The following is a 1,010,560-nucleotide window of genomic DNA, read 5'->3' as shown; positions in this document are numbered from 1 at the left end:
CCCCAAGCAATAACAACAAATATGAAGCAGCTGGTCTATCTCCTAATGAACCCAGAAAATCAGGAATATGCACGAATCTGTTGTAATGCAGAGTTGCAGCTGAAGCACAGTGGGGAGGGGAATTGGCCTTGTTGCAGCACTTTTGATATATTATTATTGCAATTGCATGTTTGCAATAATATTGCTGCAGTTGGCCTTATTGCAGCGTGTGTTTTAGTTGAGTGAGGCTTTGCCCGGCAGGAGTGTGCAGGCTCGGTGCAGGCAGGGTTTCACACTTGGCCACACGATGGCATTTTCCTACAAGACATCCTGCACAGCTGCAGCCTGGAAAACCCCTCAGCACAACCTGCCTGGGAAAAAGCAGCTGGCTGAAAGCATCTGGTGGCAAACCTTCCCGGGAAGGCTGGTGCCTTGTAGTGACAGCAAGGTAGGAGGATTAGAGCCTTAACTTTCTCTCTGGAGCCAAGGAATCCGTGTCTCCCTGCAGCTGCTGCAGCCAGGAGTGGTGTGAGCTCACCTGTGGCTGCTGAGCAGGGCTGAGTCCCTCGGCACAGGGAGTCCTGGAGGGGCACTGAAGGGAATTGATGTCACATGCAGGATGTGACACCACCTCAGGGGATAACTGCAAGGAGATTTCTGCACTCTCATTGCAATTCAGTTCTGAATTACCTCAACCTTTCCTTGGCCCTGGTTGTAGGGGGTGCCCGGGAGATGGCACGAGCACACACTCATCCCATAGGCAGAGATAAAGGCAGGGAGAGCTCTGCTTGTCGTGGTCCTGAGAGAGATTGGTTTTCTAATGTGCTGAGCTCATCCCCCACAAGTGTGGGTAATGATAATCTTACCCTGCTGCGGTGATCCTGCACGGCACTGCCCTCAGTATGGCTCACCAGGCATTTCTGAGCAAATTGTGCTGTTACCTGAGGGTTAATTTGGGGAAGAGGAAAGTTTTACATTGTTTTGGGGAGCTGAGCCACAACCAGGCTGCTTTGGTGTAATCACAATGTTCAGCCCAAGCAGACACCCTGGAAGTGGTCCTGGGCTGGAGCTGGGCAGCAGCTGTGTGTGCCTCTTGTATTTTGCAGAGCTATGAGTATTTATAGAAGAACTCCTCTAATTATTGCTAATGCACTTTGATTTCATGAAGTCATGACCTGCCAACCTTCTGCTCCTCTTGCACCTCCATTAACTCATCTGACCTACAAAATATCTAATGTGGTTTATCTGCCCAATGTGCAAGCTGACAGCGAGCTCAAAAAGAGCAGATACACCTTTCCTCAGCTCTAAAACACCCTGAGGGAGGGGATGATTTTGTTCTGCTTGGGCAGTCACCTCTAACTCCTGTCCTTTCACTCTCTTACCCCTGCACGGCCTGCAGCACCCTGGCAGCTGCTAAAACCTGTCCAAGTCAGACAAACATGGATCTGTCTGCAAGGTAAAGGAGAGACAGTGCCTGATGCATCAGGGGCTGAGCCAGAGGGGCTGAGCACAGGTTATGGAGCAGGGGAATGGGAGGTGCATCCCACAGCACAGCCCCTGTGTTTTCCCAGGAGATCTTGGGGTTCCTGGGGTTGTTCTGGTGGTGGACTTGGTCAATTGATGCTTCAGCTCCTCACTGCATGGATGTGGCAAAAGCCTCTGAGCATATGTGCTGGGAATCTGTGTAGTGATGGCAGCTCTTTGCTGGCACAAATACTGCCTGCTGAATACCTCTGGTCCCTTGCTCCCTCTCCTCCTCCTGTTGTACCCTGGGAAAGGTTTCTCATTTGTAGTCTGTGCCCTACAGAGCTAAATAGATCAAAACTAATGATCAAAGAGAGGACAGGAGACAATGCTCTCTGACCTGTTGGGTCAATGTCTCATTTTGCAGCACTCTGTTATCTTTTTTTTTTTTTCCTTATTCCATTATGTCCATAATTCCCCTAATGAATGGGGTGTGTTTGTTGTGGCAATGGCAGCAGAGCTGAGCACCAGGCTGAGAAACCAGAGATGGCATGGGGACTGGGGGACTCTGGTAGTGGTTCCAGACCGTGGCAATGGTTCAGGCACAGCCTTCCCCTTCATGCCTGCTCCCACCTCCTCCCAGAAGGTGAAAAACCTGCTGCATAGCAGTGGTTAGCTGCTTTCTGCAGGTGATGGCTGTCAGGGCCCAGTGCTGTGACCCACTCTAACCCTGATGAGAATTGCAGCAGCAGCTTTTCCAGCCTCCGAGAGACAGGGAAACCAAATAGCACACTAATTTCCAATCCCCTGAGAGTTTAACCATGTTACAAATGGGTGTGCAGAGGGACAGATAAAACACCCTTGCAGCTTGAGTAGAGCAAGAGGTGGGGTTTGAACTGACAGACCTGGAGCTGGGGTCTCCATGGTTTTCCTTCTTGCAGCACCTCTGGAGCCCTGACTTTCACTTGGGATGTTAATTATCCTTTAAATGAGAAAGGTGTTTGGCTCCAGCATTTAGAGCAAGGTTAAGAACCTGGGCAGAGATATTGCACAGCTCTGAATCCTGCAGATCATTGCAGGTGGACATCCAGAGCTGGGCTGGGAAGAAGGGCAGCTTTCTTTGCCTGCTCCTTAGCCCACCAAGCATCTTCCCTGACAGCTGTTGTGACCACATGCATCATGCATGCCTTTTGCTGGGTACATAGGCTGTTGGTCATAGAAATGGAATTTTTGTTAAATACATTGCTGTGTAGCAATTTATTCATTTTCACAGAGTTCTTGCTCTGCAGAAACTCAAACAGGTCAGAGTAGCTTAAATAAAAAAAAATCTGAGGGGAAATTCACTGGCATAAAAAATTGCTTTTAAAAGTTTCATTCAAAACACACTGGAAATGTGAAATTTTCTTGGCAGAAAATATTTGCACCTGTCTGATCCTATCTGCAGGGTTTCCTCTCCCTGGTGGGCAGTGCTGGCAGCTCCTCAGCCCTGATCCTGGCAGAGGAGGAGGTGCTGCTGCTGCAGGACTGTGGGATGTAGGGCTGCTGTGAATCCCCTGCTGCATCCCCTGAGTCTCCTCAGATGTGTGACCCCTGCCACCTGCTGCTGCAGCCAAAGCCAGAAAAGTGATATAAGTCTCTTTTCTGCTTTGTTTGCTATCTTTACCAAAGGAGAAAAAAAAAAAAATTCCTCTTCGTGGGTATTAATGACAAGGCAGGATTTAAATTTTTCTGCATTTAAGCCCTGATTCACCTCAAATACCATTTGAGGTTTTTTTACCCCATTTTTCAGCATAAGGATAATTTCAAATACTTCATTTTGGGTGTGTTTGAGCAGCAGAGGAGAAGAGAGGGGGACTGGAAATTCTTAAGGCAGGACAAATGTCTGGACACAAAGAGGATGGTAACGATGGTACAGGGGCTCCTCTCACTGTCTGGGGTGATGGATCAGGAAAGGCACTCCTCCAATACATGATAAACAATCAATACCTGGTGAAGAAGCAGAAGGAAGGAGCTGCCAGGATGGGAGACTCCTTGCTTCAAACCTGGAGCTTTTGGGCAGCATCATGGCCCAGCCTGGTGACCTCCATCACCTTCCACCCCTCGCCCAGGATCCCAGGGTCCTCCACCCCTCCCTGGCAGCAGGATCCAGACTCATCTTCCCGAGGCTTTTCTGCTGCAATGGAGTTACAACTGGAGGTGTCACCATTTCAGCAGGGGGATGATTCTCAGCTTCACATAGGGAATAAAAAAAGGAGCAGGAGAATATAAGAGGCAACTGCAAAGGTACAGAAAAACTTAATTCAGTTTTTACAGCATTTGTATTTGCCTTAACAGCCTTGGCTTGCCACTGACACAGTGCACTGGCCTAAGTGAGCACGTAAAATGTGCACGTTAACTTGGTAAACACAACTGACTTTTCAATATTGTCTTTATACTGATGTGCACTGGCAATATTGAAAAGGCATTTTGCTCATTCACAGCTGGATCACACACTGTGAAGCTGTCATGGGTATTAGACTTTAGACAGAAGTGGCTCAGAAAACTCCAAATCTGCCCTTTAAAATTAAACAATTAAAATGTGATGGGAAAGGCCATTCAACAGCCAGGTCTTTATATGATGAGTGAAGTCTTGAGTGACTTATTGGATATTTTTATATGGTGTCCCTCTGCCATGATTTTTAGGTATTACATGGAAATAATGTGATAATTAAAATCTGGTGTGTTTTTTGAGTAAGTTTCATGACAGAGGGATGGGTCACTTATGTCACTGAGGTGCCTGAGCTCTCTGAACACCAGTGGGGATGGTACCCCTGCAGTGTGGGGCCCTTTGCCCCAGGGGTTACTGCCTGTGTGCTCCAATGGGGTTTTGGATAAGCAGCTCCACAGAAAAAAGGTGAAGGCAGTCAGGAAAAAAAGAGGGGAAGGACTCACAGGCTCTTGTTCTTAGCAGCTGTAATATAATAACAGCAAAAAGAAATTTAAATTAGATTGCTCTCCAAGATTATTACCCAACAATTGGTCAAGGAGTCACATAACTAATCAAATTGTTACACTTTATGCCTATTAAATATCTGTTGATGCATTTTCTCTCTCCTCTTTTCTTGAGGGGCATTGATCATTTTATTGTTAAGTCCGATGTTGGGTACAAGTGCTAATACTGCTGCTAGAGCCCTCGGTCTGCGTGCTGCTGTGTTTTGGGGAAAACCACAAAGCCTTCAGTGAATGATTTACTGGAGCAGCAAAACTTGCTCATCCCTTCCTTGGCTCAGCTGAGCTGAAAGCAGAATCTCCTCTTAAAACAGCCCTGCACGCAGCTGGGTGTAATTCAGCCACAGCTTCTGCTGCCTTAATTCACAAAGATCAATTTACTGAGGGAAGCCTCCAGCTAACTGACGCCAGGTGGTGGCTTTGGCTTCCTGAGGGGGAGGGTGACAAATACAAGTGGCCTGAAACAAATCAAGGGCTAATGCTGTGCCGCAGAACGGTGCCGGATGCCTTCTGTCTGCGGGTATCTAATAGAGCTAATAAGCAGCTAACATTACTGCCTGATTTGGCAGGAATTATTACCTGCTGAATGGCTTAATAGATTTCCAGCCCCTCTGTGTGTAATTTTCACTCATCCCCAAAGGAAAGCTATATAATGTTTGTCGTGGTTGTTTGTAGAATTGGGATGCACCACAGGTGTACTTTGAACTTCATAAACTGCTCTGTGTTACATCCCACTGTGCTTCTTGTGGGGCTGTAATTACTGGGAGCTCTTCTGGGGCAGCGACTGCTACTTGGGATGGATTTCTGAAAGCAGGACCTTACACTGTCTGGCCTCCCTTTGTCACTGCACTGTTTGCCTTCATTATCTGTAATGCACAGACATTGGTAAATCTGCCCAAGTAACTCTTGGACAGCTTAAAATATGTTTAAGTGGTTGCATTCAGAGGTGTTTTTTATGAGGGCTGTTCTTTTAAATAAAGCAAGATCCTGAAAAATGGTTTTGACTAGTGGACCTTTTTCAATAGCTTCTAAAAACAGTGTATTTAGATTAGCAACATGGTGACAGGTTTAATCGTTTAGGTGTCCTGTCTTATAGGAAACTAATTCCCTATCTCAGATTCTAGTTCAAGAGGAAGAAACAGATTCCAGTAATGCTTAGAAGTTATAAATTAGATTCTGACAAGATGCCCTATACCCATGCCCCTATATTAGGGGAGGAACGGCGTGATGTGGGTGTGAAATGAAGAGAAGGACCCAGGCACTGAACACAGAGGGATCCTGCTCACATTCATTAGCCAAGATGATTGCAGCAGCCAAATATTTGATTAAAGGGTATATAAAAATACCCATTAAATAAAATAAGCCTGCATGGGTCTTTGGCTGGTGTGTCTGAAAATGCCATAACCCTGGAATTGCAGCGTGCAAAGCGAGGGAAGACTCTCTGAAGTGCCCACCTAAGGGACCTGTGAAAATTAATGGCACAGCAGAAATGCTCTGTAAAGGTCAGCCAGGACTGTGTGTGGAGCCTGGGAGCCCAAAGCACTTGTTTGGCATGGGGCTGCCTGGTGCTATTGTTTTTCAGCACAGAGGGGTTTTAATGCTTTGTGCATCCCCTGGTTCTTCTGTCAGGTGGGAACTCCCCACCCAATAAAACAAAACAAACCTGCTGCCTGCTCCAGGTTGGTGCATTGCTACCATTTAGCAAAGAGACTTTAAGGGAGCACAAAGGATTTGGTTCATGAGGCTGCAGCCCATCGACGGCTGATAATGGCACAGGAGTTTGCTTGTCACATCCCTGTGATCCCAGGCTACCACCAGGTACAGCCAAAAATACACCTGTAAAAAAGGGGTACTGCTTGTAATCTGGGGATGTTGCTTGTGAAACATCTTTTAAAAAATATATCATATGTGTATTGTATCCTCAGTAATACTGAGCAAGCAAAAATGTTGTTGCTGTCCAGGCAGAAGTGAGGAAAATCAGAGCTATAAAGGATCTTTTAAAGCTCCATTTTTGTTATGACTTCAAGTATCATTGCTAGAGCTAGCTTAAAATAATGCCCATGTCCAAGGGTTTTTGCAAGTAGAAAATGTAACAAAAATCCAAACAGCCTTCTAATGGTGAGAACAGTCACTATTTCACGGGAAGAAAAGTGTGTTTTCTTGCTATGCACAAAAGCCAGAAGTGCCTAAAAAGATGTAATTCCTGTTTGTAATGCTGAAGCTTCACCAAAACTGCAGAAAAGGCCACTCAGGAATGTTTCTATTTTACCTTTAGTTAAGTGGGAAACTGCTGGAGCAGCACTGCCTTGCTGGGGTGGGAGATTTTCTCTGGGGCAGCCCAGAGGAGGTGGCTGGGCCAGGACTGTGGCTGTGGCTGGCTACCAGGGTCTGGGAAAGTTGTTTTGTGCTGGTCCAGGCTGGGTGCAGGATGCTCCCATCCTGCCTCTGGAAGCTGTGGCACTGCACAGGCAGCTGGATCTGGCTGTCAGGGAGGGTTTCTTGCTCTTCCAGCAGGCTGATTCACATTCCCTCCACACACAGCTCTATTGAAACCTGCTTGGATTTGTTTGGATGTTGCCATTTTGCAAAATCCTCAAGTGTGCAGCTGTCATGTCTCCTTCTTCCTGACCCTCAGCAGTCCTTGCTGTCCTCCTACCAATCCTGCCAGTGTATCCAGCGCACTGCCTGCCTCTGTTCCCTCTGGAGCAGCAGAACCTGTGGCTATTGCAGGGAACAGCCCTGAGCCATGGTCACATTTTGATTATAATTACCAGTTTCTGCTCACCTTACACTCACCTGATTTATTGTCTGTTTTTGGGCTACTTCTGTTTTGTTGCTTTCAAAACTTCATTCTCTTCCTGAATAAAAAGACCACATTTTGGATTGTATTTTCTATATATGCAAGGTGGCCTTTTTCTTCTCTCATTTAGATAATACCTGTCTAACTTCATTATCCTCTCTGGACTTCTCAGCCTCTGAATTAGTCTGTTCTACAAATGTCAGGGATCTGCCACTAACTCCCCATGATACACAGTGAGGGAAGTTATTAAAAAATGCTGTCCTAAGTGGTCCCCTTGGTGCCCCAGTGCCACTTTAGCCATGGAGCTGATGTGCAGTGTGCTGCCTCAGGGCTCTGTCCCCAATGCTGGGTGATGTTCCTGCTCTGAGTCAGAAGGGGATGCCAGGTTTCATTTGCATCTTGTTGTGGTTTAACCCCAGGTGACAACTCAGCCCCACTCAGCTGCTCACTCACTCCCACAAAATGAGATGAGGGAGGGAATTGGAAGAGTGGAAGTGAAAGAAGTGGTGGGCTGAGATAAGGACAGCTCAATAGGTGAAACAAAAGCTGTTCCCTCAAGAAAATCAAACCAGGGAATTCACTCCCCACTTCCCATGGGCAGGAGGGTGTTCAGCCATCTCCAGGAAAGCCAGGCTCCATCACACACAGGAGACTTGAAAAGGCAAACACCACTGCTTCAAATATCCTCCTCATCCTTCCCCCAGCTCTGTGTGCTGAGCTTGACGCCCTGTGGTCTGGGATATCCCCTGGCTCACCTGTCCTGTCCTTCCCAACTCCCTGTGTACCCCCAGTCTCCTTGCTGGTGGGGCAGGATGAGGAGCCCTGTGAATGCACTGCCCAGGGATCAGGAAAGCATCCCTGAGTTATCAGCACTGGTTGCACAAAAAGTACAAAACACATGCCTTACCACGAAAAAAAAAATTACCCTATCCCAGCCAAAACTGGGACATAGCTGTAAGGCCATTGTTTCTTTCTTTTATCTGACCCCTTCTAAAGATGTTCTTGTTTATCCCAGGTGAAAACAAGAGGAAATCATAAAGCTTCATTAGTTCCTTCAAAGAAAAATCTGTCCTGCCTGATAAAAAGGATGTGAAAGGAAGAAGATGAAGAAGATAGTGCTAAGAGATGGGATACCTGACACTCATGGGGAATGCACTGCTTGCCTCCCCACCTACTAATTGACTACATTTCTTGTGCAGTTGAGCTAGAGGAGAAATCTTGAGGCCAAATAATAATAATAAAAATAATAATTCAACCAGGAATACAAATCATGTGAATGTGAGTGAAATGTAAAGCCTTTTTGCTAGGTAGACTGCAGAGCCCCAGTATACCCTGGAGAATTTCATAAATCTAATGAAGCTTTCACACCTTCAGGGACAGGGTTTAAGCTGCTGGGCTTCCTATCCATCTTGGGATCAATAGTGCAGTTAAGTCAAAATCACCTGCAAATAGAGAACACGAGGTTGGGAGTACAGTTCATCTCTCACAGAGGAAGCAGAAAAATAATCAAAAAAAGTCCAAGCCAGCGAATTTCAAACTTTCAGCATCATCTGTGATGCTGCTTTTTTGGGGATGACCAAAGAGTAATTCGGGAAAATGTTAATGTGGGCACAGATAATTTTGCATATGGTAGGACCCACCAGGCACCTTGACTTTGGGGGCCATGGCTTTAAGGCACTGGGTAAAGAGCAAGATCTCAACCAAGCCACCAAACCTGGCAGAGCTGGTGGGGGAGGTGAGAGACATCAGCTTGTGTTTGTTGTCACCTGTGTAGGAACCAGATGTGGCACTTAGTGGGGAAATATCTGCAAGCATTGGCAGAACATCTGGGGCACAGAAACACTCAGCTCTCATTGAGGTGGAACTCACCCTTCCACCTCCTCCAGCCCAAACACAAAAATAATTCAGATTAATTACCAAATGGCTGAGGTACATTGCAGCACAAATTATTTTATTCCCTGTGGCTTTCTTTCACATCATGCAGCATATAAGGCTTTGGCAGTGGGTAAGTGCCAATATAATGGAGTAGGAAAAGTCCTGCTTGAGGAAAGCAAATTAAAACTTTGCCTTTGCAAGGGTGGAACAGCTATAAAGTTATTCATCTTCAAGAGGTGATTGCATGGCAATGCTTTGCCTTGTGCTGGAAAGAGAAAGAAAAGGTTATGTTCTAGAGGGTGAAATTAAGGGAGCTGACTGCAGTGGTTAAATACACCATATATCCTGGGGTTATGCTGTTGACATGAGCCTGTGTGATGCCCAGAAGTGAAAACAGAAGGTTCTGGAAAGGGAGAAATGACCAGAAAAAGGGGACAGCAAAATAGAAGACAGGTGCTGGGAGTGGACGGCTTCAGGGGACAGATGACCATGGGGAGGACATTGGTGAGGATGCAGGGACCTCTCTCAGGACACTGCTTTGTTTCTTCCAGGCTGGCAGCCAAGATGAAAGTTAAGCTTCAGTTTTGCTGGGGTCATGTAGGAGTGAGAGCTGGTGATCTGCTCACTCACACAGGGATTTGGGGAAGAAGGGATGTGCTGCAGGAATGACAGTCCTGTATCTCCCTCAGTAGAGGTGTCAGCTAAGTGGGCTGGGGAGGGAACAGACAGCTTGAAAATAAGTGGAGGTGTGAAAGAGGGCCCTGCTCAGAGATCTTGAAGGTCTCACTCTTCCCTCTGCATGCTTTGCACCTCAGAGGAAAGGAATATCCTCATGCTTTCATTCCAAGTAATAATCTTGTGTTGCTTTAATCACCTCTTAGATCCTGAATCCGCAGAAAAAGAGTGGATTGGTAAAAAATTGACCTTTGTGTTTACACTGCTTTTGTTTCTGGTTGCTAACTGCAAAACCTGTCCTTTATGAATGATGTCTGTCTCTGGAACTGGAGTGAAGGATGGGAAGTTAAACAGATCATTGACACAGACTCAAATTTCATGGCCCGTCAGTGTCCCTTGGTGTGTAGGGCTGCTGGCTGAAGTTGTCAGAGAAGTGGTTGCTCACAGAAGGACATGGGGCTTAGTCATCACTCCTTCTGCCAGCCTGGGCTGTCTGCAGACAGGATTTTATCTTGAGATACAGATTTAAAGATAACTTTCCCTCCTCCTCTTTTTTCCCCCTTTGCTTTGGTTCTCAGCCTGGCAGTAAAGCTTGAACATCTCCAGCTCAGCACAACATCCAGGGAGGGCTCGTGGGAGAGTAATGACCAAAAAGCACAAGATCTGCTGGCAAATGCTTAATAACAGAGTGTTTTAAAATGTGTCTCTGACACTTCCATTTTTTATTTATTGAATGTGGAGTACATGCAAATATAGTGTCTTTGGGATTGCATGCTGAGCTCTGGGACATTTACAGAACCTAGCTATAAATCTGGAATAAGGCAACACACCCCCACTGTGATATCATTACTGCTGTAATGAACATGAGATGTTTCCTCTTTTCTCTCTTTTCCTCATGTGAGATACTGCAGATTTCTGCTGTCTGGTCCAGTACAGCCATCCTTTGAAGACATCTGGGCTCCCAAACTGGTAGGTCAGCCCTGAGCTACTTGTCTTCCCTTAAAACTGCTGGAAATTAGGGCTCAGGTTCTCAAAAGTCCATAGTCACCTAATCCATATTGAAAGCACGTGATGACAGCAAGAATTAATTGGTTAATTGACACCAAAGCCTTGCCAGCAAAATAAAAGAAAACTGACCAGAACTGGGGAAAGCAGAAGGTGAAATGTGATCATATGAAAAATAGGAGGTCAGGAAAATAATGTGAAAAAACAGGACTAAGAGAAATGGCAAGTGCCTGGAAATACAAAATAAAGGATGTGAAATAAAATTAGAGGATAGTATGAGAACCATGTGTAGGATGGTGGAAGGCATGATGAAGTCCTGCCTAGCAAAATTAAAGAGACAATAACATGTAGGCTGGTGTAGATGTGACAGACAAGACTGGTGGGGGAAGATTTAATGTGAGGATTTCTTGGGCTGCAGTAAGAATGGAGAGAGATGCTGCAGCTGACAGAATGAGATAGAAAAACAACGTTATATAGAATTATCTGTAAAACAGTGTATTGTAATGGCCTATTCCAACTATGAAGCAGATTTAAACTTCATAGCTGATCACCTCCAGAATTTGGAAATGTCTCTGAACCCCCTCCTCTACAGACACATAAAATACCATCCAGAAAATCCCAAGAAGTGACTGTAGCCTTTGACTCCAGTGCCTGTGGTGTGGGCTGATCTAGGTGTAGGTACAAGCTGTGGGCAGGGCATGACATTTTAATTATTCTTGCTCTGCTGCCAGGGCTCTCCTCTAAGCAGTTTCATTGGTCTTTCCCAATTATTTGAGAAGGTGATACGAAAAACTATGCATTAAGAGAAATCTTTGCTCAAGGAAGACCTGAACTGTGACCACAGGTCTTGGGTAATTCTCCTTCTCTTTATCATCTGCCTCCTTCCCAGCTCTGCACTGAGTGCTGGTGATTTGGGACAGCTTGTGGAGGCTTCTGGCTTCCAGTCCCTCAGACATATCCTCTTGTAGATATCTCCCATCCTCACAGGAATGAGCTTGTGAGGAAGCTGCATGTATATTGTTGCAGCAGGAAAATGCTGACAGGACATTTGTTCCACTTATTTGTACTGAACAAATGGATATTGGGAAAATCAACAGTGACATTCATTTGGAGTTTAATTAAGAAAGAAAACCCCACAATTCTACAGGCAGATTCCCTTAAATAGGAAAATGATTCCAGCTAATAAAAAACTTAAAGAGATAGGATATGCTCAGAAATAACATGTCTGAAAATGAATAGCAATAAACTATATATCATGTTGTAGCACTTGCTTGTTTCCTTCAGAAAGGAACAAACTGCCAACAGCATTTCAGAGGAAAAGGAGAGTTTTGTCTTTGAAGAGATTACTGCTCATGTCTTCACAGGGTGGCTTGGATCATCAGAGGCTGCCTCAGCTTAGAACAAAGTGCTCAGAAATGTCACTTGGCAGCCAGGCCCATTGCTGAAATCCTAAAAGAAACAACTTACAGAAAGTTACCAGACTGAGTCTTAATTGGCCCAGCTGAAGCGCCTTGCTGGGAATTGTGACAGGCAAAGTTGGCACTTGGATCTGTAATTTGTAACCCAACATGAGTTTGGAATGATGTTAAGGTACAAAATGTGCATTTTTGGCAGCTGTGCTCCCATGTTGCAGTCCAGTGGGGCAGGGGCCTGCAAGGCAGCTGATAAACACAGGGATCTGGTGCCATTTGAGATCCCCATGGGCACCTTGCTACGCTTCACATCTGCCTCGAGGAGGTCTCAGATACCCTTTTGATGTGCTCAAGTCACCCCTCAGGTGGCACTTCAGGAAACTGGAGGGAGCCCTTGGCGTCCTTGCTGGGTGGAGCAGCCTCCTGAGATGACAGCTTGCCTGTGCACCATGTGGTGAATCTGTTTGTGCTGAAACAGGAGTGGTGAATTACTGACAGAACAGAAGGGGGCAGGTTCAAGCCTCTCTGTGCCATCTCCTTTCCCTGTCTGACGTCCCTCTGGCTGTCCCCAGAACCTTTGTGCTCCCTTCTCCATCCCCAAGCCCTCCTGTTTTTAGCCAGGGAAGTGTTAAACCTGCCTCTGGCCCTTGCCTTGATGGGGGAAGCATAGGAGAAATACCCTTTGAAAAGGAGAAGACACAGAGATTGCTGCCTTGTTCACTGCAAGCTGTACATTATTAAAGGCCCAAGTTGTGTTTATCCAGAGCTCTTTGCTGGAGCCACGAGATGGATAGAAACAGGAATGAGGGCACAAAAAACCTTTCCCTGAGGCAGCCCCAGGGCTGTGCATCACCTCCTCAGCCAGCTTGTGCCCCAGCTCCAACGGGATGTTGAATTTGTCTAGTGCTTTCCATGAAAGTCTTGCAAAACCTTTATTTGAGACTAAAAATCAGACCCACAGGGGTAAGAAAACCCCCTCTAATTTTCAACAGTGTGTGACAGATGTGTCCAAGCATCAGGGAAGACAGCTGGGGAAACAGAGGCAAAGCATCATTGCTGCTCCCTGATCACTGGACTTCAGCAGTTTTCAATGGCCAGAGCAATTCTTCACATGATTTCTGAATATTTAGAGAAGAAGCTGATGTCTTTGTAGCTGCTGTCCTGAGGACTCTCCTTTGCTGTGCTCTGGCCCTTGTAAATGGGTCTGGGGAGGGTAACTGAGGAATGAAGATGTTTTCCCTTTTCAAAAACAGATACCTACATACATCACTCTGTGTTAGACAAAGTGCCCTGGGGCTTTGGGGTTTGTGGTTGGAGGCATGTTTTGGAGCCAGCACCCTCCAGGTGGTCACTCAGAGTGCCTCATTTGGCTTCAGCCCACCCGCCTAGACACCTGCAGGAAGCTCAAGCACAAATGTGTATTTAATGATGAAACACAACTCAGACAATGTTCCCTACAGCCCATCCAAAATATTCTGAGTCAGTGACAATGTGGGGCTCAAAGGCAGCAAAATGGGACCACAAGTGAAGAAAGTTGCCATGACCAAGCTGAACTGTACCTCTTTGTGTGCATGGCTTGGACCACTGGAAATACCAGATAGACTTCTCTCATCCTTCCATGCTCCTGACAAAACTAAATCAACATCTTCCTGTTTGAATCATGCTAAAAGCATGGACATAGCCATTTCCTGAAGCCCAGCTGCTCCTTTTAAACATTCCAAGCCAGGTAACTTGTTTTTGTGTCTATGACCCCATTTAAAGTCCAGTGTTTTCTGTTTACTTCTATTTTTGTAAATCCTAGTGTGCTGTGTGAAGGGAATGAGTCTTCTAATCTGTAACTGAGGTCTGCAGAGTGAATTAAATGTGCTGAGTGCTACTTGGTGATCTTGCAGGAAGAAAAAGCTGAAAAACACAGAGAGGATAAAGAATGATCAGACTTGGTATTTTAAACAATTAACATTTTCAAGCCCTTTAAAATGGAAGAGAACGTCTGTTAATAAAAGAAGAAAATGGAAAACTCAAAATCCCTAAAACCAATTATGTGAATCAGCAGCAGAGGCTCAGATCTGTTGTATGTTACTTTGAATTTTCTAGTAACTTCTAAAATCTTGAGTGAGGAGTCACAAATGCATGTATTTGCATCTAAAGCAATTTCCAAAATGTGAAAGGTGAACAGCATGCACAAAGGCAGAAAATTAAATGGAAGCTAGACAGGACAAAGCCCACAGTATTTGGAGAGGCAGAGCTCTGGCCACATTGAAAAATAAAATAAATGGCAAACTCTAAGTGCATCAGTTCAGTAGAACTGATAGGAAATGCAAATTATCATCCCAAATGGAAATCAGATTTTCATGGAAAATGAATTGGATAAAAAAATCCAACAAAACAAACCTTAAAAACCCCAGAAGGGATATCTGCCAAAACACATTAAAATATGGATCTGATCATTGCATCCGAACGAAAATCACATCAAACTGGTGTCTCTGCTGTGTGGCTGCACCTTTACAGACTGTTTTCCCCTCAGTCCAGATATCTTCCCCAGTCCCAGGGAGCTCCCTGAGTTTTGGCCCAATTAGCTATGAACAAATGAGCTGCCCCAAAACACACCAGTGGGGCACCTGTGCACTCCCCAGGCTTTCTGCAGGACTTTGTTTATTGCCATTTTTTGTTTTTTGACTGCTCAAGTTGTGCCTTTCTTGTAACTGCTTCTCTTTTGGAAGAAAAGAGAGCTAATTTCTATAGCTGCAAAATGAAAAATATGTTCCAAACTTGAGAAGACAGAAATGTAATGGTTGCACCTTTCAGGCTGACCTAGAGGTGGAGTGATTTCAATTAAAAATCGATTCCAGTGAGTACCAGACAGAACAGAAAAGGAATAAAGTCAGCAAGACGTTTGCAAACTGTTAAAAAAATTTGTTTCATTCGTATTTGAAAGACTAAGAATGTTCAGACTTGCATTGCAAAGTGATAGGGAAAAGGAAATATATTATCTGTCTAGACAAGGATGTCAAGTTCGCTGCACAGGTACCTCACAGAAAGACCAACCCGACATGCAGCGCTCCCCCTGCTGTGTCACACACTCAGCACTCCAGGGAGGGACGTTTCATCCAGCATTAAAGCTGCTGCTCCCGGGTGCTTCGGCTTCATTAGCAAATAGAGAGGCAAAATCATTGCAGATGGGTAGTTGGAGGGGGAGAGAAGGGAAGGAAGAGAGTTTAAATGTGTTCGTGCTGCAGGGTGCTACAGAGATGAGCTTTAACATTGCTCGGTCTGGGCTGGCTGTTTGTGCAGCCCCTGGTGCTGTGCTCCGAGCGATGGAGCCGCGCACAGCGATCACTGCAATGACAGCAGTGACAGCAATGACAGCAGTGACAGCAGTGACAGCGGCCAGCCCAGGGCAGGGACAAACCCAGCACCTGCCAGGGCTTGCTCTAAGATACCCAAACCAGCAACCAGCCACCGCTGCCCGTTTTCACTCTTGCCGTGTCCGCTCCCGGTTCTGGGCACACACACACACAGCTTTATCTGCCAGATTATAGTCGGTGGCAGGTCCCTGAGTAATGGCTGACCTAACATGAGACAACATGAGAAACGAGCAGCTCTAGAGAACTTCCTACAGAGGCTGTTTCCCAGATGGGTTCAGTGATGGAAAGATGCTGTCCTGTTATTTCCCTAAGGAAGCCCAGCAGGTTCTACCTGACACTCCCATTTACAGGAGCTGCCTTCTGCTTAGAATGGCAATTGTGTCTCTCTGGCACTTGTTTTATTTTTATTATTTATTTTGTCTCTGTTTTCTAATTCTACAGCTGCAGATCCCATAAAATGTAGAAGCTAAATCACATTACTCACTCCTGACTCGGGAAATGCATTAAGGTGAATCTTGTGAGGGATTTCACAAGGCACATTTTGAAAATACAAACAGATCTTTCATTGTAACCCCATTTTCCTTAATTCCCCTAGAGACAATCAAAACTCCATTGAATTATAATGGCCAACAATAGTGGGATTGTGTCTGCAGACCCACAGACATCAGGGCAGGGAATCCACATCACTTTTATGTAGTTGAAGTCCAGAAGGTCGGGCTTGTGGCCATGGCCACCACTGGGTCTGCAAAGCCCATGGCTCTGGTGCAGTGGGATGGATTGCATGAAGTGGTAGGGATGAAAGACAGGTGGCAGAGAGCAGTGTTTTTGCTGCCACCCCTCCTGCAAAGAACATCTGGTTGTAAAGAACTATTTAAGCTACTACAAGTAATCAAAGAAATACTTTACAAGATTTTTGTCTTGAAAAGACTGGTCATACCAACACTACTGGAAAGAAAAAAAAAAAGATAAGGCATATGTAGAAGTTCTGTGATGAAAAAAATATGGCACATATGGTGGTTCAAAAAAGGAGATTTGTAAAATGTTGAGCAGCTGAAGTTGGTCTCAGCTTCACAATTGCTCATTTCACACCTCCCTGTGGGCAAATGGGTGTTGGAACACAGCAGTGGGAGCTCTGACTGCACCAGACATCAGCACAACCCTGGGTTGCCTGCCTTGCTTGTTTTTACTTATCATGCTGCCTGCAGAGAAAAAGCCTCAACAAATGTAGAGGAGAGTGAAGACATTGCACTACACTTGTGAGAGAGGAGGGATGGCTGGAGCTGGTCCCGAGGGGTGCAGGGGCCACAGCTCCCCTGGCCCAGCCAGCTGCACCCTGCGGGTCAGGGACAGCCCAGCTCACTGCCACGGGAGGGACAGGTCTGCACTTGGCAGAATCAGCCTGGGAAAATCGCTGAGATCTGATTAGAGTGCAACATTTACGTTTATATTTACAGGAGCTGCCACCTGCCCCAGGTGGCTCTGGGGTCAGAGAGGAGCTCCCCTGACACTGCTGCACTCCACCAAAGCAAATATAACAACATAGATTGCAAACCCATGGCTGGCTCCAAGTAAGAACTAACACGAGGAAGGGGAAATCTTATTAAAGTCATGCAGATCACTTGGGAGGTAGGGCTTATTTGGGCAAAATGCATTTTAATCTGGTTTTAATGAGACTGATATTTTAAAAAGGATGTTGAAGAACACTATTGGGGATATAGAAAAAAAGCTGTACACAGAATTTCAGTCTGCAGAGTCGGTTTAGGCTCCATCTGAAAGTGGCAGCATTAAGGAGTTTAAATTTTTTAAATTATCAAAAAGGAAATGGAGAGGTAACTTGATTACCCTGGAAATCCACAGGGAAAGAGTAGTGGTTTATACAATTAAGTGGCTCAGGTTAAAGAAAGGTATAATAAGAACGAATAACAGAAAGCTGAAGCCAAATACATTCAAATGAGAAATCCAGCACAATTTTTAGCAGTAAGGATGATTAATTACTGGAAAAAAATTACAAAATGGAGTAGCTGATTAACAGTCTCCCAGTGTTTCAAATTGTGACCAGTTGTCTTCAGCCCAGAGTGGACGTCTTCAGCTGAACAAAATGGTGCCAGAATCCTTTCAGTGGTGCCAGGGACAGGATGAGGAGCAATGGCCAAGAAGTTTCACCTCACCATGAGGAAGAACTTCTTTACCTTGAAGGTGGCAGACCATCCAGGGAGGGTGTGGAATCTCCCTCTCTGGGAATGTTCCAAACCCACCTGGACAAGTTCCTGCATCCAGGTGGCCCTGCTTGAGCAGGGGTGGGTTAGACTGAGTGATTTCCACAGGTCCCTTCCAACCCTGCAAGGCTCCTCACATCTCCTGCAGCTGCTCTGTGGCTCCCATCCTGCTGGACATATCCTTGGGCACAGTTCTTGAGAGCTGCCTGGCTCAGCAAGCCCAGGAATTGTTTGGAAACAAGTCTGGGCTTTTTCTCACTGTTGCATTGCTTGCCACTTTTTTCTGGGTTTGTTAAACACAATTATGTTTTAAATATTGCACAGAAATTTGGACTGAAATTCTCCCTGGCAGGAAATGCACACAAATGCACTGAAAAAGAGAGATTCCCACATACAAGGCTATAACTGACAATCATTTCTCATTCCATCATGCCTCAGCAGAATTGCTACATTTATATTGTTAGGTGAAGCTACACAGAGCCTGGCACAGAGTCCATTAAGAAATCCCATTGGTTCTCTGGAGAACACTCAAAACACAGGCACTAAGATGCTGCATTTAGAAAGATAATGGATAAAGATGAAATCAGTTTTTCAGATGAGTCTTCCATTTCCATAGGGGCTGTCTTTATGGTTTCAATGATGTAGAGTAAAAATAAAGAGTATTCACTTCCTAATGAAATGAAAAATTTTATTAATTTGGGGATATTCATTCCTTTAAGAGCTTCACTCCTGGAGTTCATTAACTCCTCGAATGTGGCTTGAGCTGATTCTGCCTTCCAGTCCTTGCCAGGATTTTGTTTTGTTCTCTGGTCCAGGCCAAGACACAAAGAGTTTGCCAAGCCTCAACATAACGCCTGTGGTTACCGAGAAGAGAGATTTCCTATCAAATGATGAGAGAAATTTCCTCATATTCAAATACCCTGACATTCTCAGCTGTTCAATCTGGCTGACTCCTGTAGCAATTACAGATCTCATCCTGGTCCTGCAAATCCTGTAGTGTTTGCAGATCTCACCTTGCAAAGTATCCAGACCCTGGTAATTCGTGTGACTTTCAAGGGAAGCCATGTGAGCTCATTTTTTGGAACCAAGTGAGATGTGGCAGCAGTTCCAGCTGAGTGGCCAGGGGTACCTGTGTGCAAGTGCTCTGCAGAGCTGGGGAGCAGCTCCTTGAGGCTTTTGGGCTCCTGCAGAGTCTCAGTCATGCAGAGCCCCATCAGAGCACTGAGCATTGGCTTTTGGGTTATTTGGTCTAAGTAGCCACCAGTGTGTATGAGGTTTCAGCTGCACATGAGACTTGGAGAGTCTTTCTATTTACAGATTGGAGTGGGCCATAGCATGAGACTAAATTCTTCAATTTCAAAATATGATTTCTGAAACTATTTTCTATGTAGTCAAAATGAAGAAGGTGTTACAACAGCTTAAAAGTGAATTTTTGTTTTTTGCCTTTCTTCTCTGTCCCACTTCCCTTAAAACATTCAGTGCTCTTGGCACTGCATGATGCTTTCTTAGTCTTAATTAAACATTTTCTGTGATTGAGATGTGTCCACCTGCAAGCTGATTAAAATGTTTGCATAGCTTTGCATTGTGGAAATCATCTTCACTGTAAAACTCTGCAGAAAACAATCTCTAAAAATCAGACCAAATACCATTGTGGACTGAAACTTGCTATTCTTCCCTGAGCAAAAATGTAACCTCATTAAGTGGGCGTTCTACTGCCACAAGGTCAGCAGCATCTGTTCTTATGTATTCAAAATAACTGCCATGGGATTAGCACATGACATTTTGCGGTATTTTTGGATTTTGTTTTCTGTAACTAATAAATTATGAAAACATGCTTCCAGGAAGCTAGACTTTGATCTAAAGAAAGTTCATCTGTAATAAAGCCAAAGGAAAAGAACAGTATAGAGACTGATCTTGAACAAGTTTTTGAATCTGTGAATTTATAGTTCTGTTTATCTCTACATACACACAAGTCACTTTCTATGCATATACATGTTTTCTATACTTACTCCATTAACATTCAAAAGCCAGGAAGTATTAAATTAAGTTCTTCTGGTTCCAAACTACTGTGATTATTTGCATTTTGCTAAACAACTTATTTATGAGAACCCCTTCCATCAATTATCTAGAGTAGAGTGGTTCAACCTGTGGAAAAAAGGTGATGTGAAAATGAAAAGATGGTCTGAATTACAAATGATAGGAAGAGTATCTTTGGTTGTAAAATTGGTAAATAGTAAATGAGATTTGTGAGTGAAAAGCTGATCCTTGAAAAAAGACATGACAGGAAGAGGGGTGGTGATGTGAACATGACAAGGTACAGCACGGGGAAGGAGGGAGCTGTATAACTACTTCGAGGTCCAGAAAGTGATGAGCAATAAAACCATTTAAAGTCCCTGGCTGGAGATGAAAGGAATGAAGGATGAGGATGCCAGTTTTAGGGGCCAAGGTAATAATCACAGGGCTGAGACCTCAACAACAGGAAATAACATCGTCTGAAGGGAAGACTGGGCTTGATGAAACACTTTATGGGAGGGAACAGACTGCCCAGGGACACTGGCAGAGGTGCCAGAAGAAACCTGGTTAGACTTTGGACAGAGAAGCAGAGAAAGCAGGGAAAAAGAATTGTGTGGCTTGACCTGATCAGCACAGCACTTACTGAGGAAAGGATGGTGAAAGGCACTTTTTAAAAATCATGATCATGAAAGTGTTCTTGGGGAGGTGAAGCAGGAAAAGGTAATAAGGACACCACATTCTGGTTCTCTCCAATAATTGGTAAGATTTCCACATGGAAAACAAATCTACAAAGGAAAGGTATTCCAAAGTCTTTGCTGTTTATTAAGGAATTTGAAAGCAAAGTATTGTGCTGTGGAGATTGGGTAGGAAGTTGAACTCTCAGCTTTTCAGTGGCCTGAAATTCTAAAATGAATTGTTATAAAAAGTGGAATGCTAGTGACAAATGATATTTATTAAAAGGACCTTTGAATCACACACAATTATCCTCCAACTATCAGGAAAATCATGAATATTACATTCTTGCACATCTCCTCCCTCCTGATACTTCAATATGTAAGGAGCAGTGTGGCATTTGAAATGTCTGAAGTGATGTGTGTACAGCACCCCAGGAAGGGTCACTGGTGTTCATCCCACTGTTCTCAGTGACATTAAGTGGATCTGTCCAGGGAGTACAGGGCTACAAAAAGTGAGATATATGAGCAAAGAGTGAGGTGCTATAGCTGTGTCCTGAAGAGAAGAGCATCATTGGAACACTTCAGGCCTAAAATATTGCTAAAAAAATGTATAGAGAAATAAACTGTTTCCATGACAATGACAAGTAAAGGAAGAAGTATCGGACTTAAATTACAGCAAGCAGGACTTAGGCATTATAAGATGTTTGTAGTTCTGGGCTAGCTAAGCACAAGGACACTCTGATTCTATGAGGATTCTCAAAACACATCATGGTGTGCTAAAATGCAGCCCAAATCAGCAGTTCTCAGAATGAGAACTAGCTAATCTGCCACTCTCCCTTGGTGAAGGAGCCATAGGCAAGGATTTTCTTCCTCCATGTCTTTCTCTTTTGAACCACAGTGAAAAAGGCTGTAGGATTTCCATTGCTGAGGTTTAAAGGGCAGATTAGGCAGACATTTGCCAGGTTTTTTTCTGCCTGTGTGGGTTTGATATGTGGTTTCAATTCCAAGTGCAAACTTTCAACCGGAAATTTGAGGAAAAGATCCAAACACCCAAATAAAGAACGCTTTTTTCTATCCTCAATTCCACTTCTGCAGCAAGAATTTGGAAGCTGTTGGAGCCCAAATCCATTCAGCACTTGTGGGACTTTCTAATTTGCAGTGCTGGAAGGCCATTTTCAAGAGTACAGGGCAGAAATTAAAAAGTCTTGGAAAAGGTGATGGGACTTGGAGAGAGCATTCCTTTAGAGAGGAAATCTGCCTTGTGGCAGATCTGGCTCAGATCTAAGGATTCTGGCAAGGTTTGCCTGGAAATCAGCCCTGCTCTGTGAGCCAGGCAAAGATTCGGCAAAAGTCCTGATCTGAGCTCAAGATGTTTAGAGAGGAATAATTCAGTCTCCATGGCCATAGCTGTCTCCGATGAATACTTCTGATTAAACTTGGCCAGTTTGTGGCAAGAGCTGTTTCTTGCCCCCGATCTCAGAAATGCATTATTTAACAGCACTGAATTCCCTAAAAATCTGCCAGGGCCGTTGATGTGAGAAAAGATCCCAAGTCCACTGAAACAGTACCAGGGATGTGCTCCTCAGTTTCACCACAAAATCGCTTTCTGAAATGTGATTTTCTGGGGGTGTCAGTGGCAGGGCTGAGGATGGCATTGCTGAGGGTGGCATTGCTGAGGGTGGCATTGCTGAGGATGGCATTACTGAAGGTGGCATTGCTGAGGATGGCATTACTGGAGATGGCATTGCTGAGGGTGGCATTGCTGAGGATGGCATTACTGGAGATGGCATTGCTGAGGGTGGCATTGCTGAGGGTGGCATTGCTGAGGATGGCATTACTGGAGATGGCATTGCTGAAGGTGGCATTGCTGAGGATGGCATTACTGGAGATGGCATTGCTGAGGGTGGCATTGCTGAGGGTGGCGTTGTCGAGGGAGGCGTTGCTGAGGGTGGCGTTGCTGTGCCAAGCCGTGGGGCTGTGTCAGAGGATTCCTGTGGGAATCTCCTCACAGAGGAGCTCTCGCAGCCAGAACCTGCACACAAACTCCCAGTCCAGGGCTTGACTAAAACATTTGACCCTTTATTCCTAAACATGACAGAAATTAAAGAGTGAGGGATGAGCGAGAAAGCCGACAGCCGGCGGCTGCCAGGAGCAAGGCCCCACAGGCCCACACCTCCCCGTCCTGTGCTGTAAGTCAATTTTTATTATGTTTTTAAATTTTTCCTCCAGTGTTTTTAATTATTTAATGATTCACAGCCTCCCTTTTCTCTAGGAACTGAGTTTAGGGAAGGAACACTTTTTTCACAGCCACACCAGGCCTGAGGGGAACTCAGGGTCCCCTTCCCCAGCTGCCCCTCAGGGTGAGGCCCTGCTCGTCCCCAGGGCCAAAAGTGACATTTTTCAGCTCTTCCCCTTCTTTCAGGTGGATCTCTATGTTATAGCAAAGCTTGATTGTCTTGGCAGAGGCAATTACTTCAAGCTTGCTCAACTTCTTCCCAACTTGTACACACTGGAGTGTTTCTTACTGATGATAGTCCATATTCCCAACAAAAAATGAAAGGCCACAAAAATTCGAGAATACCTTTGTCAGTCAAATATGTTTGTCCATAATTATAAAAGATGCACAGTTAAATTGTCTGCAGGAAAAATACGGGTGAAAGGTTGAAATTAACTCTTTTAAAAATCAAATTTGCCTTTGGGAAAATTTGAGTCCTAATTTATTTAATAATTGTATGGAATCAACCCTTTCAGATATTTGCTGTTTTTTCATGGGGAAGGTGGTACCATTATATAGAAGGAGATTGCTTGTTATCACAGCTAGTTTAATTAAACTCATAACTTTTCCTAATGTTAGATGTGGTCTAGCATCCAGACTGAGTAGTGTAACAATTTATCATTAGTCTGGACATTTCCAGTAAAATAGGAAATGGTTTATTAAAACCATAATTATTTCTTGGCATTGGAACTGCTATTGTGAAAATCATTATAACAGCCACTGATTTCTGTAGCAATATTTGTTTAAAAAAAAAATATTGTCAAAATTATGTCCCTTAAAATGTTAGGGTTTTTTCCTGTGGTATTGTGGCAATTATGGTAAAAGAAGTTTTGGTTCTGAGTGTCTGCAGTGTAGCTTCAGTTCAGCACAGACCAGGGCAGCAATTTGCTTCCTACAGCTGGAGAAAACAAATGCCATTCAAATAGAAAATAATATAGTTGGTAACAGCTTACTAGCTTATACTTTTTTTGTTTTCTTTAGCTGGACAACTTTTTCTTAAATGTTTTCTTTCTCTAAGTGTTCTTGACACTTTCTACAAAACATCTTCAGCTTTGATCCAGCTTTTGCTTTAGCTTCAGTTCTGGTCCTGTGCAGAGAGGTGCTAAACAAAGTTTTGAACAGAAACCAGTGTGAAGATGCATAAAAATAAAATCAAGTTTCAGAGTCCATGAATCTAGATGTGAAAGCTATAAATTACAATTTCATTTGCTTAAGGGAAGCACAGATTTCATGCTTAAGGTACCCGAAGTTTTTACGTATGCTATTTTAAAATGAATAGAAGTGTTTCAGGCCTGCTACCATCTGAATGCCATTACTCTGAGGATGTCAATTCTGCAAACACCTCTACCTGCCACTGAGTGCTGCAGGATTTAAGCACATACTGGGAGCTAGCAGGCACCTGCTGTGAGCTTTAACAGCCTTGAATTGCCTTGCTATCAGTAACGTGGTGATTATGTTACCCATACCAAAATTCCCTCTTGACCATATCTTAACAGATAAATGTGCATTTTGTGCTAACTGGGTGTGATAGCAAAAGTAGTTTTCTCTGTAAGACTGTTCTTCCTTTGGTGAAAATGATGTATTCATCTAAAAGCATTTCTAGAGAGAAAAACCTTCTGTCATTTCCTCTTTGTGCGTTCAGAGACTGTAGATAAATTTAGCTGTAAATGCTTTTATTTTGTGATTTTAATGAAAGTGATGGCCTAGGTATCAGCACTCCATGACAGTCTCTGTAGCTCCTTCTGGCTATCAAGCAGTTAGGGTTTTTCTGGTGCTGCAGCAGTCCTGGGAAGGTGGGATGCTAATGGGATTGCAACAGGAAGAGGAGTTTACCACATTGCTGCAGGAAAACACTTTTCCTTCTGAAGTTATTCACCAAGTGAATATTCTTCAGAAGAGATTGAGAGGACCCCACTTATCCAGCAGGGACACAGGCAGCAGCTGTTGGATTTTCCACTGCTGTGTGGGTGCACGTGCACATAGAGGTCAGTTCCCAGTCCTCAGGATGCAGGAATGAGAAGCACTGAGTCACCTGAAGAGACTGCCTCTGAGTTTCTTTAAAACCAGAAAGGGAGGGGAGAGAAAAAATATTGTTCCTAAGTGGTTGCTTGGAATTACTTCTGCTAGGGGCCAGATTGCAATTACAGATGTGCTGAATGCAGTGTCAGCTCTCTTGACAAATTCAGCATTTGTGCTGCTGTCCACAGTATCTATTTCAGACAGCTTGAGCCATAAAGTGTTCTGGCTGTAAGATTGAGAGCAGGAGTAGAGCCTGCAGATGCTGACAGAGCCTCGGGTTCGCGTTCCTCACGTACATTCACACTGATTGCTGTAATGAAGGGACCAAGTGGTTTTAAAATCAGGGCACCACCAATTTGCAGTTTTTCTGCAAGCCCTATGCCCTGCTGTAGAAGCAGTAAGAATTGAAGTTCATAACTTCACCTTTGCCACTCATCTGCTCAGTCTTTATTTACATTCTGAAAGAGTCATATTGATCTGAAGACATTATTATAATTTCACTATTTTCTATCATGTTTTCTAGGCATCCAATTGTTTGATTAGATTTTTTTGACCATTGCTGTGCCTGGAGCAGAGAGTTTTATTGAGCTACTCTGGATAATGCTTTGTGAGTTTAGAGTTTTGCAGCATGTAGAGATAGCAATCTTGCAGACTATATCTCTTGAATTAGATTGATAAGAATTTCATTGATTCTTATCACCTGGCCTATGTAAATAAAAAGGGTAGCTGAGAGCCTGAAACCTGGCTTCCAACAGCAACTGGTCTTAAGTGATACTCAGAACTATAGAGGAAAGGTAAGTTTATACTTAGTAAAAGCCAGTTAGAGAATTTTAACTAAACCTTGTCAGCATAGTTTATTTGATGTCTTCACAGCTTGTGGGTTTCTGAAAGCCTTGTCTTGCAATTAGGGTTGATCCATCCATAGGAAGAAAAAAAGTCTGACTTCATGAAACATTTCATGTGATGATTTTTTTTCCTGAAAGTAGATTTTAAGTCTTAATATGCTTAGAGGAGAAATTCTTTCTGAAAGGTCCCTCAACACTGAGAGGACTTTTCAGGCCTTCAGAAAACAATCCCCTAAAACCAATTCTCCTGGCTGTGAACTGGTTTCTTAGGAGGAGCTGTGCACTCAAGCACTCAGATTTGGTGTGCTCCTGTGCCATGCAGTAGCTCCTTCTCTGCTCTCCTGCCTTACTCCTGGAATGTCTTGTGCAGGCTGCACAACTGACAGAGGAGGATGAGGTTGTGTTTGGTATCAGCCAATAACTCACCTGTTATGAGTTGTTGAGCAATAAATGACAACTTAGAGCAAATGCAGCTTTGGTGGAATTGCAGTTGGAAAAAGGGAATGATTGGAAGGGAAATATCCATCAGAGGGAGACCAGGCCTTTCATCAAAGCATTAATGTTTGAATGCACTCAGAACCTCCAGATGGGCTGGTGCTACTTCAGTTGTCATGGGAAGGATGTGAAAAACAGAGTGTTTTACAGCCTAAGACATGGAAATGGATGAAAAACTAATCTTTACCTGATCTGGCTTTCATAGGTGTAAAATGGATGTTGGGTAGCTCAGTGCTGAGCTGAAACACACTGTGCCTCAGGTGGGGGAAGCCCAAGTGCATGAGCTCAGGAATGCAGATTTCAGACATGACCTCCATCACCAGGAATGGGGGATTGGGGTTCTTGTTGTGTGCTTTTGCCCTCTGTATTGGGTTCATGAATAGTTAAATATGCTCCACTGCCTCTGAAACATTCACCAAGCCTTCTGTATGTGAGATTCAGCAGGGCTGAACAAAATGGAGGAGAAAGGAAAATGTTCTTATTTCCTTATTAACTCCAACCAAACGTGGAAATTAAACTCATACTTGACAAAAAAGCAAAAAACAATTCTAATTTAAAAATAAGTACCCATGACACTTAAAACCACCATAACACTGAGGTTTTTATACCTTTTTTCTAAAGGGCCATTTGCAAGTTTCATTGCTCTGTAATCCTCAGGTTTGTCATGGTTTCTAGCCTGGACTGGGTTGAAATTTGTGATGAGCTGAAGCTGAATTTCCCAAATCCTTCCTTGAAGTGTCTTACCTAGTGAGACATATCTTCATATCATGTATACTAACATGTAGAGCCTGACTGAAACTCAGAACATTTTTATTTTAGACATTTAGATATTTAGGATGTAATTAGACATATGTGCTGAAGTTTAATGATGTCAATGGCTTGTTATAATGGTCTGTATGGGTAGGGATGTGAAATAAAACATGTACACTAAAAATTTTGGTTGAAAACTGCCTGAAAAACAGCAGTTAGTTATGAGCATCTTGTTAATGCCTCATTTACCCAAAAAGTCACTTTACTTCATGGGAGTCTGTACGGTGCTGAGCTTTGAATTGATGATTAAACAGTGTTGATAAGACACCAATGTTTTAACCACTGCTGGACTGTGCATGACTCAAGGTCTTTTATTTCTCACAGTGGTTTTTGGTGCCTGGCAACACAGGGGCTTGAGATAAAGATGAATTTTCATGAATGTGCTCAGTTGCATCTTTGATTTCTACACTTCATCAACAGAGGTCAGGGATAAGAAGGTGGGAAAGCCCAGCAGCAGATTTGTATCATTGGATTATATTAGGGTCATTTATTGGAGCTGGGAAGAGAAATGGCCCCACAGTTTTCTGGGTTGGGATACTAAAAGCCCCAAAAGCAGGTGTAACTTTTATTTGGCAAATGGGCATAAACAACCTGTCTTCAGGCACTGCCATTAGTACCTGGGAGACTCCTGGTGGGCATGGCTCTGTTGTCCTGCAGCACTGACAGTTCCTGGCCCTCCTTATGTGACTGAGAAACAGGAGATTTTCCCCAGAAGCTCTGTTAGATGTGCATTTACTCACTTGCCTCGAGGCATTCACCTGAATTGTGAATACCTGTTAAAGGTAAAATGCTTTTCTTCATATGACACCTTCTAAAGGATGGCACCTTTGTGAAAAAAAACATTGAAATAAGATCACAAGGCTGCAGAGATGCACAATGAACATACCAAAGCTTTGTGCAAGTGGATGGTTGTGAGGACAAAGACTCACTGCTGGAAGTAGAAAATTTTTAAAAATGCTTGTTATTTCCCTGAAGGAGTGTGATATGAATCATCTCGTTGATATTCTAATGGACTTATATGGTACAAATATTCTGATTAAATCAGAAAAAGCATAATGACATCGTTATCAGATACATTTTTGTTCTATTTAAATTCACCCATCTATCAAAAATGCTCAGTGAAATACTAGAAGGGCACTCACTGGTTGCAAAACAGATTCATTTCAAATTCTAATGGACAGAAATTGATCTATCATCACATCAAGATTCTTGGAGAATTAAAAAAAAATAACCAAAACCACTCAGAAGTCAAATGTTTTGTTTTTTGGACACTGATAGCTACAAAATGTGGAGAACAATCTTTTCCCTTGCTCTGATTTTAAGACAGTTGTCTACATGTCAATTGTCTGCATAAACCCCCCCCCCAGCTTCTTTCTTGTAACAAAGCTGTTCTCTCCTTGCTCCAGCCTTTAGAGCATTTTGTTCTAGTTAGAAAAACCAAGCTTCACAGAAACCATGCTATTCCATGTGAAGCCAGAACAGACCTGGGATTGTGGCCTATCTTGGATGAATGCAGAATTTCAGAGCATCAGTGCTGGTTTGTGACCTCAACCAGGGATTCACCAGGGAACCCTTGGGACCTGGGTTTTGGTCCCTGGAGCTCTGATTGCTGCTGAAGCACTCTGTGAGTGGGAAGTGCCTGTGAGGTGTCTGTGAAGGAAAGGCCAGGAGAAGTGTCTGGCTGTGGAGAAGCACCCCAAATGTGCAGGGAACCTCATGAAGGGTTGGGGTCCTGGGCACTGGTCCTCTGCTGGTGGCAATGTTCCTCTTGAGTTTCTTAGGTGTGATGTACCCAGGAAATCCTCTCCAGGAGATTTGCCTTTGATCATGTGAATTTAAACCATATTGCTAAATTGTAATGGTCTTCAATAGTTTTTACCCTGCTTTCCACAGAGTGCCCTGATATTATACAAAATATATGGGATTTTCGGAAACCTCCTCTTCTTCCTTCCCTGCTCTCCGGCCTGTCTCAGCCTCAAGCCACCTCAGTCTGTTTCCCCAATCTAAACTGCATTTTTTTGCATTCCTGTGAAGTTAGTCTTGGCTCCCTCAGACCCTTTCCTCCCGACAGCCACTTTCTGCCGGGGATATTCTCACACATTTTCACATGTTGCCTACAACTGCTCAGTGGGTCCATCTCTCTGGTCTCCTAAGCTGCCCAGAGTTATTGGTGGACCTGCCTTGTCCCGCAGACAGCTTGCAGAGTGGCCTCCGGGTGAGCCAGCTCCTCTCTTGGGACACATGCAACCTTGCCACCAACAAGGTGAGCTGGGGTAAAGGGGGAGATGTCCAGCATGTGCATGAAAAGCAGTGGAAAGGGAAGCAGGCAGGCAGCAGTTGAATCAAGCTCTTTATGGTTCCCTTCTCATATCTGTGAATGCCTCAAAATATCACTGAACTTCATTCCCTCATGGCAATACTGCAGAGATGCTGAAAAAATCTGTTTGCATTTTTCAAACTGCTCTTTTAAATGCTGTGGAGAGCAGAAAACTGGTGCATAGTTGGCATCATCCTTTCTGCTGCACTCTGGTAACTCTGCTTGGCCATGATATGGACACATGCCCACCAAAACTAATGAGAGTTCCCATTTCTATCTCATCCTTAAACGCATGGAGTTCAGCTGTGTAGTTGCAGGCTTTTACCCTTGTTACTCTTATCTTCCCCCTACTTCAATGCCTGTTGCACTCGCTTGTAATTACATTGCATACAACTAATGTAATTACTTTGCAAAACAGATTAGTATCTAACACCTGCTCTACTTCTAATTTAAATAACTGCCTTAAAATTATTCATGAGGACAGTAATTTGCTGATGCTTCTCTTAGGGCTAATCCTTGCTTTGGCAGTACAGGTAACAGTGCCTGGTTGTATGTTTGCCTTTTTTCTTAGGCCCGTCCTTTCAGTTACTTACACCTTTGTCCATCTTCTAATCCTTAGACACATTTTGCGTAGGAATGTTTCAGCTGAAATTGTTGAATTACAACAAAGTCTAAGAAAAGGCCATCAATTGTTGATGCTAAAAATGCTCTTACAACAATTTTTAGCAGTGTTAGCAGACTTGGTCATTTGCAGGCAACAGGGAACTGTAGAGGTCAACCTTTTATGTGAAGAGATCTAACCTCAGTCAGTAGCAGGGGTGGTACTGAAGCAAATCCCAGTTAAATCACAAACCTTCCCAGGATTTCAGTGACTTGATTTTTGCAGTGGGGTACCTGGCTCCCCTTCTGCTGTCCTGAGCATGTATAAACTCACATAACAAAAGATGCAACAGGTTTGCATTAATAGGGATACGTATTCATTAAATTAGCAAGAAACATATCTGCAACACTATTCTGCTTCCCTAACTGATATTCCTCTTCCTACCTGAAAGCACAAAAACAGAAGCTCTCAGCTAAGCCCAGAAAAATACTGAATGGTGCTAAGGAAGAAAGGATACATTTTTTCAGTCTTACTTTCATCATGTCCACTTGGCATCGGTTCTGAAATATTAAATGTTCATGCTGTACGGATGTTGTGTTACTGTAAAAATTAGAGTGAAGACAAGAACAAACCAGATTAGAGCTCCTTCTTAATTATAGACTATAATTCTAGCACTGATGTTCTTGAAGAATATACATTTCTGATAATTAAAGCTCAAAAAAATCTTCATAGTGAGAGTTTTCATCTTCACTCCAGACATGATTTTGCAAGTTGCACCAATCATTTCTGGATATGCTTTTGGAAATGGCCGTGTAAAATGCAATTTTTCTTCTACTTGTAGCAATTTGGAGTAAAACAAAGTGCTGCCACTTAATTTTTTTCTGTGCCCTTTTACTGAGCTTAGGCCATTTCAAATGACATTTCCCAGGTAGCATGGGAACAAATCATCAGCAGGGCAGTCATGTTTAGCTGCTCATTAATGAAATCAGTGTTCTGAAGCATGGATTGGCAGAATGAACAAAGCTAAAGCAATTACTAAACTCTCTGCAGAAATGTGTAGAAAATTGAGGGTCTCATTTAAATTGTTAACATCTTACCAGTACTAGATTTGAACCCAAGAAACAATTAATTTGATCATCTGCCATACATACTAATTATAATGAAGATGAAACAGTTGAGAATGGACTTCTCATTTGGTGGGAAAAGGAGCTAGGAAAGTAATGTAATGTGCAGTTGCTAATGTGTTGAATTGCTTTCCCTCTTGAGCATCACTTGCTCCTCTTGGTGGGAGGAAGAGGAGCAAGGGGAGGACACACAGGACACACAGGAGATGCCACAGGCCTGCACTGAGGCTGTGCCTCAGTCACTGTCACCGGTGGTGTCCTCAGAGCAGCAGGGCCAGGAGCCTTTCCCACATGCGGGAGTTTCCTGCTCACCAGCTACCAGCCCAAAGTCCCTTCCAGGAGAGCAGGGTTGGCATTACTAATGTCTCACACCACACCAGCCAAGTCATTAATTTTCTGATTAACAGCAGTTCTTACAAAAAGAGACTAAACTGTGCATTGCTCTAAACATAAATCTAATGCAGTGGCACTAAATTGGGTAGGAGCGAGTAAAACAGCCCAACTGAAGCTCATACCTTGCTAACAGGCCATTTAGATAGGCAGGCCATAACTTCTGAGCAGCCTGAAATAAATCTGTGGTGTGTAGAGTTTCCAAGATGCCCACATTATCTATTGCTTAATCAGTAGTTGTGTAAGAAATCACTGTGGTTATCGGAGCATAGGAAACAGCTTTACTGCTTCCATTAAGAAGTACCATGATGCTATAGCAACGCATTATCTTCATAAATCATTTGTACTGGGAATATATTTGTCAGGTTTCAAACAGATTGTGTAATTATCACATAATTTTATTTCGAGGGTTCATAACAGGGAATTAGATATGACATTTGGTAATACAAACAGTGCACTTGACTCGAATAGCAGTTAGCCATAAATGTTTAAAGAACTTGGCTCTAAAGGATTTTTATAATGCTTTGACAACAGGTTCTCAGAATTCATATTGTGCATATAATATGTATAAGGGCAGTTTGTGAGACATTGGACCAGTAAGGGCATGTGACAAAGTGAGCACAAATGCTTTGCACTGTGTCAGAGCTGCCAATGTGTTGTCCACAACACTTCTAGTGGAAAAAGTTAGGAAGAAAAAAGAAACCTAGGAAAGGTTAGAACACTAATACAATTTCCTATATTTGTTAGAGAGAATCTCTTAAATGTGGAAGATTCAGAAATGTGAGGGGTAATGGACTGGTAGCACAGCGTCAGTGTTAATGATGTCTGTCAATGTGTTAATTTTCCTTTGTGCCTGGAACATGTTTTGAGAAATACATCACTGATATTGCAAAAGAATGAGTGATTTGTCATGTCCAGCTGTATGACATGTGCTGTGAGACTGAGCACTGTCCAGAATATTTTCTGCCATGGTATTAAGAACTCCAGTATATTAAGGAGCTCTAATATGGCATATGGGGTCTTGTAATTTCACTTATTTCCTGAAGTTTAGAAGGCTGATTTCATAATGACTCAATTTGGTCTTCTGCAAAGTGGATGTGAAATCCTCTGCCTCCGGTGGTGCCCAGAGAAGCCAAACTAAGTGAAGTCTTCTGATAACTACAGTGTAAATGCAATCTTGTTTTCACAATGCAGCAATGCTGTGTGGCAGGCTGACAAAGGAAAAGTTATGTCTGGAAACAGTAAGCACCTTCCCCACCTCCAAGGCCAACTATAAGGCTGGGAATCCACACTTATTACCAAGCACATCCTGCTTTCTGATGACTGTATTTCATTGCTAGGTTGGAATGTACAATCTTTCCAAAGTAAATTTCCTCATCCTATTCTCCCAATAGTCCTTTAAATCTGTGATCCATAACCAGGGAGCTGCTATCTCTGAAACTGATATGTTTTTCTGAAATGTTATGATGAATTGGGTATTTTTTTAATAATCCTAAAATAGGGATGGATATCAAAACAGAGATCTGTTGTTGGACTGAACCCACTGGAGTGACAGCAGGGTGCAAATAAAAATGACCATTATTAAGCTTTTTTCTAGATAAATTTTGCTGGTAAATTCTGGCCTTCTCCCTTCTGAACACTCAGCATTTACAATTTAAATAGTGTTGACCTAAATTATTACTGCAGTTTTACGGAATACAACTCTAAGAGAAAATGCTTTTCCTCTTTCACCTTTAGAGAGACTTTAATACCTTGTTGTGATTAATGAGTAGCACATTGAGTAGATGAATATTCCAAATATAAGCATTTGAGGAGAGGGCACTTTAGCAGTGGTGTTCTGGACAACTTGCTTTTCACTCTGTCCCAACCTGATCTTACCTGGTCTTAACTTGCAGGACAGGATTCCTGCTGCTGTGTGTTGCATGTGGCATAGGATGCATATGGAAATACTGGAAAGTACACACATCTCCCACTGCCTCTGACTTTAGGCATTATTTGGGCAGCTTTTGTTTTCAGAAGTGCAGATCATAGCTGGCTGCTGCTGAGGCTTTTGGTAGTTCTTTGTTTACCCAAGTCAACTTGTTTTTAATTCTGCCACTGTCAATTACTGCAAAATCCATTATCTTTGTGATTAACAAGTGGGTTTTATTTCCATCTAAAGGCTGTGGCAAGGAACTTGAGAGCTTAGCAAATTGGGTTGATTACAGAGGTGACACATGGGTGATGTCCTTGACACCAACATACAGATTGCAATACTGCCAAGCCCTTTATGTCTGATTAACTGAGCAAAGGCCTTTTGAGAAGCGGTGTATCCTGAAGGCACTACGACTTGCATTTTTAATATATGGTTTCAATCACCTCTCTAGAAAGATGGTTAGTATTTTATTTTTAAAAAGCAAATAATAGACAACTTGATGGCACAAGTTTTAAGTGAAATTGCTGCAGGCTCACAAGAATCAAGCTATGGCTGCATAACTGGTCATTCTATATTTTCAAACTTCTATTGCATTTAATTTTACATAAAATTACATAGTAGTTAGTAATCTTCTGTCTTCCAGCAATAACCAGGGGGCAAGAGTAATTCATGAAACCAAGTGTTTAAAACCAGTAAATTCAGTAAATGCTTGACAGCCCTAATTAAGGGATACAACAAATAAAACAACTGTAATAAAAATGTGTAGTAACATGCAAATAAGATCACAAACAGTATCTGTCCTGGGAATACAGAATGTGAAGAAAAATTACTGGTTGGATCTCACTACAACTTCTACAATATTCTTAATTAATAGATAGAGATAAGCCTTTCCCAATTTCATGGAAAATCTTTATTCGGTGCACTCCATGTGTGTGTAAGATCAGACAGCTACAGAAGCTGAGCTGGGTAGTGCTGCCAGCCTCTTGGCCCTGGTACAGTGGAAGCTGTGGGAGAGATAAACTCAAGGCAAGAACAAAAGTGAAGACATCATGCCTGGCCACTCTGACTGCTCTGATGAGAGAAGATGTAACAAGGACTTGATAACTGAAGAGATTGTGTTGCTACAGGAACAGGGGCAAATGGGTCTGAGTGGAAAATTTTGCATGGAACTTGGACAGCTATAAATGCAAGTGACCAGTGTAATAAACTGGCTTTGCTTGCACAACATGGTCCATGTCTCTCAATCCCCACACACGTGAACTGCAGTGTGGGGGCAGGGAAAAATATTACAGTCCTGAACTCTTCTTTTGATACCTAACCAGGAGGAGGAAGCACTTGGGTTACCACTACACGAAACTGGTGTTTCCACCTGGTTTTGAATTGAAACCACCACATCATTCCATCATACCTAGGGTGGATCCACCCGAAGGCTGTCCCTGTTTCCAGATGTGCCAGCTGCTGTTTCAGACTGCCCTTGCTACCCACCAAATGGCAGAACCATGCTGATCCCATCCCCTGGGTGACACCAGCTCAGTCAGGTGTGAGATGGTCCCTGTGTCTGAAGCTGCTTCAGTGTGGAGGGGGCTTTTCCCCAGCCCATCCTGTCCTTCTGCTAAAGGCTTTAACCCATGCTGACTCACAAACACGGCTCTCTGTTTGGAAAACAACCAGCCCAAGGGACCAGAGCCAGGGTCAGCCACACTGGGAAGGGCTTGTGTGCAGTGTTATTGCTGGCAGCACTTAGCTGGTGAGGATGAGTGAGGGTAACCAGTTTTCATGTCAGCCTTGGTTATGCTGGGTCACTAAAAAGGATTGTATCTCTTCTGTCTGACACGTGTGGAGCTACAACACTCCACGTTCTGCAGTGCTTCTTGTCCTGCTTTACTTCCAGGTATTTAGCAAACCACAGGCAGGATTTTGTAGTGTATAGGAGAGAAAGGACAGAAAGTGCAGCCTAGGGAGAGGGATTAAAATGTCTTTGAGTGTTCAGCCACACTCTGATTATTCACTGTGGCAGGGCTGTGTGTCTTGGGCCAACACTGCCCGCTGAGAGCAGAGCTTGAGAAGCTGCTCACTCCTGCCATGGCCTTTCCAGCAGCTGCATTCCCAGCACATCCCTGGGTTACAGTTTGCTAGAGAGTGGCCTGTGAAGAGCCTCTGTAGAGCTTGTGTTAGGGCTGCTCTGAGCAACCCAGTACTTTTATGTGTTATTCAGAGACTACCTGAGAATGGCAAAGAGCTTGCCTTTTCTAAGTATGCACAGTGCATAAATAATGCATTTCCCTGTGCAGAAGAGCTGGGGAAAATGTTTGCAGGACTTCAGGACCTGAGGGATATTTGTATGAAAGACACAAACCTATACATTTAATTGTAGTGTTTTGCTTTAGTTTTTACTGATTTTGATGTACATGGAGAGCAAGGAACTTTAACATCTGCATTATTTTGGCCTTGCTGGGCAAGATCAATATTTTATGCATTGATTTGGATTACTTTATAAAAATCCAACACCATGCATGTCTTGGAAAAATCTCTGAAATCCAATAAAAATCAGACCTTTATTAATTCTTCTTTAATCCTATCCTAAATCAAATAGCTCTCTACAAACAAATGCATCAAAATAGTTCCCAAAATTGCTGTTCAGTTTCCCACCACTATAGTCTGTTTTAGGGCAGTGGTGTAAATCTACATTTGGCCTTAAAGTGCCAAGTGGCCAAGAGTGCCTTGAAGGTTTATTAGTCTCTGGTTCATAAGGGAGTGAGTAAATATAAATTTCAAATGTCAAGGACTCTAAAGGAGAACATTTGGCTTTTTTCATACTGAAAATGCTCAGTTGATGAGCTCGACTACAGCCCCAGCAGTTGTGCTGCCAGGAAAGAGAGAGGTGTGAGGATAAGCTAGGGTTTTGATAAAACCAAAATCTTGAGTCATTTGGGAACCAGAGGAAACAGACTCATACTGTTTATCATGTGGGTTACCAAGTTCTCCAAGGTCAGTCCTACAGGATTTAATATAGACTGGTTTTAAGATGCTAAAGGACCATGTGTTTATTTTTCTTGGTCTTCCTTTGTTAGAAGAGGTGTCAGGCCTTCAGATGACCTCATCTGGGAGCAAGTTGCCTTGGCTATGGTAGCTACTTGGTTTTTCAGCAGCAACTGTGACCATATCAGAAGCTCAGGAAGCATTTTTTTAACTTGTCCTTTAGAAATAGGCAGGGCCTGATCTCCCTTATTACCAGGATAAGGTCATCTTGCAGCCTGTCTGTGCCATGGAAAAACTATTAAGTGGATTAGCAAGGGTAGGGAAAGCACTGGATCTCACTAAAACTTCTACAATATTCTTAATTAAAATAGAGTATACTCAGCCTAATCTTAACTCATATTTACTTTGGTGCTTTCATTTAGAGGGATAATAAGAGAGATGTGCAGGAATATTTAGTTTGCGAAGAAGACTAAGTTGTGTTATCACAGCAATGTCAGCATGGGACAATGGCAAGGGAATAAGAATGACACTGCCTGAATGGCAGAGGATGCTCTGGAAAACAAGAGGTTTTGTCCCTGACAGGGGATGAATGCTTGAGCCTAGATTTGCTAAGCATCCAAAACATAATTTTGGCAAGTGCCAGAATAAAGAAATTCTGATGTTGCTTTTGCATTTTTGCAGCCTTGCAAGAAGGCTGTGTAACTGTGCCTGCTCAGCCCCAGACAGCTGCTGGGCACTCCCAGCCTCTGGTGGGTACAAAGGGCAGCTGACACCAGACTGGCAAGTTGGCCTGGGCTATTACTCCTCTCACATTATGTGCTACAAGCAGGAAATTACAGTGGGATGAGCAAGTTCCTGCACTACCCATGTAGGAGGCAATGGGGATGGGTAGGGAGCAAGTTTTGGTGTCCCTACTTCCTTGTGTCCACTCCACCAACAGCAGAGGTGTAAGACCCCATCTTTTCTCTTGACCTGCCTCTTACAGTAACTGGTTATTGCACGTAAATGTCCATGAAAGCTCTGTCAACAATCATACATGAATTTAAATGAGAAAATACTTAATAACTTTTTCCAGAAAAGAATTCTCCCTAGTAAATCACTGAGCTAATGTTAAAGAACAAGCTTTTGTCAGATTTCACAGGGTTATATACACTCAAAGAAGATATTTTGTACATAGTTATGAAGTATCATTACCCCATTTCTCTTACTTATGTTTAGAGAAACAGTTTGGACCCAGGGCTTAGTCAGCTATTTGGGACATGGACTTTCTGTTAAAAGGAATATTTTTGGCAAATTTTAGTCTCCTTTGATTGTGGTCCTGGTAATGGAGGAGGTTCCTCAGAGAAGGAAATTGGAAGAATATGTTCTCCCATTTCTTGCTGTGCATTCACTCATGCATGTGAAACTTTGTCACAGACCAAGGCAGGTTTTACAGAAGCACTTTGTAACACAGTAAAAACTACTGCAGTGCTTGGTCTGGATGCCTCCCACAGGACTTTAGGCATTGAAGTGGAATGTTGAAAATCTGAAAAGTCACCACAGACCAGAGGGAGGAGAGGTTGGAGTGACTACACTGACATTGTTGGGGTTTTAACTGGCTCTGGAACATTATATGAGCCTCTTCCACAATGACAAGAAGTCTTAATTACTGCAAAGGCAGTAATTGATATCAAGGTTATTTGCACCATTTTGTTAGTTTGGAAGGCAATACTGCCACGATTATCTCTTTGCCACTATCTCTTGGAAAAGTAAATCAGTTTATTGTAATTGCTAATTCTAAACACAGGTAAATTTTCTTCAAAAATTTAGAGAGAAAAGCATGTCACAAACTTCCAGGCCCTTTTCTTTGAACTACTAACTAATTTTTGTTCAAGACAATTAATGAGGTATGACTTGGTCATTCTAATTTTTGTTCTGTATTTCAAGTTAGTTGGAGACATTTCACCTTGAAATTAGACCACAGTATTTGCTGTCCCTGTAAAGGCAGTATTTAATTATTTTCCATGTGTAACATGGAGCTACATACGCTTCATGATATACTAAGTGTACTTTTGTAACTTGAAAAAGTAGGAAAAAAATGAAGTGTCCTTATTTGCAGTTGGAGCAGTCAGTTCTAGACTTGTTAGGAAGATTTTATCAATTTCAAAATTAGAGCTTAAGTTTGCCTGGTTTGCATTCCCAATATCGTGTGTCTCAGTCATGTTTAATATATGGACATCATGTATGTACAGCTGCTCCCACATAATGTCTCAGTGCCATTTTTTCCCTCCAGAGATGATGATGATGATTAGAGGCCCAGTGCAATTGGAAGGAACATCTTTACTGTGGAAGGAACATCTTTGCTTTGTGGGCCCTGACACTGCTTTTAAAGGATGATTTTTACAGGTACAATCTTGTGCCATATACCCAGAGAATGTAATATCAGCTGTCTGTAGGGTTTTCTTTCTGTTACATAGTAATATGTATTTAGAAGCAATTGCCTTAGTGAAGGTAGAAGAATATTGCGTAAATATGTTTATCAAAATGAATTATATAAAAATAGCCAGAATACTGCTTATAACTACATTGACTCAAAAAAAAGAGAAAGCTTTTAGATGTATCTGTTTTGAAGTAGATAGGAGTAAACAGACTAAAAGCTTTTATTAACTCAGTCTATACAAAAAGTTGGTAATGCAAAAATTGAACAGATTGCTCAGGGGTGTATAATACAATAGAATTGTGTTCAAAATACATCTTGAAGAGAAAAAGGAGTGAAAGATACAAAATTATGGATGAAGATGAAACTTTAAACAACGGCAGCTTTTTACAAGAAGCAACTTATGCTGAATTTCTACTCTTCTAATGATAGATATTCTCACATTGGAGTCTGCATTTTTGCACTGCCTGCACTGTGGAGCAGTATTTGCTGTTGCTGGAAAACAAGCCCTTCCACTAACACTGGGAGAGGAAAAAACATATTTATGAGATTCAGATGAATTACACCACAGAATTTATGGAACTACTTATTACATTTGGTAATGAATCAGGTTTGTCAATGGTTAAAATTTATTTTGTAAAATCATCTATAGTTTATTGGAAAGATGGAATTGGACAGCAGTTCCAGGTTTGGAAGTTGTGTTTGATGCTGGCACAACAGTGCATGTTTGCAACTGAAGAAAAACCATTACAATATTTATCCAGTCAAATGTTTCATCTGATTAGTGCTAATCAAGACAGCAAGGGGGAATAAATAAGGTGTGGTTAAAAGGTTATAAAGTTTCATTTAGAATTAAATGCATCCAGAAAATACATTAAATACATACTGAGATTTAATTTGGGAAAAAGTTTGCAGCAAATAATTAATTTCTTATACACTTAATTTTCTCTTCCTACAGTAATATCTCAAAACATTTTGAAGTCTTTGTCAGTGCACTAAATTAAGCTGTATTTTGCATCACTGAGGCATTTCTTCTGGAAAAGAAGTTCTTTTATCTTTGTTGCTTTCTCTATCCAGGGATTTTGCAGCTTTGCAAAAGTTGTTGGAGCTCCTCCTTCACTCCTGTGCAGATTGACTCCCCTGCAAGCAGCTGCATTACTGAATGACTCAATCTCTGAAAACAGTGGGGTTTTTTGTAAATGTTTCTTAAATTACCTGGCAAAACACGAAGACAAATAAGAGGTGAGTGAGGCATATACCCTTTATCCCTGCAGTAAAAGCAGCTGGTTATAGATTTAAGAAAATGAGGAGCTGTGTTTTGCTTCTCAGTCCCTGTTACTACCGAGTAAATGACTCCATCCAATTTAAGTGTAATGTGTTGACTTTATTATGTGATAGCAGATTGTGCTTATGCTCTAACAACCACTGTAGCTCACCAGAAAATAGGTGTGCTCAAAGCATGATAATGCTTTGTTCAAACCAATGGTGCAAGTAAAGTTGCTTTCTCACTGTGCATATTATGGGGAATGACTTAAAAGCCTCTTCCCCTCAGCTGGCATTGCCTCCAGTAGGAGCTTTGCCATTGACTTTACAGGCAGCAGGCAGAGGTCAACAGCAAGCACTTCTCCAAAGGGACATCCATGTGACACCAAGGGGCACTTGGAGCCAGGGCAGTGTTACTGCTGAGCCTGTGCTGGATGGGGCTTTACAAGGAGCTGACTCAGTTCCCTGCTCTGGAGGAGATTTGCCCCCTGCACCTTGCTCAGAATTAAGTTCTCTGTCAAGTGGGGTTAAGGCTTTTTCCTCTCATTTGTTTGTCTGTACTTTGATCATGCTCTGAAGTGGTGGTAGTGTGTCTATGTGAGCTGCTGGATCTTTTTTCCCAGGTGTGACAGAGGCTTGGTTGTAACATACAGTGCTCTTAAACCCAACTAATCAAAGCATCCATCTTCAAAAATCTCTAAAGTTCTCCAGCTATTAGCCTATGTCCCTATGGTACACATTAAAATTTAAGAAGTCATGAATGCTATTCACAAATATGTGCTCAGTTACTGTGTGAGCGTGCCACTTCCTGATTTCGACAACGTACACTGGACTTCATCAGATAATGAAGTTGCATCTGCAATTTATAAAAGCAAGTACTTGAAAGAAACTAATTTCTACAGTTGTTAAAATACAAATTAATTATGATCAGATAATTGGCTTTAAAAAGTACCTCTTGGAGATAGGCTGGGAGTCCAAGTGGGTACTCCCTCATCCAAGTGGATACTCTCTTACCCAAATCTCTGCAGCACTCAGTATAATCAGACCAGAAACTTCCACATATGTCAAGATTTTATCCTGCTACCTGAATGCCATTGCAAATATTTCCCAAATTCATTGGATATTTACATGAAGCTGGAAGAAAATACCTTCAAAAGAACAGTTTCAAAGCCAGGTTTTTCTCTTTTTCTTGCTAATCAATACACAATCTTGTTCTCAAATCAGAGCTAAAACCCCAGCAGAAGTTCAAAAGGAATAGTCATGGTGTGTAGAAGAAGGATTCAGCCCTGTGAGAGGCGCAGAGGCTTTGATGGGAACTGTGGGAGCACTCTGCTGCAAAATATTACCTTTTCTCATGTTTGTCTTAAACTGCTCATGCTTCCTCACAAAACAAGCCATCCCCCTGTCAGGGTGCAGGCATTTAAACTCTGTCAGCAAGTGCTACAGCAGGATCTGAGTGTCAGGAAAACTGGGGGATGTGAAACCATCCCATTAAGCTGCAGGTTGGGAGCATGGATTGTTACTCACACTTGCCTGAGCACCATCTGCAGAGCTGGTGTCTCTCTACTGAGGGAAATTATTTTATTGACTCTGTGGGCCAGTGAAGGCTGTGGAATACACCAGCAGCTGATGAGGTGCTGGAGGCCTGCACTCCTGTTGGCTCAGGGCTGTGCCAGGAATGAGCAGGGACTGGGAGCCGGGGGCTGCAGGTGCCACTCGGGTCTGTGCCATCACCCAGCACCTCACAGGACAGATCTCTGCACCTCTGCATGGCTGCTCTGACAAAGCCTTTAGAAATCCAGGCCACTTCCTCTAAAGGGGCTGACAGAAACAAATGTTCAAATTCTGTGCGATTCTTAGGCTACTGCAGACTGATTTATGTCTATTGTCTTATGTAGGGAAGCTTTTAAGAAACTTTCAGGAAATCTTAGTGGTATAACTGATATTCACTAAGCTAGACAAATTTAGGAATCTAGTTTTTAATGTAGATTCATGCCACTAAAGTTGTTTAAAAGTTTTTTAATTAAAGTGTTGTGTTTGAAAAAGATCTATGAGATATAAATTATCATAACTCTAATTCAAAAACAAAGTCCAAAATTAATTTATTATATGTTCTGTTCCTAGGTGGTTTAGTTAAGTAAACTTTCATTATTTAAACTACTGTAATATTTGAATGAAACTTGTAAGACATTATGTATTCATGACTTTGTTTTAAATATATGACCAGCAACTTATTAATATTTCTGAGTTGAAATGTACTTAATCACTTGTGTTGCATTATGAATCACCCTGTTCTTTCCTGTAAGTTTCCATGGCAGAGAAGGATGCTCAGGGACTACTAATGGTACTAGGGGATGCAAAAAATCAGAGTACAGAGCATTTCTTCAAATTTTGCACAGATTCAAATGAAATATTCTCTATTCCTTCCAGGTCATTAGTTTAAAAGGTCCTTAAGTTAGGATAACTGTGTTAGTCAAGAGAAGGCTGTATTAAGCAATTTGAAAATTGAATTTTTTATCAGTTTTATGAAGATTGCTTCAAGGGTGTGGAATTTTTAATAACTTTCTTTTATGTTGAACTGCCTGCTGCCTTCATGGGGAAATAGAAAGAGCTGGAGATGAAATGAATGCTAACATGTCTGCTTCCTGGCTTTACCTTAGCAATTTTATAACTGGCAAGAAACACAAAATCCCTTTTCTGCTGTAAATCAGCATCTTTGAAAAAAGCCCTGGGACAGTACGATGGGTTAGAGTTATTCTGTACTGTACTAATGGAAAACAGAACAGTAAGTTAATTGAAAGAGCAATCATGCTGTATTTCTGAAAAGTCAAGATAAGATAATTTTTCATAATGAAAGGGGAAATAAGGAATATTTCTGGCATTCGACACAGTCAAGCTTTTATCTGGGGTTCTGCTGACATTAATCTTTGTTCACAGGCTGCTGAGGTGGAAATGTCTTTCAGAGCTTACCCCGAGCCCTGTGCTTCCCATCAAGGGAGGTTTCTGAGTCCGAGGGGGCTTTGCTGGGAGGGAGGAAAGGAGAGCAGCAGTTCTGCTCTCAGCCCAGCTGCAGGAACCACTGGTCCAGGCTCAGTTACAGGGATCACTGAGGCCCTGCTGCAGTCTGCAGGGCACAGGGAAGGCTCTGCTGCCCCAGGGGTGCCCCTCAGCCAGGCTGGCCACGTGTTTGAAGGCTTCTGGAAGAAGAATTTCACCTGCTGTTGTTTCTCCTGTTACATAAAAGGTTTGTTTCCTGTTTCTCCCAGAACACATTGTTTGGTTTCAGTTATTGTGCATTTTCTGTTTAATTCTTCCACCTGCTTTTCCTTTCTGGGCCCGTTGGTTTCCTTCATGTGACTTTGGTTTATACAAAGTCTTAGAAACCAATGCCTCAAGGACCTACTGCTCCCCTCTGTGCTGGCTTCAGGGAGTTAGTTTGGGAACTAGCACTGCAGAATTTGCAGGGGTAATACAGCATAATATTTAATAAATTATTTAATCAGCAGATCTAGTCTGGTGCATTTTGAACTCCCCCTGGTTTAAACCCATGATATTAAAGGTTTTGAAAAACAAAGTAGGGCAGGATTCATATACAATCTAGGAAGTGGTGATGCTGGTTTTCTGGGACTCAGAACAAAGCAAGCTCTCTTCCTTTCATGGTGGGCTCTCGCTAATTCCTCACTCTCGACAGAGCATCAAATTCACTCTGAGAACATTAAATACAGCTCAGACCAATGCTGTTTCTCTGACAGCTTTCTAGAGGAGGCACTTCTGTGTTATATACAGGTGTATAAGGCCTGGCATATCCAAAGTGTGTTTAGAGTTTGCAGTCTGCTTAACTAAATGTGGAAGTATGAATGTTAAGGGAAAAACAGGCAGAAATAAAACTAACTCTGTCTTTAAAATAAAGGAAAAAAAAAGATGGAATATGAGAGTAACCAAGGAATTGAAAATATTTTCTTAGTAGCTATAACTGTAAACATTTTCAAGACCACTTGTGTGCTTTGAACATTTTAAACATCATGCAAGAAGGCATAACTGCATATCTAAACATTTTGTCTGGCTTTCAGGATGCTGAACCTTTGATTGTCACAGAGGTGCAGCTCATAGAAGAGCAGCGATTAAAAATGTTGGGTTTTTTCTCTTTTTTGATATTTAAATAAAGGAGTGGTTGGTTTTGCTACTGACACCTGAAAAATATCTCAGGTTTCTAAATTGAAAGTATGGTTTTGGGGCTGTAATATTATATTTATGGGAGAGCTGTTTTCAGTGCCAGGCAGTGATGCATTCAGGCTGATTTCTGTATGTGGAGAACAGGTTTCTTATCTCTGTTTTCCCACTTTGTGTTGGAAAGTTGTACCTTCCAGCTGCACCTGCTGCCATTTTGTTTTCCTCTTCCAAGAGAAGCTAATTCATGTTAACATTTGAGGAATGCCTTAATGAAGCCCTTATAGGCACATTCATTTTAAATTTTAAAGGTTTTCTCTACTGGAATATCTGTAAGAGATTGAACTGCAGTACAACAAATTCCAAACATCACTTTGAGAATGATTTTTAAATTAGTGTTAATGTTTCCTTGTGGCTTCTAGATAAGATTTCATTTGAGCTCATAAAAAGTACTGTTTTCTCAGTATTGCTACCTGTGGATTTGACTTCTGATTTCAAAGACTTTCCTGCTTAACCATGAGGAATTTTCTTTCCTTCCCAAACAGCAGTTGCAAGAGCGGGAACACTGAATGTTTTCTCCAGAGAAAACAGATTGAAGCAAAAAATAAAGCACAAAATGTGCTCATATTTAAAAGTGTTTTTCTGTAATGGTCTTACAGATGAGTGTACATGTCATATTTTTATGTACAGAATACATGTATTTATATACTTGTATAGCATTGTATACTGAATTGGGGCTTTGGAAGTAAAAACCTTTAAAAATAGAGCTATTAAAAAAAAAAGTCTTGATGCACAGCTGTTCCATCTGTTTCTGACAAGGGAAACTTTCTGAGGTGCCAGAATAACGTGCAGGTTTGTATGAGCCCAGTTTAACCCTAGATGTAATACTTATGCATGTGGATATATACATACACACAAATGTACACTGAGTGTACTCACTCCTGCAGGTTGGTAGATGACAGACCTTCCTTGGGATGGATTTCCACATCTGCCTCTGAGGTGCAGTTTCTGAAAGTCAGAATTTTCTTGGAAAAGTGCAATAAATAATGCTGGCTACTGAAGATGAAAACCTTTTCATAGCCTCAGACTTTACTGATTTTTTACCCTCTTTGTTAGTGTGTTCATCAATGACCTGTGACAGAAATTTCTGATGTCTGTTTACGTCACAATCCAAAGTGTTTAGTAAATGCTCTTATCTTTAAGATTCAGGCTGAAGAAAATACCCCAGTACAGAAATCTGATAAGAAACTGATCCTTGAAGTTCACAATGCCAAAGGCAGCATTTGATGACAGGCTTTTTCCTTTTGTTTGTTATTGGCTGACATTGAATAAATACTCTGCATGTGCCATTTGCAGCTCAACAGTAGATTAATGTGTAGAGCAATGAAAATTTGACTGGGAAAGAGAATTTGATTGCTCACCCTACAAGATACCCCACTGCTAGAGCTCAATGCACCTGAACCACCATGGGCTTAGATTTGAAAACCATCGCTCCTTTCCAGGAATCTCCTTTAGTTTTACCCCCTCTCCTTGGCAATTTAACCAGGCAAGCAGAAAAAGAGAAGGCAGAAGTCAGCTGTCTAGTTACTACCAGCAGAAAAAAGAAAGGATCAAGTATTGAAGTTCTTGTGAGAAACCTGGTCTTGGAAGGTTTTCCCTCACTGCTTAAGTGTCCAAGGTTTTGGATAACGAGAGAAACATCAGAATTAAAACTTTAATGTCTCCTTCATCCTGTTGACTGAGGAAACCAAAGACACTTGAGTGTTTCTTGCTCAATGCTCATGCTTAGGATACTAGCCAGGAGGAAAGAAGGTGGAAAAGTTTGGACTAGCTCAATAAAGAGGCAATATTAACAAATCATTGGAAGTTGTTATACAGGGTTTCTGTCTTCTCCTTGGAGAGGTCCTGCTACTTTTCTTGTTTAAGAAGCATTGAAGACACGGATTTATACTTCCTTCCTATTCCAAGCTAGCTTACATTTTTAAGCTATTTGACATAAAATCAAAGTTTTTTAGGACTATTGAAAATAACTTTGTGGCCTTCTTTGTAGGTTAGCCTTTGATACCTTTTGGTAAGGCTGCTGGATTTTGCTTTTTCTTCTTGGACTTCTCAGTCATAGAAACAGAAAGCACTGAGAATGTGAAATAGTCTGGAAATGTTTGCTCTTCCATCAAGAAACACAACATGTCCTTTCAAAGCTTAATTGAGCAGCACAAAGCTAATTAGCTGTCCAAAGACAGGGCATTTAATGCACAATCCAGCATTAATTTGTTCTACAGACTGAGCTTATCTCATATATAAATGCCTTTGCCCTGTGGCTTTCCAAACAGCTGCAATATGAAAAAAAGACTGATAACTCTGTCATGTAAATGTTGCTTGCTTCCTTCACTTGTGCATAAAATATTGAACCGCATGTGAATTGTAACTGGCAAGTTTTCATGGTCACAATGAAAAAATAATTTGTATTTTTATTCCCTTCTAGCTGGGAATAATGTTATCACTCTGGGAAGCAAAAGCCATCATTTGAGGTTTGTGCTAGATTATCATTTACAACCTGTTAACCTAATGTGTAATTTAGATGGTATATTGAATAAATAGTTTCACAGCATTTTGTGGGTAGTAAATAATTGCCTTATTGCTTTCTCTTTATTGTAATATTCCTAAGTATATTTGTTAGGCTATTAAAACACAGACGAATCACTGCAGTTCATATGAAGGAAGTTTTATGTTGTTAATCTTTGAAGCATACAGCATAATTTTCAGAGGCTATTTAACAAATTCTCTCCCTTCTCCATCTCCAGTAAAAAAGTCATGATTTTCTTAGGATTTGCAATGAATGAGTTCATGAAGGATGACTTTTCATGCCCAAATGCTAAAGCCTATAATGTTACCCTGGATGTCTTGCTGAATTCATTGTTCTACAAATGTTTGCAATCAATTTCCCTGCTTCTTAATACCAGTTGATTCTTTTGTGCATTACACTGCTTCTTGAAAGGCCCCTTAGGAAAGAAGTTTTGACCCTTTTTGCAGAGATTAAATGTACCTGGTCCTTAAAATATATTTGCAGTAAGGTTATTTTTCCCTAAAAATTTTTCTTTGGCCATCCATGTCAAAATATTTGGAGGTGCTCATATGGGACCCTGGGCTTTCCCTGGGCTCTGATGAAATCTCAGGAATGAGCCTCCAGCATAACTTCTCCCTAAGGATGAGTCCTAAAGGGCAAAGGGACGGAGCTGATGTGTACTTGGGCTGCCAGAGACTGGGAGTAGGGAAGGAGAATGTGAAAGAAGAAATGAGAGAAAAAAGTTATTTCAGAATGGCTGGAAGGGACAACTGTCAGCAAGAGAACTTTTGCCAGTGAAGTGAGATGTGACTTCCCAAAATTTAACACTAATTCATATTGAGTGTTTAGGGATAGGAAGTAAAGATTTTTCTCTCCTATTAAAATTTTGTCATGCAACCCTTTCTGACAGATGGCTTGTTCTAATGCTCCATCCTGGCTGGTGCCTGGAAATGAGTGGATATTAATCCACTCCCTGTGAGCCTGCTGCTCTGCTGTAGAATGCCCTGTGTATCCTTTCTGCCTTCCCCTCTGGTCCATGTGTCTTTATTCTCTACTCTGTGGAGTCCCATAACTGCATCCTCCTTAGCCTCGAGTTAGTGAGGTGTGTGTGGAAATAAAAAGGAAGGAAATCACATCATTATTTGCTCATATAAATTGGTTTCCCAGTGTAGACTAATAGAGTGCCAGTGATTTATAAAGGTTATATATCAAGGAAAGAGATAATGGAAAGAGATTTTCCATTTTCAAACTTTAAGGAAAAAAAAAAAAAAAGACAACCCTATGAATTTTATTGCTAGGTCATAATTTATCTTCCTGGTAGTTAACATATCTATATTTAAAGAAGCCAGTATTGAGTTTCAGGGTTTATAGGAAGCTGTGGGTACTGTCCTTCCAACATCAGCTTGCAGCTGCACACCTGGATAAGGTTTCTGGGGCAGGCAGCATTCATCTGGTGAGTGCTCCTCAGCATTGTCTCATTTTGCACTCTGCTTTCTCCATCTCAAAGGTGAAGGAGTTTCCCATGGGGTTGTGCTTCTCTCTCTGCCCTGCTTCAGCTGGACAAGTGTCTTGCCTTCTCCTGAAGGACAGCAGTGATGATCCAGTCACCAAATGGCCATTGTGCAAATGGGAAAGAGAATTTTTGCCCAGATGAAAGATGGAAGATGACTGATCACCTTCGCAGGATAACAGGTGGGAAAGCAATAAATTTACTGTCCACAAATCAGATTTTCCAGGAACATGATCTCCACTTCATACACTGATATTGCTGATTTATTGAGCTGCTGATCACTCTGTCCTGCTGCAGCCTCTGAGTGTGAGGCACAGAGTGAGCACCTGGGAAAGGGCTCTGCAGCTGAGGTGTAAGAATTGCTCTCCACAGGAATTCATACTGTGCACTGTGTTGTGTGAGCAGAGAATAAGAGTGATGAGAGAATGGGAGATATTTATAGACTCACCATGCATTGCAAACAAATATGGCAAAAAATATGGTGCTTTTAAATTGGAATTTGTTAAAGTTTGAAAGTGGTTAAATAATGCACAAAAATGCTTTAGCTGAGAGAAGCTGAGGGGTGTTCTGTGCCAGGATAGAGCATTGAAATGGGCAACCTGACTGGAGCAAGAGGAGAAACAGTGATTTTGGTTAACACCTTTCATTGCTGTTCTTCTGCCTATTCCTAGAGACTCCGTGCAGGTTTTCTTGATGAAGTGTGTGGTCACTCCATCTAAATGCAAGCTGTGTCCTGCAGAGAGGTTCACATCCAATAGTGCTTACTCACTGTGTTTGAAAACCTGGCTTTTCAGACTTGTTGATTTTTTTCAGCTACCCAAGACAGTAACTTTTCATCTGGAATGCAGTTTTAAAAATGTGGTGCGTATCTGGCTGCAGCTACAAGATGTCTAAAGTTTCTGAAGTAGCAATCTCCATGTTGATTATTTAAAGCTGAAATTTAGTTATAGAAAATCTAGAAAAAACCACCAACTTTGGACTAATGGTCTGAGCTAAGCAGGACAGGACTGAAAGAAGAACTTTTCATTGGAGATCCTCAGGTGAAATTATAGGTACTTTGCAGGTGAAATATTTAGAACATTCTGCCTTGATTATTGTTGTTGTTTTTATTAGTTTGTGTTTCTGACTGATTTTTTGTCTTTGAAATACTTGAACAACAAGTTAGGATTATTACAATTCATGATTATTTAGATTTCAGAAAAGTTTGGATTATCTGTTTTATTACAACTGAATTAGTTCCTTTTGGTTGCCAGACTGTGTTATCTGTATAAACTTCACTGCACATCCTCACTTGCAGCAATCCTTCATTTTGACACCAACTTTAATATAATTGTTTATTCTTATCTATTATGTTCCATGAGAGATTTAGGAAAGGTTTATTTTTTTATTAAATGGCAACAGTTATTGCTGATGGATGATAATTTATAACTCTCCTACCAGTAAGAAAGAAATAAGCCTTTTGTTTTTATTATGCTCTTGGTATAAAAGAAATGGCTGATTGCTGGTATAAAAGAAATAAAACAACTCATACATCCAGGAAAGCTTATTGCATTATCAGGCAATACACCTGCCTAACTGATGAATAGGACTCAGTCTTGCAGTTAATAAAAAACTGAAGTTATTTCTGGCTGAAATATTGTAGAATAAAACAACGCAAATATTGTTCATGACAATTTCACTATCATAAAGAAATTGGAGTTCTTAGCTGTGAATTGAAGAAAATCAGTGTTCTGCTCTAAGTCCAGGCTTTTGACTTTTCAGATTAATTTTTTGTATTGTTGTCTAAATGTCAAAATGGCCATTTTATCTTAAAATTATGTTCAATTTGAAGACAAAAATTACTCCATACTAGTGTAAGTATTGCAAATGTATAAAATACTATGAATTTTCATTCAGTTTTTTTTTAAATAATATAAAAAAAAATTATTTGGATAACAGACTCCAGTCTTTCCAGTGATAGCTGATTAACAATTAGAAAATTTTTGCTTGGCTGTATTTTACAGTCCACCACTGGACCAATGTCTTGTGAAATAATAAACATCCCAGCAGAAGCAAATTGAACCATTTCCATTCCAGATTTTTCCCTTTTTCCACCAGCAGCAGCACTGTGAAACAGGCTACATGAATCCCAGAGATAAGAAGAAAGAATGGGACAGCAGAATGAAGGGAATTCATAAAAAAGGCAACAAACCAAAACAAACACCTCCCCCAAACCCCCACTTCTCTAAGACAGAAATGCTCTTTGTGACACCCACTGACTTCACTGGCTTTTTGGCAGGACATCCTCACCTTGGCCAGAGCCTGAGTTTTGCAGCTGGTCAGGGCTCCAGGACAAGCTCTGCATGCCCTTCTTGCCTTCCTCCTTGCTGACTTCCTTGCCTTGCTCTTTGGGAACTGCAGCTAGGACAGGGCACATGGGAAGCCATTTGGAATGACCCAAGAATCTCATTTAAATTTTGGGGGAGGAGCAGGCATATGACAGTACTGGTCATACTGTGAGTGGGAAACACAACCCTTTGTTATTCTGCTCTGAATGTGTTCCATAAATGGCAATTCTCAGCTCATGAGTTCCATAATTATTGAAATGAAATTTGATGAAGAGGCTGACATTACAACTTTTAGATAGAAGATATTTGTAAAGTTTTGTTGTCCTTGTGTCCCCAGGACAAGATTTTTCAGGCAGTGTTTGAAGGGAGGGTTGGACTTGGTACTTTGCAGGTTCAATAAAAGTGTCTCTTACATTTTTGCCTCTGTTTCATACACATTAAAATAAATGTTAAATAATCTTTTGGACATTCCGTTACAATTATTCTTCTGCATACACAAAGCCTTGAAAGTACAAATTAACAGTTCTTTCTTTACCTCCACGTTGTTTCATTAGATTTTGTGCTAGCTTTCCATGGTTCCCATTGGACTGTGCATTCTGATTCTTGTCCACTTTGAGTAAGTGAAAATACATTTACTTTGTAAATAGATGCTTTTTGCAGTTTAATGTACTTCAGGTCTTTAAGGTCAGAGAAAGTCTGCTCAGTGAAAGAACTGTTAGGTGAATTCTGAAGCTTCTAAAAGCAAACTAAAGAAATTAGTGGGAAATAGCTGTCAGATTCAGAAGTATTTGGCTCCACATGATATGTTGCAGCCTTCCTAAATGCTGAAACAAATTGTTGGTTATCAGAAAAAGCAAACTAGGTCTCAACTCCCATTTTCTTTACATTTTCTTTACATCATTCTGAAATGCTGACACATAAACACTTCTGAAAAGCAACCATATTGACTATTCAATGAAACAGAAGAATTATCCTCCTCAGAGGGAAAGACCATAAAAATTACAAATCTTTTAATAATTTATTTCCAAGGCCTAGTCCCATTACTCTACCTGACACATTCTAACTCCTCTTTCAGTCTCCCTTTAAAAAAGAAAACATCCAGGAATGTACACAGGATGTTCTTGTTATGTTTAGGGAGTATGGTGCCCTCAAAAATCAAAGATCTGAATTAGCTGGGATACAGTTGTGATGGCTTGGTACCTTAGCTGTCAAACTCCTCCCAGCTGCTTTCCTTCTTTCCCTCCTCAGATGGCCAGGGAGAAGATAGCATAAAAATGCTCCTGGGCTTAAATAAAAATGGGGGTATCACTCACAAATTACTGACATGAGCCAACAGATTCAGTTTGTGAAAAATGAATTTAATCTGGAGCTGGGGTGCAGTACCTCTCAGGAACACCTGCTCTGGCCTGGGGTTCTCCATGGACTGAAGTGTAGATACCTGATCCAGGGTAGTCCTCCACAGGCTGCAGGGAAATTCCAGCTCCAGAGCCTGGAGCTCATTCTTTCTCCCTTTCCTTCTCTGGCCTTGGTGTTCACAGCATGGACCTTGGTGCATCTCACTCCTCTCTGCTTTGCAGGATGTCCAGCACAGGACCCCTCTGTGAGAAGAGGCTCCTTATAGCCAAAGCAGCTACAAAGGTAACCCTGCAGATAACTGCAGAGCAGTTCTCTGTTCAGGACTTTGCTGTAAACAGTTTCCAACAGCGTTTCAGAGCTTGTATGGCTCTGCAGAGTCTTTATGGGTCAGTTTGGTGCAACTTCCAAACTGGAAGTGTTCACAGCTGAAACCCATGGAAATTTGAATGTTTTAGATACCAAAACATGTTCACTGAAGGTAACACTGACTCTCTTAGAAGTCTCTGCAGAAAACTGCCAGTTGCAAAAGCTATTAGTTTGCATCCCTGATGTCTGGATTACATCTAAATTGTCCTTGTGTTGAACTCCTTTTGTCATGAATGAGGCACATCAAAGGTGAACACTAAGAGAAGTTAACTTTATTTTATAATTTGATGCTGTAGAGTTCAGACACAATGCTGAGTATCATTTCAGCATGTAGTTCCTCTCAATTTACAATGAATAGGATTCACTGGAGAGTATTCTGTCTCTCATCATTCTTATAATGGGCACTGAGTTTTCCCAAAGAAGTCTGACCTAATTCTCTTGGCAATTCTGATGCTATTTCTAAGACAGTCAAAGGAGTATAAATGAATATATCCCCTCTGATCATAAAAATCAAAGCAAGCATCACACATTAACAGCAGACTGTGACCCCAAAGTTTCAATAATCTAAGAACAGTGTGCCTCAGCCAGGTTTTTCATGTTCAAAGCCTTGAGCCAAGCCATAAGGTCTGGAGTAAGGTCTTATGCTCTTTGTTAAGAGCTAGCATTTAGATTTTAGGGGGAAGTCCAGCCTTTTCTGGTTCAATACCACAATGAACAACTTCAACACAATATTTTCAAACCTTCAGTTGCTTTTGTGTTTCCCTTTAACTCATTATAATATACTGCATGTTGACATATTTATTCTTAAAAGGCTGAACGAAGTGACAAAGTTTTCTCTATGGAGGGAGATTTTCAGCATATTGAAATGGATCCAAAGAAAATATAACAGCTTCTGCCAAGACTGGGGCTATCAAACAGAATAGAGGGGAACACACTTTCCCATAACACCTTCTTCCTGAAAAGATCAAAGCAGATGAAGTTTTATAACTACTAGACTCATGTGAAGTTTTCTCTTGTTTGAGAATTGCAAATTTTCCTTGATTAGAAAGGGATTTTCAGAGAGATACCTCTTTTGTACAGTGATTAAAATGTAATAACCTCATGACATTTCTTAATAGAAGCTTTAATAGTCACCAGTTTGACCTTTCCTTATTGCTTTGTAGAATATATATACATATATAAAAGAAAATGCTAGAATTGATTGCTTTTGTCAAACACCCCAGATAAGAGGATGTACAAGTTTTAAAATTGGCAGTATATTGAAAATTTTGGAGTTGAAATCAAGTTATTTCATAAAGTTGAGAAGAATCCTAAGTGCCAACCTGTACTTATGAGCAATCCTACAGTAATAAGTCATTCACATGCACATAATTAAACTCTAAAAATACTAATACTAAACTGGGGAAGCAGCTGACTTACAGTGAGTTTTAGAAGCAAAGCTGGGAGAAAATGTATTTAAAAATCTGGGAACATGTAGCACCTAGACAGTCTAATTTAAAACCTGGCAGATGTTTGCTGTATGTATTATCAATGAGTATTCCCCAAACAACGTAGTTATTTTACTGTTTTCTCATTCCAGAAAGCAGTCCCTAGCATGGTAAAGTGCTACAGCTTTTTTTAGATGTGCTACCATTCTGTCTTAATGCTCAGTCATAAGGTCATTTTACTGTGTGTAGGAGTGAACGTTCTGAGAGTCAGAAATTCAAGTAATTAAATCAGAAGTCAATTTCAATGGCTTAATTGGCTGAATATTCTTTGCCAAGTACAGAAAATGCCATGTGATAGCTTTTTGTGAGATCTTTTTATTTACACAATTCTTCCAAGCAGTTGCATTTGCTCATTCTTGTGGTCTTGTATGTACAACAAGCTCTTTTTGAATTGCTAACATGCTAACATGCTCCAGATAAAATGATGCAAGTTGCAGATTTTTTTTTCCTCATGACTTATTATTCCTCTTCATATAAAGTTTTAGATTTTCATAAAACTTTGCAGTTGCTAAATGAGAAAAAATTCCTTGGCACTCCCACTAGAGCCTCAAGGGCTTAAATATTTGGTTAAATAAAATGAAGTGTGGATTTGTGTCCTATATGCTCTTTTCCCTTCTACAAATTGCTTTAAGTATTAACACCTACTCATATTCAGGACTTACTGAACCAGGGCAAGCTTTACCCAGAGGCACTAAACCCACCAGCTGTGAGGGGGTTACTTTGCATTGCAGGGGCTTTTGCAAGGCAGCTCAGCTCAGCTCAGTGCTTAACACCCCTACTAAAAGGCAAAATAGTCTCCGTATGTGCTAGAAGTGTGTTTGATTTAGCATTGTTTGAGTGATTAGTTGAATTCTTCCTTTTACACAATAGTACTATTTTAAGCTGTTCAGTTTTTAATTGTACATTATAAAATATGTTTGAAATTAAGATTGTGCTGTTTTTGGTTTAATGTTTTTAAAATGGGCCTAGAAGTCAGATTTTATTGACTTTCCATGGGGTCATAGCTATGTAAACACTTCTAGCCCACTGCAAGCATGAGATAAAACATATCAATGTAAAATCATGCACGTGGATACCCTGTCTGAATGGCTGAACTCCGACACCAACTTGCACAGTGAGGTCAAAGACAGTGTTAGAGCAGAAATAGCAACATAACCATGGCAGCCCAGGCAGGGGTCACAAACCCATCCAGGATTTACTGCAAGTTCTCCCCTGAGGCCTCTGTGCTGTGTCAGGAGTATCAGGATCATACCTTGCACAGTTATTTGGTGCTGAGATGCCTATCTGAATTACAATCATATCTTTGACTGAAGTGAGGACAAGCTCTGAGCACTGAAGTCACTTTTGAAAATGAGATTTAGCTGAGTTCGAAAATTGGATTTCCCTGGTCTATTGACAGGCTTCTAAAGGACCAGCCAAGTGGGACGGAAAGCAGGTTTATAAATGAAATATGTTATTTACTGGCAGAACATTAGGGATGTTTCTGGTGAAGTGTTTTGAATAAGTTTTCCACTGAAACTATTAGTGAGCTGAATTCAGAAAAAAGTAATGGCTTCATTAGTTGCCATGATACAAAGTAAAGTAAAAATTCTCACACTGTTATAATTGCTGGTGTAGTAAAATAAAATGTTCTGCATCTTATGGATGCTGCATGTTTAACTCACATTTCCAAAACTTCCCAGAATATATAAACAAGTATTCTGTTTTTCCACATCAGGTGCTTGAAAAGCTTATTACAGCCTGTTTCTGCAGCTTAGCAGCTTCTCTATAGTGCAGTGACTGGTGTTTGATATGTGAATAAAGCAGACAAGACACATCACAGAATATAAAAGGATCAAAATCAGAATGCTCCTCATTACCCCTGGTTTGTGCTCTTGGAGATGTAACAAACACCTGACTAGCACTGGAAATGTGTGCTAAATGTTGTGCATCAATAGGTTTCTGTGACTTTCACCAGTGAAGTGCTTACATAAAAGCAATTCTTTTGTACAAATATTTATATCCATGAAAGTGTTTACATCTTAACCTGAAAAGAGAAATTATCACATCATTGGAGAAAGGCTCAGTGTCCTAAAAACGACATGTCTGCATGAGGATAATTAGCTTCTTAATTGCATGACAAAGCACTCAAGGCTTCATTGGAGATCAGAGGCCCCATTTAGCTAAGCTGTTTATAAGCAAAACTTTCTCCTTCTTCCTGTAGGTATTTTCCTCTAAACTATGCTTCCTAACTCAGCCAAAAATTCTAGCCCAAGTGCAAGAGCCAATTGATGAAGCTCTGCTTTGGATTTTGGTCCCACTTGACCTTGAACTAGATGAAGAGCACCTGAGAAAACAGTAAAAGTTAGTGGAGACATCACAGAAAAGTACTGTGTTCCTCCTTCAGAGGAGAAAAGATGATTTACTGCATTAATGTTTTAATTCCTCATTGTTTTCTTCCCTCTTGCAGTCATCTAAATTTAAGATATCCTTACAAAAAAGAAAATGGCACTATAAAACCCATGTTAGTCTGTGGAAGACCTTAGTTAAATTTCCTGTATTTTCATGGTGTTTTGGAAACCAAAGCTGAGGGAGACTTCAGAGAACTGCAAACAAGAAGGAAAAAAGAAGAGTTTTAGGGCTATATTACATTATGAATCATACTTTCCACTGAATTTCAGAGTGTTACATTTTATTGAACTTTTTCTAACTACACTGGAAACATGTATTTAGCTAACCTGAAAGGGAGAAGGAAAAGTAAAGCCTCTTTAACACAGAGTGGTCAGATTTTGACCTTTCCTACTGTGGTATGACTGCACAGCATCACCACTGGAGTGTGAAGTGAGTGAGTGATACTGTGATGCCACACACTGGAGTCATGATCAACATATTAAGTTTGGTGCCACAAAATCAGCCTGTACTTGGAAGGAAGAAAATCAGGAGCATTCAGGGCTTGAAAAACATCATACCCAAGGTGAGTTTACCTTGAACATTTGAAATTCTTGGAGATGTGGAAGGTGGTGATAAAATAATGGGTGAGGCCTAGATCATCCTGCTTTATAACATAGAAATCCAACTTTATACCTTAGAAAATGTAACAGCAGACAACAACTGTGGCACATGAAAAATTTCTCTGGTTCTCTCCCTAAGCCATATATTTCAGACCTATCAGAAAAGTGGTCAAAAAGTTATCAGGCTCCAGTTGAATTAAGGTTTTCCCATGGAGGTTTTGATGTGTACTGGAGATGCAGCTGTTTCAATCAGTTTCACAGACCCATGTGTTGTGCCTGGGTGCCTGCCACTGAAGACAGGTTAGTGCTGCCAGCTTGCTGGAATGTGTTTGTCTTTCTTTTTAATTGTTTACTTGAAAAATACTGATCCAGGGGCATATAGAGTGGCTAGAGGGATCATTCCCCTCATTTGGATGTCTTACACCGCTTCACTGAAGGCGAAGATTTCTGATCTGTTGGTCAGCAAGTGACTCAGTCTTCATTTTCCCAGGATTTTCTGTAGTCAGAGAATAATTTCTGAAAACTCCATCTTGTACCTGAGGCTGCCTCATCTCTCCCTTTCGAGGCTTGCCCCCAGAGTATTTGGAGGAGGGTGACCTGGGCAGGTTTCCTGGAGAACCTCTGTCTGGTAGCAGCAAATCCTCCTCTCCCCTTGAGGGTTCATCCAAGTGGTCTGGGAATGGGAAACAGTGGAAAAGTGGTACAAATCATTTGTATAGCAGCAAAGAAAATGTCCACTTGATTTTGCACGTACAGAGGATGATCTGCACAATATTTCACTGAAATGTCTCTACGTCTTGAAATGTAGCTTCATCTTTCTCTTATGAATTCTTTCAGAAATTACTCTTCAAAAATGTGTCAAGCCATGTAATAGATTTGTGTGACTCTGACAAATTGCAGGAAGGAACAAAAACATTTCTTTCTCCTTACTAAAAATAAAAGCCAATTTGAGACTTTTCAACGTGAATAGTTCTAATTTAATGGCATCTCAATAGTCAGATCTTCTCAGTACATCCAATGACAAAACACACAATCATTTGCAGTGGCCTATGTGGCATTAAAAGAAAATGAACACATTGATGAATGCTCCTGAAATAAATTTTACTCTTTCCAAGGCTGCAAGGATTTTCAAATCAGTTGCCTTGGATTTCATTTCAGACAGCACTGAAATGCTTAACTGTTACTTCACTGTCCCCAAAGATTTTAGCAGTTTATTCTTCACTAAATCTGTGCTGAGAGATATCCAGAAAACTGAAAATATTATGACCTGGGTGCAAAGAGATGTTCAAACACCTTGGATGGTACCATCCAGTAGAAAATTATATGATGCTCCCTTATTTTTGTAACCCTAAGTATGTCAGTGTCAAAGGACTCTGAAGAGGCTTTTTCCCTCTTTATTTTCAGTACATTCTTGAAAAAAACAAAGCTAGAAGTAAAACCACTGAGTCAAGATTTGACACATATATATTCTCACTAAAATTTCTCTTGAATACTGATTTGTTTGTACAGGTTTGGTTTGCATATAATCCTGTACTTGTCATTGAAATGCTTTCCTTATCAGAAACATGACAGAGAAAATGAGTCTTCTGTAAAAGAAAACACTCAAAAAAAATGGTAAATGTCTGTATCATGGATTCTGAGAGCTTTCTTGTTAAGCTGTATTATTTTCTTTTGCCACTAAGCTCAAGTGAGAGCTCTTACTTCATATCGTTAGCTTATGAAATCTCTTTGGTAAGCCTGGCTTATTATTGGTCCTGCCACTTATCCAGCCTGATTTACAATGGTGGTCAATGGTTTTAGCTCCCTGTGACTTAAAGGGGACTTGCAGATGCTCAGCAGTTTTAAATATCAATCCGGTAATTTTTTCAGCAATTTATTTTACCCTTTGATTTTTGTAGTATTTTATGAAATAGTATTTTGGCTGAAGTTCTCCACTGTTGGCTCGGATGTCCCTTTCTTCCCATGGGAAGGAACCTGCTTTGTAGCCAAAAGTTAACAGTTGTCTCATACAAAAGGTATATTTTAGTGCTAAAAATAAAGTAACTCAATCATAATAGTAAGAAATCTATCAGCAAGTTCTCTGTTTGTTATTCTATGAAATTTGCACTTATCTTCTTAAACTTTGTTCCTCTTTTTTAAAACCAGTTGTTTCAGTTATTTTTTCCTTTTGGACTGATTTTGCTATCACACAAAAGTGTGTTTGGAACATGTCTGAAAACCATACAATGTCATAATGTATATTTTGATACACCTAGAAGGGCAGATAAGTCTCTAGTAGTTAACTGTAGTTACCTTTGTCTCTATATCCCTAAACAGTTATAAAACTATGGCACTTGAGTTGTAGCTTTTTACAGAAAACTGAAGTCACTGGAGTTCTGTTCACCTTGTGCCAGGTCAGGAGCTGCTTTGAAGTGCAGAGCTGTGTACCTCTGTCAGATTTTTTTTCTTGATAGAAACTATTAGCAACTCACTCACAGCCACTTTGTTGTTCTTTGGGTTATATCTTGATTTAGGTTTGGTTTTTTAAAAATTTTGTATGCAGATTCTTGAATTCTCTGTTGGTACCCCAAATTTTTCAGCATCACAAGTGTATTAATGAGTTCTTACAAAATGCTTGGAGGTGCAGTTTCAAAGCAAGGGATATTAAAGGGTTTTGTGGGATTGTTCAAGTAATGATCTCCCTGAAGGGATATTCAATTCACTCTCTGTCTACTTTGCTAATGATGGCCTGAGATACTGGTAATTAGATCGGTATCTGTTTAGTTTGTCAGAGGAAGAGGAAACCAGGAGAAGCTGACAGGAGAAAAAAGAAAGGCTACATGATGGCCCTAGATATGAGGTTTTTCAGCGTGTTATAGACAAAGGCCCCTGTCTTGCTGGTTTGTAATATAGACACAGGAGTAACAGGAAGAAATCTTAAGAAAAAAACACTAAATGTGATGTAAAAAAAATCCTCAGTTGTCAGAAACTCTGAGCTATTGATAAACACCCAGTTTTCATTGCGTATGCATTCAATAGCAGAAAATCTGATGCATGTATGTAGCAGAAGGAGGTGTGCAGTGTGTACTGAAAGGCCTCAGTGCAGAGATAAAGGTGAAGGGAGAAGTTGGAGATGAGAGAAGTAGCGAGGGAAAGTGAGGAGAAGTCAGGAAAGAAAGATTGACTCAGATATGGGTGTAAAGAGATGGAACTGAGAATAGGATGGTTAAAGTACAAGACAGGTAGGCAGGGAAAATAACACTAGGGGAAATGAAAGAAAGAAAAATTGCAAAGAAAGTTGAAAGAAAGTAATGTGAATGAAGAAAGATATGAGAAAATAGAGCATATTTGTGGTGCTCTCAAAAAGCTGTGTACTGGCACACTACAAAGACTAGAAAGACATAAAGAATTCCTTTTTCCTTCTGCAGAGAACAGATTTGTGAGATTGAGATGGGAAAATATGGCTCTGAACAGTGCTTTTGGGAACAGTGAAAATAATTATTTGCCTCTAAAAATTTCAGTGTTTGCAAGAATGGCACTGGGGAAGAGGCTGGTGGGAGAGTGTGGTCCTGGCAATGCAGTGGTTGCTCTAAGCAGAAAAGCTACATGCCAAATTATTTAATTTATGAACAGATCTGACACCAAACCCTTACTTAAGAGTTGCATTGGGATTCCATCATCAAACCTGACAATGCTTTTATTTATCTGCTCAGACCTTGGCTTTGCTTCAGCTCCCAAACCCTCCCCATCACTTTTTTTCAATCCCAGCTGTGCTTTGTGGCAGCACAGGTTTTGGCAGGAGGCTTTTGGAAGCAGGTCCCAGCCCCAGAGCCAAAATTACAGGAGATGCTGCAGGACCCCATCTCTGTGTGAGAGGAGCTGCAACCAGACTGCAAGTGGGATTTTGGGTTTCCAGGAGTTGCCTTTTGGGACACATCAGGAAGCTGCATTGTTTATTTGTCAAGTGGGCATGGACCTGCACCTGTTTTTAGTGGTTTCTTTGATATCTGAGATCTTGTAGGGCATTGTGTTTTCAGCTGTAGGTTTAAATAGAAATTATTTTTCTAAGGTGCAGATAGCATCATGAGCTCAAATGGGAGGCCACATTCTGGAAGGTACCAAGGATTTTCTAATTTTTGTCAGAATTTTATTTGTCTTGGATTTGTTTTGAAACTCATTTATTCCTGGTAGAATTTATTTTTACTTACTCGCACATATTAGAAAGAACTTTTTCTTTTAACTTTATTAATATAAACATATAAAGAGTCTGCCTAGAAAGGCATGTAGAAATGAGCACATGAAGAGTTAACACACTTAAAAATCTCCTTGGTTGTCAGAATAATTAATGCTTCCAATAAACATGCTAATTAGTTGACATGGAGAATAATCTTCCTGTGTACATGTTGGACTTTTTCATATTATCCTGAATGCAAACACCACCTTATCATATCCTTACCTTTGAACACAACCTCTACATCATTTCCTGGGTTTAGACACTTGTTATTGACTATACAAAGAGCAGCAAAAAGACTTAATAAAATCTGACAGCAGGCAGCTTTTCCTGCCTGGAAAGATTAAGTGCTTAGCACTTTGCATTTCAATTACCTAAAACTAATGGAAAAAATATTTTACATTTTAGCCCCTTATTTGGCAAATTGCTTGTAGGAAAAAATATTTCTGATCTACAATTACGTTATTCTTTTAAAACTGGTTGAAAAGTGGGTTAATCTATTGGCTGCAATATATAACACTGCTTTTTTTAATTAAGCAGATATTATGCAAATTTTAATCAATACTATTGTGTGTCTTCTCTCTGCTAATTTGTTCACTGACAGAAGTTTAGCTCTTTCCTAATCTAAAAGTATATTTTAGCACTGCTTGTATAAATTGTTTCCTATAAGTCATGCCTATTCTAATCTTCATAAATTAGCTAAAATACTTTCTTATGCTTACCAATGCCCATAAATGAATGCAATCAGTAGAGATTTTTCTATTTGAATGGTCATTATATGGAATAAAACACCAACTTGAATTCCAGTTCTTCATTTGTTCTGTTTGAGCTCAGAGTTTTTCATGCAGAAGAATGGCTATTTAAAGCAGCATATACAAACAACTTGAATCACACTGTTTACTGAATACTCTCTCCATAAATTATAATCCTATCCTTCTTTTTCAGTATTACATATTTCAGTTTCAACAAGTGCAACAAATCTCTTGGCTTATGGATAAAGGACTTGCCAATTTCAATATCTGAAGTGCTCTCTCGCAGAGCAATCATGTATTTCCCTGCAGGTACATCTTGGTTTAAATATTGTTAGCAAGAGTAAAAAGATCATTTTCAATCATGAAGGGAATGATGCAGAACATGGCTGGAAATGATATATGAAGTATAGCATAATTTTAAGGGTAAAGGCCTTGATGTTTCTGAGTTACTCAGTCAAATATTCCTCCTGTAGCTGTTGATGACATCTCTTGAGTGATATTGCCCTTTTAGCCTGGGCAGTTGCCAGCATTACCCTCATTTATCCTCTTCCTTTGGGACTAGAAATGATAATAGGGGTGAAGTATTCCTTTGAAGCAGCCATATTTATTAACAGATTGCACAAAATTCTGTTTCCTCTGAGTGCAGTGGAGGTGAGCTACTCTTAGGGGTGCCTCAGCAACGAGTCCTTCACTAGAAGGGACAAAATACAGTCTGCTCCACACTTGCCTCCTGCCACTTTGCTTGGTTTGGGGTGTCTTTCCTGCAAAGCTCTGGTTATGTAACCAGTGCTGAGAAAAGTCTGCTTGTGGGAACACCAGAAAAAAAACAGCTCAACAAAGATGTTGGGGTTTAAACTAATTTTCTCTCTGTAGTAGAATAAAACTGCTTCTCAAGACACAGAAATCTGAGAGAATCTGGTACTTTTGGAAGCATTTCTGCATTAGGCTGCAACTGTCCTTTATGTGAAAATGGTTGAGCCAAACATCCAATCCAAAGTTTCTGTTATCTTTGTGATTATGGAGCTTCCCGAGGATGTGGGAAAAGGCTCAGGTAGCACAGGAACACAAAGCAGTTTCTTCTGCTCCTTGGTTTACAAATACAAGACACATCCAACTGCTAGCAGTTCATGCATTAAAAAAAGAGAAGAGTTTTCCTTTATATATTCCTGACCAGATCTGTTTTAATTTTTCTGAGAAAAATGCAGGTGTAATTTGTTGCAGATTTATTTTGGTTTCAAGCTAGTGATACGTGGTATAAATAATGTCTGATATCTCCACATTGCTTCATGAAGTAGAAAACTGACTCTATAAGATTTTATAAACTGCCTCACAGGGATGTGAGCAGCAGTCTGTCAGATGGCAAGGCGCAGTGGCTCAGGAATAGCACTGTGCCTGGGAAAAGGGTGATGGATCATCCACTCACCAACTCCCTGAACTATCAGGGGATATATTTGACTGATTTTCAGTTAGGGAGCATGTAATCTCAATCACTGTCCTGAAAAAAATTAACCAAGTTCCAAGTGCAAGGTGCATCCCACATTTCCTCATGATGAATATGGGTTTGTTAAAATTACTACGTGGACTTTTACTGTAACAAGAAGTCAGTTAATATGTTGTAGCATTGGATGAAAATTATTATGAGAAAATCAGAGATATTTTGTAAATGGGAAACTTCTCATTTCTGATTTTTTTTCTGTTTAAAGTGGAGATATATACTTAAAGCTATTTATGTCTTGATGGCGACGCAAGCATTTTACATGAGCTGAACCTTTCTCTACCTCCTCTACTCTACTGCAGTCTAACACAAAATACACGTTTTCAACCCTAAGATTTAAATCAGACAGGCAAAGATACTTAATTAGTATTCAGTAGCTAAGTTACTCTGCAATGGAAAGGGCTGATTGAAAATTTGTTTGGCAGTGTTTGCTATACATTTCTCACCAACACAAATGCATTTATTTCAGATTCTGTATAATAATCAACAGTTAGCAATCTGCAGCATGGAAAAGATAATAGAGTAGTTTGAGATTGCTGTTTCTGAGAATACTCTATTCTCTTACCATTTTCAAATGCCTCTACTGAGGTAAGGGATGGTAAAAGGGGAAAAAGGGGAGTTCCTCTGGCAGAAGAGCTGTGGGCAGAAGTCAACTCATAATCTCCAGTATTTCATAAAATGTGCTTATTACTTACACAAAAAATGGGCAAAGAGTATTGTGGAAGTGAATTATGGCTGCTGCCTCCCTCTTGTCTTGGCAACACAGAAGCATCACCTCTGAGACCACAGCCTTGAAGTAAATAGATAGTTTCAATTATCTAATTTTTGCAATGAATGAGACCTGTTTATTGGAAATCTATACATGGTTGGCAATGGCAAATGGTAACTGTGCATATATCCAGTGCAGTGCTGGTTAATTTACAGCCTCCTCTGAACTATAAAGCAGCAATGTTATTTCTAGAAATGAACACAGGCAGTATAAGTAGCCATAGCAAAATAAGCAAACTTTGTCTTTCTTCTTAATGGCTTTAAGTTCTTTGCATTTACATTTATTTACAAGTGAGCCATGGCTGGAGATCCTCATCAGAGGGTCAGGACCTTTTATGCCACAGTGAATAACTGAAGATAATTACTGTTTTGCTGAAGGATTGGACAAAGTTTATAACAAGATGCCACATGTGAAAAACAAGGAAATAAGGGTCACATTTGCAGCAGTAACAGATTAATAGATCACACAGACAAGCTGACAGCAGCTCGTGACAGCTTTACCAGGAATTGTTCTCAACAGTGCAGTGATATTTTACCATTAAGCAGCTCATTGTAAGTTTTGCATGTGGTTTTGCTCTGTAGTCCCTAAGTTATATACACAAAAATGATGGCAAAAACCTTATTCTTGGCCTCTATTTGACAGAGAGGATTTTGTGCAGTGAAATATCTTGCTCAGGTCAGCGTGGAAGTGTTGCCACTTGGTCAGGGAGCCTGTGTGACACGAGATGTCTTGTCATCAGCAAAGCACCTTTTGACTATAACCTTAATCCTGCTGCTATGGGAAATCTCTAGGATAAGCAAAACCACTGATAACTTGAAGGTTAGGATAAGGGCACTTTCTCAAAAGACACTGGAGAATGAGGAGCATCCAGAAAGGCTCATTCCTTTGTGTCCTACCTTGCTGTCCTGGATATCAATAGCTACATATCCAGTTAAAATGTTGCACTGTTGCACAGACAGGAATGTGTCTAACAAAGACACACAGATAGGTGTGAGACACTATCTGATAAATGGAATTCTAGTCTACAGGGGCTTATACAAACTACAAGCTACTGCTTCTGCTGTGTGACAGGAATGGGGACCATGCTGGGCATCAACCACAGGAGGGGTGAAGTCTGCAAGCATTTTGCAATTCTTTTTGCTTTCCAGTGCTGTAACTCCCTCCTCGTGTGAATTCAGCTTTAACTGTCTGATTCTTACTGAAGTGTTGAAATTCTTGCAGGAATAGAGAGTTTATCATCCATGTCTCATTGGCAAGAGAATTCAAGTGTTTTTACATTTTCTTTCTGTGAAGATATTGAATAGGAGACCATAAACCAAGCAGGTGTGGCGTAAGTACTGTTTCCCTTCATTGCTCCTAGGAAGGCATCTTTCAGATTAGGAATCAATTAAAGAAATTAGCCTATTCCATTGAATTGAGCTCAGGGAGACATGCAGTGTCTCCTGGCCAGCAGCACAGACAGGTGAAAGATAAGTCTTAATGTACTGTGGTCTGACAAATGCCCTGGGTCTGGCTTTCTGCCCGCAGAAACAAACCATTAACTAGAAAGAAGGAGCAAATTTTGGAACTGTGGCTGGATCTTGTGTATCCCTGTAAACCTAGGGACATAAAAAATCTTAGGCAAAAGGCATTTTCTTATTTTCAGAGTAGTTCTTCTCTTTTATGGGAGATCTTGCCAATGTAAGTGTGGAAATCTTCCAGCATGAGATTGAAATATTTCACCAGCATGGATGACAGTGCATCCCTGAATGCATCTTGTGGATTTATTTACTCTTTGGTTTATAAATGAACATCAAATGGGAGCAGTCCTCTTGTAGCAGACTCAACCACCACCTCTTGAGTAGCTGTCATTGCAGCCTGTCAAGGAGCCCATTTGACCTCTGGTAAAAAATGCAAAGGTAGTCAAAATCTTTGAGAAAACATTAGAAAGGCAGATCATTAAAACTCTGGGCAAGGTAGTAAAACTAGTCTAGGGGCTACAAGAATGAGGAAAAGCTTTGCAGAGCCTGCCCAGCTATCTGCATATTTGGGAGTGGCACGCTGACACAGGGAGCACAAAACAGCTACACATGAATTGTCACCAGCATTTCTGGTTCTCTTTACAGCAGAGCTCAAAGACTACTTCTGACCTTGGTGGGGCTTTTTCTTCCCACCATCTGCACAACTTAGAGATGGTGAATGCACAGCTAAAGCAAGCAATCCCAGGCAATGTGCTCTGGGTGATCCTGCTTGAGCATGGAGGTTGGACCAGATGATCCACTGTGGTCCCTTCCAACGTGACCATTCTGTGGTTCTGTCACTCTCTGAAATCAAATCACAGAGATTACATGTGGGCACTTCTGGTATACTAATGGCAGAAGGCAATTAGAAAAATTAGGATTGCATATTTTGTTGGACAATTAAAAATGGGACCATAGAATGTGCATTTGATCTCCAGTTTCAGTTATGGCACTGCATGTGTTTGACTTCAGAACTATTGATCTAAAACTGATCTCTATTTTTCAATGGCAGAAAATTACTATCAAAGAGCCATGAAGGAAGTCATGACTGCTGTTGGTCAACATGCTACCCTGGAAAGAGGACTTGCCTGCATCTATGCTAAGATAGGAAGTTTCTTATTGATATGTTCTGCCAATTTAGATACAAAGATAATCAGTCTTTCAGTAAAATGGCAGCCCAACATCCAGGTCAATAACAGGGTCCTCCTCTGGCAGACAGAACAGAGCCAACCTTTTGCCAATATTTTGTTTACAAATATAGAAAATGCCAGTCAAAAAGATCACATCTGCATGGCTTTATACTGTATACTGATCAAAGAATATCTAGTGTTTATTAACCAGGGAAATGGGCTTGAAAAGAAAGAGAAACGTAAATGTTGTGTTCAAGGCAACAGAAGGCTCAGAAGGGAACCAGTCAGCAGCAAGTGAATATCCCTCCTTTAACTGGGAGCACTGGTGCACAGGCCATTCCTGCTGCATTTCCCTGGCTCCTGCTGCCTGCCCAGAGTGAGGGTGTGATGGCACCTGGATCCTGTCTGCATGAACACACAACACCCCTTGTGTAGCACTCAGCACCTCCTGTGGGCATGCAGATCATAGAACACTGGCTTGTCCCCTTGTGCCTGCAGTGCAGAAGAGAAGAGCTGCTGGGAATTATTTTTGAATAGAAAATATGGGGAAATCCTTCTCTTCAACAACAGCATGTCCATAAAATGATCTCAGAAGGACATAATAACTAATGCATTTTCATTAAGGATAAGCCCAAGATTTAATGAATAGTTGAGCTGGAAACTGTAATATTTAAATTTGTTATTTCTAACTTTGTCTTCTTTTTGCCTTATACAGGCCATGAGATTTATTAAAATTTTATGTAATTACAGCTTTGACCTGTAAAATCTGCATGAATGATTTTAACATCAAGGATGGTACAGCCTTGAGATCCAAACTTTAAAGGAGGCTATGAATTATATCCTTAGTTATAAATCTTCATGGGATTGATACTTGATGGAAGACTGCAGTCTGCCACAGCACAGGGTGAGATTTGTCACTTTTACTCAAATTTAGAGAGTACATTGCATTCCATGTCTGCTCACTGAAATTAGAGAGAGATGATGAAACATGGTCCTTTCCAAAAACCATCCCAGAAAGGTGCATAAATAAGTACTAGAACCTACTAGAAAATAGATGGGTGTAGGTAATGCTTAAAGGTTTATTTTGTGTCCTGCCAAAAAAATGGATACTTTAAGATAATATGAGGGAAGATTTTCCCATGCTATTATGCGTTTAATTTCATTTTTATGGCACAGTTTTTCATACTGTACATGGTAACTGAATGCAGCACCTGGATTAAAAACATTTATGTCTTGTTTCCTATGGAGGGAAATCAATCCTCTCTATTCCTTGATGCATTTCCTATGGAAGAAAATCAATTTAATGTATTTTCTTTTATGCAAGTTGGTTAGTGACTGTAGGAGGGGGGAAATGATAAGCTTTACGTGAGTGTAATGAAAGAAAGTTCTTTTGGCTGGCAATTAAAATAATTAAATTTAGAATGAACACAATTATGCTTTCAAGAAGAATCCAGGAATGTAGTTTCTATGAGGTTTGAAATGGACTTTGTAGTGAGTGGGGACAGTCATGTGTCAGCCACCAGAATTAATTCAAGGAGACTGCAAGGAAATGAGCTTTAGTGAAACCCAAATTTGATAGGTGCCCAAATGCCACTTCAGCCTCCTGAGAATTTTCCTTTGCTTCTCACTAAGGGATGAGAATAAAACCAGCCTCACAGAAAAACATGCAGAAGATCTTTATTATATATAAAAAAAAGATGTTCTTGTCCCTGCTGTGTGATTGCCTTGTTTTCTTTTTCCCCAAAGAATTGATGATTGAAAACAGGGAGATAAGTCATTGTGGTTCAGTTCAAGGCAAGAAGAGGGGATCATGCGGCAATGAAAAAATGTATTACAAAATAAAAATAGCCTGATCAAGTTATCTTGATCTCTGATGGAAACACAAACTCTGCACCGTGTTGAAGGAAATGAAATATGGAAATTCAAGCACCCCAATTTCAGCCTCAGCCTCCCTCTGTCACCCTGTGCTGGCGAGTGTCCAGCTCTGAGCTTGCACATGAAAGACAAGGAGGCAGCAAGAGGCCTTCCTGGGGCACACGGGGCAGGGGAAATACTCAGGAGTAATACTTTAATGGATGGGGAACTGCAAAGAGGAATCCGTGCCCCTGGTGATCTAATAAACCCATGGCAAAGGCCAGATTTCCATGAACAGCTAATTATTTCATTAGAAACTGTTCTGAAACACAAACTTTCTGTTGAGAAACTGCATTTCTTCAGGAGAAGATTCCCTGGACAAATTTTAGTATTCTGAAACAACTGAACAACAAAAATGTTGTAAAAAAAGCCCAAAAATGGGCTTTACTAGTGTATTCCTCCAAGGCAAAAGCAGACACATTCTCTGTCACTGGTGTTGATGTCAGTGATTTTTCAGGCATTCTCAACTGCTGCTTTTGCCACTGGTAATTATTCAGTCTTAAACAGCAAACTCTTATTTGTGTAATGAGGTAATATTCTTTAAAGTAGTTCTCATAAAATTGCACTAAACTTTCCTAGGATTTAATATCTTTTAATTTCTTTGTTGCAAATCTGCTGAGTTTAGGAGTAAACATTTTAAACATTTTTCTCTGCAAATCCACAAATCAAGATGCATTCTGCTTGACAGCCCCTCATTTGTAAAGATGTTGTCAGTCAGATCTTGTCTTCAGCAACATCTTTCTTATAAAGCTGTCATTTTGGGGAGTTTTCAGTCAAGAGGAGAAGAGACATTAGAAATCAGAGCTTGGGATCTGCATGTAATATATGGACGGGGGTAAACTGACTGCCAAGAATGCTCTGCACCCACGACTGGGGCATGTTAGCACCTCCTGCTAAGATAGGGCAGAGTCAGAGTTTTCCCTTTGCTTTCTCAGAGCTGCTTTCCTTCCTGCTGCACCCACAAGGGCTGGGCTGATGGATCCAGCCCTGGGTGGGCAGGAGGGTGCCCAGAGAGGTCTCACTTCAGGACAGATCACCTTCCCCAGCGTGTTTCCTGGAGAAAGCCTCTCCCAGGACCATGCCCTGTAACTGCTGCTTGCTGCTTCTCAGGGTGAAGCTTCCATGTCCTGCTGTGCTTCCCCAGGACCTGGGAGCTGTGCTGGCTCTGGGTGCACTGATGACACACTGCCCTCCTCAGCTGAAACCTAAACACTGGCGTGACCGAGGGCAGGACAGCTCAGGAGGCTCAGAGTTCACAGGAGAAAATAGCACTTACAGCTCTTTTTATACCTCCAGGCAGTATTTAGCCAGGAAACCTCTGCCTTCTGGGTCCATCCATCCTCTCAGGTGGGAAGAAAAAAAAAAAAAAAAACAACCCAAAAAAACCCCACAAACAAACAAAAAAAAACAAACAAAAAGCCCCCTGATTCTGTTTAAAGAAGAAGCTCTGAACCAGGTTCAGAGTGGAGGTCAGGCAGCTCATGAGGGGCATTTAGCAGGTGTGATGTCCTGGGCTGCCTTTTGGTGCTGCTTTGGGCAGCATCTGTGGTATCTCACCTCTGTGAGAGCCAGGTACAGCCCTGGGAAGGAGGAGTCCCCTTCCCACTGTCAGTAGCTGGATTTAAACCCGGTGACTCAGTGATCTCTTTCCTCCCTGCCGAGTGAGAGTATGGAAAACAGGTAAAGCCCATCTGTGATTTGATTTATGAGAGAAAGGGTACTAGAAGAGACAGCAAAACAAAAGAGGATGTTGCATGATTTCCTTTATACTATTTCCCCTTGATGTTTGAACCTTCTGCAGAGAACAACAGGCAGGGTGCAAAGTCCCCCAGAGTTTCATGGAAAAGAGGAGGAAATGAGGGAAATACTGCAATATCCATGAAGTTAGTAGCAAAATTTTTCTAGTTTCATTCTATCTCAGACCACAGAAATTTTTTCAGTACTCAGACACTTTATTTAAGTAATTACACTAGAGCAGATTTTGCCCTCAGCATTTCCACTGTGAAATCTTAATTTATCTGGGACTAATGTTTTACACAGTGTATAGAAAATAATTTCAACTTTTCTCCAACTAAAGGGAAAAAGGAGCTGGCATTGAATAAATGTCTTGGGTCATACGGAAACTTTGGTTTATGTCAAGGTTACTGTTTCTCTAGAATGATAACAGAAATTAAATAACCTAAAGAATTTGTGTTTTGGGGAAAAACTCACACCTAACTTATTATTATTAATGACATAGTTCAGATCATTGATTTTACATCCTGTATGGTTTAGCTAATGATTACAGAAAGGCCTTCAAAGACTGTATATTAATGACATCAATTATCACAAATGATAGTCTTTATGAATTGTCATGAATATCAAGTGACACTTAGGATATGAACAACAATAGCATGTGATGTGGGAAGTTATGTGAAGTAATTAAGGTCATGAAAACTTTGCTCAGTACCTCTTTAAAAAAAAAAGATATTCAATTATAATAATGGTCAATTCTCAGCAGACAAAAAAAAAATACTTCATCTGATTTCCTTCTGGGCATTTAGTAATGGAGCTCCCACCTGCTGTGTAACATTTTATCACATCATTTCTAGTGAAAACAATTTATACTGGCAGCACTAATTGAGTGGAAATTTTCATACATTATTTTTGAAGGACTAAATACCCTGAGTTTTGCACGCAACCACATTCTTCGCTACCAAATTTCTCACTTGTAATATGAAGTTTTAAAAGCCTAATTGTACTCATTTTTAAAGGAAAAGACAAAAACCAAGGGAATAAGGAGGGAGGGAGTGTGAGGGAGTGTGTGATACTTCACTATGTGCCTGCTGTGCCATGTGATGGGTTTTGGTTGTGTTTGGCCCTGACCCCCTGGCTTTGCCAATCTTACACAGCTTGGTCATGCAGGAACAGCACACTGCACGTCACATCAGAGGAAGAGTGACAATTCATGCTTGTCATTAATTATCCCATAATAAGGATTTGTGGAGAGCCCACAGCCAGTCAAATCTCCCAGCTCCATGTCCCCTGCCCAGGGAGCTGTGTGTGGCAGTGGGGACAGCCCGAGGTGTGGCTGCCTGGAGGCTCAGGGCTGAGTGAGTCCCTGCCCTCCGTGCTGGGCAGGGCTGAGGGCTGGGCTGGGGAAGGGCACCTTTGGGGGGACACTGAGCTGGGCAAAAGGCTGGGGGGAGCCACCACCTGTGGGAGGATGCTGCTCCTTTGGGCTGCCCTCGGTGCCTGAGAGTGACCAAGATCCCTGAACTGTGAGCTTTGCTGTATTTCACTGTAAAAAAAAAAAAAAAAAAAAAAAAAAAAAAAAAAAAAAAAAAAAAAGTTAAACCAGTCTTTTTTTAACTGAGAAGATGAACTGTAAGGGTTTTGCTTTTAGGAGGCTTATAAATGCTTATGAGCCCCATGGATCTGTTTAATGCTCTGTTCCACTGCAGTTTCCCTTTGAAGTGAGAGACTTCTGATAAAAGTGATGTACTTTATGCTTAGAGCAGGATTTATATTGTGGTGAGATGTGAAAAGCCTTGGCCAAGGATATGGAGCTTGTTGCACAAGGTCCTGTGGACAGGAAGATAAAGGCTCTGTCCTGAGGAACACCCAGGCTGCACCAAATGTCATAAACCTTCTGCTTAATTGAAGAAAGGAAATTATGGTTAAGGGCTAGTTCTTCAAAAGTGCTCCTGAAAAAATGGAATTCATCTATTCTGATGCCTTTTCTCTATGGCCTACTAAGAATCCAAACAAATATATCAAACAGGAGGTAAAGGGAACTGCTGTGATGAGAACAGGGTTTGCTCCAGCTGGGAGAGAAGGAATGAAACCAAATGGGTGTGGGGAGCACAGGATTCCTGCTCCCTCACATATGTGATGTTAGATCATGTGCAGAGGTGAAGATCTGCTCTGCCTTTCTTGGAATCGTATTATTACTAACATTTTCCTGCAATTTCTGCCTTGGGCTGATCCATTGCCTCCATGTGTGCCTGTAGGGATGAGCCTGGAGAAGGTTTTGCTTCAGCTAAGTATCTGTGGAATTGCATGGGGCAAGCTCCTGCAGTGGCTCTGCCATGAGGATGTTTTTTCACTTCTGCAGACTTTCAAAAGCGTGATTTAAAGTGTTTGCTGACATAGTGTCCAGTGACACTCATCACGAAGTGTCCCTGCCACTGCTCAGTTTAGGAAAGCACAGAAGTTAAATCACATTTCAGGCTCTGGAATGGTTTCTCTCTGGTTTCAGGAAAGTTGCTTTGCTGCTTCTGTCTCCTTTGAGGAATGGAGGGCAGTGATGGTTATCAGCTTCACAAAGACTTTGTGATAATTAACATTTTAAGATGAAAAGTTACTTGATTTTGTAACAGGATTTTGGCTAATGTGTCTGCTGATTGGAGACACGAAGAGGAATAGATGAAATTGCTCAAAGACTAATACAAATAACTTCAAACTCCACTGAGGTTTAAATAAACCCACTGTAGCACATTCATTTTTCTTAGGGGTATGTAATAACTTAGAAAAAGTATTATAATGGACAAATATAAATTTTAAGTCTCACCAGCTCAGCTCTGCCTCTTTTCTTGTGCAGTGGTGCTATGAATTTTCTCTTCAGGCTGCCAGCTACTGATGCAGCTTCACATCATCTCTTGCCATTAAACTCTGGTTGAGTTCAGTTTTAAAGCAAAACTCTGAAGGGGGGGGGGGGGTGTAATGGAATGGACACTTTGAATTTTGTGTTTGAACTCTGGTTATCCCACTTATCTTTTCAATGTTTATTTCAAGCACAAACTCTTTTTTGTGCCCTGTGGTCCTGTATATCATCTTGGATCCAAATTAATGAAAGTACCAAAGCCATCTCCAGCTCCCTGGCTTTGACATTTTGGCAGTTCCTCGTTCCTCATTTGAACCGAGTTTGTGGCTAAAAATTGTAGTGTCATCCACAGTGCTAAAAAATAATTTGGTTCAAACAGATTTCAGTCTCTTCAAGGATCAAAAGCGTAATAGATGAAAACACAGTATGTCAGGGGGTTTGAGTGTTGATTTGAGACTTGTCAGACCCAAATTTCCTGCTTCTTCCTTGGAGTTAAAATGAAATGCTAAAGATACACTGGGCAGAATCCAAAATAAAATAGTCTTCCAGCCACACAGGGAGAAATCTTGTGCCCTCTGATCCCTTGCCCTGAGTTTCTGCTGATAGTTATTTAACACATCTCAGAATGTTTTCTTCTGTGTGCATGCAGCTGATGTGAACCTGCCTGCAAGAGAAACTTGAGCATTCAGTGCTCTGCCTTGGTACAGCATGAAAGACATAAAGCAATTTAATGTTATTAATTGCTAGCTGGCTGATTAGATTTACAAGAAATTGTCAAACCTTAAACACCCCAAATAATCATTTCTCACCCCAAAAAAAGAATTTATTATGCCATTAACTTTTTCTCCTAGCAGGTTTTCCAAAGTGAAATCACTAACTGCTATAAAATTTTTATTGCATATTTTAATTTATTTCTCACTCCAGTTAGAAATATCTCAAAGAATGTATTTTGGTATTCTCTACTGTCATTATTTGCCATTCATAAAGAAAACATTTGTAGCTACTTAGTCTATCCATTCTGAATTTGAAACTTGTGTTGCTTTTCTGTTTTTTACTTTCTGGAAGTCAGAGACAAATGATATCAATATAAAGTTTAGTTTTTAGAGGACTGAATGAGAAGGACCAGATGCCTTCTGCAGACATGTGGCAACACAGGGGAAGGGGATGAAGGTGAAGGCAAAACAGCAGCAATTCAAGGCATTTTAGTGCTAAAACACACAAAAGGAGTATGGATTTATCCTGCTTGAGGCATCCAGGTTAGGAAGGTAATTGCACTGGGATCTCTGCAGTCAGCAGAGTCAGAAATGCTTTCAGGGGGAATGATCTTTTTCTGTGTATTACATGGGGTCAGCTGCAACTACAATTCTCCCCAAGCACTCTAAAGTGCCCCAAGCAAGGCAAAGCTCTTGTGCTTGTTAGTGCTGCTTTACGTGGCTTATGCTCTGCTTTCTGAACCAGCTGAGGGTGCAGGTGCCTCTGCCTAAGCACCCACTTTCAGAAGCTCCAGAATATAAATTTTCTCAGGGGTAAAAATTTTCCTGCATGAGGGAAAACCATTCTGTGAGAAATATCTGGTGTGAAAATAAAGTACCAGGCTTGCATGTTTACTTTATGTGGATAACTATGTAAGGGATCTGGGGAAAGAGATTGAATATTTTACAATGACACCAACTGCTTTTTGATCTCAGCATAGATTTAATACTCGGTTCTGGTGCAGGGGGGCTCCAAGCTGCTGGAAGCCTGAATTTCAGTAAGGATTCAGTGAAACTTTAGCATCAAAAAGGCACTTGTAAGAGGAGTGTAAAAGTTTTTGACAAAGTACATAAACAGAGACCAAGACTGGGTGTTGATTGTATGAATAATGAATATTTCCCAAGTATTTAGTGCAAGATTCTCGTGTCCTCCAGTATAAGAGGGATCTCTGTGGACAAAATATCTCAGATATTTTCAAACCATCAATTGTTTGCAAAATTTGTGCAAGATTTCCATGCATTTGCAAGTAGCAATTGGGATAGGAGAATGCAAAAAGAATTATTAAAACTGTCTTCATAGTTCAAAATATCTCCCAAAAGTCTGGGAGTCAGATTAATCCAAGCCTCAGAAATATTGAAAGTGAAGTGCTAGTTGCCTCTCAGTGGATTTGACAAATGGACATCTCCACTCTCTGCTATCCAGTCTGCCAAGCCCTTGAAGTTTTTCCTGCTGTATCTGAATTTGCCCTCCCTGGGCCATTAATGACTGTGGCTGGGCAGCGTGGTGGCTGCTGTGCTCAGAGAAGGGCATCCCAGTTACATGCTGCTTTCTATTCCTGCCTGTAAGTTTCTGGTTTTCATTGCAGGCTCACCCCCAGCCCTACAGCACACGGGTGCTTGGCCAGTCACACAGTTGTCAGAGCTGTTAAAGCTCCTGTGTTTTTCTGATATGGTTTGGTGGGAGCTGCAGCTGGAGCTAGGGGCTTCTGCAAAGCGATGAGCATTTCTAGCAGCTGGTATTGTTAGGCTCCAGCACTGCTGAAGAGAGTTTATGGGATTGCCTTTGAAACTTACTGCACAGATGAAACTCAGCCTGTTTTCTCTCTTTCACTGCTGTCAAATACTGACTGCACTTTCCCTGCAGCTGATTGTCAGGACGAGATATCACAACAGGAAGAGCACACTTTCATTATTTGCGTGTCAGACACGGGGGTACCTAGCAAAAGGAGATGATGGGAAGTATTAAATCCTTCAAGCAAAATGCTTAGGAAAGCAATAAGACACTGATAAAGGAAACTGAGTGTTACATGTGGGTGCACCAGCTCCGCTGACACCCACTGCATCCACACTGCAGGCAGGAGGAGTTTGTGAGATGATAACACAAATGTGGACACGGTGTTGAGAGGACAGACATCTCTTAATTGTCACTTCCTTCATCCCATAATAGATTATCTGTAAGGTTAACAAAACATAGCATTTCTTTTCCTCACTGCCCCAGTCTGGGCCACCATGGGTGGTGGAGGAGGAAAGATGGAAATTAGGGCTTTTATAGATAATGATAATTTAATACATCTTCATATTCCTTTATGTATGTTAGCCTAAATGAGATTCTAGCAAAGTGATGATTTAGAAACTTTATAATAGTCCTCGTGGTGAAAAAATTGACCAAAGTCTTTTTCTGCACAGGTTCATCTGCAGCTGCTGCACCTCTGCCTGGCATTTCAATGTCCCTCTGAGGGACCAAACCCAAGTGTCACACAAACTGCACAGCAGGAGGCAACTGTAAATGTTAAAGCCCTCAAACTGCTCTGCTTGCAGGTTTGGTTTCTGTCTTGGTAAACTTCCATTCTCCTGACCAGCAGAAATGGGCTGTGTGGATGGGTGGGATGAGGGTGGCACACAGTCCCCACACTGTGTGTGAGCTCGTAGGTGTGACTGGGGTTTTCTGAAGGGCCCCTCCTGGAAATGGATCCCAGTCTGGCTGAACTACAGGTTGGAGTGAGAGCAGTTCTGGAGCCCAAACTTGGACCTTATTTTTGCACCCATGTCTGGTGGCAGAGTATGCTGGAACAGAACTGAAATACTGGCAGTGTTCAGCCCTTCCCTATAACTATTTTTAAAGTTATTTTGTAGCCACCTAAAGATGGGGAGTTTTTTTAACGGGACAGACTCAGACCATGCTGTGATGCCTGTGCACTGCAGTGTGGAAGGTACAGCTGTGTCCCCTCCTCTGATGTCTTCCTCAGGTGTATTTTATAAGTAGATGAATTATGAATGGGTTTCAGTTGTCAAGAAAATCCCAACAAAAACATGACACTGAGCATCATGTTACTTGTGGCATCCAGAAGTTATTTGAAAATTCATGGAAGATTATTCCCCACTCAGCTCACACAGACATCTGAATCTGGGTGCTGCCAGCTACTGCAATGTTTTACATGAGAGCATGTGCAGAATGCTTTTAAAAGAAGAAATATCCTTCTGGCTTTGTAAAAATAATCTTCATGCAGTTGCACAATTAGCAGTTTCAGCAGTGAATGTGCAGATCATCAGTACAAATGTTTAATGTGCAAACATGCAAAACTGTGAATTCATTGAAAGCTTATTTAATAACATGATAGGAGCAGTGCATATATTCTTCATTGAGAATAAACACACATTTATCTTGTCATGAGAGCTGGTTTTAATGTTGTTAATGCTTTTCTAAAGATGAAATGTTGACAACACATATTCCTTGATATAAGAATAAATTAATATTGATTAATGTGGCTTAATTTAAACTGTATTGTCATGTCATACCACTTAGATTTCTTCTGAATGATTTTAAAGCAAGAGAAGCTTCAGTTCACAAATAGATGAGTAATTATATTTATTTTAAATTTTTTTATAGCTATGTCTTTCAAGGTTTTCTTCATCTGTATTCATGAAACTTTGAGTCTTGGTAAAATTCTCATGCAGCAGATTTTATCCAACTAAACTTGTCCTTAGAGTAAAACAGTAGAACATGTCATTATGGGCATTATTCTTCTCTTTCTATTTGTGTCCATATTTTAATAATTGCAGTAATATTGGCCAGACACTGCAGAGGTAGAGTAGTAATGCTTAGTTAATTAAAATGTTTAATTAAATTCTAAAATCTTTATGGGTTTGATGTGTTCAAGGAGTTAAAATGTTTGCACTTTCAATACCTGTGCTAAAATTACTGTATCATGACTCTCTCAATTGCTTCTTATATGTGAATGAAGAAGTTCAAAGCATGAAGGAAAAAGTTCCTAATCTATGTAATTTCTTAACATTTTCCTGTCTCTTCACACATATATGAAAGAAAACAACATGCCAGGTAATCTTTAAAAAAAAAATCTTCTAAGTTATAGAGACTGTGAGGATGGTGAGAACCATTGGTATGTTTGGACTCTTTTGAATGGGTGCTTTGTGGCATCAGGTAATGCTTGAAGGAGAGCACAAAAATGGGACAGTATTTATTAGGATTTTTATAAAATTGTTATAAATATCACCATGGCAAAGAAGTTTCTGAATACCTCCAGGATACAGCAGAAAGATTAGAAGGGATTCTGCAGGAAATGTTGTATAATTAATCCATTTCCAGGGCAAAACTGGCAAGAATGGGAGTATTAGTTGGATAAGAAATCTTAGTGTTGCTGTGTGATTGGCACAGGCAGTGTTGTGGTGCTCTGTAAATTTACCATGAAAATGACTTTCTACTCTTTGGGTTGCATTTCCCAGACCCCATATCAGCTCCAGAGTGCTAAGTCTTTATTCAAGATGCTCTTGAGGATGTTTATCTTTCAGGGGCCTCAGCGGCACCGAGCTGATATTGAGACGAGCACGTATTGAAGAGATTTTCCCAAGTGTGCTGCTCTCCTGAGTTACAGCAGTGCTGTGGAAGTGTTTGAGAGAAGGAAACAACTCCCTGCTATCTGCTTCTGCTTGATCCCAGCCTTTTTGATCTGCAGGTGCCTGTACTTTTTAATAGACTGCTTTCTGAGTACGCCCATGAAATGTCACAGAACACTTTGGCATTGCGGGGAGAGCGGTGATTCGGGAAAGAGGAGGGGAGCTGGAGAGCTGTGCCCAGGAGGCATCGTGGGGCTCCCTGTAACCCAGATCCCTGCTCCTCTGAATCCTTTCCAAGCAGTGGAAATAACTGCAGTGCAAATAACTAATAATAACAGAGCTGTTGCTGGGGGAAAGAATCATCCTTGTAAGTAATCAGATGGAGTGGGATGCCTGCAAACTTGGATGTTAGGCTGGGGGAACAAAGCAGGAAATGTAAGCTTCTTAGGTTTGCAGAGGCAGTTTTGTATGAATTTTCCCAGCTTCCTGTGAAAAGTAATATTTTCAAAATGGGTCTGATTGTTAATCTGATTATGCCAGCTCGGAAGTTAAATTGAAACATGAAATAAATTAATGTTTTTGGAGTTATGAATTAATTAAAAATCTAATTAGGACAGATAAAAGAAATTCAAGTCAGGGAATTGTTTTTCTTATCTTAGAATAAGAGCATTTAAATTGAAAAGATGACATTATACAAAGCCTACAAACAACTGGAAACCGTGTAAGGAGAAAGATAAGTCCTAAAAGGGGATTTTTTGTTTTCCATCATGGTACGGCTTTCCAAATGTATTTCTGAAGAGGCAACAACATCTTAGAGGAGAGGATGTCTGTAGGCTCAGGGACAGCTGGAAAAGAAATGCTGAATAGCGCCTGAGTAGATGGGAGAGATACAGGGCTGGTGAGTCTCAGCTTCACTGATGTCTGCTAAAGGAGTGTCCATGGGTGCCTGTCCTGCTGTGCATTGGGATTTTAGGGCAGGATCATTTGTGTGTCACTGACTCCCAGCTGGGTAGTGGGGAAATCTGTGGTACTGGGCCACCCCTGCTGCACCGGGCACTGGTCCTGCACCATGGGTGGCAGGAGTGCCAAGAGGAAGAGGAGTATGGAATCACAAGTATGGCAAATTTGCATTCAGACATTTTCTTTTGGAGCAAATTGTATAGGAATGTATAAGGAGTGCCTCAACCCTCTGTCCATAACACCTTTGGTATGAAAATGTTGCTGTGCCGGTTAATAACTGCAATGAATGATGAAATATCTGTGCACTGATGGGAGGAGTCAGAGATTACTTTCAGAGATCAGGTGAGAAGAAACTCGTTGCTCTCAAGCCCTGGAAAACAGCCAGAGGGGAGCAGTCAGGACACACTGACCCTGCAGTGAGACCCAGAGTCACCAGATCTTCCCCGCTGAGGTTTGCACCAAGAACCCCCACAACAAATGCCCAGGAGGGGCTGCTCAGGAGGTGAGCACTGCAGGGCTGGGGGTCCTGAGGGCTCTGGAGAGCATCCCTGGCATGGTGCTGGGGCAGAGGAATAGCTGTGCTATGCCACCCCACCCCTTCGGGTGCCACTGTCTTGAAAAGTCCTCACACACCCCAGGCACACCAATTTTATGCTGCTTTAGACAGGTCACCAAATCCATTACTACAGCTGCCTTGAAATGCAGAGACTGTCACTGCTGTAATACATTTTAAAATCAGAAAGAGCTTTAAGCCCAGATGGTCTTACCAGTAAGAAAGAGTCCCTGCTCAGAAAAGATGGAAGCAGCATAAGTATTAAGGAAGTTAAAGCGATCATTAACATTAATATATTTCTCTCCTCACCTACATGAACATGAGAAAGAGAACCATAGAGGTGATGTATAATATTCATATTTCTTAATGCATTACAGGAAACTGTTCAGACACTGCAGAGGAAAGACAGATAAAAGGACTTGTACAGAGGAGTAAATGTATATGTCCCTGAAATGAGCTGCAGTATTGGGTGATCACTCAGTCTGGAAGACAGAGACTGCATGGCAGCTACCTGGCTCTGACTTATTGAATTCTCTGGCTGGTAGCTTAGATTGTCTCTTCTTCTTGAATTATCTATTAGCAAGAAGCTTAAACCAAACCAGAAAAATCCCAACCAACCAGCCAAACAAAAAACCAACCAACCAACCAACCAAACAAACAAACAAAACACACAAAAAACCAAACAAAAAAAAAAAAAACCAAGGAAAAAAAAGAAAAAAAAAGGAAGGAAAAAAAATTCCTGAAGTAGTTACTGTCCAAGATCACAGTGACCAACTTAAAAACCAAAGCTCAGAAGGGCTATGTAGCCTGGCTATGAAGTTCAAATGAATTTAACTCCCTCTCTTGCACAGGGGCTGATTTTAACCTTACCTTAAATCTCTCTCAGCTACACTTTAACTGTGTGGTGGCACAGGGACTCCTGTGATGAAAGCAGGGAATTAATAATGTTTTCCTGGATGGCTGTGAGAAAAAGCAAGAATGTACTTCTGTCGGGAAGGGAAAAGGGAAAAGGGAAAAGGGAAAAAGGAAAAGGGAAAAGGGAAAAGGGAAAAGGGAAAAGGGAAAAGGGAAAAGGGAAAAGGGAAAAGGTCTGTCTCAGGAAAACCTGATATATCCCTGAAGCAGAATATCATGGAGAAAACTCCACCTTGCAGAGTTTTTATAAATCAATCTTACTACCTTAAGAAGCAGTCTACCTCTGCTAAAAATAACAGACAAACTTGAATGAAAAAAGCAAAAAGAAGAATTACCATAATAAAATATACTGTATGAAGCCTGACAAACTGAAGCCTGGCTTAATTGACAAAAAGTGTCAATGAAAAATGAATGGGGTTCAATAATGGATCTTCTCACATTTTAACACTTTTGTTCTAGTCATATAGTTCAGAAACTGGAGGTAGTGAAATAGATTTTTTTTAAACTCTCAGTTTCTTTGAAGGTTATGATAAGTTGATAGCTCAAAACATATTTTTTCCATCATTGTAGCCTACAGAAAGTAGCACAGCTTCATTTGGTTCTAGGAGTTTAATGAGCACTGGAAGAATTTGGATAGCTCCCAGAGTGATGGGCTATGTGTCATGTCTAAGTGAAGTAAATCCTATGACTTCTCAAAGATATTGCAGGAAAATGTGATCAGAAACTCTCTGGCTCAGTAGGACCAGTAATGACAGTCAGTGTCAACTACTCAACAATAAAAGTTCTGTTCAAGTTAAGTTCACTTATGCTTTGTGGAAGGATTTAGACAGTATGAATACTGATTGGATCAAAGAAAATGGGAAAAAGCAAGATTTAACTTCTGAGTTTATGCTTTTAGCTCATGCAAATCAGCCTTGTCTTATCATAATCTGCACAATAAGTTTCCACTGCTGGAACTTCAAGTTTAAAAGCATGTAGAAGTGCAGCGTGTGGATTGGTCAGGTTTTCAAAAATCCCTACAGCTCCTGAAACTTTCACTAATGCTAATCTGCCAAAGAACTTGCTGACTTGCAGTCTTTTAATCTTGGTTTTTGGAAGATAAAATACTGAAATAGCCAAAGAAAGGACAATTTTCTTCAATTTAGAGCTTTTTATTCTGAAATAGGTTTTGGGGTTGCATTGACTATGGGATGGCCTATTTCATGTCCCCTTTAGAGTATTTACACCTTTGGGTGTCTGAGACATGTGACTGGAGCAGCTATATGTGCTATTTTTAACATGTAATATCAAAAATATTTAGAAGACCTTCTTCTTGTTGGTGAAAATTTTGTCCAGCAAGGCTGGGTTAATTGTCTGATAGGAGGGAGACTTTGTAAAAAATAATCAACAGGGACACTTGCCACTGGTTTAATGAGGAGATGGAAAGTGGTTTTTGAACCACTAGGCTGTCACCTGCCATGTGCACAGCTTTGCCACATGATAAGATGTAAACCTTGGGCACAATTTTGTGAGGGCTGTGCTGCATAGAGGCAGGCATACAATTTCAAATTGATTTTTTGAGATTTTAGAATTTCCATACAAGAGATGGCCTTATTCCACCCTCACTTCACAAATCATTATGCCTTATGTGTGTATATATATAAGTATATATAAACCGAAACTGTGTTTGAATAAAGGAACATATGCTAGAAATCAATGTTAAATCTGCTTAGCAGATTTAAATATGTCAAAATAGCCAGAGTGATACGAAACCATCAGCAATTTTCTTTCATTAAACTGATTTAGCACACTACCATGGACAGAAACAAGCACTAATTGGATAGCAAACAGATTTCAATTATCTTTGGTGAATTAGCAAGCAGAAAACAAGCACTGGGTGTTACCTCCATTTGTAAACGTTCCTGCTCCACTCCCTGGCCTTTTAACTCTGAATCACACCTGGCTCCTCAGAAGCTTTTCAGAAAGAGGTTTCTGATTCCTGTGCAGGATACACAGGATATTTAATACAACTGATATTTACTGATCTGGAATGATTTGTTTGATAAGCCAGATCATCTACCTCTCATAAAACTTGGAGAATTCAGTGGTGTTTTTCTGAAGTGTAATTTAGCTAATTAGCAAAAGCCAGCCTGGTAATCAATAGAATCACTTCTATTACAGATGCCACGAACAAAACCTGTACTAGTTAATAAAACAAAAGGGTTTGCTTACTCATCTTTAAAAGGCAGAATGACTGGTAGTTGCCAGCTGCTTTACTGAAAGTGCTGTACAATTCTTATGAATAAAATAGGACTCAGTGTAGGAGATTCTTTCCAGGTTCAGAAGTGTGATAGCAGAGAAACAAAGTAGCTTCCATGTGTTTTGTATCTCCAAAGAGCAGAGCATTTTGCTGGCTTACTTTTTCTTTTCCTCCTAACAGCAGCAGAGCTCGGTGATTGCCAATGACACAGAGTCTTTCTGTGTTTATGTTTTGTGTATTACATCCATTAACTAACCTGAGAAAAGATGCCATACAACTAATATTAAAAAGTCACCAGCTAGCAGGACTAAGCCTGGTGTCATCCCCTTTGCAGTTCACATTATGTGAGTGTAGAGAGGATCAGCACTGTTTTCTGCCATCAGCTCCAAAGCAATGGCAAATCAATCAGTCCAGGGGTGCTGTCCGTGGTACTTAGCCCACAATCCTGCCCATGAAAATCCTTCCTCCACTGTTGTCTTGCAGAGGCCCATGAAAATCCTTCCTCCACTGTTGTCTTGCAGAGGTGATATCTAAACTGCGTGCAGCCTTTCTCCTGGGTAGCTACCCCGGATTCATCAGGAAATGTCATAAACAGTAGATAATGTTTAAATATGTAGAAAGTGTGCTAAAGATGAAGGACCTCGTAAAGTCTGTGCTGATTTTCCGGGTATTTAAAAGATTCCCAGACATGTGAGGAGTACTGGGGTCTGCAATGGGCCAGAAGGGGGGTGCTGCATAAGCACACTCACAGGGGCTCTGGGCTAAAGTGTGCTGTGTGCTTTTTATCAAAAATCCCAACGGAAAGCAAAAGATTGCCCCTGGTAAATCAAAACTGACACGTTGTAAGACAAGAATTAATTTCTACAGACTGGCATTTTTTGATGGATAGTTGTTTTGTTGGAAACCTTATGTCCATCTGCACGGCAATCATTTAGCCAGTTTGGATGAGGTGCAAGGGCACAAATGCTGAATGGGCACTTGGGGGAAAATACATCAGCCAAGCACTTGCCATCCCTGTAGCTCAGTATTGTACAGATGGATCTGACAGCATCTTTCTGATAGGAGGCAATCCATGCTGCTGAGATGTTTGGAAATCTGAAAACAACAGCACTTGTAGCTGGATTCTTCAGAATAAAGAAGAAATAAAACTGCAGTATTAAGCAGTGGGTCACGTTGCAAATCACCATCTTTTTGTCATCTAGTTTGGGTATGATATTTGATAATGAGCCAAGTGACTCATGCTTACATTTCTTTTCAGAGCAGGTGCTGAAATTTGAGTCAGATCATCCACAACAGGACTGTGATAAAGAAACTTTTCTGAACATTCCACAGGCTCAGCCCAGTCCCAGTGCTTGTGAATCTGTCTCTAGGGATGCAGCCACCGAAGGGAAAATGCAATGATAAAGGACTTTTTCTGCTAGTTTATTTTATATCCATGCTTGTGCTGGCCTTTTGGAATGCAGTATTCTGCCAGAACTTAATTGCAGTGCTGTTAATTGCATGCAGAGCCATAAACACTGAGTTAATATATTGCCTATGACTGTGTGTGTGTGTAAATGTCAGTCAAGTCACAGATTACTTGGCTACCTTTTTTGACATTAAATTTGTGAATGTTTCTTAGGAAAGAAACCTTCACCAATATGAAGTCTTTTGAACCACAGTGAGATTTGAGCCATTCAGGGAGCTGACTGTCCCATCTGCAAACAAATGGCATGGAAAAATTTAACTTGCCAGCCACTGAAAGCTCATCTCTAGGTAAGACTCAAATATATACAACTGTCAAAATCAATGAGGAATATTTCTTATGGGTTAGCAGTAATATTTTAAGAACGCTGGCAAAATTTTTTTCACAGTAAAGGTGTGCTGAACTACTCTATGTCATGGCCAGATCTAAATATAGCATTTATAGGAATTGCTTCTCCTGCAATTTTTACTTCTGTCATCTTTGCAATGTGTTAGTGTCACTCATTCAATGTGCTCATCTGATCATCACAATTTCAGAAGTAATCACAGTGTTGTGCATCTCACTGCCCAAACCTGGGGGAGTTTCTGGTGAGCTGCTGTTCACATCCTGGGTACCAAATGAAGGTGCTGTGCTTGGGGCAAAGGGAAACTTACTTCACCCTCTAGATGCTGGAGAAGTTTTGAAATCCACTTTCACTGTGTGTAAGGCAGCATGAGGTGGACCAACTTTTGCTGTCAGAAATAATTTACTGGCAAATTACTAATTAAATTAAATGGGTATGTGAAAAAAGAAGTTTCTGTTTTCTGCCAAAACAAGAGTTTGTTCTCTTTTTTTCCCCCTCCTTTTAAATCTAGAGTTGAAATACAAAACATTGAAAATGAAACCTGGAAATTAAAATCTTGGAGTATTTTTCTTTAACAATGCTTCCTTTTGGAATAGCAGCACCACTAGTACCTGTCTGTTACTAAATCTTGTTGCTTTAGCAGAGATTTCTGCTCAGTGGCTGCTGCTGTTGTCAGCAGCTGCCCATCCCCATGCTGGCCTCTGGCCAGCTGCCTTTGTGCATTCCCCCAAATCCAGCTGCCTTGCTGTGACAGGGGCTTTCCAGGGGGTTCCCCTCCTTTTTGGACCAGAAAGGGACGAGGATTGTGCTGGGCTCAGCTCAATCTTCCAGCACTGCCATTTTAGGGAGGTGCTTTCTAATTGTACACTATACACAGCTTTAAGTACTTGTGTGCCTACAGCTCAGCAGCATTCATGCATCTGGCTCTCCTCAAAACAAAATGTTATCATCTCTTGGGATGGAATTGAATGCATTCCACTTCAAGTAATTTGTCAGAGAATTACAATTTTCCATGCAAAAGAGGGATGCATTCTAATGTCTTCCTAATGCATGCAGATCAATTCATGGAAAAATGGAGCCAAAGCCATAGAGCAAAACCTCACTTCCACATTTCTCAAACATTTTCAAATATTTGTTCACAATTTACTTTGATAATTTTCCTGACTTATTTTAGAGCATTCAAATTTTGTCTGGGAAGTGGATTCTAGAGTTAAAACTCAGAAACAGAATTTTATATTTATGTGTGCACATATTCTTATTATGAATCCTTATGTTTGCTCAACATGGGAACAGAAATACAGAAAGGAGGACCTCAAAATACACCTGGTTATAAATTTCTGGTTATTCAAGGGAGTTCATGCTGTGGAAGCTGGACTAGAACATGTAGTAGATTTGTAAAATACATAAGTAAAGAGAACACAATTGTGAGAGAGGCTATTTTCAGGTTCATCATAACAAACTTCATTTACCTACCTACATCATTTATTAGTAAAAATCAGATGTAATAAGGCATCTTTAAAGTAGCTACTTGATAAGTGTTGGCATCTTCTGTATGGTCAAGTTTGGCCTGGACAAAATGTCCCAAAGAAAAACCCACTATGTTGGGGCAGCAGCAGAGTGACAGCACAACAGTGGAGCCTGAAGTTTGGCAATAATTTAGCTTATGGATCAGATGATTTTGTTGAAATAGAAGGGCAGTGCAAAGGAAGCTGCTGCTGCCTTTTGGAAGGTGCTGAGGACTTCTGATGAGAGTCCCACAGTATTTAGGTGCAGGAAATTATTATGGTGCTTGGAGGAAGGGGATTTGACCATCACATCAATTATACTTCATTTTGTGAGCAATTCTGAAGCACAATAGGGGTCAGAGAAGAAAAGTGCTGTTTCATGGTATGTTTACTGTGGTGTTGCAGAAATACTTTCCTTTTTCCATGCCTTCATCTCAGTTAAAATGAAAAAGCCTCATTAAAACCCAGTAGAAGACACTGAATTTTTTATGCATCCATAGATTTGCCACTGCTTTTTCTCTTGCTTGTGAGAGTTCAGACACACTGTAACAATTCAAAACTGTCCTTTTTGTAACTCTATTTTCTTTAGTTAAATTAAACCAGGGGGAATTGGCTCCTTTGATATTTCTCTTCCAAAGCTGGTTGAAAGTGTTGTACATGTGAAAAATGAGATTTTAAATGGAAGGAGAATGACTGACATTAATTTAAAACCCAAACTAAAGAGATAATTGCGTACAGTAAAAGTCCTGTTACAATGAGGAGTTAGTCATAAGTGATTACATAAATTTTAGAGATTAAATGATTTTTTAAAAAAATGTTTGGGATTAAATCCTGTCCTGAGTGGAATAGAAAATGCAGAGGCATTTTGGCAGTGATACGGCTGCTGGCCAGACTAGAATTTATTGGGAAGGACTGAGAGATTTGCTGATGAAACATTTTGTTGCTTACCCCAGGCCACTCACTTATCCAGCTAGTCGTGCTGCTTTCTGGGCAGAATGGTATTTATTCTCCACTCCTTAGAGTTTCTTGGGCTTTGTACCCAGATTTACCCTCTGAAAGCCAAAAAACTTCTGTAATATTCCCCCCTCCTCTTCTTCTGCACCAAAGATTATCCCTTAATTTTTTAAAATGGCAGTTGCTGATGTGGAATAGGAATATTCACTGTAAATATTTTTCCTATATGAATTGTGGAAGAGACACCCAATTCTGAACAGATCCATTTCCTGATTTAATTAGACCAACTCAATTGATTTGAATTAGTGACAGGATTAGTTAGCAATAGCTGAGGGGAAAAAAGTTATGCTTTGTATCAACAAGGCTTTATTCCAAATCCTTTGGTAAAAACAGATAGGTGGCTAAAGCCTCATATAGGCATGAATCATGCAGATGTCTGGCAAAGCCACAGCAATGCTACATGCTGATATTTATTTTGAAGTGTTCTGTGCTTTGGAGTCTCATTTCATCTTAACACCAATCAGTCTTGCCAGTACTCATGAACAAAGCCTCTTTTCAAATTTAGTGCTTTTTTTGAATGCTTATACTTAGATCCTATCAAATTCCATATTCTTAAAATAAAACAACAAAGCAATGTCTCTCACCAGCCCAAAGCCTGATGTTTTCTATGTATCAGAGTAATTTTGTTTTAAAAGCAGAGATTAGATTTGAAATGTCTCAGTAGAGGGGCAGTTTCTTTTATTGTCTTTACAAAGCTTAGTGCAACAGCAGCTCAGATATTTTCTTGGCTCTTACTCATATTATTAGAAGTATTTCAGTGTTCTTTACTAAGTTATCCTGTCTTCAGTCTTGGATCTTCTTGTTTGTGGCAGATACCTCAGGGAAAGAAACAACTGAAAATGTTTCAGTAACTTAGAAGGGCATGTTCTCATCATTTGGCTTTCAGACCTTCCACTGGCATAAAAAGGAATTTTGCTTTTAGAGAGATGTCAGTGTGACAGCTCTTAAAAAGCAGAACTGATGGGCTACTGCGGCTGCATGGCTTTGTTTCCTCTAATAGAAAGATTTAGCTCAAATAAGTGTGTCCTGCATGAAATCACATTGCTCAGCTGGGTGTTAGGATGATGACTCACTAGTTTTTCAAGTCAGGGACATTATGGGGCCACGTGTGTCCTTCTCCTTCTGGAAAGGGTAATTTTCCTCCTGTGATACCGTGGCAGGAGTCTTCAGCCTCCCTGCCCAGCATGATGCTGGGCTGAATGCCAGCTGCTGGCACAGCTCTTGGGAGGGGCCCTCAGGAGGTCCTGTGTCTCTTTTCCTGCCTTTTCTTGGATTTGAGGCAAGGCTCCTCTGTTCCTGTGTTTCTGGATGTTTTCAGGAGGTGGGATGGAAACGGTGATGTCCTGGGTTGTGATGAAAATTCCAGTTAGTTTGAATGGGCAGTTTCTTGGAACTGATGAGTTGCCAAAAATTTGCAACTCCCTGAGCTCTGATAGGGATGCTCTCATCCAATCCAACAGTAAACAGATACATATGTTCATCTCTTTTCCGTTTTCTGTTGCAATTTGTTATACACAAAATTGATTTCTCTTCCTTCTTTTTCCTGCAAATTCTCTCATTAAATTAAATAGTCTGAAAGGAATAACCATTAAACCTTCATTTCTAATTAATTAAGTGGCTTAAAATCTAGGTCTTTGAACACTTCCCTAATTAATTGTGTAAAGCTAGATACAAAGTTAACAGGGAATGAAAGAGTATTACTTCAGGGAAGTGCTTTACAATAAACTATCAAGCTATCTACCAAGTAGTGCAGAAGCTGTAAGACATTGGAGTTCTTACAGGCTAGAGGGGAAGTATCTTTCCAACAGCAGCCATGATGGGAGTGAAAACTCTCACAGTTACAGCCTGTTTATAAATGCATGTTGGGATACCGGGTGAGATCTGAGTAATTCAGTGCTGAAAATCCTTCTGTTCTTGTCACACTGCTCAAGTCTCCTGTCCTGCCTTCAGCCTCTTCCTCTTCCCGTCTCCTTCTCCAGCATTTTCAACAGCTCCTTTTAAAAAATGTGAAAAAAAATCTCTCCTGAGCATTCTGGGTTCTGCTTTCCACGCAGCCAAATATTTGATCTGTCCCTTCTCACTTTTGATGTCAGTTTTCATTGGGGATTTTCTATGACAAGCCCCTTTCATTTGCCAGCATGTCCAGCTATTCTGTTTCCCACCTTTTAAGAAATTTTAATACTTGACATTTTGCAGTTTTAAAACGTCTGTTACTCTGCCAGTTGATTTACATAATCCAGCAGTTCCCAATATTATTGACTACCTCACTAGTTTTTAATGTTACTGTGAATTTTATTAATGATCACTTATATCTGCTTCTAAATGCAATGTACAGCAGCACAGAGCTAAGACAGACACTTAAATTAAAATTTATGCTGTAAGATCTATCAGTTCTATAATTTAAATCCATTTAGCATGAACTTTGTTGTGTAGTGTCATAATGCTTTTTTCACTTAGAGCATCTTTTGGAACTAAATCAAATGAGATACAGAACTTTGTTCCATCAGCACAGCCACTTTTACAGCCAAGTTTGTACTTTAATGGGAACACAACTTGAATTTCGTTTGAGATGGCCTATTTTCCATACACAGTAAATAAGTATATTCCTAAGTCCTAATGCTTTGTTGATTATGTGACATTGGCTATTTTTTGATCCTGAATTTCTGCCTTCCCTCCCTCCCTGCCTCTTCAATATCCCAAGACTGCAAAATACATTTCCATCAAGAGGGTGCCTGGCACTGACTGAAAGTTTCTGCAACTAGAAATAAAACTACACGACCTGAAATGTCTTCTGACAGAACAAAGCAATCCATCAGGTTACAAAATGGGTTTTATTATTTGGTCACCTGCAATGGCAAGGGACTGAACTGAATACCCCAGGATGGCTGGAAAGACATCTTGTGTACTGTGATTAGAAACACAGGAAGCAGCAGGTATGTACTCGCTGACATCAGGTCTCTGCCATGATTCTTTATTGAACTCCAAAGTCAGTGCAAGGCCTATTGTGTGGATAATCAAAATCCTTGCAATTTCCAGACCTGCTTCTCACAATAGTTGTGCTCCATGAGAGCAGTGAAACCACAGATGAAGATTCCTGGGACCACTGGGGTCATTGTAATATATTCCCCTACAGTTACAAGCTCCAAGTTATAAAGCCTGTTCATAAATATATGAACATGGAAGATAAAACTGAACTATGGAATTAACTCCTGTTTGCAGTAAAGGCAGTGACAGAGCCTGTTTTACCCAGAATTTACTACAGAATTCTACTTCTTTCAGCCTTTATTTCTTTGCCCTTGCCTCCATTCTCTTTTACAAATCCAGTTTTGATGTCAGTTCTGGCTTAGATGCCCTGGAGAGAATGGGAGAAAAAGAGACAGCATTACTGGTGACACTTGGGTAATACATTTCCACATCCAGGCTAGTCCCTTGGCAGTTTTATGTCAAGAAATGGGGATGAATGAAACAGATTAGCACAGAGTGAGATTCCCAGGTGGTATAAATTGACATAGCTTCTTTGGGCAGCTTTTTTACTAACTGAAATTGTTTTTCACCTCTTGAAGATGTGAACCACAAATTGAAGTGATATGAAGATTGAAAAAGAAATAAACCCCATATCTTTGCTGTTTCAGTTTCAGAGTTTAGCCCAATACAGTCTCATTAGGAGGTCTGTTATTTCATCACGTTTCCTTCTGTGGCATCTGTCTCTTAATAGAGAATACTGAATATCTGCAATTTCTAAGGACATTTTAATTAAAGAAAGATGTTCGCTTTGTGACAACTTTGCCCCCTAAAAAGTAATAAGAAAAAGAAATCCAGTGTGAGGCAATGCAATCAACCATCTCCAGCATAACACTATCGAAAGTGGCTGAATTATTCACTTGTTTTGAGTGTTATTTGTGGATCAGCTGTCAGCTCAGGGATCATGAAGAAGTGCAAGAAACTGCCCATCCAGAGGCTTCTGTCTGGATGGGCAGTCTGGCATTTTTATAGCAAAGTTTTTTCTCCCTGTTGAGAGATGTTGCAGCTGCCACTCAGGGTGAAACAGGAGCGTGATACCATGCAAGCAGCAAAAATAGTCATATTTCCCCTGACGTTACCTTATTTTAAAACAAAAGAAACATTCTGCTCCCCAAAACACACTTGGCTTTTTCTCCTTCCTAAGCCAGTAGCACTGCTGCTGGTGCAGTGAGGCCGATGCTTTCAGTGATCAGATTGACTGCGGATGCCTCAGCCATGCAGATGAGATGCTGCAGTCCTGTCGTGTGTGCCATTCTCACTCAAAACATTAAAAATCCTGTATTTCCCTGACAGACCATGTACATGTTTGGGTAGAGAAATATGTTGCAAAGGACAGAACAAGGGAAAAGAGTTTCCTACTCTTAAGACCAAGGCATCCTATGGCACAAAGGTGTTTTGATTCAATCTCTTAATTTTTAAATGTGGCACTAATATCTAGGTATCCCTTAAAATACGGGGGTTTTCAGTGATTTCTCTGGATGTGAAGACTACCAGGGGGCCAGCTGTTGCTGGTGTCTATAACTCACCTTGCAAAAGAGATTTTTATATTCCCCAAATTTGCCTTTTGGGGATCCTACAAAGTGTACAGTGAATGCTTTCAACATTTACGTGCCTGCACTTTGAAGACTAAAGAAAGCCATAACAAAGTCTGTGTTTAATAATATAGAAAAAGCCAGTAGCCTCTTTCTGTATGAAAACAGCTTTGAAAATGTAAATGGATTAGCAGTTAATTGTTAGAAATATGTATCCCTTCACTTTCTCAAGCTTCCTCTCACCTAGAGCCCCGGGGGTGTGGTTGGAGGATTAGGGAACCAGCAGTAATTTCACAGTCCTGCTTAAAGACCCATTTGTAGCCATGTGGCCTGGTGCTATTGAGAGTGCTGGGACTCCAGCAAGCACCTGTGGGCTGTCTGCTTTAATTTACTGAGCAGCTGGGAGGTAAATGATGATATTTCAGAGCTACCACAGAAGGAGCAAAGCTCTGCCTGTAAGCTACTATTTAGCCACAGCCTAGATAGATGAGAATTAAATTCTATAAAGGAAAAAGAAGTAAATACAGAAATTTAGATATCTTTTTCTTTTTAGAAGGATGTGTTAGCTCTGGGTGTACTTTAGATGAGCACTTTCTGATTGTACCCAGATGAGTTGGCTGTGTTGTTTCAAGTATTTTCATTTGTTGACTTCTCAATATCATTGACTAAAATTAAAGAAAGGTTCAGAACATGCCTGTCAGTGCCTAGAGTAGTCCTTAATTTGAGATTTTAATAGGTTTGGTTCAAACTGCCTTCAGGATAATGGGTAAGTTTTGGACTGCAAAGATCCGCCTGATTTAGACAATGCCTCAATTCCCAAGTAGCTCCTTGGCATTATTTTTTTCATATCAGTCACATTTATATTGTGTATAAATTGCTTTGGGGTTCTTGGGGTGAAAGGCTTTAGATAAGTGTAAATTACTGTGTGGCCTGTAATTATTTTGAAGTGGTGATTGCTGGGCTGTGCTTTTTATTTGTATTGCAGGGGATTATGATTCTGGTATAGAGATATGGCAGCTTCAGAATTGGGGAGAAATATGTTCTGAGACTTTGATTTATGTTTTTCTATTCTATTCTTTGAACATAGGTAGGAGGGCAAGAAGGAGAGCACAGACGTTTAGTGAACGTGCTCCTGCAGTGTAATTCATCTTTGAGGCTGGAACAGCAGGTTTATAAACTTGGTTAAGCAAGCTCCAATCTCTTTACTGTTTTTCTTACACCTCCTGGAAGTGCTTTTGACAAATCATGCACTTTAATAAAAACATATTTTCAAATCAATTTGGAAAACATACTGCAATCAAAATAATGGCTGGATTATGTGTTTGGAGCCTGTGTCCTTTTATTGTGTGTGCTGGATGGCTGTGTTATATTTGCTTCAGAGTTGTGAGTAAATGCAATGAACAGTGGTTTCCTACAGGTACTGTAGCTGTCAGCCTGCATTTGAGGCCTTCAGCATCCCAGTAAGCATAAATTGTGGTATTTTACTGAGAGCAGGATAATATAATTTCTGGATTTACTTGTTAGAAATTGCACAAGCGCTAGAGAACATGTAGCTGCATATGAGATTTGGTTGTTCCCGACAAATTGTGAGTCCCACAAGTCTTCAACAGCTCTTGGGGACTTACCAAAAAGCTTGCAGCCCAAAAGAAAGAAGAAAGCCTTCTGGTCTCACATCTTCCTTGGTTAGTTTAAGCCTTGTGATACTGACTAGAATTTATGCTGAAATAGTTCTTGGTTTGTTGCAAAGTACAGAAGTGGGATCCACACTGTTTTTCCCCACATAATGTTCTACTTTTTTTTATAAGCAGAATATAAAAAGATGTTAAGGCAGAAGGAAATTATTTCTATGCATGTTTACAGGATATTGGAATGAGCAGCTGGCAGTAATATTGTGTCTCATAAACAAGGTAGTATTTTCTAACTGGTTGGATGTGATCCTTGATGTCACTAAAAACCCCCGATGTATGTGTGCAAAGGAACATTGGTGTATGCCAGTAGGAGGCAAACATCATTCTAACAAAAGGAAGTAAATATGTTCCCAATGATTTTCGGGCAGCCAAAACTTTCACAGCTTGTCAGCTGAAGTGCAGCAGCAATCATGGTGGCTGAGCAGTGTGGGCTTGTGACTGACACTCTTCTGACTGAAGAGAAAAACAGAGATAAGGGGAATTTCAGCCGCTTTCTTATTGAAAAAGCATCACAAATCTGAAGAGATTGGGACATTTTACACATGGAGGAAGAGAATTGCGTTCCAGGAACATGTTAACAGCAGCACTTGCAGATGTGAGCAATAGCAGTCAAGGGCACAGTCAAGTCTAGTCCTGGACTGCAACCCCACTGTTGTCTCCATAGCCTTTTTGTAGGGATTATACCTAAAATGTGAGGTTTTCTCATTTGTTACTGGTGCTGTTGACAAGTTCTCTTTTCAAATTCCTGTGGTTTGTCTTTTCCTGTTTTAATTTATGTTGTTGAAGTTCTTTAAGTTTTCTTCCTTACCAGCATTTTCCTTGTACCATTTTGTATTTTAATTTCCTGGACGCACAATTTGAGGCAGCACCCTTATTTCACGAGGTGGGCTCATTCTCAGCAATCAGCACTGCTAGAACAGCCCTGGCAACTTGCCTGAGCCTCTGCTGTTCTCAGGATGCTCCTTGCTGCCCCAGAGGTGGGGAAACAAAGCAGTGACCTCCTAACAGCCACCTTGGAAATCCAAGCTGCAGTTCTTCTGACATGGTTGTTGGCTATCCCATCTTTCACCCTGATTGATTGAAATGATGGGTTTTGCCTCAACAAAGGAACATGTTACCACGGACCTTTGTCTGCACCTGCTATGGCTTCCCTGATGGCCCAGGCCTGATGCCTTAAAGTGTTTTCAGATAAGGGAAAACGCAGATCTGTTACCCTGCCTCAGAAGTGGTCATAACACATGGACACAGACTAAACCAAACTGATGAATTCTGAGAGAAAAGTAAACACCAGAATATTAATCACTCATCTGTGTTTTTTTACATGTGGCAATGAGTTAGGGCCTTCCTCAGTGCCCCGAGAGTGTTGTAAAAATATTTTTAAGTGGGGAGACAGGAATACATGTTTTGTAGGGAAAAGAGACTGAGGGTTGTCTTCAGAGGTTGAGAAATCGTCTTTTCATTTTGAATAGCAATTGCTCGTTGTTGTTCCTTGAGCAAACTGCTCTGCAGTGTTCCAGGGAAAGTTCTCATATGATGGTAAATTATCTTTCATTTGTGAAAAAAATAATCATGTTATGTGCTATGAGATTTACACAGAGTGAAGGAAGGGAGAGTTTTTGTCTGTTATTCAATGCTATTGAAGCATTATGGAAATAATTATGGTTTAAGTTTTATTCTTCTCTTTTTTTTTTTTTTTTCTTTTAACGATAGTATGCCTGTGAAATTTTGCTTAGGCTTGTATTAACCCAGATGGATGAAGGAAAATTATCTATGTAGCCAATATTTTTTTTTTCTGTTGCCATTGAATTTTTGTGAGTTGTTTAATCTGGAAAGTATCTTTCCTGCAGCCTATGAGACTTAACATAAAATCTTCTACTTCACCACTCCATAGCTACAAACTATTAATTTAAACTTCAAACCCTCTAAATAATGGAAAATTTCCTTCTTTTTATATTTCATTCTGGCTTTACTGGGAGTTGATTTCAGGATGATACTTCTACATACACACAGTTCAGGGCAAAATTTCTTATCCCAAAACAATGGCTCACCATTAAATTTGCTTTCATGGGATACATACATAGTGCAGATGTCCCAGAAGCAGAAGGAGCCATGTGGTAACCTCTTAATTTTGAGAGGACAAAGAATTTGATCACATAAAATTCTGCCATAGTAAATTTGGCAAAGCCTTGACAAGTTTTTGGATGACCTATTAGATACATAAATACCTGGAATGCTGGGCTGGCTATCGGTGTAGGAATTCTTGTACTGTTTCAGAAGTTTAATTACCTGCTGTCTAATCTTTAAAAAGGGGGTTTGCCTCTGGATGATGTATTATATATATACTGAAAATAAGGGAAATGATCCTGCTTAAACAAAATACTCTCTTGCTTGACATTTCATTCAAACTTGTGTGCTAATCTTGAACCTTCTGTAACTCCCCTCTGGACTGGCTTTTGGCTGTGATGTCAACCCAGAAATCCACTGCTCAGGCCTGTCTTCAGTGAGCAAGAGCATCCCTGGAGAGCCAGCACTGGACAGGGCTGTGATGTTCTTGCAGAGCAAGTGCTCTGCATGGTGTTCAGTGTTTCCCATGGCAAGCAAGATTTTAAGGTGTAAAGAACAAACCGGTACAGAAATTTGGCATTACTTTTGGTATGTCTCCACCAGTACTCCATGGCAGTTCCTGAGTGTGGTGCAATGCCCATGGGCAGGGAGATGGGTGGCTGTGCTCCTCTAAATCCTCACACGTGCTAAAGCATTACTCATCCTGTAGATCTTGCATGGTAGAAATATTGAATCCTGTTAGCAGTGTGAGTAATAGTTATGCATGAAATTAAATCTACTTCTCAGATAGGTCAGGTTCACCTTCTTCTTTTTATACTGCAATAGCTTGTGCAAATAGAAAGCTAAATGAATGCAGTGAGATGGAGCAGAGTGCTCCAGGGGTCTACTATGGAATTCATGTGGGACCAAAGAAAAAGGATTTTTTTTTTTTTCTGAAGTTCCTCAGTTCCTCACCTGTGAAGTATGTCTGTCTCTCAATATACAGTGTGATAAAGGAAATGAATATAGCTTGGTGGCAATGTATGTTGGTTTTTTTGCTTAATTTTGTTTTCTTAAATAGTATTGCCTATTCCTCTGAAGCCCCACTTGAAAATGAAAAAGACTTAAGGTTGCTCTTTTCTTCTTCTCTGTTTGAGTCTGGTAACAGGCACACACAGGACAGACTGGAGGGATCCTGAAGAAGATACTCTTAGGTTGTGGCACTGCCTGTGGTCCATCAGAATTAATTCTGCAGCCCACAGGGATCTGCTAAGAGATGCTCTGAGAAGTGCTGCACATAAAACCATCTCCTGTCTGTGCAGGTTTTGTGGGTGACACATTCTGTTCGTTCAGGCAAAGACTATTTTCTCTTGCCTCTGCTTGCAGTTTTAGATCTCAAAAACTACTTGCTTCTCTTCCCTGGTAACAAGGCAGTTGTGTGCAGGCTGTTTTTTCCATCTCTTCTCGCAACATACTCCCTGCACTGAATCAATGATATGTAGACATTACTGGATCTATTTTCATGATATTTCCCATTTGCGGGCAAAATCTAGTAGAAATAATTAATTATTATTGTAACAGGGAAGATTTTTTTTTCGTCTTCTGACTATAATTCAATACCATTCACCGTTACAGAAAATTAAGTGAAGGAATCATTGTGCACCAATGGTTCCTTTGTGCACCAGAGATTTTTAGTACACCTTTTGTTTCTAAAAAGAGTTGCAAATACTTAATCTAAATATTTTCTATTGAAATAAATGTAGAGAATAAGGACAGAAAGTAATCATAACTAATGTACCTTTATACTTCAGTGAATATTAGCTAGCATAAATGAGGAACATCTATATTTGCTTCTTGATCAATTCCATATATTGGACTGGACTATAAGCATGTCTTTCAGCAATGGAGTGGATTCTCCTTTTGTCCAAAATTTCAATTACTGAACCACATTGAGCTGGTTAGAAATCATCCTGCAAAACCTCAAGACAGTAAGCTGTGAGGGAACTCTGGAGTGCTGAAAGGAGTGGGCATACATACAGTTAAAATAACACCTGCCAGGGATAACACGAGGCTTTCCCAGTGGGAGAGGTGTCCCTTCCCTGCAGCAGCCAAACATTGTGGGTTAACACAGCAGCAACAGCTCCTGGCACTGCAGCCAGGCTCAAACCTGGCATCCCACTGATTTATTGAGTCTGCCTGAAGTTGTGCTTTACTTGAGGGAATTTTCCTTCACATTCCCTCCAACAGCTGCAGCCAGACTGAAGGCTGCAGAGCACCTGGGATTGTGCACATGTGAACACGTGTGTGTGTGCATGGCCACAGGGCCATCCTCCTGGGCCAGCTTTTCCTGGGATACCTTGAGCTGTGTGTGAGCTTGCTGGCCATGAGCAGCAGTGCATTATAGCTGCTGGCCTTTGCCTTGAGAGCTGCTTTGGGTAGAGGATTTTTGGGCAGCTGAGTGGAGGCAGGCTCTGCCCTGTTCTGTTTCACACAAGCCCAGCACTGGCACACAGCATAGCTCCTGGTGGGTAATTATTCTGAGGGAGCTGGCAGCCTCACAGCAATCCCAAGTCAGCCTCCCTTGTGGTATTAAAACTTCTTCATCCATAAACAGGGAAGTCTGTAATCTGATTATGAACTGGTGTGAATTAGAAATTGAGTTCACTTGTGTCAATAGCTGCCAACATGTGCGGGTAGAGAATTAGGCCCTTGGTATGTGGAGCAGCAGTAAGACTAAATTTTATGTACTTGTCTAAAAAAGAAAAGAGCAAATATTTTTCTGCAGCTATAGAAAAAAATGTTGCCATGACGTATCTATAATTACCAATATACACTTTAATTTTTTATTTCTCAGGATGGTGATTATACAATTCATATAATGTGACAAAAAATGGAGAAAGTGTGGTGGGGATTTTTTTTAGAACATAAGGCACAGAAAATAGGAGGCAGGAAAATGTGTGGCTGGGGAACTGTATTGGGAGTGTTTCTAAGAGCAGGTTACTGCAGGACTTGAATAGTGATCAGGAGCCTCTGGGAAATGTTGCCTCCAGCAGCAGTTCTGCTGCCCACAGCTACTTGCTGCACTTGGACAGTGGGATAGGCAGGCTCTTCTGTCATAAACAGGGATTTTCTTTTCTCTCAGACTTTCTGGATAGCTTAATCAATTTTCATGACTGATCATGTTGATTTCTTACTCATTTTAGATACTTCAGGAAGGAGGTTGTTCAGTGCACTGAGGGGCTGCTCCAGCATGGGTAAGTGCCACCTGCTCTATTGCATCTGCTCCCAGCTTTAATATTCTCCAGCGTATTTTGGTAAGCACTCAGTTTTTAATTGCACCCTAAAGACACAAAAACATTGGAGACCCTCCTTGCAGGGCTAACATGGATGCCTGCATTAGCAGTCAGCACCCAGAGTGAACTGTATTTTGCTAAGCAGCCAGTTCTCAAAGAAGATTACACCTATGGAGGATTAACAGCCACATCAGGAACAGGAGGGATGGCAGGGAATGACATTACTGGAAAAGCAAGCAGCAGAGTGGTGCTTGGGAGGATTTCAGCAGGCATTTTGTGGAATCCCCCTCTATTGATCTGCCTTGTTTCTGGGATATTTTATAATGACAAACCACACACTTATAGAGATTTTACAGCTCCAGTCCTTGTTAGGTTCATCCTCTAATTAGGTCCCACCTTGTGAGAGCAGGAGGTTAATCAGCAAACTGTACTGCCTAGGAATAGATATCTCAAAATTTGTAGAAGTTCATTTAAAACAATGCCAGCAAATTATTTATCTTATCTCTGTCCTTGGCAACTTTTTAACCCAAGTTGCCTTTCCTTTGTTATTATAAGGAAGAGATTTTTCTGTTAGCTTAAAGCTGGTTTTGGGGCTTGCATGGAAGGTCAGCCACTGTGAAGCATAAAATCAAGCATGAAAACTTTACATAAAGTTTTCATAGGAGCTTGAAAAAACCCACATATATTTAGTCCAACTACAATTGTCATGAGTTCATTTTTTTTTGTCTTAAAGTAGTTCCCAATGTGAGATTTGTTAAACACAAGTATATTTCAAGATGAAGAAGAATGTATTTGAATCTTCCAGGCTACTTCTGCTTGTTTGAGCTCCTGGTGTCGATAACTTGAAGTCATCATTTTCTTTTCAGGACAAATGTTTGGACAGAGTATGGTGAAAGTTAGCCTGTTAGCCTGTTACCCAAACCATTTACTTGTTCCTTCCTCCTCAACACTCACCTTTGAGTTGAATCATGTCTCATTTTTATGTGAGGGTGGTTTTTTCCCCATCTATATCCATTAAGTTTCATTCCTGTCTGCATATGATAGAGAGAGGTGAAAGAGCACTGCTGAGCCCCTGATATGCTTTCTAAATGTGGTTTTTATTGCTCAAAATCCAATAAATCTGCTAAGGTGAAGGAGGCTAATGTGAGCAGTCCTGCAGGCTAGAGGCCAGCCCGGATGCCTCACTTGTGGTGCCTGGAGAGCATCAAGTCTGGGCCAGGAGGGACCCTCTTGCTGTGCCTTTGCTTTGCATTTGGCTTCCTTTGGCAATGACATTTTTCTCAGTATCACTGGAGGAAACACTGATTGCTCTCCCTTCTCTGGAGGGGTTGTTTGTACCCAGAGCTGCCTCAGCAGATTCTGCAGACTGAGCTGATCAGTCTTTTCCTCACCAGCTCCATCTCCAGCAGCACCTGCCTTTGTGTCCAAGTTAAGGTGTGCAAAATGAAATTTGACTTTGGAATACTGTATGAGAGATGATTTAAAGCAGCTTTGCTTTCAGGAAATTAAAATCTTCTGAGAATGAGCCCCATTTAAAAGAGCTCTGGCAGATGTCTGAAGTCATGATGAGATTTACAAGCATGGATGAGGGTCCCCTTAGGCCTCTGTGAGGATGTGTTGGGCTGTGACCGCAGCAAGCTCTCAGGCTTCTCATTTGCAGAGTGGGATGGACCTTCAAGTAGAAAAGCACAGGAGCATAACTTTTGATACGGTAGCAAATACTGCTCAACAGCCTCCCTCTTGAAAGAACAGATGCTTCAGAGATGCCTGAAGCTGGAGTCTCATGCAGTGAGAGGTTCCAAATCAGCAGTTTCTTTAGGAGACGTGTGCCATGGCTTCTGGCTGTAGTCTGTCCTTGTTCTTTGTTTCCTCTTGAACCAACTTCACCTGCCCTGGCTGCAGTTTTGTGCACCCCTCAGAGACACCCCAGGAATGCCTTGGTGTGTGGCACACTGTGCCTCGTTTTACTGGGAGGTTTCTCTAAAGTAAGAGTTGTTAAAGGATGTTATGCATACACAAAATATTGCTTGTTCGCTATCAGCCTGCGGTGTCACAATCTGCTCACAGAGCTTACCAACTTCCATCCCCAAATCCTGGCTTTGGCACCAGCTCTGGGTTGGACCCGCAGAAAGAGAATCTGTGTGTTTCTGGCAAGGTCTGCTCAGGAGTCTGGAGGGTACAGATTCTTAGCTTGTACCACAACCAAAACCCCCTGAAAGTTATTTGGGTGAAAGTCTAATTAGAGAAGCATTTCCTCTGCTCCGCGGGGAAGCGTGGAGCTGTTGCGGTACCGAGCAAAGCGCGGTAGTTTCGGGATGCCGTGCGGGGCCGGCAGGCTGGTGCCTGTCGCCCGTACCTGTGTTACATAAGCACGCCCGTACCCCGGTACCGCAGCGGGCTGGAGGCGTTTGGAACCCAGGGAAGAGGCGGCAGGAGGGAACGGGGAAGGTACAAAGGAAAAAAAGAACAAAACAGCGGAGCACGAAGGAAAGAGCAGCCAGCATAAACTTTCTGCTGCAGTCTCTCTGATCTCGGCTGAGAGCACGGCGGGCACGCTTCCACAGAGCGGGGCTGACCTCGCTCATCTCCCCAGCCCCGGCGGCACGGCTCGGCCGGGTCCCGGTCCGGAGCCGGTCCGGCGGGCGGGGCGGTGCCGGGCGGGGCGGAGCGGGTCCGGCCCCGCCGGGCGGAGCTGCCGCGGCGCCCCGGGGCGCGGAGCAGCGCAGCCGGAGCCGCAGCCGGAGCCCCCCGGCCGCTCGGAGGCGCCGGGAGGGACCCGCGGGCGCCCCGTGCCCGCCCGGCGCCGCCGGCAACATGAACCAGACGGCCACCGTGTCCCACCACGTCCACTGCCACTCGTCCCGGGCCGTCAAGGTAGGGCGGGCGGCGGCGGGGCCGCCCCGCGTCCTCTCGCTGCGGGGAAGTTCGGCGGAGCTCGGGGAGAGCGAGGGACGGCTCCGGCCGCGGGTCCCGCCGGGCGCGGCGCGTCCCGGGCAGCGGCACCTTCCGAGCCAGCCCTGGCCAAAGTTCCCCCGAGCAGACGGAGCTGCCGGTGCCTCCCCGAGCGCTGCTCCGCAGTGCCCGCACGGCAAAGGCTGTGCTTCAGGCGGGCGGTGTGAAATTGACCTGCGAGACGGGATCCTGGTGGTGTGTGCTCGGAACGGGACGGTGTGCTTGCTGCTGGTGGCGGTGTCCTGGCGTGCGGGAGAGTTGGGTGGGGGCTTTGGCCGGGCAGTGGGGGTGATGCTGCTGGGGAAAGAGCCGAGGGAATAGCGGGCTCTGTCCTCGACTGCCTTCTTGCCCAACCTCTGACACCATCCCGCCTTTGCATTGATTGAGAACTACTTTCTAGCCGAGTTACTGCACTCTGGAGTGATAGAATGAAATCCCTAACCAGATTGGTATTCAGTAGGAAGTACCTCTGCAGAAATAAGTCGGGTTTTTTTTCCTGAAATAAAATAAAAATGCAGTGACAATATTTGATTAGTGACTCTTAGTCCTGAAAAAACAACATCTAGAAATTTTACACCAGCTATTTTGTTTCAGAAAATTATGTGAAAGCCAGAAGATTTAACTTCAGTGCCTTTCTGTGGGTACCAGGCTGTGCTCGGGTTTGTGTGTGGTGAGGAAACCTGCTGGGGCTTCAGTCCTTGTGCTGCGAAGTTGAGGGGTCTGGGGTTTGTTTTTCTTCTCAGAAGGAGCAGCTGAACTTCACATCATGTGAGGAAATTCTCAGTTGGGCTTATCCCGTTAGTGCTGGGAATAAAAATCATGACTTAGAGCTGTGGCAGGAGGGGATTAAAGGTATAAATCTTCGATTAGCACTGTCATTTTTATATAGGCTGCATTAGGCTGTGCAGTGTATGATCAGTAATGCAGAATGTCTGCAGGCTCAGGGATGGTGAGGGGGGTCACCTGCGGCTTTAATAACCAGTTGTGTAAGGTGTAACTGTGTCCATCACACCTCAGAACAGCCCCTTAGTTTATGCCCAAATGGGCAAGGTCATGGGAAATGATGAATTACAATTGCCCTGACCTACTTCAAAGAGTCAGCAAATATAATCTTAAATTGCTTAAAACCGTTTCATCCTCTCTAGGTCTATCTCTGAAAGTACTAGAGAACAGAGAGCAGTGTGGGACTTGCTCTGGGAAATATTCCCTTGTTATGTTTGGAACAGCCAATGCTAATTTTTCACTGCCAGAAACATTTATTAAATTCATTTGACTGGACTTCTAAGCCAAAACAACAACAACCACCAATATCAATATGCCATTAAAAAAAAAAAAAAAGAAAGAAAAAGAGCCAGAGGAGTCAATAGTCTTCAAAAAGAGAGAACATGAATCAGAGCCTTCTAGACATGAGTCCATTTTACAACCAACACAGTAATACTGATGCCATTAGAAAACTGTCTCATTTTTCTGCTCTTAATTCTATGTGTCAGGTGTGAAATGTGCTTTATAAGTAGTTCTAAGTGCTTCAATGCTGAGCCAATGGATACTCCATGAGAAAGTATTTACGATTATAGAGGAGCAGTAACTTCCCTATGGTAATGAGGACCTTGTATTGGAAATTACTTGAAAAACACTTCATTAGTGACCAGACAAATATAAATTGCATTTTAAGTATGACTTCCCAAGAAACTGTTAGTTCCAGCAGTTATGAAGATTCAAGAAAAAAGGTTACAGGAAAACTTCACACTTATTGGAATGAGTTCCCTAAAAGCCCTTATTTTATTCCTCTTATGCTTCTCCCCAACACACAAAGCTCTGGTATCTCAGCTCCTGTGTGTTAATATCAATGTAATGTTACTTCTCAGTGGTTTTTGGATCAGCCACTCTCTGCTTTGTAGCATAACTTCTGGATTCACAGAACAAGAAGCAGAATGATCCACTTGTCCAATAAATGGAATCCTGCAAACTTCATCCGTGCCAGCTCCCTCTCTCACCTGGGGCTGCAGGAGGGCTGGTGCCTGCATGGAGGGACACCCCTGGCCCTTTCTCACATCCTTCTTTGTTGAGGGATGGGTACAACCTTTTGCATCCATGAACTGACTGCACTGCATCCAAAGTAAGTTTGGTGACAGAGAAACAAACTGACAGAGGAAAATGAATACTGAGCAAAGAAAAAAGCCGAAAGATACCAAACCCCTTGGATAAAATGCCAAATCTCCTAGAAAAGCCTTTTACCTCTAAGACTTTTTATAGCTTGTTTTGAGGTGATTGCAAACCTCACCACCTTGCTGACGCTACTATGAACAATGATCTTTCACTCTGAGATGTGTAACAAAAACTTTTAGGGTCTCGCTGGGAATGCCAAATACCTGCCTCATTTCTGTATCATTACGTGCTTGACTCCAGGATCCCCCCCGGCTATGAAATTAGTTTTATTCTTCACAGTTTTGGCTCATCTTGTCAACACAGCAAGCAAATTAGCTCTTCCAGGAGAATCACTGAGTTTTGTGCACTTCCATGTTGGGCTGATGGCCAAATAATTTTTCAACATTCTTTTTCCTCTGACAGAGAAAAATTCTGTTAAAACATTGTTTGCCTTGCTCAGAGAAAAGAAAGAAAAAAACCTCTACAACCTGGAAAATAGAAAATAATAATTATCCTGGCTATCTAGGAGAACAAACCAAATATCTGTGTGAAATTTACCAGGAACTGTGGAATAGAAAAGTTTATGTCTTGCTCTTAACATAGTCGTGATTACAATTTGCTCTTATTAAAAAAGAAAAAAAAAGTGGAGCTAAGCTAATATTTCTGTGGCTTTTTACATTCTTTAATAATAAAATATTCTTTACCAGATCATGACTCTCTGCTGTTATCAACCTCATATTGATCTGGCTGCGAGCTGGATCATGGAAAGAGTTACTAATTGGCGTTTCAGAAGCACATAATTACTGTGTAATATAATATGTATGTTATAACCTTTTACTCTTCTTTCTTTCCTGCCTTCCTTTCACTTTTATTTATTCATTAGCTCTTAGATTGTAAACTATAAAAGGAAAGTGCAGATATGTCCTTAGCAAAAATTCTGCAGCAAGTTTCATTAGTGTCCAGGGACTGTATCAGCAATTTTTACATTTCAGGTTTATTGTAGTAGTGTTGTAGCACCTGCTAATTGATGGGTAGTGGTGTACTAATAGTTTTCTTATTTACAATTAGGTTGAGGAGCAAAGACTTTTGTGGGGTTTGTAGTGTTCCCTTTGGACTTCTATGTGTTTAGAGCAACTAATTTCTTTTTAAACCAAACCTGTGCCTTAGCAGGAAAACATCTGCCCACTCCTGCAAACTGCAAATGCATCTCCTCCTACAGAAAGAGAGAGAGAGAGAGAGAGAGAGATTCATCTGTAGCTGTTCCTGGTCATAAGGGCTGCTTGGTCACACTTTTTGGGTTGAAACTTCAGGTAGTTGGATCTTTGAATGCCCACAGGATGTGCACTCACCAGGCCTTGTGCAGGTAGAAGAACCACTACAATCTACCAGCTGCTTAGGAAATAAATCCCTTAAAATAAGAGCAGCATTTCTGAAATCCATTACATCAAAAGCAAGTCACTTAACAGATAATCTCAGTGAGTGTTCAGTTATGAACTAGCCAGGATACACAACGAAGGGCACAAGTGATACAGGGATATGTCATTGGTAGGAACAGTCTATAGTAGCATGATAATGCAAAAAAAAACCACCCTCAAACAAGTGGTACATTTAAATGGAATAGGTTTGCATGGTATTTTGTTTACGGCAATGTGGAATTTGAGCAGTGATGTGCCATGTGCCAACATCTTTGTGTTGCTGTGTGAGGAGCTGCAGCTCTGGGGAAGTGCAGTGTGGTGGCAGGAGGCAGCCTGGCCCTGGGGACATAGCTCACTGTCACCTTCAGCATATGTCCAGCTCAAAATGCACTCTTAGAACAAAGTAAATATTTCTATTTTCCAAAGCACTGAGCAAATGTACAACACTCCCGTGTTTATTCAGTTCTTGAGGCTCTGTCTGGAGGTGTATACTGACCTGTTACGGGACTCCAAAAATTATGGGTTATAGCACTCATCAAAGAGACTTTCTTGAAACATGATAGAAATACCTTAAGTGTTGTTGCCTGAATGCATTTTTGTTGAGTGGAGTTGCTGGTGTGATTTGTTTGTATTTTGTAGACCAAAACTAGTGCATGATACCTATGTGTGGAGACAAACTGAAGATCTCTAGGGGGAAATTTGAAAAACAAATCACAACTTTTAAATCTTCTCATTTCCATGTATTACCTTTCTGTATTTTTTCAGTCTCCTTGCCAATCTGTATTACCAGAGAATAAATGGGATCTTTTCCTATTAAAACCAGTCAGTCCTTTGTCATATGAAGGGGCAGGAAAGAGGAAAAAAAAACATTTGAAATGCTTATATTTTCCCCTTCCAGTCTATGAACAAAGAATTGCTCCATGCCAAAGGTAACATCAAGATTAGTTAACCAGTACTAGATAAAAACTAAAGGAGAGAGAGAAAGGGAAAGAGTTGCTATCAAATACCCAGCTGATGCTGTAAGGAGCAGCACAGTGTCTCCATAGGTCTGGTGCTCAGGCCCAGTGTGTCCCAGCACTCCACAGCTAAGATGGAAGTGGTGGGGGTCTCTCCTGGCAGGGGAGCTCAGTCCCATTGCCTGCTGTGACCTTGCTGCTGGGGCACGTTTGCTGCCACTTCCTTGCCTACAAATTTCCTACATGCTTTCAAAACTTTCCACTCTTAATTCCCTGCTCTTTTCATAAAACTTCAAAGCAATTAGCAAAAAGTGCAAGCACTTTTATATGCATGACTATATACTGATTCTGTGGTATAGCTTTGAGATATATAATGTATAGCCAAGCCCCCCCACCATGTAGACAGTTCATGGCTTTCAGTGTAATGCTGACCATAGGGATTTAGAAGGCAGTCACTTTAAAACTAATAAACACAAAGATACATGAACATGGTGGTAAATTATAAGGAATAATTGCTTAGTAGTTTCCTGGATTGTAATAATATAAAATTTTTCCTACTGCCCATCATTACTTTAAGGAATATGGCATTAAGTTTGGTTCTCTTTGAAGCCACTTAAGTTACGGGTCTGTGAGTGTTACATAACACTTTTCTTAACAGATGCCACATCATGAAGAATTTAATCTTTCTCATTCTTTAATCCAAAACTGTTTTACTAACCATGTGTTAAGAAAATTTTGTGCTTATTTGGTTCAGTATTTAATTCTTAAACTTAGCCTGGTAAGATGGGCATGCAGTCTAAGACCTGAGCATTTTGAATTTGCTTAGGACCTTTTCTGTTTAAAGATTTTTATCTAAGGTCCTCAAATTGAATTATAAATGTTAAGTTATGCAGCATCCAGGTTTGTGACTGTGCTGTGTTAATCATTTGACAGGTTTTTGGATCAGTGACTTTGACTTCTCACGTGCTGACAACACCCAGTGTTACTGGCAGCATGTGCCAGAAGTAAAGCAAAATCAGCTTCTGTGACTCTTAAAAATGAGGCACCTGATGTGGCAGAATGCATTGGGGGCTTTTTGTTTCAAAGGGAGAGAATGAGACAGGCAGGTTCTTTACAGTGTGAATGGAACCAAGAGTGATTCACAGGAATATATGCCAACCCAAGGGACCTGAGGGAAGGAACACCTAGAATGAGAGTCATCAACTTAATTAAAGGCTCTCCAGTCCTGAGCTGTGAAGCTAATGCAACTGCTGCAGATGAGGGTGTGATTTATTTCATTTTGAATTTAACCAGTGAATAGTTTGAGTGAATTATGCTTTAAAATGCTAATTTCTCAGTGCTGATGGCAAAGGCAGCTCCAGTGCCCAAGCTGGGTGGGTGGTGACTGTCTGCTGTGGGTCTCATCCCCACATCAGGAGTGCCAGAGGGAGGGAGGATGCTGGGGCCTCCAGGGAAGCAGGATAATGCCCAAAGATGTTTAAAGCTTAGTGATACTGATGCTGGCCTTGAGCTGCTGACCTCATCCCCGAGGATACATCAGAAAAATAATCCAAAGTTAGAGTTTAAAAAAGGAAGCAAGTGGAACTGGAGAGAAGGACATGGCTGTTTTTTGAGCTGGTGTGTGACCTTACCAAGGGAAAAGGATGGGGAAGGCAGGCCCTGGGGAAGTTCTGCAGAAAGTTGAGAAGGAAGTAGAGATGATATCTGAAGGACACCTTGAGGCATTGGCGGCAGCTTGGCAGGAGGAGGCAGAGACAAGGGAGTTTCAGGGAGACAGAATCTGAGTGTGACTGGCTGCTAACAGCAGCTGGAAAGTCAAGGAAGATCAGAATGGGGTGTTGTATTCTGGCTTCAGCTAAGGAGACTGCACTTGGGATATTGGCTGTTGGGTTAGATTACGTTGCTAGATCTGACCTGTCACACAGAAGTTGTTGCAGAAAGTCGCAGCCCTAAAGAGAAACTGAGAGACAGAGATAATGTACTTTTTTGGAGAAGTGACAGAGATGAGGTTTGCGAAGTTATCTCACTGTGGAACCCCAGAAGCAAGGGAGCACAGTGTCTGCAGGCTTCTGGGGAAAAACCCCATAGATATATGTGGATATTTGGAAGAGATATATATGCATATATTCAGAACAGTTAGGCAATAGGGGGAAAAAGAAAAATATATGCACAGGGTTTGTTATAATAAAGTCTGCTGTTTTGTGTAGTAACATAGAAAAGTAACCAAAAAAAGGCCAAAACCATGAGTTTGTTGGGAAAGTTATGATAATAATTATGATAATAATTATACAAATTTTTCCCCTTTAAGAAGAGGTTTGGGGAGCATACAGTGAGAGTATTTTGGTAATCTTTGTCCAAATTTGGCTACCTGTGCAGTAATGGTTTAGCACTGTGGAAGTCAATAACAGTACACATGTGTTAAATTATTTTTTAAAAGTTTTAAGTTGTTTTAAGCTTATTTAATAATGTTTGAATCGGTGTAGCTCATAAACAATGAATATTTCATTACCAATAATAAGCCTATTGCTTCTCGTACAACCTGAGCTACTTCTGCAAGTAATGGATGTCAGGTATAGTCATTCAGGGACATTTCTGCACAAGGATTTCTGAGAATTTTCATGTTAACACAATTGTGGTGAAATCAAAATTAAAGCTGTTTGTGTAAAAAGAGTGTGCAGTTGTGCAGCAAGTTGCTAAGCACAGAAAAATTGATGTTATTATGTTAAAGGGTAACACTTAGGTTTTATGTTCCTGCAGCTTGATAAACATGCTAGTGCTTAATATCAAACTTGCTTCTATGTTTATGTCATTAAAAAGATGAACTTTGTTTTCAAAGGTGGCTGTTCTTTAAGGTGCTAATCGTGTTCCCCCCGCTGCTGGGAGAGCACCATGCCTGATCCATCCCAACTGTCCTTTTCACCAGTGGGGCTTTGCCCAGGGACATCCCTGGCTGGCAGAGGTTCCTGTGGCTGTTCTCGGAGAGGAACCTCTGTAGGTGCAGTAGGGAGAGAGTTTCACACCCTGTGGATAGGTGAGATGCAAAATTTTCAGTTCTGACAAAACTGTGACCTGCTGAAGGTTTTTCCTGGGGAGATGGAGGGAGAAATCTGAGGCAGATGCCTGTGCCCGATGGTGACACTTGTGGCTGTAAGTGCTCTGTTTGTGCTCCTGCAGAAGGTGGAGGAGTTTCTCCAGGACAGGGGATGGTGCTGGAGCTTTTCCCCAAGCTCTGCAGCACCATGCAAGTCAATGCACCAAAGTGCATTAGCTTAAGGGGAGCTGATTTCTTGATGCCAGTGGTGAGGCTGAGTGTCCCTCTGGGGACCCCATTTCCTCAGCCCCTGCTGCCTGGGTAAACGATCTGTCAGAGATCTGGAACGGTGTCTCTGAATTTGCTCTTCACTAAAACAGTCAAGGAATGAAAAATATTTGTTTAAATTCTTGTTTGTTAGCCTTATTTATGTTTTTAAAATTGTGGTTTCAGGAGTGTAAAGGCAAGAGTCTATCCCTTGGCTTAGTTTTTCCCTGGGTATTATAGATGAATAGCAAGCTTACATTTTGAAATAAACTTTTTTTCTTTTGTAAAATCAATTGCTTAGGCAGGAGAGTTCCTGACTTCCCAATTAAGCAATTTATCTAAAAGAAATCTTTTTTTCCCTTCCCTTCAGAGCATTAAACCCTTACTCAGCTTGAAAGCTGCATCAGTCTGCCAGTGTGGGATTAATGCCACAAACGTTGCTGCTCATATTTGCTGCAGAGATGACCTGCAGACATGACCATCATGTTAAAAAATAGATTTTATAATTCCTTGTGCCTGATAACAGAGCCAAAAAACCTGCCTGTTTTCCTGCATTTCTTCTTACTGTCTAGACAAGGGGAGAAGGCACAAAATGTGGTGCCTGTCCCCAATGGCCCATCCATCCCTGCTGCCTCCTGGGGCTTGGCCAGTTTCTGGAATGGCTTTCTGGCTGCAGTGGCTCTGCCTTTGCCTTGTCCCTGTCCCGTGGGCACCACGGGAGCACTGGCACATACGGGTGTCCCCATGGGCTGTGTGTGAGCACTCAGCCTGGCATCCTAAAACCTGCACTGAGCCTGGTCCCACTGCACACCAGGAAGGCTTAGGGCTTACTTTGGCTTTTTGAATAAATCTAGGGGAGGGAGAAGACTTTTTGTTTTCCTCTTAACCTGTTTGCCTGTTGTCAGTATAAATAAGTTTGAACATGTTCTGAGATTATCAGCACAGCTCCTGAACACTGAAAGGAATCAACCCCTCAAAGCTTCTGAGCTTTCCCATCACTCACATTTTACCTGTACAAGCAAATCCTGTGTGTGTGTGTGGCACTGAGCAGCACAATGGTATGCATGTTTATTCACTCTCTGAACTAACTTTGCTTCTCCAAGAGGCTGGAAGGAAATTGCTGTGCTTCTGCATTTTCTTGTGGGATGTATTAGTTTCTGCTGCTCATAAGGATCCTTTCCCCAACTCTCCTGCTAATCCAAACCCCCAAAAAACATTCTAGCAGTGCTGGAATGACTGACTAAAGGTTTTCTTGCTGTAATTTATACATATATCAATAATTTCTCAGTGGATTTTTTTTTTTTTTTTTATGCAGGATGCAACATCTTATTGCTGGCACTGAAAACTGGAAAATTGGAGTTTGGGGTGGACTGTCATGAGTTCTGTTTCCTCTGGTGGTAACTGTTCATCCAGGCAGAGATTCTGCAACTGTTTCTGGTGGCCTTTCCCAGGGAATTAAAGCTGGCTTTTAAGGTTAACAGTTTCTCTTAGGAGGCGGAAGGAAGCTTTCCATGGCTTAGCAGGCTGCCCCAGCTGCCCCAAAGGTCAGGGTGACCTCAGCACTGTGGTGGGCAGAGCTGGGGCCTCTCACTTTTCCTTTGTGGTTTTCTGTTTTCTTCTGGGTGTGAGTCCTCCTGGGTTGTTTCCTTGCAGAATCACAAGCAAGTGAACCGCTGTGGCAGAACAAGACACAATGCCAGTCACTGGGCAGCCTGGAGGGAGCTGGCTCTGGCTCAGTCCCTGTGTCACTCTGTTCAGCCATGCCTGGGGCAGCAGTAATTCTAGGGGGAAAGGAGGCAAAAAGAATATGGCAGAAAAAGACTGAAGGAAAAGAAGGGGGAGAAAAGTTAATCCCTCAGAGCCACTCTGGTGGCCTCAGAAGACATATCTGTTGATGGCACATCATATACACATTGCTCATGTGAGCATCTCTATGGTTTGGGATGATTTTTGCTTTCTGAAGTGACTGGACTGTGTTCATACTAGAAAAATTTTCAACTAATTTTTTTCACACCATATTACCTGGCTGCTGGGAGTCAATACAACCACGGATTTGTCTGTTTAAAGACCCAGTATATACTACCCATGGCCCTCTTTCCTAGTGATGATTTTTGTGCTGTGAATTCCCTACATTTACCTACAGTAAAACCTCAGCTGACATCCAGAGTACATAATTTTTGTATAGATTTAGTCTGGAGTTTGAAAAATCTCAGTTTTGTAATTCAACAGCTGTAATGTGTTTTCTGGGAACATTAATGTTTCTGAAACTTGATTATGCAAATATTTGCAGAGGGCAAACAAATGCTCAGCAAATAAATCCATAAAATAATTAAGCACAGGTTGGTGGTTTTCTATTTTTATAGTATTTGTGCCTCTCTAAACATTTGCCGAATACTCTGGATGCCTCTTTCCCCTCAGTGATTTAGAAGTCCCTGGTGGCATCAATTACATCCCAAGAGATGTCACCTTAACTGGTGAAACCCATCAAAAAGCTGATGCATTGTGAAGAAATTTTTTGAGATATCTTTGAAGATATTTTATAGATTCAAAGAACATTTCTGACATTATCAGAATGATAATACTAAGCAGTGTTTGAATTTGAGGACTCTTAAAAGTATGAAGAAAAAGAATTTTAGATGATCATTGTCCCTGTGGTTATTGGTGGGGCAGCTGTGCTTTTCCATATCCAGTACTTAAATTCCAAGTCATTGAATTGGTGGTTATACTGTGAAAGAGATTTATTTCATGAGTTACAACTAAAATTATGTTGTGTCAGAATTTTGTAATTTTTAAGTTGTTTTTTGTCATATTGGCTTGAAATTCTGCAGGTCCTCTGTAGCAATCCTGATACAGGCAAGTTATATTTGGATTGAGCTCCAGACACGTGGAAGTGAGAGGCTCATTCCCTTACCAGGCTTTGTGTTCCCAGCTCAGCTCTGTCATTTTTGTACTGGATTGAGCAGCATAAAAGAAATTCATTTATAGTCCCAGGCAGTGTTCAGAATGAATGTTGTGCATAAAATTGCTTTCTGAAGTAACTTGCTTGATGCTGCAAAAGAGATGGGCCAACAGAGAATTTGGGTCACTATACCCAAGAAGATTTCTGTAATTAAACTGGTTTGCATTTTTACATGAAATAATAATAATTGAAAAAGCTTTAAAGTTTCAACCTGTCTATCCCCTTTCCTCCTGAAATATATTGTTATAGCTTCAGATCTAAACCATTTAGAACTAAATTTTGATAAAGAAAAAGAATCGTCATTGCAGGATTTTGAAGAACTTATTTCTCACGTTGAGAAAGATGTATAAACATGTATTTTCTGTGTGTGTCACCCTCTGAGTACTCTAGCTTTACAAAATAAAGCTGTCATGGGATAGATGCAATGGAACTAAAAAAGACTGAGATTGCATGAAAAGGAAATAATAACTGATATTCAAGATTTTTATGTTTCATTTTTAAACTATAATCAAAGAAATAGTGTGTACTCCTATTTGACGAATGCTGCACACAGTGCAGAAAAAGTGCACTGCAAGATTTTGGAAAAATGCCCACAACTGATACAGTGGGATTTGGGAAAAAAATATTTTTTATGGTTTGGTATTTTTTAAAGCACTAACAATTCTCAAGCTGCCTTCTTGCTTAGGTCAATTATTTTTGAGGAGGGAGGCAATGTGCTCATTACTTCCAGTATTTCTTCTGTGTTGTTACTGCAGAGAAAGCAGACAGTAAAGTATCTGAAAGCCCAAAGATCAGTCTTTAATGATTTCTGCATTTAGAGCGTAGAAATGAAACTACTAAAGTTACACTTTAACACAAATTTTTGTTTCTATTTAACAACTGCTTTGAATGATGACTTGTGTGGTTGATCATGTACACTTACACAAGCAACAATTATAGTTTAAATTCTTAAATTAAAATGTGGAATATCAACAGATATAGGTTATATAGAGTAGTATGTGATAATGTAAGAGTTCTCCAGATTAGTACTATGTTTGACAGTCTCATAATGTCAAGTTTAAATTATTGAATAGCTACAGTTCTGCTGTAGAAAGTGCTATGTAGATCATGAGACATAAAAGGAAGCATGTTCCAGATGAAGTAGCTGAGTAAACATATCATGTAAGTGGTTGATAAAGTAGCTAAATTACTGTAAACAAACAATAAAACATCTTAAAAGAAATATCTCAGAGAATTTGCTTATTGAAAGCTTAAAAAGATAAATGCAAATTGTAAATATGTAAAGTCTGGAGGGCAGTTTTTTGATATAAGCTGTAGGTTCTCTTGGCTGTCTGTCTAATACAGATGATATCCTTGAACAGTAGTGACTATCCCCTTTGACACAGAATAAAGCTTAGCAGATGGGAGTTGGTATAAGATGGACCAAATCTATTTCTGCCATTAAATACTTATAGAAATATTTCTGGGCATTGTAATATGAAAATGTTCAGTGAAAGGAAAATGTTGAGACTGTATACATCATTAATCAATTATAAGCTATCTTAATGGATAAGAAATTACTCCCAAGATATTTGCTTTATTAGTGAACTCAGTTCTGCAGAGCATCCACTCACTGCATACCACACAAACAGCTTTTTTTGTTTTTTTTTTTTCCTTCTCATTATCTTTGATAATTTTAGTTTCCAAGAAAATATCCATGGAATTGATCCTTCTCTACCCCTAAGGCTGAAGATGCCAAATATATGGTTTTATGCCAAAAGTATTTGTGGAAGCATCAAAGTTCCTGTCTGCCAGGCAGTGGCCAGATGCCATCAGCAGCAGAGGCAGCTGGGAGTTTTCAAGCTGGAGCCAAGGTGTTGTAAAAGTGTCCAAGGACCCTTAGAGCAGCCCTGCAACACTTAAAGGGCAACACTTTCTCATCTTAGGAGAAAGAGGGGATCAGACTTTTTAGCTGGGCCTGTTGGGGTAAGGAAAGGGGTAATAAAATTTAAAGAGGGTAGCCTTAAACTAGATGTAAGGATGTGTTTTACAATGACAGTGGTGAGGCACTGGGCCAGGTTGTTCCAAGTGGTGGTAGAAGATCCATCCCTGGAAACATTGGATGGGGCCCTGAACAGCCTGGTCTGGTTGAACATGTCCCTGCTCACTGCAGGGTGGTTGGAGTAGATAAACTTTAAAGGTCCCTAACAACTTAAATTATTCCATGATTCTATAAAAAAAGGAGAAACTTAAAAGTGGTATGAAGCACAACAGAGTTGTCAATAATATCCCCTCCCATCTAACAGGAGGCAGCCTGGAAGAGCTGGAAGAAATTGTGTTTTGTGCATACATTGCTCTGTGGTAATGTTTTCTCTTTATATTGTTTTTTTCATCCTACTGCCTCTGGACAACTCTCATGTAGATGAAAAGGTAGGGGTAATGAGTTGAGCTGATGAATCTTTCAAAAGAAAAGGGGAAAAAAAGTGATAAAATATTATAACTGTTTTTTTGTAAAGGGTCTTACTTGAAAATACTTAATATCTGATTCTTAGTGTTTTCTCAAAATGACACAAAAAAGATGATAAAAAATTTCTAAGATAATGAAGATAGTGAGAGGTAATACTAAAATGACACTGATAACCCTTCTGCATTCAGTATTATTTTATGTGACTACTTTATTCATTATGATTTATGGAGAGTACCCCTGGCTACAAAAGCTAGATAATAGATGGGTTTTATCTTTTTAATAACAGATCTAATCCCACAGTCATTATTTAATCAAAATTTCTTCTTTTCAGACATTTTCTCGCATGTGTTTTTCTCAGTCAGGTCTGTGATACTTAGGTGACAATTGACATTTTCAAAAAACACATCAAAAAATGGTCATGTTCTTACCTCATGCCAACATGATGAACAATTAAGCACTATTAATTCCCTTCTATGATGGACACCGAGACAAAGAAAACTTAAATATCATGCACACAGCTGCTGACGGCTTGGTGTTAGAAGTGCTGAGACCTTGAGGGTTCCCATCTCTTTTCAATACCCAGCTGAAATACAATATTCAAGAGGAAAAGTACCAGTCTTGTTCCTTTTTAAGACAAAGTGTAAGAAGTTCTGTTGATTTTTAAAAGGACAGAGTTATTGGGTAGGTGACTCTTGATTTCTCCATAGGTCATCTGCAGGCTGTTGGACAAGGTGCAGAATAAAGGTGCTGTTGTATTTAGGTTTTTTTTATTGTTTTTTTTTTTTTTTCAGCCTGGAGGTATTTGTATTCACCTTTCCTAAAGAAATAGAAGGATCTAAAATATAGAGGAAGCATATGCCATAAATAGAGAATGTTACTATAAAGAATATTTCATTACCTTTGCATTGTCAGAGTAATGAACTGATGTAATTGTGATCTTCATTGCTGTGTGAAGAACAGAGTAGGGACACAGAAAAGCTAATGAAGATCTTCCCTGTCCAGCCACATCTGATTGATTTTCTTGTCGTTTAGTGAGAAATGCCACAGAGCTGGGAAATCTGCCTGGCTCTGCTGAAGGAGTTTGACTTATGTTTCTTAATAATGTAGCTTTATATTTAGTGGTGAGTTACAAAGATTTTTGCCCTTCTTTCCTGAAGGCAAGATATGATCCAAGTTGGCTGATGAGATGAAAGCTGGTGGTGCTGAGTGTCATCAACATGCATCAAATGATCTTATGAGGAAACTTGATTGCACAACTTTTTTGAGGCAGACTCCAGGGCTTCTTGGATCCATCATTTCTACGTAGAGCACTGAACGTGCTGGAGGAATACACACCATGCATAATGCATGCTGTAGCAGTGTGCTGAGGAAATGTGGATGGAATCAAAGAGTAAAACCAGAGTAATTGCTGAAATCTGCTGCTGATCCGGAGCGTAATTGATAAATAACTACCAATAACCAGAGCAATAATAGTTTTGCTATGCACATGTTCAGAAGCAGTTTGTGCTTTCAAGGGAAGTTAAAGCATGGCTGGGTTTTTCTCAGGTTTCAGTAGCAGGGCTGCAGTGCAGATGCTCTTTTCATGGTGCAGCAGCCTCACAGGGCCATGCTGGGAATGGGAACACTCTGCACAGAGACATCTTTGTACCCTGGTGGACTCAGTTAATCAGATCTGAGTGGGAATGTACAGAGAGTTCCACTCTCCCACCTGACGTCTCTCTCAGCTGCTGGAATGGGATCACACCTGACCATGGGCTTGTACCCTCTGTTATTGGATTTCAAAACTATTTTGAAATCATATGATTGTGCTGATAGTGACTAAAAGGAGAGCAAGCTTACATGGCCTCACTGACATGGCTGGAAGATGCTTTGAATGTTCAAGCACATTAAATACTCACAAAGTACCAGCTCACTTTGTGATTTAGTGATGATAGGAACTCTCACTGATCTTCTTCTCCTTAATCTCATTTCAGTAGGTGGCTCTTGGACAGGTAAGATTAGTAGTCTGTCAATAATTATGTGAATTTAATGCCAGCTTCTAAATTTTATTTAATTGCTGTGAGATTCTCTTTAGGTTTCTGGTCCAATAACATTTTAGTAATTAGTGACCTAACAGACATGCAATACTGCAACAGTCATTTGGATTAAAGTTTTGTTGGTTCAAAGAGATCAGGCACTCTTTCTGTAAGAGTGTGGCTGTGAAAATGGAGGACCAGCACAAGGCAGCACAGGCAAGGGAAGAGAAGATTTTGGTTCTGGAGATGTTGGTGGGGCAGTGAGGTCTGTCAGTCACAGGGACAGGCTGGTGTCTGAGGAGAAGGGGTAATTGCCGTGAACCATCAGGACCTCCAGCCCCTTAAAGGGCAGCTGATGAGTTTACCTGCCCTCTGGCTGAGGTCTGCCTGGGAGATCTAGGGTGGAAGGGACCTGAGACAGGTCTTTTGAGAGCATTGCAGGGGTCAATTATCACTTGCACCTGCAGCTGAAACGATAGAAGCAGTGCTTGTGCGAGCAGGGAGTGACAGAGCTGGGTCCTTCCATGCACTCCTGCCTTCTGAGGACAGTTCTTACACAGCTGGAAAAGGACACCTTGAAGTCTGGCACAGCCATGGGGCAGAGCTGAAGGTGTAGCCCCAAGCTCTGGGTAGGAATGGACACCCTTGAGCAAGCTGGTGTCTCTGACCATTGCAGGGGACTTGGAGTGAAATGTCCATAGGGGCCCTTCCAACCTGAACCACTCTGGGATGCCATGACTCAGATGTCATGTCGTGTTGCTAAACTGGAAATTTGTAGAAGCTTTTTTAAAACAAATGCTTATATTAAATCTCCCCATATCTGTGAGAATTAGACGTTGCTAGTTTCAATGAGCTGTTTTGTTTCAAATAAATTCCTTAGGGAATAGAATGAAGATTTTCTCATTTTTGTATCAATGCTTCAGTTAAATATTTATGAATAGAAGCTTCTCTGTTTACTTTGAAGCCAGCCTCTTTCTCAGATATGTATTAGTATCCAAATCCATCACTATAACATCCTGGATCCTTTAATTAGGTTTGCCAGTTCATGAGTAAACTAAAGTTGCTTCATCAGATGTTTCTTTGAGACAGAAAAGATGTTTCCTTGAGGTTTTGAGTTATTTGCATTTTCTGCAATGCAAATTCTAGGCATAGCTTTTCAGAAGGCTAAATGATCTTGAAAAATAGAGGTCATATCAAAGTGATGTAGAGCTGTCTTGCTTCTGTTGGCTTTATGTTGTTTCTAAGTAAAAAATATTTAGAAATGAAAACTTCCTTTGGCTCACGTGTTCATATGGTAGCAATTGCTATGAGACTTCCCTCCTATGTGGCAACAGATCCTCCCTCCCTCCTCTTTCTTTCTCCTTCAACATTTTTTACCCAGATATTACAAGATAAGATTCCCAATATAAAATACAATATAAAAATACTTAATTGATATGCCTCTCTACATTTTCTAGCAGGAGCTGTAACATTTTATGGCAAGACCATCTTCTCTGTGGATGGAAAGCTTTTCAGAAGCAGGGTTGTTGCCTGTGGTATGAAACAGCATAGCTAATGCTTGAGCCAGCCAGAGAGTCAGCGTGTGGTCTGGCTGCCTGCTCCTGACAGGGCATGTGCCAAAAAACCATAAAAAATTAAAACAAGTATGCAGGTTTTTACACCGTATGTGAGTAAGTACTGTTCCTCTGGGTTCTACCATATGTGTTGTTCCAAGGAATATTTGAATGAAAAAAATGCTGTTTGGGCTCATCTGAAGGCCCTGAAGGTCCAAAAAATAAGCAGCATTTCTCAACTTGTCTAGATTAAAAATATTTACATCAAATATGTAAAACTTTTACATAGACTTCAATGAAAATTATTTTTAGAGCACTTGTATATTTTGCACTTTAGTTTTAGAAGTGGAAGTTTAACTTTTTCCCCCTAAATTGGAAATGGAACTTTGAGTAGAAGAACTCATGCTTTGCACAACCATATCCTTCTGCAAGCTTTTTGAGTTGAACTGAGGTCAAATTTCCCATGAGATAAATATTCAGATTGTGGAGTAAAGTTGATGATCAGTAATGGCTGATTGTGGTAACCAAGTGAAGACTTTAAAAATTGTACTATTTCAGAACAGTTCCAGATCACATTTAAGAATTATTTAAGCAATTCTTGGTAAAAAACTCCAACTAACAAATGTAGAATATTTTGGCAAAGAATATACAGCCTTGTAAATGGAAATTAAATGCAACAGAATTGGACTTGAATCTAAAAGACTTTATATGATTCAGCTGAAAGGTTTGATACTGTCTTCTAGCCTGTAAGGAGATACAAGCTCAGGATAGACTGACAATCATTTAATCAGTGATCCCATGTGTGCTTCTCACTGCTAAATTGCAAAAATATAAAGTTTACAGACCACTCATACCTTAAATTCTTATTAGAATAGATTAGAATCTATGCTCAAAAGAAACTGTTCTTTCCCATGTGATTTTCTCTTCATACTTATGTTTACATTATATTTTATCCTTTTTCCAGGTCAACAGATAAGCAAAATTTTTTGGGGTCACATTATTCAGCATTTTATTTTGTAAAAATTAAGCTTATTGTTCTAAAAGAAATATCAAAGCTGGTTCTGTAAGTAAGACTTCACAGCCTGCCCTCCCTGCTTCCAACTTAAATCAGTGGAGGATGTTAAGACATTTTAAGAGTGAACAAATAAATATTAATTCTCTTTCCATCCCATAGTTTGTTACAGTTTGTAGGATTAAACAGGTGAGCAGTAGAAGGCTTGTGGGCCTTCCAAAAGAGGAGCAGAGGGGTTCCAGGCAAAAACCCCTTTAGAGACTGGAAAATGTCAAGTACCTTTTAAAAAAACCTCAACCTAATTAAAGTTTATTTGACCGAAAATGGTGATAAAACACCTAGTGCACAGTGTGTGAGGCTGCTGGTTTTGACATTAAAGATATACCACAAATTTAAAATACCATAAAAATTGTAGTGCTTTGTAAACTGTGAACAGAATGACATTTTCCTTCCTCTTCCCGCGACTGTCAGAGTCTGACTTCTAAAACTCCTGTTACTGCCTTAGAGTCTATGCAAACACAGCCACCTCATGGGATCCATTCTGAGGATATCTCTTGGATATGAAAATGATGTTTTCTTTAGAATCAGTCCCATGGAAGCCCTGAAGGTATTTTTGGTTAGTTTTCATCAGAAACAGGAGACTTAAAAAGCAAGGAACAACACTTAGAATCCATCTTCTGAAAGTGACATAATTTCCAGCTTCCAATGAGGAATTAGCCTCAGGATTGGATGAAATTGGTTTAATTTTTCCCCCCTCAGATGGCTACTCAAGGTTTATGTCAGGAGGAGTTGCTGGTGCTCCAGCTGTATCAGCTTCAGCCAACTCACCACATCTCACTGCCACCCATCCAGTGCAGCCACGTCTTGCCTCTGTTGGGTGCCAGTTCAAGAGACTTGGTCTAATTCTTGGTGTGCAGCAAATTAATTAGTTAATTGAGACATACATAAAGTCCAAGAAAATTTTTAAAAATCATCAATCTGAACGTGGATCTGGAGTTTGCTCTTCTGTGATAAGACAATTGACATTTCCAGTTCTGAAAAAGAGGAAACTTTGGTAACCATCAATGCCACTCACTTGGAGTCACCAATTGTGGCTGTGTTTGAGGGTCCCAGGATGAGGGAAGAGGTGAATCTGACTCCATATTTCTTAGAAGGCTGATTTATTATAATATGATATTATATTATATTAAAAGGTGCTATACTAAAAGAAAAGAAGAAAGGATTTCATCACAAGGCTAGGAAATGAATGAATAATAAAAACTCGTGACAGAGTCCGACACAGCTGGCTGTGATTCGTCCTTAAGTAAAAACAACTCACCTGAAACCAATCAAAGATGCACCTGTAGGTAAACAACCTCCAGACCACATTCCACAGCCATCAGATAGTTATTGTTTACATTTCTTTTCTGAGGCTTCTCAGCTTCTCAGGAGAAAATCCTAGCAAAATGATTTTTCAGAAAGTATGACAGTGACAGGGAACCTCATCCACTGCCAAGTAATATATCAGGTGAAATGCACATGGTTGAAATATTCTAGAGTATTTCAGAAATAGCAAAAATTTCCAAAGGCAACAGAATTTGTGTAGAAGCCACTATGGCTGCAATGGACATGTTTTGGGCAGTCTTGTATCACTACTGAGGAGCTATCCAGGAAAGTAAAGTTGAAGCCAAATTTCTTAAGATGATTAAAAATAACATATGCATAATCTTTAATAAGCTTCTAATTAGAGAGGTGCCTGTGTTTAAAGCATCAACAGAAACTGCAAAACTGTGCTCTGGAATATCTGCTTATGCCTGAGGTGGCATAGAAGGGCTGAGCCACAGGCAGATGGAAATGGTGGGCACAAAAATCCCTCCAGCGTTTGCATATATGCAAATAATGCATTGGCTTTCCCTGAGGAATGTGTGGGGAAATTAGCATCCAGGTCACCAAACTCCATGTTTTTGTCCCAGGCTAATCTGCTGGGGGAAGAGAGGTGGCTGTCACCAGTGCCACCCCCCAGCTGCTCTGTGGATGCTTGTCATTAGTGATTACAACTTCCATGTCTTTAATTACTGAGCTGCTTTAATTCAATCTGATACAATATGAAGTTAAGGCTCTGTGGATTCTCATTTGTGCTTTTTTGGAAACAGGGTTTCATAACAGAGCCTGAAACTCAGCCCACTCTGAACTTTCTAGAAGTTGACTGTCAGTGAGTTTGGGACCAGTTTTGACCAAGACAGTTTATGGCTTTCTGGTAAACCACATGAAAATTTGAGGATTTGGAAGCATTCCCTCATACTCATTATTCCATGTCTGAAAGGAGCCTCAGGATATTAAATTTTCAGGTTACTGGGGTTTTTTTTTTGTTTGTTTTTTTTTTTTTTTTTTTTTTTTGAGTCCAAGTCATAAGTGCTTTTGTCTACAAGGGCCTTCCAAAATAGACATTATCTACATCCTAAACAGCAAAATAAAAAAAAGGGCATACGGAGAGGAAAGTGATTTATGAAGCTTGTAAGTAAGCACTAATTTATTTGCAGATTTGTAATACATCTAAACGAAAAGATTTTCCTAAATGCATTTGAATGGCATTACCGTGTAGGCCAAGTAATGCAAAACAACAATCTGATTATCTTCCTTTTGTCTTGTGGCATTCAGGGTTTGATCCAACGCAAAAATGGGAGCCAGCACTGAGCTAAGTGAGTAATGTAACTCATCCTCTTGTTTAAAAATGTTTATCTGCAGTCAAAGCTGCAACTGCCTGTAAATAGCTTAGAGAAATGCCCTTGGTGAAAGCCTTAAAGCATCTGCTTAATTTTGAATATGGATTTGCTTTGAAATGCAAAGAGCATATCATAGCATAAAAGTAATTTTACAACAATATAATTAAAAATGCCCATATAGTCTTTTTTTTGGCTGTGATCAACAATGATATTGTAGTCAGATCCCTATTGCTCTTGCCAGGCAAAATGGAGAAACGGTGATGGATGGAATTACTGAAAAATGTCAAGAAATGGATGCACAAATTACTGAGGGTATTTTTAGTGCTTTCCTTTGGGGGTATTGCTTCAGGAGGAAAATCTGGGCTTCACAGGTACTTGAAAGAGAAATCAAAACCATGCTTGGAGGGAAGGACTGCTTACAGCTACAGAGGGGGTTTATTAGGAAAAAAGGGTTTTCTCAGAACTTTTGCTACCCTTTGAGAGCTTGCAGGGAGGAACATTCTGTTCCACCCAGAGACTTGAGGGCCATTCCCTGCCATGTGGGTGATGTCCCTATGTTCTCCTCGAATGGGTCTGTCTCCCTGGGCTCTCAGTTTGCCCCAGTGAAGCCATTTCCTCACCTTCTGGGTGCTCCCAAAGCTGAAGCCCAAAGAGACGTAAAACAGACAATAAAGCATGTGAGCAATCCTTAAATAATTGTGTGCCACCAGAGACTTGTTTCAGGATAACTAACTAGGATTACCAACACATGAGATTTTTACTCTCTGCATTTGTAAGTACCTTATAGGAATTAGCACAGTGTCTTCTGAAACCTGAATGTATGAACACTGGCTGGCACTGCAGCTTTTGTTCCTGTCAGCAGCAGCAAAAGCAGGAGAGCATGAAAGATGTGGTCTCTGAGCATTTTGAGGTGAGACAGAGTGGGAGAAGAGGTGCCAAACCTCAGGTGTAGATAAACTATTTCTACAGTAGTCAGCTGACAGGCTGGCACTACAATGTCTTATAAATCATCCTGCCTATGAGTTAGCTACTGGTTTCAGCTGCTTCTGGTGAAAGCAAAAAGTGCAAAGCACATTCAAAGCAAATAAGCTTTCACCCTGCAATGGACAAACAATACAGTACAATTTAGTTTCCTATTTTTAACGTTACTTTGCTCTGATGTTAAGCCAGAATCTGCTGGAAAAGGAAACATAAATCTCTACACTCTAACATATAGTCAAATAGGATTTTTGAATATGTAAATTGTAAACCCAGGTGGAGCTGGAAGCTCATTAGCTCAGTAAAAGGTTGTTTTCAAGAAATGTTTAATAGACTCTAACCACTAATCTTATCACCAGGTTACACTTGGTACATCTATCAGTGAAATTTAGGGAGGCTGAATAGGAGAATGTGTCTTGGGTTGACAGGAGCAGAACTGCATTGAGAAAAGAGAAGGTGCAGTTTATAAACAACTGCTGCTTACAAGGCAGAGGGAAGAAAATTTCAGTATGGTCAATTAAAATCATTTGAAACCTTTTGAGGAAAGCTGTCAGGTCTTCCCAGCAGGCTTGCCAGTCTCCCTGTGTTGCAAGGTCTTTTCCATACAGCCATTTCTGTTCCTTGCTGGGACAAATCAGCACTGTTCGTGCTGGGAGGATGATTTGTTGCCTTTTTGATCTCTGCCAACTATTTTTATATCCTGAGCAGGGATGAGTAAAACCACCCAACTTAAATTTTCTTCATTCTTCATTATTTTATCTGTTTTCACTTTTTCAAAACCATCACATTATTCTGCAGTGTCATAAATGTGATGTGTGGAGGGTCATCCAGTCCCATCTCCTGTAGGCAGCAGGCTTTGAAATGTGTTTAATTACTGTTGTGTAACATCACCACATGAGTTGGGTCAGGCTGCAGCACAGGGGGTGTGTAAATGCTCAGTTTGGTGTGCACAGAGCCTGGCCCTGTTCCTCTGACCTTACACCAGTCAGCTGAAATTTTAATCTGCTTTAACCCACAGGCTTCACCCCCCAGCATCCACCCTCACCTCTTGTGTGGGGTAGGACAGGATGTGCTGGTGAGACACAGAAGCAAAGGAGTTTGCTACAAGAGCAGGCTGTTAACCCAGAGATAAAAATAGTGTCTGTACTGTATGTCACCTAAAGTGAAACTGTTGAACATCCCTGGACCAAGATGTTTAATTTTATCTCAGTTGTACAGCAGTCTGTGCCCTCCAAGAGACGTTAAGGCACCGTGAAAGCTTTAATTTTGATGCCACCAGCCAGACTTCTCTCCTAAAGGCTGGGTTCTTGAGCTGTGCTATTAAAAAAAAAAAAAAAGAGAGAGGAAGAAAGTAAAATAGGTTTAAAACACTTTTTTTAGGACTGCTGTCCTGTGAAACTTTAAGGGATTATAAACCATATCTGTAGCTACTGAAATCTTTAGTCATGAGTATTTTTTACAGAAAATGTCAGGAAAAAAATCACAGAATGTGGTAACTGTAACTTGCTTTTATCGCCTGATCCTGAGCATTCATGCAAGTGTTAAAAAATGAGTATTTTAAAAGAAAACTTGGCAGCAGAATATCCAGCATTTTCAGGAGAAAATGTGTATTTCTTTTGATGTGGATCATGTGTTAGCAGGGAGGGATAACCAGAAAGCACCACAGCCACTCAATATCATATCATACATAATTCTATTATAAATAATTCTCAGCAGATATGACTAATTTAACACACTTTGGCAGTACCCGTTGGTGCTGTGGGATATGCTTGCAGCTGAAATTCAGGTCTTTAATGTTTATTATGTTACTGTCACTTTTGGTATCATTGAATCTTGCCTGGTTGTTTCAAAAGTTCTCCATTCTTTTTTATTCCCAAATACTATTCCTGTTAGACACAGTTTATTGAAAACTCACACAATATTGCTTGCTAAATGGTAAAGCATGTGTACTTTTGCTAGAAACCATGGCAGTAATTGTGTCTAGTTGTTTAGATCCCTTGCCTAGCAGAGGTGTGATCACAGTAGGGATATAAAAGTCTACTATCTTTGTGTTAGAACAGCATTCAAAAGTCATTTGGGCAAAACACTTAGCAGAGAGCACAACCCATTGTACAGGTGAGCACTCCATAAAAGCACTCTCTATATGTAAGCTGAGACACTAAAGAAACACTCGAGAAAAGCTTGAATTATTTATTTCCGCATGTTACCCGTTAAAAGCACTTTAAGATCACTCCAAAACACTCCTGTCTGCACACAGCAATCTCAGCAACAGGAGGAGATGAAAGACACACTGCTTGGGAGAGGCTTTGCAGAGTGGAAGTGAAGATAACTGCAGCTTAAATGGCCCAGCACTGTCTATCTCCAGTTCTCTAGACACTGTGATAGGACTGAGACGTTTATTTCAATTTTGCAAACAATTTTGCCTTCAAATCTCCAGGCCATGATCAGCACATGACACTGTCCTGCTTTGATGCACACAGAAAATGTGTTTGTGCCTGGAATGGGGCTGAGCTGTGCAGTTACCCCAAAATTTGCCTCATGGCTGGATGAGCTCAAGTGGCTGTGAAAGGGTTTGGATCCTCTCCCATTTTATTCCAAGAGAGAGAGGACAGGCAGCATCAGAGGCCCTGAGAGAACAGGAGTTCTTTCACTGCCTGACAGAGCCATGGCAGCCCCTCGTTCCCTTGTTCAGCTCAGCCTCTGTACACAGTGACTGAAAAAATTTCTCTGAAAAATATGGAAAACTCCTGCAGTTTTACTCCCCTCTAGCTGTCTGCTGGGGCCGAGCAATGTTCCCTCTGGAAGTGGCAGTGAAGTTTGGAAGGTTATCGTAGAAGGCGACCCCAATGTTGTGAGTAGTGTGCTCTGATTCCACAATACAGAAGGCTGAGCAATTGCTTTATTAAAACTATGCTGTATTACACTAATACTATATTAAAACTATACTAAAGAAAGGCCAATGACTGTCCTCAGACAGTCAGACACAGCTTTGGGTGATTGGCTAATCACTCAAAACAACTTTCACCTGTGTCCAATTAACAGATCACTTCAGGTAAACAATTTCCATAACACATTCCACATATGCAAAACAACAGGAGCAGTAAATAGAGGTAAGAATTGTTTTCTCTTCTCTCTGTTTTTCTAACTGCCTTCCCAGGAAAGATCCTTGGGAAGCTGTGCCTGCTGCTCTCTGTGAAGGAGCTGTGACCACAGAAGGTGATGAGACACGACGGAAGGGCAGTCCCAAAGAGTCACTCCTGCAGTTCCTTGTGTTGGTGCCAAGATTTGTGGCAGAATTTACTGGCACCAGTGCAGAGTCCCTTACCTTGCTCTGGTGGCACCACTGTGGAAGGGTGTGCTCACACCTGTCACCAATCGCTCTTCACAGTTTCTTCATTTCCTTGCATCAGCTTTGTGCTAACATTTATTTTCTTCCTTAAAAGGATTAGATCAGATAATAGATTCCTACCATATTTTTAGATTTCTTCTGTAATTTTAAATCAAAAAGAAATTAACAGGATGAAATTTTCGGAGAATCAGTAGGGTGTAAATGTTTATTGCTAAAAAAAGTGTGAAATTGTACAATTCTAGTTTCTGACGATGCATTAACTCTCTGGGTTGGTTTTGTTTTTTTTTTTTTTTTTTTTTTAACTGGCCTTTTAATAGCACAGAGAGAGTGTTGTCAAAACAATTATTTGTCTGGAGCTCCAAAAATCACAGATGTGATTTACACTCTATTGAAAATCAGTGGGATACATTTAAAGTACTGTTGTGCTTTTTAAAATCCCACAAAGGATGAGGCTTCCAGGGGTGCCCAGATACAAATTGAGCTGCTTTGGACTATAACATCATTTTGAGGTGAGTATCTTGTTTGCTCTGTGGGGAAGGAAATGCACAGATCTGTCTTTGAGAATCTGCACTGCCTGAGCCTGCTGGTCACTCTTACATCTGTCTGCTGCTCAAAAGGAGTCTCTGGCTGTTCTGCCTGTTATGTCAGAGCATGGTTTTATGACAGGTGATATGGCAAAGTTTTCAGGACAGAACACTGCAAAACTTGGATGGTTTTGTATGGCAAGAGAAAAACCATTTCAGAAATATCACTGAAAGCTGGTAACCTAATTTGACATGCTTTTAACTGAATGTCCCATTAAAATCTATGGCATTTGGTGCTGCTGAAAATCAGATAAAATATTTTGTAACAAGACTTTGTAATTGGAAAATACTCATTTTTCCAAATGGGAAAGGTTTCTCTTCTGTGTGTTGCTTTGCTCATGAAATATGAGGAAAAGCTTTGAAACTGTGGGAATATTTTATTTAAACAATTTTGTAAAAAAACCCCACACTTAGTGTTCTCTTGTGATTTAGTTTGGTAAGATATTTCTAAAAATAAAATAAATTCAAATGAAACACTTACAAAATATTGAAAAGAAATGCTTGCCTATTAAACGAGTGTGATTCAGCACATGGATAATACCTGAAAGCATTGGAGTTTTTCAACATTCTTAAGCAGAAACATAAAGCCTCATCACAAAACAAGAACAGAATCTGGATTTCCTGGAAATCCTGTTGAGATAAAGAGAGCAACTCACCTCCTCCCACCCAAGAACTCAGTAAAAGTCTCTGCTATCGCTAAGTCAACAGTGCACTGTAAGTTTTTAGACATGACCTTGCAGAGATTTCTTTTCCCCAGGTTCTCCAGTGACCCCTGCTCATAGGTTAAATGAGCTGTTCTGTAATGGAAATATCCAGAAGACAAGCCTCACATATTTCTTGCACTTTACTGAAAAGAATCTGTCTTTATCTTCTGATAAAAAAAGCAGCTGAAATTATTGCATGCAGGATGGTTCATAGACCATAAAAGATAAATTGTGGAGAAAATACTGTCCTTTAGGTGAACAAATTTTCATCTAAATGGAAAGCTGCACAAGTAGGAAATGAAGTAAAATAAAATACGGTTTGATCTAATTAGAACTTTGTTTTCCAGATTTGTCAGACATCTTGTTTGCCAAGTTTAGCATTATACTGCAAAAAATGTAAATATTCATTATTATTTTAAAATTATGGTAATTAGTCCAATAACTTCACATTTTTCTAACAAGTTAATGCATTTTCCTTGTCTGCTCACGTAGAACTTCATAATATATTTTGATACCTAGATTGGTATCAAAAATCAGAAATGTTTTTGTGTATGACTATCATCTTCCCTGCCTATGGGTGATTAAATTTTAACTTCTCATGAAATGGGATTAACAGTCAGCAAGCAGTAGGAAAAAAGCTAACAAAATGACTAAAAAGTGCTAAAGTTCATCTTCTCTTCTTGCTCTAAATTGGGGTCTCTGAACTCAGTGAAGACTTTCTGGTTTAACCAGATGAAAATTAGACTCACTGAATTTCCTGAGTTTTGCCTTGGATTCCGTCTGTTTCACTAGTTTTTAAATATGGAAAATCTGTGTGGTTTATGGCTACCTGGCCCTTGGGCAGCAGATCAGAGCAGGTGAATGTTTCCTGGAGAAACACCTTCAAGTTTCAGGCTACATGGCTCCTGTTCTCTGTGCCACAGAGTGTGAACACTATGTTAATGTTTGGGGAAAAATAACAGAAATTACGTGGGAATTTTTTTTTCATTACAAATTCCAACATTTTCTAAAAAAAAAAAAAAAAAAAAAAAAAAAAAAAAAAAAAAAAAAAAAGCAGCTCCACTCTGGCTGACAGCTTCAGGAAGGCACAAACAATGGAATTAATATGGTCAATATTTTTTGAGAGGAGCAGCAGGCTCTGCTTGAGTCTCAGCAGGGCAGAAATTGCTTAAGTGGGCTTCTCTGCAGGCAGTGGTGGCCCTTTTGTGAAACTCTGTAAATCTTTAATGGCAGCTGTTGCTCTTTTGCTGGCCAGCTCTTTTCCATGTGTTTGGGTGTGCCTCTTGGTTCTGTGAGGGGATTTACATGTGTTGGTTTAGGAAATAATGCTTTGAAGGATAGAGGTTTCCTCTGCTGGCTGGAGCATCTTTCTACCCATGCAGGACAACATTTGGTGTTTTATAGATGTGTCTGTGGTTCAATGCTCTGGAAAAGGAAGGAGCATGGAAGAGCATTTAACAGTCTTACCACCTGCTCACCCACCTTTGAACACACATCAAAAAGCATTTCAAGGGGGAAAGAACAACTACTTTATTTTTGTGGAATAAGTTTCTAAGACAACTTAGTCATCTGGTAACTGTGGCAACAAGGGAATGTGTTTGCTTTCATGTAGGTTGGAAAAAAAGGAAATAGTTTCTTCTAATGAAAATGTGGGTGTTTTTTCTTCTTTTCTGTTGACAAAATTAAGGGAATTGTGCAAACAGAGCTGCTAAACATGTTTTCATTCATTATACTACATTGTAACTAGCACCTTCATGCAATGTTTTCTTAACAAGTAATAGTTCTGGAATAACTTAGTGTAAATATAAGTTGATTTAAAAAAACATGTATTGTGTTATTGAAATCTCAAGAGGGACTTTTTACAAGGGCATGAAGTGATAGGACAAGGAGGAATGACTTCAAACTGAAAGAGAATAGGTTTAAATTGGATACAAGGAACAGATTCTTCATTGTGATAGAGGTGAGGCCCTGGCACAGGCTCTGTGTGCCAGGGGGATTGGATGGGGTTTGGAGCAACCTGGGATAGTGGAAGATGTCTCCTCCCATGGCAGAGATTAGAACTGGATCATGTTTAGGATTCCCTCCAATCCAAAGCATTCTTAAATTCTATTATTTATTTTAAATTAATTAGGAACTCTTCCAATTTTTAAGCCATTTCCACCTGGTAATTTAGAGGGATGCCCTGGTTAATTTGCTTCAGATTATTCTAAAAGTTGAAAAAAGAACATTATCTTTTATGCAGTATTGTGAATAAGTATTGCAGATTAAGGTCAAAACAATGCCTGAGACTGCCACACCAAACAGAATAATTTTCATTGCAGGGCCCAGGCTATTATTTAAGCAGTTAAAAAGGATCTGATGCCCATAAATTATAGTTCAAAGTCATGCACAATCAAATAATAAAAAGTATATCCATGGCTGAAAATTCAGTGGTCTGGCTGTAAGAGTTGTCTCATTGTTAATTCTTTAGTTAAACCTTTGATCTGTGATTTTTGGCAGAAAAAAAAATTACTTTAGGTTTAGTCAATTTACTTTAGGTTTGGACTATGTCTTTATAAATTAATTTGTCAAATGACAGGGTAACAAGTGATTTAAAGTACTTTTGATCTGCAAAGAATACGTGTGTACTTTCCCCATGACAGCATGCTCTTTGGACATCAATAAAGATAAGTTATTTTCTAACTCCACACCGTTTGTACCCAGGTGTTAGCTTAATTAGCTGATGTTACCATGTGCATAATTAGGCATGTTCTCCTCCTGTACCTAATCAGGGAGTGCCCATTGCTCCCTGCCTGGTTCCCCATGATCAGTTTAATTTGCTGGTGAGGATCATGTGGCAGACCAGGTTTACAGCCTTGTTCTGAGGGTGCTTTGATATTGTCTGTTCACCCAGGGCAGTTTCTCCTGGTGGGCAGCTTTGCTAACCTGGTGCAAAATCCTCAGGTTCTGTCATCACTGCCCCTGAACCAGAAAATTCCTGGGAAGTCTCTGGATACGTCCTGCTGCCTGGGCTAGACCTGCTGGGGCGAGCACAAGTGATCTTCTAAGGTACAGAACAAAGGTTCCTGACTAGTTTTCATGTTTTGTTATTGTGCTTTATCAAAACAAATGTTCCAAATTAGTTCTCATGTTTTGTTATTCTGTTTTATCAAAACTGGTAGTTGTGAAGGTGCTTGATTCGTACCACTGCGTGTTAGACCAGATTCAGATTTTTTGACTTTCAGTAACTTTCCCAAAGTTATTCTACATTTCTTTTTCATTTCCTCAAGCAAAATAATCTACAAAATGCAGTGTAGGCAGTTCAGAGTTTCTTGTAAGATTTCTTCTCTTGCTGCTTAGAAAAAACTTTTTTTGTGTGGACCTTCTTGAGGTTAGAATTATTGTAGTGCAGAGTGAGCACGACAGAGATTGTTATTATGACATTCAGGGCTTGTTTGGGTGAAATTCCTTGTCTTTTGATACTGCACTAGAAGTGGGACAAAATAACCAATTTAAATGCAACTATGCAAATAATTTTTAGCTTAAATGTGCTTAGAATTCTGTGAACGCAGATTGTGGAGGCTGGGTGTCATTTTAAAAATGCAGTGACAGAGGAATATGATTTCTGGTAGCTAAGCCAAATTTCTGTCACTAATATTGATATGTTTAAGACGCAGTAGGAAAAATCCAGTTCTTTGTGGTATCTTATAGAGGCCTATGATAAGGAAGATAACAAGGATAGCTTATTATATATAAAGTTGATGCTTCCAGCTTGGAAAAAAAAATCTCATAAAACCAAGTAAGATTATCTGTCTGCTGAAGAGATAAGGTATCTGGTTTTTGGTTGTGGGTCATATAAAAAGATAACAGAACTGAACATTACATTTACTGAAAACTTTAACTTTTGCTTTAGTTCTGAAGGTGAAAGCTTCCATTTCAATATTCTTTTCAAGAGTTTGTGTGCTGTAACCTATAATAAAATGTTAATTTTACACTAAAATATAGAATAGTTCAGGGAAGGACAGGACCATTTGTCAGGCACAGGTGTTTGCTGTTTTAACTCCTGGTGTAGCTTCACACCTAACTCTGCAAATCCAGACAAATCCACATACTGCTAAATTTATCTGCTGCTCTCTATATCTGAAACTTAGAAATCAAATTTTTTTGTAACTGGTACTTGCTAGGAGCCAGCAAAGGACAAAGCTTTTCTGTAGTGCTCTAGTTTAGCTGCAGTTTGAAACTATTTCAGTGTAGTTTCATAGGAAGGTTCAGGCTCAATGACCATATGTGTGTTTATCTTACACAGAATTTAGTTGATTGTAAAGAATTAGCTCAGTGAGAGTATGTAAAAAATGGTTGAATATAAATACATAAAATATTGCTTACTTTCAGATAAATTAACAAATTCCAGAGAAAAGTTGGGCAGTTTAAATAAGAGAATTCAGTATTTTCAGGGAAGAAAATATTGTTTTGATTTGTTAATAAAAAGCATGTTAAATTCCTGTCTGGGCTTAGTGCACCATTGCTGGAAGACCTAACCAAAGTCAGTGTAAATAATACTGAAGCACCAATAACATTATAGGTGCATGGTGAACCACATCAGCAAGCTGAGAAGCCACTGGAAATGGCTGCAGCTGAAAAACCCTAAATCAGTGAGCCATGGAAACCTCACACAGTTCACATGGGTGAAAACCCCAAACCCCAAGTGTGGAAGCTCACATGGTTGAAAACCCCAAATGCTTGTGAAACAGGGGAGGTTCAGGAGCCATCAGTTGTGGTGGAGCCACGGCTGCTGTTATGGGGACACAGCAAGTGGGAACATCAGGGCTGTGCTGCAGCTTCCCTGGCTGGTTTTGGGATCAGTGGTGCTTAATGCTTTTTGGAAATACCTTGGCACAGATATGAGTGTGCTGGTGTGATTTGCAGAAGATGCAGAGGTAAAAGGGGCTGTCAGTAAGGTGTGGGATGTCCTACAGGAAGGATTGTGTCCCCTTGATTAGGGTAACAGGAAGGAAGTTCAGTGGTACAGAGGGAAGGGGGTTCTCCAGGGGGTTAATAGCAGGAATGCCAGGAACTGGCTGGAAGCTGGTTTCCCTATGGGATACAGGCTTTTAGTGTACAGCAGGTGCAGTCAAGCCTTTTTATTCTAACAGTTGTCATCCTTTAAGGTTGTGAAGCAGATTTTTGCTACAAGAGTTAATACATACTGTGTTTTAATAATTTCTCTCATGACCAGCATTAGTTGTGTCTTGCCTGATCCGTATGTGCAGGAACAAAAACTTAAGAGGGTGAAGAAGCAAGGAACCCTCCTTGTAGTTACCTGTGAGACAGGAAGGGTAGAGGAAGAGAGCAAAAGCAAGGAAAGAAAATTCAGTGTTCACGTGCCCAGTCTCAACTGGCAGCTTATCAGCTCATTTGAATATTAGCTGAATATATGTTTTTTTCCCTGTTGAGATCAGAGGGTTCCTGTAAGAGCTCGAGGAAAACTTTAATGCTCCCACCCCCAGACACTGGATGTTCACAAAGACCAGGGCAGCACTCTTGGGTTCTGCATGGACCCAGTGCTTCAGGAAGTGTCTGCTGGCTGCTCTGTGGGAATATACAGGGGAATACCCACGCAGGACCTAGAGCTGCTCCCTCTGCTGCAGGGCTGGTTTCCACACTTCCCCCTCACTGTTGGGCAGTGTTTTGCCATTTTGCAAATCCCTTTTCCCTGAGGGGTCTCAGCTGTGGGGCTGCTGCAGAACTGACCTTTCCCCACAGCCCCACACTGGGGAAGGTGGCACACATCTCAGGAATTTGGGGAACCCTTGGTACTCAGGTATGTGTCTCAGACTGATAGGAGACACTCAGGGAACACTGTTCCCTCCTCAGCTTTGGGGCACGAACTGCCTGGGGAGTAAGGCACCCCAGATTGCTCGGGACAGCTCATCCTCTGCCTGGGGGCTGTGGACTGGGGAAAACACAAATGCAAGTTCAGCTTGCACTGGGTGAAAAAGCTAACAGAATAGGTATGTAACTGAAGTGTTACTGATGGGGCAGGTATTTGGAAGCCACAGTAGTGCTACTCTGGCTGCCAGGTGGGCTGGTCTGGTGGCCATTCCAGCTGGTAACATCTGGACTTTTTATCAGGGCAGGATGAGGGGTTGTGGTTTTAAACTGAAAGAAAGCAGATTTAAATTTGGTACAAAGAAGAAATTCTTCCTTGTGAGGGTGGAGAGGTGCCCAGAGAAGCTGTGGCTGCCCCATCCCTGGAAGTGTCCAAGGCTAGGTTGGACAGGCCTTGGAGCAACCTATGGTAGTGGAAGGTGTCCCTGTCCACAGCAGCAGGGGTTGGAACAAGATGATCTCTAAGGTTCCTTACAATCTGAACCATTCTACTCTATAATAAATGGGTCAGGAAAAAAAATGGAGTGCTTCAGACTTGTTTAATATATTCATTAATGGCCTTGACATAAATATTACGAGTGTACTTAGAGAATTTGCTGAAAATGCAAAACCGAGAAGCTCTAGAGGAATAAACCTGCTGGCCCAGGAAGGCTTGTTCAGTTTGGGATGACCTGAAATTAATTTTTCATCTTTTTTGGTCATTGAACTGAAACAGTGTTTTTCACACTGTTCTAGCAATAATAGCATTTATTTACGATGTGCTTTCCTGCCTTTGATGTAGTGCTGCTGGCAGAAGCAGAGAGGAAAGATGAACATAAATGTTCCTCTATTTCTGGAAGAAAGCAAAAGACTGAAAGAAACCAAATGGGAAGAAAGTATGTTCAAGCTAGTAAACACTATGGGGAGAAAAATGTTATATATTTTGCTAGAGCATTTCCCTGTAGATTTATCACAGTGGAGAATTTTCTTCTGGAGCAATAGCCAGGCTTCACCCAGTGCAAGCTGAACTTTGTATCAAGGTCTTTAAGCACACGTATGGCTGCTAGTGTAATAATTTTAAATATCCAGTGGAAGTGTTGAAATTTCTCAACTCTAAAACTGTGTGGGTGCACTTTCTCCCCAGCAGTGACCTGTGCCTACCTGACCCCACCATCAAGCATACTTGATGGCCCTGGGTTTGGGGTTCAGCAGCCCCCTGAGCTACTCCAAGCAGGATGTATTCTTCTGGACAGTTCTGGGATCAGCAGAAGTGGCCAATGATGCCATGATAAGCACCACTTAGGGAGCACCCAAAAATACTATTATAGTCTTGAAGGAATTTCCACTTTCAAAAAAAAAAATGAAGCTTACCAAGAGAAGGATTAATTCAGTGTTGTGCAACACCTGAGCTTTAAGTGTGGGAGCAGTTCTGATGGGCTTTCAAGGTCATTTTTCTTTATTGAGCATTTATAGCAGCTGTGTAACAATTACTGTGTAATGGATACCTGCCTTCTATGGAGTATGCAGAATTGATTTTTTTGTGAATTACTGATTGGATTGATTTTATACTTAAGACAGTACTGGAAAATTTAAGTGCATAAGTTAGTTTGATCTCAGATACTTTGATTAACCATGGCAACCTAAAGCTTTAAGCATATTTGTCATGACAATTACAGTTATAAGTTTGTTACAGTTTTGTTTGTTGCCTTTTTGGACTCTGAGAGGTTGATGTGGGTGGGTGCTGGCTCTGATGGTTATTAGTATTAGTGGGATGGAGAGCTTGTTATTAGATTGGAAAAGAATTATAAAACTGTTAAAGCAAAAGCCAAAAAGTTGAATCTGTAGAAAATGTGAGGAGGTATTCACAACAGATTGGTCACAGTGTGAAGGGTCTTGAAGTACCTATATTTTCTTTGTTTCCATGAAAAGCGACAGGAGGGGACATTTCAGAGTGGATGTTTTCACTTGATAATTTCACAGGAAGGAGCTGACAGCCATATGTTCTGAAGAAGTTGCTAAATAATTCCTATTACCCTCTGGTTTCTCTCTGGCTGGGGCTGCACAATGTTCTTCTGTGTTGTGCTCCTGATAGCTCCCTCACATCCAGTCACCTTTCTGCCCTGTCTGTCCTTCCTCCATGGCATTTATACACCACTGCTGCAGGACCCACACACCTCACACTCTCCATTGCTTTTTCCTATTCCCCATGAATTAGGTAAACATAGGACTAAGGCACTTGAAAACTAAAGGCTCTAAATTGAAAGATATTTATGCACTTCACACATTTAGGTGTCTAATGTGGTTTTCTAAAGCATCCAACTACATTAAGCATCCAGCTCCTGCTGACTGTGATGGAAGTACTTAACTCCTCTGGATGTTGTGGTAAATTGCAGCTGGCTGCCAATCTGTCTCTCTTCATATTTATTTAGATAAATTTTGGAAAACACTTGTCTAGATCACTTGCTCCCTGCTACACAGGGAGACCCCCAACTGATAACCTATTACGTTTTTTTCTTCAGCTTTTCTGTTTCATAGCAGTTGGTTATTCTACTTAGAAGTTAATTTGAAATACTTTCTCCTAAAATATTATAAACATGGTGCTTGAGCTATCAGGTCTCTTAGCAATTCAGCAATAGTACCATACTTGGTTTGAATCATGTTTAGATTATCTCTCTCCTAAACCACCTATTTTCTTAAAGGGCATTTATCAAAGCAGTTTTGGAAGTTGTTTTAGCTAAATGCAGAGAGCACTGTTTCAGTTAGAAGAAAGCAGATTTTGTACCCACACTTACCCTTCTCCATAGAAGATGTGCATCATATTTCTGTTATTTAAATCATAATGGGATTTGATAAAGTGGTAAAATGTAATGACTGCATTTTACAGTCCTGAATTAGTTCACTTTAGTCTGGGATGCTGCATCATTGTATCTTTATTACAAAGTTCTGAAAGTGCAGAGAGCCACAGGTGTGGCATTTGAAAGCTCTGTCAGGCTCCTGGCCGGGTTCCCTGTGAGCTGTGTGCTCCAGCAGTTACTCCATGTGCACTTCAGGCTTCTCCTGCTGCCTCCAGGCAGAGTGAGAAGCACACCCTGTCCCTGGGCACATCTGTTCTGGGGTAGAATTTTGGAGGAAGAGCTCAGACCCCACTGGAGCAGCCCAGCCCAATGTGTGGGTTCAATCCCCAAAGCCCACGGCTGCACAAATCAGTGCCTGGCATTGTAATTGCATGTGTTTAGTATCACAGAACTAAACTTACAACATTTTGTTCCCTTTCACAAAGAACAGTTTTCACTGTTCTCTCAAAGTGAGAGATTCCTGACAGTGTGCAGATTCTTGTTCTTCTTTCATATTCAAACATTTTAAAGTATTTTTCCTTCTCTTTATCTTAGAATGGAGGGACTTGAGTTGAAAATTAATTTAAAGGGGCTGCAACTTTGTAAAAGCTGCACCAAGTCTCTTTATCAAGTAATAGTTTGTTTTCTAAGTGGTTTAAGCATAATTGAAGTCAAAATAATTTATAGCAGCAACACTTCTGCCATTGAATTCAGATCTATTTATAGCCTACAGCATTAAAATTGCAATTAAAAAAATCCACGCTTGCTTTTAATGAAATGATCATTCATCTTGTGCTCTCCAATTAACAGAATATAATTGTATTTTTTACTAAAAAATTTCCTTCTATATTTCTTTCATTCTAACTCCTTCTGGAAGAGTTTAATGCTGTATTTGGTTTTACCCACCTATAGGACATCATTAAAAAAAAAATCTTATCTTAAAAAGATTTTTGTGGGTGGCCCCTTCATGTCGAACTGCATTCACACTTCAACTTGAAATAGCTAAAATCTACTCTGGCAGTGGATTGCTTTCATATTTTTGTATGGACAGAATTTTGGAATTTTTTTAAATCACTGAATAAATTTTTCATATCTTCTGCTGGAACAAAGCTGAATATATCTTTTAGTCAGATTCTTCAGGCAGGCTGTTCTGACATAAATGGAGAAATTGCAAACTGTAAAATCTGACTGTGCCTCCCGGTGGCAGCACGGGGCAATTCCTGCCTGCTGGAAGGCAAACGGCTGTAACTCCAGTGAGGGATAAATGGATTATGGAGAGAACGTTGAGCTGTGTGAAACTAGCATTTTTCTCAGCTCTGAAAGCAATCAGCACTACTTCTAACAGATAAAGAAAATCAGCATCTTTTCCATTTTGCCTGTGGCTTTCATATTTAATGAGATTTTCATCAGTATAAACATCGTTCTTTTGGAATGCAAGCCTGTTTTTAGTATAAAATATGGCTTATGCATGTAATACAATAAATGTGTCTTGACTCTGAATGTTGCTGAAAATCAGTGCCTGTGAGGCTGAAAAATAATCTCACAAATATTTAGCAGCAAAACCAAAAACACTTAACGTAATTATTTTGAAGAGTCTGTGTATTTCCAAAAATTGAGAGGACCACAGGTTTGTCTCAGTATTTGAGTAAATAAAAACCACCCAGCTGTTCACATTTCCTTAGGAGATTAATCCTGCTGCCTCATAAAAATCTTTCAAGCTATGTTCATGTGTGGTGTGAAAATTACTGTCAACTCGTGTCCTTTTTGAAGGTTAGAGAGTGAAGATTAACCAGAGATCAGCAGAATAACTTGAAGTTCATAAAAAGATCAGAGTGGGAGTTATCCTTAGTGCTCCTGGAAGAGGTGAGGTAGGGTGGGACATGTCCCCAAATGTTCACCTTTCCCTTCTGGGTGTGGGGTTGGATTGAGAGGCGACTTGAGTGCTTGCAGCTCCATCTAATTGTGAGAGCCTCAGACCACTGGAGCAGAAAATTCCTACATGTGCCAGCAACAGGCTCTTCATTGCAAAAATGTGATTTTAGGTGCTGCCTTTGACACTTGATGTCTGTCATGAGGCTGTGGCTTTCAAGAGGAGTCTTTCCTTTCCTTGGGTGATTGGATTTCAGGTCAGAGAGCCAGTTAAAACTGTACCTGTATTTGTGAGTGATCAGAAATAATCCCAGTCTTCAATGGGTGTCTAATGCTATGGCAGTAGTCTTGTGTAGCATGCTGGATCTTTCTGTTTAACAAATCAAAGTTTTTCTGTTTTCCAAAGCCTTTTTGCTTTCTTAGTATCTCTTCTCACTATACATTTTCTTCTCCTGATGGTTATATCCTTCCAACTCTCAATCTCATCACTGCACACTTTGCTGTCTTGTCTGCACTTGAAATATTATCTCTGCTGCTAAAATTCTTCAGAGGTTTGAATGACCCTGCAGCCTTTCATTTAAAGAATGGTATCTTTTCTGGCCCACCTTTGTGTCTATTGTAGATGGGATGGAGGGTTATCCCTTCGCTACAATACGTGCTCTTTTGTTTTTTTTCCATCTCCAAAGTCACTCACTCATCTTTCTGTAGCTGTCACAGGTCACTTCCAGGTGAAATCTTGTGTGTAGAAATTATAGCTTTCACTGTAGCTAAAATCTGTTGCTGTTATCAGCAAGCTGTTCATGGGGAGAGGCAGTAGAGGAAAATGACATATTTTTGGTGATAGGAGTTATAAACTAGCATTCCTGATGACAAATATTTCTGTGTCACCTCTGGGCTATGGAATTTCATCTGCCTGTGAATGGACCAGAATTTGTGCAAAGTGACTGAAATTTATTTCTATGATAAACACTGATGAACAAAATTATCTGTGTGGGGGTTTTTTGGTTGCTTTTTAAAATGAGGTGTTGAGGAAACTTAGTTAAAATTAGTAAATATCAAGGTAACTGTACCACATTGTGAAGGTGATTCATGCAGAGCATCCCAAACCTGATGTTCCCTGGTTTTGCCCTTCTGTTTTATTATTGATACAGCCGTGTATGACTCTTTCAGGAGAGGTGATAGTGAAACCTCTGCTTTTGCCACTTTGGACATGTTTGTGCAATGAAAATCCCAGTTTGTTCCCCCTCATTTTCTTCCACTCTTGCCTATATTTCCTCATTTCACCTTTCTACTTTATTTTTTATCTTTCCCCCCTTATTTTTAGTCCCTTCCTACTGCTCCAAGTATCCCCCTGTCACTTCTGGCAGGTGGTGCCCTGTTGGGTGATGTCCTTGTACCTGTGTGCTCAGATTTGCCTTTTCCCCACCTGCCCCGTGCACTCTCAGGAAGATGCAGGTGGCTCTCTGGAAATCTTTCATCCATCCTAAAAATCTGTGAAAAAATTCATATCAACAAAGAAGCAGAAGGCAAAACAAGGGCATGGCCATATAAATGGAAATGCTGAACAAGTAACAAGTTGGAGAAACAAGCTTTTAAGTGGTGCAATTAATTTTAATTCTTCTTTACCTTGATGTACAAATATATATTTAGAAGCAAGTGTTGGAAGAGAATGTAATATTTAATGATATGCCTGTGGTCCTTGTGAAAGTTAATTACCAGAGCATCCATTAGAGCCAGGAACAACATATGTTTCCTCTGGAGTGCCTTCCTGAACCTGTCTAAACATTTTTATTCTAAGGAAGCCATGCTGGGAAGCCTGTCTAGCATGAGATGTCTCTAGAGAATTGTGGGCTAATCTTCCCTTGCTCAGAAGGCACCCAGTGCTTTTGGGTGAACATTATTAGGGTCTAGCATCTTTATCTGTATGGGGTATTTCTGCTATCTTTTTCAATTCTGTAATTGAGTAAGATGTTTTAGTAATTATCCTTGTTAGCATGTGGAGACAAATTAATTTTGCTGTAGGAGTGGTTCCTTTATGAGCTTATGTATTTTTGCTGACACTTTACTTTCTCCATGTGCAATGTGCTGTTTCAAATGAAACGAAGAGAAAAAGTTTGTTTTCAAAGAAAAGAATGCAATGGTTTTACTGGTCCAGCTGTGATTTAAGGATGCACCCCAGGCTTCCTGAGCACAAAAGTGTGATGTGGAGTTTGTAGGAGTAACTGGCTGTAGGGTTACCCAAAACACCCTAAACAGAGCAGTATCAGCTGTCAGTGAAGGCAGTGAATGTGTGCTGGGTATTTGTGTCTTTGTTATGACTGCTCTGGGGGAGGAAATGTGCTATTAAATCTATTGTGTTATCTGTTCTGCAGGGCTGTAGTCATCTATGGGGGTTTGTCAGAGCTTACAGGTTTCTGTTGAACTCCTTAGGTAGCAGTTTTTTCTAATAAACTCTTCCCATTTGTCTAGAGCCTCATTGTTTTCATCTTTACTACAACCTAAAGTGACCCTCTGGGATAATTTTGAAGTGAAAAGCAGCTCACGAGTTTGAGGTTATCAGATCATCAAAGTAGTTGTGAAGGAAAGAAATATTCAGAGTGACTGAACTGTAAATTTACTACTAAAGGATAGCTTTTCTTAGGAATTCACTTCTTTAGAAGCTGGCAGTGTCAGAGCCTGCTATACAGACTTTCAATGGTGGATGCTTTTTTACTTTCTGAATGAGCATCTGTGAGATTTGGTTACCAGCTGCTGGCAGCACTGCACTCCTCTTGAAGTGTTTGCAGGGAAGTTGTGCTCTTCCAGCAGCCTCTGCAGTTACTTCCATCAGTCCAGTGCGGTGAGATGTTCTGAATTCAATTTGCTCAAATATTTGGTTTGAATATAGCATTTAGGATCAGGAAGCAAATGAAGCTTTCCTAGACACACACACACAGTTGAAGGATGTTGCTATTTATTCAGATTATAAATCAGCCCTGTTTTGAGCTGCTGAATGTAATCCAAACATTGGCAAAGAAAAATAATGATAGCATACATCATTGCTGCATAATTTTAAGGCATTTTATAGCCTGGAAAATGCGGTGTATTCTATACAAGTGACAAATGACAGAACACTGTAATGAATAGCCATAGTTTATGCATTGTGAATTGGAGTTTAGAGTCAAATGCAAATTCCTTTTCAGCAGATTGGATGTGAATTCAATTTCACAGGCTCTCTACACAAATTATTTTGGTTTTCATATATTAGTCTGTATTCTAACCAGTGATGGTGTGCACATTCTATTATATATAAATACAGTAACAGTTATATTTAGAAGACACTTGACATCAGTTACTATGAATATGATACACACATGTAAGACATTTAAATGAATTTCCAACAATGAGACAAACTGCCTTGACTTAATTCAGAATGACTTTGATTAATTGCCTGTTTGGCATGTTTTGTTCTTACTGAGTTTGTAAGTGAATGGTTCAGGTATGTGCTGCATCTTTATCATGGTAATTAAGTCCATTGTACTGGAAAAAATCTATTTCCACTTCCACTTAGCATATTATATAAATATTTACAAGGATTGAGTTGTTTGAAACTCTTAATAAAAGGTAGGATGACTCTTTTGGAAAACAATATTCCAGTGGTAGTCTTATTAATATCAGACAGATGCATCACAGTTAAAGTGCTGCAGTGTTTTATTATTCAGTGGAAATGCATTTGTATTTTTCTGGCTGCAAGAAACTGTTAGGGGCCAATACTAGGCTTGATGTCTCATGGCTAATTAAATAGTGCAATAAGCAGACATAAGGCTCAAATACAAACTGTGGGCTTTGCTAAATTATTCCACGAGTAGCTTGACTTATACAATATCATCTAATTATAGTTTGTATGGAACATTTCTGTGACTGCACAGCTCTTCCTGAATAAAAAGTAAACGTTGGCTGCAATTGTATTACTGTTTACCAGACTAGAACAGATCCTGCTCAGCTTTGAACAAAATTAACTTCTAATTGTGCATCATGTTCAGGCTCAAAACTTCCCTGCTGGGGCTGAATCAGCTTGAGTTGGTGTTGGTGGCACAAAAGCCTTTCAGGTAAAAGAAAAAGGTTCTTAATAGTAAACCAGTGTGGTTGGGGCACAAGAGAACTTCTCAAGACTCTGCAGTATAACAAATCTGAGAGTGAAATTGCCTTTTTGGAGAATGTTTTGCATAGGAATTGTCACAGCAGGCTGGGCTGTATCAGACTCAGTGGGGTGTTCTGCTGGTGCCTGTTGTGAGCAATATTTTTGTCAAGAGAAGGGTACAAATAATGCTGTTATAGGAACTGTAAGCTTGCCTTTGGAAAACTGGTCCTATCTCCCATAGGTTGCTTAAAATGATGAATTATTATTGTTTGTGCTTTAAAAAAACTCCAGCCAACTAATGCCACATAAACTTCTCAAAATTACATCTGTACCTTGAGGAATGAAAACGAGGAGAAGATCCAGTATCAACAAAATAATTACTTGTGTGGTCTGGAGACCATATTTTGGATGAAGCTAAAATTAACACTGAAATGAGTGAGAAAATCCATCAGAATGTTTAAAGCCTGCTTTAAAAATATGTGTGAAGTAAGCAATTGTGTGACTGCAGTGATGTGTGAGGTTTTTTTAAGACCTTTGTTTCACCCTAAAACAGGAAAATACAGAGGAAATGACAAAGGGAACAATTCTCCAAAATGAAACACGATTTGCAAAGCAATGGTACAAAGCATTGCAAAATAGAGCACAAAGTTAACAAGAAATTTTCCTGTACTCTGTTTGTTATAAAGTTCGAGGTATCACAGCCTCTGCTAAGGAGGTTGTCACAGGTTTTCAGTGCAGAGGAGTTTGGAAGGCAGAAATTGTCCTATGAAGGTGTAAAGCTTCCCACGATTTGAATGCATAGATCCTGAAGGACATGCTATATTCTGAGTTTTGTGACCAGTTAAGCTCCAGGTCAGTACTCACTTGAACCTGAGCATTATTCACTTTAAGAGAGCTTATTTGAATGTAAGTGTAGAGCACTGTGACTCAAGGCAGGGTATGTGCCCACATGCTCCTGAAAGAGGGGTCATCTGTTTGATTCCAAATTACCACAATTTAACAACTTTCTCCCATTTAGAGGCAGTAAAACTCTGCACTTGGAGTGCTCAGAGCATGAATTCCTAATTAGAAGTATCCAACCCATGTAACAGTGTCCAATACTTCCTTGAGCTAGGAAAGGGAAAGCAGTATCTAAACCAGAATCCTTTGGACTTGAAACTTCAGGAGCTGTTTAAGTATTCTTTTTTTTTTTTTTTTTTTTTTATTCAAGAATATTTTTTGACCTATTGTACTTATCATAGAATCCCAGGGCACCAATAATTTTAATTGTTAACTGTATATGACAACCATGAACAGGAAGTAAATATATTGACTGTAAATGGCCAACTAAAAAGTGCTGTAGAACTGGTACTTCAGGTAAATGGCAAGTTTTTCAGATTATTGGCTCAATAATCTGTGATCTTCAGAGCTGGCTGATGTGTGTGTCCTCTCATGCTGTTTCCTGGCAATCCTAACATGTATTTCAGAGCAGATTGAGGGTGGTAACATCCTCTTGGATCTGCAGGAGGGCCTTGGCTCTGCTGCCCTCTGAGACAAAGCTTCAAAAACAATGTAAGACAGCAATTACTTTTTTTTTTTTTTAAAAAAAAAGCTTTTATGGTAACAGTAATATAGTAATAGTATATCTATATTATGTATTTAGTTGTTCTTTTTGCACAGCATTTTTCTTATTCAAAGAGTCTGAAGTTTCTAGAGGGATGCCAGTAATTTTGCTTCTTGTATGTGAACCTGTAAAGATGAACTTGGCTGGGAGATTTTTAGAGTGCTTCCTATTGCATTTCTTCAGCTAAGAGGCAAAAAGGTGCCATATATCTTGTGTTCTTCCTTGCGTTACTGTTAGACAATGTAAAACAATGCATTTAGAAAAAAGCTTTTTGTGCCATGTGCAGCTACAATACTGAGCTGCTTATCTTCTGTGTGTTTGAGGATTTACAGCAAAATAAATTCATGTGGGTTGGGAATTAAAGATATATTTTATTCCTGTAGCTTCAAGTAGTTGGTGAAGTGAAAGTTCTTTCACAGTGTACTTTGAAGACAGCTTTCTTCCTTCTGAGATGCTTGTTTAGTGTAAAGTGAGCTATTTAGGCTGTAAGTGTATAGCTGTTCATTAAGTATGAAAAAAGAACATCTTTTAAATATTGACATTGCAGAGTTCTTTTCAAGTAAAGGGAAATTCACCCTGCTACTCTCTTGCTTATGCTCTCATAATTTGTCTTGAATAAATGATCAAATGTATTTAAATATGTGATGAATTATTTTACTGTGGGGAAAAGCCTCAATGGGATTATTATCCTGCTTCTATTTTTGCTGTTAGTATAATTTTTCAAGTTTTTTCATCTGGCAAAGATGTCGCTCTGCCCAGATCTTGCAGCTGTGTCTCCCTTGATGGCAGTTCTCATTTTAGTTTTTCAAGCAATCCTGATAGATAAAAATGTATGTTAGCACTTTACTTTTTTGGTAACAAACTATTGCCTGAAATGTCCATTAGTGAAAAGCTTTTCAGTTGCTTCCAAACCCCTCAGCTGAGTGTGAGCAGAGGGAGGGTAAGGAGGAAGGTGGCATTTAGATTTCAGGGGTCTGATATCCACTGTCAGAGCAGACAATACACAAATGAATTTTTAACCCTGAGTTAAGATGTTAAAGAGTTGAAATGACTGTTTTCTTCTCAAACTTTGTACATGTTGATGCTGTGAAGGGCATCACCACCACACTTAGTAGCACATAGGACAACACATGCACAGCTGATACTCAAATCCAGGTAAGTGACAGTAAATGCCCTTCCTTGTGTCTGGGGGATTCGTGGGTGGAGGCCAATGGGAATTATTTAATGCACAGCAAACATGAAGGACAACCAGAGGCTGAAAAAAAGGACAGAGAGAAGGGCTTAGGCTAAAAAAGAAATGGCCTCTGGGAAATTGGAGGTGATAGTGTGTTGAGCTTTGATTTAGTTGCTGCATTTCTGGCAGTAATAGACTTATCTCCAATGTATTCTCCAGGGATATAGGTACAAAGCATGGATTTGTGCTGTTGCTAAAGTGGCTTTTTGTGGCTGGACAGTAAATTTAACAGCAGACTTTAGGAGAGGGTTAGAATGATGAAGTGGAGATGCAGCCAAGATGAGCCCTGTGGTGGAGGAGGAGTGGGGAGCTCCCAGTGCAGGTGACACTGGTGGCTCTGGCAGTGCCATCCCAGGACAGGATGCAGCAGCACGGGGAGGTCTTCACAGTGGGAAGAGGGAGGTGCACATGGAATGCCCTCTGTGAGCCATGGCTGTGCACCCACCCACAGCCTGGAGGGTGCCTTTGGGGACGTGCCAGCCTGGGATGTGCCAGCCCCTCTGCTTGGCACTGCAATCCCAGCTTGGGGAGCCAGGAGGGGCAATGGGATTCCCTCAGAAATGCATTCCCAGCCCAAGTTAAAACCTTAGGGCAGACCTACCCAATAGCTGCAACCTGTTGTACAGGAGGGTAAGTGTTCTGTGGACAGCGTTGCAACAGGCAGCACCAGAGAATCAGGAGAGTTGGAAAAAAGTTTTGATCATTATTTTTTTTAGCTGTTCTGAGATGTGTTATATGAGTAACATTAGGCCAACCAGAAATGACAAATCCATTTATGATGATTTTATGATTTATATGAGGACATACTTCAGGTTAGATACTATTAAAATATATATGCATAAATTTGTTTTCAGCTACTAGGGTCTATTTAGATAGGTTTGTTTGTGGAATGAAAGGTTTTCCCTTTTAAATCCTACTTTAAATTGCCTGATTTGTGTGGGAATGAAAGATTTTGTTACTTCCACTTGACTCAGATAACTTTTAATAACCTTTAATTGCCAGTCTATTTATACTGACTTGAATTATAAGGATGAGATTAAAATAACTTCCCATAATGACAGAAGGTAGTTTAACATTTATAAGGCCTCACTCACTCTGCCTTATGAAGAAAATACATTTTATCTCTTTTTTTTTTTTTTTTTTAAACCTTTGGTGTGATGGAGTTTGGTTTGGCTGATTCATTTTGGTTCTCATGTTTCTCATGGAGGAGAGAATCACCATGACAAATGGATATTTTATGGATTTGATGAATGGTTACTTCCTGTTCCATATAATTATCAGGCAGTAGATTCAATGAAAGATGCTGGGAAATGGAACTTTTCACTTCAGATAACCATCCACCCTGTCTGGCAAGAAAAATGGATCTCTATTTTCAACATATTACTGCGGATCAAGGCCCATGGAGGGAGGGCACCTTTTAGTGGGTTGTGAAGGATAGGATGGATTTGAAAAAGTGCCTGTCTAAATGAATGAAGTTGTGATGAAATTTTGAAGAAAAAAACATGTACAGGCAATGTTGAGAAACCAGATTATTTAAGAAAGCTGGTTTTAATACATATCCTTCAGGGAAAGGATTAGTGTTTATAAAAGGCACTCAAATGTAGTGGTTCATTTTTGATCCTGTATGTCAGGAACATGTCAGGAAATGTTAATAAGGATTAATTCAGGAAGAAAAAAATGAATATTTCTGTCTTAGGTTAGTTTAAAAACAGTCATGGTGATTTTATTATTTAAGTTCCATGTTTTTAATTTTCAGTTTCTTTCTAAAAGTTTTGTGTTTTGCCAGGTGGTTATTATTTTGCATTAAAAACAGGAGAAATCAGGTAACAGCTTTGCCAGTCTTTACCTCTTGTTATAAATCCTGTTAAAATCATAAGGAGATTGGCTTTTGCAAATTTTAGGGAATAGCTCTGTTCTAAAGAACTGTGACAAGGCTCACAAGAGTTGATGTTCACCTCTCCTGTGTTAAGGACCATTAGAAAAGATGGATAAAAGATACTCAGTTTGGACAAAAGTATTTATTTTTAAATGCTGTCTTGTGATTCAAGACAGCATTTTCCTGTAATATAAAAAAAGGGGAAAGTGTATTAATTTTTCAATTTTTGAAGACTGAGAGAAGTGCTGTGTTGGAGTTCCACCAATTTTTTGTATGGTTAATGAGAAGGGGCTGTCAGTGTCTGGACTTAGCTAGTCATTTCCACACAGATATTAATTTTAAACTACATTTAACTGCAGCTTAAAAGTAATATTTTTTTTTCTTTATCAGCTTTTTAAAAAAACCCATATTTAGAACAAATCCAAATGAATGAATCCCACTTTGTTTTTTATTTTCCAGGAAAGGGAGAGGAGGGAATATTTCCTCTTTTCAATTTCCTCTTTCATTTTTTTAAGGATTGGATGTAAATAAAATCCAGAAAATCACCTATCCTTGATATTATTCTACTTGCTTAAAGAACCACAAATTCTGTGGAATGTACCTAAATGTGTGCAGAGGGAGCCAAGGGGTGAAATGAAGATTTTAATGTGAAAATGATTTTTTAAATGCTTTTCTTAGTGACCGATATTTAAAAACATAAAAAATACCTTTACTGATAAATCCTGCTGCCTGATGTGAAAGTGTCAGGCTGGTGAAGAAGGAAGGTTTGACACGTGGTGCTTCAGTGAGATGCAGCTGCCGCAGGGGAGTGCCATGGAACTGGCTGGATCCACAGCTCTCCTGCACTAAATCTTCATCCAGCACTCGCAAGTAAATATTTGTGCCTTAAAGGTATCCAGCTGCAAGCAGGTAGTGATTTGTACCATGGAAGAGCTTAGTTTTAGCATTTGTACCATGGAAGAGTTTTCAGCAACAGGTGGTCAAGAAAACCCCACGAGGAGGATAACTATTTGTATGGTTTCTGTCTGGCAGTCCCCAGACGTGTGCTGAGCAATTATTTCCATGAGCAGTGGCACCACAGGAGCCCGTTCTCCTGGGGCTCCATCCCCTGAGGATGAATGTGTGTGTGGATTTCCTCATCAGGGGTAAGCAGAAAGGCTCCTGCTGAAAAGCTGCATCCTGGGTTTTCTGCTTATCCTTCCTTCAGAAGGACAAACTGACTGATGGACATCACAGATATGTCCACATGTAGAACCTAGGCCTGATTTTCAAGCTGCTTCTGTACTTTTATTTTAAGCATAGATGAAACAGATATGTCCACACTGAAGTGTTGAAAAGGAATTATCTTAAGGTGTGATGTTCCAGTATATTGAAAGTTATTTATATTACAGGAGAAAAAAAATCAATGATAAACAATGGTATCTGTAGTACAGATGAAGATTAAGGCTATAATACCAACATAAAATGATAAAAAAATCCCTCCTTGCTTATCATGTAGCAATAATTATCTTAGTAAAATATTTAATTAAATTTCAGTTTTAATAAAATAAATGAGGTAATTTTAACCTTATGATAATACAAAGTACATATTGAGCAAGTTTGTTTAAAAATTAAAACGATTAAAGGAAAAGGAGAAAAATCCCATAACTTTTATTATATTCTTTATAGAGCAGTGTGTGAACCAAGATAAATTGCAATTGCAGAATTTGTTGTTGTGATGTGTGTTTTGATAGAAAATTATGGAAAAGAGTTTTTCAGTTTGAAGCAACCTTTGTGTTTCTTTGCGATGAATGACAAATGTGCTGAAACTCAGTTTGAATAGAAACTGAGTGACTAATCATCTGACATTTCCATTACTATTAATTTATATCTTTTGCAGAAATTCCATTATGTAGGGCTTCTGTTTTCAGGGGAATGTAGTGGTGGATTATTTTACTCACATAAGTTACTCTCATCTTCTGTGGATTCTGAGGAAATGAAGACATGATGAAGAAAGAAATGCCTTTAGTGGTGATATGATCAGAAGGATAATGCTTGCTGCATGCTGAGGAGCATGTTTTCTGCAGCCTTTTTGGGAGATGTAAGAAAGAGGGATTTAAGGGAAGGCAATCTGCATGTTTTCAAATGTAAATTAACATTATTGTCCTCAGACCTCGGTGCTGCTATTTCAAGTCCACCCAGACCAGTTCACCACGATTTGGATATTAAAATCTGATGCTGCAGGTGTGCCTCATTGGTTATTTTGCATTATAGTCTCGGCATTCTGTTTATTGGTGGGAGAGCTGCTGGTCCTGTCGGGGTTCTGTGCGCTGGCATCCTTCCCCCACTAGGGTGTACAAACAGCCTGTGCAACTCCAGGCCATGGCAGAGACAGGATTTTCATTCTGCATACACTTCACTAGTAACAAGCCAGCCCAAATTAATCATCTTTCTCTAAAACAAGCAAGCAGGTGGAAAGATGTTGATTTCTGAGGCAGAAATTGCTCAACAAAACCAAAAAAATCTAGCAAGCATCACTTTTCAGAGTAAATTAAAAGCATATATTTCAGTCGCTGCAGCACCCGAAACTTGATGTATTGTAAATGTTACCATGCATTTCAAATCTCTTGAAAGCTGCCATCTATTATGATGAAATTAAAGGGCTGAGAGCTTCATTCAAGTAAATCTCATACAAATCTAGTTTGAGCGGATCCCTTAAATGTTTTGAGTAGGATACTTGAAAGGTACATATCTAGCTATATGTATAGGACTACCAATGATTAGTCCCCTACCAGAGTTCACCTGAATATTTTAATGATGAATAGGATAGGAACTAGAGCCAGAAAGTGTAACAGCAAAGTCTTCACAAATGACTGCTGATTTGGTGACCTGAATTTCTATCTCCCCAGCTTAAGTTCCATGTAAAGGCTGACTTCCCTGAGGATCCTTTCTGTACAGTTTGATGTGAACCCCTCTGTGCCTGAGCACACCTGGTGAGGGGTCAGTGGCTGTGTGCTGTGTTCCTGCATCCTTGATTCAGAGATACCCTGCCTCTGAGTGCCCCAAACTCTGCAGCTCTGCTGGGGAGCTTGTAAACTTTACTGGGAGCTTCTGCTGGGAAAACTGGTTTACTGTGCCCCAATTCTGGTCCTTGCTCTGTCCCTGTGGCAGGTACATTGAGGTGTGTACTGTGAGATACTCAGGAGGAGTGGTGGGGAATGCCTGGGCTGGTGGGAAAGTGCCGTGGGAGTAGGAGGAAAGGGAATGCAGCTTGGTGTTGGTCTGTTCAGCCTTCTCAGGCCACTTGCCTGCTTGAGTTGAGAAGATATCTTTATGCAAAAGACCTACATGTTCTGTGCCCTATGCCCAGACCTACTGTGTTGTTTTGGTTTGGTTTTTTTTCCTGTTGTTTTATGCATCTCAGCTGAGAACTTTAATGATTTGAGGTTATCTGTCTTTCCTGATATACGGCTTAATTTAGCACATTCAAATTCAACACCAGTGTGTGGCCTAAACACTTGAAAGCTATTTAGAAGCAAGAAAACGGAAATATAACACATCTGCTTTTCTGTCAGAAATTTTGTAATTAGTCACACGAAGACTCTTGATTATTTAGGTCAGTCTTCATGATTTGAGGAGGAGCAGGAGTTTAGAGTGTAATGGGTCTGGTTGCACAGTTTTTGGAGTTCATTATCAGCTCATTATTTTAAGCTGATAACTTCAGCTGCAAAATGAAGTTTGGGAGATACAAAAGGCATAAATAAAAACGTGCGGAATGCCAGTTTGCACTCTTATTTCCCAAACAAAAAGAAAAGCTTTCACTTTAGATCAGAGCTGTGAGCTTCCTTGAGGCAGCACTGGAAAAAATCAAATAATGTAATGGAGAAGTTGAGAGGGAGGTGAAGTACACATTCTCAAATAAAAGTTTTTCCTGTCTTGGGATTTTGTACACTTTCTCTTGTGTCCCAGTCCTGCCAATTTCTTCTGGGACAGAGCTTTTTGTTGCCGCTGTGAAATAAATTCTCCTGGAAACCAAGCACAGCTTAACTAACAGCAACACACACATGACTACATTCTGTATTGGAAAATTATCTGTTCAGTTTTCTCCCTGAGGACAGGCCCACAGGGTCATGAGTCTCTTCTGGCTGTCCCCATCATTGCTGGGGAGGGCTGGTGGCCTCTATCCAAGGCAGGAGCAAGAGATGTGAAGCTAGGAAGCATTGAAGTGTATTGTAGGGAATGAGGAAATAACAATCTTAAGGAGAGAGGCACACACCACAGGTTTGTTCAGCTAATTTGAACACTACCATTTTTCCAAGGGAATAGGAAAGATGCAATCAGTTGACTGTTAATTTAATTATACATGCTTGGAGTGTTAATATTCTTAGTTTACCTTCTCATCAACAAAACAAATACAGCTTATTATTAAATTACCACTGAAGATTAAGGCAGCTGTCTGTAGTGCTCTCTACTTGGGAATGCATGACTGCATGTATGATAATGTGGTTTTCCAGAAGAATGTAGTAAATATGCAAATTCTGTTTGGTTTTTTTTCCTCATTTTTTAACTTTTGAGATTTGACTGTGTGAAATATGTCAAAGTAATTTATTTTTGATCAATGCTCTTCATCTATTTCTGTCACAGTTGACATTTCTGGCTGATTGCAGATACAGTTCTGCACCACTGTCTTGTCCAGCCCTGCTTTGCTTCATGCAGAGCTCAAACTCTTGGGGGAGAAGACCCTCTGCCTCTTTTGTATTTGGAAATTATTCAACAGAGCGGGGTCTCTGGGTGAATCAGGGAACCTTCTCCCTTCCCAAGCTTTCTTCTCATCCTTGTCTGCATGCCAGGGGCTCCTGGATGTGTGGGAGGTAGGAGCTGCTCAGTTGGGTGAGAGGAGATTGAGCACTCACATTTGGAAGAAAGTGCAGCTTGGACATGCTGGCTGGGCTTGCTTGTGCACTCAGCCATGGCCACCAGAATTTAAGTGGCTTGTATCTCTGGGAAGTCTTTTTAGGTGCTTATGCAGTGATTTTTGCCCCCCTACTCCTTGCTGACTTTCATTAGGAGACCTTTTCCTTAATTGAGAAAGCTTCCTGATAAGGCTTTCCAGGTGTGTATTCCTAGTGCTTTTCTTTGATTGTGTTCAAGGTAGAGTCTTCTGATCCTGCACCTCAGGTGTGGTCTTCTAATTGCTTTTCCCTAATCACACAATTTGCATGCAGCTGTAAAGTTGCTTGAATAAGTCATGTACACATGTTTTGGTTTAATTTCTGTACAATTCATTTTACACTGCCATAATTCATAAAAATAAAAACATAGGGAAGTAGCATGTGAGTGTAATGCAAGACTGGGGAGAAAACAGAGCCCTTGAAAAACAGTGATTAAAATCCCTGCATTTGACCAGCCCATATCCATGGGCACAGCAGAGCCTGAATTAACCTGCTCAAATTTCAAGAAAACCCTTCCAGGAGAAATCTTTTCAGTCTCTGTTCCCTAATTGTGCCTGTGTTATATTGTTTTGTACTGAGAGCTGCCACAGACTGTATTGCTCTGTAATTGTAGTAGAATTTATTGAAAAATACTTTTTGGCTTCAGCGTTGCCCCTCAGTGCCAACTGGATGGTCTTGTGGATTTATTTATGTGTGGTTTTATGTGTGGTGAGCACTTTGTCCTGGTGTTATTTAACTTGTGCTCTGAACTGTTGCAGTATAGGTCTGCTTTCATATCAGTATCTCAAAGAAACGTATTCTTTAATTCAGCAGAGAAAAGCCTTAATAAACTCCCAGTGATCAGGATTTAATTGAATTTGCTCAATTAGAAAAAAGCATTAAATTAATTGGGAAAAGAAGGAAAAGGAAATATAATACTGAAAAATTAAGCTTTCAGAAATAAGTTTTAAATTAGACACCAAAGAACATTTTTATCATTTTCCCATTATTAATTAAAGAGGAAATCAGATTTAAATGGGTTACAGAATAATCTGACTGTGAAGCCTGCTGCTGTGGCCTCATACCTACAGGATGGGAGCAGCAGGGACACACAGTAGGTGGGCCCAGAACGTGTATAGCCTGTGTTGAACTGCACTGGTTGAACTCAAGTTATTCTTGATACTTTTACCTTTGCACAAAGTGCCCTTTTCTTGCACTCCCAACTTTACAGTAAATATTGGGAATACACTGGCAGGGTTATAGATGGATATAACTGGATAGAATATTATGAATTTACAAAGTTCTCTCTTAATATGTATGTACAAAAAGTCACAATATGCAGGGTTTGATTTTTATTGGTTTAAAATGCTTTTAATAGTGTTGCCTAATTGATGTATTAGTTGCATTTGCGGGGTGCTAATTTAATTGGAGAAAAAATAAATCCAATAGAGCACTTCTGTTTTTCTTGTCAACACACAAATGATGCCCAGAATAGATGATGTGCAAGAATATTACATGACTGAAAATTAGGTCTAATTCTATGAATGGAATTATTGATTTTGATATATGGTTAGACATGGTAGTACATATATGGAGAATTGTGTTCCTTAGGTAAAATTGGACAGGTAATGAAAGAATCTCTTACAATAACTCAAGTAACTTGACCAATCAGCATGCTGTAGTTAGAAATGTGTATCAATGCACACTGTGTCTCTGGAGTTTGTCCCTGACTGTGGCTTGGCTTGTGCTGTTCCTAAGCCTCTTGGCCAAGGTACATAAAGACATTAGGAAATGTGGAGGTAACTCTGCCTCTTAGTGTTTGCTTTGACCATCCCAACAAACTCCTCATGCATGTGCCTGGTTTAATAGGAGTGGTCACTGCTAGGGAGTGCTTTTAATAAGGGTATGGTGTGAAAGAATCTGAATAGAACAGACACTGATAAAGCACAATTTGCTTTGGTGGTGATCCTGCATGACTGTTCCTCTGGCAGTTCTATAATAATTTAGTTAGACTAGTCTCATGTGAATGCTGAGGTTTTCTGGGGTTTCACAGTAAAGGAGACACCACACATCCTCAAGATTTAACTTGATATCTGTATGAATGCAATAATTTTGAAGGTTGTATCAATACCAATAGTTTTCTGGTTACTAGAAAGTTGCTGGCTTCACATTGCTCTTGTCAGGTCTCTGGTGAGGTTTGCACATTTGTATGAATGTATGAGTTCTTCAAAGACTGGTGATGATAATTTTTTTTAAAAGAGAAATTGCATTTAAATCTATAGTTGTGGCACAGAACTGTTGAAAGTAAAATCTGTGTTTTAGTGTGGCTGGAAGCAAGCCTGATTACCGTGAAATGCTCATGTTGGGTGGCTCTCAGTTGAAACCTGTCTCTGGCCTCAAGTGTTGGGGTCAGGATGTGGCCCTGGCTGCATTGAACGTGCTCTCACTGAAGATGCTGGAGGCAGAAACAGCCCAGGGCTGCTGCTGTGCAAAACCTGCCAAAGTTTGGGCTTGCCCATGGTCCATGCTGTGCTTTGGATTTCTGAGCTGGTTAACAACCCAGCTTTGGAGCTGAGATCAGGCAGAGCAAAGCTGGGGCTGAGCTGCTGGATCCTGCAGGGAGGTGGGATAATTACCCTGAGTGTAATAGTGAGAAAATCCAGTTACAGCTCCAGGTCCTGAACTGAGAACAGCACTGAGCTGCCTGATGGTACTGCCATAAGTCTGAACTCCTGCTTTACCTTGGTCTATTATATCTCTTAAATTCCCCCTTCATTATTTTCTGTTTGAAGATGACCTGAGGTTTTAGTACTTTCTGTCTTCTAATGCCTGGGGAATTTGTCTGCCAAAAGGAAAAGCAGCATTAAAATAAAATACAATTGTAGCTGCTTCTCTGTTCTCTGGACTGTGAAATGCTAAATATGAAATTAAAACCCAACCAGTTCTCTTTAACAATAAAATATATTTTTTCCTGAGAAATATACTATTAATATTTTAACAATAACTTTTGGAATATTTAATTTTAATGCTAACTGTAACTGTGATTTGCAATGTCTCCTGGTACAATTTTTCTCTGTTAATAACTATTCATTACAGCCAGCTACTATGTGATGTATATTATGACATAAACTTCAAAATGTAATATACACACAGGCATTTCAAACTGCAGTAATTCTGGAGTCTCTGTATTTGCTTATCATAAGTTTCACATACTTGTAACGGCAAAATCTCATGGTTGTATAAAAACAATTCTGAATGTTGTAAAGCCTCAATGGAAAATACGTGAATTGCAGTTGATAAATTGAGGATAATCAGTGAAACTCAACTTATGGTGAATTTGGAGAGGGTTACTTTTAGAGGGTTAGTTAGTGAGAATCTAACTATTTAGAGGTGGCAAACAATTTATCTACAGGGAGGAATGAGACTCTGAGCACTGTTGGTCTATTACTTGGCAAGTTGCTATTTACCTAGTAGTGGTTTAGGGTTTATATAATTTATTCTTTTGTTTTATTTAGTTTAGGGTTACTGCAGTAGAAACAAAAGGTATCTGCGGCTGTGGAGTGAATTTGTAGCAGCAGTGCAGAGCAGGTGTGTGCAGGTTTGTACCTCTGCTCAGCTGCAGGTGTAACTCTGGAGCTGAGGTTTGTGTGCCCTTGGTGCACACCACTTGCACACTCTGCCCAGGACAAACATCCTCACTGAAACCCTTTAACTTCTGTTCTCTTGCCAAACATCTGTGTTCCTAAGGGTGGGAACAGGAAAGAAGTTTGCAGGTTCTACATCTCTTTAAGCATTCCTTAAGTTGCTTTAAGTGATCTTTTATTTTCTCCCATATGCTGTCCCTGGCAGACTCTTGTTCTTCTCCTCTCAACCCCCATTGTGGCTGTTCCATAGTTCTTTGAGATGTTTTTACATTCTCCTTAATTTTTTCTTGTTTTCTTTTCCCTTCAGATCCCCATTTCCCCCTGAAGCATAAACACTTGCCTCTGTCACCTGAAGCTCTGTTCCTTGCAAGGGAAGGTTGAATTGTCTTTCCCTTCCTAACACACTGTCGATCTTTATCTTCCAAGGTTTTTCACTTAACATTTTTTCCTTGCAGATCTTGATTTTTCCTTACACCTGCCCAAGGTTTCTCTCCTTATTTCCGTGGTTTAATATCTGCTTTTTTTAAGGAAGCTGTTTTTGCTTCCCACTGCTCCCCTGCTTTGCCTCTGTCCCCTGTGCAGTGCTGCTCAAGGATTGACCTGACCAGTGACATCCCCTCCCTCTGGCATCTTGGAAGTGCTCTAAAACCCGTTTTTCTGGGAGTTGAGTGAGAATATCATATAATAAAATACAATACAGTATAATATAATATATAATATGGCATAGTATAGTATAGCATAGTGTCAGATGTACTCAGGGCTGTAGGTAAGCTAGGCACAGCCTGACATAAAAATAAAGGAGACATGGAAATGTGGAAGTCATGGAGAACCTTTAAAAATGTGACCCTGTGCATCCAAAAATCTGAGGCTTTTTTTTCATTCTGTGTTGTAATGATGTATGTGATTGTAACAATATACAGTGATTTTTATTTAAAAAAAAAATCATTTACTACAAAAATGCAAGGTCTGCTGCCCAATCCATGCTAAATGTAGTAGAACACTTTTATAAGGTTTCCTGGCTAAAGCAAAAGTCTATTTTAAAGTTATTAAAGTTCTATAATGAGCTAGCTTTCTAAGCTCACTGATAAAAGTACAATATTCTGTGGCTCAATGTAATAATTCAGTGAAATTAACCAAGTAAGTGGTCAATGAAGCAAATGATTAAAAAGCAGAAGATTGAAAAATGAAGATTAAGAAGGGAAAAAAATGTGTTTTCTATTACTGTACATTTTGTAGGTCATAATTAAAGTCCACCACATAAAGAGTAAAAACACCCTTCTAAAAGGTATAAAATTATGTAGGGGTGCTTACATCTTTGCCTGCTGTATCAAACTAAGTATGTGTTGCTAACTTTAAAAGGCTTAAAACAATTATGAGAGAATTTGCAAACTAGGAAAAAAGGAGATAAATTTTTAAATGGTCTTAAGCAACTATTCCAGCTTTTCTACCTTTCTACTGGTTTGTTTTGGGGTTCTGTTTGTTTGTGATTTTTTTCTTTTTTTTCTATCTCTGGGAGTGCTAATTGATTATTTGTGCTTTAAACAGATATTTATAGTGAGGGTCATAGACCATATTTAAGCATTTTAAGGCTGTGTTCATCCCTGATGCTTTCAAACCCTGTTCTTGTGTGAATAGAGCAGCTGCTGCAGGGAAGGGAGAGCCAGAGATCCTGCCAGAGGGGATGTCAGTGGAGATCTCTGGAAGTCAGCACGGAGCTGCAACTTGACAGCCTGGGCTATTTCTTTTAAAACTGTGGTGGTGTTAGATATCATTGTTGCTCAGAAAATTAATTTTGTCTTCCCAGTGCTGGGAAGTGGTGATAAACAACAACTTAAAAACTCTCAGATGGGCCTCAGTGTCACTTGTTGGCTGTGCAGTGTTTGACCTCGTGCAAAGACTCTGCTGCATGCTTGAGGATTTTTACATCATCTTTTGGTATTGCCTCCTTCCAGTCACACTTGTGTCTGCATACTTGCTGGAATAGCCATAACTTCATGTACTTTGCACCAAGAGAAATTTTTAACTCTGTGCAGAAAATAATGGCCTGGATTTTTAGTGTCAGGCTTCCTCAGTTCCTACTGGTGGCAGTGAAACCATTTCAGTCTAACAGAGCTGAATTTCAAGCCATTAACTGTGAACATGTAAACAATTGTCCTCAGGCAGTTGGGTGTAAATTTAATGGCTTGAGTCGTGTAACACTGATTCTATAACCAATTAGGGACTATTACCCGACAATTTTGGCATTATTAATTTCTTTTAACTAATATTTACCAATATTTCAACACTATAGATGTTAGGGAGTCTTTGAAAGTCTGAGTATTCAGTTTTCATAATTAAGTGTGATTTTTGTGGTTCCCTTTAATATACCAACTTGGGGCCTTCAATTGAATCTAATTATGTTTCAATTGAAAATAAGATATTCCTCAGACCAAAGCTGTACATCAGGGCTCATTACTAAAGCGGCTTGTTATTTTTAATGAGCAACTTCATTACATCTGATTCTGCAGAGAACAAGCTATAATTCCCTGGCTGCTGAGATTCTCAAAGTTTGGTAGCCAGCAGAATGTGAGTAACAGCCTGAGTTGGGTAACAAAGATGGGCAAAAAACCCTCAGCCCTTTAGGATTCTAACCCCACGGGTGAATGAGTCTGCAAAAGAATTTTCTGGTTCTTTTTTGTTGGTATCAACTTTGTTGGGCTGGAATGGTTGTATGTATTCCTTGTGTGATTATATATTCCACCTTTTAAGTAGTCTGTTTTAGAAAAGGAACAGCAAGCAGAATTCACAGCAGAACATAATTTTTCAGGGAAGTTCTACTCCGAAGAAGGAGGTTACAGCATTTCCCTGCCAATCTCAGTCCCTGCTGGGGGTGTTACAATATGTATTCAGTTCCCTAACACAGCATTTTTTGTGTTGTGGCTCTGAATTAGCTCACAAATGTGTAAAGCTGTGTTACCTGAGGACTGCCTGGGGAGGGTACAAATTAGCAAGGCCTCAGGTAAACATGGTGTTAGTGCAGCACAGAGCAGGAATTGTGGCTCCTGGCAGGAGCTCGGTGCTGTTCTGCTGCTCTGAATCTGCTGGGGATCCCCTGCGAAGGCACAGGAGCTCTGTGCTGGGAGGAAGAGCCTGTGATTGCAGCTCTGCTCCTGCATTTCCATTAATGCATTGTTAAAAAGCAACAGGTATTATTAAACAGTGAGGAAATAGTCAGAAAATGAGCTTACCTATAAGTCTGATCATCCTTTTTTGTGCCTTCCTGGACACACAAGCTATTCCGTTCAAAATTTGTATTTTTCTCTAAATTTATTAGGTACTTCTAGCTTATTTCTTAGTGCTAGGGTTATAAAATTAATGATGTAGCATTTCTGGCTTTGATGCTCCAGCCTTATTCAGTATTTTAATAAAAAGTTGGCAGGTGGAATAGAAAATACACTTAATAAATTTGGAGGTAGAGTTTGAACTGGATTTTCTTATGTTGGAAGAATCTCATGAAAAATCAGAGAGAGTATAAAAAAATCTTGATAAAACAATGACATGGTCTAAAATCATCAAGATCAGGAAAGGTGGAGCTAAATGCCCTAAGATGGGAAGAACTTGCTAGAAAATATCAGAGTGGACATTCATGATGGTGTGAGCAGAAAATAAACTACATATACATTCATGGTTTAATGATGATAAAAAAAATGAGGCCTGATACTGGCCAAGCTCTTTCCAAAACTGACAAAGCTTCTCCATGTTTGGGTAGAAGTTTTGTGTACTTTTCAGTGATACAGGCCCAAAGATTTGTGCCTCTCACTTCTGCTGTCTCTTCTTTTGTATGCTATTTTAAATTACTGGAATCAGTAACTGAAACAAAAACAGAAAACATCTGTCTGAGGTCTCAAATGCTCCTGAGGCACTGAGCTTAAGACCCACCTAATCTAGCAAAATCTTGCTTTAGTGTTACTGAATTTGACATTATTATTATTATTTATTATTTCTTGTCATCTGCAACTTCAGGCATCAATTTAGACTGGGAAGTGTGCTGGGATCTCATTGAAAAGAGCCAGACCCTTATTACCCTGGCTGCAGAGTCTGTCAGTGCAGTTTTGTGATTTGCTTTCTGTGACTGGAATTAAACACTGGCCACTGGTAATGCAGTGTTTGTACATCACATACACGAAATTTTTATGCAACTCCCTCAGAGCAGGTAAAAACCAACAGGAGAACTACACAAGAGTGTTTTTACAAAGGAGTCAGGTTTATTTCCTTCCTCTCAGGAATGCTTTCACTTTCTTTGAACTTTAAGTGCCTTTGTTCATCTTTTAAGCTCATGATAAAACCTGGATATCTATTCTATTTATTAATTTCTTTATGAAATAGAGCATTTCTACAATGCTCTACATGTAATCTTCTCTTTAAGTGATTCCTTCTCAACCTAGAGCTGAATGAACACAATTTTCATTCTGTTGAAAAGTTTCTTTCAAGTTTATTTCCAAATCAGAACATGTCAGAGCTGGAATCGATCAGCAATGATGCTGTCTATTCCAGTCTATTCAAGAAGCAATTATCAGGAGATTCAAAAGATAACAGTATCCGTGGAACAAAGGCAGCTGATAATGAGCCTGAAATTACATTTAAAAGGTGTATTTCATGCAGTGTTTTATATCCCATAAGATGTAGTGAATACACATAATGCCTCTGTAACGACACCCAGTAATGTAGAATTTCTGTTCTCTAGAAGTCTTGGTGTCTTGGGGTCACTCCTTAAAAACCAACTTCTAACCCTGAAAAAGCTGGCTCTTGAGCAGAGAAAAAAAACCCCAAAAAACCAAAAACCCAACAAAAATCCCCCAAACAAAAACATTCCCCAAAACAAGCCAACCAACAAAAACAAACCAGCAACAGGACAATGTGAGCTGTGATTTATGTGAATTAATAACACTTTGCTAAAAGCACTTGTCTTTATCTGTCTTTTGCATTTCTGTGGTGAAATTATTTCTCCTGGGGTCAGAAAGGGCTGATGTACATTGTATATTGAAATCATGCAATACATGCATTTTATTTGGAGAGGTGGTGCTTCATATTTAGTATCCTCTCCAAATAGGCACTGAATAAATCAGTGTTTGTGTGGGAACCTTAACAACATCTGGACCTGTCTGATGGCAAACTGGTGCATGACAGATGAACAGCACTTGGAATACTTAACCTGAAGTATTTTGCTGTCATTTCTGTAAATTATTTTTGCTATTTCTTTTCAGATCTAAGTGGACACTTCATCCTGATATGAAAAGATACTGGGTTTTGAAATGTGGTGGGAAGGGGTTGATTCAGCACCATCACAAGTTGTGTATGCACTGAAGTTGCATGAAAGACTAATTATGTAGTCTGTGAATGACACTGCTTGAGTGGCCGTGTTCCAAATATTCCAAATATCTATGGGTGTTAAAATCAAAGGATTTTAATGAAATGAAGACTGATATGCTTAGTTGAATTTTCAGACTTAAAGTGGGGTGGAAATATGGATTTCTGTTTAATGAAATAAATTGGTTCCTGTTGAATGATAGCAGAAGGCTCCTTTTCTAATTCCTTGCAAATAACCTATAACATTTTTTAAACATGGACTTGATTATAAAAGAAATGGATTGGCATTTGACTTTCAAATGCATAATTCATCAAACCATCAAATGAATATTAGGTAAAACTCAGCTTTGTATTTTGAAATTGCTTCTGTATGCAAAAATCAGACCTATAGAGCCGTGACTTAAAATGAAACAAGTGTTTCCTGCTAATGCAGGTGAGTAAAAGATGTGGTGAACTAGCAAACTTCAGTGACAATGTTATACATAATGTGACTAATCTGCTTGAAAAATTTAAGTTTTAGCAAGACAGGAAAAATGTTCCTAGATTGGCTCATAAAGGTGATTTTCTGAATGTGCTTATGAATATGAAATATGAAATATGAAATATAAAGTGGTTATTAACATAAGTCATATTAATTCATATTAGAGATATTTTTATTCAATAATTAAATTAGAAATAATGAATTAAAATTTTAATGCCAAGTTCTGATTTTAGGTATGCAGAAATTCTGGAAACCTCATAATTTTCATATCAGTTTTTCTTGTTTTGTGCCAAGTTTCACCTTTCTTCAGAACTTCTTTCCAATATATTTTAACAGATCAGAAGTGGGTTCAGTCTAGGGGAGATAATTATACTTAATTAATCCTTTTCAGGCTGATTTTGCCTTTTCTTTGTGTGGGTGTGATCCATATTGCTCAATTATAGTGAGTCCACTGATCTCAGATGGAGTGAGCTGTGAGAGGAGAGCATTGACCCAACAATTCCTCCAGCACGTCCCAGTGGCTGCAGCTCCTTCAGGGGGCTGGAAACCCTGAAAAATCACTTGAATTGATCACTTTCGTGGATGGGTTGCTGACAAAAAGGAAGATCTGGGTGTTCTGTAGATATAGACTGAAAATTAGGAAAAAAAATCTACTTTCAATGATGAAGTCAACGAGCTAGAGAATTCCTAAGCACCTTGTGGAATGTTCTCGCTCAGTTTGTGTATTATTGTCCAAATAGAACTTATGGGTACTAAGCAAATGCTGTAGCTGAGGTGATAAGAGACAAGACTCAAAACAAATAATTGTGCAAATGTGCAATTCTGTGCATGTTTGAGGAAGACGGTTCCATCATTGTTGAGAATAAAATAGACTTTTTGAGCAGAGTTTTTTGAAAGAAGCATGCTGGTTTTTTAGGTGTGCTGTTTGGTGTTGCCTGGGGAAAAAAAAATTGTATTAGCTGAGTAGTGGGAAAGGGGGTTTTTTGCTAAATTTGCATGAAATGGTAGTTCATGTTAGCAATTGTTCTAGTAGGTGATTTTAACAGACCAAAGGAAAAGGAGTCTAAATCAAAAACTGAGTAAAAGCAAAGATTTTTCTTAAAGCACAACTTGGAAAGAGACGCTGCTGTGCAAATCATACTCTGAACTTCAGCAATGCAGGTTGTCATGCAAAACCCCTGATTTCAAGAGCCAGCTCATGGCTGGCAGAGGGACAAACTCCATGGAAAAAATGTCAGAATTTGTTGTTGAGTTAGCAGTGACCTTGTGCTGCTGTGCCAGGTGGGCTTGTGTCCTGCAACAGGCAATGCAGGCCCAAACAAAACAATGATTAAAGCCCAAGTGGCTCTGGGCCATGGAGCAGCAAAGGAAAAAGGGAGCTAATCATTATGGGATTAGAGTTTGTTAATATAGTCGGTGGATTACTGCAGCTGTAAATATTCCTTGAGAGAGCCCTGCTGCCAGGGCCTCGGTGATGGATGGCCACCCTTGGAGCTCTCCTCTGGGAGTGTTTAGAAACTGTGAGGGTAGAAATAGAATAAATAGAGCACACTCCCTTTCCCATAATTTATCCTACCTTTGCACACTGCCTTTTTTATTGGTTTGGGGGCTTTTTTTTTTAGTGGGAAAAATACAGAAGAGACCAAATAACCTTCAGCCTTGCAATATCCTGTTTTTGCAGCTTCTTTTTGACTTGTGTCTCATGGAGGGTTGGAAGAAAAGTGCTACTGGGTCAAGGAGTCATAATTTTGGAAGTTCCTTCACCAGATGTACTCTGAGAATATATTCTTTTTCCTCTTTCCTCTCCCAACACTATATCTTTTGAGAAATATTTACATTCTGAATTAAATAAGTGTAAAATTGACAATTTTCTGAATTGTTTTAATGAACTGTATTGGCTAATAGGAACTGCCTAGATTCCTATGGACTCATGGATTTAAATAATCTCCATTTGCTTGCAGGGGTAATGGTAGAAATATTTTAGGGACAGCAGACAGATACAGAAACTGTGGTACATAAAACCTAAATTTGTTTTAAATAGCATAAAAAGATAAATAAAAATGTATAGATGCGTGCTTGTATTTTTGTTTTCAACATAAATACATTTAGTTAAATATTGATGGAAAATAACTAGCAGACAAAGAGGAAATATTAAATGTTTTTGTACTTAGAGCATGATACAAGTTTTCTATGAAATAACAAGTTCTCAGAGATCATTGGTACCTTTAAAAGGCAAAACTAAACTCTAAAACTACTCTAAACTTCAGATTTTTAGGGATTGGGAAATTGCTCTGACTTGCTCTTGATAAAAGCCTTGCAGTGGTTCTCTCAGTTTTCTATTTTTGTCTCCTTTTGTATCTTGAGCTTCTTGTGCTCTCAGTGGTGCTGGCTTACCTTAAACCACAGCAGTGAAAGCAATGTGACTTTTTCTGCAAATGTGGAGCACACACTGACTGTAATTCCCACAGCAACAATTCACTAAGGGGTGATTTACAGAGGGGTGCTATCAGGAATTTTGACAGATTTTGATTTAAACCTCTGTCTATATAAAACTTCCTGCCTGCACTGCAGTTGCATGAAGGAACAAAGTACCAGCTGCTTGCAGCTTGTCGACAAAGTAATGGCATTTTTAAAAACAACGAGATATTTTAGAAATGTCAATTGCAATCCTCTTTCATTTTTTTTTCCTCCTAGTGAAATGTTCAATTAAAACTCAGGTTCCATGATAAATAGATGACTTAATTAAAGAGATCTATGTTACAAGGGACACCAACGTTCAATTCTTTGTTTGCAGCCAAGTAGGGACTGATTTTCTAAGTGTAGTCCAAGTCAGGAGTCTGGAAAGAGGATACTTCCTCAGGGCAGTCTCTAATTTCTTCCCCATTCCCTCCAGAATTTTATGTTAAAAATATTTCTCATTTCCAAATTCAGAATGAAAGCATGTCAAAAGCTCAACTTTTTTTTTTTTTTGTGAAATAGAATTCTTGGTTTCTGGCCAACCTTCTGCTTATATTTGTGGTGACCACTTAATCCATATTTCCTGCAGGAAGTCCTGATCCAGGGAAGCCACTAAGGGTGTGCATAACATGAACTGAGGAGTCTCCCTGATCTGAGTGGGGCAATCCTGTACACTTGGTATTTAGAGTGATTTGGGGACTCTAAACACATACAACAGGTGATCAGGAATCTGCTCTAGGATACCTCAACAATCAGGAACCTGCTCAATTGGTACCTCATGAAATGATGGAAATAACCCAAAACTGTTGTGTGTGTATTTCAGCATTTCTGAAACTTGATTAGCACCTTTATTAGTGACATCCCTTGCCTGTTCCATGGAATCTGTGCTGCACGGGGAGAGCTCACAGAGCCAAGAAGTTGCATTGTATTGCCTGTGTTGTGGCTCTGTAATTTAATGAATGTATTGCAGGCTGTCAGCTGACCTTGTAACTCTCTAATTCTCATTTTTCTTCCCTTGTACAACTGGTTCACACATGTATGTGATTTGAATGTCTACATCCTTTCTACAGCATTCTTTTTCCTAGCCATTAAGTTGGGTACCTGTGGTGGTTTTTCTCTTGTATGTGCTTTGCTGCCTTATCATACTCATATTTTTGTTCACTAGCAAAACACTGGCTGTGTTTTCCTTTTTAGATATCTTTTAAAACTGTATCTTTAATGCAAAAAATTTCTGCACACTGATATTTAAGGTCATAAGGATTGCTTATGAGGAAAAGAAGTCTAAAAATTCAAACAACCTAAAGCCTCAAACTACTAGGTTTGCTTTATTTTTTCAGTAGAAGAGCATCAGCTTCTGAAATTCTAAACTGAGGTTCCTTCCTTTTCTACAGACTAGGAATTTTTCAAAGTGGAGTGATCAACATGTTCTGAGAAACAGTACCTATTTCTGAGCATCTGAAAGCACTGAAACTACTACCAGAATAAATTATCACCCATAGAAATATGAGTATAAGAATATGATTAGTTGATCTGTCTTCAATTGATTGCTGACTCATTTTTCTTTCTATTCCTTGCAAATTTTCTTGAATAGATGCAAACTTTAAAAGGGAATGGGACATTACACTAAATATTGCAATTCAAGCTTAGAGAGAGATTATTTAACCAGTCCCTCTTACCCAGAAGAAAGTGACTTTTACATTTGGCTTCTGTAAGAAATTAGTTAACTAATAATGATCGGCCTGGCAAATAAATATTGGGACTTACACACACCTGCAAAAGATATCCTTACGTTTACATTTATGTACAGTATACACCAAGATATATTTTAAATGCAGGCAACTATCACTAAATACTAAACTGAATATGATTTAAAAAAAAAAATTATTGGGGAAAATAATTGTTATATAGTGGTAGAGTTAAAAAAATATTTCCCCTTACGGGTTTTATTTACTTCTGCAAAACTCACTAAAATGAGATTTCTAGCCTGACTAGGATAATTTGTTCTAATATAATATAGAAGAGAAAAAATGGCTAAACTACTCTAATGATATGCTGTGTCCTGTTATCCATCTTTCTGTTCGATTCCCTGAGCTGCAAACATTTTAGGCCAATGGTTATAATTATCTGTTTGACCATGCCTGAAACAATACAGCATAGGTCTCAAAAAAAACCTGACAAAATAATCACTTCATAAGTTAAAGCTGTGACTCTTCTTGTGGGTCTGTCATTTCAAACTTGTATTTAATTATTTTTCATCTGTATTTATGTTTTGGTGTTAGGATCAGCATCAGTATTTCTGCCTTGAGGGTCAGAATGAGTGCTACTGAAAGAATTGAAGAGCAGCAGATTAAAAATGAGGCTTTCCCTGTACACATTAAAGGTTTTGCTTTTGTCTTGGAGTAATTTATAAAACCTACAAATTTGGACCTGTTGTTAATTAGGGTCCTTGCTCCCTTCCAGCCCTGCTCTCCTTTTACTGTAAACCCTGGTCATTTTGGGGAGGGAAAAGTGGCTGTTCCCTTCCTCCCACCCTGTGTGCAGCAGGCAGCTCTTCTTGGCTGAGAACAGGGTCCTGCTTCAAAAAAACCCCAAACCAAAACCACAAAACAAACAAAACTCAGGTGAGACTTCTTCCTCTTGGGAATGACCAGGACTGACTTTGAGCCCTGGCTGATCCTTGAGGAGATGAAGGAGAACAAAGCCACCACCATCCTGAGACCCTGAGCTAATCTGGTGAGCAGCATGCTCTTCCCTGCCTCCCAAAGCAGGCTGTGAGTGTGTGGACAGTCCTGACTGAATGAAATGTCAGAAAAGAGAAAGCAAACAGGCATTTCTTTCCCTCCTGGAGCTGAGCCAGCTGTCACTGTGAAGATGTGTGAGCAATAGCACGGAAGGTTCACTGCAGCTCCTGTATTTGACTTTTTACTCTCCCTTTGAGAATCTGATGGAACTCTGTAATCCTCTGAAATTTAACATGCCATTCCCTGAAGTACTCTCTGTGTCCCCACTTGTAGCTTATCTGTTACAATGTGGAATTTTAGGTGCATCACAGCTGCCTTTAAGGCAGGTAGACCTGGTTGTGATTACAAGGAGATGAAGTTTATTAAAAGTTTCTATACTCTGTTTTCAGCCATCCAGGGTGTAAAATTGCCCTCTTAGCTGCTAAGTGTGCTGGAGGCACAGGAGGTGTTCTGGGGTGGAGAGGTGAGAGCCAGGCTGTTGCAGGATGAGGAAGAAAATGGCAGAGATGGAGGGAATTGGAAATTCAGACATAAATCTCTTGTACCCAATGCTCTGAGATACACCCTGAGCTCCTCTGTGGCAGTGTCCATGTGAGCAGAAGCACCCTTGAACCCAACTCTCAGGCTCATTTTGCTGCCCTCAGCTACCCACAGACCCACATTCTGGACAGAGACAAAAACTCCTATATAACAAAACCCAGTGGATTTCATTTTAGATGTTCTGAGCCAAGCAAAGATATTACCAAGACCTTCTTTAGTGGAGAAACCTTTATATTGTACTTGTGTGGAGCATTTTAAAAACATGAGCACCCAAAAAAAGCCCCAGACACCAAGCCCTTCCTCTGATGAGGGCAGCAGTAATTAGTGGTGTTGTTCTTGCAGAGTGACAGTAACATCCCGGCTGTTTTATTTGCCCTGTAATATGTAATGAGCATTCCATTTGGATTATAAAACAACACGATGGATGAATTGGGCTCTATCGATTGAACCTCTGTACCAGTCAGGAATCATTTGGTTCCTCAAGCTTTTATGCCTTCAGAGCAGGAATTAAAAAATGGTTTAATTAGAATGTGGGGAACTATCCCCTTCAGTCAGCAGCTGCTAACAATAAAGATAAAGGGATTAAAGCAGAAAGACTTGTTAAAAGATGTGGGAAGTCATGAAAGACCACATGAAATGGTGGTGTTCATTTCTTTATCAGACTCTATGATTATTTTCACTATTTTTTAAACTGGTTTACTTTTTTTTAGGTTTTCCTCATCTAATTATAGTATCTTCTACTTAATCTACTATTGTTCAGTGAATGGCTATTTTCTAAAAGAATTGGTCTTAAATTGTCAGTATTTCATTGAAAGAAATATTTGGAACATCTGGTAATAAATAATGAAATAAATTCGTTCAAAAATAAACATCATTTGTCAGTAATCTCCATGACCAGCCTCTATTTCTTCTACATTGCTTTAAAAAAAGCAAACCAAAGCAGAGCTGATTCCTTTAGCAGTTAATGGGATGTCCCCAGGGCTGTGTCCTTTCTACTTCTTGCTGTTGGCTTTTCCACAGAGCTGTTGACCAACCAAAATATCTTTATATCAAACTTAATTGTCTCTAGGGTACGAGCATGTTAAGGAAAATAGGTGGGAATTAAGACTCAATGGAGAGCAGAAGGGCAACAGGTTATTTTGTGTTGTGCCTTTTGGAGCCAGCTCCTGCTCCCAGGAGCTCAGCCCTGGCTGCTGCAGCCATGCCAGGGAGGGCTGCAGCTCCAGGTGCCAGGGAAGGGGAGAACCAGCAGGGCTTCAACAAAGATTAAATCAAGAAAATGAGTATCACTCCAGGATGATACTTGTCCATCTTCAATTCTGATGCTGGGGAAAGATTGGAAAGGAGAAGAGAGGGATGTGTGCTCAAGTAATGAAATTTGAGATGAAGCAGTAGTGATTTTTGGTAGACTTTGTTGAACACCCTGGGACAGGGATGGCAGAGGATGTTACCTAGCAACTGCTGGAAGGTGGTTAACTCTTTGGTACCTATCCTTTCTGCCTTCCCAATAAACTGAGAGTAGAAGCTGAATTTCTAGAGAGAAAAAACTGGGAAGTTTTCTGCTATTTGCAGTGTAATGTTTTATGGAGGCTAATTAAAATGTTAGTAAATAAAAATAAGATAGGCCTGAAGTGTTATAGTTCCTATTTAAACTACTGTAATTATTTTAGGGCTTGTGAGTAGATTGTTTACAACATTTTAGGGCTTGTGTGGAGGTTCTTTATAACCATGACAGACATGTCTATACAGCTATAACACTCCTGCACTTCTGCAGCATGAATTTCTATAACATGTAACATGCATGTGATGTGAGTAATTTACCCATTGTCTGTGAAAGTGAATCTCTTGAAGATCTGATTTTTTTTTTTTTTTTTTTTTTTTTTTTTTTTTTTGCTATAAACAAAAATATGGAATACATCAGTTCCATATTGTAGATCAGACTCCCAGGAGGAATCAAGATTCTCCAGTCAGGAACAATGGTTTCTCCAGTTAAACCAGTTAAATACAGTAAAATCATAGTACTTAAACCAATTGAAGATGTAACAGGAAATATGGCATTACTGGGTAACAGAGCTGCTGTTGAGATGGAAACTCATTTTAGATGCAATGGTTTTAGCAGGTTCCTGAGTAAGAGCTTGTGAAATGTATGGAAAGAGGGGGGGTTGTTTAGTAGGCATAGTTGAATATTCAATATGAGTATTCTAAACCAAAATAAAGACAAGGTGATCTTAATTGACCTGATATACTTTTCCCCATGATAGTCTGGTCAGTATCTTTGTGAGGGTATTTGGATATATAGTGTTTTTAGGTATTGCCATTGCCATGTGTGTTTTATAATTGACAGGACAATCCAGCAATCCCCTGTCAGCAACAGGGGCAGGAACCCAACTGTACAATGGGTAGTTAGGTGTATATAATCTGTGTTGTGTATAATAGTGAAATGAGAGAGTTACACACAAATAAACACAATTTTTTCCCCTGGTAACATTCCTGTATTACTGTATTAGCTGCAAATTCAGCACAGAGTTGCAGGCAGCATGTCTTAGTAGTCTGCTGTTATTAGAGCTGTTGGTTTGTGAGCCCTCATTCTCCTAAATGTTCTTATGAAAACTGAGGTGCAGAAAGTTAAATGACTTCTCTCATTTATTATTTTGGTTTTGCTTTCTTGCTTTTATTTATATTTTCTTAACGTCTTACAGTTTCCTGTAGGTGAGCAGGGATTTAATAATAGTAGGTTTTATTATGCAAAAGCAAAGATTGCCTGAAAACAGGGATGAAAACTCCGAAGAATAATAGAACAGGATGTGCTGGTAGCTGCATAGACAACTTTAAATTACATCAACAGACTGTAATGTTGTTACTGTCTCTATAGCTGAATGTGGACTTTGATTTTGATTGCTTGAGTTAATATTTTGTTGCAATTTCTCATATGAGAAATGTAATTGAAATTCTAACTTTTGGCATGTCAAGTATTGCTCATGTTGTAGATGACAGTTTAGCAGTCTCATGGAAGAATATTTTTCCTTTATTCTTTTTGTTATTATTCATGATTCTGTCTGACCTGGCTGGCTTTGCACTGAAGCAGAGTAAATGTGTTCAGCTGGAAATGCAGTTATGGTTTACTGTGTAATGGAGGTTGTCTAGTCCTTCATTTTGGCACCAGTTCTTTCAGGTGAGGTGGGAAGCTCTGAGAGAGATTGAGAGCAAAAAGAACTTTGTGTTCATCTTATGTTTGCAGTAGCTGATGATGACCAGGAAATGGTGGGGTGGTCATTGAGGTAATTGCTCCTGGTTTTAATTTTAATTTTGACTCCAAATATAAAGCTTTGCAATTTGTGATTTTCTTTGCACTGCAGTATTAACAGGGAGCTGTTTTCAGGAAATGTTTGCCTGTGGAGGGGTGGTCACAGTAGTTTCACAGGGGTTCCAGAAACTCAGAGCAGTGCAGGAGCTGCAGTTCACCTTCAGCTGCATCATGCAAGCCCTACAGGCAGAGGCATAACGGAGTTGACAATTTATTATCTGAAGCATGGCATAGCAAAACATTTTCTCCAGATCTGTAATTCCAGTACTGGGAATGGCATGCACCTGAAAGTTGGAGTACTGACCGTATCATGTCTACTTTGAAACCATGTTTCTCCAAATGGGTTAATTGCTCTGAGCAATTTGACTGGGAAAGGAACAGCTCCTTGAAAGGGGATCATGGATGCCATCATGGGGTCCAGCAGAATTCCTTCAGGCTGCACTGGGGGCTTGTTCTGTGGTTTTGGGTATTCCACATCCTGCCTCGCTTCAAACTCCAGCACTGCAGTCCCAGTTGGTTATATCCAACTTTTTCTAGGTGTTTTCCTCATAACTGAGACAGGTATTGCAGTTCCATTGTTACTTATTGTACAGGCTTTTGTTGCACTTTACTTATTATTGTCTTGACTTCATGGAATGCATTTAATAAGCTTAAAATTGGGAAGTTATTGTACAGAGTTTTATGAAATGACTGATTTGTGTTCAGACTATCTAAATGCCTGTGTATGTTCTCTGTTTTTTCAAGACTCTTTCTTGGAAAAAACTATTGAAATCGGAGATGATCTACATAAAAGAATCAGATGTTAGAGGAGAGTCTCAGAAATAGATTTTACTCAATACTTCCTCACTGTAAATTTAAAAGCATGACATTTTGAGATTAATTATTTACTAAAGATCTTGCATTTAAATTTATAGTATGGATTTTTAAAAAATAGGCAGGCAAGACTGAAGTCTTAAAACATTTCTCAAACATAGGTTTGAACGGCATCAGTGGTTATTAAAGACAGTCATGGAGACAAATTTCAGTTTTAAGGTGATAGAAACAAACTTGCTTGCCTCCATCTGCATTATGCTTTCTTGTTGAAATGCATTAAAAGTTTTTGAAGCTATACTGATTAAGTGGAATCAGGATGTTCTGGATGTTTATCTTTCCTTTCTGCTGATTCAGATAGTAATAAACAAGACACAGAAGGACAGAAGAAGGCTGATATTAATTGCTCCTGCTTAGGAGCAATTTAGGAGGGCTGCAAACAAATTCAGCCATCCAGAGCCATCCTTCATTCCCTAAGCTGGAAATGCTCAGTAAGGAATGATGTGTCTGCTGACTCCATCCTAACTGTGGGGTTTTTTCCCCTGTGACTTTTCAGGATGTGTTTCAGGCTTAGTATTTTTGATAATGTGAAATGTTGAAAATAAACCACAATTTTTCTAACAGTAATGTAAAGGAAAATTTCCATCACACACTGTGTGATGTCAGAATAAAGACCAGGTTCTCTCTTACAGAGTTTGGGTAAATGAGAATTACTGATGATTCTGTCAACACCCTGGAAGTCTCTGTTGCATTTCAAAGGCACATCCCAATGTAGAATGTTAAATTGCACTAGGACAGTAGCAAATGTTTTTCTGTGACTATTTGAAATGCTAGGCTACACAGATTTCTTTCCTTTCTGATATTTTCTTATTGTCCTTTCACAGACATTAACAGAGGTCAGGCTTAGAATACAACATGACATGAGGCAACAGCAATATAAAAGAGGTCTTTGAAGCTGTTGCTTTTTATCATGCTTTACCCTTAACAGGGTTTCTGTGGTCTAATTCCTTTGCAGTTCTAAAGAGAATTACATTTCAAGTTCCATAATTTAACCAGGGAATTGAAACCTTGTTTAAACAAATACATTAAAAAAAATGAAGTTTTGTGTCCAAGGCTGATTTTATTATCAGGTAGTACTGATGGTGATGTACCAAGATGTATCAAGAAAATGTTCTGAGTATTGCACAAAAATCCTGTTTATAATGACTATCCATGGAAAATACAACAGGCGTTAAACCACTTTGACACACACTTCCTGATCTCACTGAAATGTATTTGAGAACTTCTGTGCTAGCTCAAACACCTAAAACCTCATAAACCTATTGTTTTACAGAAGCTGAATTACCCCATTCATTGCTAATTGTCTAAAATGTGATGATTGTGGTGTTGCTTTGTCTATGTACATGGTACTAATTTAGGTTATGGTACTAATATTAATTTACATTTACATTTTATTAATTTACATTTACTCCTAGTTTGCCTGGGAACTACAGAGGGGTGGTGTACTGGGCAAGAACACTTAGCCAAAGTGTAATACATCCAGACCTCCTTAAGCCTCCCCAAAATTACACATGTGCTGGAATCCCTCAAACATGTTGAAAATTTGATGGTGCCAAAAGTGCTACATCTGGTTGCATTCTCTCTCTTATTGACCTACGTGATCTTTTCTTCTTCCATTATGAATATGTCATATTCCAATATTTAATTTTTGGTGGTTTCCATCTTTGATCAATGAAACTCGTAGAAGACCCATGTATCCCACAGAGTGTCAGTCAGATAAATGGAGAAATGACTGAAAACCAGCACAGCTTTGTCCTGCTGGGGCACCTGCAGGTGTTGTGCCCAGCTTCTCTGAAGGAAACATCAGTTCCAGAACTGCTGATGCTGACAACAATTCAGGGAAATTTGTGGTTCAGATGTGAAGTCAGACTACAGCCCTTTTAAAAATCAATCATATTTAGTGTATTTGATATAATGCTACAGTAGGAGAAAAAAACCCTGAATTGCTCATGAAGTTTTCTGTAGAATTAAGTCAGGAGTTTTTATTATCTTCCATGCAAATTTCTATTATACTTTGACTTTTTTTCTTTAGAAGCCTCAATCTCTTGCATGTGCCCTATACCTATTGCTTGTAGGCACTCAGAGTCTAAAATAGAGTGTCTTATTTTATTTAATGATGGGGAAAATCTATTGAACAATATTATTTCGAGAGACAGTGGATGGCAGTGTTGGTTTGCAGCTATGAGTCTTCAAAAATGAAGCAGGACAGGACAACCTTAAAAAAATAAAACCGAAACAAAAATCACTATACCACTTCTCCTGAAAATCAAATAAACTCCCCCTATCCATCCCCCCAAAAATCCCAAACTCAAAGTAAACCATAAAGTAGTGTCTTCTTAAACTGGAGGGAGTAATTTTCAAACTATGCAACAGTACTCATAAATTCTCAGACAGATGAAGATAACATGTAATTCATAAGCTAAAAAAAAAAAAAATATACAAAATTGGCTTGCTTCTGTCTATTTGTTTGACACTGGTATTGTCAAAGGAGGAAGAAAATCCCAGCTGGTTGAGGTGGGCCTTAGTGGTAAATTAATTTTGCTGAAGCACTGGAAGAGCAACACGCTCTCAGTCCAGGCAGGATTGTCAGTATTTGTGGGGTTTCAGGTTTGCTGCAGCAAGATCACACCTGTGCAGAGGAGGAAGAAAAATGAGTTCAGTCATTTGGAAACTACTTACAGATGTTGTGGAGAAAATAAGGTGTAGTTTTCATGTCTGGTTGTGGTGAGGGGGAGGGAAGGCTGATGTGGTCTTGAAGGGTACTAAGAAAAGAGCAGCATGGATTTTAAGACCCTGGAATTGTACTGAGCTTTGCATCAAGAGATTGGATTCATCGGAAGTTTTGGTTCTTTGTTTTTGATAAGACCAAATGCACCAATTGTTTTGTCCAATTTTATTCTAAAGTGTGAAGTACGCCTTTGACCAGTTTGCCGTGTAGATGTCAGAGCATGGCCAGTCTTCTGGTGAACTTCTGGTGGTAATCTGTCCAAATCACATCCACAGGAAATCCAATAATGAGTGAACACTTAGTATTTATTGTCTCAATGCCTTTATGCTTGCTTGTCAAACACCAAAATTCAATTCAGTTTCTGTCATGTAAATGTCATTTAAAGAGAGATTGAAACTATTAAGGGAAAATATCACCAAAAGATGAATAAGACTGTCATTATCACTAATCTTTGTTTCTAATAGTAGCAACATCTCTAAAGAGAGAGAAAATTTATTTGTGGACGTTTTACTCAATTTTAAATTTATGAATTTGATGTTACAACATTTCTACAATCCACCAAATATCCAAGCCTTTGAGAATCATGTAAATGCTTGGTAGCTCAAAACCATGCAGTGTACATATTTTATCCTTCTTTAGAAAGACAAAGGCTGTTTAGTTTGAAACAGTGAGGGGAAGAGCGCAGCTGCAATTATGAGAAATTATGGCTTGACTGATTTCCCACAAAAATAAACCCAATGGCTGGAAAGACAAGAAGTACCCTTGTGAATAATAGTAAATAATTGAATTCAGCCTCGTGTAAATAACGTGAGAAGATTTCTTATAGAGAATGAAAGACAGGATATGAATGATAAAGTTATCATTCGGAAATGTGGGGTTTTTTTTATAATTTGTGCTTTTAAGGGGAATAGCATCAAATCAGGTTCAATATTATTGAATTTGAAATTCAACCTCTTGCTCATTTCATCAAAGAAGAAGACCCAATGGAATTAATGAAGCTGTTTGCTTCTTGCCTTAATGTGCTGTTTCATTGGAATGTATGTTTGTGTAGGGCAGTTTTGCTCTTCAGTTCACTGTTCACCTCATTACAGACAACAGAGGCCCACTGAATGCAAAGGGAATTGCTCAGCTCTGTGCAAGTTCTTAATTCCTTTAAAATAAAAGCCCTGAGTGAGTCCCAGGGGTAGCAGATGGGTTACAGGTAAATGGTATTTTAATTGAGGGTATCAGTGTTGACTATCAATCCATTGATGAGAGACTCCTATAAAAACACACTTGTATGAAGGCTATGCCCCAAAAGAGATAAAAATTATTATATAGGTTGATAAATTTGTAAAAGGAATTAGGTCATCGTCATTGGACAAAAGTTTGGGTTTTTTTTAGGAACTGCTGGTGTATCATCTCTGTGATGCCTTTAAAAATTGCATGAAGGACTTCTCCCAAATTAACACCTTTTGACACCAAAGCAGTACAAAATATTGATTCCATAGCTATTTAATCTGTATCCTGTAATCATCATGAAAGCCAGTTTTTATTTCCAGAAACACATTTATAGTCTAATAATACATTGCCTTTAGGGGATGGTAATGAAATTATACCCCTCTCAGTGTGAATTTTCTGTATGTGAATGCCCTACAAAATCTCTCTTGCATTTGTGCCAGCTCTAGAAGCCTCACACACAACAGTCATTGTAGATGCTTCTGGAACAGATTTTTAATGTGCTGTGAGGTGACAAGGGATGCTTATGTTTCACCTGCCACGGGGGCAGTGGCATTTTTGCATGCTTGGACCAGGAAATTTTCAGTTCATCTTATGTTTGATGATTTTATGGATCCTTATTGTTTCTGTTAGATTATTGTTCTAACTAATGAAACTTTATCTTTTCCAGCCTGGATGCAGGGGAACAGGCTGCTTTGTCTACACCAACAGGATTCAGGTGCTAGGGAGCATTGCAACAGTCAAAAAACATCCTGTGCTGGTGTCTGCTTGTTAACTGCAAGGGAATACCAACCTCAGGAGAAGTATAGAATTGGACTTTCAGTGTTGTGTAGGAGCTTTGGCTAATACAGTACCTTTGTTTTTTCTACAGTACCTTTGTTTGCTCTTTTTATAAAACACAAAACCAAGGTGGTTGCTAAGGACTCTTATTATCAGTGTGACTGCCTGCGATGAGGATCCTTTGAGATGGTGAACGTGTTTGCCAATTAAAAGACAATGGGAGGAAATGAAACAGTTTAGTCATGGAGGAGGATAAGAAAAGTGCAGTGGTGAAATTCAAAGAAAGGAGAACAAAAAAAAGATAATGATGAAACAGCTAGCTGAAACTAGTTTCAAAATTTAAGAAGACTGCAGAGCCAATCCTTTTTTCTGCTTAAATTCCTGAAGAGGAAATTGAATCCGGCCTTCTGAAATGCTAGGGGAAATAGGCTGTGCTAATAGAAAAACCTCAACATGGATATCAGCCAGCAGTAAAGTAGAAAAATACAGGTTTGTGCCAGAAAATCAGGCTGGGGATACTGAGTAAAATTGCAGCTTCCGTGTTGCACCTGTCCAACTTGTAGATCCTGATACATCTTGTCTCTAAATGTGCTGGTTTTTTTCTTTCCCCTTTCCCCCCCCCCCCAATTTAAAAATATGTTGTGATTGATATTGGTTGTAATTCAATTTATTAAAAGCATAATTTTTACATGAATAACTATGCTGAAGGTAGAAATGTATGAGAAAGGTCTGTTTAGATTAAGAAGTGGCACTGGCAGCTTCTTGTTTCCAGACTATTAAATATATATTACTGTGTACTGCATGAATATGATTATGTATTATGGTCTGTGTGGGTAATTGAAGTGTTCCCACTCCATGAGTGAAATCTCACTCCACAGAGGGAATCTGTTTAGAAGCTTTGTTGTACCAACCCAAACCTTGGTTAATAGTGGCTAAGGAAGAAAGGCAAATGCAGTTGCCTTCTGCTGAGGGCAGTGCTTGCTGCTGATGATCTTTCCTTCATGAGGCACTTCTCTTTCCTCCCCACTTTTCCAAAGTGCTTCCAGATCCCTGGGACAGCTCATCCTTTGCTCTACTGGTTTCCAGACAGGGAGAGTTGTTCACTGGTGTGATTTTATCCAGCCTTTGTTTTTATTTTTACCTTGTTCAGACCTGTGTCTCTATTTTTAGAACTGGTTGGAAATTTTATAATTAGGTACTTCTTGGAATGTATCAGTTTGTTAAAACAAACGTTGTGTTGAACCTTGTTTACTTTTGTCGGGAAAGGTTTTTGGGCCTTGGTGGTCTCCTGGCTAAAATGTGAGATTCTCTTGCATTATCCAACCACCTGGCAGGCCACATGGGTAGAGATAGAAAACATAATAAATTTCTCCTACAGGAGTGTCACCTTTCCCTTAGTGAATCTCTGTTTTTATTGAAGCAGTGACCTGAATCCTGGTTATGCACATTTGCCATCTTCCCAACCACTGAAGTGTCTCTTTTCTTCCTCTCCCTGCAATCCTGTGTACATAATTTACTTGATATGCTGGAGGAGAAACTGGAAAATAGATTAATTGGGACTGCAAATCTGTGATGAGGATTAGAAGCTTGGTGACCTTTAAGATTTCATTTCTAAAGAGCAGCTTGCTGCTTCTGCTTCTGGATAATCCTTTTTTTTATTAATTTGGAAGTTTTATGCTTTATCAGCACAAAATGGAACATTTGGAACCCTTTTGGAAGCTTCTGAATGTTGCTCATGTCTAGATGAGAAACCGTAGTGGAGTTTTCAGGACCAGAGATGTTATGTTTCAAATCAACCCCACCAGAGGACTTTTTTTAGTAAAATGACTTCTTGTGAACATAAAACTTGTCAATATAACTCTTATGTTATGTCACTCAGTTGCTCTTAGTGTTATTGATGAGAAAAAATGGGGTATGGAAAAGAATCATATCATAAAGAAAGAAAGAAAACCTAGAATTACAGAAATAAAGTCAACATATTACAAAAACAGATGTCAAAGCTAAGGGCAAATGGCTGAGTCATTAAACATTATGTTCTACAGAGCTTTCATGGTCCTACAAAATGTAAAAATGTATTTTGTTATATACAGCTGAGGATCAGGAGATGGCAGTAGTGCTTGCTGAATTGCAAAACAAGAATACTGGGGAGAAATCCCTAGAAATTAAAATAAGCTGCTTTGTAAATTTGCCAAAGTGGGTAACACTATTCTAATTTATTAGAACTGTGTACAATCATCCTATTTTAACTGCAAGTTTTATTGACTATCTGGTATGCTCAGCCTAGAATTTATTGTTTTTTATTTAAAAGCATTGAAAACTGCCAGATATGTTTATCAATAACATATTAATACTTGGATTTGGAAAGACTTTCTAGAACAAATGTCTAATCTTGTCCTTGACCAAATTTATCATTTAGGTCTTGTGAAAGGTTAAAATCATCAATCTTATTCGGGGTAGCAGCTTTTAGCAGGTACTACATAAAAGAGTTATCTCTGCTTCCTAGGCACAAAACTATACTGCTTTATATACAGTCATTTAATTTTACTGAGTATGTCTGTGACTCAGAAATGTACTTGAACTCATTCTAGAAAATAATGAAAAGAGAAGTGCTTCTTTTCTGTGCAGAGTTTCCAGATGTGATCTTTGTGTTATAAAGCACCTTTGGTTTCCTTCAGCATGTATCTGATATTTAAAATTTATTTTGGAGGTTAATTAACGTTAAATGTTTTGAAATGTCCCAAAAGGGGAAAAAAAGTCGTTTTATGAAGTTAAAGGAAGCAAATTTCAGAGGAAGTGGAATTCTGTCTTGTTAGTAAAATGTAATTCAACAATAAGTGTTGAACAGTGATGAATATAATGTGTAGCTAATGAATAAAGGAGGCCATGTGGGGGCTTTTAAAAAATATTATTTATGGAAGAGAAAATACTGAAAAGCAAAAGTTTCAAGTGTTGTGACTATGTGGAGTGACTGTGCTTATAATTGCTCATTATTCTAAGAACATTATATTTTGACTTAAGACCACAAACAGCCTTGTTTCTTTAAAGAAAAAAAAAAGTTACCAATATTAAATATAAATACCTAAAAAGTTACAAATATTAAATAACAGTGTCCAGAAAATACAGCTGAGCAGCAGGGCTGGATTCTGAGGGAATTCTGTGGATGACTCATGTGCACAATTCCCGTGCAGAGTCACCTGCAGGACAGCTCCTGCAGGTGTCACAGCTGGGCCACACCAGTCTGTGCTTGATCCTGGGGATGCACAGCCCTGCAGAGCAGGGATTGGGATCCTTGGGAGCTGAACATCTCCTTATTCCCTGGGCAGCACATGGACACGTGGCTGGGACCTTCTGAAAGGTTGGGCTGGTTTGGGTCCATGCCCAAGGCTCACAGAACTGTGCCAGATGTTCCAGATGTGTGCTGAGCCCTTGCACTGCTGTTTCACCCAGCTCTGAAGCTGGCTGCTCCTCCAGTTCTGCTGATTTGGATATGGAGAGACCATACTTGAAATTGTATCATGGCAACCTCAAAGGTTAGGAAGGGTTTTCTGAAAAAATAGCAGTGAGAACACAAAATGTCACACAGAGTGCAGTCCCGGGGCTTGCTAAACTGGAGGAGGTTGCATTCAGCCTCTTATGTTAATCACCTTTGAACATGTGTAATCAGTTTTTAAATCCATCTTCATCCTTGACTCTGTCAATCAGTCCAACAGTTTATTTACCTGTGTGTGTAATAGATACTCCTTTTGTCCTAAATCTGCTGCCTGAAAAATTCACTTGGTGTCCATTAGTCCTTGTTTTATGAGAAGTAGTGACTAATCATTCCTATTCATCCTTTTTTCACTTGGCAGTTTTCCTCAGCTAAGGAGTCTGACTCCATTTGAACTCTCCTTGTATTAAAGCCTTTTTATGTTTCTGATGATCCTTGTTGCTTTTCCCTTTTATTTATTTATTATTATTCCCTTCTTGAGATGGAACACTCAAAACTACGTGTGCTGTTTGGGATGCAGGAATAACAAGAATTAATGTAGTAGAATAATTCTATTATTTTTTGTCCTTTTCTCCATTCTTTTGCTAGAAATTCCTGGCAGTCTGGTTGTCATCCTACTGCCTTCTGGATGACCTGCTGTTGTTCCAGGGAAAGATCCATGAGCTATTCTTGAGTAGCATGAGCTTGAGTACTCTGCTGGTGTACTATGGTTACCTTTTTATCCCTATTTACAATTTTTTGTATTTATCTACATTAAATTTCAATTGGCATTTTATCACCCAGTCTCTCAATGTTATGAAATTTTCATGCAATTCTTTTTAAGGTTTATTACCCTGGATAATTTTTTTATAAGCCCTGGATATTATCACTTCCCTTATTCTTTCTCTTTCCAAAGCACTTATGTGTGTCTCCAACACCCCGAGTTTCCTCTATGAAGCTGTGGATGTTACTTCCACGTTTGAAGACTTCTTCTACTCCTGCTGTTCCTTTAAAGCTCTGTTGTTTATCCCTTTCAGCTTTTGGGGAGATAATGAAGTAGGAGGAAGGCTTTTAAAGTCACAGCTGTTAAAGTAGTTTGTTTACTCTCTCAGCTGGCTTTCAGTTCACTATATTTTTAGTCTTTGGCTATTTGTAATTTTCTTTTTGGTGAGCTTTGACACTGTCATGCACTTTTTCTTCTTGAAATGGAAAAGTTTTAGTTTTGGTTTAGTTTTGTTTTTTCTTTTAATTTCAAGGATGTTGAATTTGAGAAGCATGTAAGAATACAGTATCAGAGTGGTTACCTTGTGAGACCTCTTGCATGATGTTTGTGTCTAACTCAGGAACTCTTGGGATTTTGTGACTAGTTTCTTTGAAAGAATAATTTGTGCTTAAAAATATTTTTTCAGTGATCTCAATATTTCATGCTCAGTGCATTGGTTAGTTGTATTTCACTTGTACAATCCTTTCTTTCTTTATGCAGGTAATAAAAAATCCAGGGGAATTCTGCAATGCAATTACCCTGAATTTATTCTGTTTGGCTGTTGGCTTTCCTTCACAATAAGGCATTTCTCTGACAGCCAATTCCATCATTCCCACCATGTCAATTTTGAAATATTGGTGTTTCAGTTGTTTTCAGAGGCCACAGTTTTGAAGTATTTTCATCATTAGATTATAACATAGTTGCTGAAAGAATTACTGATTTTGTGGTGTGAGGACCTGGCACCATGTCAGTGTTATGTTTCTTTACAACTGGACATTTGGGGAGATAAATGTGGTGACTAGAAGCTGTTTTATCTGTCCATTCTGGGCTTCTCTCAGCCAGAGATTTATTGAGTTATCAGCAGAACTGGCAAGAATTTTTGATCTTTCTTCATAACACTGGTAACTTTGGGGGGTTTTGACCTTTATTTTTGCTTAGGAGAAAATATTGGTGCAATGTCCAATACTGCTATTAACCATGAAACTGAAAGCTTATTTCTTTCTAATATTTCTCTTTGCAGCAGGCTTTGTAAGAGTTTGGAGAATGGCAGATGATGTGTGTTGGCAGTGTTTGACAACACAGAGGGACAGGATCCAGCTACAAAGTGGATTCCTCCACTAAGGAGTAGAATAAAATCCTTTCATGACCCAGATATAAAACCATAGCTTGCTGTGAGAATCAGGATCAGGGCTCTCAGAAAATACTGGCATGGCCTCCTCAGGTTTGGGGGGTTTTGGCTGCTTACTAGAAGCAAAGTTTGAAACAACAAGGAACATTTCTACCAAGTTCCACTACTAGTAAGTTAAGTGCTATAAGGGAGTCACTGGTAATGCAAAACTTTCTTCTTTGTAAATTGTTAAAGTACATGACAATGTTTTTAATCTGCCAGTGGGTAAGGAACATTTTAAAAGTCTTTTTATAGAAAAAGGATTCCTTGAATGAAGAGTTGTTAGATACTAACTAAAAAGAAAAAAAACACAATTGTTACTTGATGCTGTCAGGATTGTCAGATATTGTGTTTTCTGTGGTTTTCTTTTAGGGAACACGTGAAAAAATCATGGCAAAATGTTGTTCAGAAGTCTGGCTTCCTGCAATCTTTTCAACTTTATTCTAATTTTTGACTGTGACAAGATTTAGGTCTGTTTAAGCATTGCATTGCTCAGTAACCTTTTCAGGGCAATGACAGATAATGCTAGATACTCCTGGTAAGGAACATTATTGGACATGTTCTCCTACCACTGAACATATTGCTCAGCTAAACTAATTATACTGCTACCTTAATGTGGAGAGCTTCCAACACAGCAGTCATTAACTAATGGTTCTGTAACTAAGGTACAGTCCAGAAACTGGAAAACTGCTTTCTCTAAAATACTTGGGCTCCTAAAACTTGAATAAAAATCAAGAGTGAGTCTGAATTGAGGATGTATCTTCAGCAGTTTTCTATTTCTTCATTTCTGATCTCATGGCACAATTTCTTACTACCCTCAGGTTCACTCAGAAAGGTCCTCTTGCTCTCTCAGTTCACAGCATTGTTTATCTGAATTGAACTTTGGTGAGCAGTCTGGCTCAGTTGTCTCTTCAGTGTCAAGGCTTAAAGGCTCTTAACAGAGAAGGTTGATAAATGAAGGTTGCAATTTTCCTTTCTTTTTCATACTACCACAACAGATGACATGTTGAAACTGTGAACAAGGAATTGACAGAAGAAGAACCAAACCCTGTCCCCTAAACTAACAGAAAAAGAGAGCATGGCATTAAAAAAAAAAAAAAGGAAATACGTAGAATAATTTAAAGAAAATTGTACCTCTTCCATCAGAGGTCCTCAGCTGCCCTGTCCCACCATGGGGGTGCCTTGTTCCCACTGTTCAGTCTCCCCTTTGCTCTTTGAGGAGTAGCAGGGGATGGACTGATGTGTAGACCCAGGTGATGGATTTATCTGTAGACCCACATTATCACCATGTGGTTGCAGTCCTACACTGCTGCTCCAGACCCTGCCTACAGCAGCACCAAATCCCTTAAAACACGATGCAGATAGTCATGGCAACACAGGGCTTTAATAGATGCCATGGTAAGTAGCCAGGACTTCATTTAAAGGGTTAGGCAAATCAGCCTCTGCATAATCTCTGTTGGTGCCAAATGCCTTTGGAGTGCTCATTTTGCTGCCCTGCCCTGATTTGGAGACTTTCTCTTTCCCACAATTGAGATGAATCCATTTGTTGCACAGCCCATAAACAATTTTACATTGATACCTAAAGGAACACTCCCTGGGCAAGATCAGAAGTAATTAATTATGCAATATGCCACTATAAACTGGTAAGAAAAATTCTATCACTAGCAACAGCTTAATGGTGATTGCTCAGTGCTTTCTCATGCATCCCTTTCTGCACAGGGACTGAATTCATGCTCAGCCTCGACTGAATGAAATCCTTTAAAGATCAAACATCTTTCTCATAACATTTTCAAAATGTGGAATATATTTCAAATAATGAATAACAATGAAACTATTAGGAAAAATAGTGCTACTGCACTGTACGAGCTGGGATGTTGTCAAGGTGAGTAACATCTGTTTTAGTATATTGACTTGGCTGGCAAGTAACCATGGTTTCTGCCTTCTTCCTGCTCTCCATTTCCACACTTTCATTCACTGGATAAATATACTGGACTACAAGAAAGGAATTGTTTCTACACTTTGAGGGAAGAGAATCAAAGCAAAACATTCTCAGAGATTGAATGTCTGTGTGAATCATGGAAGAGCTGCAAAAAAATATTGTATAATTATTTAAAGGAGTTGTTGTAACAGCTGATTGAAGTGACATTACCAATGGCAAGGCTGGCAAACAGACAGTTATCTGTCATTAACTGGTGCCAGAAAGCTGAAGTTTTAAAGCTCAAACTTGAGGTTTAGGGCAACTGTCAAAAGCTACATGTAGTCTTCAGGGGCAGCTACGATTCAAAATTCCTTTCTATTCTCTTGTTGAATTGTTCTGGTGAAAAGAGAAGTTTTGCTTTATTGTTTTTAAACAAAACCACCATAAATACAGTGATCTGAGCAGTGGGTTTCTAAGTCATATCTTAAGGGTGCCCCTTATGTTGAATAGCATTTAATTGTCTAAAGCTTTGTACCACTGAGAGCTGTTTTCCTTTAGAATCATAAAATCATGGTTGCCATTGGCAGACTTGCTGAGGGTGTACTAAATCCCACTTCCATGTCCCCTACAAATGAGCTGAGCAGTGACATCCCAGTACCAATCCTGAGGAGCCCTGGCACTGGGGTCTCCCCATGGACACTGAGCCATTGACTGCAGCTCTTTGAGAGTGAACATCCAAACCATTCCTCACCCACTAAGTGCTGCATGCCCCACATCCATGTCTCTCCAGTTTAGAGACAAAGATGTTGTCTGGGGTGGTGTCCAATCCTTTGCACTGTTCAGGCAGGTGCTGTCAGTCATCTAAACATCTATTTGGCTTTTATAGGGTTTTATCAGGCACTGATAGTTACTTTAACTTCCCATAAATAAATTTAATGGCATCATACAACTTGGCTGGTTATTTATCTACTGGTTTTCTAATTTTTTTAAACTTTCCTGGACAGAATTATGCTTCATTTGATCTGATTCCTTTGTCATAACAATTATTATGATGGAAAAATGCAAAAATTGTATCAATAGCAAAGCCATTCTTTGCAATCAGTAATCAAAATTGATCTGATTAACATTCCTTTTCAGTTCAGGTCTTCACAATAGGAATAATGGGTTGCATTTAATATTGTTTTTTCAGATATTAGCCTTTGAGATGTTATCTGAAGTAATCTAAACATTTAAAGCTTTAAAGTTGATTATTTCAATGAGATAAAGCAAAAATCTGCTATCTAAAAAGAGTAATTTCTTTGGGGTATACTGAGCTTCATCTTTCTCAAACCTCTTGAAAATGTTAATTAGCACAAAATACAGAACAGTGAAAAATGTCTGCAGTCTTCCTTGGAGACTAGGATTTGGGACAAATAATTTTGCACATGAAGTGAATATGCAAGTGTAAAGAGATTTAAATATCTGATTTTAATAGGTTTCATCCCACTGGGAGAGACACTTTTGATTATCTATGACCTATACCAATTATTGTGATTCTCCCTGTAGACAAGTCATAATTTTAACAACTAATCAAACTAAGCCTGAAGGTTCTGTAAATGCCAAATATGTACTTGCACTCTTGCCAGTTACTGAGCTCATACTTGCTACTTGACCTTGTGTCAGTTTCTTAAACTACTTATTTTCAATCCATTGAAATGTTCATCTTTTGAAGTAGAAATCCTTGGAAATCAAAATAAACCTTGATAACAAATGGTTGCTTCTTTGGTTTTGGTTTCACAGCAAGCATAGTCATAAAATAGCAAACTCTCAGTTTAAATGAAAGTTGGCTTGACAGATACTGAGGCTGGAATTGTGTCAGTAGTGCAATGGTGCAAGCTAAGCCAAATTCTAAAGCAATAACCCCATTAAAATTGGTATCCAGTTCACAGCACCGACCTAATCTTGCTTTTTAGGTCAGTAGCACATCTTGTCTATTCACTCTGCAAAATAGACTTTAGGAAGCTCCTTAGAGTCAGAACTGAAAATAGTGCTCTGCTGAGGTGATTTGCTCTTCTAAAAATACATTGGCTGAGCTGAAACAGGAAATTCTGCATTTATTCATCACAGTGCTCCATTCAGGAAACATTGTTGGGAAGTTTTAGGCAAGTCTGCATCTCTGTTCAATCTCTGCAGCCCCACGTGTGGGAATTGGAGATTTTAAGGTCTCCCTGTAAGGGACGGGGTGTTGGGCTTATGGTGTTGTGGAGAAGGGTAAATTCAAGGGCAAACAATCTTAGCTGTGCACAGTGTTGCATTTTAATCTTAGAGTCAAACCCATTTCTTGAGGTGAAATGTTTTTAGGAAGTTGTTGCTGCAGTTGTACACAGAGTAAATGCTTGTCAAGCTTCTTCTCACAGAAGCTAATAGAGTTATATATAGGGAAAAGGTGCATTTAAATGAAAGGAAATATTGTACATGTGTAGGAATACCTCTCTGCAACTTGCAGGCCACAGGATGGCTGTTATATGTAAAATTAGCCCAGAATTTGAATTACTGTGGCCTAGTGATACTTCTGCACAAGCATGCTTTAAACAAAGAAAGTATACAGCTTATTAGCTGAGACTCAAACTCTGACTGTATTTCCTGTCTCACTCTTAATGGAAATAAGGATTTCCTGATTAGAGAGCTTTGGCTGTACCAAAAGATGCTTTTGGAATGCTGCTGTTCAATTCCATTTGTGGTGTGTCAACAAAGGCAGTACCTACGAAATTACTGTTCTTCTCCATTGATAATTTATAAACCTAAATGCACACCAAGGTTTTCCTGACAGGATTGTTGGGTTATAAAATCATTTGGCAAAGCTTAAAGTCTTCATTGCTTCCTGAAACATCTCAGAATTTGGCTTATTGATTGGTGTTTTTAGTCAAGCATCCAAAAAATTTGAGATTTGAAAGATGGTACACAGTAGAGGTTCTAATTGTCATAATGTTTGTTTACATTGATGTTAATTAGCTTTATTATTGAATAATTTTACAATTTACATTAACAATCTTAATTTTGTTAAATGCATACATTTTATGTAGCATTTAATATTAATTTCATGTTGTTTAAACTTGGAGCATTCCTAGTGCTCCATGCAGAATATGCATGGATATTTTTAAAGGACAAATAATATGCCATTGAAGTGCAATAAGGACATTATAAAAACGTACTAAAAACTAGAAAAATTTGTGTGAGATAAAATATAATAGATGCTAAATATTTGGTAAAATGGAAGGTGCTATACAGCTGTATGGAAGAATATATGTAAAAAGGGATGCAACAGTTTTTACTAGACCATCTAAAGTAATTGGAAATTGCTTGATGCTAATGAGAATCGAGCTGACGTTTTGAAAGCTTTTCACAATTTCTTTATTGCTTTAGTTAGTCACTATCATGATGCTTTTTTGTATTTCTTTCTTACAATCAGAAGCCAAGAGGCATGGGCTGATCAGTCCCACATTGTTTAGGGCCTTCCCCCTTTGGAGCAGATTTGTATTGCAAGGAGAGGGCTGGACTTGTCAAAACTGAATTAGAGAGTAAGCTAAGAATGCAGTAGGGTGGATGATCAGAGATCCTGTGTTTTAATTTTGTTGACAGAAACCTTTTTTCATTTATCAGTGTAGATGTGGCTGAAGGCATCACCTGAGCGATGAGAACACATTAGAGAATATATTAGAGAGCATATATAAGAATATAATTACTGAGAATACAGTAAATATATTTAACCAGCAATCAACAGCTATGCTTTTATACTCTTGATTTGGAGGCTACTGAGCTGATCATGCTCTGGAGTTGAAGTCTCCTTAATATTTATGGTGAGGGCTTGCTTTGGAGCTTAATTGTGTGTGATAATGAATCTTCTCTTTGGTTCAACGCATGTAAATATAACACAAGAGGCAGTAGGAGCAGCCCACCCTGCTCCTGCCCTTTTTGGAGCTCTTCTGTCAATAATGTGTCTTTTCAAGGACACCTGATCAGATGCCTCAAGTTGTTCAATACACTGAATCAGAGACCTGCCAGAAATCTATAAAATATGCTGTGCAGAGCTTATGAAATCCTGTTATTTTCTCCAAAAGCTGTCTCAAGGTGAAGTGTAGGTCAGTACTGGGATGACCATGTTTAAAAGTGCCCTGAGTATCCCAGCTGCTGCCACTGAGTTCATCATTCCTTTGGGATGGTATTTCAGGCAAAAAACTCATTTTCTTCTCAGGAACCAAGAGCAAAGTATCACCACTAAGGTTGCTGCACTTGCCATCATCAACCAAGTGGGTGATGAGAAATGACAAATTGGTTTCCTACTTAAAAATAAACTTGTGTACCAGCAGAGACAGTGCTGGTACACTAAACAAAGATTGTATTTCTCAAGGAAATAGTATCCTCATGTGAGAACAATTTGACATAACCCAAACACCTCATTTCAGTCAGGACTGTGTTATGTGTGATCTGGTGTTGGAATAATCCACACTGACTGCTGCACCTCACTAAATAAGTGCATCCCAGACCCTTTTTAAATAGTGACCATTACTGCCCTGGGTGAAAACAGAACTCTCCTTAAATGGAACCTTTTATAAAAGGAAAAAGTGAGGGAACAGAAATCATTCATATGTATTAGCAGTGAAATTCTCTCATCCTAAGTATTTTTTGACTAAAATATGATAATTACTGATTTCCAAAGGCTATATGTTATTATTCTTTGTGAGGATTTGGGTTTTTCTCCAGTGAAATAACAGTTGCTGCAATACTTTTATAGTGAATTGTAACATTAACTTAATGGGGAGAGGATGTGTGTGTATAAATAATGTATTTTTCAGAACAAAATTGTTTGCAATTATCATTGTAGCACCTGAAAATCTAGATTTTTGTTGTAAAATTGACTCTGCAAAGCTGGACTTGATGCACAAATTATGGAAAGAAGCCTTTTTCCATGTTTACTGAGGCTGTTCTTGGTTTGCAACTTCATATAGAGGCAAAGGCGTGCTGTTTAAGTAGGCTGTTTTCTTGAACACTATTTGAAATTATTTTCTCTGAGTTAAGCTGTCTCATTAAGCCTTTTTGTAGTGAAAACATAATTGTGAATAAGACTTTATTTAACTTAAGAATATTTGTATTCCCACATGGTTGACACTGTAGTGCCGAAAATATATAACTGTTACCTTTTGGTTTTATTTTCCTTCCAAGCTCTTAAATTTGTATGTCACTTAAACATGTTGTTTGCAAATTTTAAAATGCCTTGTGAGTGCTGCTTTGGCATTTTCAACCTTGTCACTGTAAATCTTGATAAAATGCTGATTTTTATTTTTTTGCTAGTTGACAGGAAAAAGTGTCCCAAATCCAAAGACTTCACTTGCATCTTTAATTTATGTGGGTTCAATGTCTCATGTAGGATGCTCCTGTGTGTGTGAATGCTGCACAAAAGGACAAAACCTGCACAAAATAATGCAAAACCCTCAGTCCAGTTTTGTGACTGAGACTTGTGTAACCAACCTCATTCACTTTTGGATGTGACATCTGCATAGGTGAGTCTGGCCTCAAGACTATGTCTTTATTTAGCTTTAAATGATTTGGGAATGAAATAAATGCCCAAACAGTACACTTTTGTTGCCCCTAAATCAGTAATAAACCATATTAAGCAAGAAATAATGAATTATACAGCAGTCAATGTTTCTACATGAGTAGATTTGTTCAGTAATTAAAATCAGAAATTAAAAATAGCAGATTTGTTCAGTATATAAACCCAAGGATTATTTACTCTGGTCCCAAATCAGCCCCTTCCAACCTTTCAGCAGCAGTGTGAATTTAGGAATCTTGTAACTCTCAGAACATTATAATTTTAGTGGGACAACTCATGTAATAGATGTCACCAGAGGCTGAGTGAGGACTTCTGAACTGTCTGACATCTGTGTCTCATATATATAAAAAAGACCACATATATAAAGAAGACTTGGGTGCCTTAACCAAAAGCCTGATGTTAGTGGACTTCTGTTTCTGGCTTAAATTATTATCCATATATTTTTTTAATGTGTCACTTCAAATCAATACCTGAGATGAATAGAAATACTCAGCTTATAAATATTCTGGAGCTGTTTATTTCAGGATAAAAAAGAGGCTTCAAGCAGTTTTCTGCTTTCCTGTCTTATTATACAGTCTTGACATTGATAAGTTGCATTTGTTCACAGTGACAAGCTGACTTGATGAAGGCTAGCAGTCTACTTCTGGAAGCAGAATGAATAGGAAGCATGCCTGAAATGTTTGGAAATTATAGATACCTGCCACTGAGTGGTAAATGCAGTTTGAAATGACATTGTGGATAGCACATGCACATTTTGATTTTGAAGTTAGTAGTGCTCAAAGTGCCTCCAAATACTTGTGTCACCTGTTACAATAGATGTAACTAGATTTTGCTCTAGTCAAACGCCACAAATCTGAAATAATTGTCCTCAGTTTGGTGGAGTTGCACCTCAATAACTGCACTGCAGTTTTGCTGTAAAGTTATTATTGCCCTCTGCTTCAAGGACCATTCTTTTGTGAATTATGCTTTTCATATAAGGTCATGTAGAAAAGTGGACTCCATTAACAGGACTTTACTAGTGCTTGAATATGTGGAAGATATTTGTGGTAGTGGGCAGTGGTATAGAATTACATGTTAAATTCAAAAAAAGTCCTCTAGTTAGGCTACTTAAGTCTAAGTAATTACTTTTTTTCTTCTCCCTACCATTTCATTCAACTCTTACTAAGAAACTATTTTTTTTTCTAAATTTCAGTTAGTAAAGGTGCACTATTATATTCAATGCAAGTTCCAGCTTTGATGTCTCAGTAATCCTGCTCTGTGAGTAAGGGTACAGCTACCCAATAACCAGCCTGGGAAATCAGATAATAAATCACTAATTTGTCATGTTTTTCCCCAAGACACATGATGAGAAAGAGGGTGAGCTACTTGGCATTCCAGTATGTGCAAGGCAATTTAGGGACAAAATCCATTTGTGCATTTGGGAATTTACTGGAGTAGAGAGTCCCACTGGAGTTGCTGCCTGAGGAGCATCTTTGTTTTTTTGGCAGTGAGAACTGTGCAGTGTCCTTCAGTTTGTGGGTGGGTTTATGTGTGTGCTTGGTAACTGCAAACCCCAGCCCTTGGCTGAGTATTTCACAGTGCTCAGTGGATTCTCTAACACCTGCTGATCCTTTGGTGATTAAACATTTTTTATGGCTGCAGTCGTCTCCCACACCTGAGGAAGGCTACAGGAATATTTAGGTGTGAGGTGTGTGTTTAGCTGATATTTCCATGAAAACTGTGAACAGAAACATGCAAAGACATAGGAACTTTCAAAGATTGCTGTGCTTTGAAGCAAAACACACATTTTGGATGCAGGCAGAAGACAGACCCACCCTACTTGCATGCTTTATAATAGTTGTTAAAAGTGCACTTTTTTCCACTAAGACTTTGCCTTTCTGCATTTACTCTGAAATGCAGAAAGTGAGGATGGTACCTCAGCAGTGCCACAAATAGTCCAGAACATACCCAAATACTCCACACTTTCAGTGGTACCTATGTGCCTTTTCATACTGTCAATTCTTTGACAAATTGGCATTTTCTGCATTCTGGAGATTTCACATATTTTTTACTGCAGAAGAGTGTATAAAGTATGCATTTTCAGGGATATTTCCTTAAAAAAAATCTGTTAGTCCTCTATAGGATTGTAAAGACACTCTGTGCAAATGTCCCCCAGTAAAATTTACCTTTCAGCCTCTCTGTTGTAGTTAGGAACAATGCACTCCAAATCTTAACCTCCATTTAATTGCACCCCTACATTTTACTGCTGCATAAGGAATCCAAATTTTTTCTTTCCTCAGTTTCACATCATGTCTGCTTTTAGCAGTAATCCATGATAAAAATATGAAATTAAATACATGTTTGCTGAATGAAGTTTTTGTAGCATTTCAGATATACCATATTGTCCAGGTAAGAGAGGCATAATGTACATTTTTTGCCCAAATTCTTGCCAAGCATGTTATAACTGTGGTTAGGACTTTCAGGCTCCTTTTGCTTAGAAAAATTCAGAAGAATTAGAAAGGCATTAAGGATTAGTTACCTGTTAAACTTCCATTAAAAATCATCTGCATATACAATGAATGTAAACAATGATTGCTGGAAATTTGGAGTACATTTGTTGAGTCAGTTAAGAGGATGCTGACTTATGGATTGATAAGTGTGAGCACTTATGATAGGCTGTCTGATTTCTGCTGTATTCAGGTATTGTCCATCAGTCATTTCTGGCATGGAGATGGACACTTCTCTCTGGGGTTTCTGTGGCACAGAAAGGTGTCTGACTGTAGCTCTTGTTTTGCTCATCAGGTCTGTCACTGCCTTCAAATCCACTTGCAAAAATTCTCTCAGGCGGGCCCATCCCTGTAATAGCAGTGGACTGGATAAAAATGACTATTTTTTACCTTCATTCTGTATCACAAGACAAGATTTAAAATCTACAGGCTGATTCAGGAAGTGAAATAGCATTAGATAGAGTGTGTTGTCACCTATACCTCAGTGTGCATATGAAATAAATGAAAAATTATAAAATCCCTTCGGTCTGATCCCACAAAGGTAACAAAATCTCACATGCTTTGGCAAAATGTTGCAGCAACGTTAATATAGAATATCTTCATTGTCATCTCTACCACGTTATATATGAGAGATAAGTATCATGAAGGAGTTAACCCTCTCTCTTTTATTGGTCTCATGAAATACTTAAAGCTCCTAAAATAAATTATTGAGCAGTTTCTAGTATTTTTGGATTTAAATATGGATTATTTATTTCCTACTTCAGTAGGTTCTGGGTATGAAGGCTGGTAGATCCCCAAGGAGGCTTGCTCAGAGTTGCAGCACTCAGCTCTCAGGTATCTTTGATCTGAGTTGCCAACATTTTCAGTAAAATAATCAAGAAGACTTACCCTAAAAATGAGACTTGTGAAGGTCTGGATGCCTGATAGGGAAGCAGCAAACAGATAATTATTAACTAATCAACACAACCAAATACATCTTCTGTAATATGGAAATTTATCTTCATTGGAGATAATGACTTTCTGCTCAGGTCCACCTTTCAATTCCTTTGCATGTACAAGAAGCTGGAGGAATGTTGCTCTAAGTTGAGCCAGGTGAAACTTCTGCAGTCATGACCAAATTTTGAATAAAATTATGCCAGTCTGAGCCATCTCAGACAGTACCGAGGTGGGATCTGTTTTTCTCAATACCACAGGACTTAGGTTATAATACCTATGTGCTATTCACCTTGAGGGAAACTGGTGAAGTTTTCACCCTGGTAACAGTACTGGAGATCTTTGGATATTCCTATTCTGCCAGAATAATTTAGCACAATTATAATTGTAATCAATGAAGTGATTCATTTATAATTGAAAAAAAAAATAAGGAAAATAAAAGTGATTTACAATTTAAAATGTATTTGATTTTTTGGGGGGTAATTTTATCATGGTGAATAAAATATAGTCATTTAAAACCTGATTTCATTGTGTTAGGCCTTAGTAATAAACAGGAAGCCAGGAACAGTAAATATTTAATTGGCTTATCTATATCAAATGAGATTGTGCTGTATAGTATAATATTTCAGTGCCCTTATTGAATTTTCTTTTTAGTAGGAAGAGTTTATGTTGAATTTCTGAGAAATTTCCTTACTGGATTTTTAATACCTACTTTTAGTAGGTAGAATGTTCCCTTCAGTGAAATACACAATAAATCAAGAAAGGTTGGTTCAACTGCTTGAGTGTGCTACAAGCACAGTAATCAAAGAAATAAGGAGGTAATATTTCTGGTAGTAACAGTAATATTTCTTTTGAACCAGGACTACAGTGCATTGTGGTATTACCGCTTTTCAATAGTTTAAATACACTGCTGCCTCACTAGTGGGCTTTCTTCCAAGAATGAATTTTCAGACTTTAATATGATGGGGGGAAAAAGGCATTTCTTGCAATGTCATGTTGGATTTTGGATACAGTCTTTTTTGTTCAAGTGTCTTCTTACCACCCTGCATTTGATAGACTGTGTAACATTTGATTCTGGACATTGCATTGGAGAGACATAACTCCTATTTCCTGAGACTTAAAAATCTTTATTTTGCATTGAGACCTTTTCTTTGGTCTGAAATATTTCATATATATGCAGAGTAATGATAAATGTTACTGTTATTAGGCATAGAGATAAGTCACTGCTACCAGTGTTAAACCTGCTTGGGTTATGTTTTATTTTTTAAAAAATGGAATGGAAAATCTCCAGCATTTAACATTGATAAAGATAGCTACTCAAAATTTGGTATATGTAGCTGCCTGGGAAAATGTGGTGGTAATGGAGAGGGATTCAATTCCAGTGGCTGACTAGTCCAGTGCCAATTTCCAGAGGAAGTGTGAGCTCTGAAATTTTAAAAAAGAGAAAGCAATATTTGAAGGTATTGATGAAAGAATGCTGTGGCCAGTTCAGGTGGTCAGAATCACTTACCACCCTTTTCATAAGCTCAGATGCTAAGACAAATAATTGGGCCTTATTCTGAAAAAAAAAATCAAGGATTTAGCCTGATTCTAATCTGTAAGTTTTAGAAAAAGATTGGCTTCTGTAATCAACCAAACTTTTCTGACAGAGAGATTGTATCCAGTTTTTTTGAGGAAAGATCATTATATAAAAGAACATTAGTTTGTTAAAGATATGGGGTGAAATCCTATGAACCTTCTCTGGGAGAGATGGTAATTTTTCCAACTTGCTCCTCTAAAAGGTGAAGAAGGTAATAACACTCCTTCTGAAACTGTGAGCTAAAATAAAACAGAGATTGACAACTACGGCAAAAAATGAGACTAACTCTCCAGCTGAAATGTTATGTTCTTATTCACATTCACCTCGTGAAAGTAAAGATCATTTTTGAGTTTATCTTTTGAATACTTCAGATTCACTTTTGGAGCAGCATACATGATAAATTACAAATTTTTAGCCTAGAAAATCTGTCTTGCTCTTCCACTTGAAAACTTGAAGGTTATTTTAATATCTTAAATTACACTAACTTAAATATTCTGAAAGTTAATATTAATTTTTCCTACATCTCCTGGAGGTCTGAAGACAATTCTTAGGTCAGGTTCACTAAAAGAAATTATATTTGGTGACCATTAAATGTCACACCAGCCACGGTGCACTAATATGGGAAATATTCTGCTACATACCACTCCTGAGGAGATAATGTGGGAGACTCATTAACCTGCTTCATTACTGCTCTATGCCTGATGAAGGGGCTCAACAGTGAAACAAAACAGGTTCATGCAAACTGTGAAATTTAGGTGCTGGAGTCCAATAGACAGAGGTTGTAGATGCAAAAATGCAGGTACTAAAAGCTTAAAGATACTCAATATTGACAGTAATTTGTGTAACTGTGCTGCACGTTAATAGCCAAACAGAGTTACAACTTAGTTTCTTAGTGGTTTTTTTTTCTTTTTTTTTTTTTTTTCCTTTTTGCATTGGTTGCCTAATTAGAAAGGACAGTGTTCTCTAAACCAGAAGGGACTGAAGACAGTCTGAGATTTAGGAAAATCACAGTTTGTACCTGAACAGCCATCTTGCTGAAGACTCATTCACTTTATTTAAAACTCACCACTGATCAGTTGTCTTTCCATGCTCTTAGAATTTGGTAGCCAAGCCCATGTTGTTACAAAAATGTCACTGAGATATTTTATTTCTTTAATATTGTTTGTATAAAACAATATAAAACATTCAGAAAACAAAAATTGCAAATAAATCTGTCTTACTACAGAACTTAGGAGTCACAAACAGGAAATTTGTGGGAATTGGCATAAAATAAGAGATGGGTAGATATTTTCATGAAGGACTTTAGACTTATGTGTAATGTAATAGAAACATATTTAGTTAAAAATTAATAATTCCTAAAGCTGAGTGAAAAATCATAAAAAAGATATGAGCACTAAATATTTGGGTTGCTTCAAAGCATGCAAAAAAGAATTTCCGAAACAGGTTTCTCATTCTGGATTCCTATTTAAAAACAGGCCATGGAAACTGTATTGATTGTCTGTGCAAAGTGTACAGTATCTAAAATTTGATAATAGAAAAGAAGTGCTTCAGCTTTATGGAAGTTCCTAAAAGGTTCTGATTTTTTTTTTTTAATAAAGGGAGTCTCTGGTTTTGGTACCCCAATTTACATTATTTTGCAATGGAGGAGATCAGCACAGATGATTGTCCTTGTGGTGGCCAGCTCTGTCAATTTTCAGTGTCAGAATCACAGGAAGAGCTGTGAACAGACATCACTTATATTTTATAAAGCTATTTTTCCATAGGGTCTTAGCAGGTGTTAGTATAGCTAATGCTGCTCTTAGGCTTGATTTCAGTAGATTTTCAAAAAGTTGGAACACTTTGTTATATAAAATCCCATTCCTTCCCTCAAATTACCTTAATTCATTGCCTTCTTGCTATGATAGTTTAATTGAGTGTAGGGTATAAAGCTAATTTACTTCTATTTTGCCATCCTAATAGTTCTCATTTTCTTTATTGAAATAGTAATTACTGCCTTTAGATACAATAACTGGGAAATTACTTTTTCTAATAACTTAGGTTATCATATCATCATTGTCATAGTAAAACTCATTGATGCACCAAAAAGAGTTTTGTGACTTCAAATTAGTTTAAAGTAGCTGAAATTGCTATAAAAAGTTATATTTGTATGGTCATCATTTAACCTTTCTTCAACAGACTTCATTGTTCTGTGCAGGAGGTAAAAGACTGGGAAAATACAAGTTTATTTTCCTGTATTTCACGCACTATTTTTAGCTGCCGAGGAATGCATCCAGTTCTTTTGGAATAAACTTGCTGTTTTCAGAGATTTTATCCCTCTACCAAATATCTCTGAATGGTACAAGTGAAAGAAACAAAGATTTAGTCTTCTAAACCAGATCTCTTCTGCAATTACATAAGCATGTGCTATAAAAGAGGGTTTAAGTGTTAGAAAAAGAACAATGCAGTGTTGATAATGGGTAAAGGTGATTATGTGAGGTCTATGTTAACTACTCTAAAAAATGAGAAAACTGACACTTAAAATGTGTATCAGAAGAATTACTACATAAGCACTTACACACTGGATATGTGAGCAATTAAAGCTGAGGCAAAGAGTTTTTGATTGCTCATCTTCTGCAAGCTGAGGGCACAATAAGTGGAATAGAAAATAAGATTGTGGCTTCTAGTGTATATAGAACATAAAACTGAATTTTGCTCTTACACTTGCTCAAGTAATTCAGTGTAATTCATTTTTATTAACATGTTCATCACACAAGATAAGCTATAAATGGGATTGTTTTCCTCCCTCCTGTTCTGTTGTCAATAATTATTTTGCATGTAGTAATAAAATGTTTTTCTTTAGGGGTCAGGGTAAGAAGGAATCTTTACACAGCCAAGTAGGACAGGGCTGAGTGGAACAGGTTCCACGTGCTGGATCTGAAAAACTTTCTAGCAATGTAAAAAACTAGGTGATGATAAAATTCTATAAATAATATAGAAAAAATACATAATGTATTTATAGGGCTCGTTACTTGATCTATTTTTGAGTCTTTCCATGCTTTCACTGGGCCAGAGTCCAAAAGCCTTCACTTCTGAGATATGTGTGCAATAATAGGCAAGTACATATTCCTTTACCTGGCATCCTGTGGATGCTCTTCTCTACAATGCCAGGCATGAATTTTCACAGGAAAGCTGTGCAATGTGGTACCACTTAATCTCATAATTATAGAGAGTTAGCAACCATTATTAATGGTTATTCCTCTTAATTGGCAAAGCAAGGTCACCTGACTGATATTTTAACAACAGCTGTATTAATAACAGGATTGCAGTGTCCCAATAGGGAGCTGGAATATGTTTAGAGTCTCATTATTGAAATTATCAATAATGTTAAATTACCAAAAAACACCTAAAACAAAAACAACAGCAGCAACATCAACCCCCCCCCCCCACTCTGAATTTTCTAGGTGGTGAAAGTGGTTTGGGGTTTTTTTTCCGTCCGAAGATCAGAATTTTTTTCACTCAGTCATGAGTTGTTGTTTCTTTTGGGCCCAGTTAGTGGTGTGACTTTGGATTAAGTCTCTGTGCATCTCCAGTTTAATGTTTGTGTCTCTGGTAGCTGCTGTCTCCTTTGCGCTGTGAACACAGAGCTTGAATCCCAGTCCCTGTCACGGGCACGTACAGGGGGGATCCTCTGTGCCGGGAGTGGAGCAGCAGCTCCAGCTGTGGCTGCTGGTGCTCAGTCAGTGCCTGGTGTCCTTCACTTGCCACAAGACCCAGTCTGAGCTAGGACAGCACTGTCCAAGGCTGTGTCCCAGTATTGGTGTGAAATGGTCGTGTTTTCTTCAGAAGTTGGTGGATTTTAGTGACAAGGAACTGGTTTATCTAAAGCATATTAGAATGGGAGGTAATATGCACTGTGAGCTTTTATAAAATATGAATTGGTTGTTGCTTTGTACCAGGCAACCAAAATTAGACTGCATTTGTATGTGGCAAGATCAATATAACTGCACAAAAGAGAACAGAGTGGTTTTATTGTCACATGGCCATCTAAGATCTAACTTTTTTCTGTCTTGTGGTCTCATAAAACAACAAAAGAAACTGAATACACACTATATATCTTTCTTCTTATACCCATTTCATCTCTTTGGAGACATAATTTCAGTGTTATGATCTGTAATGCAATGTAGCTTGTCAGGGCTTAAATTGATCATAATCAATGATTTGCATACAATGGGGTACTGCTATCCATTGCAATTTTGTGATACAATTTTAAATATTACAGTGTACATGGAATTGTCCTCATGTTGTTGTGATTTTGCTCTTAAATTCTGGCCTCTATTCTTTCTACCTTTTCCTGAAGCAGTGCACACATCAGTACTAGTGGTGGAAAAGAAATTGATGCCACCACATGCTTCCCAGGAGCTTTGGCTTAGTTAATGCTGGAAATGTATTTCTCTTCTACTGTGCAAGGTCAATCTCTCTTCTTTTAGTGGTAAAAGACACCAAATGCTCTGTGCTGCTTTTTGCCTAGCATATAGGGTAGAAAATATGCCACATCTCAGCTCACAGATTCCCCAGTAATAAGCTATATGTGTGCTGCACTTCCTGAGTGAAGAAGATGGCAATATCTTTGAATCAAAGGCACTGCAAATAGAGAGGTCTTTCCCTGAAGACATACATATCAAATATTTAAAATGGAATGGGAAAAGACAGTAAAGAGACTCCCATCTGAAACATTTTGCAAGAGGCACAGTTTACTTCTCTAAAGAACATTGCACTGTGTATCACAGAGACAAGCCAAAGCTTGTGTTGTAATGGCTTGAAATAGTAAAATATCACCAGGGTGATTTATCCATGGCATAACTCTCTTGACTTCAAATAGCCTTATGTATTTTGCACCAAAGCTCTAATTTGCCAGAAAGAAAAGAGTGCACCTGGTGACAGTTTTTTATTCCAGTATAGTGCTGACTTCAAGATGTAAATAATAATGGCCTGGATGAAAGAAAAGCTTTGATTCTGTTCATTTTAAATAACAGCAGAGCAGTTGACTGCATGCACAATGTAGTTCCTGCTATGAGATTTAGCCAGTAAGAACATTTGTGACTTTATTAGGCACCTTTAATAAAAAGCAAACAAAGCTGTCTGGTGTCTGCACATTGTTCCAGAGGTGCTTCAGCAGAGTTGGTGTGTCAGAACCCTGCAGAGCTCTGGGTGGACAGAGTTTTCAGATCTCTTGAGGCCTGGACAAGACTCCCTGGGGAGCTGCAGAAATAAAACACTTCCTCAATCATTCAAATGTGTGTTGGATTAAGTTTTAGTAGCTCAATAAGGATTTTTTTCCCCATGTTAATACACTGCAAAATCCATGTTCTGCAGGACATGGTTTTGTAATTGTCAGACTTCAACCAACATTATTACTATTATAGGAGGATGTGGGAAAAGAAATCAGTGGTCCATGCTTACCTCTGAGTGTACTGACTATCTGGTGATGTATTGCTGCTTTGAAGCAAAAACTCTGACTTCTTGTCAAGACTTTTACTGCTGTTTACCTGAGTGTACATGTATGATTTGACATATCTGTCTGCTTTTAAATTTGGTGGGCTGATCTGTTTTTAGACTGGGATTTTCATCATTCTGATGATGAGAGCTGTTAGTGTTGCTTTATTAGCATTCTCATAATTGCTCTAGACATGCCAGTCAAGCTCCATCCTCTGTTGTGCTAAGCAGGAAGCAGGCTCTGAGCAGCATTTCTAACCAGCTCAGAGAGCTTTTGAAAAAAAGCATGAATGATCCATAGGGCCAGAGAGAACATAACAAGGATCTTAACACCAGAGGCTAACATTCACCTGGAAATTTGATTTCCTGGGTAGTACCTGTGCATGTTTCACTCAGGTCCTCAGCAAGCACATCTGCCTTGGAAGTTAGTCTTGCAGGAGGTTGGACTAGATGGACCTCCACAGGTCCCATCCAGTCTAAATTATCCTGTGATTTTGTGATTTCTTATTTGAAGAGTTGTTACAGTAGATTATTCTCTAACTCATTCTGTTGGTGCTCTGGCCTGTGTTGCTGGAATATTTTATGCAACTAATACTGCTAGCAGCTAGGGATGCACACTGGAAGAGTAGAAAGAATTTATTTGATAACTTTAAATTGAAGGTTTCTGGTCTTTCCTGTATGTTCTACATAAGCAAGCAGGTTTTAAATGTCCAAAAATGGTAAAACCCTGACAATTTCTTTAAATATGTAGCTTTAAAATATGTTACTAGTAAATGATGCGTCCTCTTAAAGGCCAGGGTCCCATTCAGTGTTTAGCAGAGTGTATCTTTGAAGTTGCCAGCCTAAACATTTGAGCTGTGGTGCAGCTTCCTTTGCCTCTGAAGTACAAAAGAGGATTGCAAGAAATAAAGGCAAATCAATCTCAGTCATGGGCCAAATGGAAAGTCTGGAGCAAGAAATCCTGCCTCTGAGGTTTGCTGCAGAACACACCGATAACTGTTTCACCTGCTGTGGCTCTACAGTCAGGAAAGAAATGATAAAGCTAGCATGTTATATCATCAAACACAATATTCTTTATGGTTCTATTCCTGAATTTCCCCCCCCACCCAGGGAAGTTTTCATGAGGTAAGAGCATGAACCCAAACCACCTGGCAGGTGTACAAACTGACCTCTAATCACCAAAGATAATGGGATGTAAAATATTAGAATTGTGGCACTGGTAGGAAAAAGGAAGCTCTTTGTAACTTCTGTCCTTTCTGACTGAAAATTCTATAACCAGCTTTAATGCTACCAATGTGTCAAAGATGAAGGAACGTGGCGTAATGTTAATGAAAAATTGGACTTTAAGTATTCCCCAGATAACTATTCTGAGAATTTTAACTATATTAAAAATCAAAGTAGTTTTAGGTGAATTTACTATTGAATTTCACTGTTTCCTTCACTTCTAAATTTTAAAGAAAGAATCTTATTCAAAAGTTTCCCATGTTTGCCTAAACCAAAGTGGGCTTGCTCTATGTGCTGCTGCTGTGGATTTCTGTTCCACAGTGTACTACAGCCACTGCTTTATTTTTGTCTCTAATTGTTTTGCAAAGGATTTTTTGTTGTGACACACAGGAAGTGAGTTGAATGGAAATGGCTGGGGTGAGCCTCAGCTTGGTCTAGTTGTTATTATTCATTTATTAAATAAAACCTGTAAATTATAGGGAAATAATTGAGGTGATCAAAAGCTTGATACGATGCCCATTCAAGCAGTGGGAATCTTCCTGCTGATTTCCCTGCTTCTCATCAGGCTCCTCAATTGCAATTTTATTGTATTTATATTTGTTACACTCCCTTGTCCTGGCATGTTTAATATTAGATGTGTAAACTCTTATAGTGAAAGGTGACCATGTCTTTCTTTGCTTTGGCTAGGAAATAGGATTGTTCCTCAGTCTTCACTAACAAATTTAGGCCCTGCAGGGAGACTCTTATTATCATCATCATCATCATAATTTTATACATTCAAGTGTGCTTGTTCACATATCTACTGCAAATACTTTTAACTTTTATCTCTGTCTTGTTCAGGCTTGTATGAAGCAAGTGCAATTGTGTGCTGAAACAGGAGGCTGGTCCCATGAACTTGTGTATATCCTTAGAAATCTAAATTGTGCCATTCAACTTCATCCCCTTGTGCAGCTCCATTAAATATAATCAGCAGCTGTTGACAGGGATTCAATAAGTGGTATCTGAAATTAAGCCATGTAACCAGTCTTAGTAAATGCTTAACAAGGGTTGGAGTTGTACATTTTCCAATTTGGGTATGAATGTTGTCATGGGAAAGGATTAATGTCCTGCCATTTCTGTCCTTGTTACAATCTTTTTCTTTTTTTTTTTCCCCAAAGAATGTCATATCAGAATTTTAATGCCTTGTATAATCTGTGAATTATATCATTGTGCTCTACTGCTTTGACCTTTTCTACATACTCTAATTTGATAGAGTAGCCATTCCAGTGCTCTCTTTTTTAACTGCTTTATTATCCCATAGGGAATGTGTAGTCTGGGCAGACATTCAGGATGCACTCCACTCTCATTTTGACTGTCTGCCTTTTCATTGCTTCACAGGGCTGTTACTCAGGCCTCATATTCATTAATTGGTACCTAAATGGGAAGTAGGCTTATCAAGGAACAACGTGTACCAGAATACTGAGAAGTCAAAGTAGAGTTGCATAACATATTTCTTAAAGTAGTGTAACTATATGTGTTCCCAGATGACACAGAATTAATTTGCACTATGACAGAGGTGATATCAAAGTGGAAAAAGAAATAATTTTCACCACTTCTCATTATGATCTGGAGATGGTACACTTGTGGCCTTAGTGCCATAATGATGGCAAAATGTATGATGAATGGAGGTAACACCAGACACTGCATTTTGGAAGGGAACAGGAATAATGTTCCAATGTTATCAATGCCACATCTGTGGCTGAACGAGACCAGAGTATTACAACTGTAAGAAAAATTTAATTTCACAGTTTTCTTTTGAATGTTCATGAGGAGAGTGAGTGATTTCACTTTCTCTGATGCTCTAACAGTTCTGCCAGTCTGCAGGCAAATGGTTGTTCTTTGGCATGGCAGAAGTGCTTTAGGTGCAATTTGATGTCCTATTTTGTCAAACTTACTCTGGCTCATTTATTCAATGACGTTTTCATGAGCTTTTGTACTTAATGTACTCTTTGAGTAAAATAATAGGATTGGCTATGACTGGAAGGTGGTTTAAAAGGTGGAATCAGGGCTAAACAGAAACTACTTTTGTGTAGCAAAGAGAGATTCTGAGCACAAGTTACTTGAAATGTACTTTGAGGAGGTTCCTCTCACAGTGCTTTGATCACTTAAAACTTATGAAACTTGAGATAAATTGTAAGTTATAGGAAAAAGTGTGTATATGCTATTGACATAGATATTTCAAAATTTGGCAATGTATTTCTGACTCCTCACCCTGCTTTGAAACAGCAGATATTTTTAATAGGAGCAAAAGTATTCATAACACAGAGCAACATTTCCCTTTCACGTCCATTGCTGAGTGACTTTAGAAAAGTTTCAGCCTCTAGGCTTTGCCATTGACCAATTGTTGGTACTGTAAGGGCTTTTTTTTTTGTCTCTGGGGCAGCAGCCTTGGCTCTGAGCTGGGGCACCCACAGACCCTGTTCTGTGCTTGGCACCAAGGTGCTAAGGAAGCTGAAGGGCAGTGGAGGAACCAGGACCAGGCTGAGCTCCACACACTTTTTGCCCAAATTGCTGCACCCTGGGTCCTGTGAGCTGGCTTTGGGAGAATTGCTCAGCCTTCAGTCACCCTGACCACAGATAAGAATCCCTGTATTTCCATTTGTCCTTAGAGTTGATGGTTACAGACACAGAAGATTTGAGAAAGCAACAACCCAAGGGATGGATGCATAAAAACTCTCCTGGCAGTCACTGTGACTCTTCCCATTGATTTGACTGGGAATTTTGATCAGCAGTGTGGTTTGCAGAGACCAAGCCAGCAGGAGGGAAGGCTTGGTTTGTTACTTGCAACTAGAAAACAAAATATATATGCCGTGACTGAGAAGACATCTTACATCCTTCTTTCATCTTTTTGTCTTTCATTCACTTCCTAGTATTTATGCTAAAAAAAAAAAAAAAAGGATTTTTAGGGGCTTTTTTGTCTGATTTCAATTTATTTTTTTTACCTATTCCCTCCCTTTATTGCTATTCATTTTCCTCATCTTTTGTACATTTGCTAACCAATCAGTGGCTCTCTCAAAACTTCCCTAGAAGATTGTCTTTTATTGTAAACTGCTATAATCACCCATCTTAGTGATACACTGCAGAAAGCACAATAGCTCCAAAAACAGACAGACAATTGGTGCTTATTTTCGGCCAATTTTCATTTATGTGATTTTTTCTTTTTTTTTTTTTTTGCCCTCTTCTTTCAAATGCCTGAGAGTAACTACTTGACTCTTTGAAGGTCCCTCTGATGTGACTCTGCCTTAGGAAGATGACTCATTGTTCTGACCTTCAATTCTCTCTTCTCATTTTGATGAGGCAACTTTCCATTTTGTAAAACAGAAAGCTGTTTTCACTTGCAAAATCATTTTATTGTGCCAGTCAAATTGCACAAGTCATAGCAGGATGAATCTCTGATTTCCCATGAAGGCCATGGACACGTTTAAAGAATCTTGCTTTGTGTACTTGCGTATTGAGTTTTTCTCATTTGTTTTTGAGAACCGACTCAAAATATTTGCAACACAAATCCTCTCTTTGTTTGTTTTGGTTTTGTGTTTTTTCATTAACTGGTTGAGTAATTTTGGTGCAGATGGCTCTTAGAGAGTCCTCACTATGCATAAGCATTTCCCTTTGGTAAGAATCAGGTGCTCTGGCAAGTAGACATACAAGGTTTTCTTGACTTAATATAAGGGGAAAATTCATTTAATATTTTTAAAATGGTCCTTTTGTTTGATGGAGCCTACTAGAAAGCACACAGAGGATTCTCTAAAATTGCTAACGTTAAATCTGTGTGTTGTTGCACTGAAATTCTAGCAAAGGAAGAAAAGTATTTATTAGGATGAACTTATGAACTTGGAGTAAATACATCCTTCCTCAGTTTTATTTCAAGAAAAGTTTCTTAGAGACTTCTGTGCTTCCTAATGTTTTTATTTCCCAAAGGCCTTAGAAAAACATATTTATGTCTCCATTGCTATTTTAAACTTTACAGAAATAAAGAAGCAGGGTTACTTTACTCTGATCCTTTTAAGCTTTCCATAATTATGGCCTTACCACTCTCCCATTAAAAAATACCTGAATTACTAAATTTTTTATAGTGATTGCCAGTGCCAGTATAATGTGGGTTTTTTAAGTGCTAACAAATTTTGTGCTCGCTTATCAGAGTCATACCTTTGTCAGTGCACATAAATAAATGTACTTGACTTAATATTTCACCATCTTAAACTAGGAAACACCCGACTTATGCTGGATTGTTTGAACAGCCTTCAAGTATTTTTCCATATGGGGAAAGGAGGAAAAAGAGTAAAAGCATCTCATTTGCAGGAATGAATACTTGGGCTTGTGATGTGACTCCAAGCCAGAATAAATAACACCAAGAAGAAGTCAGCTTTATTTGAGCTGTAGAAGTTGAATTTTTTTTTTGTTGTTTGTTTTGTTTTTTTTTTTTGTTGGCAAGGAGGAAGCAAGGTGAGGTGTAATGAGGAATGAAGTTTTTCCTCAGAGAGGGTTCCAGGACTGTCAGTGCCACCTCTGTGTGCACACCCCATTTCCTGGGGGCTGGTTCAGGTTGGACATTGGGTTTGCATGGCCAGGGTTTCTCATGGAGATCTGTTTTCCATGGCAGGGACCTCTTCTCTTCTCTCATTTTCTCCCCACTCCTCTCCTCTCCACCTCTCTCCTCTTCTGAACTCAGGAGTGCTGAGTTCTTTAATTAGGGTGTAGTTCTGAAGAGACAAACATAATTATTAGTAATTTACATTATTAAGTCATCTTTACTGTTCTTTTTGGTTGTTTACAAAATCCCAATACTGACTTGTTTCCCATGTTATTTTCTTTCTTTGCCTTCCTCTTAGGGGGCCATTTATAGTGTATTTTATTGGCTGTATGATAGGTAATAAATACAAATGCAGATACCATTCTTTGTCATAGACACAGTATTCCAGTATTTCAAATTTATGAAGCTAGTTTTAAACTGGCTTTTTTGTTTTTATACTTATATTTCCCTAATTTATAGTTCTCCTGAGACCTATGAAATAAGCACCTAGAATGATGGAACTGTTAAAAATTTTCAGACAATTCTTCTCATAAGCTTAGTTTGAATTGTTGGGCCATGTTCCTGATAGAAACAACACTGCAGTTTACATTTCCTAAAGTTTGGGGAAAAACTTTTTGGGAAAAAATTCTGGACGATTATAAGAAACAGGGTCAATTACTCTGTGCATATACTTTCTCCAACAAATTGAAGGCCCAAGTTTTCATCCCAGAACAAAATCAGAATGCTACTTAATGAAGGAGGAATTAAGTTACAAAGAAATACAAACTCATTAACATAGTAAATAACAATTCATATAATTTGAGATACCTCTGAAATGGGGCTAAAGATGTATATTGATAAGGTTTTAGAATCTTTCCTGTATGCATAGAAAAATTCCATTAAAAAAAGATTTTTTGTTCTTTATGCTTCTTCAGTGTTGATTGTTTTAATTCTTTAACTTTTTAAAAAGCAGCTGTGTGAGAAGCTCATTTTAAATTACTTTCTAGTTTAAAAACATTGCTATCTTATGCTTTAATAACTGTTGGCAGTAATTTATTTGTTATTTGCACATAGACCCTCTGGATTTGGTAGTTTATGAATGTTTTAAAAGTTAAATGGATCGATTTTATCTTTTTTTTTTTTTTTTCAGAATTTTAATTAGGTTATATGAACTCCCTTCCATCTATGGACCATAATCTTCCCACATGCTGGGTTTTTCTCTGTTTTCTCAGTTCAGGAATATAAATCCAGATGCTACAATAGACCATATAATTAAAACCTGACTTAATGATCATTGTCTTTCAGACCCAGATGACAGGACATTAAGAGAAGATGAATAATCTTTCTACTTCTAGTTCTTCCTTCCCCTTCAAACCCTTCAGCTGGTGACACTGTTTGAACAACAGCTGCCACCTCCCAGAAGATTGTAGCTCCCCTGTTTTCTCTGCCATTACTACCCCTGTACCTGTATCCTCCACTGGTTTAGTAGCAGGGAAAGCATCAGCTGTGCAGCCTCTCTTCCCTTCTCTAGCATTCCCACTCTTGTGAATTAGACTGTTAAACAAAATACTTTTGTCTCGGTTTGAAAAGACAGGTCCTGCTGAGGACCCTGTGAGGGTTTGACAGAGGTCTTGATGGCATTTAATCCCTATTTTGTGTATCTCAGCCTCTGTGAACATGAGACTGCTCAGGCGGTACCACTGCAGGGCAGTCAGAAAGTCAACAGCATCTCCCCTTGGAGTCTGGGAGAGCCTTGCAGCAAAATTAGACTTCTCCTGTTGGAGTTCCTGAATGAACTAATAATTATCTATAGTTATCCTGAGCTGAGTTATTCTTACCTCTTCCTAGAGATACCTTCCCTTGAGAAACTGCAAGGACAAGATCTGTGGGACTGTCTTGTTTCTTGTGTCCAAATTATCTCAGGGAAGGGGACTTTGTTCTGATTTAGTTATAGTCAAACAACAGTCTTGGGTGGAACTCCTGGTGCCTGAGATCTCATCAAGTGATTCTCACCTGTCACAGTTTATTTGCTTCCAATGTTTCCTCATTTCTCGAGTGGAAGACCATCTTTGGTTGCCATTCATTTTGGTCGGAACAAGGTTTCAATCTTTCAGTCTTAAAGTCAGATAAGAAAGGTGTTTGCAAAGGTAAAAAGGGCTGATGGGAAATCTTGGTGTGTTTTTACATCTTATTTCACAACAACTTCATGAAAACTGCCTATCTGACAACCAGATTGTCTTTTCTAGGAGACAAAAATCTCCATAAGATTGCAAAAACCTGTGCAGTGTGGATGGACCCTTTCTCTCTCTGGTGTCCTGCCATATTGAGGTTTCTCTGCAAAAGCTTTTACCCAGAACCCCAAAAATTTGTACAAAATGTTGGGGTACAGAGCTCTCATATTTTTCTAGTAAATGGCTATCTGTCTACAATTTTATTTTTTTTTTAAATTAATATATATTTTTCATTCTTCCTGCTGTGAAACTAACCCTACTTAAAAAGTGTAGGAAAGGAGGGGAATTGTAGCAGATGGCAGATCATTTTAAAGATAATAAAGTCTCTTTGATTTCTCTTGGATTATTTAGCCATCTCTTATTAGATGTGTTCTATTTGGATTTAGGAAAGTATTTGTGCTTTGTTAAATAACTGCTTGATCACAGCCCAGAGGTGTAACTTTCAATGTTTCCTTTGGTGCAATGACACCAGATGTGGTGAAATGGAGGTCACTTGGTTTACATGAAAGCTGAGAGGTGAAAAAACTCTACAGTTAGAGAAATTCCTACAATGTTGGAAGTTAACCTGCGTATGCAAAAAAAAAAAATTCAAAATGTCTGCATCTAATGCATTGCCATGTTCCTGCTCTCAGTAGTGACCCATAACAGATGTCAGCTATAGTTGCACAGATAGTTTTAGGACTAATATTGCTGCTGGGCCTGTAATTAGTTTTGTGTCTTGCAACATTTACGAAAAAAAAAGTCAATATTTTTGTTTTGCACCTGAAAACTTCATAATTTTTGGGGTTCCAAGCACTAGTGCTGGTTGTTGATCTTTCAAAAGAAATGTAAAATAGCTAAAATACAATAATTCCTCTGATTTTGGTTCAAAACATGCACATTTGCCAAGGTCAGAAGGAGAGCCATAAAGATGACGTTCTGGGGAGTGTCTGTACCTTCTTAAGGTGCTGTCCTAGCACAAGGAGATCTGGGTGCAGTGTGTAACTCTGGAAGGGTTTGGGTATGGTGAAATGTGTTTTAGATCACAGTCTGGCCTTACTATCAGGCATTTTGCCTTCTTCAGGACTGAAGTCTCCTAAATAGCACCATTTGCAGAATGCCTAATGTGCTTGAGCAGTGCCTTACCCAATGGGCTAATATCCATATTAACATGTGCAACATAATAAAAGTAGTAACATAAGTCAAATAGCAAACCATTAGAAGATATGACTTATATGGATGAAACAATTTCCTCCCATGTAATTGAAATTCAGGCTCTATAAAATCAGAAGCAATACACCCTCTTTGCAAAGCTGTAGTATCACCATTATTGCCATTCTTATAATTTGAATTAATCATATGCTTCCTTACTTGCCGTTTAGTTCTTGCTCAGGCTCTTAAAGTGCCTTTTTCTTCTCTCAGCAAAGACAGTGGAGAAGAGTTTTGAAGGTAAAACAGAAATTCTTTTGGAGTGCGATGCAATTGGGTTTCTTGGACATTTGCTTCCAGCTCCTTTTGAAAATCCTTTTAGGTTTTTGCATGTCTGCCATGAGTCTGATGTAAGTGAAGTAATCCTTTCTATTCAGGATAATTCATTACTACCTTGGGGAGTTATATTGAAAAAATCCTGTCTTTAATTCCCATGGTGTACATCTTAAAAACAAGTGATTATAATTTTAGAGAGTAGAGATCATCATTTGTTCTGTTGCTGTTCTGATGGGGCCACAGAAATACCTATGGATATTTAGATAGCTATGAGTGCTGCAATTTATTAGAAAAATAAACCAGGAGGGATGTCAGGGGCTTACTCTTCATGTTGATTTTATTTCATGCAAAGTCTGCTGGAGGAGCTCAGTGTATATAATAAAATTCTAACAATTCCAAACTCCTCCCTCTGTAAAAGACACACAGCATTGAGATCACACCTGGTAGCAAAGGTACAAGAAATGTACTTTATAGGTTGACACTGTTGGCTGTGCGGGAAGAAATTAGTAATTTAAAATGCTTTAGCTTTGTGATTGTGATTAGCAGAGTGCTGGATGTGGAGAACCACATTTCCCCTCCTGTCAAATGGAGCTGAGCCCTGTCATGGCTCTGTAGAGATGGGGACTGTGTTCCCTAAGGATTTACCACATGAGAAGGGCTGTGCAGTTTGTGCACAGCACTCTGCTGCAGCCTTTATTCAAAGTTCTGCTCTGGTTATAGAAGGAGTCCTGTTCCTGTGTGGATTTATGAGTTCTACACTCACCTGCACCTCTTGTCAGATGTTAGTTTTTGAAGACTCCTTTTAGGAAAGTCTGATAAATAGAAAATACCTGGCCCCCATCCTGAGTTCTAAGCATTAAAATCCCATGAAGTGTTTGTGTAATGAATGTTTGGACTTAAACATGTTCCTTTTTTTCCCCATTTTGAAAGTATTTTGTTAGGAATCAGTCATGGGAAAGGTGTGCAATGCCATGCACATAATGGGAATGTGTATTTACCATGATGGTGTGCTGTCCTCCTTCTTGAAGTAATAGAATATTCATGAATTTGGTGCACAACTGAGCATGGATTTTTCATTTTTCTCTAAGTGGCAGTGTTAATTTGCACTGTTTTAAACCACTGCTTAAATGAACAACATTTGGTGGGAGTGGTGTAACAACAGTTTGAAGATGATGAAATTGACCCTCCTGGGTATTCTGGCTTATTGTGAGGACTTTAAAACTGCTTATATCTTCTATATTCTTTCTTTTTTATTTCTGTTCTGTTCTAAAGCCTCTGATAGAGGATCAGGAAGAAATCTGTTGCCTCATTTAAGCCTATTGATTTTCCCTGCTTTAAAAGTAGTTCTGGTTTGGGATTTTGGAGGTTGTTTTGGGCTTTTTGTTTGTTTGTTTGGGTTTTTTTTTTCAGTCCTTGTTATTTTTTTTTTTTTTTTTTTGATAGTACAATTCAGAGCAGAGGAAGTAAAAAAACCCCAGAGTCCTGTTTGTCACTTTTGGGACCAGATGTTCACATGAACTCCAAAGCACTTAATACATTGCTTGCAAATGTTAGTTAAGACAGAAGATTGCTGTGATTAAACAGGTTTTCAGACTGCTGCTGTTTGTAGCCCTGGTGGTGATTAATGATGGGAGCAGTGTTTGATAAAAATATCTGAGAAGTAATTTATGGATTTCTGCTAGATTCCACTGAGATAGAGAGTTATTTAGACTTAGTGGGAATAATGCAATCAGTTATTCATAAACAGTGCCTTGAAGGTCAGTTCTTGAGGATCTGGTGATACCATTTCTCAAACAATAGTCATAGTTAAAAATATTGTGTATATTTGTAGGAATACAGTAATTATAATTGCTTCAGAAATTATTAAGATCTATAAAAATCCAGAGTATTTTCAAAAAATGCAGAACTTGATTGAACATTACTGGAACTGTAGTCCGTTTTCCTATCGAGAGAAGAGGGAGAAATTAATTTTTCTTTTGTTGATCCAAATAAATTTTCCTGGCTGCTTATTATGGCCCCTTCAGACCCACTGCATGTCCCCCAAAGGGCTGTCCTGTAGTTCCATAACACTGCACAACCTTTAAGTCACTTTGACAGCATAGAGGAATGAAAAAGTGGCCAGGAAAAGCCACTTTTATGGTAGATAAAGCCCTTACCTGGCAGGGCTGCTCTGCTGCCTGTTGGCAGCTACTGCAGCAGGACTGAGCTCTCCATCATCCTGCTCCAATCCCCAGCAGCCTGGGGTGGTGTTTGGTGAAGAACTGGGGGAAAAATAGAAGTATTAGAAAAGTATGGAATGTATGGGCACTTTAATCCCAAATGGCCCATCTTTGTATCCTTGTTAAACACCTGTAATTGTCCAACCCAAGCTGATGAGCAGTCACATGGCTGGAGCAGGCAATCCAGATCAGGATTTTTAAGGCAGCTGCTCCATGAACATTGGTTTTGTTCATTTTCTAGCATGGAACTAAAGCAACTTGATTTGGTGACCACTGCCAGGTTTTCTCTAGGAAATTCTCTTTATTTCAAATGGTCCATACTGGCATTTATAGGTGAGGATTTACTTTCAGTCATTGATATCTTGGTGAAATTCCAAGCAGATGTGGTGTGATAAAAGTGGAATCTCAAGTCTCCATTGGTGTTGCCCTATAATAAACAAAATGCATCTCCCAAAATCTTGCAGTGTACTGAGCAGTTGTGCTGTGTGCAGAGATTTGCAAAGTGCAGCAACAGAGTGAATTAAAGATTATTAATTTTAAGTAAGTTTTACATGGTTGTATTGATTAGTTTCATTCACCTAAATCACAGAGGGAAAAAAAAACCCCAAAAACAAAGGAAAACACCAGCCCTTTTATGATTACCTGCAATAAATAAATATTTATTTAACTTTTATTTAGAATGTCTGGTATTTAGTCTAGAAAAATTGTCTACCAAGAGATCAGTCAAATGCAGACCGGACACCAAGAAAATAAATTGATATTGGAGAACAGGACAGCAGGAATTCTACTTTTTCTGGCTCTCTAGGTTTAATCTATAAAATTATAGCTTTCTGCATTAATTAGGCTGTTGTGTAGAGCTATGTCGTGAAATTTGCAGAGCAATTGAAGTTAATGAGTTTTCTCACAAATGCAGCTGTGTCCTCCTTCACTGCCACTGGTACAGTGCAGCCACTGGAGTCAGGGAATTACTGACTTTGTAATAAAGGAGTAATGGTAGGTGCTTACATTTAAAATATGTGATACATGTGTACAAATATATATGTGTATATATTTTTTTATATAAACCAATGGTATATATATATTTATATAAAAATAAATATAAAACGTTAAAAATATATTTAATAAATAAAAATATATCATATATATAATATTTTAAAAATATGTAAAACAATGTATCTATTTTGGTAAGCATTTTCCAGTACTAATTTATATGTAACTATGAACACCTACACAGTGAATCAGAGAAGGGGACATTTCACTCATTCAACAGCTGCACTCAACTAATAAAGCAATTTTGAAGGTCAATAATGGGATTATGTAGATCCTGGTTTTGCCTTCCAGCCTCATCACTACTGTTCCCTTGTTAAAACTACAGAGCTTGTGCTGAAATACAAAAAACTCTCTTAGCACAATGTTTCAGAAGATGCTACAATGTCATTGTGACTTTTCCAGCCACTTTTAATAATACTGTGTAAAATTAATTGTGAATATTTTTTTTCAACTACATTTTCAAGGAAAAGCATCTATAAATCATATGATTAGTATTAAAAATATAAGTTATTTCTATAATGAGTGATGTAAAGAACAAGGATCTTATTTAAATATCATAAACACCTTAAGAACCGTGTGAATTCATTACAATTCTGTTACCTCAGCCTATTTATTGGAAAGCAAATAATAGAAAAAAAGAGATGACAATTAATATCTCAGCAAAGGACAGGAAAATTCCTTTAAATGCTCAGAGAAGGAGATTTGCTCAAATCAAGTATTATTCTAGAACCTGGAAATGGAAGAACACAGGTTTAATTATGGGATTAGTTGTGTCTGGTAGTAGTGCACTTCAGAATATATCAGCATATTACAAAAACCTTGTACTACTTGAAAAAGGGAAAGAATAGTAATTCCACTGATTCTTTAAAGAGAAGAAAGGTGGGGCTTTTTTTTTTTGTGCTAGGGAGGCTACAAAACATAGTCAGTTTAGGAAAGCTCAGTTAAATTATATAACATTTTAAATGTTATAGGTAATGTCTTTTCAAGTTAGTGTTTCCAGCCTAATGCAGATAATGGGATAATGAGGCATTTATGGAGATTATATTTTACAAATTACAAATGTACTGCTTTCCAGCCAGCAAGATTGCACACAAAACCAGAGGGGTCATTCAGGAAGCCATTAGAGATGTTCATCGTGTAGAAGAGAATAAATTGAACTTTGCTGGGTTTAATGGCTTTTCCATGTGTCCTAAATGCTTCTTATGTCCTTTTCAAAGATTCTTTCTTCTGTCGTGCACTTGCACTCTGGGTTTAAAGTGCGTTCATCTCCTCCAACCTAAGGAATTAAATTCCACATTTTAAACTCCTCCTTAGGTGCTTGTTTGGTTCCTTGCCTTGCCCAGTCAGCTGCAAAGGGGCAGGCATTTTGGCAAGTGAGATTTTTGTCATCAGCTGCTACCTCAGATGGTGGACCCTGGCTCAAGGTCCTTCCTGTGAGGGAGCCCCAGCTCATGACACAGCCTCCTCTGTCCTTCTGGCTGGTGTACTTAGCTCTGCAAACTCGTTATACATTTTTAATTACCCAGCAGGAAGTTACTCACTGTCAGAAAACTGCATTTATTTCAGAAAAACCAAGATTTCAGAGTTAGAAAGGTTTGTCAGTACTCTTCCTCCATAGCCTGGTAAAATAAAGTGGATGTAGGGTGTAAAAAGAGGTGTAATATATCCTAATGTGTGAGTGTTGGACTCTCCATTGACTTTGAATCTGGTCATACATGAAGATTTTGGAGATAAAGGAATGTGGCACAGAAGGAAAAGTGGAGAAGAGATGAGGAAATGAAGAAAGGAAAGCATCAGAGAAGAATAGCAAAACCATGTTCTGCAGCAAACAGGGATCTGTTTGAAGAGGATGTGGGTAACCATGGGGATCTCTTGTGAGATTGTCAGTGAAGGACTCAGAGCAGACCCAATGCAATATTCTTCTGATCATGTATCAATGAATTAATCATTACTCGACGTTGTTTGATGTACCAATGAAATGCATCATTACATTGAACCATCTGAATTTTTTACAGTGCAATACATCACTGGTGAGGTAGAGCCCTAATGATAAACTAGCATGCAGCCAGGCTTCATTATGTTAAATTAACTAAAACAAGATTCTTTAGGTTGATAAATATATAATGAGAGCCGTCTCAGCTGGGAGCCTGAGAGATAGAGGACTGGTGGACTTGCACATGTCAGGGTGTAACAGGAGAGCAAACAGCACAATTTGGGGTGGTTTGGATATGAAATATCTGCCTAACGTGGCTGTGGAAGTAATTGGATGAACCAGCACTTCAATCATGAAACTTGTCACTCTGTAATTACCTCTTGAGTTCAGCATTATCACGCTGGTCTGTCACATAAAAAATGTGGAATGGTAACTGAGAAATGCATATCTGAAAATGTCAGTATTTCTCATTTTACAGACATGATCATTAAGAAGGGAGAAGGCTCTGAAGGTGCAGCCTCCTGTATTTGTAAGGAAACAGATGACAATTTAGTCACACAGGAAAGAGAAATTTAGTAAATTGCATTCAGCCAGAATATAATATATTTACTTCCCTCTCATATCACCTTTGCTGAAAGTGGCTCCACACACATTCAAACATGATCTGATTTATATGAAAAATAAATCATGTCTGTGTGCCTGTAAGTTTGCTACATTTTAAAATAATAACAGGAATTCTGACATTTCTAGCATTAAAGCCATAACTCCATCTGTCACTGAGTAAAGAAAAAATCTCAGGTGGTACTTTTAAAAAGCAACAAATTGAAATTGTTGCAGCTGGAAGAAAATTCAGAACATGACAAACAAGTACCTCTAGTCACCTATGTATAGAGAAGTGATTGCTTATCTAACTATATAAAACAAAAATTTTCCCATTAAAATACATTTTAGTAACACATGTAGTTACATGTAGTTATTCACAGGAAAAGTGGTTTTGACTTTTATGGGAAATAATGATTTTTTCGTGTCAGTTTTTCATGTAACAAAACAGGAGATGCTTGATTACAGTCAGACAAAATGCAAACAGTCACTTGTTTCCACTTCAAAAATATATTATAAAAATTTGAAATTTGGAATAGAAAAGAAAAACATTTTTGCTTTTAATAATTCTTTGGAGTAAGGAAGCATTTTGATGAGCCCTAAACAAAAGTAACAATAAGATTTTATTTATAGAACCTGTTGGAGAACCATTTGGAAAATCAGTAGTCAATGTATTACTCACTATGTGAAAAGTGGAAAGTGTGGCCTTTTAGCATTTCCTGAATTGTAAGTTACAAACTTTACAAAGGAATTGATGCAGTGGAACCACCATAGAAGGATTCACTTCTCAGTGCATTTTTGTTAGGTGGCTTGGAAAATCATCTCTATTCTGTTTATTTGGAAATATCTCAAATAGTCTTTTGTGACATTTAGAGATTTAAAACTTGGTCTATATTCTTCATAGAATATTGGACAGCAAGGCAGTAGCATCAAACAAAATGCATCACTTTGAGGCAGTATCTTCCTTCTTTCCTTCAAATTTAAATTTGAATATTAATATGGTTTGCAGAAAGTAGTTAACTAAAAAAAATCAAATCAAATTTAAAAATTCATGGGCTGCATAAGTAAAAGGATTTGTGGAATATAGTTAAACATTCAAGCCTAATTAAAAATACCTTACTACATAAAAAATGAGGGAACTGTGTTCCTGATAACTATACTCCTGCAAATAAATTAGTTTTTTCATTAAGACTATTTGTTTAATGTTCTCCATTAAGCTAATGAAATGCTGAGAGGTAATTTGGGATACATAGTTCTGTGAATTTTTCCTTTAGCGTAATCCTGTGTGTTTTAAGTCCTCCACTGATTATTTTTGAGTTGGCTGTGAGGCTTATATCCACTGAAAAGCTGCACAAGAGATGTCCTGAATCAACTGCATTAATATATGTTTGAAATTTAGTTCTTGAAAAAAAAATGGTACAGGTCTAACCAATGACTGTTGGTATTTATTTATTTATTTATTTATGTATACATATACAAGCAAATGAAGATGAGCAAAGTGTGTGTGCATGTGTTCTGTGTGTACATAATATGTGTAACTATTTAAAAAAATGAGTGTTTGCCATGTCCTGGTGTTCCTCTCACTCAATGAGAACAGAAAGGTTACAGTTGATGGAGAGGATCACCCTTGAAATCTGGTTCCATGGATACCTGGACAATTAAGCTCATTTAGCGTCTTTTTTGTATTCCTTCTACTCCCATTTGTTTTCAATAGGACCCAGAAAGTTCAAGCATGGATCAGTTATTTCTTTTTGATTGGCATAGGTAGGATTTATGGTAAAGAAGTCCTGATGGCACACCCATCTCTTATCATCTTCCCATGAAATAAACAACAACAAAAATTTTCCTGGTTCAGCTCTGAAGAGCTGAATCCAGGATAAATCTTTGACCAGTCATCATAATATTCTATTTTTCTCCTAAGGAACCAGATGCAAAAAGCCTAGTACAGGTAAAAGGTCCTTAATGTTTTTGCTGCCTACATTAAATTAGGGTTGTTGTGCAACAGTTTAATTAGAAATATGTTAGCTATTATTTGAACTACCAAGAAAACAAACATTACAAACATTAGACAAGTTCTGTCTGATGATAAGCTATGCAAGCTGTTGCTTAGGTGGTCAATATTAAGCTGGAAAAGGTAGCCAGGGAATAGTTTTCACTTTTATACCCTCTTCCCATCAATTATTGATGTTATAGTTTTTACAAAATAAAAATATTTGGCACACCCAAAGAAGAACCAGAGAGGACACTCTTTAAATAGCACAAACAACAACAAATCCTATTAAAAAAATCCACATTTCTGGTATCACAGAACATATCAAGCATGTTAAAACTACATTGTTCATATGCAATAGATTAGTAGCACTAAATAAATCTGTCTAAATATAACCAGTTTAAAAATGTACGTATCAAAATATCCCCAGAACAGAACTTGATAGCATTTGGTGTTCTGTAGCATCATCCTTCTTCATTTGCTTTGTATCTGAAGAATGGAATGTGAGCAGAGTGAAACGTGGAGGTTGTGTGAAGAGCCACGATGGTTTTGTCTCTAGGTGTGATGTGTACACACAGATACACATGGAGAAAGAGCCAGAGTGTGCTGTGGAGAAGAGCATTTGAGCTGAAATTGCATCACTGAATTTTTCTTTTCAATGCCATTTTGCCCCTTCACTTAATTTCTTTCTCTTCTCTCTGGAATCTCATCAAGAAACTAATTGAGAATGTAAAAGAGCATTGGTTTAGAGTACCTTTCATAGAGCTATTTTAATCAATCTTCAGTAGTGTATATGGATTCATATAAGACCTCCAATTAACTTGCACATTAACACTGGTTAAGCAATTTTAGATCCTTAACTTATCAGGAATGTTGTATGCAAGGGATTTGAATAGCTGAGCAGAGTTTGTCATCAAACACAGTTCATCACCGTGCTCTTATGCTGGTCACCACCCAGAAAGGGAAACAAATGAACTGAGAATGGCATTTTTCTGAGATTTTCCCATCTTTGAGCATTAATGTTATCTGCATATTGCTGTCACCCCATTTTAAGCAGGTTTTCTGAATGGGGAAGCACTTGCTGTCCCTGTTGACCTCATTCAGAACTGAGGGCATTTTCTGTGTAAAAAAGCCAGCCTCGTTTAGTTTTGCAGTGGTTTGTAAGTTTGAATGTCTCTTTATGTGGCACATTATCACGTCTCTTAGTAGTGGCAGTTATGAGGAAACCTCATTTCTGATCTGGTGCGTGGCTGGCCACTTCCAGAGTTGCCAAAGCCACTGGAACAGCTGGCACAGAACATTTCACTCCCTGTCCTGGGAGCAGGAGCTGCTCCCTACACGTGCACCTGGAGAGCCTGATGCAGCTCATCCTGGTTTTTTCCAGCAGTTAACTGGCAAGATTAAATGAATTGATTCAGCTTTTAAGCATTTATTTTTAAATTACAACCATCTCAAAAATTCTGCTAGAACAAAACTGAGTTATTTTTGTGCTTTCCTACTTTTTGAAATCACCTTATGGAAAATATTTTTGTGTCTTACGTTTGTTTCTAGGGCCTCATATGTAATAGGAGCTTACTGTGGTACAGATAGAAAAATTCATAGTACCCACTAGCCTTCACCATGAAGGACCTGGATTATTTTACAGTTTTAGCCTTTTGTTCCCATGTTCTGCTTCCAGAAACAGCAAGGTAAATTCAAATCCCCATGAATGAAAAGTATTTTGCTGCACTAAATAGGAGCTAGTGCTTCTTACTGAAAAGTGCCTACAGCATTTTAACCTGTAGTGCATTAATTTCTCAAAACTACTTTGTGTCCAGTCAGAAATTATTATACCATGCCCTTTTCCTAATCAGAGAGATAACAGTGAGTTTCAAATCCAATTATTCTGTTACCTGCTCAAAATTTCTGATGCCTGGCTGACATTATCATCATCATGCCAGGTTCCCAAGGATACTTGTTGGTGTTGCTGTCCTTGCAGCAGTGGAAGAGAACTCTCTGTTTCTTTGAGGGCCTGGCAAAAGCCCTCATTTAATGCTCACTGGTGACCCTGCTGTTTTTGAAAATAAGCCATCTCTGGTCAGGTCCTCTCAAGTGATGAGTCTTAGATGTGGATTTTGACCCTGAGATTGGGACAAATCTTTGCATTTAATTTACTGGAGCGGTTATGTGATACAAAAGCTGCCAAAATTAAGTCTTTATTGGAGCTTATAAATGTGTGAGAAAACGGCACAGCATCACAAATCTCAGGCTGTGGAACTGTGTGTATGAGAGTTATTTCTTGACTGTACTCTTTGCAGAACTCAGGAGTATGAGCTTGATAAAACCTTTGCACTGCTTTACTGATGGTTTTGAGTCAGGCTTTATCATCTGATGGACTCTGTGTAAAACTGAACCCTGCCACACATGTAACTCCAGGACGTTTGAAAACCAGTTGCAATTACCAGATACAAAATGGCAATTAAAGGGGTGCATTCTTACCAGAGACATGTGTAATGTGCTAGAGACTAATTAAAGACATGAGCACACAGATCACTAGGAATTGCCCAGGAATAGAGGTTCACTTGAAATAAGGTAATTAAGTTAATCTTCTGATAGTGGGGTTTTGCAGTAAGTGCATGTACTAAATATGAAAGTAAGGAACTTAAGAGGTAATTAAAAGTAATTCAGGCATTAAATTAACCTTCTAGCTATATGAAGTGGTAGTAATTACAGACATCAAAATTAGAATCATATTGTAATCAGATTAACTACAGTGTAATTTATGTACCTACATCACAACCTATCTATAAAAGTCAAATACAAGGTGTTGGTTTCCCAGCAAACATTAATGCTTCAGCTGGAGAGCAAGTCTCAAAACTGGGAGCAGATATCAGCAGCCCAAATCTGAGCAAATCTGCCTGTGCTGGGGATATGTACCATTTTCACCCTGGAGTTTCCAGGAAGGCTATGAAACTCTCCCCAGATTTTGTGGAATGCTGTGGGTGAGCTTTGCAGGCTCCCTGGCAGAGCAGGGGTTACAGCACTGTAGAGGCAGGCAGAGCCTCCCCTCCTGCTTTCTGCAATTAGGCTTCTCAACATCCCTCTCAGCAAAGTGCTACTGGCTCATTAAGGCTAATTGCTGGCAGCCACCTGATTCCCCGTGAGGCCAAGGAGAGGAGCCAGGCTGAGGGAGGGCTCTGGTGGCTGAGCAGGAGCGCCTACCAGGCAGGTGGATGCACTTTTAATCATTTCTACAATTGACTTACAGCTACAGGAAACTTGACCTTTTCTTTGATTAGAATCTGAGCTGATGAAATTCCCCTTTTTCCCTGCAATCAGTTGCCACATGAATTAGGCCATTAGATTTGTGTATCTACCTATCTGCCCCAGGCATGTTGTTAATGCAGCTGTGATTAAAGTAATTCATTACAAATTATTGGGTGTGAAAAGGGATCTGATACTATGAAGTAATATTTTAAAGGAGACATTCTAATAGGCATAGTCAGTGTCATGCTTTGTTTTCAATTATTTTATCTCTGGCAAGAACAATAGATTACCCACTACAGGCTTTGTGTTACAGGGTAACTTGTACATGATCTGTGAAGCAAATGGAACAAAAAAAAAAAAGAACTGATTGCATCTCAGTCTTAGCAGAGGCTGTACCATTTTCCAAGGCTGCAGAAGCAGATTAAACACTGTGCAGTTTGATTTCTATGTATTCCTTTACACTACAGTTAAGCATAAACCATTTTTTATGTAAGGAAAGGTTTCTTGCATGTTATTCCTCTCTTCTCCACTTTTTTCCTGTGTCTTGATTTATTTCTTGTATTTCCGTAGATAATACTCAACTTTTATTTTAATAAAATAAAATTTTAAATTTGAGCATGTAGCTACATCTATTTACATGTGAGCAAGAAGCCCAGCCCTTGTCCCACCATATTCATTCCAGGGAGTTTTACTGTGAACTTGGCAAGTTTTTGGCTTGAGCTGTTCCCATGCAGCCAGACATGCTGCAGGTGTACATCAGTCATGCCTCTGAAGGTTGACTTTTTGGGGCTTCAGACACTTTGGAGGGTTTGGAGGTCTCTATGGATGGGTGCAGGCACACCTTTGTTCTCCTCTGTGCAGGGGGTCGGGGTCGCTGTGCTCGATGCCTTTGTGTTTCCAGGACTTTCCTGCATGGTTTGTTATTGACTGGAGCTGGAAAGATGAGAATTGCTGTGTGTAATTACACCATTGAACTGCTGGAATTGCCTGAAGGATAGATTGTATATCACACTCATGGCATTTATTACTTTTTCATCTGAGTGGAAAAAAGCGGCAGAATGCTGTGCAAGTCTGATCAAATCACACAACTATTCATCAGCAGTCATGAGTTAACACAGAATGTATACAAGACTCACTGAAAAGTGTGAATTTTACCTTAAAACCTGTTTGATTGCTACATTGTGGTCCATCAATAAAAAAGATACTGTCTCTTTTTGTAATTGTGGATTAAAGTTAAAGGATAATGGATAAAAGAGCAAAGAATCAGAGAAGAAAGAAAATGTATTTTTGATTCAAAGCTCTGGTTAATTGAGTAAAATGTGCCCCTTCAATATTTTCCAAAAGAAAGAAGTCTTTGTACTTGGGATAAAGCTGCTTTTATGAATTGAAAATCTGTCTAACAAAGCTGGAAGGCAGTTATTAAGTCTTCTCCTAAAAGATTTTTTAAATAATTCCTGTATAATTCTTAGACGTCTTTAAAACAACCTGTCTTATTACTTGTTGACACTTCAGGACTATTTTTTGTGAATGAAAATCACATAAGTATATAATTATTATTTTGTATGTTATGATCATAAGGACTGATAATCTTATTTGTTTCTCATCTGAAATAAAATATTCTTCATATAGGGATTCCAACTTTCTTTTCAATCTTATTGGTCAGAAAAATGTAGTTGTTTAAGACCTTGAAGAAAGCATAATAACTTTTCATGGTCAAAGGTTCTATTTCTCACCATTTTAATCAAAAGTACAAGAAACTGACTCCTTTATTGGAGAGCTGTGAGGAAAAAAATTGGGTCACAGGATGGTTGCAAAACTGGACATTGCCAGAATAATAACACTGAAGTTCTTGCAGTGGTTTAGAGGCATTTGGCTCCTTATGGGGCCCTGGAGCTACAGGAAAAATGTGTCACTGAGTCCAAAATATCCTCACTCTTCATCGTGGTTGGAAAAAATGACTGTAGGGAGTCAAATGCAGTCTACAGAACACTTGAAGATGCTAAACAGAAGTGGGTAACATCATATTTTTCCAAATAAATATAAGCATTGTCTTGGTCTTTGTCCTTTAATTTCTAGATCATCTTGCAACAATAGAGAAAACCTTAGTGCAGCTGTGTGCTGTAATCTGGAGCGATGGATAGTAAATTTTTAAGAAACCTGACTTTACATGGCAAATAACACAAATGGACACTGCCAGCCATGCTTTTCTAGCAAACAGCTGCTCCCATTAGGAATGAGATTATACTTGTTTGTCCTTGGAAGCACTGGTGGGAACCTGAAAAGCTGTAGAGCCAAGAAGCAAATTGTTAGGGGCTTTCAGGAAGGACACCTGAACACCTCTGCTATTGTACCCTGTGTTGTTAAAGAATTTATAGCTGAATGATTTCAGTTGATTTCTGAATAGCAAGAAAACAACAATTGTGTTTTCTTAGTTTTAGGGACATCAAGGTCTGCGATTCAAACTTTTCCTCAGAATTGTGACAGTCTATCATGTATAATGGATTTTATTTTTTAAATTATGTAAATTTCAACCTGATACTGTAAATCAGGTTTAAATTTTCAAAATTCAAAACATTGCCTAAGAGTCTTTAATAACATCGTAGATATTGCTAATGCAGAAAGCCAAGTTGTGAGAGTGTGGGCTGCATGTAACTCATAGTGCAGAAATGGCTTTGAAGTCAGACTTCAAGCCAAAGTTGCAAATTTTCTACTCTGTGTCCTTATCAGTGTCTTCACTCCTCCAGAGCCAACAAGCCAGTGCTTCAGAGCTTGCCTCCCACCACAGTGGTCTGAAAGTGGGCAATCCCTCAGCAGCCCACCTCAGTGTTGTGCTCTGTGGTGACATGGGTAAGGGGCAGAGGATCCTACAAAGGGCCCTTGTGGATCCACACGAGCCCCAAAATCACCATTCAGGAGGAACAATGAAGTTTATGGATGGTCTGGTGCTCAGAGACGTCACTGCCATTGTGGACCCTGTGGAGAGGTGGAATCAAGCGTCAAGGCTGCTCTGGGCTGGTGGCTGCTGCAAGGCAGCTCAGTCTGGGTTATCCCTCTCTTGTGCCTGCCTCAGGCCCCTCAGACCAAGCTGGAACATGAGTTGAATAACTTGGTTTCATGCAGATGTGAAGAATAATCCTGTTCCAAAATATCATCACATTTATGTTTGTTAGATGATCCCATGGTACAAATAAGGCAGCAACCACTGATCACACCCAACTTCTTTCACTTTAACACTGTACCACAGGAATTACAGCATCTCCTGACTAAGAGTTTTGGATACCACGTTAGGCTGCTGTCAGGTTTCTTTTCTGCTTCCCATTCCAGTGTGAATGGCTGACTCTTGTACGGCATGACCTGATCACCAGGACAGGTCAGCCAGAACAGAACTTCAAATTGGGCTGGATGTATCTTGAATTTAATTAACTCCTGCTGCTTAGGCCGCTTAGGCCTCACCTTCTGAGCTGAATGGTTTACTCTTCTACTTTCATCTCTTCAGGATGGGAGGCTGGGTCCAAAGAACCAGGGAATTGAAAGGGCTTCAGGAAACTTTGTAGCGTGTTACAATAACAATGGAGGGAGGATCTCAGAAAGTTCCTTTTGAGCAGCTACGCGCCAGGTGAAAGCAAACTCGAAAGCGGAGGGCAGGACAACTGGGGTGCGCCATTCCTTAACTTCTGTTCTTGGAGCCGGAGATGAATAAGCCTGGCTTCTGCTCTCTGCTCCACATGCAGCCCAGACTTTCCGGCAGGGAGCGGAGGAATGAACTGAAATGGGTTAAAAGGAGGCCAGGTTAGTTAAGGTTCTCTTGATTCATCTTTGTTTTGTTCCTTACTAGAGTCACGACTCAACAAACCTGTGTAACCAGTGGTGCTTTTTGAGTCTCAGGTAGGAGAAGGTGGCCCTCCTGCCCCCAAATAAAGGGCTGTGTTGGCTCTTTAGGAAGGCCACTTGTGTGTGTTTGGAGGACAATGCTTGCAGTTCACGCTCTTTGACCTGTCATGTCTGATGCTATCAGTTGGGTTTGGAGGGTGACCATAATGGCCCTTGCAAGGTATAAGTGGCCCCACTGATGAAAAGAGATGTTAGGATAAAGGCAAGTATTTTGATCCCCACGCAGGGCTGTTGTCTTGACATGTTAGCTTCATTAATTAGCAGATTTAAACCCTCAGAAGTGTTTCCCCAGGTTCTAAGGAGATGCTCTGTGGCTGGGGTAGCAATTCAGTAGTTCTGCAGCATGTGAGGTTTCTGATTCCTGTAGAACCCCATCAGATGGGTCACAGCATGAACAACCTATTTCTCTCCTTAATCCAGCTCTGCTTTGGAGACATCCTTCCAACTTTCCCACTTTGAAACCAAATTTTCAGTATCCATATTCCCAATCAAGAATAGGTGTAGGTTCTTCTAGAGCCTGAATATTCTGCCTCTCCCAGAGGGATTAGTCCCATCATTGACTGAGCTCATATAAAGCTGATAATTCTTCATAAGAGATGGTGTTTCTTTACAGTGAATAAATAAATATCTCTACTTTATCTTCATAGTTATGCGAGGTAGCTTCCTTTTTCACAGATCTTTTTGCATATTTTGTGTGATTTTCTGGTGCCACACATTTTGTGCCACATGTCTGTTTCTTCCTCAGTATAAATGTTTCATAGCCACTTAAAAAGTACAAAAAGAATTATTGCTTGCAGCTGAGCTCTCAAGGGCAATAATCTAATAACAAATGTGTGGATGAGAGAGAAAAAGACTTGATTATGCATTTATAAACCATTATGACAGACAACAACAGATAGGAAATGTTTTTAACCTATGAAGCTTAATTAAATTTTATCTTGCACTGTAAAATGCTCTGGCTGTGGTCCAAGAAGGACTTGTGTACAGATGTCTTCTTGCCCAATCCCTGGTTTCTCTAGCATTCTAGAGAACCATCTTTAAATGGTTTCTCCACCATTTCTGGTTTCACAACCCTGTGCTGGGCAGTTTGCTGTGCTAAACACATCATGGGAAGGGCTGGGAAGAATCAAGCTGGAAGTTGGGCACTGCTTTTAAATGTTGTGAGGATTTAAAAAGTTCCATCAATACTGGTCACTCAGGCCTCTCCCTGTCACCTTCAGCCTGCATCAGCTCCTGCCCAGCTCCCTGATGTGTCTGTGTTGTGCACTTGCATCTCAGAGCAGACAGAGAACAAAGGGCCATGGAAACCAGCTCTGCCTCCTGAAGAAAAGCCTGTGAAGGGCTTTCTCCTTGCACAGAGGAAGAAGACAAAGTGCTTTTTCTCTTGAAAAAGGCCTCCTAGAATTTCTTAAAAAATACTTTACTTAAATTATATAGTTTACATTGAATCATCTTTAAATCAAACATGCAAATATTCTCAAAGCAGGAGCTGGATGCTCTTCCCAGCTGTCAGGGAGACCTTCCTCCCTCAGTGCTCCTGCTCAGGCACTGTGGCACATGGCATCCTTTCCATGTGGAACAGCTTAAGGGGGACACATAAGGATGTTGTGGGATGCTCAGAGATAAATGTTTGCCACTTGCTGTGTGTTGCATCCTAATAATGCAGTAGAAGAATCTGAACAGTGTCTACCACTGAAAAGAGAAATGCACAGGCAATCTACTCAGAGCAGTAACCCTGCCTTGTCTTGACTTTGGGGACTGTAAGATCTGTAGAAGTGTCTTCCTATACAAGATTCCATTTTTCACAAAATATTTCTACATTTTTTCCTTCTGTGTGAGATACCTGGACAAAACAGTGAAAATGTAACTGAAACAATATTGTAGCAATTGTATTGCATGACTTTTAGGGTTACTTCTGTAATCTGATTTTAAATCAGTCTTAGTACAAAATCCATGCCCAGTACTTTGCCTGGCAGAATTGTTAATGTGGCCTCTGGTTATGGGCAAATATTGTTGTCTGCAGTTTGTACCTGTGGCCTAAGATAAGGAGTTGAATTTAATCTGAGACAGTGAGTCAGTAGCAGAACCAGAGACAGAGCACAAGTTTTCTGTATTTATGTTCCTCATTTTATACAGCTGCTGAAGTTTCTCCAGAGCTCCAGGATGCTTCTACCATTAGTGCTGCTGCAATTGTACCACTGAGATGGTCTCTGCAATACAGAGTATTGTACTTTATAGGAAATTTAACTGCTGAGGGAGCAGCAGTGTTGCAGTAGAGAAGGAAAATTGAAAAGAAATTAATTGTAAATATGTCAGAAATCTGCTAAATGTGTCACTTTCTGTAAATCTTGAGCAGTATGGAATTACTCCCATATATGTGCAGGGCACATTACACTTCAAAGAAGTTAGATGTAAAATAGTGTGAAGTTTGACAAAAGTTGGTTCTGAAGTACATTCCAAGACCAGTTCAGAGAGAGGAAGAATAACATGAAAAGTGTGCTACAAAAAATCAAGACCAATTCTGCTCTGCATTAGAATGAGATATCCAATGGATGTTTGTAATGTAAGTGGAAATGTAAACTACACAAGAATTTTTGACAGAACAGGCATAGAGAGATGCCGCAACTTAGGCCATTCTGCAAATACAGGATTTAAAAAACAATTTACAAGAATTGTTGCTACAGCAATTGGAAATCACAGCATAGAAAGATTGGCAGAGCAAATGTTTTCACAAGCCTCACTTCTTTGATTTACAAGATTAAATATACTTGAGAAAAGCATAATTTTCCATACAGGAGAGGAGAAAGAGGAGGCTGTATCTGATGCTGAGCATCTTTATTTAATGGCAAATAAGTGTCTGTACCAGTGGTCTCAAAACAGCTCTTAGAAGAAAAGCCCCCGTGGTCTGTGAATTTCTGTTCCTTTGGGAAACTTCTGAAATGTGTAACTTTAGTTGCATGTAGCATGGGAGGTGTCACCAAAAGTAAAATGTGATTGTAATGATTCCAGGCTTACTAAGGTTTCTAGGTACTGTATTTTTATCTGAGGTACAGAATTGTAAGTATTTAATGAAATTCTCAATGCAGTGTTAGAAAGAACATGTAGTGGGTAAAGCAGAACAGAACTGCCCAGGTGCAGGGCTACACACGAGTGCTTATGTACCACAATCAGTTACAGCATCCTGATCTGTGAGTTCAGATGGAGGTGGAGACTTGGAGAAGTCAGCGCTGGCTCAGTGTGAAGTGGGAAATTTTTCCTATTTGTCATTTCTGTTTCCTGAGCTACGTGTTTATTGCTAATCCTGGCTGTATTGTTCTGGAAGAATACCAGGAACATTTTTCTTTTCAGGTTATGGGGGTGCAGATTGTAGCTATGGAACAAATTCAGAAGCAACTTGATGGCATACTTTTAACTTCCAAACCAAGTTTTGTCTAGTGTTACATAGTCAGCTAAAGAGAGAACAAGAGCATATTAGATTTAATTCAATATCTTTGTTGATGAATTGAAAGATGCAGAAAAGGTTTTTTGTGATTCGTAGTTGTCTATTTTGTTAGGTTTGCATTTGTTTCTTGTCAGAAAGTACCAAAGTTTATTGTTGTTTAGTTTAGAGGCAGAGTAGTTAGACATATTTTTTTGTTCAGGCAAAAGTTCGTGTTTTGCACAAACTGCATAAAAAATGCAAATAATCTGCTTTTATAGGTTTGCATTGAGATGCTAAAGTTCAGTCTCTGAGTTAAGTTGTACTGCACAAGGCATGGCAAGAGCACAGAAAATAAATGCAGCAGGCAGTGGAGGAACAGCTGTTGCAGAAGATGGATGTTTTGCTGTAATGATGTTGCTAAGATTATTAATTTATTTAATAGAATTCAGAAAGGATTCATCTGTTAGCTGTCATGATTTTATCACTGGGAGTCTGCAGGTTGCCATAGGCTATGGGCATGCTGTGTGCCTGTTAACAACATCCAAGGGGGGTCAGCTGACAAATAGCTTTGTTTATTACCATTTGGTTTATAGTTCAGGATTCATTTGGAATGTCCCAGCTAACATTTGGTCCCTCAGTTTCCTAATATTGCTGACACCAGCTGTAACAGCAGCCTTTCTCTTCTGCAAAATCCTTCTTCCTTTGATGAGCTTGTTCCCATAATTGGTTAGGTTGTTTTTTTCCTGCCTAGATTTTATTAATGTTGGTATTGCAGGGGTACCTGCAGGCCAGTTTTGACCTTGCTATTCTAGCCACAGCTTGTACACATCACAAAACCATGTGTTGTTAAATATCTTTAATTTGTGTTTAAGATGAGATAATGGGTGGATGAAAACAGCAGATGCAAGGGCTAAAAAATTATGAGAAATTCTCTTAATTAGGTGAATTAGTAGGATGCCATGGATTTGTTTGCTGCTCCTTTGCTGTTATTTTAGGGTTTGGAGTTTCTGACAGTCTTTCAATGCCATGTAATAAACAGCACTTTTACCACTGTAGCATATGCCTTAAAGTGTGCTGGTCTTATTTGGAGGCAGAGAGGTGAAGGTCACAGTAATTTATCCTGAAACCTGTGCTGATGGCATCCATATAACCTCAAACACCAGCAGTTACTGGCTGTAATCTGGGGTTGTAATTCAAGTGGTCTGATTGAATAGGAGGGGTGATAATGCTTCTTCTTATCATTATTATTACGGAGAAAAAATACCAGCAAGTGACCACATAGAATGATTACTCATCATCTGGAAACTGTGTGAATCAACACACTCTGATTTAATTTCTGAGAAGCTAATGGAAGGACTTTTTGTTCTTTATTTCTCTATTTCTTGTTCCATATATGTTTTTTTAATAGAGTAGCCTTGCATGTCCATCCTTTACCCATCCTATCTGAAATTTGACATTGTTTTAGAAAATAATTTTACTTTATTTTCAAGCAACTTTTGGGGTAAATTTTCTAAGGAGGGCTGTAAATAACAACAGTTCAAGCCAGCTTCTTATTGCAACTCAGGCAGATAACCCAGTCAAGTTCTCTCTGAGTGCTGGTTGAAATGGGGCACAATGGTTTGTGGAAATAAAGAAAAGCCACAAGTTACAGGAAATGCACATAATGGCAAATTAAGGAAGAGAACAGAGCCCGAGTTTAGCAAATTGATGAAAGGAAATCAGAGATGTGGGAGGGCTGGAAACAAACCAAACACAACATCTTCACATTTGGAGAAGGAATCATTTTAGGCAGTGTTTCAAACACATCACAATCAGTCCTAGACCAGGCTAAGTAATGTGAGCTCTGTACCCTGAGCTTGCCTTGTGCTGCTCATGTCCTTGCCATTGCCCACCTGCTCCTCCATCTTCCCACCCTCCCTGCCCAGCAAACAGCACAAAGCCATGACAAAGGAATTTATTACTTCTCTGACTGGAAACAACAGAAAGGGATGTTGCAGAATTTTAAGGGTGAAGTGACAGGTTCCGTGTCAGCCTGAAGAACAGCAGTACCCATAAAAATGGATCAGAATTCAAACAACCTCTTTGTGCCTTGGCAGGGGAGCTGGGTCTGCCAGGCCTTCCCTGAAACTCAGCTGAGGTGGGTGACAAGTCAGCCCTATCCCAGTGACTGAGGTGGGACTCACCAACTTCATCTGGACAACTGTGAAATGAAAATGCAAAGTTGTTGTTATTGCACAGTGCAAACTCTTTTGAGATGTAAGAGGCTCCAAGTCTTTGTTGTAGGAATGGAGAGAGGAAAAATCCATGCCATCAAACCAGAACATCATTCATATTGATCTGTTTTTTAGTTGTGTTGCCTTCAAAATTTGTACCCAGACTAACAAGATGATGAGATCTGAAGAAAGTTCTTGTGAGTGATGAGGGGAAAGGACACATCTGCATAAACTTAATCTGTAATGTAATACAGCAAGGCCTAATTTGTGTTAATCATGTTTTTGTATTATTTCTAAAATTTTGTCTGAGACAAAATAAAGAATATTGTCTCATTAAGAAATCTGGCTGTATTACTGTGACCTTAATCACATTTTCATTCTATTTTCATAACCAAAGCTTCAAAGCAGCTTGAGAAATATTCATTACTGATGCAGGCTTGAACATGCAAGTGAATAGCTGTATCAGTACTGTCATATATAATTTCACCAATACTATCCAGCACAAGAGAAGTTTATCTAACTGCAGGATCAAAACAATGGACTCCTGAATAAGATTAATGAAAATATTTCTTAAGAAGAAAATAAGCATCTCAGAAACAACAAAGCAAAAACAAAAAAGTAATTTTTTACTGAAGTAGTAAAGGCTGCTCTTTTATTGCTTGCTGTTGATACAATTATTTCCCAAAGGAATGTAGTCTGCTGGATTTTAAAGATTTACTTTAAAATATATTTTTGCACTTTGGGGAAGCATTTTAAAGGAAACAGAACTTTAATAATTTGTGTCCATATTTTGTGTTTAAAATCAGGTGCCCAAGCAGGCTGAGATGTGCTGTACAAATTGGTGAGATGTGGTGAGGGTGAACACCTTGATTTGGTTCAGGTAGTGGGAAGGGAAGGGTCAAGGGACAATTTGTTTTTCTTCTCCAGTATTACTGGGGATGAGCACATTGCTGGTTTTCCTTCATTAATCTAAAAGGACAAATTAGTCTACTGACAATTTATAGTTGAAAAGCTTTTTAATGGTGTGGAGTTGAAAAGAGAATTAAAGAGGGAGATGAGGACTATTCTTTTAAATTACCCAAAGGGAGCTATGGGATACCCAAGAGGGAAGGCAAAATTAATCCCACCATGGGGTCTCTCTGGGAAGAGAGCCTGCCATCCCCTAATATGAAGCTCAGAACTACACACTAAAGCAGTACAGAATCTGAAAAACATAAAAGCTAAAACCTGAGGCATCAATGGTGATGTTGTGTCATTATCAGCTGACTGTGCAGCCTGAAGGCCTGGGCAGCCTTCAGGTCTTCTAATAGACACAAATTTCCTTCCACACTCCCATTTCTCTGCTGGTTTTCCTCTGGGCTCTCACTCCTCTGTGGGTTGTGGTTTCAAGGTTTTTTGTCTCCATAGTGTTTAATGACAGTTAAAGCAATGGGAACAGAAATTACATTTGTACTTGTTACTGAAGAAATGGTTGCAAATTTAGAACTGTATATTTAATGGTACCTAGTGAGGTGGAATTTAGAACTGCTGATAAAGATTTTGTCCTTTAAATCGACTCGTGGTGACTGCAGTCCCATTTCCATGACAAATATTTAAAGGAGTCAAATGAAACAGGTGGAGTGGGAAGCAGACATAGTGATGAGGGATTTACAAAACCCAGTCTTGACATTCTGGGGATTTCCTAAATCATATCATGTGCTTTCTGCTCAGCTGTTCAGGATGGCAAAATTGTCCTGTGCCCTGGGCTGAAATAGATATTGAAGTGCTCAGTAAAGCAGCAAAATATAGCAGTTTTCTTAAGGAGTGACCCTGAATAGATTATCCTATATAGGGATTATGTTTAGAAAGTTAGGAAAGAAAGGGAGGAAGGATTATGAGTTAAAATCCATTGGTGTGTTCTTCATTTGTAAGGCTTCACTTCTTTGAATAAAGTATTTTACTTCAGCATGAGCTTATTTTTCAGATAGTTCTCCCTAAATTAAGTACCAGGCTCTGTGAAGCAGCAGCTTTTGTGTAACTTTCTCTGTGTATCGGAGGTTGTTGTAGTTCCACAATAAATGTCTTGTCATGTTTTCCATTACTTCCCAGCTCATTACTATTAGATACAATCAGTGCTTTCCCAGGACTGAAGTTCTGTGGAAGTTCCTGCATCTGTTGCCCAGGAATGCTGCATCTCTTATACTCAAGCTCTGTACACAATCATGACTGGGAAGTATGAAATAAATGAGAGTCTATATTCAGAGTTGTGGATGTACTGCAGCTCTTAGGGATGGGTTGCTATGTAGGAAATAACTTCCCACTGCTGTAGGAGATAATGGAAAATCTTTTATTTTGGACCAGGACTTGGAGTGTGTGACTTCTGCTAAAAATAATAATTGAGACCTCATTTATTCTACAGCAGCTGTGCTGACTATTGCTGGATGTTTTTCTTTGGCTCTTCAGATATTTTTGCTTCTTTTTAAGTTCTCTCTTCAAGAGATTCCAGACCTGCTGAGCACCTCTGCAGTGCTGCTGGGCTCTCCTGCAGGCTCTGCAGGGCTCCTGCTGTGTGTGCACAGAGCTGGAGGAGAAAGACAGAAAGACAAACCTGGACCTGCTTGTCTGTGCTGCTTCCAAGGGCTCAGGGCTCTGCCCTGCTGGCAATGGGCAGGGCACAGATTGCCCTAAAACATGCTGGATTTTAGGTTTTAGCATGCATCGCTTCCTGAACCAAGATGTTGCTCTCCTCCATTTTTTAGTGTTGCCTTCTGTAGACCTAAAAATACAGCTAGCTCTGATCTTGTGAACTTCATTCTATTTTTACTTTTCTTTCTGTCTTTCTAAATTTAGCTCACTCAGTTCTGAGTCTGTGTTGTGCCATTTCTATCCTCTGACTGCAGCAGTGTTTCTCCATGCCTGCCATTTACTGAACACTTTGGTTTCTAAGCTGACCTCTAGCAAGGAACACATCCTGCTTCATTCCTCAACAACATTTAAATGTTTTAGGGAAGAGTGATCATCATGTTTGATTTGAAAAGGAAAGGTTAGAACAGAAAGATTTCAAAACAAGTCAATTCTAATCTATGTGTCTGCTTTAACTGCACAGGACAGAGGAATGGTTGGTGTGCATATGTATGACTTTCTGGTACACTGGTCACTAGTCCTGAAAATCAAGCATTGCTCATAAGGAAGCAGACATTTAATGAAGGAAGAAAGATGAGACTAAAGTGACTGAAAATAGATGTATGAATAAATTGCAACAAAAAAAGAGGCATTGATGGAGTAATGGTGAAACTGTAATGGTGAGGAAACTGAGAAATGTGTATATTTGCACGTAAACATAATAGCAACAATGATGAAAATGTATCAGAGCTGCCAGCTGGAACTTAGCTAGGTATGCCATTGGTTTTTAAATTTGTTTGATACAGTTCTGTTTTTAAAATTGGGAGGTATATAAGTGCCTATACTTTTCAATAAATAGACAAAGAAACCAGTGGGACCACCTAGAAAAGGGTCACTCTGCCAGCGAATAATGTCCTATGTTGAGTATTAAAATAGAAATTGAAATGCATGTCAGAAAATAAGGTGTGGAATAATGTAGGAAAAATACATAAATGTGGAACAAACAGTTTGAGTACAATGGTTTGAGCTCCCACGTCCCTTGAAGAATACCATAATACTGGCCATCCTTAACAAGTCAGTGTAAGCCAGTGAAATGAATGCTTATGCTCTTTTTGCATGTTCCCAGCCTCCTCCTGTCATTTAAAGCTAATCAAAGGCACTTGTCACATGGTGTGGTTCAGTTCCAGGAGTGATGGAGAATGGCCTGGGTGACCTAGATATCCTTATAGTGGCTCAAACTTTTATGATTCCATTAAAAATGGTTTTCTCTCTGTGACTGAGCAACACAGAAATGTCTTTAATCAGTGTCCCTCCATCTTGCTCTGAGTGAGGGATAGATCCTAGCTGGGAACTCACTGCCCCTGTGGTTTTGCTTCCTCCCTGTAGTTCTATTTCTGGGACCTCCAGTTAGCTTTTCCCAATATCACTTGTTCAAATATGACATTTGGTTGTTATCTCCAGAGCCCAGCTTTCACATTTACACAGAGTTTGGCATTAAGGACTAAGCCCAGGCTCGTATCATTCTGATTTTGTGCTTATCAACACAGTCTATCCCTTTTCCATGGATGTAAACTGTTGCGGGTGTCTGGTACACACTGGAACAATCTTGAAATATTACAGGGTAGAGGCACTTTTATCTGCTTGCTCTATGCATTTTCTGATAAAAACACAGGATTTGTAGTTTTATTATTTTAACTAATTATACTGCATTTATATTAGACAGCACAGTCATGAATTGGAAAGTTAATGCTGTATTGCATTGGTGGGAATGTTTTCTCAGATTTACCACTGAATTTATTCCCCTTCTGATTGTATCTGATTATTCTGTTATGACTAATGCTTTTATCAGGACTTTGCTGTTAGTCAACTCTCTGGCATCCTGTTCTCTGGCATTTCTTTTTAAAGTCAGCAACCCTGCAGTTGTAGTTACAGTGATAAATGAAGCACAAAATTTACATTTGTTAAGTATGCAGGTAGGCAGGACAGAATTTTGGCCAAACTGTCCAGTTCTGCTTTCCAGTGTTATGGTTTTTAGACTTTGTCATGACAAAGGTACAAAATTTTCCCAGTTGCTGTTGCCACAATGACGTTAATGTTCATTATTGATGTAATAATTATTGACTTCTCTGAGGTACAGGTTAAATGCTGTAAACAGTAGAAATATGAGTCAATATTAGCAGTGACACATGTTTATAGCATTGATTTTACATCTCCTCAGCCCAGCTTGCAATATATTTGTTTGCAAAGTATTTAACCTGGCAAGGCATAAGTATTTCTTTTGGGCCATAGTGCTGTGATAAAATATTAGTGGGAAACTCAGTAAGAAGTTTCTCTTTTTAGCTGTCTTCCCTACATAATTTTCCTCCTTTCTAATCTGCAGTCTGTTTCTTTCACTGCCTCCTTCTCCCCTGCTGGCTCTGTACAGGCACAGTGGAGCACTCTAATGGTCCATCAAGTCTATTATCCATCTCCAGTGGTGATCTGTACCTGGGGTCTTGTGTACTTTGTGATATTTTTGTTTTGGCTTTGGCCTTGATGTTTACCAGAGAAGCATTCCTGTTACAGAAATGCATTAAGAAATCTTAGCTTTCATGTAAAAAAAAAAAAAAAAAAAAAAAAAGGTTTTGGAGTTTTCAGTTACCTATAAATAAATTTGAATCCAAGCAGAAGGTGGATTGTGGCAGCTCTGGGTGTGTAAGCCTGCCAGTATTGTAAAGCAACAAAAACATCTTTGTACTTCAGGGACATTTGACTTCAAAATATAATAATTACATTATAAGTATCACCATGACCACATCATCCAGCTTTTTGTTTTGACTCTTAATACCTAATTTCTCCTGTTCAGGAATCATGCCCACCATAGTGCCAGTGATCCAAGAGACAGCAATTCCCTCATTGTTTTGTTTCACCTGCAAATGATCTGTGTGCAGGTAATTGCAAGCTCTTGCTGAGAAAACCTTTCTGCTCCTGTTTTATGTGCTTGTTGTGTTGCATCTCACAGATGCAAAGGGAGCTAAACCTGGAGAGTTGTGTAAGGTTTCTTGAGATTGCTTATTTGTGACCTTCTGTCTGTTGAGGGCAGATATCTCAATCACCACAAGACTTTTCTAAAAGAAGGTAAGATACAAAATTAATAAATAAAAAAATTGTCTCCTTCACTCCTTAAAAAGTAATACTTGTAAAGAACAATTTCTGTTGTTCCCCTGTAAGGAACCTCACATAAGTACTGGATTCCTCAATACAATTTGGCTCTTGAGAAGCTACTCAAATATAGCCCTTAGGTCTGTATGACACTGCTGTCTGCCTGAAAGCCTCTTCTCCCCAAAAGGCATATCCCATTAAATATGACCTTGCTGCTAGCCACAGTGTCCAGGAGAGCTGTCTGTCCTAGAGGCTGCCTGATTTCACCCAAAGGTGCAGAGAAGGAGGGTTCTCCCCTCACAGCTGATGGGAGCCACTGGGTGTGTTGGTGTCGGCTGTGACAGAGTGATTTAAGACTAGGTTCTCTTTTATGAGGAGTGAAAAAGGAACAGCTCCTCCTGCTTTTCAAATAAGTGTGAACTTGTGAGAGATGTGTATATGCAAAGGGTAGAAAATAATGCACTTCATACTTTTCTGCTGCATACTTTCGTGGCAAAGCAGAGGACACTCTGCTTCTCATTTGGCTGCCATTTATTGCAAAGTGTTTATTTCTGCTTAGGATGATGTATGCTGAGTCCAGAATGGATTGTCCCTTTTCTTGATGAAACAAATGGAGATTGTCAATAAGTGAAGCAGAGATAAGATAGATAATAGCTTGTTAGTGATTTGGGAGTGAGGTGATATGGCACAATAGATTAATGCTTTGCCTTCATTTGTTGACATTTAATCTCTAAATTTTTGTTTGTATTCAGTGCACAAAGTAACTGAAAACCTCTCCCATTTGGTACTTGTGAAGTTGATATTAGACTCACAAACAGTTTGCTTGCTCTTCAGTATTTCATTTTTTTTAAAAAAACTTTTAAACTGTGTTCCTGAAAATTGACATGATTTCACCATTTTCTCCTCAGGAGATTCAGTAATTATGACTTTGTGCCACACCTCTTCTTTTCTGATCTCCTTCCCCCTTTTCCCCCATTGGCCTGGTTGGAGGTTTGCAGTTTTGCTGTATTACTCAGGGACTGACAGTCATTGCTACAGTGCTCTGCCTGCATTGCCCTTGTAGCCCTTGTCCTTGCTGGCTCCAGACCTCCTGTGAAGATGAGTCCTGAGGAATGGGCAAAGCCTTTCTGTGCAAATATTCCCCCAGCAGAGCTCTGAATGATATAGGAGCACATAGGAGCACAATTGTTATGAAACTCATGATGATACAGGGCTGGACTGTTTTTCTGAAATGCTGTGAATGAGTGTCATGCTGAACTGTTGCTCAATCCCAGCTGGGAGAAGCAGCAGCTCTCTTAGGATGGCTGCTGGAAGCACACATGGCACCCATGTTTTAAGCAATGATTGTTACAGGTGCAGTGGTGATGGAAATTGCATTTTACTCAAAGAGTCTGTGCAGTGTGGGCAGCATTATCTGAGTGCAGCCTCCTCATCCTTGCACCACCGAGCTTCATTAACTCCAGAGGGTTTGCATCAAACGCTGAGCTGGAGAGAGCAATTAACTCTGCAGGTCTGGTGGAGGGTGCCAACCTCCACCTGCTGATACATTTGATGCTGACCCTCCTCTAGTGGGAACTGCCCCTGCCATTAAGAGATTTCCTGCTTGGCAGTGACTGGATGACCTATTCCACTGCTGGGAGCAGGGCTGGGAAGGGGCTCTGTGCGAGATGGAAAATGCTTCCTCCTCCTGTCATATTTCCTCTCATGATAGTCACAACTGTTCCTACTCAGCACACAATATTCTTGACCATTTCCAGGGTTTTACAGGCACAACAGATCCCTAAGAAAAGCGATGAGTGGCAAAACAAGGAAACTGATTTTCTGTGCTGGCACAGAAGAGCACACAGGGGGCCTGGTGCAGTGTGCTGCTGCCATGTGTCTTGCTTAGAGCTAAAGTTCTTATTCATTCAGGAAATACCGGTTGAGGCAAAAAGCCAGTTCATTCATATATTTGCTAGTGATGGAAACAGGCCCCCAGATATTATCTTGTCTTAATACAAAATAAATGAGTAAAGACCACATGCTCTGTATCAACGTAAAAACAACATTTTTCAAGGGTGTTTGTTCCCTTTCCTAGGGACAACTAGTACTTGGTTTTATTTTCACCACACTTCAGCAACCATGTCTGTACCTTCTAGAGCAGATTTTTCTGTAGTTAATATGCATCACCATATTTGATTATTAATTCATCTAGTCTCTCCTAAATCAGCCTTTTGTGTGCAGAAGAATGCTAATAGACTTTTGCTTCTAAATCTTCTAATAAACTGTGAAAAAGTCTACTTCATGGGTGACTCCTGCCTCTTAAATATTTAAATCCATGTTCTTCTGTCTGCACAACTGATTTGCAATGACCATTGTTTGGATATGGAGCTACCTGGCTGTTGTACTTCACAGTCTTGTGATCACCAGAATGAGTCTGCAGAAGCTCTTAAGAGACTGGTTAAAATAAAAATTCTTGAGGTTTCCTTCAGATCTTATTGACTTGTTTTTAAAAAACTGATGCTAAGTGCTGCTCTTTTCCTCTGCACATCCCGCTGCAGCACCAAGATTTAATCTCAGCTGACAGAATGAGTTACTTGTATCTAGTCTTGAAAAAAACCCTTTTTGCCTTTGACCCTACCAGTTTACTCACTGTGGCTGATGGACAGTTGGTTAAGTAAAGCATTGCAGGGCTTGTGCCTGACTGCACCAAATCCCCAGTAATGAAATCCCCAGCTCAGCTTCAGCTGTACAGACCTGGAGCTGTTCTGTGCTTTGGTGCTGTTCCAAAAGGAGGTATGGAACCTAAGCATAATGATTTTAGCAGTATGTGTTTTGCACCCTGAAGAGGATCTTCCTTTGAGGACTTCCTTCCTTGGTTAGCCACAGTCTGGGAAGCAGGATAAGCAGAGATGTGGTGCTTTTAATGTGTTTTGCATCATCATTTTTATTTCTTTCTTATCTCTTTTTGTTGTTGTTGTTGGTTTTAAAGCAATGCCTGCAAAACTTCTACATGAAATTACTTTTATATAGAACTTCTAAAATTCTCTTTTTGGGTCATGATTTCTGAGTTCTGTTGGGTTTCTCCCAGTATTTTAACAGTATTCCTTAATTTATTTTTTTTTTCCTGCAATCCTTGATCTCACCTGATCAGGTGAACTAACCTGGGTTATATATGGCCATACCCAGTTTGAATCAGACCACACAGCTATTAAGCCAAGACACCTATAATACCATTTTATTTCCTGTTGAAGAACTAAAATTGGAAGAAAACAGCATAGAAAATTGATTTTTCTCCAGTGCAGAGTCAATAAACAAACTCTGCCAAAGTATTTGTGATGCTGATTACAGGAAGGCTGCAAAAAATGAACGGCAAAGGTCACTTGCTGCCTTCTTGTGATGTTCATGACTCATTAATCAGAAAGCCAAGTTTGCATTTATAATTTCTCTAATCAGACAGTGAAGTCCTGAAGGAGCAAGGACCATTGGAATGTAGAGGAGATTTAATGCTGAACTGGTTGAGCACACGTCAGTTCAGTGTAGATCAGAGATTTGTGGAGGTCATGCCTTGCTCTCACTGTGGGGAGAGGCAGGACCCCCGTTCCCTCCCCTGCAGCTGGTCTGGAGCTGAGTGACTGCCTTAGAGAAAGCCATCAGCACCTGGCCTGTGAGTGATGCAGCAGAATGCAGATGGAGCAGAGAGGAAAAATGTAAAGGAACTTGGGTATCCTTTAAAAGTTTCAAATGCTCCTTTCAGCAAAAGTGAGTAAATCCCATGTGGATGACACTGATTATTAAAAGGTTTAGATCAGTGATTGAGGTTTTGGAAGTGCCTTTGCCACGGAGGAGGAGCTGGCTGTGGTGTGTCTTTGGATTTGCAGAGACCAGATACAAGAACAGGGCTTGGTTTATGTTTTCTATTTCTCCTGTGGCTACAGTGCCTGTGTTGGCTTCTCAGCCTCCCAAGTCTCTGAGCAAACTTCAGAGGTCCATACCAACCAAACTGCTTTATGACAAGGTCTTTATTTCACCCTAAAACTAGGGTGAGAATTTTAGGAAAAGAAAGAGGTGGTCATGAAACATGGATTAGTTAAAAATTCATGTTTGAGCAAAAGAGATTTACAGAGAATTAACACTGTTGACCTTTTAATGTAAGCCCCCTGTTCCCTCCAGAGAGTGCATTTAGTTGCTGGTGTCAGTAATCAGGTTCAGTGGCCATATGGCTGCTTGGATGCCACAGCACTGATAGGAGTTTGGGCATCCCTGGGAGGAGGAGCTTTATATGGCTGACTGCTGGCAGTTTCAATTTGTAGAACACCTCTTATATTTAGGCACAATTGTATATCTAAATTTTCTTACTCCTGGTTATTTTGAATATAAAATTCTCCTACTTTTCTTAGTGAGGAGGATCCATTAGGACCTGTTAGACATTTAGCTGATTGAGATGATGGTTGGGTGGCTGTTAATGAAGATGCTGTTGTGTTTTCACATTTATACCTCTTTTCTCATCTCAGTTAGGCCTGTTCCTTTCATTTTGCTGCCTGCTTTTCTAAGTATTTCTTGACTGTCTATATAGGTCTTTTCAAAGCAGTATTTATATCCAGCTGGCTTAGACCAAGTCAGGCAGGAGCCTGCTGCTGTTCCAATAGATTTGCTTCAACACTGTAAGAATAAGATAAATAATGTGAAAGGTATGTTAAACTGATTTTTGCATTCATGAATATCCACATATGCAGTCTGAGTAGGGAATGTAGATAGGAAAGGTTTCAATGTCTCCTTTTACCTTGCCTACTGCCCTACATTTCACAGGAGTGCAGGGAACTTTGCTGGCTGTGGAGGGGAGGCTGCTAATTCCCCAGAGAGAGATGTCTACAGAACTCCCTGCCTCTTCATTTCCCCTTTGTTGTAGCTTTTATAAGCATAATTTTAACCCAATGCTGTTATTTTACCCACTAGATAAATTTCAGCATTTCATTATAATGAATATTTAGACTATCTACTGCATGTGTTTTATGATTTTTTTTGTTAATACTGCAGAGGAATGGATAATATTTTCAGGAGTAATTGCTTAACTTAGTCTTCTGTGTCATGGAATTTATAGAAGCTTATAGAATTCAATTTAGCAAATGAAAATGACATTTGGAGTTCATTTGAAAAATACTCTTTTGCTCTAACTTTCACTCTGATTCTCATCTCCTATTTTATCACAGCTGTATTCTCATTTCAGAATAATTATTCTCAACTCTACCTGGCAGAAAAAATCTAGGTCCTTTTTTCAAATGAGCAGCAATAATTCTCTTCATTATAGGTAAATCTAGCTATTGAAGTAGTCTTAGCAGAGTAGGAGAACTATTTTAAGTACTTTTGAAAATGTGTGGTGGTTCACATAGTTGTGATCTGTGAAGAGATCTGTGTGACAAAAAGCCACCATTGTGCAGGTTGATGTAAATATAATAAGTATAATTACTGCAAAGTTTAGCATTTTTGTAAATTGTGTGTAAAATATTGTTATATTTTTGATAGCATTTATTTGGGAAAATTTGAATGGCAAAGTTTTGGCATACATAATCCACAAGTATTTTGTAGACAAAGATGCACTGGACCACTTGTATATTCTAATTATGCAAGATGCAAGGAATCAACAGCCTCCTCCAGCTCCATCTTTCTGCAGTTTTGAGGGTTTAACAAATCAAATTCATTTCACAAAGCTGCTTAAAGCTGTCTTTCATGTGCAAACGTTTGGAAACAGTGAATATCTTGTTATGTTCTTGTTGAAGCACTAATCAGCTAAAGGACAGACACGTGTTTTGTTATAGGAACAAACAAAGTTCCTCAGCTTGAGGGATCAGAGAGGTCTGACAGCTGTAGGCTTCGAAAACAGGCTGGACTACAAGGAAATTTTACAGAACAAGAGCCTCTGCTGTGGTGATAATCTGTTTTCATCTAAGTAATGACATTTGCACCAAAGATGTCTCTGTAACAGTGACATTTTAATAAGAATCTGTGTACTTCCATTTGAACAGTAATGCACTAGAGGTACAAAAGCTCTATAAAAAGCTAAAATTTGATTTTGTTTTATGTCAAGAGAATATAATGAGAAAGACAAGAAATTAGGGTGTTGAAGATATATAATAAAAATATTAAGTGGAGGCACAGTGCTGAGAAAGCTTTCATGACACCATATTTACATTACATTGACTAGGGTTAAGCTCTAGGGTTAAGGTTAAAATATTCATCTAGTTTCGAAAAAAAAAGAGATTTTTACACTAAATGAGTTCTTCAAAGTAATTAAACCTTTCTCTTTTTTTTTCTGTTGTAACATTCTTATTCTTGAGGTAATTAACTCCACATTTAATGCAAACTTTGCAGTGGTTCACAGAGCTACTGGGTTTCAGCAGTGCCACTGAGATACAAATCACATCTGTAGGCCAGCATTTGGACAGTAATGCTGTATAGCAACTTTCAGGCAAAGAACAAGAAATTTATTCTTTTATCATCTAAAAACTCTTTATAGTGTGTGAGAATTGGAATTTCTGATGGAATCTGGCAGAAGAGAGGATAAATTCCTGTATTTCCACACAGTGCACTTATTCAGCTCAAATACAATGTGGTATTTTTGATTTTTCCTCCTCGAAAAGAGTGAGTTAGAATAAATTGTTCTCCAGTATGAAATTTATAAAAGCATCATATGTAAGTCTGAAATTTTCTGTCAGTCACTTCATGAACATCCAGAAAAAGAGACCTAATAAAAAGTGGTGGCTGAAAACTAACATTCCAAACTGTCATCACCTTATTAATTTTCTCATTTGTATTCTAAGTACAGTCCCAACCCATATGGACCTCTGCCAGGGAACTCAACGATAAAATGTTCATTTAAAATTTCTAACAGTAAGAAAATATTGAAAGACTGGGAATAAACAATCTAGCCTTGGATGAATCAGTCTGAAAATTCTACATTTGCAAGTATGCAAGAGACTGGCCATAATTTTGAAATAATGATAAAACCATAGCAACTTTGATTGCTTTGTATTTTGGGACAAATTGAATTGCCCTTCACACCTGTTAGCTTTATTTTAGACTTTCAGAATTTACTGTTGGATTTTTTTTCTTCCTCACATCTTTAATCATATCAGACAAGCCAATTGTTCATCTTGCTCTTAAAATTTAATATTGCTTACATTAAATGATTTATACAGAGACTGAGCCACCTACAAGTCATTATTTTAATCTGCAGATACTGAATTCAGTAACAAGATTTTTTTTATGTGCTGACATACCTTAAGGTGCAACTAATGAGATCTATCAGAAAACATCAAAGGAACTAATTCCCTAAATACTGAAGTACTTTAGAAACTCCTTGAGACATTACCTGCATCACTAAATATCTGTAAAACTCCAGCACTACAACCCATTTAATTGCAGATTGTCAGAGCCTGTGTTCTTCCTTTCCCCTGTGAAATCCCATTCATTTAATTACCCAGTGTATAAAATTTATACTCATTTATGCCCATGACACCTGGAATTATGCAGAAGTGCTCATCAGGAAACCTGTTCATAGAATTTCTGCCTTGGTAACTTTTAGATAGTATTTTTTTCTCATGTTGTTTTGTTTTGTTAAACAATGTATTTGTGAGAGCAGCATTGTGCTGGGTGGATGTGTGACGCCAGAAAAATATACCAACAAACAATATATTTTCTGCAATAGAAAGGAAAAAAATCACCTCACTTTTTCTAAGATGTTGCTTGGTTTGGAAATTGAAAAATTGCTTGAAACTCTGCTAAGAATGGAAAGTAAATGAAATGGAAATACAATATATTATAATGAGACAGATGTGAGCTCATTTTCCCAGTGCAGGTTCATGGACTGTGCATTCACTTGCTCCGCCTGACATTTAAATTTGAGTAAATTCAGTGGTTTATAAGAAAAGCATCTGTTGTTGGAATGACAATAGCAGGATACAATAGCAGGCGAAAGGAATCTAATTGTTAATAGGTGTTGCAGCAGAATGTCAATGCAGGGGCTGTGGTTGTGCAGAGATCCTGTCACCAGGCTGCTGTGAAATTGGCCAGCTCCTCAGGGAACAGAGCACATTAGTGAGCAGCTCAGCTGTGACTGAGTGTGCCCATTCAAATGTGGGGCTCCGAAAAGTTTCCAGTGCCATAAATCAAGAACAGAGCTAATAAACAACACATTCTTGGGGGAAATATGAGATAAATTACTGTGCTTCACTTCTACTAACTTTAAATTTTAATCCCATTAGGTTCAGCATTTAATTTTTATATTATTTTTGTTTATTATTATTTATTTATTTTATTATTAATATTCCTTATATTATCACATTTTCAGTCTACTGTAACACAGGAAAAACCTTGAATTTTGCCCTATATTCAACCTGAGCAAGCTGTAAAACCTGCAGCTTTATGGCTTCTGCTTTAAGATCTCTATTTGGGCATGCTCAGCCACTGAATAGTGAGGGTTGCTGCTAATGACTTTTAATTAAATCAAAAAGCTTTGAGATCATAAACCTGCTGACTTCATTTCCTTTTCCAGTGCACTTCAAAAAAGTAATTACTGTACTGCACATACAGGTAAATCTTGCAAAATACCCTCCAGATACAACTCAAAATTAAGACTTCTGGTAATGAATAAAGTCAGTTATGGTTTTCAGTAAAGAAATGAACCAAAAATTACTATATTCTTCAAAGCACATTTGAGAATTTTATTTCTCTTCTATTTTTAAATAAAAACCCATAAGAACCTGCATTTTCAGGCTTGGAGAGCATCAAATGGAAATCCAGTTTTCCTTTTTCATGATTGCTTTTAATTCTCTGCAGCAAATATAAGCTCTGTAGTGGGATTTCAGTCTTTATATTTGATATACATTGATTTTTCTTCATCATAAAAATTAGATTAAGAGCCTTGGAGAAACATGAAGAAACTATAGAGGACAAACAGAACAATGGTCACAGGGGTCACAAAAAGTAAAGACCAAAGGATGAAGAAAAAAATAAGAGAGATTAATTTTCTGGTAATTTAATGTCATCTCCAACCTCTTCTGTGTGTTTTTAAAATTTATTTTCATTTTTGGGCCAAAACGGCATTTTGAAGTCAAAGATCGGAAATTTAAAAATACAAAATAAGTTTTCTGAATAAAGTCTTGTCAGGATTACACTGTTTTTGAATTTGGATTGCAAGTGTATCCATTGAAAACCTACATTGCTGGACAGGGAGAAGAAATATTAATTTGAAAAATATTGCAGTTTTTTACTTTCATAATAATTATTAGTATTATTAGGAATAAATAGGAATAATTATTAGTACAAAGTATTGTTTGTGCCCAATGCCTTCTTTCCTACTTGCAGATTTGTCTCACACTGCAGTGGTTGGTGTGGGCCATTTGGTAGTGCCCATACCTGCTTTAATTCCCTGTGCATGACTCTCCAGTTGTTCTTAGCAATTTTTTCATCACTTTATCTGCTTTTCTGCAGGATTTCTTGTGCTGTTTATTTCTTTCTCATAAGCAGCAGTTGTGCCCAATGTTTAGTTGTAACCTTCTTCTAAACAATAGACAAGCTGACACCTGCTACCCTCTCTGGTGCTTCCATGAGTGTTTTTGCCCGAACTCAGAATGCAGAAATTTGAGATTTTCTTTTGCTGTTTATTCAGGAACATAACTAAGCATTTACTCTGTGAAGTCAAAGTGCAAGGAAGTCTGGTAGCTGGATACCCACTAATTGTGTTTCACATTCTTCCACTCTTCTTTGAATAGTCACAGCAGATAAAATCATCTTAACAGTTAAAAACCCCCTTCATTTCTATAAATTGCTTTAATCCATGTATTTACTGCCTTCTTTTGTAGAAAGCTAGTATTAAGCTAACACACCTTTTGCATGTGGTTGCTTTTGAATTAAGACAGCAATATTTTGGAGGCAGCAGTGTGAAATACTTTTTTAGTATGCAGCAGCTAAAAAGAAACTTCTGCACAAGGTCAAGAACCAGGACAGTCATTGCTAGGAAGACTAAATAGACTAATTTTTTATTCTTTTTTTTTTTTTAACTGCTACACTTTTATTTTCTCAATTGTACTTTTACAGGTAGCCCAGAGCAAATGTGTTAAAAACCATAAAATGTACAATCCTGGCTGCCCCTTCCCTGGTCTAACAGCAGAGGCTTCCTGAGGCAGGAGCTGCTTTTTATGTCTTTAGAAGCCTCAGAGGGTTTCTGCTCCTGACCTGGGCACCTTTTCTGTGGACCACTGTAAAGCATCAGCAGCCACAGCTTCCTGTGGCAAGGACTGCACCTGCACCAAGGGCAAAAATCCTCGTTTGTTACAGCCTTCCCTTGCTGTGCTGCAGGAGGCAGAACAGGGACCATCCCACCTCCCCCGTGCCCATGAAGGGCTCTGGGTGTTACTGGGCTGTCTCTCCATCTGAGCTGCTGACTTTGGAGGCAGAGATGTGTTTTAGTGTGGGGATCAGCAGAGTGAGCTGTGAAAGCAAGCCAGTGCTTTGTGGAGAGCCCCAGGGTCAGCATTGTGGATCATCACTTCAGGGTGATGGGGGATCACTGCAGGCAGCTCTGGGGGTGCTCACAAGGCTGCTCCTCACAGTGCAGCTTCCCCAACCCCTGTCCATGGGATCTGCTCACACCAATGAGATGCAGAGTTTTCAGCTGTAAGAAAATTCTGCTCTGAACAGGAGAAATTCTGTTTTCTTCATTGCGATTCCAAATTATAATTATCTAGAAAGAACAGCCTCTGTGTTCCAGTGTTATGCTTCCCATTTGCACAGATGAATATAAATATGACTGTCTTGTACCTTGCAGTACCCTGCTAAGTTTGGCAGTCACCTGATGTTTTATTATGTTTTAGAGATTTTTTTTCTGTGTTTTTTTTAGGAGAGCTGAATTAGTCATTCATTTAAAATGCAAGAGAGGAGGTGAGAGATGTAGGTTTGCAGTTAAAATTCATTTTATATCATTTTGTGAGGAGATTAATAATTTGGTTGGGATACAAAAGAAGTACATTGAGATGTACTTCATCGAGAGGTACAAAGGATATTTAGAAAATAACAACACAGATTGTTCTGACATTTATTATTTATGTTCTTGTTTCTAAAATTATTACTTTTTAAATCAGCTGAGGTTTTGTATTTGCACATAAAGAAGTCACCTGTGGACTGGGGCTGTTGGGACCTCTGATGATGGAGGGATTCGGAGGAAACTTTGGGGGAAGTAGAATATCTCAATTTTATTGTAATGTAACTGAGAGAGAGTGAGCAGGACACCCGGGATCCTGTGGGATGTCAGGGATGCTGGGGACTAGGCTGATGCCTTAAGTTTTAGCTCTCCTATTTTCCAGATTCTGCAGTGCATTAATGTGTAACTCTGATCTTCATATAAAGTGTTAGCAAGTTCTCCTCAGTTTACACAGACAAAGCAATCCTGTTCCAGCCCGAGAACCAAGGCCACCATTGAGCCTGAGAACCAAGGACACCGTTGCAGTTTCAGGCCCAAAAAGTGCAAACAACAGTGAACTGAGGAGAGCAAACTGGGAGGATGGGACTTCATAATGTGAAGCTGTAATTGGACAATTAACCCCAATATGGAAATGGACCAAAACTTATGAAAGTGTGAAAACTCGTGATTCTGGGTCCATCTTGGGTGGAGCCCTGGCCAGGCTCTTGCACTACCCAAGGTGTATCCTTGGAAGACCTTTTAATAAATCCCTCCTTTATTCCTTTGACTCTGTCTAGCCTCTGTTCCAGGCAGCCTCTCAGGGCATCAGGGAAAGGAATAGAATTTATTGTAATGGCTGCCTGAGCAGTACAGCCGCCTTCTGCAACTGCTGCTTGTCTTTTCCTCAGCAGCAGCACTGATAACCACACTTCATCTGTCATCCAAGGCTTATTTTATTGAAAATATTCAGGTAGTATTGGACTTCAGGTTGGCAGCAGTTGCTGAGAGAATACTGATCCTTTCTAAAACATTTAAATATTAGAGTTTTGTGTTTAAATTTAGAGTTTTGGATTACTGATCATTACCGCTTGAACTGAATAGCAAGAAAACATAAAGACCTGTACTAGACTAGACCAGTACGGGTGATCTGAAAACTTAAATAATATACTTAGCAAAAATATATCACACAAATGTATCATAAAAATATTTTTAAAAATATGATAATGTTTCAATTAGTTGTTCATACCTAAACTCTCCCCTGTTCATGGACTACAGAAATGGTATTTTCCCCCTGTAGTTTTCAAAATTTTCTTAAATTATAGTTTGGTTTTCCTTTAATATGTAGTTTTCACTCTGTTTCCAAGAAGTACTTTTTCACTTGTGCTACCTTTCCTTTTTTTCTCCACCCCATTCCTAGAAATAATAGAGTTTGAGGAGAGGCTACAAAAATGTTTGCTTTAGACAGCTCATGGGCTCTTTGTCTAGTGAAAATAGTTGGGTAGAAACATTGTAGTTATTTGGATCCTTTTATCTTTCTGTGTTGAGAACATTTTGCCCAGCTAGACTATAATTTTAAAAAATTGAAATGCATGATAAAAGCTATATATATAATTGCTACATATAGGAACTAATCTGAGCTCTCTAGAAATGTGTGTTTAGTGCCTTGGTAATATCTGAGGAATAAATATATTGTTGTCAGTTATTTTAAATTTATATTAATAGTAAACGTTTATAAGCATCTTTGAAAGTACATGGAAGTACATAGGGCCATTGTTAGAAAGTGCATTCTGAGCATTCCAGTAGTGTCATGGATCAAAAGCCATGTGCATAAACATCACTCCCCACCAAGCATGTTGGCTGCAGATGTCTCTAGAAACTTCTGCATTTCCAAAGGAGTATGACCAGCAGCAAATTACTGCAACTGAAAGGCTAAAAGGGACTTTATTCTATAGGAGGAATACAAATATTTCAATTGGCTTTTTGTATTCAAATGTTTTCATAGAAATGCAGTGATAGCTCTGCCCTGGATTTGCCTGCACAGGTGGTGGTGAGGTGAAATTCCCTCTGCTCCAGCTGCAGGGAGCCCCTTCCCTCTCCTGTGGGTTTATCCTTCTGCTGATAAAGAAACTCAGGCTTCCTTTATGCATCCCTGATCTTGCTGGGGAGCTGCCACCAAGGAGGATGAGGAATGCACAGGGATTTCAGGTGGTGCTTAGCTCCTGGTACTGCGCAGCTGCAGAGCTGCTGTTTCATGAAGTGAGTTCTGTGTGGTGAAGCAACATCACAAAAGCATCCTGAGAGCAGCAAGATAGAGAGAGCCAGGGCTTCCCAGTGGTGGAAAAATCTGGATTTCTTTTTTAATGTGTTTCAATTGACTTCTAAAACCACTTACACCACAGGATTGGTCTGCTCAGCTGTACAATCAGCCTGAAACAAGGAGCATCAGCAACTAGTAAAGAAAAAGGAGGTCTGTGCATATTCATTCACCTCATTTATAAATTTAGCATATAACCTTTGAGTATTGAGAGGGTTTTTTAGCCATTTATCCCCAAACGTACATAATTCACTCTTTCCTGAAAAAATATGCAGTGCTCAGTCTCATTAACTACTCACTCCCAGCTTTACTTCCATGGAAAGCAAGCTCCATTAAACACTTAATGGTGTTCATGGGAAGCAGAGGCAAAACCCAGGCTGGTAGGAGGTGTTCTCTTCCTGACTGCACAGACTATGTTAGGTTCAATGCAGAAAATAAAGTGGGACAGGGCCATTAAAAAAAGATATATATATATCTTTGTTTTAAGCAATTACTGTAATGGTAATCATTCACAAATGAATATTACCAATCTGCATGTAGATAAGAAGCTGGATCACCTGCCTATAACATCATTTTCCAGGTTTGATGGATGCAATGAGTGAGAATTATTTGTCGCTGTCCTTTTCTGTAAGAAAATAAAACAGCTGCTAGTGAGCAGTCAGGTACAACATTAGCTGGGATGTTAAGCAAAAGGGAGGAGTTACCACATAATTTTGGCTTAAATTCTTCCAAACCTTTTTTAAAAGGGATTTATAAATGGGCTGAAAACTGAAACAGTAAGTTTCAAGTGACTTTGTTGGAATGAAAAGGATGGGTTTAGCAGTTTTAAAATAGCTGGGCTCTACTGCTTCATGGATTGCCAGAGCAAGCTGGGAGAGGAGATATTTTAGGAAACATTTAGGCTCAGTTTGAAACTGTGGAGCACCACAGGACAGTACTCAGATTTTGAAAGTGATTAGAAAAGACAATAATAATTGCAATTATAACAACTGAAAATAAAATTTTAATTTTATTTGAGGATAAGGATTGTTTTGGGAGGTTTTTTTAAAAGGTGAGACCTTGGATAAATAATTATTTGGCCAAATGAGAATTTTTCAGCTTCATAGTTGAAAATGTGAATGTCAGTTCAATCAAGGGAAAAATCCAGCATAGCCATCCCAAATATCTTCTGTACTTGCATGGTTATTCCACACCACAGCGAGTTACTCACTCCAGGGTCTTTAGCCAAGCAGTAGAGACAATGAAAAAGATGTCATTGTCCTGTGCTGGAAGCATTACTGAGTACAAGTAGAAATCACTGAATCAGGGAGATTTGGCTTGAAAGCTGTTAACCAACCTGCCAAAATTGCCCTTTCACATTCTGTGATCCCCAATATTCTCATGAAGTGGGGCAGGATTCATAAATAGTGAAAGCTGGGAATGGGATAGTTATTAGTGTCCCCCTCTTTCCTCCATCACAGAAATAATGACTGGTGCCTTCAGCTGGACAAGGCAGGTGCCAGCTGTGCCCTGAGAAATGCTGCTGCAGACAAATCCTGGGTGGTTCCAGAGCCAGGAGCACTGCAGAGCTTTTTCACCCCGGGATAGAGTGGAGGGATAGCATGTAGAGCCCTAGCTGAGGCGTTTCTGGTAGGGGTGATGAGATATTTTTCTAGTTCTGCAAGGTGTAAATGGCTGGAAACAGGAGCAGAGCTTTCAGCTGGTGCAGAGAGAGCAGGTGGAGGTGCCTCCTATGACTCCCATCTCCTCTCCTTGCTGAGTGCCTGGGGACTGGCTGAAAACACCTGAATCCTTCTCACCTTTGTTTGAGGAGAGAAAGCACAGCATCAGACATCAGAAACAAACCTGAGATTACACAGCTGAACAGCAGGGAAAATCACATCATTTCCAGCTGTGATAAAGGAGTGCAAGAGCAAGGAAGCTTTTAGAAGATATTGAAACATATCAAAGTTTTGAAAAGCTGCTGAAAAAGCTGGAGATGGTGCTGCTGAGAGTGGGGGAATATCTGGGATCAGACAGAAAAAAATGCCCCAGTAGAAAGCAGGACCCCTGAGTTTGCTGTGTTAAGCTACGACTGTAAATAAAAAGCTGTGTGTGAGTGAAGTACCCAGTGAGTGCAGAGGGGTGAAGTATGGAACACTGAGCACTGCAGGATATTAGAACAGACTCCAGGCAAGGTGGGAGACAGCACTAAACATTAATGGACTGCTGAGATGGAGAAGAGGAATAAACAATGAGGTGAAAGCCAGACCAAGGGAAGTTTGAATACTGAGGAATTTCCAGAAAAAGGTCAGTTTTGGAGACCCAGAAGAATTAAGGCAGAGAAATGCTTCCTTGTACTCTAATTGTGGCCAGAAGACTGTGTTCAGGTGACAGTGCATGTTCTGTTTCTGGTGATGGGCATGAGTGCACAGCTTGCTGTAAATTAACATTGCCTGCATAAGTACAAAATTCATCAATTACATGATTGAGGGTCTCTGGGCACCAGCTTTCAAGAAATCACAGAAGAGAGCTGGCCTTGGATGTGGTCCTCTCCCTGCTCTGTGCTCTCTTCTCACAGAACTTGAACAGAGGATGAATTTACTGCATTATATTTGCTCTTTGTTCTAGGATCCAAGTATTTATCTCATCCAATTGATGCTTAAATTCCCATTAGTTACTAGTGCAAAAAGCATTTCCTAATTATACAAAGAGGAAGCTGAATTTTCATCTTGATATTTTGTCCATATAACAATTCCTCTGGTAAGTGCTTTCACACTATCTTTTGAAATCAGGAAATAAAAATGAAATAAAAAATACACTTCTCTTTCATATCTACAGTATAATCAAAGGTCAATAGATAAAACTAATACCATGTCCTGGTGGTTAAATAGCTGCTGGAAGTGAAATGGCTGTTTTGTTGCTACAATAACTGGCCTTGCTTATTCCAAGAAATTGGGCTTGCTGAATGTTCCCTCAGTTACAACAGTTAGCAACAGCTCTATTGTCTCATGAAATACATGGAAAAAATTATGATTTTTTTTCTCATGGGAAAAATATCTGATGGTGAGAAAAAAATGTCTGAGAAACTGGTTAGATGGAAATTTTCTGCTGAAAATCCTGTGAAGTCTTCTTAAAAAAATGTCTGTGGAGAATAAAATGTTGCATTGTGTGATTTCTATGGACAAGAGATGGATGTTTCAAGCTGCTCCTGCCACTGGAGCTCTGGGATACTCCATACATCTCAAAGCAACACAAATGTGAAACTATGGGGTGAAAAAAAAAGAATTTTTAGGTTTTTTTTAGTAATAGAAAATTAAGCCTACTAAGTGATTGCAGTTTCCCCTTTGGAGGCATTTAATTAGACAGATTCATTGGGATCACTGACACTGCTTTTATCTGCTTGATTGTTAAAATTGTATTATAATTAGGTGTCACATCATGAAAACTCTTCTGCAACAGACCTTAACTATTACTATCAGATTTCAAAATTAATTTCCAGAAACTGATGCTAACCAGGCTGTTGAATATTTTTAAAATTCCAAAGAGTAAACAATTCTCATGATAGCACTTCTGTTTGCCATAATATTAATTAATTTTTAAGCAGTATACAGCATGTTGTAACATGAAGAGATGATCTGGTGTTGTAAAAAAACAGAAACACAGGCTGAAAATACTTTGCAGTACTGTATATTTTAAGTAACTCAACTCTTTCAAACGACACATTTTGGTTATGATGCTTGCCATGGAAAGAAACTCTGATTCAGGATGTGAGCACAATGCAATTAAAATGAGAAAATACATTTTTAAGTAAATGGTAGCATTTATAGGCAACTGGGAGGCTGACACTTAATCTGCAAGTCCTGCTCCTTCTTGCCAGATCAGCTGAAGAGATACTGTATGAAGTGGCTGTTGAATTACATGCTTTAGCAGTCTTTGTAATTGAAATGGTTGCACATAATAACTGTATCATGTCTGGATACTCTGTGTCTAATGCAGAGCTGGCATAAATGTTGATTTGTCTTGCACAGTTCATGTTCTTTGCTTGAATACTAAGTATTAATGGAGAAATTGAATATTACCCAATAATATATAATTAAAAATAATAATAATTAATAAATAATTACAATAATCAATAATTAATATAAATATTTGTTGTTGTCACTGTTACATGATCTGCTTTAATTTTGTTTTATTAAGATTTTTTTTGGTTTGTTTTATTTTAAGTCTTGAGAAATTTAATGCAAAATACCAGATGAGAATCTATTAAGGTGGACCTAGGAAACTGTGATGACAAGTTAAGGATTCCTGGCTCTGTATTGGGAATTGGAAGGTTGTAACTAAGTGTAAAACTGTAAAAGTTAGAAGTATCTTGTCAGTCCCTTCAGTGGGGCTGCAGTGCTGGGCTGTTCCAGATGTTGTGGGCAGAGGGAACCCTCTGAGCTGGAGCAGATGTGGGGCAGAGATGGCTTCACCCACCTGAGTGACAGTGGAGCTTTGTGTGTCTGTTTTAGCCCGTTTAGCCATGTACCTGGTTCTGTCCTGTTTTGTGAGACACATGAAGAGGTTAATGGCAGATGTGAGCAGCAGGGTAACCTGTCCCCAGCTCAGCAGAGCTGCAGGCTGATGCAGCAGTTTATCGGGCTGCAGGCTGCTCAGGTTCCCAGAAACACAGCTTGCAGCAAAAAAAGAACCAGCTGCAGGCCGAGGAAATGGGACTTGTGGGTTGTTTTATTCCAAACTTTTCTCTTTTGACATAGTCTCTCTTTATTCTAATTTCTATTGATTGTACCTTGCTGTGTTACCCCTTACCTACTTTTCCTTTCTTTCCCACATTTTTTTTTCAGTTGATATCAATGGTTTTGAAACAAGTCCTTCTGTATTGGTACAAAATAGAATATTGGAAAAGCATGTTCAGGGATTTCCTTTCTGAATGTGAAGCACCAAAGAGTTGGATTCAGACGTTGCTGTAGGCAGATCTACCTCTGTAGCTGTCAGAGGGCAAAGTGAAGGTAAATGATTGTGAAATTGTGTCTCAGTGTGAATAGTGGTGAAACCTTTTCTGTTTTATATTAATGCTGAATTCACAGTCCCAGCATGAGTGATATTACATTTTCACATTTATATACTAGATCCATTGAGGTTTTTAAATAAACATTCCTGTGCTCAGCTTTGGGGATGTTTGCATGCAGTACAATCCCTAGCTTGATTAATGCTGGTTATGAACCATCAAATATAAATCTTTATTCAGGATAGTTAGGAACTATAACCCCTGCCCCTTTCATGTCAAATATTTCACAAAACTCTGTTACAACTAGAAAATTTTCAGTCTTCTGGAGCATATGTGAGGTGCCAAGATTTGTTAGGCTACAAAACTTGGGTACAGGCAAGTCATCCTGAGTAGATGCTGTCTGCTAAGGACTTTGATTGCTGGTGAAGGGAGAGATCTGCACATCTTCTTTCCAAACATGGCTGAGAAACAACTACTGAACTCCTCTTCCCTGTCTTTGGTACAAGTGTTACCATCCTGCCTTGACATAGACCTTCATTATTGCAACATGCTTAAAAAACAATCCCACCATTGGCTTAGAAGCCAAACCCACCTTCCCTGTCTCTGCATTGTCCTTGCTCCTACCCTAGCTCTATCTTCTAATTTCTCCTCTCTTACTGCTTTTCTACATTTATAAATGTCTATTTCCTGTTAATCACTGTCTCCTTTGTCTTGAACAGCTCCTTTATCTTTCAGAAATGTGCTGCTTTCTTTACATCATTCCTCTGGGTTAGGAAGATTTTGGTTCTGCTCTGGTGCATTGGGGCAGAACAGCAGCAATGGCAACTCAGCCCTTCACAAAATCTTGATTCCCAGACAGATTTTTTTCTCTACAAAGACAAAAATGGACATGAACCTTGCTTTGTTCACTGCCTTTTATACTCCTTCCTTCAAAGTTTGCCTGTGGATTCATTAGAAAAAAGTATAAAATCTCCCAACAAAAAACCTTTGTGTGGAAAGATTCTGATCTAAAGTTGTTGGCATCTTCAAAGTACTGCTGGTCAATGGTACTGATCTTTTCATGCAGACCAGGATAGATCTAGCTAATATTTAATTCCTAGAATACAAAGACTTCTGCATAATGGATATTATAGATTTTGTATGTATTGCTTGTGATATTCATATCTTCCCTTACAGCAGCTTTCTGGCACCTAAAAGGGGCTACAAGACAGCTGGAGAGGGACATTTTGCAAGGGCGTGTGGTGATAAGACTGGGATTGATGGTTTAAAACTGAAGGATTGCAGGTTTAGATTAGATATTATGAAGAAATTACTTAATGTGAGGGTGGTGATGCACTGGAACAGGTTGCCAGGGAAGCTGTGGATGCCCCATCCCTGGAAGTGCAGGGGCTGGATGGGGCACTGGTGGAGATGATTGTAAAGGAGCATTTCCATCATCTTCTTTTGCTCCAAACCATTCTGTGAGTGGCAAAAAAAAAAAAGTGTCTCAAGATGAGCACAAGTCTCTGGTGGTTTTATCTGAGAGGATGAGCTACCAGGGTTTTACTTTCTGGGAGCGCTGCTGGAATTTCCTGTTCTGTGTGTCCACCATGGCTTGCTGAGTCAGACCCTGCTCCCATAGCTTGGCTTTTAATGTTGGCACACCAGCCCTGCTGACACAGGGCAGCCCCAGAGCTGGGGTGTCACACAACCAAAAACCCCCAGCCAAAACTGTGATCACACTCCTCTTTGGAGCATATGGATGTGCTGGACAATAGCTCAGACAAATTCTAACCATCATCAACCATTCTGATGGGCACTTGGCTGGAGAGAGGGCTCTGCTTGGCAATGCTCTCACACAGGAATGTTAGCAGTCTGCACCCTACTGCAGGTAATACCAAATGTCACTTTTTATTTGCCTCTTAGGAGAGGAAATGGTAAGAAAAGGCAATACATGATGTATGATCGTGTCTTCTGCTGCTGAGGATTTGATGTGGGAGGATCCCAGCTTGGGCCAGCAGCTGCAGGGGACAGAAAGGCCCCATGCATTTGTGCACATGAAAAGGCTGTGCATTTCCATGTCTCACACATGGGAGACCAGGATCTTTTATTGAGCTCTGGTTATTTCACTCCTGCTGAAAGGAGGAAGGGCTCCCTTCCTTGAGGGTGAGTTATTTCATGTGCTCTCCATTCCTAAACTCTTCCCATGGTGTCAGAGGTTGCCATGGCCTCTTATCAGTGCCTGTGGACAAACTGTCCCTTCTGGCCCTTACTGCACTTCCTGCAGTCGCCAAAATGCATTTCTTAATGTGCTGTGTCATAATTTTGGGGTTGCTTTTTTCTTCCCTTCTTGAAACCAGCAAACGAGTGCATTTAACCATGAAAGCAGGTACAAATGTATTCCTGTTAGTGGGTAATAATGAAAAGTCAGAGAGATTAATGTGCTGTTGCTGTTTATTCAGTACTGCATTGCTTGTGACTAACTACAATGGATGAGACCTTCTTTCTGCCTCATTAAATAAGTTAATCATGTAAATCAGGAGGAAAAACATTTTGGGTAGTGAGAGTACAGGCTGAGCATCAGATATGCAGTTTTTACCAATGTGTGTTAAAGGAGATTTGACAACATGCAGGTGTCCCAACTACAAAACATTAATATCAGTCTTCTGTTATCTCTAAAGTAAATGAAAACAAAATCAAAAGGTCAAACTGGTGCTTGTTTCCATCAGGAGTACATGGCCACTGACTGGAATTTCTTTTAGAGAAAGAGGGAAACTCTAAGGTAAATGGAAGTTCTTGAAAAAGACAAATTATAATGGACATTGCAATATATTCAGAAAACTTCCATGGCTTTAAAATTACAAATCAAAAGCACAATTCATTATCTATAAAGTAGGATTTACTAAAACTTTCAGATATTGCTCTCTCGGCTTACCAAAAATTTGCACAGATTTAAACTCTGGGTTCGAAGGCAAGAGAACGAAAATGTGAATAGGGACATAATCTTGACAGCCTGGGAAGGAATAGGAATAAAAATGGTTTGATTAAACCAGCAATAGATAAAGAAATGTAGCTCTCAGTATTAAAATACAGAATTAGGAAAAACCCACCATGTTATCTGAACACTTCTCCAAAACACTTTCTAAGCCCAAAACCGAGCTGCTGAGACTGAAGAAATTTCAGGTTCCAGTAACGTGTTTTTTAATCTGACCCAGTGCTTGCATTTTGTGATTGCAGTTGCAATGGAAGAAGTTTCAAAACTTATTATTTTTTCAGCTCAAGAACTGCTGAAATTTTTATTTTTTGTCATTGTGGGGTTCTTAGTCCAGAGGCTTTAGAAATCCTACCAACTGGATACTTTAATGCCAGCCCAAGAATAAAGTGGCTGTGGATATAATTGTTAGAAGTTGGATTAAAGGATATAGAAATATTGGAAAAGTATCTCCTTCCCTCCTTTGTTTTCAATTAAAAGATAAAGTTAAATCCATTATGGGTTTCTTTTAGAGACAGAAGTGATCACAGGGGAAACAAATAAGGAGGCCTGCAAAAGGATATTAAGAAAATGGCAGCACTTTATTGGCTGGAAGGAAATGAGTATGGATCTGAAGCAAAACTTGCTGAAATCAATGGAAGATACTCACTGGTTTCAGTGATATTTGAGTAAGGCTCAAGAGATTGAGCTGATGTTACCTAATTAAGCTCCTGATGGCTTATTTGATCCAACAAATTGTACTGATGCTTCATTGCTGGAATAATACAGAGACTTAAAACAAAGTATTCAATTAAAGACAGTCATGCCTTTGCAATAGGCTTAATCTATATTTCAAGTCAGAAATCCCTATTTTTAGCATCAAACCTGTTCTCCCACTTCTGAAGGGCACTGTGCCAGCTCGTGTTTGACATTTATTTCTTTATTTTTTATCAAACAAAATTTGTATACAATTTGGGTGTTAAAACTTTATATTAGATTAACTTTCATATATTTTAGCCCATATTTTCATACCTTTTAATTTCATAGCAACAAAATATCAAAATCAATTTTGCCAAATCAAATTTTTTGATCAAATTTAATTTTGGGTGATAATGAGACAATTGTAAGTGTTTTAAAGGTCTGTCCTAGGTTTGAGTTGGTAAATTCCTGGAGGTTTTGTTCTAAAGCCTCAGTTTGGCCTGGATGCTTCAGGTTTGGGGAAGTTTTGATTTTGTAGCATTCAGCTTCAGTCTGGGAAAAGTCAAAAGTAAAAACAGAGAGTGAAACTGGGGCCAACCAAGTACCAGCTCACCTTCCACTGTGGCTGTGGTCAGACCAATCCTCTTTTTTAATTTAATTTTGCTGGGGTTTGGGTTTGGCTGAGAAGAGGACCTGCCTCGAAATAAGTAAGAGGTGAGATTGTGTAGGAACACCTGTCCTGATGACATTTCCATTCAAGGTGATAGAAAAGTGGCCAGAACATCTCAGTTTATGACATTTGTAGTATTGTAGGCGGAAATGATTTCAGAAGTTACTGACATTTTGACATTCCTGAAACTAATCCTTAGCTTTATTTCATCCTTAGTGACACTTTTTTAAACTGATAATTGAAACAATAAACAACTCTATTTTCTACAGTAAAAATAGGTGTAGATATGGTATTTTCTTCTGTTGCTATCTTGTAGCAGTGCAAGCTGTAATACATTATATGGCTTCCAATGACAAAAAAATTATGTTTTCAATTTGGTAAGTCGTTTTCAATTGAAAATATAATGCATTCCTGTGTAAGACATATTGCTCTGTGGCAGGCTGTAAGTATCAGGGAAGACCTACTATATCTGAAACAACATAATTAACACTCTTTGTTCATGATAGGCAAATAAACAACCAAGGCAGGCCTTTTGCAGTGATGGATAGCATCTTTATTAAAGAATTAATCTAGATCTCAAAGCAGGATCTATCTAGTGCATAAATCAGGGCCTTGTGGTTCTATTTATGGTTTCTTTTACAACCTAAGTGTTAAGTTTATTGCCATATAGCCCCATAATTCATTGTTGAGGGGTGCCAAGCCTTAGTGTTCCTTCTCTCCTGTCTCACTGCAGATGGAGACACTTTTAGTTCACAGCACCAACACTGATTTCCTTAGCAAATAGTTTGAACTCTTGCTGTCTAAAGTCAATGACATAACTATATTGAGAAGGTTAAATTGTGCTGATGAAATGTATTTATGTGTGTGAAGTATTTATTTTCCTCAAGCCATATGCAAAGTCAGGTTTGCCCTGCCAGAGACCTGCACTTGTCCTCCTGAGTTGGTCAAGTTTGGAAGAACAGAGGGGTTGCACGAGAGCTGTAGTGGTTTATTAGCTCATGTTTGGAGATGGTGAGCCTAAATCCACTAAATTCCAGCTGTTTGGTAGCTGCCATGAACTGTAAAAACTTACCTGAGCACGTGGCAAACTTATTTCAATATTTTCCCTGGTCAGTAGGTCTCTGTGCATGTTGCACGTGCTTGGGATCCCCAAAGGCTTTTTCCTTGCCTGCCTTTAACTGCAAGATGAGCAATTAGAGCACAATATTGAAAGCTATATTTTGGCTCCCATTGCTCAGCAGCAGATCAAAAAAGGCCCCCTGTCACATCACTGGGTACAAGTATGTGTGGTGAAGTGCAACCAGTATAAAGCCTGCAAAGTACTTTGGGGTCCAGAAACGCCCTTGGATACCTCACTTTCTAGTTTAGAATATTCTTAGGATAAGGTTTATAGATATTTTGGACTTTATTGTATTCATTATATTTGGCTGTGAGCAGACTATTAGATTACTTACTTAAGAACTACATGATGTGTCTATGCCTGGATGTGCAGAGGATTATCTGATGGTGTTTTTGTTTAAATAATTAAGCGATATGGGACACACCTGCCTGTGAGGGGTCACATCAGCTGTAATTTCAGATTGCTGCCAAATGCACATAGATACATCTGCAGGGATTACACTGTTGGACTGGAAAGTTTCCAGGGAAAGCATAGCAGAGCTCTAGTTAAAAAAAAGTATAAAATTATGCTAGTAGTGTTTTAGTGAAAAACGAGATTTAAGAAAGCAAAGTTTGTTTACAAGATTCTCATGCAGATGCTTCTGCTCATTAGGAAATGCCAGCGTGGAAGTTTTTAGTCTACAAAGATTGCAGATACATCAAGGAGAGGGAAATGGATTATTTAAGCCTTAACAACAGTGGAAAATCTGCAGTCTACATAACCTCTTCAAAATGCATACCAGCTTCCACTTCTCATTCTGCCTGGGAGAAGGAAGGTCCAAAAAAAGATAAATTCCTTTTTACGGAGAATTTTTTTGTTCGCATTTAGTTTTGAGAAGGCAGTGAGAAAGTGAGAAGTGTAACTAACCTGGTAACTGTGGAGTAAATTGTGAGGTGGTTTTCACCAAAGATAAAGGAATAAGAGTTTTATTCTGTACAGCCAAGATGTGCTACTTTCCAAGAATATGGATGTAAGGCACTGGTAGCATTTCTAATATAAAAAGTCTTGTGATTCCCCAAATCAATAACTTTTAGGATTTTATATCATGGCATCAAACAAAATGAGGCCCAGATTTCTGCAAAAAACAGTGGATTCTGTGTAATGAAAGTTTAAAGGTTATTTGTTTTGAGTAAAGGTGTGCAACATTTTCTGTTGTTTTCAAATAAACCTTTCTGGTTTGTGCATACTTTTCTAAATTCATATATAGGATATCACAAGTCAGAATCTTAGTTCACATCTGTTGAATGAGTGTCAGGAGGTTTTGGGCTTCACCTTGATTTTTCAATAATTTTTTGACCAAATTCAGTGGGCTTCTGCTTCCAGTGCCTTACCTGAATGAGGTAATGATGTGGGCACTTAATGAATTTGCATAGCAACACCTCTGCTTCCTGGCAATAAATGAGTTCACATATTGAAATATAGGTAAATTTGAAAAATAATGAACCTCCCATTTTTTAAGGACTTGGAATTTTAATGAAATGCTGTCTGGTAAGAAAGTGATGTGCTGTAAAAACCTTGCTGAAACTAAGGAACACTGAAGGTGGAATAAAATTATCCACATGGGTGTATTTTTAATAAGTTCAATAGTTTACTTTCCTGCCTGTTTGAGAAAATAAATTTCTTGCTTTTGGTGCATCTTGCTTATATTACTTGGAATAAGGTATGTCACAGCTTGAGTAACATTATTTTCAATCAAGGAAGCAATAGTCTTTTTTCCTCTTAAATTACTGATGTAGAAGCATTCCCAATGAGAATTTGTGCAGCTAAACTGAACCCAGAAAATCACAGCTGTCTCAAGTAGTGTTTGAAATGTTGTATGCACAAATTAAGGTTCACCCAGAGCATTGTTCTGCAACAGGTTCTTCTCTGTGTCAGCCTGGGGTGCAGGCACCGTCCCTTTGCTGTTGTGACAGGATCCAGCTGCTTGAGCAGCAGCACCAAGGCCACACAAAATGCTGGTGCAAAGTATAAATAATACATTGGTGTGCAACATGACAGGCACTGACAGGAGTGTAAGTCTGAATGAGAAAGAAAACTTTGGTAGAGGTTCAGGCTAGCACTTATTCCAGGTTAGCATTAAAAAAAAAAAGAACAAAACAAACCAACATTGCACGCTTTGGATTAAATAAAATATTACAGTTCTTTTGTAGGAAGCTGGTTTAATTCCCATTTTGTTTCCATAAGTTGCTGCATAAATTGTATTTCCTCTATAAATTCTCTCTGGTTTGGGTTTTGCCTCCTGGGGTTTTAATTTATCAGACTTGTCATTTCTTGACTATTATCACAGATTGAAATGTACAGTAGACACCTGGAGGGTTTTACTTTTTTCCTTCCTTGGGCTTTGTAGAAATAGGACCATCTGGCCTGTAGGTCTGGAAACATCAACATTCACTCATTAAATGTGTCTGAAGCCCTCACTTTCAATCTGCCTCATTTAGCTACCTGAGGACTGTAGTTAGGGGGTCTGTTGTTTTCACCTGTTGTTTACAAGCAAGTTGTTTAAACAAGTTGTTTAAACTTGTGCTCCAAACTTGAGGAAAGCATCTCCCACACCCATCTCAACCTTTGTATTTTGTTACCATTTGGCTGTTCCTGGAATAGGAATCTGGGATTAAAGTGTGTTGGTGTTTTTGAAATTTCCTTTAACATAATAAGAAACTTTCACAATTTCAGAAATTTTATCAAATACAAAGATTTTAAGAGGGTGCTGCTGAGTTGTCTGATGGGTGCTTCTCAAGACACAAATGGCAGGGAATTATCTGCTTCCAGTGACATTTGCAGGTAAAACTCCATGTGGGATGTGCCTTTGCTGTGTCAAACAGGGCTCAGGTGCAAAAAGGAGTTCAAAGGGGAGAGCTCAGCTCTCTGGCTGTGTCTGGGAAAGCAGCAACATTTTCACATTGGAAGCAAAAGCATGTTCTAGTTGTGAATTAACTAAAGACTGTCATCTTGCAGAGTATTCCTGAGAGAAGTTAGACCCCAGAAAGGAGCTTTGTTTTGATTATTAGCAGTGACTTACCTGCCTGTCAGCAGATGGTGACAGGCTGTAAAACCCCCTTCTGTTTTGTGTGTGCTTCAAGAGTTGACAGCAGTTCATTGTGAACTCAGCAATGATGTAATTGCTCTGTCTTCCTAATGCAGTTATTCTTCTCTCTGTAGTTAATAAATGCCTTTTAAAACTTTTAAATAAAAACAGAGAGTATAAAATTCCAAAGAAAATACCAAAATTATTAGCTTTGCCATGTGGATGACTGTGTGCACTGAGGCTTGTTGCAAGAGCAGTCATTACAGGCATTTGGGCCAAACCTTCTATGGAGGGAGAAGAAAACCCCTCGTACATAAAAGAAAGCAAGCCTGAAAATGTGCTGCTGTGATGTAAGCATGAATAAGGATTTAGCTTAATCTGCAGACTCTTAGGATCAGTGAGAAATTTTAGTAGGAGCTTCTCTACAACATAGATCAGAGCACTTTTATTGAGGTAAAGCCTTTATTTTCACAACCACAGTAGTAGCTTTAATAACTGGGAATACTTAAGAGTGTCAGAATAAATATTGAGGTTCTCTTCCTTTCCTCTTTTTGCTTCAAATTCATGCAGAGCTATCATTTCCTGAAAGTAGATCTGCCAAAGCTTTGGAATGTGCAAACCATTCCTGTCTTTCTGTATACTTCAGGTCTCTTTTGATGTAATTTCTTGTTGCTTGTCCCATTTTCACTGAAGGGAAATAGCTCTCAAAATTAACATTTCAGGAGATGGTTCCAGCAGACCGTAAAATACACCATGACTATATGTAATAAATATTATTTGGTTCAGTCTTCTAAGTTGTTACAAGTGTGCACCTTAGTCATGCACCTTTTCTATAAAACTCAGAGGAAGTGGAGGGAAGGTAAAGCTGTGGAGCTTTACCTCCATCTCCTTGGAAATGTAATGAAGTGCCCTGTGGGTCCCACCAGCTTTCCTGAGGAGCCTCTGCTGCACCTGTACAGCCCCTGTGAAAGCTTCTGTGCCCCCACAGGGAGATCTGACTTCATCCTCTGGAGAGGGCCACGAGCAAAGCCAGTGCTTTGCCCTTCAGCCTCACCCCATCCGTGGGCTCTGGGTCATGCCAATTTTCATATGAGCAAAGGGTAGGGTGGGTGGTAGGGCCAGTTTATCAGTTTACTTAGAAATATTATTTGGCAGTGAGTTTCTTGCCCTGAGTCAACAGTCTCTTCCTGATCATCCTGCCTTCTGCTGTTGTTGTACACCTTTCTTTCCTCTCGTGCAAGGATGTACATGATACCTCAAGTGTAAGTGCTTAATGCAGAGGTGGTCACTGGGGGATGTGAGGGGAAGGTGGAGGTGAAAAGGAGCCACTGCTCCTGCACCAGATGTCAGAAGTCTCTGTCCTTTACTTGCAGCTTCAGTGAAGGCTTTCTTCAGGCTGTCTCCACATATAGCAAGCCTCTCTGAACAAGAAATACCTGTTCTGACTGCCAAAAGCCAAAATATTTTTTATCCTCCTTGTTTAGTGAGCCATCACTTGGTCTCTGAAGAGGGGAAAGAAATTCTTCTGCAGAGAAAGGATTTTAGTGCAGCAGTCACAGCAGCTCACAAAACTCAGCTCTGCTCTAACTCCCAAATTTGGGGCTGGCAATTAGGAAAGCTCAGCTGGAAGGGATGTGGAGTTATTTCTTCTCTTCTCCTACCATTATTAGTATTCAGCTTCTGTCCATCCATCTAAGTTAAATCCAGCAGGCAGGATGAAATGTTGGTGCTTTCTTCCAAATCAGTAAGTAAGGCACTCTCAGAGCCGTGCATCGCCTGCTGCCAGAGCCTGCAGACATCCCCAGCACAGCCAGGCAGAGAGCTGAACAAAAGCTGTCATTTAACCCTGGTGCTACCCTTGAGGGCTTCCTAGCTTCACAAAATGCATTTTGGCCTGTGTTGTGATGATTTGGTACCTGAATGATCTGTGCACCTCAGGCAGCACTGGCGAGGTGAAATGACTGAAATAGAAACCAGAGGCAAATGCCTGTATCAGCTTAAAGAGTTTTAGCAGCCTCTCTTTTCCAGCTCTTCAGCTGGAGTTTGAAAATGAAAGACTAAAAGTAATTTGTAGACTTCTTGATTTCTAGGAGTTATAAGAAATCATTCATTGAACTATATAGAATGAATGGGAATTTATATGTTTCAAACAAAAAGAAAGTTTCACAGTTGGTTGAAGATCAAGCATCAGCACCCATCTCTGAACAGGGGTTTGCAGGAGGGAGTCTGTTTTATAAATGGTAAAACTGAGGCAAAAAAATGCTGCAGATCCCTCTGTGCAAGCTTCCATCAGCCAGAACCACTGTGCATGAGCAGCACAGAGCCTGTTCTGCCATGTGCAGCTGGGCTGTGCACCTGCTGTAGCTGGAGTGTTCAAGGTGGGATGGGCTGGAGTAAACTCAGTGTTGAGACCATTTGCACGTGAGATTTCACATATCCAAATACCTCAACGCTGACAGGTCACTGCTAAAATAGCAAACTTGCCTGTGAGGTTGGATAGTCAGCTGGGCAGCCTGAGAAAAATTACGTATGTATAACCTCTTGAATTTTCCATGTTCTTTTTATGTCTCAGATTTTAATCTGATGTCTTATAGTTATTCCAGGGAAAACTGTAGCAAAATTGTTTAAATTACATCAGTGTGCAACTGGTGTGAAAACAGAAGTGGGATTCTTAGAAAGAAGGCATTGTTTTAGCAGTAAATCAATTCAAAATTAACAATAAAACATAGTAACACACAATTCATCTTTTATTGCAGCTGGTTACTTGTGAATGTACAAGAGTTTAATGTGTGCTTTTAGCAGCTGCTTAGACTGCAATATATAAATAAAGAAGGGTATATCAGTAGAAATACTATCTGAACTTTTATACTTACTATAGGAAATAACTGAAATAGTGTAAATAACTGTGGTGGGTTCATGTAGTGTCCAGGCAGTGATGGGGGCTGACTGCTGAAGCCATCCATTATATTGCAGACTGGCTTGTGTGCCCTTCCAACAGCTTCAGCTGAGGGAAATCCCAGAACTTGGAGCCTTGCTTGCATTACAAAAGGGTGAGTTAGGAGCTGCTGTGCCAGTGCCAAGTTACACCAGGCTGGACCTGGCGAGGGGGGACAGAATAGAGCCCTCTCTGTTCCCTCCTGCCTCATGAATGTGGGCAAGGATCTTGCTCTGCTTTCAAACACAGAAAGAAAAATGCACTGTTCACTCTGAATCTGCAAAACCATATGAAGTGAAAACTGCCAGTTTCTGTTTGCTCTGTCAGAGATATAACTCCAGTGAACGTAAATCCAGGAATTCAAGTGAAAATAGGACTGCTCATTGGTGTACAGGAAATGCAAGCCAGAGCATCGTGTTAATTAGCATTAATCACAGACAGGTCTTTCTGTCTGATATAAATGTGAGTAACAAATATCAGGTACCAGAAGATTCATAAAAAAAGTTACATCTTTTCACAATTTTTAACAGTACTTTGAAGTACACAGGAACAGACGATTCAGGGTTGGACACCTCCAGACCAGGAGGAGGTATCCAGAAGTTGTCCTATAACACAGATTCAATTTTCATGGATTAAGTAGAATTATTAGCAACTACTCCTCCCAACATTGCCACTTTCAGGCCAAGTTTTTCATACTACACAAGGTTGATGTTGTGAATGCTTTAAAATTGGACAAATCTTCTTGTAGTGGGTACAAATGCTGAAAGCACTGATTTTTATTTTTTTTTTTTTTTTTGTGGTATGAAATGTGATTAACATTTTAAGCTACTATCCAAATCAAGTTGTTATTTTTATAACCCATCAAATGAAAATTATGAGGCTCTTAAAAACCCCTCAACAACAGACTCGTAAAGGGGATAATGACAGAGATATTAGCTGTTTATAAAAGCTAATATCTCATGCAAATTTGACATTACATGTCTTACTGCATGTTATTAGATACTCATTTGCTATGCAAATATTATTCACTTTTTATAAATGTCTGATCTTCAGTCAGCATAAGGAAACATGAACTTCAGTGCTATGCTTTAGTATTTTTCCATGAAAATAAAAAAGGGCTAGATTATGTTCTTTGATCAATGCTTGGAATAAAATGAAAATATTCATTCTTAATTCAAATGTACTTGTTTAAGATTACAATGTTTTTCGTAATGTTTGCTAAATTATATAAAATGCTTTAAATTGTAAGAATGTATGAGAAAGTGGGTTCATAATTTCTAAAATTGTTTATTAATAGTTCACATTTTAGCACAGTTATTAAAGTTCCTGTAGAAGGGCATAAGGAAGGGCTAAGACTGACATCTTTAATTTGAGATTCAACAAGACAATGCATTTAAGTAAGGGGTAGCCTTTGATAGTATTTTTCACCTCTAGTAAATATATGGTGTCCCATTCTTTTTACTTGAAAATTTACATGGCCAGGGAGTGTAGTCTGGAAGAGAATCAGACATGAAGTTTCTTAAGACTGGATAGACCTTGGTTAAATTTAATTCCTGCTTTCAAATACAGTTGCTGGTGTACAGGGAAGGAAGGATTCTGGATCATCAAAAACAGTCTTCTGCTCTGGTGTGTGAATATATCATGTAATCCTTTAATAAACTAAATATATCCCATCTGCAAAATGTTTCTCCAGCTACTCCTCATGGAGGCTGTTCTAGGACTCTCTCTTCTGATCAAAATTATCATCTCTACTGCCTAAATATTTTCAAAGCAGTTTATACCCATTTGTTCCTTTGCCAGTATTTTAGCTTTAAAAATGTCTTTTCCCTTCCTGGAGTGTCTTTGAAGTATTTTCTAAGAGCAATCATACTTCTCTCCAGCTCTTGTTTTGCTAGGCTAAAGAGGCCAGGTTGTTTTAGCCTTGTCTGAACTTTCCCCTGATGATGATGCCTCTCTGCTTTCATCATGTTTTAATTCCTTATATTTTAACAGAGATAAACCAAATTGTTCAGAGCCTTCAGGGCATGCACCAGCACCTTGTACAATTCTGGTTTGTACTTCCTGTTTCTTCTTGGTGATACCTCTCTGCCCACACAAGAAATTGCTTTTTTGCCTTTTCCCTTCCTTCAGAGCTGGCCAATGCTTGACCCCTCCTGTTCTGAGCAGTTTCTGCCTTTGGGATGCTGCAGCAGCTCCACTGAGCCAGCAAAATCACTTTTAACATGGCATTTTATTGAGTTTGGAGAACATGGGGGAACTCCAGACAGAGCACTCTCAGTTCCCCCACAAATGGAAGGGCATTGCGAACACTGAGGCACCTTTGGGGTGAGTTAGTGGGGTGGTGGAACAGGGCCCTGGGCCTGTCCTGGTGCACAGCTTGCAGCCTGGTTCCAGGAGCAGGGTTTTGTCAGAGCAGTGACCCAGCTGTCCCAGCTACACCTCGGGCAGGCAGTCTGCCTTGGACATCCCTGACCTGTGCAGAGCAGGGAGAGGAGCGAGCGTGTTGGCTGGCCCAGAGCAGGGGCTGTGCCCCTCACCAGGCTGTCACACCACGGCACACACAGCTCCCCTCCTTCAGGAACAGCCCTGCTTGGTGCTTTTCTCACAGGACATTCCCTCCACCAGTGCTGTGCACGATTCCTGCTGTGCACAGATGTGATAAAGTGGCTGTAAATTCACCTGACTGCAGTGCACTCAGCATCGTCACCATAGCTGCTGTTTTCTGCTGGGTTACTGTTCATTCCAGCCCTGTCAAAGCCACCCAGGTGCCAAATTCAGAAAGTTAACATTCACTTAGCACTGTGAAGAATTCTTCAATTGCAATATGCTGTAAGTGTAGCATTGTAGGATAGCAGCCCTTCTTTGCTAACAGCTTGCTGTAATCTATGCCAGAAAGGACAGCTGAAATGGAGCTATAAATTCATGTTTTAATAAAGCATAACTTAGTTTGTAGTTTACCTGAAATCTCAGCATTTTATGATTTAAAGCAATCTATCTTCTGAAGCATATTATTTTTCCTAATAGTACTTATACATGAAATAATTTGGATATGGTTTTGTTTTGTTTTGGTTCTTAATTTTTTTTATTGATAAGAGAATTGCTATTAGGATCTACTGATGAGTTTATCCAATTGGTCAGTTTATACCTTCACCTTTGCACCAACCACTATTTTTTCGTGTCAATTCCTTCTTCCTGTGGAAGTATTTAGAATACCCTATATATGTGTCTAAAATAGAAAGAATGATGCTGTCTTTGAAAAAGTGCTTCAGAAGATCTCAAAAAAATTCTTGAGCAGCTGCCCAAAGTTGAATTACAGCCCATATGAGGTCCATATATATCAGAAACAAGCACAAGAAATTCCAAAGTATAGGATGAATTTGGGGCATACTGAGAGTGTGAGTAACTGAGCAGATGAATTTGACGCAAAATCTTTTTCAACTGAATGCAGTTTCATCGTTTATTTTCCAATACTTAATTTGTGTTATCTCAACTTGATTTGGTCTCTTAAAAGTCTAAGAAATAACAGATAAGTTATTTGAGGAAAATCCAATTCTCAGCTGGGAAGAGCCAATGAGGAAAGAAAGCAGATGATTAAAAAGCCTACCAAATTATTGGGAATACCAAATTATTCTCCTGTCAAGCCTTGCATGAGAGAGCTCTGTGTAGATGTGCAGAAGTTCCTTAGAGCTACAGAGGCAGTACAGACTGACAGGGATTTATTATCTGTTCAGCATAACCGAGTGGGAGGTGGGTGTTCAAAAAAAAGGACTTCAGAAAATCATCCAACATCTCACCTGAGGTTTCAGATTTGCTAGAAGCTTAAATTCAGTTCTGACAAAAAAAAAACATTACCATTTTCCCACCTATTCAGTCAGTCTGACAGTGCCTGTGCAGGCTTTTACTGTTCTCCATCTTGCCAGGTAGTCAGCTAAGAAAATGACTGAGGTTTATTAGCTGGCACTGGCAAAACAGATAGGAAGAGCATGTAATAAAGAATGTTCTACTTATTGTGAGCTGTACAGGAGTGGGTGGTAAGAAAAGGCCCTGAAAGTCCATCAATTTTTCTTTCCCCACAACTTCTCATCTTTCCCTGGATCCTAGAAGCAGATAAATGGACCCAGAGCACACAAATGCCTTTCTGAAGTCTTTGAAAAGGAGAAGGATATTTTCTACCCCTCACCACAGCAGTGACTCACTGAGAGTGTTCTCGTTTGAAAGGTCTCTTTCCTGCTCCTTCTCTACTCCTACACCTTCTCTAATACTTGAAGAGGGATAATATTCCTTCCCCATTGAAATACAGCAGCTCAAGGGGTACATTTGTCTGAAGATGTTCTGCTCAGCATTCTTGTGACTCTGTTTTTAAAATGCCTCCTTGTATTTCTGTCTAAAATTGAGCATTTTTATTATTCATCATGCATACAGCTTTGTATCAGAAATCACCTGATTGGTTTACTAAAAATGCAAATTCTATTGGGGAAAAAAAAGGAATTTGACATTAAGTTTGATGAATAATTATTTTTTTTTAATTTTCCAGTACATTTGTGTCCAACTGTTAGTCCTTGGAACACAGGAAAAGCCACTCTGATTTTACATTCGAAAGGAAGCTTTCCTTCCCTTTTTCCTTGGTTTCTGCTAAACTTCTGTCTTGTCCACTGAATTTCCAGTTGTGGATAAAAAATATGTGTATTAAAAACATTAAAAGATATAAAAAAATCTTCCTAAATTTAAGTAAGGTAACATTGTATTGAATTGTTTTGTGTCTGAAGTACTTTGGTACCAGCTTTGGCATTCCCCACTTGCTGTGTTTGACTTTGAGTTTTAAATGGGTTCTCAGGATCTGGCACATTAGGCAGTGAAAGTTGTGGCTGAAACCCAACTCTGGGGACAAACTGGACAGTAATAGTTACTGGTGGCCAGGAACTAAAGAAAAAAGAATTATTATAATAGAATGCAACACAAACCCTACAGGTCAGGAAATTTGGGCTCATTCTGGGCTTAATAACTTCCTGATAGTACCCTAGAACACCATCATGGATTTCTTTAGGCTGGAAAGGGTCCCTAAGATCATCAAGTCCAGCTGTTCCACCTTTGTCTGTGTCCCTGAGCACCACATCTGCACCTTTGCAATACCTCCAGATATGCTGATTCCACCACTGGCCTGGACAGCCTATTCCAATGCCTGGCAACCCTTTCAGTGAATAAATTTTTTCCTAACGTCCCACCCAAACCCAACCTGGCACTACCTGGGGCTGTTTCCTCTTGCCTCTTTTCTGCTCCTTGGGAGCAGAGACCAATCCCCACCTTCCCACCACCTCCTGCCAGGCAGGTGTGGAGAGCAGTGAGGTGTCCCCTGAGTCTCCTCTCCCCCAGGCTAAATAACCAAATTCCACCTTATTCTCAACAAGAAGGGCTGGGATTCCTTCACTCCTGCCTGCCCTTCCTGTGAGAAGAAGCAGCCCAAGACATTGCCTCACACAAATGATGTAGGAATGGAAGGCACAGCAGTTTCTTAACTCAATTAGAAGGGTATCAGTAATGAAGATAGGGTGGTACAGATTTCATCTGTGTCTGTACAGGTGCCTGGAGCCCCTGGATTTCATCACAGATGAACCAGCCATGCCAGAAGGTTTTCACAGGCACTGCTGCTTGCACTGCCTCTGTCAAACTGTGTCCTGATCCAGGAGCTGCAAGTGCACCTTCATTGCTTTGTATACAGGATATTTATTTAGCATCCACCTGAGGTCTATTACAGTCATCTGGGCTTGTTTCATCTTGTACTGTGTGTTATTTAAAATAAGGAGGATGGATAGGCAGGAATGGCCATAGAACAATTCTGGAGAGAGGATTAAAGCAAAGCATAACTGCAGAAGTGCTGGGTGTGAGCACAGAATCATGATCAGAGTGTATTTACAAACACAGGAGTCATGCTTTCAAATAACATTGAGATTCCTCAGCAAACAGAATCATTACCATTGCTTCCTCTCTTTAAAGTGTTATCTCTGTGTGCCAAAATGCTGAACAAGACCATTGGAAAGGATCCAACTCACATTATTCGTCCTTTAAAGACTCATTTTTAAAAGAATCAAGCATTACTTCAGTATTTCAGTATTTCTTTTTCCTTTCACAAGGCAAACTGCAAAACTTATTCAAAACAGTGTTTTCCAGTGCCTAACCTGTTATGTTTATACTCAAAACCAAGGAAAGATGTTTTTAAATAGCCAAATCACTAGTTACGTTAAGGGTAGGGTACGTTCCTAAGGAAAGGCAGGAAGATTATCTGAGGATTCAAAATCTCCATAAACACTGAAGTGTGAGAAACATCAGCAACCTTTGAGATTTTTTTTTGTTCATAAACTCTAGGCTTCTTACTCAGTTGAGCCTGATTTTTTGTTTTGTTTTGTTTTATATTGAAAACCAAACAAATAGCAGACAGGTGCACCATTAACCCATCCCTTTTACCAGCAATTATTCTCCCCAAGTACTGAAAGAGAATTGTACCCAAAGGAATGAAATTCAATCTTTTATCCTCACCCTCATCATTAATGTACTAGAATGGATTAAATGTTAATCTCTTAATAATCCTTAATGAAGCAGGATCTTCAGAAATTAGCCCTGTTTAATTGTCAGATGCCACCTCCAAGGAAATGCTGTTTGTTAGTCAGGACAGGTCCCAGTCACGGCTGGCTTTGAAAACAGATTGTTCATTTCGTTAGGGCAAAGTGCTGCTGCAGCAGCTGGAAGCTCTCTGGTTTAAAGCCTGTGGATAAATGCTGGGAGTGGTGTGAGACAGCGAGATCAGCAGCGTGGAAGCTGTTGATAAGCAATCCTTCCTCCCTTGGAAAGGGAAGTCAGGGAAAAACAACGCTCAGGATTCATAAAAGGAGTGAAATTAGGGTACAGGGCAGGGCTGGGTGCATAAACCCCAGCCTCTGTGAGTCCTCAGCTGTGGGGTGTGAGGAGTGAAGCTGTGGCAGCCCTGCTTCTACACACACAGGACCTTCGAGAGCAAGAAGGGTTCAGCAAAGATTTTTGTGAACCATTGAATATTTCTATTAAATGCAGTAAGTTTGAGCTGTCTGAGCTGTGATGCTACAAAAAATATCTGAAAGTAACAGACTTGCTAAAATAAGTCAAATTGCCTAAAAACTTCTTGATAAGTAAAAGGAAATGTTCTCAGAGGTATTCCTAGCAGGAGGAAAAACTTGTGGCTAAGATGTACATGGCTGCCTTAATTTTGCTTATCAGCCATGGGGGCTTTTTCACACAAAATAAGGAATTACATATCTGTCACAAAAATATTCTTGAAGCTACAAATCAAAAATGGTCTGTTTATGTTATTTTTATCTAATCCTGAGCAATTTTTTAATGCTGTTATCTAAAATAATTGTCTGGTTTTGGATTAATTCATGTCAGAAATGAAATCTATGTTTGCCTGACTTAAGGCAGCTGTTTCCCCAAATGCATTTGGGTAAAAATGGACAAAATACTTTTGAATTTATAGATGAAATGGAATGGAGTCCCTTGGAGTTGACTATGCAACTTTTCTAATTTTTTAAGAAGTAAAGCAACATCCAGAGAAATATTTACTGAAGAATATTTTTATTATTTATATTTTCCCTCCTTGGGAATGCATGAAGCCTTTATTTCTTTTTTTTTATTTCTTCTTCTGTCATAACCACAGGAATGGGATATACACAACTGGCTGCCTGTTCATCACCTCTTCCATCTCTAGAAATACTATGGGAAAGTTGGTCTCCCTTTTTCTCCATCTACTTCCAGCTAAATTTCTTACACCTGAACCTTTCAGATAATCATCTAAATTTAACAGAAGAGTTTCTGTCATAAATATTATTTATTGATCACATATTTAAAAATATAATTAAGGTCATGTGACTTTTAATATTTTCAGATTTGTCACTTATAAGCCTAAACTTCCTAAATAAGCCACACTGGAAAATAACACAGTTCTGCAAATAAAGGAACATAACTAATCAACAATCAGATAAGATAATTCTAATTACAGTGTAAAAGATAGAGGTAGGGAGGGAAAAGAAAAGGAAGAAGGAAAGTTTCTTAGGAGTGATACTGGTTTAAAAAAGGGTCTGAGGTAAATGTTACTTTAAAAGAAAAATACAAGCATTTTTGTTTGTTGCTGAGTTGAACAGAATGCTGTTTGTTGTGTCAGAAGCTTTCCCACCTTGTGGTTTAGAAGGTCCCTTGCAGGGTGAGTTATGTGTCTGTGAGCAGAGGGCTCTCTCAGATCAGCCAGGCTCTCACCCTGCCAGGACCCAGGAACATCAGGATCATTTTTCTTCAGTCACAGCCTGTCTGTGGAGGCGCAGCACAGATAATTTAAGCCAGAAGAGAAGGGTGGTGGTTTCAGCACAGGAGATGCAGGGTGCTGGTGCTCTACCATCAGTGTGCCCTGCAAAAACCTTCACAGCCCCCAGAGCTGGAAAGGAGCCCCTGCCCCACAGGACCAATATTGTGCCAATATTTCCACTGTACCTTTTACTGTTGTTTGTGTAGTGGACATAAAGGACAAGAACTTTTCTCCTTTCACTAGCAAGTTCCGTGGCTGTTCTTCTGTAGCAGATATTTCTAAATAAAAAGTCTTCATGCCATAGTTTCTATTATAAAATGTATAAATAATAAATCTTAAAGATGGTTTCCAGTGAACACAAAATTTCAGCTGCAGAGATGACTTTTTCATTCTTGTATTATGAAATGGTAGATAAATAGAATTTTATTCTGATTGAGCTGTGGGTTTCTTCTAAAAGGTTCATCAATACATGGGCCTTGTCTTTCCACTAAAGTAAAATTTATTGGGCAGCAAACTCGATTTCAAACTTAAATGAGAAAATTAAGATTTTAAAAGTTCTGTCTATCTGCAGATGTAATTAATGATCAAAAATGCAATTAAACATTAAATGAGTTTTAAACTTGTGGAATAGTTTCCATAATGAGTTCCTAATAATAAACGATATTGAATAAGTTTGAGAATAGTTTAAGTAGGCAGTTGCTTTCAACAAGTGCAGTTCTATAAGGCTTTTTTTTTAAATCAGAGAATAAAATGTATATACCAATGGAAGATATCCATGATTGATCAGTGGCATATTTTCAATATCTATTAGCTGAGCTGATATTATTATTCAATATCTATTAACTGAGCTGCTACAACTAGAAATGTACAGATGATATTGGTACAAATACCAACACTTTGTCATTATAAACAGCATGGTAAATTAATTCCCTGTTTATTTTTTTTGGAATATCCCCAGGACAAACTTTGATCAGTGAAATTGTCCCTTAGCTCAATAAGTAGACTAAACATTTAGAAGATGCTTAAGTAGAGGCTGCTGGTTTTGAACTAGGAATGATTGAGTGAAATGTTTCCAAATTACAATTTTTAATCAGAAAATGCAGTTTTGTTGGAAGCAAATAATTCCAATAGGAATATGTCCTTTTCTGTAACAATTCTAGAGGTATTTTTCTCAAATGTAATTATTTGTTCCAGTTAAGTAAAAAGAGATTGATAAGATGATGTTTTATTTTGACTCATTTTGCTCTTTTTTTGGTTTTACACTTAGAGAATCCTATTATATTTCCAACTTTGAATAATCATAGTGAGATTGCATCCTGTCATTCTTTTAAGTTATTTTTTAATGAGAGATCTCTATTACTAATGGTGCATCTTCCCATTAGCCTAACAAATTCCTGGAGAAAATCAACGGGTTTCTAGGAAGAAATGTGAATGGCAAATTAAGTTCAAAACCAAAGGAGCTTGTGGAAATTTTTTTTATGAAGTTTGAAGGCCATTACAGTAAATATGACTGAAACTCTCAGCACAGAAGATGCAGACAGGAGGGTGATCTTTATGCCCATCTCTGTTACCTCATGTTATCCTCTTCTGTAAAATGTTAGGTCTGGATTTTCGTGGTACACCTGATATTAAAACCTTGGTTTTAAAAATCCTACCCCTTCCAAAGAAAATGTGTTAGACTGAGAGCTTGTGCTGTGTCATGTGAGGGAGAAAAGAGAGGAGAGGGCACAGGAAGGAAATAGGTGCAAATCAGGATTGGATTTCTGAGTGGTGTCTGCATGGCTGTGACAACTGTTTTGATGTCACAACTGGTTTTGAAAAATAAGGTGTTGACGAGTTTAAATTTGTTATGCTCACATTTGCTCTAAAAGTTTTCCTTTTAAACTAAAATTAGTGAAATATTTATTCATTTTTGTAGTGTTCCCTTGGATAAATCAACCTGTTCAGAAGCAAGAAACCATAATCAATGTACCTGAAAAGAGAATAAATATTCTATATAATTTATGGTTAGTTCAAAATTACTTTGTGGGTAGAGTGTTTCAGGCTCCTTTTTGAGTCTTTGTCTTCACTATATGGCACCAGCACTGTACCTGATGTAAATGGTGTGAAAGTAGTTTTATTTGTGGTGCTGGGTTCACAGGGATGTTCTGTCTTATTAAATGGTCTCTGATGTGTTCTTTCTTTTCACATTGGGATGATATAAATTACTGTGGTTTGTTTATGTGCTTACCTAACCCATCTGGAGATAAATACTGAACATTATTTAATGAAACACAATTAAAAACATTACCCACACAATTAGCCATTTCCTGTAACTTTAATAGGAACATTAAATTATGTTGAAGAATTGCAGTGTGTTTAAGACCAAGCAGTAATTTAGGGGGAAGTGGTTGCTTTTCTTTTCTCTTTAATAAATAGCCCCTACATGTAGGAGTACCATGAGTCCTGGAGGGCTTCAGTCACAGTAAAAGAGAAAGCAAAAGTCTGAAATTGCCACTCTGAGTTCATGCACAAATTGCACAATGTTTATTTAGCTCAGGCCCTTTCATCATTTGCATCATTCTCAGACCTACTGTAATCAAGGTGTGGCCTTTTTTACTCTATTTTGGTATTTTGGTGTGATTACCTGAGATTTCCTCTGAGGGGAGTGAAGTTTGCCATCTGTGACAAACTTTGCCTGTGAACCTGTAATTTCACTGAGCACAGCATAGATGCAGCAGATATTTTACAAATATTTTTAGTTGTGTCTCAAGAAGTGAACTGTTATAATAATTTTACTTCCTTAGTCTAAAAAGCATTCAGAAATTATTTCTTATATAATATGGTTCTATTAGTGGTGGGTTTTGCTAGAAAATCTTGGAATGCAACTGTTGGTTTAGAGTAATGAAACAGAGCGTTTTGTTTCATTAAAGGAAATCTACTGCATGTCTATAGGATGGACACCACATCTATCCCATGTGACATTCTGTACCTTCAGGCCTTAGAGCAAGAAAACCAAATGCATCTTTTTATTTCTTTTCCCGTGATTTGAGCATTCAGTAACTAATTTAAGAGTCACTATAAATAAATGCAGAATTATTTTAGCTTGGCTGCAGACAGGCTCTGTCAGCTTTTTGTTCCAACAGTGGTAGTTTCAGGCTGATTCCCTGCAGTAGCTTCATTGATCAGAAGTCCACTATTGTCAGTATTGAAATGAAATCACAGCTCATCAGATACATTGTTTTATCTCATGTTCTAGCTTCCAATTTCTCTTTTCTCTGTTTTGCCCCAGTCTGTTGAGATTGGTCATGAACATGTAGGACTATTAACCTTCTTTTCAGAACTGGAAGGAAGGTTACACCCCACCCCATTTCATGGACTGATGTGTAACACATCTTTGTCCATAATGGTGTCCACAGCGAGTGTTGTTTCCATTAAAGTCAGGGCAAAAATACACTGCTCACCATATATGTACTCCAGTTGTGTGGAAACTTGCAATTTTTGGCAGGTTTATTTAAAGGTTGTGGTGCATGGTACTAATTTCATCTTATTGTCAAATGGCCATTTATTAAATCTTCTTTAGGAAGTTAGAATTGCTCTCAAATAAAGTATCTTGGTGCTGTCGCCCTTTCTTAGGATTTAATGGCATTGGTGTGATGAGTGACTCATTTGGATTCATTGTTTCATTGTTTCTACACGTTGCCTCTGCTGATGCTTTCCAAATTTTCAGGGTCTTTGGAGATTTATGCATTCAATTTGTTTGTTGCACATTGCTTTTCCATGGATCTTTCATGGAGGGCTGGGTTTACCTAGACCATATCATTATTGCTCTATGGCCACACATTGTGGCTGCTGTCAGTGTGCTGATATAATCTATTTTTTACAGCAGTGTGGAAAGGCTTCATCCACATAATGCTGCTTTTCTGTTGCCTTTTGCTTTGGAATTTGCTTAGAAAATAACTGTTCCTTTTTTACATCCTATAACACATCCTGTACAACAAGTTGGTAGCTGGTCTCACTATTAGGATTTGCTTTTCTTCTTGTGGTAGGTGCTGGTTTCCCCAGTATCTTTTATCTCTTATCTTTTATAAAGCTTGAGCTATGTTAATGAGATCTCTGTATGGAAATATAAAATTATTGATATTGTTTACATGCTACCAAAAGACGGGATTGCTCCTCTTTTGTTCTCCTTTTTTAAAATTTGAAATAGGATCCTCTACCAGCAAGCAATAATTTTCAAGGATAGAAAGAAGCTAGAAGTTAATAGAGCAATTTGGGAAGAATAATAACCTTAGGTTGTGGGCTTGATTATCCCCTTGTTTACACCTTTCAGAATGCACAGGAAGAGTTACCATAAATGTGTATGTTGCTTGTTTTACAAAGATGTCAATGTTTGCAAAAAATGCAGGAGAACAGCAAAGCAGCTTCAATATTTGGCATTTGTAATGGCACAAAATGAACAGAAGCATCCGTTCACTGCAACATTCACTGGGGAGATCTTGTGAAGGGCTAACATAACGCGTTCTCTTTATTCTCTGGGAATGAGAAACAACTGAGCTATAGCAAAAATGGGCACCTTCCAGTGCCAGAGAGGCCACCCCAACAGACAACTTGTCATGTTAGAACAGAACCAAACTAAAAAAACTTCAACAATTGATCCTGAAATCTGCAGCCTTATTTTCTAATGTGGTTATTGCTCTACTTGGCAAACTTTAAAAAAAGGTTTAATACATGTAGTGTTCTTTCTTAGATGTAGGAGGAAAAGATGGAAGTTCAGAATGTTTTGTTCCCATTTTTGTATGAGGGATGGATTGTTTTATGTGGAGATGACGAAGACAAAAGAACTTTACAGTATTCTGTGTTTTGATCTGAAAATCAACGATTGGGTGTCTGTTTGGCCATAGTTCTGGAAGTGGAACAGGATGTGAGGCTGTGAAGCACTCCTGGTGTCCCAGAGATGCCAGTGCTGCAAGGGCAGGAAGCCAGGTCCAGCTCCCAGACTTACTGACTGCTGAGCACCTAGGTCTGGTGATTCTGCTTTAAAAATCCACATATTGCACATTTGCCACTGTACTTCTTGCCAGGTGGTTCCGGATGAAGCACTGCAAGTTAACGCTTCAGTTATGCACTTTGAAACTGGGAATTGTTTACCCAAACCTGGGGAGAGCTGGAGGCCCCTTTAATCTGAGTAGTTGCAGTCAATTAACATCCATAACTTACACTTTCTACTGTAAGAAGGTACCCAATTCTGCATTTGAAAGCTGACCTAAGCACCGATGCAAAATACCTTATTTTGGCCAAGATTTGGATATTCTCTTTGTGTGTCAGTGTCTGAACATTTGACTGTTGCTTCCCAAGTTGTGCTGGCTGAGGCTGGAGCTGAGTTACCCTGAGATGCAGGAGTCTGGAAAAGGCTTTAACTTTGATGGTTGTCATCCAGAGTAGACCCTAGGAACAAAATTAACCAGAATTATTTGGAGTTATTTCTTTCTCTTTTAAGGGGTAAATGTTGTAGAGCATTTTGTCTGGTGGATAAGGTTGTGTAAACCCTATTGAAACCATTTCATTAACCACCTCCAAAGTGTGACTTCAAGCTGTTCATGTTTAATGAAGCAGTGGATAGTTACTTCTGGTAGAACTGTGATTTTTAAATTTTTTTATTTTTTTTAATTATAGGGCAAGAAATTATAAACAAGGACAGATCCTCAGTGGGAAATAAATAATTTCGGATGTGTTATCAAGCACTGATTTTTAGTCATTAGATATAATTAATGTAGTAAAAATTATGTCAAATTTTGACCTGACCCCAGTGTTTTTTTAGACTCTTTTGTGCATAAACATACATAGAATTTCTATCATTTAAAACTATCTTGGCATCATTGTGATGGCTACTGTGCTTTTGCAAATTACTTTGTCTTCTTTGTGGCTTTGCAATTCTTCTTCTTGATGACACGTCACTGATAATGTCACTTTTAACAGTGACTGTATGAACACTAAGAATTACTAATAATTTTCTGACAGTCTGTTTTTTAGATAAAGACTTTCCCTTCCTATCTTTCTTTCCATGAGAATCCAATGGTGACAGATTTTCAGAAAAACAGTGTCTAAATCTTTGTGTTTAAATATGATTTTCTTCACATGGTAGGCTGTACTTCAAGATTAGGAAGATAATAAGACATCTCCTTTATTTAAAGTCAAGTTGGAAGGTGTGATACAGAATAACCTTGTGAAGATTTCACTCTGCAGCAAGTAATTAAACACAGTTTAAGCATACCATAAAGTATGCAATTAAAAAAAAAAAAGTAGTTCTTACCGGCAGGTAATACAGTAAATTACAGTCCTGCAATGTCTTTTACCTGCTACTCTAGAAGCAAACACAGAGATTGTCTTTTCTTGAAGGTCCTTTGATCAGACAGCTCAATGTTGACTAACCTGAAATATCTGTCAATGTGTGAACCCAAAGGTCAAAATAAGGATATGTTTCATAGGAGTGGGAAAGGGATCTGGACAAGAAAATATGAAAGCATGTGGACTCATGGATATTTTTCTTCTCTGCAAAAAAAAAAGTTGTTATAAGACCAGTTATATCTGGTAGCATTGAGGCAACCATCTAGTGTTTTTTAGAGTTCTTTTCGGTTGAAAACCATCCAATCTTTACAAAGTGCTCCCATTCATTCTGCTTTAAAGTTACATTTCAGTACATTGCATAAAGCTGATTTGATCAGGGGTAAAGAGTTTGTTCTTAAATTCCCATGTGTGCTGCAGGCTGCAGTCACCTATATTTGGGTGAATGTGATTAAAGATAAAATGGGCATCACAACTGATTTCTCTAAGAACAGGACTATGCAGAAGTCATATAATTTTCATCAGTTTGCCCTGAAAATAATGTGAAGGTAGAAAATGAAGATTAGCAGTCTTTTTTTGCATTCTTCTCCCCTTTTCCAGGTCCCTTTGTTATGGAAGGCAGTTACCTTCCTGTGTAGCAATAATTTAGACCCATGTCACCGTTGTAATGACTTTGGAAAGCTATAAAGACACAGTTTGCAGAGTTTTAAAGTATGTGCTTAAAGTATATTGCTGTTGAGCAAAGCACTTAAGCAAGTGCTTAATTTCAGGTATGTGGTGAAGTGTCATTGGGTTTATTTATACAGCAGTCTGGGTGGCTGAAAAGAGTATTCAGGCCTGAACCCTGTTGCCATCCAGAGATGAGTGTGGGACAGAAAGGGAAGGGAATTCCAAGCACCTGGAAACTGAGAGTTTGAAGAAAATCCTCAAATTCCTCTTGCTCTTTTCTTGAAGTGCCTGGAAACCACCTCTGGCAGTACCTGGGCAATTCAGATCCAGTTGGTAATGAGGGAAATTCCTTATCATCAGGAAGAATCATGCTCCTGAAGCATTCCTGTGGTTTCTGTAGTGAAAATGCTGGTCTTGCTCCAGAACAGGCTTTTGAAAAAACCCAGATATCCACAATCTTTAAACACTTTTTCACATGCTGGGAGATTAACCAGATTCAGGGAAGCTAAATCTAATCAGGTTTTCTCTTGATTAAAAAAATTCAAATTTCTTTAACTGCTCCTCAGACTTTCTTAATTACTCCCCACCTTTTTTTCTTTTCTTTTTTTTTTTTTTTTTGGTAGTGCAGTGACCAAAATTAACAAGACCCACAAGATCGATATTAATCAGATCAAATATTGGTTTTGCTGGCATATATGTAAGCCCTGCTCTCCATCTCTCCCAGGACTGAGAGGTGGTTATTGGGTAACAGCATCAGCCTGCAGAGTCCTGTTTATCTCATGGACTCCATCCTTGTTGGTCCTTTCCAACTCAGGACATTCCATGATTTTATGATTCCCACTGCAAGGTGGAGCATGGGACAATGTTTCTGTGCTGCCTCTGGGCTGCAGTTCATCCTCCTGTTGCTTTTCTGCACAGATTTCAGCTCTGTGTGGGTAGCACTTCACACACTTCTTGATTGAGTTTCACATTGTTGATTTTGGATCATTTTTACAGCCTGTTTCCAATTCTGATTCTGTTCTTAACTGTCTGTAAGAACACTCCAAGAGCTGAAATAGTGATGAATAGTGATGGACTTGCATGAAAAGTCCCTGAGAGTTCCTAATTGAAACTACTTCCCCTTTTGACAATTCAGTATTAAGAACTGACATTTCACACAGCTTGTCAAACAGCTGTGCAACAATAATTTCATCTAAATCTAATTTTCTTACAAGAAAATCATGTGGTATTGTTCTTGAAGTCTTGCAGCACTTTGTCCTGATTATGCCTAGTTTGTTGGTTGAGTGAAACGAGAAGGGCTGGCTATTATCTTGTCAGGATAAATTAATGCTGGCTTTTTTTTATTGATTATAAACCTAAGTTTTGTAGGTATATATTTTTTCCATTTCTTAGACCTAACAACTAAGCTGCTTGGGTGTACTTTATTCTCCCCTTCCTTAGAGTTTTTGCCATTCTCCAATCCACCAGAATTACTCTTTCTTTTTGAACTCAGAGATTTCTCTTAAATAGTTCAGAGATGGCTGAAGCCTCAGATATTTCTGAGTGAGATTGATTTTTTGACTGGGATGTTGATCTATCTATTTGTTTATTTCCTTTATATTTTTATTTATATGTTCTGGTCTTCATAACTGGTGAGCATATAGTTAGCTAATTATCTAGCCTCAGAGTTTTTTTGTGTGACAGGAGTATTGGAAACATCAGCCTTATTCCTTTTCTCCTTCTTCTTTTGAAGTTTGCTTTCACAGAAGACTTCTCTCTTTCACCTTTCTCTCATTTTTTCCTAATCTTCTCATTGGAATAACTGCAACTTCAGATTCTTAACCAGTTCTTTTATGTTCCTTCTATTTCCCTGGTGGTTTCTCCTTCCTTTTGGAAGACAAAGTACTGTCCCTGGTGTGTTCAGAAAGTTGACATAAACTGTATAATAAAAATCCTTCCTGCTGCCTGATCCATCCTGAGGGTGCATCTGCACATTACTCCCGTCAATACATAGACATGAATCTCAGGATGTTTGTGGGGCCTGGGGCTTGTGCTTGATTTTCAAGGTTAAAGAGGGACAGAATGACTCCCTGCAGTACAGCACCCCTAGCTGTGGTTCCTTTTATCTTTATTCAGTCATTCAAGGAGACATTAATTCCCCCTGGCTGGTGGAACTGCAGACTTCAGAACCAGCAGAAGTGTTATTGGTACAGAGGCAACACCTCCCCTTCCCTTGTCCTGCTCCTCTTGAACAATTTTTTGTCCTTTTACAGCAAAATCCCAGTTCCACAGCACATCCCATTAATGCTCCAGTGCTGCTTCCGTTGTTTACCTTGTGAAAAATTTCAACCTCTTGCAACTGTTTTTCATTTTCATGACATTTACATGTCACTACCTTAGATACTTAGTTGGTGGCTCCCTTTTTTCCTTTCCTATAATTCTGCTTTAATTTCCCAAGCCTGAGAGTTTCAGACTTTCATAATATCCCCTTTTTTTTGCTCATCTGTGATTTTTTTCACTGTACCAGCCTAGCTTAGGGGTGCAATGTGAAGGATAGTTGTTCTCCTTAATAGCATTTTATTTTTCTCAAACCTCCTGGATTCTCCAGGGTTAGAAGCATCAGCAATTCTTTATCTGCCTCCCCTGCCCAATAGCCTGTCGAAATCCTCAAGAGGGTTTCTCAATGTAGCTCCCAGATGAGTAATGATGCTGAGGCTGGGTTTTAGGTATTTATTTGGAATCAAAGTACCTGTGTGTCAATATGTGCTCCTGTGTAAGTCTCCTGAGAGGACACTGTCAGCACACTTGGGAAGTCTGAGGTTTGTGTCTAGTTCTCAAAGTCAAAAATAGTCCCATACTTTCTGTAACCCTTCTCAATGCCTCCTTGTAAGTCTTCAACTGCATTGTTTTCCCACTGTCTGCATTTTTCCTTACACACTTTGCTTCTAATTAGAGATTCTTGGTTCCAGTACTGAAAGGGAAAGAGCTCTCTTTTGCCTCAAATCACACTCCATGACTTCAAGTACCCTTAAGTATCTCTGCCACCTTCTTTATTGAGCAGAAGTGCTGAAGTGACTGCCAAACTGAAAAGTCACAGGATGAGATCCAAATGAAATGTCTGGTCACCATAATCAGAGCTAGGACTGAAATGAGAGTTCAGCCATAATGCAGTCTAAATGCTGGGTTCATTTGGGGTGATGCTTTTTGTTTTGGAAAAGCTTGATTGCATTAACTTGTGCTGCTGGGAACTGAGTAGACTATTGCTGAGTAAGGTACTGTCTTCTCCTAATTATTCCTCTCTTTTCTAGATACTTCTGTTTCTGGGACAGACTACATCAACAATTTTATTTTTTAATGGGGCAACAATGTTTGGAAACATGAAGGAAGACATGCAATAAACTAGTCTTAGAACTTATTGCTATACTTAATATTCTTAAATATTTGCTTTTTTCAGTTAATGTTGCAATTGCCAATGTCCAAGAGAGATCCTACAGTATTTTACTGAAGAATTTGCATTATAAAAGCAAAATTCCTCCTAAGTCTTGTATACTCGCATATTGTATACTTAATATTTTCCTCACAGCCTTGACTGGAGAATACTTCCTTCATTTGCTAAAGGTTTTTTTTTTTTTTTTTGTGTGTGTGTGTATTCACATAGTTGTTCTGCTTTGCCTTGGGCTGTAGTTGTGTTTCCTTGATGGATGAATAGCTTTCTGTGTGGATAATTTGTATATCAGTTTGTAAAACATTTTCACATCCTTTGGGAAAGAGAAGGTATTACACATATCTTGGATAATGGATGCATGTATTATTGTACAACTGTTTGATGCCTTTCATTATGTAACATCTGCAGTGGATGAGCAGGCTCTTAGCAGAGTTCTGTGGCAGCACAATTTCATATTGCAGTAACAGCATGGAAAATAGCTCCGTAGTCCAGTTTTACACAAAACCTCTTCTCCTTCCCTTTGATGCAGTCATGAGTCTTTTGGGATGGTAAGAACTGCTCTGTCCAGTGACTGCTAATCAGAATTAAGGGTATTGAACAGAGAACAGCACTGCTGTTCTCCACTGTTTCCCCTCAATGTTTTAAGGCATCCTAAAATTATGGTGGCCAGTGGAATTGTCATTTTTAAACCCAAACTGTGCAGTGTTAGAAGATTTTTGTAGTTTTCAGCATAATGTAAGTACATGTAGTCATATCTCAGTTTCAAAGGAAAACAATTCTCAACAGAAATTTGGTGTTTAATCACTGTCAGCTTCATGAGGCTTGTTGGTTTATTTGTAGAGTAAATTGGAGCTGCACGGAAAATACTTCAGAGGAAAATCAGCCTACAAAAATGAATTTTGATCAAAAGAGTCAGAGGAATGATATAGATTTTTACAAGATTTTAGAATAGGAGAAGATAATACTTTCTAGTGATATTGGATTATTTTCTTTCTGGCTGAAATTAATTCAAGCATTCAATCTGGGTAATTTTTAGTATTAAGTGCCTAGTCTGTTGAGACTCTGTTTAACATCCCACTTCTTTCCTGCATCCCTCATGGTTAAATATCTGTGAATCTAATAATTCTTCCCAGAGCAGCAGGGAGATCCTGGATTCCTGAATAGGCCAACTGCATTTTTGTGAACTATGATTTAGATAATAACCTGGACCTGCATATTAATCTCAGTTCTTTATCAGTTGTTCACCACTGACAGGGGATCCTAAGGGAACCATTTTCTGTCACTGAATATCCATGTAGGATGAAGTTCTTTGAGGAACAACTGCGTGGCAACCATCAAGAAGAAAAAGAAATCAGCCTCTCATTTGTGGTTTTAACCATGAGGCTACTCTAGTGATCTTTTTGCTTTTTCTAAACACATTTCTGATTTATACCTATGTTAATAGGTTAATAGGAGAATTCCTAGTTCCCAGACCAGTCATTTGTTGACCAAATTTAAACTTATTTAATCTCTAAAATATTGACAGGTTTGCAAATATATGATTACACTGTATTTCTGTATTCATATACTTTGCTACAAATATTCATTAGGAGCATTTTAAGGTGTGAACCTTAATTTTTTCGCTGAACAGGCTGATCTTCAGTACAAATTGCATTGTTTTCTCCCTCAGTTTCAGTTGTGTCTTCTTGAGAGTTACAAAGTAAGCTGAAAGCTTTTACATTCAAACTCCGCTGTAACAAATTTTCGTGGGTGAGGAGTTCTTAGAGTAACATTTGCCAGATTAAAGCTACAGTGCAATGGTCAGAGTATGGGAAATGCATATTTCAAAATCTATAATCTAGTTTTGCCTCTTCCCAGCCTATTCCATAATTTGTATAACTGCTTTCTTGAGTAAAAATAGTGTTAGTGATAAGCACAAGTATTATTATATTATATTATATTATATTATATTATATTATATTATATTATATTATATTATATTATATTATAATTTATATTATAGCTGCTTCATGTTAGTGAACTGCTTGTGAGATCTGGATCATTTGATGAAGCTGCCATTAGGATTTAAATTCCACTAATACATTTGGATAGAGTTCCTCCATAGAGATTTTGGGAATAGTCAGACCTGCCCTATGAACTTTGAACTATTGTTAGAATACGATGTTTGTTGGATAATGAGAGTTATTTTTGTCTGTACTTGGTCTTGTTCTCTGTACTTTCACTGAAATATTTGCATGTGTATTTTAATAAGTCTTGTAACTTTTCTGCAGGAATATATTTGCATTTATTTGTATTAACTCAGTGTTTGCATTGATTGTTTTATCTAAAACAAGACAAGGAGAGAAAAACATGAGTACAATTTATTCACAAAGAAAATAGCTTTTCACTGAAGCAGGTGTTCAAATGAAATGTGTTTCTAAATGCAGACAGTGCCTGGAATTTTCCCTCTATCAAAGAATTTCTTAAGAAGTAAAGTTCAAATATTCAATTATTTAAAGTCATAATTTAAAAAGCATTCTCTACAAAACCACAATCTGTTTTTCAGCTTTATGTGACTCAGAGTGGTTTTCTTCTGGAGAACTATCTTTGGCTTTTGCAAGCCCACAAATCCACTTAAAACGCAAGTGAGGAACAATCATCTTAACTTTTCTTGGGTTTTGGTGACATTAGTTTGATTATTAAATTCACCTTTATAATTTCAAGAATTTTTTTTTTTATTTTTAGCCCAGTTGCCAGAGCTTTAAAATGAATCAGAAATCCATAATCAGAGTTTATTAATAAGATTTGATTTGAAAAAGCTATTGACAAGCTACCAAAAAGCTCTCAAGCCATGACCTTGCAGCTTTCATAAAGTCATCAGCTGGACTGCACAGAGGCTGTGGGTAATATGATGAGAGCCTTTTTCCCTCACTTTTCAGAGCCTGAGTGCTGAAGTTCTTGGCTAGATGTGATTGACAGTCTTTTAATCTCAACTACAGAATGACAGAATCACAGAATAAGCTGAGTGGGGAGGGACCCACAAGGATCATCAAATCCATCTCCAGCTCCATCACCGTGTGCCCTAGGGGATTGTCTAAAACCTTCTTGGACTCTGTCAGACTTGGTGCTCTACCGATTGGCTTGATCACAAAAAAACCCTGCCACTCTCTGTAGGAATGGCTCAACTGGATGTAAAGAGTATAAGTGGCTTCTTATTTCTGTGGGAATGCTTATAAATAGGTAGTATTTTCACCTTCACTGCAATTGCACAGTAAAGAGGGCCTTATAAAACACAGAAAACAGAACTGATGCAGGCTTGTTCTTTGAAACTCCACCACTGGAGCAGCAGGAGAACACAAAGCTGTCTGCCAGAGGAAGGGCAGAACCTGCACTGTGCCAGTGTGCTGTGCCTCCTCGTGGTGGCTGCTACAGAGCAGCATCTGCGTGACGCGAGGCAGTGAAATCACTTCATCACCAGGACTTGATCAGCACCAGGTTTCCTGTCTGTGCTGCAGCTCAGAGCCTGCAGCTCCCAGCCCATGTCCCAGTGATTAACTCCTGGCACTTGAGCAGCCTTTGGCACCTGGGCACACTCCCAACATCACCCTGCAGGGTGATGGGCCAGGAGAGTGACAAAGTGCCAGGGTTTCTTCAGGGAGAATAGGGAGAATTCCCCTTACATGTGCTATCCCGTGCTGTATTCTTTTTGCACATATGTATGGCCCCTTTATTTTTCAAACAGTTTCCTGGCTTTCTGGCTGCCTGTCCAAAATTTTTGCTGCACATTAGTCTGCTGTGTCACCACAACATATGTGTGATTGAGTCATGGTGTGCTGCGAGCTGCAACGATTGGTACTGCTCTGATGGAGCTGATATTCAGCTAATGTGGAAGATAAAATAATCATGTTGTCTTTTGACTCATGCACCCAAATGTAAAGATGGAGGAAGTTAAAAGGAGTCTGTAACATAAAATTGCCACTGGAAATTGGATTAATGTAAAATAACTGATTCAGACCATAACTCTATTGCTTTCTGCAGCTATTTCACCCAAGGCTTTGGTACTTTTCCCTGGTGGTACCATGAGGTGTTTGGGTGAAAATGGTACAAGGAACCACCATAAACACCATACAACTTAATTGCTTCACCCATATGGCAGCAGTTTTAGTACCAGGCTCCAGTTTCCAGGATACATCCTATTAACAGCTGTAAAATGTTTGTTCCTTTAAACAACCCAGTCAAATGACTTTTAAACAGTTATTTGCTAAAAAATACCTAAATAAAAGCTGGTGTGGGCATTAGTGAAAACTGGTGAATTAATTAAATATCACCAAAGCATCAATACTATAAACCAATGAACCAACATTCAAAAATATTGATAAAATGTAAGAATGAGTGCTGTAAATAAGAGTATTAACCTTGATTTTAGGAAGCTTTAAATAAGAATCATTGTGTATGCAGCCAATTCCCAAAGTCCTACCCCAAAAGTACTAATTTCCCATAATTCTAATTGATTTATGAAGACCCAACCCAGCATGCACAACCTTTGTGAAGCTTATGCTGCATATCTCAGTCCATTAGAGTGATAAAACCTCACCGTGAATATATTGTTAATGAATAACCAAGCTTCAGCTAAATGATGTCTTTTTTTCTTCTTGATTAACAGTGGAACTCCATCACAATGGGTCTTTTTGAAAACAAGCTGAAAGTAATCTTGATTGAAACATGCCTATTCAAACTCTAAATCATTAGAATTCTTCAGCTTTGATGAGGGCCCAATAATTAGCTGGGTTGCAACAGACCTGTGCCATAAACAGCATGAATCAGAACATGTCTGCTTCTAAGACTTATTATTTGTATTACTGTAGCACCTAGAGGCCACAGGCAAAATCTGAGTCTCCCTGTGTTACACATTGCTGAGAGCAAACGGGGCCCCAGGCCCAACAGAGTGCAGCCAAAATGAAGGCAGGCTTGGCAGTGAAGGCTGCTCTGTGGAAGGAAAGAAGAGCTACAGGCTTGGGAGTGCACAGGATGCCACCTTTGCTGCCCTTTTTGCTTTTTCTTTGCATGTTGTAAATGTTAAACAAAAAAAAAGACAGCAGCAGAGGGCAGGGAAGTAAAGGGACAGGGCTGGCAGCAGCAGGGATGGGAAATAATGAATTATAAGAGAGAAAATAGATGTGTAAAAGGGAGATGGTGTGAAGAGAAGCACAGGAACTGATGATTCCTGATCTGAGAGAAAGCAGCTGTGTAGGTTGTGGATTGTAGGAAAACAGTCTTGTAGTTGGGTCTCATGCAGGGGGCTGTGTTGGCCCTCAGTGTTTTGCTGGAGAGGGATCATAAAGTCGGCAACAACTGAATTTGGTCAGTTAATTTAGACAGTTCTACTCTAGGCATCACCAATTATACTTGCATTGCTCCAGACAGACATTTAGACTGTACTCAAATATTACATTCATTCTTTGGTAGCACCTTTTAAGCATTTTAACAGAGTTTCTGTATCAGCACCCAGTTTTCTTTCCTTAAGACTAACGAATCCAGGTTATTTTCTGTTTTCCTCTAGAGCATGTGCTTGCCACACTTCTGATTCTCCTTGCTACATGTCTGTGCTGCTGTGCATTCCCTGACCTTGGCTCCTGCCCTGCCAGTACTAGCAAGAGCAAATAGAAATGGTGCTGGAGAAACGGTTTTGTGGATACTTGTTTTAGTTTTACTTAGATTATATTTTTCTCTACCAGATGAAACTGTGCTGGAAGACAGTGCTGGAGGCCCTCGTGAGTCAATCGAGGTGACATTCACTGCTCTTCTACTGACAGGCTTGTTAGCCTATTAAATAAAGAAATTAGGTTTGTTTGATGTGATAAACTCTTGTCAAATTAATGGTGGCTATTAGTCATAATCTAATTTTTGTCTAGGTGCTTGCAAAGTTCATTTCCCTGGGGTTTTTTTGTGCCTCTTGACTGTGGAAGAGTCAACACAGCAATGGGTGATAGTGGAAGGTGGAAACACTCAGTTCTCTCTTCTGTGGCTGCCTGGTGTGTAATTCCTCAGTCCCACATCATCTTCCTATCCCTTTTTAAACAGTTCCCACCATAGGCTGAAATCTTAGATCTCTGTCACCACTATTAATTATGCTCACCATCCAGTCAGAATTGACCTTTCTTGTGAGGTTTGATGCAAAATATATTAAAAATGATCAAAAGCTCCCCTCACTATGTGCTGACAGCTTTCCTTCTACCTTGCAGCCTCCTGAGACCCAGGCTGACTAAGAGTGCTGGGGCTCTCTCTCCTGCCAGCCACTCATTCCCATCCCAGTGCTCCATCTCCTGCTTGGAGACAGTCCCGTGTTCTCCTCCTCCTGAGTGCTGGGTGTGAAACCAACCTGAATTACCAAGCAGCCCAGCCCAAGCCTAGGTGTTCCACCTGCTTGGGTTTGAGGCTCTTTTCCCTTAGAGAGGCTTGTGTTCACTATGCCTTGAGCCATTCTGTCTTCACAGTTCAACCATTTACTTCTTGATGGTCAGAATCAAGCTGGAGATGGTCTCCTTCATTCATTCTTATGCAGAGTACCCCTTGAAGCTACCTGATGATATGGACCCAGGGTAAACTGGATCCCTATGGTCTTCCCTGATGTTCTGCTTTTTCCTGGTTCCATATCAGGACCTCACATGCATGGTTCAGCTAAAACGGTCCTTGGAACCCCTTTCACAGCTTCGGGCTTCCTAAGACTAGTGTCTTGGTGCAAACCAGAGTTGTGATGCCCCATACCGAGCTTCCCAGTCCGGGGCTGGCAACATTCGTTCCGGCAGAGCCGGGGAGATGCGCCTCTGGCCTCTCTCTGCCGAAACGCCGTGCCGGGGCTGGACAGCGCCGGGGCTGGACAGCGGCGGGACAGCTCCTGCCCTGCCGGCGAGCCCGGAGCTCTGTGGCACCAGGAGCGTTCCAGCAAGCGAGCCGGGCTCGCTTCACCCTTTGCTTCCCTTTAGCCCCTCTGGTGCTTTCTGCCGCCTCCGGCGGGGGCCGCTCCCCGCGGGGAGGGCGCGGGGCGGTCTCGGCGGCGCGGCCCCCGCCGCAGCCGGCAGCGACGCCCCCGTGGCGGGGGCGCGGATGGTCTCTCCCGGGCCGGCGGGAGCGGCCGTGACACCTGCTGGCGGCGGCGGGCCGGCCCACGGCGGGCGGAGCGGGGGGAGCGGGGCGGGCGGGCAGAGCGTGCCCGCTCGGGGCGCTCCGCGGCCGCGCCCGGCGCGGGGCACGGCGGGGCCGGGCGCCCCCTGAGCACCGGCGCGCCGGGCACTGCGGTAGCGGCGCTGCCGCCGCGCCGGCTCCGCGCCCCCCGCCCGTCCTCCTCTTTCTCCTCCTCCTCCTCCTCCTCCGCCGCGCCACTTCCAGGGGAGGCTGGTGTCATGCGGCTGGCGCCGAGGGAGGGGTGCCCGGGGCCGCAGCAGCAGTGAGAGGCGCCGCGCCGAGCCCCTGCGATGACAGCCATGAAGGAGCAGCCGGCGCACCCGGGCGGCAGGGGGAACCCGCCGCCGCCGCAGCCCGACCAGGTGCGACCCGCGGCGGGAGGCGCCGAGCGGCCGGGGATGGACGGGGCGGGGGGCGGCCGCCGTCCCGGAGAAGTTGTGCGGAGCTGGAGAAAAGTGTGCGGGAGGGAGACGGGGGACACGGGCGCCCTCGGGGCGGTTCGGCCGGGGGGAAGAGAGAGCCCCGCGGAGCTGTTTCGGGGATGCGCCGGGGCCGGCCGGAGGGGACCCAGCCCGGTCGGGATCCGCATCGGGGCCGGGGTGTCGGTCAGCCCGGCCCCGGGGCAGCGGGTCCCGCGGTAGTTTGCGCTCCGCTTCCCCGCGAGTTGCGCCGGGGGAGCCGCACGGGCGGGGGATGCTGCCCCGGCCGCGGGGAGCAGCGGCGGCAGCGGCCGGGGCTTGCCGGCGGTGCGGGGCGCTCCTCATCGGGCGGCAGCGAGCGGCCCCGCAGGCCGGGGAGGTTTCCCGGGGGGATTTTGGCAGCGGCCGGGCGGCGGTCACGTCCCTTGGCCCGACGGTGCCGCCCCGCGGGCTGGCGGGGCTGAGGCTGGCGGGCGCTCTCGGTAGCGGCGTCTCCCGGCACCGGCTCGCTTCGAGTCCTGGGCGGCGTATGAGAGATGGTACCGGGGAGCAGCCGAACTTGGATGTCATCCTCACAAAATCGAAGTTTTCATCGCCAGATCGCTGCGCCTGATGCTCCCGGGCGACAGGATCTCAGGCACCGGGAGGGATGGGGCTGTCCCCGGGGGACCCTCCGGCGGGCGGGGGTCGTGCCGGAGCCGGAGCCTCGCACCTGCCCTCGGCACCGTGGGAGAGGCCCCGGCAGCGCTCAGCTCTCTCCCTCTCCCCCAGGCACCTTATATTATGCGAACTCCAGCGGAGGGTTTTTGGGGGTTTTTTTTTTTTGGTTTTTTGTTTGTTTTTTTTTTTTTTTTTTTGCACATCGCATTGTCCGTGCGCGCCGCTTTTGGTTCGGAACTCCGGCGCTCGCTGAACGGGCTGGCAGGACGTGGGGAGCTGCATTTCACGTTTTCATTCTCTGCTACATCCATCCACGGAGCTGAGCTTTCCTTCGGTACACTCGCATTGGGTGGGAAACGGCAGCAGTGGAAGCTGCTGGGCTCAGGTCTGCTTTAGCAAGCCTGAGTACCCAGTCCTGCAAGCACAGCCAGGCTGCAGTTCAGCTCTGAGGAGTCCACTATCAGTGAACCCATTCATTTAAATAAATTTATGCTCTGCTCTCCGCTCAAAAATGTATGCACTATGTCACATTTTCGTGTAGTGCTGGTAAAATAATACATTTGATCCTTCTTGAATAAATTAATTGCATAAGTTACATGATCTGAAATAGATGGGTAACTTCCACCAGTGCTTAAATTCTGTGCAAATGGCAGAATTTATGGAAAAGTGAAGATCATTTTAAATAGGCTCAGAGGTTCATGGAGCTCGTAAATTTCAAGGACATTGTTTTGCTTTAGAGGGATACTGCTATTAGATGTAATAAAAAGTACTTGAACTTAACCAATCTCTATTTCTTTATATTCAGTTCAGAGGTGTTGAATTGGCAATTGTTGTTGGAGGTGGAAATCTTTTCAAAGCAGGATTAATATTGTATGAAAAAAATTACCAGTTTGACTGCTTTTTTAGGTTGTAATGAGGAACAGCAGTAAGATATCAATTTAAAGCACACTAAATATTAAGAGTTTAATCCTAAATATAGAAATATGACCGCCTGAGTGCTCTGGAGTTCTCAGCCTCTCTCAGTGGTGGATGTGGCAGCCACTGATTTGTCTGTGGGCCTGGCTGAATGAAGTGTAGGTGGGAAGTTCTGTCTATTTGGATTGGGTTTTTCAGACCAAGTTTGCTTTTCTTGATTAAAGTTGATATTGAATCAGCTTTGGTTGCCTGTTGTCTTAGTTGGCAGGGACATCATGCAGCATGGCATGCAAAATGTTGCTTTTAGTGGATAGCAAGTCTTTGTATGGGTTTGAATAGAAATGCCCATCATAAGGACAGAGTTCTGAATCCTGCAGTGAGCTCTGTGCAGAACGAGGCCAGGATTGTGGATGTTCATTCATGCACCTCTGCAGCAGCCAAGATCCATGGGACACGCTCAGCCCTGGGCAAGGCTGGACCAGAGGCCGTGTCTGACTTCGGGATTCTGCTGGAAACCATTCTTGGTGCAGCACTGTGATGTGTCTGGGATCCTGACAAAAGACTATTACAGTTTCAAAGCTTTCTGTTGGCTTTTCAGGGTGCCAGTTGCAAAGTTGGTGCTGTGATGAGCATGTAGGGAAGAAGAAAAGGGGTTCAAATGTTCACTCTGCTTTTCCACACCCCACAGCACTCTCATGGGCTTGCTCATATGGGAAATGCATCCTTCTTGGGGCCTTCAATAAATCCATCTCTGTGTACTCATGTTTCACGTTGCACGTTGCTAGTGAGCTTGTGTGAACTCAGAGTGTCACCACATTTGACACCTGGAGTTTATTGACCTATTTATGACAAGGAGTTGTCTGCTCTGAGAAGAGTTTCCTGAGGCAGCAGGGCCAGCACGTCTTTTCTGGTAGAGATGTAGAAAGTCCTAGAAACAATAAGGAGTTGTACCAAGATCTTCTAAGTGTAAATCTCGTTCCTCTTCCAAAGCCTGGTTTTACTTTTTCCAGAGTCTGGTTTTTAGACTTTTCTGAGAGCAATCATACCAAAGGTGAAGCATTTCTGGTAAATGTATAGGCTTGTGACCCAAGATGGAAGTGCAGATTACAGCAGGCTAATGCTGGCTAATTCTCCACTTTAAATAAAAGCTTGGATTGACTGACTGAAGCATCCAAAGCCATCACCTTATGAATAATAGGATACAACTTCATATCCAACATTTCCTCTGATAGTACTTTTAAACCAAGGCTCCCCTGGGACAAGGCATCCAATAACAACTTCCATTAACAGTGCTAATGATGTTTTGGCATTCGCTTTGATAAATTAGCCAGATTTATTCTCACCTCACTGCTGAGCGATGAGTCATATTTATTGCTAAAATTACAGTTTTACGTTCAGGTGATATATCTGCAGAATGGAAAATAGCTGTAAATTATCTGTATTTCTGGAATGCTCTATCCAAGTGCTCAGACTTCTGTCACTTGAGTGCTATGTCAGGAGTTAATGTGGCTCCTTCAGGACAAAAATGAGTGTTTTTTATCTTGTAGCTCTTAAGAACTGTCTTGGTGTCTTGGGCAATGATGCTTAGTGATCTTTTTTTAGAAGGCACAACCACTTGGTAGTCAGTGGACACAACATATTTGAAAAATAGAATGTACCTGAATGACTTGCTGGTTGATGAATGTTTCTGTCTTTGCAGATGAAAAACTAAGATAATTCCTCTAGGTATTACCTTTGTGAGGCTTCAGTCTGTTTACAAGAAGCCAGATGATCTACACCACCTGGTGCTACTTGCTGTTCTTTGTGTGTGCAGAAGACAGACCTTTGAAATTTATAATCATTTTCTCTCGAGCCTCTTTAACTCTCCCAACCTGATGTCTTTTTTAAAATTGATTTTAAAGCAGAAAAAACAGCAGTTTGTTTTTTTGTTTGTTTGGTTTTTTTGTGTTTTTTGTTGCTTTTTTTTCTGTATATAATTTTAGAATCTACTACATTATACTTAAAACAGGCAAGGTCAAATCAGATGTTGTGTTGTACTAAATTGGGACATTATTTGGTAAGCATTTAAATTACATGTTTAGTAAAAAAAACAAGGATGACTGTCTGCTGTTTGTTTGACTGTTTTGCTTTCAGGAGTTGACTTTTTCTGTCTCAGGACCAGTTTTGGTGGTCACCAGACAAATGGCACATTCTAAAAGTACATCTGAATAAAAGACAATTATCTGCATTTAATTTTTTCAGTGACTAAAGCCAAAACAATTTCTTTTTTTTTTATGGCTTTCTTCATTGTTTTTCTTTTTTTTTTTCCCAAAACCAGACTCTGATTTTGTAGTATTAAAAACACTGATGGATAGCTGTGTCTGTCCAGAGCAATATTCACCCTAATGAGGTTTTATCAAGGTGAAAGGGCTCTCCCTTGCCCCACTCAGTTCAGTTTGAGCTTGATGGGTCAGGAAGAAACTTGAACTTTTAATCACACACAGACAACAGTTGCAGTTCTTGAAAGATTTAGTCAGGTGGTCAAGTTCATGTCCCTCACTCCTGTTTGTGTGCAGAGCTGGCTTCAGGCTGAAATAAGAAATCCAGTTCCAGTGATTAATCCAAAGTGATTTGCATTTTTCCTGCTTACCAGCCTGGTGAAACTTTTACCTCGCTTTGTTGTGTCTCTTACCCAATTTAGTGGTTTCAACAAGGTTCAACACAATGTCACAAAAAGTAGGTAAGAAAAGCCAATAGTAGTGGTGAAATAAGGTTATATCGTTATTCCCTGAATATTTCATAAAGAGCTATCATTTGAATCTTAACTTAAACTTTTAAATTCTTTTTGTTACACCCTATAGAGGCCACACTATATCTGTGCTGGATCCAGCAAGGGGGATTACAGGCTCGCAGTACCTGTTGACTGTGTGACAAGCTTCACAAGAAGCTCATAGGAGAATGTATTACCTGTGGTGGTTTGTAATATTGTTCAGGATTCAGATTCTAGAGGAGGACAGAGGATGTGTCATCTTTCAAACAGTACATGTGGCCTTTGCTCACTTTCTCCTTGCCTGGTGACTGTTTCCATGTAGTTCAGCCGTGTACCGATGGTGGTGATTGGCACAAAAAGCCTGAGGCTTGTCTTCCACCTTCACTGCAGTTCCTGTCTTTTGCTCTAGCTCTGTGGGGCAGGGGTGAGCAGGATCTGGTTTTGGTGAGATGCTCCTGAAGGTAATTAAGAAAGAACATTGTCAGGGACATGTGGTACCTGCTCTGAGTGCGTGCCCGATCTCGGGGAGCTTGAGCCACACAAGTGTCTGCAGAGCACCTGGGGGTATTTCTCTGCACCTCTCAAATTCACAAGTGATGAGTGTCCAATGAGTGTCTGAAACTCACTTTCCTAATGCAGAAAACTCCATCAAGACCCTTCCAGTCCTTTATCCAGCCTCTGCGCTGGGGCCCAAGCACAAAGAGTCTCTGCTGGTAGACACAGGGCAGGGTGGTCGTGCTGATGCTCTCTTGCCCTTGGTACCCTCCCCTCATGGTTCTGATGGTTTTGCAGTGTGCCTTGCTTGCAAAACAGCATGTGGGAACTTGGGCAGCATCATACAGCACCTGACTTTCCTGCATGCAGAGCCCTCCACTTGCAGGTGGATTAAAGGGATTACCTAATGCAGTAAATCAAAAACTGTAAAACAGGGCAATCTTTTTGGCTCTTCTGTGTTAGAAAGAATTGCAGGCATGCTGTAGGTTACATAGTAGCCTCGGATATTTGAACATTCATATTGATATTAGCTATTTTTATAAACCCTGTCTGTGTTTTGTTCCAGCATCTTCCAATTGTAAGTATTGCTTCAGGCAAACTATTTTGATAATTAACAAGAGGGAGGAACTCTTTAAGCAAAGAGCTATGCTGTTTGATGTTATTCTCAAATTTGAAACCCATCATTTTAGCACTTTTTAATAACTTGGAGGCATTTGGAGATCATATGCATGTGTTAGTGATCTGCAAATGTGACCACAGACTCTCTTCCCATGGTGGTAGTAAACAATGCAATAAGTGATCCCTAGAGGGGTATCATTGTTGTTGTTATGTTTTGTTCTGTTGGTTTTTTTTTTTTTTTTTAACTAATGGAGTTTTGAAATTTGTCTGACCTATGGAAGGACTTGTAGGTGTACAAATTTGCATTTCACATATTTTACTTTCTTTAACATTGCATCTCAAAACCAGTCTCACCTGCTGCCACACGTGCCTCTGTCCTGCCTATAACTTGTTGGCACTAAGTCTTACAGGACCTGTGTCATTTTTCAAGTCGATGCATTAGTCACAAAATCTCAGATGTCTCAAACTCTGTCCCTTTCCACTTTAATCATGCACTTCTTTTACGCTTCACTCAGCTGCATCGAATGATGTCCATGAATATATGATAGTAAAAAGAACAATGCTGATGGTGACTGATGATGATAAATTACTGTATTTATCCATTAGGAAGGACACTGGATGACCTACAGATCTGAGGCTGAAGCTAAAAGACCTTTTTTAATCTTTCTTAACACTGCTGGCAGCAGCCACATAACTTATTATGTGTTATTTATGTGGAGAATCTGTAAATAGTTTTGACCGATTCTAAGATAAAATAGATAAGATAAAACCCCTCTGGCGTTTGGAGGATATTGCCTAAGAAAATCAATTAGGGAGTATTAAACAATGTGATAATTCAAGAAAAATAATGATTCTATAAAAGCTTTTGGGGGCATATTTTAGACTGCCTGGGGCAGTATTTGCAATTTGCAGTTCCTTTGAGGAGGGGAAGAAAAGCATTTTGTAGCTTTCCAAAAAACAAACTGGGCCAATATTGAAGTTTTATTTTTGAGACTATGGAGAGAATTCAAATTGCCAATGGGAAAACTTGCTTGAAGTGCTGGGCAAGTGCAAGAAAGTAAATCAAACACTGCCAGTGTGACTGATCATTCATCCCCTGTGTTTGTTCTCTCTGCTCCTGGCGGTGCAGAGACTGCTGACCTCCTTTCCCCCTTTTCCATCCTAAGGCTTCAGAGCCTGGTTAAATCAAAGCATTTAAGATATATTGGGGGAGTTTTTCAGAACAAGGATTTGAGCATAAGTCCACCTAATTATGAGTGATGGTGTGCTGCAGCTTTGAGTCATAAGGAAGAGCTGTTTAAATGAATGGTCTAATAACAATTCTAAATAAAGACATAATTGCTCTTAAAGTTGGGTGACCCAAGCCACCCAGTGCGGTTCCAGAAGAGTCCCTTGGCCTGCAGTACGTTGCAGTTGGGTAAGCACGTGGTAGCATTTTAGTTTGGATCAAAACCAGTGAACAAATCCCGACTGACCCTGATGAATTTTGTCTTGCACCCTGGAGCAGTTTCAGAGTTTTGTTCTCTTAGGATGAGTAAAGAAGCTGATGTGCTCCAGGAGCCCCTGTGGAGTGCACCAGCTCTCAGTGGGTGTCGGGTCCTCGGGGTCACACTGGAGCTGGTCCATGTAACCTCCAGAAATACAGAAGGTGTGAAAATCAGGTCCTTAACTATGGGAATAAATAATTCCAGAGTCTATTTTCTTCATACAGGAAAAAACCTTTTTTTATTCACATAACTCATTTTTATACAGTTTTACAGACTCCAATTGGTAGCTTTCTTGCCAATTACTTTATTAGTTAGTAATTGGTTAGTATTTTACTTGTCTGTCAAATCTCTCTGTTGTTAAATTGTTTATGTATTTTCTTCACTGGTTCTCATTTAATGTTTATGCAGGTGCTGGTTGTTTTTCACCCAGGCATAGATTGTTATGTTAACCAGGATTGCTTTCACATGGGAACTTGCAAAGTGCCAGCTTGCCAGGCTAGCCACTGATCTAACAGAGCAGTCCTGATTTTATGAGGCCTTTTTTTTATAATTTTCTACCTTACTGCAACAATTAACAGGTATGGATTTGCAGTTCTGTTGCTTTCTCTTTGCTAGAAATTGAACAAACATAGAAGGTGATCAATATATTTAAAAGCAGCTGTATTATTTTGGTTTATTTTTTTCACTTGGCTTAGGCCTGATACAACTACATTGCATGACTTTGTTTTTTTTTCATTGCAACACTGGATCAGTTTCTTACATGTTTGTAGGTATTTGTTTGCTATTTCTGAAACATACTAGTGCTCATTGCCTCCCCAGCCGAGACAGAAATATACTGACGTGAATGAGTGAGTGAGTTACAGGTGGTGGAGAGGTCTCAGTTTCACTGAGATGCTTATGAGGACTACTCAGAATCTGAAATAGACAGCAGGAAACAAAAGGAGTGTTTATAGTAGTGTATAAACAAAAGGTTTATAGAGGAGGTTTATAAATCATATGATCTTCTGTAACTGAGATTTTTTTTTTCCTAGCCCTACATAGAGGGATGTATCTGAAAGGGCTCCACTAACTTGAAAGAGAATGGAGATTACAAAATTGGAGGTTAAAAGCCCTTGTTCTGTTCTTGGCTGGCTGCAAAATTTCTGTGTGGTTTAGGCAGGTCCTTGAAGGCTGCAATTTCAGAAATAATGTCAGTGTTTGAGGTGTGTTGTTTTGGGAATTTGAAATGTCAAAGTTGCCTTTTAAAATGTTACTGAGTAATGCCCTGGGGAGGGGGCTCTCATGTGGGGGTCTGTTAGCAAGACAGTGCCTCACTGATATTTGTGTACTTCTCTGAGAAAAACACTAAGATTTAGGAGCATCCTCACAATCCAGAGGAGCTGCAGGAAGGTTGGTGTTATTGGTAGTTGTCCAAGGGTCTGGATTTCTGCCCTTCAGGCAGGAACCTGAGGTGATATGAAACAGAGCGGTTGCCATTTAAGGTGCAGTTGCTGCTCCCAAAGCGTTGCACTTCCACGTGTCTGTGTTTGCTGTGCCACTGGAGCAGCCCCACAGGTGTCTGGGATAACACATGTGCTGCTCCTGCTGAGGGGTTTTGGCATTTGGTTGTTAGTCACCCTCAAGACCATCTATTTCCAACCTGGAAATTCCAGGTGGAAGATTTTCTATTCATTTCAACACAGATTGTGTCTGTGAGTGGAGTCTCACATTAGAAAATTTTTGTAGTCCTGAAAAAAAAGAAACCGTATTAGAAAATCAGTTTAATCTCATTTTCTTGTACTATCCATTCTCCAACCATTATTCCAGGAAAATGGTAAATAAAGAGCATACTTAGAAATGTTGGGTATGATCCAGTCGAGCTTTCAATGATTACCTCTGAAGTGGTTCATGGTGCTAAAAGCAGCATTTTATCTGCATAATTCTATGATTTTGGGTAGAATTAGTATTACCTGTTTATCTAACCCAGCAGATTTGGGCTGTAAATTTCTCCTCTGTTCTTGCTGCCAGCACAATCCCGTGTGACTCAGCTGAGCAGGATGGACTCTTATTCACTCACCTTTTTTCAGTGATCTGTGGATGCTGAGGTCCCAGCACTGAGTGCTCCTTTCACACCACTGTGAGTCTTTCCATCATTTCTAGGAACTTGAACTTGCACTGGTATAAGGAGCAGAGGAGCAGCACACCAAAATTGCCAGCAAATTGCAACAAACCTGAGAGGAACAGGGTTTTTTTTGCCTGTGTTGTGCTTAGTGTGCTCAAGTAGAGTATGGAGTAATGAGGCATAGTCATATTTACATGGAAACACTTCCCCTAATGAGGGGAATGGTGTTATCTATTTTACTGTACTGGATTTCCATTAAAAGCAGGACTTCAGCACATCCACCATCTAAAATGTGGGCTGGGACAAGCTTGGTGGAAACAAAGAACATAAATAGGAGGGATGGGATGGATGAGGTGGAAATCTCTGGCTGTGACCAGTTAAGGGAGAAAACAGACACAGTGTAAGAAATCCCTTCCAGGTGCTGCTCTGCCCTCCAATCAAGTGCCTGATCTTGCACAAATCATAGCAAGAAACAATAGGTACATAAAATGGAAAGAAAAGGAAAAAGGAAAGTGAAATGAGGAGCATATTTTCCAAGGCAGGCAATTTAACCCCTGGGATAGAAATGCTGAGGTAAGCTTTGAACTCTGCACCTTTTGATGTCTTGAAATGAAAAATGGTTTCCAGAAAGATGCCCAAGCAAAAATTTTTGGCCCTTGGGTAAAGGTGGTATCCCAGGGAAATGTAATGAGTTGCAATCTATAGGATATGGAATTATGGGGATGCCTTGGAGAGTCAGTGAATTAGTGGGAGTTTTACTATTGTTGATGGCCAACACAAATGAACTCCTGTGAGATACAAAAAACAAACCTTTATTACAATCATCTCTCTTTCCCCCCCCTTTCTGCTGCTTGACAATGATAGAAAGTCCCTCCTTTCCTTTTTATGTGCTACTGCAAATCTTTGTTGTAATACGGAAGGAATAATAGGTTATCTTATATCTGAGCTGAGGAGAACCTTTCCTGAAGAGCTGCAGACTGAAGTATGGAATTCTACTGATTTCCATGCAGCACTTACTTAATATGTATTTACTCTGGGGTCTGAAAGCTGCAGCTGTGACTATGGAAAGGATTTCAAAGGCTGCACTTTGGCTGGATGTGGTCAGCATGACCTGACATTAACTGTCATGCCAGGACCTTGATCTGGCTGTAAGTACTACGCAATTTTTTTTTTCTTTTTTTCTTTTTATTTCTTTTTTCCCCTTGAGAGAGCAAGAATTTGAGTTGTACAGCATCTCACTTGCTGTAATGATTTTGAGGAAAGGACTTTTCCATTTTATTGCACAGCCTTTTTATTGCAGTGAAAGCAACTTGATGTGTATCTTCCTTGTGAATGTGCAGTATGGTGGTTGGTTCAAGCAGGCACACAAACACGAGAACACTTTTTTGGTGGCTTTAGCAGGTCCCTGTTGGGCTGTGCACATGCAGTAATGTCCACCCAGCCCTAGTGGAGTGACTCCATCTGTGGTGGATCACTTGTTCTGTACCTCAGGGAGGTGTTTTCCTCCCAGCAAGTCTTGTTTTTCAGCTGGCATGCTGGGACTTACTTTTGAGACACTGCACATGGTAGGCAGACAAAGTGTGTATTTAAAAGTATTTGTAGAAGCAACATTGAGTCACTGAAAATGAGTGGACTGGTTCTACAAAGGCTCCTGGATTTAGCTGACAGATTACTGGGAGGCTTTTGCCCTTAAGGAGTTTCTTGAGGTTCTTGGTGTGGAAAAAGCTGTGCTTTGAGATTAAATTATTCAAGTGTTTTTCAAAGTAATTAAGGCTTCTAGCATTTAATGTTTTATGTATGCAGGTTAAAAATGAAGGTTGATTAAATCACAACAAAGGGAAGTTTGTTCACAAACGATAGATGGAAATGTCTCTTTTGTGACTGGTGGAATGCTGTTGAGCCCACTTCATTACACTGAATATTGAACCATTATATTAGTGCCATTTTTTCTAAGTGATGGCATTGTTAAAAAGCAGGCAGTAGAATTTGATGCAGTACAGCCCTGGCTGTGCTAAGTACTGCAAAATATTTTTTTTTTCTGTCAAGTATCTGATTTATAGACAATTTTTCAGTTTGTGTTTTTGAAATGGCCAGGTGAGCTATACAAAACTCAGCAAGACCAGGAGGCAGGCCAAAGTAATGATTTTCTTGTTGGAAAGTAATAGACATGCCAGTATAGCATGTAATAACAGCAGGTTTTACAGAGTGCTGCAGAACAGTGGGAGTGTGAAACACATACGTTACATGAATTATCTGTGCATGGATTTCTGCAGAGTTCTGGGCCACAGTGACTCATTCATACTTTTTCTTTTTGGTGAGGTTTTTTTTTTCCTTCTTTTTTCCAGTCACTGAGAGTATCAATGCATGAACTCCTTCAGCCTTTTAAAAACTCTACCTGTCTTACCTCCTCTGGATTGAGTACCTTGTCCTTTGGATACCTGTAACTGCTGTTCAGCAATCAGTGAATGGTCTTTGAAATCTAACAGCAATCTCACTGTTGCAGGTTCCAGTGTTGCCTCTCATTATCCTCTTTCCTATGAGGAAAAAAAAAGAAACACCTAAGACACAAATTTAGAATATCCCCTATGTGCTGTGTCAGTGTGAGACAGCTCATCTGTGCAAGTATTTATTAATTATTCTGAGTCTGCTTTTTAAAGGGCTACTTCCATAATAACACTGAGGTTTTGTACTCTTCTGATGCTGTTCCTTGGTCATTGTGAAGATCTGGAGACATATTTTGTCCATAATTTTTTTTGGTCCATAATTTTCGTCCATAATTTTTGGATATTTGATATGAACACACAGAAAGGCACCTTGTCCTGCATGTCTGGTGTTTCCATTCCTGTACTCATCAGCCTATCCCATGCATTCAGCATCATTCCTCTAACAACTCATTCCTCTGTCTAGGATCCCTCCAGTTTCTCTTTCACATCTTCCAGAGAGGTCTGAGGCCTCTTCTAATAATTTCTGTAAAAAATAAAGAAACCAAAGTTGCTCAAAATTATCCGTGCAAAGCTTAGAATGTGCAATGTAGGTTAAAAGAACTCTGGTTGTTGGAGAGAGAGACATTTCAAGAGTGTAAATCCTTTAAATTTCTTGGACATTTGAGGCAAATCCATGCAAAAATAGTGAGCTCTGTGAATATCTTAAGGGACACTTCATCAGTTTCCACTGGTCCTGGAAAAAGCATAGTAATAGGTGTTTTTAAATCAGCAAAGGTTTCACATTTTTGTTCTACTGAGATAGAAACTTCCAGGTGATATTAATAGACTTTTTCCACATGGGAAAAGATTCTCCCTTTGTTTTTACCATACCTTGCATAAAGTTGTTTTTGTATTTTATTTTAATCAGTTTTTTTTTTAATTTTCATCCCATCTGAGATAAGGAATGTTCCTATGGAGATAACATTTTCATGTTATGAAAGTGCTTTCAGTAGTAATTCTCCTGCAAGTCGACCTGGATGAACCAGTGACACTGCAATGCCCTTTCTGTTGTTTTTTTAAATTTTTTTTTAAAATTTTGGTTTTTTGCTCTGTTTCATTGTTATTCCTGTCTCTGTGACTCTTTTTGCCACAAGAAAAATTCCTTCTCCATTATCATATAGGCCCTTCATGCACTTTATGGATTTAGTTTTTAGTAATATTATGAAAAATATGTCTACTTTCTGATCATGCTGCAGTCTTCTGAGATTTTGAGGTGTCTGTGCCTTACCTTGAAGTGTTTGAAAACGCCTCTCACTTATCAAGATTTAACATCATTTGGGAAAAATCAGAAGTTAGTTGGCTTTTAAGATATTGCCCAAAGGCAATGCATTCAGCATGCTGCCTTCTCTGATGTAGGTGAAGCACAAAATGTGAGAGTCTCTCGAAATTCACCTCAAGCATAAAACTTCTCGGTAAGAACAGGACTTGGAGGGTGCCAAGAGGTTAATCTGGGTGAGGGTGAGTTGTTTTCAGCAAGAAAAGCCTGTTCCTTTATGGGCATCTGAAGGGCTCTTGGTACAGAGGCCCACAGCTCTGAATCTGTCACAGTCGCTGAAATATCCCATATTTTTTAGTGTACAGGGTTGTGAAACCTTTCATTATTTCTGTTCAAAGCAGCTACTGGTTTTTTGACGGTTCAATTCTTCAGCTGCATGGCACCAAAGACTTTGTTTCTGTGGTTTTGTCCTTCAGTAGTTGTAGTTCAATTCTAAGCATTTCTGAAAGTTTTATTTCTGTTGTGACAGGGCTTCAATTGTCATCCAAGATTGAATTGCAATTGGAACGTTGAGGGAAACAAAAGCATTTTTCTGCAGTCTAAATAGATAGGATAAGTATGCAGTGGTTGGAAATTAATACTGTTATCTCCATTTTCCATTTTTCTGTTTCAGTTTTTCTAAAATAGCTGTGAATTGGTGTGATTTGACAAAGCTACCAGCTGTTTACATTGGCTGTCTGAAATGGGGAGAGTCTTTCCAGATAGACAAGAAGGGAGGGAAGAGCATTTCATTCTCTTGAAGTGATTAGATTAAAAAAAAAATACTACATAAACAGAATATTTGCAAACAATCCCATCAAATTGGAAAAAGAGGCAGCAAGTTTATGTATTAGGAAAGGAAGTAGCTGAGGGTATCTATGTGGTTTGGCTGCAAACATTTAACCAGACCTTTAGGATTATTTTTATTGTGGCCTTTCTTGCTCAAGGACTTTTGGTGAGTATTAATATTTCTGTGCATATAATGACTTCATTTAATGGCATATCTTTGGCATACTGTGTGGTGATAACTTCAAGCTGTTGCAGTCTGTGTTACAATTATTTGTATATCCTGACTTGGAGAGTTCATCCTGAATCCACTGGATAAGTTCCTGTGGTTTGGGCCATGCCAAGTGTTGAGCTGCCATGGTCCTGATTTGCTGTCGTGCCCCAAAACCCTGGGGATCAGCCCCTGAGCATGGATCAGTGAAGGTGGAGGCTGCAAAAAGCCTCTGGAAGCAGTAATTGGAAGATGAACCAGTTGGCACTTCTGACAAGGACTGTGAGTGCATTCATCCCATTTCAAGTCTCTGACACTGAATTTTTCTCCTCTTTTTGGGTTCATGCCCAAAGAGTCTTTCAAAAACTTGTAAAGAGTCTAATTCTGGAGGAAACATAATGGTTTATTTTAGGTTTTATTATTTTGCCACTGACCAAGAGAAGGCTTTTTGTGCCTGGATTTATGATTTATGGACACGTATAAAAGCTGTTGTCTGCGCTTCTCCCATGGATTATTCATCTTTTTCTTTCAAAATAAACTCACATTCCTGGAAGTTATCCTAGTGCTTGCAGTTGAATCTGGAACTATGAAGGCATCAAATGACTTGTGATACTAAACCAGGCTGTAGTTGGATGTAATGATACCTGCTTCCCAGGAGGGTTTACATTTTGAGTAGTGAACATTTGTGTTGCAGTTTGAAATGATACAATGGTAGGTGCTTTGAAAATGTTCCCCAGAACACAAGAAGGGCTCATAAACATGTAGCTGCTACTGTTGAGAGTTACTTAAGTTTTCATCTTGGGACATGTGTTGTGTAAATTCAGTTGGAGATTTTATCGATATTTTCTTGGATCTTAAGGAAACTACTGGTAGCCCTGCTGCTCAGAGAGTAGCTGAGTTATAATTCACCATGTTGTGGCTTTGAAGCAACCAGCCTTACAGGAGTTCTGTGTTCTTACAAGACACTGAACTGGTGAAGCTGGATGTGATCCATATTAACCTTTGCTTCCAAGCCGTGCAGCTTAGAGCAAATAACCATTTCCTCTAACACCCCTTGTCCTATGCTGTATAAACCAGTCTTGGGAGGAATAACAGAACAGTGATTAAAAAACTTTAATCCAGTCATCCCCAGCCCCTGAACATTAAGATAAACCACCAAATCCCATTTTCCTTTTCAGAAATGTTGCATAATAAAGCCACCAGTTGTCTGGATGTAATCTGCCTCTTGCTGCTGTGCTGCTGGTCAGAGTGAAGGGCTCCTGCAGTGCCTATGGGATTGGATAGTGATACACCCATGAAATAAATAGAAAGAAAATATTGCAACAGTTTGTGGTAGTTTTATATTATTGTAATCGCATATTTTAGACAAGGTGTTGGTAATTTAAAGGATGGGAAGAGAGGTATGGTATGGATGGGCCACCCACTGTGCACCATGGCACAGACCAGGGCGTGCAGAAACTGTGTCAGGCCCTGTGAAATTGGGGTTGCACCAGAATCCTGTGTTATGATCCTACTTCTGACACCAATTTAATGTTATGATCCACCTCTGATACAAACTGATGTTAATATCTACTGGAATAATGTTAGGATCCCCCTCCTGAAATAATATTAGGGTCCGAATTAAAGTGTAAATGAGACCATTTGCTAAAGTCAATGGTTCAGATTTTATTTAACAGCAATGAGTGAGAGAGAGAGAGGTAGAAATAGGAAGAGAGAGGGGAGAGAAAGAGAAAAAGACAGATTATATTTACCACCACATGTTTTTCCTGCAGTGTCCAGCTGGCCCTTCTTCTTCTGATGTTCTTGGTGGTGGGGGTCCCCAAGTGTTCTTCTAGAGGCACCTCTTTAACACAGCCCAAGTTCCAGGTATTCAGAGCCATTCCCACAATTTGGGATGGTATATGTGTGTAAGCAGTTTCTTCCTTTATTAAAGTTTGCCATGCTGGGAGGTTTTGTCCAAAATAGGTTACCCAAATCTGCCTTGCTAGGCCTGGCATCTTCCTGTTGGTGTGTCTGTGCTTTTCCCAAAGTCTGCACAGTGGGATCTTGTCCAGTGTGCCAGTTCCATGCCTGTCTTGGTAAGGCAATGGAACAGTTTACATTGATGTCGTGGTTTGGCCGGAAATGTGTTTCTAGAAAAGTCTAAGTCCGGCCAATCAGTGGCCAAATTCAAAACTGGCATTTGATGTGGCCACTAAGGGTCTGGATACGCCTCTGAGAACACACGGGGGTTAAAAGCAGGAGATTCCCAGAGAACTTCCTCTTTGGGAATCCGGCGTGGGTGAGTAAGGTCCGACCTCTCCCCTGCCCAGCTGTGTCTGGGTGGGGGAGGGGGAGGCCATGACAGGGAGGAGGCCGGGAGCCCCAAAAGGTGCAGAGGTGGAGGAGAACATGCAGGGGTTGACGAGATTTGAGATGTCTGGGCAGCCCCCCCCCCCCCCTCCCCCCGGAGAGAGGGACAGAGATTGTGCTGGCGGCTCAGCCGGCCAGAAGCGGGGGAGGTGGCGAGAGAAGGTGCCCGGCAGCTGTGGGAGTCCTGGACAGGCAGAGGCGAAGTTTTTAACCCCTTGGTAGAGTAATAGAAACCTTGCAAATACTGCTCCTCCTGAATCAGAATGAGGAGAGAGAGATGATGGACTGCGTGTGAGGAAAACTGGAAGAGATGAGAAGAATCCTAGGTGAGAAGAGATGATGGAGTGGCCTTGAGCGGGACTCTTTCTTGTATGGCCATGGACAGACCCATACCTGGAGACTGTATTTAGGGGGAGACAATACTTTGGAGCCAAGAGTGAAGCAGTGGAGTGAACAGAGACGGCTGAGGAGGGTGTGGGATGCCCTCTGTCTCCGTGGAGGGGAAGATCTCTGTTCACGAGCCCCTCGGCCCCAGGGGGTAAATTTGGGGGGGGACTGGTGTCCCAAAGTTGAGAGACTGCTGCTTTTGGAACTGGGTAGAGCATCCTTAAACAAGATACCCTAAAAGCAGTCCTGGCCTGTGTCCAGTGGTGAGAGCACTGGACATGGGGGGGAAGCCTATGGTGCAAGGGAGGACTTCTCTCTCCCCGATGGATTGGAGGGTGGATTATTTGAAAATATGATGATGGACTGAAAGCTGATTACCTGAAAGGTGGGAATCTATGGTGTTATCTCATTCTGTGGAGAAAAGGGAGGGGGGAGGAGGAATGTATTTGGAAAGTTTTTATTCTTAGCTCTGTGTGTGTGTGTTCCTTTATGGATATTGTTATTAATAAAATGTTGTGTTTTCCCTCCATCCCCGAATGGGAGCCTGCTTTGTTCTGTTCCCGGGTAACATCTCACAGCAACCCTTTTAGAAATATACTCTTCATGGAGGTCCTGGCATTGTGCTAGGGTCAAACCATGACAATTGAGTATATTTGCATTGCATGAATGTCACCGTGCAGCACTTAGGGTATCAGACCCAGCCAGCAGGGGTTTAGGAGGGGTAGGTCATGTTTGACCAACCTGGTCTCCTTTTATGACCAGGTGCCCCTCCTGGTGGATGAAGGAAAGGCTGTGGATGTGTCTATTTGGGCTCCAGCAAGGCCTTTGGCACTGTCTCCCACAGCTCACTCCTGGAAAAGCTGCAGCCCAGGGCTGGGACAGGAGCACTCTGTGCTGGGTTCAGAACTGGCTGCATGGCCGGCCCAGAGAGTGCTGGTGAGCGCTGCTGCATCCAGCTGGGGCCAGGCACCAGTGCTGTCCTCAGGGGTCTGTGCTGGGGCCAGCTCTGTTCAATGTTTTTAGTGACAACACGGATGGCGGATTGAGTCTTTCATTAGTAAATTTGCAGATGACACCAAGCTGGGATTGCCACTGTTGGAGAGTAGGAGGGCTCTGCAGAGGGACCTGGAATGGTTGGATGGATGGGCAGAGTCCAGTAGGATAAAGTGTAATAAGTCTTAGTGCCAAGTCCTGCATTTTGGCCACAATAACCCCTGCAGTGCTACAGGCTGGGGATGGTGTGGCTGGACAGTGCCCAGGCAGAAAGGGACCTGGGGGTGCTGGTCACAGCCAGCTGAACATGAGCCAGCAGTGTGCCCTGGTGGCCAAGAAGGCCAAGGGCTCCTGGCCTGGATCAGGAATGGTGTGGCCAGCAGGAGCAGGGAGGTCATTCTGCCCTTGTGCTTGGCTCTGGTGAGGCCACACCTGGAGTGCTGTGTCCAGCTCTGGCCCCTCAGTTTGGGAAGGACGTTGAGACTCTGGAGCGTATCCAGAGGAGGCAACGAGGCTGGAGAGGAACTTGGAACACAAACCCTGTGAGGAACAACTGAGGAAGGTAGGGATGTTTAGCCTGGAGAAAAGGAGACTCAGGGGTGACCTTATCACTCTCTACAGCTCCCTGAAAAGTGGCTGTGCTCAGCTGGGGCTGGGCTCTTTCTCCAGGCAGCACTGACAGAACCAGAGGACACAGTCTCAAGCTGCACTAAGGGAAATATAGGTTGGATATTAGGAAAAAGTTTTTCACTGAAAGAGTGATAAAGTTCTGGAATTGTCTGCCCAGGGAGGTAGTGGAGTCACCATCCGTGGATGTGTTTGTTGAGGTGTTAAGGAATGGGTTGGACTTGATGATCTTGAAGGTCTTCTCTAATCTAGTCATTCTGTGAATTCTGTGATTTTTTTGAGCTCTAGATGCTCATGGTGTGTGGTTTCAGCTCTCCTGGCCTTTGGCAAACCTGGGAAGAAAATCACAGACTGAGCTTGCAAACACTTCACTCTGGAGTGTGACTGATCAGCATTCAGAAATGCCAAACACTCACAACATCCACCCTGAGGTACTTGGGGGCCTGAAAACCACTTTAAGGCAGAAATGATTACAAAATAGTAGACAGTAACCAATTTTCATGCCACTGTGACAAAACCTTTTCAAATAATTGCATGACAATACAACTTTGAAACGTGTATTTTTTGTATTTCTAGTGCTATTTATCAGATATGCATCAAGCTGTTAGAATTAATCTTCATTTGCAAATTTCTTTGAAGCAAAGCGCTACGACTCTGACTGCATGGTTATTAATCCCTTGAGTTTACCAACATGTGGACATCAGAAGGGATGCTGTTTTACTTTGATTGAGCTTTTATGCAGAGAAAACAGCACATGCTCTGTCCATCTGCTTCATTAAACTGTAAACACTATTCAATTTTGTAACATTTTAATGCATTGGCATTAAATATTTTGTGGACTTTGAGTAGCTGTCTGGCTGTCGTATTTTTAAAGCAAATTTAATCTTCTGCTCCAGGTTTCTGGGTTGCCTTCTGTTCTTTCTTCTTCTTTTCTTTTAATTTCTTTTTATTTTGAAAGTCCTCTTACCTGACTTTAAGCCTTAGATGAAGTTCTTAAATCAGTGGGGAGGATTAGACAAATTTTAGGTATTTCAGAAGAACAATTCAGGTCATCAGTCTTTTGCAGTTAATTATAGAGGGAGGCCTGGGTGACTTTGCTCTTAAATTAGATGCCTGCAATTATTGTGAAATGAGCCTAGATCTTAGCCTGGTGAAATGATTTCATATCCCAGTACAGGTGGGTTAAATCTCCAATCCAAAAATATTTTTTCCCTTCACTGCTATTAAAAATACATTCTCCGAGTCAATTGTTATGAACATTTCCTCTGCATAAAACATAGCAATGTCTGAGTTGGGTTTTCTTCAGATGTTTGCCTGCATTTCCTTTTGAAATGGAGAGCAAGCAGAATGAGGAGGAGCTAGGCAAGACTGTCCTGGGCAGGGAAGGAAGGGGGCTTGGTCTGCAGTGCCTTTGAACCACTGCTGGGAGGGTGTGAGGCTGCTGAATCACAGTCACAGGATCTGCTTCAGGGCTCATTTGTACCCAAACAGTGCTGGCATAATAATTCTGGGGGTTTATTAGAGTTATGTCATGATTTCAGAGCTGTGTCAGGCTGCTGGCTCCCAGGAGAGAAAGTGGCATTGTGTCAGAGTGTTCTGGTGGCACAAAATATAAACCTTAGACAAAGGTGATCGACAAAGATTAATGTTTTGTAATTGGGAACATTAGAGAAAGACCTTTGTACTGTGTATTTTTTAAAAACAACCAGCAAGCTGTTCAGAGAAATATAGTGTGGATCAGGATAAACCCTCATTTTTCTGTGTAATGAGAGCCATAGTTAGAGTTGAGTAAAAATTGCACTTTGCTTTGAGTTGTTTGCTGGCCTCGTTCATGACAGCATACTGATATGTGTGAGGCTTGAGCTGAGGACCTGAGCATGCTTTGAGATCTACACTTTAACAGTGTAGTACAAATATTACATTTTTCACTTCTGAGATGTTTTTTCCCCTGCAATTTAAAGGAATAATATTTCCCTTATGTAGCATTGCCCGAGCTGTTAACAGGCTTGTTTTATGTTTTTGTTGTCACATGAAGAGAGTGGAAATCACCATCATAGCAACTATGTGGCTTCAGAAGTGAAAGAGAAAAGTGTTACTTTTTCTCCTGAAAGCATCAGCTACAGGACAGGTGTGTTTTTGTTTTTTTTCCAAGTGTTCTCATCAAGTTGTAGTAAAAAGCTTTTCTCCATTCCATTTGTGTGCTTTCTGTTGGGCTTCAAAGCCAGTTCTACCCTTGGATGGCTGAAGTCAGGAAAACTGTTCTGTGCAGACCATGGCAAAACTAACTGCAGCAAGGAAGGAGAGAGGATTAAAAAATCCTGTTTATCAGAGAAGAGAGCTGACCCCACTGCCCCGAGCTCTTACACTGTCTGAATGGCCTCACTTGTTGGCATCAGGGTGAGCTCTGGGGTGGCTGGAGCTGTTCAGAGCTCGCAGGATTTGCTGTGCTGAGCTGCCTCTGGTGTGGCACTGCAGCCCAGGAGCATCTCTGCAGCCCTGAAAGGAGGGAGGTGACAGAGGTGAATTATTTTTGACCTGTGATCAAACAGCATTTTCAATGAGAAAGAGCAGCAAAGAGAACAGGCTGTATTGCAGAGTCGTCCTGGCTTCCCCTTGCCTTCCACATTGTCTCCCTGCATTTTGTTGTGCTGGAAAACAACGTGTGCCTTGCTTCCATGGTGCTGTGGCACAGGCAAATGACTCCAGGGACTGTCCCACATCCTTGTCCCAGGTCCTGCATGTGATCCAGGTTTGTTTGAAGTATGGGCAGTGTAAAAGTGACAGTTTCTGCTGCAGGAAGGTCTGTGGACCAAGCAGGGACCCCGTGGGACAGAACCTGGCAGAAAATGTAGCTTGGACACTGTTGGCAGCAGTAAGGGGTTAAAGGAGATTTCTTCCTCCCAGCAATGTTTTTAAAATTTTTGTTCATTTGTGGTGTAAGTGCATCTTCAAGATGCAATCGGTATGTTTTTTCCACAAAAGAGCAAAAAGAAGATTTTTGTCATAGCAATGTGTGATTAGTTTTAAATATTTATGTTATTAATAACCATTTCATAGTAAAAGATTCTCTAATGAAGACCAATAATAATCATGTAGTCTTTCCTAATAGCAATGTTGCTGGGACTTTTTGGAAAAACGTCTCGCAGACAGCTCTAGATGTTAGCTGGCAAAACCAAAAGTCATTTCCGTGCAATAGTGCTTTTATCATTGTGAGAGATAAAAGAGATTCAGATGGAAGACATTTGTGAAAGGTACATTTCTAAAACCTTTCTCAGCAGTGGAGCCTGCAGGATGCTCTCAGCTGGTACAGCAGGTTGTGGAGCTTTAGACCAAAGCTGAGTTCAAGTGGATATTGTTTCACCAGCCCCCCTTTCCAAGGTCCCAGCTTTGTGCTGCTTCCCACCTCTGTGTCTGCTGGATAAGTGTGCTGGGAAGATGAAAGGCTCCAGCTATGATGTTTTGGAGATAAAAAGTTCTCAAGTGTCTCGTGTTTCAGCTATTTTTTGTTTGCCTCTGGAATCCATCTTCTCCATGCACCAGTTTTGGTTTCCCCAGTATATATATATTTTTTTTTTCTGTTTCTTTTTGAAAGTGGGCAGCAGCAGCTCCTTCACTCATAAACTGCTCTCAGAAATTACATGTGCCATGCTAGTGAGCCTTCAGGCTGCATGCAGCCTTCTTCATCAAGGCAAGAACCCTGAGACACAGATAGTGTCCCACTGAAAATCAGGACATTTTGAGATCCATTTTTGCATCCATGGCCTTTGTCATCTTGCTCTTTTTTTTGCTGTCCACTTGCTGCTGTGCCAGGGCAGGTGCTGGTGTGATTGTCTCTTCCCATGTGCTTTAGGGAGTTGTGGTGTTCTGTTAATCAGAACACCACAACTGATTTGGGTGATTTGGGTGTGGTGCAGATCATGTGTTCTGCACGTCAGACCCGTGTCAGGATGTGCTCCTGGCAGCTGTGGCACTTTGTCTATGGCCAAGAGCCCCAGGGGCTCCTGTCAGCTGCAGCATTTTCAGAAGTTACGTGAACATCTAAAGGCAGACAGATGTGCCCATTTCTGTGAGTCTGTAATTCCCGATCAAGGAGTGACTGAGAAGGAGGATGGCAGGGCAGGATCCTTGAAAGTGCCTTTATGCAGGGAATAGCCTGGGAGTGACTGTGCCCAGCTCTCCTGGGTGCAGATGTTTCCAGCAGGCCCTGGTGCTCAGGAAAATCTGCTGAGTCTGTGGGGTGAGAGTGAGACCCTGGGCAAGAACATCTGCTCACCTCTGGGCTGGGCTGAGGGCTTGATTTGCAGGTGGAGGATGGAGCTGGGTGTCTCAAGAGGAGTGCAGGGACAGAGCCCCCCAGAAACACAGCCCCTCCCCTGGCAAAGCACAGCCCCCCTCAGGAAGCATGAGCAGCCATCTAGGAAATGGCATTTTAAGAAACTGTAAAATCAGCAGTTGGAAATAATTAAATTGTGCTTCATATATTTCTTTTGTCAGTGCCTCCTGTATTAAGTTGTTCAGTTACTAAAAGAAGGAAACCCTCCTGAGATCTCTGCTGCTTTCAGAAGTGCTGGGCAGGGTGTAGCTGCATCCACAGGATGCTGGTTGCCTGGAAGGTCCTGGTGCCATAACACAGCAATCTGTATTCATGTGCTGTGCTTTCATCCCAAGATCACAGAAGAAACTGGATCATTACTGTATATTAAAAGAATTAATTGTGTGGCTTGGTTTACTGGCAAAGCTCTGTGTTGAGAGTAGAGAGCATTGTAGCAGAGGTGTCATGGGGTTAATTTCTGCAGTTGATCCTGCATCCTGTCAGAACTTCCTTCACCCCTGGAATCCCATCTGTGCCCACTGCAGGGTGCATGGCTGTGACCCCCAGGAAAGAGCCCCATGGTGTATGTCATACCCATGGGATTTTCCAGGGGGGAAGGTGTTCATTTTCTCCAGTAATGAGCACTGCCTTTTGGTCCAGATCTGAGGTGGGAAGTGAGGAGCAGAGCTCTATCCCCCTGTGTCTCTTTGGAAGTGTTTGCTTCAAAGCCATAGGGTGGTTCTGTTCCTAAACATCCATCCCACTCTGATTCCTGGCCTGTGGAGGGGTCAGAGGTCCTCGTTGTGCCATGCCTGCTCTGCTTCATGCTCCTGAAGGAGGTGTGCTCCTGCACCGTGCCAGCAGCAGCAGCCTGTTTTCCCCAAAGGCTTGTCAAAGCTTCCTCAGCTTATCTCAGCAATACTTTTATCTATTTATGTGTAAGCAGTATTTAAAGGGAACAAATAGCCTGTGTGATCATTCCCGTGTTCATTTTTTAATGCATTTAATTCCTGATGCTGACACTTGGTTTTTCAAAGTGGGATTAGAACTGCTGAGGATAAACAGTGCCAGCATTGCATACAGCAGGAGTGGAGACCTGTGTAAAGCTCAGCCAGTCTTTCTTATTGACAAAGCCTAATTAAAAATGCATCAAGTTAAAGATTTTTTTCCTTGATAGTCAGATGTCCTGGAATGAACTATCCTGTGCAGCTGGGGTTTTTTTTGTGGTAACACAAGGGGATTTAAACCATGAGTTCATTCCAGTGTCTGTGGTCTCTGGGCATTCCCAGGAGCCATGGGCTGAACATGCCACATCCATGGGCAACACCTCTAAACCCTTCAGCACAGCTGCCTTCTCTCTCTATGTATTCTGTTTAAAAGGCCTGAAATTATTTCCTGGAGCAGTTCCTCAAAGCAGGCAGATTGAGCATCAAAGGATTGCCCAAAGCCCTGGGGTGAACCTATTTATTAAGGCTGGTTAACACAATGAGTGTGCTGCATGTGAATTCAGGGCCCCCTATAAATATTGGACCTCCAAGGGTTTATAGAATGATTTTGGAGAAGTGGTTCAGAAGCAGTGCTGCAGCCATTGCTTTGCATTTTTTTTTTCTTGAAGTAGATTGTGATTACTGTGAAATTACTTTTAAATTTTAGTTTTCATTCAGTGTTTAAAAGAATATCATGTAAGACGTGTACAGGTTGTCTTTTGGAATTAAAAGCAATTTTTTTTTTTTTTTGCTTGTGTGTGTTTTGGGACGGGATGAGCAATAACTCAGGGACAGCTTTGTGGTATAGTGTGTTTTGCTTTAGGTTTACTGACGAATGGTGTTTTCTTCAACCAGCAGGCTGGCAGGGAATTGCAAACAGTGACCTCATTTATTCTGCTGGAGCTCACTCTCCTTGACGTTTTCATCAGCCAGTGGGGGAAGATGTTTGCTGCTCAACTGCTGCCAGCAGAGCTGGTGCTTATTTTTATCTCGGCAAACTCGGGGAATGTTGTGAGCACTGTGTAAGGCTGTTTGTGTGTCATTTGGACCTCACTAGCTGGAAACCATTTGCCAAAATAATGCAGTGTACTACTGATACTCTTCCTCTTTCATAAAAGGTGCAGGAAAATCTACACATATGTAATGTTATTGTCTTGATCTCTAGGAAAGAAGTTAATGAACCTACTGCAGAGTCATCACTTTCTTGTCTTTTTTCAAGTTTTAGCAGGTAACTTAGAAGAGTGTTTTGCAAAATCAAGGGTTAATAGATGAACCAGTAGTGAAAAGCTGAGAGAAAAACAATTATCCCTGTATTCCTAGAAACAATAGGAACTCTGAACTGTTACCTGAAGTGTCTCCTACTCTAGATTAGTTTAATTTTGTAAAATCAGGCTTAGATGTTTTTCTCCAACACACAAATTGTGTAAAGTGCAAAGTACAATGCAGCCTAACGTGGTGTTGTGTTGGATAGCAGATCCTCAAGTCTTTCTTTTCTTGTTGTAACCTGGCATTAACACTGCAGACATAATCTCTACAGGGTGTGCTGTGGTAGGGAAGGGCAGAAGTGTCCTGGCAGATGCAGGCTTGTAGACTGCCAGCTTTCTTTTGTACATGTCCTGGCAGTGATTTTGATGTGTATCTTAGTTAATGGAATGCCTCACAATATTTTAAAAGATTAATTAGTGCCGTAAGAGTTCATATCAATATTTACTTAATATTCTGTAGTTTAAACACAATAATAAATAATAGTTATAATAATCTCAGCGAGTTTCCAGACCTTTAAAATACATTGTTAATATATATTGTGCCTTTTCTGCTCCATTTTGCACAAAGTTCCAGCAGGATGTGTAGAGGCAGGTGTGGTGCTGATTGGGCTACCTGCAGCTTGTTTTGAGTTTGGAAGAGTTTTCCTTTGGAAGCTATTTAGGTATCTGCCAAGAACATCTCTAGTTCAACTGAGAAACAATGCAGTGGGTGTACTGTGCAAAATAAATAATTAAAAATGTATAAGACAGAAGAATTAGTGGCTTCATGTGTTACCATTGGCAAATTTGAGTAGATTTTTGTGGCTTTTAAGGTTAAAGAAAGGCAGACTACTAATGAGTTTTTTTGAGTAACTGAAAGCTCATTGAGTTTGCTAGCAAGTTTTTTCAATCATGTAATTAATTAATAGTAAATACTTCTGGAAATTGCTGCTATTATGCAGATTACCTTTCCTGACTTCAGATTCTTCTGGAATAGGTTGAACTCTGATATTTACTCTGCAGTGTTCAACTGAGAGCAAACACATCCATCTCAAAGACAGGGCTGCCTAGTTTGCTGCAGTAGCTTAATGAACTCATCCTGAATACTCATTTATTCAGTATCTCTCTCCATATCACTGTATCAGTGTTTAATCCTTAACAAAGCTGCTTGTTGCTGGTCTTATTTCCTGATTCTAGAACACGCTGCAAACAGCAAAAAGTTCCCATACAGCCATTGCACTGGACTTGCAAAATAATTTGTTTTGCTGTCCTGAAAACAGTACTTTCATATAACCCAGCTATTTTGATGATATTTGTTGTCTGCCTCAGGAAATGATAGTGGCATCTTTGACATATGAATTATATTTCATGTTCCAGTCCTGTGATAAAAACCTATCATTATTTTCTAATTTTAGCTGCTGCTTGTCCATAGCCACTGCAACAAGATTTTTACTACAGTGTTCTAAACACCCATAGTTATATATTGTTTATTTTCAGGATATTTAAATATCCTAAATATCAGATTGATATTATATATCTAATTATAGATAAATACTGGCATTTAAAATGCATATAAATACTTTTTAATAGATCCATAAAGACATATAAGAATGAAATGTATAAGGTTTGCAATGCCATCCCTGCCCAGCTTCCACGTGTTTCTCCAACTCTCCAAAAACACCATGGAGATGGATTTTCAGCACTTGTTGTGTCTCTGTCCTTGGTGCTGTGTGCTGTTAAAACAGGCTTTTAGCAAAACAGCACAGCCTTCCTTTATTTTGGGCATCTTCAACCAGAAAAGTCCTGCTCAAGTAAATAAATGTGTTTTAAGGCAGCAAAGGTGCTCAGAGCTGTGTGCAGTGCTGTGCAGCAGGGACACAGCCAGCAGAGCTGTGTGGGCAAACCCTTTCTCTGCAGGACTTTTTATGGACTAGGGAGATTGGTATGGTCAATAATTTAATATGCATTTTGAACACTTGGAATGATTTAGTGTGTTACATAAATGGAAGAGGGAAAAGCTGTATCTATTTTTTCTGGTTCATTGTTCATGGCGATAAGAGGAGTTTTATTAACTTCACAGTTGGTGCTACTCTGTTGATGCTTTTAATTTTTATTGTGTTTAGTTTTAATCCATTAAAAATCCTAACAAACCAGGATTATACTGGTTTGGGGGTTTCTGGGGTTTGGTTTTTGCCTTTTTTTTGTTTGTTTTGTTTGTTTGTTTGTTTTTGGTTTTTTTTTCCTCTTTCTGGTCTTCTGTTTCATATTAGGAAGCTGCAATTCTTCATAGAACTGACAGGCACAATTTTGTCTGAGTATTCAAACCTGAACACTCCACAATAAGCATGCAGGAAAAAGTAGACACTGAAAAATAGGGGAAGTCTCTTCATCTGGGGCTGGAAAATCATGTATTCTCTGTTAGTTTGAGGGCTGAGGATGCCATATAAATCACTTTTTTTCCAGTTAGTAATGCAATACTAGAACAGTAGAGAAGGGAAAAGGTAAACATTCATTACAGAATGTAATTATGGAATTCATTACAGAAGATATGGACAAATAAAGAGCTGAAGAAAAGAGTCTGAGAGATGTCCTTGTCACTTTCCTTTGCCTATGAAGTGTTGCAAGTCTGCAGAGAAATAATGCAGGGATTTTGTCTTTGTGCCCTGGAGGATGAACTGGAACAGGCACAGGTTGTTTGTACTCGTTTTCCTGGTTTTTAAAACACAGAACAATCTTTATTTCCATTTTTCTTAGATTCTTGTTTTGCTCTTTGGAATGAATCCACAGCAGATGACCCAATATTCATGGAGATCAGGAGGTGCTTGTTATTATATATATAAACACTGATAGTGTGGGTAGTAGAAAACCTTGAAAATGGGTAGGAAATGTAAAACCTGAATTAGAAACAGGAGTATGTTTAAGAATTTGGATGAATATGGCACATTCATAGGAAAACTAACTTGATTAGACCATTCTTTAAGACAGGTTAGGGATATTTAGTGGACAAGAACAGCAACAATTTGCCACAAAAGAGTATTAAAATATGCAAAAAGGTAGAAAGTTATTAAAGAATAGGAAAAGAACAGGGAGGGATTGGAATAAAAAAATGAGTAAGGAGTGCAGACAGACATTACTGTCAGAGGGCTTTCTCTGTGTTATCTGCAAACAGTTCGTTTTGGAAAGGAGAGCTCTTTTTGGTCCAAAAACCAGCTGTAGAAACCATTAGAGGTGATTACCAGGACAGCTTTGTAGGATGCTGCATAACAATTACCAGTTAAAATTACTAAAACTTTCTGAGTATAAATGTCACAAGCAACAGTTCAGCTTTGTGGTACATCCATGAAGAGCATAATTGAATGAGCATTTAATAAGAGGCTTTGGAGCTGCATTCATGTCCTAAGCAAAGTTTAAATGCAGAAGGATTCAGGTGAAGCACTGAAGCTTAACCAGACTTCATTAGAAAACAAATCAAACCTCAACATTTTGTAAATAGATTATTAGTATTGAGTCATTGTTGTGATGGACACCTATAATCCAGATGCAGCTTCACCACACAGTTGCTGTTATTTGTTCAGATGAATGTGTATAGACTCCCAGCAGGTTTAAAGATACACTGTAGGGCATTTTCTATTGTCTAAATTTCAGCAGGGTGCTTCATTTATGTTGAGAGATCCATAAAATTTAAGAGAGCATCTCAGGATGTGTGAAGAAGTCGATAAAGAATTGTCTGCTTCAAAAACTTTCTTTGTTGAAGTACTGAATGAAAAGAGCTTAGAGAAGTAAAGGTCTTCAGTCTTAGAAGGTTTCAGGGCTTACCCAACCAAAGGAATAGCAGCTTTGAGGGATCATCAAGGGCACAGCTTCAGAAGATGATTTATATAGAGTGCTACCTTGAGATTCAATCCCCATCCTCTGTGCCTGAGGTGCTTGGTGTGTCTCACTGCCAGCAAAGCCCTCATGGAGGAGGAGAGCCTTTTGTAATGATCCCTTCAGTAGGAACCCTTCTGCCTTTTCTTTAAAATGTGCTCGTGTCAATGCACAAATCCTTGATGTGGTTTGTGAGGTGCTGCTGGACCATTACTTATCATTGTCTTGGGAGTTTATATTTGGTTGACTCCCATGCCTTAACCTGGTGAGACACACAGTACATCCCCAGGAAAAAACAGGCTCAGTCTGGCTTTCATCTGCAGTCCTCTCTGATTTTGGCTCTGGTGCTCCAGATCTGCAGCTGAAATCAGAATCTGGAGTAATGTGTAGTTTAAAAGGCTATTACAAAATAACCCAACCCTGGTTAATATTCTTGTGAAGATGCACACCATACATCCTTCTGAAGCAGGACCAACCCTAATCTACTGTCTTTTTGGCTTTATTTTCTGCCAAGAAGTGGCTGTTAACCCTGAAATAGCATACTGATACAAGGCAGAAAGATAATTATTTTCACAAAATTGCAAGAAAATTTCCAGATGCCAAAATAAGGAAAGAAAAAAAGAAAGTCTTGTATATCTCATTTTTCTGCAGTCAGAAAAGGAAGAAGGCTGTTGTGAAAGCTCATACTGTTCATAATCCTTCTCCAAAGTCATCTTCTTAATGTTTGGCAATATTTAAAATCCTAAGCATGTATGTGGAATACTAACTGAGGCAGTTTTGAAATTAATGTTACCTCAAACATGTTTTGAATCAACTTCTTGTGAATTAAATTAATCATTACTTCTCTGGCAATTCAAATTTACATATTTTTAAGGCTGGCTCTGATCCATGTTGGCATCTGAAGTACAGAGATCAGAACTCCTCTGAGTAACAGAGTGAGGCATCAAACAAATACTGAGACTTGAAATGCAGTGTGAATTGTTACCTTCTGCCTAATAAAAAAACTCTGGACTTGGCAGGCTGAAGAGATGCTGTGCAGCCACTGAAAAATATTTCATTTCAAAACATGCTGTGTGCTCTAGCAAAGGCAGCCCTCTAGGGCACCTGTTTGCCCTGGAAACCATGGCCATGGAGAGCACCCAGAAAGTTTCATTGAAACTTGGCAATTACAAATGTTTGGAAAGCAATATATGATTGTTCTTCTCATACTATCTTATCTCTGTCACCAACAGTCCAAGAAAAATGTATCTTTTAGATAAGAACTGATGGAGAAAAAAGTGAATAAAAATATCTGCTCAGATAGATATGCCATGGTAGATGTGAAATGGGTGAGTAATGGTACCTCTTGTTAAATTGGAATTAAGGAAATATTTATGAAAAGAGTTTTCTTAGTGGGAAAAAGGTTTGAGGGCTGTGTTTTATTGCACTGTCTTCAGTGATGTGCAAAGGAGCGTGACTTGAGGGAGATAATTTTACTGGCTTAGCTGCACTGGCTTAACGCAGAAGAAAATTTGTAATTGTGAATTGTCTCTTCTGCTACTGCCATCAAAAGCAGAAGAAGAAAAAAGAGACTTCCCTCCATTAAAATCTTCTAGGGAAGATGAAGTATCATTCCTGCTAGACTGCTGAGTGCACACAGAGCTGTGGGATTGGGAGTGGTGACAATGTCTGTGTAGAGATGGTGGAAATTGCCCCATCTCGGGGTGCACATCAAAGGAAAGTCAGCTGCTGGAGGATTTTAGCAAGACTCCTTAGGAGATACAGCATGTGTGCACCTCAACCTCTGCTGTGAAAGCACAGGGTTCTCCTTCCCCATCCACTCCTCTGGTGGATGTGTGGTGGGAGTGACTGCAAGGCAGCAGAGCTCACCTCCTGTTTCTGTAGTTGCTGCTGTTCTGTTTGCTCTTGCTAGGCAGTGCTTTCTGTCAGGAAGTGCAGAAATAGGGAAGTTTCCAGGAGGAAAGTGTGCTTTCAAGGCATCCCACATGGATAAGAGGCACTTGCTCCTGTTTCATCCAAGGCTGCACAGCTGTGTTTGTGCAGAGCCAGGAGGATGAGCCCCAGGCTCTTCCTCTCCTCTGGCTGCAGCCCCTCTTCAAAGGCTTTCCTCAGCAACAAATTTTTATAGTAACCCAGCTGAGTCTTTGCTCAAGCCTGGCACTGACCTGTTACATATCCTTTTTTCCCCCCTCACTTGTTCTGTCTGTTATGTGTGTGATTCACTGAAACTCTCCATTCACAACATCTGCTGCCTATAAACCAGCATCCCTTCCAAGCACCCGCACTGAAGTGTCTTTTGTGAAGGGTTACTGGGACAGTTTTTATTTTGAGTCAGAACATAGAACACTAGCAGATTTGCCCCTGAGCTCTATCTAACTTGCTCTCCAAGCAGCTTTGGCTCCTCATTTAAATTTTCCTGAGCAATGTTTCCTGTCCCTGCTCTGAACCAGGCATGGAGAACGCTCCATGGGAACCTGTGTTCAGGATGATGCTCTGACTGGAACAGGGGAAACATCACAACTCCATCTTCTGTCATCCTCCTTCTTCCAAAAGTCCTGTTTCAAGAATGCAGCCAAACCTGTGGGTTTGTGCTGGTGGGAACTGAAGGTTTTGTTGTGTTTCAGTTGTGCCTCAGTCCACCTTAAAATGAGTTGGTGAAATTATGATATACTGTGTGCCCCACTCACTGTACAAATGGTGTGAGTTTCCTCTTGAGAATGAAAGTAACTTTGGCCACTACTTCTGTATTTTATATTGTATTAAAATAATTCTATTTCCAGTGTTTTCAACTGTTGAAATAATTTTTTTAATGATCTGTTATATTTTAATTAAAAGGTCATATTTGAAGACTGAAGTCTATTTTTATGTGTATAAAATCTGCTTCTGGAGTGCCTTTGTTCATTAAAAGCAGAAAATTAAAACAGAAAAAATAGACAAGGGAAATGAGGCATATTATACTACTACTTTCATGTTTGGTTTTGAAGGTAAAACTGTATCCAAATGATAATTAGGCTGTGCCCTCAAAGTGGCCTTGCTACAGTACATGCACTGCTGGAAGCAGCTCTGGGATTTTTTCCTTTCTGGAGTTAGAGTATTCCCATCTGAGTAGGCTTAGAGTGTCTCCAGCCACTCTGCTAAAATAAGATCATCATCCCTCAAAGCTGGATATGTGGGAGATGGAAATTCATGTGTGAGGAGTTAGAGGCATCACTTGGAGGACACTGACAGTAGAATTGATTTTACACTGGAAAAGTGATTACTAAGAAAAATTAGTATATACATTAAAACTCTGGATTGGAGCCTCCCAGCAAAATGGCATCCTTGCAAAACTCATTTCATGTTTAAATGCTTTTATGCACAATTTAAAGGGGTTTTTTGTTTGTTTGTTTTTTTTTTAAACTTACAATACATATTTTGCTTTGATATGCAAAATATGTTTTATACATCCATTAAGTCACATCCACTAAATTACAGAATATAGTGTCTCTGGTGGAAGAAATTATATATTTGGGTAACTTTCCACTGTCAGAAGATACTTTTCATCTCTGAGCTGGGTGGCTGCTCTTCACATGAGCCCATTTTCAGGACAAATCAGCATTTATTCACCACTTGGGCACACAGCTCTGTCTGCTTTGGGCCCTGTGAACTTTCCCGGGTGAGAGGTTGTGTCTCATTTCTTTGTCCATCCCTGCATCACTTCAGTTTTCTGTGCTGTGACTTAATTACTGGCTCCCAGATGTGCAGAATGGCTGATCCTCTTTAAATCTTCTAAGCTCTGTAAATAAGGGATGATTCTAGGCAGGTAGGCAGATCTGCTCTGATTGTACAGTGGGATAATCAACCCAGAAATCTCTGTGTTAGCTCAAAACCAGCTTTGAACTGATGCTCGCATTTGCTTTTACACTTTCTGTTTTTAAAAAGACAGTTTTGAGATGGTGTAAGGCAGGTTTGCATGGTTCTGTGTGCAAATACTAAAGTGCAGGGAAATTAAAATGCAGTGCTTTTCATAGTACTTTAACTTGATTAGGACTTGAGTGGGACTTTTGGTACTGATTTAAAATAAGTCATCTCCATTGAAATAAAGAGACTTTATTTAGGTGCTATTAAAAGCATCACCCTGAGAGACTGCTGAGGACTTTAGAGCAGTTCTGAGATCCATCCATGGTTCCACATGATTAATTCAAAATATGTGAATCCTTACAAAGTACCTACAGTACAATTAGAGAGTACACACTCAAAATCAGTAATTCACAATAAAAAAAAAAAAGGAGCTGATTGCCTATAAACATGAATTATTTTTATTCTCTTTTATGATTGCAAAATGGTGCACTTCTGAAGTTTCTGTGAAGCTCTTATTTTTTGGGGAAGGATTTCTTTGAATTCTAACCTCATTAGATTAGAGCAGAGTCCACACTCAAAACTGATATGCAAAATTAATTTCAAATTAATGACTTGTCTGCAGGTGTAATTTTTACCTTTGATTTAAACCTGTGCCATCTGCTCAAGGTCAATCTGCAATTTGTTTACATTTTTTAAATCCCCTTTTTTTAACCATTTTGAAGTTTTGCTTGTTGCTGTGGGAAGATGAAGGAGTATCATCTTGCTAGGTTGGTTGTGGTCTATTTCAGTTATGCAGATGTTTTAGTATAAGTTTTAGTATAACATAATAGCAAAGTTTTAGTATAACATAATATTTCCTTGTAAACAGTGCATGACCCATAATGTGCTTCCTTCATTCAAAAAACACAATATTAACTCAAAAGAACAGGTGGATAGAAAAGAGTTTGGTCTACAACAGCAGAGAATTGTGAGGATTTCATTTGATTGGCAGCGCTGCTTGTTTTTGGCAAATCCTTTTTGATGCGAGCTAATAAAGGTTGCGGCATTAAATCCTGGAGATTATCAGGTGTTTAGAGAGAATGAAAATCATCTTTGTGTTGTGCATTGTGGGCTGGAGGCAGCGCAGAGGTGCAGGAGGAGCTGCAGGCTCTGAGAGAGCTCTGGGTGGTTCCCACAGGGACAAACCCCAGGGTCAGCCCGACCTCTCTGCTGGATTAGCTAAAACAATTTTACCAGGACCACAGGCATTTGGAGATCATTAAAATGATGTCTAGATCTTACTATTTAAGAATTTTTTTTGCATAAAATGTAGTTTGACCAGGAATTAGCTTCACAACACAGCATTGCTTGTAAATAGGGTAATTTTTTTTTTAAATATAGTCCTTTTCAAAGAAAGCTCTGTGTGCTTATATATGGTCAGAAATGTTAGAAGTTATTCTTATGGCCACAGATATTAAAGCCAAGTGATTTGGCTTTAACTTTCCAGTTCTTAATGGTCACTGTAGTTAACAGAACTACTTATTGCTCTAGACAGTAAAACTCCAAGGCATAGAAAATGAGAATTGTGGAAGAGATAGAGTTCTATGGGTCTGTAAAATGTGGGCAGGTAAATATGAGAGGCAGTATAGAGCTTTCGAAGAAAAGGAGATCATTTAAACGCTCTTCTATCAGTGTTAGGGGTAGCAAAACCAAGAATAAGTGTAGAATAATGGGCTAAAATGGGAAGGAGAATGAAATTTCAGTCACTTGCTGCAGCCAGTGTTCTCTGCAAATTATTCCAGTTTTACCGAACAATTAAAAAAAAAGAATTTCTGAAGGAGTTGAGTAGTAGGGAGGATTTTAGTAATTTAAAGAGAAGTCTTAAGAGATTATTGGCAATTTTCAAAAGGCTTGAGCAGATACTCCTGAAGACTGAACATGGTTATTGAATGTAAAGCAGCAAGGCAGATGTATGTCTCGAAGAATTATTAAAAACTCCTGGTAGTAATTGCAACTCAGGTGGTCATTTTTAATGACTCATTTGTGAAGAATTAAGTAGACTGGGGTTGTGATGTTCCTTAGTCTTTCTTCTGGATGATTACTTCTGTGGCAAAATGACAAAATGAAAAACCTTCTGAGGACTTAGGAAATGAGTCAAAAACCTCTTAAATAGTGCCAAGTTAATTTTATTTTATTGGTTTTATTCTGCTGAGATGGACAAGCACTCACTGTTAAAGCGAAAAACTTACACTACTCTGAAATACACCACAAGCTGAATGCTGTTCTCAGTCTACTGAAAACTCTCTAAAGTGCAATGATTATCTGAAGCTTTAGGCACCGACCTTTGCCAGTCTTACAAAATTTTGGATTTCTGAGTGTATGTGTTTTGTCTTCTAAGGTTTTTTTTTCCCTGAATTTTCCATTCTTTTGGTATAATAAAACCTTGGAACCAGTTTGGATATAGATGTGGACAGAAATCTGACAATTAAGATGAGAAACTCGTAAATAAGAATAAAAAAAGTTGAATTGAACTACATAGTGACATTTTGCCTCTCTTAATTTTTAGATAATCATGGTGCTTCCGGGATGGAAATTTTCCATACTCCGTGTATTTTATTCTCATTTGACCTTGTATCATCTCTGTTCCTGGTACATTAAGCAGCAGTCAGGTTCGGAGCCACTTATAACTGATAAAGGACTTCAGGAAGTTTTACCCATCCTGTGATTATCAGTCTAATTTTCAGGTGTGAAAATTACTGTTGTAATCTCAGAAGACAGTGACCCATAAAAGGTGTATGATTGAAAATCAGACCTGTAATTGAAAGTGTGACATTATTTCTTTAAATCCACGTTTATGTGTGGGTGCCATCTGGCAGTACCTGGATCTGCCCTTGGTTATCTGTCATTGACTGGCTGGTCAGGCACAGGCATCAGGACACATGTGGGTCATGAAGATATTCTCTTCTGAGATGAGAGTGGCCTTATTATAATTTATTTCTTTTCATAAGAGCAAAAGGAAGGGATCCCAGGGGAGGTAGAGCTGTTCATGGTTACTTGTGCTGTTTGAGCTGAGTGAATTTCCACTTCTCCACATGCCTCTCCACTCCTATCTGACAAGGGTTTCAGAAACTGCATTTAAGCCACAATTAATTGTCCTGATGACTTCTTCCACTCACCTGCCTAATTACCTGGTGAAGTCTGCAAATCAACCTGGCTGCACTCAGAGCACACCTAATTGCACCCTCAATTTGGAGCACAAATGGAGGGCCTGGGGAGATGTGCATGCTCATGAAGGGAGCTGCCAAAGATTGTTTGTGAGCCCTTCCTCATCCACTGTCTGTAGATGAGGCATTGATTTAATTCTTCTCCTCTGTCCTGCAACAATAGCTCCACTTGTAATCTGGGTAATATGTTTTTCTTTTCTTTGTAACCTTCACATTAACACAGTAATTACTGAGTGGCTGGAAGAATCTCATTTTGATGAGAATGGGCTGGAATGGGTCTCCTTTTTTTTCAAACAGCTTATGCCCTTTTCTTGCTTGTATGCTTAAATATTTGAAGTTGCAGCTTTTAAATAAATTATTGACAAAAGCACCAAGGGTTTCTTTCGTTGCTCACTTGCAGGGTTACCTAAATATGCAACTAAACACCACAGGGAGTGCATAAAACCCAAAAAATAAAACATTCTTACTGCAGTGCCTGGCAGTGTGTTGGCTACTGATGCAGATATATCCAGAGAGGGGTGGTACACTTGGGGGTAGATAGTGAGTGGTAATGAGACAGCTTTTGGATAAACTGCAATTTTTGATTCCCGCTTTGGTAAGGGCACCCAGAAGAATTACTTTGTATATTTTTAGTGGCTTCTTGTTTCAGAAGTTGACATATAAAATAACTGTTGTTGCAGTTGTACATTGCAAAACTCTACATTATCCTCTTGGATGTTTTCATGATGTCTGCTATTTTTATTCATTTTTTCCATTCTTAAAAAACAATTTAGCTTTCTGCTTGCAGTAAGAAGTAAACACTCCTCCTAAATGCTCAGAATAAAATTACACAGGTAATAAAATTATCAAGTCAAAATGTCAGACTTATGTGTTGCAAAATCCTGTGTGCACTATGAAGTATAAATAGAATAAGGTATGCATACTCCCCTTCTAAGGGAAACAATGGAATGATTACTACCAAAACTTTTTTTCCTATGTCAGAAGAATATTTACTACATTCCAACTATGGTACATAAGCAACCATTTTGATATATTTGAATTAAGAATGATTTTAACAATGTAGATATGCAGTTGTTATATTGGATTAGAACCTTCAAATTCTTTTCCTATAAGATGTATTGCTTCAATTTTTCTTGCTGCATCGTGCTGAAACATCATGTAATTAAGGTATCATGTTGTTTTGCAGAATATTCTCTTGTAGACAGGTAGTCTTTGTGAACAGATGAGATTAATACTTTTATTTCACTTTCAGATATGTGAAAAGCAATGGTTTTTGCTCTCAAAGGCTTCTGTAGAAAGCACTAATGGAAATAGTGCTCCATCATCAGATAGGACTGATTGGATTTTAGAAGCTGAGCTTTTTACTGACATTAGTTTTCATGACAAAATTAAAAAAAAACCCCCTGCAATTGTCCCCATTAACCTCCAATCAAGTCTGGGTGAGCAGAATGTGCACAGAAAAATGCTTTGGGGTCCTCTGTTGCTAAGAGTGTGATGGAGTGGTTTGTAAGGCTTGTGATGAGCAGTAACACTGGGGGCAGAGGTGAGGAAACACCAGATTTTCAAACAGCTGGTCCACCAGACCAACTTGGGTCTGAGTCAGCTTTGTCAGAGTCACTTCTGGTTTGTTTTACTCTTGGGGTTTTGGTTTTGTTTGGCTGGAATTTTTTTATTTATTCTGATTTATTCTGATTGAGTAGGTGGAGAAGTCAGAAAGGACAGAGTGCAGCCACTGGTCTTTGTTTTCCCACTCAAGATGCTGCAGAAGAGCTACTCTAGTGCTGTTTTTTATTTTTTTTTTTTAATTTTCAGTACCCTGTGCCCAGCAGAGAGCCAGGGGGATTTGGCTGCACATCTCCACACTCTTTGATTGAGGAGTTGTTTCCTCCAGGGGCCACTTTAGTCAGAAATCATGGGAGCAGCTTGCAGCCAGCTGCTGGCTTTGCCACTTGGTGTGTGTCAGGTCAGCTGCAAGGAGCTTTGCTAGTTTTAATTTTAATATCCCTCAAAATTTTGATCCTGTGGGAACAGCTAGAGCTGCTTAAAGTTGCAATCTCAGGAGTTGTAATGTAGCTGCTTCCAGAAAATTTCATCAGTTGTTTACACAGAGGAGACAGGGATGTAAAAGATGATTCAGTTACTCGGGAGGGAATAAGGAGCATACGGTGCTATGAGCTGCAGAAAACAGGAAGGAACCCCACAGGTATCAAATCAACACAAAATGTGAAGGGAATTTTCCTGCAAAAGTCAGGTATTAACTACACCAACACTTTTGTTACAGCTCCCTTTTTGTAAATTGGCTAAAAACCAATTCTTGGCAAGTTTCCACCAGTTTGAAAATACATTTGTTAATCACTGCCACTTATCTGTGATAAAATCCAGACTTCTGTTCTGTGGGTGGTTTGTTTGCTTTAATTTGTTGGTTTTGGGTTTTTTTCCTCTTCTGTTTTTGCTTTGAAAGTGGTTTGTATTTTTTGAACATTTAAGATTACCTGTGAACCCATTTTTGTATGGCATGAATCTGGGACAATTCCTTTTGTAGATCATTAATGAAATTATTCAGTTTAGTTGGCCATATAGGTCTGGATTCTGACTCCTAACAGCTTGTTTTTGAGTACACACTGAATACGTTTTTTCATTCTTGTTAAAAACTAAAGAAGTATTTAGAAAAAGGAAATGAAAGTTGATAATTTTAAAATTATTAATCTGGGGAATTATGGAGTATCACAAGAATCCATTTTATATAAGGCCTATAGTATAAAAGAAAGCCATGGTTACAGCCTGTCTCATAGCTCAACACCTTCATTTGAGTCAAATATTTGCCTCCAGACATTTCAGTAGGAGCTGAAATGGATCTGAAGGAATTATTTGGCTCCTATATTAAAGCTGACAGCCAAGGAGAGGTTTTGAGCTGAGTGCTTGTTGTGAGTACTGGATCTGAAGACAACAAATGATCTTCCAGTGCATTAATGGAAAATTCAGTGAGACAGGGCTGCTTGGAACTTTTCATCCACTTCAGTGTAACAGCTCTGCCAAGGGCAGGTACCCACTTCTTACCCAAACTGGTAAGGTCTTTCTCTTCTATCTCTGTTTATCAAAACTCTAATTGTAACTTTTCTAACTTTTAAATGGCAAGAAACCCAAAAGAAATGGGTTTGACTCAGAGAAAGAAATGAATGGCACCTTTCATTTTCTCCAGAGTGATGTCTTCTTTCTGTCTGATTCCAATGACAAATAAGGCAAGGATGATCTCTATAAAACACATAATATCTGAGTCAAAACTCCTAGTTTGGATGGATTTCTGCCAAAATTTCTAAGATAGTGATATGCTCTCACCTTTATTAGTAAAAATATTAAAGCATAGGTGGAGTGCTTGACAACATCACTGCATTTCTTGGCACTCTTATTGTATTAGGGATTATTTATCCCTACAATCAAAGGTTCATTTGAGTTGCTCCTTAGAATGTCCAGGCTTTGCTGGAGCAGTCCTTAGTGGATCTGTGCATTTCTTTGCTTTTCTGTAAAAAACAGTGTCTGGAAAATTTTGCCAATAGGAGCACCTTGACTCTTTTTGGGTGGCTCACATTTCCCAAAGAAACATAATGGATAAAGGGCCTTTGAGGTGTTTTATGCAGATAGGGTTAGCCATTAGGTCAAATGACTTTGCAGGGAAAGAAAAGCTGGATTTTTACATTATCTGGAAGTATACTGAAAAAATCAATGAATCTGGTAAAACAGCCTGATGTTTTTTTCCTCCTGGTACTGCTTTTTAATTGAGTGGAATATATGTAAAGAGATGATTTTGTGACCCATTGTCTTTCTCTAAATGCTTTTTTATAAGCTGTAGTTGTGTGCATGAGTGTTGGAAAAATGTGATGTCCTTAGTCCTGTGAGAACTTAGACTGTTTTAAAGTAAAATGTGATCTTGGGTCTGCTGGGTCATTATATATATATTTTTTAATGCTATATAATGTAGCATAATGTATTACATCTACAAATTTCTTGATCATCTCTCTGGTCTTTTTCTCCTAAAAGACATGCAGGAAAAAAACATATTTTCATTTATGATCATAGAATCATACTATTCTACTGCTTTAAATAGAATTCCTGGAAAAAGAGGTAATTTAATGGTGAAGCAGACTGGGAAAAATGAAATGATAAATTTCCAATTAGAATCCAGTGATACTGACTGAGTAATTTGGCTTGCTACATTTTTGTTGACAAATATTTACAAAAAGATTTGCTGATTTCCCATTCTCACCTGGGCTTAGGAAACTCATGTAACTTTCTACTGCTTTAGATGCCTCTAAACATGGAGATTGTGTTTGTGTTCCCTTTTCTGGTACTGACGTTCCTTGGTTAATTAACATTTTTATTTGTTTATAGGAATGTTGACTTGAATAATGTTTATCTCTGTATATATTCAGTGATATGTGCATGTGTACATATGTATGTGCACAGTCTTATTAAGGCACATTTGGATTTAAACTACTTGTTTTATTTGCATGTAATTTATATGTAAATCTGAAAACAAATAGAAAAATCCTGATGTAAATTTGCAAAATAACCTTCGCAAATGTATTTCATAGTTTGATAAATCCTGATTTAATCTCATTCATCAAAAAAAGTTTCTGTCACATCCATTCTCCAGGACTGTTACATGGCATGAAATTAAGGATGTGCACAGATACCTGAACAGTGAGAAACTACAAAAGTTGATTTTGTTCTTTCTACTCTAACAGTGAACTTACTTGAAAGTCATGCAGTAGTGCAGTGTTTTACCATTAAACATAGGGGCACTGTGTTAAATTTAAATTGTAAAATTACGTGGCACAGATCTGAATATGACCTTATGACATTGCTGAGTTTGGTAACCTTTGCTGTTTATCTAACCTTCAGTGAATTGCAGTGTTGTGTTGTCAAGCAGATCTGCTTATTAATGCTGAAATTGTTGATGTCAGTCTTAAAGATCATTTCTTATGGGATTTTGCCAGTATATTCAGAAATAAAAATACATGTTAAAGTCTTTTTTTTTAAGCAATCAAGCAAATTATAACTTTGTTTCTGAGCAATGGAAAGTACAAATTCCAGCAAGCAACTTTGTTATATCTGTAGAAAAATCTGTTGGTATGCATGGATAGCCTGTATTCATTTATTTTTTAAGTCCCTTTTTCTTGAGATATGTTATTTTACTTGGGGGATTTTATTGTGATGTGATAAGAATGGGAGACATATTTTACTATCTTGTGACATTTCATTAAACTTGGGATCAATAGAAATATGTGAAAATACCTTTATGGCCATAAATGGCTGTGCCAGTGTTTATACGGACTTCTTGTGTTACATCATAGCAACCTGGATAAAATCATGTTTATGCCTGCTTTGTCATCTTTTTCTCTCCTTGGGCTTACTTGCTTTAGTGAAATACTTCTAAGAATTTTCCTTAATTATGGCTAAGGAACTGTTGATTTCCTGTAGAAATGGCCCATGGGCTCACTGGAAATTGCTTGCTTTATTTCCATGTAATCTTGCAGGCAGTCTTCAAGACACAGAGGTGGCTTTTCCTAATCAGACAAAGATTTCATTAGCTTACAGATGAGACTGGTGTGAGGAAAGGAACACATAGCATGGTGTGAGTGTTGGGGCTTTGGTCTGGTGAGGAGACAAGGACCATAACCTGAAGTCAGGGCAGAGCTGTTGGTGAGCCTCAGCCCCCCAGAGCAGTGAGAGACTCCTCTGGACAGCCTTCTGTCTGGAGGTGAGATTTGCAGGGGAGGTTGGAGTCCTCTTTAATAAAGCAGCTGTTCATTAGCTGTTTTCCTTAGGAACTTGCAGAAATTCCCATGGGTGGCTTCCTGCAGCTTTCATGTCCCACTGTACTCCCGAGGCTCAGGATGCTTCCTCACATCTTGTCAGAACTTTGTTATTCTCCCCAGCTCTCCAAGTATTTCTGCTGGGCTGGAAGGAAAGAGCACAGTATTTTTACTTCTGAAAATTTGCTAGAAACAAACTATAAAAGATTGTGAGAACAGGGTGGAAGGGATAACAGCTCTGAAATCCTGAGGCTCAGTGAAGTTGCCTCTGATGCTGGCATTACTCCTCCTCGTGGAAATGTCTTGTATTCAGCTCAGCTTCCAAACGCACAAGAAGCTTCTTGCCTGCTGCAGCTCCTCTCTACATTGTGACTGCTCTTTTTTTTCAGATAAAACCCAGTTCTGTCATCCATTGTTACTTTATTCAAGTCTCCCTCTGCCCCAGCTACTCAGCAGTGCTTATGGCAGCATTTTCCATGGCCTGCATTCTCCATAGTTTCTTTACTATTGAGAACTGTGATAGTTTACTTCCCCCACCTCCCTGTTTGAATGCTCCTATGTTAGCTGATGGCCTCAAATTTTCACTTGTGCAGGTGCCACACTTTTTTGATCAGCTGTGTTGACCCATCTCTGCTTTTGTATTTATTACATGCAGGAATAATGACCTAAGGTTTAAACTCATCTGCTGTGATTAGACCTTGAGCAAGGGTTTCAGCAGAATGCTTTAGAAGTTAAGCTTTTACTTGTTTGTCTAGTGTAATAGCTAGCTCATTGTCTTGGAGTAAGTGTTACAAGGTACACTGCAAAATGAGTGGGAAGATGTGGAATGTATTCTTAATGCTGGCCATAATACATTAAATAGATTCCATAAATGTTTCTGCTTTTTTCTTTTCTTTTTTTTTTTCTTTTTTTTTTTTTTTTGGTGAATGGTTAAAGCTAAGGGGTGTTGACAAAGCTGTTCCAAAATACCCCAAACAAACAAGATCCAGTTCATGAATGAGCACTTGCAGGTCCAAGGAAAAGATCTCTCTGCTTAGAGCAAAAATGATCAAGCTGAAAGAAAGCACAAAATGTTTTTTAAGGTTAATAACCAGTGCAAGTGAGCAACACTTCTCAGAATTACTTATATGTGCACGTTTGTTTTAGTTAATTTTTATTGAGGAGGGTGGGTTTGGGTTTGTTTTGGTCTGGGTTTGTTTTCACTTTGGCTCTGCAAAAGGATGTCTTTGTTCTACCAGTGCAGCCCAAAGAAATAAAAATATGAAGAGAGATTATTCCCATATCCAAACCCTGCACCTGTTCTGAGCAGGGTAATTGCTAACAAGCTGCTCTCTTTTTAAAATGCCAGTTATCCATAGAGCTGACAGAATCCTGCATTCCTCTGAAAGTGGCACTTTACAGTGACTGAAAAGAAGTGCCAATGTTTTCATGAATAAAGATATTGACCGGGAAAAGCAATTGTGTGACCATAATCATTGGGACAAGAACTGTAGCAACAGGATCTTATAACACAGTGGATTGTAAAGGGAACATGAGGGATGAAAATGATAGGTACTTATGCAAATGGATTAGAAGTATCCTGTGCCACTTTGTGGATCTGTCTTTTAATCTCTCTTGCTATCTAGGCCATGGGATTAGTCAAAACCAGCTGGAAAGGAATGGACACAATCACTTAATCACGAAATCAGAAGGCTTGCTGGGGTAATTTCCCTTCAAATAGCACACTGCAAACCCAGGGCAGGTAGTACTTAATATCAGTTGCAAGCCCAGCTCTATAAAGAGCTTTGGAAAGACTGCAATCTTTCTATTACAAGTGCGTTGAGTCTGTCTTTTAAAACACCTGAAATGTGACATGAAATTATTAGTCTTTTTTTTTTAGTTTGTCACCTTTTCTTTATGTTTGGGGAATGCAAATGGCAAGAGTTTAATGAAGTGATATTGTTGTGATTACATCTAAGATGCAGAGTGAGACTCATTCTCATTCCTACTGCAAAGCAAATTACGTTTGCTTTTCCTACTCTAATGCACTTTGCCCCTGAAATTCTTGCCAAAATAAGGGGGGGCTGTGATTTTCCTTAGTGCTTTTCTCTGTAGGCTTTGTCCTGGTGACAGAACAGCATAAAAAAAAAAATAAAGAAAAGAAGACAAAAGAAAGCAGATGATTTATTCAGAGCATCAGAAGATGCCATGCTGGCAGACACTGCTACAGCCCAAATCTGCTAGAACCCAAACCTCCTACAGCCCCAAGCTCCTCTAAGACCTTTCTTCTGCCTCAACACAAAACCAGGCAAGCACCAGACACTGCTGCAGCTCAGTGCTGGTGGGTTTTGTGTTCCAGATAACCACAGTCCAGGGGTAAACACCAATGTGCCTCTGCAGACCTGGACAGTCAGGCATGGCAGCTTGGTAAAGTTCATTCTGTACTGCAGAAATTATGGCAGAAGCTCTGCATTCAGTTTGAGCTGAACCCAGCAGAAATAGCTAAAACTGCTTGAATTCTTGTTCTTAGCTTTATTATAGAGAAATGCATTTTTCTGCATTTGGCTCATGCCACCATTTATCAGCTGGGTTGATGCAGCATGTGCAGGAGCTCTGTGAGAAAAAGCAGGTTGGTTTGATGCCAGCTCTCAGGGTAAGCTTGTCTCTGAAAGTTTGGGTTTCACTCCTTCTCCCAAAGGGGATGCTGCATTTTAACTACCCAATGTCTTCTGGAGGAGCCTGGCAGAGGCACTCAGGAGTCCTCAGGCTTTAGCCAGTGCCTGCTCCCACCAGGTATTCTGCTGTTGCTTCTGGCATTATTTCCATGATGGGAATCGTACTGTGGTTTGCACAGAATTTTCCAAGAAATCCAGAAAATGCTGTTAGGATAATTCAGAAACCTGACTTACTAATGCAGCACGTTATGCCAGTATTTTCTGACCTTTTGTTCTCTTACAACAACCTTAGTTGTACATAGTTTCTGGAAAAATTATGTCTCAAAGACTTTTTATCCTCATTGATTAACAATAAAACTGTGCAATATGTTAAGCTTTAGGAAGGGAGCTGTGATTTTTTTTCTGGTTCTGCTGCTTACAAGAAAGATTGTAAGTTTATTCAGGTAGAAATATGGAAATATTTGAAAGTTTTTTGTGTATTCTTCTACTACATCTCTTAATTCTGAGTGATTATTTTCCTCAAATCAATATCCCCAATACTACTTAAAATATGCGCTTGCATTTTTGTGTCAAGGGATAAAAAATATTTTTATATTAAATAAACCTAGCTGAATTTAGTTTCATGTTTTTATTTCTATTGTAATAGGAACTTAGGTCTTCTTTTTACAGTCTGATGTAATACAACCATTATGGAGGTTATTTCATAGTTTTTTATTCTAAATATGAAATATCTATGTCAAAATCCATATTGCATTCAAAAACAGAGAACAAAAGCTCAGAAGTGCTGGATGAGATTACAGCCTTCTAGGACAGGGTCACAGCACTGGTGTATCAGGGAAAAGAGAGTGCCATGGGCTTGTGCAAGGCTTTTGTCACTGTCCCACTTGACCCTGACAGGCCAGAGAGAGGAGCCTGTGTTCAAGTTCAGCAAGGCCAAGTGCAGAGTCCTCCACGTGGGTTGTGGCAATTCCAAGCACAAATAAAGGCTGGGCATGGGGTGGATTGAGAGCAGCCCTGAGGAGCAGGACTTTGGGGATGCTGCTGAGTGAAAAGCTCAGTGTGACACAACAATGTGCCCTTGCAGGGCAGAGGTCAGAGATCCAGCAGCATCCTGGGCTGCATCCATCCCCATGGACAGCAGGGCAGGGAGGGGATTCTGCCTCTCTGCCCTGCTCTGCTCAGACCCCACCTGCAGAGCTGCATCCAGCTCTGGAGCTCCAGGGTGAGAAGGGTGTGGGCCCTGTTGGAGGGAGTCCAGAGGAGGTCACAAAGGTGCTCAGAGGGCTGGAGCACCTCTGCACAGACAGGCTGGGAGAGCTGGGGCTCTTCAGCCTGGGGTAGCAAAAGCCCTGTGAAAACTTTACAGCGACTTGTAAAGAGGTTACAAGAGAGCTGGAGAGGGACTTTTTACAAGGGCTTGTAGTGACTGGACAAGGGGGAATGGCTTTACACTGAAAGGGGCAGGCTTACATCAGGCATAAGAAAGAAATTCTTCACTGTGAGGGTGTGGCACTGGAACTGGCTCCTGGGGGAAGCTGTGGGTCTCCTGCCAGTGTTGAAGGCCAGGCTGGATGGGCTTTGACCAAGTAGGTCTAGGGGAAGGTGATGGGGGTTGGACTGAGCTGCTCTTCCAACCCAAACTGTTTATGATTTTGTGCCATAGCTTGTGATATTCAAAGCTATGTCTTGCTGGTGCTTCAAAGATTGCCATGCCTGTAGTGAATCAGTTCATCACCAGCCTGAGAACTGTCTTTGGAGGTTGACTATCTATCTAGAAAACAGCTAGAAGAGGAAACATGCTTCTGCCTAACTGAATTATGTTTGCTTGGCATATTTGCTGGATATATTTTTTCTGCATTTTCCTCTGAAACACCTTGTTTTGCAGTGGTGGGTGGGGTTTAGCACAGAGGGCTGCAGAAGGGTTGAAATGTTTTCCTCTGACAGCCTCAACCTGTCCTCCCTCCCACACAGTCTGTGCAGGTTTTTGGTTTAGCCTTTCTTTTGGTTATTGCTGCAGGATTTGCAACCTCTGTGGTGGTATAACACATATGGTACATGCTTTTGTAAGACCAATGTTTTAGGTCTTTTCAACAGAGGTTGAATGGAGACAATCACAGAGCAGAAACTTTAGGCTTTGTCCTTTGGTTGCATGCATTGAGATCCCTGATGGTGAGTGCTTGTAGGCTCTTGGTAAATGTAAAATGCTACCAGCCAAATGCTGGTAAATCTCCAGCATTTGGCAGCAGTAGCCATTGGAACCTCTAATGTTGGTGTACAGGGATTTTGTGCAAGAAGTGTTTCATTTTTCTCTTTGTAGCTGTGTTTTAGTAAGGTATTACTCAGTCACAAATTACATTCAGAAATATGTATTACTTGAGGATTGTTTTTGGCAACAATGCAATTAAATGGTTTGTGAAAAAGCTGCTATAAATAATGAGAAAACTTGGGATTGTATTATTCTTTGTGCAGCCATTTTCTGATTCATTAGAGTTAGACTGTAAAATCTATAATAACATTATAGGTAGTGTTATATATAAACCACCATATTCAAGAGCTGGTATGTTTTCAAACCACATTAATAAAGGAGCCTATTTAGAAGATGAAATCCTTAAATCTCCATCTGTGTCTGCATTGTTGTTATGTGCCAGTTAGCAGATAGTTATGGGGAAACTAGTGGTGTCAAAAGCTTCTCATTGTTTGGCTGTCTGTGATGTTTCCTCTTGAAGGGCTCTATCTTCTTGTCACACTCAGAAATCACAGCTTCTGCCTTGCCAGTGATACACAGCCCAAAGGTCTCTTTAACTGCCTTTTGCTTATGGCCATTTCAGAGCAGCACAAGGCTAAAAATATTTTATTGTTGAAGGACTGCAGCTTACACTGTTTTAAAACTTTGTAGGTTACAGTCCAAGAGTTGCATTGGTTAGCATCAAAAAAGTTAATTGGAGATGCCTTTGATAGTGACTGTGCTTTGAATTCACTTTATTGTAGCATTTTTTCTAATATTTCATCAAATATTGCTTTTGTACAGTAACTTCTTAAATGTCTTACAAGAATGTTGTCAATATCCGAACATCATCATGACCTTTAATAATTTATAATATAATCATTTGAGGCAACTTGTAATTTGTATCCAAATATCAAAACAGAATATCTCAATTTGAGACAAGTCCTCCTTTTTATGCCATTCTCCAAGTTTTCAGCTAGCTGGAAACTCTCTTCTTTCTCACTGTGGGTACCAGTAAGCTTTGTATGCTCAGTACTTGATTCATCTCTTTGCTATTCTCCTTGCACAAATTTGCAGAAGTTTTTAAAATGAAACTTTATTTTTGGAAACTGAACAATATTCATGTCTGCAGAGAAGAACCTTGTGAATAGTAAGGACTTGGTGCATTTTTTAGAAGCTTTGGCACATTCATCAAGTTGTCCAGCTTCTGTAATTTTAAGTCAGTTCTTTGGAATAGGGTTTCACAATGCTCTGAAGGAAACTACAGTTCCCTCACCAGCACCTGGTTCTGTGAGCTTCTAGTTCATGTCTTAAACTGGACTCTGTCAGGTGTCATTTAAATAAGGCTAACACTGTGATGCTTAGAATAAGTTTGTGTTTCCTAGACTGTGCTATTTACACTTTAAAAGGCATGTGTAATTGTGGCAGAAAAACTTTCCTGCTTGCCAAATCTAGATAGAAAAAATACTGTTTTCTGAGAGGGAAGGTTGGGGTTGTAAGAAACAATTGTACTGGTTTTGTCAGTGTGTTGTTAGCTGTTTTTGTGCTGCTTGCTCTCAAACTGTACCATGAACGTGGGCAGTGCATGGCTAGGATTGCAAATATGTAAATGGTGCTTGGCAGGAGTTAAACGTGTAAGCACAGAGGATGGAGGCTTAAGTGCACTGCTACTTACAGAAGCATTCATTTAACATTTGTTATAAGCTACTGTTGTTTTTTTATAACTAATAGGGGAGCACTTACAGTTGATCTACTGCATAGGGAAAAAGAGCTTGTAGCTTCAGATGGAATAGTTGCAGCCTCAGGCAGTTTTGCTAATGCTTTCTATTACAAATAAGTTTAATAGTGTGCATTAAAAAGTGTGTGTATTTAAACCTTTATGGTCCATACCATGTTAGGTGGAATTACAGTAAATTGCTACATTTCATTTCTGTAATTATCTTATAAACTGCTAGTTGATATTGTCCTGAAGTTTATGTTCAGGACATTTGAACACCATTTGTATTTTGGACAGCTTGCATGAGATCATTTGATTGTCTCTTAGGGGTACAAAATTGCATATATGTATTAAAAAAAAAAAGAAAAAATCTATTAAAAAAAGCATGAGAGTTGCACACCTTTGGATGACTCTGTGTGCTGTGGAGAAGGGAGGGATCATGATCGCCTCCCGTGCGCATTATCAGCATGCACAGAGTAATTTTCCTGTGGCTAATAGTTCTGGAAATGTATGTTTAAGAAACGTGGTCTTTTCCTTTTATTTAATTTTTTTCCATTCCTGTAGGAACTTGGAAGTAACAGCCCTCCGCAGAGGAACTGGAAGGGAATTGCTATTGCGCTGCTGGTGATTCTAGTTGTTTGTTCACTCATCACTATGTCAGTCATTCTTTTAACCCCAGGTAAACTTCTTCTTTATTTTATCTTATTAAAGGTGTGTGATTTATAATGCAGTCATCAAAAGCAATGGATGTTAAAGTGTCTCTTGCCTTTAAGCATTCTTATCTTGTGGCTGTTGTGAATTTGGTGCTTGTAGGGACTCGGAGCTGGTGGAGGCCTTGAGGAGCAGAAATATTTGGGGTTGGCAATAGGTCCTTAGGGTTGTGTCTGCCTTGAGGGGGTTACAGCAATCCTTGTGAGCCTCAGCAGGTGTGAGCTGACTTCAAGGGTTTGTTGTTGGCTTTTCATGTAATTTCAGATTCAGAGATGAGCTAAGAGAAAATTGTATGGAAAACTAGTTCCGAGAAAGCAACTTCTCACTGAATCATGGACATGGATCTTCCATCTGTACATGCACAAGCTTCGTCCCTTTTCTTTCTTTCAGAAACAACAAAGGGAAAGTAATGGCTCAGTCACAGAAAAAAAAAAAAGGGAGAGGGTGAGAAGTAGACAAATAGAGCAAACACTGCACAAGTTGTTTTTTTTAAAAAAAACAACTTTGAATCCTTTTGCCAGTTTTAAAGTTTGAGTGTAAAGTACCTGATTTGCATGGCATGCCTAGATAGTAAATATTGGTCTGCAAATATTCTGCCATTCAATGCTCAGTTTGTGTAAACCGGGAAGTTAATGAAGCTCTTTTCAGTCAAATAATGGTTCCAGGCTGTTTGGCCACGAGATGAAATCACCGGGGGAAGCTGTGCATGAGCAAGTACAGCAGCAGAGAGCTGCTGCTTTAAAGGAAGGTGGTGAGGCTAAATGGAAAAGGATCAAAAACCTTTGCTTGTGCGAGGGAATGAGGCAGCTGGAAAGAGGATGCAGGAACACTGTGGATAGTCTGCTTCCTCTGTTTTGTATAAATATCTGCTCCTTATGCAGGGTGCTGTCCAAAATAACTGTTTGCTTATTTCCACTTAGATCAAGTTGAGAAAAATAAAAGCGAAGTTGTGCTGCTGTAGTCTCAGTGAATAGGAGCCTTCTTCAGGGAATAATAAAAAAGAGATTTTGAGAACACATGGTAGTGTATCCTGGTACACTTTAAGACAGAAGACTGTTTTTTGTTTCAAGGAGGAAGTTTCCCTTCATTTTGAAGACTTATAAAATATCAAGTGTTTGCTGGAACCTACAATAATAACTTTCAGGCTCTTATATCTGTATAGAATTATTAATGATGTAAAAACATAAACTGAAGTCTTTGAAGGCACTCATGGTAACAGAATAAACAACCTAGGGGAATGTTAACTTTAAAAAAAATGTTAAAAAAGCTCAGTGAATTACAACATCTCTGAGGTTGTTTCAAAATCCAGAGATCTTGGTTGAAAACTTGTGTAAGCTGGGACCTACATTTCAGTTCAAGTCATGCAAGTGGAAACCAGTTCTGTCAGCTCAGATGCTCTAAGATATCCCATAGGGACTCTGAAGCTTGATAGAAATGAAAACCTTTCTCCCAGAACGATCTAGGTCTGTAAAACTGGGCTTTCCTCTGGCTTGGAAATGCTTCCCATGGAAATCTTTGAGGTGCATTGTAGGATAGATAATTGCCATGTTTTGTCCCTAATCATTGCTCTTCCCCCTTCACTTTAGTTAGTAATTTGTTTGATTATTATGAATTATTGGTGGTTTGGGAAGCAGATATTTTTCTACTCTGTTGGCAGATACTGAGCTGACACTGCTTTGTCCTGAGTCTGTGTTGAGATCACTTTGGGATGTCCAGTATTTGAGGGGGGGAAAAAAGTAGAGACCCCCCCCCTCACATCTGGCTATTGTGAAGTGCTCCAAGTTCCAAGTTGATGCTCATTTGTTATTATAAATATTTGGTTTTGAAAATCCTTCTCATAAAATATAATAGTTCTGAATGAAGATATTCAGTGCAAATGTCCTTTGTTACCTTGGGATGTGTCAGTGTTCATTTCTAGCACTATTTTGAGCATCAGAGAATTCTCTCCCTATTTAGTTCTGCCTGTACGGATGGGTGCTTCTTAGATTTCATGTAAATTCCCCTAAACACTGTACATCATGCTGCTTCTTTTTATGGAAATGATGATAATTTCAGATGGTTATGGCTCAGAAGCATGATTGTTTCACTGGTATTTTTTGGAGGCAGAAGTGTACTTACTGATGTGCCAAACACAACAGCAATGATCTCTCTTGCCTGCAATTATTTACACATTGTTTTGTCCACAGTATAAGAAACTCTTAGGTCTGTGTACACTAACACTTGTCATTTGAATTCTCTCAAATTTTGAGCAACAGCTTTCCTGCCTTTTCATAGAAGGACCAATGCTTCCATATGGGATAGCATGTTTTTAAAAGAAAGAGTAATTAATTTGCAAAAGGCTTCAAAGAGGCTTTAGCTTCCACTAAAGATAGAAACTATGTTAAAACTAAAAGGAAACTCCTGATTTTTTTTTTTTTTTTATTGTCTTTTATTACATGAAATATAACTTGACTATACAATACTAAGCAGGATCTCTGTTGAAATAAGAGATGTATTTTGACCTGTTAATATCTTGGCTTTTGTTCAAATCTGAAACCTCTGTGTTACAGTTATAGTTGTGGTTTGAGTAAATGTAATGTGCCAACATTATTAGTAACATTTCTGATAATTTTATCTTGATTTTAATCTATGGTAACACTCAGATTCTTTATAAATGTCTGAGTGCTCTCAACAAAGAGATGGAAAAGTGAAAGAACAAACCATTGTTCACAGTTAGGACCAACCTCTCCATACCCTCTCTGATACTGCTCTTAAAGGAAAAGAAAGCAAACTACTATTTTTTAAATTATTTTTTTATTTTTTGTTGATGTGGATATTCACTGCAAGACAGGTTTCTGATCAGTTCTGTATAGACTCCCTGTACCTGCTGTAAATTGGCAGGCAGGTTTTGACATCCCGCTATTTTCTGGCAAGTTTTCTTCCTTTGTCATGATAACACAAAGTGTGCTGTGCTAATTCCCAGTTACACCTGCTATCTTGCATACAGTTTACTAGTGGTGTTTTTCCACTTTTCAGATGGCATTTAACATCAAGTCTTACCCTAATTTCTAGCATAAAACCTTTTTTTATCCACAGAAAAGTCAGTAGGGAGCTTCAGTTAATGGCATACTACAGTACATAATTATTGGTTTTATTTGCTAAGTTAGAAGGCAAATTTTATGAGGTATTTAGACTATATTTAACCTGCAAAAATAATATCCTATAAACTCGTGAAAAGTACCAAGGACATTAATTTCAAGTTTTGGAGTCTTCCAGTTTAGTAAGCAGAAACACATTTGCCTCTATGAATGAATACATTCCAGTATTTGAACTGGTTTTAATTGGATGTACAATTAAAAAGTAGTCATTTAGTCTTTAGCATTTGATTTTGTTTGTATCTCTGTAATCTGTGTCATTTGCTGCACATATATAGATATATAAATATCTATATCTATCTCTCTATATATAAATATATAATTTGAGACAGAAATACAGAAACCTGTGGTAAATAGCATGAGAACATTTGAAATAGCATTCCTTTAAGGAATATTTCAATAAAATTTACAGGAAAATTAAAAAGAGAGAGTAGGCTATTTTGTAATGTAATAAATGCAAGTTATTGAAAGGAAGTCTTTAAAATGAGATAAGTACATCCTAGAATCAGAGATTAGTTTGATTTGGAAGGGACCTTAAAGATCATCATCCATCCATCCATCCATCCATCCATCCATCCATCCATCCATCCATCCATCCATCCATCCATCCATCCATCCATCCCAGCTGATCCCTGACACAGAGGGCCACCCCTCCTGCCCTCCCCTGCCCCTGAGTATAAATGTGGTGGGGTACAACTAATTTGTGCTTGTGCTCAATAAAGATTAACCCACTACTGTTTTGAGGGTTCCCAGGATGTGTAATTCATCCTGTTATAGATAAACTGGGCATCTGAGATACTAACAGAGGGAAAAGGTGGAGTTAAGGGTTACAAACAGGACTCTGATTTAGTTAAAACTTAGCATTAGGAAAAAAAAACACCTTCTAAAACACCTTGTAAAGTTGCTTGAAGATGCCATTTTTTTCCAGTTTACAAATGCTAACTGTAATTTAAAACTTACTTTAAAATCCAATTTATATCAAGATTTCTTGCCAGGGGTGTGATAGCAACCAGAGAGCAGAGCTGGTGTTCCTTTCTTCTCTAATAGCCTCTCTGTACTTAGCTGATGTATTGTTTTAGTGATTTTTATTTAAGCAGTTGGAAAAAAATCTGTCATAGGTTAGGCAGTCTTTGTGAGCTTGATTGCTAGTTGGCAAACTGGCAGGAAATAAAGGGTCACAATGAGTAGAAACAGACTCAGGTAAGGTTAGAAGGGGAACACGTTTGGAATTACAAACAGCATCAGGGCCAGGCTGTGTGGAATCCAAATAGGTGATGGAAAACAGCTTATGGAGGATAGGTTGTCAACAAGGTTGTGGAGGAAGGGGATAATGGGCATGAGGAGAGCCCAGTGTTTGGTGCTGTTAAGTCAGAAGCAGAGTTTTGAAGACACAGGAAGGTATTTGTGGAGCTGAACAGGGCACACATAACAATATGTGCTCACTTTGAAGATAAAAACACAGTGTGTGGCAGGAGCAAGAGCTAACAAGGTCCCACGATGTGTAAACAGAGGGATTAGGTATAAATCAAGAGAGATAATGTTGCTCTGCTGTAAAGCCCCAGTAAGACTGCAAGTGGAATATTGTGTCCCATGCTGGACTGGCAGATGAAAAAAACCAAAAAACCTAAAACAGACTGTTTTGATTCCTGGAAGGTAGGAAGAGGGCAAAAAGCTTATTTAAGGATTAGAATGTTTGTTTTATGAGGGAGGATTTGGACAACTCTGCATGCTTGGCTTTACAAGATGTGAAGTGCAAAAAGAGCTGATTGCAGTGGGTGAGAGCATCTCAGAGCCCTGCTGCCACCTGGGAGGGAGCAAAATGCAAAATGCAGCAGAGCTGTGGCGTGAGCAGCTGGGATGGCCTTGTGTCCATTGTAAATTCATGATGTGCATTAAAAGGGAGTTTCTCTTCAGTACACCAAGGATGCAGCTTTATTAATATCAGCTGAAGTGACTGCAGCAGGCAGTGCTGACATTTAAAGGCAAAAATATCCAGTTGCTGTTGATTCCAGTAAACTTTGAGCTGGCCCTCTAATTGAGAAATTTGACTGAATGAAAACCAATGACAAAAGTATTGATTGACTTTATTCTCTTTGAAGGGTCACATTTTCATCCAAAATGTATTACAGGATATGACCTTTACAAAGCAGGTTTCTTTGTTAAAGATGTCCTGGTAGCCTCATGGGTTGACACAAAGATAAGAAGATTTCTGCTTGACTGCTGTGATGGCAGATACTCTCTGTGTCTGTCATCAGAGCACTGTTTAATATCAGTAAGGACAAAATATGCCTAACACAAAGTTCCTCTCGTGGAGAAGGAAAGAAAAGCTCATAGAGAAGAGAAAGAGTACTGTAATTTATGGTAACCTGCCCAATAGTACAAAATTATTTTAAGAACCTGGCGGGGCATTGGACTGGTTGAGTGGGAAGTGCACAGGTTCATCTTTTTGCACAGGCAACAACCAGCACAGCTTTGGCAGCTGCTGTTCTAAACCGCCTAAAGCAGCCAGGTGAAGTGCAAGCTGCTGCCAGTGATTATTGCTTGGAAACTTCCTGGGTTTGTCTTTTGACACTAAAACTTTTGCTTTAATAGTAATGGTTCAACATTACCACTGTTGGTGCAGCAGTTCACTGTTGAATCTTCACTACTTATTTTTTAGCTTACAGCACAAGAACACTGATATTTAGCAGAGCTTGTTTTTTTTTTGTTTTCTGAAGAGTGGAGATGATTTTAGATGCAGGAAAATAATTTTGTTTTGTTTTGTTTTGTTTTGTAAGTCAATGTTGGCTAATGTTCAGGAGCACAATATTCCTGGGTTATGTTTGGGAAAAACACAAGGCTGCTAGCCAAGTTATGTTGTTCATGTCACTAGAAGGCAAGCACAGGCTATAAAATATGCATGTAGATTTTTTTAAAATTTAATTTTAAATTGTGGAATAGATGAAGTTGGTTCCAAATTTACTTGCAGGAGTTTTTCATCTAGTTTCTCTCAGTGTATGGTACTCAATATGTCCAAAATCCTTTGGCTGTCAGGAAATTTTGGAATATGTTTGTAATTTTTTGTGGTGTAGGGCTGTGGTTAGGAAGAACTTTGCTGTGAAAGTCCCAATATAATAAATAGCCAAACACTAAATCTTGTAGTTTTCCTGTCCAAAAGGTACCAATTCTTTGTTTCCTGAGCCTTTACTAAACAAAAACAATACTAAATAACAATACAGAAAATAATAAAAATAATACAAAAATAATAATATTAAATTTGTTGTGAAAAAAATAAAAACAAAGTGTTGTTACCATGGTTCTATAATTCCAGTGTTTTGCAAACAAAGTTGAATATATTGTTTTTAATATTTATCCAAAATGATCTTGTTGTGTTTATTTTAGATGAACTTGCAAATTCATCAGAAAACAGATTATCCTTGGAAGACCTCTTCAGAAAAGAGTTCATAGTTCATAATCCAGAAGCCAAATGGATTAATGGTAAGTTTATAAACTCTCACTTAATTTGAAACTAGGTGAAAATCTTAAGTTTTGAATTATATTATCCAGTCACTGAGAAAAAAAAAAATCAGTTAAAATTTCAAACCCTCTTGAAATTGGCAGTGTCCCAGTTTTCCTTGTTGCTCTCAATCACGTCTCTTTCATTAATTTTTGAAGTGGCTTTCTAATTTTAAAGCTCTGTCTAGTAGAAACCCACTAGAATTATCTGTTCTGCTCCTGACTCAGTTGGAAGCAGTGATGAAGAATTGTGTTTAAGAACTGGATCTTGTTTGTGGATTCATATGAAGATTATCTCTATTAATATCTGAACTTTGGGATTTGCGAACTGGTTCTCTTTGCATCTAGAAAAGACTTGAATATTTCAATATACTTGTACAGTCATAATCATTTTCTGATGACTACAAATTGTATTTTGTATTCTAATTTATTAAATAATTTGTTCATGGCATGCAGATTTCTCCAAAAATTAAGCAGTTTTAATGTAAAAAAGATAACAAATTCAAACTTTTTTTCAACTCGTTGACTTCCTTTTCTCTTGTTGCCATGCCTTGTTCACTTTCTCTCTGTAAGAAATGTACACATAATGCATCAGCAGCTGTCTGGTTTGTGTCATTGTGGTAATGAATGCAGGAGATTGAATGAAAAGAATAACAACAGGATTTGTGCAGAACTGGGTAAGGCAAAGCTGTTGTGGAGTTCTCTGTGCAAGGCAGGGGTCTGGCAGTCTGGTGGTTGTGTGTGTAAATTCAGAATGACTTTGCATGGAAATAATGCTTCAAGTATATCAACTTTGGCATTCAACTATAACTAGAACTGCTTTACTTAGGGAGCTGTGTGATTGAATTATTGTTTTATGATGAACTCTGAAGAATAAAGTGAGTATAATAAACATAAGTGCATTTAAAAGCAAAAGCATAAAAAGGAGAAAAGTATGGTCAGTCTTTTTTTTTTTTTTTCCTTGGTGTTGCTAGTCATTAGTTTAGGGCTAAGAGAAGGAACACTCAGTTTAGTTTCCTGCCACTCCCTTTCCCCAGCTACTGCAATGACATCTCACCTCTGCTGAGTTGCCCTTAGTTTCTTCTTGGGACTGGTTTCTGTCTGCAGTCAGTGCAAAAAAAAAAAAAGTGATACTGGGTACAGCTGGAACAGTCCTATTGCCAAGAGGAGCAGCTTCTTGTTTTTGGCAGAAAACTCTTTTCCTGCAAGACTATTTGCTAATGAAATCATAAAAGCAGGTTTTCAATTTGCTGTTCTCTGTTAAAACAGCTACTTCTGACCCCATCCTCTCTGAAAAACACTGGTCCTCATTGTCAAATAAAGTTATCCCAGACCCAGTATTCTAAACTAAAGGGGTCACTAAGTAAGTACATAGTGGAAGAAGATTATTATGCTGGTTCCATCTATTACTCTTCTTACTTAAAAAATCTGTGAGATTATTCTCCTAAGAACTCTAGTAGTTTCTCATAACATGTGCATAATATTCTGTGCATAAAAATTGTACTAATTTCAAAACCCAGGACAATAAAAGTAAAAGGCTTTAGATGGAGCTACATTAAATATTAGTGATGCTATAAAACATGTAGTTTATTGTATTTCTTAACTCTCTTCTACAGTCTGTAATAACAACAAAGCTTCTTTTATGAGTTTTCCAGATGTGGTAAAAAGAAATGCAGAATTTGATGCTAAACCCTTGCTTGGATACAGGTTTCTCCTGTGGTCTTCAAAATCCGTCTTAAAAAGCTCCAACAGTGCAATAGAATTTTATTAACATCATGCAAAAGTATAATTTGTATTAGTATCATGCAAAAAATTGTTGTAAACAATCCAGTCTAAAAGCTGTGAGATTGTACAGGTATGAAATTTTCCATCTCTTGAAAATCATATTAGAAATGCTATTTATTATAGAGAGGCCCTGTGTTTTATTAGCAGTATATTGGTACTAATATGCAGCCTTTTTGCAATAATGGTTTTCTGAGTCAGTGTGAAAACTTCTAAGCTTGCACTGAGGTGTTCTCCTGAGTTTATTGGCCAAAGAAACAATGAAGTCCAAAAGTACAAAAAAAGGAGGAAAGAAAGGACATTTTGCTTATTAGAGTATGTATGTGTATGAGAAATAAAGAAAAAGTGGGTGTAATTAAGGATTCATGAATTGTTTAGTATTTTGATGAACACAGAAAAAACATGTATAGGTTTTGGGATTTTTTTACATTTTCTTTGAAAATAGCCAGTATAGTTAATGGTATCCAATATATTGGGCAATAAAAAACCCTCAAGGAATAGTCTTGCAAAGCAGCATTTCTGCTTCCTACTTCTATTTTTATTTTTTAAGACTTTATTTCCTGGCACTGTGGCATTGCAGTGATGGCATTATATGCATGGAAAATGCAATGTATAACTTCAGATTCATTACTGTGGAGCTGGAGGGGAGCATTTGGCACTTTCTTTGGATATTGGCAGGATAAGTGAACTCTGCACAGGATGATTTTAGCAGAAAATAAATAGCTACTTACTACCTTTTGCTCCTCTTGGAGTAGGATAATTTGTATCCTTCTGAAAGTTTTATCATCTTTCCCTCCTGGGAAGGGGTAGGAATACAGATTGAAAAAGTGGTTCCTGCTGTAAGCAGTGTCTTCAGGGTCTGGAGCATGTTTTGAAGAAAAACAAAAAGAAAGATTTAAGGATTTCAAGTGGTGGATGAATCACTGTATCCTTAGGTAAGGTCTGGTATTTAACTGCTGCCCTTTAATGAAACTTTCCCTACTGATCTTTGGATTTCTCTGACATTATCTTCCAATCTTGCATTATTTCTTCCTTGTTTGAAACTCCTTCACTACAAAACCCATCCCCACGCAGCTATTTCTAGACTGCTCTTTAATAAGAGCAGCCCTTAAATGCAGAGTTTTTTACAGTTCATTTCCTTTTCTGCTTGAAACTGAGTCCACAATTTTATGGGCTTGCCACCAAAGTTAATAATTATGCAAATGTCTAAAGTTGGAGAGGAGATGTTGGTCTTTATCTGAGATAATCAGATGTTGCTGGAGAAAATAAAAGAAACACTATGGGCTAGTCTTAAAAGTGACAAAATATAGTCCCATTTTATATAATATATAAAGAGGTACCTGTGCAGATATCCAGATTTCTTCCTCCCTTCCTTTTTTTCTCTTTATATTTTGGTTTATAAAGGCAATATATATATTTTTTTTAACCTGACTTGGATTTTTTTTTTTCCTACTTTGAAAGAATTTACAAAGGAAAGAGTAAGAAAGTAGGGATTATAGCTAGTAATTTTGTTGAAAATAACTTAGTAGGGTACTAAGCTTTGTCAGGTATAAATAAAATATAAATATTTTATTTAGATTTTAAATATAGATATATAAGTCTGATTACTTTGGCTGTAAAAGGACATGGTGGAGAGTACACACAACCATTAACCAGTCCAATCCCTGTTAGCTGGAAAAGGGTTTAATTTCAGAAGGCATTCCTGTTGTTTGGCATAGTTTTGGAGACCTTGAATGAGAGTACATCTTCCTGTAGCCTTATTGATCTTCAGGTTTTCTAATAGGAAATAAGAATTTAAAATGCTGTCAGTGAGTAATGAATGTGGCTGAACCTGACAGCTCATTGGGGCAGAGTGAAGAATTTTTTCAGGATATTTTCCCAATTTCTCTGAAGTTACTTGGAAATGTGCATCCTGCCCTGTGGGAAATATTGAGGACTCAACAGATTTGCATTCTTTTACTGAGGTCTGTACTTTCATCTTTTGTTTCAGGGACTATAGCTGTTAATGACAAAATTCAAAATATTTTTGTGTATTCCTCTGTGAATATATGAATTTCTTGCATTTTTTTTCTGTTGAGACATTCTTTACCAATCTTTCCTGTACATGATGGGGTGCTCTGGCTCCTTGGTGGCACTGTCAGATGGGTGTATAGCCAGAACAAGAACAGTACTTTTCATATATTTTAATAAAAAGTGTTGCAGAAGGAGCTGCAGCCTGAATGATGACCTGCAGCAGGCAGTGCCCTGGAATCCTATTTGTGCTAAAGCTCAGCAAACCACCTAAGATGTGTGTGGTTTTGTGTGTGTGTGCATTTTTTTCTCTTATTGTAAGCCCCTATTTTGGAATTAGGTCCATCACTCTGTCCACCATAAAATCCAAGGTTGTGCCAGCAGTCCCAGCAGCCGCATCTTGTTCACATTTAATTTTCAAAGCAAATAATTTTTTCATGTACATATATTTTCAAGGCAAAAATACTTCAACATTTTTTTTGTTTGTTCCCCTTTTACAGTTTTAATGTGTTTCTTTGGAGATTATAATAAACCACTCCATCTAAGTCAGAAAAAAATTCACTCCAGGTATTTTTTTTTAACTCAAGCCCTTGCATAACATTATTTACTTGTTTTATTTTTGTGTTTTTATGGTGTTTCCAGATTTTCTGTATCAGCCCCAGCAGATGCTTTCATTTGCTGAGTAATTGCTAGTTCTGATGTCGGCATCTTTATTTTCATGCAGTGAAGAGAAAAGAGGACAGGTGATGACACCTGTTTGAACATCAGAGAAACCATGGATGGGACTGGTTTAGGGAGGAAATCCCTCTGCTCTCCACATTTATTTTGTGTAGTACAGTCTCTAAAAAAGGAAAAAAAAAAACGGGAAAATAATTTTAAAGCATTTTTGGTTTACGGTTTACCAGTGGTTTCACTGTCATGTTTTGTACCCTGTGTATTACAGTTAACATGGAAAGACATTACCTGCTGAAGAAATAGCACTTCAGCTTCTCATAACATGTTTTCTTTCCTTAAAGAGCAACTGAGAGAGTGTCTGTCCATAATTTTATCTGTGGTTGTCCCTGGCACGTTTCTCATGCTGTACACTGCCTTTGTCACCAGGGGAGTGAAATGTGAAGACAGTGGCCTTTGCTGGAGCTGGTGCTTCCCTTGGGTCTCTCTTGTCTCTTGTCTATCGTGAAAAATAAAATAAAAAGTGGATCTGGGAAACCTGGCATGAAGGTGGTTGAAATTGCTTTAAAATAATTTATGATAAAAATGGAAGTGGTTTGGAAGCACGGCACTCAGATTCCACAGTAGCACATATGCCAACTCTGTGCAGTAAAAATATGGTTTAAAACATTTGGCAGTTCTTAAAGGAAGCTTTTCCTGTGTGAGAGATAAACACGAACTTGTTTTCACAGAGCTGAGTGTGTTGTGATGTTTGTCAATGGATATGGGTCAAGTGCAAGAAATAATCCATCACTGAGCAGTAAGAGGTTCTGCTCCAGAAACTTGTTGCTGAGTTGGATTCAAGAAGCAAAGAAACACCTCTTTTAGAATTACACATCTGTGTATGTTGGTATTACCCTTGCAATCAGGGATTGCAAGTACTGTACTACAAGACTGTACTACACTCAGGGATGGATATTAAGAGTGAAGTCCTATGTTATTTTTTTGTCTGTCCCCAAAATGAGAGTGGGAAGTGGCCAGGCTGGAATGCAGCCATGGTGCAGGAGAGCCCTGGTGGTGTAGCAGGGGCTGTTTGGTGCTGTGATGTTGATTAATTAATTAATTAACTAATGCTCTGTCAGGGGCTTGGGCAGAAGTGAAGAGGGGTGTGCTAATGTAACTTGTGCCAGCTCTGCACAGAGCTTTTATTTTTGTTGGAATCTGTGCAGAGCCTGGAAGCCAGGCCAGGGAGCTGTTTTGTTGTCTCTTCTCTGTGAAGAGTTTATTTCTGAAAGGCAGCAGAAGCAGAAGGGGCTGGACTTTGATTCTCTGTGCTGCAAAAAGCAGCCTGTGGAAGAACAAGCAAAAAAAAAATAAATCCTAAGACAGCACTCCAATCTTTGGAAGCTTTCAGCTACAATTCTTCTTTCCTAAAACTCCAGCAAGTTGTGTGAAATGCACACCCAGGTTTTGCCAAGTCTGAAGACAATGTTTTGGGAAAGGCCCAGAAAATTTGAGGAGATACATAAAGCATCTCCAGGCTGGCTGATATTTCTCTCAGAAACTGCTAAGAAGGGGAATAAAAGGCTTGATTGATACCATTCCACTGATTTATTAGAATAACTTCTTAAACAAAAGAATTTAAACAATGTTTTTGTGAAACAGATTGAGTGATTCAATTCTCTCATTAGGGAACAGACTGGAGGAGTTTGGGGCTGTGTTTGTGCTGATGCTCAAGATTCTCTGTGAGCCAGCTGTGGATGGCTAATTGGTCATTCAGGGAAAGGAGGTACCACCCCTGTACCAAAAACAGGGGTCATTGTGGTGTCCTTTGCTCAGGAATTGTGGTTTCTCAAGCAATTTTTGTTTCGGAAGAATTTTTGTTTTCCCATTAGTTTTATTTTTTGTGGGTGATTGGCTTGGTGTTTTGTCTTCATTAAAATTCTTTCTTCCACCATTTGTGCCACAACAAGGTAATTTAATCAGTATTTTTTCCTCTTGGCTCTGGTCTAGTCTTTAAAGAATGTTACTTAGGGGCTGTTTCACCTTCTCTCCCTGGCTCAGCACACTGTCAGGACCTGCTGGAGGGACCGTGCCCATTTCTGCTCTCCTGTACTTGATGTCCCCAAGGTGCCACATTTCTGGCTTCCTCAGGAGCAGATCTTGGGTAGTTTCTGCTCAGATCAGTTAATCCTGTTGCTGCATCAATACTGGTGCCACTGTTAATGATGGTGAACAAACATTAAACAGTGCTGTGCATCCAGGGCCATTAACTTGTGTCACCATTGGATTCTGCAAATGATTTCTCCCTTCCTCCACCAACGTTCTTTGTACACAGGACAATATTGTGTTAGTTGTGACTTCTACAGTATCCTGTGACTTGTTTTTTCTCAAGCATCACCATTACTGATTGAAATTTTTTTTCCTGGCTATTTTTTTTTTTGACATTTTGTTTTTGATTTTTACTAGGCGTGTTGTATTCCCTCCACAAAATACTTGAAATATATTTTCCTTAAGAGTCCTTGTTTCTTGGAACAACTTACTTCTAGTTGTATTTGTTGAGATGTAGCCTCATTCCATGCTAGTTGAAATCTCTAGGTATGGGACAAAATCCAGAGATTGGGACATAAGTCAGGAAAAAATGAAATCAGATATTCCAGCTAGTGGGAGGTCAAACTACCTTTTGCCACCAATAGCCAAAAACACAGCTAATCATTGCAATCCTTCTTAAAATTTATGTCCCTATTGATTTTTTACTTATTCCACAGCCCGAAGCATTAAGAATTTAACAAAGACATCAATATCCTTAGAAAACATTTACACAGGGAGAGTGTATCCGTTGCACAAGGTGTCTTTTGAAAGAGATTAGCAGAATGATTTACATTTTCTAATCAGTATTTCTGGATAGTAACCTAATGCTGAAAGGTTAAGTACATCAGTTCTGTGTGTGAACCCCTGGGAAAGTGGACCAGACAGTAAATAAATCTGAGTTCTCCCTGTTTATTGAAGCAAAAGTCTCCTGAGTGTAGTGCAGGAGTAAGTTTAAATATTCCCATAGTTTCCATAGCGATGTTGGTGGAACGGGGAGGCCTTTTCTCAGTAGCACATTTCTGGCTAAGCCAGCAGTCCTTAATGTGATCAACAAGTCTAAACTGAATGTGCTACATCATTACTCCTAGCATGCAGCCCCCCAGGGTGAATATTTTTGTTGCATGAGCAAAGCTGAGCAGTGGATGAAGCATTTTGGAATGGGAACAGATGGTGGGTGCTGCACGGCAGACCTGTGAGTTCCCTCCAGACTTCCACATTGGTTTTTTTTCTTACTCATAAAGACTTCAGGGGTGTATCTTTGTGCACCAGCAGGCTCATGTACACATGAAGGGTAACATTTTCACCCTGTGCCTGCTTGTTCAGCTTTCCCCACTTGTCATCAGCACAAAGTGCACCCCTTGCCCAGCTGGAGCTGCAGTCCTTTCCCCATGGGAAGGATTTGTGGTGCCCTGTTAACTTTTCCTTTGGAAGCTGCTGTTTATACCTCCAGCTGGCTTCATGGTCCTTCTTAAAGGCTCATTTAATGCTGCTCTAATTTGTTCATCAGCAATTGGATTTTCTTGAAAGGACTGCTGTGCAGGAGGGGGATGAACCTGGAGTTGTAGCTGTGTGCAGCAGCAGCAGCACAGCTGGCTGATTCTGCCTGGTTTCCATTTGTGTAAACCAAATCCTTGAATTTTGTCAGTTTTGTTTCTAGACACTCTAACAAACACTCAGTTATGTTTTGTGGCAGATAAGTAAGCTGTACAGTGCTTAAAGTCAGTATCTTTAAAAGCCAAAATTTTACATTTCTAATCCTTACATTTTGTTGTCCATTCATGTTTTTTCTTGGATTAAGAGGCAGTAAAACCAGTGCTTTCTATACCATTCTGTCTAGCTCAAATGTTTGCATAATGGATACATAAAAATTGCATTTTTAAACACGTTTGTATCTATGAAGATATATATATACACATCAGTTTATTTCACTATTAGTCCTTTTTTAGTTTGCTGTCTTTAACTGATTCCATTGTGGCAGATTTCAGAGACACTGACTCATATTTGCCACTCATTCATCCATTTTCCTGGTGTGTTTTCCCCAGAACAGGGTTATTCTTCTTATGAAAATGCGGTTGGCACTTGAACCATTTTGCTTGTTATGTCTTTCAGTGGGATGCAAAAGGACTTGTGTAGGTTTAGTATGTTTAGGTTTTAGTATCTTTGGGAAAGTACATTGGATTTATCTGTCTACATATACTGAGCTCATATATTTGGGATTCTTTCAAGGTCTATTCAGTGCATCAGTTCTGTTCAATTCTCACAATAAAGTGTCAAGTTCAATGAGAACAAAAGTGCTATAAACTTGAAATTATTGCATTTTAAAAAATTGGATTTAATTGCATTTTTAATTTACTGCTGTAGAAATCAAATGTGTCCCCCATTCTTTCTGTGTGGCACTGTAGTGTTAAGAGGAACCCAAAGCAACTTGATCTTTGCTTGTTTCTCCAATCTGACAAAGTTTATAGGCAATTTGCGTGAGAAACTTGTAGCTAGTAATCATTAGAGTAGCCATGTATTGTTTTTCCACATCTGTAAATATAGATTGGCTTTGACCCACTAATACTGCAGCACAAACTCAGAGCCTCTTTAGTGAGATAAATTAAACTCCAGGCACCTTGTAAAAAACTCAGACAGGGGAATAGGAGAATCAATCAGGTTTTTGACAGAATTTAGATACCAGCCTCCCATCCTAAGAATCATTTACCTTGAACCCAGTTTTTGCCCATGTTCTCCATGATATCTTTCTCCTCAGGGATAAAGCATGTCTTTAGTTTTGAGAAGGGTATCCATAGCTGAGACTTCCTTGATGAATGCAGACATCTTATTTAACTGTGCCTCCCAGGGAAATGCAGAGTGTGCTTTCTGCACTTGCAGCCTACTTTAGGCATAGCACTGACTGAATTTCTTCTGCATGTGGAATATTGATTTTTAAGTTCACCCAAAGCTACTTGGAAGCCTAAAGTTTTCTGCAAATCTGTAAGTTGCCCTTTGAAAGCAAAAATTCGAAGCACTTTAAAAATGTGGTTGTGAAAACCCAGGACTTTTGGGTTGTCATTGTGAGCAATAGCAATGCATGAAGCAGGTAAGAAAATCTGTTTTATTGCAGGACAGGCATTACATGAGAATAGGTTTGACTAATTTCAAAAGTTGGTTTTTGACCCCATCCTAGAGCAGCTGTCTCTGGGATAAAAAGGCAGCTTTGTTTCTTCTCATGCCTGGAGTCTTGTCTGCCAGATTGGGTCTGTTAATTCTGTAATGATGGTTCAGATAATTATGAATTTGTTATCGGGATCTCAGCTGAGACAGCTCATCTGTAAAGGTCACTAAGCTGTCAGATTCAGAGTGACAAGCATGGCTGTGAAGATATGTTAGAAATGTTTTCTCGTGCTTTTTCTTTTTGGTTTTCACTTGCAAGTTTTTTATGAAGGGATATTTTCTGTATAAAAGTGAAGAAGATTTAGATAGTTTGCTTCAACTTTCTCACATTTGTGATTTTTAATTTTGAATGTTGAAATGTTATCTTTGGCATAATAATTTCATTTTGACATTGTTATTTTAATGTGTTTTGTATTACTTGGTCACACTGTTTTATTCATGCAAAAATGATGTATTGTACTATTGGAGTGAACAGTTCAACATTTAAAAACAAGTATTTCAATATATTCTATTTGAAATTCTGAGGAATATTTTAACTAAAAAAATAGTGAAATATTGAAGGTTTTCAATGTATTCTAATTTGGAATAAAAATGATTGCATTATCCAATGTTTATTCCTCTCTATAAGCAATGTAGAGAAGGAGGCTCTAAGCCATATTATCAATTAAAGCACATTATAAATTTCCCAAACTATGATGTCATGTTCCATTCATGGAAATCTGTTGCAGAATGAATACTTTAATCTGCAGCATTTCCATTGATTCTTGATGGGTTCCAGATGCATAGAGATATGGAAATGGGCTCCTGTTATGAGATGCTTCACAGGTAGATGCTAATTCTTTGCTTTCTGGGCAACTGCACATGTAATGAAATTTATGTAAGCTATGAATTTTTATGTTTTTTCCATTTTCATACCCAGTGTTGTACCTTGTCCTCCTAGAGGCAAGGACTCACTGTTCCAGCAAGTTAGCTCTTTCTTTTTTTAGCAATTTAAAATGGTCATATAACATGTTACATAAACGTTCCTCTCTGCTTAAATACTCTGCCCTCTTCTCTAGCTATTTTCTGAGCTCTTACTTTGATAAATTGTTAATTGAAAACAATTTCAAACTCAAACTTCTTCCTGAAGACCTTGATTAACTCATGCATGTTACTATAATTGAAATAACAGCAACAGCTCTTTTATATTACTCCAGAAGAAGCTATAATGTTAAATTATATTTTTACCTACTTAGCTAAAATCAGGACAAAGAGTATTGAAAAAGAGCTGAAAGTGAAGATAAATGAATTTTTCACTTCAGGTACTGCCATTGCTAATATCATTGATGAGTTGTACATGGAAGTAGAGGCAGACAAGATGTCTTTCAGGACTAAATGCTTTCTGACTCACTGACATCTTCAAAAGAACCTTTTATTAGTTTTAACCAAACACTTTTTGAATATAGGATGTGTCTGTCCTGAGTACTGCAACACACAACCACTGATTGCCTCATCTCTAGATTAAAATATACTCTGAGTTAACAGTGGTTTTTATTTTGTTCCTCATGATGAAACTGAACAAGTCTGAATATTCAACAATTTGCATTAATTTTTTTCTGTTTGCTCAGTGATTTTCTGCATTGGGTAAGGCCAGGAAATAAAATGACATTTGAAGTAGGGTTTGCTTTAATCTGGGAGCAGGACTTTGCAGAGCTGGGAGTGGCAAAGCAGCATTATTGACAGCCTGACCCCAGGCTGCTCTGTGAGAATTCCTGAGCACCATGCTGAAGCATTCCAGTCCCTTTGCTGAAAACCATGCATTTCCTAATTCCCTACCCTGGTAATGTGTTGGATGAAGATTATTTTAGTTCTTAGTTGGAATGGAGATTGTCTTAGTATCTGCTTTAATCTCTGCTTCCTGATTTGCTTAATAACCATAAAAACCTTCAGAGAAAACTTCTCAAGCAACTTTATTCAGTAACTCAGAGTGGATTGATATGTCAGCAGCTACTCATTCCTTCAGTGGTGAACTTCAGCACACTGTCATATTTTAACAAATACGTTTCATTTTTACAGTGACTCAAAAAATGAAATTTGGGCTTAAATCAAGTCAGAACATATGGATATTAATTTTTAATTAAAATTTTTAAAAAGCTTGTGAGTTTTTGTTATTTCTAGTAAATGTGATGCCTCTGCTGAATAACAGTTTACAATGTTATATTTGTGGAACTGATAAAAGAAATACTTGTATAAATCTTCGTTTTTAAGGAAGACTTGATTTTTCAGCACCCGCAACTGACTATGATGCTTATATAAACTAATTGAAACATAAGAGTTTTCAAAGTAGTGGTTTTTTTCTTTCATAGATGTGATGGAATTTAGGGAGTTCTTTGCTTGGGAGTCAATATTTACACAATTGATGTGAAGAGCTCAGGGGTCAGGAAGAGGATTTGTTTTTTTAGCAAATAAGGAAACTGATGTGGAGAGGCTGTAACAGCCACTGACTTTGACAGTGCTACTGAGAGCACAGGGAAACCTGTTTGATGTGGCAGGAAAAGGTGCTTTGTTGCCTGCCTTTTCAATTTTTTTTTAAATTTTTTTTTGTGTTGATGCTTGTGCTGGAATAAGAACCGGGCTCTGATCTTTTTGGAGGTTAATCTTAATGAACAAACAGTGTCAGAAAAGAGAGAGAGATGCATCTGTAAGATCTCCCGTGCTTTCCCTCAGAGCTCATCATGGCCTTTTTCTTCCCCACATCTCAAGGAGGGATGAAGCTTCTTAATGCTTTGTCTGAGAATTTACTGAATAAATGAAGAAAAAAAAAGTTAATCAGAACTCGGTTTGTTATTTTAAAACACCATCAGTTCACCATCTTTATTAAGACATGATTAGCTGTGTGTCCATAGAATCACAGAATAGTTGATAGAGACCATTAAATTCCTTTAGAGACCATTAAATTCCTTTAGCTCACACCCCTGCAGTGAGCAGAGACATCTCCAACGAGATCAGGCTCTTCTGAGCTCCATCCAGCCTTGAATGGCTCCAGGGCTGGGTCAGCCACTGCTTCTCAGGGCAGCCTGTTCTGGTAAAAAGAGTAAAAAACTTCTTCCTTACTTCTAATCGAAACTGATCATCTTTTAGCTTCAAATCATTAGCCCTTGTCCTTTTGCAAAAGACCCTGCTAAAAATGATAGATAGTCAAGATACAGCAAAACAGTTTGTGGTGGCTGAACACACAGTGATTCTTTGGGAGAGTATTAAAGAAAGGACCATGGAGAGGAATTGCCTGATTATATCTTTCCCAGAACAGCAGTGAAATGTTCTTTCAATAATGGATTATTTTTAAGCATTTTACCATGACAGCCTTTAATTATAAGGTTGATTATTTTTACTGCATTTTGTGATGTATTTTTTTTTTACATAATAGCAAACTGATTTGCTGCATTCAGTTCTTCCAGTGAAGGAGAAATACTTTTTAAGTGCTTAATCTGAATTTAAATTAATGCAAACCTTTGTACTCAGCTTGCATAGCATGCAAACGATAACTTCAGAAAAATACAGCTTTGTGACACACTGATTACTTTTATAAAGATAGAAGTATATTCTCCCTTTGATGAGTGTGTCTAACTTCCATTAGTGCTAATGGGAGTTATGCATTTATGCTTTGAAGAGTCTACACTCCAATTAGTTATAACACTTAAAGGAAATGTGAGATGTTGTTGAAAGTAGAGATTCTTTAGTGTTGAAATGAGGTTTTTTTTTCTGAATTTCTCTCCTGTTCCTTGTTGCTCTGTGAATGCTTTGACGTTGACTGACATATTGTCATGATATCTTGTAAATATGAGTATTGTGTGCAGTTGAAATTACATTGTGACATATTGATAGTTAAAGTCATCTCACATGTTATTCTTAGATATGTAGTCTACCTTCTGGCAGTCTTTCTTTCCCTGCTTACTTTTGGGTGACAGCTGAATATCTGTTCCCTTGACTGATCAGTTTCAGGGTTAACCTCAGATCAAGTTTTACCTGGCTGAAGTTGAGATAGACGAGAGAGCTGTGTTCCTTATGCCTTGCCTTAATCTTGTTGTGAGCAGAAAACAACAAGCATCAGGAAACAGATAAGTTGTCCCTGGATCCTGTGCTTCAATCTGATTGCAAACAGGAAGCAGCCCTTGAGAGAAGTGTAAATGGCTCTGAGGAAAACAAGGATGAGCTCTTGCTAGAAATCACTCACACTGAAGGTGATGTAGATGCAACAGGTTCATCTGGGAACTAAAAGCAGTTAAGCAATTTACTCTTTAAAGAGACATGTAAGTGTAGAAGATCAGCACAAAGGGAAAGAAGATGAATCAGTTGGACCAAAGAGACCTAATTATTTCTTTTCCCTAAATGTAGCTTATTAATATTAATCTCTGTTGCTTCTCCCTGATGTGTGACACTTGGAGCTGCTCAGGCATCTGACAAGTTCTCTGTAAGGCTGAAATCTCCCTGAGAGCCACAGGGGTTATTTGGGGCTGGAGGAATACAGATTTCATTCAAACTCTGATCCATGGGTCTCAGAACTGAGCAAGATCAACAAGGATGTAATGATAATTTTCATATTCATTCTTGTTCACAAGCAATGTAAAATTTGCAGCTCAGCTTTGCCACAAGCTGGAGTCCCCAGAAACTTTTTTTTTTCCCCTGCTCTTGGCCTGAGGGACTGTGATGGTGGCAAATGCATCACCAAGAGTATCTGCCAGAAAGAGGGAGCGGGTTTCTGGTTATGGGTAGGGTGTAATTTAGTTTTATTGTTGGATGTTGTGTCTGCCTGACACCTTCAGCTCTGTTTTATGGATTGTGTTTCTTTTTGTCTCTAGTTTAATATTATCCAGTACAAGTTCTTTCTACATTTAGAGAAATTTCTTCTTATATTTGTGTATTGAGTTTCTCATTTTCTCCTGCTGACTGAAGTCAGGCTGCAACCTGACTGCAGAGCTGATGAAAATCCTGACACCCTTCACTGCAGCAGTGTGGATGTGCTGATATGATAGTTTAGTCTGAAAACATGTAATTATGGCAATGGCAAAAGAGCAAGTCTCTGTGGGGACATAGATTTCCTTCCATAGTGCAAACAAAAGACAGTCTCAAAACTGTGAGTTCTGTTGTTTCATCTGTTAAAATGGGCAATTAATCAAGGCACCAGGAGAAAACTCTGCTGATAGTGGTGAGAGCTGGCACGGATCTTTCTAATTTGTATTGCAACAAATTGAGAGATGTAATCTCAGCAGAGGAGGATGTTTAAATAAAATTAGAGCTGTGATGTGAAATGACAAAGGGAAAAAACTGAGAGTTAAGGATGACATTCTGTCTTATTTAAAAGCAGCTGTGAAATGGAAAAAGACCATCTCAGTGGCTTGTGTTGTGCTGAAACAGATGAGCTGTCAGCCCTAACTACAGATTTCTGGCTTGGAATTTGAGTATGATGTATCAATTGCACTAACAGGATATATAAATATAAATATATAAAATATATAAAAATATAAATATAAAATTATATAAATACAAATATATATTTGTCCATGATTTTCTTGCTTTTGTTGTGCTTCAACACAACTGGAGAATGGATTAAAATCCTTTTATTTAAAATAAGAACAAGCTGCATTGAGGCTGATTTATGAATATACATATGATGCATGAATATGCATGTTATATATGAATGAATTTCATCGAGACCCCTGTCTGCCTACAAAAACTATGTTTGATTAGGCTTAAAAATTTTTTCTTCGGTGTCAGAAACCAAAATTTTGGTATCAGAAACCAAGATTTCTCTCTGTGGTTATGGGTATATTAGATCAATAACCTAAACAAAAAATAACTTTTTTCTTCCATAAAATCAACTCTCATACATGAATTTGGAGTCAGCCTTTTTTTTTTTTTTTTTCTTCTGTGCATGTAAACTTAAAAATTCTATTAAATGAAGATTGGAGTGTGATGTAAATCTCTGGTTCTTCACTGAGGGCCATATGCAACTATAAATCCTGGTCTTTAAAGAGAGCCTGGGTGTTACAATGCATATTTTCATGAAGGAAGTCCTCCTGTGAGACAAAGTTTGGATGGGTTAGGAAGTCACTACCTGGTAGTGGGCTGCAGTTCCTCCCTTTGCATCAGTGCAAAAGGAGCTGATGCTTTGAGCAGGAGTCTTATGGAAATAATTACCTCAGTGAAGATCTGCATCATCTCCATAATATATTTTCTTTATCATTGTGCTTTATCAAAGAAAAGAACAATCACTATCCCTGGTTTGTCACGAGGAAATTAAGGCACAGCACTGAAGAAATGAAAGCAGTAGCTGAGGAGAATTTTGAACTCCCTATTTCCAGGGTGGAGATGCTGAGAGATTGTTGCTCCAGGCTGTGTCTGTGTCAGTGAGCAAGTGTGAGCCTGCAGGAGGGGGCTGTCAAAGGGAATCAGCTGCTGTGAGGAGCAGCTCCACCCTGTGTGCTGACAGGGGGTTTTATTTCAGCCCAGCTGCTGTCTGGTCCCAGAGATGCACCAGGTGCCCTCCTGGGGAAGGTTTGTCTCACCAGGCAGGACTGCATTTCTTCTGCTCGAAGGCTGTTCTGTAGTGTGAAGCAAAGCATGGCTAAAGTGAGAGAAATGAGATGATGAGACAAGCATCTTCCAGGAGGGGTTTGGATACAGCTGGTTCTTAGGAGAGCTGGGGAAGTTGCAGGAGGAAGAGATCAGGGGAGAAGAAATTTGAGAGAGGAGGATAAAAGCTTTCTTGATGTTTTTTTTCTGGTCTGTCTTCTCTGATTTTTTTGAGTTCATAGAATTTTCATAGCATTGTGGGAAGCGAGAGTTTCTGCAAAGTGAATTCAGCTTTCTTTGCTCCCTTTCCTGTGCTTTTGTTATTGCAGGACATTCCTCCTCACCAGGAATATTGATTAGCCTGGGAAATCCATCATGAGCCTTGTTAGAATGATTTATCTGTATACATCTTGCATATTGTGGTGATGACTGCCTTGCAGTCCAAACCTTGAGAGAAATACATTCCAGGCTTGCAAAATGTTTCTGCAAAACAATAAAATTATTTCACCCAAATCTCCTGGGTAGTAATAAAAAGTAAAGTTTAATTAAAAATAAAAAATCTGCTGATTCAATTTGCATAATATGTATGTTAAATCCTCCAGGATATGGCTACATTGCTGATTTCTTTTAATTTGGCTTAATTGATTACCAAGAGTAATCAAAAAATGTTTGTGGTATGTCTAGACTGACATTACAGTTGAGTGCTAAACTCATTGCAATGGCTATTTAATTGGTTTGAATGAAAAGGAGAACTTTTGCTTTATGGTTTTTGCCTATTTCATCTCATGGTGGCTCAGAGGTGCCACGGAGCTGATTCTGAAGTCTTGCTGTAAATCACAGTCAGGGCGGATGACTTTCATGGACTGGGATTCAATATGGGTGCTGCATAACTTCTCTGATAAAGCCCAAATATTCTCATTTACAGTAGGTACAACAAAACAGATTTTGTGTGTGCTATTTTTTTTCAGGATCTGATGCAAAGAAGAGGGATACTCAATAACCTAATGGCAGTTGTGTGTTAGGTTTTGTGTGTTTTAGGTACTGAACACTGTGTGGTTTTTTTAAATGTGTGCCCAACGCTGCATGAAACTGATTTTTATTTAACAAGATTACTTTAAGCTAAAATTCTAGTAGAAAGTTATTTTTAAGTGCGTGGTAATTGATGGGCAGTTTTAACTTCAATGTCATGAAAAGTGCTTATTATGGTGATGCTTTTATAAAGAATGTACTCACACACTCCTGTTTCTACTGAATGAAGCTCTAGAAAGATTAAATACATGTTACTGGAATGGAGCCACCTCCTGTCCGAGCCTCAATACATAGTAATTTCTTCTTGGCATGCCATTTTTAAATAAGCAGTTCCCCAAAAAGCTAAAAGCAAAAAAAAATTCAAGTCAGTACAAAACATAAATTAATGGCATCTTTGAATAATAATATCTTGCAGCGCTATCTAGACCTGCAGTTTCATTTTGCTGACAGAATCTTTCTGATCACCCTTTTTTTCATGTACACTTGTCTGTCAGTGTCTAAATGCCAGTATTTAACACTCAGTGCAAAACAGGAGTGATTGTGCTCTAACCAATGACAGGAATGTTGAGAGAATTCAAGTTGTTTGGAGTTGCTGTAACAAGTGAATTTCAGTAGCTTTATTATTGAGCCTCCATATTATCCCCTGCCCTAATGTGCTGCTTTATCAGTTAATGATGAATTTTAGGTAAAACATAAAAAATTGTACTGAAGCTGGAGAAATCAGTAAAAGGCAGAACTCTGGAATCCCTGAGTGTTATTCAAGAAAGGGCGTTTTCCTGTGCACATCAGCAACCAATCAGACAGAGCAGCCTAAACAAACCAAGGGATGAGCAAAACCAGGTCAGAATGCTCAATTCCTGTGCCCTGCTCCCTGCTGTACTGCCAGGGCAAGCACTGTGCCTGGAAACATGCTAAACCTTTAAAAGTATCTGTCAAATAATTTCAAGGGAATTCCTCTGCAGAAAATGCCACTTGCCCACAGGGAGGTAACAGGAGGCAAATCACTTACTCTGTAGTTTGTGAGAAATCACAAATTTAGAGCAGTTTTAGCTGACACTGTATCCTGATAGAAGCTTTTCTGAAAATAGTGCAAATTTGAAACCCAAGGATAAAATATTTGCAACTAGAGTGTCTTTCATTTTACAACTCCAGTAATAGATAAGAGGGATTTGTTTGTTTTGCATCTCTCACCTTGGTTTCATAGCAAAACATTTCCAGGACTTTCAAGGATTAATTATTTTTTGTAACAATAAACTGACTGAAATATTCTTCCTTTACAGGCTCAACATTGCCTAACCAAGTCAGTGTCATTTTTAAATTACAAAGCTATGTGAAGAAGTCAAAAATCCAACAAAAGTCTTGTTTTCCACCATGCACTTGAAACACTTTGGGCAGGGATTGCTTTTCTCCAACAGCATAAGATAATAATTTGGGTTATATACATAGGAACTGTGACTTCACCTTATGAATTGAGAAGAAAAGCATATTTACATGGGTGCTGGCTTCTTACATTTTTGGAAGTGACCAAGATCCTGTGTTTCTGCCAAAAAATGAAGTCCCACTGCTTTTCTTCCTGTGAACGTATGTCATATCTACCTTGAGGCTGAACATAAATCTATTTCCATAGCTTTACCTCTTGTTAGTTTTTCTCTGTGGGAAAGCTTGTCCCATTTCTTTGTGGGAAATGCAGCAGGTGGAGATTCTTGTTGGTTGTGCAGAGCTGCAGGGTTAGAGCTGCACACAGGTCACAGGTGAGCCCTTAGTGCTTGCAGGACTGTGAGGAGCTGAATTCTCCTCTCAGAGCACACACACTTGCCTGTAAAACCCCTGCACTGACAGCCCCACTCCATCATATTGAAGGTGTCAGGGATAAGTGGGAGCCCCCTTAGGTGAGTATCTTGTTGAGATACACCATTAGTGATGAGCTTCACGGTAGGTGAATCTCCCAGAGGTTATTTGGTTGTTTTTTTTTTTTTAGCTTTACTCTTTGCAATGGGAATCTTTAAATATTTTTTTGCTGGAGAGGTAATAGTATTTTCTGACAGGAGGAAACAGAGTGATTAAGTGGCTAAAGTGAAAATGTCAGTGTTGCAGTAAATTTTTGATATAGGAGCTGATGTTTGCTGCATGTGGCCCTGCTCTGTAGGGATTTTGGATCCTCTGTGCTCAGATCGGTCATCCTATTTGTGTGTTGGTGTTGTAGGACCTTGTGCATACTTGGAGAAGAAATTATGGTAAATTATGATTGCAAAAATTTCTTTTCATTGGTTATCTTACTTTTCCTGATCACACAAAGTGCGAGAAATTAGATGTAATCTTTTTTTTCCCCTAATGATCCGAGAATAGAGAAGGAGCTCCTTCCTAATTAAACTGGAAAATGGATGATCTGAATGCACATGTAATTCTGTTGACATCAGTGACATGGATGAATCCAAAGCAGTGTTAATAATCAGGTGTTCCCAAAAGAGGACAATCTTTCTTTTTCTTTTCTTCCTGCAGGATAAATTTAGGGAAAGCTAAGAAGCACCAAGAGCAGAAGAAAATTCAGTTATTAACTAACACACTTATTTTTACAGGAGCTGTAATGGGCAGTACCTTGCAGGGACATTTGCAAAAACAGACCTTTCATAAAGCCTTGCAGCCTAAATTTAAGTGAAAGGCAAAAGGAATTAATCTCAGGAGCACTAGTGAAAAAGACACTGCTTAGGCAGATGGGGGTAGGAGGGAGAATACCAGGCTGTGCCAAGAAAAATGCCAGTAAATAATTATAAATTTGTGAATTACATCGGTCTGATGTAATATATTGTCTATATGGGTGAATGGGGTCACTTAAAAGTCATGTTGTGGGTGCTCCAATACAAATAATGACAATTTTAAGAAGGGAAAGAGGTGGGCTCTGCCCTTGTGCCTTGTGTCAGACTTGCTGTGCTTATTCCCAGTGGAGTGGAGGATGCTGACAGTGAAGTGGGTGTCATGCCTCACTTCACAGATGGGACAGAAGGATAAACTTCCAGAGATGGATTTCTTGGGGTTTTTTTTGTGTTTTGGCCTTTCCATAAAATAAATATCTGAAAGACATGTGCAATGTACATGCAAGGTCTAAAAAAAATAATATTACAGAGAGCTTGAAGTTAGGCATGTGGTGATCTCATCTACCAAACTAGGCAAATTCCTCTGTTTCTGGAAAATACTATTTCATTGTGATCCTGAGGTTATTAGAACATTACCATTAAAATCAAGAGGACTTCTGACATGTTACTCAGGGTTATGCTTTCACCATAAATGTGCTGTCAAGGTTTGCTGAGTCTAATTACTGGTTGCCTCAAGATGTCCCATGACAGCAGGATCAAAAGGTTCATTATATGCTCCGAGGAAAATCTTTATTCTCTCCATATTATATCTTCATTTTAATATCATCAAGGAAACACTTCTCTTTCAGAGAAGAATGGCAATATATATGTTGTTTTTCACTGTACTTGAGGCATTATCAGATTCTTTTTTTCCTGAATTGAATATATAATATTAAATTTTTTTTGTTTTCTGTTTCCATCTGTATTCTTTTACTTTTCGCAAATTAGTTTGTGTCATAGAAAATAAAACAAACATCTACCTCGGTGAAATGGCTGGTTTTAACATGTCTTTTTGAACACATCCCCTTCTCTTACGAAGTTTGATTTTCACAGTCCGATCCTGTACTGCATTGAAAACATAATATATCTGGTTTTATTCTGTGGGGTTTTTTTTCCTAATAAGAAATTGCAGTCAATTCAGAAGTCACTCTAGTAAACAATTCTTTAAAATGTTCTTCCTGGTGTACACCTCTGTGTTTGTCTCTGCTGGCAGGATTGTGTTCCTGGCTTTGTGGCTTTTGCACTTTACTGGGGAGCAGAAAGGAGAGTGCTGGAATGCACCAGGAGTGTTGTGATAGAATCTGTCATCTGGACAGAACTGCCATGGGATGGGGTAGAAAACTGTTCTTCACAGAACAAACTGAGACAGAAAATCTTAGATTTTCACAAAACAAACTTAGATATTCACAGGACAAACTTAGATTTGTAGTTCTGCCTGAAGACCAGCCCCAGGCTCAGTTCCATAAGCAGCTGTAGGCTGGGTCAGCTACCTGACACCAACACAAAACTTTGGGAACGATCTCCATTTAAAAAGGAAAGAAAAAAACACTGCATGAATTGTGGGCAGCAAGGTTTGTGAACTGAAATTGACCATTCACTTGTTGTCCTGTGCCTACTTGTTTTGGCTTACATTCCCTTCAGTGATGGACTAGTTCTGAAACTTTCAGAGACACCAAAACCTCATCATTGTCTCTATTTCCCTCATTTTGTTGCCTGTGCTATTGAGCTGTTCCTCCAGTCACGCTGGGAGAAAAGACTCAATGAAATGAGGATCTATTTTCATGCTAAAGGCTCTTCTGATTTTCATGGTGTTTCTCAGGTTGCCCCCCCAGTGTTGCTCTTGGGGGGATAAGAAAACTGATACTGCATTCCTGAATCTGCAGCCAAGGAGGCACCTGGCAAAAGCACATTTCTTATTGGTACGCATAAACTTTAGTGGTGGCATCACAGAGGCTGGTAACCACCAAAACACAGGCTTTGGATTGTGTGAGAAGGAATTGCTCTTGAAATGGAGTTTTGTGAGTGAGTTTAGGCAACTTCCTCTCCTCTGTGTACACAGAAAGGCAGATAAAATAGCTGAGAAATGGGGTTGAGAGAAGGAGAGAAAGTGGAGGGAAGACTTGATGTGATCATCTGCCGGCAGCCACCTCCCCTGTGCATAACACATGCTCTGGCACTTGGTTTGATTACATGTGCTTTCCTTGTTTCTCATAAAATCTGGATTAAACACAGTCTGCTCAGTGGGAGCTGCAGAGTCAAACTTCCAGGTGAACAGACAAGGGAATTCCAGAAGCCTACTGGAGTTTTCTCTATATCACACTAATTTAGGTTGGTACTGAATATTGCAGTGATGATCAAAGACACAAAAGTCATAAACAACTGAATCAAATATTTAAGAAAAATAATTAGAAATTATATTTCTAGGTTGTGAAATGTGATTCTGGGTTAAAAATGAGAGCCAGTTAGTCTTCACTCAGCTCTTAACCTCCATGTTGGTTTTATTCATTTAATTACTAAAATAATCATTATTAGAAAAGACCAAGTGCTGTAATATTGGTGATGATGGACTGTCACCTTGGTTCATCCATCATTAGTCCTTGGAGTTTGACTTTTAAAAATGAAATGTTGACAGTGGTTCAGTCTGCATAAATATGGTTTGCTAAAGGTTGTGGTCCTAGAAAATCTGGATTACCAAATATAAGAAGGTCCCTTCTTTATGGTTGTGAAGGTCAGTCTCATCTCTTTAATTTTATTAAATTTTATATCTTTCTATCTGCTACTGTATCTGCTTCATTATTTTATTTTGGCAGCATTAGATATATAACTCCTGATATACTTTGGATAAATAATTATTATGCTGCATAATTCAAGAAAAGATCAGAGAGTCCTGAATATTTGAGTATCCTTTGTCCAAGAGGATGCAAATAATTTCCATTCGTTGTCATTAACATTAAACTTCTGAAATTCTTCCAAGACTTCTCAGCCTTTCCTCCAGCCATTTGTCAGGAGGAAATAGCAGGAGTTTTTGATTAATATTCAGATGACACCTTTTTTGTTTTATTGACAGTTCCTGTGGTCCTTCAGCCACACCACTTTTCCATTCTTTCCTTGGAAATGGCAAAATCAATTTGGTCCAAAGCTGCATCAAGTGTGTAGTCCAGAGGTGGGACTCATTGTGTAATGTGCAATTAACATTTTATCCTCTACAGTTTTGTATACAGTAGGGTTTTGTTTGGTCTGGATTTTCCCCCCCTGCTTTTCATGCTCTGATGTGACGGTGTTGGCACAGGGGCTGTGGGGACAGGGACTGCAGGGCTGTGACACCAGCCAGCCAAAGAACCTCCCCTGCTGCTGCTTTTGAAACTGGCTTTGGTTTCCCAGATAACTGACAACAATACCACCCTCTGGTATGTTCTGGAGCAGGGAGTTTTCATTGCTTTGTGCTGCAGGGATTTCATTTTGGACAGAAGGATTAAGTCTTGATTGATCCTGAGTGTTGCACAGACTGTAATTGGCACCTGACCACGAGTGGGGTATTCCACTCCCAAACTGGACATCAAAAGTTCCCAACATATTTTATGCAATCCAGTGCTGCAGAGCTTAAAAGTATAAAATGATAAAATTTAGACGGGGATCCTAATCCCAGTTATTTGGTCACCTGAAGTAACAATTCAGTAAGCATGGAGAAAAATGGATATTTGAGAGTTTTAAAATAGAGAATGATACTGAAGGTGAGCCCAGGAACCTGTAAGCTTCCACATTTCTGAAAAGTGACATAACAAAATGCTGTTAAGCTGAAAGAACAAGAGGAAAATAATTCATAAAAAGATAGTGAAAGGAGAAGAGACTGGCTCTGAAAAATGCCCTATTCTCTTTTTTAATTTCCTTAAATTCTGGTTAGCTAAGTGCCTCCATGCTGGAATAGAAAGTAGCTGGTAAAAAGCTTTTATGTAATTTAATAAAAAAGACAGCAGTGTAGTGCTGGAGTAGAAAAAGCATCCAAGGTTTCTTTTTGCTGAAGTGTTTGATTACAGCACTATTGTACAGTTCTATCACACTACAATTACAGGTACATGAAATACCCTGTGCCTGATAACAGTTCTTTCATACAATTTAAATTCTGTTCTTAAATGGTTTCTGTTTTGTGATGCTCTGAAATACCTGTTCTGTTCTCAGACTAAAAGTTTCAAAGGTGGCCTGTTTGACTTAGAGTCTAGTTCCCACTAAATTTAGCTGTTTGCAAGATGAATGGTGACATCTAGTCATGAGGACCTAAAATTTATTTTTAATGGTACTGATAGATGAGTGCTGAGTAGCTGTGGTTGTTAGTTCCATTCCATTAGCAACTTCTATAAATTTTTGGGATGAATGTTCTGTAAATTGATGACAAATGTGTTATCAAAAAGTTTCATCACCAAGGCCAAGTTGTGCCAGGTGCCTCCAAAATAGTCTTGTGGGAGTTTTGTTTGTTTGTTTTGTCTTTTAGTGTTCAAATATCTCAGTATGGGATGACAGGGTTGTAAAAGGAAGGCAGAAAGGATTGTCTGAGAAGTTGATGTGGAATGTATTGAGATTAACTGATTTTAGCTTTGTTCTTCCTGCTCAAATGAAAGGTTTGAGCTCAAATGAAAGGTTTGAGCAGAAAGAGCAAAAGAAAATGCTCAAAGGTTTGAGCATTCCAAGCCATGATTTGGAGTGGCCTGAGCCGCCTGGCGAAAATGTTATTCCTTGGATTTAATTTCAGATGCTGTCTCAGGGTATAAAATCTTATAGAGTAAAAATATGGTTTTAGCCTCCTAAATCCTTTGATGTTTCTGTGGTTCACAATTACAAATTTTAAGCTTTTAGCTTTTCCAATTTGATGCTAGGAGAGGTAGGCATTGCAAATCTGAGTTGGTGTGCTCTGGAGGGAGGCTTTGTGCCTGATTTGTATAGAATGTGACTGGAGCTGAGGCTCTGGCTGTGTTCTGTGTTCTATGACTGTGAGAGACAAGGGAAAGACAAAAATCTGCTTTCTGCTGTTCAGCAGAGCCTTTAAAACATTAATGTACCAGAATCCCAAGACTAAATGGAGAGAAAATTGCAATACCAAAGAATAATATCTAATAGCCTTTGGCAGATCTTCACAGCTGCAGGGTTCCTAATGGCAAAAAAGAAAAAAGATGTGCACCCTAATAGTCCTGGACTGTTTTTCCTGGGGCATCTGTGTATTTGCCAGTGAGGAGAGTTTGTGCAAATTTTTTGTATCTAGTTTGATATTTTAATTGTAATCCTTTTTTCAGATTCTTTTAATGGGTGTGTGTAAGGCCATATAAGCAACAGCAAAATCTTTAAAGCCATTAGGGTAGGAAACATTCTAATGATTGAAACACCTGTAAAACTTAGCTTAGGGAATATGCTCCTCAGTGCCTGCTGCACTGTCTGAGTCCATAAGAATCTAAAATAGTCAAATGTTAACCAACTGTACATTGTGTGCACAGAAATTTTATGACTTCAGTTCATCAGAATTTTTCTTTAAGGCTGCATGGCAGTTTCTTAATTGCTGGAAGAAGTGAATGTAACATGTGAGATCTGCTGGGAAAAAAGTGATGGTCCTGGTTCAGCATCAATTCAGGATTTACTAGGAGTTTAGTATTAAAATATTTATTTAGCTCTAAATTAAAGATTTTATTACATTCAGCTGTAAGCCTTTAGTTCTGGCTTATAATTCAACTGACAGAAGCTTTCTTAGAGCATTCTTAGGGTTTAAAAGGATTTATTAACTTTGTATTAATCCAACAATTTAACTAATTAGATTAGTTGATTCAACTACAATATTGAAATCGACTCTCTAGATTTGCCTAGATTTGCTTGCTATGCTGCTTTATTCCTGATTTAATGTACAGTTATTTGCATTAATTCTTGGGGTTTGGTTGCTTGGTTTGTTTGTTTTTTCCCCACTCCCTCTACTGATTAAAAAAAAATTATAATATCAGGTTATATTTCTTTCAAGAAAAATGGAATTTCTGATGACTTGGTTAAAACCCGGAACTGATTTTGTTTCATTGGACAAATGCTTTCTTATATTTGGTAACAAACCCTGGGACAAACTCAGCAGCAATCTTGGACATGACTCTACTGAGTGCCAGATATTTCCTAGTTTATAAGAAATAAAGAATTTACATCGCCTTGTGTTTACTGAGTCTGCAGGCATTAAAAGTTTTGCCATTGATTTCATTGTAATAGAAGCTTCACCCCCTTAAAACTTGATCCATTTCTATTTGGGTATTTATTCACTCATAATTTTAGATTATTTTTCATTAATATCTGAATTGCAAATAATCTTACAGTTTTCAGTCATCCTTGGGACTCTGTTGCTGCAGCATGTCTGTGTTTATTCCATGAGGACAGGATTTTATTCAAGAAATGTGGATGTGATAGACTCCTGCTCTGGAAGTGGGAAAGGAATCTAATAGCCAAGAATCCTATTTCTTATACTGTTAGTTTTTCTGATTTTTTTTACTATCCACTATAACACCGAAAATGATGAAGATGAAAAATATTCGGGTTCAGAGGACAAGTTTTATGAACAACTCAGTTCATAGATTTGGAAGAATGAAGAATCTGGTGAAAGAAATAATTTGCTGAACAATTTTCTGCATTGAGTATTCTTCAACACAAAGGTTCTTCCCTGTGCCCCACAGAGGAGGGTTTAGAGGAGTCTATTTTTTTTTTTTTCAGCCTGGCTGAAGGGACAAGATGTCACTGTGACTTTCTTTGTGTTGCAAGTGCAGGGGCTCTTTGGAGAAGTGACGCACTGCCCTTGCCAGAATGGTCCAGAATAAATAACAATTGTACTGAAGAAAGAACATTTTCCACAGTGAATATCTGAGTGTATAATGCTGAGATCTCATCAATGTCTCTTCTTTCAGACACAATGTTTGGTTATTACTGCTAATGACAGTGACTTATAAATACTGGCTCTTCAATGAATATTGCCAACTCTCTCCTACGCTGGAGTGGATTTTTAGGTGCATTCAGAATTTTGTGACTGGTGGTTTGAAGGTCCAAGGATCAGTGAGAAAAGACTGTCAGGGCATATGGATGGAGAGCATTTCTGAAGGCTCTGATCAAATGTTTTCTTCTCCGATTCTTCTTCAGCTTATTGGTAACTATTTTCTGAGTCAATCAAGCATTTATGATTCAGCAGCATTTCATCCTACTGTATTTTACTGTGTGGCTTCATGGCAAGCAAGGCAGCTGAAAATCAAACTTCTGTATAATTAAAGCAGAAGGAAACATCTGAAGGACAACGAAGTTTTTAATCCCTTCTAGTTTGTCTTTATTTTATCTCCAGCTCTTACGAAGCTACTTATATAATAAAATATACTCTTTCTTGGTATAGAAATTGTTTCTTTGATATATCTTCACTATTGTGTCTACAGCTATAGGACACTGACTTCACCACAATTAAAATGCATGAGGAAAGCATAATGGACCTTCTTTTGAATGGTTGGAATACTTTAAGGTTCTAGTCAATGAAATGCTAATACAAGTTTAATTCAAAAACTTGAAAAGATGCATCTTGAGCTGGAAGGAGGTCCTTCAATGGTAGTACACTAGTTTATGCCAAAAAAAGTTCTTTCTTATATTCAGCACTCAATGTCCAAAGCGTTATCTGTATCTAAGAGTCAGCTACTATAGGGACTATTCAAAAATTGAATAATATGGCACCTACTTTAAAGTGGATAGGACTGCACACAATGTGATGGTTGAAGAAGAGCTTATAAAAATAATTTTATGAAGAAAAATATTTGTATTTACATGTAGTAAAGTATTACTTCTGTGGGTGACTGAATTTTATAATTGGTTTTATTATCTTTTTTTAGCAGAGAAAATAGTCTTTGCAATTGCTCACCAGTAGCTGAGTAAAATAATTGATTCCATTTTTTTTGTAATTAAAGATGATAATCTTTTATTTCCTTATTACTAATGTCATATCATATTCTGACCATTAATTTGGTGCTTTAGGCAATTGGAGGAGTATTTTCCCTCATAATTATTTTCCTATATTTTCTAGGGAAGAAATAGAAAAAAAAACAGGATCATATGACTGTGATTTCCATGGGTACTTTTCATACTTTAGACAGAAAGAAACTTTCAGTCTGACAGAGGCAATATGGCATTTTTCAATATTAAAGCAAACTGAAGGGGTTCACCTCCATGCTTGCTACCAGAACCCTTGTGGTTGCACTTCCAATCAGTTTAACAAGCAGCATTCCCTGTTATTTTACTTTATTTTTATTACCCAGTCTTCTGTAATACAAGAGATTTAAACTATTTTTAAAATTAAAATTAAAAATTAATTTAAAAAACCCTCAAAATACAACCCCAGAAGAAGTAAAGGAAAAAAAAACAAAACAAGACCTTACTTGGAGTCCATCAGTTAGAAGAAGTAGCCCATACAAAGCAGATCCCAGTTGATATGTCAGAACATTTTCTCTTCCTGTACCTTGGAATTTAGAGTGCAAGACTGTCCAGGAGAGGGAACAGCTCATATACAACTGAGTGAATGAGTTCTATATTGCAGTAGTGAATTTTACATCATTTATTGAAATTCTGTGATAAACCCACATTATTAAATATTGTGCTGCATAAATGCAATGAAAAACTGTTCATGTGATTAGCATTTTCTTACTGCATGCTGAGCACTACTTTATTGAAAAATCTCTACTATTACAGAACAATTTTCATCTCATAAGAATACATCCATCAGAAGAAAAATGCTATAAAGGTTAGATATAACTAAATGGCTCAAAATTTAGAAGCTCATTGTGTGCAGAAGAAAGGACAGTGGGTGATCAAGAACAGGAAAGAACAAAGTGATTTGTATATACAAAGGCCTAAACAAAGAACACTGATCAGAATGTGAAATGTGGCTTAAAAGTCATCACACTTGCATTTCTCCTCCTAGCCATTTTAAATTTAATGAGTTAAGTAGATTTGTTGAAAAGATTTCATGCATAATATTCTTCCTTTATTTTTTCTCAGTTAATTTTGTGGAGTTGTGGGTATTAAAATACTTTATATGAGAATTTTTTAATGCTCTTAGGTGCATCACCAGACTGTCAATGCTGTGTACATCAGCAGTTAATGCCACATGGAAAGCCAGGGCTGAAAGGTTTTTGTGGCCCAAAAAACCCAGTAACCAAGAGCCATTGTTTGAATTGATGAATGAATGTGCCAGTCAGCTGCTGATCATTTAACATCAGGGGAGTTCTTCCTGCACTTCAGCAAAAATATGCACATGAGCTTCTTGGGATTTCAGAAACAAAATGAGGCTTTTAGAGATTCTAGAGTCAAACAGAAGGTAAGAAAAATACTGGAATCAAACGTGAATGTAATTAATGTTGAAGTGGGTTTTTTTGGGGGGTTTTTGACAGCTTCAGTAGACTGGTTGTACTTGTACACTGAGAGGGGGCTGGGTGGGATGGACATTTATTCTTAGGGTTTTGGAATAATCTTATGTAGGAAGGAATTTGGAATGGCTGGAATCTGTTTTAATTTTTAAATATCATTATTCTGTGTAAGCTGCAAGAAATCATTGCGTGCATGGTAAGCTGCTTACTAAAAAATCCTTATAAAAAATAGATGCTGTGAATTTATAGTAGTCACGCAACAAATGCTCACACTTTTCACTTACTTGAACTCATTTGATAAAATTAATTTAACAAAAATAATTTGCTTACTAACTTAAAGACCACAGAGGCCAAGTTGCAATGCGGTGATGATTTTTGGAGTCTTAAAACCGTGTTAAATTATAAAAATATTTTTCCTTGCTATTTGGGGGTGGTCATGGCTGTTGTGATCGGTCCCATCATACAGATGTTCTGTTGTCACATCTGTGCCATCAAAGGACAGGATGAAGAGACCAGCTTTTGGATGTAATTATTTTTGTATTTTCCTGTAAACTCCTTTTTTGTTTTACTGAGTTGCCTTACAGGTATGATTGTATTTAACTATGTAGGAATGAAAAAGCTTTTTTCCCCATTTTAATAGCTGAAGAAATGAGTCAGAGTAGGAGTGTTAAGTCTGCCATCAAGTGAGACCTCTATTTAGTGCAAGAAATGGAACCACAGTATTTTATATCCCAGACTCGTACCTTTGCCTGGGGTAATGAACCCCTTGAGTTGACTCACTCTCCTAAACCATGAAAAGCAAAAACGTGGTACAGGACTTAATATACCCTGCTCTCCCTGCTGCCTCTGCTAAGGGACAAACACACCAGGAATGCCAGAAAGACCACGTTGCTTTTCTATCCCATGTCCCTGTAGGAAAAAGCCCAGCCAGCCAGGATAATATTCCTGGTTTGCATGCACAGAGGGCATGGCTGCCAGTTTTTCTCTCTAATCTTGTCTCAGTGGCACGTTGCAGTGATGATAAGGCAGCAGAGGAGTGAGAACTGAGAAATACAACTTCAGTCTTTATGGGGATTTGTTGCAAAGCTGCTTCTGAAAGAACATCATGTACATACAGAACTAGTGGTGCTGGAGGTAGCACAGAGAACTTTCTCACTGATTTCAAAGGCTCAAAAAGGCAAAGAGGGGGAAGAAGTTAATCAAAGATCAGTTCCCAGAACTATTAGCTTTGGCTCTGACCACAGAGGTCGTTGCACTGTCAGTTCTCTTTCTTCATCATCTCTCGGTCAGGTCTGTGCTCACCTTTACGAGAGGAGTGAGTTGTGTAAAACACAGTGTAAGATAAGTCTGAAATATCAAAGCCTTTCCATTTAATGTCAGCCTCTGTTCTTCCTTTAGGTGACAAGGTTAAAGGAGTGTCTCAAAACTCCAATGACTTACTTTCCTTTTTTCCTGTTAATTAAAAGGCCACTATTTAAGAACTAAGTGACCCACATAGCAAAGCATATTAATAATAATTTTATTAACAGGACTCTAATATTTTTATGAGTATCAGAAATTAATTTGATATTAATTATGTTATTCCAAGGTCATTGTAAAATCTTTTGCTTGTGTATAATTAGTATTTCTTTCCATCACTAGGGGCAATAAATGAGACAGAGCAAAGGAAGGCTTCTACACCTTGATTTGTATTCATTCCTACCAGCTCTAGCCCTGTCTGTCTGATTTTAGTGGAGTTCCTCTTGATGAATAATAGTGAATATTATACTTTGCAAAACACCTGTGAACAAATGTGTGGCCATTCTAATCCAGCACTTTGCAAACATCTGGGCTCAGGCTTGCAAACTCTTCAGCACAGAAGCATAACTTTTCATGTGAATCACCATATTGATATTTGTGAGCCAATTTAGATGAAGCATTGCAGCCTTTACACAACATTCAAGATCATGATACAAGTGCAGTTGGAAAGGACCATTTTGTTATACCAGGAACCTCCAGGTGTTTCCACAATGAAGATCACTTCTTAAATATTCCTGGGGGAGGTGGGGCACAGTGACGTAAACCAGCCTCACTCTGAAGGTACAGGGACAATCTTGGGCTTCTCAGTTGTGTGGATCTGTGGGGGTTTTCTCAGATCTCCAGCACTTTTCCTGCCTACAGAGAAGGTCTGCTGGCTACAGCTCTCCTTAATGTACATAGAGCTTTCATTTGGTCTCTGCAGAGCAGTAATTAGCTAGTAAGAGAGATTTGTTTTTGTTTTTTTTTTTATTTAGAACAACATGTTATAAGACTTCATGACATGTTCAGGCTTAGCTGAAAGCTCTTACACCAGGGAAATTGTAATATTTTAGACTGAGTTTTCTGAACTGTTTTTTCTGTTACAAGGTGCAGAGGATTACACCTTAATTTTGAGTAAGCATTACATGAATGGTCATTGCAAAGAATTTAACTCAGTGAATTGAATTCAGTGGTATTACTGCACAAAGAGGGATTCTTACATCCAAATCCAGTCTGAGATTCTTAGGGAGCAAACTTCCCAGAGGTTTGCATTGAATTCCTTTAATATAGCACTGTTTGCTTTGGATCAGGGCTCTCATCAGGATTAACTGCAGGTCACATCTCAAAGGCAAGTAAACAAAATGAGAAATAGAGATTTCTTAAAGGGTGAGGGTTTTTTAAATATCTTTTTGGCAACTCCTGCATTCTGGGGATTTAACTCAAAGACTTCTCAGTCTTTCTTGCTGTATTTTCTGGTTTTTGATGATCCTGAGGAGATTTTTATTCATACTGTGCCTTTGTAGAAATTGTGAAGACCTTGGGCCACATGGTGATGGTCCATTTGATGTTTTCTTGGCACACAAATGTGGTTTCTGCAGCTCACCAGCTCTTTCATTAATAGTGCACTTGACTCAGCTTATGTCACTTCAAGAGTTCTGCACTGAACCAACATTTAAAATCTGCATTTAAAGTAAACCTTTCCTATAAGTCACTATAACACATCTGTCCATGTATATTTTGGAGGGGGACATGCATAGTAAAGGTTGTCCAGGGAATTATTAGGAACATCTGACTGCTCTGTGTTTATCATTGCCATCTAATATTTGCAAATAGTGTGGGATTAAAAGCAATACAGCAAATAAACTCCCCTGCTTTGTTGTCTCAAAAAGCTGCACAATCCCAAATTACATTTGTTTTTTTAATGAAAGACTGTTACCAGCCAAGATGGATCCATTTATCTTGAAAAACAGTATTTTGACCCTTGTTTGGTGCCAATTGTATTAAAGACTGAAATGCAGTCTCTTTTTCTTTCGTGGATACATGTTGGTCAGTGCCATGTCAGTTTGGAACAAAGTGAATATTAGGCTGATGGAATTGTAGGAATGTTTGTTATATGATACTGGATTTTTAAAATTTTATTGGAGTATGTTTGTTTTGCCAATAAATCTATTCTAGCATAGAGCATATCAACGAGCTTCTAATACAGAATTCAATGGCAGGTGCTAAAATCCCAAACTCCTAAAATACTTAATGGTTCGATGGTTTTGGTTTTGGGGGTCTTTGTTTTGTTTTGTTTTGTTATTTGGGTTTTTTTGCTTTGAAAGATTCACTGGCTTGGTACTGAAGATTTGATAGATTTGGAGGAACAAAATGGGCAGACAGGTGTGCACTTGCTTCATTGAAATTTAAATTAGTTATGAATTCTCAGGAATAAAATCAGCTATTTCTGTCAGGAGTGTCTTGTGGAGTTTCCACAGAAATGAAGCTGCAATTGCCTGTGGTGAAGAGAGTGTTTGTTTTTGAAAGAACCGAAATCTTAACACAGTCAGAAGGTTGCCTGTAATGTATATTTAATTGCGATGGTGGAGGCCAATTTTCTTTTATGTATTTGGAAGCATATTTTATGGTTAATTTGTTTTTCAGTGTACAGAAGCTCCAAGCATTGCCTTCCCAGTCCCCACATGAGATCCTTGATGAGGTGGTGCACAGGGAGCTCCTTAGAGCTCAGGAGGAAATCAGGCTGCCGCGCCTGTAGGTTGAGGTTTGGGGTGGTCAGTACTCCATGTTCTTTTGAAGCCTCCAGCAGCACAGTTTCTTCTCTTTCTCTTTCTCTCTGCCAAGGGTTTCTTATTCTGGGCAGCCATTCAGCCACACATTTGTTATTTTTCATTTCAAAGAGCTTTTCCAACCATCCTCTCTTGTTCTGTTTCACCCGTTTCTGTAACCTGTGCTTGAGATGGAGGATTTTGGCTGTAGTTCTTAGACTTTAGTGCTGAGAGACTAAAACACAGGCTTTGATTAGCTTTAAAGCTTTGTTGTCTCTAGGACATGTTTTTAAACACTTTAATTCCACCTAGTCTGTGGAATTAAAGTGTTATCTTTATCTTATTATCTGTTCTGTAGTAGGAAAGGTAGATGTAAATGGGACACTTGAGCACATGACTACTTATCAGTAAAATATTGTAATTTAGAATTAAGCAAATTATTTCTTCTCTCACACTAACCAGAATAGCAGTATCCATTTTAAATGGATTAAGAATTGACTGATTGATAGCCCTTATAATGTACTTGTCAGTGGGAAGCCAAAAGGAGAGTGGTATGAATGGGGCTCCCCATGGGGGAGCTGTGGGTCCCACACTACCCAGTTTGTTCAGCAGTGAGCTCAAAGGACCTCTGCTGCTAAAATCCCTTGTAAATGGTGCTAAGATCCTCATGAGAGTAAAAATAATCCGTATATCTATGTCATATAGAGAAACAATATATGCACACCAAGAGTATTTTATATTTCTTTTAAAACTAATACCTGTCGTCCTAGGGAAGAAATGAATGTGCTGCAGTCATACTGCTGTGTTGTATTTTAGAAACCAGAGACACTGAGGTTCACGTGTAGGGATGAGCAAGGACATGTGAATTTCTGGGGTGATGTTCTGGAAAAAAAAAAAAAAAAAAAAAAAAAAAAAAAAAAAAAAAAAAAACCTCAGGGAAGTGGAACCAGCCCACAGCTCCTGCAGCTGTTGAGCAGGAGGAGAAGCAGAGAGGTGACTTCCAGCTCAGGATGTGGAATTGGCAGGTTCAATACGGGAGTCGTTTTTCCAGTTGAGAGATCCCCAGCTTTGGAAGCATTTTTGAGGGGACATAGTGGATGGAATATAAAATCTTTAAGGAGAAGATGGATTAAAAAAAATAAATTCTCCTTTTTTTCTGTATTCTGACTGATTATTCAGTTACTAGATAAAAAGATTTTCTGCCAAACCTACTGTGAACAAAAGAATCTTCTACTCAGGTTGGAAGGATCCTTGTCCATTTTCTGTCTGTTTTCAAATGCCTGGATTGAGAAACACAGAGGACTTCAGCTGTGGGACAGATGATGTATTGATGTGGACTGGGGCTTGAGTGCAGGTAGATATACTGTTCATCTCTGTTCCTGTAATGAATGTACTGAAGCTGTAGCACCTGGAAAAGGGTGACATTAAAAAGTAAATTCATTTGCCATTTCGGATTCCCTGTGTTTAGGAAGTCATTGGGGACTTTCAGGATCACAGTTTTTGCTTTAGGTCCTAAGGAATTGAACACATTTATTTGGAAGACTGAAGGCTCAGTTCTTCATTCTGATGACCCAAAAGAAGTTGATTATACTCTTCTGAAAATTCATCCATATCCATTACCAAGTGAAGCCTTTTTTATTGCATTATTGTATCACATTTTGACAACTAAATAATTCTGAACACTATTCTCCCAGAGAAGGAGAAAAGAAAATGTCTCAGAATGATTGGCATCTCTCTATCTACTAAGTGCAGAGCACGTTAAAGTGATAGATGACTTTTGTGCAAATTACTGAAAATGGAAGCTTCATTCAGGGAATGTTGCCAATATCTCAGTGTGGTGAAAGGCCAGGGTGCAGGAGCACAGCCTAGCCAAGTGATCTGCCATAGACTTTGTGTTCTTCAAAGAAAAACCACTAAAAAACCCCAAAATCAAAAGCAAACATTTGAGCATTATGTTGTTATTGTTATATCTTATTTTTATATATTATTATCTCTTCAAATTCACTAAAGAAATCAGGTTAATCAGGATGTTAAAGTGTCAAGGTGTGCTTTGTGGCTCTCAGAATCCATCCCCTTCAGTTCTCAGGTTTACTGTGCCCACACTTGGGCAAGGCTCATGCAGTGAATGTCTCTTCTCTGAAGACTTTGCCTGAATGAATGAAAGAGAATGAGGAGGAACTTGTGTCTTGTCTTTATTCAGGTCCTTTATATCTGTGAGCCTTTTTTCCCTAAGACAAGCAACAATTGAGTTGTTTTTTGTTCTTCTAAGACTTGGCTACTCTTCACAATGCTCACAGAAAACTGCTACTTGTTTTTTGTTACTGAAAGATCTGGGTTGTTGAATAGCTGTCAGACCTGCTTTTATCCTATTACATCTTCTCAGGGCGTTGAAAGTGCAGTTTGACATCTAGGGGGAAAAATCGAAAACCTCACGTTCAAATATTTCTGTCTTTCATGTTCCCAGAATGGCTTTGTTTTTTGTCTTTTTTCCTAAAATCATAACAGCCATGCAGAATGCTTCTGTCTATTTGTGTGCTAGAGTATTGCAGTGATAATCAGTAGCCAGTCCTAAGGTGCCTGTAGGCAGAGTGAAACCACAGAAAAAGTGTGATCACATGCCAAGGGACACACAGGAACTCCAGTGGCTGCTTGGCTGGAATACCATGGCATTGCCCCTAATTCTGCCTGGGGAAAGCACCTTTTCCTCTTGCATGTTTGCAGATGTTGTGTTGTTGCTCCTCATAGGAGTCTGGGTTTAGTTAGTGAACCACAGACCTGGAGCACTCTCTGAGAGCTGGAAACTCAGCATGGGTCAGCCATACTCTATGGAATCTGCAGGTTTTAAAGAAACTAGAAAAAAACCCCAGATACTTCTGCTGTGGTGCTGCCATGTGAAAATCTTTCTTTAGACTAAGCTTAGTGCTAGAATTTAAAGGTGGTCATGGACATTGTAACAGAGATTGAGAATTCCTACATTTGGTACAATTAGTTATTTAAACATGGAATTATTTTCTAATATCAAACTGCAGTGTATAGAGACTGGGCTGAAATCTGATTTTTGGAAACCTCACAATTGCAAGCTCCTCCCTCATCTGGTGCTGCACACTGAGATGACAGGGTTTTATAAGTTTGCCTCTTGGAAGGACAGAAAAAGTGGCAAAGACAAGAAGTAAATAAGATAAGTCTAAGCTGAGACATAAACATGAGGATTTAGCATCAGTGCTTAGAAATATTTTGCTCTAAAGAGTGAAATTCACTTTTACAGGAATAAGGCAGACAACAGAATTGCTGCTTAAAATATATTTAAAATATGCTTATAAATTCTGCATAGCATTTCTGCCAGCACTCAGAACACAGGTAAACATCACCTGTATTTCCAAAGAATACTGGCAATTTTTCACCAAATTATTTTTTTAAAGTACATCTTGGAGGTTTAATTGGTAGATTAAACCCGCTCAAACTGCAAGATTTGATCTGGCATCGTTACTGTTTGCATCTTTAAAAATAAAAACTCTATAAATAAAAGGCACATCCAGAGCTAATGTAAATTTGCATAGTGTCAATTAAGTTAATGTTGGCATTATAGTGAATTATATTACTGATATAATTGTGCTATTTATTTTTATCTTTGTACCTTTAAGTTAGCAGAGAGAAAGGGATTTTTTTAAACTATGATAGAAGTTCTTAAATGTCAGCAGAACTAATAACATCAGATTGTCTTAAATTATCATAAACTTTTAAATATTGCAAAGTCTAGAGCTTCGAACATGACAGTTGCAGAAATGTTTGGAAGCAAAGATGTTGGCTTTTCCTTTTTAAAAAATCCAAACTCAAATCAATAACTATCTAGAGCTCCAACTTGAATCAGTCTCTGTTGATTAGGTGAAATTACCCTGGCATTGAAACCAATTGGAATTGCTGAAAACTGTTTTGTTCTTTTGGTTGCTGTTATAAGTCTGTCTCAATGGCTTCTGTCAGAATCGAAGTGTATCCCCACTAGTGATGATAAAATAGATTTCACTGCTAGTGAGGGACTAAGTGATTGATATTTAGGAGTGAAGCAAGCCCTGATAACTCATGCCTTCCCCCTTTTCAAGCTTGGAATACATCATTTGAGGGGGAGCTGAGACTGAAAGAGGCATAAATTTGTGGGAGAGATACATATGAGGAAAGGAATTTGCTGTACTTTTTCTAGAGCCTCTCAAGATGGTACAGGAAATTATTTATTATTCATGACAATTTTGCAATCAAAGCTGAAGGCAGAAAAATATGTAATTAATAGACTGTTCTTTAAGCAGATCACCAATAGGAACAAACAGGTAGTGTGTAGGAGGTATTCCCATATGCACATAAGTATTACATATTATTGAAAATTACATTTTTCTTTGTCTCTGCTTCAACTGTATATCAAATAATAAAACTTAGCCCTCCTTGAGCTCTCACCTCAAGCTTCCCTATTTCTATGTGTGATCACAATAGTAATATTATTGCTTGATCCTGTGCTTGCTGGAATTGATCTTAGCCCACTTACTGCTATTGATCAGAGTGGATAGGATTTCAGCTGGGCTCAGAATAGTTGTATTCCCTCCCAGTTTGTGATTTCGTGCACGTTTGAGTGACATAATAGCTGCTTTATCCGAGCACATTGTAGTCCAGCAGGCATTATCACGGGTGGATCATAATGACTTTGCATCTTAGTTTTGTGACATAAAGCTGGTAGGAAAAAGCATAACAAGAGCAGTCATTGTGAGCAGCTGCTGTGCTCTTCTGGAGACAAATAGCAAGAAGCACCACGGTTCCTTGCTCTTCCGTGCTGCAGCGCCGGCGTAAATCACCGCCGTGATTGGGGTAATGGCTGCTGGCCATGATGGCCCACATTATGACACCCTGGGATTTCAAGCCCCCCACTGTGTTTTGGAAGGTAAAGATAATTCTGCAGATAGCTCAGGAGAGGTATTCTTCTCTGCTTGTTCTGGTAGATGAAGCTGTGCGGGACAATTGTTCGAAAGAATCCACGCGTGAAGCGATGCTACCTTTGTAAGGTCCCAAAATTGGCTGTTTTAATAGGGGTAAGCTTGTAATGTTTACAGTTCTGTGACAGCTGTAGTGTGCTTTAGGATGCAACAGCTCTATATTACCCTATATAGGAAGATCTTTTCCAGTATGATAGCAAAAACATGCTAAATAATAATCTTTGTAACATAATTGCCTTCCCTGTGGCAGAAAGTGGCATATATAAGGACAATTTTTGAGTCAAAGAGCAGTACTGCTTGCAGACTTTATCCTTAGCTCCTTACAGAGCTAAGTCTGTATTAGGAGACCATTTTTAACTCAAATGCCCTTCCAAATCTTTGACAGTCTTTATCATGGGACTGTCCTTGGAAATACTGAGCATTCAGTTCTCACTTCTGCCTGCTCTCAGAAGTACTCCATCATTTGTGGCGATTCTGTATCTAATGTACAGATACCAACTTTACTTTTCCATGTTCACGGCCATTTTAATATATCACAGCTGAAGCTATGCCTGAAACCTTGGTCATTATTCATTCTTCTTTATTCATACTCCAACCCAGGTGATGATCACTCCTGGAAGTGGAATTAAGTGATGTACTTTCAGGCAGCACAGCCTGAAAATCCAGGGAAGGAGCAGAGCATACTGTGCAGCCAGTGTTTTTGAGAATGCGTTATTGCTAGAAACAAAAGTAACATGAATTATTTACCTAGAAATATTAAACTGGCTTGAGATCACTGCTGGAAATAGAGGGAGTTCTGGGCCTTGTGAATCATTCATGAAGCTATATTTAAGAGACTTCTTTTTCGTCTTTGCAGATCACTGAATCGTATTTTATAACTTCCCAGGATGTTTCTGTGGGTTTCATTCTACCTGTAATAGGTAGGGTTTTTTCCATTGCTTTGTAAGGAAGCACAGATCAGAAAAGTTACATTTTTATGTTTGCTTTTTTCACACATCAGGAGGTATGGTATGGAAAGGGGCAAAGTGGTGTGGGGAAGGAAGAGGATGTGTGTTATGGTTTCTGCTTGATCATGTACTTTGTGCCATGTTTGCAGACACTGGGAGCTGAGGCACCCCAATAACTGAACCCATGGATAGGATGGCCTTCAACTGCTCCTGAGGTTTGCTCAGCAAAGTGTGCTCTAATTTTTACTTATTTTTCAGGAGATTGTATTAAAAAATACTGCTTAATACAACCAGAAACTTGTTTTCCTACATGTGAATAACATACTCTTAACATTTGGAGATGCACCAGCTAATGCTGATTCATTAACATTCAAATGTGGGCTTCTAATAGTTTTCTTGGGACTTTTAAATCTTTAATAGTTTGAAAGTCTGAAAGTATTGCTGTAGGAATAAAAGGAAGAAAAAAAAATTAGTTACTTTGGAACCCCAATGCAAACACTTGGTGCTTGATGTCACAGTAAGCAGTGGGGCTTCTCCTCATAAATCCCCTTCTAAAGGAAATGAGGTAAAATGAGGGGGGGGAAAAAAGGAATCCTAGATGGATTTAAGGAAAAGATAAACACTAGAATTATCAAAACCTCTCAATTCAGAGAAGAGGTCCTCCTCTTTCCCCTGATGAAAGAAGAGCTATGACTGCTACTTTCCATGGGAGGCAGAGGAACTGTAGATCACAAGGACATCCCGAGCCCTGCTCGTGGACAGGGGGTGTGTGTGACAAAGAAGCACTCTGAAAAAACACTTGAATGGTACTTACAGGCAGTTTGATTCTACAGCAACTCATCTTGTGAAAAATACACAGCCCAGCAGGTATAATTATACGTTTCTTTACATTTCTTATAAAATCTCTGGTGGTAAGAGAGATTTCTCAGGAATACTGCTCTTTTCAAATATACATTTAATAAAAAACATAAAACAACCAAGATCTGTTGGTGTTAGTCAGATGAGTCATCTTTTTGTAGCACAGGTCAGATAATTTTTGTATTCAATCTGACTTCTTGCTGCTGGAAATTATACGTTTGTAAAGCAAGAAAAACCCCAACAAACTAATGAATAAAATGGATTGTTCTACTGGGGAGGTTTTCTCTCCTTTGTGGCCAAGATTTTCTCTACTTTGTGGCCAAGGTTTTCTCTACTTTGTGGCCAAGATTTTTCTACCCCATATCAAGACAAATCAATCAATTTGATTTATCTGTAAAGGAAGAGGAGAGTACAAGCGACCTGCAGACCTTTGCATCCTCAGGGAGGGAATGGAAAAAAATCTAAACAATAATTAATTCCTACTGATAGTTTTAATTGTTTCTAGCCTGCAACAGTAGTGAGAAAAGAGTGGCTCTTAGTTCTCTGCTGCTTGCCCAGTTGGGGCTTGTGGGGGTGCATGTCACTGAAGCAAGAGGCTTTTAATCATTCAAATTAGAAAGGGAATATATTCACCTATAGAAATCCCTCTAAGAGAAGGTTGTTAGTATCAAATGTATATACAATACTATATTTACTTATGGCATCTGTGGAAATGCATTGATTTTATCCTAAAATTAATATTAGATTTCATTATAGGATTTTTTTAGGGCATCTCCAAAGAAGAATATAAATTGCATTTCTGCATTCACTGTATGCACAGAGTTGCCATCTCTATGAGGTAACGTTTTCATCTTCAATAAAATTGAGGCAATTAGAGGGAGAAGTAGGATTGCTCCAGCACCTGTGTGACTGGAGCCTGTCTGGAAGCCCTTCTTTCACAGGACTGATTGATCCCAGACCTAATAGCAGTTCTCAGTTCTTTTTCAAGAGTTTCATGTAATTAAAGCACGGTTTGGCTGCTATGGCTGCTGAAGTGATTGTTTTTTGTCCTTTCTGATATCAGTATGAAGCTTGCTCATTTTCAGCTAAAAAACTGACTGTTTTGCTATAGCAACGGAACTGAAGAAAGAGAGAGGGAAATGTGTGCATTTATGTAAAAATGCTGATTGTGGGTCAGATGCTTAAGGACTTTTGTTGAATGGGGAAACTTTGAGGTAAATGAGGCTTTAACTTATTTTGAACAAATGTTAAGGTATGAATCACAAAGTGTTTTAGGAGCAATTCATGGAACAGGAAAGAAAACAAAGTTCTTTTCTATGTTGTAGTGTTTCTGATACTTTTTAGAGATGTGGCAGACCTCTTTTCAGTCTTTTCAGTTCAATCAGTCTGAAAAGCTGGGACAACCCACACAAAGGTTAAGACAGGGACAGGTTATCTGTAAGGTCAGTCAGATCCTACCTCCTACAACTTGGCTTCCAGCCGTTGTGATTGCCAGTCAGGTTATTTGAACCTGATTTTGTGCTTACTGGGGTGACAGTGCCATCTGTTATGTCAAAAGGCATAGTGGTAAAACATTTCCAGCTGAAGCACACAGCTTGAGCTCTATTTTCAAAAGATGATCTAAGAGATTTTATTATTCTTTTCCCTTTCTCCAAAATGCTTAACTCTCCTAATGATCAAACTCTTAGTGTGGTTCACCCAGTTCCAAGGAGCCTCTAGCTTCTGACGCTGAGGTAATTTCTCTTTTGGGACTAAAAAGTAATCCTTTAGGGGAATTAATTAAAACTTCTAACTGTAGATCTGTGCAATTTATTACATGCCTCTTATTTTGACCAGCTTTTTCGGACTTCTCTCTGCAACCTTTCTGCAATATCGGTTAATACTGATAGAAGTTGAAGGTGCAGGAATCTTCAGTCAGCACAACATGTCTAGGGAAAAGTCAGGTGTTTCCTCTCTCCATTTAAAAAAAAAAAAGTTAAAAATAGGTCATCATTAAAATAAAAATCAGGATTTTAATGTATTTATAGTGGCTCTGCTTCTGTTATGCTGAGTGCTAAGATCACTGTATTTCAAATTTGTGGAAGAAGTGCTAATGTTATATATGCTATAAAATGTACTTTTTCCCATTAAAAGAAATATCACAGGCTGGCATGTGACTGATAGGCAATATCAGAATACAATCTGCAGAGAGTAGGACTCAATTCTCTGTATCACTGGAAGGATTCAGATATTTCAGAGTTCTGAAGCTGAATTTTAAGCTGTGAGAACTCATTTTCTCTCTTGGACTGCCACTGTTCCCTGCAGGTGTTGTTGATTTGGGTGCTTAGTTAAGCTGGCTGTAGTATTTTGTTTCAAAGCCAGTTTAATCTCAAAGTCCCTTGTCTTTTACTTTAATAATTACAGCCTGTGCTACTACCTCACATCAGTACTGGGGTAATCTGTGCTAAGAAATACTGTGCACAGTTATAAACTAGACACCAATTGATAATGGCTTATTAAAACCTTCCAAATGGCCTTATTTCATGGGAAGTCTGCATGGTGGTACCACATATGAAATTGGTTAGTATGATGCTTTAAAAGGCAAAATTACAGTGGAGGTATTACATGTAGCACCATATAAAGTGCTGCACCTAGAATATAATGAGGTTGAAGTCCTTGCAAGATGACAAAAAGCCAGTGTTGAAAGTCACACGAGTGGTGAAAGTCACGCCACCGATGTGCTGTTGCTTCTGCAGGAAATTCACACTTTCATGTTGTAGCCAGAGTGGCACAGAGGCGGCACCTTTATGTCATTTGGTGTGGCATTCATATTCTTTGAACAGAGAGAGAGAGAGAGATAATTCTCTCTGCCAGGTTTTTTCCTGGAGAAGCACAGAGAGAAGAAGAGAAAACAATTCTTATCTCTGTTTGCTGCTCCTGTTGTTTTTCCACAGGTAGAATGTGTTAGGAAGGAATTTGTTTACCTGAAGGGATTTAGTAGTTGGGTTCTGGTGATGGTTGTTTATATTAATTAACCAATCACTGTGTCCTGACTGTCGGGAGACAGTCATGAGTTTTCTTTAGTATGTAATTTAGTATAGTATAGTATCTCTTTAATATAGTATAATATAATGCAATATAATACAGTTTTAATAAAGCACTTGCTCAGCATTCTGGATCAATGGAGTCAGATGCCAATCATTCCCTGTGCTGGGAAATTGAAAAGCCCTGCTTTTGATAATTTGGCACTTCATTTCTGTCAGAGTGGCTGCTCCATGCTTGGAGGGACAGCTCTGCTCCCTGTTTAGCCATGCTCCAGGCAGAGCTGCTGTCCCTGTGCAGCCAGCCCCTGCAGTGGGCTCATGATGAAGTCCTTGGTTTTGCATTCAGCCTCTGACACCTCCGTCCCCACCAGGGGCTTGCTGAGCTCTGTTCCAGAGTCACTCCTGAGGAATGTCCAGGGCAGCCACTCAGAGATCTTCTCCATCTATTGAAAAATAGCAGGATGAGGAAGAGAGGTTTATCAGCTCATTTTGTCTGCTGTAGATTTGAAGCAACTGGGAAATGTTTGTATGAGTTTGCTTTTGAAATCCAGTGAACTGACTTTTTACTTCAGTGCCTTTTATTTGCTGTGAATTTCCTGTAACACTCAAACATTACCTGCACAGGTCCTTCATGAATAGCAATAACTGTTAATGTTGACTGAATGCAAAATCTAACTGTTAGATTTTATGGGAATATTTTGGGTTTGTGTGTCTCTCTGTGTTACAGGAATCACCAGTTGCTGAGCTCTTATATGTCCATAGTGAGAATAGTCTTTCTTAGTTTTCGTCATTTCCTCTGACAGGGAAAGATTAATTTAAGAATTCACTGATGAACGACCTGAAAGAATTTTGGCATGTCTGTATAAGCGAGTAAATACAAATTTTTAAGATTTTTTTGATCTACATCATAAATATTCATTCTGGTTCTGCCACAAGCAATGCCACAAGCATTGTCCCCACATCTTTTCTATCTTCATATCAGTTAAGAGAATTTATCTATTGCTTCTTATAGAAAATGCTTCCCACCAAGATGGAGAACATTTAGAAATGCATTTTGTGCACTGAGTGTCCTTCTCTCCTTCTATCTCATGGCTGTATAATATGACCAATAACATCTACTGATTCTTTGTTTGAATGTGGAATATCAAAAAACAGGATTTTGGTTTGAGTTGTTTGTTTTGGTTGGGATTTTTGTGTGTGTTTTTGGTTTGTTGTTTTGTTTGGTTGGGGTTTTTTTCCCCCATTTGATTGTAGTTAATTTTCTTCTAGCTTTAAGTTTCAGAGAGAAATTAAAAACTTAAATTCTTCCTTTATTCTTATATCTACCAAACTCTGATTAAAATTTTTATTTATGAGTTCTTGTGTTTTTTTGTAATGAGTTCAGACAATCTTCTCTGAAGAAAACTTGAATCTATAAATACCTTTGTAGTATTAAGGAGGTACTGGGGTGTACTTATGTACATCTTTATTGCTGTTAAACATGTTCTTTTAAGTTATGCTCTATTTGGCATATTTATGTCTTGTTGCTGCATTTAGAAGAATTTTTGGCTTTTTGATAGTTTAGTTTTCCAATATGATGTGCAAGAGGTCAGCTTTGGTGACTTTAATAGTTGCTTTACTCTTCAGTATCATTGTTTCTGGTCTCTGACTATGATTTACTCTAGACCTGTCATTAGGCAAACCAGCCCCATAAGTGTTACCTATTTATCTTCCAGCATTCAGTTCAGCTGGAGAAAATTGGATGTAAATAGAATTAAGCCTGTTTAAAAAACTCCAAAAGAATTAAAAAAAAAAAAAAGAGAAAAAGAAAAGGAAGAGCAGTAATCCAAGGGTTTGACTAATAAATAATAAATGCTTTATCTTTCTGGTAGATGGAACCTAGGGCTATTGGAAAGGTCATCTCTTACTGCAGAAATGCAGAAGAAAAACTAGAAACTTGTGTTTCTATGCACTCTTCTAGACTTGACAGCAATTTCTCCCATGAAATATAAAGCAGAATCCCTTTTCTAGTGCCCCTTGCCTGGGCAGGAATGACTCCCACAGCTGAAGTGTTTTGCACACATCATTTCAATCTTTGATACAGTATTTCACCAATGCAAGGACGCAGGGGCATAAATAAACCTACCATAATAACTGAACTAGAAATACTGTCCATTTTATTTTCTGTCCACATGGAAAATATGACTGTTTGGAATTCTCCTGGCCACCACAATTTTTGCTGCCCTCTAATGAAGGCATCAGAGTGCACCTCCATCACTGCCAGTGGCACTGTGAGCAATTTCAGAATCAAGTATTATAAACTGGTTCTGTGCTGAAGCTGCTCAAAATCTTTTTGAACTCAAAGGATACAAAGCCAGGCAGGATGCTTTTACAGCTGAAGTTGCTCTGGGTGACAGGCAAAACACTCTGGATGTGATACAGTGTAAGTGATGTTGAAAGCAGTGCCCTTGTCACTGTTGGGGTTTGCTCTCGGGGTTTTGCTTCTATGACTTAGCAGTCAGAAGTTGCCTCAATGTATTAGGCTTTAAAATATTTTAACATTTTCTCAAAACTGACTTACTATTCAAATGTTTCATTTGACATTTATGAGAAGCATTCATTAAAGTCTAATTATGAAAGAAAAACCTATTTAATAAAGGGGGGAAAATTACTAGTTTTGCACTTGCGGATGCATGTTGTCAATTATATTGATTATTTATATATTAAATCTTATATCCAATATCTTTGGCCAACATCTCTGGTGCACAAGTAAATCTAAATGAATTAATGATCTAGATGAAGTGATTGGTGCTGTGCCAGGGGAGCAGGATCAGATCTGGTCTGAGACATGAGCCCTTCCCAGGCACAGGACTCTCATCCTTCTCTCTCTGTGCATCTGCTCAGCCTCACGTCTCAGCTGCTGCTTGGTCTCACATTGCTGGACATCACCCTGTCCTCTTCTTATTTTGGCATGAAACTCAGGACTTTAATAGGCACTGCATTTCTTGATTGCTACTTAGAAGAGTTTACTTCACATTTTTTGCTATGTGAACTGTATTTTTTTTTTAAATAAGCTGTGTGTGAAATTCTGGAATTGATTCTATTCTCTCGGTGTGGGATGAATAATCACATTATATGACATGATTGATTTTAATTGGACATATTGAATAATTCAGTGTGCACTTATCAGACAGGTAGCAGAACTGATAATGGGATGAGTATGCTCTTAAAAAGGGTGAATATTATATTACACAAGGTTATAAGAAATCCTGATGTGGGCTACACAATGTAGCTAATATTTACAATTTGTTAAATATTTGTAGGACTTTTTAATTGCATTTATAATTGGTGCATGAACATTTTCTGATGAAATATGTAAAAAAAAATGTCATATAGAGTTAGATGCCACATCACTTTAGCATTTAACTAGGTTAGGGTGTGCTGGCATTGAACTGTTTATCCCCCCTCGAGTGTCTGTTTTATAAGTGAAAAATGAATGCAATAGAACCTCAGATGCTGATTCGAAGTAGTACCTGGAAACCCAGAAATTGGAAAAATAATTCTGTGATGAAAGATTTCCAAGATTTTTTAGCCTTAAAAAAGGACAAAAATCAGGTTAGAAAAAATAAGGATGCGGATTGTTTATCACATTATGCTTTATTTCCATTGCCTTTTGGTGTCTCAGAAGAAGAGTGTTTAACTGGCTATAAGACTGCAGAAGCATGAGTGACAGCTTTTTGTCTTTTCATAGATGAAAATAAAATTATGTGTCATAGGTACTCCTGTAGATATTGCTTATTTACTAAAAATTAATATATTTTTTGCTCTATATGTTGTATGCTCCCAATATTTCTCCTAGAGGGAAGGAGAACAGTGATTAAGTCCTGAAGGAAGTGCCAGGTCCAAGCTGTGCCAAACTTTGTCAGCAATGAGTTTCAAATATTTTGAAAGTTACATTTTTCTGCCAGCTGCTTTCCTTGCTATATAGAATAAGTAATCTGCTCCTGCCAAGAGTTACTATATTTTTCTTTTTTTTCTTTTTTTTTTCTTTTTTTTTTTTTAAAGTGATAATTAAAACACTTCCCTCTCTTCTCATCTCCCAAAACCAAACTTGCCAAGCATGCCCTCATCACTGAGCACAGACTCATTGTGCTGTTTCACTCCAGGGGGCTTGGAAGCTTTTCTTCCTCTGCCCTGCTGCTGAGTAAGGAATGTGAAAAGTCTTTCTTGGAGTCATTGGTATCAGGCCAGGAGTTCTTGGCATCTGCTTGAAACAAGACATCTATCCTTAAATGTAGTAGCTATTTTCTTCCTAGGAAGTAATTTCCTTCCTGGGAAACTCCAATTCTGGGTTCTTTTCTTGGAGAAAAAAGGTGGAATACCTCTGTTTCCTGTTCAGGGCTGTGTGTTGAAAGCTGATAAAATGCTGCTCTTTTTTTTGTCTAAGATGAAAGTAAGTGTTACAGAAACAGTAATGCTGTCACTTCCTGTTGAGTTTCACATTCAGGGAAGATGCCACAGCAGAAAAAGGAATGTTTCTGCTCTGTGCAGATTGGATATGTGTGATTTTATATGGAGTGTAGAAGTTTATATGCACATCTTAATTAAATTATGTAACAGAAATTGAGTAGTTGGTTTTTGGATACATCACTGTATCACACAACCTTGTTTTTACCCTAACAGTGAATTGTTTCAGTGGCATAAACTGGATTCAGACAGTTGAAGTGGGCACTCTACAGAACAGAGCAGAATAGGCTCCAATTTCTGCCATCTCCTTAGTGTGCTTCACATTACACTGTAGAATTAAATGGGTTTCTTTTATTGCTAATTCCCCCAGGCATTAATATAGTGAAAGGTCTTTAAGTAAGGTGTTAATTGCATGCTAGTAGGATTTGTTTTCTCAGTTTGTCAGCTCATAGTATCAAGAGCTATGGTGGATTCTGCACTTAAGTGTTTAAAACAAGGCTGCATGCTCTTTATAAAGGAAAACCCAACAGGAAATTACAGGCCTGGTGCCAGAATTGCAGGTCAAATTCCTGTAATCTTGGCTCCAAAAGAATTCAGGATAGAAGTACATAATGAGCTCTTTTGGCCCTGAAATCTCTAAATGTACTGCATAAAATGAGTGCAATCTATTCTGCTTCCATCAGTTCTGACATTCCAGCCTCTGTGTACTTGGAATATATAATTTGGAAGACAATAGCAAATTCATATACTTCATATGAGTATGTTGAACTACTTAGTGGCTTCCTTGTAATGACTTAAATTTCAACCTGTAAGCTAGAATAAGTTTGTCCTTAGAACTACTAAAAGTGATCTGCAATTGGGAAATCTGGGAGCATTTCTGTCTGTGTTTCAATTAGGTGCATGAAGGGTTTGTGGGTTTTAATTGCATGAAAAATGAAAATAAAAAAATCTGTTTGACAATTTCACCACCAGGAAAATATTTGCTAAAGATGATAAAAATGAGTAAGTGTAAACAGATTTAAAATCCTTCATTTAGAAAGATGTTTAATATTCTTCCAAAACAAAATTTTTAGATGTGAAAAGATGGATGTTCTGCCAAAAGCAAAGTTACACCAAAACAAATTTTGTTCCTGCTAATGTATTTGGATCAGCCCTTCTTGCTTGCCTTTATATCCTTGGTAATAGAGTAGAGGAAAGAATGCAAGAATCTTCCTATTGAGGCTTTCCTCACAATGTAATGGTGCTTAATCTAGATCCAGTTAATAATTGCTAATTATGAGCACCAGCTATATATTTTTCAGCTCTGGCACTCTATTTTATTCAAGCCTTCCGGTTACTTTTCTCGTTTTTTATGGTATAAAAATAAAAGAAATCAGATGGGTTTGTTAAACTTTGAACAGAATATTTTCTATATGTCTAAAGCAGTTATTGAGCAAGTGTGGACTTATTAATGAAGTTAGTGTTTCACTGAAAAAATTACACTTCTGCTTACGGAAAACTAGAAATCAATAAAATGAAAAATAATGTTAATCTGAAAGGAGAGCCTCATTCAAAAGACAATAAAAGCTGAATTGCTTGAATTCTCTGATCAGAAGCAGGTAAGAGGTGTAATTCTATGGGATAATTATTAGGATAAATTTGGAAACGTAATTTAAATATTTATTCTTTGAAACTCATGTATGACTAAAGCATGGAGAATAGGTCTACTGTTTCACTTGCACATCACACCTGGAGGAGGCCTGTGCTCCTCCATTTGTTGGGAATGCTGTCTAATTGCCACTAAATATTCATGCTGCTACAGAACAGTTGCTGGCTTGCCAAGAATTCCATTGTTCAACCTCTCCTTGATTTTCTCTTCTTGTAATATTCCCATTCAGCTACATTTTATTTTAAATTAATTGTAGAGATAAGCTGCAGAAAATGTCCCTTACCAATGTGTCACCTTTGTAATTTTGAAAGAAGCAAAGTGAACCACATGATGATAATGTTAAGATAGAGACTTAATTGCTTGTGTCTCTTTCCTTTTGGAACTGAGACTTCATCTTTGAGCCAAATAAAATCTGTTGGCGAGTGCTCCAAAATGCAATCAGAAACCTTTCCAGGCCACTATGACAAGCTTAATGCTGATGTGTTTTGATCAGAAGGCTTGTTTGTGTGAGTTTGAGCTTACACCTGAGTTTTCTGTTTGGGTCCTGAGGATAGGACGCTTTCCTGGGTCGTTTGCTCTCCAGAGCTGCTCCCTGCTCTTCCAGAGCTTGCCCAGAGTGTGCCAGGCAGGGCAGGACCTGTTGGGTGCAGCCAGGCACTGTCCTGGTGATCCTGCAGTCACTGGCACCGCCTGTCCAAGTCCCCACTCTCCAGCAGAGCAGTGGAATTACATGTACAGATGTGATGGCATCCAAAATGAATGAAAGCCAAAGGAAATTCTGCCAGTGTTTTCAAATGCTGGTGCCAAATCTGTGTTTCCATATCTATGCTGATTAGATACCTACACACTCACCATTTAATTTTCCAATTACCTGGCATGGTTATTTCCCAAGAATTTTAGTAGTATGGTAGGTAATGAACACATGTGAGAACAACACCTAAATTGCTTTCATTTTATGAGCTGAATTTAGATACACAGAATTTAATATTTCTGGGCAAAAATTCTTAATGGCACATGTGACTCTTGAATCTCTATTTTCTATTCAAAGTACAGATGACTGATCAGTAGAAACAATTTAATATAGACAAGTATTTAAGGTTCCTAAAAAGATATAAATAAAATTGCAAAACAGTGCCATTGGTGTGATTTATATATTACTGGGTGCATGATAATTGTTCCATGCTAATGATCTTCATTTAATCAACATCTTCTTCTCATAAATCAGAATAAAATTTGGAAGAAGCAAGTTAAACAATTGTGAACAGAAAGTTGCATGCCCTTGTTTACTTTTATAATAAAATTCTTTATTTGTCCTTCGGTAGTATAAAATAAAACAAAAAAAAAATCAGCATTGTCAGTGTACACCTGGAAATCCTGCTCCATGACCCTGTTTGCCCTGGATGTGCTTTGCTGGGTGTGCCAGCCTCCCAGGAGCTGGAGTCGAGCTTGTTCAGGACAGCCCTAGGGCCACGTGGGTATCAGAGCTGTGCTGTTTCCACTGTCTGAGCGTGGTGCTGGGCACTGAGCCACCAGCTCTGCCTGACTCAGCCTGCTGAGAAACCCTCATGGGGGCTAAAGGGAGTGAGAAAACTGCAGCCCTACAGCTGCTCTAGAGACTGGCCTTTTACTGGGATATATGCATAGCCACTGAATTTTAATTTTCTCACTTGTTGGGCTTTTCTAGGAAATGCCAGTGGCATCTGGAGCACTGCAGAAGTAGGGACGACAGTGAGCCCTCAGGAGTGATTGTTTGGAAGGCTTAGGGAGTTCACATTCCTATTGCAAGCTGAAATACTGTTATATTTGAGATTTGCAATTATGTAGGAGTAGAGAAGCATATAAATCTCCCTTCATTGAGATCACTGTCCTCTCCAGAGTGTAGCCTTGCCAGTTCAGCAGTCTGTGTGAAATCCGGCCCGGGCCACGCTGCCGGCTCCAGAGCGGAGCTGTCCCTGTTCCATCTGCCTTGGCTCAGCAGAAAGGTCAGCTCCCAAGGCTGCCAGAGAAGTGCTGCTCTACTGTGGCACTTTATTATCCCTCTGGGGAAGGGGCTGGAATGGGATGTGTGACCAAAATGGAGAATTTGTTCGCTAATTTTCTCAGTAGTCCAGGGACATGTTCGCTATTTGGACAACAGCTGTCTGAGCCCATTGCCAAGCTGGCTCAGTAATGGCCCTTGGTGCAATGCAGGAGAGAAAAAATGTTCCCAAGCAGTTGGGAAAACTGAGGAGTTTTGTCTGAATTTTGGAGCTGGCAAAATACCAATGTTTGATGTTTCACCATCACTGTGTAATGTGGGCTGCGAAAACCAAAGTGTTGTTAGAAATTTCACCACTCATTGTCTTTAAATTTTTTTAGCGTTTTGTCTAATTTGAATGTTCTCTCTCTGTTTCTGTTTCTTTTTTGAACATAGAGAGTGGCTAAAGAAAAGTGTAGGTACCCAAAGTTGTGTGCTGTTCAAGCACATGTGTGATGTGGCCTGGAAGGAAGGCTCTGCCATGAATTCAGCCACTTCCCCTCCCTTTATTTTGGTGGTGATTTACTGTTAATTGCATCTCAAACAAATTGGAATGGACTAATAGACTGAAGTCTATTATCCTAGCTTTTAACACAATGAAATCATGTTTAGTGCTTTGCTCTAAGGGGCGGAATGAATATCCCTGACATTTTCCTCCTAGTAATGACAGAGATACAGATGGAGATTTCTGCATTATGAATAGTGGGATGGGGAAGGCGTGGGGAGGAATGGTAGAAACAGTCACATTTTGTGCTTTAGTCCATCAACTTTGGTTCCATTGCTCTTTGGGTTAGATAATTGCCTCCCATTTATCCTGGCACACTCCCATTTATGCTGCATTTTCTTTCTTTTTTTCTTTTTATTTTCCTTTTTTTCTTTTTTTTTTTTTTTCTTTTTTTTTGTAGTGCTTTGACCAGTTGTGTTCTAAAATGAGAGAGACTTTTAATTCTTCTTCTAGGAGAATAATTGTGGCACAACTCTTATTTTCTTTCAACTTTTTTTTTAACTGATAGACAACTCCTTAAACAATGTCAACATCTTGCTTTCAGATTGTGATTTTGGAAAGCTGAAGCTCAGATGTAGCTGTGATATTCTGAGTGTGCTCTTGAAAGAGAAAATGAGACAGACCCTGCTGGGGCAGCCTTGATTTGAGAAGTTTTGAGTGAGCAGATCCATGTAAAGGTGCTGTGCTCACTGCCAAGCAGAGTGCCAGGGCAGCAGAAGAGAAATGCATGACAATTTGTTCATCCAGGAAGACTGGAGAAGAAATATCTTCCACAAGCTGTTGCTGCTCTGTGCCAGGGATAGCAGGACCAAAGCCATCAAACAGTTACAGCTTAAGCTGTGAGTGACTTGATAAACTTCTCGGAAAAACTTGGAAATTTCTAAATTAGAACAGCTTTCCATTACCATGGCAGTACATTGCAGAGGAATATATGGTTTAGTTTTGCTGTGAAAACTGAGCTGAAAGCACACCTGGATTGCAGGACATGTCTGGCTCCAGCTTTATTCAGCTGCATTCTCTCTGGTCACCTGCATTTCAGTTTATCTGCCTCTTTCTTTGTTGCCTTTGTGAAGTAATTCCCTTGTGTTTCCATCTTTCCAAAATGTCTAGAAGTGACTTAGGCAGCAGACAGTGATGTTCTTCCAGCTGAGCTTGTCTCAGACATAACGACCTGTGGCTGCTGGTCACTATCCTCTTCTTGCCTCCCACAGCTCTGCAGTGAATTTTTCCTTATCTTTCAAACTCCAGAGACTTGGCTCGACTGCTCAACTGCACTATATATTTCACTGTTGTTTTTCTTTTCTTCCTTTTTTTCCCTGTAAATCAATCTCCCAGTGGATTTGTTAATATTCAGGAGCTATCTGGTCCCTCTGTTCTGTCTGAAGTGGGCATGGGGACAGTGTGATACTGAGGCATGATCCTCTGCAGCTGCATGACAGGGAAGAAATGGATTTCATAAATGAGTATTGGCTGTTGAGCAGAATTGAAGATTTTCATACATCAATATGCTAACGTAACTGGGACCACTGAAAATTGGCATGAATTGAGCTTGACTTGCTTTGCAAACCAATGACCAGATTAGGAAAAGAGGAAGATACATTGAGTATGGATTGAAATTTGAATTTTCTAGGTCAGTCCATGCCTAGACACTTCATTCTGAAGTTCAAGAAGGTAGGAAGGGCAGAGATAATTCATTTTTGCCTGGCAAGGTGCTGCTCTCACTGTGCCACCTCCATTCCTGTAGCTGCTGTACCGTAAGATCTTTGTCTGGTTTTTGGCTTATTTGCATTGGACATAGATGGGAAAAGGAAGTAGGGATCAGAAAGAACAGGAATTGCCTCTGTGCACAACTTTGCAAGCCATTTTGAATAGGAAATCTTCTAAATCTTCTAAATCTTCTGCATACTAAAGGATTGTCTGGAGGAGTACATTCCAAGAGTACATTGCATTATAAAACTAGTCCAGAATTATTTTTGTCTTGAGAGCATTACTAACAGCCTGACCTTTTAGAAGAGCAGTGGAAATCTTGCTCAGCTGACACGTGACTTTAGTAACATATTGCAATTTCGTCTGTATCTCTAATATCTTTGTAAATGACTATTTAATTAGTAAACACTTCATTAGACAAAGAATTGTCTAGCACCCCCTGTTTATTAAATCAGAAAGCATTCTCTATTTTAATTAGCATGACATTTTCTATAATCAATTTGATGAAATGCCATCTGCAGTTCTAATAATGCTGTGTACAGCAAAGGCTGATTGACATGTGTGTTGTCTGCAAGGTATCAACCTTCTTGCATGTTTACATTTGAAAAAACATAAAAACATAAAATATAAGGAAGAGGAGGACTCTGACTTGCTAATGCTGCTGTTTGTGCTGCAAAGCAGAATTTTAGCTAAACAAACCAAAACTTAGTAAATATTTTCAGTGGGAAAACAACATTAGCAATCTTCAGGTTAACACTGTCAGCAATTTCAGAAGATTACCCTGAGGCCTCCTTATTCTAGATATTATGGAACAGATTTTCAGCATTGTCTGAATTATTTCCTTCTCTTCCCTTCACTTTTTAGAAGCTACTTGCTCTCTCAAGACTGTTTGATAAATTGCCTTAATACCCAATGGTTTCTATGCACAAAACTGCCTGAGTGCTGATCTCCTTTGGACAATTAGCTTAGGCTGATTTACGGTGCTCTGTGCAAATATCCAGCAATTAGCAGTCTGTGTATCTTCTTTATAAATCAGTTTTTTCATCAAACCATTCAATATCAGTATTAGTAAATTCTATATCAGTATTAGTAAATTCTAAACCACTTTTGAGCCAGGTTCTAGCAAGCTGGTCTTGGTCTGTACCCATTCAAATTGCTCAATCTACACAAGTTACCATGAAATAAGCCTTATTATCAACAACTAATAAAAAACTAGGAAATATTTTTCCAAACTTTTTTTTGGCAAATAAAATGTACAGTAACTGCGCTGTGAATTTAATAAGAATCAGGTATTTTTTCATACAGAGAAATGCTGTTAATTCTGTTTCTCCTTGTCAATGCTAGCAGCTGTAGAGATTAATGTGAATAATCTCAGGGAACATGATGGCAATGTAGATTTACAGTCTAGGCAGGTTTTAGTTTTATAATAAGTTTGGGTTGCCACGATGACTATTTGAGGCTAAAGAATAATTCAATGTGTATTCATAGGTGAAAAATCTGTGTTTAAACCTGTGAGAATGGAATAGACAGGTAGAAATGCAAGTCTTGCCTGGCTAAGATGAAATATGCATAGGATAGTGGAGGCTCAGATTCAGTAATCTTCTGAGTCGTGTGGCTTTAGTGAGCCTGTGATGGGTCTATATTTTCATAAATTCTTATTCATCCAGGGCAGGATTCCTGCTTTCATACTTCATCAAGGAAGCCCCCACTTGTTCCTGAGGCTGTTGGATCTTTCCAAGTACAACACAGACTCTTGGAGTTACTCCATGGCAGAAAAATAATAAATATCATTAGAAACCTGGAGCTTTTTGTGTCACATACAGGTCTAAAGATGAAAATACCACCAATAAAACAGGAAGACTTCCAACTAATAAAAGTTGGATCAATATTCATGTGAAAGTGAATAGAACACTGGACTGAAATTCAAGAGGTCTGAAAGTGTGCGGTAGTGTGTCCTTTCAACTCAGTCTGTGTCATTTAAATAGCAAGATGAGTTGCTGAATTGCAGTGGCATGTGAAACTAGAGTTTATACCCTTCAAATAAACAAGCATCATTCAATGTCCTGCAGTCACAAAGATAAATCATTAAAGGCCATGTAGACCCTGGCCGAAATTCTTGCATTAGAACAATTCAGGGATTGATTTGCAGTGATGGGGATGTACTTAAGTCTGGAAGTTACTCCATTTCCCCCCTAAACAATATAGGATTTTTCATTAGAATTTACAAGGGCCTGGATTGTGTTTTTTGAACATACCATGTGTGAGTGCTACAAAGAAAATCTGTAGCATTTAGGATGTGGTATTGTCTTGTCAAGTCAATAAATGGGGGTAAATTCTATAAATGAAGGTAAAGAAATTATTGCAAAATTGATGGGGGTCAAGCTGCTTGTCAGGTAAGAAAAGTTTTACATTGATTTCTTTTCATTTTATGATAGTTTGCCTGTACTTTGACATTCTCAGGAACAATTTATATTATGCCAGGCACAGTGTAGAGCTGCATTTCCTGCCAACTCATACACTGATCTTAAACAAAACCCTTAGCAGTGTTGAACCTATACTAGAAACAATAGTCTTAGTGAAGGCATTTATAATAAATACTGCTTTTATTTTAAAAAATACTTGAGATTATCATGGTGCTGTATTTATGTAATAGTGCTGTCACTGAGGGCAACATTTTATATACATCCAAACTGTGATTTAAAATGTATGGATTAATCATTTCAGCAGAACGTATATTCCATGTTCTTTGCCTAGAGATAGGGCAGATGATGAAGTTATTTACTTTTAAAAACATACAATAGCATAAGAATTTGGACATTTAGCCTTGCTATGATAAAATAAATTACTGTTGGTTCTGCAGCTAGTACAATTCTGTAAGAGGACATTGCTGACTAAGGTGAATTTATTCTGCTGTGAAAATCCCAGAATTTTGTCTGAGTTTGTTTTCATGTAATATTTTTTTTTTAAATGTTGCTTTCTTTGTGAAAGCTAAATAAGTTGTAGAGAACCTGTTGAGCATCAAGTTGTCCTGCAGAGGTGTGTGTCCACTTGGCAGCCTCCTTCTCTGTCAGCCTTAGAAATAAGGTCAAAATCAAGACGGAATCAATTTTCCCAAAGATAATTGTGTATAATAACCCTGTCTACCTCTTTATTTTTTTAGTGATACTGTTTTTAATCCTCCTAATGTGTTTCCCATTAATTCTGTTTAATGTAAGCTTTGGATGTCATAAAATAAATCAAGTATCTTGGATGAAAACCCAATACACAGTTTCAGCAGAGTTGCCTCTATCAAATATAACATTTTCAATTTTTTTTTAACAAGATCTATGTTCTGTAAAGTGCTGTTAGGTGTCAATTATATTGCCAGCCATTATTTTTGTGGGAGAATCCTGGATTTATAGTGCCATTATTTTCTTTGGTACTGATGTCAGGATAACTTACATTCAGACCCTTGGTTGTCTGTCTTTGTGTTTTAGTAAAACAGAATAAATTAATCAGTTATTCAATGCTCTGGAGTTTCCAAACTTTTCAGAAATTTGAGAACTATTACAGTTAGGAAATTTTCACTCAGTTGTTTTCGAGGCTGTTTTTCCGTGCATCATCCAGGGCTGGTGACTCGATAATGCATCTTTTTTACAGAGGCTTCCTCACGTTTTCCTTAGCTTCAGACAGGATGCTTTTTATTCTGGTGATGTCCTCAGATCAATAATATGGCTCCTCAGGGCTGCAATTTGTGCCCAGCTGAGAGCTTTTCACATGATAATACTGTTTGTTTCAAATGAAATGAGAATTTCTTTGAATTAAGGACTCTACTTCGCTGAATGTCTTTGTGAAGTGTCAGAGGTCCCTGAACCTTCTTGTGGTGAAGGCACCAAGATAATAAACAAAACAAATCCATCAGCTGTACTAATGGATGAGGCTAAGGACTAGGTATTGTTCTCTTTTGTAGAGTTTCTGACTCTAGGTAACAAAACTTCCAAAAAAAAAAGTATGTTTCTGGCTCTTAGTTAATATTTGAGTAATCAATGAAAAAAAATCGTCATGTGGTGTGACCATCAACTATCACATTATCCAGCCTGAAAGAGTATTGATTGGAATGGGACTTCTGTATTAATTAATATGATTACTTTTGAAGACTGTTATGCTCTGTGTTTACATGGGATTTTGGTATAATCTTTTACCTGCAAACCACCATGCATTTTGCAAGCATTCATTTGATTTATGCCCTTCAGGAGGCAACTACTGAATCCAAGTTCAAAGAGAAGTATAATTACTGCCCAGTAAAGCCTGGCTTTTCAAGAGGTCTGACTCAGTCTTCTGTTCTGGTTGATTGATTAAATTTTCTTCCAACTTTAGAACAAAGGCTTTCATTTATGTCTCTTACAGTATTTGCCGTTCCAAATGTTGTTTCACACCTTGTGAAGGACTTGCAAGAAGAGCCTTAGGACTGTGTATTTTATTTTTGGTCCCCTTAGGAATTCTAAGGGATTTAAAATTTTTTTTTTGAGTGAATTTGTTTTGGTAGGATTAGTTAATGAGGCACAGTGCTACAAATCCTGTTGGCAAATGACATGTAGGAGAGTACATAAATGAGAAGGAGTAAAATTCTGTACTCATTTGGATTTTAGCACAATAGTATCACCTATGGGGTCAAAATGCATGGTTCTATTCAGTGCCTCTGGGTCATTTATGCCATTTCTCATAATATGGTTCAGTCATAACTAGGGACAGCTCTTTAGCCAGACAATTCCATTTTTTTCTATAATACTTGGCACAGTGATCCAGTGCCATTGGAGATTTCCAGTGCTGGGGTTCCTAAAAGAATAAATGCAAAATAGCCTAAAGGAAGCTGCAGAAACAGCCATGTTCTGTAATTGGTAACCTGAAGCCAAATAACTGTCTATGAAGTGCTGTTGCTTTTTATTCAAAATGAATTTTTGAAATATATTCTCTTTAAAAGGAGCTGCTGTTAATTCCACACTCCACAATCTGGTTTGCCTTCCTAAACAGCAGCTCTAATAATAGTGTCCTAAACTCCATCAATCCCACCCCACTTCCCAGCCACGGCCCTAAAATAGCTTAGTAAGCTCTTCAAATGAGGCTTCATTAATTTTACAGAACATACCAGAGGACATTCACTAGTGCTGGATATCTTGAGTTGCTGTGGAATCAATTAAAATAGAACTACATTTTTTCTGAATAAGCAAAGCATTTTTTTATGATAGCATAACCTTTTTCTCCAGTCATGTTTACTTCCCACTTCATAAAATTGAGGGATTTTTAATTAATTTCTAAGACATTACTGAGGATCAGGGAAGTTCTTTTGTGTTTCCTTTAGGCTTAATGTAGAACTTTTTTAATGCTTTTTATATTGTTATAATAAAATTGTTTCATTTAATTAAGTACAAATCTCTTACATGGATTTTAAATAATCTGAGAGAATCAGCACTTTATTCAATATTGTAACAAATAGTGGAAAATTTGGAATTTTTTTTTTTAACTCAAGGCTGAAGTAGTAATTGTGTATTCCTTGGTAATTTTGCAGGTTTCCGTACAAGAAAATTAAAAGTGTTTTTCATAGAAATCCCAATTAATTTCAGATTTTTTTTTTCTTGAGGTATGCCAGATTCTTTTTCTCACAAGAAATGATAAATCAAGTGAGTGGAAAAAGGAAAAAGTTGCAAAAGTTCATCCCACAGTGTTTTAAATGTTTTGCAAATGGACCTACTTCGCTTTAACCCTCCTTTGCTAACATTCGGTTCTCAAGAAAATTCAGTATTCTGCAGCCCAGAATGAATCACACAGAATATGGACTGTCTTAAAATAGTCATAACTTTGTCCATCCAGTCACCAGAAATACAGACCAGTACAGAAGTTTCGTTGGAATAACTTCTAAAGAGATGTGAATATGATGTCCAACAAAATCTTTTGGTTTTTTGCAAAACTTAACTTTGCTATATGGCAAAAACATAGATATATTTAATTAGGGGAGGATTCTGTAGGGCATAACCTGGTAATTTTGAAACTCATGAGGCAAATCAACAAAACTTCTGCCTTATTTGTGTGTAGTAATAAATATACTCTAATTAATTTAACATGCTGGTTCTCTCTACAGAGCTATTAAATTCTCAGTGTGTTTGCTAACTGCTTATTTCTTTGTCATTGCAGATACAGCAGTGGTGTATAAAACCAGGAATGGACATGTTGTTGAACTGAATGTAGAAACAAATACAACTACATTATTACTGGAAAACACAACTTTTGTAAGTAATATATATTATCCGCTTCTCTCTTGGTGGAAGTCTGCTAACATCTTTTTCTTGCTACAGAAGGGACAGAGTACAATATCTAAAAGTTAGAGGAGATATGCTCATAACATAGACTGAATTGCACATAAATGAAAAATATAATCCATTCCTCTGTCAGTGAGTGATTTCTGAATGAATTATTTGTTGTTTTATGTGTCAATAACCAAGATGTTGGAGGATTTGCTGTTGGTTGGGCTTTGTTCAGACCATCTGAAGGATGGATTGTGCTTAACATATGTGCCTGGGGAATCTACCTGATGTCTATCAGGAAAAAAATATTTCATAAAAGGTGGGAATGCTGCTTAAATGGTGACAGTTTTTCACTGTTAGAAAAGAGGGACATTGTTCAAGATTCATAGGAACATTTTCTTTAAGGAAAGTAAATATGCCAAGATGTGTTAATCTCTGGTTTAGCTGTTTCTCTGTGCTTTAATGGCAGAGTAGATGATTGAGGATTATTCCTCTTGACCAGTAAAGGGTCAAGAATGGTTTCTGACTAGCAGTAATTGCTAAGAAGTACTTTAATACTTTAGTCTGCATTTTCTTTTGCTTTGCTTGGCGCAGTTATTCTCAGGGATACCACTTACATTCCACCCTGTAATTCTCGTTTATCAGGGTTTTGCAGCATAATTGTGTGGCTTGTCAATCTCTCCTCATAAATAGTCCATGCAGACCGCTGGCTGTTATTGTTAATCCCTGTACTTTTAATTTAATAAAATCTTTTACACCTGCAGACTCAAAAGGATGATTCATTTTCATCAGCGCACTTTGGCAAAGGCTGATTTTATTCCTGGTCTGTTCCTGGCCTTTGCTGATAGAGATTCCTCTTTTCAAAGCATAAAGCCTCAGGTGACCTTTACTTCTAACTCCTCAAACAAGAAAGAGGAGAGTAGAACTTCAGGAGAAAGAATTTGATGCTGATTTCCTAGGTCAGTGTAAAGATGGAAGAGGATGGAGGAGAGAATTACATTTTAATGTGTGTGTGTGTGAGACTCCCCTTCTGTGAGCTGCACCCTTCCATGTGCTGGGATGTGCCTCAGGGGACCTCTTAGCCCAAAAAAGGCTGTCAGACACAATTAAAACTGGGTGGTGATGCCTTGTGAAGGCAGACCAAGATGGAGCTAAAGAATAAAGTAGGTGTTTATTAGAAGTCCTCAATGGATCCACCTTGGGCAGCACAAGAGCCCAGCCAGGCTACACCCAAGATGAACCAAAATGGTCACAAAATGGACAACTGGTCACAAGGTCTCAAACTTTCGTTAAGTTCTGGTCCATTTGCATATTGGAGTTAATTGTCCAATTATAGTCCACTGTTGTTTGTGCTCTTGGGCCTGAAATTCGGAACATTTGTCCTTGGTCCCCATCTAAAGAAGGAATTGTTTTGTCTCCCTACTCTGTGAAGAGAGCTCACCATCCTCTAATATGAAGCTCAGAACTACACACTAAAGCAGCACAGAATCTGAAAAACACAAAAGCTGAAACCTGAGGCATCAGTGGAGGGGTGAATTTCTGTAAATACAAACCCTGAAGCGTTAGGAAGCGCTTTCCCTGTTAGCCATTTTCCCAAGGCTGTGTGAGCCCTGCCTGGCCGGCCAGGCCGGTGCCAGGCCTGCGCGGTGCCTTCATTCCATGACTCGAGCACGAGCAGCTGCTCGGGCATCCCCCCCTGCAGAACGTGGCCTCAATGCCGAGACTTGAGTCTCCCCACAGAGGAATTCACACACTTCTGGCTGCAAGTGTCTGGCCTGTGCTCGGGAGTGTGGTGCCAGCATGACAGGCCGTTCAGGCCATTATGCCACCCCAGCCTTGCCAGCTGATGATGGGTTGGGAAGGACAGGCTGCTTCATACCACGGGTGTCGCCTCTTTTTTGCAAAGTCGGTCTTCTCTGGGCTTTTTATGGAACTGATTTGTCCTCAGTTCACACAAACCTAGTGAGCTCTAGACACTGGATATCTACTATTAATTAGAAATATGGGAAACGGATCCAAAATATGTACTATTCAAGAAAACATTTAGTAATTATGGGTGAAAAAAATAAAAACCTAAGTGTATTTTTTTTCCTGCAGAGCTCTTCTCTTTACACAGCAAAAAGTAGAGAGTGTTATACTTAAAAATAGTCAATTACTGCAATTGCTATTCATATGGAGGAAGTATAATAAAAAGCTGAAAACAGAACAGAAGGCCCAGCAAGTTTGTTGATGTATGTTTGGAAGAGAACAGTGGGAAATGTTCTGTGCTGTCTGACATGGTGGCCAACAATCCTAACAGGATAACATCACTGAGGCAGGCTGAAATCAAAAGCTCTCCTGTTCTTCTGAGCTTGACTGTCCCCAGATTTGCACTGCTAAATGTAATCTTCTAAAGTTAGACACCTGGATCATTAATCAAACATTTTCCTCGCTCAGTGTCACATCTGCTTAATCATCGGTGCATAATTAGAATGGGGGTGGTTTAATGACTCTGCAGAGATGTCTTGGATTAATGAAGAATACAGCAGAGATCCAGCACAGGCAGTGGCAATGCAAGTTCCTTCATTCTTCCCTATCAAAGGGTTTTAGTCATGGAAGAGTCACCTTTTGATGGGAGTTAGTCTGATTTCAGTCTGCATTTGCTTTCCTGTTTGCCTTTGCTCAAGCAGCCAGAGAAATGGCAGGGTTTTCTTAGTAATGATGATAATTGTCCATGGAGAATTGAACTGCTGTGATAAACTCCTTGTGCAGAGCACAGGGGCAACTAATGACTCTTTGTCACCCCTGATTGGACTGTGTTTGAATCAGCAGCTCAGAGGAGATTTTCTTTTTTTCCCTCATTGCTCAGCCTCTGAAGCAATCTTCCACTGGGCACAGATCACTGGCTCTTCTTTTGCATCCTGCCACTCTCCTGCAAAGTACACATCTTTTATCCTTCTTTCTGTTGCTTATTGTGTAGAAGCCAGATACCCTTAATGAGGATCTGCTGTGCTCACTAAGTAGGTGTATCATCAAAAGAGCAGGCTGCAGATTTAAAAAAACCCCTATGTTAACATATATAAAGATATGTAAATCTCCCAACATTTAAAGGTACCATTAATAATAGTCATGCACCTGGAAAGAAGAAAGGCTAATGTTTTGTATTTCTAGGATGCCCACTTCTCTTTCACAGGGGAAGTATCTATCCCAAGTTCCTGAATTAAAGTCCTTTTTTCCAGTGTAATCAGGTTTTATTTAGAAGTAGAAGAAATTCTTGCACTTATTTGTCCTTCTGGAACAGAATCCTTTTCTGTAATCAATTAGTAAAACAGTTTAATATAATTAAACTATCAGCAAAGCAATATTATGGGTAACAAATACAGTGCCATAAGTGAAAAGTATAGGTTGCAAAGCACAAAGAATGTTTTTTGGCATCTCTGGGTGTTATTATTTAAGGATGTTTAATACACATTTTCCTCTGACTGTATCCATGTAGTCCCTCCTGTTTCAGCTGTCTAATAAACAGTTAATATCCTTAGCCAGCAGCATATAAATGTTCACAGCTGGAGGCTGGACCAGTCTCCTGTTAAGAGGAGCCCGAAAAAGCCCTAGACATTAATCACTGTGTGGCATCCTGGTGTTTGAGATGCTGCCTCGATACATGATTGCAATATGTTCTCTATCATCTGCCTGGGCTGCCTATCACCGTGATCCTACGTGACAACCTACCAGCTTTTCAGCATTTGGCAATTCTTTATTGCAGTTCACACTTCCAAAATCAGTGGCATTGTGCCATATTTAGCTAAGAAATTTCAGTGTTTAGCAAGCATTTTATTGAATGCTTTTGCCATCAGCTGTTCCCTAAGGTCAGTAAAAGCAGGTTATCAATTCACACACAGCCCAAGCTGGTGAGGAGGGCATGGAGGACCACATGGATCCTTTAGCTCAGGGAAAGTTGTCCATCTGGTTCCTTATTCTAGCTGAGCTTCTCAAGCCTGTTTTGCAACCCTTAAACACAAAAACTGGAAAAAGCAAGCACAGAGCGGATAGAAAATGTGTGTAGGGACTGTGTGTTCTCGTATGGAACTTTCCAAATGTGTTGAATTCTCTGAAAGAAACCTGCTGAAGTTTTGCCTTCATTTCTCCCTCTTTAAAAAGCTGCAGTAATTATGAAAGTCATAAGACTTTTGTTAGCCCTCAGCTTCACTGCTCTTGCGGTGCACACACTCTAACAAACAGGGTCCTCTGTCAGAATTGAGTCTACTGGGACTCCTCAAGGCTTTGGAGTGTGCATGATGGGATATATTTTGAATCTATTGATTTGTTTTCAATACCAGGCAATACAAGTGGCATTGTTTTCAGTTTGTGAGCTCTAGAATAGGGACCTGTATTTACTACAACTTTCCCCCAGCTGTGTGCTTTGGGCTTTTCTAACCCCTAGTTATTCCTAACTTGCTGTTCCCTTTGATTTCTGTGCCTTTCCGCAGCTCTTAAGCTCAAAGGGAAACTGCATCGTGGTGCATGGCAAACAATTATTGCTGAGTTTCAAACCTGTTTCCAGAGGCTTGTCAGGAGCACATCCTGGAGCTGTTGTGTTGCTGTGGATCATTTTTACACAAAGGTGGAGAGGGAAGGACCTTGCTGCCTGCTCTTGGTGTCAGAAGGTGACAGAGCAGGAGCAGTCTTGGCTCCAGAACCACGGCCAGGCAGTGGCAGCCCAGCTGTGAAAGCCCTGTGGGGGCCTTGCAGCCAAAAGCAGAGAATGAGAGCTTCAGTCTGAGCAGAGCTTTTGGCAGGGACTCTTTTCTGGTGTTTTACAGATAAACAGCCCTGCTTGTTCTCTTCCTTTGGATATTTTTTTGTTTTGTTTTGTGCTCCCCACCACCACACCACCTTTCTCTTTTGACATGAAACTCAGTGCAGCATCATAATGAAATTACAGTTCCTTTGTTGATTAATGTAGATTTAATTGCAAGAGTAGGTTACATGATTGTATTTTAAGAACCTCGCATAAGATATTAATGAAAGGTGAATAATAGTAAATACATTAAATGACATTATATAACCACATAAATATTAATAGTTGTCGCAACACTGGACATTTTAATGACCCACACATGTTGTAAATAGGTAATTATGAATATTGTAACATTCTCTCTACTCTCCCCTGCTCCTCTGAATGTCCAATAACCCTTTCAGCACAGCCTTTTCAGTAGAGGGGCTTTTATGAGGAAGGGTTTATTGTTACAGTGCACCACTGTGCATGAAGGTGGGAAAGCCTAAAAAGGAAGGGTTTGCAGTCACTGTGACTTGGTGGTGGCCATTGTTTTTTGTCCAAGTTTTATCCAAGAAGGAGGTTTCACCATAAAATATGTGAAAACATCAGGTTACAGCAACTCTGTGTGGGATTTCTCTAAATACTATTTGTGGTAAGAATGTTCCTTGATATAGTTAAGGGTCAGCTATGTCTGTGTTACTGGGAAATGTGAGGGGGGAAGCTTCTGTGATTGACTGGTTAGAGGTTATTGTCTATCAGGGAGGCCATGGTGCAGGGCTCATGGTTGGTTCATGTCTATTTTTATGTCCTACAGCTCCAGGTGGATTTGGGGAATTTGGTTCCTGCCACCCATCCATAGCATAGAAGTCAGCTGATATCATGCTTTAATCATATTTGTCCTTTAAACTGGACAGGAAACCTGAGGGTTAACAGTTCCAACACCTGGCATTGCAGAATTTTTTGGGTCTAGATTAAATGCTCAGGTGACGCAAGAAGCACCACATTAAGAAACGTAACCTTGGAAACCCAAATTTTTCATCATTCCAATTATAGCACATTTTTCTAATTACAACCTGTCTCTCCCTGTTTTCAGTGCTACAAGCCTTGCTCTTCTGCTCGGCTCCACTCTGCTGTTTCCTCATGGTCCATCTTCTCCTTTCAGTCACAGCAGTGGCAGTGAAGGAGAATCCCATTGTTCCCTGGACTGCCAGTGCCTGCCAAGGGAACTGTGACATGCCAAATGCCTTCTCCTCTTGCAGCTCCTGTCATTCCATCCTACCTGACTCCTTTTATGCCATTTGACCAATTTCTGTCTGATAAATGGAGCTGGATACCTGTGAATGCTGATGAACCCCCATCCACTGAGATTCCACTGCATCATTAAATTAAATTTCTGATATAGATGTAGATGTGCAATAGAGGGATGTATAATTTCCTGGTTGCCACCAAGCTCTAAAGTAACATTCCTGAAGGTCTTAAAATATTTCATTCTGAATGAATAATAAAAAAATAAAAAAATAAAGCCTAAGTGTATGTTAAGGGAGCACTAAACAAAAGCTGGAGAAGGAGAATAACAGGACTGTGGAAGATTAAAGTTTCTGGGGAAAACAGAAGCACAAGAAACTGAAACAGCAGGAGAGGTAAACCTAAAGGAAAAAAACCCAAACCAGACAAATAAGCAGACTCCACAACAATGAATATTTTTAAAACTCAGTTTTAACTATGATATATTATTTCACTTAAAACCATCCAACTGAAACTATGGAAAAACAATACTGTAAAGTATACATGTTACAAGAATAGTTTTACAACTCAGGGCTAGACTGTATTACAGATAACTTCATCTGTTTGCTGTATACCATGTTTTTGAAAGATTATGAATAAGGCACTGATTTAAAAGTCATAGTAGTTCCACAATTCATAGTAGTTCCATAATCCACAAAACCAGTAACCCTAAAATTTTATAGTATGTGAAAGATGAAGAGAATCACCAGTACATCAGTAGCTCATAACTAGGGTTTAAGAAAACAGGAGAAATAAAAAGAGCTGATACTAGGGGCCCTTGCTGAGGATTCAGAGCCTGAACCAAGACTAAAATTTCTCTTAAACACAATCATAACAGATATTACTGTTAACAGGAAGACACATATAACATGCAAAGTTAGAAAAAGAAAAAAATATTGACATTGGAAATCAAACTTGAGAATATATTGTTCACTGGAATTCTATGCTGCATTTTAATCATCCATATAGAGAGGTAGAAAAAGCCAATTCTTCTTTTCCATGCAAAACTATATTTTAGCAATTCTTGAACGGTGGATGAGTGAAGGAAACTGGAAAGCTGAATGACAAAAGCCTGTTCAAATTCTCTGTCTTTTTGCCTGAATTTGGCTTTTACTGTTGCAGTCTATGGTGGCAGTGAGACCACTGAAGTCATCACATCATGCATCACTGTCAAGAGAAGAATTAAAACTGCTAACACAGGAGGTATTTCAAAGAAACCTAGAAATACAATGTTTCATATGGTTAGACCTGGTTTTGCAGTCAGTGGGGGATTTGGTTGAGTGAGGAATGAAAGATGGGGTATAAGGATCATTTATGTCTGAAAAAGTGAAATTCTGTTGAATGTAGCAATATAGGAAAAATGGCTGACAGGTGTGTGAATTAAGCAGGGATGACAGTGCACAAGTGTTAAAAAACCCCACATTTATTTTGTCTCAGAATTACGCAATAGTGTGGACTGTGACCACTTTAAGGATTACAGCAATTTCTCCAGTCCAAGTGTTTTCTGGTTGCATGGAGCTGATGTTTTCCATAGGGATTTCAACTCCTGATGGGGCTGGGTAAAGGGAAACAAGGAAACTCCCTTCCCTTGTGTTCTGCCTTGCCTCTGTTGGGTTTGGAAGGGGATTAGGGTGTGCATGGAGTGCACAGAGCAGGACTGCCCCAGTGTGTATCAGTATCATCACTGCTGATACTGAGCAGTGATGCAGAGGGAAACCAGCCCTGCTTCTGCATCCCTGGACTCTGCCTAATTAGGCAGCTCTGTTTCTCCCACTTTCACAGCTTATTTTTCCAAAATTCCATTTCCTAGAGATAAAGCACAGCAAACCCATAGGGTTATAGTCACCTGGGGCAGCATTTAGGTCTGTCTTCCTTAATGAAGGCTAAATGACTTCCTGACAAAGCAAGAAGCTTGAAAAATTGTGGATATGCTGACCCGTGGAACAACCATCCTCCAGATAACAAGACACCTGAGGGTTTTTAATTCCCTGTGTATTTCCAGTGTGGTGTTTCCCGAACACTTCCTTTTAAACTCAAAAATGTGTTCTCCTGAGAAGAGAATAAACCCTTGGGGTCAGAGTCCTCACGAGCTTCTTTTTAATGAATAAATATATCTAACTCCTGTAGAGACTGGCCCAGTAGATGATCTCCCCAAAGTTTGTGTGGCATAGAACGCATCTCCTACAGCCGGGACTGAAACTTTCTTTCTCTTTGAGCCCTTCACCAGCTGGTCTAATCTCCTCAGCCAGGGGGTCAGGCAGCTGATGGTTGATGAAATCCCTTAGACATGGCTGTAGGGAAAAAAAAAGAATTCTGTCTTTTGTTTAAGTGACTCACAGATAGTGAGTTTACGTGCAGGAGGAATGAGTCAGGTGATTGTTTTAATTTTCTGTTTTTAATGTATAAAGGCTTCTTCTATGCATATAAGTGAGAGTTTCTGAATTAATTGTCAAAATTGTGTCTTTACCAAAAAAAACCCTTCAAAACCAGAATTTTGAGGAAATTGTAATCACTTTAAGTTGCTTAAATCTCTCTGCAATTCTATTTGAATTAAATGTCTATTTTATTAAAGGCTTGATTGTAAATCAGGCTTAAATGAAAGGGCTATTAATGTTTTTATGATAATTTAAAGAAATCAGCGTTGATATCAGCTTTGGCAATGAGCACATGATTTCTGCTGATATCATTTCAGTTTCTTATTTCTGAGGTAAAACATTAAAAACTATGACACATCTTTATACTCCCTTTACCAAGAATTATGCCATTATGCTAACAAAAAACAAACTATTTTGCCCAAACCCATTACCATGCAGTTTTTCGCACTGAATGTGCAGCTTGTGTCTGGAGGGAAATAAAATTTCACAGGTGAGTGCAAGCTGGATAAACAAGGTTAGTGGGATTCAAAAGACTTTAAATCTCAAATCCACAACCCTCTGTACTTGAATATGCAAGTAGTTCTTGCTGGTATTGCCTGGCAGTGCCAATAGCTTGCAGCTGAGCTGCTCAGCTGTTTGCAGGAAGAGCCTCATTACCTTTGGGGTGGCACCATCAGGGACTGCAGATTCTTGCTAAATGTGTGAGCTGGTAGGAGCTGCGCTCCCTGGGAATGAATTTGGAAAGTTGCCTGGGTTATGTGGTGCTGAACGCTGAGGCAGTGGGGCAATAATTAATAAACTGCTAGAAAGAAGGCAAATTTCACATCTGAAAATATTTTCAGTGAAGTGCCAGGAGAAGGGAATGTTACTCATAGATTAACATAGTCTCTGCTTAAAGATGATAAACTCATGAAAGCAAATTTGTGCACAGTAGAAATCTGTTCTGGATGCTTTGCAGATATTAAAGAATTGTTAAAGGTGTGTTGTCCTTTTTTTTTCCTTTCTTTCTCAAGACTGCAAAATTATCTTCTGAGTTTTGATTCTGTTGTGCTGATGAATCAAACAGCTTATCTTCAAAAATATTTTTCCCTTTAATTCCTTTGGATAGCTTGATTCTAACTATATTACTTAGGAACCTGAGTTTAATTTGTATATCACAATATTTAATATTTTCAGTTTATTGGAAGCTACTTTTTTCCAGGTATAGCTCCTTAGCTACTCTGAATGTAATAGTTTGTGTCTTCCTGCTCGTGTACCTTTAAACCCCTGTTGAATGCATTAGTTTGGTGGTGGGATTAGGCTAAGAAGAACAAGATCCTTAAGAAATCAAATAGTGGATAGATCTTGTTCTACATAGCTGTTTTTATTTGTTTTCGTTTTATGGCTTCGTGGTTTTGTTATTTTTTGCTGTCCTGCTTTTGTTTCTATTGTTATCTGCATTTTTTATTTCTTCCTTTTCCTTTCATTGTGCAAATAGATGTCTTGAGATTAATTTAAAATTACTTCCTTCAGTGCCCTTTAAAGCACATTCTTCTCTTTCTCATGCAGTGGATTCATTAAATTATTTCTGACATCAACATTACCCCTTGATGAAATTACAATCTTGAATTCGATTGGGTGTCATGTAGTCTTGAGTGGATGTAAAGCATTATTAGTTTTATAATGCTACCTTATGTTTTACTTTTCTCTCTGCTAAGAATTTTCTTTATTTTAAGAAAGACTTTTGCTTTGGTCCAAGTTGTTCTGCAAAATGTTTGTATATGTGATGTTCAAAGAAAAGCAGCAGAGATGTAGTGCACACCTATTCTTTTTCTTGCATATTATCTGTAAGGCCAGCCTAGTGATGAATCTCTCTTTTAATCATTCCAACCAAAGTGTCTTCCTTCATCCTCTGGGAATGACTTGGTTGTAGTTGTTGTCCTTGAACATAGTGCTTGTAGTGATGATCAAAATCTCATCAGCGTCTCAATGGTATTTAATGTTGAAGCCAGATTCTTCTGTTGACATTGTACTGATGCCAGCTAATTAGACTAATTATTTAGTGAGCCCTTCTTTTGTGAAAATTATATTGGTTTTCTAAACCAATTCTGTCTTGTGAATGGGAAGTTCTTAAATGAGGTGCAGAAACATTTGGGAAAGGGGATCTTATTACTTTCCTTTTGCTAGCTCACTTTTACTGTTTGTTATTTCATTGCAGGTAACCTTCAAAGCATCAAGATACTCTGTTTCACCAGACCTAAGATTTGTTCTTCTTGCATATGATGTTAAACAGGTAAGCCAACCCTTCCTAATCAAAGAGCCTCTAAATCAAAACTCCAAAATCCTCGTTGTTTTCTATGTTTCATTTGTAATTCCACATGTTATGACTTGTGTGCTTGATTTCTCTTCCCAAAACCTTCTGATTCAATGATGGGGAAGTTTGTATTTAGATGTGTGTGGAGGTGTTGCCTGGTTCCCAGGAAGGTGAAGTGCCATGCTGGTTTTGGCAGTAGAGGTTTTCCAACCCTTAAACTGCTCTGTTACTACCTGTTTATGTGCAATCCTGTCTTTTGATATTCCTTCTGTTTTAAACAGCTGCATTGGTAATTTATGGACTATTCAAAACAAAAGGTCCAGGCTGATTCATGTCATGGTATTTTTATTGTTGGCTTCAGGAGTCTGAAGTGTGATAGTCTGGAAGCCTGTATAATGCAGTGCATTCTTTGTTTCTTATAGTATTTAGAGATTTTGGAGGCTATTACATTGTCAAAAAGAGTTTTGATCGATAATACCATGTAGAGTTTTCTAAAATAAATCTTGTAACACAGAAAGGAAAGAAAAAAAAGCTTTATGAATTGCCTCTGTGTATATTGGTATTTGTATAAAAAGTGCTACTAAAATATGAACTGCTCTTCATGAAAGAATAGTTCTGGGTTGATGAATTCAGTGGTTACTTGAATAAGTTTGGGTTGTTTTGTTTGTTCTAACAGTGTTGATATAAAGTGATTTGTTAACTTGGTATTACATCCAAATAGGGTTTTCATCTACCAGTTCTGCTGGATTCCAGATCAAACTTTCCTTACAATATACATATTTCAGTGGGAAAGAGCTGCTGTTGTTCAGTTCAATGGTTTTCTTGGTGAAGGGTTCCAGTTTTATTCCTCTCTGAAAAATATGTAGCTCCTTCCTACTTCCCTTCTTGATTGCTTCTTATTTTGTGAAAGATTTAATAATCCCTTATACTGACTTAAATTCCTCATTTGTTCTATTAAATTTTTGATTTTGGATGGGAATTTTTTCTCTTTGTTTGAGATTTTCTTGGTACTAACATATATAGCTTATAAAGATAAATAAGGAAAACGTCAAAGTATCTGTCACACTTTATTATATCTAAATGTGTATACACCATGGTAAAGTTTGATATACAGAGAGCTCTCACTGTAGGCTGATTCTATCAGTTTGCAGTTCTTTCTGTATTCCAGTCTTGGTTTCCTTGCAAAAAGAAACTTTTCTGTCCTTTCACAATGAAGTTACATAGAGGAAAGAGGTCTGCAGAATTTACATTTTCCATCTAGAGGTTTTCTTTGCTCAACTGTGTTGACAAGAAGTAATTAAAATGAGAAATGAACAGGGGTTGGCCAGCAGTTTGTGGTGGCAGTCCTGAGTGCCTTTGGATGAGGCTTGTGTCACTCAGACTGCTCCAGCTGAGCTTGTGGCCTTCAAACCAGAAACGTGCTGTGATTGCTGTGGCTTCTACAAGTGGTGGTCCTAAAACTCATAATAGCTGGATGTTGTCACTCAGATGTAAATAATACCTTAGCTCCTGAATGTGTTGCTTAAGGTGGAAGGAAGAAGCACCAAAAACCATGGAAGACAATTTATTCAGACATTGCAAAAAATGTTATTGTGGATAACTGGGGAAAGTATTTTATTTTTTCCTCCAAATTTTCTGACTTTTGGGATATTTGTTAGACTGGTAAGGCACTTTTGTTTCCTCCAAATCTGTTGGAGAAATGTCATACAAAGCCTGTATATTTCTTCTCAACTAATGCTTCTGAATTACATCAAGGGTTAAGTTAGTATTCATAATTTTTGTGGTTTATTTAGAACTCTGAGTTAGAGCCAGACTTACTGCATCTGAATGAGAGGAAATCTGCCTGTCTACCTTTCTTTTTCCCCCAGCTGCTAAATATAAGTTATTAAATTTATTGACTATAAAATTAAAATCAATACTAAGCAGCTTAACTTAATTGGAGATTTTCCAATTAGTTTCAGTAGAACCAGGCCAGATTCTTTCTTCAGGCCTCTTTTGAATGTAACTTTTTATGAAACTGAGGATTTGCTTATTGTCAAAGTTACAGCTCATGGTTGAGTCTAATGATACCCAGTTCAAGGAACCACAAGTAACTTATAATAAATATTTAGTTGATCTCTCCATCTGCTATAAATTGCCACAGATCTCTGGACCTCACTAGCTATGTTTGCCCCTTATTTTTCCTTCTTCAATAAGATTTAGGTGTATAATTGTCCTGCAATTTATTTGATGGGATTTCTGCTTGTGAAGACTTTGGGGGTTTTAAAATTATAATGGTTGTTTACATACATCAATCTATGTTCTTCATAACATACAGTAATACAGCTGGAACAGATTTATTAATCAACAGTTTTATAAATAAGCTAGTGTGTTTCAGCTTTGCAGATTGGAAGGAAATAGAGACAAATACTTCTTCAAGACATTCTGTCATGAAATTGTAATTAGAAACAAGGTTATTTTGATGTTTGGATTAAAAATAAATGTTAAATTAAATAGTTGAATATTTATTTTACTGTTGTCAGCATTTTCTTTAATCTATTTTATGCTTGGAATGGCAAACTTTAATTAAATTTGCAGTTCTTTCAGCACAATTAAGAATGTCTTCTATGCATAACGAAACATAAATCTGCATGAAAATAAGCCATCTTTGAATACAAAAGTAATAATTGGATCATTTAAATTATGCTTAATACAAGGACGAAAACCATTTCATGTGGCATAGCAGCTGGTTTGGTAGAGCTCTATGAAAATATTATGGGAGAGAGCTATTTTGCTAAGGAGTTGGAGGTGTTGTTCATTGGTTTCTGGGTGTCAGGGTCCCTCCATCTCCTTCCCAGCTTCCCAGCTTGTGTCACAGAACACAAGCCCTGGGGGTGTCTGGTGGTTCCTCTTGGAACACAAGGCAGTGGTGATTTTAGAGGTCCTTTCTGTGAGTTCTTTGCTGCAGTACTCTATCATTCTCCACATTCTGGATTGCTTTTCACCAGTTCTCCAAGGTTTCTGACTTTCCAAAGCTTCCATGGCTCAGCTGCAGTGTACATGGTCTTTCTCTCTGTAGCTCACCATAATTTTTTCGGCATCGCTGAAAAAGTCTCATTGTGCAAGGCAGCAGATCAGAAATAGCAACTGATTTGGGGAATGAGCTCAGACATCCTTGCTGGATGTCAGGCCATCCTCATTATTCTGGGACAGTGGGAAGACAGCACCAGGGAAAGTATTGTACCTGTTGTATGCAGGGAGGGGGCAGTTTTGCAGGGCTATGTCTTTTTGATTTTCCTTTGAAGATTGTCAAGGTATGAGCAAAGAATGTGACACTCTGGGTGACAGCATATCTAAGCCAGTTGAGATTTTAAGAGGAAAGATTATTTCACTATTGCTTTCAATAAGGGCTGTGTTAAAATGGTATTTTAAACTTTTCTCGCTCTTCTGGTGGTATAATTCACAACTGCCAAAATCTGATTTATAGTTTTGATAAGGAAATGGAAATCAGACATTTTGTTTTGTATTAATGGTAAAGAATGGGGCAGTGAATTTGCAGAAGAGTGAGAATTAAGGTCCTAAGAATTTCTTTTACCATTAGGAAACTTTGGTGTTAACTTATCACATCTCTCAGCAGACTGTTGCAACTTGTCCACATGAAATGAAAATAAGCTTTATTCCAGATATTAGTGAGTTTTTGCTCAGACATCATGGGCATGTTCTCCCAGTGCTCTTGCTAGGGCATAATTTTTCACAGAAGAGCAAATGAAGAAGTAGATGAGATCATTTCCTCTCGTTCTTCCCGTGATGAAATCCTTGTGATTTTTTTTTTCTCTCCTTGCCAACAAACTGTTCTTTCCTTTTCCCTGCTTTCAAAGCCCTTGCGAATGCCAAGCTTCAGGAATTTTTCCTACTTTATTCTCTTTTCTATTAATAAGGCATCATCTTCTGTTTTCAGTACAAGATAATTATGTGTGAATTTTTTTAGCTCTTGGTTCAGAAATGTGCTTAAAAACAGATGAAAGTTCAGCTCTAGTTTAGAAGCATGAGCATTTAAATTCCATCTAAAAAAGGAAATATTTTCCTGAATTAGGACTTCAAACTGTAATCTTTTCTAGCTAGAGAATTTTAATAAAACAATATGTTTAGCTTAAAAGAAATAGATTTTAACACTTCTTATGGTAAGATCAGGATGAAGAATAACCCAATACTCTTCAGAAAGGAAGGAGAAAAATAAATTTTAGATCTAAATGTCACTCATCCAGTAGAAATAGCTCAAAAGCTCAAATATCTGAATATTTTCACTTTAATGTATTAAAGACAAGATTCCAACATAGCATTTGAAGCAAAGGACCCCCAAGTTACTTTCTGCTCTGTGCTGATGCCTGTCATCACTTTGCTGCTATAATATCTATTTTTAGAGGATAATGACAGGGAGCACTGACCACGGTCTACAGTAAATGAAGGACAAACAAGTGACATTCTCATCAAACTTTTAGAGATTGCCTCTTATACTGACTTACCCAAGTGCACTGAAAGGATCTTCAGGATTTTGTCTGCAAACTAGGAGAATCCATGAGGGGAAGAACTCACTGAAGTCTTAAATTATGATTATGTGTTCTGCATTAGAAGATTATCTTTCTTCCAAGCAGATGGAACCTAAATGCTCAGTTGTCAGTAAACCTCGTCAGTGAAATTTATTTGTGGATTTTTGTTCTGAAAAAGTTAAGAGGTAAAGGCATTACCTTGCACTCTATCTTATTTTTAATCACAACACTGGTTTTAACATGTTCAGGTATTTTCAAGATATTTTATCCAGTGCTTGTGGAAGTCTGACTATGGGGAGCATTAACTGCAGTACCAGCCAGGAGTTGGAAACACACATAATGAAGATGAAATGAAATCTGTCACCTAGCACATGGAAACAGCATTTTCTCAACAAGATTATTTCATACAAAGGAATAACAAAAGACTTTTTAAACCAGCAGCAATCTGGCCAACAATATTTTATGTAGCGCTCTCTATAAAGTAAAGATCTGATATAAAATTCATGCTAACACCATTTTCCTCCAGAAATGCATGTTTCTTTAGATAAACCTGTTTTTCATGTATATTTCTGCAGGTCCTCAGGGAAATCTTTCATTTCTCATTTGTTCATTTTGAGATGAGTCCAGAAGCAAATCATGCATGTGCACAGTCCTGAACTTACAAGATCGTAAATAAAATCTGATCCTGACATGACTTTCCCATTCATCTTTATCTCTTGTCAAGAACATGAAAGACCAATTTTTATCAGCTTTAGGGCAGCAAGAAAAAAATAGGAAGGGATTTTTAAGAGAGATCCACCCCCAAATCTGAGCTTATTTCTTGCAAATAGTTTTTGGTGATATATTTTATTTATCTTTTAGGTATGACAAGACTGGGTGCTTAAAAGGTCAGATATTGAGCAATTTGTGGAATTAGGCTGCTCAAATTTTTGCCTTTTTAAGGCTGTTGTTTTACTTTGAGTTGAAGTTTTAGATGGACAGAGTCTGGTAATATAGCAGCCAGGGCTGTAGGTTTTCTTGGTATAGTGCTCTTCTTTTTCATATATTTGACTTTATAGAGCTCCACAGATAAGCAAGATATTTTAAAGATATAAAAAGCCAAGGTCTTTGCCTGAGGAGATGATGTGCTTTGTAGTAAAATCTGGCAAAATGAATTTTATGGCACCACCTACTATCAAGAATTATCCCTACTATCATGAATTCTATGACACCACCTACTATCATGAATTATCCACTAACAGGAGTGTTCATGTGAATACACAGCTGTCTCTCTTCTATTCAGGATTTTATCTGAATTATATGGCAAAATGCAATAGAACCAGTGCCCATAAATGGATGATGGGGAAAACAGAGTCTGTTTTATGGTGAGAATCATGGACACTGATGTCTGTTTTGTATTTGTCTGAAAAACAGACTTCAACTTTTATTCCTCTTGAGTTGTGGTCCTTTAAGTGCTTGCCTTCAGTCCATCAGACAGGTTACTGCCTCACGCTTACTGGAACCAGCAGAGTTATACATGGAGGATCTACATATATCTGCAATACTGTGTAAAAATTATTGGTGTGTTTGTGATGGTATCTTGGGGATGCTCTTTGGTGGCCTACAGGACAGGGCTGAAACTGTCACAATTTTTTCCACTAAAAATAAAAAATTGAACTAAAAAGATGGGGAACGGGAGTACTATTTGGATGTTCCACTGTTTCTTTACATTTAATAAGGTCATATCACTTGTCACATACCAGTCCTTATACATCCACTTCCTGTTTTTCATGAGGGATGTGTTGATTCACATATGCAAGTTCAACCTAGTGTTGCAGTTAAAAAAAATAGATCACTTTTCCTAATAAACCACATGAGGCAGAGTGTTGCTGCTTTTCAAGTAGCTTACTGAGTTTTTCTGTTCCATTTATACTTGCAGGATTGCTGCTCAACCTCAAGTTTTAAAAGTAAGCAAAAGAAATAATTCTAATTGAGGTAAAAGATGGCTTTTTTCCTTGTTCAGAGTTGCCAGAGCTGAAAAATCTGAATTCATGTTTCAGGTTCTTTTTCAAAGCCGGTATTGAAAAAGAAGATTGTACTTTGCTGTTGTTCAGTAAGAATGAAGGCATTTAACTTTTCAAAGAAAATGTTTATTGACAGAAAAAGTATTTCTTTTCAATAGTATTGTCATTCCTATCCAGTATGAATACTGTTATTTCAGGAGGACCTAGGTGGTGTCCAGCTGAGTTTCTGAGATCCAGCAGCTAGGAAACTCAGTCTTAACAGAACTCTGATTTTCAGTGGTTGTATTCCTACATTCCATAATAATCAGTGGGGACTGGAATCCCACTGTGCTAATGCTACAAAAACAGGCAATATTGCACTATTTAATTCATCATTTCCCCTAATCTATGGACAATTTATTCCATAAAGCAGAAGTTTTGCCTTCTGCTGTGAGACTGGCAACTGTCACATCCTCCCTGTTCCTCTCTTGTGCATGGATAATGTGCAGAAATGACCCAGAAATGTCCATGGCAGGTGAAGAGTTTTCTGTCACACCCCACTGACAGAAAAAACCCAGTGTTTTAAAGGTGTTGGGGTTTTCTCTGTTGTTCTGATACGTTTTTAATTCCACATATCTCTTCTAAATGCTGGAAATATGTAAAACTGAAAGCCAGTTATACACTGGTAATGTAGTGTTTGGGGGTTTTTAGAAGATGGACTAGAAATTATTTTTTTATCAAAATATATGATAACAAGTCTTCCTCAACAGTGCTGAATGGAAAAAAACCCAAGAGGCTGTTTTAATAAAAGAAAAACAAGCAAGGGCAGCCTGAATAAATAACAGGGCAAGGACTGTTGGGAGTCCTAATTGGTGACTGTGTTAGTAGCTGTTAAAGGCTGGAAAAGCTGAACAGAGCTTTAATTTGGATTGAGATCTGCCAGAGTTCACCACAAACTAGACTCATCTGGTGCACCCACCTGTTTTTAACAATTCTATATTCTGTGCTCCTAAAAAATAATTCCCTTTCTCTCTACCAAAAGAATAAGGACTAAAAGAATATTTTCTACATGTTTTCAGTTTTGACAGGTTTTACCCTGAGCATGAATCATTGCTACTTCAACTGCTACTCCTATTGATTTCTCAAATACAAGAGCTGGCTCACATCAAATACTGTGAATAAATGACTTCTGAGGAGCAAAATCACTTCATGGGTCTGACTGTCCCCTTCTGTTAAAACATTTTACTGAAAATGCCATGTATGTTTTATCTGATGTAGATATCCTCATGTTCTACAGTGACTAATTTCAGGTCTAACTTAGACACACTCTCTTCATATAGACTGCAAATAAACAAAGTGGAATTACCTGAAAAAGAGTCCTCTAAGCAAATGCCTGCAGTCCACTTCATGGGTTCAATACACTTAAAAAATCTATTTTAAACAATGGGCCTTTTTTGCTTTTATTTCATTTTTCATAATAGCGTTTCTATGAAATTCAATAATAATGTATCTTACTGAGAAATGTGATATGCATTATAGCTTTCTCATTAAGCTTTTAAATAAGATACCATTAGTATTGATGAATCTAATCCCAAATGGTCACTTAATCTTAAAATTGTCATTGATCACACATTCAGAATTTTAGTCTTGCAGCCAAAATAGTACATATTGTCAGTGGTCATGAATTTTATACCAATAGCAATTAACATCTTTCTTTAGCTGCAGTGTTATGAATTAGATTTATACACTAGGGATGACTTAGTGAGTTTCTGGTTGTTGGGTTTTTTTCCTTAATAACATTTGCTAAAGAATCTTTTAAGAGGTATTGATATATGAAATAGAATGCTTAAACACAGTCTAGAAACCCAAAGTTGTCAACTTTTAAAATATTTTGCTTTTAACTTTTCATGGAAATTAAGAGGCAGAGTGATTCCACAGTATTCACTGATGAGCTAGGATGTGGTTAAAGTCACCCTAACAGGAGAGGTTTTTTTTTAATAATATATTCAGAAAAACTAAACCACATATCTTTGTGAAGGAGCCATGGTGGTTTTCACATGGTAAATGTGTCATAGAATCATGGAATGGTTTGGGTAGAAGGGGACCCTGAAGATTATCTCACTCCAACCCCTGCCATGGCCAGGGACACCTTCCACCAGCCCAGGTGCTCAGGCCCCATCCAACCTGGCCTTGAACAATTCCAGGCATGAGGCAGGGATGATCCATAAGGATGTATTTAAATATACATATATATACTTATACTTAAGTAAATATCGACTGAAAATTTGTTTAAAACATCCTAGAATTTAAATAACAGTGTAAAGTAGAAGCATACACAAAGCAAAAAGGGTAACCCCTCTCCAGTCTGGTCCGTGCTCTTGTGCATCTTTTGACTGAACTCTGTCAGTGATGCTGTCTTGAAACCAAAACTCCCAAATGTAATCTGCAGTTCTTATTTCAGTTGTTAAATACAATCAAGCGTAGTTAGACTTTGCCCAGAGAAGCTGTGCACTTTCAGGGCCTGGCTGGGTCAAGCCTTGGTCTGGATTCAGTGCTGGTCCTGCTTTGTTGGGGGAGTTCAGCTGATAGCTGCCTGAGATCTCTCACTGTGGCTGAGTTTGTGAGTCAGCACCATCACACCAGGAGTGTTCTCCCTTGAGGTAAAGATTCCCAAGTTTTAAAAAAACCCCAAGTAAACATTATCTTTTAGAACAGCTTCCAGGCAGGTAAGCAAATGTCAAATATCTACCCAAATATTCAGTTTCATAAAGTTTCAAATAATATGTAAATATTCCTTAAACTATTTTCAATAATTTTATCCATACTTTTATTAAGATTAGATTTGTAATCTCCAGGCATTTCCATGTCTCTGTGTATATTACAAATCTCATCCTTTGCTGCTCCAGACACATGAACAGAGACAGTTCTGTCTGTGTCAATCATGTTTGGTTGGAAGAAATTCTGAAATATTTCTCTGCTGCAAAAATGACGAGAATTAAAGAAAGGGAAAACCTAAGCTTTTACTGAAGATTCACAATTGCTTTTTGTTATGATTAAGTATCAAACAGGCTGGCCAAATCTGGAAACCAATTATTCTAAAATGTGAGAGGGGAAAAAACTAAATATGCTTTTCAATTATTCTGCATAATTCTGTCTCTATCAGCAATGTACATTGAATAATAATTAAATTTTTCTTAAAATAGACAGGTTGGGGGGAAAAAAGTAACTTGAAAAAAATCATTGCGTGATCTTATACACTGCAGCTTATTTTTAATTTTGAACAGCAGGTTCCTGCTCAGAAGAACAAAATACACAAACTGAAGGTGTAACTATGACATACTTAGCAAATGTTTTTAGTCTTGAACAAGAGAAATTTTGTATTGTCCATTAACTCAAACTTTTTCAGCAGGGGTGAAGTGTTAGCTTTGTTTGTTTGCATGTTTTTCATAAGCAGAAAAAAAACAAGTGTGTTGACATCTTAAAATCCTGATGCTGTTCTGGAAAAAGTCACTTCAAAGACAAGTTCAAGTATCAGTACCTGAAACGATGGTAAATGGTCCAACCCATGAGCAAAGTTGTTTAAAACCTGTCCCAGGGAGAATGTCTGTTCTTCCCAAATGTCAAGAGCCTTTCGAAAAGGATTGAACCTAGAGGGTGCCATGGGTGCTCCAGAGCTGCTTGCCACACTTCAGAGATCCAGTGCAAGCACATCAGGATTTAATTTTCTTCCACAATCTTACACTTTCACTGCACAGGAAATATCATTAACTTTATATTCAAGTAGCCATCATTATCTAGCAGGCTCTTCAAGTGCTTATCACTTCTGAACTTGATGAAAATGCAATTAAAGTTGATGGAACTTTTTCCATTGTCTTTAAAATGGACTTTTGCATTAGCCTTTGTCTACCTATCACACAAATGTAATAAAGTCATCTCCATAGTGTGACAGCATCAGCCATGTGGACAATGAATAAGGCACAGGATTTTCAGCAGGATCTTGTAGAGGATTTGTCAATGTTTGCAGCAGCTCATCTGTGCTGCGAGTTGGCCTTTAGGTCTCTAGTTTGTTTATAACTTTGTGAAGATCAAGTCAACTTGTTTCTCATGATGTTCCCTCTCTTTAGGGACAAATGTGACAGAGACTTCTGACAGCTTGCTACTGTCACTGTTATTTTGTGTAGCATTTTGAGTGCAATTCACTTGGCCCTGATGCACTGTCAGCTCACAGTGTTTCTAATTGCCATCTTCACTGTCATTATCTTAAAGATATTTTAAAACTGTTTTCCTCCAGTGGAAAACTTCCTGAATGTGACCTTCATCTGCTTTTTGTGGATGCTGAGGCAAGAGCTGATTCAAGTTCTTGTCACTGTCAGCTTGGTCTGTCTGTGGTTTCTCTTCTGGCCCTTCCTTTGCTGTTTGATCAGACACGTGTGACTGTGCTGTGTTTAATGTGTTGAGGAGGCTGCAGAGTGTGAGCCAGTTTGTTCCTCTGCTTCTCCTCCCTCTTGGGGAGCTGTGCTTGGAGTGGTACAGCTCTTACTTGCATCAGCTTTTCTCTCTGTGATAATCCCTTGTCTCTCTGCTGTCCCCTGGGGATGGCTGGGTCTGAAACTGAGATCTAACAAAGTCTGCTCAACAGCTTGAACTCTCAATTATGCTCTGATAGAAGATTTATGAATTTTAATAGTTTATTCCTGGAAAAAAAAAATCATCACCTTCTAAACTTATCTTGGAGGAGAGGTAGGAGGAAGAGTCTAAACCTGTGACTAGATTAGCCAGGGAGAGGTTTGCCTGTGGAAATGCTGTTCTTGTTTTCATGCTCTGTCAATTAGTAGCACAAGCTATTGCACCCCTTGATGGTTTATTTGTTTATACATTTAGATAATTTGCAGCTGTAATGGACTTCTCTCTGTAGTCCTTGCTGGTGTCATGTAGACCTTGTGTTGTAAGGGTGCATTAAGCTATTCCACAGAATATCCTGAGTTCGAGGAGACCCCGGAACATCATGGAGTCCAATTCTAGTTTCTCCTAGAATTTTGATTTTCAGTCACTTGGATTTCAGTCCTTTGGAAGATACAGAAAATCAATCTGGCAGAAGTAACTTTGTGTTTCTCTAGCACAGGATGCCAGTGCTACTTTATTTTAGTCTCCAGTATCTTCTTGAGTCAGCAACACTAACAGCAGTGGAAGTTTTAGTGCAGCAGTGTAATGAAGATCTTAAAGGGCATGGTGTTAAATGTGCTTTTAGCTCATCAAAATGTCCTTCAGGTTCAGGGCAGATCATTGGTATTAATGTAACCTTTTTTTGGAGGCTTCTTTCAGAGAGTGGACTGCATAAATAGTTTAATTTACTGTATAGGTCTCAACCCTTTGCTGTGAGGTTTATATTTGTCATTTCTGTGGATGTTGGTCAAAGGTGAAGAGTCTTTTTTTGGAAAATGTTGTGTTTTCTTAACCTGCAGTTCTACCACAGAGGCTCAGGTTGTGATAATGGTTGAAGAACTTACCTGAAATAATGTAAATAAACCATAGTTAAATTTAAATTAGGAAATTGAAGTGGCACTTGTTTTAATGGGGAGTATATGGCTATTTCCCAGTTAATTTTTCTGTAATCAAACCTTGTACCTTGAAATTAAGTAAGGCTTTCGTATAAATGTTACAGACCTTAGATCTGTCTTATTTTTGGGGTAATCATTCTTTTTTTCATGTGCCTCAGTTTTTTTTTCTGTCACCAGGATGTATATTACAATAAATACATAATATATATGTATAAAATTTTTAATAAAATATTTAATACTAAAAAAGGCTCAGTTGAAAGATTCAAAAAACACGGAGTGATTTTGCAGTGTATTGTTAGACTTAATTCTTCATTTTGGTAAAAGATTAGGAGCATTTGGAGTGGGTGGTTGATAAGACTTCCATATAAGAAACTTAAAAACCATTAAGCTAATATGTGTACACATAAAATAAAAATGCAGCAATTAAATGTGAAGTTTGGTTTCCAACACCTTGAGGCATGTAAAAATCAGTCCTTCCCAAAAGAACAGATATAAAGTTGAGAAAGGAAATTTGTATATTGATAGTATTTCTAGTGAGTGGAATTTCACTGTGACTCTCAGCTGTGGTATTCATTAGAGCAGCCATCTGCTTTGGCAGTGCTGTAATTTCTTTTTTCAGTATCTCAGATGAAATTAAATGCATCATACAGTGAACACTGCTAGGAAAGTAAAAATCTAAATATGAGCTTGGTATTAAAGTTATGGTAGCTCATTGCAATTTATGTCCTATTTGTATAGTGTTCCAAAAATAGAAGAACATCATTAACTGTTTTGAATATTCAGAGAAAGGCTGTCTATTTGGGTGGTTTTGCTTATATTAGTGTTCCAGTAATTCTTGCAACCTTACAGTGAAATGGGATTTTAGAACTTGAAAATGTGACAAGCAAATGAATGTGGAAAACCATAGAATCAGCAGAGGTCACAGTGAGGAACAGATTGCTCTTCTCTCCCACTCTCTTTCCTATTACTGATATCCAGTGATATGTCATTCTTAACTCTTCCTTTTACTCTATCTCTTAATAGTTTGAAGCTTGCAGCTTTTTACATTTATCCTAGTGGTTTGGTATTATGTTCTGTCAGGAAGCATTCCCAAACTCCTGCTGTGTTTTCTGTGTATACTTCCATGTGCACATTAAAAAATACCAAGTTGACTGAGAAATCTCACCCCTGCTTCTCTTTTTTTCCTTTTCCACTTCTCTAGCTTTTCTCTTCTTGCCTCCATTTTCTCTACTTCATTTAGTGTTTGTGAGACTCTAACTTGCCTAATCCTGTGCTTTCCCAGATAATATTATGCACTCTCTTACTCATTTAATTTTCCTTCTTGTTTCCTCTCCATCCCTAAGAGAGAAAGTTCCCTTTTCAAATATGTTTCTTGATCTCAAAAAATCCTCACTTAATCTGTAATCTGCCTACTTTATTATTTTGCCTCTTTCCATAGTTAGCAATATCTGGTTTCATTATTGCTTGTCTTATATTTGATAGTTTTATAGATAAATCAGTTATAACCATCTTTTGTGTGTTCCAACCAAAGAAAAATGGGAATTCAGAACACACAGTCTCTCTGCAGTTCCTTGTGATTTGGCTACAGAGTGAGACTAGAGCATGCTTAGGAAGCATTAAATGAGAAGATAGCTGATTGCAGAGCTCCTGTGCTCATTTTGCTGGTTGTATCTAAAGCTCAGAGGTGTTAAATGACCCAAACTGGATATATTGTCTGCTGGAGAGCAGTTCTATGAACTGGGCAGATGGTCTCACTCCTGCCAAGTGCTGCTGTGCGTCATGGGCTGGAAGGGTGACCCAGCTCATCCCAGTTCTTGTCACTGGGATGGGCTATCAAAAAAGTCTGAGGCTACAAAACATTCCCATGTATAGAAATGAGCTGAAATAATATTCAGAGTAAAAAATGAATGCAGTAGATGAAAAATGGGGGCAGCTGAATTTGGTCCTCACTTCCACTCTTTTATTTCTGATAAAGTGCTCCAAATGGATAGTGGATAGCATATCTATTAATATATACATTTACTTAAATAATGGAAATGAAAGTCAGTTCCTGAGCTATATGTCTCTCAGAAATGTTTGAGACTTTTTCTTCTTAACCTTGAGGTGTTATATATGGTAGCCTATTAAATTAGCATAAAATATTATGATCATTGAGAGTGATATATGGTCATGTGTTCTCTTACAATACATCAGGAATAATGAGTGGTAATTGGTTCAGGACATTGATTAAAGAGCTGTGGAGATGTAGTTTACTACACAAATGGCCTATCAAATTTCATCTCTGTTGTACTTTCCACTTTATTACTTTACCCTGAAAATATTTCATGAAAGTATGCCTGGACACATATATATATAGATAGATATATATATATATACACACACACTTTTATAAATAACTTTTGGTAGTTATTTGGCCCAGCTGTGGAAAAAAATCCTGTTCAGAGGGGTGTACTCTTAACTTCTCCAAAAGAATTTTCTGTGGAGGATTTTACTGGAAGTAGATCTTTAGGTGGTTTGTTATTAATTGTGGGGGATCATGGGTGGTCACAGAAAACCTTTATTTTAGCCTCATTGGTGGTAATGTCTCACACCACATAGGTGAATTCAGTGAATTCTGTTCAGTGTGGTGTGAACAGGCTGAGTCACCATTCCTGGAGGTATTTCAGGGTTGTGTGGATGTGTCACTTCACCTGGGACATGGTTTAGTGGCAGTGCTGGGTCAATGGTTGGGCTCAGTGATCTTATTGCAACCCAAACAATTCTGTGGTTCTGTGAAACCTTGTGGAAGTGACACACTAATCCTTCACATAAAATAGTTGGAAAATAATGTTTTTTGTTATTGTTAGCTGAGGAAGATTTATAGAATGCACTGTAAATTAATAGATTCTCAGAGATTTGTTTCTGACATATTTCATTTATTTACATGATTTTTTTTATTTTATCCTTACAAGACATAAATTCTAATATGTCAAAGGAAAAACACAGTTCAACAAGTAGCTTTTATTTTGTAAGTGTCATCTTATGTTAAAAAATTTCTTCCTTAATCTTTTTATTTTTGAGGGGGAGAAAATGCTTTTCCAGCTCACTTTCTGCATGCAAAAGATCAAAACACTTGTCTTGAATAACCTTGGCCTTGCATATTTTCTTTGAGCAGCATATTAAATGACAACACTATGTAGGTTTGCTCTAATAACAATAATGGGCAAAACAAGAAATCATTATTTTTTCATAATTCTTAACAAGTTGTATGAAAGTCTCTTAAGGTGGGAAAGATGGATTACCTGAAGGTCTTTGCACACATCTGCAGTAAATCAATTTGCCATGGAGATTGGAAAGTGAGCTGACATGGCCTTGCACAGGAGGGTGCAGAAGCAGTAGTCAGGATATCTGTGTTAATGTGTCTTTCTTCTGACAGTTAATCTCCATTGGATATCTCAGACTTTCCATGACTTTTTTTTTTTTTTTAATCTCTGAGCAATTTTTATTGCCTTTGCTCAAGTGAGGAAGAAGACCTTGAAAAGATCTGGGGAGATTGATGTGCTGTCTCATAAGAAGAGCTAAAAATGCTTGGTTTGTTTTCTGAAAGGATGAGGCAAGGCAGGGCTTTGTATGCTAAAGGACAGTGTTGACATCAGAGCAAAGAAATGAAATAAACCATAAGGTAGAAGGATAAGTCAAAAGTGATAACCTCCAGAGCAGGGCAGTTCAGGGTCAGTCTTCCAGTGGCAGAGCAGAGGCAGCACCCTGTGCAGTTGGAGGGGAAATCTTAAACAGTCTGTGCATGAAATCCTGGGGAAGCCTGGGGTTTGAGAGAAGTGGGATGCATTTGGTAGAAGACAGGTCTTGCCATTACTCAGTACTTATGGTAGCTGTTCCAGTGATAAAACAAAAAAGACTTTGATGATTTTTTTTAAATTATAAGCTGCTTCTTGAATACTTTCAGAACCAAAGTGAACGTAGTGCAAAGCAGAAAAATAGTAATGGATGAGGACCAAATCTCTTTTACGAAATAGGTGGACCATGTGACATATGAAAAGATTTCCATGCCTGATTACATTTGATCCCTTTGATCTTTCAACTCTGATATATTTCCCCTTGAGGACTTCCTACTCTCAAATTATTTGCATTCATTTATTTCCAGTCCTGCAGACAACACTCCTGCCCATCTCTGTGCGCTTCATCTATAATCTATTACCTTTTCTCTTTTCTTTCTTTTTCCTTAAAACATGTACTGTAAAATTTTTATCACCTTGAACCATTCAGCATCAAAGTGAGTTAACAAAGATGTGTTTGTAAGAAAACTTTTCTGATAGTGGAATAAATTTTCAGGAGCTCTGGTTCTATGAATTCCTGCTCTGTCCTTCTGTTACCACTAACAAAGAAGAGAATCTCTGATTTCCTGGGAATTTCAAACAAAAAAAATTCTCCATCTTTTCAACTTGATTATGTTAGTCAAGGGAAAGATTTCAGTAGCTTAAATGAAACAAAAACAACAAATAATAGTGTGAAGTCTGTAGTAGGGGTTTGTTTTTTTTCCCTCCATCTCAGGTTTTGGCAGTGGATAAAAGTGACGCTATTAGGGTGAGTTGAATCCAGTCAATAGAGTCGAAATGTACAAAGATACCTAAGCAGATTAAATAACTTTGAAATCAAAGCTTACTCAGCAACACATTTATTGTGGACAGTGCAGGGTGTATCCATAAGGAGACATAGAAAACTGTAATCTAGACCATACCTTGGATAAACAGAATTTCATCTACAGATATGAGGAGAATTAGGAGGAGTCTCATCTCATTCTAAATACTTTATCACTTGTAAAGATTCCATGTACCACTGTGTCTTCCAATAATGAATTCCAAAGTGGCTTAAGAATATGTTTAAGTCATGATTTTGGTGTACTGTTTGTAATCTGAGAGCTGTTCTGTTTCTCTGATATCGTGGTTTGTTTCTCATACTGATGCCTTGTGAAGGCTGACCTAGAGCAGAGACTAGATGGAGTTAAAGAATAAAGTAGGGATTTATTAGGAGGCCTCAGTGGATCCACCTTGGTCAGCACAAGAGCCCAGCCAGGGCTACACCCAAGATGAACCAAAATGGTCCCAAAATGGACAACTGGTCTCAGGGTCTCACATTTTTATAAGTTCTGGTCCATTTGCATATTGGAGTTGCCAATTACAGCTTTAGCCCATGAAGTCCCATTTCTCTTGTTTTTCTCTCTTCAGTCCATGTTGTTTATGCTCTTGGGCCTGAAATTTAGATAATTTGTCCCTGGTCCCAGCTAGAGAAGGATTTGTTTTGTCTCTCTGCTCTGTGAAGAGCCCTAATATGAAGCTCAGAACTACACACTAAAGCAGTACAGTATCTGAAACATATAAAAGCTAAACCTGAGGCATCAGTACGAGTTTGAATCTGATCTCTGCTTTGGAATAAAGGCAAAAAATCATTTGCTGGGAAAGCATAGTTGTGAGTCCTGATATTTAGTGTAGATGTGACCTGTGAGAGCGTGCTTGACAGGCAGTGAATGCCGCAGGAATGCAAAGGGATCGTGACAAGATTTCTGCTCTCTCTGGTCAAGCATGACCTGTCCCATTTATGCCACTCTGCTGCTCTCTGAGGCCTGTGAGTGGCTGCCCTTGGCAGCAGGGCTTGGCTGTGCTGGGCAGAGCCTTGTGCCCAGGCACTGGGGGCACTGGGAGGTTCAGTGTCACGGTCACACTGTCCTCTGCTGTGGAGAGGCAGGGACTGACCCCCCATCCTTTGTGGATGTCTCCACAAAGGGCTGCCCTGCCTTGTGTTCCTGCCTAATTCCCCTGCTGCTCTCTCCTGGGTTGTCAGGTATCCCTGCAGCTTCCAGGAAGTGTCATTGCAAAGTGCTGTAAGGTTGATCAGAGTGGAGGTTTTTTTTCCTATTTTCATTTTCTGCTTCTTGCTTAAACATGGTATCTCTAGTTCCACATATGGAAACTAAAACCTAGAGAAGCACAGTAATTTTAACAGTATAAGATGTTCTTAATGCACTGATTCCCAGTATCTGTTTTACCTTTTGTTCCCTTGCCTTGGAGTAGTAAATGTAAAATTCTAGAGGACAATATTTTGTATTGATTTTACTTATAAAATCAATAAATAAAAATAGCTTGGCACAAGAGGGAATTCAATTACAAGCTTCATGAAAATTGTTGGAAGACATAATAAAACCTTAAAATGAAGTAATATGTATAAGTAATCAAACAGTGTTGACTACATCTTTATGAATGACAAGCTTATGGTATAAAATACTCTCTTAGTCCTGAAGGTCTATTTTTATTTGTGACTCTTTCCCACTTCTCATGGGCATAGCACATAAAAATGATGTATATTGTTTGGAGAGGTGTCAACAAGGCACAATCTTTCAGAGAAGCCCTAAAATATGCTCTTCATTTCTCTTCTGTGTGTCTGCAGCTTTGTCTTCTTCTCATTATACTCCCCAGCTCTTACTGATTCAGTGGATGCAGTAAAAACTGTTATTCTGAGCTAATTGTCAGTGGGTTTTGCTAGAGCTGCTCTGTGGCATTTGGTTAAAGAAAAGCCAGTATTAAACAGGCTGAAAAAGCTACTATGCATAGTACTCTGGCAAAAATTAAGATCTAAAGATCTAGACCAGCATAACTGCAGTCAGGAAAAGGAAGATGTGCAGTCAGTAAAGATGACTATAGCTGGAACAGCTGACTCTGAAGCCATTTTGGGGTTCTTTTGGCCAATGTAGTAACTTTGGAAAGTTAACTACATTGCAAAATCACCTGCAGAATTTTTGTGCATTTATACATTTTCTTTTTCCCCCTGAACACTCAAATATTACTTATTACATGTTTATAATAGCTGCTTACACGGAGAGGAAGACACATTTCTCAGTTGCATATAGCAGCTGAAGCAAAAAGATCTTGTTACTGTTGAATGTTCCCCTGTCTCTGAAAGCGTAGAAGATCAATAATCATATGCAAGGGCTGGAAGAATTTAAGGAGTACAGAATAAAAGATTAGGATCTTTATGTGTCTGTGGAACATGCTTGAATAATTATTCTATACCAGTAAAATTTCATGTCTCTTATTTATAATTATTTAAATTAAATGAGTTGATACAGTATATAAATCAAGAATTTGCATTTGATTGAAGATTATATGATATCCTGAAGTGTGCAGATCTTGATGATTTTGCAGTCAGGCTTTCTGAGAACTCCTTTATACCAAGGGAGAAATACTATGTAATTACAACTGTAGAAGTTCATGTAGGTAGCACCAGTTTATTCTTTATCTGATTTATTTTAGCTTTTGCTGAAGTTGGAATCAGTCGTGGTGCACAGAGCTAAAACAAAACCCTTTTCAAACTCAAACCTAGGTTTTGGGTAGGATGTGAAGGGGGAAAGAATTTACCTGTGTTTGATGTGTCTCCCCCTACTCCAGGGGTGACTTCTGAGTGAATCATGCAATAAATACATGAGAAACCCTATAAGGTTTTCCCTTTATTTTTGGGATTATTTCCATTGTGTTGCTACAAAGCAGAGCCACCAAATCCCCTTCTGTTATTGGAAACTTGGTTTATCTTTCTTTTAATTCTAACAAACATGCAGGGACCCTGGTATTTGAAATGTGCTTGTCATTTACAGCAGGAATTCATTTTTTCTTCCTTCCTTATGTAAGTTATTAGACTGATTGATACTTAAAATGTATCAAGAGCCTTATGTAGGCTCTCACTTTATTCCTGAATGAAGAATAATTTTTCATGTTCCTGCACATAGGAATCTCCCCCTTGGGAATCCAGCCATTTTGACAGGAAGGGAGAAAAAGTGAAAATATTGCAGCTTCCATCCCTGCATCCAGCTGTCCAGTTTTACAGTGTTTTATTGTCTGCAAAGAGCAGGGGCAGGATGGTGAAACAGGCAAATAGGAGATGAAGATATGAAGAACAATTCAGTGATTCAGCATTTTACTTTTTTGCAATATCAGGCACTGTATTGCCCACCCTACAAATCAAACACAATAATTAGACCCACAGGGATCTTAACCATGACTGTTCAGAATATGTAAAGCTGTCAGAGATCCCAGTCATTCAGGGACTGCTAATGCTTATTCAGCCACAAAATAATGGAAAATGTAAAAAGAAGATCCAAGAGTCATAAATTAAAAACCAAGACAAAAGAACATGGAGTTCTTTTATGTTGCAATCTTTCACTTAAAATATCATCCTAACAATTTAAATGTACATTTAATAAAAATAAGAGCAATTTTAAAAGGAACACATAAACAAAATGTAAGTTGGATTTAGTATACTTAATTTTATTTTTATTTAATATTATTTTGTATTTTTCTCTAAATACAAAAACCCAAATCCTTAAATCTTAAGTTATGTCTGGAATGTCCACTGTGATGATATTTTATTTGTCCTCTGGAGATGGAAGTAGCCAAGCTGAGTGTATGGATTTGAAAACATCTTCATTTTGAAACTATAACATACTATCATTAGACTAAGTGTTGGTTGAAGGTTATGGTTGTGAAAGGATGCATAGAATTGCCCAATATATGTCAAACTTGAAGCTTCTAATTATTCCTGAATGGGAAAATAGGGACACATTTGTAGTAAACCCATTTCTGCATGATATTTCTCATTTTTTGCAGATCCTCCCATGTGTGATGTTACCTTTATGTCCTGTTACAGTAGCCTTCCTTTGACTTAAATAGTATATTTCTTGCATTCTATCTTACCTTTTAATAACAAAACAAACAAACATAAGATACTTTGAGAAGTATCTTCAGCCTTGTTGTACTGTACTGAATGAAAATGGTGTGTTGAAGGAATATTCAAAATAGGCATTTGGTAACTTTTGTGTTTCCTTTGTCTACTAAACCAAAACTGGTTGGTGAGGGAGGGCCCCACTCCATCATGTGAGAATTCCACATGACTGGAATATTTCCACAGCAAGTACTGGTCTTGAGTCCTCTGCTTCTTTCTCTCTGATCCCAGGAAATGTGTACTGCAGAGAATAATACAGAAGTAGTCCTTAAAGGTGTTTGATAAACACCAAAACTAGAAGAAACAAGAACACACTATCAAATGTACTGATTTGTTTTTAAACCAGTATAGACTAATTAAACCTTTCTGTCTATGGTATTTACACAGATATTTGTTCAACAGCATGCACATGTTGCTATGGCAATCATTTTGTTTGTCAAATGCTAAGTAAACTCTAAAGAAAAAAAGCCTTTTCCTTTTTTTTTTTTTTTTTTTCCTGTTGTGCCTAGTATCTCCAGCCCACACACAGCTGCTCTAAAATAGCTCAAAGCCTTCTGGCATAGAGGGTTTCTAGTCTGGCAGGAGCGTGGTGCTGTCACAGGGGTCTGTGCCTGTCTGTGAGCATGGAGCCCCCTCCTCCCACGTGTGTCCCCACTGCTGGGCACCCCTGCTCCCCTTCTGGCACTTGCCTGCCTGGCTTCCAAGGACATAGCCCAACTTTCCCCATGCCTAAGATCCCTTCAAGCCCTGTGGGATAACTCACTTCTCTCATGGCCCCAGTGAAAAGGGTGTTCTAAGCAGTCTCTGTACACAGGCTAGGAAGAAGTGCAGCTCTGTGGATTTATGGGTCAGGGACAGAGGTGTGGTTTCTTTGGGCTCCTCTGACTGCCTGCCTCTGCTGTTTGCAGGTTGGGGTGGGTCCTCAGGTTGATGCATTCCTTACATTCCATTTCAGAGGGAGAGAAGCCCTGATCAGATCTCTGCACCCACAGCCCTTGCTGCCATCATCTCTCCTGGAAGAGTAACTGCAATGGGAGAGGATGAAAACTGATGCTTTGCCTGAAATTTCCTCAGAACCTCTGAATACCAGTGGCAGGGATTCTTTTCTCCTCCTCTCCAGCAAAGAGTTTGCAGGGACGTACTTGACAAATGCTATCCATAGAAAGGACCTCTATTTTCAAATAAAATGTTATAGCTCCATTTTTATGACTAATCTCTTAAATTTTAATTTGTGAACAACAGGTTTTTATAACCTGTGATGACACATGGAGAATAAAACATTTTGACTGCTTATAAGAACTTCTGGTGGACATCTAACAGTGACAGCACAGCTAACTATTTGCCTTTTTCAAGTTCAATGCATTTGAGTGCAATTCTTTGCACCACAGCCATTTTGAGATGCATGAGTGTGATGGTATTTTAAGGCGGAAGAAGTAGGAAGCTGCAGCATAAATCCATTATATAGATTCTGCCCTTAAGGGATCATGTAGAGAATCCTCCTTAAATTGGTGACTACTCAGAAAACACTTGAGTGCTCGTGCTCCCTTTAAAATATAGCAGCCATGCCAGCATATACTTGGGTGCAGCAACATTTTTGACAATTCCATGTCCATGACTGTAATCATAATTTCACCACTTGCTTCTGAAATCTTTGCGAGGTGAAAGTTTTGTCTAGCACAGAGGAAAGATCCTGCCAAGAAGTGCATTGACTGCAATAGGTGGAATTCATGTGTGTTAGATGTAGCCAGCTTTGACAGAAATACTGAATATTTTGTGTGGGGCTCAGAGGGTTGTATGGGCAAGAACTCGTGTTCAGATATCTTGAACTTTTTAAGCATCTTATAAAGATAGCTTTGAGCTGTAATTTTTAGAGGAAGACACCTTGGTATAAGAAAGGTTGCTCTGAAGAAGAAACCATTGATGCGTAAGTTGGAAAAAAGAAAAGCGAAATAGATTTATACAATATGTATGAGAAACAAACAAAACTGTATTGCCCAAAAATAAATTATCTCTGTTTTCCTGCATCCTTGCTTAATTGAACTGTTCTGGAAGCTGAAAGTGGAGAAGCATATTTTGTGTTGGACTCTGAAAAAGAAGCACAGATATTTTGATTGGCAAACGAAACTTCGTATAGTTTATATACTCTCAGCCCTATTATGCCCATTAATGTCAGTATGTATACTTATAATGGACACTTATATTCTGCACTAATGTCAGTATTGCAAGACAAAGAAAGTGAAGGGGTGAGAGTTTTGCTCTAGTTGGACTTTGGTCTGTACCTACTGATCCTACTCATGCAAAATTCCATATATTTCAGCAAGGCGATCATTTGAATTTTTGAATTTTGGATATGAAGGCTGGTCTGCTTTGTGCCTAGGATTTGTGAAGAGGGGAGAAACTCAACACCTCATCAGGCCCTCTGTGGCTGATTTTACTGAGCAGATCGTGCTGGCTGGAGTTCCAGCTGCCATGGTCACACAGGACACAGCCATTCCTGTTCCCAGCCTTGGCCTGACACATTTGTCTTTGAGAGGGAAGCTGCTGTTGGCTAGTTGCTGCCCAGGACAGTGGAAGAGCCTTTAGGGTGGCTGATTTTTAAGGTTTCTGCTTTTGGCTTTGATATAATTAATTAACTAAAAATTCCTTCAGCACCAAAGCAAGGATTTGATGATGTGAGGCAGGGCATTGAAGAGACTTCTGTGTTTTTACCCAAGTGGAATTTTAAAGTTTAAATGCTAATAACAGCATTTTTCTCTGTAGTATTCTCAGATCTTCTTGTTTTGTTTTTGCTCCGCAGTCTCATTGTCGGTTTGTTTTGTACTTAACATAACTGGCAGAATTTCAAATGTCATACAGGAGGTGTTAGCAGACAAGCTATTAGCTGGGAAGTTGCAGATTTGAATGCACATACATACATAAATAAACAGAGGCTGGAAGAAGAAAGATGAAGGAAAGGGATGGGTGCAATGGGTTTTAACTATTTATGTGTGAAGGCAGGTTGCCCTTGGTAAAGATTTCAAGTTGGCAAAGCCCTTATTCCTATAATCACTATTCCCTTTTATGACCATCAATGCAAGAAATATTTTTTACCTTTGTCTTCTGAACTAACTCCTGGACACTTAGAGCCTGTTTATATGTACTGTCCATTGTTATATGTAATATCTGCAGGTGTGCTGGGTACCTTAGAGGATGGAACACATTCCACATTGCTCAAGTGTGTGCAGAGCACCTCTGAACAGTGTAGATGACAGGACTGGGGAAAATTCATGAGTAAAATGTTACATATTTTACCATATAATTAATGTACCAGTCTTTTAGGTTTGTAACTTGTTTCAAAGCTCTCCACTGGGGGAAACCAATGTGTATTGGGAAATGAAAATGACACTGAGAGAATCCATTCTGCATTTCACTGGTCAGGTGTCTGTATTTCTTTAATGCTCATCTAGGCAAGTTTGGGGACTTTTTGTAATCAAAAATTGCTAATATCTGGTATTTCTTTTTAAAATTAATGCGTGCATAATCTGCTGTGGATAGTGGACTCTGTTTTTCACGCTAAAATATGGTACAAATACCCTTGTCTTGAGCAGATACCATTATTCTCAGTACCTTATCTAGTTCCATGCTGTGATGATGTCTTTGACATCTGGGATCATTTCAATGCCTGACTACTTAGGTTCTAAGTAATCAAGAAATAATGTGATTGAGAGCTGGTTCCTGGTTCCACTGTCATCTTTGACTGGATTACATGGCAATGGATCAAGCTTTTCACATGCAACATACAAGAGTGAAATAAAGACTTCAAAACCATTACTTACACTCAGCTGATGGGAATCATTCTGAGGCAAAATGTTCTTGAGGGGAAGTTTGATAGACAAGGGAGAATTTGAGGGAAGTCAGAGAGAAATAGCTCCCAAACCTGCTAATGCTGCAATATCAGTCTGGGTTTGTTTGCAATACCCAATCTACTGTGAAAACATTTAGAGACAGCTTGCAGGTTATAAATTACTGTACAAGGTGCAGGTAATTAATTTTAAATGGCAGTGGCACTGTTTATTAGCTTTCTCCCAGTGACAGCAAATCTTGGAGGGCTGTTGGATTCCTAAATTCCAGCCAACCCACACCATCCATGGTCTGCTGTGTGGGAGTTCTGGATAGAGCATAGGCTGTGAGTGTTTCATTGTAGAGGATTTGGGAGTCCACATTTCCCATGCATTGGAGACTTGTCTCACATAACAATGAGTTGTTGAAGAATTTGTGTACTGGAATAGCACAGGTAGATGTAGCAGAAAAATCCTATTAAATGTTTTTCATCAGAAGTTTGTTCACAAGGCAGTTGTTGCTTTCATTTCCAGGCTACTGGAATCTTATTACAGAACAAAGAATCTTAAATGAAATCTTAATTTGAAAATCCTCAGCTTATCAACCAGCAGTAAGTTCAGGTCATCAGAGTTAAAATTCTAGACATATTTTGCCAGAACTGGAAATGAAAAAGTGGTGCTCTATGCGATTTTTAAAGTTAGCTTTGCAACAGAATCAGCATTTAATGCACAATGTGTACAAACTTTAAACCACAATAAGGTTTTATAATGAAAAGCTAGCATTGGTGTGATACATCAGGTTCCTTGAGGGATCTGTTCTGACTGCCAAAAGCAGCTGTTGACAAAGTGGAATAAATACATACAATTAATCAAGATGTCTGGGTCTCCTCTTCTTTTTAATTAGAAGTGGTCTTTAGAATAAGTAAATTTTGATTATTTACTTCAAATCAGGTTATTTGTAACTGAACAAAATTAAAATATCAAAGCTGATAATGTGTAAATGATTATTAATTTTACTAGACTGAACATGACGTGTATTTTTTGAATATATATAAGCAGTTCAAATAAGTCTGCCTTGGTGAAGGTTTATTCCTTTTAAATGCACTAGATCCTGCTTTATATCCTGGGCAGGTGAGGGCCTTGCTGCAGGGCTGCTCTGAAGAAAAAGGTGCAGATTCATCTGCCCCATGTATTGTATATTTCTCCCTGCTGAGAAGGCTGAAAGCTCAGGCTTCCCTTCCTTCAGTGAATTCCTCCAGGCTTTCAGTTCCACAGAACTTGAGGGTTTTCATGACTGTTTTACCTTTTAAGGATTTCACCTGGATGCATATCATGTTCTGCATTAGATGGTTTGCAACATTTTAGCTGCAAATGTATCTTTACAGTAATTAAAGCTAGAAATGAATCTGGCAACCTGGACTATTTTGTAAATTCCCCAGGGAAAATTGGTTCTCTTTTTCATGAGATGACTTAGTAATTCTGTACAATTCCATCTAAATCCAAAACAGTACACCTGAGAAATAGTTATAGTCCTCATTATTTTGGTAATGGCTTTTCATCACGTGTCAATCTTCTTTTTTTTCCCTGACAGCTTTTTATTTATATATTTCTATGATCATTTTATTTAAATATTTCTATGGTATTCTTTATTTGTATATTTCTATAGTACTGGGGTATTTTGTTTCCTTCCTTTCTTTCTTTTTTCCTGATGTAGTGGGCTACAAACAATGACAATTTTCATTAAATGTTTTAGAGTAATTTCACCTGTATATTTTTCCTGATGAAATTAAACAGCTTGTCAAAGCGGTCAATGTTTCACCTTTTTTTAGACTGGTTTCTTAAAAGAGTGAAGTTTCTGGGGCATGAGCATCAATTATGTGTCTTCTCCCATGTCCCATCAAAATGTTAATATTTCTTATCCAGCTTCAAGGTTACAAATGTTCCTCAAGTTTTCCTCTTCTTTCTTTGCATTTTTTACCAAGGGATCCAAGTTAACGTGCGATGGATAATTCTAGGGTGTCCCAAACCATCCCCTTTTCTGTATTTGCCTGACCTGGCATTCCTAATCCACAAGAGTTTGTAGATTTTATATTCTCCTTGTCTGTGTTTGGTCATCCTCCCCAAGCCCTCAGCTTCTCCTGCTGTTTTCAGGATGCCCCTCTCTTTCTGTGTGGCATTCCCAAGCCAGCACTGCTGAGGGTGATGGGTGCATGGATTCTGCCATCAGCAGGGCTGAGAGGCCATTAGGTACTTACAGCCTTTACATCCACTGCACTTGGCAGTTCAGCCCTGTGTGTTCCTGCCCCTTTCACACAGGGTCTCCTCTCAAGCACTGCTTTGTATTGATTGATCTCAGCTTTTCTCACCATCTGCTGCGGAATCAATTTCCCTGTTTCTGTCTTTCACTTTAGCATCTTACCTGTATTTTGTTCCTGACCAAGCTATTTGAATTGTACTCGTGTATTTCTTAGGAGCTCTGCTGAAGGCTGATGCTGCTTAGTGAGGCGGAATTGATTTAACTTAAGGGAGTGGGGTTTATTTAATATTTTATCTCTGATAGAAATTGCAGCATTGGCAAGCTACAGAACGTCATATTACCCTGCAGTGGGCAGAAGGGCTCGATTTTCAGATTGCTTCCTTAGTGAACTGAAATTTTACCTGGCTTTTGCCTGCCTTGCTTTTGCAGTCCAGGGTGAAAAAAGACCAAGCCTCCCTGACTCACTCAGAGAAGTTGTGTATTTGATCTAAAACCCTTGACTGTATCCTGTTAAGCCAGAAAACTGGTTTTTTTAGTTTGTTTTCTAGGGTACAGGAGGTTGTAACTGTCTGTTTAAAGTTTCCTAAACACCTGTGGGGTTTTCTGCATACTTTTTATAGTTGCTTGAATTAGCCCTACAAGTTCATAATCCTTGGTGCTACCACAGCATTCTCTGCCTGTTCTTGTGTGTGTTAAACAGACAGAGTTGGCAAAGATGTGAATTACCAGTTATGCCCTGTAGTAAGTCCGTGATCTCTTTGATTAATGTGAATATTTCAGGTTGCTAACAATAAATGCAACTACAAATTAGTAACAAAGTTGCATTTATTTGTAAATTTCTATTAAGATGTGCAATATTTAACAAAAAGTGCATTGCCAAGTCCCAAGAGCAAGGATCTTTGGGTGAAAGTTTTAGAGGCATTGAATACATATCATGAAACAAATTATGTTCTGCCACATTGCTAATTATACCTTGTCTATAGGTACAATTTTCTATAATAAAACCATGTACCTTGTTATTCTTAAATGCAGGTTGGAATGTACATGGATGAATTGACTTCTAGAGACGGTCAAAGTGAATTAAAGCTACAACTCTGTGAATTTTAATAGGAATTTTGTACAAGTTCTGTACTCATTATTCTTTATGTGCTTCATGCAGTTAGGCATTTCTACCTGTCTCTTTTCAATCTTTCTATATGTTTATGTATTTTTAATGTCTTTTGGTTTAACTGCTTCAAATAATCTGTTTCATCATCACCTGTTACGGAAAAAGAATGTGTGCTTAATTGAATTTAAATTATTTTAAGAGTCTACAACTTATAACCATCATCTACTAAGACAGAATTTCCAACTTGTAGGAGTTAGTAACTTTGAAGTTGACATTTCTTTTCTCCAGTAATGATTGCAGCTGCAGATTCTGCACAAATGGCATATTACATGAAGTGAAAGTTTAATTATAAGGGGAAACTTAATTGAATATTTCTGTTTGATTAATAATAAAGAAGCAGGAACATCACGTTTGATTTTAGACAGGCCAAATAAAGGTTGCTGAAGTGCTGCTTTCAGTGAGTTAAATGTGCAGTGCTAAGGTGTACCTCTTTCACTGGGTTTCTCAGGCTGAGCAGGGGCTGTGGCCTCTCTGCTTTGGTTTCTGCTGTGAGGAATCCAGAGCAGTCCAAGGCAGACCAGACACAGGTCAGAGGCTCTTACACAAACCCTCTCAGCTGGCTGTCAATAGAGGATCTTCAGTTCACTGAATGCAGCACCACTGCTTGAAAGAGCAATGCAGCAGCTTTGTATGAGTGCAGACTGAAGTGGTGGAGAGGATGAGTATTGTGCTTTCCTCAGAGTGCCTGGAGAATAAATGGCTCAGCAGTTTCAAAGTCAGTGGGCCCTGTTCACATCTCAGGTAAAATAATTTGAATCCAAAATGGCCACAGAGAGCTCAGTAAAATCAACCCAATGAGGAAGCAGCAACAAGAAACAAGCTGATGAACAAAACTGGGATTTTTTTTTTTTTTTTTTTTGGTATATCAGAATTTCAGCTTTTAAAATTTATTTAAGGACACTTAAAGCATGTCATTTTTTTCCCCTGTTGTGATTATGGATTACTGGAACCTGCCCATGTCCTTTTTGCCACCATGACCTCTGCTTACTGGGCTTTCTAACCACTGGATTATTAACTTCAGAGAAAGCTTGATCTGCTGCCAGAGACATGTACTTTTTCTGGGCAGGCTGCTTATGGCATGTAGTTCCCAGATGATTATCATATCACTCAGCAAACAGTTGTTTCTGAACACACCCTTCTAGTGAATGTACAGGATTCTTTTTACTGGCAAAGTTACTTTACCAAATAGTTGGATGGACAGGAACTAAAATATAAAACAGTACTGAAAATTCAAATGAGTGTTGTCTGTAAAATTATGATTTTCTGAGCAAGAAGCTTAAAAGAAAACTCCTAACAAAACAGCTGTAACTGGAAGCTAGCCAAAGTTATCCATGTCAGGCATTATGTGTTGTATAAGATGTGCATCTCCAAAAAGTGCTGTGGTTTACAACGTTGTGATGGGATGTTGTTTCAATAACTAAGATATCCTAAGAATTAAAAAACACTCCTGAGTAGACAAACCCACTTTTAAGTGCTTTGGTTTTTTCCATGGAATTTTTTGTCAGTAAAGTTATCAAACTTACTTAGGGCTAGAACCCCACACAGTTACAACTGTACGTGTAGTGAGATGGGATTGTGTCTTATACCCAGCACAGTCCTGTATGATTTTTCTTTTTCTTCTTCTTTTTCCTCAACAGTGTACCGTGATGCACCAAAAAGAGAGTGGGGTCCAATTTCTAACACTCAAAGATATAAGAGGGACGGAAGAAAATGGTTTTGATTTTCAGGGTACTATTGAGCTTCATAGGCAGGTGCTTGTAAATGGATAGTAGTTTTCCTACAAAGTTAAGAATTTCTGGAAATAATCATATGTAGCTGAGCATTAGCTCTGCTTGATATTCTGATAAATTAAACTGCCCTCATGATGATGCTTTTGAATCCACACCACAGGAGATTTGGACTTACTGGCATATCTGCACTATAACCCATGTATCTAACCCATAGCTTTTTGCTGGAAAATTGAAATAAGCCTCACAATTCATCTGAAATGTGTGCCAGGGCTCCCAGTGCATAAGAATAGCCTGATGGAGCTGTATGTGAAGGAGGAGAAGCTTCTGAACTTTTCAGTAGGGGGTTGAATGTATATTATGGCAAATAGATCATTTTAAATTAATGTTCAGTACATTTAGGATAGAGTGTATTTCTTCTCCTGTATAAATTGCCTCTAACACAATTCAGAAACCCAATCTTAGGCTTAGCAGTGAACATTTCAAAAACGTAAATTAATATCTTCACGGGGAAGAAATATGGTTTATTATAGAATCACCTGCAATTGCCGCTATAATTATGGCTTTGTCAGTATTTCTGTGAAAACTATTTATTAGGGGTTTTGGAAAAATACTTTTCAGAATGAGCTGTAATGGAGTGTGCAGCTCTGCAGGCAACGCCTGAGCCTGAGGTGTGTCCTGCACTTGGTGCTCTGAACAGAGAAATTTGACTTTTCTCCTGTGAAAGGTCATACACAAGTTGTTGGGAGATTCCCAGGGATGCTGACTTTTCTCTTTAAGTAGCCTTTTTAATATCTGAAGCAGGGAATCTTCCTGCTTAGGATGCCAGTGGCAGAGGTCTGTTCTTGCTGACAGCATCAGTCCCTGGGACGTGGGTCGTGGCCCTTCCTGCAGGGCTGGCAGTGCCAGGGCAGAGGGGAATTGGCTTCTCCTCATGGGCATGGCAGTCCCGGGTCAATTGCTGGATTTGGTAACCCTGCAGGTCTTTGTCAACCTGAGTGATGTGGTGATCCTGTAATTTCTTTGCTTTCCTTATAATAAAAGATAGCATATTTGTAACTAGCAAGCTGTGGCTGTATCCACCAGCACAGCAAAGATGCGTGATTCAGTTTCAGTATTTTCCTCAACACTGGTGCATATAGATTAAAAAGGTAATACTTGCTGCTATAAATTACAAAAATAAATTTAATTCAGATTTCAAAGTTAGTTATTAGCCCAAGAGACCTATGTAAGTTTGACAGGAAATTTTAATATATTAAGAAGATGCTGTTTTACCATGCTGACCTTCTGCTTCAAAATGGTGACTTTAATTTTTGTCTCTTCTTTAGCTGGCAATCTTGACTAAGTTTTCTGAAACAGCCTTGTGGTTCTGAAGAAGTTCTTCTGAAACTAATAGAATGAGAATCAGAGTAAAAATGAGGTTAAATAAATGAGATGGAAAGCCAGGCCTACTCAAAGAAAGATACTGGAAATGTTGACCAACCCATAGTTAGTCAGTGCACTGATGTCTCACAAAATTCTTGTAATGTGAACTAAATTAAAAGCAGGGGAGAGAATAATTAGAAATTAAAGAAAAAAAAAACAGTGATCGTCAGTTTAATCTAAAATCAAGCAAGCAAATTTTAGTGAGCCAAGAGTGTTTTTCAGGATAAATATAAGTACAGATGCTGGGGTCAGGGGGGCAGGGAGAAAATGCCTCTTATCCCACTTTTTTGGGTTTTGTTTCAGGGAGCAAAGAAAGAAGAATTAAAATTCTTGCACCCGTCCAACAGAGATCATTATGTGTCAGGTAGCCCAATGAAGAAATTCTTCATTCCAGAAATGTAAAGTTATAAAGGCATTCACAAGTACAATTTTCCTCCTCAGCTGGTAATATCATTTGTGTGTTATCAAAAAAAGGTGTTAATGAGTGATTAAAAATGGGCATAGTTTAATTTTTAAAAATTGGCTCACTCTCACAATTAGCACAGTGTGTTTATATATTAATAGAGCTTAATCAGATCAGAAGGAAAGGATTTTAACTCAGAGGAAAGGAAATCCCAGAGTTGATTTTTCAAAGCAGATAAGAAGGCATATTCTCATTTAAGGATTACCTACAGAGGACAGGATTCACTGATGCTGTAACTCTGGCTATGGAATGAAGATGGGTGGGTTCTAGATTCTGTGACTTGATAGTTTCCTTAAAGGGTTGTTCAAAATCATACAGAAATTAGGGCCATGATGTGTCACTCATGGAGTGACATTGATTAATCTGTCATTAGCATAAGGTTGACAAGAGCTCAGAATATGGATTAAAATGGTCACCTTTGGCCTTCAAAATAGAAAAATATAATACTGTTCTCTGTATTCATAACTCGTACAGAAACTCTTATTTCCAAGCTCTAGTTAATCTTCAGAAATACCAGGAAGTGGACAATTTTTTCCAGTTCTATTCATTGCCTATGAAAAACTGTATTTTCTACCCCCTTAGTAGTATGCCTTGAGATCCCAAATAATCAGTGTGTGCAGTTTGTCATTACCTCTAATCCTTAAATTAGACTCACACTCTAACTAAAATCATTGCAAGTGGCTTTCATGAATTCAGTAAGGCACAGCTCTGTTAAAAAAAACATTACAAGTCATGAAGGAAGCACTTGGGATGGAAAATATGTCCTGGAAATGGCCAGGGCTACTTCCCCATTCTGTATATGTTGAGGAGTGTGTTTATTCTGTGGTAATGCCAGCTAAATAAGCAGCATTAGTAGTTAATTAAGAGACTATTAAATATGAACAAGGCTGCCATAACTTGAACTTGTAACAGGGCAAATGGAATAGAGAGGAGTCAGAGCTGCTGCTGGTGCTTTGAGGAGTCTCTTGCTGCTGTGCCACGGGCTGTTCTCCTCCTCTGCTACTGCAAAGTTTCCCAGGTTTGTTCTCAGAACTGGCTGAACTGCTTTTCCTCAATAATCAGGGAAAGCGAATTCCGTGCCTTTTGCTGGAAAGCTCCCTTACAGAAAAAAAGGTCAATGAAAATACCAATGGTTCAAGGTCTGCCAGTCCTAAGAATGTAAAGTAGTGCTTCAAATGTTACCAGCAAACTGTTGCTGCAGGCAAATATCCTATAAAGCAACTTCTACACCTCTGTAAAATATTTATTTGTGTTTGAAATGAGGTTGTCTCTCATAATGAAGAGTAAGTAGCCAACATTCTTGCTTGGCTCTACTTCGCATTTGAAGTTTGAAGGCTTTTTAAATTTCAAATCAGATGTAGAATTTTTTTTCTTGTCTCGGTGTAAATTTAAAAAAAAGAAATATGGGCAAATTCATACACTTTATTCTGCTATTAGATTATTTTCCTGACTTTCCTTTCAGCTCTTTCTACAGAATTCATACTTGGAGTGGATTTAATTCTGGAAAGGTATCAACTTTATTGCATAACTGTGGGATATGCTTCTCTAAATGTCAGGTATTATCAGAGCACAGCACATTTAGAAGAACTCAGACTGAATAACCCCAAGGTTAGATGTATTTAAATTTGACTTCATTACATTTTATACAAGACAGAATATCTCTATCCAAAAAGGTCTGTGAGGTTTTTTTCTCTCCCTTTACTTGCCACACTTCAGTATCAGTTGGTAAAAACCTTCAAAAGCAGAGCTGTGAGGGTCAGAGCTGCACAAAGCACTGACATATTAATGTTGCATGTTTGATTAACAGAGAGATACAACACTTTGTTATTCATCATCCCAAAAAACACCTCCTCAAGAACAAACTGATTTCTTCTCTAAGGGCTGGCAAAGGATTTAGTCAATCTCAGTGGGCAGGGAGAGAGTGTTTGCTGGAGGAAGGGAGGAAAGAGCCCCACCTTGGCCACCCCAGCGTTGGGGATAGAACTTACCTTGGCCCCAGAGTTGGGAAGAGAGCCCCCCTTGGCCCCAGGGTTGGGGAGAGGATTTCCCTTGGGCCCAGGGTTGGGGAGAGAACCCTCCTTGGCCACTCCAGGGTTGGGGAGAGGATTTCCCTTGGCCCCAGGGTGGTGCCTCTGGCGCTGCACTGGGCAGGGCCGCTGGGGCATGGCGTGGGCAGGTGCAGTGAGGGATGGTCTGAGGATGCTCAGCAGAGCCAGGGGTTCACCTGCTGGGGATATCAGATATATTTGATGTGTGATAGCAGAGCAATTTAGCACCTGTTTCAAAACTTTTTTTTTTTTGGTGTGTGAGGAATTTTAATGCTAAAAGGACACCTCTGGGAGTAGTCAATAATTGAGTTTCTACCAGTGATTCTTTTCCCTCAGGGTTGCAGTGCCTATGATCCACTTTACAAACCCAGGTTCTGTTTACATCTGGCTCTTAAAAATGGTTCTGAGAAACGCATGCTGCTTTCACATAGGATTTCAGTTTAAATTAATAAAAAACTGACCTCATGGTGCAGTTAACTTCAGTGATGTCCATGTGAACCTTGATGCACAGGTGCTTAGCTGAACCACAGATCATGCAGCACAGTTGCTTTAAGCTGCATGACATGTTTGTAGCTGCAGAGCTGTAGCTGATTCTTATTCCCCCTTGTTCTTTTTTTCTGTATGTATATATATTTTAATTTTTTTTTCTTAAGCAGTAGCTAGAAATCAGACTGTTGCCTGTGTTCATTCATCATCTCCTTTGTTTGTTCTTGCCTGGGTCTGCCTGAAAGTCTGGAGAAAATGTGTGAATCAAAAAAAAAAGAAAAAAAGAAACAGATGCCTTATGCTGAACTTTGTACAAGAAGAGAATAATGAGAGCAAGCAGAGAAAATCAAACACCACAGCCAGAGTAAAGAAAAGAAAAGCTGAGTAGGAGTTGCACTGCAGATGGGGGATCAGGAGAGCACCTCACTTCCCCTGCTGGGACTGTGACCATCCCTCCCACAGCACCCACTGCAAGTATAAGAAAGGAAAAACAAGGGAGGAGCTGTTGATTTGTGTTCTCTGTCAGTGTGTAGTTATGGCAGGGCCATAGGGGATGCAGGACCAGGCACTTGGGATGTCCCCCTGGGGTGACTGAGTGAAGGTAAAGAGTCCTTGGAAAGTGCTTCAACAAAAAAGGAAAGAGAAAACAAGGGAAAAGTCAATCTGTCTGTAGCAGAGAGGAGGAATCACTTAGAGCAGTGAAGGTTAAAGTGTTGTCTCTTCTGCCCCAGTGTTCAAAAGCAAGGTTAGCTGTGACCTGGTTGACCTGACAAATGCTTAGTTTAAGAGATTTAACAAAAATATTAGAATTGCCTTCCTGGCCCTGATAAAAATTGCTGCAGGGAAGTACCTGAGGTAAAGAAATAGTCACGATTTTTAATCTCTGAAGACATATAGAAGATTGATATGATCCATAAAACTGGAAAGGAAAGAGTGGTTTTCCCCCAAAAGTATGAAAATAGGATTTCCTTGGGAATTTTGGTGGAGAAATGGAGTAAGATTGATTTTTTTAAGAGAGGAGTTAGACTGCTTGAAAATACCTAGAATTTAACAAAGAGTAGGTAACTGCCAAGATCCATCTGTAAAGTTCAAATCATAACAAATCAGTTTAATTTCTCTGCAATTGTACAGAAAACCTGGTGAGTAGATAAGGAGTGAGTGGCCATGGTGGTGTCACCAGGGGGAGATGAGGAAATGTGCTCTAAATGGGACCATCATAATTAAAAGCAGATTGCAGTTTTATGCTTGCAGTAAATGCTGGCAAATAAATGGTTCACTGTCAAAAAAGATGGATTTATATCTCGTAGGGCTCTGGCCAGAGACCAGTAATATTCAGCATTTTGATAATTCAGATAACAGAAAAGGGAATACATCTATTTAAAGTACCAGATGATATCAAAGTGGGTTACCAGCAGCCTCAGGAACAAAATTAGAATTGAAAGCTATATGAAAAAATTGGGAGAAGTGATTTGTATATGCAGGTTTCAATTCAATGGATGCAACTGCAAAATCTTACACTTCCTAGGGAATAAACCTAGTAAACAAATATGTAATAGGCAGTGTATTATAGTCAGTAGAATTCTATAAAAATATATGGGGATATGTGTCAGGGAACAAAATAAACACAAAAGTAATGTCCTATGCTTTAGTGGAAAAAAGAAGTTTCACACTTCAGTGTTTAATCATGTGTTTTTTGTAGGACATAGAGAAGTCTTGAAGAGAATATTTAGGTCAAGAAAGAACTGAGTTTCCTTAGCATCAGCAGGTGGATGGGAGGCTGGGGATACAAGTCTTCAAATATGTAGCAGATTCCTGTGTACAGTGAGATGATTTTCTTTTATATGATTTTATGGTAGAAGGTTAGGATTAGATAGATTAATTTATAGCCAAAGAGATTTTGGTTGGAATGAAGAGAAACGTTTATAAACAATAAAATAGTTTAAAGCCAAAATAATTTTTTTAGACGGTGTGTAGAATTTCCATATTTAGATGTTTTTGTAATGTGATTAAACCCATTTTTTCTCTATGCTTTAGAGGCAGCTCATTCTGTCCTGAGGTGAGGCTGGTTCTCAGTCAGATTTTTCTCCCATTTTTCCATCAGGCATTGATAGTTTAGGAACTAAATCCCACACTGCTCAGTGTTGCAGTCCCCTGCTCAGTCTGTTTCAGTGCAGGGGATAATCCAATAACAGAGAAAGTCTATTTATGCACATCTTTGAGACTTAACAAATTCCCTTTTCCTATTGATTGCAAATTGTTTAGGTTGCATTAAGTATGACCAGAATGCTGATAAGCTCTTCTTCATTATCAGGCAGGGTGGAAAAAATCCTCTTTCTTTATTACACTGAGCTCTCTTGCATTAGCATGTTAAAGAATTACAAATTAAGCCAATTCTGATACTGTGGAAGTAAACCACACGATTGGTAAAATCAGGTGAGTAGAGGAGTAAAAGTATTGCCCAAAGAAGTAATTTAGAAGATCATGAAGTAGGCGCTGTTTGCCTTCAGATCTAAGTGGAAAACTTAATTTAAAGCTAATATTCTGTAATAAAAGTTATTAATTTTTGGTGTCCTTCCTATGGAAAAATAACATACATAATTTGCTATATTGACAGAATACAGAGTTATAACTTGGTTTTAGCTGGCTCTAATTTTTTATCACTAGAAAATTTTAAAAATGAAGTTGCGCATAAGAAGTGCACTCAAGAATGTCAAGTTTCAGGTGTTGGGATTTTTTTTTTTTTCAAAAAAGGGTGTTTTGACAGTTTACAGACAGCAATTTAATACTCATAATTAATTGCATGCTCATTTAATTGGAAATTGAATCACTTGTCAGTGTTAGAAAGTTCAAGTTAACTTGTAACTTGCAGCTAAGACATTGTGCACAGAGCAGTCTACTCCCAAACCACTTTATTTCCTACAGTGTGTTTATGGAACATAATGCACCTCTTTGCTGTGTGATAAATACCCTCAAGAAGATTGTTAGAGAATTAAATGTGCTATTATCAGCACGGAACAGAGCAGATAACCTTGCTGTACAAAGCATTGCAGTGTCTTTATCTCATCTTTGTGCTGCAGAGCTGCAGTCACCAGCCTGGGATTGCTCCAGAAGTTCTGTGCTCACAGCAGCTGCAGGGAAGGCCAGGGAATTTCTGTGTTTCATGCTGCAGCCAGTGATGGGCTGCGGGAAATCCATTCAGCCAGGAGCCTTAAGCAGCTGGGACAGGGGCTAGATGGAGTTAAGGGGAATAAAGTGGATATTTATTGAAGTGCCTTCAAAGGCCACAGCCTGGCAGTCCCAGAGCCACAGTTGTGGCTCTGCTGGATGGCTCCAAGATGGAAGCAAAAGAGGGCTTGGTCACAAGAGCTCACATTTTCATAAGTTCTGGTCCATTAGCGTGTTGGAGCTAATTGTCCAACCACAGCTCCAGCCCATGGAGCCCCATCGTGTTTTTCTCTCTTCAGTCCATGTTGTTCATGCTCTTGGGCCTGAGATCCAGATCATTTGTCCTTGGTCCCCAGCTAGAGAAGGAATTATTTTGTCTCCCTACTCTGTGAAGAGAGATCACCGTCCCCTAATATGAAACCCAGACCTACACACCAAAGCAGCACAGAATCTGAAAAAGATAAAAAGCTAAAAGCTGAGGCATCAAGATCAGCTGCAGGGGAAGGCCAGGGAATTTCAGTGTTATGTGGTGCAGCTAATGATGGGCTAGTGGAGATTGATTCAGCCAGGAGCTGTGCCAGAAATGCAAGTGGAGCTTTAAAAGGGCCTGCTTGGGAATAATGGAAAATGCAAGTGGTGGTAGGATCCCAGGTTTGAGTCCAGTTAGATCAGCTCCACCAGAGCTGATGTTAAGAGAGCAGTCTTCTGTGGGAAGCTCCATCAGTTAATAATGGGAATGGATGATGAGGAAGTTAAAATTTCTTCGAGCAAAGCAGATCATTAGCTGCCTGATTAACTTGGCTTCTGAAGTACTGATGGAGAAGTATCTGCTAAGAGAAAGAGCTCAGTAGCATTTAGTTATGTGTGCCTTAGATGTCAGGTACCACTGACCTAATTGGAACAAAAAAGGAAGAAAAAAGGTATGAGAAAAAAAGTGATATCTAATAAGTTCTTAATAGACCCTTATAAATTCCTAACCCACTAAATGAATATGCAATTAATCATAAAATTTGCACCCACCTATAAACCAGTTGCAGGCTACAGAGGTCTGGGTGTGTCCTGTATTACCTTGGTTGGGCTGTGGGGTGCCTTGCTCTTACTGATATAATTCTTAATACTGAAAAAGAGAAAAGAATGATCAGTTTTTTAACAAGTACTGACTGTTAGGGTCACATTTAGTGTCATTCCCAAAGCATGTGCCTGTAATCCATACATGTCTGTGTTCATTTAATATTAGCTGGAATGGGAATGGTGCTTAGGTAAGGTCACTCCACAGACCCTTATCAAACATTTATTTGTTTAATGGAAACCTGCAGTCTATGTGTACGAAATAGAGCCTGAAATGGCTCTTTGTGAGGATATCTGTGCTCTGTACTACTGAATACCACAAAATTTAGTTACTGAATTGAGTCAGGGAAGATCCAAATCCTGAGGAAGAGTTGAACCAGTTACACCACTCAGCCTTGGGCACATAACCAAATGTAGACAACTTGCACCCTCTGAGAGGGTAGATTTGCTGTGAATCCTGTCCCTCCTCAACATCTACAAAGCTTTGCTGCTGACATAATCTAAGACAGGGTTCTTATCCTTGATAGAATCCTGGATCAACATACATGATTCTGTGTATTTTAATTTTTTTTTAATCTCAGCTTCCTTATTGAATTTATCGTTCTTACAAGTACAATTTAATTAAAGGGTGTTGAGTAAGAGTCATTCAAACTAGAGCACCATTATTAGTAAAGGAAATCCTGTAATGAATTTGCTAAATTGGTGATAGTTTTCTGTAAGGGAAGAGGAGCTTTCAGGGAACTTGATGGTCAGTATACAGAACAAAGGGCTGTTCTCCCTCTTGAAAATGTGACCTATTGTGCACCTCTTATGACGAACCATATTTAAAAAAAAAATAAAAAAAACCCAAAAAACCAAAAAAAACCACAAAAGACAAAGATATTTTAAAAGGGGATTTAGATGTTCAAAATGGACATAGTGCAGTAGTGAACAGAAATTAGAAATCATTACAGCAACTGAGAATCTGACCAATGGATTGTAATCAAATAGACACTGCTTAGTTAAAAATCCAAGCAACTCAATTTGATTCAAGTCAATATTATTTTTAAAAGGACTCAAATGTGAATTTGACTAGGTAGTTCCTCATATTAAAGGAGCTTAAACAGTTTTATAACTCCCACTTACTTAAATTAAAAAAGAATTGATCTGTTTATACTCATTATGTACATAATCATTTTAGGTTTAATCATTTAATTCTGCACATTGAATTACAAAGAAGACGAATTAAATATCAAATAAGTGTTATATTATGGAATTTACTCCACTTGAGAATGTGAGAAGAATATAAGCACTTTATATCATATATTTGATGTTAAATCTCTTGAATTTCATTGTTTTGAGTAGAATGGCTTTAGTGTACCTGGAAAGGGGAGTGGTGATATTTTCTGTGGTTTTATGTATCACATTTATGGAGGTATTGGAGTGCCTAAAGATGCAGCACCAGAGATGTTTTTTTAGAATCATGCTGGAGCTGTGCATCTCATTGACTTACCAGTATCTCATTGACTTCATCTGACACCTAAATGCATCCATCTTTAAAAAGTTTAGGATTCTATTCCTCAGAATAGAAATTATTGCAGAGAAAGCACTAAAATTATGTCAAATATGGCCACAAGACAACCTTGGTGTTGTTGTTCCTGCAGGAAAGCTACAGACTAGAATAATCTCAGTAAATAGAATAACTATATACGTATATATATATATATGAGATACTGTGAGCATATATGTCAAATTAGTAAGTGTATATTTAAAGTGACTACTTAGTTGTTTCTGGATACAAATCACACATTAATGAACTAACCTAAGTTTACAGAGATCAATAAAAATATTTTAATCATAGATGTATTTTTCTAGCCACCTCTTTTCAAATACAACCATATCAAATGTGGGAATGGTCAACATGATGGGAAATAATCTGTTTTTATCAATATTTAGATTTTCCTAATAGATGATTCCTTCTGTCAAGAGTATTTTCCTCTCACAAAGTTCATAGGCAGAGCTTTTTTAAAAAAATAATTTTATTCCCTGGAGCAGACTTTCTCAAAAAAAAAATGTCCTTCTGAAGATCACATTCACACTCATGTTCAACTCAATAGGTACAATTATAAATGTATTGGAAATTAAGCCTACTGACCAGATAAAACATTGCAAAATGAATGTTCTGTGTAATGAATCATAGAAAGATCTGGGGGTTTTTTTTATCTAAGAGGGTTTTTTAATTTATTTCTGTGAAATCACTAGCTTTCTCACAGATTTTTTTGGATCACTATAGAAGCTGAGAAAATGTACAAGTGCTCTGTCAGGAGGTTTTGAAAATTGACTTGTAGCCCACACAGTGGTGTTAAAAGAACAAATCCAGCCAAGTCCTCAACTTGCTGTAGTGAAGCTGGAATGGGTTTGCCATTCTTAAATGAGAACTAATATCTGATGCAATTCAACAAGTGGTTGAATGTTCTATGACAATCTTATGTACAATCAGAGCACAAAATAGTTCTCTGGGAAATATTCAACATCAAGAACAAAACTAGTAGTTCATTATTTTTAAAATAGAATAAATGTTTTGTAAGAGTGTTCTACAAATTAGAAGGATGAACTTAGATTCTAAAAAAAATTACATGGAAAGAACCCCCCCAACCACCTCCACTTTATGAGTCACTTCCCCCTACAAAACAGAAATAAGGCAGTGAAGTATCAAGGTAGCTCCTCCATCAATGGAATCTGGAATTGCTGCTTCTCATTAAACAAGTACCTTCATGGGAAGCCTGTGCCTTTCTATTAACAATAAAATTACTTAGCCTGAAGGGAAATGGTCAGCCTGACCCAGGTCATTGCTTCAAAAATGCTAAGGCAGAGTTTTCATTCACTTGAAGCACCATGGTATAGCATAATTGAATCCACCGTGCAAGTGGATATCAATGGGGATGGCTGGCTCTGTTTGACTCTTAAGAAGTAATTCGTTAATCCAGTGGTGGAAAAGTTTATCCCAAGATAAAAACAGTTTTTCAAATATTTTAACCATCCTGTCTCATAGTACTTTTCTCATGCACTGCATGGCAGGGGTATCTCCCACCTGCATTATGCACAAGGAAACCATCCCTCTTTCTCACATTGGCCCCATTCCTGGCTCCTTGATCACAAAAAAAGTTGTCTGACTGCCTCTGACTAGGCCAACAGGACAGTTAGGAAAGCAGGTAAATCTGCTGGTGTTGGCATTTCTCAACAGTGCTGAAAGGAGTGTTGGATAAGTGGATTTCTGTAAATGAGAGTTAGCAGTTACTTTGGTACAGGTAGAATGAAAGAAAGGTCTTTTAAAATACAGACATAGAGTTGAAATACCTTGAAGTAGGTGGAAAAGACTAGACCTTTATGTAACTGTCCCAGAGATATGTTTTAAGCTGTCTTTGTTGCACATCACTCTTTAAACCAAGCTTCCATCTCAGGCTATGAGGAGCACAGATAGTGTGACAGACCTAACAGATCAAATGGTTGAGTCCACTTTTTAGAGAAATATTAAGATGTGCCCCTTTGTTATCCAATTTTTGTGTTCTTTTTAAGTAAGGACAAGTCTTTTTGGGTATTTGAGCATGAAAGGTTTAGCGTGGGGTCTTAGGCAATAAATTAATGTTCCAGTGAAGGCAGTCAACCACCTGCACAAATTTAGCCTTTATAATTCTATTTATTATCTGCAAATATACCACCAGATTAGATGTTTCCTGGAGAGATGAGTTTGGTGTGAGGTATTCATCACTTTGTTACAGCTTCTTTGAGATCACCATGAAGTACTCCCTTGTACTAAATGAATAGCTCTCTTATCATGACCTTTTAATCACTTCATCATGAAGAGGTCTTTTACTTGCTACAGGAATCTACTTCATGATACCACCATCAAAGGGACTGTAATATCATAAAATGGCCACAACAGAGACCAGTACAGAAATATGGCACAATAAGAGAAAATTAGTGAAGATAGACCTAGTTGGCTGCAAGCAGCATCATGGGAAGTGCTGGAGAGGATAACTGGCTGTGAGCTCCATTGTTGGGAACTGCACCTGGAGGTGATATTTTGCTGTTTTATAACAGGGTAGTGGAACAGAAGGGGAACAGTGTAAGCTTGCTAGCAGGGCCAGCAGCACCAAAGAAATCATGGAGATGTGGGAGATGAATAGGGCATGGCCAGAAAGGAAGTTTAAAGACCAAATTTAGCTGTAGTGATACTTGCTGAACTTACTCCTATGGAAAAGATTTTCTTTTCATGCTGTTTTTAAAACATGAAGATACTGGAGTTCACACTGCAGTGCAGAACTGATGTAGGAAGGGGAGAAATCTAAATTGCAGTGTTCAGATTATTTGAAGAGCTTAAATGGGGTTTCTAGAGAATGTCTTGGAGGGATGGAGTCTTGGCTATGTTGGTTGCCTAGAATCATAAAGGTTTGATTGCAGTACAAGAGCACTTTAAACACATGGATTTCAGAAGTAGCTGTGAAAGCTGCTCATAGCTCAGCCTACAGGCAGATAAATACTGAAAGAGAAACAAACAGTAATTTTATCATGAAAACTCTATAAAAGGCTAAATAAAGAATTTATTGCTAGTAGTATACAAAGATTCCCTGGACTCACCAACAGCCAGAGCTACCATGAAAGGTGTCTTGATGTCACAGTGGTAAATTAGGAGAGAGGATGACTTAACCCAAGAAACACCCACTGCCTTCCTGCTTTCCATGTGTCATCCACACTAAGCAATTGCTGATGATGGTAATCAAGGCAGTGAAAGACAGGTAGCTCATGCACAGACACTGAACTGTCAGGTTGCTTAGAATACAGTTTTTCATTCATGTCCTTGATCCTCCAGAAGAGAAAGGCTCTAGGTGCCAGTGTGCTCTGCCTGGATGCACTCCTCAGTTCCCTGAGCCTGTGTTGCAGCCACCATGCCCACACACTGCAGGTCTGCTTGCTGCCTTCCCTCCCTGCTGCCTGTTCTCCTTTCATCTGAGCCTCTTCATTTCCAGCCCTTTAAGGGTCTCAGCTCTGTGTTGTTCTGGATTTGCTCTTTCTTTTTATTATGTCTCTTTTTTTTCCATCCTGATATTTTTAGCCCTGTCTTTTTGTCTTCCTTCTTTCATCTTGCATGCTTGCTGGTTTAGCCATCTGCTTCCCTCAGCCCAGTTTTCTTTTCCATTTTCCCTTTCCATTTCTTCAGACCCACAGGCCATTTATCTCATTGCTTCTCCTTTCTCCAGCTCCACAGGGTCTTTTCATCTCCTCCTGCAATTTGTAAGCAAACAGCAGATGAGTATCCGGTATCTGCTTCCTAGCTGCTGCCTGAGTGACTCAGATTGTCTGCAGAAGAAAAAGAGATATTGAGACTATAGTCTTTACTTCCAAATTGACTCATCACATGCTTTGATTTCCTTTTGTATCTTCATTTCAGGGCACCTTCAGTTCTGTTTAGTTTTGTGCTCAGAACCTGGACATTTCATTTATATGGAATGTTAATTTAGAAAATATTTTCTCAGTTTTTTAACTTTTTTTTTTTCATCATATTTCACATGAATCAGTTTATACATATTTTTGTAAATATCACAACATGAAGAAGTGTGTCTCTTCAAACCAAGGTGGTGTTTTTTTCTGCATTTGGAAATTTTCTCTTTAGCAATCTGTTTGAATAAATGCAATATGTGACTCACCATGGAAAAACTGAAAATAAAACCCAATTCTTTCTTCCACAGTATCTCAAAGAGCAATTAAACCATCTGAGAACACTTGATGAGCTTTGCCTTTAAGAATCAGTGTTTTAAAACATATTTTGTTTTCACTTAACAATTTTCAGTATTGTTAAAATTGGAGACACTCAATCCAAATTCCCTGTAGATGATGCCTTTTGTGTGGGATATGAGTAATCCATAGAACCTTGTAAAGAGATCAGACTGTCTAAAGTGTCAGGCATATTAAAGTACTTAAGTGCATATTTTTCTAAGACAGGTTTGGATTCTCAGCTGCATTGACCAGAGGCAAGCACCCTCACCAGTGTCATATTTCTATGGAGATTAAGTTCTGGTTGTGCTGTCAGAATTTATATCTTTTGTTTCCCCTTATGCTTGTCCAGATCAAAGTACACATGCACGCTCTAAAGCTGCCAGCAAATCTCTTCAGGAAAAGAGAAATTTCTATAAATCCCCACATACTTATAAAGTCCAAATTTATTTTGTTCACACTGAATACGAGTGTGAGCATAAGCTTGAAAAGGATGTGCACATACCCTGTGTATCAATAAAAAAAAAACCAAACCAAAACAAAAAACACGTATTATGCTTGAGGCTTGAGATCTACCAGTTCCACTGTCATGTAACAATGATTTCAGTGCAGTCATTTCTGTTTTTAATGCTTCAGGTGAATAAACCAGATAAAAACCCATAAAAATTTTTGTCATAAGTCATCTCATACAAGACTCAAGAAACATATTTTACGTGGTAGTGTAACTAATAGAATTTCAAATGACAGTGATGTGTGAGGCTTTGAGAAGTGGCAATGCAGAACATTCTTCCTTGAATAATTCACTCGTCTGAAGTTATTATATATTCAAAACTGATTGAGTTGCACATCCAAATGATGGTCTATCAGCTGTTGATGTAGGAGAAGAAAAAGAAGTTTCTGCATTTATTCTGAACTGTGGTTTGTATCACATTACTCCTGGTTATATGAACTGAGCTTAATTGATTGTGATTTAATTTACATTCTGCAGTGGATGTCTTTTTCTTGAGATAATTAATCTTACTGAAAAATTCTCTGTGAACAGTTGAGGCTCCAACAGATTTTCTAGAGGTGCATTTTTGTTTAGGCTTCCTTGACAGCCTTTTTTCTTACAGATAAATTACGTGTCTCAGAATGTCTTGCCTTTATATTTATTTTGGTTTGGCACCATATAGTTGTTATGGCTGGCAATATTTCATACCCCAAAGTATTAATGTTAACCATAAATTACTACCAATGATATGCAGTGGTTCTTATCAATCATGAGAAATAATCAATGCTGATTGAAACAAATAAATATGATGCTTTTCAAAGTTATAACCTTGTCATATAACTCCAGTGCTCAAATACATCAAGCTCTATCTTAAATTAACTCTGCAATTATATACAGAGTTTTCAGAAACCAGATATTTCACCAAAAGGGCCAAAATTGTGCAAGACTATATATAAAGATTTAGACATCAATAGTGGCAAAAAATTACCTCTATTTTTTTTTTTTGCTTCTAGAATTGGGTAGAAAGAAACAATAGGATTTACAGATGGGTAGCAGTTAATCATCTCAGTATTACAGACTCTTCAGTTGATTGTTGCTGTGTGTCATACTATTTAAAATGAGAAGTCCCCATTGCTCTCTCTATCCCAGATATAATCAATATGAAATCAGTCATTAACTCCTGTGGCTTAACTGACTGAAACTAACACCAGGAAAATACCAGTTAAATACTAGAGCTCCAAGAGCAAAAGGTGCTGCTTCACTGGTGCGTGGTGTGAAGCACTTCTGGTGTGTATCCCAGAGTGAGCTGAGCTTTGGTGTCAGTGCATAGTCTGAGCTCTCACTGTGTTTGTTGCCATGGCATGAAATCAGCACAATTCCAGTCTTTAATCAATACTATTTTCATGAATATGCAGAGACCATCACTGATTGGTATGGAGTGTGGTTTTTCAAACTCTTCTCTAACAGGTGTTATCCTGTGTTATCCAGTGGTTTCATGTTCCTCTGTGGCTCAGAATTCAACGCTGCAGAGCTGTCTCTTCACCTCTTACACACCCAAGGAACCAATTACATCAAACCCAACCATGGCTGTGCCGTGTTCAATCCCATTTAGCAGCAGTTCCTATGCTGGAGAACACATGGAGTCAGGCTGGAGAGGAAAAGGGGGAACATTTGAGGTGAATGGTAACAGAATTTTAGAGAAATTTGGATTTCACCATCATGTTATTGATGCCATTAACATTATTTATTTATTTAACACATAAATTGCAAAATGGATGGAAGTTTCATCCAGCAGCTGTGCTTTGCCTTTGGCAGTAGTCATGCTGCTTCTAATTTAATCTTTTTAACTCCCTCACAGGTTTTACTAACAGGGTGCTGAACATCTTGCAATACAAAGATAAGAAAGGAATATATCTTCTTTATTGTTTTGTGATCAGCACATTAGATACTGATTCCATTCTCTATGCACTGCAGTCCCAGCAAGGTCACGTGTCTTAAAGCTCGTAAAAAGGAGATGAGGAATAGGAGCTGGTTGTGGGAATGTTAGTCTGGTTTTTTTGGAGAGCAAGAAGCTGCTGCTTGGAATCCTGCTGGCATCAAGCAGAGAGTTCCCCCTCCTACTGTAACTCACTTGCTTTCAGCAGTCTTTCCACAATGGAGGAAGTTCAGCCACAAAACAATGTGGTGTTCTCCAAATGTGTAGACTAAGAATCTTGTACATGACAATAAAGACCTGCTGAAAGCCTTTTCTCATTTTCATTGCTGGAAATGTGAATTACACCAGTGTTCTCTGAAAAAAATTGATAGCAAAAGAGCGCTAACTAAAGGAAAAAGAATTTCAATAATTATTAGCATAATATATATAAATAATAGACAGAATTTGTATAATTTAGTATATTTTGTATAGGTTGTGTTTTTTGTATGGGGGTTGAACTTGAATATATGTTAACTTACTGAAAATATATAATACAGGTTTTTTTCCTGGCCACAAGCACGCTGTATTTATATCAGTAATCCCTTCAAAAGATCTTCATAACCATCCTGTGCCTCATTATATCCCCTGGTAGTCTCTCCACTCTGCATCTGGTCCTTGCTCAATATTTGTGGCTCATAGCATGTTCTAGATGTTCCATTTTTATTCTAAGGTACTTTTGTCCTAAAGGCAAAATAGGAATCAATATATGTTTACATTTCTTTTTCTAAAGTGCGTTTTTGAGCCTTTAGTGGAGGTTACTTAATGATTTGTGGTCTTGAATGAGATTCTGTCATTGTGTGTGGGTACTTCGTTGCATGGATGGCAGATGAATGATGGGTTATATTTTGCTTGGCCTTCTGATCACTTTGCCACAGCAAAGGCTTTTTGGTTCAATTCTCAGCATAAGTAGATTTTTCTGTAATTCTTCAAATGCTTAATTCAACTGTAGAAAAGAGGATAAAGGCAGAATCCTTGTCGTGGTGCTGTTTTTTACGCTGTGCATGACAGCCAGTAGCTCCTGTGGCTGGCACCTTCTGAGGCAGTTTGGAAATGTGCCAGACCATTTTACTAAAGTATGATGAAAGATCTTCAAAAGTGAGAAGGGCCACGGGTGACTGGAGAAGTGAGTGTCCTTGGCAAGCTGCATTCCTGTTTACTTCCCTGCTTCACTGTGTCCTGTCCCCTGATTTCTGGGTTCACATGCATTTTGTGATATGCTCTGTAATGCTGGTTATTAATTTTGACTGATCACTTTTAGTTTGAGGTAGTAATTTTTTTTTTCAGCTGGGCTTAGGAAAATTTGTTTCTCCCTAACTTTGTTGTTACAGATGTGGTGGCCTGAAGGGATAAACGAGACAAGATTTGTGGGAAGAGGTAATATCTTTTATTAGGCCAACTGATGTAGCTGGAAAAAATAGAAAAGGTTTCAGGCACAGAAAACCTTTTCCAGGTCGGGTTCTCTTATAGCTTTGAATTTCCTAATAATTAACTTGTGCCTGTGAAGCAATAAAAGCAGTTTTTTGATCTTCCTTTTTTTATGAGTAATACTGTTTGAGAGGCATCCATATATTGCAGAAGTTTAAACTTTACCCATCTAAGGTTGATTATTTTGTGTCCAAAACTGATTAAATTTTTTACCTCATAGAACAAGAATATAGTAAATTTTTATTCAGATTAGTAGTCTCATAAAATACTATATTTATTTTTTCATGGGATCAGAAATGTAAATTAACCCATAAAAGACCTGATATTTCACTAGTGAATCAGAAAGATCTGCATGGTTTTGAACCTTATCTGAGAAACTGCTTTTGTTTTCAAATCAAGTTAGGTGTTTGGACATAAGTGGGATGGGAATGATGGCAAACACTCAATTTCAGCTATTTAATGAGTCTCTGCTGCTTTTTTTTCACTAATAGGAAGGGCATAGCTTTTAAATAGCATGTTCTATTTGCTATGTTCAATACAAATAGATGGATATCTGTGCTGTCTGCAAGACATGGACACCATTTGGCTGTTAAGCTTTGGAATAACTGAAAGTATTACTGCAGGTGCTGAAATTTTCAATGTATTTCATATCCTCTCAGCTTTTATAGTGCTTGCACAGACTGAGTGCTTTAATGCCCTGTGAGATGCCTTATTGGAACCTGAAAGGGGAATTTACAGAGTGTAGCAGCACTGAGAGCTGCAGTGAGGAGCTCAGTTTGCAGGTGTCTGTTTGGGTGAAAACAAAAATACAGGACAGGCATTTCACTACCTTGCAAAAAGCTGTGCCAGCAAGAAGGCATCATTATTGCTCTAAATAAATAACACATGAAAGATTGTAATTGGTTTATAATACAGGAAATGGATAAAGGATGCATCAAGGTGTTTGGCATGCCCAAGCATTTTGGGATTATAGAGCAGCGAGGTTCTAATGTCATCAGCTCTCTTCCATTTCCCTGGAGCTGAGAGCTCTCATCACACCATAAAAATACTGCTACTGAGGTTTTCTTGGCAGCTTTTTAGCAAAAACATTATTCTGCTCAGAAATGTTTTCCAAATTACCCAGGGACAGTGAACTGGATCTTTTCTGGAACATTTTGCAGAATTAGTGGAGTGTGTTTGGCAGAGTGTATAAGGCAGTTTTCTTGCACCTTGTTGGGCTATGCACTGAGTTCCATAGAATTATTTCACTTTTAGAACTGCAGAAAGAAAAAATAATTCCTTGAAAGGTAGAGAATAAAGGACACATGAAACTCCAGATCTCAATTTTTGAAAGAATCACACCTTCATCTAAATGTGTCATCTAAAAGTTCAGATCATGATTGATAAGTGTGTTTTTTATTGTTGGCTGTTAGCTGAGTAATAGATTGTTATTTCAATACATTTTGACTGGAGCAATTTGTCTTGAAATACTTTTGGCACCTTTTTCTTTTAGGTCCTTTGTAATAGAGTTCTGTAATTTCATTTTTTTCATACACAAATGCAGCTAACTTTTTTCAGTGTTGAGCAGCACCAGATGAAAGCTTGTCATCACTTTACAAACTGATAAAAGAATGAATTCAGAAGAAATATTTAATATGCAATGGTTGTTACCGACTGCATTCTCTGGCAAAAGAAAAATTAAATAAATTGTACTGAGGGGGAGGTATACTGTCTGTCTGATCTAAAAAGCCATTTTCACAGTTCTTAACATTGCAGGGAACATTTTCCAGCTTATCATAACAGAAGCATGCAAGTTATTTACTTGCCAGAAAGGCTTAAAGCCTAGCAATCATACATGCCACATCTGAAGTGAAGGCTCCTTACAGCGCCCAACCTTAACAGGTGTAATTATTTTAATAAATTATACCAGGCCATTTTCCTCTTTTTGTTTTCCTCAGCTGACATGACAATGCAGAAATTGCAGTAATGCATTTAATATTTTAAAAGGCTTTTCTCTCCTGCATTGCTTTTCTTCTTAGAGATGTTTTATGTGTCCCTAGTCATTAGTTGATTTTCTCTGTATGTAGAAGATGAGTATTTTTCACTAAACCGAACCCTTTTCCTCAGTTTCACATCTCTTATTTTGGCCAGTTGGAGCAATTCAATGTTTAAATATTAGTCTTCATTCAGTCTTTTTGATAGGAAGGTGTGGAGTGTAAGAAATGTCTAAAAACCTTTTGGAATATGAATGGTTGCACTTTGGGTTTGACTTGCACTCAGGAGGGAGCCTTCACTGTAAATACACTGCGAGAGGGGTCAGTGCTGCCTGAGCTTTTGTTTGGTTATTGGATTAAATTACCAGGTTGGTGTTTTTTTCTGCTTTGCCCATCCTAGAATACAGGAATTGTAGGGCAAAATTCCGCAAGCCTGTTCTGCAGAGGACACGACTGGTGGCTGTGTGGGAGGTGTGATCCTGGTATTTAGAGAGTTGCTGCTGCTCCTGCCTATGGTGCCAGGGGTTGTGTGGTGGTCTTAGGGGAGGGCTGTGTCCCAGCCGTGGCACAGCTCTGTGACAGAGGAAGCCAAACAGGTTGAGCCTTTGTAGAAAACTACAAGAGCTTCCTAAGCTCTTTCTATGAGAGCCAGACTAGAAAAATAAGTATTTTCTACATCCTTCTTGTTGATTTCATTCCGACAGTGACTGTGTTTCAATGTGTGGCTCTCGCAAACAGGATGAATTAGGAAGCTTGGTACTTGTAATTTGTACATGGTGTTCCTGTTAAGAACTAAAACTAATATGAGTAAATCGAGAAAAAATGTCAGCATACTGTCTGAAAGTGACCTCACTGTAGTGTTGGTCTCCACTAGAAATGGAGCTCTTTCAACTTTTTTCAACAGATATTAATGTTTCTGCATAAATGTTTAGACAGAAATTTTACACAAGGTGGTAGCAGAGTTTCCACATGATATATGAAGTGTTGTTCTTGTTGTTACAGTATATTTTCTGTTTAAGCTGTCAGAATGACTTATTAGTTTAGCATTTCTTGTTGAAATATATTCTGCCCAATAATTTACTTTTAAAATATTCCTATTCAAAATATTTATCAACCCTCCACACATTATGTTTGATACAATTTTCCCTTTTCCCACAAGGGCAAGAGACCCATTTCTCTTCTTTGTAACTGGCTTCTGGCAAGTGCTCCTTTGGATAATCTCTGGCTGTGGACACCCTGTGCAGAAATCACCATGTTTTACCCATTTAACTCTTTCAGTTGTACTCCTCAGAAGAGGCTTGCATGACAAAACAGTTTCTCTTAAGCTGTAATATAAAATATAAAAATGTTTGGGGCATACTTCTTAATATATGTATGATTCTTACTGAAGCAACAGTTCTGACATTAAACACAATAGACATGGAAAATGGAAATTATTTTTGTCTCAAAGGGATATTTTGTACAAGGGACATTCAGCTGTTGCACAAAGTAGAGTTACTAATCTTAGAAACCTTTGTGGGATTCTTCCTGCATCAGCCAGCAAATATTTAAGGCATGCTAAATCCTTGGGGTGTGTTGGCAGGGAACTAATAAAGAGAAGGGAGTCAGTGGAAGGATGTTTCAGATGGCTCTGTTGAATGGCAAAATAGCAACCTCTGATGTCTCTCGTATGCCATAGTGGCAAATTCCAGTGGCTCTGTCCACGTAGGGGTCCCCCTGTGCCTGTTCTCTTTGAAGGAGACACGGAAAGGTTCCCAGAGCAGAAAGTTTAACCTGGAGAGCTCCCAACACATGTTGCCATGTCAAGGTTTTGGCTTTACATCTGTAGCTGTCCCCATCTAGCTGGGATTAGCCTGTCCAGAAAGAAATCCTGCACGTCCCAAGCAGAGATGCTGTAACTGTAGATATGAAGCTGCAGTAAATCTAGTGGATGTAATCTAACATTTTTTTCTGACAGAAGTTTCCATTAGAAAGATTTTTGCTTAGTTCAGTAATAATTAGTGGCAAATGTATTTCATATTCCAAGGCCATGAAGCAATTTCAAATCATATTAAAACTAATACTATGGAATTATGATACTGTCATGATACAAGACATAGAGGCAAAAAATTAGCTAGATGAAAATCTATCACTCAATCCTGGAAGAGAGCAAAATGTCTGTTATTCACTATGTGTGCATAGATTAATGTTTGATTAGAGAGAATGTGTAATAGTTTGCTTTGATTTGATCCCTTTGGTGTTGTAGTCTATCACATTACACACTGCAAGTGCTCTTCTGTTCTGCTCAGAGAATCTACAGGTTTGAATCCAGAAGTCACTGGTAACTTTCTTTGAATGAAAAAGTTAGTTCTCATAGTTCTTTCTTTTACTCAAAATATCAAAAACCTTCAACAGACTTTTCCTGAAAAGCAAAGGAAGTCACCCAAAATCAGACCAAAACGTATTTAGTGAAAGCCACAGCAAACACAGCTCCACTAAGTACAGAGTTTTTCTGTTCTGTGAGCCATGCCTGGGAGGGCCTTCAGGCTGTTCATAGCAGGTGGTCAGAAAAATTCCATATGAGCCTGTATTGGGTTGCATTTCAAGCAGAATAGCTGTGATGCCTGTGCAATCATTTTTACACAGCTTGATGAAGAAAAAAAAAAGGGTTTCTTCCCTAATGTATATTCTCAGTGGGGTGTTTCGTTTGGTTTGGTTTGGTTATTTTTTTTGGTTTTTTGTGGGGTTTTTTTGGGGGGTGGGGGGGGTGGGGGAGGAGGTTGTTTTTATTTATTTTTTTTTTAAAAGGAAATGCAGATTTTTCTAATTGGGACATTTTTTGTGCAGCTGTATTGTTACAGTTTCTGGTTGAATTAACAGGTGAATATGTGGGTCCTTCCTACAGCTTTCAAAACCTGGTTCAGGTCTGTTGGTTATAATTAATTCAGTAAAACCTTCTTTCAGTAATAAAGGTGTCAGTGTTTACAGGGGTTGAAAGGCTGTGACTGCCCTCATGGTAGTCTGTATTTAATCCTGTATTTTGTCTTGTAATTCTTTTTTTTTTTTTTTTAAACAGGTTTTCCATTATTCTTATACAGCTTCATATGTGATTTATAACATACACACGAGGTAGGTCACATTGTTTTTTCCATACTGTGTCATTGTCAGTGGCTCTATGCATGAGGTGATGCCAGTGTCTTCAAGTAAAAATGTTTCCCTTTTTTCAAGGGAAGTTTGGGAGCTAAACCCTCCAGAAGTAGAGGATTCAGTTTTACAGTATGCAGCCTGGGGTGTTCATGGACAGCAACTGGTAAGCACAGTCTTTAAAAATGTATGGACTCCAGACAGACTGAGGTAAAAAACAAAACTGAAAGCCTTAAAATAAGTTGTGTTATGTATTTGTGCACTATGCTAGTGTGTTCCTATTACAGCTTTTAGGAGAGCTCTATTTGTTTATTTTTTATTAAAAGTATGTTTTTCCAGGCTGACCCCCAATAAGCAAATGGTACAGTTTTTGAAAGAATCACACCTTCATCTACATATGCACTCAGGTGATTTTCAGGATAACCATCTTTGTGGCTCCTGCTATGTGGGAAGGAACACTAAAGGTGAAAAGCAGTTTTCTTTTAAGTGCAATATCAATGAAAACTGTGGGCAAAATTAGCATCCAAATGTGATTTGATGGACTCATGAAAAGTGATGTTTTCATTTCAGTATGAAAATTACTGCCAAGGTCAGCTGTGCTGCATTGAATTCATAATAATTAAATGAGATGCCATGTTTCATGTATAATTTTTTTTCCAGAAGTGTTACCATTTTTAATGAACATTAATCATCCATGGCCACCATAACCAATGTCAATATAAGAAGAAAAAAATTGTGGTTTTAAAACAGCAATGATTTTAAACTGACCTGTGTTGGTAGTTGAAGGCAAGAGACTGATTAAATCTTCAGTTCTGCATAAGAAATTCAGATAATCCTTGTTACAGTGTTCTAATAAGCTCATTAATGCCCCCAGGCATGATCCCAAGGCCTCCTTGCAAATCCAGCTTGCTCATGCAGAGAGGCTGTAAGCTGGATGCCTAGAGAATATACCCTGTTGCTTTATATCATTCATCAAGATGATTGGAAAGTAAAAAATGTTTCTGGTTGGGATGTTTTGCATTAAGGAAGTGGAGGCAGGTGAGAAAAAGTAATTGGAACATGCTTGGTATGTTTTAATAATTAACCACATTAATTTATTAATAATGAGAGCATGGCAACAGAATTAGTGGTAATAAATACATAGGTTATTTACCAGGCAGCCTTATGGAATGTGGCAAACCACGTAGGTTGTAGTAGAAAGAAGAAGCTTTTGCAAAATTGAACAGATTTAAGAAATACTTTAATTAAATTACAGTTTCTAAGATTCCTCTGTACTGGGCAGAGGATCTGGACTTTTGTCTGTACTGATCAGAGGATCAGTAATCTAAAGTAGAACTAAGATGAAATGCCGTGATTTCTGAGGAAATATCTTTCTGTGAGGGGTATCATAAGAACAGGGTCAGATTAGCCAATCATAAACCTCAGAAAAATAAATCAGAATAATGCTGTCTTTATGTGTTTTGCTTAAAGTGTCGTTCTGAAAATATGTATGGAACCTTTCAGATACAGGCACAGGTGGACTCCTATTACATCACAGAACTGCAAAAAAATAGGTGATCATTTTAGGTACAACCTTAATCATCCAAATCTGAAAACATTGGCATAATTCATACTTGAGTGAGGATAACATTACTCATCTTTGCTAATGTCCCTAGTAAAGTTAATGTCATGCTTTAAAAATATCTGCTCTACTGTGGGTTTTATGGTGCCATATGGTCTGCAGAATTAGGAAATAATAACTTTGAACACAAAATCTTCTGTGCACTCTGAATGGCACTGAGTGTTGCCATAGAGATGTACACCTGTAGGAACAGTCCACTGAAGGTGACTTTAGGAATGCCAATTAGAAGGATGTCCTCTTGAAGCTGTTCATGTGGCAGAAGGAGGTTTCCAAAGTGACAGAAGTGCCTTGCTGCATTGCCCTCCCACTTCAGCAGCAAGCCAAAAATGTAGAAGGAGCATGAATGAATAAAGACTGTTGTGAGTAATGGTTGTTGCTGCTGTCCAAGGAACATCTGCCTCGAGCAGAAGCAGGACTGAGAGTTCAGTCCAGCAGAACAGGTTAGGCAGAGGAAAGATGTGTGGCTGAGGACACATTTACCAAATATTTCTGTTATAAAATTTGTCATTGGAACAAACACTGCATTAGTGGGTTTTAGTAAAATAGTACAGGAGGCAAACAGCAGTGAAATAGGGCACAGAGAGAGGTGTAAAGAGAGAGATCCAATGATGAAAATCCATCAGTAGCTATTGATGTTTGTATCTGGGTGCAAACAAAGCTGCAGTCTTCCAGACCCATGCTGCCAAATGTATTTAGAATGGTTTACCTTCCTGAAAAAAACTTGTCTTTTGTGTGGAAATAGTGATAATTCCTGAGTAAAACAAGCAATGAAATACTTACTCTAAATCAAATACTCATAGTGTATTAACCTGGGTAATAATCTCCAAGAGCCATTCTTTACAACTGAAGAACAAATGGAGAACAGCTGGGGAAGAGATTCATTTTATATAGAAAAACTTGATGTAGAAGGACCCGTGACATGTGCTGTGTGCCATCACAGAAATAGAGTGTATGTAGCTCTCTAAAGTGAGCAGGAATGTCCCCCTTCATCTGTGGTGCAGAAATGAACAGCAATACTGCAGTCAGGACTGGTCAGCAAAATTAGCACAAAATGTGAAACACGAGGCACAGGTATGTGTGACTGAGCAGAGATCCCAACTTTACACTATAACTATTTGGAATGTACTGGATTAAATCCGAATTATAAGGGGATAACACATGGACTTGGATCAACTATTTTCAATAGGCTATAGTGTAAAATAAGAGGTTTTCAGTCCACAGTTCTGCAGATCTAAGTAACAGGGCAGCTTACATGGTTATCTTAAAGTATTCCAGTGAGGAGGAATTGGCAAGGTGTTCAAACAGATAATGTAAGGATTTGAGGGGAAAAAAAAAACAGTGAGGAAAATATGTATGAAGCCACAAAGTGCTTATTGCACAGATGGAATATGGCTGCAGCGAGATCAAGTGTATGCAGTATTTTACATCCTTGTGGAAAGCATGCATCAGTCTAGGTTTACTGCTAGGGATAATTTCTGGGGCTGTCTAATGGGCCCCAGAGCATGCCCCATGTGGCCAGTGAAGAACAGAGTTAATTTTCTGTCAGATGCCAGGTGACTGAGCCACAGTACCATTGTTTTCCAGCTACCACAGCGGCTGCAAGTTATTTCGGCTCCTTGCTATTTACCTAGAGTAGAAGGTTTTGTAGTGATTAAGAGGAAAGCTCAGGGAAACATCTGCTGCTTGACTCATGACATTTTGGTGGTGAAATTGAAAATGTTTGCCACTGGGGAGAAGAAACTTTTATCTAATGAATTAATGTATCTTAAGGTCACATAGTTCTTAAAATGGGAACTTTTTCAAGGTCACACTCTTCAGAATGTTGCCTTTTAACTGTGTTAGAACTGTGCCAGATATAAAATACCATTTCTGTGTCATAGTGTGTTAAGGAGCTGCTCACCTATTTGCCAAACATTACTCATGTTTGATTGAAGTTGTGCAAGTCATTAGCTGATTATCTCTATCTTGCCTCCATAGAATCCATCACTGCAGCATCAAGTAATTCCAGGAAAGACAAACCCAACTAGAGATCTAATTTCTTCCATCAACATTTTTCTGCCTCCAGTTTATTGATTAAAGACCTCACTGTTTGTGTCTGAGAAAGAGCTATCCCATACCTGTAGGAAGGCTTTACTGAGAAGAAGAAAGCTTTGGGGTTTTTAAAGGCCCTCTGTTGTTGAAATACCCAGGTTTTTATGCAGAGTTTTCCTTTCTTGAGCCTTATCTTCTCAAGTAGTTTATAGCCAAGGTTTTCATGTGTTTGTGCTGGACCTGGCTTGTATCTGACACAGGGGAGACAGCTCAGGATCTGTCTGTGGGGATGTATTGCAGTAGGAGCCTGGATATCAAAGTTCAGACTGGAGATGCCTCCAGTGTTTGCAGTGCTGTATTTGTCTGTTAACACTCTTGTGTTCTTCTGCAGTGCTCCTTGTCATACAAATAGTTCTTCTGACCAGTTTTGGGTGGGCTACTTCAACCAGCTCCCAATGAAGCATGGTTAGAAGTTGTTCAAGTTTGGCATAAATTTTCCTTAGAAGTTATACATAGGTTATTTCTGCCTTGGTGGTAGTACATGTTGTTTATGTTGTATAAAATACCTTATTTCACCTATGAGCATACATCCATGCAAGTCACTTGCCTTTGTATTTATAATAGATGTTTTGTGTTATTTATTGTAGTAAGCTCGTTTTTCTTTTGATATATTAAGTGATTCTGAGGGGAGTTTGAGTTACATATTTGGATGAATCAGTATAAATAATGATCTATTGGCTTACAGATTAATGTCTATGCATAAATTAACACGTTTTAACCACACAGAAATGCAGAAAATAGTAAAACTATCCAGAATACTAAAGAAAAATATTTTTTAGAAGCTTTGACAAAAATTGATGCTACCAACAACATACAACACTATCAAATGGTAGGACTGAAGATGAGCTTTTACAATGCTTTGTTTTAATTTAGGTCATCACTGAGTCCAATTACCTATTAGGCTGTATATGCTAAGGACGATTTGGTGACTGTAGCTGAATTGTGGATTCAGGATGTTCTCATCAATTTTTAGAAAGTAATTTAAGTATTAGAAATCTATACGTTGCCCCCACCTTCCAAAAAACCAACAAAAAACCCCCATTACTCACAAATAATAGATCTGAGAAGCTGAAGCTTTTACATGAAGAATGAAAAAGATCCAGTGAAAGAGGACCTAACCTTGTAGTGAAACTACCTAAAAGCCAGAAATAAACCAGAGCAAAATCTGCTTTAATTGCTGTTAATAAATGTACCATTTCAAGAACTCTCTGCCCTTTTGCTCTGTGATCAGTCATCTTTATCCTTTTGCCATGTTTGGGCCTTGAATTTCCCTTCACACCCCCATCAATACCTATTGCCCTACAAAAATGCAAATGTCTCTCAGACTGCATTAACATGACATTACCTTACAATTGCCTTTTGTCAATATTTTAGCCTTTTTTCCCAGTGGCTTTCAAAGACTGTTTTAGATAAGACAAATAGTGCAGCAGCAAAGTTCTTTGATTTTGTAGTATTTCCTGTGTACTCAGATAAGCAGTGGACTAATTTTAGTAAATGAGGAATTAGCAGGATTGTTCTTGGGCAGTTACCTTGCTCAACACGTGCTTTAACAGCCATTACTTGCTGGAAGCTCCATTTACTGTTTGCTCTATCAAGGTAATGTACAACTGCTATAAAACATGGCAATTTATCTTTCTGTAAAATATTTGCCATGTGTTTTCTTTTTTGCATAATTAGTGCTGTGGGTACTTGGCACCCCCTCCTGGCAAGAACACTTGCATATGCAAATGAAGTAAAAGCTTAATTAATGCTAATGAAGTAAGTCCTAAATAAATATATTTCTTCTGCTTTTTTTTATCTGCAAAGTCTTCTGCTCTTTTGACTTACTGTATTTTAGATGAGTAACTTAAAATTACATATGGAAATGTCAAGGCTTTATTTCATCTTTCCTTTTAATGACTGTGCTAATGAGGCAAATGGCAGTGAAACTGAGAGGAAAACGTCTGCTTGAATTTATTCTGAAAACTAGAAATAAACAAGATCAATTCAATGCGACATTAACCTCAGGTATGATACCTCATCTAAAATGCATGAGGGGTTCAATTACCAAACTTCTGTAGTTCAGAGCACCTTTGGAGGTCCTTTGTCCTGCTGAGGATGTTTCTCTGAAGGGAGGGAATTGTGGTTGAGCATTGCCCACCCAGCTGAGTCCACCGAAGAACTGGAGTTACCTAAAATAGTTAAACTTTCTTCCTACTTTCTGCTACACATTGAATTTTTCTCTTAGATTTGTCAAACTACCATTGTCTTTGCCTTTTAATTTAAGTTGTTTCATTCAAACTATTCTTCAAAGAAAAACAAAATAGTATGAGTTGCTCTGAAGGTAATCTACTGAACTATGAATTTCCATTACGAATTTCTGGCTGCTTACTCCACTTAAATATGGATTGGAGGAGCATTTAATGCATGGTCTCTAGTTCCAAAAGTGATACTCCATCTGAAAGCTTTTGTTCCCATCTCAGAAAAGGAGAATGAAGAATGCAGCCAGAAAACACAGGCAGTTTGGCAAAACAGGAAAATATACAGTTTTACTTACAAAGGCTGGATATATTCAATAAAGTTTTGTGGGCTCCAGAGACCACTACAACATTACAAATGGAACATTATAAATGGGGCAAGGCTAAGTTGAGCAAAGAAGTTTTTTCATCAATTTGCTTGATGAAATACAACAAATATTCTAGGATCAAAGGCAGTTTAAAATTATGAGTATTAAGGGTTAGATATCACTGGTCCTTTGTGGGAATAGCCACTTGGCTGTGTCTGAAAGAGGTGAAGAAATAATGAGAAAATCGTATGTTTTATAGGGGCATTATTCCTCTACCACTGTTTTTCATGTGAAACAGTAAAAGGCCCAGCAGCTTTATAGTGAATAAATCAAGAAAGGAGATAAAAGATGTTTCCTCTTGCTGGTTCTTATTCTGTTATCACTGATCTAGCATGCAGCTAATATTTGAGTCAGTATGGAAGCCTTGCACACACGTAAAGCATTTTTTTTTTAATCCAGAAGCAAATATATTGGAAATGTGATATATCACTGTACTAAAACTCAAATTTTTATTTTTTCATTTGTGTGGGTGTGTATGTGTATGTATATATATATATAGGTATGTATGTATGTGTGTTTCTTTACATTCTTTACATACAGTTCCACAAAGACACAGAAACAAGTATAGACACACATGTGTGGTAGGAGCAGTCCTAAGTACTTTTTCATGCAGCAGCCTGCAGGGAGCAATGAAAACAGCAATATGCACCTCTCATCATGTTGTTCAACATGTCCATGTGTAACAAAGCATATCTGAATATTCACACTTCCTTCTGTTAGCTAATACTAACTGCAAGTACAATGGGTCATAAAACAGGGCTCCTGTGCTTCTTGTGTGAAAAATGTGTGGCTTTCTGTAATGCAGAAACATGAAAATTATATTTCAGAAGTCTAAAATTCTTTGGAAATAGCCACCCATAAAAACTGTGAAGCAGAGGTTGAAATCTGATGGAATCCTTAGCTAAACTGAGTTTTATTATGGGTAGTATTTCTATATAACTCCAAAATCCTGCCCAAAACCACTGCATGCTTACCTGTTTCCCTGGACCATATAGTCATGTAGTCAGTTCATATTTAGTGATTTAAAAAATGGTGCACCCCAGAATGGGATGGAAAATTTTCATATCCATCTTTTGGTAAATTAATGTAAACAACAGTTTTATCTGGCAAATAGGAAAAAAGTGTAAAAAACCCCCAAAAAATTAAGGAAGTCGCTATATTCTATGTTCCTTAACACCTAGGAAAAAGGAAGATTCCAAAGAGGAAGTCATCAAAATGTCTAAACAGAAGATTTTGAATATTTTTAACACCTTTCCAGTTCAGGTTCAATGGCAGAGGTTGTTCTAATCAATTGTAAACAGGATTTTTACTTGCCTTTTGTAATGTGTTTGGCAGAAGACCTTGGAGTTTCTGTGACGGCACCAGTGGCTATAGAGTTCTGCTAGGAACAGGTTGAAGTGGCAAAACCAACTTGATACAAACTCCACTGAACTCTTGCTCTGTGGCAGGGTTCCTCCACCTCCTCCATTTATGGGTTCTGTTTGCTGTATGTTAAAATCTATTTTCTCATCCAACACATAATAGCCACCAGATATATAGACAGATTTCTGTCAGTGGAATCATAGTGACTGTTCTCCTCTGCAAGGTTGAACAATTTTGGGTATTTTCAGTTCTCCTGGCTATTTCTCTCTATTTTAGCAAAGTCCCTCTTGAAAAAGAGACATAAAATTCCATTATCAGCAGCTCATAAATGTCCTTGCATGTTTCTTTTTCCTTACAGTGAGGTTATGACTTTCCCACCCTGTGCTGAAATATCAGAGCTGATTAAACTTTGTCTGCACTGTGTTAAAGTGACTTAGGCTTTCATGTTGACTCAGCCTGGACCAGACAGTGAAGTACAAAGAAATGCTTGTGGATGTGCAGTTGTGGGGAATGTATCTCCACTGGTAGCTCCAAGGCATGGAGAATGGGGATTAAAAAGTCAGGAGTACTGTTGATATCTAAGAGAAAACAATGCATTGATTTCCTTCTTTGCTTATGGCAGGTGACAGCACGTTTACAGAAATATAAAGGGAAAAGTTTTGTGTGGAAGGAAAACAAATAGTTATTTTCAGCTATTGTTTCCCAGATGCTAAACTGTCCCAAACAGATGTGCTGGTCTAAGAGCTAGTGAAAATTTCCTAATTCCTCCTTGTCTCATTCCTAATGAGATACTTTCAGACAAACTGTGTTCCTTGCATTGGATGTGCTGTGTGGAGTCTGTACAGGTGGATGTCATCCACTCACATTTTGGCCCATCAAAAGACAACAGGCAGCTTGAACCCTGTGTGCAGTGCAGAGATGAAGGCACGTGTCCCATACAGCAGGATGGGCTGGCTCAGCAAAGCAGCTGAAAGCACAAACCTTTGTGCTCAACTCTGCTTGGGTTTCTCATGTAGGAGATGCTCAGAGGCAGCCTGGGCTATTGTATTTCATGCAAAGCTCTCAGGGGTTGCCCACCACCCTAAAAATAGTAGAAAATGTAAGTATGACTTTGCAGCTCAGAATTTTCAATTCTGTATCTTTTTACTTTTGTTCTTGCAGTTGTAATGCTACTTTCTTACGTTTTGTCAAAGACAACAGAAGATTCCTCCTCTGATACCAATCCCTTACAATTTCCTTAGATATTTTTCTGTCTCCCAACATTGCTTTTTTTTCCTTCTGGAGTAAATAAGTTGAAAAATTTTCATAATCAACTTAGCTTGTTATGGATTGATCAGTCTGGGCATAATTGAATGCTTGATATCAGTGTAAGATGAGCCTGAAATAACCAGAGATCATTTTAAAAGATTTTATGGTAAGGACAGATTATGATTTTGTTATAAGCTCCATGCTGGCTCATTAGTCAGAAGCAATCAGTAAGTGTGAGGAAGGAGGAGTGTGAATTCCTGAGCATGCTCTGTTTTTGGAAAAGTCTGTTCTTCACATCGCTTAGACAAAGATCAGAGGGCTGAGCAGCCCAACCCTCAGTGACATTTTGCACAGTGCTGCAGCCAGCAGAGCTCTTCAGGCGGCTCCATGGCAGGAAGCAGAAGATCCAGACCATCAGCTTGGGGGCAAGGCAGGCTTGCTGTGATCTGTGCAGCAGATTTATGAAGCAGCTTTCTGCATAGGTCATAGTTCAGATATTATATATGATTTTATTTATATAGCACATTACAGTATGTTTGCTCTCCTGGGTAAGCTGTCGTGGGATGAGGCAGGGTGTGAATTTAGTGAGCATCATGATCCAATATCATTGGAAAGTCAACATAATTAATGTGTGTTGAAACAAAAGAGGGCAATGCTTCCCCGCATTTATTGGAAATCAAGGACATAAACATCAGCGTTACCATGGAGTTGCTGAGAGTCTGAGTTCATGGCCTGGTTTATGTCATGGCATTAGTAACTAATCTTACAGCTGCATTATGAGTGCATCCTTGCTATTGTTTACAGTAGATTTATAAACTATCTAAATAGCAATTAAATATAATAGCCTTGTAGATTGTTTGTGGTTGTTCAGAAACCATTGTGTTAACACATTACTGTGATGCACTGGCATTAATCTATACAGAAGAAAAGTGGTGCTTGAGTGTTCTGTTCTTTCTGCTATGTCTGACAGCTTGATTACTGCAAAAATAAAATTAACATATTGTAACTGACACCAGAAAAATGTAGTGTATGACATTGGGGTGTCTGTGCTTTGAGGTCTCCATGTCTCCTACTGATCAACCGCTACTTCCCCTCTCCCTTAATTACAACATAATCTAATGGTTTGAAACCTTCCTCTGAAAGAATTGTTGTGCAAGTCAATCACAACCTTTAGAAAATTGATACCTTTAAGAATGTTCCTATTGCTTACAATTATAATAATTTTGTTATTATCTATTATTTGGTTTCCACCTAATTTGCAATGTGTCTGATGATTTTTGGATCATGGATCGTGTAAGGGCAGATTTTTGTCCTCTGCCAGGCATTGCCCAGGTAGCTCATGGTGCCTGTGGTGCCCAGTACCTGCATAATTTAGTGCTCAGTGGGGCAAGAGCTGGAGCAAGGCGGAGCTGAAGGGCTCTGAAAATTTTGTACCAGTACAGATTGACCCACAAAATAAAAAAAATAAAAAAATTTAAAAAAAAAATAAAAAATCTGCAGAGAAGAGATCAGAGCCATTACGCACTCCTGGAAACTTGCAAAGCAGCTGTATTGCAAACTAGATCAGACATCGTAGCCTGCAATCCTGTCTGTGAGAGCTCAGAATCTAAATAGACTACAGATATATTGTAGGTGAAAGGAATAGGAAATAAAGCTGCTTTGCAATACAATCCCATAAAACTTCCCTTGAAGGTGTCATCCTGTAACATATGTATAGAAAGTTTGTGAGATGTGAGAAAAAAATAAAAGGCTTTTGGAAGAAGTCTGTATAATTGTAACTCGCTAAGTCACTAAAGAATATTCTAACCTTCTAAAATTCACACCTATGAAAGCTTTTTAAGCCACTTTTCTGTGGTTTATATTATCTGAAATACAATCATTCTCTTTGGTTTTAGAGATGGCTGCTGTAAGAAAGACATTAGCAGGATAATCAGTCCCAGCAGTGAAATGCATGATGAGTGCATGGGGTGGTAGTTTGCTGCCCTGCATTTCACTTCCCTTTCAGTGACTGAGTGTCCTCTTCATTGCCACAGAGCTTCTTCCACAGCTGATTGTGGGCAAGAATGGCAGACACCAACCCTTGATTCTGCTCCTTTCCCAACAAACCTCCTAGAAATGAGGTTTGTCCCTGTGATGTTGTACACAATGTGTGTTCAATTTGCCTTTGTGGAGCAGTAAATCAATTGCTAATTTGGAAATACTCCAGAGCCTTGTCAGGAAGGCTGGGGATGGAGCTGCTGTCCTGACCGTGGGCAGTGTGAGTGACCCCTGTGCCAGCAGAGTTTTATCTCCAGCTGTAGATAAAAATGGGCCAAATGACATCACAATCCTAGGTGAGCACAGAGCACAGGAAAAAGCACCTGCTACCTGCTCCCAAATAGAGCCCTGAAGGATTTCTGTGGCTTTCTCCACCATGTGCTCTGTAACTCTTGGCCACAGAGGAGCTTTAATACAGGCCAGGAGGTTTGGATTGCCATCATGGAACTTCTAACTTGGTACAGCAAACAACTGTTTCTGTCTAACACTGTGTGCCCAGTCCTTCTGGATGATATTTTCTTCCCCAAATGAGCATTTATCTTTTCTGTGAAAGGGGGGAAAAAAAAGAAAAAATAGCGGTTACACTGTTGTTGTGGTGGCACACAAACCGCATAATCTTAACTACACCTTGATTTTCAGCAGGAATCTGCGTCAAGTAAATAAGATTTTGGCAAGAAAAAAGAGCAGGAAGGGGTGCTCATCTTCTGTAACAGTGGGTATAATAATGGTCTGACAATCCCAGTTTGAGTCTGTGAGTCCCAGGAGTACATTAAGTGAAATCACAGGTGACAAGAAAATGTTTGCTCAGTTTGGGCTGGAAGAGAGTAGATATTACACTGTGACTAAAAATAACGTAATCAGTGTCTCTCAAAAAACCCCAAAAAATTATCTGTCAGAACTTTGGAGGATGGTGAATGGTGGCAGAGAAAATGCCAAGCCAGGTATTCATTTGAAAGCTATTGCACTGATAGATCCTGTGGGTGATTTGCAGTATTTTTTTAATTGGGGAAAACTAATTGTAAATTTCTGAAGTGGAGCTATTTCTCTAATTTTTCAGGTCTGTGAATCAGAAGGTAGAAACAAATACTTTAAATCCTTAAATGAAAACTAAACTTGCTACCTTAACAGCAGCTATTGAAAACTGGCGACCAAATTGTCTTGATGTGGATGCAGAGCTTTGATTTTAATTTCTTCCTGCAATCCAAAATTAGTTCTAATATTACTTACAAGTCAAAGGAAGTATATGGATATCTGCATTTTTCCATAATTATGGTGAAAGCAACAGTAGAAATTGAGACCATATTTTTAGAATAAAAAATACTTTAATTGTAAAATTAATTATTTCATTTATTATGCCACTTATTTATTTCTTCTGTGCAAGACCAGTTTTTTGCTGGAATTTTCATATGTTCTAGAACAAAAAGGCATCAACTCTTTGAATATATATGTGTGTTCATAAATGTTCTAATACAGTATAAACTTAGCACTGCCCCTGAAAGTGGAGAAGTCATGGTTTAATCTCTGAAGAGCAAAGTACAATATTTGCAGGGCAACTAAGAAAATATTCTTTATTTGCCTTTGTTCTGCTCATGAATAGCTGATATTATTTGTATTAATGGTTTTTAGTGAAAAGAAACCATATTTCATCTGGAAATCTTCGTGAATGATCTTGTTGCAGACAGGTAAAAATGTTATAAAAGTTTTATAAAGTATAGATTAGGCCCTGCTACTTCAGCTAAACTAACAATAGTTTACAAGTTCCCATACAAAAACGTCTTGAAAATGAGAATTGATTAGCACAATAATCCATTCCTAGGGTTAAAAACAAGCACACCTGTATAAACAATACGATCTGTCCCATGAGAATCAGTAGAAAAAGTATGTAAACTAACTAAAAATACAAAAGTTTGGTAAATGTGCAAAATACCATGTACCGACCAATGAACTTAGTGTAAATGTATTGTCAGCCAATAAGATTAATAATATTGATAATAATGCTAATCTAACTTCTAATAATGCTATAAAATATAACATATAGAATAAAGATTGAGCTTTTCCTGCATGAAAAAAATGAAAAAAATATAATTTTAGCTAACGTGATCTGATTGGGGGCAGCTGGATTTACCCTGGCTGGTGAGACAGGAGACAGAACAAATGGTAAGAGGCAAGCCCAGATGGAAAAGCATCTTGAAGCTTTTGAAGAATTAATTACGCAGCTAATTGGCTGGCAGTCTCACCAGAAGGGATGGGATTGTGGAGAATGCTGAGTTCTGCTGGATTGGTTTGCGTCTCAAAAATGGGATGGGACTCTGACTGGTTTTAGACTTAGGATTTGTTATTTGTTTGTATCATAGAAGTAAAAAGCAAGAGACACAGGAAAATAACAACAACCATGCAAATTCAGATCAGAGACAAGATGGCAGCTTATGCAAAGCTTTTTTCTGCATATTCTTTGAATTAATAGCATAAAAGGTATAAAGTCATTATACTCTAACCAATAAGAAAAGGACTCACGTGGGTTTAGCGTTAACAAAAGGACTTCTATAAACTTCAAACAATACACAATAATTCATTATTTAAGATTGAAACTTTTTTATCTTTGCAAAGCATATATCTAGAACTTTTCACATCTTGAACTATCAATAAGTTCTTGTTCTTTCTTGTTCTTTATGATAAATATAAATGTATTCACTTGGTTTTTAACTTCCTAGTTTCCCATGAGAAGGTTTAGAAATTTCCCAGCCTTTCTTAGCTTTATGTCTACTTTTTGAGGCTTTTTTGGACTTTCTAAAGTCTTTTACTTTTTTATATTCCTACACTGAGGAACCAGCAGGGCTGGCAGGGCCTGTGCTGAGACTGTGTGGGACTCAGGATGGCTGCCTATTGAATCAAGGCAATCCCCAGCAAAAGGGAGACAGAGAATGATGCATCTGACTCCATGGATATCAGAAGGCTAATTAATTACTTTATTATACTGTATTATTCTATACTATATATGTTACATTTACACTGAGCCTGCCAGGCACTCACTCTGCTCACACAACTGCACTCATCCCATGACTCTCTCGTGACTCTCTCGTGACAGTCCAACACACACACACTGTTGGCCCTGACAGGCCAAGGAAACAAAACCCCATCACTTTGGGTAAACAATCTCCATCTTGCATTCTGCTTTGGCACAACACAGGCACAGCAAATGAGATAAGCGCTGTGTTTTCCTTTCTCTGAATTTCAGAGACTGTGAATCTCAGAAATCCTTGAGAAGAATTGTGTCTTGCTTTTCTCTGTAAAGTGTAAAGAGAAATGTGGCAACAGCTGCCGCTGGATTCTGCAGCAGAGATGTCCTCACCCCTCTGCAGAGCCACAAGTGGAGTTCAGCTCTCTGTTCTGTGGAGTGTGGGCTCTGAGCTCACTGTGCTGGCCACAGAGGGGTGAGCTGTGTGTCCCTGCCAAGGTGACACAGGAATGCAGCCAGGGCTGAGGAGCTGTTGGGCGATGTCTTTAGCCCTGTCATTAGCAGCTGCAGGAGCTCTGCAGCAGAAGCATGTCCTCAGTGCCTGGAGGTCTCCCTCTGGGCATAATAAAAAATTTCTTAGTCTTGTCATAGCTCATATTTTCAGTGTGAAAGGTAAGGAAGACTGTCACATTCTCTGGGCTATTAACTGAGAGTGCTGATGTTGTTCCAGATTGGAGTATTTATTTGTCTATTATTGGTCTGAGATTCTGTGGAAGAATCTGATGATTTTTCTCACTCTACAGGTAGAACTCTCACCTGTACAGAAAGTGCTTGTTGCATGGATATTTTTTTCCTAACCAAAGATTTATAAATACAGATGACTTCTTTGTTTCCTTTCCAGCTGCATCTGCTCTGTGGCTTTAGAGTTTGGTTGGCACTTTCCTTGAACAAGGTGTTCATCCTGATGAATGCATGGAATGGCAAACAATACCTGTAGCCACACTCCACAATTTCTTTCCTTCCAGCCTGTTTTTGTCCCCAGCCAGCCTCTGGGGGAAGAACCTTCTTCTGATACCCAACCTAAACTTCCCCTGGCACAACTTCAGGCTGTTCCCTTGGGTCCTGCACAGAATAGATCAATATCTGCCCCTCCTCTTCTCTCGCAAGGAAGCTGTAGCTGCAGTGAGGTCTTCTCTCAGTCTCCTCTTCTCCAGGCTGAATAGAGGAGCTCTGCATTTCTTCCACCTAAAAAACTTGGGCTTTAGGGTGACCTCCAGCAGCTCTGGGCAAGCTGCTGCTGCTGCCCAGCTGGAGCAGAATAGGTTTGTGCTGTCACTGAAATGGTGCCCTGCAATCACAGGAGGGATTCCTGTGGATGGGCCATGCAGGAGGCTTCAGTGGAGCACAACAAGGGAAAAAGTGGAGTATCTTTCTGTAATTTAGCAGCTTTTCTCTGTCTGTAGTGTTTGAAATGATTAAAGACACACGGGGGGCCTCTCCAGTCCTGGCACTGGGTTTGCTGTTCAGCTGGGGAGTGGATGCCTCTGTTTGCACAGCTGTCTGCCATCTGCACCCAGCTTGGACTGGGTGCTCTGCTCCAGACCTCAGCCTGAAAGCAAATCCTGTAATTGTGAAACATGTTGCAAACAGTAAATAAGTGTTTTGGAAGGAATTCATTTAGAAGAAGATTTATGAAAAAAATGTTTAGAAGATGCCAGATGTGGAAGAATGCGATTAGTACTGAGGATTAGTGTTGAGGTAGAATATTAGAGCAAGCTGGGCCTCAGATTCTTCACAGTCAGTGGAAATAAATGTGATCATTACCAAGAATTAATATCTCACTAAGCCAAAACATTCTTGCAGGTGTTTTTCATTAATTGGAAAATACTTAATAAAATAATTAAAAAATTTCTGTGGGGTTTTTCTCCACTTGGTTTAAGACTTGCTATGCCAAATCTCTAAGAAACCACAAAGTCACATAATTTTGAAGGTGGTAGATTCTGACATTTATCCCCATTTACAGCAGTATTAGCTGAGGGTCTCAACTAAAAATTACTTTAAATGTTTTAAGAATACTCATGAAAGATGGATAGAAGAGCAGAGGTTAAAAAACATGTAAAAATAATTTCCACATACAATAGCATATCCTGGTTCCACTTTGTGCCTTTTTCAATTTACTTTCTTATCATTATACCTGAAAGCATTGAAAGCTTTTTGGGCACAAAGCTACTGATGTATTCTTGAGAATACCTGTCTGATACACAGTTAGCAACTCCTTTTTTAGCAGTTTGGGAAGATTCAGTAGTTGTAGCCAACATTTTAGCACTTGTGATGCAGTGAATAGACTCAGGTGTACACTAAAAAAAGCCTTTTGCTATTACTTGCTCCCATATACCTGAGTGGAGAGAGACTAGCAAGGGAAATCTTGGTTTATGTGACATTGCTCAAAACACAATATACAAAGTGATGAATTATGTGAAGTCCCCTTCGTGGAAACTTTTGGGCACATGTTTAGTTCTACTTGCTGAAGTCAGGTAAGGCACATGTGTTTGCAAGACTGTGCATTTCTGTCAGTGCAAACAGCAGTCCAGGGCTTCCTGTGGAAAATGGCACCTCATACAACAAATATTCAAAATTACAGATGAGATTAAATGCCTAACCATAATGGTGGATCTTTCTCAGATGATTTACAGGCAGGGGAAATAGATCTTTTGGAATGCTGCAGGCAGTGAGTGCAGAGCCAGAGTATCAACCACTCATCCATGTGCACGTCTGTGCAGTTTAGTTGTGTTGAGGATCATGAATGGTTGTATTTCAGAAATGTTCTGCAAAGCAACATGAATTCTTCCTTCTTAATGGTAAATTCAAGTATTCAGTGAGCTCAAGTCTTGCTAGGAACATAGCTGCTGTGTGACTTTCAAGCTTTTCAAGAACTTTAAAGTGTTCCAGTACGTATATTCAAGAAAAAAATGGGGGTTTGGAGCAGCTTTCAAAGTTGAAGGAACTTGGATCAAGGGTGACAAGGAAAGAGGGAAAACTTTGGATGATAGAGTAGACTAAGACTGTGAGGACTGAGAACTGCTTTAGGATGGAGACAAAGCTGTTTTATGGAATGAATGAGGAATAAAGATAACACAGCCACAGTCAGTGGCACAACAGTGAGTATCCTTCAGAGATATTTACTTAACTGGGATCTGTCAAATGGAATTAGCAATGCCTGATAAGTAGTAATAACAGGATTAAAAAACTTCTCAGGGTTCAGTCATAAAACAAATAATTCTTAATCCTGTGTTTTGTCACTGATCATTTGAGATGAAAGTTTTCACTGCAGAGACAAGACAGTGTGGGTATCTTCACGACTGAGAACACTAACAGCCTGAAAAGTGGTAGAGAAGCACAAATCATACTCCTGATCTTCAAAAATTAATTGGATTTTTTTTTTTTAATTAAAGAAGATTAAATAAAATCATTTGACCAAGTAGGCTTTTTTGGTAACCTCTTGAAAGCTGCTGTTTAAATGAGATTGTCAGCTCTCAGTTGCTTCATAGGAAGCAGTAGTCATTAGAGTGGTTCACTACTTAGTCTACCTGTAATAGAGTCTGATAGCAATAGTTTTAGTTGACATAAATAACAAATACTTGGCTAAATTATTTTATAAGCAGTTAATCATGTCTTGGCTTTGCTTATATTAGTTTTTTCTACGTTAGAAATAAAAGTGCATTTTTAGTGTGGAAATACACATTTACAGGAAGTTCTTAATGATGTTATTTCAAAAGCATCCAGCATTTGATACATCCAGCATTCTCTCATGGTTGTTTTCTTTTGCTGTTGATGCTGGGTGATACACCAGCTTCTCAGAAATTCTCTGTACCAATATAAAGCTCAGTACATTTTGGATTATTCAAACTGGTTCAGCCATTTTTACTTCAGTTTTGAGCTCACTGCTGAGCTTTGAATTCCGGCCATAAAGGACTTTCTTCCAAGTCACCCCCAGTTCCCAGTAATGGTTAAAATCATTGCATTGCTCATGGTATGTAAAAACCCTCAGCTTTATATTTTTCTGCAGCCGAAATCATGAAATGGCTACTGCTAAAAATCATTAGTTTGGGGACTCATAGAAAAAGCTATTTCAGATGGTAATTTAGAAGCAAAGGGAACAGCAATAATAGTGATAATAAAACTTTGCTCTTTGGTTAGTATTTTCCCATAAGTCGTTTATTATGCAAGTATGAGAGAAAGATAAATGACCAAGCTTTTTAAATAGTCTTTGGTGGGAATATATTTACTTCCTGTTACACTCCCTGAGACACTGTATATCAGTGTGCAGTGCTGAAATGGTGTAACAGAAACTTCTGTGGCTTTTGGCTTCTTTAGTCCTGTCACAGATGCATTTTCTCAGCGTGAATTGAGGTGGTGCATAATCTTGCTGTGGTTTGATTTTGGTGTTAAGCTGTGGAAGTGCTCAGGTGGCCATAGTGATTTATTGCACTTTGTCATGGAACCTGGGCCCAGCCTCACAAAATGAGTGAACTTGATACCCTTTGCAACAAAGTGAGCAGAGAAAGAAGAACAGACAAGGCTAATGAGTGGCAGTGAAGAAGGAAAAAGGAGAATGAGGAGCCCAGAGTTGAAAAATAAAGAACATTTATGTAGTACACTTGAGGTGGAACATTAGTGTGTCAGTCAGAAGTCATCAGCAAGCTGAGAAAAGTTAACTGCAGACTGCTATTTGTTTTTGCTTCTCCAGTGTGTTCTTACACCATGATACAAAGCTGTAACTTGCATTTATGATGTCTGTACTGTGCTGTATGTCCTTGCAGAAGTGTGTCTCATTTCACAGTTAGAAAACCAGATGAAAATTTCTTTATTCATTCAGCTGTTATAAAACTTGTCTCTTGTATGATTTTGAAGAATGTAATAATATTTTTTTAACACAAATAGGAATATTTCAGCTGGAAAGACAATTTCAAAGGAAGGATTTGCTTGCCATAAGTATTAAAAGTTTGTTTAGTTTGTCCAATTTTGTAATAAAATGGAATATGAAGACAATATTGGTGGAAACTCATGCTGAATTATTCTGTAGACTGTCCTGAGCCTGAGGAAATTATGTATTCATTGCTGAACATTCATTTATATCTACCAAAATGTTGGTTTTCTCTCCATCTCTCTTACCTCATCCAGATTTATATATTTGAAAATAACATCTACTATCAGCCTGATGTAAAGAGCAGCTCATTGCGCTTGACATCCTCAGGAAAAGAAGGAATTATTTTTAATGGAATTACAGACTGGTTATATGAAGGTAAGCTGGACAAATAGATCTCTTTATAAAAACAGATGCAAGGTCCTTGTACAGACCCAGCAGCACAAATCTGTTCATTTTAGAAAATGCTGAGGGTGGGTTTGCCTGTTCCCCTTCTCATTCTCCTGCAAGATTGCCTTGGTATCATTCATTCTTTTTCTTGGCTGCTGGTTTGCATATAGCAGTGTTTTCTGAGAAGGAGGAATTCATTTAAAACCAGAATGTAGCAAATGAACTCTTGGTAGCATGAAAAAGTGACCAGGGAAAGGGCTCAGTTGGCTGCTTTTAGGGACAACAGTGATGATCCAGTTACATTTAAAAAATCCCAACAGAAAAGGGCACCCAGATTTGAGTGGGGGATAGCTCAGTCTGTCTTCTGCTGCTGGTACCACAGGATGTTTCTCTCTGCACCCAAAATGCTTTTAACATAATGATAAATTTAAGGGGAAAAAATAAAAAAAAGGGGAGCAGATTATCTAGCTTGGTATAACAACTTAAAATTTTTACACATTTCAGGTACTCTTTCTATGGGACTCATGTATGCTATAGATAAATAGCTTGGTGTTCATTTACCTGAGGTATAGAATTTCTTGTGTGAAGAGGTTTTCTTAGGAATGGTGTTAATGCCATATAGCATGGAACTTCACCTTAAAAATGGTCTATCCACACCTCTTGCCATTGCAGTAGTTATGGGCAAACAGCCTATAACTTTTTTAAATAGTTTTTTAAAATAGTAATCTGCATCCCTCAGCCTGTATCTGTTACCCACTTCCAAGGTTTTTATACTGTTTTGAAATCTTTTAATGTGGCAGCATATTTCAAAACAAAAGAACATTTTTTAAATGGAATATAATTTTACATGCACTTAATAATCTTAAAATCTTACACGACAGCATGCGGATTGAAAAATTCAAGCAGATATAGTTCATCAAAGTTGATGTAGTATATCAGTTTTTGCTAAAACAAACTGAAGTGAATAAGAGTTAATAATAAGTTAATAAGAAATTAATAAGAGTCACAGCCAGGAGAAACAAAAGTTGTCTCATTTGGGACTAGAAAGTTTCTGAGGTGTTGTGGGAGATGATCCCAAAGCCTTCCCCTCATGAAGCATGTACTAAAGCCTTCTTTTAGTGAAGGAGCCTGCTTTGCTCATTGTTTTCCAGGTTTTAATCCCGAGCAGCATGTTGCATTTCCTGACGTGCAGAGAGCTCGCTGGGTTCCCAGGCTGCAGGCAGGCAGTGAGCACCAGCTCTGAGCTGGTGGGGGTCAGGGTGAGAGGGACCTGCAGGTCCTGGAGAACCCCCGTGTCTGTTGGCACAGGAGCTCCCTGCTCCTTTCCCATTAACCTGCAGCACTGCTCCACTTTCAGCAATCTTTTAGCAACATCAGAAGCTGAGCAGGCTGAATATTTTCCAGGTGAAGTTGAGAGATTTTCAGTTGAATCAAGCACTCTTCCTCCTTTGACCTCATTTGTTTTCTTTTATCTTTTCATGTGATTCTTATTAGTATTTTACCTTACAAAGCCTTTGGGAATAGCTTTTCTTTGTGTGAATAACCTTGTCTAAATGCAAACAGTAATATTTTAAAGCAAACATAATTGTGGTTTTCTGCTATCTGATATTCACCATTTGTTCTCTGTTCTTCTCCTGTGTAAAAGGTTTTAGTTATCCAGCCAGGGAGAGAAGCATGACCCAGAATATATGACTTTGAATATAGGTCCCAGCCTCATTTCACCTAAACTTAGATAATTCAACCCATTAGCTGCTTCAGAACCCTCAGAATCCAATTAGCAACTTGGAGAGTCTCTGTTGACAGTTTAAGTAGTTTTGTTAGGTAGGTCCTCAAATTAGGTATGCAGTCAGGCCTTTTCCCTCAATATGCTATTCTCAATTAGTTTTCCAGCCAAATTCTTCAGATTTAAATACAAAATCCTTACTAAGCAGGCCAACATATCAAATACATAATGAAAATTCTAAGTGTTTTCACAAGTGGAAGCAGAAGACTTGTACAGGGAGAATTCAGAATTGCTCAAGAGTTGCTGGGATTCCTGGAGTTCTGTGCCCGTGGTTGCTTCTGGTTTGTTTCTTTTGACTGTGATATACACTGACAATAAATGTGAGAAAACACTGAGTGACATTCTTGGAGAACTGGGTTAATTTGGAAAGCAAATAAAATTTGGATAAAAAAAGAGTTTGGTTCAGATTTTCAGAAATTTTCACTTCAGAAGAACTGAACTTCACAAGAATTAAAGCTTTCCACTAGACTGAGACAAGAAAATCATAATATTGCACTCCATTAAATGATCACATAGATATGACTGTGTGAAGATCTGCATGCTATCAGGTGCCATAACTCAGAGAAATCAGATATACTGAAGTTCTATATTAAGAAGAGAAAAAAAAAATTGACAATCATAAAAAATGCCCCAAACCCCCAAATTATTTTAAATTATTTAAAACTTAACTAAACACACATATTGGAATAGACTAGAACTAAGCATATGTCAGTAACAATAATCTTTCACATTTAGATGATTTATTGATGTTAGTGGAAGTATGCATTTGAGGAAAATGCTCCTTCGGTGTTCCTTGTTATCCAACCATTCAACCCAGGATGATGTGAAATTGCTGAAATTACAGCAGACACATTTCAGGTTGGCACAGGGACAATAACTTGGTGCCAGCTGAACAAGCTGGACACTGAGTGTGAGTTTTTTCGTGGACCCTAAGGAAATCTGGTTTTGCAGAGGAACTTCTCCACTCCCACATTGCCCACTGGTGGTCTCCAGACGGGGAGAGACTGGCCTTCCTGACCATCAATGACTCTCTGGTGCCCAACATGGTTCTTCCCAGGTTCACGGGAGGTCTGTATCCAAAGGGAAAGCAGTATCCGTATCCTAAGGTAAGATGAGTGGCAATGCACCCCCCACCTCCTCTTCTGTGGTCACTGATAATATTCAGCCATGTGGAAAGAGTGTTTCCAGACAGTAACAGAGGCTGGGTTTGTTCATGATGCTTTTCAGGAAATAATAATTCTTTTTTTTTTTTCTTTCAATATATTTTTCCTGAAAATAAACTATCAGATGAGGGGACAGCAGAGAAACTAAATTTCATCACTGATATTTGGTTTGGTAAAATCAATCCAGCACCTCAGAGTGAAGGGTAAAGCATTTGAAGGACTATGTAGGGAAAAAGATCCAGCCCCAGCTGCTCTGGAGTCACTCTGTGTGCAGAGCTCAGGGCAAGTTCCTTCACAGATGCAGAGATCTCAGTAGATTGTGCTGTTATTAATAAATGTGACAGACTGGCATTGGATAAGATAAGCCACAGTAACATATCTTCATGGCTATCAAAAAGAGAAAAAAATTAGAACTGTCAGTGTTTTAGAAGATTTAGAGAAGGTTTTTTAGGTTTGATTTGGAAAGTGAAAGAACAGCCAGGGGTAATGCCTGAAATCACTTCTCATTTTCTGGGGATTTTCTGGTGAGGTGCCTCCAGATCTGCTGTTTTGATCTTCCAGCTGAACAGTTTATCCAGACCTTGCACAGTTTCAAAGTGTCTGGGTTCCTTTCTGACAGGTCCACCTATATGGTACTCCTCTGGCATTTGAGGGGAAGTTTGTTGAGAGCTTTAGAAAATATTCCTGTTACCTTGCTATTCCTGCTGCTGTTAACCTTTATTCTTGGTGGCTAAACAGTTAGACTGTACCAGGTACTATGAAACAATAACATACATTACATAAATAGAATATATTTGTGCTACGAAATAATACTCTGAAATAATGAAACAACAATAATTTTAGGTAGTTTATATTACTTGCATTGGCAAAACTTCTTGAGTGACAGAGCAAAGAATAAAATAAGAAATATTTTTAAGTCAGCTTTGTAAATGAGCAAGCAGTAATATTATTTCATTAGCTATTCAGAATAAAAGTGATGCACAATACTACTTCAGTAATCTCATTAATGAAGAAACATTATCTTTATTTAATGTCTCCATTTAATACAAATTTAGCTCCTCGTTTAACATCATTAATTGATAATGAAGCTGGTGGTGTAGCAACAGAGATTACAAAAAAGATTTGGCCTTTATTATAGAATGCAACCATCAGAGAAAATTATAACTAGGATTAAAAAATAAAATGAAACACAGATATTTTTGTGAGCACTGTAACATGCTTATCTGTGTCTGTGTACATGTCATACACACAGACTGTATTCTTAAAAAAAAAAGTTTTTAAAACTTTATATTTCCTAGCCGTGTAAAAAACACACAAATGCCACTTCCTTGTCCTCCATGCCACTCAGAAATGAGTGGATACAGCATTTGGATTTCATTTTGAGATAAGTCCAATTTCTAACAGGAATTTGGGGGTGTATTTCAGCCTGTGAAGAGCCAAATATACAACTTTGTCACATACAATAGTAAATCTGCATAATCCTTGATTTTTATCTTTTCCTTCCAGTATTAAACAGGGCACAGCCCCACAGAGGAACACACTCCATGTTTTATATCCCAAGGGTGTTATGTAGTGTAATTCCTGTGACATGAAAATGAAACTTGGGGATGGCATGTCTAGGACAGTAGCCCCTCCTTGCAGCCCTTGAGAACCTATCTTCCTATTTCCATTGCTTCCTCTTCATCTCAGGAGCATCCCTTAGCAAGAAGCCATGTTACAGGAGAAGGATGATTCCCACCTCCCTGTAGATCATCACGATTTATCAGACTCTTTCCAGTGGGTATCTGTCAAACTGCCATGTTATTCCCCTTTAGCCACATGAAGCAGTTTTTTCCCTTGGAGCTGGCCTGCCAAAGCAGCTGGCTCCTGGTACAGGCCAGAAGTTGAGATTTTTCAGCTCAGCAACCAAGGGGAGGAAGACTGAGGGAAAATGGTAAAGAAAAAGAGATGTGGGAAAGGAAGAATGCTCTCCAAGACTGAGGTAGTGCAGCTTTTCAGAAGAGGGAACAACAGCATCTGAAAAAGGCTTAGCTGGAGGCTGGATTTACCTGCAGATTTAGGGACTGACTGTGTTTTGGTAGCTGACTTCACTGAACTGGGAAAAGCCACTTCTAGTGCTGGTCACATGCTCAGGAAGGTGTTCCATCAGTAGACAGTGTGAGAGAATCACTCAATCCTTCATATCTTCATCTGTGTGATTCATATGCCTATGAAATTAATTTCTCAGATTTAAGATACTTGAGCTTTAATAACTTTTCATTATTATAAAATACTGAATTGTGTTAACAACTGAGTCTGCTTAGCTGTCACTGATTTAGTGCCTCTAAAACTCCTATTTTTTTTTTCTTTTCCAAAGGCAGGTCAAACCAACCCCACAGTAAAGCTGTTTGTAGTTAATCTGTATGGACCAGCACACACCCTGGAACTGATGCCACCTGACAGCTTTAAGTCAAGGTATATAATTTCATGGTGAAATGTTTTATGATAATTGTTCCCAAAACAATCAGGATGTTAACAGTGACCACTTATTCCCAACTGTTGCAACCAATCTCAGGCTGATGTAGCTCTCTTCTACATAAATTGAGGTACTCTAGTTTATTGCAGGAATAGTTTAATAGTGAATTATGCCTTGCAATTATTAGTGTCAACTGGAATGCTTACTGATTGTGTTAGTAAGAGAAATTATTTTGAATGAGTTGAGTATTTTGAAGTATTTTCTTTCTATTGATGGGCCACTACTGAAAAACGTAATAAAATCTGCTGCTGCTTGCTAACACTTCATTAATTTAAACAGTGCTGCAAGATCTGAAAGAGGTTTTTTTGCCATCAAGATCAGCATCTTTACACTCCTTAATGGCATTAAAGTTGAACTTTGTGTCAGAAGGCACAAAGAAATTAAGCAAGAAAGCAATGTGTAAGAAAAGATCCCCAAGATAAAGATTATCTTGAAAATGTTGTTCAGTAGTTTTTGTTTCACTTCAGGGTTTTCAGATTCATTCTGCCTCCTCAGCAGATGGAAAGTAATAGTAGACTCAAATATTAATGATATTATCTTAAAACTTTGTCTTCTTGAAGTGAAGCCAAATCACTTGCCAGTTCTTGATAAAGATACTGTTGTTGTTCAATTGATGAAAATTCTGGCTTGCTGCTGCATGAGAAGACTGAGAAAATCTATTTAAACATGGAGGGAAAAAAAGTTAGTTTCTTCTTCATTTTAACTATTAAGGTACAATTTCCATGCTATAAAACTTAGAAAGATTGTATAATTGTTAGCCAGTTTTACTGTAAATTGTGAATTTGAGTCGGGATTTCAGTAACAGTCTTCTCTCTGCTCATCAACCCATATATGTCCGTATATCAATATATATAGAGGTATGAAAAATGTGCTTTAAAATGGCTTTCTATAGTGAAAATCTTTGAAGTTTGTAATTATTAGAATTTTTTTCCCTAAAGTGTTAGCTTTTTTAGTAAAGTAGCAGCTACCTTTAGAAGTCACTTCAGTGTTTCTAACCCTTTCGTTATGGAGTTATTAGTAAATAGGTCATGGGAGTCTTTCAGAATGAAATTGAATGGTTCATTATCACATATAGTTTTAAGGATCTTTCAGGGCAGAAACATTTTTAGAAATAGTTATAGGTTACTTATTAAACTATTTCTAGAAATAGTTATACAGATCATAACTATCAGCTGTTATGGAGAGATTCACTCACACACAGAGAAACAACAGAAATGGAAAGAGAGGGGGAAGGGGAAAGAGATTGTGTTAGTTAACCACAAAAGGTAGCATTGAGATTCTCAACTTGTCCCAAATTGTGCCTGGTGTAGGACCTTTGAAGACATAAAACTCTTTCCCTGATTTTTAGGGCATCTGGGAACTTGATGTAAGATTGAATAAATTCAATGAATAAATTCAATGAAAAATTCATTTTCTTCTTTTAGGGATCCTGTAAAGGTGCTTGGTAATATTTCCCAAGTCCTGTTCAAACTATTCTGATATAAAGATAGGAATAACACTTGTAAATTTTACTCCTGAAGGTTTCATTCTGTAGAAAAATTTCCCACCTACTGTGCACTGTTAATGTCACAAAATGACAGTCTTCTTTCAGATATGTAGTTATATTTCATGCAATTACTGTTTCCCCCTTGGTGCTTCCAATTCAGGTGTACACTGATGTTTTCTTCAGTGAAAAACATCTTTAATATTTTGCTTCAGTCCTTTGTCCAGAATGCAATTAGTTTTTCCTCTTGGAATTGGGGTTGTGAGGAAACTGGGCATGTGTACGATAGAGCCTGAGGAGCCTGGGGACACAAACTGATTGCTCTCCTGCTTGTGTCACCTGGTGTCATGGTAGATCTTGTTTTACTTGTGCATATGTTTTTTCCCCTCAGTAAGATTAAACATCTGAATATTAGACTCAGAACACACTTGAAGTCCCCATTTCTATTTATCATTCTGGTATCCAGATGTGAAAATACCCATTTTACTAGAAGTCAGATATGAAAGCCAAAGGAATCTGCCTGCTGGGTGGCTCAGGTGTGTTCTGCAAGCACAGCACCAGGCTGGGTGGAGCTGCAGTGCACTCCTGTCTCCTGCCTCTCCTCTGTGCAGCTTTGCTGCTGGTGCTGCTCAGCACCTCTGATCTAGCAAGGAGCCTTTTGAATGTATAATCAAAAGCCTGTTGTCAAAGAGTAATGAGATCTCTATCAGTCATAGATTAAAAGCCTAATAATATTCAAGCTAAGCCTCATGATTTAACGGGGCTCTGAGTTTTTTCCAGACAAGCTGACTCTACTGTTGCACATAACTCAGCTGGACTGTGAGAGCTGCCAGCAGGGGAGAAGGGAAGGAAGGAGCTGGGCTGGGGTGACAGAGTGCAACAGGTCTTCTCTTAACATCCCCAGCCTTACAGCCCAGCAGGATCTTGGGAGGAGGGAGGCAAATCCTCCATAGCACCAGCCCAAGGGAAGCCTCATGTGCTCAGCCAGGGCTCTCTTGATGGACACACAGTTTGGCTGATATTATGAGCTGTTTGTTAAAACAGAAACAGGAACACATTGATAGTGAGAGGGACCTCCCTTTTATCCAGAAGTCTTGTTATAAAATACTTCTTATTTTATAATTTTGAAGTGGGCTCTAGCTGAACTCTAATATTATATAACTTTTTTCTTTCCTTTGGCAGTAGGACTGGATTATTGTGCAAAAATGTGTGTTATCTGAAGTTATTTGTTGTAGGAAAATACTGACTTCTGTTGGAATTCAGTGCTTGTTTCCAAAAGTACACAGTTCATGTGTATTTGCAGGCATATGTCTCACAGTTGGTAAAGTTTGTGTATATATGCAAAAGTTTCCCAGGGGAACATCACACTGAAGGACTGAACCATCCCACTTGCAGGAACACAGATGCTGAACATTTGGGGTCATTTTCTCCATCCTTTGGTACAGGCACTATCATGCAGTACAAATTCAGCATTTAAATGAACTGCATATATGTTTGGGTTTTTTTTAAAGTCTAATCTGAAATATCAATGATCTGAACATTGTGTTTTCAAATGTTTTGCTTAGGGAATATTATATCACCATGGTGAAATGGATAAGCAACACCAAGGCTGTGGTGAGATGGTTAAACAGAGCCCAGAATATTTCCATCCTTACAGTTTGTGAAACCACAACTGGAGCTTGTACCAAGGTAAGTTGTTTGGTTTTTGTGTTGTTTTTTCTTCCCCCCCTCAGGTCTCTTTTCAAGGTTTCTTCTGGATTTTGTTTTTATATTCAGAAAAAGATATTTGGAAATCAGTTTGCAGATGCAGTACTTGCAAGCTGAATATAATTAGTCAACAGGGAGGAAATGGATGTGAGAAAATTCCAAATGTGGTGAAATGAGTTCATGCAGTTAGCAACTTTGAGTGACATTTTCAGAATTACTAAGCTTTGTTCATTCATTAGCCTCATTGGAAGCTGCAGTTGCTGAACATCATGTACTTGGGATATAGCTAGAGCAGTGACAAGCTTGTCCTCTGACAGATATTTTCAGCTGACTGGTTTCTCCTCTCTCCCCCTGCAGAGATTCATTTTAGATCTTTCTGTCTCTCACAGCTTTCATGCACTTAAGGAAAAAGTGTAAAATTCTTATAACTCCTTCAAATTTGATCACAGAATTAAATAACTTTAGAAAAGAAATTTGAAAGGCAACACAGATATTTCATTTTTCAATGTAAGCCAAACTGAAATACATTTTTCTCTTTGAATCCAGACACATTCCACCCCTGGACCCAGACTTTGACTTCTGACACTCCTGCATTACATCTCCCCATTTTCACAGTCAATCTTGCATCTTGAATGCATTTGGCTGCTTTCCCATTCTGAGTCACAATCTCTTCCCAGAACCAGCTAAAAGTATAAATATTTTCTGTACATGCTGATATCAGTACCAACAGATGCTCCAAAGCAGAGGGTATAATTTGGCAGTTTAAATGGTTATGAGTGATTAATGTTGGCCTCTGAGTCAAAAGGCTCCCATCAGTGTCTGCTACTGAAGTCATTCATATTGAAGTGTCAGAGATTATTTCCAAGCTCGTCTCCTTCTTTTGCTGCCTACTACAGGGTGTTTTTCCTCATTCAGAAACTATGAATGCAGCCCCAAAGTATGGATTAATTTGTGACCATGGAGATTTGGTTCCTGTGAGCCTTTTTACTTTTTATTAAGAAAGCTGGTCCTGAAACCCTGCAGCTGCTTCTGAGAGGGAAACCTTTATGTGCTCCAAGGTCAATTGGACTTGTTGGAAGTAGGTACCCAGGGAGCTGTAATCCAGGACTTAATGTAAGAGAGACAGACTGAGAAGTCCCACTCCAGGATACTTACAGTGCAGCGAAGGACATTTTTAGGGGGCTGAGGAAGGAGAGTGATGCACTCTCACTGTTGTGAGCACAGCCCAGGCCTGGCTCCTGCTGGGGGGTTCCTACCCTGCAGCCTCTGGGATAAGGTGATGTTTTTGAAATCATTAATGGATGACGAAAGGATAACATGTGAGAATTTAACATTGTATCAAATGGTATCAAAACACCGTTTGATTTCAGCTGTAAACCTTTTTTTTCTCTCTAGGATGTTGCACACGTCCTCAGTTTCAAAAGGGAATGTGTAACACCAACTGCTGCAACAGATACAGATATTCATTTTTCAGGCAATATATGTACAGATTCTTCTATAGCTAATAAATTTTCATTACTTCACTGTGACTGACAATTTGCAGCAGTTGATGTGTATTATATATTTTTTCCAACAATATGTGCATGATATTTGGTTGTTTTGTTGTGGTTTGTTTTTTTTTCAAATGACATGATGTGAAATATGAGTATGAACAATAAAACTCAATAATTTGTTTTTATTTTTTTTTCTCATCACTAATGCCACACTACAATTCATTAAAGCACAGGATTGTGGTTTGAAAAGGTCTCACAATTTGAGCTTGATTCTGGCTGTTTGTCCAGTGTTGATGAAGGACCTAAAATATCCAGTTGTCAGATGATGCCTAGAGGAAAAAAACAAGTAGAGCTGCCTATGCAAAGCGTCTTGATAGCTAATCAGAAAGGACTGAAATGGCATTCTTAGTTGCCCTGTGGTGTTCTACCAAAAACTCTGAATAAAGCAGCTGACTTTGTAATTAAATTATCGTTTGTTTCAATGCAAGTGCCAGCAAAGAGATGAGGAGATTGTAACACAATAAAAAAAAAAACAAAAACAAACAAACATTACATAGCTAGAGACCTTTTGCTGCATGTGGGAAATATTTTTATCTATAGCTATTCCACAAAAGCAATTTTTTCCTATTTTTTTTATTTTAGAAATATGAAATGCAGTCAGATCTGTGGCTTCCTAAACAGGTACAGTATAAATGCTATTTCTTGGTGCATAGTGCATAATTCCTTCATTGTCATTTTTATTTAACTGTATGTTATTTTATAAGCTAGTAAAATCCTGAGACACCTGTGAGGGTTTTGGAGGCAATATCCCCTTCAGTTTCTGGTCTGTCTGGATTCAGTTGAGTAAGCATTTAGATGAACAGCTGATTAACTACCCAAGTCTGGATGGTGGAAGACAGACCAGATGAATCTCATTCCAGGCATGTCCTACTTACTGTGATTTGTTTCTGATTTAAAAATGATCTCACCAAATTAAAGCAGAATGAGTTCAAAGATTAGAGGTCATATGGGCTATAATTGGAATGAGAAAGTAAAATATTTCTAAATTCATACCTAGAACAATATGTTTAACTAATATGTCAGCCAATTATTCCACTTTCATAGCTTCAGAAGAACTGTCCAATAACTGGATGAAACACATTTCATTTAAACTACATTTCAGGCTTCATTTTGCAATGTGCAAATGAGAAATCATTTTAACAAAAAAAACTCCTATGCTTTTATAGCAAGCCATTTCCTTTAATATTTCTGTGCAAAGCTAGACATGGAGAGATGGTATCACATCAGGCTACAGTTTGTGGTAAAGCCCTGATTCAGAATACCACTTCAGTGTGCTTCTTTTTTCCATATAACTTTATCAAAATCAGTGGGTGTTAAACATGTGCTCAGTGAGTCCAAACCATTGAAACTTTTGTTCTCCTCCTCAGCAGTAGGAGTTATCTCTGTCATTATTTGTATGTCTGTAAAGGACACTGTCCTGGAAAGTCCCCCTGCATTAGGAATGAGAGTACCAGAGGTAATTAGCAGAGATTATTGTGAGGGAGAGTTCTGCAAGGGCTGTAACCCACCCTTTAGGACAGGATTGCACATGGCACGAACTATATCCAGCTTTAGCCACCACGTTTTTGTTAAACTTAACAGAACATACTTAAAACCTAAGAAGGTTTTCTCCAACTGACTTCTGAGCACAGCAAAACCAAGGAGACAAAAAAATTGAGGCTGATCTTTTCTTAAGAAGCGTGATGACAGGTGTGCCAGACTAACACGATGCCACACTTACAGAACGAGGAGCCCGTTTTCTCCAAGGATGGCAGCAAGTTCTTCATGACTGTGCCAGTGAAGCAGGGTGGCCGTGGCGAGTTCCACCACATAGCCATGTTCGTTGTGCAGGTAAGGCTCTGCTCAGGCTGCTTCTGATATCCTGCTGGTCATCTGGGCTTTTACTGTGGCACAGGCAAAGGCCTGAACTTCAGTTTAATCAGAACACTTGTGTCATGGTCATTTGTCCTGTCCAGCTTGTCTCTCAGTGCAGTGGGATGTATTTATGATGTCTTCCAGAATAAACACTAATTTTACCTTCTCTAAATACACTATACATGCATATTTTAAAATAACAAGTAATTTTAAATGTCTGTTCAGAACCTGCTCTTACAGAACAATAAAAGGAGGCAATACCCAAACTTAAAACTTGAGTGAAAGTTAGGACTCTTTTATTACCCTTTGCAACATTTTTCAGCAGCTTCCATTTCCCATGGTCATTACTTTTTCCAAAGAAGAATCTGAAAGAAGATAAATTTGCAGCATGACTTTGAAGGTCACCAGTATGAAGTTGTGATGAACTAATAAAGGAAATTATGCCCTGGAACAGAACACTCCAAGGCATCTATTTAAATCATCAGAGCATTAATTCAGGTGCTTTAGCAGAGCCATATGACATAGGAGGGATTACCAAGGTACCCAAACATCAAAATAGCAGATTTGTGCCAGGCAGCTCTGTTATCTGGCTTTATGGCAGTGTTCTGGTGTGAACATTATTAAGTCTGAAATATGTTCACATTGCACTGCAGACAGAACAAGAACAAAAGAACTTTAATGACAGTTTAACCTGAAGAAACAAGAGCAAAGATACTCATTCACTAGAGTAAATATATCAGGAAAGAGTCAGTGAAGATAAAAAGGATCACAGACATGTCAAATTCCATTTCCTAAAGAAAACAGTAACTCAGATGACAGTCTGGTAAAGGTGTATTGATATAATAACCACATAAAAATTCACACCTGAGCAAAACCATTTACTCAGTTGTGGTGGGTCTAGAATATACTGCCCACTAGAATATACTTATTCATTTCCTGCTGTGAGATGGGATTAGGAGGAAGGCAAAGAAGCCTCAAAACTTTATTAACAGTAACTAAAAGAAGGCCAGGCTGGCCTTGTTACTTGTTCCCAGTCTGGAAGGATATGAGAGAATTCCCAGCATTTGTTTGTTTTAAATTGTGAATCTCACAGAGGAGAATCTATTTCTTAATTGGCTTATTAACATGCTTATTCTCAAAGCCAGCCAGCAATTGGTTTTGCTAGGCACAGAGTAACCTCTCAGCAGGTCCTCACAGAAAAAATTACTTCTGTGGGTGGCTCCAGTGCAAACCCAGCGCATCAATCAAGTCTTATTTTGGTATCTTTCACAGTGTGAATAAGTACCTTAAAAATACACTAAAAATCATGATCTGGATCGGAAAGTTCACTTTCAACATTCCCAAGGATGTTACAGATACCACCAAGTTTGCCTTAACCTTGTAGGCTCTGACATTCCTTGCTACTAAAAAGTCCAGGAAACTTGATCCTGATTCAGGAAAATATTTAAGCCTATTCAGTAATGTAATTAAATACATGCCTACTTTTGAGCACATATTTTAATTCCAGAACACATAATTTAATTCCAGCAGAATAACGTTTAAAGTCAAGCTTACGTTTCAGAATTTAGTATTCTGTCCCTTTTAGGCAGAATTACAGCCCTGGGTACTGCACATCTCCAAACTAAAAAATACTTCTATTTTGCCTGCCATCAGCATGAATAAACAAATCTGAATGGTATCACCAATGACAAATTTGGCTTTAAGCATGTAGCTGCTCCTGAGCAAAAGGAACTGTGATATCCCATGTATCAGCCATTATTCTTCAGTAAGCAACATTCTGCGTGGTAATGGGGCTGATACAGAGCAGTAAAGGGCAGGAAATATGTTTATATGATGTGTTTTACACACTGCATTAATCTGATTGTCCATTATTTCTAAAGCAAACATAGAGGCATAAAAAGTATATTAACCGTTGCACATAAAGCCCTTTGTCACATTAGATGTTTGTCACACCTTGTGAGAGCCACAGCAGCACAGCAGGTGCCCTGCAGAATTTAAAGCAGTCAGCAGATCACCAGTACCCAGATGGTCACAGCATTTCCGGGATGGAAAAGGGTGACTCTGGAATTTGGCACTGGGATTCTCATTCCTTCTCTGGTGCCACTCAGTAGAGGCATCAGCCCATTGACAGAAATCAGCTTTCATTGCAGGAAAGCTAAAACAGAACCAATGTGGACTTGCAGGGATAAAAAAGCAAATTTTAGTGGCTTGCTTTGATTTAGTCACTGAGGCTGATTTCTCAATCTTACAACAAATGCTGGTAATTGTAAAAGCAGCGACCCCCATCAAAGGGAAGAATGATGCATCTGACTCCATTGATATCAGAAAGCTAGTTAATTACTTTATTATACCATATTATTCTGTACTATATTACACTATATCTAAACTGAAACTGCACAAGTACTCAACTCCACTGAACAAAATCTTGTGACTGTCTCCCAACATGCACACGTGGATGCAATTGTTCACCTTGGGCAGACAATCTCCAGAACACATTCCACAGGAACACAACAAGAGGAGCAGCAATTGAGATAGGAATTGTTTTTTCTTGCTCTGAGGTTCCTCACTGCGATTCCCAGAAAATATCCCTGGGAAGTTGTGCCTTGCTTTTCTCTGTGAAGAGAAATGTGGCCACGTGCTGGTCTTTCTCAGCTGATCTTTCTCTTTGACTGCACTTCAGAAAAGCACGTGCCAGTGGCACAAAGCATGTTAGCAGAGACATCTAATTAAATCTTTATGCAGAGAGAGGTTACTGGCTGAAAGGTTACTGTCCATCACAGATTATTTACTGTATGAATGGAGAGGGCTGGATGTGTGGTTTATTGTTTTCAAATGCTTTCAGTAACTTATGAAATATTTAAAAGAAACTAGTCTCAAAATGGGATTGAATCATGTCTTCTGTATCTAGACATTTCTTTCATGGAGTTCTGCAACTCTAGAAAATCTCCTTTTTTTCCAACCACAAAATAAGAATTATAAAGTAACTTTAATGGATGAAGGGGATAACTTTCTTCAAGCTTCATAAATTATGCATTATGGCTGTAACCTTGAAAAATAACCATGTTTATTAACGCTTGGCTGCGCTTTTTATTGCTCTTTCTTGTTAAGTTCTGTGATCTTAATATTTAAATATCTGTTTCAGTAGTTGCAGCTTCCCTCCCTCTAAAGAAGAAATAGTCACTTATAATAAATCACTAATATATATTTTAATCATTCCTGGAGACAGCACTGAATATCAGAATCTTCCTGAACAGGGAGTCCTCATCATAAACATTCGTACAGCACCTAGCACAATATCCTGATTTCATTTGGTACCTGCAAGGCTTGTCATAGAGTTGCTATGTCATTCTTTCCTTGTGGATCTGTGAGGAATCAGATCAGTTCCAAGGGACTTGGTTCTGCCTTGCCAGCTCCCAACATGTCTCATGGGGTATCTTTGTGAATTTGCTTCATTTCAGTTATTGCTGCTGTTGGTGTGGAGCTCAGGGCACAGGTCAGAAATACATGGATTAAAAAAAAGGCCAAACTTATTGCCTTCATGACTTTTTGTAGGCTTTGTAACCACTGAGTATCACCTCTGAAATGTCATCTCTTTTCTTTATAAAGTTTGTCTTGAATTTGAAAACTAAGAATATGTATATCCAGGCCAAGCATAATAACCCTAATATAGAAATATGTACATAAAGTATGTTCAAACTAGGAGGGTTGAAATTTTAATTTTCATTAGCCTGGGCAATTATTTTACCTTTTGCACTAGGAAACACCCTCAGATAAGCTTCTCACTTATGGTTGGTGTTTTGGTTTTGGTTTGGTTTTTTTTTATTTTTTTATTTTAACCTGTGTCTGATAAAGAATCTGCTGCAACTTCCAGCCAAAGAGTTGGTTTTACCTGCATTGCTTCCTGACTTCTATTATTTGTTAACATGGGGGCAACTGAAAGAAAAATTGTGCTGAAAACCAAGATTATTTTAATGACTTTAAAAGGCTTATAGATGGGACGGAAAGGATGAGTGAAGTTCAGGCCTGTCAAAATGTGAGGTTTGAGGTTTAAAGATGTTATGTTGCATATTAAAGAGTAAAAAGCTGTAATCAGTAATGGCATGTGCAGGCAATCCTGCTAGGCAAAGAAGAACATGGCCACGTGAAAGTTAATGTTTTCCATCTCTCAACAGGCTAAAAGTGAACAAATCAGTGTGAGACACCTGACATCAGGGAACTGGGAAGTTATCAAAATCCTGGCATATGATGAAAATACTCAAAAGATGTAAGCACTATTCCCTTTTTTTAATAAAAATATTCAAGTTATCAAAGTTGAATCCGTTCAGCTCAAAATTAAACAACAATATTTCTTTCATTTTGGAGCATTACCATAACTTTGACACACCTGAGTACATAAGAGGATAATTCATCTGCCATTCTTTTCCTAAATGGTTTTTATGCAGAAGGAAATAACCACACTGTGATATCACTTGAGTCTGTATTTTTCAGAATAAAAGGAATCAACACACAGTGCAGAAATAATAACATTTTGGTAACTTCTTTCCTGGATTCCAGACAAGAAGTCATAATAAATTTTTAGTACTTGATAAAACATCACACCTCTACTGCATGAGGTCTCACAGTTTTGGGGATCTGATCCAACTTCATAAATTCAAATTATTTGTAGAGATTATCAGAGCTCCTGGTTCTCACCCACAGAGAACTCTTTCCACAGCCCATCTTAGTGAGAGTGGAAGCAAATGCAATGCATATTTGGTGCTTTTGGGGAGGAGTTTAGAACTAAGACAGAATGTCTGAAGGCTTCACCTGACTTCAGTGGATCTTGCTGAAGTTTCACTTTTATCTGTCCATGGCAAAAAATACACAAGCATCTCTAATTGTGATTTGCATTAAAATAAATTATATTTCAACAAGAACTTTTTTGAGGCTGCAAGAATCTTTTTAACTGGTACTGGAGAAAACCCCTTTTTTACAAGTCTTTCTATGGGTTTTGAAAATATATGCATAGGGAATTTCCTGCTTCTGCAAGGCCCAGGGGTAGAGATGAGGTCTGGATGCAGTCAGGCTGCAGAGAGGTGACAGATGTCACAAGGGCTGTCTCAGCCACTTGAGGGACTGCCTTGGCCTCCTTCTGCCTGTCAAGCAGAAACTTTGTGGGGATCTCACCAGGGAAACACCAAGGGATTTTCTTGGGGTTCTTGCAAAGTCTCTTGCCACCCATGCAAAGTAGGTATATGAAAAAGTTGGTTTACAGCTCAAGGCTCTCAGATCTCATAAGACTTATTGTAATAAGTTCATAATAATTTCATTGTGACCTTTATCTGCTGCTTGGGTTTATATTGCAAACTCTTGGAGTGAAGCAGAAACTTTCTCTTCTGTATTTTTAATATGCAGAGAGGTGTCCTGGTTACTACTGGAGCTCCTGGGCATGACAGGAATTAAAACATGAGATCCTGTTTTCATCACAGTTTATACAGGAAATTGTATAGCTTCTGAAATAACTAATCTGTATATTGGATCTGAGTTTAATCTTGGAACTTGGGTTTATATATAAGTATTTGGTCTTCATGGATATTTGTGAACTTTTAATTTTTAAAAATGTTACTTAGGGTGTCTTTCACTTCTCTAAACAGTACCCAAATCAGACGATTTACCAAACTTAAATTTTTTCTCTTTTGGACACAGTTATTTCTTAAGCACTGAAGAGTCCCCAAGGGGAAGACAGCTGCACAGGTAAGAGCTACATGGGACTATGTTATCAGCTTCTTCATCCCAAGCCATAAGTGCTGTGGTGCTCTGGTAATCATTTACATTGTGTAAAAATTAGTATGCTTGAGGTGTAACAAAGAAACTGCCACAGCTTTTCATAATAAAAATTTCCATTTTCTAAAAAATGAAAAAGTTTCTAAAAAAAAAATTTCTTACCACTTACACCTTCCCTAGTCCTTTATAAGAATCTAAAATGTTAAAACTAAATACAAGCATTTAACATGACTGTTTTAAAAGTAAGCAAAGTTTTCTAAATAAAAGTATTTATAGGATTTAATCATGTAACTTAAAGTGTGGGGGCAAATCACCTTATTTTCAGTGCTTAAATCTGAGGTTAGTGAGGTTTTCACGGTTTCCTACTAATGCTGATATTACCCTCCAGCACTGTGAGTTATTGCAGAGCCTGTGGTGCTTTGGGCAGCTTTTGGACCCTGTGCACATAGCCAAGGTTACTTGGTTGTATTTCATTCCAATATAAAATGTTTCTGATCATTTTCTTCCCCCAGTGTGTCAACAGTGGGGTCATTGATCCGTCAGTGTCTCTCGTGTAACTTCTTGAAGGACCAGTGCACGTACTTCAGTGCAAAGTTCAGCCCCATGAACAGGCATTTTCTCCTGCACTGTAAAGGTAAGGCTTTAAATGCTCAGGGTGCAGTGCTGCTTGCTTCTGAATTAATGTATTCCTTGGGAAGGGCATTAGGCTGGACTCTAACATTGAGGGCAGCACTGGATTACTCAAAGTCCTGTACAGAGCCTGTTCTAAGACTGCATGTTCAGATGTTCTGTGAAATTATTAAATGAAAGATGTTCTGCTAAATTATGGGTGATGTCAGAAAGCTGCTCCAGTCCTGACCCCTCTGTCCAAGTAAAGGACATCAACTTACATTCACCCTAAACAGAAATCCTACACCAAAAAATCTAGAATTTTGGTGATGGTACTGTGGTTTGTAACATTTTATTATTTTATATATTGGGATCAATCTTTTGTGACTATACCTAGTTAAAAAATGAGGGCCTGTGTTCTCTAGCGGTGTCTGTAAACATGTGTGTGCAGTGTATCTATACATCCCCATAATTATGTATATGGGTGTATCTACCAAAAAACAGCTGTGGTTTAATCCCAAGAGACAGATCTTCTATATCAGTGCAATACTAATAACTCACAGTGTTTTACTATTAGCTGCATTCCAGTAGCAGTGAATGGCACCGGTTGGCTTCAGAATTTCTGTATAATCAAAAAAAAAATTAAAACCATCCCACACAGAGAAAGTTATAACCTACACATAGGAAAATAAACACTGATATATAAGTGATAAAAAAAGTTTCAGAAAAGCATGGGACAATGCATAATAAAGTACTTAGTTAGACCTGTTGTCCTTGAAACTTGCAAAATTTTACAGACACCATCCTTGCAGTATTTTTTCATAGCTAGGATCAGAGTGCAAAGAGTAGAGGTCAATTAATGTAAAATACATATGAATAGCTCATTTTATATTCATGCTTTTTCTCTATTTCTTTCATAGCTCTATTATTTTTTCCCCACCCAGAAAAATAAAATACCTACTGACTTGAGCATTGAATGTATCCAGACAAGAAAACTATGAATACATATTGACTAAAATAAGGGATTTGGTTTTGGTTTTGTTGTTTTGTGTTAGTTTTTTGTGGAAATGCTCCTACAGTACTTAGCTGATTAGAAGAAGAATGTACAAACTGTATGGTTTAAACATGGTTAAATCTGCAGCAGAAGTGATGGAGCTAATCTTGGGGTGCTTCTCTGAGTAATGAGCTCCTCATGCTTTAGGCAGAGTTTTCCCTTGTGCTTGATGTAATCCCTATGGGGTAAATCTCAGATTCTTGCAGGAGAGAGGGTTGATAAATTGGGAAGAGTTTTTTGCCCTGAATCAGCAATGTGCTGGGGTCCAAAAACATCTTGTTACTATTTTAGCAAAATATATTCAGCCTGTAATTTTTAATGTGCTTTTTGGATGTAAAAATGTGGATGCCAGTAGGAGGTTGTGCATGTGATTATTCACAAGCTCACGACTTTCAGTGACTTTGGCAGTTCTCTGTTGACCTGGGAAGGCTGTAGATCATCCTCCCAGGATCAAACCTGCACTCCACTGAGGTGCAGTAGACTGAGCTGTAGATGTTGGGCAGGGGTGCTAAACCACTGTCATTAATTTTTTCTGCCTCTAACATTAATGTAGAGATAATGCTGGCTGGGAGTTCAGAGTCTTCTTCTTCTCCTGTGTTTCCTCAGAGCTTGGCAGGCACAGCAGCAGCGTGGCCCCTGTGGAGTGCCAGGGCCCTGGGCTGGGCATTTGGCAGTGTCAACCCTGGTGGCAAGGTCACCATAGAGCTGGCATCAGAACTCTTCTGCTTGTGAGAGTATGAGCAAACTGCTTTGAGGAGACAAATGGCACATCTGCTGTGTGCATACACACTCGTTTTCCCACAGCAAAGAGCCCTCACCCAATTGTTACAAAAGCAATTTGCGCAGAAAAACCCTTGGGGGACTCTAAACTGGTTCTATCTCTATAAGTTCCAATTCTTCAACCTCCTGTTCACCCACAACCACCTTTATTAGGATTGTTTTTCCTTCTTAGTTTCCCTCAGCCAGGAGATCTCTCATTTTACCAGCTGTATCCATCTCCAGAGACTCTCCTGAGCGAGGAGTTATTTCTTGCCTGGTAGATGGAGGACTGGCTCCTCAGCCTCTCCGTTTTGGCAAGCACATCCTTTACACTTACTTTCCACACCGCTTGGGGAATTTTTCCTTTAGCACTCCACAAACACTAGCAAGATATTTTTCTCTCCACTCAAATAAGATAGTTTAGAAAGGGAGTAATTGTTTCTCCCCTTTTATACAGCAGGAAATAAGCTGTGGGTTTGGGGTTAGTGACAGGAGGTCAATGGGAAATCCAAGTGTTGTGCTTTCTGATGCACTGTAACACAAAGCCTCTGACACAAATTTGTCCTTTTTTCCCCCTCTGATCAGCATTTTAATCTACTGCAATCTCCCTTTTTTCAAAATGTCATCATCCTTCCATCTTTTGGTATGACAAATAGAGACAGGCTGGAAAATGCTGTTGCTTCCCTGCTCAGAAATGGTCTTTCTTAAATAAGAATTGAAAGCAAAATGACAAATTCAGGAGTAAAAAGGGCTGGAAATAAAAACAAACCAAAGCAAAAGAGACATCTTATGAAATTATCTTCTTAGAGAGCTAAGGCAGAAAGCTGTGATTTGTCAACAATCTACCTGTAAGATTTTTGTCAATCGTCCCCCTTGAGGGAGAGAATGAAACTGATAAAAATCTTCAGTGAAGGCTGTGAATGTCATCATGCTATTTATTTCAGGTATTTACATTTCCCTAGGCTCATGCCATAATTAATTGAGAGAGACAACCTCTCAAAACACATAAATTAAGCTCTGTCTCTTCACTCTCAAAGGGAATTGTTTGGTTTTTTTTTTTTTCTCAAAAAGAGAGTTGTAACTCCTAATTTCAAAGGGTCCATGCCTTCATCTGCCATGGGGTCCTCAGGGACTTCAGCTTTGCTGTATTGTTCTTCATCACCCAATTGTGACTGAATGCTTGTAATTTAAGCACTGAGATAAAACAGAGCTTCTCCTGTGTAAATTCCATGTTGGGGGTGGGGACAAAAGATTTTCTTTGCAGGTTTATGCTGGTGGGGATCCTCAGAGCAGGGACAGCAGACTCAGCCACTTCTGAGTATGCTGAATGCTTGGTCATGCCAGCTTCACATACCACCTTGAGCATTTGCACAGCAGCTGCTGGCATGAAGAATTATTCCTTGGTTTTAGTTTCTTAGTGGTGCAGTGAAAATAAAGTATGTGAAATAGGATTAGACTGTATCACACCTAGATTTAACTGTGATGCTGCTGGTTTTGCAGAGTTGCCATACTAAGGGAGCTTCTTCAACAGACAATAATGTGAAATATATTTTTTCAACACATCTATAGTTTTTTTATAGAGAAAATAAGTGGATATTATAATTAATTCATTTCCCAGTCAACTTAAAGTTTCTGAATGTCAAGCTGCTGTATTTTAAACAGTACCATTAAATCCATCCATAATTTTTATTCATCACTTAAAACTAAAACATGGAGATTATTAAAAAAAAAAAAGGAATGGTCATTCTGGGCTGCTGAACAGGCAGAAGGCAGTGTCTTTTTCACATTTTGTTGGAACTGTAGCCCAGCCTGTGTCATTTCCAAGAGGTACCAGTGGAGTTCCTGCTGTGTTTGAAGGGAATTGTGTGTATGGACCTTCCAGGATCCTGTCCTGTGTGGTAACTGGTGCTCCAGTACAAACTACCTCATCCTTCCTCTGTTTTTCTTCTCTCCTCAAACCAGGACCAGGTGTTCCAGTTGTAAGTGTGCACAGGACAAGTAATACTGAAAGTGAGTATACCTCATGAAATAAGTAAATTTTCTTATCATCCCTAATTTCATAGAGGAGTGTGGGAGAGGGGAAAGAGAGCACATGAAAAATGTCATGCAAGAACATGAAAACTAATTCATATAAAGTGCTATTAATTACCTCTTAGCAACATCCACATCAGCAAATGGTAAGAAAAGCAGTTAACCCCCTAATACTTTTCCAGATTTTTAGATATCTTTTGGACTAAATGCATGTGACTCATCTTCTGTTTACACTTGAGTAAATGAGATGGCTGGTTGGTCTTCATCCTTTTCACTTCTTATGTAGATCATGCTGCCATTGCAGTACATCTTCTGTGTATTTGGAGATGTTTTTAGAGGTGTTTTTAAAATTACAATCCAATTATGTTGAAGTCAGGTACAGCCCTTGAATGATTGATCATAAAAGCTGACCTACATATGGTAATCTACTCCTTCTCTTCTATTTCTCAAACCAGAACATTTCCACTGACATTTTCAATGAAGACAAATCCAATAATAAAGGCTTTTTAGGAGGGTATTCTATACCTCTATTTGTGAAGTTTTACTCATTATTTTCTTGTATATTGATGCCAGTATTTACTGTTACTGTTTCCTGGCTGCTGAGGTGCTTTTTTAGTGGAAGACTGTCCTTCAGCAGTTGAATTTTCCTGGTGGTGCAGCAGAGGTAACAGCTCTGCCACCTGCAGCTCCACTGTGACTCCACTAGCATGGAAGTGTGGGTTACAGGAATGGGAGACAACTTTTCATTCAAAAGCACTAAACCAACTCTTACATATCCTCATTTCATTAATGGGATTATCCCCAGGATTTTTTCTCAGAATCCAGAAATCCTGAATTGCAGCTGTCTGCATCCCCTTTGTCCTGGGCCAGTCACTGTTCAGCGAGGCTAATCTTTCATGTTGAAGTACCATCCTGATAAAAAGTGCCATGCTATGAAGTGTTAATTAATATCTGCACTTTAGTTTCCTTTTTTTTTTTCTTTTCCTTTTTTTTTAAGGAAATTTATGTTTGCATTTTTGTTTGTGTTTGCAAAGCCCAGTTCCACAGCACACCCAGGACAGTGAGTTTTATCCAGCTCGGTAATGGTTAGCTATTGCTCAAATAAATGCATTTTGGACTCCTTTGGAAGTCCTCCTCCTTTCTGTGAAGGCAGGCTTTTGCTCTTTATTACCTGCATCTAAAGTACTATGGAGTGTGAATTACTGAAATTGAGATTTATGTGCAGCACCTTAGAGTAAAATAAAGCAAGTCAGGATAGAGGGACGTTGTTTGTTGTAACAACAAAAAAACAAATAATAAGAGGTAATTTACCATTAGTGTTTCAGTGCAAGATTAGATTATCCTCTTCAATTCATACAGGAATGATTAAGGATTATTTCAATTATTCCATCCTCAGACTATAATTATACCATTTTGGTTGACTGCCCAGAACAAGCATTCTCCTCAGATTATCTTTTTTGGCCCTAACTGAAGAGTTTATTATTTAATTTTAAAAATCTAAATTTTGGAAGCAAGATCGGTAATTTGAGTTAAAAAAAAAAAAAATTAAGAGAACAAATTAGCCATTCTTTCGTGTGTGTAAGGGTTGCTTCAAATTAGTCTGCAGCTTTAAACCAAGCTGATAATCTTGCACTTGGCTGAAGTGCAGAAGACAAATAAGGTCATGCAGTGACCACATTTAGCCGTGCTGGCTAAATATTGCCTTGGAATAGGTAATATTGGGGAAAAAGATGCCTGCATGAGGCTTAGGATATTGCACAGCAGAGCAGCCTTGTGCTGCTACAGCAGCTCTTAGGATTTGTCAGATGATGGTCATGTTGGTCATCAGAAATTTCCTTGGTGGTGCATAATGAAAACAAAGCCTGCCAAAGCCAAAAAATTGAAATGGCTGTATATATATTTTTAATTGAAAAGTAGTTGCATTATAAAAAATATTTACAGAGGGAATTAATTTACAAGATTCATTGCAAGATTAATTTGCAAGATCCTTGCACATTTGTCCTTTCTTAAAATTTTTTTTGAATCTTGATGTATCTCTGCTGTGATGATTCTCCACGCCTTTCAACATGTTTTTTCTTCCTGTTTTCTAGAGTTTTATATTTTGGAAAATAACCCTGTGTTGAAAGAAATTGTTCTTAAGAAAAAGAATTACAAGACTGAAATCAAAATGCTTCACATTGAGGATTACGGTAAATCTGGCAAAATGTTATTTTAGCAAGCCAAAACCTTTGTTTCAATGTTACTGTTTTTCATCTGTGTAACTACCAGCCTTTAATGTTTTGCTCTTTTCTTAAAAGAATTCCCTTTACAGTTGTCACTGCCAAAAGACTTCACGGATCGAAACCAGTATGCCCTTCTGTTAATAATGTAAGTATCCATTTGGAATCACTCAAAATAATAAAAAAGTGCTCCATAGAAAAGATTTAAATCTGAAATTAGATTTTTGTTTGGTTGGTTGGTTTTTCACCTTTTGTAGGAAAAAACATCTCATGGATTTGAGTTGAGAAATCAAAAGGCTTGTTCTTGGGAAGATTTGTGACAGGTGCTGTCTGGTAGAGACACCTGGGGTTTTTTTGTGCTCGTCAAACCTGACTGTGCTTTGCTGTACTTTCATGTTTGGGAGGCACGGGTGTTTCTGATGGTGCAGCTTTGAGTAGTTCTCTGGTGTTCCCTGGTCTCTTACTGATCCTGCCCACAGAGCATCTCACTCAGGGCATGTGCTCCTCTTTATCCCTGAGAGAAATCAGTAGGCCTTCCAGAAGGGGGTCAGTTGAGATGCATAAAGCAAAACTGCTTTTAGGAACTCCAGAATAAAATAAAAGTTACTTTTGATCATCAGTGGTTGAAGGCATGATAGGCACAATCCAAAGTCTGTGGATTTTTGTAGAAAAGCTGCATGGGAGGAGAATGGTATTCCCTGGAAACCTGTGCTGCTCTTTTAAAAGGAGATAGGATGTGTTTCTTGCAGGGGGAGTCAGCTTTTAAGTTGTGTGTCTGCACATGTGTAGCAGGGGAAAAGAACAGTCATGAGAGTGTTTGAAGCCTACCTGGGAATAGTGGTGATGGCCAGCTCAGGGCATCACTCCTGTCTCCACCCGAGCTCAGCATGGGTGGAGAGAGCATTCCTGGACCTACACAGAGCTTCTTCCAGTCCCAGTTGGAAAGAATTGATGTGAATTTCAGTAACAGACATGTAGGAGTGCACTACTAAATTGATGAAAATGCCATGGTACTGAGCTGTGCCACCTGGAGCAGATCTGCCCTTAGTGACAGCACAGATCCACTGTTGGATGTGAGGTGTTTACAGACCTGAGCTGCTGAATGATCCCAAATTCCTCTGCTCAGATCAGATAATAGGACAGAAAGGCACAAACCTCCTTATTTCTAAGCCCAGTTTGTGTTTTAAAACTCAGAATTTTCAGTTGCTATTATCTGCAGTTGTGGAAGCTCTCTGCTTTAATTGGCTCACGAACATATTTTTCTTCCCTTGTGGAGAAACAGGACACATGGATTTTATTTCATCTTTGCAGCATTTCCTGGCATGGTCTTGGAGGCATGATTATATTTTAAGCAGCTCTTATACAAGTGCCAAAGGCAAACTGACTCTGTGAGTTGACCCCAGCAGCACTGCAGGGACTTGCAAACACTTGTGCTTATTCCTGCTTCTGAGAGCAGGGAAACACGAAGGTGTAAGCAGTGCAACGCTCCCCTTTTCAAGTATCCCAGAAAAATACATAACCTGACAAGTCCCAGGCCAGAAATCACAGGAAAAGTAAAAAAAAATAAGCTAAAGAAAATACTATTTTGAATTGTTTTTCGATATCAAGAGTTGAAAGAAGTGAGAACAGCATTGAGTCAGGGTCTGAATTTAAATTTACCAAAGTTGTTGGTACCCAGTGAGCAAATAATGTGGCCAAGTCATGATGGTTATGTTTTATAATTGTTTTGGGGTTTTTATGATAAGCATGTGGGATAAAAAGGAAAGTCGTCAACTTATGAATACAAATTGTTGTATCTACATTTATATTATGGGGAGTTTTATTCTTTTAGGTCAGATTGTTTGCAATACTGAATTTTCAATGTTAGCTTTAGCAATTTTTAGAAAACCCTGTATATTGGTGAAAGTATGAAACTGAAAATTTTAAATCTGTCCTGGCTCATGTACTGTAGCATGTTTTGTGTCCTCCTTTTCCCTAGAAGAAAAAGAAGTTACATTAAGCTGTATTTCTTCAGCAGCTTTTTACAGACTTAAAGCTAAGGTTGCCAGCAATCCCTTTTTCTATTAAAGAGGTCCCCAAATGAAATATAAAACTGCAAACTGTCACTGAAGTTATGGGAGGTTCCCTTGTGGGATGATTATTTGAGCCTAATAAATTCTACCTAGCTCTTGAGAAAGAGCTGCTGGATATCTGTGGGTGTATAGGGGGTAATTTCTTGACCTACACAGCTCCAAATTGACATCCTAAGGTTTATTTCATGATCAGAAGTACTACTTTCAAAAAAAAAAAAAAAGAAAAAAAAAGAGAAAAGTATTCAGATCCAAGGAGAACATATAGCTTTTATAAGGAATGTTGATCAGTTATGTAGATGATATTTGACTTTTCTGAGTCAGAGTGGTTGGAACTGATGGAGAAACACCCTGCTCCTACTGCCAGCAGTGTTATGAGAACTGGGGGCTAATAACATGTGCTGTCTTTTGCACTGTTCAGCTGCCCCTGCTTGCTTTCTTCCATTCTCAGCCATGATATGATTATCATTATATTCCAGCCTTTGAGAGGAAAAACCTTGGAAAATGAGTGCTTATCAATGTCCTTGGTAAGAATGTTGGTTTAATTGTATGTCCATTTTTTTTGGAAAGAAGATTCTAAAAAACATCTTGATGCAGGAAACATACACTTAGAAATAGAAATCCAGAAGCTGCAAGAACAGAAAAGTGGAGTAATAGCAGAGAAGTGGGGTTTGCTTTCCCATCTCAGTAGCACAGCACTTTGAAGAGGGAAAAGAGAAAAGAGGGAGGAAGGGAGGCAGGTGATAAGTGATTTTATTATGGGGATGATGTTTGGTGTGATCTGTACTTTGGGTTTTTTTTCAAATCACTGAAAGCTAGTAACCATTTCAAAGGTGCATGACTATGAAAAGGCTTCTGTATGCATGCAAGGATGTCTGCAGGTGAATTTGAAATTCCAGCACATGGCCCCTACATACCTGGGTGTTTAGGCTGAATCCTGTAAGGAAGCTTGAGGAATCTGCTCCTGGTGTGAAACTGAGTACAGTTCCGTGTAGACATCCTTAAGCTCAGCTTTAGGATCAGGACCTGATTATGCTGTAACCATCAGCATAAAGATTGCATGAACATTCATCCATTAGCAGCTGCAAAGCAAGCTGCAATACTCAAATAGTAGGTCATTGTATTGCTGTGTTAAAATTTATGTCCATCTGGATGGCTGGGCTGCTTAACAGACCTCGTGTAGAAACCAGTTATGTTGGCTGGGACTCCTTTTCTTTCCAGAATTGTGATGAGTAGCCCATAAAATGTTAAATAGATTAAAACACTTTCCTTTCTTCCATTTGTTCTCCTAAACCACTGATAATGTTTCACACTCAGTTTCCTTCTGATGTAATACACACAGTGTAGCTATACATTAGAGAGCTGCACGGTAATTGCCTGAAAAAGTGATTACCATCTCTTTTCTATATAATTAAGATCAAAGTTTAAATTTCAAATCCTTGATTTCCTCATTATGGTTCACCTTACTCATTAAAAAAGTTGGAACATACTCTTCTTGGTAACACACAGGAAATGATTAAGTAAAGACTCTGGCATTTATTCTGGGTAATAAAATCAGAGCTGATAATCATTCTTTATTTTGCTTTGATTGAAATTAACCTCATTCCTTCAAATGTGTAGATAATGTATCTTAAATATCAGTATCTATTATTTAATGCCATTTAAAGTTGTCCAATATGTAAGTTGATATTGTAAAACTGAATCACTGGAAAGATTGTCCTGGAATTTGAGGGCGGGGGGAACCCAACTTCTTCAAAGTGGCAGTGAATTGTCTCTGAGAGGTTTCTATTTGTTTATTTGTTTAATTGTTTTCTTATAGTTTGCTCATAAGCATGGGTTGGTTTACTTGGTTTTGAACTGATGAAAGTTCTAGGCCTTGCACAAACAGTCAAACCTGTTTGTGTCCCCAGTGAATGCACTCTCAGGTCTGATAGCAAGATGAGGCAATAGGATTCGAAAGTGAATCTTCTGTGCAGCTTTGAGAACAAGCCATTAAAGGACTATAAGAAATATGGAGAGGCATAATGCAAATATTGGGAAATATATGTCTGCTGTCTCTCTGTGAAGGACAGAAGCACACCTCAGATACTCAAAATCATTTTATAGTGGCAACTGAAGAGTGGAGACCTTTTGGTGCTAATAGGAGTTCTGATATGTACCTCAATGGAAATAACTTTAAATGCTTATCACAGATTATTTATATGGACATTCTTGAAATAAACTAGCCACTGGAAAATTACTTCCTAAAGCAATGCATCAAACAACCCATCTTGCAGGGCTGGACAATATGTAGTGTTTAAATTCTGAGCCCAGCTATGACCTCCAAAAGGAGCTTAAGGAACCAATACTGTCAGTTCTCCCCCACAGAGAAACTTTCTCAGTGCTGTTTGTTGTTCCTTTTTTATTGGAGGAATTCACTAAGGGTGTCACCTTTGATTTAAAACACTATTTGGTTTTAAGCACTTTCTGGCTTAGAGAAGGGCTTGTAACTCCTATTCCTAAGTGTCTAGAAATACATCTGTATCCACCAGATGTATGTATAACTTAGATATAGGACACATATAAATCAAATTTGATCACTGTGTTAGTTTTGTTCTCACATTTAAAGGGAGGAAAGCAGGCTGACTCCCAATATTTTCACTTGTGTGGAATGTGTTAATCTGATGGAAAGTTACCTAGTCAAACATAGATATTTCTGATGTATTATTGTGGAAAGTTGGAAAAACTTACAAATAATTGTAACTGGTCTGAGGCTCCTATTATTGGAAGTAATGATAAATACTTTGTGAAAACATCTGTGTCAAGGTGTAGTTCTTCTGAAAACCTTGCTCTGTGCAATGAGCAGAAATGGGAAGTATTGTTCTGCTCCTTACTGCAAATAATAATGATTATATACTTCCTGAATTGTGTGTTTTCTGCAGAGCTCACTTGACAGTATTTCCAGACTTACTGTTTCACAATGTTAGTAATTAGTGTAATCACAACTGAATTGATTAAAAACACAAAAAAAAATGCCCTTATTTTCTTTTTATAAAGCCAAGAATAAACCTGATGTGCAAGATAATGGTAAATCAAGCATAACATGTTGTGGCTGAGTCTGTAACCAAATAATCCTGATCTCAGTACATGATATAGCAATTGAATAGATAGGTCTGACTGAATTTGAGAACACACACGTTCATCATGTGCTTGCTAATTAACTGAGTGATTACCTTGAAGATGGTCTGTGTTATCCACAGCCAAAGCCAGATACTGAATCAGCACGTTATTGTATTTATAAGACAGGACTTATTGGAGGATATTTTATCTCTCTTTCCTCCCCAGGGGTTACATAAGTCTATTTGGCAAAATAATAATTTCTGTCTTCATCTTTCTTTCACCTTATACAGGATATTCCCACAGACCATCCAATTTAATTTCCATACAGCCAGCACAGACACTTTTACATTTTAATTTGCATTCCACTGGCAGATGCAGCCTGCATAGAACTATTTTGCATTTTCTACAACTTCATGGTAGCCTGTTCTTTTATTCTGTGTTTATCTTGAGGGAAAATAATGACAAACTTCCCTTTTAAAACTGACATTTTACTTTCTTTGTAAGGAAAATAGTGTATTTGGCTTCAATGGAAAATCTTATTGTTCTTCTAGAAACTGCATTTTCCCATTCTTTTTCACCTTTTTGTGCTGTAAACCACCTTTTTTTTTTTTTGTCATAAAATAGACTTATCACTCCTGCCTGCATCCATTTCTTCGTATGAATTTTGATGGAGAAAATGGAATTTTCTCCAGTGTATGCTTTAGTCTTTGTACTCTATTTCAAAAAATCTATTCAAGGATACAATAATACAATTATTTTTGTTTTCTCAGATGACATCCTTCTTAATAGTATTGTATATCCTACAAAATGGTAATCAGGGTGCTGAATGAATTTACCTCATTGTGTGTTCAGTGAGACTTTACAAATGCTGCATGAGCCTTCCCAGAACTGAGCCAGCCATTAGTGATTTTGTTTGGGTCTTTTTTTCCTTGACTTTATTATAAGCAGCACTACCTGCTTTAATTTTCTGTGTCCTTCAGCAAAGTGTATTCAGGTATTGGCAGCACCCCAGCACAATGGTTATAAAGTTAAAGAAATTCTTTTGCTGCAGGGCTTGCTGCCCTAATGGGATGGAGTTGATGGAAGTGACAGTAGCTCAGCAGGGTTGCATAACCAACTGAACTCTGCCACGTAGGCTAAATAAAATATCAGAGCTCGGCACAGTGCATCACATTGTCAATAGTCTTCGTTTGTGTCTGGTGTGTTGGTATTTGCAGTGATGAAGCTCCAGGCAGCCAGTTGGTTACAGATAAGTTTCACATTGACTGGGACTCAGTGCTTGTCAACTCTGATAATGTCATCGTAGCTCGATTTGATGGCAGAGGGAGTGGATTTCAAGGCCTCAAGATCCTACAGGAGGTCCATCGATGCTTAGGATCAGTGGAAGTGAAGGACCAAATAGCAGCTGTAGAGTACGTATGTGCAAACTCTTCTTGCCTTTCACCCTGCCTCCACCTGGATGAGTGAGCATTTGGACTAAAACTGCCCAGAATGTTTTTTCTGCATTGTTATGTTTGGTTTTTAAAGCAGTTGCCAATTTTGAAACTTGAATCCTTCCATTACAAACAGTAAGGAAAAAAATCAAAGAGATGTTTTGGGGGTTTTCTTTGGCTTGGTGCTTCTCTTTGATAAAACTGTCCTGCTCTGTGCAATCCAAATATGCCACCTGAGCTAATTCATATTTGCCTGTACTTTGTAGGTAAATTTCTTGCTGTCCACATTAACATATAAATGCATTTGTATTACAATATTTTAGGTCTATATCATAGGATACTGCTCTCATTTAGACCACTAGAACTCCATTTGCTGTGTGCAATTACTCCAGAACTCTGTGGTGGAAATGAGAGCATTTTGGCAAATGCCTGTTATTTCTCATTTGCATTATCATTCTTAGACTGATATAATTCTACCAGGTGTAGAACAGAGTAATTTCTATCCGTGGAGCAGTCATGTATAGCTTTGACAACACTCCTTACTCAGGGTGTACATGTCAAAATGGCTCATACAAAGGTCTGGATGGAATTTTCTGGGATTTCCCAGGGAAAGACAAATTTTAAGCCAGATGTATTTTCTTCTTCTGAAAGGGGTCAGTGCTTCAACCGTTCCATGAATAAGCAGCTGTGTCTGATATTTCCCCTCAGGTTTTTCTGTCTTTTCTGTGTAAAATTCACCACAGATGATTAATGGCCTTGATGAGAGAGAATTAATTATTTGTATAATTATCTAGATTCAAGAAGTTCCATTCATATTACCTTCCTTTAGCTGGTGCTAGGCACCTGGTCAAAGCCAGACTTCTAAGCTCTAGTCAGTGGAAAATCCTGGCATTTCTGAGGCATGACCCTCCCCAGAATGAGAGAAGATTCCAACATGTGAACGAATGCTAAAGTGTTCTCTCTTCTCTCCATTAACTGAAAAGCAGATGTAAATGGATAATTTAGACAAGATGCTTAAATTCAGATATCTAAATTAAATGAGATGGGCCAAACACCATTTGCTCTATGAAAAAGGAATTAGGAAGCAAATCACATTTCCCAGTGCAGTACTACTTCTATGGATGTCATTTCTTCTTCTACCTGATCTCCATGCAATTCCTTAATGCACAAATAATGTTCTTTATATACTATATTCAAAAAGTAAAATCCATCATTTTACTTTGATGAAATTAAAAAAGAAACTTTTTTTTCCTTTCAGATCACTTCTGAAACAGCCCTTCATTGATCCTAAGAGACTGGGTATATTTGGAAAGGTAATGTACAAAAATAGCAGGCTGTATCATCATGATTTTTTAAGAAAGTGCTGTCAGTTCATAAACAAATATATTTATATATTTTCCAAAGACAATTTTAGTTATTAAAACAGAGGGGGAAAGCCATCCATAGTTTACTGTCTGTTCTGTACAGTAGTTTTCTCTCAGAACAGGTATGTAAGTCAATAAAATCAGTTTTATGGTATAACACTATTTGCATTTCAGAATCTGAAAGAGAAAGTATTTGTTAAAAATTCTGCTTTCTGCTTTCCTTAGAAATTTTTAATAGGGACTTGGGTTTTGTGAAAACTTGTTTGTTACAGTTTTATATCTGGTCTGCAGTTAAATTGACAATGTTGTCCTATAAAATACAGGTTTTATATCTGAATGTTTTACTGACCCTTGAGCTCAGCTGAGCACCTACCCTGTGGTTCTGTCAGCAAGTTCCTTGTTGCACCAGTGAGAAATCTTGCCTTTGCTATTTTATCAGCTGTGTGTCATTGCCCCTAGCATGAGATACAATGAGGCAAAGGCTCGACTTTTAGTAGCAAATTAAACAGCGTTTTACTGATGTCTATGAAAAAGCAGCAATTAGAAACACCCCACAATTGCTGCTTAATCTATGAACCGGCATGTGAAACCTTTTAAATTTGTTAATTTTTTTTTTTATTATTAAAAATGAAGCTGTTTTCTGCCTTTGAGCTCAAAGCAGTTACAAACCCTGATCAAGTACCCCCCAGTCATCACTTTTAGGAGCAGCATGTGTTTCTCCATGAAGTGCCTTAGTTCTCACTCTGCTGCTAAGTTGCTGCACAGCCTCAGGCAAGTCATTTAACCTGCCTGTCTCAGCCTGTCTGAATGCAAGATGAGGAGATTGACATTTGCCTCCTGCATGGTAGCATTTTGAGGACTGGCTGATGTTTGTGACTTATTAACATTTCACATGGACATGACCTTCCTCAAAGATCTGAGCTCCTGCTGCACTCCTTGAGCTAAGAAAGAAACTCTCACTGCAAGAGTTTCACTTGGGTCAAAACCAGTATTTGGGTTGTAATGGAGCAGCCAGAGATTTTCCAGCTGAGGATGTACAAGCAGGGCCAATTTTATGCACCAGGTTATCGTGGCACACACTTCTATTCAGGTTGTAATGCCTGTTACCAATGTGTGTGAAAGTACACAGGCATAGAAGCATCAACGTTTCTCCATATCCTCTTCCTCTTTCAATCCTTTGATTGAAAATACTGTTTCTGGAATGAAATCCCTGAGCAGCCAGAATTGCTTGGTTTTGCCTGCAGAAATTCTTTTCATTGCTACTTGAAAATTCCCACTTGTTTTCTGCCAGAGATTCGTCAGTATCTTTTTTCCTGAGAGTGATGTGATGAGACAGTTACTGAAGAGCATGCCTGTAACCATGGCTTTACATATCTGCCAAGACCTATCCCCAGTTTTCTTTTTTTTCATGAAATGTTATTGATTGCCATGTTCCTGCATTTATTTTCTGAAAGCTGTTGAGGAATGAAGAGTGGGAAATTCAATAAGCTTTCAACACTGCTTTGAATTCAGGGAAATTTCCCCTTTCCAAGTTAACCTTTCAGAGTTGTTTTTTTACTGTCAAAAGAAAAAAAGTCATAAAATTTAAAAGTCAGTTTTATACTTAACAATAAAAAATATATGTAACACCTTCTTAGGGTTAATTGTGTTTTTCCTCCACTCTGGTTGTTTTAGAGTCAATTAAAAATCTTTTTTGAAGCTCATTTCTTTTACATCACATACAGGAACGTGATAGGGAAACAAGGATTTTTTTAAAATATTTCTATGCATTAAATTTGCTGTACTGATGGAAACAGTATATGCACTTTGCTTGAAAATAAGTTGACTTTGTAATGGCTTAATGCTGATCTCATAAAACTGGACATGTACACTTTCAGGAAGCTCTCAAAGAGGTTTCAGAGCTACACAGAAGTAAAATTCTTGTCACAATTGATAATGTCAATGAGGCACAAGAGTAACAAGACTGTCCAGAAGGGCAGAGTGGGGAAAATTGCCAGGCAATCTGCCAATGCCCCCTTGCTTATCTCTGCGAGGGGTGCAAGCCTAAGTGATGCCTGATCCAAGTGCCTCCCTGAGCTGTTAGCCAGCTGTGGTTCCATGGAGTTTGTGGATTTATTAATGGAAATGAAAAGAGAGTTTAAAAATAAGTTACAATTCTACAGCCAATATCTTTCTAGAAAATGTGGCAATTAGGCTGCAACCCCAGAAACCCAGCAGGTGAGTGAGGCAGCACATGTTCTTGCATCAGGGCATATGGAATAGTAATGTCACTGTGAAATGCTTCTAAGAATTTATAAATAACTCACTCTGTAATGTTTTTGTCCTGGAAAGCCTGGCTGGAAGGAAGGACACAGGCACAAAGGGAAGAAACTCTCAGGAGAATTAAACAAGCTCTTAATGAAAACATGGAATAAATAATAAATAACCTGGCAATACCTGCCCTTGGATTAAAATTGTGCTGTGGAGCTACTAGGCAAGACACAAACAGAATATTAAACAAAAGTAAAAGCAGAGAAAACCCAAAGGCAGAGAAAAGCTGCTATTCTCTTAAGCTCTTTGAATTATACAAATTACAGGTGCCCACTCAGAAATTGTGTCTTAGGTGAAATCTACTCCTGCTCGTGAAAAGATCTGGATGGCTCTTAGCCTCCTGGGCTGAAATTTATGTGGGAAAAGAATAACTCCATTCCCCACACATTTCCTTTGAAAATCCAGCTCCTTTTTGGTATTTTCTTCAGTATGTCCATCCCTTAATATGGATTGATTGCAAAGAACAAGAAACTTCTTTGCTTAAACTTCTTAAATAAGGTTAAAGGGTTTTCAAATATTACCACTCTTCCACAGAAATCATCTGTTCAATAAATATTTAGACATGAAGAACAGGAGCAAGCAGCATTTGTAAAACTCCATGAGAAAACTGTAGGCACTTGATGCATAATCTTTTTTTGGATCAGCTGGTGTTTTGCATTATATTTTCCGTCGTGGGATAATTTTGTCTTCCTGAAGCGTGTTGTGCCAAACACAAAACAACAACAACAAAAAATACCTGATGAAATACCAATTTTTCTGTACCAATGAAGGGAAAACAGATGGCAAGTACAGAAATTTGAGCAGCCTGTAATATACAAGTAAATCAGTGATTCCAGGTGCCACATTCAGAATTCCATTTTCTGTGAGTCTAGAATGATTACAGGTGTACAGAAGTGGATTGCCAGTGTCATTTCAAGGAAGCCTGTGGTTTCAAGTTAAAGCTTTCAAAAAGGTTTCATGACTATCTGGTATCAGCTTTTCCAGGGGAGATGTGTTAGACTTCGGAGGTGGTGAAAAAAATGTTCAATACTCATTAACTGCCTAGATTAAAAGTCATGACCAGGTCAACGGGATCTTTATGCACCCTTAAACTATAAAAATGGTACCACTGGATTAGCACAACAAGTTTTAGCTTTATTCTTGGTAGAATGAAGTAAATCAACCAAAATTTCCATCCCATTGTCAGGGGTACGGTGGCTACATTACGTCAATGATCCTGAAATCCAGCGAGCGGCTCTTCAAGTGTGGAGCTGTGGTGGCACCAATCACAGACATGAAGTTATATGGTGAGTACTACCTGCCCTAAACCTGTGTGATACTTTATTCAAAATAACTTTTATTCATGGAGCTGCTATTTATTTTAACTAAGGGCAGATACATAACAATTTTAGTGAGATTTCACCTCACTGTCTTGGTCTCTTCTTTAAATGAAAGTAAAGCTGACACTGGGACAGTTCACCAAAACCCACAACAGACATGGTCTTATTGACAGCACTGATATTGCAGTTACCTCATTTCTTAAGAATCCTTTATGTATATCAGCATGAATCAAATCTTTTATTAGGAATGAATCCTTCAAAGTTAGCAGTGAATTCCGTACAATACCAGCCACGTTGTCATTCAATTACCAAACCAAAACAAAACTTTAATGGTCTGTTAGACTTTGGGTTTTAGCTTGTGTTTTCTTTTGGGTTTGTGTTTTTTTTATTGTTGGTTGGGGTTGGGGTTTTCTTTTGTGGGGGGAGTTGGCTAATTTTTGGTTGGTTTCCTTTTTTAACTATTTAAAAGTGGGTTTAAATGGTACATTCTGTGTCTCTAAATGAACATATTGACTTCATAGCTTAAATAGCTTCTGACTCTAGGTCAGAAATGATGAATTTTAAAAGAGAAATAACTTGGAATTCACAAGGTTTGTTGTTTTGATTCTTTTTTTATTTTTACAGCATCAGCTTTTTCAGAAAGATACCTTGGGATTCCATCAAAAGATGAAATTACCTATCAGGTAAGTTAGCACAAAGAAATAACTTAAAATTACCATTTTACTCTTAAAATGCAATTCAGTTACAGCTTTGTGTGTGTTTGCTCACTAGGCATCCAGTGTATTACACAATCTTCATGGTTTAAAAGAAGTGGATTTGCTAATACTTCATGGGACAGCTGATGGTAAGTATTTACAGATGAAGCTAATTTGGAGTCACAGCTTCTGATAGGCAGGTGTTCAAGGGCTGAGGCACACACCTAGCAGGTACATTTCCAGTTTCTTTTCCCCTCTGGTAGGATTTTTTTCTTTTGTTTCAACTGTCACTTCTAACTCTGAACTGGTGATGCTTTTCTTTGCTGAGGATTTGCACCTTTTAGGTGCTGTATGTTTCAATTTGTTTAAATCTTGTGGACCACTGTGATGCTAGTGAAAGGTATTACATGAATTATTAATAGCACAACATACATTTTTAATGTTGTCTTAAATTCATACAAATTCTGCAGAACTATCAGTACAGCTGATGAAGTGCATTACCAAATGGGAAGTTAATCTTTTCATCTAAGTAATTACAAGGTACTTGCAAACCTTCTGAAGCAGAAGCTACACAAAACCTTTTAATAGCAGCAGTACTTTTAGTAGTAGATTAAGACAGAGAATGCGTAACAGAGTAAGTTCTAGCACTTGAGATGGAATCACAAGATGTATGAATTGAGATAATTTTTAATTGCTGATTTCACTGCAGTGTATTCTTCTGAACTTTCTTAACTGATGTCTAAAGAATGAGCTTTGATGCAGGCACAAATTACAGTGATGCAAACAGCTGCTCTGTACAGACTCACATGCCTACTTCTCTCCCAGCATTTTCTGGTGGATGTGGGATAATACAAGGTTTCTTATTTTGAAGGGATAAGTGCCTCTCAGTGGCAAGGGCCGAGGTGACAGTGCCCATGCAGAGCTGGCACAGTGCCAGCCCATTATCCCTGATTTACCAAATCCATGTTATGGCTCCAAAGTGCAACCAGAGGGGTGCAAACCCTGTCCAGAGCTTCTCCCCATAGCACAGGGGGGAGGGTTGAAAATAAACTGGGTGACTGGGGAGGCATGAGGGGCTCAGGCTTTACTGATTGCAACAGGCAGCAGCAATTTCTGCCCCTCTGAACTGAGCTGGAGGGAAATGGGGCTTTGGTGATGTCTGAGCAATGCAGGGTTCTCTGCCCTGGCAGTCTGGTTGTCTGCTGCCTCTGCTCAATATCACATCCTGGGACACTGCCCAGCCCACTTGCACCCTAAACTCTGCAGGGTTAGACATGGTAATCATGGCTTTGCCACACAAAGATCAGGTTACTGATAGGTTCCAGGAAGTCCATTACCTAAAGAGTGGGGTGTAATGACCCCATGCAAGCAATACAAAATGCAGTGTGCTTTCTTTCAAGCAAATCAGAAGATTCCATGATGTTCAAACAGAATGGTTTTACACACCTCTGAGCTATCACAGTATGTGTAAATCAAGGGTAAACAGAGGAGTCCTCACTAAATGAAAAGTGTGGCTTCCCCTGGGGCTTCCAGCTCCTTCTCCAGAACCTCTGCTGTAACACCCTGTTGCTGGTGGGGCTGGCCTTAGAAATAGCTTCAGGTCCAGTAATTGCAGAGCCTGGAAATGTTTTCAGCCAAAGCTGTGTAACAGGTAAGTATTTCATATTACCGTAGCTGTTTCTAATAATATCAACTGTTTTCTTGCAGCTAAAGTTCACTTCCAGCATTCAGCAGAACTAATTAAGCGTCTAATAAAAGCTGGGGCTAATTACACTATGCAGGTATGTGCACCTGTGACTTTTCCTATAAACAAAGTTGAACATTTAACCTCCTGTTGCTATTTCTTCGCTGCAAAGGACCCTCTCTACCACAACACAGTGGTATTACCTCAATTTGCAGTTAGAACTCTGTTTAATACCATTTTTCTCACTGTTTGTATGGATATCAGGAGCTGTATCATCTTGTTGTTCTCCTGGGCTCTTTCTCCACTCTCTCATCTTTCTTTTTTTATCTGTTTATCCTACAATGCAATACAAAGTGCTCTAGAATCCATGGACACTCTTTGTAACATGGAGATGTCACTACTTTGGGTTCCTTTTTACCTAAAAAGGTATTGGGTCACATGAGAGTGATTTCCCCTTATTGTCAACATTTACATTTATTGGAAGAGCACAACAGAGCCTCTGTCAAGGCATGGGCTTGCATGGGACCCACCTGGAGCACAGGGATGCTGCTGGCAGAGGGTTTTGGTTGAATCAGTCTCTCCAAATACTCCTGATGCTTGTTGGCCATTGCAAATCCTGGGCTGAGGATCATCTGTAGTTTGCACTGGAGTGTGAGCTCGTGTCAGGGAGGAGGTGGCAGGAAGGGAGTTGGTGGCACTTGGGGAAGGAACAAGGACTTGAAATGTAGAATCTGTTCCTGCTGCCTGTGTGTTTTCAGCTGAGATGATGTGAAGGCCTGTGGAGAGAGGAAGAAGCAGGAATACAGAGTTCTCCCAGAAGAACCCTGTTGAGCTGCTCTCATGCAACCTTGTGATAACCTGGGTTTGAGGAGGCAGCTGAAGCTTTTTGCCTCAGGCCTCCTCTGGTCTCTTGTCTTGTGGCCTGGATTTCTTCATTCAGCCTGCAAGTCTTTGCTTAGCCTCACTTGGGAGAAATTCCCAATGGTATTTTTTTTAAGAGATGAAAATGCCCGCATCCACCCAAGGAGGGAGAGAAGATGGATGGGCTTTGGACCAGGCAGGAAGATAGTTAAGATATGAATAAAAAGGGGTTTTGCCAAACTCTTAGAAGTTGAAATATTGGGAGGTCCCTAAAAGCATGAGGTAATTAATCCTCATGGATGTTAATGGGATTTGGATGCCTAGGCACTATTGAAAATTCCAGCTAAAGTAAACTGTTGTAAGCACAATGGTTGAGAATATAGGTTTTTTCACTTCTTCAGATCCCACTGCAGTGGTTGTTTTATGTAAGTTCAAATTCCAAGAGAATGAGTCTTACTTTGGGTTTTATTAGCTTTCCTTGATGCCGTAAAACTAATGCTATCATTCTGTTGTCATCTAAAACATGTTGAAGATCAGAGAAAGAAAATTAGAGCCCTAAATATTTGAAAAGCCTTTAAAACCTATTTACTTTTTTTCCTGTCTCCTTTGCCAGATCTATCCGGATGAAGGTCATAACATTGCTTCTGAGAAAAGCAAATATCACCTTTACAGCACAATCCTTGGGTTTTTTAGTGCTTGTTTAAAGGAGGAGACACCAATTTTACCACAGGAACCTGAAGAGGATGAATAAGGAAGCCTATTTGTGTACTACTGAAGGGGACTTACTCTGTGGCTCAATAAAACCTTAAATAAAAGTGACTGTAAGATTGCAGATTCTGCAGAAGCTCAAGGGCAGCTAAAGGGTACCACAGTGGAACAGCACATTTACAGACAATGAGCTAATAAACTGGATTTCAACTACAAAGTCCAAACATATTACCAAGGGACAAAACCTTTACCTTTGTGGAAGGTCAGCTGTTGGTTACAGTTTCCTGGAAGAACTTAGTTTTGCATAAGTGTAGGGTTAGTGCATGTTTGTTATGTTAATCCTCACTGTTGGTTCTGTAAGTGATTGCTTGTTTTTTATTTTTGTTTTTCTTTCTGTTTTTAATTTAAAGGCACATCTTTATTCATCTTTGCATAAGGCACAACCTATCATAAGTATTATGGCCACTAATATTCTAAAAGGTGAACTGCAATCTAACACTGTAATGTTACAATAAGTGCAATTCTTCTGCTGTCTATTACACATAAGAAACCACAGAAATAATAAAGGGCACGGTATTTTCTCTAGTTTCTGCTCAAAGGGGATATTGTCTAGTGCATCATATAACGTGGTTATTGAAAATTATTTCCCCCACACAATTTAAGCATTTACAATTATTACTGTACCTATTAGTAACCAATAGGGGACTTTTTGGTGGTGTGCTCTTGGTCTTTATGTATATACCCAAGAATCCCTAAGCAGAAAATCTTCCTGAGCTTGAAGGAATTTTTTAAAGATGTAATTGACAGCTGTATTTGAAACAATATCTGCAATTGAAATCATTCCCCAGTCCAAAATGTATCTATTGTTTCCTTAAAATATGTTTGAGTTGTGTTTTGGTATTGTTTATAGTAGTTAATAGTTTGCTGGTTACACTCTAATTTTAGAATATGCTACTTTGTCACATGTAAATTAGATACATAAATATTAAATTATAGTTTCAGATAAAGAAAGTTTATTAACAATGTATAATGCCATTGAGTAATACTTTACTCCTCAAATGAAGACATATTTTGTACAGTGCATCTTCCTTTCCTCCAGTCTGCTCTCAGATATAATTCTGATGTTCATCGAGGTGGTGACGTAGCTCAAACACACCTTTACTTCTTACTCCAAGGCTGCTCATTCAGTCTCTTGCAACAAGATTTAGCTGCAACAGCATCACAGAGGAATGAAATGTTTTTCATTCAAGGCAAAGGAAGATCTGACAGGCTAGATTTTATTATTTATTCTGAGGGCAAGCCCCTCGTGCATCCATTTATTTGCCAGGGTGAAGTACAGCAATAGAAATTGAAACTATGAAACAAACAAGGCAGCCAGGTTGGGTCTGCAGAATATTAACTCTGGTCATGGAAAGCAAGTACAGTGTTGGTTTAATTTGAGATATCTTCCTGAAGGTATGTGAAAACTCCTGACAGATGCTGTGCCACTTATAGGGTAATAGCTGTAGTTTTCTTATTTCTGGATATATTCCAAATACTTTCCTATCTAATTAAGGTTTAATTTCTTGCAAGACTAAAAAGAAAGTAATTTTTGAAGGTAAATATGCTATTTAAGATGTAAAGTTCTGCATATTTTATGACAATGGGAATTGTTTTTAATGTAATGAAAAATCACCTGAAGCTTTTTTACTCATCACTTCCTTCTGGAATATTTTCTTTCACTGTTAGGATTTTTTTTTATGATGCAAATAATTAATTTGTCTGAAAGGCGTGGTTTTATGGAACACTGAAAAGGTCTCTTGTCTTTTAATGTTTAGTAATTCTCTCATTTTGTTAGCAATGTTCAACTATTTTTCAATTAGTTTAATACAATTTTAATGTGCAATGATATCTTGTTTTGGTCCCAGTGTCACCACAAAGCATGGCTTGGCTTTGTGGCATTTATACGACATATGGAGTACATATGTATAGTGTAGGTAAGGTATAATCTATGGGGGCTACAATGTGCACTACAGTAAGATCACACAAGACAACAACAAAAAATTAAGAGCAGAATTCAAACAAGGTTTTGCAAATCCTGTTTTCTATGGAGGAGTGTCGTTTTCAAGTCCTCTGTTGGCTGGGGCTGCTGCTTTGTGATTTTATAAATGACACCCGTCACTTAATAAACGCTCACCTGACAACACTGCTGCTTCTCCTCACCAGACATGCTCAATGAGCTCCTCACCCAGCTGAGTTCACTGAGGTTTTCCCAATTTGAGCCAAATGCACATGAAGGAAGCACAGGCTGTGGGTGCGTGCTGAGCCTGGACTCGGCGTGCGGAGGATTCGGGAAAAGGCCAATTCCCCCAAATGTGCTGGTGTTCCTCTGCAAAGCAGCCACTCCGTGCTCATGTTTGCCATGTGTCACACTTAGTTGGGTTCAGTTGCCTGCAAAAGGAATGCTTGTGTCTCAGCAGTGCTTGGGAAATGTTATCCCAGATCTTTGCATCCCGCACCGTTTCCTCCTTTCCCTCTAGCTCTGTTTCAGGCCCCCATTCCCAACTCATTCTACCCCAACATCCCACTTCCAGCTTTTCCAACTTTGAACATGTCATAGGACATGGCCTTCTGTAGGAACACCTTTGGCAAGACTGGTGCATTTAAAAAACCTGTTATCTGAAATCTGGGTGGAAATGTGGTATGCTTTCAATGTTTTCAAGGTTTCTCACACTGTCCTACAAATACAGGTATTTTTATGTAATTGTGTACACAAGGGTGAGCATCAGACACAAATTAATTGCTTTTATTGATTTTTTTTGCATGAGTTAATCTCAGATATTGCAAAAGTGTTTACCCGATGCAGGCTCTGCTAGTTAAACTGAAGAATTTAGTGTAGGAGGTCCCTTTACTTTCGCTGAACTGTTGAAATAATCCTTCCACTTAAAACACTACTGAACAGTGTTACCCATCAGATTCTACATCATAACTAATGGCAATCGTTAATTACTCCAGGTGATCTACAGTTGAGCAAGAGTTAGTACACATTGCCCTGAAAAAGCACAAGTGTTGACTTTTTGTATCTTACCTGCTGTTAAGCACCATGATGACATTTTAAGTCTGAAAAATTGCTGTTTGATTCAGCTGTCCTTAAAATATGACATGTACTAGAATAGACCTATTTATGGAAACCTAAGGAATCAGCATATCCATTTACTGCTTGCTAGAGCTTATCTTTACCTCCTTGATTTCCTCGCTCCTTTTTCTGCCGCTACAACTTGCAAAATCTATGAAACCTGTAGGTCATATTGAAATTTCAATTATATTACAAAACCAGGCATAACTGCATGTCAATTGGAATACTTTCCCCAGATTGTTGAGTGCAAAGAAAGGCTGATTATTTTTTAAATTAATTTATTTAATCTTCTGGCAGCAAGGATGGAATTATTTATGACCTGGTTCTATCAACGTCTGCTGTGATTTGCTATAACCAACTGCTCTTTGTTGCTCAGTTTTTGGCATATGTAGATTTTTCTTTGTGGCTGAAAGTGAAGATGATTGTCTCTGTTCTCTCAGCTCTGGCACTTCGAGTATGGAGTCAGTTACATTCATTTAATTGAGAAATTACACCTTTTAAGGCAGAAGAGCTTTTATTTGATCTGAAGCCAAAGATTCTCCATGGAAACTTGGAATATTGAGTGTTGACTCCTTTAATAAAATGCAGAGGATACAAGGTGTGACCTCGTATCCCTCCTCACAGGTTTATTAGACTTCACAGAAGGAACAAAAGAGGAAGACCCAGAAATCCTGAACACCACTTTTTTTCTGCACAGTTTAAAAGTACACAGGCAAGGTGCAGTGGTCCTGGTGTTTTTTATTTACTGCAAGCAACTCATCCTGGCAAGTCAGTTGCCTCCAGGGAAGGAAGAACCTCACTGGTATTGATTACTGCTGCATCTTCTGCACTTCTTCAGTGGCATTAAGATTCCTTCTCTTTATCCTCTGGATGATTTCAAGTGTGCTGCAGAGAATGGGGAGCTCCTGGGATGTGGCTAAGGAGAGTCACAACTTCCCAGGCACCTGAATTTTTGAAAAGGAAAGGAAGAATTTAATTAAACTTCTGTCTGTTGAATTTCAGACATGGAAGTGGAGAAGGAGCCCAGCTTCAAGGAGGTAGGTGCATGACAAGTGTTAGTGATTCTCTCACTGGGGGGTAAAACTACAGGTAAAATGCAGCACCTAAATGTGCAGTGGTGAGTAAAATATTTGTTTTCCAGTGTCTGCAGGTTACAGTGTTGTTGGATTGGGTATTTAGATAGAATTAAGGAAATTAAACCACCCGAGTGTATGCAGTCCAAAGTTTCCATTAAACTTGGGACTAGACTTCTTCCCTGTATAATTAATTTAGAAATCCAATATCCTATTTTACCTAAGTAGAACATAACAACAAAATTGATTTAATAATGCCTATACTCCATTTGAGGACACAAATGTGTGTCCATTTGAGGACACAAATTATGTATGTGTGTGTGTGTGTATACTATTCTTTTTAATTAAAATATCCTATAAAGTAGTAACATCCTTTTTTAGATTTTATGACCAAAGGGAAAAAAAAAGAAACAAAAAAGCTTCTGATTGATGAAATCATCAGAGGGTTCGTAGGGAGATACATAGGAAATATTTCCCTAGGGAAATTGATGTTTTCTGCTGTAACATATTTTGTGAGCTGAGAGTGCAGCTCTCCAGGGTGCTTCTGTGGGAATTTGGATGTTGATGTCCCAAGGCTGGTGTGGGGAGCAGGTTCCTGTGCAGGCAGGTGTTTCCATCCCCCAGGCAGTGCAGAACATTCACAGCTCTCTGTGGAGGGGGGTCATAATCCAAGGATTTAGTCCATCAAAGAACACAAATGGCACAAATGGTAGGAAAAGGCGTGAAATTGTTGCCTTGGGAAGAAAAAGAACATTGTTATAAATCACAGAGCAATATGGGCATCTTGCTGTTCTCCAGTTTGTCTGAGGTGAGGGTGGGACCTTGGCCAGGGCACTTGGTGACCAGCTCCACACACCCAGCTGACAGAGCAGCTGGCAGCAATTACAGCTCCAGCAGGGCCTGTGAGTGCTCCAGCTTCCCTGTGGAAAGAAAAGGGAAGGGCACATAATGCGTGGACAGAATATCTTGTACCTGGTAATGCTGCAGAAGAGCTCTTTTAATAGAATCATGCCTCCAAAATCCTAATAGCAGCACGTGCCTGAAGAAGTGCTCTGGTTTCTTCCACCCCTCAGCCCCTTCCTGGCACATACATTTGACAAATAAAAGTCCAGTCTTCAGGGTCTCAGCACCATTAGGAGAGGATGAAGAAAGAAAAGTGTTCTGGGAAGACAAGCACGGAGACACTTTATTGCAATATGTGGCTCTATACAGAGCTGTCACTCCAGAATAAAGTGGTGCACAGGTAACCTAAGAGACAAGTGCAGTCAGTGCTTGATTCAATAAACTTTCAACTAAGGCAGGAAAGCCAGGTCATTCTGTTATTTCCACAAAAGAGTGATGAATTGCGTGGTTCTTACAGATTTTCTGTCCTGTGTTTAATTTATACCGCACATTTCAGATACTCATTAAAAGATAAGAATTGTGTTGAATATTATTCCACACTTGAAATAAGCAGTTACAGTAAAATATTTCATTTTCCCAGAGTGAAAATTGTTACATTTAAAGGTATTTACATTGCCAGGTTAACTATTCCTACTTTTGGGTTCTAGTAGACACTAAATTTATTGGGCTCACAGGTTTTTAATTGCAGTGGAAGTTGCACTGAGCTTGAACAGGGGAGCTTATCTTTTTTTGTAGGAATTGCTTATGGAAATACAGTGAATCTGAATACCAGTGAAATATTTGGGCTTGTAGAACAGCATATGAAAAATATAGAACATCATACCTATATACATATCTGGGAAAGTGAGGAAAAGGAATGAATAAGTACAGTAATTTCTCAGTATAATCAGAATTAAGCAAGACAAAAGAAAGGGCAGTGTAGAAAATTGATTTAGGCAGAACTTTTAGGCTAAAAAGGGGGCACTGTGAGAGAGCATACAAAATTTTGTAGCTTTGCTTTATTCTAAATGTTGTTTGTCCAAGAACTTCTTTCTGAGGTGAGGTTGGAAGCAAAGTTGTGGGCAGATTTTTCCAACAGGGACCTGAGTCTCTATGAGTAATTTTCTTATTAAAAAAAATTAAAAATCAAAGTGCATAGTGTAAACTAGGAGCTTAGCAATAAAAAATTGGAAGAACAGGTTAGGCTGATTCTGAGGAGCCTCATCACAGTGGAAAGATAGAGCAAGGTGCTGTTTATACCGAGTGGAGAAGTTGAAATGTGGTTCATAAAACAGCATTAGGACAAGACTCTTTCTGTCTTGCTATGATGTGATGAGAAGGTGCAATTTCTTTGGTATGCTAATGAGTTCATTATATTCATTATAGCAGAGACGAAACCTGAGAGGCTGAGTGCCAGACTCATCTAGTGCTGTGTGGGTTCATTGACAAGGAGAATACAAGGGTGCCATGTCTTGCCCCTTCAGTCCATGAAAGAGAAAATAAAAAGCAAACCTAATCTCTTCTGATAGTTCAATTTAGGATTATGGTTTTGATGAAAAAAACAGTACAGTTAACCTGAGCATGTTAAAAATTGATTCAGTGATAAGCACCCACTTTTTTTCAAGCCAGTCTCTTTCACAGTTTAATCCATCTGCAGAGCAAACTTTGACTGTCAACTACTGCTACTGCTTCTTAGTGTATCAGCCTTGGTTCCTCTGTAACTGTCCTGGTGTGAGCGTGGCACCCTGGGAAGAGACATCTCAAAAATACTGATACACAAATTACAGTGTAAAATATGGCTGCTGATCAATCTGAAAGATTTAAGAGCATTCTAGCTGAATCTTGTAATTTGTACAGATAAATATTGATGTTGTTGCCATAGAAGCCTTCAATTCTTCATCAAAACCAGGTTTGGGTTTGCTCAGTGACAGGCTTGGGGTGAGGGGAAATGCATGAAGATGTGTAAACAGGAAACCAAGGAACACTGTGTAACTCACACCTTGTCACTGTTGTCCCTCCAATACTGGCTCTGGTTTCCATTAGTTTCTGGAACCAAATATTGCATAAAGTGAAGCCATGTCTGCACTTCATCCAGCAACTGCAATGAGACTCTGGAGCTACAAACTTTTATTTTTTGTAGATGAAGAAAAACAGCTTGATGCCTGCAATGATCATTGTATATTTTCCTATAAATGTATGAAAACATACTGATGCTAATTCTTCTGAATATTACCTTGAGAGGGTATATCTGGAAGTAGTGGAAGCAGATTTCCAGTTCTTTTTCCTTTTTATATCACTGGCACTGGCTGCTTATTACGGATGTTGCATTTGTGTTCTGTCCCAATTAACCTGCCACCTTCTCTAAATGAAGCTTGTACAAATGTTGCCATGCGTGACCACCAAATGTCACTGCACCTCAGCACACTCAACAGAGTTGGCTGCTTTATGTTTCCTTTATTATAGCATTAAATTGATTATTTATACATTGATTATTAGAGCAAGTTCATCAGTTTAATGCTGTAATAAACCTGGCATTGAGCAAAGTTTTAAACGTGTCAAAGTGTAAAAATATGTGTATAACTGGACCTTTCTAAATTGCAGGATTGTGAACCAGACAGAGAGAAAAAACTGAAAGCTATGTGTGACATTTAATGGCCATATTAAAATGCCTAATAATAAATGACAAGGTAATTAAGGTTGGGAAAAGTGCGCCAGCAAAAGTGGTTCAAGCAATTACAATAATGTCATGGAAGTAAAAGAATGCATCCAACTTGCAGAGGGGGGATATCAGATTGTCCAAGTAAATTGATTATTCAGATTGTCAATGTCTCATGCAAGTGTCTCCAGCTGTATAATGTAATGCATGGACTGGCACGTCTGACCATTTTGAGAGCTGCAGAGAATTATAAACACCACTGGGTGATGCAGAAATGTATCTACAGGTGATGCAGGGACCACAAATACAGAATGGATTAACATGGATGAGGAAAAAAAGGAAGGAGGTTTTATACAGTTGCTGCTTTGTGGAAAATCTGTGCCAGACCCAGACTACTGGAGAATCTGAACCCAAATCTAAGGGTTTATATAGTGATAGGTAGGTTATAGTAAATGTAATTTTGAACTATAAGGTAAAACAAAATTAGGAGCAAAATTATCCCACTCACCTCCTTTGTTTCCTTCTGTATTTTAATTTACTGTGTGGAGCAATAAATGTTTAAAGAGAAGGAGGAATAAACTATCACAGTAATTAAGTGACCCAGAAAAAAAACTTACTGGACCTTACTCCATTTTTTTCTTTCAGTGGCTGCCTTGGCTCATCCCATGTCTGTTGTGGTTGTTGCCAGTCTTGTTCCTCTTAGTTTTAAAATAGTTTTGAAATTTTATTATAGACTCAATGAAAAACAAAAGAGAATTGTGTCACTTCCCTCTCTGCTCCTGTTGCCCACATTTTTCTCCTCATGGTTACTATGGAGGTGCTTTGCCACCCTGATGGAAAAGCCTCTGTGTGATTACTTTGATTTTCCATCTCCATCCTCCCTAGTACCTTTGGGGTTTTTTGAGAGACTCTGTTTGTCAGCTCCCATGAATGGGAGGCTGCCACAAAGAATAACCAGGGGTGAAAATGTCTATATTCTGGGGAAAAATCTGTTCCTGCACTCATTACCCATGGACAGAAATGACCTCCAGTTCAGATCTGCAATGGTGAGTCACATGGGCTGTTAAAAGCAATCCATTCTGCAGGCTACTTGTGATGGAGGACGTTTCTTCAGAATGGTAAGAAAACGTTTTCTGGATTCATTGGGAAAAGAATCCACCAGTGTTCCGCCTCCAAATGCAAGCAAACCCCTTTTCTTGGTGTTTATAGAGACACTTCTGCCTGTGTATGAGATTGAAATGCTTCCTCTTCAAGAGATTGAAGGTCTCTGACAGCAGCAATCAGTGGTATGAAAAATGAAGAATGGTTTTCAAGACTCATCCATCTCTAAGCTTCTCTCAGTGACATCCCTGCTCTCTCTTTAGGAAGCATCTCTTGATGAACACATTTTTTCTCCTGCTGTTGACAGCTCCTTTTTCTGCCAAATTTTTACTTTCAGGAAACTTACTTGTGTATTATTTTGAGCTCTTAATCCTGACGAAAACCAATGAGATTAAACTGATGCTCACTTATTTGATGGGCATTCAAAATGTGTAGAGCTTTATTCATATCCAGTCCTCCCAGGAACTGATGCCATGAGCCAAGTTCCCTGGGAATTATGGCCACCTTGTCCCAAATTCTTCTCAACTCCAGAGGATGGACTGCACTGATTTCCTGAAGCCAGAGGGACTCGGGGTAAGATCTCATGACACTGGCCAGTTCAGAAAAGCAAAGTGGCCAGATTATCAGTGGGGTGACAGAGATTTTCAGTTGTGCTGACTCTTTCCAGAGGACTCTGTGTGTTACTCCCTGGGAGAGCTCTCCTCAGAGAGGTGGTGGAGGGAGGGATTTGGACAGGACAGGATTTGTCCTGTCTGTAACAGGAGAGTTCTGAAGGAGATTCTTGAAGTTTACATGTCAGTCTACATTAGCCTGTAATTTCAAGGCTTGGGTTTGTACTGAGAAGTGTTCCCAAGTGAGTGAGGTTTTATGTACAACAGGGATGTGTAAATACAGATTGGCAATGTGCAGTAAAATTCAGCATTTATTTTAAAAAGAAAAATAACAGAGAAAATTGGGGCAAGTTCCCCCACTTGCATTTGAATGGTCTTTTTATCAGCTTTTGTATCCCTGAAGTTTTGCTTTGCTAAGTCCTTGAGAGCACTGATGTTTCAGGAAGCAAGATGGATTGTCAAGGTTTAATGTGGGAGGAACCATTACTGTGTCCTTCTCTTTTTGACCCTTAAATATCCTACTCTCATTTACCAAGTAGACTTGAATTTAAAGAACTTGGGGTTATTTAAAATATTAGAATCTAGAGATGTCTAGAGAATACATTTCTGAGAGCAGGAGATACTTTCTGTTCCTATGCCATAGAGAACTTGGTGGGGAGGTGACATATTTAGAGATGCTAATAATTCTTTCTCAGAAGCTGGAGGAGGAAAATCTGGAGGTGGTTTAGTTGTGAGTAGTTTGTTGGCCCTGGCATATGATGCATCTGTAGAAGACCCCACCTGTACCAGTGAACATACAACAGTTCTATGCAACATGCTCAAGATGGAAGACACACACCAAACAATATGGCATTGAGAAAAACAAGGAGTAGCTTATAGGCCATAAAGCTTGTTTAAAATGTTCTAGTGGATGCCTGGAATAAACATGTTGTTAAGAGAGAGAAAAAGTTTCTTTATAAGGGAAAAAAACCCATCCATTCAGGTAAAGAGTGTTGTAAAAGATGCTATTGGGAGTAATAAAGATGTACTTTAAAATGTGAATAATATGTAAGAATGGGAGACAAAGACAATCCTAGTAGCTGAAATGTAAAGCACAGCAGATGGATTGGAAGAAATTGCAAGATGTGGTTTCCTGAAGGCCTAAAAGCTGATGATGGAAAGCTTCCCAAATCCTGGTGAGGCAGAGAGCCTGCAGGATGCCCGAGGGGCTGGGGTGGGAGTGAGGAAGGGATGGGATGTGAGGGAGCATCGCGGGCAGGTGCAATGAATCTCTGCACAAGAGTTCAAGGCAGAGATGGGACCGTGCTGAGACCTCAGCAGAAATGTTTTTAAAGCAAATCAATAAAATTTACAGTTACAAATTGCTGGGCTCAGATGCTTGTGCCCTAAAGCTCTCAGAGGATCCGAAGTGTAAAGCTGATGAACAATTTCTGGCAGGATGGAGTGTTTAAATACATCTTACTAGCAGAGAGGAGAGAGGCAAACAGTGCCAACCTTTAACAGCCTGTAAGGAGGGGAGTGAAGCCCCAATTCTGCATCCAACATGGAAACAGGAAGACTCATGGTTTGGGATGATACTGTGGGAAAGAGGTACAAGGATTTTTTGCAGGAACACCATCTCCCCAAAGAGCCAAGGCAAGTGCACAGGACTGTTCTGCCATACATCACTTGTGGATTTTCTAGCAAAGCCCTTTACCAAATTCTCTTATTGACTTGAACTTTTATGTTACAGAAGACTTTGTAATAAAACTATATAAAAGATGAGAAGAAAATGTCGGAGCTAATAATTTAGTTATTCCAGGAAAAACAGTGTTAGAATATGTTTGAGATGTTCATAAACAAAGGAAAAAGATGAGAAAACAAAGCCAAGAAAACAACTCTGCTGATGGCACAAAGTTGCTTTGTTCTGACAAGCCCAGAGCCGACTGCCAAGGGGTGCAGGAGCATCCTGAAATCCTGGATGGCTGGGCAATAAAACTGCAATGACATTCAGCAACAATAATGCAAATTAATGCACAGAGGGGAGAAATTGTTCTATTTTTGTGCATGGTAGGCTCTAACTGCACTACTACTATGCAAGGGAGAGATCATGGAATCATTCTGGATTGATCTCTGAGTGTACTGCATGGAGCTCAGCAGCAAGTAAAGCATTAGGGATTATAGAGGACACATAAAGAATAAGAGAGAAAACATTATTATGCAGTTGTAGAAATCAGATTTTAGAAAGCCATCCAAAAATCTAGGATACCGTGTGTATTGCTATGCTCCCTCAAAAAAGGTGAGCTAGAACTAGAAACATTGGTAGTCAGAAATTGTGAATATTTACTTTGTAAATATGATGCACAAAACAAGTAAATCTCTCTCTTCTCAACATATAAATCTTGAGGCCTGAGTCACTAAAGATTTGCTTGAAATGTTTCCAAGAGAATATATTCATCAGAATTGGCCTACACTATGAGTAAAATATATTCAGCTGTTATAACTCTTATTAAATGAAGTGAAGATGCAGGAAAAGTTGGTCTAGGAGCATTGAATATTTTCCCAGAGAGAAATCATGCAATTTTAGGCCAAAACACATTTTGGGGTTCTGCATTTATTACTAAAATGTTCCACCAAACAAACACACCTGCTGTGTGAGGGGATGCACGGCAGGTGAGTGAGGAGAGCTGGCATTGCACAAAGATCTTTGTTAAAGATGAAAGGGAGGACTTGGGTTGACAAGTGCTCTCACCTACTAATTGTGGCATTTCCCCATCACCTTCTGATGCTCCAGCACCATTTTCCTTGCTGTTTTTCCCCCAAATACAGTATTTCAGCTTCTGCTAAGTCAGGCACATGCCAAGTGATTCTGCTCCCTGGAGTGTCACTGTTAGAGGGTCTAATCCTTTGTGTAACATCACAGCAAATGTCAGACTACTTCACTGACATCCATGGGTGTTCCCAGTGTAATTCCTACACCTTTCAACACTGTGCTGTGCTAAAGTCTCACTTTTATGTCAAAATAAAACAGGAGTAAAAAAACAGCAGAGTAGTCATTGCTCTATACAGTGACAGATACTGAAGTTAATTAAATTTAGCTTTAATTAAAGTTTATATAAGCCAATAAAATTCTAGGTTATAAAACACTGTTTAATATCAGGATATATTTTTTTTTAAATTTTCATTTTGTTGATTTGCATGGTATGAATTAGAAGGAATCCTCAGTCCTGGTATGGAATTATGTGATAAAGTACACATAGTTGAAGCAAATTAGAAGTTAATACAGCATTAAATAATTTTAAATGTTTTCCATTCCATAAAAATAGAACTGAAAAATGCTAAAGCATGCTCCAAACTGCCTCTTTCATCATGCTGTTAATACATTATTAGAGTAAAGTGGTAATTTTTCAAGTGCTTTACTGAATAGCACCTATCATTATGGAGCAATGAATGAATTGAGGAAAACAAGGTATAGAACCAAAGACTTTTCAAATGAACAATAAAAGGTCAGTTCATAATGCAAGTAAAAGGAAAATAGACATGGTCTGTGGCATTTGGACAAAATATATACACCTAGAAATGTGAAGGGCCATTGATTGGCCAGGGCTCTTGAACTGAAGCCCTGCTGAAACAGAAATTAAAGAATTGCTGTTTAAGATCACCCAGGGGAGGCCAGGGTGCTTAAAACCCCAGTAAGAGATGTCTGAGACCAGGTGGTATCTATTATTACAGATTAATAGCCTGGGAATCACACTTCCAACCTCAGCAGATCAGCAAGTCCTCCTCACAAAGTGGTTTCTGTTCCTCACTTTAGGATCTGGGTATCTTAAATGGATTTAAGCACTTGTTTACCTCTCAAACTAATGAGGGACCTGATGTTTTTTAGCCAAAACAGGCATTTCCATCATTCCAGTTCACTGCTGCTGATCCAGTGAGCAAGAATTTCTCTGGTTTTATAATGGTTGACTTGCAGATTTAGAGTGAGATGGGTTTGGTTTGGAAGTGCAACATGGGTGGGAATTCAGCTTCCCAATTAAGGATACAGTTGTGTGACTGGGCATTTCTGTCCAGCTGAAAATGCATATAACTTTAAAACACTTGAGGTAAAAATCACTTTCTGACATAATTTATTTCTTACTGCTGGGGTAATGAGGGGCAGGTGCCCAGTTTACCTTTTACACAAATCATAAAAATGAAAATTAAAAAACTGCTGAAGATGAAAGACAAAAAGAAGACTGAAGAGTTTTATTTGTACTTGTGCTGAAAAAGAGCCAGCTGTTGAAATGTCTTGCTCTTGAAACCAGATATCTTTTATTTCATGCCTCTTTTTGCTGCTCCCCCATGGCTGCTTAATTAAAGGGAAAGACAAATGAAGCCTGGGAGGAAATGTATCTTGGATATGTGTTCTCCTGATTTGTGCCCAAGAACAAGGACTGGACCCCACACTGGAGCACAGCAAGGTGCTGCAGGTGAGTGGGTGACTTAAATTGTCTGCACTAAAGGGAGAGGATGCTGTGGAACTGCTACCTTTTTTATATATATATATATATATGTATATATGTATATATGTGTATGTATTTATACTTGTCAAGAAAGAGAAGAGTATGTTTCACAAAAGTTACTCTGGGGAAAATGGAGTCTGGTGTTTTGTAGCCTGTAAGACAGAAGGATTTGGGTTGTGTTACTGCAAGTGGATGCATAGAGCAAATCAGGGATTTTGACAGTGGATCAAAAGTGGAAAAAACCCCAAACACTGTAGATTAAGTTATTTTAAACAATCATTTAAAGTGTAATGTATTTATTAACCATGGGAGAATGGTTATAATTTCTTCATGTCTGTGCCATGAGAAAATTCTACAGAATTTTCTTACAAAAATTCGAAGAAATTCAAAGAAACTCTTGAGTTTTGTCCTCTTCTCCTCAGTTTCTCAGGGAAAAGCCTGGCTATAAAAGCAGTGAAAATTACCACATTTTACTGTTGGCTTCCTATCTAAGTTGTTATGAGGCTGAAATTAGGCTTTCTAAAGACACTAACCCTGCTCAAAAGTTGTGCAATCACTGAAAGATCTTTTTTTTAAATTTTTTTTTTAGTTCCCAGGAATGGAATAGAAGTCTTTGTTTCTGTAAAATTTTAGGATGATTCTTATAGTGCAGGGTTGCAATCAATTGTAAAATGGCCTTCAAACATTCCTTCCCTCCCTACAAGGCAGCTGTGGGAGCTGGATGAGACTGATCTCTCTGTGAACAATTGAGAAATACCCAACTAAATTAAACTTTTTTACAAACGTCTTTTGTAAATGGAACTTAGGGATACAGGCAAGTGCAAATCTGAAATTGCCTAACAAAACTAGAAAGTGGGAGCATGAGAGAGAATTGAACATCAAAAAGACCAGTGGATACAATGGATTGTTCCAACCCCTGATTTTCTGCATAGAACCATTCTCAGAAATGCATCTCAACCTGCATGTAGCATAAGTAACAAAACCAAATAATTAAATGGCATGTTTTATAGGTTTTTGGATACCCTTAGAACTCTCTTTAGAATAGGAGTATGTGTGTGGAAACCTAAATTCAGACCCCAGCAATAGCTTCCCTACTGCATCCAGTTCATGCTCATTTCTTTCACATACAACCTTAGGGAGAATTCTAGTGCAGAAACTGCAAACTCTTGTGAATTATGAATATTTTCCTTATTCTCCTGCTCATTTAAAATATGCTCTCAAGCAGTTCATAATGTTTATTTGGTTTTGTTTTGATTATTAAAGTTTCTAACATTTCAATACATTAGAGAATGGGTAAAGCTGTTTTCTCAGTGCAGTGAGACAGCATAAATTAAATGAGATGTGGAAAGTTTATCTTTTGCTTTGTGAATCTGTTCATTTGCAATGGCTGAATTAGTTCATTTTGCATGTTGATAGAATGTCTTGTTCAATCTTGGAAACCACACAAAGTATCTTTTTTCATTTATGGAAGGTGGCTTGTGCTATGCACACCATTAGTTTGAGGGGAAGATGGTATTGTCACAGGGAAAGGGACAGGGACAGACTGATTTGGCCTCACTTTGGATTGTACATTTGAATACATCTTCCTGAGGAATGGCTCTGGATTTTTACTGTTATTCAGAAAGTAGGACTGCAGTGAATTATGTATTAGCTGATTTTCAGTATTTGCTGATTTCATACAATTCTCAGAATACTTTCCCTTTCTGAATGATTCTTACATATTTTAGTACTGCAGGTCCCTCTCTGGCTTTCCTTGACTGGCTCTTCTACTTTTATTTTGCATCAGATTTGACTCTTATTTCTACATTCCTACCCAGGATCCTCCAGAAATACACATCACATTTCCCCTATGTTTGATTGAGTCAGTCATTACCAAAATAGACAATATTTCTACTGGGTGCTTCGAGGCTTTATGAGAACTGTGATGTGCAAAACATAGGTAGAAAGAAAAAACAAACAAACAAACAAACAAAAAAAAACACAAAAAAACAACCCCAAATTACTTATTTAATTAAGTTTGACCTAGTTGGGTTATTATCCTTTTTGTTTAGTATTTCTATATATCTCCATCTCTTCACCTGTATATATTCCCCCCATATAAATATATTTATTCTGTCTATCTATCTCCTGTTTATTTGATCTACTCAGCATAGTTATCTGTATCAAATGTGGGCAGTTGCACTTGCTGTTGCAAAGGAAGTGCTTTGCAGTTTTCCTGATGTCCTTTACCTTGGTTTCTTGCTTTCTCAGCCCTTTGAAGCTGAGAGCTGCATCCTCCTCTCTGACCTGCTGACACAAAATTTATTGACAGCCTACCTAAAGGAAAGGCTGATGGATAACAAGAACAGGAGGAGGTGTAAGTTTGATGGATGATTTGGGTCTCAAAAGCTTGTGATCAGTCCAGCAATTGCCTTTGCCCATTTGAGTTATTCAGGAATCATGTTAGTCCTTTCCTTTCCTCAAAACTAATAAATCTGTAATAATAAATAGAGTAAGTTGGTATTGTGACAAATGTGCCTGCAGGTGGTGTGCTGGGAGGTGGGACTGGGCCAGGCCTGGGTCACAGAGAGGAAAATCTGACCTTTGCTCCTTTTCATCTCCAGTCTCACCCTTATGTGCTTTTGTAGTTGTCACAGCTGTTTTGCACAGGCATTGAAGACAAGTCACATTTCCCACAACTCTTTCTAGAAGTTCTGATGGAGACTTGTGCCAGTCCTAACAGGAATACTCATGGATTTTTTTTTTCTTTTCAACAGAATTTAATTCCAATTTATCACCTTGATGTACACTCTGAAATTTGTTATTCTGTTTGAATTATTTTGCTAATGGGCAAAATAATTTAGCCAGAAAATGTGGAGAAGGTCTTTTTTCATCTGAAGGACTTGAGAGCAGGAGAACTGTAGGAGCCACAGAGCTGCTGGAGTCTCCTACCCTGGAGCTGACTGGAGAAGACCCTGGGCAAGCTGCTCTGCAGGTCCTGCTTCAGGCAGAGCTGCCAGCTGTCAGCTAAGATTGCTCTGTGCTGCTGGCAGATCTAAGAGACATGAACAATCTGCTGCATTTTCTTGTCTCCTTCATCCCCTTAGACAGGTCTGTGCATTTCTAGAGCCAGCAGGAAAGACCCAGGCAAGGCAAGCCCTGTGGCAGCCCCACTGTGATTTCAGAGCCACTCCCAGGGCAGTGAGGACAAGGCACTGCTGCTCATTTCCAGTTTCACAGTGAGGAGGAACAAAGCAAAATATTATGGTATTTGTGACTTGCAGAACACTGAATTAGCAACCCAAGGGCAGCAAAGGAGGCTGTTCATCGAGATTTTGAGATGCTGCTCTCCAAGGGTAGGGAGCTGCCACCTGAAAAACTGCTGTGCCAGGGCCATGCATGTCACTGTCCCAGGGTGGAAATGGGGCAGATGTGCACCCACCCACCCCAGCTGTGGAGCACAGGGAGAAGGTGACACAGCCAGTGGATACAACTGAGCCTGTGGCCACGCTGGGGATGCAGGAAGAAGCAGTGCAGCTCTCAGGTGCGTTCAAGAATAGCAATAAAATACCAAATAGTATTGTTACAGTGACATGATCATTAGTATTTGCCTATCTTTGGGGATTTTAGAAGTGTTTTATATCCTTAATAGTGTTGTGCTGTCAGATGTGAGACCCCAGTGACTCTCTGGGATGTTACAATGCACATCCTGGCTTCTGCTGTTCTCAGGCCTGATTATTTGAGGGCTGATAAGCACTGATAGGCACTGCAGCTGTGAGGTAAATATGAAAATCTGTTGAGATGCCATAACTTAGCCTTCTGATAAGCCCACAATCTGCAAGCTTTTGCATGCAGAACCAGTTTACTGCACACAATGACTGATAGGAATCACCTTTCTCACTCAGTACTCTGTGAAAAATCTTCTGTGGGATAAATTGTTGGGATGCTGCAAGGAGGGAGCTCTGACACATCCTGGAGAGGGGTCATTGTGATGGCTCTTGGGTCCCCTAGACTCTGCCAATGGCCTTGCTAGATGGCTCTGTTGGCATTGGTGGTGACCTGGCTCACTCCTGGCACTGGAAGCTAGATTTTCTGGTGTGAAAGGGGATGGATAATACCCTGTGTCCATCTGTAAAGCATGCTGATGTCTGGAAGGCAAACAAAAGCCAAACAACAAACAGTCAAATAAAGAAAATGTACATGATCAATACAAGGTCATCATTTGCTCTGCAGGAAAAATAGGCCATCTATGTTCTTTTGCAGAAATACAGAAAATAGCTCAAATTGCACAGGTTTTGGATTGAGGCTTCTTCAGTGTGTGCTGTGTTTGACTGACAGGTGTAATTTAGAAGAAGAAAGGATGCTATAAATATTTTTAAAGACAACATAGCTCTATCTCTGAGTATAGAGGTCTTTCTGCCTCACAAATTGCATATAAAGATGCATGTCCTTAGAAGACAGTAAGTAAAGTAGAAGTGAAGCTTTTATCTCTCCAAACCATTAAACACAACGACAAAAATAAGGGTTGCTCACATAATACCTTACAAATGGAAAATGGAAGAGCACTTTAAATCATGTTGTATGATATACACACTCTGTATGCTAAAACAATGACATTAAATTTATCGCTTTTTTGATTGTTAATTTAATCAATCAGATGTGATCAGTTTAATTATCAGGGATTCCTGAAATGTTTGAGTGTTTTTGTTGCTAGATGTGATGAATGATATTTTCAAATATTGGCTTGTTAACATTGAAGATGCTGTCACTGAGCATCTCTGGTTGAGCTACTTGCTTTGTGATGCTGTGGTGAATCTGCCCCAAAGGCTTTATCCCCCCCAGGGATTCTTCATTAGGCAGCAGATTCTCATGATGAAAAGCAGAGCTCTCCGAGGAAAATATATTATAATTTAGCATGTGAAAAACCAAGTTCATTCACAGGGCATTGCTTACAGATTCCTGTGGAAAATCCTTACAAAATCAGTGCATTTGGGCTATCATACAACCTGTTAGAAAGGCTCAGTCTGAGGAATGAGATCACAGCAATGTAAGCCTGGTTTTCCTAAGCAGAGCTGACAGCTGCTGGGTGATATGAGGCCAGTTTGTTCTGAAGCCCTGAAAGCCCCTGTGCCTGACCCCTGCCCACCACCAGATGGTCTGAGAGTGCTGCAGCCCCCTGACCAAAGACTGAGGGAGACCAGTAGGCTTCACCAACTGAGGTTTAATGAGGAGTGAAAAGAGCTAAGTACAGGTTTGAAAGATGCTTGCCTGATTTTTTTTTTTCCATCTTCAAAATGACCTTGCATTTTTAATGGCTGCAGATTAACACCGGTAATGAATCCCAAGTGTCCAATGCACATCAAGGCTGGGTTCAGGAAACATTAAGGGATACCTAGGAAGAGTCATAGATTTTACACAGAGCGTACAGTAATGATCTTGCAGACAAAAATTAATGATTTAAAAAAAAAGCAGAAATGTTGTTCTCATTCCCAAGGTTAGGGATGATAAATCAGAAGTGATTGCTTTCCCCAATTGCTTGTTTTGGGATAAGAAACTTGATATAGCTGTAATGATAAAACATGGAAGGACTTGGGAGCTGCACCAAGACTCATGAAATTCAGTGGCTGATGGTAGCAGGGGGCCTTGGCTGCACTTTACAGCCAAGCTGGAGGGCTCAAATCCTTAGGGAGGTACTGGGGAACATTGAATTGTTAATATGGAAACACAGATGTGTCTGCTGTGATGAAACACCACTCTTCAAGCTCCACTGAACAAAATGCTTCACATTCAGAGTAGGAAGAGGTGGATATGGGAGAGGGACCAGCCACTGGTGCATTTGAGGGGCTCAGAGGCTGATGGCAGCTGAAACAGACAGGAGCTATCACTGAGCTGTTCAAAAGGAGCTTGATTTGAAGGTGCTGACACCTGACAAATTGAGGTGCAAGGATGCTCATTAGAACTAAGGACCTCAACAGGAAACCCAGCCAGAGCCAAATGAAGAGGTGGTAACTGACAGGAAATTGATCCAAAAGCAACTTTAGAAACTGGGAGATGTGGCTCAAAAAATAGTTATTCACAGTTAAAGAAAAGATTGTTTAGAAGCCCCAAAAGAAGATTTGTTTGGAACAAATGATTTTAAATTTTTTTTAAAATAATTTTGCTGTGAAAATTATAGATAGAATTTATTAAAGAAAGAATATAGATATAGACAGAATATATACAAGAAAGTTGGTGAGAGAGATAATAGAGTAATAAAATATGTGATCATATTTGACCAGTGAGTGCTTGAGGTCCCATCTTGTGGGCTTTATCAAATTGTTAAAAGAAAAATATTTTAGCAAATGCTACAATTTGAAATGAGACTGTATATTCTATCTATAATTGGAATTAAAATTATGCCTTCTGGAAAGTTTTGAAGAATGTGAATATCAATCAATAGGTCTGCTCCCATCCACACCTGCTTTAGGCTGAGTGTCCTATCTCTAAGCCAGCAAAAGTTGCATTCTTTGCAGCATTGAAAATGTGTGTTGTATGAAGTGTGGGAGCAGCTACAAAGTGCTCCTTGAAGCAGCAGAAATCCGGGGTGGGTGCTGCACAGAAAGTGTGATCTTTTCTCCAGGTTCAGTGAGCTCTGCAGGGAGCAGCCAGGCTGGGGTGAAAGGTGCCTGGAACAGGGCTCTGCTCCCAAAGGGATTGCTTCTGCTGGCCTCCAAGCCACAATCATCTGGGTATGCTCTTTCTTTCCTGTGATAGCTCTGGCTTATCTCTGCTGTGGAAGAGAGGGGATTTCCTTGGCAAGTCCCTGTGGTCTGGGAAAGCACGAGGGCACATCCCAAGCGATGTCCATGTTGTACATCCCAGTTTCTCTGGAGTGAAGGATCTGCTCTGAGGAGGAGGCAGCTGAGCAAAGGCGTGGAGCCAGGTCCCACAGCAGTCCAGGCTAGTAAACATTTTTCCTCCAGGAGCCAGGCTCAGACTCACCCAAACACAGTTTGTGTCCTTGCAGGTCTGTGCATCCTTCTCCATACAGCACCACCTCTGCTTCTACAGACCTGCACTGGCATTGAAATACACTGCATTGAATACTGCACTGGCTATTGAAATACATTGGTTTTTAGTCTTTAAACCTTTTTCTGCCTCTCTACTTTCCCACTACTGCAGCCTTACACATCAATAGTCATTGTTTGGCATCTTTCATAGCAACACTTAAACACAAAGTGGATCTCCAGAAGCTTTAGGTAGGTAATAAACTTAATTCTAATTCTTTTGTTTGCACTAACAGAGTATGTGTGAAAAGGCATTTCTCAGCAACAGGAGACTGAACTTTCTGCTCTAGCCCAGCAGGAGAATTCTTATGTATCAGCAACATGAAAAGGGATGTAGGTACTCAGCCCTAACTTGCATTCATGAAAATCTCATTTTAGTTATTTAGTCTGATCAAGATGGTATTAACTGCTTAAACATTCCTTGCACATAATTTTATGTCAGTCAAGAAAGACACTAAAATCTGTGTTTGCAGCTGGTGGAATATGTTGGATCAAAACCTTTCAGTACACCTTTCAGATTAATTTTTTTTTCATCTGCAGTTTGCTCTTGACTCATCAGTGCCATAACTGAGAAAATGTTAGTTCAGATTGTACAGCCACCACTTAATACTGTCCTCATTCTTTCGCATGGTGCCTTCCCCAATGACCTGGCATCACTCTTTTTTTTTTTTTTTTTTTTTTTATGTGAGGCATTGAATGAATAATAAAAAAAATCCTAGGACAGGTGCAGTTAAAAGATTAGGAAGTGCTAGCATTTCACATCGGCAAAAATAAGTTATTGAGGCTGCTGTATAATCATATAGGAGAAGACTCATTTTCTGCCAATTTTATGTAGTAACAACAGATAATGATACATCTTAGAGTTCTCAAGTGGAGCAGGAGGGTGTTTATTCTTTTGTGGCAGGTGGTGCCATGCCCAAGCCTGGGTATATTGCATAAATATTGTTAGCATCAAACATATCTCAGAGAAGCAGCCAGATGATGAATCATCCACTTGGAGAGGTCCCAAGCCACCATTTATTTTTATCTACCTGCCTTTCTCGCAGGCATTTGGTGCTTTTGCCTCTGCTGAGAAAACTATATTATGTGTAATCCCTCTTCTTTTTTTTTTTTCCTTATTCATTTTTACTATGTTAACAGGAAAAAACCTTGGCAAGGAACTAGACACCTCCAAGATGGAAATTCTGTTCTCCAGCCAGTTAGACAAATTGCCTTTAAAAAAAAAAAAAGGATTAAAAAAATTATTTCAAAGCCTGAGAGACAACAATTTAGAATCCTTCTAATTTGTGTTATTGCCTTACTCAGACCCCAAGAGAATTTTGGAGTGTAACTGGACTCAATAACTATATGAAGCCTCATAGACTTTTCTAAATTTATAGCAGCATGACCTGGTTGGTTTGGTATAAGCACTGGGAATCACCCTGGGTGACAAGGTATGCATTAAGTTGCCCAATAGCTTGGAGCATCAAATTAAGGCAGGGAAAGGCATTTTGTCTATATAAACCCCCAGTAATCCCAAATAAGTGATCATGGATTTATGAATGGCAGCAGGAGGCAGGAGTGCTCAGTATGGAGAAGGTGGAGTTGCTTTTGCTTCCCTGAGGATCAGGAGGAGCTTCACGGTCCCCAGGGAACTGCTTGTGACAGCAGGGAAGGTTCAGTTCATCAGGAATGAAAATACTGCCACGGCTACAGCCTGACCCCCAGAATTCAGCTCATAAGTGCCCAAAAGCTGGATCATAAAACTGTTTTTTGAGGTGAAAGCCTTCCTTGGACTGCTATTATGGAGAAAGCCTCTTAAATGTCAGTCAAGAGAGCAAACGATGACTTAAACCCTTCTCAGGGCTTAATTCTAAGTTTGAACAGGTGTCACTGAAGGATAAATGGCTTGAAGCACAGCTAAAGTCATGATCCTGTAGCCTACTTTTAAGAAAGATACAAGAAAATAGAGGTTTTCAAGGGTTGTCTCTGGTTTGTGCAGACAAAAGTAATTTCTTGAGAACATAATCAAGTTTTGTCTCCTTACTGTTGTACCTATCTTAGACTGTGACCTTGGGATGTGTTTTATATTATTATACCTATCTTCTTTCTGGAAACAACTAAAGACAGAGGAGGTTGGAGACATTTTCACCTGTTCAAATATGCAAAGATGGAACCAGATATAAACCAGAAAAAAATCAGTTGTGTGTCAGAGGAAAAAATGCTATTAAAACCAGAACTCCAGAACTCATGGCTCCCTTCTGGTATTTCTAGAACTGAAATATCTCATTGCACAGCTCATGGACTTCTTCCAGTACCACCACCATGAATGCAGAGCATCTCTTTGTAGATCAATTCAGTTATCCTGAGAGCAGAATGCATTCCCCCAGGAACAACTAGTAAAAAACCCCAAAACTAGTAATAAAAGTGATTTTTTTTTTTTTTAACTGACAGTGCTTCATTCCCTTAAGGTACCACCAAACTCAAGAAATCCCCTTGCTCCGAACCCTCAAACTCCAGGAGATTATCATTAAAATGCAGCACATCTTCTAAATCTGTAATTGAAAGAACTTCTCCCACACTAAAAATGAGGTTCAGGTGGATGAAGAAATCTGGGGGGAACTGGCAGCACAGTTTTCAAAAGGCAGAAATGTTGATCTGTTTTCTGACTGTTGCTGAAATCTGGATTAAAGGCAGTACAAGGTGTGTGTGCTGGGGCATGCAGGGTCTCAGCACTGTCTTTAAAGATGAGTTTTGGTGCCTTGAGTGAAAGCAAGGCACTGTGTTTGTAGCAGTGCTAAGCTTCTTTTGTCTCAGAAATTATCTAGAAAAGAGTCTGTTCTTGTGTGGCACCCTTTTCTCAGTTTTAGATGTTGGTACGCTTTTTTTGCCATTTGGTGAGCTGAGCAATACTCACTGCTTTTATGTGCAGAGAAATTTGATATATATCTGGATTTAAAGTTTGTTTTCTGCTTTTGCTAAATGACAGATTACTCTCTGTTATTCCATTTAGCTCTACATCCCCCACAGAATTACTCACTGGTGCAGTGACTGCTGCTGTATGACTGCTCTTTAGTTATTTTTCTCTCAGAACTGAACACAGAAACCAGATTTAAGTAGTTGTTAGTAGTTTTAAGTAGATTAGTAGTTTTAAGTAGTAATCTGGATAATGCACAGGAGGAACTAAACTCTGCTGTGGGAATGAGCCATAATGATTCATGCAGGATGAGAGAAGGTCCTTGTCTTTCAGCTGCCCTTCTGTGTCTTATGAATGGTGAAACTCGGTCTCCCTTGCCCTGGATGGGTGCTCAAACATTGATCTCCTTCCTAAGCAGTGGCTTTTCAGAGTGCTGTGGCCAGAGCTGTGCTCTGTGTCAGGGTCACTCATGCAGAGGGAAGGTCTGACAGATCAACTCCTTAGGGAAAAGAGGAACTCAATTCCAGATCGCCTGGATGATGAACACGGCAGCCATGAGCAAAAAATAAAAAGAAGTAGCATATCCAGGATTGGTGGCCTGCTTGCCAGAACTCTAGGGAGATATAGTACAGATTTTTATATCTCTGAAATGCCATGTCATGTAAGAGTGTGTCCCAACTGCCCTCCTGCTCATGCACAGCCCTGGTGGCTTTGCATAGGGGAACATGAGAACTCACATTTTTAAAGTCTCCAGGAGGCTGCAGTGAATCAGATCATGGCGTGGTCAGAGCCTTTCTCTCTAAAGTAGTTCCATTTTCAGGATAAACTACACACACTCCTGAATATGGCCCACATTTTTTAAACACTGCTGAAATATGAGGAGGTGGCACAGAAAAGCCACCAAGATATTATTTGCAAAGTCTGGCAGCAAAAGACAAGAACCCAATCTGTTGCACTGACTGCCCTTAGTAGTGAAAGGCAGAAAAAGAACCTACATTTATCAGGGAAACATAAACTATACATTCTGCAGGGGTGAAAACCTCTAAGTTAGGCAACAGGGGTGGGGTTGAGGGGTGGGGTTGGGTGTTTGCAGAGGTGGAGAGTGAGAAGAAGAAAATAATTGAATGTGTGTGGAGAAAATTACCATCAGCACAGCCGTTTACAGGTGATGGTGGGTACCAGAGCCTCCCATCTCCTCAGATAACAGCTGGATAACTTCAAGGAAGATATTCATTAACCAGGAAAGGGTTACATTTTGACCAAAGCAAGTTATTGTGCTCAATACACAGCTGCTCTGTAGTAGTTCTCACTTCTCTCACAGAGAAGGTCAATTTTGGTGATTGTATGCTCCTATCAAGCCTTGAATTCCTTAGATATTCCTGTGAGAAGCTCTGCCCACCCAGTATGTCCTTGGCAGAAGCAGCTCCTTCATTCTGCCAGCCCAGACTCCTCTCATTGTGGAGTTTCCGCCACAAAGGCTCTGGGCCAGGATTTCTTCCAGAGAAAACAAAACCAAATTTATCTGAGGCTGTGCAAAGGAGAAAAGCAGTAAATTAGCTAATCATGTATTAAAGAGTTATCACTAAATATCAGTAGTAGGCACAGGAGTATCTGAGTACAGATATTGAAATTAAAGAGGGGGTACTGCTTCCAAATGTCCCTAAGGGATGCAGCCCTTGTTCTGCCAGCAGAAATATCTCCAGCAAGTCAAATTCTGGAGCTGCAACGAGGCTCCACTCAGATCTAAGGGTAGGGAGACAACAGGAAGGGAATGCAGAGATTTCCACCTTTCTCCCTCACTTACCCCTGATTTTTCAGACGTATAAACCATATTTAACCTCCATAGCTCTCCAAGAGCTTCAGGGTTTTGTCTTTTTACCATAACCATGAAGCAATCAGTAATTTTTCCACTGCTTCATTGCGGCATTAAATATGGAAGAACTGTTGCCAGCCAGCCCAGTATCATCAAACCTTAATCACAAAGCAAACCTAGAGAGAGCCCCTTTTATTGTGCTGCAGCACAGAAACCTCTGAGCCTGATCTATGGACAGGGAGGTCAGGAGAAATATCCCTGTTGTGTCCTGGGGCTAGGAGACCATCCAGTCTTCCAGTAATGTTGGATTTTCTCCTGTGCATCAGGCAGAACACAAATGGAAGTGGTATCAAAGATGTTACACGAGCCCTAAGCAGAATAAATATTATATATATGTCAAATCTGTCACTTGGTGTTTCTATAGGAAGTACTTTATACATTAGAATCTGTCAGCCTTTATTGTCTCTGTTTGAGTTGGTCTCTGCAAGCCCTTAAGCCAAATATTGACTTTTTGCATGAAGAATATGATGAGATACTTAGGGGATGGTTCAGCAGGCCGAGGAGGAAATGCAGGCTGGGCAGCAAATCAATGGTGAGATTCAGTTCTTCAGGGCACAGGATGCAGCCAGGCATTGTGCTTGTGAAATCCTTTACTTTGCAGTTTGGAAATGTACAGAAATTCACTATGTCTCCAAATGTGGTTGTCCCATCTTAGTGCTGTTGATTCAAATTTTTTAATGCTCATTATCCTGCACTGCTGAAACCAATGTGTTTGAGTATCAAGGAAAGAAAGGTTAAGGTTTTTGAGGAAAACTATTCCTCCACTTTTTTTAATTTCCTTTTTCCTTCTCAGCAGTACATGTACTTTAAAGCAGTTAAATTTCTAGAGTATATTTCTTCTCACATTCTGGGACCCTTCTCATATTCCCTTCCAGTCTCTGCATGGAAAATAATATCACCTTAACTTGCAGTGAAACAGTCTTTATTCAGCTGAATAAAGGGGTGAGCACATTCAGGCATGTGCATGTATATCTATTTGTATTTGTACAAAAAAGTCTTTAGATTAATATCTCATACTAAAAATCTACTCTGGGCATTTGCCTAATGTATTATAACAATAGAAATGGATAAGTAGGCATAAATAATAGACAGTTCTGCTAAAGGCCAATTACAGACCCTTATCATCAAAATAGAAAGAATTTCACTTTGATGTGTCCTCGATTTTGGCAGAACTACACAAAATGTATATTGTCAGTCTGTGGGAGTCAGAGCTCTTTGCTGGAGCCTAGCAGATTCTTCAATTTCTCATTACATATTTCTCTTTTATCTACCCCAAAAAGCTGTGCCACTTGCTTCCAGCTAGTGAGGAATTTGAGCAAGTTTTGTCTCCATTCTCCCTTTCCATTTTTGATGCTCAGATGGAAAATCACCCTTTGGCCTCATGCAATTTGCTTCATCATACTTAAAAAACCTAAGGTAATTGCAAAATTGGATGTAATTTATTTTCCCAATGCACTAATGGGGAAGTAATAAGTTAATAGCTTTTTCAAAAAACAAAATGTAACTCCAGTAGTTTGGATTCTGCAACCTGGTTTAGAGTGGCTGTATGTGAGAATGTACAGCACTTTCAAGAGCAGATTTAAGCAGTTGCTCTCCCTGGAGCTCCAAATGTTGCATTTTTCTCTAGGGATCTGTGGGAAACAGAGGGGCTGAAGGAAAAAAAGGCAAGGCTTGATCCTATTGCAGAGTGCAGTCCTGCAGCAGCCACAGAGATTTCTCTTGTGCAGAGGCTGAATACTCTGCACAGCCACTGGTAGGCTAGGAAAGGAGTAATTCCTACCTTTTGATGAACAGAATTTAACAATTTAAACAAATTTAACAAAGGTTAAAAAAAAAAAGGATTATTTTTATTTCTTACATCTCCTCTCCCAGGGGCAGGGGAGAGGCAGAGATTTTTAAGCAAGGTGGGTAAGTGTCCATGTGGTCATTGCAGTCATCTGCACAAATTTTAGAATAAATTACCTGTGGTTGGTGTTATGGTCATGTTAGATTGTGGTCAAGTTAGATCATGTTATGGTTATGTTAGATTTTGCTGTTGTCGTCATGCACAAAGCAAGAAGCTGAGCAAGCACCTGAGAAGGAGGAGTGAGCTGGAGCTGCCAAGTGGTGAGGCTGGGAAGTCATCCTGAAGCCAGGCAGGGAGCTGCAGGCAGTTATTTCATTAACTTCTGATCCTAAAAGATGCTCAGCATTCAGTCCTCTCCTCTCTCTCCTCTCCTCTCCTCTCCTCTCCTCTCCTCTCCTCTCCTCTCCTCTCCTCTCCTCTCCTCTCCTCTCCTCTCCTCTCCTCTCCTCTCCTCTCCTCTCCTCTCCTCTCCTCTCCTCTCCTCTCCTCTCCTCTCCTCTCCTCTCCTCTCCTCTCCTCTCCTCTCCTCTCCTCTCCTCTCCTCTCCTCTCCATTTCCATTTCCATTTCCATTTCCATTTCCATTTCCATTTCGGTAAATTGTGATCCTTTGGCATCTTTCTGAAAGATTTTCAGGTTTTTCATGATGTAAGTAACTCAGATAAAACCAGGGCTTGATGAGCTTTCCTTTGTGTGGTGCTGACAGTGCATCTATGCCCTGCACTTACCAACAGGTGCCAAGACTGGTTGCAGTAAATAGCTGCCTTCTCATAAGACAAAAAGTAAGACTAGGGTTGTATTAGTATGCAAATGCTTTTCATTTATTCATTACAGTCTTTCTGAGATTTGTGCCTCTAGAGACACTTTTTTGTTTAGGCCAGAAGAAACTCAGATTCTTAAAAGATATGCAAATCCTTTATGAAGTGGACTCAAAACACCAAATTATTTCAGAAATAGCTCACAGTCCATTGGAAGCCTGTAAGTATGGGATTATACTGAATCTATTGCAGGAAGTAAATTAGACTTCAAAAAACCTTTGTTCTTTTAAATTAAATAAATTAATTAATAAGAACAGGTCTCAAAATACTTTAGCTATAAGTAAACTATTTATGGTTAAGTGTAGAATCTTCCAGGACTTCTGGTATACCAGGTTAATCAAGATGGCTTTATGTGCACAGAAATGTTCAAAAGTTGATAGTGACAGTTTTTCCTATTGCTGACAAACTACAGGGGTAATAAGAAATATTGTGAGCTTTTTAAATTATGATTAGAGAATACCTGGGTATTTTAAAATAATTTTAATCCAAGGTAAAAAAAAAACAAACCTACAGAAGAGTATTTTTCCTTTAGCTGAAGTTTACCATATGTTTTTAGTGTATGTAGGACACTCAAATTTGTAAGGTGGCCTCTCATTTTATGAGTCAGGGAAGGCTGAGGAGCAAATTTACTCCTTGATGTAGCTGATGGAAAAATAGAACGCTTAAAAAAATTCCACTTAAGTTAGGCTGAATAAATCTCCTCTTTGAGACCACACAGGGTCTGAGCCACAGATTTTCAGTGACATCAAGTTACAGCATCTTGTTGCACAAGTTTTGGATTCAGTGCAGAACAGCACGTGGAGATCTGGCCCACTGCATCATTTGCCCTGTATTTCTTTGCTTTTTGGAGGGGTTTTGCTGGGTTTCAGTGCTCCAGTTCTTTGACCTTATTGCACTTAAATTCCTTTTGATCTTGAAAGAGCCTCAGCTACAAAGAAAACAAAATAATGTTGTTAAGACACATCTGTGTTCATAAGGAAATGGGTGTAATTACATTGCCTGAGTGATATGAAAGGAGACTTTCCAAAGTAATATAGATTGCATTAGGGGAAAGAGATCCCATGGCCAATCTGCCCATATATTTCATTATGGGTTTTTTTCACTTCTGAGTGCACAAGCAAGAACATGAGAAGCCAGGAAAATAGCACCATTCTTTTGATTTTCCATACTAAGAGTGGAGCCACTCAGGAAGGCAAAGGGAGCAGCCAGGGCCACTTTGTTGAGTGTGACATCCTGGCACTCTCCTGCCAAACCCTGCTGCTGTCAGGTCAACCCTGCCCCTGTTTCTTGATTGTTTCGTGTTGGGAAGTGAAAATAAATGAATGAAAATAAATGAAAAAAAAATGGATGCTGCTGCTGAGACATCTTTTTGAAGCTTGGACAAGCACAGCTGGCAGAAAATATATTTGTGTTCAGCTCAGAGTGAGAGAAATGCTGCAGATGAACTGTGTTCAAGGTCAGGTTGGATGGAGCTTTGAGCAATGTGATGCAGTGCAAGATGTCCCTGCCCATGGCAGGGGGTTTGGAACTGGATGACTTTTGAAGCTCCCCTCAACACAAACTCTTCTGTGATTCTGTGAGTGGGGCTCAGAAGAAGAGCACAGCTCCATCCCAGTGTGTCCCAACATTTGTACTTCCCACACAGACATTGCCTTGCCAGTTTCCTGCAGACTTTTAACAATGATCCCACCTTTGCCCCTTTCCTAAAGAAAGTTTATCTCTTTTTTTCCCCTCTTGTCATCTTCTCCTTCCCTGTCTGTCATGCTCAGCTCCCAGCAGCACAGCTCTGTCAGTGGGTTCTTCCTTGCTGAAGCCTTTCAAGCGCCATTCTTCTAAATGAAACCTCACTAAATCTAGCAAACTGCTGCAGACTGTTTCTGTTTATGAGCTGACATTTGCTGCTCAGGAAATTCTTCACTGTAAAATCTTCAGCCAGCCTGTAGATACCATAGTCCTTTACATTTTGTTTTCAAGCTCTGATCACTTTTCCAGGCCTTTGCCTGAGCTGGCTGGCGGAGGAAAATAAAAAAATGGTAAAGTTATCTTTGTTATTTATTTTCTTGCAAGCAGAGAAAAATCTAACAAAGGCAAAAGAAATCCTGCTGAGACCATTTTAACAGCCATGTATCATTGAAGGGCAGTGCATCCCTAGCTGGTGTAAATAAAGGAGGAAAATATGAACCAATCTGTATGGCTCCAGTTTAACATAACTTCTGCAGCATTAATAAAAATTATTTCTAAGGACCTTAATTTGTTATGAAAAGTCATCCCGTGCAAATTTTGCCTTTTATAAGACTAAAGCAAATAACAAAAAATATTTCTATGGGCTTTTTAGTGTTTGCTGTCTTGCTCCAAACGCTGCATAGTCTGAAAAAGTAAAACTTTGCCATCACCTGCAGCAAGTTGAGATGAGCTGAGTAACTGTAAAATCATGAAGATAATCTTGCTTGACATGCAAATTGTGCAGCCTAACCAGGGAAAAAGCTAGTTCGTCATTTAATCTTGGAAAATGCAATTTGGGCTGCTGTAACTGGAGCTTTCCAAGAGATAAATTTCTCAAAATGATTAATATCTCTGGCAGCAAATTATATCAGTAATATGTGTAGAGCACGAAGGAGGCTTGGAGTAATGTAATTCTGTTCAATTTTTTATTTTTTTCATAAAAGGGAAGGGTAGATTATGCCATCTAGTTAAGCCTTTACATATTCTAAAGAGAAGCAGTATATTCAAATTCTAAACTCTGCTTAAAAAGGGATAAATTTCTGCCTGCAGGTTTGCAGATCCTTAAGGTAGTGGTTTAAATGAAAAAATTGACATTTTGGAATGGGATGAAATTTTAAAATCCCAGGAAAAAGAAGATTCTGAGTTCTTAAAATTGTGTTTTGCCCTGCCAAAACTGTTGATACTGCTGAAAGCCTAGAGGAAAATCACTGATGGCTCTTTTTGATTTTTTAATTTTTTTTTTAAGAACAGACTTTACTAATCTTAAACTTTTAATGCTGATGTAAAAGCTTAGATGAAATTGCAGAAATTATGCTTTTCTAAATAACATGAATAGTTTAAAATTTAATTCCCTTGAAATTGTAGATCTGCTTCAGCACTTATTTGGAGAGGATCTTTAGAATCCAGAGGGATGACTTGGACCTTAAGATCTTTTAGAGGGTTTTTTAAATGAGCAAAAGGATTCTTGCATTGGACATGTGAGGTTGAAGGCTGTGGAATACCCTTTGTTTTACCTGAGTTAATTAGCTTTAGTAGATATTTATCAAAGAACATGTAGATACTTTTTGCTAATTATTTAACACCATTAATTATGAGATAATAGGGCTGTATCACTTTCTCCCAGGTTATTGGTTTCACTTAATTAGTAATTACAGAAAGATAAATGCAAAAGAGGGTGTACACTGCATAATCATGTCTTCCACACATAAGAAACATAAAACTAAGTAAATCCTTCCCCAGACTGGTCCTGATTTATACTGGTGGCTGAGAAGGAGAGTCAGGCCTGACAGTGAATTGCTGACCTGCATTGCTTTCACTTCTTTCATGCAGACAGTTCTTCAAAGTGCTTACAATAAAACCCCAGTGCTCTGATTTACTGCCTCAAGCATCCTGGAGAAACCTGGGATGGTCACTGTAGTGCTTGTGGTCCTTCTCTGCCACCAGCCTGGTCCATCTCCTATTTCTTATTTCCCTTCAAGGAACTATGGGAACTATTCTGCAGTTCCCCCAAAAATTTTCTTTAGTAAACATTAACATTATAATGTCTTTAAACAGCACCTAATTGTTAAAAATTAAATCCAGAACAGATGCCAAGATCCACATTCATTTGTTCCTTGCTAATAGACTAAAGAATGAAGAAAAGACAGAGATGACTGTATCTCCATTTCTGCCCATCTGATTTCCACATGGTGATTTCTGATTGCAGATATCTGCACAAGTCACAGCAGTTCCAATTTTAGGCCAGCAGAGCTTAATGTACCGAGTGTGAGATTGGGAATCTGGTTGTTATAGCTTATAAATAATTGGCTGGATTTTTCTTCTGCTGCAATTTGTCCCAGCTCTACCAAAGTTGTATCATCTTCAGCACATTAAATGAAGTTATAGAGCTGTAATTCTCCTGAACCTTTAGTATAAAAACCTGTATGAACCAATAAAATTTTGGACAAAACAGATTTACCACTGGGAAAAAAGGCATGGATCTAACTGAGGCATTGGCTGAGTGCTGTGGTTGCACCTTCAGCCAAAGATATCCAGGTAACAAACAGAAATAATCTCTGCCTGAGAGCAGAAAGGGTGTCTGCAACTTTCCACCTGCTCGTGTGACCAGCCATTACTCAATGTGTGTCAGCTCCATCTGTAAATTTTGCTCCCCTTTATGTTTGAATTTTCTGAGGAGCAGAATCTCGTGCAGCCTCTCAGATTGGATTGCAGAACATGTCAGTGGAGTCATGTTGACTGGAATGACCTCTGCTTTGAAAGGAAAGGAGGTAATTGGGTTTCCAAATTCAATGCTGCATCTGACATCAATCAGTTGTCAAATTTCATTAACTCTCACACTTTGGGTTCCAGGAAGATTGACTGTACATGCCTGTATGGCTGGGAAAGCACTGAAACTCTGACAAGCCTTGATAACCAGAGCTGCTCAAGAGAATGTCTTTAATAAATGCTCTCTCACTTTTCTGTGTGACCCAGAATTCTTCAAGGAACAGCTATTATCCAAAGATATAAATATTGATAGAAAATTAATAAATATTTGTATGTAGGCATATATGGAGAGTTATTTATCACTCTCCAGATAGATTATATATACATACACACACACATATCTATATCTATACATACACACATTTGTGTACCTACATGCATATATATATACACATATATATATATAAACACACACATGTAGGTACATAAACACAGATCTGTATACATTTTTAAAACACCCATTCCACTCTAATCCAATCCAATCTAATCCAAACATAATAAAGCCCCCCTGAAAGGGAAGTCTCTTATAACTTGCCTGGGAAATGGACCCACAACACCCATTGCATTGTGGAGAAAAAAGTTCTGCTGTCCCTGCTTTAGAGCACAGAAAGAGTCAGAGGCAGAGATGTGTTAAAAATATGCTAAAAATAGTCTTGAGTTTAAATCTGTGCTTTTCAAATAGGCAAAGATTCACAAAGCCAGAACAAGGTACCTTGGGCCAGGCATAAAAATACTTTGGGGTTTAGGAAGAACACTGATGCCAACTTCGCAATATGGATTGTTGTTACTGAAAACTGTGCTTCTAACATTGTAAGTAATCTGCTGTCATGGACCTAAAGATTTATTTATTTTTTGAAAGACATTTTCAGAAAAGAAAAAGAAAAAATTAGTAAAGGGTGAATACTATCAAAGAAAGAAAAAATTGAAAGGATATTTTCAGGTTCCTGCTGCCTCAGTGCTGCTATCCAAACACAGGCAGATCTGGTTTTGGAAGAGTGCTGGGCTCCAGCAGGAGATAATCACAGCTTGTGCTGGACATCTGTGGTCCTCAAGGAACTGCTAAAGCTCTGGGTGTGGAAATCAGGTGAGCAGAAAATAGGCTTTTAAATTCCTAAACCAAAACTACCCAATTAAGGAACTTCAACCCCGGTTCAGTATCTTTGCATAATTTGTTGAGAATCTAAAAATTTTAGTATATATTTGTGGACTTGATAGCCTACAAAAATTCACAGTAAACGACATGGTCTACCAGCTTTGTCTGATGTGATAAATAAGATCACTAGATATTTTTTAAACATCTGACTTCCTCTATTTTTTCTTAATATTTCATTATCATATTCTTATCTCCACAGTTAATTTAATTTGCTATTAAACCACCCACAGTGTTAGCTTGTTCATTCTCTTTCATCTCCCTCTGTATCCCACAAGAATCTAGAGTCAGACTCTTGTCACAGTTCTACTTTACATAAGTAGCTGGTTGGAACAGCAGAGATATAAATTTTATGTGCTCCATTTGCATCACCAAAATTCTTGGAAACTCACCTGTATGCATTGTTTGCTCAGTTGTATACATGCCAGCAGCCCAGAACTCATTTTAAATTATAGTTATTTCTGCTTATGCGAGTGCCTGTTTTTTTCCCTCCTGGCATCCATTCTTCACCAAAAGTTGTGATTCTATTTTTGATTCCCTGGTTGTTACTTCTGGAGATATTTTGAAGGTTTGTGTAAGCTAGAGTACATTTGAAACAATCAGTCCAGTTAAACACATGGCAAGTAGCACTTCTCCAGTAATTGCTGTACTGCATCACCTTCCCCCTTCAGCCTCTTCAATGCCAAGGTCTTCCACAAGGAAAAAAAGCCATAACTTAAAAAAAGTATGTTCATGACGAAGATATTCATTATAAATTCTGTACACATTGGTTGTTTGCAATGATTTTGTTTTTCCACTTGTTCCTCAGGCAGTAGTAGTAAATTTGGGTGCTTGTGACATTTCTGCAATTCTACCTTTGAATGAGGCTCATGCCATATATTCCCTTATAAATACTGACATGCTTTAAGTCCCATGTGTGCCTCTCATGTAGAAATGAAATAGACAGTACAGTCATTATTCACCTTAATTTGGAATATTTATTGCCCTTGGTGGATACGAATGTATTTGTTACGCTCACAATAAATGACCTCTGGGTTTCAGAGATGCATTTTCTTAGGAAAAACTTGCAAGGAGTAAATAATGCCCTTCCCTTTCTCTCTATGATTATTTCTACGGTGCCACTATTGTGTCCTGAACCTAAATTTAATTCATGCTAAGCTGAGGACTCTTGCTCATGTTGTAGTGTGAAACAAGGGTAACATTTGTGTAAATGCAGTGAGAAGAAAAGCAACTGTATGGCTTGCCCTGGTGGCATTTGGAGAAATATGCCTGTAAGGACCTGCTGTAGAGTACATGTGGCTCAGTCCTGGGAAGGGAAAATGCTGCCTTGTCCTTGGGCTGAGGAGTTCATTATCACTCACAGGCAGCTGGTTTGTCTGTGCTCAGGGAAGAATGAGCTGCATAAGCACGGCCGTGAGGTCAGAGTGTCAAGTCCCTCATCATGAACTGGAAACCACAGCAGCAGCAGCAGCAGTAGGGTGGCAGCTACACACCTGAAAAAAACAGGCAGCTCTCCTACTGTTTTGCTGTTATTGAAAGCTGTGTAATTTTAGAGATAAAATATTTTAATATTTGAAGATCAGCCCGAAAATGTCAGATGACTGGATTATGTGTAAAACTGTATTCAACATTCATAATTCATAGAGTAGTACATCTAGTTCTAAGCTTCCCAATAAAAGTCAGGAGAAAGAAAACATTATTATTTTAAAGCTGAAAAAGGAGGGATAAATTGACTTTCCTGAGGTCCTATGGGAAGTCTGTGCTAGACATGTGTTTTCTCTGAACTATCCATGCAAACTTCCCCCACCTTTCTATGGAGTAAGCCTAATTTTTGTACTTTTCTTTACCCTTTAAAGCTCCTTCCTTCCAGTCAAAGGACACATATCAGAAAGAGATAATCAGAAAAAAAAATGTGTTTTAGAATTATGGTGACAGACTCCAGTAGGTGCAATCCCCTTTGAATATTTTTCACTTGCTAATAAAGGCTAAAAGTTCTGTCAAACAGGTGTCCTAGTTATTTGATATGCAAAAGAGGCTGATTTAAGAACTGACAGAGAAGCTGGATTTAACATTTTAAGGCTATTTTAAATTAAGTATTAATAACCTGGAAATCAAGAGAGGAAGGCAAGAGAGTTTCTGTGTCAAACACAAAATAGGAAAAAAGATTTTTTCCTGAAAGAAAATTCTTAGGATACACTTCAAAACTCCTGATGTTTTTTAGCAGAAAAGAAAATCTCAGTCTCACAGAAATTCCTGTCGCAGAAGGTAATTTTATTCAATTCATAAATTCTTATAACAAAGATTTTTGCTTTGCCAATTATCCAGGTATTCATTTCACAGGAGATAATGAAGTATGTGGTAAATGTTTCAGCTGATCTTATTTTAACTTTTCACCATTCATGTGACAAAATGCCATACATAAAATTTTACATCAGGTTTTTTATTGGTGTAAAAAAATGATACCTCAAAACATTATGCATGCTCATGGATGAGAGTCTAAAATCAAAACCCATAAAATATGTTATTGGAGGTTGTGTTTTTCGTAAATGGCAGCTGTGCTCTCCTCCCATAATGTCACTGCCAAAGAAAAGTGAGATAATAAAACCCATTTCTCATTGGCTTATTTTCTTCATAAATGATATAAAAAGAAGTCATACATTTATTACCTTATTGAAATGCTTTTTAAGGTTTGATATTTGCAGAGAACTACAAAATGTCCTTCCTGGCTAAGACTCACAATGGCTGACTGAAATGAATCCACAGGCTTCTCTCTCTTGGACTGTTAGATTGGATCATTTGCTTTTGATTCAAAATATAGATATTGTAATTATCTGTGGAAACTATAAAGGGGTGTAATACATTATTGCCTACATCTTGCTCCAAAGCACTTATGCAGAATAATTTAAAAAGTAGAATAAAGCCCTATAATTATAAAGAGCACAACCCTACGAGTTAAATTTATATCAAAAAAGCATTGTTTTATTAAAAAATTATTGTATAAAATAGATAGGAAAATGAGTGACAAGTGTCTATGAAATCAGCTTCAAAATAGCTAAATAAATCCTCCTTCTCTGACTCTGAATTGCCATTTTGATCTTTGCAGAATATATATATAAATTTCCCTAGCTCTGGCTCACCTAACTGCATTTTGGAGCATATTTGGTGGTTTATTTTCTATTTCTCTGCTATGACATAGAAATAGAAACTTTGCTTCAACTCCCACAGGTCCTAACTGGTTTTGTCTGATGAAATTTTATTTGGTGGGAATATGGAGATGGAGCTTCCACAGCATTTATAGGCCTTAAAATTTGTGTGCAGGTGCTCTAGAGAAAAACTCAATTTCTGCTTCATCATGGCCAAGAGTAAGAGCTCAGTGAGCTCTTTGTGGAACTCGACAGAGCTCATTGTTGAGACTGTCAAGTTCAGGGCAAAGAATCCTTCTGTTTATATAGTGTACAAACATCATCTTACATTCACCCCTGTGGTTTTCTGGAGGGACTTTTTCCTGGTAGCTCTTTGCTTTCTTGCTGTTCTCCTTTCCAGCTTTTCTGACCTGATTTTCTCACTTTTATGGTCCCATTCTTCTCATTCCTGGAGCCATTGGGGCTGCAGAAAGACTTGAGTGCTGGATGGGAACTGCATTAACAACTGTGACAGGGTTATTGCCTGGCTGTCTCTGCAAATGTCTTTTTTGATCTTTACTGAAAAACAAACTCTCTTAAATTGAGTTCAGTTCACATTTCTAGTGAGCTGAAGCAGATGCAGATTGTCCTCAGAGAGTTGTCCTGAGGGACACTTTAGATGTGCATGTGCATAAGATTAAGGATTCATTTTGCTGCTTTCAGAAATCCACCCAAAGCCATCTCAGGACTTTTACAGGTTTAAAACAGTGTCAGAGGGGTTCTATGGGTACCTCGAGAAACCTGAGAAAGCTGCTTCAGTCTAGAGGAATAAACCAAAATAAGCATCAATCACTCCCAGCACTGCATTTTTTAATGAGTTATCTATGAATTATCTCTTTTTTTTGTTTTGCTGTGGGCTGGGACACCTTCCACTAGACCAAGTTGCTCTAAGCCCCACACAGCCTTGCCTTGAAAACTTTCAGGGATGGGGCATCATTATGCAGAAAACTATTTTAGAAGCCAAATTCCTTAATTTCAGAGGCCTGGCTTTAGTATTTCAAACTTACCCACTGCATTTCCTGAGGTGTAAGAGCATCAATACTGCTTGGTGAATCACAGGATTTATATTTCTTCGCAGCCTCCAGGTCTGAGCCTTTAATTAGACAGCTGAAATGTGGCTTCCTGTGGTTTGTCCTGCTCAGCCAAACTGCTGGGCCAGTGTCTGCTTTTTAAGAAACTTAATTTCTTTTACCAAGCCTTTTAAATGTAGAATGAACTGGATTTATAAAGCTCTCATGACTTGCAGCTCTGGGTTGAATACCTTGTGTGGCGCGGTTATTTATACAGCGTTGGAACAGCCGTGGGCAAGATTGTAAGGCAGCACTCCTAGAGAGCCCTCATAAAGAAGAGATGTTCATCTCATCTGGCAATTGCTGAGAACAAAAGAAAAAATATATGAATTATATTTAATGGTGCCTGGAAATGCTGTGTGCTGACAATAGAAGCATAATCCCTCTCTCATGCCTCCCTTCCTCTGTGGCATCCTCAGCAGTGACCCCGGGGTGGAGCAGCCTGTGCAGCACAGTTGGGATAATGCTGCCAGAAACAGCCCTTGCATTTGCTTTTCCTTTCAGGAACAAGCATGCTTTGTTTATCTCAGCTGCCTACTGGGACTATTTGCAGAATGTCTTAAAACTTTCAAGAGAGACCTTCCCTACCTAAACCAACCGTAATAAAGCAACTGTTAAATTTAATTTCTGCCAAAAGAGTGACTTACCTTTAACTTTACTGCCCCAGTAAAATGGATGCTAAACAAATGTTGAATGGTCACAGATGGAATTGAGGGAAGGTTTTTTTTAATCACTTAAAAAAATGAAAGTACTCTGCATATGTGGATAAATGCATTGATTTTTTTCCCTGTTTTTACAGTTTTAGGTGTCACATTTCTAATTTCTTCAGCACCGCAGCTTTATGTTATTGTTGTAGAAGTATGTACATCCATAAAACAAGTACTGACTGAGGTTTTTAATGCAGGCTGAGGTATGAGCTGCCACAGGAAGGACATAAACCCCCACTGCCATTTACCATCTGCTGTCCCTCAGCTGTTGGGTGTCCAAGACTGCTCACCAAAGGCTTTCCCTGCTCCTGCACCAAGAGCAGATCCCACCAAGGATGAGCAGATCCTAGCAGGGATTTGGAAATTGTGCCACCAAATGGCTCTGCCTGCTCAGACATCCTCCAGAGAATCCTGCTGTCAGGGTGGGTGTGGGTGATTTTTAAAACCCCTTCCCTTGAGAAGCAAGGCTGGAATTGCAGCTCATGACTGGAGTTTGGTGTTACTGAGCTTCTTCCTGTCAGAGACAAGAGGGAATAAGTCGGTCATTTATTTGCAACAGCCCAAATGTATCAGAGGGCTGCATGGGCTGTGCAGATGTGCCAAACCAAGCAGGGAAGGTGAAAATAATTTTGGATCTGATTGATCTCAATAGTTGGTCAAGACACAGCAGTGAGACAGTAAGAAGCAAAAAGACTTAAGATTTAATCAGCCTGAAATATGAGACTTTATACCATTAAAAAGGCAATATTTAGTGATTCACTTTCAGATCTTTACTGAATTAATAACTAAACAGATCTATAACCTTTTTTTGTCTGCCAACAACAGAAAAAATCAGCAACAAATACAAGGTCTGCATGTAGGAGAAGGTAAAATTTAAAAGTGGGCCTTGGTATATAAATTCAAGGCAGTTTTGACTGATGAGGGAAGAGTATAGGCAGGCACTGGCAGGAGAAAAAAAAAATGATCCTGAAAGTATGATGGATTTGTTGAGGCACACTACAATAGAAATAGTATAAAAAATTAGTTATGAAAAGAAACATTCACAAATGTTTTCATTATCATATTTGGATAAGTTCTGCTGACAGACAGAAAATACAAGGGGAAAAAAATTACCTTCCCTGGAAGATGTGAGAGGATAAAAAAGAAGAATGAGCGTGTCCTTCAAGAATGTGCAACCTTAGCTGAAGAGAGCAAACAGGAAGTTTTTTCCTAAAATACCCTTTGTAAAAGTTGGTTGGATTCAGAACTATATTAATTAATTTCTTTTAATTTGTGTAGGAAGGAGGAGGAAAGTCAATAAGTTTCTGCATTCTCCACAGACTTAGTAATCAAAGGTCATTAGACTATATATCTTACAGTAATTAATGTGAAATGAGAGCAATTAGTGATCCTTCATTAATGAGTCTGTTATATTTGATTAATAAGTTTCTATTTTTGTCAGATGCTATTTAACATGCTTTGAGACAGACTTTTTTTTTTTTTCCGATCTACAATTTTCACAAAATTCCAGCTGGTAAAGTTTTGGAAATAGGAAAAGTTTTGTAAATAGGAATTACAGCTGATAAAGTTTTTCTTTTAAAGTGAAGTGTTCTGATTGACATTGCTGAAGCAGATATCTGCTGAATTATTTTGATTTTGAGGTTCTAGGGTTCAATATTCTAGGGTTCAAAGACAATCAGGTACCCACCTATCAACAAATCAATGTGTGTTCAAATTCTTTTCGTGCCTTTCATATTTTTACTTCTCCATCTAAAGATATACTGGGAAAGAAAAGACATTTGAAACCTCACTCAAGGGGAAGCTGAGCTTCTCTTTGTAAAGATTTATTATAATGTTTGTGAAGGACATTGAACTCCTCAGATGATAAATAAAATACAAGTGCAAATTATAATTATCACAATTCCAAGGTATTTAGTACAAACACCCAGTTAAAAGAAATGAGTCATTAACTGACTGTTTTAATCTGGATATTCAGCTGCTTTTTCCATTATTAGCAGCAAAATTGGAGTAGGATCTCTAATGTGAGATTTGACCCTTTCATCTCTGGTGATGTGAAAGGTCTTTTTCAAAAATCAGAAGAGCTATACTTGCATATTCATTAGTGATAATTATTTACCAAACAAAGAGCTAATTTTTTCCATCATCACCTTGTTCTTTGCATAGTCCAGACTGTGAAATTCTGCTGTTGGCTCTCTCTATCCCTGAGTGCAAGGCAGATGCAGACTCTGTAGAGAAAAAAAATTAAGGAAAACTCCAATTTCATTCAAGTTTTACTGACAATTAAGACACAGCCTGTATGTGAGGATTGGTGAGTTTCCCACAGTGTTTTTAATCCTGATCTCTTATGGCAAAAATGTGTGCATGAGAACTTTATTTCCACCAATTCTGTGATATACCAAGAGTGCAACCAAAGCTGTAACCCAAGAGAACATTGACTGTTCAATGAAACGCAATTCACTGTGTTTTCACTCTGCCAATTAAGCTTAAGTACATACTTAATCGTTTTCTTAACTCAGGAATCAAATAGCCTCAGTTCTTAATGGCAAACAGAAATTCCACCCTATAATTTCTGCAACAGCAGAAGTTGTGTGTTTATGAACAAAAGATCAATGATTAGGAAAAAAATCCTTGGGAAAAAACATCCCTTTTATTGATCCAAGATTAGTGTCAGCTGTTAAAATAGATAAATTTGAAATCAGTAAAGCATTAAAGATTTTAAATTGCCAAAGCAAGGCAAGATGTCCACTGTAATTCACTGATGACAGGGATGCTGCTCCAACCAAAGATATATGTACCCACAAATCCTCCAGGAAATGTTCCAGGGAAGACTTTACTTACTCTGCAGTAAGATTCACTCCAAAGAGTGAATCCTTCCTTTATTCATGTAGTGGTATTTGCTTACTTATTTTCTGATTATTGTTAGTAATGATATTTGGGATAGCACAACTTCCATTTTGGGAGTGTTTCTTGCTGGGACAATCAATTTCAGCCCACAAAATTCTAAACAGTAGATTTTGCAATAGCAAACCTTTATGACATAAGATGAGTTGTTTTACTGGAAAAAAATATTTTAAGTCTCTTTCTTTCACAATTCCCTTGGTAATACAACCACAAAATATTTAGAGTGCATCTCTGTCAGACTGAGAGGTTTTGCTGATGTTTGAGCACCCCATGAACTCAGATATTTCTTTTTCCTTCAGTTTTTCTCAGCTTCCTTAAGCAGCCCCAGCCCATGCACCCACAAATTAACAGGCAGAGTCAGGTCTACTACATGAAAATGAATTTTTGCTTGTTAAAATAAGAAAAACATTTCTACAGAACTATCCATTTGTCTGAGGATCTACCTTTTCCTTTATGCATTCATTGCAAGAAGATGTTTCACTGTTTCCTTAGTGATTTATTTCCCTGAATCTTCTCTGATTAAACACTGTAAGATTTATTTCTTCAATGTTATATTCCACATAGAATTTTAATTGTAGAACAGTGGGGAAAGAGCTGGAGCAGAATAAAAACATATTGGTGTAATTCAATTTTTATACCCATTCCAAGATTTTTTACCTGTGGGAGATAACTGTGTTTGGGAATGGTGAGGGGAATACAACTTATAAATTCTACTTGAATGATCAGTAATAAAAATAAACGATCTTATTAAAAAATTTACATTAAGCAGTGAAATGTTGAATGACTGTTTTAGCTCAACGATAGGTGCCATGAGGCATATATATAACAGAGTAGTGACAGAGCAGCAAAAAACTTATTTTAGTCAAAGAACATTTTCCATTATCTCTGGAAAATATGGTGCTTTTTGGCAGACTTTTGGATTCATCTCCTTTTAAATGGAGCTTTGAAATCAATACATGTTACCAACAGAGTCATTTCTAACTGCACAGCTGTAAAATCTGAAGAATTTAGGGGGAATTGTCATCAGGATTTGTCCATCTTGAGGTATTTACAGCACACATTTTTAGATTAAAGAAGTTTTTGTTAATACTTCAATCTAAAATTGTGATGAAAGCCTTTCATACTGGGAAAGGTTCTCTAGTGGGCAGTGTATCACCCAGGGTAAACCACTGAAGTGAGACATTTTGGAACGATGTGCAGAGGACTGGAAATCTCCAGGCTTCTTACCTTCCTTCCAGGCCACTTCAGCACACTGATTTTTTGCTGGGTGAAGCTCCCTGTAAATAACCCTCGGTATTTTTATTGCTGAAGCATTTGGAGTCCTCAGGCATGCCCGGGGTCCCTGGGCTGCTTGGTGCTGCTCAGAGCAGAGCAAAGACTGGCACCACGACAGAAACAGTGCTCTACTATCCATCAGCTGGCCAGCTCTGCCCCCACAGCAGCCCAAAGGTTAACCCCTTGGATTCTCAGCAAAAAAGAACTTGCTGGGGCAAGCTGTGGTGCTGCAGACATCAGCTGGGTGCTGCACAGAGGATGCAGCAATGCTTTCACTGCAGGAGGCTGCAAATTTTCATGCAGCTACATTTTTTAACAGGAGGGAATAACTGGGTTATACATTTTTCTTTTCTTTTCACTTAAAAAGATTCATCTCAGGATCTGCTTTTCTTTATATTTTAGCTTTTTCATCTGTTAAATGACAAAGAAAATAATTATTATTTATGTTAAGAGGTGGTTCTGAAAAATAATTTAGAAATGAGCAGTACTGCAAATGTGATTTTAATAACTCTGTTGCCATGTGGCTTTAATACAACCAGTAGACCCTGAACATTAAACATGGAGAGCTTTACTTGATTTTTACTTTATTTTTTTATTTTTTGGGGGTTTTTACCTGTTTTTTCCCCTAGCTTTCTATCAGTAGAATAAAAAAGATAATTTTAAATTTATAATTTTAAATTTATAATTTCAATGGGGTTTCTTTGCCCTATCTTTTTTCCATATTGCAATTTTCAAATTCCTCATCTGAGTTACGGACATGTTGATCAAGATCTAGTCTCCATCCCAAGCATTAACACTTGTTCCTGCACTTTAATCTTGGGTTTTTGGCATTTTATCTGTGACTTCATGGGTCTCATGTTTCCATCCATAATTTATAAGCAAATATTTCATACAGCGTTGTCAGTGGGTAATATTATAATATTGTACAACATGAATTTAAATAAAAAATAGACAAAGGCTATTATTGGCTAGTATCTTAGGAGACCTTGCATATGTCACACAGGCTGGGAGATATCTGAACATTACTTTTAGGGAAAAGATGAAAGTATTTCACAGCATGTCTGTCTGTACCTGAACATGAATGATTAATGTGCTTTTGGTCCAGCTTCAGCTGGGCTTTTGTAGATAACAGCCAAGAAACAACCTCTGATCTCATATGTCATATCTATCAATAGATCAAGGGACAGCTAGATATGTACACACACATATATATATATTAATATATATATTTGTCTTTATCATATGCCATGTCCTGCATTATAAATCAAGGCTTGGCAAAAAAAAAAAAAAGTATAGAGATGCCAGATTTGTAATGTACGTTTTTTAGTATTTATTAATTCTTATTTTCATTTTTGACTGAGAATCACTTGATATATACTGTCATTTCCCAAGCTTGTCTCTGTACTGAAAAACTGTCAATGCTACCTGAGAGGTATTATAGAAAGATTGTCAATTCCTCATTAATCTGTGTAAAGTAGGTCCTTGTTAAGGGGTTGATTTTTTAAAAAAATCTGAACATCCAAGACCTTGTTTCTGGAAAGAAGGAAGAGTAAAATCCAACAGCCAAACTTAAAATTGATATATTAAGGAATCTAAGTTGCAACATTAATCATCCTTTCTGGAAATCTGTATGGAATTCTGTATTTATTTCTCCACAGAGTAGTGTCCAAGGATACCCACATCTGTCTTCTCTTTTCCTTATCCTATAATTTCTGATAAATGAATCTCATTATCTCAACAAAATAATTCTGCTTCATTGTCATGCACTGTAGACTGCTTTTAATGCCTAGGTTGTGTCTCCAGTCCAATACCTAGAAAAAAACCTCACCTGTTTTTGAGAAGCTTTCAGAAGAATTTGAAGTCTTGTAACCAAGTCAGACTGCAAAGAATGTGTTGGTGATCGACACATCTGAAAACTCTTTATAGCTGCCCAAACCCTTGCACACAATTTTACATCCTGCCTCATGCTGGTATTGGGAAAACACTAAGTCAAAACTATTGTAAATATGTAATCTGAGTAATTTATTGTGTCAGCCTGAAACATTGCCTGACTGTCACCTCCTTCATGAAGCTGCTGCTTTTGTGGAATCTCATGTTTCTATCACTGTAATCCACCCAAACCAGTAGGAAAAGACAAGTAAATATGGAAATTATAGTGCCTGGGGGGAACCTGCCATTCTCAGTACAGTGAGAGCCAGCTCAGGCCTGAGGAATTTCATTCTGTTGCTCTGCTTCAGACAGGCACTGAGCTTGGCCACACGGCAGAAGAATTGGATTATCTGCATGTAAGAAGGTCCAGGACAGTTGTGTGGCTCATGTTGTAAAGATGAAAGAACTGCCTGCACTTTTTAGTGCTGAAAACTGAGCCCTGATCCATCTGATTGCTCCAAGGCTCCTGGGGTCTTTGGGACACTGAAAATTGAGCTGATTCCTGTTAATATCATTCATGTTCACTGTACCTGCAGTCTCAAATGGGAATTAATCACTTCTCTCATGAATGTGTGCCAGGCATTGGAATAAACCTGGTGTGAGGTGAGGCAGCTGAGAGCTTGAGGAGAGCATCCCAAACAGGGCTGTGGATGCACCCAGCCTAAACTGCTGGGAGTTTTTAATCAGAGGCACCTGAACTTAATTCTCGAGAAAATGATATTAAAATTACTCCCCATTTCCACTGAGGGGTTTAAGAACAAGACAAGGCATGAATTGCTGGTATTTTCTTCTAGGGCTTTCTGCCAGATCAGATTTGGGCTCTGCATATCTTGCAGTGTGTCTGCCTGTCTGTTTATCCATCTGTCTGTCCCTCTCTATATCCACTCTTTGGCCCCTTTCATAAAGCAACAAGGCTGACATTTCTTGGACGTCTTTGGACAAATGCAAGCAATAATTCATGAGCAATAATTCACTACTTTATTTCTCAGGTAAGAGGTTGCTCCCAGAGATGATTATATCAGACACCACAAGCAATGTGTGAAGTAAACAGACTTTTCACAAAAGAGACTAGCTCATCCTCCTTGTGAGCCTTGAATTTGAAACGTAAATCCACTGGGATTACATAATTTCATAGCTCAGAAATTAATGTGCCACATTTCATTAGGGCCTCTGGCTGCTGCACTGCAGAATGTTTTCTCCTCTTCATTCCATCTGTGACTTGCAGTTGGAAATCTGAAATGGACCAGTCTGGGATTCTGCTTCAGCTCCATCTCATCTGACAAAGTGTTTAATAAATGCCCTGAAGAAGGGATGTACAGCCTGCTCCTGAACAGCCTTTCACCAGATGCCAACAAAGCTGTATCCATCTGCCTGATTATAAGAGATTGTAATGATTTTCTTGTCATGCAGCTTCCCCTTCACCGAGCTGAACACGGCTGCTTGCATGTTGTTGAATTGTTCTTATGTCAATAGCCAAAGATGTTAAATTTCCTGGCCTTGAATACCACAAATTGCAAACACTGCATGGTGTCAGTGGATTTCCAAAATTGCATAGAATGAACGATCATTTTCATTGGCTATAGAGAGAAAGATCAGCTATTATTTTTAATATATTTAAAAAAAAATTATTGATGGTAATTTATTCAGGTTTTCATAATGCTCTCTATCATAAAATATGCACATTAAGGACCTGTAAGTGCTTTTGGTCAGTCTGTCATTTCAGAAAAGCATTTCCTGAGTTTGTGCCAACTGACTTCACTGCAGCCACACTGAAATATTCAAGTATCTTCACTGGGAACCTTTTCTAAACCTTTTCTGTGGCATTTTATCATTGATTCTGTTTTGATGTGTCAGCTTCAATATGGTGATGCTTCAGCATTTAGACACCAAGGCTCTGCATCACTCATGTCAGCATTTCTGACAATCATGGAGCTGCTCCAGGCTTGTGAAGCTTTAAGAATGTTTGCAATGTACTTCAGACTCCTCAGAACAGAACAGAAGCTATTGGTTTTAAAAAATTCCCTCTCACAAAGTTGACCTCTCTGAAAAATCCTCTGGCATTGGTTTTCATCTGGCAACAACCCACTAATGAAAGATGTACATGTGTTATCCACCTCTATTTAAAATAAAAACTCTCTCTTTTCGCTGTAATAGGAGTAATTTTATTATCTGTATAATCCATTATATGGAAACAGTTTTCCAACATAACTGTCTCTTCCAAAGTGTTACTTTCCAAGGACTATTATTAATTTTTTTTCCCTTTATATTTTATTTTCTTGCATTAATTAATTTTGGTTGAGTTCAGCAGTTGAAAAATGTAACTAATTCATCCTTACCCCATCCTTCTGGATCATTTATTTCTGTCAGACACCCAGGGATCTTTTCCAATCCATGTCTCCTTCATTGATTGGATGAAGATTCTTGTTACATTGTCATCGGGAAGGAGAATCTTGTCTGAAAAAGATATGACAAAATACAGATATTTTAGTAGTCTGGAATCAGGAAAGAAAGCATATTTGATTTTCCTGATTATGAATCAAAGCAATTGCTTCTCCCTCCCTAGCACCTGGAGGGAGCTAATAAGGGTTCTCTTCTCTTCTCTTCTCTTCTCTTCTCTTCTCTTCTCTTCTCTTCTCTTCTCTTCTCTTCTCTTCTCTTCTCTTCTCTTCTCTTCTCTTCTCTTCTCTTCTCTTCTCTTCTCTTCTCTTCTCTTCTCTTCTCTTCTCTTCTCTTCTCTTCTCTTCTCTCCATTGTTTTCTCTGTACTAACTCCTCCAGGGGGAAGATGCTATTTTTACTTGACATACCCTTTAAAAATATTCCCTAAGGACTCAGCTAAAATTGGCTGGTAGTTTAGACAGCTATTTCCTGTTGTGATATTTAACCTTCTTACTTGCCTAACCTGGTGGGAAAACTGTTATTTTCAGCTTATTGGACAAGATTTTGGGTTGGTCTTTTTTTGCCCTTTTTAATTCTTTCTTTTTTCTTTTCTTTTTTTTTTTTTTTTCCTATAGAGCCATGCTGCAGTCTTCATAAAAAAATGACAGACATAAATCCTTCCCAGTTCAGCCAAATTTCATTCTAGGGCTTTTATTTAGCTTTCAGTAACTTTGTTTACAAAAAGTGGTCTGCCCTTAAAAATTTCCCAGTTATTTTAAAGCATATTCTGAGAAAAATGTTGAAATGGTTCTCCATTTTCAAGAAGTGTCTAAATTTGAATTGTGCAATTGCAATTCTGCTTTTAAAAAGGGTGTTATTTTTGCACTGAAAGTGAATAATATAATTGAAAATGAGAAATTATGGAATAAGACTGGACATGATCTGTTACAGGAAGGACAGGCAAGCCATTTATCAATTTGAATTGCTTTAAATGTACCTGCTTTGCAATGCTAACCTACTAAATCTTTTGTTCCTCTTCAAAGCTCTCACCTTGAGACTTCACACCTGTTAGTGGCTGCTGGACAGCAGCACTTTGAACTTCTGATTTCATGGTAAACTGAACTCCCTGCACCAGAAATTTAATTTTTATTTTATTTTATTTTATTTTATTTTATTTTATTTTATTTTATTTTATTTTATTTTATTTTATTTTTTAAAATCCAGAATAGGCTGAAGAATGTGCCTGAACTGGTGTTTGTAGATTTAGTGATTTGCTTTATGTTTGACCAAACTCCCAGTATAAAATAAATATGTTTCATTTTGCAGGCCCTAAGATAAGTGCTAAAGGTGATGAGTGTATATTGGTTATTTTTTGGAGAAGTGAATGCAATGTTTTATTTGTGTGCAGGCATTCAAAAGTTTGTTTATTTATGAGTCTTGTCCCAGAATTTTAAAAAATACCTCCCTTTAGAAATACACTGTACTTCCACTCTATACCTATTTTTCGCCGTGCTGTCTCACAGTTCAGGTGGCGAGGTCACCTTTTAAAGCACAGATGCAACTCTTCTATCATTAATTCCCCTCTCTTTCCCCAAAACATGGCCCTTTCCATCGAGGGCAGAACTTGCTGAAAGTTGGGTGAGTTGACTCAAAGCTTGAAGATTTGCCCAAGATCAGAGCCCTGAGCAGGGACTGACTCTGCTCACACTGGGTCAGACAAGCAGGGACAGAGGGCACAGGAGTGAAATTCTGCTGAGTGCAACACGAGTATGACAAAGCATTTCTGTCCAGAACAAGGCTTCTGACTGTGTGTGAGTCTGTGGATGGGTTTGTAAAGTCTGACTTTTCTCACAAAAATAAAGAAAAAATCTCCACTTCCTGTGGGTTGTTAGAACTTATTAAAAAAACATTTAAAATCTATGGAAAAAATCCCAATTTCATTGTGTTCTATTTCTTGAGATAATGCAATGTAATAGCCCTAGAAATGCAGGTCTCATTTTGATATATCCTTCTTAAAAATGTGCCCATCATCCTAAGTAGCAATATTTGCATTAAATGATGCATAGTTAAGACTGTTATGTTCAACAGGATATCATGAGACCAGAAGGTAAAATACAGTAAAATAACATTGGTTCTTTTAACAAATCAATTTAAGCAGAACTTGTAGAAACATAAACTGCCAACATCATATTTTTTTCAATGTACTTCCATTAGCAACCAAAATATAGATATATTTGACATGGAACAATACAATTTCTGTGGGAAAAACTTATCCCATCATAAAAGCATAATGATATCAGCATTATTATTACAAGTCCTGTTTTCAGTCATTACTATGAGGCATTGGAGATGGATGGTGAATAAAGTGTAGTCTACAATCTAGAGACTGGGACTAAAAAGCTAATAAAAAAAAAGAGTGAAAATGAAAAAGTAATTTTCTTTGGGTAGCAATTATTTTTTTATGGAAAAAAATAATCTCTTGACAAAAATGTTTTCACCTGAGCAAGAAAAAGGACATGAATGCCCATAGTCTGGCCCTGCCTGTTGAATTCTTTGGACTTGATTTCAGGTTAGATAAAGTCAGAAAAGAAAGAAATCAATATTCACAACGTTAACTACTTTCTCCTTCATACTTAGACTCCAGTCCCTCTTCCATCCACAATGGATGGACACCACATCTTTATTCCCATGAGAAGGAGTCTTGATTGTCCTGTGGTAGGCAGCTGAGCTTTTATTTCTAAGCAGAGAAATGAAGACTGTCTTGGAGTTACTGGAACCTGCTGAAAGCAGGATATCAGAAATGGCCCAGCACTGCCAGCAGTGCTCAGAAATGCAGACAGGCTTCTTGGAATTGCAGCAGTAAATGGAACACTCCAATTTCTATTGTCAAAGTTTGCTAGTCTTTACTTGCGCTGAGCAGAACCACTTTCTGTGAACAGTGATGCTGAATTTAAACAGGAACTTCTGCAGAATAATATGACAGGAAAAGTGACAAGAAATTTAATAGAGAATTGTGACTGCCATATAGTAAAGCACAGTGCATTAGACCTGGAAATATCTGTACAGTGCCCAAGATGTGTACAGGCATCCTAAGGAAGTGCTTACACTGGTAATTAAAAACTACACCACATACAGCTCCAAACTGGGTAAGAAAAGCTGGTTTTGTGAGGTTTTTACGGTTTGAGGGAATAGAGACAAAACCAAAGAGAGCTTCTTTAGCTGTTGGAGAGTCTGGCAGATATCAGGGAGCCTGTATGAGGGATGGCTCCTGGGAGTCCTCTCAGCCAGAGAAGGAATTGCTGTTAGCTCTTAGATCTGCAATATTTAACTTGTATTTCTTCCTGGAGAACAAAAGAGTCAGGCAGACTCCTGTGGAAGAATCTTTAATGCAGAAAGGAAACGGGCTGATTTTCAAACCCCAGCTTAATTTGTGGAGGTGGAAGTCAAAACAAAGAGAGAAACCTTAGCCTGTACTCCAGACTTCTAAGCTAAGCAGATTTGACCTACCACTGCTAGGGTAGGTCATAAATAAAGCCACCCATGAGATTAGCCTCTGAGACTTTTTTGTGACCTTACCTGATCTTTTCCTGAAAAGCAGCAAATCCTCCACTCCTGAACAAGTTTCTTTTCCATAGCAGAACAGATGGAAATATCATCTCTAGCTGTACTGTGTAAGGAAGGGTTTTATCTATTTCCAGTAATAAGATAATGCTTCAATGTCTTTTCTCTTCAAGCCTAATTGTTAAGAAAAAATATTTAGACATTTTTAGTAATTGACAAGTTCATTATTTGAATTCTCATGGCAAAGGCAATTTTCCTAAACTGTTTTGCTCCTACATTTGTACGAGCAAAAGCAAGCTGGGCAATAGTGAAGATTTTCCTAAACGTCCTTCAAAACTACTTCAGAAACTGAGAACAGAACAAAGGGAAAATAAATATGGGGAAAGTGGCCTGATGAGAAATAGAAAGTTTGCCATTAGCTTGGAATTTCATTTCACTGTTAATGAAATATCTCAAGATATTGAGCTGGCCCAGATGCCATGGTTTTAAGGTAGCCCAAAAGATTTGGTGTGCAGTTCTTCTGTACAGCCAAAGCACTTTGTTCTACACCTCTGCAGTTTCTCTAAGTGTGTATTCCAGCCAGAAATTCTGGGGAGCTATCAAGACAGCAGTGAGGTGAAGGAGCAGAGTCCTTCTGGCTATTGAGATTCAGAAGAAGTAAAAGCATCCATTAGCTCACAGGGATTAAAAATATAGATGCATATAGATCCTTATAATTGCAGGAATGAGAGCAAGAACAAAATATGTATGGGTCCCGAGGGCTGTAATTTAAAAAAATTAATATCTTCTTGGAAAGGTATCTTGGAAAGCTGCTTTGGCCCTCTTAAGGGCTGTGCTGTGCTTAATGCTAAATAACACTGGAATGACCTGCAGGAGGTAAAATCAATTTTCTGGCTTCCTTTTGCCACTGTCCTCTCTCCTTCAGAGTCAAACACCTTTACCTTGCAGAGGAAGGAGAGGGTTTCAGAGTTTGCTCTCTGTGTGAGCCTCACTGCAACTCAGCACAGAGCTCTGATTCCCAGTCCTGCAGAAGAGCAGGAAACTGCATCCAAGGAGCTGATTTTAGGACTTCTCCTTGCTTCCAGTGACCATGAAATTCTGTATTTCCCATCTCTCAGTCCTTTTAAATGCTCTCCTCCCCCTCACTCCGTGGGTCTGTGCATCCCCCAAGAACTGGCTGTCACTAAGGTGTGGAACCTTTATTTCTAAATGTACAGGGAAATTGGTGAAAGCAATATGCAGAGCCCTGACAAATGAACAAAACAGCCAGCATGACATGCAGAAACAGAACTTTTCCTTTGTGGATTTTTTAAATTATCTTTTTAACAGGCCTGGCTGGCAGGAGTGGTGGGCATGAGCAATTCAGATGAGGATTTGTGTTCTAAGATAGAGTATCTTTAACATTCATCAGTCTCCTGACTGCACTGAGGATTTTTCCTTATGCATAGAAAAGGCAACGTCATTTATCCTTGGCTGAGAACCACTGATACATTTTAACAATGGAATTAGTTATTCACTGCATTACAATGACTAGCTTTCTGTAATTTGACATTAATATGCTTCTACCTGAACAGTGCAAAATGTGAATTAAATTGCCACAGGGAAAAATGATGAACCTATTCTTTGATTTAATCTAAAAGCAGACAGTTATGGTCTCTTTCCTCATAATAATGTTCACCCCTCTCTTCCCAAAAATTTTACTTTAAATCGTCTAAGTTTTCTTTTAAATGCATGAAAAAGGGCAGTATGCAATGTGACCTTCCTTCTACCACTTTTTAATTTATAAAATATAAATATTTTAATAACCAATATAGTTATACATTATATGTAATTATGTATTTAAATAATTCTTTATATAGAATTATTAAGATTGGAAAAGTCCTCCAAGATCATTGAGTCTAACAATTAATCTAACACTACCAAAACCATGTCTATAAGGACCACAGCTTCTGTTTCTTCAACACTTCCAGGGATGGTTAATTCCACCACTTCTCTCCAGCAACATGTTAAATTTATAATAATGATAAAACATAATTTCATAATTTGGAATAAAAAGTGCAAACAATATTTCCAACTGTTTTTTAATCAAGTCTTTCCCCCCTGTCCCTACTCCCACAAAGGGAGGATTAAGACAACATTAAGGATTCAGCTGAGGCTCACCAAAAAAAACCCCCAAAACCCAACAATAGGGAGATCATGCTGAAAAGTGATTTTTAAACATTTTCCCTAGTCCAGAGCATATCTCTGGCACATGTCTAATGCTGTACCTCTACAGAGGAGTGCTTCCAAGAATACACATCCTTCTGCCACGGGCTGACACAGCACAGATAAACTTTGCTCCCTCTCCCAGCTGATCTCTGTCCCTGTGGAAGGCAACAGTCAAAAGCATTTAAAAGGGAAAACATTCTTATATCTGTGGCTCCACCAGCTGTCTGCCTCTTCTCTGAAACCAAGGAAGGAGAATATTTCATGGCAAACTGTAAAATGCAAGTGTCCAAAATACATAAATATGTTCTTTGAATAAGGCAACATATATTGATGATGTTTTATGCATAATGTTTTTCCTCTCTCTCAAACTGTTATTTGTTAGACATTTGTAAAGATCCAAGGCATTAGACTCCTTTTATGTGATATTTTTATGTGCATTGCTAAGTGGTCTGGCTGGAAAACAAGATTATGTGATCTGTGTTGCATTTTTGGTGCTATACTTACAGACATAAATTCAGCTTATTTGTGATAACAGCAAAGGTTTTTAGTAACACATCTGGAAATATAAAATATCCAAGCTTTCCCTATCAGCTGGTATCAAACCATTCCCCTCCCATATCTGATAGGGCTCCTGTGCTCATTGATGACTGGATTACAGGTGGTCTTCATAAACATTAGTGCTCTCTCTATAAATTATTTCTTCTTGCTCCAAATTCTGCTTAACAGGACATATATTGTGTTCACCTCTTTCTCCTAGTTTTCCATCCTGCAATGAGGAAAACATTTTACTGGTGATGGACAAAATCACACATGAATAAATCCACCTATACATTTTTTTATTACTATTCCTTGCTTTTTATCTACCTCTTTTGGAATGCAGCACAGAGTGGGCATGGTAAATAAATCCCTTTTATCAGTGAGCATTTCCCCATATTAAATCTCTCATTCATTCTGGAATCTACAGGCAGCTTAAAATATGCCTCATGTCTGTGCTGTCAGAGCCTGGAGACACATTGCAAGGCTGGGAAGAGATTGACTCTCTGATAGCAATCTGTCTGTGATAATAGCATGGAAGGAGTGTCAGTCATGCTCCCCACATCTGCTGCAGCTAGGGAAGAAGACAGCCTCATCATTTTTATGAGTATATTGGGCAGAGCCCCAGCTGATAAGCAAAAGTGATGATGTTGCTCTCTTTCCTCAATATATATTCATAATATATTATTCTAAATATCCTGTTCTCTGAAACCATTGCAGACAATTCTGTGTTTGTTAATATTTTCTCAGACGAGCATGAAGAGGCCTCACTTTCCATTTCAGCTGAACCAAACCACACCACACTCTGCTTCATCTCCACTGTGGCCCTCTCTATACCTTGGCATATTTCCTTACCTAGAATTTCAATGCCCTTCCAAAACCAACTGTTTCTCTGACTTTCTCTCCAGATGTGTTATTAGCCATTCAACCAAATAAGGGAGAAAAAGGCATGAACCTCTCTGTTTTGATCACTTGCTCTAAATCACTTTTAAACCTTCCTGTAGCAGATTGCATGAACTACACAATTATTTTTATCTGTATCTATTAATTGAATTTTAAAAATCTGCCAGGAAATGCCTAACCACAGAAAATCAACAGGTTTCCACTGATTTAAACAGAGGTTTGATCACATATTGCATGTGAAGGGTGATTATCATAGCAGTGGTCCCTCACACAAATCCTTAGCAATTATCTTGAACATGAATTTTTCAACTTCATTTTCATTGCTAATGGAATATGGCAAGCTGTACCTTCTGTGAGGTCCCCAACCTCCTGCCCTTGGTTCTCCTCAAAATCAGGGTTGAATACATTCTCTATTCTGGGTTGCTCAGTTCAAGGGCTTCTCCACAATCCCAGGCTAATATGTGGAGGTCAGTTCAGATAAAATTCACTAATTTCTGTGCCAACAGTAAAAACAATCATTGTAACATTGCTGACTTACTGCATATCTGCTGAAAGCACCTGTAAGATTGAACCTTTTGAGTCCATGCATTAACATAATTATCAAATACTCATAACATTGATAAATACAACTAATATTTTCAAATACTCTTCAAAGTTTTGACTGTAGTTTGACCTTGCAGAATTTTCTTCAGAAGTCAATATACAATTAAGATTGTATGAAGCTGATAGAGGTAACAGTTGTAAATATACCCAGAGAGCATTTTACAATTCCCTGATGAAATCAATCTGCTTAGGCCAATTTACATTGTCCTTGGTTGGCAGTTTATTTGAAAAAGGTTTTATTACTCTTCTACCAAAAAAACCCAATACACAACAACAAAAACCAAACAAACAAACTAACCCCAAAAGCAAAAAAACCCAAACAACCCAAGCAAACAAAACCAAAACCCCAAAAAATACCCACAAAAACAAACACACAAAAAGAACAAAACAAAACAAAACCCCTATAGATATTTAAATTAAAAGGACAAAAAAGACTGTACAGATGAGATTTCTAGAAACTATGTCTGTTCACAAAAATGTTGGTGAAAGCGAAGACAGTGAATTTAGAATAAGTATCTACAACAAATTTTGTTTTGATGTGGTAATGCAATGAAAGGAAAAACACATGATTAGATTTTCAGAGATTAGGAGGTGAAGAAAGATTTAAATCGAATACTAATTTAGTTTGGAAAGCCTTGAGGAAGATGTGCCCTTCATGTAAAAATTCTTTTTTTGAATTAGCAAGGTGTTTCATCTGCCAGATGAGCATAATTGAAGTAAAGAGTTTAGGCAGGCAGAGGAGGAGCAAGCCTTGTTTTGATCCTCAGCACAGCACAAGCAGGCACAGCTGGAGGCTGCTGGGGAGGTCAGGGCTTGTGAGGAAACATGGAATGCTTTTAATCTGGCAAGTGGCCAGGGGGAAAGAAACTGCTTGGAGCTGAGCCTGCTTGTAAAAGTCGGTGGTAAAATTCAGAGCCTGTACCCTCAGAGTTTAGGGAGAGGAAAAAGCTGCAGAAAGGGAAGAGTCTGGTGTGCAGACACGATGCTCCAATGCAGCCTTTTGTCAGGGAAAAGGGCCTTGGAGAAGAGTTCCCACTTGAACTCATTGAAACCATCACTTTTATCTTGCAATATTAGAAATCCTTTTAATGCATATTCATGCATCCATGGCTTCAACAGCACACAAAATTGTGATACTTAGAAAAATAATTTTATCAAACTGTGACATAACAAAATTTGACATGGCATTATTTGCTGCTACTTGTCAAACCCCAGATGGACATTTTGGCCCAAAGACCTGGAAGGTGGCTCCCTTCAGTCAGCCCCACAGCGGGCCATGTGAGACCTTGGCTATGTGAGCTGACATCCTGACAGCTCATTCACAAAGAAGCCGCCAAAGTTTCACTTCAAAGTTTCAATCTATGATTACTTGCAAATGAAACTTCATTGGTTTTATTCCTTTTCATTCAAACTGCGATGAGTGAGGTGAAGACCAGTTTCTGTGAACTGAGTGATGAAAAGAAATGAGCACCCAAGGGAGTCAGCTGGCCAAAATTTTCATTACACCTGGCATGACTAGATTATTTTGTCAATGAGTGCATTCAAATGTTGCAGCTAAACCACATGCTTAAAATGTTGGGGGTTTTTTTTGCATATTTATAATAGCATATTTATAATTTATATAGCTCTTTGTGACTTACTTAGGAAACAGATTTGACCTTGACAAATAACAAGTAGCTAAGCCTCTATGAGGTGTCATAAGGTACAGACACCACAAACGAAAGTCCTGAAAAAATTGAAAAATGTGTTTCTTGTTTGGTGAAAGATATATTTTTCAGAAACATATTTAGGATTATTATTAAATAACCCCTTGATAATCATAAAAATGTCCCCCACAAAACAACATTCAATTTATTGTAATTTTGATCATATTGATCACTAAATAATCTACAATAATTTAAATATACAAAAAAGTACAATAATTTAATCCCTACAGATTATCAGACAAAGCACCACATGGAAGGTAAACATTCACCTTGTACTTCCCATAAAACACAAAATACCTTATTTCATCTTCCAATGTCTTGTAATTCACCTGGAAAACCACTGTTCTCTGCTGTTTCTCAGAAGCATTACTCCCACTGATTGCTACATCTAAATTAGCCCTGGAGTGAAGAAATGGCTGCAGATATGAAGCACTTTCCATGCCAATAAAAAATACAAAATTTTAATTTACACCTTTGTCCAGGAGTTAAATGAGTTTATGGGATAATTAATGACCTGTTTTATTTTGCAGTTCTCTACTGCAATATGAGTGCAATGGCACTGAAGTGGCCGGGTGGAGGGGAAGGAAGAATGAAGCTGACATTAAGATCCCTTCATCTTGCTCTATCTAAATAACCCACAGTAAAAAGCAAGCTCCTAAACAGGGTTCCCTGAATTAATATTCCAGAGTTATCTTCCATTAGCAGTTTATGGAATGAAGTCCCTAATTTAAAAGCAGCAAAGAAGCCAGTTGAGATCTTCTGTTTCAGTAAGCAAACACATTTGGACTCAGTTACCTTAAAGTCTTTTCCAACCTAAATTATTCCATGGCTCTGTGATTAATTAATTTATATGGATTTAGCTGGAATTATACAATCACAGAGTGATTTGGGTCGCAAGGCACCTTAAAGATCATAAAGTTCCAGCCTCCTTCAGCCTTCTCTGTATCCCAGGTGACCAAGTTTTCTGGTTTGCTTCTGGACAGGGCCTACACTTCCCCTGTTCTTCCCTTAATCACTGGCATACCTATAGAAGTTCTTCTTTTTCCCTTGACATCTCTGGCCATATCCAATTTTCTAAGAGCTGTAACTTTCTTAACCTTATCCATGGATCCTTTGACAAATTCTCTGTATTCTTCCTGGGCTACTGGGCCTGGCATCTGCCCTCTGAAGATCTCTCTTTTTAATATGGAAAACCTCAAGGTTTTTATCCCTGCTGTCACTATGTGAAGTTTTCCCTTAGTAAAAATACATCAAACAAAAGCTGGTAGGCAAGATATAAAATTCACCTTCTTAATATAAAGAAATGTTTTCAAGCCTATCAACAGCCATGATTTTTCTTTCCAATGATTCATGTCTGCACCAGACAATATTTTTTGGCTACTGTAGAAGTTTAAAAGATGTGAAAATTATTCTGCTTATTGATTTCCCTTCATACTTAGCAGATAAATCAATAGGATGTGAAGATGAGGCTCCATTAAAATGATTTCTGGTGACATCATTTTTGCCTGAAAGTTTCCACAATAATGACCCTTGAGTTTGTCAGCAAGAGGACATTCAAACAAAGGAACAAATAAAATCACATGCCTCTCATGAGTTTAGGCTGTAATTTCTTCTCTCAGTGTAATTTTATGTCTTAGTTTATTTTTCTGCTATGATGTAAGTACTTTTTTTTTTTTTTTTTTTTTTTTTTTTTTGTGGTAAAAACAGAAAGCAGAAGAAAGGCAAAAAACCCCCTTAATTTTACAAATAACCCTAACTGATCTCACTTCTTAAACCTGTCACTGCTAACAATCCAATACAATAAAGCCCATGACAGAAAAGCCTCCCAACAGAGCTGTGGATACACAGTTGTACAGAGATGCCAAAGATGCACCATCCCTTGTAAAACTGCTGAGCAAGATGGAAATAGCAAAAAAATTGCATTGTTTCCTAGAAGATGCTTAACTGGAAATTTCTCTCAAAAATGTCTGGTCACCAGGCTGCACAAAATCCACAATCTGTGGTTTTGTGGTTAACACCCTTTGCTTTTGTCCCAGTTTCCAGAATAAAAACCTCCTCAGGGATGAGGATCACTTACCTGCAGAGGAAGAGGAGGGTCCACACACAATCCCTTACATCCTGTGTGTGAAATGAGGTGCCAGGCAGGCAGTGCAAGGGTACAGGAGGAGACCAGGTGACTACACCTCCTCAAGCCACAAAACTAACTGGTAGAAATTTTGCCTTTTACCAGAAGAGAGGCAGGTGGGATTGAGGCGTAGATCATGTTATCATAGAGTAAAAAGATGGGGTTTTTTGTGGAATTAAAGAGGGAATCCTGTGGCGAAAGAGTGAGTGAGTAAATAGCTTGGAGGAGAACTAGGAGAAAATTGAATCATCAGGGAAAGGCAATATTTCAAGAAAAGGAGAATGGTGGCAGTATTGAAGGCAGCTGTCAGGTCACAGAGATGAAGACAGAGTACAGGTTCTGGGACTTGGCTAAGAATAGGCCATTAAAAATTTTGGCATGAGTGCTTTGAATTGATCGAGTGCAGAGGATACAAGGCAGAACTAACAGGTCTGAGCATGGAGCTGAGGGGATTGAAAACAGCATGGTAAATAAGAATAAAGATAAATGAGAATGGGAAGGTAAATTGGTCTCTACAGAAGCAAATGGGATAAAGTGTGAGATTGTTTGTTTTTAGTAGAAAATACCAGAGCAGGATTGTATGATGAAGACTGGAAAAATACAACAGTGGTAAATGAGAAACTTGAGGCAGCAGTAACATGACAGTGAAGGAAAGAATGGTCAGCAGATGTGATGAAATGCAATATAGTGCAGAGGTTGGATGGTGGTTTTCAATCACAGTCAAAAGGGAAGAAGGAAAAAAAGAAAAATAGTCTAAAAAAAGAGAATAAGGTCACGTTACAGTTTGATAATTTTATCTTCACATCAGCTGTTAAGAATGTGAGAAGGCAGCAGACAGGATGCAGAAGAATGATGGAGATTTAACAATGCCTTTAGGTGAAAACATGATAAAAAACATGTATGAGAGGTAAAAACAAAAATCAGCTATGAATAAAAGTCAGCTATGAGAGGAATGGGAGCAATCTAGAATTTATGGTGCTGGCAGACTGCAGATATCAGAAAGCCCAAGTAACCCAAGGGTCTGATTGACCAAAGAGTGAAAATAAAATGCTCTGGGAGAGTTGGACATGGTAGAGATAAATTGATTAAATTCTCTGTGCAAGAAGAGAAAAACAGCATGAAAATCTAGAGTCGGTGGAGAGAATGTCCACTAGAAGGCTTGGGGGAAACTCTCCTCCAAGTGCTTCCAGAATGTCCATGGCCATAGTTCCTGTATAAATCACAAAGAATTTTGGGATCAGTGGTTTGGACAAGCTCAAAGCTCACAGCAGGCCCCCAGTGATCATGTTCAGATGTCTGAATAGCTTCTTTTTGTGACAATCATCTCCTCATATGTGAGTTTTACCCTGACAGAAATGATGCAGCTACTCTGGCTACTCTGATCGTTTTCCTTCTTCTAGAGGGAGAAATCATCATCAGACACTTGGTACAGCACTGAGAAAAGGTAGGAACAAGTGTAAACAATCTCAAAACACCTGGGTCATCTCATGACTAGAACTTTATTTGGCCTCTCAATTACAAGGCACAAAAGTGCACTTTCTGTCAGTTATGAAGTACTACTTTAAATGGCAATTTGTTCTAATTTTCCAACCACACAATTCAAATCGAGTATTCAAGAAAATTATAATTAAAATCACTGCATGTAGATTTGTGATGAGCAAAATTTAAAAAAAATGAATGCAGAGATACATGCAAATAAAAGATTGCAAAGTATCTGGTTCTGCTTTTATTCCATATTAAGTACCTTACAGAGAAAGTTTTAATAGGCAAATTCATGAGAAAGTGTTATCCCAATAAGGTTGGACCATCTCCTTCAGGGAGAAATATATTACAAAACCAATCAGTGGAATAGTTTTTAATATAATATTGAGCCCACACGGTTTTCCCTGGAAGAAAAGCAATATTGCTCTGAAAGATGGGGACCACCACCTCCCAACAGGCACTCTGCCAAGTGCCCTCCCACAACACAGTCCTGCACTTGGACTGCAGAGTGCAGAACCTCCTGGACAGGAAGATTTTACCAGCTGGATACAAGAGCAGACATTCCTGCACTGCCCATCCCTGTGGGATACAGTGTGGGGCTTCTGGAACCTCTGCCCTGTCAGTGCACAAGAAAATCAGATCCAAATGCTAACGAGAAGGTGTTATTAATATAACCACCTTTCTCTGTGGGCATCCTCCTCAGGCACAGCACTCTGCCATTCACTACCCGAAGTAGTAAAAAGGTTTTCTTGCTCATTTTCTTTTATATTTCTGCCCTCCCTCTGAAGCAGCTGTTATTGGCCAATTTAGCCTGGCAAATCCCATGTCCTTTATCTCCTGAGAGATCTGACCTCGCTCTGGGATCACATTGTGTGACAATCTTATCTAAACATGTGTCATTTTCTCATAGCCTTTGGGTGTCCTGCTGCATTGGGGCTGAACCAGTGGCTCAGAGGATATCCATTATTTATATCCCTTCTGGATAATATGTAAAAATAGGCACTAGATGAAGAGGACATCCATTGAGGAGATCTATATTTATTGAGAAGATCTATATTATTAATTGAAGCTGAAAGGTAGGTCTTGCAATAGAAGCCTCTGTCCTATAAACCAGGCAAAGGACCCCTCCATCTGTGTGCCAAACTCCATGGCAACCATTAGCTTTCCAACATGTCATCCCATATTTCTCTGGTAACAGATTTTGAGTGAAATCACTCCTCCTCTCTGGGTTGCATTTCTTCCTATCCAGACCCCTGTGACAGCAGCTCTTCCTGTGCCTGTGCCCCTGAGTGCAGACAATCCCACCCAGGCTGCTCTGGAGTAGTTAGAGCGTGGTCAGATGGCCCTGCTCCGGAGGTTTGCCACATTCTGGGGAAAAAAGGCAACCCTAGAACAGCAAAACAGATTAATGGCTTTTTAAAATCCTCTCTTACAAGTCATATCCTAGAACACAGGTGTGTGAAGTTGTTATAATCCCTCTCCTAAATTCCCAAGCTGCAGCACAGTCAGAGACCTATCCCAGCATTTTCATATTGCAGTCTTGATGTCTTTAGGGTGCACAGTGCTGAACAAAGCCTGCAGATCCTTTTGGGATCATGCTTTTAGTCTTTAGGGAGGTGCCTGCCCCGTTCTGTGTCCTCAGATAACGCTGCACAATCGAGTAGAGTTGGTTAACAAAGGTTTGTGAGGGGACGAGGCCATTAATCAGCATTTTGGCATCTTCTGTTGTCACTCAGGCTGCAAATGGTGTTGCCATCTGCTTTTCTCTGTGTTCTCATCCAGGCTGTGAGATGTGCCCTTGAGAGATTGAAAAAAATAGCAAACTAGGAAAGAATAAAAGGACCAGCTTGATTTCTGGCTGCAGCTTGAAGTTTGTGCCAGTCACTGGCAGAACACTTTGTTTGTAGGCAGCCATGGGGTGTTAAGACAAATGGCTGTTCTGCCATGGAGTTTATTTTCCAAGAAAAATGCTGGGATTTAGCCACAAAACTCCCTGGAGGTTTTGAATAATCTCCTGGCCTTCTTAGAAACATGTTTTCTCCACTGGCAGAAATATATTTTCACTCTTTCCATTTGGTTGAGGGAGCTCTGAGGCTGATTTTGGCACTCTTGTTTTTAGTGTTAAGACTTCCATTACAAGAGGCATGATAATGTGGATCTGCATTGTTTCCATCCTCAGAAATGTTACAGCTTTTTGTAAGCCATTTAGTGATGCACTTATGTAAGAGAGAGAGAAGATTCTTTGGAAGAACCTCTCTGGAAATCAAGATCTCCTTCTTTGTCTAAACTTTCATATGTGAAATGCACCAAGATTAATGAGGGAAAAACAGCAATGGAAAAGCTCACGACTTTTTAAATTAAGTTGAAATGAGGTGTCTCCAACAAATAACCTGCTGTGAACTAAGATAACTTTCCAGTTTAACTAATCCAACTAATAAAGTCCTTAAGACTGCACCAGTCCGTGGTGAGGCAGTTGAGCCTTGCTGAGTAACCAAAGTGCTGATCTCACTGGGTGGGGATTTACCAGAATCCTTTCCCTGAGTGCTTTGAACCAGGACCTTCAGTGTCAGTCTCTTCAACCCAAGGTGAGATACAAGGAATGGCCATATCCCAAATATCAAACCACTCTCATTTTTCAATATACTAATTTCTAAAAGTAACTCAAAGTTAATTCACATCAGGCTTTGCCTATACAAGACAGGAGCTCCCACATTTCCTAGCTTCATATCTCCTGCTTTTCCTCCTCTCATTTTAACTTTTCAATTTATCAAAGCCTTAAGCACATTATTTTCTGCACAGCACTGCAAAAAGATGTCTTTTCCCAGAAGAATGATCTCAGAAAAAGGAAAAAAAACCCAACCAACCAACCAACCAACCAACCAACCAACCAACCAACCAACCAACCAATTCCTAGTTGTTTTATCCATTTTCATTTTTTCAAGGAATCATTATAAATCAAATTTTCATCAGGTGCAAAGTTCTGCTCCCCATTCCTAAATTTATTGGCTCAGTACTATCAAGAAACAGAGAGGAAGAAGCTTTAAGTTAATAGCTTGCTACATTGTGTGCTGTAATCCTCACTTTTGAAATAATTGAACAATGGTTAATATAAAATTCAGCTGGGGACAAAACAATTCTTTTCTAATGTGTGCACAATTCTAAGACCACAGCTGTTCTTCAAACTACTGTTGATTATGGAATTCCAGGCAGCCACAAAGGCACAGAGTGAATTAGTTTTCCATAAATGTATATGGATATGACAGCCAAACCACCTCCTTGTTTTAAGTATTTTCATAATCTTGGGTTTAATTTCTTCTAAAAGGAAGGTGTTGGAGTAAAATCTTTGCAGCCTTCAGGTAGGCACTGTAATGACATCTTTAGGCATAAAGCCAATGCACATCACGTTTCAGAAAAGAGAAAGAGAAAAAAGAAGAAGCTCTGACTACACTTAGGGGAAGGGAGGTCATTCAAATTGAGTGAGAACATAAGGGTCTCTTCAAATGAGAAAAACACAGAATACTGGTGTTGGCAAGCTGAACATAAGAGACACAGAAAGACAGACCAAAAAAAGCTTGTAATTGAAAAGTATTTACCAGCACTTTTTATACTTCATATTTCATCCTTCAAAGGCATTAGCAGTAAAAAGCCAGAAGGTCTCTAGAGTCAATAGATAATAAAGGTACAAAAGGAGCACTCAGGGAAAAAAGGGGAAAACTAGAAAACAAAATTAATTTTCTGCCTTTATCGTGGAAAAGCTTGGGGAGGTTTCTGCACTGGAACCCTTCATTACTGGGCATTTGCTGAAGGTCTGAATCAAATTGAGGTGTCAATACATTTTACAGAGCAAACAACAAAATTGGACAGGGACAAATTGCATCAATAAACACTTACCTAAGAATTCAAAAGGAGTTCAAGGACCAGAAAGTGAAGAACTGTTAGTGGTGTACAAAGTGTCCCTTAAACTCACTTTCACATCTGAGAACAAGAAAGTGGCAGATACAGTAAGGATAAAAAATTTTCAAGAAATATACTATGAATGATCAAGGGAACTACAAGTCATTTTATGCAAGATAACACCATCAAATTAGGAGTTAATCCAATTTTTTTTAAAAAAAATCCTTAATATACATGAAAAAATTGTGCTGAAAATACAATTCTGAGATTGTGAGATCAAGAGATTGTGGCTGCAAGTGTTGGCCTAAGAGTACTGCAAACCTGGATCTGGGAAACAAAATGGATAAATAGAATTCAATCTGGGTAAATTGTATGTAAGGTATGTGGATTAAAAAAAAAAAGGTTATTTTGCATATAAAATTATTTTGCATATTAAAGAGATCTATGTTCAGTAAAGTAGCTGAGTAGTGAGACTGGGCTTATGATGTGCAGTTCAGGTACTTTCCATAGCTCAGAAAAGATTGAAAAAATAAAATATCTTGCTAAGAGTTTTTAGAAAAAGAAGAAAGAACAAAGAGGAAACATTTATGCTCCTGCATAAATACAGGCAATGCAGCTCTCATCCTCCTCTACAAAAAGGCTCAAAGGAGGGCAACAAAGATGAAAAGGAATATTGAATGCTGTTCTTACTTTGACTGAGTAGACAAGGACTTGTCCTGCTGGAGAAAAGACAGCTGAAAGAGTATTTGATAAAGGTCTGGTAAATCAGGCTTGGCAAAGGCAAAAAGGAATTGATTATCCAGCATCACATCCAGTGCAAGAGCTGGGAGACATCAAGTGCAATTAGCTGTGAGCAGAATAAAAAAAAAATACTACAGAAAAGCTGCTTTTCTTACATCTCATGTTCGAGCTGCAGAGTTCCTTACTGCAGGACATTATGGGAGCTAAAAATTATAGAAACCAAAGGAAATAAATTCACGGTAAAAAATGCATACTATGACCTCCAGCTCAGGAGGTACTTGATACTTAAGGTTTTGGAGGGTATCTTGGGAGAAAAAACATCCTTATAAAATCTTTTCTAACTTTTAGACTTGTTGTGTTAGGGTAAAAAAGTATTTTTACATGCCTTTGGTGTGACATACCAGTTTTGTCTTTATCTTTTAATTTGCATTCTCACTTCCAAATGTTTAAGACAATAACAAATCAATATTTTTATCTATTTCAGAGGCAGTGAAAAAAAAAGTCGCCTGCCTGCTTTACAAGACAAGTTATTTAAATATCCTTATTGAGGGGAGTGAGAGAAAAGAGTAAGCAATATAAGAAGCAATTTTGAAAATACGGTATTTTAATTTCACAAAGATAGCTAGGCAAACTATTATGCCATTGTTTAAAATATTGATTAAGATAATATTTTAAAATAAAGACATGGAAAGATCACTTTCACATAAAAATACTTTCAATGGAACTGAAATATTCCATTATGAGAATTTAACCCATTCTTTTTCATCAGTTGGAATCCAATTCAAATCTGACTCATTCTAATAAGTTTTGCAAGTTTCAGAACAGAGAAAGTGTCTTCAAGCATTTCAAGAGCACACAACATATTCCAGAGTCTGCTGTTACTTTCACAATAGCTAAGTAATTAAATTTATCTTCTCTTTTTTTTCTTTTTTTATTATTATAAAATTCTTTCTTTTGACTGCACTTCTTAGAGGGCTGGAAAGCTTTCACCAACATCATCATCCAGTAAGAGATGTTTCCTTTCACTGGCATAATTCAGAAGAAAGCATTAAGGTTCCTAGATACCTTAGGAACTCCATCCATCATCATTCTGGAAATCTGAAAATTTAACATGAGTGATGGTGGGGATTGTTTCCAATCTCCCTGGGGCAGTGAAAGCCCTAAAGCCAGGACTATCAGTTTTTACACAAAACCTACAAAGTGTCTCTGAACAGGTTTGGTGCACAAAGCACACAAAGAATGAAAGCCCTTCCCCAATTCTCCTGAACAAAGCACTCCAAACAGTCCAGAGTCCAAAGGCACCAATGTCCTGTTGCAGCCTTAATAACCTCCAAGTTCAGTAAATTATTTAATGTCTTCCTTTGCCATCAAGGAAACATAATTGCAGCTCTGCTGGGTAACACACTGAACAGTCATGATCAAAAGCTTTCTTTCTGCTTTGTCTGCTCTGCCATCTGCTCCTTCCTTGCAGAACTTCTCTCTGGCAAGTGACCCACTCGTGGCAGTACAGCTTGGCAGATGAGTGACACTGTGGCACACTGTTTATGTGTGTCTCTGCATGCCTACATTTATAAATATTCCTGGGGGTGCTTTTTAATGAAACTAAATATGAAGCAACACAGCAATTACTTGTGTTTGCTGCAGTGAGTCTGTAGTGAAACAGATTCACTAGGAAAAAAACAACACAAATACAAATAACATTTTTAACCTGGAGTTACAGACCAGGTCGTGGTAGATTTTCTAAGACTCCAGGGCTATGCTTGGGAAATTTTGGTTGCTCGTATATCAAACAACTAAAATCCATGGGTCGGGGAAACTGAAGATAAGGAGGGAGCTACATTTGCTTCTAAGTTATAAATATACACTAATTGTAAGCTAGAGACAAATCCATTATACATAAACATGCCTTGGAGAGCAAGAGCCTGTTTGGAGGGTTGGCTGCTGTGCATAAGACCTGATGACTTCTGTCAGTGGACACCTGGACAGATGATGACACCCTAGTTTCTAAATTATTCTAAATTCTTGACCACCATTGATTAATATCAACCTTTTCAAATCATAGTAGATGGAAAAGCAATATAATTATTTAATAAATTATATTTTCTGCAAAAGTTTCTTAAAATAGCAAACTCCTCAACAGCATTCACTTTTTTATTTATAAAGTACTAAGGAAGGCTTTAATAAAAAATCAACCTTTTGTTGGCATTTCTCTAAAGTCCTTTGTTAGTCACCCTGAGTATCATGGGTCAGTTGCCTTACAAACATGTAACACAAGGAGATCTTCAGGGTTCTTTGGTTATGATGTGGCAAAACAGATGTGCTGGCTGAATTCTGAAAAGCAAGGTTTGCAATGTGTGCATGAATTCTGAGTAGTTGTTTGGTTTCATCATAACTTCTTCCCTTTTAATTATCTGTACATTCTTATGGGTGTTTGTGATTTGAGGGTTTTGTTAACAGGAATATTTGAATAGCTATACAGCATAAACCTTGATAAGTAAAGAACAGATTTTTTCCTTATGTTATATTTCACTGTTTATTTCTGTTACCTTTTGTTCATCTCTTTGAATTTCAGTGATGCCAAGGCGAAAGCAGAACTTCTTCCATGTTGTAGGAGTCACATTTCTCTGAAAAATACCTTGTGAACATTCAAAGTGAACAAAATTCAGGCAGATTTTTCAATAGAAACGTGGAGCTCCAAGTGTCTAACAAATGTTTGCAATTTTCACAGGGTCACTATGATGTGAGTTAGTCCATCCACAGAAAGAAAATCCATGTGTCACCTTATTTCCTTATGAAAACCATAAATCCTGCTGGATGTTTTATTCACGGAATTCCCTTTGTGGATGAGTTTCTAGGTGACTCTTTGAATAAAGTGGGCTCTGGCAGGGTATTTTCTGTCCCTGGCTAGGATGGTACTCTGAAAATGAGGAGCAAGGTTATCTTCATTAATTCAGAAAAATAATTTATTCCTCTGGATGATGATGAAGGTACTTATTGCTATAATCCCTCTGAGTAATAACAGAATATGCAGACATAAATAATTTTTATAACCAAAATACCAACACTGGAAACTGACTTGGACAGAGAAATCCTTACGATTCATCATTTTCATGAAAACAATAAACTAATTCCCTGACCATAAGGAAGGAAAATTACAATACAAGCAATAACATATTGCTTTTTCAGTAACAGATTTTCTTCACAGAAGTTCAGAATGCAAGTGCATATAGTCAGTTTTAAAAAAAGTTCTGAGGTGAATTGCAATGGATTAAATGCCAGAATTGCTTATTTTTTTTCTGATCGTATTTTCTAATGTGTGTAAATATTTCATAGGATAATGTATCAGATATAATCACACACAGGGATGCATTTAAGTGTTGAGGAAATTGGAATTGTTGTGAGCAGCTAATGTGTTACTGCAATTCACTCAAAAAATTATTTGGCTTTGGCAGAATGCAATATTTTTCCTCATTTGAGCACAATCTTCATCACCCAAATGATCCGATAGGAAATTAGTAAAATATTGGTGACAAGTGCCAAAAAGTGCATGGACTCCTTCATATGGGGCCTTAAATTTAGAGCCACGATATCATTCCCTTAATTCTATGTTTAAGAAAGTGAAAAATAAAGGCATTTTTTCAGATGTCTTGGCACCCAGTCCCCTGCTACCACTAATATTTATAATGTTTCTAATTTGGAAGTGAGATGGAATTAGTCACAAAGCCTTTAAGAACTTCCTTAATTCAGCACACAATTAATTAGGATGATGCAATAGGGAAAGCACTGAGAAACATTGCTAAAAAATGTGCTTCATTTCAAAGCTGAAGGTGGGTCTCTTGTTGAGAAATCATAAACCTTTCACCTTCTTTTCCTGACATTTTATGCTGTTATGATTGGCTACAAGTACTCCGCTGCTTCTCCAGAAGAAATCCATCAGATTTTTCAAATGTATTTCCTTATGGAAATGGTCATTCTAAGCCAGCTTCAACTCATATTTTTCATGACTTCAAATACCATATTTAACATCCCATATGATTTCTTTTTCTACTCATATTTTTTCATGTACTATAATACCAATTTTAGCATTCCATATGACTTCTTTTTTTCTTTTAATGACTTGCTTGCTAAAAAGATATCAATTTTTGCTTATAGAAATATCTGAACAGTGGATAATGTTGTGAATATTAATTAGTTTTATTGCAAAGAAAATTGCATTGCCAATCATTGTAACTGACTAGTGGGTGATGACATGCAATTACAGTAAGATAAATTATTAGTCTTGTTAACTAGCATATATTCTGCTCTGCAATGCATAATTTTCAAAAATAGACAAAAATAGACAAAATGGGAGTGCAAAGTAAAAGCTGCAATATCTGAAGAAATTCATTTCACAAGTTATCAAGAAAGATGAAAAATAATTAAAAGTGATTTTATTAATTGGAGATACTGCTGGAGAACACAATATAGCTATTTCTTGCTGTTTCTGGGTTTTATTTAATTTTCCCCTCCATATTATTTTTTCTGACTCAGGAATACAGATGTAGGAAACAAGTAACTTCATATCTACCTGAAACTTATGAAGTCCTTTTAAATAAGGAAGGCTAGGAGGGCAAGGGGCATTTGAACATGGGCTACAGCTGCCTCTCCAAAAGACCAATGGGGAGAATCCAGGAATACCAGCTTCAGGCTTAAAAAAGGCCATGAAAGCCTCAAGGATGTCAGCTGTAATTATTGGCAGTGGCTGCCTAAATAAGAGCTTGGGTGTGACTGATTGGCACCACTCTGGCCACGCTCAGCAGAACTCTCTGGGGCAAAGCCCCTGCCAGATATCTTTGGTGTAGTGGTTCCCACTGAGGAAACAAATAAACATATCTGTCACTCAGAGATGTGAAGCTGCAGATGCTCCTCTGCCAATGTTTGGGGGTGTGTAGGCACCATCCTGGAAAATCACATCATCTGTAGTGACATGGGGTGCACAGGAGCTCTACATCCTCTTGAACAGCATGGGAAGGGCATGGATACCCTGAAAACCCACAAATGGCCTCTTTTCAAACTCTAAACCTTGCCCTTCTGTGGGAATTAGTCAAGGTAATTTAACAAGGCTGCCAGGAAGCTGTAAAAGCAGGAGAAAGAGCAGAAAATTTAGAGCTAGCTGCAGCTGCAAAGTCTGAAGGTAGAAAAAGTTTCAATGATACAGCAAGCATGGACATTAAAAATAGCTTGAGTCTTAGGCTTGGCTAAGATACACCTTAAGAATGCAGAAAAATGTGCTTAGCAAGGTAGTAGAAGGTTTTAAGCTTAATAATAGAGTATTGTGTATTGTTAATAGAAGGCATACAAGCAAGCAGTGTGTGAAGCAGGTGTCCATGTGCTTTTAGAGATTGGCTAGAACAACTGTCTGTAAGCTTTAGCAATATGCTTTTGGCTAGAAAGTTTTTAAGATGCTCTGTAACAAGAAATCTTGGGTTGCTACTGGCTGTATGTGTCCTTTTGCCATCTTTCTATTGTGTCAGCCATGTCATGAGGCTGATGCTGCAAATAAAGCTCAAGAATCATCTCCCAGCAGCCCCATCCTATTTGTGAAGGGCAAAAATAACCACACCAACACGCCCTTCAGCCCCACTGCATAATGCCCAAACTGCTAAGCTCAGAGTGCCCTGAGGAAAAGAAACCCACCTGGCAAATCCCATGTCAAGTCCTCCTGCATGGTGGGACCTGCTCAGCATGTCAGACCTGTGGACAAGATGGGCTTACAGAGAGCTTCTATTGCAAGAAGTATTAATATCAGCTGTTTAAAGGAATTGAAGGGATGATGTCCAGTGTTAATGTTCCAACTGCATTTATAGGACTCCCAGCACTGGAGTCAATCAATGCAGAATAAACTGTGTGGCAAAAAGACTTTTTTAAGGAGGTATCTTTACATGTGGGAGCCAAAAAGGCCCACAGTGGAAAACTTTGTAGGAGGATAGAATTTTTCTTTTCATGCTAATAGATATAGTATTATATAAAAAGTTTCTAGGGAGCAATTTATAAAGCAGTTACCCCCCAAAAAATATTTTAAGGCAGTGAATACAGTCTATCTAAAATGAGCTTGCATGTGCCAGGGGAAACCTCCCACACTGTGAAGAGAATAAATGTTTTTAAGTGTTCATCTTTCAATCAAAATGAGACAAATGCTTTGTAGAGGCGGCAAGACACCTGCTCAGGAAGTGGGACAGACCCTGAAATGTCTGACTTTTCTGGCTGAGGGAAGAATCCTCTTCAGTGAAAGATGTCTCTGCTCCCCACCCATCCTCCCCAGAGGCAGCATGGTCACTTTTGCCCCATTTGGAACGTTTTGCTTTTGCTCAGCACTTGCTGTGTCTGCCCTCCAAGGATGGCACGTTTTAGAAGAGACATGCACTTGACTCACAGCATGATTTATGAGGAATTTTGGTCTGCAGTGTAGCTGTCAGCCACAGTCAATAGGAAATTTCCCCAGGGCAAGAGAGAAAATAAGGCCTAAACCTACAGCTGTCCTCTGAGAACTGTAAAAGCTACACCTTGTTTTTTGTAGAAGTCTTCAAAGAATAAGGAATTTTGCAAGCAGGGCATAATTTCAACCGTTTATGACATTTTCCTAATGCCATTCCCATAGACTCAAGACTACAATTACAATGCCTGTGTTTCCAGTCTCACTGTGTCAGCAGAGGCTGATCTGGATGTGTACACAGTATTTACCATTTCAGTCCTTCTCACAGGGCAGCTTATCCAGGTCCAGACTTTATCCACTCTTTTCAAGTTCACTTATTCAATACAATCTCCTCAATCTTTTTTCTGCAGTCCTTAGTTCCTTTGTTGCCATGTTTTGGTTTTTTTCTAAGCTTGCATTGTGTTTCGGGTCTGATTATTTTTGACTGCCAGGAAAGATAATAAATGAAGAAGAAACAAGACCCAACTCTTTTCCTTACAATCTGCACAACACCAACAGGAGAGGAGCTGAAAGGAATCTGTCTCTTTTTCCATTGGCAGGCTTTTTCATTCATGCCCTGTGTCTCATACTCTAGTGAGCCTTTAACAATTGCAGGAGATGCCAGATCATAATTATGTTCAAATTGAGCAATGCAACATGCAGAATTATTTTTTCACATAAAATCTTGCTTTCTTTTGTGACTGTTTTCACCTCTGCACTTCTAAATAAAAGGAAGAAGTACAACAGAAAAAGAGTAATGAAGATGAACCAATTCCTTATGGAAGATTTGAGCCTTGAGCTGCTGGAGATTCTGGGGCTTTGAGAAACATGATCTAGTTAAAGATGTCCCTGCTCATTTCAGGGGGATTGGTCTACATGACCAGAAAAAGTCCCTTCTAACCCCAATTAATCTATAATTCTATGGTTTATGTAAACTAACACAACACTACGCTGGGGAACTCTTACAGGTCCCAGGATCTGCAACAGCTGGCTGTGGATTCTGTATATGTGGAAAAGGAAAGCATATCAATGTGTTGAAACTAGATTTAAATTCAGTTTTGTAATAAAAAGCTTTTTTAATGCTGTTCTTTAATGAAACCAGTGCAGTGCAGGATGTGAGCACACAGCACATTCCACCGGAGCTGCTTGGTGCCAGTCTCCAAAGGGCAGCAAAACTCAAATTCCTGCACTGTGGTTTAAAGCAACTGAAAGCACAGAAGACACAAGCAAATACATATTTTCCATCTGTTTTTCAATAAAATCTGCTTTCCCCCTGCTCAGTTTTCTTCTCGCTATGTATCTTTGCTTTTCATGTCAAAGTTGCAGGTAGCTTTTGCAGTGTTTTTGACAGACTTCCTAGAACAATGGATAGTGACTCTAAAGATAGATAACCTGTCTTCACTACATTACCAAATGCAAAATAGCATCTGTCTACACAACTGACTGAGCTTCATCCCATTTCTGAAATAATTTTCTAAGTTATAACAGAGGGCCTAATTTTTTGCACTGGATTTCACAACGCTGTGCTTATGATACTGCAAATGCATAATTATTAGCTATTATAGAGCAATTACAGCACCATGAAAGTGCAGTGATTCTCCATTCTCAGGGTAAACCATGGAAGATTTCATTGCATCTACAAGTGTGAACTGAAGGGAGGAGGAGATGTATGGTTATGCCAACATTTAGAAGAGATGATTGGAACTTCTCAGTGAAGGCAGACAGCAGATAAATTCCCTGGTCTAACTTTAGTTTTGTACTCCTAAGGAGATGTTTAATGTATAAGAATTGCTCACATTTTTCAACACTCATGCCATCTGACTTTACTGTGAGTACAGGGTCACCATCCCATACAAATGTGACAAGATGTACTCTAAATGAGAGTATTAGTGCTCAGAAATTAAATTACAGTGCAAAATTACTGGTGGGCAAAAAAAGGCAATAAATCCTAATCTATCTGAAATCACTGGTAGAAGTCTCATTAATTTCATTTTGGGCTGGGATTTTGCCTGGTGTCTCTTGTGACATCTTGCATGGCTCAGAACCAAGATGCTGTTCCTCAGCTTCACCATCACTGATTACACACACAAACACCTACCTCTTGCTTATTCTGCATACTAAATAATACTGTTTATTTATTCTGCATTCAGAATGGTAATGATTCAAACCTTTAATAGCTGTCACTGCCTGGTTTTGTTTATTGCTTGTTTTCTTAGTTTAAGTGACTGTATTGCCTCCACTGAAAAATGGATCCCTGCCTTTGCTCCTGTATGCCTATAGGTCCCTTCTTCCCCCTCCATAAATTCTTGTGACTTCAGCATCCCTGGAATAGACTATGATGGATAAAGTCTGCACTCACTTCTGTTAAGGAGTAATGCACATTCCAACCCCTTTCTGACAGGTTTCTGAACACAGCATAAATTGTTTGCTTTGGACTCTTTTCAGGGGAATACTCATTCTGACCTAAATTAGCAATGGTAATTCTGTCATTATCACAGCTTTGATATTTATTAATCCAAGAAATGATACAATCATGCTTAAGAAGATGAAATTATATTTCCAGGAGAATTCATTACCATGAATAAATACTCAAGTCCCACTCTGTAAAAGCATCTAGTGACCTGATCTAACAGAAAAGGTCTTGTTAAAGAACTCTCTGCTTTTGCCACCACTCACCCATTCCAAGTTACAACTCGAGGCTCAAGGGAAATCTTATTGCAGCCTTTTAGTGCTCAAAGGGGACTTCTAAGTCCAATTTTTTTAGTAGGGTCTGTTGTGATAGGTCAAGGAGTAGTGGTTTTAAATTAAAGGAGACCAGATTCGATATGAGGATGAAACTTTTTACAGTAAGGCTGGTGAAACACTGGCACAGACTTTCCAGAGAAGTGGTGGATCCCACATTACTGCAACCATTTAAGGTCAGGTTGGACAGGGTTGTGACCAACCTGCTCCAGTAGAAGATGTCCCTGCTTATTGCAGAAGAATTGGAGTAGATGATCTTAAAAGATTCTTCCCAATTGTTCTGCAATTCTACACCAATTTAAGCTTGAACAAATGATTGAGGCAGATTTTGTCTCCCATCTGGGACAGGAACATCCCCAGGATGTCTTGAGACTATAACACTGATATTTTCATTGCTTTGAAGAGCTGTCCTAGGATTCTTACTCAGTTGGAAGTAGAATCAACCAGCTGGGGATGAAATTACTCCCAAAGTTTTCTGATGATACCTAAGACGTTGTAAATTTCATCTGGCCTCAATCAGGTTTGCTACACTGATACTGTCATATAGACTCTCAAAGTCTTAAATACTTAGTAAAACATCATCCTTAATACAAAATCTGTCATAGAATATATTTCTATTCTCATATGCCCCTGTGTTTGAGAAGCAGCCTTAAAAAACCAGTCCGTCTCTGCTATCTGGTTTTCCTATACTGCCTGTGCCTGTAACTGATAAGAACAAGCTCTAAGCTCAGGGATTCATCCCCTCCCATTACAACTTTCATTGACATGCTACGTCTCTGTTTGCAGTTGTAATCTGATAGATTTTAAATTACCAGTATCAGAAAGAACATTAATTTGTCTGTGGATCATTAGGAGTAATGGCATTATATTATCAGATGCTCCTTTTTAGTGCTCGTGTTTTTGAGCTGAGCAATTATCAAAATATTTAAATAATGAATGTAATTGCCTATTAAAATGATTATTGTGCATCAATATTTATATTCCTAATCAATGATTCCTCAAAAGTATAGCTGTAAATACAAAGAAAATCACATGTGTATTGTACATGCAAAATCCTGAGTGCGGTTCCTCAGCTGGCATTAATCATCCTCGTGGAACCATTCTGCACCAGCTTTTTCAGCCTGCACTGCCTATTTCAGTGTCTTGTTTTTTGAGTGGCCAATGTTAGATACCAGAGACTCCAGTGATTTTCAGACAGCAGATGTCCAGTACTCTCTGGCAATCAGGCACCTCTGTGGGTGGCATTCTGGCCTCCTGCAAGTCAAGGCAATTTTCCCCTCCTACTTCAGTAGGTCAGGGTTCTGCATTAAGACAGAACTCAGCATTTAAAACTTGCAGTTGTTTTCAAAAGGGCAACCATTCTCCATTCTTTCTTTGGGTTTGTGACTACTTTGGAGTAATGTAAAGTATAGAGAGGGGTGAAACTAAAGGGGATAGAGATAATTCTGTATGCCTGTTTCCATAAGCATCAACAAAAACTCTAAATGAGTAATTTTTCATGTCTACCACTTTTGAGTTCCTCCAAATCCAGCTTGACTGCAAGCTGCTCTCAAAAAAAACCCAACCAAAAAAACCCCCTAAAAAAAACAAACAAACAAAAAAAAAAAAAAAAGAGAGAGAAAAAAATAAAACCACCAAAAAGTGACATTGGAATTGTGCAAGGAGCATAAAGTTTACAAGCTAAATGTAGCACACTTCACTTGGAAAATCAGTGAAGAGATGGTGTCTAATTTCTTTTCAGCTCTGAAATGCTGCAAACTGTTTCATTAATTCCCTGCTATACACTGTATTACCATATGTAAATAATTGCATTAACCCCTGTGCTCTCATACCTTGTATCATATCACAGGCAAGAACAGACTGACAGAAAAGTCACAGCAGGACATAACGGAGCAGGGTGAAGAACAGCAGATGATTTCTAATTAAGAGTCAGGAGTCTTGGATGACACATTATTACTGGAGCTGAACAGAGATGAATGTCTGGGATAATGGTGTGATAGCTAACAAGAGGTACAGCAGCAATGCCCTGCCAAGGTACCCTTGCCATTCCAGGGATTCCCAGGAATTTCTCTGGGTCGGGAGGACAGGGACTACCTGTGCGTGCAGATAGCTGTGCACATTTAAGGGATGACTGACATATATTTTGAGGTTATCCAATATTAGCAGCACCTGAGGAGAAGCCCTACAACTGACAGCAACCCCCAAGGTCTGATTTCAAGCTCAGGAGCAGAATTTGGTTATGGGTCTGGAAGGCTGGATTGCCATTTATTAGATGGGTCACCATGTTTTGGGTTTGGGCATGCTCTGTGTCAATTCTTTCTCTTCAGGATTTTATGTGCCTGTGTCCCTGATTAACCTGTTGGTAACCCAATATATGGCTAATAGTTTTCAAGGGAAAATGTCACCTATTTATTTATATAATCATAAGTTCTTTTCAACAGATACTCAGGCACTTTGCATATTGTCCTTTCAATACCCCACTCAACCACTATTTGCCATTTGCAAGTAGGACATTGAAAAAAGAGGCTGTTACCTGGTTTATCAACCTAAAATTTAGCAGTAAAAAACTATCTCAAGATGAGGACAGTGAAGTGAATCTTTGCAGATATTATATAATAAATTATGATACTTTCTCACAAGTTTACAGAAAGATCTGTCCTAACTTGATATCAGTCTGGAGCTGTTCTTTAGTTTGCAGCACAATCTCTCCCAGGGAACAGCATTCAAATTCCAGCTGTATCCCGTGATAAGGACTATCTCCTACTACTGAAATCATGTTGTCATCTGCTTTTTAGAAAGAACAAAAATAGGATACTTAAATCCAGTATTCAAAAAAAATCCAAAACCTAGAGGTGCTAAGGAAGAGTACAGCTGGGGCTTTTTTCCAGTGAATTCAAGGTGAAAAATTCCCATTGCTATTAATGACAAATCCAAACATGAGAGGAAATATAAGTTTAATGTTTAACATCCTGCACTTACTGGCTATGTTGCAGAATTTTCTAATAATCTTTTTTTTACATCATTTAGGGAATATTTACATTTCATAAGGTACTTGCAATTGGCAGTTTAGTTTCAGGCTTTATCTTATTAAGAAGTGGGAAAGGCAAGGTTTAATATTCACTTAACCGGAGGATAGAATTCCACGTTTTCTAATTCTCTACAGACCATGCTTAAAAGCAAAAAGGGATGGGGAGGATGTCTTTAGATCTTCAGTGGGACCATAGGACCCAGTGATCTTGAACCTGACTAAAATTCCTTAAATATAAGACTAAATTCTAGTTTTAACTTTTGGCGCTTTTGTTGCAGAGCTGAGCTGGACTGCCTGCCAGTTGTGTTGTGTGTTTTGACCCAGCTGCACCACAACATCTGCTGGGATGAGAATTCCTCACACAGAGCTAAAATCCTCATCCTGGGAGGCAAGGTACCCAAAGGGTTTTGATGGTGGGGAACTTAACTTCCAACCTGGCAGGTGTTCTCTATAATTGTGTGGAGATAGACCTTTAAACTGTTGGTTCACGTCATGAACACAGAAAAAATGCTGATTCTGACCTAAAAAATTGTGTTTACTTTGAAGAAAACATGTCAGGATAGATAGGAAGAAACGTTGGAAAATGGCATTGGGAATATAGGATCAGGCAGTGCAACAGCTGATGGTACTTGCGCAAATTTCATCTTTGGAATGCTTAATTCCTCCTTACAAAATATGATTATGTAAATATTTATAAAAAGTGAGAAAAGATACCACAGTGATAAAATTTTAGCCCTATTTTAGTGTCAAGTAAAGACATTTCAAAGAACAGACAAAGAAGCAAAAAAAAAACTCCAAAGAAGAAACCATCAACAGAGCTCTGCAGGAGAGTTAAGTTCTGTTACCACAGACACAGCAATTTGGTTTTTAGACTACTTTTAATGTGTAAAAAAAAAAGCCCTTTGCAGTTCATAAGGCTTTAGATATATTTAGTGCTTATAAGTTTTTGTTAAGCTGATTGTGATTTGCTTTAAAACTGACATAAAATGATAAAGCAAAGCCTAGCTGATATCCAGTTTCAGATTTACTTCCCTTGATAGTCGTAGATTTAATATTGAAGGACAGTGAATGAAATCTATTATTTTCAAGCAAATAGAATGTTTTTATCCACTTCAAATGGTATCAGCCTACTGTGTCTCACTTTGAAAACAACAGTAAATATTCCCACAAAATGAGTTTTATGTACACATCCATTGCTGCTATTATTGAGCTATCTCATTTGGATGTATATGTGGATCACCAAATTCATTTTTATGTGACATTTGTTTCTGTTCCTAGGTAAAGCCACGCTTCTTGGTGCATGGTGCACTGTTATTATAACAGATGGCTTATTTCAATTCATAATGACTGGGAAAAATAACAATGAATCATGTAAGCAAGAACAAGCACTTCAATTTCTCTACAAGTTACCCAGTGCCTGCCAATTTGAAAAACAGCTGAGAGCTCTGGCTCCTCATCAGAAATGCAAGGCTGCTCTTTGATTGGACTACAACAGTACATCAAATTGGGGAAGAGCAAAACTAGCAAGCTGCAGAGCCTAAAAAGCTTTCCATTTGGACATTCTGGGTTTTCTTTCCTAACAATGAAAGGAAAAAAAATAACATAAATGCCTGGTGTTGTCAGATAAATAAAGGGAAAGCAAACCCAGTGTTATTTCAGGATACAGTTGTACCCAGTCACTGCATCCACATAACTCAAATGAGTTTGCCTCTCTCCAAAAGGAGGGTCTGAGACACAGCCCCACTGCCACTGTTCACTTCTGAGTGACTTGGCCTCTTTCTCAGGAGGCACAGGTGTGCAGATCCTCTAATTCAATGAAAATGACCAATTCCTTTGGAGAACTTTATCCTAAACATTAGGAATTTGATCAGATTGCCTACAGTTAATATTCTGCATCAGCTATCTCAGCACACAAATAAAAGTATAAAATTTGGTTTACCTTGACACATCTCCTGACTATTCAAAGCCTCCAGATTTATCTCCATTTCTTCTTTTTCAAATCTTTGCATCCTTCTCTCTGAATCCTGCAAGGAAGTGCATACTTTGAACAGGATTCCAAATTTAAGCAGATGATAGCTTACAAATCACTGTACAAACATAATGTGATCCAAAGCAGAGTTCTCCTCTATTACTAAGTAGCACTAGAGTGATTTTGATGTTTAATGGCTTGAAAAAACAGTAGATTAATCAATAGAAATTAACTTTTAGAAACAGACCTCTGTTTATCAATTCTCTCTGCTGAGTGTTGCCCGAGTAAATGGAATAACACAGGCTTTATCTTAGGTACACATATTCTTGTGCACTTCTTTCTTTCTGTTTTTTCACTCCTTCTTCCTATTTTTGATTCCTTCCTAAGCTAGGCACAAATGTTGCTGTGTGGGATTATTACCTACATAATTCACAAATCCCTTTCAGAGCACAAGATATAACATCCAACATTAAAGCAGGAATTGTCCTGTCATTGGCTTTTCTCTTCCCAGAGTAGATAAGAATAATTTTGAGTTACCTGTTTTGGTGGAAGGTGTCCTGCCCATGGCAGGGGTGAAGGAATGAGATCATCTTTGAGGTCTTTCCAACCCAAACCATTCTCTGATTCTATAAGGTAGAAGGAACAGAGAGTATAGGCAAAGATGATCAGAATAAGCAGGAAATATTTTTCCTCTAATAGCATTTAAAAGAAAAACCAAAACTGAATCACCAGTCTCTCAGATGAAGCCTGAGTAAGTCAAGTCTTTGACCTGACTCAGAAGAGAAAAGCTGCCCAAAAATAAACTTCTAATGCCATTTTTTGCTTCATCTGGATATGTGTCTGTAGTAGCTGGGCCAGTTTGGAAAGCTTTTCTGTATGGCCCCGATGGCATTACCACAGCTCTTTGGGCAGCTGAACTGCTTCCACAAAAACTAGGGACTCTTAAAACTAGAGTCTTTGTAATGAACAACCAAATTGTTCCCAGATTGGCAGCATGGCTGAAAAAACAGAGACAGAAGGAATAAGAAAACCAAAAAACGGATTTAAATACTCATCATGAATATTTTCCAAGTTGAAGATTGTTTCATTTCCACATGAAATTGTATTTCAGTTCTGAAAATAAAGAGAGAGATAAAAATAGAATGGAAAAAAAATAGAAGGAAAGAAAGAAAGAAGGAAAGAAAGAAGGAAAGAAAGAAGGAAAGATTAAAACAGGGCAATGTACCGCTGAAAAGAAAGGAAGCAGATTGCTTTGGAAAATAACAGCATTTACTGTTAATTCAAATGATTACTTTTGTGACTGTTTCTTTGCTTTAATACTACCCTAAAAATCTTTACTTTTCAGTTCAATGTACACTGCAGTTATTTTGCCAGTGAATTACTAAGCTGAAAAATTTATTGCTTTTACGTTCCTCTCTCTTCCCCTTGTTGGTTTCTGCTAAACCTCATCCTTTTTTCTTGTCAGTGGCTACTGTGAGCATGTCCAAATGGGATGTACAGAGGTGATGTATGAGCTTAAATTGCTTCTGAAGTTCACTCATAGTTCATTTTGCCCAGGAAAAATTCAGGAACCATACCAGACCAGATTTTAAGCAACCATTCCCCATGTATTTGGACATATAAAAGTGTTTGGGCATTAGTTGTTCATTCTTCACAGTAAAATCTTATCTGTGCTGTATATCCCACTGCATATTTATGAAGTGTGTGGGTAATGGTAGATGGGAGCCTATTGTGGCAGCAGTCTTGTTTATCTCATTTTCTATGATCTGCTTTTGTTATCTTCTTGTTTTACTTCTTTTAGTGAATATTGCACTTTTTATTGCTTTACCAGACACATTTTAAAGTCTTTCTTTTTCTGCAGAAAACACATACTGGGCAGCAGCTGACTTTAGGAACATTGTTTATACATGTATATCCACAGATAATTGAAGATGCTTTATAAATTGTGAGCCTCGTGGTACCAAACTTATCCTTGCAGCAGATAACCAGGAGGTATACCCATGTATTACAACACTGCATTACATCATTAAAAAGTCTCAGCACATATATATCAACCCAGTAGTACAGAATGTATTAAAAATTATGTATTTATTTGCCAAAGCACTCAATATACTTACAGAGTATTCTTCTCCTGTGCTGGAGACTGTAATATGATTTTTTTTTTTAATTTGCTCTGTAAGCTGGACCTTCCAAAAATTCTTGCTGGTTCTCCTGGCAGACCTTCCCTGCATGGCAGTGGTTTCCCAGTTCTGCCTGTATCATTAGGAGAGCAGTAACTGACTCAAGATCCACCTGAATGTGTCTGCATGCTGCTGCTCTGGAGCTGCCTCGGGCTGGAATAAACCAGGTGCACAGCTGGAGCCCTTTGGGTGCACAGCTGGAGTGTGTCCTTCAGTTTGGTGTGGTCCACACAGAGCCCAGGATCTGTGCTGAGGCTGCAGCAGGAATCAGAATGGGTTGTCAGGGCTCTCTGGAAGGTCAGGAGCCAGCATATGTTGGGAAGTTTTTTCCTTCCCGAACAGGACAGGACTGCTGGGGTACATTCCCTGAGCTTTATTTGCAGCATCAGCCTCATTAAATGGCTGAGACAGCAGAAAGATGGCAAAAGCACACATACAGCCAATAGCAGCCCAAGAGCATTTTAAAAACTTTCATATTGCTAAAGCTTACAGACAGCTGTTCTAGCCAATCACTAAAAGCACACATACACCTGCTTCACACACTGCTTGCTTGTATGCCTTCTATTAACGACACACAATAATCTATTATTAAGATTAAAACCTTCTATTGCCTTGCTAAGCGTATTTTTCTGCAGTCTTAAGTCTTAAGCCAAGCCTAAGACTCAAGCTATTTTTTAATGTTCTTGCTTGCTGTACCATTGAAACTTTTTTTTACCTTCAGACTTTGCAGCTTCAGCTGGTTTTAAGCTCTCTGTTCTTTCTGTTTCTAAGGCCTGCTTTTCCCAGCTTCCTAAAAATCCTATTACCTTCACTATTTCCCACACCAGGAGGTTCAAAAGTGCAGTGCAGGTCTGAGCTGGGCTGCCAGCCCAGGTGGATCCTGTGCTGACCTGCTGAATGCAGCACCTGCTGCTCAGCAAGGAATAGTTAACACAATTGACACTAAATGTGTTTAGAGGTGCAGTTAACTGACCTTGTCAGCTAAGTGACAAAAATTGGTGTCAAACATCAAACTTCCCTTTGTACCTTTCTACCCTGCAGTAAATAAAATTATGAAGCACTAGGAATTGTACTCAAACTGGAACATACTTGAATAAAAATGTGTTAGGAATACACTGCTGACATTATGCAAAGCAGAACATCACTGGCACCTTCTCTTTGAAAATGTGAGGGAGCTTATATTAAGTTTAATTTAAAAAAAACAAAAAAAAAACAAAAAAAACCCAACAAACCAATGAAAAAACCCTATAGATTTTGTGCAAGAGTGTAAAGCACACATGAATAATGTCTCCAGCAGAGTAATGGAATTAGTGCACACAGGGGGCTTGATTTGAGGAGCTCACTTATTGGCATGATAATAAGGGGGTTATATGTGCACAGGGGAATGGTACATTTTAGAACCCTATTCAGCTCATAAAATGCTCATATTCTCTATTTTATGTAAAAATAAAATTAATTAAAAATCCTTTCATTTGCTTACTGTTTCTATTCTTGATGTGTTTCCAATATGTTTTCCTCTTTGCTTTGTATTCAGAATTAATGTGTGCTTGGTTGGAGAAAACTAATTATTACACTTTAATATTGACTTTAATATGTTAAATCTAGAATATGAAAGGTGTCATGACAGCCTCAATGTTATATACATGGAACTTCGTTTACTAAATGCCATGTGCATCTCAAAATCTACCTTCAATACAGAAATTGTAGCTTACCCTTATCTGGATTCTGGAAAAAAAAAAAAAAACAAACCAAAAAAACCCCAAAAAAACCAAACATATATAGATAGTGAGGTATAAGAATGAGAAGTAAATGACAAACCTGGCAATTTTTTTATTTTGTCTTGTGAAATCCTGACTTCTCAATCATTCTTTGCAAAACCCCTCTGATTATACTGTGCAAGAATTTCCCTATGTGAAATGTGATTGATGATGTGATTTTCACTATAAGCATATGATTACATTTCTGTATAGTTTAACAAAAACCTTCAATTCATATCTTACCATTGTTTCTGAGCATCCTAATATCCTCCTTTCCAAAACTGAGCAAATAATGTTTTTCCAAATTGTTCCTAAATGTGTAGCATTGAAAATATAAAAGGTAAAGTAGTATCACTGGAACCATGTAAAAATGGAATATTCTGTCACCGAATGCCACAAAGACTTTTCAAAGACTTTTCAGGTTGAGGAGGAAATTTCACAGCAGTTATTTCAATATAATTTAAAACATTTGAAGTCCAAATCTTGGGGGTTTTTTGCTTAATCTGAATAAATCTTGAACTGTGAAGTTTAGCTCCTGTAGTAATTGCAGAAAAACATGTTCGTGTGACACCTGGAAATTTATCAAAAATGTGTATTTATCAAAAATGCATATTTATCAGCTCTGTATTTACTTATTTAGAGAACTGACAATGTGTCTTGCAGTACAAAATACATCATAACTAAACAATGTGGATTAGAATTGGCAGTGTGTGCTATAAATCAACAAACGCTATCAATCAACAAATCAAGTATATCAGTATATCAGAAAAATCAGTATATCAGAAAAAAGTCATTCACAAGTACTCTAAGATCACAAAAAAAAAAAAAGGTGATATTTATCAGTTAAGGTTGCTGCTGTCTGCCAGGTGATCACCTCTAGCTGTTAGCAGCACATATTGCCAAGCCCTGTGCCAAGAGATGCTGGGCACAGAGGTTGCTGTTTCACCAGCAGAAGTAATGCCCCACCCACAAAATCCATTTCTTTGCCAAATAATGCTTTCTATTAAAGAAAATTCCAATGTCACAGACAAAAATTACTCTGTAGAGAAATCCTTCACCGGGTAGGACTGTACAGGAGTAGATAAAAACAATAAGACCTGGCTGGTGCCAGTTACCAAAGGGAAGTGACCTGTCAGCCAGACAGATCCTCCGTCACAGCTGGAAACTTCATGGGCTGACCAAATGTCCCCTGAGACATCATTTCAGAAGGAAAAATTAAAATATTCCTTTCATTAAAGGTAAACAGGAGGGCTGCAACTGCTGCAAGGAGGTTCAGCTGTGAGAGCCTCAGGAAGTGCAGTAAGGACAAGGTCAAGGTGCTCAGACTTTATTCTTTACAACTTAAACTGGGAGATGAAGTTTTAACCTTTAGGAAAAAAAAAAGTTCTTTCTGTGATAAACTCAGTCTTAACTATCTGCTCTGGAGGATGAAGTTTGATAATAAGGAGATTAAAGAGGCTTAACCTGACCTGCTGAAACAACCCCTTGGGATCTCAAATCTTGTTATAAGTAGGAAGACAAAAGAGTTACATGGAACTAGAATTTCATTTTCAGTCTCTGGGATCTGGCAAATGCTATTCCACAAGATAGGTCTGAAGGCTGCAACACACTTGTCACGTGCCTTCCCTATTTCAAACTGTCCTTTCCAGAAGGGGGATGAAGTGCCATGGAGTTTTCTGCCCACAAAATTTACCTGTCTTAATGAAATACCCGAAAAATTCACTTAATATCACATCATGGTTTCCAAACTACATCCCCAGTTATTCAAATTTCTATTCTCACTTCTTTAAAATGCTGCAATAACATTCACAATAAAATTGTACAAATGGGAACAAAGAGTTCAAGAACTAGAATGTTTGACCAGTGCTCATTCAAGGGAAGCAACTACTTAAACAAATTTTTTATGTCAATGTTAATATTTGTACTATACACATCTCCAGAAGAGTATTTTAATGGCAATACCATTTAATATGCATACTAGCATTTTTAATAACTTATTTGTTTGAGAAACTGAGTAAAAATCATATTGACATTGACATTAGGAAGATGTCAATCATCAGAAGATAAGCCAGTTATTTAAAAGGCAAAAGGCTGATATGATGCTTGTTCCCTGTTAATTGATGCTTACAGCTCTGTTTTTGTTAATGAGTGGGCTGGGGCTGTCACACTTTATTCAGTTTAATGTTGAAGGAGACGAAAATCTACTCATGCTGATGAATTTTGACATGGATTATATTCTGAGAAACACAAAATATAAGTTTTTTAGTTTTGCTATCAGCTGCCTGATGAAGGCTTCTTATATCCTCTACATTTGTTTACTTCTGTGTAAAACAGAAGTTTCATGGGAAAATACAACTTCAGTATGTGCTCAAACAGTTCCTACCATGGAGCATCAGAACAACTTTCTGACAGTGTACAAATAAAGAACACATTGGGAGAAGAGATAGGTCATGGGTAAAAGGATGTCAGTATGGGCTTAAAAAGTAGCATACAGGTATTGCAGCATTTGTATAAAATATCTGTTTTAAACTCCCTTCAAATATCCATCTCTAGATCCCTGCAGAAGATTTCAGTTGAGTCATTTGGTTGATAAGTTCCACCATTACTCCATCAATGGAGAGATTTAGGGAGATATTTAATGGAAAATTATCCCCACAAATTATAACCCGAAATACACAATGGAATCAATAAAGTGCTGTTACTCAATAAATAATTCTCAGCAGAGAGCACCCCAGGCACTAAAATTTCTCTGCTTTTTCCAAATTTACTTGTTAATGCATGTCTGTTTTAACCTAGAATACATTTAACAGCCCTCTTTTTTTAGGTATTTTCTATTAATTATATATAATATAACATGGACTGATCATCTAAAGCAGAACATATTTCTGATAGCTGCCATTAAGGATACAAAAATATATTAAAACCAGGAACTGTCATGAGACTGAAGTTTTGTACAAGTCACATTTACATGTCGACATAAATGAATTTACATTTACATAAATTAATCTCCAAAGGAATTTTAGCATGGGAAGAATAAGCCTCTTCATTGGTCATCAAGGCAAATTTTCTACACGTCTAAAATCCATTTCCATATTTAAAAAAAATTCACATTTTGTAGAAATTTGTAGCTTTATTAAAAAGCAGCAAAATTTATGAACTTCTGGGGAAAAAAAAATCCTTACTTAACACTTTTCTAAACAAGTCAAAGTAATGATTCAGTCAAAAAAAACACAAACCAAACCAAGCCAAAAAACACCTCAACAAACCCACCAACAAAAAAAAAAAAAAAAAAACCAACAAAAAAACCCCCAAAAAACAGAAAAGAAAAAACAAACCCAAAAAACCCCAAACCGAACAAAAAAAAAAATCCCCAAAACCACAAAACCGGTTTTTAAAGTGAGAATAGTAGAACCAAAAAAATAAATTTCTTTTAATCGTTTTTTTCTTAAGTCTTTTGAAAAGATATGCACCTTTTAAGTCTTTAACACTCATTTTTCATTGAAGTCATCATGTAAAGTAGAAAAATAATGGGACAGAAAAGAATAAAAAGAAAACATGGTACAACTGTCACCTGAAAACTTCCCAGTTCTTGGAGTTCTAGGAACTATTTAATAAATTTTTCCTGCTGGGTAAATGAGTAAAAAATGTAGAGACTGTTTCTGGATTAATCTTCCATTGAGGATAACCTAGACTAATCTCTCACTGAAGTATTTTGCTTCCACTTTCCCCCTGAGCCTCCAGTAAGATTAATGTGTGAGCACAGCACAGTGGTTTATTTAGCCTCACAACGATTCCACTTGGTGGCAAATTATTAATATTTATAAAGAAACTGTGGTAGCAGAAGGCTCTGTGCTGGATTAGCTATCAAGGAGCACATTTATAGTTTTGGGACCAGAGGAAACACCTCAATGAATACCCAATTTTTGAGTGCTCCAGCAGCCAAAGCTAGAAACCAACTGTAGCACTTTCGCTTCTGGCCTGTGTACATCCACACCTTTAAAAGTTCCACCAGTTTGGGGATTTCTCATAAAATATGCTGAGGCTTAACTTGTGCTTCTTCCTTGCACATCTCCAGAGCATGACCTGGCAGCACCTCAGATCTCTCCCAGCCACTGTCACTGTGATATTTTATGAAAATCCTTTGCTAGGGTTTTTTTCCTATTCTAGCTGCAAAGCCTCAGAAAAGAAATGCAAACAACAACTATCTGATGGCTGTGGAGTGTGGTCTGGAAGTTGTTTACCAACAGGTGCATTTTTAATTGGTCTCATGTGAGTTGTTTCTACTTAATGACCAGCTATGATCCAGCAGTGTCAACTCTCTGAGCAGTCACAGGTTTCTGTCATTTATTCAATTCCATTCCTTTCTAGCTTTCTGTCTGTATAATTTCTCTCTATTATTTTTATTGTAGTTTTAGTATAGTATTTTAATATAATATATGTCATAATATGATAAATCAGCCTTCTGAAACATGGAGTCAAGATTCTCGTCTCTTCCCTCATCCTGGGGACCCTGGAACACAAGCACACCTGGCCACAGGGCAGCACTGGCAGGGCATCACCCCCTGCCTGAAACACACAGGCAAGGCTTCCCTGGCTCCTGGCAAGTCCTGCTCTCTGCAGAGCAGCTCTGTGCTTGTTGCCTTCTGCCTGTGCCTCTGGGTCACACTGAGCACCTTGACCAATGTGCCATCGGAGAGGTGACAAACAGGTCACAGCCCTGTGTTTGCTCCACTTGGCTTCAGTGGGGCTCAGTGGATGAATTGATCCTTGAGCATTGAAGACAGATCCTTACCAGGGAATGGGAAAGGTGTTACCCAGTTCTGCAGTCACTCAGTCTGACTAATTGCTTGAAGGGTCATGGCTAGATTAGTTTTCCAAGCTAAATTCTTTTGTTGTTTGAAAGCAATAAATCTAAAGCAGAAACCAATGTCTATTCTCTAGAAATAGATTTATTTTCTGCTTTGCAGTTCTCAGGAATCGCTGTTGAAATGGTGAACTTTTCTAAATGTCACTTAAAAGGTTCACTGGTTTCTTCCCTCATTTCCTGAATCCAGTGTGTGTGTGCCTGTTGCTGTACCTAACCCTGCCTTGGCACTCTGTAGGAGCTCCTCTGTCCACACTTCTCTCCAGTACTGTCCCACACTTAGTCTCCTTTCCTTCCCCTGCTGCCTTACAAAGATTAATCCATTTTTTATCAGAACAAAGTAACTAATAAATTTTACTGAGCAGTTATCTCTTCTAAAATTTGAAAATTTGAAAAGAATAATATACTTTTTTCCTCTTATGTTTACTGATTCTATATGGATTTGAAAATTCGTTACTTTTGAGATTTCCATTTCAGTCATTTCCTTGTTTTCATCTCCTTTTACTTCTTCAAAACCTCCTGGTTGCCTTCAATGCTTGTGTTTCCTGTTTTTTCCAATGGTATTTGCATCCACCAGTACCTTTGAGAAAAAATGCTTCAGATGTAACAGAACAAAGACTCTATAAGCATGGTCTCAACAATATAAATAGACGCTATAAATAAACAACATATCTTTCTTGCTTTCCCTTCATTGATAAGTTGGACACGTGAGAACAGAATTGATTTTAAAGGATATTAAGAATTTTGTTCCAGTGGTGGGGAGGGAACATAGCCTAGAAATTCCTTCTTTGTAACAGACCCTGAAAAAAGAATGGAGGCCTTCAAAGGGTCTCCAGTGTAAAAAATGGAAGGAAAACTCACTTTTTGTCCATTTTACCCTTGCACTTTAACAAGACTTCTTGCCAATTTAAATGAAAGAAACATTCATGTACATTTACTTGACATTGTGAGTGAATTTGATTCCTGTTTATCTCTCTGCTGGACAGAAGAAGGAAAATCAAAATTGAGTAACTAGGTCACAGACAAGTGTCTTGACGCCAATTTTTTCCCTCAACTGTGACTTTTAAAACAAAGCTAGAAAAATTACAGGCCAAAGCTACATTTTAAGGAATGAATTGCAGAACAGAGTTCAGAAAAACTTGCAGATGCTTCCATGACTGGGAGCATCAAAAGGTCTCACAAGTTCCACGTTTCTGTTTTGTACAGGTTTAGCCAGGTTTGCCCCATCCCTGAGGTGCTGTAGTCACTCTTGTCCTGGAGCTTGTTCCCACCTGTGCTGCCAAGGACTTGCTTGGGGGAATCTGCAAGAGCCAGGGTAAAGCTCTTTATGCTGCTGGCACCCACTGCACCAGTCCCTGCAGGACAAGGTCCTGCTGAACCACCACGCAGAAATTTAATTTGTGCCTGTGGCTGAGCAATCCCACAGAGGAACCCACCCTGGGATCAATAGGATTGCATGAACAAAGCACATATTCAGCCATCTGGCTCTGAGCTTTTGATTTGTTTGGGTTTGGTATTTTGAAATTTATTTGTGGCCTCGCTGTTGACTAAAATTTTAGTCCTTCTCCACTTCCTCTCTGTATTGCTGGATTTCAGCCAAGTTTCTCCTTACTCATATCACATTCCTTCAAAGTCTGCCTCTCTCCAAGCCCAGTCTATTGGCATTGCTGTGCTCTCTGCAGGCTTTCATCAGCATGTTAAACCCCAGGATGGAGGAGAAGAACAAAGAGTCAATGTGCTAAGAGAAGCCTTTGGGTGATATACGTTCAAAAGGGATCTTTGAAATCTCAGTTACCTGAAATGGCATGTGTGAAACAGCCTGCCTTCCTGAGGTCATCAGCAAGGTGAACTGTTCTCATCACAGCACAATAAAAATGCCATTGTTTTATGTATAGCAATTCTGGATACACTCTCTCTTGCAGTGAGCAATTTGTCCAAGAATAAAAGGGAAGTGTTCACACTATACTGTTTATATGATCATTCCTGTTTGAGGAATCTTACCAGGCAAACTTTGTTAAAGGAGGTGAATGTGAAGAGGAAAAAATAACTTACAAAGAACAGGAAACAGGACAATTTGGCGGGGGGGGGGGGGGGGGGAAGATAATAGAAAACACAGGACTGTAGGTTTTTTATATCATTAAGGCGAACTAAAATAGTTGAAACCTTTCCTTAGTGAATTCTGGATGGCATAAATAGACTTCACCAGCATTGCTCACCCTATGAGAAAGATGCTTTTAGCTCAAGTCCCCAACAGCAGCTAGAGGTGGAGGCTCAGGGAAGAGGTCACAACTGTGCCACCACACAACTGTGTCTCCTTCAAGTACTCTGTCAGCTCCAGAAGTTAGTTACTAAAGGCCAAGCCAAAGATAATTTGTCAGCCAAGAAATATTCCAACTCCACCCCCATAATCTTAACACTTTTTAAAACATACATAGACATTTTTTTTGCACACACAACACTGTGTGGCAATTATTCCCCTGGCTTCCTACACTGCTTGTAAAACACAGCTTGAAAAACTAAAAGTGGCATGTTTTTCAGATGTTCACAGGACATTTAAATGAACATCAGGAAGAATAAGTCTTAGCTCCTGTAACACAGTATGAGTCTGTGCAAGCTTTGGGCTTCTGGAGTCAAATTACTATAAATTCTGTCTTTTAATAAAACATGTTACTTCTCTCATTTTTCGAAGCCAGAGGAGCACTGTGATCAGGCAATTAGAGACACTCACACTGAGCGACTCAATTACTGTAGATGCAATTTTATGAGCAGATTAAAATCTTTGACCACTTAATGATGATTGAGTATTTCATGCCACCTCCTATTAGCAAAAAGGGACCCTCTGAGCAGTGGGAGCTTCTGTCATCGGGCCCTTGCCCTCCCAGGGTGGCACTTTCCACACTGCTCCAAGGCAGCCCTCACACCACTGCAGGGGCACACACTCAGCAGCCACCCTGAAGGTCCATAAATGGCAAAAAAGTAACTTATAGCAACTTAAATGATGTAATTCTTGAGGAAGCTCCTCTCCTCTGTGCAAAAAGGGTCCTCTCTCTAATTTCTAACTGAAGGAGTTGGTGCTGGATTGCAGCCTGAGAACTCCATTAAAATAAAAAATAAAACAAAAAAAGAGAGAATAAGGGCTGTTTACATTATCTTGTGATTTCAATGTCTCCTTGCCTCTACTGCAGGGTATGGTCCTTTTGGACCTTCCAAACACCTTCCTTGATACCCTCCTGTGATTTAAGAAGGAAGACTTTTGTCTTACTCAGTATACAGCAGTCATCCAGAGAAACCAAAAATCTATTTCCAACTCTTAAGAGGCCATCTATGAGTACCACTTAAGGCTTCAAACCATGGAAAATCTCTCCCACAGAGCTATTTGCACAAGGAAAATCAGTTTTCAGGAACATGCAAACAAAAGAAACATGGGGAATGATTTCACAGAAAGCGACACCTTGCTTGGTTTTCATTTAGAAAAATACTTATAGATGGCACTGTTTTATTTGGATTTTTTACTGTCACTTTAATTTACATGTCTTTTCCCCTTGTGCTGAATGAGGCTGTCATCCAGCTTTGCTCTCAAACACCAAAGACTGCAGGACTAACAAACATCTTGCCAAGGTTCACGTGTCCCTGGTGGAATTTTGCAGCTCAGCTCCTGCAGAACAGATCCCTTTGGCAGATTCTGCCTGATGGCCAAGAGCAGTTGGAGTACACAAAACAAAGTGTTTAAAGCTGTGTTTGAAAATATTAATTCCTGAAAGATGTTATTTGCAACTGTGTTATGCATTCTATGAACTTCAGCTTATGCACAACGTGGGCAGAATACAGCAGAGTCAAATTTAAGGGGAAGAAACAGGCCTTTAGAGAAACTCAACTCTAGGGCAACACTACTGAAATTAATTCCTTTCAGACACAAAGGCAACTTTTCAGTGTTCCCTTTGAGCTGCCTCAAAGCAGCTGTTTGCCCTGACACATCTTTTTTAAATCAAGGCTGGCATGTAAGAAAGCAAGAGCACGAATTTCTCCTTGTTTAGGGCAGATTTCTCTCTCTCTTTGTAACTCAACAACTTTCCTCCTTTTGGTTGAATAATTTTCCTCACACCTTCCATGGTATTCTCCACTCTAAGGTATAAATTATTTATATTTTTGTGCATTAAGAGGCAGAACTCACTGCTTGACCACTGACAGACCTACAGCCAGCAAGGAAGGAACAACACAAATTCAACTGAAGGCTCTGCTACCAGTTGTCTGGAAAGAGGGTAGTCCAACAGTCCAACATTCCAATGAATCCATAAATTCCATAAAAATAAAACATATCACTAATAAAGAAAAGCAAATATTTTGCAAATTATGATCTATTTACCTACCTGACCTCCTCATCTTCTCCAAGCTACATGTTACAGCCAAGCTTTTCATCCAGGCCACATTTTCCAGTTCTGCAGTTCAGCAGTGATGAAGAAAAGGATTACTGGATGGGGGAGGGGCGAGGGGGTGTTAATTATTAATTTTTATTTAAATTCTCTCACAAAAGTAATTTAAGAATGAGATACGCATCTATATGTGTGTCATACCCCACGTAAACAATTTCATGCCATTAACACCCGAGGCCAATCTCAACATCAAAGCACACAATCTGTTCCACACACAGAAGTAAAACCCAATCATTACAGTTTTCCCACACAGATTTTCTTTTGGGAAGAGACAAAAAAACCTTTTTATGATCTGATGATTACCTGATAATCAGTTCTATCTGTTAATTCTTTGTGAACATCCAGATGCAATAAGCACACATGAGCACGTGTGCCACCATGCTGGAGTGGTCTGGGGCTTTGTTAAAATAGAAGACAAACAGTGATTTAAAGCATTACAGGGAATTTTGTCTCCCTTTACACAACAGCTGCTGCACACATATATCATGAAAAATTTCAGTTCTATCCAGTTAAAGGTCATAGAAATTTTAACCTTTTTTATTTCCAGCTTCGAAATGCGCTGAATGGCCAGGTCTTTGTGGCTTTTTATAACTATTTAATGTTTCTCTCAGCCTGTCATACACCTGAAAACCAAACTAGAGTCTGAAATCCTATATAAGGTTTTAATATGCAATGGAGGTTGATGATATTTGCTCAGTGACTTTCAGTAATTCATTATCCTGGCTCATACCATTAAATAGTCCACCAGAGCTAATCTGCATTATCTGGGTACTTCAAAACTATCAGAGCTATGAGATGAATCAGATTTTTTGGGGTTGTTTTACCTTCTTTTCTTTTTAGAAAAAAAATATTAAGCTTTCCATTTTAGCTAGTTTTACTAAGGAAGGCAAACCCATTGTCAAGCTTCACTGAAACGTGACAGAAAGAAGAAAGGTCTCCAACAGGTTCCTACAAGCCTTGCAAAGGCAGGTGAATAGCTAGAGGAAAAAGATCCCACAACTGCCCTGGCAGAGAGAAGCACACAGCAGAAGATGACATAATATTCTATACTGGAGAATAAATATAGCAGGAAAAAAGCCAGAATGCAATACCTGGACAGCATGGAAAACTTCGGCAACCAGCAATGAAAATTATAGACTCTCATGAGCACCTGAGAAAAAATGTCCTTTGTTTTGTCTTCTGGTTCCAGGACAATTTTATATTTAACACCTAAAGACTTTTTGGCTATAGATTTCATGTTGAAGCCATACAGCAGGACTGCTCAGAAAATACACTCATTCTATTTTTTTATTTGACTCCATTTAGTTACCAGGCAAGTGGTGTTTTCCACAAACCTCCTGGAATATTCCATATTTCTTACCTTTCTCTGGTCACTACAAACCACTGCATGTGAACCACAGCATTGACTGGAAGCTCTGAAGTACAGAACTCCAAAACTTAATTCAGCAGAGCTAAAATTATAGACCAATGTAAACAAATTGAAGCTCTATCAGAAAGTCGTGCCTTTCACTTTGACATCTAATAGCTCAATCAAAGTTCCATCAAAAGCAAAACACCATTTCTGAACTCTTTCACAGCTGGCTTTTATGCTATGATAACCATTAGTGTCTCACTTTCTGTTCCTTTTATCCCACAGGTTATAAACACAGACAGAGGTGAGGAAATTGCAATGTGTGACAAAATGGTGATTCTTTGGCTGCATATTTTTGCAGTATAAAACATTATGCTCTTCTTTCTCTGCCTGTCTCTTTTTTTCTGCTTTTTTCCCCCATGAAGTCAATTCCCACAGTAATGCTCAGGGCAGGGTGTATCACTGCAGGGCCCAGATGGTTAACTGTGGAGAACTATTCTCCATCTGGTTCCTCAGCAATATCCTTAAGCAGATGACTTGCAGCTCTGGAGCTGTGTGAAGTTTTCCATGCAGCTGCTGTCTTTAGAGACGCTTGCCCTGTGTCTGTCTTTGTTTCTAATTTAGGAGGAGGAGCAAGGTTATGATAAAGTCCCACAATATTATCAAAATCACTTGGGAACAGGAGAAAAAGTAATCCTAAAAAAATTCTCCTAACAAGTGTCTTGGGTTTTATAATAACTTTAAGTCCTTTAAATTTTTACACCATTCAGTATTTCTTACTTTCCAAACCAAGGCAAACACTTATTTCCTTTAGCTGCATGCCCCTTTAGTGAGAACATAGACTGTTTTAAACATCAAGATGCTATTGCCTAGTAAAAAAGGTGATGAAAAAATCTGTGGTGATGTTAAGAATAAAGTAAAATCAGTGGCAAAAACTTACTTCCAACTAGCAACTAGAAAGTCTCTCAGTGCATCTGGAGGAAAAAAAGAGATGACCTGAATGCTAATACATGTACAGATGGGATGCTTGGACTGCAAAGCAGGCAAAATCCAATAGAAAATAGAAGAATATTTTTAAGAAATTCTAAAATAAAACCAGAAAGAGCTTTTTCTGCACTTAAGCTGCCAAACGCTTCAAGAAGATCCAGCAAGACTGGATCTCTCCTCAGGCTACAATGAGGTTTGGATCAGGCCACCACTTAGAGAAAACAAATAATAAATTTGCTGGTAAATATTCTAGAAGGATGATGTTGGATGGTTTGATTCTGTGAGGAAGGCACCTCCCTTCATCTACAAGAGTTATTAATATTAAAAGCCAGGAGTTAGAACTGCTTTGTGCTGCTACCAGAGATGCTACTTCATCCCCCTGGGGTGACCATGAGCACTGTCAAGATCAGCTGGGTGATACTATTACTACTACTACTACTACTATTATTATTATTATTATTAATAATAATAATAATAATAATAATAATAATAATAATAATAATAATAATAATAATAATAATAATAATGATTTATTATTTTCATATGGAAACCATTTATCCCTCATCACTTCTGGAACAGAGCAGGAGGGTTTGCAATCCAGAGCTGGTTTTGGCTGGAGCAGGGTGACTGTGGAGAAGTGTTTCTTCCCAGCCAGGCTGCTGCCTGCTGCTCCCAGCTGCCTTTGGATGGAATAGTGCTGAGCTGGTTGGTTTTTCCAGGCTGGAACCTGAGCTCCAAGCCAGAGTCAAATATTGAGTAGGCAAAACCACAAGGAGCAGACAGCTGCTCTCTGGTCCCAGCCTTGGCCCAACACTTTGAGGGTGGTGTGGAGCATTCATAATTAACCAAAACTGACTTTTTGTAAGTTTCTCAGGAAGTCAGTAAAGAGATGATGAAGGAAATTCACATTTTTAACTGGTTTAAAACTCAAACTAAGCAGAATTTTACAGGATTATAAAAAAAATCCCTTTTGAGCAGGGTCCTTCTCCCAGCCAAATAGCAGAGGGACAATATACAGGAAAGAGCTACTACATCTCAAAGGAAAACAACATGCTATATTTAAATTGAGAGGTTAAGAGGATTATTCTCTAATAAGTGTCAGGATTTAAAAAAAAAACAGATATATAAAATTAATGTCAGAATGCAGATTCATATATAATGGTTTCATGGGAGACGGTGAAGGGAAGTGGCCAGCATGCTGAGGATGCAGTTTGAACAGACAATGCAAGGCTGAAATACTGAATATAACAAAGGAACTAGAAATTAAATGGAATTAAGGAGGTAACAGATAGAAAAAGCTCCAGGCTGCTGTTTCACATTGTTCTGGTTTCAGCTGGGAGCTAACATTCTTCCTCCTAACTCATACAATGCTGTATTTTGGATTCATTATGAGAGAAATGTTGATAACACACTGGTATTTAGTTTTTTCTAAGTTTTTGGGGTTTTCTTCCCCCCAGAGTTAAATACTTTTCACTTTGCCATGCTCTGTCAGTGAGAAGTTGCACAGGATGCTGGAATGGAGCATGGCCAGGACAGGAGACCCAAAGGGGCCAAAAAAATATTCCATATCATTATAATTAGCAGTGGTAGTTGCTGGAGTATATTTTACTTTAACTGTTAATCTGGTTTTATCTCAACTCTTGGGGTTTACATTTTTCCACTTCTCCTCCCATCCCAGCAGGTGTGGGCAGTGAGAGGCTGTTTCCAGCTGGGGTTAAACCACAACTCACAGTCCTGGCCAGAGGAGCAGGACAGATGAGAGAAAGGATTCACATTGAACAAACAAATTCTTCCAAGTTCTTCACAAGCAGAAACTTGAAAAAGAGAGAAATAACAAGGAAATATTTATGAAACTTTCCTCAAGGGAAAAGGGCATGGTGGATGGGGAATTAAAGTCTTAATGAAATAAATTGAAATATCACACTTCACAAAATAATGAAGAGAAAAACATCATTCTTAGAGCCAAGGATTTATTATTTATACCTACTTTCCCCAGTGCATATTCCTAACCAGGGGGAACTATTCAGAGGCTGATTTTTGTTTCCTTTTTTTTTGTTTGTTTGTTTTTATTTGATATACATCCCCATATCCTTCCCACTTGTGATTATGTCAATCAGCCCAATTCCTTTGATATTAATGGATACAGGCTCTTTACTCCACCTCAGGAATCTGCTCTCATCACCTCATGATGAGAGAGATTTATTATTAAATATTTATTATTATTATTGTTGTTGTTGTTGTTATTGTTGTTTTTATATTTGTTTCTACAAGCATCATTTCACTAATTCCAAAAAAGTCTTTCTCTAGTTTTTGTATGCTCCTCGAACATTAATTTGCACAGCAAAAATAAAGAGTTTTTTGCCACATTTCCTTTTTAATGGACCTGTCATCTCAAAAAAAATAAGAGAAATAAAGATTTGTAAATATTTCTTTAAAATGTTAAGGGAATCTAAATGGTAACAGATATGCAGAGTGATACTGCTAAGGAGAACTTCTAAACTGAGTCACATTTGAGTATTTTAATGAATGTAAAATGTCCCAACTGCCTTGAGAAGAAAATTCCCACGTGAGAGGACATTTTTTCTTTACCTTATTCTCCCTGGTAGCCATGATGACAGACCTGTGGGCTCTGGAGCCTACAAGGAAACGTGCTGCACTCTTATTAAAGGTTTGCAGTTGTGCTGTTCTCTCCCCTTGTCTCCAGATTCCAGCTCTGGACTGAAGTGGATGCTGAGGGATGTCTGGCTATCCAACTGTCCTGTTTCATTAGAAGAAATTCACCCATAAAATATAAGCTGGGATATTGAACTAAACAAACATTTCACTTCAGTGTGGGCAGCCACTTTAAAGTCTGTAAAAGAGTATGAAAATGTGCCAAAAAAGGAAATTCCTTAAGAGTCTTTTGTCCCCTGCTCTGGGTGTTGAAATTAAATTAAATTAATTATATACAACCCATTTTTTAAAAAAGAGCAATATACCAGCTGTAGTATTTTGGATTTTTTTTTCTGCAGTTTTTTTTTAAAGTATCTGACAAACTATATCTGCTCATGGTTGATCTTTCAAGGCCTCTAATTTGTTTGAATTTCAAGGAAACTGAAAAAATAATGTGAAAGCCTGAAGGCCAGTAGCTTCTAGCAGAGGCTTCTCTTTCCCATTCTGTAAATCTAATGATGCATGCCATCCTGAGCTACGAGAGATGTGCTGGACTGTCATCTCAGCTGTCAAAAACATGTGGCAGTTTCATTTAGTCTGGAGCAACTTTGACCACTTTTGCCAAATTTCATTAGGACAGATTTGCAGATGATGCAGCTGACACAATTGAATTCCAGCTCCCAGCAGTTCGTGTTGGAGGGACAGATGCTTGTGAAAATATACAAGCAGAACCAAGAGCAGGGTGACCACACAGTGGGAAAATTACTTCATCCCATTAGCAATTCATCATGAGCAAGTCTTGGGGAGCACAAGTATCAAATATGCACTGATAAAATTAATAAAAATATTTTTTAAGTATGTGAAAATAGTAAGCTCACTTGGCAAAAGGTGAAAGAGAAACCTCAGGCATGAATTTGTCAGGTTCCCTGTATCCTGTGATGGCACTGAATAAAGTGCCTAACCTGCATCTACTTCCTGAGAAATCAAAGCCATTTCAGGTTTAGGTGAAACAACCCTCTTAAATGATACAAGGAATTTCAGTAGCAACCTAGGAGGTGCTGCCCATGCTTAGAGACTCCCAGTGACATACGTTTGTTCCTAAGAGCTGTAAACCAAGACTACTTCCAGTCATTTTCCATATATGCTTTTACATATTCCTAAAACTCAGAACTTGTGTGGGATTCCCTGTCGTGCTTCATAATGAAACATTTACAGAAACTTCAGGCTTAAAATACTGTAGGTTTCAAAAAAAAAAATTAAATATATATATTTTCTTATACACACAATACACTGCAAAGGCACAGCCAGAGGTGACTCTACTCAGAGATTATTTTGTGTAATACACGTAGTCTCCTTCTATTTTTAAGTCCACACTTCAGCTCCTTGCAGCTGCAAGTTTTGTCTTAAATGGGAGAATAAATAAATAAATCCCAAAGAACAGAGCTCATAACAGCACATTAGCATAGATTCCTTTGTGCTTCTTGCTCCAGATGCACTGAGGAACAGCAAATCCTTTCAAGTGCTTCGCAGCAGCTCCATCAGTGAATCTTTTTATTATCATCACAGCAGTTAAGGCTGCATCTACACTGAGAGGGAATTGCACACCAAGCTGGGATGTGAATTTGTGACATATCAGCTCTTTACTGCCCTGTGTGGGTATTCAAGACTGTGCTAAGGGCAGATTTGACATCCATTTGTTCTGGCAGCCTGTGCCATTCTCCTCTCCCCCTCTTGACCACCCAGCTCCTTCCAACATCTCCCTTCAGGCATCCTCGTACAATTGTTTGTGACACTGTGGGAAGAACTGATCCAGAATAATAAAAGCCATTTTTACTAGGTTATTTTAAACCTGTTCCTATCCCTTGAGGTAGTTCAAGGCATGGATGCAAAAATACCTGTACTAGCACAGCTGAGGAGGAGGTGAAGGAACAGAAACAGGCAGGCAGCACGAGCAATCAACCTCTCACCCTGCTAAATAAGTACAGCAATTTACACCCAGCAAACAAAATACCTCAAAATCCTACATTCCCCAAAACAAACAAACCAAAACCCCCCCAAAAACATATATAATTTTATTTCTGCTGTTTTAGAGATTGACATTGGCTCACCAGCAGAAGCAAACTCCAGTCCCAGTGCAAGGGAAAAAGGTGGGAGTATTCAAACAGGTATGGAAAGCAGGAGAGACATGGAGGGAGTGACTCCATCTCTTTGGCACCTGATTGGAATTTGATTTTCTTCAGCTGTGGCTGAAAAATGCCCCATTTGGTATTAATTTAATCAATTTGTTAAAGTGTTTGTTCAGGAAACAAGGTGTTTCTGTGATTCCACTCTTAAGTTCACAGTTTAGGACTGCTGACCTATCTGGTTTTCAGAAATCTGATAAGAGCTGGGTTCCAGCTGGGCAGTCAGTCCCTCTCTTGGGGTTCTGGAGACTGACAGAAGTTAAGTGATTTCTGCAAGCAGAAGGCTATTCTAAGCTATATATTTTCTGTTAAAAATCCATAGAAACTAGAACAATATTACTTACTATTTTTGGCCAAATGACAATCACTATGTGAACAATTCACACAGCATGCACCACCATTGAAGTAGAAAAAGTACAAACCAACACCAGTCAGAACTGAGCAAATATTTACATTTAAATATTTTGCATAAGAAGACACTAAAGAAAAACCTTTGCCTACATCATTTAGAAGAAAGAATAAGCATTGTGCTGCCATCAGTGTGAAACTTTTCTTTTTAATTCAATTTGCTTTTGAAAATCACACTGTTTCCTTGAAGAAAAAAACCTGCATAAAACTTAGATATGGAAAATGAGAAAAAGATACTTGGGTTGCTCAAATTTTTCGGGACCAAAAGAACAAGATTTGAAATTGTAAAATTGCTAGAGAAACAGAGAGTCTGCGTGCTTCCCAGCTTTAATGACATGGCAGGGAGTGATTCTGGCGCTGCAGAACGTGGCTTGAAAGGGAGAATTCCGCTGGCAGGGGCAGAGGAAATTTCTCTGCTGTCAGTCAGCAGGAAGCAGATGGCACGTCTTGGCTGAGTGGGTTCTCAGGCATCTCGTTTCAGCAGCCACTTCAGTGTAGCTGACAGCACCCTCAGAGGTGGAACTCGCTACCTGAGCACGGCTCTGACAGCCCCAGTGAGGTGAATCCCCAACCACTGCAAGATCAGTGAGAAGTGGGAGCACAGGAGCTCTGCCTGCCCTGTGCATGGAGAAACTTTCCTCTTGTCTCCAGGTAGTTATTTTCAAACTCTTTAGGGTAATAGGTGAATTGTTTCTACTGTGATTATTTAGCAAAAAAACAGATGCTATTATTTCTGTTATTATTGTTGTTAGCAGCCTGAGAGTGTCAAAAGCAGGAAAATAATGAAAATATTCTTCACCTGTCATAACAGCTTAGAGCAACAAAAATGTTTTTAATGACTCCTGCCTCATCAGGGAAGCTCAGAAATTGTACAGGAAAACTGTGCTGGATGACTTTTGTTGTGAACATTGTGACCCCATTGCCTGGGTGGCTTTAGGTATGCAGTCCTCCATGGTGGAGGACTATTCCCAGCTCCCTGGGAATGCTGAAAAAACCCATGGAAGCCAATTCTCTGCTGCTTCTGAAAATGCCAGTAGATATTCACTTGGTACTTTAGGCACTGGAGAAAAAAGTGGCCCTAGAATTCTCACCTGCTCTCACACATTTTCATTGTGTGACAGTGCCAGGAACAGAGCTCCAAATTTTTGAACACCAGGCCAGTGCCTGGAGCACAATGCATCTATCCTCATTCTAGCAGTCTGATAAAAAAAGTTATTCTGGATTTCCTCTTACTCAGTAGGGCTCTGGTTAATACAGGTGTCACCAAGTGATGCAAACAGCCATCAGAGAATCAAGTTCCCTGTATAGGTATTATATACTATCTTAAAACCTAACAGTAACTGTCCAAATACAGTAGTTTGGTAAAAAAAAAACTCTACAGAACTCACTCTTTCATTCCAAAAAATAACAGACAACATAATTTTGAAATGGATTGATTCTCCTTGTCCATGATCATATGTTTGTTCTCTTGTCTGGCACAAACCATACATGCAAATCAGGAGACAGAGATATGTCATCACTCACATGAAGACAAAAGGACACTTGGGGGTGGTTTGGAGTAAATAAGGCATAAACAGATATGCATATGTAGAGTCCAGACATCTAAATTTAATAAAGCCCTGGTGCCCCAGTCATTAGTGCAGAGGTATCACTTCATTTATTGACTATATAGGAACTGAGAGAGTGATGCACAGCAGGGTGAGGCCAAGAACTTACACCCAGTATCTGTGCTGAAGAACAAGTTCCAAGTATATAAAACACCTGTAGATTAATTGAAATCATCAGCAGATAGGCAATAAATCACTTTACTGACAGTATTTATCACTCCATCGAATCTAAATCCATTAATTCTCTTTTATTTCTTTGGCTACAACCAGACTGTAGATATAAAATTGGCTTTTATGCAAATGAATGTTATTGCCATGAGACATTGAAATTACTCTGGCAGTATCATCCAAAAAGCCATAGGCACAGCATAGTTATGCTCTCTCTGTGTATATTGTAACTGTTGATTTTAGGCATTTTACTGGATAGCCCACTGAATGAAAAGAGAAAGGAAGAAATGCACAGAAATTTGAACGTGAAGAGGAAACCCCCCACTGTATTTCATCAGTCTGCCACTTACACCAGCAATAGCCTATAATAAAAAAGGCAGATATGGTCTCAGTTCTTATCAGGGTGATCTGAGGGGTATTGAGACAGACAGACAAGGATACAAAGAGTTCATGGGCTAATTTCACAGGCTACAGCCACTGCAGTGGTCTTATTAGGCAAGGTTGCACAGAAAAGAGAAAGGCAATAAATCTATATGAGTTTCCTTGGCCAAAAGAAAGCAGTGCCATGAAAGAAAAGTGCAAGAACAAGATCCTCGGAAAAAAACCAAAATGTATTGACTGGTACATCACTCACTATGAACAGAATTAAAATGAAATTTGTATAAATAGCATGTCTCAACTACTAATGTGCCTGGTCATCTGCCTACCCCTTCTTTAAACAAGTGTTAACTCTATGAACCCAGAGGGTGGGGGAAAATACATAAGACCAAAATTAGATGCCTTGAGCCTTTTTTCTTTCTTGCAGAACTGCTGCAGATGATTTATTAGTGAATGGATATCTGCCATCCATTTTGAAATTAAAAATCCCTTGGAGACTCTGCAGCCCCCTCCATTACATTACCAGTGTGTGCAAGGCACAAAGGTACAGCTGGGACAAGAACTGTGCTCCATCAGTCAAAAACTCTACTTTCTTCCCAAGTGCCAAAAGTCTTGAATCATCCTCAAATCCCCCAGCATGTTTAAGCATGTGCTAATAGAATAGTATTAAAGTATTAAAGGATATAGGTTAATCCCAGTGCTCTTGTGCCTTGGTCTCTTGGTGGCAGCCAGGGCTTGGAGTAAAGTGACATACTCAGACTCCATTCATAAGTCCTGAGGAGGGAGAGAGTCCAACTGAGATTTCAGAGAAACATTCTCCATTTCTCCTCTTCAATTTCACTTTAGTTTATGGCTTCAGTTTCTACAGGGTGAGTTTAAGCAGGCACAGGGTCTGGCCTCTTGTCTCAGCCTGGGTAAACAGGGGAGATAAACTGCTTCTGTGTGTGCCATGTCCCAAGGCTAAGCGCACTCTTACGTGAAGCCACTGTCAGAAATGAAGGGTAATAATGATGCCCAGGAGACAGGAGAAAACTGGAGAGGAGAACAAAATAGACAGGCAGACTGGCACACCTAAACCCTACTCTAGTTCAGCTGGGCCTCTACACTCCCACAAAATTTTTGTGCCCTTCTGACTCCCCTGTTGGCATGTTATGATCACCCTTGGCCGGAGAAATTGTGTTGTATTTTTATGTTAGGAAACAACAGGGTTATTAGTGTTAAATAACTAAAGGGTTGCTGAGGCTCCTCAGGTCTGGCTCATACTGTGTGTGATGTTTATACACAGGTATATGTTTCATAACTGGAATTTAAAATGGATTTTAAGACAGCTTCAGAACACTTTCTCTGACAGTCATGAGAATACAAATGCCCTTTGCCAGGTTTCCAGAAATGCCAACATCATGAGAGGGATTTTGTGTGGTTCAGAGATGGAATTTGCAGCCTGCCAAGCTGATGGCACAAATTTTCCTCATGCTTTGGATGCTGACTCCAGCCTTCTGCTGCAGTTACCTGATGGGATTTGCCCTAGAGCACACACACAGCTATTACACTGCAAAACACATCAGCTCCTCTCCTTGAAATAAGTTTGCAACTGGCCTAGGGAGCCAGAACCATAAAACTTGCACAACCTGGGCATTTCCCACCAGGCAGCTGTAGATCAACCAGACAACTTATCTAAGGAGCTGCTAATTGAGAGGACAGACCAGTAGCTGGGATTAATTAGTACACCTCAGCCTGCGATGACTCAGGTCCCATCTGCAGGGAACATGAACACGTACATGCCTCATAATTTTATTCAGACAGCTTTGTTGCTTACAGTACTTGTCAGATCTTAAATAATTAGGGTAAACTACTTCTATCTGATAGAACTTGTTAAATCTTAAATAATTGGGAAGAAAAAAGACTGAATAATTTTTATTTTTTTGCAATCTATTGGTGACAGTTGTATCCTACATGCAGATTTTTGCCAATACACTGGAGGTGACCAAAGAAAAGCTCATGGAGATGGATCTGCTTTTGCACCTTAGAAATAAAAGTTGAGCACAAATAGATCTTCAGAGCCTGATGGATTGAAACATAAACTATTCTTCTCAACTTTTAATGGATGTATATGCCATGGTTCTAGTTTAAGATATCAGCTTAGAAGATGCTCAGCTAAGAAAGGACTTAGGACTTTTACAGCTCGGCCAGAACAAAGTCTGGTCTATTCTTCATCCAGGTTTTTTGAAGTCCCTGGAACATCTATTTTTTTTTCCCCAAAGGAAATGATTCAATATTTTATTTTCTAACAACAGCTGAGCTGCCATGTACAGGGACCTTAGTAAGAGAAACTTGTTCACATCAAGAGTAAAGGAAAAGAAATTGTGTTAAATAACAGCATGTGGATATGTTTTTTCATGGACTGTTTCCAAATACAAATGTGTTTTAAAGCCAGTAAAGTAACAGAAGTTCTTCTTCCAGTTTCCTTTTCTTTAAATAACAAATTTGAAAAATAGGAGATTAGACATATGACAGGTAGCACAGACACAATACTAAAAATGAAATAAGAGCTAAATAAATAAATCATTAAATGAAGCTGAATTTGCACATAACACAAAGCAGCCTTGCTCTTCAAAGAGGAAGAATTCCATTATTTTCATGTCAGCAAACTGTAGAAGATTTGGGCAAGTTAAGAGCAAATTCAGCAAATGGAAGACACCAGCCACAATTAAGTGTGTGCAGCAGGCTGAAAGGGAGGCTTCAATTAAGTTGATGTTGTTCATTAAATGGATATTAAAGCAAAAATCCTTCTCAAAGCACACATCACAGAACCAGCTGTGTCCCATGGGAGCTGCAAGGTCTGGGTGCCAGAAGGGTGTTTTATCTCCTGAGGGTGGGCAATGAATTTGCTCCAAAGATGCTGGAGGAAGCTGAGCTGCAGAACTTCAGGTACTCCCACAGATCCCGAAACCACCCTCTCAATTCCTCCTGTGTCTCAGGATTTTTAAGGTCTGAAAAATAATTCAGTGAGCATGAAAACTGAGGGTCACTTGTGAATCTATCTATGTAGATAATAAGGGGAATAAAGGAGTAGAAATCTTCATGAGAGGTAAATGACTCTGAGCCTCTGCCTCCTGTTTGGAGGGGCAGGAAGAAGGCAGAGTTTGCTCAGAAACAGGAGCTCAGCTGGGTTTCCCTGGGGGGCAACCAAATAGACTGAAAAGTGGCTATAATTTGATCTCTGCTCTGCTTCTGGGGAAAAAAAGCAAATATATGCTGCCCTTTGCTCAGAGCTGAAGGCAGGCTGCCTGTCAATGCAGAGCCCTGGGAGAACATTCTGGATGTGAGCAGCAAACATGAAGTCCAGTGCTTCACAAGCCTGATGGCAAAAACACTTACAGGAAGCACACTCATCCAAAGGCAATTAACAGATAGGGAACACTACAAGAAAATTTATTAGTTCTCTGCCTGACCTAATCAAACATAAAAGATGCTTTTGGTCATGTGCACACGTGCTCACACATGGGTGGATGAAGGAGAGGGTAGGCATGCATGGAAATGTGTCCAAGGATACACACAGATCCAAAATCCAGGGATGTTTCACTCCCCTATTATAGCTGTGCAGCAGAACAAGCACAAGATTGATTGCAAGCTCAATGCAATCAGCTAGGCAGTGAGAGCTGATTATCTGGGAATTCTGAGTAAAGATTATCCATAACAGAATAAAGGGCTGCTGCCCAGCCAGGTAAAAATCACAGAAAAAGTAAAAAGTGCATTACAGGCTCCTCAACAGGGTGTCACCATGTGAGGATGAATGAGAAAAAGAATACTTGTGCACTTTTAAGAGAAGTTTAATAAGTGCTGTTTAAAATTTCCATCAGTAACACAAGTGGAAGTCATGCAAATTTTGCATTTTACATTTGTACCAGCTATTACTGCTAATATTCTTGCTGGCAGCTATCAGTTCTGTCCTTGCTATCAGTGTTTAACGAGGATATTTTCATTTAATGTCAAGATATGGGTTGTTTTCCTCAATAGATGAATGAATCTACTGAAGTTAATCTGGTGTGGGGTAGAACTGATAACTCTCGTCAGATTTCTAAATAGAACAGTATAAGTGCAGAGGCCATTTTTTATTTACAGAAATATATATACTGCGTGTGTATAGGCTGAAAATCTGTGAGCTACTTACAAAGAGGTAAATGCTACTGTTAAAAGTCAGTTAATTTGATTCTTCATGGTTATTATTGACATAGACCATTCTATAGATGGTATTTGTTATCTTATAAACATATCATCATTTGAGAGATGAGGTTGAAAAGAGAGAAGAGTCACAATTAGGGTTAACTAACCTTAAAGAATTGCCATCTCCTCCCAGGTGAGTGTTATCTTGACATGATGGAAGGCAGCTTGGATTACCTGCGTGGAGTTTTTCCTCAAACACGGCTTGATCCCAGAGCCACCACAGCACAGAAAGCCAAGGGGTCAGAAATACAAGGTGTACAGCAACAACAAACAACTCTCAACAAATACAGTCTGTAAAAATACATTAAATCTCATGTGGTGATGGATCATGGAGTGAGATGGGAAGAACACAGAAATGTAACAACAAATGCTACAAGGAAGTTGTGAGTCTTTGGGGGATCAAGTGACCTGCAAAAGATCTCATTTTCAGCACCACATGCCCAATGCTACTTGAAATCACAGCTGAAGTCACAGGGCCTTGGTGTCTTGCACACAGCAACACTGAAAGTGAGCAAGGTTGAACTGAAAAGATGGTTTTCTACTCAACAAAATAATTTCCTGCACAAGTCACTGAATGTCACTGTAACACTCTATTCTATACTCATATTAAAAGTTTTCCACTAGAGAGACTATCTTGATTCTTAGACACAAAATTCCAAAATAGAAGGCCCTGAAGTCTATTAGCAAACGTGGAAAAATACATCTTCTTTTAAATGATATATTGTTTCATAATCTTTTTTATATGTTTCCTGTTCATTTCAGGGGTCATTTAAAATGAAGATGAAACCCTTGTGAGATCACTCAAAAAGATCACACTGCATGTTCATTCTTATGACAAACATTCAGTGATTTCCACTTTTGGTGGAAATCTTCTGTTGTTGGGATGGGTCTGACCCTACTCTGGTTCCACTGCTGTTTTCTTTCTGTTTAAATTCAAATGTTGCTCCCAGCTTTCAGATCTTTTTACCTCCACTCCTCCAAATCATTGTTTCAGCTACCAGGCAAAGCCTCCAAGACCAAAATCCTTCAGTTCTTGAGATGCCTCAGCACCCAGGTTATAAAAACAAGACAATGCAGTGTGCACTTGTCCTAGCCCCAACACTTTTACAGTTTACAGTTTTTTACAGTGTTTACAGCTGCATTTAGATTATATGAATCTGTTAAACATCCCCCAGTATTCAGATGTTTGAGGTAGTTCATGTAATCTACTTTCTACAAAAATCCTGCATTTGAGATTAGACACCTCTCCCAGTGGAAATTTCCTCAAGACCAATACATTCATGTGAAAAGTTTCAGCCCCAATGAACTGACATTTTTCTGATGAAAATCTTGCCCCAAACCTCTGAACTATCTCAACATGCAGCCTCGTGGTACGTAGGCAAGCACTGCCTCAGGCTCTTTACTTTAATTGTATACATTTTCATCAAAGACTGATGCCCCTCCTGGGTTTCTGCTATTTCTGAAATGTAGCTAAAACATTTACAGTATATTTTTGTTCACTGATTTCAAGTGAAATTATTTCATCACTTTATGTCTTCTTTTTCCTCCTAGTCCTGATGTATTTTGACATTCAGAGAATTACAGTTTAACCAAAAACACTTCAAATTGGAATTTAGCAGAAAATGAGCTAAAGTAAAAATATTTCACTTGGAGCTAATAGGCAGAATGAGGGCAGTGACTATTCAGCCATTCAAGTTAAATAAGGGGCTCATTGCTGTCCTCTGTGACAACTGCCCAAATGCCAATTTAAAGGTTCCATTATTTAAAGGTTCAAGGAATACAATATTCATGTATTGTATAAGTTTTTTTGCTTTAAAGTAGTACTTCAAAGTTAAGATCAAAATCCTGTTGTGTGGTCATTTTACTACTGTCATTTTACTACTGTCACCCCAAACACCTTCCTAGGAAAGAGATTTCTCCTGCCCTATAGTTTTTCTACTTGTCTGAAACTCCTCCAGGGAGATTGGGCACAACTCTGGAAAACTTAAAAAATTATTATCTAGAAGGATGACCTGGAAAAGAGAAGCTGTGCATTCCACATCTTGGCCTGAAGATACTTCAGAAATTGAAAATTAGAAAACATGACATGATGTGCTTGCCTTGTAAAAAAAGATTGTATTTAGCTGAAAAGAACTCAATTTATTTAGTAACCAAATATATGGAGACTCTCTACATTTGCCTTGGGAGAAAAATACCAGTGGAAAAGAGGAGCTAGTCAGAATATAGCTAACACAAAAAAAAAAAAAAAAAAAAAAAAAAAAAAAAAAAAGAAAAAAGAAAGTTATGTGAAAAGAATGTCTTTAGAAGACTTTGAAAGTTTTCTAATTAATTAATGTTCTGTTAAGTATATTGTTTGGTTTAATAATATGCGATTCTCTTTTGCCTTTACTGAGAGGATATATAATTCCAAATATTTGCTTCATGTTTTTAATATTGAATCCAAATTTAGTAATCAAATGTCTATTTATCAGTCTGTTTTCTAATGCTTAGGAATTTTTAATAATTTCTTATCCATAAAAATTAACAGAATATTTTCATATTCATATTTGTGCCCTCAGCTTGCTTAAAAACTGTGTGGGCATCCTGAAGTGTTTTCACTGAAGTATTCAAGGAAATTCAAGAACTCACAGAACTTGAACTTTAAAAACACCACCACCTAAATAAATTTAATAATTCATTATTTCTAATTTTTAAATAAAATTTGAGTCACACAGTTTCTCAGAGAAGAAAGATGGAATATGGAAGACTTGCTGGCACTGCAGGCAAGCTTTGTGTATAGACAGGTGGGGTCATTTCAGTTGTCAGTGTAAGTCACCCAAACTCCATCCCTTCATCAATAGTTTTTGAGGGTTGATATATTTTTTTTAACTTAAGAGAAGATATTGAAATTGAAAGTTTAAATTCTTCCAAATTTTATGAGCAGAAAATTGAGAATAGTGCCATTTGGACCAGCAGAAACTCTTTATTCAATTTAGCTGAAATTACATTTGCTATTCTGCTCTTTTTGATTGTAACTCAAGAATTAAAAATAAATTATTTGCAGTGAAAAAAAAAAAAAAACCAAAAAAACCAGGACTACATTTTCACTGGTAAATCAAATGTGTCCAGAGCTACTCCTTGCCATTGAAGCCAGCCCTCACAGACTGGACTCCATCTGTGCTCTTAATCACTTTTAACATCCAAAACCAGAGTAACCCCACACAAACTGCCTGCTGTTTATGTATTCTAGCATATGCCAGCTACCTAACACTGCCTTGCTTAAAACTGCAAAAAACATAAGCAAAACCACATTGCAAAATATTAACAGTCAATAGATTTCCAGTGAACAGGGACATTCCCTGGTCCTTTGGAATTTGCAAATGTGAGTGCTGTCAGAATTTCCCAAAGAATTAAAAACCTCACATTCTTTTCAGTTTTGAAAGTCTAGAAAATTAGTTAGTATATCAAAATTACTAACAACTGTCATTGAAAAATTGATAAGACAACAGTTTAAAATAAAATTAGTCCTAAAGTCTCCAACAGCTCTACCAAAGAGACAGAAGACAAACTCAGGGACCAAAATTTCTCTGAAAATTCCTAGACAAGCCTGTGACATAGCTAAAATTTCAAATCAGCCTCCTGGACTCTATTCCAGTGATTTCATAACAAATGTTTCTCAGGAGGAAAAACAGATAAAGAAAACACTGAAGCACACAGACTGGCCTGGCATCTCTCACTGCTGGAAGAGACGAAGCATTTTGCTTCATAGTGTGGAGCAGGAGTGGGCAAAATGCCTGGAATCTCAACAACTGTGAAAGTAGGAGTCTTTATTTGTTTTGTGTAGGGGAAATGTATGAATTTGCAATCAGGACAGCTTGTGGTACCATGCTGAAATGTAATCAGTTTTCAATGTGCAGAGAGTCCCAGAATAACTTTCTAAGAGCAACATTAGAAAAAGACACTCCTTTTTCCCCAGCCTGTTTGTACCTCCAACATGTAATTTTGCCATTAGTGAAGTGTGATGAAAATTAAGTCACTTGTACAGCCCAATATGTTCACTCAATCAGTCATTTTTTTTTTCTTTGTTACTAACTCAGGGCTCAACTCAGGAATAAATTGGCTGCAGAATTCAAGCTGCTAAAAGCTTTTTTGAGAGTCTTTAGCATTGCAACCACACTGCCTTCACCAGAGCTGCAATCTATAAAATCTGAGGAGAGGGGAAGGTCATGCTAGGATTTCAGAGCCATAACCCAAGCTCTTGCCTCAAAACATGTCTTCTACCACCGTGTGGATATTTGACATTGCAGGCAGGCACTTTTCCAGCTCCCAGGGTTAGCACAGGCTCTTAAGGAAGCACAGAAAAGAGGACCTATGAGTCTCTTAATATTTTCACCTTCTCTATTTGGTAGCATAGTTTGCTATGGAGTTCAGAGGTGGGTTTGTGCAAAGACTACCCATTAAAATGGATATATGAGTACAGTCCAGTGGATCTCTTGGGCCAGGAGAGTCCACCAGGAGCCAAAACCAGACAGCTAGGAAGGAAAGAGGAAAGACAACATCAATAGTTTCCTAGTGCAGTCAATCAAGCATGCTGTAGTCATTAATAAAAGATACTGCCCAAAAGCTGTCCCCTTTTTCAACCAGATCCCTGTGAAATTAGAAGATTGACCACCTGGTCTTTTTACACTGGACATCTGAAGGAAAGCAAGCTCATGCACTGCCCTCTGAGCTGTAGGCAGCTCTTCATGACTGCTATCCACATCTGCTGGGAGAAAACAGAACACACTGTAAGCACCTGGTGAAGGAAATATCCCAGATTACACCCAGATTTCTTTGTAGCAGTGTGGAGCAGAGAATGCAGCCTGTGGTGCACAGGAAGGGCCTTGCGGAGAGCAGACCCAGGGCACCACTGGACTGTCCCAGTGGATCTGAGCTCGTGGTGCTTTAGGACAATCCCAGTGCACCTACAGAGAGCAATCCTGCTGCTCACCACACTGCTAAGGGAACAGAAAGGCAAACAGCTCTGGGTTTGTGCTAAAAAGAGTCAATACATAAATTTTTTTTCTCTGAGGCTGAGATCTTGAAAGCTGCCATGGACCTGCAGCCAGACTCCAAGATCTCCCCAGTCAGAGACCAAAAAGTGCATTAAAATCTTGCTGTAGCTTCAGTATTTGGTGCCACTCTCCTGTCCAGAGTTCCATGTCCACTCCCAGCAGAAGGATGTTTGTTCTGGGCACCTCTTGACAACCCCACACAAAATGTGTGTTTCTCACACAAGAGCAGCCTGCCTTCCCCCAGTACTGGCAGACATCATTTCACAGTCTCTGAAGTGCTCCTTTCAATGTCAGCCTGCAGTCCAGCCTGTCTGCAAGTGTCAGTGCCTGTCTCAGAGCAAAACCCTGCCATCCTCACCCGTGCTGCCTGCTGCTGCTCTGAGCCACCTTCCCCCAGCACATCACCCCCTCCATCATGGCAGGGCAGGAGGGACTGGGGGACGCTTTTACACGGACAGGAGGGGACAGCAGCACCAGGGGACTGCAGTCCCAAGGGACACTGCCCAGGTGTGGCACCAGCTGCCATGGCAGGCTCATTGCACACCCATCACTCTTCTCTTTATGCCCACTTTGCTTTTCTTCCCTTTGCACCACATCCATTTCTGCTCAAGCCACAGTGACACCGGCCTTTGCTTGTAGCTCAGGTGTTCCTTTGGAAGTAAAATTGTGTCTGTGCAGCTCTTGGGAGCAGTGCCTTCCCACATCTAGCAGGGAAAAAGTGCAGAAAGCACCCAAAAGCAATAATAGGAAGCAATTAATTATGAAAGTGCTGTAATTTAGAAGGTTTAAGAAAATTTTCCCAGCTATCCTTCCCATCATTTCCCTATGGAAAGGAAAATTGGTGGTTTTGTCTGGTTTTCTCATCACACTTATGCTGCTAATTCAGAATAATGCCACTCACTCCAGTGCAGCACTCCAGTTCCCTTTGCTGTGCAATGATAATTCTTCATTTTCATCCTGAGCTGAACTGTAATCCATAGGACTTTCCAAGCCTGAATTTTCTGCAACGTGAACAAGACCTTTTCTGTCATTCACCAAAAGAAAAAAAGAAAAAAAAGAAAAAAAGAAAAAGGAAATAAATTAAATAATGAAATGAAATGAAATGCTAAGACACTTTATAGATCCAGATTATTTGGTTATGTCTTTCTGGCTGCATGAATTCATCTGAGGAAACAAATACATATAAAGATGCCACTTCATATTTCTACTCAGAGGGATATTTTATTGTTTGGATGAGCCACAATGTCACATCACATTACTGAGTAGCACAACCCCATGTTCCTAATCCACAAAAGTCTGTCTCCTTGCTCACAACCAAAAGTGGCATAAACCCATTTATAATTTAAGTTGCTGGCAGTTCCTAAAATGGCTTTCCTGGAGAATAATGAGATAGACCAGTGGGGTAAGAAACATGATAAGTGACTCCACAATAGAAGGCATAATGAATAGTTGCTCTGTCCCTGGCAAGTGACTGTGGTACCAGAGAACCCTGTCATGCACTGTCTTTTATGGCAAGTCATAAATTAAAATAGATTTTTATTGTGAAAGCTTCTGTCACTGCAAGGAGGAAGAACATTATAGTGCCACATTTCTTTCCAGGATTGCAAATCAAGGCCAAAATCTCTCCTAATGTAAATGATGTCAATGCATTCATTTCAGCTCAGTTTATAATCAGAAAAAGTCATAAACTGCTTCTGTTTTAATTTAATTGGAGTATCAATTCTTCAAAATTGTTATGTTACATTGAATTTTAGTTACCACTGTCACCCTGTAAAAGACAATCTGGCACAAAAAGCTGATTCTGTGCATAAGTCAATGGGAATAGACAGGAGGATAGGTATTAGGGAGATGAAAATAATGCTATTTGAATTTATGATGCCAGAGGAGTATCTGTCTTCTAGTGTAATCACCACAGATGATCAGTAGAAATTGCAAAAATCTGTTGCAGCCAGCACAAATAGAAATCTAGCAACAGCTCCAAAATAAAATGTTACTTTTTTTTTCTTTTTCTCTTTAATGAATTTTTCTCTTTTCCTGCTCATAACTTAAGAGGTATCAAAGACCTAATTTAGGGTAAGCTTTGCTGCTAATAACAGCAAGAGGTCATCAGGACAGCCAAAGTATTAATCACCTTTACAGAGGTGTGCCAACATTGTGCAGAATACAGTGTTGGAGGGCTGCCCATGTGCTGCAGCCTGGACTAAAAATGTGCTCCAAGTGTAGTTGATATGGTCTTTCCATATCTTCTGTCTTTCTGTACTGTCAAAGTGCTTTTTTTCAGAAGCATATGCACACACATTTATGTGCACAGAGATGTCTCTAAATGTACATTTAGGAGGAGAGGGGAGCTGACCCAGGATTCAATTCACTAGGGACTGAATTCCTTGCATTTCTTGTTTTGCCCATTCCAGGTACCATTAATACCTCTAGAGTTTATTCCTTTCAGACCAAATTATGCTCCAGGCTGGGATTTTTGTGCCTTAAACTCTCCTGCTGCCCTGCCCATACCACCATAGCTGTTCACCATTCTTTAATCAACACCAAGGGCAGCCACATCAGTGGCTCATTTATATTTCATTAAAACTGTTGGAAAACAGGGCCTAGAGGATGCAGTAATTATTCTGATCATCCTGAAAAATTGCAGTTGTGAGGTGGGTGGAATGCAAACACGTGTGGGAAGAGATTTTTGCTCTGGTCTCAGTGGGTGGGTGCATGGCAGTGTGCACAGTGTGGGCTTCTGTGGCACTGAACTGACTGGGCAAGGGCCAGTGCTCCTCTGCAAACCCTGCAGGATTCTTTGCAAGATCCACACCAGAATGAAGGTGTTTTCTCTTCCAGCAGTGCTGACACCAGTGAGGACTGGAGCTGGCTTGTTCAGGGCATGGCATTGCAAACACATCTGCACAGCCCCTCCACCCTCACCTCCCAAGTACACACATCCACAGGTGCTGTCTGCAAGGGCTGAGAATCATCCTGGCATCTGCTCCTTGAGCTGAGAGCACACTGATACTGAAATAAAGAAAATCAAATCCTTGTGACCAATTATTTGATTTAGAAGCGTTTCTCTCTAGACACAAACATGCTTCTGATAGAATAGTTTTCTATCAAGTGAAAACAACTGAGGTAACATTTTCTCAAAGACAAACATTCTCATAATAGCACTTATTTAGACAGAGGAAACTGGGAGTACTAATGAATTCTTCCCCCAGTGAAATTCCATTGAATGCTCTGACCTCTCTGCCTTCAAGAGGAGCTGCTCACACCCATACACTTTCTGTGAGCCACTGTGATTTCTAGTTTCATATCACTAATCAGATATTTCCCTCTTGCATTCATTTAATTATTCCATACTAATAAACCTTGACTTTTAGACAGAAGCTCTATGAGGTGCATTCTCAACATGATGCACATGAAAATCCCCATGGCATCATCAGCAGCAGGGCACAAGAGGAGAACTGATTACAGCCTTAGGTTTTTAGCCATTGCTACCTTACTTTTAGATTTTTCCTCTGGTGATTTCTTGAGTGCCAACACATGTACTGCTGCTCCTGTCCTTGCTGAAAACCTTCCTAGGAACACTACTAAAAAGGTTCAATTTATGCAAAATAGAATTTTAATCTAGAAAGTGCAGGTTTGAGACTCTGCATGGTGAAAAGAATCCCCTCCAAGTACAGCCAAATAGGTTACAAAAGCAGGTCACAGAAATCTGGCTTCCTAGGGAGCTTCTGTGCATTAGAGAAATGTAAGCAGCTCCTGGCAGCTCCAAACTGCACACATTAAATGTGTCTAGAAAGGATTTGACAGGTCTCTACAAATCTGGGATTTTCTGTGCCTGTAGTGCATTTCCAGTTTTATGGCAAGACAGAGGTAAGAAACAGAATGGTTTCTGTGCAACATTTCCATAATGAATGAACATTCCTTTGGACAAATATGCATTTATTCTGAGATCTCTTGCAAATCTCTCAACAGTCTAAAAATATTTTATTTTACTTACTACACTTTCACCTTTTTTTATTCTCTTTCAATTGGATATTATGACCCAGTATGGCTATATTGCTGCTATATTTGAATTCTGATTTGAATTCAAGGTTAGCTTAGAAATACTGAGCTCACAAAGAAACATGTTCTGCCCCAACTTATTTCAATGACTTATTATGGGAAAGGTAACATTGTGAAAATATTTAGAAGGTTAGAAGTGAATACCCCTTCTCTGTTTTGGTCTGGGTATTATGCCTTAATAAAATATATGGTAATAAATAGTCTCTTCAGTTACTGAAATCAAATAAAGTAATTCATCCATGGCATGATTTTATGAGTGTAGCTACAGGAAGTTATGTATATAAAATAAGAGCTAAGAGATTTGCATAGTCCTCAGCAAATGTACAAAATGACATTACAAAATCTAATGTGTATGTAATGTAGTACACAAACATTTGCATTCACACACAAGATGGATGCAACAAAAAAGGAATTTTCTGAAAGTAATGAAAGCTGAAACTCTAGCTAAATATTTAATTTTCAGAAAGTGCTGGTAAGACACTTGTAGGAAATTGGGACTTTTACAATGATCATCCACAAACTGAAGATCGTGGGAAGAAATTTGCAATAATCACAGCTAAATGAAAAAATCAAGTTGTCCTTACTTCTATGGAGAGTGCTCTTCATCTGCAGCAATACAAAAACTCCTCAGAGCAGGACTTTCCAGCTACTAGATCAGTGCCATGCCACATGTCACTTTGTCCTTTAATTATAACTGGAAGGCAAGAAAATGTCAATGTTTGCAGCTTCTGAGAGACAGATGCAATTCAATAATTCACACTGTTGCAATTGTGCATCACGGTTGGCTGCTGCTTTATAGGATCTTAGAGAACTTCTCTGGAAAGTCTGTAATAAATTGATCATTGCTTTCAAATAATATTCAACCTCTTCTCGTGGAAAAGAAAAAATATATCTTCTTCTGTTAAGAAAACATGTAGAGTTTGCTTATCTTTTATCAGCTATTCCATGTATTTGAGTTTATCTGCTTGTTTTCTACTTAAACTGTCCATTTCTAATCAAGCACATGTTCTGTGCCTTTTAGGTACCTGCTCCTTTTTGTTTCCCCTGCAATGTTCATTATTGCCCATGACAGATCTTTTCCTAAGCCTGCTAAGCAAAGCAGAAGGCTGCTCCAGAGCAGCATTGCTCTCCCTGGGCAATTTAGACGAGATCAATATTCATTAACATTGGTAATGCACCACACAAGGACAGTGCCTTAAAGATAAACCTCTTAAAGACAGACACAGGGAAATGTTACCCACATGGATAAGACACCACCATGTATTTTCTACACACCCTCTGGACAACTCACATTGGTGTTAATAGCTGGCACTGCAGCATTTCCTTCTGTCCCTCTGCCACTTCTCCTTTTGCTGGAAATGTCCCTGAGCCTCTGCTGAATTCTTTATTTCTCCCACAGCCCCAACTTCTGCCTGGTCCACTTCCAGCCCAGGCTCACTCCCTACATTGCTCCTCCTTCTCCTGCTGTCAGATTTTGATGGAAATCCCATGGCTGCAATGACTCATTCCATCTCTACCCTCACCAGTATTGCAGAAGAGAATCACTCTTTGGGATATCTCTAGGCTGTGGAATTTCCATTCCCTATCCATGGAAACGGGTGAAACACTTAGTGAGGCTGTGTTCCTGCTTTGGGCCAAACCAAACTGGTGAAGAACTTCTTTAGCTTTTCTTCAGCTTGAAGAACACAGGCTTGTTTGGCTTTTTTGGTTTTGGAGGTGGTGGGTTTTTTTTGTTTTTTTTTTTTTTTTTTTTGTTTGTTTGTTTGGTTTTTTTGGGGGGTTTTTTGGGTTTTTTTGTTTTTTTTTTTCTAAGTACATGAAGAAATTTAGGACTAAATAAAAAAAATCCTAATTTATCTGGCTCTACCCAACTTTTTTCCATTTTTCTTGGTTTCTTACGCCCAACATCACCAGACTACATAAAGATAAAACATGTTAAAGGAAGTTTTAAAATATGGGCAAATAACTGGATTTTTCTATACTGTTACGTTCACTAGTGAAAAGCAATCCTCTTGACTATATTTTTTCCTCATATTGATGATTTATAAATATTGAATTTTTTGTGAAAACATTAAAAAAGAAAAACAGAATCTATTTGAATTTGAATTAAAAGTTTAATTCTAAAGTATTTGAGTTTGCATTTGAGGGTTTTGAGGTTTTTCATTCCTTGATTGCAATAAAATTTTAAGAACAGAGAATACATACTATATTTTTATATATATAATGCAAAACTCTCACTAAGGACAAGGTTTTTTACTAAATACTTGAATCTATCTATATTTACCTCAGGTGGAAAAATGATTAAAAATATTGGGATTTTTTTATTGATAAATCTTTTAAAAAACAAGTTCAAATGAGTCTAACAATCTCATCAATTTCTTTTTTGAAAGAAGTAACAGATGAAGGTAGATTAAGACACTGTTACATTTCAAAAACTCATATATTTAATAAAAAGTAATTATATATTAATCATTAAGCCTGCTACTGTCTTAACTCAGTAACTCCAATGGCTTCACTGGAGCTAAGGTGAGAGACGAGATCCAAAAAAGCTCAGTTCTGATTTATGTTTTAGTTATTTATACCTTGGTTTGCATCCCGTGAGTTGGGTATTTCTCATGGGCTTGAAGAACACTTGATCTCTTAGATTGGGGTTTTTCCTTATCTTTTAACTTCTTGGTCCTGATACTAATCAAAATAACAACAAAGCCATAGTGAGATGACCGTAATAAGACTTTAGGACAGAGGAGTTACATGATACTAAGAAAAGCATAAATCAGAGACCATCTACAAAAAACAAATTGCTAGAATGTTCCCAGTCTCTCTTACCTATGGCTTTCCAAGCTGAATTTAATTAAAACAATGAAGGTTGCAACACACAGAATGAAAAGGAATTATGAAATATAAAATGCTAAGGCCAAAATGCAATTAAACATTATGACATCCTACCAAACCTCACAATGAAGAATATGACCCCAAAAGTGAACATCCTCAAGAAATGCAGCTGGTGTAGATGGAGATTTGCCCCAGCTCCTCCTGCTACAGGACAGTCTGTGAGCTGAGGTTTGCTGCACCCTGGGGACTTTGGAAAGACTGCCACCCCCTTTGCTTGGTGTCTGTCATTCCCTTTCTGATGGGCTGATAATCTCACAGCATTTTCTCACTATCCTGCTGTGAGAAATGCTGCAACAAAACTCATTGGTTTGGGTTTTTTGTTTGGTTGGGTTTTTGGTTTGTTTTTTTTTTGTTTGTTTGGTTTTTTTGGTTTTTTTTTGGTTTTTTTTTTTTTTTTGTTTGTTTGGTTTTTTTTTGTTTTCAATTGAAAATGCAGTTTCTACATCACCACCTTGGCAAGTTTCACTTTTAACCCTGAAGTGCTCCCTGCTGCCATCAGGAACCCAGCATTGCAGCATGCCACTTTCAGGTTGGTTTGGCCTCATCTTTCTTGTTTCATTGAACAGGGTTTCTTTGAAGTGGCCTGAATTTTTTTTGGCTGGTTTTGTTTTTATGGAGTTTAATATCAAACTACATTTCTCTGTTTGGTGCTGTGGTTTTGGAACACACAAAAGATTTACAAAGGTGAAAACTACAATATGTGTAAAAATGCTGAAAATCTAATAATTTGGATTTGAAAATGAAAATACAGTTATCTTGAGAGAGCTGAAGACTTATTTCTTCTCCCCCTAAAATCCTCTTAGGGATTGGTTCAGCATATTTTGTATTTCAGAATAATGTTTTTCCACTGAGTTATTCTTTAAAAGTAATAACCAACACAAAATGTATGAAAGCTATTCTTCGTCACCTGATTCTTTCTTATATTCTTAGATCATAACTGTGAATTAAATTTACTTTTTCTTGTCCTTCTACAGTCATCACCAAGAAGTTTACAGCTCATGACAGCATCCATTTTATGGTGTAGCCATTTGTTAAACTCCTTCAAGATTGATTATCTCCAGCTTTGCTGATGGGTTTGCTTGCCAGTTTTAATATGCTTCTTCATTCCTCCGAGGTAACTGCATGTCTTTTTGGCAGATTACTTTAAAATTAACTGATAATGACTTTAATGTGCTGATAATTTGATAATGCAGCCCTCAAATTTATATTACAGCTGCTTGCAGTTTGCTGATTGGCCACATCATTTAGCAGGAGGAGTTAATTGTGAAAGACTTGCAATTTTACATAGGCAAATGGCACAAATATTATGCATTACCATTACATCTGGAGGAACTCCCCTGAAGTTAAACCAGACTTGGACAATTAAAAACTGAAAATTGATATCTCATATATGTAAAAAAAAATGAATAAAAAGTCACAGACAGTGTTCATCCACTCCAATGGATGTCAGGTAATTAAAATTAAAAATAAATTCATCATACAAAGTAGTAAGCATACCTATTCTTTGTTGTTTTAAAACAACATTTTCTGCAGCAGAACAAGAGCATCTTTGCATTGAGTGGTATTACCTGCAGTTTCTGATCAAGGTATCTTTATCTCAAAACCTAATTACTTTAGCCATGTACCCTAATTTAAAGAATTTTCTCAGTTTATATGAAGACCTCACTCTTACAGCAAATACTGAATACCCCCTGTACTTTTCATTTATTTAATTAATGTCACTGCTCTATGCTCTGAAGACAATTTTTAGGCTTGCTGTCTTCTTTGTGCTGGCCCTGGCCACATCCTGTGTCTGTGCCCTGAGTCACACACGGATGAGCAGTGCCATCCAACTTGTGATGAGTTATCACAATGGGATAACCTCCCTGAATGCCACCACAGGGAAATTACAAACCCATTTTTATCTGCTTTAGAGAGAATTTAAGTTTCCTTAGTCTTGAAAACTTTAACTAGACCAGCAGATTGTACTTGTCACAGAGCTTTACACAAGTTTGGAAGGGGGAAAGGGACAAAACCAGGCTGACCAGTGATGAGTGCTGGGACACTGTGCCAAAACTTGAGGCAGCTTTTTACATTTCAGTTAATCTTTCAATACTGTCTCTCATAGTGCCCTTCTGGTCAAAATGTCCAGCACACAGCTGGATAAACACATCATGGGATGGGCGAGCAACTGGCTCATGCTGTGACTCTTGGGGTGTCCTGTGCAGGGCTGGGAGTTGGACTCCATGATCCTTGTGGGTCCCTTCCAACCCAGCTTATTCTGTGGTTCTGTGACTAAGAATAGGCTGGGTTGGATTGGAAATGCAAAGGGAAATGTAAAACAACTGCATTTTAAACAGTTGGTTCTAAATCAGCTATTAAAAATGCATTTAAAACTGCACCCACAGAACTGTCTTTGATTCCAAAAGGCTTAGTAATGATAAATACGAAGCACAAGTTAGATTCTCAGCTGACATTAAATCAACAGGGCTTAACATCACTGCACTATCCAGCTCCAAATATACTTTTCATTGGCTGTGAAATATGTATATATGAGCTTGGACTAACAATGGGGGTTTCAGATTAAACAGAGGTTTGAAGTGCTGACTCCACATACAGCTCCATTAAGTAAATTATAGTGAATAATTTTTAAAGCATAAATTATAAGTGGCTGACACTTACATGTGTAACTATACATACTGATCAGCAGCAGAATGAGAAATACAAGTGTATTTGGAAGACTGCAAGGTGTACATATTGGAAATACCTACAGAGACATGATTTTAAGTGACTGCTCAGGAACTCTGGAGCAGAGCAGCACACATTTGAATTCAAACCTTTCATCTTACTGAACTAAGTCCAGCTTCATGCCCTTCCTTTAGATCCTGTCCCTGGTCACCACAGAAAAGGGGGAGCAGTGCCTGCCCCTCTGCTTCCCCTCATGAAGAAACTTATACCCTTCCAAACCCAGCCTCTTCTGCTGGAGGTAGAGCAGGATGTTTCTATAATAATGAATTATTAATCTGATATTTTGACACTTTCTAATCTTAAATTGTAAATGGAGAACCTAAAATTTAATTCCATTTATTTATTAAAATGATATTTTATATACAAAAAGGACTTAAACCCCTCTGATATTCTTTGCACCAAGTTATAGAGGAAAATATTCATCAACACCAACATAATTAGGATTTTACTCCTTCCTGTTTTAAGATAACCATTACAAGTTCCAAACACTATATCTTAATGATGGTGTATCATCTTTCCTGACTCTAAAACTAGAACCTTTCAAGACTCTTTTAACTTTATCATCCTATTTTGTCCTCATTTTCTACATAAACCTCACATTTTATCATGTCTGAATACTTCTGAATCCTGCATCAGCCCTTTGTGTCTTTCTGACACTTCATAGCTCAGACTCTTCTCGGACTTTGGGAAATATTGTCTTATTTGTTTGGTGCAAAGGAGAGTGACACAGGGATAGAATCTCAGTGTAGGAAAAATAGATGTTTTCAATTACAATCTCCTGCCTTACTCTTATCAAAAACTTCAGACAGACTTCAGAGACTGTAGAATGTACATAGTTGAGATAACACAGGGCTCATAGAAACTTTCTAAGAGTTCAGAAGCACCTAGAAAATCTCCCTGCGTTTGTTTTCTCCTGTTCCTTGCTGAGCTGCAGTGAGCTGCCCCATATCACCTTTTCCTGCCTTCATGCTTGGCTGGCATCTGGTTGCCATATGTTTGTATTGTTACTGCTCTACCCCTTTGTTGTAGATTGCAAATCCTGATGGATATCAATCTATAGTACAAGCACTCCTTTACACAAAAAAGGACATTTAAAGTAATTTTAAACAGGGCAATGAGGTGAAACATCTAGGAAATAATGTAGCCCAAATACAATATTACGGTAGGAAATCACAGAGAATCAAACAAAATAGTAGGTTGGTTGCAATGTTGCTTCTTTTTTTCCTAACTAAAAAAAGAAGTTATTTCATATCTTGGTTAAATAGTGAAGAACTGTCATAAACAGTTTCTTGAACTGAGGTAGTTTAGCTGAGATCATTCATTCTTCACCAGAATAGGAAAAGAACCTTTAATAAACAAAGGTTAATATGAAGCTGTACTGATTTTCTACCTGCAAGATAATTTTTACTCAGGTGAATGTTCCCAGGATCTTTAGCCAATTTACCTGTGTAACTCCTGTCAGCCTGGAGGCTCAGAGATGGATAAAGGTGAAGGCACATCTTAAAAACTGTGTGAGCCCCACTCCCAAACCACACCAGCCTGAGGTAGAGTTAGTATTTTTACCACTAACTATTTCATAACATTGCAGTATTTATTGATATTCCATAATACTGATGGGATGACAAGACAGTATATTTCTGGTATGAGCTCCACTAGAAATCATCTGAGCAAAGAGCCTCTTCACGAGGCTTAGGGTATGATCAGCAGCAATTACTTATGCAGATGTAGAGATGCTCTGGCAGTATTCTATACTTGGAGGATCCATTGATTTTTTTGGCAGGAATTTTAAATAATGGATGAGTTGAACATGAGGTCCCCGAGGGAAAAATGTATCATGCAAACACTAACAAGTATATTATTCACTTTTGCTTCGAAAACTTCAATTGTCAGCACCTGATTTTCACAGTCAGATGAGCAACAGGAGAGAGCCTGTTTTGCAGAGGTGCTTGCTTTCATGCTAACATTACAATGTGAAAGCTCTTAGTGTCAGGAGAAAGCTGATATCCCAAATAGCTGGGGATAAAGGGTGGGTGGGAGCAGTGACCTTGATCACAGACTGCTCTGAGCACATCGTTCACCGTGGGGGCTGCTTGGACCACATCAGTCTTGCTCCTGCCTCTGTCCCCTGGCTCTATGATTAACTAAGGACTAGAGTTTAATATTTTCAGTGTTCCAGGCACGTTAATCAGTTTGCAAAGTTTGTGCAATCCCTCACTGTGACAGCTCTGCCTCGCTGAGCTCTGAAGCGTCACCAGGGCAACGCATCAGAGAAACTCCTCTGGAACTTTGCTGGGGAAAAAGGATGTGGAGTGGATGGAGGGTGCTGTGGAGCACTGAACAGCCTCAGCACCAGAGTGGTTCTCAGCTGTTATGCTGTGAAAATAACAGAATCTGCTTGTCAGACAGGCAGGGTGAGTCAAGAAAGATCGTTTTGTGATGTTCTCTGTCCTCCTTCACCAGGCACCATGATCCAGAACATGGAGAACAGGCAATTATTTGAGCAAACTTCTGATTTAGTGCTGTTTGCATGCTTCTGTCTGGTGTTTCACTCCAGCTACAGTACCAGGAATTTTCATTTCTCTGTATATTTCTCTCATGTCTATGAAGTGTATGTATGACCACAAAGGATTAATCACAGTACAGAAAGTGGCCAAGGAATAATGAAAAATTTTGTGTTTGGAAATAAAGTGACACAGAGGAGGTTTAATGATGCTACTCACTAATACATACACCTGTGATCAGACTATTAAATATTTGAGTAATAAAGAGAGCCCAACAGAAGCTGTTTTCCAACAACAATATATAAAATAAAAAGTCATGGTTTCAGGGCAATAAAATTTTCAATAAATCTGTACTAGATTTGATGAGTAAAATATTTGTGAAGAGAAAGAAAAAAGATTAACTATGGAGGAACACCAGAATAAGCAGAATTTTAATACTTTCCAAACAAGTGCTATGACCTTTTGCTGTAAAATATCAATTTAATTTCAAAATCACCAACATTAAAAAAAAAAACTAATGAAAAAAATCCAACCAAACAAAAATCCTGAAAAAGGAAGAGAGAAGGAAAAAAAATACCAGGTAGTTGGAAGAAATAATTGTGATGGGCATGAAAGAAATTCTCTCCACTTTCTTCTTCACCTTATCCAGAAAATGATAAAGTAAGAAAACGAATCTGATATAACCAAAGCAGTTGCAAAATCTGTTTTTAGCTACTTGAGGCAGACTCATAAGGTAGTGCTCTTATCTTCCAGCCATTAATAAGTGATGACTGTTGCAGGGGGACCTGCCTGTTCATATATTTCTCTCACATTCATTGGCCCCTCTGGAGAAGGGCTGTGCTGTACTTTGGAATAAAGTTCAGCTCTCCCTGCTGAATTCCCATCAGCAGAGGCTGAGCTGTAAGCATGACTCCTGCACTCCAATTACTTAATAAAGCTGGCAGCTGCTGTCCTGGGAGCACGAGCACTCGCCTTAAATACTGCATAAAAAACAGCAGCACAAATACCCAGGAGAAGAGGGGGAACCAAGAGGCAGCTCCAGCAACCCTGAACAGACCCTGAGCCTGCTTCTGTTGCTGGAGAGTTGGCCTGGAAGCACTGCTGGTTTAGGGAACAAGGTGCTTATGTCACTACAAAATGCAACAGAAGCCAGGGCCCTAATTAAAAATTAGGATGCCCAAAAATTGATCCTGCCCTCTGAGGAGTTCACTGAGACTGGAAAAGCAGAGCTCCCACTCATGATTAATAATCAGTGTGGAATGGGTTTCCTTGCTGGGCATTTAGAAAACAAACTCATGACAGCTGCTTTGCTCCCAAATCTTGTCAACTGATGCCTCTCCCCAGCTCTTATGGCAGCAGAGATGTGGTGGTGTTCCTCCCATTGTTTCTCTGTCTTTTTTGCCACCCTAGCTGAAAAAATTACCACATTGTCACAGAGCAGTGATGGTATTTACTTTGCTAAAGAAAGAATATATATAAATTCCTTTTATTTATTTTATATATAAAAGTTGCTGGAGTCAACCCTTTGTCTAAAAGGGATCACTCCAGGATTAGCTGAAGGAAATTCTGATTCTCTTTTTGCCCCCACTAAAAGGGTGCAGAAGCCAAGCAGAAATGTAACAGTCAGGCTTATTTCCTATTATCCTCCTGTCTGGTGCAACAAAGACTGGAACAATTTTGCCTAACACAAACAGTCAGTGGGATGTTTGAAATTCCCATTTAGAGTGATTTCAGACTGCAAGTCCATTATGTTTCTCTGAGACTCAGGCTCTTAAATTACTAAGGATTTAAAAGAAAGCAGCTTGCTGCCATATCCCAATGTAAACTCAGAAGCACCATAATTGTCCTTTCAGCATCTCTGCAAGTGAAACATTTTCCTTTCTTTTATTGAATTCTGCAGTTCACAGTAACAGAGTAAAAGTTTTTTATAACCTGAACTAATGAACAGTAAATCATTTAAAGCATGCAAACGCAGTTCAGAGAAATGGAAAAAAACTCAACTGTAATTCGTTGAATTTCCAGAGTAGATTTGTAGATTTCTCTGCATGGTGCTCCTCAGCTCTCGTTTCACAAAACATGCTCATTTTCAAGAATTAAAGGAAAAAAAAAAAAAAGAAAAGAAGAGATAATTTTGTTTCATCATATAAAGTGTAAAGCAGCAGCCAGGCCAAGGGAAAGAGGTCTAGAGAGTGGAAGAAAAGAATTTCTTTCTATTGGAGAATATTTCAAACACATTTTGTCTCACAAAAATATTTTCTCTTCTAACTTCCCCAAAGGCACTATTTAATATGGTTCCATAAAGCTTATTAAAAAACCTGGTAATATTACAAAATGAAATTAAACCCATCAAGACACCCAGTAGCAAAATTATGACAAATTATGTTAATTTTGGTCTACTGTTCCTCTACTGCTGGACAAGGGTGATGTGTTTGCAATAGGAAACTTCACATTAAATTGCGAAAAAAAAGTAAATTCTGCTAAAATTTTCCCTCAGATCATGATCTATCTTCAAGCAATATTTTCTATTCCTTTAATTTGCATCACACATCTAATTATAATATTAAAACTGTGTATCCAGACTCCTGTGGTAAGATGAGTTGTGGTCACAGGCTACTGGATACTCAGGTATTGTTACTTTTATCTGATGTAGTCTCTGCTGATTTTGAAACTAGTCACCTCCTATTGAAGAAACTTGAACTTCTTCATATTGGCAAACATTTGCTCTTTACCAATCTCCTTTTTGGGAGTGATAAACTGTCATGTACTGCGTTTGACAAGTGCCCATCTAAACAAGCACTTTTAGTGTTTAGTGTTAAAATCTGGGTCCTTGGTAAATATTAAAAAAAAGGGAATTTGATTTTCCTGAGACATATTTTACCATCAGACACTTGGAGACCCTTGAAATAAAATCGAGAGCCAAGAACCTGAAGCTGATAACTTGCTCTTTAAATTCCTGAATGTAACCAGTAGTTTACAACATAGACAAGTGAGAAACATTTTGAAAGAAATTACATTTGGTTTGGTTCAATGTAATTAGCCAAATAATTGGTGATTACGTAAAAATAATGGTTATATGAAAACAATGGATCTCAGTTTTCAAAGCAGGGTAAGGTTATCTCGTACTAGAGAATAGTCAGGGTTTTGTTTGCAAAGTTGGTGCCTCCATTACAGAAAGAGAGAGAGAGCCCAAAGATTAATCCCAAACTCTTCAGCTTTACTCTGACCCCAAATCACATCTGACAGCCCAACACAAATCTAAGAAACTACTCTTCAGGATTTAACTGATCAATTTTCCCCCATTTGTAATTAGGCGAAGCCATTGCCTTGCTCAAGGCTCACTGTAGTATATAAACATCTTGTTTGCACACATGATGTTTCCTCCAGAGCAAAAGCCACTCGTGGGGAAATTGTGTGCAATAAAACAGAGTAAACCTCCAGGGACTCATGCTTAATGGACCATATGGAAAGAGGAGTACACCCAAATTGATAGGGGAGATTCTTTTCAGCTAATTTGGAATTTACTCAACAAACACAAATACTTTATATCTCACAGATATTTGCTTGTAGATAAGGTCAACACAAGAGCACATAATTTGCATTGGTAAATATAACTTTAAGCTACATTTAAAGAAAATATTATCTTCTTAAATTCAGTTGATAAAAACTAAATAAAAGCTGTGAATTTTGCCATATGCAAGTATGTTCTGACTAAAATAATTACACTAAATACAGGGAACAAGAAGTAGCCTAACAACAGCAGACACTGCAGCGATCAGTTTTCTTTCTGTTTTACAAAAACTTTTCCATAGTGGAATACAAACAATAAGAAGCTGACTTTTCTCTGAGAAGGTGCTGGTTGTAGAGATAAGAGATCTCCTGCACTAAATGACACAACAGTCATCTTTAGAGCTTCAGAGGTCAGTGGGAGATAAGGCAGAGAGAGGTGCTGCTGCTGCTGCTGCTTTACAAAGCAATGACAACACATTCATAACGAGATGCATCCTCACCATACATTTTCTGTTATCTCCAACCTTCCAGTCAAACAAATCATCCGGTAGGGAGTTTCAACTACTCTGTGCTTTCCCGCTATTCATTCCACACAGAAAAGACTTGCAACACAATTTCCTGGGCATACAAGTACCAACACTTTACGATCACTAATATCTATTTGCTACAATATCACAGCTAGTGTCATCTCTGAACTTGGCTCAGAAATTCATTTTCCCAGAGCTTGTTTTTCCACAGAAAGCTCTGAAATCAGACCTGCTTATAGAGGAGCTGTGCTACTTGAGAGCAAATACAAACCATGAAGGAGGTAAAAGGTGGCAATACAGTGCCAAAATTCAAATTTTATGCTCGCAAGGGTAGTGCAGAGGAGGCTGCTGTTTCAATCAGTTTTGCAGTGGCCTCTATCTTTTGCACATAAGTACAGGGATTCCAACACATCTAAGTCTCCTTTCAATATTCAGCTGGCCCCTTGTATTCTTTATGGCTGCTGTGCTACTCCAATCCATTTTCCCAGCCTCATTCTACCTGGGTCTGCTCAGGAAGTTCAGAAGCATTGAACAGTTGACAGTGCCTGCAAGGTGCTTGTACTGCTTTATTTACTGATAGTTTTCTGTTTCAGATCCACATCATTTAAACAAAAAAAACAAAAAAAAAAAACAAAACAAAAAAAAAAAGCAGAAGACACCAGATGCTTTGTTGTGCTGGTAACTAATTATCAAAGAACATGACAGACATGTAATTTCTGTGGGTATCAGGAAAGATTTGAGGAGTTGAATAAGCAAAGATTAAGAATACATGAAATTCAGAAAAAATAATTGGTTTGCTTTTTGCAGGAGAGCAGCCACAAGAAATTTCTCCAACACTAAGACCTGCCACAATCTTTGTTTCATACCACTCTATTGGATATTAAATTTTTTCCTTTGGCTAGTGCCGAATACTGTCTTATTATCTCCTGACATGGATTCTTCATTTGAGGAAATAAATGGTGGTAGAGCCACAGGTCAGTGTGATATAGGAAGTATGCTTTGGAACTGGTTATGACTTTCAGAGAGACAGAGAAAGAATATTGTGCAGACTCAGGCAAGTTGTATCCCATCAGTTATCTAGAGATCATGCTTGTAGGCTTGCCTAAGAATCATGAAGGTAAGGGAGGGGTTTGCTTTGGTTTGCATTTTGTTTTTAGCACAAGCTTGCACTGCCACAGTCACATGAAGTCAAAATACACAGTACTAATTGACTGCTCCAATTCAACAAAGCAATTTGTCTTTCCCACTGTTTTCTCTCCTGGAAATTTCCCCTTTCATTTGCCAAGCCTCTCCACCCTGGACAGCAATCTGCCTGCTCTCCTTGCATGTTTTCTTTCCTCATTGACAAACTTTGAACTAGCACAATTTCTAAACATTAAACACAGGATTAAGCTCTGTTCTTAGTAAGGAATTCATATTGAAATATACCCTTTAAACAAAGTAAATAAAGCTAAATTCAGCTCAGTGGAAAACTCTTGCCAGTTGGCAGCCAGTTTTAGCAGCTTTGATGTCAAAGGTAGTTGAGAAGTTACCATCTCCCGAGGCTTCCAGCAGGCATGGGAGATAATCTGAATTCCCCCCAGGAGATGCTCAGAAACATAATGAGACTTATGGTTAATGATGGTTGTTAGATAGGATACAGGTTTCAAGATCATGTTCACTGTAACTATGTTGGACACTTGAAGATAAAAGGACACAATGAACCCATACACAAACTATTAACAGGTCATTGAAACCCTCTTTGATCTTCTGCTGTTGATCTCCTTCTACTCAGATAATTTCAGATGTATAACTTTACTGCAGCACATATCATTTAACCTGGAAAATATTCTAGAGGGCTAAAATAAAGTGCAATTCCTTTGAAGATTTGGAAAGTTGCTGGCAAAAAAATATTTTTATTTGATATGCCATATCATACAGTCTGTGAATGAGTTCAGTCACAGGACTATGCCAGACTCCTTCTGCTAAACACTGTCAGTCTCAAGGATCATTTGTCATTCACTGTTACTGCCCAGTTTTGCAGTTGCTAAGTGAAATAGTGGAGCTAGAGAAGATCATTGGGTCATTTTCTTTTTCTGTAATTTAATTTTTGTATAACCTAGGTGGTAGCTCAAGCACAAGTTACAGCACAATTCAGCTTTTCCTTCTTTGCCTCACAGCAGCACCAGCAGTGATGTTACCCAGTGATTCTGGGCACTGCACAAATGCATTGGAGCTAATTTCAAAGTTGATCCTTCAGGCTTAATGTCCCTGGAGTTCTCTCTGGACAAGTCATTTATCCTTTATAAGGTTTCTTGTTTATTGCCTGACAAAGAACCTGGTCTTGTTGACACTGCTGATAATTTATAGCAGCCAGAAGATCTCAGCAGGAGCTTTTTCTCACCTTTGTTCCCCACAGTGGTGATTCACTCACTGATGGGCTGCTGTATAAACACTGAACTGAAGGAAGAACAGCAATGCTCACTTCTGTTTCTCTACTGCTACAGCATCCCAGTCACTCCTGTATTCTGCAGTGCTTTACATTTTTCCTACATTGTACATCTCCAAAAAGGCTCAGAAATGCTAAATAAATCATACTGCAATCCTACTCTGTAGGACAGGAGTGAATTTGAAAGATTAACAGAAATCTTCAGGTAACCTTTTCCAGAGAAATTCAGGTCTACTAAAAATTAAAGCCACTATTAAATTTCTAAGAAAAGTATATCTAAAACAGACTTTACAAATATCCTCCAAATTGCCACTCTTAATTCATATTCTCAATGAAGAGTCTTATTTTTGATTGTTTTTTTAAATATTAAAAAAAATTTTGGTGCTGTACTCTAAAAAAATAAATGTAGAGAAAATAGAAAAAAATAGAACATTAAAAAGTTCCTTGGCACATAACTTGTATATGTATGTACTTTGATTTTTCCAGCTTTGAAGGTTTTTTGTAGCTCTAGAGAATTGAAATGTTTTTTAAAACAAACAAACAAACAAAAATAAAAAACCCCAAAAAATAACAAAAACCTCCACTTTGGAAACAATTTCAAAATATCACAAATTGCTGTCACAAGAGAAATATCTTCCTCAAAATAATACTACATTATTTCACTATTCAGATTGGAAGCAGATAATAATGATATGACTTTTCAGTCAAATGACTTTCACACAAATTTGATGACATTTCCTCCAGTAAAGCTCCAGGTAAAGGACTGTTTAAAGTTTAAGACTTTAAACTAGACTGCAAAATCTGAGTGATTTGACAGATTCATGAATTAAAACCACTTGTGAATGCAAGGATCACAGCTTTGTTTTGCAAAATAAAGGTTTAAAACTCAGACTCACAGAATGGTTCTTGTTAGAAGGGACTTTAAAGATCCTCTCATTCCCAACTCCCTTTACAGCTTTCACTAGACCAGGGCTTATTTCCCTTCCTTTCAAGAAAGAAAATTGTGCCTGGGACTCTTCTGTGTTGCAGGGTATTTGAGCAAGCAGAAGGAGAGAACAGAAAGAAAACAGGAAAAGGAAAACAGAAATGCCTGTGCAGCGGGGCTGCCTCACTTATGGTGCACCCAGCACAAAACCTTTTTCTGCAGAGCAGTGAGCACAGAGCAGCTTGGGAAATCACACAGAAAACTACTCTTGACTATCTCCATCTATGGTGCTTTAGGGGGGTTAATCAGGTATTATGGGATGCACCAAAATAAGTGAATTTCACAGTTATACAAAAATGGAGACAGTGATAAATGCAGTTTAAATAAGTGCATTAAATCAACTTGCTCGATGAGAAGACTGCACTGAATAATTTCAATGCTGAGATTTTGTCAGAGACAAAACCTTCATATCTCCATTTCTGCATGCACCTGCAATGAGTAAGGCTCCAGCACTTTGTTATTTCTGACATTTAAAATCATGTGCACATGCACTTCACTGCAGACTTGAATTACACAGCGTATTAAAAATACTAAATACATAAAATAACATGAGTATTGTGCTAATGACCACTCTGTAAATTATATTCAGGTGAAAATGAGTTTATATGTTCTGGTTTAACTCAGTTGTAAATTCTTTTCCTATAAATACCCACTGGAGTTGTATTTCCTGTAGGCATTTATAAAGTAAAAGGAATGCATGCCAGCTGAAATTGAGACGGATGATAGTTATGACACTGTCTGTACACAATACATTATTTGCAATATAAAACTAATCCAGCTAATGTCGCTGTGGAAGGGATAATATTCAGCTAGAGTTTTGGAATCTCAGGAAGGGTAAGGCAAGACTGCATGCTTGTTTAAAGGGGAGCAAGTGTGCCAAGATCACACCAAGAGATGCTGCTTACCAGACCAGACAGAGCTCCCTGTTGGAATGAGGGGCCTGTAAGGATGCAAACAGTGATTACAGGGCAAATTCTGCCCTTCAATTCCCCTTTTGGACAAACTGATGGCACAGGACCCTCCACTGGCACTGCTGGTGTGTCCACAAAATCACACCTGGGTGTTGGTATGTACTAATATTGAGCCTATTCATTTCAATATTAAGAGGGGAAGAGAGCGAGCCTAAATTCTCAGACTAAAATTTTTTTTGATATTTTATTTCTGGTGATTAAACTCTTAGCTAAAAATGCGCTGCTAATTTCCTCCTTGTTACGAGGTCTCATACAAAATGAGATATTGAGGGTTACACAAAAGGAAGAATAGATCTCATTGATTTAAAATTTAAAAGGGAAATACAGATTTTAAGTCTTAAAGAAGATTCTCAAAAATTAATGTATACTGGTACAATTAGAAGCCTCCATTTCCCCTCAAAAACTGCATCAACTTTGTGCCAGCTTACAGTACCTACAGAAGATAAAGGTGCTGATGTATGGGAAGCACACGGGTACTTTAATGAAGCACAGCACTGAAAAGGCCATGAGGAAATAAAAAAGTCTGAATTTACAAAGAGAATTAGAAGATCAGTAAATAAGTCATGGGGATGTGCATTGAATAATGAGAATAAAAGGAAGCACTGAATAGCTACTCATTTAGTGAGACACATTCATCCAGTGCACTGAACGAGGCAGGAGCCCCACGAAGAAAACAGCGTGTGATCAGGTAATTAAAGACTCCATCATAATGCATGCACTCAAGGAAGCCAAATTAAACTTGCACAGAGCTATCAGTGCAACGTTTCCTAACTTTTACCCGTTTGACTTTGTAACCTTTGCGCTCTTCTAACGGCAATTTTTGTTTTTGCCTTTTTTAGCAGTCATTGGTACACATTAACCATGGAAAACTTATATTGCTCTTAATGATCTAATATCCCTGTAGCTTAGCTGCAGCTTTCCAAACATTGTGGAAATGTGGCTGGGTCATGCAGAAAATCAGCTACAGACTTGGTAAAAAGAAATTGGAAGTTGCACCTTAAAACTGAAAAAAAAAAAATCATTCAAACACTGACTCGCATAAACCCATGCATATGCATGCACAAAAACAAGACATCCACTTTTCCAGCGAGTTCTTACCTAGCTTGATTTCCTAAGGAAGGATAATTTCTGTGACTATGATGTGTGCTCATCTCAGTCCCTGCCCTTCCAAGCAATTCTGAATCTATTTTCAAATCATAGAACAGATATAGAAAAAAAAATAAAGGTGTGAAAGATAACTAGTTTTTACAGGTTGCATGAAAATTGATGACTAAGTATCACATCACATGCCAGAAGCCAAACTTTAATCCTTGCTATTCCAATCTTCAACAAAATGTACAATAGTTTTAAGACTCACTACAAAAAATTAAACCAAACTAATGAAAATTAACAAACCAAACCAAAAAACCCTAAAAAATCCCAAACAACTCAGAAACTCTTCAGAAACCTGATAGCCACCATTTGACATGAAATAATTTTTCAATGATGTCTGTGCCAGCCACAGGGTAGAATTCCTCTAGTTGATTTTCTGCCAAAATTGTTACCATTTTTTAATGGGAAACTCTTTGTTACTTCTGAAATAATTTTATAAGCACAGCTGAACTCAGCTCCAATTCTTTGCTTTGAGCAGAGAAGATTAAAATAACATTTCTCTGTTCTTTGTAGAACAAGAAGCAGTTTTTTACCAGTGTAGCTGACAGGAGATATCATGACAAGGTCTTGAAATAATCCTTTCTGTTACTAGTTGAATTTCAAGTCCCTGATGTCAGGTAAGACATTAATGAGTTCTGAATCTCACCTCAGATGTGCAAAAGGCTTTGGTTAAAAATAGAATTATATGCTGGCAAAAAAAGAAATTAACATTTGGCCATGTGAGGTGTGCCCAATCCAAAAAAGTTAAAAATAGAAAAAAAAAGAGCTTTCATTGAGAATTGGTTAAGTTAAATATCAGTAAGCTACATGGGAACCAAAATTAAGATGAATACACAAATTAAAAAAAAATAATATATAAAATGAATAATTATTATTTAAAATTAATTTAAGATATTATTTAAACAAAATATTAATAGAAACTTCCATTAAGGTAATTAAATCAAAACTTCAATCCTCCTCCACAATAGAAATAATGGCCAAATACTATGTATCAAAACTTGTTCTATTTTATTTTAGCTTATATATCACTAACAATGAGAAATGGGAAAGGGTTATCTACAAATGGAAAAGAAAAGTAAGATAAGAACAAGAAATACAATGAAAATAATAAAAAATAGCAAAACAAACTAAATTTAAGCTAAGATAGAAGAGTGATGAATAATAAATGCTGATCTTATTATATATCAAAAAAGGAAAAATAACAGCAAATTCTAGTTGAGTGAAATGATTAATAACAAACTCAAGTCACAGATACTCTGACTGAATATAAATAGTTCAAATTGTCTGGCAATGAGATGTTACAAATACACAAATGTGTGCCCTGGTGGCAGAGATAAACCAGAGACAAATGCTCCATTCTCAGTAACACATCACTGCTGCTTGTCACCATTAATTCCCTGTCATTGTTTTATTCCCTTACTAGGGGCATGATTAGCAGGAATAAGAGACTCCAGGCTTACAGAAGGTTGAGACAGAATTATCAGGCAATATTGGAACAAAGAAGCTCCCTTCAGCTCATCCCACTTGATCTCATAATTAGGGACTCTCTGGGCCTGAGGGAAGTTTGAACAGTCTGAGAGAGGGAACAACCCCCAGGGGAGCCTTGGGCATCCCCAGGGCCACTCCATCTCCGTGGTCAGCTGAGACAGTCCTCACCACCTCCACCTCACAAAGGAGGGGAATAAAGACACCCACAATAAAGGAACCTACCTCAGAGGAGCTGAGAAGACAATTTTATTTTTTTTTCTTACATTTCTATTGATAGTTCCCATTGTTGCATAAAGGTTAACAAATTCTTGCAATATAGACAATATTCTCTGATATCAAGGACAGTGGGCTGTCCTGTCCCACAGTGAAATAACTTACTGTTAGGGACAAGAGAGACTGATGGAACAGAAATCTAAAAGAACAAACAAGTAAAATGCACAAAAACGTATGTATCAGCTAATACTGATGGGAAAGAGAGAGGAAAGACAAAAACCTGGGTGTTCAAGTCCTATTTGGAAGATGCAGTAATACTTTCCCTTCACTAGTCCTAACAAACTTTAGAAACCATTTCTTAATATAACAGAAATCCTCATTGAGTAATACATATTTATAACACAGTACCACACAAAATGTTTAAGTCTACCTCATCTATTCCAGACCACCAGTGAATTGAAGTATAACTGTGACACACCTTACATATAGTGCATAAATAGCTCCTAAAGACATCCCACACTGGCACTCCAGAACCTTCTTACACTACAGTGCTTCAGTATTCTAATCAGAGGAGCTTTTCTCCATGTTCAAGAAAATTTGCAAGCATGAATTTAGGTTTGTTGCTCAGCAGATGGATGATTTCTTTCCTTTTTCTAAACACCTTGTAAATCCTTGGAGAATATTATCACATCCCCTGGCATTTTCTCATCATTAAGGTCATCAGCCACAATTTTTATTTATCTTTATATGATGCATTTTGAGGTCACGTTTTGTAATGTGTCAGTCTTTTACTTTTTGGTTCCCTAGACTACAACTAGTGCACATTTTATGGGGTGCGAGGCGCTAAAAATAGATATAGAAAGTTCAACAGACTTTTCCAACACTTAATTTTGATATTTACAATTGATTCTCCTACAGATGACCACATAAATGTGCATATATATTTGCAGAGATAAAGAGCATATCCTAGGCAAGAATAAAGCCTGGAAAACTAAGGATTAACTTGCACCTTTAGAGGGTCTGTGCAAATTTAGGATATTTTCTTTCTACATTTGCAGAAATGAAAATAGAAATTGCTCTATGCCAATTTAGACTATTTTCTTTCTACATTTCTAAATGTAGAAATACAAAACACTTAAAAGATCATAATTATGATATGCACCATCATAAATTATATACATACATAGATAGATCAACCACTGATATGCACCATTGAATGATATATATACACCATAGGTACAGATGTATGTTCCCTATCAACCAGATGAGGAGAGCAATAAGTTATCAGACTGGAAAGGCTAATTTCTATTTTTTTTTTTTTTTTTTTTTTTGAGGCAGGCTAGCTCTCAGTTCAACAACCTTCTCATTTATGAGTTCAACTCATAAATGCAGTAGCTGTCAGTTCATTAGCAGGTTGTTAATAACACAGGGGTGGAAAGGAGGGCTGCAAGATCACAGTGAAACATAAGAGGCTTAAGCTTCTGGTTGCAAATTTATGTTAAACTTGACAACACTCAAAGGTCAAAAAATATCCTGAGGGGGAGTCAGAGTTCACCTACCTCACACTTAGAATGGTCTCACATGAATTAGCACAATCAAATTAATGCAGATTTATAATTAATGTTTACAGATATGCTTCTAAAGCAGAATAAAATCCTTCAGAATTGCCTAATTTAACACAGATATACCACAGGGTCTCTTTGGGGGCACCTGGACTGACATTGGGGATTTAAAGGTGGTGTTTGCAGCAGAGGGAACTGGTGTTTCATGTAGTAAATCTGAGCTCAACAAGAGCGTTCCCTTTGGCCACCAGGTGTTAAAATTAACCCCAAGGATCAGGGATTGCCACCCAGCTTGCCTTGTCAAAGTGATGAGGAGGAGCCACAGTGCAGTCAGAAGTTATTGTAGCAGTCAGACGATGGGGCTGAAAATCTTAAACTAAAGCTGCACAGGTGATGTGAATCTCAGGGTGTCTCCTGTCCCAGCTTATGCCAATCCACTGTTCTGGATGTCAGAGCTACTGCCAGAGCCCAGCAGTTGTCCAGCATCCACCTACATACACAGGAACCTTCTTGAGTAGTTTTCTGACAGGAATTTGATGGGCTCAGGAAGACAAAACAGATATTCAGGTTTGGTTTTTTTCCAAAATGGTGAAGAACTCTTCAAAATTGAGAGCACATTACTTGGGCTTAAATATAAGGACCCAGAACCTCCTAATCTGTCAGGGTTGCCAGTGAGCAAATTTTCAACATGCTTTTTTCTAATGATATTTGCCAAAATTCTCTCGAGCAGAGCGTGCTGTGTCAGGAAGATATAAACAATGTGCAAGAGATATATCTGTTATATTACTTATTACTCAATATTAACCCAAGAACAGTGGAAGGAAGTCCCAGCTTGAGATCTCCCATCATCTGAAGGGTGTGAACTTTGATGTACTTTATTTGAAGTCCAACTGCTGTTGTCATCTAAAATCTATAAATGTTAATTTATTTGGTGATCATTTCAGTATTGTGTACAACAGTGACAATTACAATAGGTACATTTCCCTTTTCTGGGAAAAAAGGAAGCTCTACAAGGTCTGCTATGACCCTCAAGGCAATGTCTGACCAGTCAGTTCCAGTAAAAGGTGTGTTAGAAATGGAAATTTTTCACTGTAGACAGATTTGGGCAGAAGTCAACTCTGCAATTTATCTTTGCCAGGTGCCCACCTCAGTACAATAGCATCTAGTCAAACCAGAACAAGAAGGTCATAGGATGATAAATAAGATCTCTTCCTCAATAAGGCTCAAGTATGACTGCTCTCCTTCCAGGCAGTCAATTGGTAGGCTACCACACAATCAGCTGGCAATTAGTAAATGTTTTCTGAATAAATGGAACTGACAACACCTGATGTCACTCCCATTCCAGAGTTCCTCTTTAATGCTTATCATTCTCTGCTTTGGGGCAGAGATCCCTAAAACTCTTTTTCTTTTCTTTTCATTTTTTTTTTTCCCAAACAAAATATATTTTGAAAGGCAGAAACCTCTTATGAGATGAATTCCTTTCCCTGGCACATCCATTCCCAGTCCTTGTCATACCAGTACCTCCCAGCTGCATTGCTAATATTATATTTGGAAATAGATCTAGTAATGGCTTTAGTAAATCTGAGTAGAAGGCTGAGAAACCTTCAGCTGTACATTTAAATAACTCGTATTTCATTCAGGTCCTACAGACTTGCCCTGTCCCTTTTTTGGATGTTTTCTCAAACAATCAGTGTCCTACCACAGCACATTGAGTTATGCTCAGCATCCAATAATAGAGATTCTGGCTCAGTGAGGGATGTGCTGGCAGCATTAGAGCAAGACATATTTGCCAAAAAAATTTGCCTAGATTTTTGCCTAAACATCATTCCAGGTTGACTTTGGAACACAGGAAGAAAAAATAGGAGAAAAAAAAGAAAAGGAGAGACTTATTTCCCATCTATGCCAAAACAGGAGCCACACATTACAGCTTTGGAAGAAACATGGACAGGCAGAGTTTTAATGCACCCTCAGAGAAAGGGAACCTGGACACTGGCACAAATGTACACTCTCAGAATCTGAATTTACCCTTCATTCCTGGATGAGAACAAACCAAGTCCCCTTCCTCTTGGATGTCAAGTGCTCCCTCAATAAAGCACACGTGTCCTGCTCCACGCCAGAGCTGTGGTGCTGAAAGCAGCAGTCAGAGCTGAGCCACTCTGCCCCAAGAGCACTGCTGAGCTACTCCTCCCTCCCTGCACCTTTTTTAACTATTGTACCACTAGAGCCAGCATTTTTGTTTGATGTTTCCTACGTTGCAGCAGTCATTTAACCAAGTAAAACATCACAGTGTGTTATTACCTTACATCCCTAAATTGTAGGTTTTAACAGATTTTATTCTGCTTCTGACCACACTAGTTTTGGGAAAGCATAGAAAAGGTCAAAAAGAGTCATTAAAAGGGCCCCTTTTCAATGTAATATGTCATTCAGTCTAAAATGTTTCAAATGCCAGACAGATATTTACTGCTCTTCATCAAACTGCCACAGCCCAGAAAGTGATTCTCCAGTATAGGAGCCAATTAAAAATAGCACATGATGGGAAGTATATTTTTGTGCCTTTTAATTTCCCAAAGTGTTAGAAGAAACCTGAGAATTTCCAAAGAGGGAACAGATCAGCATGATGCTTGCAGTTTCATTACTTTTTTCATCATTCTACAGAGAACTCTTTGGCTGCAACTGTTTTCACTGCCAACACAAAATTACCCAGTACTAAGGTGAGGTGTGGTTCTTTTAGAACAGCTTTGAAATACGGAATAATAAAAGAAATTATTAAAAAATTATCTACTGGAGCACTTGAGAACTCAAATGGCAGGTCACCAGTTATTATTTGGCATAACTCAGACAAACACCAAGAAATAAACAATAAAGATTTATGAAGAACGGGTCTCATTTCTCCACCTAGAAGTTATGGTGCAGTTGAATTTCCTAAAATAAGTTTGTTGGGGAACAGCCAAGCTGTTTTGACGTGTACAAACTGAGGGCAGGAGTGCTGGAGACCCTCTCTGCCTTTTGCAGGTCCATTGGTTTCAACATGGAAAGAAATCTCTGTAAGGCACTGGTAAAAAATGGAAGGGCTTGGAGGAAAGTTGAACAGTGTGGGAGGTGAATTCAGGTCAACATTTGAAAATATTCTGTTCATTCAACAAAGGGAAATAGAAGACATTGCAACATTTCAAGGATTTTATAATCTGTGCAATTTATGAGCACGTGCAATAAAGCAGGGCAAAAAGACTAAATACAATGACAGTTTAATGATCCAAATGAAAATAAAATTAATTTTAACCAGTGGGAAGCTTCCACACTCAGAAGAAAACGTGAACAGAGTAGAATATATAGAAATCCAACTGGATCTGGCATGAGAACAAGTCTTGGCAGCAGGAATAACATCCAGCAAATCAGATATCTCTCATAGGAAAGGATTTGGAAAGAAGACAGACCAGGATAAGGATAACATTAAATGCACATTTTTGCAGCCCTGATCAGATAAGGCTCAGACAACAGAAGCAGCTGGCAGGAACATAAATAAGAAATAATCAGTGGTGTTGCAGGGGTAAATCAGATTTCTGTTCAAAGGTTTATTTGCTTTGCAGCAGTGAGCAGTAGCTGGTCATATTAATAAATTGATGTCAAAACACTACAGAAGATTAACCAATCCTGGTGAGATTTTTTAAAGCAGACTATTCACATTTTAAACCTTCCAAAATTAGGACCAATATTCAAATATTGAGTCATATTTTCAGACGTGTAAGATGAGTAATATAGAATCATAGAATCATTAAGGTTGAAAAAGACCTCCAAAACTATCAAATTGAAACTTTGTCCACAATCATATGCAACACATGTTCACAATATATAATTATTCAAGCCTGAAACATTGTCCCCTTTTTAAAGAGAAGTCATGAAATTTCAGCTTGAATTTGAGATCTCAAGGCTGGACACCAATACAAGATTTTGAAGTTTCACCCACTGCATGGCCTAAAAGGCACCTTCCCCATCACTTGTGGAAGAAGCACATTCACATTTCTGCAGATTCTGCATTTCTGGCAGATTATTTTATGATCAATTAAAGAAAGAGAAGTTTCCTGCCATGATTCTTAAGAATGCTGCCTGAAAAGAAAGATATTCTCTGTGTGTTTAAGGTGATTATACTTATTTTTGGAGTGTCTCTTTCAAACACTTGACAGTCTTCTTGGCATTGAGGCAGAATTTAACGTGGTGGCTCAAAAGCTTTACCTACATCCATTGTTTAATGGAACATCAACTTGACAGAGTGTTTTTTGTAAGGAAAGCAATTTTCTGAATGTAGCCTGAGCACAATGGACACCAGTGGGGCTGGCACTGACATCTGCTGGCACTGCCCAGTGAGAAAGCAGCTCCAGAATACAGCATTTAACAAAAAAAACCCTAAATTTTAAATGCTGGTTTACAAATTCTTACTTCTTCCTTCTTTTAACATGAGGCTTCTTTTGGTGGGCAGAGATTTATATTTTTTTATCTACAGGAGAAACAAAATTGCATATGCCCATGGAAATGAATCTTTGAAACTGGCTCTGGAAAACTCTAAACTCAGACATAGTGCAAGAAACACGAAGCACTCCAGCTCCTTTATGTTGTTGGTGATAGTTTGACTTTCTAAATATTTCATCAAAACTTAGAGTTATCAAATCTCAAGTTTTTATGCTGTGCCCATGCACATGAGCATGACATATCCAATCTGAAAAGGACATGGAATCACAGAATGGTTTTGGTTGGAAGGAACCTAAAGATTATCTCATTCCAAGCCCCTGCCATGGGCAGGGACACCTTGCACTAGACCAGGTTGCTCAAAACCCCGTCCAACCTGGCTTTGAACATATCCAGGGATGGAGGAATGGTGTGTGTGTGTGCAAAGGGATGCTGGGAAGCAGGACAGCTTCCTCGTGGATGCAGCCTGGGAGCACGAGGGTGCACCTTCTGTTATGAAAGTAAAACCAATCTGTGAGTCCTCGTGCTTTGCTTCCATTTTCCTTGGCACTGGTGTATGTCAGCACTAAATCTGCTGAAGCTTTGAGGCAGATCCAGACACAATCAATGTACACCAGGCTTTGGCATAAATATTGAACAACAGCAGCACAGACAAATGCTGAGAGAGTAGGCTAAGAGCTCTTGTAAGATTGCAAGGATAATTCTTCATTGCCTCAGAAGCTCAGTTCATTAGTACCTGGAAACCTTTAAAAGACACTTCAGAACAGAGCTGATGTGTGTACAGTGTCTGGCCTGTATCACCTAGCAAAAAAAGTATATAAAAATTTTCTTTAGAATGTATCTACTGAGAGAATCTGGAAACAGGTGAAAGGATATTTTAAAGGTCTGAGGCATTATCAAATTGTATCTAAGTTAGATAATAACATTTTAAAGGTACATAAATTTAATTATAAAGCACTCAGCAACACCACCAAATGCAGATTTAGGTTCTTTTAAAATATCTTGTACAGTTTGAAAAAGAAAACCAAAATCTCAATTTTTCATCAGGGCAGAGGTGACAGAGCCTTGCCTGGGGAGGCAGCCCTGACTCAGACTGGCACGATGAGCAGCAGCACTGACCGACCTACTTGTGCCATTTCCAGTAATTAGCAGCACATCTGTCCTTCAAATGGGGCACAGAAATGAGCAGTACATCAGGAGTGGAGAGGCATGGCTTTGTTAGAGGTGTCAGCCTGCAGAAAGGCTCATTATAGCACTGGATTCTTTCACCTTTTAAGCAGAGAGCAATTTGGGCAATTGCTGGGTGCTGCAGGCAGAGGAGCAGGTACATCCCTAACATCCCTCCAGGAACTGCTTTCCAAACTTGGCTGCATAATTCATTATAGCTCAAGTTACAGTGGGACAGCAATGCCAACTCCCTGGGCCAGGGAGGAACTGCAGGCACAGAAGGGGCAGTGCTCCTTGGAATGAAATTCCCTCAACAGAAGTTCTGTACAATAAAATTGAAGTAGATACACCCATTATTATTTACATCACGTTACTCCTTCAGGAACCAGCCAAAATTCACTGTTTTTACTCAGCACAAGCACCTCTCACACTACAGACCTTGGCAATTTAAGCAGGTCAAGAGAACTGAGAGAACATTTTAGCAAAAAATCATTTACTCCCTTGAAAACTCTTTCAACAATGCTGAAATTTTTAACGAAGTCAAGTCAGATCTGTCAGAGTCTGAATCAGATAGATATTTCAAACATTTTTGGAGGATATATTCCATTTTCAGAAGGTATTTCAATATATGGCTTGAAAAAAGACTATTTCAGTTTGAAATTAGTTTAAATTGAACTGTAGTAACGGGTTTTAAAATTTCCTAAATAGCAATAACTTATCTTTGTCCGATTAAACGGTTCAGGTAAGCTGAAAGGAATCTAGGTCTTCCAAGTGCAGAGAATTGGGGCCTTTAATGTGGGAAAACTTTATTTTTAAGAATATGATTTAATTATGTGCAGGGAAAGAAGCATCAGATATAGATGTAATAATTTGATGATGTAAGCATCAGCTATAGATATAATAGAACTTCCTCCCCTCTGACTCCATTAAACTGCATATGCCACTGAATTTTAAAAATAGAAAAAGTTTTTTAAAGATTTGTTTTCTTTCTTGAAGGCTGCCCACAAAACTTTCATCCTGCCTGCACTGGTATATGAAAATACCTTGAAAACCAGGAGCTTTGTTACTTGTCTATCAATTACCAGAGAACTTAGGGACAAACCCAGGCTCTCTGGAAAGACAAGTAGACACAATCTCTGGAGTTTCTTCTTTGATGAACAGTGAAAAGCTATTTTCAATATGAGATTTTGTTCCATTTTCCTTCTACTATTCTTTCTCTAACAACTTTGGAAAAATCAGAGTGTGAGCCAAAAGTACACATAAGTAGATACAGCTAATTTTAGGCACTTAGTTATATTAACTAATTGCTTAAACTCTGAGGTTATTTGAATTTTCTAAGAAAGAAATTATTGGGAAATAATGGCTATTAAAGAAAAGTTGGATACAGCAGAAAAGTGATCTTACATCTTGAGTTTAGCCTGGAAAAGGTTCTGAAATCTTGACAGACATGGTTCCCTTCATCAGGATACTTAAAATGACAATACTGACTGTAAGAGATTGTGAAGTAAACCTTAGAAATCAGGCAGAATTTGCGCTTTCCTCCTTAATTTGTGATTAAGAATACTTTGCTTTTCAAAAATTATAAGATGGGAAAAGTAAAAATTAAAATAAGACAAAGTTAATGAGAAAAAGTAAGGGGAAGCAAAATGTGGAAATTTTTGGTGTATGTGTAGAGCTAAGATTTAATTAAGGAATATATGAACTTTACCCTTATTTCATCTCCTAAATAATTTGAAATTGGCAAATCCCATCGCATATCCCACCAGGAACAAGGGGGCCAAGGGAGCCATTTCTCTCATGGAGGAGCAGAGATGTCTGAGGTTACAGCTAAAGCTGCTGAAAAGGAGCTCAGCATTTCCTCATAACCAATATGCTTTCTTAAAACAGGTTAAGAACCAAGAGGCAGAGGAGATTTCCTGGTACACATTCAGGCAGCTCAGCATTCAGATAAAAATGAAATTCACTTTGTTCAACACGGTTCCTCAGTCTGGATGTGTCACAGACTAAAAAGAATATTCTATATGCAGTATATCCATCATGGAGGAGATGAAGGACTTCTCTCCTTCCCAGATTCTGGCAATAAAACACTGTCAGACAGGGCAGCACTGGGGCTGTTGGACACAGGACACAGCAGGAAAGGCCCAGAAGCACTTCTTAAATTATTGCTATTTCAGAGCACCAGTTACCCCTCACACCAGAGGACTAACAGCAAGGAGCTGAGACTGGAAGAGATCATTCCAGCATCCAGACTGCACAATCCTTTTCTGGAATCAGTTGACCTTCAGGCACATAACTTAGTATCCACTCCAGCAGACTGAAGTACAATATCCATCTCACTGTAAATCCAGCTGTGACATGTGTAATTTCTTTTTTACTACAACACACTGTCATAGTCATCCTTATCATCAGGAAAAGTGATGTACAGCTTATTGTAGTGCTAAAAAAATCCAGGGATTACTTTACAGAAATATCAGAGCATGAAAGAGATTTAAGATTGCTTTGCTTAAGCTTTAAGAATGGCAGACAACAGTAACAATACAAAGAGGGGAAAACCCCTCCCCTCATGGTGTTTTCTCAAGTGACACTTCAAATATTGGAACTCTGCTGATACTTATCTGAGACAGACCAAATACTGATGTGCAAAAATCCCTGCAGTTCTCAGGCCAAAAGGGCCTGCAGGATGACACCAGCTGTATGGAGGTCCCACTGTAGCTAATATTACCCATTACTCCAGGGGTAAATATGGAATTGACTCAAGGACACGCTGGCTGCTGTGGAGTTTAGCTTAGGATAAGTGCTAAGCAGCAGTACAATGTCACCCAGCCACATCTGCCATCAATGCTGAAGCTGAAAACTAAAACAACACAGAGAAATAAGCACAGAGAGGAATAGCTGCAGCTTCTCTACAAAAGCTATGTTTTACTACAAATGCACCTCACTAGCTCCAGGAGAGAATTAAAACAGTGAAGTAAGTCCTTTGACCAGTCTGCACAGGGACTTTAGGCAATTCAGTGTTTCTTCCTGGAGTCTCTGAAAAATCCAGTTAGGCAGGTCTTGGGTCAAGTCCCAGGAGAATTGTGATGTCTCGTTAGTTCCATTTGTTATTACACTAGGAAGAAGACCACTGCAGAACTCCTAACAAGTCAATTTTGGAAGTATAATTTTTTGGCATAATGCGAATTTTTGAAGGTCAGGCAATATGGATGCAGTATAAATGTTCAGAGTTCAGACTTTTCTTTTTTTTCCAAACTTCTGCAGACTTTTTCATGACAAATAAGTAGTTTCTGAAATTCATCATGCCCTCTGGCTACAAACCTCTGCTGATCATCTTTAAAGTTTGGAAATTAGCAACTGTTTTGCTGAATTTAAGAGCAGTAAATTTGCTTCCTCTTCTACTTATTCTTTCTAGATCTCTCAAAAAACAAAACAAACAAAAAACAACCCACAGTTTTTAGTCAACTGAATTTGGGAATCTCAACTGATACTCTGAACTAGTAGATGGCAGGAAAGGAATGGAGGAAACAGCAGTGTTCTGTATATTTAGTTCAAACAAAAAATGAGATCAGATTCTTTCTGCTCATCAGCAAAGAGCCAGATGCTGAACAGTGTCAAATCCATCACATCCTGCTAAATAAAACCTTCACTGAAAGGGTGGAGGAAAGATTAGAGGAGCTTCTGTTATGGACTTTATACTGTGATAATTCTTCTTTCTTCAGATTGAAGAGCACAATTGAAGTGATCAGACATCCAGGCTTAAACCCAATAATAAAAATAATCTGCTTCAATGGGATTATTTGCACAAGTGAGGGTTTGCAGAACAAGAGTTTAAGCAGCCCACCCATGTGGTGTTCCCTGGGAGCCTTCAGGGGAATCTTCAGAGAGAGGCTTTTTGCAAGTGCTGTGCAATTTCACTTAAGAGGATGTGTCAGACACTTCTGATGCAATTCAAAGCAGTATTGTTGATATTAGCTATTCTCTAAGGTGTTCCCTGTAAAGATCTGACCTGCAGAACCAGCTGTATATTAGCATTATCTTTTTATGCTTCCACAACAGATAGGTTTAATAAGTGGCCATCTCTTTTTAGAATGTTCTTGCCATGAGACAAAACAGAAATACAGTCTGCAATAATACCAAGGTCAAAATGTACTGCTAAGAAACAGAAGAGCATTTCACCAGAGAATGGAATGGATGTTAAATATTTTAAGAATCTGCTGCTTAAATAAAAAGTAACCTCCTGTGCATTAAAAATACATTTATTGATCCTATTCAGGATTCAACAGAAATACTTCCAGCAGAAAAAAATCTAAAAGAACTTGTTTCACTGCCAAAATGGGAATGTTTATAGGACTGTCTTTGGTAAATGTAGCAGAAATCATAAAACATACTTAATAAAAGGGTTTGAATCCCTCTTTTCCCTTCAATAATTAACCTAAATTACAGTTTAAGCATTGACAGTGCAAGGAGAGAGTTTAAATAGTGAGATAAGGAGAAAAAAGGTTCATCACTTCATCCTAGGTGAAGCTAGGTTCATCCTAGCTAATATATGCAGATAGAATGGATAAACAAATAAATTGGAAAGGACTCCCCCCCCCCGTCAGCACTTGACAGAAATAGAAATCACATTCTTTAGTCTTGGTGTACCCTTATCTTTCTTCTCTTTCACTTATTGAACATGAATCAGAAACTGACACTGACAAAAGAACTTCTGAAAAACTTTGAAATCCCAAGGAAAAATAACCTCTGTTTGTTTGTGTTAATATGGAGTCTGGAATAAATTCACCCCCAAACCAGCCTCCTACCCCCAAATAAACCCCACAACACGAGCACTGACCTTCCTCAGCACATCACATTCACACCATTTATTTAATGTCTTTTTGTCCTTGCAGTTCTGGTTTGTAATTTCCACAACAGCCAAAGAGACAACTTGGTTTTGGGAGGAATGAAGAACTCTGCTCCTCATACTATTAAAAAAAATAACTGCAATGATTTATTCAGTACCAGGACTTAGAATCTGCTCAGAAAATGTGAATCCTTCTTAAACATTTTACCTGCTCCTATCAGTACTTGTTCAGATTGGCAGAGTTCAGAGTAGTCTTTCAAGGTTTTTATCATCAAGGTTTCATCTGACTTTGGAGCATATTTGCTCTGAAATTATTGATGGTACATAAAGGAAACAGAGTATCATCAAACTATGATGTGTTAAACTCTTCAAAATATCATTCTGAGAGATGCCACAGGAATTTCCAACATGAAGCAGAGCTTTGTAATAGGATTCCTTCTCTCTATAAGGCAAAGAAATTTAGAAGGCACATTTTTAATATGTATGGAAAACCCAAACACCAGACTTTGATCACAAAATGTGGATGGAACGTGAGGAACTCTATTTTTATTTAGTGTAAATCTATGGAAAATCCCTCTGGTGCACCAAGGGTTCAAGGCTCAAATCAGTACCTGTATTTATATCAAATCAGTACATGTATTTATGTCAAACCAGTACATGTATTTATGTCAAATCAGTACATATTTATGCCTCCTGTCTCTCTTGCCTTTTTATATCTGGATGTATCCTTCAGTTAGAAAATGGAAGAGCAACTACAGTCTGAAATGGATACTGATTCCAAACGAACCATGAAAAAGAGTTGGCTTTTCTTTATGGACACCCTCAGACTGGGGGGCTCTGCAGACACAGGGGATCACAAGGAGAATATCTGAAAGAAGGTCTTGACATGCAACTGGAAACCAGGCTGGGCTCCTGGTTTTATGAAACAGCACATTTAATCTGCCAAGGATTGTCACTAATGGGAATAAGGCTCTTTGAAGCCTGATGCATGGATTAACGTGCTTGTGTCAGGAACTCTGGGTAGGGGATGCTCCTGGCACAGGCTGAGAGCCATCAGATTGTTGTGTACACCCACTTTTTAGCAATATCTGCCCTCAACTCAGCTTGTGCTCTCCAGCACTGAAAGTCCTGGGAAGAATGATCCAGCTGAGCAGCACCAGGCTCAGCTGCCAGCAGTGGCTGTTATTAATGAACAACATGGTTCAAATTCCTCCTTCCATTTTTTTTTTTTTTCCTGCAGTGAATGCTACAAATCCAAGTAGTATGAAATATTAAACTGGAAATTACAGTCAAATTTCCATTCTTTAACATTACATCCCATACAATCAAGAGCTACTGTGCCATATGAGACCAAATTTGTTTTTGAGATTCAGCACCAACTAATTTCTTCCACAGATGGAGTTTGTGGGAGCCCCTGCATGAGTCTCTTACATGTTTCTATTGATTATCCATATTCAATTTGGCTACCAAAGCAGATTATTCACCACCACATCATGGCAGAATTCAATGATACTTTGTGATAACTATTAGTTTTTAAACTGATTTTGATTTCTTGCAACTTACTGCATTAATCCATTAATTAATTCCTTCAATTGATGTGTGAGTATATCACAGAAACCCACAAACACTTTTAAAAACTAAACATAAAAAGAGACAAAAATATGACAAATACATTTGAGCTAATTAAATTCAAAAATGAACCACAGAGAGTATTTCTAACCCTCCTCATCCTTTATAGTTTTTTAACTTCTCTATGTATAAAAGCCATGTACAACCCCATAATAATTACTGAAGTGACTCATTAAAATGCAGAACTATGTGAAAGGGAAGCATGGAAAACATTTCTGACATCTAAAGGCAAGGTAAAGTTTTCTAAAGAAATAAGTTTGCAGATCAATCTCACAGCTAAAAGACCGGCATAAATTAGCATCCTTATGTCAAGTGTTTGAAACAAGTGAAACCTTTCTTTTAGCAACCAAAGCTAAAAATATGGAACAGTTACTTTTGCTTTCAGCAGGACAAGTGATTTGCATAAAATGAAATATTCATAAAACAACTTGGTTATAAAAATAGGTAATTTATCACTGCAATCATAAACACCAGGGCCCAGGAGTTGTATCCATATCATAGGGAGGGGAAGGTGCACTCAAGGACACTGCTGTCCCCCAGGACATACTGACATGTCCTGCAAATCCCTTCAGGAAAGCAGGACTGTGCTGTCTGCCTGCCTAAGTCAGCAGTCAGGAAAATAAAGTGGAAGGAACAAAAGAAGAGCTTTTTATTGATTATCCTGTTTCTCAAAACTTCTCCCAAAATGTCTCTTTCTAGGTTCTGGATACAAGATTCCCTGGATATTGCTGCTTCAGCACTGGTCAGGTGGATTTAACACTCACATAAATAGGGGAACTGCTCTGCTTAAAGCCCTGTAGGAGTCTCCTAGAAAAGAGTGAACTGGATAAGGAAGATGCCAGAGGAAACCCAGGAAACCCAAGCTGAATTCCCATTTCCCAGCACAGTGCAGTTCAGAGCAGGGCTTTGCAGAAAAATGAAGATTTGGTTCTTTTTATTGATTGGCAGATTTATGAAGGTTACAAATGTGGGAACTCATCTGGAACCATTCATAAATTTTGCTTGTTGTCAAAATTGGGATTAAGATCAGGTCTTAGAGGAGTGAGGGAAAAGTGTAAGGTAGGCAGGGCATTAATCCACTGCCAGCAAAACCTCAAGACAAAGTTTGAGATAGAGTTTTATTTATGAGTCTTACATTATTTTCTTTCCTCTTAAACAAAAGGCAATGCACTAGAGAGGTGTCTGTGAAATAATATGCATGTGTGAGCAGAAATAATGGCTTCACACATTTAAACTCAAAAGAAATAAAAAATTGTTTCACTTGGCTGAAAGAGAGCAAGGGAGAGAGGGAGGAACGCGGCACTCATTAAAGTAAAATAAAGTACTTAACACGTTTCATATTAATTGAATTGTCATACTTAAAGTCTTCAGCTCAAGTGCAAAACATGAATCTGTTTTTAATTTACCATGTTTATGAATTTTACAACATAGCCTGGAAAGGCAAGAAGAAGTAAAGAGTGGGTAAAAGTCACGGAGTTCACAGATTAAATTATTAAGACTTATGGCAGGAACACAGAAAACCACAAATATAAAATTAAAATATAATTACAGAAAACTAAAAACAACTACAAGTGCCTTGGAAAATATGTGGGAAACAAGTGAGAGATTCTAAACCAATAACACCATAATATTTCCTTTGCTTCACATGCTGGTTTGGGTTTAGAATTTGTAAATGTTTTACTAACACATTTCCTTTAACTGGTAAATTATAGAAATGAGGTTCATTAAGGTTCCAAGGAAAAGCTCCAAGCACTTCCAAGTTCACACAAAGCCTTCAAATACTCTGTGAGGTGTTGCACCTTCATGCTGATGGTTCTCCATTCTATAAGCTGAAATAAACTGAGATAAACCTCTTTTCCCCTGGGAAAGAGGGGGTCACGTCCCAAGTCTCCAAAATCAAAGATCAACACCTGTGCTTCTCCTGGCCAGGCTGCTGTTACTGGGAAGAAGGAGAACTTTGGTTTCTCTGTGCTATTCCAGAGTTGACATCAGCATGATTGCTGGGAGGGCAGGTTGAACTTTATAACTGCCTTTTCTTAAAGACTGAAAATTTCTGCTGAAAATATTTACCCTGAGTTTAAAGCTGTGAAATGCCAGATATTTCACTGATTCATATTTAGATAATACAAAGATATTGTCTATGATTTTATCTTTCAGATAAAATACTGTGTGCCTTTTTAAACACCAATTATTTCTTGTCCATAGATCAGTTTTTCTGAGCAAAGTTTCCCTGGTATGAAAAGGGACTAATGAAACTATTTTAAAAGTTTGTTTTCTATAGGCAATGAGAAAGGGAGAGATTTTTTAGTTTTGTTAAAAGGAAATGTAATAGTCTGGGCTTTTTTTGTTTTGTTTTACTTTGTTACAACAGTCATCATTCTTCACTGAGAATTTCAGTGCATTAAAGGTACTTAAATATCAGGAGAAATGTGTCTTTAAATCAGCCTATTATTCAGCAAATAAACACTAAGCTCTTCAGTTTTCAATCCCATACTCTTTCTAGTGTCATATTTGATATTACTATCAGTAACTTGAGTTCACACAGCTTTTATTACTGTTAAGTAGCATAAAGTTTATTGTGCCTAAATATTATTTTGACAAACACTTGTTAATGCTACTGAATAAATGTCTATGATTTTTAAATCTTTCCTTTGAATAAGTGTAAGTTCAATAGGATTTAAAAATGCAATCTCCTCTCTATTGTGTGCAGATAAAACCAGCAGGGTGAATAAACCCAGGAAATCTAAATTTAAAAAATTAAAAATAAAATTACTAAGGTATCAATCATATCCTTAAAAATTCCTCTGAAAATTATCTTCTTTAATTTAAATGCCCTAAAAACTTTATTAATATTCTGTGTAATTTGTCAAGCATTAACAACAGTGACATAAGAGATCAACTGTTGTACAGACAGGGCCTCCTCCATAAGAACACAGTGACAGAAATGAGAAGTCAATGGAAATTAATGCCTTTAAAAATGTGTTACACTCTTTTTTTTTTTTTTAACCTCAGTAATTTAATGCTTTAGAACAACAGACACATTGATTAGATTTTTGTGTTGGCTTCAGGGAGACTCCCAGGAGGCAAATGAAATGGAGGTGTTTTCTGGCACCTCTGCAGGGGATGCCCAAAAGGGGAACCCTTGAAGACTGTGCCAAAATGCTGCTGGACTTCAAAGTAATGAAGGTTTCAGGGCAGCTTTGAAGCTTTTTAAAGGTTACTGGAGAAAAAAAAGCTGTCTTTCATAAGCCAGTGTGAGGACTTACTACTATGGAGCTTACTTTTTATCATTCAGAAGAAGAAAACTACCCAATTTCTGTATGTTTCAGAGTCTGATCAGTGTTGACACCATTAAAATCTCCACATTATGCAAGGACAGTGAACTTGTACTCACCTACCCCAGCATGAAATGCCCTCCTCCTCCACAGTCTGCTCTGCCTCACACACTGCTAAGATACATCTAATTACAGTAATAAAAGCCTCCACCTGTTTCCTCTGCTTATCTGGGTGGAAAAAGAAAGACAGACATGGACTGAACTTAAGTGAATTAAAATTAACCTAATAGTCACAGTGATTTAAGCAATGGCAGGTGGTCTGGCTGCCTCTTTCTACCCTTTCCTACTGGAAGTGGGCAAATAGCCTGCCAGGTTTGTGTTCTGTTTCTAACGAGTATTTTTAAAGCTGTTTATTCACTCAGGGAAAGGAAAATTAAGGTCACTGCTAAGTAGAAATGGGAAAGGAGTTTCAAAAGCTCTAAGCACAGAAGTGAACTCTGATCCTGTTCAGTCTACTGGAGGTGCTTTCATTAATTCCTACAAGGCCAATGCAAAATATCTTGGAAAACCTGAGGGAAGGATCTTTTTTATGTTTAAAAGTATTGACTAGTTGTTTGCCCTTTTCCCCTACCATACTGCCCCTCATAGATTCCTTCTTCAACAAGATTTTTAAAAAAATCAAATATTACAAAGAAGACTTGAAACATATCTTGAGGGCATCAGGAGGGAGAAAAGCATTTTCCTATCAGCAGCATTATTTTTATAATATTCCACTTAAGAGCTACAAAATATTGCAGATTGCTGGCTGAAAGGTCAGCAGGGACAGCCTGTGAACACCTGATGTTTAATTAAGAACGTTTTTATTCTGACTGAAGCATGATATGCTGGTATCTAATCTTTATCAGCAGCTTTATCACAAAATGAACATCAAGCAGGGGAAGAATGAATTTATTAATTGCTTTTCAACGAATAATGCCACTGGGGAGGGCATAAACAGCAGTTTTACCATTGAGATTCACCTGTGTTTGGATCCAGTGACCTGTGCAGGGTGTCCCTGGGTCAGACCCAGCTGGGACAGGCACACCCTGAGGACTGCACTGCCTGCCCCATGCCTCCCTAAATGTCCATCCTGCTGACACCAAGGGGGTAATTATTCAGAAAACATTTTCACCTTTTACCAGCCATCTCCAGGTACATCTAGAGAAAGTAGAGCAGTGCCCTGCACCCCAAACAATGCCAAGCTCTTTGCATTTCTCACGTGGTGCAGTACAAGTGTTCAAGTCTGAATCTAAACCAAGGCAAACATGTTTATTTAAAATATCCACTTCCAAGTTTCCCTTTCTCTTTCAGGAATCCAAGCAGTACTGAGGAGGATCTGTATTCTTACCTTCCTCTGAAGGCTATAGCTTTTTGTGCTAGGGCTAAAGTCTCACTAAAGTAGGGGGGGGAAATCCTCTACACGCGAGAAGGTACAGCTGAAATATTTGACTCACTGAGATCAAACATTGGAACAGCAATACATTAGTTGTCTAAAAAAACTGGCTCAGATCATAGTCACTGTCCCAGAAAAGTAACTTTACATTGGCTTCAGCAGTTTTATGAAAAATTGTGGTATTGCCCATTTAGTTAACTACTATATTTTAGCAGGTGCATGTAATTTTAAATTAATTTTTACTTTCCCAACCTAAATTATTCCAAGATTCCATGCTCTCTTTTCTCTTTCCCAAGACAGCAAACAGCTCAGACCCTGCCTCACACCTTCCCTGGCCTGCCAATGCTTCCTGCCAGCTGATGGCAGAGAAACACCTACAGAACCAAACCAGAGCATTTCTGGGTGCAGAGACCAAGCATATCAACCTTAAAATCAATAATGCTTTCTTACATGAATTCCAGATATTTCTGCTTTTTCTTCCTGCAAATTCTTGGTAATTTAAGCTCATGACCACTTCCCAAACAGTCTAATAAACACTGATAATTTCAGAATGCTTTTGGAGCTCATGGTTCTGTTCCTTGCTAACACCTATTTTATATTCTCAGATCTCATGCCAGTTCTTCTATAAGGATTTTTTTTCCTCATCATCAGTTAACACCTTTTCACTTTCTGGAAGCTTATTTTTAATGTTTATTTTATTCAATCTTTGAGCCCTTGTCAGGGTTATTAAGGAGTCTGATGGCTAAATGTAATGCTGAATGTGCCATGACTTTCCCCCATTTTATTCTGATCCACCTTTCTAAATGTTAATTATAAAACTGGTGACATTTCCCACTGAACTGGGAATAATTCTGATATGTATTTATTCATTTCTGTTAACTCTGATTTATTTAATCACTGAGTATTCCAACCTTTGGTATGTTTGACTGCAGCTTAATAGAAAAAATTATCTACTTCATGATGGATAGAAGTCCCTAAATTTGTTTTTGCTACTTCAGAAAAATAAATTCAGGAGACTACCACAAAAAGCTAATGAATTACACTGCTAACTGTGGACTTCTATTTTTAAATACTAAAAACTACAACAAAGAACAGAAACCTTTCTCCTTGTTTTTATGTAACTTTGTAGATAAGTAACAGATAACTGTGTAGACAACTTTCAGCTTCAGAACAGCTGAAGATCAGAGGATCCCTAACCACAACATTAAATTTCTGACTGTGGTCATAATGTATTTTGAGTAAATTTCTGCAGGAGTATCCATCTGCAAAGGTATAAGGAAAGCTAAAGGTCTTTGGAAATTCATCATCTGTCCTTTTTTGATGGAAAGTGTCAGGCTGTTTTTTGATGGAAAATGTCAGCCACAGAAAATATCAAAATCTAGAAAACATCAAAGAACACAGGGTAAAAAAATTACTGCAGCCATACTCTTTGATGCTGAGAAGCCTTTGATACACCTATGATAAGAGTACAGGACAGATGACTTAGCTACAGGCTTTCTAACTGGAAATAAAGTTCTTTAATAAGTTCTCAACTTTATCTTTGTAATAAATATATAAACATTGCAGCCCAGAAATATCTCTATTGTTTGTTGGGAATACCTTTATTTGAGAAACAAACTTGCCAAAATGTTTGTGCATTAGATTGGCTTTTAAGAGAGAAGTCTTGGCACAAAATCTCCTGACTATCAGATATATTGGATTGCTTCCACATAAATATCCACTGTCTAGCAAGAGCTGCTGTCCTTGGAGATGTGCAGACTCCCACAGAGTAACAAATGTACTACCCAATATTCTCCTAATGATATCTAAAAAGTAATTTGTGTGGAGATTATTTCTGCTGTAAAATTGACTGCTGAAGGTGTGGGTTGCACTCCTGAGAGTGCACAGCTTTCCTTATTATTTACCAAAACTTGTGGACCTCAGTGATGAAACTTTAATTAAATAATGTCCTGAATGGATTCTTCTGTTTGACCTTGCTCAGTTTCATAGACCCTGTTTGCACGAGGGATTCCACCACTGGTGCACTCAATTTGAATCTCACACAGGTCTCTTCTGCTATAATGCCTTTTTAAGGAGTGCTGGTATTTGCACAACAGCATCTGCTTTCTTTCCACTGTACGGCAGATTTACTGGTACAGGTATGCAACTTCCAATGGAATAGACAGAAATTGGATTTAATCCTCACCAAATCTTCACAAAAACCTCACTGTGGTTCTTTCCTGTTTTCCTCAACACCAAGTTGCTGTTCAAGATAAAAATTATCTTAGGTTATCCTCATGAGGAGAAAACAGATTATAAAATTTATCTGTGCATTTGGCAGCAATAAAGAGCCCACTTAAAATTATTTTAAAAGTCCATTTGAAATACAGAATTAAACAGAAGAGATTGGGGTACTAATGTACAGACCAGCAGAGGAACAAGGTGCTCAGGGGTATATATAGATCCAGCAGGGAGCTCACTGCAAATATTGAGGGAAAAATAACTCACACACAGTAAGTAAAAAACCATGATCTGTGTTAACTAAATTAATTTTAATTACTAACTGAAAACAAATACAATTTAAGTAATTTATGATGCTGTCTTACTTTTTGCACTAACAAAACTTCCATAATAAAAGCAGATCTATAGACTACTTCTCCAAGCACTTTAATCCAGATTTTAAAAGAACTTTATGTGCTTACTGCACTGTCAAAAAAGAATCTATTAAGCAATTAGTATTTCAAAATCTATTGGGTTTGCCACCTCAAGTATGATTAATTATTTAGAGGTTTTTACTGCAAAAGAAAGCTGAAAACACTTTTTCTGTTCTGCAAAGCATTTTTACACTTTTTTTTTTGTTTAGAATCTGTTCCCATGAAGAAAAAAATGTGGAGTAACCATATTAGGCCAAAATAGGATGACTATTGTCCTTGCAAACATCACAATTCATATTACTAGTATTCAAAGAATAATTTTTCAAGGCTTGAAATTACATTTGAAATAGAACAGGAAAAAAAATCATTCTTTGGCAGCAGTATTTGAAGGGAGCTCATTAAAACATCTCTTGACAGGTTATATTAAGTGCTACAATTATTCCTAATTTTGGTTTAGTACAATATGTTAATTTTAAACAGTTTAAGAGATTGTATCTCTTCTGACCATTTTCTCTCTGCTTTGAAAGTGCACTTCACTCCAGCAGTAATCATAATTTCATATTGGAACTAGCTGCATTTCTTTAGCTCTCATATTGCAAAGAACAATTTAATAGACACATTTGCCTTACTCTGCTGGAGCCCATAAGTTTTTTTAAGTAGAGAATTTAGTATTGCCATGAGGACAGATAGGAAAGACCTGGATTGTGTCAAAATATACTGAGCAAGAAATTCTCTTTCCTTGGGAAGCAGTGACAAAATTCATACAACATACATGGCAGGAAGAACTGGGAGAAAGGATTAAACATACAGACTGTTCCACATCATCCTTTTCTAGGACAAAGATTCTTTTCCACTGGAGAGATTTTTTTGTAGACATGGAAGCACTCCCTGTGCTCTTTTTGGGGATTTATTTTTCCCCCTATGTACAAAGATCTGGATCAGGTGACCTAACAGAGCCAGTTGGATGAGAGATTGGGACAAATATTAACCTTTGAACTGAAATGGAAAAAAACCACCCCATCTGATGAATACAGATGGAGTCATGTGCACTTTGGGTTAATGCAGAAGGCAGTGCTTCAACCTACATTTTCATTTAAAGGGAAAAGAGTAATGATTTTAATTTTCTCTTTCGAAAGGTGCTATAAAACATAAATAATATAAAGCAATGTCTGCCTGGGTTGAAAATTGAGAGGTGAGAGTTTGAGGTGGAACCCAATTCTGAGTTCTTGAGATGAAGTTTCGGTTTCAGGTATTTGTGTGTGAAACCAGGAGGGGTGAACCTTCCCTCCTGCACAAATCACACATCTCAATCTGCAGGCAGCCAAGAGGGATGAGACACAAACCATCCAGAAGGAGATGTCAGCAGGGAAAAGGCGAAAAGAGGCCACTGCAAGTCCACTGGACTCCAAATCCATTGGGAGGGTTTGGTTTGGTTTTTTTTCAATATAGAAAGTGTAAGACAACAATGTGGGTGAATCCTAGACCAAGAATCCCAGGCAAGAGAAGAAAGTGAAGCATGAGAGCAGCCCTGAATGTTGCAGGGGAAGGTCAACATCAGACAGAATGATCACCTCATGTCAGACAGAGGATGGAGGGCTCAGTACTCATCATCTGAGGGTTTAGTTTCACAGCAAAAGGCATCTCACCCACACCCTCCCACTTTTTGGTCCTGCAATTCTCTAGATCAAGAAGTAGCAGAGAAAAGTCAGTTATAACTACTTTTTTTCCCAAGATTATGGAAGAAAATCCAAAAAAATCCAGCATCCTGGGGAATTTCTGTGATTGAAAAAGTGCAAACCATAGACAGGGATGACATTTTCAAGCTGAGCTGGGTATCTGAGTCACCTCAGTGCTGGAATAGCAGAGGCTTTTTCTCCCCTGGGAGGTGGGAGGTCAAACCATTTAATGAAGAGATTTGTAAGTCTTTAAATGTCAGACATACTGAAAACAGTCAGCAAATAGAAGATGATAACAATTACAATAATGCTCTATGAATTTTGAATGGACACTCTTGTACATCAATAAATAATCACATTACACATTCCATTTGAACATTTCTGAATTAATAAAAGGCATTAACTTGACTGTCAAGCACTAAAATAAGGATATTTGTTTGCTGGCAGATTTCTTCACTGTGAGTAAACATCCCTGTGTCAGATTCCCACATAAGTATTGATAACTAGATTTCCACTAATAGACACTTGCAACAGATGAGCCAGGATTTTCCTAAGAAATTTTAATAAACCACATGATTAAATAAAATTATTCCCTCAGCTGCCCTGGATTTCTTTTTCCAAAATTTTGATATCAAATATTGTGTTATAGATTTGATCTCTTAAATGAAGCATAGCAGCCTGAATGTGAAACTTTGAGAGCAGTAGAAAAGGAAATTACTCTCAGAAATCATCCAACACTGCAATTTCCACTCGACCTCCACCTTGCTGACTGAGGAGAGCAGCCAGTTCTCACTGAGCACTGACAATGGAGCTCAGTGCTGAAGTGCAGGAACTTTTAATGACTGCTCAGTGCCTTTAATTATTTTCCTTTGTGCTTTCAGTGCATTTTGGTAATAAGCAAAGAAGCTGGCGCTGTACTGAGTTTTAAAAACTATTTTGTCGAAAAGCTAATTAAGTTTCTTTCCTTCCTTAAAACTACAGTGCCAATTGTTTCCCAGCTAAATGCACTAGAATTCTGATGTTCTCCTGATATTAATATATTTATTAGCCAGAAGCCTCAGCTCAGTTGTCAGTTTAGCACAAGTTATAAGCCCAGTAATGATATTTCCAAATAAAGAACTCATTTTAAGAAGCCCTGGTGTAGGGAGCAGCAGTAGAAGCAATTCAGTGGGAGAAACACAGCCCCAGGGAGGTGAGCCCCGGGCTGCAGAGATCCCTCCCACCTCTATCCCTTGACATGCCTGAGTTTAAACGTTCCAAATTTAAACTGAAACAGCATTTTTGCATTTGTGCCCTAAAAATAAAAGATTTCTAGTCTTCATTACACATTTTCATAACAGATTTTGCAGTAGGACTGAGGAAAAAATCTCAGTTTAAATTACTATTAAATTGCCACTTAAAACCGGGACATGTTTTTTTCTCACTTTTGTACATCAAAAAATCTCTAAATTTTGCACTCTGCGAAAATGTGTGACCTTCTTCACGAGAAGCTTCAAGAGATCAAAATCAACACCTAAATACTACGACAGCTTAGAACTCAAATTTTTCTTCTTACAGCACTGGGTTCCCCCAAGTGCACTGGCAGTTTCAGAATTGCATTTTCTTACAGCACAGGACATCGAGGAGGTCTCTTTACCTAGAGATTCCTCCAGGCAGGTACCTGGATGTGCTAACACAGCCCTTTTATGCCTGGCACTGGGACAAAACTCTCCTCTGGTAAAAAAGGAGGCACAGGCAGTAGTTCAGATAGTGTTAGTCTGAGGCACACAGTAATGTGTAAATTTCTAAATAGTCTTGAAAATAAATCAGCCTGCCAAATCAGTCTGGTGTACTGATATCAGCAGGATTGTAGAGATTTACAGACATTGAAACCTGAGCCAGAAAAAGAAAGAAGCAGACAGATAAGTCCTTTAGATCCCAGCCATCATACATTGGATAGTGATATGATGAAAACGTTTTCAATTTTTCACCAGAGAACGCTGTATTCAAAGAATTAAATAGTCCTAAAATACTGGATTTGTTTACATCTGACCTGAAGGAAGACTTCTAAGTTCTATGTAGTGTGTGAGATGCAGTCATATTTGAAATATGATTCACTTCAGACCATATTGACTCAATTATCTGATGGTACAAAGGTGGCTGTTGATGAGGTATCTGGCAAATACTCCACATCAGTGCTGCTGTCACGCTTAACTAACAGATGTTTAAAATGAGAGGCTGACAGTTTTTATGATGATTTAATCTTTTTAGTTGCCAACTGCAGCTTAATTTAATTTTAATCAAGAGTAATAACCACCCATAACTGCTATTATAGTAAGGTTCCATTTTTATCTAGAGCCTGAAGCAAAAATTAACAAAGATTGTGCCTCTAGATTCTAACCTAAAATCTTTCTGCTCTGAAATATTCTTCCAAATAGATTAACTTTGAAGTACTTCCAAACAATATAGATACATATATGCATATTAGTTAAACAATATAGGTATGAATGAAAATGCAAAATCACTAATCAGTGGAAACTACTGTACAAAAAGAAAATGAGTATGAGCTCCAAGATATGACAGGGAAATATAAATCCCATTTCACCTGTATTTTTAAGGACAGTAGAGAGCAGTCAGTGTTCAGGGTGCAGCCACACGATCCTCATGTCTTTTGAAGCTTTTCCAAAAGAAGTTCAGGTGCTGAACTTTAGTGCTGTGCACTTTCAGCCATGGCATGTCAGCCTCTGACCCAGGGCATCTCTCACAGAGCAGGAGCTCACATACTGATTGTCCCAGAGGTCTGTGCCCAGCACTCCCCACTCAACCTGTGGCTCCAGCAAGGTCACAACAAGCACACAACCTCTTCAGAGCAGGCTGTAGGCAAGAAATATCAAATATTTTACATAGGTACAGTTTCTGTGTGTTTGCTTACCTCTGTCCTTTTTACCCTTACAAAGTAAGACCATCAGCAGAGAGAGGAGCAACTAAAGAATGAATTACACAAAAAATTATCTCTCTTTTAACCAAGAATCATGTGAGGAAGCAGCTTAGAGGAAGCCAAGTGTAGGTAAGCCAAACTGATCCACACTCACTGGACCCAGAAGGGTAGTCTCAGGGCCACATCCAGGAATTCAGCCAGAAAAAGGGATGGGGAATACAGATTAAAGGGTTCACTGCAAGATTTCTTGCTGCACTTCCCTCCTGCTCACGGGCAGTTAAATGTTCTGAGAGCTGGCCTGGCTCCAATGGTCCCTGCTGCCGACAGCAGACCTGATGTTTTAAGTAATGCAAAAACAAACATGGGATTTAAAACTTTCTTGTTTCCAAGAGCAGGCACACTGCAAATTAAAACAGAAAACTCCCGCGAGCAAATGCATCTCAGCTTATTTCAAGTTCAGCCAGCAGAGGCCAAGGCAGTGCAGACTACACATGGGTCATTTTTTCCTTGTTGGACCTGCTGTGGTTCATCAGGGAACATCAGAACATCATCTACTCATCAGGGAATCTAATGGGTGGGAAACAATAGGAATAAGTCAAATCTTCCTCCATCAGATGCCAGCCAAGATTGATGGCAGCCAGTTTGCCCTCATGAGGTGACAAAGTGACATTTCCTGACTGTGGGGTTGCTGTATTTTAGAATATGGCACCTGCCTGGCCTCAATTCCATAGGCTTATTAAAATCTTGAAGTGAATTTCAATCTGGGAGGATTGGCTGTCTCAGAAAATAACTGCCATGAGTTTTAAAATTTCTACCTATAACAGTAAGTGAGCATCTTAGGTCATTTCCACACCTTCAGATATCTGTATTCTTGTGGCAGTTTTATTCAGTTATTTTTCAGCTGCCTTGTACATTCAATTTGCATACTGTATTACACATGCTACATAAAGAAGTACATATCCTTCTCTCAAAAGAAATAATTGGTCTGAACCTTAAGAGACTGTGCAACATTTCATTCTAACATGGATAGGGAGGTTGGAAGAGAGCCAGGCAAGGTTGCTGTCCTGGAAAAATGAAATGAAGAAAACAAAAAAGACTATTACCTCCTAAGTTATTTTATTTTTAAAACTATGCTTTCCTCTTTTTTATTTTTCTCCTGTATACTTTGAAAGAGAGGTGGAGGTTATGAAGAAAACTGATGGGTAAGAAACAAAGCTGTCATCAAGACCCAGAAAAGTTGACTATGGAGACACAGAAGTGACCAGGCCTAGAGTTCTCTCTTGGTCTCATTCCTAACTTCACACATTTTCAGTGCAATATGGCTGCACTGGCAGGTCAAATAATCCAAAGCACTGATGCTAAAATGTATTTTAAACATCACTGGCAGCACATTTTCTCTGAAAAAGGCCTGATGAGCAGTTCAGAACCACATGAGAGCATACGAGTTTCAATGGAACTTGTAACCAGAAATTATTTCTTGGCTCCATCATACAACTTCTTGCCAAAATTAAGAAGAGATCCCTTTTACAACACTGCATGCCAGAGCAAGTACCTGGGATGTGGAGCACCAATAGCCAAATCATTGGCCTGAAAGAAGCAGAACTGAGCTCCAGATGGAAAGCAAATTGTAGAAAATCTGTCCATGACAAAGATGTCTCACAAGGAAATGTGGTTTTGTAGTCAATTATTTAAGGAGTGGAGGCAGAGGCTAAAAGTGAGGTTTTGTCCTTCTGGTATGAAGACACAACTGACTCCATACTGACCCAAATGGTCAGGCAGAACAGCCATCAGCATGGATTGCAGTGTGGTGGGGTGTGATGAGAAATACTTCTTTGCTGTGTGAGACAGTTCAGAGTACAGCAGCAAAATTTGATGTACTGATAAGGCAGGAGCAAAATTAAGACACAAGGTCAAGGCTGTGTGAATTTGGTTAAATTTCAATATACCATTGGTTAGTTACAAGCATCTGAGAGTGCAAACTGAAGGAGCCATGGCAACAGAAGGGATCACTGCAGGAACCACCTCCTGAAACTCAGCTGCTGAGAGCACTCAAGGGAGACTGGCAGGACTCTAAGGTGAGGTCAATATTCTTCAGGTCAGGAAAAAAGATACCAAAGAGATAAAATTATTAAGAAAAGGTGATTTCAGTTGAAGACATACTCCTTTTCTCAGGCAAAAACATCCATGTAAAATCACTAAGGAGAAATATTTCTGGTACTGTTGAGTCCATAAGAGTAACTGTGAATAGTAGGTTCCTTTCCTCTAGAAAAATAGAATAAGGCACAGAAGGTGTTCCTCATTGCACCCTAAATTCCGGATGTTAATGACCCAGTTTTCATTACACTCTTGATGGGTAAGACTTATTTGCTCTTTTCTGATTCAAATGACATCAGAGAAAATGAGTTTAAAAAGTTTAAAGATTCTCTCTTTCTAAATGCAGAACATATTTGCAATATCAGTGTGTATTTAGCCCTTAATTACAGAACTCTGTAAAAAATCTTGAATATTTGTAATTTGTTCCTGCAGTTAGAAGACAGGATCACATTCATCACCAATCAGTGCACCAGTAGCACGCAAAAAGTTACATTCAGTATTTGATCTTTTGACAAACACGACAGGTGTTAGTACCTTTGCCAGAAGACAACTTCAAAAAGCTGCTCAAGTTCTCAGTTTAGAGCTGCTGTTCGTTCCTTCCCCAAGAATGTGCAGTATTACTGCAATAGATCACCAGGGCTGCTTTCCTCTGATGTATTGTTGCAATATATCATAGGAACGGTGTCTGGCAGGAACATGAATTTCAGACACAGGCCTACTTTATATGTTTTATTTGAGGACACTTAAGGAAAATCAATGTGGAGTTCAAGAGCTGGCACTGGAGCTTAAGGAATTCAGCAGAATTCCCTTAAAATGCTAGAGGCGTTGGAAAGTTTAAGAAACTATGAACTATGAAGGATGAGAGGGACTACCTCCTACCCCTTTTATTTGGTGAGTAGAATACCTAAATTTTTGGCTGAATAAAATCTTCTAACATCTAGCTCATCTCTGAGATCACTCTGAGGGCTGAAATATTCCCCCGTTGTCAGAGTCTTGCTGTTTCCCTCCCTAAAATTATTATAAATAAAGTTCTGAATTTTTAGAGGCAGAACCAGTTAGGTGGGTTTTTTGTAGACACTCATATACGATGTATGGAATCCTTTACACCTCCTGAATTAACAAAGACATTATAAGAAGTAAAGCACATTTTGTTTTACACCAACAGATAACAGCCATTGACCCCTTCTGGGTCACACTACAGAAGTCTCTGGTGTGGAAGGATTTGAAATGGACTGATCACAGACTTGGCATCAGCTCCATGCTCAATTCCAGGCCTACAAACGTAATGTGATGACCCAAAATATATACAAATGCAGAAGTGTGGGGCAGAAAAGGCCATCAGAGTGGCAAAGAGTAACCTCACACAGTTAGTTACCAGGCTACTTTTGGAAAGCAATGTCATATGAACCTTTTCATTAACAAATAGGCCTGGCAGACCCACACTCCTGAGACGTGTTTTCTGTCAGTCCTGATGGGTTTCACAGAGAAGAGTGACCAGAATTTTGGGATGTGAATATTCCTGCTATCCAGCCAGTCTGAGCTGGTGTTTGCCACTCCATCTGTGCAGGGAGCAGAGCTGAGCACATTTTAGCAGTTGAGGCATTCAGGAGCTACAGTAAACCCTTCTATTTTGTGATTCTGTCTGCATGGATTTTCAAGGGATTCATAAAATTTAAGGCCAGGAGAACCATTAGATCATCACACTCAATCTCCAGTATACCACAGGCTATTACATCCAGTTACTCCTCTATTAAGCTCAATAAAGCATAACCATCTTTTTCCTAAAGGACCAGTCTTCATATCAGGTATCAAGAGATAGACAATCTACTGTTTTCCCTGCTGTTTCTTTATATACCAAAGGCTAATCATCATCACACTTACAGCTATTTGTACAACTTGCCATTCCAATCCCTCTAGATCAGCTTCCAGGCACGGCTCTTGCCTTGTCTCAGTGAGATTAAAGGTTCTTTTTCTATCCACTGTCTTCTCCACAGGAAAATACTTGCTCTGAAATCAAATCATCTTCTCTTCCTGAGATGCTAAGCAGATTTGAATTCTTTAAGTCTTTCACAGCAGCATATTTTTTTCATTCCTGAATTCTCTTCTGAGGTTCTTTCTGTACCAATGTAAGTGGTTCAGCAGTTTATAAAATGTATTGATACTAAAAATATATATAATACTGCTTCATCTGTCTGAGTAATGCTGGATAATCAAGTAAAAATAATGACTTAAATCCATACACTGTACTTCTCCTAATAACCCCAAAGATAACAAATTTGGTTTATTTGTGTGTATATATTTATTTCTTTTGCAGGGAGGCATGTCACATAAGGACCTCATGTTGAGTTGCCTCCTGATTCTGAACCTTGAAATTACTTATTCAAACAACATCTAAGCATTTCTGCTTTCCTTCAGAGTAAAACAAATAAAAGCAGCCTTCTGCAGAGCACTTTAAAATTCAGATTCCCACATTAAAAAAAAAAAAAAAAAAAAAAAAAAGACAAAACTACAGCAAGAGAGAGCCTGGCCCTTCACCCCTTGCACACATCAGCCTCCACTGTACAGCACATTTTCACAGGGCTGTGGATGACAGCTGAAGTTGATACAGGTTTGCTCAAAACTCAGCTCAAACTGATGGACTCTTCTTTATTTCAAAGTTTTCAGGCTTTTTCTCCCAGCACACATGGAGGAGGCAATACTGTCTGACAGCAGAGCCACCCACCAGGGAGGTTCCTGTGGTGAGCTCCAGGACTTCATCTGTTGCCACAATACCGTTCCTGCCTGATTTCTTACTTCGCTTGATGTTTTATCAGCTCCAGCTGCAGTTCCCCACTCACTCTGAAGTGTGTGTGTGTACACATAGATATGTGTATAAAATCTCAGATCTCTGAATCTCTGAACCCGTGACTTTTGTGAGGCTCACTTGTCTGAAAGGGAAGCAGAGGATCTGACCTTGCAGACTTGCCATGCCCCCGTGCTGCTTCTGCCAGGAACTCTCTGAAAAGGCAGGTGATAAGAATAATCAGGGGAAAATAGCTGCTCTCTTACTGGAACAGCCCGGGCTGTTCAGGTGCAGCAGATATCTCTGTGTCTTTTCCCAGCCAGCTGTTTGTTCATGCTCTGTGCAGCAGCTCCTGACATTCCCAGGAAGCTGAATTTCACCTGCTGAATTGCCCCGTTCTCACATCAGTGATGCTGCAAGCTGAGCTGCTGATTGTGGAGACAGCTGTGAGTCTGTGCCAGGCTCCTGTCCTTCTCACTGAGGTGTAGATGGAAAAGCACGGCTCACTCTTCACGCATGGCAGCCTTCAAACAAGTAAACTTCCTTTGTGGGGAAAACAGTGACAAGACTATCAACCAGTATCATTAAATCAGCATTTAAATGCTGAATTTAAATCCCAAAATTTAATTCTCTACATGCTGCCTTCCATTACAGGAAAATCAGAATATTGTGAAGAAGGTGTCTACATCTCCCCACCCACTTGGGCTGAGTAGGGCAGTGATGCAGAGCAGAAAGACACCAGCAGGGAGCTGTCATTTCACAGAAAGAGATGCTGGAACCATCCTGCTTCTGCATCAGGCACCAAAGAGGTTGAATCTCTGAAAAGTATCAGCAGCAGTTTAGAGTTTTCATTTCTCTTCCTCTGAAATCCTGACAATGTGTCTTGATAGAAAAAACAAATCTGGATCTAAGTCACTTGGTTCCAGGATTTATAGCAAATGAAGGCAAATTATTAGAACTACAGTGCTCTGTAATGTTTAAACCTTCCTGATTTTTACCAGCCTTGTACAAAAAAAACCAACCCCAAATATGACACACTACCTTTGTATGAAATTCTATTGCTACTTTGCTGCTTTCCTGGTCTACCAAAATCATATTAGTACACTGCATTTACAAAATTCAGCAACTGGTCCAGAACTCTAAATAGACTGTCACCAAAGCAACAGTGCATTGCTGTTCAAAGCCGCCATTGCACATATAATCTTGGTTTTACCCTTCTGGCTTATACTGAATGCACCAACTCAATCACACGGATTCATCATATCACACTGAACAGAGAAGGCTTCTACACCACATTCTCAGGAAGATCAATTAGTGCTATTAGGCTCTCAGTGAGCCCTGAGAGTAAAAGAATGGCTGGATGCAGTCATCCAGACACAGCCTCCAGGGAGACAGGAATGTTCTTTCTCATGGTGCCCCATTGCCACATGCAATCCTTGGAAAATGAAGGAGAACCTGCATTGCATTTGTGGGGTTCCCAGACAAAGGAAGGAAATGATGAATCTGACTCCTTGTTCTTAGAAGGCTAATTTATTATTTTATGATCTATATTATATTAAAGAATACTAAACTAAACTATACTAAAGAATACAGAAAGGATACAGACAGAAGGCTGAAAAGATACTAATGAAAAACTGGTGACTCTTTTCAGAGCCTCAGCACAGCTTGGCCCCAGTTGGCCCATAAGTCAAAACAATTGATAGGAAACCAATGAAACAATCACCTGTTGGATAAACAATCTCCAACCACATTCCAAAGCAGAAAAACACAGGAGAAGCAAATGAGATAATTGTTTTCCTTTTTCTCTGAGGCTTCTCAGCTTCCCAGGAGAGAAATCCTGGACAAAGGGATTTTTCAAGAAAATATGACTGCACAAACCTGTCCCAAAATAAAGCCCTGACAGAGATAATGAGAAACTCGAATTTCATACTTATGTATGAAGCATAACATGTATGCCTCAAATGGACAGCAATTATGTGATATAAATGATTTATCAGTATACACAGCAAATTCAGTGCAGGCACTGGGGCAGGATGGGTGGCACCTGCAGAGAGAGATTGGGATGATGATGGCTGAAAGGTGAGACTGCCTCTGTGACCATCTGATTGTCACCAGAGAGAGGAGGGGAAAAAATTAAATATTCACTCAGCAGCATCTGGCCAACATCTCATACTATACTTCCAATGTTTTTTTAAAACAATTCCAATAACAAATGGCCAGTTAACATCTGTGAGAAATGTTTAGTACTAAGACTTCAAAATGTGTTTTATTTCATGATATTCTGCCTTCAATGTTATGTTGAAATATTTTCCTCCTACACCATGGCAATGGTATAAGAGGAGGTGGAAGGGGTTATAACTTCTGTTTTGCCCAAAGCTTGATGAAATAATACAAGATAATAAAACTAACTTGGGTAAATTAAATTATTTATCAGAGAAGAATCTGGTTCTAATAAAAACCACCAGAAAAGTAGAAAAAGAGAAAAATAGAGAAGTATTACTCCCATCAGAGACCCAAACTGTGTGAGCTATTACTTAAAAGAGGACCTACATGCAGTAGAGATCTTAAAATCAGACACATCAGCCCACATTGAGGTGCTTACATTTACAAGACTTCAGGAGAGCTGGAAGCCAAAACAAAGGAAAAACCCAAAACAGAGAAGTAGAAGCAGATCCTGAGTCTGATAACTGGAGATCCTGAATCTATTAACTGGAAGTGTCAAGGATGGGACAGTTTCCTAACCCAATTTCTTTCCCTTCCTGAGCTTACACACTGTTCTACAAGCCAGAGCAGCATGCTGGGAGGAAAGCAAGCATGTTTTCCATGCAGTCTCTGTTTCTGATTTCTCTTTAGCCCCTCTTGCTGCCAAGCAAAGAATGAGAGCACTCAGCCAAACAGATCCCTGGTGTAACCCCTGCTACACACCCACCGATGAGGGAGCTATTTCCTGTGTAACTAATATTCTGTGTTTACTTAAAAATGCATAAAACCCATGGTTAATTTTGTTAATTACCCCCTATTGTCAACAGAATTACTCGAGGCAAACACCAATATTACTGACATTTCTCTTTCCTCCTATCCTTCACACTGTGAAGAACATTTCCTCAAAACTCTTGCTAGAAAAGTGCTTAGTGTTCGGATATATTAGAATAGAAATATTGAGTCAGATTTTTAAAAATATCTCCTTCTTCAGATGTTATTTTTTAAGCAGGAAATCATTTCTATCACAGAACAATTAAAAATATTTAAAAGAATAAAATATCTTTTATTTTGCCTGTTCCTTGCCTTCTAGACATCAATGCACCCTTCCATACAGGGGAAAGGAGAACAAAAAACTAAACCAAGAAGGAAAAAGGTGAAAGATGCAGTGATTAAGAATATACACTTTTCTTTTAACCTCATAAGTTTGTCAGGGAATTACAATGAAATACACACTGTGAATACAGGCACGGTAACCTTGTGTGATATGCAGGGAAACAAGCTAACACAAATCATAAAAAATGGTACCCAAACCTTCACCAAACAGATGCTAAGACACTAGTTGGAGAAAACACATAATGTAAATGCATTTTTTTTTCTCTAAATAACGTGGCAATACAACAGAAGTATTCAGGCACATAAAATGCTTTTCCCATCTCTTAAATTACAAGACTGTAGGCTATTTCACCTTGTACAAAATATAACATTCAGATAAACAAACACAAACTTAAAGGTTACTTTCCCCCATTCCTTCTTCCCTCTGTTGCTGCAGGATGGCTTTAAACAGATCCCCAGGAATATTAATTCAATTCCTCCTGATTGGAACAGCTTAAAAGGATATTTGAGTAATCCCAAATTCAGATAAACCAACCATGCACTCATATTTTACATGAAAACCAAGAAATGGAACTTCCAATAGAATCTGTTGGATGTGTTTCTGTAACCCATGACAGCTTTGGATAAAAGAAAGAGTCACAATGACGGCTAGCTGTAGAATGTACAATTAACATCATTTTTGATAATTTGTAATACAAAATAACAGGTAAAAGGCATTTCTAGATGTGTAACATCTATAACATGTTCAGCTCTCATCCAGGTGCTTCATTACGCATAGCTTAGGAGAATGAAGGAGAATCCATTCCCCAGTCACTTGGGGGAGTGTGGTGAGGATTCCTTAGGTGGCACAGCACACAACCACCAGGAATCAGTGTCCTTCAGCAGGCTGAATCCTTGGGATTCCTGCACCACAGTTCTTAAATTCAAAAATTGTGTGTAAATACTCTTACCCAATTTTAAAACATGCTGAGTGCCTACAAGTCTCAGTGGAAACTTTAGCTATTAAGAATTCATCTAGAGTAAAAATCAAACAAGAGCAGACTTGACTATTCAGTTCTGCAGTACAGCTTTAGAGGAATGATTTTTTTAAAGTGGTTTTAAAAAGCAATTTTAGTATTTTAGCTGTAATGTCTCTCATTTCAAACAGGATGTATTAATTTGAGCCAGTCTGTAGAAATTCTCAGAGCTATAAAATTGATGAATGGATGTGTGTTTCTGTGAGTGATGATGCTTACCTGATTGCACACTAAGGACACACAGAACTTCCTGAATGACCTCCACAGTGAAGAGCAAGGTTCTTTCAGCCTGTTAGACAGGAGAAATTATAGCAAATTTTAATCACAGATGCTCTAATAAATATCCTTTCCCCTAAAAATTATATAACAAAGTGAAAATAATAAGCTGTGTTAGTGACATCTACAGGGCTTTATTTTGTGGGGAGAGTAGGGGCCCATGTGAAATATTCAGACTGAACAGCAAAATTTGCAGCCACATTTTTGGTGACTGATTTACATTTCTCTGTATTAAGATCCCAGAAGCACTTGGCAGTTTCTTGGTGGCAAGACCTTTGGCTCTGAAATTTCAGTGGGATATCACGCCAAAGGCTCTCTGTCCATAAATCAATTTTAATTGCCATATTACAGCCCAGAAAATTCTGCTTTCATATTACAACTGTGCATGATAGAGAACTTCAACAGCAAGATGTGATCTACAGACTTCCACTAAGTCTATGTCTGTTATGTGTAAGACTTATTTCCTATTCTGCTTTTTACTGCACTCCATACATGTGCACCTGGCAATACTGGGAGAGCTTTGCTTTCCTCTTTCATTATTAGAGTTCTGTCCTGGTTATCTCTAACATTTTACTTCTCTTGGTCTAAAAGTTTGCCTAAGCACAAATGTCAGGTGAAGATGATCTTCTTTGCCTTTCCCTGTTGGAGTTGCTCCAGCCCAAGCACTGGATGGACCAGGAAGAACCTGAGGGAAATTATTTGGGAATGGAAGGGGGTTCACACTCAGTACACACAAAGAATGTGTTTTCATCACTGCCAGACAATGTTAGCATGTCAGTGACCCTAAAGCTGATAAGGGAAATATTTTCAATATCACTGTTCAGACACCATCCAGCTTCAGCATCTCCTCCTCGGCCACAGGATAAATACTTTGTTTTTCTTCTATCAATAGGATTCCCAGTTCTTTCTTTACTTTTGCTACTGCTCTGTGTAGATAAGCACTGCTGTCCTTGGAGTTACACGGGTCTATTTGTGATGGTTTAATTTAGTTGGGATTTTTTTTATCATTCTTTCTTTACTGATTTGTAAAACTCATCAGATTCAGTTTTCACTTTATCCTTTGATATTTTTTGAAGCTTTTCAAAGTCATACGTGGACTGGAAAGAAGCTAAAGGATTAAAAACCTCCCAGACAGATTTACCAGGCTCTGACTTTGCTTGGTTGGAATGCAACAGTAACAGCAAAGAGAGTAGATTTTGTATTTTAACAGCTCCAGAAGAAAATAGAGGGTTGCCATAATGTTTTAATAAAAGACTGTTATTTTAAGACAGTGACATGATTTTGGGCACAATTCTCACTTTTCCATCTGAAGTCTCCCAGTCTCTTTCTCTGCTACAGCACAACTTTTAGAACATAATTCTAAAATCTCCAAGACAAGGCTGCTCTTCTGCACACGCTGTGTGTAAGTGGCACACGCCTGTGCCTGGGGAGAAATCAGGATTCCTACAGAGAGGCAGCACAGGGATTTCATGGCAGGGATCTCATCCCTCCAGCACACAGCTCTGCTGCTCCTGCAGAAGCAGCAACCATCACTACAGCTTTAAACCCTGCAGCTCCCCAGGGGAAAGGAGGGCATCAAACACACTCTGCACATTTTACTGTAATACATGGGGTTTTTTTATACAAAGTGTGTTTCTATGGACACAGCAGTGAGTCTGTGTGTTTATATGATATATTAATCAATGCAATATTACACACCCATGTCTGTGTAAGGCGTGGACACACACCCACAGACTCTCTCTATGTTACAACACACTTTAGAAAGAAAAATACTGTAAGCACCAGAAAACTCCCTTCCATACACATCAATACCAAGCGGCATAAAGAGCAGAGAATACACTCCAGGATAACTCAATCAAAAATCCTGCCTGAGAAACCTGAAAGCCTTTTCTAGTGGCTGAGAGATTAATCTGTTGGCTGAAGGCTCTCCTCCCTTTTCCTGTTGGAAAAACAATATTAAAGAGCATTGTGCTAATGATGCAGGCTGCTTTCCCAACATTTTTTCTGATCTTTGATTTTACCACCCAGCAGAAGATAGGGAACATAACATCTTCAGGCTTTATGTGAGCTTCACACTTCTATTTGTATTTTTATGAGAACATTCATTTCTGGGGACCCAGCTTAGTTTTCTAGCTCAGTCAAATATTTTTCTGTCTAACCAGTTTTATTATCATATCATGGCTCCTTGCCTTAGATGTAATCAATCATTCTTGCCTGCAGTTTCATTTCAGATTTTCCAATACCACTTGACAGGCATTTTATTTTTAGACATTGCCTATTTTTTTAATGGAGATTAATTTTTAAAATAAGATGCAGTTTTAGTGTCAAGATAATTAAATTTTTGTAAGAGATACTATCTTTCTTTTTTGCTGCATCAGCTCTCCTGAACTCATACCTTTAGCAGTCTGCCACTAAGCTACTCAAATAAAATCAATAGGTTCTGAAGTCCAGCAGGGAAAATTTTTTCCATTAATAAAATAACTTTATTAACTCTGAGAACCATAAATTGCTGAAACACATTTTTTTTAACTGGCTCATCTGCATAAGAATCAACAACAGTGTTTGTAAAGTGGCTCTATTGTCAAAGACATATTTGATAAATCTCTGCTGCATATTTTGCAGTATCAAAGGGTTTCTTTTTGTTTGCTTAATCAGCTTTGTTTATTACAGCCAAACTTGGAGGAACCAACTTAATAAAGTCAAATAATGCCTGACTTCCCTTGTGCAACTTAGGTTTACTTCAAGGTGTTGAAGCTTAGTGATGTCTTTCAGGTGTCAGCTGATACTGGAAAAAGGGGGAAAAAGAGGATGGCTATCTTGTCATTTAACCCCTTCTCACATATTTGGCCGGATATTGAAATTTTTCTTTTGCGTCAGATTTTTTTAGAAGAAACACAAAACTTTAACTGTTCCTTGGATCAAGTACAAAACTAAAGAGAGTCCAAGAATTATGAAGGAGTTTGCTTGTTTTTATCCCCCTGGCACAGACAAGGAATCAAATTCCCCCACTGGTAGGAAAGCAATTTTACCATGATAAAACTGGGGTATGCTCACTGGGCTAGCTTTTATCACGGTGCTGTTTCTATTTTTAGTGGCTCTCATTCCAGAAGGACCTGGAGCAAGGTACATTCCACAGCTGCTATTTGTCCCTGTTGTGCTGCTCACTGGCTCCCGCCCAGACAGACCACTATTGATTTCAGCTAACTTTGGTTTTGACAGCTAGAATTAGGCAATTTTCCTACTATGGGAAAGAGGAAAAAGAAGAATTTGTCCCTTGTTGCTCTCATGGGGTTGCCTTTGCTACCGTCAGTACCAACAAAGTAGCTGCAAGCATCCAGTGTAAATTCCAGCATCAGGAGCTGAAAGGCTCCTGCCAACATCCACCTGCCCTGGGCCAGACTCAGTGGTTCAAGCTCAGCATATTTTATTGCAGTGACATCAAAATGCAGATGGTTTCAGTTTTGAGAAGAAGCTCTACACCCCAATTTCCCTTTATCTGTATTGGTAGCCCATGGCAAGTAAGAGTTGTTTTGGGATGGTAATGAGCAATCACAGCCTTTGGCTCAGTGCTTGGGCACTGCTGTTGCTTTCAGAGCAAGGACGGGTGATTAATCTTTCTTCCCATGGAAAGATTCTCTGGAGTTCACCTGTTCTCTCAAGCTCACCCACTGGCCCGCCTGGTTCTGATCTGTTATTTTTAGTCTGACTCAAATTTGCATGTTAAACAATGAGAATAAAGCTCCTGTTCATAGCAGACTATGATGTTATGATTAAAAGAAATCAGATAAAACTTTCATCCAAAATTTCAGGTTTTCCTTGAAATAAAGAAATTTTTTTCAGTTTATCCTTCTTATTTTCTATTTTCATTACTTTTTTTCTTTGCTTCCGGTTTTTGTGAGACTAGCTTGAATAGTTTATATGGTGATCCAAGTTAAAAAATAATTATAGATATATAGATATAACTGAATATAGATATAGATATAACTGAATATAGATATAGATATAACTGAACTTGTACCAGAGGGGGAAAAAACCCCCAAAACCCAAAATCTGATAAAGTTCTCCTGTATTTACTACTTTAAATGACAGGGGAAAGCAAAAAGCAAATGTTTTTTGGAAAGGCTATAGGAGTGTTAATTAAATGCCCATCTGAACCAAAAGCTCTAAAACTTGAGAGGCAAGTTCAGGATAGTGCTTGCCAATGGTACAACATGACCTTCCACAGAGTTCTGAACTTTATGGAATATATTGGATGCTGTAGTGAAAATATGGACAAAATAAAAATATTTCTGTTCTATGGATACGTCAAAAATTTTCCTGTTCTGCTGTTTGAAAGAGTAAGACCTCTGGGCCAAGATGATGGCACTGAACTGAACTGTTCTCATTAGTAAATTAGGAAAACAGAGAGCTATGACAGAGCAATGACAGAGAGAGGGAAACAAACTGAAAAGATTGAGACTGAGATGCACTAGTTCATAGAACAGTTCAGGGACTATGCCTAAAGGATCTTAAACTGACCTTAAATACAAAAAAACCCAACTGCAGAATGCCACTGACTCTCATGATTTTGGGTTCTCACAAAAATAATGTGACTGTCAGACACAGGAGTTCCAAGAGTGAGAAGATTCAGACAGACAAATGTGTCTCTGGTGGAAGAGGGAACACAACCATTGGGAAACAGTTGTTCTGAGCTGATGGGCCAGCAGCTTTCAGCCTTGTGTTGGTTTCTGCCAGGCCTTACCCTGGTCCACGTGAGATTTAATGACCTTGTATTTGTTAACATCTATGCAAATCAAAATTATAACATACACTTAATGAGAGGTAAGTAGGATCAGCCTTTACAACTGAATTCCCCCTGTCCACTCCCATTCTTAACCTTCAGGAACAGTCATTGCTCCATATGTACCTTTAAAAATAAATATATTTATTTACTTCTGTGTTTAATATTAATTATGCAATATTATCCTGGTTTCAGCTGGAATGGATTTAATTTCCTCCCTGGTAGCCTAGTGGGGAAACAACTGCAAACATTTGATATGAATTATCTTTTACAGATGAGAAGTGGAGTCTATTCAAAATTTAACAAGACTGTGAAATTAAACTGATTCAAAGAAATGTATCTTCTACTTGTCATTTAGCAATAAAATGTGTTTTATTGAGCATTTTGAAAATGTGTGGTGAAAGATAAAAAAATGCAGATTATTCAGGAAGTTAGTAAAAATTTTTAAAATATATAATATAACAGCCAAACTGTATGAAAAAGCTATACATTGTTCATATGGGGTTTTTTTCCCCCCACAGGTATTCAGACAGAATTGCCATAGAATTAATTTCATTAAAGAAGAATTAGAAATTATCAAGAAATAAGAAATTCCTGATTATTCTAAGAGAACAAAAAAAAAAATGAAAGGTTTTCTAGAACCAGAAAACTGCTACCCTGTTTTAATAGCTAATATATTGAAATTTTAATCATTGACTAGAACACATTACAGAGAAATGAAGAAATGTTTCATGGCCTAAACATGGTTCTGGTTTCATGGAATAAGAATAGAAGCTGTGCTATGCAAATCTCTCAAGCAGGACTACAGGAATAGTACAGGACTTACAGGACTGTCTGAGATTGCAAAGGACTTTTCTTTCTCAGTTTCTATAGTTATTTCTAGGGATAATTTCCATTTCCAACTCTATTTTTTTCCTATTATAATTCAGAAGGTATCCATAGACCACATGATCTTCTTATTAACCATTTTCAAAATCACAGAGAGAGGCAAAGAAAAATCTTCTTGCTGAAACAGAGAAAAGAAGTCTCAATAGCAAGCCTAGGGATGTGTTTCAGACATCTCCTACATGCTGAAGCAGCAAGAGCTGGGATAAATTTCCTTCTAAAACCAGTTTTGCAAGTATTACAGGCAGAAATTTTCAGATTAGATATTTGGAAAGAGAATGTCTGGAAACACGTAGCACTGAGAAGAGTTTTCCAAAGAGATCAGTGATATAAAATCCAAAGCTGAAATTAAATGAGAAAGCAGTTGCATTTCAACACAGGCAACATCATCTAAAAAACTTAGAGACCCCTCACTGACACTGACGGTTCTCTGGGAAAGGAATGCTCTGAGTAAGCCAAGCAATACCATTTTGCTGATAAAAAATATGGGTTTAGGGCAATCAGCAGTGCCCTCACTGTCAAATTTGTCAGCATTTCTTGACAACACCAATCATGACTTGCTACTGATTCATCTCAGACCTGACAAAAGAAGAAAGAATTGCACTGACCCCTCCTTTGGGGAGATCATGACTCAGAAGGTTGCAGGCATTATTTAGGATGTGCAAGATGCACAGGATGGATAGGATTTCTCTTGAGATCTGGCCTTTTTTTCCCATTTTTCCAGGAAAGCTGATCACAAATATCTGTGTGCTGGGCTGGGTTAGCCCTGCAGAACCAGAAGTAATTCTGTGTATTCTTGAGCACCATCTGCTGGTGCCTCTTCCTCTGATAAGCCCAATTCCTACTGAGCACCCAGTGCCAGGCTCAGCACTTCCAATCTGACTTTTGTGAGACACCTCATTAAGATACTGAAAATAATTCCCATTAATTGCCTTAACCTTGGGCCAAACCCTCTGTTCTAGCCATCAGGGAAAATGAAATTATCTTTGCAAGCTCTTTCTTTTTAACCCTCTTTGAAAAGCCCCTTCATATGCAGAAATCTTCTACTTTCTCTTTAAGATCTTGAGCATTGTGATTTTTTGATGCTTTTTCTTTGGTGTTGCTGTAATGGATCTAAATTTGTTTCGATTACACTTGTCATTTGTATACTTCTATTATTTGCTAAGTATATGTGTGACTCAAAGCTCTTTGCAAAATCTCTCCTAATACTTATGAGTTCTGGACCCCAGCACATCATTACATCAACTCTTCAGGGAAAATGTGGTCCAGTAAACAAATGAAAAAAATGCATCACAAGGCACACATTCAAAATACACCATTAAAAAATCCTGGAGCTTTTGCTCTGCCAGTCAACTGAGAATGAGTCTGGAAAAATGAATAATTTTTAGTCATTGTAGCTGAAATTTGGTCCAGGGAGAAACCCAGCTTCTCATTCAATAAAACAATTTCTTCAGATACAAAGTATCTTGGCTGCAGCAGAGAATAAATTCAGAGAACACTGAAGGATTTGCTGCAATTGTTCCTCCTTTTGGTTGTGTTATAGGGTTACTGTGTTCAAGGCACAGGCAATTAGCTGCCCTGCTGTTCTCCTTTGGGAGCATCCAAGGTCAAGATCCTGCTAATGGGAACTGACATCTCCCTGCCCTAGGGTATGCAAGAGAAGGCAGCACAAAGTACCACTTTTTAAAATAACTTGTTGCAATATTGCACAAATTAACCACTAAAGTCAGTAGATACGCAAATTCTTTGTGCTTAAATCTAAGTTTGGACAGAGGTATTGCAATGCTAAAGCTAAAAATTATTCTTTATAAAAGCATCACTAGTGAATAATAAAATTGTGAAACATATTAAAATACATTTAATCCAGAAGCAATACTAAAGGTGAATTTCAATAATGGCCTTCCTGTTTAGTTTATTTCTCTCTTAAGACATCATTTACAAAAAAAAAAAAAAAAAAAAGGTAATATACTGGCATTTTTTAAAACTGCAGTCTATGTGAAAATGTGCAAACTGAACAGTAAATTACAGACTCTTGTCTTTAATATTATCTGCTGACAGATGTGAAATAATCCACTGTTTTAAAGGATGTTTTGGTTTTCTGGGGTTTCTTTGAAGTGGTCCTGGTAGAAAACTGGAGATATCTATACTGTCTCTGTGCATGTAAAATGGATATTTACAGAATAATCTTGTTTGCAGAAGGAAAGGAGCTTTACACAGGAGAATATAAAGATATTCAGGCACAGTAAAACAAGATATGTAAAAAAAAAAATAAAATTCTTCACTCTGCTAGGTAGTTTTGTTTGCCCATCCAGATGTAACAGGATTTTCTCTGCATTCCTCTGCTCACAGGTGCAGCTCTCCAGGGGCACAGTGGTACCAATATGGCACAATTCATCTCTGGCAGGAAACTCTGACTTAGAGAGGAGGAATCACAAAAACCACACAGACAGATGCAGTGGACAGTTTAGGCAGCCTGAAGTGCTGCAGGTTTTGGAGGTGATGAGGAGAACAACTTTAAATCTCCACACCAAGTTTTGCCCCTGTGTGGGCAAAGCTGTGCTCCAGAAAGCCCAACCAACCATCTTTAGGCCAAGGGCATTCCTCTTCCTGCCTGCTGCCCTTGAGATAATCTCTTACAGACCTTGGACCTCACACCTAATTGTCCTGAAGCTAAATGACACAATTTTCCATCTCATCATCAGGGCTCTGAGTCCCCACCTCTGCTGCAGACAGCCACAATTAGCTCAGGTGTCCTGACTTTTTCTGTCTGCAATTCTCCTCTCCTGGGGCTAGAGATAATGATGACTAATGAGCAGACAGCCTTAAAAAAAAACCAAGGAACATTCATTCAACACCAAAACGTTTAACAGAAAGCAAGATTTAGCCCCCTGGATGTGCTTTTATCTTTCCAAGGTGCCCAGCTGGTAGCTGGAGCCGATGCAGCTTCTCCCAGGCTGGCTGTGGTGCTGGCAGCTGGCCACCAGCCCCTGCAGTTTGTTATCTCTGATAACAAAGAGTTTGACTCTTCCATCTCCCTCGGTGACAGATATAGACTGCTGGAGCTGAGTCATTTCCCTGGGGCCTGCCTGAGCCTGCCAGAGCACACTGATGTGGGATTTCCTGCAGAGCCGGGGGACAGCCTCACACCTGGATGACCCAGTGAGTGCTGCCAAGGAAAGCCAGACAGGATAAATCCCCTCACAAAAATTCTGTATTTATCTCAAGATGTTTCCCATGGAATAAAATTTCTAATTCTTTCCCCAACCATTTCTACATTTGATAAAAGTCTGGTACAATGTTTTGCATGCTCAAATGTATTCAAGGGGCATTCTCACACAGCAGCAACCTCAGGGTTTCTCTCAGATAAATACTTCTGCTATCAAATCTAACCTCAATTCCCTGCCTACTGCTATCTATAATAAAACTTATACCACATTTACATATTTCAGACAAATAAAACCATCAAAGCTGTAGCAAACAGAGAGGTTTCATTGGACAGAAAAATAACTTCACTAAGTATTTTGAAGCAACATATTGAAATACTAGATTTTAATTAAAATGTACAATATTAGATTAGTGACAATATTAGTGGTCATTCTAAATACCTATGTTTCTGGTGACCAACTTGACAATATTCTTTGGAAAATATTGAACTCTCGTTTTCTGGAACAAACTTATTTTAAAGGTGCTATGGTATCAAGCTCTGCTTCTCCAGCTCCTCCTCAAATCATCATTTTTGCAACTAAACGTGTTTTGGTAAAAGTAAAGCAGAACAGGAATATCCTACCTTTTAAAAGATTTTATGACATTGTTACAATGACAAGTTGTAATCAATCCCAAGACAAGGCCTCTACTGTCAGTCTAAACTGGTAATTCAGGAGGTATTTTTCTGTGAAGAGCTTCAGCTCTGCTGGGTTTCATCCTCTCAAATATTGTGCAGAAAGGAAGAGAGAGGAGCATGTGACCCATGACGTGCTGTCTCTACATGTCTGTATTATAAATATAAAAGAAATAAAAATGTGAGTATATATTTTACAGGAAAAAGCCATTCAAACTTACATGAAATACCCAGCAGGTATCTGCAGAGTGTAGTATAAAGAAGCTATGATTGGAAAATATCTAATATTTTATAAATAAGTACAGATTGGCCATAGCTCTTGTCTATCACAGAGGGAAGACACTTCAAGGACCTTGTCATATCCTGATTTTTAAATGCTGATGAAAGAAAATGTTTTTCCTCTTGTAATCCAAAGAGAAGTGCTGTATCAGTCCCCCTGAATTAAGTTTTCCCTCCTGACAGTGATTTTGTTGTGAAAGCCCTCTCAGAATATTCTTCTTGAGAGGTTAGCCTTGAACTTTCTCCACATCCTTGGGTCCAGCCCAATTGTCATCATCTGGGAAGTTTTTGTCACAAAGCAGGGGGAGTTGTTCCTCCAGTTCCTCACCAGACATCATGTATTGTTAATTACTCAGCCTCTGTAATCTATTTGTGCTGACCAAAATATATATCCCAGGTACTTTGTCATTACTATCCAGAGCTGAGTTAAATTCAATTTCTAGAGCAGCTTTTCAGAATGGTTATAAACAATAGGAAACATGAAGAGTCCAGGAAAATTTTCTGTACACAAAGACTGCATATGATTTACTGGAAAACCATTTAGGGAGAGTAAAGCTTCTTTTTGCAAATATGGGTGCTCAATATCATCTTCCCAAAACAGTCCACAGAAAAGCTGTCTAAGTAATCACAGGCTATGGCTGTCACATCATTAATCTCAATATTATTTTCTACATGACTTCTGGAGAAGAAGGATTTTTGTTGCTCCACCAGAGGGATGAGTAAATAGATCACAGAAAAAAACTAAATGACAAAAGGCTGCTCTTAATCCCCTCACAGTTTCTAGGCTACAACTATTACAGGTGTCCCTGATAACCTATAGCAGCTATTCAGTTTGTTAGAAAATTATGTATTAGCCATTGAATTTTCAACTCTGACCTTTCTATTAGGAATTATCAAAATCTTTTACAGTCATTAATTATATACTGTGCCATTTTGTGAAATGAATTCTATTCTTCCTTTTTTTTTTCCTGTCAGAGAGAAGGGACTGATGCCACCAGAATTCATCCTGTGGCATTTCTAAGCATGCCTATCGAGGGGCTGGATGAAAAGTAGGAGATCTGATGGAAGTTTCAAACCACCACCTGTGCAGAGCCCAAGATATCTCTCAGGAGCTTTTTGAGTTCTTGTAGGAAGCAGAAAACAAGAGCTGGAAACCAGAGATTCTGCTCTGATCCTGCTTGGTGCTGTGTGCAGTCAGCCATCTGTGCCTGACCCCCACTCTTCATTTGCAGATTATGGGTCACTCAAAATAGATGCTGCTACTTTTAAGTATTTTAGAGCAGCATAAAACAAGCAGAGGATGCATTTAGAGCTATTTCCAGAACTCCAATATATGCACATGCACTTTCTGCCTTAGCTGTATGTGTGAAGAAAAAGCACATTATCATATCAGTACCTCACAATTTTCTCATTGCTTTTGTTCATGCCCCACAGATGGGCTCTGTGCCACTGAGAAACCAAACCATTCAAATCACAAAGAAAACTTGGCACAGTGGAAAGAATTGGACAAACCATCAAGACAGAAAGGTGAATCAAGTATTGAAAAATATTTCTGTCTCTAACATGGTAGAGGGGGCATGGGCTGACACTGGAGATCTCATGGCTATAAACAACTCATTGGTGATTAAAAACCTGGAGTCAGACAAATAAATTTTGGAGGTAGCAGGAAACAGAGAAGTAGCCAACATTTGTGCAAATAACCAGGTACAGTAAGTACATTTGAAAGTGACATAAGGCTGCAGATCAATGAAGAAAGAAAAAGGTGAACAAGTAGAATAGCAAACATTAAAATTATCCCAAATGGATCCTGGCATGAGCAAGAAGAAAGCACAAAAATTACCATTGTTCTTCATTTGAACTGTTAAATTTATGACTATTTTTATGATAAATGCTATAAACAAGGTAAGTTCCTTTGCAGTGCTGAAAGGTGCAGTAAGGACCCAAACACACAGGTTTTGTTCAGTCCTCTTCACTTGTATTTATTTATTTATTTATTTAAGTCTCAAGTTCAGGTAAACTGAATTATAAAACAGCACTGCTGAAATCTGACATGAGCTCAAAAAGAGAAACTCGCTTTTGCCAACAAAGAGCATTGAGCTTAAGGAAATAAAACACAACCAACTCCAAAGCTCCAGAGCTGCAACCTGAATGCTGAATCCAAAATGCCCACTACTAGTGCAAGAATTCAGTTCATGTCTCTCTTTCCCAAGCCACTATCCCTGATATTTTTTTACCAATGGTTGCTGGCCAATATGTGGCACTTGGAACAGCCACTTCCCTGGGGTTAGGAATGAGAGGACAATCAGATTGGAGCTCGTAGAAAAAGAGAATAAACACATTCCTCTGCAGAGGAGAAACCTTCGTCTATGGCTTTCAATTCAGTATTTATTTTTTTTTTTAATTTTTTCATTATTTCAGAAATAATTTTAAAACCGGAATTAAGTACTCAACTAATTTCTCAGATTCACTTAATTAAATAATCCTTTAATTATCCAGAACCTGGCTGCCTTCTTTAAACAAGTACAGATATAAAAACTAATACTTAATCTCCCTTGCCCTGAAGATAATTGATCAAGTAGATTAAGATGTTGCCACTGCATACAGGAGAAACCAAATCAAGACAAAACCAAACCAAATAAAGACATTTATTTGTCTTTATTTTTGCCATCTCTGTGCTGGCTATTTTGAAGGCCAGCAGACAAGATAGTAAGATAAATTAAGGCAAACATTAAATACCTCTTGATCACAATAGCAGTCCGAAACCTTACTGATGAACGTCATCTTTTTTCACTTGTCTGTTTGCAGGGGCAGTGGGAATTATTCTGTTCCTGTGCCTCAAAAACAAGGTGATGTGAATGGTGCTCATATTTTTTTATACACACTTAAATTATAACAGCAGTTAAAACCATCTAAATGAAGGGACAGTTGTGAGGTGGGAATAAATTATCCTAAAAGGTAAATGACAGTAAATGAGGCAAGGACACAAAACACCTATCTTATTTACAGGAATGTTGTTTCTCTGCACACTTCACTCAAAATTCAATTTAAATACCAGTGAAACTGTAGAACTCAGTTCAATAAAGGAATCACTTCTTTTATTATCTGTTTAGTAGAGTAGCAAGGGAGTGAGGGTTTTTTTTAAATTAATTTATAAAAACATATTTTTAATCATCTTTGGCAGCTAATTACATTATTTCCAATTATGTAACAGTACTGCTCATTAGAGAGTGTAAAATATCAAGAGACAAAATGTTTATCCAGAAAAATTGTCAATTTTGCCAAGCTTCGACTTCAAAGTGTTATTCTCACTTCATGCAATTTAATTTCCCTTTTCTTTGCTGGGCAGTGCCCTTTGTCCCCTTTTTCAGTGCAAAACCTTGTTCAAACCTCCTGGATACAAATCTTGGTGCTTGAGCTACTCACATGCACATCTTTGTGCTTAAAAATTATTATTGCATTTGATATGAGAGGGTGAGTGTGAGATTATATTTGTCTTTAAATTAAATAATCTTCCTTTTCTATAATATCTTGCATTGAAGGTTTCCTACAGCACCACAATATAATAACCTACACAATCTAACTTGCAAAAAGAAATATATTTGTTGTTTATTACTTGCACACAAGAAACACCCATCTAAGGAAGCAGAAATTGCTCTGAACTTTCAGTGTAAACCTTTCTGGAAGATCCATATGAAGGAGTTGGAGGGGAAAAAAAAAATCTCTCTGTTAAAATTCTTATACAGGGTATAAAGCAACATGACCCCCTGAATTTTTCTGAAAATGCAGCTCATTCTTCTCTAGGAGAACATTAATGAGAATAAAGACTACAAGTCCTTGGAAGAGCCAGCCAGTATTTGCTCACCAGTGACAGAAACAGCATTATCCACTAGGTCTCCAACATTTCCTCTGTATTCTGGAAAAGCTGAAGAGGAAAGATAGTTTCATAAATAATACTCCTCCAGGTCTTTTTCCCAAATCTCATCTCCAGAGTTTCCAAGAGCCTTTTTGGACAAATATACTGCAGAAAGAGATGTAAATATGAGCTGTGCATAATTCAAAACATCCCATTTCAGGGGATTTGTCCCCAAAAGGCACTATAATTAAAATTAGGGTTTATTTTTGCCATTATAAAACCTAGTTTAATATAAAAATATAAGTATAATACTTGATCAGTGCCAAATAATTATGTACAGGCACTTCTAGGGGATGCACTTTGATTACACTCTATCTCAACAAATAACCATGTTAAATTACTTTGTTTTTGCTTACTACCCATGAGTCTCCAAGTGCTTTTCAAGAGCCATGAGTGTGCCTACTCCTTTTTCATTGAAGAGAGGCACAATTGTTATTATTCTGAGTTATTACAGCTGCAAAGAAAATAAGCCAGGTACTTTAACTCCCACTCTTCCTCTCCAAACATTGCTCAGTGCAGTGCTCGCAGACGGAGCTTTTTATGTTCTGAATGACAAAACAAAGTTTGGAAAAGCAAACTGCTGTCAGAAGACCCACCAAGACTCAAACTTGTGTCTGATGGGACCTTGAATACTGTGAGCTTCAATTACTTATGAAGGTGGAAAGCTTGAAAGCTTGATTGCCCAGAGCATCGTTTCCACTGTGTTTTTCTCCTGAAATCTGTGACTGTGTCATGGCTGGGGTAGGGTTAATGTCCTCCATGGTAGTTGGGATGGGTTTGGGATTTGTGCTGGAACCAGAATTGATATCAGGGATATTTCCTTGCTGCTGAGCAGAGCTTACACAGAACCAAAGCCTTTTCTGCCTCTCACCTCACCCACACACCAGTGAGGAGGCCAGGAGGGCACAAGGCAGGACAGCTGATCCCACTGATCCATCCTATCCCTTCCCTTCACATCCCATCCCCATCCCATGGTCATGCTCAACATATAAAGCTGTGGGGAGAAGGAGGAAGGGGGGACTTTCTGAATTATGGAGTTTTTCTTCCCCAGTAACAATTTCCTGGGTATGGCTCTACCTACCTGCCCTTGGGAAATTATCTCAACTCACAAGTTTCCTCATTTTTGACTTTCCAATTCTCTTTCCCATCCCACTGTGAGGAAGTGAGCAAGAGGCTGCATGGGGCTGAGTAGCAGCCTGAGGTTAGCCAAGACACACTGTTAATTAACTACAAATTAAATGGGGAGAGGTCATAATACTGAAAATATTTTCAAGTAGAAAAAACCTTTTTGAGACCACAATTAAAGCCTATCTCTGAAGGTTTAACAATTACTTCAATTTATGCATATCCCAATTTTATGGGTATTTGCCCTTTCTGTGAAAGCCACTTTTTACAGAAAGGCTTTATTCATATAAAGGCTGTTCTGGTAGAACTATTCAGAGATGAATCCCTTTGAAGCATCCAGAGTAAAACAGGTTCATTTCAGCAAGGTCAATTTGCTTTTCTATCTTCAGTCTGTGAGATCCAACCAGCACAGAGTGTGCTGCCTCTGTCACTGCAATCCTCTTAAAACCAGCTCACACTGCACATTTAAAACAACTCTTAAACTGAAGAAATATAGTGCAGGTTTTCATCAGAGCTGGATTTTGTTTTTTAAACTGAAGGAGGTCTGAGGGGGTTTACCTTTGTGGGAAACTTTTAATTAAAATCTGCTGAATGTCTTCTTTTACTGACAGGGATAGACAAACTTTGCTCAAGTACCCATGCAGTCAATGAATTTTTACTTTTTAAAGTGTGTGCTTAGCAAAATCCCAAAGCCTGAATATTTGACAATAGCCAGTGCTATTTTGCAATTTGGTACTACTTTGTGTGCATGTTTTCAGAGTTAGAGGTGTTAATGTGTAGCCTGTTGTAAACACTACTCTAGTTTACAGATTATGTTTAAAAAACCAAAAATTGTTGCAATTACAATCCAAAAGACCATTACACCCTAAGAGCCTCCTGTCAACGAATTTAAGGATATTCAACCTCCACCTCCACAGTTCCCCTCTTATCCATACAAGCTAAGGTAAAAAATTTTAGGCTGTCCTTGCCTTAGCTGGATTGGAGAAAGCCCTTCAGAAAAATCAGATTTCAAATTCCCATTCCTGCAGCAACTCACAGGACAGTGCCAGCTTTGTACTCAGCTAATCTGTGCTGTGTGTTCACCTGAGAGACTACAACAGAGAGTTAAGGAAAAGCTGAGAAAGAAAACATTCATGGATTAATTAGCTGCAGCATATTGAATCTGTCTGGTGGGGCTTTCATAAACTGCTCTGTGAGTAGAGTGTGACTGGGAGCCTGAGAGTCTGGTGACCTAAAGGTTCTTGAGTAGGCAGAAGTCAAACACTGCCTGCACAGGCTCTTGCTCAAGGAAGTTTTAACACTGGTCAGGTGTTAGTAAATAATACCTTCCTTTCAGAGAAATTTTAGATAGAAAAATTGTAGTAGAGCAAAAATCCAAGGGAATTTAGGTGGTTTTTAAAAAAAAATTCATAGAACTGAGTTTGTTTGGAGCTTTTTATGTGCCTTTTTATTTTTATAAAGACTAAATGTAGCAGATTAAAACTGCAATAATACATGGTATAAATGCAATGGGCGACTGTCAGAGTAGGCAATTAATAACAGAGAAGCACTGGAAACAGATTATTCCCCAGTGCACACCTGCTGCTTAATTGAAGGTACAGTCAGTAGGGATATCCATAGGAATGGGTATGATCTTGTTATTCAACCTGTTTTCTATCCTGTAGGATTACAATATAGGCAATCCTGCAATACACATCTGCACATAAACTACTTATCCTCCTTCTTTCTTACAGTAAAATTTGTACTACTGGCAATCCTAGTGCATGGTTTATTTCACAAGAATAAAAGAAAACCAGGGAGACCTTGCCTCACCCTCTCTCAAGATTTCAGAGAATCTTTGCCTGGATTCATGCAATTAAAAAAACATTCTGGATATCTGCTCATATTGTTGACATCTCAAACAAGTCAGTGAGCAGCTGTTTGGATGTTGCCTCTCCAGTTGAGCTGCTTGCTACTGAGATGGAGACAAAAAATCCCGCTAGATGAGCAGGTGAAATTTATTCCTGTTGTCTTTATTGAGCCTAAGAGCAGCCACTGTTCCTATTCCCAGTGGATCCTGTCTGCTGGGAGATGCTCTAAGGACAGTGGATAGTGCTTCAGCTCCCAGGTAGTTGCTAATTGCATCTCACCTCCCCTGATTTAACATAAATGGATCAACCCTTCCAAAACACTTCATCCAGGGCCTCTTTTCAGATTACATGCAGTACCTACAATGCTTGATCTCCTCAGCTATGTCTCTGGACAAGCATTTCAGATGCTGAACTTCTCACTGAATGGCCATGACAGCTGCTCTGAGATTTACAGCTGTCCTCAGCTTGAAGTTATCGAGCAATTTAATGCTGCACTAATTGGCAAAACTGGAAGTCTTTTCACCTTCCCCTACACAAAACAAAACTATTCAGTCTTAGGCCTAGTTCTATAATAAGTAAAATTACAGGTAGGCTATGTAATTTATACACAGGCATCACAGAAAATTCTTCAATGCAACAAAGTTCCTCTTCTGCACCGAGCTAATTTAACTCAGGCTTAATTCTACCTCAATGCTCCATGGATCACAACACAAAGCCAGCAAGCAAGAATTCTTAGATGAAGACAAAGACTGTATCTCTGGGGTACTTCTGAACATCACTGAACCATCAACTTAATTTTTTTATGTTGGGGTTTCTTGTAGGTCCTCTACCTAACAGTATGAATAAGGCAGTGTCATATGTGCTCCAAAAATTAAGGCAAGGAGAGGATATAGGGGTAGGACACATCTCCAAAGAGGGAGAAAAAGTCAGTGTTTCTATAGAACTACATGAAAAAGTATTCTACTTAAAATACAGCCAGATAGACTGTATTCAAAACTTACTGGGTTATTGCAAAAGAAGCACTAGGCAAGGTACTTTAAATGCATGAAACCTTGATGTAAGCCATAGATCATGGACAAGATGTAGGAGACAAAAATCAACAGCATGCCTGTTGGGAGCACCTGAAAAATGTATGCAGTGTGACGCCTGAATGATTCAGGTCTCAGATATTTAGCAGTGCCAGTGCAAGCCTGGGTGAGCTCTGTGCTGTGCTCTTTGGCCACCTCTCAGAGCTGAGGGTGCTGGCAGGGGTCTGCTCCCTTCCCAGCATGGATTTTAACTGCTCAGCTGTGCTTGACAGCCATGTCCCATGGCACAGAGCTCCTCCCCATCCCCTCCTGGCAAGCCTCCTCAGGGTACATTCCCCATATCTCTCCTTCCCAGGAGCACAGTGGCACAATGCAAAATTGCAGTGCTATGAATCAGCACCTCAGCTCAGAGCAGCAGGATGAATTTGTTAATCTCTGTGCTGCTGTATCCTGGTTTGCCACTCTCTCTCCCAAGGGATCCTAACAATATTGCATGACATTTTGGTTTGTAACTGAAAGACCTGGACTACAGCAATAAAAAGGCAAGTACTAAACCTCTGCATTTCCTGTTGAGTATAATTCTGCCTTGCTGTAAAGTTGGGGTACAGCAGCCAGCTGGGCCCCCTGCAGGAATTAACATCTGCTCTGGCACCTACAAAAATATCAAGTCAAAAAACCTGTTTCAAGAAAGAGCAAAGAGCTGAAACAGCTATTTTGGCTTACAGTTTCAGAATATAATATCTTAATTCTGCCTAAATCCTGCCTTAGGCATGGAACTGTTTTCCAGATCTAGCCCTTAGGACTTGTAAAATGTAATGACAAATGCTATATGTTACAATTGTAAGTGACGTGCTGTCTCATATATGCCATAAATACTATTCCCTTATGCTACTCCCCTCTCACACCTAACAGAAATATTACAGATTCACAACTGACTTAGGACAGTAACAGATCAGAATCTGATCCAGGCAACACACAGAACTGTCACTAAGGATCACACAAGCAGAGTTTTTTTAAAAAGCTTCACTGTGTGATGTACCTGGTAAATCACTGATGAGAGCCATTCCTTCTACAATATATATTATCTTCCTATTAGAGATAGCTCTAAACCTCACTTTTATCTCTGAAAGTCCCTGACCTCTGGCAAGTCTCAGATTCCAAATTTAGAACAGCATCTGAATTTTGCAGCTGGTCTTTCCATTCATAATGAGCCAAGTCAAAACTGAATACATCCAAATTGGAGGGGAGTATCAAACTCTGGACTCACATCTGAGTTGTGCAGCAGAGGCCTCTTTCAAACTCTCATCATGAACATGTAGCCATGATGTACATTAATTTATTAAAACACCCAGATCTTTTTTCACAGTAAACCCAGGTAATCCTGCACCAAACTATTATTAGTGATATTAAGCATAAGTTGTCACACGTATTAAATCTAACACAAATTAATCAGCCTAAACATCTGGTGTACCAGACACCTGTGATTGATAGGAGGGTGGGGACCAGACCTGTATGCAAACAAGACACACTGGAAATGCATAAAAGAAAAGCCATCACTCCTTTATGAGTCTGTTATCTGCTTTGCCAATTCTGTTTTAAAAAAAAGGCAACAAAAAAACCCACAAAAAACCCCATAAAATTCACCTCTAGAGAGAAACCTAAAGTTCAGTTGCTCCTCCCATTTCTATTTGCAGCTTTCTTCTCCTAATGTCAACTCCATCTGTCTTCCACAGAAACTTAATATCTTTTGAATAGTGTATTTAATCACTTGCAGGTTTGTCCCCTTGTTTGGCTGTACTGTGCCCTTCATCTGTCAGCTTCAGTGCTCACCATGCTGAGCTCCCTCCCTCCCCCACCCACGGATCCTGGCCCTCCTTTTCAGTATATTGCATTTTATCAGGTCACTCTTCTGTTGTCCTGAGGTTAATTTTTTTCCATCCAACGTGACCCATTTCTGCTTTGTAAGCATATGAATCCCCCATTGCTCTCCTTTTCTATCCTCATTTTACAGAGAATCCTCTCTGTCTTCTGCTTTACAGGATGTCTTCAGAGCCTGCTCTGGCATCTTTGTGCTATAAGAAATGGGATTTTTCCTTTTGGAGAAGGATTTACAATTACAGGAAGTGTCTCTTCCAAAAGCAGCAGTTTGTTTAGTGCAGGGTTGTTGTTACACAGTGATTTACTTTATTTTTATTTTTTTTTTAAGAACCATTTTGCATTATTCATTTCTGATAAATTATCCAGAAGCTCACTCAAACTCCATTCACCCACCCATATTATAAATGAATGCTAACCTATAGAGCATTCTTCTCCCTTAAGGATATACAGGAATTCTAAACAAGTACAATTATTCCTCTTCTATTTTTGAATCTATAGTTTCAGGGAAGTACAGAGCTGTTCAACCCAAATGGAAATCTTCATGGCTGGAACAGCCTTGACATTTCTTTCTGTCTGCTACAACAGCCTACCCATGGTATTGCATTTTCCAGGTACCACAGAGAAAACCAACCAAACATCATCAGATATAAGCAAGCTTTATTTGCTTTTTCTTTACCTCCCTCATTATCCTCAGGTGTTTCAGGGTGGCTCCCCTTTAGGAGAAGCCAGAATTTCTATCAATAGTCAATTAGAGGTGTCAGTCAAGTTTGGAAACAGGTCCTACTCCATTCTGGACATAAACCCTCCAGAGCCCTGACACAGAGATGCTTTTGCAAATGTGGGAATTTGTGCCACTGGAGAAAGTAGCCCAGGTTTTGCTGTGTTTTAATCTGAGCCTAAAGCATTCTGGGACATGGTTTGAAGATTTTATTCAGATATATTCAGTAAAGCCCAGGTATATTTTGCAATCTGCATCCTCTGTGTAAATGGATATGTGGTGTTTCCTTCCAATGTCAAACACAAGGAAGCTGATGGAGCTATGACAGATATAAGCTACAGCTGAAACAACAGTTCTTAATTCCCCAGATGATCAGAATCACTCTCCAGAAATATTAATAGACTATCAAGTCTCTGTGTTGGGTGCCTCTAGGAGCAAGCTTTATGTGAAGCTTTGATTCAATGCATTTCCATTTGCTTATACTATAATATTTACCCACTTTATTAGAATAATTGTCCCACTGCTGAACAGAACTAAACTTTTGCATCAGAAGCCAAATATGCAAAATATGTTTTGCTTTGGGTAAAATATTCTGATCTAAGCAAGGCAGCAGGGAGGACAGCTCCATTCTTTACTGCTCACAGGTCTGGGCCACAACACTGTTCCCTGAGGGAATGTGAGGGACATCAGAAAGATAATCCCACTCCATTCCTGAAAAGTGAGCCACGGCCATCTCCAGTTATCAACATTGCTGGAGAGCACAGGCAGAGAAAACACACTGGCCTATCCATTTTTCGTTAGTTACCCATTACACATTTACTGCTGAAGGGAAATAACCCTAATTTATTGGAGAGTTTTACAGCTGCAGGAAAGCCCATCTCCTCTCCTGATGGTGAATGACATGATCCTAAAGCATCCCAAGGAAACAATTACAGCTGCATCCTGTATTCTCCTGGAGAAATGGGGGAAAATCTACAGATCCAAACTTTCCCTCAGCTGAGAGGGAAAATGTAAAATTTTCTTAACTTCCAGACACTAGCCTTCTCCAGAGAAGCAAATTAATATTGTTTCTGAAGTAGTTTTATGCACAAGCATGAAGGACTGGCTTCAATGGACCCCATGGCATGAACAGCTGCCCATCACAAAAAGAAAAATGCCAAATCAAACAGCAAAACAAAACAAAGCCTTGCAGACTCAAATCCTTGTGCTCATATTAGATTCTAAGCCATTATTTTTTCAGCCAATATCCATTTTTCTCAAAATTGCTTATTCCAAAAGAAACCTATTCAAATTCAATATTTGCCTTTTCTTCTTCTCCCAACTCTTTCCCCCATACTGTTTCTTCCAGAGAAGCCACAATGTTGAATCTGTCATTGCATCCATTTCCATGGCAACAAATGGGATGCCATAAAGAGTGTTTTAATCCAAGGACAGAGTGGTAGATAAAAGTTAGATTCTGAAACACAGAATTCTTGCTCCAAATCAAAGGTAATTACAAAAGGACTATAGAACATTGCTTGTTGAGCTAATTTTCTTTTATGTACACAGAAGTTTCATTCTCTTCACAAAGGACATCCTCACATTTAAGTGCTGAACTATCTGAATAATTTTTATGGGCAGAGGTGATTTAATATGCTAATATTTATCTCATTTTTCTTGATTATATGACATGCACCTTTTTTCTAATCAGCTGATAAGCTAGTTTATATTAAAAAATGAGTAGAAGATGCTATGCTTGATTATCCTCAGTGGCATCTGCTTATTTCAATATGCTGTGGGGAAACACAATTTATGAGAGCAGAAACACATATTTATAGTGACTTCCAGCCTGATGGATTCCAAAACCCTTACAAACTGGCATGGATCCAAAAGAAATTAAATTCTTGATGATATTTTGATTCCTCCAAGTTTTTCTAGTCCCATGGGGTGCTCCTACAAGGATCCCATGGGACACAGTCTGAAGAAGTGCAGCCCTTTATCACCACCTTTCTGCAGTTCAGCACCTTAACCAGCCCTTGCTCCACCCAGCCCCTCCTGTGGATCTGGAAATAAATTAATTGGAAAATATACCATTTTCTGTCACTGGAACAACCCAAAACCTTTGCCAAAAGACTGTTAATAGCCAAGAAAAAAAAAATACAGACATATTTCTCCTTACAATTCCAAATTAGCCAGAGACTGCAAATGTAGTTTACTCAGAAGGCAAGCTGCAATCACAGCTTACAGACTTCTGTCAAGCTATGTACCATGAGGAACAGAAAATAAAGTCTAAATCACACTCTAAAACAGCATTAAGAAAACACTAATGTTGTGGCACAAACTGAGGGAAGTGATAAAAGGAACACATAAAAGCAAGTATTATACAAATTTTTTTTCTAGGGTTTAGGCACACCAGGATACCTGGTTAAATCCTTTTTTAATGTGGCCTGCCAGAGAATCAGAGTGCATATGGCAAGGGCCTGTCCCACCAGGTGCCTCCTTTGATGGAGCTTTTTACCTCAGCCCTCCTGTCCTTCTCACTACAGGCTTTGTATTTCCAAATTCACTTTTCTATAAACATCACAGAAAACTTAAAGAGGTATTGAAGGAGCATTCAAGGTAAGATTTGAACCTGGCTCTGAAGTTTTGAGGGGATGAAAGAGACTGGTGGAAGTTTCTTCAAAAAAGCTCATTGGAAACTTGATTTAACTGGAAAGTAACTGGCATTTCAGAAAAATGTATAAAAGAGCCTTCTTAAGAAATCCTCCAGCAAGATAAAACTTGTCTAGTCACACAATGTCTCACCACTCACTGAGCAATAAAAGCAGAAATGACAACCACATGAAATTATATTACGTGGAGTAGCTTGAAGCCTGCTCAGAAATTCAGTTTTATGCTCTCACCAAAGCATTTCATCTTCCAAATTACATATTCATTTTAAACTTTTTGTCTCTGTTCTTGCTTTTGTTATAACAGAATTGGGTTTGAGTCTGCTTTGGGTCTGTGTTTTGGATTTTTGCTGGAGAGGGTGTTGATAACTCAGAGATGTTGGGACTACCTGGGAACAGTATTACAAATAAATTAATAAATCTTAATACTATAATTATCAATTACCAATAAAAGAAATGCCATTTTTCAGAGTAATATACCTTTTTCTTAATTTAAATCATACTTCCAAGGGACCTTTTACATATAGTTGGTTTTTTTTTCTTTAGTCAAATATTTTCTCATGTGCTTAATATTGAATGGATAAAAAATTATTCGTAGAACTTGAGCCAGAATCAACATCCATAGGAAAAAAATCCATCCAGGGGACTGTGTGTTCTTTTTCACATTAAGAAAATCACTTCAATCAAAGAAACTGAAAAACAAAAAGTGGGGTAGGGTAGGGGAAATGTGCTTTTTTGAGTGAATTTGAATGTCCCATTGTAATTATGACTTTGTCATTTTTGTCTGACCATAGGACAAAAAAATCCAAAAACCTACTTATTTCACATAGAAACTCCAAATGGCCTTTTCCTACAATATAATTTTAATTGTATATAAAGTCACAAATCTGAGCCTCCAGGGATTATGCACTGTCCAGCTCCTATGTGTGACTTGCTAGACAGAAAGTAATCTGTGATGGCATTGTGTTAATCCTTTGAGATGACATATTAAATCTGTTGTACATCCAGATACACAAAATAATCAATAATCAAATAAATAATCAAATAATAATATTTTGATAGTTACTACAAATTGCTTTTTCTAGACTCCAGTGGGTAGCCCACCACGTGATCCTTAACTTCTCCACACAGGACTCACAGGGAAGCCTGTAGAAGCACATTTCTGCAGAAATGTTTCCTAGAAATGTCTTTTTTATAACTGCTAAAATGCCTAAAGCAAATCACACTGTGTATTGCAAGGAAGCTCACGGGTAGATGTTCGAATGTCTTTATTTCAACAAATGGAATACATATATTCCCCATGTTCTTTCATTTAGATCTCAGTGATACTTTTATATCTCCTTTGCTTGCTTTTTTAATCATTTACAGCCTCTGAGAAAAATAGGAATAATGCTCTATAAAGTGGTATGTGAAAAGCCAGCTCTACAGTGCTTCTGTACCCTAAATGTTACATTTGCACAGAGTTAATAGCAAGACATTTAAAGAACAGTGCAATACTAGTTTCCATTCAGCTGTCACTGAGGGGAACAAGAAACCCACCTATCAAAAATTGAGGCTTATTTCATGTCGGCTTCATGCCTGGGTGTCTCTGTTATAACTCAACTAAAAGCTGTAGTTTTCTACTGATGTTAACTGGCAGAGCTTTTCCTGGCCAGCTAGAAAAGCATGAAGAAACACAATACATGTGCTAAAATGTTGGGATTTCTTTTGCAATCTGAGGGCAAATATCTGAGTTCCTGCCACAAACCTTTCCAAGGAATCTGAGGGTGAGCCTGAAGCACTCAGTGAGTGAGTCCTTCACTGCACAGCACTCTGTGGAGTCTGACACATCCAGATCTGCACACCTGGGCTGGCCACCTACCCCTTTCTTGATCTTTTTATCAAACAGTTTACTCAGTCACTATCTGTGGTGGGAAAACAACTCCAACAAACCAAAAAGCACTGCAACACAAGCTTGGCTTAATGCTACAAGAGCTCAGGACTTGCTATACACATGCACAAAATACACGGGGACCATTGTTCCCAGTTTGACCTTAAAATATGGAAGGATGATGTGACCTTTAATGCCAACTAGTCATTTCTCTGTGTTTTTGAAAGCAAGTTATGGCACTTTGGGCTGGAAAGGACAGACTGGAATGATGTTTTCCTCTATCAGAAGCAAGAACTCGGAGCACAAGTACAAGCACAGGCTTCAAAGGGAGCTTGATAATACAAACAGGCAGAAAACAGTAATATTTGTATGCCCAAAGTCAACAGCATATCATAATATGCACTGGGACTCCTAGTTTATCCTCTGACCTCTTTCCCAATCCTTCAGCACAGTCACAGGACAGGTGGCAGCAGCAACAGCCAAAACACATCTTTAATCTGAAATTTACAGATGAAACTGTTGCTGAAAAAACCTCATGAACTTGGGAATCTGTTTCTTCCGTGGAATAAAGGTTTGTTGTAACAATATCCAGAGTTACAAGCAAGCCATTAAAAATTAACAAACCCATACCCTTAAATATAATGCATATATATGTTTAGTAGCCTATGAAGAATAGCTCTGAGACCACATGTTGTTGAACATTTAATGTAGAGAGCCTTCATTTCCCCTTGTCAAAATAAGCTCAGGTTTTGTTATTGAAGAGGCAGGAAACAAGATTAATGGTCCCATGGCTGTGAGTTATTTTTAGCTTGTTTCTCTCTCTGCATTGTATTGTTTGTTTGTGTAGTGTAAAGCAAATGAGAAATTATATGAAACACACTTGGTTACCATATTTGTCTGGCCATTAATTGCACCATGAATGACAATGTACATCAATAATAATTTACCTCTAAAAAGTCTCAAGTTGCAGCTTTTTGCTGAGATATTCAAAATGATGTAGAGGAATTGCTGTTATCCTCATTAATTTTAATACAAGGTATGTGTCTAAATCATGCCTCCATATCCCAAGATTGTTTAGTAATCTCAACCCATTTTTCCTAATGACATGATTTTGCTTAATTATGTAAAAATGCAACATGATTTGGTTATTTAACATCTTCTTAACTTTATATTACTACAGAAGATGAAAGAAAATAGAACCTTATCTGCATATGACATGGAAAAACACAGTGTGATGGTTCTTTGTCAGTGCCTTATCCCAGTGTAGGCAAAGAAACCTTGTGATTTATATTTAAAGGTCATTATTTTGAGAGACCAGCAGTGCCACTGATCAAAACATCAGAGATGATTTAGTTTCAAAGTTATCACTGAATAATTAACTTATTTAAAACTCAGACAAAATAAATATGCAAAACAGTGAGATGATATTTGACAGCTCCTCCACTCCTTTTAATTTTTAATGTTTATGTGGATTAGATTAGCAAGAAAATCTAATTCAATTTGCAACACCATAATTTGAAACATGAATATCTAAGTTTCAGTGGATGGTCACTGTAAACAGTGAAGTAATTCAATGGGCCAGATTCAAATATACTCAATATACCACCCTACACACTCACAAAATAACCAAATAGATATAAAAGCACAAGGGAAAATACCTAATAGCCATATAATATTGAAACATCAGAACAAATTGGATATTTGATTATTTCATAATTCTTTCAGATAAAAAAAAATAAATCTTTTGCTTTAAAAATTATTTGTGGGTAGAACTTGGTAAGCTTTTACACTAAGAGACCATTTCATGTCTAAGCAGCTACAGGGAGGAATTAACACTTGGAACAGCTCAGCAAACTGGCACTACAGGCATTTTGGGGAGGCATTAGGGGTAATCAAGGACTGATCAGACAGTGAACAAAGGATGCTTTCCATTCAGAGCACCATGAACAAGCCATAACAGAGAGCCAGAGAGAGGCAAGGGTTGGAAGGGAGCTCCCAGACCATTTAGATCCACCCTCTGCCACAGGCAGGTGTGGCACCCACCAGCTCAGGCTGTGAGTCAGGTGTGGGACACAGGAGAAGTTGGAGCACTGATCCAACTCACTTTTCACTCATCCTGCTGCAGACCACCTCAGATTATTTCAGCAAAGACATTTAAGCTCTTAACAGGAGAAGAAACTCTCCAGACAGCCTCATCCTGCTGTCACCACCTGTGCTCTGAACAGCAGCAGGGACAACTGCTGTAACATGGTGAGCTCTTGTCAAGGTAATCAGGTGGGTCATAATATCTGAACTGCAAACATGTCCAAAAAGTAAAAAAACTGTGTGATCTGACTACCTTTGGAGAGACAGAGTGGGGGAAAAGACCACTGTGTACCAAAACACTTTGTTCCTTTTAAAGACAGTCCTGGGTACATGAAAGCTAAAGGATGTTCCCACACTAAGTAAATTGATAAAATACAGTAGACAAGATAAAGACAAGGAGATAAAAGCAAGACTTTAACGAGCTTTTCCATCTCTATCATTAACAAGAGAGCCAAGTGTCCAGCAGGACAGAGTGCACCTGATCTGTGATCACCCCTGCATCTCACAGGGGACACAGAAGGGAAGCTCTCAGCTTCAGCAGCTGTGCTGTGAGGCAGCCCAAATATCACACATCACATCAGAAAGGGAAGCTGGAAGTCACAGGGTAAACCCACCCTGTTGTACGTGTGTGCTTCAGCTGAGCCACTATCCAAATTTCAGGAGCTGACTGGTTTAGTTTTAAGAGGTGAAGCCTTAAAAGATGATCTAGAAGGGAGGAAAAAATCAGAAGCACTACTAGAAAGCAATAGGTAACTTCTCTCTTTTTTTGCTTGGTGCCTTACAGGACATGATCCAAAGTCCACTAAAGTCAAAGAAATATTCCACTAATTTCTGAAATCAAAGTGAGAGGCTGATCAAATTCCTGATGAAGTAATAAAGCTAAATATTTGCTCTAATTCTCATTGAGAGAAGAATAAACAAGGATTTTTTTAGGGTTTCTTAAGTCCCAAATGGAGCCCACTACACCTCTGGCTGGAAATGCTCTGCCAAAATGTTGTTTCTCAGACTTCAAAAAGACAGTACAAGATGTGACTGCAACATAAATGCAGTGGACTTCAGTTTCTGAGCATTTTGTACTATGGCAGAGCATCACCAGGAAGTGAAAATGAAACAAAAATTGCACCACCCTAATTGTGGTACTTTCTAGGAGTCCAGGTGTGCATTTTCTTCACTCTTCAAGCACTTGCTCCTGAAAAGGTTTGAGGGATCCTACCTAACACATCCTGGTAACAAACTCAAAAACAGCTGTTGGAGGAGTATGAGGGACTAATATTAGAATTAGCCATGTTTTTGGGGTTAAATTTGTCTAAGATTAAGGGAAGAACTTAAAGAGTTGTACCTGAAAGACTGTATCCAAAATACTCTTGAGAAAGAATTATAAGAAAAGATATGGTCAGAACTCTGACATCCCTCATTTTAATTTTGCTGAGAAGAAATGGAAATATGACAATTCTGGCGCTTTGGGGTATGATAATCGAGCTCACTGGTTTTGCTTGGACCTTTTGGATGAGGTCCAGGCAAAACTAGTGAGCAACCAAACTTTATCAAGGACATCACAAGACAGTAAAAACCCCCAAGATTCATTGTAGTCTCTGTGAGTCACAAGCTGTAACATTTTCATAAATTTCAGTTGAAGATGAAAGAGGATCATGGCTATGTTTAAATCAATGGACCCAGAAACACTTCCAAGATATTAAATATAGGTCTGTGCCCTTGAACACCACGGCTCCATTACTGAGAGAGATTTTTGCATGCAACAGCCATCCTCCTCTGACTTCCACTGAAAAGAAACCCAGCCCACAGATCAGTATCTTCTGGCCATGTCCTTGGTCTGGAAAAACCAACCCAGGAAGGTACATAGCTAAATCAGCCAGAGGCAACATATCTGTCATCCCAAATTCCCCTTTCCAATGAGAACCAAGCAGAGTAATTTAAACAGATCAATATTGGATCAATACACAATACTGAACTATTGTGTATTAGTTTGATTTTCTCGTAGCACTTGACTTTGTTTCATTAAATGTGACTTTATGAGTAAATATTTTACAAAATTGAGTGGAAGTTTCATAGGAATGGAAAAACCAAAGTCCATGCATATGGAAGGTAATGTTTTGAAAACTTCATTTTCAAAAGAAGTTTTCATTTCTCAGGTGTACTGGGCCCTGAATAAGATAAATATATTTTTGTGAAGCATAGATTACATACATCCCCTTTCATCTTTCTAAGGAAATGGCTATAGGAAACATGCTGTCCAAATTAGAGGTGAACTTCCCTATTAGATCATATCTTAATCCCCATGAAGCTTCTACACCACACTGCCAATGAAAAAGTCTTAAAGAGAATGTGTGTGTAGTTTAGGTGTGTTTTAAGACTCATTTTTAAGGTATAAACTTCTGTTTGCAAAAACAAAATTGTGATCCCTCCCTCTCCAGCACTACAGTGCCTCCTAAACCTGATCCCTTTGTACAGGGCTCAGCAGGGCTGGCAGAGCCACATTTCTGCCGCTGGAGATGGTTCCTGCCCTGGGCTCTGGGATTCCAGTTTCTGGGAAAGCCCTGCATGCTCAATAAAGGCACATCAACCCTCAGAGGGTCTCACTGTAAGATTGAATATTCCCATGCAAAACAAGTCATTCCATGGTCAGGACGGGGATCATTGTACATTGGAGATCAGCCATAAGTACATTGGATATTTCTTCAACTTCCCATTGGAATGTATCTGTACAATATAAACATTAAAATATCAATGTAAAGATTATCTCTTAATAACCTCAGGGTAAGAATGAGACCTATTCTCTTGCCTTACTTAGCAAGTGACCTTAACATCTCTACCTACAGCACAGTTATTCTGTTTTTCTCTCAAACCGCATGACTACAAAAATTAATTATTTCTTGCTTTCACTTATTTTATAAGGTATTTCTTTCACAATGTATTCTTTCACCTTAACTGCACTGATAGAGCACTGCTGGGTGAAAGAGAGATTAAACATTTTCATCAATAGGTAGGAAGGATGAAAAGAAAACAAATGGATTTTGAATTAACATTAAAACATGAAAGTGAGTTATGCGGGCGTTTTTTGTGTGTTATGAACAGATTCTGTAAGTCATACAGCATTCCCCAAAATGTTCCACATTTCTGGTATCTTTGCTATGTTTGAAATAGTAGATACCTCCTCAAAATGGAATTAACAGGCTGTATCCACTCATGGGAATCTCACTCAGTCTGCCAAGCTCATTCTCAGAAAGAGACTCTGAATGATTGGGTTAAGCACACATTTAAGGACAAGCTAGAAGAATACTTTGAAAAAAAAAAAAAAGGATTCATCCCATCCAAAGGGGAATTTAAATGTTTCCAAGCACTGGAGCCAGCAAAGCTGCTGAAATATGAGATAACATTCAACAGAGGATCCCTCTATCAGGATATGACTCTGAAAGTGACTTTCATTATTGCTTGTTTTCCACAAAAGAGCTGGGCACAAGGTCAGGGGCATGACAATCCCACAAAGAGAAAGTAGGTCTTGGCTCAAATGCTAGGCTGGATGTTAAAAGCAGAGAAAAATCTAAAATTATCCAAAGAGGGTTACAGGTGATGGCAGGTACTATGGAGTATGGAGAAAAAGGACCATTTCAAAATTCACCTCTGTGCATGAATAAAAATCTAAAAGTCCCAGAGCAGCAGCTTCTGCATTAGATTCTCTGTCAAAAGCAGGCAAAGAGATTTGAAATTCTTGATTAAGGTATAAATATTTTCAGGATCTGCACACAAATTGTGCCATCACCTACTTGAACAGATTGCTATAGATATGGTTAATGACACCTCTGATGTATTGGGTCCTGTGCTCTGCCAGGAGGACAATTTAGGGCAATTTTGGTTAAAAAAAACCCAAAACCTAAGAGAGTGCCAGCTAGGAGTCCTGTACATATGTTTGTCTTCTGCTTCTGCCCTTACCCCTGAACCTCCTGACTGAGGATGCACTGGGCCCCTTGGAGCATCCTGAATCCATCAGATCTCATTAAATCCTCATTAAACCCACCCTGCATCCATGAGATCTCATTAAATCCTTCCATTCTGAAACAGAGTGTTTGGTTTACATTTTCCACTGTGTTCAGGGGTGCAGGTGGGACTAGCCCACCCTATCTGAATTCCTTTGCAACTACAGCTGGTGGTGAGAAACATCAAAAATTCTGTCCTCTCACACCACTGGCAATGCAAAAATGAGGTTGTATTTATATCTATTTTCTTTTAGACTTTAAGCACAAATGTACAGTGTGGCTCTGTATAATCTGACATATCCACCATTAGGCAAGATTTATTCATTCAAGTTCTATGTTTTCCCAGCCTTTGTCTGTGCTCCTTTCTTTGCACCCAATAACATGGTAAGAATAGATACTATTTCTTTTTTATATGATAACAAAGCAGTTTCTACAAGAAAGACTTGTTTATTATCTGGCTCTGCAGTTCTAGGATAATACAAACCAAAAAATAATAAAACCTAATAATAATACCAATGAAAATAACAACAGAATATTGCCAGCAGAAAAGTAGACATGGAAGATAAACAATGTATGCATCCTTGACTACACAAATACAAAATTAATGTGCAAATACATTTATAAATTAAAGCATTGAATTCTGCTCACTGTTACTTCTGAAACAGCATGATTTTTTTTCTGTGTTGTACTGAATTATAGCCCAGTCTTATGAGAATTTAATGTAAAAAAGTTCATTTAAGTTGCAAGTTTCATGAGTTTTAGTAAAAGTAGTCATTGGGACTGCTGTACTTATTATATAACACAGATTTTTCTCTTCTTTAAAATTATTGATAATCTGAATACAAATAAAGGAAGATGTAATACAATTACATTGTGTTTAGTAAATAGTGAATAGAGAAAAAATAGTTTGTTAATCCATTCTTTACTGAAATAATTTGAAAAATATTTAGGAACAACAATGACAATTAAGAAAAATCAGAAATCAGGTGTAACTGATTTCCAGAACTTAAAAGGGCTAAATTCATCAGGGTGTCTTTTAGATCCACAGTTTTGTTGAGCCTGCCAGATCTCTGGCAGCTTCACCAGCTGACTCTCTGCTTTGTGAGTGAGATCCAAGCCCACCCTTTCTACATCGTTTTCACAAACTTAAATTGCAGCCTGTGCTGTGTAAGGAAGGCTCCTGCTTCACATGGACAGAAGTTGAAATTGTAAAGTCATCAAGCACAGTGCACTTTACCAATGCAATGCTAGTTCAGAAACACCTGTGCTAAACACCTGACCTACTGTGAAAATGCACAGTATTCAGCAGCCTTTCAAATTTTCCATTTGTCACCCACGGTGAAGAAAGGAGGAAGGGAAGTGCTTCATACAGACTGGAGGATAAAAAAAACCCCACACTGAGACAATTTATTTTGACTCCTTTAAAGGCCTTTTGACGATGTTCCAGAAAGGCACCCTGGGGCTTCTTCACCTGTGGATCAGTGCACCCCCTTTCCACAGTGATATTTAATCACTCCCCAAGGGGACCAGGGGGAAGTTCTAAATACAACCACCAAGAGGAATGCTCTGAAGAGCTAGAGCCACAGTTTCCATCACTCTCACACAGAAAACTATGGTGAACTTTGGGGTTTGCTCATTTAGCAAAATCTGAGCCAGAGAAGGAGAGAGAACAGAAGTGGAAGCCAAAAAATGGGACACTACAATGAGGGACACTACAGTGCTATTGAGCACGTGAGGTTAAACCTGTAAACTATGAACAGTTACTAGCAAAAATGGCTTTAAACTGCACTGGATTACACCACCAATTTGGAGGAAATAGCTGGTTTAGAGAAAGAGCCCTAAGAATTTCAGTTAACTGCTTGCACACTGGGCTATAAAGTGACCTGCAGAGTCTCAGCAAGAGCATTTTGGAATAAATGAAGAGTGAATCATTTTGGTGAATGAAAAGCTGAAAGCCTCCTCAGTGAAGAGAAAAAAAAAAAAAAGAAAAAGAAAAATTGGGGAAAAACTGAAGAGCATCATCAGCTAACTTTTTTTCTGTAATATTTAGGATAGAAAAGGAAACAGGTTGAAAAAAAATAAGACAAAACACACATTTCATATTCTCAAGAAATGCTTAAGTTCTGCATGGAAATGCATTTATATAAGTACTCAAACTGCAAACATCTAGTACTCATGCAAATATGCTTTTCCAGAATATTCATGCTAGAAAAAAATTGTACAACTCATGCTCCAATCCAGGTGAAGTTGTAACTCCCTGTTCAGGGACCAGGAATGATCCAACCTGAGAGAATCAGCCCTGGACAGTGACCAGGAGTTTACAAACAGACAAGATTCAGGAAAGTCTGTTAGAAAGCATGCAAAGTGCCAAAATCAGAAAGAGCAGTACAACATAAAAAGTTGTGAAAGAAATAGTGAGTACCCACCACAAGCTGTAGTACAGGCAATGTTTCTGACACTTCCAGGAGGAATAATTCTGCAAATGTTTATCAACATAAATATTTCCAGCACTTTCCCTTTCTAGCAATTAGCAGGCAGGCCTGTCTGATCTCTGGTGCAGAAGAGCTCAGTGCTGAACCTTCAAACCCAAGCTGCTCATCCTCTGCAACACTCGGTGCCCAGTGCTCAGCAAAACCCCTGCTGGGCATCACTGCAGAGCAGGAAAGGAGATCAAAAGGCCAAGGCCAATTAAGAAAAACTGTGGCTGATCTAGTAGAGAGTAAGAAAATATTTCCTTTCTGAGCTTTTAACTCAAACAGGATGCAACTAAGGAGGAACAGCAGAGCATACTAGGAAGGAACTACATAGAAGGAACATACATACATCCATAGAAGGAGCTACAGAGCATAAACTACACCTGATTGCAGAAGTGTTTGTTACAGGGGTGGCAAGGAAAGGGCAAATTTCACAGGTGGTGGGAAAGATAGGGAAAAAATTAGTTGGGCTGTTGCTGGAAAAGTTAGAAAGTGACAGGGGACCAAATTACAATCTGTCATAAACAACTGTTACACTGCGTTTTCCCAGACATTTTGTCCTCTAGCTGGAAAAAGTGCACTGGATGGAAGAGAGCGGGGTGGCTGACAATAGCACAGGAGGAAGGGATCATGGGAGAAACTACCACTGAAAAATACAGCCTTATCTAATACTGCAAACTGAGTTTTAGCAGGGTACACAGATCTCCAGGATGACAAAAGTACACCAAAATGTAATTTTAAAAATCGAAACACCAAGAAATGCCTTCATATTGTGCAGCTTTTCCTCCAGAAGTTTTAAAAGATAATTTGTCACTTTTTATAAATGTCAAGAAAACTTTGTTTTGTCTGCAACATCTTTGAATTTATTGCCAAAACTGTCATAGAAACAGCACTAGCAGTTTGATCCAAAGGTCACCAAAGTCAGTGGGAAGAGCAGCACTTTTTTCATTGGGATTTGGATAAAACATAAATAAACTCCGTGCATATTTTAATATAGAATAAATAAAATTCAACAGAGAATTACAAGAACAAAGACAAGGGAAAATTAAATTCACTGGGTTACTTTTTCTCTGCCCTTACAACAGCTGTTTTCTGAAGAGAAAGAAAGGCAAACTCCCTTTCAGTGCAGCCTATTTAAGTACAGCAAAGATTACACTCTCCATAATCCTATGCCTCTCCTTTATTAAATAGTCTTGCTTTGAGCTACTTCTGTGCTTCTCTTGGGATGGCATGGAGCATATAATTGGATCCACTTCATATGGAGAAAAGAGCCTGTTAACCAGCAGTTGCAACAGCAGATGCTTGTTCACTCGTGAAAATAAAGACAGAAAGTTTCCATCAATCATTTAAAACTCCAAACATCCAGGCTGGGTTTTCTCTCAGCAGCATTGCTGTGCATGCAATTTTTACCTTTCTAAACCCAGTACCCAGGCTTTCAAAAAGTATTTCATTGCCCTTAAATAATGGTGTAACTGTTAATGAGAAACACAAAAGCCCTCCCTGGCAGTTGGCAGTGCTGCCTTTGCTGTCTGTCACTGCAGGAATTATATCTCAGAACAGGTTGGGACAATGCACCATCCAAATGAAAGCCCTTGGTGATGCACTGATCAAGATGGAACTGTCCAAAAAGTTCACCATGAGTTCAAAATTCAGCCAGCATTTATTTGACTAAGCAAAGGGGAAAAGGACTTGCAAAGAGAGAAGAAGATGTTAAACGTGGTGTATCACATCTCACTTGTGGCAGTGATACAGGTGATCTGAATAAACTGGGGCAAAGTCATGAACCTGATGAAAGATTAAAATCACTTGCAAAGGCTATTCCTCTTCCTAAGGACTTCCAAATGAGCACCAGAGTTAGGCTTATGATCAGCCCTCTTCCTCCTTTTTCCCTAGCTTCTCTGCCTTTATTAACCCACAAGGCTTCTTTACCCCCTAGATAAGGGGTTAAATTAGAATTAGACATGTTTACATGATAGACAGTGCATTGTTTAATATGGCAATCTCCCACCCAAAGCATCTCTTCCATCAGAATTAGGTGCACCACAGCACTGCAGATCCAGGAGCAGCACCCAGGAGCTGGGATATGCCATCTGAGCAGCCAGTTAACACAGGACCACATGCACACCTGCAAATCCCTGAAGCCAGGAAGCTGAAATGCTCAAACAAGCAGCCAAATTAGCCAGCTGATGAGAGATTTGGTGCACTGTATTGAGGTAACAGACATGAAAACATCCAAATAATCTTAAAACATAAAGGTGTGGCCTTATTTTTAGAAATCACCTTTTCCTGCTATTTCCATAGGTTACATAAAGGATTCAGACTTCATAGCCAGAGCTTTTCTTGTTGCCCACAAGGATGACATCAGCTGCTTTGCCTTTGGGGCTTTAGGCACGTGGGGAAAACAAATGGGATTTGGGAAGCAGAGTGATATTTTCTGGAAATAGCTTGTTTCTTTGGCATTATGCAAAGCCCCTGCAAGACTGCAGGCGACCAAAGCAGCCACCAAGGGACAGAAGGCAATCAAAGCAAGTACAGCTTTAGGGTCTGAGATACAGAATTCAACTGAAGTTGGAAAATGGCTACATTAGCCCTACAATTTCATCTAGCATTCAAATGATTTTTAAGTCATTTGGAAATGGCAGTGTTTTAACAAACACACAAAAGCTGTCTCTTCTATTTTTTTTTTTCTTTTTTTTTCCCCTGGTGAAAATTAGGTGGAAGGAGTAATTTTCATAGGAATCAACAATGCACCCAGCAAAAAGATCAAATTTTAATCTTCTATCTCATTCTTCCCTACATCCTTCCAATAAAGACACAGCAGATTTCAGAGAGGCAGGAGTTTAGCAGAACTATCAGGGCTGATTTCATCCTATTGTTTCATGTAACTACAAAATAAATTCTCACATTTCAAAATAAATCTAAACAAAATGAAGATAACAAGAGGTCTATAAGTCACTAACAGGAGTTCAACTCTTCCTCACAGCTTTTTCTTCTTTGTCTGACACTGTGTCACTTCTCCCATGAATAACAGAAGGTAGAAACAAGAACATATTTGTACCCCTTTTTAAAAAAGACATTTTTAAAAAGATATCCCAAAAAATAGTATATATACCTAAACCAGTATTTTTTTTTTCCTTGATGAAGGGGATTGTTTTAAACTTCAGTCATGGAATACAAGGGAACTGGAGCCCACTGACATCCCCCCAGATGAGCCAGCTGCTGTGGGTGTTGGACAAAGCAGCAGGGGAGTCCTCATGGAGCTGGGGCTCCTTTGCACATTGGGATTTATGCTAAATGGGGTGTCCTGGGAGGAGAGGAGCTGGCTCAGTCCTGGCAGGTTTCCTGGCATCTTGCTTCCCCCTACTGCACAGCACGGCTCAAATACGATATGAGTGCATGGCTGATGGGCTTGGTAAACAAATTTAGGCCACTTAACGTGGAGGGGGCTCAGAACTGGCAGAAAGAGAACCTTGCAGAGCCAAGGGGACCCCAGAGCATCTCCCTGCACAGGCCTGGGGAGATCCAAGCCAGCCACGCTCTGCAGATTAGACAGGAGGAGTGAAGCCTCTGACTGTATCGGTCACTTCCCAGCCACCATTACATGAAGGAATGAATTCCACAAACACAGAAGGCACTTTTGTGCTGAATGATCTACAAAGCATCTTCAGGCACTGAGTTACCCAGAGAGTTTGTGGTCTCATTTTCTGGAGGTATTCCAAACCCACCTGAATGAAATTCTACCCAACCCACGTTAGCAGGAGGGTTGGGCTGGTTGATCTCCAGAGGTTCCATCCAACCCCAACCATTTAGTAACTGAGAATTCTGCTGTGAGGGAGAACCAAGGTAACTCCAGCCCTTCCCCCCAATAAGCCTATTTTTCTTCCTGACTCTGCTACTCAATCTATTTCTGTCCACCTGCCAGAAGAGACAAGAGATCCAAAAGCACAAGATAAATCATAATAAATCTAATATTTCCCCAGTACCCTAATTTAAGCCTTTATTTTGCTCCAGTAAGGAAATAATGAGACAGAGAAACATAACCTCATTTATAAAACTTGTTTGCCAAGAGGAGGGGGTTCTGTTTCTTCCAGCTACCTGGAGTTATCATAACACTAGAGAGATTAAATACAGACAGATTTTTATGATGCATAGCTTGCTATTTATTGCAGAATACAAAACTGTGTCCAAAAGAGCAACAAGTAGGAGACTACAGGAAGCCTCACACAATTTTAATAAGTTTTGACTGGCAAAGCACAACAAGCTTGTCAATACAAGTCCAAGTTTGCTGCGTGCCAGCAGTACATGGGTCCCAGGGTGAGAGATGCCAAAAATGAAGAGGTGCTGCAAAACAGGAAAGAAAGGTGGAGAGGACTCTCTGGGATGCTTTATATATCTTATTATAATATAGATTTGGTGGGTATTTTGACCACAAACATCCTGTGGCAAATCTGTTACGCTAAATGGTCTCTTTCATATCAAAAATCAAAATTTTAAATTAAGAATAACAAAAAACATTTGGCAATACATATCAAAAATAGGCAGTGATGGTCCAATGAATTCACATCACATAAATACTGAACTGATTATTAGGCTGTAACTTCTAACAAAATTTAAGAAAGATACAATATTTTCCACATAGATTTACTTTGGATGTGTTGAATTATGTGAACTGACCACTGGAGGAATAGAAATGTGATCTCCAAGTTTGACATGAAAACAGTAGATATATTGAAAATTTTAAAAAGACATTTTGAAAAGAAAATCCAAACAACAAAAGCAGTAAATGTATCAGTGAAGTTCCTTACTTAAAAAAAAAATATCATAGTTGATGTTTATATGCCACTATTTTTTTCTTTCAGCAGCTAGAAGTTTGAAAAATTAAAGTTGCCATTGTTTGTTTAGAAGGATCTGCTGAGTTAGGAATGCCCTTTCTAGTGACACCAAACAATCCCAAGTAACGTGGGTATTTCTGAGAACCACAATATAAACCACACCATGCTGAAATGAGTCTTTCCCTGATTGAGAAGTTTTGACTGGAATCCTGATTCCAGTGCTGTTTCTTGTAACAGGTAGTCACTTACTTCAGGAAAAATCCCATTAAAACCTGAAGCAAATAAATTCACAGCTAAACCTTCTGCTACTATTTGTTTTCAAAGCCAAAGGTCTTTTTATTTTTTAAAGTTTTGAAAGAAAAACATTTTGTTTACCTTCCTCAATGTTTCAATGGGAAGTATAAATAATACAGCTATAAAGACAGCTCATTTTCCTCTTTCCCCAGTGACCTTTTCCACAGATTGATCTACAAGAGAAAACATCTCTGGTTCAGCTCTCAGTACATTCACCCTGAGAGCCACTGTTAATAACAGATTCAGTGTCCAAGTGTGACACTGTCAAGCTCAACACAGACAGACTGGGACACTGGCACAGATGGGGAGTTTTATCAGGATATGGACATGTACCATAGAATCAGAAAATGCTTTGGGTTGGAAACAACTTTTAAAGTTCTGCTGGTCCAACTCATCCCATGGGCACAGTTGGACCAGCAGCCAACTGGTCCAACTAGACCAGAGCCCCATCCAACCTGGCCTTGGACATTCCCAGGGCTGGAGCATCCACTGCTTCTCTAGGAAAGCTGTTCCAGCCTCACCACATTCACAGTGAAGAATGTTTTTCTAAACTCTAATCTAAGTCTACCCACTTTGGAGCTTAAAACCATTGCCCCTTGCCCTATCACTACTTGTAAAAACTATTTTTCAGTCTTATAAACCCTTAAAATATATTCAAAGGTCACCATAAAGCTTCCCAGGGCCTTCTCATCTCCAGAGATAGCACATCTTTCAGAAACTAACATTTTATGACATTCCTTTACAGTGAATGATTAATCCTGAAGCTTTCATCTGAAGTGCTTTTGCAGATTTTGGTGCTTATACAAGATTTGCAATGAAGCAAGAACTCTACAGAGATGGCACTGATGTATGAGGCACACCTCTTGGGAACAGAGCAGTGACACTCCAGGATAGGAAGCAGGATCCATTTTCCAACAAATCTTTGGTCTAGTTTCTTTATAAGTGACATCTTTCTCATAGTAAGAATTACCTTGAAATGTAATAGCACGGGTTTTTAAATCAATTTTTCTAATTCTGGAATGCAGCACAAGAGGTTTCTTTTAATTATTTCTCAGCAGTCAAACCCCAGCTTTTCCTCAGGAAGCCAGCATCCAAAAATATGCAAAAAAATTTACACAGAATGCCAACTTAAAATATTAACAATACAAAATATTAATCTGTAAACCATTTCAGGGATCCCAAGTGTTCCAGTCCTCTCAAGCATAAGCTTTTCTGTATTTCTGTATATCTGGGGGATTCTACTGTTACACACCTCCAGACTGGGAGGAAAAGGTGCAGTATCATGACTTGAAGTACATGGTTATTCAATTTTCCTGATAAGACACAAGTAATATCTTTCAGGTCACAGGCATGGAAATCTCCCACTATAAGTTGCTTTATTATTGCAGGCTCCAAAGGCAATTAATATGTGTGAAACTGGAGGATGATCTTTCATCCCAGTGATCAAGCAGGAGAACACAGCCCACACTACCATCAGATCTCAGTCTTGTTTTAGTGGCTGGTAAAATATTAGTTCTATTAAGCTTGGCAGGTTAAGGCTGGAGGCTTAAACTCTTCAAAGGCACCTGCATGTTTTTCAATTACCTGGGTGTTAACAGCAGACCACAGAGGACCCAGACAAGCCCCTGAGGCACCCAAACGTCCTTGGATGTGCAGCTTTGTGCCTAACAGTCCCAAAGTGATTTTGTTAGGGCAGCTCAGAGTGGTTGCCCCCAGCCCTGTGGATCCAGCTCTGCTGGGCCACCTGCAAATCCTGGGGTGTTTTGGAGCTGGGTGTAGCAGAGCCAAAGTGCCTTTGTGGGTGTCAGCACAGCTCAGGTTTAGCTCCTATTTAACATAAACAGGAATCTAAACCCTGATGTCAACTGGCCTTGCATCAGGGGTTTAGGGGGAAGCTTCAGACTCACTCCCTTGTAATGACCTATATTGAAATGTTTCTCAGAGGAATAATTCAATTAATTCAGACAGTTATCAGCTGGATCCTTCTCCTCACCTCTTTTTAGCACTAGCTGTTTTATAGCCATTTTCCTTATCTTGCTAAACAGAAGGAAAAAATTCCTACAAAGTATTTCTTAGATGAGGCTAAGCTACTGAGCTCAAATGAAATTATTTTGGGTAATGGCTTGAGCTTGAGGAATTCCTCTTTTTAATACTAATTATATTTGTTCTTAAAGAACACAAAACAGAGCACTGGAAGATGTGCAAAGTGTCTTTTTATCTGTTAATAAGCCAAAATTCAGAAAAGTCAAAGGAATTTAATTTGTAGGGTAAGGAAGTACAAGAGTAAAGAGACAAAACCTGTTACTCTCATTTCAAGAGAGATTTTCTTTCTCTCTTTCTCTCTACAAAATGCAGTGCAGTAGGCACTGTTTAGAGATGCTTTTCCATTGCATTCCAGTGCTGAGGCTATCATCTAGCATTACACAGAATTGCAGAAAACTGAGCAGATCCTACTGTGGGATCTTGGGCTGTCCCAGTACTGGGACAGAGAAGTCAGAAATGCAAAAAAAAAAAAAAAAAAAAAAAAACAAACCACAGATATGTAGCTTCAAATTTAAAAAAATATTTCTTCACTGTTATTCCCAAGGCCAGAATTTTACTGATTTCTGTTAAAACAGTGGAACACCTAAGAAGGCAAGCTTACATCAGCTCCAGGCTTATTTCCTTGGATGTCACCCTGAGATATGCCTTGAGAACATTTCTCAGTTTACCTCTAATGTGGATCATGTAACTGCCAGGAACATTTAAATTAAAGATATGCCTGTTGTTTGGAGGAGCTGAAGAAGCTGCAGTCTGAAGGATTTATTTTATTGTTATGAACCAGAAAACCTGCAGAAAGACAAAGATGGGATCCTTCCCTCTCATCCATTTTGGTGGATCTTGTTTCCTAACAAAGTTAATTTTTAAGCAAGTGTGCAGAGGAGGTGCAGACACATCCTGCAAATGGCCATCAGTCACAAGCAGATGGTGACAGGACCCCAGGAGCTGCCATGGGAGTTCTGGCTCCTTTTGTGCTGAGACAACATCGCCACATTAAGGACTCAGTCATTTAACAGCCTTCTTAATCTGACCTTGCACACTGCTTGTTAATCTAAGTTTTCCCATTGAATATGTGAAATTTCACCTGATGGCCAAGTAAACTTTAGAGATAATCACATTGCTTCCTGTTTCCCTTAACTAAAAATCTAAGAGAGGCTCAACAAAATACTCCCATACCAAGTTAAAATCATTACTTCAGAACTTACAAGACAGTGATTCAAGTTGTTAGGCCAGTTCAAACAGGCCATACATTAGTTCAGGCAGATGGGATTACCAAAACTGCAAACAAATTCTTCTGCTTTGGACCAAGACCCCAGAAATGCCAGCATCCAAAGGCATCCATCACAGGTTGCAGACCTCCCTGTGCACTCTGGAAGTGCAATGAGTGCACAAACCTGTGCACATATGATCAGATTTGCCCTGTACTAGGTGTCAAAATGATAGGAAAACTTTAATACAGTAAACCCGCTAATAATTTTGAGTGGTTTAGAGTTTCTGCCCATTGTCACACAGTCATCATGCACTAAGTGTTGATTTGGAGGTTTTCACTCTATCTGAAGGAAAGCATTAAAAATTGTATCTAAAATGCATCCATTTGCATTCACAAACCATACCTACTGCAGATTGAGCAAGTGGCTGGAATTAGTCTCTGGTCCAGCTGGAATGGGCCTGAGATGGCAGAGAGATTCCCAGTGGCCTCGGTCAGAGTGCTTGTGAGCATGCACTGAAGTGAAACATAAACATCTAAGAAAAACTATTATCCAAAATATAAATTCCTAATATTTCCAGCTGCTGGAAAAAAAAGATTACTTGGAGCCCCTTCCCATATTAAGATCTATAATTCCATCTAAATGATGACTTTCTGGACATTTCCCTTATCTCCAAATTTGCTAAGGAATGTTCAACTTTAACTCTTCATTTTCTAGCTTTTGTAAGTGCTGTTCATTTTCTTATTGTTATTTCTGTCACTGCTTTTCTGGTGTAGCAGTTACTTTGTTATTTAATGCAAAGCAAAACTCTGAAAAACAGGGATGATTCATAAATCTTGGAAAGAAGAACTGCTGGAATACAAGATATCAACTTCCTGCCAAAGAAAAAGAACCGGTTGACAAATAAGTGTACTCCAGCATTCTGTGCAAATTGTGCTTCCCTAAACTGACATGCAAGAATAAATTCCTGGCTTCAGCCTCTACAACATCCTCTGAATAACCATTGTGAAAGCAAGTATTTTATAGAAAAACAGACCAGCTGGCTGGTTAGCTGATATGTTTTATTACTTCTGTAAGAAAAACAATGCACCAGGAAAACAAAGAGGAATAAATGTAATTGAAGAGTTGGGCCATGGAAAATTTAAAGCAGTAATTTTATGGCAAAGTTAAAATTGTTATTCTGGGTTTAAAAGCTGTCTTCAGCTTTAGCAGAGGGGTTAGATTTGACACACAGAGCTTATGGTCCTTACAGATTCCAATGCATAAGAAGTCAATAATGTGTATGAGCACCAGTATGGGTTATTTCACTGTATTTTAAGCTGAATTTAAATGTGGCTATTAAGAGGAGTTTTGTTTTCATTTATAGCACTTACTTTGCACAGAATGCTTAATTTATAACAAAAATGAGAGTAAGGAATTGCTCAAGAATTGTCTACACCGTGCTGGGCTTTGAAGCAAAATTCTCAAGATGCACTCTAACACAGAGAAAGAACCCAAAAAGCTCTCTTCCCTTTGCTCAGTCTCTCCCACACAACAGTTACAGAAATCAAGACTCCGATACTGGAGTCTGCATGCTGACAGACTGTCTTTGAAAAGCTGTGACAGAGAAGAGCTGATGTGCGAGATGAGGAAAACAGTGAAGAAAATAAGCCCCTTAAGATGACTTGTGAATGCTGAGAAATATTTCATAGAGGTGATTGAGTCAGTATTAGATCTGAAAATGGTTTTCTTTTAGAAATGGAAAGGGAAATTGCTCCAGTTACTCAAAAAGCATAAATACTGTAAAGATGGGATTTATCTGATCTGTTCCCTGCATGAAACTGCTCTTGTCTGCCTCCTTTAACCACACAAAGAAGACTCAGCCTATTTCAACTATTTTTTCACCTGATGTTAGTTTTAACTATCAACACATAAAACAGGGTTGGGTTGTCTATTTTCTGGTGCTATTCTATCCCAGCAAGAACACATTCTATGTTCCCATCATGACAACTAACAAGTGAGCATTCCATTAAAAGAGATAGTTTATTTATCCAGCCTTTTGGAAATATTTTTTTCTTCAATGATGCACTAGACAAGACATTAATATTCTCTAGTTCCTGCAGTTCATGTCCGCAGTTCGGGGGGACTGTTGCCTGAATATTGTCTGCAATGCTTGGTAAAAAGTTCTGTCACCTGCTAGAAAGCAGTCAATAAGTACTACACCCCACTCCCTTTCCAAATCAGGAATAGAAAGCTTGAAATTCAATAAGTAACATAAACTCTCAGAAGCATTTGGAGGGAATGAAAATCAGGGAATGATCAGAGTTCTGGTAAAGCACCACAGCACAGAACATGTTAGGAAATCTGATATGACAGAGAGAATCCAAGATGCAAAGGTAATTTGGAAGAATTATAAGCTGCCCCCTGAATATTGGGAGAAGATGCCAATTTAACTGATCACTGAGTTAAAAAATAAAACTGGACTGAGTCAAAAAATATGGTTAGAAAGAAAAAGAAATGGTTCTACACTTCAAAACGTAATTACAAATGTAATCCTTGGCTTTGTGCTCCAGCATTACCACTAAAAATCCTAAGAATTCTCTTTTAAAAGCTTTTCATTCTCAAAGAGAAATAAGGGAACATAAACAAGTAGCAGAACTGCATTGAACTTCACCAGGCTTTGAACCCTGGTCCAAATACAGATGTTATGTATCTTTTTGTTCATTTCCAAGAGAGGAAATATGGAGTGGTGATTTCTGGTTTTGGGAATAGCATAATACACAACCCTCACATAGCTTCATTTATAATCCCTCACTTAGTTACTAGCCCTTATTTAATAGAGGTACTTTTACTATTCATGCTCTTAACTGCAGCCACTCTTAATTTAGTGGCTACCCTTGTTTAGAAGTCTCACCTTTAGCATAAGATTCAGATTAAAGTAATTACATTTAATACAAGCTGCCCACATCCGAGGCTGTCCTTGATTTAGAGCTTCAAGGAGAAGTACTTAAATATAATAGAAGCCATGGCCTGCAAATGAAGTCCAGAACAAAGATTAGTTCATACACCTAGTCTAACACTATTTATAAGTGCAATGTGTCAGTGAGATAGAATAGTTCCTGGAAAAGACTGCACTTCATGTTGGAAGAAAGCCTCACTCAGAGCTGAACAAAAGGAGCACCAGAATGATGTACCACACTGCTTTTCTTTAGACACAGAAACAAGTTTGTTTTTAAAATCCATATCTACTCATTTGTTGTATGTGTCTATCACTGAAGCAAATTTCCTGTATGTCTGGAAGGTGACATTTATTGTCTGTTTTGTCTGTGTGTGAAAGGGAAATTTCTGGTCATACCTCATTCTGCCCATCTGCACCAGTAGAGGCAGAAGCTGCTCCTCCTGTGGATGAGCAATGTATTCCCTACATTTAGGGTGGGACAATATCCTAGAAATCATTCCAAGCACCTCTGACAATAATGGACTCTCAGAACAAGCTATGATGGGCACTCTCATCAACAAACAACCCCAAGGGCACCAGAGGTGGCCCTTTGGTTTCTGATTTAAACGGATATATTTTACTTCACAAAAACATTGATCCCAAGGCCAGACCCAGCCAAAGGGGCAGCAATCAATGATGGTCACCCTGAAAGAATCCCACTAACAGGCACAGCTTGTCCATGTAAACCAACACAGCTCTGCCCGTATCCTCAGGGTGGGTTCTGGAAACAGCCACCAGCCCAAAGCTGAGCTCCTCCACAAGTCACATTCCAAAAATAGCCAAAGAGATGCCCAGCTCTGATTCCAGTGAGACAGAAGGAGATTTTCCTGCCATCTCAGAATTCATTGCAAAAGCCAACAAACTAGACTGCATTTGCCTCTTCCACTGGTCAGAAATGTAGATTCATTCTTCTGTTACTGAGCAGGGTAACAGTTTCCCAGTCTCATTTCAACCTTCCCAGATCTTCCCCAAGGTATACAGATTAGGACAAAGAATTATAACAAATTTTAACAAGCATAATTAAATTACATACAGTAATATGCAATTACAACATAATGGAAGTATATTAAATTATGACATAAGCACATTATAATGTTACATGCTGTTCTTATTACGATTACATTAAGCCACACATGGCAATGAATGTTTACCTTGCACATGAATGAAAACTGTGACATATTCAGCTGTTTGATTGATGATGAAATTCTTCCTGTCTTCCTCCTTCTATTAAAAAAAATTAAACCATCCAGACTGAACTGATCTATGCCTATATGTAATGAAAGTGCTACATGGAAGAAGTCGCAATAAAATACTGTAAACATTCAATTCAGCTTTTCAACTAATCTCAGTATTTTTAGTTGTAGTCCAGTGTTACCTACCTGGCAGACAACAATCCACATCTCATCTCTGGAATGATCCTTTCAAGATAAATGCTGTGCTTGAGACTGCTAAAGGATATCTAGATGTCTATTTTCTTGATCTCTACTAAAAAAACCCAAAATAATTGTTTTCTACCTAAACCTACAGTTTTCATACTGCTGTATTTTATAAACATAACAAACAATGCTGGAAATACAGTGTCAATGGCTGACAGATGGACAACATACAGGAATGGTGTCTACTCTCAAATCATGTGGCTCTTGCCCTGTGATCAGTGAAATTGTGAATGTATTTTGTAACAATGAACTAAGTACATATCTTTCAAAACAGGTCTTTTAATGCCCTTATGTTAGCAGTTATACAAGTTCAATCTCGAGTGAAATTACAGAAATTAAATTACCTTAGACTGTACTCATTGAATTCTAGTAAAAAAAATTACACTACCTGACAGAAACTTTGAGTGCAAATGGCTTTCAGCATCAAGCAAAAATCAACTGTCAATGAAGTGACTAAATTTTACAGCCATTCTTACTGATGGCTTCTTGAAGTATTAAAAACATTGATTAAGAGGTGGGAGAAGTAGACAGGAATCTATTATGAAGCAGGAAATATGTCTTGACTATGAAAATCAATGCAGCTGGCAAACAGGAGAACAGAAAAATGTGGAAAAAATACAATCATCTTTGAAGTGGCAGTGAAGGAAAACGTGAAATAGAGCTCCCAAACACATGGGCTGAACAAAGAATCTTCACCATAAGGATAAAGCAGCAAACAGGCATTAATTGCTTTCTGTTGGAACCAACACAATAAATAAAATCAGCTTATGATGAGCTCTTATGGCTAGTCCATTTTTTTTCAAGCTTACCACAAAATTCCCATATACCTTGCTAGGGTCAAATTTTTACCTGGCTATGCAGACTAAACCCATTTTCCAAAACCTTACAATGTTTTGCTATTTTGTAGAGGATTTCTTGTCCTGTTCTTACCCAAAGAACAGGAGCTCCATAAACATGGCTTTGCTCAGTGATGGTGCTAGGAAAAATTGCTGCATCACCAGTAACCTTAGCAAAACAAATAGTAAAATATGTCCTAACAAGAAGTGGTTTGAACTTCCATATAATTAATGTCTTTCAGATAGACACTTCCTTTTTCTTTACAAAACACTAAATGTTTAATGCCATAATTTAAAATGACTATAAAATACCTCATAAAAATAAAGATGATCTCAAGCTGTAAGATTCAGAGCTTAATCACAGTCATTAGCATTATATAACAGTATAAGTGTTAGAGAATAAGATTGCAGTCTCCACTAAAAGAGAAGTTATCCATATTTCAATATTTGCACATAATCTTACATTCAAAACACAAAAATGGAGTTTACACTTGGAATTTGATTGATAGATAATATTTTGAATTGTACATTAAACAAATAAATAAAAATATGCATTTCATGTGTACAAAGAATAGTACATTCAATTCCATACCTGTTTCAGCTAACTAATTCTCCATCAGATCTCAGAGTGTGACCCTGCACTAACTCCTTCTCATGGTGTATTTCCTCTTCCAAACAACTGAAAATGGTAACACATGAGCTTCTGTTACTCAAAAATAATCTTTTTCTTCATTGCCTTTGTCTCCTGACATGTTCTTTCCCCTGCAGCTTGAGAGGGATCAAATTTGGCTACTCGACTTGCATGCTGTCCTCGGGGGAGATAAACACAGCCACAGAAATTCACCCTTAATGGCAAAATACATGGCAATAGTCATGGCTGATGTACTCATTGTACAACCTTTTTACACCATTATTTGCCTGAATTTTGGCCAGTAGGGCTGGGCTTTCAGTTCCTTATGCCAAACATAATGTGGGACTGCAAGTGCCATCTTCAGGCTTTAACACACAGGGCAACAACCCAAGTGCTCTAATGCTGAAATTTCTGTGGAATAGGTATAAACCAGCACATTTCACTGTTTCCTTCAGGAGGTGACAGCCTGTCCCTGCCTTTTATAAATACAGTTGCAGGGAACATTGAGTAAAAATAAAGTTCAGAGTTTACCTTTCAGTTTTCCCCAAAGCTTAACAGAGAGAGTTATCTATAAGTCTACCAATCCCCTCATGTCTGAAGGTGCCAAATCCAAGGATAACCCATCCAACCCATCTTTGATAATTACTGGGCAGGGATTTAGTAGAATATCTGTCATCATGGCAGCCCAGTATTTCGGTGCATTATATCCCTAGTGACTAGATGGCTTTTTTCCACTCTATCTCCTTCTAGTATTTCTTCCACCTAAAAGATTTCAAATCATACTAGCTGACTGCTGTGTTTAATAGGCATCCTCAATACATTAAAACATTGTTCCACGTGAAATGTGCTGTTGAGTAGTACCTTGGTTAGTAATTTAATTTAATAGGATAGCAACAACACATTGACATTGTGCAGGTTTGTGACCTAATGATTTATGAGACAAGTAACATTTGCAGACACATTGATTTTGGTAACTGTGCAATGAGCAGAACTTAAAAACAATTTTCATCCTTTTTTTTTTAACATCTTTTTTTTTCCTCCTCTCCCAGTATTACTTTATACTTGGAATGGGCCCTTTTAAAGCTCATTGATGGTTTTAAAAAAAACTGTAGGTCATGGCATTATTTTTTAAACCTTCAACACTTGAGGAGCCCCCTGCATCCCAACAAGTGCCAATTAATGTGTTCCACATCACTGGCCTTTGCAAGTGAGGCAATAAAATGCACTGACTGTAGTAAAACAATTTAAATTATGGTGAGATTTCTGTGCCTTGACACTCAGAGAAAATAAGGACAAGAATCCCATCACATGCAGGGTGCTCCCCTGCACCAGCTGCCTGGCACAGGTGGACATGTGCAGGAACGGATGGCCCAGTTCTCTCAGACTAAATCTACTGGGAGCATCTGGTAGAAATCAGGATCCCTCTGTGCTCACAGGGTAAATAATTTACTGTGCTGCTGCATAACCGCACCAGCCCCAGTTATCTCATCAGGCAAATCAGACAGTGTGAGTGGAGAGGAGTTAGCACACGCTATGGGAGGTGACTATCTACAAACAGAACAGGTGAAAGTAGAAATTGCCCTTTTTTTTCTGCTTTTTTCTCTAGCAGTTTTTGGAACAAAGCACATCAGTTTTATGGCAAGAGAGGGTCTACACAAACATTTGCCATCAAAAATGCACTGCAGTAAGAGGGAAAAGTTTGCGTGTCACAGCCAGTAACCAATGGCAGAGGCAGAGAGCTGAGAGCAGAGAAGGTGTCTGAAGAAGCACTGATGCCCACATTGGGCTCTTTTTGCAGATCAGAAGCTCCTGGAGTGTCACAATCCCTAGGTGCAGCTCCAGCAGAGAATACCTCACCTGGCTGCTGCTCAGCAATGGCCCTGACACAGGCAGAGACAGGGGAGCCACCCCTGGTGGTGAGGAGAGGGATGCTGCAGCAGACACATCAGGGGTTAAACAGGCACTGTCCTCCTTGGGGATGTACAACTGAACTCATCCACAGCCAGGAACCAGGAAACATCAATTAGCACTGGCATAGTACAGCCAAACAGGGAGCATCTTCCTCTACTCCATATTCAGTTAGAAAAATCACCTGCTGCTCAGACAGACTCATAACCTAAAGCTGAAGACCAGAGTTTACACTATGCTAATACTATAATACTGCAAAGTCCAGCTTAGATCTCTCATTCTTTCAAAATTTCTCCCAGTTTCAATCTTTGCACCTGATCCACATTTTTCAAAGGACTAATGGAAGGACTATCCTTCCTCTCCCAGCTCCTGTCCTCATTATGACACTCTCATGTGTAGCCCAGCAAATCCTTTTCATCTGCTGTTAGCAACTCAGCTCTGCCACTCAGTTCAACCTGCTTCAATTTATGTCACACCACCTCATGGTTATATCCACTTCACATTTATTTTCAGCTATATTCTCTTTCTCATTAAATACCTTTTCCAGCTTCAGTCAGACATGGATATTTTATGGCTATGACAGCATTTCAATATGGTTTTAAATACAGCTTTGTCCACTTTGCAAACTCCATCAGGTGACTTGTACCTTTACCCTTTTTAATTTCTTCTAATAGTTCTAAAGTGGGAGAAAAAAGTTTGGGGTTTTTTAGGGATGTGTTTTCCTATATGTTTGTACATCCTCAGATTGCTGCATCTCACTTGCACAATGCTCCTGGGAGGATTTCTAGCTGGCTCAGTACTGCCTGAATGAAAACCAGCAGAGCTGGCTCTGCCAGAGCCCTGATGAGGAGCAGAACACAATGGATGGCACCCAGTAAGGGTAGTGCTGTGCCCCATTATTTGAGTCAGCTCTTTCAGAGATACCAGGAGTATCTCTACACAGTGCACATTGCCCTGGGTAGGCACAGCATGAAAGACACTTTAATGTGAATGTGTGAGACAAAGGATTAATGATGGAGGAGATTTAAGAGAGGAAAGAAATCAAGCAGCCATAGGAAAAAGGAAAGACAGTTCCAGAGAAGGTTTTTGAATTCACTGTTCTGGTATGGCAAATTTTCTTGTTAAAAAACTAAATGAAATAATAATAATGGCAGGAAATTACTGAGAACCTCTTGCTGCAAAAGCATAGGACCTGCAGAACCATCAACTCCTACCATCACTAATGTGAATTTGACACAGGATTTAGAAACTTATTTTCATTTGGTTAAAGAATAAGAGTTTATGCAAAATGTACCTATTCATAAGCTCAGATTAATACCCTTATTCCTTTTCCATTAAATTAGGTTTAAAATAAAATTATTTTCAGGCTTTTGTCAAGGTGTTGATGGATTCAAATCTGTGTGATACTGATCCTTCCATGCCTTTGAATGGGAGGATTATCCACATTAGGAGAGATCTGCAGAGGTCACAAGTGTTAAACTGCTATTCAGTTCAGGTTATTTCAGTAAAAATGGAAAGAATTTAAAAACTTTTATTTTCAATGATACAGGAATTTGAATAAAAGTAATTGGTAAGGCTATGTGCTTCCAGCTCTACCAAACATCACAGCCTCTCACTGGTTTGAGTGTCTGGAGCTCAGGACTCTGTCACAGAGTCCCTGTGGGACCCAGAGCACCTCTCACTTACAGACAGGTCTAATTAGGTACTCAAATTTAAGTGTTACAATCTAGAACTTGGACAGAGTCACTGAGAGCCAACAGGGAAGGAGACATCTCCAAACAGTGACTGAAGAGCAGCCACAAGTAGAAGTGCTGTAGAAAGCTCTACTACATTAGCTTCCTCTCTGGAATACTCTCCAGGGGCTGAAGAGACCAGGATTAAAATTTTCTTCTCCACCCTGTGGCCCTGCAGCCCTGTGGCCTCTTCCTTAAACTACAGGCTCTGGCCATTAAATGGGTTTTACCTCTTTTACACACTCCTCCTCTGGCCCTGAAGTCTTGATTACCACTTTGTACATGGCACATATTCTAGAAACATCATTTAAAAATCATAAAAGAATGAGAATAATGAGAGGAAATTAATATTATAAATTACCAAAAGGAAAGGATATATCTGACTTGCAACTAAGAAAAAGGATTGTACAGACAGTCCCATATTTGCCAGGAGAGAATAAATATTGGGTTTTATCCCAAATGCCATATCCCAAAATTTGGAGTTTATCCCAAATGCCATAAGTTCCCATCACATTCATGCAGACAAATAAAAAAATGTATTTGCAGAGAAACCACCAGATGCTCCCATCCACCACTGCAGTTAGAGGGGAAAAAAGCAGGCAGTGGGAGAACAGTACATCCCTTTCAAATGAGCTTTTCTAAATTACACACAATTCTTAAATGCTTGCTAACTTCCTGCTACTGTGATTATCACAGCAGTGACAGCAATAACCCAGTCAAACATACAGAAAATTAGAAATATATGCATTTTCAATTACAGTTTTTTCACTCTGGAATCCTCTACTCCAGGAGAATCTTTCCAATTTTCAGACTTGTCAGTCCTATTGAAAATCTCCCAGTATTCAGGGGAAAATCCTATATTTACCACTTTGTTGTGAGAAACCATGACTGCTGAATATCCCAGGAGGCCTCCCATTTGCCTTCATTGTTTTAGATATCACTGCATGGGCTAAAGGGGCTCATAATGATGGAGAAGGTGAATGCTGAACTCAGCATACAGACTCACACAGAACCATCTGCATGGTCACAATTAGTTCTAAGATTTTACTTAATAAAGCACAACTTGATGGGCACTTTATGATTTTCTAAGTTAGCACCACTTCAACTCCTTCCTAGAGTTTTCCATTCCAGCAAAAGAGCTATTTTTGCTCTTGAGGTTGTGGTTTCCTCAGAGCATGTGGAAGATGATCACCCACAGACACTGCAGGTATCTCTTTACAGAAACAGGGCTGGAGCTTATGGCACAGCCCTTTATAGCCCTTTATTGATTTATGGTTTGTACTGCTTCTAAAATAGTGTAGAGTTCACACCAAACTGAGGAATTGTGCAGTACTACAACTTTATTTTGGGACTACATCACAAAATTGACAACTTAAATTACTCTGCATAAATGGTAACATCACATCAACCACTGTGTTCTGGGAAAAGATGGAAAATGTAATTAGGAAACAAACTTCTCTTAGAAGTCTGAGTTAGACTAATGGAAAAGTGAGAGCTAAAAAAAAAAACCTAAAAATATGCAAACCAAATTGATTACAAATCAAATACTCTTACATGGAAAATATTAATTTCTGCAGTCGGTGGTAAGCAATTGAAATACTTTTCAAATTTAGTTATTTTAAAATTACTTGGAGATGAAGACAAGCATTCCTTCCTAAGTGAAGTTTGTTCTTAAACTACAAGTAAAATTGTAGTATTAGATATACAGTAACTAACAAGAGATCACAACAGGCTAAGCTGTGCTCTAGATATCACAACAAGCTTCATATTACATCAAATGACTGGAATTAATCAATACACTAAATTTATAATACAGTGAACATAGCTTAGCAGGAATTGATCCAGCAGCAGGTGTGTATGTAAAATCCAAATACAGGTTTATCAATTAGACCACCTTGCTAATTATCAATTTAATTGCTCATTTATAATCATAATGTCTCAAACAGGCATCACCACATATCTTGAAAAGCCTATTCTTGGGTTGTTTTGCTTAAGTGTATCTGTTTGGCATGTACCAGTATGCTTCCGTTTGTTACAAGTGAAATAAATATACCCACACAAAATTAAGACAACTTAACTGCGTCAGTTTTGTGGACCAGAGCACAGCTTTGTCCTACAGATCATTTCACAGAGCAGGGCATGGAGCGGGGCTGCTCGGGGGAAGATCCAGGCTGGGGCAGGCAGTGGCTCAGGAGGGAGCCCAGCAGCAGGAATAAAAGCCAATTTCAGCCCTGTGAGCCACAGCACCCTCCCTGCTCACCTGGTGGGGTGAGATGAGCTTGTCCAGAGAACAATCCAGACTCAGAGCCCAATGGAGTTGTTTTGAATCCCCTGTCTCTTCCCATCGCCCACAGAAAGAGTCTGGAAAGGTTAATTTTGTACTGCAGCTATCTCCTACAGTGCCTAATGGACCAAGACATCTGTTAAGACTCATTAAGAGCCTGCCTCTCCTTTATTCCTGTGATATCAGGAAGCTCCAACACCCCCAGACAACACAATGTTCCTACAGAGCACATTGAAATTTTGATGCTAATTTAAGACATTCAACACTGTGGGCAAACAGTGGGCTGTGGGGGTGCCACACAAATCTGCTCTACTGCTCTTTTCCCATATTGTCACCACACTTCCAGGGACAGAGGAAAAGCTTAGAGATGAGTTTCCAGAGTAGATGTGCAAGCAGCAAGTGGGGCATTCACATTCTCTGAACACGATTCCTTCACCCAGGATTTTTGTCCTAGGAAGCTGAGAAGCCTCAGAGAAAAGGAAAACAATTCTTATCTCATTTGCTTCTCCTGTGTTGTGCTCATGTGGAATGGGTTTGGAGATTGTTTACCCACGGGTGATTGTTTCATTGGATTCTGGTGTGAGCTGTTTTCACTCTTTGGCCAATCAGTGCCAAGCTGTGTCAGGACTCTGGAGAGAGTCATGAGTTTTCATTATTATCTTTTCAGCATTCAGTAAGCATCCTTTCTGTATTCCTTAGTATAGTTTAGTGTAGTATTCTTTAATATAGTATACTATCATAAATAATAAATTAGCCCTCTGAGAACATGGAGTCAGATTCATCATTTCTCCCTGCCATGGATGTCACCAGCAAATACAATACAGCAAGTTTCTAAAACCTCTGAGATTACCTGCCTCTACAACCTGATGCCATTTGCACTCAAGGGCAAAGAGAGTCTAGCATCCCACACAGAAAACTGTTATTCCTTTAGGGATTTGCTTGCTGGGAAATGTCAGTAGGCAAAGCAAGCAGCTGGATGTCAAACCTAAGTTCAGTTCTCTATGCAGAAATTAATGGGAACACTATAGTTTTTCTGAGTAGAGGTATGAAAATATGATACTGAAACATGGATTTGAACTAGAAAAGGATATGTAAACTCTGTGTTCCTATAGAGTTTGAAGCTGAAATCAGACATTTGCCTCCAAAACTACCGCAGAAAATCTGCCCTAAGGGAAATTGTGAGAAGTTGTTAAATATGACCTGCCTGCTAGTCCTAGCTCTGGGATCACCTCACTTCCCACAACAACTGGCAAAGGGCAAGGTTGGGAAACTGCAGAGACAGAGGAAATGCTGGTAGAAAAGCTGCTCTCTGGGTCAGACACTAATTTCCTATAAATGAGAAATAACTCCAGAAATCATCAGAAGCATGAAAGATTTTGTCAGCTCAGAACTCATCTTTTTTTTTTCAGAAAGCACTGATCAACAAGAGTCTTCAGGAAGGCTAAGTAGAAAAACTGACAAAGAAATACAACTATTTATCCCAAATATAACTTTATCTTCAACTGCAGCAAACCACAGCAACTGGAGAAATGAGAAATTCCATGTGTGAGCACTTTTCTTCTAGAGTCTAAGAATTATTCATCAGAATTATCTGTTATCTGACAAATCAGAATACATCATTAACTAGAAACTGATGACACTGAAGAGGTGTGGGAGGAAATTTATCTAAAAGCCTAGGAACAGACTCTTCCAATACTTTTATTGCAGTAATGTATGTGGGTTTTTATCACAGACTGACAACAAATAAATGTATTCTCATCTGTTGTATTTGTCTTTCAGTCTCTTTATCTGCTGCCAGCTTTTTTCTTGGTATTTGAGGCAAATTATCAAAGTTTTTTTAAAAAATATTTTAAAAGACACCATTGCCTCTGCCTCCACCTATACAAGTAGTCTTGAAAACAAATAAACAAACCTACAAACAGCTGCTAAGTTACATTGAAGTTAACTGTTTGACAATACATGTTAAATCCCAGCTACTAAGGGATATTTTATGCTGAGATGTGTTCAGATGTTATGAAAAGATTACTACTGCAGCTGAGTGGAAGAAGATTGTCCCATTCTATACCACAGCAAGTGTCTAGCCAAAGGAATGGCCTGAGGTCAAGTCAGGGGAGGTTTAACTTGAATATCAGAAAAGTTCTTTCACCCAGAGGGTGGCTGGGCACTGGGACAAGCTCTCCAGGGCAGTGGTCACAGTCTGACAGAGCTCAAGAAGTATTTGGTCAATGCTCCCAGCACATGGTGTGACTCTGGGGGTATCCTGTGCAGGGCCAGGATCTGGACTCAGCAATCCTTCTGGGTCCCTTCCAACTCAGCATATTCTGTGTTTCTGTGATTCTCTGATTACAGAGCACCACAAATGTGCTCTATCATGTGCAGAGAATGCAGGACTTTTAAACCAGAGCCATTGTTGCTGTCTTTTGGGCAAGGAATAACCGTGTGCTATTGCTAAGGAACAAAGATAATTGTACATACTGACGTTCTCTTGTTTCACTCTTGCTCTTTTACTGTCATGCCAGAAGGGTACTGGACTGTGGTGCTGGTTCTTTGAGTGCCAGCAAGAATGGCATTTCATAAAGGACACACAGTCAGCAAGCAACACCTGCCAAATCTAAATTATTCTTCTTTGTCCTAGTTCATCTGTTGCTTCTTTGGTTCCTTAGTGCCATAGAAGAATGGCCAGATAATGCAGCCATGATTGCAACATAAAAAATGCAAATTAAAGATCACAGAATAAGGTCTACCTAAAACAGCAGGCTGGTCTAAAGGCTTTTAATCTGGTGACTTTGGATCAAATCCTTAGTGCAGAGGAACCACTCAGCAATATTGTAGGTGTTTCATCCCATTCTGGTCCTGACACTCCAATAGGCATGACATGGTTCAGCACACTACCGGTCCTTTGAGCCACTAGAGGCTTTGACAGATTTCAAAAGGAAGGTCCAGTGCCTACCACCAGAAAGGCAACATTTGCTAAAACACTTAATGAATCCACTCTGCTCCATTAAACAGGAAAAATTGGTGTTTCACTGAATGCAACAGCCGATCAAAGCTGAACACTGATGCAAGTAAGACTATTTGAGGAGACCTCATGTAGCATGAGTAAGACTTGTGCTCAATTCATGAATATTTCTTGTGTTTCATAAAAAAATATTACATTTACCCTCAATGTTTAACCCAGATCTGTGCCTTTGCAGAGCAGATTTTTATGGTTGCATGCTATTCTGACTGCTTTAGGTGCTTACAAGTCTCTTATTATTAGAGAGATTTGTCTATCTATCCTTATTTAATGAGGAACTTTTATGAAAGGATCCTCAAAAGACCTTAACAGCAGGGTAACATTATTACCTCCATTTCAACATTTTTGGATAGTACAAGGTATAGGCAAATCAATGTGTTAAAGCTGAAGAGATGAATTCAAGACCTTCAGGTAGGATTATTCTGAGACATCAAGCAGAAAAATCAGAAGTCCAGGTAACATGAACCTTTTGAGGAAACATCAATAAAATGAAGGTTTCTTAAGATTAAGAAGATATTTGGTTATACATGTGAACTCCAGCTTTAAGAAGAATGAAGTACTGGAAGAGACTGCCTGAATCCTAGAGGCTTTTAAAGAGAGAACAAGGAGGCAGTGGTCTAGGGAGGCCAGTGAAGTCAAAGATGAATTTGTTTTCACTTTTGTGCAAGGGTGAATATACTGACCGTGGGATGGGCTCCTTGATCTAAGCTAGAAACCTCCCTGAGCTTTCAGAGTCCAGATCTAGGTGATATAACTCATCAAGGATGATCTCAGAGAGAGCTCAACACATCCCAAAGTCATCCTTCTAAACTCAGCACAGCCTGATACAGTAGTTACTGAGGTGGGTAAACCCAGACCCAACCCCCGCAGTCATTTAGAACTGAACAAAGCTCAAAGCTGGGGGCAGGTATTTCAGACAGACACTGTGATTGTGATAGCACATTTAAAAAACTACAGCTAATTCACTAGAAACTTTAAGTCTACATTCATACATTAGTCTACAGTACATGTTAAGAAATGGTAGTCATTGCAGATGTGAGCCCCAACATGCACAGCAGCTGCAGACACCTCTGAATTCCTCTGCAGTTATAATAAGCTCAGTGCATCTGTAAATTGGACCTTTACATGTCTGCCTACTGTGGTGATTATTTTTGTTATTAAAAGAGAGTGCAGAAAATCTAAATAAAACACAGAATGCTGCTGTTGATCATTCACTTATTTCTTTCCTGGAGCAGCCTGCTGTACTGCTAAGAAAAAATAAAATACAATTATGCGTTATAGCATAACACTTAATTAGCTTTACAAGAAGACATTAAGCAACACACCAGATGCTAATGAAATCCTGAAAGTCCATTTTGTAATGAAGCACATATGTACTAACATATTTTAATTTCAAACTGGTTTAGGGATTACAAGAAGAAATTGGAAGTTACAACCTCAAGACTGCATATAAACATGCAAGAAGTATTATTGCAAGTAGGATTTATAGTTTAAACAAAATATCTCTATCAACAATAAAAAAAACCCCACACACCCAGTGCATTCATTAGTTTAAAACAACTATGACAGCTGGCAACACTGTTGGTAAGTTCCCTGAAGATAAAAAGCAGTAACAAGTCAGAAATCATTGGTAGTCTAAAGGTAGCCTATGAAAGTCTCAAAGAAAAATGTGTGCAACCCATTTGATGAAAAGTGACTGAATATCTGCAAAAAGGGAGAAATGATCAAAGGATTAAGCCAGGAAAATTATCTATTTAAAATCCTTTAAAGATACCAGTGTGTTGCTCTTAAGACTTCTATTTCTAATGTAAAGTATCTCTCCAAGGACTCAGTTCAAAGAAAATCAAAGTCACTGAGAACCATAAATTCTGAATAATCCTGTAGATATCCGTAATTAGCCACTGCATTGTCCTTTTAGAGGGCAAGTGACAGCAGCATGTGGTCTCCAGCTCCCCAGCAAGCCCAGAGCAGGGATTTGAGCCAGACCACACCTTGTCCCAAATTATCCCTGAATGCTGGACCTGCCAGCAGTTATTGGGGCCTCTCTTGCTTCCTCTGCCCTTGTACAGAAAGCTCCAAAGTGGTGCTTCTGGTCATAATAAACAGAGACATTTAAAGACAAGGTTTCTTATGCCCTCACTTCATATCAAGTAGGGTTATTTTGCTGGAATAACAGGAGTTGTGTGTCTTCAAGATGCTGTACTGGAGAATGGGCACCCAGCAGAGTCAGATGCCTACAGGGTTGGGAGCAGCCAAGTGGCCATTTCTGGATTTCTGGGGATGCATTTACAAAAGAGGGTGCTTCATGCTTCTGACTGTATCAAAAACTGGAGTTCCATCCAAAGTGAGTGGAAATGGAGCAATTAAGAATTAGTCTGTGTTTGAAAATCTGATCCTTTAACTGTTGAGGCAGCATTTTACAGCATTCATATCTCTGTTGCCAGATTGTGGCACTGCACAGCTGTGTTCATATTCTGTGATAAGGTAAAGAAAAAAATTAAACCAAACAAAACCAATCTAGAAATAAACCGTAAATAAACTATCAGACTGTATTGTACAGCAACCCTCCAGAACACTCTACCTAATCCCAGCAATATTCAAGACACTGACACAGTAAATATTTTCTAAGGACTGAAGTAATGCAGCAACTCTAGCATTGGAATTGATGCTTAGCAGCACAATGATTTTTTCCTTGTACATTTTCAAAATACTCAGTTCCAAACTCTTTGAGGCAATCAGAAGAAACTGCAATGGAAATTCATTCCATGACCACTGTCCAGAATGTTATAGTCCACAGGTTACTGCTGGGACAGCTCTCAGGTCTCTACAGAATGCTGAATAGCTTTTACACCTATTATCTAATAAAACATGCATTTTTTTCAAGCATAAGTGATACATAAAAATTCATCTAATAGCTTTATATGAAATTGAATGAGTGCAAAAGGAAAACAAAAGATAACAAAATGGACAAGATACATTTTTTTAAGCATGGGGACAACAAAACCCAGATAATTCTTCCTCATTTTTGAATAAGCAGTTTCCTCTATAATTATGCAGTTCTCCTTCTCTCTCTCCTCTTAAGGTATTGATTTTTCATTCCTGCTAATGAACTAGGCACTCTGACAAATGTAAACATCCCAGAGTCCAGTAATTTCAACACATAAACCTACTAGGAAACACAGAAATATTCTGCAGTAGTCACAAAATGCTTATTTTACCAGTCACTTGTTAACACCCAGTGCATAAATGTATATAACTGCTCAAGTGCTTCATGAACCACCATTACCTGCTTGAAGAACTTGGACAAATTGTTTGACTTATTCTGCACTCTCATCCTCAGCACGAGCTGGAAACATGCCAAAGGAATAAACTACCCAACAGATGTTAATTGTGCACTAGACCACACTGCATGACTCCACATCCTACACAATTTTAAATATTGCAATTACTCAGAGATACAAGGGCAGGCTCTCCAGACAGCCTTTCACACCTTAAAAAATTCTTTTGGGAAATGTGCAAGGAAGAAAAACAAAGAGCTTAATGTAAAACGCACAAAAAATAGTGTTGCCTCCAAAGATCTTCCATGTTTTATACCAGGGAAAACAGAGAGAAGTTCAGAAAGATGGAAGTAAAGAGGATTTGGGAATGAGGATGATGCAGACTGGTGAACAAACTCAGGGAAATCAAAAGGCAGAGAGAGGTTTGTGCTCCACAGAAGCACTGCTGTGACAAGGACCCTCTGGGGACATCTGGTTTCATGGGGGTGAAGGGCTGGAAATACAAGGTATGCATAATAGGACCCTGATCTTTATTTGGGTACCATTTTGATTTCTCATTTTTATTGTCCCATTAAAAAGCCCCAATTATAAATTGAAAAATCTGAAATATTTTTTTAGGCTCAAATATTTCTTTTCTCTGCCTTGTTTTGGTTGCCAAGTAAACACAAACTTTAAACCTGCTGCTCTTTTGATGAGAAAAGAAACTAGTTTTCTTTTAGAGATTGCTATCCAAGTATAATTAGATAGGTTTAAAAAATATATCTCAAATGGAAACCATATTTTAAAGGAGATTTGAATGTGTAACTTCTAAGCAAAATCAAAGGAGCTTATCAACATACAAGTCTTTTATTGTCCAACAGGCATGGAAACTTTGTCTGAGTAGAGATTGATTTGATGCCAGCTTGCTGCAATTAGAAAGTAATTAGCATTCTTTCAAACTGAGGACCAGAAGAATGGCCCGAGGATGACATTCAGTTCAGTGAATAAGGGAGCAAAATTGTGTCTCTTGCTTTTGAATAAGTGAGAATAGAATTTGGAAATCACTGACTGTACTGTAAATTCCACCTGCTGCCTCTAAGGCCAAGCCCAAAACATATTAACAGAGAACTTGTTAATTGGTGAACACAGCAGTTTCACTCTGACAAAGAAGTATGCAAGTAGGGTTTTATCATCAGCCACCATTTTATCTTGCTTTTTTAAGATCCTGCCCTACTGGATTTTTGACTAAGCAATCTCAGTTCACTTATGCACTATGGATGGCAACACCATGAAGACAACCTGCCCTCATATCTTGCAAGTTCTAGTTTAATTCTTTGTAGAGAGAGGTTTTTTTATTTGATGTTTTTCTTCCCACTTCAATCTCTGTGCAAAGGTATGAAACACCCTTGAACATGTGGCAAAAGACTTCAGCACCTTCACAAATTACCATAAATCATTAAATAGAGTTTACTGAATTAACACTTTTACAAAAATACCAATGTTAACTTTCATCAAAAGCTAGTACTGCCACCAACAGCAGTAAATCCAGAATAAATACTCTACTCATCACTTATTCCTTCCATTTCACTCACTGCCATGCTGTTAGGAATCTGGCTGGGAACTGTAGAAACCAAGAGCACAAAATACTTGAATTTCTTAAGAAAAGCCATTCCATTCTGGAAAGATAAAAAACCACAAACCAGTGATTTCTCATGTGCCTTTTGTTGCAAATTTTGTATTTTTATCCCTAACCCAGAGATGAAGGCTTTGCTGATTCTCCATTTAGAGTAGTAACTACTTGGCCACCCTTTCAGCTTCATCTTTGAACAACCATTTCCTGGAAGAAGGGGAATAAAGAGAAAGAATTGTAGAATACAGTGCAGGAGAAATTGAGCTAAAGACAGGTCAGGATACAGGAAAATTGTACACATTTTTCTCTTTCACTTGTCTGCAATGTCACGTTTCCTAATAATGATACCACTAAAGAGGGTTTCAATGGAAACAGGCATGTGAAGACTTTTGACATCACCAGTGAGCATGGGACTCACCATCATTAACAGTTCTGAATTGCCAGTGAAATAGAAACACAAATATTTAAGAAAACCTCTCAAACAGCAGAAATAAGGAAGAAGAACAAAGAGCTGAAGGGTGAAGGCATTTTTTTCCTGGCTACAGGAGCTCAGTTTACAGAGAGGATTAAATTTATTTTTCTAATTAGGACCTTGTTAGTTTTGAATTATATGCAGCAGTGTGGAAAGGAAATCGTGGGGGAGATGGTGTATGAGCCAATGTTAATGCTCAGCAACAACCACAACAGACAAGATGTAGCCAAAGGTGAAATCGCACAAGTTCCTATTTCTTCACTTTAAGGACTGAAAGAAGAAAAGTTTTAAGTTATAAAGAAAATTGAACATCACCAGAAGTGAAAGTTTTAACAAGCCATTTTCCAGGGATACACTTGGTCTGACAGGCTTCACAAACAGTAACTGCTGTCATGCACACGGCAAAGAAAACCCTAAAAAAATTCCAGAAGCCACCACCAAACACCATCCTCCCCCCCAAAAAAATTAAACAATAAAACAGTCTAAAAAAACCCCTTATTTCTGAAAACTGATATTCTGACAAGAACCAAAACCATTACCTCATTCAAGAGAAATTAAAAAAAAAAAAAAAAAAAAAAACCAAAGAAAAAAAAACACCACACCACAATTTAGGAGGTTACTTAGCTTTTATTTCACTCAAGAGCATGTTTATAATGTCATGTCAAGATGAGCTTTCTGGCTAAACTTCATGAGGATTTGTATCTACACTGAATTTAATGATGCTGCCCTTCAAGGGTGACAAAGTTCTTGGTAAACAATTACATGTAACCATGAAGCAAATTAACACTGAACCTTCAATTATAGCTCACTATCAGGGGGGTACTGCAACCTCAGCAATCCTCCATGCAAACACCCTCTCAGGAGAATCTGGATATTACAGAAATCTGTAGAACTCTCTCATTAACGAGTGAAACTGGGGACAACAGTTTGGGGGTTAGCATAAATATGTTTGAGAAAAAAGATACACATTTGTATTTACATGAGTGTAATTTCTGGAGCATGCTGCCATAAAAAGCTATGAGTTTATCTTGTCTAGTTGACGCCAAATCAAGGCTGAAGACCTCTGTATAATACACACCATGATGAGCTGAAGTAAACAGTTTCAACATGAGATTTCCATTGCCTCTACTACAACGTCAGAGTAAGCAACCAAATATCCCAATTTCTGCTTAAAATCTACAGTTCCGTACTAAGAATAATTTCTGAAGCAATGGAAAAGAAGAAAAACATAGCTTTTCTACATTGATGAGGACAAAAGGCTCCTTTTCCAGTTTTTAGACCCACTGAACCAAGGAGACTTATTGTCAAAACTAACCTTGGAATCAACACAAAAGGCCCTTTTTTATGTCAACTCCCATTCCTGGTAACAATTTGACAGGTAAAAATAAATGTCCCAAAACCAATGTTTTAAAGCAAACAAACAAAATTCTCATGTGTTGTTACAATAACTGGGGCAGTTAATAATTTTCATGTTTCCCACCAATGAAAATAATTGTTGCAACTTTGAGGCTTTCTCCTAAATATTGATACATCCAGAACTTAGGTTGAAAGCAGATACTTTTTGGGTAGGAATGAGAGGGACTGCAGAGCAAAAGGAATAGAGATGACAGCTTGGAAGCAGCTTCCACAGCCATAGAAACATAGCTGACATGACAGAGAAAGATTTAGTGCTCAATACAGTTTGAAAGCAGCCTAGAAATAGAAGGGATTCGTGTTATTTTGTGCTTTACTCTCCTCGAGTTCAGAAAAACAGAAGGTTTTACAATTTTTTTTAATTAAATGAGGCTGCACATGAGAAACACCTGACTCCCTTACCAATGTAACAGAAACAAACTACAAATTCCAGAGATTTGACTAATTACCCATATCAAATGGAGAGAGAGAAGATAATACAGCTGTAAGTTTAATAATTGGCTATTGTAATAAGACTGACATCGCTGAATGTCCTTGGGCTCACCATTTCTTTTGGCAATAAAGCATTCAGAATGGTTATGGTGAACATTACGAATGTTTATTAACATAACAGCTCATTCTGGTTCCACAACATGCAGGATGCATTTAATGGTGCTACATGCATTATTCATAGCGTGCAAGACCAAAACAATTCCTTGCTTCAGTCTTCTGGATTCATAATTTAAGATGAAGAGGCAGCCTCTCTCTTACAACAGAGATGTTTATGCTGCTCTTACTTAGGTTCATTTGGGTCTCTCACAGACACAAAGCAGAGGATGTGACTTAACAAATCAATCAGTGTGAAAAATTGTTAACAGCATTTCCAAGTGCCCTGATAATCTCAGATATAAAAGAAACACCACAGCCCCTTTTCTCATGCAAAATATCATGCATTAAACATAGAAAATGGAAAATAATGTTACATAAAATAGCAGATGAATAAATTGGGAGCAGGAGCACAAAGCAGTGTGTGTAGCAGCCAGAAAACTTCTATTTCCTCCAGTTCCTCTGTTAGCACTAAAACTGGAAACAAACCAGCTTAAACTGTGTCTGTGAGCTTAGAGAACTTAAAGAATAAGCACTTGTTGTGAATGAAATTTCAACCTGGTGTCTGCCTGAACACCAAAGTTAATAAAGGAAGTGTTGACAGTCCCTACCTACAAAATGCTGCAACACCAATTGAAATGTCATGTGTGCCTGCCCTGCCTGGACAGCTCCCACCTCGCGACCAAAGAGGTGACAATTGCTTTCCTAGTAGATTTTCTGTCTTTTTATACAGGACACCACAAAATAAATTTCAATGCAGACAGTCCTGAAATACTGCTTGTGTACCAGGAATGTTTATCAGTTTAGATTCTTCTTAAGTATTATAGAAAAACAAATATTGTAGTTGTACATATATTGATTGCATATAAATTCATTTTTAAATCAAGCATACCATTCAGGAATTTCAGAGAGAAATTATCCAAGGCATACAGCTGGAAAAAGAAATAATACAACATATCTGACCTGATTTCTGAAGGTTTTTTCTGGTATTTTCAGATATAATATTTGAATTTTTACCTTAAAAAAATCCAAGAAAAAATATCATTTTCATTGGGGAAAAAACACACTTTAAAAATAAATTGTATTAGTCTGAAACAATTTGTGTGGAAAGCCAGAACATTAATAAGTTGATTAGTGACAATTGTAGAAATAGAGAGAAAAGCATGAGAAACAGAACGTAAATGCAGTGAACATAAGAACAGCATTCACATGTAAGGTCAGATGGACCAAAATCAAAGCCTTTCCTGATCCAGATGAAATAAAAACAGACCAGGCTGTTTAAAAAAAAAAAAAAAAAAAGATTGAAATTGTCTAACTTGTTCTTAAATCTCTTACCACTTTCAGCCTGACAATTTCCATTATGAGCATCTTACGAAATCTAACTCTCAGGAATTTTTAAAGATATTTAATTATCCACTACTTTACCCAGGAATATTAGGTATACATGGTGTGGGAATTGGCACCCCCCGTGCCCTACAGAATGCTACTTTTAAGCAATCAAATAAATTCCGAGTGCAGATTTGGCACACAAAGGTTTCCCTGGAGCTGGGGAACCTTGGCTGCTGCACCCCATCCCCTGAGGCTGCCCTGTGCAATTCCCTGCACAGGGAGCACAAATCTCTTCTGTGAGCCAGCCCCTAAACCACTTCAGAACATGAGCTGTTCATATGTCCCTCTCCAGATATGAAATCTGCTCTTCAGGCATTCGCCTGATAGGAATTTTGATGTATGAATCAGAGCCATAAATTATGTCTGAAACCACCTTGGTGTCGGACAAGAGAGGAAGGATGACGCTTCAGCAGGAAAGTGATGAAAAACGACACAAAAAATGACCTTGTTCTGCCCCTGAAGGTGGCACAGATGTGCTCAGAGATGCTGCCCTGGCTTGGCCATGGCAGAGCAGCCAAACCCATGACCAATTCCCACTCTGTCACAGGCTCTCTGTTGACAAGTCTCTTCATGTCCCCTTTCTAAAAGATGCCTTTAAACATTCTTTTATTTTATTTCCATCAAGCAGAGTGAGCAGCTTGTATCTATCCACAGAACATTGCCATTATGCCTATTAAATATCAAGCCCAAGCCAGAGAAGAAATGGTGAATCCTTTGCATTACAATAACCAGAACACATCTGCCCCACATTTTTATTTTATTTCACAGTTTACTCAATGTTTCAATTTTTGGAGCACAGCAGTGGCATTTTTCCAAGTCCAAATCCAATTAGTCTTTTCATTATATGACTGCAATGCAGAGTATTAAAAAAAAAAATTATAGTGTTTGCTGTCGTTTATTTAATCTGAGTGTAAGTAAAATTGCTTATTTGATCGTTTATCTAGGAGGGAATGTCATATCACAGTTTTACTGATCACACAATTTGATTTTATTTTCATTTGTTATTAGAGACTGCAAACGGTGGAACAAAAAGTATATTTACAACTTCCAGTTCAGAACTGAATTTCCCACCTGAGTCAACAAACCACCCTCAGTGACACTGGGTGTATGTGGAGTCAATGCTATATGAATATATATACATGTGTTTAAACAGAAATATATTAAAACTTTTTCAGCAGGAACACAATAATTATTGTGGCGTCTAAAGGAAAAAAAGCTAAACTCCAGAGTGCCAAAGGGAACTGTAGCAGAGAATGATGGCAAAGTTGCTGTTCAAGCCCTCAACACAGCACATTTGATCACCATAATAAAATTACTGATATGATGCAAGCGGGCTTTAATGAATGCAAGACAACAATATTACCTAAAAAAATAAGTTATCTGCATTTGTTTATTTTCTTTTGTCTCACAAGCATTTCTAAATTAAGATTTTTTTTAATCTTATTTTCTCCTGATAATTCATTTTTCTGCACAGGCATTCTCTTTTAACTGTTAAAACCAATCAGTTCCCCAGTTCTTCAGAATAAAATATAAGTTTTGAACAAAATGTGCAAGATATAAATAATTAATTTAGTCCTAGTTCTATGGCAGCTTTACATATTCTTTGCAGCTTAATGGCTGATAAATAACACATACAAATTGCCCTCATTTTTAAGGAAACTGAGGGCCCAATTTGGGATTTTTCAAATGAGGAGCAAAACACTCTCAGAAAAAATACAATGATCTGTATGTTCAGTGTAGCAATATTTCACCATTTAAATAAATTTTCTTTAAAAGAAAAAAATATCTTCCTGGGGAGAGGTGCCTCTCCCATGAGTTCTTCTCCATAATGTAACTACAAAGAAATTGGGACCCACAAACCTGACCCTTCAGCCCTACAGCAGCAAAATTCTTCTCCCTCCAGCATCATCTGCAGTGTTGGAGAATAGTTTGTTTGGCACATATGCTCTGTGAGCATGAAGCCATCCAGTGAAATGAAAGACAGTCTGGTGGAGCTCATTCATTAATTTTCACAGCAGTTGGTGCCCTGTTGGCATTTCAAATTAACGTGAGGAAAAGTTCAAGAGATTTAACTTCATTTCAAATCATGTCTACTATGATTTTCAAGAAACGTTACAAATAGATTAAATTGCATTAGTAAAAGCTAATTGCAGAGCAAAAGAGAAGAATATTAAATGCTAAGTACCAAAGTAATTTCAGGGTAACATAATTTCACCAGCTGAATCATCCCCTGCATGAAAGCTCGCGCTCAAGCAGCTGCAGCGGTGACTGAGGCAGAGAGCAGGGCTGAAGTCCCTGAAGATGCTGGTTTGCAAGTGTTAAATGACAACTTGGAGTGAAAGGATTTCAGCCCTGTTCACTGCACAGCTCCAAGCCCTTCTCTGCAATTGGATCCCGGGTCTAAATGAACCAGTTTTTATGTGTATAATAAACTCTTCGGGGCTGCTGATAAACTGCAGGGCCTTAAGAACATGCAGAGCTCTAATGATGGGGCTGGGGTTTCCTGGCACTTGCCTTTGGCCATTCCTTACAGAACTCCCAGTGACATTTCCCCTACTAAACTATCCTGATCTGACCATGAAACAGGGAACTTGGATCAAACCCCCTGCAATCTCAAGTGTAATTGCAGCTCCTTATTTCTTTCTGCACTGGTTGGTTTTGCTGTTTGTCCTTTAAGGTCACAGACAACTCAAGAAATCCATCAATTCAAGGAAAAAGGCCATTTTTTGATGGAGAGAATTAAAACTTTTTTTTTTTCTGAATAATAGAATATCCAGTGCATTTTATGCTTTGCTTCCTTCCTGTTGTGTGGCAAATTTCTGTGTGAAAGCAGTCCACTTTCAATGAAAAACATGATAACTCAAAAAGAAGAAATAAAGATGATAACAATTGGGGAAAAATGAAAGCTGTAGCCTCAAATTACCCAATTATAAATCAGGGAGCCATTAATGAAGTTGGATAAAAGCTGAGGAAAGGACTGAGGTTCAATCACCTAATTTAGCTATTAGCAATGCAGGTAGCTGCATTTAAGCATCTCCCTGGTGCATAATGGGGAGAAATAGGTCCTCAGTGCTATGGATTCTCCTTGTCTCTGAAGGAATCAGAAGTGCTTATTTTTCTCTTTGCCTATTTATTTTCCCATTGCCCGGAGTCCAGATGATATCCAAAGTCAGGGAAGGTTGAATCCTGCTCCCTGGCTTCTGGTTGAGAGGCCAAAATGAGGCACTGGCACCTCAAGAAACTGCACCAAAGGGATATTTGTGAGGTTGGGAGAAAGGACCAAATTAATCAAATTTTCAAAATTAATTTAACTTAAGGGCAGGGCTTACACTGCAGTAGCACCACATCACTCAGCTACACAGGTGTGTTCACAAATAGATACATTTTCACAGGAATAGGGCATTCCATTGAAATTGTTCTGGCCTTATTTTTTTATCTTAAAAAATGCATTATTTCATGCTGGAACAGCAGCAGGAGCTGTAGAATGTCTGAGACCAGGTGAATTCAAAGCTGAGTCAGAAGGAGAAACAATACATGTCCAGTGGCACTTCACAAATTCTGCTTGCCACAGGAGTGGATGAAAACATCCATAAGGAAGCAATTTTATGCTTGTTACATTCAAAGTGTGGGAAGAATACTGTCAGTACATTTCTGAGCTCAGCAGACACAGAAGGGCTGCTTTGGTTTGTTTTCAAAGCAGAAGCTGAATAAACAGAATCATTATAATAGCTCAGCACACACTAAGGTTGCAGACCCAAGGAATGAAGTCATAAGAGAAAAAATAAAAATATGTGCATTGTAGACTACTGAAAAAGTGAGCTAAAGGACAAGGCTAGAAAACAGAAGGAAAAAAATACAAGACTAGTCTTCAATTATAATACACCATTTATGCTCATCCATAATAAAAGCTGGCTATGATGTTGCCTTAAATTAGTCTAAAACACTTAAACTGCTCCTCCGTTTCTCTAATATAATATAATGTTATGATATAAAATATAGAGCCTCCACTTCAGCATGTGCTCAGTTCCTCAGTGTGACACAGAAATGGCTCCTGTCACAAGACACTTTCCCCTTCCCAGATCAGAAGAGGGAATTACTGCATCCAGAGAGAAAGAGACTGAATCACATCTCCCAGTGGATTTCCAAAAGCAATGGAAAAATTTTATAGGGTGAGAAATAGATTTTCTAACTGCAGTTATCTACAAACAAATTGATTATTTCACCAAGCGCTTTTGTCTCTATCAGCAAGCACACACACAAAAAAAAAAGGCAGTAGCACAGATCTAGGAAATGCTATGGCATTTGGAGTATGCACAAGTGTTTCAGTTTAAAGAGCTTTTCATCAGAAGATTGTGAATTTGACAGTGACTTAACTGTTTCATGGAATTATATTGAATTCTATATTTTACATAGTGAACTGGGACAAGCATAGAATTTTTGGGAAAGTCATAGTGTCATGAAAAAACAATTACCTTGCTGCAATCCCAACTCTCTATATAGTGAGAGGGTTTAGTGGAACACCACCTTTAAGTACCTGGACCCAGGACCTCCCACCCCATTTATCAGAGATTTTATAAAGCAGACATCCTACACTGCCCAACACTGCCACAGCTCCACAGCAGAGTCCCTAAGGAAACTGGCCCTTAATAATGTTCTGTGCAGGCTTTTTTCTCCTGAGGGGATGCCAGTCAGCCAACATGTGAAGAAATTTAAATGGACTGTGCTTGGTTCTAGGACAGAAAATTTATTTTTATATCAAGAAGACAAAATTAAGATCAAATGTTTGCAAAACCATACACCTCCCGTTCAGGAGCATTTGCCTTAAACTCATTCATTTCCAGAAACCCAGGGGGAAAAAATAAAAACAAAACCAAAAAACATTGGGTTGGTTTTTTTTCTCTAAAGTTAGGGGTTTGGTTTAATTTTTTGTTTTTTTAACTCTGAACATGATGTACCTGGACATAGTATAAGAAACTCCATCACACAATTAGTACAGCCATTGTACACCCTAGTACTTCAAGAGCATTATTTTCATAACTATTAATTCTTTTCATCTGGAAAAACACTGGGAAAGGTCTCACAACAGATGTTCTAAAATAACACTTTTGTATCCATCTTTATCACTGGCAAGAGTGGATTCAAATACTGCCAGACTTATTAGAAGCATCATGATTACCAGGAGAGCTGCTGGTCCCACTTGGGAGTTTCAATAAAACAGTTCAACAGTCTGAAAGATCAAAGACCATGACACATTAGGAAATTTAGTAAAGAGCCAAGTGTAAGACAGCTTTGGAGGAAAAGACTCACCCAAACAGACTGAATGAAAAAAGATACAATTTGAAATTTCTCGATTAAATTTCTCAATTAGATCGCAATTTATCAGTTAAAGTGTGCTCTGAATCCTATTAATCAAAACATAAGCAGAGAAGTTGTAACTAAAACTATTCTAAGAGTCAAAAAGTTGTTAAAAGGGACTGCTTTACCCTCACAGTGCAACACGGGTGGGGTTTTTATTTCAACATTCATCTTCTGAACTTAAGGACACATAGAAACCTATTGTAGCGTTATATTTAGAAACCCTAATGTAGAGTTACATTATTTTATGCCATCACAATTATTATTATTTTTATTATATGAGAAGGTATTGTAGAAACAGAAAATTATAAATACATAAAACATAAGAATAAAAAGGTGATTGCAATGCTGTAATGTGGAGTTTTTGTGTAAATAGTGATGGGAAAATCTGTCACTAAGTCACTCAGACAATGAGCAGAAATTTGACACACAAAACCTGTGAGGGAGGAGCAAAGTCCTTCTGCAGCTCTGACAATTTACATTTGTAATCATGAAAAATTCTGCAGAGTGCTCAGTTGATGTGATAAATAACTCTGCCACCTCACTTTCACACAATTTCCAATGTGCTTTTTATTACCCTGCCTGGCTTACAGACAGCACAGCCCTGCTCATGTGATTTTGTTCTTTTTATCAAATACACAGCAACTATACACAGAAGGTAAAAGGACATATTTTCTTCCTTGCTTCTTGGAAAAAATATCTGTAACTGCATTCATTAAATGGACACCAGATCTTTGTAGGCAAGTAATTCAAACTCATCACATCTATTCTTAATTGCAGTGTCTCTGAAAAGGTGAGCCCTCGAAAAATGCCAAAGAACTGTGTCCAACTCTAATTTACCAGAAACATTCACAGACATATGACTTGGGGACAATCAGCTTGTGGGGTTTTTTTTGCCACATGCCCCAAACACTCTCTTGATGTAAAACAACAGCAGGCAACATACTAAAAGATTAATTTTACAAGCATAGCTGGAATCTTTTTCCACCTACTCCCTCATTCTTTGCAGTATGCAAGAAAGCTTGCCATAATCATACAGATCAGCATAGCTTATATTTATTGCCTAATTATGAAAAAGTAACAATAAAAATGAAAAATGGCAATACAGATTTTCAGTCATATCATTCCAATGCTCCACTTTGCTAAAATGATGTAAAACACCCACCCTTATTGGCCAGGGATATGCTGAAACAGTGTTTAAATAAAGACAAAACCCACAGCCAGGCAGAAAGCAAAAATGCTACAGACACATTTTATAGTTTCCAATTAGGTGCCTCATTGCAAATAAAACATGAAAAATACAATTTTCTACCTCTATAATTTTATAGAATGCACAAGCATCTCAGATTAGCACTCATTATATATCATCAATCTCAGAGTAGTGTTTTGAGACCTCCAAATAAAAGTATGACTGGACCCATGACTGGACAAAAAGGACACTTTTTTGCTCCTAGATTTGCTATCTATCTTCCTTTGTGGTGAAAAGATGCAATTCCCTGCCTTCTCAGGTTTATGAAATACTGTTTACATGAGTCAAGGACCAAAACATTTCTCGTTGTTATGGGAAATTGTAGCATCTAAGATGCTGCAGTCATTTGGTAATCTAAGCATCAGACACCACTGTCTTTAAATTACAGCACATTTTGGCACTTTGATGGAGAAAACTGCATATAAAAATCAAATTACACGAGCAAATATTGAGGTAGCATTAAGGCTGGGGGTTTAATTAACTTTCTTGAAAGTGAGACTACTCAAAACATTGGATATCCTCATATGGTTGAACAGGGAAGAGCAGAGAAAATGAGGCACAGATAAGAGACATTGTAAAATCATCCAAATTAGGGTCACAGCACTGTGCAGCCACTGCCTTGGGAGAGGGGTTTGCTCAAAGCAGGAAGGGGCTGGGAGGGGCTCTCAGACATGCTGGAAATGCAGTTTCCACTGATTTAACACCACACAACAGATGAACAAGGGATTTACCACATTCCTGTTGCACTAGGGAGAAACAGCAGAGAGTCTGGGCAGGCACTTGAGGAGCACCCTCCAGGAACCTGGAAACCACAGCAAGGGAGGCAAGGCAGCAGCTGGCATTTTTAAAAGCAGGGAGTAAAATGGCTTTTACAAATCTTTTTATTACAGTGGCTGTGATGGCAGGTGCTTTCCTCAGCAGTGATCTCTCAAAAAAAAAATCATCTCTTCATTTAATTTTAGTGCACCTGTGTTCCTTCTATAGACAAGGAAATAACTGCAGAAAACTCCTCTCATTTTCTGACATGTCCTGTCACAGATCTCATTCTCTCTGAAAGGTGTTTCTGAAGGCTGCTGAACCTGACAACTCCTGGATTTAAAGGGTAAGGAAGCAAAATTTCCCAAGTCATTCTGCTGAGCCAGAAAAGGGTTATGGAAAGGGATGTTTATCATATTGTAAATATAAGTTTGTAAAAAAAAAAAAAAAAATCTGGAGATAGAGTTCCACCCTTCTTTCCCTCTTCCAATACTTAATGATCTAGCCTTGTTCAGCTTTTATTTTCCTCATCTCTCTGCCCTGACAGGTATTTTAAGTTCAGAAGCTCTTTGTGGTGTCCCAAGTACATGAACCCACATGACCCAGCTGTCTGTGGTACAGGTGAGATGTTTGGGAGTCTTTTTTCATCATCTCTACTGCTAGCCTAACTAAAATCACTTGAAAACAATTATCACACATCAGACCTTTCATGTTCCTTACCACCATAATTTTAACAGCAGCACACGTAGCAAGAATGTCTGGAGAATTTAAAGCTCACATCCCTTTTCCTCTTTACTGTTTAAGTCTTAATTTAGCAGCAGAAATTGTTTATCAATATTTTAGCCTCAGACTTGCTACACTAAAAAGGAGGGGGGATGTGAGCAGATGGTTGTGGCAAGCTGCATGCCCTGAGTGGGTAAAGAACAAATATGCTTCTTTATCAACCACTGAGCAAACCCTTTTACAAATTTATGTGCTGAGGAAAGCCAAGCTCAGGCTCTGTGATGGGAACTGACTCAGGTTCTAATTAAGATTGTCTTTCTACACTCTCCAAACTATTTCATAAGCAAAACAAAGGCATGAGTTACACTGCAGAATGTGTAGACACATTTGAATCCAATGCAGTTGTTTCCTGTGAAGTTAGTTTGACCTTCTGCTTGCCTAAGTCAGATCAGAAAAGTCCCAACAGCTTAAAATAACAATAATAGTAATTAAAATAAGTAATCATAATAATAATAGAAACACCACCACAGTCAGACACTCCCACCAGAAACACTCTCACTGATGAGCAGCACTTCCAGAAGTCCTTTTAGTTTACAACATCATAAATTCTTATTAGCATCTCTAGTGCAAATGACAGCAGTGAAAGCAGACCAGGAGCATGAGCTCTTCCCTCAGTCTCTCTCAGCATCAAGGAATTCGGCTTTGCTATAGAGATGTGCCACCCAGGACAAGTTTTTCTGGTGCAGTTACCATGAGAGCCTACTGTGTTTAACCTGTTCCTTAAAAGAACTTGACCAGCCAGGAAGAGAATAATTGGGTTAAAAATTCCCCAACAGAGGTGAAGAGAGGGGTCAGGGCGTTTTGGAGCACTGCTTCACCTTGCTGTCAATGAAGTTAAAAGATAAGTGCATCCAAGAGAAGCTTTTAGCACATCCAGGATTCCCTGGTGTTTCCGGAATTCAAGCCACAATTTCACTTCTCTGTAGGAGTTTTTAAACACATTTGGAGGTAAAACAGCTCTTGGGATGCTCTTTTCCAGGCCAAGGACAAATAGCTGCTACTGGCCTCACACTTGGGCAGTGGCTGTCGCAAGGGCTCTCCTTGCAGATGACAGATTTGATGCATCTTCAAATCTCTGGCTTTTTTTCATTTATAGATAGGTATGAAGAATCAAACTGGTTTCCAGTTGCACCATTCAGTCAGAAATCCCACTAAGAGAAGTCCTCCAAGTCAGGATTATGGCAACTACAAGATTGATCCTAAAGTATAACTACCTGCCTCATGAATAATTTTATTCTCTGGATCTGTCAATCAGGCACCTTCTGTGAACATTAAATTTATTATGGTAAGTTAAAGAAAAAAAATGATGTGGTGTCAAAGTCGTCTCTGAGATTGATATGACAAGAAATGGGAAAGATGAGCATGAGACCCAAGGGCACACATGAGCCATGCTCAGCTGGATCACAGCTTTTGTACCTCTGATGCCCTCAGAACAAGGCCAGAATTCTGCAGAAAGGAATGGTGCAAATGAGGGTGGGAGGCCGAGGGCAGGCAGAGGGAACTGGGAGAGCTTTTCCTCCTCCCAGCTGGGCCATGACCACCCCAGCAGTGGCTCTCACCTGTCTCACATGCTGTGCCTTCCTACAGCAGCTGCAGGCCTCTGCTGATTTTACCATCCTCATATTCAGTTTGAATTTCCACAGCTACTTGTATTTAATCCATTCTTAACATCACCTTTAAAGTATTTTAGTAGCATTATGCCAGGATTTTATTTTTCTTCTGCCTCTTTTTCTTCAAGTGCATGCCAGCAAGCTAAAGTCAGATGCAAAGAGCATGTTCCTTTTATAACATTCAAAATATTCCTAAACAGTTGGGGAAAGTTTAGCATTTTAACCACAACAAGATGTCATAATAAACTGGGGTTTTTTAAAATGTAACTTAACTCCTGCAAATGCAAAAAGAATTTCATGTTTCTTTAGAAATCCATGGGAAACAATTTACTGAAAGCTACCCAAACGTGGTATGAAACAGCAATTGTTTAAAAAGTAGGTAAATGTTTAGTTCATGCCAAACCATGATGGCTCCTGCTCATAAAAATAACAGTTTTCATGTTCATAAAAATAACAGTTCTGCATCTCTAGCAAGACAGGCACTCCCTACATTCCCATTCCACCTGGAATTTTTTTTACATTAAATAGACAATGTCAGGTGCTCCAAAGGAATTATAAAATCATTATTTCTGTTTTTTCTTGGAACTGGAATCAATATTATGTGAATGTGAGACAGTGCATTTGATGCAAATATATAGACATACAATACTTTGTTTTTGAACATAAGTATCAGCAAAGCTCTTAAATCTTATTTGATTAAGAGTTCTGGACCACCAGAGTGAACTGAATCACTTCCCCAGACCTTACTCCTTCAGGAACAGCATCTTCTAAGCAGAAAGTAAAACCTGGCAGCTCTCAGCAAAAACAGTCCCAAAAAAAAAAAAAAAAAAAAAAAAAAAAAAAAAAAAAAAAACCAAAGAACATAAAGGGAAGTAAATAAAAGAAAAATAAAATGATGGAGGGTAGAGTATCCCTATCCATTTAGCAGTTAGTGGAAATTTTTGCAGTCCACCTTCTGTCTTTGACATAAGGAAACCTCATTTTTTGGGTTTTAACAGCCCAAGAATTTTTTCATCTGTTCATTTTGAAACTGAAATAGCTGAGGCTGATCACAACTCTTCTGTTTCAAGCACCTGCTGAACAGCAATTTTGTGTAAATGTTCAGATAATGACAGAGTATGCCAGAGAAAAATCCCTTCCTGCAGCGTCAGTTCTGCCACTTCTCCAAAATGGGCACTTTTTAGAACATTCTGAGAAATACTTTGACTACTATTACTGACCACGAATGACAACGTTATCTCAGGCTCAGTTCTTGCAGTGATGCGCTGAAAAGGAGCTTCCCAGTACACAAATATAAACACAGAAAAAGGAACTGAACTGACCAGGAAATATTCTTTTAAAGGCCATTAAATGGTCTAGGCAGGGGAAACCTTCCCCCCCTGCTGTATTAGGAGAACAAGATTAATTACATCAACCCATCAGCTTAAAAAGCAGAAGACAGTATGAAGTTCTGTTACAATTAAATGCTGCTGCCAGCTCAGGTAGCAGCAGCATGATTTCCACCTCTGGACTCCTCAGGGTGGGTACTTGGGCCCATTTTTCTAATGAACAGGAACCTTTCATGTATTGAATAAATGCAGCTTTAAAAATCAATATGCACTGTGGATACAGGGAGTAGTGATTTTATCCTAATTGCTTCACAAACACATGCCTAAAACTGTCTTAAATATGACTGGTGCCTCCTGCTATAATCTTTATCTCAACAGCTGTCTGAAGCTCCTAAGTCCTGCCTGAAAATCCATTGCTCTTTGGTCCATATAATAAAATACTATATCACCAAGAAATCAACACTGTTTACTCTTGTACATTTACAAACCCTGACCTCTTGCAGCATTCTGTGTGCAAGTGCTCAAGGCTGCAGCTGTGACAATGGCCCTGTACAAAAGCTTTGCATGACAGAGCCTTTGCATGGCATGGCTTCACCTGAGCACTGAGGTCTGTGCAAGCTCAGCTCAGGGTCTGAGCCTTCTACATGAAGGGCAGAGACTGTAGAGCAACGTGGCTAAGGGGAGGAGAACCACCATCATCACAGAGCTGATGATTTTCCTCAGGGAGGCACAAGCAATATGAGTTTAATTACAGTGCAATGCCCTCATTGCCCCAAGAATATTCAGCTGCACACCTGATTTGGCTTTTGACTTCCTGAGGTAAAATTCTGCTCAAGATTTTCTGTGTAAATGGTTTATCATTCCTTCACTTGGTGGCTTTTCACTGACTTCCTGCCTGAAACTCCTGTTTCTCTATCCACAGGGGGAAGTAGATACAGACTAATGCAAAGGATGGGGATCACAGGAGCTGATTCCTATAAGCAAGGATATGATGAAGGAATATGGTCAAACTTGATTACTTGCTACACTGACACCCTAATTCAAGATCATTTTCAATTAACCATTTCCCAAATCAACAAGAAGGAGACCTCTGGAAAAGGGAATCCTACTAAAGGATGCTTATTCAGTTGTATTTTGTGAGTGCTTGAACAGAGGAGAGATAACACATTGTCAGGCTTTGCAGGGGTTTTACATCCACAGAGCAACTCTCACTGAAAATCCAGCCCACAACGTCATGTTTTCTCATTTCATTTTTGTATTTTATGGATGCTTGTTGTGTTTGTCTAACACCATAGTGTTAATTGTTTAATGTTACAGTGTTAATTAGAGGCGCTCTACCAAGAGCTACTTCACCTTTCTCATATGCAGAGCTGATTAATTCCTAGGTATGCATTCTACTAAAAGGTATATTAATTAACATTCTCACATTTTATAATTATATTATGCATTAGCAATATTACATTTAATTGCAATAATCACTGTGACATTGCATGTGGGTGGCACTACGCTTTAATACATTTTCATTTTTCAGCCATAAGAATCATGATCCAAATTTCAGTAACTCCTCTTCAATAACTGATGTAATTTTTAAGCTTTTCTTTAAAGAGAACTGCTAGTCATTCTGCAGAAATTCTTTGATTCACGAATGGAAACTGCAAGTTTAAACTAAATTTCTTTTTCAGATGAAACTGCTGCCCCACACAGAGATGAGACGGAAGGTCACTGAGTACAAACCGTGCAAGCCAAAGGTAAAAAAAAACCTCAACAACTGAACGCATCTTTGCCTTTTATTGTTAGTCTGCTGTATTTCTTTGATAGATCTTTCATGCAGTAAATGCTATTGATGTCTAGACATCTTATCTTGTTTCTGGTTTATCGCTAAAATGTCTAGTTTGCCTCTAACTTCACTACCACAACAGCCTACTAAAGACACACTTCAATGTTTGGCTGACCTACATCAATGCTTTCTGCCCCTCCTCCTTCCTCCACAAGCTCTTCCTCTGATCCATTATTTAGAGACTCACTTATTTTGTGCCCAATCCTAATCCACACTGTTCCACCTCTGAATGGAAAGCACCACCCCTGGTATCTCAGCAGGCACTGGGATGGTAAGGCTGGATCCTTGGGAACACGAAGGATGCCATCAGTACCCAAGCAGGCACAGAATTTTCCACAGTTTCTAGAAGTTCCAGGAGTCATCATCTCCCTCTAAAAAGAGATTTGCACTAAAATTTCTCTTACATGCAACAGGGAAGTGATTTAGTGGTATCTTTTTCCCCCAGTCTGGTACACAACACAACTGGCCCCTAAGGAGATGTCCTGAACACTTAATACAAAACTGAGACAGATTGCACATGTGTGAAGCCAGAACCCAAGTCCTGCAATAATTTTATGATTAAGAAAGAATTCCAGTTGTCTCCTTTCCCAGGACTTTCAGAAGGTCTACTTTACCACATGCCTACTCCTCTAGTCCTGTCCCTGCTTCATGTCACTTTTTGCTTTTTTCTCCTCCTTCTTCTCATAAAATTTATGTGCTTCATCATATACAGATCATTACTAGAATAGAAACAATTATTTCATTATTTTTGTGACGATGACAACAATTTCAGGCTGAGGGAAGCAGCTGACATTATCTAACATATCTAAAACAGATTCCTAAGAAAGTTTTTTAAAGTCAATCTAGTTTCCTTTAGAATAGCTAATAGTACCTGTGGCTATGTTTGCATGCACAAATGTTTGTTCTTTATTCCACCATTCTTTGTCTAAAGGTTACATGCCAACAAAACATGAAGATAATGGTCTGTTAGAACTCCTTTCCACTTTCACACTGAAGCAGAGAGAAAGAAATAATAGAGAAACAAATAGAATATTTTTCCATGGCTATACAAATCCTGACTGCCTTGAGAATTTATTGAGTGGGGTTATTTTAGGGAATTCTCAAGGCAAACACAGTTTAACAATGGATGCAGAAACCCACACACACTGAAGGAGGGAGGATAAAACTTCTCAGTCCTGAGTGACTGAGTGAAATAATGAAATTCAGTGAAATTGTTCAGGAGTGGGAGAAACCATCAATGGTGACGAACTACAGGGTCACACAGAGCAGTTTTACCCTGTTCAGTAACAGCTAAAAGCAGCATGGTTGGTCCATTGCAGTGCAGATACTCTAAGAACAGCCAGGCTGAAAACCAGGAGTCAGGATATAACCCTTACCTGCACACCACAACCTCTGCACCAGGAAAGGCAGAGCCCCTCTCCCAGGAGCCTGAAGGACTCAATGTCTGTGATACCAATGATGTATTTAGGCTTTTCAGAATCATCACATTCTCATTTAAATTAACAATTCAACCTAGTTTTAGAGAAAAAGTGGAAGCTATTTTTCTTTATGCTTGTTCTTTAAAAATTTAAAGTTTGTGACTAGCAACAAATAGAAGATTAGGTTAAGTATCTGATCTGAGAAAATTTTTTTCCTGATACTTTCCTATTTAACATAAAAATGAATGTGTGGGTGTTTTTTTGAAATGAAAAATTACTCAGGTGCCTTAGATATCAACATTGGAAACATATGAAATATCTGTGTTAGTTTCAGAAATTCAATTTAGTTCTTCAAATCACTTGGGCACGTTTGAAAATATTACCCTTGATCTGACTCATGTTAGAAAAAGATTGTTGTCTTCATTAAACAACCCTGCCAAAATCAAACTTCAGTAAAGTATTCCATTTTGATGAAGTGGTTTTTTTTGTTTTTTTTTTTCAAAAAAAAGCAAACCAAAAAAAAAAGCGCCCCGAAAACCCCAAACCCTCAAAAACAACATTTTTGCTTTCTTGATTAAACATATGTTGCCAAGACAAAGACAGCTTTAGCTAAACATCAGATCTCAGTTTTCCACTTTAGAGAGTTATTACATATAGTCTTTCCCATACATACTACTGTCATTTCCTCATAATAATCTCCTTCATCTGCTATGTTGAGTTGGAAGAAGACAGAATTTAAGCTGTTTAAATCTGAGCACAAAACAGAACCCTAGAAAAATAATCTCTCTTCATATTAAGAGGTTATTAAGTAATTGGCCATCTCTGCTCAAGTCATTGAGAGGATTGTTCTTTACAGCTATTACCCTGTGCTTTCAGTTTACATAGTTTTTCCATTTAACACAAGTAGAAGATAATTCACCAAGCTGGCAAAGAGTGTTCTGATTAGCAAAAACATTTTGAGCTAAAACAAACTCAATGCAATTATTAGTATAATCTTATTACCAAGATAAATCTTTAGACAAAGTTCAGACAGGAGCCAGTAGCTTCTATATATAACACTAAATTTAATTACACCTAGTTAAACCATCAAATGAGAAAGCCTGGGTTAGGCTGGGAGTTTGTGGGTGTTTAAGAAATGGCCCAAGAGAGCTGACAGATTTTAATCCTGTCCTGCTGTTCTTCCTGCATAGCTTTAGTGAGTGATTAAAAGGGGGTTTTGCAGGAGACAGAGGAATGCAAGGGATCTGTTCCTGCACTATAATTACAACTCCCAGCATATATAATTCCATGTATTTAGTGTGCCTGGGATATGGGACCAGAACTCCTCCCCAGGAGGATGTCACAGGCTGCTGTGTGTCACCAAAACACTGCTACCTGTTCACTCCTAAGAACAGCCCTGCACCCAGAGCTGCTCCTGGGCCAGCTCTGCACTGTGGGAACGTCACTCAGGACACTGAGCAGAGACTCAAATCAGATTCAAGATAACCCAAAATCAATATTTAACCTCCTCCACTGAGCAGCTAAAATGCTAACAACTGCCAGTTAAATGAACACACATTTTACAGCCCTATTCTGCTGAAGTTACCAGTGCTGTGAGAACCTCTGGCAGCCCTTCCTTTTGGCATTTTGCACTCTTAGGGATGCAAATCCAGAAGGACATAGCTCCAAGGTCTGCTCTGCTGAAGCCAATGCAATGTGATCACACAGCCCGAGGACCTGGGCTACAGATCCTGACACCACTGTCCCCATCTCAGATCTGTTTTCCCCACATATGCTGCTGCCTACAAGAGCACCCACCCTAAAAGAATCAGGTGATTCTCTTAGATGTTTATATGGTCATTTTAAAAGGCCTTCAGATTCAGTAGTGACCTGCTCTTGGTTTGCAATCATTTGGTATGGAGTGCAATAGCACTGGCTCAACACAGCAGAGAATTAGACAGGACCTCTTTTTACTGCTAATTTAAGCCCTGTAGAGTTAAAATGAACCCAATCCTGCCAGGCAGCAGAGCAGACTGGGATTTACCACAATCACAGAGTGCAATCAACAAAATTAATGCAGGCAGGATACTGCATGTGGAACTCAATTCACGAGTCAAGTGGTTCTGTAGTACAGCAGATATGGATATCTGGAGCACCCACATGCTAAATAACTGATGGAAGTCAAGGAAAATTTTTCAAAGAATACCTAAGGCTCAAAAATACAAAAACAAATCCAACCAACTTTTGAATTTTCATCTGTGCAGATCCAAGCCATATCCATGACAGGTTAACTATATTGGGAAACTCCAGGACATGCTTTACAGACCAAGTTATTTTTGAGCATCTAACGAATTCAGTAGCATCATTCCTTTTCATTCTATTGCATTCTTGATAATGGATGGGTTTTGTTTATTAAAACTCATTGATGGTTTCAAAACAAGTTTTATTCCAAATATTCTAGAATATTCTAACATTGTGTAACATTCTAGATTTGTGCATAGCAATTGCTTTCCATTAGGGAAAGAGCCATTGAATGCAGTCAGCATTTGCAGAGTTATTGCCATTCTAACTGCTGCAGAGCAAATAAATTGCAATCCCATGCTTCATGGAAAATCAGTCATTACTGTAATTAACCACCTTCCTTATCACCTTGCACTTTTGCTTATCACGTCATTGACTATCTGCTTGTAATGAGTAACACTCAGGGGTTATTGTTACATATACAATTTACTGTAATTATTAGGTTACTGACAATGAAATTACTTATAAAACTAATAGTGCATCTTTGTTTCTCCACGTTCAATTTAAAGAACTGTGCCGTTCTCACTTCATTTAAAAACATCAATAAAGCTGTTTCCAAGTTGAAAATTCATTTTCCTTTGTACATAGACTATACATTTCATAGGACAGAAACCCATTTCCATATTAGTCACAGTAGCAAAGTGATTTCTCATTCACCCACAAGTTTATTAAAAACAAAGTGCTTTTAATATTGGGTGAAGCTGGATTAAAAGCATACATTAGCTTCTGACATTAAAATGGAGTAATTTTATTTCTTTGTTCCACCATCTTAGGCACCATTAGGAGCAGACTTCCAACAAATATTTTGGAATTACCATTACTGCATTAAGAGGTAAATCTGGACTCCAAGCAATTAATGCATTAAGAGATGTATGCTGACTCTAAAGGTGGATACACATAACGGTTTAATTTCTTTTTAAAAATATTACCGCAAAATACTCAGAAGCAGCTTTCCCAACATTATTGATATATTTTTCTGTTTTTCTAGCTTGCAAGAGAAGAACATTAAAATCCCTGAAGTTAATATGTGACAATAAGAATCAAAACATCTCATTTGGAAAACTTGCTTAGCAGAGCTGCAAACCAATAAAAGTGTTCTTACACACAATTCTCAAAAGTCTCAAGAGAAGCATTTCTAGGTCTGTTGCCTTGAGCTGCTGGCACTTCCCTATATATATAAAATATATACAGTAATATATATATTTCTGACAGCTCCTCCTGCAGAGTCACCCTCCTCCTCCTCCTCCTTGTTCCCATCTTGGAGAAGTTAATAAAGACACTTCAATGCCTTGGTCTCACCCTGGACCCACCACGTCACCTCTGGAGAGTTCAACCAAGTGATCCACCCTTCCTGAGTTGAGTTCTCTTTTCCCCTTGATTGCCTTTATCTGTAGCCTTCTGAACCACACAAACACTTTCCCTTGTCTAGTTTGATGTGGCCCTGCCAGGCCCAACAGACCACCCTGCTGACTCCAGGACAGGAATCCACCACTCATCCTGCCCCAGAGATCTCTCCAGTTCTCAGAGGTAACTCTTCCCTGCCAACAGCTTCTCTGGGTTCCCAAGAAATCCAAGCCAGCCTGCTTCCCCTGAGAAGCTATCCACATCAGCTGTGGCTGCCTTTCCTCCTCCTGTTTATTCCTTCTGTTACCAGCTCCTTCCAAGCTGGGCTGCCATGTCCCACAGGAGATAAAGCTGCTTTATTTTTAAATCAATTATTAATTTCACCCTGACTCTCCTCAAAGGTAATTTTCATCCCTATGTTATTTCTATTTTTGCACACCAAGAAGAATTTATGAAATCAGTATTATTATTTCATGGCTATTAATTGTTTATACACATTAAAACGCAAGACAAATCTACCTTTTAAATTATTATTATTATTGTTATTAGCCAGTTGTATGCACCAATTAAAGCAGAAGGAGCACTGTTTGGTTTTAAACATGACAAACAGTTTGCATGTTTCAGCATTGCCCTGGAATAAGCCAAGTTTTTTTTTTCTTCTTTTACGATGGCCAAATCACCTCTGAAGTGTCAATAAATCAAGTCAGCTGTTTGTCTGCAAGTTCAGACTGAGTGGCTTTATTTCTGGTGCATCAAGGACAGCGGAAAAATGGGGAATGTAATACAACTACCTAGAGTGCAAAGATGAGAAGTGGGTTGGAAAGAATTGCTGAGACCAGGGTGACCAGGCACGCTGGAGCCAGACTGTTTGTGGGTCCCAGGATGAGAGAAGATACTAATCTGATTCCATATTTCTTAGAAGGCTGATTTATTATATTATGATGTTATCATATATTAAAAAGTGCTATACTAAAACTATACTAAACTACAGAGAGAAAAGAATACATCAGAAGGCTAGGAAAGGAATGAATAATAAAAACTCATGACAGAGTTCGACACAGCTTGCTGTGCCTTCATTGTCATTAGTAAAAACAATTCACATGAGACCAAAGATGCACCCGTTGGTAAACCATCTCCAGACCACATTCCAAAGCAATCAGATAGGTGATTACATTTCTTTTCTGAGGCTTCTCAGGAGAAAAATCCTGGCAAAAGGATTTTTGTAAAATATCACAGTGACACCAGAGTGCCACAGTGGAGCAGGAGCACATAGCGAGGATCTTGCTGGACCTCAAGAAACTAAAAAAAAAAATGACAGGCCAGTGAAGGCTGATGCAGGTTAGGCTCTCTAATAGGGAGCTGGCAAACCCAGAGAGGGTTGGTGCTCTTGCCCTGTGGGACACTAAGGACTGCTGTTCTAGATACAACCAAAGCGGCACAACCCAGAATCCTGCTTTTGACAAGGAACAAACACCAGCTGCTTAAGGAAAGACCCCAAGGCCAGGCTGGATGGGGCCCTGAGCAACCTCTGCTCTAGGGGAAGGCACCCTCAACCCATGGCAGGGGGCTTGGAACAAAGTTATTTGTAAGATTACCTTCTAAACCAAACCATTCCATGTGTCTATAATAAGCAGGAGAGCACGAATAATACCAGCAACCCCTCATCTCCTCTGCCAAGAGCCAGTTAATTGATTTGCTGAATTAGAAATGTAAATAAGACTCATGATTTTAAATAACCATTAATGGACTTATCCCTCATGCATTTATGCAGACCTCTTCTTAAACATAAATAATTTTGACTTTCAGAAGTCTTTGTGGCAGAGTGAGCTTAACACTTTAATTATCAGTTTTCCTAAGAAAAAAATTACTTGCTATTGTTGGTCCTTTATCTGTAACTTGATTTCCTTTTGGATCCTTCCAATTGCAAATCCATGCCTCAAAATTGTTTTCAGATCTATGTATCTGCCACCTTCAGTTCTTCTGGATCTCTTGTTTGTTAAGGAGCAGCAGCAGATATCCCTGAGCAATCTGACAGTGCCCCAGGACAGTAATGCTCCTCCAGTTCCCCAAGATTACATCAGTTACATCAATGTAAAATTCTAATTTCATTTCTTAAAAGGTCAATATGGAAGTTACCCTTAGGAATGAATTCAAGTCAAGTCCTAAGGGCATAAAAATTGACATGGGTACATTGTAATTGCTAAGGCAGGACTTTTGTGAATGGAAAATTAGGGGGTTTTTGTCATAAACTAACTGATGTCTAAAAAAAAGGTAGAGCTTTCTTTCTTTGTAAAGCTTCAGTCACAAATGTAGCAGGGGAAAAAGATCTTGAGCAATGAGCCTCATGCCTGTAAAGTGGGCAAAGAAGCACATGAATAGCAGCACAAGGTAAAGCTTACAATTATTATCATCCCACAATGATACCAGGCTGCTCAAAATGCTCCCTTTCAGTAGAACAAAAATCAGTTCTGTTCTTATGGAGGAATATTCATGCTCATCACTGTTCATTTTCAAGCACTCAGAATGAAAACAAACAAAACCCAATTATTTTTTCTGCTATGGTATCACATAAGATGCCCTACCAGGGCTCTAGTGAGTGAGGTATCCTTCAAACACAAGGTGGGATCTCTTGCTTGAACTTCTTACAAAATGAGTTGCCAAAAAAGCTGACATGAGGAAGACAAGCAGCAAGTGAGACTGTAGACATCAATTCTTTAATTCCTTTCAGTGTTGGAAGCTGTTTAATAACTCATGACCATTTCTATATGGTCAGGAAAGTGACTTCTGCTACCTCAAAAAACTGACCATCCAAAAAAACCAAGTAGTTTTTTTTTATTTTTACACACATATATACATACATACATACATATATATATATAGGTCAGTTTATGCTTTTCCTCTCCTCTACAAGTAATTTGCATGGTAGCTCCATGGAAGTTACATTTATTTAGTTAATAAAGAGTCTTTTTTTAACCAAGTGACCAGAAGGCCCAAGAGGGACTTTGAATCACACAAGTGAGTATAAAGGTCATTCCTAGAGCATTTTCCTACCCAGGCAGGCCAAACGTGTGGCCACATCCATCCTTCACTTAAGATTACCATAGGCTTAGAAACAGCATTCCTGACACCACAGTGCTTTTTTTAAAAATAGTATTTTAACTTCTACTCTTTGTATCCAGAGTAAAATAGAACTCCAACACAAAGCAATGAAAAGTGAAGCATAAAACTCAGCCAAGATACACTGCAGTGAATGTATTTGGTCATTATAAAGAAGGGCAAAATCAGTTCCAAGAAGGTGCCATACAATTTCTGATGAAACTGTCCTTTATGAAAGACATTACTAATTTTTCTTCTGAGACAGGTCTTGCAAAGCTAAGTAAAATCACTCAACTAAACTGCAAAAGTACTTTAAAGAGTCAGGTTGATTGATAAAATCAAGGGCTGCCAAGTGACCTGAACAGACATACAGAAAATACCATTGTAAGATTTTATTCTGAATTTGGCATGCTCAAGGTTGAGATTCCCTCATAAATTGACTATGCTATTAATAGTCACAGAGGCATTACTGACAAAGTGGAACAGGAACCACAATTTCAGCAACGACTAAGTCAGCAATGCAACATTTGAAGCAAGTAGCTGTCAGAAGTTGCTTTCAGAACTTCTTTCAGTCTTTCTGTTACTTAGTGAAACAGGTGATGCCACCTGGTAGCCAGAGCACTGATGTGCTTATTTTTCACTGTTTATGCTGATTTCAAACATTTTACTACCTCCCTGGACAGAGCATAGACAGAACAAAATGTTTTAATAGAAATAGGAAGCAGCATGGACAAGTCCAAGCAGAGTCTCTTGAGCTGCGTAGATTCACTGCAGCCAACAGAACTGAGCCAAGATTCCTTATTTTAAGAGTTTTCAGTCAGGGAATTTGCACCAAGAGTATATTTGTACCAATACTTTTAGGTATGTGAAATAATTCTGCTTCTGTTGGGTGGGATTTGACAAAAAGCACTGAATCAAAAATAATGGGAGCCAACCAACATTTTGAAATTCTAAATGTTGTTATTGAAGAGGCTGAGGGAATGACGAAATAGAACCTGCTTTGTACAATGGCCTTGCATTGCTTCCAGCAGAAGGGATAGAACTGCTTTGTTTCCCATTTTACTACAAAAATGAATTGCAGAAAGTTTCACAAAAGCAAAACAAAACAATCCCAAAAAAACCCACAGTGCAGACACCATTTTAGTTTCCTTTCTCATATTTTCAATACAATCAGTGCAAAGCTGACTGTTTTGTACTGTCATCAATAATTAAATAAATTGAAAGCTATATTGATTTGCAGCTACATTTGCATCTTCCTAACTTCAGGAAACAAAATCAGTAATATTTTTTCCAAAATGCTTAAGACATGCACACACTATGATGTTACTTGGTTTTAATGCAGTCTGTGCTTACATTCAAGATCTGATAAAGTCGAACCACTGTGAGAACACAGAGTGAAGGCTTCTATAAACAAAGATTTCTGTGTACAACAAACAAGCGTGCTTGAATAAATTAAAGGTCTGTACACTGACCTCAGACTCTCAGGTTAATATCAGCATCTTCTTAATGGACTACAGTAGAAAATAAGATTTCATGGACATTACCCCTGAGACACCCAATCTTTACTGGCATCATCAAACAATTACAGCATTATGGAAACTCAGCTGAGGTGAGGAGACACAGAAAAAACCACAATTTACTGTAATTAATATTATGCTAATAGTGTGCATTTCACAAGCTCACTGAAGCAGGAACAATTGTTTTATTCCTGAAATACAATGCAAAAACCGGGGCATTGTGCACTCAGTGCACACAGCAGCAGTGCTGCAGCAGGCAGGGAATAAAGGGCAGATTTCCATGGTCAGGTGAGCAGCTCCTTCCTGCTCCTGTTGTGACCATCCCACTACTCTTCCTGGTACCAGGGTAAAGCAAGAATTCTGTTCATGTTTCCATGGGCAGATATTTCCCCCGTCACTCCCAGACAGCTTCAGCTTTGGGAGAAACAATTGTGAAGGGTAACACTAAAAACAGATCTGCTTGAGAGTAAATCATGTGTTTCTGCACACTATCCAGGTTTTGGGGAGAAAGTTCTCTAACATGAGGAGCTATTTTCTAGTTGGGACTAAGACAAGCAGATAATTTCTACTTGCTTCATTTATATCCATACCATTCAGTAATTTATTAATCAGTATAGATAAGTTAATTAAAGAGCTTGATAGCTACTGGAAAAGTATTTATATTTAGAATTTGTATTAGTATTTGTATTTAGAATTAACTCCCCTTCTCTGCTGTTTCAATAATATCCTGCCTGGCTCCTTCATTCCTTTTGGCTCTTCCATCCTATAGAGACATTCAAATTATGCTTTCCTGGCTCACTTCTCTTAAAAACAAGTTCTATTTTTTTTTCTCATCATTTTCCAGTTTAAATAATAAATCCAGGTAAAATTACAATGTCAGCACAAAAGTACTAAAATAGAGCTTGTAGAGAGGAAAGACTGCACCAAGAACTTTTGCTTGAAATCTCTTAGAAAAACTAAAATGGAAGATGAGTTCATGAGCTAAAGAAGGGGATTAATTATATTACTGTTGGCTGTTTCCTGAGCAGCAGTTCAACATCAGCAACAAAAAAAAGGTACAGCCCCACATGTGCAATTCTTGTGTCCAAGAGCCGAACTTGATATTACAGTAGATATGTATATACAAGTACACACACATAAGATAATACTACTTATTTCTAAAGACACACTAGAAATCCTCCTTGTGCTTAATCAACTGTCTGTGAAGAAGTTCTCTCTTTAGTAATTAAAAGGACTCACAGCTATAAATTGCCAAAGTTCATTTGTTACTTTGATTCAGGGCCAATTTTTATCAGACATCTAAATTTCTAAGGTGAATCAAATCATCTGCTAATCTGTTTGCTGATAAGTGGGAATCTGACAAGTTTTGATTAAATGAGGAGGCTGATCAGAGATGAAAATTATATTAAATGTTAATTACTGTAAGGAATTGATGCAACAGTTTAAGTCATGCCCAGGAATGAATGTTTGGTTCCTTTTGTGTTCAAGGCTAGGAGACGCCCATTAGGCAGCTTGGGAACACAGACTTCCAAATCATTATTATAACCAGCCAACATACTGTCTAATGAAAAAACATTATGCCTGATGTAATTCTAATTACAGAATTATTGTATGCTCATACTTATGCCTTTTTACAGTACATTAACAAAATCCAGTGTGCCACAGACTCAGAGTTTGCCCTGCAAACAATTACACACTCGAGCAGCTTTCCTCTGAGGAGAGGTTCCACTTCAATGGCTTTAATGAGACAGGCCATGTGACCAAAATTCCTGTTACATATATTACAAATTTCTCTCCTTAGTATTTAACCATTGGGATTTTTTTATATTAACAGTGTTGATTTAAACTTGGAGTGTACCCCAGAAATATCTTTGCCTGTTTTCAGTAAATTGGCAGAGCGAATCTATTTCAAACAGACTCACCAAGACAAAAAAATAATATTTCTTTGCCCCTGTGTTTTAAAAAATGTCCTAGTTCATAATAAACAAAAAATCCCAAATATTACTTTAGGGGGTGGGGGGGGAGGGGGAGGAACATGAAAAATGGAAGTCTGAAATAGAAAAATACTAATATTTTGGTTTTATAACAGTAATAATAAAGTTACTATAATTGCTAAAAGATTCCTCACTAAAATTTGAGTTTTTTACTATCTTGTACTAGTATGGCATCCACAAACCTGAAAAATGCAGTGTTTTAAGTATTCAAGACAAAATGAGGTGATTCCTTGCTGGCTTGACATGCAGCAGGGAACCAAGATCTGCTACTTTTCCCTCTTTTTGCATTTCCTTCAGCACACCAAGCACCTAATGAAAAACCCAGCTGCTAATTTCAATAAACAGCAGTATAAATCTGGGGGGTGCCCTGGGTGTGAGTAGACACCATCCTTGAGAGAGGGAAGGTTTATCAGGGTATGACTGGGTATTTCAGCCCTGCTCTGTCCTCCCAAGCCCTGATTTAAGAGATGTGGCTCAGTCACCAGAGGTGGGTGTGAACTGTGGCCACAAAGTTCAGCCAGAGACGTGTCAGACCTGCCCTGGTGTTTGAGCAAGGCTCATTCTGTATGAGAACTGCTGACTCAAACCCCTTTAAAAAATAAATAAAATAAAATCTGAGGACATGGCTCATTAAGTGCATTTTCAATCTGCACTGGAATACAAATCTCTTTAATCAAGCCACTCAAAATTTACATGTTGCCACAGCCCATAAATTGTTCACCAGAACTTTTCCAAAATCCTTCCAGCAGGGCCATCCCTGGGTCTGCAATATTTCTCTACCTCTCCTACTGCACTCAGTCATATTTGAACACTTATGTCTGCAGAAAGAATGACATTTATACTCTAAAGAAATTCAACATTTATAATGCCAGGCTATTTATTTACTGCCACCCATAACTTATATTGATGCTGGTTTTTATCTTGTACTTCTGATACACTCTCCATTATTGCTTATTTATGAAAATAACCTGTGCCATCAAGAGTTCTATTCCTCTTTAATAAAAGAGTCAGCAAGTAAAATTACAACTGTGGAGATAGATCCGACTTGTTGACCTGTAGCAGAGTGCAAGCCTAGGGAAAATAAAAACTAGTTTTGAACCATCATGAGTATGTGCAATGCAGACTAATATTTATCATTACTTTTTACACAGTGTTTATATTAACTTGTTTAAATGGACTTGAGCAGCACTTGGGGACAGTCCTCATTAATTTCTAAAATAAAACACCTGGATTATCAATGTCACAGGACTTCAATACTGTACAAGGTGTGCAACAGGGTCCACACTGGACATTGTGAAAAAACATTATTTTGCTTTTTCCTCTGTCTCCACTACATTCATATGAAACTATATGAGATTTCTGAGAATAAAAGCTGGAAGTTTTGACTGTGGAATATCAGCCCATTTTTCAGACAAAGAGAAGGACTGATGGGCCCTTAAAAATCAGAAGGGTTAATCTCTGCTGGGGAGTAACTGAAGAACCAAGGGTGATTTTGAACAGTACAAAGGCAAGATAAGAAAGGAAAGAATTAACAGAAAAGTCCAAGATTTCATGAGAGTTCAGCTGAATTAGGAAAGAAAATCAAGAAACGCTTCAGTTATCACTGTATTAATGACAGGAATCTGCAAAACAAAGGAAAAGGAATTGGAAACTCACCAGTGGGAAAAAACTTAATATAATTAGCATTAGTGAAGCCAGATGGGACAGTTTGCAGCATCACTGAAATGCTAAAAATCCTGTTTTATAATCTGCTTCAGGGCAGAATGGGCGATAGAGGTGGAAGTGTATATTAAAGACATCATTACTTGCTGTATGGTTACTGATTACTGTGGAGTGCCTGGGTTGAATATGCAGCAGTTTCCAGCAGCAGCTTCCCAAAAGAGGCACAGATGTAGCAAAAGCAGCTGGGGAGCAGGATGGGCACCTCCTCCAGCACCTACCTCCATTATGCAGGAGAAAGCTTCTACCACAGGGCTTTGGTTTGAGAACCACACAACAGCTACTCAGGCCTTGCAGTGCAAAATTTGTGTGAGTTACTTCAAGTTCCACTTGAGAACAGACATTGAAATGACCTAATAGAATATTATTTAGCTCTACATAAAGCTAAAGCATAGGTTTAAACCTGGCATCAAAGTCTGAATTCATTTTGAAAAAAGTGTCCACAAAGTACAATGCTTAATGCAAATAAAGGTAGAAGAACATGGCAAAACCTAAATTTAGAGATCTGACATAGTCCAAATTAAAGGTATGAAAATGAATGGATTCTTTATTTCCTCTCAAGATGGGAACAGTTTCAGAAAACAAGCCAACTCCTACAAGGTGTGCAGTCTCTAACATTGAAGCACTTGAAGCAAAATGGAATCAGTCATGGAATCACAGAATATCCTGAGCTGGAAGTGAGCCACAAGGGTCAAAACTCCAAAGTTCAGACACTTGTATAAAACAATCAGGTCTGAGACTCAGATAACAGGCACAACAGTTGAAAGTGGACACAGCACTTTCTAGGTAACCCCTACAGAAAACAAACATGGTCTTCCTAGAATAATAATTTCACCAGAGTCACATCATCCAGCAGAACGCAGAGAAAACCTCAGGGACTGGTTTTAAAGGCAGAATCCAGACCCAAGAGCAGAGTTTAAAAAAATACTCCATTTAATTCCATGAAATTGCATAGTCTAGCCTGATTGTTCATACCAGAAAATTTGTTATCGTAAGTCAAAAATTACACAGAATGCATCAACAGGCAGCTGCAAGATGCTCAGCCTGTCCAGTGTGTTTAATGACACATGTATTTGTGATTAGAGCTGGAAAACTTCATTTACCTAGTAGCTTGTTTTAATAAAGGTATCTTCCTATGATTAGGCAGCCTACATAGAATTTATAAGCAGCAAGAGTAGCTAATGAGAAAAGCTATAAGCTCTTACATACTGTCCTGAATTGTAAAACACCCCAAGATAACTCACCAAGGAAAAATTACTATGCACTGTGAATAAGCACCCAACACAGCACTTGCTCTTTGCATTTCAGATTTCATAATCATCACTGGAAGTCTCAGCTTCAGCCGAAAAATGCATTCAGTGCTATAGTTCAAATGTCTATGAGACCTGCTTGCTAAAACAAATACATTTTCAGTCTTGTTTTCCAATATAATCCCCACAGAGAAAACTCAAATGCAGCATTGCATAGAAATGTATTTTGTGCCTGCATCACGTAAGTCCTGAAGCATATTATTATTGATTTCTGCTGTTCAATAGAAGGAACTGAGTTACAGACTGAGTCTTAACTGGAAACCCTGATGTTAAGGTCATTACTTTCAAAACACCAGATATTACAGCCAAACCCACACAACTCTTGAGCACATAGCAAAAAGTCTATCTCCAAGGTTATTTTGGAATTCATTTAAAAGCAGCTGGAAACATCCTACTTCAATGTCAGAAAACATGATTGGGTACTTTGAAGGCTAAAACTGCTCACAGCCATCAAATTCTGCGATTTTTGCTCTTTTCAGTCCATCTGTTTGTTGTCTTTGTAGTGTTAACAATAAGAATTCTGGGTTTTTCTTTGGGGGCTTGACTGACTAGATAGGTCGTTCAATGAATTTTTCCTGCATATCTATAATTTTTTGTATAATTCAAGTGAATAGGAAAAATTGTAACACAAAAAACTGAAAACACCTAAATTGAGAAAAACACTTAATCTGCTTGACAGACTTTATTTTCTAAGGCATGTGAAAATATGGGTAAAACAAAGTCCTTTTCATTGGAACAGAGGAGAAAAAATATAAAAATAGGAACATTCTTAAAGAACATGTTCTTAAGAACATGTTCTTAAATTACAAAGAGAAAATTTATACAATGAGGAAAAGACACAAGATGAGGGAACATCCAATGTTTTAGTAAGAAACTCATTTAAGGTTTCCCAGGTCCTGAGCTGGTGCTATCTATATTCCATCTGTTGGAGCTTCCTGATAAATACAGAGTCTGAGTGGATTGAAGCACTGGAGGTTATACTTAATGAACCAATCTGCTGAAGCTTTATACTACTATCACCTTAGATAAGGGAAATTAAGTAGAAATATAAGCATATTCAGATTTCCAAAGGGTACTTGATGAGATTCTATGACTTAAGATTGCTTAGCAAATTGGGAACTACCAGGTTAATTAGGACAATTTTCTTGACAGGCAATGTCTCAAGAGCAGGAATTCATGCATTAGCAATTCAGAAGAACAGTGGTAAGTACAGGAATCACTTGAAATGTCTAGAAATTAATAATAATAAAAAAAACTAACAACTCACACCATCTAAAGTGCCAAAGATTTGGCATGAACTCACACAGATTGCAAGCATGAAAGGCTGAAGAGGAGAAAAACCAGAAAACTGGCATATTAGAGAAGAGATCAAAAATAAATAGCACAGTTCACCAAAAACTTCAAACACATCACTTCAGAGAAGCATGCATCTACAAAAAGTTGATGGGAAGAGTTGCTTGCTCACAGTTTTGGAAAAGGACTAATCATGGATGATTAAGAGCACGGATACCAGGCCACTGTAAGGAAGAGCATTGTAGGAGTGTGCTCTCCATCTTCATTACAGATTACATGGGAGCAAGAGCCGAGCCACAGAAGGAAAACATTCAGGCTGGCTCTCAGGAAAATGGACAGTGTAACAGGGACATGAGAATCAATAGTCTGAAATGCACTCTCATCATCAGTGCAATGCATGGTTCTTCAGCCAAGATTTAAGAGGGGAAAATAAATTATAGAAAATATCTTCTCTTCAAACCCACTCTCTCTGAGTCAGGCAGAGAACTCACACAACCTGCACAGGAAAGCTGCTCTTCCTCTTCCTCACCTACATCCAGTGGAGAAAAACAGGCTTCTGCACAGGGGATGGATAAGAGATTTCTGAAGCTTTTGCTCTGAAATGCATTCCAAAAAGGCCTTGTCTCTTTTCTGACTAAGAGAACTTGGGAAGACAAACTATTTAATCTAGGAAATCCTTGAATTTAAGGATGGTGCATACACTGCACTATGGCTCCACCTGGATCAACAGGATTTGTGTTAGTTCCACAGTAGTTAGTGCTAGGACCTTTGCTATTCTATAAAGATGAAACCAAGTTAGACTGAAGTTACCAAGGAAAAATTAAAGCTGCCAAAACAAGCAGAGGTAGGAAGGCATAAACCTCACTGCTGGAGAGCTCATCCCAAATCTGCACACGCTACTGAACAAACAGACAAACACTACTGAACACCACGGACAAGATGCTGAGAGCAAAGTGATTGTATGGGCCTCAGTAAATGCCTCAACAGAAGGAGAATGCAGTTCAGTGCAAATTAATTTAGAAGCAAACAACCAATCTGCACATACCCTACCCAAAAAGGGTTTGAAAGTTCTTGGGAGACCATGTAACAATGGGCAGAGAAACATCCTGTGGCAGTTTTATAGGAGTTACTGTGTTTTAAGAGTGGGAGAGAAGCACATCTCTCATACTTGGCATCCTGGACACACAGGATGTTTCTGGCTTGGCACCATCAGATATCAAAACCTCACAATCTCTGCAGAACATAAATGTGAAAGCTATTTAAAGGATCTAAAAGATCCTTTAAAAGATGATTTCTTATTGAGGGAGAATGAAAATGCTGAGCTAGCCTAACATGAAAAATTTATTTAAACAGTAAAAAAAAAAAAAAAAAATAGAGGTTAAAAGAAACAAAGTCAGATCATCAGATGGGGTCAGCTGGCAGAACTCCACTGGCTTTAAAAGTAACTGTACCAATTTTTGCAAGTTCAGGATTTTCTTGTCCCTTATCGTGTTCCATTAAGAGCATATATTCTTAAAAAGAAGAAAAAGGACAGCCTGTTACTGGTCACTATAACACATACAGAGAAAGAACAAAAATTTGGAAAACAACCCAGGCAAGAAAAATTCGAGATACAATTATCTGACTGCTGACTGATACTGTTAGCTGCACTTTGATAACAAGACAGAGGGAAGAGGAAAAAATGCAGCCAAGAATAACAAGAACACTTATAATAATGATACACTAGTGCTACAAACATTTCCAAACCCAATACAAACTAAAATTATTTAATATATTTAGTTTCAAGTCAGCACATATAAAACTTCTCACTTTCTAGATCCTCTAGCCGGAAGAGTTTATGATAAACATATCTGGTAGATGTTCTGGCAGAGAAAACTGCTTCCTATGGATATTTCTCATTTAGTGTTTGTCATCCTCTTCTAGGGGCTCTACTTTCTTCTGGGAAATGGGAGCTGCATGCCAAGATCTTCCCAAGGATCCATTACAAACACAAATTCCATCACCTCAGCCTGCCTTGATATATGGGATGACCCACTCTGGTAGTGGGCAAAAAAAATGTTATTTTCTTGATCATGTCTTTTCAAACAGAACAGATTTTTAAGGTCATTAAATACTCCAACCTAGCTACATGTAAGTTGCTACCCATTTGGCTTCCTCAGGGGTTTTTCTCCCCCTTTTTAAATTAATCTTGGTAGAAAGTTGTCACCTCTAGATGATCTTTTTTGCACAGAGAGATGCACTTTGTCCTGCCCACCAACAGAAAAGTATAACTATATCATATTTCAAGCCACAGGACTTTACAAGCTATACAAGACATTTGCTACCCTTTTCATCTAAGCTGGAGATGTTATTTGTCTTTTACAGTCAATTCTATTGAGAAATCACTATTTCCACACAAAACAGAACCCCTGGAAGAAATAGGAATATTATTGTGCTCATGCAACTCCAGTGTCAATTCACCATAAGAAAAGCATCTCTCCATGACAGGAAAGATTCCTCCATCTGATTTTATTCTCTGAGCTCAGAAATATCCAAGACAATAATCAGAACTATCTCTGTATGAGCTGACAGGCTGCAACACCATTTACCTCAGTCGATTACTTAGCTCTGCCATGGATCCTATTACCAGAGTCCCTGGCTCTGGGTTCCTGCCTCTCTTTTGAGAGTTTGAGACATGTTTATTTGATTTCCTCTAAGATTCACACTCACCTTTAGGGTTTTGGCTCTGGGTTATGCTGTTGAGTTTGTTAATAAGTCTGTCAGAGCCCCAGAGCAGATATGTCCAAAGCAGGCAGAGGGACAATTTGCTGTAACCCTGAGTTTCACAGACAAACTACCAACAGGTGGCTGTGATGTGCTGGATACAACCACAGCTTAAGATCAGAAGGAGAATTATCTTGACAACAATCAAAACACCTGACTGACATCAAGACAAACCACAGTTTACAAACTTAATTGTCACATGGCCTTGTGCTCTACTTGTGACACATGGACAGAGATGATGTTTTTGCTAACATCTGTTAGCATCCGGTCTGATGCCAACATGGTTGGTATGGTTCAGACCATGGTTCGTGGTCTGACCTTCAAAGAGATAAGGAAAGGGTATTCTGAATTTAAAAGCCACCCCAAGCATTCTCTGTCTGGTCTTACCAGTGAGAACTTGCCCCAGGTGAGACACTGGTGGCTGTAAGTCAGGTGGGGGCTCTGTGTGGCCCCATTTCAGCTGCTGCTCACCCCATCCTGAAACCTGGCACCAGTTTCTCTTTGCTGAACCTCTGCAATGCTTCTTGCATGGATTTCAAAACACTTTTGCATGTCCTGTATTATTTGTCTACACAAGGATTGAATGAATCATTTATAATGAAAATTACACCAATGGGATTTCAGCTCCTTTTCTGTTTGCAAATTGCCTGTGAACAAACTGCAGAAACCTCCAACGGATAACTCAAAAATATTGACAATTTTTCATAGAGTAATTAATTGGACTTATGAGCTGCCAGCAAATATTTCACTTTGTAGTTGTATACTCTCTGCTCTGTTAGTGTTAAAATTTATGTTGTACCAACTCTGCTCTTTTATTGGGTCTGTTCAGTATTGTACACTCAACATCTAACTTGAGAACAATGCATCCAGCCATGAAAATAAACTCTGAATCACGTACTTGAATATCAAAATTAAAATTCACAGTTCATAATTCTCTTTCCATTTCAGAACATATTTCAGTTTTTGAGCTTTGAGTGTATTTTTGCTCATCTTTTTCTTGCAGTGTTTCCACATTCGCATAGGAAGTACCTTCCAGGATTACAGGAACTTAACCAAGGCAAATTCATCTTCAAGTTCAAATGCATATTTCTACTTCTATTCTGTGCTACCTCTCACCTTTGTTTTCAATGAACATGTATGTGATTAATATGTAATTCATATCATTAAACTGCTTTTCTTCCTCCTGGATGATTAATGACTGCATTACACAGATACACTTCATTTCCTTCTCTTAGAATTCTTAGAAAGATTTTTAATCCAGATCTCACAGTTCCCTCAGCCAAGTCAATTTCTTTTTTCTCTGCTAATATATTATTGTTTGCTAAAATCAGGAAGACCTATTTCTGTCACATACCTCAAAAGAAGTGATTTTCAAAGGTAAGAAATTTGCTCTTCATAAAAGTTAAGTTTCACATTAAATATCTTCATAGGCTCAAGTTATGGTAACAGCTAAAATACTAAGAACCCAAATAGCAGTTCTAGTACCAAGTACCTCACAGGTTCTCCTGACTTCATATTAATCACATCTAAAACCCTTACAAGTAAATGATGGTCAAAAAAAAGAAAACACGCTGTACAAAAAGTGCAGTATTAGCAGATAGCATACAACCACTGGGAGAAAAAAAGGCATTTCCATTAATTCATACTTCTAGCACTCAGCCAGATATTTTCCTCATATGAAGGAAAATAACATTTGTCCACTTTACTTCTGTGGTAACTATATAGCAAAAAAAAAAATCTTTACTAAATGACATTTTTAAATCACTTAAGCCAGCCTTTTATTACTACCTGACAATTCAATATTAAGTTGCTTAGGGGATATTATTCCAATTTATTCTCAGTATGCTGAATAGGGCTTTTAGAAAGCTTTTATTTCCCTCTTGGTATTCATATTCTTTTGTGTTGATTTTATATGTTGATTTTTCTGTAATAGAAAATTAATAAAGGATTATTCCTTTTCAATTACAGACTATGCAGTAATGTGAAAATTGTACATCTGGCACAATGAAAAAGCATGAAAAAATGTAAAAGAAGGCTAAGTATTACCATAGTGGGAGCAGATAATACACAATCTTTAGATGAAAAAGAAGCATATTCATCAATTTGGACTGGTTAATAATTACATATCTAATGCATTCTCAAGACAGAAACTCCCACTGAAGATCTGCACCAATATTAGGTTAGACAGCAGCATAATAAACATTAGGGAAAAAATGAGCCTCTTAGAAGCCTGGATAACAATTTTGCAGATAATTTCTGGTTGTGTCTATGACTGCATGTTGCTCCTGTTTCGCCAGAAGGAGATTACCTTATTAGCTGGAAGTAAAATGAAATGAGTGTAGAGTTATATCATTGTAAGGATCACGTTTTTTAAGAGATACACAGAGATGACGTCAAGTAATAATACACTTAAGAGCAGCAATCTGAACGATGAAACTAAGGCTTATAATGTCAGTTGCAAAAGTGTTTCACATTTCTTTCCATGTGAGATAATACTCTTGAAAATATCCTTAAAAATACAATTTTTCACAAAAGCAATGAAGGCACATCTGAAACTCCTGAAACCAAAAAGCAGGTACAGGAACAGAGCAGGTGAGTGGGGTTTCAGGCTCTGCCCTGAAGCTGCTGACAGAGTTTGGACATCAGGAGAACAGCTTCTCCCCACCAGGAAAGGAGGGGGAATTTCTATAGCACACAAGACAGAAATGACCACTTGGGCTGGAGTTCCACTGAGATGAGAAGCCATCCTTGTTCTAGGCAGCACAGAAAAATCAGCAATCAATTGAAGTGCACATTTATATGAGTGCTGTCACAAACAACTGCACCACCCTTAGAGAGCATTGACTACTCATTTTTTCAGAAACACTGGCAATTTAAATCTCCTATCTAGACCCAAACAATAACAAACAAACCTGTATTAAAATTTTATAGTATAGATTTGCTAGTTCTCATTTCCAAAGTCAGATGCTGTCATCTGTACACATTTTTCCCCTAGACAATAGAAGAAACAGATCTCAATCCTATTGATTTCAAATCTGAGGCAAATCTCACTGAAATAAACACAATGGCTAAATTACATAGACTATTTGCATTAATTGAATGCAATTAATAGACAAATTATATTTTCTTTAGAATATTTTATGATTACACCAAAATTGTTTTTTAACCTCACATCATATATATGGGTCAGTATTTTATCTTCAAGATTTCCATCTTAATAACTAGCTATTACTGCATAGATTTATTTTTTCTACTACAGCAGAATTACAGTAATTAACTTTGTACCAATTACCAGGGTAGATATTAATATTCATACATTTTTACAGAAAGAATGATCTTGAAATCTCACAGCAGGGATGGTTAAAATGATTCATTAATGTTCTGCACAGGTTTCTTTTCTAATTCATTAAGAAAATATTAGCATAACCATGTGAAATTAATTTCCTTTAAAAAGGTTGATATAAGGAAGGGATTAAGGGGAATGGTTGTAATAAAAAAACATGGCTTGCACCATGCTCTTGATCTCCAGAGGCTGACTATCATATTTGAGGTATTACTTGCCACTGTACTTTGATAATGAAGAAGAAATCTGAGATAGATGGAGGTAGTTGAGCTAAGGATTTCATTTTCACATAAACAAAGTCTCATGCACCCTCTTCTTATAGAGACAGAAAAAACACATTATTCAACATAAGCAGGAGGCTGAAAGGGAATAAAATGAAGTGATAGGTTACAAATGAGAAGACCATCAAAAGAATGGAATGCATGATAACAAAGGGTGAAGATAAAGTTCAACAAAGACATCCAAATAGAAGACTTGAGTGAAAATAAATGTCCATATTAAAAAAAAAAAAAAGTTTTTTTACGGAAAAGAAAAAGCAAACTCAACAACAATTGGCAGTTAGAGTGTAAGAGACTTGTTTATACACTAGTGTAGAAAAGCATAGAGAAAAGGACATTAAAATCTCTTCTGCTATAGCCCAAAGTGATTATTGATAAATTCAACTCTGGTGTATGCAGTTAAAAATAAGCAAGTTGTGGAGGCTACACTGAGTGAGAATAACTTCACTGAAACAAACCCAGGGAAGTCTGTGCTGTGAGCCAAGTGCAGGCTTTTTGTCAATACCACATTATGTCTGGCATTGCTGCTCCTTTTTCCTCCTGGTGACTGCACTTTCCAGTCAGCTTTTAGCTCTGTAACAAAACCCTGCTCAATAACACTTGAATGTCCTCCAGAGACAGGAAAATTGGTCTTCGACTAAGAAAGTAAATGCAAAGGCTTTGATCTTCTTCGCAAGGACTGTATCAGAGGTGGTATTTGAGGAGATCATTATAAAGATAGATTTGGGGGCCCATTTTTGTATATATGTTTGTGTTTATTTTCCTTGTAAGACCCAACAGGTTTTCATGACCTAAATGCTTGAACTCCCTGTCCATGAACCTGCTACCCAGCATCCAGCTGTGCCAACTTCATTACTCCTTTTCACAAAAGCATCTTATTTAACACCCCAATTATGGAAATTTATTAGAAAATATTTTTTTTTATCCAAGTCACAAAGCACCTAGATCTCTGTACCAAAAATCCATACCTAGATCTCTGTAACAAAAAAGTGCACATAGACTTAACCCTTTAGCTTCAGCATCCTGAAAATTAGTATTTCCTACTGTTTTGCCTCAGTGATGTAATAGTTAAACCTTGGTACAATTTTCCAGTGCATTCCATTATTTACAGTCTCTGCAATTATTATTCCATGGCACATAGAGTCAACCTTTCACGAATAAATTACACACACATAATTCCCACTGATTTATGGCAGACATCCATTAATTCTTATATGTGCTCATATTATTCCATCTATTGATGTGAAGGGGCCATAGCTCACTTTAAGCAGGAAATCCGTGTATATAGACAGGAATGCAGTACAGGGGGACCTTATAATGTGCTAGGGGCAGAAGGAAGGGCACTCTGGGATGAGCTTGAACTTGAGAGAGAGACAAGGAATGGCCCGTGCAATTTACCTCTGCTTCACATTAATGCAACTCAAAAAGTATTTTATAAATCTTTTTCTTCTTAATTGTTTTAAATCTACATTCTTTCCCTTGAAAAAAAAAATCTGTATTCTTGATCTTAAAAATGTATTTTTAATTTCTTGGATTTGCAACAAAATCACCCCCCTCTCCCCTTAAATTATCACTTTTAATAATTTTCTAAATTATTAAAATTCATTAAACCAGTATTTATACCAATTCAGGCCTCCAGGTACTTCTCAAAAACTTTAAGTGACCTTAGATATTTTTTTTTTTTTTTTTTTACTTTTCTCCCCTAATTTTCTGGATTAGAGGCAAGATAGTAAACTCAGGTATTTCTGTTTTATGCTTTCCAAAATTCTGTCATTTTAATTAAAGAAAATTCCCTTTAACATAGAAAAAATTGATTGTTTTCCCCAATTTGTCCTAATTACAGAGGTTTCTTAAAAATCTCAAGGTATTACTCATTTTATAAATATTTTTTCTCATCCAAATAAAAGCCACATTTCTGAAGGTTTCAGATCTATGTGGATAACGTTCAGTTGAAACTTATAACACAAGTCCTCATTCTTTTTTCACCATCTCTGTCATTGATTGCTCCTGAATGAAGAAAGGGAATACAGGCAAAATGTTCTCAAGGGCACTCTTCCATCTTTTTCCCACATGGTCCCTTTTTTTGTAATTTTCTTTTGTGCAACCACCATCTGCTCAGTAGTAGAAAAGTATTTTTGCTGACTTAAAAAACTTCTTTGATAAGGGAATGTAAAACCGCTTTCTGAAAACTTTCAAGCTGCTACTGAAAGATCATCAACAGGGACAGCAAAGCAGATGAACTTTTCTCTTTAATAATTTTTTTTTAAAAATAGGACATCATGGACATACCTCTCGAAAAGCTTCATGGAAACTCTTGTTTTAAAGAACATTATCTTCTCCCATTTTATTGGCATCCTATCCTTTATTGTCAGTGTTATAAAACTCAAGCTCTTAGCTTCACTTAATAACTCTGTTAGCAGGATTTCCACCTCCGTTTATGATACATTTACTGTTATTATATAGAGATTTATTTCAAACTGCTTTTGGACAACTGGATAAAGGGAGGGAAAAAAGCCAAACCCAGTTACACAAAACATAGAGAGGAGACATTTTCAAGCAGTCTTGGAGAATGAAGTTCAGACTCCATTGTTGTCCTGAGAAGTGGGTCAGGCAGCCGCATAGTTAATTTATTGTTCAGCCCTAAGCAGATCTAAACTTTTGTGTTATCTCTTTAAAGCCTCAGGGACACTTTAATTGCAGCCATTCCTTGGATAAAACTGAAGCAAGTCAAAGACAGGCTGTAGATTCAAGGGCAGGTTACACAGAGATAACCACACACTGCAAGATACCACCACAACAACAAACATTTCAAAACAAAACAAAAAAAAAAACCGAACAAACAAGAAAAAAATCAAGGCTTGCACAAATGTAGGCAAACATCTACATGTGCAAGGGACAACCTGAGTGCCACACATGAAGTGCTCCTGGATGCCATAGGTGGTTGATGCTCCACCCAACATCTGAGAGTTGTTGCATCCTCACCTTATCTGTTTTGAGAACTCAGATTTGCTCAGTGATTCTGGGATTTCATATTTTTTTTGGCTTTATAAAGGCAGAAGGTGAAGAAGTTTGAATTTATCTTTAAAAAAAATGCATTTCTCAGTGTTGTCCACCATCTTTGGTGCACACCACAGACTTGCACAAGTCCTAGGTGTTCACTGTGCTGCTTTTGCCCTAACATTTTTGATTTATCTCAGATCTAAAGTGTTAAAATGACTGTACTGAAGTGCTGGCATGAAAACAAGGGTAGTGAAAAAATTCAATTAAATAATCCAGTCAGAGTTTTCTATAGCTCTTCTATCCACTCTGCTCGTTTGCCTAATTTATCAGCACCAACGCTTGAAAAATTGGGTTCTCTACCATTCATCAACACTTCTGTGACAACCTTTTAATCAATTCTCAGTTTGATCATCCTATTAAAACTGGAAAACCTGATTCCCATTTTTTATGTCAGCTAGATCTATTCTCTTAAGAGCCTGAACCATCTGTCTTTTCTAACTTGCTATCTAGGGTCAATGCTTCTTGTTCCTTAAGTCTTTTATGAGATTGCAGTGCAGTGTGCCCTCACTCTCTCTGGAGGTTCTCTCTTTTGCTGCACTATTTTCTCCTAGCTTCTGTTTGTCATGAGGTTTCTGGTTTTGGCTTTTTTGACCTTTGTTTGGTTTTTGTAATATTTCATTCCACATCTCTTGTCTGAGCCAAGCTGGTATCGGCTGGAGACACAGCTTCTAAAGACAGCTAAAACATACGTTAAAAAAAAAAAATAATGAAAACTATTCTGGGAAAAGTGGCACCTAACCTATATAGTATTTAATTAACCAGACCTTCATGAGCATGCAAAACCCACCCTATTTTAGAATTAATTCAATCATTCCTTCCTAGTATCAAATATCACATGCATCAACCATCACACTTCATTTGTTAGATGATCTTCAGCCATTACAAAAAGAAATAAACATAAAAGCATAAATATTTTGAAGTTAACCTCTTCAAGACACAGGGCAGTAGGGATAGGCTGAAAACACTAAATCTAAAACACGAAAAGCAAAATTCTATTAATTAATCAAATATAGATTGATTCAAGGGAAAACAAGAAATACATGTTTCTGCCTGACTTAAAATCTGTATGGGACTCTTGCTTTAAAAACTGGAGATGTGAATTAAGTTTGCAGAAGTAATAAAAGACAAGTAAATTCAACTTCATAAAACTGAGGATGCGTACAGTAAGTTGACAAGCTTTGCTAAGAGCAGAACCAGAAGACTGGTGAAGTCTCACAGATATACACATCAAGTGGCTTGCATCAAACTCATCAAATCCATAATAGAATCATGACCCAGGAAATTACTTTCTTAAATAAGTATTCCTTGAAATTATGCTAATGACAGAGGTTTCTCAACACACTAGTGTAGTAAAGGAACAATTTGATCATATGTCATTGCAGACAATCCAATTAAAGTGTCTATTTGATGTTCAGTAACAGAGGAAATGTAGAGTTGCAAAGTTCTGTTTAAATGAATAAAAATAGCCTAAAAATATATAACTTTTAGTTAGATTTCAGGTACACTGACACTGAACTAGTGTCTGACTTTGGCTGTCCTATTGTTAGAAACCTAGGACTGAAGTTTCACTAAGTTAAAAATAACACTAAAAAAATAGAGGCATTAGAAAAAAAAAAAAAGCAGGAACATTATTTGAACCTATAAGTTGCAGGAGTTTTAAAGTACAAATCCAGAAGCAGGCACATCTCATCTTATGGGCACAATTTCTGCTTCCCTTAACACACCCATCCCGTTCGGGCAATGATTTCTGTCTCTCCCAATATTAATTCCCTCCCAGTTCAGGGCAACACAAGTTCCCATTTCTACTGCACATCACTCCTACTGAAATTTAACTATTATGAAGCACATATTTCACTCAACTTGCAGCCAGGAGACTGTAAGAAATATTCAGTATGAGGTCCTGGGAACCCCCACACACATCCCAAAGTTGTCTGGAAGGCACAGAGCTGCTGCCTATTGCAGCATCAATGGGCACCCACTTCACCCCTCAAAGGTGGCCACTTCATAGGCACTCAGAACTTTTTTTAAATACAATAAAATATCCTGCAGCCGAGTTTCTTCCCTCTTCAGAATATCTCAATGGGTTTTCATCCTAAACCACCTGGCATCTCAAAAACAGTAAGTACCCAAGCTTCAGAGTGGACTCAGGAACTCCTGCCTGCAAGTTTACCCAGTTGCAGTACTTCTGTTACCTCCTTCTCACTCAGCATTGCAAATGTTGCTATAACATCAAGTTATGTGTTTGGTTTGGGTTATCCTTTGTATAACTCATGTGGCAATCCAACCCACTAGAGACAAAAGTAAAGGAGAAGCTAACATGATCTCATCCTATAAATGGGACTGAAACTAACAAGAGAAAAATTCGGATTCTAGAAACCTGCAGTCCCTCATCAATGGTTACATGAGATGTCTATGCCCAAACTTATAATTCTTTTATTTGCAGCCGTCACCTTGAACAAATAAATGAAAACATGCAGAGGGGCAGGTGGCTGTGCAGCTGCAGATGTCACTGTGAAATAGATTTGATCAGGCTAAACTTAGTGATGACCCAGTAGGAAACAAATTAGAGATTATAAAGGGGATTGTGGGCATTTTAAACAACCTGAGTTGCATTTAAATTAGGCAAAACCCTTATGCAAATCTGTGCCACTTTGCAGCTACAATAGAATAATCCCAAACCTATTTAAAACAATCTGAGAACATGACATTACCCCAGCGTTTGTTGCCTTGAAGAGCAGGATGGTGTTATGGTTTATAGCAAACCATTATAGATAACAGGACTCAATTGTACAGCACGTTGTCATTCCTGGACTCTCTGGGTTTCACAGTGCAGTTACTCAGAATAATGGCTATCAGCTCACCAGAGACAACAGGACAGCAGCCATTCCTTTCTGCTGTTTTCCTCCCTGTTTTCTCACCTCACAATTTGTTATTGAGACACTTTTCAACTGTTTACTTCTGAGCAGCTCGTTCCTACAATATATGACACGGCAAATAATTCAAGTTCCTGTTGCATTATTACATCAGAGTGCAATAGGGGAGCGACACATGGCTCACTGTAGGGTTATTAAATCACAGGGCTATCTCCACAGCTGCCAGACATGCAAACAAACCTAACTTATTATTCCCCTCCTGTTTTTTCATTTACACTCACACCTCCCCTCCTTTTGCTACCTCACTATGCTCCATGTTGTCTTTCCAACATAAATAGACAAATAAATAACTCCAGAAGAACGTGTGTTATTCCTTATGAGTTGCATTCATCTAAAAGGAAATTAATGGCAAAACCCTCACTGATTTCAGATGTGCAATTCCATTTGTTGCACTAATGGTCTGGGTGAACACAACATCACTAGAATTTCCAGCCTTCTCCAGCCTCTCAAAATTATCCTTATAGTTGCCTCTAACTATCAGTCCCTCTCCTCAGAGTGCCACTTAGTATAAATCTGTGCAAATTGTTAAATGCAATTCCAGGCTGCAGCTCCCAGCTGGATAAAAATGTTTCCCTAGGAAAAAAAAGGACAGAGACCATCAACTCATCTCAAACATTACTGTGCATTCTTTCAGGATATGTTGCAAAAAATAGAGATGTTCAAGATTGTTCCAGTAATCAGGAACAATCTGATTGTTTGGGAACCAAAAGCAGTATAGTAAATATTAGCCCTTCAACTCACTAATTAGCCTCCCTGAAAGCAAAGTATATGAATCTGAGCAGAGCATTGGGAACTGGATCAGTTGCAAAATTTCCATGTTGTTGATGAAAGCTGTAGGTGAAAACACTTTGTTTTCACATGACATCTGCTCCTTTGTAGAAGCATTTCAGTTTTCATTGGGTTCCTATGGACAAGTGGTCCCTGAAGGCCATTTTTATCTTTAACCATATTAAAAAAAATTTAAAAAAAAAAGAGCAAAGGGTTGTTAATACATGCCTAGATAATCACACAGCTCAAACTCAGGCAGACCAGTATGTGGACAGACAGTGAGGGGAGTTTGTTGTGGTTTTATGGTTTGGGTTTGTTGGCTTTTTTTTTTGTCTCCAGCCTTTTAAAAGGTTTTGCTTCTTACACAAAACAGTGACCTGCAATTTTCAGATATCAGTCTAAAACATATCACAAAATGAAGCCCTCTGAAGAAAAGAGACTGAACAAATGCACTACAAGTGCTGGGTCACAAAAACTTGACCAGTTCTGACACATACACAGAAATTTTTATTCCTCTCTCTTACTAATCCTTTTCACCAGCAGGATCTTTTGGGCTAAAGGGATTAAATTCAGTACTTTTGTAAAGGTCAGAAAGGACCATTTCTAAAATCTGTTCAACTTTCTTCTTTGCTTCTTTTGAACAGTGCACCAGAGAGAGCAACTGTATGGGCTCAAGTTTCCATTTAACATATTTTTTGACATTTTGCTCCTCTGGTGAAGGAACGAAGGGCAGTCAGTTAACTTTACCAGAGCTCACAAAGGAAGAGATGTCAACAGAGCTTATCCCATTTCTTTAGAGCTGACACAAGTCTTCAGAATGCCTGGGAGGAAGCTACGTGAAGTATTTTGTCATAAAATTTTTCCTACTATTTTATATTTCAAATCCTTCATTGTTCCCTGGGATGGACCTAGGGTTCATAATGCTATATTTCAATTTATTTGATAAAGCTAACTCTCAGTGCTACTACAGATTATTTTAAAAGCTCCCTTAAAATATTAAGTAGCATCTTGGGTCTGCACAAGGAAAAAAAATTATCATTTAATCACAGCAGTACGGAGCAGCAAAAATTAGGGATGGAAGAGAACATCCACTCTATCCCCATGCCAGTGAAGGATTGCCCTCTAGAGTACTCTTTCTACTGCTTTTTCATGTCTAAATTTAAACTGTCTTAAGTAATGGGTCTTTCACCACTTCTTCCTCTCCTGCATTCTCCATTTAGTGTCCTGAAGCTTTATCATGGAATTGAGCCCACATTTTATTTTCCTTAATTTCAACCCATTATTCTCTGTTATACCCCTCTGTTCCTCTCCATAGTAATTTTTCACCATCATTAGTCTTTACTGAGCAAGTATTTCAAGGCAGTTATCACGTCCCCTGCTCTATTTGCATATCCAGTCTAAATATATTGCACTCTTAATTTTACCTGATAAATCAGATTCCTCTAGTCACTTAATCTTTCTGGTTGCTACTGTATAACTTGCCCTCAAATTTTGCACATCCCCAGGGTGGCAACAGGCAAAGGAATCAATTTATCTTTCAAGGCTTCACTCAGGCTAAACCACCAAAGCAAACCCTGGTGTCATCCTGCCAGTCTCCAAGAAAAATGCAACTTTTGGTGGCCTTGCTGCTCTCCAGACCCTGTGTTGTAGCTGTGGGAGGAAAAGGTAGGATGGACAGCCTGCAAAATGTATAGGTAAATAAGCTTTTGAGTGAATTCATTATTAGCATAAAAGAAGCTCACATCTGATGATACCGACACACTTGCTCAAGTATGGGTTTCTTTTTTTCTTTTAAATAATTTTCATTATCTGGAGTCATTGTTCTTCAGGGTGAAAAAAAGTCTGCTTTAATTGCATTAGTACACATTCATATACATAGATTTTAATCTAAAAAATATATATCTTGGATGAAAATGACCACAAGGAGCTGCTTTTGTAAAGAAGAGGGTTGTACAGTCAGCAAGGCTACTGTAGAAAAAGAATAGAAGAAATAACTATAGAAATAAAAGAAAAAAGAAAAAATAACTATAATCAAACAGAAAAACAAGAAATCAACTCCATGTACCAAAGCAGAAAACTCCAGTCTCAGGGAGTTTTGTTGTCTGATGGTTTTGCTTTGGATTGGCAAAATACAGTATTTCCACATAACACTGAAGCTTGGAATCAGTCCCCATTGAGATTAATAGTATTAAAGGGGGGTTTTTTTAAAAATTACTAAAAGCACTTGTTGGCCAGTTTCACTAGTCAGCTTGGAAATCTCCACCTGTGCCTCATCACACCTCAGCCCGCAGTAATATGAGTGGCACAGAGTCTTCCATCCTCCTTTTCCAAAATAAAAATTACTACATTCTGGTTTTCTTTTGGATATTATCAATTGTCTCAGTACCAGTTGTCATACTAAATCCTTGTTCCCAAGGACACACATGAGAGATTCCCAATTATCCCAACTTCTGCTCCTTTCTCCCAACCTCACCACACATGCCAAGGTAAATCAGTGAAATTGGTTGATCTCCATTTCAATCCAGCCCCCACTTCATGGAAAGGAAACAGAGTGGGGAATTCTTTTCTACTAAATATATATTTCCATTAAGCATTATTCATAGTTCATATATGCAAGCATGAAGACTTCTTGTCTGACAAGATTATGTAGTAAAACTAGAGTGAATTTCAATATTGTCAGGTTTGATTTTTTATTTTTAACCACAAACCCAGCACAGATGACTCCCTCTATAAATATTGTTCAAATTAGTGTGTAAATTTGAAAACTACATGCACCACCTCAGGGTGTTCAACAGCCTTCTCCCTTATCTGTCCTGATAAAAACATTTTGTAAAAGTCCAGAAACATCTCTCAGCTATTTAATGCATCTCATCCCTAAACAATAATGATTGATTTTGTTTGGTCTGGAAAACACAAATTATCCCATAATCATTTTATCTTCCCAGCCAAGCCTCCCTTGACTTGCCTGCATTTTAAGAAAAAAATGCAGTGATTATAATGAAAAATGGAAAAGGCTGGAGGCATACAAAATATTTCTCTGCTTCTGGAAACACATTTACTATAATTGTCTACACAGACTAGATCTAGTTTTTCTGAAAACAAAATGAATTTAAAAATAAAAGGGCACATTCCCTTTAAACTTGACTTGCAACTATCCAGGGCTTCATTTCCACATTCTCCCTGCTTTATAACAAAATAACATGCACAACAGCAACGTTTCTTTCCTCTTATCTTTTCAAATAATTTTATGCCTTAAAAAGGAAAAAAAAGAATAAAATTCAAACCTTCAGATGCATAAAAGAAGCCTTGATTGAGACAGCACAAGAGAAGCAAGGATTGTGTGGGGTCAAGATAAACAGATGGCTAAAGATTGAAAGAAAACAAAATCACCAAATATTTATGCTGGGTTTTACCTGTATGAGTTAATAGGGCAGCATTTGAAATTTAGTTTTCTGTGCAGAATAACTGACCAGGGATACTGAGATCTCTGGGAAAGGAAGGCAGCCTGCCCTGAAACCATGGAACCATGGATATGGTGTTCCCAAAGTCCTGAGCTGAAAACACTGACATGGAAACAAAGTAAATTCCTCTCTCTTTTTCCTTCCAAAATTGTTCTCCAAGTTTCACACAGCCTCACAGACAAACTACTTCTTGAGAAATGTATTTCAAGAATAATTTTCAGAAAATTCCACCTGAATGTGAGGAAGAACTTCTTTACTCTGCCCTGGAACAGGCTGCCCTGTGCTGAAACTCAGAACAACAAAACTCGCCAAATCTGAACAAGGCCACCAGCACACACTTAGATCATAACGATCATAACGTCCAGGACAAAGTGGTGCCTGCTGCATGCACAAAGTACAAGAATTCACTCCTGGAGGAAAGGAAAAGATATTTTAACAAACGGCCAAGGAGCTGTGAGCTGTTGCCACAACCAGGCTGAACACGAAGGTCAATGTGACAAGCAAGGAGATTTCTGCCTCTAACAACAGCTTTATTACATTAATAGCAGCCTAAAAAAAGTGTTATAGTAATATTGCTTCTGATCTACATCTTCACTCCCAATAGAATGATCCCCTATTAAGGAAAGGGGCATTTCTAACACTTAAGTCCTGCTGTAATCTTACTAGACTTTGATACCTTTATGGTTCTTCAATTTCCTGTCAGCAAGATAACCCACACAGCACTTCTCTGAAACAACAGGAGGGATATGCCTGCACTTACTGCTAGTAATATATCATATTTAAGAACTCCAATCAAAAGCTGAGATAGCCATTTACAAGGAATTATTGGATCTCAGCTCTCAAAGACCCCATAAGCTGGAAGGAAGAACAACTTTAAGAGCAATAAATCTATCTTTAACGTCAATACAAAACTCACTGCTGTGGTCAACAGCATTTCAGAGGAGTTTTAGAATGTTCAGAGACAAAACACTGCCTGGATGTTCCACCAAATGTAGCTGCTGTGTCAAGTCAGCAGTTTTGAAATGCTCTATTTGGTAAAATAGCAAACAGCAATCACCTATTAAATTCTTCTATTGATTTAGCCCAAGAGTGATCCCAGCACATTTCAGCCAGAGTGCCCTGCACTGTCCTTGTCCCCCCAGCCAAGCACACGACCCCAGGATTGTCTCAGTGGAAACTGAGACACCCCCTTTAGCTGTTAGAAAATTCAGCTCCTTAGAATATGCTGTCAGATATTAAAGAAGAACAAATAACTGCTGAGGAAGGATAATCACACAGCTGGCACAGTCCTCAATGTAACAAGTCACCTGCAAAAAAACAACAAAAAACCCAAAAAACAAACAAAACAAAAAAAAAAAATAAAACACAAACCACCACACCATCAGAACCAAACCAGGAAATAATCTCTTTTATTAAGTTTGGCTTTTCACTCCAACTTACTCCACACATTACATACAGCCATCCAACATTTCTAACAGCAGAACTACACTATGGATGTGATTAAAGATCAAGCAGGTAATTTCACTGTAATAAATATTCTGAAGTATTGGGGATTCTCAACTACAGATCCCCTTTGGGTATGCACAAAGGCCTTTGAGGGAGCAGGCAGGTTTCAATAAGGAACAGAAATAGCTCCAGTGATGCTGCTTTAATCAGTCCTGTGCCTCTAGACTCAAACCATGTATCAGAACTCAAACTGGAGTTCATTGGGTGGGAGGAACCTAAGTGCACTCAGACTCTCTGTAGAGTACAGTTAATTTTCTTTTAGGGTTGGAATAAAAAGTTGACAGCACAATTAATCTTTCACTACAATGGGAGCTCCAAAAGAAATGCATCCAAACAAAAACATTTTGTTTTTGTTTTTCCCTTAAAGCAAATGATCTTACTGTTCCTTCAAATTATTTGTCACTGAAATGGAGCCATCTGATCCAAAACTCATCTGCATTTTCATATAATATTTGCTAAGTGGTTTCCCACAAGAAGGTGGGATGATGAAACAAGCACGTGTTTCATTTCATCCACAGCCTGTAAGTGACCCAAATTAAACAAAGAAGACAGAAGAAAATCTCTTCGCGAGTAGTTTTCATTCCTGCCTACAAAAACTAATATGTCTCTCCTGGTTGAAAACAGTGTCCCTTTGACACCCAGCCTACAACATGCCTTTGAGATGTTCTCCCAGAATCAAGACCAACCTGCCAGTAGAGCATGCAGCATCTGAGCTGTGTCTCACAAAGCCAGGGACCTTCTGCCCTCTCAGCTCTCCTGCCAATCTACAATCAGCACTCTGCATTTGACCAGACCAGCCCATGGAAGACACCAAATCTCTTACCAAGTGCAGTGAACTTCCACCTCCTGATCCAAAGCAAAATCAGCAAACTGAATTCCAGGACTTCTCATACTCTCTGGAGGTAGTTTATTTATTTGTCCAAGAGCTCACCACTACTAATTTAAAATTCCCCTCTCCTCAGTGATGACCAGCACAGCAGACCATAGGCTGCTCTTCCCTCTCACTGCCTGGAGGACTGAGGCCAATCTGAAATTAACTTTTTTTTTTTCCTTTAATTTCCTTGGCAGTCACAGCCATTTCTCACAAGGGAAAGACTGCAAATGTCAAGGCTGACTGGAAACCATCTTGATTTTGTTTCAGTGTAGGTTTTGTCTCTGCAGGGGACTTGCCTGCAATTTAAACCAATAAATGTCATCTGAGAGCCTGGCTTTAAATTGACAGCAGTCAGCTAAACAGAGAGCAAGAGCTGCTACTTAATAAGAAGCTGTTAGCAGCTGGAGAGCATAGAGGTTTTAGATTTTTTGAATGGATGATTATTAGAGCTGCAATTCCTCCCCTGTAAGTAGCCAGAGTCCTTCCCTTTGCCCTGCACTTCTGCTGTGATGTCCCACAAGCTGCTCTGTTGAGGAACACCACAGACACTATCTGTGGGTATTGAGCACTTCATTTAACCTTATTAGGAACAAAATGGAAACAGTTTGAAGCCCATGGCAATCAAGCAGCAGCCACCTCCATTCCCTGAGCTTCTCAATCACCCCCAAGCAGCTCAGAGTCCAGCAAGGCAGAGCCCCCAGGCCCAACAACAGAATTAGCCACAGTTTGCTCTGGAAAGCTCCAAATACAACCCTTCTCAGCAATACCCTACAGATTACAGGGGCTGTTTATATTTATTCTTGCATGGTACAAAAGTCATCAGTGCCCAGCAGAGGCATTGACAGGAATCCAAGGGAATACCCTGCACTCCTAGAATGGGCACTGTATTTGCACAATGCTATCACAGCTCAAAAAGACCCTATGGTTTCATGCACCCACTATCTTATCCTTTGATGAAAAATTGTGCATCTGTGATGTTTCAAGAATGTTCCTCAGGGCACTTTTATCACAGGTATAGAAGAGAATAAAAATAACCTGCAATTTCATAGCTACACAGCTGTAAAAATCTGCAAGAAAATCAAATAATTGGGAGGATATCAAGAACAATATTGTACTTCTTGAAGAGACAGGCAGGTATATCTTTAAAACCAAATTATCTGCCAATCTACTGCTGCAGTCTGCTATGTATGAACTACTGCCTGTCTTGGGATCTAAGCTGAATAAATATTCCGCACTTTCAAGCCAAAGAACATAAAACCAGGGAGAAGGAGCTGACAGAGCCAAGGACTGTGTCCCCAGCTGGAGAGCTGCTGCTCTCACCTTTGCACCAGTGAGACATTGCCCTGTCCTTTTATGCGCAGCAAAACAAAGGAGGAGGACAAAATAAATCAGCTGACCACTGGCCCACAAGCATGGGGCATAATGGATCTTCAATTCTTCAAGCTAAAACACGATGTTAAACAGGCAAGAAACTTTCTACTGAACAGTGTTCATTTATTTTTAATTCTGAAATAATTTTGGGCTTTCATTCTTATTTTCTAGCAAATATCACATGTTTAGATATCAACTAAAGGGCAGAGAAAATACCCATATTTACCCACATTTATGCATCAAATACGGCCATTGTAGTTTCCTTTTTTATCTATGAAAGGGGTAAGGCTTGCAAGAGGAAGAAAATTGACAAATGCAACATTTGAAAATACATAGTCTCAAAACTAAAGAGAACAAGTGGACAGAGAAGCAACCTGCTGCAATTCACAACAGCTTCCACCATTCTCTGTTCCCAGGGGTTTTGAAGAAAAGAAAACGAAAGTGGCAGAAGTAACAAGCAGAAGCCATTTCTGAGTACTGGTGGTAATGCAAGGGAACACACACTGCCAAATCACATATTTTGCTGTATTATTCTAACGAACTGACAATAAAATGCAGTGAAATGTAGTGCAGGGATTGAATCCCCATCTGCAAATGTCAATGCATTTTAGACCCGTCAGCTGCTCACAGTGTTCATATCACCACTCTGGCTCCCTCCAAAATGGTAGTGGGAAGCCCTGCCATGGAAGAAAAGGCCATCAAGGGCTATTAAATGCAAAGATAGAATACAATCTCCAGCTCTGAAAGTCCCTAAACTGCAGATTGCCAGACTTTGGAAGAGCGCAGTCAGAGCTGCAGGTTTGATTTATCCCCACAGCTTCCCCTAAAGCATCTGCTGCTGGCAGCTGCTGAGGGAGACTGGGGGGACAAGGCAGGGCTTCCCTCTCTCCCACCGGGACTGGTGTCATTTCCCAGCCTGGGTGAGGGTTCAGGTTCTCAGTGGTACCCCCCAGAACATCAATAGGGTGAGGAAAAGGATGCTTTTACAGATGAAGCAAAGGGGGAGAGCTCCTGTGACCATTAAAAAGTATGGTATAGACAAAAAAATACCAGGCAGGAAAATGAGAGAGGATTTTTAGTAAAATCCGTGGAGGAGATCTCAGCAAACTGTAATCCCTACAAAGTAAGGGATATTGACATGAAAATTCCTGCTGGGAGATTCCAGAGGCATATCTGACACAGTTAATAGCCACATTAATATCACCTTTGCTTCCTCACAAGGCCAACAAAAAACAAACCCATTTGATAGGATCATTAAAGTAGAAAAAATTCTTATGAAGCTCTTATTGAGAGTGCAAATGGGAACAGATTTATAGTGATCTTGGACAGTTGCTGTGGTCTTGCAGGAGCACACACTGTTTTCAGAAGGATTTAAGACATTTCAGCACATCTTTCTTAGCATAAAGAGTAATTTAGCTTCTACAGAGCAAATAGCTGGGAGAAACAACATGCACATAAAGTTTGTCATAGCAAGGGTGACAGTACAGGAGTACTCAACTCAGCTTCTACACTTCCATCAAGTGCTCTCAGCAGAGCTCAAGAAAAATCCTTTGGTCTCTCACCAGTCATTGGATAAAGTTTTAACAAGGATAAGGAAAAAGAAAACTCTTCAATTCTCATCCCCAAGCATCTCTTCACAAGTGTGGAGATCACAGTGCTTCAGTGCTGTAAGTGAGCAAGAGCTTCTCCAAACTGCCATGGCAATAAGGAAGAGAAATCTAAAGACTCCCATTAAATTGTCTAAAGACTCTCATTGAATTTTTTCTTATTCCCACTCAAATGGCCATTTTCCACTTTAAGCTGCAGGTGCTGCTGGAGACACACATGCACTAGGGATGAAACCTGTTCTTCCTCTTCCAATGATGTACAAACCTGGATTCAATTATAATGACATCTCCCAGGGGTATCAGGGAAAAAAATATCCCTGAACAAGGTATTCTGCTTAGTAATACTCCATAAAACTGCATACACAAGACACCTGAATTATTAGGATTTCCATTACTCAGGCCAGTAAGTATCCATAATTAACTGCTGCCTTGAGAAATTGCTCACAAGAATCTCTGCTGCTGTGAGCAAAGTAGAATCCACACTAAAGAAGTAATCCCACTGTTAACTTTAACACTTCTAATTTTATTTACCTTAAAGAAAATTTAAAATAAGAAACAGAACAGGATCAGATACTTAAGAGCAGTTCTTTTTCCCCCCTCATAATAAAAAAACCAATACTCCTAAATCCAATGTGAAGGCACATTATTTCTTTCAGAAAATGCAGTGAAAATAGGTCATCCACAGGAAAGAAAGTTCCACCAGCCAAATCCCAAGGTATTTCTAGGACAGACCCAGTGTTAATAGACTTGCTCCCTCACAAAATAGCTGGTACTGGAGATTGGGTTTTCTGCAATCACAGGCTGCTAGTTCAGATCAAACCTGCTGCTTGCAAGGTGTAGGAAACATTTTGTGTTTGAAAAAGTCCTTTCTGACTGTGGAATACCAAAGCAGCTCAGTATGGCTCTGTACTCCTCCAGACTCAGCAAGGTTTGAGTTATAGCCCTAGACAACTATCCTACCTCAAGAACTCTTAATTACTGCTTACATTTCATGACTTCATTAATTCCCAGGAGAGAGTAGGAACAGACAGGAAAAAACAACCACTTGAGTCATCCAGCACTGTGAAGGGCTAATGGCCCCACAAATGTAGAATTAAAAATAAAAATCCTGTCCAATAAAACTAAAGTAATATGAATCACAATCACTGTGATTCATATTACTTTAGTGTGATCACTGTATGGCAGAGGAGGGAGAAACTACAGCAGAAAGCAAGCAGCTGAAAAAGGTGCCTTTGCCCAGCCCATCCTCAAAGCCAGCAGCAGAAGGCCAACACTGTTTCAGAAGCCAGATAAAAGAACTCCATATCACTAAGTGCTCAGAGGAGCAAAACCTCCTCTCCAAATCCAGCCAATTGATGCTGAACCTCATTGATCAGAGCAGCTGTGAAATGCCTCAAGTGCAGGCGTAACACTGAGACATGCTGGGGACTCACACTTGTAAAGGAATCCCCACAAAACCCCAGCAAAACCCAGGCTCGTCCTGCAAGCAGGTCCTGGAGCAGCAGGTGCCACACAGCAGTGACAGCCCAGGGGGGCAGAGCAGATCCTTTGGCTCTCTGGATCACAACCAGACTGGCAAAGCTGCACCAAAGCTCACAGCCACCCAACTCAGCTACACGAGAGGGACTTCTCTCTGCCACAGCTTTTCTCTGCAGGAATAAAAGCACTTCCAGGAGGCCTGGTGGCACAGTTCTGCTCTCCAGGTGAGGCACAGCACAGTCAATTCCTGCTGCCCAGGTCACACCTCTTATCCATCTACTTGGACTTTCACCACATGAAAACAGCAGAACAATCTGGTCTTAACTTGAAGCTGGGACATTTCCAAGGCACAGTGTAGGAAATAGGAATTGAGAAGCCATTCTGGGACACACACACACTTCAGCTTATATTTGTAACTGGTCGCCTATTTATGCTCATACATGCAAAATTCCAACCCAACATTATCCAGACTCGAGTCCAGCTTCTTGAGCAAGCACAGCTGGTAACAGGGAACTCAGACTCAAAAACGGCAGGTTTCCATCCCAGGAGAGACTCAAGGCTTGTGGAAACACTAGAGCAAAGCAGACATGACTGAATCGACCAAAGAAATCCCCTGAATATAAACAGGCAGAGTTTTATAGCCAAGTGAAAAATTCTAGGCCAGAAACTGGTTAGACAAGAGCATCTTTTCAATATATCTTTCCAATATTCAATCAAATCTCTAAATAATGAATGCTTTCTGAACAAGTTCAAGCACTCCTGAGACAAAAGAAACCAAGAAAATAATTGTATGGGTCACTGTCCATGACAAATCTCCATTTCATCCATTCTATGTAAACGTTGTTGTTTAGAGCTTGGAGAATTTCATGCATCTTGAAAGCTCAAAAAGGTTCTTACTGAATAATTATCTCAAAAAGCACAGCTTGATCACTACAATTAAAACCTTAACACTTCAATTATTGCTTAGTAAAAGCAATTGGCTCAATAAAACAGGAAGAAGTTTGTACCTTTGTTGTGTTTTCTTTAAAACCAAAACTTCCTTTGACTTAAATAGAAAAGCTGGAAAACAGAAACAATTCATGAACTGATTCAGATTCCAGTAGTTCCTCATCTCCAGATGGATGAATGATCTTCTCTGGAGTCACAGTAACTCAGACCGAGACACTTAACTGGTTTCCCCCATTTTCCAGTATTTCAAAGGTAACAACAAAAGTTCCTCAAACAGAGCCAGCAGCTAAAGAGAGCTACTGTACCACAGGTAATGGGCCACTGGGGATTCAAACAGGCAGCTGGGGAAAAAGAAAGAAGGTGGGGAAAAAATAAGGTTTTTTTTTAAACTGTAAATGACAGAGAAATACAAATAAGTAGATGGAGAGGGTGCAAGGAAAGCTATGGAGACTCTTTATAAGATTTTTAGTCTTACTTCATAAGAATACTTTGAGCTAAAAGGAAAGTACTATTTATTAATCAAATTTCAGTTTTTTCCTTATGTATTCAAGTCCCTGAAAGTTGCTATTTTTGTGTGTGTGCAAAATGATACTAAATAATCTCCTTTTATCTACAATGAATTTTGGGGTTTAGCAGCAAGACTCCACTAACATTTGAACATTATTTCTCTTCATGGGAACAACCACTAATGACCCAACCTCAGTTTCTAATTTGCAAAAAAAGTACCATAGTGTGTTTTTTTGGTTTTTTTTAAATTTAAGTACTTTGGCCATTTCTGTTTAAAATAAGAGAAAAGTACATCTCATACTCTAATCAGATTTGTATTTCTACAGCTATTTCACAGAAATTGTTGATTTGTAGCTGAGGAGTTGAAGAGACACAGGGGCACAAATTGGTTTAAGGGCAGCCCCCTGATCTGTGGGGCAGCAGAAGAGGATAAACAGTGGTGACACAAGGAAGTACAGTGATGGTGCAAGAACCAGGATGAAACAGATATGGAAAAGGTCTGATGCCATGAAACATAAATGTCTTCAGGGAAGAAATTACAGACAGATATAACATTACAAAATATTTATGAGGAACATTTGTCTGCATTCACCACAGAATGAGACAGGCAACACACCACCAAAGGAAGCACATGAATTAAACTGGAGATAGTGCATCAGCAAATCCACAGCTATCTAAAGATATGAAACCCATATGTTATCCCTCTGCTGCATTTACCTTACAATTTGAATGGGAAAGTAGAGCCTCTTGGTTTTCAGCTGTTTGTCTTATATGTAATTTTTATTTTCCATTGATTTCCTGTTGTAACCATATTTTGTGTGAAATAGCATACAATGGAAAATAATATCTATACCCATTTTACTGTCCCAAATTGGATTTCTGTGCCATTTCTTCTGATAGACCAGTTTTATTTCATCCTATCATTATTTTGCCTTATGTGCTCTCAGTCTTCATTTCATTTCAAGGAGAAATTCATCCTTAAGCAGGAAAGCCAGCATATGAAATATCCAACATTACAAATGTGCTGAAGCTTTCTTTAGAGCACATAGTTCACAGCACACAGATGAATTTCACCCTCAATAAACACTGAGGATTTCTGGCCAAATGAGGGAGGATACAGGATGCCAGCATTCAACATATTTTCCTCAAAACAGAGTCAGAGCTTCATTTCTGGAGTGATTTGTGGCCAAATTCTATTCATGGCTTTCAATATCCCCTTAGCATTTTCTCAAATGACAAAATAGCTGAGGTTATGATATTGTCTGTCAGCCAGCTCCTGCCAGAGTCAAAGGTATGGCCATATAAATTTGACTTTTGATGACTATTGGACCTTTTTTTCAGGGAAAAAAATAGATAGCTCTATACCTCTAAACTTTCATGTCATGTAAATCAGGATGGAATTACACACCCTATTGTCTATTGTCAGACAAAAAAAAAAAGCTTACCTTTCACCCTGTGCCACACTTTACCCAGCCCAACAAAACTTGACTCTTAATTTAAATTCTTTAGAGGGATCCAAGTTTTTCTTCTTTGTAATTTTCAATAAGATCTCTGTGTATAGGGGAATAACGAAAATATCTACCTCCCTATAAAAGGATGCAATCAGGAGAGGAATGTGAAGAATATGTGTGTTCCTTCAGCCTCAAACAATTGGAGCAGTAAGCAAAGACATCCCAGAACATCTCCTATGACTTGTGGTCACAAGTGAAAGGAAAGGACTCCCAACTGAAATTCCATTTTTCAAATTATTTCTTTGTGTTGATTACCAACTCAGGAATGAGGACAGCCACATAGATTGTCTTAGGGGGGAAAACAGCATTGATTTTGAATGTTACCAGAGCTGAGTGCTCTTATCCCCTGGCCTTGTTAGCTCCTTGCTCAGAGCTCCTGCATCTGTGGCTGTGTCCCCTCAAGCCAGGAAGCAGCAAAGCTCTCAGGCCAGGAATTCTCAAGCCCATGGGACACTCGAGGCTCCCCACTGCTCTGCCTCCCTAAGGCAGCTCTCCTGGAAAACACTCTCACCTGCACTGTGATCTCCCAAGAGCTTCTGCAAAACACCCAGGCTTGCCTTGCTTGAGGATCCACCTTATGTTACAAGGTTTTATTAAAGATATTTATAAATAAAAATAAGGTATTTTTATTCATGTGGAATGCTCAGCAGTATTTCCCAGCCTTGCCAAGCTGTTTCCTGTCTCTCCTCAACACGAGGCAACACCTCTCAGTATGATATATGAACTGCAAACAGAGTCTACCACCACGAGCTTGTACTAAACTTCAGGCTCATTAAATAACTCCTGCCTCTAAAGTCAGTTACATTCCACTGCAAATACATCTTTCTCAAGGCTTTTTGGTTTCATTTTCAGGTTACTTCTTTTCCTTTTCCCAATTTCTCACTTAGTTTGACATCCTTTGTTATTCCCCTAGACCAGCAGGGGCATCCGCAGGCTTGCACAAACTGAATTTTATTAGACTCAACAGGGAAATGGTGCCTTGGGATTCATCACAGGTTTGTATCAGTGACTAATTGACAGCAGACTAAAGGCATTACATGGTTCTGATTTCATGATTCCCACCACAGCTCTGCAACAATTTTTTTCTTTTTCTCTTGAAAAGCAGAAAATAGTCATCAAAAGCAGCACCAAGTAGTCAAAAAGAAAAATAAAGAACTATGCATTTATATGAACAAACCTATTGCAAACATCACAAGCAGCACTTTCATGAAATGAAATAATTTAATAACTAAAATAGAAATTAGAAAAGAAAGGGTTATTTAGTATTTACAAATTAATTACATATTTATTACATAGTTTAGATTGAAAAGTGTGTAGATGTATTCAGGTCAAACTTATGAGCCATATTCAAGCACTAATTTTAGTGGCAGCACAGACACTGAAATTTAATCTCAGACATTTGGATCTAGTTTAGTAGTAAGTAGGAGATTAGGCACAGTCACAGGAGTTGATTTTTTAACAATGGCCCATTTTCTTATCTCTGATCTGTCTGGTTTGGAAATAACACAATTTTCCATTAGTAAGTGCATTAGTTCCTCCTGAGATCCTCCCCGTTTCATGTTCCACACACAGGCAGAATCATCTAATGTGCAGTAACAGCTGCCAAACTGCTCTTTCCTCCCCCAAAGATGGGCCCTGTCTTCCATTCCAATCTGTTAACCTCACAGTCACAGCACTCCTAATTACCCCCAAATTCTGGATTGTCTCTTACATCCCCCAGAGAGAGCAGTCCCTTGGAACCTCAGCCCTCCCTGGTGCCTCTCAGCCATCCCCTGCTCCCAGGGATGGGCCAGGTGTGTCCCTTGGCTTCTGCTGGGGACACCGAGTCCTGCAACATGAGGGATCAAAACTTGCTAGCTACTGTCCAATCAACATTAAAAAACTACTTTCTGGTGGTTTTGGGGCAGTTCCTGAGATGGGAGGGAAAACAAGGGTTTCTTGGAGGTGTTTTTTAACCTTTCCCTCAAAAAAAAAAAAAAACAAAAAAATCCAACAACAAATAAAAAACCTGTTTCCTCACAGTAACAAAAATAATAACATGCCAATTTCCTGCAGAGTTCAGGACATTCTCAGCATCTCAAATTTTAAGGCAATTTAAACTCAGAAGAGAATAGAGGGTATAGATTAGAAGGCATAGTGAATACAAGTAGGTCATGCTATAATGTAAGGTTTTATTTTAAGCCAAGTAAACTGATAATTTGCCAACTCTATTCTTGTCACTAAATTACATATAGGGACTGGTCTCTCAGAGTCCCTTCCTTTTCAAAAGCACTTCAGATCATTAGAAGTACTTGTGGTTACAAGAATGTATTACAATCACAAACAATTCAAAATTACCAAAATACTAAAATCTCATGCCAATTAGCTTCACTTTTTCCTTGTTTTTCCTGTTTGTTAGCAATGCAAGTGATTTGCAGTTATTTTATTTCACATTAGCAGGACAAGCCCAGGAAAGCTGAAAAAGTACCAAAATACAAGTTGGATAAAAAAATTCATAGAAAAACATAGGAAATGCACAACACTACTTCCTTTACTGTCCACAGAAAGTGTGTTATCTAGAGGAAGGACACTTGTCCACAAAAGTGCACAGAATAGCCACTCAGCAAGGTGAGCCTAGCAAGGCTTGGGTTTTACAGAGCCCAGACCAACAGAAATGTCTCTGGGCTTCCACAAGGACCTTGGCTTTCACTGCTGACACCTTCCCAAAGGGTTTGAAGAGTATGTCCCCAGCCTGCAGCTGTGCTGCCCTGGGTTTGTTCTTACCCACACAAACACCTCAGACCCAAAACAAACCTTTTGACACCGTTTTCCTCTTAAGATGGTTCCCTAAATCACACCACTAAGGCTGTAATTGATAAAGGTAAACAAGGCACGTCCTCACACACCAAATAAGAAGTTGGTGGCATCTTCATGGAGGGACTTGGTCACAGAGAGGGACAACAGAGTGTTAAATCACCTCACAACAAATCATGGCCTTCCAGGGTGACATTTAAAATGAGAAGCATTTGCTGTTAAGACAGCAAAAGCAATGACTGTAACCACACATGGCACTGGTACTGTGTCATTGACTGTCAAGGGCAGAAAGCAGATAAAAAATGCCCATGCAAGAACTATATATAATATTTAGAAGGCCAGGTGTCTTTAATCCAAAGAAGCAAGTAGATTGTGAAGCACTGGAGAAACTTCAGTGTGAAATCTCCTTAAGGGAATGAAAGTGGAGCACAAGAACCATGCTGATTATTCTTATCTGGTCTTCAGAAATAAAAATACAAAGATTGCAAAAATTACATAGAAAAATTGTTAGAGAAAAAAAGTCCTTTCTCTGCATCCATAATGAAGATGACTCTCACATTGGGGAAAACAGCACAGAAATGTGTGCTTTTAAGTTTCATTGTTTCTAACTACCATGGAACATCAGCACCATTTATGAGCTTATCCCGTACTGAAGGGATGCAAGTGGCTGTAAACAGTTTAATATATTTTATCTACACAACAATTAAAAAACCCAAATTTACAGAAATTCCTTTCAAGGAGTGAAAGGTTCCACATGAAATTGGAATTTTAGGCTGTCCACTCTTGCAGAAATAAGCACAGGCTGCATCCAGGGAGCATTTCAGCAGTTGCAGAGCCATGATGGGTAAAAACAACCCTGTTCAGAGCAGCTTCAACCTGTCCCAGAGAGTAAACCCAAAAAGAGCAACAACCAGTGAGCACAGGAACGCATGAGAAGATGAAATGGCCACCTGCTTGACCCTTAGGTAGAAGAGGACACATCCTTTTAAAGCAAGCTCTCCCCTCCACTCAGATGAAGACAGCTGATAAAGCCTTCATGACACCACTAGGTACAGGAACACATCCAAGCACCCAAAAACTAATTTTCTCAATTATTCAAAAAGTGAAATTTACTCTCAAGCTCCATTTTAACAATTATTTAACAAAAATATAATCAGGAACACCTGGTTTGATCAAACACAGTGTTTGATGGTTCTTGAAGGAGAAAAGCCAATAATTTGATTAAACATTAGCTGTAGGAAATTGTCCATTTTTCCCCCCCACTGTAGAGATGCTTCTAAGCATCTTACACACAACTTAGTGTAAATTTGATTTCCATATTCTCGTCCAGGAAAGCAGGAATGCCAACCAGCAAACTGGACAGATAGAACAGAAAGCATTAGTAGCATTTAATCTCAGCATTATCTTGACCCAGCAAAGTTAACTTCAAGTGTCAGGTATCTCACAGCACTAATATATCACAGCAACCTTTTTTTTAATGCTTCACCTCTCAAACAGTTTTGGCACAAAAAGCCAAATGAAAATTAATGTTTATCCTTCTCTGTTGCAGCATACATTTGATATACAGCCCTCAAGCAGTATGGCTCTTCTTGTTTGGATCAGATTGAGTAAAGCATTGCTTTTGCAATTTGTTTAATCCAAAATTTAACCTACATACATCTTTTTGTCAAACAAGTGGTGACTGTGTGGGGAGATGCAACCACAGATGTAGATGATGTGTATATGTTGTAGGTTGATTAGATGAGGATTTTTGTGTGCTCTCTACTTGAATAGCCTCTCTTCAGAGATCTGTGCTCAAGCAATCTATTAGTCATGGTTAAATGAGCAACAATTTCAAATACACAAAAACCAGACACACTTGAGTCATAGAAATTCAGTGTGTGCCATGCTCAACATTAAGCACAGCAACAGAGGTTGTCCAGAGCCAACAGAGTGTGTCTGCAGCTGTGGAAGGAGAAGGGGATGCTCTCCTGCTCCAGACACAGAGCAGCAATCCCACCTTCCTGCTTGAGGTGCTGGGCCATTACAGAAGTGAGCACCAGCTTCTGCAGACCATGCTTTGGAGGCAGATTTTACACCACCATGACTTAATTGTGAGATTTAGCACACAGCATATATCTGCTGCAGGGATTTCTGGTCACAGAGCTTTATATTTACTCTTTGCTTCAGTGATTTCAGAATATAATCAAACTCCTGGTTGACAAAATTCAAGAATTGAGGTCCCAGAACATCTGTGCAACCTTTCTACTCTGTGTCCCCTTTATCAGGCTGATCTTCCAAGCATGATACTGATGCCCCTCACCACGTGAAATACCACAGAGCATTGCTTGACAGCTACCAAACCCTCACTGTGCTCCTCAGAGTTTTCATGGTTCATAAAACAGAAAGGATGAGCAAGGGGTAATAAATGTGATGTACCAGGATAAGAAAAAAAATCACATGTGGAAATGCAGCACTGAGAATCATAAAAAAACTACAGCTCTCCTTTTAAAACAGCATTTCAATCTCTTTTTTCATACTTGTACAGTTTTTGAAAAATAAAAACCAAGTAGCAGAGTGATTTATATTCCATATGAGTAAAAGTAGTCCTCCATAGAAGCCTAAATGTCAAAGATATCCCAACTAGACATTCTAGGGAATGAGAGGGGTATTTTTCACATTAAAGAGCACAAAACACAGGAAAGATCAGTGATCATGCATAATGGCAATATATATCATTAACCCTAATAAGTAATGTGTAATTATTACATGTGTTTTCCCATCTTGGGGTGCTGGGAAAAGAAGTACCTGGGTGAAATCTACCAACCCCACCTCCCAGTGAAAACAGGAGCTTAAACTTCGACAGCACACAGACTGAGCTCAAATTTAAGCCTCACTGGGGAGCTCATCCTGAGAAGCATCACCAAATCAGAAACAGTATGTGGTGAGCCAGACTGAGGGACCAGACATCTCTCCTCCCTCAAGTGACCTTTATTAGCAGATTTTTAAATCATGACCATGTTATTCCATCTACCCCCTTCCCTCCAAGCCCTGGGCTTCCTTACACACAAAATTTTCAGCATTTTGACCAAAACACTTCAGAACTTGATCAGTCTCTGAGATAGAGTGTAGAGACAGAAGGGGCCACAAGCAACCTGAGCCCTCCCATCAGCCTTGACCCTGCTCAGTCAGCTGTGCCATGCAGCAAGAGCTCTCACACACTTGCAATTTAAACAGTGGGTGTTTCTCCAATACTGGAGAGAGAGACAGACACAGAAGGACAAGAATATCCCAATAGACAAAGGTTCTCTCAACTGGTGCTACCTTTGCTGATTTGAAAATACTAATTATGATTTCACAGTTAAAGCAAAGCTAAGCATTGGTTTCTTCTACCATGCTATATATAATCAGAGGATTGTGACATCAAGGGAAATGAGCAAGAGAAAGCAACTAATGTTTTCCTGATCCTGCTTCCCAGAGCTAAATCACAAACCCAACCAAAATAGCTTCATAATTTGTCAGTATAAGCCAGTAAGGTGTGCTCAGAGCAACTGCTCCTAAAAGCAGTGCTGGTGTGTGAAGAACTCCGTGGTGGATAAATGCTCAGCCTTGGTGCCCCATGGCCACTCAGCACAGCCATGGCTTGGGAAGAGACAAGGGCAGTGGTGTTCACACACTGTGCAGCACCACAAGGCCCCAAAGCAGAGATTTAGAGAGTTACTTGAAAGGAGAGCAGAAGGTACAGTAATGAAACTGGAGACTGAGAAACTCATGGGGTCCAGGCTTTTCAGAAGCACAGTGTGATGTATGTTTACAGAGGCCTCGAGTGCCCTTTTCCATAACTCTGTTTATAGCTCATCTGTGTGCAGTAAGTCTTGACCAGAATTGGTCTTTGACACAGACTGTAAAGTACAAACCTTAAAAGGGCCCAATGGAAAATAAAAGTCAGTATCATGACAAAATGGATGATTTCTGATGTAATCACCTTCCACTTGTGCCTTCCATGTAAAGGAGACATAGAAAATATGCTCCCTGCTATAGAAATTAGGAATTCTGCTTCAGTAAAATCACATCTGGCTGCTATGACATTGAGGCAAGATTTTATTAGTATTATTGCTGCAATTATTACAGCTGCTCCCAAACAGGCAGCCCTCCTTGAATGAGGTCTTCCTCAGATGCCTGGTTTTTGTCAAAGACAGGGAGGGGCTGTTATTAGGAGAGATGGCAGTGTCCTCCCAGTAATATACCAAATTATTACCAGGAAAACAAGCTGAATGCAGCAAAGCTGCTGCCGAGCTATGTAGAGATAAAATACCTATTTATCTGTTCCAGATATTTTGACATTGACACTACTCAGTAACAAAGACATAAAAAAGTTTCTTCCACAGCGAAGAACTTCTGTGGCAAAACTTGAAGAGGGGAGGATATATGAGGAATTTGTTTCCTGGGCTGTCAAGCCCTTTGTTGTGACCCAACAACCAACCCATTGATCTAGTTCAAAACACAAAGGGAGTGGTAAGCATCATGACAGTATGACACAAATCAGATTTAAAAACAAAAAGAGAACAGTAAAAGCAGCTTGTTTCTGCTCTGAGAGTTGTGTGCTCTGGCATTACTGCTCCATCACATTGTGTGCAATCACATCTGTTCCACGTGGCTGTGACTCAGGATCTCCTCTACTGTGTCCCACAGGCCCCAGTTCCTCAAAGAAGAAATCATGAGAGAACACAACAGAGCAGCCTGCCATCTACCCAGACCAGGGAATTCTTTTGCAGGAGGATACCTGGCCTGAGGTGGTGATGGCTCAAGCTGTGAGCTCAGCCCTGCACCTCCAGGAACCAGAGCTCCTGCACACAAGTCAGTCCTTTCCTATGGGATCTCTCCCAGAAACAGGGGTTTGCCATGATCCCTGCACTGCCAGGGAGCAGCACAGCCACCTAATTCCCATCACTCAGGCAGGGGTCTCCACAGCTTGCATTTGAATCCAGGTGTCTCTTTCTACCTGGCTTCCCTGTGATACAGAGCAGTGTGGCCAAAGACTCCACAGCACCTGCCAGGATTGCAGCTGAAGCTCCTGACAACATCTCCAAGCCCATCTTCCTGAAAAGCACTGAAAAAAACTTAATATTCAATGTGTTTTGGTACTTAAGAGAAGATCAGCTTGCTTGAAGAAATACCAAAAGGTTAAACTAGGATTTCATGTAGATTACCTGGTATTTTTCCTTTAAGAATTTTATTGGAAAAAGAAAGTTAAATGAAAGAGAATGCTTTCTGTGCAGTTGTTTTGATCAGTTCAAGTTCAATATATCAGATATCCTAAAAAGTTTCTTTCTCATTACAGTCTGACTTGATCCTTCCCCATTTATTGCTTTGGCTGTAGAACAAAAATATATTTCCCAGCTGTATTAGTCAGATATTGAGGATATTCCATTATTACAGACAGCTACACAGAACTCTCAGGTTTTTTCTTTTAACAGAAATGAAGTGAAATCAATACTAAACAAATTTCCCAGAAGTCAAATTACAATGAAGAGGGATGAAGAAGAATTATGCCAGCTAACACTGCAAAATATGAGGGCATCTGGGGCCAAAGGTCTGCCAGTAAGAGCTGCTCCTCTCAGGAGATGGACAGCTGCAGAATTCCTGCAACTTTCCCTGGTAAACAGAGCAAAAAAAGATTTTAAAAGAGCTTATTTGTCCACCACCAACAGTTTAACCTTTTCTTTCTAACTCTAGTGGAAGTACCTGGACTGACAGACTGTATGTGTTGTGATGCCACCATTAAGTACCAGAATGAGTCTGTTATATTTGCTGTATTTTTAAAAAGACACCAAAGGACACTCAGACACAGCCCCAGTGACAATGTTGTATGTAGGGCTCATAAATGTTGGTCTTGCTTTTACAGGAATACTTCCACAGAATATAATTTTTCACTAATCTTCAATTCATGCAACACATAAAACACTCCTCCCTCCAGAAAGGCATGCAAGTACCTGCTAAAATTTAGCACTGGGGCACACGCATTGAAGCGCAAAATAAACACATTTTAAAACTTTCTTATTAAATTCCAATTTAGCTTAACTATGCTAAGACATGACTTATATTTTCTTTGAAATTTAGAAACTGTCAATAAAGAGGATTTAAACATAATCAGATGAGCAAGAGTCCCTGCACACCTACTAAGATGGTTTCACTAAACAGATACAAACTGCACAGTAACATATGCAAATCACATAAAAAATTAGATAAGGGCTTCAGTATTTACTGTAGTGCAAAAGGCAGACTTTATAATGCTAAATATAGACAGTGACAGGAATAATAAACAAAACAGACAACTGTTTTGTAGGAAAACAGCAACCAATTTTCTTTCTGCAAGCAATTCATGTTATGATGTTTATGTACTCCTCACTTTAAAAAAAAAATCCACAACTACAGCAGACACTATTTAGCAAAAGTAGCAAACCAGCCTTGGATACAAATTCCATTTCTAGATGTACACAATTTTCAGACATGGCTTCTGGTGTGGTCAGCAGCCTATGAGTAAAATGAATTTATTCCTTCCTTTTGGACAGCAGTCACACCTCCCAGGTTAGTTTGCAGCTTGGAAAACATTTTTCCTTCATGGTTAAAACCGAATCTGTCAGCCACTATCTCTTCATGGACACTGAGGTCTAAAAACTTCTTCTGCTAGAACGGAATGCTAGACACCCTCTAGTATTACTTTTCAGAGAGCTGTGCTAGCCATAGTTGACCAAATCCTGAATGCAAGGCACAGAGTACCAACAGTGCAACCCCACGACAAAAATGTGCACCACAAACCAGAATTAATACAACCATATTGAATAAATTACCGTACACATTCACATCTATGTGGATTAAGCAAATGCAGATGTACATGGGGGTTCACTTCTATGTTCAAGTATTTCTCAAGAACAGACTGACAAGGAGCACAAAAGAAGCTCTAACCAACCTTTCCCTGTTATGCTCAGATGTGTCATGTAAGATGGGAAATTTCTGAAACGGGGAAAACTGGAAGAGGATTGTACTTAAAAGGATTCAATGATTCATTCAATGGCATTTCTGCAGCCCTCTGTATAATTGAGCAGCCTTTCTTCCACCTTTCTTCTGAAAGAAAACCTTAATTGTAACCACTGAAAGGAAATAAGTTTCTGGCTATTTTTACAAAATATGTGTTATGTCTCAGCAAGCCGCTCCCATTTAACTCTGCAATACAGCTATAAAATGGTTTATTTGATTTAGTACCTTACTTCTGAAGTACCTCACACACCACATGAGGCAGTGAACCACTGAAGAGGTTCAGACTGCAGATGGAAATGCAAAATCTTGAATAAATCCTCTGTAATAAGAAAATTCTGAGGGACTTTGTTGCTATTATTGCAGGAACAGGAGGGAAAGTCACTTAACAAGCCTGCAGAGAACTTCAGACCACATCAACCACACTTCAGCAAACCATTCATGTATTACCTAGAAAACAGGTTAAATTTTTTTCTACCTCTCAATCTGTCCCAAGGGATGTCACTTCTTTCCAATTTCACCCTCTGGCATTATGTCATGGATATTATTTCCATCAGATTTCAGTCACTTGCCTGCTGGTTTGCAGCCTTCAGGAGAGCTCATCCCCGCCTCCCCCTCACCTGCACAGTGCTCTGTTACCTTCCTGCTTCCTTGCAGAGGGTCCTTTCAGCCACAGGGCAACTAAAACCTGTTGGGAACCCATCCTCACACAACATCTCATCATTGACTCAGCTCAAACAACCTCATGCCCCTGGTGCTCAGTGACACTAAAGCAAATTAGCCTGAAATTTCATTTACTCTAAACCCACAGTATCACCCTGGCAGCATAGAGGGGCTCTAAAATGAGTTACCATGTCATTCATTCCTCCTTTACCATGCCAGAAGAGCATGAAGTGGCCTGAGTGCAGAGAAGATCACAGCCAAATGGCATCTGCCACTGACTCCATCAAAGTAGAATTTGACCCAATTTAGCATTTATTGAATTGAGTGTAAAACCCAGCCCAATGATGCTGGAGTCAGGGAAACCACCTGTTGATGTTTTCTCTATCCAAGTGTGCTGGGTTTAAGAGTCCCAACAAGAATCAAGATGGGCTAGAAGAAAAGAGCCAGCTCAGACAGTGGATATGGGACAGGTTGCAAGTCAAATCCTTCTATTAATTCAGTAGGTGGACACTAAAAACCAGAGGGATTCACAAAGTCTAGCTGCTCCTGACCATAATTTCTAGGCCAGTTTTCAGCTACCATTATTTCATATGCAGCTTCATTTCACACTGTGATCTGCTCTATTTTTGAGTCTCCACTTTTCATTCCCCCCTCTTCCTTCCCTGATAGGGGCTGGAACACCAAGAGGTCTTTGGCAAAGACAGGTCTTTTCCCAATGTACACCTAAACCAGATCTGGATGTTCTAAGACACAAAGGGTTGTCACACAGGAAGAAGTGGAGAGACCAGGAGATACCTTTAGTCCTATTCTTTTCCAAAAGCCTGTTGTTTAAAAGCAGTTTCTCCCAATTTTAGCTTGTGTCCACCTGTGGCCCTCAAAATCATCATTTAACTATTTTTTCCCCCTATTTTTTTTTTCCTTACTCAGCAGCCCCATGGATGAAATAAATGTGAACTAATCCAACATTCTCTTAGCTTTGACTCCTGAGGAGCAATGTTGGTAAGCAGAGGAATGAAGCTTTTTGACAGCTCAAGGCCATGAGCTCTGCCCAGTTCTAACCACACAATCCTTTTTGGCTGAGCTTGCAGACCAATAACACCCTGGTTGCTACTCTGTTCCTGTAGATCCAAATGTGGATATATTCAGCCAAACAATACTTGTAGCCTAGGCATGGGCATTTCTTGAGGCAAGACTAGAGCCACAAAACTAAAACTGGATCTGAAGACCTCAGCTCACTTCTGTTGCCTCAAAAAGGCCCAAACCACTGATTTTCTTCAGAGTTTTGGTAAGAACCCTGCCTGTGATACTGACATGATGTTGTAAAGGGAACTCGGCTCTAAAGCTCTGGATAGAAAATGGCTTAGAAATGCAAAGTACACATCAGTGGGGTAAAGATATAATGCCACACATCATATCACTTGTCTCTCAGCTATTGTAGGTGGACAACAACTCTGAGTACTGGAAAAACAAGTAAATGTTTTCATGCATCAGTCCTGCAAACAGTTTAATGGGAAAAGCAGTGCTATCTTCTTTTTCAGCATGTATTTAAATCATTTCTCTTTCCCGTCCAACTGCTGCAGCTGACATAACATGACTAATCACCACTACCTTTTCTGCACAGAATAAATGTGTGGCTTTTGACACTTCAACTAATTCCATTCAGCTTGATATTAGGCTTGAACTAATATCAAGCTCAATTTCACTACAGGATGTGACATGTATATCCTCTAAAAATAGTAAGCTTCAGTCAAATGTGTACTACCTGCAAATTGAAATCAGTGTCTGAACTGCAGTTATTCAGAGCACAGTAAGTAATGAAAAATAGCTAGGATTATATTTAACAGACATAGAAAGATATTATATATTTAAAAAAAAAAAAAAACCAAAAAAAAACCATCCCACTTCCCCTCCTCCCTGCTAAAAGTCCCCAAACCAAACACAACACAAACTTCCCTCCCATTTAAAAGTTTTGGAAATAATTTGTTTCACCCCTTTTCCAAAGGAAAAGGGGTAAAACAAAGTCATTCACTAGGAAACATTTACTAGAAAATAAGCTTTCTACAAAGAATTTAGCTATAGAATTTGCCATTAACAAAAAAAAAATTAAACAAAAAAATAGTTGCACCTTCCAGCTGGTAAAATTAGCTTAAATGATTAGCAGTAGGAGTGCAGAACTGAGACCTGTCATATCTGTTCAATCGCTGAAGTAATCATCAACCCCAACCACAGAAGACATGTCAATTATGCTATTTTTTTTCCTCAGCCTTTTTTAAGCAGTTTCCTCATTACAGACTTTTGGAAACAACACATTCTTTAGCCTCTTTTCACACAGACATGCCCATTAACAAGCCAAATTAAGCACAAGCTATATGCTACCTCACTTTGTTATTATTATTACAACCAGCACCACATAACTCCTCTATAACCTCCAGTTTTCTCTCCCCATACTCCTACTTGAGTGTATTTCAATAAGCATTTTTCCCAATCTCATCCTGAAACCTGCCCACACACATTCCCAGACTGTTCATAACTTTGTTCAGTGCCAAGAGTACCCTTTAATTTAAGCACTCATGTTCATTTATGACGTTTTAATCATATTCTAAAAGCAGAAGTGTAAATGTACAGTCAGGCACAAAAAAAAAAGAAAAATAGTCAAGGGGCAATCTTGCAGCCTTCAAACCTGACTCGGCAACGGATGCCGAGAGCCACATCCTGCACTGTGCTCCTGCAGAGCCTTGACCAGGGACCAGAGCATCCCAAACCCTCACAGAATCACTGGGTTGGAAGAAACCTTCAAAATTATTGAGTCCAGCCCAGCTCTAAGACCTCAAGTAAACCACGGCACTGAGTGCCACATCCAGTCTTTTTTTAAACACTTCCAGGGATGGCGACTCCACCACCTCCCTGGGCAGGCCATTCCAGTACTTTATCACCCTCTCTGTGAAAAAACTTTTCCTAGTATCCAACCTATGGAAACACCTCTCCTAACTCATCCTTCTGCTGCATTTGTCACCATCACACTGATACCCACTGTGTTTGTGTTGGAGCTCCCAGCCTGTACCAGCAAATATTCACCATTCCTTCAGTAGACTTGGCTTTGCCTTCTGGGCTGCTGAGCTGGACCCTGTTCCTGCTGCTCTCTACTCATTAATTTCTTGTGTAGAGACCTTTTCTTTTTCATCATTCCTTTTAGATTTGTTCTGCCAAGAAGCTTCATTAACCTAAATTTTGGGAAGTTTTGGTGGTTGCCAAGTTTATTTCATTACCAAGGGAAAAGGAATATTGAAAAAGATCATAGAATGGTTTGGGTTGGAAGGCATGTTAAAGATAAAAAAGTTCCAATCCCTCTCCCACAGGAAGGAACACATTTCACTAGACCAGGTTGCTCAGAGCCCCATCCAACCTGGCCTTGAGCACTTGCAGGGATGGAGCATCCACAACTTCCTGTACAACCTGTGCCTCATCACTCTCAGTGTGAGAATTTCTCTCTAACATCTAACCTAAACCTCTTCTCTTGCAGTTTAAAGCCATTCCCCCTGGTCCCTGTGGAAACAGATTTGATTTTGGTGCTCACCACAGTTTTGTGGTAGAACCTGCTGAGCTCTGAGCTTGCTGAGATCATTTAGGCATTTATACAGACTGTTAAAATAATCCCTGTAAGTAGTACAGATGCAGCCTTTAAGTTCAAAATACATTTTTTACATGTACATTTAATTTAAGACTAAATCCTGGGGGGCACCCCCACTACCTAAGAAACAATATAATTAGTTGTCTCCCATTTTCAGAAAGCCTCTCTACACAGTATTAATAAAGGACAAATTACAAGGCCTATTTTACATGTGCCATTACACCAGTAAGATTAAGTTTGCACAAAATGTAATTGCCTTTTGATGTGAGTAAAGCACAAAAGCCCAATCAGACACAGCACAATCTAATTTATGACACAACCCTAGAACTTTTTGGTGATTGGTGCCACAACATCACAAGTCTGATATATTACAGTGTTAAGAGGTACATAGCCTTGTCATAAATTATTTCACTTTTCTCTCCTGCGCATCTGAGGTGACAGAATGAAGGTAAATTTCTTCCTGACCATTTAGACAGCTCATTATTTCCCCAGAACTCTCCTGTGCCATCGCTAATCTCTGCAATGTATCATCATTCATTTAAAATATCCATTTTCTGCAACCCATGTTTAACAGCACATTTTGTTTTCTAACTTTTTAATATTTTTTGAGGACAACTTCCCAGCTAAATTCTGCAAAGACTGACAACTCCCAAAACCCTGGTGGCAAGACACCTTTATGAACTGGTTTCTCAGGTGACACAGGCTGTATTTTCTCCATTGCATGTGTTACATCAGGGCTTAGATTGGTTCTCACATTAACCAAGGGACACAAGAGCCAACTTTATTTGGTACAAGCTTAAACCAACAGCTTCTTGTTAGAAATGGTGAAAGGTCTCTTCATCCAAAAGCATCTGCTTAATAAATGGTAACTCTTGCACTTACATTGTGAGCATCAAGTATGAGGTTCTGCAAAGATGCAAATATCAACTTGCATTGCAATGGAAAATAAAAGCTAGAGAAGAAAAAAAAAGCCTCAAAATAAACTACTTCTACAAGATTTCTTCAATTTTTTCATCTACAAGGTAATCAGTGTCAGGTGGGATCAGATTCCATCAAGGATAACCTCAACAATAAGTTTGTGAAGCAAAGGATGGAACAGGCAGCTGCTCCCAGTTGAGAAGTTACATCATGGGAACAGGCAAGGGAAAAACTTCCCCATAAGCATGAATTAAGTTATCCTATAGTTTGATTTTACTGACAGTGCAAAGAATTAATTAGTTAACACAACCTGAGCAACTTGAAGAACTGTTTATTAAAAGTGAGGAGATCATAAAAACTCTGTTTTACCTACAGTGCTCTGGTCTGACTGAAAATTCCTCCCAGACAGAAAACCTTCACTCTTGGACAACATTGCTCTGTTTGAGCTGAGATTTTTGTCCTGAGCAATTGCTTTAGTGGTCTACAAGGTTCTCCTTGCCAAAGAGTACCTGTAGGTGCCATCACAAATACACAGACTCTTAGACAATTCCAAATTAACAGGTGAAGTTCAGTTTTAAAAACTTATTCTACATATGAGAAATTATTCCCATATTACCTTGATTCCATTGATATCCCTTACTCAGATCAGACTGCTCCAGAAATATTCCTGCACTTGTTCATGCTTCAGATTTATTAAGTCTGAATAAACTCTCAAGTGTATTGACTTACCCTCCACACTTCAGGGCAAAAAGAGTCATACCAAATTTTCCTATTTGAATTTGTTCCATAACAGCTATTTACAAATGCAAATCTTGACTGTTTAGAAAATATCAGACTATCAAGCTGATGTTAAAAGCTTTAAATGGGCAGATTTCTCACATTGATTATGAAGTGAAATATTCATCAATCAGCTCCACAGTGTAATACATGCTACATCATCCAGGCCAGAAGCTGCTGATAGCCATTATCATAGCAAACTTGCTTTAAGGAGAGTGATTTAAAATAAAGGGGAATAAACTGAAAGAAATCACATCTGCTCTGCTTCCTTGCACTGAGGCAACAGAGAAAGATAGGCTGAAACCAAGGAGTTAAAACTTTTTATTGAAAGTCAGCTCTAAGTTCAAAAAGAGCCTGGAAGAAAGTGAGCTTAGCTTACTGAGCAACAGACACCATTGCCAGCAGATCCCAGCAAGCTCAGAGGGAGCAGCAGCAGCACAGGCTCGAGGGGTTCCTGCAAGGAGCAGCAGGAATCCCCACGAGCAGAGCTGGGGAACGGAGCACAGATAACTCACTTTAGCCATATCCCCAGAACTTTGTCAGTGAGTAAAGACCATTTAGTTCACAAAATCCTCTGTTTTCCTTCCTTCAGTTGCTATATGTCCCCAAAGAATAAAAATATGAAGTGCAGTAATCGGAAGCTGAAATTCTGCCAAGAGCACGGCTGAGCACGAGGCAAGTCCTGGAGATCAATACTCCCCTGCAGGTGCCTTTCCCCAGCTGTCCTGTCAGGGAGAGCAAGCATCAATCTGTGCCCAGCAAACCTGCCCACAGAGATGTGCACAGATATTGTAATGAAAGCCATAACAGCTCAAAGGGGGGGAAAAAAAAAAAGCACACAGCTCCAGAATTCAACTTCCAGCACAGTTGTTCACAATCAGGTGTTCAGCTGGGACTGAGCAGACAGGTTTCAAATAAGCTCCCTGCAAAACTGAAAGACTTGAGCCATATTTTGAGGTACTAAATTAGATGGGTGCTTCTTTTCTGTAACAAGATACTCAAATCTTCAGAAGTGAGCCTTTAAATCCAAAGTTGGCACCTAATGGAGAGCAGCTCCCCTGCCACATCAGAGACCAGCCCAGCAGCACAGACACCCCCAGGAGCCATCCCCCAGTGCCAGAGCAAATGTCTGCAGGCCACACAGCAGGGAGGACCAAAGGGGAAAACCAGCACTGGGATACAATCTGCAAATGGAGCCCCACTATTTAAAAATAAATTTATGGCACTTCAGTGCATATGAAGGACAGCTGCAAAACAGCAATAAGAGGAGCTGACAGGGGACCCACTAAGAAAATATCATTACCTAAAGGCAGCCTTTAATCTACTAAGAGAGACTGCATCTCCTGAGTACATATTTATGTCATATGCACAGCCTTTAACCAAGCACACTGAGATAAACAGCAGCAGAAGAAATTAGAAAATAATACTTGAACCAAAAGGAGACAAAAATTCAATAAAGATCAGAATGTGGTAACAGCATTCCTAGACAGAAGTATTAGGGAAAAATAGCGTTCAAGTCAGTGATGGAGTTGCCAGAAAGTCACAGAAACCCAAGTACTTGTTATTTCTTCACTGCATCTTAGTATTTGGGACAATACAGCTCCTGTGCTTACAGCTACCAGTAATAGCAGCTTTCAGAATTAGTAATTTCTATTGCAATAAATCTTGGAAGACCCGTTATAAGAAAAGACTTTAGTAAAGCAAAGGTAAAATAGCTGTTGGGGAAAGAAATAAAAGCAGAAATCGGGCCTCAATTATTTGATAGTTTGTACAAATAAAAGGAAGAACTCCTGTGGGAGAACACAAAGTCATAGGTAATTTAAAAGGTGTAATATCTTTTATTTTGTCCAAGAAAATAGTTTTATTAGTTTTACTATTGAGGTGAAAGGAACAAATTAATCTACGTAATAATTCTGAAAGAAAAAAAATCAAGTTTAATAATAAGCTGTAACATATGAACTGCTACAAGAGAGGCTTTCAAGATGGTAGGTCTGTGCCAGCTTTTGGCAAGACGTGGCTAGAAGATTATACAGTGCATTTTACACTGGTTTCTGCTAAATGGTTACAGTAAAATTGTGCTGTTCACCATTGTCTCTCTGGCATGCCACTACACAAAAATGGCTTTTTTTATTAAAGTTATCTAATAGAGCTAAAAAACACCATTATACCTGCTGAAACACCAGCTCCTCCAATACTTTTAATTACAAAACAATAATAAAAAAATATGCAGATCAATGCAAGGCAAAACCAACAGAAGGAAGATACTAGACTGAATACAATGAAAGATGTTACTGTGCTACTGCTACACACACAGGTCAGCAGAAGAGTTTAACTGTTACTTTTATAGGTCAACTGGTAAAAATCACCTTACTCCACTGATTTCCTTGCTCTGCCTTGGTCCCTTGGTGTGTAAATTCCCACTTGGACTGCTAGTCAAGGCAAGGCAGAGACAAGCAGATACCAGAAAAGAGAGGGGAACCCATGCTGAGGCTCTGCCTCAAGACCATCAATTCAAAAGGCACAACAATTCACAAAGGAATTTCCCACACCCATTAATTTCATGGGATCCAAAGAAAATCTTCTTTACAGAATCCAGACCCCCTTGGCACAGCCTGGAAGCCCCTGGGTCTCTTGGTTAAGTAGTTTCCTTCACAACCTATTGATGCATTATACAGTACTCAGCTGTTCTAGCATCCCTGCTAAATCCTTTAGTCCCTGCTTGAGGGCATTTGGCTCACCATATTCTTACACCTCAATCACTAACACAGAATCTACTTTATTCCACTTCTGAGCTCCAGAAATAGAAATAAACACTAAAACAGACATTTTACAAATGGACAAGGTAGCTCGTGACATCCAGCAGAAGACATATTCCTTACCTTGCAGCAGGCAGCTCAATAACCAGCATCCTTCACACTCCTTATTAACACAGATTATTAGAAAATCACCCACAGTTCTTGGAGAGCACTGTAAATCCAGTCGTACCTCAAACACTGTTGGTCTAAACCCAACCCTTTATCCTGCATGCCTCCCTGCAAATCTCCCTTCCTGCAGTGATCCTTGGCCATTTGCTCCATCCCATTCCAGGTGATACCAATTTTCCAAGGCAATTTGCCTTGAGGGACTCCAGCTGTCCCTGGGGCTGCACACCAGAGACACCTCACATGCATTTAATCTATAGGATTACAATTTCTGCCTCATGGTTGTGCACTCAGCAGCACAGTGTCATAACCTGAATCCTCATACCAGCCACACATGAGGATACAAAGATTTGCCAGTGTGCTCAAGAGAAGTTTAAATTTAAATTTTACAGCTGGTGAAGAGCAGAAGTTCTTTGCTCTGTTCTCTGTGTGCTTGGAATTGATATCACTTAATTTCACGCACTTGGGGAAGAAAAGTATGCAATTAGTAGTCTGTACAGTTTGTATTTTGAGATTTTAATAGAGGAGAAGCTTTGGCTATTCCTGTTGAACAAGCACTACTCACTCAGCTATCCTGAGCAATGTGCCAGGGTCGCTAGCCCAAAGAATTTAGCAATCCTGAGTTGGAAGCTTCAGAACCATGAGATTTCAATTAAAAATTGCAATTTTTTACTCTTTGCCTTCTGATTATTTTTTTTCCATTTTCAAGGTTCAATCAATACCTACTTTCAAGTTTCTTCACAAACCCAAGAGCTTAAAAGAAGCTGAAATTGCCAAGGACTGGAAACTGATACCTTAAGCAGGACAGTAAATACTGTAACAAAGGCAGAAGTTGTCAAGTCTGAGCAATTCATATTTCCAAAACAGGCTTATAACTAAACTTGTGGAAGTTCTTAATTATTTAAATTCACCATTAGTACAGGAGAATCAAAGCCACTCCCAGGGTTATCAGACTTGCTGCAGATTTTGAGATCCTCACTGAATATAATTGGCAATTTATATTATGGCTTCAGTGGAGCTGTGTTGATGAACAACAGAAGGTGATCTTAAACTTCACCAAAAAGAGATGCTATTTTCAGTAAAACTTCTGTTCAGACTTAAAAATAATCTTGGAAGTGCCACTTTTACCTATAAAGCAATCTAAATACATCTGCACCTTGACCATGCTTGTCTTGAAACATTTGAGCTTTCTTTGATAATATCAAGTTTCAGTACTTCAGAAATACATTTATCAGTCCTTCTGGTGCTCTGCTCTGGTGACCAGCTTTTTCCTTTCATCTCCATGTAAGAGTTTTCTCCTGCATGCTATTTGCTCCCACCTTTTCTGGCCTATTTCCAAGTACCAAACATTTTTAGTTCTCCCATTAGCTTTTAACTTTTGTGGATTTTGCTTTATTGGAACTGGCAACATGGCGCTATTTAAACCCAGCTCCATCTGTCAGAGTCAAGTCCTGCAGGTAGGGTGTCATGTTTGATTTCGTGTTATCATTTGTTGTGTAGTCACAGCTAAAGAAAAGAAATGTTTACTATAAAACAGTTACCTGCACAAATTCCTTTGAGAATTGAATTAGGTGCATAAGGACCTGCTTGTGTCCTTGTGAACACAGCCCATTCTGCAGTGCCAGAGAGAAAACAGAAGGGATGTGCTCAGCTTTGCTTTGCTCCTTGTTTCCTTCCCTCTTCTGCTTTCCATGTGTCCTAAGCATGTGTGTGAATTGGAATGGCAGAGTTACAGCTGATGGAAAACACTGCAGGCTTAAAAGAAAGCTGACATTTTGGAGATTGAGTTTTCAGATTTGAAAAGGAATCTACTTTGATTGCCCGGTTTCAGAGCTGTGCCTGGTATGAGGCTCCATCTGACACTGAAAGAGATATGGTGATTTTTATCTCAGCAGGACAACAGTTGTACTTCACAGTCAGGGCTTCCCAGCCAGAAGGGAGCTGGATGGGAAGCAAAAGCTTAATTTCCTGGAGCCTTTCTGACACGCATATCAAAGAGGTCTGGTGAACACCATTATTTTTTTTGCAGTCTCCTAGATTGCTTTCTCTGTTCCTTTTTCTTCCCAAAAAGACATAACCTCAAAACCAGCAAAAACATGATGTTGACTGTAGTCCAGAGACACTACAGCATATCTAAGAACCTTTGAAGCCCATTAGAGTGCTTGTCTTTTCATAAACAATATGCACATCTTGCCTTGCAGGTCTCAACAATCACACATTAAACAAAAGCCTTAATTTTGCTTTATCCTGGATGCTACATCAACATTTGCATTTTTTTAAGCCAGATAGAAGTGGCTATTCAGGTGTAAGAACTTTCCTGAATTTCTTTATTTTCCGTTAAAACTTTCCCAGTTGTTTTTATTTTTCTTCCAAACAGCAGCATGAATGTTTCTAGCCTGACATTTCTTCGGGTAGACCTGAATACACACCATTTGTGTAAATATATATAGATATATATATATACCTTCCCAAAGCAGTGGTGCCCCAAGGCAGAGAGGATGGCCAGCATCTCTCGTGCTCTTCGCCCTTGGAGACACACCATGATCCAGTGCTGACAGACAATCCAAGTTTCAACAGTGAGAGAGAGATCCAAAGGACTGACATACAAGTCCTCTTAATATTTAGGACGAGCTTGAGTGCTGTGAGGCTGCTCCCTTATGGAGGATCTGGCAGTAACTGGCACTAAGAGGGATGAAGAGGCAGAGCAGCTTTCCTGACACGAGGACACAGCAGACCAGAGGGGTCAGAGGGGCTGGAAGTGCAAACACAGGGAAGTGGGATGCAGGTGGAGGGCTGGGTGCAGCTCTCACAGATGGCACTGCTGGCACAGGCACCTGCCTCAGCCACAGGAGCCTGGCCTGACTCTGCACTTGGAAAAACAAACAGCTGGGGAAAGGCCAAGTCTTAAACAATCAAAGCCTCTCTGCTCAGTAAATGTGAGCCATAAATCTTAGGGCTTACACTGACATCAGCACAGCTGACCCAGTGCTAGGCTGGTATCACAGGATCTGTGCTTTTAGTGCAAATAAAATACCATGTCAGGGGCAGGAATCAGCTAAGCCCTCTGCTATTAGCTCTGTTGTCATTGTAAGCACTTTTCCAGGAAATGCTGCTGGAAGCAGCTATTTCAATTCACCCACAATTTGTTCAAAGCAGATAGGAATGGATTCTCCAGACTGATGGAATGTAAACCATCACCGTGGATGCAGTCCAGAACTGAGGATACACACACAGACTCTCATCAGTGGTTGTAGTGAGCTGGGGATTTGGAGAGTGTCGGTGTGCTGGACATTGTGGAAACAGAACAAAAATAATCATATGTACTATGTAAAACTAGAAACAAAATTGCAAATGGGTAGCTCCTATCTTCACATGAAGCTCCAATTTAAACCAGAACAGGGCAATCCAAGCCCTGAACTAATGCATTAGAGTTACATAAGCATTGCCTTTGCTGAGGAAGGCTGCTGGGATTCTTGGGACTCTGTTTTCTGGGACAGTAAATTTATCCACAGCCATCTTCCCAATGGGTTATTTAGTGGCTGTCCTGCACACATGGGAGAAACTGGGGACAGCTGAAAAGAAACTGGGACCCTGCAGCAAGCAGCTCCCAGAACCTCACTGCTCACAGCCTGCAAGGGCACCAGAGCCTGAGCCTGGCCTGCAGTGGTTCCTGCTTCTGAACAAAAGGAGAAAAGAGCAAACTCTGGATCATGCAATAGGCCCTGAAGCTGGAATTAAAGAGATCTTTCACTTTGTTTGCCTTGTATTTACAGCTGCAAACATCAAAGGCTGGCTCACTGCACAGACCAGCAAGCCCTTCAAGTACCAGGCTTTGCAGAACAGCTGCTGCCTGACCAGGAGAACCACCCTTCAGGGCCACTGTCATTAACAATTCTGTAATTTATACTGATGGCAGTGCAGGGAAAAGAAACAACTGCTGCTCAGGCACTAGAAATCCTCTGCTGGATGGCCTGTCTCTCTCCAAAGCTGTATACAGCCTGCTCCAGTTTAGGGAAGGATAGAAAAATGGAAGATGCTGCTGCTCACAGACATGTTCCAAATACCTGTCCCATCCTTGGGGCCAGCAGAGCAAAGGTGATCACCAAGGCAGACCTGGCTGCACCAGCACCAACCAGAATTAGAAGTTTGAGCAAAATTAGAAGTTTGAGCTCACCTTTTGCTTGCTTTTAAATAACAAGCTGATTCAGGGTTTGTGTGCAGTTATCTGTGAGCTTCTTGTCCCCACATCCAGCTGACGTGACTGATGCCACTCAAGAAGGCTGTGACACATTTGGGATTTGACACCAAATGGCCTGAGCACCTTCACCACCATGATTCTGACAGCTACAGACCATGACTTCCCACCAGGACACTAAATCCCAGCAGGAAATGTACCACAGCAGGCAGAAGAATTCCCTTTAGGGTTTGCTTTCTGATTATCATCTGTACCTCTTCTGCTTTTGTTTCCCTGTACATCACCTTTTCCCATATTGGTATTTATAGTCTCTAATTCTCCAGACACTTCTGTTTCCAGGCAGTGACGAGCTCCTCCTCACAAGTCTATTTTGTCTCCTCCTTGTCTGCAGCTTTTAACTCTGAGCTGCTTAACCAACATGGAATTAAAATAACCAGAAAAGCATTAGCATTTTTAATCACACAGACAACTCTGGAAGAGCTTCAGATGCCCTGTGATTAATGTGTAGATTCTGAACAATTTAAGGCTCCTTCCCAGGCTTTTGAGACAAAAGAAGCTACAGCTCATCCACATCTCAGTTTGGAGAGGACAGAAGTGAGGTTCCCTGTCTATAGGCAACACAAATGTAAGTAGGTCTGTGGAAGTAAAACTGAGTCAATGGATATAATTCTAATTTTAGACAAAAGCAGTCAATACAACTCCTTCCTACTCCACAGATATTTTTCTTCCAGATCCCTCTCTGTATCTAACCTATCTGAAAATTTTCTCTGCACAAAGGCAGAGGAGATTGCATTTGTAATGATGTACATTCTTTTAATCCTACATTTTCTTCCTTTCTCATAAGAAAGCTTTTTTCCCTTTTCCTTTTTTTTTCATACAAATGTGCCTAAATCCAACCATGTCAGACTACAGAGCTGTTGAGCATAGTTACAGTGAATTTTCATTTCTGCTCAGTGCTTGTTGTTCACAAATTCTGTGTTTTATAGTTAAAATCCCTGCCTCAAATTTTAGCCATATTCCCCCAGACCCTCAAGATAGAGCATCTCCAAACAATTAGTATTTGAAAATAAAACCATGATTAGGGATAGAAAATTAATTAAAATGGGATGTAGAACCTATTCAGCAAAGCCAATACCTGTGGATGTCATACCCTGCTTCAAAACCAGGAACACTGGGTCAGAGCTAGACATCAAGTCAGAAGTTGTCCTCTGAAAGGAAATGGGGAGGAAAAAGAAAAACATTCACTACATGTGGGGAGCTGCTTTTAGATTTCCTCCTGAGATCTGTAAAGTTAGACTTCAGATCTCATAGTGCAGTAAAAACCTCTTCCCCTGAAATACCCACATTTTTAATGTCACCAAAAGTCAGGAGGATAGCTCAGACCTGAAGCTGATTTCCAGCTGCAGAGTAGTGTGCTCTTCAGCATTTTTCTAACCCTGAAATAAAAACTTAAGGATGAGGCAGAAAATATGGAAGCTTTTCACAAATTATAGCAAGCTGCACAAATGCAGTTGTGTGTTCTGTACAGGACAAAACACACAATACGTGACTGACATCATGTCCACAAAATAAATTAGCTGGGCATTAGATCCTCCAATCAGTTCCATGGGAACCCTCTCCCTTCCACTTCTCCTGTTACAGGAATGACTTTCTACCTACTGATAAAAGGTGCAGTGGATGCAGAGAATTATTCCAATGCATTTTGTCGTGTGAAACTGGGCAGTGCTCTGACAAGAGGCAGCTTGCAATACATGAACAGGAAATGCTTTGGGAGGAAGAATGGAAAATTGAGCCTGAATGATGATTTTTTTTTCTCTGAGTCTTTCTGGAGAACTGTAAATTACAAATCTTCAGGTGCAGCAGGACTGTAGTCAGCATGCAAAGCTTACTCACTCTCTCTGAAGCAAAGGAACAGCTCTGCTTTTATTTTTCTGTCTGCTTTGTGGGTCTATTCTCTACTGGTTAAATAATAGCAAGTGTGATGTGTCATTAATCTTGCACTGAAGTCTTAGAATTTAACAGAGAAAATCTACCTACTATAGGAATAATACTTATGATTATGATGATTTCTTTTTTGGTGACTGCTCATTGGCCCACCAGCCAGGGTAATTGAGAGATTTTTGGTTTCCTTTCAAATAAATGTTTTCCAACTCTCAGGAGAAAGAATCTTTCAGAATACACTAAAATTAATTTTTTTTTAAAAATGGAAAGGGAGAGAACTAAGAAAATATCCGATGAAGCAAAAAACCACAAAAATCATTGCTTATGTATAAAAAGCCTAGTTTCTCCCATTAGTAGGAAAATGTTAGCAGCATTTTAAATGCTGTATATTTCATAATTAGTGGTGTTCATAAATGAACAATAATAATTTCCTACAAAAACCTGAACTGAGGGAATGATGAAATGCTGGAAACATTTTCAAAAATAATGAGATCAGTAAAGCCACATGCATTTGGAGCTATGGCAAGACTCTCTGATGTGAAACCTGAATGTGATTGGAGAATTCCCATTATTACAATTTTTCACCCACATGTTTGCTTCATTAACTGTGTTGCACATCCAGAAATCACACTGCCACAGGAGAAGTACCTGACTTCAATATTACACCCATCAGTTTTACAAGTTAAAAATGAAACTTCTTGCCTTTCTTCACTAGGGTTTGTGCTTGGAGCAGCAATGTTTGGCTGGTACCAGAAGGGAAGTGAGTGGGACCTGGGGACAGCAGGGCAGGGGGTGGAGGGATCTGGCTGAGCAGAAGGAGGGACCCTGAGATGGAAGTGTGGGTCAGGATCTGGCCCAGAGGCACTGCTCAAGGTCTGTCTCAGTCCCACAACCACTGGGGAAGTCCAGAGGGACAAGGCAGGTCCAAGGTCAAGCCAGGAAGCCAAGTCAAGGCTGAAAGCTCTCAGGCTGCGCTGCCACATTTACACCACACACTGCTCAACACTAAACCACTTTTAAAAAGTTATCCATTTTTTTAAGATTATGTTCGTTTATATTCTGTTTGTTATTTCAGAGGAGAATAAATTCTTAACTAAATTTACACTGGTATTGTGAAAAAAAAAAAAAGAAAAGAAAAAAAAAGGAAAGGAGGAGTCAGCACCATACTTTGAGAGCTGTTACTGTGCTTCCTGAGTGCACTAGACAAGAGCCACAGAGCCCTTCAATATTCATATGCATCACAGATATACTAAAATAGAAAAGAGAAATCCCAGACTTCTTGAAAATCCAGTGTGAGGACAATTGCCTGGGCTGTAAGAAGTCCAGGATTAACTCCCTGCTGAGCCATTCTCCCACTTTGCACAAGTAAATACCTTAGCTCAGAAAGTCATGACTGCTCTAGGTGACATCAGCCAACTTCAGAAACCTTCTGCCCTGAGAATACATTCCCAAAACAAAATTACCCAAACTTTTAGTTTCAGGAAGAGCTTGCTTTTCCAGATATTTTCACTTTTAACAAATCAGGGTTGTTATGAGGGGCAGTAGAAGACACTTCTTAAGAAATCAAACACCTCAAAAGAAAACGATTCTGATGCAGCTCTAATTCTTACACAGTATACCTCTCAGCCTAAATGGGCAAGACCAATGAGAATAGTAGAAAGAATAAATATTCCTTGAGAGGAAGGAAATGGAGAGGCAAAGTGGCTTCCCAAAATAAATTTTCTGGGTAACCATGTAGTTAGTACCTTACTCAAAAGGCTATTTCAGATATTTAAAATGCATTCCTCTCACTTTCTGTCCCATATAACAAACACCAGGCAGATGCTTGTATTCTCATAAGTGTGAAACTTTAATTCTTCCTGTATCATCTGTTTTAAACAGCAGAGTCTGATCTTCCTGTGGTAGAGTTGTAGAATCACAATATATAAATCTGTTTGTGATTTGTAAATGTCAGTACATTCGGTACTTGGGCATTTGATTACTGGCTGCCTCAAGCATATAAACTAGCATATTAAAGCCTTGTCAGAATTAACTCATCTTAATGCTTCTGAAAACAACTCTCACACGCAGAAGTAATTCCCTTCAAGGTTTTTCAAATATTCCTTTATTTAAGTTACTCTATTTGTCCTTGTAAATGGCAGAATTTGTTTCACAAAGACCCAGTTGACAACAAACTTGCAGGGTCACATGGGCAAAGTATTTAACTATTTTGATTTTGAGGGACAAATATGAAACAAGCAGAAGCCTAAAAGTCTTCAAAGTAATCCCAAAGTCATACACCAGCACTGCGTGCAACTCCCACAGCTGTGACTTATAAATAGGTATTCAGGCCAAAGCTGTGAAGGAAAAACAAGTAAAAAAAAAGGTCCCTAATTCCACCTGACAAAATTTCAAATATTCACCAAAAAAATGTTACAAATACCATAATTTCTCTGCTGGCAAAATAACTGATCCCTCCTCAGTTATCCATTTCTTGCTCCTCTTGTTATTTAATGGACCCCCCTCATCTTTCTTACTCAGACTCTTCTCAATGGAATTCACTTTTGCCTTCTTGTTGCTATCACTGCATGGTTTCTCTAGCAAATCTCTTTTTAGTCCAGTACAGATGGAAAATAGACATCATCTTCAGCTCCACAAGCTTGTAAATTAGAGCAACCTCCATGTACCTTGTTTTACTCTCCCTGTACTCAAAGAATGTCACCTCAGGAGCCATGCACTGCCATAAAGAGGTGCAGCTTGAGTTTCATTGCCTCCACTTGCACAAAAGTCTAAAGACAGAGGGACAGATAAAGCCCCTTCCCTATAAAGCACCTGCTCTGCTCCATCTGTTCCAGTCTGTTCTCTCCTTACACTGCTCCAAGACACATTTGCAATGTTACACAGTGCAATATAATGTTACACAGAAGACTTGATTTCTCTTGTCTAATCAAGACTACTTTTACATATTAGAGTTTAATCCTATTTTTCTCCAAGCTAATTCAGTAGTATGAAGATTAAGCACTAACTGATTAAGCACTAACTTAACTAGGTTCTAAGTGAAAATATACTTAGAACCTAGATGATGCACTATGTCCCTTAAGATAATCACTTGTGGACGATTGCAAATTATAATTCAAAAATTTGTATTAAAAAGCTGGAGAAAAAAGCCATATAACTTCCTGGAAGTTACTCATTGTTTTATTTGATGGGTTGGGTTTTCTTTTGTTCCCAAGCTTTAATTTTGGGCCACAGCAAAGCAACTCCATTTTCCATTTAATTTAGCAGTGGCAGCATGACACACCTCCAGAGAATCCTGCCTACTGAAAATTCTTGGATTTTATGTCAAGGGTTCATTTTTTTTTCCAAATGAAAGAGAGGGATAGTTGAGTAAAACAAAGTGTTAACCATTTATCTAAAATTCTGCAATTTGTGGAAGCCTTACTGTGTCTCAGAAGACAAAGGTAACAGTCCCTTCTATTCACCTTCAATTAAATGGAAAATCCATAGGAATCCCACTGTTCTGCCATGGGATAGTGAAAGGTTCCATGGTCAGTGCAGTATACAATTAGTGAAAACCATTACTTTGGAGCACATTGCCAGCACCCTGCAGGGAGAATTAGATCTTCACAGCTGCCACTATGCCTAATTTTTCACAAGCTGCATGGAAAGTTTCCTGCACTGAGGATTGAGGCTGAACAACAAATGAGAGTGACTTCACTTGTGCATGTTTTTATTCTGTTTTTCTGGTTAAATTAGAGGTAGGAATTGCAGTGTGATGCAATAATAATGGACACATCCATGTAGATGTTTAACTGGCTTACAGAAGTGTGTTATTTCTTTGAAAACATGCCACAGGAACATTAAAGCAATACCTAAGGATTCAGGAGGTGCAGGCATACCTGTCTATCCAGCCATATAATGGATTTTCCACAGGAGGTTAAGGAATTAAATATCTATTGCAGATGGATTTGATCCTAGCCACGTTGTGTGCCTCAGTCTGCTTCCATAAATTGTGACATCCCCAGTCTACAAGGCCTCCTGAACATTGCAATATCTTCCTAGGGAGAGACAAAACATTCATACCCATCAGAGACCTCCAGCCACTGAGAGCTCTGAACACTCCCACACCAAACTCCTGTAGTATCTCCCTTCCTTGGCTGTCACAGCAAAGGGCACAAGCTCATTTTGGAGAAACTAATTAGAAGGAGGAGTGGGAAGCTGAGGTGTGTGTCAGAGGTGGCTGCTCTGAAACCTAATCCTGGAGCATTGCAAACTCAGCCAGTAAAACCAGTGATCCTGCAGTTCTGCCATAGTCAGGGCATGGTAAGGCCAAGCTTTGCTTGCCCCCTGAAATAAGGATCTGCTGCAAGCAAGAGATTGAAATTACAAAAAGTTTCAGAAATAAAGCAAAGTATCTCCAAATTCCTGCTTGTGCTCCCAAGTGATGTAGCACAGAGAGCCAGGTATGAAGTTGCTGGTGTGTGCTAAATCCCTGCAGAGAAGAGAGCATTATACTTGTAAGGACAAGTGTTAGATATCCATAGAGACTTGGATGAAGCTCTAGTGATGGTTTTTTTGCACCCAAAAGGAATATTGAATCCCTGTATGAGAAAAGGACAAGGGCTGAGTTTCTGTAACCTAGGTGCTTTTGGCAATGCAAAACTGACTGACTGGGTCCAGCAGACAGCTTGTTCTGTTTTCAAGGAAGTGCTGATTATTTTGCTTCCCTTTATTCTTGCTAGAGCTGGGACAGCTCTAGAGAAAAATACATTGGGTTGAAATAACCACAGAAATTTTCTGAAATTCTTAAGATTATTTAAAGCCAGAAAATTCCTCAGGTAGTATGACACACCTAAGGAACTGCAAGAAATATGTTTGTCTGAAAAGTAAACAAATATGACTAAAAGCAAAGAAACACTTTTCCATTTAATTACTATTTGTCCAATACCTATTTATGAGTACATAAGTAGTCATATGTACATTTGTCTTTAGGAAATTAAATAAATTGTTCAACCTCACCAGTGAAAGTCTACACTTGTGCAACCTGTGATTTTAGCAATCTCAAATTAATGACCCACTGATTCCTGATTATTGAAGTTTAATAGTTCTGTGGTTAGAATTGTCAATTAAACAACACAGTTCATGAAGCTGGCTGAGGCAGCAGCACTTTTGTTGTGCATGTGCTCAATCTACAAGTGTGAGTTATCACTTGCAACTCCTCAGGAGGAGTGACACAATCAGGAATTAACCACACACTGATTAATTAAATCATGACTTTTCAGCAGGGAATTTTTAAATTGTCACAGACTTATAATATACAGCTCCTTAGGTATTACATGTTGATGCACATTAAGCCCAAAAAAACCCACAAAACTATAGACACAGCAACTCAAGAAAGGACTCGTAAAACAAAAATCACTACTTAACCAAAATTTTTAATCCTTTAAAATCCAAACAGCCTCAGGAGGCTGGATCTGGTGTGCTTGTTGTGTAATGGAAAACCTGCAGTGTTATCTGTTTCTTGTTGTGAATTCTTTTCATTAAGGGATAACATACACTCTGCTTCCAGCAATAAATCTGGAGGATTAATCCTTACTTCCTATGAGCTTGAATGACTGTAACTTCTCTTTAAACATCATAGACAGTAAAATTCCCAAGAGAGAAAATATCCCTTTTTTCAATACTGAGGACTCAATTTCTAGGACTTTACAAATCTGTGATTCTTAATGTATGTGCTATCAATTTAGATATTTTCTTACTACTAAAAAAGGTTTTTTATGGCCAGCCAACACTAGGCAAAAAATACCAGCTGTGTTTTCTACACTGGACAGAGACTGGTCAATAGAGCACATGGAACATTGAAAAAAACCCTGTAGGACTTTCAGAGAGGAACTCTAATTAAATAAAGCTCATTATTAGAGGCCAGATATTTTAGATGTCATCAGTGATCCTTCTGTGTTTACTTAAGATTTTACTTTCCCCTTATTTGCACCAAGAGTCAGTAGCAGTAAGATCCATTCACATGAAAAGTCCATTTTAGCATGAATACTAGGAATATTCACAGAGATATTGATCTTTGATTTAGCCCTGCCCCCATGTGGTCTCTTATGTAGTTTTCTTTTATTAAAACTGCCAACGACAATACTTAGTAAAGTCAAGATTTTTCTTGCTGCCTTCTATTCTTATTTTTAGCTTTCTCCATCCACTTCTTCCACAATTTCCTCTTGATCTACCTACTGCCTTCACTCCTTCCCATTTCTCATTCTCTTTCTGGTCTAACTGACTGGCCATTTCTAAGTAGGTCCACACAAATCTTCCCAGGATCTACACCCAGCTGTAGTGTACAACTGAGTCACTGCATTTTGATATGACTCATATTGGTTGAGCAGAGATATCTGAGCACTAAAATTCAGAGGAAACTACAATTCACAGATATTATACGGGACAGGAACAAGAAGTGGGACAAATTCTCAGGTGTGTTTCTGTGGATGAGCTCTGCTCTCAGGAATCTCTTTCCTTCTCCATAACAATATAAAGTAGTGCAACAATAATCCCTCAACCTGGGAAATTCTGAGTAATACAGTTTATTTTCATTTAAAACTCAAGAAAAGACTATGCAAAGGTTGCTCTTGCAGTGGAATTTATAGCCTTTCAAGTTACAGGCGGGCATTTTCAGAAGACATGAAAGGAAATTGGGACAAGGAAGCATTACTAATAATTAGTAACATCTTCTTTTTCTCACAAATTTTCCACCTTCCAGGAGCAAGTTGGCACTGTGAACTTCGTTTTATCAGAGAAGGTTTTTTTCATCTTTGCAGCATGGATGACAGGTTAGACTGAAGTTTAACAAAGAGGGATTCTGCTGATATACCCTAGTTGTGTTCTTTTCTTCACAAACTTATCTGGCAAAATACTGTATGATCTTACTCAACTCCAGTTCAGTTCAGTGACACTCCTGAAGCTCAGTACAGGTTCCCTACATTGAAAGACTGCATTCAGACTTCTCTAACCCATTTTAAACGGTTTTGATGTCATCATCTCTGGAGACACCATCCTTGCTATATCCCAGTCATATACCAGCTGTATCTCTAATAGTAAAACATGTTCATCCAAGCAATGTTTCTTTCTCAGAATATGAAGAGCCTTTTTCCAGCCTGGAAACACATTCCTGCCTTCTGTCTTCTCCTCTTGACCTCAGCTCTAAAAACACAAACCTACAAATGAAAATGCTGCCTGTGAAGTTTGCTGCCCTCCTACCCTGATCACCAGAGGTCAATCTTTCCTTTTTGCTAGCAACACCCCCCATTTCATCAGGAATGTGGAAACTTCATGTTGGCTTGAAACAAGCAAAGCAGAAAAGGTTCCCATATGTAACAGAGTGTATTCTATTTCCCCAGGCAATGCAGTGCCCTGTGTAACCCCAGTACCAGTCAGAAATAGTTATAAATAAGTACTTATGACTACATAAGCTGACTTCTGGTGACAAACTACTTAATCATGAGCTAATGGCTCTCTTACAGTCAGTTATTCCAGTGCCAGAGTCTGCTGGCTCAAGTTGCCCTATATGCCCTTGTGTTAATTACTTTGACTAACTACAGGAGCAACTTATTAAATTTACTGATTGCCCTGTCTATAAACCAATATTTTCCAATTCTTCTGCATCCATAACCAGAGTACTCCTCTGTTTAGCACTGATAATTTTTCATTTGCCTATGTTGTTTTTGTAGAAATTCAGTGAAATTTCCCTCTGTTTACAGGACCAGATTCAATGATTAAGTTGTGTTTTGTTATAGCCCTCTCCAAGGCGCAATTTTTCTTCCAACTCCAAGGTTTTAACATTTAGCAATCAGTAAAATAGACAAATATCATATGTCTTTGATATTAAGATATATGGGAACTCATTCAATTTACATCTTCTTCCAATGCTGCTGAACCATTCTTGTAATTTGCAGAGATGCTGCAGCAGCTCAGCCATTATTAGCAGTGCCATTTTCAATTTCTTTCAAGAATAAGTTAATGTCATCATCATCACTATGTATCAGTGCCCCACCTGAGCTGACAATTATGAAAGGAAGAACACCATTGGAAAAAGTCAGAGACTTCCTCAGCATTACTAATTGCAATGCCAGGGTGCCTGTTAGTCTGCATACGTGTATCAGGGAATAAATTATTTCAGTCTACTATTACATTTTCCATCCTCTCCCATCAGTAACTAGTTTCTGAAATTCCTGCTTATTTTGGTCTTCCAAGCCCACAAATTTAAATATCTTTGCTCAGTGTGTCTTGAAGCAGACTAAAAAGGTCACCCTTCTGCTAGGCGCATTAAACTTGGCTCTCTCAGGTGCAGAGTTGGTGAGCACCTTGCTCCCCTCTCAATTGGTATAATTACTGATCCTGGTGCTTCACCAGTGGCAGGATCCAGAGCAGGCAGGGATACAGCATTGCCTCTGGTACTGCAGGGTGACAATGGCAAGGTCTCACATTTATTTGAGACAACCTGAAGAGGAACTGTAATTTCTGGTGTCTCTAACGCATTACCTTCCATACATGTAACTCCCTTTAGCTTTTCAGAGGGTTATCTGGATTTCAAGGTCGTGTGGCAGCACAGCAGAGGCTGCTCAGCACAGAATTAAGGGCTCATTAAACACCTTGGTACCACCTTCTGGAGGGAATGCAGCTTAATTAGGATAAGGACCCAAGGCTTTCCAAGGTACAGTAACTTCCCCAAACTGTTTTATGGCACTTCAATACTGCCTAGAATTTCATCAGAACAGTTTTGGGCTTTTTGTTTTTGGTTTTTTTTTTGCAATTCCATTCCCCCCATGCAGCATTCTGCATACTTTGCAAAGGAATTTTCAGAAGGCAGCACCTGATTATACCTAAGACAACAGAATATTTCCATGATCAAGTGACAGACTCCTAGGAGTCATTTACCTTTATTTGGAGTAAGGACTGTAAAAAAGAGGCAGACAATGAGGATTTCAGACCTTTCTCTGTATAATAAAAATTGTGATACATTTTAAAAAGTAGTACCATTATTTATATTAAAAATATTTATACTGTATTCCAAACATGGGAGCCAGTGTAGAAGAATAAAACCAAAAAGCAATTTAATACATTTCAGTTTTGTCACTGAGCTTCTGTTTTACCAGGCACTAGAATTTAATAGTTACCCTGTATCATCATGAAGCACAAAGTTTTGTGAGTCCATGCTGTTCTGGAAGTAAGCCAGGAAATGAAATAATGAGGGATTTGGACATGAGTCAGAGATAAATGACTCTGAATATTAAAGAAGGAAAGAAAAAAAGAAATAATAAGAAATATAATTGACCACAACAGAAAAAAAATCTCAGTGTTTTAGAAATCAGTGGTCATTCTTCTAATGCTACGGCCAGGAAGATAATGAAGAACCTAAACCCAAATGGCTTTCTTTTCAGAGATTCTGAGCACTCTTTCATGCAGCTGGAATGGTTTCTGCTCAGTTTAAATGTTATTTCTTTCTAAAAGAAGTAATTTCCTACACTACTCTCTGTCACCTTTCACAGTGTTATGACTACAAGCAGTCAAAGCCTTATGATGACACAGACTTCTGTTGAAAAAGGACAATTAGTTCTAAAAAAATTATGTTTCACAGTGAAGGCTCAGATTTGCAAATTTTATAAAGCTTTTCTACTGGAAACCTGGGTCAGACTTTTCAACTTTGGAGTACATTAAACTTGAAAACATTTAAAATATTGCTCCCAAGGAACCAGAAGCATTATTAATCCCACTGTGAATCAAAGAATTTAGGGTCAAGGCAGCGCTTGGCATTTCACAGATTGAGTTTCTCTGTCACGAAATTTTGATCTTTAAAATTACAAGCCTTCTGTTCCAAGATGATGATATTAAATAAAATTCAAAAATCTCAGGCCTACTAAAACCCGTGTTTGGAAGATCCAATTATTCAGCAGCCCAGGTGCTTTTTTAGAGTGTGGGGTTTCACCTAAAATGAGACAAATTACATGGCTTTTGGTTCCAATCTCTTGGAGATCACAGGGAACACATTTCATTTCTCAAAATGAAATTTGTCATGTGTCATTTATAAGCCTTTTTCTCATTTTTTCTGGATTGCAACTCTGGAGCAGACATAAAGAAAATATTTTTTAAAGTGGGAAGTTAAGACTCACAGCCAGCTTTAGACAGTGAGATCCCCAAGGACCACTGTTTCTTTATATTTCTCTAGAGTTCCTTGGGACCTCTTACTAGAATGCATAAAAATAATCATTAATATAGCAGAGCAGAGTTAGAGGGGTCACAAGACATGTGTGTAATCTGATTTTAAAGAGCAGAAGATAAGGATTTGTGCATTTTAATTTACTTTTTACCACAAAGAGAAATCACTTTTTTACCAATCCCCACTCCAAACAGTAAATTATGTGTTATGGAAATTATTGATACATTCATATTCCTCTACCTTGCTCAGAAGAATGAAAGGCCCATATCCTAAGCTCTCTTCCAGACATTTTCTAAAACTTGCTCTACTTTACCTCCTCAACTGTTTGATCAGACCCATTTCCTCAAAAAAAAAAAAAAAGAGAAAAAAAAGGCTTATTGACTTCTAAAACCTTCTCACTACAAATGGATCAATAAAGCCTCCAATGGAAAAAGCAGCTCGTATCTCCTTGTCCTTGCTGCATCTGCACTTACATCCACTGAGAGTGATCAGAGAAAGGGGGTCCTGCTGATCTCCTGAACTTCCCAGGATGGGTGCTAGAGGGAATAGTGTGTGTGTGGATGGATGCCTGTACCTCAAACACAACACAAAAAATTTAGCTAATACATAGCCTGCTTAAGAGGAAATATGTCTTTCATGCAAATTTTGTCAAGAAGTCCTGAGGATTCTTTTCTGAAAGCGGTTTCAAATGTTATCAGTGGATTTCTCTTTTCCTGCCTCTCAGTAATCAGCATTGATTGGCTGGGCTGTGTACAGTGTTGTGCATGCAAACCAGGTACAAAATTGTTGTTAGCACTGGAAAATCACCTGCCTTCAAGCTGCACTCTGTGGATGCAAATTTAGCTTGCTTATAAATGGAAAGCTTGAGAGGGGTACAGAATGCACCTACAGCTACAGCTCAGAATATTAATCAGTTTGAAATATATTTAGACTGGATGAGCTGGGATTAATAACATCTCAGAGATAATAGATCTTTCTTCTTTAGATAATCGATCCAGGTTTTACTTTATGACTGTTTTATAGCAGCATGATGGCGCCTGTGAAACAAATTGGAGGTCCTGAAGTTTCCTAGTGAACAGCTTTGCCCGCATGTCAAGGTCTTCCCTCTCAAGCAGTATTTGTGGTCCCAGATGAAAGGTGAAAGCCTGAGTGAGCAAAAGCAGCCCAGGCTGGGCTTTTCAAAGGCTGGATCAGGGCATTGTGTCAGACTGAGAGAGCTCTTTTCTTCCCCTACCCACCTCAGGGTTAGAGAGCTCACCTCTGCTGGAGAGGGCTGCTCTTCATCACCACCTCAGCACTGCCAGATTCTCCACTGAGCACCAGCAGGGGAGGCTAAGAAGGAGGCTTCCTCTGAAATGCTGTGGTTACAGAGCTCTTCTGGCAAGAGAGAATTCATTAAACATTCCTCTGCATGCAAAGGGAGATCTGCTGAGCCACATTTCCTGGTGGGTACAGCTTGTGCAGGAGGTCAAGGGGCTCCTGCCCTCTCTTCTTCCTTGACTGGAAAGTCAGGTCACACAGCAAGAGGAGGCCCCAGGCACTTGGTGGTACAAACCAGTGCAGCACTGTAGCTGTGCTGGCTCCCATGAATAAATCTGGACTGCAGAATTCCTGTCTCAGCATTTAAATCCAGCTCCACCTGTATTTTATTTTCTCCTCCTTTATTTTAGCTGTGTGCTTCTCACACACCCTGCTCTGACTCTGGCTTTATCCCACAGAAAGCCAGTGCACCTCCCTAAGCATGAATGCTGTTCAGAAGACACATTTTGAACTAAGACATTGGCTTAGCAGTCTTATGAAACCCTTCCCCAAATCCTTTTTTAGGTCTGAGTCTGTGGCATTCACATGCTCTGAAAAAATCCCTTTGCCCAGGATTTTTCTCCTGGGAAGCTAGGAAGCCTCAGAGAAAAGGAAAACAATTCTTATCTCATTTGCTTCTCCTGTGTTGTGCTCATGTGTGGAATGTGTTTGGAGATTGTTTACCCACAGGTGATTGTTTCATTGGATTCTGCTGTGAGTTGTTTCCACTCTTTGGCCAATCAGTGCCAAGCTGTGTCAGGACTCTGGAAAGGGTCACGAGTTTTCATTATTATCTTTTTAGCATTCAGTAAGTATCCTTTTTGTATTCCTTAGCATAGTTTAGTGCAGTAGTCTTTAATATAATATAGTATTATAAAGTAATAAATTAGCCTTCTGAGAACACAGAGTCAGATTCATCCTTCCTCCCTGCCATGAGGTTCTCTGCAAATACAGTGAGTCCAAGACTGGAGAACACCCAAATTCTGTGTCCATCTAGGTCAGGCAGCACTTCAAGCAGCTTGCCTTATGGTCCCTTTTACTGTGTTTAACTCAGCATTCCTGAACCTCCTGCAGGCACTGGGATATGTACAAGGATATCCATACAAGCATGAGCTTTGTCATACCTACAACTCAGTACACTACAGGTATTTACATGGATGCCTCCCATTGTTTACAGCTGAGTCAGGAGCTTAAATACCTCTGAAAATGGGATCCTGCAAGTCCTCTTTTTCTAGCCTCAGCCCATTAGGCTTTTGTTCCCTATGCCAGGAACTATCATTTTTGGTTACAAAAGGCATACACTCAGACCTTACTGATGACCTAAATACAGGACTGCAGTTTCTGAGAAGTGATTTTGAAATATGACATAAATATGCCACAGCTCTTCTGCAGCATGGTTTCCAACTTATTTTACTGCTGACTATCAACCTAAAATGAGATTTTATACAGCCCAACCTAAAAATGGAAGTTTATCATAGAACTGCTGATGGACTCTCTGTAATAAGATATATGCCAATGCTTTTAAAATTCCTTACCTACAATTTAATTTTAACAAAAGGAGCAGAGAAGAATGAAACTTCACCACTAATACAATCTTTTCACTGTGAAAAGATCTTAGGGTATTTCCATGCTTCACCCAAGGGTAATTCACCTTTCAGTTGCTAGCAAAAAAAATTGCTATCTCCATAAAAAGAATAGCCTCAAGGAACTTGACAAAACTTGAACTAGTCTATTAATGAGATTTTAATGAGCTGCCCAGTAAAGACAAGGGAATTTCACAAGGATTTTTTTTCCTGTTCCACAGCTACAGTTGTATCACAATAGACTAAACACATCTCCACAAAAACATTTGTCATTCTTCCTGGTTTTACAGAAGGGCTAAATCAGACCTAATACTTCTTGTTGCAGTTCTGTAGTGCTAGTTACAAAAACACCTTTATGCTTTTCTCTCAGCAGCAGAAACCTTTTTATTCCAAACCCTGAAAGTTGACCAACTGGATGCATCTTCCAGGCCATGTTCTGCTAGTCTTGGCAAAATAACCTCAGTGCAGAATTTCTTTTTTCTAACATTGCATTTAGTTACAACACTTCAGCCTTTTGTCCCTGAAAAAGGATCAACAGTCTTATCTCAGAAATTTCAGCTAATATTCATGATCTAGACTTTTCTGATGTTACCTTCAGGTCATTATCAGTATGTTGGGTATTTCCTTAGGTATGAACTCCTCTGGATGTTTATTCTGCACCATGCAGATCCCCTTTTCATAGGATCCTGCTTTCCAGTTGTATATCTGTTGCTGTCACCAGCATTCCTCTTCTCCAGCTTATTCTCTGCATCCCCTGTACCCAGGAAGGAGGATGGGACTTTGTGGGATTGGAGAGTTGTGGGCATTTCCCAACACAATAACACAAAGATCTTACTTGTCAGCTATCACATCCCCCTTAAAACTAGAATGGGTATCTCCACAGTCACTTCATTTGCAGCAGGGTAAGAAATTATATTTATAATATTTTTAAATAAATGGGAAAGGACAAAGAAACTTTTCTTGAATATAAGCTATTTTTTACAGTTATAGCTTTTACATACTTTTAATTCCAGATCCTCTCATCTCCAGCTGTAACAAATTTTTAAGCAAATAAATTACCACAGTAGAAGAGTGCCACATACTAATTACACTCATAATTTGTGAGGAAATTAAATTGTTGTGATCACTGACAGGGAAAACAATACCCAATGCTGTATTTGTCCAGAACAAATATAAAAATAAAAGCCAAAACCAAGCAAGAGTAACATTACGCTTTGAACTCCTAAATTGTTGTTTCAATTAGAAACTAAGAGGCAGACACAGCAGAAGCTGACCACCTCAGAGAGACCAAAAAGGACTTCTTCAGCTCTCCTCAGAGGACATTTACAATTGCAGATCAGACCATGGAACAAGCCCAGAGCAGTAACAGAAACCTCTTCCAGTCTGAATCTAACCCAGCTCTGTGACACTAGTGAAGCTAATTTAAGTATCCTGGTTTAATAACCTCTTTTACAATAAAAACAACAATAAAGAAGGTTTAGCTACTAATTTTTATGAAGTGCCTTAATATTTAGTTTTCAGGTAAGTTTAGAAATTGGGCAGGTATTATTTCCTTCATTTTACCAAAGGCTGCAGCAAAAGAGCAGCTGTGTGGGTCAGCAGCAGAGCTGGAACAGCAGTGCTCCATGGTCCCCTGGTCCAGAAGGCAATCAGGAATCAGAGGCACCACTGCCCCCTGACCACCAGTTTGTCCAGAGGTGTTATATGTACCTCTGGAAGCACTCCTGACCAGCTAATCTGGAGGGCACACAGTGAGGAACAAGAATCCAGTAGCACATTTAAAGTTCTTATCCTGAGCACCTAAGAAAACCACAAACCTCTTTCATTCCATGTTCATTTTCCCTTTACATTAATCTATGCATGCACCCTCTTCACCATTCTCCACCTCAATCGGTGCATATGCATCACTCAAAAAGTCCCAATAAAATCCAAGTGTGGTCATAATTTTTCATAAACTGTAGAAAATCAGCTCCTTTTTGAGATGACACTTTGTTTCAGTGTTTGGTTTCTCCACTCCCACACACGTTTCACATAGCCTAAAATGGCACAAGGACTCTGTTGAGCATGATTTATTGCCTTGATTTATTGAACTGAGCAATGACAGAGCTCCCACTTGACAAGTTTTCGTTTCTTCATGGCAAGTAATTAGCCTTCATATTGCCAAAGGGCCCTTCAGCTGCCCTGTCAATGCTACTCCAACCTAATGAAAATACATAATCTTATCATAGTAAGGCATTTACATTATTCACATGCTGCTTTCCAGTAGCCTCTCATTAGCCCCAGCCTGCTGGTTTATTTATTGCAGCAAAACAAAAAATATGATGCTCAAGGAGGAAGGGAATCACCCAGCTGCAACTTTGCCTCTCTGCTGGGTTAAAATGACGTCTTCTGACACCCCCATGCCAATGATTTTGAAGAGAGAATGTGAGGATATACACCCCAGCACACATTCCTGGCTATATATTTTCTTTTTAGCCTTCACAGAACTGCATCCTGTCATTAGGCACAGTCACAAATAACAGGTAGTGTTATAATCCTCACTTCATCACAGTCATAATCCCTCTCCTACCTCTTCCTCCTGACAGGTGCTTTACAGCTCTCTGATCCTGATACCGACCTCATCTCCTGCCAAGCTGCCAGTGCTCTAGCTGCCAACAAAATCTATAACCACAACCCTACCTCTTCCCTGACTGCCTGGGGGGAGGATAAATGTCAGTTCAACAACCCTGCTAACTCTTTCAGGCTGGGACCAAGCCCTGCAGGCTGGCAGTCCAGCTGGGGAGGGAGAGAGCAGCGAGGGCAGGTGCCCAAACCACAGCACTGCCAGGGTTATATCCACATGCTCTGCTGAGAAATCCCATAAAATCACACAAACAGTGCTCCCCCTGGAGATTTGCAAAGTACCTCAGCACCTTAGCACACATCATGCACAGACCTACCCAAATACAGCCAGTGCAGCTGCCAAGAGCAAATCTATCCAGCAGCAAAACCTTCAAGGCTGTACCAGACCACCTTGGACCCCTGGTTAGGAAGAGAGTCAGATTGTGCAAGAAAAATCACCTGGTGAGAGTGAACAGACAAGCTGCCACAAAACAGAAATTCTCCAGGCTCTCTTATAAACAAATCACGATAGATCTTTTCAGAACTCTTTTAGTATTCCAATCCACAGATTAAGATTTTAAGGTGCTTTCTCCACCTTGCAATTATTTTGTTCCTGTTTCTGGGACAGGGAACTCTTCCACATCCACACAGGTCCGTCTCTTGATTGGGAGTCTGGACTGCCAGAGAGAGAAATTAGAAAGCAAGGCATCATTATGAAGAAAATCTAATTTCCTCATCTGGAATGGATGATGAAGAAAGATTAATTTTACCTTCTGAACTTCAAAGTTATCAGTGAATTATTTAATCTATAACAAGCATTTTCAGTCTGCCACCAACAAGTAGTAAGAAGAGGGATGAATTTTACTAGGAGACAAGCACCTGGCAAAGATACTTCTACAGAAAGCTGCTTTCTTTGCAGGAGCTACCTAATGGCCAGTGGAGTATTTAGAGAGTTTACATTCAAGAAGCCAACTTCCATCTGGACTGCCAGAGCCTTGCTTTGGTTATGCCAGATAATTGTCTAACCCTAGGTGGATGCAAAAGGGTAAAATAGGGAATAAGGCCCCCACAGCTCTGCTAATCTGTGGGTTGTGGCTTTCCTCAGACCATGCCTTCTCCAGGAGTCATAAAAGAGGGAAAAGCAAATCTCACCAGCCTCTGCTTAATCCTATCAGACAAGGATAGTGAGGAAAAGTGAAGCACATTCTCAGTCTCTGCACTCCCACTGGATTGCACACCTGAGAAATACAATTGGAAATATTCATGAACTGGGCATATTGCTCCCAGCAAGTGAGAGATAACAGATAAAAACTGTGTTCTCTAAATCCCACATTCTTCCCCACAGATCCTTCGGGGGATGATAAAGACACATATAACTCCACGTTCTGGTTTTCTGCTTCTGCCTTTTACTGTCCATAGAAGTAATGCCTGATCATCAGTCTGCTACTTACTCTTTTGTTTTACTTCAGCTTTCAGGAGAAAAAATTCCCTGACGTAAAACAACTTTCCAGTAGAGAAAGTCCAAAATGTATGTAGTCTTCTGTTTGCTTGTGTTTATTTTTGCTGATATTGCCTTTGATACTAACACTGTATCTTTCTTTCAATCTTCAAAGCACTTGGAACACTTTCTCCTGCCCACTTAAGAAATATGAGATACTCATAAAACATTACTTGGGAGTAACAAAAATTGAGCTGTCCTACAGCCATGTATTCTGACCAAAAAAAAAAAAATAGTAGAAGTTGGATTAAATTCATGCTATACAGTTTAAGTGTTGCTATTCCAACTGTGAGCAACTAGATACTTCATCTTGAGCTTGCTTTTCAAGGCAATGCCTTAGGAGGGTCTTTAGTCATGGTTCCCTCCTCATTTCAGAAGTTTCCCCATGCCAATGCTAATTATGCATAAACATCCTTGGAAGCTCTGTCAAAAAGCAGATATTGGGCTTCTGCTATTAAGGCCAAAGGCTGCAGATAAATAAGATTATGGGGACCCAAGGGAATATGCTGTATTTCTTCTAATTGCTTTTTTCATTTTCAATCTGAATGTACAGTGACAAAAGCCTACTGAAATTTCAGGGTAGAGGAAGAAGAGCCAGAACAGAAAAGTAATCACTTTTTCAAGTTTTCTTGAGCCCTGAGGAAGATTCAGCGAGCGTGAAGGCTTGAAAGTCAAAAAGTAGGTCCTACTTTTCCATCCAAGTGATCAGAAAAAAAGAAATATGCTAAATTTGCCTGATAATTAAATCCTAAATGTAAAAATGAAAAAAAAAGCAAAAGCTGAGAGTTGAGAGAAAACTAAAGTACATTTGTAAAGATTTTAATGACAAAAGAAAATCCACCTTCTTTCCTTTCCTTTGACCCACTTAATATCAATTTCAGTGAAATCTTGCTGAGGGTCATGTAAGTTCCAATGCCTCTCCTTTAAGCAGCAGGGAGCTTTCTTGTAGGCTGAAGGCTGTATGGCAGATACAAAGGCTCCTCAAGATGTGGGGGCTTTTCAATATCATTGATCCACTTTTGTCTCCCTATTCTGCATTTCCTTATGAGGCCTTGTTACATTTCTGCCAACTCTGGAATTCTCAGTCCTCCACCTTGTTTGGTGTTTTTTTTCGCCTTTTTTTTTTTGGTTTCTTTTGGTTTTTTGTTTGTTTGGGTTTTTTTTTTTTTGTTGTTGTTGTTGTTGTTTTGTTTTTTGGTTTGGTTTGGTTTGCGGTTTTTTGTTTGTTTTTGTTTTTGGGGGTTTTTTTGTTTGTTTGTTTCCCACTGTCATTTTTCTTTCCTTTCTCTTTTTTTTTAGGAGAAATCTCCCTAATATTTCATTCCTTCTCCTTTGGTCAGATCTCCCTTCCTTGATTCCCCGTGGTGAGGGAATGCTTTCATTCCTTGTTGCATGTAACCCATCCAGGCAATGCTGGCATTTCTCTTCTCAACGTACATTCTACTGCACAGCTCAAAACCAGAGTTGTTTGCAACAGCCCTGGATCTGGTTTTCTCACAGAATTCTCAAGCCCTGCTGAACTGCAAAGAGCTGTCCTCAGAGATGACAGTTCACATGCAGACAGCTCATCTCTGAAAAGCTTTTTGTACTCACCTTGAAGAACTGGTGAAAGCAGGGGGAAAAGCTGTGTATCAGGGATTCTCTCCTGGTTTGAATATTGTTCAGTGGCTCTGAAACTGCAGGCCAGTTTGCAAAGGTGGGGTGCAGCCAAGATGGGAAGTGCAGATACAGATGGCAGCTGGAAGGCAGTGGCAGGGCAGAAGATGATCTATTGTTAGATCTTGACAAGCTGGCACCAAGTCCTACAAGCTGCTGAGTTAATGAGCCATGAGAACAGGACTGGAATGAAGATGTCCCTCGAGATAAAACTGATGTCCTTCAGGGAGTGAACCAGAGGCCTTGGAGAGAGGCTGGGTCAAGAGCAATTGCAATTAATCAGTATCAGTATCACCTCTTCTTGCTGCAAAGCACCCATAAATGCCTTTCATTTTGAGTGCACCTCAGAGACCTGTACAATACACATTTCTCAAGCATCCTCAAGCAAAGCAGATTCCTCCACAGAGCCCTTAACTACAATTTTCAGCTCACCAGTGTATTACAGTCCTTTGTGTAACTCATCTGAGTCAAAGTAATACAGAGATTTTGCTTGCAGCAACAAAGTAAACACTAAATCTCCTTTTTAATTCATGTAAGGCTTATGCAGAGCCAATGGGTTTCTATAGCATTGCCAAGTAACAAAATATCCTGCTTTTCCCTACTTCTCTTGGTCTTGCAGAGTTCCTCTTATTTATGTGAATTGTGAAGAATAAACTAGACACAACTGAGGGTAAAAAAAAATCACCAATGTTTTAATATTTTTAGCAATGTTTTTCAACATTTTCCTAATTTATTTTTTTTCTGTTTAAAACTTCAAAAGACAACAGTTAAAAAAAGAGGGGGTTGGTGGTGGTGATGTTGCAAGTATGATCCAAAACCTAGTGGTTGAGATGCATACTTCCCTAGTCCATGCACCCCAGTGAAGAAGTCTCCCAAAATACAGCAGTAAGGATTTCTGCCTTCTATTCCTGTATTCCAACACAGAGGGACAACACAAGAACTCTGATAAACAGAACAAAACCAGAATGGAACATCATAAGGGCTTCAAGATATTCCTTCTGATATCTTTTTCTCATCACTTTGTCACATCTAGATTAGATGTCCAGCATGTAAGAGATTGCAGAAGCTACATACAACATTTTTTTATCACATGAAAAGAGATAGCAGTAAAACTGCCAAATATCACGTATCCAAAACACCAACAAGAGTTAATAGAAAACTCACTTCAGTAGACATAACTCCCTTATCTTCCTCATGGACCTGTCACAGAAAGAGTATTAGCAGGGTAAAAATGAGACTCTTGCTGGGTGACATTACTTGTAGCACTAATGTGATTATGAGAACAAGAAATTGGGGGTATAACTTACCTTCTTTTTCTTTCAATATATTTGTTGAGTTACAGAAATTCCATTAGAAAAGAAGAAAACCGGGGTGTGGATGCATCTAGCAATGCTTGGGTGGCAGAGTAGGGAAATTATGATAACATGACAGGCCCTTTTTTAAAAAATGAGATATTGCAGATGCCATCATAGGGTTTATATAAAGTGGACAAGACATAGTGCAGCCAATTAATGCATCTAATCTGTATGGATAATGTCCATTTAATGGATATGCTAGAGTCCCTATTTGAAATGGCTGATATCAAATCCTTACAAGAATTAACCCAGAAGTTTCTGTGCCTGAATCTCCACACAGAGTGGAGTTTAATCACAGCTAAAACAAAGATGGGTCAAAGTGGAATTACTGGCCCACACACCAGCCAGGATGACAGAGAGGGGAGTTAAGTACCACTTAAGTTTAAACTTAAAAATTTAGAAGTTCTGCTGTAGAAGGGAAAGACATAATCCCAGTGTGCCTCTAAACCCTGAGGCCAGTGCTCCCCCAGAAGCACAAAAGGCAGATAAATGCTCCCTGGTGCACTCTGAGCACTGTGAGCTCTTCTATGCAAGCCCTGGCTGAGCTGTCTTTACAGCTTTTGAAGAGCCTCATATCCAACTAAGAATTTTGGCATTACAGATGCCAGCCCAACATTTAAGAGGAAAAAGATATACTAGTAATACAGCACTGGATAAGAGTATTTAAAAGGGCTTTTTCCATTTCAAAAAGATCAGCTAAACTTGTTGCACCTTCAAATAAGAAGAACACAAATTGAACTAGAGGAGATACTATACAATTTTATATAATTTATTAAAATAAATCATAATTAGTAGAATATCATCTGTTGATTCTTGTTACCTGTTACAATGAGATGAAGGAACAAATAAAAAAGGTATTTTAATTAGATGTTTCTTCATTATAATAGTCCTATCAGTACTCATTTCTTAACAAATGCAAGGCAACCATGTCATTTTAGGAAACAAGCCTGGGAAATAATTACATCCTTAAATAAAATTCAAAACCTCCTTATCCTTTCTCGTTGCTGGAAGGTGAGAAAATAAATTAAAAATGCACAAAGGTACACCTGCTCTGGTGCAGCCCCAAAGACTCCTGCTTTCTGCAGGTCATGTTAATGACACATTTATGTGCCAAATCTAAACTGTCAGTGCTTTGAAGTCCCAAGAGGGAAAGAGAAGCAATACTGGAAGTAAAAAAAAAAAAAACAGGGCTCATAGGGACATGGCAATTAATGACTTACAAAGCAAATTTGGGGGTTTATTCTCTGATAAGGACTTCAGCTATGACCTTTGGTCTTTGGTGAGTCATTTTAAGAAACATCTGAAAAAAAACTTCAGTTCCACAGTCCTGCCTAATTTCCATTTGAGCAATGCAAATCCAATTACAGTCCTGAGTAAAATCATGCAGGTGACACTCCACAGACACTTCACCTTTCTTTCCCTGTCCTGTGTGCTCTCTTTTCCACTTGCTGAGTCTGCAAAGAGGTGTTTGACTTCCCACACACTTTTGAGGGGGACAGTAGATGTCTGGTTTAGCTTAGGTCACAATGATAATGTGATGAGCAGTAATTTTAAAGCCAGTACAACTCTGGCAAAGCTTAGCTGAACTGTTGGGCCAGCACTGTTGGGACCCAGGCTATAGGAACAAAATTCCAGGCTGATGCAAACACAGCCCCATCATATGAGAAGGAAGAACTGGAAACTGAACTGCTACAGGAACGTGGCCTCTAGAAAGTGGCGGGCCCTGACAGCATCCACTGGGGGTGTTAAGAGAGTGATTGCTGGTGTCGTGAGGCCATTCTCCATAATCCTTGAGAAGTAATGAAGGGGTGAAGAAAGAAACTGTTGCTGTTTTATTGCCACACTCCATGCAGAGACAAACACTGCCTTATTGGCTTCAGTAGCCACAGGACAGCTTAAGACACTGAAGAAAACAGTTTTAGGAAGGCAGAAGCAACGGGTCCAGAGGGAAAAAGGGTTGAAATACAATCCTCAGTTTTTGCTCAGCTTCAGCTGCCCTTTCTTTTAGCTGGGCCACAAGGTGTATGTGAGATATTGACAGACACAAGGAGAGTGTGTGTGCATAGGCAGCTGATGTGGAAGACCTTGGCTTGTAAGATTGTGTTGATAGATAATCTTCAAGGGGTGGAATGCAAAAGTTCCCACTAACATAATAGGAACAGTTAATTAAGAACAGAAAAAAGAGAAATCATGTAGGGAAAGAAGAAAACATTCAAAAGAAAGAACACAAGGCATATTAATCCATGCTCAGCCTGTGACAAACAGAAGGAACCCCATCAAAATGTTTAACTTCAGTGGGAAAAACAACCCAAAACCAAGCGATTTTAAATAAAAGTTTAAAAAGGAAGAAACAGAAAAGAAATTGCAATTTCACCTTCAGATAAAAGCCACTAAGAGAAAAAGAAAGTACAGAATGTAAAAGAGCATTTTCTTTAAAAATATATTTTACATATTTCAATTCTCATGTTCCCCTTGGGGTTTGCATATTTCAGTCACACAGTTATCCAATTAAAATGAAAACTCTGCATTATCCTTTAGGCGAGGACAGCTGCCAGCTGCTAAGTTTTATAAAGTCTTTAATCTTGTCCATAAATATTTAACAAGAATTGGTTGGTACACAAACCAAAGTAAAGTAAGAAATCAAAGGCATGAGCTCTGCAATAACCTCTGTATTGTCTGAGTGGAGATGAACTACTTGAACAAAATTACGACTTTTCCCTTTTTATGTTAAAATTATTATTAAAATGTATTCAGGCAACTTTTCGGATCATTTTCCCATTTTCTCCTCCTCATGTAATGTAAAAAAGAGAAACGAAGAACTAAACATTTCAAAACTGAGATAAATCCATCTAAGGAGTGCTTACAGTGCAGCAAAGCACCAATCTCTGCCATTTTACCCCATGTCTTTAGGTGTTAATCAGCTGTTTCTCAAGCACAGCTTTCAATAAAGGGTAACATCTTCCCACGATGCAGGTGCAATGAGGCTGCAGGTGCAGCCCCCTCCAGGTCTGTGCATCACCAGCACCAGCACACCCTGGCACGTGGCATGCTGTAAAGCCAGCAGTGCTCACAGCCTTCCCATTTCCACTGATATTTACCAGTCTGGCTGCCAGGCTGGCAGTCCAAGCCACACCCAGGAGCAAGGAGGAGCCCTGGGATCTCTGTGTTTCCATGGATTGTGTGCACAGGAATGTACCTGGGAGGAAGGAGCCTCCAAAGGCACATGTCTGAGGAAAACAGTGGTGCAGCAGCCCCGTGCCCAGCCATGGAAAATTGGCAGCCCTTGCTTGGACACAGAATATTCCAGCAAGGGCTGAGCTGAGGGACTTGTACATTTACATTTTTAAGGCGGCATGCCTTACATGGCCTCATTTTCCCAAGAAGCAGAGGAATGTTCCTGTTGGCTACAAGGAGAGGGTGCCCAGTGCTCCCTGGCAGGCCCAGGCTCCAGCCCAGTGCTCTGTCCATCAAACCCCATTGCCATGGCCGGGACTATCAGCTCCCCAGGATTTTACACCTATGGGGCTAGGGAGAACACACAGCATAAGGAACAAGGCTGAAACAGCACCTCCCAAGTCCTCTACCAGGGATGGACAATCCATGCCCAAGACAGAGAAAAACAGCTGCTGACTCACACTTGTAGATCTCTTTTCCCTGAATATTTGAAACAGAGTAACATATTTTTGTGTTACTCTGTATGTTTGTATTTTATGCATCTAAGCGGATTTAGCCTGATTTCACCTTCACCTCAAGGAATTATTGTAGCTGAAGTTTTGCTTGGATTAAATATATACCACTAAATATAATCAAACAAAGGTCCTTTATCACAGCCTTCAAAAAACAACCACTAGAGTTATCAATTTCTTGCCTATTCAATTATTTGGCCTGTGGAAACTCAGAATTGAGAAACAGCACAGTGAGCAGTCTCAGTCTAATAGAAAATATACAACAGCAAGCACTGCTCCTAATCCTATTGTTTTGAGAGTAGCTCTTCAAAGACCACACTATTTCAATGGGAAAAATATTCAAAACTGTAAGCACAAGCTCTCCAAGAACAGGCTACTGAAGAAGAGGATCACCCAGATGACCTTGTGGCTCTATCTCTGTGCCAAAAGCAGGTGACTGTCAGCTGTACCCAGCTCAGGTGAGCCAGAGAGATGCTCTTAAACTGATTGGTTTTTACTAAGGCAGCTACAGCAGATATTAAAAAAAAAATTAATTTTAATTTCCATAAAGACTGCATCACTTATAAAAAAAATAACCCTCTGTGTCAGAAAGTCACACTTGATGTAAACAGTTAGATATTGGAACTTCACTCAGAAAACCACAGCTGCATATGCTATAAATTGGTTATAAGGCACTCCCTGGTACAATGGAGCAAAGCATGCACTAGAGCTTAATCCTCCTGCTTTCAGAATCAATAGAAATATTCTTGTCAATTTAGCAGGATGGGATGAAAACACTAGACTCAGCTTCACAGAACTGGCAGAGTGAATTCTGAGGAATGCTGGAGATGAAATTAAATGAAAGGGGGTCATTGCCAGTGAGTGAGTGACAGGTACTTTTCAGAACTTTGCATTTTCAGTTTTAATCTGAAACCTGGAAATAAAGAAGCCTGACTTTTCAAAACAAGATCTTTGACCATGTTATTTAGGTGGGAGGCTGGGAGGAAGACAGGCAAAAGAAAAGGGTTCTTGTGAGATTTCTGGAAATTAAAGCCTTGATATATTCAAAAGCACCAGTCATTAATGAAAAAATATGAGTCATTCTCCCATCTCTGTCACTGATGAGTCAAGAAACCTTGAAAAATTATGGTTGGAAGGACAGGTGGCTGCAAGTTTCTCTGAAGTTAATGAAAGCTGCAGAGACTAAGCACAGTGGGAAAAGTCAGGTTATTAATATCCCTGCACTAAAATTTCACATATTTAGAAATAATTCTGAGGCAGTATTGACTTACTTTCTTTAATTAATTCAAATCAAAACACATACATGAAAAAAATGCCTTAATTCTTCTGTAGACAGATTCAAAGTACAAAGCCCATGGCATATCCCACCCAATCTGTGATTAAAATGCTATTTGAACTTTTGAGTCCTTCACAGGACTGTGAATTATTGAACAAAGGAATTCACTGCTATGGTCAAGGTGAGCAGAACTTGATAAATATTTTCATGGAGAAACTTATCCTCATAAGAAATTTTCATAGCAGAGATTCATCTCTGACATGTATTAATTATAGATGAGGGAGCTCAATGCAAAGATAAGCTAGGCTGGGTAGGTACCAGGAAAGGCTCAGAAAATTTGCACTTAGCCCATTGAGCAAACCCACTTTGGTCAATGCAGAGCTCCTCAGGCTCACAAGCCCTTGGGGCAGAGCTAATTATAAAGTTCAGGCAGAGCAGCAAGAAGTGATGAGCTTGACAATTCCTCTGATGAAGAAAACAATCCAGGGGATACCCATGGAAGGCGGAACATAATCAACCTGAGGTGAAACGTATCAAGACTGAGGAAGCCCATATGAAAATCACTGGTATCTGGGTGAAAAGAGCTGGGGTAAGCAGGAGACAGTCCCATACTTTACAGTGAGGAGCAGACAAAAGCAGGAAGTTGCTTCTTTTTCTCTATTCAATGAAAACTTTTCTTCAGCAACAGCACAGTTTGTGTGCCAAAGGGCAGCGTGACTAACTGAGCCTGAATTAGCTGCACAGAGCAGTAACTGCTGTTGGGTGAGGCCATGGCTCTGACAGCAATGCTGTGAGTGGATGGAAACGTGTGCAGTTCAGCTGTAGAGGCTGCCAGGGACACAGGGTGGCAGGGAGCTGAAATGTGTCCCACAGCCACTGTGGCGCAGGGAGGAGAGAGGGAGCATTTCCCCTCCAAGGTGAGGAACTGTCCAGCAGAGCAATATTTGTCTGCCAGGAGAGAGGCACAGACACCCCTCTCCCTCCTCTCTTCCTCCTCTCTCCCTCCTCTCTCATTTTGGATCTCCTCTGCAGACACCACAGATAAGACATTGTACAAGACACAAGCAACTTGAAGTGCAGGACATATTGGAATTCTATTTTTACCTGATGCTACATTGGAAAAGACTGCAATTAAGCAAATAGGGACTTCCAACGCTGCACCAACTCCCCTTAACTGATACTATTACTTTAACTGATTCCTTCAGCAAATAGCCAGCAATTGCCTTTATTTTCTAGCTTCCTTCCCCACAACAGTAATCGAATCCTTGTTAACAATTTTCAGGAGGAAATCTGAACAAACTAATCTCAGATAAAGTGCCTCTGCTCACAGCTGTGCAAGCTAACATGCTTCTGAGAGAGAGACATATTAAGCCTTGAAATTCTTCCATTTACTATCCTCATGCCAATGAGAAAATGGAACATTTTAATTGACTTTTGAAAGAGTGTTTGCAAACTGCTGACCTAGAAGGAAAGCCCTGCAAATCATTTGCCATAGATTTCTTACACAACTAGCAAGAAATCTGTCAGGAAGCAAAACAGCCACAGCCACAGCGAGTGAGTAGTGCATAAAGATCAAGGTAAACACTGTTTTTCATAAGCCTCAGCCAGAGCTAAATGTAGCTTTGATTCAGCAGCAACTGAAGCATTTTGCACCACAGTGTCATGCACACCATTTAAACTTTCCTTGAAAAGGGAAAACCCAGGAAACCCCAGGGAAATAGGAAAATACAAACAGGTAGAGATGATCTGGTTTATAGTGTTTTGCTCTCAGGTAGAAATTCAGGTTGCTTAAGCAACTATCTGTTTGTTCTCTAATTTAGAGGAACTCTACACAAATTATCATAAACCTTGGGACTAGAGTGGATACTCTCATCTCATTCTGATTAAAATTGATTCAGCATAATTCAACTGCCTTGAACAGACCAGTGCAGCACACATAGATCTGCTCTAATTTGAACTTTCTGTAATAAATTATTTGGATTTCATTCTAAAACTACATTTCTGATAATGAAATGTGCTACTAAGCTCAGAGATGCTTACAGCTGCAGAGAAACACACACTACAGTCACCAGTAAAGAAAAGCATGGAGTGATACAAGCCACACTCTTGCACTTCCAGACCAGGGGATTGCTTTTTGGATTATCTTGACAGGCTGGATTGTAATACTACATCTTTTGGGCACAGCATATTTGTGATTTATAGTGATGGTTCCCTTCTAGTCAGCCCTGATGAGACACCTCTGGAGTCCTGTGTCCAGCTCTGGGTTCTCCAGACACGCACATGTGATGCTCTGAATCTGTGATCTGGTGATCCAGCCAATCAACCAGGACCAAAAAGGGCTTTTAGGTACAAGCAGAAGCTGAGAGAGCCGAGGCTGTTCAAGCTGGAGAAAGGAATGCTCAGGGTGGTCTCAACAATGCATAATAATACCTTATGGGAGAGTAAGGAAAATGGACTCAGACTCTTCTCAGTAGTGCCTAGTGATCAGACAAGAGGCAATGGCCTCAATCTGAAATACAAATATATGTATAAATAAGATAAAGCTTTTTCACTCAGAGGGTTCTCATTCTCTGGAACAGGCTCCCCAGAGAGGCTGTAAAGTGTCCATCCTTGCAGGTGTTCCAAACCTGACTGGACAGGATCCTGAGCAATCGCTTTAGCTGCCTCTGCTTTCAGAAGAGCAGCAGGACTGGATTATTTCCTGAGTTGCCTTTCACCATCAACCATTCTGGGATTATGAAATTTACCATTTTGGTTAATTGTCTATATATCTTTCAGTGAGGTAGTTCAACAAAATTGTGTGATGTCTATTATTTAATTTAAGAAATGTGTGCATGCCACTAGGCAGGAGACATTTGATGCTGTGTTTGACAGCTTCAGTCAGGGAAATGGTTTTGAAGTATACTTTATATTGCACTGCATTAGTGTGACTGCTCCTACTGTCTAGGGACTGTTATTAGAGAGAAGTACCTGAAAAAATGGATGCCATTGCTCTTCCCAAAGTAATGTGTCTAAGAAAGAGTTCAGCCTCTTCAGTAATGCACAAAGAAACTGTAACTCATCTTTTATATATTTTAAATCTTCCATAATTCAAAGATACCAGCACTTACATGTTATTGATTATACTTACAGCTTCTAAGTTCTGGGACTCATTTCTCAGAGCCAAGGATCACCTTTTTTTCCCCCTAATACATCCATATTTTTCATTGAAGAGCTGCTTCACCCACAGGCAAACACTTGTATTCAGTTGCTGCTTAACAGCAACCACTGCCGCTCTGTTTTTCCTCTTAGCTTTAGTATGATCTCAACAGCAATTCTGTACTGATTGATCTTACTTAAATGTAGTGTATATATGTCTCAAATAGCACAAATATTGAATTACAAAATGCCACCTACCATTCTGGTATTTCTCTGCCTTGGTTTCCTTTCTGAATCCTCAGTAGTCTCATCTATAAACTTTTTGGATCAAGAAGCATTTCAATTAAAGCACACAGGTGGACAGAAATAGTAGAAAATATGAACAATAAATCTCTCACTGCATGCTGAAAGAAGGTCTTGGCTTCTCTCTGCATGTGCACCTTCAGAAAACAGATTGAGATGATTGAACACAGGAAGACTTTGCTATGGTGAGGAGGGAATATAATCAGGTAGGACTTGAATAAATATATTAAAAAACAAACTAAAAGGAAACAAAGTTCCATTTTCTCTAGAAAATTCAATATCATGACTAGCCTTCTCCATCGATCTCCTCCCTGTCAGAAGTATTAAATGCTGATATGGTGCCAACTTAGCTGGTCAATAGTGGGTGGCTGGGCTTGGGCTTGGTGAGGTCTCATCAGCATTCAGTAGAACTACAGCATTCTGCAGCAGGGATGAAACAGGAAGGGGGAGGGAGAGGAGACAGAAGGAAAAAAGGATTAGGACAAATATTATTTCTTAAATTACACAGTAAGTTTTCATGTTAATGGATATCCCCTTGCAGACTTCATGGTAAGTAAAGAAATTGGCTTAGAAAACACCAAAGACACAAGCAGGATTATTTTTGGTGGTTATGCTTTGGCAGGAATTTTGGCAGCCTTATTCCACACAGACATGTAAACATATCCTTCACTCTATAAAAAGCCTCCATTAGAGCCAGAACAACTTCTACTATTGTTCTCTTTTCTCTTTGCTCATCAGACAACACCAGCTTTTCTTGAGTGAAGAGCACAATCCAAGGTCTTCCCAAAGCCAGACCTTTCTTTTTGGTGCTATCAGATGTTTTTGTAATAATTGTATTATGGGTCTTTTTGAGGATTATATGCATTTATTTTTCCCCTTAAAGCTTTTTCAACTGGACCTAAATTTGGTAGTTTATGCCTTTAATGAAATACTAAACTTTTTGAGCAAAAATCCACCTGGCTTAGCATGGAGCCTGGGCTGTCACCATGAAGAATCCCATACAGAGCTGTCAACCTATTTCCTTCTGCTCTTCTGGCAGTCCTGTTATCTAGAGCCTTTCCAGTCCCACCCTAACCAGCTGTGCTGGCTGCTGGGGTAGAATGCAGTCACAATCCTAGTTTCACCGCCACAGAGTCACACAAAATTTGGTGGGTGAGATTAACAGTACAATTTCTTCCTAAGGATTTATGGGAAGTGCATCCACTGCAGAAGAAAGCAGAGAGATGGAACTGTGATGAAGGTATGGGTTTAAAGTTCCAACTTGTAGTTTTACAAGGTGTTACTGTGAAAAGAAAAATCCTTTCCATTATTCCAAGCCTCCTCTCTCAATAATATTGCTGCATATATCAAGGGATTTCACTTTCAGATTTTGTCGTTTAGTAATTTATAGACACATCTAGAGCTGGTTCTAATTGATTACTTCTACCTGTTTCAAACACACTACCTGAAATTATATAAAATATAGTATCAACAGTTTACTGCAGATCAGTTAAAAGGGACCATAGATTTCTGATTCCCATTTATACTGAAAATCAGTAACTAGGCATAAGACCAGAGATTTCTTATTAAAATGGAAGGTCAGAAACCCACAAACCTAGGTTATATTTCTGGGTTGAGTCTAGGTGCCTCTGGGTCCAAGTATATAATTTCATTTTTTTGTACCTAGCTGCCTTTGTAAAATGAAGAATGTAATTTGCAGAAGGCTTGCAAAGATTATAATTTATAAAGGTCCTGAAGTCTTCAGGTGGAAGGGCAATCTGGTGTCACCAGACTAACAATAGGTGTCTGATAATTTGAATATAAAACAAGTGAAATGGGAAATATTAGGAACAAAGTTGGGCACAAGACAATTAGTCAAGGCCAGTTCAGTTGCCCTTATTCCCTTCACTTTTGAACACTGAATAAGGCAGGTGCCCTGTAGAGAAATAAAATAGGATGTCATAATTGAAAACACTGGACATATAGTTAATGTTGCATGGACAGCCATAAATCTGGCAATTTTCAGCCTCAAAATACTTGATTTTGCAGCCTAAGCAACTGTCTTAATGAAATTCATTGCTCCAAATAAAAGCAGACTGTTAATACAGACAAGCATCATTTTGAAATGGGAATAAATTTAAATAACATAGCTTATGTTTAATTTTTACCTGTGCCAAGCTTACATCTCCAAAGTCATTTGACAGTCATTCTGTGGACACAGCTGCCAACCCCACAGCCCCACGCCGTGGGGGTCTGCCTGTGTTTGCCTGAAGTTACTTCTGAATGTAGAAGGTATCACTGAGCCCTGGAAGACTCCCAACCCATGGGTCAAACAAGCATTTACCAAAGAGACAAAATGGATATAACTCCTCTTTACCTGCCCCACATTCTGCTTTTGAGTCATCCCTGACTTTGCTTCTCCCTGAGAAACACCAATGCTGGCTTCCACATCCTATGCTACACCCCAGCCATTAGCCCCTGGAAAAGTCCCAGAGACTGCACTTAATTCTTTTTTGAACAGAACCATGCCTTTCTGTAAAGGAACAGTCGTGCCAGGTAGAAAAGCAGAGAGATCTAAAGCCTACACTGCCTTGCTCTTTCTTGTCCCACCCGCTCATGGAGGGGGAGGCTGCGGAGGTGGCAGGAGGTGCCTGGTTTCCCCGGTGTAACACCCTGGCTGTCAGTGTGTTTGCACAGCTGTGACTTAGCAAATGGGCCTGATGTTAGAGAGAGACAAGGAAAGAAGTGTTTTTCTTTGTGGTATTGGCTGAGCAAACCTCACAGGCACTGTGCTAACAGTGAAAAATCATTCTGAGGTGTCTCTTGTCATGCTAGCCAGCGAGTATTATATATATACTCTCTGAGTGCAGCCTGGTTGAGAAGGAAGAGGCAATCATTACATAGTTACTTTTTGATCTGCACTGTATTTTAAGGTAGAAGTATGTATTTGAAAGTGAGAACACAAAGACCAGTCAGAGAAGAAATGCTTCTTCATCTGGAATGAAACCAGCAATGGCAAAAAAGACAAGACTACCATGAAATGCTTTGTTTTGCAGCATGAGCAACCAGCTTCAGCACACGTCCTTCACAAAGCCTTGATGGCTGACCCAGACCCTACAGAAATGAACAGCAGATTTCCATACAGAATACCCCTGGTTTCATCCTGCTGTGACTGCAGGATATATTTATACATTTCTTGCAACAGACACAGTATTTTATACCTACTGACAATCAGCCACTGTCATTACCCAGCCTGTGGGAGGCTGACTGCCTTCCATTATATATGCAAAATATGTAGAACTAACTAGGCTGTGATCTGCCTGCTTTCACCTACTTGTTTATCCTTGTGGAAGTGCTGTGTGATTGACAGCAGACAAAAAACAGTGTAGGATCCTTCCTAAGTGTGCTTTTTGCCAGGTCTCCTCATTACAATGGTGCAGCTGGACTATATATAGCCCACAAAAAATATATATATTAACATCCCCACAGCTCTCCAGCATGGGCTGTACCCAGCCTTGCCTCTTGGAGTCACTCTTAGATGTTAAAAGAAGCATTTCAGCTTATTCTGGAGAGTTGCAGCAATCAGACAGATGTCCCTCCTGAAGCAGCAGGAGTGAGTGGCATAAAGCCTTTTTTAACCTCTGTTGGCATTATATATATTCTTTCTGGAATAAAATGTAGAAACCAAATAAATGGCTGGAAAAGTTCAGCTGCACTGAGCAGAACAGATGGACCTTCATCCCCCACAGCTGTGCTCCCAGTCCAGCCCAGTCTCATCTCCCCAGTGTCAAGGACAAACAGCACTGGAGTTTCTGTCTGTAATGCGCAATTTTGCAGTGCACCAAAAGCAGATATACTGACAACACACACAACATGTGGAAAAATCCTACCAGCTCCTAATTAATTTCATAGCTGCATTAGTAGTTTGCAGAGTTTTGCCTCCAAAAACCTGGCATATTTTGAAGTGGTCTCCAGAAATATAGAGGTAGAACAGAATCACACTGAAAGAAAAAAAAAAAAAGGCAATTTCAGCCACTAAAAAAAAAATTAGTTTGGGATTAAAAAAAGTAGATTCAACACTACAATGAACTGAAAATCTTTGCAACTTTTTACATGATTTTTGCAAAAGTGTACTAGTTTTGGTTTGTTTTGTGTTTTTGTTTGGTTGGTTTTTTTTTTTTAAATAAGCAATTGATATGTGCCAAAATTTCTACGCCAATAGAGGGAGCATTTTATTTGCCATTTCAGTGCCTTCATTGTGGGGATTTTAGCTTGTGGGACTTCAATGAAACATAGTCCTTTACAATGCAAATACTGCTGTCAGGTGGACACTCATCAATCAAAGCACCAACTAGCTCCTTTCTGTGGAAAGCTTGAGTCACTCCTTTTTATATCAGAACTGAGCTACAGGAAAGTGGCTGTGTCAGCTGTCCCACTCTAAGACAATGTTTGATTTATTACAAAAAATACTTGAAATATGAGAACCCACTGTCCATGACAGGTAGGTGAAGGATGAAGGCACAGCAAGGGGAGAGATGCACTCTGCTGTGCCCCGTGCTTTCCAAGTGTACAGGAAAAATCTGTAGGGGTGCTCAGGCTGCCTCTGCAAACTCTTTAGGGTCTAAGTCAAAAATCACTTCTTAAACTTGTCTCTGCAAATACAGACAAATCTGAGGGGGGATCAACAGACTACCTGCTTGAGAAATTGTCTTTTTTTCTTATTTAAAAAGCAATGCATATTCAACATAAATATGAAGCCAGAGGGGGATGTTTTTATTTACAATATTCTGGTTAAGATTGGTTTCTATAGCAGCAGAAAGGAAGGGGTTGGGGCTTTTTCCCTTACACACCCTCCCAGAAGAATTATTCAACTATTGAATTCAGGAAGAATTATTTAGCTTATTAAAATATTTTTATTCTTTGATAATATGCAAAAAGTGATAAAAAATCAGCTACTTGTTATCATATGTCATTTTTATAATTTCCTTCAATGTGTCTACAACTGTACTTTCTTATTGCTGTTCTGTGTTTCAAAGGAGGCGTTTGGAAATTCAGCAAGGGCATTTGATTATCCAGAACCAGCCTAGGTCAGAAAATCACACTGAATAATGATACTAAGCTGAGGAGAGTCACAACGTTAATTATAATTTACATCAGACCTTCAGAAGCAGGTAGCTCAAGTTTGATAAGAATGACATTAGGGTTTGGATACTCAGCTATATAGCTGAAGATAATTTCTCCAATTAAAGTTACATGCATTTACAATTTTTACTTTTGTGTCTGATAGCAAGAGCTATAATCACCAACCTATGTTGCAGATAAGGAAAGTTACATTCTAACATGTTGAGATTAGATAAAAATTTTCAGACAAAAGAAATAGAGTCCACTTTAATTTTCCACCTTACAGCCAGTCATCAGGGGGCAATTTCAAAGGCTCAAAGACTGTGACCTCTTTACATTAGAAGACCAATATATTCTCACATGGCAGAATATGTAGATCCATTATAAAAAAGAACTACAGCGTGGCAATCAGCAGTGGTGAAGTACCACAAGGGCAGGTTTAGGATAGCAACTCAGGATTATTCACTGTTAGGCACTTAGAGATTGATCTTATTTCCACTGAAGTGAACAATTATGTTTCTCTTCACGTCCATGGTAGAGATTTGACACTTTGACTAAATAGTTTCCCTGTTGTTTGACAGTCTTTTACAATAAAATGCATCAAGCTGCACAGCTTCCCAGCACCAGAGGTGTGTCTATTTATAACCAACATCTGCTCAGACTTGTCTCAGTCCAAACCACTACTGTGCCCACATTGTGTGGACACAATTTGGGTTTAAACCTGCAAAATCCCTTGATGTGTACTGAAAGGAGACAGTGGGACAAGCTGGATCCCAGGTGTGCCTTAGCACGAGTCCAACTGCATCAATATCCAGTGTCTGCTGCCACATATCCCACTTGCTCTTGGTGCAGTGGCTGAACTCTAGAAGACTTCTCATCTACAAGGTCTTTGCTGAGACCCTTTTGTGTGCACAGGGACAAATATTGCAAGGACTCCTGCAAGTGCAGTCCATAGGCAACAATCTACACCCACACCATATATGCAGCTCAATATTTACCTTCCTCTCATGGCAGAATCCCTGAAATTCACAGGGGAAGCAGCTTTGATGCAGTGAAGATTATCTATGCATATTCATCCCATGCTTTGCAGGACCTCTTCCACCTTCTCAGCAGCACCAGACTAACATCTGGAACAGAGCAAGTAAATAAAGGCCTTGTAATATCTTGGATGTTTTCAAGGGGATTGAATCACAAGAAAATATTAGCATTAGCATGGTCTTGAGTCAAAGAACATTCTTCTATAGATTTTACACCCCGTACTCATAATTCTTTGCAAACCTGGCCTTACAACCTTCAATTCTGATGCCACAAATATTTACACAGATAAGGAGTTTCTGGGATAATCTGAGTTTTGCTCGAGATGCACAATCCCACATTTGAAACACAGTTCAGCTGTCTATACATCTGTGTGAAAAGTGCTGCTCAATTTGGAGCGCTGCCTTTATCGCACCAAGGCAGTAAAAACCCAACATTTCCATTTATTGCAGGATGCCATATTGTTGAGATGTGCTCTGAGAAACTCTACTGGACAAACATCCCGTGAAGCCTTTCAGTTCTGCAAGTGCTTTATTGCAAGGCTCTCCAGGCACAAAGAAGAGTGGTACCTCATCCCCTTGACTGCACTGTGAATTACACTTCATTCCTTTACAAACCTCTCTCCTCTCCCTCTGAGATGGAAACTGTTCAATCTCTGCTGGAAAGAGAACAAAAAAACTGGATTAAAAAGGCAGAAGAGTGTGTGGTGATTTACCTTTTTCCCTGTCTACTGAGAACTGTCCCAGAAATGTTCTCCTAAAGTTAGATGAAACAGAATAATATATTTTAATATCACTGAAGGCTAAGTTTGACCTTTAAATATTAATATTTAAATATTAATGAAATAGCAGGAGAAAGCAGACTGACAGGTGTAATACAAGTCAGACAAAATAGCACTGTAAAATTATTTCATGCATTGAAATTCTCATTAGTGATAATGAGAAATGCACCTATAATCCATGATCTGAAAATGTACTCCAGAAAATCCTAGTAGAATAAATGATCAGAAAAATTTGCTTGAAGTGATTATTCTTATTTCATAACTTAGGGGGAAATTCTGAAAGAGAGGAAAAGTCAGAAACCTGTACTTATCCATGTAAGTGGACTTTCTCTTTAAATTGGACCCTACTGGATTTATTTCCTGAAATATTTTACTCAAGGGTCCACTTCCATTTCAATAGCATAGGAAAATCTTAATCTTTCTACAGTTCTTCTTCTTTCTACATTAGTTCACTAGACTGTTCTTTACTGATGAAAGTGTATCTCTCAAACACACCCCGAGTACTGCTTATATCACTAAAGCTGTCTGAGAATAGCAGAAAATTACATGCTGAAATTATAAACATTTTCCCATTAAATGCAATATAACAAGAGGGAAGCAGAATTTTGAAGCAGGATCAGTTCTTCATTCTTCACTTTCACTGTTACATAGAAAGGCAAAATCAGAGAAGTCAGATGAAGACACTGGGAGCTTCCAAATCACAGTTAAAATTGTGTGGTAATCTGTTAGATTATTTGAGTATGAAACTCACAGAATCTGTCTTAAAATCAATGAAAAACCACAATAATAATGATGGAAAGATTAACAGATCCACTCCTCCTGGCTCACAGGTCTATATCTGTGCTGTTTAAAGGAAAGATAATATGATGTTGGAAATTATGTAATTAAAAATTGTTTACAAGTAGTTTGCTTATTCTTCCTAAAGAAAGTTAACTATCCAGAAGGTGTAAAGTTGCAGAAGGTGTAAATGTGTAGAAGTGCACAGTGGAGGTGAGGTTTAACTTCCCTGGAGGAAGTAAATATTCTGCACTAAAGTCAGGCTGGCCAGGGAATTCAATTTGATCTATCTCCCAGTGTCTCTCAGCATCACCTCCCATGCCAGACTGACTCAATGCCTTATCTTCTGTCAGACCAATAATGTAAGAACATTTCTGTGGCACAAACAAAATGTCTTTACTTTAGCAGATAAATCCCTATCCCAAGTAATCAGGCTCTGGAGAAAGCCTCATAGTGACCAACAAATAGCTGTACAACATCAGCCAGAGTCAGAGTACTGCAAAATCATGTACATAGAGTACAACTGAAAATGGTGCTTTCAAAGGGGGTGTCTATTCTGAGGAGGCCAAGGTGTGTGCCCTAAGTCTGAACTGCCAAAACATGTCCTGAGAGGCCAAGGGCTTAGCAGAAGGATACAGGAAAGCCCTCCAGACCATGTCCCTAACAGTGTCCAGGATTCCCTACATGCCCGGGAGCCCGGTCAAGGATTGATCATTTCATAGATAAGCAAGCATAATGGTTACTGAACTCTATCCAAATGGTATGAGTGACACTCTAGGGCAGTACAGCATTTCAACTCAACCAGGTGAAACTCAGAACCTACAAACCCAGAGGAGCACCCAGCATGATTTCCAAAACTGTTCAGAGCCTGTTCACTCTGTACGCCCAACAGCTGCTGAAGAGAGACTTCACCACTGTGGAGCTCATGTGACATTGGAACTACTTGGAGTGAGGGCTTTAACACAGGCTCTCTGATACTGTCCATGGTTGCTTGGCAGGAATGAGACCATCAACAGTGTATTCCAATCATGCAGGATGTCTGTGGTAGAGGTAGAAGTTCCACATGTATTTTCTGAGTTCCAGTCCTACAGCCAACATGGAAATTTGGTTCTATCATTAATGTTGTTTCTTTACACCTATCAGTTTACATGAGAAAGTTTTGAGCTGTCAGAGTATGGGGTAGTAGAGAATCTAGTCTGTATACCATGGTTTTCTTCTTTGATTTATGCATATTCTCCAATAAGGCTCTGTAATTCTAATATCTGGTGTGCTCTTGCATGCCCAGTAAATGACCTGTGTTTTACCACTGTAAAAGTAGAGACGGAACATCTCTCTTTGAATGACTCAATGATTTAATAATTATTAATGAGACATTATGCTTCTAAACACTTCTGGCAAATGATTAAGCTAAATGTTTGACATGGCTTTTAAAGGCCTGTAGCATGATGCTGCCTAGCAACTGAAATGTCATATACTCTTTCTGATATTTTGTGACGCAGATAAAATAATAAACTTTGGTAAGTACACTCAGTGTCATTCATATGCAAAGGAGTTTTGCCATATCAAAGAGTTTTACACTTTCAGTGTACCCAAACTTTCAGTATTCCAAACCTGTACCCAGATACTCTCCACCATGTACACAATTCCCACCTGCAGAATCCTGGCAACTCCAGACATTTGCATTCTAGATGTGAACAGATCATCTTCCTGCCTGCCAAGTTAAAAATAGGGCTCTGCTGGGAGAACCTGTCATCTGCAGGATGCCTACAGGCATGGATGCTCAGGAAAACAGAGCCAAGACATTGAGTAACGTGCACCAAACTGAACAAGGTGAGCTGCAGGAGAAAGGTTAAGGACCTTTCTACAAAAACATGACCTGGAGGTCTGTTATCACTAGCTTGAAAAACCAAAACCTTTCCCTTACACTGCTGACAAATATGATGAGTAAGAATACAGCTGGAGATTTGGAGCAATGTATTGTTTTCCCTCTGTTTTGCTCTGCAACAAGTTCAGGTAGCAATTAGAATACCTAATAAACATTAGCTAAGTTCTGTATCTGCTCCCCCTATTTAACTGTCTAAAAGAATGTATTAATTTTATTATTCTAATGTTTCTATTAGTCAGTTATGTGTTGTTTAAGAGAATTTGAACTATTTTTAAAGTGCAAAGCAAGAATTTTCCCCAGTGAAAGACAAAGTGTTGGTCCAAACAATGTATGAGCCTGATGTTATCATGAACAATTACTGCTCTTGGTCTTTCCACACTTGCCATTCCCATGCTTCTTACTGCAGTTTAAGGGAAGCAGTGGTAATGCTGAGAGGCACCTTTGGGAGACCAAATGCCATAATGACTGGGGAGATACAAGATTAATAGTTTGTTAGAATTAAATCTATCACAGGTTCTAATAAATAATTTAAGGCAGATCATGGTTTTCCTAAGCTCTGTTTGAGTTGTGCTGTGTCAACAAAGACTTAATTTAAGCCATGTTTGTGGTCTTCTGTGCCACTTTCTGGTGCTTACTCTGCAGAAAAATATATAGAAAGGTAAGAAGTTCCTGTTCATGCTTGCAGCCAACAGCTCAAAATAACCTGGTATCTAATACTGCCATGAAATAATTATTTCTCCAGTAAGAACAGACAATCACACACCAGGACAGTGTTATCCCACTGGGCTATAAACAGATGTGACACTGCCTTTTGTCACATTACATAACAGAGATCAAAAGCACCACAGCCACTTAAAAACATCTTGATCCCCTGAGGAGGCACTGAGCTGGCCAAGAATGGTGACACATAAATTGAGGGACAAGTTAACAGTGAGACAGAGCAGGTCATACAGTCTCTGGGTTACTATGTTTTTGCTGATTAAACATAGATGAATGAATGGAGCTTTGTTTCTCAGCTGGTTTTCTGTGAAATGGTCTGCCTTCAGAGCAAGGGCACAGTCTCAGAACTGTACTTCAGGTATGTTGAAACAGCCAGGTAAGAAAACTGCACTAAGGCCAATGTGAACCACAGTTCCCTCTGGATTTATATGACAGTTCAAGATCTGACAACTGAAAGAAAAGCCTCTGGAAGATACCAGAGCTTTCAATGGTTTCCTGTGCCAACAAGACAAGAAACATGGCCCTTCCTTCACCTCATTTTAAGTTTTTTGCCTATCCTGGGGCACAAGAACAGAAATTGTAGTCACCAACAGATTAAACCATGATCTATTAAGAAAGACTGCCATCTCCTGGTTTTTTCCACAGCAGTCTTCTTTGGGAAACAAAGTCGGTTTAGTTAAAGCTTATGGTTGATCATAAAGTCATGCTTGCTCTGAACCTTTAAGGGAAAATGTCCCAGTTAATAAAGGACAGGCAAGTGAAAGCTGGAAAGGCTAATGCATTATGACTGCACGATATAGGTTAAGCCAACGTGTGCAATAATTATAACTATCACAGCTTGACACAGTTTATAAAGGCCTGAACCGTAAAAGCTCGGAGCCCAGTAATACAAGCTACTTAAACATTCCCTTCTGGAGTGCTGACTCTCCAATCTTCTGCTGACTTTCAATCAGAATAAAAAAGATCATTATGGTTGATAGGAACCAATCATTCCCATTCACAGAGATATTAAATCTCCTTTAAATGCCAATCTGAAAGGGTCTTACAAGTAAAAGTGACTTACACCGTGTTTAAGGGTATGCAGAATTATGCAGAGCAGAAGACTACAGTAAAACTATGGATGTACAAGCATAATAATGATATTGGGCAAGGGAGGGGTGAGCTATTCCAAGGAAAATGTAAGAATTAACCCTTTTGATATTTTCTTGATGTTGTTCAAGAATGGGCTAAAATGACAGCCAGCTTGAAGTATCAGAGATTATTTGACATGGTCTGGGTCCCCTATTTAGTCATCTCCTCTCTCCAGGTTGATAAGAATTTGCTCCCACTAGATGTATACTTTGCAATAAAATAGTATTTTTCTATCACTTGTAAATTTAAATTTTGGTCATTAAGAATAACACACTTTTCTTTAATCAATATTACAATAGTGCCCAGAGCTCACTGAAATACATGGGGCTTCTCTGTCCAATACAGACTCTGTCTCATTAGGTCCTATGCAAATACCTGGTTTAAAATAGTTTTCTCTTCAAGGCCTTGCAACCTAAACAGAAACAAGCAGTGGGAGTGAAGAAGTATGGCTATCCTCACCTCACTGATTAAGATATTCCACTGTGTGGATGACACAAATGAAATGAAAACAACCACTTAAGGTAACAGGAGCACCTACAACTCAACAAGACATTGAGGTGTGTCCTCACAAGTTGCACACTTGGGATGTCTTCAAGAAAACAAGCACTTAAAGCATAAATGTCACTTTAAACATAGGCATGCATTACTGGATTCAGAGGCCTGAGCTCAAGGAGTTGAATTATAATTAGAAGAATGCTAATACCATTGTTTAATCAGTGCTTTGTTTAATTCAAGATTTTAAACCCCATCTTCATCAAAGGAAGAATTTTGTATTGTTTAGAATAAAGGTAAAGGGAATTTCAAACTGTTACATAGTGAAAATATTACTTTTCAGCACAAAAAGGTTTACACGTTTTAGGAAGAAATGTGACAACTCAGCTCATTATATTATCTAAAAGTTTTTCACAATAGTTACCATACCATCCTTCTATAAGCTTTAAGACTTCCAGGTAAATGTATGAAAATTAATGTTACTGAAGAAAAGTCAGAAATATATGGCATTTTGTTCTCCATCATATTTTTCACTAACAGTGTAAGAAACATAGAGTTGCTACTCAAGGAAGTAAAACCTGATTCTAAATTTCAGAACCTACTTTTAAAAAACACTTTAAAATGTTAAATGGCATGAGAGAATTTTTCTCATAAATACTCAGCAAGGTGGAGAAAATTTTGCAGTGAAACAGTGTTCCGGGACAGGTAAATGAAGGAACACACGTGATGGACAACTTAAAAAAAAAAAAGTAACCTCGATCCTTCCTTCTCTTTCCTCTTCAGCTAAAGGCGTTTGTGTGTTGGAGCTCTCTCACAGCGAGGGTGACATCTTGTGTTCATTCCAGCCACAAACTGCCACTAATCAGCCTCCACCCAGCTGCCATGCACCCAGAATATCCCTCCCCTTCAAATTTTATCTTCAAAAGACCAGCAAAGAGTTTTAGCTAACTCTATAAATTTCCCTTACTGTATTATATTTCATACTCTGAGTTTAATCATGACTTTACATCGTTTGAACAGAGCTATTTTAAATGAAGATCTGTAAATGATAAAGCAATATAAAAGACACACTCCTTCTGAATAGGAGACTAATATATTCACTAGGATTCTTTAAATTAATGAGGGCACTGTAAAAGGAATGCCTTTTATGCCTGAGAAAATTATTATTTTAAGGGTTATGAACCTGTCAGTCTGTAAGTTATAAACTAGTTACTACACCTGCAGTTTGATTAATCTGCTAATAAATCACATGATCCTACTTGTAGCCTTTGCAGCATTTTGAGAAACCTTCACCAAGTTTTCTAAAAACAGGAAAATGTTAAAGATTGGATCATTCTAAGTAAAACCAGAATATTGTGAATTTGCATGCTGTCTTAATAAAAGTGACTGTGGCTTATTGTCATGTGCAAAACAAGCTATTTATCAACACCTGCTAGGGTTTGTGGAACAGGGGAAGCAAACCTGTAAACAGCCTCCTAAAACAGAACAGAAAATATTTCATTATTATTTCATCTGATTCATAAAAGCAGCTTCTGAGGACCCCAAAAATATTTCATAAGTTTGAATTTCAAATGTCAGAAACAAACTTTAAAATAAAATAAAATAAAATAAAATAAAATAAAATAAAATAAAATAAAATAAAATAGAATCTAAACTCTTTTGCTATGTGCCATGCATAGTTTTGCACTTCAGTTATCCTCAAGGTACCTTCCTGCCTGCCAGTGATACATTACAAACTCTGCACTGCTCTTGCATTATGTATTTTTTGTTCTCTCATTGCCTCTGTGAGGATAAAAATGTGTATAGCACCTTGTTTTCCTGAAGACCTTTTGTTTGCAGTGTGTCAGTGATAAACATAAAATAATCTCCTGCTGCAAGGAAGAACTCCAACATTTTCTACAAGGTGGCATTTCCTTGATTTTGGTCCTCCGTGTGTCAAAGAGGAGATCATGCATTAGAATACCTGCAATGGTTTCAGTTAAAGCTGTAAAATATGGGCTGAATGAGAAATAAAAACTTCACTGATGTGACTTGAACCCAGCTCTACTGCCATGTCCAGCAAGTGCTGCTGCTGTCACTTATAATTGAGACCAGACTGCCACATGGCACAAGGGACACATTAGCTGAAAGCAGCATTAAACCAAACTCCTAAAAATATGTGATTGTGATAGCCTACCTTGCTTTTTCCAAACATGGATGCCTCACTCTCCTTGTAAGCCATACTCAGAATTCCCTCACAGATTCAGAGATATTCAATGATATCCTAGAAAGACATGATTTGCACCACCAATTTCTAACTCACACTAACATTGACATGTTCCATAAATCAAGTCATCTATTCTCCATGTGATGTATCTGAATATATCTGTATCTATGCCATTTATATCAGTTCAGATTTGGGTTACTTTTCTCTGTCAAAGTCCACATTTCAAAATCATATATCTCCACTAAATTAGAAAATTGATTATTTCTGCAGACACCTTTGTATCCATCATTTGCATACACACACTGGTAAGGTAGACACATTTGAAAAAAAAATTTGATTTTAAACCAAGTCCATTTGTATTACTGTCTGATAGATAAATTTTCTAACATGGAAAATAATAATCTGCTAAAAATTAAAACCAGCTCTGAACAGTTTTCCAGTTTGTGGCTGCAAGCAATAGGCTTTAGTTTTCTAGTTCAGAACTTTTAGCTGAATGGTGCAAATGTTCATAAATTACAGCAGTGTTGATTTCATGTTCAACCTAAGACAGCAAAAAAGCATTTCTTCAAAAATTCTGATTTCTGAAAATAAAACTTGTCTTCTTTAATTCAGCTCTGTACCCAAAATCCTGTATTAAAAAATGGCTACACACTTTCATTTCACGACTTTCATTTCTAGATGGGGTTTTGGCACCTTTTGTATAAATTACACCTTCTGCTTGAAATGATACAACTGAAATCAATGACTACTTCTGTGTTACATGTTAATCAACACAAGTTAGTTTATGGTAAGTAGGCACAAATATTCTGAATTTGGCTATAAGGATGAATTAACTCTGGGAGATAAAATACTAACATTAGCAGCCCATTAAAAATATTCACCTTTATCTCAAACAGACTTAGTCAGCTCTATAAAGGTTTTATTCACACAAAACATGTTTCCCTACAAACCTTCCTGCAAGATCATAGGTAGAAAATTTGGGACATTTTGACAACAATTCAATAACCATTTGAGAAAATCCTTTGTTAGTAATGATTCCCTGATAACTCAAGCAATTAGGAATGAATGTATTGGACAAAAATGACACTTGTACTAGAGGGGATTCATAGGCTATCTAAGAAATGCCAAAATTCAGAGAGAAACTATTAACATGAGTTAGTGGTTTAAATTACTGTCTAGACTTGTCACAATAATATTATCATTATTATCTTCTGAGTCGTCTCTTTTTGTTTTGTGACTTTCCACAATAACAGCTTGAAGAAAAACAAATGATGCTAAAAGAAGGAAGCTAAAAAACATGTTTTGAAATTTCCAGAAAGAAGAACATTTGTTTGTTAATTCTAAGTAACATGTTTTACAATATATTGAGAGAAAACAATTTTGAAGCTCATGATAATTTCCCACCTCAAAAACAATCTGTAATTTCTGAATTCTCATACAGAATGCCTTGACATCTGTGTACACAGATGCAAGAGCATCTTTTGTCTATAAAGTTTTCCTTATGTGCCATGCTGATTGTAGAAACAGAGCAGGTCAGTGGGATCTGACACAACTGCTCAGGACAGTTTATCAATGTGGGCCTTGTGCCACACTAATGCAATTTCACAGAGACTTGCCAAGTCAGCCAGAACCCAGCATGGACACTGAGGCGAGTTCTTTATGGAAAGGCTTTTACCTGACCAGAATCCTTTACCAGGATTACCTTTACCAGGTTGTAATTCTTGGCAAGGCTGGGTGTGTGATGACACGTGTGAAAGCAAAAATAGAGATGATCCTGGCACTACTGGTTAAGATGGGAACATCAGGACCATGCCATACTCAAAGAACATAACTTTGTCAGTTGGTCAGTGTATGGCATGGTCAGTGTATTAGTGTCAGCTCTCTGCTGTCCAGATCTTTATACATTTTATCTGCATAAGACCATATTCCAGAAAGAAGCACTGCCTGGGTTAAATCTGGATCCAAATAGTAAACCTAGTCACATCCATATAAATCAGTACAGACTAGGAAGAGCAAACCCATGTCTACTTAAAAATACATTCTGCAAATGCAATATAAGGTGGTCAGGGAGAAAATAGACACAAAACCTAAATTACACTGAGCTGCAGTAAGGAACTTGCACCTGCTTAAAATTAAGCAGGTAAAACTGAGTTCCTCTGGAGTCTGTACCAAAAGCCTTTCTTGTTGAGGATGGATCAGTTTAGTTTCAAATACAGCTGATGAAAATAGCAATAATCCGTTCAATTTATTAAAGCAGTGGCATCCAGTCTGTGAAAGTCTGGACAGAACGGCATGGTTCACATGGTAAAACAAATTTAATTCTCATCCTGGTGATCCAAACGACCTATGGAAAACAACAATTACAGATGGTGAGAAACTACTTTTGTATCTTAATGTAGAATTAGTTCCGCAGTTTATTCTGTGTTACAGCAAGGAATCAAGTCTGAACCTCACTCAGTTTGTAGTCTCGGGTCTCAGAAGGCGCTGGTTTCTGGTTTCTGGTGGCAAAGCACATCCCTGTGCTGCCTGTGCCCTCTGCTGTCAGGAAGGTGGGCGCTGCGGGTCAGCCTTGGGGAGTCACTGTTTGGAGGAGCAGGGAAGTGCCTCTGCCTCTGTAAATAAACACCTCGAGTGCAGTGCCCGCAGTTCCAGAGGGGCTGCAGTGAGTGCCGAGGAAGGAGCACGAGTCTGATGAGCAGCGCTGAGGGCGCGGGGGGTGTTTAGCCTGGGAAAAGGAGCTTCGGGGCCCTCTGCCATCCACAATCCCTGACAGGAGGGGACGGGCTCTGCTCCCATGGAACAGTGATAGGACACAATTTCAAGCTGCACCAGGGGAGGCTTAGGTTGCATATTAGAAGGAATTTCTTCACAAATTGTGATTAAACATTGGAATGAACTGCCCGGGGAGGTGGTGGAGTCACCATCCCTGGAGGTGTTTTAGGAAAGCCTGGACATGGTGCTCAGTGCCACGGGGTACATGGTGATTTTGCTCGTAGGTTGGACTCGATGATCTCAGAGCTCTTTCCCAACCTGATTCTTTAATTCTGTCCCTTTCTCGCGTTGGACACGTGACCATGGGTGGAGGCAGCACCACCGGGCTGTTGTGGGGCTGGGGGCGGTCTGTGTGAGACACGGCGAGCCTCCTCCTCAGGGAAACCCTGAGTGAGGGTGTTCCGGGCTGAGAGCGGGACTGGGAGCGGGGCGGGGAGCGGAGCAGGGATGGGGGCCGGGAATGGGGCGGGAATCGAGGCCGGGAATGGGGCGGGAATCGGGGCCGGGAATGGGGCGGGAATCGGGGCCGGGAATGGGGCGGGAATCAGGGCCGGGAATGGGGCGGGAATCGAGTCCGTGAGCAGGGCAGGGCTCGGGGCCGGGCCCCGCGCGGCGCTGCCTCCGCCGGGCCCGCAGAGGGCGCTGCCCGGTGCCCGTGAGGCGCCGCGCGCGGCGGTTCCGGCGGGTCCGCTCGCGGCCTCCCCACGTGTGCCGGAGCGCGGCGTTCCCGCCGCCGCGATGTCGGTGCCGGCTGCTGCCAGCAACCTGCCCATGCGGCTGCTCCGCAGGAAGATCCACAAGCGCAACCTGAAGCTGCGGCAGCGCAACCTGAAGCTGCAGGCGGCCCAGGGGGCAGGTAGGGGCGGGCGGCGCAGGAGCCTCTCCCCGGCCGAGCGCCGGCGGAGCCGTGACTAACTTTGTGTTCTCTCCCTTCTCTGTCCTCCGTCTGTCTCTGCCTCCGCCTGCAGTGCCCTCGCCCAGCGAGGCGGCTTCTCAGGGACCCCCGGAGGAGGAGGAGGCGGAGGAGGCGGCGGTGCCGGAGGAGGCTGCAGCGGCCGAGGAGGGCGCGGAGCCTGCGGACGGAGCCGGACCCCGCAGCGGGGAAAAGAAGAAAAAGAAGAAGAAAAAGAGAAAAGCGGTGGCCAATGGAGGAGATGGTGCGTGTTCTTAGCAAAGACAGCGTGTCTCCCAGGGCTTATTTAGTCTGGGAGACGCCACAAGCGCCTCCTTAGGGTTCCCTTGGCGCCGGGGAAAGTTTGAAACGCCATGTGCCGGTCAGGCGTGCGCTTTAATGTCCCTGAGGTCTAAAGATTTACCCGCTTCATTCCAGCTGCGATATTTGAATTCTTAATTCATACTAATAGCCAGTTTACTTGTTCCATGGGATTGTGCTTTGTAAGGTTGACTGGATGTCTTACTCCTTTATTCAAATACATGCCCTGTGTTTCAGAGTCGATGAGTGCTCTCTGTACTTGGCTGTGCAGCAAATACAGCTTTTTAGCAATATGTCCAGCCTTTGGCAGCATTTATATATTATGAAACTGGAAAAATACTGGAAAACTACAAAAAAAAAAAAAAGCACCACAGAAATATTGCTAGGTTTGCATATGTTTTTATATGCATGTTTTTATATGCATAGGTTTGTAGATATAGATCTAAACATGCATGAGGAACAGAGGCTTTCAAAATGTATTTGATTTTTGGGACATGCATCATGGTTATGGCAATGAAGAGGTGCTTTCATCTCTGAAGATTCAGGTACCTAAGATGCAATTTCTCACGTATCCTGAGCACAAACGGTGTGGGAAATTGGTGTTGTCATTGCCCATGGGAAAAATTGTCCTTAAACCAGTAACAAAATTCTATCTTGCTTCCACATAAGGTGTCATGTGATACACATCAAGGTACATTGTTTCGCTATGCAAAGGGGGCTTCGTAGAAGAAACTTGGGGAATTTTTGCTCTGTACCTCAGAAAATTCCATAGAAACCTTGTCTCTCCTCCAGCTCTCTTCCACCTCATGGAAAATCATAATTTTTGTACATGGTTTATAGACTAAAGGAAGTTCAGTCTGTGGTACAGCTTTTCGTGATAACCATGACCTTTGTATTTCTAACTGACTTGTCTTCTGTAAAAATAACACTCCAGATACAGAAACCAAAAAAGCAAAAACTGAAGAAGATGAATCTGCAGAGGTAGAAGATGGAGATAAGCAGGACTCTGGAGAGAAAGAAGTGGAAGAGGAGGAGGATGAAGTGCCCAGTTTGCCCCTAGGTTTAACAGGTATCTTGTGTTCTCTTTTTCATGCACATGCAAAAATCCCAAGGTCTAACACTGTCCTTCCAGAGCAAGTTCCAGTTTCCCAGTGAGTTTTGTGAGCCAGGTGTTTGGATACGAGATGTGACACTGGCAGCTGCACTGCTCTCACCCACCTGCTGTTCTTGGAAATTTGCATTATATACACACCTCTTGGTCCCACAATTGGTAGTGAAAGTGCTTTTTAAACCTATATACACATATGCTTATCTGTACAGGAAGAAGTCCACGAAGAGCAAGCTGGAGGTGTAGAACTAGTAAATCTGACAGAAGAAGCATTTTTATTAACTCTGTGTAGTATTCTTATGAACTCATTAATACAGAGTATTTTGCCAGTCTTTGGATTTTGTGCTAGAATGTGATAAGAAGTCCTTTGATTCTTTTCTGTGCAGGTCAATTTGAACTGGCTAATCTCAGATGGCAGAGGAAACAGAAGAAATCAGTTTAAATATTTTTCATTTTTCCCCTCACTTCAGGTGCTTTTGAAGACAATTCCTTTGCTTCCCTGGCTGGTTGTGTCAGTGAGAATACGTTGAAAGGCATAAACGACATGGGGTTTACACACATGACAGAAATTCAGCATAAAAGTATCAAGCCTCTTCTGGAAGGCAGGTAAGAAACAGGGCTTTTTAGTCATTCGAATGACCCCAGACGTTTTGTAAATTTTGCTGGCAAGCTACATACATGAGTCAGAAAGTCAAATCATGGTATCATTAAGGTTGGAAAAGATCTCCATGATCATTGAGGCCAGCCTTCACTGACTAATTGCTGTGACCTGCCTCTGCCAGCAAGCTCCTAGTACCAGCTCCACTGGTCTTCTTTAAGCCATGTTAGTTTTTCACATTGTCAGCATGGATCAGAGTGAGATTTGCTCTTCTCTTGGTATGGTCAACTAAATACTTCTTTTTCTATTGCTGCTTACAGGGATATTTTAGCAGCTGCAAAAACAGGCAGTGGAAAAACACTTGCGTTTCTCATTCCTGCAGTAGAGCTCATCTACAAGCTGAAATTCATGCCTAGGAATGGTAAGGCTCTTCATTTCACAGCTGAATTTTACTGCAAAGCAGCCATTAGGGGCTTGGATCAGTTGTGACTGACTCCCTGGCTGATGTATTTTTCAGGAACAGGTGTTATTATTCTGTCTCCTACTCGAGAGCTGGCTATGCAAACCTACGGGGTTCTTAAAGAACTTATGAATCATCACGTTCATACCTATGGTCTGATAATGGGGGGCAGTAACAGATCAGCAGAAGCACAGAAGCTTGGAAATGGAATCAACATCATTGTAGCCACACCAGGAAGACTGCTGGATCATATGCAGGTAGATACAGTATTGATGTCTAATCTGCTTGTTAAAACACAATAAAAACTCCTTTCCCTGTCTGACTGTGAGTTTGTTAATCTTCTAGAACACTCCAGGTTTCATGTACAAGAACTTGCAGTGTTTGGTAATTGATGAGGCAGATCGAATCTTGGAGGTTGGATTTGAAGAAGAAATGAAACAGATCATAAAACTTTTACCAAGTAAGGAAAAAAAAAATCTTTCCTGAAAATCACTTGACTATCATTATGTCTTCTTTCTGACTCTATTATTATAGAAGTTATTAATTTTTATAGTTCTGTAAATGAACTTCATAGTGGTTTTCTTACACTCTCCTTTTTTTCTGCTAGCCAGTATATATTACTTATTCAACATCATTTATATGAAGAACAGTTTTCAAATGCTCTTCAGAGATATAATTCTGTTCATACAAAATCCTTTAATGTTACCATTTTCTCATTCATCTTCCTCTGCATGTTTATTTCCTGCAATTCATTATTTCCTAATAAGGTTTAAATTCAAGGAAAAAGGGCTTTGACTTGCAGCTCAATCACCTCCAAGACCAGTATCTTGAAGAAGTTTAAGTATTTGCCTTAAATTTTTCTTCTCCTAATTTTTCATGTAACTATTCCTTGTAATTGATGCATTAAACACAATTTGAATTATTTTTTTCAAACAAAAATATTGTAGTAGTCCTGGAAATTTATTTACAACTAGAAGATTGATCTTGGTTTTGTTTTGTGTCTAAATTGGATTGCAAATGATTATTAACATTTTTACAGAGAAAGAACACTGTTTTGATAGCAGCTAGGATTTTGGGGGTGGGGACAGCTGGAATAAACATGGTGTACACCCCATAATACAACTACACCTCTTTGCCAGTAGCAGTATGTTTGAATTAGAATTTAGTTGGAAGATTTCCCAGGGAAGTTTGCAGTTAAATTTTATGGAATCACCGTTTGAATTCTTTAAAAAGCGAGGCTGTCTTTCAAATATTTTCCAGAGCGCAGACAGACGATGCTTTTCTCTGCCACACAGACCAGAAAGGTGGAAGATCTGGCCAAGATCTCTCTGAAGAAAGAGCCACTGTATGTTGGGGTTGATGATAACAAGGAGACAGCCACAGTAGAGGGTCTGGAACAGGTAAGACAAACATTAGTGGGGGGGGTTGAGATCTCTGAACACACAACCCTGTGGTTTTTTACCTGGGATGCTTCAGATGTGTAACTGGTGAGGTTTTTCTCACAAAGTAACCCTTTCCTGATGTAATTGTGTTCCTAAACCACAAGTTTCCTCCTTACTACTTTAGTTTAACAACGTTTAAAATTTTTGCAGGGTTATGTAGTCTGTCCATCTGAAAAAAGATTCCTTTTGCTCTTCACATTCCTCAAGAAGAACCGGAAGAAGAAACTGATGGTATTTTTTTCTTCTTGTATGTCAGTGAAGTACCACTATGAACTACTCAACTACATTGATCTGCCTGTTTTGGCCATTCATGTAAGTATCTTATTCACTGATTTATGTTGAATTATTCTGGTAACAGCTGTAAGCTCTTACTGGCTTTACATTTGCCTGGTTTGTTTCAGTCCACAGACAGCCTGCTCATAAAACTGATTATGGTCTTGATTAGCCTGTAGAGAAAGGAGATAAAGCAAAAATTATATAATAACGCTTCAGTAATCAGACTTGCTATTTTTTGAACCAGTGCTGAACACTGATACTGATTTATGCTCTCTGTGTAGCAACATTTCTGTTTTCTTCCAAGAAGTTACCTTTCACAAGCAGTAAAATTCAATATTTTATGGAGCCAGCTTCTTGTCAGAGAAATCCAGAGTCTGATGCCTGAAGGGTTTTGTGCTTTTCCTAAGGCCGGGGTTATGTTTGGGTTTACTGTGCCAATTCTTACCATTTGGATGAGCATTGTAAGTTTTTTGCCAAAACCACAAAATGCACAGTTTAGAACAAAGAATTGACTGAAAGTCTATTAAACAGTTGCAGCTAATCACAAATGTCCTTTTTCGTTTTGTCCTTTTTTAAATTGTCCTTTTTTATTTATTTTTATATTTTTTGGGGGAGGAAATGTCTTGCTATTCATTGATAGAACTGTGACAAGTATTGGTTTTGTTTGGTTGTTTGCTTTTATAACCTGTAATCTGTCTCACATATTGCTAGATTTGCAAATGTCCTTTTTCTTAACCTGAAACATGCATGTTGTGCTCATGAGAAGAATGTTTATGCAATTTTTAATGGTTTGGGAGATACATTGTAACCTCTGAGGGGTGCCACTTCTTGTAAACCTGTGAGGTTGCTTTTTTTTGTTTCTTCACTGCAAAATGTTCCTGCTTGGTCTGTACAAAAGCACGTTTTGGAAAGATGTCTCAAATTATTTTTGTAGTCGATACTTCATCCTCAGTGTGTTTGTTTCCTCTCAGGGCAAGCAGAAACAGACCAAACGTACTACAACGTTTTTCCAGTTCTGTAATGCAGAGTCTGGAATACTGCTGTGCACTGATGTGGCTGCCAGAGGATTGGACATTCCTGAGGTTGACTGGATTGTGCAGTATGACCCTCCAGATGATCCAAAGGTAAGTTAAGGAAATAGACAAGTGTCACAGCAAGAAAGCAAATTCTGACTACAAACTGAGCTGCAGAGAAGAGCTGAAACTGCTGCTTGACAGAGGGCAGGATTCAGCCATGGTCATATCCAGCTGCTGGTTTCTTTCACTGCCTTTCACCAGCTCCTAGGAAATGCTGCTCCTAGCCAAGACCTTGGTTGCCTTCTTAAGAATTGCATTTTAAAATACTGTTTGTGCTGTGAAGTTCAAATCTAATCAGCTAAACAGCCAAACACTTTTCAGGAGAAGGGTGAGTTTACGTATGCATCCCTGAGCTTTCCCAGTTGAAATTTGCTTTTTGTTTAAAGACTTACTTTAGTAAAAGTTTACTGTAAACAAGGGAAATTCAAAAATCTCTAAAATCAAGGTTTAATTTTCAGTTACCATGGACTATGATTATTTTTCTTCAGTAAAAGACAAAATGCTTTAGTCTCAGCCTGATGTTGCTTTGCACCTTCAGCATTTGTTTTCCCTTATCCACATGTCAGTGCCAAAAAAAAGTCTTCCCAAATAGTGAATGATGCATTACATGATATTGAGGTTAACTTTGGTGTGTTTTTTGTTGACGATTAAGACTGCCTGACCTTGTTGTCTGTTATTCTTTCCCAAAGGAATATATCCACCGTGTTGGTAGGACTGCCAGAGGAATAAATGGTAGAGGACACGCTCTGCTCATCTTACGACCAGAAGAACTGGGCTTCCTTCGTTATCTGAAACAAGCCAGGGTAAGCTTCTGTCAATTTTTAAAGGCAAAGCTTGTTGGGTTTGGTTTGGTTTTTCAACAATCAGTTTAGTTCTGTTCAATTCCAAAAGAAGAACAGTCTTCTTTTAAAGGTAATCATTTTAACAACTGCACAGAGCTGCTTGGTTGCTCTCCTTATGGACTTGTTTTGTGACTTTAATTAAAGTGATTTAACTTCTAAAGCAAAAGTGGTAAAAAATGGTGTCATACTGAGTGTCTCTATTACTCTGGCTTAAAGGAAGTGATAATACTGTCATACTGATGTAAAGGCCCTTTACAGATACAGCTGTGGTATTAAAAAAAAACTATTACCTACCAGATAGTTTTCTGTTTGCCCTTGGTCTTAAACACATTCACTTACATAGCATTTACACAGTGTAAATAATGTTGATATTTCATTTCTTTTGTTTTTAAGGTACCACTAAGTGAATTTGAATTTTCTTGGTCAAAAATCTCAGACATCCAGTCTCAGGTATGACATGTTTTTACACTTCAACTACTTTGAATAACTTTGTTATAATTTGCATGGATAATGTTGCAGTCTATACTGACTGCAACTCAAAAATATGAGTGCTTCTGTAGGAATGTTAGTATATAAACCCATGTGTATTTTTAATTAGCTGGCGTTAATAAAGCCCAACATCAGCTAAAATTCTTTTGTGCTCCTGTGCTACAAAAATAGCCAAGGAACACAGAATTGAGGGGAATAGCATATATAATTCTGAAGATGTGAGTTTCTATTGTTTATTACTTCTGTGAATCATTCTTTTGATAAGAGTTCTGTAAAGTTTCTTTACAGTAACTGGAATTTAAAGTATCAAGTACAGGAAGTGGTGAAGACAGTCCTTACAGAGAGAGGTTCCTAATTAAGCATAATCAGAAAGAAGTGGTGCCTCATGTAGCTTATTTTTAGAGAGCTGAATTAATGTACATTAAATATCAAATGAAACACTGGGATGTAATGAGCATTGGGAACTTGACTCACATCAAATAAAATGTCTTAGTCTACCCTGGTGTATCCATTTTTGGTGTAGAATTAATACTGCTGATTTCACAGTGCATTGGCACCGTGATAGATCAGACTGTGCATGGAATTGCATGGAGTCACACAGTTCAGATGCCAGGCTGGCAGTTCTCATACATGGTTTCATGGTGTGGCTGCAGGTGTATTGTCCTTGATTAACTTGTTTGGGACAACCCAGTTTAAATTTCTGTAAATTTTCATATTGCTGAGGCTTTGTACTCTAAGTCAGCTTCAGGATTTTTTGTCCCTCTACTCATTTATAACAGCATTGTGCACCTTGATGTCACAGGGCAGTTTTGGTGAAGTGAGAAGTGAATGTCATTGACACTAACAGTAGAAAAAAATATGTAATGTGTGATGTTGAATATAGTGTTAACTTCTAACAGCTGTAATTGTTTATGTCTCTTATGGTTTTATTTTCCCCTCACCAGCTGGAAAAACTGATAGAGAAGAACTACTTCCTTCACAAGTCAGCCCAGGAGGCTTACAAAGCTTACATCAGAGCTTACGACTCCCATTCTCTGAAGCAGATCTATGATGTCAATAATTTGGATCTTCCCAAAGTCAGCCTTTCGTTTGGTTTTAAAGTTCCTCCATTTGTTGACCTCAGTATCCTTTCACTGCAGCGTTTCAAAGCTGAATTTCTGCGTTATAAATGTTCAGTGCAACTTGCTGAATTCCTGTGGTACCTCAAATTCTGCTGTTTTGTTGTTGGGGTTGGAGTTTTTCTGCTAATAACCATAAAATGCATCATGCTCCAACAGTGCTTTATCAAAGAAAATGTAAATATTAACTGCAAAAATGCCTACAAACATCTCCTTTAGCACATGTCCATGTTTTACAGGCTTCAGTTCCTGTTGGGCAGATTCTGAAATGCACCCATGCTCCAAAGTATTGTTCTCCTCCATGCAAAATTATTTTCATTGAAATATATTTGCTTAAGTTTCTTAGTCATGGAATATTGGCATAGAGGGGCAAGAGCAGGAAGTGGGAGGCTGTATCTAAATTACTGTCAGACTTGACAGTGGATGGAATTTGAAAGAGTAGTGCATTGGACAGCTGGAGGAGTATTTAGAACCACAGGCACAAAGTTGTGGCTTTCTCTCTAACAAGGTAGCTTAGCCTTTTCTCTTTTTTCTCACATCAATAACCCTTAGTAAATCCAAAATGCGATATTTCAAATCACTTCTTTTTAAATTCTTTAACCAATGAAATTTTAGATGTGAACAGCAACCGTGGCAGAAGACTACAGAAAAGAGGTGGAGGTGGGGGATTTGGCTACCAGAAAGCAAAGAACGTCCACAAAGCAAAAATCTTCAAACACATCAGCAAGAAATCTGACAATCGACAGTTTTCTCGTTAATTCTGGTCATTAAAATGCCTTGGAGTAGCCTACCTTGATCAAAACCATCTGGCAGTTATTTCCAGTTTAAACAGCTCCTTTACCCATTTTTAGGTCTCTTTAAGGATTTTTTCTTTTCTGGGAACATCTTTTATTTTTCACTTCAGGAAGACTCTTCAGAACTGTGGCTAAAGGAGAATATTGCCAGGGAATTTTGCCACGCTGGTTGTAAGGAAGAAGATTATTTAAATGACCTGAAGTCAATGCTACAGAGATTTTTATTAAAAGGAGAATAGCTTTAGGTTTTATAGAAGAATTTGCTTTACACTTACCCTTCTTTCTATGCATACCTCTGAAAAGTGTGAGAGTGGACAACATCAGGACACTGTGAGATAAAAAGATTCATGCTCACATGAATCATTGCAAGGGATTTTAATGCTACAGAACTCTGCTTTGGCCATCAAATATGCTGAAGAATATAAGAAGATTCCTTAAGAACTGAACCATGGATGAATAATTAAGGCTGCATGATCTTGTGAATAATTTCCAACATAGTATCTGTATAACAAGTACAGTGTCCAAAATAAAACAAATCTCTTATATCAGTTCTGGTACATGATTAATACTGGTTTAATGTGATACAATGGTAACACTATACTGAAATACTTTGTTTTCCTACATGTCCAGTTTAAATCTGAATTTATTAGTCTGGGGATGTCTAATGTACTCTGCAAAGCATTAAGGAAAGCAGATTACATAAATTAAAGCACTCAACCCAGGTATTTATTGAAGATGCTTTGTAACCTTGATGCAGTGAGTTCTGCAGTTGTATCTTGTAAATTACAAAAGTGAATTGCTTTCAAGTCTTGGTATATCAGATCAGCAATGAGCAAAGTCAAAGATACTGCCACAGGACTGGGGGAGTGAAGAGACTCAGTAAGTGAAAAAGGGAAATGGGGTATAAATATACTAGAAAGGTATTTTGGAGGGGGAATATAAAAGACTGAAATGGAAGAGGGTGGAATACACATTGCAGACAGGAAAAAATGTGCAGGCTTCAGTAGAAGAATACACAAGTTGGGTAAAGGAGTAGTTGTATTACACATATTATTTCCATCTCTCTGCCATTGTAGCAGTAGGTAACTGCTCTTACAAGGCTGCAGCAGTGGTGAGAAGTATTTAAAAATTGTTCATATGTCAAGGAAAGACTAAAATGTCACAAAATCCAGAAATGTGGGCCATCTGTGATTACAGTAAAACAGCTTTTAATTTACATTAAAAGATGTAACCCAGGAGCAGTTACAAATACAAAAGCATAAGTAGTTATTCCAATATAAATTGGACTGTTATTTCTTAGGTCTTTGGAGGTAGCATGGTAGATTTAAAACTGATACATGCATTAAAGTATTTTTTTTTAATCAGTGGAATTTCTTTTCATCCTTGGGGAAAGAAGATGCGGAGAAATAATAGGACCATTCTGTTTCTAGTACTTCCACCATTCAGATTTCAGCATTGTCTGGTTTTCCCTCTTATGAAATAACTCACTTTAGACCCTAATGGGCTTTTAAGATTTTTAATGTCAAAATAATTTTGTTACTAGAATTTGAATGTCTTGTGCTTCTAAGCTTGCAATGAAATAGCAAAATCTTCTCTGAAGTGTAAGCAGTGCTAATTATGATGCCTGTCTCATTGAGTTCTAATCTTTGATTCTGGGTTTTCTTAAAAATTTATAAATAATAGATGTCAAAGTAATTTTCATGTCTTTATTAATAGCACATCATAGGAGTTCTCTCTTAGATCTACATCATCCTACAGTTTAAGGCTTCTGTTTATACCTGCCAGCTGTGCAGTTACTGTGTGGGAATTAACTTCCATTAAAGCAAAAGAAACGCTGAGGGACTCATTAGATGAACTGCAAAATTAATTACTGGGAAAGGGATGTAAGCAAAGCTGCAGTAAAGCACTGTGAAGATCAGAGTGTGGTTATGAAGGTGCAAGCAGTGCCTGCAGTAGTGTGGAGTGTTGGTTTGGAACAGGAGAAGAGTTGGGATGGAGTCAGTGACCACCTGCCTGACCATGCGCTCATGGCCAGAACTGGTTGGCCTCAAAAGGGCATCAGAATTCTGCCACTTCTGAAGTCTGATCCATGGAAAACTGATAAAGAGCCTGCACAACTCCTCCCTGTGATACTTGGGTTGTATGTTATTAACTTTCTAATACAAAGAAATCTTTGACACAAACCCCTTTAGGAGATGGAAGGACTGGATGGTATTGCTGTAGAATAATAGTAGCTTACACTGAAGAAAACAAAAAAGTTAACCCTGTTACTTAAACTTAGAGGTGTAATGGCTCCACCCTGCCTGTAGTAGCTACAAAGTCAGCTCTAATTTCCTGATTAGGCAGAAGTGAAATTAATGAGCTGAGACTAAGTGGGACTTAAAAGCTTCCCATCTAGTGCAGATGCAATTACCTTTTGCTTTGTTTTTGAAGTCGTAAATGACAAATAGTTTCTGACAAAATATCTGTGTATTGGGCAGCATCTATTCCACCGTGATACTGCAAGAAGTGCAAAAGATTGTCAAAGTGGAATTCTGAGTTTTCCTTTGCAGCTTCCCCTGTTATCAGTCTTGTGAGCAGTTAATAGACCTTGGCCATCAGGCTCTCAAGGCTTGTCTCATAACAGTGACCAATCGCTCGGGGACTGATGCTGTGTGCCTTGAGAAATTGCTTTCTTCCTCTGAGAACCTTGACAAAGAAATTGGACTCTTTAAACCACGTAAGGGGGTGATCAAAACTGTCCTGCTTGAACTGGAAGATGGTTTTGACAGTTCTTGGAACAGGCCCATAAAGGAGCACTCTGCCACCGAGTTACTGCTCATAATTGTGAAAAATCTTGTCATGATCTGAGTTTCCTGTGCCATAATGCTGCTGAGTTAGAGACAAGCACAACGCTGGTCAGAAAGTGTTGCCATCAAATTTTTCAGGGTGAATGTCACAGGTAGAAGGCACCCTTACTGACATTGCAGAGCAAGAGTAGTTGAGAATTGAGTAAGATGTCTACTGAGGTCTGTTGTAAATAAGAAGTATGTTTATATTTTGGCAGTAATCAGCCTTTCTGTTTGATGTATGACTTGACAACTCAAGTGAGCTACCAAAACTCTGATGATTTGCTTTCAAGCCAGTGACTTGAGGCTCAGGGAAAGCAACTTACAGGAAGGGTGAAAAGGGCTATGTGATTTTAAAAAATAGTATTTAGTGGAGGAAGACATGGTGCTGACAGGATACTGCACAGGTCTGTGACTTTTGGTTTTAGTTCTACCACTGCCCTGCTTAGGAGTTCATTGTCCAGTCACTTCAGGTGCCCAAAACTTAGAAGGGATTTTATAGAGCCCTGAAAATAGCCAGAAAAGAGCCAGTTATTAGCCCTTGAAAGGTGGGTCGGTTGTTGGGTTTGGGTTTTTTAATTTTTTTCAAATTAAAGTAATGCTGAAAGAAGCCTATAATCAAGGGGCTAAGCGTACAGAATAAAATTATCACTGCTCCTGGCTTTTGCTCTATTAGCTTGATTTTCTCAGGATTTTAGCTGACAGGAGAATTCATGCAGTGCTTATTGAGGCTCTTGTTTGTCCAATGCTTTTAGATTTATAGAAGGTGTTGAGCCCTGACAATAAGAATCCAGCCTCTAGAGCTGCAATGCTCTTAGCTGCTAAAAAATCTGCTGGCTTGCATCAAAGTCATAAATACCACGATGTTGCCTCTGTCAAATCTCTTTATTGCACAGCCATGTGGGGAAGAGATTGCTTTTGTTTTTTCCTCTTAGCCCCCATGATAAACTTTTGCTATGGAGTTGTGAGGAGAGATAGAGGAAAGATGCCATTAGAAAAGGGAAGACAAATGGAAAGTCAGGGTCCTGTCTAGAAACACATCCACTTTGCTATATGGGTGTCATCCAGCTTAAGAACTGCATTCACTTTTCAAAAAAAGCCCCAAAACCTTAGCATACTCCTCCATAGCAGTCCATCTTCCCAGACACTTTTGTAAGCTGCAACACTGAAAAACATAACCATCTACTATTTTTCCCAGTTGGTCAGAATTTAAAGGAAAAAAAAATGAAAATTGTAGGGTCTGCAAAATCTTGTATAACAGTTACAAAACTTCCAGACCCTCCTCTCTGTTCTGACTGTCAGCTAAAGATGTTGAGACACCTAGGGCTTTCTGGGCTCCTCTATGAGTGGTTGCAATCACCTGTGAATGTTTTTATTATTAATAAAATCAATATTACCTGGCATCTATGTGACATCTAGATTCTCCATCATATTTTCAATTGTAAAAGTATGGAACCAGCTGTTAAAGGACTTTGGAAGGTTTGTTTTTTCTTGAGCTGAAATTTTCTGTATATTTCTCAAATTAATTGCAGGATTTATGTAACTGACTTTTCTTAAAAATGCTTTAGAAAGGAGGCTTATTTTCTATTAAAGAGGATGGAATAAAACTGCATCTGCCAGAAGCTTTTTTAGCACTTGAATCTAAAACAAAAAATGGAAAATACGTAAAGAATCAAGTTCAGTGTAGTCCCTTTATAATGGTCTAAAAATAATCTGCCTCTAATGGATAAAAACAAACTTCTGGAAAATGTAACATAAAATTTTATACATTTGCTATAAAAATACAGCATCACTTCACAAAATGGGCTGGAATTCTGTTATATCTGGATGAATCATCGCCCTCCAGAGCTGTTACTGAGCTGCCTGCTGTTCTTGGAAGTGCTTGGAAATGGTGCTGTGACAACGCTGGCTGAGCAGCTGCTCCCTGGGGAGGACAGACAGCTCCTCAGCACAGCTGAGCAAAGGGGAGCTTGGACATGAATTACAAGGATGCAGGGAGAGTTAAGCCAAGAACTTTCAGACTGACAGAAATAAATAGTATAACAAGACTGAGTCCAAAAAAATTCAGTTAAAGAGGCTCCTGAAGTGATGTCTGGTAAAGTGATGAGGACTAGGAAATATGTTTTGCAATTCCTCCCCTCTGTCACAAGTCCTTTTCTCATCAGTTCTTGGGTCAACAGGGAAAAGTGAGAACAGATGCAAAGGAAGATGTGAAGTATTTAGACTTACAAGAGATTGCTATTTTCCACCCTTTTGCATTTTGCTTCTCAAAAGCACCACAAAGCACCAAACATCCAGATGGAAAGATGACATTCCCTTGTATTCACTGCTGATTCTATTGTCCGTCTCCAAGCCCTTGGTCACATATTTTGATTACTTATTTTAAGAACAACGAAATGGTGCACTGAGGGAACATGGCAGGAAAGGGCTGTGAAGAGGGTGGCCCGTAGCCTCATGGGGTCCATGGGGAGAAAGGGGTGTCTTGTCACCACCTGGGTCTGTGGGGACACAGACTATTGCTGTCTACTCAGCCCTGCAGAGGCCACATCCGAGCACTGTGTCCACATCAGGGCTCCTCCGTACAGGAAAGGCAAGGAGAGGGTCCAGCAGAGGCCACAAAGGTCATGGGGGGTCTGGAGCAATTTCTCTTATGAGGAGAGACTGTGAGAGCTGGGCCTGTTTAGTCTGGAGAAGACAGGACAGAGAGGGGATCCCACTGATGGAGAAGACAGGACAGAGAGGCGATCCCACTGCCGGAGAAGACAGGACAGGGAGGGGATCCCACTGATGCACATTAAGATCTCAAAGGCAGCTGCCGAGAGGATGGCGCCAGACTCTTTCCAGTGGTGCCCAGCGACACCACTGAAAAACTAAAACACAAGGAGTTTAACCTCAACATGAGGAAGAGCTTTACACTGAGGTGGCAGCACACTAAAGGCTGCCGAGGGAGGTCGTGGAGCCTCCCTCTCCGGAGACATTCCAAACCCACCGGGACGTGTTCCTGAGACACCTGCCCGAGGTGACCCTGCCGGGCAGGGCGGTGGGTCGGGATGGTCTCCAGAGGTCCCTTCCAGCCCCGGCAGCTCAGAGATCCGCGAGCAGGGGCCTGTCTCCCCTCACGGGCAGCAGCGGCGGAGGCGGCGCCTCCCGCCGCCCCACACGGCCCGGCCGCGCCGCCGCCCCCGAGGCGGCCGCTGGGGCGGGGCGGCAGCGCCGGTGCCGCCCGCCCGGCCGCGCTGCCCGCGCCGGAGCCTCGCCGCGGTCCCGCCGCGCTTCCCTCCCTTCTCCAGCCTGCCTCCTTCCCGGGATGGGCGTGCGGAGCGGCGGGCGGGAGCGGCGGCGCTTGTGGAGCGGGCGCTGAGCGGAGGCACGTCCCGGCGTGCGGCTCCCGCTGGCCGGCAGCGGGGCTGGGACGGTGCCGGCGGCCTGGGAAGGGGCAGCGGTGAGGGGTCGAGCCCTGATCCCGGGCATGGCGGAGACCCTGAGCCCCTGCTCCCCACGGGGCCAGTGCCAGCCCAGCATGGGCACCAATACCTCGTCCGCCAACGTGGACACCAACGCCTCCTCCTCGGTGGTGGGCGGCAGCGCGTGGAGGGGCCGGGAGCCTTTCTCCATCCTCACCGTCCTCATCCTCACCCTGCTGGTGCTCCTGACCGTGGCCACGTTCCTCTGGAACCTGCTGGTGCTGGCGACCATCCTGCGAGTGAAGGCCTTCCACCGGGTGCCCCACAACCTGGTGGCCTCCACGGCGGTGTCGGACGTGCTGGTGGCGGCCCTGGTGATGCCGCTGAGCCTGGCGAAGGAGCTGTCGGCCGGGCGGCGGTGGCGGCTGGGCCGGGCGCTGTGCCTCGTGTGGGTGTGCTTCGACATGCTGTGCTGCACGGCCAGCATCTGGAACGTGACGGCCATCGCCCTGGACCGCTACTGGTCCATCACCCGGCAGCTGCAGTACACGCTGCTCGCCCGCCGCCGCATCTCCAACGTGATGATCGCTCTCACCTGGCTGCTGTCCGCCGCCATCGCCCTCGCCCCGCTCCTGGGCTGGGGGGAGACCTACAGCCCCGAGCAGGAGCGCTGCCAGCTCCGCCAGGACCCGTCCTACACCATCGTGTCCACGGGCGGCGCGTTCTACCTGCCCCTCTGCGTGGTGCTCTTCGTCTACTGGAAGATCTACAGGGCGTCCAAGTTCCACATGGGCGCCCGCAGGAGGAACGCCGTGGGGCCCCTGCCCGAGGCTGCCCAGGTAAGGCTGGCCAAGGGGAGGCATTCCCCGCCGCTCCCCCGGGCACTGCCGTCCTGCTTCTCCTCACTCGGCCGTCACCCCTCGGCACAGCGAGAAGGATGCCAGGTGCCTCGGAGGCTCCCGTGTGTGTTTGACTTTGTCACAGACTGGACGGGAGCACAATTAGCCAGTCAAAAAGTGCAGCTCCTGGAGAAGAGCTTTATTCTCATGTTTTCCTTGTGGGTTATAAGCGTAAGGGAGAGATGCATTCACTGCCAGTCAGGAGAGACTTTTGAAAATTGTCTCGTTGTTCTGAATTTGCCATTCCTTGGGTTTTTTTCCCCTCTTTATGTTTTTTTATAGCATTGGTGGGGTAAAAAAAGACATAAGCAGATCCCCAGGTCTCTACCAAGATATATGCACATTTAACTACCAGCACAGGCTTTGCATATCTGAATACATTTTGGTAAGCAAATTAAGCACTATTCACAATATAAACGTATATATATTGATGTGCTTGGGCTATTTTTCCTTGAATGCTGCTCACTGCCTAGTGTTGAAGCAATGAGCAATCATTTCTGGTTTAAAATTACCTGCTGGCTTCAAAACCATGGTCTCCTTATCCCAAAGATTGTCTGTAATCCTGCAGTGTTGGGAGGTTTTGTTCATTTTGGGGATACACTTTGCTGACAGGAAAGCTGTGTCCCTTCAGAAGGGTTGGGGTTGGCTCCTTGTGCTCCATAAGCCAGGCTCTCTGCATGGTGCTGCTGTCACCCATTCCATGCCTCCACCGTGCCTGGCTGTGCTCTCTGTAAACTTTCCCTGCCTTCTATCACAAACTCTTACTCTCACTCCTGTCAGTCTTTATGTTTCTGTGATTGCACGTTGTACTTCCTAAGCCCAGTCTCTTCCCAGTAGCCAAAGATGAGCTGTGTGGGAGTTGGAGATACCTACAGAGAACATTTCTGTTCCATTTAGGGTTAATCCTGCAAAGCCTCATTTCCCTGCAAAATCCTGTCTTTGATTTGGAGGCAAAGGAAGCTCATTATGATGGTCACAAGTAAGAGTCTGTAGGTTATGTCTCCAGATGCTTGCAAGAGATGCACTAGTATAATTGTATTATTGCACTGGCATAATTGCATAATTGCACTGGCAATTATGTGTGATTAGACTTGCAGATTTGTGTAATAATGTCTTGAAGCTGCTTCTAATATATATTGATTTATGAAGGTATCTTCTATGAAAAAGCAAAAAATTTGTTAGAAAAGTAGAGAACGTCTCCTCTAGTGGCATTATTTTTCCTACGATTTTCAGCCCTTAGTTTGCATCAGATTTCTTCCAAGCTGTTTTAAGTACAATGAAAATATTGCTTGGAGTTAATGTATAATCTCTTCAAGCACAAAACCCAGCTGATTATTTGTAGTGGTTTTGCATGCTCTGTCTGTTACATACACACCTACCCACACAGGACTAGTTGTTTGGAATTTAAAAGTCTGAGAAGTGAAATGAGCTGAGGCATTGCTGCTCGAGCCAGTGGAGAGACACATCACATGACAGCTTTAGCAAGACTGAGTCTGGCTGCAAATTGTCATAGTTCTGTCTGCAGGAGGCCCTGCGTGGGCCCAGCAGGGCTGCCAGGTGAGTGCTTTTTGTGATGCAGCATCTGGGGGCTGGTTTAGGCTGCACTGACACAAGGGCTCTGTCAGAGTGAGCTACACACGCGTTTTGGAGGGGTTATTGCAATGCCAGCAGGTGCTCAAGCCAGTAGGTCTTCTTTCTCATTGGTGTGATTGACATATTAACTTCTCCTAGCAGGGATTCTTGAGTCTGCAATTCATGTGTAGTGGCAGCTTCCCCTATTGTCCCAGCAGCTCTGTTTGCTGACTTAAATTAAAAGACTTGTGTGATTCAGATGCAAACTTTAGTCCTCACCTGAAGGAAGAGCTGATGCTGCACACGTGTACATTAAATGAATTTGTGGATCAAGCAAGCTGGCATTCAGGGTGCATTTCTTGTTTTCTTTCTAAATTAAGATACTGAGATTTACTTACTGAGTGCTATCCTGATCTTTTTTAAGAATGTGATAGTAGATTCCATCACTTTCACAGGAAGAGTAGCAGTTCCCCAGTGAATTCTGGAGGGGAATCTTCACACACATCACTACTGTTCTTTGGCAAAATCCTGTTGTTTTTTTAACATGCAAACACAAAGGTAACATTGCCAATCTTTGCTTCTCTGCATGCAGGGGTGATGAGGCTGTCAGCATGAGCTCTGTCCTCTCTGATGGGGCAAACTCTGTTCTGCTTCTCATGGTTTGCCCATCAGCTCATTCTCATTTTCCCATTCTTTCTCCCCTGATGTCTCTCCTCCCTCTACTTTCTCCCATCTCTGTTCTCAGAGAATGCTCACCTGTCATGCTCACCCTGGCAACGTTTTCCTTCTGTCACTGTGACTCTGCATGTGAATTCGCCTCTGCATCTATGTCAGTCCTCACTCCAGGTGCCCTGCACCAGTTGACCTGAAGAATATTAGCAGGGTTTTTTGGCAGACGATGCCAAAGGCTGGCAGTGTTTCCCAGTCTGGAGGTGAGCAATAACAGCAGTGATCCCTGCTGGGAGAGACGTCTGTGTTGCACTCAGGAATGAGCTGTCAGGTAGTGCTGGACTGGAACTGCACGGCAGGGCTGCAGTTGGTGGCCTGAGGTACAACCAGCTGGTTAATTCTGGCAAGGCTAAGGGCAGAAAAGGTCTGAGTTCACAGCACTCAGATGCCAGTAGGGATGTCTTGGAAAAAACAATGCACCAAGCGGAGCAGTGAGGGTGGTACCTTGATGTTTGTCAGCCAACAGAGTCAGGCACCAAAGTGCTTTGCAGGTTGCCTATATATAAATATATAAATATATAAATAGATAGATATATAATGGTTTGGGGTTTTTTCACAGAGAAAGGGCATTCCTTTCAAACTGGGAGTTGGCATACATACCTTATGTTCTTACAGAACTGCAGAACAGAATAGGCACAAAATAACTATTCTGAGTCATTCTTTGGTTAAAATTTTACTTGTGTTTTTGAAAAATACTTTTCAAAACCATTGAAAAAATTCAGGTGAGGGAGATGGATGTGAAGCATCTGAGATGCTTCTGGTTTTAATGAGAGCTTGGTTTTTGCTTTCCTTTGAAGTAAAATAATTGGGATTCTAAATTAAGCTGGTGCTTTTCTAAGTTTTTGTTTGCCAATTATGAAACTCCCTGAAAAGTGAATTCTGCAGGCAATACTGACGTGGGTGACCCTCATTAAAAACCTAGTGACATATCATCACTGACAGAGAGCTATGCTCTGTCACACCTGGTTGACAGCAGGCAATAATTCTCTCTCTAAACAGTCCAATTGAAATAAATGAGACTACTTGAAAACCAGCAGATACTGCTGGATAGTGCCCTTTTAAATCAATGAAATCACTTGTAGCATAGGGATAGCCCAGCAAACCTGAGAATGATGGGATCTGAATTTCTGCATTATTTACATGTAGCAATTGCAAAATCGGGTTTAAATTTTCATGTGAGGAGTTAAAAATTGAGTTAAAAATTGTTGATGATTGGTGGAGGTCTTGGTGGTGGGTTTTTTTTTTTTTTTTTTTTGTTTTGTTTTGTTTTTTTTGTCCTCTCTCAAAGTACTTACATAAAGTACTTACATAGTATATAAAAACATTAGGCATGATCCAAACCTTAGAGTTTTGTGAGAGTCCTTCCCACTTTGGATAACATCAGGCCCCAGAGCTCCAGAGGTGCTGTGTTGTTGTTCTGCACCTTGGCCCATTCAGCTTCTCCAACCCACTTAACCAGTCAGGACAATGTGAGAGTAAAAAAAACAAATTCTCCTTTTCTGAAGGGGCCACAGGCCTTTTATTTCTTATTTGTGCCTCTGTACAAGTAGAAGAGATGTGTCAGGAAACAAAGTTCAGCTGTCCAGAAGCAAAGTGGAGTGGGTAGTTATTTCCTGGGAGAAATACAGTTAGTGAGAGAGAGCAGGTGTTCTTCTCCCTGTCAAAGGAGCTGTTTGTCGTGTTGGTGGAGTGTCCAAGACAGTGTAGACATTTCTATGTTTTGATCCTTTGTTGTGCATTTAGCTTCTTGTGCTCTTGTTCAAAGAGCAAGTAGTGTGCCAGGGCTGCACTGAGGCAGTACTGGCCTTTGCTGAACTGCACTGTGATAGGCAAAGCTCTCAATTTGTGGTGCTAAGCCAGATTTGATTGATGTTTGTCATTGCTGTTGTTTTGCTGTTGCAGCCCTGCAGGTGCAGGACAGACACACGCCGAGCACCTGCCACGAAGGACCAGTAATAACAATCATTAAAGCTATAAGGAACATTTTAAATCAAAGGATGTTGTCAGAAGGTCCTTGGTGGCACGTTTTCTATGACATTCTAGGAACACAGGAATTGGGAACATGTAGCCATTTAGAAGTAGTAATTTACTGGGGACAAACAAACAAGAGAAGAGGCATTGAACTGTAATTGCTGATCAGTGTACAGAAGAATAAATTCTGGAACTCAAACCTAACTCCTTTGTGACTGTAGAAGGATTTGTACTTGAGCTCATTCCCTTCATTTACTTTTTATTAGTCTCACAGAACAGCGGTTATCTCTGCAGTTCTCACAGCCCATTGTCCTGGAAATAGCTGATTTCATGAGTTCAGAACCAAATTCTGGCCTCAGAGGAGCAGTCCTTTCATGCCAGCTCTTTCCCCAGTGCTCCTGACTCGCAGCTCCTGGAGCAGTGCCTGGGCAGATGGAAGGAAATCTGTGCCCAAGGCAGAGAGTGCTGCAAGACACCGAGTGAGAACAGGGTGCAGCACTGCAGAGATGGCTCCAGCATAACCCAAGGCATCTATCTCCATGCACTGCTCTAATTTACAGTCTGTGACCACCTCTTCTGCTGCCACAGCCCGCTTGCTAGTGTTCATCAGTAAGCCCAAAATGGGGGCAAAGGTTCTACACTTGTCCTCTGTTCTGTGTGGTTTGGGGATAAAGGTCAGCTGTTGTGACTTACATTGGAAACTGGAGTCATGTTGGTGGAGCATCCAAGACAGCCTCTGGGGCTGGCACTGGGAGCAGAAGATTTGATGCAGTTAGAGCTGCGTTTAGTTCTAGCAAGAAATTTACAAAACATACCATGATCTAGTTTCACTTGCCCTTTTGTTTTCAGAGGCTTGACCTAACAACTAGGGAAGTTTGTAAAAACTCCTCTTACTTCAGTAGGAGCTTGACCAGGCTGTACGTGCAGGCTTCATTGTGGAAAACACCTGAGAACTGAGTTATCTTCTAGCAAAGGAAATGAAATAACCTTTTCTTACAATATGTAATTAAGTGATGAAAGGGTCACTGCTAGGAATTTCTACAGTCAGAAGCAATGAGAAGGCTCTGATTTGATTTTGTGATTTGATGATGGCACACAGCAAGCTCCATCTTCTGAGCAGGAGCTGCAGATTAAATACAGTATCAAACTGTGCCTGATGCTCCTGAGGAAGTCCTTTGTATGGCTGTTCCCAGGAGGCACTTACGCAACTGTTCCTCAGGGCTAAGACATAATCTTTCAGGGTTGCTTGTCACAGATTTGTCCTCGTGTCATACATTCATCCCTTTTTGCAGAGTGTGATTAAGGACGTGCAGAGCAAGTCCTTCTGCAGACAAATGGTGTGATCCTTGCTACATGAGGGGTGTCCCATTTTAATTGTCAGAACAGATGTGATTTTCATTTTCCTCCATTATTTGCCTGTGCCCATAATCTGCTGCTGTTGTGTTCTGCAGCCCTGTCTCGTGTCTGAGGGTGCAGACAGGGATATCCATCCTGAAGAGTGATTGTTCAGCCGCTGCTTCACTGCCTGAATTGCTGTGCTCATACTGAGTAGAGGTCCTCCTTCTATTGCAGAGGTAGCACATGAATGTGCAATATGTAGCTAATCTAACAATGACCCATATTTGGAGTGCCTGTGAATTATCACTCAGGAAAATTTTACAGCCTTAAGCTGTTGCTTTTATTGCACTCTCTTCATAAGTGTAGTGCCTAGAAAAACTTTAATATCACAGACACTTCAATCTTCAGATTAAAATCTCTAGGGATTGTCTTCATCTGTTCAGACTCAAAGCACACAGCTTCTGCCCAGAAGCTGTTTGCTCCAGAGCACTGTGCTGTACTCACTGCAGAGAGGAGTGTCCTGCCCTCAGTGAGAGGAGACAAGAAGCACTGTCAACAGCCTGGAGTAGCTGAAATTTTCTCCTCTCTTGTATAACCTCTACTGAAGCCAGAGTTTGAACTGAAGGTCAAATGAAATGGCGTTTTTCTGGCAATGGTGTTCTTTTTGAGAAAGTACAGAATCACAGCATGGCTGGACTTGGAAGGGACCTCTGGAGATGATCTAGTCCAAGCCCTGCTGAAGCAGTTCACCTACAGCGGGTCTGAAAGCCATGTAGCAGCATGAGGCTGATGCAGGGATAGGCAGCAGACACAGGCCTTTGTTAGCCTGCCTTGACAACCTCATTTCCCCCTGGGTGTGAAGGCATCCAGTGCAGTGAAGTGAAAGAGTCCCACAACACACGTGGTACCAGGTACTCTTTATTTAGCTCTGTTTGTCAGTTACACTTGGCAGCTTTTCCAGTGTAATGAGTTTGGCACTCTGGGGCATTCTCTTTCTTTTAGCATGGAAGGAATGAAGTTCAGGCCTTTTGTGGTAGGTGCACAGATGTTGTGCTGTCATTTAGAAGTAATACTTCACTCAAACAAACAGTCTTGGTAAGAAACTGTGTTTGCTTTTGTTTGAGGTGAAGGAAGCTTCGAAGGAACCACAGATGGTGTTTACAGCTCGTCGTGCAGCTATCACTTTCCAGACAGATGGAGAAACATGGAGAGAACAGAAAGAGAAAAAGGCAGCTCTGATGGTTGGCATCTTAATTGGAGTTTTTGTGCTGTGCTGGATCCCTTTCTTCATCACAGAATTAATAAGTCCCCTCTGTTCCTGCAACATCCCTCCCGTCTGGAAAAGCATCTTTCTTTGGCTTGGTTACTCAAATTCTTTCTTTAATCCTCTCATTTATACAGCATTTAACAAAAATTACAACAATGCCTTCAAGAACCTTTTTGTAAAACAAAGATAAAAGGGGACACAGAGGAGAAAATGATTATTGCATAAAAGAAACATGCCTGTGCTATGTACAGTTTTCATGCACAAGAGCTACTTGAGGGGATTTAGGAGCAGTGAAAAAGAAGATGGAAGACGTCTGGATATAAACCTACTGAGAGTTTACAGCTCCCCCTTATAAACACAGATGTGCTACGCCAGTGTTTGGCAAAGAAGGTGGGAGCAGGGAATGCCTCCCGTCTGCTCTTCAGTCATGTCAGGCTGGGTGTGCCAGCGCAGCGCTGTGAGCGTTCGGTGCCGCGGCTGGCACACCCAACCCGGCTGATCCCGCCCGGGCCGGGCTGCAGCTCTCCTCATTAGCGAAGGCACCGGTGGGAGATGCTAATGAGCGATCCTGACGTGTTCGTGATATGGGCAGGATGCTGGCCTCGCGTTTGAGATTGATTTGGAAGGGAATAAGCATGCTGCAGTCAATCAGTCCTTGAGCTGATGTGAAATTGAAGTGGATGACCAAGCAGCTCAGGAACACACCCTGCCGGGACTGAGGGGCTGTGTGCTCTGCAAGCAGCAGGGCTTGATGGGCAGGCTCGGTCAAACAGGCGCCAGCTGTGTCCCCTGAGGTTAAGTGAAACTTAAGGGGCAAGCATAGAATTATTCAGAGCCCCTGAGAATGTGTTCTCACTGCTTGCACAGGGGGATTTAGTGAGGATTTTTCACTTGTGTTGTCCTCTCTCACTCTGCCAGGCTCAGACTCTCCCTGTTTTATGAAACCCAGGTGAGCTCAAGATAGACACCAACACCTCCAAGTGAATGGGGACTGTGTGCATGGTTATTTCATGCTATCATAAAACTGAGCAGGCATCTGTGTTACAAACTCCAAACAGGATGCTCGGTCACACCAGGTGTGCTGGCAGCAGCACGTGGCTGCTTGGCAGTGGTGGGTGAGTGCCTGCACTGTGTCTGGGGCTCTTGCACCATAAATGTGCTCATCACCCAGCCTGGGTGAAGTCCACAATTTGTCAACTGACATCAACTTCCTCCTACTGTAACAAAGGTGTTGGTGCCATCAGGTTTAAGAGACTCCCCAAAACCCAAAGAGACTCTAAATAATTTTCCCAAGATCTGACGAACATCCCTAACCCAACAATATATACATAAATAACCTATTTCCTTGCATACTGCCAAGTCCATCTTGCTCCATATTTGTTTCTCTGGTGGGTTTTACTTCCTCCTCTGCTCTGAGTGGGAGGGCTGACAGCATCTCTGAGTATTTCTAGCATGGCAGCTTTTTACTGACAGAGTCCCAGGAAGCTTAAGGGAGCTTGGCTGCATCTCAGGAGCACAGTGTATGGTGAGGTCAGGCAGTGCTGTACCTCACACCTGCAGGGCTGTGACAGGCCAGGGTGACCTGCTGTGCCCACAGCCACCTGTGTGTCTTGCATTCCTGCAGAGGATGCTTCTCTCAATTTCAGTGGGAATTCAGAAGTTTTAATTACCAAGAATTTCAAAAGAGTTGTTAGACAGTGACTCAGACTTAAATGCTGATTTAAATAGCTTTCCCTTGTGACTCTCAACTTGCCTGCATATGGAATAGCTACCATTCAAACCAGTGTTTGGAGGATTAATTAAACCAGAAGGAAGGCATATATCTAAGAGACTGAATGTTACTAAAACCTGCAGCTTCATTCAGAATCACTGCCAAATTTTTCAAGTCAATTGATTTTTTTCATGTAAGAGAGTCACTGCTCTAAAACCTTTAAAATCCAAACAGATGACATGGATGGAGGAAATGCAGAGGTCATCTTCAGCTGGTGTTGAAAAACATACAAATCTTCTGCATGTGGCACTCCTGAAATTTCTAGTAAACACATTTTTGGACAAATTTTAGTGCCTGTACTTCCTCAGCCTGGTAAGTCAAGCCATTACTGTCACAAAAATCCACTGCCAACACTGGTGCCCTGGCCCATCCCAGTCTGCAGGAGCTGCAGTAATCTCCAGCTGCACATTCCAACTGACTGGAGCAGCACCCAGCTCCAGTTCCAGAAGCTGCACAGCAGTGCAGGCACCTTCTCCCATGGCTTGGCCTCTGGAGCATGGGAGGACAGCACAGAGCTGCAAGGGCCCTGTGCAGTTCTTGCAGGGCACAGCTGCAGACACTGACCTGCAGGAGAGCAGCAGCAGGGCCCTGAGAGCTCTCCTCCTCCTCCTCAAGGATGAATTTAGCTCCCTTAGGAGGCAGGGCTGGGCCTCTGGAGGTCTGAAGAGAAGCAGCCAGTGCTCTGCCCACCCAAGCATCTGTGCCAGCAGCGAGTGTTACAGTGACAGGCTCACACAGCCAGCCTCCCTACGCACCCAGAGGCTACAACGGGCAAGCAGAGCTTTCATTTCATTGGCTTTAGAAAGCTCTCAACAAAATCAGCTTCCCACACTGGCTCTAAATCCAGACTGTATTTAGGAGAATGGCAGCACAGAATCGGGATTTAAAATTCTGGGTGTTAATCACAGCTTCCTGTGGGGAAAAGAAAATATCAGTGGTTGCTGCCTAACTTGCTGGATGCTGCCATATGAACTAAGATTAATGACACACTATCTTGACTATTCAAACAGAAAAAAAATCAAATATTCTAAAGAGACATCATTTGGCACAGCTTAAATGCTATGTATTTATTTCCCCAATAGAAGCTGCCAATTTGGAGTACAGCAATCATCTCTGCTTTTAAGCAGTGAACTACTAGTTTTAAACTTCATTTCCTGACACTGAATTTGCTCCTAGAAAAGTTTATTGGAGCCTATTGCTCAGCAGAAGGGCAGAGTTGCATCCTGCAGCAAGGCTCTAAGAATCCTGCAGCAGCTGCATTGTGGGAGGCCAGAATGTGCAGAAATGAAAGGGCTTTGGAAGATGAGTGTGAGCAGACAATGCTAATAACCCTAATAAAGAAATTAGGTTTTGCTGCAAGTCTTGAAAATGTTACTTTACAAGTCTTAGAAGGTAACACCAAAAGAGTTCAGGGCAAGACCGTTCTCTTTCAACAAGGAAATCCAGCAATACTGAACAAAAATCCTGAGAATGCCTTGCTTGCAGCCAGCTGAGATGGGGAATTAAGGCAGATTCTCCTTGCTGTTAGTTTCTCCCCAGGTATGAGGAGAAATGGCACCTGATACAGAGAGCCTGTGCCAGGAAGCAAGGAACAGCTGATGGAACTGTTTTCACACCCTCACCAGCTCCTTTCTTCTCCTTTTCACATGGGCCTCACACCAAAGGTAGTGGCCATCGGCCCTGGGCTCCATCTACAGCAGACAGTGAGTTATGATTTCTCCTTTGTGAGCAGCAACTGCATTCTACAAACCTCAGATTTATATCTCAGTCAAAATCACACAAATCCTAGTCAGAGCAACATTTTTATATTCCTTGTGGAAGTTTCCAGGTTACTGTATTTGTAGCTGGTAACCATAAATTTTAACATTATACTGAACAAATAATCACATAATTTATTCTACATGCAAATTCATTATTTACTTTACCTAGGAAATTTTGCTTGATGCTAAAAAGCAATTGTGATTAAAATGATAAATCCCAAATTGAAATGCCCATTCAAGTTATTTTTTTAGAGTTGTGTGGTACACAAACACAGCACAGCTTGAATTCCCAAGCAGTTCTCCTTGGTGCCAAAGTTAAGTTATTCTATCTACAAACTGGAAAGAGCCTTATAGTTTTTATAGCAAGCAAAGTTTGTAGACAGAGATAATGCTTCCTGTATCAAAGCTGACTATAGAAAATCTGCAAGCAGCACTCAATGCAGGTTTCCTTCTTTGAAGGAATGCTGAATGTAAATTTTTCCTTCTTTGAAGGGACTTGGAATCTGATTTTACCTTCATTATTTTGCTAGCCCTGGGCAGACTGACTTTTTGAACAGATTCAAGAGGAGCAGCCCAGATCTATTCCCTCAGTAACCAGTGTGGGGGAGCAAGGTTCCAGCTGGCTCAGTGGGAAGGTTTCCTTTCTGTTGGTGCTGAAGGAACAGGACATCACAAACACAGTGACTCATTGACTATGGACACGATTCATCTTTTAATGCACTTGTAATTCAGGAGCCTGGGAAAGCTTCTAAGGCAAGTTCCACCTTAAAAACACGATATCAGAATATCAGTGGATTCCAAACATTTTTATTTTGTATCTGCTGCCACAGACAGTAACTGAACAGTGCTGTCATCAGTGTCAGTGGGAAAAAGGAACACGGGTCTTCTTCTCCCGAAGATGTCATGTACATTAAGAAGTCAGTCCAAAATCCTGGTGTTAAGTACAAAAAGCAACTGTTTGAATTATAAAATACTGTATATACAGATATAAAAATGTCTCAGAAAGTGTCCCACAAAGTTTCTGAACTTTCAAGAGCAAATCTTCAGCAGGGTAAGTATTGGTTGTCTTCAAAGGTGAGCATCAGTTCGTTAGAGCAGAATGTCCCAGTCTTATCTTCCTATATTACAGGTGACAGACTCTGATTTTCATCCCAGCCAGGGATAACGTGGTGATCCTAGTATTAAGATGTTTTTTTTCCTGGAGCTATTAATTTAACAAGCAAACTCTCTATATATAAAAATGAAATTTCAAAGAAATTTATACAACAGCTAGACTTTATAAAAATATAGATCTATAATTTTACACCAGGAATTATCCAAGGTAAGTTTTCATTTTCTTAGTCATTAGAAATTAATTGTTATCCTTTGGAATCCTATATATGGCTAGAGTATAAACTAAAATAATGTGAAGTTATTAGCTGGAAAAGCAAGTTTGAAGAATCTCATTCTGTGGGTTTTTTTGGGGCCAAAATTATCAAACTACTGCATTCTGTAGTGCTTATCCTGTGGGGTGGTGGACATACTACACAGTACATGTAAACTTATTCCAGAATTTCACCTAATTCAGTGTTAAAACCCAAATAAAAAAAAAAAACATTCCCACTGTCCTTACTGTAGAAAAAGAAACCCAAACCCAAATAAATAAAGTTAGACAGTATTTCTATTTTGCTGTACTGTGTTAACTCTTTACTGTGTAGTGGAGGCAATAATGAATAATACAGCCATGTGATGAGGGAATGTAAACTGAACATATACTGGAAAAACCAGACGTTTACAGCTGTGTATATATATTTTTTATATATTTCTATATATATACATCTACATTGCAGTTATAACTGTCACCTCACAAAAGAGATTCAGTGGACTGAGCAATCTTCTATAAATTTCCCCAGCTGGAGTTCTTCAGGAAGAACTGGCTTTCAGCTTGGACAGCAGCATTTCATTCTTACGGCATTCCTGTTAACAGAGAGCAAACATGTAAGGAGGAATTGCTCTCAACTCTGCTACCTGCATCTCCACACCAACAGAACCAAACCCTTTCTTTCATTTTGAAACATCTCCACAATCCAAAGCAGCCTGGAGTGAGTGATGAGTTGAAGATAATTGTTATTCCAATGGCAATACTCATTAAACTTCATGACATGCCAGCCAGAAGGAACACTGCTTGACCACCCATCTGAAGTTTTTACATGTAGCTAAAGCAAATTCAGCTTTTTACTTATAACTAGAATAAATCTGAAATGGAGATTACTTGTAGGTGATCTGGAACAGTTCACAGGACAGTTTGCAAAAGAGTCAGTGCCTCAGGGAACAACTCTTGGTCAGGAAATGTATTTCTACAAGTACACCTGGTTTCAGTACCACAACCATGACTTTTTTATTTTTAAGGGTGGCAGAGTTGAGCAGAAATTCCCTCATATGGCAATGGAAGAAAAATAGGAAAAAAAAAACTTAACAATAGATCTACCTAAATTCTGCAAGTAGGATGTAAAATTCTGCATGTCAGACAAGTAGCTGAACAGCCCCTGTCATTCTGCCAGAGTATGCTGTCTGAAACAGGAAGGAACTGTCTCAGAACAAAGCAGGAATAATTACACAAAGATGTTTTTCCTCGAACATATGAAGCCAAATGACAATTTTGCCTGCAGCAGTCCTTTTCATTCATTCATTCTCATGGAGACAGCAAGTAACAGAAGCCCAAGATGATTAAAAGCTTAGGAAAGGCTAAATCAATGAAGTGTTATACAGTGCTTTCACAGTCATTAGGCAACAAGGCTGGTTCCTGAAGATTAATGACCAAGATCCTGCATTTCCTCCTTATTCACACACATTTCCACACCCCTCTTTGCTCCAATAACTAACTGCTCACAGACCTTCAGGAGATGCCACGTGAAAATCTAAATACACCACTGGCTTGATAACCTCTCCCTGTAACATGGAGAGGTGCCAATCTAGCAGTGAAAGGACTCCCAGAATCAAATTCAGAGTCCAAGATTCACATGGAGAAAACGATCAAGATACATCATAAACATGGTGTGATAAGCATCTTATCAGGAAATCTTGTGCATATATTAATGCACAAGTCACATCAAAATGGATCACTGAACAGGACAGTTGAACATAGCAAAAGTGTTCTTACCTCTTTAAATTCTTTCACTGTTTTGAAATAAAGTCTCTGTTTCTCTAGAAGCTCTAAGTATTCATCATTCAACTGGTCTCTTCTCATTTTGTTTTCTTGCTTCTTCTTTTCCATCTGTTGGTATGCAGGAAGGGTAAGAGATCATATGTATGTGATACACATGGACATACTGCACAAGGAACAGCTAGCTATAACACACAAGGGGAGACAGATACTTCATGAATTATACCCCCAGCTCGTGCTTGAAATGCAATGAACATTTAGGTCAGCTCTTCAAAATTAAAAGCCTAATGCTGAAGTCTCAGTACCAGAGGCACTGTAGGTGCAACTGGGACAAGGGCACATCATGGTTGGGACTCTGAGGTGCTGCTGACCCTCTTCAGCAGCAGAAAGCAGCTTCAGTCAGCTCCCACAGTCTGAGAAACTGTGCTTGAGGTGCAGGTCTGACTGCACCCACACAGTTCAAATGGAAGAGTTCTCACTGATTTCAGTGGCATTCAGTTGTCTCAGGCATTTAAATCACTACACTACCAGTAATGAAGTAGAGAGGTATAAGATTCCTGTCAGGACAGAGGTGTTATAACACTCTGTCATACTCTATTCATTGACATTTAATGGTGAGAAGTTTCTGCCAAATGTGAAAAGAAATAATACTTTTTAGTTGTTTACCTAATTTGCACCTCATGTAATGGATAATAATTGTGCATAGAAAGATCCAAGAGGCTTTGTTGAGATAATTCCCAGGTTTTAGCAAAGAAAGTGAGAGGAGTCAGACCTTCATTCGATTCTGTTTGATGCCTTCTACAATCTGCTCCATCTGCCGCAAAAACTGCTCCCGAGATCCGGACGATGCCATGGCTCTGGAAAGAAGAAAGTGAACACCTGACAGGGATGTGGGACACTGTGTCTCAGCTGCTGCTGTCTTGCACATCTGCCCATGTCCAAAGTTCTCATTGCTTAGTGTTCTGTGTAAAAATTCATCCTTTTAACCACTGGTACCACTGACAGTGCAGCTCTTCAGCTCCCAAGGAGATGGGCACAGAGAGCTCAGAGCCCGTCACAGGTGTGCTCCCTGTCAGCTCAAGTCTGTTCCTTGCCCTCATGTGCTGTACAGAAATTAACTGCTAATAACAAAATAAAAACATAATTTTTTAAGAAAAGCCTCTGTTGTGAATAGTAAGAAGGTGACTAGAGGTCTAGGAGAACAGCAAATGTTGTACAATTTCTCCTGTAATAGAGAAAGCCTAGAAGTCATTTTAGACCTCGAATCATTAGAGAAAAATAAACACTGGCTGATTCACAGACTGATCTTTGACCATGAACTTCCAAGGCAACCACAATTTTACACAGACTCCACAACATATCAAAATCTCCAGATACAGAGATAGTTTATAATAAACATGTCTGAAGTACGTCCCAGTCTAATGTTTTGTACATAATGTAATAACCACAACTCCACAAAAAGGAGGAAAATACTTAAATTAACTCCAGGAAAATTATGACTGAATTTCCACATCTAAAGAGTCAGATATTAAAAACATATGTTGGCTATAAAAGTTACGTAATTCCAAGTCCATGATTCCCCAAAATAGCTTAAACAGAGTTAATAAACTATTCTATAAATTAGTTTATGACTATACAATCTTCTAAGAAAATTTTTAGTCTCTATAACTGATGCCCTCTCCCACTTGTCCAACCAACTCTACCACTCTTTACAACTATTATGAGATAAAGAACCATCACTTACTGGTGGAAGTTGTCATGGATAGAATTCAGTAAGTTAACCTGTGAAATGGAAAAAAAAAATGAAGAAAATACACATTTGTCTTTTCTGGTATGAGTTTTCAGACAATAAGATGACTTTTATTTTAAAAAATTTTACTATATAGATAATGTCCTCAAAAGCAGACAGATGGACAAAAATTATCATGAGTTTTCTTTCAAAAGATAAACCACAATCCTTTTGATTTAGTAAAATCTGTCCCACTGGTTGAAGCAGAAGTGTTGGACCACAACTGGTATTTTTAATTTTACTGGCACTCAATTATATCACTGAGAGTTTTCCAGCATGATGCCTTCCCAAACTAAAGCAATGAAGTAAAATGGCCTGTACATGTGTTCAACACGTGTTGGAATTTGACATAAAAGCAGCTGCTGGTCCAGTGTTCAGCAGTTACTGTTGACATGTGCACAAGCACATCACAAGTAAACAGGAAAAAACCACTTTTGCCTTTGAGATGGGAACCACTCAACACATTCTATTTCCACAAAAGGCTCTGAAGAGTCTCCAAGCAGTGCAGGAGCAGCAGGTGAATTCCTGCACTGCTTTCATTGTGCAGATGAGGTTTAGAGAGTCCCTATCAGCCATGCATCCTAACTCACTTTGCTTATGTGTACTTTACTGGCTGCTAAAAGGTGAACTCATAAAAAGTACAGAATGGCATTTCAGAGATGTGGCTTCTCTTACAAGACAATAACATTGCACTGAATGAAGACAAAAATAGACATTTCTAACATTTATTCCCAGGAATATTTTGCTACTTGTATAAATTCCCCCAACGAATAAAACTATATGGAAAATATATATGTAACTGCCTTTGATTTTTTTCCTGTTTTTTACATATTGCTGAGAGCATTAAAATTCAACAACTGGAAATTAAATGTAATCCTTTCTTCAGTTTTGAGTACATCTTGAAAGTCTCCTGTGGTTAAGCCTTCCAAGCAGTTTCTCCTTTTGAAGAGTTCTGCAAACCCAAGGGCTGCAAACAGAATCACCTGTCCCACTGCCACAGAAAGCTGAACTCATCTCTCCTAAATCTAAAATCCTCCACCTGAATGAGACAGCAATAAGCAGGCGTGGCAGAATCTGCAGGGGCTCCTGACCTTCCCTTGGGAAACTCAAAAAAATTCTGAACAGACTCCCAAGCAGCCAAGGTGCTTAAGAATTCCTGTAATTCACAGCAGTGAAAATATTGCATTACTCATCAATATTTGCCATGTTCACATCCCTGCCTCAAGATATTTCCACTAAGCCTGTGCTTGAGAACATGATTACAGTTTACACAGACATATACATATATACATTCAAGCCAGGAAAAGTAACCCTGCCCAGCAGTGCTGCACAACCACAGCGCAGGAAGAGTGTGGGTGGGTTACACTACAGTGAAATCAGCATACACACCCCAAAATTGAAAGACATTATGAAAAAAATTACTTTTAAACCATTTTAAAAAAATGCATCTTTCTCAAAATAGGGTTAAATATGACCCATGGTGACAGAGACCTTTCATGACAGAACTAAAATCCTCATAGCCAAAATTCAACTGAACAACAATTTTTACTATTGTTGTTTTAAAGCAATGATGCTCAGTGTGTTTTACAAAAGGGCTGGATTGGGGAGGAAAAAGGGGAAAAAAATCTCCCCAAAACCCAGGAACAAGACAAAATGCAAGTATATTCCAGAAATCTTTGTGAAGCACAGATGCCAAGGACATGTTTTATACAGTATTAGACAATATTTGCTTGCTGAAACCTTGGTTCTAATATTAAATGCATCTCAGGGAAAGCTCAATGATATTATACACTTAACTAAGTTAAGATGGCATCACAAGACATTCAGCATTCCCCCTGTGAACCCCCCAAAGGCATTGAATTATTTTGGCAAGAGTACTTCCAGTTTATACAACAGTGAAGTAAATCTGTTCTGCATTCTGTTTCTATATTCTCTATAATCTGCTTTTTATGCCCCCATTTCAAAACCAGTCTCTCTATAATGTTTAAATTTTCAGGTCTGCCCTCAAAAAAACCAAACCAAGAATAAAACAAAACCTCCAACAAATAAATCTGCATTAAATGCTAATGTAGGGAAGAAGTAAAAGTAATGTTAAGTAATATAGCTTGTACTTCATGCATTTTTTTAAATATGGTATATGACTTTTCTGAATGGAAAAATTGAAAACTCCCTAATGTGGAGTAGAATCAGCTGCTTAAGGGAAGGAAATGGTTGCACATGATCTCCAAAACAGGTTGTGAAAGGACACTGAAAAAGTGTCTTTACATAGCCAGAAATTTGACCACTGCTTGTCTCACAAACTAAAGAAATGTATCTATATAATGCAAAACTCACTAATCTGTTCTTATTTTATTAGAACAAACAGGAAAACCTGAGGTATCAAAACATTTTGTATTTTAAAAGTACAGTCGTAATTTTTATTTCCTCTTGTTTCCTCCTATTTCTCCATCTTTACTGAAATCAAACACTTGCAAAAAAAGAAGACTGACATCATTCAGGCCCAAAAAAGAAGGGAACTCTACATGAGATGGGAAAGAGGAGGGAAAAAAACCCATTCTTTTATGAAAACTACTCTTCTGACCCAGTAAAATCACCAGCAAATTAAATGTAGGCAGCTCAGACCCTGAGAACTAAATCTGATGTTGCTGACAGCAGCTGGAATTTGCTGTGGTCTGAGTTCAAAATAAAAGGTATCGACTAAAAAGAGAAAAAAGGGTAATTTAGTGCTATGATTCCAAAGATATTTGCTGATCAAATGTTACTCAGGTTTCAAGAGCACAGTGAGTGTTCAAACATCTGTACTAACAGCAATTCTTTTACAATACAGACCATTGCCCCTCCGTTGCCCTTCAATAAATATTCTTATGAATCTGTTGTTCCATTTTTGTTTACAAAGATCAGTAACTCTACTCTGACAGGACTGAATATGGAGAAATCCAAGCAAAAACTTTTTATTTCCTTCCCCAAAGACTGAATACTTGGAAAATAGTAATAATATTTTCTTACCTCCTTTTCCAAATATACTTTCTTATCATCCAGTGTATTATAAAGAGTAAAAAACTGCTTCGTTTCTTTGTGAGTTGCTGAGACTACAAACAAAAAAAAAAGGGGTAGAATAATAAAAGAATATGAGGTAAAATGGAATCTGTAAAAATACTCTGTAGGCTTTCTATAACATATTTTCCACTATCAATAATGGAACACAGTCAGTAATGTACATGCAGAGGGAACATCCTTCCAGAGTTTCTCTCAGCAGGGTTCCAGCTATCATCTCTTATAAGAACAACACAGCTCAGTGTCTAAATAAAACCCCAACTGCTGACAGCCCTTTCTGCCAACCCCTGCTGGCACCACCAGCTGCCTGTTTGTGCTTCCTTCCCAAGCTGTACCCTGCCACCACCCTGGCTGCTGTGCTGCTCAAGTGGCCTTGCCTGGGTTGTTGGAGGGGCACAGCCTCAGCAGGGACAGGGAAGAACAGATAATTTTGGTAGTACTGTGTGGGGAAAAAAGTGCATTAGACTATAAATGTCAAGTTATACATGTACAAGATGCCCAACAGAGCTTTTGCTGTTTTAAAGTAATGTGTGGTGATAGAATTACTACTTTCTGGTTTAGGTGGTTACAGCAGATGTTGGTCAGAGCTCAGCTGGGAAGGCAAGGCTCAGACATGCCTTCCCATTGGGCCTACAGGATGACACTCAAATCTGCTGAGTGTTCCTCTAGCCTTTAGTTCTCCAATGCCTAAGGAAACCCAGTATATTTGTGGCTCCCAAGGAAAGAGTTCAACAGGCAGCAAAAGTAAGTCTGGATAGAAACCACAAGCTGGAAAAAATGTAAGGGTTAAAAATGATTAACCTCAGTGAAATCTTGCTCATTAGTCTGGGATTTGCAGAACTGCTGCCAAATGAAAGAGGCCTTTCCCAAACCATTTCCTTCATGCACCTCCTTCTGCTCTTCCAGCAGCTCTGGTAGTCACAAGTCTTTCATGAGTGGATTCCACAAAACAACTCAGAAAACCTTTCAAGATTTCACCTGGTTGGAAAGTTGTGCCAACTTATGGAGCCTTACGGGCATACACCAGAACCCATGCAGGGTAAAACAAAAGGAGCAGAGCAAGAAGGAACCAACTGGCTCATTGATTCTCTTAAACATTTTCAATGGAAGAGGATCAGTTAGAGCTCAAAACCAAAACACTGAATATTGTAACTGAAAAGGATTCTGGAACAAAAATCACAAAATCACTAAGGTTTGAGGTTAGTGATGAAGATTGCTTCAAGGGGTTAGACAGGACAAAGTTCAAAAAAATCATGTTTTGGCAACTGAAGGTCACCTGAATCTGGCTAAATGAAAAGCTTCTAAGTACCTTTAAAAATACAATAGTTCACAGAAAAACTTGCTAGAGATTTCCAGCTCATTTCTCTAGAAGCTTAGCCTGTGCAATCAGGCTCCCAACCACAACTGAGCAGTGTGTTATCCTGAGGTACTACTCACACTTTGTACTTTAGGAAACAAAGTCCCATAAAATTCAAAGCATCTTAAATCCACACCCAAAGCTGCCCAAGTCTCTTTGATGCTAGTCTCTCTGTACTTCAGGTATAAAGGAAGCTCCATCTTTTGAGCACATAGCTCTGACCACACATGACAGAGAATTAGACATGACAGAGAATGTGCAGAAATTTTAAGGAAAAACAACAAAGTTCTTTATAGCTGGACTTGATTAAATAAACTGCATGGCACAGCAAAGAGGGAGGAAGAAGTACTGGACTTGTACTCACATCTATTCCATGTATTTGGACAATACACGTGGAGGACAGCACAGAACTGTGCCACTGGAAGTGCCTCCCCAGGGCAGGGGATTTGGATCCCACTCAGATAACCAGTTTGGAACTGCTCACCCTTCCAGAGCTTGCTTCACACATATATTAATAAATGCAGAATGCCTCTGAATCATTAGCTAGGTTTTCTTATGTTAGCACACAAGCCAGTTAAATATACACCAGTAAGCATACTGGTCTGTTATCAGTTTAATGGAACAACTTTGAAATTTTATTCCATTTGCACCTTTTCCAATTTTATAATTTCTGATCATAACAGCTAAAGACAATTTGTATTCTGCTCCTACCAAGATATAGCAGGATTGTGTCAATTAAAAATGAAAGAAGCCAATCCCCTCAAGAGGATTGTTTTTTACTTTGTAGTTCTTGACATAGTTTGGTTCAGAACCAGTTATGTCATGTCAGTAGAAACAATAAAAGCAATCTAATGGTAAGGCAAATTAATTAAACACGATTCAAACTTACAGCAACCTCATTTGTAAATGGTGAATTAAGGACTTTCAGAACATACTGTCCATTAATCTAAATGACAGAACCTGCTGCAGACAAAATTTTGTCCAGAGATCTTGTGAACTGAGTTTCACCCTCAGGAAGATTCTTAAAGCCCAGCTTATAAAACCTCGAAAATATGATGTGTAACATGAATACCAAAACCCTTAAAATACCACCAAATGAGTAGGTGCTGTTGTTACATGCCATATGCTTAAAATGCAACTGCCCTCCTTTCAGGGCTTTAGCCTTCAGCAGGATGGTCCTGCTTGATATACATACCCTGACTGTAAAGTTCAATAAATCTCTTCTGATACTGTGTGAGCTCAGCTCGGCTGGGTACTTCATCAATCTTGCGCTGTAAAATGGCTATTTCTCTGTTTCTTCGTGCCTGAATAGAAAGTTAGGAGGGGAGAAAACAAAGCCTCTTCTTGTTCTCTTCTTAAAATGGATGAAGCCCCCCCAGCAATACTTTGTTATTAAATAATTGATTTTAAAAACAAAAAGCTTTGGCTGAGGATCCAATTATTTTTTTTTTTTGCAATTGATTTGTGACAGAAACACTTGTTAAAATTAGAACAACAAGACAAAGAATTAGAAGCTACAAGATAAGACAAACATCAGCAATTTTGTACAAGTAAGGACACAAAGAGTAACTCACCAGTAGCAGGCGGATCTTCTGAAGTTTCTCTTTCTCAGCTTTGTACTGCTGTTCTATAATCTTATTTGGCTCCTGGAAGTTGAGAACCCAAAACAATTGTGTATTACAGTAGCATACGAGAGCTGCAGTGCAAAAATGGGCAGATTTGCTTTGTTTTCTGGTTTTGCCTACCTTTGGCTCCCACAATATCACCACCATATGTTTGTGGGTTTTTAAAATAATAATTCATTATCTGTATTAAAAGCCTGACATCATTTACTCTAAACAAGGGCATTTAGATGGCTTTTAGCTTTTGATATTTTTAAGAGCTATCAATAGCTTTTGCACTGCTTTACACCAGTCACACTTTAAATGAAGATACAAATCCAAAGATTGTCAGTACCCCTTGTCTGAGTGCTTATACTTTGATTCAGTGGTGGGGTTAAGAATAACAAGGCACCTGAACAGAACATAAACCCTCCAAAATGTGGTCTAAACGTCCTGCAGTGTGAACTTCAAGCTAACTTCTTCTTGCTAAAAAATTTAAGATTTCAATTTGCACTTTAAATTTTTTCATGCTGTGTTGAGGAGGACAGCAGTATCATGGAAGTTGTAATCTTCCTTGTTCCAGAGGTATGAATGCATCAAATGTTTACCCACTGAAAATAAAGTCATTGAAGCTTCTCCTTTTCTGTTCATTCATTATTCATTGCCATCAGTCTGGATGCACTTGTGTTCAAGTCTAACTTCTGACAGCTGCTCACTGCATGCAGTGCACTGAGCCACTGAAAGCTCATGCTTTCATCCTTCAGATAACCCCACTTCTAAGAAAAAAACAACCAAACCAGACATTTTTTCTGAGGAAGACACGTTTCTGTCAGAGATATGCACAGAGATTCTTCTCTGGTACTACAAAGAAAGAAGTAAAAGGCATCTACGAGCAGAGCCCCATGGATTCTGCAAAAAGAACAGATAATGCTGTTGTTGTTTGCAGACTCCTGTATTTCTAGGATTATCAGCCTGAACTGTGGCTTTACAGAGCTTTTTAAACATTCCAGCAGATACTTTAAGGCTTACAAGAATGTTCCAGAAGTCAGAAAGACTTAAACAAACAATCCAAATGCAATTTGAAAATTGGAACTTGGACTTTTGCTATTACCTGTTCCTCCCCATCTTCTGCTGCTTCGGCTTTCAGCATCTCAATATTTTGTTGTAGTCTCTCCATTTCTTCCTTTAAAACAAACAGAAGTTGATTTTTTTTAAACTTAGACCTCTTCTCTTAAGAGGGGAGGGAAGGATCTTGACAACACAACTTCTAACAAAATTTCAGAATTGAACAAATACATAATACTTAAATTTGGAAGATTAAACAGCATTCCCTGCTTAAGGGTATTAAGGAAGGCCACACCAACTCAGATCCTTCTATAAAGGATATAAATCTGGAGTTAGGAGTACCTGGAGGTGTGGGACAGACAACAGACAGGCACACACAGCACAACAACACACCAGGAAAGTGCTTATTTACCAAGTTTCAAATGAATCCTTGTAGGAGACACTGGAACTTACCCTACAATGTGCTTTGAACTCTTGCTCCTGGCTTTTTAGGTTTTCATTCATGGCCACCAGTGCTCGCAGACTCTGTAATATGCTAAATTTGAAGATCCAGCAAACTATGTTAGATTTTTAGTTTCTAATTTAAACAAATTGAGAATTAACAAATATTAAAACAAGCTTAGTTCTAAATAAATTTACAATAAAACCTGGGTAAATTAAAACCAAATATCAGCACTGATATACCAAGGTCAAAATAAAGATGGAGTGTTTTCTGCATTTGGCTTTGTTATGTTTTAACCTCATTATTGTGAAAGTTTTGAGAGACTTCTATTTCATTTATGTGAGATGAAGGCTTCAAATATGAACAAAATAAATCAAGAATGCCTCATCTACTTGTCAGATGTGTCTAGGGCTCTTCTGCTTTAAACACCTACAATTATTTTGAACTACAGACTGACACTTTTCATTCTGACTGAATCCTATTGCAGTATTTCCCTGTCTCTGGAAAGCAAGCTGGAGAATAATTTAATTTTTAAATTTTAGTTATTTGTTAAGGCTGACAAACCAAGAAACATTGAATGATTCATTTTAAAACCATCATTTTTCAGAATTTCAAAGATAACAAAGGAAGAAACTTACCTAGAATCTGCTTGGGATTCTATTGTTTCTAAGGCTGCCAATTCCTTGTCCAGCTTTTCACTGTAACTCTTAACCTAAGGGTTACAATTAATAATAAATTGATACTAAATTGATTGACAATAAATTGAGTTTCCCACACTATGAGATCAGTGAGTTAAGCTGGCAAACATCTTCAGTGTTTAATATATCCCTTCACAAACAAAATTACTCAAAAAAGTTTCAGCTACAAACAACACAGAAAAAACCAAAGATTACCTCTGCTAATGTCTTTTTTGCTTTGGTACATTTTGCCTGCAGATCAGCACATTTAGCTTGCAACTGTTACAAAAGAGAAAAAAAAAAAGAGTTGTATCTGTTGGGTCTATATTCACACTAATTACACCTGTAATGGAGAACAGAGAATATTTGAGCTGCTCATAATGGTTGTCTGTCAAACAGCAGGCCAAGCATAACAAACACTGTCTTTTCCTGTCAGCTACTCCTGCATCTGAGTGCAAGAATTCTGACTGAATATTTAATTACTAATAGCAAACATTTACCACCTGATCCTTTAGGTGTATAAAGTCCCAGAATAAACAACAGCTTTTCCAAAACAGAGGCCAACAGAATGGTGACTTATTGGACAGAATCTCTGCCAAACTGCTCAAACTTTTCTAGCCTGGTCGTACTGGCCTAGTTTCACACCAAGCTCTTAAGAATGAGTCCCATTTTATACTTCTCCAAATAAGTCAGGGCAATTCAAGCCTTGCACAGAAGCACCATGGCACCAAACCAGAGACACTTCCACACCAAATAACCAAGCTGCTTTATGGTTTTCTTCTATGTAACTATGAAAAGTCTAATAAGGCAGTGAGCAAAATATGTATTATAAACAAATATTAGATACTTCACTTGTCAATTAATTTTCGGAAGCTAATTTTAGAAAAAACATCCTTCTTTAAATTCCTCATGATTTAAGATAAGATTGCAAATAGTGACAACAAAAATAGGACATGGTTTACAAAAGTGGAGCAAAAGTGAGCAAACAGAAAATGCACATGTAGCACAGTTCCACTTCCTTTCATGCTGCTTTAGTTTGCTGTTCACAGGACAGAGCTGTGACTCAATGCTCCACTCTTCTCTTTCCACAGCCAAATTTATAAAAATAAAGCTTTGTTGTTGTTTTTCATGATTTTTCACCAATAATTCACCAATAAATTTTATTCTAAGTAACTGAAAAAAATTTAAGTCTGCAGTCTACATCTCATGAAAACTGACATGAATTGTTAGTTTTGAGAAATCTTGCCAAAACTTATTGCAGTATTGAAGTAGAACTCCAAAAATATTTTTTAAAAGACCGGGTTCTTGACTGTCACTGATTTCAAAAGCTGATTTTGGCAAGTGGTAAATGAAATTCAGCCAGGAAATTCTTACTTTAGTAAAGTGATAAAAGGATTATATTTGGCTTACAGCTGTCAGTACATTTTTTCCCCATATAAAAACAGCACTGAGATTGTTATGTACTGAAAACAAGCTGCACAGAATTAAAGGGCCCTCAACTGTTAAAATGGCAAAATGGTGCTTCCCAAAATTAAGGCTGAGCTAAGTGCCCCAAGAACACAACCTGTTCTCACAATCCAAGGGAAATGCAAGCATGACATTCAGAGAAATCAGTGCTCAGCATGACAAACTGCTGGTGGAGAAGGTAGCTTGCAGGTATTTTCTGGATGGCAAAAACTTTGTGATCAACCACTTTTATCAATGTTTTCTTCTTTCCTACACACACAATACTTACCTCTTCGAGGAGTTTGGTTTTCTGCAAAATCTGCTTGTTGAGAGATGCCACCTTCCTTCTGTGCTGCTGGGCAGCTCCGAGCCTTTCTGGTCGCTCCTCAGCGGAAAGCTCAGATTGCTGAAAAACCAATAACAACATTTAGAATAGAAATTGTATATTTGCAGTAGACAAAAGACTCATTAAAAACCAGTGACATCTTGATCTCTAAGGAATTATTTGCCTAAAAATTATTTGTACCTTTTGAAAGTCTTCACTTTGATACTTGCATCCATCTGTTTCTGTAATTTGCTCCATGCACTCAGACTTCTTTTTTCACTTAATCCATTTCCAATATTTCACTAGAAAATCAGTTAATTTTCAAGTACCTCAAGTGCTAATTTATAGTCTGCCAAAGACTTCACTACTAAGTGCTTTTTGAATAATTACCAAATGCTGACAACCGCTACAATGCATAATCAGCTAAAATGCTACAAGAAGTGTGATATACTCTTCACCCCTATTTGCTCCTGGTTCCACTCTAGGCAGATGGGTAAGCAGCTTAATTTTAACTGAAGGCAAAGCCTGTCTTCCTCCTCTACATTTTCTATGTAATTCATATTGAAGAGCAGCTTAATGATCTGTTATGCTTTTACATCCACAGCAAGAAAAGACCAATTCTGATGGCTGAACCAAACAATTCAGAACCTTTCTTTGCTTTTGTTGTTAGGAAAGGAAGAAATTACTCTAAGCAACACCTGTGACCCTGAACTACTCAACAAATATACACTCAGTCTTACTTAATCCTCTCACCATTTAGTCAAATCACATTCCTTCATCATGTTATGCATTCCAAAACCTTATCCTTCTCATCACAGATTTAGCCTCTTACATGCATAAGATACAAAGAGAGAAAAATGGAAATGCAAGAGAAAGAAACATGAGCTAAACCAGTCTGAGACTAATGTTTGCAGAAATAGTAAAAATTCATGTAGTACAGCTTTGGCATAAAAAAAAAAAGTGGATCATATTTCAAGAAGTGAACTTTACATCTTGTTTTTGGAAAATGGGAAAGAACCATCACTAATGTCTCTGTTTAAAGATGATCAATTTGCTACTCAATAATAATTTTCTGCCGGTATTTTCAGAAGGTGAGGAACAACACTACAATCCTTCCTCCAGTTCACTCAGCTGGTTAACATGGCAAAAGAATGGAGGGGCAAATGCAGAAAATTCTAAGCATTGATCTTCTGCAAAAATGCCTCTTGTAAGAAAGGTCCTGGCCCATGGCAACATCAGACCTCGCATTTGTCTTGTCAGGTATCTTCACTGGGCTTGTGGATTCTATTAAGACTCTGGTAAACAAATAAAGACTGCTGTGTTTCTCAGGCTATGTACAGTTACCAGGGGCTAAGACTATTAGAATCATATCCAAACACTGCTGATGCTTCAATAAACTCTTTGGTAACATCCTTAATTCTCTTCGTGGTGCATGCATACATGCACAGAAATTCTATTTTTTTATCACATCCCATAGATTTGAAAAGTGATCTATTTTTGGTTTGACTTGAATCAGTTCTTACTTTTCAGAGTATTAATCATAGCTCTACTATAATAGTCAAGGTCCTGCTCCCTTCTCTCAGAACAGAAGAAATGTAACATTGAAATATGACCCTTGGGCTTCTGTTCTTCCAATCTTTTATAATAAAGAAAAGCCAAGAATTTGCTGTTGAGCTATAGGGTTTATCTCCAGAATGGGAAAGCTCCATACCTCAAATATGTCAACAAAAAGGAAGAAATATGAGAAGACTATTGGACAAGTAAGAGCGACCTATAACTCATATCTGGCAGTGATGTATTGGACGCATTAATTGCTTGGAGAGCCAGATTTTCTTTTCACATTACTGCAAAAAACAATCACAGCTGAACACAGTAACTGGAGCAAACACACATATTTAATTGCTTTGACTTCTCAAACCAACAAAGGTTTGAGTTTGATGAGATGAGATTCAAAACTTGAGATCCAGGGCATGGCTGGGAACTGGAGTCCAGCGCAAACATCCGGAAATCTGAGTGGAGGCCGCCTAGACTTTTCTCTGAGCAGGCCCACAGAACTGCATTTCTGTGCTTAACACTGAACATTTTAAAGCATATCAAGAATTTAGGCCTCTAGTTTGAATAGGTACAACTCAGGCCCCTCTTCATCCATGAAAGCATTTAGGCAGGTGCTTAAACCCAAATTTGTCACAAACGTAATTTAGGGATATGCACTATTCACACCAAAAGCCTGGGTATGTTTAACTCTGAACTCTGCCTGTGCTGCTGCCCACAGCATGTATTAAATAGTGTTTCAAGAGAATCATGGCAATGAAGTTGGCAGCTTAAAGCCTAAATTAAAAATCTATCAAAGACCACAGTGTTAAACCCACTCAGGTAACACACTTACCTTCTCAGCATATTCAGACACAATTTGCTTGATCTCATCTGACTGGAGCCCAACAATCTGGCCAACTGTGCTTGCTGTCAGTTTGCCCTGCAATTGTATCAAGAAAATACAATTTGATGCTTGGAGCTTTGGAACTGCCTGTACTTTTACATGATAATTTCCAATAAGTTCTAATTTTAAACAGAAATTTGCACAGTGAGTAAAAATCCCTAATCATAAGAAAAGTCCAGGAAACATTTTACCCCCCAAACCTCATTTTGCTGATAGAATTGTCTCACTTAAATCCTTTTAGCAAATTTTTATTCATATTTCAGAAACTAAATTTTAATTCTTTATACTGAATTTTGCATTTGCTTAATAAACCTCTAAGCATGCAGGCATGTGCAAGAATTCACCTTTAAACTGCATGTATGTATAAAACCAGTTTTCAAACAGAACTGAATTCTACAGTGGATTTCAGTAGAAAGTATGTCAGCCAACTCTGAGACCAGACTAATTATTACCTTTCCTTTCATGACTCCAGCATAAACAGAAACAATGTTTAACAACTGAGATTATTTCCAGTCCTTTCACCCAGAAATCAAAGAACAGACTACAAGTTCCATTAGACCATTAAACACAATTAATTAAGAAAAGAAGATACATATCCAGTATTTTCTGTATCTTAAACTAATGTTGTTGTATTTATAAGTGTTTTGAAAAGAACCTTGAAAGGCACAGTTTTCCAATTTCACAAGATGAATAAAGTAAGATAGTGCATCTTGGGTAGCAGCAGAGTAATGTCTTTCCCCTGAAATTCTTGTAGAAATCATTTAAAATAGGCATTTATTTATATTGTCATTATCATTTCAAGGCAAATGATGAACTAATTAGCCCTGTAAAATTTACTGTCTTCCTAATTCAACCATTTTTATGCACTCTTCTTATGAAAATTTAAACACAGTCATTCCATGACTTCAGACCCGAATCAGCAGCCTGATTTTAAGAATCATTACCACAATTAACCATAATTTAAAGAAAGCTGTATCTGTTTTAAATACTACTGACCTCTTCTGTTGCCATTGCAGCCATTCCAGTCATCAGAGTTTTAATGCGAAGCTACAGCAAAACATGAAGAATTATACACAACAATTTAACTTCTATCATTTTGTTATCTTTCTACCAGGGACACATACATATAATCAGTATCATATAGTGTGTGTTTTAAAACATGCAACAAGGCCCTCTGTGAAAAGAAGAGGTGGCTAAAGTGACTAAATGTAAGGAAAATTTCTTGTAACACTAAACTTTCACTCAGACTATTCACCTCCCACTGTCAACCAAAAATCAACCTTTTAAAAAAATGATCAGATTCAAGAAATAAAAAAGAGGTTTTGGGTGTTAAACACCAACAAGCATTACTTTTGTGCATCAATTTCAGACTCTGTATTCTCCTTTGGGAAGCACTCTCACTTCAACTAACCATGGAAATTTTCCTTCTTTTGGAGAACAACTGGGCAGTGAAAATTGCTGCTCTCCCCCAGGTTAGTAACTCCCATCCCTACTGTGTCTGGTGCTCACCTCTTCAGCTGCCTGAAGGTCATCTTCATCACAAGGCTCAGCTTTCCCTGCTGCTGCAAGCCCTGGAGGTAGCACTGCTTTCTTATCCTCAGCCTTTTAAAGAAAAATTGAGACATTATTATAACTAGTTCCAATATTATAAAGTGTTGAGAGACATCAAGGAGAAAACTGGAATGTAGCTCTTCTGTTTATATGAATACATTTCAGCTACTGGAACATCCTCATCCTCCAAATATCTCCATTTATAAAAACTTAAATGTGACATTTGTATGTGGAATATTGAGATAATGAATAAGAGCAACTTTAATCTACTCAAAGTATTGTTGGGTCCATATGTGTTTAATGCATTACCTTCATTATCTCTGTAATCAAAACTTACAGCCAAATTAATATCTGCACTGAAATAACAAAACTACAGGTACCCTGCATTTTATGGACATTTTAAGATGCCATAATCATCAAAAGCACAGCAAGGATGCTAATTTTCAAGAACAATGATTTATTTATAATTTTATTTATGTATAGGTTTCTCTATCACATTAAACAAAGTGTTTTGTAATAAATGTCTACAATATTTCTTATCAAGCTGAATGGTTCTTTAAAAAGAAAAACCCTTTAATGATCACATTATGGAACACTCAGTTAAAAGATACTAAACAGACAAGATATGTCATTATCTAACAGTAAAAGTCAAACCAAAACAAACCTTCGTTCTTCTAAACAAAAAAATTGTTTACAAAATGTGATCTGTGAGCAGAGAAGAAGGAAATCCTTTAAAAAGAGTAATTAATTACACCTTTCATGGCATGCAGATTTTTAATTGCAGTTAGCTATTTTTAAAATCTGTTAATAGTAGAAGTTATAGCTGTCTATTCTGCTGTATGCTTTTAGGATTTGACAGTAACCAACACTTCAATGCAGTTCTTCCCACAATTTGAGCATTTTAAATTAGTATATTTTTTACCTGTTCTGTTTTTCCTGCTTGTCTGCTAAATCCATATCTCCTAAAAGAACAATAGTAACATGAAGGAAAAATATTGTTTATGACTTCCACAAATATATTAAGTTTTTATCAATTTTCAATGTAAGATATGAACCAAGAGACAGGACCAAATTAGTTTTGAAATATTTCAAGTAAATTAAATAAGCAGGTACTGGAGCATATTTACAGAATGGTTTCAGATCCGTTATCTGATTATTCCATATTCCTCCCATCAAGATTTGCAAATTTTAACTTTCCATAAAACACTGTCATGTAGAGCTCATGAGAGGAAAAGGCAATGCCCTCCTCCCATTTGAAAGTTAATCCTGAGCTATTACACTGCAGTCCAGGTTAAAAGGAAAGTACTCAAAACAGTGAGACAAAAAAAAAATTAAATACATCTATGGCTTTGGGGGAAAAGAAGCCCCAGAAGATACGAAATGGAAATTCAGATGTAATCTGCACTTGTTAAGTATTAAGAGCTCAGACAGCAGACAAGATATCCTTACCACTAAACTGTGAAAAGAAAACTGGAAATAGAAACTAGAAATAGAAGCTCTGTAACTTTATTTTTATATGTTTGGACAGCTCTCAGTAAACCAGAGGGACTTTCAGAGATAATGGAATATTGAAAGCCTTGGTAACTTTGTCTCTGAATGAAAGTTTGCAGCAAGGTGAGAAGATAAAACATTGAACCATGATTCAGCAACCACATGAGAACAAGAAAAGCAACAGCTACTGCAGGTCCTTTTCCACCAAATTTTCAGTGGATTGCTTGCAAAAACCTAACACTGACTGATATGCACTAGCTGGAAGTATGATGTATTTAAGATGTTTTTATAAAAAAACCACACCCCAGAAGGAGCATAAAACCTGGTCTCCTATTGCACAAAATATGGTTCACAAATATGAGGACTGTCCAGTCCCCAGAGAACTTACAGGGTAAGGACACAAAATCTGAAACCAAACAGGAGAAAATCTGAAACAGCTAAATTCTGAAGCAGTAGGAAAAACCCTACCACTATCCAAATTCCATCTGTATTGCTTGTAATACACACTATAAAACCAAAGAGAGCTAAATGAAGCCTTTCACCTGCCATATTCCAGAAGTGTAGCATGAACCTTTGATTCCTCATCCAGCAGTTCCTCAGCTCCTGTCTGACGTTTATATTTTCTCTGGGGTTTGTAAACCTCCTGCAAGACAGTGAATGAGTTCAGAGCTTGTAAAAGGGTTTTTTATAGAAAAATAAATGAGGAATTGTCATCTAAAGTGATATACACACTGTTTGCTTTCCAATTCAATATACTTACCCAAATAAACATCCTTCACTTTCTCTCTTTAGAATTACATTATAAAACCTTACTGAATTAATTTCTAAGCAATCTGCTATAGAAATTTTCTAAGTTTAAAAAAACATTATAAATGACTGTTTAACATTAAACAATGTCTCAACCACCTCTTCTGTCATGTTTGAAAGAAGAATAAAAAGTAAAACACTCAATATCTATTAAAATTATTTTGCTAATGCCAGTGTCTAGAAATGTTACCTTCTTTGTGAGTTAATTCTATTTTTAAACTCTGGTTAGATAATTAAATGCAATTATTATCTATTCAATGATCACAGGTTACAATGGAATTAAAACAGATTTTATTACAATTTAAGGGGAAAAAAAGTCTCAAGAAGTTTGGTAGTAAAATGACTTTTTTCTCCTGCTATCCAAGTGTAATCCAATAGCTCATCAACAGCCCATCAAATAAAACAAGAATTCACAATTACTATTTTGTACTGATAGGGCTGCTTCCAATTTCAAAACAAAAGGGAGAACATCTCTTTTTAAATCTGGCTTTCCATACCACACAAACTATTATTTTCAACAAACAATTCCTACACCATAACACTGCTGAAATGGCTTTCCATCTTTTTCAAAGATGTAATCCCAAAGTGGAGATTTCAAACAGGTACAAATTGATAGAGGGTGAGCTGACATGTAAAACAGAATACAGGTCTCACTGGAAAGGTAAGTGTTTCTAGTTGGAATAAAAGACTCATTGTAATTAAAAAACCCAATCAAAACATGGGGAACAACACTTTAGAAACTGTAATTGAAATTTTCAAAGCAAGGACAATTATTCAAATAAATTAACAAAGGGGTTACATTGGTCATCACCTGGAGACTTTCACTGCAATGTAATTCTACAAACACTTGCTGTAATTCAACCACATGTAGCAGGCTCAGCAGCACTCAGGTCATTTGTACAGAAAACCAACTACCTCTCTCCAAAACCTGACAAGAGAGTAAGGTGACTTGTCTGGCCCATCACACAGCCTCTCATGTGGCACCTTACACCAGCACTGAGCATCTCATCTGTGCATGAAGAACTCAGGGTGCCTGGCTAGAGCTGTCTGAAAAAAAAGTGATTTTCTCAGGAGAACAGGGTTACACATTCAATTGAAGAGCCTTGAAAATGTCCCGTTCAAAGCAAACCCAGATTTCTCCTCTCTTGTCAAATCCTGTCCTGGAATTTATCAAGATAGTCCAAAAAACCCCAAAGCAGTAGCAAACTACTGTGAGTCAGAAATGGTGAATTGATGGTCCCAAGCAAAGAGGAAATTAGAAAACAACGACAGAAACTCCAGCTGTCAGCCAGACAGCTGAATTCAGGTATGAGAGTGAGAGAGCCTAGGTATTTTACTGTTTTACTTCTCTGTAGCATTCATGAACAAGTTTCAAAAAATATATGCAAACAATTTATCCAAGAGTTAGAAGATGTGCATGTGAACAGGGAGAACACAGGTGAGACCACCTTGCTAACCAACATCTGCTACTTGAAGAAAACATTCCTGAAGTAGGGTGTTTACTTTTATTGTTAATTATAAGTGAAAAAGTCAAGTTCTGAAATGCAGATAATTAAGTAATTCCAAGACAAATAGCACAACTGCTGCTAGCTTCAAACACACATTTAAGTCTGCTGAGGGTTTAATAATCTGTAAGCTACCCTGTGACTTTTGTTTGATAGTGTGGGATTCCACACAGCCTGTGCAGGCAGTGGATATGGTTTATCTCCTCATACAGTGCACACCTATCAATGTGATATATTGGCACTTGAGACCTGTCTCAAGTACGAAGATCAACATGTAACTTAATTGGGATCTTCTCATGAGAAAACCCAATTAATCCAGAATTAACCACATGCATTTAATTACTAAAACCACTCACTTGGCCATAAAAAAAGGAAATCTAACATACTTACAAAGATATCAGTAACCGTTTTGAGTGCCTTCTCTTTTCTTTGCATGAATTCATCATCCTGAAAGACATCAGTGGAGGTAATTAAAAATGCCAGGAATGGAGACTAAATTTCAAACATTCTAATGATTCTGTGAAACAAAGCTGTCAAACAGTTTCTGAGTTGCCCAATGATTTGGTGAAATGTTAGTCATTTTTTGCTGTAACAAGACAAGTACTGGCTTCTGTCTTCAGATGGGAGAGAGGTCATCAAAACTGTGCTCAGACCAGCAGCCTGGCTGCTTTCTGCTCAGGCAGTACCTGACACAAAAGCAGTCCCAGCCCACTACTGGGATCTCCAATCTTTAACACACTATTAAGAAATGAAGCTGAGAAAGACTTGATGTGGAAAAGGGAAGTTTCCTCTACTGTTTAGTTTCTAAGCATTAAAGATAATAAAAAGAAAAAAATCAAAATCAAAACCACCCCAAGTTAATAAAATCTGTCTATCCCAATACTAAGGACATGTACCTTTAATCCTGTTACTAAGGGACAACACTTGGGTAGTAGATGTTAAAAATGGAATTATCTTGTGATACGTAAGAACAGAACTGATGGCTTTGCACTACAGGCACATATCCAAGCTCATTCAATGTCTCCTCCTCTACCAAGAAAACTTCATCTCATTGCTGAAGAGCAGTTCAGTTATTGAATGAAGTTTTTTACAAATCTAGTTTTCAAGAACACATTTTGGGGTTTGGATACAGAAAGACAAGATCTGCCTTTCAGCACTGTGAAAGAAACCCCAAATTATAGAGTATTAGCAACACATTGGTTCTTATTAGCTACATTAGCCTCTGACCAGCATGCTGGGTGCTTCTGAACAGTTAGAATGACACAAAAATATCAAATACCGCAGAAAAACTAAGGCAATCATTGGGCAAAAGTTAACCAGAATCTACAAAATTTCTGTCACAATAACGCTTCATTTGTAGGGGATTCCTTTAACACTCATTCACAAAACAATGGCACTTTACTCTGGTAAAGTGTGCAGATTTCAGAGCTGTGAGGCTGGTACTTCAGCTGAAGATCTGACACATAACAGAAAAAAGAAAAGCCTTGATCTTACCTCTGGCAGTCTGTGAGTTTTTTGAAACTGTGATATAGAGTAAGAACGGACATAATCTCCCATTTCTTCCCTTGTTTCTATTGCACGTTTTACCAGCCACTGAAAAAAAAATTGTATTAGCTGAAAACAAAAGAATAACAGCAGCAAGAACCAAACTCTGCCTAATTTTTTAATACATGATAAAAGCTAAAAGCACATTTTTAAGCATGGAAACAAGAGCATGTGATTTATTTGTAAACGTGGCAACTCTTTGGTCTAACCCTAAAAAAATGTGTCAGTATTTACTACTTTATAAACATTTCTTTTTCTTTTGTGCATATGTTTCTTGTATGAAATTCTCCTACTGTAGATCACTCACTGGTTTAAAAGACTACAGCTCCACCAGGAACAGACAGATCTTCAAGCCTATGAAGTGCTCATGAAGAACCACATGCCTGTGCAAGAAAAAAGGCTTCTTCTGACATTTATAAGACCACACAAAAAGCCACAAAATACTGAAGTACATTTTAAACAATGTTGGAGAAGATAAATCTTGCAGACTGTTGACAGCCTGTGCAGGAGGTCACAGAAGAGATGAGATCAGTTGTGGGATCCAAGTTTGAACCAACAACTGTTTGCTGTGCTATAACCATGAACCCCTGGAAAGTGAGGGGAACATGATGACAACAACACATGAAAATGAAGAATATTAATTACCAAGAACATCTCAACACAAGACTGTGTACATACTTTTGCCTGTGATCATATGCAGAATTTATTAGGAAGAACAAAGACATTTCTGCCCAATGGAATATTTGTTAGATTTTTAAAAGTTTTTTTAAAGATCTGCTACAGTCTATGGCAGTGAGCCAACTTAGCCTAATTTCTTCCTGTAGGGAAGGATCCATCAAAATTCTTGCACAGTGCTAGAGCTAATGGGACACAATGTCAGACTTAAGAGCAAGTATTTGAAAAGTGATTTGAGAGTTACAGATAGCAAGTGGAATCTTGATTTTAACAGGGCATTGAATAAAGTGCCATTATCAAATACATAATTCCTACATGGTGTAGTCAGCATTTTATATTTTGCATGGTCTGTTTCAGAACACAGTATTCTGGTGACACCAACAAGTTTTCTTGAAAGTCTGTCTTGTCTGGGATGAAATGAGGAACTTGCAGTATGTGGAGCAGGCAGAACTTCACAGGGACCTGGCAGAAAGCCACAATTTTTAAACCAAGATCCTCTACATACCAAAAACCAAGCCCATCAAAAAAGACTTGTATGGGTCAGCTCTACCACCTACTGGCCAGCTACAAATACTGAGTCACTGCTCTTGGAGAGATCCAGAAGCAGAGTTCCTCCCTGTTTAGAATTAACATTTCTCCTTCCCAGAAGTAATATTCCAAAGCAGGATTGGGATAAAGCAGGTGAGAGAAATGAAAGCCTAGTGCTACTGTTTTTACAGGAGGAGGAATATATTTCCTATGAAACAAGACTAGTGTTTAATAAATGTAACCATTCATTGCCATCAAGTGACCAGGACCAGAAACTCAACTGGGTTGAATTTTTTAATTTTTTTTTTTTTTTCTGTGTAGGAAATAAGGGTTCAGAAGCAAAAACATTAGCAAGATACAAACTTTTCACTTTAAGCAGCATCATCACAGCCTGAAAGCTGTGTAAGAGTAGCACACACCACAGCATGTTTCATGTGGAGTGCTGTTATGTGTGCTTTTCCTCAGGAGCTTCCAACTAGAAGATAAGAGGAAGAGGACCAGGAAGTTTTCCCTACTTCTTAAAGACTGAAATTTAGATTCTTCTTGCTTGCTAAATTCCTTCACAGGCATGAGGTAAGGAGATATTTAATGGAAAAGAAGCTTGCTTAACAGTCTTCATTTTCCCTATCAGTCAAAGATACCTTTCTGTGTGCAGATGAAAGGAAAATCAAAAAAATGCCAAGGATTCTCAAAATACCACACGTAACTGGAACACATGAAGTGTTAGCTTAAATCTTAATAAACTTGAGGAGGAGGCATATGTTGAGTTAGTGGTGCTCAACAAATACATAGTAAGAGGATCACTTGTCAGAACACAGGTTTTAAGTGATAGGAAATAAGGATGAATTATGCTTAAAGAAATGACCCCAATGACTTCTGCCTTATTCATATCCGTCTGATTCAAGGTCTATCTGCATCACTTTCTCCATAAGCTTAAACACAGTCTGAAAGGTATTTGTTCTATTTCCTAGCCTGCCAAAGCAGACTATCAGATTCCACAACAAGATTAAACTTAGGTTTCTTTAAGGAGGCATTCCACAATAGGCACAATCTGACTCCACTGCAAAGAATTCAGAGAGTTTGTTTTGTTTACCTTCTAAATGTGGATCAAACAATATTTTAAAATTCTATCTTCCACAATGTTACTTCATTCTTTAAAAACATTAATTCAAACTACTTCTCTATGCTTATTTATTCTGAAGTTAAATAAAGAGCCAAACAATAATTCAAAGCTTTGTTCTATTTTTTATGCAAGTTTTATGGCCTTTTTCAGCAAAATATCAACATACCATGAAATTATTACCTGTACAACAGGAAATATATGAATGAAATCCAGTCCCTGGATCTGATGTGGTTCCAAACGATGTGGACACTTCATTTTTGGTAATACTGACACGATTTTTTCAGTTAAGGCACTATTATAAAAACAACAAAAAGACAGATGTATATATGCTAAAATTTTCTTTTGTAAATTACAGATTATGTTTGAAAACACAGTAGTTCAAAGATTTCCTGTAGTACCTTCCACTATATATAATGAAAAGCAATCCGACTCATTTACAAAACAGCTTTTACAGGTACTGTTTATATCATCAGTCTGTGAAGAGGTGATTAAGCCCCACTTACAGGCTCCTACCTTGGAAATTCATTTAACTACTACAGAAAATTTCAACATCTGCATGTCTGGACAGATAAAATACCCATATAAGATACACCTATGAACACCTTTGCATGTTATAGAGTACACCCAACATGAAGAGACAGTAGCTTTAAGAACTTAAAGTAAGAGATGTGCTCTCCAAGGAAGTCCAGAAGCAAATGTAAGGACTTAAAACTTTATTTAGCAGAACTCTCAAAATAAATATTGATGTTACTCCTGAAACTTTTTGAATTTAGATACATACTGCACTTAAAAGCTAAATACACAGTGCACTTCACATAATTTTCAAGTGACTAAAATTGAATTTGCTGGCAGCAATCTCATTCTAGAGCTCACTAAGAGCTGGTTAAGTGAAAGGATTACCCTGCCACAAGGGATCCATCTGCAAGAAATTCATCCTGTTTCCACTGAATACCTAATTTTAGGGTAAGAATTTTTTTTTTTGCTGTCAGTGTTGGCAAGTAATTTTTAAAGCAGGTGTAACCACTGAGGATGAGAACCTTACTTGGAAAACCAAAGCTATTTCCCCATGAAAGAAAAAAAATGAACTGGTCCAGTACTGCCCTACTGATATTTAGTACTGTTCAAATGGACAACTAAGATCCTGGAAGAACAAAAGGGGATCAAGAAATATGAGAGAGTGACCAAAACCAGGGAATAGAGCTTGAAACATTTTACTTCCTAAAGGGAAGTGAAGCACAATCAAAGCAAATGCAATTAAAACAAAAATTATTTATCCAATAGATGCAAGATCCTCTCCTAATGTATGCTTCCATTTTTATTTCAGCCCAGCAATTAAATAACATCACAGTGGTGTAACACCATCACTTTGGAATAATACTGAGAAAACACAGCTTAACTTTTCTTTATCTTGAAAACACCACAGAAGCCCTGAGCCTCTACCAACACAAACATTACATGGACATCAAAACAGCCTATGCTCCTCCGATGTTCTGAACACTTTAGGTTTACAAATAAATCATTGTTGCTGTTTTGGGAGAGGATCCTGGTTTTTGTTTTGCCAGTTTTGCATCCAGTCAGCTGGAAAAATAACAGAACATTTTGGGAACAACTTAACCATTTCCTACCCTGTTGTTCTTAAAGATATGACAAAGACAAAAAACTACCATTACCATTATAATTCCTAGTGTCTATGTAATTCTTTGCACTCAGCAATATTTTATGTAGTTAGTTATCTATGATGATTTGAGTGTCTCCAAATGCAATTGCAATATCTACAAATATTTCTTTTGAAAAGCCTTGCCAATGCTCTATGACTTTCAAGAAAACACAGAAAGATGTTCTTTTTAACTGCACCAAGTAAATAAGTCTCTTCATGCCATTGTAACTTATCAGACTAAACTTCTTTCCCAAAAATTTTAATTATGGCTCTTTTATCACAGACACACATAAAGAAATAACGGAGTTTAGAATGTGTTCCCTTTCCCAGCATAAACAATGTCTACAACCTCCCTGGCACAGGAATTAGCTGGCTTATGAGCAAATTCCATGCATAAGAAATGAACCAAAACAAAATGTTCTCATTGGGTCACCCTGAGGAAGGAAATCCTCCTCCTCAGTATGGGGCAGGTAATTATTTTGGCAACTTGCTTTAAAGTCTGTTTGCTGATGCCTACAATTCTAACCCAGAACCATAAAAGGGAGTCAGAGGTTATTTACACAGCAGAACTGCAGACACAGGGAACTCAGGGAAGGTCTTCTAATGTTGCACTCCAGCTTCCAGCAGCGTGGTCTCCCTCTGCCCTTTGCTTTGGCCTCTGCAACATCCCCTTGTGCCAGCACAAGCATCTGTACAGCTGCACAGAGAACTGGATCCAGGAATTCATTCATGTTAAAACTATTTTCTTTTTTTTTTATGGGTTTTGATTTTTTGGGGTTTTTTTTGTAGGTTTTAATTTGGATCAGTTCCTAATTCAGTTCAGTGTGGAGCCACATAAATGCATTCAGTGCTTAATAGGGATATAAGAAGATGGCAGCCCAAAGGGAAGAGCCCTGCCTTTTTTGAAATAACTCTTTCTGGATTTAGAATTTGTGGAACTACGGTTTGAGAAACCCAGAAACCTGTGCAATGTTTTGTAAACAGGCAGTCCTCAAAAGCAGGAAATTTGAACCAACACTCCTTCTTAGAAACACAGCAGGTAACTTCCCCCTCCCCACCCACTTCTTATTTTCTAAGAAGAAAAATCCCCCACTTGCCATTTAATCAACTTACATTTTTTGACCAATAGTAGAGTTTTCCTGAAATAACAAATCCACGTCGATATCGAAGCTGCAGGTAGTGATACACCACGTCATGCCTCCCACCACCTGGCAAAGGAGCAACAGCAGGGTCAGGGCCATTTAAACTGAAGAGGTAAACCCAAATACATCTTCCAGGCTTTATTTATTTTAGAAACTACATCTCAGTGATCTCACCATCCTCAGTATCCTCTCTGCTCTAAGACAGACTCAGATAACATAACCATACCAACTACATACAATACTATACACAATACATGTGTACAAGACAGAAACCAACCCAGCAGTTACTGACAATCTAAATTCTCCCTTAGTTTTTTTATATTAGTTTTGAAACAGCTCTCAGATTGAAAAAAGAAAACCAAACCAACCAACAAATGGATAAAACACAACAGTATGTTAAATGCCACAACCTCTAAAAAGTGACCATATCAAAGTTTTATCAAGGATCATAATTACTGCAGTCTTATATTTACCTTGTATATACATCTTTGCTACTATTATGTCTTGCTTGCAACACAAAGTGCTAGACACAGTATCAGCACAGCAATGGAAATCCCCAGCTCTGCAGAATTCTCTATTTCAGGCCCTATTCTGACATGGGCATTTCATCAACTTTACACAAATATTTAAAGACAACTTTGCATAAACACATGCAAGATTACCTAAATGTATGCAAAGGCAAAGAAGAGAAAAGGGGATTAAAATGTGGAATAACTTGCCATCACCACACAGCAAATTAGGAACCTTGGTTTCTAACAAGGTTTCTGACATATTCCCCCTCTCACACTCCCCTCTTTGATAACCTACATCTCCCTTTTGCATCAGCATGTGATCATTTTCAGTAGCACGGCTCATTTTGGTGAGGTTGGGCCCTGTCATGAAATGGTAACTTTGCAATTGTATTTAAGTAACTATAAGTGATTTCTACACATAAATGCAACAATGTTACAACCTACAGCAGTCTCTTTGAAACGACTCTGTGAGCATAGACTCCTGAGCAGCAACTGTTAGCAATACCAAGGAGTTCGAATAAAATAAAATTGCATTGCAAAGTGAGGCTATGCTATGATCAAAGAGACAGCAGAAAACAGAAGAATCCATTTCAAGGCTGCTGTAGTTCTGTGTTTTCAAACCTTGGCTGAGGAATTTCTCACAGAGTCAGCATTAAAACAATTCAGAAATCTCTCTTCAACCTGAACTTTGCTCACTGTTAGCATCACACTCTTCCTGTCTAGGACAATGAAAGGTTAACAAATATGACATTCTAAAGATATGTAAAAACAGCCCCAAAATAATCTCACCAGGCTAACTGTTCCATTCTTACACAGACACTTCCTCATTTCTCATCAGTGTTGTTTCAAAAATCACCATGTTATCTTCAAGTATCCAAAGACTCCAAGTATCCAAAGACTGGCTATTCTAACTGCTGTTAGAGAGAGAGGAAATTTCCCTGTACACAACTCTGGCACTGGCCATAGCACCCAAAAAAAGCATGCAGCAGTTAGTTTGCATCCAATTGTCTCCTCTAAAAGAGGCCTTGCTGCACAAAACTGTCTTTCAAGACCAAGGAGGTCCTGTCTGCCTAAAACTAGGTCATTTGCAGAATTATTCACACAGGGAAACCTCACAGGTTGCAACTGTCATATAAAGTCACCCAGAATTGCTAAGCAAACCAGCAAAACATATAAGGCACTCATGCTTAAAAGAGGCGTTTAAAATATCATCATGGCCTCACCTTGTCAAAGGGTGATAACCCCTTGATTCTTGCTCGAAAATACCCCGCAGCCACCAACAGTTCCAAGATTTCAGTCAACTTGATGTTTTGTTCCTCATCTTCTCTTGTTTCAACCTGACAAACAAACAACAATTCAGTTTTTCTCATTCATTTGAAGAATGAGCATTTTCCAAGCCTTGGCACAGACCACATATCAAGGGAAACCTGCCTTCCATTAGCAACTTGGTTGTTAATTTGAAAGACGTTACAAAAACAGGGAACACATTTGTACACGGACTTAACATCACATATTTTCACCCAGTTAAATACTTTAATCTGCTTTTGCTGTTCAAACTCCTGGTCCACTGCTTGCCTCTAGCTACTAAGATTGTCCTATTGCCATAAACCAGTTAATCTATTCTCCATTTCACACATTTCTCTCAATTTCAGGGTTCATAAACTCACACACCTCAATTTAACCTCTATCCCAGCCGAAACCAGGACACGCTCCTCTAATCCTTCTACAGAAACAGGAGAAGACGCTCACACGGATTTCCACTTTTTGGGCAAGGCAATTTCAAAGCACGGCAGCGACAAAAGTGAACTGTGCCGGGCAGCCCGGCCAGCCCCAGCGCTCCGAAGCCTCACCAGGGCTTTTGTCCCCACCTTGCAGGATGAATCCCCACAGCTGCGGGCATTTCCCGGAGGCACGGAGCTCCCAGCACGCCGGCCCTAGGCCGGAGAGCCGGTAACAGGGCTCCACACCTGCACTCCCTTCCCACCTCCATCCCTGCGGGCGCCCTGCGATCTCCGCTCGCTCCCACGGGAACGCGGCGAGCCGGGCTCGCAGCGGGGGCACGGGCAGGCGATGCTGCGCCGAAGGAAGGTGACCCGCACAGCGCTGCCGGCAGCCCCGCAGGCCTCCCCGCGCCCGGCCCGCGGCGCGGCACCGACCCCGCGCTGCCCGCCAGGGCCGGGGGCCGGGGCAAGGAGCAGGCGGGGATCCCGCTGCGGCGGGGCCGGAGGAACAGCGGCCGCGCCTCGGCAGCGCCCGGGGCACGGGGGGCTGGGAGAGACGCGGCTCCGGTACCTCCTGCGGGGCCTGGCGCTCCTGTCCCCGCGGGACCCCCATCGCCCTCCGCCGCCGGCCGCGCCGCTGTCACGTCCGCTCCCCGCCGCCGCAGCGCCCCGGCGAAGGGGTGTTCCCGGCCGGCGGCTGCCGGGTTCCCCCGCCCCCGCTCAATGGTTCGCCCGCACCCTCCTTGCGTACAAGCGCATCCGGGCCGTGCCATTCGCGGCCGAGGGGTGCCGGGGGAGGAGGGCGGCGGCTCATGTGACTGACTGGCTGCGCGGAGCGCAACGGCCGCGGCCCCGCCCGCGGGCTGCGCCCTTGGGGGCGCCCCCGGGTGCCCCCGTGCCCGCGGCCCTCAGAGCGCGGCTCCGCCCCGCGCGCCCCGGCGCTTCCCCTGCGCGGGGCTGCCCTGCGCCCGCCGCTGTTTTCTCCTTTTTTTCCTTTTCAAGGGGTCCTGCGGCCTCCCGCCAGCATGGAGGACAAGTTACTGAGTGTTCTGACTGCGAGGCGCCTCGCTGCCGCTCATGCCGCACTGGGCGCTGACACTTCTCATTGCCAGCCGTGTTTCCTTTGGTGACCTAAGAGCTGAAGTGGGGTTTAATTCTGTTTTTTCTCCTTTGCCCACAGGTCACAGAAGCACTGAACCCATTAGGTTGGAAAATACCTCTGAGATCAGCAGGTCCAGCATCAAACACCACCATGTAAACTGGACCTTGGCATCAAGGGCCATTTCCAGACTTCCAGGGACGGTGGCTCCACACTTCCCTAAGCAGTTCATTGCAATATCTAATCACACTTTCTGTGAATAAGTTTTTGCTAATACCCAAGCTAATTTTTGCTAATACCCTCCGTGGCACAGCCTAAGATTACGTGCTCCCATCCAGTGGCTGGTCTCCCAGGAGCAGAGCCCGGCCCCGCCTGGCTGCACCTCCTGCAGGGAGCTGTGCAGGGACAAGGTCACCCCTGAGCCTCCCCCAGGCCAAACGCCCCCATTCCCTCAGCTGCTGCTCATCAGGTTTGTGCTCCAGTCCCACAGCAAGAAACCCCCATTATTATTATTAATAATAATAATATTAGCAGCAAGAAACCAAGGCTCTGGCTCATGGCATGTCATGGGGCCATGTCTGAGCATCCCCTGGTGGGAGGGTGGATGTGCCTCCCACCCAGCTTTGGCAGCACCAAAACACCATTTTCATAGGCAGACACTGCAGGGGGATGGCTGTGCTGGGTCTGGATGCCTTGCCCAGGCTGGTTGCCAACACATGTTGGATTTGTGAATAAAATCACACCAATGCACAGGGATTTGGTGGGCTGGACAGCTGCATAGCAAACCATGGCAGCATTTCATGGGTAGCATTCTTGTTGGTGATGGCTTAGGAAATACCTGGCAGGGGTGTCTTTTCAAGTCTGTCACAGGTGTTCTGTTTCCAGACTCTTCACCATACACTGAATATTAAAAAAAAAAAAAATCCTTGCACTCAGCTGTGTCTGGAAGCACCTCAGTTAAGGTGAAGGAACAGGAGTGCAGCATTCCCATCCTTTGGAGGGCAGCAGAGCATACATGAGCCAGTCCATTCTGACTGCTGCCCTGACAGAGCAATAATAATAAATAATAATAATAATAATAATAATAAAAAATATAATAATAATAATAATAATAATAATAATAATAATAATAATAGCAAAAATAGGCCAGACCAGCTCAAGCCATGTACTGGTGTAAGCACAGGCCACATCTTAATTAGAGCTGCAGAACACTGTTCCACAGCCCAGAGGTTAATGTGATCACCACAGCAATATGGGCTTTCTGTGTTTTATCTGCCTTCTCACAGAGAACTGCATGGCTCTAATTTGACTGCCATGGAGAGGGAGACTGAAGCCCTCAAAGAGCAGGGACAAAGAAAAGGGTTGAAACAGGAGAGTGTTAGGAAGGGATGCAGACGACCTTCAGACACAGCAGCAAGTTCAGAAATTCTTAAAAATGATAAATAAAAAGTCAAAGGTAGTATGAACTAGGGACTTAAGTAGCAAATGAGTATCAGACAAGGGAGGGAACTAACCTACCCTGGGAAATTGAACTGTTTCTCTGGCTTTTTAAAGGACAGTAAGGCAAAGGAGGGAGACAGGGCTAATTAACTCCTATGAAGTTTAAAACTCATGCAGCTGGCCTCCAAAATCACAAAGCTGGCTTGAAATGATGTAGTTACAGAAATTTAATGGGTTCCTCTAATTTGCTCTATTTCTATGAGACCACAAGAACTGGAAACTTTTTTCTCCTTTATAGGCTGGAAATTTTCTTCATCTGGTATGTAGTTAGGAAAGAAAAGAGTAAGGTAGGAAAATAGAGAAATCTGTGGTCATTACAAGTCATCTTGGATCACTTGAACCTCAATAAAATACTTTGCAAAAGCATTGCTTCCCAATACCTAATTGTGATGCAAATTCACTCAGTTACCCAGACAAAGCTGCTGTCCCCTATGACATTTGGATAATCAATCTTCTAAATACCAATTAGTTTTAAAAGGAGTCCCAAGAGGGGTGCCATCAAATAAAGAAAAACCTCCTTTCCTTCAGATTTTTTGATTTTGTGCTTGCAAATCTCGAGCAGTTTCAATTTAGGCTTAGTGTTCCCTACTTTATTTTGGTCTGTGAAGGTAAGTGAGCTCTGGTTCTTGGTGCAGCTGCTCTCAGCAATCCTGTCTTGATTTTTCTATTTCATTGATCTGGATCCCACAAAGCTGGGCTAAAAAGCTTCCTCATTTTTTATATAGCCATGTGATTCATTTTGCTGCTCAGCCCGGACTTGTGACAACATTAAACTCAGTCACCACTGCAAATGTAGCAGTAGATCTCACTGTATCTTTTAGCACATGTTTGTTTCTTCTTGTAATAAAAATAAAAGCATGAGATGGAGTCCTAACAGCAACAGCAAGGGCTCCACTGTTTGTAGAGCAGACACGGTTAGATAAACAAAGTAACCTAAGTAACTCTCCAATGTTCTCTATTCTGAGAAGGCCTAAAAGAGATTTATTGCCATTTTGCATGATAGATAAAATAAAGTATGTATCACTTCCTTTGTACAGCATCTTCTTGTTAGGGTGCAATGTTTTTTAAGGATACCATAAAACAAAGTGTCATGGACAGATCTCGGAGTAAATGGAAAGGATCTCAGTGTTTGCATCAGGCCATGGACCTCAGTACTGCCATGACTGCACCTTCCCAGTTGGATTCCTAATTCCAGGAGAAGCTGAAGTCTCTTGTAGGGAACTAAGCTCAAACCTTCCAAAACTATCAGATTTTGCATTGTTTTAAGCGGGCTCTTTTTTCAACCCATTTTGTTGCCTGGCAGCCCCAGCACAGAGATCACTTCTATCCTGATCCTTAATAATATGATTCCTGTGATAAAGGTTTTCATCCAGGTTTCTGGAATCAGCAGTACTGTTGGCTACAGCACAGGTGTCTTATTCTGCATGCATTTACTCTTTTAATTTGTTGCCTTGGTTGTATCCCATCTCCTCACAGTTACTCAGTTCCCCTTCATCTCTTTCCTGAGATGTAGTAGGCATAGAGAACCATTCAGTGGGCAATTGCAAATTCCCAGTTATTGTCAGTGAAAGTGAGACTGTGCACTGTGAAATGAAAAAGTCACAGACCTGTTACAGTGGCCACTGTGTTAGGGGCTGCAGCAGACCATTGCATCCCATCAGACCAGCTGATATTCTTTGCAAGGTATTGTGCCCTTTCAGCACTCACATATAACAGGAAATAGTGGTGTTTTAAACATGCTCACTGTTGTACCCATGAGTGACATTTAGAAGGTCCAGTCCAGCCAAGGTCCTGTTTAGTCCCTCCCCTGAACAATTCCTATTTTCAGCACTTAATAGTTTATAACACAAGCAGAGAAGAAGACATATTTTTCTTGAAAATTATGTTAGTGTCATTTTAATATTGTTTTGTAAGATGGGCAATATGAACACAAACATTTTTAGCTCATTTACTTGGAAGAGGAAAGACTTTGTAGCCTGTGGAATTTGTAGAGGAGAAGGTAATCTGATAGTGGAAATATTGAGATTCTAGTAAGAAGAAAAATCACAGCTCCCTCATGGTCTACATGACAGAAGTTGACAGAATTGGTGGCCCATCATCTCTACAATTTCATCTGTGCCGGATTAGAAGTCTCCTGGAGAGGAATGAGAATATTATAATGAAGAATGTGATGAATATAAAGTTTTTACCAGACTTCTCTTTCTGCAGTGTCATGATTTTGATCTCATGACTCAAAGACTGTAGTCACAATATGCGAGTAGCCAATCATTTTGGGTATTTCAATTTTTGAGAGGCTGGGTTTTCAGAGCTACTGTGCTCTCTGAAAACCAGGCTGCTGAGCAGTTTCTCAGTTTGTATGTGGGTGCACACTGCAAAGTCCAGGCAAGAACAGGCACAGCACCCCTTGACACAGGGCAGTCACCCACAGAGAGGTTTGTTTGGGACAGTGCCTTTGCACATCTTTTCTGAGTCTCAGGTCATCTGTAGCTGTTGTGCTCAAAATAAATTAATCTCCAGGAGAATGAAGTGGGTCTTTCTAACTCACATATCATCCATGTAACAACTAATTAAATCTGATTCACTGAGCCTCGACCTGAGAAGGAACAAACAAAATGAGAACCTCTGCACTATAAGTGCATCACAGACTCCTTGGTTTGGGCCAGGATATTAAATTTCAGATCACAGCTCTGTGAAGAAATGTTTTCCTTCCTTTTTATATTGAGACCGAGCAAATCTGATATGGAATTGTTGGAAAACGAAATGCCCAGGAGCTTATAATATATTTGTGAAAGGTAAAACTTCTCCAAACAGAATCACTAGTAAGACTTACTTGAAGTTCAAAGAATAAGAGACTTCAGGTTGTTGGATTACTGATTAGCAAATCCTTACAAAGGGGCAGAGAGATGTATATTTTCACTGTGGCATTCTTAGGCAAAATATATGGATTTAGACTTTACCTTCTATATGCCATAATAGTATGACACATCCTTTACTTAAAATAGTTGTAAGAATGAACAGTTAATTTCCCAATGGAGTGAGAGAGTCTGAAACAGTAACAGACTTCTCACAGGTACACCTCACTCCCAAGAGAATGATGATCTAAGATGGAGGAGTTCTTTTAGCTTTGCTTCTTCCATGTTGATTTTTTTGAAAAAGAATTGAAAAGGCAGACAAGTGGTAAGAGAGGAAAGATAAAACATCAGTGATGTAGAGATGAAAAAGACAGAACTGTAGAGATTCAAGGTGAGCTTTGGAAGTGTAACCTTGGAGAGAGCTAAGCAAAAAGGAAAATAGCCTGCAGGGGGAAAATGGCTGTGTACCATCTGGATAGACATCCAGTTTCACGTCAGTAATTTATACATGTGTGCATTTTGAAATGAAACAGTCCCACCAAGCAATGGTTTTTAGGAATTTTAACCTGACTGCAACTTAACCCTAAGTGAAAAGCAAACTTTGCTGCTGTTCACTACCACTCCCTCCATCTTCGAACTGCTTCTAAGCAGGGGATTCTGGCGTAACCCAAAACTGCCACACATCTTTTTAAGAATCAAATCTTGCTTTCACTCGGGCAGACACTTTGACAAATGGTGGGAGAGCACCCTCTGGTGACAGCAGGCACAGCGCTGTGCTCTGCAGCCTGCAGGAAATGCATCCCGCAGCACGGGCGGTGCTCTGGAACGCCGCCTGCATGGGGTTTATTTAGCAGGTTTTAGTTCATTATTCGGTTATACATAAGGACTACAAGAGTGAGCGTCCTGAAAATAAATCAGGGGTGACAATGACCTTACTTCTGTCTCTTAAATCACCCGGTTCTTGTAATTTGAATCAAACATTTTCTGAATTGTTCCGAGACATTTTTTAGGAGGCTTTGGAGCAGGTTTTATGGGAACCATGAAATGCAGTCCCAAGTTTTATTGCACTGGACAGTTCAAGGCTTTTCAGAGTGTGATCCAAGTGTTTTCTTACAGTGTTCAAGAAACTTGGCTGAGCTGTCTTTTCAAAGATTTTCTTTTTCCACAGAAGCAATTATTAAGAAAAATGAATTACCTTTTGCTGCTCTAGCTATTCAGAAGTAAGGGGAAAGGATGGATCTTAACCTAATTATTATTTGCAAATCATAGCTCATTTCAGCACAAATAGAAGCTAAATATGCTAACAAATAAAATACATGATTTTTCTGGATGGATTCTTCAACTCAATGCTGATGGCACCTATTTCATTAAAATTCAAGGGCAAGCTAATGTGAGCTTCATCAGGAGTTAATAAAAACTGTTAGTGTTTATAATAACTTTAGGAAACACTTTCTGGAATTTTAGTCTGCAAAGAACTGATTTCTAAGGCTGGGGTTTGTGCAGACTGATTCTCTCACACTTAAGCTGTGCAAAGCCCCTAAACATCAGGGAATCTTGCCAAAAATTAGGTAAAGGTAAAAAATGTTGAAAACGTGGAAGTTCTTAATTGTAATTCAGTATGTAATTAATGAAAATAATGGTCATGTAATTACCAAATTATTTTATAATTTATCATATGAATCTGGTCCCCATAATATTGATTTAATATTTTATTTAGTAAGATAATACAGCATTACATCTCCAAAGTGTAAAGATAGTCCTCAGAATGTCACCTAGCATAAAACTTAATAACATGTCTGAATAAGTCAGCACAGAGTATCTCATGATTACCATGAAAGAAAAGTGATATGTTGTGCTTCTTCCCAACATCTCACAACAGTGGGTGGAAAAATTGAAGAAAATTTTGTTTCTTAATTAAAACACAGACTTTCACCTAATCTCTTGATTCTGGGAGCTAGGCTATAAACAAACATCGAATATTGCAAGGCTCATAATAAAAATAAGAATTGTCAATGCCTTATTATGCAACTTTACATCCTTTATGCAGGGCCACTCAGGAGAAAGATTTACCTCTAAGATTGTCAGCATTTTTCTTATCAGTCACCTCAAAAGCAGCAGCATGGCTGACTCCAGTGACTGTGTTGGGTTTTTTTACAGTTCAAGGCTAATGAAGTCTTTTGTTGTAGAATTCTCCTAGCAATTCCTCCACTGTCTCCAGTTGTTCATATCCTTGTGATTTTGAAAGGCTGGAAGTAATACATTTGGAGTTACACTGCTTATCTCCAAGGCATGCCCTCTTATCAGGAACTATGCCTTCTAGAAAAGAGGTGGAAAAGGATGCCTTGTAATTTCCATGACTTCGGAAATTAGGAGGAAAGTTCCTGCAGGTACACACACACCTGGGGCACACCTGGACACAGCACCATGTGCTGCCCAACACAGTTTGTCTGGCATGGCTGTAAAAGACACAGCTTTAACAGTCACAAGGCAAGTGTTACAAACTCCTGCAAGCTCTGCTGCCCACTGCTGCTGCCTGCTTTCTTGGGATCCATGTTAATTTTACTCACTATAAGAAATAGACATGCAGCTACATCCTGGTTCCTAAATCTGTCTCTGTAAGGGAATATAACCTTTTCCATCTTCCCATCTCTTGGCCTTGCTCTGACAACTTACCATAGTCCGGGCTGTGATGTCCTGCAGTTGTAGAGATGTGTTGCTTCTCTTACTCAGACTTTTGTAAACTAAAAAGCCATGCCAAACTCTTCATTTCCTACAGATGGACTCAGCAGAAATGACTTCCTTCCACTTTGGGAAGCCTGGGGTGGGTGGGAAGCTGAGCAGTGAGCACAGAGCAGTGCCGTAACTGGAGTCATGGGGAGCAGAAATTACTGAATCCAGGAGCTGCTTCTAGGGAGGAGATGAAGTTGCTCCCATTAATTCAGGGACTATCATTGCCACCAAAGGAATAATTAACCTTTTACCTTGCCTACTGTTATACTGAGCTTAAAGCCATTTCTCTGTCTTTATCTCTTCTGCTGAAACTATCTCCCAGTTCCCTTTTTATTGCAGATTTAAAGAAAAATCTGACAGTGCATTTTCTTTTTTGTCAGTCTTTGCTTCCCTAACTGGCTGTCATCTAGTCAATCCATTGACTATACTCTTCCCTTTGTATAGCCAAAAAAATCCTGCAATTTTTTGATTTAGAAAGTAAGATGAATTGAGTGCATATGCTCTATCAGAACATCACATCAGGATTCTCCTGCCTTTATTTCTGGAAGTGTGTATGAAGTGAAGCAGCATGTTTCACAGTGGCTCAGAGAAAGCTGCTCTGTGACAGAACAGCCAAGCCTGCTTTCAGGAAGACAAAGTGAACTGGGAGCTCCAAAGTGAGAAGGACAGCAGTGGCTCTTGTGCCATGCAGTAAGTCAGAACTACCAAGTACCAGTCATTTTCCATGAACTTGCCAACACACAGAATTTCAAATGTTGAGCCAGTTCTGAAGAGATTTAGCTCATGAATTCGGCCTCCACATATGCTGGGTGGTTGTGCAGAAAAGTGGATGTTCTCAGCAAAACCATTGGTTTCATAGGAGAAACTGAGGAAACAAAAAATGCATGGGAAAGGGTTAGATTCAGAACAAGTATTTAAAATATTTTATGGAGGAATAAAGAATAAAGAAAAAAAAGAGCAACATCTCTGGTCTTAGACCATGATAAACTCTAGCCCAACTTTTCTGCAAAATGTTTTATATAACCCTTTCATTTTCAGAGTCATTTGTTCCACGTCTCATACTGAGGTTTTTCAGGAGATCTGGACATGAGTTTGACTGTCACTGCATTCTGCCCACCAGAACACACTCCTCTGCTAACAAGTTACCAAGTGCTGGACAAGGTTTTTTCACATGCATCTTGTTGCTCTGAGGGATGTTGTTCTACTAAGGAACTGGCACGTTGGTGTTCCATTCTGATGCTTCTTCACTGAACTCCATATCAAATTCACCCCATTTATAAGGCAGAATAAAATTTTCTAACTGCCTGGTCTGCACTTAACACAGTATCTGAAAATTGAGCTACATTTTTTCAGTTCATAACTTAGCTTTGATAGTGACAGATATTCCGAGATCGGGACTGAAATGCAATTTTATTGTTTGGCCTTAAGAGGACATAGACTATATCTTGCTTTTTCTACATCTGTACTGATCATCAGGTCTTTTAGTAATTACAAAAAAAAATCAGAAAAGCAAGGACATTGAAAGCATTGCCATGAGGAAAGATTTAATACCAGAGTAGTAAACTGCCTATTCTTGACATTGCAGAGTAAAAATATACTGTTTGTAATAAATGTGTATAACTGTAATATCATTTACCTTTCAAGGCCTTTAGGTTAACTATCTGAACACAACATTTAAGTTAATTTTCAAATATCACTTTGTCTTCCACTGTAATTTTGCTAGCAGTGTCAGGCAAAGCCTGCTGTGGTCAAAGGAAAGTTTTGTTGTTTTGTATTGAATCAGGCCAAAGAACTAAGTCATTGAGTCAAAGCTGGAAACACATACATAGGAAGCAATAGAAAATGTCATGCTTTTACAGACTTCTTGTCTCTAACTGCACCCATCAGTAGCAGAATATATTCCACTTTTCCATAAGAGAACTATTTTTTCAGTTCATAGCCTAAATATATATCTATATATTTCTGGAGATTTTTTGAGTAGATGCTGTTCAGTTGGTTGTCTTTATTTTTTTTTCCTGGATGCAACCCATTATCCACACTGTGTTATTTGTTAGATGCAGTGGAAATGCCAGGATGAAGTAACTAGACTGGAAGGAACTTCCTGACCTGCAGAATGACAGGAGCTGCTGATCCATCTGCTCCGGCGCTCTCTGCCTGATAAACTGATGGTGCTTCCATTGCACAAAATAAGAGTTGGCATAATTACTGATTACTTTTCAAGCCCTTATTCTATGTACTCTTATGCTGGGTGGAAAAGATGGGATTTTCCAGAATCTGTTTGAAGGAACACAGGGCAATAGTGGTGTCAAAAAGAACATGAGCAAAAGTGGGAGGCAGATACAGAAGGAAACCGTGCCCAAAGAATGATGGCATGACTTAGCTTGGTGCTGCTGGAGCATTCACAAGGTGTGACAGGGATAAAACACTCACTTGGATGAAGTAAGAATACACAGGACACAAACCTTATGAACAACAATTTCCTTCCTGTCCTTTACAACACAGCAAAATTGTGTAAGAGTTGGAAGCGCTTTGGCAAGCCATACCTGAGCACATCACAGCTATTTCCCGGGCCTGCAGGCCAGGTTCTCTTCCTTAACAGCAGATGGCAGTGAAGTTAAACAAATGAGTGGAAATAAATCGAGAAAAGATGTTGCTGCAGATAGCTCAGAGAGCTTTGGGCATATTCAGACAGTGCAAGGTTGATTTCCAATGCAGAGATCTCCTGTAGCACATTCAGGAGGCAGAAAATATTAATTCATCCATAGCTGTTTGTAGTCCAAGTCATGTTTATTTTGTTTGTGATGTCTTTGGTGACAGTAGAACAGAGAGAATCTGTTATAATTTCTTTCTTACATCCCTCTTTCATACATTTAAAATCTATGCATAGCTGAACATATGAGGATGAAGCTGAGTTTCAAGTGAGTAAATTTTTACTCTTTATTATGTCTTCTGCTTCCTTTGAGGCAATGAAGCATGGGTTGCTTTTAAAACTTTTGTATTGCCAATTATTTTTTGCTGCTAAAAATCTGTGAAAGGGTTATTAAGGCCACAAGAACAGAGATGGAGAGTAAACTTTGTTTGCAGTCTTGCCTTATACTTTATTTATTCATTAGTCTCATTCCTGGTGGCAGGATGGGAGAAAGGGATCTTTGTTGTTTGTTTTCCAATTTCCATCAGGAAAATTTCTGTGATGGAAAATGATGGAACTGTCAGTGCAGATATTTGATTGCAGCTTCTAAGTTCCTTGCCTAAAGTGAAAAGGGGATGAAAAGATATTAGAGATATCTAGATAATGTCATTAATAGCTTAGTTCCATGGCAGTGTCATGAAAAAAAAAGGTGCTTGTGTGGTCTGTGATTTCCAGTCAGGTGCTAGACCATCAAATAGAGCATCTGCTTCCCTTATTTACTGCTCAGTGCTCAGTCCAGCTGAGGAAACCCAGGAGGACTCTCCCTCCCTCCCATACCAAGGTAATCACTCAATCCTGTAGGATCATGCATAGCACTGAGGAGTGCCTTGAATATGTACCTCAGAGGCCCAGAACTTCATTTCAAAACCCCTTCAAGACAAAGCAAGCTCTGGGTGAAGCCTTGGCCGTTCTCAGGGCTGACCTGAGTGTCACTACTGGGACAGAAGGAGGAGAGGAACCAGAGGAACCTTTCTTGCCCTGTTCTTTTGGATCACTAATGCTCTGCAACACTTGGACTCTGCAATCCTGCTCTTAAGAGAGGTGCCAGGCCAGTGGGACTGCTCAGAGAAGAGAGGGCTGCTCCCAGGAGTTTGATGGCTTGATGCCTTATTGTGGCATCCATATTAAATATTCTCTTTTCAAGCTCATATTCACACATCCAATAGTCTCAATATGCTTTTAATCTTCCTGTTGTATTAAAACTTCTAGTTAAAAAATTCACATGACACCCCAGCAGACATATTTATAACAAGCAAGGGCACAGGCCTCAATCACTTGTGAAGAAGCAGCCCTTCAAAATCTGTCAGTCAATCCATGCACAAAATGCACAGAGCATCAATTTCTTTTTAGGTTATTCACTGTGACTTCTGTATTTGCCAATAAATCTCAAACACAGGTCAAAGAATATGTAGCTCAAGTAAATCTATAAATGTAGCAGAAAAGCTTCACTAACTACCTCAGATTGCCAAAGCTGAGGTCATTTCCTTGTTGTGAAAAATACCGAGTCCATAAATTATTTTTATCACCTCTGGGGCAATGCAAACAGTTTCCCACAGATCCTGAAAGTATGATATGGTTTTTATTTGATATGAGAACACCACTTTTACACAGCTCTTAAAATGCAAGGTCCAAGATTCTGCTTGTGCTTTAAGGCCCCAATTCAGCAACATATTAAACCAGATGCTTCAGGTCCTGACATTAAACACGTGCCAAAGTTCTTTGTTGCATAGTCACAAATTGCTGAATGGAAGCCTAAAGACTAAATCTTTTTCCTGTGAAATTCTGGATTTACCTTCTGTTTTCCTTCAAGGAAAACAAGGCATTTATTCAAATATAATATACATAAACATTCAAAAACATTCAAAAATGCTTGTCTTTCAGAGCTCACTGGCTGAGCCATAGCTGTGGAAGTAAACCTTGGACAAAAACTGATGTATCATTTTTTACAACAGTTTAACTGGTGTTTACTTAAGATTTAGTTAATGTTTATTTCCACAAAGGAAATAAGAATACTTTGAACATGTGAAGACATGAGTGTGAATGGTGAATGTCCTACAGAGAACTTTGGAGAAAACACCACTGAATTAACTTACAGTACATTTGTTAAACATGAGCAGCTCTAATAATGACATTTCATTTAACAATGCCCTTTGTCTTTTCAGTTCATCAGTTACCTATTTCAGTAATGAACTGCAGTCATACCATTCTGATTTTCTCCTAATGTAAAGGCTGAGATCACTTCACTTGCAGTGAAGCGTGATGCTATTATTCTGTTTGTGGCTTAGGAAAAAAGCTATAGAATATATCACAATTGCAATTGGCTAACAAATATTAAAGTCTGTGATCAGAAAGGATACCAATAACTTTGTTTAGCTATTAATGGAAACAAGTAAATTTTTTAAAAAATAGACAGAAATGGTTGAAAATGCTCAGAATATCTATTTCATGAGCAGAGGAGCAAGTATTCATCTGGGGAAAAAAATGAACCGTGCATTAAACGTTATTTTAATTTTTTATCAAGAACCCATGCATAGAACTTAACATCAACATTTTCAGATAGGATGGATATTCTCAGTTGCAAAAATAAAATGGAGTTGCCTGCCTATGTAAGAAGGATTTTCTAAAGAACTAGAAGAAGTCAGATTAAGTGGATAATATCCCACTTTGCACTATGTAAACACAAGAGAGATAAAAAATATCATAGGTCTACTTGATATGATCCATAAGTCTTACAAGGGGTAATGGAGCTTGCTTTTACTCATTTGCCTATCTCATTTTTTGGCTTTCTTAGATTTCAAAAGCTTTTTCATTGCCTTTCTAGCTGCAAGAGAGATATTTTACCCAGGCTGCTGTTTTCACTTTTCTATTCATCGTGATCCATTCAAAATATTTTCAGAGCTCACCAAAAACATTTAATTAGCAGCCAGTGGTGTCCAGCATTTCATAATCTTTTCCCAACTGAACCAAATCTGCACAATTTACAATACATCTTTGGAAAACTGCTTTTTACTGTGTGCTGCATCTATAGATCTCTCTCAATTACCCACAGTAAATTTAGGCATTGTACAAGAGCAAATTTTACAGTCCATGAAGAGATGAAGTGAAATCTAGATGAAATTCATTGTGACAGATTCTCAGTTAGTGCCCTGATGTGTCTGTATTACAGAAGATAGACATTCTATTAGCATGGAAGCTCCCATAATGGACTGTGAATCATTTCAGGTAATAGAGATGCCAACTGGAATGACTGAAAAGCACTATTGAATTCCATTAGAGCTCTTTGTTTTTAAATCAGTCATTTCTTTGTGAATATCCAACTATATACTTCTTGACCTTAGCTGAGAGTAATAATTGTGAACTAATATTACAAAACATTAATCTGAGTTACTGTTCAATTAATGTTTCTGTTTGAGGGTTATTTTCATGCTGCAAATGTGAAGGAGACTATGGCTTGTATTACAAATATGTATTTGGACTTGAGCTAGTGCAGAATGCAATTTTCACTTATATTTCTCTCTCCACTGTATTCAGTCTCATCTCATTAGCTGCAAAAAGACTCAGGTATTGGCTTTTCTTTTTCCATGTCATCCTACCGGAATAAAATAACTATAATCAACAAATCTATAAAGATAAACATTTTCATAAGAGATGCCACAAATAGTCTTCTTTCATTTCGGTGCTTGGTTAATTATCAGCAAAATAACTAACACCATATCCTCTTACCCAAACAGCCCCACCTTATCTATCAATCATGTATGATTTATCAGACTTGATAATTGCTTGGATAATTAACACAGAATTTAGGTTTATTCAGTCTGCTGAAACCTCAGAAATGCCTGCATAATTGCCATTTGTGTAGTAGATGAAGTTATGAATAATTCTTTTTCACATAAATATGAAGGCTGGATTGCAGGCAGCACAATTTCCTCACCCATAGCTATTAATGCAGATATTATGTCACACAAGGGCTATGGTATTGTCACATGTTAACTATATGTACATAGTTCAAGTAATTAAAATGAAAATAAAGGGAAAATCTTTGCCTTTGTTTGTAGGCACTGCGTGTTTCTCTCGTGAAGAAGTACAGAAGGAGAATGAAGGAAAATTAGTCTGCTCGGTACAGAAGCAACCAGATTTGAGTCCCTGTAATATTCACACATAAATCCTTTGGGAAGCCTTTAAAGAGAGTAGGTTCTGTATCTTCTGTCTACGATCACCTATTTTCACATCAGAATGAGCAACATTATCCTTACATACCAGAGTTTCTGTGTCTACAGCTTGAAAATGAGCCTCTCCTTACTGCTGTAATGACAGGTGTAAGATTAACTTTGTTAGGTGTCTAGCCACTCATGCAAACTAAATTAAATTAATGGAACAAATTTCTCTCATAATTAAGATAAAAATTCATGTCAGCTGTAACCTTGCTGTACACTAATTATATACAAATGATTTATCATCTGCTTCGCCCAGAATATTAATCCTCAACTCATTGATAACTGCAGCCAGTGTTAAGAGATGAGAGTTGATTAACTATGACAGATTGGGCAACCACAGTACCAAGTGCCTGAACAACCAGTGAAACCAATAATATTCAAATAGCACTTCTTATTTAAAAATGCATTCCCATGGAAACAGATGCATGTTTAATGAGGGATACGGAGATTATTTCAATAATGACTGATATTGGAAGAGTGGGCAGAACTAATCAATAATAATTAAGTCCTTAGCCTGGATAAGATATGGTTTTATAAAGCAGGTTATGTACACATTAGTGAGGTACTGGTTCAGGCCATGTTACCTATAATGTCTTCATGTATTGCTGTTGGTTATTTATTTTCCTACTGCAGCAGATATTGCAGAGTTTACAGAAGTTAAAAAGTCCACAGTCTAGTCTTGGGTCCAACAGATCAAATGAAAAGAAGAAACTGATGCCATCAACTGTCCTTTGAGAGTCAACTCCTGCAGTAATTCTGCTTTGGAAAGTTTCTTTATAAAAATGTCATTCAAAAAACCCCAAACAACACTTGAAGCTTCACCTGTTCAGAAGGACACTCATTCATCTCTTGGAATAAGATATTGTATTTTTACTTAAAATTTAAATTATGACAATTAACTTGTAAACCTTAAAAAAGCTGTTATTTTTTTAATAGGTGATATGTATTTGGGGAAGATTCTTAGTTAATAATGTATCCTTTGATAAATAGAAAGAATAACAAAATTGCAGACATCTCAGATATTCAAGTTAGGTCTTGGGCCTTTTTAGTACTAATTCTGTCTCCCCAGGACAGCTTTTTTAAACTAATTGCTCATTGAGGCTCCAAGAATCCCTGTCAGAATGAAGAAAAAACCCAGTCTTGTTCTTGAACACTAATAAGGCACAACCAGCCAGCTGGATGAACTAAGTACTATTGCTGTAAATTAATTACTTCCATGAAAAACTGGTGTGTCTGAAGACAAGTTACGTATGAGAAGGAAACTTAAATACTAACATAAAACTGAAGGCAATTGCAAAATCAGCACAGGGCATGAACCTGTCATTCCCAGTGTCCAGGTGAATGAGAAACAAGCCCAGGGATGGAGGGCGTGCTCTGCAGGGAATGTAGTGATGGCACAGAGCTGGGAACATGTCCCCAGAGCACTGCAGCCACAGCTCAGGCATTGCTGCTCACCAGACTGCTTCCATTCCAACACAGAGGCAAAATCCAAGAGACTGGCTCCTGTCCTGTGGCTGCTCAGGGCCTGGGCTCATGAGAGCCAAGATTTCTCTGTCTGCTCATCCTTACTATGGGAACAGCAATTCCTTTGGAACTGGAGTGGCCGATTTCACATAGGCTACACCAGGATTATGTCTCAAATGAGAGTCTGAGCCCTTTCTTCTGCTCCCACATTCCTTAACACCCACTGAGCCTCTGACTGGACACAGGTATTCCTGCACAGGTAGCTCCAAAGCTTGGCTTGGATAACAACTTGAGCTCCTGCTGGGGCCTGTGAGCCAGCTGAACACCAGCCCACGGCAGGGACAGGCTGGACACAGCAGATGGTGTGGTGCTGCAGGTTTGGCTGTGCTTTGTGGTGACCTTGTGGGCTGGTACTGAGCACACAAACCTCTAGAAGCACCCAGCATTGCTCCCAGCCCAGCTTCAGCTGCCAGGAGAGCCAAAACACCAGAGCCCAGCCATCCCAGCACCACAACTCTCAACATGTGGATATAGACTCAGCCTCTCAAAGAGTACTTGAATCACCAGCCCAGGAAGCAAATATCCTATTTCATTATAATGGTCCTTTCCAGCCTCCTGTCCCATGAGGGACTTTCTTTTTTTTTTTTTTTCTCCTTTTTTTTTTTTTTACACTTGTCTTATATGCTTCAAAAGAAATTAAACTTCCACTTAAATGAAAAAGAAAATGTGAACTTTATGGGAAATAAAATTTCAAACATTTCTTTCTCTACATTCCTAGCTATTTCAGGGCTAATTGCCTTTGAAATTGTAAATGCAGATAATGAGAAGAATCCTATGTATATGGAATTGAAAAGAATATATGCAGAGCAAGTCAAGTACTTGATATCCAATTTAACTTGGAGTTGGATATCAACTTTAACTAAGCAAAAAGGCCTTAAGTTTTTTTCATCATCTTATCCCTAGGGTATCTGCTGTGAACCTAATCAGCTACAGAACACCACAGATCCTCTAATGAACATTCCTGTGCTGGAATAGAGATGGATCATCAGCACTGCAGGTCCAGTGGGGCGACCAGACACTGCCCCACACACTTCTACAAAGATTCACTCGATGCAAAAGTTTGCATGTAAACTGCTTTTCTGGTCTTGGGGATCACCACCCAGAAGGAAACCACCAGTAGAAATGCTTTACAATGAAAGCATAGAAGAAATTCCTCATGTAAAATTACTTTTTTGAGCAATTGTAGTGACATGCAAACCATCACCTACCAATGCTAACGGCATCTAGTGAGATGCTGAGCTAGACTTTGTCCACACCAAAGCCATGGCAGAAAAGGCTGTGCTGCAGCTCCCAGAATCACCCTCTGCAGCAAAGCAAGCAGCAGCTCCCATCCATACAATGGTCCCATCCTACCCTGTGCTCCTACTGCAAGTCCTACTGCTCTGCTGGTTGCAGTAAACAGCGACCTGTCTTTCCAGAGCATACAACACTTAATGGAGCCACTTCAGAGGAAGTGCCAGTGTGGAAGTCAGCGGCACTCTTTGCTTAGGAAAAGTAAACTAGAAAGACAGCCCTAATTAGAGAGAAGGCATGTGGTCATTTAGCACATCTTTTCTAGCAGAAGCACAGCACAGACATTTGCCAGTGAGAGTGTCTAAATGCAGCCTTCCAGGAATGGCTAAAATGGTTCTACATTGACTAGTGCTACCTTGGCTAATTGCTGGAGGTAGGAACTAGAAACCCCTGGTACCCTCATTGCCAGTTAGAGCTGCAGCTGATAGACCTGAGCTCTGCTCATGCTGACACAAACAATAGCACACCACCCTCAGTGGGGCTCCTCCAGTTTAACAGGCACAAGGAGAAGCTGATGCAAAAAATGGAGTGTCCTCGTCCTCAGTCTCTTTTGCACACTGCATTGTCCTGAGCACCTTCAGCCCTTTCCACTCAGAGTAAGAAGTGGGATTATGCTGCCTTGCCCAGCAGTATTCCTTCATTCCATTGATCAGGTTCTGCAAACAATGCAATTATCTCAGAAAGGAATGCAGCCAGCCCTGGTTTTGCTACTTCCACTTATTACTGAGGAGCATCAAACTACCCAGCCATTTTCCTGCAGCCATCTTTAAAAAAGGCAATGATCTCAATGTGCTGCTAACCTAATGAGGGCTGTGTGTGACAGAGCCATAGATACATTTTCTCACTAGCCTAATGAGCAAAGTGACAGACAGTGAAACAGTTCACACTTGAGTAATTTTCTAGTCATCAGCAACTGCAGTGTTCATGGGAGCAGGAGCCGGAGAGGGGACGGAGAGCTGTACAATAAATACACACTGGCTCCATTGGCCAGAATAAGTTATCACTAGGATAGAGGTCTTGGGGCAAACTCCCTTAGGAAATTCAAACAAAAAGAGTCAATTTAAGGCATCTCTAACAGTGCATTCAATTAAAATTAAATTTAAAACGTAGGATCAGCTGTTGGGCTGTTAGGCCACCTGCCCAAAGGAAGAAAAAAATTAGAGATGTAACGAACCTTTACTCCTGATGTCTGCAAGCTGCTCGTGAATCACTGCATAGTACCAGCTTCTCACAAGCATCCATTCAGCACAAAGTCCAGTTCTCCTTTGTCTCCCACCCCAAGAAGGAAACCAGCAGCACGTACCTCATTATCCATATTGACAGCAAGCGTTTGTGTGAAAAATGCTGTCCTTCTTACATTTTTAATGTACTGGCAACTTCTCCCAGTGAAACCATTATTTCTCAAAGGAATGTTACTATGAGCCAACCTTGGAACATCCACTGGCACAGGCTCCAGGACAGATTCCACAAGGAAACAGCAAAAGCCATTCAGAGTTATGCAGTTCTGCAGGTACTGTTAGTGCACCCAGCACCTCCCACTGCCCTGATGATCAAGTATGGAAGTGGAGAAGAGACAAAGCCTAGGTGCAAGGGAAGGAGCCATTCCCAAAGCTGGGAAAAACAACTGGTTCAAAGAGAAGCATTTCACCTGCCAGTGGTGTGATCCAGGTCTTGAAGAGATGCCATGCTGGTCCTTATCCCTCCTTGATCCCTTTCCTTGGATATTGCCATTTTTACCACTGATAAAATATGCCTACCTCTCTTCCTTCTTCTCCCAGATGAAGAGAGGAGACATTTGATGCTGCTGGTACAAATAAAGGAGCAGCAGCAGAGTCCACCTGTCTAATCCCAAAGCTGTCCCCCTGCAAACTGGCCTCTCTAAGCAGAAGGGATGTCAGGAAATAAAGAGCCCTGTCGTTCCTCACCTGGATCCTTCTGCTGTGACCATTCCTGCCACATATGGGAACCAACATGTGGGTAGAGGGACAAGTCCTGTTAACATTCTGTGCTGGAATCTCTTCATGGAGAGCTGTGGACGTGCTTTAGAGGTGCAGCAATCAGGTGTGGCAGAGCTCAGACCTTGTGCTGCTCCACAGGAAGCAGTGATCACTTCAACTCTTTCTTTCACCTGCCCTCATATTGGGATTTGGGAATTGGTTGGTGCTCAAAAGGCCTAAACTGCACCAGTGTCAGTCAGCTTCAGCTCATGGGGCTGCGTCAAGGAAGCAAACTCAAAGATCTGGGTTCCGCTCCTCAGCATGGGCTGCCTGGCCAAAACCTATTTATCCAAACCCACTATGAGCTCGGCTGAGCTGTTTTATCTGAAATTTCTCCTTGCAAAATGTGAAAGAATCCCCTTGGCTTTGAGGGAAGGGCTGTGGTTCAGCAGGTGAATGGGCTCTGAGTCAGGTGTCTCTTGTACTGTGTCTGCTTCTGTTTCCCTGGGTCACCCAAGGCAGGGCATTTAAACTCATCGCACCACACTTGTCATGTTAGACGAACCCAAAAATTATCCTTAAATGTTATTGTCTCAGCTGGGGGTAAGCCAATAAACACTGGGATCTTTTAAAATTAGGGAATTCAGTGCTTATCTCTCCCTGACTTTCACTAGGGCTCAGCATTCAATTCCTTTAGGATATTTTAAAGATTCTTGTCTAGAAAAAAGAAACTGGCATTTATGGGCACAGCACAAATATTAAACTACTTTGAATAACTCTCCATGTGGAACTGCTCATGTGCAATAAAAATGGCAGTGTTTTCCAGTATAAATAATCACTCATTTATTGAAATCATAAATCATACACCTTTTGAATTATTTGGGTGGGATAAACTGTTAAATCTATATTTAGTATCTAACTCAAAGTCCTGCCTGGACGTCAGAAGTACTGCACACTCTTCAGCTTGGAGAATTTGTACATCAGATCCTTTGGATAGAAGTGCTTAAATTTGAACTTATATGCTTACATTTAAAAAACTCTACTCAACATTTAAGAGTACTGAAAATTAGTTAAAAGCAGTTTTGAGCATTTTCAAAAATTACACAGTGGAAGGTGTTCCAGGTGAAAATGCTCATCACAGATATCCTGGACACAAAATCCTGTCTCTGCCATAACATCTATGCTCTGGATCACTCAACAGAGGAAGAGAGTGGAAAAGCCAGGCTGGGGGTTGAAACCAGCCAGTCATTCCAGGGAGATGGGACATGAGGACAGGACAGAGCCTGTGATGCCACACTGCAAAGGAGAACTGCACTGCAGCCCAGGTGATTTCAATACCCTGAGCCATTTGAGTGTCTGCATAAAAGTCTGTCCCAGACTAGATATGGTGCAAACATTTTAGAGGGACCTATATAAAACTGTTCCAGTCCCTGAGTAGAGATGGACACACAGAATCTGCCAAAAAAATATTCATCCAACCACAAAGTGTCAAGAGGATTTTATACAGGAAAAAAGATTGGAAGAAACTCAGTGGTTAAGGAAATGTTCATTTTACTTTGTAATTCACCTTAACTGATCCTGTATGTGAACCAAAACCCCCGAGACAAGAAATCTGTGCAAAAGGTATAAACCTGTGAAATGGTGGGACAAATAGTTTCTCCTCCTCTAGTAAAATGAAACACCAGCTGCTTGGGAAAAGAATCCATGTGCCAAATCTGTAAATATGCTCTACCTCTTTTTATGCTGCTGCTATAATTAATGTAAGAACCTTTAAAATTCCTATCTGATACTTACACTTGTTATAGCAACATATTTAATTCCAGAGCTACATCCTTTAGCAGACTCTTTTACTTCATTCAAATTACTAATCTTTTAGATTCTCTCTGAAAGTCTTTCCTCCCTCACTCCCCATGCATGCTTAACCTAATTAACTATAAATGAGAAAAAATGCTATTCACATAAAAAGAAAATGTTAACCTATAAATTATCCAGTGCTTCCTCCCGAGGCTGGCAACGCCTCTCACAGAAAAGCTCAAATGTTGGTGCAGTATTCTTGGCTTCCTATCCAGTTTCTGCCACCCAAAATCATTTTATACAACACATTACTCTGCCATTTTGTACATCTGGCAACATTTACTGATACTAAGTCCTCTCTCGTGTTTTCAAGATTACACGAAGGAGGATTTCTGGGATGATTAATTGGAGAGAGAAAATCATCCCTTTATATTTCAAGGAACATTTGCAGAAGACTAATGGTCACTTATGGAAATATGGCCTCTTTATACCCATTAATGTCTTCCAGTGCTCCCTGTGGGTCACACAATTAACCAACCCTTTGTGTTTCTTTGCTGCCGTCATCCAAAATCCTCTTAGTTGTTGTCATCCGTTGAAAATCTTCTGCTTTGCCACAGCCAGATCAAAAGCACGCTCAGGTTTGTGGGACTGAGCCATCTAAGAGACTTGCTTTATATATTTCTCCTCAAAATAATTTTTTTCCAGAGGTTCTCAACTGCATTTTGCCAAATTTGACCCTGACAACTATTTCCAAATGTATTTGTAAATCCAAATAAAAAGTATAGAGGGACAGTCCTTTATTTTCTTATTCTATTCCCATGCTTTTGTGCTTTTATTCATCCCACTCTCCAGTGGTGATTGAAAGGGCTTTGCTGTGCCTAGCACAATATAATTCTGATCCAGAGCTGGAGCTCCAAAGCACTGTTGTACCTTATTGTCTTTATCACTAGTGTTACCATTATTTGGAATTATAACAGTTCCAGTGAAACCTGACACAACAGATCCCTGTCCAGTGAACCTGTGCCCAGGTACCAGGTCACATCATGGGCACCACCAAGGAAGACTGGCACTAGGCACATTTGAGGGAAATGACCTTTCCACCACATTTTCTGTAGCTCTCTGCTCCCTGTCCCTTCCTCCCTGTCACTCAGGGCTTTGGGTCAGTGTCCCAAGGGCATTAATAGGCCCCGATGGCCCAGGGATGGTATCACACAATGCATTGCCCAGTTTTTTCCCCTTTCCCAGTGAGAGCAGACTGAACTAGCAACAGCCTCTTGCCAGGACATTTGTGTGCCTCTGTTTTGGAGCTGCCATCTCACCAGCTCGTGGTTTAATTTGCCAACAACCTCTCCAGAGGATCAGAGGATTTACAGCTGTCAGCCAACACCAGGGATGGATATCTGCTGACAGCTGGCCTTTGTTAGAGCTTCCTTTGCTACCCCTGTAACCTGTTCCAGGTATTTTATCAAGTGAAAAATATCAACACTGGGGGTTTTGCCCTTGATATCAAAAAACACAAACCCAAGCGTAGAAGAAAATGAGAGAGAAAAAGGAGAAATGAGGGCAACACTGATAACACCAGGGAGAAATGCTAGATCAAACCACTGTAAGGTAAAAAAGAGACAAATGGCTTATCTGTTCATTCCCAATTCCCTGAAATTGTCTCCATTTTGATGGTGCTTGATCACAAGCTGAGAGGAGACGGGCCTTCCAGCTGTGAGGAGACAGCCTCATACCAGAACAGGAAAGAGAAGCATAACCTACTTGCCATTCCTGAATACAGTGAAAGAAAATTTCAGGAACAAACTGCTGGCATTTTGCTTTAGCTTCCTGCATAGCAAAATCAAGACAGGTTTAATGAGTGTGTGTGCATTATATGGAGCAGGAAGCACTGTCACCATTACATAAATTAGTTGAAATTTTTATACGAACACAATTCTTTTAAAATATTCTTATTAAAAGTACATGTAAAATTCAGGAGAATATAAAGCCCTCTAATCTCTTCTTACTTTACCATTGCTTCAGGATGATTTACAGCACTTCAGCAGAGAATTACAAAAAACCATCCATGTACATTCACTCATATTTTACCCTGATTTTCCTGCAGGAAGCCCCATGCTCTTTTCTGTGGTCACTCCAAAGACTGAACCAGCACCACAGCACCTTGCAGACAGACCCCATCACACCTACACCCCCCCTGCTCTCTCCCCACAGTCTCACTCACCCTTGAATACCCGAATTTTGTGTTCCCTGAGTTCCTCTGAGCCACACCCATTCCCTGTCTCCCATTTCCCATCAGAGGCTGAGCCCATTCCTCCAAGCCTCTCCAGGGAACAGCAGCCACTCCTGCTTTTTTCACAAACCTCTCATGCCAGTGCCTGCACAAACCCCAATTGCTTCCTTTCCTGTTCACTGCCAGGAATCCCCTTCCATCAATGGGTTTGCAGCACTACAATTGCTAAGAATTTTAGTTAATTGGTACTAATTATAGTTAAGAGTAACTAGAGGCTCATTCACAGGGGGGAGGGAGGGCTGGAGGGGGAGAAATATAATTCAGTATGCTTTCAACTCTGTACACACACTTAGCTGAGCAGGGTTAATAAGAGCATCAGCCTGGTTCCCGAGCACACAAGAGGTAAATAGAAGCCATTTTTCATGTTTTATTCTGCAGGCACAGTTTCACCATGGCCCATTTTACAAGTGAGGTAAATGAGTCATAGAAAAAGCAAGTAGCTTGACCAAGGCCTTGCAGTAAGACATCGGCAACACAGAGAGAGCACTGCAGGAACTCCTTTCCAGCCTCTTGGTCCTCAGGGGAACACAATCTTGCCTTATTTTTATTATCATTATTCCTGTGTAGTAGCTAGGATCAGAAATTTTAGGCTAAGCTGAGGCACAGCTGCACAATTGAATTTGAATTAATCAGTCTTTAATCTCTGATTAGGTAAACACGGCAAGAAGAACATATCTGAGGGAAAGAAAACTATCAGAAATGAAATTATTACTTGAGAGGCTAACATCCTGCATCAGTTTGCAACTGATAAGATTCAATATGCAGTTGTGGAAAAATAGTAGAAAATCTATTAGGAGACACTTAGGTGAATATTGTGTTCCAACCTTTAAAATCCAAGCTGTGCCTTAAGATTGTAACTATCTTTTTGCTCCAGAAAAAAAAAGAAAAAAAATTGAAAGGCACAACTATTAAGCAAGGATAAAGGTTGAGTCATAAGCAAATGTCATGTTATAGATTTACCTACCAACAGGAAGGCAGCGGGGTTCAGGTCAGAGGTTAATGAAAGACATCCAAAGGACATTTGGTGATTATGTGAGAGCATGAGTTTAATAGGGCACGGGGACGACAGACACTGACAGAAGATTTATACCAGAGGTGATGACACCGCTCCGAAGAGTGCTGATAAAAAGAGCCCCAATATGGGCCTGAACAGAATGATGAATGGTGCACAGGGCTGCTCACACTTCTCATTATAAGCTCCTTCACTCATGGTGGCACTTAGCAGCGTTTATTTACTGGGGTTTGATGGCACTGAGCAGAAGCACAGTATATCTAATACTTTAAATGTAGACTTGCCATATAAAAATGAAACAAGAGATAAGATTAGACCATTGAATAATTGCCCAGCTTTCCTGCAGAGATTATATTCACCAGTGCTAACATTATTTTTTTCCTAATGTTCTAGTGTACGAACAGCTCAAGTGAATTAATTTTCTAAGGCAGAAGGTCAAAGGAAAGTAACTGATAAGGGTTGTGCCTGCTATAGAATATCACTTTACAATATTCTCGCCTCCTCATTTATCAGATAGAGAGGAAGAGATAATATAATAAAGGTATATAAACATATTTTTTTGTCACAATGACTTTAGTTTTAGTTGTCCCAAGTGCTATTTTTCCTTGTGGCTCTTAGTAGGAAAAGGATCAGAGAAGTCAGCCAAAAATGTCAAAATAAAAGAAAAAAAAGAAACACAAAAAACCAACAATAAACCTTAGGGCCAAACCCAAGGAAAACTGAGACCTGATAAATAACATGCACTGCACCAAGAAACTCCTTTTCAGACTGTTATATATTTATCAAACCACTGGAGTGTGAATTTATGAATAAGTCTTATCATCTTTCAGGCAGCAGGCACAATAAAAATTAGAACCACAGAAAATTGTGGGCATTACGAAAGGTTATTTCTATCAGCTCATGTGTATCTGCAGATGGGAATGTCACAGAAGGAAGTTCTGTACATCTTTGCACTCACACCTTCAGCCAGAGACAGAGCAGCACTGCATGATGTCATAGTTAACATTTAGCTGCACATGCAGCAAGATAAATAAATTTTAAAGAAATAAATAACTCAACCAAGAGGTCTTGTGAAGAGTGTTTTGTAATTTTAAGAGGTGGAGAGCTGTAACATTCTGAGCATCCAGTATCAGCCCTGTCCAAGGAGGTTCATTTAATTACCTCGCCTGTGCTGCCATCATTGCTGTGTCCCAATGCATCTCTATTTTACACCATATCCATCTCATAGTGCCTGAATATGTGATAAACAGGGGAAAAACCCTACCTGCATTTCAGAAAGAAAGAAATATCTCCTGGTTACCTTGAAAATCACACAGTGGGTATCTAATACCTGAAGGGCATCTGAAGATCCCCCAGGATAAGGGGCTCCAGAAAACCAGATGTATGTCAGGCAAAAGCTGCTGAAGTGTCACATCTAGTTAATGGAGAGAGGAATTACAGACCCTTACACCTCTGCTTGACTAGGAGGAGTGAAAAAAGAAAAATAAATGTAAATAACACCTTATCCCTGTGCAGCACATGAGACCTGAGCCAAAAGGGAACACGAGAGGTGCTGGCTTTGTACCAGGCTCTGCAACTTGGCAAACTCCAACTTGAGAGGAAAAAATGTCTTTTGTTACCCATCCAGGTATTCCACCAACTCACACCCCTGTTACAAGTTACAGACTGGAATTTTTCAGTCATCTCTTTCATCTATGCCCAAAGCACATGGACATATATATACATATTTTTCTTTTAAAGGACCTCCCTCAGTTTTCCAATGTTTTCCAAGAATTGCAGAATCATTTACCAAAAATACATGTAACCTCCATTTCTCAGTAGCAGGTTGTTTATTAATCTTCAACATCTGGGTACCTATTTTTGTTAATTTTTTAATCACTAAAAATTTACAGAAGTGTATCCACAAGGCCATTAAAATACAGTGTGAGTCTGCAGGGTACATTCAGATACATGAAAACTGATTAAAAGGCAGGAGGCAGAATGGTTTTCCTTTAAAGCTCTCTAGTCATCAGTGACACTCTGTCATTCAGCATGTTTTATTGTCCACCTGAATCAAATGAATAGAACAATCTAAGGGAAGGCACAGTGTTTCTGGGTAGGCAGTGTATTTGTTAGTGAGGCAAACAATAAAATGTTAGTAAAGCATCTGAAGTGGCTGCACACCAAATGAGGATGAGATTTCCTATTTATGAATAAGAAAAAAACCCCTTGAATGGCACTCCTTATTTATTATTCAGAAAAAGAGAAAGCCAAGATGACTGAAATTCTGCCTACAGAGCAAACAGAAAATGTATCTGTTTTCCAGCACAGCCACAAGAGACCAAGTTTCATTTGAAGATATAAGATGTAACATCACTGCTGGTTCTGAAGTTAAGATCACTTTTTTCTGAAGCAGTAGAAATGGCAAAACATTACTCATTTTGGTTCATGTTCTGGTTACAAGCATGTAAAACTACTTTTAAAGCCTCTAATAATATATAGCTAAAATCTCATAACTGGAATAAAACATGATCTTTATTCTGCTGCACCACAAATGCTGGAAAATGATCTAAGAGTCCAGAAATTGTATAAGCAGCTTACTCTCAAAAAGATTGGTGCATGAATTTCCCCTTTTAAAAATAATACATTTGGCAACTGACACGTGGCTTTGAATTTATTTGGAATGGATCTTCATAAGACTTTAAGGATGTCATATGAGAAGCTGGTGCTTTCCCAAAATAATTATGTTATCTGGAGTCCAGCATCTGCCCTGCAAATCTAAACTAAAAATAAACTAAAATTATCAGATATTATAATCTGCCAGGTTTAGATCAAATCTCCAGAAGAACTGGTTTCTAATTGCAAGTATATGCATGTATATATGTGCACATCTGTATGGACAATATTTTTAGTTTACCACTCTGTGGATTTAATTAATTTAGTTCTTGAAAAAGCTTTCTTCCGAGAAAGGCCAGAGAAGAAAGTACTGTGACAACAGCCATAAATCCACAGCAGAAGATCAGCAGGGTAAATTGCACAGGGCACAAGCTGTATTTAAAGAGTTTGTGTTCACTTTGAGTATGTGTGTTCATCTTTATGCGAGTCCTGGCCTGCTCAGAGTACTTCAATTCCTGGGTAATGGAAAGACCATCAGAAACCTGAATCTCATCATCTTGTTTCATAAATGAATCACTCGAGCAAAAAGAAGAAAACAACTTACCAAAAAACTCACTAAGAACAATCCAAACAAAACACAATACTGAGATTTTGTCTCTGCAACATGAAGGCCAAATGCTTCACTGGGGTAAATTTACAATGCCAGCAGAAATTCACATTCAAAATGTGTAGTGTAGGAGTAAAGGGCTAAGACAAAATCCAGGAGACAGTTTAAGCTGGTCATAGTTTAGTGTTCCACATCAGCAACACAGCTGGGAATGTATATTTCATTACCTCTGAAGTCCTGTGTACTTTAGTTCAACTTGTGTGTAATTCTACTAAAAGAGTTAAGAATTTAAAAAATATCTTTCTCATTAAACCTTCCTAAGCCTTCCTCATTAAACCTTAGAAATATGTGGAAGAGAATATAACTGATGCTGTTAACAGATCCATTTGCCATCACATAAAATATAAGTTCAGAAGGTTCATACCCCGTGTTCTGGTGGTAATATCAAATCTTACACAACACAGTAAGCCCCTGCTTTCATCAGAAAAGGTCAAGTTTAAGCAGTAGCTCAGAAATCCAGGGCAGCCTAACAATTCTTTGCTGACACCAGCTAGTGGGTCATTATAGAATAAAGAGACAATTCTTTATCTTTTCACAGCGATTATAGCAAAAGTGGTAATATAATTATGAAATAGGGAAAGGCCTGAGAACTCTGCAATTCCAATCCCATTTATATTATATTCCCATAGAATCGTAAAATGGTTTGGGTTGGAAAGGACCTTAAAGATCATCCAGTTCCAACCCCCCTGCCATGGGCAGGAACATTTTCCACTGGACCAGGCTGCCCAGAGCTGCAGCCAGCCTGGACCAGTCATGTTCTTATCTTCCTTCTCTAGCACACGGCTCTCCAGTGTTGCCTCTGTGACCTTGTGACTTAATAAATATATATATAATAATGTTGACTCAGACAATCATTAATCTTCCTTGTCTTTTCATAGCTCCAGGGAGACTCACGGGGTTGATTACTAGTTCCTGCTCCGTTCATCCCAGTGTTCCTTGCACAATCCAGTTGCCCAACACCAGACTTCATTTTTTTCTTGCCGAGCTGGCTGTGGCTGCCATGTGCTCCAAGTGTTCCCAGGACAGCTCCTGCTGAGAGTGCCTGCCCTGCACCCTGCCTCCTGCTCTGGGCCTGGATGGAGGCACTGGCAGAGCCAGCTCCCAGAGTGCTGCACTTGCTGGAGGTCACAGCACGGAGCTCCAGTGCAGGAATTTCTGTCTGCTCTGGTGCAAAATAACCAGGAGGGGCCAAAAGCGTGCCATGAATTTAGGGTGAGATTCAAGGGCACTGTGCTGCTGCCCTCCCTCCTCTATCATGCTCTGACAGCCCATTAGTAATGGCATCAGATGGGATGTTTTATTGTCTGAAACTGGAGAGATTCTGAGACTCACTGTGCAGCCACAGGGTGTGCAGTGCTGCTCCAGAAGCCCTGGAGTGTCCCTCCCCATCCCCAGCCCAGCCTCAGCAAGGTAAGGGTCACATCCCCAGCTCCATGCAGGTGTCCTGGATGCCTTAAAGTATTTCTAAGACAGACCATGAATCCTGTGTTTAGGCACCTGCATCGCTTCCTGACTGCCAAAAGCGACTCCAGCTGATGGAATATATTTCATTAAAACTGCTTTTAATGGAAAATTGTGTTTCCAAGTGAGCTCTTGGTTCCTTTACTTTTGCATTTGCATCTTGTGCTTTCTGAGGGAAAGGTCAAATTTGTGAGGAAGCTGAATGCTGCAAAATGGAAATATTTGTTGGAAATGAGAACTTGTGATATTTGAATTGTCACTGTAAATTTGCAGATTTCTGTTGGCTAAGAGACATAGACATTTTTCAAACTGCTCTGTAATGTGTCCTTCCCAGCACTGTCAATGCCAGCAGTGATTGCTGTCTGACAGAAGTGCCTGAGACTGCTGCAACACAAACATTCCTCAACACTGACCCAGATAACCTGGGCTATTGAGCAAATTACACAGGATAACATCATTATTGCCTTATTCTGAGGCCTAAAAGTTAGATGTCTATGAGGTTTGGCACCTTTTCCATCTGCAACAGGTGAAGGAAAGAAACAGGCCTCCCCAGAACACAATTTTTCAACTTAAAATAGATGCATTAAATGAGCAAAACTATCACGTTCTGTATGTGCTATTTCTTTCTACCACCTGCAGAGGAATCTGCTACACTCTGGACTGTAAACTCTGCAGGAGTAGAAATTGTTCATGGATTCATAGGACAGTCTGAGTTGGAAGGGACCCACAAGGATCATCAAGTCCAACTCCTGAGCCTGCACAGCAGCACCCCAAGGTGTGTACCTGAGAGATTCACACTCTGCCTTCATATAAATATATTTAAAACATTTTCAATCAAGCCAAGAAAAAAAAAAAAAACTTATTGTGCAAGGCTGTTTTCATTCTAGACTGCAGTTTTTCTGTTTGCATTTCTTATGCCAATTTCCTCATCCACTCAGCCATCTATTTTTAGCTTGATTTGACATGAATTTCCTCCCTGCCCTTTTTTATATGTACTTACTCAACTGCACTGACCTTATTTTGACTCTTAGCAAGTGACACACTTATGAGAGATGCACGCACTCACAGGACTAGAATGCATCTTGCACATTCCCTGTGTGTACCTTCAGGCCCCACACTGTCCTTGCCTCTCACCAGAAGCCACCACCAAAAAAAATTACCACTGAAAAAAATACAGCCCACTGAAGATCAGTGTCCCAGCTATTTAGTCTGTCCCTTGAACCTAGATATTGCCTGGTGCATATATAAAAATATAGTAGGAAGTCTTTAATTTCTAAATTCCACATTTGGATGCATTCTAACATGATGATGATTACCTTGCATTTTCAGTATCTTGTTTAAATGTCAGTCCTTCAATGCTCCAGCTGTTTGTGGTTCTTTGGCACGTGTTGCAATGAGGTTATCTTAGCAAATTTCTGACTGGGCTGGACTCCATATCTCAGAAACCACGGCCGTGGCTGGCAGTGTTTACTCCCTAGGTGCTTATTTCAGCAAGCACTGAATGAGTGTGGAAACCAGATCAGGGCTGAGCCACGCTGGCAGAGTGACACAGGGAAACCCAGGCTGCATTCGTCCGTGCAGACCTTTCAGCACACAAATAAAGGACTTTAGCCCCTGGAGCTGACAACCCAGTGTCTTTTGCAAGTGGCTAAATAAATTTTAAAAATGCCTTTGATAGTTGCCCTAAAACTGCATATCCTGAGATAAGCACAAGCCCTTTTCATATGTGAGAACGCATGTGATCCGATGGCCTCACACTGCTGCTGTCTCTTTTCCCTTTCCTCTCTAAAATGCCAACACTATTGGAAAATCAATTTTATAGAACTTGTCCAGTGCTCACTGCGCTGTTGCCAAGACCCCAGCGTAGTTCACAGCACGCTGCTCTTTGTGCCTAACAAGTTCCTGGGCTGCAGGACTTGTCAGCCCTGCTGCTCTCTGCCTGTGACCCAGCTGTGTGCTAACCTAGGTGGCTACTGCACCTCCTGCTGCAGTAATAAAACACAAAACAGCATCCTCAGCTAGTGAGATAAAAGGCATTTCTGGAAAACATGCCCAGTTCTATTATTCTTTATTTATGAAGGCCCTCCAGAAGGCTTCTGTAAGTATGGAGAACTTCCAAAAAGGCTTTGGAAGAGATTTATATTCCTGAAGAGTATTTAGAACATACAGCATCTTTTTTTTTTCTTTTTTTTTCTTCTTTTTTTTTTTTAATACAATCCTAGCTAAAGGCCCCAGATAACAGCAGTACTTGATAGAGTTGTCTGCAAAGTGGAATGAGGGAGGGACAGGCATTCTTTGTTGCAAACCTGCTGCTGGTCATTGGCCATGCTTCAGCACAGCTCACAAGCAGCCTTCTGCAGAAGGGCTGTCATGGATATTTAGGATCTGCAGACTGTGCTTGAAGAGCTCTAAGGACATTCATTCATGCACCTGACAGAATGCAAACCTGGCCTAATCCCTGGGAACAAGGCTCCCACACAGATGGTTTTCTTACAAAGAGTGCGCTGTGGTTACTCCACTGCTGGACACAGCAAAGGCCTTGGGAAAGAACAAAAACTTTGACCTGATGCTGTCCTTTATTTATACAAATTCTGGAAGCCCTACCAGGAATCAGCTCCAGACTTCCACAGAAGGCTTTCTCTTGCCATACAGATAGGCTGTTCCTAAGTTACATGTGATACAGGTTCAGAAACACTTGATATTTTATCATGGATCACACATAAAGACTCAGGTTAAGTTTTTTCTACCTACTCTCTTATTTTCTTTTTCACTTTCTCACCCACCCATCCATATATCCATGAATCCATTGTCTTCTTAATATTCCTTTACAGTCCTGCTGTGGACACACCTCCAGCCAAGCCAAGTGGCCTTGGCTCACTCAACCAGTGTCTCAGGCAGCTCTGAAGGCCTTTAAAAAGTGCAGCTTTTAAAAAGCCAGTTTTAGGGACAGGAGAACAGCTCCACTTTTTCTATAGGTGTGTGGCTGCTTTAGGCTTCTCTGCTCTGTATGAACTCCCCAGATATAATAAATCTGTCAGATTTATTATATCCAGAGCAACACTGAAGTCCCAAACCTAAATTCAGAACATCCTGTATTATCTTGTTCTGCAGCCAGTGCAATCCAACAACTCTGTGCTGCCTTCCAAGAGATGATTCTCCCATGATGCTTCATAGAAATTCCAGTCAATTCAGAGCAAGTGCCACTTCTCTGCAGGTCATATCTCTACCTCTTTTCTCTGTAAAACTATTTGGCAATGCATTCATTTTGGCAATTTCCAATTCAGATAAATTTTTGTATGCTTTTCCCTCACGCTTCTCCCATTTTCATGCAATAGGATATTGTGCCCTCTGAGATAATCACATGGGTGTAGGGACTGAGACTTCAGCTGTGAGTTGGCAATGCCATCAAGTCCTTGGAGCTGCAGTGATTTACACCAACACTGGTTATTTATTTTCTCACATATTAGTTTTAATACACCTCTATTAATATGGTTAATATTTGTCATATGGTCATTTTTTTTGGGTAGGAATTAAGATCTTGTGATTTTATAGTACCAAACACAGCAGCAGACCAGTAAGTAATCCAAATTTATTGATATACAAGCCATTACCTGGCTATATCTACAAGTGTCTGGAGAAGGAAAGATCCAGCAATCACTGGCAGTCTCCATCTATTCATGCCATACATTCCTCCCTACAGCACACACTTCATGTTTCCAAAGTTTCTGATTTCAGGCTTTCTGGTGGTCCTGGTCTTTAAGGCACAAATAAATAAGGCATCTTGTTCTGCTTCAGGCATGTGGCAAAGGCATTTATCTGACGTTAAGGAAAGATATTTTATTTGATTAAAAAAACTTTTTGAATTCTTGATCCAGAATTTGGCGTTCAAGTACAGCAAAATAACCACCTAAACCACAGACAGGGCAGGCAGCTCAGCAGAATTACTGAGAATAAAAAGACTTTGTTTCTGTGTGTCAAAAGCCAAAGTTGAACAATTCGAAAATTCATTTATTGCTCATCTAAACCACAACGGGTTTGTGCTGCTGCAAATGTCTCCCTTTTCCATTCTTAATATGTCTGTTATAGACTCACATCCTCACCTCTGAGTTTGCACTTTGGTGACACTGCTGATCACAACATACCAGCACAAAGAAACCACAGTTATCACTAAAGATGCCACTACAGTGAACAGCTACAAATTTCATCCTACCCAGCCATACTCTGAGAACTGTAAGGGGATAGGCACTGAATTTCTGCAGACCTCGTAATATGGAAAGCTCTGTCAAAGTCTTTTAGTGAAATTCCAACCTTGGGGAAATGCAATGTGCAAATATTTTTAATAACAATATTCAGTATCAGTATGAGAAAGGGAAGAGTTCATTAATACAATTATATGAATATATGATATACAAATGAATGCAACAGCATTATTCTCACATATTCCATCTCGCATACATAAATGGTGGTTTTTATTGTGATGCCTTTACCATCCCTAAGACAGGCTAAAGCAAATTGTTCTCTGCTTCATGTTCTACATTCTCCCCGAAAGGCCCAAACTGGAGCTGAAAATGTGGCTTCTGGAACATGGAGATGTGGAATTTTGTCCTCCATCAATAAAGTCAAGCCCATGGGAAAGTCCTTGTGGGACCAGGCGGGCGCTCAGGAGCCCGGAGCTGGGCTGGCAGCTTCAGCTGGGGACAAGGACTCCATTCCGACCATGTGTGTGCCCGAAGGTGGAGCAGGATGTGGGACTGCCCCAGCCCAGCTGGGAGTGTGGTCGTGGGGCAAACAGCGCAGCACATCCAGCTTTTCTTTCAATTATTGGATCACACAATGTTAAGGGTTGGGAGGAACCTTAGGGATCACCCAGTCCCAACACCCCCTGCCACTGGCAGGGGCACCTCGCACTAGACCGGGCTGACCAAGGCCTCGTCCAACCTGGCCTGGAACACCGCCAGGCTTGGGGCATCCCCATCCTCCTGGGCAGCTGTTCCAGTGTCTCACCACCCTCACAGTAAAGCATTTCTTCCGAATATCTAACCCAAATTCCCTGTGTTCCAGTTTGTACCCATTGCTCCTGCACACAGCACTCACAGTGAAGCGCTCCCTTACGAACTCCGCGGCAGGGCGCGGTACGGGCGCTCCCCGAGGCGGAGCGGGGCCCGCCGGCGGAGCAGCCCCGCGCCCCCCCGCGCTGCCCGGCACGGCTCGGCCCAGGCCCGGCGGGCGCTGCGGAGGCTGCGCGGGGCGGGGACTGCGGAACATGGCGGAGGCCGAGTGAGTCCCGGCGCTGCGGAGGGGCCGGGCTGGGCCGGGGCTGTGGAGCCGCGGGCCGGGGGGACGGGCCGGGCCGGGCCGGGCGGGTAGCGGCGCCCCTCGGCCCCGTGCTGCCCGCGGGCCGGGGCAGCGCTTGCGTTAGGGCCGGGGGCGATGGGGGGAGAGGCCGGCGGGGCCGTTCCCCGGCAGCCGGGACAGCCTGCGCCCGGCGGGGCTGCCCGGGCCCGCGGCCCCTCCGCCCGCCGGAGCTGCCCAGGCGGGCTGGGCTCGCCCGGCCCGGGTCCGGGGCAGAACCGCCGCCCGCTGGCTGAGAGGCGATGGTTTTGTTTGCTTTTGGCGTTGCCTCGCTGCAGACGGATGGTTTCTTGCCATCTCCTGCGCGGTGTTGCCCAAATAAATGGTCTCGTTGTCGGCCTCACCGCGCCGTGCCCGGTGTGTGTGTGTGGTGTCAGAAGTTGTGAATCGCTCTCGGTGCGCAGGGTGAGCAGGAGGGATCTTCTCCTTAGGAGACAGTTAAGTGACTAAGTGTTTTAAAAACGTCTAGGGTGATAATTTACTTGTTAACTTTTTGCGCAACGCCAGACACGGTGCGGTGCCTCGCGAGCCGGGCACGGTGCACGGTGTGTTGAGAAGCTTGGGCTGGAGTCCGCGTGTGCCAGCGAGCGAGGAAGCGCAGCTGAGACCCTGGCAGTGCCAAGCCCGCAGCTTTCAGTGCCGGGTACAGCTGTGAATGTGCATTCCCAGGAAATGAAGGCTCAGAAGTCACGTTGGTTCAATATGTTGTGGTCTGTTCCTATCTGAGAGGAAACCTGCAGCAAAACATAAGGCTTAAAAGGAGACAGAGTCTCCGCTGTCTGCAGAAACAGTGGCCTCCTAGTCAGAAGGAATTGGAGTCTTTAGAGACAGTAATTGAATTTCCATGAAGGGTGGGGATAGTATATATCTGGGCTGTGCCAGGGCGTTGTGAGCCTCGGCTGTCTGGGGCAATGAAGAATGTTTCCTGAGCGCTGATCACTTTGCTCTGTTCCCCGGTTGCTCTGTGGCATGCCAGAAGGTCAGTGGAAAATCTGGAAACTGATGAAACAACTAGGAATGAGATGTGTGGGGTGAGAAACCACCAGGTACAAACGACTGTGTCATGCTAGTTTCAGCCTTTGAATTACTTGCATAAACATCTGTCAGTATGTTCCTACCCAGGTGCCCTTGCTGGGGTCAGGCTGTTTACCTGCTAATAAAAATCTGTTCTGGTGTCTTGAATAACTTGCACCTGCAGTGGTTGTGTAGAAGCAGTAAGTGATTTCCTTCCTGTTGCATTTAGATAAGCCTTCACAATTAAATATGTGTTTGCTGAATGGCATATTAAAGAAGTGGAAATTATACAAATGCGGGTTTTATTATTTGAAAGTGATTTATACCGGAGTAAAATTGGACTTTTACTTGATCACCAGCATTTCTAGGAGAAAAACCAGTAAGAGCTTATCAGTGTTTACATTAGTATTGCTATGTGGATAGTTGATGATTCTTAATTAGGCTGAAGATTCCTGTGGATGAAGAGTTACAAGAAGCAGAGTCTTGTTAGAGGGAGATACCAAGAGAGTGTAAAATGGGGAAACAATCGATGCAGGAAAATTATTTCTAGATTTCATCAAAGACAGGGACTTGAGCTGATCTCTTTCAGTATTTGGGTGGTGGAACTAGATGATCTCTAAGGTATCTTCCAATCCAAAACATCCTGTGTTTCTATTTTAGTTGATAACCTTGGTGCACAAAATAGGATGCAGGAGGATGCTTGCTGATGACCCAAAGCTGGCAACATTTGCAGGGCCAAAGAGGCCTGAGAGATCCTGCAGGAAAAGTGGGTTGAAGTTGGGTGTCAGAAATCAATGACACCTATGGGCTGAAATGCAGCATGCAAGGTCTGGAGCTGGTGCCAGGGAACAAACAGGAGAGAGGAGAGATTAAGGATCACAGGACATGAGCAAACCACTTTATGACTGAAAAAAGAAACCTGTGTGCTGCTCATTAAAGGAAGAACTAGAAGTGTGAGCTTCCTTATGTATCAGCTTGAGTCATGCATTTAAAAAAGGGATGTGCAGACTTCAGGAAGTGCCAAAAGCTGTTGGGATGGTGAAGTAAGTGGAAAGTTAAGAGCTTAGTTTATTTCCCTAGGCAAATCAAAGCTGAGAAGGGACATAACAGTTTGAAAACCCAGTATTCCTGCAGAGTTTGTAATTGGGAGCTAAAGTCCCCAATGCCATGTGTTGGAAAGACTCCTGTAAATTCTGAGAATTCCAGTGATCACCTGGTGTGCAAAGCCCCAGGGGACACGAGGGGGACTCTCAGTAGAAATAGTGATGTTTTTGTGACTCCGTGGTTTCTTTGCTGGAGGCTAAAAGTATGATCCAAGCTCCAGTGCTGTGCATTCCAGAGCAGGAAAGAAAAATCTGGAGCACCTCCTTTTTGCTTGAAGGAAGTATTGCAGTGCCAGTGCCAGCCCTGTTACAGACATCAAGGCTGGCAGTCTGACTCAGGAAGCAGACTAAGAAGCCTGACACCTTGGTGGTTCTCTTTCCCCCCAAGGTGTGTTCATGATTACAAGGAACTTGGAAAATTGGCTTTGTAGAAGAGAGCCTATGTTCTTAGGAAGACCCTGTTGCCTTTCCAAACTGCCAGTGGGAAGTTTTGTATGAAGACAACTTTTTTCTTTTTTGTCCTCTTTTTTCCTGTCTGTTGGAACTTTCCTCATGTGATGGAGAATGCTTTGGTGTGGCATCACATCTGTGCAGCTGACTGGAGTATCTTAACTAGCCTGGATGTATTTAACTTCCCTTTTGGCTTTCAGTCAGAAGTGAATGAATGCTGTGACCTCTGCTCTGCTGTTGTGTCTGCAGAGAGCTTCCTCGGGGCTGGCTGGAGCTGAGAGGAAAGGGGATGGATGTTCTGGTTTGGCACCCCATGTGCCATAAATAAGAGTTAACAGAAGCTGCTACCAGCTGGCAGTTTCAGATTTAAAAACAATGTCAGGGCTTTTTTTCTGAAGTTCCAGGTGGCTAAGCTGTCGATCAAAACTGTTGTTGTACACGAATGTGGCACTGAATCCGTGTATAACAAGACCCATGATGGACAGGTTTTGTTTTTTTTGAGGAAGGGATTGGGGTGGGAGCTGTGCCATTCCTGTAGTGCCGGCAGTTACTCATGTCAGAGGCTTCCCAGTGCGAAGGCAGGTGGAGCTCCTTTTCCTCTGCCCTCAGGTGCTCCTGTGCCTGATTACAGTTAGGGTTTGTAGTGATGTAGGGCACTTTTCACCAGATGTGCGTGTTACTTTGTAAATATTTCTCTGTGCTGAAGTTACTGCTCTGGTTTGCTGAGCTGTTTGCTCTTACTGGAGGTTACAAAACATGTATGCTGCAGGATTGCTGAAATTCTGACTCCAGCCTGAGTTACTAAACAGATTTCACTTTCCAGTTGAGAAATGTTTTTTTTTAGTGTCTCTTCAGGAAAAGAGATCTCTTAACCCCTGTGGCTGACTTGAAATTGAGGGCTGTGTTTACTTGCTGCTGAATTATATAACCTCCAGTTGTTGCTTAAAGGAAGGGAGTAAACCAATTTATTCTTGCTGCAAAACAAGCCTTCCTTCCATCTGATATCTGTGTCATTTCTTCACCTCCTGGAATGTACTTTCACATTCCTACTTGTCCCATCCCACATGTTTCCTCCTCTGTCTCCTAGTAGAAAAAAATAGTTGTGAAACCTATTCCCTTTGTAAGGCATTTTTGCAGCTGTGGTTGATTCTGCTATCAAAGGACTAATTGCCTCTTCAGAAAATTCAGAAAAAATATAATAGGCATTTTTTAACCCAGTCTCCAAAGAAGTTGAGGGAAATACTTGTAATGTTTTTTATATCTGAATTTTTCACTCTTTTTTTATTATTTTTCAGGGTTTGGGTGTCTCCTAATTGAAGAGAGTCAAAATATTGATTGCAAGTGAATCCTCAGTCAGCCTCTTGGATGCCTCTGATAACTTAAGAAGTCATGGCAGAAAATGATGCAATGCCAACCTTACCAAAAAAGTGTGGCCCATACATTTCATCTGTAACCAGTCGTGGCATGAATTTGGTAATTCGTGGTGTAGTGCTGTTTTTTATTGGTGTATTTCTTGCATTAGTATTAAACTTGCTTCAGATCCAGAGGAACGTTACTCTCTTCCCCCCTGATGTGATCACAAGCATCTTCTCCTCAGCTTGGTGGGTACCACCTTGCTGTGGCACAGCATCAGGTAAGTTCAGTCCTGTGTCTATGCCTGAGATAGTTAGGTAGTTGCAAAAATCTGTGTGAGAGGTGGGGATCCCTTTCAGCATCACTGTCCTTGTTGAGCTATTAGTATCCTTCTGATCTTTTTGTATACATAAATATACATGTGTCCAGGAATTAGTTTTTGTGCTTTCTGCAGCTGCCAGTGGGAACTTGGGAAGGCTGCCTCTTGCCATCATCTCACAAGAAACTTGTAGGCCTTTCTGGGCCTGATGGGTTGGTAGTTTTGATGGAAAGACTGGACATGACTTGTAAAGTGTACTGTTTGATTTTAGTACTTGATTTTTAAGCCACCTCATTCAAAGATACTACAGCCTTAATTGGCTTTTCCCAGCAGGAGTCACTCTGTTGAGGTGTTCAGGGTTTGGTTTTTTTTCATTATTAGTCTTCTCCATTTTCTTTCCTTATCATTTCTGCTGGCATGCATATAAGGGACCTCTGTGGTAAATGCTGATAATTCACCCATTTTCTTACCATTTGTACTTGCACAGCCTTCGTGGAATTGACGTAACATTTCTCTGCAGTATGGTTTATTATTGTGAACAGAATAAAGGTATTTTGCATATTTGTAATCAGGGGTGATCGAGGCTGCATTCAGAGAAGTCCTTTCATCCATCACCCTTATTAGTCATGAGTTTGGCCCAAGGCCTTTGGCAAGAAAATTGCTCAGGGAGGTTTTTTTCCGCTCCAGCTTTACTGATGATTTATTTTCTGAATCCCTGAGATCAGTTTGCTCTGTGGCAGAGGAAAGAGCATTTGCAGTGTTACCCCCAGCAGAGTGCTGGACTGAAGGCACTGCAGTCTGTACCCATGGCTCTGGCTCTGCTGTGCTCACACCACTACAGTCTGACATTAAGGCACCATTATTGTTCCTTAGTGTGGTTGGTAAAAGTCTTTTTAGCTGCAGTTGCAGTAGAGAATGCATTTGTGAAGAAATATTGAAAGAGCATCTCAATTCCCTGGGGCTGGAATTTCTGTTTGCTTTCTGTATTCAACAGCTACTGTAGGCTCTTGGCTTTCTCTCTTCTGGGTGAGCTTGAGCGTAGCATTGAAGAAGAGAAAAATGTTATCCAAACAGAGCCTGCTTGTAACAAGAACAGAAGAAAAACACAAAATATTGATGTTATAAACTACACCAGTGCTGTGGTGTGTTGGTTTTGCAGTTATTTTGAACGTGTTTGATGTGTGGGATTTTTGGAAGTGCCAAACCTGTAAGCTGTTAGTGCTCTTTCTGAACTACAGTGTAGATGTTGGTGTGGGGGAGAGCTCTGTCATCCTCTGTCCCTGGTTCAAATTGCCTCTGTATTGCTGCTTCTGCTGCAGTGGCTGAAGATGCTGCTGAACTCTGTGTAGCTTTTTTGAATAATGAAACTCTTTGAAGTTCCTCTTCTTTTACAATGTATGTTTTTGTGCTGTTTATCCTGAAAATATGTGTTTCAGTAGTGACTATAATTGTCAAAGTCTAGATAGCCTTTATTCTAGTTAAATGTTGCCAGTGCTTTAACTTCAGGGCCTTTTTTCTCTCCTGTCTCCACAGCTGTGATTGGGTTATTGTACCCCTGCATGGACAGACATCTGGGAGAGCCACATAAGTTCAAGAGAGAATGGTCCAGTGTAATGCGATGTGTAGCAGTCTTTGTGGGAATAAATCATGCCAGTGCTGTATCCTGTAACCAAACGACATTGGTGGTAACAAATGGGTTTCCTCTTAAAAAAAGCTCACACAGTTGTGGTGAGTTGGTGTTAAAGGTGTAACATGCAGCATTTTTGCAAAGAAAATGCAGATTATGTGTTAGTGTCAAACTTGCAGCAGTAGTGGAGCTGATGAGTCTCACATCTTTTTGGTCTGAAAAATATTTTCATTAGGAATGTCTCAGTACTGGGCTTTGTCCTTACTTAGAGTCTTTATTTTCTTTGAATAATGAAGGTTAGTGTGGGAAGATATTAATGCAGTAGGTATTACAGAAAAGTGCTTTAGGTTGTTGCAAGCTGATATCCAGTAATACCATAGTAAGAGTTTGAGGCCCTGTCTTGAAGTCATGAGTGAAACACTTTGCAAAGAGTGGGGAAAGCTCAGGACTAGGAATACCCAGGACTATACAATGCCAGGAAATGTTGCTACCCCCTTCTGCAAAGGATGCCTTCCTTGACGCCGAGAGAGTACCCTGGGTGACAGGTTGCTTTTCTCATGGATTGGTGCACCTTACTGGCAGTGCTGTGGGTCTGAGAGACTTCCTGCAGTTATGCCTAGTGCCTGCTCTGTCAGCTAAAACCAGGGTCTGCTGGTGAAAATTGGGGTCTTGTAAAGAAAGCACATCATCTCTGCTCATCTCCATCCATGTCAGCTCCAACACAGTTCACAAAAATGGTGCTAAAAGTTCTGTTCGTGTGCTGTTGGATCTCCTCACTTCCAGGAAGAAGGAGCATACTAAGTAAAAGGTGGCAGAGTTGGATGAATTCTCTCTTGCTTGGGCACTGATGGTTTTATTGCTGTGTGGTTTTTCCCCACCCTCTGCTGTCCAGTGTGGCCAGATGAGCTGGAGCTGCCGAGGTTCTGAGTCACTCCCACTGTCCCTCACAAACCTCACTCTCCTTCCACAGAGCTCTGCTCTGGCACTGTGCTTCTCACTGACCTGTACCTGTTGGGTGAGCCCGTGGCAGCTTTGCTGCTTTTAGGAAATAAGAGTTGACAGCTCCTTTTCACACAGGTCTGATTATTTACAGCAAATTTTCTTCAGTTCTCTAGCAGCTGTTCCCCATATCCCAGGACATCAGTAATGTACTGTCTGTATTTCCTGCTTGACAGCTCTCCAGACTGCTTTCTCTTCAGCTATTGCCAGTTCTGCACATTGCCAGATTTGGTGAGGGTTCTATCTTCTTTGACACTTTTTCAGAAGCTATTGATTTTTATCCTGTAATTATTTATTTCAGTTAGTCAAGCTTGTTTCTCATTTCCACTAGGTCTCCCTCCAGATTGTTGTGAGGAAGTAGGACAGTGGTTTTTGTACTGTCATCCCATAAATTTGCTTTCAGGCCTATGAAACATGACAAGCCCCTTTTTAATTATCTGTTTTGGACAGGAGTAATGAGAATGAGTTAGTGTTTCCAAAACATTTTGAAGGATGTGAAACACACAAAGATATCTGAAGTGACTTCACAATTCTTTCAAAAGCTGACAAAACTGACTTTCAATGTTGATTTACATGAACACTTCCAAGTAGTATTTTAATTTTGATTTGTAGAACACATTAACATTTTAATGCTGAACTGAATGTAAAGCATCATGTAATTTAAACAAAATTGCAATTAAGAGTGATAAATACCTTTTTTTGGTAAATCCCTGTCAGTTGAATGAATTTAATGCTAGATTTAAGATTTCATATTGAGTGTAATAAAGGTCCAGGTGAGGGTGAGAAGTAACATGTGCATTGTGTGTCTCTATAAAATGCTTGATTGTTTGGTAGGGGAAGAGGCTCTTCAGTCTTGTACAGTGCAAAGACCCTAAAATTGGAAGAAGTATCATAAGTTTTTAGTTTCCTGAAATAGTGACAATTACAAGCCTTAATTCCCCACATCTGATAGCTGTGTGAGAGATGATAAAGGTAACACTGTACTTGTCTTAATGATGTTTTTTTTCTGTTGTGCCAAAATAATAGAAACAGAATGACAAAAATTGCTTTATGCTTGCACATGGTATTTCCAAGCTGATCCTTAACAGCCAGCACAGAAGGTGGATTTTGCCAACAATATCCAGCTGTCTCTCACCTTGGCAGCCCTGTCCATTGGGCTGTGGTGGACCTTTGACAGGTCACGAAGTGGCTTTGGTCTTGGAGTAGGGATTGCTTTCCTGGCCACGTTGGTGTCACAGCTTCTGGTGTACAATGGAGTTTATCAGTAAGTGTTTGCTCCCCTAAGGTGAAATGATAATGTTCTGAAGCTGTAATGTTAAATCAGAATAACTGGAGGGGTGCAATTTGACATGATTTTCAAAGCTGTCAGCACCTAATTTTGAGCACAGCATAAATTGGACTGTTTATGAAAGTTCTTATCTGAGTGTGAGAAATCTAGTTGGAAATGCTAATTGAAATAAAATTGCTACCTTGCCAATGATGTAGCACACTTTGTTTGGTTGAATAAATGCAGCTATAATCAATAAGAAGCCTCCTTTGTTGTTTGCTGCAAGAAATTAAATTTCTATAATGTGGATCTTTTTGAGTTAAAATATCCTAATAATTGTGAGTTTGCCTTGGGTTTGGAGGACCCTATTGCACAACACTGAGCTGAAAAATGTGTATTCTTTTCCAGATACACATCCCCAGACTTCCTCTATGTCCGTTCCTGGTTGCCATGTATATTTTTTGCTGGTGGAATAACAATGGGCAATATTGGCAGGCAGCTGGCGATGGTGAGTCTGGAGGAGGGGGGTTGATTGCCTTCCAGTAGAAGGTAAATGTACATATAATTTCTTCCTCCATGTATACCAGCCAGCTGTTTGGCTCGAGGGTGTGCAGTGAGGTAGAAACCAGCAATCATTTCTTGTTGATGTACTTAGTGAGCTGATCAGTCTGTAAATCAGAGTACACCCATGCTTTGCTCTGTACACTCTGTTACATACTTTCAGGACCATGAGCTAAGAGCTCCTGTGTCTGGGGAGAAATCAGGCCATCCCCAAAGTCTGACTGCTCAGGGGACGGAAGTTGCAGTCACCAGTATGTGCATAAAACTTAAGGGATCAAACTTATCTAAGTGGAGTTTAACAAGAGCTATTTTATCACCCATTTTGTAGAAAAGTCACTGAAGTCTTTTTCACTAGTTATGTAAATTAATATTATTTTGTCAATTTCTGTTTTTCAGTATGAATGCAAAGTCATTGCAGAGAAGTCTCACGAGGACTGAGAAGAAATAATATGCACCTTTTAAACAGGAAAATGTCTGACAAATGACTGTTGGAGGAGCATAAGGAACACTTGACTATAAAATTGCCAAAATGCAATTTTTTCCCTTGAGTGGTATACTTTACTGCAATCTGTGATTGCTGCTTCTATAGAAACCTTGATGTCTGATTTTGATTACTGTGAAGTTACAATAGTATGCAATACATTTGACAATATTGGTTCAATTATAGGATTCTTTTTTTTCCAAATCTAAACAGTTTACCATAAATTCCTGTCTGTCTATAATATCGCAGTGCCAAACTGAACCTTTGCACTATGTTTCTGTAGCTGAAACTTCTTGATTCACTTTATTTTGAAAGTTTTGAGGAATTTGTTCTTAACAGCTAGTAAAAGACAGAGAGGGTTCACGTTTAGCAGTGAAGATCTCTTTCCATGATAGCCCATAATATCTGTATGAAATTTAGGGATTACAGGTGAACTTGGATGCAATAAGTAACTGATTTATGCCTATTAACACAGTATACAATTCTTCTGACCCACGTTACTGGTGAGGAAACTCTCTGTAGGTTTCATGGGTTACTGCCGTAGCATTTCATTTGTCTGTGGTGTGTGCCCAGAATCACAGAAATGGAAACTGAGTCTGGAAACTGTTCACTGTTTTTCCCCTGGTACACCCAGCATTATGGGTTTTTTTGAGTTTCTGTGAACTGTGGACAGATTCTGAAACTACTTGTGTGCAAAACAGGATACAGTTCAGGTCATTCTCGTGCAATCCTTTAAGCTGATTTGTGTTGATAGGAAAACAGCTTAGGGAGTTTTTATTGCAAAATTCAATTCTGAAGTAAATCAGCCACTACCATAAACCCCTCCATTACCAATGCTACCCTTGGTGCTCCTTGCCCACCCCCTGCTCTGTTGGCAGGGATCAGCAGTGCTGTGTTTTAGGTACTGATGGAGCCCTCCTTGCTGTTACTGTGTCCAGGCAACCATAACTGCATTTGTTCTTGCAGCAGTTTCCTGAGGCAGGGAAATGCTGTTAGCCCTGTTTGGCAGGTGCCTGTGCACAGACAGCCTGGTAGGACAGCGAGCTGAAATAGGCTGTGTGCTGAGCACTTCCCTTCTTAAGAAGGATTTCAGTGTGCCATCCATATGGGGGCATACACGGAATTTTCTCTTGGCTTTGCAGCTCGCTTTTAAGACCATGAGCTGGAAGAAATGCAAGAAGGCAGAAAGCAGATTTCAAGAGGACACTACTAACCTGTGCCTGCAGTGAGTTTGGCGTGGGATGTCTCCACTCTGTTTTCCCATTCTGTCTTTGTTGATGATGTTTAAATGTATTTGTTTTTCTTTTTTGTCTTTAAGTACTATTTTTTAAGTCTTCCATGAAAGGTTTATAAGACATGTTACAGTCACCTAGGGAGGCTGGAGTTGGTCCAAAGAACAAAGAGATGTTTAGACAAGTTTTTATTATAAATGTGTGAATGCGTTGTACATGAAGCTTGAACTAGGCAACTTTTTCAGTCTTACCTGCTTACCTCCAAGTCTGAAAAGCATGGAATGAGCACTTCCAAAAGCATTGTAACAAAATACATGGTCACAAAAGAAAAAATTGTTGAATGGGAAATTGTAAAAATAATAAATAAGCAAGTGATGTATGAAGAGCTTGGTTCTGCAACTCCAGAAAGTGTCATCACCTGAAAGTGTCATCACGCACCTGTCCTGGGATGATGGTTCAGGAAAGCACCTGCAGAGGCACTTCGCTTTAAGCAGAGGCAGAACATGTCTAAGTAGATCCCTGACCAGAGATTTTCTCTTAATCAAACCATATGGCAATAAGAAGCATTTTATTGATAAAACCAAGAAGCTGGGCAGGAATGAAGGGTGAGTTTCTTTAGGCAGGCTCTGGCAATTTGCTGAAGAAGCTGTTGGCTCTCTCTCTTACAGTATTTCACCTCATCCACCTTCTTTACTTCAACAAATGGCTTCAGCTTGGTGGACAGTGTGAGAAGTCCCTATTGAGTTATCAGGGCATGAGTGGCATAAAAATTCAGATGTTTCTTATGCTAACTGTAGGGAATAACACAGTACCTCAGTAGCCAGTGTGCTGACTTGGTAAACAGTGTAGTTTCATCATGACTAACGAGTGTGTACAACTGAAGATGAGTTGGTTTTGTTATTCCCTTGGTGGTAGAACTGCTGTTACCTGCCAGCCTCAGTACTTACACAGAAGCAGCCTCGTGTGTGTTGAAATGTGCAGTATGTGAGAAGTGGTTGTTGTGCATCTGTGGCACCCACTTTGCAGCACTTTGCACTCAGATTCAGCTAAACCTGGTTAGACTGTGCTGTCCGCTGACTTTTAAATTTCATTTTGGAAATTTTGAGCATGTTGTGCAAAGGCAGCAATCATCCAAAATAAATTTGGGTGGAGTCCTTTATTATATGTGTCTGTATTGTTTTTATTCTTACTTGACTAACATCAATTCAGGATCACATCGTGGGTGTCCTGTTGTTTCAAACTGCTGTGATTTTATGGCTGATGTGTTCAAGCCCTGAGGAAGGTTCATGATGAGAATGGTGACACAGCCTTAACTTGAGTGGTGTGGACATGCTGCTACTGTATAGCATGTAGTTATAACACTAGACTGTCTGAAAAATGTTGTACAATAAAGAATAAATAAGTTATAATTTAGACACAACTTTGAAAGCACTCTAACCTCTTCACCAGTTAACCCTTGTAAGGTCTATGCTGTTTAAACTGGCAAATTGCTGTTAAAAGCAAAATGTGCATTAAACACAATTACAACCTTGATTGAAAGGTTTCCTCTTTCTTTAAGAAGTTATATTGATATTTAAAATACACTGAGTTGCCTTTTATCAGTAATCTCATAATAATTCTGACCATTTAGCTGGCATATTGGGTGCACATCTGTATAAAAATAGTGAAAAAGAAGCAGTGAAGATCAAATCAGCCATGATTCCATCTTAATTACCGTGCTGAGCAGCCTTGGAAAATCTCCTCTTTTGAATCTGCAGTGGGAATAAGATAACTTCAGTCACAATACAGAAAATAGAGGTTTAGATATAAATAGCTAATATGGATATGAAAAAAACCCAAAACACAAATGGCAGGGAAATTCATAATGTATTTGTATTTATTAATGTTCTGGTCTGGATATGAACTGAATATTGCTCTGGTACTCACAGACTCCATCGTGCCCATCACTGTCTCAAAAAAGCTGTGATAAAGAGAGGTTTGGAATGTAATAGAAAAGGATCCAGGCAGAGGTGAGGAAAGGGTGAGAAGAGAGGTGCATGGAGGTTTGGGATGCAGACCCACTGCAGGGCAGCACTACAACTGAAAGCTGGAAGGAGTGCAGGGGGCGAGTGGAAAAATCCTCTGTGTTGGCAACCTGTGGCCCAAAATTCCTAACTCTGCTGTCAAAATGCAGTATCCTGGCCATGCCATGTGTCTGACCAGGCAGATTACAGCCACGGGTAGAAATAACCATAATTTTGGATGGTAAGCGCTAAGATTAGCCAAAAGCATATAAGTAAAGGTGTTTTGCTGGAAACTTTACCTCTCCCTTCCATCTGTAGCCTCGGAGAGTGGAAATTCCAGGTTCTTCTAGCCTGAGGGTGTTGAATGGAAAGTTACTTGGGTTTTGAGGGAATATTCCAACTGCTGACCTGTCAGGCACTTGAAAAATGTATCCTGTGCCTTTCATTATAACAGGGCTGCTGTAAGCACCTAGGAGGAGAGTAAACAAAGAAACTTTCCCTCCACAGCTTCTCTACTTCCCTGCTGCCATCTGGCTGGGAGCTGCCGTGGGGACCTGTGGGCATACACCAGTACTCCTTTTTTTCTTACCTGGTACATAAGGAAGGAACCTAATTGCACCAGCTGCATCACTCTGGGCATTTTGCATATGCTTTTTACATTTTGGAGCAGTGTTTTCGATAATTCCTGGTGGCAGTGGGCGAGCAGAACCTGTGATGTTAGGTATCAGATCAGTGTTCCTGAAAGTACGTGCACAGCTGGGCAGAGGGAACGTGTGCCTTGCCATGGGAATAGCTATCTAATGCTGTTAGTCCTGATGCCAGTACTAAATGCAAAGCATGAGTAATTTTGCAGCTTAATGTTCAGCACTAAACAGTAAATGAAAGGTCAGTCCAACATGTTAACTGTCATGGAATAGTAAACACTCCTGTAATTGCTTCAGGCAGCCAGCTTGGATTTTTGGTGTGTCTGTTGTCATGTTTTGAGCAGCATGGTCCAGAGCCTTGTCCTGATTACCTCCTCCCCAGTCAAATGACAAAGCCTCAAATTAAAGGATAAACTTTATGCCTGGGCTTTTCAGGAGTTTGTGCTTTGAATGTTTAAAAGCCGTGCTGGGGAAGAAGTAGGGGTTATTTCTTCTCATCAGAGCTGAAATACAGGTCGAAATGTAAGTTGGCATTTTCTTGAGGTCCTCCTTTCTTGTTTGGTTCTGAAGCACAGAAGTTCAGTAGCTCCTGTTGCACATCCACACTGTTTTAGCCTACCTAGCTCTGTAGCAGGTAGGAGGCAATATATAGGAACAAAAAGGAATGTGAAGCAAAAGGCAGCTACTAATTTTCTTCAGGCCAAGCTGGTTGAGAGTCTGTGTCCAGTGTGCCCTGTACATCTGTGTCAGGTGCATAACCTGCAGCATTTCCAGACTGCAGTTCATAGGATTCACTTTCTCTACAGGCAGCAGTTGTGCCTTGTCTTTGTCAAATGTCCCTGCACGAGGTGACCTGCTGTACTGTAGTTTTGCAGGGGTATGTGCACACATTGCAGAGCATTTGCAAGGTGCACAAATGTAGCCATAAGATGTGCTTTTTATAACTTTGTTGGTAAAAATCCTGAAATTGTGCTTTTGAAGCAAATATAGCAAAATATTTATTGAGGGGAAAATCTGTATTTATAAATATGTCGCTCTCTGAACTCAGGGTGTAGTACGGCTGTTTCTGTTCTCTGATCAGTGTACATCTTGAAACCAACATTTAGATGTTTAATGCCAAATTAAATTTAGATATTCAATGCCAATTTAGATTTTTAATGCCAGTGTTTTTGGTAATCAAACCTCAAAGCAAGATTTATTTCACGCAATTATTGGGGAGAAATGTTTGCACTAAAAGGAAAGCTGTGAGGAACAGGATTGCACCTTAATTTACCACATAGAAATTATGCAAGGAGAGCCTCCAGCATTTTCCATAATGTTGCAAGAAGGAAAAGGACAGTAAGTGATTGTTCTGATTGTACCCTGGGTTTCAAAACAAGGGTAAGGGGAGTCTTACAGATGCATTTGTATTGACTTGTTCTGGTCCCAGCTGCTCTCCAAAGGCATCACCTCATTGGCAGTGATCACCAGAACATGTTTTGGCTCATCTGTTTTTCTCTATCCCAGCTGTGCCAGTTGTTTCCTCAGTGGCTAGGGATGCCTGGGGTAAGCCTAGCTGTGCTGAATGAGAATTTTCATGGGAATAAGGCTTTAGCAGCTTCCTGCTTAGATTGACAAATTCCATTTGAACCCTGTGAGAAACTGCTGGTCTGGCCCAGGGCACTGGTTGGTAATGTTGAGGTAAATGTTGAGGGTAATGTTGAGGTAAAGTGAGGGATGTGACTCCACAGTGTTCAGGTGGGGTGAAAGGATGCCCAGTGCCTGTAAGGACATTAAGTGCATGAGTTAATTACAGGTTTCAACAAATAACAAAGTTGTCCTGCTCTGCAGAGCATCATTTCTTGTCCCGAGTGCTGACATGCCATCAGTGTGCCAAAGAAAGAAGAAAGTGCTTTCTTCCTACTCCCTACTCTTCCTTTGCACAAATTCATAGGAGCCTGAGCTAAGGAGAGTTAATCCTGCACTTGGAGCCAGGACTATGTATAGGCTGGGATAGCACTGAAAGACTCCACTGTTTCTTTTTAAAAACAAATGCTTGTTCTGAGCTGCACGTCAAGTGCAATCATTGCTGAATGAACTGACATGCAAAGCCAAGTTCTCAGCCAGACTGGCAGAACTCCATCGATTTCACTGGATATGCAGCATTTCATGCTGGTTGGGAATTTGGCCCACTCTGCTTGAAAGGGATGAAATTGTTTAGACCTTACTTCTTTTCTCATCTGATATAGGTCAAAAAATTCCTACGTTGTGCAACACGTAAGAGCAGCACACCACAGATTCTGCCTTTCCCTCTCTTTCAGCACTGATGAAAACTGTCATCATCCTCTGTGATTTGCAGTGTGTGCTTTTTATATGGGATATCAGCTCTTCAGGAGAATCAGATCTGGCAGAGCAGATTAATAATGATGCAAATACAAAATGTTGGCTGCTGATGAGCTTGTTGTCATAGATGCTTGCCACAATCCTGCTTTTTTTTTTTTTATTGTCCTGTATTTTGCTTGTAGGAAATTCAGCTGAGGCTTTGTGTTGGACCTGTGCCTGCTCTGATTAAACTGGGGAGAGAGAAATAATACTGCTTTGTGTGGTTTCAGACTCCTCTTACCAACCAATTTCCTCAAATCAGTGTATCAAGCAAAAATAGTGCTGCAATAGTGACTTGAAGAAGATGAATTGGAAGATCCTGAAGACTGATGGTTTAAGGATGAGAATCAATGAGTTGATGTGTCCACTGTGGGGATAGGTGGTATAAGAAGCATTAGACATGTAGCTTTATGTAGGTAGAGATGCAGTATCAAGAAATAATGAAAGGTGGAAAGGAAGGTGTCTACCCGTTCCTGGAAATGTGGTTTTTTTCAGGTTAGTTCTGCAGACTTTGATCATTGCACTGGTCCAGGGGATGAACTTTGGGACAGCAAAGAGCAGCAAGATGGGTGGTCACTTGATAAGCTGGCTGGATACGAAAGGGAATTCAGTTGCGATGTCAGGTCAAAATGCCCAGCTCAAAGACAAATACCAGTAGTGTTTGTATAGTACACACATGGGCTTTTTGAGGTTTTTTTTTTTAAATGTAGGTTTACAAAGGAGAATCACCTTTAAGTACCAAAAGACAAAGAGTATGACAGGTTGCTTCTGCATTCAACCCTTAGCCTCAGTGGGAGTAAACTTGAAGGTGTGAGGGAGAGTTGTTTTTTTCAGACCCACCCATTCAAGGTGTTTTTTGCACCCTAAGTCCCTGGATTTGTGAAACCCGCTAGGTTTCCCCACTCTGGATGAGTTCACAGGTAAATTAGAATGGCTGTGTTGCTCTCACAGCCTGTGGCTTGACAAATGTGGTCCCTGAATCTGTTCCCGGGCAATAAAATAAGATTCTTGAAGCTGGAGTGGTTCCCCCATCAATGCAAGGTCAGTGCAAAGGGTCAGCATCCTGTCTGTGGTGTTGCCTTCTCCTGCCTACCACTAGTCTTAGAAGGAGGACACCAGAGGTGCTCTGCAAGGGAAAGGGACCCAGCTGATACCAGAACCCCCAAACTTTCAGGGAAGTTTTAAAGCCATGGGGACTGTATGTGCTTTCTGGCATCACTTGAATCAGCTTTTCATGGAATAGTTTTGCCTTGGTGAACTGTCAGGCTCTGAAAGTTTGTGATTTCCGGTCACAGTAACTAGTGAAACCCAGAGGGAAGTGGTGAGGTTGGTCAGGGAGCTGGTACAGGGCAGATTAGGGGATGGGACCTAGGAAAAGGTCTGTGCAACACAGTCCTGAGGTGTCCCTTGCACAGCTGTTCTGAGGTGCATGATGACACTTCACTGAGGAAGGACAGAGGCAGGCAACTGACACACTTGTAAAGACAAATCTTTATGGGATTTGATACCCTACCCAATGCTGACTGATGTTAAAGGGACACCATGGGTGGGAAACCTTGCTAGAAAAATTGTTCTGCTTGAGCCCAGATAAATGGTGGGCAGTGTCTGGTGCGTGCAATGAAGATGAACATATGTTCATCACTTTGGCATCTCTTAAATTATTAAGGTCTGTTCATTCTGGTATCTAAAGCTCTTAGGCAGTATCTTATCACCATGTCATTGTTTCCCCGAGATGGTTCACAATATTGTTACCCATGAACACTGTCACATCATGTCGTTGATTAAAACAGTAACTTCCAACTTAATCTCGCTGTGAGAACAAAGTGCTGTAGATATTAATTTTTCTCCACTTCTTCAGTATCAGGCTTCTCTTCAACACAATACTGTTTTAATTAATTCAGCTGACCCTTTGTTATGATTTCTAATGTAAAAAAAAGCTGATTAATGCCCAGGCACAACACCTACTTAATTTTTTTTTTTTTTTAAAGTCTGAATTTATTCTGGCAGACAGTTAACACCTCAAACATATACCTTGGAGCATTAACATATATCCTTAGCTTTTGGGATGCCTTCATCATGCTGATGTGCCAGAGGTCTGACATGAGATGTTGGATGATGCCACACCCGTTCCTGGGAGCAGAACATGGGTTTTTTGAAGTGTGGGGGATTGGGCTGTGGTGGGACCTTGAAGGTGGCTGCAAGCAGAAGATTGAGACCTGTCTGCTCTCCTTCTCCCCACTGGTTCAGAGAAACCCACCAAAGCAGTACTCTGAGCCAAGTGGTAATTGTACACTTTTGATTTATGGTTATCTGAGTGTTGAGGAAAAAAAATAGTTTCTTTTCAACGCCATCTTGTCAAAATGCCAAATGCCGCTTGTTTTTGACATTTTCAGCTACTGTTAAATAATAGTCTTGCTTCTGTCACAGCTAATGTTGACTTGAAGGCAGTTGTGCATTTCTCAACTCAAATGCTAAGCAGACAGGCTTGGGTCTTGACAAATATTTTTCTGGGCTTGCCCTAGGCAAGTAAAAATGAGCTTCTAGTTAATCGTTTGTTTTAAAATTCAAATCGGTGAAATAGGCAATTAAAAAAATGACAATTTTCATCAAAATTTGCAAATTAAATGTCTCTTTGCAGTCAGAGCGGGTTCAAGAAACTGCAACAGATAATTGCTATTTGAAATCAGTGAAGTATCCAGCATTTTAGGGCCATGAGGATTGTGGCTGTTCTGCCTTACTAAATCTTGATTGATTTGGTAAATAAGCATTTCAACTTTTCTCTTTAAAATAAATAAGCAATTTTATTGCTTTATTGCTTACCCCTGTATGGGAGGTAAACAAGCTCTCGAGCAGCAGCCCTGTAATATCATGAGCCCAAGTGCCATCTGTCACCGAGATTTCTGTCCCTTTATGCACAATAGCTTCTTGTGGCATTAGGTCCATTGTAGGTTAATTGATTAGCAGAGATCCTCCTTTCAGTTGTTCCTGCTTTTCTTCGCTAAAGGACCGTATCTCTCATCTCCATTTCCTTTTCTCTCTCCCGTATTAGCATACTAATCACACTGAACTCCCACTGCTAAAAAACTCTATCCATTTCATACTGGGGGAGGGGAGGAGGAATGGGCTGGCTTTTCCTGGGAGATTTGTGGATGCTGTTTTTTATGACGGTTGGGAGGGAGGAAAAGAAAAGAAGAGGTGGTGGCAGAGGCGAATAATGCGGGCTCTGGTGTGCCAGTGAAAGCTGAGCCTATGGCTGCATAAATATTGAACACGTTTGAGAAGCACTATTAAAATAAATATCAAAGGCAGCATTGCTCACACATCTGTTTCTCCTCAAATTTTGCCACAGCACTCTACATTTGTTTTCTCTCCAGCTGTTAACACCTGTCTTTCTGTCAGTGGTAATAATGCAGTTTTAGGTGGGCTACGGAGCTGACAGTGACATGAAAGAATCCTCTATTTTTGATGTAAGAAATTCCTTTTTTGAGATTAAAAAGGGCTCAGTGAACAAAGATATATCCTTGTGCTAATCCTTCAGAGCAGAGTGTAGGGGGTTTGTTGTTGTTTTAGGGCAGCTTTTTATCAAACTACACAGAGCTGGGCTGTATTGCACAGCTGAACTTGAACTAGATGAGACATCCTACAGTGGGCAGCTACTGCTTGCCTTTGTAGTTATCATTTTATTGCTGACATACATTCAGAAGGTTGTATGTGCATGGTACTCCTCTCTCCATGTGATGCTTGTTATCTAACCTCATCAAAAGTGTATGCTGTGCATTGATTGCTAGCAGAGAACGCACATCCAGCCGTGATGTCTTCTTTATTTACCCCTCAAATGAGCACACTGTGCACAGGGCTGCCTGAGAAAGTGCTTTATGCCATCAACAGAAGGGTCAGCTCAGCTCTCTTGGCATTGAAGATGATGAGACAGATCCTCAAATAATGTAAACTGAGAGAACCCATTTACTGAGCCTTTTTACCTAATGCAGAAGAAAAAGCTAACTATTCCTTTTGGCCTATAGAAACATCCTGAGATTTAGGGCAAAAGCACTGATGAACCACTCCACAAATAGCCCAGGTAGGGCACAAGCTCAAGGTTGTTAAGCCCATATTTATTCTTCATGCCACCTTCTCCTGCAAGGCAGTCCTTGGGTGAAGAAGAAGTTCCCATCCACTGTGGGCCTGTACATTTCCATCCATAATTCCTACCTGTACCATAATCCATAGTTCCAAGGAGACAAATGTGGGTGAACTTTGCAGGTCTTTCAGCACAGGTTGTTTTTGCTGCCTGGGTGAAGTCGAGCTGGCAGTCAGACAGGGTTTGTCAAGAAATGCCAGGATGTGGCATGGCAGGTAGATGTCCCCAGGTTTGGTTTGTCTTTGAGTGGTAGGTACAGTTTGGTGAGACCCTTCAACAATAAATTATTCTTCTCCTTCTGAAGGTGATACATATGATTTATGAGCACATTATTCTTTCATTAATAAATGAAAAGGGTCAATTTTCAAAAATACTAACCTGCATCAAAATTTGCCACCTGGGAACCAAAACTGACCATACAGCAAATAGCCCTCAAGGTCAGAAATTGCCATCTTTGTTATTGTGGAGGATATGGAAGTATGAACCATGCCATGGCCAGCCTGGCCCTCTCAGCCCCCTCTTGCAGAGCTTCACAGTCATCCACCAAGCAGGCTGGGGTGACAGGGGCTCCCCAGGGGTGGCATTCCAGGGAAGGGTCCCTCTCCATGAGCTGTAATTGTTAATGCAGAGGGGCTGTGCCTCAGAGGCTGCCCTTGGCACGGCGGCCGCGCTTCCCCACCGCGGTTCCTTGTGCAATGCCTGTTTGTTCAGGCTTCACACAGGGATGAAACATTTGACCCATTGTGAGGGAGCGGGTGGAGGAGAGGAATTTCCCCAAGCACTCTGTGCTGGCTGCGCTCTTCTGCCATTAAAGCAGCCAGGGGGTCGAGGGGCTCATTGTTTTCCAGTGGGAGAGGATTTGGGCCAAGGCTGAGCCCTTCAAACAAGTCCCACCCCAAAGATCTGCAATAATAGAAAATTGAACCCAACTGTAACTCCGGAAAAGGGAGATGATGTTATAGCATGAGGCACTCCTTCATGTTTTCACTTTGCCATGGGCTGCATGTGCTTTGGGGAAAGTTTCTTACATGTTTAGTGCATGCTGGAATATTTTCCACTGCCTGGGGAAAACTTCCGAGGTGCCAAAATCCACTGTCACCCTCAAGTCACCCCTCCCATTTTTTAAGTGCCGTTTGTGCTGGTGGGTATCCACACTGTATTGAAGCTCCTGGTATCTCTCAGAAACTCAAATATTGTGAAAATTACAACCAGGATGTTCAGGGAGCAGAATGTCCCTTTCATAGCAGATGGCAGCAGCCCACAATGTCCTGTAATTGAAACATAAAATATTACTACTTTTGCATGCTGTGTTTGGGAAGACATGCCAAAGAGTAGTTAGGTTTCATAGGCTCAGAGAAGTTTCTTCAGTAGGAAATAAGTTGTTTGGAGGGTTTGGTTTTGGGAGTCCTTTTTGTTGTTGTTATTACCAAATAGATCTGTCTTCAATCTGCAAGTGCAGCGGGTCTCTGAATATGGCATTGTCACAGAGGTAGCTGGGAAAAGGCTGTACTTCACTACAGCAGTGCCTGAGAGTTTCAAAGGTCTTATAAACCTGTTTGGGCTGACTGGTTTGGCATTGCTTTAGAGGCCTTTGCCCTGGCAGAGTTGTGGGGTCTGGCTGCTGTTGGGACAGGCCTCAAGAGGAGGGCTGGTCTGCTGTGACTTCAGCTGAGTTCTGCTCCCAGATGATAAATGGTGCTGTACACGGAGTGTGCAGAAAAGAGCATCCTTCCTCCTGGAGACAAATTACTTTCTAGTTTCTGCAGGCTGCATGGTTGTGATTTTTCCCCCTGATGTAATCTGTATTGGGTGTAATGTTACATAATGTGCGATTAAAGACCTGTGATGACTAAGAAGGTAAGTGATCAAATATTTTACCCGAGACACATGCATCATTTATCTCACTTTCCTCGCTGAAGAAATTAAACCAGTTTCCTTAGCTGTTAGTCCAAGCAAATGAAAGCCTGGATTTGATTAAGCATTGATCCTTCTGCTTCACTTTCTCCAGGAGCTGTTATTCAAATTTTGGGATAACATCAGTCCTTTGAATGGTGCTCATCAAGTCCCAGTCCATATGGTTTCTTTTGTGGAGCAAAGAAATCAAATCACTTGGGGTATTTTAGAGATTGTAATGTCATGGCAAGGAAGTTCTCATACTTGTTACAAAATATTCTCCCATGCTAGATGGGAAAAGTCCTGGTTTATGCCATGGGTAATTCTACCCACATTCTACCCAAAATGTGGGTAGAATGTGTTACAGTTCCAGTCTTCTGAATGTGTAAGTCCCAAACAGGCTGCCAGTATGGAATGATGAGCCATAACAACTGATGAAGCAAGAAAAACGTCAGGACGGATGCCTTGAATGAGAGAAAACAAAGCCTTTTGTGCAAAAAGTCTTCAGGATGAGATGGCTCCACATCTGCCCATGGGCAGGGATGAGGATACTCCAGTCTTATGTCCTGTTCCCTGACCTCTCCTGGTACTACTCAACTGTTTTTTGAGTTATTTGGGAAAGAGTGAATCGGCATGACATCAACTTATTTCAACATCAGCACCTAAACCTGAAGAGCTTCTCCTCAGTGGGACATAACCCAGGGTTGGCCACATATCCTGAATTTTCTTCCTCTCTGTACCTTGCCAAAGTCTTTGTAAAACTAGCCTCAAATCCAGCATATTTCCAACAGGATGACTGCAGCACAGCTGCTGTCTCAGCTCCTCCGTAGTCCCGGGCTTCTTCACACAGAGGAGGAGAAACCCGAGCCAAGCAGCGGGGCACTTAACAGGAGCCTCACATCTGATGTGTTCATTTTTTTAAGTGCAATGAATTATACATTTCCAGCCAAAGTCAGAGCATTCAGTTTGCTCATCACAAAAGCCACCAGCACAGCTGGCAACTGTCCCCTGCCTCGTTTGATGGGAAGGGCTGTAAATAACCCTGTAGCCAAATTCCGGGTGAACAGCGTGGGTGTGAGGCACTGCAATCCTGCAGCAAATCCCACTGTGCCAAGGAGGGAGCTCCACATGGAACAGGACACGACTTTTAATGCCTGTGCAGTAACAAATGGATTAGAGATGGAGGCAGGCCACGGATGCTGAATAGGAATTGAAAAGCTTCCAAAATTTGAGGGTGTTTGGAGACTTTCAAAAGTCTCCAAACCATTAATGCCCAGATTATTTTTTCATTTCTCTGGCATAGAGAGGAGGGTGTGCAATGAAATATTTTTTCCAGGCTTTGCAACACGTCCCCTGACACAACTGTCCTCTGTCTTTTCCCTTCACAGTGCTGGCATTGGGATCACGGCGTGCCGGCGGTGCTTGGTGGGCAGGCAGCCCTTGGGCTGCAGAGGTGCTCAACCTCCGTGGCTTTGCTCCGCTGAAGCTTCACTCCATTTGGGCTGAAATATGAAGTGTTAAAAACTGCCATTTCCCTCCTTCCAGTGGCATTCCTGAGGGAAATTCTGGAAGGTGGCCAAACCCAACAGAAGGCAGGAACCCTGTAGCAGAACGCTGCAGCCGAGGCAGCGGGAGCAGCCTGTGCTGGGAGTGCTGCACTGCCAGGGGATCCTGGTGCTGGCTGGCCACGGGGACAGCAGCAGTAGCATCATTTCCTCTGCCCTCAGCACCCGCCTCTGGGACTCATTTTTTTTCCTCTCTGTCATCCAGAGTCAAATCACAGCTCTCGGGCACTTGGGGAGAAGGAACTGACGCTCCTGGCCTTGTGCTAGGGAATGGCAGGAAAAGGCAGCCAGAGGGAGCAGAGGGCAGGAAAATGTGTCCTCCCCACCTTGACTGCAGCATCCGGAGCACAGATCCTCTGCCCCTCTGCACATCTCCCCACTTCCACTAGAAAATGTGACCCAGTGGTAGCACACTCTGCTTCAGGGCTGAAATGCTCGTGGAAAGGAGGAACAGTGCTTACTTATACCAAGAATTTATATTGGGGGGTGAGGGAGAAGGGAAACTTAATTAAAAATGTGCACATAGAAAGATCAGGAAGCAACAAGTAGCTGTGGTAGAAGATTGAAGTGCATGGGCTCAAGTATCCAGAGCCAAAGGTACACACAAAAATACACTTCAGTGATCAGGCCTTTGACAAGCTTGAACTGTGTGTTAAACAAAAACCAGAAAAGGTCACAGAGACATTCATGAAAAGGTGTTAGTCAAACAGACGTCCTTGTGGGGAGGTGGCAGAGCCTGTAGGGTGTCAGCTCAGACAAGCACTGTCTGTCCCCTGCAAAGGGAGTCTCCCTCCCTCTTTTGAGGGTCTGTCAGCACCAGAGGCACTCTGGGGCAAACGAGGGCTCTGAGCTGTGAGCAGGGCTGTGTCCAGCTCCTCTCTGGAAGGCTGCAGCAGAGCAGCCTCATGCTGTGTGCATTGCTGTCATACTGGAGGGGAGCTTGGGCAGGTTTCAGTCGCCTTGGAGGGCATGCAGCTGCTGTAACTCAGGTGTCTCCATGGCCAGCCCTGCCCTCCAGTGCTGAGGTTGATCCTCACACATCCTCCCTCCTGCCAGCCCCACCCCGATGGCTCAGCTGCCCCGGGAATCCCACCTGGCACTGGAGACTGATGTTTCAGCTGCTGATCTTCACCCTCTGGGCTTCAATTCCTCCACACTGGCAAACTCTGCCTTGTTCCAAGAGCTTCTGGAAGAGGTAATTCAGGAAAGGCTTTATGGTCTCCAGTGCAAATTGCCACTCCTAAGAGAAGCAACATGCCCAGATTCTGAGAGAAGTGTCTGTTTTGCTAATCAGAAAATGGCAGTAATGGGTCTGGATGTAATTGGGCTCCATTGGTACTATCTGAAATAACATGGAATGTTATAACCTGGAAGGACATTGCTAGGGCTGTGCCAGAAAGAATCTTAGTACAGATGTGGGTGAAATGCAATCAAAATATTTAGGGTTGAAAATCATGCTGCTGTTTTCTTTCTCATCCATGTTTTAATAGAGCCATTTTTCCTGGAACCTGGCCATCAGTTCTGTCTGCTGCAGCCACACTGAGCCAGATTCTGCTTGAGGCTGGGATGCCATGAAAAACCCTGCCCCAGCCTCTGTGCTTTGTGATACGGAGGCACAACGCTCCTTTCAGCAGCAGTGCTGAGGAAAACTCCTTGGAGGGGTTTCTCTTTTTTTTCCACATAGAAGTGTTTTCACTCTACCATCTCCAAGAAAGCTCTGCTCTGGCTTTTCTGGCTCTGCCTTTTCTCAAATATGCAATGCATCACCTGCTCTGCTGTGTTTTGTTCACAGAATGGGCAGTTTTGTTTGTTTTTCTGGTGGAAATATCTACCTGGAAATTATGAACAGGGATGAGATTTTCAACACTGGACACTTCAATGCTGCAGAGCCAGTGCTTGAGCTCTCAGAGGCAGCAAGTTGTGACCTGTCCATGGGGAAATTCCCTTCAGCACAGGATGCTCCTCAAAAGGAGAGGGCTGGTGTTTCTTGAGGGAACAAAAGGACATCTGTCTGACACCTTCCAACAGGGTCTCAATCCTGAAATGGGCAAACAATGAACTTTTGAGGACTTTTAGACTTTAAAATAATACAGGCAGTGCCTTGAATGTTTTTGTGGCAAGTTTTTGCGGCAAGTTTTTGCAGCCTGGGCTCTTTGAAGAAGTTCAGGTTTCTTCCTCAGACTACATGCTAAAAAACAATGGCTATGGACCCACTTTTATCTCATTGATGCAGTATTTTATGTATCTGAATTATTACAAGGTAACAATAGGCATAGGTTTTACTATAGCTTATAATAACAAGTGCAATTTTAAACAAGTTTATTTCTCTTAAAAATACATCTAATTTAAATGAAAATTATATTTACAATCAAGCTGGAACTACATTTCCAGCTGCCGTGGAATCCAACTCATTTCTAAAGCAAGGAAGTCCTAGGGATTAGTTTTTTTCATCACTAATAAATTTCAGCTTATTTTCAGTCCAAATGTGTTTGGCTTGAGCTTGCAGCTACCAGATCCTTCTGTACCTCAGCCTGCTGGCTTAAAGAGCCCTCTGCTGTCAGAATTATCTCTCCTGATAGTATGTGTAGGTGATAACAAAACTATTGCTGAATTTTCATTATACTGAATTACATAGGCTGATCTTTGCACCATGAAGCAGGTTTTTCCAAATGCTGAATCATTTCCTTGTCTCTTTTTTGGAATCAGTTTCAGGCTGCCCGTGTGTCTGTGCTGGTTTTGGCAGGCAGGGAGCCCTGGCTCTGGGAAGGCACAGGAGGAGGGGGATCATAGTGGTGGGACAGAGACTTCAGCATTGCTGGATTTCACTGGAGATAAAAATGGACAGGTTGATAATATGTCAGCCTTGCCATTTCTTTAAGTGTAATTTTTAATTACATTGTTACCATT

General features: G+C 39.3%; 5 protein-coding genes and 11 long non-coding RNA genes across 31 annotated transcripts; 9 read left to right on the top strand and 7 right to left on the bottom strand.

Moving 5' to 3' along the window:
* Window positions 1-38,506: 38,506 nt before the first annotated feature.
* On the top strand, window positions 38,507-100,425 carry LOC135309187 (uncharacterized). 2 transcript variants are annotated; one of them, XR_010369486.1, is made up of 13 exons: window positions 38,507-38,621; window positions 39,085-39,262; window positions 39,730-39,894; window positions 42,853-43,159; window positions 48,153-48,337; window positions 65,129-65,237; window positions 67,287-67,440; window positions 76,194-76,325; window positions 78,315-78,478; window positions 79,158-79,821; window positions 84,648-84,781; window positions 98,841-98,891; window positions 99,797-100,425. It is a non-coding gene; the product is annotated as an uncharacterized LOC135309187 (long non-coding RNA). The 2 variants fall into 2 exon arrangements; XR_010369487.1 differs by lacking the exons at window positions 98,841-98,891; window positions 99,797-100,425 and adding an exon at window positions 90,055-90,192.
* Window positions 100,426-101,651: 1,226 nt separating this feature from the next.
* Window positions 101,652-532,181, top strand: DPP10 (dipeptidyl peptidase like 10). Of its 8 annotated transcripts, none has more exons than XM_064435154.1 (26): window positions 101,652-101,804; window positions 340,309-340,423; window positions 346,971-347,066; window positions 406,719-406,813; window positions 417,441-417,515; window positions 470,660-470,712; window positions 470,812-470,893; window positions 489,829-489,949; window positions 492,696-492,850; window positions 495,264-495,361; window positions 498,471-498,594; window positions 500,748-500,786; window positions 501,888-501,995; window positions 506,192-506,283; window positions 507,705-507,752; window positions 508,295-508,416; window positions 512,167-512,214; window positions 514,326-514,424; window positions 514,533-514,602; window positions 520,840-521,034; window positions 522,314-522,368; window positions 525,916-526,015; window positions 526,673-526,731; window positions 526,820-526,892; window positions 528,451-528,524; window positions 529,902-532,181. In XM_064435154.1, the coding sequence occupies exons 1-26, from the start codon at window positions 101,745-101,747 to the stop codon at window positions 530,037-530,039; spliced, it is 2,394 nt and encodes a 797-aa protein (XP_064291224.1). In that variant the 5' UTR covers window positions 101,652-101,744; the 3' UTR covers window positions 530,040-532,181. The 8 variants fall into 8 exon arrangements, with proteins under 8 accessions (XP_064291224.1, XP_064291223.1, XP_064291226.1 ...); XM_064435153.1 differs by lacking the exon at window positions 101,652-101,804 and adding an exon at window positions 291,493-291,708; XM_064435156.1 differs by lacking the exon at window positions 101,652-101,804 and adding an exon at window positions 299,247-299,267.
* LOC135309189 (uncharacterized) lies at window positions 126,575-182,553 on the top strand. Its single transcript, XR_010369489.1, has 4 exons — window positions 126,575-127,219; window positions 130,942-131,046; window positions 181,870-182,146; window positions 182,389-182,553. It is a non-coding gene; the product is annotated as an uncharacterized LOC135309189 (long non-coding RNA).
* On the bottom strand, window positions 380,210-385,223 carry LOC135309186 (uncharacterized). Of its 3 annotated transcripts, none has more exons than XR_010369485.1 (5): window positions 384,958-385,223; window positions 381,791-381,834; window positions 381,639-381,706; window positions 381,185-381,308; window positions 380,210-380,611 (listed from the first exon to the last, which is right to left on the bottom strand). It is a non-coding gene; the product is annotated as an uncharacterized LOC135309186 (long non-coding RNA). The 3 variants fall into 3 exon arrangements; XR_010369484.1 differs by having other exon boundaries at window positions 380,210-380,661; window positions 384,958-385,220; XR_010369483.1 differs by having other exon boundaries at window positions 380,210-380,606; window positions 384,958-385,212.
* Window positions 399,164-408,498, bottom strand: LOC135309188 (uncharacterized). Its single transcript, XR_010369488.1, has 2 exons — window positions 408,382-408,498; window positions 399,164-400,271 (listed from the first exon to the last, which is right to left on the bottom strand). It is a non-coding gene; the product is annotated as an uncharacterized LOC135309188 (long non-coding RNA).
* Window positions 451,744-460,638, bottom strand: LOC135309071 (uncharacterized). The gene is made up of 3 exons (XR_010369376.1): window positions 460,608-460,638; window positions 455,943-456,039; window positions 451,744-452,003 (listed from the first exon to the last, which is right to left on the bottom strand). It is a non-coding gene; the product is annotated as an uncharacterized LOC135309071 (long non-coding RNA).
* A 34,347-nt stretch (window positions 532,182-566,528) lies between the features above and the next one.
* Window positions 566,529-581,172, bottom strand: LOC135309467 (uncharacterized). The gene is made up of 4 exons (XR_010369731.1): window positions 581,029-581,172; window positions 577,411-577,528; window positions 571,117-571,194; window positions 566,529-568,565 (listed from the first exon to the last, which is right to left on the bottom strand). It is a non-coding gene; the product is annotated as an uncharacterized LOC135309467 (long non-coding RNA).
* A 61,370-nt stretch (window positions 581,173-642,542) lies between these two features.
* Window positions 642,543-839,595, bottom strand: LOC135309466 (uncharacterized). Its single transcript, XR_010369730.1, has 8 exons — window positions 839,421-839,595; window positions 747,725-747,811; window positions 738,717-738,808; window positions 700,090-700,159; window positions 648,263-648,365; window positions 646,265-646,374; window positions 644,544-644,630; window positions 642,543-642,645 (listed from the first exon to the last, which is right to left on the bottom strand). It is a non-coding gene; the product is annotated as an uncharacterized LOC135309466 (long non-coding RNA).
* On the top strand, window positions 648,720-649,945 carry LOC135309074 (uncharacterized). Its single transcript, XR_010369380.1, has 4 exons — window positions 648,720-648,740; window positions 649,009-649,101; window positions 649,547-649,686; window positions 649,786-649,945. It is a non-coding gene; the product is annotated as an uncharacterized LOC135309074 (long non-coding RNA).
* Window positions 653,597-664,943, top strand: LOC135309339 (uncharacterized). Its single transcript, XR_010369640.1, has 3 exons — window positions 653,597-653,710; window positions 663,884-663,987; window positions 664,794-664,943. It is a non-coding gene; the product is annotated as an uncharacterized LOC135309339 (long non-coding RNA).
* A 52,140-nt stretch (window positions 839,596-891,735) lies between the features above and the next one.
* Window positions 891,736-901,048, top strand: DDX18 (DEAD-box helicase 18). Its single transcript, XM_064435152.1, has 14 exons — window positions 891,736-891,940; window positions 892,053-892,241; window positions 893,232-893,366; window positions 893,876-894,011; window positions 894,324-894,424; window positions 894,521-894,720; window positions 894,809-894,923; window positions 895,724-895,863; window positions 896,056-896,217; window positions 897,153-897,305; window positions 897,947-898,060; window positions 898,493-898,549; window positions 899,533-899,710; window positions 900,322-901,048. Exons 1-14 carry the CDS (start codon window positions 891,823-891,825, stop codon window positions 900,462-900,464), a joined length of 1,941 nt encoding a protein of 646 aa, XP_064291222.1. The 5' UTR covers window positions 891,736-891,822; the 3' UTR covers window positions 900,465-901,048.
* Window positions 901,049-906,520: 5,472 nt separating this feature from the next.
* On the top strand, window positions 906,521-921,180 carry LOC135309183 (5-hydroxytryptamine receptor 5B-like). 3 transcript variants are annotated; one of them, XM_064435151.1, is made up of 3 exons: window positions 906,521-907,571; window positions 914,372-915,457; window positions 918,570-919,184. In XM_064435151.1, the coding sequence occupies exons 1-2, from the start codon at window positions 906,798-906,800 to the stop codon at window positions 914,696-914,698; spliced, it is 1,101 nt and encodes a 366-aa protein (XP_064291221.1). In that variant the 5' UTR covers window positions 906,521-906,797; the 3' UTR covers window positions 914,699-915,457; window positions 918,570-919,184. The 3 variants fall into 3 exon arrangements, with proteins under 3 accessions (XP_064291221.1, XP_064291220.1, XP_064291218.1); XM_064435150.1 differs by lacking the exon at window positions 918,570-919,184 and adding an exon at window positions 919,932-921,180 and having other exon boundaries at window positions 906,523-907,571; window positions 914,366-915,457; XM_064435148.1 differs by having other exon boundaries at window positions 906,523-907,571; window positions 914,366-915,457.
* Window positions 918,831-950,977, bottom strand: CCDC93 (coiled-coil domain containing 93). Of its 4 annotated transcripts, none has more exons than XM_064435144.1 (23): window positions 950,849-950,977; window positions 949,134-949,247; window positions 947,370-947,464; window positions 944,780-944,891; window positions 942,223-942,321; window positions 941,119-941,175; window positions 938,959-939,059; window positions 937,848-937,887; window positions 936,884-936,976; window positions 936,371-936,421; window positions 935,324-935,410; window positions 932,902-933,018; window positions 931,383-931,445; window positions 931,128-931,201; window positions 930,501-930,582; window positions 930,094-930,165; window positions 928,956-929,027; window positions 928,577-928,685; window positions 925,977-926,059; window positions 922,926-922,963; window positions 921,954-922,038; window positions 921,179-921,292; window positions 918,831-919,995 (listed from the first exon to the last, which is right to left on the bottom strand). In XM_064435144.1, the coding sequence occupies exons 1-23, from the start codon at window positions 950,960-950,962 to the stop codon at window positions 919,942-919,944; spliced, it is 1,926 nt and encodes a 641-aa protein (XP_064291214.1). In that variant the 5' UTR covers window positions 950,963-950,977; the 3' UTR covers window positions 918,831-919,941. The 4 variants fall into 4 exon arrangements, with proteins under 4 accessions (XP_064291214.1, XP_064291215.1, XP_064291216.1 ...); XM_064435145.1 differs by lacking the exon at window positions 950,849-950,977 and adding an exon at window positions 950,383-950,460; XM_064435146.1 differs by lacking the exon at window positions 950,849-950,977 and adding an exon at window positions 950,203-950,359.
* Window positions 950,978-958,312: 7,335 nt separating this feature from the next.
* On the bottom strand, window positions 958,313-984,467 carry LOC135309180 (uncharacterized). The gene is made up of 2 exons (XR_010369481.1): window positions 984,386-984,467; window positions 958,313-958,677 (listed from the first exon to the last, which is right to left on the bottom strand). It is a non-coding gene; the product is annotated as an uncharacterized LOC135309180 (long non-coding RNA).
* On the top strand, window positions 984,422-996,208 carry INSIG2 (insulin induced gene 2). Its single transcript, XM_064435143.1, has 6 exons — window positions 984,422-984,568; window positions 988,506-988,843; window positions 990,416-990,540; window positions 992,606-992,772; window positions 993,184-993,283; window positions 993,733-996,208. Exons 2-6 carry the CDS (start codon window positions 988,600-988,602, stop codon window positions 993,772-993,774), a joined length of 678 nt encoding a protein of 225 aa, XP_064291213.1. The 5' UTR covers window positions 984,422-984,568; window positions 988,506-988,599; the 3' UTR covers window positions 993,775-996,208.
* LOC135309181 (uncharacterized) lies at window positions 990,538-992,574 on the top strand. Its single transcript, XR_010369482.1, has 3 exons — window positions 990,538-990,610; window positions 991,685-991,739; window positions 992,535-992,574. It is a non-coding gene; the product is annotated as an uncharacterized LOC135309181 (long non-coding RNA).
* Window positions 996,209-1,010,560: the final 14,352 nt, after the last annotated feature.

The sequence above is a fragment of the Passer domesticus genome, chromosome 10 (genome assembly GCF_036417665.1).
Source record: "Passer domesticus isolate bPasDom1 chromosome 10, bPasDom1.hap1, whole genome shotgun sequence".
Lineage (NCBI taxonomy): Eukaryota > Metazoa > Chordata > Aves > Passeriformes > Passeridae > Passer > Passer domesticus.
Note: the sequence above shows the minus strand (reverse complement) of the source record. Positions and strands in the feature narration are given on the sequence as shown.

Coding starts and splice junctions, on each gene's coding strand:
- CCDC93 (XM_064435144.1), bottom strand. CDS start 950,962: ATGAACTGCTTAGGGAAGTGTGGAGCCACCGTCCCTGGAAGTCTGGAA. Junction 930,166..930,500: donor AGTTCAAAGCACATTGTAGG/GTAAGTTCCAGT, acceptor TTTGTTTTAAAG/GAAGAAATGGAGAGACTACA. Junction 919,996..921,178: donor CAGTGAAAGAATTTAAAGAG/GTAAGAACACTT, acceptor CTCTGTTAACAG/GAATGCCGTAAGAATGAAAT.
- DPP10 (XM_064435153.1), top strand. CDS start 291,637: ATGACAGCCATGAAGGAGCAGCCGGCGCACCCGGGCGGCAGGGGGAAC. Junction 340,424..346,970: donor AGTCATTCTTTTAACCCCAG/GTAAACTTCTTC, acceptor TGTTTATTTTAG/ATGAACTTGCAAATTCATCA. Junction 500,787..501,887: donor ATCTGTGGCTTCCTAAACAG/GTACAGTATAAA, acceptor CCACACTTACAG/AACGAGGAGCCCGTTTTCTC.
- LOC135309183 (XM_064435150.1), top strand. CDS start 906,798: ATGGCGGAGACCCTGAGCCCCTGCTCCCCACGGGGCCAGTGCCAGCCC. Junction 907,572..914,365: donor CCCTGCCCGAGGCTGCCCAG/GTAAGGCTGGCC, acceptor CTTTTGTTTGAG/GTGAAGGAAGCTTCGAAGGA.
- DDX18 (XM_064435152.1), top strand. CDS start 891,823: ATGTCGGTGCCGGCTGCTGCCAGCAACCTGCCCATGCGGCTGCTCCGC. Junction 892,242..893,231: donor GGTGGCCAATGGAGGAGATG/GTGCGTGTTCTT, acceptor ATAACACTCCAG/ATACAGAAACCAAAAAAGCA. Junction 898,061..898,492: donor GTTATCTGAAACAAGCCAGG/GTAAGCTTCTGT, acceptor TTTGTTTTTAAG/GTACCACTAAGTGAATTTGA.
- INSIG2 (XM_064435143.1), top strand. CDS start 988,600: ATGGCAGAAAATGATGCAATGCCAACCTTACCAAAAAAGTGTGGCCCA. Junction 990,541..992,605: donor GAATAAATCATGCCAGTGCT/GTATCCTGTAAC, acceptor CAGCCAGCACAG/AAGGTGGATTTTGCCAACAA. Junction 993,284..993,732: donor TTGGCAGGCAGCTGGCGATG/GTGAGTCTGGAG, acceptor TCTGTTTTTCAG/TATGAATGCAAAGTCATTGC.